The sequence below is a fragment of the Phasianus colchicus genome, chromosome 2 (assembly GCF_987193195.1).
Source record: "Phasianus colchicus chromosome 2, bPhaCol1.hap1.1, whole genome shotgun sequence".
Taxonomy (NCBI): Eukaryota; Metazoa; Chordata; class Aves; order Galliformes; family Phasianidae; genus Phasianus; species Phasianus colchicus.
This window is the reverse complement of record NC_143437.1, coordinates 65,353,646-66,445,977: the sequence shown is the minus strand read 5'-3', so window position 1 is coordinate 66,445,977 and position 1,092,332 is coordinate 65,353,646. Positions and strand designations below refer to the sequence as shown.

Sequence of the window (1,092,332 nt, the reverse complement as noted above, 5' to 3'; positions counted from 1 at the left end):
TAAGCTTGAATCTGAAGTTATCAAATAATTTGCTCAGAGTGATTTCTGAGTAAGCGATCACTGAATAGATCCTTATGAGGTATTTAATGTTGAGTATTAGTGTTTTAACATGCAAATGGAGGATGGGCTCTAACTGAAGCTCATTTGGCTAATGTGTAATGCAGGCTGGGACTGCCGGAAAGGCAATAAGCAAGAAGTGGGTCTTATGGAAACCCCTGATTTGTGATTGAGGGTTTTTTTTTTTGATGAAACAAAGGCTGTCCAAAAGACATTGGCAATGAGATGTAGCAGACAAAACACTGAGGAGTCCAGTGCCCAGCACCCTATTGCAGAGCAAGGGGATCTGAGCACAGCTTTGCCTCTTACCTGACATGCCATGGGTGGGAGACGGAGGCTTCCTTTTGACAATTTCCTGCTTCCCACTGCGATGCTGCCAAAGTGATGGGCCTTGTTATCGTGGTGAATTTATTCTGATTTATCAGCTTCTGGGTTTGCATTTGTAAGGTGAAAATCAGGGTCTTGCAGTCATGATGAAATTCATGCATATTATCAAGTTCTCATGAAGAGTTGGACTTGTTCTTTTTCCTTTGCATGTGTGTGTGTGTGTATGTAAATAGGGCCTAATAACATCAGTAAATTAATTCTTGTTGCTATAGGAACACACCATTACACAGCAAGTGTATGCAACAGATGTAGACTGTAACACTTCCATGGAAGAACATTATCAAGCACACATTTTCTTTTTCAAATCAGACAGCGGAAAAAACTGACCCGAAGGCAGTGTACAGGCTAACCAGCATTCATGCCTGAGATGTGAAGCCACTACCTTGCACTCAGCCTTGCACTTCAAGGAGGTGAGGAGTGACTGAACAGGACGGTGGGGAGGGCATGACACAAAGCTCGTGACACAAAGACACATCTCAGTAATGGGTTCATCTGTGCGAGGGAGAAAAAACCCAGCCACAAATCCACTGAGGATCAGAAGCTTGCACGTTTGCCTGTTGTCCCATAGAAATACTGCTGATGTGCTCTGGGAACAGCTGGCACTGGTATTTTTCCGGTCACAGAATCACAGAACTGTAGGGGTTGGAAGGGACCTCCAGAGATCGAGTCCAACCCCCCTGCCAAAGCAGGTTCCCTACACCAGGTTGCACAAGTCTCTGCTCCCAAACCCACGTCCCCAGTCTGGGTGGAGAAAGGGCAACAAATTGCCTGCCCACTGGTGGGAGCCTTTTTGGTAGCAACATAGCCCAAAGAGTCTGATCGTGAGGACTTAAGCAGTAATTAATTCACAAACCCCATATAAGGCAGTAAAACTCCTAGTGTCAGCTACTCTCTGGTAGTGGTAGGGGACTGACAAAGGGAGGTGTTCCCAGCACGTGAAGCACATCTGCCCTGCAATCAGCTAGAAAGCCATGCCTCCACCACAAGGGACCACAGGTTAACACCATGTCACCTCAGAGGACACAACTGGCACTTAATTTTAATAACTACTCATGAATCATTATTTAAGTCAGATGTGCAGCAGGGAAACATTATTCCTTAAGACACTGTTCTGGAGAAAGAAAAGCTGCCTGCTGAAAGGTCTGAAGACAACTGCCTTGGTGCAGAAATGAAGCTATCTGAGCGTTCTGTAGCATTAGTGTCATTGCAGAACTGATGGGAAAGGTATGAAGTGACTCAGAATCATAGGATGGCTGAAGTTGGCAGGGACCTCTGGGTCCATCTATCCAATCCCTGCCCAAGCAGCGACACCCAGAGCAGGGTGCCTATACCCATGTCCAGGTGGTTCTTCAAGAAACCCAAAAGCTGGAAAGACCCACCACTCCAGAGCACTCATCCAATTTAGTCCTACTCATTCCTCCACGCTGCCCAGAGCCTGGCTTACCACGTCTTTAAAATGACTGTTAATTTATATTTTAACAAAGCATTTTTTTCCCCATAACATAGATATAAATGTGGCTGTGACAACTCCCCACTCCTCTAAGTTGCATCTTCCATAAAACAGCTTCCTTCTCCAGGTTGAGCTTCTGCAATTTGCTCCCAAATGGCTCACTTGGCCTTTAATTGTAGTTGAAATGCATTTTATTAGCTTGCAATCTTTCAACCAGATGATCCCACTTCTCCTAGAACAGTGCTTTGTTTTTCTGCTCATTAGAGATTTACTAATCTTCATACTGCCTCTGAACAGTTGTGGATTTGTTTTTTTGCTTATCATTTTTCTGGGTTGTTGAGGATTCAAAAAAAGAAAAAATTACTAGGAGACATCAGTGACAGCAAGAGCCATTGACTTCCCCCTCCTCACCCCTGCACTCCTTGTTGCCATCTGACTGCGAGTCTGTTTATCAGCCCTCCACTGCATGCCCAGTTTACACCACATTACACAAATATTTAAACATCATGTCACGCAGCTCAAAGTCAAATGCTTTGGAGAAATGTGTTTTTCTACACAGGGATGCTCATCCATCTCACTTAAAAAAAAAAAAAAGGAAAAATATATGTTTTCTGTAATGTGATTTACCTTCTACGCACATCAGATAGGTTTTCAGCATGTCACTCAATGGAGAGAGCTAACTTTGCATCTTCATAGAATCATTGAATGGCTGATGTTGGAGGGGACCCTAAAGATCATCTAATTCAACCCCTCTTGCCCCCCCAGCCATGGACAGTCACCAGCCACCAATACAGGGCGCACAGGATTCCATCCTACCTGTCCATAGAATTATGCAATCTTCCTTTAACCAGGATAGCTTCTCCCCAGTAAGATGTACTGTGCAGGGTTTGGGGGTTTATTTTGAGCTTGTTACAATGTCTGTGAAGCTGAACCCTCAAGGGCAACCACAGAATGAATTTGAATGATATCCAGGTGGCATCAGCATTTTCACCAGTAAATTTATATTCCTGGTCACTACTTTAGCCTTTGGAAAACTGGCCATAAAATGGCCAGCCCTAAATATATATCTGCCTGGTTGGTTTTGCATTCTGTTTGCACAACATAAATGTCAACAGAGCCTGACCAGGGATACCAAGGCAACAGCTAATTTTTAGGTCAGTGATTAACTCTTCTTTGTCACAGTGTAATTTACCATCAAATTATCTCTTGCTGAATATAGCACTTTCTGGATTTAAAAAAAAAGGGACCTGTTATTTTTAGATACTCAAAGTCAGTTCACTGGATGCAGGTGAAGCTCGCTGTATTTTCACCTGGTTCCTGCAGGGATCTTGGCAATGGGAACGGTGCTGTGGAGGCTGCCCCTTTTGCAGGGGTTCAGTTCCCAAGAAGTTGTACCAGAGGAGCAGCTCAGCTGCCTCCTGCCACGCTGCTATCTTTGTGACAATAGCAGGAAGCAATTGATTTGTAATTTATATGGCACATATTCACACTTCCTTGATTAGATAAAATCTAGATGCTACCAATTAGCACATGCATGAACAGCTCATAAAGTACTGACACTCACCTTACCTTGCATCTCTTCACTGCTGCTTCAGAAAACTTTGCTGCTTTCTGATCTTCAAACTGTCATTTTTGTTAATGACTCAAAACATACTTTCATTTTTAAGCTAAATTCCAGCATGGTGTTTCAAATTTGTTTTGCCAACATATAGAGATTTTTGGATAAACTAGTGAAAACTGACCTCTAATAGCATATGGGTAAATGTCATTGCAGGAAATATAACCCTTTACAGGAATACAGGGATTGCTTAATAGCAATTATCCCTCTTCCTGAACAACCACTAATTTATAATCTAAATCACTAAGAGGGTGCATTGTTTTCAGACAAGACATAAGGCTACTGCCACATATGGGGTAAAATGGATATGGGGCTCTGTCGCTGTGTTTACTGAGCCAAGTTGAGCGCATCCTCACTTAAGAGGTGATGGTGATAGGAGGGCAATGGGTTTTGCTGCATGCCGGAACCTGAGTGTTGCTTTACCCGTGGATTTTTCACAGCTGTTCTTTCTGGCTTGAGAAATGCAGCTGACCACGTCCCTCAGCTCTGCCCTGTAAACACTGTCACTTCAACCCTGTCACTTTTACTTTTAAATTGCTTCTATATTAAAGCTGACACCACTGGGGAAAAAAAAAATAACACACCAAATCAACATTTGCCGAGAATTTACAATTCTCATTTACTACTTCAACTCAAGAATCATCAGTTTGTTTCCTGCTGGCAGGAACCCAGGCTGCTGAGCAATAACAGACTTGTTTTGAAGTTACTTTAATTCATTCTCTTAGAAATGTCTTTGCTAAGTGCTGTCAAGCAGGCATGTCAAGAAAAATGGAACTAGATTTCTTTAAAGACTTTATCACATTTCGAGCACTCAAAATACATAGAGGATGAAACACGATAAGAATCATAGGTACTATTGGCTTAAATATGAATCATTAATGTCTCTAAGTAATGCCTAATTTGCCATATAATACATTTGGCTGTGATGCATGGATCTGTGCCCATGATGCCTAAATCCCAGACCAAGCACCCTGAGCAACATTCCCACTACCAGCAGGGAACTTTGTCTCTGCCTCACCACTGGGTCTCACCACTGTCAGTGCAGCTTTTCTCCCTTCAGTATTTTCACAGCCATTTTCCTGCCACTAACTACCAGATCCTATGTTTTCTTTGGTGACTTTTCAGTACAAAATTTTCTACAATGTCTTTGGTCTTGTAAACTTTAGTGAGACCAGACCATCCATCTAGCATTTCTTGGATAAAGCTGTGCAATTTGAGAGGTTAGTTGAGCCCTGAAAGAAATTGCCTATGGAGATGAGGCAAACTCTAGCACAGAAGGCATTAAGGGCCAGTTGGACACTCATCTATTGGGGATTGGTTAAGCATGGTTATTTTATATTTAGACTGTGTGGAGAAGGACCAGAGCAAGCACATGAAAGAGAAAAAAACCTGCAGCCTTTTAAGATGAGGAAAGATGTAGATTTTGGTCACTTCTTGTTTCTACATTACAAACAGTAAGTAGCTCTTTAATGCCATGCAGTTGTTTATCCAAATATTTGGTAGGGTATGTAGTAGTTTATTCCTCTGAAAGTTGTGGAGTATGGGAGGGAATAGTTTAGTCAATAGGTGAGTACATAAATGGTTGCATCTGGTCAAATATTCCCTTCTAGATTAAAAAAAAAAAAACAAAAAAAAAACACTGCTTAGGTCTTTTAAAAAATAATACTGGGTTTAGAGAGAGAATTCTGGTGCAGACCCTGTGCATTCAGAGGTTTCTGCTGCCTTGAGACAGCACTGCCTCCCCCATCCCATCCCTCAGCAGTTCCACCAAGGTCAATGTAGATGCTGAGCTTATTCTCTTTTCAGTTTAGATCTCAGGGCAGTAAGACACTAGCACAGGCTGCCTAGAGAAGTCATGAGTGCCCCATCCCTGGAGATGCTCAAGACCAGGTTGGATGGGCCCTGAGCAGCTGAGCTGGGGGATGGCAGCCCAGCCCATAGCAGGAGTTGGGACTGGGTGGGCTTTGAGGTCTCCTCCAACCCAAACCATTCTGTAATTTGCTGTTGATAGTTTCTTTCCCTCATCAGAGCAAGAAAGAAGGAAAGGAAATGTTTGTCTTACTTCAGTATATTCATCACTAATCCACAGTGGAACAGAGAATGTGTTTTTCAGTAAAGGTAAAATACACTATGCTTTTCCTAATGGCCTATGTACAAACCAATGTACAGCACTTTCAGCATCCATACGTAACTTACAAATACTATTTGGAAATTAAGTCAGTTCCTCTGAAGCCCTTAGTCTGATTGCCTGATGAAGCAGACTGAAAGATACATGGCATGCAATACAGAGGTGTAGATCACTTTCATATCCATTGAGTCCTATAATCGCAGAATTGCACGGGCTGGAAGGGACCTCAAGAGATTGAGTTCAACACCACTCCTAAAGCAGGCAGACTACAATAGGTCACACAGGTAGATGTCCAGACAGGTCTTGAATGTCTCCATAGAAGGAGACTCCAAAACCTCTCCGGGCAGCCTGTTCCAGTACTCTGTCACTCCCATAGTAAGGAAACTTTTCCCACACGTTGATACAGAACTACTTCCTATGTTCAAGTCTTAGGCCATTACTCCTTGTTCTACCACTACACACCACTAAGAAGTGCCTGGCCTCATCTATTTGCATCCCACCTCTCTTTAGATATTTATAAATATTTATCAGGTCCCCTCCCGGTGTTCTCCACCCCAGGCGGAACAGACACATCTCACTTACGCTTTCCTCAAAGGGGAGATGCTCCAGGCCCTTTGTCATCTTTTTGGCCCTTCACAGAACTCCTTCTAGAAGATCCCTGACTTTTTTGAACTGGGAAGCCCAAAATTGGACACAGTACTCCACATGTGCCCGCACCAGTGCGGAGTAGAGGGGGATCACCTCCCTTGACCTACTGGCTATTCTTTTTAATGCACCCCAGGATTCCACTAGCATATTAGCCACAAGGGCACACCACTAGCTCATGGCTAACCAGTTATCCACCAGAACTTCCAGGTCCTTCTCCACAGAGCTCTTTTCCAGCAGGTCATCCTCTAACCAGTACTGATGCATTAAGTTGTTCCTCCCCACGTGCAAGACTTGTTCTTGTTAAACCTCATCAGGTTTTTCCCTGCCCACCTTTCCAGCATGTTCAGGTCTTGTTGAATGGTAGCACAGCCTTCAGGCAAGTCTGCCAATCCTCCCAGCTTTGTATCATCAGCAAACTTGATGAAGATATTCAGCAAGACCAGACTCAGCACCAGTCCCTGGGGAACACTGCTAGTTATAGACCTCCAAACACACTCTGCATTACTGATGATAGCCCCCTGACCTCTGCCTGTCAGCTAGTTCCCAAACCACCTCACCATCCACTCATCTATCATTTATATAAGATTATGTGAGTCACACTCAAGAACCCCCAGAGAATAAATGTCTCCAAGTCATGAACATTAAGATGTGGTCCCAGGTTAGAGGCCCTGTCTGACTAAGTTTGAGAGCTTGAAACCTCAACACATAGGAGGTGGTAGGAAACAGGAACAGAAGGGCTCATAACCTGGGTCTGTGCCACAGTCAGCCCCAGGCTATAGGCAGACCCAGCGGCTCCCAAAACTAGTGGGATGGGGCAAGAATAGGGAAGGCTAGGGGAAATAACAGCCCAGCACACAAAGGGAATGGAGGAGAAGACACACCTGGTGGACTAGCAGAAGTAGAAATGACTGAAAGAGATATTTTGTATTTCAGTGATTACACTCATATATATATATATAATATATATATACACACACACTGAAAGCATACATATATATGTATAGTATTCAGTGATACACACTCTTAGACAGTCTAGTCCAAGATAAAGAAGTGGGTGACTGTGTGAGCTTTCAACTTGCATACAGCTTGTGTAAAATATATTTGAAATGTTGATTTGAGAACCCGAATAACTCTAAGTGTGCGTCCACCTGGAAGAACTAATGAAAATTCATGTCTGTCCTTTCTCTGTTTCTTCTGTGCTACCTAGACTATTTCTGACACTTTGTTCAGTCAGTAGTACCTTAAGTTTCTAGAAGAGTAAGTTTAAGAGATAAAAATTCTGTTTACCTGGAAGTTTTAATGGTGACTTGTGATGCTTTCAGGACACTACTGCTGTCACAGGGCGACCTCCTTCTTTATTTGGCTTTAAGCTGTTGTAAAGCCCTTTGAGAACCATTAATTAAACCTCTTGGAAGTGTTACCCGTGCTTCTATATTTTTGCACATAACCACAGTTACATTTTCTTCTTAATGAAAAAAAAAACAACACATGATAGTTCAAGAACTCCTCAGGTTTCAACCTAAGTTTCAATCTGAAACTTGACATTAAGCATTTATTGCACTATGTAAAGCAGGTATAACCTGTATATGTGATACTTATCCCTTTCTTTTCTGCTAGAGATTCAGAGACTGAACAACATAGTAAAAGTTCCCACAAAATCTATAGAGGAAACACAGATTTGTAAATGCAACTGAATAAGAGAAGACTTTCATCCCTAGCACATGCTACTAAAAAAGTGTCAAAGTTGTGTTTCTGTGCTCATGTACAGCACCACCACACAAGCAAAATAATTTACAGGCATGCTAATGGACTGACTTCCCTAGATCTTACCTTGGTAAAGGCCCAAGAAGACAAGCAGCTGAAGACTGGTCAAAAAGGAGGTACAGTGCATTCTCAGCAAGAAGCATAGTGAAGAACCAGAATCTGTGGAAGAAAAAGAATTATGGAGGATCAAATTTAAATTATAAAAGTCAGCCAAATCTCTCTGCAGTTCATTTTGTCAGTAGTTTTTGTAACGCAAAGTGTTTGCAGGTGGACATCTGCCTAAATCTGACCAGTCAGATAGGAGTAATGTTAATGAGATCACCAGCAATACCAGGTGATATGGCTGAGTTTGCCAAGTCAGGAAACTGATAAACTTGAAGATGTGCCTAAATGCATTCCTAAGTGTTTAAAACATCTTTTCACACCAGCTGTATAGAAATCTCTAAAATGTCAGCACTGCTTAGTTTACCATCTGTGTTATCCCCACTCTCTCTTCCCTCTTTTATTTTAAGGTTTCTTTATGTTGCCAGAAGAAAAATGACTCCTAAATATTTTCAGCATGTTATTGGAAAGATAAATTTTTGAAGGGCTTTTTTGTTCTAACTCATGCTATGTAAAGCACGTTTAATAATACTTAACATTTAGTCAGCCTACTTATTAATCATTAAAGAATATCAGCTATCAAAATAATCCATAGTTAACTGAAATTAAGTAATCACATTAAAATTACACTGCAATATTGCTCAGCTTTAAGAACAGATGGAAGAATTCAAGCAAAGATTTTTAGGCCATTTATTTCAGCAACTTTTTAATTTTAATTCTGTTATATTTTCAGAAAATTTCTAAGATAAATCTTTAATTATATTATACATTCTGTATAGGTGTGTACTGTCAGAACATAGCTTTTTTTTTTTTTTTTAGATTCTCCCATGACATCTGTGGATCCAGTCTCAGGTAGGAAGTCAAGGTGAAACACTTTTTGATAATAATGTGAGACATTTATCTTCTCTCTCCACTGCTCTTATATTGACATATTAAATGAATGCAACTGCAGGAAAAACCAGTGGGAGAACCTCATTTATACCCTACATGTAGTCACCCTCCTTTTGCCTGTGGGATAACCTTAAGGAGTAAGGAAATGTTTTGTTTCTGTTTCCTCTATAGGCTAACTGCTATTCTGAATGACTGCCTACTGCAACTTAATATTATTAAGTTTTCTGTAATGAAATGCACTTGGCTCAAAACATGACTGTTTTATGACATCTTTACCTACTTTTTGAATCCCCTTCTTACTACAAACAATTAAAATTAAGACCACAGCAGAGGCTTGCCTTCTGATGAGTGATCTTGGAATGACTGATGCAAGAAACTGCACTAGGAAGATAAAAGATCTTTAGCAATAGTTCAGGAATCATAATTCCTGGAGAAATATAACCATTTATTAAAGTAGGAGTTGGTCAATATTTATCCCAAATGACACTTGGCACTCTGAAGAATTTGGCTGGGAAAGATGCGGAGCAGTGCTCACAAAATGCAGTGCATAAGAACATAACACAGGCTGTAAAAATATCTTCCTTTTGAAAGGGTTAAAATCTAGAGAAATACATGGGGTAAAAAGCCTGATGAACTCAGAATATCCTCAGCTTCCTCTTCTCTGGGCCAAACAAACCACGGGACCTCATCTGCTCCTTACGCATTTTGTTCTTCGGACCCTTTCCCATCTTCGTAGACCTCCTTTGGACTCTCACACTTTCATAACATGCAGACTACTACAGAAAGTATCTGTCACACATCTGTTTCCCAGAAGTAATAGTTTGTACAAAGATTGGACAGATCACCTACAACCAAGAAGTTTCACACCCCATTTCAATACCAAAAAGCAAATGAATTACTTGTTTCTCTCTTCGTTTTATAAATGCCACAAAGTGCTGCAGATTTTGCTGTTTTTCTTTGGAACCTGCCTGGTTCATATTTGCAAACCTACTTGCTAAGTTTGAATAGTATCTTTTAAAATCCACATTGAAATTTGTTTGGAGTAATTTATTCTGTTGTAGTCATTTTAATTCATGTCACAATAAGCCATCTATTTGGGACTAGACTGAAGGATTTCCTCTGAGGAATTCCAAATCTGTACTCTACCTCAGATGTTACTTTGCCTCCTGTCACTCTCCTCTGTAGCATCCATTACTGCAGTAGTATGCCAGTGCTCTCAGTCTTAGTTTCAGTCCAAGCTGATGTTGACATATGCATCTTGTCCTCTATATGGCAAAAAGGAATAAGGTAACACTATATTTTCTATACTGTAATGGGGGTACATGACTAAGTGCTTTAGCCATGTTGATGTGCAAATCTTTATTAAACCTTTTGGCAGCAAGTTTGCTGCAGTTATAAATGATATTGTAACACTTGCTTAGGCGTAGTAGAATGTGTGGGACACTATAAGGGAGGAAGGGCTGTGTGCACAAGTTATATTAAAGGAAATTCCAATTACACAAAAGAAAACATAGTATTTATAGTGAGGGTGAAGCCTGGGCACAGGTTCCCTGGAGAAGCTGCCCAATCTTCCTCAAAGATATTCAGACATGACCAAATGAAATCCTTGAAGATAGCACAGACCAGACCCTTCTAAACTAAATTATCTGAGACTCTGTGTTTGAGAAATCCTTGGAAGCAATGCTTTGGTTTGTCTGCAGAAATACAAAGTGTCCACAGGTTGTCTGGATAATAGTATTTATCCTTCAGAATGCAAATCAGTATTGGATGTAATGAAAGCTGACATTCTAATTCCCTTGAAAAGTGTTCGCTTTTAATGTGGCAAGGCCTGTGTGCCTTATTCATTTGGACTGTCAAAAGCAGTAAGCACATTTTCTTCTAATGATTTTTTTTCAAAATTGTGTCTAAATGGTTTGCATGGTGTTCCAATAACCAAGATGTAATTGTATTTCCACATTCTTCTGACTAGTAGGTATAGGACATGTTCTTCCAGACCTGGGTACCTTTTGGCTTGTTCCCTTAATAACAAAAAAAGCCACTCTGTCACAGACAGATTGCCTGCTGCATGTGTTTGCTATTGGCTGTGGTAGTGCAAGGCATGGAGTATGTAGTTACTCTTGGTTTTGTCTATTAAGATACTTCAGAGAAGATACCTTGGAAGGCAGTACAGGTGCTTGTGCCCGTAAACAGACTGCTAACTCTGGGGTAAGGGTTCTCTTGTACAGCAATTTTGAGTACTATTCTTCAACATTTATATTCAACAGCTCACAAAGCTCACAGACAGGTTCTGAGACAGTATAGTGAGTGCAGCACAGAAGTAAAACTCACCATATTCTTCCTATAAACACACTGCAGCTAGTTTTCGAAGCAGGGAACTGTCCTGACAAAAAAATAGAGGGAAATACAAGACAGGAGGAACATTTTTCCTCCTGAGCAAGCCGCAACAGCAAGTGTTCATTCCTGTGTTCCCACAGCCCCAGTCCAGCTCTGTGCTGAATCTTTCAGAGTGCGGGACTGAGAGCACTCCTACACAAGAGCTGTGAAAAACGGGATGCAAGGAATACGAGAGGGAACACCAGGACGACCTCACTGCTGCCTCTTTACATTCATGAGATGGCAGAGCTGGAAGGGAGCTGTGATTAAACGCGTCTCTTTTTCACTGCGACAGTGAAGAACCTCCGACCCAGGACTGCACTCTGAAGCCCTCGGCGCCTCTTCCCCCGCACGAACGCCGTGTGGGGCCCGCTCTCAGCACGCCGGCACCGCGCGGGTCCGACCCGTTAGCGCCCGCCAACCCCGACGGCGGGCCCGCGCTCCACACCCCGCCTCCCGCCGAGCCGCTCCCGCCCCCGGCGGCGGTTGCCCCCGCCCCTTCAGGAGCCGGCGGCGGGCCGGTGGCGAGCGCCCTGCCCCCGGCGGCGGGCCGCCATTTACGTCAGCCCCGCGCTGCCCGGCCCGCCCCGTCGGCCGCCCGCTCCCGCCAAAGCCGCCGCCGAAGCCGCAGCGAGCGGAGCGCGGGGATCGGCGGCGGCCGGGACGGCGCGGAAACTTCGAGCGGCGGAGCAGCGCACGGGCAGAGCTGCGCGGCACCGCGGGCTGCGTTGTTCAGCACCGCGGACAGAGCGCTTCAGCACCACGGACAGAGGTGCTCGGCACCACAGACAGGGCGGCGCCCCGCCCGGAATGCGCGCCCCGCGCCCCGCCGCACCTCCGCTCACAACTACTGCCCTGCACTGGCGGCCCCGGCGGCGATGGAGCCAACGACGGTCCTGAACGAGAGCTCGGCTGCGGTCCCCTGGCTGCCCGCCCGCGCCGGCAACGCCTCGCTGGAGCTGGCGTCTCGACCCCCCGCGCCCACCGCCATCAACCCCTGGGACGTGATGCTGTGCGTCTCTGGCACCGCCATCGCCTGCGAGAACGCCATCGTGGTGGCTATCATCTGCTACTCGCCCACCCTGCGCACCCCCATGTTTGTGCTCATCGGGAGCCTGGCCACTGCCGACCTGCTGGCCGGGATCGGCCTCATCCTCAACTTTGTTTTCCAGTACGTGATCCGTTCTGAGACGGTCAGCCTCCTCACCGTGGGTTTCCTCGTTGCCTCCTTCACCGCCTCTGTGAGTAGCTTGCTGGCCATCACGGTCGACCGTTACCTCTCCCTCTACAATGCTCTCACCTACTACTCAGAGAGGACGGTGCTGTGTATCCACACTATGCTGGTGTGCACCTGGGGAGTCTCCCTCTGCCTGGGGCTGCTGCCAGTCCTGGGCTGGAACTGCCTCCACGACCACGCTGCCTGCAGCGTTGTCAAACCCTTGACCAAGAGCAACGTGACTCTGCTGTCTGCCTCTTTCTTTCTCATTTTTATCATCATGCTCCATCTCTACATTGAAATCTGTAAAATAGTTTGCAGACATGCCCATCAGATAGCTCTCCAGCAACATTTTCTGACTGCATCACACTATGTTGCTACCAAAAAGGGAGTGTCTACTCTTGCTATAATTCTTGGGACTTTTGGAGCAAGCTGGCTACCTTTTGCCATCTACTGTGTGGTTGGGGATCCCAACTACCCTTCCGTGTACACTTATGCCACGCTTCTACCTGCTACTTACAACTCCATGATCAATCCTATTATTTATGCCTACAGAAACCAAGAAATTCAGAGGTCCATGTGGGTTCTCTTCTGTGGCTGCTTTCAGTCTAAAGTGTCCTTTCGCTCCCGGTCCCCTAGCGATGTCTGAGTGACTTTTCTTTTTGTAGTACTGCACCAAGTGACAACCCACTTAGTGAATTATTACAGTGCCTGTTATAAACTTCAAACTCTGTTGTGAAGTCATTGAAAACATGCTTAAATATTAGCACTTTATACATCTTTGTATCTTTGAAAGTGTTCAGGGTATAAACTTCTCAGTTCTGTGGAAAAAAAAAATGTGGTTGTAAATAAATTTGCACATCACATTGGTAAAGTGAAGATGTTCTGATACTGCTTAATTGTAGCACCTTATTTCTAGCTGCTGATCTGCCAAAACAGTGTTGCCTTTCTGAAGGGCAGAGAGAAAGAAAGTTGATTTTTGTGTTATATTTGTACCTGTGTATGTGTTGGGGGGAGGGAATGTATGTGTGAATGTGTGCAATTCCTTGCTGCATAATATTGATAAATTATAACATTTTGTACACAAATAAAAACATTTAAGATGTAAGAAAATTTGTGTGTTCATATGATTTTAGAAATAAGTGAGATGGAAAATTTTCCAGGTAAGCAAAGTTCCTTTGTTTACTTTTGAAGGCTAACCATGTAATTCCACTTAGAGAGATCATCATTTACTATGGAGATGAAATATTGTACCAAGAAAGGAACCTTTCTGCTTGCTTGTTTGTTTGCTCTCTTCTTCTTTTTGACAAAGAAAGAGCAAAGAAGAGAAAAAACTCCTTTTTATTCTCTCCTGAAAAAGTAACAGAAGACCCAGACAAGTAGGCTACTAATCACAATTATTCTCCAGGCCTCCTTTTCAATTTATAAGCTAGTCATTTATGATGATGCCATATTTAAAAGTTATTAAACTGTGGGGGAAAATCAAACTCAACACTGTGCTATTCTTACAGTGTAACACTGCACGGTAAAAAAGAAAAAAGAAAAAAAAGGAGAAAAAAAGTCTCCTTTCCTAAAAGCCTGTATAACACCATAATACATTGACTTTCCTTATCATCTGCAGTTCTGTGGGTAATATGAATTGTTCCTCCCCCTCCTTTTTTTGACAGTGCACTGCAGAAAAAATCATTTAAGTGCATCTTTGCTGTCTCCCTGTCTCAGAGCAGTACATGGTTTTCAGATAATCCCATAGCTAGCGGCTTCAAAGAGCCCATCAGAGGTCAATACTGTTCAGAGTTTGGAAAACATTTCTTCACTCAAGTTCAAATTCAAATTCACAGACAACAGATTTGTTTGAAGCAAAAAGATGTGCAACATATTTCAAAAGCAGTATTATTTCTTATTTATTTATAGTTACCTTACATTTCCCATTATGGCTATATGATATCTTGTCACTCTCATTTCAATTTGTATTTAAGATTAATCTAATGTACATAGTGCTATATAAAGAGCTTGGACTAGTGTGTTTCCCAGCTTATGAGTGGCAACGCATGAAGCACCTCCCTGCTGGAGCAGCCAGCACAACAGAAAGGCTGTGAATGAGTAATACTGTACTTCTGTGAGAACAGGTATTACGAGATAAGTAAAATTTAACAGAGTATACAAAGATATTTCATTTCATCAATCAGGTCACATTTCAGGTGTGACCTGATTGGAAAACTATATCCCAGACTCAGATATCTCCATTATTTTTACCAGTTCAAACTCATGAATGCATTCAGGTACATTCAGGCATCAGGAGAGACATGGACTTGTTAAAAGGAACTAGAGGAGGGCCAAAAAATGTTCAGAGGGATGAAACACTTCCCCTATGAGGACAGGCTGAGAGAGCTGGAGCTGTTCAGCCTGGAGAAGAGAAGGCTCTGGAGAGACCTGATAGCTGCCTTTCAGTATCTAAAAGGGAGCTATAAGAAAGAAGTGGACAGAATTTAGCAGGATCTGTTGTGGTAGGACAAGGGAAAGTATTTCAAACAAACAAAAAAAAAGGTGATTTAGATTGGATATAAGAAAAGAATTTTATGAGAAGCGTAAGAAGCACTGGAACAGGCTGCCCAGATGGATGCCCCATCCCTGGAGACATTCAAGGTCAGGATGGATGGGGCTCTGAGCACCCTGATCAAGCTGCATGTGTTCCTGTTCATTGCAGTGGAGTTGGACTAGGTGGCCTTCCAACTCAAATGATTCTGCAATTCTATGATTCTGCAATTGTTCATCAGGGCACCTCTGCAGAATTGTTACGGATGTGATATAAAACAGATCTTATGACAGGCAAAAATGCTGATCAGATTAAGAATTGTAAAATTGTTAGGGAGAAACAATATTTCCCCCCTCTTTTCTGCTGTCAAAAGCAACAGAACCCCAGAATTTTTTGTCTCATACGTCTGAACTACTGAATGAAACAAAGACTGCTTGTAGCCCTGTAGCAAAGTGTCACAAAGCATGTCTGAATACTTTTCCCTCTGCAAAAATCAGGGTAACTGTGACTAAACTGTGAACTGGAAACATCCACTGGCTTGTGCAATGCACTACATTGGCAACGGTGATGACGGAGAACATTTGCTCTAGCAACTTGTATAGACTTGGCCCAAGGTGCTCTACCATCGATGTTAACTGCTGAGAGGTAAAACCAACAAGAGCTTTGGACTAGTGAAATCTGATAAAAATTTATGGTAAAACTGGAAAATTTACCATCTCCTAGGCTTTAATTTCATAAGTCTTTGTCACCAAAGAAAAAACTACTGAAGGAAACTTCTCATATCTACTTCTGAGCACTAAAGTTAAGGAGATAAAATCTGCTGGAGAAAAGCATGGATACCCACCTCCCTCCACTGACTTTACCAGGAACTTACTTTTACCACAAATCCATTAAGCAGCTACCACTCATGTAAAATTAATTATAGAAATCTTGGATTTCTACTTTGGCAATAAATGATTTAATCCAAGACTTGAAAACTTATATGGTTTTCCACTGTTTTGCACAACATACACTAGCTTTGATTTGATTTTAAATACATGACCATGCTTTTATTTTAGTACTTCTCCCAGTGATTTATTCTACCTACAAAATAAAGTTGAATCACTCCTGTTAAAAACAGAACAATTTCAAGGTATTTTCCTGAGAATTCTTCCCCACTACTAGGAAAAAAAATTGTTTTCAGCAAGGTTATCCATTCATTTTATTGGGACAGTACAAATGTTCTTCTTTTCTACATATTCTCTTCTGAAAGCTTTTGCTCGTAATTTCTGAGAAAGGCTAATGCAAAAGGGGAGAGGGTATTTTGTTCGGTTTTGGACATCCCTGAGAGTGGTATTGACATCAACCTTGTTGCAGCAAAAACAGCCTTTCATTTCCAAAGTCAGTGCTAGTCTCTAGAGGTAACTGAGCAGAATAAGAGAAAGTAGACTATGTGATCTCTTTCTCCCCACGTAACATCTCACTTTAGAAAAAGAGGAGCTGCAGCCCCTGGTAATATCCACAATTCCTGACAGGGTGAGCCTGAGAATTTTGTGTAGCATGACACCTGTATTTTCATTGCTGAGTTTTTTACTGAAGCAACCACGACAATAACAACAAATGAAACAACAGACATTTATTTGAGAAAATGGTATTATATTTGCATTATCTGCATCCACAGACTCTCATGTTGTCAGACCAATGACATCTAATTTACTCATGAAATGAGTCTTGGAAGACAAAAATGAGAATTCCTGGAATCCCCAGTGCCAGTCCACTGCAAGACACACCCCCTTAATCCTCACACAGACCTAACAGAAGGCTGTCCTTCTGCTATCACTGCCTGTAATGCTGCTGAGGACAATCACGTACTGTGTGTCTGATCTTGTATTTCCACAAGTCAATGGGCAATTTTGTCTACACAAGGGCTGCACAATTGCAGCAGTAATTGCTGTTACCACCAGTGAGCACAGATCTTTCCTTGTACTTGTGGGCCCATGTGCTTACTGTTATTCATGTTCTCAACTCAATGGTATTATCTTCCAGGGGAGAAAATGTATGCTGAGTTAGGTACAAGGATCAGGCTCAACATTAGGTAATGATATATGATGCAGTCTTAGCTGGAAAAGGAAATGAAATTTCCAACTTCAATACCCTTAAAATCTCCTTCGTTGTTTTATTCTAAGGTAGATAACATCAACATTGGTCAAAAAGTTACAAGTCTGTGCTCACTAAAACTGTGTTTCTATCTATTGCAAAGGAGCCAAGATAATCATAGAATAATGACAGTATCATAATAACAACATCTCACTGAAAACCATACAATTTTGAGACAGGAAGTCCTCAGCCTCAGCTCCAATTTTCATTAAAAACCAATAGTTTATTACTAAACTTGAAAATAATATGAGACTTGCAGTGTCTCTAAAAGCCAGATTCTGGCAGTTTTACATATGTGAAGTGTTTCTCTCTGTGCTCAACTCCATAATTTTGGTGGGAATAATTGCAGAGAGCAGCATAACTCTGGTGAGCAGGAGTTGGTCTGGAGCTGGTCTGAAAGCAGCACACAGTGCTTGGTTTCCTATAGGGTTTTTGCTGCAATCAGTGGTATAACATCGCTGCAAATGGAATGAGAACAACTCTGCAGGCTGCTGTGTATGAATCACTGTATATTAAAAAAAACAGCAGGATTGAAAATCACAGGTCAAACAAAACCCCTTTTTTAGCTTACCAAACAAAATGACAAAATACTTTCAAACCTGAAAACTGAGCATGTGCATATTTTTATGAATGTAGTGAACCACAGGTACTAAATAACGCACAGGAGGTAATAGCAGCTCTCATCTCCATTCTGCTGCAGTAATTTTTAAAGGACTTTTTTTTTTTTTAATGAACTACAAATAATTTCTGATAGTACAGCTGTTTGTAAGTTTTTCAGCCATTTTTCTTGACATTCACTTTAAAAGGAAAAGACAAGGAGGAAAAACAGCACATTTTCTCCTTCCTGCTGCTTCACGGCAGGGATGTGCACACTGGAGGGAAAGCAGCAACCGAGCAGCTGCGTTTCAGCTCTGCCAGGATGCTGAGAACATCTGGAGCTCACCACTGGGTGTAAATTTCTTCATTGTGGGGCTGATGCTGTGGGGAACACTGGGCTGTGAGCTGTCTCTGCTCTGCAGGTTCCTCACTGGAGTGACGTGAGTAAGCATTTCCCCGGTGATGTGGCTTAAGCCGGCAGGTGGCTCAGCACCACACAGTCATTTTGCTCACTCTCCCCTTCCCAGTGGGATGGGGGAGAAAACTGGAAAGAAAGAAACTCACAGTAGTACTCATGGGTTGATATAAAACTATTTATTATGATAGAGAAAAAGAAAAGATTAATAGTTATGACGATATGTATGTATGTGTATATATATATATGTATGAATATACATAACAAGTCACACACATGCAATTGCTCGCTACCCACCAATCAATGCCCAGCTTGCCCCCCAGGCAGCAGAAGAGAATAATGAATTCTCATCCCCTTCAAAATTCCTTCTGCATGATGCAGAATAACCCCTTCACCAGTCTAAGTCAGCTTTCTTAATTCTGTTCACTCCCAACTTCTTGGGCTCTTTGCTGCAAATGGCATTGGTTCTGTAAAACACTGATTAGTAGCAGCTATAAACATCATTGTGTTATCAACATTGTTTTTCTCCTAGAACTAAAAAAAAAATACCATAATACCAGCTACTCTGAAGAAAACAATTCCATCACAGCTGAAACTAAGACATCTGGGAGCTGCTAGGGCAAGGACAGCTGGAAGTATGGGAGTCACCTCTTGGATTCCTGTCAGCTGATCCATAGAGCCACACAAATCTCCCCTGGGTGGCAAACCAGCTCACGTTCCAGTACCCTCCTCGTGTTTAACCTCCTTCCTCTGAACATACATGGAAAACACTCCCCAGGGGAAGCTGCATTTACTGAGGGCAGTAACCCCGCATTAGAAATACCAAGCTGCTACCAGTAGTGCCTGGGGAGCTGTAAGCACTGAGCCAGCAGTGACACTCACTGTGTCTGCCTGTCCATTTCAACAGCTCTGCTGCAAAAACACAGAAAGAGGAGGGAGCCATGGCCATGGTGAGGTCTGTGTGTGATGAGTCCGCACCAAAGGCTGCTGGCAAAGGTATTTTTTTCATGCAGAGATTAACATATCTTTTATACTTTCTACTTTGATGGTGTCATAATACAAGTGGTGGGAGAAAGAGAGAAATAGAAAAGAACATGCTTGTGTCCACATTAGGTGGAGCAAGCAGTGGCTCAATGTATCCCATACTACAACATGGATATATCAGCTAGATGTGGTGCACCCTTCCAGCAATGTGCTGGCGCTCCACAAGGGAAGCCATAAGTATTTCTTCATTGCAAAATCATGCTGTGGTTATCTTAGACACCTTGTGTGGACAGCTGTAACTGTAGACAGATTCCTTGAGCTGCCCAGCTTACTGTAGAGCCTTGTGAAGGAATAACACATAGTCAACATCCATCTTTCACCCTGCTTTTGAGTGCAATTAATTTATAATTCACAAGGCCAGGCTTGGTAATCACCTCTAGGACATTTCCAACAGCATGATGTGCCCTTTCTACTCCTACCTCTCTGTGCCCTATGGCACAAAGTGTGGGGCAGAACAAGACTGTTACCTATCACAATCTATGGTCCTTTCACATCTCCTTTAGAAACAGATGTTTCCCTTTTGTTTTTGAACAAAGGAGACACAGAGCCTGTGTTTCTATGATACATATTTGGGCCACAGGCAGGAACATTCCACATTCAATCACAGAATCACAGAATGGCCAGGGTTGAAAGGACCTCAAGGATCATGAATCTCCAACCTCCCTGCCACATGCAGGGCCACCAACCTCACCTTTTTATACTAGACCAGGCTGCCCAGGGCCCCTTCCAATCTGGCCTTGAACACCTCTAGGGATGGGGCATCCACAACCTCTCTGAGCAGCCTGTATCTGCACCTCATTGCTCTCTCTGTAAAGAACTTCCCCCTGACATCCAACCTAATTCTTCCTTCCCTCAACTTAAAACCATTTTCCTGTGTCCTGCAGTTATCTACCCTTTCAAAGAGTTGATTCCCCTCCTGTCTGTAGGCTCCCTTTAGGTACTGAAAGGCTGAGGTCACCCCGCAGCCTTCTTTTCACCAGGCTAAACAAGCCCAGCTCCCTCAGCCTGTCTTCGTAGGGCAGGTGCTCCAGTCCCCTGATCATCTCTGTGGCTCTCCTCTGGACCCTCTCCAACAGCTTCCTGTCTTTTTTGTACTGAGGGCTCCAGACCTGGATACCATTTGGTTTCTGAGCTGCAAGAGCACACTGCTGGCTCATGTTAAGCTTTTCATCTATCAAGATCCCCAGGTCATTCTCTGCAGGGCTGCTCTCAAGGACCGCTCCTTCCAATCTGTGTGGATGCCTGGGATTCCTCCGGCCCAAGTGCAAAACCTTGCACTTTGCCATGTTGAACCTCATTAATCATGGTGCATCCACCTTATAGAAAAAACCCAAACCATTAAAATAAAGAAACAATAATTCTAAGGTTCCAATACTACACAAACCAAGAGATGTTGTTGGTGTCTTGGTTAACATTCTATTCATATCTGTTGGTTTTTCTCTGTCTTTCCATGTGCTTTCTGCCATCCACACCAACAGATTGCTCCCATGCTACTTGATATGATCTGAGCTATGATTCTCGTCTACATTTCCGGAAAGCTTCATTTTGTAATGGATATTCCTGTTACTAGAGCATTTCCTGGAGGTGCTTTTCTTTGCAGAAGTGTTATCCAATATGAGCTTCCTTCTGATCTCACTCACAGCTGTGCAAGTGTTCATAATCTGGCTGATGATCATGTCAGGAAAATACCTGGGAAAACATCTGCCAATATTTGCATGCACTTCGCTTCACAGCTTTTGCCTATTGCTAGTGCACGTAAGTATTAGATGTGTTGTGTGGAAACAGTAAATTTGAGTGAGTGTTACGGGAACATTTTCTGAGTTGAGCTTTATCTCTTGATAGAGATATCTCTTGATAGTTAAGTTGTATCCCTGTATTTATTCATAAACATGTAAATAGGAGTTATGGTTATGTAATCCAGAAAAAAGAATAGTTCTGTGTTAGTTGAGTTCCTGATTCTGAACATATCTGCATGTTTACTTTTACTCAGAAGGGAAAGACGGTTATTCATTTCCTTTGTTTATTACACAAAATCTGCAGGATGGCAGCCCCAACGGCCAGATTTTTAAAGATGTATCTATGCATAAAAGTGAGAATTAGATACTTAGGATCAGAATTAGAATAAGAATGTAAGCATCTATATTCCTAAATGTGGTCTCCTCAGAAATCTTGCTTACTGGCCACAAGTATCAAGGGCTTGCTTCATGCTTTTATCCCCAAAGCACGTGGAGCCAGGCACCAGCCTGCAGGCTGCCCCTCTTGTGGGGGCGAGGGTTACTGGTAGCAGCCTGGGCCCAATCAGGAGGTAAAGTAGCTCCAGGGGAAGAAAGGAAAAAATCATAACTGAAGAAATATTTTCCTGTTCTTTTCCTGTCTCTCACTCTCTATCCCCAGGCTGTTTTAATATAGAGTTTTTTTTCCCTGGGAAGGACTGTATCCAAGTGGTCTGACTGTTGGTTGATTGCTTCAGTCTGTTGGTGAGTTGAAAGAGAGGTTCTTCGGGGCAAGTTTGGAAAAAACTCTTTAAAGTAAGCTTGAAACTTCTGTCATTCTTGAGATATGGCATATCCATATCCATATCTTATCCATGGATCCATATTCTCATTCTCACTGACAAGGTAATGGCATGCAGATTAATAATTACGTTTAAAACTGAGGCAGAAGGAGAGGCTCTGGAAGCATTCTCCAAAATGAAGATTGTTTGAATTAAGGTTGAATCTTCTATAAAATGTAATTAGAACTATGACACGCTTTGAATGATTGATTTTTTCTAATCATCACCTTCAGTGACACGCTATCCTTTGCGTCACAGTGAGATGTGATTTTATACCTGCAGGCAGATATAATTTGTCACTTCTAGTTGGTGTTGCTTTTTATAGAAAGAAGTGCATCTAGGTAATATTAAGGTGTTGTCAAAAGAAGTTTCTTCTGTTGGAAATTGAAGACAAGTGTAACAGTAAATCCACAGACCGCTCTCCTTCTCAATAGCAAACTTTGAATTCTGACACCACGCTAATTCTTAATCTGTAGGAAGTTAGATTTTTCTAAAGTAGTTATGATTTCTCCAAGCAGTAGAGTATTGTCTTAAATGTGCATGTGCAGTGGCAAATAAGGAAAATGGGAGAAAAATAACTTTAGGTTTCAACCTTTCCGTACACTCAGTGTTCTATAAATGGCCCACAGAAAATAATAAACTTGATTGAATTATGCTGCCAAAATAAACACATCAGAAAGACTCTTGTGGGGAGAATTTGGGGATTAAATGTGATCAGTGTGCCAAGCACAGTCCCAAGACTTTGAGCAGCCTCTCAGCTCGACGTGGCTCCTTTCCCTGTGTCCTGATCTGCTCCTTACAGTCAAAGACAGTCTTCTGGGAGATAGGTATGTGCAGAGTAACCCACTGCATGAGGTCTCACTCATGATGTTTAAATGGACGGTTGTAAGAGTAATTGGATGCTGTCTATTTGTGAACTAGAACAGTTAATTGCATTATTTTCATCTGAAATGGAACTGGAAAACTTAGCCAACTTGGCTGCAGTTGCCATGCTGCCAAGCGGCATCAGTTCTGCAGGCTACCTCAGCTGCAAGATGTGTTTGTAGGAAATAAAGGCCCAACAGCTCTGCAAAGCATAGCCACCCTCTCACCTTATTTAGGTGAATGCCCAGCTGCTCACTTTTGCGCTGAGACTCACCCTTACACTGGCAGCTATTGTGCCACCCAGAAAGTCTCCATTTTTCTTCTTTCATAGGGCATTTTTAGAAACTAGAAAATGCTCTGGCTCAGTCTTCATAGAGAGACTTTTTACCTAACTGTAGGATGCCTGTCCTATTGGTAAAAGCTTCCTAATAATGCACTTCCATCCTGCCGTTCTTGGTCTAAAATGACCACTCATTACTCACCAGAGCATGTCTAATATCTGGTGTCAATGAAGCTCATTCATCACAAAGGAAGCAGAGGCGTCCTTATGAAAAACCAGACCCTTACCCTGCTTCTCTCAGTGGGGTTTCACTTGTGAGGAGCTGTGAGGATGTCGCCTCACAGGGGACTGGTCCCCTTGATGCTTCCGTTCTACTTCTCCCTTTGCTGCATCTGGGAAAACTATAAGAGGGTTGTGTGAGTTCATCTGGTAGAGATGCAAACAGAAATGATGGAGTCTGTCATAAGTGTAGCTTTCTTTGTCTCCTGCTGCTCCTTAGAAGAGCCTGTAATCATAGAATCAGAGAATCATAGAATCACAAGGTTGGAAAGGACCTACAAGATCATCTAGTCCAACCATCCACCCATTACCATTGCTACCACAAGCTACTAAACCATATCTCATAGCTCCTCATCCAGACATCTGTAAGCTACTGGTGGCTTTTGTTGTCTGTCTGGAAAGTCCTTCGAGAGGAAAAGACACGATGGCACAGATCTTTTGTGGGAATCCCAGGGTGTTATGTCCCTAAAATCTTGGATTTTGCACTTTGGGCATAAAAACAGATGGGTACCTCAGATGGATGCAGACTTAATCTGCTGGTGCTTACCTTTTCTCCACAAGATACTTCTCCATGTTCACTCGTGTGTGAAGGTGAATCACCCTCAGACAGTCTCTCTTTGTGGTCTGCAATCTTCTGTTTTTGTTAATCAGAAACAGAGACTGAGATGTCCATGCTTACCTCCCTGACTGTCTTGCCCCCAGGCAAAAGCCAGCTTTTACATCATCCTGCCTCCACTCCTTTCTAAATACCCTATGACACTCAGACATTCTGTCCTGGCATCACCTCTATTTGCTTCTACACAGAAGAAAAGTTGCTGCTCTTGCTTCCTCAGATTACTCCCAGACGGCCTTGCCTTAATATCTATATATCTATAACACTCCTTAAAGCCATCACAATTTCTCGGATGTTCCAGCACTTCGGGCATCAGTAAGCAATGGGGCCATGGTCAACCTGCCCCATCCCTCACCTCACCCCCATCAAGCTGCATGTCTGCAGAGTGAGAGACATCTCATTCATCACATAAATGTTGTCCTTCCTTCCACAAACTCCTTTGTGCTGTAACCCTGTGGTTGCCACCTCTGATTTTTGAAAATGCTGCTTCACCAGCAGCCTTCCACAGCAAGTCACCAAAGTCTCCTGGGAGCAACACTGGAAGCTTGAGGGGAGTGACAGGTTGAGTAAACCCTTGAGGTCTCTTTCAGTGCTGCTTTCCTGGGTCACTGTTGCACTTATTAACATACTTTACTGTTGTTCTGTATTTGCTCTGTGCAAATAAAGAAATGGCAGGTGCTTAGATATTACAGATACGATAATTCTTTGCTTCTGTAGTAATTTTGTGATTAGCTGTGTGTCAGGTGCTGATTCTTTTCCAGCTCATACAGCATCTACACTCCAGAACAAAGTCCATACATGCAGAATTGCCTGTGAATAAATACACTGAGGGCTTTTTTCCCTGAAGCATTTTCTACAGAGTGTCAGCATCCTCCTAATCAAACACTGAGCTCTGAGTTTGTGTGTGCATACACAAGTATTTTTTCAAATCAAGTTTTCTTTTGTTGGCCTCCCTTGCATGCACTAGGGTGCAGCACTACCAATCATCCATCGCAGCAGGAGGGGCTCTGCCACATTTCCTATTAGCGACTGCACCCAGATGAACTCCAGGCTGTCGCAGAGAAATTGAAGTCGCCTGAGGACAGCTGTGTCTGCAGCACTGCTGCTTGGGCTTGAGGGCTTGCTGGGAGACACTGTACAAAAAGAATATGGAATGAACAGACTTTCTCCTCTAGCTAAATCTGGGCTTGGAAACTGGTGGCAAACAGGAAAAAAATCTGAAGTGATTTCACAGAAAAAAAGAATTGTAGAATCAGAGTGATAGAATCAAGAATCACAGAATGGTTTGGCATGGAAGGGACCTGAAAGCCCACTTAGCCCCAACCGCTGCTGTGTGCAGGGCTGCCACCCCCCAGCTCAGCTTCTCAGGGCCCCATCCAACCTGGCCTTGAGTACCTCCAGGAATGGGGCACCACAGCTTCTCTGGACAGCTGTGCCAGCATCTCACCACTCCCTTAGCAAAGCATTTCCTCCCAACATCTAACCTGAATCTCCCTAAATTTCCATTGCTTTATTCCAAATTATCTATGACCAGTGGGAGGGTGACTGCTGCTGGGCTGAGCACTTCCCACCCACACAGTGTAAGTGGTCACTTGCTGGGCAGGGACTGATATTGGCAAAACTATAAGAAAGTGGAAGGCAATCTCCTGGAGAAGCTCAGGTCTGGTCACTGTACGTGCTCTATTCCAATCAGCATCACGTTGTAGAGGCTGCAAATTGAATCAGGAATGATGTGGATAAACAAATGGGGTCAAACTCTAGTCCGTGTTATTAGGACACTCCCATTAACTTTAATCAATGGTAATTGTAATGTAATGGTGTCTGGCAGCAGAATTAAGGTGGGTGTGCATGTGTGTATCTGCACAAGTCAGCATCTGTAACCTCAGAAGACCGGGTTTGTGGCTCTGAGAGAGGTCAGGATATGAGGGATTTTAAGAGATCATCTAAGTCTGTCTCTGCTCAGGTCATTTGGGAAACCTATGAGACCCAACAAAGAATAATGCTACCCCTCTGAGAGATTACAGAAATGCTTTGCTATGAGAAAACTGGAGTAAAAGAGAGAAGGTTGATTCACTGAACTGGCAAACAACTCAACTAGCTTCTACAGGTGGTACATACAGAGCCAATAAGCAAATCAATATGTAATAATGCAGCAGGTAACAAGCTGATGAGTGAGAAGCTGAGTGTGTTCATATGAGATGGATCACATCAGGCCAAATCAATAGTTGCTTTTGTCAAAGTTATAAGCTTGGTGAAGACAAGTTGGCATTTATCTAAATTACAGCAACTTTGGACAAAGAGTCTTGCAGAAGATCTGCAGGGAGACAATCTGTTCAGATGTTCATGCTATTGAGATCAAATTAGACAAACAAAACCCAAATATTCCATTCTCTGAAGCCTCCGAGGGATACTGTACAGGGTGCATCTTAGTAAGTACGATGGACCAGATGCTGTCTAATACCTATGGAGCTGTGCAAGACAAGGAACTGCAAGATCTCCTTTACTTTATACTGCTCCACTAGTGCTCGGATTTCTTTAGCTTTACAGGCTTGCACTGCCTTGCATAACCTGTGTTTGCTAGAGTTCATAGATGTTCAGGCACTGAGGATAAGATATTCAGGCTCTTACAGGAGGAGCTGATTGCCCCACACAGAAACTGAACTCATTCCTATCCTAAATATCTGTAGAGTGCAATGCTTGTGTGGTAGCAGAACAATTTCATTGAGACGAGTGTAATTTGGATTTGCCTTTCCAAATACACGTGAGCTCCATCCTATGGACAAAATGTGCAAAGCAACGCAAGAACTGAAGGGAGAAAGGAAAGGTGGAAAGATGGAAGGCTTCTTCGGCACCAGGACGTGTGAGGGTTTTCATAGAGATGCCTGTCCCTGGAGCAGACAGGCAGGGCATGGCATCGAGGGCCCACAAAGAGGCTGCAGGAACACAAATGTTTCTGCCTCGTGTGGCTATTCCTTGAGGAGTAGGGGAAGGAGATTCTCACAGCATTTTCTTACTGTATTGCTAAGAATATTCTTGTTAGGAAGGCATGTGGCAGAGTAACGTACAACGTAAATCTCCTAATCCATGGACAGCTGACAAACAAAACAAAACAAAACAAAAAACCCAGCAATTTAACCAACAGAACCAGTCTGATTTATTGAAGCCTGTAAAAGGAGCACCTGTGCTCAAACAAGCTGAGGAAATCACAGGCACAGATGCCTCAATATCCGGTTGCTGATGAAGGTTCCACTGTTTACCAGAAGCAATTTATGAGGTGGGCATGAGGTATTGAATTTAATGGGAACCAGAGATGCCCCCAGGCCGTGGCATGGGGCCGCATGGACGCTGCCGTTGAGGAGGGGACATGGCTGCAGTGCTAGGCACGGGGCCCACACCCTGCCCCAGCTCCAGGCCTGACCTGCCCTTACTCGGCCTGTGGGCAAGAGCCCATCAAGTGGTACCATGAGAGACTTTGTGAAATGAGGGATTTATTTGGACACCTCCACTGATGGTGTCCAAAGCTTTGTAAAGAGCAATGCACCTGTGAGCCCACAGACCAGCAGCTCCTCCAGGCTGATGCTCAGTGAGGTCTCAGCACGGCTCTGGCCATCTGCCCACTGCTTCCTAGGGGCTGGAAAGCAACCACAGAGGTCTGGCTCCCCCCCTGCCCCACCTGCACCTCAGAAGACAGACACAGCAGCTACAGCCAGAGCCCAGGGCTTCCCTGTTGAGCTCTTCTGTGTGTTTTCCCAAAGGACTCTCAGGGGTTCAGTCCAAGGAGGTCCTTCGCACAACTAAAATACTGAAGTTATAGAAGCTGTATAAGGATGGTACCAACCGGTAAGGAATGACACCTGTAACACCCTGCATTTCTCATGCAGCTTTCCCACAAGTAAGAACCCCTGCAGAACCACCGCTGCCATGCAGAGGAGCAGCCTGATGTGAACACAGCACCTCTGCAAACCCCAAGGCGCTCCAATCTCTGCCCGCAACTTCAGCTAACTGCCCAGCATTCACGATTTTCTTTTCTTTTCAGACGGTATTTTTGGAAATATTGGGAAACCCCACGGGAAAACACTGCAGGAAAGAGATGAGCTTCCCCGCCTGCGGGGCGCTGCTGCCCCCTCCCGGCCCGGCGTGCGCTGCCGCGGGGTCAGCCTGGACCGAAAGGCCGCAGACACACTGGAGGTTGTGGGGCTGCCGGGGGGTGCTGCAGAAAACATAAAGATGGGTGGAGATGTTTCAGGAAGGCTTGAGTGGCTGAGAAACCACATGCTCCGCTCTCTGTCCAAGGTAGCTTAGAGTTTGCACTCCATCTTTGGAAGAGGACCCACGTGAGCCGAAGTACAAAGTGCTGCACCTGCACCATGGTGGGGGCAATCCCAGCTACAAGCACAGACTGGGAACTCACTTAAGAGTCACCATGAGGACAAGGACTTGGGGGTTGTGATGTGCAAGAAGCTGAACATGAGCCAGCAGTCTGCGCTTGCAACCTGGAAAGCCAACTTCATCCTGAGCTGCATCACGAGAAATGTGGCCAACAGGGAGAGGAATGGGATTGTCCCTCTGCTCTGCCCTTATGAGGCCATATCCAGAGTATTGCTTCCAGGTCTGGGGGCTCCCTGCAAAAGAAAGGCACAGAGCTGTTGGAGCAAGTCCAGAGGAGGGCCACAAAGATGGTTGAAGGGCTGAAACATCTCTCCTATGAAGAAAGGTTGAGGAAGTTGTACTTAACTTGCAGGCCATCTTCCCTCCCAGCACATGTGAGCTCTTTCAAGGCTTTTTGTTCCAAAAGCCCTTATATCTTATGTCAACTTCATTAGCTGGGTTTATGTGGTCACTAAACTGCTTGATACAGTATTATGCTCACAGCAGGAAATCATTTGCTATTGTGGTGAAAATGAGTGTTTCCTACCTTTGTCAGCACAGAGAATTACATTATCAGGGAAATAATAACCAGCTGAAGTGGTTTTTTGATTCATGGTAATTACTGATAATATGCAGATTACTTTATGGCTTTAATTTTTCAGTCTCCCACTGTTTGCTTGCTAAACCTGTGGGAAAAAAACAACAGCAATAACAACAAAACCAATAATTTAAAACAACAAGGAGAGCATGCAGCATCCCGTTGGAAAGTAAATGACAGGAACAATTCATGGGCTGCACCCTGGGAAGTACACAGCCAGGACATTGGATGGCTGCTTGTGAGCACCCAGGGCAGCCTCAGCTGCAGCCCTCACCTGCGATCACAGATGGTATTACTGGGGCTGCAGTGGTGGCTGGCCCTAATAAAGAACCAACGAGCACCAGCAAGGGTAGGAAGAACCCCTTCAGTTTTACCTACCAATCATGTTTTCAAACACCAGAACAATAGAACAGTTTGGGTTGGAAGGAGCTTAAAGCCCATCCAATTCCAACCCCCTGCCATGGGCAGGGTTGCCAAAATATAAAGGGAGATTCAGCCCAAAAGTCAGCATTAAGCTATATGAGCATGCAGATACCCTGACTCTATGCTACTCTTGTTGAGAGCAGGGGACTGGGCAGCTTGCTGAGTTATTTCAGGCTGGTTGGGAAGTGCAGAGCCAAGTAGAAGCAACAGAGCTCTGAGTGAGGCACATCAGAAGCAATGTAGGGAGCCCAAAGGAACCATGTGTTGGTGTTGTTGTGTTGTCAATTGGCTCTCAAAGGAGCAAAAGTCACTAAATAGAAAAAAAAAAGAAAACAAAAACCAAAAAACAGTGAACAGGGATAACTTTTGAGTGTTTTTGTTAGTTTTTTTTTGTTTGTTTTTGTTTTGTTTTAATAATACTTTCATAGAGCTGTGTTAAAACCACTGGGTTTCAGCAGTAACAAGGTCTGTCTACTGAGAATGTGCAAGTGATTTGGTAAAAAGACCATGCTGTCCCTCTGCTTCACCTGCCAGTGCAATGAGGGTGTGGACCATGGTGGAAGTACTCCAGATGGTAATGCATTAAGGCAGCACGTGAAGACTCTTGTGTAAAGACGTGGCAAAGGGCTGGAGGAGTTGACAGACACAGGTGGCACAGCCAGGTCTGAGCGATGGGCCAGCGGCTCCTCCTGCCTTGCAGAGGAAGCTCTTGTGCTTTCCATGAGTCCTCACACCACGGCAGCACCCTGTGCTTGCCAAGCTGGCAAACTGAGCTGGTCCCAGTATGGCAGGGAACACCATCTGCAACACAGCTGGGGCCACAGGTACCTGGTGGTATGCCCACATCTCACAGCAAGGGCCAAAGCTCAGCCCTGTGACAGTGTCAACAACCCTGAGAGCTGGGCATAGCACCCCTCTGCAGAATTCACAAAGGGATGGTTTTGCCAGCAACAGTTCAAAGAGTTTAAATCTGCCTCCTGCTTGTCTGGTTCCAGTGTAACAGGAGATTACATAATCCCTTAATGGTACTCCATATTTAAAGGCTGCTGTTCACAATGTAACGCTAAAAAAGAATCAGAATTATGTCTCCTTGTCATTTTGGTTTCTTCAGTACTTGTTCTCATCCACTCATCTATTTATTTTCAGTGTGTCCATGATGATCACTTCACTGTTACTTTACCTTTTGATATAACACCTAAATGATCACTTCTGTAACTCTGTCTTCTGTTCCAGTTCTGTCCCCCAGTATCTTACCATGCTTCTGTGCTTTTATTTTGTTCTTTGCTTTCCCTCATTTTTTTTTTTTCTTCGAGAGAGATCATTTTTAACAATCAGCTTACAGCTCAAGAAAGGTGTGAAGTTTTACAAAGGTTTCTCTTCACTTGCACTAAACACACTACTGAGACATTTCCATGGCAGACTTCGAGCCTTTGATTTTAACTAACTTCTGTAAATGTACAGAGATAAACAAAAGAACCTATAAACAGTTCAATACAGGAGACTTGATTTTGCAGCTTCCAAGACACAGCGATCAATAATCTATTACACAGCTAATCGCTGGCACAAGCAGCCCCCAAGCAGCATTCCACCAAATGAGAAGGGCAGACAGAACCTCCAGTAAGAGGGCCACAAATCACAGCAACTGCAGAGGCCTCTCTTGGAGTACATCTGTACATGCAAATATTCAAATCCAACAATCACCTCTCAGTCCTCGTGAATCATGCTATCGCTGTCTGGAGACCAGTTGCTATGGCAGAAAGCTGTAGCGATGGCAGAAGGCCAAGAATCCTGTCTTTGAATTCCTGCCTGAATTTAACTCCTGACTTTTCTCTGACAAGGTTCATTAACTTGTGACTCCGTCAGATGAAATGAGTGCTTTGTCTGCCCCGGGAACCAGTTGGGAAGAGGTACTATTAATCACCTGGACAGTGAAACAGGTCAATAGCAACCATTTATCAATCAAGACTTTTAATATATTCAAGCCAAGTGTGTGATAACTGCAGTTATGTACACACTAGCCCCTCTGCTTTCTTGAGGCTATGCAACACACCCAGCTCATAGATACCAGATGCAGTCAGCACACCTACAGGGCAGATGTGACGATGCACTGTGACCATCAGCTTTGAGCAGTTCCAGCCAAGGCACCATGATGCTGCTCAGTTCAAGTGACAGTGCAGGCTGCATCTGGAATATCTAAAAGGAAAACCGCAGATGTAACAAAGGCATTACCGTTGCAGTGGAAAAATTCTTCAATTAGATAAAATTACAGCATAACCTCTGATGGTGACAGTGAAGCTGAAAGAGCTGCTGTATTCCCACTTGTCTGCACTTCTGGATGTTTGCTCAGTCCCACAAACAGGCTAATAGCCACATGCCTCTGCAAATTGCTCCACATCCTACAGAACTCAGAATCAAAGAATGGTTTGGGTTGGAAGGGATCCTTAAGATCATTTAATTCCAGCCCTCTCTCTAGACCAGGCTGCTCAAAGCCCCATCCAGCCTGGCCTTGAACGATTCCAGAGAGGGGGCATCCACAGCCTCACTGGACAACCTGTTCCAGTGTCACAGTAAAGAATTTCTTCCTGATATCTAATCTAAATCCATGCTCTTCACATCTCATACCTCACCTTCAAAAACCTTGTTCCAACTTTAAACATTGCTTTCCCACTACTCAGTAATTCCATTTTCCAGGAGTAAGCGAGGTAGAGCACTCCTCAGCTTCTCATGCTTCCATTAACAGAAGAGTTCTGACTTTATGTTCACACTCGAAAAAGTTATTCCAGATAATGGAAACACAAAAGCCCTGTAACTATTCAACATATACAACATTCTCAGTACTTAAAAAATCACTTTGCAGTATCACCCACATTCTTAGCAATCTATCACTGATCGTGATTTTGACCGCTGTATCTCCACTTCTCAAAACACAATGATGGCAAAGCTTTTTAAAAAAAAAACAACACACTTAAGCCATATAGGCCACAAGCTCTTCCTTTTTTTTTTTTTAAACTAATGGATCACATTAAGTTTTTATCTTCTTGTATCACTTGATGATAAGAGTATATACGTTGTTTTTTTTTGTTTAACATAGGTCCTTCAATCAAGTGTAGAATACTTACTGCACTTTTGAAGGCCACAGTTTGAATCTGTGATATCCAGCTATGCCTCAGTTGTAGCAGTGAAAAGCAGGCTTCACTGAAAGAGCAACAACCAGGAACATTTAAAATGAACCATTTATTAAATCAAACTGTTATTTTAACAGTTACATAAGTTACACAGCATGTTTAAGTCAGAAGATTTCACAAGGAAAAAAAATTAAACTTGTATTATGCAGGCAAAAATAGTACCACACAATATGTACCTGGGAGGAAGAAGGGAAAGGGAATCTCTAAACATTCAAATAAGGCCATAATTATTTAAAAACAACAATAAAACAATAATAAAACCCCAAAAGATCAATTTTCCTTTCAGTGTGTTCAGTGCTGCTAACTATATGTACTTCTATTGTACAGATGTAACTGAGGCAGTGATATCTCAATAGCTAGGTTTAATGTTTTTAACACGTTACAGAAGTGGAATAAGGCTCATTAGTACATACAGCTGCCCTCGGAATGTCAATCTCAGTTGCCTTCATTAACTTAAAATTCACAAAGTGCACAGTTAAGATATGCCAAAAAATTGAAACTGCTACTCTACCAACAGCTGCCCATGCTTAATACTTAGTGGTCTATTGGAATAAAGTATGTTCTTCCAAAGAAAGAGATGTGTAAGAAAAGCCACTGTAAAACATTTAGTTTCAAAAGATGCACTAGGAATTGTTTGTAAACTGAAAAGTAGAAAAACATGGATTAATCATGTAAAGAAAAGAATACAAAAAACACTAGAAATGACCATCAAACTTTCAAAGAACAAGCACCACAACGGACATTAGCATTCGATTTTGTAGCGTACAGCAACGTATTGGTTTTACTCTAACCAATCCACTTCATCAAATTCTGAATCATCTTCCGAATCACTGTACTCCACAGCAATGCGACGAGAAAGGATGGTAGCAACATCGTTCTCAATGCGCTCATGTTTAGCTTCTTGTTCGCGTTGCTCTTCAACTTTACGCAGCTGAATACCTGAAGAACATCAAATCACAGAATTGTTACTGCCCTGCTTTAACATTATACAAAGTATTTCGCTCATGAATCACTGAGTGTTTTGCCAGTAAAGACTGAGGGCACTGTCCTCCTCAGGAGGAAGTTCTCTGTCAGCTTTTAGAGAGAGGAATGTCAGAATTACTGCTGCAGACAGGACCACCAGTCCTACTAGAACATTCTGCTTTTGATTTCCCACTAGAGATACATCCATATTTTTTAGCACCGTTCTAAGCAATTAAGCCATTTTACTATTCAGGTTTCCAAGCATTTTTTATACTCTCTTCATGGCTTCAATTAAAAGTTAAAGCTATTTGGGTATCCTAGCAAGAAACCTAAATTTCCTGTAACTTAGTTTTGAACGTGCAGCAGGCTGTTTTAGAATAAAATATTACTTAAGTGTCAAATACAAAGCTGAAATAAAGTATACTGATAATAAAAGAAAGCTAAATGCTGCTAACACAATTAGAAACAAGATAGAGATTGTGGATCTGGGGATTTATATTCATGACACCATAGACTGACCTAAATCCTGTACTTAATAGTCCCCCCCTCCACTGTCAGGTGATAGCACATGTACTCGGGTGGAATTTAAGCTATGGTAATTGGGCCTCTTTCTTATGCAAGATTCGGTCAAAAGCTTTTTCAGGGATCAGCTAAACTGTATCAGCAGGCCCTCCTTAGTTTTTTTGCTGGTGCTCTCTACTAGTGTTGTATTTAAAAACTGTTGGTACAGACACTACTACTCTATTCAAATGTTATCAATTCATGTGCATATAGATGCTTTAAAAATTACCTCAGATGAGTGTTACAGACTATCTATGGATATTACAGAACAATACAGATTCTGTAGAGGAACAGGAAAAGTAGAAGAATGTAGTACAAGGACCATTTGAGAAAGATTGACAATTCAAAGATACCACACAGTCCAACAGCAGCACTCAGGGTGCAGCAGGGATTTCTCAGATTGTAGATACAACTCCTTCCCCTGGATGACCAAGAAACATTGCACTGAGTTTCTGCCACTCACTTGCACTTTGTCAGCTGGGGATGTGCAACTGCTCTGTTCAACACCACTGTGTGGAGACATGTTCAGACTACAATCTAAACACCTTTAGGTCTTTAGCAGCGATTTCATGCCATTTAGATGTTACCCTAATACATTGATAATATGATCAAAACATTCATTGAACTGTTCTGCTTTTATCTAGAAGTCTGTGGAAATAAATGTTCTTGTCTTCTACACAATCTGCAGGCTATGAGAAATAGGCAGACAGAAATGAAGAGATAATCTCCAAAGATTATCTATAAACACATGTACACTTCTTCCAATCTAACTTTAACAGAGAACCAGTTTTGCCATCCAAACTAGAGATCTGATAAGTGCAATTACAAACTGAAAAAAAGAAAATCTGTCTATTTGGCAGTCTCCACACCAACCGAGAGAACAGAAAACAGAAACAGAGCTAAGATGCGTTTCTCTAAACTAACTTCTTACATGTTAAATATTCCATCTTTTAAAGCCAATGAGGATTTATTAAGTTTCTGAGATCATTCTTTATATTCCATACCTTTCCGTATTGCTTCCAGCAGCACACTTCTAGCATCACTGATTACAGGAAGAGTTGAAGGGTGGCGTTTGGGTTCAGGAGCAGGAATCACTTGGGATGGTGGAGATGGAGGCATGAGAGGAGCATGAGGGCCAGGGACAATGGTTGTGGGAGGAGGGTGAAGAACAGGAGTGGGATGAGAAAGGGCTGCAACTGTGACAGGAGAAGAGGGTCGAATGCCAGGAGGTGGCAAGGGAGGAGGTGGGGGTGGTGGAGGAAGTCCCTGTACTTCACCTTGAGGAGGAACTGGGTGGACTGGTACCGCTTCACATACTTGTGCAGCTCTAGTGACAGGTGGGGAGGGCTGTGCCAGGGGAGGGGCAATTGGAGGTGGAGCTGGATGTAAGACCCCAGGAGCTATCTGGAGAGGAGCTGGTGGAGGTGGCACGGCTGGGGCCTGCAGAGCAGCAGCGGGAGGTGGGGGAGGAGGTGGGACTGGGGGAGGCGGTGTGGAAGTCATCGCAGCTCGTAGTGATGAAGTGGACAAAGCAGATGGAAGAGGTGGTGGTGGTGGGGGAGGAGGAGTGGGGCTCACAAACACTGGTGGTCTGCCTGTCGCTGGTGACTGAGGACGGTTTTCTACCAATCCAGTAGTAGAACTGAAAGAACATGACAGAGTTATTAGAGCTGCAGAGTGAAAAAAAATAATAATAGATTAATTTCTACAATTAAAGAATACTGAGCACTGGCCATTAAAGAGTGTTATGTACTATGATGATTTCAAGGTAACCTACGTTAATACATGTAAATTCTCAGTATACAGCATGCATCAGTCTTCCAACAGACCTGTGGTCACATCCGACTATTAATCAAGTTTATACAAACCTGCATCTTTATCAGGCGTTTCCTATGGCGAGTATTATTCTCTCCTCTCAACTCTGAATAAATCAAGGTTATTTATCTGAAGTTATCTACCTGAAGGGAACTAGTGGCTGATTAACTGCTTTAACCAACAGAATCTAAACCAAACCAATTAACCCAAACCCCCCAGAACACTAAAAGCAATGAGTAAAAGCAAAATACATATTTAAGGTCTGATGACAGAGTGAGTGAAGCTTATATTAAAGGTCATCAGTTTTATCTACAGATGTGTATGTTTATATGCTAGCTATTCATTACAGTGCAGTGAATATGTGAATCAAATGCAAATAGGAACAGTAAAATTACTTTTCCAAAAGACCACTAGAGTATTTCTTTCAGCTGCTGTGGTAAAATTAATTTTAAAACTGTTGCCATTCTGCATATATTCTCCTGGGCAGTAAAAACACATTCTTCTTGAGAGATTAACATCTCATGGATGAAACAACTTAACCGTCCTCTATTCCAAACTGTACATTCCTAAACTAAGATTTTTGATACAAAAGTACCAGGAGTGTGAAAATATTTTAAGTATGTATCCAGTTCTGGAAAGGCAAAGAAATGAAAATTAAAATAACAGAGGGGAAAAAAAGTCACTGTAATTTAGCACATAGAATGAATGTGTAGTTTTGTCAGCTAATCTTCTCACCACAGTACATTCTTCCTTCCATGTATGTTGAAACATAGCTCAGTAGTACAAACATCAGATTTCTGGATTTTCAAAACTCCAAAGCTGAATGCTGAGATTCCAACATCATTCAAAGAAATGTTTTCCAAACAGTTATCCTCAGAAGGTTACACAGGTAAAATATCAATGGGTAGGTGGCGTCTGTTTCCAAACTTAGGTTTGTGAGACTTAGGTTTTAACTCTTCTCTCCAACTCCTACATGGCCCTGTGGCTGTGGAGATGTCAGGTTTCTGGACTGACACAGAATGTGTGTACTGCCTGGGCCACAGAAAAATAACACTAATAACTGTCAGTGGGGTAATTGAAAACAAATTTCCCAACAGGACTGCATGTGACTTGACCCCTCTTTACCTACCTAACACAAGGAGGCACAGGTTTCACATCTCCTGCACCGTGCATTGGAGGTGGTGGTGGTGGTTCATGTGGTCGGACCAACACTCGTTCTTCAGCTCTGTTCAGAAGTTCAGACATCTGGCTATAGGGTAATGCAGAAAGAGAATATGATCCATCCATATGGTCCACATATGCTTGAGATCTGCAGGAAAACAGTGAAAAACGATCCTTTATTAAATCTCAGTATTATTCCTCTCTGCTACTGTTTTATATTTCAGTTTTGTTTCTGAATTCCAAGATCTTCTTTTCACTAATGTGGTATTTTACATACTTAATGACTTTAATAATATACCCAATTTCCCATGCCACTGCTTCTAGTAGCTAAAAGGCTCAGTGCTTTTGACAGGTATATCAGACAATTTCTACATCATATGTCTGTTCACGAATCATGAAATTACTTTGATTTTGGTACACATACCAATACAACCAGGAATACACATGTAACAGTATGTTATGTAATAGTTTCAGCTCCTCAAACCTAACATATGAGCAAATGCATTCATTTATAACATTCTTTCATAACATCCATCAAGTGGTAGAATTTACAACTGAATAATTTAGTTGATCTTGTCAGAGGATCTTCATTCCAGTATTTTAATCCATATTCCAGCATTCTCCATGCTGGAGAACACACTATTTTAGATCCAGTATTTTATACCTATATAATAGATACAAAGAAGGTAACCTAAAGAAGATGTACTATTGAATAGTAACATCAAATACAGCTAAATGCAAATAAAGACAGCATAAAATAATTCAACATGCAAATTTAGACACCCTTCAAGGGCCTGATCTGCTAGAAAATTTTAATTAATTACTCAACTAAAAATATTAATAATTGTCAAAATGTCTCAATGAAATATAGATGAATGTGTTTGCAGAACACTGTCCAATGCTTACAGAAGTATTTCACCTTTACACATACTGCTACCAGTGTAATATCCAAGATTATTAAATAATTAGAGGGCAAAACTCTTACTCTGTTATTCAAAAGCACTCTGTTCTTCTGTATCTGAACAGCATCTTCTGCACATGCAGTGCTCTCAAGCACTACTGCATTATTCATAATTTCACTGCTGTTACTGAGATAATCAAGGTCTTGGTGAGGGTCCTGGCTATAAAATGAGTCCTGAAACAAGTGTGCCTAATATGGAATCCAGTACAACAAAAGAAAAGGACAGTAGGAAAGCAAATGTTTCTGCTAACTACTTAACAGAGTGGTTTACAGAGATAAGATACTATAAAGTTGTTCCCACAAGAACATTCTTTGCCAGAGCTTAAGAAGTACCCTACTGGCTAAACTGAGATCATTTTTCCTTTATGAATTCAAACAGCTAGCTTTTCTACAAGTAGGTTTTTCCACTTCTCAGATACAGAACATTACCTCCAACAGATGCTGTAGTTATCCATTGCTACTATTAAGTTTATTTGAAAGCCCTACTAAGTTAAACAAAATGCTTGGCCAGTGAAAGATGGGGGAGGATTCATTCATTTATTTTGTTGTATAGGGCAACAAACAACCAACAATATAAAAAAAAAAACAAATTTGGTTTGCCCACAGCAAACCAAATCACACCAAAACCACACCTCCAAAACTGCTGACATTACTTGTCAACCCTCTTTCTTGTCATAATTTTCTCAGCTGATAAAATATAATTGGTTTTGCACAAGCATCACAAAAGGAAACGCAGGAGAAATACTGTGTAAAATGCTGCATTTGGCCACCTGCAAATATGTGCTCTGAAACGAAAATTCAACAGGTTGGATTTAGTAATAGATCATAACCAGAAGCATCAATCAAATCTTGGATTTGCTCGTGAGTAAAGAAAAGCTCAGCGATCTCATTCGAGTTCCAAATGGACATTTGTTCACATCACACCCACCATATAATCTTGGCAGTGTCTGCTGTAAGAAAAATCAAGAGCCTGGAATAATAGGGATTTTTGTAGGTCAAGACTGGAATGTACTGACTATATTTCCTTCAAGTCACAGACAGATGACTTCAATAACAAGATAATAATAACTCTTGTAAAGATACACTGACTGAGAATTTTAAAACTGACTTTTGATAGAACTAAGTCAATAATTTTCAGTGTATTTCAAGAAAAGCAGTAGCATCTCATCATCTACCATTCCTCAAGCATGTTTGCTGTATAGTACAAGTATCCATACTTAATAAAGGATAGAAAAAAAAAAATAAAAAGAAACCTGGATTCAAAATGTGAGGCCGGGCCATTAGCAACTTCAATGTGCTTATGTAAGAGATTAGCATCATCTTCTGCGAGCTCTGGACCTTGGGCTAGCTTCTGCCACTCCCTCCGTCTGTCATGAGGTGCCCTTGGCACTTTTTCTGGTTCATGAGGGCGATCAAGATTTTTCTGCTGTAGGAGAGTTGTGCGAACAAAAGTGAAAATTAAGACAATGTTTTTCAACTAGCTGCATTTATACATCATGCATAAAACAATGAAAAACAATCCCAATTCAAGAGCAAGAGGAAATAACAAAAATTAAATTTCGGTCAATACAAATATATAAACCAAAAAGCACTGTAAAAGGCAGAAGCTTCATTCTAATGCATAACTTACTCATAAGACACAGGAAAATAATTGCCTAGGTAGATTTTTATACTGCCTGAAATGAAATGTGGAATCAGTTATACTTATTGTCTTTATGTCTGACATAAAGAATCATGAAGAAACAAAAAAAGCAGCACTATCTTTTCAAAACTGGTTATTTAAGAAAATATATACAAACTGCTCAATTCCTACTAATGCCCCGTTTAGAGTAAATATATGCATAAGGATTTCATTTGGGTTTTGTTGCAGTTGCTGCTTTTTTTTCATCTGTGAGACTGTCAGGGTTTTGTACTATAAAAAAAAAGTGGTCTAGCAAAATTCTTTCTTTTTTCCTCTTTCTTGAGTCACTTTAGAAGACTTATAGGTTCTTATAGGTTCTGGCAAACCTGCTTTTAGTTACTTTAAGGCAATATGAAACCTGTAGGCACGTTCATATTATTATTAAATATTTGTTTGTTAAGTCAATGGAATTTGAATGAACACAAGTAGTTTCAGTTGAATGAAGATGACCATAATGATTTCTGTAAAGTTTGGATTGTTATTAATCCCATAGCCAAAATTCACCGTATAAGCAAGTAAACCATTTCCAGGAAAAAAAACCAACCAACTACACAAAGCTAATGTATGTACCTTCTGCTTCCTCTTTTCTTTTCTTTTGTCCTCAGTGTCCTGTAACATTTTTTCCTTCCAGAGGTCAAAGAAGTACGAGGGATTGGTATAAAACTTCAAACCTTCTTTTCCATCATCCCTGAAATACAATGGACCAAACAGGATATAATGTGTATTTGACAACAAACATTAAGGCAAAAAATAAAGGTGTATGCAAGAATATGTACTATTTCATGCCTGGAAATATTTTGCCACAGATGAACATTCAGAAGTCAAAAACTGATCTCCTACGACATCACTCTTTATCATCTTTCCTGGTATCAAGGTTCAGATTTTAGAGAAGTGACTTTAACACAAGCTGTAGATGAGTATCCTTAATAAGAGAATTCTCAGTCCAACAACTCAAAAGTAAATCTGAGTGGCTAGTGTTGCAACTATTGATTCAAACTGACTTGGATGCAGCAAAGAATATTCATCTCCAATGAAGACATTTCTTTCTATGTATTCTACCACTTGTTTTCATCTCTTCTTATTCAAGAGCATTACACTGCTTAATATATATAGATAATCAAAAATACTCTTTCTTATCATTGTTAAGTTAGAGTAAAATTTGAGAAAACTAGAATAAGGTTTTAACACTTTAAATGTCTTCTCCTATCTGTACTCCCCAAGCAGCTTCCCTGTTTTCCAGTGCGGCTCTTCCAGCGCTACTCAACGTGAGCATGATGACTGAATATAGGATCTCTACTACATATAACTAGCTAGAAATTGGTTTTGATTTTTTTTTTTTTAATTTTAACTAACCTGTAAGGGGTGAGAATGTTAAGAGGAGGAGGCTGTTCACAAATGTCGTAAGTTTCTTGCAAAGGAATAGGCAGAGTTTTGCGGTCAAACAGCTGCTGATCTTGAGTTGTGGAACTGCGGAAAGCTTTCCTCATGGTAATGTCCTGCAATGACACTGAAAGGGGATACAGCCATGTAAAAAGAGAGAAAAAAGCTGAATACAGTTTATTTGGTTTAATCTGGAATTGCTTAATGCCAGTTAGAACATCAATATTAAGCATTACTACTAATATTGTACACCCAGCACAAATGCATGTTCAACAAACATAAGTTCATCTAGTAATAGTATAATGTCAAGATGTTGTCAGATTACATGAAAAACATGTTTGAAATGTTCCAGCATATCACTCAATTTAGTTTTGCAGGAAACTTCTGCTTACCTGGACAGATCATCAGAACCCTGTAGTAGTAGTCTCTCATCGTTCGTCCTCTGCCGACCGAGGGCGCCACTTGCCAGCGAAACCGACCCCAACCGGGCCGGGGCCAAATGCTCACACAGACCCCAGAGTGCGTGAGGCAAAATGGCGTTTATTAAAATGTGGTAGGCACTTAAATATTCTTGTCCCGCTTTGTCCACACCCCTTGCTTACCTGCTGTCCTATTGTGGGGCAGCGTTTGGCAAGCCCTGAGCATAGGAAACCTGACCCCGTCACATACCGTTTCCTCGCCACGCCTACTACATTTCCCCCTCCCTATGCTCAGGAATATCCCGTAACAGCGCGATCGCAACGCGAGTACATCTCTCACAACTGTTCCTTCGTTTTGTGATACAGAATCCGTTGGTCCATAACTTGCCACATGATCCTTGTGAGGCAATTCTGGAAACACATGATTATGCACGGCAAAATGGCCGCAATACAAATTATTGCGAGCAATACTAGCGCAACTACCTTAATAATTTTCGCAACCCATCCTCCAAAGTTGCCAAACACACTTCTCAGCCAGTCCCCGATGGGGTCGTCCTCCACTTGGATCCTCTCCGTATGGTCTCGCAGGGCTTTCAGCGCTTTATGGATGGATACACTGTGGTCGCTAAGATTGAAGCAACACATTCCTTCTAGGTCTTCACATCCATGCCCCTGTGCCAGGAGCAAGAAGTCGATGGCTGCTCTGTTTTGCAGCACCGCATGCCGAATGCTGTTTGTGTCTTCTAGCATCGCATTCAATATTAATGTTGTTAAATTCGCCTGCTTAGCTGACCAACATGCTAGGCGTTCTATCTGAGCCAAGCTCTGTGCTGCAGCAACCCCAGGGGCGAAAAATGATGCGAATATCCGTGCTGTGGCACTCCATAACTCTACCTCATCGTTACAATTCTCCGGGAGAGGGCTCGAACGCTTTCGGCGACGATGGTGACCCGTGATGCTCGGGCCATACTGCATCCATGTCGTGAAATTCGGAGACAGTAATGTCAGTTCCCCTAGGTAACAGGGTCCTCCTAAGGCATTGTGCGGGATGCCCTGCCAGGCTCTATCCCCACAGATCAGGAAGATTCCAGGGGGCAACGCCTTAGCCGTTTTGTTATTCCATAGCACCTCGTTGACCCCCCGTTTGAAAGTGAACCCATACCCATAAAAGTCCCAAACTGCCGTACAATTAAATGAGGATCTACCGCTAGATTTAGAAAGGACCCCACCCTTTGACAAGCAGGTTGTATTGCGCCCTGTGAAGACCCGTGTTTCATTTTTGGTATACCCGCAATAACCCGAAGTAATGGAGAAAGCCTCCGTGTTCACAGGACTGACCACAGTCCAAGAGGTCTCGTTGTATGGCTTCAGCCGCGGATCTGTGCCTGCCCACGGGGCAATTAAGGCCTGCAGTTGTCCTTTCAATCCCTCGGAGCCGTCGAATACCCCGTCAAACAAGTCGCAGGTAATAAAGTTACTTTCCTTCCAGCACACTGACCCAAAGGTAATACAGGTACGCGTGCCATTATGCGACCCATTTCGTACCTTCTGCGACCCCAAGATATCTAATTCTTGTGGATCCCATGGGAGAGACACATTCAGAGATTTTATCAAACATGCCGTTTGGCTTGCTAGATCGGTGTCGTTACGGCAAGCAGAATGGTTTGTGGTGTACCTCGCAAAGGCTTCTAACGTGTATTGAGGGATACCTACTAGGCAGGTGCGAAAAGGCGATGTTGCCAATTGTAAACTAAGGCAAAAGTCATTTTGGCCCGTCTTATTTGCCCAAGTAACCCATAAATTCCCTGGCTGCGATATGAGGTGAGCACACTCCGACCCCTGCACCGAAAGAACGACCACAAGGCTTATACTGAGAAGGAAGACACAATTTCTCGTTGGCTGCGTCCTCGGTCGCGTCCTTACCCCGGCCGACATTCTTCCTTCCGACTGACCAAGTTTCCCTCCGGATGGCTCCATAACACTCCGTTCCTTAATAATCTGTTCCATGGTTACACACGCGACCTGCCGCCACTTCACAGGCTCTTCTCCGCGATGTGTCTTCCGTGAGCGACCTGCCGCCACTCCGCAGGCTCTTCTCCGCTTCACGGGCACGCCGGGTGGTTAACCCTCGATAGGCAGATCACGTCGGGGTCACCACTTGTAGTAGTAGTCTCTCATTGCTCGTCCTCTGCCGACCGAGGGCGCCACTTGCCAGCGAAACCGACCCCAACCGGGCCGGGGCCAAATGCTCACACAGACCCCAGAGTGCGTGAGGCAAAATGGCGTTTATTAAAATGTGGTAGGCACTTAAATATTCTTGTCCCGCTTTGTCCACACCCCTTGCTTACCTGCTGTCCTATTGTGGGGCAGCGTTTGGCAAGCCCTGAGCATAGGAAACCTGACCCCGTCACATACCGTTTCCTCGCCACGCCTACTACAGAACCCTCTCTCTGTCTTTCCAAGGTAGTTCAAGAAATTGCTTACTGTAGTTATAAAATACTTCTGTAGCTTGAAAGGACCTAATAACATTCACCAACTCCATTTCACAATGTTTTTGGGTGCTTATCTTGAGGTACAGATTTTACCTTTATCTGCCATTAGGATTTCTCTTCCTTGCATGTAGGTAGCAGTTCCTAAGAAGGCCCACTGAGGTGCCAAACTGGCAAATCACTTAAGCTCACTGTACTGGTATCGGAGAGTTTTAATGAGAGGTGATATGGTGTTCCAACACATCAAAGCAGTCAAGTGTTGGCTTTTATCAGACTGAATAGTTGAGATAAGGCTCCTCTGTTTAATTCAGGTGAGTCACTTGGAGTTTTTAAGCACTTATCAATTATCATTATGCAAGATTCAAAGGAAAAATAACACTAGGTGAATTCAATAGATTAAACAGTGATTTGAAACACACTGACTTACTGTTGTTAAAGCCTCTACATCTTTTTCTATTTCACAATCATTAAAATTTAGTTAAAAAATAATGGGAAAGTGACTGTAACCAATGAAACTTGCACCTTCCATTTCTGGAACAGTGTACCGTCACAGTTCATGGTACCCTTCCTCCCTGATGGTCAATTACTATACTTGTGGCCTTCTCTCAAAATGGATTTTGCAGCCTGTGTCAAGCCTTCACTAAATCAATCAGCAGTTTTGTTCATCCATTCAGATACTATTAAAAAAAAAAAAATGTAAAATTTTATACATACACACAAACACATTTACGCTGACCGTAGTACCCGCTTAACCAAGGTGAGAGAATGCCTCCCCTATCTCACTGCTTCAGAGAAAATCATGAAAGCCTTTGGCAACTGTTTTCTAAGATCACACTGGTTTAAGCTGAAAGCTGCTTTTACTCCTCTTTCCTGTAACACATAGAAGTGTATGTACATATACACAGACAGAGATGGAGTTCTACTCTATAATCAAAAAGGGGCAGGATTTTTTCCAGCAGGCTTCAATTCCTGACATGTTCTTTCTTCTTACCTAAGCATATTGGCAGGCTAAAGACAGGTTTTATTTGATTTTCAGTTCGCTGTTTGAGGTTCATTGCAGTTGGCAAAGTCGTATGTGCTGGAACAATTTGCTCCTGTTTATCTTTAGACTCCATTTCATTACTGTATTTTTTTATTGTTTTAATACCATTAATTAGCTGCTCAGAAGCCTTTTTGCATGCATGAAAGAAGTACTATAATGTATGGATGTCAGCTAGGAGGCTCTGTTTCTTCAGGTATTTTTATACTCACAAATAACAATGTATATTTTGTACCTGTCACGAAGTATGCACTGTTATTTGCTGCCAAAAGTTCACGCTTAAAATAAAAGACTGGAGTTTGCCTAATTTAAAATGCCATTCTTAAGATTCTTTTATACTTTAGCTGCTTCTCCTTTAGGTTGTTGGTCTTACAAATTTCACCAAACGTACGTGTTCAGAGTTGCTTGACAATTCCACAGGTCTTTAACTATCTTTTATTGGAGACTATGTCAGTTAAAAAAAATAAATTGCTGTATTTCTCTTAGAACCTACATATGTTCTGTAAGTAATAAAAAAGTAACATTGCAATAAAGACAGGTTTTTTAATATTAAAATGTACATGAGGTATGCAGCACCATATTCCTGAGATATATATTACCCTATAAACTATTCACATTCCCTACTTAATCTCAAGTGAGCAATACAATTGGTCAAATTCATAATCTGCATTTTGTTGTTTTAATTTCCAATTTTTGTAAACATGTACAAGGGAACATCATACCTGAGAATAATCAATCCCTACCTAGTGTGTGCAGATTACTTTCTCTCTAAAACCAGACTAACGTGCAAAGGTCTTCAGAGAAAACTGCATTTCAAATGGCCAAAAGAATTCCCTGCATTGATATTCAATGAAAGGTATTCGATGTCATCGTTCAACACAATTGAATATATTATTACATTATGAAGGAAATGCAAGGACACAGAACACAAAATACTGAGAATTATGACACTGATATAACTAGCCTAATCTAACTAGCCTACAGAAAAAGCGATTGGCTAAATTGCATGTTGCAAACACAGCATATAACCCCGGGCTGTGTACAGTTTGGCTTACAAAGCCATTCATGTAGCTTGCCAGCTGGCTAAGGAACAGCAGCAACATGCATGTGGCTTCCCACTGGGGTGAGAAAAACACAGAAACATTGCTGGTCATATGGCCACTTAGCTTTGGTCGAGTGACAAATTAGCACAGCAAGAGAGCAAACAAATTGTACATATGAATTCAGGTGAGGGAAGACATGGGATGCTGAAGAAAGAATTAGAAGTGATTTAGGGATTTAACTTGATGCCAATAAAATTAAACCTCTAGTTGCCTAACATCTAATTAGTACCATAGTCTTTGTATGGTCCATGATCTTAAATTTCATATAGCTACATTTCTCAAAAAGTCAGTGTTACAACACTTGTGTTTACTGCCATGTACAACAAAACAACAACAAAAAACAGCACCTAGGTGGCCTTAAAAGTTGAGATGCTCATGCTTTAGTTAAACATTTATCAGGTTTCTCTCTCATTCTGACCAGCCACCACAGATCTAATACTTGCTAAGCAGAGAGACTGCTTCTCCAGAACAGACCGTGCTCACTTTTGGGTTTACCCCCAAGATGAGCAATGCCAATATTCTCTAATATTCTTAAAAACAGCAGCAGATTAAATTATCTTTGGATAGGGAGTTTATGTAGCTTAACTATTACAAATAAATAAAGAGAAGACAAATACTATAGCAATCATTTTAAGAGGACTCAGAAGTTGCTTTAAATGCAGCACACAGCACTAGGAAGCCCAGGGCAGCACGTGAGAGAACACAATCAGCCAGCTGCATCAAGCAATGAATCTGCTGGTGGGTCTCAACAAAACCCCCACATTATTTAACAAGTGACATTCTGTCCACATCCCTCTTTATATACAAAAAAAAAGCCCCACAAATTATGCAAAATCATGGCTTTGACACTGAGCTATTGAGCTTTGGACGCACTAATTTAAAATTGATTTACTTACAAAATAACGCACAAAATGAATTGAGGGCTAAGAGAACTGGAAGAAAAAAAAAACAGAAGAAAAAGAAAGCAGCTGGAACTCAGCCATCAGAGGGACACGTGCTCAAATCCAACATTCAGTTGCATAGCAAAGTTCCAGGGTAAGGAAGCAACTGTGAAATGTTATTTAACAGTCCTTTTCTTTATTTGACTTTGGTCAAAACTATGAATTAATTTACAGTACTATTATTCTTCACATTAACACATTACATGAATGTAACGTCTTGGATGAATTTCATGTGTTCCGTGTATAGAAATATAATAGGAATTTAGAACAATTCACCAAATTCCTCTTCAGCAGGCTGGAGATCCTAAATGAGCTGCCTCTTTAAATGGGATTTACTGTATCCTTTGCTCTGAAGCTCACAGTGGGCTGACTACACTGATCTGGAAGTTAACCTAGTCTCTAATTTCCGTAAGTCCATACAGACCACACTTATTTCACTGCTTTTCTGCAACAGGATTGTGCAAAGAGTCAGTTTCTCCAAAATACAATTCTAATTTTACTTTCATTTGATTTTATTCTTCGACAGAGATATTAAAATAACTGAAAACAATGAGAAAACACAGACTATTTAAAATATGCAGAGCTGTTTTTCTTCTTCAACTCTATCAGAAACACCTGTCAAGTATCTGCACCTTTTTCAGTGAATCTGACTTGGGTTGGTCTCATTCATGCTGCTTAGCTTTAAATGAATCTTTTTATTTTCCTCTTGTGTAATAGCACTGGGCCCAAAGGAACCCATTACATCTTCTATTACTGCCTGCTGGCAAAGAACTATCAAATGAGACTCATTTTGTAAGTATAGCTCATTTTACACATGCTGTTAGCTGAACAGAAATACTGAAAATTGCTTAATTCTTGCATAGAGAGTAAGGAAAATGCGAGATAAATTCAAATGCCTTCCCCAAATCTTTAAGCATCACCTTTCTCCAGTTGTTTCAGCACAGACCAGGGCTAACACAAAATCATTTGTGATAAACTTGTAAATTTCAAGCTCAAAAGAGGACACTGGAAGTGAAAAGGTTTCCCAATCCCTGGTTTTTGAGAAAATACAGTTTTCTAATTCATCTCCTTTACCCTCATCTGGTTACTCATCCAGGGCAGACATTTGTGAATAAGAAACACTGGGTATGGCTCAAGGACTTCTTAAGTTAATAAAAACAGTCATTTAATAGCTCCTGACACTGAGTATTGCATGTGTTCTTCTGATGCATGGGCTGTCACTCCTCTCTTATAGAATAAGAGACAAATCCAGGGTATCAGATTCAAGTCACATTTATTCACTCTGGACTGGATCAAGTAGACTTCTCTGTAGCCCTGTTTTCTTTAATTGCATTGTCTGTCCCTTTTCTTACATATACACTTTAGTAAATACATCCTACAATGTACTGTGAAAAGTTATTACCTAGTACATCAGGGATATACTGTCTTTAAAAATATTTCTGGCAATTCTCTAGCATCAAATAGCTATGAATATTTAGTAATGAAACCTATAACCAAACTTGTCAAAGGCCACTTACTGGAAAGTACAAATTTCCATCTTGCTGTCCTGTGACATCCTTAAGACATTTTAACTGCATGACATTTTCGAGGAATGTGAATGGCTGCCATACCAGACCAATTACATCAATGTAAATCCCACTCTAGGTTGTCCAGGGTAAACGTGGAAGTGAAATTAACAATCTGGTGTGTTATAGCCATTAAAAGATTACAATTGCTGACAATCTATTATTGTACACAAAAAGGATTTTTGCCATTATCCAATCATAGTAAATATGGCATTTTATTGGAAAAACAAGTGTGTATGATTAATGCTCAGCTGTCAAGAGACTTGGAAAATCCCATTTATGTAAGAATTCCCCTAGGCAAGTCATGGTTTTGTGGAAAATCTGCTACTAGCTGTTAACAGCTGTCTTTTGAAACCTGCTCTAAAATAAATGTCACGCAAAGTACAGAATCTGTATTTCCTTAATTTGATTTTTGTTAATACCGAAATTTCAACATAGGTAAAAGAACAAAGTCAAAAACCACGTTACTGGTCTGACACTTCATTTTTCCTGAAGTGCACACCACTATCATACCTAGACATTCAGAACTGAAACAGCTTTCTACACTTTATAACTGGATCCCACAATCCATCTGAAGTTGTTTTTCATGAACAGATGTTGCTCTATTTTCCACATCTTAACCACATAGTCTAGAATCCCCTAAAAACTGGGGTTACAGGATCTTTCATTATTTCACCTGTAACCAAGAGATATCCAGGAAGGCAAAAAAGTTTCATATTTGCATATTAGCTAATTAACATTCTTATGGTCATCACAAAGTTCACATACTATTTAAATCCAATAAAATTTCTATTTTTTAAGCACAAGCCACATCCTATTGAGTGTCAGAAGCACTTGTCTTCTCAGAGCCACCAATCTCTATATTACTTAAAGCTATTTAGGAAGAATTCAAGGGAATAATCCATCCATTGTAAATGGAGCTAATAGAAATATAACTTCATACACAATCTAAGATGCTATCAAGTGAAATGCAAAAACCCCTCCTGGACAAACAGTTACATGCCATGGCAATCATTAGGAAGGTTAAAAATATAAAATGAAGGTGTGCTCCCAGGAATTCCCTGTTACAAAGTAATAATATTAATATGAATCACAATAATACTAAAGTTTCAAATGAACCTCATTGTCATATTTTTCTCTGTATTCTTATAAATGTAATTTAAACTATTATTATTTCCATTTCATGTATTGGTGATGTTTGAGTGACAAAATAAGAAGTCTGTAATACAGATCTTAACTTACATTCCTCTTCCTTTGGATCAAGTTGTGTAACACTGACAGACAGGCGATCTACACGTTCTTGTAAGGAGTTGACTCTAAATGAGAAACTGTGAGCTTCATTGAAAAGTTCGCCAAATATATCTTCAGCATATTTACCTAAAACAGGAAAGGAAAAAAAAGATAAGCAAGCATACCCAACAAGATGAGCTTGCCTTTAGAAAGATTTCTGATAACAACTAAGTAAATTTAAGGTGTGTGATTATCAGTTGCAATAGTCTATACTTACTAAGCTAGTTATGAATGCTTAAAAAATGTAAGTAAAAGTTAAATAGTAATTTCTAATTTATTTGATAAATGAAATTATTTAATACATTACAAGACAGGCATTCAGCTGGTTTAAATTGACTGAATTATGCAGTTATCCAAGGAACTAGATCAATTAGTTTCTCGGATTTGTATAAAAGGATGATTTACAGCATCTAAAGCTGCTTCTGTATAAGCGTTAACTGAACTTTCCACGTGAAATTAATCTCAACACTTCTTAAAGCCCAGCTCCCATTCCTGTGGTTCAATAGACCTTTCAAAAATGAAACATCAGATGTCTACATCTAAGTTTATTAGAAACAATGTATTCAAAAAGGCACATTAAAATAATACATTATACTTTGAAAGGTCAAAATTCTAGCAACTGACTAATTTACACTGAAGTAAAAGAAGAATCTGAAGTAGAAGAAGAATCACACGTTTAGTCCAGCAGACAAGGAGATTCAGGTCTGAGAAAAGGATCAGTAATGATTTCTCTTGTACAGATGGAGTGTTTCATAGTGCTTCTAATGCTCCCTGGCTTGAGGAAAATATTTTTATGAAATCTTTGCCTTCACTGCACAATAAATCAAGAAGAATAAATAAAAATGAGGACACAAAGACATTAAAAGGAAAAGTTAAATTGCCACAGGTGGTGTGTCAACTATTTAAGGATACCACATGGATGGCATGTGGTCAGCACAAGGCTAGCACATATCATTTATTAATACTTAGGCAATAGGAAAAAAAAAAGCACAACTATAAATACAACAGATTATAAAAGGGAGATTTATAAGAAACATATGAAAATTAACCCAAGGAGCAACTATCAAGCTTCTAGTAAATATTCCTTCAAAAATATGAAGAGTAAGAAAGCCTGAAAAGGAATCTGTAGAGTCAACTGATAACAAAAATATAAAAGGAACACTCAGAGAAGACAAGATCACTGCAAGCAAGCTGAATTAACACCTTCCACTAGTGTGGAAAGGAACTAGAGAGATGCCAAAACTCTTCTTTGTGGGAGACCTGTCAAAGCACCTGAAGTGACTATATACAAATCAACAAAATAAATTAACAAAACAAAGAGTACAGAATCAGTAACAATTTGTAAATCTCCATAATACACACTGGAAGGTGGCAAGCACAATATTAAGTTTCAAATTTTTTGTCATGGAGTATCTTGAGAAATTCAGGCCTGTAAGCCTGACATTCAGGCAAATTAGTACGAATTATTATAAAAACTGAATTGTAGCCACCTGGATGACTTGTTAGAAAAGAGTGAACATGGCTTTTCTAAAGGGAAACCTCAGCAGGTTTACAAGCATGAGGATGAAGTGCAATGACTTAGATTAGTTCCAAGAGTTAGAAAGTCCCTAAGCAAAGCTTTTCAGAAAAACTGAGCCAGAACGTAAAAAGTAAGAGCCACAGCAAGGATAGTAATTCCTGAAATGGTATTGAACAGAGAGGGTGGAAATAAACTTGTCTTCACAGGTAAGAAAGGGGAGGTTTCATTGCTTTCTGTACTGGGATTTATGCTATTTTAGATATTCACAAATGACGTGAATCAGGAGAGATTAAAGCTTTCCAACAGCACTAACTTACGGAAAATAAACACACCGATTATCAGCAAACGCATAGAAACCCCAGCTGGTTGAAGAGGTTTCCAAACTGGAAGCAGTTGGAGCCTGAGAGAATAATAGAAAATGGGGAACGTGACCAGTGAGGATAAGGAAAAGGCTGAAGTTCTCAATGCCTTCTTTACATCTGCCTTTAAAAATCAGACCAATTTTCCTTGGGGTAATCTACCCCCTCACCTGGAAGTCTGGGATGGGAAGCAGAATAAACCACCCTCAATTCAGGTGGAAAAAATTAAGAGATCTACTACTACTCTAACTGGACTGTCACAAGTCCAAAGATTCAGATGCAATCCACCTAAGAGTGCTGAGGGAACCAGCAGAGGTGACTGCCAAGCCACCTTCCACCATCAATTTGTGTTCCTGATCAACCAGAGAGGTCCCAGAGGATTAGAGGCCTGCCAACGTGACTCCCATCTACAAGGGTTGTAAGGATCCAGGGAACTAGAGGTCCATCAGTGTGATCTCTGTGTCAGGAAAGGTTACGGAGCAGGTCACAGTGAGTGATATCACATAGCGTGTGTGGGATAACTGGAGGACCAGGCCCAGTCAGCATGGGTTCACGAAAGTCAGGTCCTGCTTTATCAATCTGATCTTCTTCTAGAAGAAGACCTACGTGGAGGATGAGGGAAAAGCTATTGACATAGTCCACCTAGATTTCAGCAATTCCTTTGACACTGCCTTCAACAGTATTCTTCTGGAGAAGCTGGCAGCTCACAGCTTGGGCAGGTACACTCTGCCTGGGTACAGGACTGGATTGAGGGCTGGGCCCAGAGGGTGGTGGTGAATGGAGTTAAACACAGCTGGTGACTGGTCAGGAGTGGTGCCCCAATGGGGTCGGTACTGGGGCCTGTCCTGTTCAGTATCTTTGTTGATGACCTGGATGATGGCACTGAGTGCACCCTCAGTAAGTTTGCAGATGACACCAAGTTGGCTGGACGTGTCAATCTGCCAGGGGGTAGGAAAGTCCTTCAGAGGGATCTAGACTGACTGGATCACTGGGCCGAGGCCAGTGGGATGAAGCTCAAGACCACGTAACAGGTCCTGCACTTTGGCCACGATAATCCCAAGCAATGCTATGGACTTGGGGCAGAGTGACTGGAAGACGGCGCAGAAGAAACGGACCTGGAAGTGGTAGTTAACACTCAGATGAACATGAGCCAGCAGTGTGCCCAGACAGCCAAGGAGGTCAGTGGTATACTGGCTTGTATCAGAAATAGCGTCCAGCAGGAGTAGGGAAGTGATCATCTCTCTGTACTCTCAGCACTGGCAAGGCCACACCTCGAGCACTGTGTTCAGTTTTGGGCCCCTCACTGCAAGGAAGACATCGAGGCCTTGGAACATGTTCAGAGAAGGACAACAAAGCAGTGAGAGTTCTGCAGAACAACTCATATGAGGAGCACTGAGGGAAATAGGACTGTTTAGTCTGGAGAAGAGGAGGCTCAGGGAGACCTTATAGCCCAAGTTTCCCATCTACCCTGTCGGGGATATTAAGATTGGATGTTAGGAAAAGTTTCTTCTCTAATTTCTTAAAATTTCTTCTTCCAGTGGTCAGTTGCTAGAACGAGCTGCCCGGGAGGTGGTTGAGTCACCATCCCTGGAGGTGTTCAAGAAACTTTCAGATGATGTACTGAGGGACATGGTTTAGTGGGGAAATATTGGTGGTAGGTGGATGGCTGGACTGGATGATCTTGGAGGTCTTTTGCAACCTTGGTGATTCTATGAAAAAAGTATCACACATTCTTATCTTGTTCTTATAATTCTTGAGGCATCTGTTACTAGCCACAGTAAGAAGCAGATCAAAGGCACAGCCATTCTGGGAACCATATTTCTTTAAGTTCTAAACCACATTAAAAGAAATTGAAAGTTAATATTAAAGTCTGTTTAGCTAGCAACTCACTTAACACAAGACTTTCTTATATACATCTTGAAATTCTGAAAAGCTTATATTCTTTAAGCTGTATCTAAAGCAAAAGAAATTACTTAAAAATGAGCAGGACTACTAAATTTTTAATATAAATTTACTATAAGCAGGTTTAATCTATTCCTGATAATATATTCAGATATACCCAATTATTCAATTTAACTAGACAAGTCATGTAATATTCAGAGACATACACATTAAAATCAAGTATTAAATTTCATGTATGAAATAAAAAGTAAATTGTAAGCTCTAAAATTCATTGACTTACTTTTTACAGATGTACTTTAAGGCTAGTTTGTCTTTATCATTTTACAGGCTTACAATTCATCTCTCATTAATGAGCTCCAATTCCAAATAATATGTCTCAAAATCTTTTTATTATGTTGCACACAAATATAAACATATTGCACAGAATAATTGCCTATGCTTATGAACATTAATCCTCAAATGAGAACTATATTAAAAGCAACCTGTCACATTTGAAGTGGTATGCAACCATAATGTCTCTGCCTACATTCCTGTTGCCACTTTATTTATTTTTTTTTTAAACTTGAAGGATATGGAACTAAATGTTCTAAGCAAAACGATGTTTGCTTCCAGAGAAATGTGTAACTTCCTTTCAAAAGAGTACTACGTATGAATGTATGTATACAACACCTTTAATATTGTATTTCTTTTACTGCTCTTTTTTGTGTATTCCACTTGAATTTATCTTCAATTTCAAATGGTTTATAAAAGATACGATTATAAGTGATAACAATGACAAAACATGACAAAAACCCACAAAAAAAAAACACAGTTTCAAACCCAACAGTAGGATATCCAGTACTTAACAACAACAAAAAAAGCTGCTCAAATTCTACTTAACTTACAGATGATAGGTTAGAATAGCAAAAAGTTAATTAGCATTAGTTTTAATACCATTTCATAAAATGAGTACTACCAAAGTATTATTAACAGAGCAGAACACTTACATCATTATGGGACTTTTCACTCAAAAGCACTACTCATGTTTCATGCAGTACAATAAAGAGAATGACAGATGACTATGACAATTAAAATAATAATGCCTTGGGGTCTTGGTCACAGCAGGATACATAATACCAGATTAAAAAAAAAAACACACAGTGATTTGTTTGGCTATTAAATTACAACAGATTTCTGTAAATGAATTTCAGCATCTGTGAAAAGCTTATTTTTATTGTATTTGTAAAACTTACTTTACTGATCAGAAGTATGCTTAGATTTGTGATTTTGAAAAGGCAAGTCACATTGCCACAAATGCTACTTACTGCTGTTCTCAGTCTATCACTTTGCCATTCATTAATACAGCACACTTAAATAAGAGAATACACTACAATTAATCTTTAATTTGGGAATGTATTATAACACGTTAATTTTTTTGCAACTTATCTTGTGACAACTGGCTCAGTTCCTGATAACCTGCAGTAAGAAAGTGACACCAGAATGCAGCTCCCTCTGGTGTCAATGTCCATTTTTGTGACAGAGAAATAAAATGTCCTGGAAGTGACACATAGTCCTTCTGTTCTCCAAGAAAGTGTGCATGCTTTGATCACCTTTTTTGGACAATTCTTTTCCTGACGTTTAGAACAGACCTACAAGCTGAAAATTGCATACTAGCTAGTAGCTACTAACTGTAATAGAATAAAAATAACAACACTGCCTTCCTCATTCTTTTAAATTAAACCTACCAAAACATTCATCATCAACTCCTATTCATCACTATGGCAGTAAGTATACAATGGATTATAAAATCTGAAAAGCCTATGGATCAGTTTTACAGTTCTCACCTTTCACCATTTTTCTCCTAGCTTTTCCCTATAATTGCTTAAACCTTTGTCCAGAACTGGCTTTTCTGCACAAACGAATAATCTCTACAAAGCCAGAACAGTAACAAGAAGGGATACCATGGTATAAGAAACACTGGTTTTGTCTGGTTCTTAAGACTGGAGAATGTATCAGATGAACTGAAATCAACTAGAGTCTCCACATAATGTTTTGAAACATATTTCAAGTTAATTAAAGACCTCTATTTGCTTGAATTAGCTTAAGTAATAGACAGTGTTATACAAATTCCTATGGAACCACCTAAGTACAATGTTGTATCAGGGTATAAATTAGCAGTCGCACTCAAAATTCCAGTCCTTAAATTCACCTGAATTAGTGTATTCTTTATGGTGTACATTAGTAAAGTTTATGGAAAGGGTGTTTTAATTAATCATTTTACAACACTAGATCAGTTACCATCAGATGGAGTTACAGGCTCTCAGAAAGGAGAGAGACTTGAATCTTTATGCAGGGGTTGTGGAAGAAGCCGCTTCTTTTCTTCAGAAATGCAAAAGGAGAGTAGAGACATCCTAGGCCCTTCAACTGCACCTAAAGCTGAAACAGCATCCCTCAGATGCGTTATGATACAAGCAGCCTTCAGGAACCATGGTCTAAATTTTAAGTAGTTATCTGAATACATAAATAAATCGAGCACTTCAAGTGCTCAATACCGTAACACATCACCATAATTGCAAGTACAAGAAGATTACTAGTAAACCTCAAGCCAATTGTTTGATTTTTGAAAAGGATGTAAAAATTCATAAAATATCAGAAAGAATAAACTTAGAATTCAGTCTCTTACCCACTTACATGCTATCATTCCCTACCCACTTACATGCTATCAGTCCTTGATTTCTTTTATTTCAATTCCATTCCTCACAGTAAGCAATGATTTTGCCTAGTGAGTTTTGTAAAACGATAAGCATAGAACAAAAACAAGTAAAAACCCATGTCCTACTTCTCTATCCATTCCCAATATTTCACACTATGCAGAATTATATCACTAGGTACTGAACAGTTCCTTCTTACACAATTTAGTATAGAAAATAGTCTTTCAGGATAATTAATTACTACATAAGCCATAGCATTTATAATCAGGGTCTCTTTATGTAGCAGAAGAAGAAAGTTGTTCTCTCTATTAATATATTTTTTCTTCCTCCATTAATTCTGACACATAATGTAATATATTCATTGGCTGTTAATTCAACTTCAGATCTTCACTCCATTAATTTCCTTTAATTAAATGTTTTAGCAAAAAGCAAGGAGTATTTGAGTTTTCGTGGCTTGCCTCTCATCAGAATCATTTCAATTTCAGCTCAGTGGCTAGGAGTCACAGAATCATAGAAAGGTCCTCTAGATCTACCTCCCCTGTTACAGGCAGGGTTGGAACCACTAAATAATGCACTAGGGCCAGGGCCTCATCCAACCTTGCCTAGGAGACAGCGTGGAAGTTAATAGACTGAACTGTCTTCCTAGCTTGGAGATCAGATGGTTAGTAGCTCCTTGAAAACTTCAGTGGCTGTGGATGAGTAAAGTCTGGAAAACCACATACTACATATATTTCATCTCTGCTAATTAGGAATCTATCATTATGAAGATGTAAGAGCAGACAACAAGGACTGACTGTAAGAATTGTAAAGGGACAGTTTGATTATGAAGAGACGGTCAGGTTCCTGTAGCCAGCAAATCTGGACCAGGCATTTATCAGACAACTTAACCAGGGCATCAAAAGTATCAAATACAGGCAAAGGCCAACTTTGGAGCAGGTCAGAGTCTGAGCAGAAAAAGAAATGGGGGAGAAAGAACATGTTCAAATCAAGCATTTTACTCCAGGAAACTTATGAAAAGGGGCAAGGAAAAGAAATAACTAATTAGGACAACATGGTAAAACTAGGAAACAATAAAAAGAAAAGAGAGGAAGAGGAGAAAGGCTACTTAAGTTCAACATCAATTGAAAACTGTTTTCACTAACATAGAGTGCACTCCAACTTAGCAAACAGTGTTAAGCAGCATCCTCTTTCTTTATACCTTTTAATCTTCTACATGTGTAACTGACAGCTTGCTATGACTGAATAGAAGCTCTGGTCCGAATGCTTGCAATATAAATACCCATAATGTGAACACACATAAAATACTCAAAACACTTCACTCCCCATATGGGAGTGTCAGACTGGGAACACACTATCAGTTATGTTTCTTATGTGATACAGACATTTTGTCTGCAGAGAACAGCTGAATAAAAGGAAAAACAAGATTGGCTGGTAGTTGCAAATGGAACAAGAAAGTTGCATCCACACAAGAGAACTATTTATCCACCTTCTAACAATGGCACAGCTGCACAGTGATATCAGTTATGCTTCACACGTGATAGGCTGACATACACCAACATAACATCAACACAGGCAGTACTGGAGTAGTAACACATCTGCAATATTGCAGAAAAAAATAGGTAAGCACTTATCTAAAGCAGATATGATCAGAAAGCAAGAAATACAGGAAGAAGCAGACAGGAAACAGACAGCTACTGCTGCTGTCCAGAGAGTTTCTGTTGCCACAGCACACAGGAAAGCTGTCAGAAGACAGATCTTTTTATGAAGTTAGAGAAAGCTGGGAACAGACAGAAGAAAAAAAAATTACTTGCTGGCAGTCTTGACTATAGGATCAAGGCAGACTGATGTGTTTTCATGCTCCAGGGAGAAAGGCAGGGCTTATCACTCAAAGAAGATACAATTATTTATGTTCTTTCATTTCTACTTTTTTTTTTTTTTTTAAAAGGTCAAAAGTTTTCTCAACTTGAACAATTAAAAGCAACACATCTAACAAACTATGAAAGGATTAAGAATGTATGGAGATGCACAACAGCTGGCACATACTGATGTAAAGCTCTTTTCATTTTATATTAAAACAAACAAACAAAAACCTCACAGAACTCCAGTCATTTTACAGGAATTGTTTTTGCAGGCATGCTCTACTTGCAAATAGCATCCAAAGCTATGGAATGGTTGAGGCTGGAAGGGACCTCTGAATGTCAGCTGCTCCCACACACTGCTCAAAATAGAATAACAGAATCCTTAGAGTTAGAAGGCCATCTGCTATGAATGGGGGCACCACAGCTAGATCAGTTCTCCAGGGCCTGATCCAGCCTCACCTTGAAAGTATCCAGTGACAGGGCATCAACCACATCTCCAGGTAATCTGTTCCAGTGCCTCACCACCCTCACCATAAAATATTTTTTCCTTTCATTCAACCTAAATCTACCCCCTTTGAGCTTGAAGCCATTTCCCTTTGTTCTGTCACTACAGACCCTGCTAAAGATTCTGTCCCCCTTCTTTCCTGTAGCTCCCATTTAAGTACTGAAAGGCCGCTATCAGGTCACCTTGCAGCCTTCTCTTCTCCATTATGCTGAACAACCATAGCTCTCTTAGCCTGCCCTCGTAGGAGAGGCATTCAATTCCATGAATCATTTGTGTGGCCCTCCTCTGGATGCACTCCAACATGTCTATGTCTCTCCTGTACCGAGAACTCCACATCTGGATGCAGAACTCCAAGTGAGGCCTCACCAGCACTAAGTAGAAAAGTAGGTCTAATGAGATCCACTTGCTGGATTAATCCAGTTGAGTTATTGTGAACATCTCTAGGAATGGAGATTAAACTGCATAAATGACAAAATTATACACTTGGCTTTTCTAAATACTGATTTTCTATAGCATATGAAGCACTGAAATCTCTGATTTCATCATAGTGCTATTTGTCCAAATCATATCAGAAGAAAGGTTAATAATGCTTTGTTCTGAGAGCCTAATGGCAGGAGATTAATCCTGTTTGAAGGTCAGTAACAGAAAAATCTTAGAGGCAGAAATGAAAAACTGACAATCAGATTAAAGAACATTAATTTCAATTTGCAAAACTTTACTGTCAAAAGCAAAAGCAGCTTTAGTTTAAAGAAGATGAGGTCCTACAGAACACAGCGTTTCAGCTCTCAGAGAGAAATCTAGCTTTGTTAAGAACGGAAAACAAGACGGGAAGGACTGCAGAGAAGTTGGTTGCCAAGGCATTGCTGCAAAACTATGCTGGCTGGCTACGACTCTGATAACTACTAAAATTTACCTGCATGTCAGCAGGCCTCCCTGAATACCAGTAACAGTGAAAAACAAAGTACAGACTGTTATTTGGATTAAAGCATGTAAGAGACAACGTTGCTAAGCCAGAAGGACTCACAAATCTTTTTGAATCCATAGTGCTACTAGCCCAAACAGTCAGAAAAACTAAAAGAATTTTGGATTAATATGTTTGCAAAAGTACTCATATCTTTATAACATGACATCTGTTTTCGTAGAGCAATTCTTAATGCAGCTGAGAAATAACGTTAATTCTGCTCAACAGTTTCTATTTAATTGTAGAGTTAAAATGTTTTTATTGAAGACACACGCAATATAAACCAAAAACTTACACTTTGAAAAACTCAATCAGTTGATTGTATTAAACTGCAAAAAGGAACATTAATAATTCAATAATTCAGTCAGTATACATACTGCCCATAAAAAAACTATAAGCACCATGATGCTATTTCAAAAGAAGAACAAAAGGCTGAATTACAGCTCATACTCATCAGTTTTATTTATTAAAAAAAATAATAATCAGAGTGACCTGCACTGGTCTTGCTGCTGCAGAGTAAACTTCTACCTTTTCCCTCCTCTTTTGCATTTCTTCCTATCTCCAGCATTGCATGTATTTTTGATCGCTATTGAGCCATGAGGTCATGAAAGGAACTCCTCCCAGGTGTGAACAGCTAATTTAGGACTCACCACTACCTTTGCACACTTCATGTAGACACACACTCCTCTTACAGGAAAGAAGTTTACATAATTACGGTTACATTCCCCTGAAAGTGCTATCTTTAACAATGCAATACATGTGGACTTAGTTTTATCCCTTGAGTTCTTTCTGTTGCAGTACTGCTTCTTATGAAGAGCAGCTGAGAACACTGGGATTGTTAAGCTCGGAGGAAATGAGGTCCTGTCATTATCTCATTGCTCTCTACAACTTCTTGAGGAAGGGAAGCGGAGAAGGAAGTGTTCATCTTTTCTCTCTTGTATCTAGTGACAGGACACTTGGAAATGGCACAAAGCTATGTCATAAGTGGTTCATTCTGGACACCAAAAATGTAGTTAAACACTAGAACAGGCTTCTTAGAGAAGTGTTTGATGCCCAGTACCTATCTGTGTTTAACAGATATTCAGATACTGCTCTTAATACACTGTAATTTTCAGGTCAGCCCCAAAGCAATCTTACAGGTGGACTCAATGATCTGTGTAGGTCCCTTAACAACTGAAACTGTTCTTTTCACTCAGCCCACCTTCTTTCTGTTTAGTTGTAAAAACAGTATCAGGCATGAGGTTTGTCACTCAAGAAACTACAGCAAATGCAGTCAAATCTCAAAAAGATAAGCACTGACACCACTTCTGTTGAGTTGGAAGTTGGTGTTCTTTAAAATTGAAAAGCTAAGTGATTGGTTGTTTAAGACCAAGCATGGTGAACATCTACTGAATCCCAATCTGATATGTTCTTGGTTCACTGAAAAGAATTTAAACAGCTATTTTTTCTTTGCTGTTGCAGCAGCTGCATTAATAATGTTCATACATATGTGCTGGAAGCATTCCTGTCTCAATTACATAATTCAGTGTCCTCAGTGAGTGTCCTATTAGGCTGAAGAGACTAACAGCTTTGAAAGGCTGCCAAAGCACAGCACTCTACAGTATACCCTCAAACCAATAACTAAATCAATCTAATTAACAAATTAGGCTACATCACCTATGGTCCTAAGATATTGATGGAGCTGAAAGGCTTTTCACATTATGGATGTATATGCATGCACATTTTAATATTTAATGTGTTGGTAGGCTGGAAAATACTAGTGTCCTACTGATTAAAAAACAACTGCAGTACTGGAAATTCAAAACACTACTATGCTGGTACACCTAACATGTTTTTAAAGTTGCCTTTAAGAAAAATGAAACAAAACCAAAAACCAGCCTTTGCAGAAAAACTCCTTCAGACTTGCAGGGCTTGAGAAGAATTCAATTCTTTAAAAGATGCACTGAGGGAAAAATTGTTGACAAATAAGAGAAGGAGATAAAATTTTTAGCTGCTTGATATCCTATGTAACAACTATGTTTCTGGTTTTAATATTTTAAAAGACTAGTACTTCTTATTTTTAATGACCACAAAACAATCGGTGTGACAACAAAGAGCATTAAAAAAAAAAAACAAAACAGTGGTATATTCCTTATTATGGCATATTCCTTACTCAATAATTGTTCCAAAATTAGCAATTACTAACTTTATTAGCTACCAAATATCATATTCTGTCATTTCCACTGGTAAAAGAAATATACAGCTCAACAATTCTGAGATGTGCTACTTGTAATATTCTTTCCACAGAAGTCAGTGCTAGTTGCTAGTCAGAAAGCAGCAGATCGAAGGTTCAGCCAGAGTTTTCTACCGGGAATTTGAAAAAGCATTCATATTTCAGCCACAGAAACTGTGAATGTACAATGTATCAGCTCAGGTATACTGAGACAAGGTACTTACTTAAGCTACTCAGTTGTCTGATTATATTTGCCAAGGAGATATTGGTGACACATTCCAACTCATTTTTGATTCCTCGGGGCAGAGCTGTGTGGCACAGATGCCTGGGGTCTATGTTTCTTTTCACCAGCGGCATTCTGAAATGTATCAGAGGACCAGCAAACCTGTAAAGAAAGAAGACAAAATACTGTAATAAATTATATTTCAAATTCAGATTATGCCCAATTTAAATTGACTAGTCCTCCACAGTATTAATGGAATTCCTTGCTTCGTAAGTACATAAACCTTTTCTTCTTCACCCAATGAAAAATTATTCAATTCTCTATCTTTAAAGCTTTACCAGCTTTTTAGCCAGATGCCAGTGATATGACATTAAAAAAAAAAACAAAAAACACTCTTTCTTTCCCCTCAGGGAAAAATTTAAAAACACAGTAAAAAAAAAAAAACAACCAAATTTATTTCCTGATGGACTACTTCCTTACTCAGGCCAAGCAAAGTTCAGTAACACATTCCATTTACCATGCAGTCAAAGTCAAAGTAGTTTCCTATTCCACCTGAAAGGCAGATATGATCCGTTCATTATCCAATGTCATATTACTATGACATCCTCCTTCTCTATACACCACTTACAAATCATGCCTAACCAAGATAAGGAAAAAGGAAAAAGAGGAGTTTTCCCTTCCACCTGTGCTGCTCCTGACAATAAATTCAGATGAGCTAAGGATGCATCTTCAAGTACAAAAGTCTCCTCAGTAAATTCATAGTGCAAAGCCCTCCATGATTGAGAAACCCTACCCCTGCACACCTCTTCAAATCTACATGTTTAATTAATCAAAAGCCTTCACCAGATCTGCAATCACTTGCAATTTTCTGCACCCATAGCAGTGACTGGAAGGGGTTTTCCAGTGGGCAAGTCGCATGTGTGGTATCATCTCATCTTACTAGAGCTGATTTTTAAGATTATATACTAAATATTTTCTTTGTGAAAAACGGATTTCCTAAAATTGAAATTTTTCAGTGTACAACTCTGAATAACCAATGACAGAGGGTTGGAACTACATGATCCTCAAGGTCCCATCCAACCCAAGCCATTCTATGATTCTATGACATCTATCAAACAGATATACTTAGTATTGGCACAACTCAGCCTCCATTAACACTGCAGAAGAGACTGCTCTTTTCAAGGACAAGTCACCCACAAGGCGCTGTATGGCCTTATGCCCTCAGTGGGATCATTTGACTTCAGTAGTTTCATCTCTGAAGCTAGGGCTTCATGTTGCACCACAAAATACATCTTCCCTACCATATATATTTAGCCATGATAATGATATGATATCACGTCGGGGTCACCATATGAAGCCGGAAGCCCGCTTCAGCTTCATACAAGTGTTCGCAATCGTTAGGGACTCGTTGGTCTGTCCATCTACCTCGGTGCACACCAATGTGGTGGGTGGTAAAATGGCGTTTATTAACTCGTGACAACAGTTTATATAGCCTTGTACAACTTCGTCTACGCCCCTCTTATCGTACGTAAGCACTTGCGTCACTACTTCTTATCTGGTTACTACTAGCAACTACTCGAAAGTTCTATGCTCACTGTCTACAGAGTGGTGAGGTGCTGGAACAGGCTGCCCAGAGAGGTTGTGGATGCCCCGTCCCTGGAGGTGTTCAAGGCCAGATTGGATGGGACCCCAGACTGGATGGGTCTAGTATTAAATGGGGAGGTTGGTGGCCCTGCATGTGGCAGGGGGTTGGAGATTCATGATCCTTGAGGTTCCTTTCAATGCGGGCCATTCTGTGATTCTGGGATTCTGTAATAGAGTTCTTTCCTCTTGCTCACTGCTTAGATTTCTCCTTGGCACTCTTCCTAGGAGCCTATTCTCTTACTGAGGGTCAGGCTTGTATCTGAGGGACCCAGAAAGGATCCTGAAGTCCATCTAAGAAAGTCCCCTCTGTTTCCAGGATCTGATTAGACATAATTCACACCATTTCAACAATGTGCCTACTTCCTTAATTTTCTAATAAATATTTCATGCTTTTGGGGAATTTTAAAAACATATACCTAAAATCTAAAAAAAAAAAAGTGTGAATACGGTAGGGTAAATTAAACAAAAATATTTTTAGTTTCCAGGAATATCTCAAATCTTTACAGTACAAAAATATCTACATACTAAAAAGCTAGCTACTACAGACAAGCTAAAAAGCACAAATATGAATACAGCCTCTGACAGAGGCATTGAGAAGGTGCTGACAGTGAAAGTGAGCATTTATATGCCTGGTGCAATGTGCAGGAGCAGCACAAGGTGAGGCAGATTGAGCACGCCCCACCAGCTGATCCCTGCAATCCTGGAAGCATGCAGCCCTGAAAAGCAGTGAGCACACAAAGAACCCTGAGCTGCAGGCTCATCGTCACAGTACCCCAACAGAAAATAAATGAACCATTCTGTTGCTGGGAAAGTAATGCAGCAAGTGATACGTGAGCAATGTTCTCCAGAAGCAATTAAATATTGATGCCAAAGTTAAGCCCTTTCTTGATTACTTGATTCAATGCTGCTGCTGTATAAACAGCAAAGAAGGTAAGTCTTTACAGAGAGATCCAAACATGCACAGGAAAAAACACCCATTTCAGTTGCTTTTATATGTCTATTTTTACTTATCTCTTTTTATCTAACACAGTTATGGATTACAGGAATTAAAAAAAAAAAAACACTAAATAGAATAAAAGTAGTTAAGGGGTAATGTTCTTTTTCTTGCATAGTTTAATCAAAACAGTACCTGACAATACTAACAGTATGACAATATTGTTCTCCCTTCTTTATTTTACGTCCTGCATGAAAAAATATATACAGAATATGCATACTGTAAATATTCAGATGTTGAAGTGATAAATTCTTTATAAAACTGTGTAATAACAAGAAAAAAAAAGTCTTAAATCAATGGCTAGTCAGATTTCAAGTAACAGCATTTATGTAGTGCCCCTTAAGTATCTTATTTGCCTCTAGGGTAAAACATCCAACAAAAAAGCTGAAAAGATTCAATACTGGCCCAGATTTTTTCTTCAGTGGGCACAAGAAGAAGCTGGGCTAACAAAAAAATAGGCCAGAATTCCTGAGCCCTCAGAATGTCCAACTCTGAACCTGAATAAAAGTCTACTTAAGACAACAGATTTTCATTATTTTCTTTTGCATTGACCCCTTCAGAATTAGTGGAGAATTCATTCGTCATCCTTTTTCCTCCAAAAGACACATATTTTTTCTAATATCTGACTAATGCAGCACTGGCTGTCCTACCCAAAGATATTGTGGAACAATAAAAGGCAGCACAGGGAACAGTAAATCTGGTAAAAGGTACCAGTTTTAACCACAGATAAACTTGGAAAGGAAACAGATGACAGAAGAGGAAACTGATGCCTTCCAAATTATGCTTCATGTTTGAAAATCATACAAAGACTGAATAAAGAATATTTCTCTGTTCCCCACAATAACAAGAAATAGGAAGCAACCAAGGAAGATACCACTCAATCATGCTTCAAATAAAGGGAAATGCATTTCATTTAACAAATGGTGGACCCCTGGGACACAGGAGCTGCACACAGCTGAAGTGTCTGTTGGTAATTTGCCCATTGCGGGGCACATGGTATTTGCATGGTATTTGTGGCGACCACCAGCAGGCCCTGTCAATTCCTCTCCAAGGTATTTAGTGATCCCAGCACTGGGAGTCCTTGCTTATGAAACAATGTATGGGACAGTATGGAAGAGCCCTATTGCACCTAAACGATTTCCTCTCTCTTATAAAAGATCAGCTCTCATGCAGCAAGCTGAACAATTCTGAAATGCCTGTACATATCATGCAGCTTTGGAGCTGTGAAAGAGCTAAAAAAAAAAAAAAAAAAAAAAAGGAAAAAAAAAAGAAAAAGGGATGTCACGATCTAGTCAATCCTCTCACTTTAAAGAAAAAAAAAAACCAATCCCACACTGCCTCCCCCTCTGCTCCCGAATCTTATGTTAACCAAGCCACTCTGGCAGCAAAGAAGCTCATCCTCAGACTGTCAGCATGTTGCTCCCACTCAAGTCCACACAACTGCTGATAGCCATGGCCAGGTATATGAGAGGATGCCTGCCTGTACAGCTGAGCATCCCTGCTGCAAGGTAAGAGAGTTGACACTATCAGATCCGGGAACAGGTCTCCCCTCCTCACTCTGAAGGCTAGGCTGGCTGCCTTAAGAGTCAGCTCTCCTTCCTCTCTGCTCGCCCATGCAGAGTTGTGAGCCAGCTCCAAAGCGCTGGCACCGGTGAACACTGCAAGCACTCAGCTCCTTAGAGATGTTAATAGGAAGTGCACCTTCACAGACGGATGTAGATCTCTCGCAGATCCACTTCTGAAACCTCCTCTCCCTTGTTCCCTATACATCTTTTGAAGCACCTTAAATCCAGCTGGAAACCCAACTCCCCAGCCTGCCGACACAGTGCTGGCTGCAGCTGAGGGACCTGCTACAGGGCACCTGCCCCACACTGCTGGATCAATGCCAGTCAGTGACACTGCAGTCAGAAACCATCATCTCCCCTTCAGCGCTGCTTCAGGGAGACATCTCAGAAGAGCAAGATGTGTGGGAAATGGTAAACCAGAAGCAGCTCATAGAAAACACAGCATCAGCTGTCACAGTGACAACTCGGGTTTTCCAGCAAGCACACTGAGATGACCAAGAATGAAAGCACACCACTGAAGTGGGGAAAAGCAGCTAATTAATCTGCCCAGCAGTTTAAATGGTAATTAAACGATACTTCAATTTAACTTTCAGAAGACTAATAAGATTTCACAATCACAGTATCTTCTTTAATGAAAGTTTACTTTTGATTGAGTTACACTCTGTCATTACTAAACTTCTTAGCAGTAATGAAAAACATTCCTGCATAATTTCTACGTATATCAATAATGCAGCACTGAATGTCCTTGCTTTAATGGGGTTAAATTTAATTCCAACCATTCCTATAATGTATCTTTACAGCTTGGTATTACCATACTTGTAATTTCTTTAACAACATACAACAGCAATGCCTTTCATTTCCTTGATTTAATGGATCCCATTCCAGCTGCTGGCAGAACAGATCAGTCTGAAATGTAATAATCAATTCAACACTTTTTTCCTCCTTAGAAGAAGAAATGGATTATGCAATAGCTTTTCTATCTGCCTATGTAGTCATGTACTAACCACATCTATGCTAAACAGACAGACTTCAGGACAGAATTAAAGGGGCTAATAAAAATCCTTCTCTCACTTGCTTACGTATTTTCAACTTACTATAAAGTTCTTCCAACTTTATCACCAGAATTTCCATAACTAAGTTTCCACAGAAATATTCTGCACCAATAGCATCCCCAGCTACCACTGGAAAATCATTAACTCATTTTATAACAGCCTCTAATTTTCATCAAATTCCCACATCTTTGTTTATGACTTCTATGTTATTTTTCAATTACTTTTCTTCCATTCAGAGAAAATTTTCTTGAATTTAATCCCTTAAAAGAACGTCATTCCACGCACTAGTAAAAAATTGATATCAAACATATTCATACAAATCAACTGTGAAGTGAAAATGAAATGAGAATTTTGGTCCAAACGTATTTTGCTGCTTGCGATACCATGATTTGAGTGTACTGACATCAAACTTCCCAACACTATCAAAAAGAGCAATAAACACCAAAATGAATCCTGGAAACTAGCTAAACTGTACAAATCGAGCTCATTCTCTGTCAGATTTTCTTAGAATTGTACTATCACATACTGTTGTACTAGATGCAGAAAAAATAAGATCCATACACACCTCTGGTATGAACAGGCAAACGTGCAAAGACCTCATGCAGGTTGTCCCCCTGTAGCTCTCACTGCAAGACCAACGTGCAGGTAAAACCTCAGCAGCATGAGGTCCTTCAGCAAATGACACTCTCAGACACTACCAGGGTAATGCAGTAATTTTAAAACCCTAAAAGTACTGTATGTCTCTTTCAGGTTACATCAACTGTCATCTGATCAATTGCATCCTGAATTGACAATTTAAGAGAAAGCTGTTAAAACTACAGTTTTGCAATCTTCATATAATGAATTACATCACCAAACTGAAGACTTTTCTCTTTGGAATATTTTCCTTATATCTGCAACTTGCTCTGAAAAAGATTTTTAACTGCAGATGACTACGAAAAGATGAGCTTATCATACCTAAAAATCAGTGTCAAAGAGAATAACTGGAAAAGATGTTGCTAGAAAATGAAATTGATACCACTACTGTTTAAGAATCACTAAATGTCAACAATTCATTTTACACCTTAATATCATCAACTCTAGATTGTTCCAGATAGTTGATACACATTTGGCCAATGTGCGATGTGATGACCAAAGCAGTAACAAAGCACTCTAACAGGTTGCCTGAAGAGATGGTGGATGCCAGGCTGGATGGGGCTCTGAGCACTCTGACCTACATGTAGGTGACCCTTTTCATTGCAGGGCAGCTGGACTAAACGACCTTATGGGTCACCTTATGGATGAGAACAATTGGAGCCATGAGTTATTTGTATGTTGATTTTTAAAAGTTTTATCTATGATAGACTAGTTTTTCCAAAAATCTTAAATATTTACTGTCACTGAGGTAACTCCAGCGATGGTAACAGGCCCTGCAATAAACAACACTGGAAAATATCAGAACACTAGTAACAGTGCAGTAGTATTGCTGATGTGGAAAGTAAAACTTCATTCATACAAACAGCAGCAAGCATTCATGGTAGAAAGCAGACATACCAACTCATAATAAATTGGCTACTTCAAGTTTTAAAGGAGGTAACAGCTGATTTTCATTGACTGAAATGCTGCAGTTTGAGTCAAGTCAATGAGTCGCATGTCCCAAAACAGAGCACAACAGCAGGCAGCAAAACATTCCTACTGAATGAGCCCAGGAGAAAATCTCTTAGGACTCTCTGACCACTTCCTCTTTTCTTGAGTCAGGTAAGGCTTGAACTGAACTGTAGCCCACTACATGGCTACCGGCATCATGAAGGCTGGGCTGGGCCCAACCACAGGTCTAAACATATGCAGTGAGAGCTTCTTGCACCCTTATCTGAAATTCTTCTACCTGTGTTTTGTTTGGGCTATTGCTCACCATGGCTGCCTCGATACGCTGATGGCACTGGCACTTACCATTCCTTTTACACAATTATCTCCTGCCTTCAAGCCCTAGTGGAAGATTTCATGCTGATCACGTGTAAAGAGCAAAACTGTAAGCTATCTTAAATATAAGGAGAAAACATTCAGCTCAATACCTGCTTCTTTTTCTCAGCACAGGTGCAAAATACAACAGGGTTACATGAATCACATGCCACGTTAGCCAATCTCTTCCCTTACGTTAAACTGAATTAAACTTCAGTACTATATATATATAATACAAACAACTCAGAATACAGCTGTTTGCAAACCATGGCTTTTTTTTTTCCTTCCTACAATCTTAAAATCAGCTTGATTTCACATAATTTATCTTTTTTCCTTTGTTTTCACCTCCTATTTTCTATAATATAAACCAGTACCTACTGATCAGTCAGTTTGTTAAGCATCGATCTTAAGCATGTTGTTTACATCAGTTTTCCCACCACCAACAGCATCCATCTTGCTAAGGTCAACGTCTTTCAAATGTAAACTGTTTTTATCAAACTTTAAAAATTCGCTGCAAAAATCAGGCACACAAAATAATCCAGCCATTGTAAGTGCACATTTAGCTGATGCCTATCTTACTAATAACTGCAAAATTGTTTCCACTCGTCTTAATAAAGAAACTAATTTAATGAACTGCTATTACAAAATATCAAGTTTAACACTTTCTACCCTAAACAGTCGGGCTACTGGGGGCTATGAGGCTCTAAGACAGTTGCATTTCTGGCTCATACACAAAATATATTAAGATAGATGTGACACAAAGCAGGTATAAAGCAAGAAAAATGAACACTTACAAATTTACTTTACATAAAATAATTTCAGTAAAAACAAAAATTAAAAATGTGCTTTCCTTTAGTGCAACACCATAATTTCAATATATATGTATATATATATAACAAAAAAAACACATAAGAATAAAAGTTCTTTTTTAAAAAAATTACCTTAAATAAAAAGAATAAAATTAAAGATTTCCAGGTGTTAGAGTAGAATGAATTGGTACTAGCTTATCTCTTGCAATTCTGAGTAGTTTTAAAAACTTTTTAAGAATTGTAATTTCCAGTACTGAAACTACAGTATGAAGCTACAAGGAGACTCACAAAACCAGTCTTGTGAGTAGTTGCCAGAAGAGAAGCATTGTCCTCAACCAGTTGCAAGTTCTAATGATATCTTAGTAAAGAAAAATTAAATCCATTGTGTATTTCCATATATTAATGCAGAAATATTTAAGTCATGTGGAACCATACTGCATTTTATTGTTAGAACATTATTCACAAGAAAAAAAATGTCTTCTGCTCTTGTATTTCCATTAAGCCTTTTAAGCAGTTAGTTTAAAAATATAAAGCATGTGTGTAATTAAACATGTATTTGCATTATATATATGGGTACATACATAGTGATAGCTCTAAATAATAATCTTTCAAATCATTACAAAAAATATTTGAAATAAGAGCTGCAAAATTTATTGTCAGAATTACTAAATATTATTCAGATTACCTTGCACTCATTTTTTTTTTCTCCTAGCGAGCTGCTGTCAGGTCATTTGATTAAAGACTATTTTGGAAGTACCCTGGGTTCTAATTTAGGTACAACCAAGAATGCCCAAATTATTTTCTGATTACAAGCTTTCCTCCATCCCCAAAGGCTAAAAATATACAAGTGCATAACGTACATTGCGTTTTGAAATTGCTTTTTTGAGACCTATGGTTTATCTGATGACATTTTTTCTCTTAGCATTAATCTCATCTTCCTGTTAACAGCTTCTACATACAGAGTAGGATACAAAAGCTGTGTGATGGATTGCAACAAAAGCTCTTTATAGTCTTGACAGAGACAGATCACTAATCCAGTGTTAATTTAAAATCCAAATACCAGAACTGTACACTGAGCGTCTGTTGCTTTAGCACATCTTTCCTAACAAACCACAGTTTTTTCTCCTGAAATTTTGTATGTTCACAGTTACCATCCTTACCAACTCAGGGTAACACCTACTGTAAATGCAGATGTTTTATAACTTCATTTCATAAAATTCCCAACTCAACATGAATGCCCACTTTGCTACCACTGCACAGAGACAACCACCTGCTTCTGAAAGGATGGCACATTGTGGCAGTCGGGGATAGATACTGATAGATAAGGTATCTGAACCTTACAACTGCTATAAAATACCCAAAGCTGTCAGGTACAGGGTGGATAAGCAGCATTCACCCCAGTGTGGCATCATGCAGCCCACCTCTGGCAGAGGTGTCCCCATCCTGCGAGCACCGCAGCCCTGTGCACCTCTGCCATAAGGCCTTACACCTGCCCTGTCACAGGCTGCCCCTCTGCATAGGCATTAGGATGCAGGGTATTAGGATTCAAGGCATGGTGCCCTGCCTTAACGACAACGCTGGTGCTATGGGGAAAACACACAGTGCTGGCCCTCAGTGACCGAAGCCTTCTCTCTTCCTGCTGGCACAAGAGAACCCCCTAAAGGCAAAGGAATTAAAAGATAATTATTCCTTTGGTATCAAGCTACAGCTGGTAAATATTAAATTATGACATGCCAAAACTGAGAGAAATTAGTGGTTGTGTGTGGGTGAGGAAAGGAAGGAAGGAAGAGGAAAGTCTGTGCCTTTCATTGTGTTGACCTTACTGATGAATCAAAGAAAGAAACTGGATGCTAATGAAATAATAAATAATGTCAGGAATCCACGGCAGCACTACAGGAACCAGTAATACAGTTGCTGCACATTAATCCAGCAGTGATAATCAGCACACTGACAAGTACTCACTCACCTGGTAATAAGTGCCTGCCATGACCATCAGAAGCTTTCTGTGCCACAAAATGTTAGCAGAGATCTGAAGAAGTGATGTGAGCACTGCAAGATCGTGCAATAAGCCACATATACAAAATACGAAGAATTTTAATGCATTTTATGCTATCGTATCCAAGCCAAGAACAACAGATTAATGGGTTCGATTTCCTTTTTCACAGTCTTAAAGGAGGAATTACAATCCGCCAGGTATCAAGTTATACGTACAGATGTAAAATAATCACCTTATTACTGCCTGAGCTTCTTTGCAGATTAATTTTTCCTCTTTGGAATGATAAAATTCCTCATAGAAGCTTTGATGTTAAAAGTGTGAATGTGCATAAGCAATGCTTTGCATTACCTACTGCCTTTTGTGCTACTTAACATATTTGAACAGACACGCAGCTAGAACAAAGGTATTAACATTCAGAGAAGTTGTTTACGTTTGAACAGAGATGTTATTAAATATTCAGCAGTCCAGAAACGGGGCTAATTTATATTGTTTAAGGCTAGAAAGCGATCATTTGATCCTTTGCTCATTATCATGTCAAACCTCCCCCCTAAAGCCAGTAACACATTTGCTAAGTAAACACCTGAGTATTCGAATCTGTCAGTGCTGAGATGCCCAGAACAACACATTTTCTAGCACTTCTCCCATTCTGTTATCATCATTTTAAGGGGCTGGAGTTTCCAGTAATTTCTTGGGTAAACTCTTCTACAACCAAGCACTTTTTAAAATATAGGAAAATAGGCCAATTTTCCCTTTCTCTCAGTTTTCTTCCCTTATGCCTTCAGATCACTATTCAAATAATCAGTTCTTCTTTCTCACTGTTTGCAGCCTTCAGGAATTTACAGCTGTCCTTCCTTTGCTAGTAACTCCACCAAGTTATTAAGCTTTCTTCTTACTTACAAGGAAAAAAAGTCTCAAACTGTCACTAATTCCAGTAATGCTTTAGCCTTACTCAAGCAACATCTAATTTATCAGTACTCAGTTAGTAATGTGGTATCCCAAAGTGAAAATGGCATTTTGGATGCATTTGCGTTGCACAATCTTACTTAAAATAAGTCTAAACATCATAAATTTGTTCAGTTATGCCATTATTTGCTGGTACCACCGACACTCACACTTGTATAAATGCAGTTTTGCAAGTTGGGTGGTTTTTCTCCCAATTAAGATCGTAGTTTGTGTGGTGACTGCAGGTTGAGGTCTAGGGTCCAGATTTGCAAGCCCTTGGTTCTTTAAGTAGCCACTTATTCTGAATTAAAATGAGATTCTTTGCAGGATGACATTTAGAAATAGCAATAGATACTTTTTTTTTTTTTCTTAGCACTAATTTATGTGGCCTAAAACAAATGAATAGTCTTGAACGAATAGAAAAACTAAAGGAACTACACACGCCAACATTAATTAGCAAGAAATGTCACATTATTTGCCTTTCCGCTGAGAAACTGATAAAAGATGAAGAACGCTGCATTATCTGGCCTACAGAAGAATCACTATTCATTTAGCAAACTTATGTAGTAAGTACAGATTACTGGCAAGAAAATTTAGAACTTCATAAATTTTAACCAATTCTAATTTTTCATAACCTCTAAGCAACAATCTAAAACCTTACATTTTTAAGGGAAAAGATTTTACAGATAAAATTACATTTCTTCATTTCATGAGCATTTAAATACCTATACATACATTTGTGTTTTTCTCCTTAACTTAAATACTAAAAGTAATCCTTGCCAGCACTTACTTTCAGTGTCTCCATGGCTGAGTTTTGAAGCCATCCTTGTCAGGAAAGGGATAAATACTACAGAGAAAATACTTTTGTGAACTGGAACTAATTAAAGCTAGTCCTCTCAAGGTTTTTGCGTGATGGTTGATTGTGAGCTTTAACTAAGGCTGTTCTCATAATCAGGATATCTGTAAGATGCCTTTCCTCTCTAGTTTCCTGTATCTATTTACATGTAAGCTAACACTGTCACCTTTCCACTGTCATTAACATTTGCAAAGATACACATTTTTGTAGTGTGGGCAGGAGTTTAAAAAACTTTCAAATATGTTTTCCTATAAAATTTGGCTCAAATCAAACACCAGCTAATGAATTATTGGGAAGAAACAGATTGTAGACAAACACACAAAGAATGAATGCATTTGCCTCCCTTTTTTGAGCCTCAATACTTCTAACAGGTTTGGAAACAATTATTGAAATAACTTGGTTTACTGCTATGCTTCAAACAGTATTTCATGAAAGTTACTAACTTAAATAACAGGAGACACTAAGGTGAAATAAGAACACTCCGATATTCATGCATTCCTTTATTACTTGATCTAAACTGAATTTGAGCATGGAGATAGAAAATAGATGGGAATGAAAGCTACAGCCACTAAACTGGAGATGCCACCTCAGTTCACAATTGGAAGATTTGTGAGGAAACTTACCTTTATGAGGTCAGGAGACTGTTTTCAGTTGTATGCTCCTCTTAAATCACTATTCTTAACAAACAGGCAGTAAGGGTATATGCCTACAGAATCAACAGTATTAAGCCACTATTACAAAAAAAAAAAAAAAAAAAGTGTATATACATTTATCAGGAAAAATAAGGTGTTCTCCCTCTGCAAGGAAAGTCTCCATGACCCTCCATATGTGTTACATGTAACCATCAAAATATTCTCGGTGAGGACAGAAACACAGAGCAAACTCTCCGCTGGCTCCTGAGGAACCAGAGCAACTATAGATGGATACAGGAAAGAAAAGAGAAGGTGGTGAATCTGTTTATTCTCTACAACAGCCAAGAGAAGGGGCAGACCCAGTTAATAAAGCTGGCTCCTTTTCTCTTATAAGCATGTATTTAGCAAAAGAAAGGTAGTGACTGAATAAGGATGCAGAAATGAAATTATCTTCAGCTGTCTCTCTCTGCACAAAGCTCTAAATAAGATAGCTCAGCACTGTTAAATTTTGAGCCACTACACTTAATTATCAAATAATGAAGATACTCATTTGCTTTCAAAGTAAACAACATAAGAATGGAATAAATCATTAATTTCAGTAATTCATTCTGCATTTAAGATATGCCAAGTGTAGATTTTCAGAGAACCTCGGATGCGGGATTGGAACAGAAGTGAGAATCCTGAGAAATAAGAGGAAAAAATTCATAGTACAAACCACAGCTCACAGAAGGTAAAAATGGGTGAGAAAAGAAATCTAGAACAGTTCTGATATTCTCCAGTGGTATGCATAGGGGCTAATAAAGATTTTTTTTTAATATTTACTACATATCCCAAAGTGATCTGCAGGATGACTTCAACTAATACAGAGAAAAGGACTAAGTTTTTTATACCACCAAGGAGATACTCCATGCTCAAGAATGTAACAGCATCAATGCTGTGCCCTGAAGAAAAAACAAAAACAAAACCAAAACCAACTAGGATGCATTTTCTGCCAGGCAGAGAAAATAGAAATAAATAAACCAAGAGACATGGGCCAATATTTCTGTTGATGAGAAAGCATCATGACATCTTGCACATTTAAGGATATGGTTTAGTGGGCAACACTGGCAGTAGGTGGGGTAGAAGGACGGTTGGACGAGATGATCTTAGGGGTCTTTTTCAACCTCAGTGATTCTATGATTATCTTGAACCATGCAGGCATTCAGATTTCTCTGATCCAAGATGGGTCTGTTTCTCTTTGGCTTGAGGAAATAATTACAGTAAACTCTATTACTGAAATGGACATGATTAATTCCATTTCTCTCTGGTTAGAAGAGTAGCTTCTTGCTACTTCATTCTTTTGTTGGTTGTTTTGTTACTATTTTTTGTTTTAGTTTTTTAAAAAGGTAGCTGATAAAAAAAGGAGATGGTAAGGCTTCAAGATTGAATAATCAGCCCTCCCAAAGTGAAATTGCTTCAGACTTACCCCAAAGAGGTGGCAGAAGGAACTAGCCCGAGCTAAGCAGAAGCATCTCTGAAGCAAGAATCCAAGATGATGTCTGAGGTGAACACTACACTAAATTGTTGCAGTGGAATTGCTGCCTTTCTCACTGATGATTATGAATTCCTAATCAAATATTCTCCTTTGAAAGTAAAGAGGTTGAAGAAAACAGGTGCAAGTAAAAGGAACGTTATATTCAGAGGAAGTAATACAGAAAGGATACCAACCAGGGTAGCCACAGTCTTTAGAAGAAAGTTAAAATAGCATTACACTAAATACTGTCCACCAAAAAAAAAAAAGTATATCTAAAAACCAGACCTTGAGCTAGAGGTAAATTTATCATGCCAACCCAAAACTGTTTGCCAAAAGCAAGCATTCATAATATGTAATCAGCACTGTTTTGCAATTTACAAGTTAGCACACTTTCATTAGTATGCTTCATGAGTGAATACAAACATAGGCAAAGAAGAAGTCAACTACAGATGCTGGAACCTGGTATTTTTCACGACTGATACTGTGACTACACTTGCCAGAGGAAGCTGTGTTCTGCCCAAGCTATCCTACATATTCAAAATCCTTAGTGGGGAATACAAAGGAGAGAAGACCTGAAAGAGACTCTGAATGCACATAAGAGCTTGCGATTATTCAGTAGGTACCCTTAGGTTCAATCTGTAGAACTTTGGAAAATCTGCAGTTAATTGAAGGTTAAAGAGTTTCTGTTTTGGTGACACAAAAATGAGGTAAGAGAAAAATCAGACAAAAAACAAAATTGGGAAGGAATCCCCCTAACTTCCCAATTTAAGCATTTGTGAGAACATATGACTTTGAGATAAGTGTAGCCAGTGAAAACGTAGCTCAGCACTGTTAAACATATTTGAACTCTTGCTTTTTTTCCCCCTACTGGTGTTCTTGGCTGTAACTGAAGACTGGTACCATCTTAGGTAACTAATATTTAATGCATATGGCAACTCCTACATAATTCTAGTTTTTCTGTTAGTGTTGAGATGATCCGTGCCATGTACATGAGTCACAGTGATGGAAGAGCATAGTAATTTGATTTTCAAAATTTGCATCTCAATCATACACAGAAGTACTTCCTTCCAAGAATTAACCAGAAAGAAGGTAACTAAAAGCAAAGCAATAAGAAAAACAAAACGGTTCTATTTGGCTGTTTAATTATAGTGCAAGTTCAGAGCATCTTCCCAGCTTTTATCAGGCACCATAACACAGACAGTATTCTGCTAACAATAGAGGAAGGAAAAAAAATAAAAATAAAAAAGCAACCATATGTAAAACTCTAAAGTAAGAAAATTAAAACTCCTATTGTAAAAATATTTAGAGAAAGGTTATATACATATATAAACTCAAATATGTATGTACATATTTGTATAAATTAAAGGATGAAAGTGACTGTCCAATACTTACCTGCAAGTCATACAGTTACTCACAATGTAAGCTGTAGGTTTACTGAGCCGTACTTATTCCCGAAAAAGGGTTATTTCCTACTACTGCTGAAATTCAAAAATAGTACTACTTTTTTATGAAAGGGAAGCATCACACAAAGAGATAAAACACTAGTGTACTTGTGTATAAATAACCAAATGATTACAGAGTACTTACATTGAGTGTTAACTTCAAGAGCAAGGATAAGATGTTTTGTTACCAGTCAAGGTAACAGATGAGTATCAGCTAAACAGAAACAAAAGGAGCTTCAGGAACAAGCATTTGTCACTACAAAAGCACATCATTTCACTTCAAAGGTATTTAGCTGACTTAATCTAAAACAAAGCTTTCAATCACTGTCACCATTTTTCAGTGATTTCTAATAGTCAGCATTCTGCTTAGTCAGTGAGTTTCCCAAGTTCTCTGAAGTTTCTGATATTTTATGTCTTCAAGAGGCCCTGTTTCCTATTTGTCACTTCAAATTTCCTTAAAAGTCACACATTCCTTCTAAAGAAGACTGTAGATGGGAACACAACTAGTTTGAAAAGTCTCCCTTCAGCACTTGGTCAGGCTTGCTGAAATAGTACTCAAATTATTGTATTAGGTACACTGCAGGAATCCACAACAAGCAAATCCCAAGAGAGCTCTCAGTGTAGTTTTAAAAGAAAATCACAAAGCCAAATACAAGAGCATGGAAAGCTCCAGGTCATCTGATGTCCATTCTCTCATTCTAAGGAAGGATCAATTATTTGTAAATTATTGCCAACAAATGATTGGTCAAACCTGTCTTCGAAAACACACTGGTGCCTCAGAAAGACTGGCAAACTCCCAAAGAAAGCTGTTCCAATATTTCATAAAACCCACAGGTCAGCTGCATATCTGAGAAAAAGTATTCTTCAATTTAGCTCGGAATAAATCATATTCAGTCAAACAAAAATACTGAGAAAAGCAAGGAGAAACAGAAGTGTAGAAGGAGAGTTCCTATAGCATAAACAGTTTATCTAGGAAAACAGAATCAGTCACCGACCAAGGACATAGCTCAAACTCAGCTTGGCTGACTCTCCTTATGTTGATGCACCAACTGTTGTGCAGTGAGGAAAGGAACTATAAAGACATCTGTCTTCACCAACTACCATGCCTCTTAAACATCTTTTGCATGAAGATATTATCCTTACTCTGAAATATATAAATAAAACGACCAGATGAACAAACTGAGCCTGTCTTTACAATACAGATTTCTGGATTTTGAAGACGTGTTCAATTTCTGAGATCACTTCCTACACTTGTGATTCTGCTGTTGGTGCTGATTTCCAGTTGTGTGTTGCCCTCAGTCAGAGGATGATTGGATGCTCCCTCATTTCTGACTTTAATGGTAAATGTGTTGAAAACAGAATTCTGAAAAACTTCAGTCATAGTGCCCCCATACCCACATGCACTCTTTTCACCTCTGTAAGTTGAAACAGGGAGAGAAAGACACTGCAGAGTGTCCTGTTAAGTCAAAATTGGCTCATTTCTGACCAAGCACACTAAACACTATCTGGCACTGTTGTCACAGCAATAAGCTGTCCAGTTCTCAGTCTGACATTATAATGAACAACTCCATCACTCAGCTGCTGCTTGGTGATTGCTGCTGCAGCAGCTAGAACATGGACCATGGACTTGGGATGAGTCTGTATAACAAAACTTTTTGTTTGTCTTTGAATCTTTGAAACACGTGTCAAGAACAGGGAAGCCCTCAGCGGCTGCAGCTCCTCACAGGGAGCGGAGGGGCAGCGCTGAGCTCTGCTCTGTGTGACAGTGACAGGGCCCGAGGGAACGGCATGGAGCTGTGTCAGGGGAGGAGCAGTGGGAGTTAGGGACTGGGTCTACAACAGAGGGCATGGAATGGGATGCACAGGGCAGTGGGCACAGTCCCGAGCTGCCACAGTTCAAGGAGCCTTTTCTTCTAGAAAAGGCCCAGATAGCTCTTGCAAGCGTAATGGAGTCAATACAAAGTAATAAGCAGTGATGGTAAAAATATTCAAAGCAACTTTCAGGGATTAATTTAAATAATTAAAAGCAGATAAAACAGTACCTCAACACAATATTTTAAATATTTAAGTTTTAAATCTATGAAAATTTCAAAATTAATACTATTTGAAAGGCAAATTTCAAGAATGACAGATATTTTGTACACACACAAAATATAACTCTCAGCTTGAAATGGCTGATTGGATTGTTCAGTTACATTTCTTTGTTGATGAAAGCAAAGAATGAGCAAATTTCACAATAAAGCTAAGCACAAGCAAGAGTTTAAGCAGTATAATTGCTCTGAGAAACTAAAGTTTAAGTTGTTATCAGAGAGTATATAAGATAAACACCATAGTCAGTATTTAATACCTTTTAAATTATTGTATTTAGCTGGAGACATATTACAACATTTCTATGTTAAATAAAGCACTTTTTTTTCCAGTAATGAAATGGACTCTTTCAAGATGCAGTAAAAGCCGAACAGATTTACTTTGAGTTAAAAAAAAAGTAATTTGTTCCGTGTGTGCTACAGAAGATTTCCTCCTGCATTAGTAGAATATAAATACATAAAATAAGGCAATTAAACTGCTAAAATATATCTAAAACTCATTTACTACATTAACAATTCTATTTTTGATTCCTTCTGACAATCACAGAATCACAAGGTTGGAAATAACCTGCAAGACCATCTAGTCCAACCATCCTCCCATTACCACTGCTACCACAAACTAAACCACATCTCGTAGCTCCTCATCCTGATGCCTCTTGAACACTGCCAGGGATGGTAACCACCCCCCCCGGGGCAGCCATTCCAGTGCCTGACCACTCTCTGAGAGAAAAAGTTTTTCCTCATGCCCAACCTAAACCTCCTTTGGTACAACTTGCGGCCATTTCTCGGGTCCTGTCTGTTGCCTGGGAGAAGAGGCCAAACCCCCCCCCCCCATCACAGCCTCCCTTCAGGAAGTTGTAGTGTGCAATGAGGTCTCCCTGAGCCTCCTCTTCTCCAGACTAAACAATATAAAAACAAAGAAAATAGAAGGACTTCATTGCACAACTCTGAAGGGTTGCTAAGTTTCAAACAAACAATGTGGGGGGACGCATTCCTCAACTATGTTAATCACATTATTTGAACTGCAAGGTTCCTGGAGCTCGATTATTGCAATGAGGATGGTTACTCAAAGTATTCACAAAATTCCACAGATCAGCTGAAAAGTCTTCTGAAACACAGATTAAAGAAGTTTCATCTAACATCTCTGGTTCATGCATGGGGAATCTGCCTCAGAGCATCATGTTCTAAATATGGATTTGTTAGCAAAGACCATTCACTACAAATTCTGTTAGTCTAATTCTACATTTTTCAGGGTGTTAAATTTAGATAAAATTTGTAAAAAAAAAAAAAAATTGTGGGTTCTCATTCTAGATCACAGGAAAAAAAACAACGAAATAATCATAAAAACTGGAAAAGTTCTTTCCTTGTATTATTTTTAAAGCAATAGCATGTTGAGACTCAAGTGTTAGATTTTGAATAAAAGTATTATTACTGCTCTGAAAATTTATCTCAGGTTTAGAAGTCAGAATAGCTGCAGAACACTGACCATACAGGTACTACACTCATCTAATATTAGAGTATCATCTTTCTGATATCAGATTATGTGACTTTTTTTCTTCACTAATTGAGTGAAAATGCCATTTTCTTCTTTTGAATTAAATAATTTCCTCCTTAAAATGAGAGGTAAATAAATTTAGCACAAAATATTCTGTAAAATATATCATTCTAATGTTATAGTTCTAGGTGATCTGTTCAACGTTTTGTTCTATTTTATTATTCTGCACTTGCAACAGAATAGCTGGAAAAAGCACACATTTGCATGTTTCTACATTACCAGCATTTCTACCTTGACAGCACGTTTTATACAGCTCATACTTTTAGTACATAGCACTTAAGACATTTCATTTTGTTCTTTTCAGTACCACTTTTTTCTCTTCTTTCATTTTATATATAACCAAATTTTAAAATGTTTCAAGTGCATATTTTTACCAAATTATTAACATGACTGTCTCAATATTTGTGGAACACATTAATAATTCAGAATACATTTATACTTTAAGCATTAGAAAATGCATTGAAAATTCCAAAGGACCATTTTAGATCAATTTCTTGCCCTAAATTAAAAACTTAATGTACCAGGCACATTGGAAACTATGAAAGTAAGACTTGGCCATAGAATACACAGTTAATAGAGGAAACCAAGCCAGCTGTTCAACAAAACTTTATATTAAAAAAAAGAGATTTAAATTAAATCTAAGTCATAAAATACCCATTTTGGTGACTAATAGAAAAGGTGTGTGAATTGAAATTTCAGGTAGAAACAAGTTTTGCTGCATATTGCAACCTGTCCAAGCACCAATCACAACAGACATCATCTGCTATCTGTATGATATCAGAGATGTAGCAAAGGCAGAACATTCAATTGTACTAAGGCATACAGATGGAATCAATATCCTAAATAAGATATTTTTCAGATCCTACCAGCGATTATTTCATTATTAGCAAGTACATAAAGGAAATACAATCCATGACTTGTTTGCATGGAGTAATGCACAGAGCAGCAGCCCACAATCTGTGTCAGTGGACAACCAGAATGTAAGAGGTTACCATTAAGTCATGGAAAACCAGAGAAGCACTCAGAGGGATTTGCTACAGGTACCTAAATAGTGTAATCCCAGTAAGTTTACAAAGCCTTCAAACTGAAACATACAGCCAGATTTAGGTGAGAAAGTTAAATACAGCCAATTAAGTCATACAAGTTTTCTTTAACCAAGTTCTTATTTTGTATCTTCTGTGGGGCTATAAAACTAGCTGAAAGTCATGCCAGATCCATACACGTATGGTTAAACACTACTTCCAATTTCCACTCTGATGCACCCATGCCTCACGTTAGAGATATTTGCTCTTTTGTCAGCACTGTGGTTTATCTTAACATTTCTTCCTGTAGTGTTTACCTTCTCATGTACTTACAGAAAAGAGGGAAAAAAAATCAACTCTTAATTTATGTATATTATAAATCATGTTCTTGTCCTTAACTGCATGCATGACTATGAGATCTGTCTCATGCTTCATAAGACAGCATTATTATATTTCTAGCTATTTCAGAAATACTTCATCTAATACTATCAGATATCCCTTTTACAGAATTTAGATTTCAGTTGTCAATCTATCATTTTGTTAGTTTTTCTCATGCACGCTCTTACTGATAAATTCAAAAACTCTTTTTTACTTTTTTAGCTTTCTACTACATTTCACCCTAATCCACCAAGACCTCAGAACCATTCAGTTTCTTTTCTATAATACCATAACCTCTCATCTACAGACTTCATCAACATATTTAAATATAAATTTATGTAATTTAATATAATTTATAAATTATAAAATAATTATAATTTAAATATATATTTAAATTTAAATATAAAACAGGAAACAAAAATACAGAAGATGGAAGAACAGAAAGATGTTGGCATTTGTACTGCCTACACTTGTTCAAGAAGATATTGAAAGAATTAAGTCCATCAAAACTTTCCTATAATGAAGTTTTTATTTATTTTATATTTTAAATACTGAATACCATTAACACATGCATGACAGCCATACAGTTCTGTATTATCACACATGCAAGTTGTACCAGGGAAGTTTTCTTTATGTACACACTATCCAACTTACACTCTGCACTGAGACCCTTTGAAATATATTTTTTCATAGCTCATTTATTTTCCACTAAACATCTATTCATTGGTAATCAAAGGTAAGGTTGTTTTCAGAATGTTTTAAATAATTTTTTATAAAAGTGAAAAATGCAGTCTTTTGTTCTCTATATACAGAACTATCAAAGTTAATAAATGTGTTCTAAGTGGCTCTTGTTCAAGAGAACACAAGGGGTCAGAATCAAAGTTAGGCACAGCACTCAAAGCCAAAGAAGAAGAAATAAGGCAGCTGGTTATAGGGAGGAAGCTCTAGGCTACGTTAAGCTCCTTCATTCTCTATACAACATAAGAGTCATAAGTATAGAAAAAGAGTAGTCAAAATACTGAGTTTCCTAAGTAAAAACCTATACAGCCAAAAAGAAACGTATAAGAGAAAGCATTTCTGAAATGTTCATTCTTTTATGGATTTAGCTATCTAGGCTACACTTTAAGCAAGCACCTCAAACTATTCTAAACATTTCCCCACAGTTTTTTCAACCTCAGTATCTGCATCCAGACTGCGGATGAATTGATGTTATTTCCCATTTTTCACAGAGCACCCCAGGCTCACCAAGCAGAACCTCCCTGTCTATTCAAATCCATCCTTCCCACTTTCTAGAATAACTTCAGGATACAGGCACTGGTACACTCTCTCTCTCTCTCTGAAAACTAGCAAAGAAAGAAGAGCTGTGGTTTGGGCTTAACTTCCTATTGTCTAGGCACATCAGAAATGCTCAGCTGACTCCTAGTGGCTTGCACCCTCAAAAACTGAGTAGCAAGAATGTGCACACATGCTCTCCAAGCAGCCCTCAGGCACCTGAGTGAGCTAACAGCTGCATCTCCAGATTCACAAAGCCTTGACAATTTATGACAGCTTTTGCTCAAAATTTTATATACCATTGACAGCTAAGCAGCAGTGTTTTTGTAGACCATTCTCTTGACCTCAGAAGTTCTGAATCCCATGCAAACTGTCCAGTACTGGAAGCTGGGCAGGTGTCTTAGAGAAGGGCCGTATGCACACCTTCCCACTTCTTATTCTTTGCCAGGGCCATAGACAGAGTCTGAAATTGGTTTTCTCTGCTTTGGCTTGGCTCTGTACATCCACACTTCACCCCTTATTGTGTGCACTTCACATAACCATGTCTTGCTGAAAATTCCACCTGCAGATCAGGTGGAAATTAAATTAAGCTGGAAATTTTACATCTGCCTTTCCTAAAATTACTGTCATCTTTCCCAATACAACTGTTTCTCTACATTAACAACCTCAAAATTAATAATGTGTCTGGAAAGAGAGTATTTTTCACAGTTAAGGGAATATTACAAGTATAAGTTAAATCTGTATTTATTACCTCAGAAGCCAGCTGTCATCAACTATGATGACTGTATATAAAGTAGCCATGTTCTGCATCACACTTTCCTTAGTATTATTTCATTTCCTTACAAAGATCACATGCATTCTGATACACCTATGCACAGTCTCTAAAATTCTGAAGCGCCATTTATGTTTAATACACTTAGTTGTCTAATCCTTCCTGCTACAGTGGATTATCCCATTATAAGGCACATCTCAAATCCATATGTTTTCAAGGCTTCTGACAGTTCCTGTGGCTACTTCTATTTTAAGTCAAGACTGCACATATATTTTCTGTACAGCTGCACATAAAAAGATCTCTGCCCCTCTTCTGCCTCCTTATGAAGAGAAATATGTAGAGCTTACTATCAACAGACAAACCATACAGGAATCTTTACACCATAAAGGAATTTTTAAGGCTTAGGAAAATAAATTATTTTGCAAGTCTTGCTTGTCAATTTTCCACTGTTTATGCTTCCCTAAAATTCTAGAGCTCACTAAATTTGAATTATAAAACAAACAAAAAACTCAACAAAGAAACAAATGCCAGAACAAGCAAGCCACAAATTATTCATCTTTTTGCTTCCCCAAGTGCCACTTTGTTAGTAGTTAGGAGGTTTTCTACAGGTGACTACCAAAGCCCTACATTTACAGTTAATAAGTAAAAATAGCTTCTATTATTCACTTTTATCACTTCATCTATTAGCATTATTTCTTGGTAGTAGTAGATTTGAAAAACTCAAGTGTAGATCACCAAATAATATTTAAAATATTTTTGTTTTGTGCCTTGCTGAGAAGCGGCAGCATATCCTGTAAAAATAAATCTGCCTTAATCCTCTTGCCAAAAAATCTTGGAAGTTCTTTTCAAGCACTTTAAAGATAGAGTTTCTCCTTAATAAGCATTAGCAGAGAAAGCAGCATTAATGGAATAAACATTTCAACCACTCTGGCTTAAACATTCATTGTGTATCTACTCAACAATGAAAAAGGAATAGATGTTTGCATCTGATAAGCTGTTTCCACTGATTAATAGTTCAGGAAATAGTGCTACTCTGTCCTCAGACTTCCTAGGAGACTTCTGTGGAATAACTTTCTCAACAGTTCTGGCAATGAAGCATCAGCTGACCCTGAGGAGGAAAGGAAGAAGAAAATTAAGAAATGGGTCTTTTATAGAGGAGAGATCCAATGGACACAGTTGGCAAAAGAACTGTTTGTTAGTTTAAGAACATTAAGGCAGCACTTGGTCAAACTTGTAAACTGAGAATGAGGGGTGGTTTTATTGCTTTAAAAAAAAAAAAAAAAAGTGAATTTATCTTCAAATTCAGAATCCTATTATCAAACCAAATTCCAAAAATCATACATAATGTACATATTTTGCAGAAGTTTTTTTCAATGTGCTGTACAAAGGTCCAGCAAAAGCTCTCATTATCAAATAATACCAAAACTGAAACGTAACACAGTGAACGAGCGATGATAAGGGTTATTTCAGCACAGACAATTCAGATCACTGTAGGATTTGTAAGGTGTTCTTTGACTCGCCTCCTGTGGAAGGAGTCTCTTCTAGAGCAGCAAATCCCAAATAATTATCCACATAGCTCTTACAGTATGTTCTACCCTTGAGAGCTGTACACAGTCCAACACAGAGCTGTAGTTTAGACAGCGGCATCCACTCCCAGCAAGATGTACTCCACAAAAAAAATAGCTTGAAAAACAGACCTTACAATATAAATTCTGAAAACTGTTACAGGAAGACCAGTCACCCTACCTTAATTAGTTTATTATGGAGACAGGAGCTAACAAAAAAGGAACAACACTGTTCTTCTTCCACGTAGATTATAATACATTTAATTACAAAATGTCATTTCATCCTTTCTTTGGCTGATGGTACCAAGATAAAACACCATTACAGACCAGCCTTGAAGGACAGAGTTGTGTTTAACTAATCCTGAAAGTAAAGAGAAAGATTTGTGAAGAAAAAGAAATAATACTGTTTTCTAAGCCTTCCTGAAAACATTCAGAGATGAGGATGTTGATTTTTCTTTCACAATTATTCCCTTAAGTAGGTGGCACCAGCATGCATGTCACTACCGCAGTGACTATCTTCTGTCACTGATATGAATGCTTAGCTGAATTTTGTTCTAGAATGCCAGTGCTCACTGACATCATTTGGAGGGTAGGCTCACAGAATGTTTTATAGGTGCCAATTCAGCTGAACAAAACCAGAAAAAATGGCATACACACCAGAACTGCTATTATGAATATGTATATAGAGTTCTTAGTGTTATGAGATGACTGTGATCACGCCAAGCAGCCAAGACTAAGAGCACATAAAATGACTACATCATAATTTTTAAATAGCAAAGGAAAAAAAACATATAATGAAAAGAAGTATGAAATGTCCTAGCTGGATATAAAACTGCTTTTACAATTATTACTTTAAAAAAAATCATAATGATAAGCTTGCCAACAGATATATCATATAAAGAATAAAAGATGCTGCATGTGCCCTTTTTGAAATCACTAACATTGTCATTCAGTGTTGCAATGCAGAATCAAAACTGGTGTAGGACACGGTTATCAGCACAATTCCATTACGTCAAAAACATGATGACAATCATCGTGAAACAAAAACATTCATCATACAATTTTTAGAATTCCACTCTGTGAAATCTCTACTATGCCATATAAAAATAGGAGATGTATTCCTGGAGAAAAAAATAAAAAGCTCAAGTTTGCTGTTGTTACATCAGCAGGTGATTTCCCACTTTTTTCTTCCTATTCTCCTCTTAGCAAAGAAGCTTTGAAGACTTCAGATAGCTAACTCAGTTATTATTTAAACAAGAAAGAAAAAGAAGCACACAAGATCTCAACTGTTCTCTTAAAAATAGAACCTCATGCTCTACTACAAAGACTGAAAGGAAGCCTCTAGAAATAACAGATCATAGAGTCTCCATCCCAAAACACTTTGGAAGCTCCAATCCTAAAAACAGACTTATAAGGAATGCTTTTGTAGCTCCACTCTGTCAAAATAATTCCCAGGAATGAGGCCAAATATAAATGTACTCAAGACAGAAGAAATTAAAAAATAATACTGTGGTCAAGATAAACAGAATCTTTATTTTGTACATACCAGGCATTAAGAACAGTGGGTTTTTGTTTTAGTTAAAAAAGGGGGGGGGGGGGGAAATTACTATTTTCAGTTATCTAGAATTCCTCCAACAGATTTAGGTAGTAGGTAGTTTTTTTCTTACTTTTAACCTGCAGGCAAAGCAGTTTGCATTTTTACTGTGTTTTAATCACAGCTATGACACACCTCTAGACAAAGTTGTTGGTTTTCTTGAAAAATATCTTATTCCTCTTACAAAATGCATTTTAATAGGCACTAATCATGCAGAAGCTTTCTTTCCATTACCTTAAAGCCTTTTTTTTTTTTTTTTTGAAATAAACCTTTTCCAGAATTGCTGTCAGACCAATTCAAAACAGCCAGCTCAGAACTGAGTTTCTGAGAGTGGCTACCTATGGATTTCAAAAGAAAAAACTTCTATGAAAACTGTAAGCAAAACCACACTCTCCTTGTATGACTTAGCAACTTAGATGAAGAGCAGGAAACACAGAAGTGGTGTAACTTATGATTTAGGGAATACCTATCATCTTCCTAATCAAATTATACTGCCAGTGTACACATCCAGTACTAATGCCACAAACTGCATGAAAACTTCTCGCCATAGTTTTGTTACACTGTACCCTCATGTACACCATAAACAACTTCTCATTCATCTTCATCTTTCAAATGTCTGAAATCTACTGTTTTCACTAAAATACTAAGCACTTGGGTGGGGGGGGGGGAAGTCAGAAGAAAAATCTTTTTTATTCTTTATTTCCCTTAAAGGACTATCCTAGCTTCTCTACTCCATTACTGCTCAGTAAATCTAAACATTTCCATATACAAGCTTATCAAAACACTAGAAGCAAAATGAAACGGAAGCATGAACAAGTGGTCAAAACTGAAATATGGGTGCTTCTTATGGGGAACAGTGTTATTTTCTTATTTCTGTACACAAGTTCCTGGCTCATCTCTCCCTCACAACTTTATTTTGTCTTCAAGAAAAATAAGAAAAAAATAGAAAAAAGCTCACCACACTAAATCCATCCCTCTGTAAATAAAGACAAAAACCATGTTTTTCAAATCATTATGTTTCCCCCCCACAGACTTTCAGGCAATTATGAATCCAGCTATTCAACTAGAACTGAATAACTAACTCATGCTGAACATCATGGTATTTCATAAGTTGTTTCTGCTGATTGCAAGTACAAAAATCAAAATCAGAACTATCACCTTTGGCCTATGCAGGAGTTCAGCTTTTTCTTTTCATGTTATTTTCCCTTAAAAACAGTAAGCCTTGCCAGTGCACAGGCACAACTAAAATTCATAATTTCCATATCTGTGCTCTTCCCAGGGAGGTGTTGGAGTTGCCATCCCTGGCAGTGTTCAAGAGGCACTTGGATGAGGAGCTGTGAGATATGGTTTAGTGCCTCTGGTAGCAGCGGTAATGGGAGGACAGTTGGACTAGATGATCTTGTAGGTCCTTTCCAACCTTGTGATTCTATGATTCAAAACAAAAATAAAATAATAATCTAAAACATACCTGCATATAAGTTACTAACAACTAATCACATTTTCTTGTGCTCAAGCACATAACTCACACTCTTTCCTTCCAGTTCTACAACTGCATGTAAATACCACTGAAGTGCTTTATGCAACCCAAAACAATAGTTTCCTTGTGCGTGCAATTTTGCCCACTTTAGATCTTCAACTATGTAACTAATCTGCTGATTTTCAAAATAACTTAAGAAATATTGACTTTATAAAGTTAATGTAGCTTCCTGACTCTTCAGTTACTGCAATGAAGTTGAAAATGAAACCATTTTTACTAGAGCATGAAGTATGCTTTAACACACAACTAGCAAGCTTTCTCACTTTATGCCCTAAAAGCCATTAAACTAGTATTTAAGTATTTCATTGGATATTATCAAAAGGAGATGAAAAGAAGAGAGTTTAAAAACAGTTTTAAAAACTGTTTGTAAAAACTGGTTTGGGGAGACTTTTTGCATTTCTAAGGAACCATAAACCTATAGGTAGAATGAGACGCATCAGTGATATTTGTAGCAACAGGCAATGAGGAGGGAAGAGGATTTTTTTTCTGATGTTTTTTTTATATCCACAGCTGAAAATGTCAAACCTCCTCTGAGATCAGATTAGCTTGATTTCCATTGTCCATATCCTTACACCAATTACTGTCTTCACCTTATATGTGTTCCCTCCTTTATTTTTCATTTATTTAGTTCAATAAACTGTCTCTCCTTTGCATTTCAATTCAGTTTGGCATATTGGATCTCTAATTGCCCCTTCTGCCAGTTGCCACAAAGCTTCACGTTGCTGGGTGAAGAGAATGCATTACCTCATGCAGAGAGACAGAGGAATAAAAAAGGAAGTTTAGGTATCTGTGACCTCAGAGCTACTGCAGCCAACATGAAGACTCGTAAAAACGTGGAAAAGAAAGAAAGGTTATTTATTTAAAGGCACCAGTTGCTTTCTTACTAGCAACACTTTATCTGTATATAAATACATAGATAACAACTTTTAAACCACTCAAATTCCCATGCCCCGTATCTGTTTTAAACTAGCCTCACAATTTTAAGAAATGTGCACAATTTAAGCTGCCTAAAGTTCTATTTACTAGAAGTAATTTCCATATTTAAGTGTTCACCTTTTATTGCACTGATCATAACTTATGACACCTTATTTCCATAAACAAAAAGGATATTATAAAGATGAGCAAGTAGTACAGTCTTTATGAATAATAAAAAAAAATAATGCAAGACTTAAACAACCTGACAGAAATTCTAGAAAACTAATATTTCACATAGATTTTAACAACTACTGCCATAAAATGGACAGATAGAACTATTTACTATTTTCAGAGTAATAGCTGCTAACACAAAGAAATCCTGCTTTTCGAGTTTCCAGTCAAGCCACCGAGAACAAATTATTGTCTGAAACCAGGCAGCTAGCTATAATTAGCTGTATAGGTGAGAAATACATTTCTAAGTCTTTAACCTCAGAATGTATACTCATGCAATGCACTTATTACAGAAGAACAAGTAAATATAGACTTACATGCAAGTATGTGCACAGCTAGGCAACTAGATTGCTCAAAGAAGTAATCATAACTTCATTGGCTGCATGGGGTTACATCAACTTCAGAAAACACCTCTCCTGAGATGCACAAAACCCAAAAGCACTCACAAGATGACATACTACAACTTGGATGCTAACATCACAAGCTAACAAGTACAGTGTTTAAGTCTGCACTGTTCTGTAACCTGCATTTTTGCAACTGTCTACACAGTTTTCAGTATAGCCTCATTCCTCCTTTCTTCCCCACCTCCCAACCATTTCATGGAAAATAGAGAAGAGTGAGGACAGTCTTCCATTTGATAATCAACATAAAAGCTAAACAAACAAGCCCTGTACCTAGCCTAGGCATGATAACCGTGAAAACCAAGAATACATACCATAATCTAAGAGCTAATGTGCCAGTAGTTAAAACGAAAGCTGGTTAGCAGCTAGCATGAAAAGATTTGATTGTTCTGTACTGTTTGAGAAGAGTCTGGTTCCATCTTCTTTCCTCCCCTCTACACACATTGGTAAAACAGCCCTAGCCTTCTCTTTTCCAGACTACACAATCCCAGCTCCTTCACTCTCTTCTTGTACTACAGGTACGCCAATCTCTTCAATGTTTCTGTGGCCTCCAGTTCCTTTTCTACCAAGCTGCTTTCCAGTCAGTGAAGACTCAGCACATGCTGGTTGCTGGAATTATTCTTCCCACCGGGTACAGGACTTTGAACTTTCCTCTGTGGAAATTTATGAGGTTTCTGCCAACCTGTTTCTCTAGCCTGCCCAAGTCCCACTCAACAACAGCACTACCACCTCATCTATCTGCCAACCGGTTTTTGTTTATATCATAAAATATTTTGTCATGAACGCTTAGAGCACACATACTCAACTCTGTATTAATCACAGTGAAAACAAACATTAAGAACCAACACTGAGGCATTTAGAGCAGCATTTGCTACACTTTCTATGACTTCCATCCATCCATTAAATAAAACAAATTATAACCATCATCAGAAGCTATAGTTAATTTATCAGATGCTTGAGTACAGCATAGGACAGTTTTATACATTATTTCAATGAATCTCAAGATTTTTCCTCCCCTGGTATTTATCCTTCAATAAATTGTTACAGAGACTGGGACAGATTTGTAAACACACTTTGGTAGTTTGTCTGCTTATGTGTAGAGTCAGCACTAGGCTGAAAGACAGCAACAAATTGGGCTGTGTCTATTTCAATAAATTTTACTGAGATGATCATAACTGAATTTTTCTTCTCCCAAAAATTCACAAAGTCTGCCCCAGACCCACTTAAATGTGCTGACTTTAAAGTCTCTAGCACTATGATCTCCAAATACCAGAATGGCATTGTTAGGTATGTAAAGGTTAGGCTCTTCAATTAACATTTCCTTAGGTGGAGGCAGCTGAAAGAGCAGGGAGACTTCTGGGAAGTTTCTTGGTTTGGGAGTACAGTTTATCTCTCTCTACAGGTGCTCAATGTCCCCTCCCTATTCTCTGCACTGACCAGGAAAAAAAATGCAGAAAAAAAACAACACAGGTGTCAGAAAGATATTTATTTTATGGAAGTTTATTTCCACACCCCACAAATGAAAAGAAAAAATTATTTTATAGTAATTTGAGTCACTTTCTTTCTAAGCATAAAACAGTCAAGAACCAAGTGGTTTGCTAAATTAGAATATACTCAATTCTGACATTTCAACATAGCAAATTTAGTGCTTGGTTGGTGAAAACCAGAGAGAAAAGCACAAGCATCAGAATATTTCCAGCCTCTTTGGAATACAACCATTTCCTGAATGACCTACTTCAAGATACACTTGTAGCCAATCATCCCAATTTGTTTGGCATGAAGTCCACATTTTATTTAGCAGCTTTCAAACACAGTGGGAGGAAAGGGGCTGCCAAAGAATGCAACTGCATTGTGAATGCAGCCTGCTCCTCACTGACACCTGTATGTCATTCCCTCTCTGTGAGATACACAGCCAGTCCCTCAGCAGAGACCATACAGCTGCAGGAGAAAAAGAGAAGATGGAAGAAGACCTCACCTGTCTAACTCAGCATCAGCACACACTGATGCAGGTGCTTTGCTGTACTGTACATGTGCAACAAGGATTGATCATATCAGTAATACAGAGACCATCTCCTAGAATTGAGCATATGACAAGAAAGTGTCTGTAACCTACATGCCTCTGGTCTATAAGCTTATGGCACATATGAAAGACAACATGCAGAAAAGTCTACCTGATTATAAGTTTAGAGAAGAACAGATGTCCTCTCCAGGAGTTTGTCTTATACTTCAAGCCAGAAGCTATCACCTAACAGATAGTTTCTGATCATTTCACTGCTTAGTTGCAGACTACCTGCCTTAAGGCTTCACTCAGTAAACAAACTGTCCATTAGATGTCCACTATTGATTGGTAACATTATCTTTGAATTTCTGTGAAACACAGTGATGCTCCCAGCATCTTTTTCAGTCTCTTTTCTTCTTTTCTTTTCACCACTGAAAATATTGACTATAACAATAGAACCTAGGTCTGTCAAAACACACCAAAAAAAAAAAAACCACCACAAAAAAAAAAAAAACCAAACAGACTAGGTTGGATGCTGACACCAAAAGCTAATAAGTATGGTGTTTAAGTTTGCAGTGTTCTGTAACCTGCATTTTTGCAACTGTCTAAAAAAAATTCAATTCTGGATGCCAAAAAATGAGAAGGAATAATTTTGAGATTAGGGTATAAGGAATCTGGGGACTTGGCTCCTCTGCCAAGAGTCTTAGTGTTAGTTTTAAGTACTCCACAAAGATTTTCTATCCCTTTAAGCTTTCTAATATGAAAGAAAATAGATAGTTTCCATGCTTCTCACATGTGCTACTAAATCCAATTAAGGTTTGAAGTATATAAATACCTTTAAACAAAAAGATGCTGCATAAACAGAATTCTTGGAAGACAAATGAACTGCAGATATGTTTCATGCTAAAAGAGAAAAGAAACAATCAGGTTGTGCAGTGTTTGTGTTTTTCTTCATAAAATTAGAATCTGAGATAAAAACTGTTAACAGTTTCCATATCCTGTTTTGAAAAGTATATATTTCCTTCTCTATATTAGGGTAAGAAATATTCTGCTCATTTAAAAAACTTCCATAAATATTCAGCATCCTTCTGCAGCAGTTACCTATGTATAAAAGTCCCCTCCAAATTGATGCTGCCCACACAAAGTGATTACTCATTTAAACCAGAAAGAGAAACTGTAAGAAAGCAGTGAGCACTATCTTTGTACCAAAACAAATTAAAAGAGGGGAAAAAAAAGCCTGAGGAGTTGGAGGCGGTCGAAGAAAAAAAAAATAAATCACCCTTGTAGTCATCACATGAGAGCTTCAACTCAACTCCTTACTGATGAGGAAGGAAAACTGACTGTAGGCTGCAAGCTGGATAACAAAGGGAGAGAGATCAGTGTACACCAACTGGCCAACCAAAAGGACTGTTCTTTCCAAATGGTTCTAAGTTTTTATGAAGAATCATTTGTGACAGCAGCGTGCTTGAGACCACAAAACGTAAAAACATTCTGCAGCCTACACCATCTTCACTGCATAAGCTTTGGAATTTGTTTACAGATATAGCAGTCCCTCAGACGGGTCTCGCAATAGAGTCCCATATGAACATCCTCTGCACAGCTCAGCCTGCTCCTCAGTAAACCCTGAGCAGTTTGGTTGTATTTGCAAACACCCCAATGCTTAGCTGTAGGCTGAAGTCTTCACATACTTTTTTATTCTGAAATTCTGTACATATCTTACTGCTGAATCAATCTGGAGGTTTTTTAAATTTAAATAGACTATGATCCACTGCCCATAGCAGTGCACACTTACTAGTAATATTTTCCTGCACAAAATATTGGAGACAAAAACACTGAAAGAAATGCCTGTGCTCAAATTTTGTTTGTCTTTGCTATGGTTATTACTATGCTTTGTATTCAACTATATATGGTGAAATTAAGACCAAATGATAAAAACTTCAGCTGTAACATAGCTTCCCCTATGCACAGTGTGAAATTGAATCAGCTGTATCTTCAAAATAACGACAACTAGTTACTGGATTTTCCATACCCTTGAGCTTCCATGGTGAAACAATCTGTAAATTCAACTGGCTTCAAGAGAATTCCTGAACATCCAGACTAGAGATATATGTTACGTTTTCACACAATCACCAAGGTTGGAAAAGATTTTTAAGATCATCCAGTCCAACCATCCACCTATCACCAATAGTACTCACTAAACCATGTCCCTCAACACAAAATCCAAATGTTCCTTGAACACCTCCAGGGTTGATGACTCCAGCACCTCCCTGGGCAGCCCATTCCAGTGCCTGACCATTCTTTCAGAAAAGTAGTATTTCCTAACGTCCAGCCTAAATCTCCCCTGGTGCAGCCTGAAGCCATTCCCTCTAGTTCTATCACCAGTTACATGAGAGAAGAGGCTGACCCCAACTCAATACAACCTCCCTTCAGGTAGTTATACAGAGCAACAAGGTCTCCCCTGAGCCTCCTCTTCTGCAGACTGAACAATCCCAGCTCCTTCAGCCGCTCCTCATAAGACCTGTACTCCAGACCCCTCACCAGCTTCTTTGAACCCGTTCCAGGGCCTCGATGTCTTTCTTGCAGTGAGGGGCCCAAAACTGGACACAGTACTCGAGGTGCAGCCTCACCAGAGCTGAGTACAGGGGGACAATCACTTCCCTGTTCCTGCTGGCAACAACATTCCTGATGCAAGCCAGGATGCCGTTGGCCTTCTTGGCCACCCGGGCACACTGCTGGCTCATGTTCAGCCAAGCATCAATCAATACCCCCAGGTCCATTTCCTCTACGAAATCCATGTACCCAATCAAGTGCTCATCTGATGAGACTACAGAAGGCAAAGTAGTTTTTTTTTTTATTATTTCCCCCATCTTTTCTTTCCTTGTCCCATTTAGTTGTTTTTGTTGCTTATTTTAACTCTTATTTCTCTCCTGCTGCCATTCCAGGTTTCATTAAAATGATTTTGGCTAACGAGAACGTGAGTTGCTGGGAGAAGACACCCCTCAGTGCAAACTGTAGTGTAATATTAAGCAACAACAGTTTCAAGAGCATCAGCCATTAGTACGCTAACTGATCTGAAATCCCTTTACCACAGCAGTATTTGATCCATCTCTGAGATTTCCATAACTTGCTTCAGCTGCTAAGCAACAAATTAAATATGATTTGGTACATTTAAATGAATTATTCCTCCTACTGCTCTTCTGAATGAGAAAATACAATTATAAAAACTCTCAGAGCAATAGCACTGAGGAAAAACTCTGCATTTCAGCAGGTGTACTAATTGTAAGTTTAAAAAACACATTTGTTTATCCTGCAGTCAAAATGAGGAAATACAGACATCCCAGCATCCTATCATCCATTCCCACAATCAATATTGACATGATATCTAAAGGGATTTACAGCTTTGTTTAACCTGGCCAGCTCACAAAATCAAAGAATGGCCAGGGTTGGAAGGGACCTCAAGGATCATGAATCTCCAACCCCCCTGCCACATGCAGGGCCACCAACATCCCCATTTAATAAAAAAAAATAAGAAGCAAGGCAAACATAAGATGCAAACATAACCCTGCTTGGGTTTTTCTGTTTGAAATCTAGCAGCCTATTGGGAATCCATCCCTTCTTTCCAGGATTTCACACAATAGGATGCTGTTTCCAGCCTTCACTATGGATCAAGAGTGTTCCCTGCCTGGGATCAGAAGCACCACACTTCCTAGCCTTTTGGCTTCAATATAGTACTACTGTACCAAAGCAAAAAGACTTAAAAATTCACTACAGATTTCAAGTAGTAGTGCAGAAAAATCACAATAGGTCTCTGTGATTCAGCTTGCATTCACTACAGATTCAGAAAGACAGTTTTTTGGAATGCAATAGAAATCACCCGTATTTGACCACCTTCAATTTACAACACAGAATGAAATGCTGTCAAAGGCAGGAGATAACCAATTTCAGAGAAAGAACACCCAGCTTCTTTTTACAACTTTAAAGCAACTATCCTGGATATGAATTTAAAGAAAGAAAGAACATCTGGTGTGCACAGGAGGCTTGCATTGTTACTACCAGTGTTTGTTGTGTAGCTACTGGATACAAGCCTTTTAGGACTTAGCTTGCAGTCCTAGCTGGTAAACTGGTAACAAAATCAGAGTTGAGTAACACAGGAAAAATGTTTGTGTACATCTTAATATCAATTTTATTTATTTATTTTTACGCAGAAGTACAGCTGCATTCTTCCTCTCAGTTTCATTAATATCAACTATTTCAAACTATTTGCTATTGTCTCTGTTATTAATAGATGAACATTAGAATGCAATGACAACTCTGAGAAATATTTTATTTTTCTTGTCCACAACACTATGATGGATGCTTTTAATTTCATCTGTAATATCAAAAAACAACCTATTAGATCACGTTGCCAGGCGAGCTTTCAATTTTTCCCCCTTTACAATTTTAACAAACAATAGATTAGCAAAACCTAATTTCTTCAAACACAAATACATCAAAGCTCATTCCCTCACCTCCTGTTCAAATTCTATCTTCAAAGGAAAGACTTAAATATAAAAGTGGTAAGAAAGAAGCTTAGTTTGATCTCATTATTTATGCTGAAGAATCCCAATATTAACTGTACCAATCAAAATACGTCAATAGTTGCATTTGAAATACGTAACTATAAAGCAGGTTTCAGTGCAGATACATTCTGACTGTACCATTGTTTTTGAAATATCTCTCCTTTTTTGCCATCCTTTCAGTACAAGTAATGCCTCTGAAAGCTGCTGGTATTTGCATCCCTAAAACAGAGGGATTAATTCCTTTATAAAACATATTCAGCACACATAGTATAGACTGACAGTCCACTGGGAGGACATCTTTGAAGACCAACACAGGCTAACACCATGTAAAGCAACTGTCTGCCTACTGCTGGTGCTGCTACTACAAGAGGTGCCAGGCTAAACGCTACACAGCTCTTCGGTACCAATAACTTCTCATCACTATAAAGATCAAAATTAAAATACAAATACTTCATTTCCCTTAGAAAGGGGTATTTTTTTAGATCCAAAGACAATATATTAAAAAGCTCCATCTTTGGGGTCCATTCTTGTAAGTGTTCACGACTCATCCCCACAAAGATGGTGGGCAGGACTCACGTCAGCCAGATTTCTTACACCTGAGTGGAGCAGGAAGCTGGGCTTGATAAACCACACTCCCTAATCATCACATCCATGATTCTGTTTTATGAAAGTAATTAATACAGCTACGAGGTTAAGAAAAAGAATAGATGGAGACATACAGAAAAATGAACCCGATTTTCTAAGAATTACTGGTCTATCTGCCCTTAATGTGGTAATTAATACAAAATGAAATGGGCAGGAAGTTTGGAATTACAACTACAAAAAAGATGAACCCTTTCATTTGAAGCAGATAACTAAACCAGTCCCGATGCTAAACTAAGGGATTGTTTGGTGAGAACAGTGTCATACAAAAAACCTCTCCCGCCCATTAACTTTTTAATATAAACTTCATATTTTGTTCTCCGTGAAAAATAAACAATTAAAGAAATCTGTCTGAAATGGCATTAGATTACTGATAATTACGCACACAAACTACTTATTTGATTTAGAACAGTCTCCTCCTACTGCCTACAGAACTGACAGCATAAAGTCTTATTGCATTTTAACTGCCACTCTTAATGTCTGTTTTATTCCAAACTCCCTCACACCCACAGCTCATCAACAAAGCTTCCCCATCCATAATGCTGCACTCACAATTAAGTTAATTTAAGGGATTCTCAGATTTGGACATCTCTAGCTTGGAAAAAAAGCATATTTACCATAATTATTTTATTGTGGAACAATCTGAATTTAAGAATAAGGACTGTTTACTTCTATAATTTGAGGAAAAACATTACAACTGCACAGAATACTCACTAGAGTTATTTCTAACAAAAGGTCAACTGATACACAACATCATCCATTTCCAAACCTACACGGATGCCTTACTTTTTTTACTCCACTGGTGTAAAACTAAGCAAGTTGTGATTGAAAACTGACAGGAGAAAAGGCTGCATCCTGAAAGAGAAACCTCAGTGGTCTTCTGGCCATTGTAGCCCACACATTTTTATAGGAAGCCTGATTGTATTGAAATTGCAAAGCTCCCATAATTTCCTAAGTGCAGAAATACATTTTAAGATAATTCTCAGCAAAATTTTGCTTAAAACTACAATGAATACTTGGCAGTAACTTGATAGTCACTTCTCTTTTTTTAAGCAGCACAGACAGCATTCCTGCAGTTTCCTCCCCTAGCTTTCCACTCCTGCCATAAAGGTTGTCTAAGAACTAACAAGAGATGAAAATTAATCCAAGTTAGAAGTAAACTATCAAAAGGAAAAAACATAAAAACCTTGGATAAGTACCTAATCCAGTTTATCCTATGACCACAGATCTGCAGGTTGATGTGATGAGCAGGTGCTGCCCAATGAAATTGATACCACAAGACTTTCTTGACAACTTATACTCTTACAAGCGTATTTCTGAAACTCACTGAGTCTACAGGATAAAAAAAAAAAAAATCCATATCAAAACCATTCCTTTTTAAAATACAGACATTAAAAAGACACGGAGACAAGGTTCCTGCCTCAATTTCAGAATATCAATGAGGTAAGAACTTCATACAACATGGTATTAGCCTAGCCGTGAAGTTTCAGATTTTGTTCTCAAAACCAGACACTGCTGAGGCCTTGTGTAGATTGTTAGCTTGTTTAGCCAAGCAAAACATAAGCTACTGAAGCTTCATACCCACACTTAAATAACTGGCTCCACAGCATCTTGTGTTGCTATCTTTGAGAAAAAGAACGTCTCCAAGAAAGAAAGATGAAAGCCTGACTGATATTCAGAATTACAGGATGAATAAAAAAAAGGCTAAAAAGACATTGGTCTGTCTAGATGCTTCTGTGAATAAAACAAATACAGACCATAAGCTCTCAGTGACATCTATACACCGTTCAGATCTACATAGGATTTCTAAACTCAAGTAGAAGTTTAACCTAATTCTGTATCCCATATCCCTCCTCTCGTATTTTTATAAGACTAATTAAATGCATGTGTTTTTCCTTTCTTAAGTGGCCCTGTGGCTTAGGATGGGTACATATTTTGATCCTCTGCATGCACTGTATTTTTTTTTCCCTTCTTTCTCTGCTTACATACTCCTCCAATTTTCTGTTTTCAGTTACTTTTTCCTCTCAACCAATTATATTTGTATATAGCATATTGTTTCCCATAAGGCATTTTCCTTTCCCTTACTGTTTCTCACTGTTCATTCTCAAATGTATACTGCAGGATGTTAGAGCTTTCTTCTAAAACTTCCTTGTCTTTTCCACACACACCAGAATTATCTTTTCTCCATTTTCTAGCTCCCAGATTCAGTTCCCCCCTCCTAATACACCTTTTGGCCTTTAATCCCTTTCTGCTGTCCCATTAACATAATCTCTTCCCAGCCTGGTTTAGTATTAAATGGGGAGGCCCTGCATGTGGCAGGGGGGTTGGAGATTCATGATCCTGGAGGTCCCTTCCAATCCTGGCCATTCTGTGATTCTATGTAACACTCTCTTATTTTCCATAGACATAATTACAGAAAAAGCTTGAGAATATTAATACCAAAATCAAAAAGGTCAGGGACTTAAAAGGATAATTTAAGACGAAACTGTGGCTTTTGTTTTGTTTTTTAAAGCTACGAGTTTTCAAGTTGCATCCATTTCAAGTTGAATCCATTCCTTTCTAAATTAACAAGATTCTCTAAATTTGCACATAAGTCTGGTTTTAATAGGCTGGTAAAAAAAAAAAAAAGTCCACTCTCCATACCCTGGATTACAGCTTTATTATGTTCCCACTAATTCCACACAGTTTTACAGTGGAAGTACAAGCAAATTTTAAAATTAACTGTATTTTTGTTTAGAAAGGTATTTTCTCAATTCCTACACATACACAAATGCAGTGAGTTAGCTAACTTCTTTCCTGGATAAGCTTTAGATAACATAACATAAAAACTACATATGTGGGAGGTGTTAACAATTTCAAACCAAAAAATATTTTTTAAAACTATGCATCATAAGGAATTCAAAATTCCTACAGCAAATTTTACCTTCCCTTCACATCTATCAATCTTGAAATTATACCAATTATTTCAAAATTAAACATTCATCATCTGTACATTCTGGAACTACCAGTCAAAACACGATTCCTTTGCCATCCTCTTGATCTTGCTACAAATTTTAGCTTTCAGTGTAGAATTCTGCTATTAAACACAGTTTTCTGCTTGCTTACATTACGATGAACTGATGTTTTGCAAAAATAAGCAAAGGACAACACATTTATCAACGTTCCTACCTTTAAACTGGTTGAAAGCTTCATGTTTAATATTGTGAACTAAAATAATAACAGAAATAAAGTTATGTATCATAATTTCTAGCAATTAGGGAAAAAAAATCCAAGCAAAAATCTTTAATTTACAACTTGCGTTATGGTCTGTTACAATGATTAAGTTGACAGAATTCTACATACTTGCATCGAAGCGCCCTGCCAATGTAAAATAGAGCTTGACACCTGCTTCAAGACTCTCTAGTTGGAATACACTGGCACATGCATGGTATCTGCACATTGAAACGGGTCTGGCACTTTGCTTCACCACACACAAAATGCTTATTTCTACCACAAGAAGAGAAGAAAGCATTTTATATACAAGTTCACATATCAAACAGAGAAATGGCAAGAACTGTCAACAGCAACTCATTTCCAACTTAGGCTACTCAAACCACATACTTCCTCAGCAAAAAAAAATACAGCAATTCAGCAGAAAAAAAATGAAGAGGAGAAATGTGAAACAAGGAAAAAAAAAAATCAAAAGACAAAATAAGGACAACGTAAGATAGCAGCAACAACTCCTAAGAATTTGTAATACTGTGTTGCTTACATTTCTTTTATTTTTTAACCTAAAAGCTCACTCAGAAAAGCAGAAATCAACATTTCATCACTGTCTGCTAGCATTGTCAACTTTTGTCAGTTTTAATGTTGGGAGGAGAATTATTTTTAGAAGAATCAAGAAAAATTGCATTCAGGAGTGAGTTAAAGCAGCCTGTGCGCATGGCACACTATTTCTTAATACTTCCAACAGTAGCTATTGTCTTTCTTTTATGGCCATCTTCAAGAAATCCCATTAAGAAAACTGCACTCTTGAGACAGAATACAGCCTTAGAAGTTGTTTAACCAGCAAATGAATGCAACTCCCATCCCAAGCAGTAAAGTGTATTGCAGAGGTCGGCAGAGGATGGACTGAAATGCTCACTCCAATTAGTCTGTTGTACCTGAAGTTCAGAATGTTCTGACACTGAGCGACTAATGAATTCTACAGAATATCCATTATAAACGTGTCACAACAGAACATTAAAGCAACTGCAGGTTTTTCTATTCTTAAAAATGCAGCTGTTACGCAACATCTGGAGAGATCTTTCAAAGAGTTGGCACCAATCTGAAAGGCTTTTAATGCCAGGCTGAAGTATGTTATTGAGGTGATCCCTCGCAGTTAAGGCTCTCTTCACAAAAAGTGTCTGGGACCAGCCTGGGCTGCCAGATGGCAAAGGCAAGAAGAAAAGCATTGGGTGACATCCTCCAGGGGAAGCGCATTGCTGTCCTTCAGAAAAGCTACAACTTCGGGTCCTTTTCTTTCTCAGCACAGGCAGACTGTGAGCTCAGTGCTTCCCTGCACTGCTTGTCTCACCTGTGCCCTGCAGGTGAGCACAGAGGTACAGCAGAGCAGGGCTGCACAAACCAAGTCGGCGTTAGTCCAACTGCAACACGCTGACTGCTCAGGAGCTCCAAGGAAAAGGGACTGAAAACCACTGCTTTATGAAGAGGTTCACTTCGTGTTCTTAGCAGCTGCCTTACAGCAACGGAGGTTTACAGCACAAGACTTGGGGAGAAAAGATTATGGGTAAGTAAGCACTGGAAAAGATGGAACAGCATTACTAAGTGTTGAATTCTCTGCTCGGAGCTTTTCCATTGCCTATAGAAACGGATCGCTTTCATACATTCATCCTCCACTGCAAGTGGAAAGAAAATGGTGCAAATTGAAGCTTCATACATCCAGGAAAGAACACAATCTTTCTGACTTTCGGTGAGAAAGATACATTTGTAATCACTTGTCAAATACAGTTCTGCGTTCTCACAGCTGTGATTTCCCTGCAAAACTATGATACTACAGTCACTGTTCTACTTTATTTTTATTATCTGTTCCCAAGCAGCATTCAAGATCATTAATATTATAAAAATACTATATAAATTCAATATTAATAAAACAAACATAAATTGCCCAAAATGCATCTAAGAGCTTTGCTTTGCTCAATACTGAAATGTTGTGAAAAGGAAAAAAAAACTGGTGTCTATTTTCAGATAGCAAAAATACCTTGTTTTGCCAGGAAATGCACTAAGAAACACCATTACTCCATTTACACAGATACAACTGTGTCATCTTTCCTTTAGCAGAGATATTCTTCAGTACTGCATGCAGAGCTTTATTCTCACACACACACATGCACACAAACACACAAATCAAGCAACTCTGCATTAAAGTTAGATCTTATTTAAACCTTAAATCTAATTTAAAAGAATAGGGTATATGTATGCAGACAGCAGAAAACAAACCAAACTCGGTAATTCCAGCCCCATCTTATGCTTGGCCTTCCAGACTCCCCACATGCTGTAACACAGAGACAGCATAACCTAGAAATCTACAGATGAAAATGAAGAGATGTAGTTCCCATATTCAACCCTTTCCTGGATTTCATCAGTCGGATTCAAACTACAAGCAAGCTTATTTATCCACTGAAGATGAACACAACTGTTTACACTTATTTAAAAACAAACAAACAAACAAATCAAATCAAATGTCCTTATTTTCCATTATAAAATATGACCAGCAGATAGGCTTGTCCACCTTTGGTATTTGATCTGCCTCCTTCAAAGCTCAAATTTCTTCCTTGGTTTCCTGGGAGCCCAGAATCATACCTCCTACCTCCAGGAGGGAGACTAGATTTTAAAGATGCTACAAGAAAACAAATCAGGATGCTATTCATCTTCCCACTGCAGTTATTCTACTAGCCACAGAACAATTCAAGATTCACAATAGCAAGCATTACCCCGTGACACAGTAGTTGGGACGCTCAATATATCATCCAGAGAGCCCTTCTGTATTTCATTTATTAACTGTCTAAAACTCTTTGTTACTAGAAATATAAATAAAAATATAAATGTTCCAAACTCAGAACACAGGCAGCATCCTCAAAGAAATATATATTCTCAGGATGTTGGACATCGTTCTTTGCATTTTATTTGTTAGGAAAAAAAAAAAAATAGTAAACAGGACAGAATACCAAGGACAAATGATTTACCTGACAATTCTCAGACAGAATTCAAAGCAGCAAGCAGTGGGCACTTTTTCTAAACAGTCAGGTCTACCAACATTTACAGTCAAGTACAGTTCCCTTATTATAGCAATCTTACTCTTTCGTTCTTGGAGAATAAGGTCCCTGAAGTTTATCTTCCTCCATGAATACTGGTGAGCAGGTTCAACCCCTACTGCCATACCACCAACATCCACGCCTGACATCATGGACCAATGTGATAAAATAGGAGGCATTACTTCCGGAGCAGACTTCATATTAAATTTCAGCTCATGTTGGCCTTGGACAGAGTCAAATATTCACTTATCTGCCCAATTCACACAGTAGCTAACTGTATTCAATAGACAAATTTCCTTCACTAGGGTAACTATTAATTGCAGAATATGTATTCTTAAAAATCCCTGTTTTCCACAAATGGAAAACAGCATCAGCAATACTTTCACTTTCTAAATAGGCAAGAAGTTTATTTTCCATTAACAAACTTTTACTAACTTTGGGCAACAAGTGAACTGAAGCACTATGACCGTAATTACATCTATACAGCCACACAGCATTTGTAACAGAAAGAACATGATTACATCAGTAATTGCCATTGTTTTGATCTGAAAATTAAGTTATGACTGAATAGTTTTAAGACTTAGTAAGTGACGTGTAGATCTGTTTCATCTCAAAAGATAGTAATTCTACCAAAAAATTAACACTTTCACTCCAGTGGGACCGCACCGTGCGCCAGTTTTGAGCTTTCATTAAGCTCAAATAAACAAGCAAGCAATCCACCCACACCTCTGAGCAGCGCAATGATTACCATTACATTCAAATGCACGTTGTGTTTCCTGCATCCCCGAAATGAGCTGGGCATCCATTTTCCTTCCACAGAACTCCAGGCATTTCAACATTACTATAGCCTTACAGATAAAAGGTTCTGACACAATATATTTTTCTGAAGTATCACTTCTGAACTGAAGTACTATTCCCAAGGACTATTCCCAAGGTGATTCAGGCTTCTCCAGTCCTTTCAACAACAATGTCCAAAGGGTTCCTCACATTGCAACATGAAATCAAAGCCACCTGTCAATTATTCCACAACTGAAGTTTGGAGCTAGCTGAGTATTGTAGAAGTGCTGCTAACAGATGTGCTTTGGGATTTAAAATGACATTAATGTCTTAAAAATTAGTACAAAAGACTAACCTTCAAAAACCGTATATAAAAGTTGCAAGAAAAAAAAAACACATAGGAAAAGCTTATTGTTGCAGGAGGGAAACCAAAATTCAAAACTCCTAGAGTACACACTTCAAAAGAATTACAATATGAGCCTGTGAATTCCTCAAAAAAGAGGGATAAAAAAGGGGCAGAGAAGAATCTGTCTTTCTATGTCTTTCTCAGCCTACTGGGAAGTTACCATCAAGCAGAGCCCTTAGTTTTATGTCGCTAACATGCTTTGGAATAAAAATTGATCAACAGCCAGAATAGTAAGTTAACATCCAATACATTCTCACTGCAGCATAGAGTTTTTATGGTGTTCTTTTCTAGCCACTTCCACCTTAAAGGCATATACTTATCTATTTGTTCAATAAAAGTTAATAGTTTTATAAAATGCTCCTTCTCTAATGATACACAGGGTTTCAATGGAAAGATTACTGCCTATGAGTAAAGAATAATCAGGGACAGACTAGAACACCTACAACAATCATATGGTTTGGGATTCTCAGAAGCTTCAACACTTCATCCCTCCCACAGCTTACATTTCCACAAAGCCTCAGATACAGAAGATGACCTGTTCAGATCACTTCTGTATACAAATGTCTTTACATTTCACTGTATCCCATTGAACAGCAAAAGATAAGATGAAGGGACTATCTCATATGACAGGCTGAGTCTGAAAGTATTCAAAGTAAAAAGGATTTTCTCTATCAAGAGATTATTCTACATTAAACCTCTTATTAAGTATCACCTTAGGACAACACTAATTATTAAGTTGTCTCTTCTATCAGAACACTCTAAAAACTAGTCAAAGAGAGAGTTCAATTGCTATCAAGTTCAATATTAAGAAAAATGATAGGCCTGCAGAAGTAGATGCACTCATTAAGGTGTCCAAGCATTGAACCACACTGATCAACAGAAAAAAGCTGCTTCAAAGCATAACATGCTATGCCATAATAAACAAAGACACTCAAAAGGATGGGCCACAAGTTTCAACAGAGTAGTACTTGGGTAAGCAATTAGTGAGCGAGAGAGTGAACTTACAAAGATCCCTAGAGTTCAAAACAAAATAATATAGGAAAATATTAATGCTTTAAGAATCAAACATGCAAGATGTTGAGAACCACTTTGTTTATCTCAATTGCAGAAGTGAGCTGAGTATAAAATGCATCGGTCAAGGACTGAGGAGTCATAAGGCTTTCTCTTCTCCTTCAACCTAATATTGTTACCATCAGCTTTTTCATGAATGCTGCCAGTACTTATAAAGGGTTGTGAAGCCCCTCTCTTACCTTTCAAACAGATTGTGTAGATAACTGTGGAAAAGGAACATAAACTAATCCAGAGCTTAAAGACATGTACACTCATCATCCTGGAATTAAAATATGTTTTTATCTGCAAAGTTGCCTCAGGCACAGAACAGTTCCAGTTGTCCTCCAACAAGAAAAAAAATAGTGCAAACTAATCTTTCTGCTATTTTTTTTCCTAAACAGAGAAATAAAACCATTTTAGTAGATAGAAATTGAATGAATTAAAAATAAGTTAAGATAGGATAGCCACAGATAATCTCCAATGTCTGACTGGAGACAACATAGCTGTGTAGCAGAAAGTACACAATTTTGAGACTGTATGACACAGTACCTCTCCCCCCATACGGAACTTGTTGGAAGATGAATTCCTGAAGTTAATTCCCACAGAAATAGAGAACCCCTTTAAAACTCAGATTTTATTTTTTAAATAGATACCTTAAACTAGCTAGAATCACAGCCCTTGTCCCTGATGAGGCTTCCAAGGAAAGAGCAAACTCAGCTCGTAATTTTGTTAATTGTTTGTTAATCACAGCCTTCTTCTTTAATATCAACAAAAGGTCAAACCAGCTGAGCATAAAAGACCCCTCTAAGCACTTCTGCACATGCATTCAATGGCCAGTGGCTGAACAAGATTTAACAAGTTAAGAATTTCCTTCTTTCACTGTACAGCTGAGTCTGCATGCCATCTTTACAAAAGCTGGCTGAACTATTTAAGTTCACATCTATTATAAAATTATAAAGTACTTGTCATTTTTCTAAAAAGTTCTTAGAATTTCTTGAAGTGCTGTGCCAGAATCACTGCAGAGGGTGCTGTGTTACTGCATGACAATGACAATCATTTGTGGAAAACTGCTCTCCACTAGCAGCAATGGCTCTTCAGCAGTGATGCTGCCTGCCTGGTACAGCTGACTGGACCTGTCAGAACCCACATCATCATCCTGAACGTGGCTGAAGGTACAAGTTCACAGATACTCTAAACGTGAACAGCATCACACTGCAGAAATATAGTTGACAACTGTGATTTTAGCTAGTTCATGGTTGTTACTTTGGAGATGGTTGATCTCATTGCAGCCTTTCAGTACCTAAAGTCAGCCTATAAACAGGAGGGGAGTCAACTCTTTCTAAAGGTAGGTAATAACAAGACAAGGGGAAGTGGGGAAGTGGTTCTAAGCTGAAGGAGGGAAGATTTAGGTTAGATATCGGGGGAAGTTCTTTACTATGAGAGTGGTGAGGTGCTGGAACAGGCTGCCCAAAGAGGTTGTGGATGCCCCAACCTTGGAGGTATTCAAGGCCAGATTGGATGGGGCCTTGGGCAGCCTGGTCTAGTATTAAATGGGGAGGTTGGTGGCCCTGCATGTGGCGGGGGGGTTGGAAGTTGGTGCTCCTTGAGGTCCCTTCCAACCCTGGCCATTCCATGGTTCTATGGCAAATAGGTGCTACTGCGTGATGTGCTGTAACACATTATTTAAGACAAGCAACCATTAGAAAAGTACTTCAGCATCAACCAAACTTTCAGTTTTCAATAACACATCCATCTATTTCAGATGTTCAGATACTAAATAAAAGAAATAACTTGAAAGAAGAATTACCCTCACAAAAGGACCCCCATGCTCCTCTACTTTACACCTCCGATGTTCTTTGAGCTTGCTAGATTGACCTAGGAGGTTTTCTCTTCAAACATCAGTTTTCATCCATGGCTGCTTTCAAATCAGTGAACCCCAGGCTACAAGTCAGAGCCATAGCCAACACATTGTTTTAAGAGTTTCTCTCATTGTCCCACTGATTTGTTCCGTTTCATTTTGTATGAAACAATTCATTACACCAAACTGTAAGGCAATGACTCCAGGCCCAGAAATTACAAAATTCACTTCAGATGCAGAAGACTGAGAATAGCTCACTCCAATGAATATTAATTTATTTGAGCAGTCATCTCTGATGGGAAAGAGTAAAGTTCAAATCATTGGTTTGAAGCAAATAAAGCAAGGCTGTTAAGCTGGCTCTGTGTATTCAAGAGAAACAGTCTAACAGTGGATGATAGATACATGCTCAAAGACAAATACAGGTACATTGAGTGGAAGCTGGGGAAAATTCTCAGTTCCCTTGTCCTTGTAAAAAGATACAAATTCAATAAATTGTCATTTTCTGAACGCAGCTTTTTTCCCCCCTTTCTCATCAGCTGCTGAACAGCACAAATTCATGTCTACTTTAAAACTTTCTAATCCCCATTGGTTTGATCAGCACTTCATTTCCTGCAGTAAATACTTCCAATTTTTTCAGTCACCCTAAAAATTCTGCCCTATCTTTTGTATCAAACTCTCTACAATCCTATGGGTTGTTTTTTTGTTTGTTTGTTTCCCAAAACCAGTTGATGGTTAATTACATACTTTGAATAGCAAAAATGAATTATGGAATTCGTATAGAATGACACTTCCTTCTTGATACTTTTTCTCTACTTTTGATTACTATAAATTTGGTACTTGGATACCTCAGCAATCTGCAATGATGATGAAATATGCTTGTTATATTAATACTGTTAATTTAGTATCTTTTAAGAGATATAACTGGTTTCTGCCTCCAAAAAACAGTCCTGTATATACTGACACTTAGTTTTACCTGACATCTTGCTGTCCTTCCACACAGCTTAATGAAACTCTTCCAATGACCTTTCCAGTATTTCTGAATGTGATTAAACAACTTTGAGTGTGTGGCTTTATAAATCAACTTCCAGAGATCATTAATATTAAACAGCTCTCGATTTAAGGCAAAACCTTCTGCCTATGAGAACTCAATATTTATTTCTATTATTTCCTCTAAGAGGCTGTGACCCATGACAATACTTTACCTGTTGCCTCACGGTTTCCTTATTTAATAGCCAGGTACGAAGAACCTTCACATACAGCTCCAAAAGTCACAGTACACAAGAAAGGACAACATTAAAATCAAACTAGAACATCAGCTATGTCATTAGTACAAACAAAACCCCTACCAGACCAGTGAGGCACAACTGTCTCTGTCACCAATACCAGTAAGTATTGCCAAACATGCCACCAGTCTGCTGCCATCATGTACTTCTAGCTGCAGGACCTGTAAGTGCACCTGCAGCTGTAAGTGATGAAAACCATGTGGGCAATGGTTTTTCTTTAAAAACTCCCAAGAATTTTCAGATTTAAAGAGATTACTTACAGAATATTTCTTGGAAGCTACCCTCCAGTAACTTTATATTATATTGACCAATCTCTACTAAATTTGGAAACCCTCAAGTATACTGAGGGTCTCCACATACAGATAAACAAGAGCCAGAGAGAAAACAGATTTTATTAATACTCCTATTAAATGAATGCAGCTTGCCACACAGCAGGAAAAAAAGGGGAAAAAAAAGACACTAAAAATATCACAACTGTAAGAAATGCATCAACAGCATTTAATGCCTTTTATTAGATGTTGAAAAACCACCTGGGTTTAGAACAGATTCTTGTTTCCTAATAAGCTTTAAATGTCAGATACTTGTGGCATTCATAATAATCTACTCCTTTGTGGAGTCTGCTGTCTGAAGACTAAAATTCACCTCACAGCCATTGCTTTTAACTAAAAAGTCAATCAATGGTCAGATATAAACTCGTTGAAAACCATCCATTATTTCTGCTATTAAGTATTTTGTTAAAAATGTAACTTTTACTGCTACTTTATACCAATTATGTGGTATAAAAAATTATCAGAAAGAGAAAATATCCTAAGCAAGCTAACATTTAATTCAGCTTCCACCCCCAAGCACCTACATTAATAAATATATTTTTAGAAATGTGCATACTTTTGATGATATTTTGATTTTTAACTGATTTTAAATCATTTCAGAGGATTAAAGATCCAATACTAAAGACATGAGTGTTTCTAATGATGCTAATTGGTTTATTTTCCTGGAAGTCTATAATTAATATCTCGTTGCCTCTCCAAGATGTTCATTGTTCAGCTGGTGTTACAAGATGTGGGTCACAGCACAGTGGAAGCACTTGAGTAGCATGAAGAGGTTACACAGCATGCTTCCAACCTCCACAGAAAAGGCTCCTCAAAGCAAAAAAAAAAAAATTGTTTGCAAAGACATCTGAAATAATCACAACAGTCTAAGCCATTCCATTCTCCAGTCCTATCCTACATCTTTTTTTTTTTTTCTTTGAAACCAAGTCTCATAAATATGAAATGTAGAGCTTGTGATCTGTGTCAGATGACCTCAAGATTCCTCCCCAAAAACTTCAGAGGCTGATTCACAGATGTACTGGAACACACAACTCCTATTGCAATCTGGCGCCTTGGTATCTTTGAAAATCCGGGACATAGTCCAGAAAACTGAGAAGTGGAAAAGAAGTATTACCAACCTTGCAGCAGTCAGAGACTCCAAGGTGACAGAAAAAGCAAAGCATGAGTAATAAAAGATGCCCTACCCTCCTAGCAGTAAAATTAGGCTTCATTAAGATGCCTCAGACATACCAGCAGGTTAGAGAAAGCTCAAATCAGAAGGCAGCAACATGAACCTGTTAAGACCTCCATCATGATACCTCTTTTCAGCAGCCAAAGAGCACGGGAAGAGAAGAAAAAAAAATTGTTTTCTTTCAAATTGTATTTCCCTTAGACAATGGAGCCTCATATTCTAGTTCAGTCCTCTGTCTGATAAGTATCTGGAATGCTGTTGGTTCTTTTTTCCTCTAAACTGCAGACTTACAAATCTTGGTGGATGAGAAGTGACTGTATATGCAAGTGGGCTGACAGCAGTTTAAGAGTGCTAAAAAAAATTATAGAAAAACTAGAACAAGCAGGATTATACGCAGCATCTTCTATGGGGTAAAAAAGCCAGCAGAAAACACAGGGTATGAGATAAAGCACACCCATGGTGGAAAAAAGAGCTAGGAAAATGCTTGGAAAGGGAAAAGAAAGTAGGACAAAGCATTAAAACATACAGAAACAGATTTTGTTATCCATTATAAGGAATAAAGAACCAACGTGAAGGAAAGCTGTGAAATATTGAGGTAAGATTCAGTACACCTTAGCCCAGCTCTTTAAGGAAATTAGTCTGATGCAGAAAGCATTGGGGAAGACTGGGGTCCCCCATGTGTTTCCAAATAGCTTGGAAAATGGCTGGCTTAATTCAAACAGCTCTGACAGAAGGGTAGGAGGTTTCAAGGATAACTGCTTAAGAAAACATTAAGTTTGTGAAATCAAGATGCTACGAGTGTCCTGACTGACAGAAAGGCTGCAGTATGCATTAAGACCTTATTAGACATTGCACGATCCCCCAAAAGCACAAGACTATAAATGTTTTAAACAAGGAAAAAAACCAACAAAACATCAGAGCTTATAAACATTCATGTGATTTAAAGGAGAGAAAGAAGTCCTATTTCTACTGCTGAAGGAACTATTTTAAAATAAATCTCTCTTTCACCTGGGAAACAAGGAAGGCTTGGTAGCACTTGGTGTAGCATTCACCACCACAAGCAGTCAGCACCAGGTATCAAACGGCTCATTCCAAAAGCAAGAATGCAAAAAGTGGGGCATTTCCATCCCTCTTTGGAGAAATCAGACTAAGAGAGGCAAAGCGACTACAGGGAGAAACAGAAGTGGAAAGAGTGAAATGGAAGAGAAGCCAGGTATCCCAGATCTTCCACCCACCACTGCAGGCTGCCTTCATTCAGAACCAGCAGCATCCTCTTCCAGCCCAAAACACAGTATGGTTTTGAGAAAGTGATTAAAATAGAACACACTTGCAGCATACAGTAATCAGAGAGACTTGTTCTTATAAACCATATCACTCTTCATTTGATACTGATCGACCCCTTCTTGAATCCAAAACACCCAGTTAGCAATCACTAAGGTTTAACAGCACCTAGACAGAAATAACAAGTGGCAATTCATCAGCTTTCTCAACAAAAGTAGGTTTTAAGAGGAGCCACGCATCTTATCCTTCTACACTTACTATTTCTGTAATTAAAGCGTAATCGGGTCAACATTTCATATTCAAAAGTGAGATGTTGTATCCGATTGCTAGCTGAAAATTCATCTTCTCTACAATGTAAGCAAATAGAAACTTTATTCAGCAAAGCACTGCCTGTATCTTCATGTGCTTACTGCCCTGATGGTACCAGAAAGGCAACTAATTTAAACCAGCCAGTGATTCTCACAGGCTCTACAATGAAAACATCCAGAATCTGAGATGATTAAATATTACCGGCGAGCGATCGGGGATGTTGGGACGCAACGCAGCTCAACGTGCTTAAGCAAACTACCGCGGCCCCGCCGGCTGCACGTTCAGAATTGAGGATAACAAAGCAGAATTAGGCATTTTCAAGCGCAGTTCTGCAGATAAGAGCATCGCAGATCGACCCCGAAGCACTCGGAGGCGCACGTTCCAACTTCAGGCAGTACCCGGCATCTGCACGCCAAGCAAAAAGGAAGGCGCTCATATGGAATCGGTTAATGATGGCACCGACAAACCGGCGGCGTTGGAGGATCCGCTCGCGACGGCGCCGAGCGATGGGCACGGCGTGCCGCGCGGCTTCCCGTGCAACACCCGTCAGCCCATCGATAGGTGCGAGCGGACAGCGGCTCGCAGCCGCACGAGTTCGCGGCAGCCCGGTTCAGCCCTCGCGGCCGCAAACAAAGGAACGGGCTCGGCGTCGGAAACGCGGGGCTTCACCTGCAGCCCCACAGCAGCATACAAAGAGGAGGCACGGCCGCGCTCCTAACGCGCGCCGAACACCGGAGCGAGGCGCGGCGGCGGAACGCCGGCCGCCTTTTCTCTTCGCCCCTTCCATCTAAATTGCTAAAAGCGGCCAAGTTCCACCGCGCACGCACAGCACTTGTTTGAGAGCCGGCAGCCGGACGTCACCCCGGAGCCGCTCCGGCCCCGAACCCCGCAGCGCGGCCGCAGAGCCCGGAGCCGACGGAGCCCCGGCCGCCCCCTCCCTCCGCCCGCGGGGGCCGCGAGGGGCGCGGCGCCGGCGGCACCCGGGCCTGCGGCCGCCCGGACCCCCGCTCCCCGCACCTGCCCGCGCTGACGTCACCGCCCGCACCGGGCGGCGGAGCAGCACCTGGCGGCGGGCGCGCCCCCACCGCCCGCGCGGCGCTTACCGGCTGCTCCCGCGCGACGCCCCCGCCGGGCACCGCCGACTTCAAACGGCCGCGGCCATTCCGCGCGCGCGCACCACCGCCGAGGAGAGGCGGGCGTGAGGGAGGGCCCCCGGCCCGCCGCCGCCGCGAGGGAGGCGGCGGGGGTGCGGAGCGACCCGAAGCCTTCACAATAGGCACGGGGCAGCGCGTGCGGGAGGAGGAGCCTGAGCCGGGGCGGGCGGCAGGCGGGAGGCAGGGCTGTTTACCCGGCGGCCGGAGCGAGCCGCCCCCGCCCGCCGCTCGGGCTGCTCCACGCGCCGCCGCCCCCCGTCCGCGCCGCGCCAGGGAGGCGAGCCCACCGCGCCGCCCCCCCCACCGCGGGCGACAGGTGGTACGGTCCGGCCCGTCGCAACCCCCCCAACCTCCCCCAACAGCCGAGATGGGCGGGACCGTCCGCCGTGACGTATCAGAAGCCGGCTGCTGGCGGCCAATCACGGGTGGGGGGCGGGGCATCCCGGGCCCGCGGCTGTCCCCTGGCGACGGCGGCAGCCGCTCGTCCCCCCCTTTCGAGGAGACGGGGACGGTCCGTTGCTGAGCTTGGCGCGCGGTGACTTGCGGGCTGCTCCGCCTGCTCCTTGCCGCGGCGTAGGAGAGAATAAGTAGCGGGCCGCCCATAGCGAGCGGCAGTGGCGAAATCCCCATCCCCCCGTCTCGAGCCATTGCACAGCACCCCCCCGCCCAGGCCGCCGGGCTGGGCCGCGCTGCATGCTGGGTAGTGTAGTCCCGCCCGAAGGTCCTGGAAGATTAAGAACAGATAGCAGAAGAGAGAGACGAAACACGTCCCAGACACCTGTATATCCCATAAAGCACCGTACTTTGTACTATAAAACGTCTTTAGAGTTTTACTGAGATACGGTTTACCGCGTCACTCCGCCCGACCCGCTCTCTGGGTAAGACCCACGACGAGAGCCGCGTAGCTGCCAGGACCCGCCCGTCTCCGCCACCCCCACGCCAAGATGTCGGCGGCCATCGCCGCGCTCGCCTCCTACGGCGGCTCCGACTCGGAGCCCGATTCGGAGCCCGAAGCTGATGCCGGTCCACAGCGCGCCGTCGTGCTCGCCAGCCGTGACGCTGTGCTGCACCTCCGGCCGCCGCCCGCAGCGCCCCCGGCTCTGCCCGTGGACGCGGCCCCGGAAGTGGCGGTGAAGGTACGGGAGCGGGCGGGAGCTGAGCCCAACTTTGGGGTCTCGGGCAGGGGGCGGGGAGGTGTCGGCGTATTGCTGCCGTCTGTGTGTGTGGCGGTGAGAGCTTGCCCGGCACTCCGTCCGGATTTTTTGTCTAATTCTCTAGGATTAGAAAGCTCTAGGCAGTAAAGAAGCACTGTTTTGAGTGCAGGTGACAATCGTTGTCTGAGTATAGTTTGAGAAAAACAGCGAGTGAGGAGGAAAGCAGAGTTACGGTTCATGGGTATCACTTCACTTGTGCAAGTGCTGCTTTGACACGTATAAGGGTCAAGTAGTCCTGAGTGCACGGATAGGCAAATACACAAGGGACTGGAAATGCATAAGAAGAGATGGTGATAAGAGGGGAGGCTGAAGGGTTAGTCACATAATGTCAATGGCAGCCACACACAAGTGCGGTTCTGCCTACTGAGAATGTCAGTCTTCAGTATCCATATTCCTCACACTGATCCTAATCGTTGTACCTGTTCCTCATTGAGAATTATATCTTAATTTGCACAAACTTCAGACTCAGACGTTAAAGACGAATGGGTTCTTCACTCTGTTAGCAAGGCATAATGGTTAGCTCAATCAGTGATGGTATTTTTGGTATTTTTTTTTTCTTTGGTGTTACTTAATCATGCTTATCAAATAGCCATATGGTGTGCAGGATTGGGCACCTAATGGGACATAAAGCTTAGAGCTCCTGTACTGGAAGAGGCAATGAACATTCAATCCCCTTTAGCACCAAAGATTTCGTGGGTCTCAGGCACACTTTTCAGCTCAGTCATCTCCCTCCCCGTTTTGGCCTGTTCCCTAACGCCTCACAAAGCAGCACTAACTTCGCTCAACCATGCTGTTCTTCTGTAGTGCCATTTTTCAGATTAGTTCCCAGTGAGGAGCTGCAGGCCACCATGAGGCTTCCTCTCAGCCCTCTCTCTCTGGGCCGAACAAACCAAGGGATCTCAGTCCCGTCCCATGCAGATCTTCCACCATCTTCACAGCCCTCCTCTGGACAGTCTCTAATACTTTCATATCCTTCTACATCCTTCTGTGTCCTCTTTATGTCCCAGCCAGAATGGTGTTATGGTGTTTCTTTCAGGGAGAAATCCTGTGATATATAAGTGGGTCCTGTGAATTCCTCAAGGCCTTGTGTCAGTTTGTTGGATTGTTGACATATGTACTGCTCTTGTCAACTCCTTGCTGGCAGTTGCATTTCCTGCAAAGGAGAAGGTCCATTTCTCACTTTGTGTGTGAGGTATGGCAGGTCCCTGCACTTGGCTGGGAGCAGAGCTGCACAAAGTGACTCCACAGTGACTGCACTGCCTGAGCAGGCACCATCCTATTGCGTTGCTTGAGGGATTTTTATGGATGTTTTTTCTTTAACCAGTATCATGGTGAGATTCAGTGCAGTTACGATAAGAAACAGATGCCACCTTTATGCAGTACCTCTTGTGAACCACCCTCTTGGCATGACAAGCAAGGTTCTTAAAGGAACCAGTTCTGTGAACGGGACTTTTGAAGCTGTTACAATTAACAGACTGAGGAGAAACAAAGAATATGTTTGCCTAATGAAAGTCTGATGATCTGGAGCCCACCTGCTGTTAGTTATCCAGAGGCTGGCTAAGTATGGTGTCTATGTGTTGGCTTTTTTGGGGGTAAACTAAGAATGTTGTGTGAAGCAGTTGAACACAGAGACTCAGTTACTTGGTCTTTAACACCAGTTTCTGTTGATACAAAAAAAAATTCATCTTATGGTTGCTTGCAAACTTGTGAATTAGGGAATTAAAAATGCTGAAGGAAACGTAGGAAATTGCACATTCTGTGAAGAAATCAGTTTTACATGAAATGTTGCGGTTATAACTATTGCTTTGTGAGAGAATATTTATTCTTTGTCTGATCTGCATCAGCTCAGGGTGAGACTTGAATGGGAACAGACAGTTCCTTATTTATCTACCATGTCTCATTCCCTGTTTCTAGGAGAAGGATGCTCAGCAAGATGAAATCAACTGGGCTGAGCCACTGCAGAAACTGGAAGTTCTCTATTTAATGTAAGAAGGGGTTAGGAGTCTCAGATCTATTTTTTTTTTTTTTCTGTTGAAACTGGTACCAGTATGTAGGTGTCCAGAAAAATACAACTTTGAGGGAAAAAAGTAGACTTCATTCACATTTCTTAATGTTCTTTAAAATCTATTTCTTGCCCAACTGTGGAGAGGAAAGGCACACAGTCATTGTGTGACCATGGGATAGCAATAATGAAGTTTAATGACTTGTGTGGTGATCTGTTACGGACACTTTGACTTCTTTTAACATGTTTTTGTTTTTTTTTTTTTTTCTATTTGTTGTCACAAAATATGTTGTACAGAATGCAAGGTGCAGGATATCTAGCATAGCTTAACAAAACCATTTGACATCTGCTTTTCTTGCCAGTCTAATTTTATTATTTTCAAGTCATTGGGATGAACATGGACTGATAGCATTTTACTCATTCACATTCACTAAAAGGTGGTAAGAACCAAATCTTCATGTTGGTGCCTTACTGTAAATGTCATTCATCTCTTGGTAATAAATTTAAAAATGTATGGGAAGAGAGCACACCGTTTACCTGACAGGCCAAGAGGTTTATGTAAGAATGGGTAAGTAACAAACTGCTTAAGCCTGTGCAACTCATGGTGTGGGGCCTTAATTTAGCACATTTTAATTTAAAAAAGTAATTAAGCTAAATTAAATTCTGTGCAGTGTGGACTGTACATTTTAGCTATTTGGCTAATTAGCAGTGAATTTAGTTGGAGAGAAGGAAACATGAGATTTGTTGTCTAAAATGTCCAACAAAAAAGACAACCCACATATATATCACAACTTCTTGCTTGGAAGATACGAAACCAAAAAGCTATGACTTTTGCTTCTATTAAACATCATGTTTAGACAAATGGTTGAAATTTGTCAAATTCTGCTTCTTAAATACATTGACAGCTCTCATTAAACTTGAAGGCAGCCACATGCTAGCACAATGAGATTATAACATTTGGCTAAAACTTAAAAATGTGGATTAAAAGAATTGTGAGTTGCACTAAGCAACATTATCTTATTACAGAGGAACAAAATGAGCTGCATCCATACTGTAGTTTGTTGCTTTTATTTAGGATTTTTCTTCAGTAGATTTTTCAGGAATTTGATCTGCGTTTAAATCAAGGATATTTTTGTCTTGCAAGCCTATAAAAGAAACTTTTAACATGCATTTTCCAGATTTTTTTTGTTATTATTGTTATTGAACCATCTTGCATTTTACAAATCAAATGTCTTTCATAGATTGTAATGGTTTTGTTTGATGGCACTCAGGTATATTTTTCCTGAAGAAGGACTGTGGCATGTGCAAGGAATCCATAAAAAGGAAATCTAATCTGGTTTGCTTTATTTATAGTTTAAAATCCCTTGTATTTCCCATGCACTTATCTCGGCTGAGTGGCCAGAGGATCTTTATGGTAGGATTTAGAGAGGACACCTTGGTAGCAGCTAGACAGTCTGTGATCTCTGGGGTGCTGCAATGAAGCGCTTGCTTGTCTCTGCTTAGCTTCTGTATGCCTCCAGGTAGAGGTCCTTAGGAAATGCTGATGCTCCGGAGTTCAGGCCTGAGTGCCCTTCCTCTGACAGCATGTGATGTAGTGCTGTGGGATGAAACACAACAGAGAACAGGTAAAAGGGGAAAGAAGAATCAAAGCATTTTTATATACCTCACCAAATAACATCTGAACTATAAATCAACCTGATGTTGCAAAAGTAGACAGTCATGTTATAAGAGACAAGGAGAGAGAGAAAGCCCTAAGTGCTTCATTGATGTCATCTGTTCTGTTTTTGCCTTGTATCAAGGGTGAGACCTCTGTTATCTGGACACACGCTCCTTTAAGTTGCATTTACCAAACTTTAGTAGATTAACAAACTGCAGTCTCGGTGTTTTGCTGTACTTGCTTCTGTGAAGTTCTATAATCTGAATCTTTTTTTTTTTTTTTGGCCAAATCATATTGGTCACTTTTTTCTTCACATCATATTTTCTTATGCCTTTAATTGTTCTTGATACTACATTTTGGACCCTTTCCAGTAGCATGTGTGTCTTACATGGTATGTAGTACCCAACGTTGCCACTGCACACAGCTGAGCTTTTGTTACCTGCACTAAGGTAGGCAGAGAGAATGTGGAGACCTGGAGTTTGCAGCACCATTGGGTTATGTCATTCAAAAAGTCATATTCAATAAAATATAACTCCCTAAAACTTCCCACTTCCTCAGTATCAGAAGGGTGAGTTCAGCTAAAATAAGGTATGCAGGTGTGCCTTGTGATCTTTGCCATCTGCAGGGGATGGGGCTTCTTGCTTCTGCTGCATTCTTTGCTCCCATAGAAAGAACACCCCCAATGCAGATTGCTTGCCGCTTTATGAAATGATTGGTGGTCTAAGTGAATGATGGTGGGTCTTGACACTATACATATTCACTGCTTCTTACCTGACTGTTCCATAGTGTTGTTCAGGCTGACATTTATCATATCTTGACCAAAGAACGAATAATTTGCCTCAATTAGGGTAACATTTCAGAATACGTTGTGTATTACTCTGTGGGTATCCATTGCTTAAAATATTGAGCAGGTGAAGCTGGGAGCTTGGGACACGTTCAAATTGTCATATAACTTAAAGGGAGATGGCATCACAAAAAAGACAACTGATTTCCTCCGGCAGCACAGTTGCAAATCATCATTTGGCTCAAAAGTACAGAAACTGGTGAGCATAGCTCTGATAACTCTGACACATGCTTTGCTTTCAAGGCTCAGTGGTTTTCAGGTAGAAGGGATATGCCTGTGGTGGTCTCGATGCGAACATATTGTGCAGCTTCCAAATGACTCAGCGCTGTTCCACCAGCAGTGAGGGTGAACCAGAATTGCTATAATCATCCAGCAGAGGATCAGCTTTCAAGGCACAATCTGTTTCTTTTCTCTTTTACCAAACGGCATGTAATAGGACTGAACATAGAGAAAGGAGGAGGAAAAATAACAGAATGGAACAATTCTTGGCATTTTTGCAAAACTGGATTTCTTTGACTTCTGGAAGAACAGGGAAAAAAAAAAAACAACTACTATGCCTTAATTTCTAGAACCCTCGTAACTGTTTAAATGTCACTGACAGTTGGCCAGATTCATTTTGCTGTATTATCAACGTTATTCATTTCTTCAAATAAGACTGGTGGATAAGACCTGAAGTCTTGCCCTCTCAGAGCAAACTATGTGATGGGACTTGAAACAGTTACCTAGTAAACCTCCTCGGGCTGTAGAGCTGTGCAAGGAAATAAAAGTGCGTAGGTATTGTAGGTTAGGAAATGGTTTTGAAATGCTCCTATTCCAGCTGAGTACGGAGGGGCTGTCTGTCATGTTGCTGAATGACTGGATTAGGCCTGCTGTGCTGTTTCTGGGCAAGTTCACCACATTTGAACGTCAGGGCTGTGAATGTGGCAGTAGCTGTTGCTATATAGACCCAGTGAATCAGGAAGTTTGTGAGACAACAGAAATGAGGTCAGGCAGAGAGCGGGCAGTGCTATGACTCCAGTGGGAGCAGTGCAATGGCTGGACCTGCCTGTAAAAATAATTGGTACACGGTAAGGGTGAAGCTGTGACTTGCAGACACATTTGAATCCTGTTGTAGCTAAGCACTGATGAAATACTGATGCCAGGCAACCTTCAGGATAGCTGTTAGGAATATTATGAATATACAAGCACATTATAAATGCCTTTGTTCTGGAATAAAGATGCAGGAAGTGATGCTCGTAGCAATGCCGCAGAATAACATTCTCCTTTGTGTAATTTAGCTCTTAATTGGGGGGGAAAGCAGCATCAATTTAGGCTCAAAGTAAATGAGCCTTTGTAGAACTCTTTGAAGCCAAGTCTTTTTGAGCACTGCCACCTAATCAGACTTTGCTTTCCCATTTTATCTCTTGTCTTCTACTTCAGCTGTGTGTGCACTTCTGAGTTTTTTCCCCTTGAGTTGTTAGAGAAGTTATGCTTCTGGTTAACCCCTCTTTCTTCATCTATCAAGGTAAATTGTTGTCTCAGCAGGCTTGGAGATATGTTTTAAAACTGAAACTGGATTACATTTATACCTTTTGGTAAAAACATGGGGATGAGGGGTCATTGGATTATCTAAAATTTGCTGTTATATGTATATTTGCTCTGATGTCTGATTCTGGCTATTTCTCAGAGCAGTTACTTGTGACTTCTGCCATTTTCCTTTTGTAGAAATCTAGCTTTCACACTTTGACATCAAATTGGTGACAATTTTACCTGACCCTTCTTTAGAAGTTCTGGCTTTCAAACATCCTGGGGAAAAGAAAGCTTACTTCTAATCTTGCCACTGTCTTTGAAGTGTATGCATGAAATCTTTTTTTTTTTTTTTTTCATTCTTTTAAGGAAATAATATACTAATAGACATGTAAAATTTATGAAAGTATTCTTTTGCATTTTTTCTTTTTTTAAATGCCAACTGTGGCCAGACAGTGTTTCTCCTTCTGTAGCACTAAAAGCGTCCATCTGAAATCCAGCATTAATTTGGTCTGAAATGGAGTAATACACATTTAAAAATCTGAATGTGAAAAATGATGTTCTTGTATGTCTGTTTTATTTCAGGAAGATGTAGAAACTGGAGTCCATCTTGATCCTGCTATTAAGGAGGTTCAGTACAATCCTACTTATGAGACCATGTTTGCACCTGAGGTAAGAAACAATGCTGATATTTGCAGCAGAAATGTATTTCACTTAGAGGCTCTGTAATTCTCACGTGGAAGTCAAATAAGACATATTTTCTTTGAATACCTGCTCTAGTTAGGAATCTAGTTTGGGCAAACTGTAAGAAGATTATATATAGGTACACAGGTGCTAATTTTAATGCTTGAATTCTAATATTCTGAGGAAAACTGTTCTAAGAAACAGTGATTATCAGGATGAGAACTACGAAAATTTAAAGTTGAGACTTGGAAAACAAAAAATGTTGAGTAAAACAAACAGCATCGAAGTAGTCTCTTAACATTTTCACATTTTTCCTATTTACTCATGGTATTTAGCAAAAAAAAATAAATAAACTAGCGGATATATTGTTTATAAGGTTTGAAATCAAAATCTTAGTTACTTCCAGTATAGCTATTTGCATCCAGTGTTGTTTCAGTAAGTTAAGATTTTCTAATGTGTAGGGTAGGAAACCACTTTAGGCTTAAGTTGGATAGCCTAGTGCTATGTGAACCACTTTCTATTTTATAACTGCCAGGCTATCCAAAGGATAAAAATAGCTCTTCAAGCATTTAACTTTTTTGCAGTATTTAACTTCTTTGTATGGTTTGCCTGTTGTGAGATCAGAGGCTAGCATTCCAGGTAGATAAAAGCCTGTCTTTTTCTTGAATTATTCATGCTGTCTAAGATGACCCTGCTTCAATCTGAAATTTCTGCATCGTTTGTACTTTACATTTAGAAAACATTTTGTGGAACCACATAAACTGAACCTTTCATAGCAAAGTAGCATTTTGCAACTTCCAGCAGGTCGTTTCAAATCCATAAGATATGTGAGGAAAAAATACTGATTTAAAAGTACTACAGTCTTATCTTGTATGAGTGTTAGAGAAGCCTAATGTGGAACAGTCTCAGGTGGCTGTGAACGTGATTGACAAGCACAGCACTTATATTTAAATGTAGTTTGATACTAGTCTGTGTATTGTATGTGTTTGCATTCATGGTTTTAATACTTTTGCTTGTCTGTGGTATGTTCAGGAAGCCTTTAGCATTTGTCATCTTGCAAGAAGAAAGCAAGGCAGAGTTTCGTGTTTATTCTTGAATAATACAGCAAGTCCCTAGTTGCTTTTTACATGCATGAAAATGTTGTTGGAAGTGTAATTTCTGTATGAGCTACACGAGTTTTATAGGACTTGTTCCTTATAGGGAACAATACACTGTAGTTTTGTGTTTTGAACGTGCTTGAACTGACCACATAATGAATAGAAATCTTTTGTGTCGAGTAGTTGATACTGATTTGTCTTCTGTAGTGGTAATAAAGGCTAGAAAGTTTAATCATAAAATAGGCTGTTCAGGCTGTGATAGTGATCTACGACTGATTCAGTGGACTTAAAGAAATAGAAAGAAACAGAAAGCTGAAGTGGTTTATCGTTACCTTTTTTGAAATACAAAACTTTTCTTCTCCCCATTTTTTGTGTTTCTGTTTCGTTTTTGTTTGCTTTTCTTTCCCAAAAACACATGCATAAAAATAACAAATTAGTAACTCTGATTTACTTCTCTTAATGTTATTGGTGTAGTTTGGACCAGAAAACCCATTTAGGACTCAGCAAATGGCTGCACCTAGAAATATGCTCTCTGGATACGCAGAGCCAGCTCACATCAATGACTTCATGTTTGAGCAACAACGAAGGACATTTGTAACCTATGGTAAGTCCTTAATAGTGGTATCTGTATGGGGAAAAGTCTTTGAATGAGAATCCATATTGCTGTAGATCATAGTATTTACTTGGGTGATCTCATTTTGTAATTCCTTTTGAAACTGTAATCAAGTGCACAATCTTCTACAGAAATGCTCTTAATGAATCCCTTTGTTAGCTAAATCTGTGTAGAGAAAACAAATCAAAATTCCATGTTTTCAATGTGAGAAATAATTGAAGATCTTTTATGCAAATAGATTTCTTCATGTGATTCTAACTAAAGGTAGTTTCTCACAAAGCAAAAAGAAAGCCATATTAAATTGTGTAGTTCTTCAGTGGTTGCTTATTGTAGATGCAAGTTGGATGAATGGAAATTGGACTAAGTGAGAGTGCATTTGCTGGAGTGTTTCTAGCACAGACATGACCAAAGATGTGTCTTCGTGTGGATGGTTGTAGTTGCTGCTTTGTCATCTTGAATCTTTTCACTTGTAATCTGTTGCATTTGAAAAATGAAAGATTGAGTATCGGAGGAGTTTGAGTATCAAATGAATCGGCTTTTTATGGATTGTATGAAAAATGTATTTTTTTATAAGAAACATACTGAAAAGTATGTATTGTAAGCATTCTTTTGGTCACGTTTTAAGGAATGAAACCTCCATGTATTGACATATAACTGTGATTAATTTTATTCTTTGTTACATGATAAGCTTTTATTTCTGTTTTTCCTTAAACTTGACTGCAAATGCTTGTCTTGCAAACATAAATGTTTGTTTTCAGGTGAAGTCTGACTTTGTATTCTTCAAATTCAGTCTACTAAGCAAGTTCTGCTGCTTGTTGTGTAGATTATAGTGTCACAGAAGTCAACTTGGGGGCACAAAAAACCTTGTGGTTTCCTTTTTTATTTGTGTTTGTACTCTGAAGAGTATTCCCTGCAGACTCATGTCTGAAAAACTCCTTCCTTTATTGCTAGCGTCAGTGGGAGCCAGGTACTATACCTAAACTTGGAAGAAAAAAATTACCTAAAGTCAAAGACTATAACATACTCAGTTTCTCTTTGTATTTGAATTTTATTAGAGATAACCCTGTAAATGCTAAATATAAAATCTTTTTATTTCATTTTATATTTATATATTTACACAATTTTAGCTAATAAGTACTTCTCAGTTAGGATGTAGAATGTAAGCAAAATGAAGATATTAAGAAATAGATGTTTCCTGTAGCATAAATTTAAATTACTTTACTGCAATTTTGATGTTAAAAGTTGGCAGGCTGTGCAGGTAGGAGCTTACTCAGGGTCTGAGCAGGTTAGGTTTTGGTCACTGAAATTAAAGGTTGCACTTTGTGGGTCGTGCATTTTGTGTGTGCTTTAAATGCATGCTGGAAAAAAGGGTTGGATATGTTGTTTAGTTGGTTGTTTTTTGGAGGGGGCAAGCATTGCAAAGTTTAGTTTGGGGGAGAGTAGAACTAACAAAACTGCCCAAAGCTCTCACTGTTGATTTATATTTATGTAATGCACAGCAACTGCTTTAAAGGCTTTGTTACATGAGTATAAAAATATTTTTAAGACTGATAACACTGGCAAGTGTGCAACTATCATATTAGCTTTCTAGAAATGTTCAGCAGATAATGATCTCAGTACAGTGAAAATAGAGCTATGAAAAGGCTGAGATAGTTTAAATTGCAAGAACTAGCCCTGAGAAGCTAAAGTTCAAACTAGAATGTGCAGCAAATGATTGTGTTTTCTTGAGTCACTAGAAGGTTTTTTGTGAGCTATTTAAAAATAGTATTTGTTTAAGTTGTCAGAAAGTTGCCTTTTAAAAACATTGACATTCTTTTTTCCATTTCAAAAGGAGGTCACAAATATCTTCTTGAAAAAGACAAGCACAGAAACACGAATATAGTTGCTGGGCATACATCTAATTCATTTGTATTTGTAATGACTAAATCTTAGCATATTGCTGGAACAGAAAGTAAATTTCTCAATTGAAAGCTGGAGATCTTGAGAGCTCTGGCCCCTGTTAGGCTGCTTGATGGCAGGAGGCCTTAAATCTGCAATGGCTAGCATGTAGGTTATCAACAGCCGTAAATGAAGGACAACTGTGGTACATGACAGAGAAGCTGATAAATGAGGTCATGTATCCAAAACAGGTCAATGCTGCAGTGTCTGCACCTTTATATGGGAATTTGTTGTTGTTTTTTCTTACTATTTTAAGGAAGGGAACTTGTTTGTTTGTTTTTTAAAGGTAGTTTTACCTATCATCTTGAAAGGTAATGTGTCTTAGGTGGGAAACCTCTATATTAGTCAGAGACAAAGCCCAAGTATGTTTCGGCACAGTCTTTCCCATGTGCTTCTCCTGCAGTAAATATTTCCAGTTGTAAGTGCTTTTTCCATTTGATGCTTGGATAGATCAGAATGTCCATGCTGTAGCTGAAGAAGGGCCAGGATGAATCTCAGTCAAGATCCTCTTAGACAGGAAGGCAACAGTGGATACCTAAAGAGGGAAAGAGGCAAACAAGTAGCAGTGTATCTGTGTTCTTTTTTTCTAATCAGTTGACCATGTAAAGATGTGGGGTGTTTTCAAAGTGTCTTTGAGGTACCCTGTAATCAATTTAACTCAGTTTCATAAAGATATCCATCATTTACTGTGAGGGTGGTGAGACACTGGAACAGGTTGCTCAGTGATGTTGTGGATGTCCCCTCCCTGGAAGCGTTCAAGGCCAGGCTGGATGGGGCTGTGAGCAACCTGGTCTAGAGGAAGGTGCATTGAGTCAGTTTTAAGTGAGAGTTTTTATGCTGGGATTTGGCTTCAGATCTCTTGGGTGAACACCATCTGCTCCTGGGTCTTACCACTCATCTAACTCTTTAGTCTCCTGACATTTCATTCTGAAGTAACACTGTCATATTACCCGTAAAGAAAGGTTCTAGCACAAGAGCCTCCCCGAACTCCTCCATATACAGCTACTTTGGTTTTTGGTTTTTCACATATTTGGATGCAACTTCAGTACTGTGCTGTTCAGTTGTGCTCACTTTCCCTCTCATCTCTTTTAAGTCTTTTAATAGCTGGCAGGCAGTAGTTCTTTTTCTCCAATGCACTATCCTTGAAATGTCCCTGCATTTAGAACAGGCTCTATCTTTGAGGCTTACTTTCTGTTTCTTTTTAAAGTCTTCTCTGTTTTGTGTAGCTCTCCTGGTTTGAGTTTAAGATCATTGTAGTAAATGTTTTTATGGCTTTTTTCTTCTTCAAAAACGTTGATTTATTCTTTATTGTAGTCACTTTTAAAACGTGTATCTTTAGTAAAAATGTCCTAAAATCAATCTTCCTGCACTGCTCAATTGACTTATTTTCTCTTGAATCTCTAAAATGACTGCTTCACAGGGCAGGTATGTCATGTAAGAATGTTGTTTTCAGCCCCTCTTAATGTAACTGCAGTCCAATACTGTGCCAGAGGTACCAGAGATATTCTAGTAATAATTTTTTATTTTTACTGTGGTTCTTTGCCTAGCACCTTTGTTATCATCTCATGCTTATTGTCTTTTCTGGCTGAGCAGTCAGTGATGATATCCTGGCAATTTTACTTGCCACTACCTAAGCCTAGAATTTCAGTCCAAAGGATTTTCTAATGCTTGTTAGCATTATTAAATTGTTAATCTGAATTGGTTTTAACCTCTCTTCAACAGCATGTTTTTTCCCTGCTGTTGAGACATTCTTATTTTTACATGCTTGAGAGTGCATTCTGTACAATTATGGCAATATTGTTCTACCAATTGTGAATTCTAAATTCTGAATTTAGAGCAAGATGTTCAGATTCCATTGTTTATTATGTTTTAGCTTCTGCTATTTTGTATGCATGCTCAGGTCTTCTGATTCTCTGGGCCCAGTTTAAGTAGGATCCTGTGCTTATTGCTGTCCCTTTTATCTGAGTTTTCAAATTCCTGTGCTATACCTTTTGCTTGAGGATGTATCTTAAATTTAAGTCTTTGTCTCATTCCAGATTGCTTATTTTTCTTTAACCATTGTCCTTCCCCAGATATTTAGTCACAAAGCGCTCTTTGATTCTTCACAGAATGCCCCGTCCTTGGAGGTGTTCAAGGCCAGATTGGATGGGGCCCTGGGCAGCCTGGTCTAGTATTAAATGAGGAGGTGGTTGGCCCTGCATGTGGCAGGGGGTTGGAGATTCGTGATCCTTGAGGTCTCTTCCAGCCCTCACCATTCTGTGATTCTGTGATTCTGTGACAGTGCCAGTAACCTGTTTAAAGTAGATAAAACCTACCCATCTTACTAAGGTTCACTTCATTCCAGAAACTTGGGAATGTATTATTGACATTATTTTTATTGACTGGAAATATTTTCCAGATTGGGTTTAAAGATTGCAACTTCTCTTTGCAGTGAGCAGCCTGTTGAGAATGATCTGCCCTTCCTTCACATGTTTGATACAAATTCAGAAATTCTATAACCATAATCAAGTCACTGCTCTGCAGCCCATGGAAAACAGGAGAGCATACTGAATGCGCTTCTCAGATCTCTGACAGATCAAGCTGATTTCAGCTTCTTTATCAAGAATGTCTCTATGGTACCAGCACTTAGCAATCAGATGCCTGTCTTTTTAATACAGAATGCTGTAGTTCAGCCATATAACATGCCATAGCAAACATCAAGTCTTAGACTGGTTTGGTGGTTCTCTATTTTTTCTTCACAATGGATCTACAAGCTGTCATTTTACCCCTGAACTGAGGAGGTTCTTTCTAATGCAAGCTTGCTTCTCCTATCTTTCAGACTCCCTGACAGTTGTCAGGGGATGCACAGGTCAGATATCTATAGAAAACACCTTGAAACCAGAGATCTAGTCAGATCTTTTGATCTGAGTCAAAATTGCTTTGAGGTCTTTCATGATGCACTTGTCTGCCATATTTCTGTACTTTTTTTTTCATGTTTTTAAAATCTACAAACTTGCAGGGTTTTTTTCATGAGTATGATAGTAGAGGTTTTACTGATGCCACCCTGAGCCTTCTGTGCTGCACGCTTTAACTCCATCTTATGTTTCTGTCAACATAAGTTAGATAGTCTTGTCAAGCCATGGGTTGTTGTTGCTTTTAATGTTTCACATATCAAAACTACCTCTGTGCCCATCCATTCTGTTCTCCTCTCTTCATCCCTTTTTAGACCACAAGCACATTTTGCCAGTCTCTGCTAGGCCTTCCTCCAGGCCCATTCTCATTCACGTTACAGTTTATATGTGTGCTTTCAGCGTAAAGGGTTGTTACAAACTTTTTTACGTACGGAACAGAAAATGTTCATTGGTGTGAACATACCTGGTGGGCATACCCTATGAGGAGAGACTGACTACGTTGGGATACCCAGCCAGAAGAAAAGGAGGCTGAGAGGGGACTTCACTGCTCCCTGCAGCTCTCTGAGGAGGGGAAGCAGAGAGAAGTATCTGGCTCTGCTCCCTGGCACCAATGGCAGGATGGAGGGCGTCAGATGGGCATTGGGATACATTTCTTTGCCACGAGGATGATCAAACACTGGAACAGGCTGCCCTGGTAGGTGATGCCCCAATGCTTGTCAGTGCTCAAGAGACTTCAGGAAAATGCCCTCAGTAACATGCTGTAAGTTTTGATTTGTCCTGAAGTGGTCAGACAGTTGTACTCGGTGATCATTGTAGATCAGTTTGAACTGAACAATTCTGTTCTATTAATATGGTTAAAAAATAATAATTTCATACCTATTTCAGCCTCTATATTATGCTGGAACTGAACTACTTCATTCATGCAGCATTTAGTATTCTAAAGCCTCTCTTTCACAAGATATTAATGTCTTATTAAATAATAAGCAGTCTTCTGTCCGTGAATTTCAAAGCTCTTTATGAGTATTCTGTAACTGTTAAAAAGGATTAGTGTATCAGTAAGATTGATATTGGAAGCTTAAAATGACTTGAAAATTACACTTCTGTGTGATTTTTTTTGTATGCTCACACGCAGTGCCTGCAATCACTGTTAGCTTTTGCAGTTGTTGACATTTTATTCCCAGGTTGCTTTATTCTCAAGCCAGGTCATTCAGAACTCAGACCAGCTCTATTGTTTCACGTATGTGAGCTACCTTGAGTTCCTCTGTGCTGCATTGCACAATACAACATAAACTTACTTGAATTTACTGTCATTTTGGAATGCACATTGAAGCCTGATTATTTAACCAACCATTTTCAGATGCATTGCAGTAATGGATGTAGGTGGAATTGTACCTTTCTGTGCTGAAGTGTAGCATGAAATATCTCCCTCCTAAATGAAACTGGAGGAGATGTAGGAGTGAAGGCACGTTATATATACCAGCTGAGTAGGATAAAAGCAAGCTGTCTTTTGCAGCTGCGTTTAGGAGTCTCAGACAGAAAGAAAAGATTCTCTTTCACATACCCACTAGAAAGTAGAAATTGTTCAGAGCTTTTCTATGACAGTGATGCTGGACCAAATTCAATCCAGCTATAAGAAGTCTCCACTTCCACGGGAAGCTGTGCTTGGCCCAGGGTCCCTTATTCATTAGAATACTGTCCCTCTTTTACAAGTACTGAGCAAATAGAGTCCCAGAGTCTGTCAATACAGTTGGAGGACAAGAAAACCACTGTATTGATTTTGACATAAATCCAAAGTAATATCTCTCTGCTGCTAATAGAAACCAAGCTATAAGCTTGGAAAAGAACTCACTGATATACTGCCTTAATAAAAGCAGGCAGTTAAATTAGTGTAAGTCTGATTACAGTGTCTGCTCAGTTTGGTTATCCATGTAAGTAAAAATCTTCTAGGACAGCAGTGTACCTGAGAAGTGGCTGGGGATGGTCTCCTTTGGCTGTTGGGCTGGTGTTGATAGGTTCACAATGTGTTTGCATCTAAGTGTTTTTATAAACTATTGATCTTTGGGAGTCAAAGGTTAATCTTCCACTGCTTATGATTTTCATAATTGTTTCTGTGAATCGACAGAAATGTAAGAATTAATTTGTACGCTGTAAGATTTCTGTGGATTTGTGTGTGGTTACTTCTACCAGTGGTAAAATTTACTTCTCTTTCATTGCTTCTCTTTCCTTTTTATTTATTTTTTTCTTTCTGAGACGAAGGAATTCTCTATGGGTTCTCAAGAGGCAGTTTGTCATTTGAGTTTAATAAAAAATGGTGCTGTGTCCACCAGGGTGCAGTCTTAAACAAAAAAAAAAAAAAAAAAAGCCACAGTGGTCAGTAAACCTTCAGTAGCCCTCTACCTTGGAAACCACATGAAGTTATTTGTATTTCATGGAAGCTTATGCCTATCTGCTTCAGGAGAAATGGAGAGAAAGTGTAAGAGATGCATATTAAAATGAGAATCTCAGAATAAAAAAAAAGTGAATTATCCTGAATATCTACAAAAATGCTAATACATTTTATAAATTATTTATAAGAGTAAATGCAGCAGGTTGTTGGTGTGGGTTTTTTTTTTTGCTTTTTTTTTTTGCTTTTTAACAAGACTCAATAGCAGTAATCAGGAAATGACTATGTGAATGCTTAATTCTTTTAAAAATTAAAGGCTATTGCTGCTGCTTCTGGTACGTTCCATGTTAGTTAAAGCAACTGCTTTCATGTGGAAGGAACAAGCTTTTCCAGCCATGATATGAGGATGAAATCATTTCTGCGGGGAGGCACACAGAATATGCACCAAGCCCTAGAAAACTTCACTTGCTTCCATTCCTCTTTCGTATCCCTGCCCTCTTCCTTTTGGCTGGTTTCAGTGCAACTTACTGCTTTTGCCCTGAACTAAAGCAGCACCCAATTAAAATCATGCATTGCTGACAGTAAATTTACAGTTAAATCTTTCCTTGACTCTAGAAAACAAAAGTAGGCTGCTATGACATTCCAGAAAGTAATGTTTTGTATTGTAGCAGGCTGGTCTGAGTTTAGTGTTGACCTTGCTTGAAGCAGGGTGCTGGGCTATAGAGGTCTCTTGGGAGGCCGGAAAGATTCTGAAGCCTCACTCTTGTGATGTGAACTGTTGTGTATTGTATGTATTCTCTATTGTGCAGAATTAAGCATTCTGGTTGCAAGGCATGCACAGAGACCTCATGGCAGGGGATTTAGACTAGATAATCTTTAAAGGTCCCTTCCAACACAAGCCATTCTGTGGTAACACATTGTACTAACTACAGTACTGAGGTCAAGTGATTAGTGAATGAAATTTCAAAATATTTATCCTTCTTCATTCTGAGCTCCCTCAGTGCCAACTGGAAATAATTTTATGGACTTAGTAGGAAGGCACACAAAAGTTGCACAAAAATCAGAGGTCCAGAATAACATTTATTTTGTTATCTTGTTCCAGGTTATGCATTAGACCCCTCTATAGACAACCCTGAAGTTGCTACCAAGTATATTGGCTCTGTAGAAGAAGCTGAAAAAAATCAAGGTAAGTATTTCAGAATCTTATATAAACTGATGGCTATTTCCATCATTTCTTCACTAAGAAATGGAGTAGGTATTGGCAGAGGAGGGAATTATGAGAGACTTACCAATGATGATGTGTTGCACATCAGAGATATAGGGGGAATTTGTTTTCCTGAAGTAGCAAATATGTCAGGCTATCTTTAGAACCTCTTAGGTGTCACTGAACGAATAGAATTGATCTGTATATATGGAACAGAGCTTTTTGATCCTCTTCAATTGTGCCTTGATCCAGGTTGTGGTGTGTCTGCATTAGGATGTTGGTATGCTATGGCTAACTAACAACTTACACTACGCTACCCAGTAGCAAACTGAGGGTTCTGTGAGCCACCTTTAGCACTTCTGTTGGGGATTGCAAGTTATCTCTGCTAAGAGGAGTTAAACTGTTTGGAAAAGAGAAACCATTGGAAGGTTGCCAAGTGGTAAAGGCATAGCATTCCACTGAGAGAACTGACTACCAGAGGCATGGCGCTTGTAATTAGTACATTGATGCAAGATATTCAACAATAAAAATGACTTCATGGTTAATTTTTTTTAAACTTTTTATTTGCATGTATATATGAAGCTTCTTTATTTCTCTGTTCTCGTCCATGGAATATGTAGAAGGTTACCTCACTCATTCCTTCCAAGCAATTGAAAATAGGTTTATTTTGATATATAGCAATTATATTAGATAGAAATGGCTAAGGCTAAATCACTTCAAAAGTAAAATATATTCTTCTGTTACTGCAATTTTTGTCATTTATTTTAATAAAATTCCTGACTGCAATATAACAATCTCTCATATGACCGTTGTTTTTAACTTCTACATTGCCTATTTTCCTTTGTTTACAAAAAATCCTTTTTGTCTCCCTTGCCCTAGAGGAGTATTACTGATGCTGTAGGAAAGCATTATGAAAACTGTGCATGAAAACTGCACGCTGGTTTTGATGGATGAAGTTCTGAGGGCACAGAATTTGTGATAAGCTAACTTTTATATGAAAGAATAGGATAGTGTTCTGACTGAATTAAAACACACAGTTGGAATTGGGATTTAGGGAGATCTTTGTGTTGTTTTTGTTTTTTTTTAAGTTTTGTCCTTGTGGATTTTGTTTGAAACTGAGAGAGGTGGAGGGAGTCAGAAGCCAGTTGTTCAGGCTCTAATTTTTCAAAGTCTGCACTGTTTAAAGTATGAAAATCGATACATTCATGCAGTCTGCAGACTTAGTGCTACAAATGCATGGGCACATGTTTGATTAAATACTAGTTTAAGTGGCTCTTCTGTTACTGTACATGGCTAGCAGTGTTCGTAACCTAATAAGTCAGCAGTGCTTGGCCCCTAAGTGTATTCTCCATTTCCTGTGTGTGTTGGATGGAGTGATGGTGATAGTGTTGTTGGATTTATTTTTTGTTATTGTTTGTTTTAGATTGATGTGATGAGACCTGTGGTGTTGAGGTGTGTTATCTGTGCGAGCAGCTAAGCAGTGTGTTGTTTCTTTCTCTAGGTTTAACAGTGTTTGAAACGGGACAAAAGAAAATTGAAAAAAGGAAGAAATTCAAGGAGAATGATGCATCTAACATTGATGGTTTCCTGGGACCGTGGGCAAAGTATGTTGATGAAAAAGAAGTAGCCAAACCTTCAGAAGTAAGTACTACTTTAACACTGTAAGCACAAACTGCTAGTGCATTGTGGTGCAATAATATATTATGTGGTGGTTTTAACAGAGATCCAGTGTGTCTCAACCAGAAGGTGTGCTTTAGGGTGATAGAAACATTTCTGGTTCTGAGTTTGAATAGGGTGTTCTGAATGTTGTGCATTTAATTATTTGAAAGACTGGAAATAAAATGAATTGTATCAATGTGTCACATGTAGAGTCTGGCAAAAGATCCTTATAAACAGGAGCAACTTGGAAAGGACTGAACGTAAATTTGTACTTGTTTATTTTAAGAAAAAGGGAAGGGTGTTTTTTTTTGTTTTTTTTTTTATTTTAAAAGCAACTACCCAACCAATAAATGTCCTTCACATTGAATCAGTGATGCTTAGCCAAATAAAAAGATTATATTTAATTACTTTCAGCGTACTTAGCTTTTCAAGCTAATGTTTTCAATAAAGGTATTCTGTTGATGCTCAGAAATATTTCTGATCTCACTTAGCAAATACGTGTATTCTTAAAAGCAAATAAACAGTAATGTAATTTTGGATTTTGTTATGTCATTCTGAACATTTAATTTTTTAAAAGTCAAGATCATGTTTTATTTTTCCAGGAAGAACAGAAGGAGTTGGATGAAATAACAGCTAAGAGGCAGAAGAGAGGAAAACTAGAAGATGATAAACCTGGAGAGGAGAAGACTATATTACATGGTAATGGCATCTTCCTGCCTGTTCTCATTTTCCTGCTCGCTGTGTTTTCTTGCCTGCTGTGTTAATTAGTAAGGATGGCAGACAGCCTCAGCAAAACTGCTGAGGCACCTTGATGTTTCTGTTTTGGAGATAATGGCATTTACAGGCATAAGCATAAAGGGCAGGGAAAGAGATAAGCTTGGACCAATTCCACAACATACTGTGAAGAGCAGTGTGGAAATGTCATCTTTCAGGTTTTATTTATTTATTTTTAATGTTACTAGGTATGCATATCTTCCTAATTTACAGAGCAAAAAAAAAAACCTGAGATTATGTGCTTGGTTTAGTCTGAGCTTCAGAATGACTACAGTTTTGTCTTTTGGTACTTTAATCGGCAAATAGTGCTTTGAATTACAAACATACAATTTGGAAAATCACTTGGACCCTGTACTTCCTCAGTTCTTAATGTGAACATTCTTGCTATGAATAATTATTTATCAAATGATTACCCTGTTGAGGCCTATAGCATACCTTCAAAGAAAATTGTAAGAAAATGGTAAGTAGGTAAGATTAAGTGATTTTTGGAAACTGTCATCTGTGTGCAAAACAGTGTGTGGCATTGCTTGGCACAGGTAGTTAGCACCTGTCTTTGTATACCATCACCTAAAGTTTCACAATCAGAGTCCTTGCAAGATAAATTTTAATCTTCTCAAACTGAAGCCTTCCAGAAAAAAGCACTGTTTTGTATACACCTTTGTTCTGGCAAGCCTTCTGCTCACCATTAATGCTGAGCAGAAGGTCATCTGTAAAAGCAAAACTGTCATATCAATATCCAAGAAACAGAAATTAATTAAATCAGTGCACAGCTTAATGTCATGGCTACTCAGCAGAGAAGTCTATTTTGGAATATCAATTTATAGGACAATGCACTCTGCATGTGTGAGCATCCAGCCATTTCTGTGAAATGTAGTTAAAGAACAGCTGTTAGCTTCTGACTGCTGTTGGTTGCCCAGTTGCTTGACATTGGTGATGGATCTTCTTTCCTCTGGTTTGCAATTCTGCTGAAATGACTGTTGAAGCACAGAGCTGTATGGAAAGTAAATTGCAAGCAAATGCCAGAGTTAGAGTGCAGGTTATTATCTGTGTACATTTAGTATGAGCAAACCCTTATTGTCCTCAGGAACACTTGCATTTTGAGGTAAGTTGGGCAAGGGGGAGATCATTTTGTTCAGATTATCGGATTCCAAGCAGATTTGCTGAAATGGCTTAATTTGAGCACAACTGATGTCAAATAAGAATCCATAACCTATGAAGTGGGTTGATTTTCTTCTCATCCCTCTTCCCACCCTGCTTCAGGGCAAGACAGCTGTGTTGAAGAAAAGCCTTAAATATGTGTCAGTTGAATCTTCCTCTTAAAATACAATCTCTCCAATTCTCAGAATTCTCCATTTCCCTTTTTAGTTAAGGAAATGTATGACTATCAAGGGAGATCTTACCTTCATGTTCCTCAAGATGTTGGAGTTAATCTCCGTTCTACAATGCCACCTGAGAAATGCTATCTTCCAAAGAAACAAATCCATGTATGGTCTGGACATACAAAGGTAGGAGAAGTTTTGGAGTGTACCTCATAAAAATGCACTTTGTTTTGTATCTGAACTTCTATAAAACTGAAGCATCAGTATAAGAAATGAATGCTTTTTCTCATTTATGACATTGTGCACACAGTTGGCAGCATTATACACCCACACAAGGTGTTCACATGGTCAGATGTGATTGTTTCTGATACCTGTATAAACTTTTTCATGAACATAGTGACTTCCCAACATCTTTTGAAGAGATGAATATTCTTCAATCACCTTTGTGGGATTTTGAGTTATTTACTAAATTGCTATGTGAACAAGAGCAAGACTAATTCTAGAGATAACTGAAAATGCATTTGTACAGTAAAAGTACTGAAATACTGTTTCACATCAAACCTATGAAAAGTTGAATAGGTTTTGTGATTATAATAGATAAGCATTACAGGATTCCCAAATAAAATTATTAACTTGTTTTCAGTTTTCCCTTATGTTACTTCATGTTCATAGTTTCTTCTTGTGTCAGACAATGTAACTAAACACACATTTTTAATGTTAAAACTTGTTTCACTGATCAGATCCATAAAGCCTATATTCAGTTTGCTGCTTCTTCCATCTCTAATTTTCAGTATTATGTCAGGGAATATACTGTGCTGCAGTGAGCAGCAGCTTAATGATACCCAAAAGATGGAAGAAAGGAGACGAGGCTTTTGCCTTTTTTTGTTGAGTCACAGCTCTGTATTTTTCTTTAGTAACTGCTGCATCAAAGAAGTTGTAGTTACAAGTATCAGTGTTTTCCAGAATAACATCTCCTCCCCATAGCTCTAGTCACTCCTTTGCCTATTATTCTATCAGAACAGACTGATGCATAAATAAGGCTTTGTGCTTTTTTCCTTCAAACAACCGGACAAATTACAGAATGGAGAAGCAAAAGGAAGAAGGACTGAGAAAGATTAAAAAAAAAAAATAAAAGTGGGTAGACTGCAACTCCAACTGGAGTGGGAGGAACTAGGTGGAATAAGAACAGAGTAATTGACACATTATGGAAAGAAGAGATGTAAAACTATGAGTACCTGGCAGTTCTCTAGATGTCTTTTGTAAAGATGACCTGAAATACAGACAGATGGAAGGATACTGTGCCCAGGGAATCTGGTGTTCAGTGGCTACAAGCCAGTATATATAATAAGTGGAGCTGGCTAGAAATTTTCTTGTGGAATACTTCTGCATGTCCCACCTGAAAAGGGTATTTGCTAGTTGAAATAATCAAACAGGAACATCAGAAAAACAGGGCTTTCAACCTGCATAGTCCTCCTGTCAATCTAAAGCACATGTACTGGCCAGCCTGGGCAGAGCAGGTTGACTGGTGGCTTTTTGTATTTTTTTACTGGAGAAGTAGCACTCATATTACTTGTGGGAATACCACAGGCCATCTGAGTGGAGATACGGAGACACGACAGCATTTGCAGCTTCAGAACCTGTAAATGCTTCTGGGGATGCCTGTGTTGGATGTGGCCTCAGGGACTACTTTAATACACCAGTGGTACTGCTGCCATGATGGAACTGCTGCCACGTTGTATTTAAAACAAACAAAACTGAACAGGACTTGTTCAGAAAACAGTATATGGCAAAGAAAGCAGGAAAGGATTCTATTAGAGCAGTGTCTGTTTAAAGCAGTCACCTTAACCCACAATTTATTTGATGTGATTACCACAGTAATGGTGTGAGTGTTGAGAAGGGACTGTGGAGAAGCTTTAGGGTGTATGTTTATACAGATATTGAAGTGAATCAATTTGTTGCCAGTAACAATTGTTAAAAATGCATCTGTTTTTAAAGTGGAATGGTAGGATATTTCTTTTAGATATACAGTATCTGTATGTTTTATGAAGTTGCATTATAGCTTTTTGCTTATAGAAAGAAGGCTGGTGAACTGAGAGAGTGCATAGATGCTCCACTTACTGTTTAATTGTCCTTATTTACAGGGAGTCAGTGCAGTTAGGTTGTTTCCACTCTCTGGGCATATGCTTCTGTCTTGCTCTATGGATTGCAAAATTAAGGTGAGTTATTTTTCTACTTTCATTTATGTATTTTATTCCAGCATTGAATACAGAAACTGCATTTAGAGTATGTAAATGCTTGGTAATTCTACCAAGTTACTGTTACTTTTATTTTCTCACTTGAGTTTTAAATTACAAGTTCTTGGGAACAAAGATAGAATAATACACAAGGTGGTGTGGGTGTTAGAACAGTGTTAATCATTTAGTAATAGAATTTAGAAGGGCTTGAGTTGCTCAGGTTACTGTCTTTGCTATTGTCATAATTTTCTATGAGGTTTAGTTTTGCAGCCAGCAATAGGCTTTTCATTAAGTGGTTTACTGGAAGTATTTGTGCCTTTGAACTAATCCCATTTTAGTCCATCAATGTCATATTAGAAAACTAATTAATTGATTAATATTTTTTTAATAGCAAAATCATAGACATTTAAAAACTTACATTAGATCTTCTTTTATTGTACTATTTTTTTTTATTATTATTCAATGGTCTGGTTGGTTTTTTTTGCTAAAAAGATGGTATTCTTGTAAATGACTGGATAGATATGTGGGATTAATCAGTTGATGTCTTAAATTTGTAATTAATTTCTTAAAAACTGGTGTGATATACATTTGCACTTAATTTCAGCATCATTGTTTTTATTAACTATTGACATATTTTCTTCCCTCGTCCTTTTTTTTTTTTCTTTCAAGCTGTGGGAAGTATATGGTGATAGAAGATGTCTACGGACGTTTATTGGTAATCATACTTTTATTTTTTTTTAACTTAGCTCTTAATATACATATAAAACAGCTGTGTGAAAGGACATGTTTTAGGTTAGCTTATTGCTTTTATCTTAAAGAGGATCTGTAAGTAGCCAAGGCAAATGGTATTCAGTATAATTGAGAATTGAAAAAGGTGCAACTTTTTAGTGAACCTTTGGCTTTATTCCAGGAAATATAATGTCAACATATAACTCTTCAAGCCCTTTAAAACAAGACATTAGTGTACTGTACTCATCAATACTTCATGCAAAACTTTTTTCCAAAGGCAAAATTGTGAAACTGCGTTGCTTCATGTTGAGAACAGCAGCCCTCTGTAGAGAGGGCATCTCGTGGTCTGTTAATCCCTCTTTAGCTAGGTGGTCTCCTGTGTGCTGAGTTTTCAAGTGCAAACATGGGAATTTTTTCTTATTTTGTTAGGTTCTGGTGCAGTTTTGTTTATGTAACAGGTTTTTGTTAAAGCAGATGGTTGAGAGAGAAATATATGAACTTCACAGCAGTCTTTAATGCAGAACAAAAGTAGCCAATTCTTCTTTTGAGATGGGAGCATTTCTAGAATGCACATTGAGTGAATATATGTTGAGTAACAACAACAAAGAAGTCTTTTTATTTGATATTCCTGATGACAGCAGGATAGCAAAGAAATGCTCAGAAAAGGTTCTCTAAATAGTCTGCTCATTCCGAACAGTTCGACTGTTCTTCTCAGAAGATCCTTGACATTAACCAGGTTTATTTGCTATTTCAATATATATCAAAAGCTTCTTGCAATTTTATAAATATATATACACATATTTACTTATATATAAAACATACACATAAATAATATTTTACATATGTTTTTGTATATAGTTTCTGTGCCAGTATTTTAACTAAAGAGAGCTACAGTGATCAGCTGAAAGTATTGGGGTGAAGGATAGCATGGTAAACATCAGAAGACCTCATACTTCCAATGATTTTTAATTATTTTGGTTTTCATTTGAAATGTTTCTCCTTCAAATGCATCCCAGGTAGTGTTTGTCTCTCCTGTTCTTTCCCTTCGATGTCAACATTGATTTGCATGTTGTTTCTGTGCAATACTGTTGTTTCTCTCTCCAGAGCTTATCTATGTTTGTGGTTTGTTTTTTGTTTTTTAATTCTCATCAGCCTTTATGAGGTACTTGAGTCAGGAGTTCTTTGTCATTTGAATCACTGTGCTGAAATCAGGTTTACTGGTACTCAGGAAGGATTTCAGTAAGCAATTTCCTTGTTCTCTTTGCCCTTCTGAAGAGTATAGCAGCTAAGTGGAAAAACGCTCTCCAAAAACACCCGTAATTCGAAGCACAAATTAAAGGTTTCTTGCATTTTTTCTGTGTTGTAGGACATGGGAAAGCTGTTCGAGACATTTGTTTTAACAACGCTGGCACTCGGTTTCTGAGTGCTGCATATGACCGCTACATTAAACTGTGGGACACTGAAACAGGTAGGCCTGTAGCTGTGCACACTGTGGTTAACTAATAGTAGATAACAAGGCATATCATCAACCAGATTGTTTCTAATTATCCTTAATATCTTTTCAGAGTTCAGTATTCAGGCTTTTATTAACAGGACAAACAGGCTTTTTATTCTAAATGTTCTGTTACCTATAATAATGCAATTGAGAATACTTTAATGTGCTTATTCATTTGAGAAGTCCTTTAAGTATTTGTCATGACAGTACAATTTTTAGTTTTAAAAATTAACAAATCACTTAACTGTATGTTTACATCTAGAGACATTTAAAAAAAAAAAAATGAAATCACACTTTAGACCAAAATTTAATCTGGAAGAATTATTTCACTTGATCTTTCAGCGTGCTGAATGCTGATGAGAATGCTCTTATCTTGAAAAGCATTCTGAATAGGAAAAGATGGTGGAAACTGAGCTGCTGCTATAGGAAGCAGAGAATAGATCTGACGCTTTCACAGAACTGGCTGGGAAATGTTCAGTAACATTCTGCTCCAAAAGGTTTCTTTAGTTAAAAAGATACAGGGTAAATTTTGTAGGTATTCTTTGAAACCAAGGATGTCAGAAAGAAGTTTCCATAATTAGCTTGCTTGATTAGCAGTAGCAGTAGTCTGATTCAGGTGTCAGTCAGAAAGTAGAAGTCAGATTGTCCAGCCCTGAGTCAGAACTGAGGTTTTTTGGACACTGTTGAGCTCTTGAAATTCAATAGGCTCCTGGAAGTTACAGATAACCCATTTATGGCTCAGACTGTGAGAAGAGATCAGTGGCTTGTTTTGTGGTTAGATTACTGTTACCCTTTTTTTTACACTTAAGAATAGGAAATTCTGAGTTCCAAGTCTCTTGTCAGGAAGAATTCTGATCCTAATCAGGTGATGTTTTGCAAAGGCTCTGGTCAGCTTGCCACATCTTGACTAGTTCTGATGTCCTTGACTACGTCCTGATAATATGTAAGCTACAGAGCTTACAGAGTTACATTATTTGGAAAGCTGTAGTAATTATATGGATGAATGTGTTTGTATGTCTTCATTCAGGTATATGCTTACAAACATGCCAGCTAACATGTAGGGTAAATTCTACACTCTCATTCTCTCAGGGGCTTAAAAAAGGTATTTTCTGCTGTTAGTGAAATAGAAGTAGAATGAATGTCTCTATCAATATATGTAATGAATTAATCAGCCCTTAGAACTTCTGGCTTGACCCATTATGAATGGTTTTGTTTGTTTCAGGACAGTGTATTTCAAGATTCACAAACAGAAAGGTTCCTTATTGTGTCAAGTTCAATCCTGATGAAGATAAACAAAATCTCTTTGTTGCAGGAATGTCAGATAAGAAAATTGTGCAAGTATGTCTACTTTATGTCTTATTTTCTTTTGATTTCTCTTTGTAAACACTCTGCCTACAGCTCAAAAGATTGTTAGTCTTAGTTGAATTTTCTTATTCAATTAGAATTTCTGAACCAGTTGAGCATGTTTCTTTTCCCTCCTACTTTCAAAGACTGTTACTAGAGGATTTGCTTTCTTGCCTGTTATTATTTTAAAGCTTGAAATTATAAAAATAAATAAATAAATAAAAAGATATTTAGTAAAATCCAGCATCTTACTCTGACTTCTTTAATTGTAGTGGGATATTCGGAGTGGTGAGATTGTGCAGGAATATGATAGACATTTGGGAGCTGTCAACACCATTGTGTTTGTGGATGAAAATAGAAGATTTGTGAGTACGTCCGATGATAAAAGTTTAAGAGTCTGGGAATGGTAAGTTTAAAAATACTAAATTTTCACGTAAAGTATATTATGAACAAACTGAGAAGGCAGTGTATTGTTAAAAGTGTATGTAGGATGCTGAAGCATACCAAGTTTACAGCTAGCTGAGGAAGAGCTGAATTCAAATTTCTGCAAGTGTGTATGTAATTATGTATTGGCTAACCTTTCACAAGAGTATAGAACCAGAACAATTCAGATACCCTTGTTGCTAATTTCTGATAACTGTTGAAGTTGGGCATATCCTCTGCAAATTTGTGTGTTCTGTCACTGTCTGGTATGGGCCCTAGTTCTTAAATACTGTTCTACTGTAAAATTGAAACATCCACAACCTACTTCCATTGTCTTGGAAGTCATTCTTAGTGTCTGACAGTGAATTATTGGCCCTGTGTTACTGACCTACAGCACTGCAGTATTTGAAAACTATTTTGAAAGTCAGCAAAGTGAAATATCTATTTAGGAAAACCTCCTTTTATTGATGCAAATTTTATATGGGTATCAGGCTGTATTTATTATTAGTATTAATGATTAATAATATATTTTAATGTTTATATTTCTCAAATCTCTAGAGAAATTATTCTAATCTTTAAAGCTAGTTGTTTCCTATCACACTGCTGAATGCTAACCAAGCTGTTCTGGCTTCATTCTTGAGGCACTTCATAGATTTCTCTTCCTCTAAAGAAGGCACAAGACAGCCATGTCAGCCTGAAGCATGCTGTACTCTATTAGCAGTCTTTGTTATCTCTCCTTTCCCCAAGGGTACAGGAGCCCATAAATAAGCCTTTTTTAAAAAAAAGTTTGCTATTATGTTGGTGTTTGTAGCTTTTGAATGCTTTGAGCTTTGGTATGTACAATATTATTTAATATTTTACCAGCATACAAGATAACAATCTTGGTGTAGCTTTGTTTCTGCTTTTCTGGTAGTCTCCTTTTTGGACCATCGCTGATACAGTATAACAGGGGACAGAAAAATGAAAATCACTCCAAGAAAACTCATATGAAACATTTTCAGTGCCTTCCATTTTTTAACATAGCTGGGGACAAGACAAATATCTTCTGTTTCTGAAACCTTTTCCACAAGATTCTAGGTCTTGAGACCTTCTGCTTAGGACTGGAAGATTTCTCTAGGACTTCAGGCATCTTTTTGAAATTATTTATTCCATATCTTTAAGTATCCATTTCATTTTGTCATTCACTCATGAAAGCTGTTGCACAACACAGACATGAGTTTGACAGCTCTGTGACTAATCAGTTTCTTCCCAGCATTTTTTATGGTTTTTTTTTCACCTAGACAAGAGGCTCCAGTCTGTGGTATTTGAATGTCACCCAAAACCCACAGCGTGTCTGTGATACGTCGCTATCATTGCCAGTAGCAGCAGCGGTAATGACCAAAGTCTGGGAGCCCAGGCTTAGGCTTATAGGCATGGAACACTGTCTCCAGATGTGATTCCCAGAGAGCCTCTGTTCAGTTTTTTATAATTAGACCCATGTATTTACTGAGCTCCTCAAAGTATTTGCATTATCGTGTCTGCTAAGGAATGTCTCCTCTCTGGTGAGTAGGAGGAGGATGTCACTTGCACAAGTCTGTTATTTCCTTGAGATTGGATTGCCCTTCTTCTGTGAGCTCTGTGTTGATGGCTGAAATAAACAGCGAAGTGGGTGGATTTAGTCACTGTGGAGAAAAGCAGGAAAGGCAGAAAGGTTCTGGAATGGGAACATCGCAACCTGATTGTTACAGTACCAGATTTTTTTTTTCTTCTTCTGAAAAAAAAAAAAAAAAAAAGTACTGAGCATCCTGTGCACTGAAAAAGGGTTCCCTTGTTCAGATAATAGGGAACTCAACTGTACACAGTGTTCTGCCATACAGTCTTTGGCGAATTTTTTGATTTTATAAAAAGTAAATGTTGTCTTTCTAGCCCACGACTTGAAAAACATTCGTCCATAACCTGCAGTTGATGTATGGTAACCAGTCTGTGTATGTACATAATTTCAATATCCAGATTTTTGCAGTGCATTAAAACTGTTAATATATTCAGCACATCAGCTTTCCATATCAAACTATTTCATACCACGCCTCAAAATCTTTTTTTTTTTTCTTAAGTTCATAAGGACAATTGTTACTAAATCTCCAGTGACTTGGTGCACTGTATTTCTTCATGTACTTCAGCACAGTATTTCTTCAGTATCATCCAGAAACAAAGCAGCTTTCAAAGTAATTATGACCTGAATATGGCATTAAAAGCCAGTAATTAAAGCTGGTCTAATTACTTGGTTTCAATTGTTTAGAGAAATTCTGTAGTGAGTTTTGTAAATACTCTGACTTGGCCAGAGCTGATAATGGGATGTCATGTCAGACTTCATTACAGTGAGCAGCTTCACCCCTGAGAATGTAAATATCCTTTCCCCCAGAGTTCAGAGCATGCTCATAGGTTTCACAAGGACAAACTTAAAGATCTGGTAGTTTGTTCAGGAGTCTTAACTGGAGTGCTTTTAAAATTTGTCTGCTTTGCTTTTGATGCGATTGTATCTTTACAGCAGTGATATTAAAGTTGACACAGGTGTTATATTCTGTGTTTTCTTTTAGAAATGCAAAACGTTGTTTTCTCTCGTGTGCTTCTCATGCTTCTGATCCTAATTGGATAAACAGTGAAATGATTTGGGCAACTGATCTTGGAAGCTTTTCTTTCTTTATACCCTTTGAGTGAGCTGGCAAAGCAGGAGCAGTACAGCAGGAACTTAGTTCTTACATTGCCAAGCTTAGGAGGCTTGTCATGTCTGTCACTCTCTATCTCTCCAGCAGGTCTCCATATTTCCTTATAAAGATACCTTTGGCACCTGAGATTTCATGCTATACAGTGGGTTGGTTTTCTTGGTGTTTTTTTCTTTTTTTTTTTTTTTTCCAGCCAACAGTTCATTTGTTTTAACATGGCCTCTGGTAGGATTGCTTTCAGCTAGCACTGAGGACTGCAGATGACTGGTGTGCTGAGGGAGCGTGGGCTGTTAGGGGTTGCAAAGGATCAGGCCTTGCTACAGTGATGACTTTGTGTCCTGTTCCAGGCATGATTTGAAGCTGTTTGAGTACTGCTCTGAAAGAATGAAATGGAATTGAGACCAGGGAGTTCACAGCTGAGTTTAGCCATGAACATTCAGAATTGGTTGGCATCCCATTTGGGGAGAACAGGAGGAAAATGGCATTGTCAGAGGGAATAGAATAAAACTCCTGCTTTCTTTAATGTTTGTTTTTTAAAGAAACTGGAGGCAATCGAGTATTTTTGTGTTACAGTTTCCCAATTGGAGTTAGGATTCTGCTTTAGACTATGGGTCATTTGATTTGGGGGTAAATTCATGCTGTCAGTGGTTATCCCGTAAATGGTTGCACAGCTGCATTTCTCTAAATGAGCACCCATAATTTTGAGCTTATCCACATTCTTCTTTAGACTGCACCGCTATGTTCTCAGTAGCTTAGTAAATCAGCTCTCTCAAGGCAGCCCTTTGGAATAATGTCTGCAGTCCTTCCTAAACACATACCTTTTCCTTTTGCAGGGACATTCCTGTAGACTTCAAGTATATTGCTGAGCCAAGTATGCATTCGATGCCAGCCGTGACTTTGTCTCCAAATGGTGGGTTAACAGCTTCACTGCCTTCTCAGGCCGAGCTGACATAAGATGTCTCACTAATGATAGCTCTGTAATTTTGCCATCTTGTACCTCCCTGCAGCCCATACAACCTTCCCAAAGACATGTGCCTTTATTCCAAGATCAGACTGAATCTGGATTTGATTTAAAAGTTTTGAGAAGACAAATGTGTCAAAATGAGGGGTTATTGCAGGACAGCTGTATCAGTTTAAATTTAGACCTTTCTCCAAATAGAGTAAAAGGGCTCTTTCTTTTCACAGAACCTCAGTGTGTTCTTTGCAATATTTAAAATATTAGGAAAAACAATGTTGGGATTGACAAGGGCTGCAAAGTACTGAGCAAGTTCAGCAGTCCTTGTGGTGTCACTGATAACACAAAGACTGATGTTTTACATGATCCTGCTGATGTTGTTTCTTTGTTCTGAATACAGCACAAATAGCACTTGCTCAAGAGAAATTCCAAATGAACTCAATGTTTCTGTATGTTAATGTTTCCCTAGTGTTTATGTTCTTCTGTAACAACCTGACTGCAGGAGGGCAAAGGCTGAATGCCTCCAGCAATAAGTGAAAAATCCTTTTAATAGGACAAAATCTCTTTTATGTGTGTTGGCCAAAATTAAATAGCTTTATTGCCAATGTTATTGAAGCGTTATAAATTTACAGTTAACAGTCTCATTTGCTGAGTGGCTGATCAGCTTGTATAGCCAGCATGTTCAGCCAGCTATCAGCATCAAATTACAGTTCCTTAGCAGTGTAAATATTTCATTCTTAACAATTGAGGCAGAGCCTTAATATTAAAAGGAAGATTCTGGAGAAAGACAGTTAAAATGAAAATTTTATGGAAGGAAATTTTCAGTTTCCTTCTGAAGGATGCAGAAGATTGTAACAGACCTTTTAAAAATCTAAGAGAGAATAATGTAATTGGGGTAAGCACCCTGTTTATTTCTCTGGGAGGCTGAACTAAACTGTCTAATTCCAAGCTAGCAGCTGGATCAGATTTAAGGACAATTCAGCACATTTTCTGTCATTGTTGTTCAAATAAGACACTGAAGACCATGATAATATAAAGAGTTCAGGGAAGAAGTCTGTTGTAAACTGTTCTGTAGTGCATTGCCTTCACTGCATTAATTCCTACATAGGTAAGAATTAATGCAGTGCCAAGACACAGTGAAATGAAGATTAGAAAAGCCTTATTTATTTTTTTTTTTAACTCATATGTCTTGATTAAATCATACTCCATTATGACACAGAGAATTAAATAGTCTCAAAAACATAAGGATTCTGAAACTCCTTAGTCCAGGTGACCATCTTAGAGTACCCGCAAAAAAGGTTATCAAATAGATTACCTATTATTTTTCTTAACCTGAATTATTTGATTGAGAGTTTGTAATATGTGCACCATAAAAACTTACTCAGTAGCTTAAAAATGGATCAGTTCATTACTGGGGTTAATATAACAGGCAGAGCTTTTTTAGAGTTCTGAGTGCATTTTGTAGGAACAGGCTTCCCAAATCCTGTCAAGCATAATTTTCTGCCTTCTGACAGTTGTAACAGGTGGAAATTGGGTTGGCCATCTTCCAGACCCTATGATTCTGTGAAGTAACATCAGCTTCTACCAAGAAACGTTATTACATAATAAGAGAGATTAGATTTAGGTTGGACATAAGGAAAAAAATCTTTTACAGTGAGGATGGTGAGGCACTGAAACACGTTGCCCAGAGATGTGGTTGAAGCCCCATCCCTGGAGACTTTGAAGGTGAGGCTGGATCAGGGTCCTTTGGGAACCTGATTTAGCTGTGCATGTTCTTGTTCATTGCAGGCAGTTGGACTAGGTGTCATTTAAAGGTCCCTTCCAACTCATAAGGATTCTATGGTTCTATAATGAAAATCTGAATTAGCACAGTGCAGAAAAAGTTATGTGTGTCTCAAACTTACCAACCAAGATTGTTTCTTCATATTGGCATTCTGTCATCTTCTCTGTTCGTTGCATTTTTAGGGAAGTGGTTGGCTTGCCAGTCAATGGATAACCAAATTCTGATTTTTGGAGCTCAGAACAGATTCAGATTAAACAAAAAGAAAATCTTCAAAGGTCACATGGTAGCTGGCTACGCTTGTCAAGTGGATTTTTCACCTGATATGAGGTGAGTTTTGTGGGAAAGAGCTTCATCTTTAAACTCACAAGCACAGACACCAGATTTCTTTTAGAATCCTTTGCAACATTCATTGATGCACAGCCATCCCATTAACTCAGTAATAGAACAGAGCTCTCTAAGACAAGCAGCAGAATAAGTTTGTTTTCTTGTTTGACTGGACTAAGTGAACTCAACAGTTGTTCCAAGCAACAGTTAAAAAACAGTCAGCGTAGTCCAGATTCTCCCTTCCCTAAAGACGACTTACATTGCTGTGTTGAAGCATCCAGAGATTGCCCTTATTTTGCCCAGTCCTGGTGCAGCACAAATCTGCATCTTGCTGTGTTTGCAAACAGACAGTAGCAGTCTCCCCAGAGCCCTTCAGGCTTTGTTCCCACCATATGCACCTGTCTGGAATTCCTGGGATTCAGACTTGCCTGGTTTTTCTATGCACAGGTCTGGTGTGGTATATCCTTATTTAGCTGTTCAGAGATCTATCTTTTACATCCTGTTTCCTTGGTAACATGCCCATATATTTACCACGGTATGTACATAAGCTATGCATTGCTGTAAAAAGTGGAGAATAACCTCAGCAAAACCAGAGGAAAAAGCAGAGCGTGCGACTATAACTTGCAGATGAACTTCTGGCACTTTTATCTTTTCAGTCCCAGCAACACTGAGTGGTATAATCACACTGGTTAGCACATTTACCTACAGTTGATGCATCACCTTCTGCAGGACTATGCGTGCCACAGAGCACAGCATGAATGCCAGTTCTCTGGCAGGAAAGTTTTCAGACTGTCAGGCGGGAGGCTAACTGGGTGAAGCTCTATTCTGTTCCTCAATATGAAGTGTTACAATATAATGCAGTCCTTGCACTTAATGCAACTTGTATTTTAATCCTTTTAATGCAGCTATGTGATATCTGGAGATGCAGATGGAAAGCTTAACATCTGGGACTGGAAGACCACAAAACTCTACAGCAGAATAAAAGCACATGATAAAGTCTGCATTGGCGCAGTCTGGCATCCTCACGAAACATCCAAAGTCATTACGTGCGGCTGGGATGGTCTCATTAAACTGTGGGACTAAAGAGGCTGCTGCAAGGATCTGAAGTTGTAAGCCCTGAGATGTGAGGTTGGAGTGAATTCTGCTGTAAGGACAGGTAGACATTTTGTGATACAGCTGTTGGCAGCTGGCTGTATATAGGCTCTGAAAGTGGGAAATCTTCAGAATGCTTGACTCAAAGGATCTTGTTCTAAGCGCAACATCTGGCTATGAGAATGTGAAGCGTGCAGCATCAAGTGTTAGTTTGTCCTGTCACCTTCTGTGCAAAATACTCTTGTAAAATAAAATAAATTTAAGAAAAACTATTTTTGTGGCTCTGGCTGTCAGAGATGTGGGGAGTTTAAAGAGAAAACCAGCAATTGTGTAGTCTTCTTCCTAAGAAGAAATCTTTGATACCTGCTGTGACAGAGCTGGAAGTAGAGCATTTGTTTATGTTTTTCGGATGGTATTTTATTCTCCCTAAAATACTTCTACCTTTCTAGAACACAAAATCAGTTGCTAATGATGTCTGTCAATTCACAGTAGAAATGAAGAACTAAGCAGAAGCATACAGCCCTCAATTAGACTGTATCAACTGAAGCCTGTATTCATAAAATCTTGGTTTAACAACTGCATCATGCTGATTGCCAAGTGTCATCGTTACAAGTACCCCTCAGTTTCCCTGTCAGGGTTGGGTACCAGGTGTTTTTCTCTTCCCATTTGCTGTTAAGTTCCAGTAAGCATGACATTAAAAAACGAACAAAACAACAAAGTGGGTAGGTTGTATTATAAGTTCCACGCAGTTTGTGACAATGTACTGTATATACATGCCACACTTTCTCCTCTTTAAAAGACTTATTTTTAATAAATCATTTTATAAAGAAACTTCTGCTTATCTATCTTCATTCATTTCTTCCATCCACCACTGTCCATGTGAAATATTTATCATTTGGCATTTTAATTCTCAGTTTTAATAGAATTCAGATAAGCTCATTTTCTTGCTCCGTTCATACAAAACTAATTTAAGTTGGAAGGAAGGGGGAAAAAATCCTTTTAACACTGTCTGCTCTTCTTTTGAGACTCTAATAGAAATAAAAGCATGTAACAAATTTATCCATTGACCGGTTTTAATTACAGTTTTGAATTACGCTCCGTTGCTTACTATAAGTCAACAGCTGCTCATCAATTAAACAAAAGCAAAGGATTAATGGCTATAATTAGTAGTAGGATGGGAGATAAGGCATTTCAGTAGCTGTGATGAAAAGAATCTCAAACTGGAAGGACTTTTTTCTAAGACTTTGTTTGTATTTTAAATCTGCTGTTCTGGAAGGATTGATTAACAAGACTGTTCTCTCAAAGAGTACTTGTTGAAGTTAGGCCTCTATGAGTGAGCTTGGAACATAATGGATTTTAGACCAGCTGCCTAAAGCTGCATTTTAGAGTCTTTCCACTGTCCATTCATGCCTTCAATATAATTGCACCAAATTTATGTTTTTTCCATTTACTTTCCCATCTCAGTAAACACAGGTACCAGAAACACATCAAAGACTTTTCACAAGAGGAGCTCCAATTGTATATATTGTCCAATATCTCCCACCTGTATAAGTGCCGGGGCTGGAAATGTGGAAATGGTAGAATTTAGAGAGAGCAAGGAGGTAGTGAGTGTCCTGAGAATCATGCAAGGAAAGAAGAGATTGTTCTTCTTTCTGGACTGGTAAGGATGTGAGTAGGAGTGAGCTGCTGCCATGGTGTTTCTGAGCTGGGTGTTGAGCTCTGATGTCCCATGTCTGCTGCTTAAGGAGAAAATTGGCTAAAATAACTTAGAATTGCAGTTTTTTTTCTTTCAAATACATTTCTTAAATGGATACCGAATCCTTAAGGTTGGAAAAGACCTCTAAGATCACCCAGTCCGACCCCAACCCACCCCCACCCTGCCCACTAACCACATCCCTCAGTGCCACACCTACACGTGTCTTGAACACCCCCAGGGACGGTGACTCCACCACCTCCTTGTGCAGCCTGTGCCAATGCCTTACCGCTCTGAGAAGTTTTTCCAACCTGAACCTCCCCTGACACAACTTAAGACCATTCCTTCTCATCCGAACGTGTAGCTGCGTGCCTGAACATTAACAGCATGTAAGCATAAAGAACTGGGGAAGAAAAGAGGAAATAGAGCAGATAATATACAAAACTTTCAAAGCAATTTAACTCCCCTATCAGAAACATCTTTCCCAAATGCTTAAAAGCATTTAAATGACAGTAGACACAAGTTTTGGCTCTGCAGCTCATATTGCATTGCTCCGTTCATCACCTTCCCAGCAGTACTTGATTCATGTGCGTGTGTATGCATAAATAAGTGTATGAAGTCATGTAGTGGTGCACTGTCTGTTGTCTCTGGGGAAGAAAACCAAGAAGCATTGACTCAATAAATTCTGGAGTTGATGAGTTAGGATTGAATGTCTGCAACAAGCCTCAGATCAAAATTCCACTGGAAACTTTCAGATAGATCAACTCCTTTGTCCCTCGCTGTTGGTCACCCTGTTAATCCGATGTGGAATTCCTCACATCTGCATTGAAGCCTGCAGGGAGAATTTTTATGAGGATAATTCCTCCCTGTCAGCTGTAGAGTCAAAGACTCCAAAGCTGGCGGCGTCAGCAATTTTGCTGTGCCTGGAAGAGGCGGTGGTGTCTGCGTGGTGGGAGTCCAGACTTGTTCTTCCTGCAGCCACCTGGGAAAGGACTTCTGGCCGAGCTAATAAGCTCCAATTGTGTCCTTCTCTTTGCCTCTCAATTTCATGTTAGGCCAGAAATTGGCCTGCTACAAATGTTGGCCAGAACAAGTCTAGACATACCTCTGGGCTGACAGCCCATGGGCAGACAGAGCAGGGAAAGGCCCTAAGCAGTGTCCCCTAACACCAAGCAAGTCCAAAGGGGCTCCCTGGGGGCTGAAGCCTGTTGCACTACCAAGGAGGAATACCCAGGAGTTGGCACGTAGGGCTGCAGTGACAGCACTGTGGTTTTGTCCCTCTATCACGCATCTCTAACTCAAGGAAATGATGTGGCGATGTCTTGCCACTTATTATTAAATACCAAATACTGTTACAGCAGGGGTTTGTGAATAGGTGAACTATTGTCATCATTGCTGAGTTCTGCCTTGGAAACCTGATTGTTCTTCTGGCCGCGTGCCACCTTCCTCATGGACTTTTTCTCATACGTGAGAGGGGGGAATATCCCACGTGTCTCGGTGCAGCTTGCCAGTAGGTGGGAAGGCAGTCTCTCTCGAGACAGATGGTCGTGGCATCTGTCTCATACAAAGCCTACAACAGTCCCCAGGAAGACAGGGCTGCACATTCTTTGCCCTCATTGCAAGAAGCAAACATCTGTATTAATATGCATCCAGAAGACTCCAAGATTGCCTTGGAAAAAGCCAGTGTTTAGCAAAAAGCAGATGTTCAACACACCATTTAAAAGTGTGGTCTTCAAAGGCTCATTTAAGCAGTAAAGCCTTGCAAACCTGACAGCACAGTACCACTGTGTGCTTTCCTTCTTGCTACCAGCTGGTCGTTACAGAACCTCTTTTCTCCTGGGTAGAAAGGCTCTGTGCAAGGAGCAGCCTGTGAGAGGCACAAGCAGGGCAGGGTGGGAAGCTTTGCTCACAAGACTTTAAGCAGTTGAGTCTATTTACCAAAAAAATCAGCTGACAGAGTTTGTGCCCCTGGGGACTACTGAAAGACTTGCTCCTGCAGACTGACTTCATTGGCATATACTCAAAATTTAAGTTATATTTTGAAGTAAAATAGATTTTTACTGCTAGGCTAGCTGATTAAAATTAAAACAAACTAATAAAAAAACCCACAAAGCCACCTGCACCATTGCTGCCTTGCAGCACTTGGAGAGAACTGCCTGAGGAAGGGCTCTGTTTGCAGAAGCTCCCTGCAGAGTTGAAAGCTCTTACAAACAAGTTTAGATGATGTTCACCCAAGCGTGGACATGAGGTACCCTGGCAGTCCGACCTCAGAGCCGCTTGTTACCTGGTTACGCCACAGAACATATTTAAAACGTTCTAAACGTGGAAGCACTGGGCCTTTGCAAGCCCCTGTTAACTCACTGTGCTTTGCACCACTGGGAGACTGCTAAAATCAGGTGTTATTGCAAATGTGCTGGGTTTGTCCTTTGGGCCAGGCTCAGTCCTTGGGCTAATCTGAGAGATGTCAACACTGAGCTGTGTGCCCTCTGGTTTCAAAGGAAGAAAACAACACAAATCCCCCGGGGAGTGATTTCAGCCCTATGAACCCTGCTGGGCTTCCCGACCACTGACAACCACACAGACACATCTCTGGGAGCTGCAGAGCCCCCCCAACACCATCACCCCATCACCCCACAGCCACCATTGCTGTAATTCACCACCTCAACACTTCCCCTGTGGCATGAGTGGGGTTTGGTGGAGTTTAAACTCTTATGAAGTAATGCTAAGAGAAAACAAACAGAACAACCAGCCTGCACTATAGCTGTGCTGTGAGCACAGAGCTTACCTTCAGCAAACTGCTACAAAAGACACGTGTACGGTGGAAATCCAAGAGTAAGGAAGTTCACAGTCTGAATATTCTTTAGTTGCTACGGAGAGAAGCGTAGATGTGGCTCTGAATGTGGGTCAGCTCTGACCTTCCACCACCACTGAAACTCAAGTCAGTTTCTACTGACTGCAATTAAATGTCATGTTGTGTTAACGAGCGGCCAGAAATCAGGAGTGACTTCTTACTGAGTAACCCTGAGGATCCCTTCAAGGGCAAGAGAGCAACTAATGAAGCTCCCAGAGCCAGGGTTCTGAACTAACCAGATGGTCTCAGCTGTGAATTATTCACCAGAGAGAATGAGTGCATTTTCTTCAGGTGTGCGACCAGGTGCTGCCTTGCTGGCTGCTGCCAAGAAAGGCCAGACACGTCCCATTTATGCTTTTGTCAATCCTTCAGAATTGAGGGGTGCTCCTGATGAGGTTGGATATTAGAAAAAATGTCTTCTCAGAAAGAGTGGTGAAGCAGTGGCACAGGCTGCACAGGGAAGTGGTGGAGTCACCGTCCCTGGAGGTGTTCAAGAAACATGTGGATGTGACACTGAGGGATGTGGTTAGTGGGCATGGTGGGGATGGGCTGGTTGGTTGGACTAGTTGATCTTACAGGTCTTTTCCAACTTCAAGGACTGTGCTGTAGAGCTCAGTACATCATATCCTCCTGATGTGTTCCCACCCACTTGATGACCTCTGCAACGTCCCCCGCTCCCCCAGAGCTGCTCCTGTATGCACAGGGTTCCTCTCTGGGGCCAAAGCAGACTGCAGTGTGTGACAACTGCAGTCATACAGCATTTGCCCTGCAGCAGTGCAGCTCAGAAGCCACCACATTCCTTTTACATAAAGCCCAGCCATAAAGAAATAGGAGATGGATTCATTAAGCTTTGCTCCTTTAGGTCAAAGAGGCCAATAAAAGCCAACGAGTGGGAGCACAAGAGCTCAGAAAGGATGGCTGTGCTAACTCTGCTTAGAAAGGCACAGAGCATGAAATGAGAGCTGTTCCCTTTCCTTATAATATCGCATAACTGCCATAGGAATGATAAATTGCTTTTATCTATCCTGCATCTTACATAAGGTTTCTTTAATTGCCATAGTTATTGGAATTTTTGCTTTCAGAAGATGTATTTGCTAACGCCTAAGTTGCTCCTGATGCTACTTAGTACTCCTGAGCATAGACTGGGTGAGGATACACAGAATTCTGACCTCAGGTCCCAAGACAGACCTCCAGCCCTTTCCTGCAATTTCCATATACAATGAATTTACATTTCTTCTTCAGGGCAATACATGATGAAAGGTCTGCAACCCTTTGGAATTTTAACACCTAAAAGAGAACATAATTTGGTTTTTAATCACTATGTAACAGTCTACCAGTCTGAGTACTCCATCACTTACCAGGAGGAAAAGCCTGTGCTCTACAGCTCCAGCCTATGTTTTCATGCTTCATTAACGAAGCAGAGCTCACACTGGGCCTTTTGCCATTCCGTTATTTGAAGGGTGGAAGTGCAGCCATTCCCTGATGAGCTGTCTGACTGTTCCAACAAGCAGTAGCTCAGTTTAAGAGATGTGACACCTTCACGCATTTCAATGGCTCTCCTTAAGGCCCTGTGTTGTTGCACAGCCTCAACACTTGGAGAACAAGGGTTTGCAGTGTGGATGCCACCAAAAAGGCATCTCCTGCTTGGAGTGCTTTGCCCAGCAGCTGGGCTCAGGAAATCCAAGCAAGCAGCAACATGGCATCAATTCCAGCAGCTCTTCCCTTGGATTGTTCTGTGTCGCTGCAGGAAAGGGACCAAGCACACTGATACCAGAAAACAAAGCAGTACTAGACATGTCCTGCTCTGGGTGTCCCTGCTTGAGCAGGTCTTGGACCAGATGGACCAAGAGGCCCTGTCAACCTCAGCCATCCTGTGGTTCTATGTTCCTAGCCCTAGGAGCTTTCCAACACAAGGTGGCTGGATCCAAGCTGTCCTTGACTTGGGCTGTCTCTGTGCCTAGGAATGGTACGGGAAGGTCCCAGATGGCCTGAGCCAATACAGTGCCAGGGATCTCATTAATGTGACAACCAGGCAGCCATACCCAGAGCCTGTGCACACCTCCTGCACTGCTCCACATAGCACACAGTAACAGCTGGGAGCACCGGCAGGCCCAGTCTGTCCTCTGTGTCCTCCTCCTTCTCTGGCTGAGGTGTTCAGTGCACACAAACCCACAAAGGGATCCCTTAGAATTAAACTCCAGTTCAGAAAATCCCAGTGCCACTAAAGTGGATGTGCTGGTATTTAAAAGGTAGTAAAAATGGGACCGGAGAGGCAATAACTCACTTCATACAGCACAACAAGGCACTGTCAGCAGGGCTGAAAGGCAGCAGATTGAAAGCCAGCGTGCAGTTCTTAAAACAGAAAGGGTCTGACATTTAACCACAAGCTAACATTTCCAATATGTGATTTGGAAGGCTGATACACATCTGAGTGTGTGAGGACACAGAACTGACCTCCACTGAAGAGATTCAAACCCTCTCCAGTTTCACAAGTCCTGCACCACCCAAGCCCTCACCATTATGGCAGGGGGTTTTGAAGCCTCTTCCAAAGAAACCCAAGGTCTGCAGCCACTGTGGCCAACACAGATGCTCAAGGCCTGACTCGTTCAGGCATTTCAAGCCCTGCAAAGAACAAGAAAGACATGAAAGAGGTGTGATCTTGTATTTCAATGCAAAGTTTAATGTCAAAATTATTAATTAAAATAATAATAAACCACCTGCTACATACTTTTTAGCTCCCTCTCATTGCTTAGCTTTCTAAGGAAATGGCTGAGCCAGGTTGTTGGGAGCACCCTGCATCCATCTCGCATGCCAGCGCTCAGAGCCCACATGCAGAGCAGAACATGTCCCTGTGTTCCCAAGACCGGAACCACCACCTCTGCAAGCATCCATGTGCCCCTGGAAGGGAGAGAGGCAGGGCCAGGGAGGTCCGTGGGAAGGAGCCAGGAGGCAGCCAGGTGCAGTGCTAGAAACGGCACTGTGGAACTTCACCTGAACTAAAAACAAGCCAAAATGACCAGGTTCCACTTTCAGCTCTTCTGACAGTGTTTAAAAACAAAAGCCAGCCCATTCCACCAGCAGTCACTGTATACTTATTTGGCAACTTCAGCCAGTGACTCTAAGGTCCTCTTCAATAATGTTATGGGACAGATGGCTCACAGTCACACGTCGTAGATTCCTTTCTGCTATTTCCATCTTGTATTCACCCAGCTCAGTGTGTAACAGCTACTGGCGTTGAAGGCTTCTTTTTTCAGAAGCATCTGTGGTTTTGATAAGTCTTTGTAGGTATGGAAAAGCCTGAAGTCCTTCAGCTCCAGTTCTCGGAGCAGACTGTACCAGTACCGCACCACAGTGCTGTCATTGCCGCTGACCTCAAAACCAGGCCAGTGGATGTGCACCTCAAAGACCAGCTGCCCTATCTGCTCAACAACATCCTCCAGGATCAGGTTTTCCAAAATCTTCCACTCTGCGCTCTCCACATCTGCCTTGAGGACGTCAATCTGCAACAAAAACATAACTGCTATATGAAAATGGCAGGCTTTGCAGTTATTGTCATAGAATCATTAAGGTCAGGAAAGACCTCTAAGATCACCTAGTCCAACCAACCAGCCCATCCCCACCATGCCCACTAACCACATCCCTCAGTGCCACAGCTACATATCTTGAATACCTCCAGGGATGGTAACTCCACCACTTCCCTATGCAGCCTATGCCACTGCCTCACCACTCTTTCTGAGAAGAAATTTCTCCTAATGTCAGCAAGATCCAAAGCCAGGCTTTCCCAGTTTATTATACACATAATTGCTCTCATGTATTTAAAGATAATATTTTGTATTTAAATATAATTATCTCAGAACACATGGCTAGGACAGACAGTGCAGTACATGAAGCTCCATGCCTGCTTGCTCGCCACCCTTCTCTGCCTGCTCCTCAACCTGCCTCTGACACCTGGTCTGAAAAGCTCTGTACTTGAGGCTGATCCTACAGCCAAAGTGTGTTATTGGCCCTTCACAGATCTTGTGGCAGCACTCATTATATTAAACAAAGACATCGATGCCTTACTGTTCCTTATTTCTCCATTACAAAAATCCTGTAACAGAGCAACATTTATTCATAGTAACTACTTGCACCACAGTAAACCAGGGTCCTCATTGCCAGATGCCACGCAGTGCACGCATTGATGGTTCCAGTCCTGAGGATCTGACAGTGCAGTCAGTGCATGAGGAAGCAGTGACTGCACACAGCAAGCACATGCCAGAGAAGGGCAAAGAGAAATGAAGGCTCTGAGCAGCACAGGTCACAAACCACCCACTGTCAAGCTGCTGCTGGCAGTTCCTGCAGCATCACGCTCAGCAAGGAGGATGAATTCAAGGGAAAAGTATGCAATGACTGCAGAGATTGATGGGCAACTCCTCTGAACAGTAAGGAATGTCAGGAAAGATGTCATGGAAAGAGTGCCTCAATTGGATTTTAGGCCATTATTTACTAATGCAGTAGTATATTCAGAAAACCAACTTCTCACAGCTCAACATATGTACAGGTTGATTTTGTTTAGAGATGAGCTGGGGTAGGGGCTGTATCTTCTAATAATAAAAAGAATGTTTCATCAAAATATCACACCTGGTAAGAAGCAATGTCCTGCAGAGGTGCACACGAACTGAAGGGCACCTCTCCCTAGGACAGAGCAGGTGCAACTCCCTGGGGAGCATGGTTTGCCTGCACTGGTTCCACCTGAGCTGCTGTTTGTGCCCATCTGCTCACACTCAGAATCTGTCTGAAGTAAAAACTGAAGACTTTACTTAGAGTCAAGAAGAGCATAAAAAGAAAAAAAAAATAAATTGAAAAATCGGCAGAAATGTTACAAGTCAGCAGGCAGGCCCCACTACAGCTGATGAAGTGCCATTAGTGAGCTGAAGCAGACTCTGAAGAGCCTGGATGTAAGGGCACAATAACACAGCTGTACACAGAAACACCACTGTTACAAGAGGCTGCACTTACGGCGCTTCTCTGGGGGACTACCAGGGGTAAGAAGACAGAACTCAGTCCAACCAACTGCTGCTGCTTCCTCCCTGAAGGCACATCAATATTCTTCAAGAGTCTAACACCTAGGGAGCGAGGCTGGAAGTAACTTGGCCTTCCACAGGCATGTGCTGCTCAGAGGATGAAGGCTGCCTTATGCAGCTACGTTGCTTCTCTCTTTTCTTTTTCTTCCCTTAACTAGGGAGGCCAGAGAGCAGGACCAAAACCACGCGGCCAAAGGAAATTAGACAAGTAGTTTTAAGAGTAGAGCAATTCTCAATTCAAATTCACCATAGTCTTAGAGTTATGGAATCACAGAATCATTAAGGTTGGAAAAGATCGCTAAGATCATCTAGTTCAACCATCAACCCATTCCCACCTTAAATCAGTGGGTTGATTTTGTCACTCATGGGGACGATGAAGCAAGGCAAACCCACTACACAGTGAGTCCCAATCTGCATCAGAACCAACCCAGTGAGCAACATGCTAGTGGTGGAGCTGGACACAAAACCTAACCTAACCCTAATCTTACACAGCAAAAGTTAATAACAGTAACTGTGTGGGCTTCCTACACAGCAGGTCTCACTTTATGGCAGAAGTCCTGCAGCCCACCTGGGCCTACAATACAAGCACTGGCCACACCTGGATGCACAGAGCTCTGCAGTCTGTGCTCCCTGATGGCCCAAAGCACAGGCCAGGGCAGGCAGAGAAATGGAAGGAGAAGAGCTTAGTGCCTCCCAGCTGCAAGCTCATAATCCAGCAAAGGGAAATGAGACCCAAAGGCAGACTGCTACATGTGGTCGCTTTCACCTTCCCTTGTTCTCCAGGTGGCCCCAGCTCTGATCTACTGAGACAAACAATGCTCACAGCCATGCCAGGCCTCAGGGGCTGTGCTCCCTCTACCTACTAGTCCTGTGAGGCTTCAGTGGGACAAGCATCAGCTGGAAACAAAACCCTTCAGCAAGGTCCATGACTACATACTAACAGCACACTGAGCTGCAAGGATCTGCTCATCCACGCTACATTGTGCCTCCTCTGTTCTGACAGAGGCACGGGGCTGGTGGAAAATGACTGTGGGATCATGGAAATAAAGCCTGTGTTGTGACATATGGGGAGGACAGACAAAGGTTGCACAGCCAACATTAGCTCTGCTACTTCCTTGCCCGACTGCAACTAAGAGCCCATCAGCACGCCACACGTGGGGCAGTGAAATGGTTTCCTGTAGTGCTCCTCTGGGTTCACCAGCAGGCTGAATGCAAATGATCCTGCTCATGAAAGTCAGCTGAGACCTACTTCATGGTTGAGCTCACTTGTTTCCCTTTATACATTTAAATCAGTTACTTATTTTTCAGATAGCAACGCATGGCTCTACCTGCAATGCAATTTTGAAAGTACTTTTGATCCTATGTGGGTGCAATTGCAACACTTCAGAAGCCACACATTTTTGTCTCTGATACTTTGGCAACTTTGACTAATAAATTATTCAAAATTCCTCGGGGTGGGGGAATGGTAGGGGAAGAGCTGTGAATAAATGTTTCTAAGTGTTTGCTTTTGTTTTCCCATGATCTGGCTTTATGGTATGACATCTTTTTTCTCATGGCAGTTTCCTCCACTCATCATCCCCCCGGTTTGTTTGCTTTTTCTCTCAAGCTTCTGGGGCCGACCAGCAGGCACCCTGCATGCACTGCATTCACAAAACTGATCCAAAAAGCAGCTGCTAACCAATGTGTCTGCAGGACAGAGAGAGCTGCCATGTACTGAAGTGATCAGAGAGCAATAGGGCACTGACAGGAATGTGCTGGAGGAACACAGCAGAGGCTCTTTGAGGCTCTGAATACTGTGAACTACTCAGAAGCCTGGAAGAAGGCTCTGTCTGTACCACAACCTCCTGTGACTGCCTTCAGGACACAGTGCCCACCTCATCCCACAGTTTCCACTTTCTGCTGCAGATGGGGTACAATGAGCATTGTAACAGCTTGTGTCAGAGCATCTGAGCACCTAACAAACACATCCTACTAGCACCAAACATGAATTTTATGAAGAGGTATTTATTTCCTCCCAGCAATAAGAAATGGACTCCTAGTAAGAGAAGCACTACCATCTCCAAAGCGTGCTGATGTGCAGTGCCAGTGAGAGGATTACCACACAAATCCCTAAATGCAGAGCTCCAGTTCACCCAAGAGCACAGCTAGAGTCAGCTCTGAGGGGAAACCCAGGGGTACATGCCAGAAAGAGAACTAAGACCTGTGGTGTGTTATGGCTTGGGGTGGCCATTGGCTGCCTGCAGGCTTTGCACACTGCGGCTGGATCCTCTTATCTGCCACAAATGCTCTGTCAAAGACAGAGAGGTTTGCTTGTCATCTTCCAACAGAAATGGGTCCTGGGTCACTGTCAGAAAGACTATGTTAGGCTAGCAGCCTTTGGGGTCACACTCCCCCCACCTACATTTCTCTCCTTTAAAAAAAAAGCCAATATCAGATCTCACAAGAATGAGCTGTGTACCTCCATGGTGTGAGATTTCTCCTGCTCAGAGAATGAAATAGCTGACTTTTGGTGCAAGGACCAGGAGTGGCCTCCCATAACCCACCACCACTGGGTGAGGGGCTGGGGAGAGAGCAGAAGTGAAGGTGGGGGACAGAAACAGATTACAAGAGTGATTACAATATATTTGTTCTCTTTCTCTGTTTCCAATAAGCCTGTCTGCCAAAACGTGAGCAATTAGAACTAAGTAGCCTATCACTGAAAAGTAAAAAAATGTGTCTTTTTAATCACGTTTTCTCCATACTTAGCTCCCCTGTAAATATACCGCAGCACTGCACCAGTCACACTTGAGGAATAAAAAGGCCTTTCCTCATGCACAATCAAGCATACAAAACAGCTGAAAAAGAATGTGTTTTAATTAGTGGAAGTTACCACACACGGTATGAGCACTCATTTCTTCTTTCGGGGTAATGACTTGTTACGACTGTGCATCATTTCCCAAAGTGGAAACCAGAGCTCTGTTGGCCTTCATCATTTCTGAAACACCAGGGTTAGAGGGATCTCAGCTCTGTGGTGCCCCGTGGGCACATTTGAAGCTCCCCGTGGAGCAGAGTCAATCGAGAGCAGCAGCCAAGGAAGCAATTTGGCCACATTACTGCTAGCAGCAGCTCAGCACAGGGAAGCAAAGAGCAGAGCAGGGGAGCACAGAAGCGCTCCATCCTTCTAAATCACAGCTCTCAACTAAGGACCACACCAGCAAAGAAACAACAGGGTTCCCTTTCACTAAGTGCAAGTCTGTATTCTCAGCAGATAAAACTCCAAAGAACGTGCTGTTTGAGCTCCTGACAGACTGGGCATATTTTCAAGTACCTGTTGAAGGTATTAATGCAAGTTTCTGTACTTGGGTGTCTACATCATTCTTTGTCCTTTTACACACTACAGAGGTGACTGCCCCTGAAAGTAATTCACAAGACACACAGCTCATGGAACAGCTTATCTTTTCTCTAAATTGGAAAGATATGCATTTGATGGGCGGGCTGTTCAGTGGACAAAGAACTGGCTGCAGGATCAAGTCCAGAGAGTGGTGGTCAGTGTCTCAATATCTGGATGGAGATGAGTGGTGACCCACTCATCAATGCTGGGGCTGATACTCTTCAACATCTCCATCAATGACACTGACAGTGGGATCAATGTGGGAGCACACCCTCAGCAAGTTTGCCCTGCTGAAAAAGACCTGGGAGTTCTGGTGGATGAGAAGCTGGATATGTGCCACCAGTGTGCCCTCACAGCCCAGGAAGCCGAACATATCTTGGGCTGCATCAAAAGAAGTGTGGCCAGCAGGTTGAGGGAGGTGACAGGCTCTTTATCAGGGTCTGTGGTGACAAAACAAAGGGAAATGGCTTCAAGCTCAAAGAGGGTAGATTTAGATTGGATAAAAGGAAAAAATATTTTATGGTGAGGGTGGTGAGGCACTGGAACAGATTGCCTGGAGATGTGGTTGATGCCCCACCCCTGAAGACTTTCAAGGTGAGGCTGGATCAGGCTCTGACCTGATCTAGTTGTGGTGTCCTTGTTCACTGCAGGGGAGTTGGACTAGATGATCTTCAAAGCTTCCTTCCAACTCTAAGGATTCTGTTATTCTATGAACACCTGCAGGGAATGAAGGCGAGCTTTCTGGCTCTGCCCTTACTGCTCCTCTGCAGCCTTGGCAGTTAAAGAGAAACATTTTCTCCCCAGTTTCACTGATGTGCCTCCATGAAATTGCTGCAAAGCAGGGGCAGGACATTAACAGACACTTTATATTTACTGCATAAACTGAAATTCACCTGGAGGATACATTTCAAAATCACGTCACAAAAACTTAACTAAATTTCTCTGGTGGCCACTTGTCAATACAGCAAAGCTTGCTCAAGCAGTGCTGGTCCCAGGCAAGCAGATGTACCCAGGGGACCCAGTAAAAGCCATCACTCAGAGCACTGAGTGCTCAGAGCCCCAGCAGCTCTTCAGGACATGGTCCCATGTCACGGTGACATGCTCCCACAGCCTGTGGATGACCCAGCACTTTTGTTTTCTACATCTTCCAACGGTTTCTGATGCCTGGACATTTCCCACACACTCACTCTATCTAGAAGCAATTTCCCTCTGGAGACTGATCACAGAAGACGAGACAATCCATCTCCCCAGCTCAGCCCAGCCAATCCATGTCACTGACTTCAGTGGACAGGCAGAGAAGGGGCCTTTTAGCTGGCAGGAATTTTTCCACTGTCACTTCAGCAGAGGACAACCAACTGCCACTGATTTAGGATACCAGGATGGGCTGAAATCTTCTCTCCCTACCTGCGTTTGATCAAGAGGCTGCCACATTTCATTTGTGGCCTTTCAATCATTGCAAACATCTTTTTTACTGTGAAATTAATTCTCAGCAAATTCCCACCCTCGCTCACACAGGCCCCATACCAGCCAAAGATGTCAGCTCACTTGGTAATCACTTTCTAGACTTGAAATACACATGTTCCAAAGCCTGAGTTGATTTTCAAACAAGTCTGATGGATTTAGATAGCATTAAGCTATAATGACCTTAAAGCTAGAGCTACTGTGCTGAACATCTTGTCCAGCTTGCTACCCAGCAAGACCAAGGCTCCTATGCAGTGACCCAAAGACTAGGATTACAAACCCCAGCACAGAGCAGGCTGGCACCACACGTAGGCAATCCTGCCACAAACACCTTCAGCATCTTGCTTCTCTATTTCTTTTATGGAAAATAGGAGACTCAGGGGAGATCTCATTGCTCTCCATAACTCCCTGAAAGGATGCTGTGTTGAGTGGGGGTTGGCCTCTTCTCCCAGGAACAGCAATAGGATGACAGGGAATGGCCAGAAGTTGCACCAGGGGAGATTCAGGTTGGATATTAGGAAACATTTCTTCTCAGAAAGAGTGGTGAGGCAGTGGCACAGGCTGCACAGGGAGGTGGTGGAATCACCATCCCTGGGGATATTCCAGATGTGTAAATGTGGCACTGAAGGATATAGTTAGTGGGTATAGTAGGGGTAGGTTGGTGAGTGGACTAGAAGAACCTAGAGGTCTTTTCCAACCCTAATGATACTGTGATGCTGTGAAATAGAGAACAGCTTCCACAATAGGCAATGGGAAGCTCCCTGCTTGCTCTAAGTGATGCCTCCCCAGAGCAAACAGGTCACCGTGAAGACATGGAGGCTTTGTAACACATCCCCAGCAGCGAGCTCCTTGACTGCACAGAGCAGCAGCAGTTATCAAGTGCAGATCCCTGTACTGTGCTACAGTTTCTGATTTGCATAGTTCTTCCACCACCCTGAAAAGATCAAAACACTATCTCATCAAGTCCCTCAATCCCACAGCTCAATTGCTGAAGTGGAGAATTCGCACAAGGCAGCTCCAGAAGCCCAAATCTTAAATTATTTACCAGTCTGATCGTCAGCAAGAGTTCTGCCCACCAAAGCTTACAGACAAGCATTCTGAATATTGCAAGGATTTCCCCAGCAGCCAGAAGTCCAGGCTGGAGGCACGTCTGCTCCACACACAGCTCCAGTCGAGCACACAACTTCCTTTGTAAGGAGTACATCCGTCCATCCCACCCTGCAGGGAGCATCCCCTGCTCATCCCCGAGCCTTTGAAGTGCTATGCCAGACACTGCTGGAGGCCTGTGGGAACGGATGTGTGCTCAGGGGAATAAATACTGTACGCCAGACCCTCCAATCTCACCACTGCCTCAACCATCTTGGAAAGTAAATGCCAGGAGGAGCAAGAGCTCCATGGTGCCAACGTACCTCTCTTCTCCTATGGTTAACACAGAATCATAGAATGGTTTGGGCTGGAAGGAACCCTTAAGATCACCTACTTCCAAACTCCCTGCTATAGACAGGGACACCTCCCTCGAGACCAGGTTGCTCACAGCCTGGCCTTGAATGCTTCCAGGGAGCAGACACCCACAACCTCACTGGGCAACCTGTCCAGTGTCTCACCACCCTCACAGTAAAGAATTTCTTCCTAATACCTAGTCTAAATCTACCTTCTTCCAGTTTAAAACTATTTCCCCTTGTCCTATCACTACCTGCTCTTGTAAAAAAAGTCCTCCATCTTAAGGAGGATAGTTAAGTTTGTCCGGCTGTCTACCCCTGCTGTTTGCTTGCAACAGCAGCAAAAAGAAAGGAGCACATTCCTGAAAACATGAGGGGCAGAAAAAGGAATGTGTTGGACATCCTACTGTTACACACAAGGACATTAGCCTTCATCCGGGTAGTGGGGAAGAATGAATGCTGCTGAGGCTTTCATCCTTAGATTTCATATTTTGGGGACTGGTAGAAAGCCTTAAACTGATGTCAGGTTAAAACTGAGACCAGAAGGGGTCCAGGCACGAATGTGAAAAGATGTCCAGTCCTCAAGAAACTGTAAGCAGTGACAGAGCAGGGGGAAGAGGCCACTAGGAGGAATTTGGGACAAACGTGGGGAAAAAAAAGTTACATATTTTAGAGAACTCTTAGCTGCTCTGGATAGGATGCTTATCTAAATAATCTGCTAATGTTAATCAACAAATCATGAGAAGGATGGGTAGTGGAGAAAGACCAGGTTGCTTATAGTAAGGAGGCTGCTCTCAATTCTCATAAAGTCAGGATCATGTCGCAGACTGTCACTCTGAACAGACACTCTCCAACCTGCCTGCATTAAATCAGCGCCAGTTGATGCTACTGTAGCTAAATGAACACAGCAAGTCTGCTGGGAGCACAAACGTGGGACTGAGCTTTGCAGGTGTCTCGCATCTGGCACCCCTTGTGATGCTGGGGCAGGGCACCCTGTTTGCTGAGCAAAGCAGTGGGAGAAAAGAGCTGGCACTGCCCAGAAGCAACAATAATATGCTTTGAGAGTTGCGGATTCTGGTTGCTGTTGTTTTTAAAAGAAGACCTGAATAATTTGTTCAGCATTGAAATACTTTTCATTGCAATTCAGACACTGCACTAGCCTTTTTCCTAGGGGAAGAAAAGGCTATGGGTTGCATCTCATCCAGGCAACGCTAGCATTTAAAAGATCTTCTCTCCATGCCTGATAATTGCATACTAAAACAGCACCTGCTCCCTAGAAACACCAATACTCCTATCAATATCTTGAGGTCTGGTGGAGAGAATTTAAAAGAGGTGAAAAGAAATGCAAGAGGCCTGTACAGGAATGCAGATGATGTATTTCTAGCACATGATGCAGATGGTGAGAGAGGTGGTAAGCAGTAAATCACCAAGCAAAGACTTTTGCTTGCAGAAATATGAGGTTGTCAGGAGCATTTCTACTTGCAGCCAAACTCTTCAATCTACTTACAATGAAAATACCATATGCAGCAGCAGCCACAGCTGACTAGGCAAACAGAGAGCAATTACTACCTTGATTTCATTATCACTGAAATTAAAAAATACATGCATCCAGGATACAGTGTATCAGGAGCTTGAATATTGCTCAGGGGCAAGTCTGATGAGGTTGTGGAAGGCAGAATCTCCTCACGCAGCTGGAAACAGCTGTACCGATTCAATTGCCATTACTTTTCAGCAACAGGAGTATATCCCCTAATTCATTGATGCAGAATCATCAATGTCCACACACAAACAGGGCTCAAACTGCAGCTCTGGTGTAACTCCAAGGAAATCAGTCTTGTTACACTGCCAGTGAGTTGGGTCCAGCATATACAGATACCACCTCAGTGAGACAGAATGTGTGTGTTACAGGCACAAAGCCTCACCTGAACTCATGAATCAAATTACAGAGCTAGAGGCAGATGCATATTGTTGGATGACATGCTTTCCAGCACTCTGAGCTTTTGCTTTAATGGATGACTTTAAAAAGGTACTACTTTACATTTTCAAGCTAGCTTGCCTGATGTTATCATCTCTGGTGCTCTTCCTTTCAGCATAGTGATAACAGAGATCAGCGTGTAAGCCATCTGCAGAACTCTTAAGTCTGGATCTCAAGACTTCTCAGACAGATGCTGAGCACACAGCTGGGTTTGAAATCACCACCACAGCTTTTCACACCCTACAGCTTTCCTGTTGCCATAGCCCAACCTAACCTCTTGCATTCATTCATGTCTTTCAGATCCCACATAGAAATACCAGGCTGGCCCTGAACAGACAAAGAATAGCTAGAGGGGATTAAGATAGAGAATTTTTAAGTATGCACTCACTCTCTGTGCCCTACTGAAGTCCCCTTGGCAACCCCACCACATCTGCTTGCACTGCACTGCTTGCCCACCACACCACTCCCGCTGCACAGCAGCAAGTCTCCACTCCTTATCCCCTCTGCTTCTCCTGGATCACTTACACACGCACACATTATCAGCATAGCTCAGGTCACATCTGCTAGTATTTTCTTACTGCTTTCTAAAAACAAAAGCCCAGATACACACACAGTGTGTATGTCACTACAGTAGAACAATGCTGTTCACAGCATTGATAAACTGACTTTCAGCAATCACCATCCTATAGCAAATACAAAACTGCAAATTGTTTTCTTAATTAAAAGCAATTCCAACTTTCACAACTGAGGGCTGCTGAGATAATTCTCCGTCAGACAGAAAAGTGGGAACTATGTACTGTCCTCTGGGTGCTCCAGTAATTTAATCTGGCTCAGATGAAAAAGAAAGTGATTCTTGCAGGTCTGGAGAATTTCTCAGTGTTTGACTCTAATGGAATTTTCTTACACTTCAGCACTTACACTCTTCTTTTGATGACATTCTGAAATGTAGTTATTTAAGAAAAAGAGAAGAATGGGAAAAGGGAACTGCCTGACTCAGCTGGGCTGTGCCTCTGTGATACTGCGGCAAACCACTCAAGGTGGGATGCACCTCATCCAGCTTTAGACAGGTAAACCCAAAGCAGCTGTCCAAGCTGCCTCTAGAAACCACAGAAAGGAAGATGACCTTCTGATGGGCAATTCAGGATGTGCAGTTCACACCATTCAGCCTGTTTTAAGCAGCTGCCTTTGCATGAGATGATCTGCAACTTAAGGGTTTGCCTTGAGTTTCCTGAGGAGCTCAACAGTTGTCCAAAGCAGGCATGTAAATTAGTGGAGATAAATTCCACACTTCTTCACCCCTCAGCAGGTCATTTATTTAGATTATAAGCTCTTACATGTATGGTATTTTGTCTGCTAGATGCAAAAGGATCCTGTGCTAATGTGCGTCTTTCTACTTCTGCAAGGAAGCAGCCATACAGTAACAAAATGGCATGAAAAACACAGGCTCTTTCCTGTCAGAGGATACTTAGTTTGCCTGCATCTGCATGATGCAATGATTCAAGAGATCCGGTCCCATTTGGTCTTCTCTGACACTACACTAAATGGAGCAGAGAGTGGATGTGAACTTATGCTCCCAGCCCAGTGCTTTGAGCAGAGCCATCTATAGTTGCAGTAGCAGAGGCCAAGAGGACACAGCTCTGAGCTCCTGGCTCCTCATCCTGAGCTCAGGGCAGAATCAAAAATTCAGAAGACTGTTCTGGTCCCTGTAGTCCCAAGGAGCACAAAGTAACAAGCAGTTGCACGGATTAGATTGCTCCAAAACTTGACAGTGGGCTTTTCCCAATCTGGGGAGTTAATTTTTTGTTTTGTTAAAATCCAACCTCTGTGCGCAATTAACTTGTTGTAAGTCTTTTTCCTGGGCTTTTATTTTGTATTTATTGATGTAGTACTAACAGAGGTGACTTAAAATCAAAATGGTAAACCAATTTTCTTGAATCTTTGCTCTTCTACACCAATTCTCAAAGAGCTGAAAGTACAGCATGAAATAGACTCTGCAGTACCTGCTTTAGGAGATGAAGCAAGGGATAAATCACTTACCTAGGAGGAGATGAGGCCATTAATCAGTATGGCTGCAGGGTGTAAAGTTTTAAAGCTGTGTTGAGTATTAAATATCAGGTGAAAGGGAAAAGGTTTTTACATTTGAAACCTTTAAACTAAGTCCATTCTAAAACATGAAACGGACATCTGTTGGCCAGGTTGTCACACAATCCTTCATGCAGAAGCCAGTGTAACTTAAAGTCTCCAAATCAAAACTGGTACTTAAAGATCTCTCTGCGTTTCTTTTAATGGCACAATATGGTCTTTTTTAGACAATTTGTTCACGGGGATTTGAATGGAAGGAGTTGAAATAACCTTACTGATAGCAGCACACAAAATCCAATCAGCAGAGATTCAGAAAAAGGCAAGGCAAACTACTACTGAATTAAGAGCTTGCACAAATGAACATGCATGATTGAAACAAAAGAGAATGAGCTCTCTTTGCTTTTGCAAGATGAGTAAGAAACTGGCTGGATGGTTGGGCTGAGAGGATTTATCTTATCTGGAAGTCAGTTAGAAGCACAGGGTCTATACTAGGATTTATCTTGTTGACATCTTTATCGGTGATCTGGAGGAGCTGATGAACTTCACCCTTGCCAAGTCTGTGGCTAAGAGCAAATTGGCTGGACCAGTCAGTACGCGCAGCCAAGGGTAGAGCTGCCATCCAGAGGAACCCAGGCAGGCTGGAGGGATGGGCCAACAGAAACCCAATGAAATTCAGCAAGGGCAAAGTAAGTCCTACAGCCAGGAAAGAAGAAAGAGGCCCTGCAATAATTCGGGCTGGAAATCTGCCTGGCTGGCTGGGGAGCAGCTCCGCAGAAAGGCCCTGGGAGGTCATGGTGTAAAGAAAGCCAACAGCATTGGATGCATCTATATAGACAATGATAAACTGAGGTAAGCTCAACAGGGAGCCGAGCACGCTTGTGGAACTGGAGCAATTACCCTGAGAGGAGAGGCTGGGGGAATGGGGTTTGTTCAACTTTGGCAGGAGATGGCTTTGAGCAAGGGGAATGGTCACCAGCCTTGAGGGTCTACAAGGAAGTCCCCAAGTAGAAAGCAACAGGCTCTTCAGCAGTGCATGGAAGGAGGACAAGAGACAGCAGACAAATTGAAATTGGGGGATTCCAGATTGTATATAAGGAGAAACTTCTTCTACGACTAGGATAGCCAAGCACAACAATAACTTGCCTAGACAAGCTCTGCAGCCTCTATTTTGGAGAAAACTTGGTGCTTTCTGAGACCAGACTGCATAAAGCTTTGAGCAGCCTGACTTCAGAGCTGGTCTTTCTTTGAGCTGGCAGTTGAACTACAGGCCTCCCAAAATCCCTTCTGCCTTCAGTTATCCCACCTGAAGGGAGTCCCCCATTCAACTATCAGCTATCAAAAGGGAACAGCAGTACCTTACCAGCCCCCCACCCTAGTAGTCAGTGAGAGAATATGAAAGAGCCAGCTTTCACAAAGCTGTACTCTACTAAAATAAGAAACAAAATTTTATGCATACAGTGGCTTTTCTTCACTATTTATAACCAGTATACTATAGAGTGTCCATATGCAGCAAGATTAGTGGGAAAAAAAAAAAGATGAGAAAGATCAAGTTTTTACATCTTTATCCTCTCCCATGACTGATAAAATACTATTCTCAAAAGATATACCATTAAATTTTCAGCCTAGATTTGCATCTAGGAAACAGGACTCTCTACAGCCTTTGGAGATTATTTCAGCACTTAAAAGATTTCTCTCTTTCACAAAGGTTCCCCAAGTACTCTGGCTGCATGTTTCCTTTTCAATCTCATCTTATTATAGTATTAGATGATTCCTCCACCTCTGGGCTTTTTACACTCCTCACAGGACTAAGACTGCTGTGTCACATAGTGTTTTAGAAAGATCAAGTTCTTTTAATGCCTTCTCAAATCCACTCTAACAGCAAAAGACCTGCTTGCGTTTCTTGTCATGATAACAGTTTCCACTTCTGTTGAAGGGGTCCCAGCAGCAACTAAACTACAGCAGTTGCGCTCTCATCCAAGCCACAGTGGGGAAATAAGCCTGTGAAGTCCTTTGATGTCCTTGCACACAAGCCCCTAAAATTGCCCAAACTGCATGGTTTCTTTTCAAGACTGTGGTGGCAAGAACAGCAGGAGGTCTTGTCAGTCCCCTCTTCAACAGCCCAATCCAAAGTCCCTGACGTCAGTGGAAAAGTTCTCATTCACTTGGAGGGTCTTGGATCAAATCCCAGATCTTAAAGAATAAAAGCAAGGAGAAAAGTAGGCATTAACTTCAAATGATGTTGCTTGGAATTCCCGCCTTGAAGTGGTAACAGAGCAGCTTTGAGGGTAGGCGTAAGGATTTTTAAAATTACTAAGAATGGAATGAAGAACATGTTTTAAATTTCTAACTGAATAAGAAGAAAAAAAAAAAAGTACTTTGGAAAATATTCTGGAAACTGTTTTGAATTAGCTTACTAATTTAATCATGGGAACATTTCAATTGTATTCACTGGAAGAACGAAAATGTGAATGACACAGTTTTTACTTTGATGTCCTTGTCATAAATTGGAGTTTACTGGTGTCTTAATGCAAACAGCCTCTCAGGCTGCCCTCCAGGCAGAGACAAATCAAGTAGGATGATATAAGTAGAACAGATTTCTTTGGGTATTTCCCAAATGTGAAGTAGAGACAGGTATCCTGGGAGGAATATAGGGATGCTGCTAGGCTGTGTAGGGACAGGGTTAGGCAGCCACAGCCCAACTGGAACTGGGCTTGGCAAGGGGCAGAAAGGGTGCAAAGAAGAACAAGAAAGGCTTCTACAGGTACATCAACCAGAAAAGGAAAATCCAAGAATGCTTACTCCAACTACACTGAGCAATAATGGCAGACTGGTTAGCAATGGTCAAGGAGAAGGCTGAGGTACTCAATGTTTTTGCCTCAGCCTTTACTGGCAATTGCTCTTCACACACCCCTCAAGCAGGTGGGTCAAAAGGTGGGAACTGGGGGAGCAATGACTCTCCCACTGTAAGCAGAGATCAGGTTCATGACCACCTGAGGAACCTGAACTTCCATAAGTCTATGGATCCCAACAGATGCATCCAAGACTCCTGAGGGAATTAGCTAATATAGCTGCCAAGCCACTCTCAGTTTTATCTGAGAAGACACAGTGGTCAGGTGAAGTCCCTAGTAACTGGTAAAAAGGCATAATCACAACCATTTTTGAGAAAGGCAAACAAGAGCAGGTCCTGTCTAACCTAGTGGCCTTCTCCGATGGCATACCTGCATTAGTGGACAAAGGAGGAGCTACTGATATCATCTATCTGGACTTCGGTAAGGTGCCTTTGACATGGTTCTCCACAATATCTTTCTCCCTACATCAGAAAGAGATGGTTTTGATGGGTGGACCCCTCAGTGGATGAGGAACTGATTGCAAGATTGTACCCAGAGAGTAGTGATCCATGGCTCAATGTCAGGATGGAGATTAGTGATGAGTGGTGTCCAATAGGGGTCAGTGCTGAAATCAATGCTCTTAGTTAATACCTTCACCAATGACATCAACGGTGGGATCAAATACACTCTCAGCAAATTTGTGGATGATACCAAGCTGTGTGGTGTGGCTGACGCTCCTGAGGAACAGGATGCCATCCAGACAGACCTAGATAGGTTCAAGCAGTGGGTCCTGGAGAACCTCATGAGGTTCAACAAAGCCAACTGCAAGGTCTTGCACCTGGGTCATGGCAACCTTTACCAATACAAGGTGAGGGATGAAAAGATTTGAGTGCAGCCCTGCCAAAAAGGAATCTGGGGTACTAGAGGATGGCAAGTCTCATGTGAGCCAGCAATGTGCCCTCACAGCCCAGAAAGCCAACCATATCCTGGGCTGAATCAAAAGAAGTGTAGCCACAGGTCAAGGCAGGCGACCCTACCCCGCTACTCTGTGCTGGTGAAGCCTCATCTGGAGTACTGTGTCCAGATGCAGAATCCTCAGAACAGGAGAGATGTGGACCTGTTAGAGCACACCCAGAGGAGGGCCACAAAAATGATCCAAGGGATGGAACACCTCCACTACAAGGTCAGGCTGTTCAGCTCAGAGAAGAAAAGGCTTTGGGGAGACCTTAAAGAGGCCCATCAGTACCTAAAGTGGGGCTATAAGAAAAAAGTGGAGAGACTCTTTAGGAAGGCCTGTTGCAATAGGACAAGGGGGAAATGGTTTCAAACTAAAGAAGGGAGATTTAGATTGGATACAAGATTTTTTTTTTTTCATTAAGGGAAGTAAAGCACTGAAACAGGTTGCCCAGAGAGGTGGTTGAAGCCCTGTCCTTGGAGATACTCAAGGCCACGTTGGACAGGGCTCTAAGTAACCTCATCTAGCTGTAGATGTCCCTGTTCACTGCAGGAGAGTTGGACTACATGGCCTTTTAGGGTCCCTTCCAACTCAAACAATTCTATGACTCTGTCAGACTATGAAGTATGTAATGGCTGTACACTTGCTGGGGAAAGTCAGCTTATGACTTCACTAATGCCATAACTTTGCATAGGGGAGCAGCCTGAATAATCACAGTCTAAGAGTCATGTGTGGTGTTCACAACATGCCAACACACTAAACTAAACTCTGTGCTGTGCAGAAAACCTTGATCCCACATGTTGTGTGCACTGGTTCTGGAATGCCCTCCAGCAGGGTGCTTTCATGTCAGGCAGTTTTCACCCTGAGGGCTATAGGCTCAGAATTCATAGCTACACTCCTGTAAATCACAGCAGGTCTCACAAACACTATGTACCAGTTCATGATAAACAATCAGCTGTTCCCAGCAAGGTCTGCTATATCACAACATTCACATGCTTTTTCTGGATCAGGTCATTAATCATTTCCTTTGTGACTGATTCTTCTAAAATCAAAACAATCAATGTAAGGCATACGTCAAAGGAAAGCCATCTCTCTCTCCCCAGATGGTTCACTAATGCACAAGCTAGTACAATTACAGAATGACTAAGAAGCAGAAAAAAAAGCTGCTTTTTCTGTTCTTCTCTTCAAAATGGTTCAATCAGAAGAGATTGAACTAAAAGAAAATGCTAAAGAAAAGCAAGAAATGAACTGAAAAGGACATCTTGAATTTTATAATAACAAACCAAACACATGTTGCACCGCTTGCTTGCTTTATAAATCCTACAGAAAAGCTCTCTTTAGCTCAGGCTGCTTATTAAAAAAAAACACCAAAAAAAAACCCACAAAGACATGAAGAACTAGCTGCAGGCAATGAAGTATATTAGCATTTCAATTTATACTAGTATATCCTCTGAGGGAAAATCTCTCTTGAAAGCAACCTAATCCTGTGTGTCAGGAACTTCCTCAAATGTCTTCTGGCAATAGTTATTTGAGAACCTAACATTTCTGGTGTATTTACAGTTCCTTAAAAAAAAATTAGAAATGTTAAAAAAACAGAGTGCTGCCAATTTCAAAACAGGATGTTTTTGTTGATGACTGTAATTAGGATTAGTGACCCTGCAAACATAAACAGCCCATCCATTACTTCTTCTAATTGTTGTCACAAATATTTCTCCTCTTTGTAAACTGTGCAGCATGAGCAGTTTAGGACTCTTACTCAGGCAATAACCAGAACTTCCACAAGACTGGAAAAATGAACACTCAGTGTCACCAGCCAGCTGAAGAGAAAAGCAAGGGAGGAGAAGGAAAGTATTAAACATACAGATTGCAATTCAAAAACAAAGTGGCTCTTACCAGAGCTAGGAAAAAAGCAAGACAGAAAAGATACTCCAGAAAGAAATGCTCTGCAGGTATTTCTCAAGAAAATCTGTTGTCAGGAGATCACCTGGGAAAGCACCTGAGCTCCTGAGAGAACAAGAATCACAGGATCACAGGAAGGCTGAAGTTGGAAGGGACCTCTGCCGGCCATCTGGTCCAACCCCCTGCTCTAGAATGAAGCTCTCCAGCTTTCAAAACAGTCAGAACCATACCACCCGAATCCTTACCTTCTGATGTCCAAATTCATTCAATATTGTGCCCAGCTTCTTTGTGTTGCTGTGAAGTTTGTGTGCAGCAATGGCTGGGTTAGGATCCCTCCAGTCAACGGACAGGCGATGATACCAGAGGTGCTGACCCTCCTGGATGTGTGCTGACTTAATGCTGGGGTCGAAGCGATGCACTTCGCATCCACTGTTAGCCATGCTGATCTCAAACTGGTTGTCATCATTGCCCAGTCTACAAAACAAAAAAGATGCAATCATTAATGCTGCAAAAAGACCTACTGGTGAGTAGAACATCCTGAGGACTCACGAGCATGCAAGAAGGGAAAATTCAGCCTGTTAGTTTCTGAAGCAAAGTGGAGGTGCTGTTGTGCTGCTTCTTCAGATTTATCCATGGCACTGAGCAGAATCTAACCCTAATTCTGATGAGATTACCAGAAATAAAGCTGATAGGCTGCAATGATGCATGCTGAAGATTTGGAATAAATACTTAGATAAAGGAAATTTAAAGGAATAGAAACGGAATAGCGAATACATATATATAATATGTATATAATAATATGTAATCAAAATGTATACAACACCATTTTGTAAAAAGTCAGACATATTTTCTGCTATCCCTATACAACTATGTGCCATTGTGGCCAACAACTGGGACAGGACACAAGAACCAAATTTCTTTCTTTCTCCTTGCACAGGAAAATCAAAACGTAAATTTAAAACTACTTCCTTCTCAACAGCAGAAGTGTTTTTACACTCAAAGAAAGATTAATGCTAATTTCACAAAGATCCCCAAAGAAGAAGAAAGACAAGCAGCCCCACTGTACAGAAAAAAATGCGTCACTGCATTCCCTGTCTCTGCAAGGAAAATATGTGCTTTATGAGGCTATTCCATATTCCTGCCTTCTACTACAAAATGATTCATACAGGATTCAAGAAATCATTGCCATTGCAATCAGATATCTGGCCTGCAGGCACTCCCCACTGTCTGAAATTGCAGTCCATTCAGGTTTGTACCAAGCACGGTTGAAATCATATGCTAAACCTTATACTTAATCAAAATCATGCTGTTGGAAACACAAACAGGTAGCACAGGAGAGGTAATCAAGTTTTTTAATCAGTGCTTCAACCAGTTGTACTAATTGAGAATATCCACTCCATAGTAATAGCATGGTCTTTATCCACCATAAACAAGCCACTGCAGGGCAGTATTTTTCAATGTGCTGCCTCTGTGATCTGCTAGACAACAACACAATTATACTTAAGCATTTATCTTAAAAAATTATTTGAATCTGAAACAATTCAGGCTAATGGCATCAATATATAAAATGTGATAAATTTTACATCACACTATGCTAGGATATGACATTCAGCCAGCAATAAATGTTTTCCATAGATGCTATTTTTCTAAACTAAAATGAATCCAACTCCTGAAACAAAGTTGTGAAGCGGATATGATTTGGAAGTTACGAATCTGGCATCACATCTCCTTTAACACTGGCCAAGCCCAGGACAACACTGCCCCAAAAGCTTCTCCACTGAACCATTTTCTCCCTAGAAGTCCTAGGCAAGCAGAAGGATATAAAGACTGCAAGAACAGCACAACATACTTTTAAGAACAATCGTATTTCACATGATTCCAGCCTATACAGATATGTAGGAGAGAAAGAGAGCAGTTTTCTTCTAATACATTCAAAATACATCAGGAAAAAAGTTCCGAAGTTAACCAAGTGAATTGGCATGTTTGTTTGCATACAGCATTCTACAGAAGGGACACAGATGAATGAAGACCAGTGTAATCCCTTTGGAATGAAAAGCTGGCTGAAAATGAACAAAATACAAATTGTTTGGGACAAATACAGCGTTAGAGCAATGAGTCTAGCACCAACCCATGGACACATGCATCTGTGACACACTTCTAACAGTTGCAGCTGGTACAATCCAGAGGGCCAGATGCTTCCGATGCAGGCAGACCTCAGGCTGCCTTTGAGCAGATTGTTATTCACACGTGGACTGCAAAGTGATGCAAAACAGAACAAATAATAGTTGGGGGTGAAGAAAGTGCTGGTGTATCATCTGACACTCTGGCAACAGATCAAATTTATGCCTGAAGAGAGACCTAATCAATCACAAATGTTTGTAAGACAAAATAAGGTCAGTCATCTCCAGAAGATTTGAAAAATGCGAGGCTCATGTGTTATCTCACCAAGTGAGAACACAGCACAGGAGAAGTAAACAAATGAGGCTTCCAAAGGAAGACTTTGTGTTACTTGAAAAAGATAAATAAATAAAAGAAGACGACCTTAAGAAATGTCACAGAAGAACAGAGAGGCCATCAGGAGGGACCAGCTGCTCTCTCCAATAACATAAATCAAAAATGCTAGGGACACAAACCTGTTTTTCCTGCAGAACAGAAGACAAAACTCATCTCCAGAGACAAAGATCGCAGACTGACCTTGCAGCAGGGGTGAAGGTAAGCCTTAAAAGCAGCAGAAAATGCATCCTGCAGATGGGCCCCACACAAGAGGAGCAGGAACACTTGTGCTCCCACAGCCAGTTCCTATGGGCTACTCCAGGTCCCAAAGGGACCACAGGACAGAGGTCTAAGAGCATGTATATTAGGGTCCAGCTTTCCCTTTCTGGTCTTATTGTTTTCTCTCTTTTTTTCTTTCCTTCAAAGACAGACAGATAACCAAGTTCTGCAGCTCATAATAAAAAGAAGCATCCCCTGCCTGGATTCTAAAGCCCCTACACACTAAGAGCCTCTTAAAATAGGTTTCAAGTGGCACTGCAGTAAGACTCTTTAAACCTCAACGGTTACGTTTCTGATATCCTATTCATTTATATCATCCCAGCTCCAGTGCCTGCCTGTTGTGTTTGTAACAGACTTAGCTTAATCTAAGCAGATTTAGCACTAATAACTACAGCTCACTAATGCACACTGCAATTACATATCACACCAGGAAATTGTGCCCTCAAGCACAAACACTGCTGCCTTCCAGTAGTGGAAGTCACTAATGCTCATCTGAAAAAAACCTCTAGAAATTACAGGCGCTGCTCATTCCCATTCACAAACAACCTTCTCTACAGCATACAGGAAGGCAACGTCTAGGCGGCAAGTTTTCTTCAATTTCTAATGATTTATGGATTTCATTCAGGATTCCCAGTCACACTCACACTGAACTTTCACATTTGTCCTCCATCCATTCCTTCTGCTAAGGAAGTTCTTTGTTGAGAGCAGCTGCTCCCCATTTGCTCTTCATGAAGTGTATGAGATAACAAAAATATTTAAAGGGAATTTTTGTCTTGCTCAGAACAAAATTATTTTTCTGCTTGTCATAAAGCTAAAGGAAGCGAGTCTGACAGAAGACTCATGCAGTAACAAGCTCCAAGAGCTGCAGAGAGAATTTGAAGGTTGAAAAACTGCTCCTCCTTAAGCCCAAATATTTCTTCTTTGCTTTTTAGCTGCTTCACAAGAGACATCACAGCTGGTTATTTACTGCACGTGTGTACCTGATGATTTATGGGACAGACAGCATCAGTTTCAATCTCTGCTAAGCCTAATGCGCCATTGCTACAGAAAGTCTGGCACTGGGGCTCCCTGTACTGTATCAAGAGCAACTCCACATGAAATGCTGGAATATACTCACTAGTTCAGGTTTGTTCACAACCATCAGCAAGTTATCTTATTGCTGGTCAGTTTTCTGTCAAACCTACATTTTCCAGAACAGATTAAATCAACTCTGCTTTGTGTCTGAGTAAATATCAATAAAGGCACGTTAGCACCAGAGCTCAGGTCCAATATTAATGAGCATGTAATGTAGATGTTACCCTTCAAGTTACTTCCACTGAACAATGGGCACTTTGCCCACTGTCATATTAGACTTCCTCTTACTCAAAGGAAAGCTACAGCTGCTTCCAGAAGGTTGCTCAGTTTACCTGATTTTCCAACCAAATGCACCCACCTCTGCCTGCACAAAACCAAAAGGAGCCTGAGGCAATGTGCCAGTACTGCAGCTGAGCGGTATAATCTGGACCTAAGTATGAGATAACACAGCAACTCTCCAAACTTTCACAGCAACGGGAAAAACTGAGAAAAAAAAAAAAAATCATGTAAGCCTATATTTTGCATTAAAACCAAGGAATCATTATTTGAAATGGATTATAAAAAACACTCAGAAAGTAATTCCACAAGAGGAGTTTGCTCTCTGTAGGCAGGATTCAACCTTAGGGGTGTGGCACTGTTATCTGCTGCAGCAGTATTCAACAGGTATAGCAGTATTCAACAAGAGTTGAGAGCTCCACGCTCTCTAACACACTGACTCCCATAGCTCAGTATAAACTCAGCCTGTGCTGGCTCAAGGGAGATGAAGTCTTCCAGCACGCCCTGAACTAAAGCTGGCTCACAGGACAGCAAAGCTGTGTGGAGCAGCAGTACCGTGGCCACAGGTCCTGCTGATGGCCCTCCTGGTGCACCTGAGCACAATGCAAAGTGCCAGAGGCCTGACCAACTCCCTCATCCTTCTAGGAGGCAGAGGTATTAACGGCAGGGAAATAGGCTGCAGTTCTGTCAAGAGCGATGACTTCAATCTCAGGTGCTGTAAACAACATCCACGCTACAAACATTTTAAAATAGAGCCAACAACTGCTTTCATTAATATCACTTTGGCACACATCACCCCTGAAGCACTCAGCAAACACACTCTCGTATGGAAATGTACAGTTTCATCCCAGGGGTAGTTAATGAAGTTTTGTAAGTAATGCTTCTGAAGTACCTGGCAATTATGCAAGTCACTTCTGCTCAGGAAAGATGCTGTATGTTCTCAGTTTATCTCACTAATTTCCATCTTCTTCTGCTGGAACTACCACTTGCTACTCACCATTAGGCAATTTGGTTTCGTACTGTGCAGTACAGATAGAAAAGTGAAGGAAAATGAAGACCCTCCTGCAGAAAGGTTTCTCCCTAAAAAGACTTTACAGAAGCACATCAGCACACAATAAACACACCCGAACAGAGCCAGTATTTTAACAGACAGCTTTGCCGCAACCTGTGCTGCATTTATAAAGCTTTTTGACGCTAGAACGCACCACGGAAAGATCTGCTGTCTGTTAAATGGAGCACTTACCCCAGGGAATAGAGACGGCACTGCTTATTTCTGAGCCGGTGGATGAGGCTAAACCTCTCATCAAGACAGACTGACCAGGGCCTCTTCATGGCTTCAGAGTTGCCCCTCAGGCTGCTCAGGTTCATGTGCTCACATGAAATCTGTTGAAATCAAGGAATGTTTCATCTTAAGGCTTACCCTTTAATTTTTTAATTTGCCTTCTAGGCAAAGAGTAGAGAGAAGTTTTGTTTAAATCTGCTTGTCAATCTGATGCACAGCTATGGAAACTCGAACACTTTTTTTCCTTGTTAGTCTGTTCTGCTTGGTGAAATTCAAGGCTTACATAATCCCCCAAAGAGCAACGCAGTTTAAAAAGCAAATAATTAAGCATTAGTATGATGCCCTGAAATCAGTTTTCCTGACAAGATGTTATTACGGCATTAAAATGGTTTTGGCTTTTTTTTCCCCTTTCAAACCGTTTTGCAGGTTCTGCATTCTGAATCACATTGAAATCCTGTCACAATTCAACACTGTAATCACAGACTGCAGTGTCACTGCAATGTATGCTGCACACTACACCTGCAGGGTCCTGGATCTCCCAAAAAGATTTAACCATGACCCTGCAACAGCCCCTATCCAATAACAAAGGGATTTTAGCAAGTGCTTAACTAAACTGAGGAATCATAACATGTTTCTGCACTCTGCTGGCTTATGTTTCAAGAGTCTCAAGTCAGAATGAAAGTACTGCAAAAGGAAAAGGTATACTGAGCCTGCAGGAGTCCAGCCAGACCATCAGGACTCACAGAAATTGTTCTCTGAACCCAGCACTAACTGTGCCTGCAGTGATGGGAGGTAGCACTGTCAGACAGCCAAACAAAAACAAACAAACAAAAAAAAAAAAAGTGGAAATTATGACAGCAGAGACAAGAGCAGGGGTAAGAACGACAGCTAAACCCAGCCTTTGCTATGGTAGGCAATCTCCACCATGTGCTTCATAATAAGTAAATAAAGCTCTGATTTTTTAAAGATGCTTAAGCTCTGACGTATCATTATCTGGAGCATTACATTCACAGAACTGAAAGCTGCATCATCACCTCCCCACTTCAGCTTAGCTCCTAACTCTCATGGAAAATTCATAAAAGCTAATAAAGCAACTATTCATGCTGCTCTCAGGATTTACTAAGTTTTAAGTGATGATTTGCACTGCACCCCACTACTCATTTCCCTTCAGTCACATAACAACTGAAGAATAAACAGCACTGTGACAAGAAGCACTAATTTCAAGACATGGAAGAATAATGTGCTCTCTATGGAAAAATAAAAGATCCTGCGATGCTGCCACTTAATTGACTCATGAGCAATTTCAGCACTCAGAACTTGGAGCAATTTTAACAGCTCTTGATATTAAAATGAAACCTAAAATCAAAAGACCTGAACCCTATCTTTAGGACCATCACCCATCTGTTGTGTGATTTACAGATGCTGCAGCATGGAGCTGTGTTCTGTTCTCGGCTCCCATTCACAGCTATCACACAAATAACAGCACATGTAAGGTGGTTTGTCTAATCACCAGATACTGGCAAGAAAAAGCTTCCTGTGGTCACACCTTGACTTGTCCTGATGTCAGCTGCTCTGTGCTATGGCAGGAACCTGAACTTCAGCACAATAATTAGCTGACGCTTGATAAGCAAGCAAAGATAACAAGTGCCTCTGCTCATCTATGCAAGTGGGATCCCATTTCCAGAAAAGTTCCTATCAGCCATAGTGCTACCCCTTCAGCTGTTAATCCTGCAACATCTGCCAGGTCAGAAACAAGAGTTTCTCTTTTTTTTATTTTTTGTTTTCACTTACACTTGTCCCCAGGGTCAGTTACTCTGGGAATGAAAGTTCTTGATTACTGTGTCAGAATCAATAAATTCTCTGCTAACTGAAGTCCTTGTAGGTTTTGCCCCAACTAGTGGAATTTAGCAGCATCTGCCACTGTTTATTAAGTCAGTGAGACGAGGGCTGTTTTCAGCTTAATATGCCTCCTCAGCCTGAACTTCTGCACTGTAAACCAAGCAGCTCTATGCAAGTCTCTTGCTCTGTTTTCTTGTCCCTGGTCCTGTCAGTGCTGGGCAGAGATGTCCTCTTCATGTTTCTGACCATTCTGCCAGAGGTATCAGAAGCTGGAGAGTAAGACATTGCTCTGCTACCCTCCTAGGTACTAATTGTGGGCGGAGCAGAATATTTTCAGACATGTTTCAGGTGAGTCTACTGTCTCAGCTTTGAAAGCATTGCACTGACAAAGAAATTCTCTTATGAATGACATTTCAGTGACATGAGGTTTTTTGTACCTCTTCAACGTAAATGATGGTGTGGTTAAATCTGCATTCAAGGGCTAGCTACTGAATATCTAAAGCAACCACTCTGTGAGAAATGTGGCCTTCCAGTACTTTTTCTGCTTTTATTATAGGAAATAAATTCATGTATCATACATGTTGTGCAGAAGTGACGTTTCTACAAAGAACTCATATGGACACTTTCTGTCCTGTGTTTTGACCTTTACATTCATGTTGACCATCACTATGAAGCTGATCAGCTTTAGAAATAATTTTTATATGCAAAAGTAATTGCAAAAAGTTTGGTGTGAGCTTAATTCTTTATCTGTGAAGGAACAGACTGTATCAGACAGAACCGAAATAAAAACCTACTTGAGAAGTGCTAATGTACTTCAGGAACCTCAAGGCTTCATAGTTCAAGGAAGGAGTTGGACTTGCCCATGGCTGCAGTTCAATGTGCCACCTTGCAGTCTGCAAAGCAAAAATAAATACATAAATAAAATAAAACAAATACCTTAAGGAACAGTATTAATTTCTTACTACAAGCATAAAATGCAAGAGCTAACAAATCAAGGAGATTTCAAATAAAGTTTCCTAGGGGCTTGTCTGCGCTTGAAAGTTATTCCAGAATAAAGTAGCATTTGAACTACTGTGAAAGAGCACCCAAGTATGATTTATCACAATCAAAAGCAGACATAGTTAATTCAGAAAAAAAAACACAAGCATTGGCACAATTCTGGGACATGCAGGTAAGTACTGGTTTACATACATGAACAAAGGAAACAAAACTCTGAATATCTAAATCCTCTAGCAGGACATCTAAAAAGAGTGAAATTTCTCCCTTGTATTTTGCATCTATCTCATCTCTTTGTCCACTGAAAGCAAAGTTTGTATCATAACGCTAATCATCGAAAGCAACCCCACCAATCTCTTTCCTTTTTCAAAATCCAGACTCTTACAAAAAGAAACTTTCCCCACACTTGACTGACAAAAGTACACCAGAATTCTTTGTTTTCCCAGAAAAAATGTCAGTGTGGCTCCCTTTAGCCCTACAACTCCTTGTTTTCACAATAAGAACTAGTTGTAGTGGATGGTCTCAGTACACCCCATGAGGCCCATCAGCTCTAAACCTTGGGGACCTTGCCATTTTATGAAACAACACTTCTCTCTCAAAGTGGAACAGAAAAGGTCTTCCAGGCATGTGCTCTCATAGCAATAGGGCTCTTGCTCCCATCTAAAGTACCTTCTCCAAATTCTGCCTGCTTTTGTTGTGTAGGAAGTATAGATGTGTTACCTTTTGCCCTCACGCAGATAGAAATACAAGTGCAGTATTAAGTTGTACTGCATTAAGATTGATTTCTCACAATTCTTCATCCTTGGGTGTGATAGCTCACTGCTGTGGCTAGGCAGGTAGTGTCAAGCTTTCCTTTAATCAATGGTGATTAACTGAGCTTCCTTAATGAACAGAATGGGTGTTTTTTTTTCCCCTATAAAATTTATTCTAACATTCAATAAACTACAAGCTGAGCCATCTGGACGTGGGCCTGGGCATTCTGCTCTGAGTGTCTCTGCTTGAGCAGGGGATGGACCAGATGGACACAGAGCGCCCTTCTAACTTCAGCCCTTCTATGATTCTGTGGAAAAAATAAATAAATACTGGGGGTTCCCATGGGACCGTACTTCCAAAGAAGCTCTGGAAAAAGAAAGGAAATAACAAATCACTCACTGGCCTGAATGGAGTCAAATGGCAGAGGTGAGGAGCTCAGCCCAAGACCAGGGCTGCTGGGCAGCACTGGAGGGAAGGCAGCAGTCAGCCCTATTGGGAACCGTGAGCCTGGATGGTGACGGAAAGGACCTTCAGACACCAGGGAGGAACAGAGAAAAGAAAAAGAGAAGGCAAAACCAGAAAAGAAAAATGATAAAAGAGGACCACCAGACCAGATGGAGTTTGCCTTGAGTGATACTATAAACTGGTATTTTTTCAGTCTAAGTAAACAGGCTGGAGCGAATGGCAGCCAGGAGGTCTGTATGAGGTTTATTGTTCCTTCAGGGTGAGCTCTTTATTTTTTGTATTGTTATGTTTTGCTGTAAAGAGATGTTGAAAAGGATATTTAATAATTTTTTTTTTTCCAGAAATAGACAGAAGTAGCATCTCCCACCCCGAAGCCTGCTGCCTGCAATAGCCGGGGGCTCCTACATCCTACACAGCACCATGCCAAATGCCAGGCAGCCAAAAAGCTCTGCAGCAGCATGTACCCTGAGACACTGTTTTCAGACAGCAGCCTGCAAGCAACTAGCACAGCAGGAGGATAGGTGCACACTTGGGAAGCAGAAGTGTGTAATCTTTCAGAATGAGTCACAGTGCACACGGCTGAATAACGCTTGCAATGACAGAAATGCCGCTGTTTCAACAGGCTCGAAAGCTGAAAAGAAAATGAAGGCTGACAATCATTTTCAAACAAAAGAAACCCCAGACACCTAAACATCTGAGCCCAGTTGTTCCACAATCTATCTGTATGAGAAGTATCTCATTAGGTAGCAGAATTACAGGGCAGCCAGTGTGAGAACAGAGAAGGAAAAAAAAAAACAAAAAAAGCTTTTAATTATCACACGAGTGAGGTTCTTCTTCCAATGAGTGCAGTATCAGAGACCTTCCCAATGATAGGTCTCCAAAACTTACCAACAAACACACAAAAAGGGAGATAAAAAGCCCAGTGGCTTACTAAGTCAGTTACATACATACACACACACTCACACACACACCCAAAAAAAATCAAATGCTACTTCTGTGGCTTATTAGAACAAAACTCCCAATTCATGGCAATGCTTTTGAATAACTTCGAAATGCCCCCTCAGTCCCTGGCTTCTTGCAGTGAAGAAGCCCATTTCCATTTGTTAATGAATACATCTGAGAGGTCTGCTCTGACACCTGCTGAACACCCACACCAAGCAGTTCAGTCATTACATTACAATAAGATCCGGAATGGTGGATGGGGACGAAAACAGAGCACACCTCTTGAAACAGGTCTCCTGCAGGGGGTAACCTGCTGACACTGACAATGCAGTATGGCCATGCTCAGGGCAGACCAAATGCCCTCCTGAAGCTGCTGTTCCCTGTTCCATCTGTAACCCTTCTTGACGGATTTTCAGCTGATTTTCAGCCTCTTCCACAGCATTTGCTCCCTTGAACTCCACAAATGAAAGGTACCCAGCCCCTCTGAATCAGCTGCTTTGGGAAGAACAGGTTTATTCCTGAAAAGTTACAATACCACTTAAAAATATCCTCCTAAATATCCTGAAGCGTCTCTATACATAAGTTGTTTCATTTATAAGCACATTACCTGAAGTTAACATTGTAATAAAAAAAAAAATCAGTCTTCAGAAAGACTTCACCACAAGCAGTAACGGACACCAACATCCTCATTCCCTTATGTATAACGGATATCTAAAAGATGTTACCCAGAGTGATGCTTACATTTTCATGAGAAATATAATAACATTAAGTCAATGCCACTGCTTTCTTAAGAAAGCTAAAGATCCATTTGAAGGTCTGATTTTTTTTTCCACTTATTTCACATGTATGGACTGATATTTCCTTTTCACCAATCCAGCCAAAATCAGCGGTGACGTTTCCCTGCAGACCATTTATTTCTAGACTTTTCTTCCTTATCAGCCACTGCAGCATTCATCTGATAATCCCTCAATGACCTGCAGCATATATACAGTATTACTAGTCCTAAAATAATTTCAAATTATGATGAAAAGTTTAAATCAGCATGTGCAAAGGGACCATAAAGTTCCAGGTGTCGAACTGTAGGTTGTCAGAATTTCTTGCTTTTCTAGCATTAACTTGAACACAGCAATGTAAATAATAAAATTTTTCCCAAATCAATTGTACAGTTTCAGTCCAGAAATTCAATCAGTCCACTTTCTTTCCTTCCCTTTTGCTTGAATTTGAAAGGGAATTAATCAAGAATTTTATCTTTGTTTTATTATTATTTTAAAGTCAGAACTAATTTTTCCCTTCTTTACGATTCCTTCCTATTTAGCAGTCTGTTAAAATACCAGCCATGTTTATAAACAAAAAGTTTGGAATCCCAGTGCCCTGCCAAGAAGTCTGGTGCTTTCAACGAAGAAAGAAGAGACTTGTCAATACATACTCTAGTGTCTCAAATGAGGGAAAAATATAAAACCCCCTGACTAGACAGCAACAATATTTTTCTTAAATCTGAGGCAGAACCAAATATGAATGAAAAGCACTTGTGGCAATAAACTCTATCAATAACCATAAATATTTGCCAGCCATAGAAACAAATGACATACACTTCTCCATACATCTCTGGCTGTTCTGGCTTTACCTTGCAAATCACTATGCTTACCCCTTTAGGATGGATACAGCTGAACAATTTTTGCTCCTGGGTGAAATTTTGCAGGTTTTTTTTTTTTTTTTTTAAATTCTCTTAAGAAGCAAGGATTCAAACTGCAAAGTGTCAGATAATTACAAAGCAAACACATATTTAGTGGATCACATTCCTGAAAGATACGGAAGACTGCCTCTAGACATGACTGACTGGGTTGGGGCATCTTCTTCAGGCTCTCCGAGTCCCTGAGCATATAATTTTATGGGTTTTGGTGTTTTCAATTCAAGTGTTCCTTGAGCAGTGAAAGCTCTGTGTGACAACCCAGCAGTGCTGGCTGTGTGGCTCGTGTCAGCATTTGCAGGAGACACGTACCCAGCAAAGCAAAGCCTGCTGAGATGTGTGGGAGGGCAACTGAAGGTGAGAGCAGGGAAAGCTGGTACACTGCTCCTCACACTAACAGCAGTGTAGCTCTTGCAGCAGCGAATGATCCCCGAAGAACTCCCACATTCTTGGAGGCAATTAGCTGGTTGACTCCAGGGGGGAGCCAGGAGTGAAAGAACACTCACATTGCAAGGACAACCTGGGACCACACTTCCATGGTCAGCTGGAAAGCTGTTATTTGACAGGACAGATGAGGCAGACAGGCTCTTTAGGGGCGTGATTCATCTCACTACAGAGTAGATGTCTAAAATAAGAAAGATGAATCATGCACTGGAAACCTCCATTTCTTTCCATTAACTGCAAAATCAGTGTAGAGGACTGGCTGAGATGAACCCACACCATAGACATTTAACATCAGAGATGAGGAAGACCAGATCAGACCCTCATACACACACAAAAATTCTACAGCCTTTTACTTCATAGGGCTGTGTCCACTCTTTAGTTGCAAGTCTGACCTAATGCTTCATTGCACTTTATTTTTCAGTAAGTCTGAATAGCTCCAAATGTCTTATATTTGTAGCAGCAAGATGTGACACAAGTGAAAAAACTCCAGCTCAAAGCAGAGGTGTCCATAGGAAAGAACAAGTGCGTCTCAGCCTCAGCACAGACCACCTTCAGAGAGACCCTTGGGAAAGTTCATTGAATGGTAATCAGCGTTATACTCAAGGTTCACAGGACATACAACTGCATAAATATACTACTCTGTATCATTAATGTAGAAGTAGTTGGTTTAGCACAGGTTCAGTAAGCTACAATTTAAAATACAGGCTTCCAAAGTGACTGACTCACATTTAAGGTTGAGTGAATATCAAGTATAGCTGCATGTCTAAACTAATTTTTTTTAATATTAGTATTTTCTATTTTTCTTTCCAGTTTGGCTTTCTTAAACCAGAGCTTTTCACCAAGGAAACCATTCTACAGAAACCTCACCTGAAGCATGAGGCATCGTGAGTGCTGCAAGCAAGCACAGCTGGCTTCTGATTCTGCAGCCACTGAAATTGAGAATTTCCATTCCAACAGTGAAATTTTCAAGAACTGCAAGAGCTCCACAATGAAGCGCAAAGAATTCATAAAGAAAAATCTTTCTAATTCCCTATTTCTATTTTCATTTCTTTTACACTTTTTGGAGTTTATCTAAAGCAGAGACATCTCTGACAGCACTACGGGCAGGCACGCAGCTGTCTCAGTAGACAGTCACAGAGGAATTGCTCTGTTCCCTGTTGGTACCAGCTGAATGCTGTGCAACACGTTGACCGCATACAGAGTCCATCCCACAGACGGGCCCCAGTGATGTGCATTATCCTGAGATTTGACCATGGAAAATCAAGCTGAGGAACAGAAGTCTTGTGCCACGATGAGCAAGCAATCTAATTAATAGAGGCAGGTTCTCCCCTGCAGCAAGGCCACTTATGAAATTAAATCCTGCTGATGGAAAATGGCAGTGTGACAGAAGCGCTTTCTGCATTAATAAGGAGATGTCTTAAATTTAAATGAGGTTTCAACACAATTTGCGCGTGAAGAATTTTAATACCCAGAGGTGCTCATGTGCCAGGTTGGGTGTGTTTTTTATTATACCAAAGAGGATCCCCTGGGATGAGCCTGGCTTTCCCTCACCTTCTGGGCACAATCCCCTCCTACAGGGTGCTGCTAACTCTACTTGCTGGTGGCAGAGTCCAAAGGCAGCTCTGAGTGTCACCCCATGGTTTGGCTTGACAGCCCACCAGCAGCACTCACTTCCCAGGCCTGAAGACTGCACCCAAAGTACAACTTCTGTGTTCTGTAAATGCCCCAGGCTTGGCAAGGCCTGCATCTCCCACAGCACACCAAGGGAACACGTGCCCCAGGGTGCAGCCCACCTCCATGCTCTCTCAGGCTCTACTTTTACGTCTGGGCCTTTCCCACCAAAACAAGCACCTCACATGAAAAGCACATATCAAGGAAAGAAAGGAAAGAAAAAAAAAAGAAGAAGAAAAAAGATGCTTGGCACCAAGATTAAGTAATAAAGAATTAGAACATGGTCTCAGGAAAGTAAAGAGGCCTTTCCAAAACTAACAAGGCAGGGCTGCATGTATTGAGGACTGAGTGACTAATGCTTTGCTGAATCCAGCTTGAATCCCTGTCAGCAGGACACAGGTGTTGGGAAGCAGCTTGCCAGCCCTCTGTAAACCCAACGGCAGACCCAGGCTCTGGCCACACACCTGCAGGAGGCAGGGAGCAGGCCCACAGCTGACAGAAAGCTTTCAGAGAACCAGCCAAAATGTCATTTTGTAGGCACCCACAAATTCAAGAATTGCTGCATCTAATGTATTCCTTACATAGCACAGCAATTGGGACTTTGTTGTTATGGTGGGGAGGAAAAAAAAAACAAACAACTAATAAATCAGGCAGCAGAATTCCAGCACTATCCAGTGGCTGACAGAGTGATAACTCATCTGAGGGAGATGAGACCAGGAGCTACAACGGTCTGAAATTTATGGAGGCAAATTCTCAAAACTGCTTAAGCAGCCTAATAGTTAATCAAGTGAATTATCTGCAGTGCCTATGTGCCAGCACTTAAGGATAAGGACAGCCAGGAACAGATACAGCAATCACTGGCCACTGCTTGTCATATTCAGACTTCTGCTAAGCGGAGTCAAGACTGGGGGGTTTCAATCAGTATGCTTAACCGCTTTAAAGGAAGTTCTTTGGTTGAGAAAATATGAAAGGTGTCATAAACCATACAACAGAGAAGAAAAAAAAGCTATTTTCCCTTAGGCTGGCTTCATCTCAATATTCAAAACACCACCCACAACAAACAGACTTTATCAGTAAATATTCAGCTAGCCAGATAAGCTGAGTTTATTTTGTGCAAATTCCAGCACTCTAATCATGATGTAAAGATTGGGATGTCTCTAGCAGCCTATGCACTGGCTTCAGCAGCCTTTGCCTGAGGCTAAGGACTGGCCAAAAAAAAAAAAAAAAAAAGTGATTTAAAGTAAAAATGCTTCCAAAGGAATGAGTGTTTCACACTTGCACAGCTTTCTCCCTCTTCCAAGTGGAGTGCAAGTGTCTAAAAGGAAGTGATCCACTCACTTCCCAGCCTAAAGAGCAATTTAGAGCATCAGAAAATTCCTCCACCACCAGCCTGTGGTGGCAATGCATCCACACCAGTGGAAGATCAGTAGATCTGTATAGCCCTGAATTCAGCCCTGAATTTCAGTCATAAAATATGAGAAACACCATGGCCATAAGCAAAACACAGGACACATTCCTACTGGTAAAAAAGATCTTCTGTGCCTAGGGAGAAGGAGAGGGAACTAGCTGGAATTGGACATCTGTAATACGATAAGTAAAAATTAATTCTTACAAGCAGGTAAACTAAAAGGTTGCAGGACTTCTGCAGGCATTTAGATTTCACAGCATAAAACCTTAGAAGAGGTAGACAGACAGACAGATATGACAGGGACCTAAGGGCTTCCATCCCTCAACAGACAACCTGTTCACTTGATCATACTGGGTTTTGCTGGGCAGCCAGGGAAGACTAACAGCCTAACTTCAATTCTGCCTTCAACAGCTTCTTATTTCATGCACGTATTAGTTAATAAAAGAAGATAATGGAGCTCACTAGTTTGAAATGTGCACTAGCTTTAGATGTCTACATATTCTCTTGCTTGTTTTTAATGTGATTATAGCTCCAGACAATGGATAGTAGTCTACATAAAAGCCCTTCAAAGAAAGCAAGGCCACGCACTGGACAACCAGTTCCCTCTACCTAGAAAAGGAATGAGAACTGGCTTACAGGTTGCTAAGAGTTTAAATTTAAGATTTTACACTTATTTCTCAATTTATGAGAAGGAAATCAAGCTTCTTTCAAAGCACATAATTTTAAAGTACTTTTTGTTCAAGATAAGCAGGCATAGACCCAGACGCTATAAGGTCACAGAAGACATGCTTGGGCAAATTTGCACCATTCTTTTCAGTGAAGGACATTTTCCAATGTCTTATCACCGATTCTAAATACTACACAGACCATAGCACTAATCAGCTACACAGTTTGAGCATGAACTCCTGATGTACCCAGAATTCCCATGGATTTCATAATGAATAACAATTACAAGATCAAACCGTTAATCAAGACATCTAACTAAGGAGAAACATATCAGCTCAGCAGCAGCCAATTGACACATAATTGCTTCTTGCTTAATTTTCTCAAAAGAGTGAGGGAAAATGAACAAGAGACTACTACTTTGCCCTATTCAAGATGAAACAAAGTTCACTGTCTTTGAAATTTCCAATGCTGCAGAACATAAATGAGCAAAGTCCAAACTGAGACACATCAGAACTAACTTAGTTTATCATTTTTTTTCTGGCTTTTTTTTTTTTTAGGTCTCTATCCACCACAAGTGCTGCTAACCCTGCAGGAAGCATCTCAACCGATTCTTATCATTTTAGGCCTTTAAGTGGTAAATATTATTTAAAATTACGTGCTGTGTCAGTAGACATTGCCATCTCTTCCCCCTAGCATTTCAAATACTGTCTCTTTGTAAAATATGAAAGAGGATGCTAAATAAAGCTCGCCAGCTTTCAAGCTCCCAGTGAATTATTTGGTTTAGCAAGCCATGACAAGAATGAGGAAGAGGGCTGGGAATGGACATGGCCAGAAGGAGGTTAAAGCAGCAAGGGATCTGATGGCAGGATGTCTGTGCTCACTGGCTCTAATTGTAGTTTCAACTGCACCCACTTCCCAGCCACTTCCTTCCCAATTCATCCTCAATACATTCTTCTTTGCTTAATTTCTGTCTAGATTAATTTTTCCTAGTCTGTCACAAAGCAAACAAACAAACAAAAAAAGCATGACTTCTTATCAAAAACAATCCTAAGAACACTGAGCATCCCTTATTTGAGGGATATCCCTAAGAGATATGTTGCCTAGCTGGCTCAAAGGCCATATCAGAGAAGCTCTGCAGGCTGTTTTTCGCACCTCAAGAAGGGCAGAGCATTCCATTGCTTTAGTCAGCAGGAACCATAAGATCAGTTCTGGAAACCATCCAGGATTTTGTCATTTCCAGAAAGATAAGCAGCAACATACCTAAAGCTGCACCTCAGATCTTGGGCCCATGAGAACCTAATGAGGTTCAATAAGGCTAAGTGCAAGGCGCTGGACTTGGGCTGGAGTAATCCCAGGTATTTATACAAACTGGGGGAAGAACCCCTTGAGAGCAGCCCTGCAGAAAAGGACTTGGGGATCCTGGTGGACAAGAAGCTGGACATGAGCCAGCAGTGTGTGCTTGCAGCCCAGAAGGCCAACTGTGCTCTGGGCTGCACTAAAAAAGGGGTGGCCAGCAGGGAGAGGGAGCTGATTGTCCCCCTCTACTCGGCTCTTGTGAGGCCCCATCTGCAGCACTGCGTCCAGGCCTGGGGCCCCCAGCACAGGAAGGATGTGGAGCTCTTGGAGTGGGTCCAGAGGAGGGCCACTAAGATGATCAGAGCTGGAGCACCTCTTCTGTGAGGAAAGGTTGAGGGAACTGGGCTTGTTTAGCTTGGAGAAGAGAAGGCTACAGGGAGTCCTCATTGTGGCCTTCCAATATTTTGAAAGGAGCATATAAACATGAGGGAGAACTACTGTTTAGAAGGTGAATAGAAACAGGACAAAGGAGAATGGTTTTAAACTGAGACAGAGGAGGTTTAGGTTAGATACTAGGAGGAAGTTTTTCCACACAGAGGGTGGTGACGCACTGAAACAGGTTGCCCAAGGAGGTTGTGGATGCCCCATCTAGGCTGGATGTGGCTCTGGGCAGCCCTGGTCTGGTGGTTGGCGACCCTGCACATAGCAGGGGGTTGAAACTAGATGATCACTGTGGTCCTTTTCAACCTAGGCCTATTGCATGAAATCTATCAGAGGGTGGAATCCAAAGCAAATCTAAATAGGTCCCTTGGTTAGCTCTTTCCTCAAGAAGTATATAAGACCAGAGATTTTGCATCTCAATCTAAAGCAGATGGATCCTCCCAAGGGTCTCTCGGATTTGGGCTTCATAAAAACAAGACACTCTCTGCTACTGAATTTCAAAGAGCACTGCAAAGCCACTTTTTTCCCATCTGGGGAACATATGGGGAAAACAACAGTAATAAAAGAGACTTCTGTACACATGGTAACAGTTGCTGGAACTACTACATTCATCATTACACAAAGACACAAGTAAAGGTTTATTTATTGTATTTACAAATGTGTCATGGAGGACATAAATTATAGGAATAGTTCTTAAATGTTGGGAAAAAAAAAAAAGCAACAGAAAAAAAAAAAATCAAGATGCTCCTGCAGAGCCAGAGAGCTTTCAGGTCCAGGATTTGTGAACTGCACTTGTGAGATCAGCAGTCACCTACAGCCACCCCATCAACCCCAATGATAGGGTATGAGCAAGCAGCAGCTGGAGCCTAAGCTAGCAGCAGATCTGGTAGAAAGGCTGACAGAGACAGGACAGAAAGAGGTCAGGTGAGAGGAATATACATGTTGGCTCCTATTAAATGGACACCTTCCATTCACAACTGCATAAGCAGCTGGAAATGTTGTAGCCATCTCCCGCTGTGGACATGTTATTATCACAAGAGTGAACAGAGTGAACTCAAAATCACAGCATCTGCTTGTGCCACCCAGGGCTTCAGTTGATTTGCACATGGTTTCCATTATACTTCAAAGTCTGTTTACTAAAAACAGGACAGCCTGTCACCCTGTCACTTCTGTATACAGGAACATAAACACCAACGTCAAATCTTCCCTCACTCCTCCCCCCCATTTTTAGCTGTTCCACTGAATTGAACTGCATTTGATCTTAGATTTCCACTGACTGAAATGATCCTGGACAATGTTTCAACGTACACAGAAGTACCTTGCTGTGTTTCTACCAGCTACAGAAACACTCAGGTTGGTTCAGTGACTCATATGCACTGCACACAGCTCTGGATTGCTGAGTGGCTATCCAAGACAAACAGATTTCCAACTTAACATTAGAACAAGGGGCAAGAGAGGCACGCTGTAGCTGCCACGAAGCTTAGTGGTAGTTTGCACAGACTATGAGTTAAGACTGCTATCTAAGCTGCACTGGGTGTGACAGCCATCACTGTCACCTCTGATATCAGTGGAACACAAAACAGCCCCAGGTCCTACACTCCATCACTTACATCAGTGGAGATGCTGAGCCCACCACTGACCCTCCTACATGGAGGAAAACTGGTGGGAGACAGTGAGGCCCTCCCTTTGCCCCTCACCATTGTGGTTTGCTAAGGCAGCAGGAAGAGGACAGCATGGTCTACAACAGCCAAAGCTGTTACAGGGTTTTACTCTTCACCACCATTGGATTTTTCAGTACCACAGCCCCCATCATGGTCTGCTGAGCTTTGCTCTGGTTTCACAACAAACATCCACCAGCTGATTTTCAATCAGAACTGCACCTGCAGTTCAGCAAAAGTGGCTTAAAAGAGACATGTAGCACATGAGCACCCACCATGCCCATCTCTGCTAATGGCCTGCCTGGACAGATAGCAGACATGAGTTGACAACACAATGGGATGAAACCCTCACAAGCTCCGGATTAAAAACTCTTCTCATAAAAAGAAAAAAAGAGAACAAAAACCCAGCAGCTAAAGGTCAGCAACACATAGGAACAATCTTGAGGTTTTGTGGAAGGATTCTACTTGTCCCAGCTACCACTTTCCTGCCTCCTAAACTGCAGCCCAGATCAACAGTTTGAGCTAAGAACAGCAAGTGGGATTGAGTCAGTATGGTTTCCTTCCTACACTCACTACTATGGTCATGATGGTCTCACTCTCTGCATCAGGCCCATACGTTATGCTTTACTGAAGAAAAAGCTGGAGCAAGTGTCAAAACAGCCAATTCTGTAACAAGAAATCATCAGAAGAAATTGCTACCTCCATCTCTGGGTTATGTCCTTAAACAGTGAAATTAATTTAATTTAAAAAGAAAAAAAGAAAAGAAAAACCACACCTTTTCTGTGAAACAGCTATCTAGGAAAAGTTATTCTCTTTACAGAAGAAAGAAAATATTGAGCAAGTATTTGAAAGAAATCTGTATTGTTGGATATAATTAAATCTCAGAAAGCTTTAATGACTTTCTGAAAGACAGAATTGCCCAGCAGCTTCTCAAAAATTCATGGAGGGCAAATCTTCTAGACATGTAGGAATCGAGGTTATTCTTGTGATCCTTTACCTCACAAGTGACATCATGATCAGAAGTAAGATGACCATCTCCTCTTTATGGTCTACTATAAACACATTTCATCTGCTGCTGAAAAAGCAGAAGCATTGTTTTTGATGACTTTGGGAAGGATGTCCATGCTTGGCCACCTTTGGGGCCCCCAGCTGCCTCCACGCAGCAGCAGCTGGCTGGCACTCCCAACACGTGATTGTCTGCTGTTGAAAACTGTTATCAATAAAAGTTTGCTATTTTCTTCCAAACACAATAACCCTGTCCCAACCTGTGCCATTAGCCTCAACAGCTGAGCAAAAACCAAGGCTCTTGTAGCTGTTCCCCAGGTACTAATGGCCTGAAGCCATAGACTGCTACTTCATGCTAATCTCTCAATCTAAGCAACTTCAGGTCAGTTTATCTTTGGTAAGAGATCTCCAGGCACTGAAGGAAAGAAGTTGTTGAGTAATGTTCCTTCCTCTGGGGCTACTCAGTCAGCACAGGACAATTATCGTGCAGTCTGGTCTCCCTAGCGAGGGATTAAGCCAAAGCAATGACCACTTATGGTCTTAAAAGACACCATTACCTCTTTTTATTATATTGACATTAGATGGTTGTTCAGGCTAAATTCCAGTTTGGATAATCACATTCTGCTCTGCAATTAGAGAAGCAGTCTGGCAGGCAGGTAAATGTGGAGATGACCTCAAGAGACTGACTCAGCTCTACCTCTGTGCTTTGGAGCACAACTAAGACCTTTGCTGTTATGTCTCGACAAACTTCACGCTTTTTATGTGAGCCTTTCCCTTGCTTACCCAGCTGGAAAGTAAAAATATTTTCCTAATATCTTGCCTGAAAATTAAAGCAGTACTTCTTGTCCCACTTGCAGTGGGCCTACAGAACAATTGGTCATTATGCACTTTCAAAAAAAAAAAAATTCTTTTTCAGTTGGACAAGTTTGAGCGCACGCCTCTTGTAACCTACTTTTTTTTCCTGTTTAAAGCAAGTCCTGGCTCCTTCAGGCTTTCCTTAAAGGTCCTTCCTGTACCTCTTCACATCTTTTCCTTCCCTTTGAGGTCATCAGCCTGGAGGAGTCCAGAACTAACAATGATCCAAAGAATAAATAATATCCAGCTCTTCAGCATTACACTGCTTTTCTGCAATCAAATCATAGCTGTGATTCACATTTGTAGAAGCTAAGACATTAGTCACTCTCTGACAGACAAGACATTGTTTGACTTTGGAATGAGTTTTCTCATTCTGAAGTTTCTCAAGTTTTCTTTAAGAGTTTTGGCTCTTGCGTATCAAGATGCAGAGTAACTCTCTATTCAAGCAGCATCCAAAGTTGTATTGATTTTTACAGAAGTCAGCGTGAAGACAGTATACATACAAGTAGACCATGAAAACACCTAATACATTTGCTTTGTAGATGTTTAGAATTCAAGATGACTCTTAACAGAAGCCCTATAAGCCACCAAAAGGTAGCATTACCACTTTCAAAGTAAAAATAAAATGTAGTTTTAAAGGAAAGTTTTAGCATTAACGTAATGCTAAATCACATGAAATCACTTTGAATCTGCCATATTAGTTACAATATATAAATCATTTATTCCCCACCACTTGGTAGCTATTACTGCATTAAAGACACGACCATAGCAGTCATTACTGCAGAGAAGCAGTAGCCTCTGGGAAATAGTTCCTATCTAGAAGAGGAAACAAAAAACAGCAAACCAACAGACAGTAGCAAAAATGAATTAGCCTATGTTTATGAAGAACAAAACCACAAATGCATACAAGTAATACCTATTGAAATATAATCTCACATAACTGTTCTGTCCTAGGCAACGATGCTTCGTGTTTCAAAACACATCATGATCCTAAATAAAACAAACATGGTCCCATCAGCAAAACCTCTCAGATTTCAGTCACTGAAGGCAAATATTTTTATATCCATAGACATGAAAGAGCATCCGAAACAACATCAAGTTCACTTGAGTATGTAGGTTCCATACTCCCCATCTTTCAATAACTCCAAGAGACAAAGATTTACTGCTGATACTACAGCTTTGAAATTGAATCCAGTACTTTGCTTCCATTTCCGAAAATACACCTATGGCTACAGCCCAGGGATGGAAGCATTACACCAAGCCCACATCCGGGGAACCATGGACTGCAAAACCCAGCTAGACCTGGGCAGAATGCAAGAAGTCAAACATTGTTTTTTATCAGAGAGACAGTCTCTGAGACTTCGAGCTTCAGCAAATAGAACTACAGGAACCTAAAACATCTGCCCAGACTGAAATCTAATGGTTTTTGTTGTTTGCTTTTTGTATATAACTGCACTGCACCATATAAAAGTATTTTTTTCTCCTCCTACATGGAAATAAATCTGTCCAAAAGTCAAGTAAATTCAACTCCTCCTAACCAGACTCATTGAAAAGCCCTCCTCCCTTCCTATTTCAAAACACAAGAGCCAATCATAACTTTTTTATCGCAACCACTGTGATAAGAATTTGCTGTTATTTCAAATTCCAAATACAACATTTTATTATTTTTTTAAATAATCACAGTCTGCAATAACATTTTAAAACCTCCCTCCCATACCTGCAGCACTACGTGGATGCAGATCACACCAACATCTACTGCATGAGCAGGTACATGTCAGAATTCTAACTGCTTACATATAGCTGAAGTTTTGCTATATATTCCGTGTGTTCCCATACCAACACAAGAGATTAGAGTCATTTCATAAACATATATCTCTTAATGATAGAACAAAGGGGAATGGTTTTAAACTGAGACAGAGGAGGTTTAGGTTAGATATTAGGAGGAAGTGTTTCACACAGAGGGTGGAGATGCACTGGAAGGTTGCCCAAGGAGGCTGTGGATGCCCCATCCCTGGAGGCATTCAAGACCAGGCTGGTTGTGGCTCTGGGCAGCCTGGTCTGGTGGTTGGCAACCGTGCCTGTGGCAGGAGGGTTGAAACTAGATAATCATTGTGGTCCTTATCAATCCAGGCCATTCTATAATTCTACCCTATCAATTTTTGACTACTGCTAGTTGTCAGCAAGACCAGCAGCATCTGGTTATCAGTGATTTTCAATTAGCATTCTTTGTACCTGCACACCAGGTGCTAAAGGACAGACACTCATAACCTCAGTGGCAAAACCCTTTCATCTACCACGCAGTCACCTTCCCCACTGACACAAATTTATCAGCAATCACAAATAAAGCATGTTTACACCAGCAATTTCTTGCAGACACAGGGACCATATTATGGGCTAACTGCCATCCTTCCCACCCTGTCTGGGTATGGTTTTCCTCCCTTTTGGTGCTATTTGTTTGACTACAGCTCTGCTTCAGAAAGCTTTAACATGATTCCAAGTAGTCAACAATAATTTCCCTGCACGTCACTGCAGTTTCTTTTACATGGCCAGAAAATAAAATATTCAACTAGACCTGTGGAAATATTCTATTCATCTGTCTTTTGTTTTATGCCAGTGATGTAAGTGGAAGCAGAGTTGTAATGAAACGGCACTGAGAAAACAGAGCAAAGCTGGCTCTCACCGATTTTTTTTTTATTACTGCCATCCTGCTGGCTCACACATCACAATATATTCCAACAACAGCAACAAAACCACCAGTGGGGGAACAACACTCCTGAAAGCCTCTGCAGACTTCAGAAATTGACTGACAGTGCTTTGCAAACAAACAGAAGACACAAAAGCATCTTAAAAACTGTGGTGAAATGCAATCTCACCCTGGCACAGCTGAGCTGCCTGGCCCTTGCTCTCAGGGTTCCATCCCTCTTCCCCAGCCCAAATCTCTGTGTCCTAACCAGGTGTCTCTCTGCATGGCTGGAAGGATGCAGATGCAAATGGCCACACGGTGAGCACTCTTATATTGCTGGTTCCCAACTTAGGATTTTCTCAAAAACATAGTAATGTTGGGTTAGTGTATGCTTTACTTTGGTCTCCTATGTTCAATGCCACATTTAGTGCATACTTTCAAAAAACTACCTGAATTCACATGATCACAACTGTTTTCATATGAATGTTGAAATTATTTTGTAATCAAAATCACAGAATGGCTCAGGATAGAATGGACCTCAAAGCCGACCCAGTCCCAGCCCGTGCTGTGGGCAGGGCTGCCACCTCCCAGCTCAGCTGCCCAGGGCCCATTCAACCTGGTCTTGAGCACCTCCAGGGATGGGGCACCAGAGCTTCTCTGGAATTACAGTCACTCAAAATCTGGACATCGGGGAAATACCAAATAACTCAGCCTCAAAAATCAGAAGAACTGACACTGCAAGACGCAGGTGCCTCAACCAGGCGTCAACATCACAGCACACTGCAAGACTAGTAGTCCTTATAGAATCACAGAATCATTAAGGTTGGAAAAGACCACTAAGACCATCCAGTCCAATCATCAGCCCATTCCCCCCATGCCTACTAACCACATCCCTCAGTGCCACATCTCCACATTTCTTGAACACCTTGAGCGATGGTGACTCCACCACCTTCCTGGGCAGCCTGTGCCACTGCCTCAACAATCTCCTGGAGAAGAAATTTTTCCTAACATCCAACCTGAACCTCCTGTGGTGCAACTTGATGCCATTCCATCTCAACCTATCCCTGTTACCCAGGAGAAGAGGCCGACCCCCACTCACTGCAACCTCCTTTCAGAGAGCTGAAGAGCACGGTAAGGTCTCACAGAATCACAGAATGGCCAGGGTTGGAAGGGACCCCAAGGATCATGAAGCTCCAACCCCCTGCCACAGGCAGGGCCATCAACCTCCACGTTTAATACCAGACCAGGCTGCCCAGGGCCCCATCCAACCCGGCCCTGAACACCTCCAGGGATGGACGGGGCATCCACAACCTCTCTGGGCAGCTGTTCCAGCACCTCACCACTCTCTCTGTAAAGAACTTCCCCCTGACATCCAACCTAAATCTTCCCTCCCTCAACCTAAAACCATTTCCCTTTGTCCTGCTGCTATCTACCCTTTCAAAGAGTTGATTCCCTTCCTGTTTGTAGGCTCCCTTTAGGGACTGAAAGGCTGCAATGAGGTCACCCTGCAGCCTTCTTTTCTCCAGGCTGAACAAGCCCAGCTCCCTCAGCCTGTCTCCCAGAGCTTCAAACAATGGCACCACACGACAGTGTCTTCCTCACTGCTGCCAGTGCTGGAGGAACGTGGCATTCAATCATTTCCCCTTCCAAGCCTTCCAGGAAAGCTGGGGCAGAACCAGAACTTTCCTTTTTCCAACACAGCTCCCCACGGAGGAAGAGGGGAAACAAGAGAAACCCTGAATTCAAACCATCCCAGAGTTCACTCACCAACTCAGCTCTAAATAAGCTTCACTTTAACACCAGCACCACGCTGGTGGCTTTACTTGAAGTCCGTGGCTTTACTCTCGCTAAGGCAGCAGCCATTCACTCTGCTCAGGTCCCAGCTCTAGGGATAAGCAGTGCGACTCCCACACGGCCGTTCCAGCTTCCCCAAGCGCCCGCTCCACACAAAGCATCAGCCCAGCAAGGCTGCCAAGAACACCCCACAACAAGGATCCCAATCCTCTCGTTCCTTCCAGAAACCAAGCGCCGCACCTGCGAGCTGGGGCTGCCCCAGGCCCCCCGCCCGTCCCGTCCCTGCCCTACCTTCCTGCCCGGCCGGCCGCCCCTCCGCCCGCTCCGCACGTAGGTCACCCGCCGCCGCCCCGGGGCCGCCGCCGTGCCGCGGGTCTGAGGGACCGCCCGCCCCGACGCCGCCACGGCGGGCAGCCTGGGCCTCTCCTCCGGGCACCAGGAACGCCGCACGGCCAGCTGCAGGCAGAGCAGCAGCGCGGCCGAAAGCACGCAAAGACGGAAAGCCGCGCCCCGCCACAGCGGCCGCTCTTTGGGCATCGCTGCCCCGCCGCAGGGCTCATGCCGCCGGCGGGTCGGGCCCGCGGCCGGCCTGAAAAGTGGGGAAACCCCGCCCAGAGCTGGGCCGGCCGGGGAGGGGCCGCGCTGCCCCCCGCGCACCGAGGTCCGTCGGGGGAGGGGGCGGCGGTGGCGGGGCTGCGGCTCAGCGGCGGCTCAGCGGGTGCGTGGGGCCGGGAGAGGGGCTGGCGGGCGGACGGGCGGTAAGGCTGTGGGGCAGGTCCTAAGAGCAGGAGCATGAAGAGCGAGGCTCGAGGAGTGGGAAGATCCCGGACTCACTTTAGAACTCCGTCAAAGTTTAAACGTTGAGAAATTGGGGCTTTGGGGAAAGCTTGAAGGAAGTGTATTCAAATAAATCTGAGCAGAAAACGAGGCTTTCCTGCATCTAGTGACAAAGGTTTGCTTGCTGTTCTGCTGTGGTTGCAGAAAGCTGTTGTGCTTGGGGAGAAAGCTCCAGCCCTGCATCCAGCCCCTCGTCACCACCGAGCTCCATCTGCAGTGCTCGCCTTGCATAACTCTCAAGGGAGGTTCAAGCTGGATATGAGGAAAAATTTGTTCTCCAAAAGAGCAGTCAGGCACTGGAATGGGCTGCCCAGAGAGGTGGGGGAGTCACTGCCTTTGTAGGTGTTCAGCACACGTGCAGATGTTGTGCTAAGGGACATGATTTAGTGGGGAAATATTGGTGGGATGTGGATGATCCTGGAGATCTTTTCCAACCTTGGTGATTCTACAGTTCTACAATTCCCCTCTCACAACGCTAGTTAATGCATTCTGGGAGGATGCTGCTGAAAGCCATCCTGATAAAGAACACTTAATGAATTTGACTCAGTGTTTTCTTCTTGCTTTTGTATTTTAACCAGCTATTGAACCTCCTGTTGCTCTCCCCCATCTCTTTTAAATGCAAGTCTGTCTGTTAAGAGCCAAATGGGGATTCCAGAGACAGAGGAAAAGGGAGCATTGATGGAGAAGGATCTGAGGAAATATTGGAAACTGTAGGAAGCCTTATCTGGGCTAGCACAAGAATCAGTGGGAATTGAGGTGGTACCTTCATCAGTTGCACCTCTCCAGCATCCTCTCCGTTTTGACAAGTGAGTTATGAACTAATTTCTTCCCCCGGAAATCAGCTGCAAAGACACCTGACTGTGAGCTATTCCCATTAAGAAGAGAAGCAAATTAGAATTCCAGCATAATGTTTTCAGCTCCAGTTTGACTGGGGGAATGATCTCAACCCTTTTGAGATGGTTTTTGGGAAATAGAGCCAAGCAAAGTTCCAGAACTGTTGCAAAATGCACACTTTTTGGGACAGGCAGCAAATGGCCTCCCCTCCCTGTGGTCCCCCAACAAGATGGATAGTCTTAAGGGAAAATACATTGTGCTGGATCCAACAGAGAACATACAGCAAGGAGTAAAAGAAACATCAGCTTTGAGCATGGAATACATACTGAGAGCAGGGAGCGTTATGCCTTTATCTGTACTAGTAGATAGTGATAGGACAAGGGGGAATGGTTTTAAAGAGGGGAGATTTGGATTGGATATTAGTAGGTAAATTTTCGCTGGGAGGGTGTTGGAAGTCTGCCCAGAGGGGTTGTTCAAGGCCAGATCAGAGGGCCTGATTTAGTAGTTGGTGACCCTGCCCACAGTTTGGAACTAGATGATCTTTCAGGTCCCTTCCAACCTAAAGCATTCTATGATTCTGTGCTTTATAACTGGAATCAAACATGAGTCCTGCTCTGTTTACTTTCTGTATACATAGCACAAATTGCTGCAGCTCACTTCATTTCACCAGAAGTCTTTAAATATATAACATTCCTCCGGAATTTACAAATTGTCCTAGCAACAGAGCAATAAACTTCTGGAAGGGAGAAGTTTAGCAGTGGTGGGAATTAATTGCTGCAGTCCTGTTTTTTTGCTCAGAACTTAGATCTCGTCTGGGATATTGTTGTGTAGCAGAATCTCTGCTGACACTGGTGAGTTCTCCATTATACACACAACAAACTTCAGCAGATCATGTCATAGTTCGAAGAGTCTTACTTGTGAAGCAAGTACTCTATTGGGCTGACTACCACAGCCAGCATCAGCATCAGTTGGTTGGGCTCATCCAAACAAATCCAGGTGAGGCTCCTCTTGCTCCAGAGGACTTAGAGGCTGAAACCAGCTGCAGCCAACTGAAGAAAAAGGTTGATTTTGTGCTGGGTTTAAGAAAACCTGAAGAACAGAGAGGCCACAGGGCTGTGGATTTGTGAACATCACAGGAAGGGCAAGATAAAAACAAATTCCTTCAGCTTTCCCCTTGCCAACTCCCTTGCAGCAGTCCTTAAATGCTGATCTCCCTTATGGCCATTCTCAGCTCAAATGCTGTGCTTTCCACCACCCATCTTCAGCTCCCACCCATGGCCTGCATCTGCCTTCTTGCTTGGCATGATATCTGTCTGCCCAAATCTCCAGGCAGAGCTAAACTCCAGGCAGGAAAAAGACCACTGGGAATTCACTGGATTCTCCAAGGGCTGCTAATGGAAGTAAAACATTCCTCCTATAAAACAAGTGAATGAATAAAAATGCTGTTTTCTGCTTGGCTTAACAGCCCCATTTGGCATGAGCCTTTTGCCAAAATCTACAGGACAGAGCGAAGGACGCTCTTTTTTCCTCTCCTCACTCCTACGCTCCTGGCTTGTACTGGAAATGCTGGTTGTAGTCATTCATGCACAAGGTAACAGACCTTTGCAGGAGCACTACTTAGAGCTCGGTACTCTGAATCCCACTTACAACTCAGTGAAAGCATCTCTGTGCCAGGGTCACAGGTAGAAGCACTTTCTCCTCTCTCAAAGAGAGAGGCTCTTTCTCCTCTCAACAAAGAGCCAAACAACACGGCATGAATTTCAAACATGATGAAAGGGATATTTGATAACTAATGGTTCAAAAAGGGGATTTGAGATCAAGGCTTACCTGTGAGCAATGCTCTGGGGCATCCCTTCCCGCAGGTATCAGTACCTGTGTGTGTGCCCATGTTCACGCTGAAGGCAACCAGGAGGCTCTTCAGAGAGATCTCCTGCAGCTCTGCTGTCCCCAGTCCTTACCTTTGTTTACTCAAGTCTCTGCCTTGTGCTATCCATAATGAGGCCATTGCCTCCAGCAATCAGTATTTCACTCCCAGAAAGTAACAACAGGGATTTTACCTTCTGCCCGTTACTAAATTGTGTAATCATTCTGAGCGAGCAAAACTGCTTTGCAACAGCAGCAAAGTCTGACAATCTCATCAAACAGATTCCAGTCTACACATTGAAAGCATGTATTGCTGTTTTTTTTTTTTAAAGACGTTTCAGTTTAGAGGAATCATGTAGGGATATCTTATATGCAGTTCACATTCTATTGCAGAAATATTTCTGTGATATTAGCTTGTTGTCTGCATTTCCCCTGTATCTATACTGCAATGCCAGTCAGATGTCTGGCTTTGCTTAAAAATTACCCCAAATTCCTGTTACAGACTCTTCAGTATGCTGTAAGGATTACAGTGGTGATACACTGGGTGCAGCTTTCTCTCTCCTTTTATTTGTTCATTTATTTATTTTGATACAATCAATTTTACAGGTGTTTTTGCACTTCCGAGCTTGAGGATGAATATCTCTCATTTTAAAAATGTAATTTGGAAAAGGTATTAATCCATAACGGTCAGAATTCTGCAACACATCAGAGCTGAAGTAAAAAATATGGCTTTAAGATGTTATATAAGCCTTTTTACAACATGCTTTTAATGGGTTTACACTATGTGCAAGTGCCAGAATATTTATACCGGGTGACAGTATACAGCATACACTGGTGATAATGCCGGACATCACAGCCTGATGGTGAAGGGACTCCCATCTGCACACCCAGGGAAGAGCTCTCCGAGAAAGAAGGACTGCAAGGTGCAGCCCTGGAGTTGCTCAGCAGCAGAGAGCCAGGCAGCAGTTCCACAAACAAATTGAGAGCCATCACTGACTCGCTGTGTGTTTTTTCTGTCTGGCGATGTTGTTTGATACACTGGCGTGTGTCGCTACCATTTATACCTCATTAAAGGCAGCAGGATAAGATAGAAGCTGGAAGAGGCTGGCAGCATCTCTGATGGATATATTGGGTAAAAAGCAGTGAGGTTCTGCAGAGAGGAGGTGTGCAAAAATGTCCATGAGTAGCAGCAGGACAGTTTAAAAATACGCATCCACCTTTCATAAAGGTCTCACCCATGTCTGGAATGAGTTGCATGTATCCAGAACACTAAACTCCGTATCACTGCCTTTATGCGTAATAAAAAGCTTGCTCTTCTGAAATATAACCATGTGGTCAGCCAGACCTCCCCTCCTGCTGGCTGCATTTTAAATGGCTTATCAAAATCCTAGTGATGAGGAGATAAATGTCCTGGCCAGCATGCCGCCAGCACAGCCAGGACCAGGAGGGAAGGATGAAAGCTTGCGCTGTTCCTGCAGGCTGGAAAAGCAGGCAGCCTGCCCTCAGTGCTTTGTGGAGCAGTTATGAGTGCAGAGATATCACTGCTGGTTTGAAGAGAAATAACCTCCTTAGCCAATAGTTTGTATCTAGGTTAGGTGTTACCGCAGGGGATGTACTTTTGGCAGGTGTTTGCCCACAGCACATTCATCTCCATCCTTTGTCATGGACACGGAAAGCAGAGGTCAGCCAGGTGCTCTGAAGGGATGCTGAGAAGGATGAGGTGAGTTTGTGAAGATTTAGTACCTCTGCAGGGTGACCCAGCTGGCACTGCACAGGGAGAAACATTTAACAGGGCTCCTACCTGCCTCACAAGACAAGAGGAGGACCTGCCACCCCAAGCCACATTGGGTTCATGGGAAGAAACCTCCTGGCTGCAGCCCAGGGCAGCAATCCCAGCACTGAAACCTGCAACTGAAAAGGCAAATTTTCCTACAGCATCACAGCATGGCTGAGGTGGGATCAAACCTCTGAGTCCATCAGATCTGACCCTGCCTGAGCAGGGAGACCTCCAGAAGGGTGCCCAGGCCCACATCCAGGCAGCTTCTGAAGATCCCCCAGGAGGAGACCCCACAGCCTCTGGGCAGCCTGTGCCTGTGCTCTGTCACCTGCACAGCACAGCAGCGCTGCCTGGTGCTCAGAGACAGCCTCCTGTGTTTCACTTTTTGCCTGTAGCCTCCTATGAAATCGAGGGCTTCTTGCTCAGTCCTTGTGCTGGACTGCTCAGCCTTACAGCACTAAGACAAACAGCAGTAAGATTGCTCTCAGAAAGCCAGACAAGAACATTTTAGTGCATAATTATGTATGAATTGCAAGGGAACTAAAGAAGAGGGAAAACATCTGTTCGCATAGAGTTTATTGCCTTTCACTTAAGAGGCCCATTAAATGCCAGAAAAAAAAAGGTATTTATCCTTCTGTTTGAGGCAATTACCCCACTGCAAATCTCAATAGCATTTTTCTCTGTGATTATTGCTGGATTTCAGATGTTATGCAGGCACACTCACAACACAGCCAAGAGACATAACGGGCCTTGGGGGGATTTTCAAAAACAGTCATCAGTGCATCTCCCCAACACCTCACCTCTGTGAAGACGTGCGTTGCTCCTGGGAGCATGGGGCCTCCAGCACGTTCCCAAGTGCTCAATGCAGCACTGATGAGAAAGAGGAGGTGGAGTGATTGAGAGCTCTCCCCTGCCCTGTGCTGCAAGGTATCCCAGCTCTCTGTCACTTTCCAGACCTCAGATACTTAAGTCCCTTTCCTTCAAAAGTCAAGAGGAGCTTTTTCATTCACATCACACCTCAAAGTGGGAATTTTTTTTTTTTCTTATTCAGATTATTTATTTCAGAGACATAGCCCTTTCTCTTGTGCATGAGAAACCCAAGCTTTTGCATGCCCAAAAGAGACTAGTTGTCCCACTGCTCCACTCATCAGGCTGCAGGGCGCAGAGAGGAGAGGCCCTGTTCCCTTGGAGTCCCGTCCTGCACTGCATGGTGAGGAAAGCAGGGGCTCCCTCCTCTGCTCCATCCTCCCCTAAGGGCAAGCCTTTTTTCCCCAGCATTTGCTTTATCCAAATTGTCAGCTGGGGCAAAGACAGTGATTAACCCAGGAGTTCTGCCACAGCAGATTACCATTGTTGTCCAGAACATGGCTGTGGCTGAGCTAGCAACAAGGAGGTCTTTGTAGGACAAAGACAAGAGGACAGCATGTGATGCAGGATATAGTTTATGTGAAGCCCATTTTCAGAAGGTTTCTTCCCACTTTCTTTTCACCTCAATCACTCCCTCTTCATATGGCTGAATTTTAACTAACCCTCACTTTTTTCTCCAAAAAAACCCCATCAACTTTGGCTTCTTTACTGAGAAAAACGGGCATTTGAGGGGGAAATTCTCAGAAGCAAAAGAGACTATTTCTGATCAGCCATAAAACAATGACAGTTACTAGTACCTAAGCACCCAAATGTCACGTGTGAGATAAAATGCCTGCTGGGAGCTGGCCAAGCTGCAGCCCCACAGGGATGGAGCCAGAGGCTGTTTTGCCCCCACCACATAAGGAACCAAGGATAGCTGGCTGCCCAAAGCAGAGGTTTCCCTGCAGTCTTTTCTGGGTTAAAAAACTCTGGGAGGTCCTGTAATAGCATTGGCTTGGTTTAGAATTATAATCTGTTATTTTTATTAACAACAGCTTCTGGTGTGCTGCTGCCTTCACATTTCTGTTGCCCATTTTTTTTAAGCTCTCCCATAAAGTACAGAACATGATTATTATGCTCTGCAGCACAGAGTTCTCCAGGCCATCAGTACCTTACAGGTATGTGGGATCTTCACAGGCACCCACACTTCTACTATCTGAGTTCAGCATCACTTCATTCAGGCGATGTTGTGAAGCTAGTGCTTTTGTCTCACGAACTGCTCGATCCAACATCGCCCTCTGGTGGAAAACAGGGAATAGAGCAGGATGGAATAAAACCATTGTGCAGCATACGCTATTTACGATGGCTGTGAAAACAACATAAATCTCGGTCTGGGCCATGATTTTCCTTTTAATTACTACATTTAGTCCAAATAAAATTGAATGTGTCACATCGAAGTTTTTTTCCAGCTGTATTCGACTTAAAAAGATTTATAAAGAATGATGAACACCAATTTTCCTGTATTTTTCAGAAATCTGGCAAATTTGTTTTAAATGTAGGCAAAAGCCTTTATCAATACACTATGTCTTTATGGCTTTGTTTTTGCAAAGAAAACCAACAAAACTCCCTCTTGCAGAAAACTATTATTTTGTGCTCAATTTCTGAAATCCATCACACAGCCCATCTGCTGTCTGCCTTCATAAGGATTGATAAAAAATGTCTCAAAACATAATTATTCCTTTCCTATGCCATAATTACATCTTTGAAGTTCATCATGAGCATGACAGATTGGTTGCCATCTGCCAGAAGTGCTATTCAGTGTCAATTAGAAAGTGTGGGTAGGAAGGCAATACTCAAGTATGGGCCATTTTGCTTACATGTGGACAATGGGGGGCTTGGGAGCAGCACAAGGATGGCTCCTGGAGCCTGCTGAAACCTAATTATCACTCCCAGAAGTTACAGATGGATGAGGGAAGGATCCTTCCCTAGGAGGGCAGGATGTTATGAGGAACAGGCAGGAGATATTGTGCCACACACTTGAGTAAGCCCTGGGGCTGATGTGAGTAAGGAAAGAAGTTCATGCTTTCCTACAGGCGACAGCTAAGTGACATTCTTTCATGGCTCTTCATCACTATGGGAAGTCAAGGAGGCTTAACGACCTTCCACTATTAATCCATTCCCACGTGTGAGTGTTTCCTTGACACGGCATTTCCAGATGAATATGATAGAGTTGATTCAACAGCACAGATAGATTTAGAATCAAAATGGAGTTTTGCAAATCGCTGGGATGACAGCTCATCTTCAGCTGGAGCTGAAGGCTTCACACTGGCCCCATTTTTGTTTCTGCTTCTGGCAAGGAGCTTGGCTGAGTAGCAGATGCTCAAGTGTGACCGATGAGATATCACCAGAGACTGACCCCAAGGACTGAACAAGCAACGAAGAACTCATTCCAATGAACTTCAGATGGTCAGCCTTGTATGTGTCAAGACCTTAGCAGAAGAAAGCCTCTGTACAAAAGAATAAGACAAAAAGGATTTCAAACTACAGACACCTTGCAGGTGCCATTTTAACATCTTTATAACCACAAATAAGCAGGAAATGGCAAGGTACAACCCAGGCAAATAAAGCCCTTTTTAAAAAGGCATAGAAATTGAAGCAATCAGGCTGGATGTGTGTGTGTTTCTGTTTGCCTCGAGTCTAAAAATAAGATGTGAGACTAAAATGCTTGGTTTTTGTATGAATATTGACCCAACAGAAACATCAGAGACTTTCCAGAAGAAATACAACTACTAGCTCATTGTAATACCCTGATAAAAATTAAGTGGGAAAGAACCAAAATAAATCCTGTTTAAATGAGGAAATGGAAAAGAACATGAACTCTGTCACATTAAAAACAGAAACAGACAGGGAGACTAAAAAATATTTTAAAGAAATAATTTGCTAATGGACCAGAAGTTTCTCAGTGGCAGGGGCTCTGCCAGAGGGGCTGCTGGTCACCAGGTATGCAGCCAGCAGGTGGTCAGGGTTTCAAAGGAGTCTGGGGGAAAACAAGCCCTAAGAGAACAGCTAAATAGATTACTGTATCTGCACTCAGCACACAAAAGCTTAGTGAAATTCCCACCACAGAACCATTTGTTAAGGGGATAATGCAGAGAATCTGCCTTAGATTGAAGAGCCATTAGATGAGGTTTTAGAATAAACAGATGAAATAGATAGTAACAAATTCATGAGAAGCAGATGTTGCTCGCTCGGGGGGGGGGAACACTAATGTGAGATTGCTGTGCTGTTAAGGGACAGTGCATAACCTTTTACTTAAAACAGCCATAGAAAAGACAATGGCATGTGACATTGCTTGCCTTTAAGTGCTGTGGGGGACTTGGAGAAATGCAGTAAGTCTGATACTCATAGCAAGCAAGTGGTAAAAACCATAGTAATAGAACAGTTCTGAGGCCTGTGTGGACTAAGGGAAGAATCAGCAGAGCCTTGCAGTGAGGAGCAACAAAGCTTCACCATCACCTAACATCTTCAGACAGAGCAATGAGGCTGCAGACAAGAACATTCCTAGTCAATACAGTCTGTTCGTGTTCTGGGAAGTCTTCATAAACTGTCACCAAGAACTTGCTAGAGGCTGATCTAGTGTGGGCTACGAGGGAATATCCTCTTGTGAATTAGGTTCTGGCCACAGAATAGAGAGGTGATGAAAGCATTTCTCTGCCATTTTCACACAGGGGGGGAAGTCACCAATAGCATCCTACAGGAAAAGCAGGGCCAGTGCTAATCCACCTACTGATAAGTGGTGAAGTGACTCAGACTGCTGATGGGACCATCTTATCCAAGTTAGTAAACTAACTAAGGAGCTGCAAAACAATCTCATGAGACAAGCAGTGCAATGGCATGTGAACTGGCTGAAAGAACTCCCTTTACAAAACCCATGTCATCACATAACATTGGCAATTACAGAAGTGCAGAATGTGGTGCTATATATTCATGCTATGAGTATTATTAGTTTTTGTAGCTCAAACTTAAGCTAAACATTGTCATTTTTTTCAGATTAAAATCAAGGAAAAAATAACCCATTCTCATGGGTTTAAGCCATGTATCTCTTTGTTCTGTGTTATTTGAGGACAAAGCTGTGCTTTGACAAGCACAATGCCAACACTGCACAATGCCAAAAGCAGCAGCTCTGCCCTTTCAAAAGACAAATTATTGGGGACGGGGGGGAAGCATAAAATTGGCAGCCTGAGCTGAGAAGAAGGCAGCAAAATGGCTGAAGGCAGGGCTGGCTTAGGTTGGTCCCAAGCACTGACCTGCAGTTTTATTTAGATTATTCCCTTTTCAACAGCTGTCCCTTGTGAAGGATAACTGTCCTTATTCTCTGTGCCAGTAGCAGGAGTTGGCAAATTCTTCTGAACATGGTGGTTACACAAGGGCCCTTCTTGGCTCTGCCAGGCCTCTTTGAATGAGAGAAAAACTCTCATTTATGAAAGAAAACACCACATTGATGACTTTTGCTCTGCTATTAGAATTTTATTTATCAAATTTAATCATGTTATTTCTTGAAGGATTTTGTTTTGGTTTGTAATCTTGAGGACAAAGAACAAGTCAAAAGTGGATGCTAACAGTTAAATAAGCCATTTCCAGTCTAATGAGCAGTTTAATCACTAACAGTCAGACATTCATCTTGTACTTTGACAGCAAGCTCAAATTTCTCTTTACAGTGTTTATCTAGACTTACATGGCTTGTTTCTCACTTACGCAACTGCAGTTCGTGCTAAAATCTTTGTTGGTTTGTCGCTGGTTTATTTACATTAACTGTTGCAAGAAAAGCTGCAAGTGCTGAAAAGAAGTAGAAAATTCTGCACTCCCAAGCCCACCCTGATAAATTCTCTTTCATATCATACAGGCAGACTGGCCATTTCAATATTACTATTTTGGAAAAATCAGCTTATTTCTGAGAGCAAAATCAGAGAGACTCAGAATAAAAGATATTTGCAATAAAGCATGAAAATTGAGGTACAAATCTGGCCCATATGTGGCAACTTCCTCTCACAGAAATTTTGTATCAAGTCATGCAAGCTGTAATATGTAACCTGCTCCTGAAATCATACTTGTTTGTTCCCTGTGCGTGACAGGGTCCCTGTCCCTACCACTGCTTTCTGTAAGAGTCAACCAAAAGCACTGTCATGCAGCAACTCGACAGGGCTTTACTATTATTGTAACTCATAAAGGCAATTGTAAAGTTCATTAACAAGGTGGCAGAGTAAGATCTAGAGTACTAGATCTAATACTAGAGAAGATCTAATGCAACAGCAGAGAATTAGATTTTACTGAATCTAGTACATCAAATATGCTTTAGATATAGATGAATAAATGCTATATTTATATTATTTGTATTATAATGAAGCAGTGATTTTTGCTATGTGAAGGATATTTATGTATCTTGTACCCTCCCAAGCACAAAGCCAGAAGAAATCACCAGGGCAGAAATGATACCAGATGGAGGAGATGGAGAGTTGGGCTAATGCTGGGATGGACCCACTGCACTTTTCCAAGGTGGCCACTGGAAGCCAGGTGAGATAACACCAAGTGCCTGCAATGGCACGAGTTGTTTTAGCTTCCTTCTCTCCAGCAATTAAATAAAAGTCTAAAGGTTCTACAATGAGATGCTGCATTAGCTTGTTATACAAGGAAAAGGAGGTTCAGGGATTCAAAGCTTGGCCCTGGATGAGGAACCCTGCAGAGCAGCAATGCATTCTCCCACCAGGTGAGCGGCCTCCTCGGCTGTGCCTCTGTGCACTGAAAAGCCACCTGAACCATGCCCATAGTTGTGGACCACCAGCAGCTTGGCTCCTCCCTGGCTCAGAACTTCTCTCTGCAGTCTCACGCATGATCTGGATGGCCTCAGGCCCACCTTCACCCTGATATCCTGAGCTCGTTGCAGCGAAGGCTCAAGGGAGCAACATCTGTCAAAGATGTCTTTGGTAGTGCCAGGGTCAGGGGAGAGACGCCAGCTCTCCTTTTCCCTGGTTCCCCCAAGAGTTACGCTGTCTATCCCTGGGTAGATGTAAGTTAAGCCATCCCCATCCCGGATGAAGTTTTTCACCCAAGGAGCATGAACCTTGAGCACTTGACCCCTGATAGGGAACAACTGCTGGTCCCCCACAAGCTGGCGGGCTCCAATGCCCGCACAGTTGACAACAATGTCATACTCGCTGTGCAGCTCCCATAGATCTGCAACTTTTCTGGTGTGTATCTGGACACCGTTTGCTTTCAACCTGTAAACAAACAAACAAACAAACAAAAACAGAATTGAGGCAGAAAAGAACCCTCTTAGATCCACATGTAATTATTAGGCACTTTAAGTATATGAGATTGTCTTTAACATACAGATCAAAAATAAAATGCGACAGCAGAAGGGACAAAAAGTAAAGAAAACACCATGGGGCTTCTGTTTGTGATCTGACAGATTTGGCTTCATCAAAGCTATTTTTTAACTTGGTTAGGCTGGAAAATGTACAGTGGAATGGTCTGGCATATGACCTTACGTAGACAGATCCTCGTGATCTCAGAAACTCACATCTATAGGCTTCCAAGCTTTAACAACTCAGGCAAGCTGAAAAGATCAGTTTTACCACCAACCACTTATGCTAGTGCCATCATTATTGCACTTTCAATATTCCACATCCATTTCCAACACAGCTCCCAACACAGGGGGTCTGGGTGCAGGGGGGATGCTGTGGGATCTGAGGAGGTCTTGTGCAGCTGCCCTGGCTCAGCAAAGTGCTAGGAAAGCCCCTAAGAATCATAGAATCATAGAAATGCTCAGGTTGGAAAAGACCTTAAAGATCATCAAGTCCAACTGCAACCTAACCATACTACCCTAACCTAAGCTTTGTCATTGGGATGCTGCCATTGCACCATAAAAAATATACCAATAAAAAGCTGCTGAAACTCCTGAATTAGAGGAAATGAGCAGGGATAATATTCTGAAGTCCACCGCTGGAACAGCACGGTGAGTGTCTTCCCTGTAGCTTGCCAAGTGAACAGTCGATAAACACTGTTCACATCACCAGGGTTTTGAATTAGTTACATGTTTAGTATGTCCTTGTTTCTCATCACCGGGGAGAAAGAAAAAAAAACCTAATCATCTCATTAGATTACATTCTTTGATGAATAGGAGGGTTATACACAGATTAAGGTAAGACCAGATACCATGTGGCAGATACTAAGTGAATTTAACAACTTGCTTGCACTTCAGCAGCAATTTCCAACTTGGTTAGCAATGGAACATGACAGAGTGTATGCACAGAGCAGGCAGCACAGCGCTCCCGCAGCTCTGCAGCCTCCCAGGATGGCTGCTAGAACATGAAGCATTCTCTCCCATGTTGCAATGAGATGAAAAGCATCCAAGCCATCAGTTCAGCTGGCAATTTGTACCACAGCATGGGTACATGTCTCTTCACTTAACCTCAAATCAGACTGCAGCCTATCACTTTCTCTCAAGAGGAGACAATCATTTGCTCATTTTAAGAGTACTTACACAGGCTAAATGTACACAGTCAGCTTGCTGCATTTTCCTTTCTCCAATTCTATCCATGCATAATGAGCCCGCACCAACCTCCCCACCTGGGCTTTCTGTTCTGCACACCCATCCTGCCCCAAACCTACCTTTTCTCCAGCCACAGCAGGTAGGGGGGGCAGTCACACTTCAGTGTTGTAAAGGCCTGGCCGTGGCTGTGGTGTGGGAACTTCTGCAGTTCTGCTGCAGACATTGGTCGGAACCCCAGGACAATGTCAGACCAGAAAGGCACCTCAGCTTCAGAAGGGTTTTTAAAGATCTGCCAGCTGAAAGAGCACAAGCAAAATAAGCTGCAAAACGTAGCTGCTAGTGCTATGCCCCATTGCTGCAATCATAGCACAAACCCAAGGATTCAGCAGTCTGTTCTCACTGAACTATACAACTCTGCAAAGGGCAATCACTTCTGCCTGCTACCACAGCACGTGCCCTGGCACACAGGCAGAAGGTCTGAGTGTTATACCCTGGGGAAGATCAACTGGAGAGAGGCTCAGGGTCCACATTAAAACTTGTCAAATGCCAAGAACTGAAAAAAATAGTATGATCACAAAAGGCTGCAGCTGGGATTGTGGAGGGACTGGAGAGAAGATCACATGTTTTCATGTACTCATAAAGCCCAGCTCCAGCACACCCAACAGGCAGATTTCAGTGTACACCACAGGCAGCATGAAGCAGTCCTGCACACACCCATTGCACTCTCATGCCAACTTGCTTAAGCTGGAGCATCCTGCAGTCCCACCCCTCCGGAGATCACCTCTGCTGCAAGCAGCTGGTTGGTGACAGCACGAGAATATCCATTATAAAAAATAGTTTGGGGCAGGCCAGTATCACATTGTTTCTCTATGCATACCTATGCATGAACTTTGCTTGAAAATATATCCTATTGAAGCAGCTGCAGTGCAGTTTCTTGGGAATATGGTCATGAGAGCTACCCTATGAGAGGCTTGCACCTGTGCTTCAGAAAGAAAAGCCTCTGCCTGCTGCAGCACACAGTAGATGCGTGACAAAGGCTGCCCAGCGGTTGCTCTTACCCAGAGACCAGGTGAATGCCAGCTTCTGACGCCTCATTTGAGTTGCTGATAGCAAAAAGGTAGGTGAAGGTCTCTTTGAACCACTGCTTCTGCACGTGGATTGGTGTGTCTGCATGCAAATACAACCAAACATACAGGAGAGTGAAAACAGAAAGGGTGGAAGTGCACAAGGCAGCACCGAGGAGACAGGACAGGTGGGAGTGAAGGAAAAGGTACTTTTCTCAAAATGCTGGCATACCAGCTCACACGCACCTGGGTAGGTGTGGGGGATGAGCATGCCAGCTGCCACATCGCTCGTCGTGTTGGGGCTGAACTGCTCTGAAAGGAGAGTGATGGAGCAGCAGTTGGGGTTCACCTCAGCAATACGTAACGCTGTGGACAGTCCGATGAGCCCCGCGCCCACCACTGCCACTCTGGGGGCTGCCATCTGTGGGGTGGGGACTGGTGGAGACAGGCACCTATGGGCATTTGAGATGGTGTATAGGTAATGTGTCCCAGCTGCAGTGTGCACAGCATCCTCAGCTCTTAAACACCTGCACAGGACACAACATAACCCCTGGCAGCTAAATAAAGGCTTGCCATTGCACAAAGGTGAGGATGAGCATCACCACCCCTCAGCATGACATCCCATGTTTGAGAAGTGTCCCAACTCAGACAGTCCCTGTCCCATCCACAAGCACAGAGCAAGAGAGAGGTCGGTGCAGAGAGCAGTGGTGTAGCAATATGGGGTAAGGCTTTCTCAGTAACACCCAGGGAGTGAGGCACCCATCAATCTTCCTGTGGGGTCAGGAGTACAGAAATGTCCCTTGGAGTTCTGGGAAAACTGGCCTCTAGCCACCAAAGAGCGGCTATTTGGATGTCAGCATCTGCAAACTCCCTAAAGCCAGGGAATAAATGGGCCCAGAGCAGACTGGACAAAGGCAGAGGTGATAAATCCTTCAGATTTATCTTTAATTAATGAATTACATTATTATTAAGCTTTTATTAAATACAAGAGTTGAGGCGCACCTACATTCCTTTGGGGATCCCTGCCAAAAGCTGAGGGTGCGCCATGGGGAAAAGTTTCTTTTGCCTACAGCTCTCATGCCTTCCTGAAGTACTGCCAATTTTGACTCTTGGAAAGGGTGTTAGTTGAGAGGGGCCTTTGGTCTTGTTTGCTACAGTTTTACGTTTGTTCTCCTCATGTGTCCTAGGGGACTCACTCATCCTTGACTTCAGAATCCAGCCTCACCTATTGCTCTCTGAGAGTCTTTTCTGGAAAACAGCACCTGCAGTTGTAAGGGTAATGCTGACTTCCCTTCCATCTTTCCATGGCCTTTGACATATTTGATGAAAGTTTGGATAAGACAAGCTGCGTGAGTTTACACGTACTTACAAGGTCCTTACCGACAACACTTCATAACTTCTCACTTTCCCCGCAGAACTACATGAAGTTTGATGTCATAGAATCATTAAGGTTGAAAAAGACCACTAAAATCATCTAGTCCAACCATCAACTTACCACCATCATGCTCACTAAGCCATGTCCCTGCTGTGTGGTAAGGGGGGGATTGACCAGCACTGCTGCTTATTGTTGCATTCTTTCTGCACCACAGCCCAGGGTTGTTGCAACCTCTCCTCCTGTTCTGGGATGATGCTTAACTCTTTTCCTGTCAATTATTACATCTCCTTTCACAAGGCAACCACAAAAGTGCCCACACAGCAAGGAAAGAGGAAACAGGAGTAAAGAAGAACCCTGAACCAGCACCGCCAATCCATTTTGCTGTCACCATAAACCCAGTCTAAAGAAATTCTGTCCTGAACACAAGCCACACCCCTCAGCCCTTCCAGCACCCTAAGGCCTAAGATGGGGATTGAATTTCCCGACTGACCTCTCTGCGGCTGGGGAAGAAAGGGGAACTGCAGCTCAGTGGCAGCTTGGGTTTCACTGCAAACCTCTCCGGTTCAGATGGGATTTTCACAAGCGAGATGGTTTGATGTCGGCTGACCCCAGCACTGCAAAAACTGTCAGAAGTGTGAGCAGGAAGGGGCTGCCGGTGCTGCTGGAGCCCACAGGAGCCCAAACACGATGGACAGTTGTCACGCTGTTGTTCCAGCACCAACTGCTGCAAGACAGGAGCACATCAGACTTTAACGTGCTAACGTGTCAAAAAATAACTGAGTGCAAAGCACAGGCTAAAGGCCACTCAGCTCCCAGCAGCAAGCACAGCCTGGGCTCAGCAAAGCTGCTGATGCAATGAGCAGAAGGATTACTCGCACTCCTGCCTGCACGCACCTGGGAGGGCTCACAAGGACAGGCTATTTTTACCCAACATAGCCAGCCAGCTGACACAGTGCCCCCGCCACCCTCCTGCTCCTCTGTGGCCAGAACAAATGGCCAGGCCAGAGGAAAGCTGTCGGTTTTGTCTCCCTGCAGTGCAGGCAGATTCTTTTTGACCCATCTCCTGCCATACCCAAGTGCAGTCCCACCTCTTTGAGCCCCCCTGATGCCTGCGGTTCTGCCCTGCAGCCCTGCCACTGCCCAAGCAGGCTGCTGCCTCCCTCCCTGCCCGCTGAGCACCATCTCAGCTGACAAAAAACAAAACAGAAGTAAACAAAAGTGGGGAGAGGAAAATACCTGGAGAAGAGAGGCCGGGTGGGCCTGAGAATTGCCCCAGCCCCACTGCTGCTGCAGGCTGCGTGTGTCCGGCCCAGCACTGGCTCTGAGCCCGGGCACAGCTGAACCCTATTCCCGGCTGCCAGGACTTGGCTTGCTGCACGGAGAGGAGGCTCCCAGGCTCCTCCGTCCCACTTTACCTCTCTTACTAGCAATTAGCTGCACACTGGGTGTTTCTGAAATTGTCCTGGGCTCACTGTAAGATTCCAGCAGGCAGTGAGAGTGGTGATAACACATATGGCACGTCAGTCAGCATGGTTGATAAGAACAAGCCAGCCAGCCAAGCCTGCGAGCATTTACGCTGTCATCAGGAAAATGCAACTTAGCCAGAAGCACACCTGCCTGCAGGATCCCCAGGGTCCTGATAACATTGTACAGCAGGGTGTCTTACTGCAGGGCACATGGTGTTGCTGTGGCATTTCAGCTGACTACTGACAGCCTGAACTCAGAGGCTCAGCAGCGCAGCTCCCCTCCATCCTCCTGGAGCAGCATTTGCCATGAGTCCTCCTGGCAGAAGCCTTTTCCTCACAGCTGCCTCAACACTGAGCAGGAAACCCCCAAGGGGCCTGGGAGTACAGCAGTAGGGCAAACGTAGCACAGACTGCGCACAGCACCTGCCTCACCTCCCTGCAGAGCTGCTCTGAAACTGTGCAAGTAAAGACATGATTGCATACACACACATAATCACTGACCTTTTTAGATGCACTTTTTCCTTCAGTGATGAAAAGAACAAGGAATAATTTTGCCAAAATGATAGTACAGCTTGATTTTCTCTGCAAGTTTTGAGAAGAACAGAGAATTGTATAAGACAGGGAAGAAATCTCTTAATATCAGAAAGGTACTGGCAATACTGATTTCCATTAAAAAAGCTTTGTGAAAGTACTTTTTTTTTTTTTTCGCTACATTCATGACCGCCTCAGTGAAAACTGCTTTTCTTTCTCATCAGTGGCAATGAAACCATGGAGGGAATCTTTGTAAGAACTGCCCTGTGGTGCTCTTTTTTTCCATCCAGTGCAAGTCATCTTTCTCCGCAAGTGAAACATTAGAAGGCAACATGAATAACTAGAGGCCCACGATCCAGGCTCATGGCTGGGTCCTTTCTCCCCCACAACAAGCACCCAAATGGTATCAAAGCCTGTGTCAGACAGGCATGCTGGAGGAGAGGAGTTAATCTGTCACTAGACTGGGAAGCAATTCGCCATTACTTCTACTTGTTCATAAACCTAGCCTAGTCATTTCTTTGAAAGAGCTGTTTTTGTGTCCAAATCTCTTTGCAATCATATTAATATGTCAGACACCTTAAGAAAGCAACTTTCTCATTTGAGATATTAGCTTTTTAGGCTTGATTTTTCTCAGCTTCATTGAACTCAGTGCTCTTGAAATCAGTATCAGAGGTGATTCAGATTTCTTACCACTAGCAAAAAAAAACCAGTATTTTAACAGGCTTTTGTCGAGTTCTTTGTTTTTCATCATCTCCTGCATAACATTTCTCTTAACAAAAGTACTCACTCCAGTTACCTTCTAAATCTAAACTACCTACCAAAGACATATAAAGCCATTAAATACAAGAATGATGAAGCCAAGCGTTGGGTGTAACTTGATCTAAATAAACAAGATTAACAAAGTATGCATGGCACAACTTGTACTAATTTGAAAGTTAAGAGAAGTGGAAAATAAGTAGGTTCCTCAGAAGGACTAAAGGACAAATAAAAAAGAATAGGGCTACAGATAACTGCAATTCTCATTTTCCTTATGCCGTCTGTGAACTTCAGTTCCTGCAAGAAGTTAGTTACACTTAGTTTTCACATCCTCAAAACGCCAAGTGGATACAAGTTGCATTGTTCTGTCATCCCTACAGTCACCTACTCTCTTTTTTAATCAATTCCTACCCATTTTTCAATATCCATAGTTATTTTTGTCACTACTAAATTTGTCCTAGGGACTACTGCTCCAGCCAGCTTATACAAATATTGAGAGAAAAGAATCATATTCTTCCTGCAACCGAAATGGAAAACAGGTAACCACATAATGAGTTGTTATACAAATATCAGTTTACATCTGCATATGAAAACAGGAAACAGATATCACATGTGTTTTACTGCAGGAGGGATCTGCAGGAAATGCCAGAGCAGCAGCCCAGCTCCTGCAAGAAGCATGCACCAAAAAGAGCTGCTGAGCGTTAGGAGTTCATTACATTACATAAAGGTGTAGAGATTAAATAATGTGATTAGCTTTATTCTTATTTATATAATAATAATAATATAATAATACTGCAGTATTTATTATCTGCAGTTACATGTATGTTAAAAAATCATTATTCACATATATTGTATTAAAGCCACATATTCTGGGCAAATAAACTCTTTCCCAAGAACACATACTTTCCTCATGTTTCCAAAATGCACCTGGTTCACAATCACATACAAAATGGTTAGGTTGTGAAGACACAGCTGTGCTATAACTTTTCTTCATGAGAGATGAAAGCAATGCAGATACGGCTTGACTGAAGTCACTGAGTTGCTGGGTTTTTTGTTTTTTGGTTTTTTTTTTTCTGATTGCATAAACTTGTTCTTTTGTCCTTACTCACTATTTTAATCTTGGAGTTTAATTTGTTCCCTGCAATTCTGTTGTGGGATTCAGGCAGGCATCTTTCAGATACACAGACAAGTGTACAAGATGGATCCACACCCTCCTTTTAGCAGTCATAAATGCCTTTCTGGCATCATGCCCTCCCAGTTCAAATGACCTTGCATTTTGTGAGCTCCTGTGAAAGGCACACACAAAGAACTTGCATGTTGCTGAGCCCCATGCTATGGAGGCTTCCTACGCGACTGCACGTAAGGAGCTGGTAAAAATAAACTGTGAAAGACACAGGAGAATGCCAGTGAGCCCTCCACCCCCTTTTCACCCAGAGCAGAGGTGTCACACCATCTTATGTTTCCACAGAGCTGTCATACAGAACTCCTCTGCCAGAATCCTGAAGGCAGGATTTTCTCCCTCACTCACTCAGGGCACAGCCCAAAGCATTTGACACAGAGTGCATATTGTTTGCACAGCTTTTTTGTCTACAGTGTTTTCTAAGTGACAGAAACTTCTATAAACTGAAGTGAGCTATAAAAGTAGAAAATGCATCTCTTCACAGACTTTCAAAAATACAGATTAAAAATATCAAGCACATTTACTTATTTTCTTTAGTTGTCATTGAACTAATGAAAATTCCTTCACTGACCCTTCACAGTCCCTAACAAACTGTGTGACTGCTCAATAAAATACTATATCAATTTTAGGACAGAACAAATTATCACTGTGAAACAGTGACCAGCAGCAATTAAGACAGATAAGAATTCTAATCCAAAACTCATAAAACCATCACATATCTCCAGAGCCATCGTTCAGCACGATAAATTTGCTCTAAGATGGATATGACAAATACAAACTTAAAAGAACTGGAGGACTCAGATAAAAACTATGAAAAGGAATTGTTTTTATTAGCAGTGAGAGGAAAACATGCCCCAAAGCAAGTTAGAAGCTCTTTTTCTCAAACTCAGTCCTCTCTTTCAAGAGGATTTAGATAATTTATGAATATTGAAGAGAAAGAAATCAACTCATCCCATCTACGCTGCATTTATAACATAGAACTGGTGTTAAACATATTTTCCTCCACAAGGAAAAGGAAACAAACAGAAATTCTACAGATAGAAATTCAGAAATGCTATTTCCTTTTTTACAGTAATGTGCTTCTTCACCTGAAAGGACAGGAAGCCACAGAGCATCCTCAGAGCTACTCATGCATAAAATCCCAAAAGGTGCACCTGTTGATCAATTCACATTTTATTTCCAGGAGAAAAAAAAAAAAAAAAAAAAAAGCATAATTGGTTCAGGGAAATTCAAGTCTCACTTGAATTAAAGACCAAGTACAAACTGACATCAGGGACAGGAAGAACTAGCTTTAAGGGTTAAAAGCCATCAGGCTGCATTGTGTTTCAGAGTACAGATTAAAACTGTAGCCCGCAAGGATTGCTCACTATCATTGTGCATTTAAGGCTTTCCTTTTTTCTTATTTTCCCTACACTACATGTACCAATTACAGATGACCTGGTCTTGAATCCCTCAGGTCAATGGAAAACATAACATGCATTGACTATTTAAAGCAGAGTAATGTCCAGATCAGTTATTCTGCAGATAAGAAAGCAGAAAAAGTAATTTAAAATTGTTCTTTAGTACCTTGTTAAAACATACTGCACTGTCCCATACAATGAAAGCAGAAGTGTTTAAGATACAAATGAAAAAAAGAGAGAGTATCATGTGAAAGAATCCCAAAATAACACAATTATTTAGAGCTCTGTGAAGGGGAGAGTGGCTGTAAAGTCAGACCGAATCAGTTTAACTGCCCATTAGAACTACTGCATGCCATTTTCTTCCTTAGTATGGTTAAGTCCTTGTTTAAGGTGGGGCACTCGGGGTTTGGCAACAGATCCTGAAGATAGTGGCAGTTGTTCTGCTCTGGAAACTGGGACAGGGGGATCTGAAAGCAGTGGAAGAATACTGGGTCTGTTCCTGAGCAAAACAGAAAGCCACAGCATATGAGTAATCCTATCTTTAGTCATCACAGTATGTATTCTCGTGCTCCTCTGAATGATGATGGGATTACTCACATGGGTAAGGTTAAAAGCACATACTTTTGCTGAGCAAATTATATCTTGATAGAAGCCATAGTAATCCACGCAGTTCTCTTCAGAGGTTTTCTCTGCAAATACTGGGACACCCACATAACTGAAGGGAGAACAATGATCTCTTTAATTATTGCACAGAAACACCCTAATCTTAAACTTACTGATTTTTGCTTGCCTTCAAAGCACGTTAGTTGTTACATTAGACATGACTGAATCCTATATCCAGAACCAAAGCACTCTAGGACAGCGCAGTGAAGAAGAAAGAATATTTTATAGGGGGATATAAACAATTACTCTGGTTTCAGAATTCATTAAAACTAATATGGTCATGCAGATATAACAGAAAAAATATGAGAAATAAACTACACAGCATATAGAATATTCATCTACAATAATTTAGATGTCTGATTTTGGGGTACGTGTCAAAGAAGTAAACATGGAGTGACTTGCTTTTGTGAGTTTGTGTCAGTTAGCCTGTGAATAGGTGCCTCAGGTGAGAACTGTGATTTCACACCAGGGATAGCAGGGCTCACACAAGGCAGGCAAGGGATGTTGAGAAGCTTCCCACACCAATCTGCTCAAACAAGGGTGACTGAGAGGATACAGACTCACAGGCAAGGAAGAAACCTCTGGGACGAGAGGTAAACTGGAAAAAGAGAGCTGGGACAGAAAGCCATATATGAGCAGCTAGAATTATGTTTTCCTATCTATACGTTTTCTATGGTCCACAATCATAAGGCACAGTCACTGCACCAGTAAATGAGTGTTGATGCTCACACAAGATCTAAAAGACACTGACAGACACTCTGACTAACCAGAATAAGTAATAACTCTCTGTCCTCTAGATATCATTTTTTAATTTATACTTTTGTAACTGATTTTTTTGTACCGTAAGGAAAAAATGGAGTCCGCAGAGTCTATGGAGTCTAATACAAATGGTGTGTAGATACCATGCCTACTAATCTTTCTTTAATAACTAAGACCACTGCTGCAGACCCATATACCACTTGTTCTACTCCTCTGAGGACTAAGAAGAGCTCAGCCTCTATGGAAGTGTTTGGCACGCAAGTGTTGGTGTTGCTCTGAAGCATTAGACAAATCTGAGACTTAATCTGACCTGAACAAAGTGAGAAGAGGTGCACAGAAATAATAGTCTGGAATGAAAAATACTTTAAAGTATTCAGTTTTCTCTAAAAAAGAACTTACTAAGACAGCAAGTAGATCCAGTGAACAATTTTTTCTAAGCTACTAATAAAAATACATTTACCATTCAACAGAGTGAATAGTATACAAACTATTTGCACATTTTGCAAAATCAGTATTATTTTTTCAGTCAGAAGCTATTCCACAGAATACTTTTGTTAGAAATGATAACTTTTCTGGAAGCAGTTTTGAAAAGAAAAAAAAAATAGTTTAAGTTTGAAATTATTAGTATGACCTGATGAAATGTTAAGGCTTCTCTCTTGAATTATAACTGTGAGTTTGACTTCACTATGTATTGAATTCTCAAGTCTATAACTGACAACTGCAAAAGGACAAGACACAGTGTGGTGGGTTTACAAGTCTAACCACAGAAAATCCAAAGTAAGAATTGGCTTTTTTTTTTTTTTACATATATGTAACCAGGTAGTTTACAGAACTTAAAATAATCACTCCAACTGGTCACAGCAAGTCAGACAGGTTTTCTAAAGGCAAAATAAGTTTGAGAAGGGACCTAGAAATCTCATCAAATTTTCTGCAGTACTTCAGTCAAGTGGAAAAGGTTTCATACTCTTGCTCTGTCAAAAAGGCAAGATGTATTACAAATTTAAAGGCACAGATATTACAGAACAGTCTTTTCTTGAATAAAATGACCTATAAATTATATAATTGTTAAAACTGGGAGCAGCCATTTTGATCTTGTTTTATTTCTCAGTGCTGACTGTTTCTTGACCAAACATCTCTATCTTTTCTAATGCTGCACCACTGTCTGCTGGAGGAGTCTTTCCTGAGCAGTTTTCCTTCTTTCTTCCCATTTCTGTAGCTTCCTCCAAAGTATTAGTCAAAGGTTTTCCAAGTGTCTCTGGAAGCATTAATGTTAATATTCCACTCAGAAGAGCCATGATTCCAACAAGCAACTAGAAGAAATAAAAAGCAGCTGTAAGGGTAGAAATGTTTTTCAAGGTATGCAAATCTTTGGTCTTGCTTGAGAGTACACTTGAAATAAAATTCAAAGAACTGTGATGTAAAGCAAATACCATAAGTCTGAAATGCTGACTGTATAAAAGATCTGCTTTTATATTGTGTAAATGAAATCTTATGCAGCAGAATTAATGAATAGCAAGTTTAGAATTAACAAAGAACAAATGCAGTGGTTTTCTTCCATAAGGGATCAATACAGTGCAAGGAGGAATAATTATGCTTGAGAAAAGAGAATATATATATCTTTATTTGGTATTTCTACTACCATGCGTGTATTTAAGAATAGATTATAGGATTGCATTCATTTATTTTACATGCATGTTCACAGAGCTGGAACTTCCCCACCACCTATAACCTCAATCCACACTTTATCTTCTGAACCTCTCCTCCTGTACCTGCATCCTTGCTCATCCTATGTACAGCCAGACCAGAATTTCTAGTTACAAACTATTGGCCTGGAACCACAGAAATGTGCATCTGGGGTCAGAGAGCACAAAGAGAGCAGAAACTATAACTCCCAACAGGAATACTTTGCTGAACTTTCATTATAGTTCCAGTAGGGGTGCAGGCATTTACTGACATGTGCACCACAGTCACATCTTGGATTTGTCTGTGACATACATGCTCCACCATAACAGTATGCTTCAGTGTCAAGGAGCAAGGACCAGAACCATGCTGGATAGATGCAGATGTACACACATCTCCACAAGCATCTCTTCTGCCCTTTATTTCTGTGCTTTGCTCAGTAAGAAGTTTCCACTTTCTCCTTTGAAGTACAGAACAGGCATTAAAACCTTGACATTCTTCCAATGTTAGGTTATAAATAATCCAAATCTCTCTTGATTTAAATGCTTCTGCACAGTACATCATGCCTGGCCTCAGTGTTTTTCCATTTCATGACTGTGTTCTTTAATACTGTATTATCTTTATCTGGCCCTGTGCTGATTCTCAGGTTTGTCCTGTTTGTTTAATACTTGCCCTACAAGTGTGAGAAGGGACATTTGGAACTACAACACCTTTGTTCCTCACACAGTGCTGGAGACAAGAACTGGCCCGCTACATTCTGCATCTAAGTGAGACTTTCTCCTCAAGTCAGAAAGAAGCTTTAAAACTGGAGTTCTCCGCTATGACCTTGAACAGAGCTGTTTTCATGCAAATGCATTCTGTTGCTTTTCCTTCCCCTTGTCTCAAGCAACTTTTTGAGAAGCAAAATTCATACGGTTGCATACACTCTTCTTTCTTCAAAATACTGTTTAATAGTACAAGTGACAGCAAAAATAAAATACTCATTCCCTGACCATGAGAAATTAAAAAAAAAAACAACCTTGCAGTAATAGGAGCAGAGGAAATGATACTGAGTGAGAAGAATACAAAGTGTCTGAAAAGTCAACTGAAACAGAGAACACATTCACTACTAAGCACAAAACTCTCCTCTACTATTAGAAGTTATTTTCTGTCATGGCAAGACAGGACAAATTGCAAAATGGCAGCCGTTCCATACAGACCTTTCTTATGCATTTTCTTAGGCTGTCATACATTTATAATTGAGAATACTGAGGGATACTGACACCGAAGCTTAAAGACTACTAATTTCTTTGGATATTCATACATTCAGAGTTCATGAGAACAGGGTCACTACTGATGCCTGACAGCAAGGTTAAAGCAACACTGTGCTTTGTAGATGTATGTCTTCTCTGTTTCATATGGTCTTTCGGACACTTTCTTCTAGTTTTTCCTTCCTCATGAACCTACCTCGCATGCCTAATGAACTCCCACTATCCTGGACACCTGCACAACACCACCTTTCCTGACTTTAATCTCAGCTCTCTATTCCATCACTGTGTGGTTGGTATTTTTTTTTTTTTCCCCAAATGTGAAAGCTGCTGCACCCCAGGCTAATTGCCTGTGTTTCCCTTCTACCTCACTCTACAAGGCATTTTTCAGTGCTTCCTATGAAAGGCAGAATATGAAACAGTTAAATCACAGCATATTAATGAAGTGACTTTTCAAACATCATCTTTTTTTTCTCTTTTTTTTTTTTTTTAGGGACAGTCTCCAAACTTATCAGTGAAGTTACATTCGTTCAAAACAAGCCTTTAGCAAACATGACATTCTTCTTCACGTGGCATCTGACAGCCCTTTTTGTGATCCAAACACACACAATATGTGTATGTTATGTCTGTGTGTAACATTGTCCATATGTAATTCAGCATCAGAAAATGTTTTCCTGATATAGCCAATGAGTTAAGTGTTTATGGATTGAATTATGGATTATTGTACTGTTGTGCAAAATATTTAAGTATGTTTAGGCTCCACCAAAATTAATGTGGCAGCTGTATATGTTTAAGTCACTGCTTTTTCAGACTCTTCATTTGAAATCTGACTTTCAGCTTAGCCAAATTCTCAAATTATTCCCAGCACTTCAGTGCATCCAGCAGTTTTTAACAGCTACCATGAATGACTTCAAAAAAAGATGTGCTGCTTTTTTTTTTTTTTAAAAGTCTTCCTCACTACCTGAAGCAACAAATTTAAATTTCACACTGATATAAAGCTGGGAGATAGTAGACTTGTACTAGAAAGAGAGATAATTTTCATTAAATATCCCAACAAAATAACACCTTTAGTTTTGAGAACAAGTAATTCTTCTAGCCTGACAATCAAGTATGTTCATATCTGATTGCTTGGAACCAATCTAAAAATGTGATCTTATTTGCAAAATCCCTAATTCAACTACAATGAAAAATATTTAAAACACAGGATTTTCATTCGACTTCACTGACCTCAGTGGAGTTATTTTTGTTTGTACTTTGTGATACATTTGACAGAAAAATCAAGGTCCTGTTAAAATACTATAATATAATATTTTCCATTTCATATAATATAATGGAACATAATTCTGAACCACTGAGAAACACAAATAGGATATACATAGAGCAGCACCTTTACAGCAACTCTTCTCGAAAGCTGTTGCATACAAACTACATTTAGCAAGTTATTCAAAATTTATAGGCATTCAAATGAGGTGTTTGCATTGCTCACAGGTGGCTTAACTGTATGTGAGGCAGACTGTCAAACAAATAGTGGCATTAACTGCTTGACAGTGCGTGGTGTATACAATAGGTCAACATGATATACATCAGCTTAGGCAGAAATGTAATCCAGTTAATTTCACTTTCATTCCAAAGCACTTACTTTACCTAAGTCTTGGCAAGCTATGCACCATGCTAAGACAAGCCTATTTAATAAACTGACAATTGCTTTACAGTAGGAGCTAACAATGAAAACATATTCACAGTTTACTACACAGCTCCACAAATACTATGGAGACTTTCTGCACACTGAGAGTTGCTCAGAGCTGAAATAATTCCTCTGTTTACATTGCTATTTGCACTGTTCTCCAGCATACCTGAGCATTCATCATTTGTGGTTTGACTGCAGTACTTCTGCACAGATAAAGCTTATCTCATTTAGTAAAGGCAAAACATTGACCAGAGAAAGAGAATGCTCCCTCATGGCTGCTCTGTTGTGCAAATATTGTTTTCTGTGTCTTTTCTGAGATGCTGTATTGGTTAGTATGGGGTCATTATTAAGAAAGAAAACAGTTTTTAGGAGCATGAGGGAATAAATTACTTTGTGGTCTGCTTCATCCTCTTTGTTTTCATCCAAAACAACTGAATGTAATTAATTTAAATCGTGAAACAAATTCCCAAGAATTCTCTCAGACCAATCTCTAGCATCTGTAATTTAAGGGTTTTTGTTGTTGTTGTTGCAAAATCAAAAGGACACAATGCCATTTTTGCAAGAAATTCCAGTGTGGTAGAGAAAATTAGAGTATGAATCTAGGTCAAAGACATGCTATTATATTTTTACCTTCTGACACATATAGTTTACATATAACACTGCTGTGCTAGACAAAGCAAATTCTAGGGGGTTTTGAAAGAACTCAAACTGTTTTTAAATTGTTAATAAGCTCTTGTTTACTTATATCCTTAATGTAAACTTCATAATTACTTATAATTTTGCATCAGCAGAAATCATCTTCCAGGAGAAAAAAAAGGTATTGAAAAGCATGATTTCTAAGTAGCAAATGCATAAGAAGAATGTAATTAACAAATACAGTTCATTGTGAGCAGGAAAGAAACAAAATATATAGCTTCAAACCCATTTTGGACAAAATAACACAGAAGAAATGCTCAAGATCTATGAAGGAATGGTCTGTGCCTGTCTTCTCCTGGGGCAATTAGAGATAAGGATCCACTAGTAGCATGACCTGGAAATCATCTACATTACAGTGTGCTTAATGAATCCAAGGTTCTGTTTCTTGTCAAAGTTACCATGAACATCATCATTAGATTCTCTTTTTTTCTTTTTTTTTTTTTTCTCCCATTTCATGAATTGCTTTGTTTGGCTCGTGTAAAGGAAAAATACAAAGCAGGAGCCCTGGGATAGATGTGAAGACTAAGCATAGTAAGTCTAAGACAGTCTTGATCTTCTCAAGGCTATTCCAAAAGTGCAGCGTCCCAGGGAAGCCAGGGAAAAGGCTAAGGAAGAATTTGGACTTTATGATCTTTAATGTTTTTTCTAACCTGAGCAATTCTGTGATTTTAATATTATTAAAAAAAAGAGAAAAATAGAATAATATTACTAAAAAATGTATTATAAAAAAACAGCCACCATGGTTTGAATTTCCTAAATGAAAAAACTCTGTCTTTGGAAAAAAATGAAGAGTAAGTTATTAGCATGGTCTGCAGAGTAAGAAAGTATGGACTTGAGACACTTCTGAAGTGTTACATGGAAAATTAAGTATAGTTTTGTAGGAAATATTTTTATCAAATTTATACAAGGGTCCAACGCACACAAATTTTTGCACATCACAACAACTTCTCACTTCAGTCTCCCTTCATATTCTTAACTATAGGAAGTTAATGATCTTTGAGTCTTAAAATTTAGAACAAGAATAGTTCATTCAATTCTTTCCAGAAGAAAAGTTCAACTTTCAGTTCCTGAAAAGACAAGTGTCACACACTTATTTTCAGAACCTGAAATGTTTATAATTGAAGTAAATACTTACAAGTGGCAAGAAAATCCAAACACTTCTCAGATACACACAGAAAGGAGCAACCACACTGCCTACACGGCACATCATGCTCCCACTTCCAACAGCAAGCGATCTGTAAATTAAACAAATATTTTGATAAGAATTCTAGCAAATAAAGCAGACAATTGGAAATTGTAACACCCATTGGATGAGTTGAAATTATACTAGAAAGCTACTGCCTCAACAATATAAATTTATGCTTTAGTGAAATTCAGCTACTTCTGAAATGAAGACTTAAAATAAGATTAGCATTCAGCATGCACTACAGCACGAAGAACTGGGGCTATTAAGAGAGGCATATGTAACATACAGGAAAGCACTGGGTATTCTTTTAGCTCCTCAATGAAACCAATCAGTGGCCAAGGAAATGAAAAATTAATAAAATTTTACTGTACAGCCAAATACTAGGCAACTCTTAGCAGCAGGGATACTCATCCTTTCCTGTCTTTTAAACCAATGTTGCTAACAACAGCATAAAAAAGAAAAGGAAATAACAACAAAACAATGAAAAATACCTTCCAGCAAAAATTCTTACCTTACAATTGTTGGATACAGTTCTGCTGTGTAGAGGTATATAAGGCCAAATGCCACACCTATTGAAAATTTTCCAGCCATGTTTGCCAAGATAATTAACACATTAAAGTCCTATTGAAAGAGATCACAGATAAATAAATTACCAGAAAACATCACTGTTCCAAACCTAAATTAAATCCATGACTCTTCTTTAAACACAAAGCAATATTTATTACTCGTTTTTTCTTTAAGGCAAGTAAAGTGTCCACACAACTTTTTACCAGTCCTGGTTCTCTGAAGCCCTGGGAACATTTTACATCTGACTCCAGCAAGAGTACTGTGAAGTCTGTACTGAAAATACAGAAATCTATCCTTGACTGGCAGCTGCATTTTAAAAGCATATGATTTGGAAAGAACAGCTGCCTCTACAGACTTCAGGATCAATAAAATAAGTGTCTACTGAAGGAACACTTTCAACAATATATGACTAACCTGAGGTATGAACATAATTAAAACACAGATCAGTGCACTTAAAATAAGGAACGGAATGAGTGTGTTTCTCCTTCCCAGTTTGTCCATCCCAATGCAAGCAATGATATAGCAAGGCAATTCCACAGCACCTGTCAGTATGAAATTATTTCATTTTAAGTCATGATTACACATATTCATCTTATAACTCTAGCTTCCACTTTATGGGGATTCATTTAATCTAGAAAGTTAGCTTGATTGCACACGTCACGAATATGTGAAATCTAGAGACAACTGTTGCATTAGGCTCATTCATCTGGTCACAGAAACAGCAACAGATGATGGAAAACATGGCCTAAGATATGACAGTGGGGGATGAAGGAGGACAAGTGGAACAGGTTTTACAGACAGAGCAGTTCCTAGTCTCTTTGGGATGGAAAATTACAGAAAACAGCAAGGCTTGCATTAAAGAGAAGGCAGCTGCTTACAATAACCCACTTGGGTAGATTTTCTCTTCCTAACGTCTCTTTCCAGAAAACTTAATGCAGCCAAATGGGACCAGTATTTGGCAAGAACTGTTCACAAACTCTGTTTAAGCATGGTATGCCCCCAGATAAATCATACTGACCCTAAGCCATTCTGGACATGTTTTAAGCCATTTTGCTCATAAAGAATCTTGCTACGTCCAGGGTAACGTCAGGGAAGAACATAAGAACAAATATGCTGCGTTTCTCTACTGAGTAGATGTGCTATGTTGATGCACCTGTAACACTGGAAAACAAATGCTGGGGTTTGTATTGGTAAAAGCAGGCTGCAGCCAGTCACACTACATCAGTCTGCTTGAATATTTTTGGAAGAGGTGGGCACAGTGAGTTACTTACTGCTCTCCATCATTAGCACTCACTCTTCACCGTGCCAGCCTCTCAATACACTACAGTATGTGACAACTCAAGCTCAACTCATGAGAGTTACAGTCCTTCTGTGTGCTGATGTACATGGACAGGTACACACCTAACCGAAAGCACTGGGTCACATAAAACAAAGCACGTAATTTATTCCCCTGCTGTCTCAGAGCTGTCTGCCCAACCTGAAGTCTTCTGAAGTCAATGGAGTATTTCCACTGATTTTTACAAACTTTAGGTCAGGCCTTGAATGCACTTCACAAACAACTTGTATACCACAGGAATATTACAGACAGATCAATTAAAGGAATAGCATGACTAAAAATACGTTTTTGGGAAAAATAAAATTATTCCTGCTTCTAAGAATTGTGAATCTATTTTCTGTACAGTCCGACTCAGCACACTATGACTGCACGTGACCATAGCCTTAACTTATTCTATGTTCTCCTGGTTTGTGCTTTTAACAGAATGATATATGCACTTCGTGTTGCAGGTCTGCTGCCATTAGGTTTTGCGTGGATCTGCCAGATGCTTGCAGGATGAAGAGGAGAAAATTAGAATGTGGTTTTACAATCACAAAGACAAAAAGAGAAGAATTTTGTACACCAAAAATTCTCAGTTCTTTTATTTTGAGAAACAGTAAGATTTCCTCCTGTATTAATCAGCTTTATGACCAATTAACAAGAAAATTTTGGAACAAGGTTCATAGTTGGATGAATAAAGTTAAAAAAAACTGGCTGTCTAATCTCCAGACATTTCTGAATGTAATGCTCTAGTTCTGTCAGCAAAATAATAAAGTACAAAAACTATTTACCTATGAGAAACAGATTTAAATATTCATTGCCTCCTAGATTGACAGAACTCAGGGAGAAGACGTAGTACCCCAGGCTCCCAGTGAACCAGACCAGCCAGATCGTGATGGTCCTTCTTGCAATGTACCAATTACAAAACAGATCTAGGATGTTGTGCTTCTTGGTTGTGGATGCACCATTGCCACTTGTTCTGTCAGTGCCTGGGTCATCTTGTTGGACTGAGCACAGTTCAGACACTTTGCAGGAAGTGCTTACTTTGTTCCACCTTGCCATTATATTGATTACTTTTTGTGCATCTTCATATCTTTTCTCTGACAGGAGCCACAAAGGTGTTTCTGGAAGCATCCAGCAGCACAAGACAAAGGGAAGAGTTGCTATGGAGAGAAATATCTGATACACCCACCAGGTCCGAACCAAAAATCCCACGAGTGCCACAACCATAATTCCCAAAGCAAAAAAAGCATGGACATGCATAGAAGCCCAGGTTCGTGCTTTAATGCCAACAAATTCAGTCACATAAACAAAAGCCACAACCAGATAGCCACTTGAAACCTGGGGAATGGAGAAAGAGAAAGAAAAACAGTGTGAGGTTTATGTCTACTTTCCTTGTGCAACAGGTAACTGCATTCCTCATTCGAGTACATTTAACTGGCACTGCGCTGACCTGTAACTCAGCAACAGAAAAAAGGCAAGCCTGAAAACAAATCAGTTGGACAAAAAACCTCACTCAAACTTTCAGAATACCTGGGAACTGTGTTTAAAGACATGAAGTGCTGTTGGATGCTTCCCTTTAGCGTGCAGGGCCAGCAAGAGACACCTGAGAAAGTGCCTCACTAGCTGTCATCACTTCACCTCCAAAAATCAAATCCTTAATGACATCATGAACTGGGCACTCAGGAAAATAAAGTCTCCCAAAGTAACTGCCACTTTTGAAAATCTCAACTTTGGCTTTTAAGAAGACTATTACTAAACTGCACGTCACAGAACAGCAAATTTACTGAGAATTACCTCTCATACTCCTGTAAATAGTCATTAAATCAAATTTTTACAATGTTGGAAGAGAAGAACACTTACAGAGTTACAGGTTCTTATACAGATCTAGCCATACTAATAGAACAGAATTACTGACATTCTTCATTGAAGGATTTTTTCTTTGAATTTGTATGTTTATATATATCTTACACGTATTTCAATTTTGCTAGTAACATTCTAAACTCTTGTTAACTTAAAACATTTCAGAACACAGCTAAAAGTTCTAGGCTAGAAAATATTCCAGTATATTATTTTGATTAGTCAAATAAAAAAAAAAATCAATTTTCTGGTTACAAATCTTCCGCTTAATAAACCCTTGTCTGTGAAACCACTGAAGCTGACAGGAAAGCTGCACTGATCTTAGTGGTGAAGGATTACAGTTTCACATCTCCTTCTCTCAAATCTATTCCCAATGGGCAGTTAAAACCTACGGCATCTGTTTGGTCAGAGCTTTTTGCTTTTACAGATTACCACAGCCCCTAGCATCAACACCAGGGAAGTGAATCCTGGTGGTATCACTGTTCAAGGCTGAAATCCCCATGCAGTTTTCTTGCTGTGAAACCCTTCTGTGCTGTAATAAGACAAAAGCAGGTCCAGCTACAATGTCCTCACTTGACTGCCCACAGGAATACATTAAATTATGCGATTAATTTCAAATTTCCAACCTCCTTTAAGTAGCTTATATCATTTTTCTTCTGACAGCTTTCTAATGTCTTGATGCATTATATAATGAAAGACTATAAATATACTTTTGGATGTAAAAATCAGTTACCATATATACCTTATATAGATATATAGATATCTATGTATGTATAGATATACTTAGACACATAAACTGGAACACCCTTAAGTACAGTATAAACACCTAAGTGCTAAACATGTCTACCTGTTTATTTAGTACTTCAGATGTAGTTTAAAAGACCAAAGAGATGCATAGAAGAGAAAAAGCGCATCTCTCCTCCATCAATGCAAATGGCAGAGATAAAAATCATACTTATTATAGATTTGTTATTTTAAGAAATATATACTCCATTTGTAACAGCAAGGAGAAATGCAATGCCAGTTGCAATGTAAAAACCAGAGTTCACTGCTCACACTTGGTATTTAATTACCAGTCCAGCAGAGGTTGGGATGGAGGAGGTACCAAACACTGCTTCACACAGATGCTTTCTATTAATTCAAAGAGGAAAAGTGCTGTGGTCCAAGAACATTCAGACTCTCCCTGCTCTGCTGAAATAAGTGCAACAGATGGGGCTTTAGAATAATGAAGTAGAAGAGGAAATAAGAAAAAAAGGGGTTTTCCTGAGAAGGGGAAGGAAAAGACACATAAAAGAGCCAGTGAGCTCCTTTCTTACCATAGCAAGGAGAAAGCGGACAATCACGAAGCTGTAGTAGTCAAACGTGAATGCCACTGTGATGCCAAATACAAACTGACCAGCACTTGTGAACCACATAACGCGCTGTCTTCCCAGTCTGCAAAGCACAGCAGCAATAACATGATGAGCAACCATAAACATTCTGTCAGAATAAAACTGCAACTTCAGAGAGCCTGTCTGAAAACGAGTCTGAAAATACTGTCCTAAGGCTCTCACTCACCAAAAAAAACTCTGCATTACTTCCCTGTATTTTCCTTGCCATATGAGAAAGAAAATTTCTATTTCTTTTTAATAGTTCCAACTAAACTCAAGGAAAATGGAAACTCCTAGAGTTCTTGCCAGAAGTAAGCTTTACAGGTGACACTATATTGCTCACATAACAGTGTCAAAGTTAACTGCTCCATAACTAATCTGCAGATTTACTCTGTCTTATTTATGAAGTCAGCACATAAGATTTGCTTTTTTCAGATATTCATTTGCAAACAACACCACCTTACAGCTCTTTCCAGCACCCTCCCATCTTTCACCATCCCTGACCAGGAAGATGTGTGAGGAAGGAGTCATTACACACATCTGGTTTCTGACCCCTGCCAGAAGAGATCCCAGTGAGTCCCAGCTGGCTCTTCTGTTGGGAAATCTGTTAATTGGGAATGGGAGGAACCCACAAACTTATTTCTCACCAGCCAGAATGTGTCAGAAAATAATAACTTTCAGCTGTAAAATCCATGGTTGTAAATCTGCAACTCAGGATGTGTTTATTATCTCAACTGACTGTTCATGGCTTAAATTAATTGAAATGAGAACAATATGAACTTAACTTCATAAATCATGTCTGGGTATTAATTAATAAAGCAATGAATTATTTAAGGGACACAGAACAAATGTTGGTATTATATTCTGGTTTTGTATTAAATGAGGTTTTACAAAGCCTTGAATTGAGAGGAAGGATTGATTCCATGTGTTCCAGAAGACAAACTAAAGGAAGATCATCTTTGCTTTTGCATTCCCACATTACCACACCAAAATGCTGTGCTAATGAAGGAAAACCAGAGAACAACGTGCTTGGCCTCCTTTTCCTCCTCATAGCATTTGCTGTGGAACATATCTTCACCCTCCACCTAACAAACAAGCTCCTCTAGAGAAAGAGATGCATAACACTAAAGGAGTCTTCAAATCAAAATACAAGTATATAAACTGTCCAGGACAGTACAGTGTAGCTTAGGAAACTGAATGTCATATGAAGAGACAGGCACAGCTAGGCGTCCTGGATCTCACTTCTGAGACTGTCTGTGAAGCTGGCTCTCAGTGCACAATCTCAGAAAACAGCAGGGGAGGCAGAATCATAGGGGCTAAATGAAGGACAGCCTTGGCACAGCAATCACAGGAAGGCTCTGGCGGGCGCCTTGAGCTGGCTTTGGTTTTCCTTTGGTTCAGACAGAACTCTGGTCATGCTGGTAAGTAGGTGGAACCACAGCAAAGCACAGCAGTGACCCTTTTTCCTTCTGTCTGGACTAACCTTCAGGAGGCAGAAGTTTAATCTCACCTTTCAAGCAAAAGTTGCAATCAGGCAGCAAGGAAAAAAAAAGGGGCTTGCTCAATTCCTCAAAGCCTTTGCATTAGTCCCAGACAGCTGTATTTGTGACAAAGGTCAGGTCATTTTTTTTTTTTCTTCAAAATACATGGGTTTTAATCCTCCTGTAGTCCTCAAGCAGTTTAGCATATTCAGAAAGAAACATATGCTATCATGAGGAATCCCTCCTCATGGAAAACAAGAACACTTACTCCCAGGTTTTACTCTTGAGATTTCTACTATTCCTCTAAAAAAAAAAAAAGGTCTTTGGACAAAATGCTAGCTGCACAGTGCAATTTGAGGGATCAAGCCTAGAACAATGGATAACAAAGTAGGAAATAAATTCCAAAAGCAAATGATTAGCAAAGACACTGAAAAATTACTACTTGCTATATGAACAAGAAACTGAGTTTCTTTTTCTGAATAAACAACATTGAAACCTGACTTGGTACACAATGAATGAAAACAACAAAACAGATACACAAGCACAGAGTTACTGCAGTCTGAATGTACAATGCTCAGAGGATGACACTTTACCTGTCAGCAATGTCACCAAAAATCACCGCTCCAATCAAGACTCCAAGCATGAATGTAGGCTGGATTAATTTTGCCAGCCATTCTCGGTCACAGACCAGATCCCACTGTGTAACAACAGTGCTCTTCCATTTTGTATCATCATAAAGAAATCCATCAGAACAAGAAAATATGGACTTGTTGCCTTTATATTCATATGCTAGGTCAAAACTGACTTCTCGTTTGGACTTGCTGCATTGATTAAGTTCCCAGATTTCTCCATTTTCCAGCTGGGCTACAATGTAATTTTCTGTTGATGTCCACATTGTCCAGATGTCCTCTAGACTTGCTTTAGAGGAGTTGTAGAAGAGAACGCTACTCACATTTCCAGGGATCCCACATACAAAGTTAGGAGTAACAGCCATGAACACAGACGCTAAGTAATGGATGCCACATGACATAGCTTGAAAGACAGATGCAAAATACACACATGCTTGAAATCTGCAAAGGGAAGTAAAAAAGGTTTACTGAAGGAAAGCTTTTTATAGACACAAAACCATCAACACAATTATTTTGCTAGGATCAGTCCAGTGATTGTGGCAAAGTTGTACATGGAAGCATTATCCAGAGGTTTGTCATGTAGTGTGGCTTCAAAATAAGCTAGGCCTTGCAAGAAACCAATGATAAGAAAAGATGCACAGCAGAAGCAATCTGTCCTCCAGAAATACCAGGTATCTCTTTTGTCAAAAAATCAATACTGCTCTTAGCTGTGTGTATGACTGCGCAGAGAAGACCATTTAAAAAGAATCAATTCTGAGCTTCAGTGTGAAGTTGGAAGTAACCTCCCAGCTCCAGCCCCATCGCATCGAAATCTCTGAAAAGACAACCTGAGGTTACAAGAACAATCAGAGAAACCAGAACATTGCAATGTCAGCTTCTCAGGGATAGAGATACGCACGTCAAATAAAACAAAGCAAACACATTATGCCCTTCATTTCTCTTAATTGTATCAATTTACCTCTACTCCATCTATCTTCCACCTTGCTTTGTCATCTCAGAAAGACAAAGAGATAATACACATGGACATGTAGAGGAAGAATCTGAAGGGTGAAATGCTTTGTAACAAAACATAGCTGTAAATCTGGGGGGTTCTGGCTTAAACAGTGTGCAGTTATGTATTAAAGATGGTATCATAAAACAAACATAGTAAAAGAATGTTTTATGTATAGCCTGAAGTTTGGCATTTTAACAGCTTTTAAAATATGCTTGAGATGCAAGCAAGTCTCTGTGTATAAAATGCACACATTCTGAATGTCAAAAGACTTGCAGTAAACTCTACTATCACTCACTGCAAATTCTAGGAGATTCTCATAGTCTAAGCATAAGGAATCTCTTCCTCTAATAACTATTAAAATTATGCACAGAATTAGTAAAACATTCTGCTCAGGGAAAACAAAACAAAATGTTACGGCTTTCGTTTCTCCTTTCATTTTTTTATTTACTGGAAATCAAACAGTTGCACAAGTTTGAAGAAGCACTGGGTGAGTTTCTACATATACATCCTTAATGCAGCATATGCTGGACCTGGATAGCAAGAAACAAAAAAGAGCTTTCTAAAACATGATCAGAGGCCACCTCTGCTGAAGTTATGCCTAAAAAACAACTGCCTTGAAATGTCATGTGCCTGTAACAAACGCAAATTCCAGATCACCCCTTACTAACGTGAATGCAATCTAGCCTTGAATTCTTCTGATAAGGTTTACAACACAACCTAGCCTAGGACTTTTAATCATCCATCATCACAATTTCTAATGAATTTCTAAACAATGAAGAGCCAAAGTATTTAAATACATTTTGCTGGGTACAGTGTTCAATTAATCTTTACAATGGAAAAGTTCTGTTGTGTAGTCTAACTCCTCTCACCATCCCCATCTCTCAGAATCACTAGATGGCTGAGTCTGACAGGGACCTCTGGGTCCATCCAGCACAACCCCTGTTCCAGCAGGGACACCCAGAGCAGATTTTTCAAAGGCAGGCTTTTGAAGATCTCCAAGGAGAAGACTCCACAGCCTCTTTGGGAAGCTCTGTCACCCACACAGCACAGCAGTGCTGCCTGCTGTTCAGACAGAACCTCCTGTGTTACAGTTTGTGCCCATTGCCTCTGGTGCTGGCACTGGACACTACTGAAAAGAGCACAGTTCTGCCTTCTTTGTACTGTCCCCTCAGGTATTTGTATGCATTAATGAAACCCCCCTGAGCCTTCTCTTCTCCAGACTGAGAAGACCCAGCTCTTTCAGCCTCTCCTCTCAGGAAAGGTGCTCCAGCCTCTTCATCATGTTGCTGGCCCTCCACTGGACATTTTCCAATCCAGGCCTCTCTTGTATTGGGGGACTCAGAATTGAACACAGTGCTCCAGGTGCACCCTCACTGATATTGAGCAGAGAGACAAGAGTACCTCTCTCTCTGCTGGCCATTCTTTGCCTAATGCAGCCAAGAATACCATTAGCCTTCTTAGCAGCAAGGACCTTCTTAAACCAAGGACGATCTCCTCTGTCTTTAGTCTGATCCTTAATCCTTTATTTGGTAAATGTAAACCAACTTGCCATTCCTGTCTTTCCAATGGCATTGTTGCTGTTCAGAAGCAGTACTTTTTAATCACTCCTTGTCTTGACAATAGCTCTACTGATTTTTCCACAGCAGTCTGAGGAGAGGACTGGATGGCTAAGCTAACAATGGCAGTTCAATAAGCTGGGCTCCACTTCTCTCTTGAAGACTCTCACAAATGTTGTGCTCTTTTCCATCAGACAGTGCTGGAACACAGCAACCCTTAAATCTATCAATCCTCTGTCAAAACAGCTTCTGGAGAACTAAGTAGCTAGCCATAAGCAAGAGTGAAACTGCTCTGAAAGGCTTTCAAACTATCTTGAACCACCCAAAAAAAAAAAAAAAGGTTATTCTTTGTCCCCCTGTTAATAGAGACAAATATGGTTAGTAATATTTATTAATTTATCTTCTTCAGTGCTATTTTAACTGCAACTGTTCTCAACAAAAGAGAAAAAAAAACCTATTTTTAAAAATAGCAGAGCAAGAGCTAATTCAGAAACTTGGGCTATTTTTGCAGGATGCAAAATGGGATGAAATCAGGACTAGATGACCTCTAGCAGATCAGCAAATTAAAGCTCTAGAAGCAGTGCAACTACATCTTCCACTAGCTAATAAAGAGTGGCATACCCAGCACCAGGATGCCCAGTTTTTGCAATATCAGTCATTATGCATGAAGAAATTGTAGTGTCAGACAGCCCAGTTGTTATTTCCCAGACACAGGTAAAACAAAATAAATGCAAACTCCCATACATTCATCTTGAGCTTCCTAATCAGCTCTTCCAGCATAAGAAACATCAACTTCATCACCTCTCTTCTAGAGCCTGGTAAAAAAAGTGAGCAAGAAAAATACATTTATGCTCTTTCTTGTTGGAGAGGTTTGAAGGAAAATAAAAACCTGTAAGGATATAGGTCGAGAAGATGGCAGGAACAAACGCACTATATTATTTCTGTAAAATCTAAATCCCAAGAGCATAACCAGGGCTGTAATTTTGATCAGTCCTAGCTAACTTCTGCACTAACCTCTCCCTGGAGAGTTTCACCGTATATCTTCCTGAACACCTTTTATGACTGCACTTCAATAACCATTTTGACAGACTGCTCCACTGTCAAAGCATTCTGTTGGAAAATTTCTCATTAAATCTAATCTCCATGTCCCCTTTTTTAATGTGAGACTATTAGCTGCTTATAAAACATCCTTGTGCAACCTTGAATAAATCTTCCTTGTCTTTTACCATTTTTTTTCATAGAGAATTATCAGATTTCCCCTCTAGTTGCCTTGTAAAACTAAGTTACAATCCCTTACCTCTTCCTCATTTTTCCATTGTCACTACTGAACAGTGTCCACCTTTACAAAAAGCAATAAAGGATTTATTTTACAGAAATATCTGTGTCATGCAACATTTCTCCCACCTTTCAAGGGCTTAACTTAACTAGAAGTAACTGTTCTTGTAAAAATGTTCTTCAGTTTTCAGCGTTATGAAAATTTTATTCAGCTCCAACAAAGATATCTGCTCTACAATGTAATTATTTTTCTTACCTCATTTGTGGCACCTATGCTAAGCAAACACTAACAGACATAATTTGTGCCATTTCTAACTAGTGTGTGAAAACGTGTGTTTTTACAATAGAATAGTCATGCTGTTGCTGAATCCTGAAGGATGGTCTGCACTGCAGTTTTTAGCCTCTCACAGCTGATTAAAAAAAAAGCCAAGGAGCAGGCAGAGGAAGCAGAAATAGGAGAGAATACAGCTGGATGTGAAGCTACAGACGTGTCTGGCAGCACCAGAGGCTGAAGGCAACCCACAGCCCTGCCTCCGCACTGAGTGGCTGCTTTTCTGTCTGTAAAAGCTCCCTACTGTTCTCTCCAGTAAAATTCCACAATGGACTGGCTAGGGCTGACTCTGAAAATATATACAACCCCAAAACCTGAAAGCTCACCTTTGCTGTGAAGGCAAAATTCATTGCTGACTACAGTAGTGTATTGATGGCATCTCTGCCAATGCCAGATTGAAACACTCAACCCTGTGAACTGAGGAGTTTCTCCTGTGGATACCAGGAGCTTTGTTTCTAGAAAGCCTGAATGCACAGTGGTCAGGAAATTGGATAACTCGCATAGTTACCAAAAAAGAGTTAATTAGGCCATCAGTGACAACATATAGAAAGCATGAAAAGTATGTAAGGAGGATGATACGTGGGATGGAAAAGTACTATAGACACATTGAACTTCCCTTGCCAGAACAGCTGCAGATTGAGGAAAGACAGAGAAAGCCATGGGCCCAGCCATGTGGTAGACAGAGGTTTGTTAGAACAGCAGACGGTGCTGAGCAAGGGGACACACAGAGATGCTCCCTGCTCCATTGGTAGCCAAGCACCCTCCCTCTGAACAACTGGGTGTCCCAGGACACATCACTGCTCTTCCCAGCCTTAAGATCCTGGGTCTGTATCTTGGCCCACACTCAGGCAGCATCTCTTCTTTGTGGGAGGACAGCCCGCAGCTTGGGGGCCCTGGGGCACTCCCTGCAGCAGGCTGTGCTGGGGCAGGAGGTGACAGCAGAACCCCTGCACTTTGCTGACCCTGGTTAAAGTCTATGCTGTCTTTGCTGTCTGCTGTAAATGATTAACTCTTCCTCTAATTCTTGAGTTAAGAACACTGGATAGATAAGAAACTCCTCTATTACTAAGCTTAAATCTCTCAATCGCAGGCAACCATGTAATGTGATCCTTTTAGCAATCTCATCAAACTCCATTTTAAAAGTTAAATTTCCCTGACATAAAGATACTGCTGCTCACGCACCAAAACGTTAAGAAAATTGAACTGCAGCAGCAATAAATACAACCAGCATTCACCAAAAGAAGGCAAGGCTTCTCTCAGCAAAGTCTGTCATCTGTTTTCCTCTACTGAACTCAAAAAAGGCAGTTGCTGGAAAGGATATTTTATATGCCTGTTACCTTCACATACACATATCAAATTAGGTAAAGTATATTGTTGCAAGGAGTCTTCTATGTGGGTTTTTTTTTTTTTTTAATTACTTTTTATTTTTAAGATCTGTGAACATGAAGACTGTCCTAAAAACTACAATAATCTCTGGCTTTTCGCAGTATTTTTCCATCTCTTCAGTGACTTGCCACAGGAGATAATTATTTGGCAAGTACATTTTGTCACTCTTGCCAGGAGTGTCAAATATAGAAGTCAAGAAGACTTTGTAGGTTGCTGCTCCAGTGCAGAGGCACTTAATGAATGCCAGAAGTCAAATGAGCATAAAACTGTCTTCATAAAAGCTTGAGCAAGACACAGCATGAAAATGTGCCAGTCCTTCTTAAAGTATTTTGTAAAATTTCTCCCTGGTTATTCTTCTTTCAGTTTACAGCTTACAGTAAAAACAGAACACCTCCATATTTTCTGATCCTTCTGCATAGGTTTTATGATCTAAGAAAAGCAAATTTTAATATCGTAATTTCATAAGTACCTGAATTGAAGAAACACTAAGGATAATGTCTAACGTCTAGATCCCAGACCACTATCACTGTGGCTGTCATCTCATGACACAACATACCCTGTGGCACTGTCCTGGTAAGTTATTTCTTCCCTTCTCCTTTCCCACAGTTTGTTTATTCCTTCAGACATAGCGATCCCCTGAGAATCTCTTCAGTTGTGGTACTTTTTATGTGGACCAGCTGCAAATTTTATCTGGGAAACTGACCTAACTTGGAAAAAAAAAAGTCAAAACAGACGATTTTAAAAAACAAACAAGCCAGATCAGTTGTTTGATCTAATCTCCATTGCATCCACACAAGCAGTCAGTAGCAGTCTAATTGCAAGGTGGTTCATCTGGGAGGCAATATCTGAAGTAGACACTGCCACGTCTTAGGTAGAGGGCAAATCCTTCCCTCAGAGAACTTTTACTATTGCCAGTTACTGCAGTGCACACCTGAGACAAAATGTGTTGTTAGACAATCATTCAAAATGTGTTTTTTGACAATTTTATGTAACACAAAATATTTTCCAGATCAAGTTTTTTTTATCCATCAAAGAGAGGAGAGGGGGGAATTGATGGCAAATCTATTAGATGCTCCTTAAAAGCTAGTTAATACTTTAATAAATCCTTCCGGTGTAGGAAAGAGTCACACAGTTGATCTATGAATAGCAAACACTTGTACTATTCCACAGGATTTACGAGAACTATTTTTACTATCTGCCTTTTCAACCACCCTGTTAGCAAACCAGAGCAAAGTCAGAAAACACAGCATGTTGCTGTTGTGCAGTATACACCCAACAGCATGGCTTCAGTGAAATGAAACTTCCAGATATTTACCGTTTCTAAAAGAATTTGTGTTTAGTGACTATTTACAGTTCTGTATTCCTTTTTTTTTTTTTTAATGTGAGAAAAGCCATTCAGCATTCTTTCCACTCTAAACCAACAAGCTGTGATTACTTACATTTACACATTTACTTTTTGATAGGAGCTCAATGAGACACAGAAGTATTTTTGCTATGGTACAGAGATGCAGATTTGGAACCAGACTTAAATATACAACAGACATGGCCTTGCTTGCCTTACAGAGTCAAAAGTTTGGGTGGTTTAAACTATGCAAAAGATAGTCCCAGCACATATCAGCAGGAGGGTCGTTTCCAGAATCTGTATTCAGGGGGAGAAGATGCTGTGTTGAATGCAGTTAGATGTACCAACAGTACAGGTGCCAACAGGAATAAGAAAGCCCATAGGAATTAAGAGGGTGCTGGGATTTATGCACCATCATTGTGACAATATGCATCGTGCACCAACATGAATTCACTGAACAGCAGACACCAAATCATTCTTTCAGTATTTTAAAATTGATCCTGTGAAGGATTCTACTTCTATCATTTCATTATGGATCTGCATCTGAGCATCAGAAGAGCAAACTCAGTCAAAGTAAATGAATTCCAGCTTTAGTTATATGAGAAAACATTTTCCATCTCCACTAGCAACCTTTTCTACTATAATTTTATCTATATGCATCATTTTAACATTACCTCGAAGAGTCATTAAAAAGACATTGTTGTCAGCTACTATAAAAAGTGGTATATGAGATATATCTCCAGTACTGCAAGAAGAATACCATTAATTTTTATATTATCTTTTGGAAATGTTTATCTTTTGCTGCAACTATGGCAGGTCCTTCATGCTCATGTCAAAAGTTATTTACATAGACAGTGCAATAAAAGGACAGGCAGAAAACTCTCCTTAAATTAAAGCAAATAACAAAAGTTTTGTCTGTAAATTCCAGAGTAATTAAACTAATTCAGTTTTATATATCCTGGGAAACGAGTAAAGGTATGGTTAAAAAATAATAATGCTGGAAAAAAAGATATTTTCTACTCAAAATCTTTAATCTTTACCAATAAGAGGAAGTGAACTTTCTTTTTTATGCCATATTACAAATATATTGCTAGTATTTGTTTTCCTTTTCCACTGCAGCAAGCAAATGTCAATCTTGAGAAGATTCCAGTAATTACTAACTGCCAGGTTTTTTTTGCCTCTCTTGAACTCTCCACTTAATTTTGGTTTTATATGTTTTTTTCTATATATCTCTAAGTCTGAAATTTAAGGAAAAATCAAAGCTGCTTTCAGTTGCTTTGTATTGCATTACTTGATTTTGAGCCACTGAATGTATTCCATTATTAATCACACAAGACCCAAAAGTGTATTAGGAACTGCTACTTGTTACAATCCCCTTTTTTATTCAGACACTTTTAATACTCTTACAGCAACCTGTTTACCTTCTCCCTGTAGAGTCTAGTTAAAACTGTACTGAACTGCTGAACATCCCTGTAACCTCACACATCATGAAGAGCAACCAAGTCCTAACCATCCTTTCTAATAAGGCATGACAGTGTAGGTGTAAGACACAACCCCATTATGTTTCCTGGGCAGGGATTCCATGTTTCACTGCTTACATCCAGAACTGCTCCTGCAGCTTTCATGAACCCACAGCTGCTGAGATATAAAACATTCAAAGGCCAGCACATTTCCTATTTTACAAAATAATTAAGCCTTGCTGCTGTAGTAATTAAAAGGAACTGTGTTTTCCAATCCCTATCCATAACAATGCCTAAGAAAATTTAGATGTAAACAGCTCATTTTCAGTTCTGATTTTTCTTTTTTTTTTTTTTTTGCCACAGATTGTTAACTAATAAAGATCGGTTCTAGATGAGAAATCTAATTATTCCCCACTAGGAAAAAGTTTATAAAGCTTCTCATTCTTCATTGAGTTTCAGAAGATCTGCGGAAAAACTAAAACAAGTAAGACTAATCAAATCAAGCACACTGGATAACTTCAATAACACATCTTTTAAAATCTGAGACAAGGTCAAGATCAATATACATCATGGAAAAGCAACTCAATTTCAGTTAGAGATTCTTTGCTGAAAGAAAAGTTACAGCTCTCCATGCATATTCATACAGATTTGATGAAACACACTGTGTGGTACAGTCTATGTATCGTCTCTTATTTATCTATTCTCTTGGCTCCTCTAAGGCCAGATGGTCTGTCCCACCAATATTCTGTCTCCTTAGCGAGCTCAGTATCCTCAATTGGCTGTCTCCTCCAAGACATGGCAAGTTATATCTACACCAGGTTCACAGCTCACTTCTCCTCCAAACTGCCCTTTTCATTGCAAATATATAGCCTGCTCTGGATAGAAATGCTCAGTTGCTGCTTCTTCAATGGTGAATCTGCCCCATAGGACCTTCCCAAATGAATGCAGAGCTTTTCAGTTCATTTTGCATTGCTTAGCAGCCTGGGCATGATCTTCTGTCCAGTTTTTATTTATTTACACTTCTTCCAGTTTTCACCGTTGGATACTGATTCTGCTAACCTAACTGTTTTCATGGGACAAGAAAATATTTCTGTATTCTCTCCTCTAAGAAGAATCATAGAAACATAGAATGGCTTGGATTAGAAGGGACTTTAAAGATCATCTAATTCTACCCCCTGCCACAGGCAGGGCTGCCACCCCCAGCTCAGCTGCCCAGGGTCCCATCCAACCTGGCCTTGAGTGCCTCCAAGGATGGGGCACCACAGCTTCTCTGAGCAGCTGTGTCAGCACCTCACCACTTCTGAGTGAAAAATTTCCCCATAACATCTAATCAAAATCTCTCTTCCTTTAGTTTAAAATCATTCCCCTTTGTCCTATTACTAACAGATTGCATAAAATGTTGGTCTTCCTTCAAGTACTGGAAGGCTGCAGTGAGTTATCCCCAGAGCCTTCTCTTGTCCAGGTTAAACAAGCCCAGCTACCTCAGCCTTTCTTCACAGAAGAGATGCTCCAGCTCTCTAGTCATGGGCCTCCTCTTGACCCATTCCAAAAGCTCCACATCTTTCTTGTACTGGGGGCCCCAGGTCTGAATGCAATACTCCAGATGGGGCCTCGGGAAGGCAGAGCAGAGGGGGATAATCACCTCACTCTCCTTGCTAGCCACACCTCTTTTGATGGAGTCCAGGATACTGCTGGCCATAAGGGCTGCAAGTACGCCCTGCTGGCTCATGTCAAGCTTTTCATCCACCAGAATCTTCAAGTCATTCTCTGCAGGGCTGCCCTCAATGATTTCTTCTCCCCTGTCTGGGATCGCCCAGATTGTGACACCTTGCACTTGGCATTATTCATCTCATTAGGTTCATGTGGGCCCTTTTCTCAACCTTGTCCAGGCCCCTTTGAATGATATCCCTCCCATTTTATCAACTGCACCACTCAGTTTAGTTTCATCAGCAAACTTGCTGAGAGCACACTCAATCCCACTGCCATTGACAAAGATGAAGACCCAAGACTGAACCCTGGGAGAAACCACTCATGACTGGTCTCCACACAGACAGTGAACTGCTGACCACAACCCTCAGGCAGCAACAACCAACCAATTCTTTTTCCACAAAACAATCTTCCTTTCAAATTCACATGTCTCCAAGTTAGAGATAGGGATGAAAGCATGAGTTCATGCAAAAGGCCTTGTGCAAGTCCAGGTAGATGACATTAGCTGCCCTTGCTTTGTCCACCAATGCCATCACTCCACCATAGAAGGCCACCAGAGAAAAATTACACATTGTTGAGTACTTACATTAGATGAAATACTGAGAATCAATTTAATTGATCTTGGGTATTTAAAATACTGCCTTTCATTTTAATTAGACAAAGAGTTTATTTACAACCTGGTTGTTTATCTGTTCCATCACCAACAAGAGTTATTTTATATTGTTCCTGACTTCCTAGTGAAAAGCAGACACCTTTCAATTTCTTGTCATTCAAGGAAAATGATTTCATTACAGTTAATATTAAAAGTAATTTAAATTAAAAACAAAGAAATACAAACCAATATTTCACTGTTTCCAAGGTCACAAATGCACTTTAACACCTTACCAGCATGTTCTGTAATGTTCTTTTACCTTGTTATTCTTCCACAGCAGTGTCAGGTGTGTTCCTTGAGTCTCTCTTACAGTACAAAGGAATGAACTAGAACATTGCTGTTTTCTAACCTTACTTAAGTGTTTGCAAGAAATACGGAGTGTTCCATTCTCCACAAGAATCCAACAAAAAAACTGGACTCTGCTCAGACCTGCCAGGTTTCTTTGCAGATCTATTTTTGTACTGTCTTCACCCACTTGTAAATGGACAGAACAAAAATCAGTTATCTTGAACTACTAAGGACTACAGCTTTGCAAGGAGCCTAAGAAGCAAGTGTCAGTGATAGGAGGTTCCAATTGCTCTAACCCTGGACCAAGCAAGAACTCTCTTTCAGATGGGTGAGTTGAAAGAAGTTCCTTGCCATTTCCCATCTCTCCTGATATAAACCAGATCCAAACACCAAAAAATATCCAAATAGCAATTTGTTTTGGAGTCTGGGAAGAGCTATTTAAGTGAAATGTGGTCCCATCAGTATAATTTCACTTTAAATTCAGTATCTTCATGGCAGAATGTGCTTTTGAATATTGCTTATTTATTACTGCTTATTTTTCACCTCTCATATTTGACTTTCTCTCTAGTACTAGACAGACATTCAAATGAAGTGTTATGTTACAGATATGGCAATATTTATAGAGCAAAGGCTAGCTGAACAGTAGACAAATAGTATCATTTTCTGATTTTTCACCAAGAACAAGATCTACACCTGCAATTTAGAGGCTAAAAAACCCGCACACTTTTACCTACTTTGTAAGTGCTGAATAACTACATAATCTTTCTGTTTTCCTTCCCAGAATGTCAGTTGCTGTTTTGTTTACTTACTATCCATGCCTTTGAGATTTCTGTGTTTCCAGAAAACCTTTGATTCCTTCTCTCTGATCTTAATACTGGTAGTTCAATAGCTGGCCTTACTAGAATTGCTTGTATTCAAGGAACTGACAACAAGTATTGCTGATGGAAAGCCACCAAGGCATCAAGCACTGCAACAGTAATGTTGCTGCATACTTACAATCTTTCTTATGTCTGACATAGTGCAGAGCAGTGCAAACACTGTTACCTGCTTTGTGTTGATTTGATCGAAAGATGCTGGCTAGTCCTGTGACACAGGAAATATTTTGCCAGAAGTACCTCCCACATCCCAACCTCCTAGCTAAGCCTTAACTAGTTAAATAAATTAAAGACTCTGGATGTAACAAGGCAATATACTGTATACGTTCATACCCATTTATACTTATCTAGATTCACTTTTCACTCAACACAGAAGCACAGACAAATATAGGAGCCTCATTCATCCTGTTCAGAAGCACTCACTGAAAATAAGGCAGATGAATCACTACTTTAAAGAGTCTCGTTATTTTCTCTGACAAGGTGACTAAGGAAGATGTCTGAAGTTTGTACTATAGGCCTGTAACACTGGTGAGCTCATCTTTATTTCTTTATTTTATTTACTCTATTGAGCCTTGATTTGGAGTGAGCTGAGCATTACAGTTTGGCTGTATGATTAGCGTATGATATTAAAGCATATTAGTTTTCTAGGTAATCTCAGTATTTTTCAAAGAAATGGGATTTCTGCCCAAGATATATGCATTGTCAGATCAACCATTATTAGCACTTGTAAGTCTCTGTCCTGTACAGTTTGTCATCATGCTGTTTCTAGTCTTGGTCCTTGAAATGGAGACCTCAGTTGAAATTTTTTACGTATCACTAATTTTTCTCAAGCAACCTGAAATAAAATGTCAGCTGTGTACATATTTTAGTTCTGCTCTTGTTGCATATGGCAGCATTTTAGCACAGAAATTTTTATAGTACATGCTGAACGTTTCTGGGACCTTCAAAGAATTCCTTAAATTTAATACTGTGTTGTACTTGAATCATTTCACCTTCTGCAATATACTGGCCAAGCTTCTCATGAGCAAGTCCATTTTATAAAACATTTCCTTCCAACTTGGGGGAACTTTTGTACTGTACTGTAGAAAATCATGACCATTATTAGAAAATCATTTACAGAGCTTTCATGGAAGCAATAGAGCTTTCACAGCAGTGATATACCAGGCACCAAATTACAGGGAACACAGTTTGTAACACGCACTATTACAATCTACTTATTCTCTCCAGAAGCAGGGGGGGAAGCTGCCAGCACATTCTGATGCAGTACAATTTTGTCTGTGCAGATCCTGTGCTAGACTGCCTCCAGCATGACCTGGATCCCAGCAACTACAGCGAGTACCTCTTGCAGACAGCACTGCTTGTCCATCGACCCCATTATCCAGGAGCACTTGCCAGTATCCACCTTTGGTTCTGAGCCCTGAAGATATTTCTACTTTTGCCTAGTCAGGCATAAATAATAAGAGCTTTGCTGAATCTGCTAGAGTCTCCTCTGTGAAAATGCATGGCTTGTCTCACTTCTCCTAGGCTATTATGATGTTATTCCACCAGTGTGATCAAGTGCCGTTTACAAAATATCAGGACACACACACACACACACACACACAAAAAAAAAAAAAAAAAGGCAATTATTCCTAAAATGCAGCCAGGTCCACTTATTTTGGCCCACAGGCACCTGAGATAAGCACAGGCTGATTCAGGCATTATAATATAGTATAGTTATAAAGCTGAAGAATATTTCTCAAGCATTCCTACCAAACACCACCCCTGACTAGGAGCCAAAGGAGGGCTTAGATTTGAGATTCTTCTCTCTGGCACATTCCAGTAAACGCAAACAGCTGTCCACAAACACATTTTCAAAACTGAATGAAGACACATTGCTATAAACTTGTCCATTGTATAAAGTAGCTAGCAATCTCAAAACCACAGAATCTTGCTCATTTTTGCAAAATGTCAAATTTTAAACAGTAATTCATTTTATTTTGTTTACAAATGTTAATTTTGTGTAGGATGTACTAACCACTAATTATATTAGTATTTCTGAAAACGTTTGTAATGTTACTGTTTTTGAACTAAAACCTAATCATGTGTGCAAATGCTGAACATGATTACCTACTTTTCCATACTAGCATGTGAAATATCAATGAACGTACAGATATTATGACAACAAAAGAGAATAGATTGAACGCTCACCCATATCCTGAGCTCGCTATAAAACTCCAGAGGAGGGGATCTCCAAAAGAGATCCTCTCCCCCAGCAGTCAGCTCTTAAATGTGTCTAGGAGAGGTGCAGCCAGGCTCCACCCCTTCCAGCAGCACAGGTGAATTGCCTTCACCTGTGCTCCCATGGCTGACTCATTGCTCGCCTCAGGTGATCAGTCAGAGGTTCAGGCCGTGATTCAGCAGTTCCCATACAAGCGTGGAAAAGAAAAACATAACCTTTTCCATGTCCAGCAAGTACACTTGCTTGAAAAGTCTTTTTCTGTTGGGGAAGAATCACTCAAGACATCTGTAAAACATGAGTTTGAAAAAACATTGCTTGAAGGTATTCTTATTATCTCTTTAATGAAAAGAAACGGGTGAGCGTGTACTTTAAGATACTTGAAATTCTTTGTTATTTAATACATATCCAATAATTTCTGGAAAATTCCTGAAAGTATCATGTATGTATCACAGTTTGCAGAAGATGTAATCAGATCTCAAGAGGAGCTGGAAGCTATGAAACAAGAGAAGTAATAAATGAATGAAAATAGGAGCCTGGAAAAGTTCTGAGACATGAAAAGAAGACGGATGGTTTGGTGCAGGCCTTAGAAGTGAAACAAGAGCCATAGAATGTAGGGAGAAGAGAAATGGTCTTAGCACTGAGTGTTCAAATACTGCTTTTATGGTACTGAGAGGCAGGGATTGCATTGCAAACATCCACTGAAAGAACCTCTCCTAAAGTAAAGTCTGTTTTTTTACTAGCTAAGTATAGTCTCCAATCTATTTGTGGCCCCTAGAAAAGTGTTGGGGCAGTTTACAGAAAGAAGTGAAACTGCTGGAAAATGTGATAATCTCTCGTGGAGTCCAAGTCTGGGTGCAAGAGGTGAGCATCCTGCCCCAGTAGGCACCCTGTCCTGACTCTCTCCTCTTCCCATAGACCATTGTTAATCCTGGTCAGGGCTGTTTCTGAAGTCCCAACTGTAGCAGCCCCATTCACCAGGTGACAAGCTTGTGTAAGGCACGTGAAGATGTTTAAACCCAAACAAATAAGTAAACATTTCAATAAAGATAAAAAAACAGTCATTGCCAATTTCTTAAACAGTCCAACAGTTAGTACAATACTTCACTTATAAAACTAACATTTGAAAATCTGGCTATTTTCATTCAGTTAAAAAAAAAAAAAAGAACAAAAGCAAATGCAAACCAAACCCAAAGGATAGTTTAAAAGAACAATCTTTTACAAGAATCTAGAAATATTTCATTACAAAACCTGGAAATAGCGTTAGTGATACCCAACTGTCCTGTCTCCTGACAATTTCCATCACCCACGTTTAGATAAAGTATAAGGCAAGATCTGAAAACTGTAAATCATGGAGAAAGCTCTACGTACCATGCAGACTGCACCTCATAGCTCCTGGATGTGCCAGCTGGGAAATCAACTGCTCACTCTCATCCACACTAATAGTAAGAGGCACTCCGCTTTTCTCAAGACATAGAACTGTACAATCACCACAATTGGAAATGATTATCTGGTCCAAACGTTCACCTGCCACCAATATTTCCCCACTAAACCATGTCCCTTAGTCTAAACATTTCTCAAACGCCTCCAGGGACAGAGAGTCAACCGTTTTCCTGGGCAGCCTGTTAAAATACCTCACCACTCTTTTGGGGAAGAAATTTTTCCTAATACCCAACCTGAATCTCCCCTGGTGCAACTTGTCCTATTGCTCTAACCTGGGAGAAGAGGCCAACCCCACTCGCCACACCCTCCTTTCAGAGAGTTGTAGAGAGTTGTAAGGTCTCCCCTGAGATTCCTCCAGACTAAACAATCCCAGTTCCCACAGCTGCTCCTTGTAAGACTTGTGTTCCAGACCCCTCACCAGCCTTACTGTCCTCCTCTGGACACGCTCTGGGCCCTCTATTTCTTATTACACTATTCCCCATTCAACACTTTGTGACAGTGTAGATCAGAGGTGCAAAACACACAGCCTGCTGGTCACTCAACCAGGTAAGTTACATCTGTGTCCTGCTTGTAGACTAAAATCACCAAGCTTCCCAAAAGACCTGCTAGGGCACAGCAAGCTGCGTCATCAGCCTTGGGCCTGCCACTCACCTCTCCCCTTTCCCTGCACTTGGGTTAATGCACTCAGCGTGGCTGGGCAGAGAGGGAGAATCCATAGCGACTGACCGTCAGGAACTGCTGCATGACAGAGTGATGCAGTTCAATGCAGGTAAAGCTTTAAGGCAGCCTATTAGAAGTAAGACCTTGTGAGGCATACAGGTGGATTTTTTTCATTAGCCTTTACAATAGCGAGCAGTGATCTTACACAGAAACAGACTTAAAAACAATGTTAAAAACAGCCTTCCTGACTGATGGGCCACGGATGCTATTCACTCCCAAATTCAAAGACAAGGGTTGCCTCTGTGAGCAGAACTCAGAACTGCCCCACATCAGACCAGAGCCAGATCCAGCTGCTACAAAAGTGAACTGCTGCTGCCAGAGCTGAGCTGTGAGTGACGCTGGGTGCAGCTCTGGGAGAGCAGACTAAAAAGAGGGAAAAACTGTAGTGCAACAACAGCTGGGAGAGACAAGTGAGATGTGTGACACAAGCAGCCCTGCAGATACCAAGGTAAATGCAGAAGAAGGGCAGGAGGTGTTCTAGGTGTGGAGCAGAAGTTCTGGTAGCCCAGGAGAGTCCTGTGGAGATGCAGGCCTTACTCCTGCACCCGATGGGCACCACAGAAATCTCCACGTCTAGCCACAAAGGAGCCCGTAGTGGAGTAGGCAGAGAGCAACCATAAAGGAAAGGCAGGGACAAAGCATTACAGACCAATCACTGCCCCCACTCTCTGTTCCTCTGTGTCCATCAGGGGGAGGAGGCAGAAGATTTGGGCACAAAGTTGAGCCTGCGAAGTAGGGAATGGGTTGGAGGAAGGTGTTTTTAGCTTTGTTTCTCATTATGCCACTCTATTTTTAATCGCAACAAATTAAATTAATCTTCCCCAAGCAGCATCTGTTTTGCCTCTGCAGCCACCAGTGAGTGATCTCACTGCCTTTATCTCAGCCCAGCAGCTGAGATCTCATCTTCTCCCCATGCCTTGCTGTGCAGAGGGAACAAGAGAGCAGCTTGGTGGGCACCTGGCAGCCAGCCAAGGTCAACCCACCACGAAGGCACAAAGTCTGCCTTTAGGGGCAAAGGAAAGAACAACTGGTACATTTTTATGGCTCTTCATGCACGTCTCAAGAGTCCACTGAGAACTACAGCATCATCAGTGAGGCTTCCAAAGGAATGTCCAATGGAAAACAAAGTATTGACAGCATGTATGTGAGTGTCAATTGTGCAAAGCTATCTTAAAGTGAAAGTTTTATACGTTCTGTGTGAATCATTATATATGTAATATATTTTATGGCATAGCGTATTATATAGAGCATATATATCATGCATGTATACTCTCTCCAGAAATATATATACATGCATACAAACAGCTGGCCGTTCTTTACTGCATCTGTCAGAGTGTAAGATAATCAGAACAGTCCCCAGGCAGTAACAGTTGTACTTGCACTGCTAAGTCTGGTTGTGGCAGACCTAACAAATCCATGCACAATGCATAGTTTATATGGGCCCTGTAAGAATTTCATGAATCAAAGAAATTAGTATCTGTCAGTATCACAATGATGCACAAACACAGACTTACCAGAACTTATTTTAGAATTATAATTAAGCATATATGTAGCAGACAACTTTTTACAGGTAATATGTTTATTTACCATGTACATTCCAGCAGTCTGCAGGTCACCAAAAGGCTCTAAGTCTGAGACAACTCCTATGAACAGCATCTCATATAATCTGGCCTCCAGATTATTCTCCCTTTAATCGCAAAAAGTATATGAAAACTTTCACTGAAGTACTGATAAATGTTCTCAGCTAGGAAAACTACTTCATTAATTTCAGTACTCAGTGTCAAATGCTCATTTTTCACAAAACAGTGCAAGGCAAAAGAGTGACAGCAGCAGGAAAATAATCTGTTTGCTAGGAATTCCCTCCTAGTACACACAGAACAAAATATTTCTGTTGCTGCCCCAGAACTGATAATGAATAAGATATTGTCCAGATGGATAGGCATGTAAGTCACAACTTGGCAGATTTCATTGTAAGCAAACATCCCAGTTAAGCAAAGAAATAGCCTTTCCATACTCAACAACTGCAGCAGTTCTCAATACTTTGCTCACTATGGACATTGGGGTTGGAATCCCATCGTGGTGCTTCCTCCCTGGAGATACTCAAGGCCTTAGGTTTGATGGGGCTTTGATCAACCTGGTCTAATGGGAGGTGTCCTTGCAGGAGGAGTTGGAAAAGATGATCTCTGATGTCCCTTCCAACACAAACCATTCTATGATTCTGTGATCTTCAAGGTTTCTTCCAAACTAAGCCACTCTAAGATTCTATGATTAAAAGTATGTCCCGCCGCGCAGTGTAGCTGTGTACTTCTACCATTAAAAGGAGCTCCAGGGATATGCTCAGAATGTGCCAGTGGGGGAAACACTGGTTAGCCCACCAGTGACTGAGCTAGAAAGCACAAAGCTGTGACCCAATACTTCAACATGTACCGAAATTGTGACACAAGGGTCTGCCCTGGACACCTACTCCAAGCAGTGTGCACCTGCAAACCCCCCGCATGGATTAGCACACACAGAGAGCTCACAACAGAACATGCCATCTTACAAGTCCTAAAGTTCCATTTCCTTACCCACCACCACCACCTCTGCTCCATTCCACGTGTAACCAGAGGCTCACCCCGCAGAGGCACACCAGCCACACACATTCCACACACACAGCCGGGCACTCCTTATTACCAACCCAAGGCTGCAGGCAGGCGCTCAGTCACACCCCACGCAGCAGAACAGCCGTCCTGTGCATCACGCCACTGATCAGAGGAACCCCTTGGCCATCGACACCCATGCATACGCTCATACCCACGCATCGCGACACGCTCGATAGCAGCAAAGCCGCCGAACACACTGGTGCTCACGCACTAGAGGTGCGGTGTGAGCGATGCCCCCAGAGAAGCCCGTGCTACACGCGGTGCTGCGTGCGATGCACGTGCGATGCACGGCGCTGTGCACCGTCACTCTCCGTGTGTGCGTGTGTCCGGACGGGACGCAGCCGCCCCACTACCTGCCGAAGTGACCCAGGGAGTCGAAGATCTGCTCGGAGCCGGGAGCCATGGCGGGGCCGCAGCCTCAGTGCCGCTGTCCCGGCGCTGCGGGGAAGATCCACCGGCCCGGCCCGGCTCCCCGCCCCCCTGCGGCCCGCCCCGCCCCGTCCCGCGGCCCGGGGCTCCCCGCGGGGGCCGTCCCGAAGGGGAGGCCCCGGACGTGGTCCCAAAGGGCTCGGGGAAGAGTGCCTGAAGCAGCCCGGGGTGCGGGACTGCGGGCCGGGAGCGGAGGAGCGGCCCTGGCGGTTCAGCACTGTGCGGGTGGTCGCGGTCTCGGTACTGCTGCGGTGGGGACGGTTCCGTCCCTCACCCGGACCTGAGAACGTTCTCATCCCTCACACAGACCGTGCGCCTCAGATCGAGTTCTTCCTTCAGGGCTGGGCTCTGCCTGTCCCATCAGGCAGCTTCTTTTTTTTTTTCTCTTTTCTTTTTTTTTTCGCTTCACCTCCCCCCAAATTAAATTATGTGCTTCATTCCTCCTGTGGCAATCAATGATGATCTGCTATTTCAGGCTCCAGTGTGTTTTGTACAGATATTTTTAATTAGAAGAGGGTATACATTCCCCCTCTCCCCCCCCCCCCAAGACATTATCTAAATGTTAACAAGAGTTACTTTTAGTTGCCTTACGATCTGCCCTGTTGTTGGGACATATTATGTTGTAATGAGTTATATGATTGGTTTTTTTCCCCCAAAATTCTGGCACATAATGGAAAATAGTATTATTCACTAAATGTAAAATATGTAACATGTCCCATACAGCATTACTCATTAGTACACTTAACTTATAATTAAGCCTTAGTTATATTTGGACCTAATATTCTGCCTTCCCCGAAGCAGGACAAGATCACAGAATTATAGAATCATAGAATTATAGAATCATAGAATGGCTTGGATTAGAAGGGACCTGAAAGCCCACCCAGCCCCACCCCCTGCTGGGCAGGGCTGCCACCCCCCAGGTCAGCTGCCCAGGGTCCCATCCAACCTGGCCTTGAACATCTCCAGGGATGGGGCACCACAGCTTCTCTGGGCAGCCTGTGCCTGTGGCTCACCACCACGAAGTAAAGAATTTCCTCCTGATAACTAATCTAAATCTCCTCTCCTTTAGTTTAAAACCATTCCCCCTTGTCTTATCACCATCTGCCTATGCAAAAGGTTGATTTCCCTATTGTTTATAATTTCCCTTTAAATATTTAAAGGCCATGATGAGGTCTCCCCAGTGCCTTCCCCAGACTGAACAAACCCTGCTACCTCAGCCTGTCTTCACAGGAGAGGTGCTCCAGCCATTTGACCACCCTTGTGGGCCCTCCTCTAGACCTTTTCCAAAAGCTCAACATCTTTCCTGTACTGGGGGCCCCAGACCTGGACATAGTACTCCAGCTGGAGTACTGCCCTCACAAGGGCAAAGTAGAGGGATGCAATCACCTCCCTCTCCCTGCTGGCCACTCCTCTTTTGAAGCAGCCAAGGGTACTGTTGGCCTTCAGGACTGCAAGCACACACTGGGCTCATGACAAGTTTCTTTCATGTAATAGGACCTCCAAGTCCTTCTCTGCAGGACTACTCTGAAGGATTTTTACTCCCAGTCTCCCATATCTGGGATTGCCCTGAGCCAAGAACAACACTTGGCAATGGGCTTTGTTGAACCTCATTAGTTTTACATGGCACCACCTTTCAGGTTTGCCCAGGTCCCACTAGATGGCATTCCTTCCTTCTGTTGCATCAACTGCACATCTCAGCTTGGATGAGATAACCCATCTAAAGCTCTTGGAGAATGAGCAGGACAGATGACAGCAGAAAACCTTAGTGCTATACAGACGTGCTCCAACCACCCAGTCACTCCTGTGTGACAATTAGGAAAGGTATGGAGAAGAGCTGTGGTGGGTACAACCCTCAGGTTTAAGGTTTTCCTCCTCTCCTCCAAGTCCAAAGCTGTCCTTGCACCGTATGGGGAGATCATAGAACCATAGAATCATTTGAGCTGGAAAGGACTCTTAAAGGCCATCTAGTCCAACTTCCCTGAAATGAACAGTCATCTGCAGCTCAGATCAGTGTGCTCAGAGCCCCAACCACCTTGACCTTGAATGTGTCCAAGGATGGGGCATCCACCACCTCTCTGGGCAACCTGTTCTAAGGGTGCCTCATCACCCTTAGTGTAAAAAACTTCCTTATATCCAATCTCTAGCTCCCTTTTAGTTTGAAACCATTTTCCCCTTGTCCTAACACAACAGGCTTTGCTAAAGAGTCTCATCCCTTCATTCTTATAGCCCCCCTCTAGATACTGAAAAGCTACTATCAGCTCTCCCCAGACATGGAGATGGACCAGATCCACTCTAAAGCCTCCTTCCACCCCAAACCGTACTGCAATGCTGTGATGGAAGACACATTTCCAGCAGGCAGCATGAAATAACCCTTGGAGATTTTCCATTAATCCACTGAAGTCAACTTTCTTTTTCAAAATGTGACCCAAACGCTTCTAATAGCACTTTCCTTGCTAGCCTACCCACTTTTGCAGGGAGATGTGTCTTTAAGAGGCTCTGGCATCAACCGAGTGCACAACTGCACCTCCGTGCAGAGCAGATGTTTGTGCAGTGCAGTGACAATCTGTTCCAGCACAGACCTGGAAAAAGCAGATGTTTGTCAGACTTCTTGGTCATGAGCAAACAGCACGTTGCACCACAGGGAATCTGAGGATCAGATCCAGCAAAGGATTCCTCCTTGCAGCTACTGCGGTGCTACACCCATCTCATACTCCTTTGGAAGGCTTTGCTCTTTGAGAAAGCTCAACAGCTATCTTTCCACATCTGCACTGGATTTTTTTAACACAAAGTCTGAGGTTTGTTTTTGTTACTTTCTTAGGGCATGTGAACTAAGTCTAAGGGACTTTTTTTTTTTTTTTTTAATGTATACCACATGGTTCTTCCCTTAAAATATCAGCATTTATTTGAACCAACCTTGTTTTTTTCTGGAGCATATTTTTCAAGTTGAAGTGGTGCTTGAAGACAGTACTGATACATTCACAAAGCATTTATTTTTCCCAAGAATTGCTCTAGTTTAAATAGTTATTTACAAAAACAAACAGCAATGAATAGTGAACACTCAGGCTACATAATGGCTTCCTGCTTCTCTGCCTGTTTTTAGTGTCTTGCTCCTACACCAAGTAAACTCATTAGGTTAGTCATAATGGTATCAGGAAGATCTATTTTTGGTGTAAACATCAAGCAGGAAATATCTAAGTCCCTTTCAGCACCATTTTTTAAACCTGAAATGATCCACAGTTGTCTCACTGTGGAATCTCTCATAGATATTCTTGCTCACATTTCTCTCTATGCCTGCATCTTAGATAATATGATTTTATGGAGGGAGACCGACTTTTTATGTGGTTTAATAGCGATAGGATGAGAGGAAATGGTTTTAAACTAAAGGAGGAGTGATTTAGATTAGATGTTAGGCAGACATTTTTCACTCAGAAGTGGTGAGGCACTGGCACAGCTGTCCAGAGAAGCTGTGGTGCCCCATCCCTGGAGGCGCTCAAGGCCAGGTTGGATGGGACCCTGGGCAGCTGAGCTGGGGGCGGCAGCCCTGCCCACAGCAGGAGGTGGGGCTGGGTGGGCTTTCAGGTCCCTTCTAACTCAAGCCATTCTGTGATTCTATGATTCTATAATTATATGATTTATTGCTCATATCAGAATAAAAATAGAAAATTTGCACCCGCTTCTACTGAAGTTAATACCAAACTCTCATGTCTATGTTTTCAAAAGTTATTAATGTAATGTCTGCAATGTCAGCTCTCTTAACATGCAGTGATCAGAGATTCACCTTCTTTCTTTTTCAAGCCTCGGAAGATGCACAACATGCTTTAAGCCTGCATTCCTCCTATCCTGTTACAGCAATTCTACATGAAGCAGTAACTATGCTTTCAGTCACAGTTATTCCTCACCAAGCTGTTTTTCACCAGGGTGACCTAAAAACACAGAGGTCCTTTGCTGACTATGTTCAGACAGTACACAGCTCTCCAGCTTCTTGCAGCATGATAAACTTGTGCTACAGAAAACACAAGCAACATCTGAAGAAGTGGAAGATCTCTCTAATTACCACGTGTCAAAACGAGACCATCCACATCTGTGCTCTACCCAGTTTAGAATTTTAGGGATTTTTTTAGCAGAAGGAACTGAAGAGACGTGATTCCTTTCCTACCAAATCTTTAGAAACCACTGGGGTGAGAAGATTGAGGGTGTTTTTCCAGGATATACCAGAGGTTTCAAGAGTTGGTCTTTTAATCCCAGAAGAGATTAAAGGAAATATTCAGAGTCACATCTCAAAAAAGCTTCAGTTACAAATTTAACCTCATTTCTGGCATTCCCAGATAAGTCAGTGCTAAACAGAGGCATTCAGTTTTGTACAGTCCTTGAGGAAGAAGTGATCTTAACAACTTGTAATGGGAGAAGAAATGGTTTATAGAATAATCTCCTTTGGTTTGACACTCTCACTAGGAAAAATCCACTGTCTACTGGTGCAGACTGTTCTGTCCTCCCCTTCTGCAAGTTAAATTAGTGTCACCAACATATGAGACGTGGATGAGGAACATGCTTCTGATGTGAATTTCAGTACACGTTCTAATGCACATGTATACGCATGCTGAGCTTTGAATTACAGCTGAACCCTGAATACAAAAGTAGATTGCTGATAGCATCTACCAACTCTTTTTCATGGCTCCATTGCAAACTGATTACCTAATCTGTTCCCCACTCTTTTGACATGGCTTGTAACCCACAGGTCAGGAGCAATTATTACAGAGTGCTAAAATTGCAGCTGTGTCAAGCAGCAAACACAGGTGAACTGACTGCTGCCACCAGCATTCAAGTCGAGTGTATGAGTAGAGTCCAAACCTGAGTGTTCTCCAATATCTATTTTTGTCACACTAACAAAAACAAAAAACAAACAAACAAACAAAAAAAACACTAAAATAATTTGTAAGGTAGCTTGAACATAACCTTCTCACCTCCTGTTTGGAAGTTACCCACCTCTGTTCCCTTCCAAGGATAGCCAAGCAAGCGACTCCTAGTTATATTGTGGATGCCTGCAAGGAGCCATTTAACATTGGCACCTTTCAGTGTGTGCTGCTTCAGCTTCATATTTCCAAGGACTTCCTGCAATGTACCTTTTTATCTGGAGTTACTCCAGCTGTACAGATGATGAACACATATGAAAAATATACTTCACTGTGAAAATTTCACTAGTTCAATACAACTAAACAGCCCTCTTGAATAATCCAGAAATAATTCAGAGATTCAGAAAAGCAAGTTGAATGGGCAGGAAAACAGTGTGAGAGCTTGAGTCAGAAACCCATTCCTTCAGAAGAAAAAGGTGATGAGAATTTATTTGAATACTGTTTCAGTTTTGGACTTCACCTACCAGGTGTAAATGCAGACTTTGCCTTTTATGAAAAGCAAAAGCTAAGCTCCCTGCTAACACATATCTTCATGGATGTCTTATAAAAGTCAGAAAAATTTGATAGATATCTTAAGAACACATTTTTTAGCAAATGTGGAATCTAAAGAGGGCTCTAATTAAATGTAGCATAGTACAGTCAAAATCTCAAGTCTTTAATTTTGTTTCAGTTATAATTCTTGTAGTAAGTTTCCTCTCTTTCCATGAGAAGAGTGATAACATACTAGCTAGGACTCTTAGCTGGCTCTGGGCAATATTTTCTCCAGCTCCATGTGCTCTGAGGATTCCAGCAGAACTTCCCAGACTTTGAAGTAACCAGGAGAGTGACAGCTCTGCTTTGTGAGCTTTCTGAGACAGCAGCACACAAGATTGTAGCAGCACTGTTGGCAGGGTTATAACACTGCTCCCTGCCAATCCATATTTAACTGGGGAACAGACAAGACATCTTTAGAATGTGCAGTACCTTGCTCTTTGTACTAGCTATATTCGGACGGTTTGTTCTTCTCACAGTTTTCTGTATTGCAGAAGAACAGAAATAAAAGATAATCAGAGGATAATGCATCAAAGAGGGGAAGGGAACTAACAGTTTAATTCTGTAATCTTGTTAGAGATTGCTCAGTTAAGAAGTGAGCAGGATTTATGCTGCATTATACAGATATCAAGTGGTGTCACAAACAGAGATAATATGAGCCAAAAGTTGAAACTTAAAGCCAGATTTAGTGAAATGAGAATAAAGGTCCATGCCCATGGCAGGAAGTGTAAGTAATTACTGGAACCATGAACCAAGGGAATGTTTGGATTCTCCTCCCCCTCAGTTTTTCTATCAAACATCATCAAATGAGGTATTTTTGTAGATAGAGACAGTCATTCTCATATTCATACAATCTTCTCTTACACATTGGTTTGCCAAATGAATTAGTACTAAAGCAACTTGAAAGTCTGTATCCTTCACAGGTGTGCAAATAGAGCCTCCTAGCTTAAAAACATCTGCAGTGAGAAAACTGATGAGGGAAATACTTTGTTGCAGTTAATTAGTTCAACCTCTCTGGCAATGACAGAATTCCTGCTGCTGCTGCAGTGCCAATATATGGAGCTTTCTCTGAAACCTGGAGTTTCTCTGAGACCTCACACGCAAGCACTGAGGTTTCTTGACAGTGCAGAACAAACATGGCAGCATATCATGTTAGCTTCAACTATTTAGTATGAATAACCAAGGACTCAGTCAGGAGCAATCTGACAGATTTAGATGAAGTGGCTGAAGATGACACCAATACCAGCTGTCTGCTTCACAGCCCCCTGCTTGATGCCTCAGCGAATATATGGCCTGTGAAACAGGCTGGCTGGGGTACAGAGCTCCTATTAGCTGGCCTGTTCGTGCTGGCAGAAGGGTGGGTTGGACCCAAGTGCCAGTAATTTCTTAAATGACTGCATTTTGGACTCCCAGATCCTATGTGTTGATGGTCTGAAGCACTGAGGATGTGGCAGCATGCATTTCAGAGCAGGAAGGCCGCCAAGCACAAGCACCTCAAAGATCTGGCATACATACTGTGTGTACTGTATGCTGAGAAACAGTAGCCGGCCTAATACGAGCAGAAATTAATCCATACATCAGCAAAAGCCATTTATTTCCTAATGTAAGATTATCTAAACATAGTCATGAAAAGCAGCGAAGCGTAATAGTTTGAGAAAAGTACTTCCTTCCTGGAAGAAATGTATGAGAAACAAGAGGCATATTTATTTGTGTTTGACAAAAATCAGATATGCATCCAGGTAATATTAGGTGTTCTCATCAAGAATTCTCATTCAGAGACAGAAATGTTAGGTAACTTTGTCAGCAGGCTCAAAAGATGTAGCTACAGGCAATTATACAGCCATTCCCACACTGCATGCCAGTTCAGGGTACAAAATGCCACTGGTAAGTTTGTATTCACTGCACTAACTGCATTTAGATTGCTATGAAGAGCCGAAGGAAAAAGAGGCTTGTTCAGGCAAATGTCAAAACACACATCCAGCCATCCCTCATGCCTAAAAATCCAACCTCAGCCTGGCATTGGCCATGAAAACACTTTAAATCTTTGAAGACTATTGCAACACTAACCCAGATAAAATCCACAGTTTGAAAAAAAACAAATTCTAAATTCTACAGCCTCGTAGAAAACCTCATACAGAGTCCTGGAAAGTCATACAGAGTCCAGCCTCTCTCATTAAGCAATACTTCAGAGGGGTTTCCCACACAGGAGCACAAGGGAAGCAGGAGCAAGTGGAGGCAATTCCAAACCCAGGCAGCACAGGTGACAACACCACAACAAGGACTTTCAGGGGAAGCAATATCTGTCTCTCACTTTTAGACAGCAGATGCAGGAAAAATGACACATTCTGGCACAGTTTGCTCGTAATTGGGATGTTGTGCACTCAACTGTAACACTTTGGTTTCCTGCACAATGTAATCTGTGCAGAGAATCCCACAACAGAGAACTTTTTGCATTCTGTAGCACACACCCCACACCAAAAAAAGTATGTGTTTGTAGTGTCTGCTTTCACTTGGGCAAGCTATCAATAACCAGCACTGGTTTAACACAACAGCAGCTGAAGCTTTCCCTCTTTTCACTTTTGAGATGGGTATGCGTGATTCTTCAATGGCTGTGGAGTCCTGTTGGTCTTTGGACAAACATTGCTGTGAAAATACTATGTGAACTTTAACAACATGCTAGCAAAACCAGCATCCCTACAGCATTTCTGCTGTCTTTATGAGAGTATTTCATTCTCCCTTTGATATGCTTGCCTCTTAAATCTTGCAGTGGGAATGACCTGGCTTACACTGATTTGCATTTGCTTTTCTCCCAGTTGACCCAGTTTGCTTTTCATTGGCTGTGCTGATGTTTGTAATAAGCTGTGAGACCACAGTGAGGCAGGTATGCTCAGAGAGCTCTTGCCAAGCCTTTAGGATTAACAGTTTATTTAGTATTCCTCCTACAGCCCGTCATGCTGGCCTATGTGAGATTTCAAGCAAAAAGCAAAGCAGGAATTACTTAACATGCTGCACTGTTACTTCTGAATTTGTTTGGCTGATTGAGAATGACTGAAGTAGGTCTGCCCATGCTCAAGGTCTTTCAGTTCTCCTAGGACAATTATTTTAAGGTGCTAAATGTTGTTTCTGTTCAGAACAAATTATGGAGGGTACACAACTGAATTTTCCAAAGCGCACCATCAAAACACGCAAGTCTTAACATAAGCATTTGATTGCAAAACTAAACCAAACCACGTAGTATTTTGACAACTGTAATACAAACAAGTCAGGAAACAAGAGCAGTGATTTTGTGCACTTACTGCACATCCCATGCTTCTCTGAGATTTCCCAGTGCAAATACAAATCACCTTGGGGCACTTACTCCTGACATAAACTTCAGTAAAATGAAAATCAGTTTCCCCATCCCCTACTGCTGCTTCACTTCAAATAGAGAAAATAGGCAGAGTTGCTGTGAAATAAAATAAGTAAAATAACGAGGTTCTGGATTTTCTCTCTCCCATTTTCTTTCTTTCTCTCTTTTTTTTTTTTTTTTTTTGAGAAATTAATGATTAATTTTAACTGCTGAAAAATAAAGGGAGGACAAAGCTAGCTGATTTTGGCTTTACTGTATTACCAAAGTGCTCATTTCAGCCTACTACTCCTTCCCTGGCGAAGTGCCCTCTTCTTCCCTTTCCTTTTGTGTGTCCATATAACTTCCTGCTTATGCAGGAGCATGGCAAAAACAATTCATCTGAAAATGAAAATCAAGACAAAGTGCAGGACAGGGCTCGTATAGGAGGGTTTTGGATCATCTGGCTGTAATTGCACCAGGACAGTCTGAATTGAAGGCCAATATTTGGGCATGAAGGTGAGCAAAAGCTTGAGCAGCAGAAACAGGTGCAGTTCCAAGTGTCTCCTACACTCTTTTACAGCACAACACACTCTTGCTGGACCACTAGTGCTTCTGTGAGATTTCTCAAAGGTTGTCCAGGCTTTCTTATCCTAAAATACCAGATTAGGCTACCTATTAGTCATTAGGAGAGATGAGTAAGGAAATGCATCCAGAGACTCTCCTCCTTCCCAAAATGCCTTTGGAACACCTCCCTCTTCTTTTCCTTCCCACATTGTTGTACTGAGCCAAGGTACTTTGTCAGAGACTTTATGATACATTTGGAATGAAATCTGGAATTTAAAAAGTCTTCCTACTCTGGTGGAAACCCACAGAGCTTTCCAGATTGAGCATGGGTAGTCTGGGACCCTACAGGCACTGGAGTGTGAAGGACTCGAGACTCAGGGAGGTGGTGCCCCTCCTTCCTGACAGCACCTCTTTGCAGTCCAACATGTGAATCTCTGCATTGTTTCTGAAGGCCACAGATTCTCAAGCTACAGGTGTCATTCAGTTCATAGAATCACAGAATAATTAAGGTTGGAAAAGACCCTAAGAGCATCTAGTCCAACGGTCAGCCCATCACTACCACGTTCACTAAACCACATCCCAAGCCTGTAGCGTTGCTTGGGGTTGCTGTGGCCAAAGTGTAGGACCCGGCATTTGGCCTTATTAAACCTCATCCCATTGGCTTCAGCCCAGCTATCCAGCCTGTCCAGATCCCTCTGTAGGGCCTCGCTACCCCCCAGGCAGATCGACACTTCCAGCCAACTTGTTGTCATCTGCAAACTTACTGAGGGTGCACTCAATGCCCTCATCCAGGTCATCAATAAAGATATTGAAAACAACAGGCCCCAGCACCGACCCCTGGGGAACACCACTCGTGACCGGTCACCAGCTGGATTTAGCTCCATTGACTACCACTCTCTGGGCCCGGCGCTCCAGCCAGTTCCTTACCCAGCCAAGAGTGTACCTGTCCAAGCCACGGACTGCCAACTTCTGCAGGAGAATACTGTGGGAGACAGTGTCAAAGGCCTTGCTGAAGTCTAGGTGGACTACATCAACAGCCTTTCCCTCATCCACCAGGCGGGTCACTAGATCATAGAAGGAGATCAGGTTGGTCAAGTAGGACCTACCCTTCGTGAACCCATGCTGGCTAGGCCTGATCCCCTGGTTGTCCCGCACTTGCTGCGTGATCTCCCTCAAGACAATCTGTTCCATAACCTTCCCTGGCACTGAGGTCAGGCTAACAGGCCTGTAGTTCCCCAGGTCCTCCTTACAGCCCTTCTTGTAGATGGGAGTCACATTGGCAAGCCTCCAGTCTTCTGGTACTTCACCAGTCAACAAGGAGCACTGATAGATGATGGAAAGCGGCTCAGCTATCACCTCCGCCAGTTCCCTCAGCACTCTCGGGTGAATCTCATCTGGCCCCATGGACTTGTGACAGTCCAGTTGGAGTAGCAGGTCTCTGACTGTTTCCTTCTGAATCGTGGGTGGTTTAGTTTGCTCCCCAGCCAAGACTACCAGGTCAAAAAGTGGAGTATCCTGAGGATAACTGGTCTGACCTTTAAAGACAGACGTAAAGAAGGTATTCAGGACCTCTGCCTTTTCCTTATCCTCAGTAGTCACATTCCCAGCCTCATCCAGTAAAGAATGGAGATTCTCCTTAGTCCTCCTCTTACTGTTGATATATTTGTAAAAGTATTTCTTGTTTCTTTTTATCCCAGCGGCCAGGTTGAGTTCGAGCTGGGCTTTTGCCTTTCTGATTTTCTCCCTGCACATCTTAACAACTTCTCTGTACTCTTTCTGAGTTGCCCGTCCCTTCTTCCACAGGAGGTAGATTCTCTTTTTCTCCCGGAGCCTCAAGAATAGTTCCCTATTCATCCACGCCGGTCTCCTTCCCCGCCAGCTCATTTTGCAGCTCAGGGGGACAGCCCGCTCCTGCACCTGTAAGACTACTTTCTTGAAGAGCAACCAGTTGTCTTGGACCCCTTTACCCTTTAAGACTGAATCCCAGGGGACTCCCCCTACTAGTCTTCTAAACAATTCAAAGTCCACCCTCCGGAAGTCCAAGGTAACAGTTTTGCTGTTCTTCCTCCTGGCTCCACCAAGAATCGAGAACTCTACCATCTCATGGTCACTCTGTCCAAGACAGCCCCTGACCTCCACATCTTCCACCAGACCTTCTCTGTTTGTGAACAGCAGGTCTAGCGGGGCAGCTCCTCTCATAGGCTCTCTCACCAGCTGCATCAGAAAGTTATCCTCCATACACTCCAGAAACCTCCTAGACTGCTTCTTCTGCGCTGCGTTGAATTCCCAGCATATGTCGGGGAAGTTGAAGACCCCCATGAGGACAAGGGCTGGCGATCTCGCAGCTTCTGCCAGCTGCTCATAAAACACCTCATCTGTCTCTTCATCCTCGTACAGCGGTCTATAGCAGACGCCCACCAATATGTCTGCCTTGTCAGCCCTTCCCCTGATCTTTACCCATAGGGATTCAACCTTATCATCCCCAGCCACAAGCTCAGTAACATCAAAGCACTCTCTAACATACAGAGCCACACCACCACCCCTTTTTCCTTGCCTATCCTTCCTGAAGAGCTTGTAGCCATCCACTGCAGCACTCCAGTCATGGGAGCAGTCCCACCATGTTTCCGTAATGGCGACTAGGTCGTAGCTTGCCTGCCACACCATGGCTTCCAACTCTTCTTGTTTGTTGCCCATGCTGCGTGCATTGGTGTAGATGCACTTCAGCCGAGCCCCTCACCTCAGCCCTAATCCCATTGCCGCTCCCCCAGGCTCATCTCTAGCAGGCCTGGTTTTATCCCCTACCCCCTTCATATCTAGTTTAAAGCCCTCTCTACAAGTCCTGCCAGCTCTTGGGCAAGGATCCGATTCCCCCTTCGAGACAGGTGAGACCCATCAGCAGACCCAGGCCAGGTGCCGAGTAGACCGCCCCATGATCAAAGAACCCAAAATTCTTGCTTTTGCACCAGCCTTTCAGCCACGTGTTTATAAGGTGTGTTCTTCTGGTTGTCTCAGCATCCTTCCCTGCCACTGTAGGAATACAGGCAAATACTACCTGTACGCCTGCTCCTTCAGCTAACCTCCCCAGTCTCCTGAAGTCATTTTTCATAGTCCTCAGGCTTCTGTCAGTGACAGCCTGGACTATCAATAAGGGATAATAATCAGAGGAGCGGATGAAACTAGGAAGTTTCCTAGAAATATCCCTGACCCAGGCCCCAGGGAGGCAGCACACCAACATATTGGGCCTTCAGTTCCTCCTAGAAGGGAGTCTCCTATGACTATTACCCTCTTTTCTTTTCTGGAGGAGGCAGTCTTTAAGCGTGAAGCTGGATGCCTCTCCTTGGGAACGCTTGGAGGCAGTTCTCCCACCTCATCCTCAGCCACCTCACCCTCCAGTTTCAGGGCTTCAAACCTATTACATAGAGGCACCTGGGGAACCGAGGTAGGTCGGGATGGGGGTTGCCTGCATCACTGAGCTGGGACCTGCTGCCTATCCACAGTTTTTGGCTATCTTTTCAAATGCAGTCACTTCATAGGAAGAACTGGGGGCATCTGATAGGAAACATCTGGTGGCTGAGCTAACCAGTTTTCCCAGATGCAGTGAAGATGATAGAGTCCATAAGTGCCGGAAAATTTCAGTAATCTACTTTCTTGATAGAATTGTATAATAGGTTTTCTTCCTGTTTATAAGAAGATTAATGGGCCTTTCCATTGTCTCCAAGTTCTTGAGCAAATCCCTGTAAGTAATTTAAAGGGAAGACCACGTGTCTGAAAATCTGAAAGGAAACAATAAGATAACTCAGATCCTCTTATTCTTCCCAATTACAGTGTACAGAATTAGATCTCATTTCAGAAATCAAGTCCATAATTATAACCTAAACTGTAGGAGGCACATATTTTATCCTAGCTACTTGATATAACAATATCAGTGCTACTTATATAGATGTTAGTAGGGCATTAATAGGGAGTAATTCCTCTGACAGCAGGGAAATTGTCTGGAGCACCTCTCCTACAAGAAAGGCTGAGGATCTGGGCTTGTTCAGCTTGGAGAAGAGTCAGGGGAGACCCCACTGCACTCTTCCAGTTCTTGTGTGGAGTTTATAATCAGAAGGGAAAACGACTTTACATAATCTAATAGTTACAGGACAAGGGGAATGATTTAAAACTAACAGAGGGGATATTTAGCTTAGGTATTAGAAGCAAGTTCTTTACGCAGAAGGCAGTGAGGCACTGGCACAGCTGCCCAGAGAAGCTGTGGTGCCCCATCCCTGGAGGCACTCAAGGCCAGGTTGGATGGGCCCTGGGCAGCTGAGCTGGGGATGGCAGCCCTGCCTACGGCAGATGGATGGAACTGGGCAGGCTTTAAGGTCCCTTCCAACCTAAACCATTACATGATTTATGGTTGCAGCTGAAAACAAGTCAGAGATTCATATTTATTGGGCTCATTCATATCTAGTTCAGAAATGTTAACAATAGCATCAGGACCAGCTCCAACATGAGCCATCCTTTCAAATATACTTGTATTCACAATTATACAGCCGTTCCATCTTGCATATTTCAAGTAGTTAAATATTTATTCAAGGATTACTGTAACAATATTAAGACACGTCTAGAAACAGATGTAGCATTTTTTAAATGTCAGATGAAATCCTTAAATTCTGAAATACTTCTGCCATAATGTGATTTGTTCATTGCATCTTGATTTCCACCACTGACTCGAGAAAAATGCACTCCAGGGCAGCTTCCAGAAGCTCATCAGTGTTTTGAAGAACAGTGTTGCATCAACATTTAATGAAACTTCTGTGTCCTGGAATGCTGACATTATTTATCACAATCAGGGCTCTGGTTCCCAAGGCACTTAAGAGCTGCCAAAAAGCAGCTTTTCCTGGATTCTCTTTCACATACAGAGTGAGATGACTCCACATCTCCAAAACATCCAAACTGTTCCTGGGGCTCGAAAACTTTCCCAGGTCTGGCAAATAGCTGCAGAGTCATAGAATGGCTTGGGTGGAGGGACTTCGAGGATTGTTAAGTTTCAATATCCTTCCACAGGCAGGGTTGCCAATTGCCATATCAAGTACTAGACCAGGTTGCCCAGGGCCCCATCCAACCTCGCCTTGAACACCTCAGGGATCCACAACCTCTCTGGGCAACCCATTCCAGCACCTCACTATTCCATGAATGAAAAACTTCCCCCAACATCCAATCTAAGTCTTTCCTCCTTTAGTTTAGAACCATTCTCCCTTATTTTGTGACTGCCTACCTGTGTACAGCCACGTGCGGAGACATTGCTTCACAATGAAAGCAATAATTTGGTTAAAAGGAACAAGTCATGGTAATACCAACCATAGCTTGATAGATGAGCTCATTGCCAGAAAAATACTCAGAGTGGACAAGCTCAGCATTAAGATGTCACATGAAACATGTTCTTATACCCAAAGAAAGACATCCAGCCCAACAGCACTTTCCTTAGCATTCTTCCTCCCTGCATTTTGGATTAAATAAATAAAAAGATCAAATTAGGAATAAAAAATCCTGCAAGGCATATGGTACTGTTTTAAAGTTAACTACTGCGTTAGATAAAAGCCATAGACCATATTTTCAAAGTAAGGATTAATCAAGTGTCCATACCCCATGTTGAGGTTGGAACTAGGCAATCTTTAAGATCCATTCCAATCTAAGCCATTCTGCGATTCTACATGAAAGCACTGGTCAGACTCTCTCTTTAGAACAAGAGCCTGAGCAGCAGAGCCTAGCTAGCACTTCTCCCATAAGCATATGTGTTGTATAATCAATGAATATACAGATGTTATATACAGAATATACAGATGTTTCCTGTATATTAAGAAATATACAGGAAAGTTAGGCTAAACAGGTTATCACACTAAAGAAGAATGGATGAAAAGCTTACCCCTATCCTGGGCTCACTGAGAAGACTCCAAGAGAAGCAGTCTCCAAAGAAATCCTTCCCCACTGGTAGTCAGCTCTCAAATGGGGGTCTAGGAGATGTGGAGCCAGGCTCCACCCCTTCCGATAGCACAGGTGAATTGCTTTCACCTGTGCTCTCAGGGCTGACTCATTGCTTGCCTCAGGTGGTTAATCAGAGGCTCAGGCTGTGATTCAGCAGTTTCCATACGTATGTGAAAATCTTGGTTTCAAAATGATTTCTAGACTTCAGCTCTCTTTAACTGTTCTCTTCAAAGACAATATTTTTAGAAATATGGTACAATTACGGCCAGTCGCTTCCAACTTATCCAGACTTGACAAAATGATCCTGTATTTACTTCCTTCTTCACTGCAAACATCAAAACACTAGTTCATAATTCTTTTGCTAGTCATTCCCCTGGTTTCTTTTGAATTTTGTACACAGTAAAGACACAACAGGGAGGAAGCACCGCCATCTGTGATGGACTCAGTGGGTCTCAGGACTCAGCTTGCCACAAGACCCCAGGGAGCTGGGCCCTCTCCCAGAGGTGTATATGACACACTGAGTGTGATACTGCTCCAGGGCTAAGCAGGCACAGGACCTTCACTCAGCTGCTGCAGAAGCTATAGGGTTTACATAGTAAAATGAATGTGTTTTTTGTTTGTGTGTCTTATTAGCTTCCAAATATATTGGCATCCAGATCAAGGGCTTGATCCTGCAGCTTATCCCTGTGTGAGCACTCTGAGTGAATACCATGGTGCTCTTTTCCTGGGAAGAGGCAGGAAAAGAAGGCCCCCGTGTGCTGACACAAACCCCAGTGAACACAGTGCCTCTGCTTTGCAGCAGGAAGAGGGATGTGCTGTAAAAACACATTGGAGAGAATCCTGACTGAAGGGAGAAAAAAACAGAGCAGGAACAAAGCCTGAAGACACCTGCTCTCCCTCCAGCCAGGTGATCCCAGCAGATTTTTGCAGAGTAAAAAGAGGCATCAAGGAATGTGCATCCTGCTCCCAAGTAATTGTAAAAGAGCATCTTAACTGTCATTGTTCAGCATTCCTTTCCAAGTAAAGGCAAGCTTTCCAACCTGTGTCAGAGAGGACTCAGACCCAAGAGGTGAAAGAGATAAAAACACAACAACAGGGGAGACCCACGGGAGTTCATACTTGATTTTGGCAGGCAAATCTTGGAAAATAATGTGAAAAAAAAGTAGAGTTCCCTGCATATAAAGGGCAACACCATACCTAAATACCTGTGTTTTCAGGGTGCATGACTTGGGGCATACATTTGGTTTTTTTTAATATGTCTCACTCTATGCTTGTGGTCTTGTATTTTGCTTCTGCAAAGGAGTGAAAGAAAGTTTTATTAATAAGGTGTTTTGAATGTTGATCTGCTTGGCACAATCAAATGGGCAACTGAATCCAAAATAGCCACTGCAAAATATATTTTGGAACATATTTTCCCTCTGATCCAACATCAACTATTGCCAAGAAAACAGTGAAAAATGGCTGAGGTACAAACTTTAATATTAAAAACACTTTTTTTTTTTTTTTTTTTTTTTTTTCAGTTGTGGGGTATTTTCACAATGCCCTTCTTAGAAATTTACATTGTAGAACTCTCCAGAGAAGTGTGGGATAACCCAAATGCATAAAATGATGCCTGCTTTGCTGACACCCCTGAAAGAGGTTATTTTTCTTTTTCTTTAAAGGAACAGTGAAAGTTAAGTGCAAAACATACTGGTACTGGAAATAATTAAAACAACAACAAAAGGCATATCAAGGAAGTCCCATAAGCATTCTCTGTGCAGTCCTTTGGATACTGATAATTCTGATACTTGTTCAGTGCATAAAGACAGCAAAGCTGTACCTATGTCTCCTTATATCCCACAATGGGACAGGGAAAAATAGTGAAGAAATTCAACTCTAGCCCTGAGATCAGATATTAGCCATTGGCAGTTTTCAGCATCTTCATTGGCTCCAATGAAAATAAGTCAAAGCAAAACAACCAGAAAACAACAAAAATCTCAATGATTATAGCAGCAGTGACAAAATCAGCTTCTGCCCTCCTATGCTCCTGGCAGAGCAGCTGCCCTTGCTCCAGGGTAGGAAAGGCATTGCTGCACTTCCCAGCCTGCAGGGTGGCCCTATTTCCCAAAACGTGCTTTTCTTCTGTCCAATAAAGACAACTGCTTTGTATCTGGGCTGCTGTCCTCCTCTTGTGCTGGCCCTGTCTCACAAGCCACTTTGCTTTTGAGATGGGACATAGGTGTGTCAAACTAGTATGTTAAAAAGGGATGCTTACTTTTTGGCAAAACTGAGAGCCAGAAAACTATGAGAAACCAGAAGTAAAACTGTCCCTGCATCCCTGCTCCTACTTCTTTATACATTTGTGCTGGGAAATGGTTGTATAGCAGAGAGTCATACAGTTATTGCCATATCATAATGCACAGGCTGTGTGATTCACCTTTTACAGTTAAAATTAGATTTTTATTTGCAATTTTAACATCCTCTTTGTGCCATGTGCTACCCACAAAAGAAGGGTGGAGGTAAAAATCAGCTGAAATATTTTCTTTGTTAGAATTTGCCAATCGGGTGATGTTGAAATATTTTGTGGGAAGGTTGTGGCTTTGGTGAGGCTCCAGCAGAGCCCACGCATCCTACGCAGCCACCCAGCACAGCTCCATGGTCACACCACAAGGAGATATGCACCTCACAGCACTCACTGCCAGGTCTGCAGTTCCAGATTGGGGACTCACTGCCATTCCCAAGGATGTGGGGATGTTCCTTTCACATAAAAGTTGATACACTGCTTTGTGGATCCTTGAAACTCCAAACATTAAAACATAATGTGATAGCATCAGAGGAGCCCTCAGCATAAGCTGCTTCCTCCTGGCTCAACAGTTGTTCCTCCGACTGCTGAGAGCTGGCAGAGGGAAATGGTTGTCATAGTGTCCTCAATAAGAAAAACAACCTAAGGATGGCTGACTTTATCCTTCTTCCCTCTGTGTTTGCAGTCCTTTTACAGACTCCTGGAAGAATATCAAACGGTAGTTTAGAACAGACCCTTTCAAGTGGCAATCAGATGCAAAGCCAAGGCTTATTAGAGCCTGGTGGAGTCTATCTTAGGAGACCACATGACCCATCTGCTGTGCACTGGTGTTCCTATCATTTCCTCTTAGAAGTATTCAGCACAACAGGTCTAGAATCTTGGGAAGGAGCAATACATCTCCTGTGAACCTGACAGCAACAGCCGTGTAGTGTGTCTGCCTATGCTGAGCCCTGCAGGCAGCAGTCTTGCAGCAGCAATATGAAGATTGGCACAAGCTTCAGAGCACATGTAGCAAGAAGGGGTGACACCTCCATAAGCTGTGCACATAAACTGAAGGCAAAGTTCTATTGGAGGGCCAAATGCCACAAGCATCATAGGGAAACAGGGCAAGAGCTGCTGCTGGAAGTGAGTTCCCTCTATAACTGTTAGCCATGCCTTCCCACATTGAGGTCTGTGCATGGGCTTTGGGACTCCACACTTCTCTCTGGGGAGCTTCTGGAAAGAGCAAGCAAAGCCATGGCCATGCTCAGCTCCACTCTTCAAGTAAGGACAATAGCAAAGTTGTGGGCTTTGAAGTATCCCCTGATATCAGGAGAGGATTCCCATCTCCTTCATGTCACTATGAATTGTCACATCCCTGCTGGACTGCAGCAAGCCAGTAACACATGTAAATGGGGGCAACAAATCGAATCACAGAATGGTGTGGCTTGGAAGGGACATCACAGCCCACCCAGTTCCAACCCCGGCTGTGTGCAAGGCTGCCACCCACCAGCTCAGACTGCCCAGGGCCCTATCCAACCTGGCCTTGAATGCCTCAGGGATGGGGCACCTGCAGCTTTTCTGGCAGGGTGTATAGCATCTTTCTATCTTCACACACCCCTGCGCTGGGTCTACTAATTGCTTTGCTGCAAAGGGCTTTGCAGAAACAGCATATTTTCTGCACTGACACAGCTGGTTGAAACAGCTGGGAAGCGTCCCAGCTGGCTGAAGACACTGCAGAGAAGGAAGGGCATCACCCAACACAGCACACAGACCCTGGGCAAACAGTGTGAAGAGTGTCACTTCCTTCTGCACATGAGACCAAAGGGCAGGTGCAAACACAGCAAGAGGGACTCCAACAGATAGCCACTGGCAGGCACGCGCTGCTCCAGAGTGGATGAGGAGGCTTCAGGAGAGGGGAACCACATGGCGAGGTGATGCAAAAGCAGAGCTCTGAGCACCTTTCATCCCTCTCTGCAGTAGTTCATGCAGATATCTAGCAAAAGCACAGCCCATTCCTTTATCTCATTACCTGCGCATTTTTCTGCCGTTATCCTTTCAGCTGCCAGTAGATGGTGATGCTTCATCTGCATCCGAGAGGCAGCGTGACTGCCTGCTTGAGAAAAGACTGAAAAATAAGAAAAATAATAAATCAGAGAGTCAGTCTCCAGACAACCACCTGCTTCTGCACACATAGATTTCAGAGAGCCTCACTAATACCCCTGATCTCATACGAGAGATCCAGCTACCTTCTTACAGGTGCAAAACCCACAGCTTATACTGCATCTCTTCTTCCTTTGTGTGTGTTGGAATGAGTGTGTGAGTGAGGCCCTGAAGGCATTGCTCTGACTGAACATCGACACTGTTCAGTCTGGACAGCAGAGAGATCAGGAGAATGTGTTATTGCTGAGAATACAAATAATATCCAGCTCCACATCCAAGAAAGCAAGATGCTGGAGGTATCTTTGGTGATTGCATTCCCTTGAACTGATCTCTTTATTTTACTAACTTGTCTTCCTGCAGCATGTGATAAGCTAAACCTCTGGGATGCAGAGGAGCTCCTGCAGGTGCCTTCAGAGTTGTGCTTCTACAAGAGATATGCACCACCTCACGGCTACTGCGAATTCTAAAAATTAACCTAATCACAAGAAAAAAATGAAGCAGATCTAGCTAAACTCTGCCTGAAATCGCCATAGCAATATTTTTGCCATTTCTGATTTATTGATATATCATTTACATTGGGGCAAGAGTGGTTTATGGGAATTACATAGTCCCAAGCACATGCAAAGGGCGGCAGGGCAGGAAGGCCAGCCTGGCTCTAACCTTGCAGGCCAGCAGCGACTGAGAGCACACAGACCACAGCAGTTCCCTCCCTTGCTATTGCTCCGACTACAGGCCTCAGCACCCTCTCCCAGATGCTCTATGGATTACACCCATGAACATTTTTTCTGCACATAAACTTTTGCTTGAACGTGCTCCTGCCCATCCCACTGGAAGGCATTTTGGGGAGGTGCATTTCTTGGATGTTTCCATCTCCATTGCCTGGAAAAATACTTCTCACTAAGCCATCCCCATGGATCTAATCCCACGCAAGGTGCACAGAGTTGCAGCCTGGCTGGCACCGACACATCTGAGCACTTTATGGTGGGGGACCTGCCCAGCTCCTGACCTGCAAAGAACAGCAGAAGATGGCGGCTGCGCAGCACTGCAGGCCTCCCTGAGGCAAAGGGGGCAACGAGTCCCCCTTCTCTCACACCACATCCTGAGGCCATCTGCTCCACCAGCCTTCTCTCCTGCTGGGACCCTCGGAGTTGTCTTCCAGGAAAATGCTGCTGAGACCACAGAGATCATGCTCTGGGCATTAAGACAGCACCAATGTGAGCCTGCATCACAGTTATGGAAACAGGGATCTCAGATCGGCTCTCCCTCTCACCAAACACCGTGCAATCACCCAGTGATACGGGTGTCTGCCCACAAAGAGTCACACTGAAACCTCCCAGAAGGGAGAAGTTGTAGTGGGTACATTCCCAACCTCACCTCCAGCATAGCCAGCACTATGGCTTTTCCTTGGAGAACAATTTCCAGACAACTAATTTGGACTCAAAGTATCTCCCTCCTTAGGGCTCAGGGTTTCAGGAAGGCAGAAACCCAAATTAGAGAGGAATCATTCAGATTTAGCAAAGGGCTGTAAGCATTTTACCAAACGAAGAGAATGAGCATTGGCCAACAATTTTAGAATCCCATAAAAGAGACAGAAAGCCAGCCAGGCAGCCCTCAGAGAGAGGCCTCCAGATGCAGAAACAGGAGGTAAAGTACTGCCAGGCCCAGAGCAGTGGGCTGGGGTTTTGCTGGTCGTGGCCAGGGACGGGGGGAAAACTGAGCTGCCCCCCTGCAGCATTGCAGGACAGCAGGTCCTGCTTCCAGCTGGGCTGCAGTATGAGGCAGAGAGTGAGCTGCAGCAGCTGGTAAATGGCTCTTGTGAGAACAGTAAAAGCCAGTGTTAAAATTAAAAAAAAAAAAAAAAAAATTAAAAAAAAAGCAACAGATACATCTAAATCACACAGGAAGTGGGTTAGCAGGAAATATCTGTGGAGATATTGCAGCTTCGGGCAGACACAGCACCCACTGTGCCCACTGCTAATTAATTACCATGGCCCCCAGCTCTTTCCTCAGCCCCAGGGACCAACCCTGGCTCTTCTGCCCACCCCATCCCACCAAGCCCCTTACACCTGAGGGCCCCAGCACTGGGCACTCACCGCGCCACCTCAGCATCAGATTTATTGTTAATTATCATTGTCATTATTACACAGCACCTACAAGTCCTGGCTGCCCCATGCAGAATATTACATTGCTAATTTCCTTCCAAGATGAGGCTGTGCTGCTGCTGCTCTGCTCATTTGCTTGCAGATGCTGTTTTGCTGTTAGGGCTGCGCTCTCAGCATGCGCAGCACCAAAACACCTGCACAAACAACCTTTCAAGTAGCTGTGTATCTTGTGTTATGGCCACCCTAAAACCACTGCTCTGCAGGGCTAATGTGAAGAAAAGCAAAAGAAGAGCAAAAGCTGCTCCATAAATGTGCAGCAGCCATGCTGAGCAGAGCTGCAGCTCCTTTTCCCGACACTGAGCTTCCCCAGAGAGCTGCAATGCCAGGTGCCCACATCCTGGGCAGAGTCTGAGTATCTTCTTCACCTCTCACTGGTACGTGGGCTCCCTGAGCTGCTGATATGCAGCTGGAGGAGTTCAACACCAGGGTTGATGAGTTCCTGGGCAGTCTGATCTAGTGGGTGGCAATCCTGTCCATGGCACAAGGTTTGGAACTAAATGATCTTTGAGGTCCCTTCCACCCCAAGCCATTCTATGATTCTATGGTTCTGTGTTACTCAGCAGATTAAACAGGCAGTGTATTAGGATGTATGTTCAAGATAAACAAACCAGTGTTCCGTCATACAGCAAGGGAACCAAAACAATTTGGCACCAACAAACACATGCAACAGTTCAGGTTAAACAAACAAGCAAGTGAAACCAGCACTTTACCACACAGGTATTTTTTGTAACAACCTGCCATTACTTTCCTCCTGACATAAAGCAAGAATAGCAGAGTTATCTTACATTGCGCAGTACTCCCAGTGCAAGACAGTCAGATGGATTGGTTAAGATATACTAAAAAGCATGCCAGGTACCTGTCCCTGTAACCTTGGAGCTAAAGCAGCCAGATGTGGTACCTGAGGACGCCTGTCTGATGGCACCAGCACTGCTCCTCGCTTCATTTCTGAGCTGCCCACCTGTGGCTTCAATTCAGAGGTAACTCAAAACATAGGAAAGGGGTAGAACACTGGTTGGTTTTTCATGGACAAACTTCCCAAAAACCTCACCAAAAGCTGTCCCGCACAACTGGCCCTGCTTGCAACCACTGTCCATCATTACTCCAGCCACAAAACCCATCCTATTTCAATCCTGGTAGGAAAAACAGAAGGGATCAGGGAAATAAAAACAAAACCCAGTACCAAGGCAGGCAGTGTTGAGTTTGGCTTTTCACAGAGGCACCAGAGATGGGGTTAGAGAAGAGGGTGGATGCTAACGCAGCCACCAGCCTTGTCAGCTGGAAGCATCGCCCTGGCAGGTTCTGCCCATAGTCCCACCGGAACAGCACCAAGCAGTAACACCACCACAGCTTTCCTCTCACAGCTCCCCACCCAGACTCCATCCATCCCGTGGGATTTGCCAGCAGATGGCAGGCAACTCCTGGCAGAGGTCCTCACCAGCACACTTGGCTCCTGAGCTTCCCTGTTCCATCCAGACAGCACACATATCTCCCAGCTCTCCTGCTGCTTCATCTGCCACGATGCAGCACCGAAGCAGCCCCTGGATATGTGGACAGGTGCAGTGAGGTTTGGTGGGAGCCTGCAGCATTGCAAGGAGTTGGCTGATGATCCCATCAGCTGTTCAGCTGAGGGTGCACGGTATTAGGCCAGCAGGCTGGAGGAGAGCCACGCTCAGTGACTTGATTGCCATTCAGCCCAGAGAAGCACTTTGAGATTTAAAAGGAAGAAAAAGCAGCCAGGTACTTCCTGCATCACCTCTGACACCGCATGGGCTATCTGCTCTGATAACACCAGCATTAAATTCTCTTTTAGCCTGTGTAGAAAAAGGAGCCCAGCATCAAAGATGCAGTGCCAGTACCAGGGACATGCAGATACTGCACCACACATTTCAAACAGCATCTCTGCACCGATTCACTCAGGTATGGGTATTGCTCTCTGGCCAGGACACAGGCAAACAAAACCACATTTACAAAACCTCTTGCAGTCTCCTGGAGGCTTGTCAAACAGAGAATGGCAATAGCTAGGTGCAAATATTTTGTCTACAAGCCTCAAGAAACGGTTTGCAAAAGCAAATCCAACTGCAGCAGCCTCCCCATGCAGTCAGCACAGCCTGCTCTGAAAAGCTCTGGTAAAGCAATTGGCTCCAACTCATGCTAAAACTGCTTGTGGTTTATGTGACAGAGAGCTTTTAGCCAAACTCCTGTCAAGAAGCATGAATTTCAACATCCCCACAGAGTTCTCTATCAAGAAGGAAAAGCCCACAAAACAAACCCCTAACTGATAAACGGCACCAGCTTCCTAAAGAGCCACCCCATGCTGGCAGGGCTGCAAAGCTCTTTGGGAGGGACGGCTCTCACTTCATGGCCATGCCAGTGTGCTGGTGGGCAGCATTGCTTCACTGCTCTTCCTTGTGCTTCAGCTTGCACATGCTCCTGCCAGCTGCTGGAATGTGACAGAGGCAGCCCATAGATTTATATTAGACAAGTCAGAACTGACTGATAGATTCACAGAAACAGAATCATAGCATATCACAAGTGGGAAGTGACCCACATGGGCCACAAAGTCCAGTTCCTGGCTCCTCACAGGACCAATATTCAAGCCCTACATCTGAGAGCATTGTCCAAGTGCCCTTCAAACTCCAGCAGCCTGGGGTCTTCAAACCCTGGGCAGCCTGTTCCATGCCCACTGCCCTCTGGTGAAGAACATCTTCCTAACCCCCACTTGATCCTCCCCTGACAGCTCCGTGCTGTTCCCTCAAGCCCTGTCACTGTTACTAGAACTAAGAAAAGTTGTCTCAGCCTGCTCCCACCAGGCCCACTGGGTCTCGCATGCACGTGGCTGGTAAAACGTGGTCTGGTGACAGTGTGGGGTGATTCAGAAGAAAATCATGGAGCCGCTCCCACCTGCCCACATGAGCATGAATCATGCATGCGTGCTCAGACCCCAGCCAGATGCAAATCAACAGGTAGTAAATGAAGTATAAAGAAGAACCTCCTGAGGCCCAGCAGCCGCCCCCACCTCTCACCAACCTCAGGACATTATCCACTGCAGTGGGCATGGGTAGCCTGGTTTGCAGCCTCCCCGGATAACCTGCACTCATTCTCTGTCAGCACTTGCAAAATGAAGCCAAAGTATTTGTTTTCAAGGGCATAGCAAGGCTCGGCAATCTTCTCCCAAATTGGGAAGGTCACTAGAGTTCAGTGTGCATCTTTGTGCATTTGCCCTTGCCCACCAGCAGCTGCCCCTTGGGGCAGGCAGGTAGGTTTGCAGGGAGGGAAGGTGAAGCTCCAGCTGGTGTGGCTCTGAGGGTCCCTCCACACTGAAGTGGCCAGACCCCATTCTGCAGCTCTGGAGGTTCCCTTCTTGTTCACTACCTCAGACACCTCCTCACCATTGGCAGGAGGATCACCACCCTGTCAGGTGTTTTAGGGAGGCTGCTGTGAAATTAGGAGGTGGCCTGTGGTAGCCTCGAACCTTTGCAAGCTGTCTTCTGCCTGTCACGTTCAAGGAACCTGGGTTTCTATCAGTCCTTTCTACTTGACTTGCAGGTCAGTGAGATGCAATTCCTCTGTTGGTCTCATGTTCTCTGAACAGTAGATCCAGCTTCATGGCAGACAATGACTGCAGTGCACAATGCTTCCATCCACTAATGTATAATATGTAAGAAAATCTGAAGACAATTACCTTATGAGGGCTCGGGGCATACACTAAAATGGGCCATACTTATAGCTGTCCTGACACCAATAAACAACAGTGCTGTCAGACAGCTCCCCAAGATCACCAGGCCTCAGACAGCACTAGTGACAGAACACCCTATCTGGCAAGAAAAGCAAAGGGACACAAAACACCCAGGGGCTCCCTGAATATACCCTGTGTTTGTGCATCCTCCATCAGCTGTAAAACCATATTCCCAGGTGCAGGATGCAGGGGGTCAAGAAAAGAGGGGGTTTGTGTAGGATTGTAATAGCAGGACTGGGCAGAGCTGAGCTACAGTGTGGAGAGGGGCATTTGGCCAGCTTTCCTTGTCACTCAAGTGCAGGACTTGTTGGACCTCCCTAGCAACCATAGGGCATAAAACATGCTGGAAGACGGGCCTCTCGGTGTGGGCCCACAGCCACTGAGCTTCAATGGTGTGGTGTGTCATCTTACAGCAATCCAGCCCTCACATTGGCCCTCACTTCTGCCTTTCCCATCTGGGCCCTTCAGAGCCAAGTGCTCACTTCAATGGGTGTGGAGAGTTTGTGTGAAGAGTAATGGTGACCCAAGAGGTATGAAATCTTCACAAAGACCCAAACACCAGAGTCTCTCCTGCCCAGGTAGGAGCAGTGCAGCAGCAGGACCCAGCTTCTCCCAGCTCACCTCTGGTATTTCTGGCACCTTCCCTCAGACTCCCACTTAACTGCACCTTGAGCTGTCATCTTGCAGAAGGTGCCAGGGGTTGGATGATCTCCCTTTCCATCTCTGTGCGTAGGCTTCTCAATAGAGCTGTGCCCCATGTGCTGCACTTGTGGCTGAAGCAGCAGCCCCAGAGGACCTCCGTGCCAACCCCACCACTTTCCAGCCCTTCTCAGAGAAACAACCAACACAGTAGTTTGCAAATACTGTAGCCAATGTCTACACTGCTACAGTAGGCATCTACATCAGGCAGATGCAATAGTCTGTACAGGAGAAGACAAGTTGTATGTGGCGTGTCAAAAAAGTGGGTTTTGTGCAGGACACCGTATCTAGGTCAGGTAACCAAGTGACCCACAAGCAGGTCCTGGGCTGGGAGCTGGTCTGGCACTGGTTGAAGGAAGCGATCGTGTTACATAGGGGGGATGTCTTGCGATGTAGCCTTGAGCATCCTAGGCTGCACTGCAGCATTTAAACCTGAAACCCTCTGAATGAATGCTCAGCACTGTTATATTTAGTACGCAGATCTATTCTGGCTACACGGAGTATCCTGATTTCTTTCTGCATTTTTAAGAAACAGGCTATTCCTTAACTCCACGTTTAGATATGTGCACAAGAGGAATGATGCAGAAAATGTGGCCCTTCTTTTTCAAAACTTGACAAAACTTGACAGATGACTATCAACATCAACACTGTTTTACTAGCCATGCCAACCTAAATACATGTAGGACATTTCCTAATAATTTAAATAAGCATACTGCTAAAGTTCACCTGTCTGGCAAGAACCTAAAATCCAAAAGCATGGATGTCTTTTGCTTTGACATTCATGTGTGGCATACCCAGAGTCCATCCCTGATGCCACACAAGAAGGGAGCCTTCATTACTCCACTCTCTTGCCCTGTCGTCTCCACAAGTGTGGAGACGACACCTGACATACTGGAATATCAGTCCATACAAGGACAAGACTGAATACTTGCTACAGTGCTCTTCAGATTGGATTCTCAAGGTAGTATATCAACTACATGGAGCCATAGACCAGTGAATTGCTGTCCTTCCCATAGCACCATGCAAAACACGAAGGAGATGGGTGGAATACATATGGAATACCTCAGCTCTGACATATGAGAAGCTGCAGTGATAACACAGTCTTGGAATAGCATAGCCACTGTGTATTATTAATAAAAGCATGACACACTGCAACTGATATATGAATTTGGCACACCAGGGGGAAGACAACACGCCTGCTTCTGATCTAGCTGGCAGGTCATTTCTTATATCTTCCAGCACACACAGTCCACTGTCCTTATTTTATGAGCTTTACATTAACAAGTCACAGTTGAGTATTTCTCCACAGACCAAATATATGTAAATGTTATCACCCAAGATTTGAGTTCTAAGAGATGAAAGCGTACGGCCAATGTGCAAACACAATAGACGTCACGATCTCAGACGATTCAAACACACACAACCCCCGTATCGCTCTGGATGATAACAGAAGTGACTCCATTTCTGCTGCCCAGGACCGACTGCCTCAAAGTCACTGGGAACTTCCAGCTTTCACCCAGCAACAGCATTGCAAGAAGCGGCTTTTGTCCATCCACAGTGGGATGTATCCTCCAGGGCACGTTAGTAGATGTCCCCGTTGTTTTGTAAATGGGTTGGAATTTATTTTCTGTGCTAGTGGGATACTGTAAGCTACAAAAAACCACCCAACAATAACTAGAAAAACTTTTAAACACTTAAACAAAAGTTCTATTATTACCAAAGGGAGTATTTTGAAACCATAAACTATGCAAGTATTCATGCATTTATGGGTCGGTACGACAAAAGCCCGTTCACTTTTTGACATGATTGAGTCAGCTTACTTTCTGGGTGTGGAGAATTTTGTAAAGGTTCTTCTCACTTCTGTCAACTTAGTATAACTTCTACAGTTGTGATGGTTATCACTGAGCTAAATCTTTCTCTTTGAAACTCAAATGTTTTCAAAGAACTGCAGTTGTTGCACAGCCCCATAGAACAGTGCTGCCTGCCTGGATCTCTGCAACACGAGGGAACCAGCAAGGAGAAACCCCAATCTCTCGCTTTCTCCTCTGCTAACATTCTGAGTTTTACTGCCAAAATCAAAACATTGGAAACTATCCTTCTTTCTTCTGTACCACCGCAGGAACATTTTGTACAATTAAAGGAGGTTGAAAACAGAAAATTATAATTACAATTTCACAGACGACTCACTCTACATCGTATTAGACAATGGCAAGACCAAAACCAGATGTTTTTGTGCTGTACAGCCCAGCAATAACAATATGATCTGATGACCTCCAGTCACCTTGTAGCACTATCTATCAAACACGAAAACTCGCAGGTTAAAGTTCAGTGTCCACTTGTGTAAATCATCCACGAGGCTACAAATAGAGCTCCCCTGAGCAGGTCAAGCACTCAGGGTGAGAGGTCATCAGTCCAGAGCCGCGCTGCACAGATACCATGGAAAGCATTTTAAGGATGTAAATGTTTTTTAAAAACAACACATTTTAAAATGTACTTCTTTAAAAATTCATCATGTTCTGAAGAACTGCCACCTAAACTTGATAGCATTATCACTTCGTTAGAAGACCAAAAGGCTTCAGTTCTGTTGCTCCTTTGCTCTCTAATGCATCAGTAAATTCCTACTGGTGGATGTAGGTAATCTGATCAATGCAATGCCTTTGGAAGGACTTCCAATCCCTGCATCATTCAGCAGGATCTAGTCTACTATTAAAACTTCACCTGCTGAGAATAGTTATGAAGAATTCCTCTCTTCAGTGCTTCATGTATTGAGATTTTCATTATGTATGACACATTATAGCCTTGTGAGATGAAGAGTGCATAGAATGGATTACTGCTGGTTACCACACTATATCCAGAAGTCAGCAACAAACACCTGATTTCTTTGTTCCCTACTTTGAAAAATTGTATTTTAAAAGTAATGCAGATTCTCATTTACTAACTTACATTTTTTAGTAACTTGCACTGCTGGAATAAGCAGAAGAAAATTCCATTCTGAAACTCAACTGGAACAATGCTGGAGGTTTCACGTAACTTCTTGCTACAGAGCATCAGGACACAATATAGCTAAAGGGCTGCATTGCTGAATAGAATTGCTCAGGTTGGAAAAAACCTTAAAGATCATCAAGTGCAACCACAACCTAACCATACTACCCTAACTCTAACAACCCCCCCACTAAATCATGTCCCTGAGCACCACATCCAAATGGATTTTAAACATATCCAGGGATGGTGACTCAACCACTTCCCTGGGGAGCCTATTCCAGTGCTTAACAATCCTTTCTGTAAAGAAGTGTTTCCTGATATCCAACCTAAACTTACCTTGGCTCAAGTTCAGGCCATTTCCCCTTGTCCTGTCACCTGTCACCAGTGAGAAGAGACCAACTCCGCTCTCACTATAAGCACCTTTCAGATATTGGAAGAGAGCAAGAAGGTCTCCCCTCAGCCTCCTCTTCCCCAGACTAAACATCCCCAGTTCCTTTAGTCACTTCTTCTTTCAGCTGTATGTTCCCTGTACACAACATGCAAACGTAGCTGACACGCTCCCAAAGTTCTCATTCTCCTTCAAGATACTTTAAAGAAAACTGAATAACCACAGAAATGGCCAGTTACAGTCCAGAAGCTGGAGAAATTTAACTAGAGTAGACTAAGTCAAGCATATCAAATAGAAATTGTTAGGTAGATTGGCATTGCTTTCAGACTTCAAATAATAATGATTATACGTTAAAAAAAATCTACTCTGGTTATCTTGAGTATCTGTTACATAAACACTGTGGGACTCACACAGCAATTTCAGCAGCTCAGCCATAAACACACACATATCTTTCAGTACTTTGCTGCTGGTTTTAATCCACCTCAAGCAATCATTGTTGCAATAAGTATTTATTTTGCAAATGAAAAAAATAATTGCAATCAACACACAGTAACATTTTTCTTTGTTTCTGTAACAATAACAAAATAAATCAATCTTAAGGGTGTGAAGCTCTCTGAAATGTAAAAGAACAGTACCTACCTGCTAAAAAACATTGCAAGTAATTAACTTTGTAATTTGTTGGCTATTGGAATGGTGTTTGCTGGAGTTCCAAGTCTAGCCAGATCAAACTGATAACATTTAGCACCAATATGATGTCTTCTGTGTTCAAACAGCACACGAAATCACCTCTCATGCTACTACCACACGTTGCCCAGCAGTAAAAAACGCAGCATTTGAGTGACTGTTATTTGCAATAGAATGCCTCCAAGCACCAGGCATGAAACGACTGTATTAGGACCGATGGACCCTTCCTGTCTCAGAGAGCTCACAATGGGTGTGTGGAAGGTGATGGATGGATGAGGCTGGATGCACTGAGATTGTATCCATTAACACAATAGGGACAACTCAGGATATCCATCGCTTTAAGTATTAAACTTCCATAGGTATGAAATTAAAAGTGTTTCAACAAGAGATGTGAACGATACCTAGGAGGGAATTCTGCAGAAACTTATACAACAGGAACAAGGGGCAACTAGAAGCAGCATGAAAATGCTTATTTGGAAATCTAGAATGAAGGTCATTTGAAGTTGAACTGATGGGATGATCAGACCAGGAGATAACTTCATTTGAGTAAGAGGGTTGGGCATGGGCTCACATCAGGCTTTGGCAGTGATGTGAAATTAAAGAGAGCAGTTTTACATCCAATGGAACAAAGATGACAAAGCCAGAGCAATAATGCAGAGCAGGAAGCAACAAGTCAAAGCAAGAGCCTAATGAACTGCACAACTTCCCAAGACGCTGTGAAATGTAAGTTGTCTAGCTGGCAGGGACAGAAAAGAGATGATGCTAATTCAGACCAATGTGAGCCTGACTTAGACTCTAGACTGCATGACCAGGCAAGAAAATCAGTCAGGAGTGCTGCAGAATGTAGACTGGGACAGAGGCAGCACGTGAGGCTTTAAGGACATCCACACCGAGGACCACTGAGATGCTGAAGGGACGGGGGCACCTCTGCTGTGAGGAGAGGCTGAGAGAGCTGGACCTGCTCAGCCTGAACAAGCAGAGGCTGAGGGGGATCTCATCAATTTTTACAAATACCCGAAGGGGGGGTGCAAAGAAGATGTCTCTTTTCAGCAGTGCCAAAGCAAGGGGCAGTGGAACTGGAATACAAGAGGTTCTGCCTGAGCACCAGGCAGCACTGCTGTGCAGTGTAGGTGATAGAGCACTGGCACAGGCTGCCCAGAGGCTGCAGTCTCCTTCTTAGAGATTTTCAGAAACTGCTTGAATGTGGGCCTGGAGACCCTGCTGGAGTAGGGTTGGAGCAGATGGACACACAGGTCCCAGCCAACTTCTAATCATTATTCTGTGAAGCTACTGACTAAGCATTAACTGAAAAACAGACAGGAAGCAAACTATGAAGGGTATAAAGCTGCTGATGCCCAGTTGTACCGAGGCTGAAGTAACATATGTTCATCTATAAGGTGTCTGAGGTGGATGCATTTTGTTCTGGGCATGAAACAGACTTGAGCGTAGTATTGTACCCAAGTTGCAGATAAAATTACAGTTAAAGACATTTGCTGTTCAGCTCATCATTTAGGATTACATAGGAAGCCTTCTCATAATCCTGCACCTTATAAGTATGGCCATGATTGGTGATGGCCGTGATTCTGTAAAATGCATTTAGATCTTTCTGGGTCACTACAAGGCATTACAAGTACAAATCATTCAGAATTCCTCCACTATAAGAAAGTTCCTGTGTGAAAGGCAAATACTAATCTTACTTTCATCTGAAACACACACATGGAACTGAAGTCTCTTTCTTAACATCATCCGTAGAGCAAGGAGATCCCAACCATTCTTAGCCAAGTTAATTGTTATGGAGAAAATACATGGGATTTTTGGAATAAGTTAACTGTCCGTGAAACAACAATTGTTTGGAATGAAAATACACAGATTAGCAAAGCACACAGAAAGCCACTTTGAAAAATACCAACGTGCTTCAGCTTGCACTCTTCATGTTGTCAACTGAAATACTTGAAATCCCCCAACGTCCAGTGGAAGGAAGAAATAAGACGACATTTAGCTTTGGAATGCAGTAAAATAGCTTTCCTTTTCATTCTTTCTTACTTTTTGTTTAATTCCCAGAAAATTAATCTGTAGGATTGTCTCACTAACAACAAATCTCAACAAGTGCCATCAGTGTGGCATAATAGGATACTTTTCAACAGAGGTCAAAACCTAAAAGAACCATTCCATCTATTCTGTTTTCTGTTCTATTTTGATAGACACATACCCATGAATATCCTCGTGGACATTTTAAAAGCTATAATTTCAACTCTGAGGTTTTGCAAGCTTTGTTTTTTGTGGTATAAGCTATCATAAACATCCTGAATATAATTACAACTGCAATTTTGTGGGCTGTATTTTCCCTGTTTGTAGCCCAGAGCCAATCTTTACAAAAACTTTTCAGCACGCTTATTTGATTTCAACTTTTTATTATTATTACAAATGTATATTATTTTATTAAAAAAATTCACACTGAAGCAAAGTCAATTTCATTTCATTACAACCAAGAATATAAAATGAATGCAAGGGACTCATAGTTCGGTTTTAACAGTCATTTCAAGAGTGACATCAGGACAACTTAAAAGCAGTAAACTCTTAACTCTAGAATGAGAAAAGTATTCCATTTTGTGGTTTCGTGAGCCCATCGGCATGGGCACTGCTGGACGTGGCCACCACAGATGGAAAGCGGCAAAGTTTTGTGGCAGCACGGGGCGCATACGCAATAATTCCTAATGAAAGCTACAAAAATGAAAGATGCGTGCATGAAATCATTAGAAAAAAGTAACTGAGTAGAGACAGGCACACTTTCACAAATAGTAAACATGGGAAAATACAACTAGAACGATTTGAAAAGTATACTACCTTACGTATATAAAAAGTTCTTTAAATTGCTGTTAAAAAGGACACGTTCTGTCCACATTTTGTGTAATACTTTTTAGTGTCTACACAAGACAAATTTTTAAAAAAATTAAATAGTATTAATTTACTACTAAATATTTAGGAGATAACAGTGCATTAAGGACTTTTTTTCATATAGTAATACACATCGCTCCTGTCCGGCGACATTTTTAGAAGATTACGTATGGCCTTATGTACAATACATTTATTTAACCCTAAAACAATTCTTTGCTTAATGGTGTTAAAGTACCATTCCTGAAGATTATGAAGAGGAACTAAGCTTATTATGTTTATATAAAATATTATACAATTTGAACACTTCTAGCTTCCGTCCACCCCTCCCGCTCAGGATGCTCTTCCCTCCCCCTCCCCAGATACAGTGTCACAGATACAGTGCAGGACTCGCAGCTCTCCCTACATCTCTCCTTCGTTGTGCAGTCTGTGCTACATGAACTTCGCCCATGTGTACCAGGCTGCTATTCCATTCCCAACACAGCCACTGCCTCTGAGCCCCAATGGGAAAAGCTGTGTTCAGTGGCTCACTCTGCCGCTGTGCACGCAGGAAGGAGCCAACATCCCTGCTGGCGTCCCTCGCCTCCCTGGGTACCAACACTCAACACTTTGGTGAGGGAACAGAGCTCATGGGCAAAGACAAAGCTGGGAAGTACTAACCAAACTGCACGGGCAAAAACTAATAGAAAAATAACATGGCCCTGACTTCCCATGACACACTATACAGTTCGCTTCTTCAAACCTCATGAGATTACCCCTGAAAAGCAAGGCTTCTTTCACTATGACTGCCAGCCACCCCAAAAATACACTGCAAACTCACAAGAAAAGGCAAATTAGTTCCCAAACAGAAGACAAAGAAACTAGCATAGCATGCACAGCGCACATTTTCCAGCAGACACCTGTGCTTGCATTCACTCTCCATTCAGTTGTTACTTTGAAGGCGATGGAAGAGGTCAGCTCAGCTCTTTGCTTCTACACAAAAACTGGAGGGGACTGGGGTATGGCCCATCTGCCCGGGCCAACAAACACAGATACCAGTTTGGTTTGGGCAAAGGGCATGGCAGCTGTTCTAGAAGCTGGAAGCACACTCAACTGAAGGACCTAACACTGCTGTGAAGTTTCACACACTACACAGTTTAATCTACACCACGATTTTGCCTTGCTGGCACAAGAGCCCAGCATAACCCTACAGAAACAAAACACATCTCCCCGCTACTATGTGATCAGCTAGAGGTCACAGCAGGGGAAGGAAACGTTGGTGATTGTAATGGAAGAGAGAAAAGGATATGGGCAGAACTGAAGGCTTAAACTGGGAGTAGACAATATTTTCTCTTCCAATGGTTAACTTCCAGAAATGTGTAATTCAAGTCATAAATATATATTAAAAATGATACTTTACAGCATTGGCCAAATATCCATCAGCTCAAAATCCTTCATGCTAACATCAGTAAGAAGTGGGATGTTTCTCTTATGGAACGAATGGAACCTCAGGTTCACTGAAATAAAATAATTAAAATCAGTCCTCTCAAACAGGTTACTGGAGTAGATACACACACGCAGCACTTCAAGAGCCACGCATTAGAAGTATCTTTTGGGAGATTATTTTTCCCAGCAAACAACTGCATTTTTTTTCCTTCCAAATTGGTTCATTTCATTTCCATCACCTTCTTACCCATCTGATGACAAAAGCAGACTTTAGTCTCTTTTCCAGAGAAGCTGGGAGTTGTCAAAGCCACGTGATGATGGACATGGCTGAACAAGCCAACTGCTCACTAAAGGCATGAAAACAACACATTTTTGAGGGGGAAGGGGACAATAAAGTTGACTGGGTCAACTTTAATAACCCAACAAAATCAAGTTCCTGTCTAGCTGTGCTAAAAAGCATTCTCCTCAGAGCAAACAGATCCACCTGTCTTCCTAGGTATAAGCACAACTTCAGTGTGAATGTGTGCAGGTAAGTACTGCAATATTTACAGAAGAGAACACAGTATAAGTGGTTGTAACATTGACTATTCACATATAAACTCCTCTGATTACACCTCTTCTCTGGACACCGACTTTAGAAGCTCGCTGATGTTACATTGTTGGCAGCTTTCTAACGGCATTAATGGTTTTTCCAGGTTTTCTGCAACAAGACCTCCTTATTTCTGATGGCCAAAGGAAAAACGAAGCTGTCCCAAATTACATGTTGCTTCTCTCCGAATAACTGTGGTTGCTGAAGTTGGACAATGATTCTCTGATCACGCTTCTGAAAGCTGCTTATTTACTGGGGATTTTCTGCCAGCTACCCATCCACTTACAGTCCTTAGGCACAATCAAAACATGTTTGCTCTAGGGAAAAAGAAACATTTCAGTGCAATCAAGCGCATCTGGTGTAACTAATCTGGGTTAATCACAGCAATGTGAGGGACACAGAATATGCATCACCAACATGAAAAAGGAAGAATTTTCAACATGCTTTTCAAACTGCACAATAATTTCTCTTAATTATCAATCTAACATAAATTGACTAAATGTATTCGTTTTTATAAGTCTCAGTATTTCTGTCATACTCAGGAATGTGAAAGAGAAGCTACATTTATAGAACTCTCACATATATTAATCAGCTGCTTAACAGAAAAACAAGCCATCATCCACATTCCTCCTGAAACTTGAGGGCAGTAAATACGTTTTCTTGACTATTTTGGTGTCCAGCCTGGGAAGACATTCCATTTTTCTGTTCCAACAGATCCTGAAAGCATCTCCTTTTTATGTGACAGTCATGGTTTCATTTAAAACTAGTCAGAGCACGATCACTGTGATTTCAAGAATTCAATGTGAATGAGTTAAATAATATCAGCAATCTTCTGTCTGGAGTTCAGTCCAGTAGCATGAGGCGTATTTGCTGCTGCAGAGACTTGGGTCATTTTTTTCTTTTTTCCTTTTTCTTTTTTTCTTTTTCTTTTCTTTTTCTTTTTAAGACCTCGCCTGAAAACTAGACTAATAAAAACAGAATAGTAAAATACTCTGGAACAGTAAAATTTTGCTGTTCTTGACATCCATGAGCAAAACAGTAATATCCTGTGAAAATAACATAGTGCTTTAAAAAGGTGCAATATACCTGTATAGCTAAACTGGTTTGCCTAGTATAAAACTAACTATGTACAAGCTTGAAAGCCTGGGAGTTCAAGATTTTAAAACTTTAAAATCCCATCAAAGAGATTGAAAAGACAGATTTATGGCAATCACTACAGCATAAAGGAAGGTGCACCAGGAATCCTTCAAAATTCCAAAGGTTAAAGAAGTTAAGTGCTGGGTTCAGATCAGAAGGGTTCATTAGAGTAACCACAATAGAGCACATGCAAGGGCAGGGAGGAAGGAAAACTTCACGAAAATCTCCTTTATGGCATTAAAGGGGCAGGGAAAAAAAAAGTGTTCAGTAAGTAAAGTTTTCCTTTTGCAATCGAGAATTTCAGTTCTGCATCATAGTTTGTATTTTTGGTTCTTCTCATCATCACAAACTTCATATTGCTGGAGTCTTCTGGCTTTTAGTCCATTCCTTTTTGAGTGCAGTCTGTTAAGCCTCTCAGTACCTGTGAGACTGGTGAGATTGATGATACTGAGAGCTCTGCTGAGATGATGTGGAATAGCCCATTGTACTCTGGGACTGAGAAGATCCCTGAATGTTGCTTTGGTAACTCAGGCGTGAGCTGGAGTGCTGGAGAAAAAAGAGAATCAGAGGGATCAGGGAAATGAAAAAACAGCCTGTTAGGACTGTGCAGCACAGGAAACTTTTAACCTCTCTGAAACTCATTAAAATCTGGCTGTTGGAGAAACTAACTGAACAGTATTACTGTTTTAAGTCCAACAAACAGGTAATCAATCTGATCTGTAACCAGCCTTAACACAGCCCAGAAAATACAACATGTCATCAGCAGACATTTAGAAGTACAGCACGTGCACATCAATTATTTGAAGTTCAAATACACAATGAACGTGTCCAGTAAGACAGGACATTTGTCCAGGAAAATGATGATATAAAATATTATAATTTTAGGTGAGTCTTTCAACCTGTTGCCTTAATTACTGGAAAACAGCTGCTTAATCATGGGCATGTGTGTGTCCAAATTTATATGTATGTGCTAAATGTTTTTTTCCTCCATTGTCTGAGACGTTGGCTAAGAGGACTTCAATTTCAGCAACCCAGGTTCATGGATAATTTGTGACCTCCAGACTGTTTAATCTGCATGTTTATAATCATGCTATTCCCTGTCAAGAATTAATAACAAGTTGCAAAATCACTTTGTGCAAAAGGTACTGCTTAATGGATGGGAGACTCTCTAGCAAGATAAATCCTACAATCCAATCCACAAAAAACGAGAGTCTACAAAGCAAAACAAAAAGACATCTATTCACAGACAGCAAGCCATTTGTTTTCAGCCAAGTTAAGTGCAGGCTTTCACTGTCTAGGGCTTGGTTCTACCGTCTATGCCTTAGAGTTATCAGAAAGACTGTGTCAAAAAATGATCATCTAGAAAGAACATTAAAATCCTACATTCTGATTAAATATCAAGATCAGGAGTTATGGAAAACATCTGGAAAATGTGAGTTCTGAAAGGAAAGCCCACAGATCAAGTGGGTCTGTAAGAATACAACATTCTTCACAGACCAACCATCAGCTCGGTGCAGGTAAGAGACAAGTCAGTGGTCTCATCTAACCATCAGATCCCAACTAGGAGTGCTATGAAAATGTCTTGACAGCTTTCCAGCCAGATGAAGAAGAGCAAGAACCCAAAGTTCAGGCACTGTCAAAACATTTCTTCCCTTTCTTTTCCTGTGCATAGCTTTATATCTTTAATTTCACATAAACTTGAAAACATACTAAAACCTAAAAATACTGCATTTTTTTCCATGCTCTGTTTAAAGATAGAAAATTGAAGGTTGATTTCAAGTTGAAGAATAATGATATAAGCGAGAGATAACTGTCTAATCTTCCAGACCACTGTATCAATATAATATCAATATAATCAATATCAGCATTACTTGTTTGCAAGGGTCAGTTGGGGAGAGGACAGTGCAGCTTTGAAAGAGATATCTCTCAGTGGCACGTATGCCATCAGTAACCAGGCTGTGCTTGGCCTGTGTAATTAGGATGTTTACCAAGTGTTTGAAACATGATTTGCCACAAAATTTTGCAACTTTTAACAGGAAAAAAAAAAGAATTATGATAAATACTGTGATGATATGAGAACTGGTTCTGGATGAAAAACATCGCCTTATCATGTTAAGCAAAAAACCTAAGGTCATATAAGCAATGTTCAGTCAAATTTAGGAGAGAATTCCCATTGTCATTTGTAAAAGTAACATATATTGATGTTGACAAATCACAAAAAAATTCAACAGAAACATCAGATAACCAGCTAAATGAAACTCAAAGCAAAGCAATTCTTCCTCCTACTTCTGAGCTGGAATATAATGGAGTAAAATTGATGCACAGGACTACAGGAACACATTCACCTGCTCATGCTTATTTTTATTCTGCAGAAGAGGAATTATTTATTTATTTATTTAGAACTAAGTCAGACTTGGACAAATTGCAGACATTCCTTTCTGGAACAGAAGACTGTCAGCTAGAATTTAAGGGCAGACAGCCAAATACAAATTTAAAAATGGATAATCAGATCAGACAGTTTAGCAAGTGATGTAAAGGGAGCATACAGATCATTATTTTGCTGCCTGTGTTGTTAAATTCTAGAAGGAAAGGGTCATGGGAGGTAAAAAAAAAAAAAAAAAAGAAAAAGAATTTAACCATCTCAAAAAAATATTAGATTTAGACTGCTAAAAACTTGTAAGGTGGAATCTTGCCAACAGTTTGGAGAGCTGTGTAAGGAGTCTGTAATGGACATCATCAAATGCAGCATATCAGCTCTCAAAATACAGATCAAAACAGACCAGCCATAAATACTATTAGTCAGACAGCTGCAGTGATCAGTCCAGACTTCAAGCCTGCCTGGAACTTTTCAAAAAGGAAACCTTGTTGTCTTTACCCTTGCATTGCCCTCAGGATCTGTGTGATCATTTGTAATTAAAAGAGTAAAACAGAAATAGGAGAAAAATGTCTGGCACTGAGAAATCAATTGTGTGTGGAGGAGGTATGGGTGGAGATCCAAAGCAATTCCAGAGCTGCTTTGTTTTGTATTAAAGCTGTTTATTTTATGCTTTTAGCCTGAATATGTTTCTTAAAGGTGGTGTACTCTTGAAGGTTGGTAGCAAACAGAATCCATAATGTGCTTTAAAACATAACTTTACTAGCTACCTTCCTGTTAATCTGCTTTTGACTCATTTCTCACAAGTACTGAAGAAGCTGGCTGAATCAACTCTTTGGACATTTAGTGTCACTTTTTCAGAGGAAAGCATCATAAGCATTAAGCAGAGACAAACATGCAAGTCCCAAAACAATTCAGTGATACTTTTTTTTACGTATGAATGCTACTGAAGTGGAAAACATGGAATCTATTCAACTCTGGCCACAACAGAAATTAGGCATGCTGATGCCCTGCTTCAGCACGATTCATACCGATGAACCAAAACTTGTGCTAACATGCATTTTCTCTTTAATTTTAGAAGTAAATTTAGTAAGATATTGGAACAAACTACAGAATCGCTCCATATGTGAGATGATACGAGGTAAAAGAAAGCAGAAACCAAAGGGAAAAGCCTGGCTCTACTTTTGATTTGCCTCCCAAGATCTGCCTCTCACACAGGATTTAACCTTGCCAAGAGCCAAGTATTTTGAATGTGATATGATGCAGCATTTGCATTCATGAAATAGTTTCAGTGGCTTCGCTAAAATTATTCTCAAAGAAATGCACATACTTAAGTGCTTTCCTGGGGTGGTTGAGTCCTCAACACTTAACGGGATGCAGCAGATATAACTTGTTTTGTATTGGAAATTACTAACCACAGCACAAAACCTTTTTACTGCCCTAACGTATCAGAGCATACCTGCTAAGGTTACAAGGAAAATTCATTACAACACGATTTTTTTTTTTAACTGCAGCGGGGAACAGAGAAAACGACATTTTGCCTCCACGCAATCAGAAACAGCAAAAATTCAAGAGGTACCTGATAATCTGAAGGCATGACAGGCCCGCCTGAGTTAGCGCCTGAAGGCCCTATGCGTGGTTTCTTGTTTGGAGGCACCTGGTTGAGGCTGGAGTCCTGGCTGTGCTGGAGTCCTGCACCCGCGCCCCCTCCGCCCGCACCCGTGCCCCCGGCCGTCCCATTGGTTTGGGTGCTGTTCTGCTGCTGCTGCTGCGGTTGCTGCGGCGCGGCCTGCGGCTGCTGCTGAGGTGCTGTTTGCTGCTGATGTTGGTTCTGCTGCTGCTGATTCTAAGGGAAGAAAGAAGTGACACGACACCGTCATTTGCTCTGTACTTGTTTGTGATCCTGAGGGAGTCGCTAAGCCTGGTGCCACCGTGCTGCTGGAAAGGCAGCAGGCCCTCGTGTTTGCCAGGAAAGCACGGCAAGGCCAGGCAATGCATAAGATGCACTCCTGTGCGCTCCTGCATGACTCAAATTGGGGTATGTCAGTTGTGGTTCACTTCTTTCTGTTGTTTTGTTTTTGTTTGGTTTTGTTTGTTTGTTTTAAACAAAGCAGGCTAGACTAAAGCTGGCATGACAGCCTAGTGATTGCTGCAGCTAGGCAAGCACTTAAGCCAGAGTAACAGGGAGCAGGATGGAAAGAGCTATTTATAAACACCTAATGGGCAGAATCAAAGCACCCCCAAATTTTACTAGTTCTCAGTGGCATATGTGGTGAACCACGGTATATTTTCTTAAGTGCTTCAACAGCCCCATTCACTTAGAACCAAAACCACTTTTCCAACTTCCACAGATGATGCACTGCAATAATCCAAAGGAGGCTGGCACTGTTACCATCAGAAAAATAAGCAAACGAAGACCAGGAACATTACATCATTTCTTCCAGTTGCAAGGAAATTCTTTAGCAGAACCAAAAGCAGGTTCCCATTACCCTTTTACTCTCTTTCACTTAAAAGCACCTTGGAAGCAGTGGTACACTGGGAACACAGGCCAGCACGGTGCCTAGCTATAGGGTCTGAAAATCTTACAGAAACAGGGGAAAGCAAAAACCAACCAGAGAGAAACAGCTGAAGATAGAAGAGAAGGACAAAGATGAAATAGGAATCTGGCACGAGAAAGAAAAGAATAGCAAAGGAAGAGAAGTCAGGCAATTAATACAATACCATGGTCTAACAGGAAAAGAGACAGAAAAGTGTCACAGAAGGGAGGAAAAAAAGTTAAGGAGAACACGGGACCAAAAGAGTAAAATATGCAACTCTTCTGGTTTCAGAAGCTATGGACTGGAAAGAGTATTATGGTCTAGACAGGTCAGAAAAGAAGCAAAATTGCAACTCTGCCCTCCATGGTTAGACACTGACAAGGAAATACAACGTGTTTGTTTTTGAGCGCTACAAAAGACTCCTCCAAGAGAGGAAGCAATTAAGAGAACTGCAAAGAAAACTTTGCTCCTAATGTCAGGTATGCATCTTTCATCACAGAAAACTCTGCAATTTTCATGTTTTCAATTAAAAATCCCTACAGTTAAGTCACCCCCCCCAGACAATCACAGTGTACCGCATGGGAGTGTCGAACATTTCAGGATAGTCTTTTTTCCCTGTGATATCTGCTTATGTCACTCTCAAAGTTTTGGTACGGCAGCCTTTAGTACAACCTCACGTTATCAGTTAATCAGAAATCATGACAACCAATTGCCACTAGCACTGAATTGTTGATGCTCTCAGTCATGGCAAGTCATTTTAGTTATCTCAGAAAAGTGACATGAAAATCTGTATCTGTGTCACTCATCGCAACAGTTTCCCAAGATATATTCAGATCAAATTTGCAATGGTATATTCATTTAAAATTTCAAAGAAGCTTTGCCCCTTCAAGGACTTCTGGATGACATGCATTTCCATTCCACACTGAGCAAAACCAGTAATATATCCTACCACTAGTAATCCTCAAATGCCATCTCAGTCAGACTCCGTTTCTAGGGAGATTTAAACTGTTAAGAGTTTAAATAAGAGTTTGAAACAGGCTTGTCATAGAATGTGTTAAGAAGCAATTTGTCTTATAATAGCCATTTGAGCTTCGCATACCAACAAACACCAAAATAAGGCAATATCTGTGCTAGATTCTGAGATTTGTATTTTCATATGGATGTTGGGATGTGGGTGAGGTGGTTGCTACTGTGAGAGCTGAAAAACTGCAATTTTGTAAATTATGAAGAGATGTGGCAGGAACTCATACAATTAAGGACCACCATTTGCAATAGGTCTTATGTCTGGCACTTTGGACACTCACACAAAATTTTCTTGACTATTCTGAGGTTGTTCTTCCACACAGCTACTACTTCTAGTGTCCTGGTAGAGACTGAAGTCTACTCTGACAGATTCTGCCTGGAGTCTAACTGTACCACCTTAGCACATGGGAACAGCTCACACCAGCAGAAATACCTGCAGATCAGCCTAGTTCACAGTGGTTCCTAAACAAAAAACTTCTCTAAAGTGATTAACGTATGACCACGTTTCATTACTGAGACACAAATTACTAAAACTAAATTCTGGTCCTGCCTAGAAAGGAACCAAAGAGAACTTGCCTAACAGAATGCTTTCATTTTGTTTCACAAACTCTTGTTTCAGCTTTGCTGACTAACAATTAACAACTTTGAAAAAAGGAAGTTTGTGTTAAAGGTTACTCAAGTAAGATGCAAGTTCCAAACAAACAGAGAACTGTAGGTCTCCAAGGTACACAAATATTTATTTTAAAAACAAATCATACACTATAAAAAATAAACAAAAAACACTTTTCACTTGCATCATCATCATAAACAAAGCACGATACAGACTCAGTCTGTAGAATATTCTTTACTTTCACATTTTCTGATGAATCTGAGAACAGATTCAATGAGTAACACGTAACTTAAATTAGCTACGTGGTCTGAAAAAAGTTTTATTTGGACCGTATGTAAATACGTGACTGTCCCCAGCACTCTCAAAGATCACTTACACAATGACTGTTTTGAGTATAAACATTCCATTGTTTTTTTCCTCTCAGTACTCCCATGAAAATGATATTTACTTTTAAATACACTAACTTCACAAAAGCCAGAATCATTTCATAAGGCTTACTCTTATTTCTGAAGTTGTGAGTTAGATTAATGCCAGTAACTACAATACAATCAAATCAGAATCATGACTTTCATTGTATTTTTGCTTAGGTCTGTTTCCTCTCTTTGAAGAACTATCTGGACAAAAAAAGTCAGGACATTACCACTTGTTCTCAGTACAGAAGCATCTACAACATCTGTTCTGAAAACAAAATCTTCTGTCTGAAATGTATTTTTGCAGGCACACAAACTCAGCTAGTTTCTACCATTACAAGGAAAATGAGAAAACAGAAGATACATGTAATCAAAAGATTTCTCAAAAACAGTAATGGTACTTCTCTGTACCTCTGTCTGAGGTACAGCCCTCAGACAATTACATTTTATGTCTGTTTTCTCCACATTTTGCTACCTTTATGTTACAACTGGTGCCTCACTTATGGCAAAAATAAGCTGGTTCATACGCTATAGTGGTATTGTCCTGCCTTCACACCAAGATGGGACAATCACTTTTGTCACATAGCACAGCTGAACCACACACACAAAGCAAGTTAGATATGCTGCCAACACACCAAAATTTACCACACACGCAAACATGTTCTTACTTATATCTAAGGAGCTATGGGAAAGGGTATTCAGAGTAGATTGTCACTACAGAATAGCTCATGCTCTTTATTGCTCTTTTGTCTGAGGGCCCTTAAAACACCATCAGGAAACTGTGTGCAGATGGATTAAATGTTCTGATGCAATGCCAGAAGGCTGCCATTATTTACTTGAGACCCTGACAACCACAACCAAGTAGTTCAAATGGCTGGATGCATGCCAGTTATACAATGAAAATTCCATTATTTTCTTGTGATCACAACACATTTTCTTTGTGTGATGCAGGATGAGGTAGGCAAGGTTCTCCTGGAATGACAGTGACTGAAAGCAGGCAGCTGCTGACAAAACTCAACTAGCTAGCTCAGTGCCCACAGATCAGGGGAAACTGGTGGTGATACCACCCAAGACACCCCAAAGTCATCTGATACTTTTAATCTTTTATTTTACCAGTTAAAATGTGGAAGAAACATAACTCTTCCTTATTTCATACTTAAAAAGGAAAAAAAAAAAAAGGAAGAAAGGAAAAAAGGATAAAAAAAAGTTATACCTTATCCCCTTTCTCTTCAGGTTCATCTTCATTGAGGAATTCTCGTTTGGGATACGGAATCTGACAGCCAGCAAATACACTAGAACACAGCAGAGACACAACAAATATGTACATCTGACATACTTTTATTTAATGCTATATTAAAGATATGAATATAATGCAATTTAATTTCTGTAATTTCATGGCTTTGGTTTCCATGAGCGAGCAGCACTGAGAACACTTAAGGCAGCAGAAGATACCACAGCTGATCGTGATGGCAAATCTCCTTGCTGTTGGCATGAGGCCCTCATTTAGAAATCATGGTTTTGCTGAACAAGCTTGAATGCGAGAACGACCACTTGTTGCTTCAGATGGCAAAATACAGTGCTATAGCAGCCAGATGTTACACAACACCTGGTTGGAGCACGCATGCTCATTGAATAAAGGGCCTGATCCAAAGATAAATAATGTTTTTTCACAGAATGGCCAGGGCAGGAAGGGACCTCAAGGATCATGAAATCTCCAACCCCCCTGCCACATGCAGGGCCACCAATCTCCCCATTTAATACTAGACCAGGCTGCCCAGGGCCCCATCCAATGTGGCCTTGAACACCTCTAGGGGGCATCCACAACAATATTTTAAGAAACACAGAAAGGCCTGGATTGAAAATAAATGATCTTTGAGGTCCTTTTCAATCCCACTGCCATGGGCAGGGTAGCCAACCACTACTTGACTTACAGTGGTCTGAAATATATTTGCCAATCATGACTACACAGTTATGCTCAATTAGCTTCTCAGATCTTGTTTAGAGAAAAAAAGACAGCTTCTAAATTCATGTGGCTAATAGGATTTAGAACATGCCTTCACGTTTATGGCAGATAATTCATCACAGTGTCTTACTGTCATTCGTGAGGAGCTATAGTTCCACACAGGATAGTCCCAGGTAAACACTACACAGAAAATTATTGGTAGATGCTGACCACTACCAATTTTTTAAATTTCTGTGCTAGTTGCTGAAGGCATTTAAAGTAAAACAAAATCAACATGGTGTTATTATGTTATTATATAAAGTTTCTTAACAGTGCTTTATCTAGTAGCATTCTGGTTTATCCAAACTGAAAAAGTAAGAGGAAGGAAAAAAAACCATTAGCTCAGCTAGACTTCATTTGCACTCCTGTGACTGTTCCCTTCTTTCCATGTTTGTTGCCCGCTAGCTGAGGAAGCAGTGAAAGCAAAGGTAGAAGTTTCCTGCATTCAGATTTTACAGATCATAATGCTTTGAAAACTGGGAAGAGAAATTGAAAAGCGAAGTTTTGTCACTAGCAACTGCACATATCATTTGAATATTTCCTCACTGTAAAATATACAGATATATAAAATCTGTACTCTCAGGCCTTCCAAATAAGAAACCTGTGGGATTTGTGATAGCCATTGACGTCTTTTCTCTCCTCACATTGTTATGATCCTGCACAAAAGGGCATGGGAACAGACTGTAGATCAGAGAACTGCCCTAGGCCTAGGGGGAAGCCCAATGAAACCAGGTAATGGAAAGCAGAGCTCCATAAGGCTGTGCAAGGCAGAACAGAACAGGGAGCCAATTAATTCTCTAAATACTGCAATAATACTGGCTTTGATAGCACATTCAGAATTACAACACTTGTGTAATAGGGGGTTAATGCTCACAGGCAGTCCTGGCATCAGTAGGTACAGAATCTTCAGGTCTACGTTAACAGTTTCTACTGAGCATGCCAGAACTACCACTTCTTGTGGACACATGCAGACATCTGTGAATTTTAGAGCTGTCATCTCATATCAGGGATTAGCATTTAGCAGAAAGACAACCTCCTTGAAGAGCAGAGAAGTGAGAATACATACTCTGATGTAGGCAGAGGATCCTCTTGAAAGTAAGGGTCCTGCAAAGCCTGCTCTGAGGTAATTCTCTTTGTAGGGTCCATAGTAAGAAGTTTCTGAAGCTGTAAACAGTAAAAAGAGCAAAAAGTTTATCAAACTATCACTTTCCAAACTTGCAACTTACGTAACTGTTAAATTATCCATGGCTTGCCCAGACAAGCCTAAACTATCATTTCTTGCTGAGCTAAGTTCCCAAGAACTAGAGCGCATGTTCCCAAGAGCTACAGAACACTGTGGCCGCAAATGTCTCTCACATAAGAAACACTTAAGGGCAGCTTGCAGTATTAATTCCTAAGGCTGATGCACTGTCCTAAAGCAACATTAAATTCATCTATTACATGTTCATAAAGCATAATTCCTAAATAACAGTGGGGTTTTTTTTGTGATGTGCATAACTTTCATACTGTTCTATAGCACGACACAATAGGAAAAATGTGTCAGGAGAGACTGAATATGATCAGGACTCTACATTTCACTTAGAGTCAGAAACAATAAATCTTCATCTCTCTCATTAGCAAAATTCCACTCATTCTGTCACTCACACAGGTTCCAGTTCCACACTAATTGGTACTGAGAAAGAGGAGGAGCACACTCTTCCCTCTTTATTGAGCTCAAATTATATAGTACGTATCCTGCTCTCACATAATGCCCTCCTAATTCAAGTTAGCAACAAAAATAAAATTCCTTCTGCAAAGGGTATCTTAGTTCAAACTCAATCTTCCATGCTTCCAACAAAAATACTCTGGATATCCAGCAAAAAAAAAAAAAAAGCACTATATATCACCCTCATTATAAAACTACCTCCAAACATTGTTCGTATCCTCTGTCTTACAAAGAAAAGGCTACTGTACCACAACAGAAAATCTAAAGATATCCAGAATGTTTAAGTGATCTGCTCACTCTTAATAATTCCCCTCCAACCCAGATGATATAATGAGTTTCCTCATTCCAGGTGGTGCCACAAACAACACCACTCTAATTGAGAGCCCTGCCTAACAATGATGCTACTTGTGAGCCAGTTTTCTTTCTCTAGTTTTCTGTAGCTTCCACTGTTTATATGAAAGTGGATAAAACAAGTTTGTATTCATTTTGCTTACAGGATAGCAACTGCTAATACAACATAGAAAGCCCGTGAGATTGGACTTCAGGGTCTCATTCTTCTCAGCAATTAGACTCTGGCTGGCCTGACACGATAGCTATAAATATAATGTTTGTAACTTTTTCCAGGGCAGCAAGGAAAGATGCACTTTCCTAGGGAGAAAACATTCTAACTTTCACATAGACATTAACACTCAATGTCAGTCAGCAGCATGGCACAATATCCTGTTTTTTGGTAAGAATCACTTGCCATCCTGCACTGTAATGAGAAGTATCAAAATAGGTGTTCGTGACCTGTGCAATCTTATTTAGAGCTCTGGCAGGCTCACCTATTTAAGAACAAATTCCACCTATGTGGTCAATAACTAAATCACACCTGCTCAGCCCTGATTATTAATAGGAAGAACTACCTTGGCTAAGAGAACTAAGTCTTCTACATGATGTTTAGAAAACAGCCCTTAGACTTCAGAAAATTTCAGTTCTCACCCTCATTGCTATATAGAGGAATACATAGGTTACCAACTATTTTTTTTAGTTATCTAGCAATAACCCTGTCTAACTCTCCATGATGAAAAGTTCATTTTTTTAATATACATTTTTGTCACCTTATGGCTAATTTTGTACTCTTCAGAGATTTGATTAATATTTTCCCTTGGAAAAGTGGCCCACCTGCCTTCAACCTGGTGTTCACACGATTAATTAGCGTTTCCTTCTTTGCCCTTCCATAAAAGCAGGCTTTCTGGTGGTTTTCACCTCTAGTCAGAAAGCAGAGAAATTCAAGTGTTAATTGTTACAACTGTGGTCTTTCCTATTAGACTTTTCCTCAAGCTTATTCCAATTTGTGTCCAGTAAGCTGAGTTTAAGAAATGTTCATTTTCGTGGAACCTCAGACTTCTTCTGTGAAAGTTTTCCTTCATGCACACATGAAAAAGTTTGCAGTTTGTACTTACCAAAAGAAAGACTTTGCTGTCAGGCTTGACTTTGTGTTTCTCCATATATTTGATGAGGCTACTATTGGCATACCTGAAAAATATTGTTCAAAGGCATTTTTGAAATAACAGAGCACTAAGAATATGGAACTGTACCACTAATCACAAAACATCAGCCTTTAATAAGTAAACCGTAGAAAGAACTGCTATCAGAACACACGTCATAGTTATCAAGCAGTTGACACTCTAAGTATGCTTTTCACTAACAAGTAGTATCAGTAGCGTACAGATTATTTCCATAGAACATGCAACTTTTTATAGTGTATGGATAAGCTGTTGACATTGGCATATGACAAAGAAACTCAACCTGAAGTTTACACTCTAGTTTTCCAAAGCAACTCTGCTGTGCACTTTTGGTGTCAGTTTGTAACAGTTAGGTTATTGTTTCCAGCTGTAACTGAGCAGAGAAGTTAACCATTCTGTCTCCCTCAAAAGAAAGAGGATCTTGAACTCCCTAATCTTTGTCTTCTGCATTATAGCAGAGACGGTGTCACCCTTGATATCCTTTGATCTATCACCACCACTAATTTAATTAATTTAGCCAAAATACCTGGTAATACTAGAAGCAGGAAATTCTCAGATCCTACACAAGCTTTACATCACAATCTATTGATTGCATTGCCTTCTGACCACTACTGTACTGTCTCCTGATCTCTGCTGGTCAGAAGGGCTAAGGTGGTGCTTATTTATTCCTTCTCACACAAAATGAATTAAGTTATCTCGAACACCTAAGTTAAAGCAACTTCATTTGTATGTGTTTGTCACAGATTAAATGGCACTTACAATGATCCCTTCCAGAGAAATAGTCACTCTTTTGGTCACACTTAACAAGCACTTGAGAAAGAGAACATTATTCAAACAAAACAACTAATTTAAAAAAGGACAGCTGTTACGACTTTGGGACCCAAACACTCCAAAATCCCCTCCCTACAAAAAAGTTTCAGAACAATAGGAGCCAATTTCTGTCTATCTGCTTCCGTCACCACAGTGTCGTGTTATCATTACTCACGTTGTTCTCCTGAAATCTTTTTGAAGAGTTGGATATTCTGGCATCTTTCTTATGTCTTCCCAGTCTTTATCTTTGGTGGGGGCAAAAAAAGGAGAAGCATTTACAATTCTGGAAGTGAATGTTAAGGTAATACACACAAAGAAATAACCACAGTAGTTGTTTGACATTCTATATTGACCAGCACTATTGTTCCATAATAGTCAGCATTTCCAAATCCATCAAACTGACGGTTTCTTCACATCTGTGCAAACAACTCAAACCTTTAATGAAAATCAGTTACCTGCAGGGAATCCCATTACACTGAAAATGCGATCCAGCTGATCGTGATGAAAAGGATTACTTGTTTTGATGTCCTCCTGACGGCAGTGAAATATAGGTTCCGAAGTCAATAATTCAGCAAATATGCAGCCAATTGCCCAAATATCTAAGAAAGAAGAACATTCATGTGAATATACTGTACTTCATCACTCTGATTTTCATTTCAGTACAATTTCTCAATAATCTGTGTGATAGCAGTAAGGTAAAATGTCTCATTGTATAATTACATATAGTATTTTTTTAAATAATGCATTAATGTAATCATAAAAAAGAATAAAATCTGGGGAAACGTTTTTAGTGTTTTATTTTCTCCCCACAGCAAGCTTTCAAATTCTTTTTCAGGATGTACAGCAGCAGTCCAGCACTTAATGTATTCACAGTTATGGCAGAAACCTACATGATATTTGGTGAGAACATAGCTTAAAGGGCACGAAACTGATCATCAAAACAACAATGCTAATACCTCATTGAGCTATACACTGACCTAACAGTTGTATCACCTTTCAGAATAATTCCAACTAGGTAATGGATATACAAATATATAGTAATAAGACTAATAATTCAAATGCTTAGAAAAAGAGTGCAGGCTAGTTTAAACAGAGAAAAAATAGCCTAATTTTAACCGAGTAGAAGAATCACCATAGTTCTAATGACGACCACCAACATATTAAGTGTTTGCACACAATGAATGCTTTATTATGCGTCTTAAAATGAATCTGTGAATTTGTCAGTGAGAAAAAAGTTACTAGCAGGGAAAAAAAAAGGATTTTTTGCATTGACAAATATAATGGAACTGGGGTATAACACCAGAAAAATATGTTGAGATTGGTGGAATAATGAACACAGATTGCTAATTACAAGAGTGTAGAGTTTTACCTGAAAATTGAGGCTAAACTACATGGTCCTGGGAAAACTTTTGGATTTTATTAAATTAAAGAGCAGAAATATAGAAAACAGTTTATCCCTAGTTCAAAAACCTAGCAGGTAGCCTGAGTGGAGATTGATTTAATAGATTCAAAATGAAGAGAACACCAAAAGCCTCTTGGCTTTGTTACCTGCGTGCAATTATTATGAGACCCAAAAATCCCACCTCCTGTTAGTGGTGTTTGAATTATGTCACCTAAGAGACATATAGTTTCCTCATACAAGAAAAAAGCACTGATCTCTTAATAGAATCATAAGGGATGAATAGAAGAGCCGTTATACTCTCTATGCCAAAGCATGCCTGTTCCACTTCCATAATGTTACAAGTACAGAGATTGGGCTTTTAGAGGTGTCCCAGTTTAAAAGCTTTCCCACTTTCTTTATTGTAAAGTCTGATAACATCTCATTATTGGGCTTTACAATTTCAGCGGGATATAACTCGTTCTGTGTGTTACATCAATTTCTTGGGCTTTTATCTTTCTTTGACTTGTTTAAAGCCTTACCTGCATGAAAACAAGATCTACAGCTCTTGAGTTTTCATCTGTTCAAGCAGGTAATGCAGCAAATTAATCATAGAATCCACTGAGTTGGAAGAGACCCTTAAAGACCATTTAGTCCAACTCCTCTGCAATGAACAGGGACACCTACAGCTACATCAGAGTGCTCAGAGCCCCATTCAGTCTGACCTTGAGCGTGCCCAGGAATGGGGCTTCCACCACATCTCTGGGCAGCCTGTTCCAGCGCCCCAGTAATCTAATCATAAAAAACTTTTTCCTTACATCCAATCTGGATCTCCCCTCTTTTAGTTTGAAACCATTTCCCCTTGTCCTATCACAATATACTGTACTAAAGAGTCTGTTCTCTCTTTATAGCCCCACTTTGGATACTGTAAGGCTGCTATCAGGTCTCCGCAGAGCCTTCTCTTCTCCAGGCTGAACAGTCCCAGTTCTCTCAGCCTGTCCTCATGGTGGTATTCCATCCCCTGGATCATCTTTGTAGCTCTCCTCTGGATGCACTCCAACAGGTTCACAGGTACAATTCTACAAACAATTCCTCTTTCATCAAACGTTCCACCCATCAAATCCATATCTTTCCAATTTAGAGAGAAGGATATTAATGGAGGTTGTTAAAGACCTTTAACAATTCTTACTTGGGTAGTAGGCATAAGTTATGTACCCCAGTATGGAAATTAATTACTATTTGAAAAGTTGTACTTAGATTTAATAGTACCTCCTCATTCATTTTCATACTGGAGAGTAAGCCTTTTTGGAGATGACTTATTTAGAGGCCAAAGGGGTTGTAACCTCCTTAGGTACCCTAGCTTTCTGTAGGACTCACTGTTCATCACATATTGAGAGAGAGGCTGTGCCACCACTCATTATTCTACTCATAACTGCTGTGTCCGGAGTGATCTTTTCCATTTGAAGAAAAAAAAAATCACAAGTATTCTTGATGAGAGTAAATTAACTAGGAAATCTCCCTAATGCTCCTAACTTGGCAAATGTCAGAACTTAGTTCATCTTATGTATGAAGGGGCAATGTGAAAGAAGAATCCCTGTGACAATGAATTCTCACTCCTGATTCTGTGATTAGAGAGCACATCTAAATCAAAAATTCAAAAAGAAGTCAAACAACCAAGCCATTATAACAACTGAAAGTTACAATGGAATAAATCCTGATAGCTCCCAAGTTGTGATTTCACTTAGTATAGAACAAAAACTACTAGATGAGCCAAACATGAAAATATTTTAACTCTGACAAGTCATCTAGTAAGTTATAGTGCTGGAGTTCAAGCTTTTACATTTCTTGCTACGTACCCTGCAGCTTCAAAGAATTAATATAAAGTACTTAGTATAGAAAACTTGAAAGTTTAATTTCCGTAAGTAAAGATTAAACAGCTGGAAAAGGCCTTACAGCCTTGAAGCTCCAGTGGGTCAGGGTCTTCCCTTTGTGAATCCAGCTCCTATGTAACCTGATCTTGAACACATCCTTGGCACATATTGAAATCATTCTCAGAGTTAATGATTTTCTGCCAAATTTGTCTAGTTTCACCCCCCTCTTTTTTTTTTTTTCTAAATAGCTTTCATAATCTACAGTATTTTCAATATGTGGATTTTTTTTCTTTTCCTAGCAGAAATACCTTGTTAAATTTCATCAAGTTTAAGAACTTCATCAATATGAGCATTCCTTATATGTATTAACCTACCACACTGTTCACGTTATACAACCAAAAACTTCAGATCTGACTACAGAAAAACGTGTCAACAATTAGAAATCTTCCTGTCTGGTGCCATTTCAAATGTTTTCAGTCTGTGCTCCTTAATAAGACTAATGATTATAGCATCCTAATAGAATCAAATAGTCTAATCCAAATAAGAAGTACTCCCCCCTTCAGAAATTGGCCTTTACTGGGACAAAATTTAAAACACATAAGCATTAATTTTCAGCCACAATGCATTCTCAGTCTAGAGCAAATAAATCTCTAGCACAACAAGAACTTCTTACAATGCCTTATTTACAATGAAATTGTACATACAATTTTTAGTATACAAAAAGCAAAACTTTTTTCTCTCATTCCAACTTCATTCAAGAGGTAAGTTGTTTCAGTGCACTGAACCAAAGCTGAACTACATACTATATTTATTTTAACTTTATTTTTTCCCCAGAACCACTGAAAACTGGGGTCACAGAGGTCTTACAAAGTTGTGTTGGATATGACATATTTTCCAATCTGATGTCTCAAAAGGATCTTAATGAATTTACCAAAGTGATACAATCAGAGGGTTCTGTTTTCTACACTTCTCTCTGCTATCATTAGGATTCAGAAACAATCTGTGGTAAAAGGCTTCTTCCTCAGTGAAACAGCCCAGCAGGAAAGGCATTATAAGGTGGGCTGCACTGAAAATATCCACAGGAAATATTCTTCTTGAAGGAATTAAACTGCTGAAGGTTCACAGACTGGTCTGGTTAGTTTTCATTAATTCAAATGTTAACTTGATCCCTTCATCTTTTTATTTGCTCTCCTAGGGTATCAGACTCCTCACTTTCCCCAGCATTACATCAAGCTCAACTGCAAGCCAGTTTTGCTCACCGGTTCTGGAAGTAAAGGCCTTCATATCATACTCCTTTCCCTAAATTCCTCACTGAACAGCTTCCTTATGTCCTGTTCAGGACTTTGCACCAGTGAAAAATCCTTCCACTATAGAAGTATATCTCAACTATTACAGAGTGATTTTATAAAAGGAAAAAATATTCAAAAAAGATGGTCTGTTGTGGCTGGTATGCAGACCTGCCATACATACACATGGATTATGGAAATATTTTTATGTCTGTCTATATCCCAGTTTTAATACCTGTAACACTATTAGCTTTATAGGTCAGCTAGTAAATCTGAGAAAATCCTGCATGACCCATTCTACTTGAGCGCTGTGGCCAAGGAGCAAGTACAAAAGGATGCCAATATAGGGCTGATTAAGGACATGAGTACTCACATATTCTTTCCTTTCTATAGCAGAATTATCTGATTTCTGTATTTACTTTGGTATTTTGGAAACACTCTTTAAGAAAATTAAGACAATAAGATAGTATATTGAGCAATAGTCTTGATACTCATAATGAAATATCTTCTTCTATGCGTGTTAACTAAAATGTTTCATTTGAAGACAGGACAGAGACCAAGACAAAAAAAACACTTTATATTTATTAACTGTATCCAGGAAAAGAAATGCATAAATAACTCTTAGCCATTCTTTAATAAAACTCCGTTGAAGAAAATAAATTAAAGAATTAGAAAAACATTTGTTCAGCTGTAACCAGTTGCTGCAATTCATTATCAGTGCGGTTTCATTAAACAGCAACACTACCTCAATCAGCTTGGACTTTTTTTTATTTGAACACAAAGTCTAGACCATAGATTATGCCTGAAAGCTGGTAAGGGAAGGGAGTACCACATGGATGCTAGAATACAGCTTCTCATCAAGGGTTAATGCAACAAGCAGGCTAACCCTTATCTAGTTTATCACATTGTCACAGCCCAAATAAAGTAACCCAGGTCACATGTACCATGCAAAGATTCACCAAATTTCAAATCAAGGCAAGGAAAACAAATATCCCAAGAGATCAGAAATCTGAGAGGAGGCTGTGCTGGCCAACATATCTATTCTTTTTTCAAGTAAATATTGATCTGTCTAGTCATAGAATCATCTAGGTTGGAAAAGACCTTCTATATCATGAAAACCACATTTCAACCCAGCCTACCAAGTCACATCCAAGTCACCAAGCCACTAAACCATGTCCCTTATTACCACATCCATACATCTCTTAGATACCTCCAGGAATGGGGACTCCACTGCTTCCCTGGGCAGCCCATTCCAATGCCTAACCAATCTTCTCTGGAGAAATTCTTCCTGATATCCAATTTAAACTTCCCATGATACAAACTTAAGATGTACTAGGGAAAGTTGCCTCTTGTCACTTGAGAAAAGATAACAACACTTCCCTTGCTGCAACTTCCTTTCAGGTAGCTGTAGAGAATGATGAGATTTCCCCTCAGCTTCCCTTCCCCAGATTACATAATCCTAACTCCCTCAATTGCCCATCACCTGTTTTCTAGATGCCCAATCTTGTTTTCTAGACCCTTCATCAGATTCACTGCTTTTCTCTGAACGTATTCCAGCAACTCAACATTCTTCTTGTAGTGAGGGACCCCACACTAAACTCAGTATTTGAGATGTAGCCTTAACAGTGTTGTGCACAACACGGGCAACTAAGAGGATAACAGGGTGAAGTTGTTATGTGCAATATGCTTTTCAAAGGGAAGCAAAAATGGTGTCAGGTAGTGAGCCAAAAATTGACTATAAATTCAGCAATATTTACTAGCCTTTAACAATGAGCATCACAACAGAACTTGACTGAAGAACAAAATTTATGCTGTAAAATCACTGAGATGAACGCTCTGCAGACAGAAAGGATACCACACAGAAGTTGAAGGATGCCCTTTTCTCACATTTGTACTAAGAATTTAATGAATTTCAGTGACAACACCTCACAAATTTTGAAGCAACTTGAATGAAATTCTGAGTCCAGTGAAATTGACTGCAATTTTCCACAGGACTTTGGTGGGCCACTCTCTCTACAAAGACTTGTTTTAAGTTGTCGAAATATTTATTCTCCCATTTAAATTTCTATTCTCCAGTGTATCTGCATTAAACAAAGATCCTGGTATCATATATTTCAGGCTTCTGCTGTGCATTAGACACATTAATTTGTGCATTCAGATTTTAACATGCAACACTACACTTAAATTACTGTGGTGAATTTGACAACACAGGTACAATAGACTTAATATAGGGAGTGGCAGTAAGATGGAAGGCCCTAAAAAGTCCTCTTGTGCAGTGAAAATACAAATGTAAGCAAAACTTCTACCTAGGAGAATTTAAATATTTAATTTGCAGACTTTCACACTTCAAAAATTTGTCAATTCACATTCACAGTTCTGTATACAACTTCCTATTTTCCTTACGTAGCTCCCACTGCTGAATAAAACAGGCATTTCTAAGACAACCTTATCAGCAACTGTACCATAAAGCACAATAATTGAACTTTCACCAGCACTAGCAACTATTTTTTAAAGCTCCTAATAATTGCCTTTAGAAGAAAAACAAAACAGAACAAAAACCAAACCTGTAAGAATTTTCAGCGCTTGTCTTCCCAAATCCCATCTCCACCCAAATCCTATCTATTTTTACCATCAAATCAAACATACACACACACACACCCCTCTTTAGTTGTGATTCCAAGACTGCTACTGTATAAACTACAGGTTAACTACATCAGCCAGCAGTAGAGTAGGCTAGCATTCTTGAAAGAGGGAACAGAACAATGGCTGCATGAAAGCTGGCCCATCTTCTACCTCCTCCTCTTCCAGAATATGTGGTGAGTTCCAGCCATAGGTGATGTCACTTCAGGACAGGGAATTAGGTCACTGGGACAAGTGCTGAGTTCTGGTGAGGAAGTGTGATACTTACAGAAGTGCTTTTTTCCTAATCCTAAGCCTTTGGATGCATCAGAGAAGGCAGAGGGCTATTACTGTTATGACAGCTCTGGTACCTCCAAGATGCAGTAATGCATGTGCTGCTGCTTTTGTTCCAGCAACTGCAGTGCTCATACCTTGCAGGGACCAAGTGTTACTTTGGCAGGCTGCCAAAGCTTGTCAGGGAAACAAAAAAATGTTCTTTTAGTGACAACTCATCAAAAGCACACAAGGCTCTGTAGCTTGAGGGCTACGTCCCCTTCCAAACGTCAAACAAATACAGCAAGTAAAGGAAGTATGAAAGCTTCAATCACGCGGGTCACAAGAGCCTTTTAGGCTGCAAAGCACTAGGCATAACTAATACAGAAGTTGTTACCGTTTCTTTCTACAGTGAGGAAGGAATTAAGAACCAGCAAATTTCGCAACTGTTTGGTAAAACAGTACTTACAAAGTTTTTCCACACCTTTGAGTATTCCCTTTATCACATGCAAATAACGATCAGTAGTATCACCTGATCATAGGACTGGGAAGGCAGAAACTCCTGATTCCTTATTATGATTCTTCGCCATTAATTTTCCCCTCTCTCCTTTTTTTTTTTTTTTCCATTTTAGTATTGTACAATCTATACACCACAAACAGCTCAGCACATCAGAAAATCATTGCTATTTCCTGTGCTACTCTGAACTGTAGGTAAACGAGAAGACATCAGTACGTGTTCATTGCAAAAGAAATACACTTTTTCTCATGCCTAACTAAACGTAGAATTCTGTAGCAGAATATCTTAAGAAGCCAGCTGTTTTGTACATTGGAGTTCTTTGGATGTTAACTCTACTAAATACAGGAGGGCAGTGAGTCTATATTCTGCTGTGTACTCTCGCTTGGCTTGTGTCAGGAACCACTACAACTATTTTTACTAGGTCTGGCATGTCAACACCTAGAGCTAACATAAAATGAACAAAAGGCCTGCCTATCTAGGAGTCTGAGTTAGTACAGAAGACATGTGCGAAGGGTACCTGCATGGCCTCTTCCAATTCACAAGCCAAGTCAGTCTTCTCTGGGAGTTATTAAAGTTTTTAATGCCTACTCCTTACTTCAGTCAACAGAGAACACACACAAAGAAATCTTGCCTCTTAGATGCGCAGAGAGGCTTCTTTTTCCTACTCAACAGATCACTTCACAATATCTAAACACTTCTGTTACTAAGGAGTCCAAGCTCAAAGCCATTTCTAATCAGGCAGCGAGAATAACTCCTACATAATTATATGCAACTATATTGGATAGGCAACAAAATAAATGGCTATGAAATGTAATTCTGCAGTCAGCCATAGCCATTGCCAAGAAGTCTACTTGTGAAGCAATCCCAACTGTCCTAGTAATAAGTTATCCTACTGAATCAGTACCGCAGTGTTGAAAGTTTCGGTTGGTATCACGGAAATAATTGTGGCTCAAGATCAAACTGATGAATTAGCTGAAATACTTGACTGCACCTTGTTGTGATGGCAGATACTTGGGTTTCAAACAAGTTCTACACCCAACTTACGTGAGTTTTGTAGATACAGTAGTAAACACAGCACTTTAAAAGCCTTCATTACTACACTTTTTGGCTAGCGTAAAGTATTTACAGAACTAGGTTTTGTAACAGATAGTCTTTTGGATTTTTAAAGGGCAACCTCATATTTCATTCAAGAAAATAAAATCAGTCTTGTAAAAGAAGAAAAATTGAAGTACCAAGTATCCTTATGCACCAAACCAATCACTTCTTAATATACAAAAGGAACAACGTATCTGCAGTATTTCTCAAAGAATCACAATTTACCCTGACACATACGGAACGAGTATGAAGAGACAGTGGGCAAAAAGCATTTCCTAGACTTCTTCAAATGCTGACTCTTGCTTTCTCACGTCATCATTTATTTTCCATTTCCACATAAGCATCCATTATTTGCTCTGGGCTACAGAAGACACTGCAAGGAGTACTCCTGTCCCACTCAAAATCATATTTTGAACTGAGCTCCCACAATAGGTGCTTGGGGAGGAATCAGTCCAAAGCTCACCCGCCTAGTAAATGATAAAGTCAGTGAGATACAAGGGAAGAACGTGCTTGCTGTTATAAAGCCCAGTGATTATCAGCTGCTGGGCAGAACGTAAAATTGATACTCTCAGGAAAAAAGAAATTAGAAGGAAAAAAACAGGACTAACACTATTGTGGGCAGGGAGGGTTTTTTTGTTTGGCTCTTTTACATACATGGAGCTAAGTATAGATGGATTTTTGTAAGGACCTCTTGCTCAAAGTGGTTTCTCAACACAGTTATTGCCGTAGAAGATATTCTGCATTCTAGGTATTCTTTAGGTTATTTGATTTCTCCTTCTTAAAAATAATCCACGTTAAGTCATAATAATTACTAAGTAATAGAAAATCTGCCAAAGTACTGATAAAAAAGCAAAAGCATCTGGATAGTCCCATCAAACACTTTGCAAGAGAAGGAAATATTGAACACATGAAAAAGTATGGGGTGACCACAGGTGGTCAAAACAATTGGCAGATTCAAGGTGTGAGGTCCATAATGTATATTTCTAATAATTGATGCTAAATTACATCCTAGGTTCTCAGGCAAGTGAATCTAGTCACCGACTTTAAAAATATATATATAAATCCATAATACTTAGTGAAGCTCCCTATGATTTTATCTTCAGGATAGTAGTATTAAGTAGTATTCTCATTTTATAGATAATGAAGCAACACTGGGATGGGTTAAACGACGTGCTGTAAGCTATATTCAATGCATAGGACTGAATCTGCATTTAAATCTAAGTCTCCTGAGACCCAGCTTATTGTACTACAAGATAACATTTCACTGTCTGCCCCACATTAGAGTACTTCCCTTGGATTTACATTGAAGACAGGTCTGACCCACTACGTTGTGAGTCACAGCTCTTATTCTCCTAAGTCTTAAGCCAGTATACACTTGAACACATACATCAGTCTCTCCAGAGCTGAAAACATCTACAGTCTTTACCAGCTTACTTTCAGACATCAATGTTTGAGAAAAGAGGGCAACAGAGCAGTTAGAAAAATGGAACGCTGAATCTTGAAACAGTTTAAATGTGTCAAACACATCCTGTGGATTATATCCTGTGAGTTGCTGTCAGCATCCCATGTTTCATAGAATACTAATTAATGCTGCATTAAAATGTTCTATTTAAAAGACTTAACCATAAATACTTTACATTTTCTGATGACCGCTAAAATAAGATTGTGGTGTATAGTAAATTATTACTTTAAAAGAAGAAACATTTATAGTATTTTAGAGAGCACGGTGAAGCAAAATAAAAAAGCAACAGTAGGTCATCTAGCACTTGCAATAACTAGATAAAAGAGCAACAATTAATCTTCAGTATTTAAAGGTTTTAATCCTCAGAAAAAGAACAGCTGTGATAATCAAAATGAGATCAGTTTACCATAAGCCAAAATAAGTTCATGATAAAATACTATCTGAATCCAATTACTCCCCCTGTCATATAACATCATGCAGGGCAGGAACAAGGCTCCCTTCCTGTTTATCCTGAGTTTCCTTTTCAGAGTGCATAAATCAGTATTTACTCAACTTCTTTAGTATTTCTTTTCTTGTTTTCCAACAACCCCTTTAGCCTCCTGAAATAAAAAAGTAATGCAGATCACTATGTAGCAATCAGAAGTTATCCTCCATCCTAGCTACAGATTTACTCTTCCTAATCATCTCAGGTACATATGAAGCACCCCCCTTGCTCCCATGGCTCCACAGACCACAGGTGTGAAACTTCTACTGCAATTTTTTTTTCCCCAAGTCTTCTGGTTGGCTCCATTTGCAATTTCAGGTTTATCAGATTCTGCAGATAGGTCGTAACTCTTCCCACCAACCCTCTCCCAGATCCAGAAGAAGCTGAGGCACTGGTCCAAGATTTCCAGAGGCATCACAGCCCAGATAGCATGCCAACAATCTGTGCACACACAGTGAGTACAGCTGAAGCACTAAGAATGTGTGGGACTTGATGCACAGGCAATATGGAGCACATATGTACATATTTCCATCCTAAATCCTACATAATACACCCCAGATTTTTTCCTCTTTTTTCTATCCTGCATAAAGTTGGAATACATTGTTGAACATCAAATGGACCTCAGCATTTATTATAAACTAATTCCCTTTGATACATTTAACATTTACTTTCAAAGGCATTTGATAACAGGCTATACCTTCTACACATTTACAGCTTCCATATCCATATCTTTGTCTGGAAACAGAATGAGGTGACAGTGCACTGCCCAAGTTTTAAACTACAAGTTTTCCATCTTGTTCAAGCTCAAAAATGCAGTTCTCCCATGGCCATTGCTGACATTCCTACTGACTTGCAAGCTAGGCAAGTGAATTAAGCTAATTAACTAACTCAGGCTAACTATCTCACAGAGACGCTTTTGGTTCTCAGATTTATTTTTTCTAAATAAGCAACCCCTTCCTTTTCCGGTGCAGAACAGATTTTTTTTTGTCGTACTATATGGATTGTTGAAGGATCACTCTGAAAAACTCTTTTGCCAACAAAATCCAAACAAGCTAAAATTCTAGAAGCCATGTGAAAATGTTCATCATCACATACACTGTTTCTTTAGCTAAGGCAAGTAGAAAGGAGAAGTAAGATAACGTAATTTGATAGCACTGCTAACTACACAAGCTACAACGTGATAGAAAACAAGCCGTAACTATGTGATTTCCTTGATATACTTTTCTAAGATGTCCAACAACGAACCAGAATAGAGAACGTCACATGCGTTCCTAAAAGCCTATGATTAGAAGTTCTGACTACTTCTACTGAAAATTGTAGTACAGGAGTCTTTGCCACTTCAACCTTGTTTCTTTAGTATTTTGAGTAGAAGAGCACTTTCCTATTGTGCTGGAAACTTTCTGAAAGTTTCTGAAAGTAATTTTATTAATGTCAGCATAATCACAAGTATTTTATATTTTCCCAGTTACATGGTTTCACCTAAAGTTTGTTCAGAGTGACTTTCTTTGCATGTTTTACTACTTTGGTAGAGTATTAAGATCAAATGAACACATGGAAACAGATTCTGGTTTTGAATTATGGCACTGGAAATGCAGACCAAGGCTCCGCAGGCTACAATAAATTTAATATAGATCTACATTATGGTAACAGAACAGAAAGTAACCTTTGGCTTCCTCAACACGTTTTTCCCAATCTGTACTCATCTTGTAAGTCAGTTGCTTGTAACTGTGGTAGCAGCTTATATAGGAAACTTTATTAACAAGTAGGGCTTAGATTACAAATGTTCACAGTTCAGGAAACTAAATATTATTCCACATGAATGATTCTAACATGGGCTTTTTACTACCCTTTCAACGTGCACAAAGCAAAAGCTATTTCCCCTTTTCCAACAACAGTATTTTCCTGACACCTGCGTCTCCTCAAAATATGACACTATATTTGCAGTGAATTGCTGGCTGAACACTCCTTGTTCAGCCAGCAAATAAATGAAAAGTATAATCTTTCATAAGGATGAAGGAACACGTTAAATACAGGGAAAAAATGACAGTAAAAAACTACCTCTAAAAAATGAAATGTGCTTACGTATTGTTTTATGTAATACCTAATTCTTTCTAAACAGACCGCACTGAGCCCAATTCTTCCCCAAAGTGAAATCCACAAAATGTAATTAATACCAGGTTCAGAAAGCAAGACACACACACAAAAAAAATCACATCTGAGACAAAAATCAAATTTCGTTTTCATTCTTTGGTCATGCACAAGGATTACTTATTTTCAAGAAGGCATATTACAAGAACAGAAAGAAATCAGACTATAGTAGACAGTGTCCAGGTTATTATGAACATACGGCTAATAATTTCAGAAGCACACTGTCTGGTATGCATATTATATGCAGAGCTATGATAGGGAAGAAAGTATGAGATACAGAATACAGAAAATAAACAAAACACATTAAGATTGAAGTCAGTAAAAACTTAAGCATACATCTGAATTATGTCCAGCACAGTTGCTACAATGTTCAGCGTCTTGCAGTAGAGAACTGGTTACAATGCATTTCTAGTAAATTCATACAAAAGCATTTTTCAAAGACAAAACTTGAAGAGAACAGACCAAAGCTGACATGATGGTGCTTTTAGACTGATTTTATTAATATTTATGAAATACACAAAATTATATCATATAGAATGCATACGAAAATAGCTCTGTAAAATTAGAAGCTACACCAAAATCTACTTTTTCATAAGTTGGTGTATCAAATTGACCTTATTCTAAATGAATATATTCAAGTGAATAGCAGTTAAATGAGAATCTTACATAATTTATGAGTGATTACTAAAAGCGATGCATTAGGGCTCCTGAGGATTATGTAATTTTTAAAATAATTTTATTTATTGCACAGAGATTTAATAGAGCTTTAAAAGTTGTACCTCTGCCAAAAACAAACACATATTAACCTGCAACTCTCAGTAGCACGATGAGCTCATTAAGGCAGCCTTGTTATAGTTGCATACAAGGCTAGAAGTAAAACAAGTCTAGACTCATTAAATGCACAAACATCACCACTGTCATTTTGTTACCAACTCTTTCCCTTTACCTCAAAGGGAAGATCACCTCCATACACCTTTCTTTCCTCTTCAGTTACACACTCCTCTAATCTTTCATTCAACCTGCAAACCAAACCTCGCGTCTCTCGTTTCCATCTCCACATTTTTTATTTTGTTAGCCAAACCATTTGGAATGTCCTCAGTACTCACACTGCATGCCACATACACTACCCATTCACATCCCCATTAGAGATTCATGGGTGTGGGTCCGATACAAGAAATAAAATTCTTAGAAATAGGCCAAAGTAGATCTCTCTGAAGTAGCATCACCCTCTACAGTTTCACAGGGACTCCTCTGTCCTAGTATAGGATGCAGAACCCTCAGGGCAAGAACCAAGTAACTTAAGACCTCAGCAAAAGGAGTTGTGGGAGGAGCTAAACAGACTATAGCATCAGGGAGAATAAATAGGATGTGAACACACTCATCTCAAGGACCTTGCAAAGGTTCCTGGAAGATGTTGAGGTAATTTCTTCACACAGATGCTAGGTGTCATCTCCTGAATCTTCTAATAAAAAAGAAGGATGGACTGGTTGAGGATGTAATAAGCAATGGCAGCCTTAGCTGTGTGTAACCATGAAACAATAGAGTAATGAAGCATCGATAAGATCTATTGACTGTATCAACAGGAACACAGCCAGTATATCTACACCACAGATATCTCCATTATTTAATGCTCGTGGATCACACTTGGGCCTCTTTGGTGGTCTGAATATAAGACAGAACTGCTGATAGCTCAGCAAAGAGCCTTTAGGATGTTCAGGATCTGAAGCGGCTGATACGGGAGGAGAAGCTGAGGGACAGGGACTTTTTCAGACAGAAGAGAGACCAAGTAGCCACTCAGTACCTATGGAGAGGTGACTGAGACTATATAGTAGGCTCTGTACGGTGGTACGTAACAGGACAATGAGAAATTTGGGGCATAACTTGAAACAAAACAGGTACTGACTAAACCTAAGGAAAACATTCTTCCTTATCCCCCAAACATCTCTCAGGGTATACAAACTTCATTCTTTTGAGATTAAATTAAAACCAAAAGATGTGTCACTAACGAGCAGCAGTCCACTGTATCACACCAGGGAAAATCCAAAGTACTCCTCTTTCTCCAAAATGAATTTAAAGTGAGTCCTACGTAACTAGTACCCACTAGTTTGCTCTATGCACATAGTTGTATTGTGCCACACTACTTGCTAATGTAGACATTGCTATCTTAAGAGTTAAGATTTTTCATTTCAGAAGAGGAAAAGGAACCCTAGCATATAAACCCTGACTTACTTTTTCAGGCTGACAAATTTGGTCCAAGGATAGAAATGCAGGTTAGCTGCTTGCAAGACTAGATCTATACACTGCCAAAAAGTGCAACACACAGCTTCGATATGAAAGCCTTCCTAAACTGTGCTCCTTGACTACAGTTATGTAGAAGCCCTCATGACCTTTTTTATGGTTCCTGCACATTTGGGAAGGCAAGATGAACAAGCATTTTGTTCAGCTCAGATCATCTTGCATTGGATTCTAAATGGCAGATAAGAGCAGTAAGGAAATCTGAAGTGCAAGTCCACATCAAAGAAGTCAGATGACAGTTCATTCAATTTTTAAACTTTTTCAGTACTCTCAATGCATAATGGTACGGTTTGATAAGGAGGAATTATTTGAGACCGTGAGACCTTACTTAAAAATGCAGTCTACACAAGTGCACATTCCACCAAGATGCCAGTTGATCTTGGCAAACATTGTCATTTTCTGATCAGAAGCCCACATAGTATTTCCGAAAATTTCTACAAAAGGAAAATGGCTGCAACTGCAAAGAAAGCCATCTCCACATACATACGGGAAATTTAATCCTTTTTAACAGAAAAAGAACTGCAGAGGAAGCAATATCTCTGATACATTAACCTAACCACACAGACAAGATACCTCTTGTGCACTTAGTGTTTTTATTCTCTAAATAGTTGGGCACTGAGGCTGATTGTGCTCATGGAACTTACTAAGTGGGAAGGAAGACAAAGGCCTGGCTACCAGCATCTGCTGAACGTGGAATATTAGAAGATCTCAGGAGAGAATCTGCAGAGTGTATACAGTGCATGAGGCTCTCCTTATCAAACCATACACTTTACAGAAGCAACTGGACATAGAATACCCCAGACAAAAACCACTTAAACTGTCGTAGGTGTTTCCTTTTTAAAGATGCTAGAAGACTAAGCCTGCATCAGAAAACCATGTAGATCAATGTAAACAGTACTTTTATAAGAAAAAAGTAACAGCAAAAAACTAGCTAGTGTGTAACACTAGCTTTAAGTCGTACTGAAAAAAAATAAAAAAAAAATACAAGTGCCGAGTCTTCAAAGAGTTTCAGCCTGGGTATTGAATTGGATCATTCTCCACCTACTGCTACCACAGGGAAGAAAAAAAAGAAAAAACTAGCTAGTCAGCTGACTGCCACATCTACTCTAAGGCTATCCTCCTTTAGAAAACTTAAACACAAGAACTTACCAATAGCCTTTGTGTAATGTCTGGCTCCAAGTAGCAGCTCTGGAGCTCTGTACCAGAACGTCACCACAACTGGATCCAAGTCTGCCAACGGCTTCAAAGGTGAATTGAACAATCTAGCAAAGCCCATATCAGCTAGGAAAGACAAAACAAAACAACAAGAAAAAAATCTTACTCCAAATAGCAAGCCAGAATTAAACACTGCAAGAAAACTATTAGGACTAAAATTCAAAATTGTTAAAATCCACAAATCCAAGTTTCTAAGTAATCAACAAATCACTCATCTTAGGTTACATTTCATTTACTTCCTTTATAAGACTAGGAAGGATAACATGCAAGTGTTTCCATCAGGATACTGTTAAACTATAAATAATACAGATACTCTCTTATTTAAATAAATCCGTAACAGAAGCATAAGATAAGGAATTGGTAATGCTTATAGAATCAGATAATATCTCAAGTTGGAAGAGACCTACAAGAACCACTGATTCTAACTCTGGGCTCCACACAGGACCAATATTCAAATCCTGTGTTTAAGTGTTGCCCCAATGCTCCTTGAACTCTATCAGCTTGGAGCTGTGCCTACTGCCCTGGGCAGCCTGTTCCATTCCACTACCCTCTGGTAAAGATCCTTTCCCTAACCCCCAAGCTGACCCTCCCCTGGACACAGCCCCATGCCATCCCCTCATGCCCTGTTGCTGTCACCATAGAGGTGACAGAGCTCAGCACAGTCCCTCCACTCCCCTCCATCTACTCTTTCAGCTAAGTAGTGGAGTTGAAGATAAAGTGAGATAATCACAAAGTGGGCGATGTAGATGAAATAACAGCTATTGTGAAAAGCAGGGTCAGAAAAGTTTTGAGATGCAAATCCAAAAGGAGTAGAGTAGGGTACACGAGACTTAGAGGCCTTTCTCTTCCATTTTTATATACAAAATTGAGCAAAGCATTGAAATGACAGCTCATGTGACTGCTATACGTTTATCTAAAGTACAAAAACAAAATGATTGTGGTATAGATTGTTTTGCATTCTTCTCCTTCAGAGAAGGAGAGTAAATAGTCATTTTTGAAATTTGCTATTGTGTGCTGTTACAGAGGTGTATTTTAAATGTATGCATTGATTTCATATACATCAAAAATCTTCTTCAAAAACAAGTTTGTAAGTAACATTAAGAAATGCCAGAAAAAAAAGAACAAAACCTGGATGTGTATTCAAAAAATCACATCTTATCCAAATCTGTGATTTATCTTCCATCCAAGTTTTGTCTCTTCCAAAGTTACAAAATGTCATATTTTTCTTGCAGTCACCCATACTAGTACAAACATATGAATAGAAACTGGCTAACTGATCATTTTCAAATGCAACAACAACAGAAATGAGGCTCCTCCTTTGTGTTTCCTACCTTGATGGCCAAAAAGCTTTTGCATAAGAAAGCTGCAGACCTCTGCAAACACGTGTGCTGATGATAACAACAAAAATAGTAAACGTACTGTATTTGTTTTTAAGTAACAATGCTACACCAACTAATCTTAGCTGAGCAATGAATTTTTTTTCAAAACATTTACCTATTTTGACTCTTCCTCTTTCAGGACCTTCACCCATTACCAGGATGTTTGCTGGTTTCTGGAAAACCAAAAGCAGAACATTTAATTGACTAACTTCTAATGATTGCTTTTAGGAAAAATAAAAATATCTACATTTATTTTGTTAAAACAGTCATTTTTTAAAATAAAGTATCCTTACACAGCTACAATTACCAGACATTTGTTTTGCCAACATTTGGTTTTAATGCCTAGTTGCCAATTTCACAATCCAAAAAAATTGTAAAATACTTTGACATTTCACAATGAGAATTGTAATCTTTTATTGCGTTTGCATTCCCATTTTTGGGAACGTTCACATTCATTAGTGAGATTTTCTTCCACTGGAAAACATCATACTAGGTTATGTTTACAATATACATAAAAAATCTGGCAAGAACTACTCTTGCCAGTAGAGCTTATAAAAAACTATGTCAAATATTAGTATGCAAAAGTAGGGTCAAGAGTTGCTTTTGTAACATATGAGACTTTTAGAACTATGATTGGTTTTTGTGTATAAATGCTAAAAACTATGTCTGCAAAAACAATTTTTTTCCACAAAGTAAGTTGATTTTATGCTATAGTAATTTACATAAAAGAGGAATATGTACAGAGAATTACATCACAAGCTTTTTTGCAATATACATGGAATCTCTACAAGAAGGAAAAATCCTTATAGGCATTTTATGAGTCTACAGTTGTTCCCAACAAGCTGTTTGTGAACATCATATAAAATCTGCGCATGACATCACTGCAATTGTTTGGCAATTAGATCTAGGTTCTCTCACACATCAATAGGCATTCCTTGGAAGCTTTTGCCCCATTGTTTTAACAGCTGCAAAATAAAACTGAACAAGATTGAAAACATTAAGTGATTTGTATGAAGAGATACATAAACTTTCAAAACAGAACTTCTGGAAGGTTTTCATCCAAACATTAATTATATTTTAATACACTATTCACAGTCCCCAGTGCCTGAAAAGGTCTGCCCAAACAGGATTTGTTAAGAATCAGAGACATCAGAATCTCACTTCTTGATTTCTAACACTTGCTATTATCTAACTGAAAAAATACACTCAAACTACAGTTGTAAGTTTGGCTTAAAGTTGCAGTTAATTATTACATTTATCAAATCTTTGTTTCTTTACATTTTTCCTTTCTTTCCCCTTTCCCATTCCTCCCCCCAGCAGATAAAATAAAAACCACACCAAACACCACTACTTCAGCTATTCATTCTTCTTACTATCTGACCCAATTAAGTAGTTTCCCCCTTCCTACCATTGCCAAGTGCTAGATATTGCTTCTTTCCTGACTCCAGCCATGGTTTCTCTTTCCCATCTCTAACTGTTCCAGGTGCTACTGCCTCTCTTTCAGTCCTCAGCACTTTAGAAATGAGCACCATCTCCTGCATTACTTTTTTTTTTTTTTTTTTTTCCTCTTTTTAAATCTCAGAATACTTCCCTTTTTTTTTTTTTTTTTTTATTCCCCACTATATCTTCAGAAACCACTGAGAAGGGAAAATATGCTCCCTTCTTAGGGAAGGCCATAGCAGTTCAATTAATTGTAAGTTAAAACTCTTCAAATCTACCACGAAAAAGAGCTACTCATTAGGCACTTCATTCCTTAAGTTGATTAATACTAAAAGATCACCAATTCCTCAATGTTAGTAAATTAATAATGATGCCAATTTTAAAATGTAAGAAAGGGTTTCTACCAACTGATCTTAGTCAACTGTCATCTGCAATCCAGGACAAACATTATACTTGCTCTAAAGAAATATTTAAAGATAATGAAATGTGCACTTCAAGGCAATGGTACTACACTAAGCTGAGTATCCTGAAGAGCAGAACAATCATCTTCTACTTATTCAGAAACTAGGCAGCTAGAGAAGCGCATAAGGTAGCATATCATTTTATCATAAATGATATAGATAAATCGCCCCAATCAGAACAGCAACAGTTCAGTTTCCTCATCAGAATTCTTCCTTCTGCTCAGCAACCTTGATTGAGACTTGAGTACAAATTAAAATTACTTATATAGATCTTCAGATTCGGGATTGGGTTTTATGCACTACAAAATGCATTTAGTTGTCAAGTGAACAGAACTGATAAAAAAGTAATTACTGCACTGATTTCTCTGTTAGTTCTTTTCTGCGCAGAAGAACTATGTTGTTGGAAATAAACTGTGTAATATCAGAAGTTGTGCTAAGATAGAAGTTAAAATCTAAGCAGATAAAGCAGGATTCTCAAAACAATTCACAAGACTTGTATTTTATCTTTAATATTACAAGATTCTTCAAGCAGCACTTTCTACATATTAATTTCATCTGCTGACATAAAACTCAATAATCACAGAATAGCTGAGTTGAGAAAGGACCTCAGGACACTGCCAAGTCCAACCTTCTCAGCTATAAGCCAGGTCAGCTACAGCAGGTTGCTCAGGCCTGCAGCCAGATGGTTTTGGAGCTTCTTCTATGAAGCAGCCTCCACGCTCTCCAGGCAACCTGTGTGAGTCTTCAGCTACCCTTACAGTAATGTAGTTTACAGTCACTGCCTTTTGTAGTGTCACTGGACAGCTCAATTTTAATTCTTCTTACCACACCAGTAAGATCCCACCTGAGCCTCCTCTGCTTGAAACTGAACAGACTCAGTTCCTTCAGTCTAAGGAGGACAGTCCAGCCCCAAAATAGCTTACTGGCTCTATCTATACTAGTGATATGCCACCTTAGAATCCATAGAAGCAAATAACTTGTCCATTTATGTATTTCAAAGTGTTTTGAAAAGATGGTTTTGAAAAGATGTGATTCAATTCCAAATTCCAAATTTAAATCTGTACTTATATTTAACCCACTGCCAATCAAAATCATGTTAGGGCAGCCAACAGAGAAACATGCTCATTTATAAAGTTGTCTAATTACATATTCATTATCTCTTGAGAATCATTCTTTCTCAGGGGGAAAACGGGAACAGAGAAGGAATAAAGCATGCAGCAATTGAAAACTTAGCCTTATTCCCCCAGGAGCAAGCACGTCTCTTAAGGCATCACCGGCAAGCTTGAGATGTCACACATTTCATGTCTCATGCAACTGTAGCTCCTCAAAGGGAGCAGAGGGGCAGCAGCAGGACTCAAGCAAAGGGCACAGAGTTGTGACAGCTGACGGTCAGCTTGGGTGTTAGGGAAAGGTTTTTCACACCAGAAGGTGGTCAGGCACTGGAACAGGCTCCCAAGGGCAGTGGGCACAGCCCCAGACTGCTGGAGTTCAGGGAGCACTGGGGCAGCACCCTGAATCATAGGGTTTGAATTCTGGGTGGTCCTGCATAGAGCCCAGAGCTAGACTCGTTGGTCTCTGTGGGTCCTTTTCAACTCAGGATATTCTGAGATTGTATGAAGAGTGCTCAAAAAAGAAATACCTCTTATTTTATTATGTCAGGGGTATGGCATTAGAGGTTAAACCTTCCTGTGAATATCCGATTACACGTTGCTGCCATGGGAAGGATGGCAGCAGAGGGGCAGTCTGACACAACAGCATCTGATATGGAAGCACAGATGAAGCAAAGGTACATCACTGAATCCCTCCATGAGAAAAAAAGACATTCACTGACACTTGCTGAAAGTTATTGAGGACCAAACATGGATGTGAGCACAGTGAGGTGGTGCATTTCAGCAGTGGTAACAGTGACAGTGGGTCACCTCCACTGGTACAGATTTTGACAACAGCACCACACAGGGTCTTGCTTATTGCCAGTAATGGTGGTGACTGTTGAAAAATAATGTTCTGTAGCTGAGAATTTACTCTATCAAATAGTGTTATTGTACTCTTCGTTTCCTGCTGTAGTTTCCACAGACATAAACAGGAGGCACTGCTTTCAGAGTGACCTACATATGATGTTATGGTTCACATAATTCAGATGCTCACAGGATCCCCACTGGTCTGCAGATCACCATCTCAAAAAGCAGTTTTTGCATTATGGCAGCTTTCCATGAGGTGAGAAGTTCTGGTTCAAACACATTCCTTAAATCAGGAGAACACATCCAAACCTACTTCTTATTTCCCACGCAAGCAAATTAACAGCTTGTTTATCAGCTACAAATAGATAAGAACATCCCAGAGTTCCTTCTGCTAATCAGAGCTGTTCTCTGGTTAGAAAATAATTTTAACTGCATGTACACTGAGCCACACAAAGAGTATCACTATTCTGATAGTTAACACACCTCTCAGAGATGATACAAGATAGCCATTCCTGTGCCCATTAATTTTTATTTTCTAAAATAAACAACTTCAAAGAGCTTAAAATGTATGTTACATGTTTGGTGGACTTTTCATATAATACTTAAACACTGAGAATTAAACCCTCACACATCCCCACCACAACAAAACCAGAGGACTCACTGCAAGCAAACCAACTGGTTCCCTGCTCCTTTCAGTCCCTACATCTAAGTACAGCACCCAGGCAGGGCAGCAGACCTGGTTCTTCAGCTTGGAGATGAGACTGAGGTATTCCAGGGATTTTAATTTGGTGTCAGAGTGCTTCAGGAAAGCAAGTGTGGAACATCGCTGTCATGGTGTAAGGGAGAGGACTGCTAAGGGGAATGCAAACAAGTTCTGCTTTTTGGAGAAGGAAGAATGCATTAGTCTCATCTCTGAGACTAGGAGTTTTATGTGTCAAAATTTTACTCTGAGATAATCACTCAGAAGACTACTTTAGAATTACAGGCTTCTACAACACAGTTACTGGACAAATGCAAACAGAAGTTATAAGGCTAAATACCTCAGGTACATTCTGAGCACTTGAAGGTTATGAGCTCCGCTCAAGTTACTGAAACAAATTTTAGAGCTATGTGATGAAAGACTTCATTTTAGGTGGAAAAAGGCATAAGCAGTGAAGAGAAGGATCAGACACTTCAAGTAAATCATAGTACTGAGAGAACAGAACTTTATTCCAAGAAAGCTAGGAAGCCCTACTCAAAATCATTAACCAACTCCTCCATAAAGGGTGAGGTACTTCAGCAACAGCTCTACCTCTGAATAAGTTACATCCCAGTTTATAAACTCCCTATTTTCCCAAACTCCTCCCTTGCTGTGAGCTCAAAACACCAGCTGCAAAGCAAAGCAAAACTGCTGCCTTTCCACATAATTTGTTGCTATAGGAACAACAGAAACAGTATGAGTTCGAAGTCTCACATTTAAGACCAGCCATAAAATTGAATAGACAAATCCCTGCTGAGCAATACAGTTGAGGTTTGACTGTCTAAAGAGCATTTGCAAAACAAGCAAGGTTGACAGCAACAAGAAACTGGAGCAAAAATCTGAAATATCTGGGGGAAAAAAAAAAAAAGAGCAAGTAGATGACTGTGTTAGTAGATTACTTACAAGTAATAAGCACAGCTAATAGTATTTACTTTTCTGCATCAGTGAGACGGTGGGAATAAAGCAATTAGCAGATCTTGGTGGGAGATAAATGAAAATGTTGGGCGAACAAGTATGTTTTCATAAATAATACAAATATCATAAATGGGACTCACATGGACATCCATAACATCTCAACCAATGGGCTCCTATTTAAATATTTAGATAGGAGATTAGAGGAAAGACTGAAAGAAAACAAACCATCTACAGTCTTCAAAGGGAATAACAGGGCAAAACAGGAACAAGAGCTTAACAATAGATGGCAATACTTCAGTTTTAATGGTTATTGTTATCTCTTTAAGTATAGTGGTGACACTGTTCTTAAGAGATTTGGTGCAGAATTATATTCCTATGAGAAAACCTCCAAAGGGACACAGCACTTTCTATACACCATTCTTTATTGTTTATATCCAAAAAAATGTGTTTCCCTTTTGGAATGCATCACTGGACAAAGAATAATCTGAAATTAGGAGGCTTCTATTGTAAGAGATAATGCAAGTCTTTTATTAATAAAAGCTCTCCACAAAATTAAAGAGATTGGCTTGTGATTAGGTCTTTTCCAGTCTTAATGTAAAAAACCTGCAAATAACAGCACTGATACATAGAATCACAGAATGGCCAGGGTTGGAAGGGACCTCAAGGATCATGAATCTCCAACCCCCCTGCCACAGGCAGGGCCACCAACCTCCTCATTTAATGCTAGACCAGGCTGCCCAGGGCCCCATCCAATCTGGCCTTGAACACCTCCAGGGACGGGGCATCCACAACCTCTCTGGGCATGAGACAAAAAAAAAAAAAAAAAAGCAGCAGTGATTTCAGCTTACTTTTTAGTACACTACTCCACAAATGAAAAGTTCCCAAACAAGATGACACTGTATGGGCACTGCTCACAAGACCAGGGAGTCAGAAATGAAGAGGGAGTTGCTGATTTTTAACAGATATGCAAATAAAACTTTTGCTCTTATCTGCATTTCTGCTCTTAAGCCAATACTATTCAAACTCAGATACTCACTTCAGACAAATCCTGAGTACTGCCACTACTGCTTTTGACAACAAAAGATGCAATTAATGTAGGATTGGGGGGGAAGGAGGATTTCAGTATGTACTGCAAACCTCCAAATTATACCACTTCTAGTTCATTCGCTTCCATAAACTAAAATACATAAAGAAAATGTTTTATCATCACTTCCCTTTCCTTTCTTAGTAAACGATTTGGTCAACATTTTTCTGATACTGAAGCAATAGACAAAAACATAGCATAAAGAGCAAAATATGTAATATGTCTTCACATCTGCTTCCCATTACAACCCCTACATAATGTGAACTCTTATTAGACTGATTATACAGCACCACTTCCAACTCTTTTTTTTCCAGCTAAGTCAATATAAGCTTTAGCATCACCAGAATATTATCTGTGTACGTTTGTAATCCACAGTCTTCTTTCACTATTTCTCTGTGCATTAAAACCACTCTCCTTGCAAAGTATTATCATTAACAAATCCCAGTATGAAATTTTATCATCCCATTAAAATCAATAAGGATTCTATTATCAAATTGAACAAGGCTGAATATAAAATTGAACATCTAGAATATAAAATTGATTGCCTAAAAAGGCAGTAGGATTACAAAAGTTGAAAAATGTTTTAAAATAATAATCAAATGAAATCAAAACTTATTTACATCTGAAGAGGTAAAAAAAAAAAAACACGCAAACTGTGTAAGTATTTGAAAGCATGGGAACCAAAAGAAAACCACAGAAAACTTTTAAAACTAAACTAACTTTAATAGTTCAGAAGTCACTATTTATGGGAAGAGAAAATACAAACAAATGTGGACATATAAAACTTCACAGCTAAGTGCTGTCAGATTTTCTAACTTTAAAATGTTTCAAAGACATACTTGATAATCATCAGAAGAACAGTGACAAGAAAAATATTTTCAAATGTACTCGGAAACATGGAACAAACTTATTTAATGCAAATAAATATTAATATGCTAATAATAAATGTGCTAGCACAATTCTTTTTATCTACAGTCTTGCTCCTTATAAAAATAGTTTTGGAGTGAAATCTATACAGAAATGAAAAGTGTGGAGGTGTATGCCACTATCCAACAACAATAAGAAAAAACTTGCACATAATTTTAAGAGACAGAAATTATATTCCATCATAAACAATGGCATCAGAGAAGAATGTTAGGGATTTATTTCATAGCTGATGAAAGGATATGACCAAAATAATCATTAATTTCACATACCAGAAATTCTAGTAGCAACAAGAAGCATAGAATTAATCTTGAGCTCTGGGACTTGCAGTGAAATGAGTTACTGCAAGAAACAAACTCTGTAGAAGATACCCAAAATATTTCTTTGGAATGTCTTAGATAAAGATTTTGGTTAAACACATTCCTTAACTCTATCCATCTGGTGTTGAAGGGGGGAAGTTTACTGCTTTCATATCAAAGCCAGCTATCAAAGAAGTATTTTTGTGTTTATATATTCTTGCAAAAATCCTCAACGCAAAGGAAAGTGGAAACGCTAAAACCATGTCCAGATCTTCACATACTAAAAAGAATAAATAATTATTTACACCACAAGCAACAGCAAAGAGGGAATTACACAGGCTTAAATACCAACTGATTCAAACCATCACAGGACTCTGGATACTTACCCAGAGCATCATACAAAAAAATCACCCAATACTTTGAGCTACAGGAAACCTCTGAGGGTCATCTGGTTTCAACACTGCCCAAAGAAGGGCCAGCTTCTAAGTTAGAGCTGACTTTGAAGTTGAGTCAGAGGTTACTGAGAGTCACAGCCAAGGGAGCTGCGGTTCTCCATAGATGGAGATTCTTCAGCCTTTCTGAGCAACCTGTGCCCACGTTTGACAACTGCCATGACAAAAAACCCCACAACGTTTCTTATCACTCAACCAAAATGTCTTATTGCAATTTGAGTCTGTCCTCTCCTCCTTCCTCTACATACCTCTTCTGAGGCTTCATTTTCTCTACAACCACCCCTCAAGGCAGCTAAGTCTACACTGACAGCACTGCATGCTGGTAAGTTCAGTGGCCATGCAGGTGCTCACACAGAGCTTTCTGCAGTCCAATTATACTCCCAGTGTACCCTAGCCGTGCAATTGTGCAGCTACACACACAGGGCTGGAAACATGTGCCTGAGATGACAGAGTCAGTCTGGAAGCCCTGCTTGAGGAACACGCCACAAATGTTTTTTACCATGGAAAAGAAAGAGTTCTCATTCTTTTTAACTACTAACTGTAACATAAATGCACACAATCCAGTCCTGTTTAAGTTGCTATACCTTCAGTTACTCTTTAAAATTCCCATCCCTATAATGAAATCAGCATTCAGGTAAAGTAATCATTTCTTAGTTTTTCTTCATAGCTTGGACATTCATGGGAGAGCTTTTTTTTTAGCATATACTTCAACTGACACTAATTCTTTAAACTCACTCCTGTCAGCACTCTCCAGAAATGGCCAAAACATTCCTGCTCCTTAAACAAAATCACTGCTAGAAACAATGGTTTCTAAGGCAATGGCCAGAAAGAATATTTAGTTTATAAACTCAATGTATTTGATCACTGTGACACAAGAAAAAATTATTCACCTAACTCTATTCTGTGGTTAGTCAATGCAGTTACATCACTGGAAAATGTACTGCAAACACTAGGGATTTATGAATTAATAGTAGTCAAAAGAGAAGAATATAATTTTGGGCTACATAGAAGCTCAGAAATGAAACAATCTTCCCTTCGCACCATTTCTCTCAGGTTTCTTATGGCTAATGGTGCATGAAATTACTACAAGACAAAACTGAAAACTCCAGACAACTTTAGATACTGGGCACTGCTTCTATTATAATAATCTGCAAGGTGTACTACTGGTGGTTTCACCTCAATTCATGACAATGCTGTTCAAGTGAAAAAGAATGAACAAAAATTATAATCAAGAGAATGATAAAACATTTGACAGAAATTAAACTTTATGTTGCTACGCAACATTATTCAAAGCATTCTTCTGCTTGTTCTACATAGCACACTTGAACTCAGAAAGTTACTTGCAATCATCAGAAGGACAAAAGAGGGAAGACCGATGGAAACAAAGTAAAATACCATCATAAATGACCAATGAAAAATAAAATGTTATAGAGCAAACGTTCAAAGAATATACTGAATTCACATTGTCCCTGGCATTTTCAACACACTACAGTACATGCTACAGCAAAATTCTCCATACTCAGGAAGCACTTGGGGCCTTGCCCTAGGATCTCGTCTGGGCTCTATGGGAGCAGCAAGCTCAGTATGGGACAAGACTGATTGCTCAATCTCTGCTACCCCACGCCTGCAGATGTGCAGGCCCATCATGCTTATGAACAGAAGAGAGACTCACCTCAAAAGCTGTTTGGCAAAATGTTCTGCTTCCTCTCCTGCAGAGAGGAAATGGATAGAACAAATTCCACTCCGTAGAAGTACACAAGCTGTTCTTTCGTGGCTTCAGGAAATATACCAAATGCTCCCAAATTCTACAATCAAGCCAAGTTAGTGCATCTCCACCATGAAGTCCTTATTAGATATTCTTCACACAATCTTTACTAAGAATAACTACCCAAAGGCAAATAAGCTGAGAAAGCATTTATATGTGAGAAACACTACACATACTAACATTTTCTTTACCTTTTAAAAAGCCTAGGATACATAAGCATGACAGAATATTAACAGAAGCAAATCTATGACTGATATAAGTGTGGGATGAGAATTTAAGAGAAGAAAATAAGATAATGATTTATACCTTCCTCCCCTCTGCTGGAAGTCTTTATTTGTGTTGCTTTGTTTCTATTACAATACCCTGAAAATTAGATCTCATAATTGCTATGCCTGATAATTCTACCAGTTACAGCACTAAATTCCCCTATTGTCAAATTCTGTGTTTCTGTTTGTTTGTATACAACATTCTGACTACTTCTCCTATTTTAGTAGAGTTATTAAGACAGGCAAATGGAGCTTCTGGCCAATCTAAGTACAAATAATTGGCAATGAGACTACTGACACAGTGATAAAACACTTTGTTAATTGCATTTTGCAAAGTATCTTAGCCAGTAAAACTCCAATACCTCCATTCCCCTGGGAGCCTAGTACAGTCAAAGAATTAACAAAGCTTTTCTGACTGCAATAAATATAGTATCAAATGAATAGATATAAAAGTAACCCATTTTCTTTACAAACCTGATTCTGCTTGGATAGCTTAAATTGATTGAATTAGGTTGAAATATTAAAAGTTCTTTAATGGAAATTTCAAAGGAGGGAAAAAATAAGAAGTAGTGTGGTTAGAGTTTTCTTCCAGATGGAGTGGGGGATATAAAAAGCATCCCTTTTTGTCTGCAAATGGACATAGGAATATAGCTTACGGGACAGAACTACAGAATTATTCATTTTATTTCAGCATAGAAAATTTCACTGAAATTTTGAAAAGAAGGGAAAACATTAATATTTTAACAAATACATTTACATCTTAGCAGCATTTCATATTGTTTAATTAACTCTGCCAGCTTTTACATACTCTGCCAGTTTATTACATAGTACAATTCTGCTGCATTACTCTGGATTATTTAACCACTTCTCAGATATGCTGTCTTTCTTTGCTCATAATCTCAAGGAATAAAAGATGAGGATCCATCTTTCTGACCTTCCTTCATACCGAGTCTGAACTGTAGAAGAATCTAATCTTTCGTCAGGTGATTAATTTGCGTGTTTATACTAACAGAATCAATTTTGCCATCAGAAAATAAACTAGGTCAGTGACCTACAACTAACCTCAACCTTCCCATAATCCTTCTCTGAGTACCTTTTTGAAGCAATCCCTTGGCTTCCAGTATCTGCAGGAGTAAGATACAGCCTTATCTTTAAGAAGATGAGCACCAAAGGCCATGTTCTTCAGCAACAGCAACACCTCAAACCCAGTCTTAAATCATCATAGCTAGAGAACACAGCTTCTCCTAGTCTCCCCTGGAGGCTGTCCTAAGGCATCCTTACCTGAACAAGCAGCTACAGAGTTTTAAAGGTAACCAGGAAATATGGAATGCTTGGGGCATGCTACAATTCAGAAAAGGAACTGTTTCACAACATCAGAGTTCATAGGAGGGTGACTGCCTTCATCTTAGGAGCTGACCAGAGACACAAGCTGCACACCTCCATCCATCAAAACCAAGTTTCAGGGGAACTAGTACACTCTGCAAACACCCTGCACTCATGCTCAAAAGGCAATGATAAGATTTGAAGAGGCTGTAAACCTAACAGGAGATAGAGCACAGCATTTTTTGATTCACTGACATTCCAGTATTCAGTACTGGACTTCAGTATTACAAAGTTAGTCAAAGACCAACATGAGACAATGATCCTCTTGAAGCTAAATTAAAACAAGTTAGACAGAAATGACAAAAGATACATTTAGTTTTACGTTACAGTCTTTCTACCTGTGTTCTGTAGCCTGAGATTGATTACCTTTCAGTTTTTAGATACACTCCCATACAAATAAGATTCAGATACATGAAGAAGTGTATGTGCTTGTGTTTATGTTAGGACTTTTTAATGTTTCTCAACAGTAAGTATTTTTAATGCATATGAAGCTCAGAAGAATACTGCACTCTGCTCACTTACATGGTAAATGCTTACATGGAAAATGGAGTCTGAAGTTGAAGTGGGATTTAAGTCACTCATTCCACGGCATGAGGTTCTCTCCTCACTGTCACATTAGCCCAGTTTGACTATAAAGGCCTATGCTGGCACAGTCTGACTGAAGAGTTATGCACTCATAGTTTAAACCAACAGATTCAGAACTATCAGTATCACAAAAATAATTTCAAATCTTCTCAATAAGACAATTCTTCAAGTCAAAGGTCACTTGTGTGAACAGATTTTCTACCAGTTCAACACAGTTTTCTAACAAACTAGGCACAAACCATTTCAGTGCAGCATGCATTTTTGTTTACCACTGTAAACAACTGAAAAATTATAGGTCTAGAAAACTGCTGTTTCAAACATGAGCGAACACTATTTTCACATCAAATTCAAGTAATTTTTTTGTGTATTTACATGGCCATTCCAGTACACATAAAGGGCACCAAGGGTGAAGCACGCTGAACCGATATCTCTTGCTTTGCAAAACCATGAATCCGAGATACATAAGCCAGTATGATAACAGGAGGGAACACAAAGTACAGTGTGCTTTGCAGAAGAAATAGTGACTGTATAGATAGGGCTTGGGGAGTTTGGTGTAAAGGCAGGGCACAGACTTGGGGAACATCACCTTCCAAGCAATTAATTATAAAAATCACAAAATATGCCAAGTTGGAAGGGATCCACAGGGACCATCAAGTCTCACCCCTGGCTCCACACAGGACCACCCAAAATTCAAACCCTACGTTTGAAAGCATTGTTCTAGCAGAACACACTGAGACAATCTCTTCCCTTTGCTAGCTAGTCACATAAAGCAATGGAGATAGCAGGAGCAAGGGAAAGAAACAAAAGAAACGAAGTAAAGCGCAACCATAGGCACAGCTGGTGGAGTCTAAGAAATGGATACATGCAGGAGAAACAAAAATTGGCTCAGAAAACAGATTGAAAACCTGATCTTAGTTCAGGAAAGCACAGTTAAGATTTGGTAAGTCCCTTTTGAAAAAAAAAGTAACGAAGACAACAAATTATCCTTAAAGTCAAGCATTTACCACAGTTACTTACCAGTCATACATACACTAAGAGCTAAGTTTTCTTGACTTGGAAAGGACAAATATTTTGATTTCTCAGTTACCACAGCATTCATGCAGCCTAGTAAATACCGATTTTCAATTGCTTTTTTAAAAACATAGAACAGTTCTTTCTTTGTAGAATGGCATCTCTAATTTGTGTTGTGGTTTCAACGGTTGCAGCCTTTCCAGAGCAAGATGGAAGCAAAGGCCGTAATGCCAGTACACACATTGCACTTGGGCATGAAAACTAGTTCTCACCATCCATAATTTCTTCTATTGCGGTTTCTAGGTTTTACTCAGAACACAACCATCCTGCTTTTCTGCAATATCAAGAGTTTGGTCCTCTTGTACTTGAGTCTATAAATCCGGACTATAAAGTGTTCATAAGACATGTTATTGCTACTGGAAAATGCAAGCTTTCCTCATGCATTTGCTTAAGCAACCAAACACAGCAGTGTTAGTACATTTCAACAGCATAAACAAGATGCAGCCTCTTTAGAAATAGTTTACATATACATCCATTAAGTAGTCACAACTACATTCTTAGTTTTTCCTACTGGCATTTTTGTGTGTAGAATAACACATTTGGAATAGCCTTAGAAACTCATACAGCTAGACAAATTATTTGGGTTAAGTGAAGCATGAGCTGTCAGCATTTCAACTAACATACAGGGAATTACCATGGGCACACTCTTAACATATGGTAGCTTGTTCCTTTTCATGAAGAGATAAAGGTACCTCATACAGCAGGATGTCACTGGTAAAAGCACGCCCACATGCAAGTAGTTGACAGGTTTCTAGTTTGTATTCTCACCTGTACTCACAATAAAATCGTCTCCATCAAGAAGACATGCTTGTGTCTGACCCGCAAGCCTCAAATGAAGAGGCTCTCCAGCTTAGATTCACCATGTGCCTGATGAACAAGCTGCAGCAAAGCAGTGGAAAAATTTCTGCAGAGTAATAATAAGTTTATCTGTTTGCTCCAATTTCTTCCCATGTTGACAAAGTCAATGTAAGATTGACACAATCACACTTTGTCTCATTCGTGAATATTCCATTAAGGCTTCCAGATTATTTATGGCACCTCTCAGCCCCCAAAGTTACAGTAATCCAGGTAAGATGAAGAACGTACTAAAAATACCTGAGAGAGTGAATTGAAATGTTTACAGAAACAACAATAGTTTCATTAAAAGCTACACACTAGCTAGTAAAACACTCATCTTTCTATCCTAAAATTGCATCTTGATTCATGGAAGAAAGAAGAAAAATGTTAGAATAAGCAGAAATAACAGGGAAGAAGCAAAGCATTTCTTAATACTCGTCTTGCAGGAACATACAAGAGTTTTAGGGAAAAAGATATTTAATATTTATTTCACAATATTTACCATGTCAGATGATAAAAGAATGCTTCTCCAATATATTTCTAGTAATTTAATTTTTCATTTTATTATCAAATAAAAACTCAAAAGCAAGTTAACAGATGCTTTCATGAACAAATACTAAATAGCTATTAATATTACTCATCCTCAGCGCAAACCAAAAAGTAGTTCTTGGCACAAAATAAACAAGTGGTGCTTAAATATTTTAGGTAGCCAAATTAAGATAAGGTGTGGGAGTCTTTTGTAAATTAACTTCTTTTCAAATAACACGTGAGCACAAAACAAGAAAATAGTTATCTTAGAAAATTTTAACCTAACATGTTATCAGTTTTATTAACTTGATCACATCTCTGTAGTTATAGACTTTTGTAGTAGTTCTATAGTAAACATCAAAACTCCTCTTATATCTTGGACTGAAATTACTGTAGTGCATCTAATCCTTTGTAGAAGAACTATTATTGACTTGGAGTGTCTATAGAAAGTTTTCAGTAGATACCACTAAAAGGTTTTGAAATCTATCATTAATCCAGGCCATTTCTGCACTGAAATCTATGGCTGAAGATATTCAAACATCTACAAACTCGCTGCACAAAATGACAGCAAGTTTATAAATGGTGATCTGGGATCAGCTTGATACCTCCAAAAAAAGCTGTTGTCCATTTTTACATACATTTGCAATAATACTAAAATATTTCAGGAAAATTAAGTTTTGTGGAGGTTTCTGTTCGACATTCACTCCATAAGGGATTTTTGTGTTAATCTCCAAATATTTTATAATAATTAAACTATTACAGATCAGAACTACAGAACATAGTAATTTATATACGTGACCTTGATTACACTAGTCATTCTTAAAGGCACTAAGTGAAGTGAAAACCTGGATAGCAGAGAAAGATTTAGCACAACTGTGTGCAAAAACGCAGGAAGGCTGTTTTAAGTGCAACAGCCTTAAGAAAGCTGTCCTCAAAGACTTTTATGAGGCAGTCATCACCACTGTTGGATCCACTACCAAATTCAGATAAACAAGACATAGAGACCCTTGATTTTTAATGAATCCATAAGGTTTTCAACTAAGTACAGTAACTTAACTAGATTCTAAAATAAAGGAGGGTCACTGCATCTGGGATGAGTGAGCTTTTCCCTCTACATTGGAGAAAGTAAGCATGCAGAATTCTACCTATGAAAGCCAATGTAATCTCAACGTTGTGAGGGCCAAAGGGAGAAGCAATAATTACTGTCGTGAAAATGAAGAAAGAGGAGTATTTCAGGAAAGTCAAAGCAGAGTCAAGGTTATATGAGTAATGTTGAAGAGGTGGCAAAAGGCAGATCAACAGATAGAGGAACGTGGGCAGAGGAGCAGGAAGTTGGATGCAAATGAAAGATTTGTGTCAAGAAAGAAAACAGAAAAGAAGAGTTGTGAAGAGGGCTGTGTATGCCAAAACCAAAATCTTAAATAGTTCAGAGGTAATTATAATATTTTTCCATTCAACAATTATGCCATTTTTAAAAATGAAAAACAACTTGCACAGGCATGCAGTGGCTATGAAATACCGCCAATACCTGAGAAATGTTCTGTGATTCATGCAAAAAGCATGAGCACGTTAAAAGTATGGCAGGTCAAGCTGTCCTAATTATTCTTATATTTTTAGTTAAAGAGCTCCAAACATATAGTCTACCTTCAAAGATAGACATGATTGTCCTAGTTGCTTCAAAGTTGCCTCAACTTACCAGGAAAAAATTGTGTGTTGTTAGTCATCAAAGCTTATGCTTCACTTTGCTGCTGATGTTGCCAGAGTCAGTCTTTGGTCATTTTCACAAAACACTGAATGTTCTAAAAAGCAAATAAGTTTCCTTGGGATTTTTTTTTTTTTTTTTTTTAATCATTATTGCTGTTCTTTAAACTGCGTAAATAGACCTAAGGACTCAGTTCCTATTCCTCAAAGCCAGACTACTATTCTCAAAAGCCTACTGCATGAGTAGTCATCTCTGAAAAAATTAGCTTTTGGAAAATACCATTAGAGCAGAGCAGTGCTTACAGCAAGTCAATGTCCTTCAACACAAGAGCTCAGAGGGACACAAGAACCTGGGAAGGACAGAACCCAGATAGATTCTTGGCCTAAGTCCTCTGTTTCCAACTCTCTCTCCCATTCTACTGAGGAGATAAGCGAGGGAACAATTGCGTGATGCTGAGCTGCCTGCCAGGTTAAACAACAACATACTCTGTCCTACATTTTGTATGTGCTATGCCGATAAGCTAAAAAGCTTCTCTGTATTGGCAACAACCATTTTGAAAATAGTGAAGTTACAAACTTAGAACAGAGTTAAAGTCCAGGGTACCTTACTGGAGTCAACAGCACTTAAGTATTATTATAATTGGTATTAAGACTTAATACCAATTGAATGACTGGTCATACTAATAAAAATCCAGAAGCTATCCAGTGATTTGACAACTTGAAATCTGATACTAATAAAATGGAAAAGGATACTTGACCCCTATTCCTGAGCACCATTTTTTCCTAACACTGAAGTGGTTCTCACATACTAAATACTAAAGTAGACATGAACTATAGGAAGACTGAGCCCAAAAGGCTGAATCCTTTTGCTATCTCAATATACTAGAACCAGCTTAAAAAAAATAGTCACTGAATGACATTTTAGTTACCAAATGTTATTTTAATGAAATAATCCTCAAAGCCAGTATAAAACAGACAACTGAAAATTAACACAGTATCTGTCCAGTTGTAACAATGACAATCACTGGACAATTTATCTTACTTTTATGGAGCAGCAAGATATCAAAAGACTGAGCATTGTTTTCCGGATAAAAACACGCAGGTAAGCATATTACTCAGTAACTAATACACCCTCGGCTGCCTTGCTATAACTTGTCTACACAACCATACTCTCAGCTTTATTTCAATAGAAAAACTATATTCAAATTACTCAACTACTGCAGCAGGGTTCCAAATTGCATGCACCAAGAAAAACATCTGCAGCAGCTGAAAACAATACCGCCTCTAGCAGACTGCACCATCTCATTGCTGGAGATAATCACCCAGACAGCAGATGATGAATGTGGAGACACTCCTTCACCTGAGCCCCACCTTCACCCACAGTGAGGGCTGTGGCCTGTACTGTGTATTGGGGATGCCACCAACAAAGCGACAAAGCTCCAGTACCTCCCACTGTTGCAGCCGAATGGAGCCCCACTTGGTCCTCAGGTTGTTTAGATTACCTCCAAAAAGCAGTAATGTGATTTAGGCAATCCATTTCAAACACTGACTAAGACTTTTCAAGAGTGCTCTTATGTACACAGCCCTGAGATGAACATGATGAGGATCATTCAACACTCACGTATCTCTACACTGCAGAATAAAGACAACTTTCAGGTCCCCTGATTCACTGCTACCATGAACCTCCTGTATCCAGTTGCAGCTGCTCATGCCCAGGAAGAATGGCTGTGTCTCAAGTTCCCAGGAGACACAGGGACAGACACAACTTCCAAGGACATCCCACATCCCAGAGGCTGCCAGCCACACCAATACATCTGACCACAGTAAAATCAGTAAGAAGTTGTAACAAAATTACACTACTCAGATAATCAGAATTTGGAGCCCACACAATCTAAACACTACATTTTCAAGGCCAGACTGGATGCAGCCCTGAGGAGCCTTATCTGGTGGGAGGCAGCTGTGTCCACAGCTGAGTATTAGAACTAAGTGAGCTTCAGGTCCCTTCCAATTGAAGCCATTTCATGATTCTAGCATTTTAAATGAGTCCGCAGCTCTCAGTTTTCACTATCAAGAATTCAGATTTATATTCACTTTGTAGGGAACCAGTTCTAAGGCTGAGACTAAGTCACACTTTGAACTTAAACAAGAGAAAAACAACTTAGCTCATTTACAGCTGGCAAACAGCTAATGACACCCACAGGTCAATGGCCATAAAAATCATTTTCAGAGCAACAGAACTCGGTATCAGCTCAGTAAAACACAGCCTACGGGATTTTGCACGCATTTTAAGAATCATCATCCACAACTGCCACATCAAAGATAATTAAGTAGGGGAAAATCGTAAACACAAAACAAAGTAAAAATGTACAAATATGCTTCATAAAGAAACACTTAAAAAAGACAACATTTATGAAAAACCCACTCCGTGATAATTATAGACAATGTGGTTTGGGCATCTGAACACCAAGGGGAATTTAGGAATGCAAGATGTTGTCTACAGAATTATTTTCATAGACATGAGTTATACTTGGGAATACTAGTGATATACAGCGTTACCACACTGCCTTTTTATTAATATTTTGGCTCAATATTTAAGCAAGCATAAACTCTTAATATCATCATTATTACACTTCAGAGGTTGTTTTTGGTTTTGTTTTTGTAGTAAAATTCTTAAATAACCAAATAGAAGTAGTTAAATAGAAATAAACTAATGAAAACAACCAAAATTTGCATTCAAAACTTATTATACCAATAAGAATCAAAGCATCACAGTGGGAGATTAGCTTGGGGGGAGGGGGAGTGAGATTTGAGACTGCAAATCATAATACAATAAAAGAAAACATTTTGCATTTTGTGTTGAGGGACATGGTTTAGTGAGTACTATTGGAGATAGGTGGATGGTTGGACTGGATGATCTTGAAGGTCTTTTCCAACCTTGGTGATTCTGTGATTTAAAAAATGCTATTAGCTTAATTAAAAAGAATAACAATTTCTATACTGCTTTTTTTTGTGTGGGTGTGCGTTTGTTTTAGTGTAACAAAGTAGCAAATGAAGGCTACAGAGTTGGCAGCTAAGTGTTTTTCCAAAACACTAAAAGGCAACCAGTTGTGATCTGGTATCAATGAAGTACCAAGCAAAGGGGAATGGGGGAGAGATGGAGGGTAGGGTCTGAACTCCTGTCCCAAGTCCAGGCGGGCTTTAATTTCCAGAGAGCAAAACAATAGAAGAGTGAAGAATGGTTAAAATCTCCTGATACTGTACAGGCTTCATACATTGAGAGTTGCATGTGTTCAAGACTGGTTAGTTGCTCCATGACATGCCTTCATTGTTCGGACCCCTGCTACTTCACCATTGATAAATGAAAGAATATCATAAATACTTGTACCAATGGTCCAGATTTTCTGAAAGTTTGTTTTTGTATTTATTAAAATTACTTCAAAAATCTAATTTTCAAGTCTTTGAACACGAAATTTATTTTTATGTATATAAAAGAATGCCATCACCCTCCCTAAAGAATTTGATGACCTGATTCCTTGTTTCTGGGAAGACCGTTCCACTTAAGCAGGAACCTTCACTGCTTGTACAAAAGGTTCCCTCCAGCTGACATGGCTGTGTTGCTTGCTACTGCAGCTACAGTAAGATCAGTGGTTTCTGAAAAAGGATGGATGTGGGAGGAGACAAGGAGGCCTTGAGATAAGTTGTTGGTGAAATAGCAGCTGATCAGTCATCCACTGCGCAGATGACATTGTTCACGTGGAATGAAACCGAGGAAGAAACTACCATCCTTTGTTAGTCACAGCAGCTTACTGGATCACTGATCAGAGATATTTAATTTAAATGCAAGATCATTTGCAACATTATTACAACATCTTAGTAAAGCAGTAATGACTCCGCTGTGCTAGCAAGTGAAGATTACACACAAAAAGCAAGTAATAGGATGAACAACTGCAAGAAGAAAAAGAGGGAAACATTACATTTTTATCTGAATATTTCATGTTCTTGAATATTGTATATTGTTACACATGGGTTAGTTGTATTCAATGATTTTAACATACTTCTTATAAGCTTCATTAATTTCTTTGATTGTAAGTAATCACATATCAACAATGTGATATTTGCCCTATTCAGAAAGAATAATGATTCCAATCAGAAAAGTGAGATACACTAGTAACCACTATCCCAAAAAGGCTACTTTCTCCAAGAAGGGAGAAATTAAAACTTCTGAAAACTGCTGCTGAACTTGTTATTTTTCATTTAGAACACAAAACTCCGTTTGCTCACTCCAAGGGTCAGCTGCACCAGTAAGAATAAGTACATCACAGACTTACTAGAAAGCTTCCCAGAGCTGAAATCTGAATGGAGGCTATTGGAAAAGATGGCATTTCTTCTGTTTTTCCTTTATCAACAAAATAAATACAGACATTCTGGAACAACTTTAATATATTATTTTTGTTCCCTTCTCGCCCTTTTTCCACCTCAGGAAAAGAGATATGAAGCTCACAGGAACCATATGTCATCTGTTGACTTTAGCAGTAAGACGCAGCCAAAAAAACATTAAAAGAGTACCTTTGTTTCTTCTGACTCATCTGAATTTATATCCAGCCACAGTTTTATGGGCATAAGCTTGTTTCAGAACCTGAGGCAAAACATTTTTCTTTAGCTGTAATTATTTTTATTACTAAAAATTAATCTACAAACATTTTCTTAATACTCTTGCCAGCAGCCAAAGGTATGCATGAGTCAACCTCAAAAAAATTGTTTTTTTCCATGTACTCGATAAATTAGATACTCTGTGCGTGTGTCTTCAAAAGCCTTTTTAAAACATTTAAGTTATTTTTACAGCCAAAGAAGAAAAATCAAAGTTCTGAGTTATGAAGAACGCAACATTTTGAATAGAGATCTCTCAATAAATAGTACAGTACAGTATAGTAGGAAGGGACCTTCAAAGACCATCCAGTCCAACCTGACCACTCCAGGGCCAACCAGAAGTTCCAGCACACCACTAAGGGTGCTGTCCAAACACCTCTTGAGCACAGTCACAGGGCATTAATCACCCCTCAGGTAACCTGTTCCAGTGTCTGACCAAACTCACAGCCAAGAAATGTTCCCCAATGCTTAGTCTGAGCCTCTCCTGGCACAGTTTTGTGCCATTCCCATCCTGCCATCAGTACCAGGGAGCAGAACCCAGCCTGATATTTTCACAGAATGGCCAGGGTTGGAAGGGACCTCAAGGATCATGAATCTCCAACCCCCCTGCCACATGCAGGGCCACCAATCTCCCCATTTAATACTAGACCAGGCTGCCCAGGGCCCCATCCTATGTGGTCTTGAACACCTCTAGGGGGCATCCACAACAATATTTTAAGAAACATAGCATGGCCTGGATTGAAAAGGACCTCAAAGATCATTTATTTTTAATCCCACTGCCGTGGGCAGGGTAGCCAACCACTAGACCAGGCTGCCCAGAAAAAAGGAGAAAAGCATATGCTAATAAAGCTTCATTTGCTTTTCAGCATGTAAAGTTTCTGGTTTGTCTATGTGCACTGATACACATAGACTACTGTTGTTCCTCAGCAATAAATAAAATGGTATACTCTCTCTTAACAGATCTAAAAGAAGAAAATTGTGTTAACCCTACAGATAACAAATGCAAATCGCTTTATAAAACCAACCTTTTCAAATGTGTAGGTATAGCTTCCACCTTCTTTATACTCAAAACTATGCAAGCTGTGTATAGCCACTAATTAGATTTTTGGACAGATGACAGACCCCTCCACTATAAATATATCATGTTGATGCAGGCTAAGAGGCCCTGACCACTTCTGCAGAGTATCAGCCAATAGCGCATGTGGACACACCTCCGTATGTCCTTCTCTCACACACCTTTACACAGACCCTAAACGCAAAATGGTAAGGATTACAACTACAACTAGTGGTTTTAAAAGTTTAAGGACAGCGGCAGACAGAATGACTGGCTACTTATTTATAGGAGCTGAGTGTGTGCCCAATAGGGCATTCAGGGGCAACAAGCCTTTCAAGCTGGTGCACAATCCCTGGCAGAGGACAGGACCCAACCACTCCACATTCCTGCACAGCAGCTGGCAGGCAGGAGAGGGTGCAGGAATCTGCAGCTAAATTTACCTTGGATATCAGCACGTTAAAGGCCTTTTTTAGAAGGGCTGGTGAAAGGGGAGTTCCCTGCACTTGTCATTTTGCATTTTGTCTTTCAAAGCACAGTTTGCCTGTTTGGAGAAATGCAAACTGCACGTTCAAAACCCGCTTCTGTTTTCCTGCATTTTAGGTAACTGCTGGCCTGGAAAAATTCTGTGGGAGGGAACAGGGAGGAAGAAGAGAGAGTTTAACTACTACACTATATACATACTATACATACTACTACATATACTACTATAGTATAAACTCATAACAATAAGCACTGAGAGATTTTTCGCATTTCAAAGGCTTTGACATGAAAGCAGAGGTAAAACGTCAGTACCCATTTAAAATTCTTAACGAGCTCTTTTGATGTCTTCATACAAAATGCCATTTCTTTTAATTCTCAATCTTTGTTGGTACTTCCATCTCATTAGGATAAGAGTATCAAACAAAAAAGTAGCTAACCAAATAAACCACAGATACGCTGTTTTCACTTAAAGGTTTCATGGCATATAAAGCAGTAAGCTACAATTTAAACCCATAAAGAGCTACCAGATCGGGAAAGAGGTAAAGACAGGTTAAATGAGGTGTGTAACATGAGAGCAAAGTTCGAAGTCCATGCATGGGTCCACGATAAGAGACTGCAGATTTACATAATGGCTACAGGATCATTACTTGGCTGAAACGACAACTGCATGAAAAGCCAGCTGGTCAACTGAAAATCTGAAAACTCTTGGAGCTTTACTGAATTTAGTAAAACTGAAATGATGGAAATTTACTGAAGTGCTAGTATTCGCATAAGTACCACAAAGAATCATTTAATAGAGTCATTCTAAATTTTTGCAAATTTAGTAATAAGATTTAGTAATAGATTTTTTTAAATTATCAGCAGAGTGAGAAGAAAAAACACTAATCAGCTGAAGGACTTCTGAACAGGCTGGACCTCCACGGGAGCTAAAGCTGCTGATTCCCACAGAAAGCCTTCTGGCAAGCCACTTCACTTCAGGCTTTCCCTTTCCAAGACAACAAAAAGCCCAGGCTCCAGGTGGCTGCAGCTCCAGACAGCCCTATGAGAGGAAAAATCACCACTGCACTTTCCATCATGTGCAGCTTCTCAAGGGGTGCTGGGCTGCAAGACAGGGGAAAGCAGCTTGCCCTGCATGCCAGCCTGAGCTAGCACTGCCCACTTCACCAGCTTCTTGTGGCTCTGCTCAAAATGTACCATTGGAAAGGCACCACATTTGTTTCTGCAGTGGTTGTCTACTCAGGGGATTTGTTAGGAAAGCTGAATCTGGAAGCTTACGTTTGATCATTCCAAAGGCTGTGCATAGTCATTGTCTGTATGAACAGACATGCTGGCTCAAAATCATATCAAACCTCAGCAGCCTGCTATGTCCTTTCACCAAAATTACCAGATTAGCACTCTATAAATTCTGCAGGTGACAAAAGCACATGAGCACTTTGTAATCTGCTCCAGGAAGAAACGTAGACCGATTAGCTTAAGCACTCAATGAAAATAGCTTAATACTGCTAACACACTGCAGCAAGGTACAGGACATATGCACAATCCTCCTCTGATTTTAACAGGCAAGAAGATGGTAATAAAAAAAGCTGGAGATGGAACACTAGTGGCAAGTTTTCAAATCACCATCATTGGATTCATCCAAAAAAAAAAAAGCAATTGCCTGCTGTCTCAAATTAAAACTCTTCTCTCTGACTGTCAGCTGCAGGGTGGGAGACAAGCCCCAGGGAACTTAGGAATGAAGTGATCAAAGTAAGGATGCGCAGCACAAAAGGCACTCTGGTCTCAGCCCCCTCCCTGGGATGCTGCGCTCACTAGGAAAGGGGAGCAATCTTCCCAGCAACTATTCTTTACAATCTGAAGCTTTGTACTTGCCAGGGAGTGGCAGGGAAGTGTAGAATTAAAAAAAAAAAAAAAAAAAAAACACATAAGGGAAAACAATAAACAGGGAGCTGCACACTGGAAAAAAAAAAGTCTTCAAAAGCAAACATACTGAAATACAAAGGGGGGAAGGTTGCTTTGGAAAAAGAGGGTTATGCTGAGAAAACCACAGTAGAACATGGAAATCTCATCATCTAAGCCCCACTCTGCAGCTGAAGTAGCAATGATAGATTTAGGAATGAAGAGATAGAACATCACAAAAACCATGAGAAGAGCAAGTCTTCACTACCAGCAAGAAAAGTGATGTACAGTGGAATAGCTTACAGGGTAGGTACAGAGAGTACTGTAAGAGAACTGCAGAAACAGGAAGACTTTTGTTGGCTTTTCTCCTTGCTGTCTCTCTTAAAGCTTCTGAAAATATCCTTCTTTGGATTAGTTTGGTTTAGTGAGATTGCTTTTACCTGTTTCTCTTCCCTATTTTCTATTTCAGCACAGTATATCTCAGTCATAATCCAAACACACACACAGTTACTACCTCTACTCTGCTGTGTGCTTAACAGTTTCATATCTCTAAAATATTTGCTCTCTGAGTGACAAAAACAATCCTAAGCTTTCACTACAACTGCCTTGCTTCAGTGAACAATACCACAATAAGAGCTGTTCCACAGTACACAAGGACCCTACATCCAGAATTTTCTTCAGGATTAAGTCACTTGGTTGCAGAAGTCTGACATGTCACCACCACCCATCTGCTTTCACAACTGAAGTAGGAAAAGTCCCCCTTCCTTGCAACTACAGTTCCTGGTCAGGATATTTGCTTTAAATGCCAAAGAAGGCATACTGGCAGAGTAGTCTGGAGGACTTGAAAGACAAGCTCCCTCAGCTTTTTGTCACATTGGCAAAAATATTATTTCAAAGAACTGTAACTAGATTCCTCACAAAATGCAATTCAAACCTCTAAAATATCACACTTCTGATACACATCAAAATGATAATAGATTTCTGGTGCTCATATTATTTTTCTCAGGCACCAACAAATTTCCAGCTATCCAAATAATTATGGGAGAAGAAAATTACTGATCACATAGGTAACACTGCCAGCAGACTACAGCAACGTCACTGAAGATGGAAGTCTCCACTCTCTCATGTCTTATCCTCATCCACTTGGCTTTCACACAAAACCATCTTGCCCACGTATCCACCCTACACCACCATTTTTGCAACTGTTAATTGAACTTTTTAACTTGCATTAGTGCTGTACACCCCAGGTTGGAGGAAAGTAAGCACAGGCAAAAAGACTAGAGGCAGCATGGCATCCTGCTGCATCACCAGGAACTTACATTTCGAACACAGTTCAAGGAACAACCACATCTACAGTCTACTCTCTTGCTTGTACCTACATTTTTAAGAATAAACCAAATTGATTAATTAGATTGAAATAAAATGTTTTAAATCTCTGCAATGTTACAACTCACAGATGCCTTTTTGCAGAACACAGATTTTTACTATAAGCTTATCTCCTTACTTGTAAAATGACATGTATCATCAAATAAAATATTCTCAAGCTATAGAAATGCAAACAAGAAAAAAACAGGAAGTTATTGATCAATGAGTTTTTAACAGTAAAAGCCCTTCAGGAGGTTGGCTCATTTTGATAAGCGAATTTACTTGGGGGGAAGGGAGTGAGACACCCATGCTTCTCTGTGAATTTAATTTCCAACATTTGTTTTCAATCAGTAATTTTAATAACATCAGGTAGAATTCTAGAGAAAGACTCAGACACAAGTAGAATCTTACACATCTACTCAGTGAGGTTTCTGTGCACTTAAAACATCTCTTGTAGATAACACCCCCCACTCCAGGAGAATGCACCCAATTTACAAATAGAAATTACATTTCTCAGGTTTTAAAGGAAATGCACAAGCAACTAACATCAACTACCAGAGGCTTAATAGCACAAGAAAAACTGCTAAAATACTCTTTTGGCAATATGAACACACACCGTGAACAGTAAATGGAAGATCTCCATTTTCAGATGCCTCACAAAGTAAAGCCCTTGCTGAACAATCCTCTAGAATCTCAGTAATTCACATGCAGGGGAGAAGTGGACAAACAAATCACAATACTCTGAATTATTGCACTGTACATCTTGCATCTTCTGACTTGATGCCAACTCAAGCTACAGAGTACAACTTCAGGATTTCCTTCACGTAGACAGCCCGCAATTTCTACAAAACCTTTTAAAATCCAGAGATTAGTATCAAAAGGATACTTTGAAAGGATGCGGCCCTGGGCAACCTGGAATAGTACCAGATCTGATGGTTGGTGGCCCTTCCTGTAGCTGGAGGGTTGGAACTTGATGATCCTTGGGGTCCCTTCAAACCCAAGCCATTCTATGATTCTCTAATATCTACATTAATAATGCCTTGTTCTTAATGAAACACTCTAGCAGCTAGCAGGGCCTGCCAAGTCTCCTTCCCTTCCTCTCTCCTCTCACATGTGGCTTTCAGGAATGCTGCTATGTTGAAAACACAAAATTATCTTTGCCCAACAACATGTAATCCAACAACAAAACACCATCTCAAATGACTTGACATGAAAAAAATCTTAAGTGCTTTTTATAGTCTTATGTCAGTTCCAAGGTGAACAAACTGACAGCATGGTATTCAGAGAAATAAAATTCTAATACTACTGTCCCATATTCTGCACTGGTTTTAATCTTACCCTACAGAAAGTTGCTGCTAAGAAATCCTAAATGATGAAATTTAACAACTTAACCAAAAAAAAAAAAAAAAGCAACCACACCTTAAAGCCATCTAGCACCTTACAGCTATTTTCAGAATAAGAGAACTAGAAACAAAATACTCAAACATTATGAGAAATTAACTACACAGCACATTAAATTATTTTCCTATTTCTAGATATACAGCTGCAAGCATACCTGGTATTATAACTTGCCTCAGTTTGGGTACTTTCCTAAAATTGAACTTGTGTTGAGAGAGTTTAATCTGAGATAAATCTTACACCAGAAGTGGTTAAAGGTAAACACTAATTTAGAATTTCAATTTAACCAAATCTTTCAAAAACCTTGCACTTCCATGTAAGTTTAAAGGAGCATTTTAGCAATAGACTGAACTGATATAATGGACGGTGATGCCAGAACAACCTGTTGTGCTTTCTGCCACCATCTCCAATCTCAGGTTTCTTTTGCACCTTCTGCTGCACACATCCCACTTCACAGTGAGATTGTTCATGGATCACAAATAACTCATTCTGCAAGAGAAAAGCAAATGCTTTCTGCTGACTGAGCTCTGTGACTGAGCTTACCATGAGTTAGATAAGTGTCATCTGTCAGCTAATTAAAATGGGTGATAATACCATGGTGATACTGAAGAGAAGACTGAGACTGTCTCCTTGTGGCAGGAACTGTACCTTAGCTCATGCCCAAGGACATGATACATATTGCAAGTCTGTAAGTTCATTCTGCTTGCTCACCAGCTTTGTTACTCTTTAATGATTTTGCTGGCTATTGCTGATCCTAAAAACAGCTTCAGACTAACAATTTTACCTAGCTAGCAATACGAATCCATTTAGAAAAAAAATCTTATAAGAGAAATACATTTGTTATTCTATCTTAGGACTTCTCTTTAAAAAAAAAAAAAATTAAGATAATACCAAACTAAGATTTAAATGATGTCACTAACGCTCCTCAAATAGTTCCAAGCAAGTACTCTACAAAATACCTGACTTGCCATCTTTCTACTTTTTATTGCAACATTTGTTGAATAAACTCTAAAGGTCATTTCCGTAGCTGAGGAAAATTTGACTAATATAATCATAAATACTCTTGGAGAATCTAATTTAAAAAAAAAAAAAATCATAGCATCAGTTTTATGGTTGTCATCATCTTTGGACTACATCCAAATGCATGCTAAAAATAGTAGGAACAGAGTTATATTAAACCAGGAAAGCACAAGGTGTCTTGATGCAAAATATTGGTTTACATAAAAATAGAAAAATATTTTTCCCATGGAAGTAAACTAAAACAGCTAAGGGAGAAAACACCAGACCAATTGCTCCTCATCTTAACAAGACATTGCGTGTTTATTTCTTGTAATTACACAAGAAACTCACACTAGTGAAATTGGGCCTGAGGTAGCAGAAAAAGCAAAAATCACAATTACGATCTTACGAATAAAAATGATAGAACGGTTTGGGTTGGAAGGGACCTTTAAGATCATGTATTTCCAATCCTCCTGCTATAGGCAGAAACATCTCCCACTAGATCAGATAATCACACACAAGAATTTTGGTTAACTGAGAATTTAAGTTGTTTATTAAACAAACACAACAACATCTCCTAATTTCAAAAGCAGACATGACACATACAAAATACCATCACTTCTTATCAGTGGTTAAGATAAAAACCAACAATATGAAATACCCAAATTCTTCAGAGATTGACAATGATTTTTTAAAAAGGTAACAATTGCAAATATCCTTTCACATCACCACTGTACCAAGGCAATTTTTAACGTCTTCTTTTCTCTCACAGAGGCACTGAAGAATCAAACTTATTTACATGGAACACATTAGACTCAACTAATTTCTATTCTCCCTTCCCAATTATGACTACATCAGCCAAGCATTATCACACCAGTGATATGAAAAATAGTCTTTCATAAAAAGCAACCCTTACTTTCCAAAGCTCCAAGAGAAAAGAATGACATTAGGCACCAGCGCTGCTGCAACACATCAACAACTGATAAGACTTGCAAAGGAGCAGCACAGGTCATGCAAAACACCTGGTGCTACAGGATAGAAATAGTTTCATGAATACATATTCTTCCATTAAACATAGCTGAATATAGACTTTTCAGGTGTTCCTTTTTAGTGTGCCTAATTACATCTCAGCTTTCTGGCAAAACAACAGCTGTCTCCTTAGGAAAGTAATAACTGTAGCACAGAAGTCAAAGATGTATTTGCACTTGCTTCCTGCTTTTGCTCATGGCTACCAATCCGAAAACAACAATAAAAGCCCACAATTATGTTAACATCTGGAATTTATCAGAAAGGTCAACAATAAATACCAAAGAATGAGATAAAAAAAGTGATCCATACCAAAACTTAAACCCCAATTCTAGCCACATATCAAAATTAAATAAATTTTATTTCAGAAGATATCTATGATTTCCATTCCAGAGCTGTCTCAATCCACTCATACCTTTTAAGAAAACATTCAGTCCACATCCAAAAATTAATCGGAGTGCATAACTACTATTAAGAACTTGAGAATAATCTATGTTTTGCTTACAAAACTAAATAAATGCTCCTGGACATGCATACCCATTTTGACTGACTAGGGCAACTATGAGAAATATCCAAATAACAGCAGGCACTTCATACACAGAACACACTACGCTTCCCACCATAACTCCTACTGATCTTACTCTGGCAATGCAGCATAACTACAAGAAAGGATCTGGAATATTAACCACCATGTAATTGGTTTGCTTCATGCTCAAAAATTCAGTTATAATGCGATATCAGCAGACACTATGGCCATATTATTCTTTTTATAACCACTGCAAGAGATCCACTTAAGCATTAGGAGTGGTGGGAAACTTTAAGGGAAAAAGGGTAACTAAGACTAGGCAACTGGCTGCCCTTGTAATCTGCAATCAACTTGAAGAGCTACTTCAGGTCATGGGAAATTTTTAAGACGACAATCCTTTCAAAGTTCTCTTCCCACGGTCAGAAAAAAATACCACACGGAAAAGAAACATTCCATGAAAAAACTACTCTTTCACTATCTTTTATAGTAACTTGTATGTAAGCCGAACAATGTACAAAGGTATCAATCACCTTTCTAGTTAAGTGCCTTTTCAAAGTAGTGCACAAACCTCTAAGAATGTTCAACCGATGCATTATCAGCTGGCTCACGTAGTGTTTGCGGATATTGACATTTGCAATCCTTTTACCGGATCTGTTGTCATTGTTTGAGCTCAGATGACTCAGACAAAAACAACGCTATTTTCATGTTTAAAATCACCACTGGTCTCCCACAACAATAACAGGAAGAGCTGTACAGATCGATATGCAAGATCAGTAACAGGGACTTTTCTCCTCCTACCCAATGATACACATGTAAAACTTTCTTAACAAGGTAAAGCATGCTGCACTTACCAGATCTCTATGAAGCACCCAGTTCGCATGGAGGTAATGGATTCCATCAAGGATCTGGTAGAGTAGTGATTTAACCATAGATCTTGGCAATTGCATGGGCTTTTTATTTGCTTTTGAGGCACGGTGAAACTTGATAATATGCTAGAAATAAAACAGGCAGAAATGTAAGCTTGTTAGACAACAAAAAAGAAAATCTTCCTACTTAAAAAAATCTATTAACAATAAATAATGGAATGAAATGCAAAGTCTGTTGACCTGGTGCTCCCAATATCCTTAAACTGTTTTGATCCTCTGAGTTCCTTGAAAAATAGCTGTCAAGCTTTTGATAATTTCCGAAGACTAGCTACTTACCTCCAGTAATATTTATTGTTCATTCTCCTCCCTCCCTCCTCCCACCATCCCACCTGGGATCCTCCTATCCTCACTGCTGCTAGATCAGAAGCTTCTAAACCAGCAGCATCTATTGGAAAGAGACTTGCATTCCATGTTTCCACATCTTCTCTAAAAACAACCAGAACCGAGTACCCACCACTACACTTCAACATTCCCCCTAAATCAGAACCCAGCAGAGAAAATTGAAACGGAACAAAAAATCCACATCATTAGGGTGAGATCATGTGCAAACATTAAAAATCTTCAAAGTTTTGGCCATATACTTTATTGATGAAGATAAGCTAGTCGTTCTTGAATTACAGAAGTCAGTCAGTCCACGAGAGAACAAATATTGCTTGAAACTGAAACCAGGGAATGTAAAATGGATCTCAGCATTACTCAGTTGAAAGGTTAAAAAAAAGAATGACAAGATTACTGACATGTCATGAAATATTCATAAACTAATATTCATTGTAAGATCTATGCTGAAGATCATGTATCAGATTTGGTTTTGCTGTACCGTATAACAAGAAATAAAACGGGACGAAGCCCTTCTACCTTTTTAATCCTCAGACAAGGTGGAGCTATACAAGGGACAAAACCAATTTTAACACACTGCCACTAAGCAAAAACTCATTCATTCTGATAAAAAAAGCACTCACTCTTTTTGAAGTAGATTCAAAGAAGCATTTCAAACAATAAAACAGTTTTCAATTATGCACTTTTTGTGAAAAAGAAGTTGTAAAGGCAGTTTGCATTTGTAACAAAAACTATTCCAAATGTTAATCTTCAGAGTGGCAAGACTACTAATTATCCAATTTTTGAACAGGATTTGTCCAGTTCCAGATCGTCCTCCTCCAAATTTAGGAGACAGCCAATAGCTAGACTTCCACCACCACCCCCATTATGACCATCACTACCAATCCAAATGGAAATGGTTGTGGGTTAATGTTTCCTCATGGAAAATGTCACCTCTGGCTCTCAGCAGAACCTCAGCAACTTCCAACGCTTCAGCCGCTGTTAAATTGTGGTTAGCGAAGCTATAGATACTACTATTTAAAGAAAAATTAAGAAGCAAAATCAAGTGCTTATTTCCAATCAACATTAATGTTTCCACTGATACTTCTTACTACTATGCATAAAACAGAAGTGCCTGTACATTAAAAAAGTTTAAACGTAATCTGTAGGATTAATAGATTTTAATATATAAATAGGCACTAGAAAACAAAGCTCTTGGTACCTGATTCTTTACTTGTACAATCACTCTGAAAACAGGAAAGGAAAGCTTTAAGGAATAATTTCCCTGGACATGTTTTCACACTGTCATGTCACAAAAAGATTGTCAGAACTTCAACTTGGAACCCTTACCTTCCAGCACTGTACAATGCTCACTGGATAACAACTTTCACATGTTACTACAATATAATTTAAAAAGCAGTACCCATTCTCTAAAACTCGAAATTAATATAAAATACCACCTAGGCACATTCAACATCTTGCTCACATGCTGGTTTGTCTTTGATAGCATAGGATAGCATGCTCCTTTCTATATGCTTTCAGTTCAGCTACTTAATGTGATTTTGTTTCTTTCAATACTCACAACACTTTTTTAGTGGACTTCTGTAGGGCTCCAGTTTAGAGTCAGTTCTAATGCCCTAAAAATTGACATTTTCATCAATTACTTGGATACCGGACTTGAAGGTATACTAAGTAGATTTGCCAATGATACTAAATTAGGAGGACATGTTGACTCCTTCATGGGCAGAGAGGCCTCGAAGAGAGATCTTGACAAATTGGAGGGCTGGGGAATGACCCAGCATGAAATGTAACAAGTGTTAGATTCTGCAACTGGAACGGGCAGCTCCGACTATAACGTACAAACTCAGGAGGGACAAGAGGCTGAAGAGTAGCCCTATAAAAAGGGATCTACGGGTTCCTGCGACAGTAAGATGAAACTAAGTCAGCAGTGTATGCTGGCAGCCAGAAGGGCCAACTGTACCTTAGGGTGTACCAGGCCCAGCACTGCCAGCCAGGAGAGCAAGGAGACTTAGTTCAGGCAGTGGTTGCACTGACTGCCTTAAACCTTCTCCCAGTGATAAAGTAAGTACCCACACAAGATGTGCAGCCATGACAAGTGTCTGAGTTGCTAGAAGTAGTTAAAAGATCAAGCAGTATTAGAGGTGCAGAAAGAGAGATCTGTTAATAATCATAATCCAATAGCAGCTAACAGTGAAAAGTACTTTAGTCCCTGGTGACAAAGAAAAGCAGTCCTCACATGCACTTCAGTCCTCACTCTCCAGCTTCACTACCAAAACTTGATACAAAGCTTATAGCAATAGACACCCAAGATACCTATGACCAAGATCTGCAAGAAGAAAATGTACTTGTAGCCAACAGTGAATACTGTAAAAAGAAACAAGTGCTTGTAGTGGGTAACTCCCTGTTAAAAGGCACCGAGGCTCCCTCCCCTCTACCAGTCCAACTGAATCTCAAGAGATATGCCTCCTCCCCAGAACCAAGAGCTAGGACAAATTTACAATACAGAAAGATTAACATGGTGGAAAGGTGATAGAGGAGCGCAACAGCAAAGGGACTAGCACAGATGGAATGGTGTTACAAAAGGAAAGGGAAGGTGTTCATCCATCTCTGAAGATCTAGGCTTGCAGTAAAGACTCCACAAGGGACAGATCTCTAACCAGAGATCCTTCCTCAGTGGCAGTCAGCCCTTAAATGGGGTCTAAGAGAGGTGGAGCCAGGCTCTAACCCTTTCTGGTCACACAGATGAATTGCCTTCACCTGTGCTCCCAGGGCTGACCCAGTCCTTTCCCCAGGTGTTCAATCAGTGGTTCAGGCCATGACTCAGACATTGCCAAAAGAAAAGAAAATACGCTTATGACTCATGGAACAGTATTCAGTCTAGTAGTTCATCCACCTTGTATGTTACCAAAAGTGTTGAAATAGGCTTGAAAAATTGACTTATGAGAAACTATGTACATTTTCTAAACCTTCCACGATAAGCAATTTAAACAGAACACAAGATAATACAGCTCAAATTCACTCAGTGTGTTCCAAGAAAATCCCTAGTATATACACCCAGTTTTCAAATGAGCACTCGAGAATATCCTAATTTTAGTCTGCTTGTAAGCAAGTCAAGCTGATGCACACTATGGTTGTGTCATCCCATTCCAAGAACTGCTGTTCACTACAGTGGTTAAACAAACAAACAAGTTACATTCAGAAGTTCTCATGGAACCAAGTCCCTAAAGGTAGCATTTCACATGTGTCTGACTAAAAATGTTGCAATATGGGCTGCTACCTCAACAGACGTGAGATGATTCACGCAGGAGCTTGATCTTAAGACACAACTCACTAGAATAACAGATTTCTTCAGTTCTACTGCTTAAATATATTTATTTTTTAATTACATGCATCTCCCTCAAACTGAAATAGAATCTTTTCAACGCGGGTGCCTCTCACTGCTGAAGTAAATTGTCTATCTGCTCCTATTCTTCAACAAAATACTTTTTACATATACCCTCAACCAACTTCTGATAAAAGAATACAATTATGTCAGTCAATCCCAATACACCAGTAAAATTAGGTTTTATTATTAAAAAGATGAAGGTTTGATACACATTAAACCTGTGCCAGGGTAAAGAGGATGATTCAGATTACAAGTCTTCTCTCTCCAACAATCAGTACTCAAACACTGTTATATATTAAATGGAAAGCACTTGAAAGGCGATGGAAAAATAAGAATCTGGAAATGTTACAAAAACAAAACATGCATCGTTTGCACAATTTTCAAAAACAGGAAAAAAAAGACAGACCCAATTATCCTAATTTGCATTTGTTTGCTGTTTCAGGCCTAAGCATAGAACTAATTTCAGACACTAATGTTTAGGCACTAAAAAATTTCTGTTGAGGATGTACCACAAACTAAACTCATATCAAAACAAAAATGGATAAGTACTTCTACTGACATTGCATGCATTTCCAATTTCGGCTACATTATAACAATCAACACACACCAGCCCACACAAAAGAGAAGAGATAAAAATAAGTGTCAGTTCCCTCCTTCTTAGCAAATGCTGTTCCGTGGTTGTTCTCTAGAATCCCTCTAACCAAATTGCCAATGGAAAAAAAATCAATTTCCAAGAGACAAAAGGTCAACATTTTGACAGTGAAAGAAGCTTTAACACACTACGTTTTGATAAACCTGACTTCCTTCAAATATCTATATTTTGAAGCATAGTGAACATAAAACAGATTCAGTATCATTTTCCCAGGTTTTGTAGGGGTCTCTCTAGTTCTTCTAGTTAAGACCAAAATATGTTTAGGAAAAAAAAAAAGAACAACCTTCAAACAGTAATGAAGTCAGAATTGAATTATCCTTTCACTATATACCTGAAATATCCAGTGTTCATGTCACTGCTAAATAGAAATTATCCTTAAATTCCCACAACCTTGGCAAAAAATAAAGTGAAATAACTTAAGTGTGTGGTGTTTCTCAGACAAGACTGCTAACAACAAGGAACAGTGTTGTCATCTGTAAGACGTTCAGCCAGCACTTGCGGGTCAAAAATAACCCCATCTATTTGGAAAGAATAAATCATGCTATAAAGATGACTTTCCGTAACAATGCCTGTTGATAAAAATCATATCTTCAAAGCAAACAAAAGCTATGCCAGCCCACTCTCTTTTGCCCTCATAAATCTTATATTCTTCTATCATCTAGCAGAATCCTTCATTGGTAAAGACATGCAACAACCTAGAGGAAGAGTTGTAACTGATTATACCAGATTTGGAGAAGACTTAGATCTCGTGATTAAACACATTTGCAAGGTTATTGCACAAATTGGTATGCAAAACGCTCACAACTTCTTTTAGCATACGAGAATATTATTCAAAACATTGCTGAAACAGAAACCCGTGCATTCAAAATAACATTTTTTTTTTCTTTAAGTCATTGAAGACCACAGAAGAAAAACAGATATATTAATTAAAGGAATTACACTTTTTCACCCACGCATAGTTTTTCTCTTAGACTATGAACTCCTAACTGCATACTTGAGAAGGTTAATTAAAAATACTATCTACTCATGGACTTGAGATTAACTCAGGTATGTGTTAAGTAATTTTGTTTGTTTGTCTGTTTTAATTTAAACATGAATTAATCAAGAGAGAAAATCTGGATACAATTTGAATGAAAAGCATCCAAGATGTTATAAGTAAACACTGAAAAAGTGAAGTCCCTCACTAGAAGAAGGAACAAGAGATAGTTGGTTCTCTAGCTGTGAACATCTGAAACTGAAGCTTTCAATTAAATAAAACAGACATCAAAGTTGTGAGACTGAAGCAAATTACCAGGAGTTAAAGAAAGAGTGTAAGCCACAATGCATGAGATATTCAATAACAGTGGCTGACGTTCACCATTATAACCCTTTGTCAGATGTCTCTTCTGCACACAGTGAGGTAAAAGCTAAGGAATCTCATATTTACTTCATAGCATAAGCATATGTGAGCAGTGATGACACTGTAGACAATACACTAAAGATCAGCACATGTGGCACATTCAATACCTTCAAAATGTTATCAGTTGTCAGAGACTAATAGCCCAGAAAAATCATAAGGAAATCATTTGTGGATTACACTAAATTTTGGTGACTGTTTTAAACATGAATTATAGATCAGGTCAAAAAATCTGCTATATTCTTACAAATTCTTTACTGTAATCCCATTAATACTTTTGCATAGTTTTGTACAAGATTACTTGAGAGGCGATGAAGGAAAATCTTTGATAGACTTAGAAATCAGACAGTGAATATGTTTGCTAGCAATGACAACATCATAAGTCTTCAACAATACCTGTCAGAAGTTGTTCTAAACAGGCATACTTTTCTTCATCCCTTGAAAATGACATCAACAGAAGTTACTGCAAGTCATACGGTATGGTGCTATTTTAACTCAAATTTCAGATTTCAGCACACTAATCCTTGGGAATTAAATGCAAAGATAAAAAAAGAATGTTGCTCACTATAAAAGAACTTTTTAATAAGCTTAATTGGCACCATCACTTCTCCTTATTAGAATGGGACAGTTTTCTTCAGCATTACAAAATGAACAGAAAAAGATAGCATCTAACATAGTTCATTCATCTTTTGCCAAATATTTCCAGTACAGAAGCTGAAAATGTAATGATTTTAATTAATCTGTTTATAAGTAATGAGCATTTATTCTTCTCATTGAAACCAGTAAGCCTTACTAAAGCTTTGAATAGAAGGAAGATTCCCATCCTTAAAAACAAGTTTTGCTAACTTTGTAACACTAAGGTATGTACATCTGAAACCACATTGGTCCCTGGGAGTCTGTATTTCTCTAGTGATGGCACATCAAGTCAATACTTATCAAAACTTAAATCTTACTAAATACGATAGCCACAATGAAGAGACTTACTTTGCTTTGAAGTGGTGCTGGGGAAGCACGTTGTGTAAACCAATCACAAAAATGTGCCAATCCCCTATTACAGTTCCTACCTCAAATTGCTGAAAGGGCACAAGTTGTAAAGCACAGAAAATGCAAAACACAACACAACACAGACAGAATGACAAGTGGTTGTTATTACTGAAATGTGTTACAAAATAAGTGGATTTTCAGGAGGCTTTTGAAGAGGATAGTGAAGGATCTTTACGTACGTTAATTGGGAGGCTGTTCCATGTGTAGGAGGCAGCGTGGAAAAAGACACAAAGTTGGGAGTGAGCAAAAGAGACAAAAGGGGAATCAAGAGCGATGCTTGGGAAGTGCTGACAGTAAAGGAAATGAGGACCAAGGTTAAGCCAGAACCAAGATTGCCTTGAGTATGGCTAACTTTATGCAAGGGAGGAAAAAGAATTCCTGCAAAGGCTTAAGAAGCAAGGAAATATGGGCAATTATATAGGAAAGGAGAAATGATTTGTGTAGCATGTCCCATAGGGAAAAAAAAAAGAAAAAAAAGAGCAGTAAGAAGTGGGAGACCAGTTCACATCAAATAACTAGTATAACAAGCATTCAATTTCAAATAATGAAAAAGAACGAAATTCACGGAGATTATGACCAATACTCAGCCAAGTGTAAGGAGTGGTAGGAACATCAGACTGCAGCAATTCTTTAGATAAAGCTGTTAAGTTATACAAAAAAAATCACCATGTTGTGTAAAAAGCAGATGCCCCAAATAAATTTGAATGGAAAAGTTGAGCAAAAGTATGTTTTGAACGTCTCTCAATGTAGCAGTAAAACATGTTTGTTGTGGCTGTTTTTTAAAAATGAGTAAACTCAGCTGATGCACATATAAATTCTGTCCACACAGAGTTTTATCTGCTGCATTCCTATTCATCATCACTGGCACCAGTTGGGAGAAATATACGAATTCACTGCACGCATAAATGTGATGAAGAAAACTTAAAATACAAAGCTGCTACCCTACAAGGGAAATTCAAATACATTTTTAAACATAAAAAGGGACTGAAATCTCATGACTTCAATTGTTCTGAGCCAAAAGTACATTTTTTATACAGTCTACTTTTCTTCCAGATTACACTTTTTTTTGGTCATTTACAAGTACATATGCATTAGCTCTGGTACAAAAAAAATGAAAAAACCCAACCACTGTCACTATCATAGTATCATTACCAATAGCCATTTCCATATTACTGAAGCCTTAAGAAGTAATATTGGAATTCATTTTTCCACTTCCTCGTTTTTATAGTATTTTCAAAGGAATTATAAACATATTGATTACTAGTTAAGTTTGATACCTTTTGGGTTTAAGTCTTAATCCAAGTCCAGACAACTCACTTCTTATTGAAGTCTTTTCACATTTCACCAGAAATTTACTGACGTGCAAGTCTCTATTCCTCTTCCATATAGTCATAGCACATCAGCAGACCCAATCAATAGTGCTTACTTTTTAAAAAAAATTTTTTTTCATTCTGCTCATACTGCCACAAATTCACTGTTCAGAATTAAATGACAGAATGTTAATGCCACTGTATCTCAGTAAAAGGACTCAGTAAATAGTCCCACTCTTTCTTTTTCCTTTTTCTCTGTATTGGTAAAACTGTAGGGAAAATACTAAATAGATTTCCAATCTCTATTTTAAAAGGTCTCAATTTAGGAATACCATCTTTAACCCTAATTAAATCTTAATGGGACATTGTTCTAGCTTCAAAATTAAGTGTGGCATTTTAAAAATTCTACACAGATTTTGCAGGTTTTAAGGGAAAGATCAAAGTGTAATATGAACAGGATGTTGGTTAGACCCTGAATTAGAGGAAGAAACGTATGCATCTCTGTGTTATACGAAGGCACATCACACACACTTCAGCTTGTCCAAGCTCCTATTACACTAGGTCAAACATTCAGGGAAATCTGTACTTACCCACAAGTCATGCTCAGCATAATCAAACAGCAGCCAAACCTTTCTGTCACTGTGAGAAAGGAAAACCTTCTGTAATGCAATCACGTTAGGGTGCTTCAACTCTCGTAAAAGCTGCAAAGAGATAGACAAGCTGGTGTTATTTCCACATTTGTTTAAAAAAAAAAAAAACACACAACCCAACAAAAAAAAGTATTGGTCTTACCACAACTAAAAAAACAAACAACCCTAAGATAAGCCCTAGAGGAGAAATACTGTATAACATCATTGTCAAAGGTAAACATCAGAATTTTAAAATGTCAGATTGAAGCTGGTGCAGCCCATCAAATTCCTCATGTGGACAATACAGTTAATGATTACCACACAGTTATTTTATTTCCTATAATTTTTTTACATTTCATTCCTGTCTCAATTGCCTGAAAGTCTATGGGGTCCTTGTTTTCAGAACATAAGGGTGTTTTGAAAGAAAAGTTAACCAAATAACTGTTATTAATAGGTAACAGATACATTTCAGGTACTCTTCTGTAATCCAGATATAAACCTGGACTTACTGGTTGCCAGAAACAAAAAACAACTGGGTCTCATGACTACTATACCCATAATTAAACAGCACATGAAGGCATGCACCACCGCTGAAGTCACCATTCTGACAGATTAAATCAGTCCTTAGAGGGAACTGGGAAGCAGTAATTCCAAAAATATCATTCCCATGGAATCACTTTTTTTTTTTTTTGAGACACTGCCTTCATAAAAATGATTCATCACTTCTGTTTTATCTGAAAATTGCTTGCATCTGCAGTACTACTATATGAATTGCCAAGCATCAGTTTCTAATGGCTAAACAGTAATTAGTGTAGACTCCAAGGTACATCTGAGACAGACAAATCATCCTCTTTTTTTCCCCCTTCCAAAAAAATCCATTAATCTTAGGGTGAAAAAAATGAAAGTGATTAATTGTAAATCATACTGTCCCTTGGCTATACAGATACTTTTCAAGACAAGAGATCTTCTGAAGAATATTAAGATAGTTTAAATCATTTCAGTTTTCCAGGAAATTAAATAATTTAAATGTTTCTTTCCTAGCATGCAGGAAGTGTTTTCTTCTGTTTCTTTCTTTCCCTAACACAAAGGGTTAGCTAGCTCTGAAAGATGTTCCCACCTAATGAACTCATAAGCAGTCATCGTCAGGTACCACATTTTATCACTTAAACAGTAACATTAACTCTTAAATTATAAACTATCAGAAACCTAAAGATTTTAGTTGTGTCTTCTTGATATATATTTTTAAAAAATACTGCCATACAGCTTTGTTTTTAGCAGTGCTAAAACTATTTTCCAGTATGGATTGCTTCTGACTTCACACTGCTTTAAATAAAGTAAAAAAATCTTTTATAGAAGGAACATTTTTATTACTTTTTTTTTTTTTTTTTTTGAAGACACTGTTAGCAACAACATTGAGATAAAATAATTTTAAATTTTGAAACAGTCATTGAGACGAAGCACTTCCTCAAGAACTTTGCAGGAAGAAATAGCCAAAGAGCACCAAGCTCCATAATGAAAACCAGCATATAATAGAAATGTTAACAGAAATTCTGTGTACAGCATTAGAACAAAAACAATGCCTGAAGCATTCTGCATTAACTTAAAGGCACTACACATAAAGGAGACACGCATGCATACATTCTTCAGTTCTAAGCAAAACTGTGCTCAAGCCAAGCTGAGCAGAGCACTTGCATAGTGGTGGTCACATACCAGATTAATAAGCAAAGCCTGAAACCTTTCCTTTTCATGGAAGCCATGTGAAAGCACTGTCCCTTTTCAAAAAAAGTGGTACATTTCTTATCCACAACAATGACATGCACTCATTTGTAACAAGTAGGCTATTTTTAATGCATTTTTTCTCATCTTCTGATGCACCTTGGATGAAATAACAAGCAACTTTAAATAAAATCTCTCACATGAAAGAATCAAACTCATGCTGGTTTGATCTTAAACACTGATTTCTGCAAAAACCACAAGGAAGAAATCATTATGTTATTGTGATGTTATACATGTTGAGCTTTCACCAGAATTTCTGTATCTGAATAGAGTACTGTAAGGTCAAAGAACAGCAGTCAGAGATGGAAAGAGGTCTGAAATTAACAAACTCTGCTTATCCATGTTACAGTCACTCTATCTGCCTGCTTTTCAAGTCTACTCTACTCTGAAATTAAATTAACATTATTACAGAATTTCTGAGAGGCTACCTAGCAATTTTTCTTAATTATAGTGGAAGCTGGAGAGGTCCCAGTTAAATCATAGAATCACTCAGGTTGGAAAAGATCTTAAAGATCATCAAGTCCAACCACTCATTGACTGGAAGCTAGCAAATGTTGTCCCACATTTCAAAAAGGACAAGAAAGACCACCCCAGTAATCATAAGCCTCTCAGTCCCACCTCAGTGCCTTACAAAATTACAGAGATTATTGTGAGAGTTATTGAAAAGCATCTGAAAGACAAAGCAGGCATTGGTCACAGCCAACTCGGGTTCATGATGGGAAAGGTTTGCTTAATTAATTTAATTTCCCTTTTATGATAAGGTTACTCACCTTAGTTGACCAAAGGATTTTTGGATTGCAACAAAGCTTTCAATACAGCTTCTCACAGTACCCATCTGGACAAAACAGCCAGCACACAGCTGGATGAACACACAATGCAGTGGGTGACGGGTAAAACTCAAGTCATAGCAAACAGGGCTAAACCAGGCTGCCTGTTTCTTCTAGGGTTCATCAGGATTCCATCGGGGGGCAGTTCTCTTCAGTGTTTTTGTCAGTGACTTGGATAGAGGACTTAGCAGTACACTAATTGAATTTGTAAACATCTCTGCATCAACCATTTAACTACACTGTCATAATTTATTTATTTTATTAAACTGCTCCATACGTATATAACACTTCAAAGGAAGCCAGAGTAGCATTTAGCTCTTCAGTTAAACTTAAACTAGAATATAAAGGCCTTAGGTCAGACTTGCCACTTCTGTTTTTTTGACTGCTTCTTCTATGATGGGAAGTGGCTGTCTTTTGTCATTGTGCAGATTGAAAATGAATCCAAATTCAAGCTCTCTGAACGAGAGAAAAGAATACTTCCTTAAATACATTATCAAACAGGAAGTACAGGGCAGAAAGGACAAAAAGGAGACTTTTAAGACTACATTTAGATAAAACTGTAGCCTAGTCGAAAGGCTCACCTCGCAGTTTCACCCTTCCACTATTCACTTGATGAGCTGTCACATGCCAAATATATAACAGTTGTGAAATGGTTGCATGTCAATTCTTCACCACAAACACATTTCACAAATGTGTATTTTAGTTGCACCTAGAATCCCAAGGACAACTTCAGAGCCATGGTAAATCATTCTCCACAGCTCTTCTGAACCACGGATTACTGCCTAAACTTTGAACATATAAGACAAAGGAATGAAATACAATACCATTTTTTCTTAGGGCTTGTGAAGAACAAAATCAGCTGGGAGACTGGGTTAATTCAAAGCTCAAGGCAGAAGGAACTAAAACACTGTTTTTGTATTTGTAAGATTCCAGTCTTCATGACCACACTTTATTACAAAAAAATAATCCAAACAAAAAAATCTGCAACTGCTAGAATTTCTTATCAAGTGAACACAGCACCCTACCTTAATAGTGCTTCAGCTTACTGTTCCTTCTCTACAATTCTATTTCCATTATGCTCAATTTGCAGGAAAACTCCGGTAAGAATCTGTCTCTTAGGTGACGTACAACACACTTCCTTCTTGTTAACAGCATACAGAGCCATTTTCATCATAAAGTCTTTGGGAAAGGCATCAGTTTGAATTGTCAACATCCTGTGCAACTTCAGATTTAGAGAATAAATCCAGATATGCTAGCTGAGGTATTGACAGGAGAAAAAGGGATGTACTGACATAAACTCAATCTTTGCGATACTGCTTTAAAATAATATATACACTTTTTACCTGGGCTTAAACATCTTCATCTCCACACACACACACACAGACTAACTTCCTGAAAAGGGGAAAAGGCGATTAAAGTAGCAAACAATCTATCCCTCAACAAGGGAAGAAAAGCTTGCCCGATTACTGTAGCAAATCAACTGCTAAAAAGAATTAATATTGATGCCCACTAAAATACAAAGGTGTGAGCACCAATGACAAAAGACATCATCATGCTAAAAGGCATAACTACAGCAGAAGGAAAACAAACAACTGCTATCAGATAAATTCACCCTCAAAAACGGCACCTCAAACACAAAAGTTTAGGAATAGCTTCTCAAGAGCAATGAAAACAGCATCTCATTTGCAGTTTGACCATCACAGGAAATTCATTACTTAATGACTCCAGTTCAACCATCTGCCACTAGATTCAGTGATGCAACATCTATGAAGTTCCTAGCGTTTATAGAAACTTTCAGAAAAGGTAATTTGGTGGGATCTTATTGATCACCTCCAGGAGATGGAAGTATTGACAGACAGCTCCTACAGTAATTTGTTTTAGGCTACGAACTGTCTATCAATATACCACACAAGTAACTTTTGTATGACAAGCAGTTAGGAAGTATCTTGCTCTTTTGCATTAAGGAAGTTCTGCTTTCTATAAAAAACTACTTCTCTAAGAAGGACAGAAGAGAGTTTCATTGTTACTACCATAAACAAAATGATTCTGAAGGCGTTTAGCGCTATTAAAAATAGTCAGGCAGTACATTTCTAAAGGAAACAACTTCCACACAAACAGTTTTTCCATCATCAGGTAAAATAATGCTTTCTTTCTACCACCTACAAAATCAGGGTGAACACAGACCCTTTCATCTCACTGTGAAACTAAGAAAAAGGAAAATTAGAGAAAATAGGAAGATAAACACTACTGCCAATATTTACACCAGTAAATCTTGCAGAAAATATGTACTATGTCAGTGAAGGCAAAACTCCATCACCTTCAGAAGCAAATTCTGAGGTCAGATCACCTCATCTAAGAGGTATTCCCATCTTGCAGTTTAATCAGGTATTCCAATCCTAGTTAATCCACTCCGCAACACTCCTGGTAATTTCTTTGATGGAAATATAGTCAGTGATGCACTTAACTGCTTTCAAAGTTAGAACCAAAACCTTCACTGACAGAGATGTGGATCAGAAGTTGTCATAGGAAAGACCAAAATGTAAACCTAATGGCTCACAATGGTAGTTGTACTCTGTAGAAACAGAACTGCTGTCTTGTGTGATGAATATATTTAAAGCCTCTAGGATCAATGAAGTTACTTTAAAATTGAAGCTGGGATTTTCAAAGGAACCTAAAGATCATCATTTTACTCCTACAGAAGCTCTTTAAGAATTCCAACCTATTTAGATGTTATTAATCAAGACTAGATCCTCTCCCCCATGTTATTACTATTATTCTTTTCACACAGACACTCTAATGCCTATTATAATACTGAATTCAAGCTGCAGCTTTTCCCTCAGGGAGACAAATGGGCCTCTCTCAAAATATAAACAGGCAGCTATTAAGTTTATTAAATTTATAAGAACAATTCTTTGTTAACTTTAACTTGTGCTAAAGGTCCCAGAGATATCAGGAAGAAAAAAAGACAGGGACAGAAAAAATTCCACTTACAAAGGTATTGCACAGTTGAAGTCAAAAAAGTGCCTCTACTCAGTCACAGCTTCAAAGTGAACAGGTATGGAGGGCCCAGGTACCAGACCATACAGCCATAAGCTGTTGGATGTAAACATGTGTAAGAAGTCTCACAGAAAGATGTGGGCAGCATATACAGATGGATACACATACAGAGGAAAGTTAAATAGCAGCCTACACACTGCTCCAGAGAGAAGATAGTTTTTTGCAAACTGCTCTGTTTGAATCCCATCTTTGGACAGACATCAGAATACAAAACTGAGGTGGGGAGACGGACTAAAATGCCAAAAATACAGCTGACATTCTTATACTAACTGCTCTGAGCTCTGTCTCAGATTGCAAGGCACATTCTACATGAAAACAGACAAGCTAAAGTATTTTAAACACAAGTTTAAGCAGAGTCTCTTGTTTTATCTAGTTCTCTTATTTTACTCCAAGCAGTCTTCACACTTCACCCCTCCAATTCTGCTTTATGCTTCCTCCAGCCATCTCAATCAAGCAGCTCCTAAACAGCAAGGACTGCGATTTTCCATAAGAGAAAGACAAAGTTAGTTCCAAAAAATAAATATGAGAAAACACTGAACAGAATCTAGCCAGTAACTCATCAAATGTTAGAACAGGAAGAGGACAAAAAAAGCTGTCACATCCTATGACAATGATTAAGAAAGTATTTATAAAATAAATATTTTCATGTCAAGAGCTGAAAAAATAATGGTATTCTGAAACAAAAGCACAGCAAAAGATTTCCAAAATATCATTCTTACCTAATAAAAATTAATAGAAACTAGGGTGACAGCATTTTAAATTCCTGAGGTTCCCAGCAAAAGCAAGTTAGCCTTAGCATGTTTCTTTAAGAACTTATAAAGAAACACAAGTATAACAATTCTTTCCACAGACTTTCAAAAAAAGAAGACTACTGTAAAATTATTCCTCAAACAAGGAAAAAGTTAATTTTTAATACAACTATATAAGGAAATGCTGATGTCAAGATCATATGATACCAATTTGGCTCCAGTGCCCACACCCTCACACTCAGGGTGGTGACGCACTGGCACAGGTTGCCCAAGGAGGCTGTGGATGCCCCATCCCTGGAGGCATTCAAGGCCAGGCTGGATGTGGCTCTGGGCAGCCTGGTCTGGTGGTTGGCGAACCTGCACATAGCAGGGAGGTTGAAACTAGATGATCATTGTGGTCCTTTTCAACCCAGGCCATTCTATGATTCTATGAATAGAGAAATTTAAGCTGTCTCTCTCTCTCTCTCTCTCTCCCCACAGAAGATCTTTTCCTTATTTCATCCACAACAAAATAAAAGAGCATTCATCCACTTGGATAATACCAACAAGTAAGTTGAAAATATCTATAGGAAGTAAACTGCTGAGAAGTCATCGATTTTCATATTGATTTTTTTTCTCTGAACTTACACTGCAGTTGACTAGAAAAAAAATTTGTTCTGTTACTGAAAAGATAAAAAAAACTTTCCCACATGAACAAAGATACTTAACCACAAAGCTACCTAAGAACACTCTTTATAATGAAGGGGGGGGGGGCTGGGTTGAAATCACAAAAATACTGCTAACATTTTTAAATTCAGAAGTGTTGTCACACTGTTTCACAAACCTAAACATTTGGTCTGACTTTTCAAACTGCAGTTGATCTACACGTACCCTGCTTGTTCTAATGTTTCTGCACTTTCCTGATCTCCTGGCCAACCCTGCTCTTCCACTGTATCTCACAAAAATAAACAGCGCCAGCAACTGATGTTTTCCAACACACCTGCAGAAGATAAACACAATCAGACATGAAATCTGATCAGTCCTCAATTTTTTAAAGGCTTTCCTCTCAAAAGTACCTACACAAGAAACATTGCATGAATCAGAGTAAGAAGAATAGCACTTCTGCTTTTGTAATTTTATAGAAGAGAAAGAACACATGTCCAAATCTACACATGACAAATCATTACTTTGTCACATTTTCATACTCTTCTAATTTTATACTTCTCAATGCAGGCTTGCAGAAACAGTAACAGAATTACTAAAACAGCTATATATTAGCACTTATTAATGAAACAAATTAGAGACACATTCATCCACTGAACAAGTCAAGATTTTTCAAAAAAACTTTTCTATAAATGATAAGCTTTCCTTCACAAAAGAGGGAGCATTCTAGTTCCTAGGCCAAGGAAGGCATGCAGTCAGTTTGAAAAGCTTGTAAGTAACAAGCTGATTGTTTACAAAATACTTTTCCTTTATTTTGAAAGTTTACTTGGCTTTTTTTTTTTTTTTGTCCACTACTAGACTTTTTCCTTCATGTTTTTATTATTAAATCAAATTTTCGTTTTTGTGATACTATTTTATTTTCCACAGTCTATATATATGTTATAAATTACACAACATAAACTAATATCGTAGAATCACAAAATCCTTACAGCTGGAGGGGACCCTAGATGGAAAGGCCATCTAGTCCAACTCCCCTGCAGTGAACAGGGATATGCACAGCTAGATCAAGTTGCCCAGAACCTGATCCAGCCTGGCCTTGAATGCCTCCAGGGCTTCCACCACTTCTCTGGGCAACCTGTTCCACTGCCTCACCATCCATACTATAAAAGACTTTTTCTTTATAACCAACCCAAATATATCCTTTTTAAGTTTGAAACCATCTCCCCTCATCCTATTACCACAGACCCTGCTAAAGAGTCTTGTCCCCTTCTTTCTTAGATCCTCTCTTCAGATTTTGAAAGGCTGCAATGAGGTCTGCCTGGAAGCTTCTCCTCTCCAGGCTAAACAGCCCCAGCTCTCTCAGCCTGTCCCATAGGAGAGGTATTCCATCCCTTGGATCATTTTTGTGGCCCCCCTCTGGATGTGCTCCAACAGGTTTACGTCTCTCCTGTACTGTGGACTCCACCTCTGGATGCAGTACTCCAGGTGAGCCCTCACCAGCACCATGGAGTAGAGAGGCAGCATCACCCTTCCTGACCTGCTGGCCACACTTCTTTTCATGTGGTCCAGGATACAGTTGGCTTTCTGGGCTCGCTGGCTCATATCCAGCTTGCCATCCACCAGTTTATATCCAGTGTGCCATCCACCAACAAGTTATACAAGTTATACAAGTTATTTGACAGTTCCCATGAAAATGCAGTATAGATTATGAAGAAACTTCTGCTCAACATCTTAGATCCTGTTAGTAATAATGGCACAAACTCCCAACTTGGTAAATATATCTGCTGAGCTCAGAGAAGTGAAGCTTTGTGCCTCTTCAATGTTTCCAACGCTGAAGTCCACTATCACAGACATGAAAATTCCTTGGCTTTGTTTCAGGCCAGACCCAGAGCTTATCAAGCACAACACTGCTGAACGGCTCAACATCCCTCTCATCCTTATAAGCAAATTCTCTGCCTAAAACACCTGTAAAATTAAATCTGCAAGAGGTTCTCAGACTAGATAAAACAGATTATGCTCAGTAGCAAAATGGCTGGGAGACTACCAGCATCTCCTCTTAATCTGAGGACTCCCATGAAGGGGAAACCTCTGTTTCACTGCACTGCTAAACGAAAGGGACAGAGTAGCTGAAAGGATAGAGCTCAAGTGCATAAGACCTCATGACAATATTCCCCATTAAGTATCATGGAAATATTAGATTTTTCAGGAAGGAATATTATAATCTTGTATGTTGCAGTTTTCAAGAACAGTACTACACAACAAAAATGCTATGTGTTTTTGTACATCAAGGTTAAAAAAAATTCTTACATTCTTACATACTGAGAGCAAAAAAAGGAAAAGGAAAAATATATAGAGAAAAATTGATGGCTATTCTTCATATGTACTCATTCTACCTATTTCAGACTGGTAGGCAGGAGCTTTGATGTACCGTTTATATTTCAAGTCATCTTTAAGTCACAGTTAAGAATTCAAAACATTAAGCACATTAAACCCATATTCCCTATGTGAATTAAATGAATCCCAATAATGGCATCCATTAAAGTTTGATGTACTTCATTCATCTGATGTATGTAAATGCTTTACCTCTCATTAAACAAGCTAATAGACAAGCCTACAGCTGCAAGTATCAATTCAGTTTAATACCACACTCAAAGAAAGAAACTTGACTGCAGACTTGAGAGAAAGTGAATATTTTTTGGTTCTTGACTTCATTAATTTGGGTCTGTTTAAAACCACAAAAAAATCTGCACCATTTTACAGTCAGGTTTCTCATATCTCTTTCAGGATAACACTTAAGAATGTCACTCTGTCAAAGCTTTTATTAAGAATTATAAAAGTAATTAGTCTGTTGGCAATTATTTACAACAAACTCAGCATTTTGCTTTGGAAGCACAAGGCTAGAACATTCTTAGTGTTGATTAAGACCATTAAATTTGTTATGTCTTTGCTCATAGCTTTTCACTTTTTACCCAAATCTTCAGCAAGCTTTTAAACACACATTAGGCAAATCTAATGTGTGAAGCAAGCTAAAACAAGATGTTCACTGGCTGTCTCTCAAGTCATTAAACGCCTACCACAAGATTCCTCTCATACTCTCACGATCAGCCTGCAACTGGGGGAAAAAAAAGTCAGTTTGTAATCTAATGTCTATTTCCTCGTTCTTCAATTAAATATGAAAAGTTATTCGATGAGGCAATGAATACAGCAGAACCAGCATTTCCCCCAGTAAGGACTGATACAAGAGGGCTCAAAAGATTGGTAAATATAATTCACAGAATTGATTGAGTAGAGATGAAAGCATAAACAACACTTAAATACGTTCATATGGCAAGCCCTTAAGAACAACAGCAGTTTTCTAAGAGAGAATGAAAGAATGCTAGGTAATAAAAATGGAGGAACTAGTAACTGGCTAATATTTACCACCATGAGAGCTTGTGGTGTTCTGCATTTCATCTTCCACTGAGCGTAACCTCTCTCTCAACTAAATCCTACTGCAAATGGGTATGGGACTTTTTGCCCAAGGCAGCAAAAGCAGTGTGGCCCTGAAAATAACATTCCACAAACAGACGTTAGACTTTCTTCCTGAGAAATGAGAGCAAATACTTTCCCAGATAATAAGCAGAAATGAGTAATTGTAGGTCTTGAGAATGACTTCCAACAGAACTATTCCAGACCTGATATATCTCATTAAGCTTGCATTTAGAAATAACAAATAGCATGTTTATAATCCCAACCAAAACGATAGAGTTCCTTTACACACACCTTCTTTCTGGAATAACAACTTCAGACTTCTTGGAGAAAGGGGAGTGCATCTTTCAGAACTTAGGAAAGTTTCTTACACAATTGTGTCACAACCTACTTGTAAGTCCTTGAGAATGCAACGAACCTTCTGCCTCTTTATCACTCCTATGTTTGCAGAACATTTATTTGTATGGATCAAAATTTCCCAGGTTAGACAGTAGTGACCGTCTCATTGTAAATGGCTACAGTTACAGGAACCCCACTGAGAACAAAATATGTAACACATGCTTACTCAAAGAAAGAAGAGCTGCAGTACTTGACTCAGTTTCAAGGCTAATTTTGAGTCTGCTTACTATCGTGTCCGTGACACAGCTGAAGCAAACGCCAAGGAAAAGAGCATGTAAAGAAGCACACAGACAGCACAAGTCTTTGGTGCTATGCACAGTCAGCTTCCAGCAATCCATCACTTCAGGGACATGAAAACCACACCTTAAATCAAGGTCCTTCACTGTTTTTGTGTTTGCTTCATTAATACTCAAATGAATTCCCCATTAATAAAGTTGTTCAACTCAGTCGTATGCTTTGCTCTCTACAACATTCGGAGCTGTGTTTCAAAACTAAAGTTGTATTGAGGAGAGATCTACTACTTTCATTCAGTTGCTCTCGTTTTTCTGTTCCAATAAGCACTGAATAACTATTCTCCAGTTAGCTTTCTCACAAAGTTTTGTGATTTCAGACCTCCTTCAGTTTTCCCTCTCTTCCAAGCTGCAATTTCCCAGTCTATTTTTTCCCTGATTATATAGAGGTACTTCACTAACTTCATTGACTCCTATTTCCTTTTATCCTGCCTGAGGTGGAGAAGGATCTAAATGACACAAACACTCAACATCTGAATGCGTCAGGGATTTATGAGGTAGATCACATCTGCTTTGTTCTCAGCTCTTGACTTGAGCAATTCACTTTAAAGCCATTCTAACAACTTTGAATTTGCCTTTTTGACTGCTTGGAACTGTTTGCAGAGCAATAGTGAGAATGTTTTCCCTCCTGCCCTCAACCCATACCAATAATGATCATTCAGATCCATCACCGCCTATGTACAGATAGTGTGTTCTTCCCCATTTCCACTACTTTAAAATTCAACGCTGATAAATGCAAATAATTTTAATCACACAAATCGAGATCTTTTTGCACTTCTGCATTGGTTACTAGAGAAACAAAACCTAGCTAAGTAATTTTGTACTATCAGCAAACTGTCATCCAGCTCCTCACTTTCTCTTGGGGAATTTTATTTGTCCATATTCAGTAGAAAAAGGCTCACAAAACCTTTAGAGCTGTCTCAAGTGCATTGTTTAACAACTCTGGCACTGAAACAATGGAAAACATTTCACCCATTTTCCTCCTGCTTTAGATTAGTCCCTGCAGAGCAGGCTGCCTCCTTCTGCAGCAAGGGAGAGGCAGAGGAGGAGTAGGTGGGGCAAACAACTGGAAGCAGGAGCATAGCTCATACACTGCAGCCAGCAGCAACACCGTTGAGTGGGAGGGACGGTGGAGCCAGATTCAACTGTGAAGAAATGCACGACCTTGGAGAAAGAGCTGGGCTGAAAGGGAGTGAACAACACAGAAAAATAAGACCAAAACAAAAAGACTGGTTGAGGGGAAAACAAAGAGCAAAGTCAGAAAAGTCAGGGGTTTAAGAGGTGCACAGAAAAGCATTCAAGATAGCAAACCACACCCCTAACCTTGGCAGAAAGTCCAAATCCCCAGTCAACCCACTGGCAAATGTGCCCTCCTCCTTTCTTCTTTTAAGCCTTAGTTACTGTGACAGGAGGGCTTGTATGACAGCATGCTAACGTCTGTGGTGCGAGCAGGAGGTCAGAAAGAAGACAGAAAATGAGACATAAGGAAAGGAAGGCACTGCAGGAAAAAAAAAAAAAGAAAAAGAAAAGAGAGGAGGTATAAGGAAGAAGCTTCTGTTTTCAGGATAGACAACAGAATAATATGTAGTAACTGCCATTCTTTTTTCTTTAGAGCATGACCTTCAAGAATAAAATTAGCCAGGTTTATACAGAAAGGGAAGAGAGAAAAAAGCAAAAGGCTCAAAGAAAATGTCAAGGGCAGTGTAAAGAATCTGGATTGAATATACATGATACAATTATTCTGTAGAAATGGAGAAAACACTTGCGAAAGCAGGTGCTGAATCTGCAGAAACCAATTGTAAAATTTCATTATAAGCATTAGTAGCACACAAACAGAGCAGCAAAAGTAGTAAATATTGCTGCTGACAGACCCTGTGATAGAGTAGGGAAACAAAGAGAATCAAAAAGTACATCAACAGAGGAAAAGCCAGAATGGGAGAATATGAGCAGTCGTGAACTCTTATACACCAGAAATCATAAGGAAGTCTAAGCAGCCAAACGTGAAGGGTATATCATGCTCCAAGGCATTATACAACACGCACACCAAAAAGTTTAGAATAGGAATTTAAGAGACAAGAGTGTTTGACATGAACAACAAAAGAACAGCCCTGCTAGTGAACACGAGCATTAGTATCTACCCTGACTTCAGAGGCAAATACAAGCTAATGCTTACGGCTAAGAGACCAGATACATCATCTGCATTAAATCACAGAGGATGGAACACAGAAGAGTTCACAAAAGAACCAGGAACCTGAGTCAGAAGAAAGATAACAAGCAAAAGAGTTCAAGTTACATGCAAGTAGGCTGGTAAAAAGGATTTTTAAAAATTCCTACAAATGATATTTCTCCTTACTCAGACCGCAAATGTTTTACAATGGTTACTGAAATAACTGAATGTCATAAGACATTTTGTCCCAATCAACATGTCACTACTATACAATAGGATAACTCAGCCAAATACTCTAAGAAGTGCAACATGTATTTTGTTTCCACTCATTATGATATTTTCCACAGTAAGATAAAAATCAAAACAGCATGCCCTTTATCAAGCCTTATAAAAAGAGCACAGGTCAAGGATTCTTCCTTTATCCCATTTTTTGCCAAGAGAGAAAACATGTTTCTGCAACGCTCTTCCGAAAAAAAACATAGAATAGATCTTTTATATTTGGCAAGAAGCATGGAAAAGTTCAGGCAAGAGGCCAGATGTTTTGTTAAAAATGTGTAACGGTATGATTTAGCTTTGCTGAGGACCCACAAATCGTGCCCTGAGAGCCTGGTCCCAATGCCCTCTGTTCTTACTTAGTATCCAGCAACACATTTTATTCCAAAGGTATAAAAACTGTATATAAACAGCCCCCAAAAAAACTCTTATAAAAGACACAAGTAACTTTTACTAACCTATGCTGTAAAGACTGCAGTAATCTCTGCCACCATCCAAAGGCATATTAATACTGTACATGAAGTTACTTTAGCACAACTTCTGCCAGAATTGAGATGGGAGCTGCATTGAGAGTGTTCTGGCACTCCTTGTTCCACACCACCCCTTCCCATCACATCTTTCCTCCTCTTTGTCCTTCTTGAAACATTAGCATCATCTGCTTTTCCCACTAAACACATGCTACGTGCCCATTTAATCAGACCTAGAAGGATATTGTGTATATGCCTGTTTGGCTCCTATTTTTGCCACAGCTTCGTATGGCACAGTCCTCATCACAGTTCTGCCACACAACATCCAATCTCAGAGCAGACTTCAAGGCCCTCTGTCCCTTATTCCACTCTGAATGTCCTCTTACCCCACCACCCTCAGATTGTTAGGTACTTCAAAAGAATGAAGTAAATTATCATGATTTTACACTGGCTCAGTGGAGCAAAAAGACTCAATAATAATGAAAGAGGCATTACAAAGACTAAACGGAAAGACTGCATGACACTGAAGCAAATACAATGATAAATGGAAGTGCAAAAAGGAGCACTAATGAATGCTATTTCATAAATGACATTTTTCAAAAACCTCACTTAGAAAAAGGCAGGCAAGGAAGATTTCTTGCTTTACATTTTCTTTACTATTTATAGCTTACGAATTGGACTGCATGCAACAACAGAGCAATTAGCTTAAACTCTACCGATATTCTCACTGGTGATAATTGGTTGCTTCTTTTAAGAACATCTGTTCCATCTTCCTTAAGAAACGAGGAGCAGACCCTGTTACCTAGACAACAGAATCCTTCTGAGCATCACACACCAAAAGGGTAGCATCAACTTAAGTCACACTTCTTATTCCTTCTCCCTGTGGCTCCATTATCACTGGTAGCATAATCAGATGTCTTCACTTCTTAAGATGAAATCCCTATTTATCAGATCACAAACTCAGGCCCACTTTCACATGCACATTTTACTGTCCTTCAGCTGAGCAACAAACAGTTTGAGGCCTTGTTCACAGGCAGTCTACAACCACCATGACCATTACACTGTCAACCTGAAAATGCTGCAGAGTATTTTGGAGCAAGTCCTTTCAAATACAGAAATTTCAGCTCAGTTCCCTTGAATGTGGCCCAGAAACAGTCACCTTTGCCATTATGCCTCCAGATTACTGAAGATATCCAAGTGCTGCAGGGACCCATCCCATAATGGTGCCCACTAGTGTCCTCCAGTCAACACAATGGAGAGTAGCAAAGGTTAATCTACCTTCAGAGGATACCTTCTGTTGCCTAAGCAAACTCACCACAATTTCATAAATACTGATGAAACATTAGCAATAATTAAGTGTACTAGATGACATATTCCTTCACATACTTCAGTTACGTGGATGATTATTTTCCCTTTCTTCCCTCACTTGCATGCGATGGAGGACCAATGAACACTGAAAGTCAAATGATGAAACAAATAAACTGAGCAGTCAAAAGAAAAGATAGCTCACTGGGCAGAAAAAGCTGCAAAACAAACACCACCAACCCACTACTTTCCTTAAATTCATTCAGAGCACTTCATTCTCCAATGGCAATGCCTTGAACTTGTTTCTCTCCTTCACCTTCTTCCTCTCTTGACTGGATGAAGAGGGACCCATATCCTCAAATGCATACGTAACTGCCTCTGGTCAGTTCTGTAGGAGAACTTCACAGCTCTTATGTTTGTTTTCGCACATGCAATAGTAATCAGGCTCAGGGTATGTGCTACAGGCTCAAAACGAATTAGTCAATACACTAGAGTCAATAGCACTAGGAACTTGCAAGTAACAACTATTAAAGCAAAATACAGACAATCAGTTCACCACAGACCACACATTAGAACTGAACACTTTAGGGCCTTACTAAATTCAATAATTCAGCCCTAATTCAAACATGCTGGTACTTTTTAGGAAAGCTCTCAAGTTATATTCCCACATATTTACACTAGCATGCAGAACAACACAGAAATAATTACATGAGCATCTGATAAGCAAGTAGATACCATTTTGAACATCCCTTAAAGTAACCAGGAGTATTAATCAGAGAAGATTGGGTTTGCTCATTTTGCAGACTTTGCATTGCGGGTATTTCAGGACACTTAATTTTATAAGACAGGAATGGAATAAGTTAAAGGAAGGCTTCTGCAGCACCACCTTACAGAGAATCATTTTAGAGAAAGATAACATTGAAGATGATTCAAGTGGAATAGGAATACAAATCTTCAGTCCCGTATGAGCTGAAGAAAAAGAATAATAATTCTGGAAGTACTGAAGGAAGAAAATAGGAATTTGAAAATGGTCTGGATTTGAGACGCCCTAAAGATGGAGAAGTGAAATAAACCATCTGGCCCCAGCCTGAAAATCTGAACAATGGAGATAGCTGAAAACTATTAAAACACAAAGTCACAGAAGAATTCCTTATTGGACTACAGGGCTTTGAGCAAGCTCAGAGAACTTCAGATGGGGAATACTACGAAAGAAAATTTGTTAATGGTAAAAAATTTAAGTCATGTGTATAATACATGGTTATAGCAAGAATGTAAAAGGTTCAACCTCCAAAAGAAAAGTAAAACAGACAAGATAAAGCCCCAGTAAGAACAAAATCACTAATACACAACAAAAATAACATGTCAAAAAGGAAGGGACAATTATTAGCCTGAACAAGAAAGATGTTCAGACGGATGAGAATACTGAACAAATCTTGGAGTTTGGTTAGAGAAACATCATTAATCACAGTAATAAGAAAGTTTTGCAATAGTAGAAGCTCAGAGAAGCAGCCACTGTACTGCTTGCAAATATTAAAGGCATTTGGAGAAAAAGGGGAAAGAAATCAGGGAAAACAGTACAAAAGGCAATTGAGATAAAAAGAAACCAGAGTAATCTAATAAGCAAGTGAAAAAACAGAAAGACAAAGAGAATTAAGAAAAACTCTGCAGGGGCCATGGGATGGGATAAGTCTGTTAGTGCAGAAAGAAAAGGCTTCCTCAAATGACTTCAAGTACTGGCAACCATTCTCATATTTCATAACTTGTCCAAAATTAATTTACTGATAGCTTCCTTTAATACAATGTTCTCATATTCAAAAAATGACATTTTTCCAACAGTAGAATCTGTCAAGTCTACCCTCACTTCAATATCCTTGGGTGACTGAATAGAAAAATGTTCAAGGTCAAAAGCATAATGAATATACATGCATACCCACAAATTTAGTGCGTGTGCTACATACAGGCACAGAGCAGTTTTAGGGAAACATCCTGATGCTGCTAGCAAGGAAGGGACATTTAGCCAGTCAGATGGTAAAATGGAGTAGAGAAAAAAAATCCACGATGCTCACATCTTTTTCCTTTTAAAACCAAAATGCAAATTCAGTAAATTCTATGTACTAAGAACAGAATTCAAGACGATTCATTTGGTCACTACTGTACTGTTAACTACAGTTCACAGTACAGGCTTCAGAAAGCACCCGTGCCTCAAGATCCCCATACAGTAACGTATCAAAGCCTCACAAAGATAAGAAAAGTCTCAGAAAAAAGCAATGAAAGCTGGATTCAAACAAAGCTATTTTTCAACTTACCACAGATAATATACATGCAAAGGTTCACACACACACACACACACACACACACACACACAAAAGATGAAAAACCATACTGAAATTTAGAATGAAATTCAGCAAGGTTAATCAAGTTTCAGTGCAAGTTTTCAATACGTCTTCCCTCCAAAAACAAAGGTGGCTACAAGCTTAAATATAAAACCTACAGCATAAACAACTGTAGACTCAAACTCCATCCATTTAGCCATCAAAAAGTTGAAACCAATGTCAAATGAACTACTGAAAAATAACCTTTTCATTAACATTTGATCAAGATCTACAATTTTCTTTCTTTTTCACAAATGTTCTATTCCTAGTCTAGCCATCTCTAATCTGTATTAGTTTACTCCACGTAGGCACTACTAACTCTATTTTATTTCTGCCTCACAGACTCAGTGAGGCACAAAGAACAAGAACGATGGGCTTCTATATCCAACGTGCATTAGAGAAACACTGATTTTAATAGCTGAAAATGTTTCATCTCTATCCAAGTTAACTGGAAGAACAGTCATAGATGTGACACCAAAAAAAAAAAACCCCAAATTTTAAATGATAATAAGTATAAGTGAAGAGAAAACTAAGGCTACCACCCTTTTAAAATAAGTACTCTGGTGCCCTAACATTCAGTACTCTATATATTAGTAATTAATTTACAGCAGAAAGTCATTTGCATTTTACAGTGCAGGAAAAAAAACCTCAAACAGGCATGGAAAGCTGAGAGTACGCAATGAAAGAATGAGACTCCTCAGGACCAATAAATCCCAGTGAATGGAAGCCCATCCCAAGCATATGTACACAGATGCACACAGTTTGGATAAATAAATAAACAAATAAATAGGAGCAAACAGATCTATGAGAGGTAATGGAAAAACTGAGGCATGGTGGGACAGTTCAAGCAGTTGCTGATGCTGCTAAGGACATATACATCCATTCAGGTAAGACAGACAGACAGCACAGGGAAGGTAGTATTGTCCTGTATATGAAGAATGCGTATTAAAATATATGGAGATTTTGTTTGGGACAGATGATAGGCTTCTCAACAGCTTGCAGGTCAGAAATAGCAGAAAGACCAGTATGAATGCCATGTGGGACTGTGATAGTCACCTGATAAGTACAGAGAATCAAATCGAGTCTTCTGCACACTCCAAGCAAGTTTATGACTCTCAGACTCTGGTCAATATGAGAGACCCTGACCTCTCCTACATTCACTGGAAGAGTAACATAGCAGAGCACAAGCAACCCAGGTGACTTCTGGAGGGCATCAGCAATAACTTCTTGACAGGCTTACTGGATGAGCCAAGGAGAATAGCAAGCAACTATTTCCAAACAATAAAGAACTGGTTGGAAATAGGACACCCAACAGCAGCCTTGGCTGTAGAGCCTGAATGAAGATCTCAAGTAGCAGAGCACAGACCCAGGGCTTCAGGAAAGTGGACTTCAGCTTATTCAGGGGACTGGCCATGGGAGGCAGGCTCTGAAAAGCAAATGAACTCTGGAAAGCTGGCAAGGGTACTTAGAAATACAAGCATCAGTGGCCTGGCTTTAGCCATCGTAATTGTCAGAGCTTCAATGCAAAGTGGGCAGTATACAGACAGGAGGTGAAAACAGGGACGGGCTACACAGAAATAATTTCAAAACATAATCCATGCACGTAAGGATTAAGTCAAGAAAGCAAAATCTAACTTAGAATTGAGCCCCTGCAAGGAACATTGAGGGCAACATGAAGAGCATCTGTTACTATGTTAGTTGTGAAAGGCTGAACTAGAAAATGTGAGACTGTTGCTAAATGAAGCAAGCAATTTAGTAACAGTAACTTAAAACAGAAGAGTCCCACCTTCTGTCCAGAATCCACTACTTGAAAATCAGTCATGAGCTCTCAGTCTGAGGTACCAAAAATGGTCACGTGTAACGTTAAATTAACGAAAGGCATGTTGGAAAATTAAACAAGCCAAGATACTATGCAAACAATTTTACATCTCCACACAAAATAAACTGAAAACAAATTTAAGCTAATTTTGCTCGACTACAGAGAAGGAATAAATGAACAAACAAAAACACAGAACATAAAGAAAAAGAGAAAATAAACAGGATAGAAATTTAGGAAACAAGATTTTTAAAACATACCAGTTGAAGCATTAAAACATATACAGACATGGCTTTGTACATAGACTCAATCTCGATAGTATTTAACAGGTTTTTTAAAATGTCTTTCCTGCATTATCTGCAAGTCTATTCTTCTTTATCCAAGCAATAAAGCAGCATTTGCTTTCAGTGCATTGCTGCCTCCAGCTTAACCTAAAGAGGGTTGGATTTGCTTTGTTCATTCATTTCTGTTGAAGTCACCATCAGTTAGTACTGGATTTGCGCGCATCCGAAAGTATTGCAGATTTCAAGTCAATAGCAAATTGAAAGCGAAAACAACTGAGCCAGAAGAGCACTGAACGCCCATTTTCCCCACTTAACTTCACTGAGAATTTGGATTATATCCTAAATGATGTTAAATAACAGTGTCAGAGAGGCCTCTGGCTCACACTGCATTGGAATGAGGGAACAGCTTTCCTTTTCTTGTATTTAACAAACTTGCTACAAATTTGTCAATGCTTTTTTTCCTGCTGTGAGCACAAAGATACAATGAAAAAAGCCTCTATGAAAAACAGCATTTCAAATAAGGTAGTTAGAAAGCAAGTGTGTTAAAAGCAGTATTTTCTTTCTTTCCCTGCAGTCTGCCCTATTGTTAAACTGCTAAAGGGGACTGGTTGTAGTCAGACAATGGAATTGACTGCCTCCTTCAGATGATGCTCTACTTTTGTTACAACTGCATGACAAAATATTACATTTCAAGCAGTGAAGCCTATTTTCATAAACTGTGAAGTGCATTTATGTGTTGATACAGTCAATTGATAAAACACAAATCTTTCTATTTAGCAAATTTGTTACACGCTTCTTGTCCATTTTTAATGAAGTTAAATTGTTCTTTCAGATAAAATAAATATGGACAAAAAAGTGTCTACGGAACAAAGAGGGAATTTAGGTAAGCCCTCACACACCCTTAAATTACACAGATTAGTCAAGATTAGAGCATGCAACTCAGAAAGCTCTTATTTCTTCACGTGGCATGCAAAACACGAGTTCTCGCATAGCTGAACCAAACCTTCCTTCTAGCTGATTCATACTTATAAAGTCATGATACACAGATACTTCTAGCCAACACACTCTAATTCCCTAATAAAAATCCCTTCAGTTTTTATTTTTAAACTTACACACATTTCATCACCTCCAGCTATTAAAAAAAGAGAGTGGAGTTTCAAAGTTTCCACAAACAAATGCAACAATCTTTTCTAATTAGGAAGCAGAGAATTTATGGTGAGATTCCTACATTGCCAATTATTTTACATAATCATATTATGTTGGCAAGGGGAAAAAGAGTTCTGACATTCAAAAGGAATCTCCTATAGTACATGTACTACTTTTTTTCCTAAACACCTTGTTTTTCCTACAATTGTCTTAAAACTAGGGACTGAAGTTAGAAACATATTTTTCTACATCACAATAAACACTGCAAACTGCTGTGATATTGTAAGACAAGGAAAGGGTCAATACAGCCAAAGTAAAAGACTTGTATGGATTATGAAAATCCATGCAACTGTACTTGAAAAGAGTCAATGGCACTACAAGTTTTCCAAGTGATTTATTTATATCAAAAAGTTATTGTTAGTCCCATACAGCTGATGCTTTCCACATTCTTAACAGAAACAAAGATGGGTCAAACAAGTTAGGCCAGTCTGAACTAGGGTCTCCAATTAAGTAGTTTCACATTTAGCTCATTTATCTAAATGGTTTCCAATTCAAGAGATGAGAGCAGTTTGCAAGTGATGTACAGTGCCTGACAGTGGCAGGAGCAAAGCAGCTTTCCTGGCTCTATCAGCAAGGCATCACCTGGACCCGCAAGCAGCCCTAGACCACAGGATCAGTAGCACTGCTGAGAAACACGGCAAATATGCAAAGTGCAAAAAGACAGAGAGAGTAAGTTTAGCTTGGCTCAGGCTCTGCACTTTGACACCACAGACTCAAAAAGTTGAGAGGAGGATAAGCAGCCCCAAATGAGCTGTTCATTGCAGAACAGCTTTGGTTGGAGGGGGACCTTAAAGATCATCTATTTCCAACCCTCTGCCATAGGCAGGGCTGCCACCCCCCAGCTCAGCTGCCCAGGAACCCATCCAACCTGGCCTTGAGCACCTCCAGGGATGGGGCACCCACAGCTTCTCTGGGCATCCTCTGCCAGTGCCTCACTGCCCTCTGTGTAAAGAATTTCTTCTAAACATCTAACCTAAATCTCCATCTTTCAGCCTAAAGCCATTCCCCCTTGTCCTATCACTATCAGAGTGGGCAAAATGTCAGTCCCCCTCCTGCTTGTCAGTCCCCTTTCAAAAATTGGAAAGGTTGCAATGAGGTCTCCTTCACTCTGCTGACCACTCCTCTTGTGATGCAGCCCAGAATGCTGTTGGCCTTCCAGGCTGTAAGTGCACACTGCTGGTTCATATCCAGTTTTTCATCTATCAGGACATTCCAAGTCCTGCTCTCAATGAGTTGTTTTCCCAGTCTGCACTCATATATGGGACTGCCTTGACACAAGTGTAACACCTTGCATTTGGCCTTGTTAAACCTCATTTAAGTTCTCAAGCGTTTACTTCTTGAGTCTCTCCAGGTCCTTTTGAATGGTGTCCCTTCCTTCTTATGTCAGTAGCATCACTCAGCTTGATGTTGTCAACAAACTTGCTGAGGGTACACTCAAGCTCACTATGCTAGTGAAGGTCATGGACAGCAGGGAGGCAATAGGAAAAATGTAAAAGCAAAGGGACAGAGCCCTTACTCAAGAGATCTGACAAAGAGAAAAAGTTTAGAAAACAACATTTAACCAAAAAGGCTTTTAGAGCCCTGCCCACCCACAGGAACTGGGGAGCCCAAAACATTCGTACCCTCTAGCACTTTGTAATATACATTGCATCAATAGGCAAAACGCCTGAAAATAATTTGTGCATGCTGAATTGTTTGAATGAGCTTTCAGTACCTCATTTAACATTAGTCTGAATTATTTTAGCCTGTCCCCATAAATGCCAGTAGGAACACAAAGGCCAGCGAGTGCTCCCACCAGCATCCCACAGTGTGCTGGCACCATGTCAAGGTCTCCCAGAATGAGCAGCCTCTGGCAGCTTCACCAACAGCCAGCACACACAGGCACAGGATGCAGCAGCTGAAATGATTACACATCCCAGATCCCAAAATACACAGAGGACAGAACTACAACCATTCAGACCACTCATAAGCAAGTCTAGGTATAAAACGCTGCTGTTCTGTGGCTCTACTTTTCCCTATTAAACCATCTGTAATAGTCTCATTTTTTCCCCTGCATTAAAAAAAAAAAAAGCTTCTGAGCTATGAAAAAGAAAGTGCTGATACAGAAAAGTCCAATGAAGCTTAGAATTAAGATCACTATTTACAGAAAAGATGGCTAGAAATGACAATTTATCCTTGGAAGAGATGAAATTCACAGTGTTGGCAGGAGAGAGAAAAGCCAGACAGACCCAGGAGCTGACAGGAAGCCTCCTAGCACTAACTCAAGTCAATGGTTCGAGGGAAAAGAAACCTTTACTAGTTGTCATCTGCCTACAAGCTATGCATTAGGAATAAATGTGACTTTATAAAAAGACACTCTTCAGCTTTTCATTTTTGGGGTTAAAAACAATTTCAGAGCAAGACCACACACACTGTGGTAAAAGTGACTTACTAACATTCATTGGCTTCCAGGACATTTTACTGCTATATTTACTACACGGTGCTGTCTCAAAAAAAAAAAAAAACAAACAAAAAAAAAAAAAAAAAACAACCAGCCACCACCCACCAACAAATGGAACACACTAAGAACACTGACTGTTGAGTGTTTTTGAGAAAAATCAAATTTACTTTTGATTTCTCACTGAATTTTTTTGGATGTGCAATCAGCCAGGTAACTGCTATAAATACTAGATGAAATACATACCTTGGTGGCAAACAGATCAGAAAAAACTTATGGGGACAAGAGATCAGACCTTTCAGAAAATTCCCAATTGCTTTGCTTAAGACACCTAATTTCAATGACCACTCAGGAACAGTAGCTGTGTCCAGTAAGTGGAGACTTCAGAACCTCTCTGGGAAACCTGTGCCAGTACTCAGTTAAAAAACAAAAAACAAAAACATGTTGTGGGAGGTTTTTTGTGCTCAGAACTAATTTCATGGATTTTAATTAGTGCCCATTGCCTTCTGTCTTGTCCATGGGCACCACGAAGTCTGACTCCCATTTCTTTGAACTTTTCCTTCAGGGTTTTATACATACATAAGATTCCCCCCTCAACCCTTCTCTTCTCCGGACTCAATAGTACCAACTTTCCCAGTCTTTCCTCATATAAAAGATGCTCCAGTCCTTTAATCATCTTTATCATTCATGCTCCAGGTCTCTCTTGTACTGGAGAGCCTAGGACTGGAACCAGTTCTCCAAGTAAGACCGCACCAGTGCTGAGTAGAGAAGAAGGATCACCTTCCCCAGCCTGCTGGCAATATTCTGCCTAATGCAGCCTAGGATGCTGTCAATCATCTTTGCCCTGAGGATGCCTTGCTGGTTCATGGTCAGCTTGCTGTCCAACAAAGCCTTCTTTGCATAGTTACTTTCCAGGCAGCCGCCACCCACATGTACTGGTGCCTGGAGTTGTTTCACCTCTGTGTGAAACTCTGCATTTCTCTTTGTTGAACTCCAAAGGATTCCTCTCAAATCATTTTTCTACAGCCTGTTGAGGCTCCTCTGAACAGCAGCACAATTCTCTGGCGTATCCACAACTCCTCTATTTTGTTTAACCTATAAACTTCTTGAGGGAGCACTCTGTCCCAGCACCTAGCTCATTAATGAAGGCTGTGATGCAGCTTTACGCTGTGCTCACACCTTTCAGAATCCAGAACTCCATCATCTCTTCCAAATAAGCCAAATAATGCAATAAGCCAATAATACAGAAGCCTCCCAAATCGTTCACAATCGGAATTTTTCTACTGATTTTCAGATTAGCCCATACCACCGTTCAGCCCTTAGTTTCTGCAGTTCCTCATGTGAAATTCAACATAAATTTGAGTGAATTAATCACTAACTCCTTCATATTTTCCAGCTTTACTTTTCTAAATGTTCATGCCTGAAGCCCAGCAAGAACACGTCTCTCAAGAACACACAAATAGTTGGCATTTCAATTACCTGCAGAGCATACTCTACTCACAGGGAAGAAATTAGAGCCTCTTTTGGATACAACTATTATCACATAAGAATCTCCTCTAGCATTTCAACACTCCAGTACAACAGAACTGGCTGCAATATGGATTCCTGCTTCAGGAGGGTCATAGAATGGTTTGGGTTGGAAGGGACCTTTAAGATCACCTTTCCAACCCCCTGCTACAGGCAGCAGACACCTCCCTCTAGACCAGTTGCTCACAGCCCCATCCAGCTTGGCCTTGAATACTTCCAAAAAGAAGGCATCCACAGCCTCACTGGGCAATGTGTTCCAGTGTCTCGCCACCCTCACAGTAAAGAATTTCTTCATCATCCTAGTCTAAATCTACCCTCTTCTAGTTTAAAACCACTTCCCCCTGTCCTGTCACTAACTGCTCTAACAAAAAGGTCCCTACCCAGCTTTCCTGTAGGCCCCCTTCAGGTACTGGAAGGCCACTATAAGGTCCCCTCAGAGACCTCTCTGCAGGGGTGAAGAGAAGATATCATCCTGCAGTTTCAAAAAAAAATAAAAAATGTAATAATCACTCACCCCAGGAGCTAGTAGACTTATTCTGAGTATTTAGGCAAGACTACATACAAACTAGTCTTGAATCACAGCACTCAAATGCCTTTCAATTCAGTAATATATTCCTCAATCACACAGTCAGTGTCTTCAGGTTACAGAACTACTAAATCATTCTGAACAAAACACAATCAAGTATATCAGTGTTTCTTCATCTGCTGAGCTTACAAAGAACGTTAGTGAGGAGAGAATGAGTGCTAAGTTGGGACTTTTGTTCTTGTGTGTGTGTGTATGTTTGTTTTGGGTTGTTTTGTGTTTTTGTTGTTGTTTTTTTGTTTTTTTGTTTTTTTTTAAGTTAAATGTCAGAAGAACTATACCCATGACATTTTAAAACCACTTCTTTTCAGGCCAATATTCCTTTCTTAATCAGTAAACGTTACACTTTTAAACACAAGATTAACAATTAATGCATTAGTTATAAATCTCCTTCTCTTTGTGGAAAATACCTTTGATCCTTCCTGTTTGCTAGAAAAATAACCACTTTTCCAACTATTTCACCTTTACCTTTTACATATTTCTAATATTTGACAACCCTGAAATTTCATTGAGGCAGGCAGTGATCTGCTACTTATCCCCAGTTATAGAGTTTTACTATGAAGTCTGGAGAAGAATAAAATAACATCCAAGGAAGAATTAAAAGAGTAACTATTGAGAGGATCTAAACAATTTATAGAGCTGTTATTTGCACAAAACTTTAACAATTTAAAAACAAATAGTTAAGGAATGAAATGATATATGGTCAGAGGACAAAGTAATCTGACACTATTGACTCACAATGTTGTGTCTGACAGAGCCAGCTCCATACCACAGTGCTATCATGACAAAAGTCTCCTTTGGACTATATTCCACACACTGATTCTTGTCTTCTGTCTGTTTTAAATCATATCACTACAGAGACAAAGAAACTGAAAAATACTTCACTGCTGTCAAAACAGACTTAGGCAGAAATATTAGCAAAAAGGCCACCGGGTAGATTTTGTGTAAAGCAATCAACAGCAATGGAGCCACCTCTCAAATCCCTAAGTGACCTTGACCTTGCAGCGACAAGCACTTCAAAAGGACAGCATTTTTATCTGCTATGGCTCTTGACACAGAATTACTGCGTGCACTGTGCTAAACACAGTACTGCTCAGTTTGTGAATATCACTAATTTCTAATGCTTCACAATGCACTGAACACCTGAATACTGTATATCTGTGCAACAGTACCAGTTTATAAAAAGCTGCAGGCACAAATGGTGCCTTATATTTCAAAAGCCCTCAGCATACTGACAGCATTCAAAGAAGGTAAATATTTAATCAAGCAAATGCACTTATTTTGTAATGCAGGAAATTCTTGCACTGAATTTTACTCATTATCCAGCATTTCAACAGTACTGCATATTTTCAGTCAGAACTTGCTCTTGAAATATTTTTGATCCTCACAGAAAAACACCTAATTCTTACCAACTTTGAAGGAGTTTAAATAAACACATGTACGTATGAGCACTACTGTGCCAATTTTTTTCCCCTTAAGATACATGTAATAAAAATACAAGTAAAGCTGTTTTTATTTTGCTATGAAACTTCTCTGTACTTAGCAAAGCAAAAAAGGAACGAGGAGAACAAGCTGTTATCAGGTACGAAACCATTAGTCTGACATAAAATACGTTGTTAGCAAGCTGACTTGTAATGACAGTTGTAATCTTTCAAAACCATTTTCTTACAAGTCATTTTAAAAACCACCCAGTTTTGAAACAAACCTTGATTAGAAGGGTCACATTTATTTCCTTCTCAACACAAAAGCATGCAAGACAAAATACCAGAGAAGGCCATTACCATTAACCTAGCGAGAATGTCTCTTTCCACACACCAGAAAAGAATTTGTTATTTACAAAGTATTTTAAGAAAAGCTCATGTCTGATTAACTTTCATACTTGCATACTTCAAGGAAAACACTTACATAATCTTACTGTAGAGAAAATTAAAATACCTGTTGAATAAGAATGTCATTAAAAATAGTTTTGTTTAAGTACACTTACTGCAATCTCTCTACAGGCTGACATGGATATCCCTGTACCTTCAATTTGCTTCAGTGCATACTCCTTTTCATCTTTCCTGTACAAAAAAAAAAAAAAAGAATCTTTTTAGCTCTGATGTATGTCATATCAATAATACAAGTTCTAAATCAAGAAGCTACAGGTATCTTTTTTTTTTTGCATAAACTATACTTATTCAAGGCTTAAAGGCTTCCCTTTAAATACAGATTTCAACTACTACAAACAAAACCTGCTTCATAAATAAATGTTGCTAACCTGTCTCCACCTCTCTCTAAACGATAACAATAACTGCAAATAGATCTACAGATGGTTTTGGAGACTTTTCCTATAATTCTCAGATAGTGGCTATCATAAAGAAGCAGCACAGTCACATCACATGCCTGGAAAACTCCCCTGAAAGTATCTAGAAACTACAAGGATTTTACGTGATTTTATGAGCCACTGTCAATCAAGTTTTAAATTAAAACATAATAGCATGCCAAAAGTGAAATGTGAATTTCACCAGGCAAGTCTGCATTTGCCAGACCCAAAGTACAGGACTCTTGCTGAGTGCCTGCTATCACAGACCCCTACACATTATATGGAACTCCACACTCTGAAGTGCAAAGTTGAAGAACATGAAACAACTGCAGTTTGTAGCAGGTTGCAGGAAAGCAAACAGAACAGGCAAACGAGTAGTATGTAGGTCACTCTGAAAGTAATGCCTCCCATTTATTTCCATGGAAACTACAACAGACACAGAGAGCACAGTAACACCATATAATAGAGCAAATTCTCAGCTACAAAACACGATTTTTCAACACAGTCACCACCTTTAGCTATGCATTTCTGACAGTGATGAACAAGAGCCTGTATGCTGAGCTACTAGCAGTCTACACCAGCTGAAGTGATCTGTCACCACTGTCACTGTCACCACTCCCGAAACGCAGCACCCACCACCTCACATCCACTGTTTGGTCTCAACCAATGTTCAGCAAGTGTTAACAAATGACAGCAGAAGCAATTTTTTCCACATGGAGGAACTCAATAACACACCTCAATAACACACCTCTTCTTCATACACTTCAGACTGTCCCTCTGCTGCCATTGATCACCCGGCAACAGCACATAATGGAATACTGGCAGGAAGGTTCACCCTCTACTGCCATACCACCAACACCCACCTCTGACATCACAGGCCAACATAATAAAATAGGAGGTATTGCTTTCAGAGCAGCTCTCATGATACAACATTATCTCCTTAATGCTCATGGAAAGGTTCAGTAGGATTAAGCAGCAATAAGTGGGTGTTTAAAAAGCACCATTACCCATGGTACTTATGCACTTATATTGGCTCACCAATTACAATTTCTGGACAATTCAGTAACTCGCAATCTCCCAAATTCCCTACAGCAACTTTCCCTTCTTTTCAGTCCCACACCATTTCATTTTACTACCCAGAAAAACTAAATTGCTCTCAGCCTAGGGGGTAAAAATTTAAACCAACGTTGCTGCTCGTTCCAGAAGCATTTCAATCTATGCTATTTTAAGAACAAACAACGTTTCAACAAAATAAAATAAAAACCTGGTGATGGGAGTTACCCCTCAAAACTTCCTGACTGTACTCCAGGTTTCTGAGCACAAGGCTCCTCGAGGCCTACCAGCAACAATTCAGAACCTCTCGTTACAAAAATCCATTGTGGTACCAGGCTGTAACCTCGTCCTTCAGCTCATGCTTTCTTCCCTGGCCAATAAAGATAACATTTTAGTTTGTATAGTGCAAAGGAGAATGCTGTCCTGTCCCCACAACATTTTACTCAGTTGGCTTTATTTCCATTTACAGTATTCAATGCAGGAAATGAAATTATGATTATTTCACCTTCTGGTAACACTTCCAGTTTTTCTTTTCCACAGGCTTTTTAAAAAATTACCCAGTACACTTTAGAAAGGCACAGTTCAGATGATTTAGAATAATTAAAACATTTTAAGGGCATCACACTGTCTTACCTACTGCAATTGTATTTCAGAGTAGTCCCATCAGATGAGAAACTTTTACATAAAAGGCAATGGAAGACTAGAAACAATTTGCCCAAGATCATATGGAGAAAAAAAACAAGGACCTTAAAATTGCACATGATTCAGACTATTGTTTTATCTATATTGTTCAAATCCTTAAACTTTTAGCGATGGACTCTCTTGAATTCACATTTAATTTAACATACATACCAAATCCATTATTAATTATCCACATAAAAGAACTGGCTTGGAAGCCTATAAATCACACTGAAACTGCAGTTGTGACTATTACATCAGTTAATACAGACATTAACATTATACTGTATTTAAGAAAATTGTTATTTGTATAAATGCATGGCACTGCAAATTAAAAAAAAAATCATACAGCATCCTGAAATACACAATAAAAACATTGCAGTATCTAGCCAGGAAAAAAAAAAAAAACTAACAGAAAATAACAATTTACTTCTGTAAGCAACATTCACAGAATAACTGTGACTTTGCAGGACAAAGCCTGGGAAAGCTACACAGCTCAGTGTCCTTAGAAGAGAGTACTGGGGTAACACCATATCCTACAGACAGCTTGTTACACATTCTTTAATTGTTGCCACACAGCATAAAGTTCAGCAGTCAGCCAGAGATCAACCCAATTACAAACTTCTTTCCCTCCACTGAGCAAAGGTAAAGGCATGACACCAAAGTGCACCTAGAAATTAACTGAAAAATCCTCCATGGTCTGTAGATCACTAAGTATTGCAGGAACAAAGCCACTACGTGGATCACATCTGGCACTGGCTAACAGGCACACGCCACTCACAGCTACAGAGCACATGGCCACAGCCTCTTAAGAAGGTATTAGCAGCAGTAAAAGTGAAAAGGTCTAGAATTAACTGGAAAAGGTATTCTAATCCTTCCAGAAAGGAAGTGTTCTTACACTTCGCTCTTTCCTATGCAGTAGAAGTACCCATTAGTCTAAAAGAATTAAGAGACAAAAAAAATCAGCACGCACTGTCACTATAGTACACATTCTTCAGCAAGCAGGGAAGTCATTTTCTGTTATTCTTTTCCTCTCCCCGTACCAAGCCTGATGCAGCCAGCAGCTCAGCCAGCTCCTTTTTGCCGCACTGCAACCAGCCACAAATGAAAGACATCGGGAATCTACATGTTGATCTTCATTTACTTCTACAGAACAGTATCCATGTTGAATTTCAATAAATATATGTTATTCAATTAAAGTCATGGATGAGACGACCAAATTTCTGCCTCATTTTCCAGTGGTGGGAAGTTCAGCATCTCAGTAATGCCTGTGGGCTCGCTATGCAGCTGGCCTGCCTGCTGATCCATCCCTGGGAGCTTGGTAGATTTCACTGTGCTGCAAGCAGAGCAGCACACACGTATAGGGCACAGGAAAGAATGCAGCAGACACGCACATCCCCTCATGTGCTTGAATTCATGGGGCAGGGTGGAAAGCCAGCCTCCCTAGCAGGCGGTGACTAGACAAGCCCAGTGTCATTTCAGAGTCCTGACATCCAGCTTGCAGTCTCAGTTACCACACACATTCCTCTCCTGGTGTTATCCACACTGCCTGGGAAGATGGTATGGTTCATCACCTACAGGATACACATTCTGACACCACATGGTATCATTTTGAGTGTGGTGATGAACAAGTTTCTATCTTGAATAGAAGCTGTAGGAAGCTTCGTACGTCAGAACATTCCAGCAAGTTTAACAGTCTTTTATGAAGTGCTATAATGCCAGAAATCACACAGAAGCGAGAAACAAACAAAACAAAACAAACAAAAAAAAAAAAAAACACAAGACAGTGCATGCATTTTTCCATGGCCCTAAAAAGAAAATACAACAGCAATTACAAACACGTGCTCAAAGTTGACAGACAAAATAGGACAAAGTGTTTAGAAAAATTTATTTAACAGTAGGCATGAGTGATGTGTAAAATGATATACAGACTTAACTGAAGTCAAGACCAAAACCAGTTGCAATTACATTCTTCTGCCCTCTAGAATTAAAGACACTATTTTTACCTCTAGAACAGAGATGGTACCTTATCAGGTTATATTCATGAGCACTTTTGGAACAAAACTCCACATTTCTAGCATGATGCTTTGGAACCATACTGATCAAATGGAGCCTCTTGGTTTTTACTAGCAGACCTGAACAAACTTTTTGCGTGCAATGGCTGCAACACCAGATCAGAAGTCTTAAATTTGAGATGTGAGAAACAAAGTTTGCATCTCTTCTCCAGCCACATACCTAAATAAAACTGGGAGTGGCAGAGGGAGGAGGAAACAAACCTACAGCAAAAAATAGTTTTTACTATGCAATGCAAAAACAATTAGAGAGAAAACAGAATCTCCAACCTTGATTCAAGTACACACAAGGAAAACACTCTTAAGAACAGAACACACTGCACTGCATCTCTGGGTCTTCCGTCCCACCACATCTTCATAATATCAATTTTCAACAAGGGGCCCGAATGCTACACAGTTTATCAGTCTGTTGATGACCACAGAAGTCTGTTAGCTCTCCCTCCAGACATCCCTGATGATGTCAGCAACCTGTGCTTATGCATGCAGTCACACCAGAAGGCAGCACTTCTCTTTACTCTGCTATTTCCAAGACCTGGAGCTCAAACATGAAGCCTTTCTGTCGTCTATGAACATACCAGAAGAGGCAGGGAAGGCAACATAATTTTAGAGATCACCCTTCCCAAAACCTAATAATACCAAGCTCCTTAGTGCTAGGCATATCTTCCTCCATCATTTTACAGTATTATCAGGTACTTGCATAAATGCATGCACAAAGAAAGGCTAACTCAGTACTCATAATTTGTGAGTTTATTTAAGCAATGATTTTTGTGTTGCTTTTTTAAGAAACTAAAAAGCCTTCCACCACAAGATATAGAAGAACTTTATAATTTGGTTCCTTGAAATCAGTATTCTAAAATCAAGTCCAATATACATGCTGTAGAAATTCATAAGTTGCACAAGAAGTTTGAAAATAGAGCAACTGCTCGCAACAACCAGCCTTCAAAAAAAAAAAGTCTGCCTTTCATTACATACATTGCAAGAAAAACAGGAGAACAATTACACTGAGCTCAGCCTGCTGGAAAATCTGACACATCCCAGCCATGTAAAAGGGATCATATTAAAAGTACCACTGGCATCAGGCTATGAATAGACACCGGGTGTTATCACACTATCCTATTAGAAGATGACCTATACCCTACTTTTATTCCATTATCTGTAGAATATCTTCAGGTATACATTTAAAAAATACACTTGACATGGCTGCTCTTCCGCTTCTTATTCCTTTGGAAACTAGTCTATAAACTCAGAGGAGATGTGCACGTTAAAGAGGAGTGAACTTCTTAAAGCACTGCTAGGACAATGGCCTTTAAACAGCACCTCCTCATAATGTGTCCTTCCACAGAGTCTCAAAAAAGATGCTAAATACATATGAAAAAATACACACCACCTACGGCAGATGCTCTTTATGCATGGAATGAGGTGACAGCTGATTGATAAAAGACAAAACAGTCATCTGAGCACTAATCACACCTCATGTCATAGGAAAAAATATTCATTTTTCCCCACTATAACAGGATCAAACAGAGTGGGGAATAGAGATTTGTTAACAGCAATGTGACACAACTAAAACTATTCTAAAATCATTGGATCTGACCTAACCAAATTCTTTTCCTCTTTCCTGTAGTTCCTAAGTCATAAAATTAAAAGCACAGAAACTGACTAACTGCAAACAGAGCCCATTTCGCAGTCACAACCACTGACAGATGTTTAAAATCTCTGTAACAACAGAAAACTGGAAATCACATCAGCCATAGCTTAGCCTTTATGTTTTAATAACAAAACATCTTAGAAGGAAAGAAAGCACAACTTCAGTCACTGCTCCACCACCCCACAGCCATTGCAGAAGATGCACGGGACCTCAACCAGCCACAGGGCTGGTGTAACTGCTAAAATTAGGCTGCCTTCAAAATACCTAGAGTGAGTGAGAGCTGTGAATTTCAAACGAGTAGGTTCATGTTATAGCAGATTGGCATAAGCAGACCTGACAGCCTGTTTATATATTTAAAAGCTGGAGTGTTCACATTAAACTTTGAAAGCTGTAAAATTATTCTGCCGCTCTAGGTAATTTCTGCCAGTGTTTGCTGTATTAAAGCAGGGGATGGAGCTGTATTTTATCTTATTTCTTTCTAGACAGGCTTGATTACAGATAATGAACAGCTTTAGGAAATACCTCCCTTCTGGAAAGGCTACTGCATCTGAGAAGCAGCAAGGAGAAAAAAAGCTTCAGAAAGAAAGAAGAAACAAGCTTTTACTTATCAGTGAATTATGCACCAAGGCCACGGATCTAGGGTCCTTTAAACTTTGCCAAAAATGAGTCTGCCTTTTGTTTCATAAAATCACTTACAAGAAGAATGTTTGTGACTAACCACAACCTTCGATTATATTAGCCATCTGTTTTCCAGTAATTTTAAAAGTCCTAAATCCGTAGTGTAAAAACATACTGTAAATACACAGCCCAGCACACAAGGTCTCTTTCTCCAAGTGCAAATCTAGCTAAATACTACCACTTCTATAGGCAGGAAAACACTGTTAAAATACCAAATATTGAGAAGCCTGTAGCTCTTTTGTAAGAATCCCAGTTTAATGCACTGCAGAACTTCTGTTCTTTTCTTCCAACTCAACAAAGAACATGTGACATCTTCAACTGTCTTTACCAAAACTACATGAAAACTTACTAACACAACACAGATTCTAAGATAAGATAATTCTAAGTAACAGTGTTAACGTTCATGACCTAGTCAGTAACATAAAATATGTTTAAAAGCTATGGTCCAAATCATTAGAAGGAAGCAAGATCCAATACTAATAAAGCATCTCTATTTTTTTCCCCTTATTTCAGTGTCAAAGGATCAAGATTTCACACTCCTACAGATGTATGCCAGCTGCTAAGAGTAAGAGTGCCTTGCTGCTTCCCAACAATTAAGACAATCTTTGGCCAGTAATCCCTGTCTGTTCCCAGGGAACTCAAATCAGGCTCGATTTCCTTGGAACTTGAAGTCCATGCATCACACAGCGAGAGCAGGCTTTTCTTGCTCTTTTAGTAGCTTACTGGCATAGCCCGGACAAAACTTTACACCAACATTTTCTCTTCACCTCTGAACTCATGCTAAAGGTAAAATAAATGGCATTTCACTTGTAATGGTCTTTCGACTGACATGAACTGAAGGTCAAATTAAATTTGGTAATTTGTCTACCTCTGTTTCTCATTTGAAGCATGACAGAACTGGGCAAAGAAACAACTGGTTATCCTCTATAACGACTGGTTTTAATAAAAGAAACAAACACAAAGCTGACTTTGAAGTCTACAGTGTCCTTGGGAACACGGTAACAGCTCATACAGGAACTCTGTTTCAGGAACAGAAGCATTCAAAGACAGACTGAAACCTACTGCTACACTAATTGCACTGAACAAAGCCACAAATACAGCGCTTCTCGCTAAGCAAGGCATTAAAATCCATAGGAATTCATTGAAATTTTAACACTGGTGATCACCTTCTCTAAACACCTTTATTTTTGCAGAATTCATGAACCATTCAAGAAGCCCATCTCTTAAAAGGATCTACCCAGGAGTCAGCTCACGCTGCTGGCATTTCACACGTGAGCAGCCTTCGTGCCATCAGATCTCTTCAGACACAAGCCTCCATGACCTTGCAAAGCCATGGGAGAGTTGATCAAGGGCACTTGCAGTCAGAGCAGTCAGTCCTACGTTACCTGCTTGGATGCAGCAGGCACTCCAGTTAGGGCAGGAACAGGCAGGAAACCTTTTCTGGCAACATAGAGAGGACTTACTTTTTCTGCAATTAATACATGAGGAAACCAGATATATTACCTCAAAGTAGTGACAGTGTCCTACTTCACCTCTGGACATCGTTTCCTTCCCAGAAGATCTAGCTTCTGCCTCCCCAATCAATTGCCTACTGTGTTTACTTTCCCTTGGCCGTAAAAAGAAATCAATTGCCATCTTCTACTTGTGGGGAATGGTAATCAACAAAATAACCTTACTGCACACGAGGTCCAATTTCTGAGAACCTATGTTCAAAAGCATATTAAGGCTATCCACAATTCATATTTACACCAGAGCCCTTACTTACCCAGGAGTTCGCAAACCAGCTTGTGCAGGCAGCTGTAGCTGAGGCTCTGCCTATTGGAATGCTTGACTTCTTGTGTGGTTTCAACTACACAATGAATGACCCTAAAGCTGTCCAAAATCATAAACCTTGTGGAAAACAGATGACAACTGAGACTGAGATGAGAAGTTATGCAGTAGCCTTAATAAAAAATTTATTAAAAAACTGCTAATCCCAAAAAACACAGAAGCAAACAACGTTGTTCCAGTAATCCCTGTTCCTTCAGTCTTTCTCACAGTAAGGAAAGACTTTTTTTTTTCAATTGTAAAGAAAACACCCACTAATTTTGCAAAGGTCACTTAGCTTTTACAATATTCCTTTCAGCCAGTCTTATCAGATACAGTAATATTTCATGTAGTATCTCAAAGCGGACAGCTTAAGCAAAGACATGCTCCCACAGAAAAGACTAAAAACACATGAATGAGAAACTCAGATACAGAAGTATCCACTGATTTACAGACTATCACAGGATTTTGTTACTAACAACCAATTTGGATCTAAAATGTTTCTGCATTATTCCCTCTCAAATCTATTGAGATAGCTGAACTCACAAGAGTCATAATTTCGACTGTCATCACAGTTAGCGTTTTTACCTGCCAGTCATCTAACTGACAGTCAAATGATCCATATAAACAAAGTCCCCAGAGCAGGGAGGTGTTTTCTAACGCTAAATTATTTACATACATTCACTCATAAGTCAAGTCAAAACAGTTTTGCCTTTGCTACACAGAAATTGTTCTTATTTCCTAAAAGCCACACACTGAGCTAGACAATTTGATCCAAATGCAGTTGCCCTAGACAAGCTTCAGCATTCCTTCAGGCAAACATGCTGGTACTGAAATGAATTAATCTTTTTAAATTCTAATACTTTAAATTCTAATACTTTGCAAAAGAAGCTGGAAAAGTGCAGCCTGTGTCAGTTCTTCAATGCCAGCAAACAAGCTCAATAAACAACACATCTTTGAAAGTCAAACGTAAGTGTATATAACATAGGAAAGGACCTCTAGAAGTGATTTTCAAAATCTTTTCCTTTATTATGAAGATCCTTTCCTATATTATATACACAGTTTGCAATAACTTCTCAAATGTACTTTAAGCAGCAGTAATTGTATGCAATTACAGTCCTGCTTTGCAGGGCAGAATTCAACAGTTAAAAAAAAAAGAGGACAAAGACGTGGGTCAGATGGCATCTGTAAAAGTTATGTTTGATTAAAGCCACAAAAAAAAAAAAAAAAAAAAAAAAAAAAACACATTTTGTGAGATATTTTCAGAAGACAGAAGAAAATTTAATGAAGGTGATAATCATGTCATTAAGTGAAATTTGTTTAGACTAGTCCACAGAAACTATGGTCACACAGGCAACCAAGCCTGCAGCATTCTAAATCACGGTGATTTCTCAGTTTTTCTTTTTTTAAACCATGCAGAATATGATAAGCTTGAAAGTAAAGTTATAAAGAAACACTTCTACTACAATACAAGGGATTACAGTGGATGACCCAGAAATACATCAACACGTTAGATTTCTGTCTAGTAGTTCACAAGAGAAATATTCAGCTTCTAACCTAGCTCCTATTTTACAATGTACCTTCTTACCACGTAGGGTGAAGAAAGGGACCCATTTCTCTTTCTACTCTAGTTTCCTTTTCCTGCAGAGTTATTAGGAAACTTTTAACTCCTCAGTCTGTAACAGAAAGCTTCTTATCCTCTCTGTCTCTCTTCTCTTTAAAACAAAAAATAAAAACCACTAGATCTTGAGAGGTTTTCCTTCATAGGTTATTATGGGCTACCTTCTGCATGAGTATTCCTCTGCAAACTTGGCAGTAGCCTTCGTGTGTTTCTCTCTCAAATACAACCTCTCCTGTTTATCATCACCCACACTCATCTCATTTTTCCCTCAATCTCCTGCCACCGCCCCAAAGTCTCCTGCCCTCACCCCAGCACAAAATGAAACACCAGCAGATTGCTGCCTGCATTCTGACTGGCCCAGGCCAGACGGCTCATCCCTGCACTCAGAGAGCAACACGAGAAAGGACAAAATCACTACAGGAGAGACCACATGCAAGAGCCTGTGGGAAGCACTGAGAATTACTCATCACCATTCACACGGTCCGTTTGGGCAGGAAACAGAGCCATGGTGTAGCTGTGCTATCAGCTCCCAGCACAATTATGAACTACTAATGAGCTCTTCCCAGCTCAGGGTTTTCCATGAGAAGGCACTGCAGACAACTAGTCAGACAGGTTTCTCTTAATTCTCTTGCTTCTTCTCACACATGTTAACACCACTCACTGGTAGGAAACATTCTCAGGATTCGCACAGAACCCCATATTTAGGTTTATCTGGCTATGCAGAGATGACATAGCAAGGCACCAACACCTTCAGCCATTCTATCTTCCCCAAGCTAGCAAGTTTTTCAAGGGGGAAAAAACAATGAAAGTGAGGAGCAAAACACAGCTTCTCTAATACCATTAGAGGTAGAGATGCTGCAGCAGAGAAAGGTAATTGCTCAGGATCATATCCATTGCTCTCTGATTTGGGTCAACATCACTGTGATGTAGCTCATCACAGGGCTGCAGTAGCAAACAGCAACTACAGCTGACAATTCAGAATACCTCAGTTCCAGACAACGTCAAATAGCGAATATGAAGTTTGAATAACTCTCAAATATCTTACAAGCACATACTTGCACTGGTACACAACACTGTAGGTACACATTCAAGAGCGTACTTTCCTTACCACATCAAGGAGCTGTCTCTCAACAGCAAGGGCAGCTGCAGCATCCAGGCACTCACTGCCCTGTGACTGCAACCCCAGCACTGCTTGTTTGCAGCATTTAGTCAACTCCAGCGTGAGTTTCACTTCCTGACACACTTGTGCTCAATTAGTTCAGTATTTAAGTTTTGAAGAATAACAATTTGGGAGAAGCGCATTGTTACACCAATACTGATTTAGCAGATTACACAGACTGCCTCTGCCTGTTCTAAGCTGCAGGTTTTCTACCACCAAAGTGATGTCGGTCATATGTGTGACCAGATGCAATCTCTGAGCAACACGGCTCTGTCTGCAGAAATCCCAGTTGCCTGAGCCACGCCACAGGAACGGCTGTTTGGTTCAGTGTGGCTGCTCTCCACAGCATTCCTCTCTTTATCAAGATTTTTCACATCTGCTTTGGACAAACACGATTCATAATATTCAAAAATAATAATAATGTAAAACTAAAGGTTACTTGGCAGGAAACAAAGCCAGCATTCTTGGGTTAGATTCCTACTTACTCTGACTGTGGACTTCCCCTTCCTTTCTCTTCCCTAACTTTCACTCAACCCCTGGATGATGTGAGCACTTCTTACCAGCATTAAGACATCCACGCTTCTGTACGCTGACACCACACAGAGTAGCACAGACTCCCCTTTAGCTCCAAGCTCTCAGTACTCATTAACAGGAGAGGAGAGGTCAACAGGGGCAGCGCTCACCCCTCAGCAGCCCCCAGCCCTTCTGCACACAACGTATTGGAAGCTACATATTCCTGTCCTTCCCTGCACCCACCTATTTTTTAAAAGGTGTTTTGAAATGTGAGGATTAAAAATACTACATATTTAGGTTTTTGTTTTGTTTTTAAGAGTTCTTGGCAATTTTGTTTTAATAACCTCTGTTGTCCTCAGCCAAAGAACAGTAACTGAGACAGGGGAGGTTTAGGTTTGATATGAGGAGGAAGTTTTCACACATAGAGTGGTGACACACTGGAACAGGTTGCCCAAGGAGGCTGTGGATGCCCCATCCCTGGAGGCATTCAAGGCCAGGCTGGATGTGGCTCTGGGCAGCCTGGTCTGGTGGTTGGTGACCCTGCACATAGCAGGGAGGTTGAAACCAGATGATCATTGGGGTCCTTTTCAACCCAGACCATTCTATGATTCTATGTAACACAGCCAGTGTGACAGAAAGCAGCCAGCTCAGCTGTTTGCTTAAAAGCAAGCACAAGTGGCAAGAACTAGAGAGCTTTTACAAGTGCTACATTGGCTATTGCAGAACCAAGAACAGCCTGTTTCCAGTTGACTCTTGAATCCCATCACTCCTGGTGCATTCCTGCCTAACTAACAGCAGTACCTTCCCAGCTTGCTGACATGTCCAGACACACTCCTTCAGGTGAGCAGATGTACAGATGATGGAACAGAAATACCCTGCAATGGCGTGAACTGATAGACTGATCTTCTCAAAGAATACAGGGAAATAATTCAGACATACGCAATACCACCACCAGCACCAAAAAAAAACAACAGAAATTCTCAACCCACACTTTTTCCTACAAATTGCCTCCCCTGCAATAAGGAGGTACAGGAAGCCTAACTAAAAAACACCATCGTGTCTGAAACTGTGAGCAAATCACAAAGTTTATTTCCACATTCTTACTTCCATCCCCTCCAAGCCACCAGTCCAGCTTTAGTGTACACTGAAATAAACCATCAGACAGCTTACACAAAGACCTATTTTCTAGCCCTTCTGGGCTACACAGATACTGAAATTCTACAAACCAGATACCTTATTTACCTAAGCATATAATAAAGGTAATACTTCTAGATCTCATCAGGCCACACAAACACTACTGGAAAAGATACTCAGGTGTTCAATATGCTCATATGACACGCAAATGTCAGACCAACATTGTTCAGACCTGAGTGTCTACTAAAAAAAAACATGCTTTAATACTTCACTTTCACAGAAATCAATCAGTTCACTAGAAGCGTGCCCAAGTGATATTCCACACTAGATTGAAAAGGCCAAACTCAGTTGTTATTTCACCGAAAAACTTCTTTTATACCCAAGCCATTCACTGAGACCCAAGCAACCACTTTTACAAGCATTTGATCCAACAGCTTGCCAAGCTTCGTATAAACACATTTTACTATTTCATAAAGTTTGTGTGCCAAGTTCTTGAAACATGAAGTGACAGGCTCTCTGTAGAATTGCTGCAGAGGCTCTCAGTGCCCCCAGCCTCCTGAGGCTGCAAACTGACTTCAAGATGCCAAGTAGCCAGAATCTAATACAAGAATGCTCTGCGAATTTGAAATACTGAAGCAGACCATGATCAGCCAAAGAAGAATTCCTTTACATGTGCCTCAAAATCCCCAGTGATCAGCACGCTATAAATATGCATCACTGCTGAGCTTCTGTTTTTCTATTGGAAAAGTTTCTGTCATTAGGAAACCCACAAATTTAAAGATTAATGGTTAATATGCTCCACTGCATAAAGATATTTTAGCTATCTGCTTTTTCTCTTCCATAAAGAAATCACCTCATCTCAATGGTTCTTTCAACTTGTTCACATCTTATTTTCACCAAAGGTCCAGAAGTTACACAAACCAATTAAGAATGAATTTTCTTATCCCATAACCCAGTTTCCGTGCTTCACAAAGCAAAACTTGACTTCTTACAGTGAAGTTGCATTTGTGCCCTATTACACTGCATTTGAATCTAATTGACTACTTACTGAAACTTCTCACTTCCTCTCACCAGCTGGCCTGCTCACAGCTCTAGTATATCAAAGCTGGATATAACCTATTTTTTGCCATGTTTACTTCTGATTTACTGCCTATTTGCATTACACAGAATCAGAATGGCTTGGGTTGGAAGGGACCTGAAGGACCATGAATCTCCAACCCCCTTGCCACATGCAGGGCCACCAACCTCCCCATTTAATGCTAGACCAGGCTGCCTAGTGCCCATCCAACCTGGCCTTGAACACCTCCAGGGACAGGGCATCCACATTCTAATACTAACTTAAAGATTTTGAAGACATGTCCTTTATGGTGTTTTGTAGCATCACTGTAATTCTTATCACAACTTTCCATTACCACTGAAGGAAACGAGGTAGATAAGCTAGAGACAGACATCAAAAGTCTTTTATGGTCATAAAAACAGTAAACCCGAGGTTCTATCTCTTTTATGTCGTTCCTTCATGCAGTAATACCCAGGAAGGCTGTAAAGTTTCTTTTTAGAGTTAGTTACGCTTTATTTTTCAGGTTGCAGAGCCAGTTAGGCAGAGAAGAGCTTACTTCTCAGTGCCAGGTCCCTCACCTGAGCCAAACTGCTGACTTTGTTACTGATCCCTTTGATATTACAGCCGCTTAACTCACAGTTTAAATAGTTGAGAAACACATGAATGCAATTTACTCCTATAAAAAAAAGCCTAGGTTTCTTTATTAATCTAAAGCAGCATGCCATCAATCACTTCCAGAGCTGCATAAAACAACCAAAAAGCCATTTTTCCACGCTCAGTCTTTTCAAAGTTCCAGCTGCCTGGAACCGAAGGCTCTTCAGCGTTCGGTTAGAAGGGTGCCACTTCAGCTTTATGAGTCTTTAGAGCGTGCTTAGAACACTTCTAATGGTCCACGTTTGTGCGCCATTCACACCACACAATAAATGGAAAAGTGCTTAACGGCCCCTCCAAAAGGACGGGGCCAGGGTCAGAGCTCAGCCCTGCACCAGTGCCTTCTGGAGGCCTTTCGGCAACCCCAAATGGCAGCGTGAGCTCTCCAACCGACAGCGTGCCGAGCTGTATCCTTAGGACACCTTTCAGCCGTCTCTCCCCCAGAGGCAAGAAGGAAGATCTAGAGACACGAGCCTAGACCCAGCCTGCGCAGACAGCACGGCACAGAGACGCGGTGCTCTCCCGACCTGCAAAGGGGGGCACCCAGCCCCCATCCCGCAGCTATAGCGGCCGGAGCGCTCCGAAGCTGCCCGGCATCCTCGGGGCCGCCCGGCTCACCGAAGCGGCGCTCCGACGGGTGGCGGCCGCCTCACGCTTCCCGCCCGCGGGGCAGAATCCCCGACGCGAGCGCGACCCCGCGAGGCGGCGACGGACACGCGTGGGCAGCCCGCGCACCTGCCCGCCCGGGCCGGGAAACTTTCCGGGCTGACGGTGGGGGGAGGGCGGGCGCGGACGGCGGTGCGGGGGGGCCGGCGGCGGCGGTCGGCGGCGCGCGGCCCCGGCCGCGGTCGGCGGCGCGCGGCCCTTACCCGTCCTTGCGGCGGGCCTTGTAGACGTGCCCGTAGGTGCCTCTGCCCACTTTGCAGCCCTCGTACTCGAACAGATCCTCCACCCGCTCGCGCTCGGCCGCCAGCTTCGACTTGAACTCGTAGTCCATGTCTCGCCCATGGGCGGGGAGGGGACGCGGCGCCGGATCAGCACCCCCGGCCGGCGGAGCCCCCTCCCGGCGCCGCCATTTCCGGGGCTCGCTGGGGGCGGGAGGGATGGGGCGGGGGGCGGTTTGTTTTTGTTTTGGTTCGGGGCTTTTCGGCGGGGGGAGGGGGTGCGCTCCGCCGCCACCCGCTTCAACTGGGTTCCTCGCGGCGCGGCGCGGGGCACGCCGGGAGTGGTAGTGCGGCGGCAGGCGCCGGCCCCGGCGGTGTGGGCGGGACGAGGCCGCGGCCGAACTACGACTCCCGGCATGCCCCGCGCCGCCGCGGCCAGGCGGCGTCGGCGCACTGCGCTCCCCGGAGACGGCGAGCGGTTTCGGCGGCCGCCGGGAACTTGCCGACTCTTAACGTCGCGGGAGCGGAGAGACCGCCACCGGCTCGGCGCTTCCCGCGCGGAGCACGGCGCGAGCCACGCTACCGCGGCCACCGCGCACAGGGCCGCGAGGCGCGGAGCGCCGAGCGATGCGGCGCGGCAACTTGTTTATCTCGGCAGCTGCCACTCAACGCCCGGCTCCACCCCCCGCGCGATGCCGCCCCCTGATTGGCCAGCGTGGCCCCGCCCCCGCGGACCCGCAGCGGCTCCCGCCGCTGAGCGGAGCCCAGCCCGGGCCGCGGGCGTTGTGCTGCGGGGCGGGGCGCGGCGCCTCCAGCTCCGGGGGAGGCCGCTGGTTGGGCAGCGGCGGGGACCGCGAGCGGGCGGGGCGCGGGTTGCGTCGGGGTCTGGCTCGGAGGGCGTCGCAGGTCGGTGTTAGAAGCGCGGATTTTCCGCGCTCGTTGTTTATACGAAGAATCGCATGGGCAGAGTTGAGCATTCACCTGCAAATGCCGGCTCCCTCCTGTGTGGTGCTGGGCCCTGATGGTTAGATGCCCTCGCACCGGGTCTCGTCCCTCCAGCACTAAGCGTGGAGATGTTTGGACAGATGTGATGATGCTGACGGGTTCGCCTGTACAGATACATAGTGATGCCTTTTAAAATTACGTTTTAACCAATCGTTCCGTGATTTCTTTGTGCCAAACTCTGCACAAAGCCAGAGGAGAAAGGAGGGAAAAGGAGGGAAAAGCCCTGCCCGCCCAGCAGCTACCTGCAGTGCTGGCGGGGGAGCAGGCCGGCTGTTGTGCCTTCCAGAAAGCCCCTTGTACTGGTCTCCGACCAGCAGAGCTCTCACAAAATGATTGCTCCTTTACCAATAGCATTTCCCACAGAACCACAAGTACTGTTAGGTTGTTGGTTTTTTTTTTTCTGCAGCTGCAGATATGCATCTTCCTGAGCAACGCTCAGTCGGGAGCTGGCAATCTTCCTAAGTGCGGTTGTGACCATTTATCTTTCAATGTCCACATTAAAGACGTTTGCTAAAATTAGAGCTAACCATCTACCTTTCGCAAAGCACTCACATCTTTAGTCACCTAGTAATCAAATCCATCCTCTGGAAAGAGAGGACATAGGCTTGCAAAGACAAACGTGTCAGTGCCTCAGAGGGGTGTACTGTTGGTAATGATAAACTCCACGAGTTCCCGTTGCTCACTTTGACCAAAATAATAATTGTTTTTCCCTGTTCCCATCACGGATGCTTTTCTTTTCTGCATGACAGGTCTGATTTTCCTGTAACGTGCTGTGTGTCTGCAGTCCTGGTTAGAGAGGATGACAGCGCACCAGGTACGGAGGCTCAGCCTGGCTGGCAGCTGTGAGCCTAGGCAGATCAGTTCTCCACCCCATAGCACACCCAGCTCTTCAGTGTTGCAAATGGCTGTTTTATCCTTCCATAAACTGATCGTGCTGTGGCAGCAAATGCTTTGCCCCTCACTGCTGCTGCTGAGAGGCTGTCTGACAGAAACTTCTCTCACAGGGAAGCCTTTTTTTAACCTTCAAACCTGCGTTTCCTTGGGACTTCTCTACATCCATCTTCCCATGCAAATACTGCCCTAAAGTAGCCTTTCTCTCCCTCCTGTGTGTATCTCCTGCCAGAATTATTTATAGACAGCCATCTCATCCCCTCATACCCCTTATTTTGCTGGACTCAACAAGCCACGCTCCTCTCATTCCCCTAATTAGTTCCCTACTCCACCTTCTTTGAATCACCTTATGATATTTGCAAATCCTGCAAAGGAGAATTTTTGTATAACATCTCATATACCAAATATGCCGTTACTCCTTAAATGTATGATTCATTTGAATCTAAGATGAGTTTAATTCACAGTTAAATAAATAAAATGCTTTCCTTTTTTTTTTTTTTTTAATTGAACAATTCATTTCCACTTTTTTTGCCCTTGAGAAGTTTGTGTCTGTTTAATAATAACACATAATGGGACTCTCTCTCTGATCACTGTACCAAAAATGGAGGTTTGGCTGATACCAAGCTAGTTATGTAAATAGCAAAATGTTATCTGTGCTCCTGTTCCTTCTCTCATGAAAGAGCCTTACTTTCAGTTTTTGACACCTTACACTGGCCACAGAATCAGCTAAGCAGATCCAAATTTAGGTCAGCTCGAAGTCCAGTAAGAATAAGATTACCTTCTTGTTTGAAGACTGCATGAGGATGAGCACATTTGTCTCATCTTGCAACTGGAGCATGTGGCAGGATTCTGCTTCAAATTCTTACTGTATTTTTTTTCCTATTGGGGAATCTCTGATTTCTGAACTGCCCTTTGGCAGCAGTCCTGTTCTAAGAGATTGCATTCCTGAGCAAATGGCTGCTGCTTCTTCAGATGGGTTTCCTACCATTCTTGAATATTTTATTATTGTGTTATACATGTCTGTTCACAACAGAAATTAATGTAACTTTTTAAATATATAATGTCCTATCCTTTATTAATTGTGGTGATACAGAGATTCTGAAAAGTCCCACCAAAGCAAATAGAAAGTGGCAGGCTTGCAAGCTGCTAGTGTGATGTTTCTCGGGCTGACAGCCTATCTGGAGATGAGGTGTTGTTGCTTGTTAGCATCACCGTTTCTCCACAAGTTTTGATGATTACGTAGTGCCCAGACTGTAGGAAAGGAAAAGTGTTTCAAGCGAGACTGAAAGTTGAGGAACTGAATATTCCCACCAATTCTCTATTTTAATTCTCCTAGAGAGATAAAGCATGAATTTCTAGTGAAAATAATAATTTAGTCTTTTAACATTTTCACATCAAGAAATGGCACAGACCATTTTTTCTTTCCTTTGCACATAAAATACAGTGTTTAACTTTCTTTCCAGCTTGTCTTCACTTCACTTCCTGTCTTGGTAAGTTGTATTTTCTGTCTAAGCCAATCTCTTACTCTTCTCTTTGAGTACTGGTGAGATAAAAAATAGTGTTTGTTTTCTGTTAATTTCTTAGGCCACATCTGGAAGAAGTTACACTGCTCTCCTTGAAAGTTTTTACTTGTTAATGCAGCAGGAAATTTTGTATTCTTAGGGATCAGAGATAGCATATTTCCAAGTAGATCTTGAGTGGGGCATTAATAAACCTATACAATGTTTACTTACATCTGTCACATTTGAGTTGATGGTGCTTCTCACACATCTCAGAAGTCCAAGGAAATTTGAGAAAATTCAGAAAAATAGCAGTCTCACATGAATTGCACTATTATCTCTACAGAAGCAGAGCAAAACTCATAGTTCTGTTCCAAAAAGTGCAGAAATTTACTAGGAATTCTTAAACACATCAGTATGAGGGCCTCATGAAAGTGGGCAGCATGTCAGATGATTTCTAATAGGTGTAGCTGAGAACGTCTCTACCTGGCTGTAAGTTCAGACATTTTCATTCTAGGTAAAGCTCTACACTTTGGAACTGTTTCTGTCAGTTAGCTTCAAAACACCTATAATAAATGTATAAATTTTATTAACTTAGAAAATGAACTACATAAGTACTATCAAGATTTTACAATAAATCTAGAGAGCACACGAGGAATGGAAGATGGGAGTCCTGAATTCTGCTACCATTATATAATTAATTGGCTAGCTCTATGTTTTTAAAATTCATTTTTTTACAGTACCACCATCCAAATACTACTAAAATAGAAACCTCGTGCTGCTTTTCTTGAATATAATCCAAGAAACTGGTCTCAAAATAGGCAGTACTGCTTTTAACCATCGTTGAATTTTTCCTGAGAAAAAGAAAACTCTCACAAAAATCACAAAACCTATCCTCTACCTTCTCTTTACAGACTAAAACCAGCAAAGTAAAAGCAAACTAATTCCACATTGCGTGATGTGCCACAGTTGTACAATTACAGCACAGCCTTACCACTGATCAACCAGTGTCATCACAAGTATGTCTTCTTAGTGCACCCAGTCCCCACGAATTGTGAAACAAGACAAGTCAGCTTACTTCATTTACAGTATAGCATGCAGTACAGCATATTTTCTTCAGTTTTTCAGAAAAGGCTCAAAGTTGGGATACTGTTAACTACAGCCATCATGTTCTCATCTGATAAACAGCATGACAGCTGGTTTGGAGGACCAGTCATTACCACCAGCATAAGGCGGGAGTTTACAGAAAGCTTTGAACTCTAAAAATGTAGAATCTGCACCTCATTATGGAGAAAGCATGAACTCTAATTCTTAACATAGCAGCCAGAAATATGGTACTGGGAGCCTCACAGTTGGTGTTGCTGAGATTCCTTGGGTTTTTCAATTTACTTGCACCATGAGTGTTCCAGCACCACCATATTCCATCTACTACTGCTTCCCTGACATTGGTCACAAGTTCTCAGAAGTTAAAATGATTCTCAACTTCCTTGTAGAATTTACTGATCTTTTTTTTCCATGAACTGGAAAAAACTTGTGCATAGAGAAAAATGAAAAATGCTTCTTTAGTTTCTAGGGAAAATATACTTGAAGTGTATAAAGAAGAATGCAGCAAAGCACACTCTGATAGCTTTCTGGAGTTAAACCTACTCCTGCAGAAGAAACAGAACTGTGCTGAACAACCCAAACTTTATCAAGCTCAACTACTGCAACACAGCAGTAACTGTTATGTTTTAAGTTGTTTCATTGGGTATAACAAGTTTTATACCACTTTACTGGGAGAATCCACCCTAAGGACAAGGTAAGGCTGCAGAAAAGTATTTCATCACAAATCTATGGAACAATATTTTATTTTCATATTTCTTCTACCCGGATAGACTGTGATGCCCTGTTACAGTGCACGTTCAGAAAGGCTTTAACAAACTGTAATTGGATGGGAGACATAGAACAAGGAATAACAGACTTCAGTTGTGCCAAGTGGGATTTATTTATAGGAAAACCTCCCAGCAGTGAAGAAGTTATGTACTGAAACTTCCTGGAGATGAGGTATAATCATTAGATTAAAATCATCAGATATTTTTAAGAGAAGGGTAGATAAAATGTTATCAGAAATCCTGCAGGTGAGGAAGATTAACTTGAAGAGGAGGGGGGAAAGAAATCAGATTTCTTGTTTTTCCATCCTGTCTTGTTTTTCTATGATGCTGCTATTCTGTGCAACATTAGAAGGAGCGTCATCTCATGGGCTAAGTTAAAAGACAAAAGTTGAAAGACAAAAGAGAGAACTGAACCATGAGTTTCCATGACAGAAGCATTATCCCATATGGATTGCTTAAAGCTGAGCTGTTCACAGCTCATAAATGAACTGGGAAAAGGAATGAGCGATGATGTGACAACATTTGAAGAACATATATAATAATTCAGATCTGAAGCTGATTGAAAAGTACTGCGAGAGCCTCCCATGACACTGTGTGAGTAGTGGTAGCTGAAAAGCAGTGTTCCATTGTGCAGTGCAATGCACATGAGGGAAAAGCATGCATACATGATGATGGCCTCTAAAACAGCTAGCATCACTCAGGAGAAGAGTCTGGAAGTTACTGGGAATTGTTCTCTGAAGAAAAGTTCCATGCTCAGAAGTGGTTAATAGGACAAAAATGAGTGAATATTGTTAGGAAAAGAATAAAGAAACAAAACGTAAAGCGTATTTATAGCACTGCATACAACCACGGGGCACTATTTGCATATGACATTCAGTTTCAGTTACCTCTTCTCAGAATCCATACAAGTGGGACTACAGTAAGGTCCAGGGCTGGATAAGAACAGCACTTCAGAAATAAGAAATGGCACAATGATGGAATACAGGTTTGCTAGCTGCTGTTAAGCACAAGGTGCTGCCTCTGCTCAGCCAGCCTGCAGAACGCAGATGGGGAAGCTGTGAAGGGATTATGACTACGTGCTTGCTCCCTTTTTATTCTCTTTCGCTGTGCGTTAGATGGGCCACTGGTTTGAACTACCACAGCCATTCAGATGATCCCATGAGGAGAAATTAAATAAATTTGGATCTGTTAGCTGGGAAAATAAATGAATAGGGGGTGATAATACAGTGTCATTGTGGCTATTATGTACAGGAGGCCAGAGGAAACTACCAGCTCAAGAAGACACTGCTGCTCAGCCTGCTAGGAGCTGACAAGATGCTATGGCATGAGAAACCAGTAATGTGAGAGCTGGTTCCATCCTGCCTGTGAACGATTTTGAGCTTTGTGAAGCCGTGGTAGAACTATTCTAAGGAAAACCAGAGAACTCCTACGTTGAGAGCCCCGATCTGTTACTGAAATTCTGTTTTTCTTTCTTCCTCTCTAATTTTATTATTACAAACTCCATTCGTGCCTCAGCGCAAAATCCTAAATTATCTGTGTTCCAGAGCTGTATTTACAGCCAAATAGGAAATGACAGAATTGGCTGCTGGCTCACTACACTGAAAAAGTTGAGCAACTCTGAATTTTAAAAGAAATCCAGATGGTCTCATGAGAGCAGGAGCCAGGAGTGCCATTGCCATGCGTTCTTTCATTTCTTCGGGGATCGGATTCTCTATCTACAATACAAGGCAGCCTATTTCTCCATCATTAGGAAAACTTTTGGATTAAAGTATTACTTAAACTAACGTTTAGCTTTACTAGCTGTGTCCATCCGCCAGTAAAGAATTCCTACCTGCCTGAAAAAAAAAAAAAAAAAAAAAAACCTGACTAAAATCTTGTTACAAAATTAAGACAATCAAACACGTTAAGTTCATGCACTGAGACTGAAGTACTTTCAATGTCTCTAGTGATGTTTATTTAACATATAAAGTGCATTGGTTCCCTGTACCCTGTGAGAGCATCTGGCTGAGGTGGAGTCACAGAATCACAGAATCACAGAATCACTAAGGTTGGAAAAGACCTATAAGATCATCCAGTCCAACCATCCACCTGTCACCAATGGTTCTCATTAAACCATATCCCTCAACACAACATCCAAACGTTCTTTGAACACCTCCAGGGTCGGTGACTCCACCACCTCCCTGGGCAGCCCATTCCAGTGCCTGACCACCCTTTCAGAGAAGTAGTATTTCCTAATATCCAGCCTGAATCTTCCCTGGCGAAGCTTGAAACCATTCCCTCTAGTCCTATCACCAGTTACACGAGAGAAGAGGCCGACCCCCAGCTCGTTACAACCTCCCTTCAGGTAGTTATAGAGAGCAATAAGGTCTCCCCTGAGCCTCCTCTTCTCCAGACTGAACAATCCCAGCTCCCTCAGCCGCTCCTCATAAGGCCTGTGCTCCAGACCCCTCACCAGCTTTGTTGCCCTTCTTTGAACACGCTCCAGGGCCTCAATGTCTTTCTTGCAGTGAGGGGCCCAGAACTGGACACAATACTCAAGGTGCGGCCTCACCAGAGCTGAGTACAGGGGAACAATTACTTCCCTACTCCTGCTGGTCACACTGCTTCTGATACAAGCCAGAATGCCATTGGCCTTCTTGGCCACCCGGGCACACTGCTGGCTCATGTTTAGCCGAGCGTCAACCAACACCCCCAGGTCCATTTCCTCTACACAGTCTTCAAGCCATTCCACCCCAAGCCTGTAGCGTTGCTTGGGGTTGCTGTGGCCAAAGTGTAGAACCCGGCATTTGGTCTTATTAAACCTCATCCCATTGGCTTCAGCCCAGCTCTCCAGCCTGTCCAGATCTCTCTGTAGGGCCTCGCTACCCCCAGGCAGATCGACACTTCCAGCCAACTTGGTGTCATCTGCAAACTTACTGAGGGTGCACTCAATGCCCTCATCCAGGTCATCAATAAAAATATTGAAAAGGACAGGCCCCAGCACCGACCCCTGGGGAACACCACTCGTGACCGGTCGCCAGCTGGATTTAGCTCCATTGACCACCACTCTCTGGGCTCGACCCTCCAGCCAGTTCCTTACCCAGCCAAGAGTGTACCTGTCCAAGCCACGGGCTGCCAGCTTCTGCAGGAGAATACTGTGGGAGACAGTGTCAAAGGCCTTGCTGAAGTCTAGGTAGACTACATCAACAGCCTTTCCCTCATCCACCAGGCGGGTCACTAGATCATAGAAGGAGATCAGGTTGGTCAAGCAGGACCTACCCTTCATGAACCCATGCTGGCTAGACCTGATGCTCCAGTTGTCCCGCACTTGCCGCGTGATCTCCCTCAAGACAATCTGCTCCATAACCTTCCCTGGCACCGAGGTCAGGCTAACAGGCCTGTAGTTCCCCGGGTCCTCCTTACAGCCCTTCTTGTAGATGGGAGTCACATTGGCAAGCCTCCAGTCTTCTGGTACCTCACCAGTCAACAAGGAGCGCTGATAGATGATGGAAAGCGGCTCGGCTATCACCTCCGCCAGTTCCCTCAGCACTCTCGGGTGAATCTCATCCGGCCCCATGGACTTGTGACAGTCCAGTTGGAGTAGAAGGTCTCTGACCGTTTCCTTCTGAATCATGGGTGGTTTAGTCTGGTCTCCAGCCGAGACCACCTGGTCGAAAAGTGGAATATCCTGAGGATAACTGGTCTGACCTTTAAAGACAGACATAAAGAAGGCATTCAGGACCTCTGCCTTTTCTTTATCCTCAGTAGTCACATTCCCGGCTTCATCCAGTAAAGAATGGAGATTCTCCTTAGTCCTCCTCTTACTGTTGATATATTTGTAAAAGGATTTCTTGTTTCTTTTTATTCCAGTGGCCAGGTCGAGCTCGAGCTGGGCTTTCGCCTTTCTGATTTTCTCCCTGCATATCTTAACAACTTCTCTGTATTCTTTCTGAGTTGCCCGTCCCTTCTTCCACAGGAGGTAGATTCTCTTTTTCTCCCGGAGCTTCAAGAATAGTTGCTTATTCATCCACGCCGGTCTCCTTCCCCGCCGGCTCATTTTGCAGCTCAGGGGGACAGCCCGCTCCTGCGCCTGTAAGACTACCTTCTTGAAGAGCAACCAGTTGTCTTGGACCCCTTTACCCTCTAAGACTGAATCCCAGGGGACTCCCCCTACTAGTCTTCTAAACAGTTCAAAGTCCGCCCTCCGGAAGTCCAAGGTAACAGTTTTGCTGTTCTTCCTCCTGGCTCCACCAAGAATTGAGAACTCTACCATCTCATGGTCACTCTGTCCAAGACAGCCCCCAACCTCCACATCTTCCACCAGACCTTCTCTGTTTGTGAACAGCAGGTCTAGCGGGGCAGCTCCTCTCGTAGGCTCTCTCACCAGCTGCATCAGAAAGTTATCCTCTATACACTCCAGAAACCTCCTAGACTGCTTCTTCTGCGCTGCGTTGAATTCCCAGCATATGTCAGGGAAGTTGAAGTCCCCCATGAGGACAAGGGCTGGCGACCTCGCAGCTTCTGCCAGCTGCTCATAGAACACCTCATCTGTCTCCTCATCCTGGTTCGGCGGTCTATAGCAGACACCCACCAATACATCTGCCTTGTCAGCCCTTCCCCTGATCTTTACCCATAGGGATTCAACCTTATCATCCCCAGCCACAAGCTCAGTAACATCAAAACACTCCCTAACATACAGAGCCACACCACCACCCCTTCTTTCTTGCCTATCCTTCCTGAAGAGCTTGTAGCCATCCATTGCAGCACTCCAGTCATGGGAGCAGTCCCACCATGTTTCCGTAATGGCGACTAGGTCATAGTTTGCCTGCCGCACCATGGCTTCCAACTCTTCTTGTTTGTTGCCCATGCTGCGTGCATTGGTGTAGATGCACTTCAGCCGAGCCCCTCGCCTCATCCCTAATCCCATTGCCGCTCCCCCAGGCTCATCTCTAGCAGGCCTGGTTTTATCCCCTACCCCCTTCATATCTAGTTTAAAGCCCTCTCTACAAGTCCTGCCAGCTCTTGGGCAAGGATCCGTTTCCCCCTTCGAGACAGGTGAGACCCATCAGCAGACCCCAGGCCAGGAGCCGAGTAGACCGCCCCATGATCAAAGAACCCAAAATTCTTACTTTTGCACCAAAAGTCAGTTTTCTTCATTGCAGCCTACCCAGTGCAGCGCTTCAAATTTGTGACCAAATCAGCAACAAAGTTAGTTCTTGCTGAGCAGTGCTAGCACAGCATCAAGGCATCCTCTGTTTCCTATTCTGCCCCCACTGTGAGTGGGCTGACCCAAACTGTCCAAAGAGATACCCCATACTGAATAGTATTGTGCTCAGCACTGTAAAACTGAGGGGGAAGTTTTTGCAAAGTAGGCATTGCTCAGACTCTCTGGGCATCAGTCTGCTCGTGGGAGGTGATGAGCGTGTGCCTTTGCATCACTTGGTTTCATTCTGTACAGCCACACTCTGACACTATGAGAGTCCTGCACCAATGCTGGGTCTCCTGACTAACTGTAGGATTTTGTATTCTATGGTTGTATGAGCTTTTCAGGACTATCCGAAAGCAAAAACCATGGGAAGGATTTTTGTTGTTTTTGTTTGTTGTTGTTGCTTGTTTGTTTCTGCTTTTTTTTTTAATTATGTTTGTTTTTCTGAGAGTAGAGGAACTTAAGTTTTAAGGAGCGAAATTCATACACCAAGTTTCTAGTAATGAGCTTCATTTAGCAGATCCATGCTTACCCCAAAGTCTATTCCAAACCTCATCGTTACCATTGCAAAACTCATTATTCATGTTTCAGCTCGTGTGCCTATAAAGCAGGAAAAACAGACATCCTTAATAGGACTATCTGAAATCTAACTGATGACCTTGAAGAGAAAGCTCAAAGCTCTGAGTATTAACAACTATTTTATTATTATGACTTAATTGTGGCAAAATGACTGTTGCAAGTGCAAGTAGGACTTTCTTCATATAACCTAGTAAGTCCTTCGCTTACAATGGATTCTTAGGTATAAGGCAGAGCCAAAGGAACCTTGACTTAAATATGCTTGCTATAGAACCAAGCATACTTGACATAGAAATTACTGTGATAACTGTGGTGACGTAAACTGTAACAGTAGACTAGTATCAAGCTACCAAACTATTCAGATGAGAGGTCATTAATATTGCATGTATTGAACTAGATACTTGTGGAAAAGAAAAATTAATATAAATAATTATTTTCAAGCGGTGACCATTGTGCCGGCTATATTAAGCATTCTTTCTGGTGCTGAACCCATTCAGTCTGTTTAATTTTGTTGTGTTCCTTTTGGCTCAGGTCATTCCCATTCTTGTGCTGTTAGGAAGTGGCAGAAATGAAGCTCTGGCTCCTTTGGGTCCACATACCATTCTTTGTCCATTCCCTGCACCACAATTCAGGCTCTCCGTCCATCATCCATCTGCCCTTCCTCCAGTGTCTCAGCTCCCTTCTCCCCCTGCCAGCTGCCAGCTGGGTGACACCAGCAGGAAGTGGCTGCTTTTGAGCTGGGCACATGCTGGCTGGCAGAAAATTAAATATAATAAACAACCTTTGAGCTCAGGCAGCAGCCTTCCAGTCACAGTAAGAATCTGAAAGAAATGATCTTTCCTTTACTGAGCTGTTAACATTTCACAAAACCTGAAAAAATTTCAGAACCCATCGTTTTCTGTTTCTGCATCAAATATACCCGATACAAACGTATGGGTTCCAAAGTTATTAAAGAGGGACTGGCAAGATTGGTGAGCAAACAGTATTGCCACCTAAACCATGTTCCCTTAGGCTTACAGTCCCCAAGAAATACCATCTGTTGATATGATGATATAAGAAACACAATAAAATTTGAAGGCAGATGTTAAGGGAGATCACCAAAACCATTTAGTGGTATCACAGCTGGAAAACTATCATTGTTTTGATTTATTAGGATTAACACATAATTTAGTAGGGACCAGGATGACATATCATGAGCCAGAACTTAAGTCTTAGTTAAATGTCTCCACTCCAGCAGTCATACAGCATTTCCCAAACATATAAAATTCTGTTTTGTTGCTAAAACTCGGGGCTTTTTATTTGGGGATAGAAAAAATTATACAAAGATCCGTAATGTACAGCATGAATGAAAGATTTTCATCACCTTTAGGACTTCCTGCCTATGAAAAGTATTCTACTTGAATATCCACAGATAAGAGTCATGTGTTACATACGGGTGTACTTTCTGCCTTTATTAAGTGCATTCTTCTTCCACATTGCCAACATCCTAGACTTTATCTGGCTTAAGTGCAGGTACAGAAAGAGCCAGTTCTGGCACAGAGCAGCTAACAGATGGTACCTGTTCTAAAGTATGATAAAACTGAATGCTTGCTTTTGTAACATCTTTTCCGTAATATCACTTAAAAATTGATACCACATGTCATCCTTAGCCCTCCCAGAACACATTAAAAATGAGGGGTAAAAAAGCCAAACATCAAATTCACCTTGAAATGACTTTGATGGAATTAAGACAGAGAGATGAGCTGAACTCAGTGGCATTACAAATCAATTTATTTCTCTCTGTCAGTAATTCAGTTTTCATTGAAAGTATGCTAGGTCACTGACATGGTAGATAAAGCAATCTATTGTCAAACAGTTGTCTAAGAGGAAGTTAATATCTGAAAGAAATGTGGTGATTATATCAGTTATGGACAAACTGGAAACAGAGAAGTAAATTTGATAAAGTACTGATGAGCAAACGATATGCAGTGAGTGTAGCTTGCATTGATCAGGTAACTGCACACAAAATACACTTTTACAGAGAAATGAGGTAATAGGCAAGTTCTGCACATCTACATGAAAACATAGATGAAAGATGGAGGAAAGCCCCAGAGCATGGGGAATTTGATTTCCCAGTTCAATTTGGCCATGTATAAAGTAGATGTAAGTGCTGTGCTGTGACTGCTGCAGAGCTTTCAGTAGATCCTGTAAAATCCCCTCCAGAAACTCCTTCCTACATACAGAAGCTATATGGAATGAATTCAAGTGATATTAACTAAACAAGTTCAATTTTTTTGTGTGCAGTTTCTTTCCTACTGACTTAAAACTGTTTTGATCTGTTTATTTTACGACTATGCCTTTAGGCCATAGGCACAAATTAAGTTTGCAAACAGTTATTTCATTCAGAGATGTTACTGCTTCCTGGCTCATCACTGACCTTCTACAAAAGGCCACTTACCCTACAGCTCTGCCAGCCCACTTCAAAACGTGCCAGTCAGTGTCACTAAGGCCAGCAAGCAGCCAAGGGGGCAAGCCAAGGGGCTCTGGCACCATTCCTGCCACGGTCACTTGCTGCCAGGAAATGGCAAGCTGCAAGGTGTGGTATGTCTTCATCTGCTCCAGCTGTGTTGGAAGCAGTAACCTACTGCCCTGCTGACAGCTAAACCAGTACAAACAGATCTAAACCACACTAAAACCTTGTCTACACACGGCTTTGTGTGTACTTTGCTACACTGGTTTGGAAATCAATAAAGCTGACCGGTTAACTTCTCCTGCAAACTTACTTATGGCATTCTGAAGTTGTTTTTCTACTGATGTGATATTCCCATAAATGTAGCTCAAATGCAATGTTATTTTACCATATTCTATGGCAGGATGTTGTGTTTCATTCTAAGCCAGTGCGGAAGCACAAAAGAAGATGAGTACCTTACCTTTAGTTACATCTTTTTGTTTATCTTATAAGACATTTTTAATTTAATCTCATCTTAAGTTATACATAATGCAAACCAGTACCATATTTAAGTAGTTCCAGGAGGCCTTTGTTACCCAAATGCAGTGAAAGGAAGAGCAGGAAAGCTGCAGAGCTCCACAGCTGGGAAGAGGATGCATGTGCCCTGCTGCCCTGTGCCAGGTGGCACACAGCACACTGAACTGAGGGGTGCTGAGACCCCCCAGGGTGTCTGAGTCTCCTTAGTGGTTGCATTGAGCAGACACAACTTGAAACCAAGAAAAACAGTGGGGAAAAAAAAATGGATCCATGTAACATCTGTGTACTTCTGTATTGTAGTGAGGGTCAGCTCTTTCCTTTTGGCATCTGTGAATCATAGAGCCCTGGGAGCTTCCTGCAGAAGGGAACAAGCTGCAGAGCTCTATATACACACAACAAACGTGGGGAAATGATACTTAAAGCCAAGCAATGTATATTCAAGCCCTTGGCAGATCCTGTGGCTACGTGGTAGGCAAGTAATACCATTCTGCAACTCAAGTTTAGCAGAGTATGAGAACTGCTCAGCAGCTTTCACAAGGACTGACAGAGACTTTGGGAATGGCGTGATACTTGGCTAAAGCTCCACCTAGGCACTCCACATGCCTTAGGAATTCCAACAATTTGCAGCTCTCTGATCCTGGTAGGAGGTTCTTTCTTTGTAATCTCCTAACAAATCAAACACAATCATTTTATTCTGCATGAAAATAGCAAACTCGGGTATCTTTTTGAGTCAGAGGATTTAAAGTTCAAGTCATTCTGAAAGCCTCACTCTAATTAAGAGAGAAAGAAAGAGCCTGCTTGGCACCCAGCAAATGCAAGCAAGAAGCTTAATTTCTTGATTTAAATAATGTAGATGCAGCATTTTTTTTTTTTTAGGTAAGACATAAGAAAGATCAAACACAAAGATAGAAATCTATCTGCTTTTTCTAGCCAAAGTTCAGTTTACCAAAAAAAAAAAAAAAAAGCTTTTTGGCAGATGGGTACCAAAAGCAGTGGCATGAGCTGATATACTGGTAACACTGGCAGAGTGTGTGACGGTATCCCAGAGGAGAGGCAAAGTCAGGGGCTGCATGTTATTTTAATACAGAATTTCTTTGTCCATGCTGGAGTTAATGGGATTGCCACTGCCCCTTCCTGTTTTTCCTTTAGAACAACCTTGCATAACAGAGAAGTTTGATGGGAAGCATACAAGACTTCCCAGCTCAGAAATCAGAAACACAAGAGGGGGACTTTGAAGACAGACAGCCCCTAAGCAAAGAACTGGCACTGATCAGTTTCACGACAAAACAAAGTGTGACATATCCCGTGCATTGGAAGAGGTTTGACAAAACCTCTCTGTGCTTTCCATGCAGCAGCACAGCTGGAGCTGGGCTCACAGGGTTGGCGCGCTGCAGATGGCACTGCCCACGAAACGCTACACAGAGAACAGCCTGCACCACCCTGCTTGTTGATAGAGAACCAGGGAGTGGTGCATCCCTTTGTTCCAAACAGATGACCTCAGCTCTGGGCACGGGATTCTTGGCACATCTCTCACTGCCCTGACTTCCCACAGATAACGTGTGGCCTGCGCTGTACCAGACCCTGCACCGTCTCTTTAACTTAGGTGAATGCATATCTGCTGCTGTGTCTGTACAGAAATGCAGGAACTCTCTTGTCCAAGGAGTGTCCCTGAGAGATATAAATACTCTGCAAGTGTTTGCACAGAGTCTTACAGTACTTGTGCATTGAGATGACACAGATAGACACGAGCCCCAGAAGAGCTGAACAAACCCCGTGTTCAGAGAGACCAATTTATACAAAAGCTTTGCTGTCCTTCAAAATAAGTCCTGCTGGAGACAGGGTTTGGCAGGAAGATAATCTGCCATTCAGCTGATAGACGTAAGGTGTATGAGAGTCAGCTGTGACTTCCAGAAAGTTAGCATGAAATCAATGCTGGTGTTTTCCATTCAGTGCGCTTGTGCCATTTAAAAAAAAAAATCAATATATCTACAGATTGCCTCGCATATTGCAGCACTGTAAGGAACTAGGTGTTGGAAACAAAATGTTAAGCCACCCAAAGCCGCTGCACTTAATCGTGTTTAACACCTGACTAAACCGGGCTCACCCAGAGCTCTGGGGAGAGTTGGATACCACTGCTGCCCAAGTAATTCTGCTGTATTACCTGAGAGCCTGTCAATATCTGCAGCTTCTACTAGAGCTGTATGGAACTGTAAAAGCTAAGGGCCCTGTACAAGTATAGGACATTTTGTGCTTCCCATTTCTCTGTTCAATCACACAAATGATACAGCATGTCTTAGAAGGGCCTACTGTTACTTTTTTTCTATGAACCTCAGACAGACTTACTATTGATCATAAATCTATTTACTTTTAATGAATAGATCATTATGAAAATCATATGAGAGAAAACTGCAGAGAATATGCTCTGCTGGTCAACCTCCATAGCAATGCCATAGCACTGAGTTGCTTTGTGTTTATTCCCTTTATAATGAAAGTGCACACACAATTTGCTCCAAGCTGATGAAGAAAACTTCAGCTTTTGTGTTGCCTGAGTAACATAACCTGCCTGAACAACTCACACCTGAAGAGGTACAATAAAACCTCCAGAGAACTACATCGAGAGCAGTGCTAAGGCAGGGCAGGCACCAGTGTGGGAGTGCTTTGAAACTGGGTGGGACTAGGGGAAGATTCCTGAAGAGACAAGATGAGAACAACAAGCAAACAGGAACTCAAGGAACTCCTGTATCATTTTACTTTAAGGCTTGAATTTGTCTTTTTTCTCTCAGAAGGACTGCCTTTATTTTTTCTGTGGCTTAGCATAACAGAAACAGACTGTTAATAATAATAGCTGGTTTTTCTTTGACTTTCAGTCAAGGGAAAATATCTGATTATATCAGAAAAAAAAATGTCCTTTGTATCCTCCTGAATCCTTACTGATCCCTTACTATACTTGAGTTCTCCAAATTTTCTGATTTTCACCCAGTGCAGGTATGCCCATGGGTACCTGTGCCTTTTGTCACTGCACAAACACTGGCCCCACTGTTCCAGTACTCATCCTCTTAAGACTTCCCAGGCAGTCCCTGGCAGTTTAACACCCATCCCTGCAGCAATACCACTACTCAGAGCAAGCTGCCTGGAAGGAAATAGACCCTCTGTCTGATATCTGGAAGACTTTCATGAAGGGAAAATTGTTTAAAGAATTTCCAAGATCTTCCTCCTTCCTGTTACCAAGTAAAATGTAACAATCTCCCTTTTGACAGATGGTCCTAGAAAAACATGGCCTCCATAATTGCTGAAAGGTTGACACAGACTGAGGGGAAAGGCAAGTTAAATGGGATAATGTGCATCCAGAGCTTCTTTATTCCACAGGGAATGCTGAGGAGCCTGAACAGCAGAGGGACAGCATCACAGACAACACCATGTTGCTGAAAAACAACATGCTTCTAGAAAAATAGTAAGGCAAATAGGTGCATCTGTTATCAATCAGCCCTCAACAACTTTAGGAGTCATGGAGCAAAAGAAGCAAGCCTTCCCTCAGGCTCAAATTCCTCCTTGGAATTTCTCAAATTTTCTTGTCTGCAGAGCTGTTTCCTCCTCCACCCTGCAAACAGCAGCTACTGCTGGCCTCTCTATCAGCCTGACTGCTCAGCCAGGGAAACCAGCAACACTGTGAAAGTGGGATACCCTGGCTAGCTAAGAAAGGACACACAATTTCCCGACCAGTACCTTAGCAATTTTAGCCCACTCATCTAGCAATCCAACAAAGTGCTGGCCTATTCCTCATCAAATATGTATTTGTTGATTTTCTGTTTGTTTTCAATAAGCATATGTAAATTAAAAAATCAGCTTCCTGAGAAGTTGTTGATAGTACCCATTCATGTTTTCTCCCTAGGAATGTTAAAAATGAAGAACATTGCCACTGCACTGAGTGCACATACACATACACAAATTGAGCAGTTTCCTTGGTGTAAAAATAGGATTTGCTTTTTAATTCCATTACTGACTAAATAGCAAAAGTTTCTCTAAAAACCACGTCATTTAGAGTGTGTACAAGACTCAGGTCATTATGTCACTGCATTCTGGCTCTCAGCTCCTTCCTCACTCCCAGCTGCACCAGGTACCCATATAACCCTGACTCCCACTCCAGGCAGCCATGTATGGGGGAGCACATATTACAAACTGCAGTTTTTAGTGGATATTCAGTCTCAGGACCAGAATAGAAATGGTCCCAAAGTAAAGAACCCTGAAATTCACATAGTCTAGATACTGGGTCATCAGAACCAGCTATTATTCTCTGCTCATCCATTCCCACAGACACACATTATGGTCATGTGTATAACCACACGTGGAGGACCTCCAGCAGTACCTTATGTCAGTGCTGTGTGTTGTCCTCTTTGGTTCTCAAGTATGTTCTTGTGCTCCTAGATATTCCCAAACTGACCTTCAGTCTACAGACTCTGACCTCAAACTGAGGAGAATTCAGTAATGAGTGTAGTTAATTTGAAACTGCCTGTTTTTTCTAAAGTCAATAATGGGAAAACCAACTGTCAGCAGAACCCTCCTGAGAACACAGCCCTACAGGGATCTAATGTTTCCCTCAACAAAACAATGCTATAGCAACTAGCCTGATATGTGCCTGCTCAAGCTGCCAACCTACTGCCACGCTTTCCCCAGTGCTTAAAGCAGCCTTCATACAAACTGAACTACAAGTATGCGGCAGTTACAGCAGCACGCTTACTTCAGTGAGAATGGGCTTAATAGGATGTGTTGCTTTCCAGTTTTAAGTAAGTCATCCAAAGTCCCTTGCACTTGCTGAAACGAGTGTTGAATCTCTCCTTTTTGGTTCCTGAATTTGGGAAAGGAAACCTAAGTTCTACAGTCTGTGCTCCAATAAAAAATAGGCAAAGAAAAATGTTTCCTTTAAGAATCGCGTGTCTTGCTTGATCAGTCAGGAGTTTACATCTTGGACAGATATACCAACATGTACTCAGAGGATGCAAACTCAGGATGTGTCCCATCCATTTCCCTACCACAGTCTCAGCATTCTCTGCTTCAGATTTCTCCATTCCTCAGGCACCACCCTGATTCATAATCTCAGGAAAGTAGGAGATAATAATGATCTTGCAGACCCGCATGATGATTGACTTTGCTGTGGATTTTCCAGCCCAATTGATTGCCCGCTCTCTGGTAAGCAGGCTAACTCTGCAAACTTCTAGGGTATGATTGCTATTTGCTTATCTGTCTTCAGAGTGGTTCTCACTGTGGCATCTCTTTGAAGAAGGGCCAGAGCCACTACTGCTTCAGTGTACAATTTCATTTTTGTGGCTTTCTTCATTCTGAATTTCTTCATCCACTGCTAGTTATCCAAAATCTACAACGTGCACTTCCACCCTCTGGTGTGTTTTTTTTCCTGTCCATAAGCTTTCATCATTCTTCTCTCATCACTAATCACCATTTTAGAAGAGGTTGCTTAAGTTCCATGTATATCATATCAAAGATATGCAAAACAGAAATGTAAGGAACATTACCTTATACTGATCTCATGCCATGGCAGACAGAAAAAAAAAAAAAAAGTAAAATGTGGATTTAAAAGAAAACAAAACTGTATTTTGGAAAACACTGTGGAGTATAGAATTATGGGAGACTGGTTCAGATATCTTGACACTGTGGTAATTCTGCACAGAGAAATGCAGTGCAAGTTGGTACAGGGATGCATCCTGACATTTTGCTGTGGCTCCACCCGATATAACCGCGCAGAGCAAGGCTGGGTTGTGTCAGGCGAAGCAGCTACATATCAGTGTACTCTGATGTTGTGGTGTCAGCTGTTGTAGGCTGACAGCATACTTGCTTGTGTAGTCATATCTGTAAACCTTGGGGTTGTCAGTTACCCTGTACTGACTCGAGGTCTGGAGAAAGAGCTCAGATGCAGACATCAGTACTGCAGACATGAAGTCAGATAAGACAAATTCCAGCGCCGGTGCTGCACAGATGGAACACAAATGCTCTCAGATTGATGTAGGCGTGTACCCCTGAAATAGGAGTGTTTGTAGTCGTTCTTCACGTTTCTAGAACAGTTAATTTGATTTTCTCTCTAGCAAAGATGCATCAGTCTTACAATCTTTGAAACAGAAGGGCTTGCTTTTACGCAGATATTTCACGCAGGATTCATACAAAATTCTTGGCAGTTTAAATAAATAATATTAATTTAAAAATTATTCACTATTGTGTTATTTATTATAACAAAGCTTGTAGTGTGTCTGAAAATGTGTAATAAAACTGTTGCTGTTTCTTCATAGGCAGTTCAGTTTTCTGTTCATTCTTCCCAGACTGGCCACAGAGTTTCAGCACCTCCCTTATGCCCACTCACCCATGTTTTTAAACTTTTGGTGAGCCCTTCACAAGAAGCTACCAGAGTCTCAAGTAGCTCCTAATGGTATTATGCCTACTCGTTGAACAGCAGCAAACATCAGCCATTTGAATAAACTGTGACACTTTTTGCTATTTTGGAAAACAGGATGGTTTCAAACTGAACTAAAAGTACCTGCCCAAAAAACAAAGTGATTTTATTCTGAAAGAAAGGAGAGAAGGTTTAAATGCTGTACTGATGGACCTGTAGAATAAGTCACCCCTTTGGTGTGCCAAGAAAATTTAATGAAACCTTGTCTAAAACAGATCAGGTGACTCATGCCCTAAACGTACCTGTTCTTCTGCACTGACCACCAAGTGAAGCCCTGGGTGACAGACTTAGTTACCAACATCCACATTGCATATGTAAAGCTAAACCGGATTAATTTCTCTGCTTGCAACCGTAAGTACTTCCGACATTTCCTAAAAAGAATGAAACATATCATACTTTCCAGAGAGCTCAAAAGTTTTTGGAAAGCTAGGATAAGACTTGGAAGTCCTTTGACTGAAGGAAAATATTGATCAGCATCTTTGTGATTTTTTTGTTTGTTTGTTTTGCCACCGAGCAACTGAACATCTTAATGTCCACAAAATAAATGTATGCAGACATTACAGAGAAGAATACATTAAGAGAGAAATGTGCATGAATGCTCAGCAGATAATCAAAAGTAGAGACAACAGGCAGAACCTAGACAGAACTTGCTAAGAGTTTACGTAAAGAGCATTTTCTATTTTTCTGTGTAAAATTCAATATGTGAAACTTCTCAAACCGAAATATATTCTGTTCTGGGCTAGAGAATTGAACTGAGAAAATGGTAAAACTTCACCACTCTAATAGTCATGTGAAATGATATAAGTGTTAGCAGGATTTCCTGACATAAACAGGTCTAGATATAGAGGAAGATAAATAAATTCATAATTAACTGTTTAAATCTTGCCATTAAAACTACAGATTGAAGGGAATAGCTAAGTTGCAATGCCTTGTTTTAAATCACAGAGAGATCAGAAGCAGTGTTTGTACACAATGCTTTATAATTTGAAGAGTTATTCATGAGTTATTGACTTTTTGTACAAGAAAATGTATGCTGCTTCCTACCAGCATCCACATGTGTCACTTACTACAAAGTTTCTTTTTTCAGGGGAAAGTCTGGATATGGAGTGTCCAGAGCAAAGAGTTCTTCAGATGAAATGTCTTGAGCATCCCACTGAAATATGAATTAAACCAGAGAGAAACTAAGAAGAAAAGAGAATATTGTCTATTTTTTTCATGTACAAACATGTTGCAACAAAGTTTTAAAAAACAATTTATGATTAAACTGCCTTTTTTTGTTCAAAAAAGACAGGATCTTTCTATTGCTTAAGATCTGCCTTTTTTCGTAACCAGACGTGTACTTTACTATCACACATGAAAGGGAATCACTAGTAAGAGATACTCTGTGGACCAGATGACAAAAGGATCCCTGCATTTGCAGTTAGTAATAGCTGCAAAAAAGTCTCTTGTGTGTTATCCACCACAACCAGCCTAACCAGTGCACAAATTCAAAGTTACTTCCAGAGAGAGTCATGCATTACAGATTTTAGCTGGCATTTTGAAAATATAGAGGGATGGGTAGTAATAAACTAGACGTATGAAAAGTAAAGGCTCAAAGTACACTGCGGTCTGATTGATGTCTACTGATCCAAGGCAGAAATGAAACACAGCCTCAAAAAGCCCATATTTTTTTCCAGAATTGTACTGGATGTTATCATCACCTCCACTTAAATCCAACAAGCTTTGCCTCCTGGACTCCAAAATGGATAGACTACCACTTTTATCATACAAAAATATGACCTCACTCACCACTTACTCTAGATCAACTTTCAGAAATGAGTCACAATCTTTGTTCAAAGGGTGGGATTTTTTCAAATGCTGAGACTTTATTAATTAATTATTATTATACATTATTATTAATACTGCATTGTCAACAGGGAACACTACTGCTGAGAAATCTAAATTACAGTCACATAGAGCATGGAGGTGAATAAATTATTTCAATTGTATAACTGTCAGTTTCACCTTAAATCTGGTATCTACTCTTCTTTGCTGTAAGAAAGCTTTTTCGTGCCGTGGGTGAAGTACAGCAACCTGTACAAAGTAGTGGTAGAGTCATTTTGCATTTATCATATCAATCTTCCTTGATGTCGTGAAGATTTCTAATTCTATTTATGTGACTGACTCAGATTTTCTTTCGGTTTCAGTTTCAGAGGTTTGAAATTTTGCATGTTCACCCATACAAATATCCCAGAGGTAAAATCCCAATTTATTAATGTCTGAAATCTCATTGTCTTTAAACAAATCTCATTAATTTAAGATCTAACTAGTGATTTTTATGCTTAAGCTTATTAGCATAGATAATAATACAACCCATGTAGATCCCTTCTTTATATAAACAATATAAGCAATTACAAGTAACATAAATACTTTTTTTTCATTGCTTTTGTGGCAAATATGATGACATTTTCCCTGCAGAAGGCTGATTATAAATCAGTCACAATTGGATATCTCTGTAGAAGTGGCCAGCATGAAGAGGAGAGAGCCTGACTTTCTTCTATCAGTTCAATAAAGAATGGCCATACTTTCTCACCAGCACAGACTGTATGAAAACAAAAGGAGTAGTATTTTAAAACAAACTTTTGATTCACCTGTATGCCATTTGGGAGAAAAATGGCTTTCGAGTGTTTCAGTGTTTGTTAATTCTGTGTAAATAAAAGTCTTACATGATGCTGAATGTCCATCCTTTCCAGCCTTGATCCTTCAGTTAAAGTATTTTATATAGACCAGATCGAGGATTTTAATAGTTGGAGTTTTGTCTTTGTATAAAAAAATATTTGCAGGTTTTTTTGCTGAAACAAATAATCTGTATTCCCTTTTGACTGCTGCACCTTTCTTGAGTTAGCTGCTTGTCAGAATATCACAGAATCACAGAATCGTCAAGGTTGGAAAAGACCTTCAAGATCATCCAGTCCACCTATCACCAGTAGTACTCACTAAACCATGTCCCTCAACACAAAATCCAAATGTTCCTTGAACACCTCCAGGGTCAGTGACTCCACCACCTCCCTGGGCAGACCATTCCAGTGCCTGATCACTCTTTCAGAAAAGTAGTATTTCCTAACATCCAGCCTAAATCTCCCCTGGTGCAGCTTGAAGCCATTCCCTCTATTTCTATCACCAGTCACATGAGAGAAGAGGCCGACCCCCGGCTCACTGCAGCCTCCCTTCAGGTAGTTATAGAGAGCAACAAGGTCTCCCCTGAGCCTCCTCTTTTCCAACTGAACAATCCCAGCTCCTTCAGCCGCTCCTCATAAGACCTGTACTCCAGACTCCTCACTGGCTTCACTGCCCTTTTTAAACCCGTTCCAGGGCCACTGTACTCGAGGTGCGGCCTCACCAGAGCTGAGTACAGGGGGACAATCACTTCCCTGTTCCTTCTGGCAACGCCGTTCCTGATGCAAGCCAGGATGCCGTTGGCCTTCTTGGCCACCCAGGCACACTGCTGGCTCATGTTCAGCCAAGCATCAATCAATACCCCCAGGTTCATTTCCTCCACGCAGTCTTCCAGCCACTCCACCCCAGGCCTGTAGCGTTGCCTGGAAAATAATAATGGAGAGGTCTCAGATACGAACTCTTAACAATGTAAATGAAGGAAATGTGATAGACTAATAAAGATCTCTCATGTGATCATTTAGAATTTACATACATAACAATGCAAAAGTTTGAAATTATTTAAGAAAGACGTCAAGTTTTGTTGTGATGTTTCTCTTGTTTTCTCCCTGTGGGTGGGTGGAGGAGAGAGTAGATGTAATCTGAATTCCCATTGTGAAAATAATCAGAACAAAATATTGTTTTGACCAAATAAATAAATAAATAAATAAGAACAAAAGGCAATGTTTGTGTTCTTCCCCGGAAGCCCTCTTCAAAGGTCATCTCTGATTATCTTGTATCCTGGTGACAGAATACAATAGGTAATGCCATAAATTACTTTTTCTTCCTCTGAAATGAGCTAAGAGGAATCTGCCTTTCTCATTGTCATGCATGGTAATACTTCTGTAAATGAATAGCTTCGTAGATTTTTGTGCTTTTGTTCAAATTTGTGCTTCAAAATAGTTTAAAAATGTTGCAGTTTGAACAGTTCATCATACAAAGCCCATCCCTGCCCTTGAGAGAAGGGGGAGAAGGAAGAGGAAGAAACCCAACTGAGATAGGAGAAACTAATTTATTAAAAAGGATGAGACAATACAGAATAATTAAGAAACAAGCCAAAGATAAACAAGAGGAGAGAGTCAGTCTGAATCTTTATCAGCAGGCTCACCAACTGGCCTCCCCAAAAAGACCAGAGATCTCCCCCCTTACCCAGGATCAGAAGATAGGTCTCCCAGAGCTGGAACTCACGTGAAGCAGCTGAATCTGCTAGAAGCACTGCACACGGGAAGTGCACCCAGCACTGCACTTAAGCATCAGACAGCCTGCTGCATGATGCCATGATATGGAATAATGATAAAAACCGGGACAAAAAATTAAGGGTAAGAACAAAGTTTGCAGGAGCAAACCCTTAGTTTGCATATTGATTTTCTTTAGACTGGAATAACATGACCAAGATGGCCGGGGAGATTATAGGGAAGAAAGTATAAGATTTGCCTTGAAATATGCAAGATTTCTATTGACTGAAAACTTAAGTATAAATAAAAAGTGAAGTAGAAGATAATGACAACTTGGCCAAAAACATTTATGAACAATGATCATAGATAAAGACAAACCATTTACATTGTAGTCCTTGTATTGTGAATTATGCCCATTAACACATGCAGTGCATTTATATTCATTAAACAAATTTGTTTGAAAGCGTATATAGGTGTGATAGTCATTGCTTAATAAATAGGAGTTCAGACTGCTGACAGAAGAGGGCTGCAATAAATAAAAACAATTTTCTTAAGTCAAACTTGATTTCAGGAAAGATGGTAAAAGCTTCTACTCCAGCAGCAAACATAGAGGATGGTGACGCACTGGAACAGGTTGCCCAAGGAGGTTGTGGATGCCCCATCCCTGGAGGCATTCAAGGCCAGGCTGGATGTGGCTCTGGGCAGCCTGGTCTGGTGGTTGTTGACCCTGGTCTAGTGGTTGCACATAGCAGGGGGGTTGAAACTAAATGATTATTGTAGTCCTTTTCAACCCAGGCCATTCTATGATTCTGTGATTCTATGATAATGTAATCATTTGAAGTGAAAAGAATATGTGTATGACCTCTTTGTTCTAGAAAGCAGGGAAAGTTCTACAGAAGAACTTCAGTGCTAGTACAATAAATAACCATGAGCAAAACCAAAACATTTACAAAACGGCAAAGAGGACTAAGCACAGGAAATGTTATCTGAGAGATCAAGAAAAGGAAGGACAAGATGAGAACTGCCAAAAGTCAAGCTGAGCTGGACTTCGAAAAAGATATGAAATGCAAACAACAGAAAATATTCTTCATCCCCATAAACAAAAGGCAATAAAGGACTGTCACTGTTATGTAGTTGGAATGGGAGAGAGATTGAAGATAATCTTGGCAAAAGATAAATTGGACTTCACAAATGAAAAAAATACTTTGCCTCAGTTTTTAACAAGGGCTGATCGCTGGAGCAAAGACAGTTTAGATAAGCAGGAGTTTGAGAAGTTCAGAACAAAGATAGAGCAAAACACAGGAAAATTAATGCAGTCTGTCTGAGAGACTTCATCTTCTCCATCTCCATCCCATTTCTGAAGGGAACTAGCACAGCATGTAAACTTTGATGAATGGAGAGGAACAAATTTCAGCTTAGCCATCATAAAGGTAGCTGGCTAACACCAGCAGTGGTGATTTTATAGCCCATCTTTGAAATCTGAGGCTCTAGAACACAAACTAGTATCAACTACTTCTTAGGCCAAAACTGACATTCTTAGCCTGTTTATTTCATTCACTTTTTCAAAACAGAACTGATTGCTTCTTGTTTGCCAAATATTTGTTACTAGACATTTAAGCTTTACTTGGAGGAACTTCAGTACTGGAGTACTGCATCCAGATATGGACTTCTTGGTACAGGAGAGACGTAGACCTGTTGGAATGCATCCAGTGCAGGGCCACACAAATGATCCAAGGGATGGAACTCCTCTCCAACACAAGGACAGGCTGAGAGAGCTGGGGCTGTTCAGCCTGGAGAAGAGAAGGCTGCAAGGTGACCTGATAGTGGCCTTTCGGTATCTAAAGGGGAGCTACGGGGAAGAAGGGGACAGACTCTTTAGTAGGGTCTGTGGCAATAGAACAAGGGGAAATAGCTTCAAGCTCAGAGGGTAGATTTAGGTTGGATATAATGAAAAAGTCTTTTACAGTGAGGGTAGTGAAGCACTGGAACAGGCTATCGGGGATGTGGTCAATGCCCTGTTCCTGGAGACTTTCAAGGCCAGACTGGATCAGGTCCTGGGGAACCTGATCTAGCTGTGCATGTCCCTGTTCACTGCAGGGGAGCTGTACTAGGTGGCCTTTAAAGGCCCCTTCCAACCCTAAGGATTTTATGATTCAGTGCTTCCGATTTTCATTAGTCAGCAGATAAACTGTGTATCAGCAGTACATTTAGAAGTTCTATCAGTTAAATCTGAACTAATTGTGGGGGAAATCTCAATGTATACTCAGAATTATTTCACTAAAGGGCAATTCTTTGTATTTGTTTTTCACAATTTAAAAGGATAGTTGTTGGTTGTAGGCAATAAATTAATTTATTCAACAGGAAATAAGCATATGAGGTGCTTGCTAACTTTATTTTGAGCTAAAATACTTCAAGTTATGGAAAGCTTGTTGCTGTTTGTTACTACAACAAAACTATTCAAAATGAAAGTGAGGAGCAGACAGATTTACTACAAAAGTTAATTCCATGATTTTTGGCTCCCTGAAATGTGAAGTTGGCCATGGTTGTGTCATCTCTGCAAGTAGAAATTTGAGGAGTATCTGAGAAGAATAAATCAAAATGGGAATGGAGAAACAGGATTAGGTTGGCCATGCTAGGGATGAATGTTTCTGTTTTTTTTAAAAAAGGCGGAAAAGAATCATGAAGTCAGTCAAGTAACGTGTTCTAAAGGTATGCACTGGCTCTGCAGCAACTTGCTTTTTTGTCATTTTTGTATCAACCATTACGACATTTGAGGAAAGCAGCAAAAGTTCTCGCAGTATGCTGCAGTTTGGGCTTCTCGTGGTCACATAGCGGGATTGCAGAGAAAGCAATTTAGGCTTTACATAAATATTAACAATGAATGTTCTTCATGAAGAGCAACCGCGAGTCTTCTTTGTATTTTGGATGGAGGGCTGGTAAATGCAGCGTTAGTCCATATTTGAATCTTCATTATTCTTGGCAATGCCTTTCATGCGAGTTGGCAGCTCCAAATTACTTTGCTGTCACAGCACCATACAGATCATTGCAGCAGCCCAAAATAGCTGTCCAAAGTGAAGAAACCTTTGCACAAGGAATAATAATCTCAAGGGAGAAATTCCAAGAACTCTACAGCCCCTTTGTGCTACTGGGAAAGTGTAAAGAGACTGGGTAGAAAAACAGAGCTCATGGTTGTCCTTTCCTTACAATAAAGCATTCATACTTCCTCTTCTTTCTTTCTGGATTTGATATTTGTTGACACCAAATTTGCTGAGCTCGAGAGTATGGGTGAGACTGCTTCATGTGAACTCTGTGAGCTCTATGTTCAGCTGCTGCCTTAGTGGTGAATATGGAGAGCAGCTTCAGTGCTGCACATCCTGTTTCGGGCAGTCCCAAATCAGTTCTGGATGCAGAACTCTGAACCAGGCAGGCTATTGAGCTGGGTGTAATAAAAATGAGCGTGTAATGGGCGTGTAATAAAAATGAGCTGATATAGTTACACTAGTTTTGTACTATGCACAAATTCCTCCTGGGCACCAGAGCAATGCGCCTGGCTAGTGGCACCAGCAGGTTCTAAGGAACCAGATTCTAAATAATGTTTGGCCCTGTGTCTCATGATCATAGCATGACGTCCAAGCCTCCCTGACTTCCAGAACCCTCCTTCCTCCAGAATCAAATATGTGGTTAATGTTATTAAACCATTTTTGAAACTGCTATAGTTAAATTAGTGCAAGTCTGTCTTTGGACAGACATTTTTGAACCTGCTAGTCCTTCAGCTCCTTCTCCATCCTGTATCTCTGGGTAATCTCACTTGTAAACACGAATTCATCTACCATCTTTCCAATGATGACTCACAGAACATCTCTGATCCGCAACAATCTCCTTCTGTCTTCCCTGAAGCCCCAGCCTGTCCCTCACACAATGCTTGGTTCATGCCCAGTTGTCAGGCACAAGAAAGGGTTTTCACTGCTCATTTCTCTCTCCCACCTGTGTTCTCTGCTTCTTTCAGCAATGCAGCCTGTCGTGAAGAAAATCCTGTGGTGTTCAGCAATCACATAAATCTCTCTCTAAGTGTTTGCACACATACTGTCTGGCTTTAGTCATTCTGTATCGCCCTGCTACTTTTCTGTCACATCAAAGTACATGTCTTCATTTCCAAACTCTTTTGCCGTTTCATTTTCTTCAGTGTTGAGATCATTTCCCTCCTCATATCAGCTAACTTTGAAACAAGTACTTCTACTGCTTCTTGGTTATTCCCTTGCACAGAAAAGCTTCCTACAAATAAGAAATAACTAGTTTTTGGTTTTTGCTTTTGTTTTTAACAGTGTCCTCTTAAGCAGAGTTTTACAAAGATCCCCATGAATGGTTGGTGTGCCCTAACAGCAGGAACCAACAGCCACAGGTAGCAAACAGAATCCTCAGACTGGTGCCTTGTAGCAGGCAAGAAATCGAAGCCTGGCTTGGGCAGGTCAGACAGCACTTGCTGAATGGAGCAGAGAAAGCATGGTTGGCCCTTGGGAAACGCTGGAGATTATGTGCATGTGGTCTAAGGCATGGGGTGAACCCATGCTCTAGCCAGGGGTTGGGACATCAGAGACTCCTTCCAAGACAAGAAAAAGACATGTCTGCTCGGAGCAATGTCACACAGATTGCTTGTAACCAGAAGCTCCCGACCAACATTAACAGAAGGCGGGATTTAGAATTAGCGTGTGTGCAGAAATGAAGATGGGAGGAGTAGCGTTAAGAACAAGCGGGGTCTGTGGCTGGTCAGAGCTCACAACCTCTCATCCGTGGTTTCCCTGAGCACTATAAACCCATAGAACTCACACAAAAAGTAGTGCTCCACTCCCCACCTGTAACTTCTCGTGCATGTCCAAGCTCTTATTTACGCCAGCACAAGCGTGCACGAAACTGAGACACCAACAGGCTCGAGAAACCGATGTACGTTAAGAACGATCACGATTTAAAGCCTACTAACCACGGTGAGAATTAAATCACTTTCATTAAAGCTGACGCAGCCCGCTGCACGGCCATGCCAGCGCTCGTACCGGCTCAGCGGAGGAGGCAGCAAGACGCAGCCGAGAGAAGACCACCTTTCCACGGCAGTGACTTCTTCGGGCCGGGTGCTTCCCGCCCGGCTGACTCACGCTGGTTGAGTCACCCTGTGAGAGCCACCCTCTGGGGCCGCCCCCTGAGCCGAGCCTTGCCGTCCCGGCGCCTCTCGGCAGCGCCCATCCATCGGCCCTCTGCCCCCGCTGCCGGACGGAGCCCGCCGGGGCGGAACGGCTTTTTGCTCTCCGGCTGCTCGACCGCGGGGCTTTCCTTGCGCTAAGCGGCGTTATAACGCAGGGCTTATCGTAACGGCGTTAAAAACACGTTTTAAAGGACCGCACAGCCGCATGATTCGTTCCACACGGCGCCCGGCACGGCTGCCCGTCCCCAGCGGGCCCCGTCACGACGCCCGGGCGCTGAGGTAACTCCTCGCTTCCCCTCACGGCGCGGGGAGCAGCGACAGCCGTCGCTTGGAGCGCCCCGAGGCTGCGCGGGCGTCCCTTTGCAGCGCTCCGCTGCTTCGGCTTCCCTTCCCCGGGTCTCCCGGCTCCGATCGCCCCCCGCCGCCCTCAGCCCGCTATCCCGCTTAGGGGCGACGAGGGCCGGCCGGGCCCAGCCGCGGTACCGGGCGCTGCCTCAGCCCGAGCCCCAGCCCCGCGCTCCCGCTCCTCCAGGCTGAGCGGGCGGGCTGCAGTGGATGGGGCGGCGAGCCGGCATAGTCTGCGACGGGCGTTCCCTCCGTCCTATCAGAAGCGAGGGAGGGCGGGCCCGAGAGGCGGCCGGCCAATGGCAGGCGCGCAGCCGCGCGGTGTGCCCCCGCGATCCGGCGAGCTATAAAGGCGGCGGAGTGCGCGCAGCCCCTCGCTTACACAGTATGGCCGGCGACATTAGCTAGCGCTCGCTCACCGCTCTTCTCTGTAACAGGGGAACACGGACTACAAGGAACCGCACCGCCCGCCCGCCCGCTCGGACTGTAACCCTCTCACATACGCTCACGCCGCGCTCGCCGCCGCGCATTCAGGGTGGCTTAAAAAAAAAAAATCCTTTTTTTTTCTTTTTTTTTTTTTTTTCTAAATTAATATTGAAAAAAAAAAAAAGCCACAACAGCCCCAGAAGGTGAAGCCCGCCCGGGACGGAGCGGGAGCCGGGGGCGGCGGTGGGGTCGCCGTTAATTTCTGTGGTTGTTGGTTGCCGAGTTGTCTCACCATGAAGGAGAACGGTGCACACTTCTTCGAAGGGACCGAGAAGCTGCTGGAGGTGTGGTTCGCCCGGCAGCAGCCCGCGCCGCAGGAGCCGCACCAGAGCAAGGGGTCCGGCGACCTCCGCACCATACCCAGGTCCGGGAACGGCCGCGGGAGGGAGCGGGGAGAGCCGCCGTAACGGCCGCGGGAGGAGGGCAGGGAGGGATGGAGGGGAGGAGGGCAGCGGCCGGCGCGCACGCGGCTCGGGCGTGGTGGCGGCGGCGGCGCCGCGGGTAATGGCCGTGCGCGGGCGGACGGCGGTTGGTTCCGGGCCGCCGCGAGCGGGAGCCGTTGGTGGCGGCGGCCGCGCGCGCGCCCTGAGGGCGGCGGGCCTCGCCGCTCCCCGTCCCTCTGACAGCGCGGGGCGCTGCCGGCGACGCGCGGCGGGCTGAGCGGAGGCGGGCCGGGGAAGGCCGCCCGCGGGGACGGGGCTCCGGCCGCCGTGAGGGAGGTGGGTCCCTCGCGGCCGGTCCCTCCGGCGGCCCCGTGGCGCGGTAGGCACGGAGGGAGGCGGGCGGGGGGGCTGGGGGGGCTCCTCCCGCAGAAGTGTGGCCGGAGCCGCGGCTTACACGTGAGTTTCTTGGCGCTGCTCCCAGGCGCGCTGCCTCTCTCTCTTTTTTTTTTTTCTCCCCCATTGACAAGTTCAAGCCAATGAGAACTGGGCGCCGCGCAGGGGTGGGCCCCTGCCTGTCACCCAATGGGTATCTGAAGAATGTGCGCTTCTTTCACTGCCACCCAGCGAGGCAGGAAGAAAGGCCCGGGCCCGCACGGCTTCGGCTGCACACGTGCTCCCGAGTCGGCCTCGCGGGCAGCGGACGGCTTTCCTACCGCTGCGGCTGAGCCGGGCCCTCGTTAACGCCGGGTCTGGTGGTCACGGGTTGCCTTGTGGAGACCCCATCGGGCAGGGTTACGTCGGGTGGTTGAGCCGTAGCTCCCCGGTACGGTACTTCGTAGAAGGAGCTGCCTCGGTAGGCTGGGATGCCTGTCCCTGTAGTAAGAGGTCCGACTGTAGAGCTGCTGAATATGTTACTGTGGTACAAGCACCCTGGAAGTGTCAGAAAATGGCTGCAGCAAGCTCGAAATGAGAGCAAAATCTGCTTACTTGCCCTAAAATGGGCTCAGGACCATGTACAAGTTTGCAGGGAGAACAAGGTTTGCATACGGATGTGATGGATTCATGTAGTTGAAAACGCTGTTTTATCTTTGGCATGTGAGGCAAATGCAAAGGCTCACTTCTGTTAGGTCATTGTAGGTCTGGTAAAACTGAACTCATGGGTTGGGATGGCACCCAGAGAATCTAGTGGTATATCCAGATCTGCTTGCATGTATTGCTGTTAGCCAGTGGTCTTTCTTCAGGATGCTCAGATGAGATGTTGTGATGTGTTTTTATGTATGGGATATGGTAATAAAGGCAGCATCTCCAGTCAAAGGCACATACTCAGCTTGTGCTATTTCTCTTTTCCTTTGTTTCAGCATTTCTCAGCAGATTCCCTTTGTAAACGTATTAATAGAATTAGCTGTCTAAAGGTCTGAATCGCTGGTGAGCAGATAACAGCCTCTCCTAAAATAATGGGCATCCTGTGTGCATGCACGTGTGTCTATGTCACTAGCTCACAGCTACCAGAAGCTTCATTTCTGCCATGACAGAAGCAGTGCCACATAGATGTTTGCCTCTGGCCTGGTGCTCTGAGGCAGTTTGTTCATGTAACTCTGACATATAAAGCTGTTTACACCTTTTTTGAATATTTGTGCTCATCATGGAAATGATGAGATGCGATTATATGTTTGTTATTACTTAAGAGATATAGCAAATATAAAGTTTGAACTTGTACAGCTAACCTGGAAGGGTACAGGCAACCCTGGAAGAGCAAATTCTAGCTGAAATTTTTACCGTTTATCTTGAATGTTATGTAGGCACTCCAGGGTTTCTGCTGTATTTAACTTATTTTAAATACAAAAACTTCCAAAAAAAATGATTTAGCATTTGTATGCTGGTATTGGAACCTACAGAACTTCTGGTGTTCTGCAAATATTTTCTTCATTGACACATTCATGCTCTGTTTCATCTGTGATGTGAACTTCTTTCTACAAACCAGCAAACCTGGTTTTTAAGGCTGCTTAATACAACTTAATGGAATGGAAGGCAAGTGCTTGGGCAGCTCCTTCACAGTGTTTAGATATGGCCATAAAACTTTAATAGGGTAGATACAAACTGTTAACTATTGAACATGTGGCTTTTAACACAATTTCAGAATGGGGAAGGAGCTTTGAAAGCATTTGTGTTAATTGGGTCTTAATACAGGATGCTGATCTGTCTACCTTTTTTGGTACGAAGGTGTGACATCTGAGATGTGCTGTTAACCTGTGTTTAGGGATAACGATCAGTGACACTGTGCTAGCATGAAACAGTTTTATTAACAATCTTCTTGAGAAATGTTGGCTCTAAATTATTTTCACTACAGCCGATAGAGGCAAATGAGACAATTCTGAATGCAGTGTACCCTGCTATGCTAATTCCATACAGGCAATTGAATAAGCTCATTTGAACAGTTTGAAATCAAAGCTGAAACTGTAGAACAATAGTGAAATTAGAGTCAAGTTGCAAACCAGTTGAGCTTGCCTTTTGTATTGTACCTGCTTAGTAGTGAAATGTCAGCTATTCATTTACGGAATGACTAAGCTGGTGTTCAAAGCCAAAAATGTTGTTCCATGTTGTGTGCCCTTGCTAGGGATCAGATAGTTTGAAGTCTTTGGATATTACCAGCTGCTAAGGCAAAGGTTCAAGAACTGGTTAATGAAGAAGTTACGACATCTCTTTCTCCTTTGGGCAAAGCTGCTTTTTAGAGAATAATATGTATAGATGTGAAATTTATTGTTCTAATACCTTCGGTTAGAGTCCCAGCTGAAAACTAGAAGAAAATGGATTAACATGGCTTTAATTTGTGGAGGTGTGGGGGCTTTTTCTTTGTCTGCTTATGAGTTTTGCAGAAAGGTCCTGACATTGAAATAATGATAAGCATCTGGGGATGCCTGCCCCGCTCATACTGAGAAATGGAACGGAGTTAACGTTTTTGTGGTTTTGGTCATTTGCGTTACCTTGGTGCATGTTCTCACTGTGCTATGCAAAGCAAGTTTGTTAAAAATAGTCTTCAAGTATAAAAATGAGGTTTTGCTGAAAACATGATGACCATGCTGCGAGTGGAATTCTGTGGTGACTGAGTAGTGTTTTCACTGTCCCCACAGCAAAGAAAGCAGCTCGTGCCTTCAGATGAGAGTGCAGCTAAGCCACTGAGCTTCCTGTCTTGAGTGCACACAAGTTTGAAGCAGTAGGCTAAGGATTCTAGAACTTAGGAGTGCACCTCTCAAGCATTCAAAATTGAGATGATACTTATGAACCTTTAATTTAGTTATCTTGTGTCCAAGTGTATACAAATAAGGAACTGGAGAAAGAGCAGTGCAGTTATGAGCAATATGGGGTGATACTGATACTGTGAAATTCTCAGTCTATGCCAGATGAGAACTGCTAAGCAACAGCAAAGGCAAGCATCTGATGGAAGTCCTCTAAGTACTTGCTTTGTACTACAGCCTTTAGCCTGAGTCAACTCCCACAGTCCTGCAGAGCTTGGAAGTGTTATTGCACGTTCCTTCAAACAGCAAAGGTGCAGGAAGGCTGGGCTTCAAGCCTACTGTGCTCTTACTCCTGGGAGGCTCTGCACAGAAGTGTAGCACTACTGCCTGTGGCACCTGACATGTGCAGGGGCAGGGGAGGCAGGGTTGTACAGGGAGGCAGGATGCTGTCTCTGCTCTATGAGCTTATCTCATGTGGACATAAAAGATGATCTGGAGAACTTTACTAAGAATTCAGTCTTCCCCTGTTGCAGACAGGTTTAAAATGGCAGATAAAACATTTGCTTGTAATTCTCAAGTTACAAGCTTAAAGAATAGCTTCACACAAAGGAAACAAGCCAAGCCCTTTTATGCTTACTGCTACTGACTGTGATTATGCTTGCCGAAAACTAAGACTTCCATTGAAGGCCGTTTGATATTTTCCTACCTTACTGCTGAAACTTCAGGATTTGGTTAGTTACTTCCTGTCATAAGCCACTTCATAAACCTCTTTAAACTTGTGGCTACTGGTATGTTCTTAAAATGGCTTTCCTAATGACTGTTTATTCAGCCAGGAGAGCAGGGAGGCTTGATGCTTATGGCAGACAGTTACTGCCTTACAGTGTGTTCCTTCTGGAGAAGATTAGACTCAAACTTGCCTTCAGTGTTGCATGCAAGACTTCTGCTGAAGTCCAAATGCTTATCACGGCTTATGCTTCCTGAAACATCTTGAGTGTCAGGTCTGTTACATCAAAAGATAACACATACAAATGCCCCTCAAATATCTCTGGAGGTGAAGTATGGAAGTCAGCATTCCTTGTATACTGCTGTAGCAACAGTAATAAAGGACCTGTGACAGTAGCAGTACACAGCCTTTAAAATAGTATCTGTGGTCTCTTTTGTGCCCTGGCTGGAACATCCTGGAGTCCTTGGGGAATTATTATTTTTACTAGTTGGCTCAGGATCTTCTAGCTAAAAGTGTGTGGTGGAATTGCTTGTGATGTGGGTATGACTTGCTATTCAGGTGCTTACCTTTCACTCAAGATTATGTGCATATCTTTGGAAAGGGTTTAGGCTTAAGATAAGGGAAATGTATGGAGTTTTTGTGTATCTATTTTCAAAGCTGTGCAGAGGGTGTGTGGGTCTTGTGTGCCCCACAGATACTGCAGAAGTAAAATTATCATGTTGGAAGTTCCTTGAGTATATATGATTCAAATAAGTCTATATTCAACAGCAATCTATAAGCTAAATTATAATTTTAATAGGAAGTAATTAACATGCATCTGTCATTCTGCTGGGAAAAACATGAGCAGCTAGAGATGCTTTAAGAAGCTTGTGTTTTGAGTAGTTGGCATCTACTACTTCTACCTGTTTCAAAATAATTTTAAGTGATGTTGCAGCTCTGAGACTGGCATTCAGTCAGCTTCTATGCTAGCTGTGCATAGGTGGCTTGGACTGGGCATTACATTTACCCATGATTTAGATCAGGGTACTGTCAGGATACTGTCTGCTGAACCTGTTAATGAGGTAAATATTTAGGAGGTAACAGGTGGAGGGAATGAAAGGTATTACTTCATAGCTCAATACTTGATTTTAAACAAGATCTTAACAGTCAAGTACAAGGTAAAATTGGTTATTGCATTGATTGCTACACATTTGTCAGCTGTCTTATTTTTAATGAATAGCTATGCAAGAGTGTATATGTACAGCTGAAGCTGTCTTTAGAAGTTTTGTTTTCCCAAAGAATTCCTGCCTTACTACAGAACAACTTTCACACAGTGCTATCTGAGCTCCATGAGAAAGATGCTGAAAGGACTGGGAAGGGTGTATGTTTGGGAGGCTGCTGACTGTACAGGACTGTTTACAGGAACAAGTTGTTCACAGAGTTCTAGATCTCCTAAATCACTATTACTCCCTTCCTGGTTGGCCTGAAACAGTCTGCTGATAGGGTAGGATGTGGGAGTAGATTGTTAAAATATATTCTTTTTTATATCTTCAGATAGTCAAGTAAAGAACAAGCAGCTTTCTATTATTTAAGTATAGACAGTTGTTTACACTTGAGTACATGTATTCATTTCACTTTTTTATTCTCTGGGCACATGCAGCCATTTAAGATGCACATTGCTTGCCTTTTGGAAAAGCTTCTGACCTTCAGTGGGTGTTTACTGTTTGATAATTAAGAAACAGGATTTTATCACTTTGGAATGGGTGATGCTCACTTTACATAACAAGTTGTTGGTCTCAGATGATTTTTGTCACTTTGGAGTTCCAGTGGATGCAAGCCTGCTACAGAAGTCACTTGGCTACCAATGATACTCAAGTATTGTCTTCTAATATGCTTAGCTTCCTCATGGAGAGATTGGCTCCAAAGTGTCTGGTGTTGCCCTGATGGCTGTTTATGAGAAATATAGGAAGTGGTAATGCAATCCTCATTTCCCCTTGAAAGGGGAATTTGGAGGAGCAGAAGCCCATGATGGCATTTCATTGAAAATTAGTCTCTTGGGCTCTTTTTCAGTTGGAGGCTTTGCTTCACAGTTTAGTTTAATATGAAACAGGATGTAATGCTCAAGTCTTTCACAGTTATTAACTTCAAGGTTTTTTGTTTGACAAAATACAATGACATTAAGTGTAATACATGCACTGATAATATTGAAAGGCTATCTCTTAATTTTTGCTTCCATGGTAAGTGTTTGGGGAAGACATTGTCTCTTAGCTGAAACTCTTGAATAATTCTGCAGATTAAAGGAACAGTTAAACTTAGTAAACCTTGACTGTGCAGAACAAAGCAATCCCAAATGTTTTCTAGCTCTGCTTAAAACAATGAAAAATGTCAAATAAAAAGGTCATCTTGTTTAATTATATAGAGATTATATAGAGATCAAATCCAGCATGTTAGTGAGGTGGCCTTTCTGTAATTGCTTCCTGCGCTCAGCTTTAAAATGCATATAGATAAGGTGAGCATCTCCATAAAATTTCATGATGTGGCCAAATCTCATCCTGGCTGCTGCAACCTTTTGTTGGTTTTATGTATGTTTCTGGATCAAGATTGACATCTTGCGTATTTCTCAATTTGCTGGCTTTTTCTTTCTCAATGCTACCTTAATCAAACAACTAAAAATTAATTAATTCTCCATTAATTCCTGTAAAAACTGAATGCACAGACACTTAGGATATGGTTAGCTGTGATTTTTGTAGTTGGAGTACTGAAGAATAGAGCAGAGCTTTAATAGATTTTAAATATGTTGTGCCACTGCAGTTTACACTGCAGTACCAAAATGCCAACTATAGTACTAATGAACTTAAGTAGGGACTTTGCATGGTTTGCTTTGGATTTAACATGTATCACTGTATTGGTGCTATATTGAATCCCTCGTTGTGCTCTTGAACCTTAGAATTGTTGCATCTTCCTCCACTAATATGACTGAGACTTACGGAGTTATTTTCCTGAAATGGCCATTGCTGCAGTACAGTGATATTTAGAGAATTCTTATTTACATGCACGATGCTGAGATTTTGACCAGCTAAGAAGCCGGTGAAGTCAGATTTATGCTTTGGCAGCGTCTGAGATAGTTACAGGTCCATTAATACTCAGACAAGTACAGAATCTTATCGGTGTACAAGTAGAATTACTGCAGCATCAGGCAGTGTAAGAGATCTCTGCCTCAGCTGTCACAAATGCTATGTTAGACCTCTGAGTATTGTTTCATCAGGGACAGATAAGACATAAACAGAAGTGCTGCTGGGGTGATTTGGAGTTACTCTGCAGTAGCAAATACAATTAACACATCATCTAGTTCAGTTTACAAGAAGAGTATAGTAAGATGTTACAGGAAAGATACTAAAGCTGGCAAACGTATGCGGGTATGCTGTAGCTTCAAGATGACTAAATCCTGAAGTCCTCTTCTCACCAAAATAGCCTGGTTGTCCAGGACTATATTAAAGTTTGACATCAACAGTTTCACTCTTTGCATTTGCCAGGTTGCTCAAAGATAAGAGACTGGTTGCATTTTCATATGAACTTGAGTATGAGAAACACAGCCCATAGTATGGCATAGAGTTTAATGTGTCAGTGCATTCAAAATGAGCTGACCAACTTGGTCTGCTGATTTGAGCAGCCTGTGCTGTCATATCTCCAGTTGCTGAACAGAATCTTATCAAGGTTCACTAACTGGAATGGTAGGGAAAAATTTGCTTTGAATATCTGGATCATTAAAAATTGGATTTCATAAAGTTGATCAGATGTGCTCCTAATCATGAGAGATTTCAAGATGGAGAGGATTCTTTTAAAGTCACTTTTCATAGCTTCACTCTTTCCTAAAAGAAGGATACAGTCTGTAAGCTAAGCATGTTCTGGTTGACTTACATTGGTTTAGTGCAATGCAGACTTCAAAAGGAGAAAATCCTCAAGTAGCAAAGGTGCAGAATTCAGATCAGGAAGCATCCTCAAGTGAGGGAGAAACGAGGCACTTATTTACTGGGGTGCTTAGGAAGCAAAGAGCATCTGGACTACAGCTGGGAGATAGGAGAACCTAAAACTTCAGCTTTGCATTGAAGTTTCACTCCAGCAAATTGACTACCTTTTCCCTTAAGGGGAAAGATTTGTAGCTGCTGGAACAACCCTACTGCTAGAATTAACAGTGAGTGCTTTGTCCTGAAGTACAGCTATCAAGCTTGTGCTGTGCCAAAGGGAGAGAAGGTCTGACCCTTGAGGATTAGGCTGACAGTTACAGGGACAGCTGAGCTCATCTGGGAGCTTGTGTGGTGATTGGAAGAAAATAGTGTTTCCTTTTACCAGCTGATAAAAGGGTTTTAGTTCTTCATAGTTGCTTCTGTGTTCTATGACCTGGTGGGTAACTTGCTTATATGTTGGGTTAGTAAATTCCTTTCTCATAATAGGTCCGAGCAGGAGCCAGCACAAACCTACATTTGGAATATGCTGTGGGAAGGGAGAAATGGGAAGCTGTGACAGTCTTGTAATTTTGTGACCTTGTGAAGTTGTATCTGTCCCACAGCAAATTTTACTGCTGTATTGGATTCTTCTAATAGATATAAGACTTGAAGTGACAGTAGTTGAGGGTTTGTTTTTTTTTTTGCAAGTCTGTAACTTCTGATGAGTGCTTGGAAGTTTTTTTTGCTTTATTTGTGCCTTTTGAATTTTCAGTTTGCTAGTAGAATTTCTCTCCGAATGAATAATGACAGCTAAGAATTGAAACACTAAATGTATACCATCATAGTGAAATCTAGCAGATGTTGAATCTACATCTTCTAGAAGTAGAAGGAATTCTGTTATCCAGATCGATCAAAGAGGAATTCAGGCCATTAAGATGTATTACTTCTTAGGGCTGAATTTCATTAAAATTATGAACTTGATTCTAAGTTGAATAGATGTAACCTCTTAATGATAATGTACTGTTGTGTTGCTCTGATGGCTACCAGTGGCTCCTGGAATTGAAAGTATGTGAAGATTCAGTATAAAGCATACGTTGTTTGCTTTATATCAATAAATATCAAATTTTCTCCTTTTCCTATATGGAGGATATAATGTTTAACTTGCTGTAGCAGAAATGCTAAGTCATGGCCTGAAGCAGTGATTGAGCACCAGGTGGAAGGCAGAGCCAACCCAGTGGAGCTCAGGTGTATGCAGTGCACCTGAGTGACTGGAAGGGGTGAAGCCAGGATCCACCCCCTTGCAGACATCATTTAAGGGTTGGCAATGGAGATGAAGGTATCTTACTGGAGATCCCTGCCTATCTGAGGCCTTCCAAAGATAAGCAGTTCTTTTCCTTCATTTCTGAACCCATGGCTGCTGCATTTGGGCTTGTTCTTATTTACTATAGCCAAAGACTTTGCCACTGTGCTATTATTATCCCATCGTAGCATTACACCTCCCTTGTTAGCGTCTTGGCACTGTTGTTTGATAGTTGCACCCATGCAGCAGATTATTCTAATGGTTCCTGTGGAAAACTCAAATTTTGCCATTGAGAGCTAAGAATTGAATAGCATTTCTATTGGGTTCATGGCTGCATCTGTGCACGTGAAAGGAGACGATACATTTACAATCCTTTTTGTTATTCATTTTTAATCCAGTGTTTCAGAAAGCTTCAGTTTAACCTGTTTTGACTCTTGTCATTTCCTTACAGGATTGAGTGGGACAAACTTCTGGAGAATGTGCATTGTTTGATCATAAGTGTGACAAAAACTGACAAGCAGGAAGCTTATGTACTCAGGTAAGCCTATTGTAGCTGCTTCTTAGGGAGCCCAATAGCTAAAAATGTTAAAGCTGTTGTATGGGAAATGATGTTTGGCTGATAATCCAATCTTGGGTTAAGATCTTGTCATTAACAGCTACAATTTGCAAGGGCATGCTAATTGTAGTACTATCATGCTTCTGTTTGGTAACAGGAATGTTTTCATGATTGTTAAATGTGATTAGTTTTTACTTGTTGTGGCATTTCTGCACCTGATCATTGAATTTTTGTCCTGGGATACATAAGTCTCCTCCAATTAAAAATCTACTTGAACTTTAGGAACACTTCAGCAAAACAGTGCATATAAGTGTTAGTTTTAGGTCAACACAAATATCAATAAATTGGCTTTAAAGACAGATAATACATTACCATAAAGAATACTTGTAAAAATGTGTCTTTCCTGAAATCTTGGGATTTTGGCCTTGCACAGCAGTTGGCCTTTTGCTGTGTGTTTTTCATCTTGAAAATACTTCCATGTTTTTTTCTATATCAACTTGTCAGACACATTGACAATCTCTGCTTTACTTCAGATTACAAAATCTGAAGCTTTTGTACTCTGAAAGGCTGTCTGGAAAGGAAGGTTGGGTTAAGAGCAAACTAGTCAAAAACTGCTGAAGTCTTCAAGTTCTGTATTTAAAAATAAAATTCTGAAATAACTCCTGGGTAAAATATAACCTTTACTTTGTGTTCTTAAACAGCACTCTAAGCTGAGTTAAAACTATTTAAGCCAGATTTGTCCTCTTCATTTATTTGAGAAAGTACTTGCTATATGCTTTAAGTGTTCTGGATGTAGTATCAATGCTAATCTTCAGTTCAGTGGGCTTGTAGTTCTGTATCTGGCTTAAAGAAGTCAACAGTACATAAACTTTATCTTCTGCATAAGACGTATAGAACTGTGGTTATAACCTGTGATTTCTGTGGACAGATGCTGATTAATCACTTTCTAGTAGTCAGATTTCTTAGAAGATGCAGTCAGATATAGTATTAATTTCTGCAAGGATTTTGCTTCTCTCTGGGCTGACTTTCTTGATAGCTTTATTTCAGCTGAGATTTTTGAGGTTTGACTCCATTCTGCAGCTGGATTAAGAAACTGCTTGTTTGTTGTGTACTTGCTTCTCAGCACCTGTGTTTCTTGAATAGACTGAGGACATGTAATATATGTAGCTCTTTTCCTGCATGGCAGTAGCTGTGTAATATCATGCAGCTAGAGCAGGTAATGGTTTTAGGAAATCATAACAGCTCTCATATGTTTGCTAAACTACTGATTTGATCAATTTGCCAAGCATGTTAATGTCCTGTATACTGAATGTTCATTTGCAATAATGCATGTGGTTGGGATAGAAACCAAGACCTAACTTTTGTCTCCTGCTTTGTGTTAAGTGTTTAATGTATTTTTCTCATCACTTTTACAGTGAGAGTAGCATGTTTGTCTCCAAGAGACGTTTCATTTTGAAGACGTGTGGTACCACCCTCTTACTGCAAGCACTGGTTCCCCTGTTGGAGCTTGCTAGGGAGTACAGTGGGTTTGACTCAATTCAGGTAAAGTGTTGAAAATGCATCTCCCTTAAAACAGACAGCAAGCCTTTTATTAACATTTCAAACTCATTTCATATTTTTTTATTTCAAATAGTTCTTAGTTGTTTGCTTCCTAGAATAGGTTATATGACTGTTTGCTCTGCTGTGGAATTTAGCCTTCTATTTGCCTTTTAAAGATCGCAGCCTTATAAATGCTACTGTGCAGAGTTAAGGTTACTTAAAGGTGAAGAACTTCCATGCCTATGTAGTCAGTGCTGAAATAATTGAATTTTTTTTTTGTGGAAAACCAATTCAGAAATAAGCTCTCTCCTGTAGCTTACTAATCAAGCTAGGAATAAACAAATGTCTAGCAGCATTTTTGACATGGAGAAGTCATGTCCTGTAAAAGCTTATATTAAATTTTCTAAATTGCTTCTAGGTTTTTAAGTTGTAGGGAGATATTTGATATCTAACATATACTTTTTTTTCAGAGCTTCTTTTATTCACGTAAGAATTTCATGAAGCCTTCCCACCAGGAGTACCCACATAGGAATTTCCAGGAAGAAGTGGAGTTTCTTAATGAAATTTTCCCAAGTAAGTATATGAAACTACAGTGAGGTTGCACAGCTTGTATAAAGTGTTGAAATGAAGTGAGAAGCAACAAGTGGCATGATAATATATAGATTTTGAGGCCATTCATTTAGTGGATCTTGCAGCAACTGACGCAAGCTTCAACAGCATACAGTTAAAAAAGCTATAAAGAATTTCCTGATATTCACTTACTAAAATCGAACTTGAAATCTCCTAAGCTTGACACGTAGCACCTTTTCTTAACCGTGATGATTTTCAGGAATAGAGTAAATAAGTCTGCAAAATCCAGCTCTCAGACTCCGAAAACCTCACTGCAAAGATAAAGTAGTAATGTAACAACCAATACAGTGAAGAAAAATATAAGCTGTTCTGAATAGTCACTGTACTGCATTTAAGATTTAATTTGAGCATTTTATTAAATGAGATCTAAAGCCTGGAACTTTGATTTTTAAATACTGGCAGAAAAGGATTTTTTTTTTTTTGAGACAACATGGAAGCTGTAGTACTGAGTGTTTAGCAAGTAGAAACAGAGAAACCTTGCATATCTGTATGTGCACAGTCAAAGCTATAAGGCTCTGTGCCGGGGTGCTCAGACCACCCGAAGGAGTCTGTTTTTCTGGCTATTGGCTTAATGCTTCTTAAATGCCTACTTATTTGATACAGATATTAGCTGTATCAGTGACTTGGTGTGTTGTGAGAGACACTATCCTTAAATGTGGAGTGAGGCCAGTATTATGTAAGCTATCTGCTGTGGTATGTTAACTGGTGCCTTTTTGTCTTGACTAGATGGAGCAGCTTATTGCATGGGACGTATGAATTCTGATTGCTGGTATGTATTACAAGAACTTGAATATCTTTGGGGCTGACAGCTGAACTTGGTGCTAATAATACTGATTACATAAGTGATTTCTATCATACATAGGTACCTGTACACCCTGGATTTCCCAGAGAGTCGGATATCCAATCAGCCTGATCAGACACTGGAAATTCTGATGAGTGAGCTTGACCCAGTAGTGATGGACCAGTTCTACATGAAAGATGGTGTTACTGCAAATGATGTCACTCGTGTATGTTTGCTTGAAAGCTAAATACTTTAGGGGTGGTTGAAATTAGGCAATGCTTTACTTCTATTTATAAGCTTCATTTTATGTTGGGAACAGTCTTAAAAAATCAGATTAATGTTTTGGAGCTTTGGTGTTGTGGTCAAATGGGTTTAACTCTGTAGTTTCTGTCCTCACTTTAATCTATGGAAAAGAGCAATTTGCAGTGCCTGGTGACTGGAAGTTTCCTCCTCTGGAGAATAGAGAAATAGGCATAGAAATGCAATTGAGTAGAATGGAGGTGACAAGAAGTAAGACTTGAGCTGAAGATAAGTAATAGTATAGGTATCTAGCTATTAAAATTATAGATAAATCACAAAGCTCTTTAGGTGGTTTAGAGTATAGCAGTGGGGGAGAGGTTAAGGTTCAAGCATAACCCTGATGGTTTTGCCTCCTTTCCTCAATTTTTTTTTCCAAATGAATAACTGGTGTGATGTGAACAAATTTCACTGATAAAATACACTGACTTTATCTGGTTTTCTGCTCTTAAGTTTTGATTCTCACTACTGTATTTGCTGTAGAAATTTTTCTATAGTTCAAGTACTGTGAGGGGAATCCCTTGGGTTCTGCTTTATTCATGGAGTAGAAGGAAGTACATTCACACTCCAGAGTAAATGTATCCACAAACTGAAGGCTGTTTACTGGTTGACTAGGTGCTCCATTTTGCATAAGTTGCAGATGCATTTATATGTTGTAACTCAAAGTTGCTGCCTCTTGCTGCTATGCAGTTTGGTTCTGTAAGTGTCAACGTATGCAATAACTTGTATGCGGCTCAGCACTCACCAGATAAGTGACAAGGTGAAAAGTTTATTTACAGTGGTACATAATATCAAACTGATCTGTTATTGAAAGAATTCTGGTGTCCTGTTCCTAAATTAATATTTGTTCTGAGTTAAATGAACAAACTTACAGAGATGTGTGATTTCAACTTCTCTTTCAGATGAGTGGAATTCGTGACCTGATACCAGGTTCTGTTATTGATGCTACAATGTTCAATCCTTGTGGGTATTCAATGAATGGGATGAAATCGGATGTAAGTTTCTCACTTGCTTACCTTAATACAAATTTCCAGTTTTACTTATCTTGTGATAATAACCTCTTTTTTTTTGTTCTTCAGGGAACTTACTGGACTATTCACATCACTCCAGAACCAGAATTCTCTTATGTTAGTTTTGAAACAAACATAAGTCAGACTTCTTATGATGACCTGATTAGAAAAGTTGTAGAGGTTTTCAAGCCAGGAAAATTTGTAACAACCCTCTTTGTTAATCAGGTAAGTCCCCATGCAATAGCTTGTTAGCTTCTGAAATGCAGATAGACACAAAACACAATGCTGGAGATGTTTTTACTGGGGCACTAGTATTTTCTAGTTTGCCTCTACATTTGTATGGTAGTTTACTTAGAAAGTTGAAGTACTCTTCAGTGTTACTTTGGCATGCACTAAATTTGATCTCCAGAAAACTTGCAGTTTAAGACAAGGCAGTTCAAATTTAGTGTTGTGGTGACTTCATATGGAGTTCTGTATAGGCATAACTTGCATTTTTCTGAATTTGGCTACAGCTGTCAGTTGTAAAAGTGCTGATGGTGATGCTGCCAGCAAGTGACTGAGCAGTACCCTACATAAGGAGAAGAATTGTAGCTTGGGACTAAAACTTTGAGCTACTGTCATACAAGAGTGTAAAACATGTATTTAGTAGTTCTTGTGACGTCTAACATATTGTGCCAGTCTGTGTCTTAATGCTAAGTAAACTTCACTTTTTGTTTTCTAGAGCTCTAAATGTCGCACAGTGTTTTCTTCCGCTCAGAAGATTGAAGGGTTTAAACGTCTTGATCACCAGATTGCTCAATTCAGTGATTACAATTTTGTTTTTACCAGTTTTACGAAGAATCGCCAGCAACAGCACAGTTGATTAAGAATGAAGAAAAAGCGCAAAAAGAGATCCCATAGAGAAGGTGGTGGTTGCTTTCTAGTTAATGATTCAGGGGGCCATGCTTTCCACTGCCACCACCTTGTAGCTGTGGAAAGCCCTAGGTGTAATCATAGTATAACCATTTTGAATTGTATGCATTATTATATCAAGGAGTTAGATATCTTGCATGAATGCTCTCTTCTGTGTTTAGGTACTCTATGCCACTCTTGCTGTGAAATTGAAGTGCATGTAGAAAAATCTTACTGTATGAAACATAACACCACTTGTAAAAATGATTCAGGTAGAATTACACACAGTATAGTTTTTCTCCAGGTATCGCCAAAAATTTCCCACAGACAAGGCTTTCGTCCTCATTAGGCTTCAGCCTCAACTTACTCACTGGGACAGTTCTTTGTTAAATTGTCATTGATTTTTTCATCTATGTTGTGACTTCAGTCTAAAATGATTTTTGACAAACTTGTATGATTTCTAATGAAACTGATTCCTAAGTAACACTTTTGCGTTTGGAGAAAGTTCTTAAAAACAGTTACAGATTGTTTTGCTACTTACTACAGGTGGTGGTTGTCTTATTTTTACATCAGACTGATTTTTTCATGCTCTAAATTTATAGGAATCTGTTCAGCTATACTGTAGCACTGGGCTAATGCACTGGTCTTTCACCTCTAAATATTTGGGTACAGGTACTAATGCAGGTTGAACTTTGTCTTAGCTTAATGCTGGTATTTATCTGTCCACATCCCTAAGCTGTCACATTGCTACACAGTGGCAGAGTTTGGAAAAGGTCATACTTGATGGGGGAGAGCTGAGTCAGGATCCAAGTGCTTTGGCATAGTTGTGTGACAGCTTTGCAAAGTGCATGTTCATATTGGCACCAGACATCTTCTTTCCTAATCACCAGTTATGACTAAGAAGCTGGTGCTCTTGAGCACTGGCAGGAAGACTTAGCAAAGGAGTGGGATTTGCCAGGCTGGTGTGTTGATTGGTTTGGGTTATTCTCAGTAAAACTTCCAAGTTACCACTTCTAACTGTAAAGAGTGCTTCTACAGTAGTCCAGTGTCACTTCATTTTGTTGTTCCAAAAGCAAAGCTAATGCGTCTATCTTGTGACAGTCCTGTGACATTGTTGTGCATGTGACTTATGTTGTATTTGAGTGTTGTGACCTCATCTGTTTTTTCCTCCTAATTTCTATGGTGGTTCCTCTTACTGTGACTTGAGGGCATTCAGTGAAGGCATAGAACAAGAACTGTCTGGCACACCTGGACAGAAGTGAAGTAGAACGCTATTCATAGAACATGAATAAGTGTGTAATTCAAAGTCACATTAGTGGGTATTGACTAAACTGCAGACTTTAAAAAGCTGGGAGACTTTCAGCTATGTTTGCAAATACTAGGATCTTAACAGCTGTAAGACCAGCACATTAATTAAGAAATTGGGGTTTTCTTTCCTCTTGTCCTTGCAATGTTTTGACTTTCTGGTTTGATGCAATGGTTTTTTTTTGTTGTTCCTTCCGTATTTATAAATGAAGCAGTTTTTTAGTGCTTCTAAACTGAAGTCTGCTTGGTTAGAAATCAAGTGGTTGGAACACTCTGAATTTTTTTTATTTTAAATGTATTGTTGATGTTCTTTACCGATGTTATCAAGTACGTGCTGTAAATGGCAGTAATGCTTCTTGGTGTTAATACTGAGGACCAATATTTCAGTGGTTTTTGTTAAATGTTGTCCCAACTGATCTGACATCTGGCTTGAGGTCCTTCAAGTAGACTGAAGATCCCTTTTCAAGTAATACTGAAATACACATTTTATAAATAGAAGCATAAGCCTCGGCTATGAAAATGAAAGCTGTTGAATGGATTATTGAACTATCTGGGGTGATCAGGATGGGGAGGAGTATGGTGTTCATAATTTCTGTGGTGTTAGACTTTGATCATTTAAAAATATCTGTACCACAACTTAATGCTTCAATAAAAGTTTGCTTAAATTGTTTGTAGTGATGATCCAGCAGTTCTGCCCCATGTGCTCGCATGCTTTTTGGTACCAATTGGTTTAATTTTGAAATAGATTTATGTATTCCTTATCCTGAATTACTTGACTAAGTTCACTTCCCCTCTGTAGGGGGGATGCCTTTCAGTTGTTTATGCTGGTAGCTTAAAATGAGGTAGGATATCCAGGGAAGCCAAATGAAAGTGTTAAGCTGCTCTTGAGGCTAAAAATGCCTACGTGAATACAAAAATTTGAGGTTTGTCATAATCAAATCTGTATTTTTTTCCTTGGCATTAAATATTTAAAATATTGCTCTGATTTAAGCCAACTCTTGCTTCTGATGGTTTTATGTAACAAACCTTGGCATGTATTTATTGTACTTAAGCTTAGACTGACTTTAAGAGTTCAAGGTGAAACTTGCCTCTTAAGATGAAGTAGGCACATACTAATCCGGATAGCAAATCAGATGGGGAAACTAGTTGTTGCCAGTCTTATTGCTAAGCAGAGGCAACAAGTATCAGTGGAACTTCCAGATTTCATGTGAGCAGTTCTGTAGAAATAGCAGCTTCACTTTCGCCTTACAGAGATCTAGCAATGCTGATACCCATAACAATTGCCTTACTAGAGAATATCTGTGCAAGCAGTGATGGCCTCAGAACCTTTGAATTGTTCACATCTGAATATAGTATTAATATGTCACCCAGAACCTGTTCCGTCATGCCAGATTTCTCTAATTGTGCTTTGAATACGGAATGGTAACTTCAAGTTATTCTTGAGTGTTCGACACTGTTTAAAATGCATAACTAAGCCTCTTGAATTAAAAGAAGAAAATCCAGGTTACAGTATTAAGAGATTGTCTAATTTAGAGTAGTCAGCTGTGACAAATTAGCTGTAACTTAGCTCTGAAGAACAGCTTTCCAGACTGACCTTCACAAAACTGAATATCCACCTTAAGCAATTGATGTTTCCCTATTTTGGCTCATTTTACCTCAAGTTTCTAGCTTTTCCACAAAAACAGTACCAGTCCCTGCTACTGCTCATTGAGCAGCTATTGCCCAGAGAGATTATGGATGTCCCATCCCTGGCGGTGTTTGAGGCCAGGTTGGATGGGGCCTGGGGCAGCCTGGTCTAGGATTAGATACGGAGGTTGGCAACCCTGCCTGCAGCAGTGGGGTTGGAACTTGATGATCCCTGAGGTTCCTTCCAACCCAAGCCATTCTATGATTCTATGTGAATTTTGAGACATTAACTGCAACTCCTCAGATGTGACCATCCAGCAACTTCTTATAAAGCAAGCAGTCTATCAAATCTGTCTCCCTAAATTAGAGTCAAGGATCAAAAGCTGTACACAAGTCAAAGTAGATGGCAGTGTGTTGCTCTGCTCTTGTCCACTATTACTGTTGGTATCATAGAAGGTCATCAAGTTAGGCAGGTGTGATTTGCCCTTTGTGAAACAATGTTGGCTGGCACCAATCAATTCCCTGCCTTAACATAGTTTCCAGGAGTGTCTCCACGATCATACCAGGCACAGAGGTGAGTCATACCAATGAGTTTCTAGTTCCCCTGGTTTTCCATTTTTTCTTTTTCAAAAATGGAGGTGGTTTTCCCTTTTCCAGTTTATGGACTCCACCAGATTATCAGAATGTTTCAAGTATGATGAGTAACAGCAGCTGGCAGAGCCAGTTCCCTCAGGACTATGGGATGCATTTCTTGAGGTCCTATGGATTTGTGCATGTTTAGGTTCCATAGGCAGAAATGCACATTCAAACAGTTATTAAAAGCCATCCAGTTTTATTCTAGTGCCTCTACCTTAATGCTCTTGCTGAAGAGATTGATTTTTCTCTAGTACTTAAATACAAATGCAGAATGGCTCTAGGACTGGGTACTGGCTATCAGTCTAACTTCTTTATGGTGCAAGGTTACCTGCTGGCAAATGCTAAAGGCCTCTTCTGAGGCTTCCCAGCTGAGATGATACAAAACCAGCTTGCACTGTGATGGTCCTAAAAGCAATGCCACCAGTGTCTAAAGGCACAAAGTTTGGAAACCATGCTGAGATCTTCTGCAGAACTGAAATGTTCTCCCAGGCTGTACCGCCAAGAACTTAGAGGTGGAAAAAATTGCTTCCAAATCCATTATACATAATCTGAAGCCTGCTGAAGTGTTAAAGCAAAGCCTGCTGCCAAAGCCTAGAAAGAACAGGACAGTTTAGCAACAGCTTGTTAAGTTTCCGTGCAACACCATTGACAATTCAGTAGAAAAGTTAATGAACAATAGAAGACCTGCTCTGACTCGGCTATAGGAAGCTAAGCAAACAGGATTCATGTTTAAGGAATGCCAGGCATTTACCTGCCTCTTAGTACATCCAAGTGGAAAAAAGTACTCTAAAGCCCTTGGAAGACAAAACTGTCATTAGAAAGGTACTGAGACGGGCGTTTCCTGAAAATTATTTCAATTTGACTTTCAATTATGAGTTTAAGATTACTCTTGCACTTTTTCATCCAGCATTTCATACTGTGGATTCTGAAGAGTGTTCTGCATATTACAGTTCAGGCGGGCCTCTGCTATTGGGAGGAGACTGGATTTGTGTAAAAATTCCTTACAATATTTGCTGTTAGTACACCTTATTCCCACAAAGAAGTTCTGCTAGGAGCAGTAAGGTTTAACCAAATTCTGAGTTACCACTATACTGTACTTAGTACCAGAGCTGCTATTACATTTAAAAAAAAAAAAAGTCTCTAGAGAATCTTGTTTCTGCAGCTGCCTGACAGCTGTATCTCGATATGGAATTATCTGCAACATGAAAAATGTTTCATCTAAACCATGATTTTATGAAATCTATAACATTGCTGTTATTTTTTCCACATACCTTTTCCAAGATTATGTTGATTTGCTCAGTCTATTGCTCTAAATTTGTCTTAAATATCTTAAATTTCAATACAGTATGCCAGGCACCTGTCCATCTGCTTTTTCAGTCTGGAATGAGTCAGGGTGTCAATGCATGGTTGCTGATGCTCTGTGCAAACCCAGAAAAAAAATCTGGTTACCCCAAGAGAAGTCAGGCTGGATCCTTAGCCAGTGACCTTTCCAGGCACTCTAAGCAGGGAGCAATATGTTCTGTGACTGACACCTGTTCATTTAGCAACTTGTAGGCTTTCTTGATGAAAAAAAAATATGTATATATAGAGAGAGAGTAAACACCTTCAAAAAAGAGCTCAGGCTACTAACAGTCTGAGCTGGGTTCATTCCAGCTTAAAGACACAAAGTTTTTTCTTCACTCTCCTCTCCTGCTCTCCACTCAATGTTGTGTCCCTTGCTTTTGAAGAGTAGCAAAAACTGCAATAAACAGGAGTCCAGGTACAAATAGCAGATTATCTGCACTATGTAACCTAACATTGGCTGACTTGAAATGTTTAATTTTTCATTTCACTAGAAACATATTTATATCCTCTCTTAAAGAAGAAAAAATATTGTTTCATACCATGCAAAGTATTTGACCTCAGAAAGGCTAAATTAGAACTCCATCTGCCTTTCAAAATGTTCCTGTACTCCCTGCTTTGCTTGATTGACTGTTATGTATAATTAGTAGACTTAAGTATCACTTGTTAAATGGTTTGAGTAAATACATAGATGCTGGCATATCGATTCCTGTAAACTCATAAACAGCTGCATGGGTTAATGAAGACAGTCTTTACTAGTCTTTACTGTCTCCCTGGGCTTGGCCTGCCCAGGGAGGTGGTGGAGTTGCTGTCCCTGGCAGTATTCAAGAGGCGCCTGGATGAGGAACTACGAGATATGGTTTAGTAGCTTGTGGTACTAATAGGAACGGGAAGGTGGTTGGACTAGATGATCTTGCAGGTCATTTCCAACCTTGTGATTCTATGATTCTACTATGCTACTGAGAAATGCACTCAGGTGCAAAACCATAAAGCACATGTGTGATGTACCAACCACACCTTCAGATATATGCTCGGATCTCTGCCTCCTAATTTTCTGCTGCTGTTTGGGCAGAAATGAAGGCTCTCCAAGTGGACTGCTTGAGATGGGCACCATAGTGCTAGGCCTTCTTTTGAAGGTCTTGCTACCCAAAAAAGCATCTGCTCTCAAAGATGAGTTATGGAAGCAGTCACCTCTTGTTTGTCACTTCCTAAATGGTTTGTTTCAAAGTAAAGCTTTAACTGTGGGTACTGTGCTTGATCTCACTGATCAACACTTGAGAGGATGTTTCTTCTGTCCATCTTCAGTTTCCTATACTCTTGAGAACAAGCAGATAGAGGTAGAACACAAATGGTTACTGCAACCAACTTCATAATAATTAAATATTAGTTCTGTGATCAGAAATTACACACATCTATATGTGTAAGATTCGTGAAGCAGACCCTGTTTTATATATATATATCACCGTGTATTTTTTAGATAATAATATACATGTTTTGTAAAAGGCTTTTTAAGAGAGAATTGAATTTAGAGTTGTAAGTAGCTCAGAGTACTCTGAAATGCTGTGCTCAGCTAACTCACAGCTGGTGCTGTTATTGATTAAAGTGGCAATGGATGGGGCCCTGAGAGGTGAACTGTAATGAATATTTAGTCTTGTCAGTTCAGTCCTGGGGAACTCAATGGAAGGGCTTCTATGGGAGCGTGTCCTCTAATACAATCGTAGCCAATTGATATGGCCCTTGAGAACACCCTTCAATTTTCACATTGATGATAAAAGTAAGAGCACATTTTGAGTAACATAATCTTCAGCAACGTTAATTTGGAAATGCAGAGAGCTTTAAAGTTAATTTCCTAAATATAAGCATAGCTTTTTACTTTGAGGCTATAAAAAAACTGATAACGTTACTGGTAAATCTGTTTGTCCACTTACAAGCCTGCTGACCCACGAAGACAAATAAATTAATCATACTGTTTCACATATTTCCAAAAGGACTACAGACCTTACTTATTTCAAGCACTGCATATTATGGCTCCTCATTCTGAGGATTTTTTTTTTTTTTTTTTTTTTGTATTGTTACAATGTGATTGTGGTTATATTTCACAATCAGAAGGAGATTATTGCGTAGATGATTTCTGTATATGGTCACTGACTTTGAAGTGCAGACACACGCATGCATGCCTCTGCATCAGGAAGGTGGAGACTTCCGGTCTGAGTTTGTAAAGTGACCACATAAATGGAAGTTCTGACTCAGTTCAATTCCCATCCATTAAATTTGATTGTATTTGTGAGCAAAAGTAAGGATTTAGTATTTATTTTAAACAGTTAAACATGCTAGTAAAAGTGAGAAAAACAGAACAGGATTAAACAGGGTTGTCAGCTGCAGTTGGAAGATAACTTCCATCCTCTCCTCTGTGTGGTGCTACTGCAGGGAAAGGAATTACACAGATGTAACAGAACAGACAAAATGTTCCTTGTCCATTCTTCTTGTTTGTGAACTTAGAGCAACAGGGGGCCTCTTGGTCATCTGCTTCTTGCAGACAAGGCATTGGCTGCTGAGCCTGACAAAGGTCATTCCTTATAAAGCAGCATATTCCTTACCAAACATATCTATCCACGCACAGCCATCATACTTTACAGCCATCTCCAGTCCCTAAGTTTGGCTTGCTTCTTTCAAAAAGGAACTTAGTGAGACACTGACAACTTCACTAGATTCATTGTTAATAGCACATGATAGTAAGGGTTAGAAACTGTTTACTTCAGCCAAAATACAAGGTAAGGTTTCCAGTTACAAAGTCAGAATCTGGTTTATAAAAAAAGCAAATAAAACCAGACTATGCTTGAAAATTCCTTCTCAGTCATTCTGGCATCCTGAAGCCAGAATCCCTAACAGCCTCTGCAGCAATATCACACATTTTCCACAGTATTTCAGGATGGAACAACAACTTACCCAGAGATCCTCAGTTCTTGTGGGCTATTCTATACTGGTCATGCTTTCCAAACTCCCTGCCTTCTCTTCACTCTGTATGGCAATCTCTCATTTGATGATGTTGTTTTAAAGCCAAAGACAGTACTTACTGTATGTTCATTTGATTGATTAGACTTTGAGATGTGTTCTTTACGTGCTGCATATTGCCTAAAACCAGTCATTAGTACAGTTATAGATAGGATGTTCTGTACAAACCATCTCCCTCATAGCCCAAATTTGCCAGCTGTAAAGGTTTTACAGACACACTTTGTAGACATACTCAATGTACAAGCTGTGGGGTTTTTTCTACTTGAAAATCCAACATTCTATAGCTTCTAATTCTCAAATTTTATTTAGTACAAAAATCTTCTGCTATATATAAAAAAAAGAACATTGTCAGAGTTGCCAATTTGAATAACAACCTAAATTATCTATTTCCTCAAACTGTAGGCAGTATACATATAATAATATTAAAAAAAAAAAAAAAAAGGCAAAGTGACTCATTCCCTTTACAGAGGATGTGTTGTATCCAGTGCTGTGTAGGGAAAACAAACATACAGAGGTTGCTACAGAACTTGTAGCACCTGCAGCTGGTGGATACTGAGTGTGAGACCGATAGAACTGGTGAAAGCAAGTAGTAGCCACACAAAATGAACATGTAAACAGCCACTGGGATTGTTTGTACTCTTCTATGATTAATATTTTTAATGTTACTATTCCATTTGTTCAGCTGTTACTAGTTTTGGGAAGACAGTAAATTGAAAATTCTTAACTTCAGAAAAGCTTATTTGCAGCTGTACTATGCTGTTAAGCATCACGACACAGAAAAACTGAACAATTTATACTCGTGCTTCAAAACATCCATTAATGTGCCACTACAGAACAGGAAGGTGTGTTTTCTGATTACCTGCTCTCAACATTGTAATCTCTTAACTAAGTCATTTTGGAAATATGTCAGCTATGCAGAGCACCCTGAGGGGCTCTGCAGACAAGCAGTTACAAACCACTAATTTTCTCTCCAATTCCTTGTGTTCGGCTGCTAAGCAGTAGGTAGGAAAGGAATCGGCTACTAGAGAAAGCTATCAACCTTTATTTTTAATAAAGAAGCTGTCAGAGGTGCGCAGAAATCACATTTAAACTTGCTTTTGTAAACCTGTCCTGTTGAATCCCGTTTTTAAAGATCTGTAATCCAGCTGTAGACTTGGCCAACTGCCACCTCGTTTAGCCAAGTCTCAATTTCTTGCAGTAATAAAGCTCGACTATCGGATTTTAGAGTTAAAGCTGACATATAGATGACATTTGTTTCTTAATGTTACAGATCTCTATCAAGCAAATGCAGGAGGGCATTTCATTTTAGATAACAGAAAGAGACCTCTGCACGCTGGAGAAACATGCTAATATTATTTTTAATCAAACTACATTATTATACATTTGGTTGAAACCTATGTAGAATTACAAGTGCTCTTTATCCAGGTCAAGAGTTCTCAAAACATGTCGCTACCTGAAAGATGCACGTATATGGATCTGGTCAGAAGCTAGAAGGGGGTGAGTGGAGGGCCCTGCTTGGTATGACTGTGCATGTGTTGAAGAACCAACACAGAAGTACACAAAAAAGGAAGAGAGCCAGCCACAGTCACAGAAGGGCTAGGAATACTCTTAAAAGGAAAGCATAATGATAAAACCAATAGGCCGAGTGCCAATTCAAGAAGAATGAAAGCTCTGAGAAACTGCTCTGCTCAATTCCTTCTGTGTTAAGAGAAGCTGGACTCCCTGTGTTCTTTTTTTGCAACACTGTATGCAAAACCCAGGGGAATTTAGCCCATTTGGGGAAAAGAATCAACAAAACATAGATGAGTTACAGAAACAGATGGTCAATTCATAGAGCCTCTGAAAACATTTTGCTTCTTCAGTTCACCTGTTGGCTTTTTAATAAGTGAATACAGTCTCTACTCCACCTGAAGATGCAGAGGTTGAACATTTTTGGGAAAGCACAGGGTGTACCATCAACATTCTCCAGCACTGAAAATACTCATCATAAGTATCTTGTTTAAGTGCTGCATGAGGATTAGTTTCTAAACATCTTGAGAAAACCTCCTAGGGAAAAAAGATAAAAAATAAAAAATAAAGGATACAGCTGGGGAATTCCAGAGAAGCAGCAAAGCCAACTAAATAAATTATTTACTGCTGGCCACTGTGAGTATCTGCAAATATGTGAGGAAAAGCTGATTGGAAAGGCACAGAAGGCAACAAAGAAAATTAGTTTTTGCTTCTAGTCACAAATTCAAGGCTGTTGCCTCTGAACTCTGAGCTGATTAGAAAAAGTGAAGCAGAAAGAGAGATGTTGGCAGTGACCACTGCTCCTGCTGGAAATGCCAGAACTGGCCATTCTGCAGCTCCTGCCAAACACACAATCCCTTGCACAGACCAGTCCAAAGTTGGACTGATACCAGCAGAATCTTTCCATCTGGACTGCTCCCAAAACGAAGACGACAGAAGGATATTTGTAATGCTTGTACTGCTCTCCCTTGCATTTTGTGCTTGCCAGAACAGTGATGGCTGAACGAGCTTAAAGAAACTGAGACGGTAGCAGTTACACGTCATGATGTGTTTTAGCACACTGAATGTAAGGAAGAACAAGTCTAAAATGCTACTCTGTTGCTTATACAATGGGAAAAACTTTTCTGCTTCCAAGTACAGGACATGTTTTCATATATAAACTTATATTTGTATAGTAGAAGTGTACAGCATTAGTCCTTACAGACTGATGAGAATGTCTCGAGGTTTGCCATAGTACCTTTTAAAAATGTCTCCCTCAAAATGAAGTATTTTGGAATCTCAAAATTGGTAGCTGCTGGGTTTTTCACTAGAACATCTTTATCTTAATGCCAACAAAACATCTATTCACTAGAATCGATGGAAAGAAAGCTCCTTCTTTTCAGAGGAGTTCTGAGCCCATGTTAGATAATATTAATGGACCTGAATACTAAGGTGGTTAAGTCTGACATTTGGAATGTCACGATCAGTTTTTTATGGAGGTTACAGTAATAATATCAGATCAAACACAGGTATGGCAGTTTAAACTTAAAGAGCATCTTCTCTCATCTCCTGTAATTCTGTTGCTCAATTACAGTGCAAAAGCCCTGCCACACAAAGCAGTACTTAATACAGTGGTATTTGTAATAACTCATGAAACATGTTCAAATGATGTACTTTAGCATCAGTACCATTCAACAATATTTTATTCAGTATAAACTACTCGGAATGCAAGAAATGCAATTAAGAGGTATAAAATTAGTTACAAAAGAAAGAAGCTTGTCCACTGGGGAGTGAGACCAACTACCATACATGCCTGTACATTTAAATAATGCCTATTTTAAGAATCTGGTTAAAAGACCATAGGACATCTGCAACTGTGTTATTCTATTTCTTTGGTAAAGAAGTTCCTTGAACTCCAAAAGCTTGGGGTGTGATCATTGCCTTGGGGAGCCTGTTACAGTGCCTGACCACCCTCTGGTGAAGAATGTTTTCCTAACCTCTATTCTGACCCTTTCCTGACAGCTCCATGCCGTTCCCTCGGGCCCTGTCGCTGCCACACAGAGCAGAGCTCAGCGCTGCCCCTCCGCTCCCTGTGAGGAGCTGCAGCCGCCATGAGGGCTCCTCTCAGCTCCTCTGCTCTGGGCTGAGCAAACCAAGGGGCCTCCGCTGATCCTCTCATACTTTGTCCTCTAGACCCTTCACCCTCTTCACAGTCCTCCTTTGGGCACAGTCTGAGAGCTTTATGTCCCTCTAACACGGTGGCACCCAACCCACACCCAGCACTGGAGATGAGGCCACACAGCACAGAGCAGAGCAGGACAAGCCCTCCCCTCACCCAGTGGCAGTGCTGGGCTGGGTGCCCCCAGGGTACAGTTGACCCTTTGGGCTGCCACGCACACTGCTGCCTCATGTTCTACTTGCCACCAACCACAACCCCCAGATCTTTCTGTAGGGCTGCTCTCCAGAGTCTCATCCCCTGGTCTACATGCATAGCTAGAATTGCCCCATCCCAGGTGCAGAATCCAGCATTTGCTCTTGTTAAACTTCATTACCCAGCCCTCCAGTTTGTCAAGATCTCCCTCTGCAAGGCCTCTCAGCCTCAAGGGAATAAGCAACTCCTCCTAATTTAGTATCATTGGCAAGTTTACTTACTATGCATGCATCCAAATCATTTATAAGACAAGGAATAGAGCTGACCCTAAAATGTAGCCCTGCTGATCCCCACTACTGAGTGGCCGCCAGCCTGATGTAACCCCATTTACTATTACCCTTTGAGCCAGAGCTGACAGCCAGTTGTTCACCCACTGCATTGCGTATTTATCTAGTTGTGTGCTGGACATTTTGTCCATAAGGGTACTGTGAAAGACAGCGTTGTAATCTCTTTGGATTTCAGCAAAGCTTTCATCAACTTGCTTCCCTTGCTACAACTGAAGTAGAAAATGAAGAAACTCCTGAATTGGTGGTATGTGTTGCTGCTGACTAAAAAAGATGACCCTAAGTGCAAACAATCCTAAGTGCAAAAGGGTCCAGAATCTCCAAGAGAGCAAATAAAGAGAGCTAAAAAGGCCAAGGACAACAACCTCAGCATCTTCCATTTTTATTACAGAACTACATATGGTGGCTGAAGTCTGTCCACAAGTTAGAAATCCGCAGAAGGTATAAATCCTCTTCTCAGAAAAGATCTCTGTAACAAGAAAAAAATCAAATCAGCAGTACATACTGCAGAGGTATTTTCTGACAGCTAATAATTCCTTCCTAGGTCCAATTTGGAATCTGAGCTCTCTCAATTGCTTGCTGAGAAAAAACAGCTAAGTTTCCCTGCAAACATAAGTAATAAAGGATGGTAAGGCCTGTAAGCCTTAAGGTTAACAGGCCTTCATTTTTTAAAATGAATGTTCATCTAGATTTCTAGGGAAAAGAATCTTTAAAAGGACTCTTAAGAACATGATCTTGTATAGAAGTCAAAAGTACACATTCTTATTGAAAATAGGAGTGTATTGTTAACTGAGGCAGTTGTGAAGCACTTTTTTTTTTTTTTTTTTTTTTAAATGAAGGCAAAAATCTCCATGACAGCAGCAAGAGAAATATAGAGAAAACTCCCTCAAACTTCATCTCCTGGCCTGCATTTCTGACTAGCCTGCAGATGGGCTCTGCTGTCATGTCTGCTCTAGTTGTGCTTTGAGCCAGTTGGACATAAGATCAGTATCTTTCCAGAAATCATGTGGCCATATTAGCAAAGTCCTGAGCCCACGCTCAGCACACCTGCCATCCAGCCAGCCTCATTAGCTCAGGTTCAACAACATAGAAATCGTGGCTACACAGATGCTAGAGTTTGGTTCTTAGATGGTTCAGGGCACAGGCAGAGGGAAGGCATTGCTGTCTGCACCCATCCATGTAGATGTACCCCCAAATGACATCAGGCACATGCACTGATACCCTATAGAATGCTGCATTGCCATCTCATACTTGAAACCATTTCAATTCCATTGTCAAGTCTAAAGCATTACTCTCCTCTTAAAACAGTATTGCATGTAAATTATTTTAAAAGATGCAATTGTAATGGCATAGATTATCACGCTGCATTAGTTTCATTGCTTCCCAAATACATAATAGCGAAGCTAAGCAGGAAAGAAACTACTGAAGGAATGCAGTCAGCCACGGCAATCTCCTTGCTTCAGCTTTTTGCCATTTTTGGTAAGTCTTCCTTAAGCAGTGGAAACACTAAATTTGCTTTGCTAGAGGTTAGATCATTTCTTTCCATCCATTATCCATCCTTCCTCTTGAAAACAGAGGCAGATTTCTACCTTTCATTGTAATCTGCTATCTACTATGCTATATGCCTCTACTTTTGTACAAGAGAAGTTGCAGGAATGAAAAAAGAAGCTATGAAACAGAACATATGAACAGATACAAAGGTGTAGCCAGCTCAGTGTTCTGGCCCCAACAGTGGCAACCTAGCAAAGAATACAAGTATATATATGGTGTATTCCCAACTGTGCCAAGCTCAGTTCATCTCCTGAGCCTGATGTGATTTGCCCATTTTGCAGTCCCCAGTGAATCCCTTCTTCAAGCACTTGTCCAGTCTCCCACTGAGACTGTGCAAATTTTCTTTTCTTAAACACACAATTTAGGAATATGTTTGACATTAGTGGAATTCCATGGAAATTTGTAATGATCTCTCTCCATTTTGAAAACATACTGTTTACTCCTAGCCTTTGTTTCCTATCTTTTTACCACTGGCCAATCATAAGAAAAACTTATTAGCAGCTCAGTATCTTTTGAGTCTGCAGCATTTGTTTTTGCAAACAGATCTTCTTTTTGTGGCAAGAGTATCGACTGCCAGTATATTAATATCAGTATTTCACAGTGGCTCTTCCATGAGAACACTTTGTAACTTATCATGGTGATCAAGAATCAACTCCAGTTAGTTTCTATCCTGCACGTTCCTTCACTGGTACCTCCAATAAGCCTTATTTTTTTGGCAATGAGAATTTTAGTCTCATCATCACAGCCAACATGGCATTTACTTGAATACTCAAGAGTACTTTGACAATATTTTCTTTTTCATTTTCTATTTACAGTAACCAACTCTTATCAGAAAGCGACCATCACCATCTAGGTACTGCGATTCCACTAAGATGCTTTACCTATTCAGCAGTAATTTTAATTCATAGAAATGGCATATCGCTTGTTTTTAAAGATGTATTTTAATTCTGACTTTACTCAACATTCTTCAGCAGTGCCAAAGGCTTTTACCATCCCCACATAATTCATACAGTGGCTTTACAGCATTTCTGTGGTTATCTTCCTGCCATCAAATGCCTAACAATATTGCACTATCCTGATTTAAAAACAGCTTTTCTCATTCTCCTATTTTGGATTTGGGCTATTGTGTTATTTATGGGGCAACAGATTTTTAGATTTTTAGAGAGATGCACGCACAGATAACTCAGTACATCCTTCTGTGAGCTGTTTAATTGCACTTCATTTGCTCAGATGACTCTTCACTATTTTCTACTTGACTTTGTTTCAGTTCTATCCTGTTCTCTGAGAATATGGAATGTTTATGATTTCGCTCACACAGTGTAAATTAACATTTTAAAAGCAACATTCTAACACCTTGTTGTAATATCACAGTAAGAAAAACAAATTAATATCAAATTTATCCTCTCTCAAGCTTCAGTAATTTGGATCTTACTTTTTTTATACTGGGTAAGAAATGCTTTCTGTAGGTCAGTGGGAATGCCTACAAAAGCACTAAGCTACCAGGAATTCCTGATTGCTGCCAAGTTACACCTGAACAAAAGCCCACTGAATTAAGCCTCTGATGTTTGTGATGCAGATTGGCTAATAAGTATTTTTTATTTCCCACACTGAAAGTCACTTCAGCAGTTTTTGAGGTGTATAGAGAAATGCTTTTAACAGCACTTCACTAGCAAGCAAAGTAGTATTCATGTACAAGGCAAACAAAACACAATCCAATAAAAATATTTCACTTAATAAAAAATACGCCATGGGAGCACTGAATGTATAAGAAACACAATTTTCTGCTTTCACATAATTGTAAGAAAAAAAAAAAAAAAAAAAAAAAGTGCCTTTTATATATCAGATTGTTTTAAGCATTTGAAAGATATGCAGACAAGCCAGCTAAAATTAAATAAGAGCTTGGCCCTAAAACATAATAAATATTCCAGCGACCTCTGAAGTCAAGGGCATTCAACTACTTCCAGCCTAACAGGCATAAGAATTTATATCTTTGGATCTTAAGTAACTGATGCCAAATGATCTGAGGTCATGCAAAAGATTCCAAACATTAACACTGTATAAATTAGCAAGTCAATTCCACAGATAGGCATCCTTTTCAATTCAGCTGGATAACAAGTAAACATCACTTACTCCCCATTTATCACTAGTTGTTTCAGAAGATTATCATCTGCTGAGTTTTACTGGGAAGGATCCCAGTGCTCAGACTCCATGCAGGTCACTGCAGCAATTCTGACTGCTGCTGTGCCACTCTCCTCCTCCCACATCACTCACAGACACAAAGATGCTTTCTTCCTATATGTGGATACAGCACTAAGCTCCCTCAGGATGTTTGCATTGGTATTCCCCTTATACGTGCCAGGACACTGTATCAGCAGGAGATCACTCCTCACTGCAAAGATGGATTTCCAGGCTCAGAGATGGCTGTGTGCAGGAGGCAGCATTCCTTCTTTTTAACAGCCAAACCTTTTTTCCATGTGGAAGAGGCAGCAAAATGAACGACATTTGCATTCCTCAAGGATTTGCTTGATGGAGTCATAGAATCATAGACTGGCCTGGGTTGAAAAGGACCACAATGATCATCTAGTTTCAACCCCCCTGCTATGTGTAGGGTCGCCAACCAGCAGACCAGGCTGCCCAGAGCCACATCCAGCCTGGCCTTGAATGCCTCCAAGGATGGGGCATCCACAGCCTCCTTGGGCAACCTGTGCCAGTGCGTCACCACCCTGTGTGTGAAAAACTTCCTCCTAATATCTAACCTAAACCTCCCCTGTCTCAGTTTAAGACCATTCCCCTTTGTCCTATCACTATCCACCCTTATAAATAGCCGTTCCCCCTCCTATATATATACTCCCTTCAAGTACTGGAAGGCCACAATGAGGACTCCCTGGAGCCTTCTCTTCTCCAAGCTAAACAAGCCCAGTTCCCTCAACCTTTCCTCACAGAAGAGGTGCTCCAGCTCTGATCATCTTAGTGGCCCTCCTCTGGACCCACTCTAAGAGCTCCATGTCCTTCCTGTACTGGGGGCCCCAGGCCTGGATGCAGTACTGCAGATGGGGCCTCACAAGAGCCGAACAGAGGGAACAATCATCTCCCTTTCCCTTCTGGCCACCCCTTTTTTAATGCAGCCCAGAGCACAGTTGGCCTTCTGGGCTGCAAGCACACACTGCTGGCTCATGTCCAGCTTCTTGTCCACCAGGACCCCCAAGTCCTTTTCTGCAGGGCTGCTCTCAAGGAGATCTTCCCGCAGTTTGTATAAATACCTGGGATTACCCTGCACTTGGCCTTATTGAACCTCATTAGGTTTTCGTGGGCCCACTTCTCCAGCCTGCCCCTGGGACAAAGCCCTGGCAGGAAGAAGGCTGGTTAATATTCAAGGATAACCTCCTTCAAGCCCAACAGCAGTCTATCCCAGCAAGTAGGAAGTCAGACAAAAGTGCCAAAATGCCTGTGTGCCTAAACACAGAGCTCCTGGCTCTCAGGAACAAAAAGGAAGCCAACAAGGGGTGGAAGTAAGGATTCTTCTCCACTTGAGAGGAATATGGAGACATTGTCCAAGCATCCAGGGAGGAAATTAAGAAAGGTAGAGAGCCCAAATGGAATTGAATCTGGTCAGGAATGTCAAAGGCAACAAAGACGTGCTTCTCTAAGTACATAGGTGCCAAAGAGAAGACTACGGAAAATGTGGACCTGTTGATAAACAAGACAGGGAACCTGCTTACACAGGGCAGGAAAAGAATGTGGTATAAAATATCTTATTTACCTCAATTTTTACTAGCAAGATCTGCCTTCAGAAATTCCAGGTTGCAGAGACCTGGCCTGGAGAAGAGAATGCTGAGCAGGGTCTCATCAATGTATGGAAATACCTGAAGGCAAAGCACAGAGAAGACAGAGACAGGCTTTTTCAGCCATGACAGAACAAAGGCAAAGGGCACAAACTGAAACAAAGGAGCATCTGTTTGAACATCAGGAAACACTTGTACTGCATGGGTGATAGAGCACAGCACAGGTTGCAGAAAGCTTGTGGGGTCTCTGCTTGGAGATCCTCAGAACCTATCTAGACATAGTCCTGGGCAACCCACTCTGGGTGTCCTTGCTTGACCATGGGGATTGGACAAGATGGATCCAGAGATCCCTTCCAACCTCTGGTCATCCTGTGATCTGGGCTTTAAAAATTATAATGTGTTGTTCATGGTAAACTACCAGATTAGGACTGATGAATTCCTGTTGTATACCAGAGGCAGAAGCTGAAAGCAGTTGTAAATTCATCTGAAACTGTTCAGTGCACCTAGAAGAAGATCCTTTCTAATTCTGAGCACACCAGCTTTAGCTCAAGGCTACCTAGTCCAATAAGACAAAGAACAGACCAGCAAAATGCACTGTCTCAGCTACTGAGCTGATATACAGCACAGATCTCCAAATAAATTTTTATGGGGCTGCACAGGGAAGAAGTTAATCATCTCTGGCCAGAAGCAGAACTAGTAGTGGTAAGATGTGCATGGTTTCTCTTTTACTTTTGATGATATTTTGAAAAAAAAAAGATTGTAAGAAAATTTCTCCAATGTTTCTCCTGCTTTTCTCTTATCTTCTGCTACCGCAGGCCAGGAAGCAGGAGACAAAGGGAAAATACTCCCCAGTGTTTCTTCTCCCCTTCTCACATAAAGATACTGTGGGCAAGAGTGGCACAAGTGCAGCTGCTAGTGCTCTACGTGCATACAAATAAGGCATAAGAGGTGCCAGGTAACAAGAAACACTAGTACAGACTAACTGCTTTGTACACACTGGCTCTATGACACCAAGACTGGCATGAATCCTCCAGAAACCTGAGCATAGAATTCAGTGAACATCTAACTTCTTCAAGGACCTGCTGTGCTGGAATCTGGTTTCAGTTTTCAGAATTAAAACAGAAATCTAGTGAAAGGCTATAGAATCACCTGTGCCCAAGACACCTTCCAGCTCCACTTCTTCCTCCTCTTACCACTGTCTCTGTATGCTGATGCCATTACAGCTGGAGTGAGACCACCTACATTACAAATAGAAAGGTCTCCCTCGCTCAACTTTGTTAACTCTCTCCTACTGTACTGCATCTTACTGCATAGTCTTAGGTGGAACATGCTAAACAGAATGAGCACTGTGGAAATAAGTGCTCCATTTTACCCTTCTTTTCCCTGGCTGTGCTTTTTTTTCACAAGGTTGCTAGGATTTCCTTACATGATCTTGAAGGAGCTTTTCAAAAAGACAAAGATAGATAGGACGGAACTGTGACACCTATGAGCAGGTTTGGCTTGCAAATTCCTAACTGAATAGGCTCAGCAGTAAAGCTTTAGGGAAATCCAAATCATCCTCTGTAATACTATCAGCCAACTACTTTTGTCCTGAAGCTGATTTATGTTTTGTGACCCTGACCTTTTGTCCAAGGTCTACAACCAGAAATAAGCTGGTTACGCTGTTACATGTCTTCTTCTGTGTCTTGTCGCACCTTGCAGCACTATATTGTCATGTTTACCTATTTCACATGAAAACATTTTACTGAGGAGCCTCTTCTGAAATTCACAGGCAATCAGGTTTTGCTTTATCATCTATTTCAGTTACACTTCCAATTTGAAATAAGCCTAAAAACTACAGCACTCTTCTCCTGAGCCAGTCAATTCTGCAAATAGTACAGACACGCAGACTGTGTGTGTGTACACATACATACCTACGCATGTATATATAGGTGTGTGATGTACATGTAATATCATCTATTACCATTTTAAAATACTAAATTCTGTATTCTTTTCACTACAAAACACACAAGTTCTTTGACAGGTTCGCATAGTCTAAACAGACAAAACTTAAAACCTCAACGAAGACTCTCTCAGTGTTTTTAGAAATTATTTAACCTTTTACTCAGACTCAGCTAAGGCCTCACAATAAACCTGAATGTTAAGCAGGGAATGGAGAAAAAGAGTGATTGCCTTCTGCAAAGGGGTTGAGAAGGAATTTCAAGCATGAAGATAAAAATCAAAAGAAAATGGGAAAACAAGGGAAAGCAGAAAGCCAGAACATATTCATTAAGTATTTCAGTGAACATTTTCTGACTTCCTGTAGTGTAACATAACTGCAGTAATGTTCATTTGCTAAAACAGGAAGTTCAGATCTCTAATTTAAGAACTTCCACACTAAAATTTTGCATACGTAGAGGGCCAAAACTAAAATACGCACTGACATGCTTAAATTGCGAGTAAACCCACAGAAACCAGTGAGGTTGCAGATCTCAAACATGATTATTTACTTTAATGCTTTGTAGTCATTGACTCAATCTGACCTATATACCATCTCAGTACGTAATTCTTGCGGCTTGTGCACATCAAGCCTCCCAAGCACTGTCAGGATTGTTAGCTGAGGTCTTAGAAACACAAAAGCTGGATCGTCAAACACACACGTTTCTGGCTTTATCTCATCAAGCAGCTCAATCTCCCTAGCAGACTCCGAGGATCCTTCCGGCAACACCTTCATCTAACTCCTTTAAGAGAGAAATTGTTGAAGTGCACTTGCTGGGATATGACAGACCAAGCCAAATCACGAATGCGTGTGGCGAGTTTAGGCTGGCAACGAGCTGCAGCCTTCTCTAAAATACACGTGGCACTAACGCACCAACAATTTCCCATCGCACTGCCGCACACCCTGACAGCAGAGAGACGGCTGAAATGACCCCGGATGCCGCACAGTGCTGAGGCTGGCACAAAAGCAAAACGATGTGCTGCCTCATAAGCAGCCCGTGCCAGTCGGTGATTTACACGGGCCGACCACATTTACCTTCTCGTTTGGGGCGGATTGTGGTTTGTGAAAGTCGCTTAATGTCCCAGCAGCACAGAGAAGAAAGCTTATTTTTCTTATTTCCCAGAATCCTTAAGCACAGCAACCTACACAAACCAACACAGTTTCGACACTTAACTCTTCTAATACACCCAGCAGCTGCTCTGCAGCCCCGCAGTCAGAGCACGTGCCCTGCCCGGCTGACGCGCTTAGCGTCCCTCTCCGTGGGCACAACCGGCCTCACTTTGTCGGTCATTCTTCCTGCAGCCTCAGATAACATTCCAAATCTCGTCCTATGAAAGGGATAATTAAACAACCAGGCTTGACCAAACTAAATAAATGAAGCCGAATGCTGGCTTCCCTAAGAATAACTGCTGAACTGACTTGTACGTTCAGGGCTTTTTCTAGGAGAAAAGACAGGGCGCCGCACTGACATTTATGTCCTCCTCCTTAAGGCAGAGCTTAAGCAGAGGCTGCCGCGAGTTCCCTCAGCACCAGCTTTTATTATTATCACAGGTATTTAACATTTTAATTAACGACGATGGCACAGCGAGTAGGAAGGCACCCTCGGCACGAGCCAGAGGCACGGCAAGCGTAACGACAGCGCAGCGACAAAGCGCCTCACGGCCGCCTCCTGCTGGGAGCACGGACAGGGGCGGGGCCGGGACCCCTCTAAGATGGCGGCGCCGCGCCCACGTGGTGTGCGCTGAGGCGAGGCGGCGGGGGAGCGGCCGGCGACATGGCGGCGGTGGAGGGCGTGGAAGGGGGCGAGAGGGAAGACGAGGACGAAGTGGAGGTCGGTTTGCGTGTTCTATTGGGCTCCTCCGTTTCTCGGGCAGCGTTAGGGGAAGGGGCGCCCCCTTGGGGCGTGTCTCGCCGGTGTGCGCCGCCGCCGCTGGGAAGGGCCGCGGGGCCGGGTGAGGAGGGCCGGGGTGACGTGGCTGCTGGGCCGGCCGTGGGTCGGGCGCGGGGCGACCGCGTGTCGGCTGCGTGCGGTGGGTCGCTGCCTGCGCAGCGGCCGCGTTCTGAAAGTTATGTCCCTGTGGCTGTTCTCGGTTAAGTTTTTTGGAAAACAGTGTTAGTGGAAAGCGCTTTTCCAGCACTAGGCGTCTTCTTGCCCCTCTTAAAGCAGCCGTATCAAGCGGTGTTTGCTTAATTTAACCTCTCGTTCTGGTATGCCTTACCTTAGGTAGATACTTAACGTCTGGAAAATGTGTTTTGAAATGCATAACCGGTCACATTGTTATGGCTCGCAGCACTTTCCCCACGTTGATTCTCATTTTTCCAAAGTAAATGGCTTTTCAGGGGTGAAGAATGATCTCTCTTCCTAGCTAGGAAGAAGATCAGGCAGGCCAGGTGTAAAGCAGGTGTCTGATGGAGGGTGGGGAGCAGCATTCCCCTGGGTGTTCTCATGTCTGCCGTTTCCTGTGGGCCAGATGCAGAATAAGCTGTTCTAGGGTCTGCTAATGCTGAATGTCTGTGTCTCTGTGTTTTTTTCTAGAGTTCACCTATTACTATTTCATTAGTAATAGGTGCATGTTATAACTTATCTTACAGGAGCAGCTGGTGATGGTGGAGCTCTCGGGAATTATTGATTCAGACTTCTTAGAAAAATGCGAAAACAAATGCAAGATTTTGGTGAGTGATTACAGCACAATAGGAAAGGGGTAAGTGAGTACACATGTCAACAGCAGAGCAGGGCTGTTTCCAAATGCCTTGAAGTCAATGAAATGTAGATAAAATCTTTGGTAGAGAGTTGCATGACTTTTCTTGGCTACACTTGGCTGTGGGTTGTGGTCATTCTATCGGAAGTAGCATGTTGTTCCTGAAATTAGGAAATACTTTCAGAAGTATATTTCACACTGGAACAGGTTGCCCAAGGAGGCTGTGGATGCCCCATCCTTGGAGGCATTCAAGGCCAGGCTGGATGTGGCTCTGGGCAGCTTGGGCTAGTGGTTGGTGACCCTGCACATAGCAGGGGGGTTGAAACTAGGTGATCGTTGTGGTTCCTTTCAACCCAGGCCTTTCGTTCTGTGAAGTATGTATACATTTTTATTATCCCTTCTGTTTTTAAGATCTTAGTTGAGTTTTTAAAATCGTGTATCTTAGCACACTTAAATAAACGTGAAGTACATTTCTTTAAATAACTTGGACGCAGCACAGGCTGCGTGTTCCTGCATTGCACTGTGTTCTTGCAGGTGTTGTCTGGCTAGTTCTGTTACTGTGAATGTAAAGGATAACCAGACCTTTATATTATACATTGCCAGCCACAAAGATGGAAGCAAACATTCAGAGTGTGCAATTGGTCAGACTGTGTGAGGTGGTAGAGTCAGTTCTGAAAATCTTGAAAAAGGAAATGCAGTCCAAATTCATAAATTATCCATTTCATAAGCACACTGGCTTCTTGGGTCTGACCTAATTCTCTTGAAATGCATTACAGTGATGTTTGATTATTGGTCATTGAATGAGTGTATGCTTTTCAACAGTGTCAATGGGGTGCTTATAAATATTGAGCTTTGAAATTCTCTTGCAGTGCTGTTAGGATAGTTTAAGTATCTGCATGATATACTTCTCATACCCAGTCTACCTGGTCTCATTCACAACATGAGCGTTCCTTGAGACTGTTGATGTCATATAATTGGAAAACTTACAAGATTTACTAAAGCTACAGATTCTGCATTGTGTTGTGCTCAACACACTCTGGTTGTACGTTAAGAAGTGGACTCTTAACATGTACTTCTTTTTTCTGTTTCTTTGTAGGGAATAGAGACAGAGAGACCCATTTTGCAAGTGGACAGATATGTCTTTGCAGGAGATTATGAAGGTAGGAAAAATAAAAGAATCTTTCCTTTTTCACATTACCCAAAGAACTTTCTTAACATTAGTTTTGTTTATCACTGCTAGAGGAGAGTATGAGACAATGAAGAACTGAAGATCTTGATGGTGTCTGTATAATAATAGAGAGCAACACCATCTAAATTTGCCACACATCCATATTTATTTACTGGAAAATATGCCTGGACTTGATTCTGGAGTGTACCACCTGTTATTTCTGAAGGGAAAAAATATGGGGTATAAGATGTCCTGGAGTAAGTGCTTGCAGTCTCCTATATAAGCAGGACTGACGTGCTGTGCAAACTGTGGCTCCTATTTGCCGTGTGGTGACATAACTGGGAAGAAAATGATCTGAAACCCACTACTGTACATTCAGTAATAGTGATGCTGCTATCTGTTTCTGAGTTGGCAAGTGGTTAACGAGGGCTGGGCCTTTGGGTGGGGCTGAAAATAAGCATTTCCAGAGTTGTGACAGTGAATGCAGTATCTATGGCCAATAGAAATTAGTGTCTAAGGCTATTTCACTTTGTTTTCTTTAGATGCCCTGGGAACATGTGTGTTTTTTGAGGAAAACACAGAGCATGGTAATGGTAACAATTTGATGTCCTGTTTATTATTAAAGCCTGTGAGATTCAGAATGGTCTGGGTTGAAAAGGACCACAATGATCATCTAGTTTCAACCCCTTGCTATGTGCAGGGTCACCAACCACCAGACCACCACTGCCCAGAGCCACATCCAGCCTGGCCTTGAAAGCCTCCAGGAATGGGGCATCCACAGCCTCCTTGGGCAACCTGTGCCAGTGCGTCACCACCCTGTGTGTGAAAAACTTCCTCCTAATATCTAACCTAAACCTCCCCTGTCTCAGTTTAAGACCATTCCCCTTTGTCCTATCACTATCCACCCTTGTAAACAGCCATTCCTCTTCCTATTTATATGCTCCCTTCAAGTACCGGAAGGCCACAATGAGGAGCCTTCTCTTCTCCAAGCTAAACAAGCCCAGTTCCCTCAACATTTCCTCATAGGAGAGCTGCTCCAGAATCATCTTAGCGCCCTCCTCTGGACCCATTCCAATAATCTTAGTCTTGTTTCAGCCGATAGTGGAATTCACTATAATGATTGTCTTTTGGGTATTGTTTTTCCTCCTGTCTTCATAGTAGATGCTGAAGGCAACCAAAAACTACAGTTGAAGTACAAGTGCCATACGATGAAGAAGTTGAACATGACACGGACGCTTTTGACGGAGAAGAAGGAAGGAGAAGAGAGCATTGGTCAGTGCCCCTGCTCCAATGCTTAGGGTCATTGATGGGTTATACTATGAGTGACAGCTTTGTGTTGAGTGTTTGATTCAAGAATGCAGAAATTAGTGGAGCTTCCTTCTTTAGGCAACAAATATATACTTTAAAAAACAAACAAACAAAAAAAACCAACCAACGCAGATTCCTTTTGCTCAGAGTTGCCTGCAGTATGCCAGTAGGAGATTCCTGCAGAAGGATGTAAGCACTGGTCAAATATATGCTGATATTCCCTGGTATGCTTGTCTGTCATCTAAAAGTTTTGGCACTTGTTCTGAAATCTGAGGCAATACTTTTATATTTAATAGTTCATCATTGATTTTTATTTCTGTCACCTTATTGTTTTTTGAATCTATGTAAAATTAGGAAATCTATAATGTCCTTGGTAAGAAGTTCCATCTTTTATATACTAAATTGTTCTTATGTAATATATAGTTAATTGAACTTAACTTACTTATAGGCATATACCTAGCAGACCATACCCTTTTTATTTTTTTTTTCATTCTGTAGGCAGGACTCTGCTTATACGTTTGCTTTATTTCAGTGTTATTTTTTTTAATACCAAAGTCTGTGCAGTATTCACATACTGGGTGTCCCCCCTACATGTAGTAGTAATGTTCATTAACAACATCCTATTGCTTTTAGCTACCTCTTCTCTCTCATTTTAAGAATATGTAGCTGTTAAGTATTAAATGTGGGTAGATGGCAAGATGTTGCTTGTAGGATGTATAATGTTAAATGTTATCTAGAATGGAACCACAAGTCAGCAGTCTTACCAACATCATGCATTTCTCCTCTTTATGTAACTATGTAATACTAACAAAAACTATTAACTTTAAAGTGCCATAAACTAGAGAATGTGTTGCTTTATAAGAAGGCCCTTTTTTTTTTTTTCCACAGGAAGCAATGATACTTGCTGCCAAATACTCTTTCTGTACTCTGACAGAAGCTTAATCTTGTGTATACAAAGTAATTAAAACATCTTGTGACTTGGCATTATGTTCTACCTAAAAGTTTATTGAAGTGGGAGAGGAATTCCAGTTCCACTTGGAGTCTGTTGGATATATATAATATATATATATTATATATAAATATGGATGTATATATATTTTATATATAGCCAAGAGCTTGATACACTTGAGTTCAGGAGATGACACCTTCATACGCTCTCTCTGATTTCATTCTTTGTTGCAACACTAGATGTTCTCAGATTGATGTGAACATATTCACTTCATTGCATTTTTAACTTGTGTTATCAGTATAGCATATTTTTCTATCTCATCGTTATGACATTCCTGTTTTTCACTACTCTCTTAATTACCTTCCTTGGGACTGCTCTCTAGATGCTGAGCTGATGACTTCAATGAACTACACAGAGTTATTCAAGCACCCATTTTTTTTCTTGACTGAAAACAGCTAAAAACCTGTTGCTATATAACATGTCTTGTAAGTTTGTATGTCTAGTGGGTTTAGTCTACATGTTGTTAATTTTTTAACAACTAAGTTTCACTTGATTTTAAATAGACCTTTCTATTATTCATAGCCCTACTTCTTGAGGAAAATGAATGGTATCAATTCAAGGAGAGACAGTGCAGAAACTAACATTGATCCGAATTTTTGAAAGATGTCTTTATATCCTAAATGGTTCTTTTACTTAAAAGTTAGCTTGGCTCAGCATTGATAATCTGTGAATGGATGAATTTTTTTTTTCCTGGTTTAACTCCTTTTCTCATTAATGCTGATTTTCCTTCTTTGCATCAGGTGGTGTGGAGTGGTTACAGATCAAGGACAGAGACTTTTCCTACAGCAGGCCGAATACGATTTGTAGCTTTCTGCACGAACAGGAAGATTCTGAGGAGTCAGCTCAGGCTCGAGATAAATTAACTGAGGAGGCAGAGAGGGAGCTGAGCGACAGAGGAAATTCTGACATGAACTGTGATCTGCAGAAGCCGCATGGCTTGGAAGCAGATGCTGCTTCTGTCCCTCTGCCTGACAGCTCTGCTTCTGAGGCAGAGGATTCTCCTTCTGGAAGCGCTGCCTTAGATGATGCTGCACCTCCCTGATACCAGTTCTTGTCTCTTCAGAATCTCTTCATTGAATTAATGGGCCAATGACACGTTTTTTATTTTACCTGAGCAGTTTGTAGAGGGAAAAGCTGGCGTTGTGTTCTTATGCATTCCTTTCGTGTTTGGATTGTGCAGGGGAGATGTTTAGTGGTTTTTGAATTCGTTTTTGATGCTGTTTAGTGTTTTTATTTGTTTTCTGACGCTGATTGGAAATGTGTGCATCTCTACCTCAAAACTGAAGAAATAAAAACCTACCTTTGAAAAATACGGATGTGTTGTATATCTTGGAAAAAAAAAAATCATGGTTTAAACGGGATGCCCCGATGCTTTCAGCTGTGGCTTCCCCTTGTGTCGTGCTCAGCTGGGCTGCTCTGCCCACACACTGCAGCGACAGAACTGACACCTGCCGGGCCGAAGGTCCCTAACGCCGCTCAGCCGTTCGCAAGCTGAGCCACGTGACTCCGGCGTGGCCCCCAGTTTCAAAGCGAGACCTTCCACCCGCCACGGAAACGTTGCGGCTCGGGTTGCGTCACGTGCTTTGGTCGTACTCTCCGCGCATGCGTACTGCGGCGGCCCGGCTCCTCGCTCCGCCCTGAATGCCGGATGTGACGCACCGGAAGCTGCGCGTGGGGCTGCCATGGACGCGCTGGAGCGGGTGGTGTGAGTGGGGTGGAGTGCGGCGTTCGGGCTGCGGGAGTGAGGGTGGGACGGGGGGACCTAGCGGGCAGAGGAGGAAGGCTGGCGTCTTGCTTCAGCCGCGGCGTTTTTCATTTGTATGAGCTCCGTGCGCCTCGTGTAGCGCTGCTCCTCTTAAGTAGGTGTGTTTTTAGCTGTGCATTTGTTGTTGCAGAAAGCCCAAAACCAAGAGAGCGAAAAGGTTTCTTGAGAAGAGAGAGCCCAAACTTACAGAAAACACGAAAAATGCTATGCTCATAAAAGGAGGAAATGCAAACTCAACGGTGACTGAAGTGCTTAAAGACATTGTAAGTCATCACCTACCCATCCAGTGATATGTATTTATTTTCCTTTCTCCTTGACAGAAATCTTGAGTTATTCTCATTATTTTTTTTTTCTATATGTAAAGATATACTGGACCTTGTATCACTTTCTACAAGGAGAAGTGTTGCAAGCACATTTGAAAACAAGAGGGTGAGGTGCAGGGTTGGGGCTGGGCCATGCAGCTGAAAGCCCATCCAAGTCTCATAGGCTGCTTGTGTGTATTGATGCCAAGTGTTCAGCCTCTCCCAAAACATAAACTTGCCCGTCCTGTCTCAGTACCTGAAAATGTAGTTACACGTAGTAGCTGTTCTTGTGCTGTTTTCTCACTACACTTTGTCATTTCATTGCTATCTTCTGCTGACAATATTCAGATGGCTGTTCATTCACTGTTTTTTGGTTTTTGGTGTTTTTTTTTTCCCCCCTCAGGCAAATAGGCTCATATAACATGGCTTTGATTTCTTAGTTTGTTTTTTACTTTCTAGAATTACATAGTCAGCATTGCCACAGTGAAGGGTTTTATTGTGAGCAGGCTTCTAGAGGTGACTTATTTTCTAGATTGGTTTGCACAAACAATTATACTATTTATTGTGCTCCTATAAGTTGCAGAGTTTAAGGAAAAGCAGTGCTGTGCATTTAGATGTGTTTGATGTAACACATTTAACTTTGTCTCTTGCAGTATGCTCTGAAGAAGCCTTTTGCAGTGATGTATAAAAAGTAAGTGGCCATGTACAATGCAGCATTTGTTAATTTCTAAGCATGAACAGAGATCCTGGTTAGCATGGGGGCTTGAACAACGCAAGGGGTTACAGAAGGTGGTTGAGACTCATCTTAAGCTTTAAGTAGACTGGAAACCAACAGGACGTGGTCAGTGTTGATGTAGAGCCATTGTTGATGCAGTTCTGTGGCAGACGTTAACAGAGCAGGATTCAACAGACTTGGACAATTGGCTTCCACAGTTCTGATCTGTGTAAACAGCTAGCAAGGTTCTGTGTCAGGTAGGTAGGCTGCTTATAATGAATGTTGGGCTCCAAGAGACCAGAATCTTGGAAAAGTTTACTTAAAATGGCAGTGGCAGCACTGAAGAACACCTGGCAGTATAAATATAGCCTACATTTTGAACTAAAACTGAACTTTTTGTGCTGCAGTTTGCAGCAGAATCCAGAATCTTAATGTTATCAGAAAAAGAACTGAATTGCTTATCTCAGATTTTACAACTTTTTTTTTTTATCTCCACCCCCAACCCCTTCCTCACTTCCTGTCAGGAAAAATATTACCAGGCCTTTTGAGGACCAGACATCATTGGTAAGTATAGACCATATCTTTTCTTATGAGATCTTGCAGCTGTGAAATCACAAATGTTACTGGAGGGTGATTTTCTGTTAGACTATCAGAAGTTTGATGAAAAACAAGTCTATAATGAGTCTGTGTAAGCTGAAGGTAGAATTGCATCTAGATTTATGGTATCAGCAGGCATTTTATTCTTCTATCTGCAATCCTAATGTGAGGATGTTGTTTTTACCTTAACTACTTGTTTTTCTAAACTGACAGGCAAAATTAGGAATGCGTAACACTATTATAAGTAACAGTGCTCAATGCAAAAGGAAGAATGAAGAGTTTTATTTTGGTTTCTTAGCAGTTCACTTGAATTGCTGAAACATCTATCATAAAATCAGTATATTCAACAAAACAGGAATGGTGGTGATGTATGGTTGTGGTTCTGCATTAAAGACAGAAATGAGTTATCTCAAAATATGATCAATGGGAACCAAACAACTTGATTCAATAGTTTGCCCTGTGTTACAGCTGGCTCATGTATAGGAAATAAGGATCAGCATTCCAGCATGCGGGGCAGTTGTTAAAACAAGTCACTGAAAATGCACACTGAAGTTGGGAGTTGGGGGCTACAGTAGTAAGTAAATGTGTGTATGAAATAAAAAAATCATGTAGATGTGCCAGGCAAAAGCTTTTTTTCTTAGTGGAACACGAAACTGCAGGCAGCAGGAAAAATGTGCAACGTTATTAACTGAAAATTACAGGCACATAGCTGGATGATTTAGCTCACAACCATATAGAAACTAGCTATATTAATTCTAGGAAAACATGGCAGCTAAAAACATTCTGATGCTTCTGGTCCTACAGGAAACTTGCATTCTCATACCCTAAAATATACAACAGAGCTGGTCATCAATAAGTGTGTCAGTGAACAATCAGAGAGATACAGAAAATCAAGGTTTTTTTTTATTTTGAACTTGATTACCTACATACTTTTTAAAAGTCAATTTAGTGGTGTATGAGATGTTACAGTATAAATGGGACACATTTTAGGCCTTTGATTTTGTTGCATCTCTTTAATGAAATACCATGCAGCTGTTAAAAATATTTACAGGTGTCAAAGTGAGGTAATGAAGAGCTGTGTGCACAAGTTTCAAGGGGAGTCCCCTGGAAGTCTGTTCTTCATCTGTCTTCAGTCAGTACTTTTCTGGGACCTGGAGACAGAGCTCGGTGCTAAAGTGTGATTTGTGAATGCAGTTCACCCAGGCAGGGAGGTGTCTTTTCTGACCTCCCAGAAATGAAGAGCTGCAGGCAGGGCAGAGTGTTCTTATGAGCCTTTTAACTGCTGCTGTTGCTGGGAGGAGATGCGGCAGGATCTTCTGCTTCACAGCTGCTAGGTGTGGGTATAGAAACACTGGTGCTTTTCTGATAAATGCAGTTTTTAGAAGCAGATTGTATACCAAATATTTTAAATGCTTACAAAGTGAAACTCATGATTTATCATTTTTTCTCTTTCCCAATTGTAGGAATTCTTTTCCAAGAAATCAGATTGTTCTTTGTTTCTGTTTGGCTCTCATAACAAGAAGCGACCCAATAACCTGATAGTAGGTAATGCGTCTGTCTTGGGTTGCTATTTGGATAGAAAGTCTAGCTTTCAATAGATATTTAAGTGTTGTCTTCTATTTGGTGTGGTTTTCCTTTTCTTTTGCAGGTCGCATGTTTGATTACCATGTGCTGGACATGATTGAGCTAGGCATTGAGAACTTTGTATCCCTGAAAGACATCAAGGTAAGGAGTTGATACAGACTTTCAGTGACATCTACTGGTGGGTTTTGTCGGTGCATTCACATTTTCTGCATCTTAAAGACCAGAAGCTTTTTTTAAGATCACACTGTACTTGAGTATTGCTAGTTTGTATTTCCATACAGTGTTACTTTTATGTGCTTCTTTTTCTTTGGTTTGCATATGTCAAGCTTGCTGTTAGCTTCCTACAACTTTATTTACAAATTCTTTTTTTCAGACTTGTTTTATTCCCATTTTTTTATTTTTAATTAGTTGCATGTATACAATTCTTTACTCAGATTCTGTTCATGGGAGGTTTCTGTATAAATCAGCATTTTTTAAGCCTCAATCACATTAAAAATCAGATGATGATTCAGTCGCCAACAAATACTGCTCTGGATAGCAGTGCTTACAACTTTCCCACCCCAGTTACATTTTTAGTGCTATGCAGCTAATCCTTTTGAAGAATTAATGTAATAGATGATGAACCAGTGGCAGAGGGGAGAGGTTATTCTCCAGCTGAATTATTTTCATCAACACAGCCAACTGTGTTGGTGTGAAGATGTCTTGAAGGTGGACAATTTATCAAAATTGTACCAAATACTTCAAATGCTGCAAAAATAAGGAAAGGTTATGGCCCTTGCTTTCACTAGTTTGTTGCAGGGCTGTCCAGATGTATAGCGAAAAAATTTCACTTTTTAAAATGTGAACCTTTCCCTTGAAGTCAGATTGTTTGTAGTGTTTATGGTGGGGAAGTTATAGTCAAGTGATTGTGTATGTTGGTCAAAATTAGAATTTGGTGGTTGACTATTCTTTTGGCTTTTTTCATGTACTCTCCAGTGTCAAAGTACAGCAAATCTGTAAACCTTTAGTTTTTTTTGTTCATAGTTGTGGTCAAATTAACATTTGTTTTCACTGCAAGGGGTTATTTTGCATGTTTTATAGTAAAGAATGTTTTTAAAAGCTGGTAATACAATTCATTTGTTTAGAAACACATCTTTCCATATGCATATTGCAAGAAAAGAAGCATCTGTTCTGTCTAGAGATTACAGATTACTAGAGATTACATTTTTCATTCAGTGTTGAATGTATAACCAGCCATTAATACAATAATAAGTTCCCTAATACAGTCTGAATTTTTGTTGTTTTAAAATTCTTATCCCACAGAACAACAAATGTCCTGAAGGAACAAAACCTATGTTGATATTTGCTGGTGACGCGTTTGATTTAAATGAAGAATACAGGAGACTGAAGAGCCTTCTTATTGGTCAGTGTATTATTATTGGAGCAGTGGGATCTCATAAATCTGTGGCAATGTGATGTATTGGGAAACGATGGCTTGTCAGTAACTGTTTGCTCCTGTTTGACACAGAAGGAAACCAGGAGGGGAGGCACTTGTAAATTTCACGTGGCATGAAATTAGAGTTAAGTAATCATCATGACTGATGAAGAACACTAGCCTAAAAGACCCCAAAGTTGAAAATGTATGCTCACTAGTATTCACACTGTTGATTGCGTGGGGAATTTTGGCATTTTTCAAAAAAGTATTTACCTTGTAATTACACTGCTACATTACTTTCCTGACAAAATGAATATCTAATTTTGAATCAGTGGATTAATTTCATTAAGTGGGATGTTTTTGTGTACAGAAAATGTTGATATAATTGAGCCTGTGTTTCTTTTATGAAAGCATTTTCTGTTGGAAATTTGGCCAGTTCTCACAAAAGTGCCATTGATCTGAGTATTTGGAATGAATACGTGCATTAAAAACTAGCTGTAAATAATAGCTGTGCCATAACATCCAGGCAGGCTGAGATCTTAATGAACGAAATCACTTTAAGTGTTTTATTCTACCTCAAGGTTGGAAGCATCAGAAGTTAAAAGAAGCACGCTTTAACTTCTGACTTTAACTGAGGAGCTACAAAAAATAATACAACTAGGATAACTTCCTAGGACTTACAGGTTGTATGGTGCAGTGTCTCCTCACACTTCAAAGAAAAAAAACAAAAGGATTGCTAGAGTGGTAGGTTTTGTATGCTTCATAATAGCTTTCTTAACAGTATATTGCTTCTGTAAGCTTAAGTAGAAGTGAAACTGGGCTGAGAAGAGCAGGCGTGTTCTTCCAGTTCCATTCTTGGGTTGTATTGTTTCATAATCTTGCATCTTTGTAAAATCTTCCTTTCATGTAAATAATGGTTGGACTCCTTTTTCTAGGGAAACAGACAGAACCATTGCTCTTTAGAATTTGACCTTAGAGGATTTTTTTCCCACTTGCTCTTTTGATTCCTTAAAGCAAGATGTTTCATCTACAATGAGACTAAAAGGGAGCAGAAGAGAACACTTCCATCCTTTCAATACAGCTGAGTGGTCCTCGGGCATATGAAAGACTAGTACTGTGCTCATGGACCTTTGAAGTTGGGTGACCGTTGAACATGAAGATTAAAGAGTTTAAATAATGCATATTTGTGTCACTGTAAACAAGTATTTACATTGCAGGATGTACCCACTTTGTTTTCTAAGATGTATGTTCCAACATCTGCACAGTGTTGGTCATTTGCATCCAGGTGTGTTCATCTACCCCATTATCAAGCAACTTGATATTTTAAATAGAAAGCATGCATCATTAGATAGTTGCCAAATAACTGGCAAGTCTTTCCTGTCCTCTTTTTTTTTGATGTTTGCCTGTCATTTCTCCTATTAATTTGTGTGTATTAACTCTCTGTTGTCAACTGTACTCAAATACATTGAATGTGTTCCAAGTACTCCAGGTCCTAATGTTTTGTTGACTTCTGTGAGGAACCTAAATGCAAGACAATAGATAAAGGGGAAGGTTAAGTCATAATGAAGACTTGAAACTATCAGTAACAATTAAAATAATTTGGCTGATAATTTGACTGCTCTTAACTGATTGGATAGAACAGATTCATTCTGTTCCTGCACAAGATAGTGCTTTTAAGCTCAGACTTCATTTCTAAGAAAGAAAAATGCCTTTAACAACAGCAAGTAGTTCATTACTGTGTTAGATCTGCTGAAATCCCAGTGGGAATATTAGATAGCAAGCAACTTCTTGTAGCCCAAGCAGTGTGATGCTGGTGAACAACCAAGCTTTCATTGGCTTTTGTGTTACCAAGAGGGATTGTGTGTGTTAGGAGTTTCATCTTACAGCAGTTTCTTTGTAGAATTAAAAACCACGGGTGATTTACTGTCTTCATGTCAAGCAAACACTGTAGCCAGCTTAAAATGTGAAGTGCAAGAATTTATTTAGAAGATAAAAATGGCAGCTGCATTTTTTTTTTAGAAGCCTGGATGGCGAAGACATGGTGTTCTTTCTCTGTTTTCATTGTCTAGCAAGGTAGTAGGATAGGAATCCGTTTTCAGTGTAAGTTCTTGGAATGCAGTTCATGAAACTCTAATAGCTACTTATGCTTGCATTTATGAAATACTTCTTCCCTTAAATTGCTGCCTGCTGGCTAGTTTGCTGTTGCATACCACTTTGGTCCTAAAAATGGTTAGACATTACATGGCTTTCTTATACACTTTTAAACTGTTGATTTGTTGGAGACTACTACAGTTTTAGATTGGCTTGTTCTTTGTACTGCTTTCCTCACACAGACTTTTGACCATCTCAGGGATTTTGGGTTCCATCTAGTCAAGAAAGGGGATGGCTGGGAAAAAAGTCTGGGATGGAGTTTAAACTCCTCTAATGTTAATCATAGCTTCAAAGGTTACAGTATTGCCACCTTCTGGATATGAACTGATATAAGAAGTGTATAGGCTAATAGAATTCCTTAATTTTTTGGACTGTCTGAAAATTGGAGAGGTTTGTGCAGCTCTCTGCAAGAAAAAGTAAATTAGAAGTTCTGGAAACATGTTCAGGGAGAAAGAACTAGGACTGGAAAGAGAGGAGAAAGCAAGATTCTAGTCCAACCAAAGCAAGAGATGTAAATTAAAAAACATTAAAAATTTCAGCTCTTTGGGTGTACTGAAGTGTAAGATTTCTGCAGCTGTTGAACACTGCCAGGAAACAGAAATTCCTGACCACCTGCATTTGTTTGGAAGAGATCGTCCTGTGGGTAAAAGGATGTCTGATGCCACAGGAAAATGCAAAGAGAAGTGTTGCCAGTAAAAGTGCTGTAAATGTACACTTGTGAACCCACAGAGCATGAGTCAAAGGGAAAGGTACATGCAGAAAGTGAACAAAATATTTTATTTGCAACTTTTTCTCCATAACTACAAACTCAACCCAGGAGAGGAGGAGTGAGAGTATTTAACTGACCAAGAAAATTTCCTGGCTAGACTCCAACTGATACATGCCAGCAAGACTTTGTTTTGGATGCCATTCCAATGCTGATACTCTTGAAAAAGCTAGTGGAGGAAAAGGCAACTAGCTGAGGAACCTGAAATGAGACAGGAAGAGACTGATGTGTTTTGCATCTGTTAGCAGTTCTCCCATGTTTCAGCATTGCCCTGTTATGTTTATTAGCACACCTTGTTCCCTCAGTCAAGGTCACATTCTTTTTTCCACCCCTTGCATCTGTTGGACAGATTGCTGTGCTTATTTCAGGCACTGATTGCACAGTATTTTTCATGGTCTCATGTAAAATGCTGACTGAAGATGGCTTATTTTGTATTTAACTTGTCTTTCAGTGTTCTGTTTGCAAACTAAGCAAGTATTTCTAGTGTTTATTTTTTATAGGTGTGTTTTGCTTATTAAATAGAGGAAACATTAATTGTAATGACAAATATCTCTTACTCAAAGAACATAAGTGCTTTGTTGTGGGGGAGGCATGAAGGAATTTGCATACCAAAACCTTTCTTGCCCAAGTCACTGAGAGGGAAGGTAGATAAGATTAAACAGCATAGTTTTGTTCTGTTTTGTCCAAGTCTTTATCACTTCTTTATGTTCTTCCAAATCTGATTCTGATTAAGAGTCTTGAGTGCTGTCTTAAAAACGCATCTGAATTAATGGCTTCTCTCCACTGATCTCCTTAGCTGAATGTGAGTTGGCCTAAACATAAACAGTAAGATGCATTTAGTTTTAAGACTTTGTAGCTAAAAAATGTAGAGGGATAGACTATTCTGCTATCCTAACCAGGATGTTAAAACAGAATTACTGCTCTGAAAGGGTATTTGTTCTTGTCCAGGCACTTAGGTTTAGATCCCATATACGTATATTGCTTCTGAATTGTCTCTGGGAGGAGTTCCTCTCGAGATTCCTACAAGCACTTGGTTTCACAAACAAAGACCCTTTTTGATGCCATAAGAGAATTTTCAGAGACAAGGAGTTTGTATCGCTGCTATCATTTGGATCCATTATGAAATAAGCCAATTTGTTACAGTTATTTCCTGGCTTTGTTTTCAGTCAAGAAATAGGACACTTATTTTTAAATATTTTTTCAGATTTCTTCAGAGGTCCTACTGTGCCTAACATTCGTCTGGCTGGGTTAGAACATGTTCTGCATTTCACAGCTGTTGATGGGAAAATTTACATGAGAAGCTACAAGTGAGTGTGTATTCTATCTGTGTTTGCTCTTTAGGTACACTTGTCAAGCTTTTCAAATTTTAGCTTGTAATTCTGTAACTGAACTGCCTGGAGCTGTAACGAACTACATTTAAAACATGTACTGTGTAGAGGTATTCCACTTAACTCAGAGTAACTTGTGTGGCAGAAGGAAAGCACTTAAGACCTGAATGTATTCATTTCTTCCTTGTTGAGCACTTCCTTCTAGCTAGGAGGATTGTTCTCTCATGGTTGGACTGGTAAGATGTTGCAAATTAGACCTGGGGATGAATTTGAAGTACCTTTTCAGACTTCATAGAGACTTAGTGTGATGTCAGGCTGATTTCTAGGACTCTGTTGAAGAACAGCAGGCAGTATGCTGTACCAGAGGTACAGAAGGGAAAACAGGAACATGCAGGACGAGATAATCTTTCTTCCTGCACTGGCATTTGCTCTCACAGTTCATGGCCTTTCTTTTGTGGGCTATGAGTGCTGAAAGTGTGTGTACTCTGTGTGACTTTGATTTCTCTTGTAACAAAAAAAGCTGTCTACAGTCTCATTCTTCAACAAACATAAAACGGTACACACACAGCAGAACAACACAAAAAGAAAAGCAAATTTCTAGCCTGGGGCTCGCAGCGTTTTGCTATAAACTGTAGTATATGTTCTTCCCCTGTTTATTAATACACAGGACACTATTTTGAATTTATGGAATGGTGTGGCTTTTTAGGGTTGTATAATTGAATTCTAACAGTTGTAATGAGAGTACTAATCCCATTTAAAAAAAAAAAAAACAAGCAAAACAGATCATATTTTGAGTGTATTCGTGTTGTGATGGAAGTTAATTATAAATTCTTATTGATAGACATCTTTCTCAATAATAGAATTAACAGTAGCAGTTGTTTGTAATGATCTTCCCAACTGCAAGATTGAAACTGCCCTTTAGGAAGGCAGATAAATATTTATCACAACGGACAATGTTGGTTGTTTTTGTTCTTCTCTTCTAGGGTGCTTCTGAAGAAATCTGGCTGTAAAATACCAAGAATTGAACTGGAAGATATAGGACCTTCATTAGATTTGGTTATGAGGAGAACACATTTAGCTTCAGATGACCTTTATAAGCTATCTTTAAAACAACCCAAAGCCCTAAAGGTAAATACCTTGGGATCATATGCATCCTTGGTTTCAGGCACTTGATTTGGTGGTTTACTGGTGATGATGATACAGGCAGATGTCTGGCTTCTCACCACAGCTACAGGCACACTCTGCTCAGAAATACTAATGGTGTTCTTCCCTTACAGCCTAAGAAGAAAAAGAACATCTCCCATGATGTGTTTGGTACCACTTATGGTCGAATCCACATGCAGAAACAAGATCTTAGTAAACTGCAGACAAGAAAAATGAAGGGGTTAAAAAAGAGACCAGCAGAGAAGTCAGTTGAAGATGGTGGTATTAGTCCTAAAAAGACAAAATCTGTGTGATAGTCTGGAATAACTTTGAGAACTATTTGTATCTTAATTTTTTTAATGTGAATTGTAATATAGAAGTGTCAAACATAAAGGATTCAGCTGCCTTTACCTTTAGTTTTATATTTAAAAAACAAAACAAAAATTTCTTTTATGATTTGTCATTTCAAAGGGAACATTGAGTTATTGAGCTTTAGCTTAGAACCTGCTTATTTAGAAGGGGGGAAAAAAAAAAAAACACAAGATGTAGCTTGTTTAGTTTTCCAGAGCTGAATATTTATTCTCTTGATATGAGCAAACATGTGCTAGTTAAGCAGGTGACTCATTTCCCGAACAGTTTTATGGTTATAATGTTGGGAAACCTTGATCAGTCAACCTATCTTATAAATTCTTTGCAGGACCAGCATAGTGTGTACACATAATACATGCAACATGACTTCTGCATTCATTTACTGTTGATGTATTTCGGTTTATGCACTATTGCAATACTTAATAAACTCCAAACCATTTTCTAAAGTACGAACTCATAACGTGTCTAAATGCCAGATTACTTTTAACTGTTGCACCAAGCCCTCCTTAACATGTGCAGAATCAGAAGTGATTAAGGTGTTTTTGCTGTGTTCATCGCCATGGTAGCAAAGTACCTGATGTTTGCTTTAGGCATAAATGAAACCTTTACAGTTTGAATTTCAATCTTTGATGCTTGATTTGTGCCCAGAGTGGAAGAAGCAAAGGTAAGTTAGTATTTTTGCTGATCTTAACTATTTCTACCATGCTTCATTTTACACTATGTGAAGCAACCATGAAAGGTACAGGTCTCCTCTACAAGTCTCCTCTTACCTGTGTTTGTGAGCTGCTTCTCTCCAGAGTTTATACTTGTGAGCTGGGGAGGATTCTATAATTATTATAAATATGTGCACTTTACGTATACGATGAACACAACAGTGCTGCAAGTTTGCTCTTCAATACTTTCTTTTCCATTCAGTTCTCTTAAAGTTTCGTCAGATGAAGTGTCACATCAGAAGGAGATCGTTTGTTATTTTTACTTGTCTCCTCATTCCTGGATGGAAGCCCTTGGGCGGCTTTGCTGTTCTTGTGCAAGAGCTGAGCTGTAACTCTGGCTGTGCAAATGCCATGCGGTTCTTGCTGCATTTGGTTTGATGAAACTTGCAGCATAACAAAGAAAGGGCTTTGAAAGTTTGGGGTCTTTTTGAGGTCCATTTAGCTAAGAAAAGCATACATCTTCAATGTTTTCCCTAAAAGTATTTTTCATTGTTAGGCTCTGTTTTTTAATACAGATTGTTTTCAAGTTATGTTGCAGTCAGGGATTTAAATTTGTTCAGTTTCTACTAAGTACTTTGTATTAGTCAAAGTGGTGCTGTCTTGGTGCAAAGTGGGCAGTGTGAGTTTCTTAGTGTGCAAGGAGATGGTTGCTAGCTTGGCTTCATCCTGAGCTTACCTCATTTCTTTTGGAGAAGTTTCAGCCTTGCTGCAAAGCAACAGTTAAGCCATGAGACAGGTGGCAAATGTGATCTCTGTTCTACAGCATGTAAGATGGCACCTCTGCATGGCAGGCAATGCTGTGGTTTGAGTATCTGGTTTGACTCAAGGTAAGAGGAGATATGAGGGCTAAATATAACAACTTTATAGTTACATGTTCTTCTTTCTCACAGTCTTTTAAAGCGTGAGGAAACTTGTCAGATGCTGCACTATAGGTGTGTGCGTGGGGAACAAAACATGCTGTGCTCAAAGGGCAGCTGTCAAAAGGGGCCTCCCGCAATTGCCCCTTGTATCTGGAGCTCTATAGGTCTGAAAGCACATAAACGTGGCCCGCAGGGCTCTGTGGTGTGTGCAAGGCACAACTGCTATGTTCACTTCTTTCATCATCTCCTTACATTCCAGTGGTACATTGGAGATAGCTTTATTTATGGGTTGTAGAGATGAGTTTGATTTAGAGGAAAAGCTCCCCACTGGCAAGGCGTGCTTCCCAAGGCTGTACCTGCACAGCAGAATGGAGGTGGAGCTGCAGATGAGAAGTCATGCCCACGCTGTCTTGAGCTGAGCTGGCAGGAAGGCAGGGGCAGGGATTGGTGCCTTCTGCATCCCCATGGTTTGTGTGCTTATGTTGCACAGCTGTGCTGCTGGCACCTTCACTGCAATTGCTAATGAGGTTGCTCTGATTAAAGGTAATGATGCATTTATACAATTAGTTCTAACTGCATTACATTTTACTTGGCTCTTTTTGTATGGTATGATTTTAAAAAAGGTTGGAGGAGAGACAGGTAAATACTGAGTGATGCCATATGCTGGGCTCTTGGATTTCCCACATTTTTGGGAATTAGTCGCACATAGGTATCACAGTAATCACAGCCTCAATCTGTGTAAGTACAACATGACAGAGTGAGCACTGAGGGGAATGAGCGGTGTCTGTCTGCAGCCAGCACGTGAACTTCTTTCTATTGCCCAGATTTTGTGGGTTTGAGTTTTATCTGGATGGTTCCTTAGCAACCTTATTTGTTTTCATCAAGTGCTTTCTGGGTTTGACTGTGATGGGTTTCCTTCCTCCACTAATATGGTTGTAGCTGGGGAGGGTTAGAAGAGAGCCTGAAGAGAGGGAAGTCAAACTCCAGCCATAGCTGGTACAGCATTGACTGCTGTGTTGTCCAGCCAGCAAAAAAAAAAAAAAAAGGCCGGGGACTGTTGCTTATTTCAGATGCTATCAAATTGAAGGAAACTAGAGCAGAATTGTTAGAGACATTTTCAGTATTAAAGAGAAGGAAGTGGGAAAATGTGAGCTATATGTAATAACATAGCCGTACGTAATGTATGTGAACATGTGTACTGCATGTGGTCCAAATAGTTCTCCTGTGTCTCCAGTGCAGCTTGTCTCCTCTTCAACACTGCCAAAATATCTCTAAGTAAGGCTGATACGTCCCTGAGAAACAGGAATTTGAGTGAGTTGCAGCGAAAGTCATGTTCCCTAAAATCTTAGAAGGATGATATAAGGCACCTGAACGTGAAGTCTGTGTAGGATTCCCTTCTAAACTGATGGATGTTCAAAGGAAACAATCTGACCGGTGCCTTAGAGGAAGAATAACTCTGCTGTCATGCATTTATGCACTGTAACAGGGAAGAACCAACAAAGGTGTTTTGAGATGGGCACAAGGTTTCTAAGAGACCTACATGAGGAGGCTGGGAATTGATACTTCAGAGATCACAGTAGGCAGGGGTGAGCTCAGTGCTCTCCGTGGACAAAGAAATAGATACGAGCACTGCAGAAGAGAAAACTTAAAGTAATTTGGGTTAAGTCTATTCTAAATAGCAAGGGAATCATCTACTTGGAGTAGTGAACATGGCAGATGTATGTTGATAAACTTCTAAGACAGCTGTTCATTGCTCTTTCTTTATGACTTTCCTATTCTGTCTATTCGATCTTCCCTGTCCTCTTCTCTAAGATAAGCACAAAGAAATCCAGGGGAAGTAGAGATAAGGTTTTAAGCAGAACTTAGTAGATGTATAATTAATGTCTTTTTCTCAGATTCTCATTATATTCTTTCTCCCTTGCTAATAGCATAATCCTTCCTGTTACGCAACACAACACCCAGAAAGTCTGAATTTCTCGCTCCTTCCATGAGAGTTACAAAAGCATTGCCCCTATGTGCCCTCTCTTCTGTTTTGATTGCTGCCATTTTCTCCCCTTGCCTCTCTTTGCTTACATCCTCCAAATTCAACTGGGCACAGCTGCAGGAACCTGTTCCCTACTGTCTGTTCAGATCAACTTTGTATTGTCCCAAAGTTGAGCTGCTTTTCTTTAGTTGCTCCTGATAATTGTTCTATTATTCCCTTCTTTCTCCTCTGTTATGTCATTGACATGCTAATGATTGGTTTCAGACATCTTCTGCATTCTGTACTGTTATTTGCTTAATTCCCTGTTTTCTTGATGTAGGGATTGAGATGCTTAGTGAGAGAGTCTGCACAAACTGAAACAAGGAATTAGGAGTCAAACTCCAAAGCCAGAGGTCAGGAGCCAGAGTCAAGGGCAGGAGGAAGAGCTGTCCTGTCCACCACTGTGTTAAAGATGTAGATCACACAAGGAAATCTGCAGGAAATGAATGTAGTACTTGAGGTGCAGCCTCACCAGAGCTAAGTACAGAGGGCAATTGCTTCCCTGCTCCTGCTGGCAACACTATTTCTGATACAAGTTAGGATGCCACTGGCCTTCTTGGCCACATGGACACACTGCTGGCTCATGTTCAGCTGAGCGTCGACCAACACCCCTAGGTCCATTTCTTCCACACTGTCTTCCAGACACTTTGCCCCAAGCCTGTAGCGTTGCTTGGGATTGTTGTAGCCAAATGTACTGAACAGGACAGGCCCCAGTATCATCCCTTGGGGAACACCACTCAAGACCAGTTGCTAGCTGAATTTAACTCCATTCATCACCACTCTCTGGGCCCAGCCATAGAGATGGCTCTTTGCCTGACAAAGAGTATATGCTGAATTATTCACATACAAAATGATGTAATGCAGTTTTAAATGTCTTTTCTTCTTTCCTGACATTGATGGCATGGAGAAAGCAGCAAAATGAGTCTGTGCTTAGGACCAAGCTCAGTTCTAGGCATCTTCAGGTGCTGGCATTATTTCTCCCTTCATTAAATCTGTGAAATTAAATCATTAACATCTGCTGGGCTCTTGGCAGGAGAGTTACTGCTTTGTGCTCTGGAATTGTTGCTGCAGTGGTGGTTATCTTTGTTAGCCATAGATGGGTGCACTGGGGATGAACACTTGCTGTTACCAAAAGATAGTTCAGATGCCTCATCCCTCCCTGCTTGTTTTTCAGATAAAGATTTTACTCCTTTTACTAAGAGCAGGTTTCCTTATCTAAAAATGTCCAGGAGTAGATGTGTCTTCTCAGTTGTGAGTGCAAATTACTAATGTTTTTCTGAGCTCATTGGCTTAAAAATTCCTCTCTCATCTAGGGGCAGGTGAGGGAGGGAATGTGGAAGTAGGATGGAAGAGACAGGCAAAATGTCTCCTTGCTCTCATGTTGTCACACTTTGCATGAGACAGAACCTATTCTCAATGCAACAAGGAAATATAAGCTCGTCAGCAGTATATATTTGTAACAAACTGCCACATGGCCAAGGAGAAGTTTAACTCCCTTGGTTCTCATGAGCAAAAAGAATTTGTATGTCCTGTATCAGGAAATTCATATTAAGATGACTTGCTGCAAAAACATACAAAAATAAATAAAAACTGCTATAAAGTATTAATAGGGCCCTCCAAAGTCCTTATGCAGCATACCAGTAAACACTAGTAAGCTTTTAATTCATAATAGGTCATAGTTTTCAGCTCCTGTTGACACACACTGCACACAGTACTAATACTTTGCACATTATCTTTATTTGAGCCAAATATTATGCTGGCTTTATTTTTTCAGAAAATAGGTCTGTTTGTAGGCTCTTCTTTTTTAAAAGCAGTAGATAATGCATAATGATATTTCTTAAAACAGCTGCAGAACAGCTGCACCTTATAGACAAGAGTGTGAAGAGACTAGAGCAGCGATGCTGCTGGAAGGAGTTACGAAGGTGCAGCTGTGGGATGGTGCCCTGATCAGTGTTTCGTATCCATCCTTATGAAATTGATTTGTTCTTTGGGACCTATGCTTGTAAGCAAGCTTCACCACAACTTTCCCGATGAAGCTGGCATTATTTTATACACGTGGCAGCAACAACTAAGGAACTTTTTGAAAAGGAACTTGCTTTGTGATCAAAGGTAAAATGCTAAAGCTGTGAGTTTCCTGCCTGTGAGGCCAGTGTGATGGTTTCCATTACCTCTCCAGATCTGTTACACCCAGCCCTGGTCACAAAGAGAGTCTCTAGCTTATCTGTGTGTCTTCTAGCAAAACATGAAGAAATCTATTCAGAGTAGTTTTAAGGCGATCTCCAAAATAACATTCAGGTAACTTCTTGAAATGGCCTCCTTTCCCTCTCCTGTCCCTTCTGACAGAACTTCTTATATGGCTGCTGTTTTAGCTGCAAGTGTTTTTTCTACTGTAAAGATATTTTTCAACAGGCTCTTCCCCCCTCTCCTCCATCCCTGGATGCTATGAAGCTGTGCTATGAATAAGGCTTTATGAGCTGTGTTGAATGCTTTTGTTTAATGAACTTGAATGAAATGTGAGATTGTGCTTGTCCTAGTCTGAGCATGAGCAGAAGTACAAGAGGAGTGTGTGGTAGTATGTTATGTTTGGAAAGCTTCACTGCTTCCTCGCACGGTTCTCAGCTCCTCTGAAGACAGATTTAGTAGTTTTCTTCAATTATGAAAAATATTTTAAATCTCCTTTGGACTCCACCTGCCCTCTGTTGCTGTTTTCAGGAGGTAACTGCTGATAGGGTTTGCAGTTACTTCTTTTTTTGTCAATTCCTAGAAATAAAAATTCTTCTGTGGCTTATGTGGTGAAGTGACTGAAGAGTTCAAGCACGCACAGACAAAGCTGTCTGTTAAGGGAAGAGCAGAGTTAAAGGAACAATAAGAAGAGGTGAAAATGAAATGCTTTTTCAGCACATGGCATAACAAATCTAGTGCAAAAGATGATCTCATGGATGAGATTCTGTCAAGGGTAAAGCTTGCTCCTTCAGAGACTCATGGTTGTGGCAGGAGATTTATGTTACCTGACCAACGTGCCTCGAGGAAAAAAAATGTATTAAATGCTAGCAGAAAAGGAAAAAAAAACGTCAAAAAAAAAGTGTTTTATTAAAATGGTGCCAGCATTTGGTCAGTGCCAGCTAGATGAGGCTTGTGATGGATTCTGGAGCTGAACTTACAGGAAAATTTTGTTCTATTAAAAAGTAGAACAGAATGAACTTTTCAACCTAGTGGGTAAAGAGCTAGTTTCCACGGGCCTAATTCTGTAAGCAGAACAAATGAGCACTAAGAAAGAGCAGGCAAACTTTTAAGAGATGGCTTTAGGGGAGGTGTTTTCTCATAGCAGAAGCCAGATGATTGAAATCGGAATCCTTCTGGTTTTCCAAGTCTTCTCTTGGGCACTGAACATCTGACTTGGAAGATGGGAAAAGGAGAAATCAGAACTTGTGAATTACATCTGCAAAAACAATGTTGAAGATCATCTGAATGCAGGAAGTGTTTTCCTGCAGGTGAGAAGGAATCATCAGTTATAAAATGAAAGCCAGAGTCAGATCTTCAATGTCTTTTCCCATCTGTCACACACATAACCATATGGGTGTCCATAAGAGCACCACAATATATATATTTAATTCCTATCTAAGGATCACGAATCACGTTCTGTTCATAAAAGGTCTGCTTAAAAAAACTGAGGCTTTTATGATAATCTAAAAAATAAATACCACAACTCCCCAACTTCATATTTACTTGGCACAGTCTGCTTTATAGCAGACTCACTGTGATATGCCCTAAAGGTCATTTTGTTCTTGACCAAATCAGCAAAGTCCAGTCTTCAAGAACAAGTTTTGAATGCTTACAATTACTTATTTCTTGTCGGACAGTAACACCTAGGTTCTGCAGAGAAGGATCCAGGGACACTGCTGAATCAGGCATAGTAGAAACACAGCTTGAACAAAAAGTCAACAAGAGGTTGAAGTAACATGTGGCTCTTCAGATACTGAGAGTGGCTTTCCCTCTTTGTGGTAGCTTCTCCTTGAAACAAACAAACAAAAAATGAAAAACAAGGTACCTCCAGATCTTAACTTTTGAGGGCTTCTCTTTACTTGCAATTCCAGGTTGCAGAGGAGTGTTGAGCAGTTTCTTACTGTGCTGAGTAAAATCCAAGGGAAACCCTTAATGAGAACAAGCGTTCCTGTTTTTGTCTGGAGGATCATTACTCCTCTTTTGTATTTTATGCTTGCCAAGAAGTACTTGTGTGATGAAAGTGGTTTGTTGTTTTATATTGATGGTTTGGGTGTGGGATGTGGGAATTCCTGTATCTAGGTTCTGTGGACCAGAAAATCCAACTCAGCTCACTGCTGTGGGAGAGATCTTAATGGGACCATGAAAAATCAGCAGATGTTTAAACAACGATATCTACAGGATGAATGTTTGTAAGCGATATGAACCTTCCTTTTACAAGCACACTGACATTTTGTAGTCTGCAATGAGAAAAGAGCTGGGAGGAAAATGGAACTTCTGGGAATTGCAACATTTTCAGACCTTGTGGTGCTTCTAATCAGAACAAAAAGCCAGAACTTCTCACTGAAAGAAAATTCTGTGGGTAGGAGACCTGGGAATAGCTGATTTGTGGCAGCGGGAACATTTTGTGCCTTTATATTCCAAATAATGTGCTCGCAGTGCAAACAGCAATTATAATATTTTTAAGTTGAAGAAATTCAGTTAGCTGAAAATTCGAAGTACAGCACTTAAGTAACAAGACCAAAACCACAAGCATCCTCAACTCACATCAAGAGTTCTTTTGATCTGACATGACATGATTTAGAGATGGACTTTTCCAAAGATAGATTTAACCAGATGTGGAAAATAAACTGCACTGTCTGAGGTAGCATCAAGCTGCATTTGTGTATCACCCTGGAATTTAAAACGAAGTGAAGTGTCCTGTGCTTTGGATAAAAGTAAGAGAATAGGGAGAAACTCAGCAAAGTTCTGTTTCAATACCTCTCCCATTATTTCATAGTATAGGGAAAGTTGCAGTTTATAAACGTCCCGAGTTGGAGGTGATCTCCTGTTTGCTGAGGATATTTTTTTTATTGCTGGCTACTTCTTTGGTGTCTTTGTCTATTAGTTTGTTAAGTTTATCATTTTGGCATCTTAAATATTTTTGTATCGACTAGTTCCATAATTTAGCTTTGTTGAGTGAAATGGTAATTTTTGGGTTAAGCTTGAGGCTCAAATCTTCTCTTGGATGTCCCTTAGCTCTTCTATTTGAAAATTAGCAGATAAACATTTCCTTTTGCCTGTTAATGCCAGTCATGACTTAATAGGCCTTAGCTTCTGTAGTGATTTCTTTCTGTAAGGTTCTGACTAATTTAAATGCTTCTCACTCAAAAGCAGTATCATATTGCTAATTTGTCCTCTTTGTACTTTTTCTAGTTCTGTTACATTCTTCCTGAGAATTTGGTAAATAGAATCGTATGCGTTATTGTAGATGTTGCTGCAAGAGTAATTAAGACATGCAACATTTTATTTTTCTCTTCTTAATGATGATTAATGTTCTGTCAGCCTGCTAGATAATATTGTTTAGTGAACTACTGTTGCTAGAGAAGGAAACAAAGCAAGTCCAGGACGTCTCTTCTCTAGTGAGCCTTCTAATGAAAATAGCCTACTAGAAATCACTATTTTATGTACATAGAAGAAGTGGGGTTTTTTTGTCATTTAAGTTTCTCAGTACTGAATGCAACCTGCTAGTTTTCTTTCCAGTTGCTGGCTATATTCAAGTTGTTCCACAACTTGCAATTTGATTTAGGATGGACTTTCCTATATTTTTTTAATTGAAATTTATCCATGTTCTGTGGAATCTTTGTCAGGTCCTGTGATTTGGCAACACTGACTGATGCTTTTGATAACACAGTGCTCTGTCAAAGTTTGCAGATGATGGATATGTTGGTGTTGTAGAGACCAGCACCACGTACAAGAATATCCAGATGGCCCTTTTGAGAATGCTATTTTAATGCCAGTCAAATTGAATTCACTGTTGGTAAGTGCCAGTGATGAACGGTTCTGACATCAGCATTTTTGATAGATTTGTTCTGAACTAACCAAGGCTATTTAGAAGACCTTGAGATTATGTTAGAGTGAAAAAGCAGTTGCTCTGATACTCAATAAATAAATAAATAAATAAATAATTTTTTAAAAAAATTAAAATTAAAGCAAACCAAATGTTGAGGGTAATTGTGGAAGGAGGAATATTACACAGAGCTCAAAAGTCAGCTGCTGAATAAATGTGAGGTGTGCCTATACCCTGACTGCTGTGTGCAGTTCAGCCATCCCTGACCCCCTCCCTACCTTGGAAAATGTTACGACAGAACTGTCTCAGAGAAGGACAAAGATGATTGAAAGATAAGGAATAGCTTCTGAATAAATAATGACCGAATGAACTTTCAGCCTGGAAAAGATGTAGCTGAAGGGAAATACAGCAAAGATATATAAATTTGTGAACTATGTGGAGAGGATTAAGAGGAGAAGATTGTTCTTACATTGTAACAACATAGGAATAATATTAGAGATGCATCTGCTGTTTCTCTTGCAGCAGTGAGGACAAAACCCACACTGGTCTGTGCCAGAGAGAGCAGAGCCTGCAGGTTGAGGGGAGTGATCATTCACTTGTATTTTACACGTCTGGAGGAGTGTGCGTGGCTTGGGGCACCCTGAGCTTAATGGATGTTTGCAAACTGGAGAAGATTGTGAGGACACTGTGACACGTGGGCAGGGGCTGGGAGGGTGCCTCTGTTCAGCCTGCAGGTGGGGAGATAAATAGGGGGTTCCATTTTCTGTTGTCTCCCTTCAGTGGATGGCTGCCAGATAAGATGTCATCAGTAACCCTCCCCTGATTCTACTCATGCAGAAAACACTGTGAGACACAGAAGTTAATTTCTAACCAAGGCTACTCATCACTTTCATAGGATCACAGAATCATTAAGGTTGGAAAAGATCACTAGGATCACCTAGGCCAACGGTCAGCCCATCCCCACCATGCCCACTAACCACATCCCTCAATGCCACATCTCCATGTTTGTTAGATACCTTCAGGCACGGTGACTCCATCACCTCTCTGGGCAGCCTGTGCCACTATCTTACTGCTCTTTCTGAGAAGAAATTTTTCCCAATATCCAAGCTTCCTTCAAAAGTACAAAATTCCTACAACAGAACAATCATTTTGCTGACTATCTGTTTTTAAATCAACACCTCAATACATCAAGTGGTGTCTCGGATCACCAAAAACCTATTCCCTTGTCTTTTTTTTCCCCAGCCCTTCCTGGAGCGAGGCTGAGCAGCACCATGCACTGTGAGCAGAGTTGGCTGCAAGCTGCATTGTCCTGCTTCCACGTCACACCATCTCTTATGCTTGAATCCATTTCCAAATTTAGCCACACAGATGAAGAAACGAATTGCAGGCACAGATCATTCCTGGCTCGGCCGGCAGATGGCAATTCCTGCTCTCACTATTTCTAATTAGGTAAAGGGACATTTAGGCAGCATTTAAAGCTTACAGAGCAGGCGTTTCTAGCAGGTGAGTTCCATACCACCACACTGAGTGTAGAAGCTCCTCTGAACATTGAGCTCAGCTTTCGTGTCACCTATTGACAGGTCAGATATCAGTGCTTCTGAGCCTGTAAGTAACTGCTGGTATGCATCAAATGGAAAGCACTTAACGCTCTTCTAATCTACACACTCAGCACTTAACTTTGTTATGCTGCTGGAAATGCTGGAACATGCAGTGCAAGACCTCCTGATCCCTGTCTAAAGATAGTGTAAAATCTGCATTGTTTCTGGAATGCTTCCTCTCACGTCAATGTGTCCTGCTATGCATCAGTGTGAATAGCTGAAATGGAAGAAAATTTTAATGTGTATGTGTGTTTATTATTATATTGTTGTTATGGGTCTAAGGGAAATGAATTGTTTACTTTCTGAAGAGGAAAAAAAAAAACCCAAGAAAATAGAACATGCAGGTACAGATAGCATAAGCAATAAATTACAGATTTCTGGAGTAGGTTCACAGCAAAGGTTGCAGCAGCAAAATAATGTAAATGAGAGTGAGGTTCTCAGCTCAGCAAGGGGAGTGCTTCAGGGGTGATGTACAGCATGTAGAAACTACAGTTACACAATCAGCATTATGCTTTCCCTGTCTTAATTCCTCTTTCATTTTCACAGGGAAATGGCTGTGTACAGCCAATTAGAGCATGGTGGGTTGGTGCTGTTCCACAGGAAGGGGCAGAAGGAGCTTCAAACCGTCCTTATGCTCTGGCTCCCAGCTGTCCTGCAGAAGTTCTGAGCAAGCACAGGAAAAAAGATTTCTTAACTCATTCCCTGGTGATCTTTTTGCCTTGAGAAGCATAAATAGGATATGAAGCAAGCTTTATCTAGCTTTGTTTGGCTCAAAGTTTAGCTGCCCTGACACAAGACTGAGGATTGAAGGGAGAAAAGAAAGAAATTAGTGGGAAGTGGAACTCGGAGTCTTCCCAGAAATGCTTTAATGGTTTAATCTTAAATGCTCAGTATTTAGACTGACTGAAATTTTACTTTCCAGTTGTACTGATACGACTGAACTGTAATGAGAATGAATTCCTAGACTGAGAATGTGATTAACAGCTTTTAACTCAAGGTCCTTTCCTGAGCTATTGGAGATAAAGTGTCAGAGGAATGCTGCTGTATCTGCATGGTTAGTGGCCAGGGTCCTGTGAAACCATGCATGGTCAACAAAAGAAAGCGTTTCCTTGAGCAAAAGAGCGTGCATGGCACCAGAAACCAGCAGTCGGACAGGAAGTCTGGAGGGCTGTCTGGCCTCAGGCTTCAAAGGCATCCTGGGATCTGTTGCTGGTGGGGAATAATTTGAGCAGAGCACAGGGACCATGTTCAAAAGTTTGTTTAAAAACAAATAAACCTATCACTCTCGTGTGTTTATGGATAAGAAATTCCTGCATTAAGGTTATGCCCCTTGCTTTAACACCAAACTTGTTTCTGAAAACAGTCCTTAGGAAACCATGTTATTGGGATCAGCAAAGCAGATGAGGGTAGAATTTGCCAACGAATTAGAGAGGCTGGTGAAGGGTAAGGGGCAGAAAAAACTCACAGTGGTGAGAGTGGGGTTACGTAGGGAATCTGTACCTGGCAATATGCAGCAGAATTTCAGAGGTAGTTGATTTGTCTTTCCACTTGATTTGTCTGCAGCAGAGAGGCTCTGAAATGCCTGAGGGAACGCTGGACACAATAGCAACGAATTGATGTCTACCCAGAGATCAAAAATCAACCCACCTGTAACAATTAGTGGTTCCAGTTAGTATCTCATGCATAGATTGCTCCCTAAAATGAGCTTGATAAAAAACATGCATCTTGGCTAGAAAAAATAAGGCTAGCTCTCTTGTGTTGCATACTAGGAACAGCAAAGGGAAAAGAAACTAAATCACACAAGTCCCCTTGCAGGCTATCCCAAAATAGCAATATCTCTGTAAAAGCTAAGGTGAGACCTCAGGTTTGTGTCTCTAACTTCTGACTACAGCTGGGTTCACTGAACTACAAGGAAACTGCTTTTTCCATCTGATAGCTTTGCAGATTAGTAGTGGAAACTGAAAATGACTTAATAATGAACGATGCCATTCTGCCTAACAAATGTACTCCAAATTTATACACCAGACAGTGCCCAGTTTTCAGGCCTAGTCAGTAGAGCTTTAAGTCTTACTGATTGCCAAATCTTGTGAGTGCACAGTATTATCCTGCACTAGACTCCATCACAGTGAATTTTGAAACTGTGACACTGCTGCTTGCACATGGTTATAAATCAAATTCCTATGTGCTTAGGAATCATTCCTGTGGGTTGAGTGGTTTGGATTTGTATCATATTGCTGATTTGTCCTACCTTTTTTCCCTTAAGGATGGTGCTCTGAGTGTTGGATTATCAAGCAGCTGACGAGTTCTTAAAGGCTTAGAAGATGAAGAAAGTAGAAGTGTTAAAGATTTCTAGTGGAAAGTTTTAGATGAAGCTTAATTTAATACAAAATATGACTAAGTCTTAATTAAAATTATCATCATTTTACCCTAGCGAGAGGAAGAGGGAAGACTTAAATTAAAAAAAAAAAAAAAGTTTTACTAAAGCAAAAGACACTGCATCAATGCATGATACCTAAAGTAAGGATTACCCTGTTGGTCTAGTAAGGATGGACCTTTATCAGAGTATAACTAGAAAGTGCAGGATCTCTGTATGTTTTTACTTTTGGGAAAACTATGTCTTGTTACTTAGAACTTGGTAAACTAAGTATTTAGAGGAAGGGCATTGATATGTGATTTATTTCACTTTAAAAAAAAAAATCCCTGTCAATACAAAAGTACTTCACTTCTCCTTTTAAAAGAGGTGACAATTGATGGCACTAATAGCAACTCTCACATTACTTCACAAAAACGAGCAGAATGAAGCAGTTCTATATTCCTTTTTTTAAAACCTATTTTTCCCGTGTTACTGGATTGATAGAGAGGAATTGTGAGTAAAATATCTGACAAATGGAGAAAGTCAAACCATAGAGAGTACGTAAATTTTGTTCTGAATTGACCTGCAACTGAATGGACTTTTTGATGTGGCGTATTTCACTTTAAAATCAGGATTTCCAATAGCGGTTAAGAAATGGATGTAGAGCTGTCATAGTAACTTAAAAAAAAAAGAAAAAAAAGATTGCCTTTCTCTTACTTATTTATCTCTTTTATATTTTAAAACAACACAATCTGGTTTTTCAGCGCAAACACGCATGCAGTCTGAAAAATATTCCTTGATATATTTAGTATATTTACACTACTCTTAAAATGACATTTTTTTAATCCTACTGTTTGTATTTCTCTATAGAAATCAGTTCAATTTGCAAAGTCTTCCACAGAAGATTTTGTTAACAGTTTTAATGCGCCTTCATATTTGAGTTGACTCATACAGATACATGGTTTTGCTTACCTAGTAAGTAAAGTGCTGACAGTGTTATAAATCATACCATGAAATGAGGCCACAACATCTGTTGACCCTTGTTCCAGCCTTGCATACTAAAGCACTTTCAAGATGACAAGAAGAAAACTGTGATAAACAAAGTACATCTACTTGGAATAGATGTGGATAATCTTAAAAAGCAAGCAATCATGATCAGTGTCACTTCTGTTCTTGGTTACTTGCTGCAGAGTATTGGCAGAGGCAGCATCTGAGCAGGCAAACAAAATCTGCTGCTAGACACAGTCAGAACAGATTTATTTGATAAAAGATTTGCTTTTCTGATGCTCCATACTCTTGTTTAAAGCAAAATTGAGTTCTTGAGATTGCAAAGGTGGTCTGAAAGATATCAAACGTATGTAAACAAAGGAAGGAACTTTGAGGTGCTTAGATCCTATGATAATGGATGAAGTTTTAAATACTTGACCTGCATAGTGGTATCAAACCAAGCCTAAAGACAGCCTAAAACAATGGCTTGAAGCAGTTCCTACTCATTTGAAAGAGACATTAACTTTGAAGCTGAATGAGAATGTTGCCAACAGTGTTCGTTATTTCACTGCCAAGGAAAAGGTGAATGATCACATGAGGACAACGTATTCGTCATGCTTCCTTATTTTGCAATGGGATCAAAACAAACTACATTTTTGGAATCTGCATAAAAGTTATCTTAAGATGATCTTCCACTTGGTATCTGAACGTGGGATTAACTCTACCAAATCTTAGATGCCTAGAGTTCTTGTACCTACATCTAAGCTATTCATCTGGTCTCCTTTAATATCACTTACCTCATCATAAATGTTAATGTTTAAAGTAAATTCCTATGAATTGTCCCCTGGAATTTCCTTTTCCCTCCTACAAACAGTGTGTAGATGACCAGCTCTGATCAGATGCTCACAATGAAGCTCGTTAGGAGGCAGTACAAAGGACTTCAATGCTGAAGGACTTCAATCAAATACACCACTTCATGCAAGTGGAGATTTGCAGGTGGCAGAGGGTTTTATAGGTTAATGACTATTACTTTCTTTCACTTAACTACCTTCAATAACAGCAGCTCTAACTGTCCCAGATAACAGCCTGCCAAGTCCCATCACTAAAGGAAAAAACTAAAACCAAACTTAATTTTAGATGAGTCCCTGAGACCTGAAACATAACGTATGTTTTAGGTGAAGAGAAAATTGTAAGTCTGGAACTGTTGTTTTAAATGAACATAAGAGTGAGAATCAGAACCACTGCTTACTCTCAGCTTCACTAGTTAGATATTAGGCTATTCTTTCCATCTCTATCTGTACTCTTTTTCTTTAGAAATGACAAAAACCGAAAACACTCTTTGCTTTTTGTGAAGTAGGAGGGAACCTATATTTTGACAAATAATAGCCCTTTAGGAAACTTTTACTGTAGATACTATCAAACGCTAAAACAATGGTTTGACCCTCCCAGTGCTCCCCACAGAACACAAGTCTCTTCTTTGTATCTTTGAACATGTGACTGACTTACTTGCACAGTGAGATGCAATCCCTGTGCTTCACACTGCTCAGCAGGAGCCCAGTCTGAAACATCAGTAGAACATCCTGTCTGGCTGAGAGATGCATAAACACTACTCACTGAACTGGATTTAATCTGATGTTGATCTTCACACAGTTGGTGATAGCGTGTGTTTTTGTGTTTTAATGGCCATCCTGTTTATCTCATCTTTCTGACTTAAGGCCAAATCCTCCTGTTGAATAGGTGCATTATAAATACTAGCTGAAAATTAAACAACTGGATGGCGTAATGATTAAGCGTATGCATTACTCTAAGTGGCTGCAGAATTCTGCATTATCCTCTCCATACAGTGCCAGAATTTCTTGATTTTGCATCTACTGTTCCTCCCGTTGAAGATTTGTGATAAAGGGTGAGCTTTTCTGATGGGCACAATAAGCATTTTACTAAAGGCCTTTTTTTTCCTGAATGTGTAGGCATACACTTTTCATTGAGTGCAGTATGAATTCTAAACTACTCAACAGAAGAAGAAAAAATAAAGCTCTGAGTACGTTACTCTTCAGACGTGGCATTCTATCCTCTTTGCCTTTGCAGAATACTACATAAGTCTGAAATTTTCTACAGATAAAATGCTTTATGGAAAAAGCTGTCCTGACATGTCACTAACAGCAGACTTGAATTATATGGGCAATCGTTTTATCTTTTTACGTATTTGGTAATTGACACATGTACTGCATGTGAGAGCTGCTGAAGAACTGGTCTGTTTTCAATAGTTTGTGATACAGGGAGTGAATAGTTACCAGGTTGTTGTCTGGAGTTTCAGGTGGAGTTGCAGAAGGCACTACTGACAGCCCAGAAAGGACAGGGTAAATTCCTACCTGGAATGGGCATTTGCTATATTGATTCAAAACTAGGCATAACTTGAGCACCACCATAGCAAGTGAATGACAATCAGCAAGAACAAATCTTCGACAAAACCAAAATGCTTCTCACATCTTAGTTCAAAATCTTTATTTCTCAGCTGATTCAGTCTCTGCTGATTTTTTTTTTTTTTTCACTTTTGTTTCTGCTTTACTGTTATTTCTATTATTGTTTTTCTTGCTCATGAGTAACTGTTTTTCTTGTGATCATGCAAGGCACAAATAACAGAGCCACAAAAGTGACCTGACTTTCAGGTATATCTTCAATATCAGATATATATTATCTGTAATATCAGGTATCTAATATATCAGGTATATATTTTTTCTTTCAACTAGCCTTTTTCTTAAACAAGCAAACAAACAAGCAACAAAAACCCCACAACTCTTTGATTAAAATATTTGAAGACCAATACTTTTATTGTGAATTATTTGGGATAAAAATGTACAGAAATTGAACTGTGGTTAAACTTGCCCATGTTCTATTTGCAAAGCACATTTTCTATGGAAGGTGGAGATTGAAAATTATCTAACTCGGAAGAGTGACTCTTTATTGTTCTTGAGAACTATGAGGGAAATAGCTCAGATCTCTAGAGACCTTTCTCAAAAGGGAAGAGACTTAGTTTTTGACAGGAGCACCGTGTACCAAAGAGAAAGTGGTACTGAATTTCCCTGGATATCTACTTAAGACTTCTAGCAAGAGCCCTTAAAGGAAAGCCCCACCTACCCTAATGTTTGATAACATAAACCATGTTGTTCTGACTTAATATAAATAGCTCAATAAGACAGAGAATGCTGAAGGAACATACAAATTAACTATATCCGTCAGATTTATAAAAATTATATGCATTGGAGAGACAGATTTTGTGAGTCTCCATTCCCAACAATGTGAGGAGAAAGGGAAAACAGTCAATTCATACTAAAACAACACTTAAGAACTGTAAAATAGAGTCCATTATGAAAATGCCTGAAGCAGAAGTTGCACATAATACGTTCACAATGGTTTGAAAAAAAATCACATCCTTTACTTTTAAAAAGTTGGGAGAGTAATTGACAGTGTTTATGGGAAAACAGAGAAATGAAACAGTAATACATAAGTACTATATTGAAAAACACAGGGAGAAAGAATTAGTCTCATGTTTTGCTGAGCACCATCCAAAACAGAAGAAAAAAAAAAACAAAAAAAAACCCCATGGTTCTTGCTAAAAGCAAATTTGTCCATATACCATAGAGGTCACAGCCCCCTGTTCACAAAATGGGTTGAAGTAAACTGAGGAGTCTAAGTAACAGAAATATATGTAAGTGCTTGTAGAACCATGACCTGTCTGATCAGCCACACTAGGACTCAGTCTTGGATTTTGCCCTTGTTTATTTCTATGTAACCGAAAAGTTTAATTAGGTTAATCATTGTTGGCAAACGTACTGAAGATCGAATCTGGTTCCAAAAAGGGTTTGCTCTATCTGAACTATTCCAACAGTTACCTGGTGCTGGGTGAAGCCAAACTTATTACTGTAAGAAAGCTCAGCAAGATTTGGAGAACAGCCTTGGGACAGAGGTACTGGAGGATGTTGGGTGTTAGCTTCTGCTTGTTAAATTGTTTAGGATATATTTGGGGCTTTTCACAGAGAATAAAACTTGATCCCTGGGGGAACGTGTTTTTCACCAGTTGTCCAAAAGTTCTTTTTGCTTTGACAATTCTTATGCATTTTATACAGCTGTACTAAGTTTTTGTTACGGGCTCTTAGTTTTTCTGTGTTTTGCTGCTCTTGTATGTGTATGTATCATTTCTTTGTGCTTGACCTGGATGGCCACGGTCAAAAAGACAAACCATAGGGTCATAGAGTAGCTTGGGTTGGAAGGGACTTTAAAGATCACACAGTTCCAACTCATCTGCTGTGTGCAGGGCTGCCACCCCCCAGCTCAGCTGCCCAGCACCCTGTTCAAACTTGGTCTCGAGCACCTCCAGGGATGGGGCTCCCACAGCTTCTCTGGGCAACAGAGGGAGTGTGCAGCAAGATCTGTGCCTCTATAAAACGTGCATCATTAGGATCACAACTGTATTTTTAAGTATTTTAAAATTAGCTTCTTTTAAAACCATTCGGAGGACACAAAGCACGCAGGGTTAAGAATTCAAAGGCCAATTAGTTCCAAGAGCTAGTGATTCGTAAAGAAGACACCCACTTGGCGTGTGTTATGACTTGGGCTTTCATTACATCACTATGTGGCTCGCTTTCTTTAGCTCCTGCTTTCCACGTGGAATTTGTGCAAAACAAGGCACGGTCTGTGAACCCGAGCCGTATTTTGGAACGAGTTTTCTTTCCACCGTGGCCACGGGCTCGTAGGAGGGAGCAGGACACCGAGAGACAAAACAGAAGAAACAGCGAAGGTGGGATTATTCCTTTCCCCTCGGCGCACGGGAAGGCGAAGGGCGGCGGGACACCGCCGTGTGGAACTGCCCGTTCCCGCGAGGAGCCAGCCAGGCTCGGGAGCGCGGCCAGGGGCTTGTTTACTCGCCGTCCCGCTCCGTCCCCACCCGTTCCCCAGCAGCGGCGCGGCGGGGCAGCGCGAGAACCGCTCTTCCTCACGCGGCGGCCGCCAGCGGCCTCGCGTCCACCTCCGGAGGGGCGGCGGCACCAACGCTCGTCGCCGCCGCTGACACGCCGCGGCACCGCCCCACCCCTTGCGCTAGAGGGGCGGGGAGGGGGGGGGGGACACGAGGGAAGGGAGGCCGCGCTCCCCGCCCTCGGCCAATGGGAGCGGGGGATGCCTCCTCGCGCCGCTGACGCCCCCGCGGGAGCCCCCCTTTTAAAATAAAGCGGCGGCCGCGGGGCGGGAAGGGCAGGACTGGGGAGGAAGGCGCGTGCACGCGCGCGGGGAGGGCGCGCACGCGAGCGCAGAAGCGCTGCGGGTATGAGCGCAGCTCCCGCGGGCAGCGGCTGAGGCTGGGCGGGGGGCTGCCGGGAGGAAGGAGCGGCGCGGCGCGGCTGAGGATGGCGCCGGCGAGCGAGCAGCTGCCGCCGCAGGACGACGGGGGTCCCGCGGCCGCCTCCGGCCCTCCGATGGAAGCGCGGCGGGAGAACGGCGGCGAGCGGTGCGCGGGGGACGAGAGCGCGGCCGTGCCGCGGGCGGCGGCCGGGGGCGACGCGGCCGAGCCCCCCGAGGGCGGCTGGGGCTGGGTGGTGATGCTGGCCGCCATGTGGTGCAACGGCGCCGTCTTCGGCATCCAGAACTCGTGCGGGGTCCTCTTCGTCTCCATGCTGCAGCTCTTCGGCGGCGGGCAGGACAAGCAGATGGCCTTTAAAACAGGTGAGGGGCTGCGGGGCCGCTCCCGACCGAGGCGGCGTGCCCGGGGCTGCGGGCGCGGGGCCGGGGCTGGGCTCGTGGCACCCGAGGCGGAGCTGCGGGAGAGGAGCAGGTGCGCTCCGCGGCGGTATTTTTAGCCGCCTGGCGCCGCGTGTTGTGGGGAAATAAAGGCGTGATCGCGGTCCCGGGAAGTTTTTTTTCCTCCGCCCTTTGAGCGTAACGGTTGGTTTGAGCGATCGGCTCGGCGCTGCTCGAAACGCACCGCGCTCCGCGTTGTGTCAACAGCTGCCCCGCGCAGCGCTTGGGTGTGCGGCGTTATGGCTCCGCTCCCAGCTCGCCCCGCTAATGCTGCTAACGAAGCTCGGTGCGAATAGCGGCACGCTCAAATCTCCCCTCTGCCTGTACCGGTCTTAGTCATTCTAGCCGTATGTGTACGCGTGAAGTCAAAGGTAGCTGTGTATTGCGCACTTGATCTTCTTGGAAAGTGTCTCATGCTTTGTGCAAGCTGAGGGTTTTGGCTCTCCAATTTTAGCGAGTGGGTAACTATAACAGCTTTAATGACAAATAACCGTGAAGTTGGCTTATTTAGAATGTAACTTAGCATTTTTAAAAAAAAATATTTTAAAATAACAAACATTTTTTAATGTTCTGTTTCTTATTTAAAAAGTACAGCAGTTACACAGCCCTGCAGAAAGGTAAGCCGTCCAGGAAACTTCTGCAGCTTGAAGAGTTTTTAAATACGCTTTGATAACTCTTTGTCAGTATTGAGATCAACTGGGTCTAATGTTGAGAAGAGGAAAAACAAAGCTAATTCACCTCCAAATCCCCATCTCAGTAACAGTGTTTCCAAGGCGAGCATTCTGACTGAACTGAGAGATCTGTTGTGGAGCGATGTGTGGCACTCTAGTGTTTAAACTTTGTGATCATGGGTAAGGTATGGAGCTCTGAAGTTCTCCAGCTGGAGGTATGAAGTGCTGCTGAGGCACTTGATGTCCAGATGTGTTTCGGAGAAGGGAAACAAATACCCGGAGCCAGATGCCTGAGCTGCTCAGCCTGCATGAGGAGGGAGCAGGGTTGTGTGGAGGAGGTGCTGGGAACACTTGCAGGATAAGCTGAAAGCCACTGAAGTTAGAAATGAGGAATCACACAGGTGTCTGCTACTCTGTCTGTTTGTGGAACAGAGAGATAGCTTTTTTTTTTTTTTTTTTCTGAGGGTCTGATTCTCTAGTAACCCAGGATAGGGTTCTTGTGCTTAAAAATGTGACTGTTAAGATAATGGTGTAGTAGTCAAAACAGTCAACGAGAGGAGGCTTGCAATAATCTTCTACTTCCAGATGACTAAATGCACCACTGGTCTTAAAGTGAGATGAGATTGGGAGTGTGCTACACCCATATTTTTGAAACTTTTCTCAGCTTCAGAAAATTGTGGAGGGAGGGGGGGGGGGGAAGGGACCTAGCTGTATAGCTGGGTTGTTTTGCAGCCTGCTTGGGAAGGGAGGAAAAGTTCTGAGACTGGGGGGATGCAGACACCATGCCCTGTGTCAATCCTTTCTTCATTTTATTTAAGAAATAAAAGTTACAGCTGATGTTTATTTGTGATCAGATGTGCTATGGTTTGGGTAATGCTGAAGGTACTTTTTTTGTTGTTGTGCTTTTTTTAATCGTGGTAGGTTTAGGTTCAGGGGAAATGGCATCAAACAGCTGCCTTGACTAGATGACCTGTGTGCATGTGATAGAGAGGGGCTGCAAATACAGAAGTGTCTTCTTTAAACAGCACAACTGCAGCTGAAAGGGTGCTCTTTCTTCTAATATCTGAAAGCACCCTGAATCTCCTTAAGGACTGAGCAGCAGCTGTCAAAGAGGGCTTTTTGTTCCTTAATGTTCAACTTCATTGTCTGCTGTTTGTGATCTTGTCTGAAATAGGAGCGAGACTCGAACTGAACTGAAATCATGATGTGGTATTTAGCTTGCCTTAAAGGCGAGCTATGATCGGAAATGGCAGAAAGCATTTAGTGTAGCTCTCATTGAACGCTGATGGATTAGCTGACATGCCGTAGAGAGGAAAAGGATGACTAATGGATAAAGTCAGTGTGACTTCAGTGTTTGAGAAAACCCTAGTCCCATAGTATTGATCATGGCACCTGGCTAGTCTCTTGTTCAAACTGACTGCCACTTAAAACTGGCAGTGGTAGATAAACATTTAATGAATCTGAGAACATGAAAATTTCCTTGTTGTGTGTTTTTTTTCTTTGGAATATAAAGCCTAATACTCTAGTTATTCTAAGAGAAGGGGAAAAAAAGACTTTACAAACTGAAAAGCTGATTTTTGGAAGGCATGAATGTTCCAGATAATCTCTCCTGGGACCCAGGTGTTTGTGGAATCTATTAGTTTAACCATAATAATGCAGAATTAAAAGTTTTCTTCTCATTACTCAGATGTTGCCAGAAGCATAGATGTCTCAAGTTTTTTGTGTGAGATCAGCCAGTGATTGTATATTGCTTCGTGTTTTCCTTGCAGAAAGGAATTGACTAGACTGTAGTGCATGATGTATGTTTGTTATTTCTTTAAGGGATAGGTATTTGTGTGTGAAAGGCGAAACAGGAGAAGGCAGAAGGGAGGAGAGCATAGCCAAGAAGCTATGCTGCCTGGTAGATAAAGAGTCAGAGGAACCAAATCTGCAGGTGGGGCAGCCGGCCTCTCTCTGGAGTGCAGAATGGACACTGGCTAAATGAGCTGAGTAACTACAACTAACAATGTTGCTGGATTTGGAATGGTTGTTGGAAGAATTCCTGTTGTGTTATAGAGCCCACAAACTTAGGGGACCAACTGATTTCAACTGTTATTTTGATCAAAATCTTTGAACGTCATTTGTATACAGTATTAATTGTATTGCTTATAGGCTAGGACACTAAGAACTTTTATAATGCACTGTTGGTTTCCTTTTTGAGGCTAATCGATGCACAACTATAGAAGGGAAGTGTTCCTAATGCTAAGTGTAAAACTTACAGAAAAGTGTGCTGGTGTTCTCAGGAAACCAGCCCATGCATTGTTCATTGTGCTTGAGAAACAAGTTGGGTGGAAAAGCACAATGGCAGTGAAAGGCATGTCTTGATAATCTCGTAGCCCCTTACTTTTTCTTATCTTCTTAGAAGTTGATGTCAAAACAAGGTTTAAATTTAGAAATTTGGTGTGTGGGATACTTGAGGATGGTCTAACCAATAAAAGTAAGGTGACCTGCAGACAACTCTTCATTGGCTCAGGGCAACGAATAGAATATGTGGACATCAGAGCAGCTTATTTAGTTTATTCATTGACAGTACTTTCTTTTTGTTGAACTTCTAGTACGGTTCTGTGGTATGGAATGTTTAAACTCATACTGAACTTTGTCATTTCTTCATTTCAGATTCGTGGTCTGTCCTTCACACTTGAATAAAAGATGTGCATTTACACCTCCTAACTATAACACATCATGCTGTATATCATAAGGTTTTTGCTTGCAGATGTTTGTGTCCATTTCCAGTGGAGTTTTTCAGTGGAACTGTGAGTTAGTAGCTAATTTAGGACTTTAAACAGGGGGATGTCCTTTTATTTTTGTGATCCTAGTCTAGTGGGAGGTATCCCTGCCTGTATCAGAGAGGTTGGAACTAAATCATCTTAAAGACCCTTTCCAACCCAAACCATTCTATGATTCTATCATCTTTAGAAGTAGGAATTTAATTTCATGGATGTGGAACATACCTTTATAGAAGCCTAAGGGTGACTGGCTACTGTAACAACTCTGCAATTAAATCTTCCTGGAAAGATTGCATACTGTACCATCTTTCCTGCAGCATGTTAATCTAGTTACGTGCATTGAAATAAATAATGGACTTTTAAGCTATTTTAACCTCATGTTCAATTTTGGTTTAAAGACACTTTCATACATTTCTCTTCTCTTTTTTTATCTGTAAGAGAAATGATAGTGTTAAAACTAACCATTTTTTTCAGTGTTATGCTTAAGCAGCAGTTATCATTAAGTAGGTAATGTTTGTACTGAGCACTCTGATTTCTAATCCAAATAAGAAAGCAACAGTGTGTGGCTAGATTAAAAAAAAATCTGGACAAAAAATCCATCTTGATTTGATATTTAAGTAGCAGAAGGATTTCTTTTTCATCTTATTTTGAGCACACCTTATCTAAATTGCTTGCTGGTCTGTGATCTGACAGTTTACTTTCAGGTGAAGTTATTTATCTGGTTTCACATAGGTCTCCCTTTTTTTCCTTGGATAAACCTTTCAGCTCTTTCCAGTTTTGTTTCATGTGGAATACTTTTTTCATGCTGCTAGTTACTGTTCCTTCTTTGGCATTGTTCAGTTCTTCTATAACATTTTGTGATATGGAGAAGAAAGGTAGAGTTTCATATTCCAAATGATGCTTTACAATTTGATAGTGTTACTTGTTTTGTAGTGTAAGTTATGATGAAACTGTGCTATCTATTCTGCATTATTTATATAAACAAATATTTTACTTGGCTGCTTTTTATTAATACCTGCATGCAGTGTAGTTTAGACAGTGGCCTTTGAAGGAAACTGGAAGGCTTCATATTCAACTTTGTTTTGATTAATTGTCCCAGTAGTCTGCTTGTCATCATCTTATTCATCCATTTTGGCTAGTGCTCTTTGTTCCTCAAATCCCTTCCTGATTTGAGGTAGCCTAAATAACTGCTGTCTAAAGAGGAAGTTAGCAAAACTTATGCTTATTAATAGACCCTCTTGCTAGACTCAGCAAGATGTACCAGTGCTTAGTGTTGTTTGCCCAACCATAACGATGATTCTTTTTACTGTGAGTCCAGAGGCAAAGCAGGCTTGTTTTCCCAATAGTGCTAGTTCTTTTTTTCCTGTGATTTGATTTCTTAAGCCTATTGTGCAGCAGTATTGTTAAACTTAATTTTCTTTAACTTTAAATGTTGGGTTTTTTCCTTTATTTATGTACTTGTTTTGCATGGATGAATGTAGTGGGCTATTCTCAAGCTGTATTATGTCATGTTTTAAAATTTATCTGTTCTCTAGCCAGTTTGAGTTAATCCAGTAACTTCAGATAATCAAAAGATGATTGAGTTTGGAACAGACCTCTAGAAATTGCCTGCTGCAGGCTGCCCAGAGCTGTGCCTGGATGGGTTTTTCCTCGTTTCTGAGGTGAGGCTCCACAGCTTCAGTGAGATTTGACCACCCTCACAGTAAAGAAATATATGTATCTTTTACATTTAAACTGAATTTTCTGTATTTCATGCCCATTCCTCCCATTTCACTGAATAGCACACTGGGAAGAGTTGGGCTTTTTTTTTTTTTTTGCTTCCTCCTTTCAGTTATTTATCACATTGATGTTGTATCCCTAACATCCCTGAGCCTTTTCTTCTGAGCCTAACTCCCTGTTTCTCAATGTAAACCAGATGCTTCTGTTCCTTTTTTTTTTTTTTTTTTTTGTGGTCCTTTGCTGGATCTACACAAAGAGGAGCTGACTATGTGCTCCTCCTTCAGGAGTGTAGAGGACTCGACTCCAGAAGCTGCAGGAAAGTAGAGAAGATCTGGTCAGTCTCTTTCATCTCTGATGCTGTGCAGTGCTGACCTCCTTCCACATTTCCTTCACTTAGTGACATGACAGCCAGCACTTACCTCCTTCAGGCAGGTGGTCTCTTTCCTGCTTTTGCAGTGGAAACAGAACTCAGTGGACCTCCTGAAATGTGTCCTCCAAGCTGGGATCTTGGCCTGGTTGATATCTGCTGTGCTGCTGAGGGCTGCGCCCTTGGCAAGCGCTTGTTGCTCAGGAGGCTCTGGCTGTCGTATGCCCTGCTGTTGGCTGTTTGCTTTGTAGGCTACCCCAAATCTTTTATGTAATGTAAGTAAAGAAAATGGTTGGTCAGTCTGAATTATGAAGAAAAACTTTTAATCTTGTATGTTTACAAAAAAAAAAAAAAAACATTTGGAGATAAAAATATATTTGTAACTGGAACTTACATTAGTGTGTATATTAGTAAAGGAAATAAAGATTTGAATAAACATGCATATAGAATGTTAACAAGCAATTGTCCAATTTCAAGTTCTCTTTCTGTCTGAATTGTGAGGAAGGAAATGTGCTGGTTACTTACATTTAAGCTAATGTAGCATTGATAATAAAATTGCTTTCTTTTAGAACTGTAGTACCACCAGCTATGGTTGTAGGAAAAAACTATATTGATTTTTTTTTCATCTCTCTTTTTTTTTTTTTACCCTAACCTTTTGTTTTGTGAACTTGCACATTCAAGGCAGCCTTAGTCTAGTGTGGTTTTTAGCCTCCAACAAATGTATACAGGAAGGATAATGCTATGAGAAAACATTCCCTTGGAATCAACCATTCTGCTTTCATTCTGGAAATCTAATTTATTAGATAATAGCAGCTCTGTTTTATATCCTGCCTTTAATTTTCATGGGAACTGGTTAGGAATGACTTGTTGCAATAGCTCAGTTAAAGTAGCAGCTCCTTAGCAAGGATGGGACCAATTTAAAAATCATCAGTGTTAGTTCCCACACAAATGAAAAGTCTACCAAGATGTTGAACTCAGCTCTCTTTCTGTTATCAATACTACAGATCTGGTCACCTCTTCCCTCTGAGTCCATCTGAGGATGGACTATCCACCACTTCTCTGGACAGTCTGTTCTGGTGCTTCATTGCCCTTACAGTAAAAATAACTTTATATCCAATCTAAATCTCTCTTCTTTAAGTTTGAAGCCATTTCCCCTCAACTTATCACAACAGACTCTGCTGAAGAGCCTGTTTCTTTCTTACAGTCCCCTTTAGATATTGAAAGGCTGCAATGAGATCTCTTCTCCAGGCTGAACAGCCCTGGCTCTCTTAGCCTGTCTTTGTAGGTGAGGTGTTCGATCCCTTAGATCATTTTTTCTTTTTGTGGCTGTTCTCTGGATGTGCTCCAATGTGTCCACATCTCTCTTGTACAGAGGACTCCATATCTGGATGGAGTATTCCAGGTGAAGTTAGACCACTGCAGAGTAGAGGGGCAGGATCACCTCCCTTGACCTGCTCATTATGCTTCTTTTGATGGAACCCAGTTTACAGTTGGCTTTCTGGGCTGTGAGGGCACATTGCTGGCTCGTGTCTAGCTTCCCATCCACCAGTATTCCCAAGTTTCTTTTTGTCAGAGCTGTGCTCAACCCTTTCATCCCCAGCTTGCACTGATAGTGAGGGTTGCCACGATCCAAGTGCCAGACCTTCCACTTGGTTTTGTTAAAGTTCATGAGGTTCTCCTCGATGGCATCCAGTCCCTTGGATGTGTTGACCACACCACAAAGCTTGGTGTCATCTATAAGCTTGCTAAGGGTGTGCTCAATCCCTCTATTGATACAACTGATGAAGATGTTTAAGAGCATTGGTCCTGGTGTGGACCCCTGAGGTTCTCTTTCTGGACACTGAGACATTGACCTCTCTTCTCTTGGTATGGTTTTGTACCTTGTTCCTATGAAACAAAGCATAGTTTTAATAATAGCTTGTTCATGGTGAACAGGAATACTGCACAAGGTATAAAAGCTGCTCTCTTGTGGAGTACAGTTTCTTAACTAAAATGCCAAAAAAAGATTCTTCTAATTAGAGAAATACTTGTTTGAACTCTTCCTATGTCTTCCTATGTTGCACTGAATGCTTATGAACCAAAGAGTCTACTGGGGGAGAGGGGAAAAGGAGACAATATGTGAGCATTCATTAAAAAGTGATCCTCAGTTGAATGTTGAACTGGGCCTTATTTTCAGAGGTTTTTGCCTCTATAGTCTCTGGTACTGGCAGATCCCTGTTGTCCTTGGATAATTTTCTGCATCCAGTTGTATCGTATCAACTCTTAATGAGCTTCTTAGCTTGCTATTGACCAGAGTCTGTTCTGTGTACTGCTTAGCTGCCATCCAATTTTACAACAGGACTATGGAGGTATAAGAGAAACCAATTTCATATGCCCAAGAAGGCCTGTATCTTCCACTGGATGCTTCACAAGCCTGACTGTTCTTGGCCATGCAGTCAGGGCTTAGATAGCAACGTGATTCCATGTTATAATCAAATATGCTGGAAAATTATTTAAACATCACCAAATAACATTGCAGTTCAGTTCAAAATGGGATTACAGTAATGTTAATAGACTACGTAAGTGAAATTGAATGACTACTGTGTTTCTGTAGTTTTTTTGTTTTCACCTGCTATGATTTCAGAGTGGTTTGGACAGGCAATACAGAATCACCAAGGTTGGAAAAAACCTCTAAGATCATCTAGTCTAACCATTCTCCTGCCGCTAATATTTTCCTGCTAAACTGTACAACATCTAAATGTTTCTTGAGCATGTGCCTCTAGGGATGGTGACTCCACTGCCTTCCTGGGCAGCCTGCTCCAATGCCTGACCATTCTTTTGGAGAAGAAATTTTTCCTGATATCCAACCTGAATCTCCCCTGGTGCAATTTGGGGCCATTCCCTCTAGTCTTGGTGCTAGTTATGCGAGAGAAGAGACCGACTTTCATCTTACCACAGTCTCCTTTAAGGGAGTTGTAGAGAATGATAAGATCTTCTATGAGCCTTCTCTTCTCCAGACTTGAGCAATCCCAGTTCCCTCAGCTACTCCTCATAAGCTCTGTGCTCCAGTCCCTTCATAGCTTCGTTGCCCTTCTCTGGACACACTCCAGAGCTGCAATATCTGTCTTACAGTGAGGGGCCCAAAACTGAGCACAGTACTGGAGGTGTGGCCTCATCAGGGCTGAGCACAGGGGGATGGTCACCTCCCTGCTCCTGCTGGCAGTGCTATTTCCGATACAAGCTATGATGCCATCAGCCTTCTTGGCCACCTGGGCACCCTGCTGGCTTGTGTTCATCTAAGTGTTGACCAACACTCCCAGCTTCTTTTCTTCTACACGGTCTACTAGCTGCTCTTTCCCAAGGCTGTAGTGTTGCCTGGGGTTGTGACCAAAGTGCAGGACCCAGCACTTGGTCTTCTTGAACTTCATCCCACTGGTCTCAGCCCAGTGATCCAACCTGTCCAGATCCTTCTGTAGGGCCTTCCTATCCTCCAGGCAGATCAATACTTCCTCCCAACTTGTTATCTGCAAACTTACTGAGGATGCACTCAGTGCCCTCTTCCAGATCATCAATAAGGATATTGAACAGAACATACCCCAACACCCAAGAGTTGCTACTGCTGCTATTTAATGCTATTTTCTTGTGCAAGGAAGAAAATGTGGTAATGGTGCTTTACCTGATCAAAGCAAGTAAGAATGAAATAGAGAACCTGATCTTTGGTATGTACTTTGAGTGTATCATTAGTGTGTGTTGTGGTTCAGAGTAATAATCTTCTCAGTAGGTCTGTGTACAGTTGCTAGTTCTCTTTTTTCCTCTTCCCCCCCTTTCCCTCCATATTAAATATATACAATGTTGTTTGTGTTCTGTTTCAATTCATTTGTTAAAATCTTGAGTTCGTTTGCTTGCATCACATGTAGCAAAACTCAATGCATGTAGTTTAAGAAAGCCTTTTTGGTTTGGGCACATAAAAGCGAATTTGAAATTGCCCTTTATTTTTTATATTTTTGAGTAATTTCCTATTTCTGAAATGTTTATGTAGCTTAGATTCTTAAAAACTCAACACAGCATTCCAAACTTGAAAAAAATTGAAGCTATCAGCTTATAATTTCTGATGCTGCTGGTTGCAGGCAGTGATCTAGAAAATTAAATCAGTACTAGGAAGTTTTCTGAAAGCTTAAATAAAATGTGCAAGCTTGAGGTGTATTTTCTAATCCTATCAGAGTAACCCTAGTTTTTACAGATTGAAGCATGGAGCATTAAACAATCTTCGCACCTCTGCACATATCAAAATCTTTTGTTCATAGTGTAGCAATTTAATGAACCTATTTAGTTTCTTGCAGTGAAATCACTGACCCTTGAAGGTGTGTGGTGGGTGGGGAGGGAATGAAGGGCAGAACGGAGTAGTTTAGTGGGAAAACTGGAACAAAACTGCACAAAATTGATAGGGGCAGTGTTAGTCTTTGTATCCACAGGAGTTTATTCAGCAGAGCCCACTCAATTTTTTTTTTTTTTCTAATAGCATGTTGTATGCAATTCATGCTTTCTCTGAATAGTAAAAAATGGTCTATTTTTCCAGCATACATACCATTCCTCTGCATGTTTTCTGGGGGTACAGGCTGAGTACCTGAGATTGCCTCTTGTGTTTTTGTGCAGTATCTCACCTACCTATTCTGCTATGTGCATATTTTTCTGAACATGGTCTGTAAGCAGGATGCTATAAACAGTAGATTTAAAAGCCAGATCTTTTCACCTTTTGCTTAACAGCACTGTTAAATGTGTAGCAAATTCAGTGGAAACTTTGAGTACTAGTTTTTTTTTTTTTTTTTTTGTTTTTTTTTTTTGTATGGCAACTTTGTTGAAGAATTCTGGTCTGTGCTTACTGTGCGGAAGATAATGGTGTTACAAATGGTTTTCTTAGACTGGAAAAGTTTTTGTTGGTTATATCAGGACATTGCTTTGAAAAAAAAGGATTAAGGCTCTCATTACTTGAACTTTTGTAGAGTCTTCTAATTCCTTTTGAATTTTATTATTTCTGTTGTTCCAAAAGAGACTGATTTCTGGGACATAGGTATCACTGAATGGTTTTATTTTGTGTTGAATTAAAATTGAAAATAGAGGACACTTGATTTTAAAAAATAATTACGGTTGTTTGTTATATCTAGCTTTAGAAATGGCTGGCAACAGTAATGTGGACATGGTGATTAGTTTGCAAATTCACTCGATTAACTTAGAAATTCTCCTGCTTTATTGTAAGGATTTTTTCCTGAGTGCTTCTACAGTACTGTAAATCGGTGGTGATACTGATGAATGCATATTAACATTCTCATGAATCAGTCCTGATAATTTTTCTCATTTAGGGACTTAAGATGAGTCTGACTTGCTCTGCATCCTGCTTAATGGATTAAAAACGCTTCAGTTTATATGTGTGTGACCTACATGACATAAGTGCCTTTAGACACTTTCACCAGAGGAGGGGGAGAAGTTGCACTCAATCACTATATTTGGCATGTTCCTTATCTATTTCCTAGCAAACTATAGATTTTTGGTGTTGTTTTTAGCACAGAAGGGACGTCTATGCTAATGTAGGGCTCTCCATTAGCTTGGGACCTCTATTTTTTTAACTTGAAATTTCTTGGTGGAAGAATCCTAGGGCCATACATCAATTTTTTCTCAAGCTCCCTTGTCTTCGGTACCAGAACTGCCTCCTGTCTCTGTATGCAACTCTGATCTTAGGTGTGACATCAATTATTTTTAAACTAATCTTGCCACTAAGTGTGACAACGTATAATTAATAAAATTCTTCATTTTCTTGACTATGTGTCTACAGTGGCCAAGCTCTCAGGTAAAAAGCACTGAGAGCTTTGTGCAGCAGCATTAGCTGAGGAGAAAGATGAAGGCTTTGTGATGAGAGGATGTTTAATGGGAACCTGAAGAGGTTCTGAGGGGAATGCCTTGTTGCTTTCGAAGCCAGTGGAAGCAAGGGGAGTTTGGGTCCAGTTTAAATGCAGTGGAAGGTAGAAAAAGCATCCACCAATTGTTGGGACTAGGAAAGAAGAGACAGAAGTAAAATAAGCCTACTTATCCTAAAGGTAGAACTATACTTTTCTAACCAGCTCTCATGCTGCACCCACACATGTACTTGCTTGAATAAATAAACTCTTAATCTTTCAAGCTGACTTGTGCCACTTTTGATTTCAGCTATGCTTTACTGTTAGCATTCTCATTGGTTTTAGAAGTTACTTTTGTCTTTTGTCTGCAGCTACTTTCTTTTTTTTCTGATAAGTTTCTTAACTGTAAAGCCTTTTCTGTGCGCAACTGGTTTAGTTTAGGTAGACACAGATCCTCTGAAATTCAGTAAGTACTGAATTTCTGATTAAGACACATTAGATTGCAAGTGTTTTGTGATTGAAACAGTACCAGTGGATTTTAGAGCTAGTTTGCTGATAGGCTGATCTCTGACTTAAGGAGTAGAGGTTTGAAGGTATTAAATTGCATTTTTTTTCCTCAGTAGTTATTTCTGGCATGTGCTAACTTCACAAATAGATAAACTATATATAGTTATTTCCCTCCACCCCTCCCTTGTTTTTCTTTTTTTTCTGTTTCTGTCTGGATTACTATAGAACTGTTGAAGCAAATGTGATGATCAGAGGGTTTTACGGTGTTGTGAAAGTCACAGTTTGTACTGTGGTGCATTTGTAGCCTTCTTAAATGGTGCTGGTACCAAGTCATTTATTGGTGCTTGGCATCACACTGGAACAACAATCTGCTTTGCTTTTGGTTTTATTATTTTCTTTAGCTCTGCTTGTCTGTTTTGTTGCATTAAAATGTGGGGTAACTTGGTTTTCAGCCACTGCTGCCAAATGAGTGATATTCCTTCAGGAGAGATCAGGCAAGGCATGGGATTTGATTTGCAGGTTATAGTCGTTAGGCTGATTAACTCTGCAGGTTACTGTAGTCGAGTTAACTAGATCTCCACCAGCTCTTGTGGGAACTTCAGCTTTTCACTCACATTCAGATATTTTAACGTGGAAAATTTATCTCACTCAGTGTTGTATCACATCCAGAGCATTCCGTTTTTATTGATGGGCACAACAAAAAATGTCATGCTAATGAGTACCGGTTACATAGTACCCTCTTAACTCTGGCAGTAGCAGAATCCACACTCGCTAACATTCACACCTTTTCAAAGTTTCAAAGAACTTGATGCCCTGTTGTTACTTGTAGCTGGTAATTCAGCTGTATTCCACAGGCTGTCTTTCATGTGGTTTGTATGAACTTCAGCCTCTAATTGCTCTAGGATTTAGTTTACGTGTGTGTAAAAAATAGGCTGTTGCATGGTTCGTGTGGCCAATTCTTCTGTGTGACTCTTCCTCAGAAGGAAAGTGAACTATAAAGTGAATTTACCTGTAATGGAATACTTGAATTCATTTCTGTAGCTCTCGGTAGTTAGGCTATCACTGTAGGTGTTGAATCACTCCATTTCTGGGCATAGGGAGCTTTTCCAGGAATGGCTGTAGTCAGTGGTTTGTTGATGTGTAAAGTTAAGAAACACAAAATGAAAATCAGCATGAATACCTCAAGATGAAGCAGTTTCCCAACGTAATATTGGTATAGCTCTAAAGCATGTTCTCAGGAGGCAAGAGGCAGCTGCTCAGTGTGATTTTTGTATCTGTAACCTTTTGGCTTCCAGTTCTGATATTGGCAGGGTTACAGAGTCCCAGCTATCCATAACTGACTGGCAGTTCCTGGCCTCTGTGTCTCGTCTCTGGATGAGGGAATTCATGCTGAGCCCCCAGGTTTGGAAGGAGCTGGAAACTGAAAATTTCTTTCTCTGAAACTGTTGCTCTTCTGAAAGTTGTCACGGCAGGACATAATACTTTGCCACTGTTTCTGTCTAATAAGTAAATTAGCTGACTGTGATTTAGCTGGATTATAAGCAAGTACAAGTGGAATTACCAGTATTACAATAGTAGTGGTACTTTCTTATTCTGAGGAAAAAACTTTAGAAAATATTCTATCGAGTATGACTTGAACGTGTTCAACTGTAAACAGATCTTATACAAACTTTTGGGCTATAAGATATAATGAGTTAGAGAATAGAACTGAGCATAAGGCCTTGTTGTTTGATCAGCATGTTTCAGGCATGCTGATCTCTCGATCTAAAAAGTCCTGTGTTTCACCTCAGTACTCTCATTTTTACATATGCTAATGCATGGTATGTATGAATGATGTTCGGATTCATTGTCTTTATTGCTTGTGTTATACTTTCTTGTTCCGTAAAGCTTTTGGTTTCTGTAAAAACAGATCAGTTGCTGGTTGTAACTTTAAGTGTAGGCAACCAGTGCCACTCCTAACGTTTTGCATGCAAATAAAGGCCTCCTTTCTTCTTTTCTTAACATGTATTGTCTATATCTGGGCTTTCCCTTTTCCGGACACTGAGCAGCATCTGGAAAGAGCAGTGTCTTGAAGGGTGTTCTAGTTTTTGTTTTTTTCTGAACATATTCATTTTTCCCTTTAAGTAAAAATGTTATCTGGCCAGTTTGTTTCTTAAGACTTTGTTGTTGATCTTCAGCAGCAAGATGTAAGGGCTGACTTCCTGTATGTATCAGCTCTCTAGATTTTGCTGATGCAAATTGCCACTGTGAAGCATTGGTTTCTACAGTTCCTGTAGCTGAGTTGTTTGCAACTTGTTGCTTTTCCTGGCTCTCAAATCAAAGAAGAAATGCAGGAAAAAGAAATTACTTCTGTTATTTTACAGGTTTTTCCATTATTCTTTCTACATTTAGTTTTGCATTCCTTATATTAAATGAGGTAAAATGGTTCTCAATTTTAATTAGAAGGAAATGTAAAAGTAACATTTTAATCCAATTAATGTATTTTCCTGCTTTGATTCATTGTAATGACTGTGAGCATCTGGTAGCAACTGAGCATGAACTGCTTAAAGTCACAAAAAACCAATCCCCATTATTTCTGCTCATTGAAGAGAATAACCAAATTACCAAACGCTAATCTTCGGATAATTGCTCTATAAAGCAGATCTTAGCTCTTAGAGAAATTAGTTTTGTAAGTTTATAGAACTGTCAGAACTCATGAGCTATGTTAAAAGGTTAACAATAGCTGAGTAGAAGCTGAGCTTTCTTTTTTTATTCATAAGTATTACAGATTAACCTTTTGGTATACATAGTATGAAGCAATACGCTCATCTACCAAAGCTGATCTGAAGACTGATGTTTGTGTGAATGTTTCTGACAGTACAAGGTTAGAATATTCAGGGAGTAAGATACAGTGTGTATGACCAAACCTTTTGTGGTTTGGAGTTGCTCTTGCTCATTTTGCTTTGATCTTCTAGTTCAAATGCTAAAGAGGTGTTCACTTCTTTAGCTCCAGTCTACCCAGTGACTACATCATGAATGTAGTTTTACTGACTATTGACTATTTAGCCAAAAGTGTTTGTTCTTGATAACCGACTGAATTTGTGCTTTGTCTTTAAGATACTGTTATCTGGAAGTCATACTTTTATCCCTTAGGGGTTGACGCTTCTCAGAAGGTGTTAAGATTCCTTATTCATAGCTTCTATTCAGTAGCACTAGAGCTGCCCTTGCTGCCTAGACCTCGATGTGGAGTCTTTGATCTTTGTGTAGGCAACTATATATTCCTTCTGTCTTTCCTAACATTATGTATGTTAGAATTCATCTTTATTTGATTTACTCCCATTTATTTTAATTACTGTAAAAATGTCAAGGTACAGTAGACTTGCCATTTAAGTATGCTATTATTGATATTCTGGAAGGACAAAGTGATGTCAGTAAGCCATTCAATAGCTTGAATTCCACTTTGAGTTGTCACAGAATTTCATACTAGTACTGCTGTAAATTTGTTTTCTGAGCCCTTTTTTAAATAATAGTAAGTATGTGTATATGTATATATATGTATATTTTCAATATTATTGATGTGCAAACAGGTTTAAGCAGATGAAGTAAAATCCTGCTTTACCCCTAAGGACAAAAGCACTGTCCTCCACAATCCTTAATACAGTCCAGTTCAGATATCCCATAAGCTGTATTTTTCCTTAGACCTACCCATGGTCAGTTGCATGGACGTTTTACAGCTGTTTGTAGTTAGCACAGAAAGAAAGTGTGTGTGTGTGCACGTAGGCATATTTTTCTCTCTTAAGACACGTTACTGCAGGCATTCATTCTCCCCCTTCTCTGGAGGAGAGGGTGCTGATAGCTCTGCATAACTTCCAAAGGCTATTGAGAATGTTTGTGGTGAGCATGGGAGCACTCCTCGAGTCAGCAGTCCACGGCTTGGTAACGCTGGAGATAAAAGCTGTGTAGTATCATGTGTCGCTGATGCTGGTTGTAAACATATAATGTTTTTTTACTCGTGACACACAAACATAAAAGAAGTTTGTTTCTTGCACACAGGAACTTCTGTTTCTGAATACACACTCATTTTCAGGGAAGTGTAAGAGCAGAATCAAATAAATCCTTCTGTTTTGAAATTCCTGTTCCTGCTAGGCCACAGCTCCTGTGTTTTGTTCATGAAAGCTGTAGACAGTAGAAATTTGACTGAGGTCAATATTGTTACATGCATTTTCCATTATGGATCTGAATTTTTGTTGCTTAGGATAATGAAAACAAACTTAATTCAGAACTGATTTGAATAGACATACCTGTGCTTTTTGTCCATTTCATGTGTTTCAAAGTTATGGCTCTCCTGCACTATATTCATGAAGTTGACACGTACAAATCAGCAAATGACTTATTTTTGGCATTTTCAGCAGTTAGGGATATTGCACTGTGCAGAGTGTAGCTGAAGCAGAACTACTTTCATTGTCAGTTTGTACAAGTTTCCAGATGCTGAACTTCACTTTCGTAGTTCTTTTTGTAGTTAGAAAGTTAGGTTGGGTCTGCATATTGATTGGTGAGCTGTTTAATTTTGATTCATCCTCATCTTTCTTAATTTTCCAGTGATATATTGGATGGACTTTTTTCATTTAAAATGCCTGAGATTTTTTATTAGAGATGAGGAGTTCTACAAATGGGATGAGGTTCAACAAGGCCAAGTTCCAGGTCCTGCATTTAGGCCACAATGACCCCATGCAGCTCTACAGGCTTGCAGTTAAGTGGCTGGATGACTGTGAAGAGGAGAGGGATCTGGGGGTATTGGTTGATGCCCAGCTGAATGTGAGCCAACAGTGTGCCCAGGTGGTCAAGAGGGCCAACGGCATCCTGGCCTGCATTAGAAATAGTGTGGCCAGCAGGAGCAGGGAGGTGATCATCCCCCTGTACTCAGCACTGGTGAGGCCACACCTCGAGTACTGTGTTCAGTTTTGGGCCCCTCACCACAAAAAAGACATTGAAGCCTCAGAACGTGTCCTGAGAAGGGCAACAAAACTGGTGAGGGGTCTGGAGCACAAGTCTTATGAGGAGTGGCTGAGAGAGCTGGGATTGTTTAGTCTGGAGAAGGGGAGGCTCAGGGGAGACCTCATTGCACTCTACAACTTCCTGAAGGGAGCTTGTGATGAGGAGGGTTTGGCCTCTTCCCCTAGGCAACAAACAGGACCCAAGGAAATGGCCGCAAGTTGTATCAGACGAGGTTTAGGTTAGACATAAGGAAGAACTTTTTCTCTCAGAGAGTGGTCAGGCACTGGAATGGCTGCCCAGGGAGGTGGTGGAGTCTCCATCCCTGGCAGTGTTCAAGAGGCATCTGGATGAGGAGCTACAAGATGTGGTTTAGTTTGTGGTAGCAATGGTAATGGGAGGATGATTGGACTAGATGGTTTATGCAGGTTGTTTCCAATCTTGTGATTCTATGATTCTAAATTCAGTAACTCCTTTCACATGGCTGTTAATGTTATTCATAAATTAACACTAATTCCATAACTGTTTTAGATTACTCTGCAAGGACAGAAGTCAGAATGCTTGGACAAATATTTAGCTGACATGCTCCCAGGTTTCCAAGTCTTTCAGTGTTACAGTATTTTGACACAAAATATTTTCCCATCCAGAGTTTAAATTTTGAATGCAAACAGAACATGGGATCTTAAGAGGCTTTGGGAATTTTTAATTTGGACTCTGAGTGATCTTATACATCACTGGCCTTATGATCTAGTGGCATGGCTGCGATTGAGGAAAAAACTTAGTGTTAAGCTGGATCATAGAGTTTTTGTATAGCTGAACTCAATTTTTTGTCAAGTTAGCATCTTCAGTGGTATGACAACTCAACCACAGAGAAGTGGAAGCTACTGACAAATATGTAATCAACTGTAATTTGCTGGCACATCTGATGATTAAAACTGAACTGTGGAATGTTTTGTTTACAATTGAAATGTCAAAATATGTGGTTGTATTTGTTTGTGTTTGGTAGCTATGGAAAAGAATCTTGTAGTGTGGAAACATTTCACTAACTCAATTTATGATGCTGTGCTTGTGTGGAGCCTCCTGTCAATTGACAGAAAGATCTGTGGTCTTTCTTTGCAAGTGTCCTGGCAGTCCTGCATATTGGAGAAAATAGTCCTGTTTCCCTTAGTCTTTTGCTGTTCCGCCTGCGTTCATAGACTCATAGAATAATTAAATCTGGATAGGATCTCTGGAGACTGTCTTGTTCAGTGCATTGCTCACAGAGCAGCTTCAGTCAGACCAGATTGCTCAGAGACTTTTCCAGTTGAGTTTGGGTGTATGTTCTGTTTTTTCTCTCGGTAATATCTCCCAATTTACTTCTGCCATTGCTCTTGGCTTGCTTCTCACCCTGTTAACGTTCCTGCCTGTAGCAGCCCTGTCCTTAAGTGTGTCAGTCCTCCTGCCAGCATGGTCTTAAGGCCTTGACTTGGTGAGTGTGAAGTCTTTCTTTTCATCTGTATTCTCTTTTGTAAAACAAGGTGTGTGGCTTTAATGTTCAATGAAAGAGACTATAACACTACATATTGAATAACTAGATCGTGCACAAACAAATAGAATAACATAAAAATAGTATGTCAGATTTCAGATTGATCTAAGACAGTGTTCCTTATACAATACTAGTAAGTAATAGACGCTTAGAAGGTATTCCTTCCTGCTTTGGCAAGTTAGCTTTAGAACTTGGCACAGGAGAGGGCTCCACCCTTTATCAAATACCTTTTTCTGAAGTCTCTTAATACCTTTTGGACTTCAGAACAATCAGTGGTAGAGGATTCATGATTGATTTTTTTTTCAGCATAATTTACAGTTCCTTGTGTTCTGAATGTGCTTTTGTGATAACTTTGGCAACCCCATCTCCTTTTGATGCTTTATAAGAAATAAATAAGTTAAAGCTAGTATTTACCCATCATCCATACTCTGTGTATGTGTATTTATACGAAAAAAGCAACTACACAACAACACTGACAACCACCTGAGATCTCTGGTCCAAGATTAGTTTTGTCATTTCAGCACTTTTCCCTTTTGTACATGGTTTGTTAATATATCAAACAGCAAAGGGACTCAACACAGATTTTCTGCCTGTTACTGGTAACTGCTCTCTGTATGTTGATCTGATTTTTTTTTTAGTCCAGCTACTAGTACTTCACAGGGCTTTGACTCTTAATTCAATGGAAACTTTGTTTTTCTAAGGATCTTCTGTGACAGATGAATCTTTTGTTGATGGCTGTAAGAAAAATCCACGCAATTAACATTCGACTTATTTTGAATAGCATGTTTGCATTAGCATATCCAAATAATTCTCAGTAAGTTTAGAAGATATCTAAACACAGTGTTAAAAGTATTCTTACTTTAAAAAAAAAATGTTTAATAATGATTGATGGTTATTGCATGATATACTTAACAATGCTTTTACATATTCAAAAGCTTACAATATTTATTCAATTACTTTGAAGATGACTTTCATCAGAGCATGCGATGTTGTGATGAAATGCTTCCATTTTCATGTTTTCTAGAATAAAAACTTGATAAGGGAGAAGAAAGTTCTCCTGAAAGAAAGAAGAAACTTGTATAAGGAAGAACAAGATAATTTTTAGTTTTAAGTTTTTTTTTAATGCTTTAACAAAACGCAGAAAACATGCTTAAAAATATGGTTTCTCAGAAAATTTACTGAGATGCTTTTTTTCATCTAGAAGGATTCATTTTTAAAACAAGTTCTAAACATGTATGTGCCATGCAGAAATTGTGTTTTTTTTTTTTTTTCTGAAACAAGAATTAAAACTCTTTCCATCTTTTTAATAACATTTTGATTTATTTGGCTGTATTAAAGCTATTAAAAGAGTAAGTGTTCTTCACAGAACTCCTACTGACATATACCTGGAAGAGTCTTTAGTTCTGATTCTCAGGAAAACTACAGTCACAGGAGTTGAAGTGTGTGGCATCTTTTTTTCTACATTTTATTTTATTTTTACCTGAACAGGACTTTGCTGAGGTACTTTTGGACTGGGAATGGTTGTGCGGTTAAGGGCAAAAGACACCCCTGTCTTCCTTGCAGGGTTTTTAAGAACAGGACTGACCTTGTTTGACAGTAGCTGTCTTGAGTATGAGAACCTTCAGTTAATCTGGTTTCTAAGGGGGTATCTGTAGTTGTGTTTACCAAAGAAATAGTCATTAACTTTGCTAGTTTGCATCTTTATTTTCCGGCTTGTATAATTTCTCATATTTATTTTGTAGTACTAAGAGTAAACTGGTTGCAGAACTATTAGAATCTTTTGTTTACATTATTGGTTATGTTGGTAAGGAGGGAGAAAAAGTCACTTCAGAGCTTCTGAAAGCAATAGCATTGCCTCAAGCTAAGCGTAGTGTTGGCAGGAGCTGTGCAAACTTCTTTGTGTAGTATTTGCCAAAGAACTTCATTCTTGACCTGAAATATCCCTGCTGTTTCCAGCTGCGAGCTTCATGAACAAACAGAATGAATTTTGACAAGCTAATCATTATTCATGCAGAGTAATTTATTAGATCACATTCTTGTCCTAATTAGTTTCCCTTTGTCTCTTTTCTTTTTAATGAACTTTATTTGGTGTGGTTTTTTTCACTTGTTTTCTTGCAAGTCTTTCTCCTTTTGCCAATTTAATTGGATTGAGTAGGTAATCCTGAAAAATATCTGAAGGATAAATAACAAGCAATATTCCATTGTGTAGCTTTAGTTGAACTCTCCCTCTCCCTTCCAACCCCTCCCCTCTCAGAAATTAATCACAGAATATGTAAAAATGTTACATGATTGTATTGGTATATGAAGTTATTTGAATCGCTCTTCAAATTGTGAGTTTCTGAAGCCAGGAGTACCCAGAGTATTTAAAGAACAAGGTAACCCCAGGCACTTTCCTACCTCACACACTCATGCTCTCTTAGAATCACAGAATCCTTAGAGTTGTAAGGGACCTCTGAGAGCTACCTAGTCCAACTCCCCTGCAGTGAACAGAGACATCACAGCTGGATCAGGTTGCCCAGAACCTGATCAGGCCTTGCCTTGAAAGTCTCCAGGGACATGGCATCGACCACAACACTAGGCAATCTGTTCCAGTGCCTCACCACCTTCACTATAAAAGATTTTTTCCTTTTAGCCAACCTAAATCTACCCTCTTTGAGCCTGAAGCCAATTCCCCTTGTTCTGTTAACACAGACCCTGTTGAAGAGCCTATTCCCTTCTTTCCTGTAGCTTCTCTTTAGATACCGAAAGGCCTCTATCAGGTCACCTTGCAGCCTTCTCCTCTCCAGGCTGAACAGCCCCAGCTCTCTCAACCTCTTCTCATAGAGCAGTGTTCCATTCCATGGATCATTTTTGTGGCCCTGCTCTGGATATGTTCCAACAGGTCTATGTCTCACCTGTGCTGAGGATTCCACACCTGAACGCAGTACTCTAGGTGAGGCCTCATCAGCACATACTCAAGAGCATCGCACCACGTGTATCTAAGAAGTCTGTTGAACAACAGGGCCACACAGTTGAATGTGTAAAAGTGGTCTGTCCAGATGCCATTGCAATGAAATAAGAAATAAGAGATGCTTGTCAAACGCTTGTGTCTTCTGGGTGATTTGTAAGTAGATCAGCTGTATACTGAATTTGGATGTGGCCTTTGTACCTCGTGGGGAGCTGTCAATAGTGAGAATCTCTCCATCCTGTTCCTTCTCCGAGTCATCAGATTTCGCTGGTTGTCTTTTTGTTTCTGTGTTGGCTGTCTTGCGGCTTCAGTGCTGTATTGTTATTATCTCACCATCATCATTTAGTGTAAATGTAGTCTTTGTTTTTCTGATTTTGATACTTTCAGGAGCAGCCTGGTCTAGTGATTGGCGACCCTGCACATAACCGGGGGGTTAAAAGTCAATGATTATTGTGGTCCTTTTCAACCCAGCCCATTCTATGATTCTATGTACTGTGATCTTTGATCCTTTTATCTTGGTATTAGCAACCTATACTGTGCTTACAGCCATTCTGCTTTCTTTCTAATGCTTCCACACCCAGTCTTTCCCATTCGTTTTCTAATCATATCACTCAATGTTTTTATCACAAATTTTCCTTATATTTGTATAAAAAAAGGAGGGAACACAAATCAGTTCCATACCAGCAGCTTCTAATCTGGTATATATATTTCCAGGTTGGATGGGGCCCTGGTCAACCTAGTCTAGTACCAGATCTGGAGGTTGGTGGTCATACCTCTGGCAGGGGGTTGGAACTTGATGATCCTTGGGTCTCTTCCAACACAAAGCCATTCTATGATTCTATTCCTCTGTAAATCACTGAAGTATGTTCATTACATCTGATGTTGGAATTGTTATTGAAACACCCATTATTTTTTAAAATTTAATGTCTGTTATGGGGGCTCTAGGTTTTTTTTTTTTTTTCTGGGCAGAATCTTTCTTCCTATCTTGTCAGTGAAGAAGCTGTGCTTTACTTTCCCCTTAATCTTCATTTTCATCTTTGTCTTCTTTTTCCATCTCACCGGAGATAGGGGAAATGTGGGATTTTTGCTGTCACACCAGCTTTAGCTATTTGGACACATCAGTTAAATACCAAGAATAAGAAAAGGATTACAGGCTCCTATTTTGTTCATGCATGCAGATTTCTCCATCCCTAGATCCTATTAACTTGCCCAGCACTTTGCAGTTTCTTTGTGCCTTAGGCTCCTGATCATTTTCTACTCATAGACTGACTCATTCCTTACACAGTGAACCCTCTCTTGTTTCCTCACAGAACATCTCTGAAGAGCAGCCACCTTCTCAGAGTTCCAGAGGATTGAGTGGGGAGGTTGTTACTAGATTTAATTTGCCAAGTGCTCCTCACGTTCACACTTACTTCATCTGTTGTTGGCACTCAGTGCTTTTAACTACAAAGAAATAAAAGCAACAGAGCTTTCTGCACTAACCCTCCTGCTATTTTGTCTCTGTGCCCCTTTATGGGTTCACAGCTGGTCTTTTATCGCGGGACCCAACACTGTACACAAATAGAGCTTGAATGAAGACATAGTCTGATACCTGTTGAGTTCTGCAGTGATGTCTCTAGCAGGCCTTTGACCAAGCTCAACAGGGCTGTATGCTGTGTGCATTAGAACTAGAAGACTTTCTTCAGGATCTTGCATGTAACATATATATAACAATGCTTTTACTTATTCTGTCGCCCTTCCTGCATTTTCTTTTCTAAAAAGCTGGAACTTATTTGTTGATGAGAAGGAAACCAAATATGTCTCTTAAGCTTTTTAGATTATAAGAGCAAGAAATTTTGTATGGATGGATTCTAGAAGACCACAAATTTATGTATACATAGGCTGCTTTCTTTGAAGTGTGGATGTGTATTATATGTATATTTTTTACACTTTATCTAGTAGCAGTTACTATTTATCATGTAATAGCATTTCTGTTAGGTTAATATTATTTTGTCTTTTCCTTCCTTCCTCTTAAAATCAAGAGTAGGAACTTCAGATTTTCTGTTCATTCATTTATTTGGAGTTAAGTTCTGATCTGATTGAAAAAATGGCAAATTGTTTGGGTAATTCTTAATTGATCTGGGATGGGTACTGCTCTGGAAATAACATTAAACTAAATGTGGTTGTAGAAATGCTAGCAGGCAAGCTACTTGCTGCTTAGGTGTCCCTGCCCATAGTAAGGGGGTTGGAACTAGATGATCTTCGAGGTCCCTTCCAACCCAGACCATTCTATGATTCTGTGACTGTAAGCTGGTAAAAATATAAAAGCATTTAAAATGTTCAATCTTCTAAGAAGTTAGGATAGTGTTAATATTATAGAAATCAGTCCCTCAGAAGAAAGGCTTGAATGTTTTTGTTTTCTTATTAACTTCTGTTTATACAACAACATAGTGTGTCATAGAATAACCTGGAAAAAATCCCTACTTATTATATTACCTACATATTATGCTATTATATTACCTACGTATTATATTACCAGTTCTTGCTACTGACATAACAAAAATCGCTGAGTCACTTCACAAAAGAGTATTTCAGATTTGTGCCAGCTTAAGCAAGGCTATTGCACTCGCTATGTAGGATGGTGTGTTTAAGCTTGTTTTCAACAAATAGAGATAAGGATTCTCTAGTGAATGACTGGGGAGGAAGGCACTGAAACTCACATTTTCCAATCCTCCTTGGATCTTTTAGGAGATGACTGACTGCAGCAGTCTTGTTTAGAAGAGGTGTTTATACCTGGAGGAAATAATGCTTTAAACATTGCTTTAATCCAAGACTTCAGAGAAGAAAACCATACTGGACAGTGTGCCTCTGTTTGCTTACATTGGGTACAAAGAGTCTTTTTAATACAGGCACCCAGAATCCTGAAAAGCTAAGAGCATTGGTGAGAAACGGGGAATAAAAGGAACCAGCAGTATGGTTGGTTCAGAGTTTCATGCAGTTGTCAGTAATTTATGAATAAGAGCTTTGCACTTCAGATATTTTTCAGAATACAGCAAAATATTTAGTAAAGCCACTGATTTCATTTTTAAGATGGAATGATCCTTATCAAACAATACATTTTGAGTTTTAAGGGAATCTTGTGAAAGTTGTCTGCTAACCTTAACCCTAACTTTTAATTTTTAGGAGCAGGTAGTGTAGATTTGGCAAAGGATGATTAATTAGGTAAATCCAAAGTAAATGAATAATGAGTAAAATTGTGTTGAGGGACGTGGTTTAGCGAGAACCATTGGTGATGGGTGAATGGTTGGACTGGATGATCCTGTGGGTCTTTTCTAACCTTAGTGATTCTATGATTCTGTGAAAGTACTGTTGGAATAGAAGGGCATTTGTGTGAAACAATAAATTCAAAATATCACTGCAGTCTTTGTCAAAGTTTTTGTTATGTCCAACAACCTGGCCTTTTGGATTGCCAGAGATTGGGTGACCGCTCAAATAGTTGTACGTAGTTAATGAAAAGTAATTTATTATGCCAGTCAATAATATTGGCAGACTCAACAATTTTGGATGTAGATGGCATAGAGAAGCAAGGTCAAGAGTTAGTGGCTGGCTCTGTTGGTTTCAGGGGTTGCAGAGAGCACAAGCCGAGTCACGCGTGCGTGTAGCTGATATAAAAGCACATGCTGGCACAGAGGAATTGCTGTCATCTGTGCTTTATCTTGTGTTTGCTTTTATCAAGCTTTCCATACTAATGATTCCCTCTTTGTATTAATCCTCTGAAAGAGGTGACACTTTAATGCATTTTTTAAATGTATAAAAACATCATATGGTACCTCTGTTATTTTATTAAACTTTCAGTATATGAAGGGGAGTGAATTGGAGATATGAGGGGAAAAAATGTGATGTGGGCAAATTCTTTTCTTTCTCAGTAACATATTTGTATGTTATAAAAACACTTAATTTCTACACAGACATCTGAAAAAAAGTCCAGTTTTGAAATGTATTTCATTTTGGCAGTGCATTTGTGATGAGGCAAATAAATCTATATGTGAATAGTCTAAAAACCAAGCAAACATTCTTCATGAAATGTAAGCATACTCAACTTCTTATTCCTGTCACCTCATTTTACATTACTTCTTTTCATGTCAAATGTAACTTTCCACCTAACTTCCACTAGAAAAATGTTACAATTGTAAAGACAGACCTTTGCTATATAGTGCAGTGTTTGAACCTTCAAAACTAAATATGTCTTCTTGAATTGAAGCGTCCTGTTTCAAAATCAATGTTTTTTTTTCTGTATATATACAGATTCTTCCTCTCTGAAAGGGATACTTCAGTAATTGGGTCTTATCTTGAAAAATATTTACCTGTTACAGAATCTAAATGTTCTGTCCTAAAATCACTTTGTTCTTCTGTCTTATTTGCTTTGTGTAATAGCATTCTGGCTTTAGTCAGTGTTGTTTCACTCTCTGAAAGTTGCTTCTGGTTTGCCAATAAAACCCAAATAAGAAACTTTTAGTAATTTGTGGTAAACAGTGGGAGAATGATGGCTTATAACATTAGGAGATCTCTTAGGTTACAGCAGTTTGGGCCTTGAAGGTATCAAGTATATGCTGTTGTAAGTAGATTTGAGGATGCCTGCCATGTTAGGGTTAGGGTTGTGTGGTTCAGAAGGATCTTGGTATGCGAAAAGTTAGTGAGTTTGATGGTAACCTAACTTTTATTTGTGAAACAAGATTTTTATCTGTCTTGTCTCTTTTAAGCTTTGTCATGTTCTCACAAGGACATGCTGCTGTAAAAGAAAGAGGTATGCGTATACCATTTAAAAGACAGCTTTGATTTGCCGATCCTTTCCCAGCTGAGTAAGGTGAGGGGCCAGGAAAAAGTTTAGTAGCTTCAAGAAGAATTTTTTTCAGCTTTGGGTCTTACTTTCTAATCTATGGTACGACTCTAAAGCAGGAGACCATTGCATGACAAGTTTGGTTGCAGGTAAGTTCTGGATATGAGTAACGGTTGTGAGAGCGCTCAGCATTACATCTTTCTGACAAATCAGACTATCATCTTTGAATTCAAGAGCTAATATTAATACACAGAATTGATCTTAAATCAAAATAGAATGTTTTGGATTCTTGATGTTGAACTGTTTGGTATTTGAAGACAAAAAGGGAAAAAAAGTAATTTAGGTAGGGTGATGGAGGGAGGGAAGATGATAGCATGCCTGGAAATCTGATCTTGAACTCCAAGTTTTCAGGCTATTAGTTAAAAATGTGATTACATTGTACTTTAAAAACTATCTCAGTCAGCAGAAAACATTCTTGTATGACTTCTAAAAGGGAAAACAAGTGATTACAGCTATTTCTTATTGATCTGTTCCTTGTTTATTCTTCCTACCACAGCATTTTCAGACTTTAAGTGTCAAAGGTCAAGCTCAGTTTGCCGTGAAATCCAAATGCATACGTTTTTCTGTTAATGATTGACTTCAACCTTTTTTTTGAAGGTTCCTGAAGGCTTAATGCCTATAATCTCTACCAGCAGTATTTTGATTAACATCTTGTTTTTTATTTTTGAATTTTTACTGTAGCTTTTCTTAACTTAAGCACTTGTTTATTTTCCTCTAACTTTTCCAATTGTATAGAAGATATGCAGTCTCTCTGCTAGTAGAAGTTGTTTGTCTGTAAGGACACTTTTCTGTATTCAGGTTTTGTATTATGTAATTTGGAAAAAATAGCAAAACAAAACAAAAACCATAATCATTTTCCTGTTTGCCTTGGATTCAACAGTAGTATTTAATTTATTTATTTAGGGTGGGGACCACCAACCAAAAAAAACCCCAAGGCATCTCTGCTTGCGTTATTTTATTGAGTGTGAATTAAATGAAGTAATGGAATTAATCAGATTTCCTCCATCACTACGTCTAGCTCTTTTCTGATTGCTTTCTATTTTCCTGACACTTGTGCTCACAAAGACTTGATCTCAGTAGAGACTCTGAAGACAGAAACATGTAACATATAAAGAAGAAGAAATAGAATTTCATAGAAGAAATCAATGTTGTGTTCTGACTTGATACTGTTTATATGGTTCCTACTCCCATTACTTAAACTTAAGTAATTTCATAACATACTGGCAAGCCTATATGTCTTCCCACCCTGTTGCATCACATATGCTGCACTCATATGTGAAATAGCATTTTGGACGATCACAAAGCATACTGAAGAGATGACACACATAAATGTAGTTAATCAGAGTGGTGAGGTGCTGGAACAGGCTGCCCAGAGAGGTTGTGGATGCCCTGTCCCTGGAGGTGTTCAAGGCCAGATTGGATGGGGCCCTGGGCAGCCTGGTTCTAGTATTAAATGTGGAGGTTGGTGGCCCTGCATGTGGCAGGGGGCTTGGAGATTCATGATCCTTGAGGTCCCTTCCAACCCTGGCCATTCTGTGATTCTGTGTGAAATCTTGCAGCTATTTGTAAAATCTGCTGAGCTCAGCACAAACCAATTCAGATTGTCTGTTAATGACTTAATGTTGTGGTAGCGTACAGTTTGCTAATGGAAACAGTGTATCTGCACAGAGATCTCTTAATTGGGATCCAGTGGGTCATATATAGTTCTTGGTTTCTGACTCATTGTAATTCCCTGGATCTTTCAGTAATAAGGTCACTGAATAATTAACTTATTCCCCAAGGACAAGGAAAAGGAAGAGTGGGGGAAAAACTAATGCCTTGTATTCCTGTGAGAGGTTTCCACTAGTCTCTGATTCATACATGTTTATGTATTAAGCTTGATCTCTGTGTGTGTGTGTGTGTGTGTGTGTGTGTATGTGTGTGTGTTTCTGATTAGAATCCTTTATAGATCATTCTGATTCTTAAAGCCTGTTCAAGATATCTTTGGTTTCCAAAGGATTTGTTGCACTAAATTTTCTTTGCCCTACTTTAGAATTTTCATTTAAAGCAGTATTCATTTTTGTTCTATAGTATTTCTTTAAGGGAGAGCCTACCTCAGACATCTGCAGTGTAACCCAAGTTCAGAGTTAGAGGACACTTCCTGTGGCAGCATTATGTCATAAGTTTATTTTTAGTCCTTAAATGCATACTTGCACTAATGGGATCAGCAATATTTTTGAGTAGAACAAGCAGTACTTTATGACAGTATGAATTCTAGATGTCACAATACTGCACACATTTCAAAATATTCTCTTCTTTTTCTACTGACATACAGTTCTGTGATCTGCAGATTGCTCAGTAAATGGGTAGCTATCTGGAAATTCTGTTCTCCCCTCTGTGCCCCTTATCATAGGCACATGAGGATAATCTAGTGAAGTTCCTCAGAATTCATGAGAAGTTAGTGAGTGGTCTGAGAAACAATTTTCACAGGCTTGTGTGAGCAAGGAATGCAGTACAGGTCATCTGATGTCTTTGGCTAGTGACAGGTTGGATAAAAATAGGGCTGGCAACTTCTAGGTAGTTGACCTGCAGGGGCTCTGGATATGGAAGGTTATTGTGACACTTGCTGGTTCTAATGGTTCTGTTGAACTATTAATTCACATCTGTTCTGTTTTAGAAATTACTTTTTTTTTTTTCCTTGGAAGAAAAAGGGAGTTGATGATGCATGAAAGAGGATGTATCTGCAGTGTCTTAGGTGAAAGCTAGCACTCTGCCTCTGCTAATAGGAAGAAAAGAGTTTCAATGGAAAAACTGCATCAGTATGGGGGGAGATTTATAGTTTTAAACAACTATACTGTTAATAGGTCCGATGAGGTCTACATATAAAGATCTCTTTCGCTTAAAAATCCAGGACATTGACTCCTTCCATTTTTTTGGAAGGGTGTGTGTGTACAGCATCTTACAGCTTAGTCCAGTTTTTTTTTTTTAGTTACCTGAAGGAGTCTTTGCCTGTTCTTAAGTTCCACAAACCAGGGATTGATAGTTGGGCTAACATTTCTAACCTAAGATTTTTTTTTTTCCTGAAGAAAGCTATTGGCATTTGTCAATATGGGCTTCACCACTTATTTTCCCAAGAAGCAAAGGTTTAAAACTGTTAGAATGTTCCTCTGTGAGTTTCAGTATCATGGAATAACTTGAGTTGGAAGAGACTAGCTATGTGGTCTAGTGCTCCCTGCCCCCACACGCACTCAAAACTGCACCTTTCAAAAGTATGTTGAACTTCTAAATTAGATAAGATTATTCACAAGACCTTGTCCAGCCTGATTTTCAACATATCCAAGAGTAAAAATTTCAGTCTTCCTTTGACTTCTTTCACTGAGGAAAAAACCACTTTGTAACATACAATTTGAGTGATGTTTATTATTGTTTGCCTCAGTTGTTCATTGTCCCATTGCTGTTCACCATTGATTCTATACTGATCATCTGTTGGATATCTGGAGCCAATAACTAGGTTTCTTTTGAGCTGCTGGACTTCTCATCTGCAGGCTGAACAACAGATCCAAAGCTGTAGCCTGTATTCATGTATGAGCATGTTGGTAGCCCTCTTAGACTTGCTGAGTTGTTGAGTTACTGCTGATTAAACTCTGAGTACGTATGTGCAAATCACTGCTTATTGGAGGAAATATAATCCAATCGCATGCTGAAAACCCAGGTGGGTTCTATCTCAGTTGTTAATCACTAGTGGGGGAGTAAGGTTTATTGTGGGATTTTTTCCTTTTTTTTTTTTTCCCCTTTCCCTATAGTTTTATAAGCATTTTTACTCTGGGACACTTGGTATAGTGATATAGTGTTGTTGTTGCTGTTTTTTTTTTCCTAAAGGATAATGAGGAGATAGAGAATTAAACTAAAAAAACAGGGCAGAAATGTATTGTTTGCTCTGTATTAAATACTGTATTAAGTTCTAACTACTCTATCTCAGAAACTATAATAAAATCAGAAGCCTCAGTGTGAAGAGGGGTGGGGAGTGGGAAAACTACGAAGCTTCTGTGCAAAGACAAAAGTCCGTAAAAGTGCTTCACTCAGAGAAGAGACTTGTGAATATCTCTAATAAAGGGTTGCAAGAGGAAATTATATAGGGATGATCAGTTCATGTTTCTTACAGCAGAGGAAGCTGAATGGTATCAAAAACAAAGGGGATTTTTTTCTTAATTATCATCATCTGTGGGCACTGGTGCTTGAGTGTGTTCTGTAGCTGATAACAGACAAATGCAGTGAAGCCAAAGTAGTATTGATAGAATTTCTTGTTCTTGAAGATGAAACATTCTGCATTGGAGGTTTCTATGCTGCTTATTTCTGAATGTTGGGAGTACACAGGCAGGGTCCTGCAGAATGCTAGCCCTGTTTCAGGTGTTCTTTGGCTCAGTGTTTTGTGATGGCCAGAAAGGATACTGATCTACACAGTACTGCAGTTCTTTTGTTCTTAAAAGAAATGCTGTGTAAATGTGATTATACAGGCAAGGAATCATGAATAAGAGCTAAGCATCTCTAGAAATTGCTTTGAACAAGCATCTGGGTTTCCCAAATTTCCTCTCTAAAGTATAAAATAATCTTGTAGAAGCCATTTGTATGTTTTGCTGAATGGTATGCCTTTGTAGGTAATTGGACAGTAGAACTGGAGATCCTACACACAGCCCAGAGTGGAATTACAGAGCAGTTTTCTTTAAGGTGTTGTGGGTGCTGAGAATATGGAATTGTTCTGGGAGGGAAAGAAATGAAAGTGACCAGGATATGCTGAAAAAGATAGAGGTTAACTTCTTTTAAAACAAAAAAGTGTGATTCAGGAAATCTCCTCAGCTGTTACTGGTTTGAGGCTGGGGAGTACCTACGTTCTGTCCTATTCTTGCATAACTCACAACTAATAACCTAATGAAAGCATGAAGTTTTTATCTAGTAAATATTGTCCTTCCCTTTTCTTGTAGTGTTTTTTGTAGTACAAAAGGAAAACTCCTAGCTAATGTTAAAGTCATGCATTCAGAAATTACTAAGTGCCATTATTTAAACAGTTATATTAACTCTATATTGTAATTTTATTACAGTAGACTTTTCCACATAAACATTTTCAGTGTGTGACGATGAAAGCTACTAAACACCTGCTGTCCACATAACTTGTCCCATATAGCTTATTTCATTTGATCACTTCAAAGTATTTTGTCTTAGAAATCTGCTCTCTAGAGTTCTCGAAACAATAAGAATTTCACATATTTTTGTTAGTATGTGAGAGAAGTATTGTTTCCACTTCATAAACGTGGAGGCTTTCTCTAAAGCAGGTTGTCCCTGATTCTGCACCTTCTGTTCTTCATGAGTTAAAACACAGCACTTTATTATCCAGCATCGTTGTAGGCACTACAAACTCTAGTGCAGTACAGCCTGAAGTGTTGTACTGGTTGCACAATGGGGTGAGAGAATGGATTTTTAGGAAGGATGTCTGATGTTGAGCAGAGGTGTAGGGAATGGCTGTCCTGCAAATCTCACAGCCCAGCTATAGAATTATGTTAAGAGAATCTGCTGTGGCATTCAGTGTATCTTGTTTATCAAGATCTCTGCATGTGCAATTCCAAACACATTGTTCTGCAAGCTACTCAGAGAGCCCAAGTTCTACTTCTGTCTTGATTTGCTACGTGAGCTACGCAAACACATCTGATTTTTAATGTGGGCAGACAAAATATTTTGGGGGTTGATATTGACTCCTCAACTTAAATATTCTTCTCTTCATTTGCCTTATATCTTCCAAACAATGGCTTTTTGTTCCCTGCCTCAAAAATTCCCAGGGGAAGATACTTTAAAAAAAAAAAAATCTTTAAGTTCATCAGAGAATGAAGGGTGTTAGTGCTGTATTAAGCCAACCACTTGAAAGGCTTTTGTGAGGATAAAACTGATAATCTCAGTGTAATGCACAGAAGAAAAAAAAAGAAAAAAGAAGTAAACAGGAATTCTATAGAGGGGGAGCCTTTAAATTTGTGCACAGTAGAAGCATTTCAGTGTGAAATGCTATTAATGCTTTCTTTTCCATTGTCTTGTAAGTCCTAATGTTTCTGTCTGCAGAATGAACTAAAGCATTTGACAGCTTGGGGTATAAATGTATATTATGCAATCCAGCTGTGACAATGGGGACGATTTTTGCTGACAGATAATGGCTACTTACATTTATTGCTGAAGACGAAAGTTATGCTATTTAAATCATAATCACTTTTTTTTTTAAAAGCAATAAAACGGCAGCATATCTGTGGAGTGTGTGCTGTGGTTTTATAGCTGTAGACTCTTGGACAGAGAAGTAACGTACAAACATTCTTTGCTTACAGCTGCATTATTTCCATTTGTAGTGAACTGATAAGAAAAGGACATAGCTGAGATTCTTATTTCGGTACGATTTTAGTTACAGTAATTTTTTTTTTTTAAATAATATACTGTGTTTCAGTGGCTCAGGAACACTTCAGTATGGCTGCTACCCATGGACTCTCTGCTCTGATATTTTTAATTTGAGGAGTAACGTCTAGGGAATTTCAGGAACTGGTTGTTTTGCAATAACGTGTTTTGAGAAGTAAGTTCTGAAGTTCCAGTGCCCAAGGAAAGTTTAAGTGCTTTCAGTAGGAATAGCTCTTTTTCTAGGGCGATCAAAATGTTTTGCGTGTGAGTATCAACGCGAATACAGAGGTTAGTTGTTACATTAGTATCTGAATTAACAGCTCTGGAATATGGCCAACGTGTGAGTAGGAAAGCAGCCAGTAGCCTGGAAGAAGAGTGTTTTAATCAATATGTAATAAGTGCTCTAGAGAACTCGTGCGATCCTGGCAAGCTACATTTGGATTTTTTCATATGAGTTGTTTGTGACACTTGTTATAATTTGTATTTTAAAATGCCAAATACAATTAATTTTACCTTTTTTTCATACAGAGTGGAAGAAGTGGAAGAAATATAAGAAAAGCTTATTAGAACAAAGAATTGAAAATTACTTAGATTATATTTTATATATTTCATACCCATCAACTTCTCATGCGATCACGTTACCGCAGCAAGGCATGCTTGCCTTCAGGAAATAAGGTTCACATGTGCTGTTCTGCTTTCTTTTGTGTGTGTGTGCACTCAGCTTCTTCACAAAGGATAAAGACAAATTTCCTTGAATTATGCACACGTGTGAAGTTAACTTAAAAACCATTCTTTTTGTTAAGTCATAATAAGGGTGTTTATACCAGGCATGCCAAAAGAATCTGTGCGAGTTCCTTTTCTGTGGGATCCAAGAATCTCCCAGGAACTGTAAGTTAAAGGGCTTCAGTTTGCTTTAGGTGTGTGATAGAGAAGTGATAGAGCATGGACTGCCATTTCTGGAGTTCTGTCACAGCACTGTTTGTGAATTGCCTCAGATAAGGCTGCTGCCCTTCCTTTTTACCCCACATTATGCGGGAAATCTGTGGAACCTTTCTCCTATTTTAGGCTTAGCTTGTCATTGCTGTAATAAGAAAAGAAACAAGTGATAAAAGGTGTATTTCTTTCATTAGGAAACATGAAAATCAAAGTCAGCAAGTTAACTGAATGTCATTGGAGCTAAATGTTTTCACCTAAGGCTTTTATATTCTAGTTTTATTATCTTTGAAGGCCTGTAAAAGTCCTGTGAACTATTTGCTTCAACCAAGGAGAATGCTGCGTGAATCACACAGCCTGTGCTGATTGGAAATTAGAACTGCTGCACTCTTACACAGGGCTATGAAGCAACTTGGTCCGTGGCCTTATACAAGTTAAACTCTTCCAGTGTCCTTCCCTTTCAGTGTCTCAGGGGCCTTGTTTCGCTCACTTGTTGCCTGCTCTTCCTTTGTACAGCCTGAAACTTAGTGTCACAGAGTGCAGGGTTGACAGAGCTTTGTAGTCCAGGCTAATCAGCAAATGCAACAACTACCCATGAAAAGTACCTCGTTCTTCTACAAATCGCTCCTTGAAACTGCATGGTGTTTATCACATTCTCAATAAACTGTTCAAAACAGGTCGCAGTTCGTTGAAATCATTGTTTTTCCTAAAAGGAAGGTTTTATTTCATATATTCTCATTTCTATTTGTCTCTAACCAGCTGTTCTCTTTTGTCTTTCGTTTATCTTCTAAATGCTTTTGAAGAAATGGTTTTGTTTGCTTGTTTGTTTTACTCTGTTTATTTCAGTGCCTAGCACAATGGGGTCTTCATAGTGCCCAGGCCATGCCTCATAGGCACTTCAGCAACTACTTCTAAAGCTTGGTATTGGTGTATCTGCTTCCAAATATGCTTCCTTAGGTCTGTTGGTTGCGTGTTTTATTTTTTCAGATAATGTTATTTGCCTTTGTCACCGAATTGCCATTGTTTATCTAACTGTCACTAGCAAAGATAAACTAAGTAAAATCCCAGTTACAGGACTTCAAACCTATTCCAGATGGAAAGAGCTCTTTTATCTTCCATACAATTCAGAAACAAGTTAAAATATTTTTTTGTGTGTCTTGCTTCAGCAGCTTTTTTTCATTAGCCAGTAGGTCAATTTTTTTTTTCTAAAGAGATATAACAGACTTGTTTATGTCTCTGAATAGATTACCTTTATGACCTGGGAGAACTCTGGGGTGATATATCACTAATGTGTATTTGAAAGAATGACTACATGATAGCTGATAAATGATGCCATTTGAATACCTGTACAAAGTGAAAAAGAAAGTTGATTTTTAATTTAAAATGAATCAAATAGTCTTACACCTAATTTACTTGAAGATACGGTAGTTTGTTTTTCAGCCACAGAAGTGTATAACTTTAGTATGCTTACCTGAATTAAATCTTAATGATCTGAAGACTCACTGATAAACAAAGAACTATAGGTTAAGCAATGTTTGTAAAGCTCCAGCTTGATCTAGATCTGTGCAATTAAATACAACATTTGTTAAACTTTTCAGCAAACTTAGCTGTTTGAGGTTAAAAAAAAAAAAAGTATAAAAGTATATCAAGTGAAATGTGCTAATAAATTTCAGAAAGAACGTGGAATTACCTGTGTCTACAAGTTATTGTTAATGGTCTGGTCATCAGTGTGAATTCCAGCTTAGTCCATGGTGGAGTAAATGTGTTTAAAAATAATTTTTATTTATTTATTTTACGACTAAAGTCAGTTGTATTCTTTGAGCTGATGAAATCTAAATTATTTGATCATGTGAATTGGTCAGGGTTTTCATTTGTACTATGTTAGGTAAAGGTATTCAAATAAATAGCCATAGGTATGATGCTGTGCTAAATTAGAACAGGTAGTTGCTGAAAGCTTAAATCGTGCAATCTTCTAAAATGTGCTGTCTTTTTCTGTTCTGCAGCATGGGTGAGCTCACTCTCTATGGGAATGGTCTTCTTCTGTTCTCCAATAGTCAGCATATTCACAGACCTGTTTGGTTGTCGAAAAGTTGCTGTTATTGGAGCTGCATTAGGTTTTGTTGGACTCCTGTCAAGTTCTTTTGTAAGGTAAAAACAATCTTTTTAAATTGCATTCAAAGTACTTCTATCAGTTTTATGCTGATCCTATCAACTGAGTACGAAGGAATAAGTAATGCTACTTTATCTTATAGCTGAAGACGTTGTTCTATTGCTGTTTTTCTAGCTATGACTACCGTGAATAATCAAAAGCAGTGCTTTCAAATTCAAAAATTATTTGTAAGATGTAATGTAACCTCATAACAGCACATCCTAATTGTGAGGAGCCACTTGTATAAGCTTATCAATAGCAAAACTATGCAGTAACCTCCAGGGAGGTGTTAATGTTCCAATCAAATCCGAAGTTTTCTTCTATTCTTACCAGTCCAGCTGCCAAATATTAAGATAGCAAAAACATTGGTATAATGATGGATCCTTAAGGCTTACTGTGAGGAAGTCTCTACTGAATATACTTCAATAGTAGTAGAGTGTTTGTCTTCCCTCCAGATTACACTTCATTTTCTATAATTTTTGCAGAATAAATCCCAAGAAGCATAGTAGAAGATGAGGAAACAGGAAACTTACTCTCTCATTTTAGTCATCAGCAGAAGCCAGTTAGTGAAGATAGGGTAAGAAATAGCAGGAAAATAAGCTGCATTTATTTCTGGTTCTCAGTCTGCATAGAGTTCAGAACAGTTTTCTATGTAGAAATACCAATATCTATTTCTACACTTTCTACCAACATCAACAGGCTTGTGAAAGTGTTTTCTGTGCCTTTGCTCTGAACCAGACTCGTGTGAGCTGTCTTTTATCTGCATGGATGGATATCAGTGCTACGTGGTGCTATCTGGAACTAGTACTCCTACTTTGGGCATATGTCCCCTAATGTGAAAACGTATCACAAGTTTATAGGAAAAGAAGATGAATAGTCTTGATTTAGGTGTTGAGGCTAGTATTTTTATTTATTCTGGGAATAAATAATATTCATGGGAAAAGGAAACTGTTTTGTTACATAAAGATGTTTCCGTTTTTTGTGTGTGTATTTTTGTTTTTAGTTAATCTAAGTGTAAAGATTTAGATTAATACATTTTATTTAAAGCAAGCAAAACAGAACACCTTCTGCCTGATATGTTTTCAGAAGATTGCCACCACATTTGAGGTGAAAACTAAAAGAATACGTATTGGAAAAAGTTTTTCTTCCTCCCCGTGTAGGACAATCTTGTGGTAACTGCTAAATACTACAAGAACTTCATTGTTGTAAATTAAAAGGAAAGCTATTTCTTTTGAAACAAATGCTGCCATCCTTCTGTATTTCTTTGATTTCTACTGGAAAAACACCACAGAAGGTGCAAACAAAAATTTTTACAGGCTTTAAAGATGTAGCTTTTTTAGAATTTTGTTTTAGAGGAGCAGTCGTGAGCTTGGGATGAGAGATGAATTCTTGTTAAAATACATTCCAAGTTAATGTGCATTCTTAGTATTTCATTATGTTACTCACACTATCAAATGACTTATGTTGATATTATCAGTTAGTTGAGGGAGTATAGTTCAGATATAGAAGTGTTTTAACAGTAATATTTCATGCAGCAGATGAATGTAAATATGATTTACTGCTTGTTACATATGTAATACAAGTTTTATCTCTTAGGAAGCTGAGATGTAAGATTATTTGTAATGCAGAAAAAATATTTTTCAATGTGTCAGACTGCAAACTGTTTGGATCCACAGAAGGAAGAAAAAGTTCTATGTCCCTACTGTATTATGTTCTTTCTCTCATAAATTCTGATTTTAGTTTCTTTGATATTTTTCCATTGACTAAGGTAATTAGTTGTTTCTTTTGGCTAATTTAAATATAATCAAAATTTTAAATTGATAGTTTAATGTAGAAAGAACCGGTGATATTGCAAATGTATTCTTTTGCACAGTAACATGTAAAACCTTAGTTCCTGCTGTGTGACCTGTGAATCAAATACTATGTTCTAAGAATTTCTAAAATGGCATGGGAAACTTGCAAAGTGTATTGTCATACTGTGGTGTAGAGGGATATTGGCAGATAACATCCTGTGCTGAAAAACACTACAGAAAGCATTTATACTGGTAGTATGAAGGTTGCTCTGAAAGTAATGCCACTTATTACATTGGTCCATGACATCAGAGGTGGATGTTACGGGTATGGCAGTAAAACTGAACCTTCCCACCAGTATTCCATTACATTTTGTTGTCATGTGATGGCAGCAGAAGGGCAGTTTGACAGTGTGGTGTCTCACATAGAAGTGTGTATGAAGCAAAGATGTGTCACTGAATTCATCCACATGGAAAAAAATGGCACCCGTTGACATTCATCAGTGTTTGCTGAATGTTGATGGAGACCAAACAGTGGATATGAGCACAGTGAGGCAGTGGGTGATGCATTTCAGCCGTGGTGAGAGCAATGTGAAGGACAAGCCATGTTCCAGACAGCCATGCACAGCTGTCACACCACAAAATGAAGAGTCTCAATCAGCTCATCCATAAAAATTGGCTAATGGTGGTGACTGTGTTGACCAAGAGTGTTTCATAGCTGAGAATTTGTTCTATCACACAGTTGTTGTCTCTTTGCACTTGTAATTTCCATGCGAATTCCAAACAGGACACATTACTTTTGGAGCAACCACATACAAACTCTTAACTCATATCTGAAAATATGTCAATTAATTGGAAAAACTCTTCTGTGTGGTATCTGAATGTGAGCATACATTGTTTTACAATTTTTTTTTCTATTTTTTATTTTTAATACAGCACTATTGAACCTCTGTATTTCACCTATGGAGTATTATTTGCCTGTGGCTGCTCATTTGCTTACCAGCCGTCTTTGGTCATTCTTGGGCACTATTTCAAGAAACGCCTTGGACTAGTGAATGGCATCGTGACTGCAGGCAGCAGCTTGTTCACTGTGTCTCTGCCCTTCCTCTTGAGAGTTCTGATTGATTCTGTTGGCCTGTTCAACACATTACGGGTCCTGTGCATCCTCATGTTTATTCTGTTTCTGGCTGGCTTTACGTACAAACCTCTTGTTTCTAACACCAAAGACGAGGGAGAAAAGAAGGGCAAGTTCAGATTTCCTCCCGAAAAAAAGATTTTCAATTTCTCCGTTTTCAAAGTCATGAGTTATCGAATCTGGGCTTTGGGGATTCCTGCTGCACTTTTTGGATACTTTGTGCCTTATGTTCACTTGGTAAGTGCGCTTTTTTAATTCTTCATGCGATATGATTGAAACCACAGTCATTCCCTTTTGTATAATGGACTAAGAAAGCAATCACTGTTAGGAAGCAGTGTTTAAGTCAAAGTTGTTTTGGGGAGTGTTGTGTTCTGCTCACTGTCCACCTTTCCAGTGTGATGGGGGAGAGAACTGGGGGTGGGGGAAAAAAAAAGCAAAACTCAAGGTTGAGATAAAATTATTTACTAAGAGAAAATGAAAAGCGTAATAATTATGTTTATATATATGGATGTATAGAAGAAATGATGCATAAGCAGTTGCTCACTACCCACCAGGCAGTGCCCAGCTAGCTCCTCGAACAGCAGAAGAGAGCAGTGGACTTCCATCCCTGTCAAAACTCCTTCTGCATGCTATGGAACATCTCTTTGGCAAGCTTATGTCCGCTGTCCTTATTCTCTTTGCTCCCAGCTCCTTGGGACCTTCACTGCGAATGGCCTTGGCTCTGTACAACACTACTTAGCAGCAGCTATAAGCATTGCTGTGTTATCAACAGTATTTTTCTCCTACAACAAAAACATAATATTATACCAGACACCCTGAAGAATATAATTCCTCCCCAGCTGAAAAAAACAAACAGGGAGAAACATGAAATTAATTCTAATGTTGTCTGTGATCAAGAGATTCCAGGGCTCTAATCAAAACTAGTAGTGGAAGCCAGTTAAGTTCTTAGTTCCTTGTTCTCAATTTTAACTAATATAGAAAGGTTTAAAAATATTTAACTGTAAAAAAAAGGCATTTGAAAAGGTATAAACTGACTTTTATTTATGGATAGTAATTTAACTTAGTTTTCAATGATATGTAGATCTTACTCAATAAACCAATTAATAGTCCTTTGAAATAGTTTAATTCCATTAGATGACCTGTCTGTTGTGATATCTTGTATTTTTTTTGTCAATTCTATATAGAAATGTTCTGAATTAAAACGTTCAAAGGAGTAGAAGGGATGTGTCATAGAGCAAGCATTAGAGAATCACAGCATGGCTGAGGTGTGAAGGGTCCATCTGGTCCAACCCCTGCTCAAGCAGTGACACCCACAGCAGGGTGCCCAGGCCCAGACCCAGGCAGCCTTTGAGGATCTCTAAGGAGAAGACCCCACAACCTCTCTGGGCAGCCTGGGCCAGTGCTCTATCACTTGCACGGAAGTGCTTCCTGGTGTTCAGACAGAATCTCTTATGCTCTAGGTAGGTACATGGCCCTTTGTCCTGACATTGGGCACCACTGAAAAGAGCCTGGTTTCATCTGCTTCGCATCCTCCATTCAGGTACTCATAGACATTGATGAGGTCCCTCTGAGCTGCTTCTTTTCCAGGCTGAGCAGGCCCAGCTCTCTCAGCCTGTCATCATAGGAGAGGTGCTCCAGTCCTTTCAGCATCCTGTCAGCCCTCCGCTGGACTGTTCCGTTATGTCCAGATCTCTCTTTTAATGGAGGGTCCAGTACTGGACACAGTGCTCCAGGTGAAGCCTTTCTGGTGCTGATTGGAGGGAAAGGATCACTTCTCTTGGCTTCCTGGCAATACTTTGCCTAATGAAATCAAGAATGCTGGTAGATAGATTAGATACAGCTGCTCATGTTTCTAGAGAATTGAAGAACAAGACCATACAAGTAGAAGTGTTGGTTATTATTTTTCCACCTTATCTGATCGGCAGAAACTCTGCCAAATTCAGCTCCAGTGTATGAAAGCAATTTGATGGAGGCTGTTTTTAATGTAATGTTTGTGACAGAATTAAGAAGTTGAAATGGCTGATTTGGTAAACGTGGTGATATAGTTGTCAGTAAACATGCTGTTTGAGATTTAAAGAATGGAGTGTTCTCACAGCTAAAACCATCATTTCTATAATTCTACATAAACTCACTCAAGAATTTAGGTGTGCTTTTAGAACCAAGCATATACTTTTCCCTATGACTCAATTTCAAAAGGTATTTTTTTTTAAACTGGACTCTTGAAAGAGGAATTTATTTTTATGAAAGTGTGAGTAAGTGAAGAACCGTATTTGCTGGTAAGCAATGATGTATAGAATTGTAGAATTATCTGGGTTAGAAAACACCTTCAAGATCATAAAGTCCAACCATCAGCCTGACTTACTGAGTGTTGCTGTATTCCTGGAGAACTCCCTGAAATGTCAGAAAGTCTCTGGGGATCTGTATTTTGAAAATCTGAATGTGAGTGCTGGAGAATGCCCCTGTGAGGGAACAGCATGAATTCTGCCCTTCAACACAAATACTTTAAATCCAATAGATATTTATGGATTGGTTTTTAAGCCTATTTTGATATGCTTTTGATAAAAATATATTTTATATACTTCCAAGTGCACCAGATAAGTTGAAGGCTAAGAAAAAAGTAGCTTTTTGTTAGTCCATCTACAGAATCACTGTTTACTTTAATCAGCTTTAGGAAAGGAAAATTACTTTTGTCACATTGTATACTGTGTTTTTTTTTTTTTTTTTTTTTTTAATTTAATACAATACTGGAAAAAGGATTTGACATTTGAACAACCAACAACTTAATATAATAAAACTTTTTGCTATTGAGAGTGGCCAGCAATATCCAGCCTGCTAGGTAGCTAGTTGCAAGTGCCTTAGAAAGACAAATCTACACGTGGTGCTCTGGGAAAGATTCAGAGGTGAAGTAGTGAATTGTTCTCCTAGAAGTAGCAGCAGGGTCTCCTTTTCTCCTGACTTGAAAGCTATGCCTAGCCATCTGCTCTACCTATGTGCTACCTATCAGAATTTCAGCTTCATTTCTGTGAATCTCAAAACACCAACTGGAACTTCTTGAGCCAGTTTCTGCATCTGGTAGTTCTCCCAGGTTTCCATTAAAACAGCTTGACTGGGACACCTGGCCTGTTTCTTCCTTCCTCCTACCCCAGTGCCCCTGTTTTCCATATGTGTCAAGTCCTATTTTTCCTTCCCTGAGCAGCACTTTCTATCAGTGTGATGGGAGCCCTTGACCACATGGCAAAGCAGGCACGGTCCCTGCCAATTGTGCCACCATCTGAGCCCGTGGGACCTAGATTTGGCAGACGTGGTGTGCTGTAGGCTGCTGTCTACTGTCTTGGCACTACAAGAGAGCCTGATGTTCCCAGGCAAGGTTTTTGATTGTTGCTGAGGCCAAACCTGATGTCTGCTTTTTCTGTGTTTCCTGAAGCACACTGGGATGGAGGATGCAAGTTGCGAGGCTTGTGGTGAAAAACAAATGCAAGTTTATTTCAGGTTTTGGAATAAGAGATATAGCCAAGTTTTCATAATTTTAACCAGGTTCGCTGTATTTGCTTGGTAGAGTAAATGTCTGCTAAAACCAGGGAAAAGAACTTGCCCAAGAACTTGGCTCTAACTAAAACTGAACAAATGAGCAAGTTTTATATTGTGCTAGCTGGCATGAATTACCAGTACTTGACTGATAGCCATCCACTGAATTTGAAACAGGTAGTATATTGGTTTTTGTCCTTTTCAGGAGAGGAAAAAAATGAGAGCTTTTAAAAATCCAGCTTATTTGTGTCAGATTCTGTTAGTGGGTGTCCTATTCCATATAATTATAGGGAATTGGGCTAGGAGAATTCTTATAAATAGATTTTGGCTTAATTTTATTGTATACTTATCAGTGATTGGGATTGTTGATTAGGAAGTTGATAGTTCATGGGATTACTAAACCACATGGCTATGCTGCTTCTCAGTTTTAAATTCATTCTAAACAGCTATTCAGCAGTTATTCAGTGAAATTCTAGTTTAGCCCATTCAGTTTTAAATTGTGACCACAACAGAAATCTCTGAGATTAATGTAAAACCTTCTTTCCAACTTATTTTAATGCAAACTATCTCATTCAAGGAAATGATTCTCTACATCTGAGTATTAAGTGTAACTGAAAGAAAGCATACCTAGTTGCTCTGCCACTTCTTGTACCATGCTTGTTCTCCTAAGAAATAGAAGATTTTTGTTTTTCAGGAATCCTAGGCTGATATAATGTATTTCAGTGCTGTTCTCTCTCTCTGATTTTTTAAAAAGTATCTCCTTGTTGTACACTGTTAATACTGAGGAGTGTAAGGTTGACTCTGTTTAAAGTTTGATATAATATGGTAGGTAGTTTAAAAGGAATGCTCCTGCTTTTTGTATGTTGTTTGGCAGAGTAAAAAGAAATGCTACTTAATGGGTGTTGTTGTATAATCTCTTATAAGGTAGGTTCAATTCAGTATGGATTTACGTATGTATCAGTTGTGACACGTTCACAAAAAAATGTGGCTGAATACTGTATTGTGTTTTGACAGCAATAAGTCATCCAGTGTGAGAAACACTGATCAGACTGAGAATAGCATCTTAACTCTTTCTGTGCAATGTTTCAGTCAGACAGTAATTTGTCTTGAGATGTTTACAGTATCCCCACCACCTCCGTTTCAATTCAAAATGTAATTCTGTGTAGCAGTTACTTTTATTGAGTGCCTCTTGTTGGTAATGATAGGTCCTGTCTTTTTTTAATAGTGTTTGACGCCTGCAGCCCTGAGTTTCAAATGTTTGATGGAAAAATGAATTGAATAATTAAATAATTCAAGAAAGTAATGCAAGTATTTATTACTTGTTTTACAACAGCAATAACAAAGATGAAGCAACAAAACAAACCTTTCAAAACAAAGCAGGATTGTAGGCAACAGAATAAAAATGCATATTGATAGAATTACCTTTTGAAGTCCCATAGCTTTTATTAATAAGGGAAACATGTACTCCTAAAGAATGGCCAGGTCTGTTTGAAAATTAGGCTGAGGGGTTAAATGTGATTATATACTTGGATGCAGAACTGCATCCTGAATGTGAATGCTACCATAACACTGTCTGTACTCTTAATATTTCAGAATAGCTCAGGAAACAGAGCTCTCAGTATTTCTCACCCTGCTTTGTTTCCTGTTTCTTAATTCAAGGTTGTAAATCTGACTTTATATTTTGATGCTTATCCACATTCATATTCCATGGTGGGTACATACTTGCATATGTAAAGACCTTTGGTTACAGGAGCTATGTGGAATGCATGTATCTGTGTGCTTCATGTTTTAGAACTAAAATATGTGTACCTGGCTGTTTTTTTCCAATATATTCCCTAGGAGAATCTGTTTTGAGAGGCAGATTTAAATACTGGATTTATTCCCTTCAGTAAATAGGTATTGCAGATTTTTTTTTTTTTCTTTTATGAATTTGTACATACCAGGAATTGGTTCAGCTAACCTTCAAAGAACATGGAAATGAGACCTGGTTCCTAGAACATAGGTAGATATTGCTTCAGTTTCTAGAAATTGCCACTGAGAAACAAAGCAGCAATCTGGATTCCGCCCTGAGATTTTCATCAACTGTACTGGAAAAGAAAACTCACCACAAAATAAAAATGTGAGGCTTCAAAGCAGCTGGCCAGCTGAAAGGTGTTCCGAAAAAAAAAAAATACTGCAACCTCAGCACTGTTGTTAGGTACAGACTTGTGTTCTGCTGGCACCCCATGTTACTGGAAGATGACATTCACTTTCTCTGCTGATAAACTGCTTTTCAGATTTGTGGGGAAACCTTGCAACAATGGAGTGAAGGGGTAGTGTCTAAATAGGCCTGGCAGCCACTAGTGGACACTTTGTATAGCTGTAATCCTGTAAAAACAGAGACCCTGTTTTTCACCGTGAAATAAAAGTATATTGTAGTATATATGTCCCGTTACTATACTTTTCTATATGAAAACAAGGAATATTGCATTTCATAAAAAACAACAGAGGAGACTCAATGCACATGCTGCACAAAGATAGTCAATTCAGCCTTTTCTTTTTATAGACCTCAGGAATGACTAGGAAAAAGTGCCAGTGAGATGTTCTTAAAAGGCCAGTCACCTGCTGCTCTGCTCAGTTAAAACAGCTGTGACAGATTGTGACTTGCCAGGTTGTCTTTTGGAGACTGCTTGGCCCATTTTGAGGGCTTGAATGAGCATTACCCAGCCAGGATGCATAGTGACCTTGGCCTCTCTTTCATCTGGATGCCACTTCTTTTCAGGGCATTACTTCCCCGTGGTCTTTCAGCTGTCCTTCCAATGACACCATTTACAGTAGGAAGATTTCTGGGAAATAAGAAATCATTCCCTTCTCAGAAAGTTTGGGGAGACCTGTTCATCTGCAGCCTGTAATGAAGAGATTGGTTCTTCTGTCTTAGCTTTCAAGATACCATGTTTCCATTACACTTCCACACGTTCCTTAGACTATGGTTGGTCAGTTTCATTGGCAATACAGGATCCATGTCATTTAATTTACTGACAGCTTCAAGGATTATAACCCAGGTCTTTAAGGTAGCTGGCTAATTTGGGGATCTTCTTTACAAAAAATAATTAGTGATGAAATATTTAGAGGCCTGATTGAGGAGCTTGGTATGATTTTTAAACCCTTGGCATTCACACGTTTTCCCTTGATGTATTGAACACTAATAGTGGGCGCTGCAGTTGCCAATTTGCAAGGATATAGTTATCTCACTGAGTTCTAGATTGTGTTCAGTCTTGCAGATCAAAACGCAACATTAAAAATGTACCTTTTGCCACATGCCAGGCTGTATTTCCAGTGCAGTGAATTTCTGAGGGTGGGCCTGTTGAATGGACAGGTATTTTTTCCTGGATTTGTTTCAGTTTTCTCAAAGTTCTGGAAGACCTTGGAAAGCTTCTGTGAGGGAATTCCTCCTGACATGCAGGGCAGTGATGGTAGTGAGCAGTTCACTGGGAGAAGAAACTCATTGGCAGTATTCCCAAAATATAAACTATCTAACTTTTAAGAATCTGTTCTCCTAGACAATCTCTGGGCCTACTGCAGTCATATTTTCTATGACTATAGTCAGAGAGAAAGGTCATAGTACTTCTGCAGTGTATGGAAGCTTTAAAGCTATGGATATAACAAAAAACATTAAAAAAAAAAAAAAAATTTAGGCAATCTGCTTCTCAGAGAAAGCTGATATGAGCTCAAAACTTACACCATAGTGATGAGGACCAGGTTTTTTATTCTGAAGAGGTGCATGGAAATAGTTGGAATCTCTGTGAAGTACTTGTTTATGCGTATAAACAAACTTATTCACCTTCTAGGCTTCATCACAAATTCAGATTGCTTCAATAGGCTCAGTTATCTCCTCTTCGTGGCCCAGTCTGTCTCCAGATTATCTCTATTTGTTACACTGAAGTTACTGGATCTAATTGCTATACCCATGTATTCTGTCCTTGTACAAAGACAGTGATGTCTTCTGGTCTGTACGTACTGACTTTTGCTGGAACATCCACTTTGTTCTTGTTCTTCAACAACAAGGCGTTTTTTTGGGTTTTGTTTTTTGTTTTTTGTTTTACCTTAAAAACAACATAACCAACAGGAAGACTTGCTGACATCTTGTGCAATCAACTCAGAAATGAAAAGCCAAGTTCTTGCGAGATCCTCTGTACTTAGTTTTCCTAGAAGCTTGTTCAGAGTTCTTGCTATGTACTTCAAAAACTGTTTTTGCTTCTATGCATTCCGTTTGTGAAAGGCCTTATTTATTCAGGAGTAAACAGTCTCTCTATTCTGCCCGTTTGAAAGGATAACCATTTTCCACATGTAAGTGGCACCTTCCCCAGGCAGAACTTTAAAAAGAAAAAGTAATTACAAAGAATGATACTGCAAAATACAAAGGGTATGGTGAACACCCAGAATACTCCCAACCAGAGCTGAGCTGCTGCATCTGCACAAACTAGAGGAGAGTTGGGTTGAACCTCGCTACAGTAGCTGAAGGACTGTCCACAGGACCCAAGCCATTGTTCTTAATACTGCTTTCAAATATTTTCGTAATTCTTCAAGGACACCCAACTGATATTGTGTTCCCTAAATACTGTCAGATGTGACATCTCTAGATGAGACTCTTGTGAAAAAAACAGTTTCAGTTACTGTTCTTGCTAGAGTGATCATCTCTGTGTTATGGTGGCAGTTCTGTAGTGTTCCCTGCAATGGAAAGTGAATCTGCTCAGGGAGTCATAGTAGATAGTTATTACACACCTTGCAATAACTGAAGCTCTTCAGGTGGTGCATTTTGTGTGCACAGTCCTAATCCAGCACTTCTCCCTTAAAGTTGTGTGTCTCTGGATTTCATAATGGAGTCAAATAGAAACATAGCTGTCCTTATGTCTGAGTGCAAAGAATGGCGAAAAGGATGACATATACTGAATGGACTGTAGTAACCAACCATCTGCCAACTTCAAGCATTTAAAATACATGCACATCCACAGTAAAGTACATACACATAGCACATCCTGAAGAAATTCAGTTCTTGTAAGGTAAGTATTGTCTTTGTTTTGTGAAACACTTGTGCTAAGTCATACATTTGCTGCTTAAATTTAAAAAAAAAAAAAAAAAAGTATAAAAAGTATTTAATTTCTGATCAGCATGTCTGGATTTTTTACTATTAAACTGGGGGAAACAAAAATCACCCTCCATCACCATGTTCACTTACTTTCCTTGACTGCTGTTGAAGAAGCCCATTCATTTCAACGGTTCTGTGATTTCTTCAGATCTCCATCACTCATTTGCCTGAAGACTACTACATTTTTCATTTCACAGAGGTTATTGCTCAACTGTAAAGATAGGATAGTAACTATTAAATGATGTTCAGTAACGGATAGTTGTGATAAGCTGAGAAAGTTATATTTATTGTTGATTTTAGTGCTACTACATTTCTCATCCACTTTGTCTACCGTTTTTCTGTCTCCCCAGAAAGACTAGCAAGGCTCTGGTTTTGTAAAGTCCTATGTAATTAAGCAGGTTATTTCTGAGACCCTAAATCTTCAGTGGCTCCCCATGCTTTACTTGCTTTTCTAATCTTTGCATTTATTTCCCTTCAGATCTCAACATCTGCTGCAGTTTGACTGCCCAGGTTAGTGAATTTTTCCCCCTTTATCCACTTCTGTAATTATCCTGTGCACCCATTTCTTTCCCAGTATTCCTCAGTGTTGATCTGGCAGTACTTATTCTTGACAATTATATCCACTTTTGATTTTTGGGGGGATGGTTGGTGGGAATGGAAAAAAAAAAAAAAAAAGAAGAAGAAAAAAAATCATATTTGTTATGAAAACATATTTAACATATGTTTTCCAAATGCACACTGGTCAAAGGTAAAAATCATAAGTACAAAAAGAATAGAAACTGAAAAGAATAAGTTGTGTGTGTATTTTGTTTTCCACTAGAAGTATTTGAAAATTCACTGCAAAAAATACAGTAGATAGCAGGTGTGTTCAGTTATACACAGTAAGATGTTGAAGGAGAGGAACAAAGCAGACGTCCCTGTGTTTATGCAATACCAGCAGATTGCAAGGTCTGAGTTCCATTCTAATTCCTATTCTATCAGTTTCTATCAGCATGCCACTTGGTATATTTTTTGGATAACCCAAACAACTGTACTGTCAAACAAGGATACAGTTCAAAGTCCAGAAAATAAAACTGCAAAATTTTTTAAAAAATATTTTGATTGGTAAACTCAGTTTTTTATCTTTTTGGGGTGCTTGAAGCATCTCGACCTGAATTAAACTCTTCAAGCGCCTGTGGCATCACAGCTAATTTTGTGCTGTTCTTGTACAGAGTAAAGAAAACTAATGATTAAAGCTTAGTAGAACCTTCTTTCACTCATATGCAGACTGGACTTTGTGTCTAGTTGCAGACAGCTCCAGGAAGTGCTGCCTACAAACCATCTTTAAGTCCTCTCTAAATCCAGGCTTGTGAATTTCTTTTCATGTATTACATTTACCTTTGAGGAAATGTTGACATCTATCCTTTTCCAATTAGTTTTCCCAAGTTGTCAAGTTGTGCTCTATTATCCAGATTTTTTTTTTTTTGCCAATTGAGGTAAAATTTTAAGTTCTGCTGAGTAGAATATTTCCTAGGAAAAAAGAAGGATGACTTCAGATTGCTTTTGGGCTGGAAAGAAAACTGCATAATAAAGAGCTATATCTCTGTAAGAGTAACAGAAACTATCATTATGATCTCTTCTTATTGTGTTTTAAAGAAAAATACAACTACTTGATTGAATTTCTCTGGGCCATGATCTGGAGATTTGCTTTGTTTTGTTTTTCTCCTTGTTTGCCAGTAGAATGAGACAGGCCCTTCCGTCAGCCCTGCCAAAGCTGAGGTGACTGTGAGCATGTCCATAAGTAGATCTTAAATCTTGAAGTCTTATAGATGCTCTCAGAGTTACGTGGTAGCTGAATAAAGGCTTAAGAATCTGTTTTGATTTCACTCAGCTGAATCCTATGGTGTCAGCAGTCTATTCCTATGAGACTCAACAACAGATCTGTTTTTCTTCTAAGTTTGGAAAGGCTAAACTGGATGTGTAGCCACAGATGTGTATTACAGTCATACTTAAGTGTGCTAAACAAAATTAGTTCATTCTGTAAGTTTTCAGTTTAGCTTTATAAACAAGTATGAACTTGCAAGTTTAAGTATGAACTAAGTATTAACTTTCTATTATTAAATATTAGCTTCTTATTATTAAGCATTATTTGCTAGTTGGTTCCCTCCCCGTAGCTGCTTTGGCAATCGGTGATAATTGTGTTTAGAACAACTAGTCAAAGGGTTTTTTTTTTTTTTTTAAAGGCTCAGTGCATACAATGTTAATAACCAGTGATTACTAATGAACTTTCCTGTAACTGGTTATTTGCACAGGATCCATTGTTATGGTGTTGCTTGATTCCTTAACACAAATTATATGGAACATTTGATTGCATTAGTAAATGCTACAATGATTTGAAAAGAACTATTATATTACAGAGTTCTACCAAGTTGGAGTGTGTTAAAAACAAAAACAAACCAAAATAAAACCCAACAACAACAAAAACAACAACAACAGTTTTTGAGTTATAATAAATAGCCAGTAAGAATGTATACGGGGCTATATACATCCATCAGATCACTGAATGGTGGACAATAAGAATCATAGTACTTACTCTAATTTATAGCTCATCTAATGTCAAACTAGAGCTTAACTAGTGTTAAAAATCTCCATAGCCTCTTTTGATCTGTGATAGCTGGCAGTTGTTCTGTGTTTGGAAAAACTTTCTTAATGTCTAACGGAAGGTCCTTTTGTGCAACTTGGGCCCATTGCTTTGTGTTCTGGCCTTCACACCCATTGTGGGCACCATAGACTATCCAGTTATTTGACTACAGACTGACTTTGTTAAAGGGCATATTTTACCATTTGTATTTTTTTTTTTAAATCTTCCTACAATATAAGCCTTTAAAGATTGTGCTTACTACCAGATCTGTATTTTGGGTTCTGTCCAGGTAGTCCATGTCTTTAGTAATGAGTAATGTCTGCAAATAGGCATAATAATACAGCTGAGGCTTTACTAGAACTGAGCTGGCTGTGACGATCACACCATACAGCTTATGAATTGACCCTTCTACTATTATTTTTGCAATATGATGGCATTATTGGAACGTGCTGAAGTTTGATCTGCTAGCCTTTCAGTTCCCTTTCTGAAGAACTGCCGACAGATTATTCTCCACTTATGCTCATTTATCTGATTTTTTTTTTTTAACCTCGTGGTGTTTTTTGAGCATCATTTACCTCATAAAGATTTTTATGAACCTGAATTATGTTTAGCTCACATTACCTGATGAAGATGCCCGGATCATTTTGAATTTCAGCTCTGTTTCATAGTACCTGCAGATGCCCTTCAATCGATGTCATTTGCAGATTTGACAATTATCCCTCAACTTCACTATCCATATTGTTAGTGAAAATGCTTATTAGTGTTAGACTGGGGCACACTCATTCTTTTTCTCAGTGTCTTTGAGCTTTCCCAGATATGTGTTCCTTTTCTGCCTTGTGGCTGCTTGAGCCAAGCCAATCCATCAGCAACCTTGTGCCCATTTCTTTAAGCTGTCTCTTGTGGCTCCAATGGGACCCAACCTCTGTTGAGACTGAAAGTGCAGTGGAAGAGGGAGGGAGCAGAAGTTGTGGGTCATCTCTTGCTGTGGTGTAGGGATTGTCCCATGCTTCAGGCTGCTCTGTCCCCAGCATGTTTTCTTGCACCATTCCCCAAATATATTTCAGGCCTCCCAGCTGACATGCACCCTTTTAAGACCTGGGAACTGGTTTAGTTGCTTTAAAAATGATCGCACTTTCTGACTCTATTAAGTGAAAAACTAGGGTTAACCTTGCCTTTTTTCTCCAGTTTGTCTTACACATCCTGTTGCCTATTTTGATCTCTGGGATCATACTAATTCTTCACATGTTCTTAAAGATAACGTTTCTGAGATAAATATATATATTAATTATTCTTTTTGGGGGCAAATTTCTTCAGGACTTGCTATTTTGGAAAACAAAACAAAGCTAATTTAACTGTATGAGTTTTTCTTCATTTGTCTGAATTCTTCGCCTTTTTCGCCTTAAAAAGTCTTTACAACAGTCAACAGACTAACTGTGATCTGAATTTAAATAAAACTGAAAATTTGAATCATCGATATAGGAATTATTCTATTTCATCTGCTTTATTTTGTGGAATAATAGAAAAATCCCTGATTACCATGTAATAATCACATTCCTGTTATTCTTCTGTTGTTATGTAGATTAAGTTGACCGGAGTTATAAAGAGGAACTATCACTGCTGTAGCAAGTGCATAAACAGGAGTTATCTGCAAGTCTGCAAGTTGTCCAAGTTGTCACATTTTTGTCATGTGAATTTACTTCATTTCTTAAAAAAAAAAAAAAAAAAAAAAAAGCTCCTTTATCCGAGATCCATTTCTAAGGGAGTGCTATCATTCTACAGAAGGTATTAATAGTACTATTTCATGCCTTCTGGCATGTCAATCACTTTTGCAATTGATGTTCAGGAGTCGATATTATTTCAGAAATTCATAGAATCATAGAATGGCCTGGGTTGAAAAGGGCCTCAATGATCATTGAGTTTCAACCACCCTGCTATGTGTTGGGTCGCCAACCACCAGACCAGGCTGCCCAGAGCCACATCCAGCCTGGCCTTGAATGCCTTCAGGATGGGGGAATTCTGTCCCTTTGCTCTTCTTTTGGTCATCAGTAAATATCTTTTCATCAGTAGAGTCTGTATCAGAAATGTATTTGCCTTAAATGATCTTCCATGTGCCTACTATCATAGAATTTTCTGACAACTGATTTCTCCACATATTTTTGCTCTTTGTGCGTGTGTGTGTGTGTTCTTCTCTTATAGAATAAACTGATTTATCTAGAGTTATTTCATGCTATGTTTTTCAGTACATCCTGAAACTTTCAACCTTCTGGGGCAGTTGACATCTCATGCACATCTGCATCTTAGATACTTGTAGTCATGTTTCACCACTTGGTATTTCAAGAAATCACAGTTTTGCTTTGGATATCTATTAAAACTCACATTCTTCTGGAAATCCTGAAGAATGCAAAGTTTGTGTGCACTATTCTTTTACCAAAAGAACCCCCAGCTCCTTCAGAAAACTGTGAATTTGGAACAGATAGGTTTTACTGAAATATTACATCCAATTTACTTATTGTAAATCTCTGTGAATATTTCCTTTCTTTCGTTTAAAACCAGTGTAAGAGTAATGTCAGACATCAGGACTTGTAGCATTTTTTCTATATGAGCTTTTGATCGTGTTCAAACTTTTCTAGGTTATATTTTGCTGTTGGCCATCTTTTTCAGTGAGAAAGAGATTATGCTCCATTTAACCTACTAAGGTTTTATTTGATTGGGAATTCCCCAAGTGGAATATACCCAGGAGGAAAGGAATTGATAGAGAAAAAAAAATTCTTACTAGTTTATTATTTCTTTTGAATTTATGTTCTTTGGTTCTTGTGGTTGGAGAAAAGAACTGGATCAGTACTTGGATTTTTTTCCCCCCTGCATCATGGATTCGCTGCCTGGACATAGCTACATGTGTATGCAGTGAATAGAAGATCTTGTCAAAATCTGTGTCTTGACTGGATGGAGAGTTACCTGAGAGAGTATATCAGTAACCCTTACAGCCACTACCACGTGACTAATCTTTATTTCAGTCTTATCCTAAAATGAATGAGAATTTGTACAGTAAGATCTGTGTATTACCCTGATACAGAGAACAAGATTGTAAGGTAGAATGCTGATGCCAGGATGTATTCAGTTCTATTGTATACTGTCTACATCTTGATTTGGAAAATGGGATTATACAAAGACAGCTTCTTCTAAAATAGTAAAGAAGCGGGTGCTAGTCTGGCAAATCATGCAGACTTTTAGCTGACTCAGTTCCATTCTTCTTTCTGGAGCATGGAAAAAAGAATCTCAACTTCCTTTGGAAAAATGCTGTGTATTCTAAAATTGGAATAAACGGGGCGGGGGGAGAAGCATACAATTCTTAATTTGATAATTCCTTTGTTTTATTTGCAAACTTACAGCCTTCGTAATTTGGAAGTGTGGCAGAACTGATGTGTCATAACTCACTGTTCAGGGATCTGCAATGCCAGATTTCCTTCAGAATGCTTTTCTTTGGATCTGCATTGTTTGTACTGGTTAGCTCAGGCAAAATTGCAGGTTTCTTCCATTCTTGAAAAAATTAATTTGCAATTCACCATGCATACAGCTGTAATGGGAAGAGCTAGGTATGTTACTGAGTCTGGACAAAACCTGTGCTTTGGCCTTGGTGTTTGCTGGGTGCATAGGTCCCCATTTGACTGCCCAAGAAGTCATGTAACTCTAACATGTATGGTTCTACAATGGCCAGAGTGTGTTGATGCATGACATGCTGTCTGGGAAGGTCCATAAGCCATTATCCATCATGGGATTTTTGAATAGTTTTTGTCAGTTAAAAACGTGGAAATCTTGAATGCTGGAGTCTTGCTGTTTAGGCTGCTTCATTGTAAATAAATGTATTTTAATTATAGTTACAAGATGTGTCTGTAATTCCATAATTAGTTAGCAGTTACAATACTGGATTAATTCTGAACCAGTGTATTTTCAGATATCAGTTAGTGCTGCTGTTACTTACATGTTAGTGACTGTAACGCTGGAGACTGAATGTGCTGTTAAGGAGCATGGGCTAGAATCAGAGGATATCGCAGATGGGAGGGACATCCCGGAGATCTCTGGTCCAACTCCTGATCAAAGCAGAATCAGCCTTGAGGTCACACTGGCTGGGTCTGGAAAACCTTTCAGGACAGCCTGCTCCACTGCCTGTGTCCTCCCATGGAGGTGTCCTGCTGCATCTAGCTGGAAGCACTCTTGGAGCTTGTGGTGCTCTTAAGAGGAGTGAACTCCTCTAAAGATACGTGAAGCTGAAGATAAGTAGCAATTATTTTTCTCCTTAAGTTGGTTGGATCTAGTATCTTCCCCCACCCCACCCCGCTGTCCTGAGAGGGCAGCATTTCACCCTGGGAGCGTTGCTTTGAGAAACCCGGTTGCTCAGTTGTGAGAACAGGGTTAATAGTTATCTAGACGTAGAGCTTTATCTTACCTCTTGAAAAGCCTCTGGGGAGTGGATAAATGAGGTCTGCTAATTAAACAACCTGGAGGCTGCAGAAACATGAAAGTGGAACAGGTGAGAAGAACGGCAGAAAATTCCAAGGTTTCTCTGCCAGCTCGGCCGGCAGGTGTTGACAGAAGCATAAAGGTGGGGATGGGAAACTGCCAGCTTTTCTTCTCCCCTTGCACGGGAAGGATTTAATGCAGCAGTTTGTTTGAATGTCACTCCAGAAGAAAAATTCAGATTCTGTTCCCAAAAACAAGAAAAAAGTTGTCAAAAATAGAAATAGCAAGTGTATTTCCTCTGAAGCTAGATTTAATGCTTAAAAACAAAACAAACCCACCTCTTATTTTTCTTGTTTTCTGACAAAATCTATTACATATTAGACAAATTGATACTAGATCTAATAGTTTTCTGTGATATGTAAACAAAAGGCAACTGGTTTTATATTTAGGAAAATCAACCATAGCTTAGCAAACCATGCTTATGTTGGGGAGAAAAAAGGCTCAGCTTGTGTATTAACAAGAGACTCTTGAGTACTTTATAGTCAGGGAATAAGGATTCTGTAGTTCAAAATTGTAGAATCATAGAATCACCAGGGTTGGAAAAGACTTCTAAGAGCATCCTCTCCAACCATCCACCCACCACCACCATTTCCCCACTAAACCATGTCCCCATACAGCATCCACACATTTTTTGAACACTACCAGGGACGGTGACTCCACCGCCTCCCTGTGTGGGAATACGTCACAGAATCAGAATTATTAATAACAAAAACTGCTCTGACTTCTTACTAGCGAGGTCTGTCAGTCTGTAAAAAGAAAAACAACACCTGAGGCAAGGTGAGTGCATCATTTCTTAAAAATCAGTTTCTTCAGTCTGCTTCTTCACACCTCTGAGTCTTCACAGTTTCTTTTTCAGAGGTAGTTATGAGCATAGAGGTCACAGGATTACACAAATAATTTCTGCATCTCTTCATGCATATTTTGACATATTTGATGTTGCCAGCAGCATTTCAAAAAGTGGTTAATGCAAAAGTCTGTGTTCTGGGTAATTTCTGGTTTTTGTGGCTGATTTAACACCCTCCCCGAACAAACAAATCATGAAACCCATCCCAAAACAACAGCAACAAACAAACAATCACATGGAATTCTTCTGCTTTAATACTCATAAAAGCTATTCCTTACGATTCCAGAAACAATGTAAAGGAAATCCAAACCATCCATCTAGTCAGTCTCGTGATTTTTTTTTTTTTCCTTTTCCTTTTACATGACTCAGAAGCTTGGAATTACTGATACTGTTAATTCATCATATCTGCATTTGATGTTCTACTGGCAGAACTGGAGGTAGTTGCTGTAGTTGCTTTAGGTCAGAGTGGCTTGTGAAACTATTTCTCCAGTCAGTCTGCCCTACTCTCCGTTGCTATTAATGTACCTGCTCCTGGAAGGCCCTGCCTCTGTGTTTGGCACTGCAGAGGGTTCCTGCTCCTCTTTCTCCTGATCCCTGGATGTTGGGACGAGAGCCCCTCCTGCCTGCACTGTCTGCCTCTGCACTCTGCCCTTTTCCTTCTTGCTCCTCCCTTGAACTTTGTTGTAAGTTTGGTAGAATCTGTGTCTGTCTTAATGCACAGAACAGGACTGTGCTGATACTTATTAATGATTCAGTGCTTTGGGACTTCAGTATGCCCTAACCAATGAAGATTGAGGATTCAGCATTATGCTTCATCCTTTGCTAGTGCATGAAATGTGGCTGGGGGAGTGTTTCTGAGTTTTTAATCTTCTGGTATTAGCCTTGTTGCTTTCTTGAATTAAGGTCCTTAAATGTGATGAATAAAGAGAAAACACATTCTCAGGTTCTTTTCACTGTATTGTACTTAATACTGGTAACCCAGTGCAAAAAACTGTCCTGCCCAAGCAGAATAAGCAAGTTGATTGTTCATAGCCATACTTGAAGTCACAGATTCACAGCTCACCTCTAACTCAAAAATTTAATGGATTTTTCTTCCTTTTCATTTTAAAACAAGTTAATTTTCTGAACCCTCTTTTCAAACAGATGAAACATGTGGAAGACAGATTTGGTGACAGTGTGCAAGAAGAAGTGCTTCTGCTGTGTCTGGGCATTACTTCAGGAATTGGCCGATTGATCTTTGGCAGAGTTGCGGATTATATTCCTGGTGCAAAAAAAGTTTATTTGCAGGTACGTCTTCACGTGGTTTTGAAGGAATATATATGTACACAAAAAGCATCCTGAAGGCTTTGATTGCAGGTAGGTAAGTAAACAATAAAGTGGCTGAAAATTTTAGTCCTGAGAGATTTCGGCACTCTCGGAAGCAACGTCTGTCTGGCTGTTGCTACTCATGGGCCCCTGATGCAAAATATGTGAATCTTTCTCCTGATCTTTTTTGATTCTTATACTGAGAAACTGTGGCTACTGCTTGCTGGCAATTTTCATCGTTAGCTCGGGAGTGAGAAAACCTTTGATGATTCTGTAGGTTCTTCTTTCCCAGTTTTATCCATAACTTCTTGATAGTTACTGATTTCTTCAAGTTCCTCCATTTTCCCGTTCTCCTTTCCTAATATTTCTTAGGTGCCATCTTGGTGTGGTGTTTCTTCAGTGCATAGCACATGCTGATATGGCCAAAGAGACTATTACAGGTGCTTAGTTGAGAAGATTTTGCTGTGTGAAGTAGGTTACTCACAGTCACATGGAGGAGGTAAAGCACCAGTCCTTCAGTTTCCAGAAATGTGGAAGCTTGAGAACGAAGATGGAAGATGGATGCCCATTCCATCCACGCTTATGAGCACTGTTTTTTGAGAAGTGGCAGTTTGTGGGTTCCTTTTTTTTTTTTTTTTTTTTTTTTGAGAAAGCTGTAATTGCATGTTACCAACTCCTGAGTGTTCTTGAGTTGTTGTTTTTTTAAAAATGAGAAGTAACAAGGGAGACATCTGATGGCTATTCTCTGTACTACATTATTCAGAGCAAAAATGAGAAAGACCAACTTTCTGAAGTGTCTGTTGCCATAGTTGCATGCATTTAGACTCCCTGATGAAAGAGCCTGGAGCCTAATCCAGGATTTGGATTGATTCAGTACCTGTTGTTACAGTCTTAGGAAATTTCACTATTAAATTGAAAAGTGAAAAGATAGCATTGAGGTGTTACATGATTTACAAAGCACAGACACATTCCATTATTTTTGTGAAATACATGTCAAACTTGCAGTAAAACTCTGCAAGCTTTTTTATTCTTTTTGCTGGATGGAACTGAAAGACCAGGGATCTGCTTAGAACGTGAATTCTGTTGCTTTTAAGTAACATTGCTTTCACCAAATTTTAAGGGAGGAAAAACGTGCAAAGCTCTGTCTCTTCATCTTCAGCTCTCCTGTTTCAAATGAGTGTTTTTTGGAGGAGAAGTGAATATTCACAAGTGTTATTCTGGGTCACCCAACAGTTCATACAATCATCTTATCTTGTGCAAAACTATTTAAGAACCAATGCAGATGAAAGTTCTTTCCTCTTAGAACTGTGCTCTCTTACAGTTGAACAACTTACAAGAGCTCTGTCCAGTAAAATCAACCTTTAGCTTTCTCTTTCTGTGCTCCTTAAGTGCCGAATTTTGCTTTGTAAATGTTATCTTTACTACTAAAATTATACATTCTGCCTCTTCCAGGTAAAACATAAAGATTCTGGCTTTAGTGCTGTGTGTGATCTTAATATGATAATGTGACTAACCTGGTCAACAGCGTCTTGTTTAGAGTTTGTCTACATATAACTATATAATTTCTTGGTTATAAATACATCTTAATATTTGTATTTTATGTATCAGAATACAGAGAACTGAGAACTTCTTCACTTCTACCCTTAAATTCCAAGAAGTTCTCCAGTAGTTCCTACCTCTGTGCAGTATTTCAAATGTTTTCTTCAGTATGCTAAATAAATTACAGAGCCCAAAGGTAATTTCTATACTGTCCTGAAAATTCTCATCTAGTCGTCTTCTCGAAGATTTTTCACAATGAACTCATTTATTTGATGTCACTTACTGTTCAAAAAGTTGTGATGTCTGGGCTTGACTTTGTTTTTCTTGTCATGTTCTACGGGTGAGCAATGCATAGTGTGTGTGCCTTGTTTGGAAAGGTGGGGCATTGGGTTTCCATGCTGACATAAGAATGGTGCATAAGCAAAACTTTCTTTGATTTTCTTTGAAATGACTTCTGCTTCGTTTTGTTGAAAGATGGATTTATTCCTTTAATTTACTGTGAATAGCAATAATGAAATTCATAGATTATGATCTTGGAAGATTAAAAATATGCAAAGATAAACACAGCAATAGAAATACAGCAAGATGCCTTTATATGGAAAAATTGAAATGAAGCTTTCAGGTACCATCTCTGAATATAAGCACTGATATTGTTACTAAAATTACAACAGTGAGGAGTCTAATTACAGTGAATTTTAGTTATATGATTTTTTTAATATCTTTGTGGGTTTTCTTTGTGAAAAGAGCGCAGAGCAGTTTTGCTTGAAATGTTGGCGTGCAGGAAATGATGCCCTTACACAGTACCTGTGGGTACAAGTGTGCTCTGGGAAAATTGAGAAACAAGCTTTGGAATCCCTTTAATTGCATATTATGACAGTTCCAAGTGTTTGTTTTATTTGTTTTTTAATTTCTAACAGTGGTAATGTGTGCTTATTTATTTTAAAGTAAATATGGACAGACAATTGAGCAAGAAAGCTCATCTCTTCCAGTTATTTTGGCTGATTTGATGCAATATGTTTTTATATTCTTTTTTGGTCATGTTTAGGTGACATCATTCTTCTTTATTGGCTTGATGTCGATGATGATTCCAGTGTGCCACGTCTTTGGAGGTCTCATTGCTGTCTGTCTCTTCATGGGCCTGTTTGATGGGTGTTTCATTTGCATTATGGCTCCTATTGCCTTTGAGCTTGTTGGGGCTCAGGATGTTTCCCAGGCCATAGGATTTCTCCTTGGACTCATGTCAATACCAATGACAGTTGGTCCACCCATTGCAGGTGAGAATAAATATGTTCTGTAGCTATAAATAGGCTTCTATAGTTGCCAAATTGTCTGTTCCTATAATCATATGCATTGCATTTACACTGGATTTTTTTCTCTCTGAGCTCCAGAATATACAACAAATTTAACTGATGCTTCTGGGTTATTGATGTACTGGACTTCTGAAAAGTTTGCTTCAGACATGCATGATTTTTGTATATTCCAAAAACATCACTGTAGTTGATTTTATTTTGTCTTTCCAGGTTTGCTTCGTGATCGCCTCGGTACCTATGATGTGGCATTCTACCTGGCTGGAGTCCCCCCACTTATCGGCGGAGCGATACTGTGCATCATCCCCTGGGTCCATGAACGACATAAGTTGAAAGAAAGGGCAAAAACTGTTGATGGAGAAACTACTGAGAAAATGCTGGAAAATGAAAGCACTTTGGTGTCAGATGCTGCGGAAAAGCCAGTCAAAGAAATGGAATCAGGTGTTTGATGCTTTCTTTTCCTATACAAGATGGACTTTCTTCTACCAAAGCTACATTTCTACTTTTTGGCTGAAGATACTACATGATACTAAAGATGTTCTGAACTGCTGAAATTGCGAAACTGCTCTAAGAATCTTTTATACCATTGAACTTATTTTGATGAGTCGTTGAGTTTGATTTCAAGCCACGTTTTCAGAGTATTTGAAGTTTTGTAGCATTAGTGTATACATGCGTAGTGATTCTGTGTGTGAAGAGAATATTTTTCTAATTCATCAGAATGTATTTCTTGGAAGTATGGAAGCTGTGTTTGGTTCACTGACCCAGGATTCTTCAATAGCTTGTGTGCTCCACTCAATGCAGGCACACCCAGGGGTGTTTTATACTGGAACATTTAGTAGCTCTCAAAACTGATTTCATTTTTGAAGTTTCTCGTGCTGTTTTACAGTCTTTCAGAATTCTGTATCATGATTCTATTTAGTGGGGAAATATTGGTGGTAGGTGGATGGTTGGACAGGACGATCTTGAGGTCTTTTCCAACCTTGGTGATCCTATGATTCTATGAATGTGAATATGCATATTTTAGATTCCCTTTGCTCTCACTGAAATCATTTAGCATTACAAAGTTAAATTATTAAACATCTGTTTTGTTTTCTCTAAAACCCCCAGATGGCTCAGTTTAATCATTCACTTTTTGCAATGATTCACCTTTTCACAGTACCCTGAACAAAGAGATGACATTTTGGATGGAACCAGGTTTTGGATATGCACAAACTGAGCTTAGAATGCAAACGCATTTGGAAGTACAGCTGCTGAATTACAGATTCTTGATACTTTTTGGTAACACAATTCTATTGATGTGTATATGATGTTTTCAGCCAAGCGTCAGTATTCCTGGTGGTGGTTTTGAAATTGTACTGACAGCAATACTTCAGAGCAGGATTGTGAATTAGCCTAAATTTCAAATTATCCTGTTGTTCCCTTCAGGTTTTTGTATTTTTCTCCTTAAAACTGAGACAGCTTTAAAGATGCATCCTAAGTGCAATACTATGAAATCGTTCTTGACATGTGAAAATAAAGGTGAGCTATTAAAACAACTTTCAACAAGATATTTGCACTAAGTGAACATGCAGCTTTATTTTAGGTCTTTACAGCTCTGTTTTGTATTCAGACATAAAGAAGTGTCTTTGCACGTCCTATTGGTTGCTTATCATACTGAAGTATGTCTTGATTGCTTATGTGTTCTTAGGTATTACGTACTGTTTGTCAGGCGTGTATTTCTGGATATCTTCTTCTCTGAAAAATATTTGAAAACATAATACTTTCAGATGAAAACAACGCATTTATCTCCAAAACACTTCCAAGTGCATTGCTTACCTGTGGGTATGGATGAGCGGTGCAGTGGGAATGCCTGAATATTCTTTACATCGAGTCCATTGAGCATTTCTGTAGTCTTCAGGAGTGTCATAGCAAAGAGTAAACTGAATGCAATCTAAAGATGAAGTGCACCCTGAAATGCATTTTAATAAGTGGCAGTGCCTCTTCTTTATGTGAACCACAGAAGGATATTGTTTTAAAATTATATCACTTAATGTCTCCTCTATTTCTGTTGTTTTTCCATTTTTCAGCATTGTAGTAAACTGCCAAGAACGCCCACAAACACTTGTGATCTGAAACACTCTATTAGCAGTGCTATTACTTGAAATGTTTACATCTATCAGCTTAAAGAAGTCTTAAATGGAATCACACAGAACATCTCAGTTATCGAAGACCAGCACTGATACTTGGTTTGTATTGTAGAATTTCAGTTCTCGTCTCATGGAATGTTGGAAGGAATTGGATTTTACAAAGTTAATGGAGTATATAAGCGGGACTTAGAGGTGGAAAACAATCCTTACAGCAGCCGTCCCTTTGGGTTCGCTGAGATCTGTGCTTCTGCATGTCCCAAGTACTCGTGAGAATTTCATTAAAACATTAATTGCTAATTAAAGCAAGTACAAAATGCTGCCTTTAGTACAGAAGCAATAACAGCAGCTCATGCTGTTCCAGTCTGGCGTATCTCTGCAGATGCTGTTTTTCAGCACTACCGCATGTGTGGGCCGTGCAATGGATTCTGCTGATTAAGTATGATTAAAAACCTCTTGTTTCCTTTTGCTTTGTGACAAATGAATATTCACCATGGGTCTTACATTTCATGTGTTCTAGCTTTGGGAGTTTGTAACAACAGTTAAAGCTGCTTTTTAGCATTAATGTGATTTGAAATGTCACGATGAGACATCTTGACGTAACTGTGGCACCTTCCTGACTTGGTGCTCTGAGTAAATAAAATAGCCAGCAGAGAATATAAAGCAAGTGCTGTTAAGATTTATAAATGATACAGAAAGGATGTAACACTAATATGGATTAATTATTGTTAGACCCTTTAAAAATGTATCCATACATAAAAAATTCAAATATTCATATGTGAGTAACTAAATATGTGATTCCCCAAATCAACTGCATTTAAAAACAAAACAAAATAACCCCAAATAGCGGCCTTGGGAAGGGAACTCAGAAGGAATGATCACATAGCAATGACCAGAGCAGTATTAGAATCAGATGCTGAAATCAGGATGGCAGGCGGCGGATGCAGAGTTAGGACTCATGAAGTTAAGTTGGTGCAGTGCTGTCGGAATACTGAACCTACTGCTGATGCCAGTGCTTGTTTTACAGCGGTGCTGTAACTGAAAAGACTTCCAAAAAATGAGATCTCAGAAAAGGCTTTTAAAAAAAATGAATGCATGAGGATTCTGATAGCATCTTTACTGCCAGCTCATGTCTACTGGGAAAATGAATGTCCAATAGAAAAAAGTCTGTATTAGACAGAAGTGTGAGAGGATTGCATCCTAAAAATAGATAAGAAGCAGTCAAAATGGAAGTAAAATTCAGATTGTTGGCAGTGAGATTAATTAAGCATTGAGAAACTTGCATAGAGACATACTGAGTGCCCTGAGGCTGTGAAAGTGAGACTACCAATCTATCTCCCCTTTCAAAAAAACAACAGATAAATGTCCATCACAAACAGCAGCTGGTTGGTACACTTCATCAAAAATGACAGCATGGTGTAGAAATGTTTCTTATTTTGAAAACTGGGAGGAAAAAGCACCAAATATTTGATTTTGTTTCATCTGAATAAATATAAATTTTTTGTAATTAATTTTAGGTGTGGAAGCCTGGTCATAGGGAATCTATTGAACGCTCATTTTGATGATGTAATGTGTCAGATCTACTCCTGTTGGGGCTGGATTCTGTAATGAAAATACTGCTTCAGTTCAACAGAAACCCTTAAATCATTCTGAAATGCAGATGGATCCCTCTCTTAAGAAGTTTGTGCTTTTGTATACATTGCTGTCTCACCATATAAACAGAATAATCCTCTTCCTTTTTTCCACTGGATACTTTCAGGGTAAGATACTGGGCAGAAACAGCTTCGTTTATGATTCAATCTGTAGTCCTACTCTGTGCTGTGACTGCATACACTGGATCTTAAAAGCAAAACTGACTTTGAGTGAGGGTTTGGTTTGATGGTTTATATGGCGATGCCCTTTCAGTAGGTACTGAGGTCTTTGGAAATCTTAAATCTGTTCAGCAAGGAGTCTGAAATAGTGCCAAGTCTTCATATTCTTATTTTCATCTATGCTATCCAACAATATACAAAACAAAATTTATGAAAATTATTGTTGGATTTATTCTGGCTATGTATTTGTAGACTGTTGAAGTATCAAAGATCTCAAATGCCTTTTTTACCATTCAGAAATTCTCCTTATTTCCAGTGACTCTTCATGGACCTCCCTCCATTGTAGAGTCAAAGGTGGCCACAAGTTCTGTTCTGTGATCATATGTGAGGGTCTGTTTAGGATCAGGTGAGGTAAGCATTTGATGCTTTTCTCTTGGCTCCTCATGCATTATGTTTGGATGTGTACATTCCTAAATTCTCACTGAAGACACTGGATTTTCAAAGCCAATGCACATCCTATTGTATATGGATAGTGCTTCTCATGCCTTGTCCCTGCATTAAACCTTTGAGCAGCCATTGACTGATGGAGAAGGCATTCTCATGGAGTGGGAGAGGAGGCTGAGGCAGCCCAGCAGAGTGCTGAGCTGTCCACACATAGATGAAGGCTTTGATCACGTTCTTAATGTATAAAAAAAATACAGACACCACAGTTTCAAAGCAAAAATGCCCTGCTCAGTTGCTTGCACCGGGGAGTACATGTCAGAGAAACAAGAGATGCATCCTTGTGGCCCTGACTGGAGTACCTCAGGACAGAAATCACTGCTACTACCCTGGAATCATCCTGATGGGTGAGTTTAAGCACTGTGCTGGCAACCTTGCTCAGCTCGTGGGGCAGTATAGGATCTGGATCCCACCGTGGTAGCTGACATCAGGCACCTCAGTGCATCTGTTGGAACCAACCCTCTGCAAGGAAGAGTGTGTGTGTGTGTGTGTGCGTGCATATAGGTAATACCATGTAGTTTGGCTGGGGCATAAACAGTCTGCATTTAACTACAGGAGCTGCAGCACTTGGATGCGACCGAGAAAATAATTTCATTTACATATCTCTGTTGACGAGCATAGCATCACTACAGTTCCAGACAGTGAGCTTCTTTTAACGCTGGCATATTTGCAGTATGCCTTTTAGTCTTTTCTATATATTGTGTCAACATTTTAAATGTTTCAGAACTGTGTGTTGAGTGATTTTATACTGAAATGTGTGCTAATATTGGTAACGCTGACGTGTTTCGCTGTCTTTATAGACCTCCTCTTTTGTATGTTGTTTTGGATATTAAAAGATGCACATTTTGCCAGGCCTTAACTCCATTCTTTAAGATTCTGCATTGTTAGAAGGGTTGAAAGAAAAAAAAAATAACATTGTCTGATGTCTTTCATGGTGCTATAATAATTGTGACCAACCTCAAATTACCCTGAATAAAGATGGTAGTTCTTAAGTGCCCCATTTGTTACTGCATGTATCATTTTTCAGTCCCATTTTCCCGCACAACCTTTAAGTTTTTAAAAGGAATTCTGTGTTTTAAAGGAATTGTGTTACATTTTGATACTGAGTCTCAGCTGCAGCCTTTAGTATTAAAGTCCGTCCCTGCAGCTTTCGTTACCACTGTGATCTGACTGCCCCTATATCAGTATTTAGTGCAGTGCACTTTTTTTTTCTAATGGCACTGACACTCCAATTTGAAACCAGGGCTTTATAAACCTGAACTACCACCTTCCAGCAGTGCATGCTTCATAAAATTTTGTCTGCTGCATTTTACATGCTGGAGTTTCAATGTCAAACTTTGCTAAACTGTTACATTCACAACAGGAAGAAGCAAAATTGAGGAAGGGAGGGAAAGGGGTAGAACAAACTTGCGATGTATAAATAAATAAGTGGGTTTGTTTGGCTTCAAGAACTGCCAGTGCAATTCAGAGGACCTTTGATCACGTCCTGGCCTGCCACCACTTTCACCTCGACTCACCTTGGCAGCACGAGGTGTTTCCTCATTGACAGCTCCAATACATCACAGGAGTTCACTCGCCTTTCCTTTGTAGCAGCGCCAAATATTTCCTTTTCTTTCAGAAACAAAGCTGATGCTATTGGGAAAACATTCCTATTCATTCCAAGCTTATTCTCCAGGCTACTTGTATGTCAGATGAAAATCTGAAAAAAAGATGCCTGAAACCTTTTCCTAAGAGCCCAAGTGTCGCTGTGTACAAAACCTCTTTGTAAGTACAGAACACACCAACACACTTCTCTGCAGAAGCCTCCTTATGGAATACATTACAAATACATTTGCACATCTTCCAGTGTACTCCTGTACATTCCAAATACTGCCTACCTACAGAGTGCTTTAAAAAACCCATGAGCTGCTCAGAAGAAGCAGAGCAGATTTACACAGATGTCTTAATGTAAGCCATGAGGAGACCCTATGTACATGTGTGTGCACCTTGGTGCACTGTCCAGGCATGACAGGGCACATTCACCACAGCAAAGAGACCTCTTGTGCTAAGTTGTCTTCAGAGCCCGGTATCAGTTATAACATAGTTCAAAAATAAATAAATAGGCAACTGTTTTGTCTGAGCCAGTGCATAAAAATAGCACAGTGAGAGCAGATCAAATTAATTCTAGAGAAATTCTGTCAGGAAAAAAAAAAAGTCTCTTCAAAAACACCAAAAGCAGCCCTCTGCTGCATTCAGTGAGTGCTCATTATGCTCCTCAGGTATAAAGAGAGCTGTTAAAGCGTGGTGTAGCTGCACTCTGTCAGGTTTGTATGGAGAAGTGCACATGCCGAGAGTATGCAAGCACAAGTCGCAGCTTTCCCTTGTTTTACACATAGCAATGATGCCAATGACCTTTGATCAGTAAGGCAAAGCTTTATGTCTTCAAATGATCCAAGATCTTGCTTTTGTTCATCATCCAGGAGAGGCAAACTGAGCACTAAAACAAAACAAAAAACTTTTATAAGAAAAGTATCTAATGAATTACAAGCTGCTTTTTTTTTTTTTTTTTTTTTTTTTTTTTTATAAACTTATTTAGAAGTTTAATTATTACACTTCTGTTGTTTTTCAGCCCTTTCCCCTCCAGATCAGGGGAAATGCACCATTTTTTCTTTGCGTTGCTTGTACGTCAGCAAGGAGCTCTTAGAGCACTGCAGCTCACCAGAGCGCCCGCAACAGAGGGGGATGTGTGTGTATATGAGTAACGCCAGGCACACAGGCTGACCTCCCGGAGGAAGAGCTTTCACAGCCTTCTGAGAAGCACCGAAGAAACCTTTGGGTGTCACTGACCCTGGCTTGGAGATAAAGGATCGTAAATTGGATCAGTCAGCAACAAGTACAGCTTTCCCTGGAAGATTGTAAACGCTGCACGATAAGAAAAGAGAACTCGTGCTTTTCATAAGGACTCTCCTGTTTGACTCCTGAATATAATTAGAGCAGTACTGCATAATTGGATTGTGCAAGTGCAGTAATAACGGCCTTTAAACAAATTGCCAGGGGATGCAGATGGTCACAGAGATTGCAAATACATCACAGGCAGAGAGATAGCGCAGCTAAGTGTTCTTGGAAAAGACAGACTGCGTTTTTCTCAGGCACTAGAGATAAAAGGAAAAAAAAAAAAGCAGAGAGAATTTATAGCCACCGCTTGTAGCTGCCACGCAGCATTCCAGCTCTCCTTGAACTCCGGCACTCCGGGCCGGGCCCACCGCCCTGTGGTGCAGCACCTGTCCCCGGCTGCCCTCCCCTCACACAGCTCCATGCCGTTCCCTCGGGCCCTGTCGCTGTCACACAGAGCAGGGCTCAGCGCTGCCCCTCCGCTCCCTGTGAGGAGCTGCAGCCGCCATAATGCCCCCTCCTCAGCCTATTCTCTCGCAGACACCCAGGGCCGCCCCGCTGGGTGCCGCATCTCAGCACACCCCGCCCGGAGCCCGGCGCGCCCTCTGTGGGCGGAGTCGCCTCGGGCGCCATTTTGCACGCCTAGCGGAGCGCCGTCTCCATGGGAACGGGTCCGGCCGGGGCGGCGCGCCGCAGAGCCCGCCGGGAGCTGTAGGCTTCCCCCGCGCCGCGAGCTGACGGGGCGGGGCTTGCGGTTCCGGGTTCCCCGCGGGCCCGAGCGGCCGTGCGCGCCGGCCCGCGCCGCCAGGAGCCATGGCCGGCGCCGAGCGCAAGAAGCACGTCCGCTTCGCCGGCCCGGGGCAGGCGGCGGCGGGGCCCGGACCGGGACCGGGGCCTGGACCTGGACCGCGCTCCTCCGCCGCGCCACACGCGGAGGTGGCCGTGGTCGGCGGGCGGCGGTGCGGGGAGGGAGCGGCGCTGCGGTGGTGCATCTCCGCGGCGCTGTGCGCGGCCTTCCTGGGGCTGGTGAGTGACACCGGCCGGGCGGGTTAGGGGGGGGCCCGGCCTGGCTCGGATCGGCTCGGCCCGGCCCGGCCCGGCTCGGCGATGCAGCCCTCGGCGTTGTTTTGCAGGGCACGAGCATCGCCGTGCTGGGACCGACCTTCCAGAACCTGGCCGACAACGTGCACAAGAACGTCACCGACATCTACTACATCTTCGTGGGCCGCTCGCTGGGCTACCTGGGCGGCTCCGTGCTCGGCGGGATCCTCTTCGACCACGTCAACGCGCACCTCCTGCTCGGTGAGCGCGGCTCGGGAGGCGGCCGCGGGCGGCGAGAGCCACCGGGGCTCCGCTGTGCCCTCGGGCTGGAGAATGGGCTGCCGCGGGTGGAAGCGCGGCCCGTGCCCCGTGGGCTTCCCTTCCCTGTAATCCCACAGGTGACGCTCTCGCAGCGCACAGCCCCGCGTTGTAGGGCTTCGGGAAGTACGCGAACGAGGCAGGTGGGGCTGGCTGGGCTTCTTACTTGCACGGCTGTGTGGGAGAAGCGGTGTCAGAACGTCGCCTTTGCTAAAGCTCAGCCGAGCTGTTGGTCCTCGCTGTACAAAAGCATTGAGGCTGTGACTGGGCAGCCTTAATCCAATTACACCTTAGTTAAAGCGGAAAACTTTGTATCCCGTCTGGGAGTTTGGAAATATGCTGCTGGGTTGCTGCCTAGCTGTGGCAGTGTTTGGGCTCTGCAGGAGCAGTGGTTATGGTCCTGATGGTTTCCTGGACACGTGTGGATTTCCTCCTGTGCTCAGACCTGTGCTGGCACAGCAGGGCCGTATGGCTGCCAGTAGCGGTGCTCATCCCTTTCCTAACCCTTCCCCTCCTGCTCCTCCATCTCCTCATCCCTCCCTTCCTTTATCTGAGTGGATTCATATAACCCCGAGCACAGAACTTTACTTACAGGGCTCGTTTTGAGAATAGTTTTCCATTGCTTGTGTTTGAACCACTCTCTCCTTATCCCCGCTGGCCCATCTCCTGCTGCCATGTGTAGTCACACCAGACAATGTCTTTCTCCTTTCCCTACCTTCCCCTCTCCAGACCAGTTCCTTTTATTTGCTCTTGTTATACATATCTTGCAGCTTTATTTATCCTCTTCCCTGTTCTTTATTCTCTGCTCCAGATCACATGTAAAGTGCCTTCCCTTCAGCTTGCTGATCCTTGCGTATCTGGCAAGGGCAGAGTGGATTATATCTGACATCTGAGACTTTACCTCTTACCACTGAAAGTCAGCGTGAACTTGCAGCAGTTTAGGATTTGCTTGACTTCCTGATGTGTCACAGGATAGCTGTCTGTCAGTCATGCTTGGAAAATACATTTTGTCTCCAAATTCTTTCTGATTTGATGGCACTTAGGGCAGAAACACAATCCGAACTACTGAACTGCCTCATGTTTCTGTCATCTGAGGGCTGACTGAGGGTTTTGGCTCCCACCTTCCAGCTGTTAAAGCTCTGCTGCTGTGCAGATCTTGAATGCTTCAGTCAAGGAAGCTTTTAAGCACCCGTCTTCAGGTGAAAATCCGGAGCAGATAGCTGAAAACTAGCTGAGGAGCCACTTTCTGCTCTGACAGACGCCTTGGGGAAGCTGTATTTAGCACCTCCCCTCTGTAGCTTTTTCCCTGTGCAGCTCACTGTGCTTCCCTTGCAGGTTACAGCGAGGCAGGAATATCAGGTATCTCAGTGAAGTTCTTGGGCTCTGCGTTTTTTTTTTTTTTTCTTTTCTTTTGGGAATTGTTGCTAAATTTATGTCGAGAAACCTTCTAGTTCTGCTTCTGAAGATTGCAGGAATCACTTGAAATACATTGCTGAAGCGAGAAGAAAATAAAAATGAGAGTCAGCATTTTTATACAGAGTGCCCCTTAGCCAATAGGGAACCTCACTTACAGGATTTTAGGAGTGTAGTGGTTTTGAAGTGGGGCTAAATATAATGCTCTGTAGTTCTCAATAAAAATGTCACTTTACTCAAACCATTTTCTATTTCTTTTGTGTTAAAGTAATGCTTTTAACTCAAAAGTTTGCAGAAAAATGCTTCTTGGGGATAATTGGCATACTAAGTACTTAGCAGCAGATGGTGCCCTATTTGCAAGTTAAGCCTTAGCAAAATGAAAAATGAAACATCTCATTCTCACTAAAATCATTTCCTCCAAAATCATCCTGTTGAATTTTCCGGCTGCCTTTGCTATTCACACATTCAGGTAATGAGGTTACAGCATGTATTAGGATTATCTGTAACTTGAGTAATGACAAATGTATTTTTATTTCTTAGTTTGCTAAATGTTTTGCAATTGAAGTGGTAACTGTAGTATTTGTGTTTTATCTGTTTGCTTTTTACCCTTTCCAGCATTATCCATGCTTGGAACCACAGGCGGTCTTTTTGCCATACCGTGGTGTAAGAGGTCCCTGCTGCTGACTGCCTTGATGTCGCTCATTGGAGCAGCCATGGGAGTTCTTGACACAGGTGAGTGACTGCCTGCTCCAGTGGTTCCTTCACTGAATGAACTAGAAACCCACAGGTGACAGTTCTGCTGAGAACTGTAGAATCATAGAATGGCCTGGGTTGAAAAGGACCCCAATGATCATCTGGTTTCAACCCCCTGCTATGTGCAGGGTCACCAACCACCAGACCAGGCTGCCCAGAGCCACATCCAGCCTGGCCTTGAATGCCTCCAGGGATGGGGCATCCACAACCTCTTTGGGCAACCTGTTCCAGTGCATCACCATCCTCTGTGAAAAACTTCCTCCTAATATCTAACCTAAACCTCCCCTGTCTCAGTTTAAGACCATTCCCCTTTGTCCTGTCACTATCCACACTCATAAAGAGCCGTATAGAAGTGAGCATGGCCTGCTTCACTGTGCACAGTTGAATTAAAAGAGAGGAGCTGTTTTATCTGGCCAGGATGGCTGGTGGGTTATTCTCGTCCTGAGGCTTTGCTATTTGTGTCTCTGTAACAGAGCTTCTGTATGAGAGAGCTGGGTATCCTTTGCTTCCCTGAGCAGATCAATATGCATTTTGGTGGGTAGTTACAGGCTTAAAAAAAAATGCCATGTGCTCTTTAAATGTTGTTTCTCTTAGAATTTACTCCTCTGTGGGAAGCTATTTGGGTTATTGTTCATTAGTAACTGGTTTGTCAGATGGAACTGGGTTAGTCCTATGCAACCCTGGGTGTTTGAGAGGAAAGTTCTGCCAGTGCTGTTATGGGAGAGCTGGTGACCTCAGTTTGGATGGGCCAAGTTTGGAGATTCACAGCAGATAGATATATTCCACCATCATTGGCTTACAGAGCTATGTCATCAGTCTCCCTGAATTAAGGCACATGTGCTGCCCTTGGCCAGCCTCACTTAAATATGAAACAAATATAAATAAACACCTGTGCTTATAAGGTTTCTTAGTGGAGGCTCCTTACTAGAGGGAGATGCTGAGCAGGATGAATTTACAAAGCAAAAGTCCACTGGTGCAGCTGGAAGGGTTGGTTATACCACAGGTACAGGGAGGAACTTCTCACAGAAATCAGTTCTTTGGACATGGCTGAGGCAGCACAGTCTGCTGCTGCAGACATTTCAGGTCTCCTCTCTATCCAAACACCTCTAAAGCACACAGACTGAGGGCTTGGTTGGAATGGCATGGCTGGTGGGCAGCACAGTGGAACGATGGCTTCATGGGAACCATTGGTCATGGCTGTATTCAGTTTGAGAGGGCTCTGTTAATGTTACAGAGAGCCTGTTGTGGGACCTTGTAGCAAAAAAAAAAAAAAAAAAAAAAAAAAAGGTGGTTTTGCACAGCATAGAATGTGCTAAAGGATGTGAGTGCAGGGGTGTATTTTTAGCTTCTGGTAGGATCACTGTTCTTGGCCTTTGGCTTCAAAATTTTTCATATGGACTTACAGTGAAAATTTATTCAGCTTTGGGATTTTTGTTCCCAGCAGAGCAGGAGGAACTGAGACCATGGCAGTGATGTAATGGAGATGTGTTAGAGGTGGGTGGTGGCAGGGGTGGGACTTGATTTCTGTCCTTATTTTCCCGCACTCTCCTCAGGGGCAGTTTACAGATGCCTCTCTCAGGTCTTATTTTCTAGCACTGTTGTTGGTCTGAGGGTGCTGCAGTTTGGTTTCTGCAGCAACAATACTGTAAATCTTCCTGCTTCTGCAAATGCAGTGAGCCACTTGAACACAGCCAGGGTGGGCCCTGCCTGCAAGGTGTGTGCAATTTGTGGTGTTTCCTGGGATGCTGTGTAGTGAGAAGCTGATTCGTAGCACTATCAATTGTTGCTTCTGAAACTTAGGAAAAGGAGAAGCAGTAAACAAAAAGGTCTGAAGCTGCTGCAAATGCTAGATGTGACTGCTGATCTGTTAAGGCGACAGTGGTGCTACCTGAGGCTGCTCGATGTGCTGAAGAATCTTCAGTTTACAGCCTCCAGAGAGGAATGGCCTGCCGTGCCAGACCCATCATAGAATTACTCAGGTTGGAAGGGACCTCAAGGATCATCAAGTCCAACCACAGCCTAACCATAGTACCCTAACTCTAACAACCCTCTGCTAAATCATATCTCCGAGCACCACATCCAAACGGCTCTTAAGCACATCCAGGGACGGTGACTCAACCACCTCCCTGGGGAGCCTATTCCAATGTTTAACCATCCTTTCTGTAAAGAAGTGTTTCCTAACACTCCTGATTGCATCAGCCATAACAGGGCACGGACAGAGAAATGGCCAAATAGGGGCAATTGTTGTTAGATTAAGCTACTTTTACTTGCTGTGAATGCCCTCCTACATTACAGCTAATCACATGGGATTAAGGTTCTCAAATGCACAATTACACTTAACCACAATTCTGCATGTTGTATTCACTAAAACTGCTTTTGTTGCAAATTGAACTCATAACATAATTGCTATTTTTAAAACAATACCTGGTGTAAGGTTGAAACTAATGAATCCTTCTCTCTCCAATCTGCAGGTGGCAATGTTCTTGCACTGAACACGTGGGGAACAGAGGCCGGACCACATTTGCAGGCCTTGCACTTCAGTTTTGCCATGGGTGCATTTGTGGCTCCAATTCTGGCTAAAATGGCAATGGGAGGTTCCGAACCCAGAGACCTTCAGGCAGGTGAAAATGCAAGCCAGTCTGTTCTGAGCCCCGTATCAACAGCGTCAGCTACACTAGCACTGAAACACCATCTTGGTGCTGATTTCTTGTGGTCCTACGTTGTCATAGGGACCTATCTGCTGTTTGTTTCTTTCTTCTTTTTTATTTTGTATTCAAAGAGCAGCTCGGTTCGAGACAAATCAAAGGCTTCTGTGCAGAAATGCAAGGTTGCCAAATACCACCATGCCCTTATTATTCTCCTTTTCCTGTTCTTCCTCTGCTACGTGGGAGCGGAGGTTACTTACGGCTCTTACATATTTACTTATGCAAAGGTCTTTGCTGAGATGAAAGAAAATGAAGCAGCTGCTTTGAATTCAGTCTTCTGGGGTGCGTTTGCTGTTTGTAGAGCGGTGTCAGTATTTTGTGCTGCTTGCTTATACCCCGGCACTATGATCGTGCTGAGCCTCATTGGCTCTGCCGTCTCCTCTTCATCCTTGGCTTTCTTTGCACACTACCCAATTTCGTTGTGGGCTGGAACTGCGGTGTACGGAGCCTCCATGGCCACCATCTTCCCTAGTGGGATTTCCTGGATCGAGCAGTACACGGTCATCCAGGGGAAGTCAGCTTCTCTCTTCGTGGTTGGTGCTGCTCTGGGGGAGATGTGCATTCCTGCAGTGGTCGGGTACCTGCAGGGGAGGTTTCACCACGTTCCTGTGGTCATGTACACTGCTCTGGGAACTTCGGTAATGACGGCTGTGCTGTTTCCTGTGATGTACAAATTGGCCACCGCTTCTGGAGAGAGCTTGAGAGAGATGAGTGAAAGCGAGGACAGGAAGGCTTTGTTGTCCAGTTCGGGGCTTAACGAAGATGAAGAGGATGAGGAGGATGGAGGAGAGTGGAATGAAGCAGACTTTGAGGTAATAGAAATGAACGATACCCTGAGAAACTCTATGGTAGAGACCTCTCTTAAGGCAGCGGGGAACTCCCCATCGGAAGCCTCCCTCCAGCCACATCCAGGTGATGCTGTGGATGATTCTCCAGTGGCAGCTGGCGGCTCCCCTGGGAGAAAAAACATGAATGTCGACCGGGAGAAGAACGATTAGAGTAAAAGCTGACTCTTTGGGTTTTTAACTAAAACGCAATGGAATTGTAGCCGTTCTCGTAAAGTGGTTCAAGGATCTTCTCAGAGTAAGAAGGAAGTTTCCACCTTTGCCTGTCCTTCCTCCTTCCTCAGTTTGGGTCTGCAGCGATGTATCCCAGAGAAGGTCCACAATGTCTATGTGGTAACATAGAGAATTTGTAGACTATGCTGAAAATGCTAAAACATGAGAGATTTTCTAAATGTCAGGCATGCATTTAAGTCATTTATGCTGTGATGTGAGCTAGCTGGGAAGAAGCTGCTCAGACCACTTGGTTTCTTGGAGGTGGGTGAAGGGTGCTGTACTGAGCTCCTTGGTCACAAAAGGTTTTCATCAGGAATGAGAGAAATCTGTTGCCTGTGGTGCTGAACTTTCTTAGCTTGTGAAATGTTTCTACTGCATTGGGGGTCTGTGTGTGACAAACCAGGGAATCAAGAAGTTGAATTTCAGGTGATGTAAATGGGATATGCTGAGTCACATACTCCTCTGATCCTGTCAGTAAGACAGGACAGAATGAAAGATTAATTTTCAGGAGTGTAACCATGCCTTTGGGTCACTTAATGGTGGTGTGTGGGAACGAGGACAAAAGGTGTCTTTTATCTGCTGTGCGACTTAACTCCAATTACTTGTTAACCAGTGGTGACAAATCTAAATACTTTAAGTACCTGTGATTGTATTTGTGATTTGAATTACTGCACTACCATTGAAATCAACAAATGTATGAAGAAGATATTCAGTGATATGTTAGATAAAATTGTGTTAATGACATCGGGCCATGATATTGTAAGCCGGTTCAGTTGAAAGGTTTTAACAACTTCTCTGGGCTTCCTGTGCTGAGGTTTTTACACATCAAAGTGTGACAGCGGCCATTTGAGAATGAGGTGGAATTATTGATGAGACAGATAATCCCGTCCAGTTGTACAGTGTGCCTGCTGGCTCTCTGTTAGTTGGGTGCCCTTTGGCTTTTCTTTCCTTGGGTATTGACACACAGCAGGTGCCTTCTTGAGGAGAAGCTGTGGTTTGTGTGTTCAGACTCATTGCTCCGGGAGATGGGTGGGGGGGGGGAGGGAAGCCCTCAGGTCTGGTTGTGTCACCGAGTCCTTCCCAGTAAGAACAAAGATGCAGCAGCTAATGGCAAAGCCTGAAACAGTAGTTCTGCAACATGTCTACTTGAAAACCAAAAAATTGCTTGTTGCTGTTTTTTGAAGCTGTGTGGTCAGAATGTGGGTTGGTCTTCTGTGTTGTTTGGGTTTTGTTGTTGTTTGCACTATCCTTAATTTTGTTTTGGAAAGAGGTTTAATGCTGACAAAAGAAGGAGCTCTAAGTGTAACATAGCACAGAACTGTGGATGTTTAGTGTGTGTTTTAGTTGTTTTTGTTCCTTCTCCTGTCCCATTGCGTGTTTAACCTGGAACCTAAGGGCTTTTTCCTTTCTCCTGAAAAGTTAGTAAGAAAGATTAATCCATTTGTAATGAAAATGTGTTTTTTTTTTTCTTTTTTCTTTTTTCCCTCCTGCAGTGTTGAAGGGCCTCCTTGTCCTGCTGCTGTAGGTATTTAAATGCCATTGCCTGCTTGCCTCATTCTTCTTTCCATGTGTTTAGTTATGCACACTTCCAATGCAATGCATGAACCTGCACTTTAACATATGGATTTGCTCCACCTGCTACACAGGGGTTTTCTTCTTTGCTTGGAGTCCTTGTAAATATTTCTAAACGTCAGCCCCGATCCTGTTCTTGCTACACATGGCAGCATTTGATCAGCAGAAGTAGGTCTGTATGGCCTTATGCATTCAGTTCATGTAATAGTCATTAAAAAAATGTCTTGGCAGAGAGAATGACTGACTTAGGAGAGTGCAGATTAAGCCTGGATTTCTTACCATTTTCTTTTTCTCTCTTCCCTCCTGCACTCTGCAATAACAACTGCTCTATATTTGGAAAATAGGGAGTGTTATCTGACAGCACGGGCAAATCCTGTTGGTTTTATGGGGAGAGGAGAAGTGACTTGTGCTTCTGCTCTGCTTTCATGGGATGTACTTTGCCCCCAGGGGGTCACAGGTATCCTCTGGTAGAAGGGCTCAATGTAGGGCAAACAGTATCAGGAACCCAGGAAGTGTGGGGCAGCTCCCTGCTGCAAGAGCCATCCTCCATGTGTTTGGCCTGAACCAACGGAGCGACTCCTGACTCTGTTTGCAAAATGAATGAATGCAAGGCACAAAGAATGTCACAGCTGGGTTATGCACCAAAACTGCAAACCTTTGGCTGCTTTCCATCTGAAATAGAAGTATCTGTGATTAGCAATTTAAAAAATAGAACAATGGAGGCTTCTGCTGATGGGAATATTCAGTGATTTTGAGTGTCCCTGCACCTGAGATCATGTTGTCAGAAAAAAAGTAGTTTAAGAAGCCTGTCTGAAAGCAGGCAGATTTTAAAAATTATTTATTTGCAATTATTTGTACGCTAATTTCTGAATGAAATTTCAAATTGGAATGCTCTGCAAGGAAGATTATTCTCAGGGATAGCTAACGAGCTTCACATAATCAAGTAGAGAAAAAAACAGAAAATGAAAATTAAAGCCCCATTGAGAAATGTGCTTTAATGTCTTTGAACCAACTATCTGTATGTTTATTATATGTATGTGTATAGCTCTATACACAGATAGATAGGTACGTACAGGCTTACTTGTGTTTCTGACTAATGCCATCACAACAAATGGAGAAACGCTGTCCAAACTAAAACCCATGACTGGCTGAGTGGCAGTGTGTAATATCATGCTGGAACAATACCCAGAAGCCTTTGCCTGGATGACTGCAGAACTGTGAGTTGTCTTTGCCAGGACTTGAAGCTCTCGGTGTCTTAGTTTAGGCCTCAGACTTGAATAGCACATACATACAGAGCTTGTGCTCACCTCCCCTGAATACATGTGTCTAGAACCAGTGGGTGCCCCTTAACAGAAACAAAATGTTGAATGCAATTTAAGATGAAAGCAGACCTAGGACCTTTTCAATGCTGAGCCTGGCTCATGGCAGCTCGAAATGTCCTTGATGCTCAGGGCTGTTGCTTTCCTAATTGATTGGATTTTTGGTGTTCCTCAAGACCTGTTTTAGAAAATGAATATTAGTTTTCATATATTTAAATTTCCAAAGTGAATCAGTTCTTGGCATATAGTGAAGAGCTATTTACAGTGTCTTTTTAAGTTAAGGGTAAAACCAGCGTTTAAGCCCTGTGGAGGACTTCTTAAGTGTTAGTTATGGGTATTACCATTGCCTTGTTTATGCCAGAAAGTCGTCCCGGTGCTGTGGTGAGATGGCTGAATGTTCTGTCAGTCACACTTTTGCCTGTAAAAGCAGGACTGCATTGAGGATCACATGCCCATTTCCTCCAGCGTTAAAGGTAAATTCTTACAGTTAAATGTCAAACAATATTTGTATTTAGCCCTGGCTCACTCCCAAAGGCTGGATTGTACTGCAGGCACTAAGGAGTTACTGCTGGAGCTTGTACTGCTGTTCTGTAAATGACCCTTCAGTGCTGGAATGCAGAGTGGGCAACAGTTTGTGCCTTGGTGGGTTTTTGGTTCCTTTCCATAAAAGCTCATAGCAATGTGGATATGTTCTATTATATATTCATTGTTTTTATTTTGCTTGCGGTGGGTTTACATAGTACTGTATAATGTGGAATTTATAACACTGACTTGTACCTTGAATGTAATAAATTCTTAATGGGAGGAGGCACTCAGGTTCCTTTATGTAAATAAAGTTTTGTTCTATTTTTAAAAGCTACTCTGGACTTGCAAACGTAAAGCTTACCCTGTTTGGACTAATAGAAAACAACAGGAATGTTTTTATCCTCTTTGGAGAAGGCCTCCAGAAACCAATACTGAAGTTTTACATCCCAAAGCTTAGGCTGGAAACTACACTGTGCATTCCTATTGCATCGGCGTTGTATCTGTACCTAATGAGAGAATCAGCAGCAAGTGAGTGTTAAAAGGAAGAAGCATGCAGATTTGTACCATATCATTTTATTCAACTTTAATATGGTTTCCATTATTAACTTCTAAAACAAAATGATTTCCAGTTTAGAAAACAATGCACTGACCACATAATTCCTTTTCCATTTTATACAGTTATACAAATATTCTAAATACACATTTTGTCAAGATGGTGGCAAATAAGATTTAACTGTACAGTACGTAAGGAAAGAAAATATTTTAAGCATATTTAGAAGCAATAGAAATGTCTATACAAAACAAGCAAAAATGGAATAAAATTTTATATTTAAAGTATTGCAACAGTCCCACAGGTTTGTAACAAAAATGTCTTTGCACAGTTCCTCACAATGCCCCATTAATAGCTAAAGCAAGACAGCGATTTTTAGAAAATAATGTTTCAAAATGCTACACATGGTACTACTGTTTGTTTGCACAGTCTGATCAAAATAACAATCTACTCAGAATCAAGCAGAACTGAGGAGGAGATATACCAACCAACTTTAAAATTATCTGTATAAAAGTCATTGCACATTATTTTACTCAGTTGTTTGAAAAGTAAAAAAGTGTATTTACAAAATATTTCGCAGACAAAATTATAAAGTGAATGGATAATATAGAATAACACGTCTTGATACTGACAGTCCAAGAACACACACAAATGGATTTATCGTTTTGAGAGGTTTCAGTGCTCCTTCCTCCAGGAAGTAAACTTGACTTCTACTTGGCAATGGATTTACAGGATGTTACACACAGCTATTTCAACATCAGCATTATAAAACAGTATGTTAGAAACATGAAAGGAAGAAGGAATTTGTACATCTTAAAAAGTGAGCTATTCATAGATCAACAAATGCATTTTTTTAATTTAGTTAGGATAAGCGTTCGTTATTCCTCAGATAATAAACCCGACAGTTAAAATGGAAATCCTGGACTAGATGAGTTGAAAAAGCACCATGCACAATAGTCCTAGTGTGGTAAACACTGAAACAAAATAGCACCTGGAATCCCATAACAGATCCTTCAGAACTGGTCGAGGAGCTGGCGGAGGTACGGTGCCTTCGATAGTTCTCTGCTCACTCGGGAGAGCTTGAAAAGCACTGGACAGTTCAGGGAGACACACGGGATCTGTCGGTCAAAGCAGCCTGTACAGTTCTTGCATATCTAGATGACACAAAAAAGCAGAACAGATTATTTAAGCTTAACACAAAGCATTGAGGAGGTAGAGATGTAGGTGATTTACGCCTTACTGGCAGAGCAGGCTGAGCCCTGCAGGCAGCTATCAGCAAGATCTTAGCACAGGGGGACCTGAGAAGCTCCGCTCTGCTGCAGCCCCTCCTGCCTCTGCCAAGTGCTGACTTTGATGCCAGTCCCTGGCGGGCAGATGGCAGCTCCTGGAACTGGGCAGGGGCACAGCCTGACAGCACAGCTTGGCTTACAGCCCTTCCAACCAAGCTGCTATTTCTTCTCTTCCCCTGTGTGATGGCACCTGGGAAAACAACCCGGGCAGCTGAGGGATTCAAGCAGGGCAGCACGTTATACTCATGTTAAATGTACCCTGGATAAAAGCTTCCAGGTGAAACAAGGCAAAACTCAGCAGTTACTCTCTATGCAGGAAAGGAGCTTCACTAATAAGCCACTCCTAGTTCCAGATAAACTTCAATGAGAGCTTTTGCTTTGCAAGTCAGAGCATGCAGGCAGAACAGCTCATTAATGTAGCCAATGCTGCTTTCAAGGATTTTTAACATGAGGTACCTGATTAAATAAATAGCAGTAAGCTGAGCTTTTCCAAAGGTGTTTCCAGAGAACACAAACGGATCTATTTTCAGGAGACATCCCCTGCTTTGCTTTTTCATTTTTGATTCTTCCCAGTACTAAGCCAGCCCCCAACAATTTTTTCCAAAAATTCTGCAGCCACTCGTGGTTCCATAGGAATTTTGACCCTGCCTACCACTTGGAACCAGAAATCAAAAGTCGTATCTACAAACTCCTTTCCTTCGCTGTTAACATCAGTTTCTGTACTTTCCTTTGGTCTCTGCAGACCAAAATCCCAAACTGAAGCAAGATGCTTTTTTAGTTCAGTTTGTGTATAGTGAAGAAGCCTTAATTTAGGCAGCTAATTTTTAAGCCATGTGTGATTAAACCTGTATATCAGTGTTCTGCTGGCGCTGGCATGTTTACATTCCAAGAGGGCTATGCATTTCAGAGAGGTATAGACAAAGCTTCAAATTAGCAGAGGACACTGCTCTTGCTGATGGGTTAAGTCATCAAATACTGACCAGAACTGGACCCCAGCCCTTGCTGACCAGCTGCAATGACAAAAAGGCATTCTGATCAAAGCCACTTAATGGTCCTAACACGGGGCCGGGCCCAGTTTTCATTTATTCCAGGACAAAAGATGTAAAAGAATCACAGGAAAACTGCAGAATGTTCATCTTGTTCCTTCACTGTCACTTACAATACAGATCAGGGCCACCATTGAAAAATACAGCATGAAAACGTAAGTCCACAACTTAGTGTAATATTTATGAATTGTAAATTATGATGGTTTTCTGGTTTTCTAGAAAGAAAGCCCCGTGGGACTGTAGCTAATCACTGCAGGAACATTTATTTATATCCCTGCAATTCACCAAGTCATTAAGCTGGTTCACATACTAGTGCCAAAAATTGATTTTAACGACAAAATAATTTTAAACTACTACAGTACAAAAATTAGTCAAGAGCAGACTTTTATGTCTCTTAGAGGAGAGGCATGGTGCTTTGCTGGCACGTATCTGTGAGCATAGCTAGCCAGTGACACTCTTTATGGATTTCTAACTCAAGGGAAAAAACAGCGTGGGAAATTTCTGACAAGAGGCACAAAAATCCAGCCCAGAACACAGCCATATTATACATACAAATAAATAATTTTTTCTAGGACTGGAGCTTTTTTTGTTAATGGAACATCATCAGTTATGTTAGAACAAAAGGTGCGTGTTTCAACACATTTGTACAACTTTTACCACCATCACTGTAAGAAGGAATCTAAAAACCATCTGAGATAATCTTAAAAAGAAAAAAGAAGCATCTTTTGTTCAGTTTCTCTCCACCCCTTTGGCTTCACTCTCATGCAAAGCTAAAGAGAACAGCCGTTGCTGTGCTGCCTTTTAGAGCAGTGGGAAAAGCAAATGAGTTGTAACACATTTAAGACAAAGACTGCACTTCCTACTTCTGCTGAGGGCATTCAGTGACTGCTTTGGAGCTCCAGCCTTTGCCCACAGCTTGCAGCTGGCTGACCATACCTTGACCAGCTGGTCTTGCTTGCGCTCCAGCTCTCGGATTTCTTGGTTGAGAATCACTGCCACATGCTGTGGCTGGCTTCTGCACTTAGTACAGATCCCATACTGGGTCAGTTCATCACACACGGGACAGTGTAGGGTCGTGAAATACTGCGAGATGGTGCCTTTCCGTCCTTCCAGCTCACTGCGGGCAGTGGAGGCAGTTTTCTGAATCTGTTAATAAAATTTAATGAAACAAAAATTAAGAGGGCAGTAACTTCCAGAAGAGCAGCTTCCTTTCTACTGTACAGATATTATTCTTCTTTTTCAAGGAGAATAGAAGTAACAGCCTCGGGGGTGTGAGTTAATATGCAAATTATTAACGTGAACACACAAGCACAGCACTGGCCTGAAGTGAGGCACTGAATGGGGCCCTGCTCTGACCTGGTTCGCTGGGAAGTTCATGAGAAAAGAGAAAAACAGCAACCACAACATCCTCAGTCACCTGCTAAGGTCCCAGACTCTGCTCCTGCACTGGTCACCTACAGGTGCTGCCCTGTTACACGCCAAAGATGCCCTGGCTGCACCACCAGTGTGTGCAAGTTTGGAAACAACCAGCTACACATTTCTGGTGTTATGGGTTTTTAACAAAGTGCTCCTGCTGCTTGAGCACTCCCACCTTTACCATAAAGAGAAGTCTTCAGAACATCTCTTTGAACAGCAGGAGTTCCAATATCCACTATAGTGAGACTTAAAGTGAGTACAGCCAGGTAGATGAATATACAGCTATTCCTAAAAATAAGCTATTACAGCAAAATATTATTTTGAGCTATGAAAGTGGTAAAAAAAAAAGACAATGTCATCAGCCCTGAACAGAAGAACTGGAAGGAGAAATCGATTTGCTAAGTGAAAAAATCACACTCAAGGTCTAAGAGTCAACCCTGCACGTCTGGGCATCAAACCACTGCCCTGTAAAATAAACCACCTTCTACGTTACCCTATCGAGGCCTCACTGTATGAAAAACCATGATAAAAGCAAACACTGCACAGAGGCACCGCACTTGCGATCCCATTTGTTTTCAAACGCACTTACCCTTGGCAGCTCATGATACCAGCTGAAGACGTCTATGCCAATCAGTGAGAAAACCCTGGCCAGCGGTGGCAGAATCTGTTTGGTGATGTAGTAGGTGGCGTTCAGCCTCAGGCTGGGGTCCTGCAGCACTTCGGCAGGCCGCCTCACCAGCTGGATGAGGGGCAGCCCAGGCATGCCGTACACAATGACATAGGGCACCCGCTCCCCAACCCGCGGTTCAGAGCGACGGTCGTAGGCGAGCATTCTCCTGTTTAAAAACAGATTCTGTAGTGCATGCATGGACAAAGTACAAGCCAGGGAAACAACAAGGAAACCTCTACATTTGGTGATACGTTTAGTAGCCCTGCAGAGGACTGAAGCTGACATCTATTACTAAGCACAGGACCAAGCTGTTTTATTTTTAGCATGTGTCACGATCAGACCTGAATATTATAACCTGGAATACGAACCCTAATGCTATCGCCTCTTTCAGGTCACTTGGATTTGCATGCAGGTTGCTTTCAAGCTAGCATTTCCTTAAAGAAATATATTTACAAAGAGCAGCAGTCATGGCACTAAGAAGAGCTCAGGCACCAAGAAAGCAAAGGACTGTTCAACTAGAAGAAAGCATCAACTGCAGGACACAAATTTTACTTACTTAAAAAGCACAAATTAATTTGAAGATACTTTATATTTAATTTAACAAGGTAAAACTGGAAAATTTGCCTGTTCACATAATTCATTACTGATAGGCAATGTCAGCTGGATGAAATACCAACTCTAAGAAAGTTCCTTTATAAAAAGTGAAAAATTATGCCTAGTAATGTATTTCACAGCACTGTCAGACATTACTATTGTTGTTTTAAGCTTTAAAATATATATGTAACATCTGTGAGTGAATAATCTTCCTGCTCATCCTGCCCTTTTACAAAAACAGAAGTATTGCTGACAGCAGTGAACACATCATTTTATATGCTGATGTCTTGATAAGAGATCTTACTCTTGAATTTGTCTGGCTTTTTCCAGGAACAAGGAGTGGCTTTCTCATGCCTGATCTCTCTTCACACCCAGAAGAAAGTCAGAGTCAACTGCTGCAATAACATCTGACAGTGACATCCCTCTGCTGCCTGTAACTAAGGCAGTACAAAGGTGAAGGGAAAAGTCTATTGTTAGCACTTTTGCATTTCATTACCTGGTGATTTCCAGGGCTGGTACACAGGATCCAGGCTTGTAAGCAGAGCTACCTCTGTACTCTTTTGCAAAGATGAAGTCTTGTATGCTGGCTTTTCCTTCCAGTAACTTCATGCACTGGTTCTGCACGTACTGTTTGATCTGACTTATGTCACGTGTTTCGAATAGCAGCTTGATAGAACACTCAAGTATCTTTAAAACCAAGGAGAAAGGTTATTTTTTTTTAACTCAAAATAGGAAACTCCAAATAATAGAGTAAATTACATGCAAATATTAATATACTGTTTAGGAAAAGTATCAGTCATGAACTAGAGTGTTAATATGACAACTGGTTGCACTCTCTTGCACTCAAAGACATTCATAAACATGTTACTGAACAGTTATTTTTTTCTCAGGTTAACACACATAAGAACCTGCAATTCACATATTCTGCTCTCACACTTGTTCTTTTTGTCAGGAAAGAATTACACATTACTGACAGAAATAGGATTTATAAATATAAGGATTAAGAACAACATTCCTGGGATACTGGAAAATATCAAAGATAGCAATATAATCCCAATTTCAATCAGTCCACTCTGAAATTTCACGTCTTTCATGATATGACCATGCTCAGGCACTGAAATCACTTTGGCAATTACAGAAGTTTTCAGAGTGTGAAAGAGAATGTTTTTTTTTTTTCTGCCATTTAAGATGTTTTTCTAAGATTTTCTGATCATCTCAGCGAACAAAAAAAATTGGGATTAAAAAGAAGAGTGGAAGTAAATCCTCCTCAGTGCTTACCTTTCTTACTGGGATACATTTATTTTGACTTCATTAAGAACAAGAGTCTTTTCTTTTGTAAATCCCAATTCACAGCTTGAAATAAATAGGCAAGGAGTTTTACTTTAAATGAATTCTTAGCAGAACTGGATTTTTGTTAGTGAGACATTTAGGAAACATCCTTTAGAGAAAAGTCTGCCTCACTCACCTTGGAGTGAGTGGAGTTACTTCCCTGTAAAGTGAATTGGATCAATGACAGTCTTCAGAAGAACTTACATAGAAGTGAACTTTTTTATGGGCTTTATAGGGGCCAAAAGATAGTAGTAGTTAAGGTGGAAACTACAAGACCTTGTGATGCTGCACAAAATCTTCAATTTGTCTTTTAAATGACTCATACCAGAAAAACAAAGTCTCAGACAGCTCACAAAGACCAGAAACTCTTAGAAAGGATAAACGTACAATGAAATAACAGAATACCATGATTTTATTCAGGAAGAAATGTCTAAGTATTATACCTTGGAAACAGCAGGACAAGAGTCCCTTCGGACGGTCTCTATGCCTTTTGCATCAAATACTGGGTCCTTCTGGTCCAGTGTTTCATACATGTAACCCACATACCTCTTTTTAGTTTGTAGGACACATGGCAAGTAGACCTGGAATGTTTAAAAAGAGAATTGACACACAGAATAATCTGAGTATCCTTACACTTTTCTGGATTGCAACAGTCAGCATTCTTAATGCAAATGTACTCCCTTTTTTAAAAAAGACAAGAACTTTATTTCAGAAAACTTTCTCTGCCAAAGTAATGGCGTTTGAACTTTCTGTTCTCAAACATCACCTTTTTGAAGCCTATGCCTGAGACTGGTCTCTGTATACAGGGATTTTTAGGGTCAAGGCCTCTTTTACCTATTCCCTCTAATCTCTGATTTCATTCTCAATTGTCTCAGTATTCACTGATCAGTTTCAGAAGAAAGAATGGGGAGTAATTGCTTCTCAATATTACTGTGACTATGCCACATCTTCCTGGCTCTCTTGAGAAGAGGGAGCAGTGAGTTTAGCAGGCTGAAGAGGACATAGGTGACTATGTGATGCACTTCTTTACCAGCTGCTCCCGCTTTGAGTCTGTGTATATTGAGCATTTTCCTGTCTTAGGAAGCCACTCTAGGAGAAGACACAGTATTTTGAACCTCAGGACACATGAAGTGAAGAACTCAGACATGTATTCAAATGTATCTTAACATCTCATTATTTTTTCTGGCCAATTATTCCTTCAGACTAATGACACAGAATTACCTCAAAGAAGTGGGAAGGGCCTCAATACATCAGTCAGTGAGAAAAGGTTTCTGTCTTCCATAGGTACCCTGAATTCTCTTGCTAATATTTTTTCTGCTGTATTTTCAGTGAAAAACGTCAATTTGCTTACAAATTCTGACTGAACCTCTTGAATCTAGTATGTATGTTAAGAATGTTGAGAAAACATCTGAACCAATCACTAATGACTTTCCCAGGATAAACTTCCACCAAAATTAGTATCACATTGCCTTGCTCTTCTATAAAAAGCTTACTGTCATTAGTACTTTTTCCAAAAGCCTACTGAATGAATGTTTGTCATTCTTATTTTATACATATATGTATCACACAGACATATCCTGAAGTGTGTGAAAGCTGACAGAAGACTAAACATCTGGTTAGTAGTTAATACACTGGAATCTCTTTAACGGTTGGTTTACATTCTCTCTACTGAGTTTGTTTCCTTCTATGTATATAATATCAAACTGAGGAAAACATTTCCAAAACTTAATGAAAAGGGAACTTCAAACTGCCTGATGCTGGCAGTGCAACAGGCCACCAGGGACCCAGATGTGAAAGTGGGAATAGCTTTATTTGCTTTCATTCTGCAGCATTCTTCTGACAAGGTCACTAAGGCATTACGAAGAAGCTGGCAATACACCCACAAGAACAGCACAGTGCATGACTGTTGTTTATAATTACATTATGTTTAAGTCCAGAAAAATCTTTTATCTTCACATTGCTTTCAACTCAACACATTTGAAGTAAAATATTCTTCTTTTACCTTTTCAAACTTCAGTTTAACAGGTTTGGGGTTTGTTGCTGTTACAGCTTCAGCAATTTCTTGACCAATCTTGAAAGATTGCTCCTTAGTGGCTCCTTTCAAGAGTACAAACATGCTGCAAGAAATCAGACATAGGAAATAAGAACAAATCTGTTCAACATAGTTTCTGAAGCTTATGAGCTAGTTTTCTGATGGCAAGGCAAAGACACACAGTTATCAATTCTGTTCAATTTTATCATATTGAAAACCCAAAAATCTGAGAAACTTCACTGTTCAGTGGAAGATTAGGAGTGCCAAAGGCATGATGAATGCTGAGGGTTGCAAGTGTGACTAGTCCAGGCACTGCAAAACTTCTGAGTTCTCAGGAGAGAACTGTAGGGACCTCTGGGTATAAGTGCTTCTTTCACTATGGCCAGCAAGAGGATCTAACTTCCTTCCCCTAAGAGTTCTTTTTTCAGTGTATGTGTAACTATGACAAATCTACTATCTTGGAAATTTCAAGTCTTTCACCACATCTGGCTGAAACTGCTCACTGGATTCACAAGTCATTAAAGAGGAACAACCAGATCAACTTTGTTTCTCAGGGCAGAGAAATGATCCAAGTCCAGGAGCAGTGGTGGATATGCCCACAGCATATTCATCATTTAGATGAATGAATAACTAAGAAAGGGGAGATATTTATATCAGGTACTTCAGGCAGACTCATCATTTTATGCTTTGGTGGCTGCTTCTGAATTGCATCCACCCATGAAGCTTAAAAGTGTCTTCATCTAAGCATCAGTGTGCAATATCTATTTTCCAATAAGAATGTCATCATAAACAGGCACAAAAATACTCCATAAAGACGACTTATATTAATTAACAGCAGGAAAAAAAAAATTATCTTCTTCCTGTTCTATAAAATTTCCTAAAGAAAGAAAACCCTCTAAGCACTTTCTAAGAGTCCTAAGAGAAACTCCAGGAACATAAACATTCTTTACTTTGCATTATTTTGCAAGACAATAAGCAACACCCCAAAAAGGGTTCACGTACCTTTTTCAGTATCGTAAGTCCTTCTTGTTAAGACAACAGAAAAATATATCTATGAAGAACTACTATGATTTATTACCTGTCTGTATCTCCATACACAACGTGAGCACCCCATTTTTTGGTATCATTCACCAGTTTTATAGCACGCTCCAATGTTTCTCTGGCTTTGTGGACAATGCTGTCCCCAAGCTGCAATGTTAAAGAGAAATTGAAATTCTTTATTCTAATGCTGAAACTGATATGAGCTCTTGGTGAATATGGTCTAACCTGGTTTGATCTGTTTATAAAAACTATTATATCGAGACACTGTATTATATTTCATGGCTTAAAAGAATATAATAAATTAAAAATAAAAAGCTTGTTTACATCACACCATCATAGCAGGAATTAAATATGAGTGATCAAATTATTACAAAAGAATTAAAATAAAATTTGGTGTAAACTTCTTCAGGCACATGAAAAGCGGGAGAACAAGAAAATACTGCTTATGATTGCTTTATTTATTTTCTGGGTTCTGATGATTCCTCCTTTTATAGCAAGTACAAAACAGCTATAATGTTTTGTTTTATTTCCACCAGTAGAATTGTAATCCAGTTTACCTTTGGAGAGATTTCTAAAGAAATGCCAAATCCATTTTTTTTTTTTTAATGGGAAAAAGAAAGATAATACTTTTTTTTTTTTTTCCAGAAAGAAGATAACAAATCCCAAGGTTAATACAAATAAAGAATAGCTCTTACAATGCTTCTCTGATTATAGAATCATAGGATGGTTTGGGTTGGAAGGGACCTTTAAGATCATCTAGTTCCAACCCCCCTCCTATAGGCAGGGACACCTCCCATAGACCAGGATGCTCACAGCCCCACTGAGCCTGGCCTGTAAGGGTTCCAGGGTGGGTCAAATAATAATACTGTGTTATCTGTCTGTACATTAAAAACAGTGTATTTTACAGTTTTTCTGCATTTTTATCGTCAACCCTTACCTCAATGCATGGCATTCTTCCAGAAAAATTAGCAGCAGTATAACCATATGTAAAATTAGCTATATATTTAAGACCTAACTGACGAGCTTCAAGCATTCGAGTTATAGCCTTGTCATGTTTGTAAGCCTTCATTGACTGTTTCACCATTATCCTTGTCTTCAGGATTTCTTCAAGCATTCTTGGCAGCACGCCCTTTCTTACTGAAGGCTGACATAAAGAGAACAAGGAAAAAAATTACATTTAAAAGCCCTGCCTAAATAGTTAAGAGTAGAAGCAAAACCTAGAATCTTTAGATCATCACTGATAAGAAGACAAATTAATGAGCAAGATGCCCTAGGCACCAATGGTTTAGCTCTTCATGTAAACATAAGTAACAAGTACAATACAACAATACAAGTAACACAGAATACAGGCGGAGCTCTTAAGGGCAGGGTTAACAGCTTTTTGCTCATCAGCTCTGCTAATGTAATGTTTTGCTAACCTTTTTAACTAAAATGGTACTTCAACAGTTAACTCGCTCTATTAATTCTGAAAGCATCAGAAGGTAAAGGAACATTATCCTCTAAAAATTCTACAAGCATTCTTTACCTAAACTTTTGTTTTACATTAAATCATGTATTTAATGGATGTTGATGACTGGCTAATTATTTGTAAGTGCTTCAGGCCATATTTATTAATTCCTTATAAATCAGCCAGCATAACACGCAGCATAAAATGAAAGCAATATAAATCAAGTCAGGGAGTTTCATCTCCCAGACCATGATGCTTTGTCTAGGAAAGCACTCTGCTTTTCATCCAGGAGAAGAACGAAGTGTTACGCGCAGATAATTACTGTTTGATCCCCAAATTGCACAAGTGAAATACAATTTAATTATAGATGAAATAAGCCTTTGGTATAAATGAAAGCATAAAGATGACATTTTATTTTCTGAACTGCCATAAGTTCAGTACTCTGACAAGTATCAACAAACACTGGGAAACGAGACTGAGCCTCCCCCCTCTTCCATCTGCTCCTAATGCAGCCAAATTTAAACTACAACATCAATTTGATCTTGAGTTAGTCAGCTAACAGGAAGTGAAAATGCCCGTCACACAGCACTGACATCATTACCTTGACAAAAGCCACACCACTGGGTGACACTGTGATATCATGCCTAATCTGGTAAAGCAAATCAGGAGGTACTCTCAGAGAGGTGCAGCCAAATTTGAATGCATCATATCTAATAAAAGAAAAATTAAATATGAACATCATTCATTCATTCATTTACAGCCCAATGAAGCAAAAACATCAACTCACATTAAAATGCGACAATGCCAGCAAGGACAGAATGACAATTACAGTCTCAGGTATAAACAGACCATCATTTGGATTTTTTTTAGCTTCAAACAAAACATTCTAGGAGTGAAGTAATAATACATGGCTAAACTCCACAGAGGGTAATTTACCCATCCCTTCATTAATGAGTTATTTCCAAATGTTGAGTTAGTGGGAGCAAACAATCGCACAGCAATCTTGTATGGAAACTACACATGCCTACCACATGCCTGCATATATTTTCTTCCTACTAGTTCAGAATTTCAAATCTGAAACTTGAAATTCTGCTGATGACACCCGGTAATCATTGCATACATCTTTCCTTTCTTCCAAATACTATTTTATAAAGGTGATTATAACAAACAGTAAGATTTTTCTTTTTCCCCAATTAAGAGAACTACTGCTAAGATCAAGAAGAGGCTACACAACAACTAATTGTATCTTTTCATTTTGCATCATTAAGACAAGAATGAACTGCAACGGTTAAAAGAGGACAACAACAACTTATGAACATATTGTGGAAAAATACTAGTCCAGTTTTGAAAACAGATAATGGATTTATACAATGTTTCAATTTGTTCTGAAGCAATATTAAAAACTACCATCACCACAGTAATGGAATACATGTACATACATGCACAAACACACAGATTACTACAGTTGTTATGCACATACATACATCCACGTGGTAAACCTTTATCATCTCATATTTTGTAACAGAAAATGGGGCTATTCATATACATCCATGATTTCCAACAACATATGAGGGTTCTCAGTGTCTCACAAAAGATGCTGACATCTCTGCTGAACCAAAGTTCATAAGAAACAAAAATAACTTACTTTCCTAAGTTTTCAACAGGTCCCAGACAGGTTGAAAAGCAGTAGTTGTATGCTATCACAATGGAAGGATATAATGACTGGAAGTCTAGTACAAGAACAGCATTGCTGTAGAAGCGGGATTCGGGCTCCATTATTAAGGGAACACATTGAGGAGCTTTCATTTGAGCTCGCTGCTGGATACTGGGTGTCACAGGGATATAATTCATTGGCTTTGCAACACGCAGCATCATAGATTCCACACGATACTGTAAAAAACATTGGACACAGACATTATCATTTCAAAAACATAGAATAAATATGGTTATATTAAAATTATATAAGTATGTACTTAGATTTCCTGAGTTTAGTGCACAGACAACTGTTTTTGAAAATAAACAGCAATACTCTTATTTTTAATGCACACTTTCTATCACATTTAATTGAACTTTTTTTTGTGTTTCCTCATCTGTTAGCCCTACCCATTAAAAATGAAGTACTTCTGACTTACATCTATGTAAAAAAAAAGCATCCAGTTTAGGGTAAAAATTAAAAATCTAACAGGCTAAAACAATATTATACGACTATGTTACAATCAGTGAATGAGTTTGCTAACCTGCATTTTAGTCAGACTTGCAAAACTGATATAAGAAAGATATAAAATGCAGCTGATTTGTTTACCATTTGCCTTAGGAATTTGCACAGAAATTTTATGTAAGCAGTCCAGAAAACAGAGAAATAGCATGCAAGTTCTGTAAGCTAGTTGTTGTGTCTCCAAGGCTGTGACTGTGCAAGATAACTAGAATATACTTGGCAGCAAAAGAATCAAGGAAAGAATATGTAAACCCATTTCTCAAGTCACCTTTTGGATTTTAAAGCTTTGCAGTGGGTATTGTGCTTTCTCCCTCATGATGCTACAAAGTAGTATAGGAAGAATAAATTTAACAAAGACTTTTAGACATTGCAAAGGGCTGCCACATTAGAGAGAAATCAGCTCCAATTATTTATATATTATTCAATCTTTACAAGCACTAACATTACGTGATCACTCACTATATATATTTTCAATAAAAAAACAAAACAGCTGAAAATTAGGTACATAGATGGCAAAGGACTGAAAATCCTAAGCTAACAAAGAACAATCCTACACAGTCCTAAGACCCCCTGCTTTGTCAGCAATTAAATCACTATTCCAAAGCCCTCTGCCTGATGTATTGTATATTCAGTCATTGTACTGAACTGGTTTGGTATTGTTTCCTTAATTTGGATATTCTAAATGAAATTACAGAACTAATAGCTTTAACAAGATCCCATCACCTTACAAACAGACTGCAAAATGCAATTGTACTGTAGCATAAGCCATTGTTGCCTTCTTTGTAAACCTGTGTATGCAGAGATGGGCTCAGATGTGTGAAGAGATGGTCAGGGTGTCGATCTGTGCAAGAGCTAATTTTTTTTTCTTCTATTTTTCAGCAAGTTCTTTACCTCACTAATAATCCGTACTATGACCATCTCATGTTAGAATTGTTTAGTAAGCTATAGAATATTCAAGACAGCTTAACAAGAGAAAAATGAACTTCAGAAAAGTCTTGTAAAGCTTAATAAAAGACATTTAAAAACATGTACAAAATTAACTGAAAACTTTTCTTAGCACTATTTAATTTTAACATCTTTTTTAGATAAGGAGAAAAGGAACATATTCCTAAGATGCAGTGATCATTCTTTTGAGTGAAAAAGAAATAATAAATCTGAGGTGACTGGGAGTTGTTGCAACTTGCCATTTTTGTGAACTAGAAAGTTTCAGTGGTGGAAAAAAAAAAATGCTTACAGAAGAAAAGAGAAAAGAACAGTCAGGATAGAAAATGCTGCATGTTTCTGTTGCTCACTCCCACTCACAGCCACTTGAGAAAATGACAGGCAGAACAGTCTTTGCAGGCTGCAATCATGATAGTTGAAGCGTAACTACAATTGGCAGTATGCCAGTCACACCCTCCCTGTCCCTAACTGCATTTCTCTTCCCTTACTCCAACAGCAGTACTTTTTTTTTTTTTTTTTTTTTGTAATATGGTATGCCAATTCAGAGAGCTGAACTGGCAAATACCTATCAAACACTCCTTTCTCCCCACCTTAAGCTCCCCTTCAGCAAAAAGTTAAAAAGAAAATAAAATAGGGCTGGTATAACTCTGCATCAACAAAAACATGCATGGGGTTAAGAGCTGACACAGGCAAGCGCAGTCAGGGAAAAAAGGTGGCAACATTTTAAAACTGGCTTTATTCGTTTCCATTTTTTAAATTGTTAAGCAAATGCAGCCTCAGCCACTCTAGTTTTTGGCTGGCTTAAGACATCAGCTGTTTAGGACATTCACTTTTAAGCAGTCTTTCTGTTGACAGAATTTGGCAAAGTAGTCAAATCCTGGTCAGCTAGCTGTCTATTAAAACAGAAAGCAGAAAGATGGTAGGAAAGACAACAGAAGAGCAAACACATTAGTGAGAACAGGTCTCACATTTCAGATGCTGTCCAAGTCTCACATGAAGCTGTTAAAACAGCTTAGTTAGCCTAGACAATAGGAACCTGGGCGAGATAAGTCTTTCTAAGCCATGGAGACTCCTGGCTTCCAAAGGAAAGAGTAGGGTAAATCTGTCCTGCTTCCTTTTCTTTTGATGTCAGCATCAATTAACAGAACAGAATGCACCTGGCATTACATATGTACTTCATAAAGCCAGAGTATTTCCTGTCTTACTGTCAAATCTCACCCAGTGATCTCCTGCACAGGAGACATCACTTACAACACAGAGTTGTTTTGCCTGCCGTGGAAGAAAATCATCTCCTCTCTAAGATATGCTTTATTATATTACTTGATATCTTAAAAAGTGTTCATTTTCAGACTCATGTAAGTGTGAAAAATATCAACCCACAATAAAAATTTAGTGTTCCAAAAGTCAGTAGAGCAGATTCACTGGAATAATTACATTTTGGGCACTCTTAATTATTTTCAGTAGCTATTTTTAATACCTGACACTAATTATTCAATCCATTATTATTGCTTTTTCATTGCCTTTCTTAATGTTTAATTTTCACATTATACAAAACATTTCTCTGACCTTATAAAAATACGTACAGTGGCTCTAGACATATACTAATGTACATAAACATTTTGTAATGACTACTTTGCTTTTGTGAAGTGTAAGGAAAACTAAATCTTACCTGGGAGCCTCTTGTTAAAACATGTAAGAACTGAATGCCAAAAAGTCTCGCCATTTCACTTGTTCTGTCAATCAAATCCAGTTTTTGTAACAACTGGAGGTTCCCATGGACCCGGCTAACATAATGATCAACCATTTTCCATCTGTGAAAGTGAACACCTTGTTATATACAATTAGGAAAGTGCTACTCTTTCTAAGAAAAATGTATTTTGATGACAGCTTATTACAAACGAACAAATAAAATGTTCCTTTGGATGTTTTCATACAGTTCTTTCAAAAATGTGGCACATGTACACTTACATATTCTAAAGATATACACAGAATGTGATATAGTAACCTACTGCTAAGGCACACTGCAGTAACGTGCTATATCCTGTTTTCCTTATCATAGAATCATAGAATTGCTCAGGTTGGAAAAGACTTTAAAGATCATCAAGTCCAATCACAACCTGACTATTACCTATATTACCCTAACAACCCTCTGCTAAATCATGTCTCTGAGCACCACATCCAAACGGTTTTTAAACACATCCAGGGACTCAACCACCTCCCTGGCGAGCCCATTCCAGTGCTTAACAACCCTTTCTGTAAAGAAGTTTTTCCCGATATCCAACCTAATCTCCTCTGGTGCAACTTGAGGCCATTTCCCCTCATCCTGTCACCTGTGAGAAGAGACCAACCCCACTCTCACTGTAAGCACCTTTCAGATATTGGAAGAGAGCAAGAAGGTCTCCCCTCAGCCTCCTCTTCTTCAGACTAAACAGCCCCGATTCCTTTAGTTGTTCCTCACAGGACATATTCTCCAAGCCCTTCACAAGCCTTGTTGCCCTTCTTTGGACTTGCTCCAGCACCTCAATGTCCCTTCTGTACTGAAGGGCCCAAAACTGAACAAGTACTTGAGATGAGGTCTCACCAGTGCTGAGTACAGGGGCAGGGATTCCCTAGTCCTGCTCACAGGATCACAGGAGGCAGGATCACCTGCCTCGTCCTGCTGGCCACACTTCTTTCAATGCAGCCCAAGATACAGCTGGCTTTCTGGGCTGCGAGGGCACACTGCTGGTACATGCCCAGCTTCCCATCTACTAGTACCCCCAGGTCTTTTTTGGAAGGGCTGTGCTCAATCCCTTCATCCCCCAACTTGTACTGGTAGTAAGGATTGCCTCGATCCAGGTGGATTTGGATTTGTTGAACCTCATGAGGCTCACGTGAGCTCACTGCTCAGGCCTGTCAATGTCCCTCTTATCACACTAACGAATTACTAAACCATAAACTTTAGCTTCTCTTCATCTGTTTACATGCTTTTGTTGTTGTTCATTTGTTTCTTTTTTTTTTTTCCTTCTTGAGTGGAGTTTTGTGGTAACAACTTTTCACAGAGTTTGTTGAATTTAAATTTGTAATTTCAACACTAAACTAAGTTCTCACATAGTCCAAAAGAACTTAAGGCATCAAACGTGTGTTATGAAAGACATTCAAATCAGTACTCACATTAATATGAATTGTTGACATAACACAATGCCAAAACACTCTAAGGAAGAGTGAAGCCCACTGTGATATATGTCATTTACAGATATTTTTAAGCAGCTATAGCTACTGCCTGAACATCTTGTACTCTGTTCTGTACTATTCTTAAGCCTAGCTTGGATGGCATGCACTGCAAAGTAAAACAGAAACCTTCCAGTTTATTAGAAATCCTTCTGATGAATCCTATATACAAAATAAAGGTCTTACAGAACTTCAAAACAGTACATCTATTCATACATGCTGAAACTTAAAACTGCTTTGCTATTTTAAAAAGAAAAACAAAAAAAATCATATTGAGGGTATAACTATACAGTAGAACACATCAGAACAGCAGAGTAAACAAGCTCATGTTGCTGGATGTAGATTGTTCTGGTACAACAGGTAAATTGTTTATTTCTCTCTGTGTTGATTTTAGCTTGTATTTACCCAATGCTGAGAATCTGGCTCTAGAAAGAGCAAACAAAAGTCTGGTAAAAATGGATTACCTGTAGACATCCGCCTTGTTATCAAACCAGTCAGACAGGACTCGGAAAGTAAATAGAGGAAAACGTTGATGAAGAACATGAAAGCCCACATTTTCAAAGGTGTAATTCATTAGATTCACCTACAAAAATGCAGAGGATGTGTTAACATCCAAAAAGTCTTTCACAGTCAAGGAAATCTCTACTTCTAAACAATGCTAACAACTAATTTAATTGCCTTTTTATTAGTATTCTTTGTTACCTAAGTGTAAACATCTATATTTAGAAGTCCCTAACTATTTACAAGTCATGAAATAATATCCTTCATCAACTGAAGAGACTACACAGAATTAGAGAGATCACAAAGACCAGGTCTGAGTATGATCAGAACAAAGTCTTTTAAGACTGAATCAGCTGAATGTTGAATGTGAAGTTACGAACAGCAGAACAAGTAAGTCTGAGAACTCAAAATAAGTTCTAGTACTTAATTTAGTACAAGTGCTGCACTAGCTGATTTGTTAAAACAACTAAGTTGTCTTCAGTATTTTACATTGTAGTGATACACAAAATCTATTCTCACAGAGTAGGTGTGAGAAAAGGTGTACACTGAAAAGGTGTACAGAAACAGAAAGGCACATAGTTACCTTATTTTTTTCTTAAGTTACATTAATTTTTCAACAGTATACAATAATTCAGAAAAGCATGAATTCAACACATTAAACTGCTTTTAAACATTACCTCATTTCTCATCATTCTCCAAATATTTAAGATAATTCTCCCAACAATATTTATTTCACTCATTGTATCCGACCCATATTCATCCAGCTCAGCTGCGAATCTGTTCTCTTTATTATCATCTAATGGCATTAAAAGAAAATATATTGAGACAAGTTAGAGTCCAGTCAACATTATCCCTCTGCTCATTCAAGGGGGTCTACAAAAATAACAGTAATTGTACAGGATCGCTAAATAAAATTTCTCCAAGTTTTTCCACTCTTGCACATTCCTCTGAAGATAACTTTTCGGTTTCACTGAAATGGTGTTCACAGCAATATATTCTCCATAGTGAATATTTTGGCTAAGCAATGCTGACGTTACATGAGAGCTAGCTGCAAGTTTATTAGTGCATAATACACACAAGAAAAGTGATTTCAGCCCAGAAGAATTTTTAACTCAAGGTTTTACTTCTAATGTTTTTACACAATTGGAACCAAATCACAGGAGAGAAAACTCAGCACTTTTTGTTCTGTGAGAGCAAAAGCATTACAGTGGGAGGAGGTACACGTAAGTTCTGGATAGCACAAATGGAGAGAAAAGGAAACATGAAGGAACAAATGCAGAGACAGAAGTAGCAATCTGACTTTCTGTAACACAGTGGTGATTACCCCATAAAAAGATAATCTTTTTCCATCTTTTCTTTTTTTTTTTTTTTGATACACTGAAATATTATAACACAGGAGAAGACAGTCTCTGGTACATATTCCTTGAAAATATCTTTTGTGCAGTAAACCTGAGGCTACAGGTTTGGTATTCTTTCCTCAGAAATCTAACAAAAGGGAGGAACTTACATTTCCCCCCCCCCCCCTTTTTTTTTTTACATTTTAAATTGGAGGCAGAAATTACCACAGCGTTTTTCCAAGACTGCCTACTTTCTCCAGCGTTACTCTGGTTCTCCTCTTCTGACTTCCTTAGGAGATTCATTATGCATCTCAAGTTCCCTTCATGTCTTGCTGGTAAACACAGGTAACTGAGGATACTGTGGTCACAAGAGACCCACTCCCCCATAAAGCAAGAGAATTTGCATAGAAGGTGCATTACAGAATTACAGAAACCTGCAATGCTCTACAACTGGCATGGGGAATACATCACCAGAACCATCTGAGCCTCTTTGGAAGGAGAACTAGACATTTTTCCTGCCTTTCAAGTGTGTGAGATGTAATAAAAAGAAGTCTTCCCTTATCTTGTTCCCTATTCCCTGCTCTTGAGTTGTGATGCAAAGAAGGAAACAGGAGTCCACAGTGCACACAGAAAAAAAAAATGCCATTCAGCTCAGGCACAGTACTCACTTATCTTGTTGTGTGTTCTAATGACTTATGTATAGTTCACTTCTAAATGGCAGAGGCAGCACCAGACTCAGCCAATAAAGCCAAACCAGAGAGAAGTCCAGCTTTCTTTAACTTGAAATCACAGGAAAGGGAAGGAAAAATACCTTCCATATGTATTTCAAAAGGAAGAAGGAGCAGCATGCTGCTTGATGGAGCACTTCCTGTTCTGAAAATACAGTATGTGAAGAAGGGATGGAAATACGAAGCATAGGGGGTGGAAAAGCAACAGGAACACAGAAGGGGTAAAAACCATGGACAAGGAGGCCACGAAGCAACAGAGAACATAACATTTGCACATTTATGGTCATGCATGCAAGCCCACACTTATGGCATGACATTTTAGTAGGAGCTCAGTGTGAAAATTTCCTTATCTTTCTCCTGTAGTTCAATGAAAAAAAAAAATTACTTACATCACTTACCTTAAAATAAAGTATTTATAAGAACCAGTGTTAAGTGTTATGTATTCCAATTCTGGGGTACATTTAACACCTGGCACAAGAACTTGTGTACTATGAATACAAGTGCTGTGAAGATCATGCTTATGTCATGCAGGTTCATAGAACCTAGGTTCATAGGTTCTCTTTATGTCCAAAGATATTAAGACCTACAACTTTATATTCCTTTACTATAACTGAACTCAAGTTATGTAGGACTCTATAGATCCAGGGAAGGAAGCTTGATTCTGAAATACATAGAGATATCACCAAGAACCAGACAGTTCCCAGGGAGGTAACCTTTCTTCTTCAAGGAACTTTTCATGTGTATTCCACTTTTAGTAATTTCAACAACAGCTTGCCATGAAGCTGTGTACTAGAGAGAGCTTTGTTGATGTAATTATTGATTCTGTAACAACTGAAGTGCAGGCACAGTTGTCCTGCAAGACAAGAACTGTGATCCTGTCTGAGAAAAGAAGACACATTAGTTACTGAATTGAAGTTACTGCCCTGAACTGAAGAGACAGATAAGTCACATTTCCACAGTAGTGCAGGAAGCCCTTGTGATCTTTGGAAGTTTAAGAAACCTTTGAGTGCAACACTTATCATTAATCTTACAAAAGATACTGCTAATCTTGAAGCGTAAGGGGCCAAAAGGTTTTCTGAACATCCTTCAATACATCTTAAGACTATGTCCAAAAGTACTATTATTGCAACCACTGCATCACCTCAACTGGAGCCATCGAAGAAATTTAATAACAAGGTTGGTGCAATTAGCTGTTATTCCCGCAGAACAAATTTGAGATCTTTATGCTGAAGTGGGAAACTCATGACCTTGGATGACCAACTTATGCATAAACTAAGCACTTAAAAGTCCAGCTGCAAACAAATTTCAACTGGACATGTAAATTTATTCCTATCTTTTCTTGTCCCTGAGTGGTCTCTGTAACTCAGACATTTTCTAAACAAGTCACAGTTATCAAGAGAATATAAAGATTTTTAAAGTATAAAAGGAGCCCATAAATACTCAAACTTCAAGAAAGAAGTGAGTGAAAGTTTTTAATGAGACAATCAGAGGCAAGCACTTCTTATTTCATGGCTATTTAGTTTCTGTACAGACCTTTAACAAGAACCCTGTCAAAAGCAACTTTTGCTGTTGTTTTTGATTTTTAAAATCCTATCTCCATCATCCACATTTTTTTTGACAATCACAAAGAGCTACAACAAATTTTTTAGAAAATTTTCACTTCATAAAGCTACTGACTCTTCTCAGGTTAATTTATTTTTTCAGCTGTTCACTAATTGTAATCTTCAGAATGACAGTTTACATTACTTGGCTGAGTGTAGACAAAAAGATAACACTCTCCTAGATAACTCTGCTCAGGTTCTCAAGAAAGAAAACAATGCAAACAGATCTTTTTCTGAATGCTGGAAAAAGGCATCAGCAGATAGGACAGTAATGTTTTCCCACAGTACATGAATGGCCACTAAAAGCAAGGGTTTTATTACAAACCAGGAGCATCTTTCATGTCATTGTACTCCAGTTGCATGTAATAATTATGGCAGCTACCAGGAATATAGATATGACTGAAGCCATAGAGAAGAGCAGTAGCAGGAACATCACTAGGAATCCAAAACATTCTGTAATTTATTTGTGTTATGGAATTACAATTAGAACTAAAACCAAAAAGTATACAATACACAGAAAAAAGAGACTGGTTTTCAGTGATGAGCTGAAAAGTTTCAGCACCTTTGTCCTTCAGGCTTTTGGATGCAGCAGAATATGCAAAATGGGATCCAAGCAAGAAAACACACAACTATTCAAAAAGAGTTTAGAGTCATGCATATTGAACACACCCAGAAGTGGAATACACAAGACATTTCAAGATTCAGCAGATATTGAAAACTGCTATCTCATTGGTATTTATTTTTTTGTAATTATGCCTATACCACAACAGCAACAACATAAAAGAAGCCTTTTTGAAAAATTACTCTGCATTCTTTATTTATAGATTTCAACTTTTTTTTCTGGTGTAACTCAACTGAAACCCTATACAGTAACTTACCTGGCACACGAGAAATCATCTGGCATAAATCAACATTTAATGCAGCAGCCCTCTGTAAGAGATAACCCCAGGAATGCATCTGGACTTCATAGCCTAACAAAATGTCTGGGTCATATCTAGAGAAGGGGGGAAAAGAAAATGAGCTTCATATTATTTAAGAAAATATTTTCCATGAGCAGAGTATAAGCAGGATTTCATTCTAATTATGGTCAAAAAAAGAATTTTTGTAACAAAAAAAAAACTGAAAAAAAAAAATAGAAGAAATATTTTCATTGGGAAAACCATTTTTTTAATACATACCTATGTTGCTTTAGCCTTGAATGAACAAAATCGAAATCTAATAAGAGCTAATAAGAGCTTATAAAAGCTGTATCAAGCATGACTACAAGTTTACTACGTGCAGAAGACAGGCACAATCAAACACAGCCCATTCCTCAGCATTTGCTGTACTATTTTTCTTTATGAAATAGAACAGAATTTGCTACCAGGCTAATCTTTTATCTTTTTTTTTATTTTTTTATTTTTTTTCAAGTATCAGTGTGTCTTGCATACTGCAGTGTATTGTATAATAATCAAAGGACACTTCCGGTGATGACTCTTCACAGGCAAAATTAAAACTGACAATTGATTGAGTTGTCAAAATGGCAACATGGAGAAAAGCAACCTCACATGCCTGATCTACTTAAATACCTCTTACTTCAAGATAACATTTTTCTTTCTTTAAGATACACAAGCTGTACCTCATGCCAGGTGAAAAATTTGTCTTGTTCAAGTATGAAAGAAAGAACACAGTAGCTGCCCAAATGCCAACTTAGGTCTCAGAGAAGATTTGACTAAACAGGAGAACAAGCAAGGAGGCTTCAAAGCCAAAGTGCAGGTAGGAGTTGGCTCAGTGGAGCATGCATCACCTACCTTTTAAAAAGGCACTATTAAAAATGGAAGACATTATTTGAGCAGCTAGTCATTTGCAGAAGAGCTTAAGAATGATTTTCTTGGGCTGGGAAGAAAAAGACCAGCCGAATAAATTTGTTATTTTTACAGAAAACAAAAACAAACAAAAAAAACCCCAAACAAAACAACAAAAAAACCCATCAGGAAGGACAGGTGCTTCTTTCAATGCAGTTCAGTTGTGAGGTTCTGAATCCCAGCTGGCATGATTCAACACAGTTAAACAATGATAAAGAAGGTAGAGGACTTGACAATAACCTGAGGGTCCTGTACCACAGTCTATATTCAACCTCAGGATGCAGGCTTGCAGACCTTAGGTTATGGGACGGATATTACAGAATGATTTGAGTTGGAAGAGAACTCACAGATCATCTAGTTCTAACTCTCCTGCCACAGGTAGCGTTGCCAACCAATAGATCAGGCTGCCAGGGCCCCATCCAACCTGGCCTTGAACACCTCCAGGGATGGGGCATCCACAGCTTCACTGAGCAGCCCATTTCAGTACCTCACCTTCTCAGAGTAAAAAATTTCCTTGTATCTCATCTATCAAGTAAGCAGGGTTCCTGGCTTTTTGTATCCTTAAACACATAATAAATGCCAACATTGGCTGACTGCTTGATATAGGAGTTCTCTATACCTCTGCGATAGACATTTTTGTGAAAAATAAAGTATCTGAATCTCCTTATTCAGCATGAGCATCTCTTTATTACAATTTGGGCTTTTTTGTTGCCTAGCTAAAGTTGCAAACCCCTTTTCACACCTACTTCCACCTGTGTAGGAATGGCTTTGATAAAATTTTTTGCTAGAGCAGAAAACATATTTTTGATTTCTAGCATTCTGGAGATACGAAAAGAAGCATTTTGTATTTGGGGGATATTTTGCTATTTGCTGTTAATATTAAATAAATGCTTTTTTTGTTTCTTGATAAAAGAAATATATCTGTAGTCAAAGAAAAATATTCACTTTTAAATTCCATTCTAACTGTATTCAGTGGTGTAAAACCAAAGCTACTTGAACTTTTTATGGACAAACAATGAAACTAGCCTGCAGCTCCTTTCAGTAGCAGAATCTCAGTGTCAAAAAGTTATCACCACTTACACACCACAATCACACAAAGATTGTGAACTGAGGTTCCAAAACTATGAACCATCTCCATCTAAGCTTTGAAACCAAAAGGAACTATGTAATGTTTCATATAGTTATACATCAGACATAAAATTTAACATTTTCACATTAATTCTTGCAGCTAAACCATCCAGGTATCAGCATATCACAAACTGTTGTTTATTATTTCAAATCAAGGAAAGCCTCACAGAAGCCTTACAATTACATTCATATTTGAAAACTGGTTTCACACTGTCCAAAATGGAAAATACTTGTAGATTTTAGGCAGGGCAAGAAGTTATCCAGACAGGTTCTATGACAGATGTATACTTGAGTGAGAAACTTGTGAAGAACTGCTTATGTGATACAAAAAACATTGTTCCTTATGCCACGGGTGGCACGTTCCTTTAGGCTAGTTCTGAACAAAAACCAACATACTGTTAGTAAGTAGCAAGTCATTGTAACTACGCTAGCAGCTGCCATCTGTGATGAGGGAAGGTTGTTTTGTGTTTTTCCTTGCAGGAACAGTGCATTACCTCCCTCGCTTCCTACTAAGGAGAGGACAAGTTTTCTATTTTTCATCCTCCCTTATCACAGTTTTCACAGTACTCTATCCAATTGGTCTTCATCACCAGTTTAAGCTGTCTTACTAAAGAAATCACAACAAGACCAGCTTTTACACCTGCAAGAAACTACCATGTTGTAGCACTGATTTTTGAAAGCTGTTGGCTAGGACTAACATGACAGGAACAAGAAGCAAGGCTGCCAACACAGTGCTCTTTTGTTAAAAGGATGGGCACTGATACTGCTTTGCATGCTGTCGCCAGTCTCTCTGCAAAGATGAAAAGCAGCATTTATATTGGCAGGATTTAAACATGACAGCATTAGCATTTAACTCATACATGCTGCAGAGAGAAGAAATAAGATTATTTTCCTTTCTAGCTAAGTTATATGTGCTGTTATGCCATCTTTTCCACTTTCTCATCTGATAATTTCATGAATGAATTCTAAAGCTCTCAGTTATGCCTTCCCTTCTATTATGATTCTGCTTTTCCTGACTGCTATTTTTCTTCCAGCTAAAATTGAGAGAAAAAGGGGGAAAGAAAATTAAGCCAGACCTACAATACAGACAAAAGCAGAATAACTGGTAACTCAAACACATAAGCAAAATCTCTGAAAGCATTTTTCCAGTTTGCTTTGGACAATAAAAATCCATGGAGTTGATAAAGGACATTACGCCATTAAGCAGAGATGTCTACAGGAATATTCCACAGAAGATGGTACTAGCCTGGGAAAAGAAGGTTAGATTAACACATCTCTATTTTATACTGGAAATGCTGCTAGAGCATTTATAGATGAATAAACATAATGCATTGCAATTAATTCAAAATTTTAATTTGCACCATGTTTCATAAGATAAACACTATATAAAACATTTAAACACTAAGCAATAACAGCTAATTAAATTACAAATGATTTAATCCCCAATATCTTCAAGAAAATCTTACATCTTTATCCTCTTTTTATACTTCTAGCAGAAACTACTTCCATGGGGCCAAAGTACAGTGCATAGCTAGTGAGTGTCAAGTAACAGTGAATTTTCTACCTTTTTTTCAAGACTATTGTGTTTCCAAATTCTCTGCATATCACAGAGATGGGGACTGTGCATTCCCACATAAGTTCCCCAAATATTGCTCCTCTCATACTTGCAGGATTGGCCCTTTTCTGCTACCTCATGACATTGGTACAGAAAAGAGGCATAATTTACATTAAAACTGAAAGAGAGGCCAAGACATTTAATTTCTCTTTCATGGGAATCCACTGCTCCATCAGGCTTGGATATCTCTAGTATTTCTGCCTTTTTCTTTTTTCTTCTCTTTTTTTTTAACATCTCCAAGACAAATCCCTGTAGCATTCCATTTCTCCTCCTTCAACAGCCAGCTTTTCTGTGTTCTGTACTGACTGATTTATGGAGCTTTATGAATGCGTTTACCCATTTTTCTGCCTTTACATTCAGAAAGAGAGGTCATTTTGTTTTTCTTTTTTGCAGGCAGACAGATTCTTCTGTTTTTCTCCAACTCACTGCAGCTGACACCTTCTGATAAAGAGAAGGGCTACTGAGGAAGACTGTTCAGGTAGCACTACAGAAAGCATTAGCACAGCAGTGTAGATACAGGCTCCATATCAAGATAAAAAATGTACTTCTGCTATGGCAACTCCAAAGAGCCTCACTGGCTCCAGAGGATGGGCAGGATGTTGTTTTTCAGCTGCTTTATGCCAGTTTTGAGCTCAATTTCTTTTTCCACTTTCTTGTTTACAACCAGAGAACACCTTACCAAAGGAAAATCTGGACTTACATTGGTGAAGCTTCCTCTGAAACTGCCCTGAATTAATCAATCAGACAATATCTATTCATTTCACAGAAGAACCGTTAAGCTGGTATTTATTTTATGTAGGTATCTGCTTTGTCTTGTTGGAAAAATGCTTATCTTAGGTCATACAGACCTAGAAAACACTTTCACAGTGAAAGTGCAACTCAATCAAACTTCAGCTAACCATTTCCACTGAACTTGCTGAAGCACTATTCATTTTCAAGGAACATGTAAAACAATAACTCAGCTATAAAAAGATTTGGTAGACTCTCTTCATTAACAAATGGCTAGTGGTACAGTCCAGGAATAAAATAAAGTTTCAAGCATTAAAATCTCACTGATCTATCAACTCTACTTTGTCTCAACATCTCTGTCTCAGTATTGACCAACACACTGTAAAGCTTGAGTAGGTACTCTGTGTCATTTGTTCAAAGACAAAAAGAACCAACAACACTTGTAGACTTCTGATGGAAAAAGAAACTGCTGAGCTAAGTGGTAAAGTGGTTACTTGCTAAATCACATAAAGTGACATGTTTCCCAAAATCATCTTTTCCTCTCATTAGTGTGCTGAAATACTCTAATACTCTATTGTGCTCAATCAGAATTTACATCTACTGAAAGAAGTGACAGGATCAAATATTTCTTACATTCAATGACCAGAAGAGGAAAAAAAAAGGGAGGGGGAAAGGGAAGGCAGAAGGGAAGAGAGAAGAGAAGGTGAAGGAGAGGAGAGGAGAGGAGAGGAGAGGAGAGGAGAGGAGAGGAGAGGAGAGGAGAGGAGAGGAGAGGAGAGGAGAGGAGAGGAGAGGAGAGGAGAGGAGAGGAGAGGAGAGGAGAGGAGAGGAGAGGAGAGGAGAGGAGAGGAGAGGAGAGGAGAGGAGAGGAGAGGAGAGGAGAGGAGAGGAGAGGAGAGGAGAGGAGAGGAGAGGAGAGGAGAGGAGAGGAGAGGAGAGGAGAGGCCTAAACAGATAAATGAAAGAATGGAACTTGAAACAAATGAGTATGTTCTACAACATCACATAAATGAAATGAGAGCAAGAATTAGGCCAAATGATAAAAGAATGACTAGAAACAGGAACAAGAATTCTTCCACTGGAGTATATAAGACAACTGCTCTCCCACAGTTGATGTACTCCCTGTTCAGGATACCAGCAAGCTGGTAAGGTCTATTTCTGGTGTTGCCAATCAAGAACAAGTAAGATATTCTGTCATTTACTCCAGCCAGATGCATCCACAACCCTATTTTAGAAATAATTCCCAATGCTGAAAATTTTCCTTAAAGATGTTTACTTTTTCACATGCCATTGAGGAAGATTTTTGCAGTCCACTACTTTTAAACCAGGAAGTTTCACAATACTTTTTTCTCCAGTTAAAGCTGCTCTGGGACTAAACACTTACTTTGTACCTAAGAAATATAAAACATTTACTCTAGCAAATTTTTGTTTTCTCTTTGGCTTATGCTACAGAAAGTAAGAGGGAAGAAGAGCTTCACTCTGCAGATGTAGTCCAAGTTTTTAAAAAAATATTTGTAGAAGCCTGACTCTTTAGCTCATATTGCATTGAGAGAGGAGGGAAGCAGATAAGAAGAATTATCTAAGATACCAGTTCCCTCTCCAAAAATAGATCAAATGTTTTATATCCTGGAAATACAAGTTAACTGAATCAACATATGAAGTTGTTGAGTCAAAAAGACATGCTAGCATAGTGTGGAAAGAGAAAGGGAACATATCTTTAGAAGAGCTTCGTCAGTCAGCAGCTTGATTAATTCCATCTTGGAGTACTACAGAAATCGAGTAATGTCTTCAATATGTACATCTGTAGACTTCTGTTCTTCGGTGATAAATATATAACCTAACTGCTGAATTCTCTCTCTCTTGCTCACTCTTTAAATTTCCCCACACTGATGGAGGGTTTTTGATTTATTGGCAGCTTCTCAGTCTTAGTATTTTTCCTAAGTTTGATGGAGCACTAGATTTCCAAGAAAGAGAAAAATAAAATTTTCCTTACCTGAATTTTGTCTTCTCTGAACAAGGATCTGCTGCTCTGTCAGGACCCACCCTGTGTTGGTTGCATTCAGCAACTCTTTTTGTATTCTGGCTTCATGGGGTTGGTCAATGTCTTTCTCATCAGAGGTTTTCTGGTTGGAGAGAGAAAGAATGGCAAATGTACTCTGCCTAGAACACATGTTTTTCTTGAGTCTGTATTCCAGCAGGGTGACTCACAGTTTAAATCTGTTTGTCTTTCCTTGTAATTTTATGGCTTTATACCTCTGTCAGTAGAGGTAATGCTTGCAGTTCCACTTGCTGGGCTACATAATAGGCCTCCCAGCCTTGGTGGAGAGAGGGAAAATAAGCAGTTTTCCAAGTCTGATCGAGCAGGGGATTTTCATTCAGAGAAGACAAAACTAACGAAGGCACTTACTTTTCAACTGCTAGTTACTGTGATTTGTCCACAGTATGTTTCAGTATCATGTAGGTTTTTTTCTGCCTTGCCTCAGAGAGACCCTAAAAAAATTCTTCCTGTCTAAGGGTTTTCTATAGCTCTCAGCACTATTAATATCTACTGAGAGTTTGACAGAGAGATATGTAATGAACGCTGAGATTAACACAGGAAAGGTTGTTTGTTAAAGAAGATTACCGATATGGCTGATCAGTTTCAAGACTGTAATTCAGCTGCTTAAGAGGATCTGAATGTGCTTGCTGTCAGAGAAAAGGAAAAGCAGAAAAAGTATTTTTATTCAAAAGACCACCATGCTTGTCCACTCTAGAAATAAGCCTTTGAGGGAAACAACAATGACAATAATCAGTATTTGAGAGACTGGCAAGGGCTGAAGGAACTATATCTGCCGTACCAAGCCTGAAAAATAAAAGCAGAACGTACAGATATGCTACCTTTTTACAATATTCACTACTTCCTGGAAAAGAGTTCTTTCATCAGTAGCGTAACTGACTTCTAGTCCTGTAATTCCCGATCTTGTGAGCAAGGGTGCTTGGTCTCTGCTCCCTAGAAAATAAGTAAAACAGATCATTACATTTTAGAAGGAATTCCATCACTTCAGTCAACAGAATATAGAATGAACTATAGGACAAAACATTAAACAAACAAAAAAAAAACCATTCTCCTTTAACATAATGAATTCCACACACTTATTCTGTCCCTCTTGGGTGGAAAAGTTTGTTCTTTTCACTTGGTAAAATTATATTACAGTAATAACCTCACACAAATTCTTCCATATAATTGAATTTGATTCAAAAGAGAAATGTCACCATTTTTCATATACAAGAGATCAACTACTGGAGAATTATTTTTGAGTAGAAAACATTAAAGCACTGTGTGACGGCTCAAACAATATGTATCATATACTGTGTATTTTAATTGCCAGCTGAGCGTAGTGCTTTGCAAAATGCTTTGAAGAATTAAAATGCTACGTAACATTACAGTTCTGCTTTATAAACTTCTTAAAAGTATACTTCTTAAAAACACTGCTAAGTCACTAATAGAAATGAAAAACACCAGCAACTCTGCTCAGAGTGCAAATTAAGAGTGTCTGCACTGATAATGTGTGTATAACAGCTAAATTCTTATGCACGCAGAGCTGATAAAGAATAATATGCAACACATACACTGTATTTTCATTTTCTCTATACAACGGATTGCAATATCTGATTAAGGCAACAATCTGGAGTTTTTAAAAAGCATTTGGCTTTGACACATTCTTAAAATCCTGATAATTAAAAAAGTACATTTTCAGAAATAAATGTTAAAATGAGTACTGTAATTTGCAAAGCAATAATAATACAAAAAGGGAAAAAAACTGTATCAATATTGAGTCACTCCACTCAAGAAGTTCTATCCAAGAAAATACTGACAGCTCACACCACTTAAAGCAAGAAATGTCACATTAACATTTAAATATCATTTTATTTCACTTCAATAATAAAAACAGATCAGAACCTTCCCTCAAAATATTACTGGATATCTTTACAGAAAGCCTTTTTGTGATAATTTCGCAGAGAGGCACGCACCTAGGGAGCCATAGTTTTCTAGACTGTGACAAATCTCACTTAGTAAGTTAATGGAGATGATTTTCCTAAAGATAGTAACAAGCATACATACCAGAATAAACTTCACTGAGAATAGTAAGGACTTAGCATAACATGATAAAACATCCATAATACTTTGAAAAATAAACTGGTAAAAGAAGGAGCTGTTGCCTTATTGCTGAATTTATTTTTGGTAGGCTTTTGTCAAGACTTTTTGATTTTAGACAGTATTTTGTGGTTTAATACTCTTTACAGTGTCAAAGAAACCCTAAAAGAAAGGACTTTTAAATATTTTTTACTAGCCTAAACCAGTGGTACTCAACCTTTAACAGCTGGAGAGCCACTTCTTTCTTTACTAAATGGAGTTGTAGAGCACCATAAATATCAAGTATCAAGTGTGATTTTTTTTTTTTTTTTTTTTTTTTTAAATCATGACACTTCAATGTGTGAGGATGCTGCCTCATCATCATCACATATTGATACATCACGACATGACACATCAGCATCCTCTCTCCCAGCAGCATTCTGTCTTCAACCCCTTCTGGCTGCTAGGAAGAAGTGGGGTGGAGGGGCGGAAGGGGCAAAAGGGCGAGTTTTTCCCCATTCTGTCCCACGGCTGCTGGGTGGGAGGTGATCTCTACTCTTACCTGTGGGGGGATCCCAGCAGCTCCTTTTCTTTCCCCCTATGGGAGGGGAAACTTCAGCGACTCCCACACTGCTGGTCCATTTGCTCAGTGCTCCCCGCGCTGCCTGATAGAGTGGAGCGCCGATCAGACGCCTACATTGCGAGAGCCGCCTGTAGGGCCATGAAGAGCCACATCCGGCTCTAGAGCCACAGGTTGAGTATCACTGGTCTAAACAAAGCCAAAAAGGTACAATAGAATAAGGGCCCCTGTTTAGATCCTGAAAGGATCAGATAAAACCACAAAAATAACCCTTAAGTAAAATATAAAACATACTGTCTTGCTTTTAACATTTTCTACTTGTAGCTATCCAGCAACTTGAGTAGGAAACTAAAGGCAGGTTTTCCTCTTTATACTTTCAGAACACTGCAGGAGCTTGTCCACAAGCAAGCAGACAGAGATATTTTGAACATGTTTATTATTTCTGATTTACAGCCCATGCAATGGTTCTTCAGAAGATATAAGCAGGAAAACTCTACGTTTAATATGGCCATTCATCCAACAGTCAACAAGACAAAATTAAATGAGCTAAACAGCAATATAGACACTCTATTATATTTTGCTTGCTACTGTTTGATTATTATGAAATAAGTATTTTTGTAAAGTATGTTAAAAAAACAAAAAAAGAAATAAGAACCTTGGCTGGAGAGTGTCCTGTCACTATCAATCACTATAGCGCCAGTGATTTCTTTTTTATCAGTATTTGGAAGTGCTGTGTCTGATGAGATGCAATAGAATAAAGCACAGATCGGATCAAACTCTGGGTCTGGTTCCAAATCTCGTCTGGTTCGAGCATGTAACTCCATACTGATGAGGGTAAGATGTTGGACCTACCAACAAATAAATACAACAAATTAGTATGTTTTGGACCTTTCTTCAAAATAAAATAAAATAAAATAAAAAATTATTAACGCAAATGAGCTAATTGTAGACACTTACGTGGTCATTCTAACTCAGAGGTCATATTCAAAAATAACTAGAAGCGATTAAACAAGCATCTCTGGACCTCATTTTTTTTTGCTAAAAACAACATCTTACAAGTAGATTAACTGCTTAAGGCACTTTTATACTCAATTATTAAAATTCAATATATGTTTCTGAGTACTGTCTTCTTCTCTCAAAAGCAAATACAACAAGCAGAAATCAACATCAGCAATTATTAAATTCTTTAAGTATTTTCAAACAGTTTTGTATATTGAGCTGAATTCGGTTTCCAAACTTAGCACCATTGTTAGTCTTTATTTTCCTCTTCCTCCCTTGCCCAAGACTTGCAAACAGGCATGAAAACTAAGTCTCTTACAGGGAGGCATGAAGAATACTTATCTTTCCCTTCACTTGCATTAATGAAATTCCACAACGTGTTTCTTTGCCTTTTTGTAAAATAGTTTGTATTATGAAACACTCACAACAGTACTTAGTACTATCTTGTTTCTGTGTTGTCTTGTTTAATATAGCTGATAAACTAGACTAATGAGTGAATTGGAGGGATTACAAGGGAAAAGTTACAAACATACCTGACTAAGCAAGCTGCCCTGTGGGCTCTAGATTTGTTCATCCATCAGTGAAACAGAACTGTACTATCAAACTACATCTCAATTTCCTGTAATATCATTAGTTTCTTGTTGTTTCACTTATGTTATCTACTTAGCACATAAAACTCCTGAGCTTCTCTGTAAGCTGGTTGACAGCTAACTCCAAGCCATGGGAGTGGTGACTAATGGGAAGGAAACACGTGCCAGCCAGCCGGCCAGCCAGCAGCCAAACATAGTAGTACTGTATTCACATTGCATCCCCTTCTCCAGCACTAATTTTCTATTCTTTTTCAACCACTGACATACACGAAATACATAGAAACACTCTTTGAGATACCTACCACCCCGACAAATGCAGAAGAAATTGGCCAACAGATTCAGAACTTACCATGTAGGGATTCAGAGAGGGTCTCACTAACATTCAGTGTGAAACCTCCTTTCATAAGGAAATGATCCATGAAAGTTACCATCAACTAGTTTTTCCAGTAATATTTTTATACAAAACCCTACTGTTTCCCCCTCCTGATTCTTCCCTTGGTGTTTGTTTAAAGGAAGTTTTACCATCTTCTCCATAAAATATTGTGAAATATAGTCCAATAGTATCAAATAAAGGCAACTGAAAATCAAGCTAAAGTAGTAGAGCAATTACAGCTGCACACAGCACACACTGACTAATCTTAACTCAGGCAGGGACCAAGGAGAAAAGGTTTTTAAATACTGCCATTATGAAACTAGTTCGATAAACTATCACTTTATAAAAATCACATATAACAGTAAGTTACCTCATGTAAAGATTTTGCTTCTTGCAGGTTTTGCACACTGACTTTAAAACCATACGTGTTGTTTAAAGATGGTCCTTCAATCTGAGAAGTCTCTCTCTTAGGAGCACCAAGGGCAGCAAACTGATTCTATTGAACAATAACAAAAAAACCAACACTCACATGCAAATACTGAAAAAACTAGAGGTAGTTAAATTAACACACAGTGTTGCCAAAATTAAATGAAAATTTACCAATAAAAGTGTAAATGCTACAGTGTAACTACTAAAGGTAAGCTTTCACTATCTTGCTATTTTTTCAGCAGGAAAACTACAACTGGAATAATTTTAATGAAACCTCATAGTAAAGCAAAAGGCAATTTAAAATGCCTTAAAATACATATAAAAATCATATTGGCTCTCTTAGAAGGGTGAAGACAAGGAAACCAACAACTCTCTGTTTGCTCTTGACCAACAATTCATCACAATACCCTGCATCACTTACTACTTTGTAAAGGTGCTAAATCAAGGGTACACTTACCCACTTGAACTGGGTGAATACCAATATGTTAAGAACAAAGAAGATTATTGAGTCAAATCCATGACACACCTATTCAATTGCTCTGTTTCCAATAAGGGAGCAGAAATACTCTTTATAGAAAACATGAGTGATCAAATTCACACCATCAGTTTCCTTTCTACTCTCTCAGCATATTAGTGCCATTTACAGATCATTTATGTTTTCAGACAATGCCTAAGACATTGTCTGAAAACCAACATATACACATAAAGAGACATAAATAAATACGTTTATATATATCCAAGGCAAATAGCAACAGGACTTTAAAAAGTATGCTGTAACCTAAACAGCAACACAACATTCTTAGATGGTCTCTTATTGTTTCATTACCCTAAAATAGACAACACACTGTCAAAATCCATTTTTTTTTTTTCCTGCAAGTTAAACTGACTTCTTCCTAACTTTGAGTGGATACTGACTCTGCAGGAATCGCACTCTACCATTTTAAATACATTTTTCAGATCTTAATAGCAAAAGAAAGAAATAAAACCAACATAGAATAAATCTTAAAAACAAAGTTCCAAAAGAAAACACATGTTAGAGCTATCTGCTCAAGAGAAAGATTATTAGTGAGAAAGAAAATGGAAATATAAGTGTAACATAACAAAAACAAACCTGTACATAAAATTTTTATTTACCTTCATTTGTGTGGTTAGAAGTACTCTTCGAAGACCATCAGGATTAATTCCTCTCTTATGACACAGTTTCTGGGCTTTTGGTTCTATAAACATATAGGAGCAAAAAACTGTTTAGCCTCGGTAATATTGTCCAAACATTAAGCAATATGCTGCAATCAATGAGGTGTTTGTTTTAACATCATCAAAAGATATTTATATGTAAACAAAATTAACATTATTCTCTCTCCAACCAAGGCAGAATGATCACAATTTGATATCTGTGGACGTTTAGAAATGCACAATACAAGGCCAATCATTTACCAAATCTTACATCATTATTTTGAATATTGCAAAGTTATTTACACTGCACTATGTTTGGAATATAATTTATTAATGGCAATATAACCAACAAAATTTTGAAGTTCTCCAAATAAGTTACACACTTTTAAGTTTTTAACTAGCACTTCATAATTCAGACAATGTCAGGAAGCACAAAGTTGATCTGTTTTTCAACTTCTGTCATAATTAAATAGTCACTTAAACAGTAACGTGCAGGCCTCTTCCTTTTCAAAAGTGGTTTAAATATAATTTTGTGAGGGTGAAGGAATTTTCTCAACATGTCAAAAGAATTATATCATATTCAGGAATGCTTTTTGTGTATCATTAAGATCACTTAATGGATTTACCTGTTGATAAAGGAGTAAACCCAAGAACTTCATGAATTCCATCGTGACTTTTTCTCTGTGTGATGGGTGTACTATGTAAGCAAATGGATTCAGAGTTTCCAGGATTTACACTAAGTAGAAGTGGAGATGTGTCAAAGGCTATCTTAATGTCCTCTTGGGTGGACGGAGAATTTTGTGTGCTTCCAACAGGCGCTACTTTATTTTCTTCGACAGAAGACAAAATAACATCCTGACTTTTCCACTCTGCATCTTCTAAATTGGACTGCTTGGGATCTGGAGATGCTACTTGTTGCCAAGGTGGAAGCACCGGAGAATCTGGTGAACTGTAACTGACATAATAGTCTTCTTCCTCCTCTTCCTTATCACATTCTAGAGCTGAAGCGGTAAGTGTCTTGCTTTCAGATGTAATTTCATTCGAGTCTATGTCACTTTTAATATTTATAGAAGCTCCCACAGCACTTACAGACTTGTCATAGGTTTCCTTGGTTTGTGCTTTTGTAGAATCTGCCACAGAAGCGGGAGAGTCCTTTGTAGGCACTATATGTCTTCCACTTTCCAGGCTTGACAAATTTAAATCTTTAGCTGCTTTTGCTATGTCTATAGATTTCTCTCCAGACAATACTGTGGAGCTGAAATTCTCAGCTGCCTTTTCCAGCTCAGCAGGATGATTCTTAGGCAATTTCTTGAAATGTTCATACTCTTCTTTGGCATGAAGCCATATCTGAACTTGTTGCTGGCTTGGAGCACACTTGCATGGCATTATAACAATTTTTTTGTCTTTGCTAGTTTTATGGCTATTACCTTCTCTTTTGTTAGCAGCAAAGTGACCATAACGGGGAGGTGACCCTGGTCTAGGACCTTCAGTCATTGCTGAAAATGCAGTCTTCCAGAGTCGTAGCCCTTCTAATGAAAAGTCTCCCTCAAACTCAAGCAGGTCATTTGGAAGCCTAGTTTCTACAGTGAGAAGCCGTCCTCCAATCTCCCTGAAAAGAAAATAGTTTGAATCATTGCTTTGCTCTAAACTACACAGCACAGGCAGTTTTTGAGACTATACACTAGCAGAGTTCAGCTAACTAGTCTTCTCACAATACAATTCCTGTGGGCAGTATCCATCTTTTACAAAGCAAGCAGGCATATTTTCACTAATATCAAGCAATAAAAAAAGAAAGTGTCATGAATGAAAAAGGGTGTTTGCAGAGGAAATATAGCAATTTTCAACTTCAAATGTACATGTAACAGATGGAATCTTTCATGCAGCTGTGTCACATAACAGCAAAAAATTGTTTACAGGAATAAATTAAACTTAATATAATTACAAGCATATGTAGATAGAAATGCCTTTAAGACAGTACCTTGGCTTTTCTGGAGCATCAGAAGGATTACTGCAAAATGGTTCCTGATAAACTGTTTCTGTGAGATCATGATCCAGTAAAGTTGCCATGATTTCTTCACGACTGGGTGGGGACATAAGTGGCTTAAGAATGTGAGCCGTACGAGGTGTAAAACTTCCATTTTTTGACTGTGAGGGAGAACTGGTGGATCTTGGTGAACTATCTGGAGTTGGAGTTAATGCTTCGTTGTTTCTTGAAACATATAAGTCTAAATCCACAGAAGCTGCATCTATGAGTTCACCATCAGGAGAAGACAGTACAGATGTAAAAGAGGTATTAACTGAATCAAGTGGTTGACAGGGTTCAAAAGTGGTTTCTTTTCTAATGTGGCTTTGAATCCAGTCTGAACTGGTTGGCTGAGGAAGGTTAAGAAATCTCTCTTTATTTACTGTATTTCTAGTCAATTTAAATTTTTCATTTAGGCAGACCTCTGTCTCTTGCATACAAGAGGTATCAATAGAGTTAGATCTAGAAGTTGAGGGATGAACGTTTTTCCTCCGTTGGCTATGACAGTGGTTCTCATTACTATCCAGGGAGGTTTTCTCAAAAAGCTCAGGGCTCAGAGAACCAGGTCTTATCCACTTACTTGTGCTTGAAGAATGCTGTTTTTCTTCATCAGTTTTTTGGTCATTACGACATAGAAAGTCATTTTCTGTTGTTTGTACAGAACCAAGATCTTGAACTGCATCACTCAGAAATTTTTGGGGCAAATTTTGATCTGCTGGGACAAACTGGCTTGCAGAGTAAAAACTGCAAAATCCAGTTTGCCCTATAGTATTAATATCAAAGTTGTAATTGTGGTCTGGAGATAAGCTGTCTTCAAGAGAGTAACAGCTTTCAAAACCAGGGTCTGAAAAAAATATAGGGCTATCATCAGACACAGAATGATCAACACGACTAGTGACCTGTTGGCTTAAAGACTCCATTTTTGAAAGTTTTGGTGTTTTTTCTTTAGGTTTTGTATTCCTGGGAGCACGTGGTTTTCTAGGTGTGGCTGACCGTGACCTTTTGATTGCTTTGTTCTGTTCAAGAGGGCACGGGGTACCTCTGCTCTGCTGTGTTTTAACTGGTACTGGCTCTTGTGTAACATTTGCATTCTGAGCTTTCTGTTGCCTCTTCTGGAGCAACTCTTTCAAAACAGCCAGGCCAGACTGTCCTTCACTGAATGCTGATGGGGCCACTATAGTCCTGTTCTTATACTGGGAAATGGGTTTTGGTTGCGTGGTTGTTTCTGACAGAGACTTCTGTTTTACTGGTTCAGGTTTAAAATGTGACATTTCCAAAAGAAATCCTTTCTGTTTTTGATCCCAATTTAGTTGTTTCACTGGACTCTTCAAAGAGGTTACGAAACAGTTTTTAGGCAACTGAAGAGGCCCTGGACTTTCCTCAGATAACTTAAGAACAGAAGAAGAAGGATCAGAATGCTTGGATGCCTCTGGTATACAAAAAATCTGCTGTTGATTACTATCTTTACAATGCAAATAGCTAGTGGAATGCAACTGATCCATCTTTGTTGAGTCCGAAGACTCACGAGCTTCACCTAATTTCCCAGCTGATGGTAAATATCTGTTTTGCAAATTTTTTATCTCTTCTGCTTTTACAAAGGTCTTATCTTTAGAGATGCACACATTCTGTGTTACCTGAGTTGAGTGATTAGATGAGTCGAATATGTTTTTAATGAGAGCAGATTCCTTCATTCTAAATACAGTACTTTGAGTCCTGGGCCTTTGAGAGCTCACTTTCAGTCCTTCTTTTCCGGATGCCACAGGAGTTGATGTGAAAGATGAATGAGGGTTTTCTCGTGGAGCAGGCAAACACTGTGCATCTAAAGGTTTATCAAGTTCCATCAATGAATGAAAACAGTCTGATGAATTACCTTGTGTATCAGCTGCTGAGGGGAACGGTGCTGATGGCAGATACCCTGCTGTAAAGCCAGGAAGAGGACCATCTCTCCGATGATGAAGTGGCTGTGAGTTGTAAGACATCTCAGGCAGATCTTGATGTTTCAGCACAAACTTCACTTCTGTGGTAGAGTGATTATTTCCTTTTTCATCTTTAAATACCATGCGTTTTCTTGAGGACATTTTTTCTGTTGTTTTCTGTCTTTGTTTTGTTCTAGGCTTCTTCTTTCCATCCTCTGCTGTTTTATCACTCTGATTCATCTTTTTCTTTTTCTTGGTAGATACAGTGGGGCTAGCAAATTTCTTTTTACATTTCTTAACCTGAGTTTTTGCTCGACTATTTTTTCCTACGTTAGAATTAACAGTCCTGTTGTGGTACATATTACCCCTACTATGTAAAGCTTCTCTGTCCAGGTTGGTCAAAATTTCTTCTGCTTTTGGATCAGTGGGAGACCAGCAGCGAGGTGGCGATGTGTTTACTGGGCTTGTGCTTCTCTCAGAAAGAAAACCTAATTTAGACATAACATCACTATAGTTATAGTCACAGTCTTCAGCTTCAGCATTATAGGATGGTGAAGGAGGAGAAAGAATTGTGTGAGTCCTTTTCCTGAAAGATAAAGTTCTTTTAATATTATTTTTACTACCTGTTCTTTGCAGTTTTCCAGCTTTTTTCTTGGTTGACTTATGTTTTGCTTTTCTTTTGTGACTTTTCTTTGGCGTTAGTGGATAAATAGGATATTTGGTTGCAGGAGAGTCAGGAACTTTTGGCCAAAAGTCTTTTAAAGGTGCAAGCTTTCTATATAAATTCATCTTTTCTTCTGTGAGTACCACTCTTTCCTCACTAGAATCTACTTTCCCTAGTTTAACAAGCATATTTTTTCTCCCTCTAAATCTATTGATGATAATATATTTAATAATAACAGGTGGCAGTTTTTTAGAAAGTCTTCTACGTTTTCGAGACTTCTGAGACCCATCCAAACTTTCAACACTTTCTATTGGTTGAGGTAGATTAATTTTTGAGTTGTGTGCGACAAAGCTTGATTCACTGTCTTCAGTCTCATAATTTACCTTTCGTTTAGTTCGAAGTGTGTATTTATTCCCACATAATCCAAATGACTGCTCAGTTTCAAGAGATCCATCTCCAATTTGGCAGTCAGTACAATGAGCAGTACTTGTAGGCATTTTGTTTTCAAAAGCCTCAAGAGGAACTTGGACTAAGTCACTAGGTAAAGCACTATCCTTATCAGGAATATTACTACAAGCATTACCTTGTGTATAGCAGCTTTCCTTCACTGATACAACATCACTTACAGTTGCAGGCTCCTGATGATTGATAAAACTATATTTCTTTTTATTCAGCTTCAACCTGGACTGTTTGCTGCCTTGCTGTAATTTATATGTCACAGGAGCTAACTTTTGTGGTCGGCTAAGACAGTTCGAAAGAACAACACTAGGAAAGAACATATAATGTGCTGCTTGTTGACTGAGACTTGGCTTTTCTGCCTTATGCTCCTGAAATTCTTCATACCTAATTTTAAGCTTATTAAGGCCACCTTCATCAGTGTTATTTTCAAGTGAATGTACAACAGTTCGACTGCCTCCTGAACAAGACACCAATTCACAATTTTCTGTAACTGTTGCTGGAAAAAAACTATTTATACTTGCGCTGCTGGCTTTTTCATTTAGTTCAGAGGATATTTTACCTTTGGAGTGGCCAGAGTGGCTCAAATCAGAAAAGTTAAAAGAGTTTTTATTCAATATGCTGTCACCAATGTGGCGGCCCACGTGCATAAAAGAGACCTCTTTCTCAGTCTTTCTAATGCTAGTATACTTCCTGCTAGGTATCTGTCTGTTCACTGATGAAATATCATCTTCATACTCAAAAATATTATTTTCACATGAAGGAACTGGAAGAGTATCTTTCTTGTTACTCTCTTTATGTGAGTTTTCTGCATGGGTACTATTGCTGAATGATGTTGGGTACTTTGCTGTGTAAGTGCTTTCTTTTGTAAGAGAATGAACTGAAAGTTCCGGTCTTGTTTCTGTGTTTGGTTGCGAGAGGTCTTCTACTAAATCTTCATTATTCAAAACGTGGTTAGAAAGGGCACTTGTGTGTTTACACTGAAAAGTAATTTTAGCAGAAGATGGGGGTTCTAGTGTAGCAGCATCTTTGTGAAAGATTGAGGTCTTTACAGACATTTTGCTTGTTGCAATGACGGAGGAGTGAGTTCGAGAACTTTCATTATTCAAAGGATTGTCTGAAATGGAAGACAAGCAATTTTACTCTAGTTTTCCTGTAAAAAAGAATAACTAAGCTATTAATAATTGTAATGATATTGAAAGCCCTCCCATAACAGAAACCAAAACAATACTATTCTAACTCGCATTCCATTTATGATCATGACAACTACAGGCCCCAAATACATGAGTTGCTTTATCGAAATCACATATCACATCATTAATACATTTGTGTCTCAAGATATTCTGTCAGTTACTTATAAATTATGGGCTTGAATACATTTCCTAAAGATTTCACAATGATTTGCTTAAAGAAGGCTTCTGAAATCATCTTCAGAAAGCTAAATACAAAGACATTAACTTCTAAAAAAGCTTGTATCCTGTTTTGTCCCTGAGAAGTATGAATGCTTCCTGGTTCTGAAAAAGAAAGTAACATACTTAAGATGATTTTCTCCATATAGAAAAGTAATTCCACAAAAAGGTGAAGTATGATCTACAACACAGCAACGGCTTTGTATCAACCATCCGGTGCAATAAATGTAAGACAGTTTGCTGTACTTTTAAAGCAGAGCAACTCAGCACCCATTCAGGTGTCTATATAAGGAGCTTGCCTCATTTAGTTAGATCATCCATTCATACCCATGGATTAGTATTTCCACAAAGGTCTACAACCAGCTGTGGTACTTGTCCTGTGAAGACTCGTGGTGTGATAAATAGGACTATTTCTCTCTTTCATTGGTACTTTCATCATATTTACTGCAGGATAAGGGTGTGCAGACACCTGGTAAGTAACATATTAACAACTACTTTGCATTAATTGTGTGCTTTTCTTAACCACAGTGAGCACCAAGCAACTTCAAGGAGTTTATTCCACTGCAGAGGCAGATACTACAGAGCTGAGGGCACACAGAAGTTTGTTCACGTGCCCAAACCTCTGGCTGAAATGTTGAAGGGGAACATAAGTTATGAAACGTGCTGTTTCAAGTGTGATGACTTGAAAATATGTGTTGCAAACTGTTGTATTACATGGGATATCCTTTAAGCATCCATCTTTTAAGTCTAAACCAATTTGAAGATTATCCAAGATTCATAGCGCCTTCACCTTCATAATTTATTTGTAGCTGGGTGAAAAAAATAAAAGAAAGTCTCAATCTGTTTCTAATAACATTTTCTAATGCAAACACAGAGTCACTGAGCTGTGAAACATAGCTGGGAGATGCAGCCTGTGATTCTTTGGGTGTAGGAGGAGGCATTCATACAAAGAACGAGGATGATAATGGAAGATGAAGAAATGGGAGTTCAGTGAAATGTCAAGTGAACATTTGGAAGATATCCGAATATTCAGATAAGAAAATTGCAAAAATATTTATAAATCAGTCAGATGTTATGGACACTGAGATTCGTGTGTGGATAACAGTCTTTTTTTTTACATTCAGATGACCTAGACTGAGATCTGTTTTGAATATCTCCTCTTTTAAGAAGGGTATGCAGTAGAAGTTATTTTATGTTTCATTAAATGAGAACAAATAAACCTATTTTAAGCGGGCTTTCTTTTTCTTCATGAGAGTATTCAAAATATTTGAAATATTCTACAGTTTATACAGTTATACAGGATACAGTCTTATTAGCCAGAAGCATCCCTTTTTACAGGATGTTACAATATACTGCAAATAAGGAAATTACAATTCTGTATTTTGCAGAAAGTCATAGGAGTAGTACATCAAGTAATGTATTAACCTTACCATTTATACCTACAAAAGCAAAGGATAAAAAAAACTACACTTGAAACAGCAATTGTGAAAGAATGGTTCTGGTTGTCAATGTAATAAGATTCATATAGTTCATTTTCTTCAATATGGAATTGTTCATATTAAGACATATGTGTTTTATATACTGATATATGATGCTTGTTACTTTGTCAAATAGCTACAAGAGAAACTAACTAATACATAGCTAGTAATAGATTACATTCCTTACCCTAAGAGCAAATGCAGCAATAGGAAATTAGGTATATGTATGAGCACCAACAAGATTTTTACATTACCCTGTTTTTACTATGGATTAAGAAAAAAATTCTGTACAAAAATGATGCTAATCACAATTTAAAATTTTAAAGGTGTTCAAGCATGACTAATACGATGTCTTTTAATCAAAGGACAGCAATTACTGTTGATTAGACCAAGAACAAAAATGAATTTAATGCTGCGAAAATTCAGGATACAGACATATTTCCCCTTCCTCCACAATGGGTTCTGTATATTTTTCATTGTTTTGCTCTGAATTTTATAAATTCTGAAACTATGCAGCTTGTCTAATGGAACAAGTAACAACATTCACGTATTTGCCAAACCTCAAAATGTGCATTCTATTAACCATGGTTATTTCAAACAGAGACAGAGGGTTAGAGAGATAGTAAAATATATCTCTGAAGATTAATTTATTTTTATAGATCTTTGAAAGGCAGTTTTTTTCTGCAGTAGTCTTCTACTGCATAATTTTAAGTCATGTTATCCCAGAATGTGAACAAGCAACCTGCAGAATGAGACAGAGACTCAAAGGCTCTACATATTTTAGCATGGGTGGTGTATATTTGCAAAGAAAAGTTAACCATCTAAATTTACACAATCTACTGTTTACAACAAAATCATAGCAGGATAAATGGTCCTACAGAATCTTTAATTTCAGCACCATATTTGCATAACAAATCATAACAGAAAAATACCCCTTGCAACAAAGAATTTATCCACAGAACTAATTAAATGATACTCTTTTTTGAATCATTGATGCAATAGGAAATAAAGATCCTGGTAATTCACTGTGGGTGTTGAGATTAAAATATTGTTTACTTTTAAGGAAGATGGTAAAGGCCTGCTTCTGAAATCCATTGAAAATAATTCCTCCCAGCTGAGACAAGAATCAAAGACATTCAGTATATCCAAGAATTAGCAAATTGATCTGAAGTTAAACTATGATTCAGGTAGCAATTCAACTCAAAAGCTGTTTTTCTGTTTACTTACCACCATTTTCATCTGCAGTCCCATCTAGCTGAGGTATAGAGAGATTAGTTAGGAGCATATTGCTACCACTCCACTCCATTTCTTCCTCTGAAGACGAATCCTCTTCTGTTGAACTTCGATGCATATTTTTGCCAACTGACCTACAGAAAATGAAGGAATCAACTAATGCAGAAAATACCAATAGAAAATAGGTAAATACCTTTAGCCATATGAGGCTAAAAGGCTGTGTAACTTGGGTGAGCAAAGTGAAATAAAAAATGTGCTATATTTCTTACTAGGAAACTCAGACTATCATTATTACTTTAACAAGCAAGAAAAGTAGTCAAACATCTAACATCTATAGGGAAGAACAGCAGGATTTACTAGTTTAAGAAGTTAGAGAAGGCATTTAGATGCTTAAATTTCATAGAATCAATAAGGTTGGAAAAGACCTCTTAGATCATCAAAGTCCAACTGTATACCAACCATTAATGTTGCCCACTAAACCATGTTCCAATTTCACTGAAATTTAATTTAATTCCTTGAAATTTGGGGACTAAACCAACTACACAACATGCTTTTAGTTTAGCTGTAGGAAAACCATGGGGGACAGCCATAGGAAACAAAAGTGAACCTGAGTGTGCAACATACATCTCTAGCAAAGGTGGATAGCTGCACCCTGGACTGTGACTGCAAGACTGTTGACAGTATTAGCAGCTGTGCGGCTGCATCTGGAGAAATGTGCTCAGTTTTAGGCTCAGGGTAGACACCAATAAAACTGGAGCAAATCCAGCTGAGGGCCACCAAGGTGACTTGGGGCAGGAGCACATGATAAACAAGTGCTGATCCAAAAAGTAAGGTCTCCTACTTTATTATGTTGGCTCACAACATCAGAGGCAGATACTGGTGGTATGTTCCTGTTCGACAGATGGCAGCAGAGGGGCAGTCTGAAAGAATGGCATATGACATGGAAGTATGAATGAAGCAAATGTGTGTAATTGAATTACTCCATATGGAAAATTTGTACCTACTGACATTCATCAATGTTTGTTGAGCATTTATGGAGACCAAGCAGTGGATATGAGTACAGTGAGGCAGTGGGTGGTGTGTTTCTATAATTCCACTGTCATAGCAGCTGTGAAATGGCAGGTCGCCTCTGCTGGTGTGTATTTTTATGAGTGTGGCATACAGGTTCTTGTTCATCACTAGCAAAAAATCATGGCTAACGGAGGTGACTATGTTAAAAATTAGTGTTTTGTAACTGAGAATTTCTCTATCAAATAGTCTTGTTGTGCTCTTTGAAGCTGTTGTAGTTTCCATGGAAATAAATAGGAGGCATTACTTCTTGAGTGACCCACATGTAAAGAAGGAGGAGGGTAAGGAAACAGGATTTGCTCAGCCTTGAGAAAAAACTATGATCTTGTTGCACTCATGAAATACTCAATGGGCAGATAAAAAGAAGAAATCAGATTCAGATGTCCATGGTGGCATGAAAGGGGAAAAAGGACAGAAGACTGCTTTGGGAAATGTTACGTACAAGGGAAACATTCTTGATGATGAGGATGTTCAAATACTGGAACATGTCCATAAAGACTATGCAATCTCTGGTCTTAGAAATACTCCTAACTTGTCCAGCACCTTAACTCATCCTAGGCAACTGATCTAGTCAAAACTGTTTTGATCAAGGCAACATTTAGATGTTTCTTCCACCCTTGATTATGCTCTGATTCTGTGCACAAAGCAAATCTTTGTCAACATCAGTAAACCAAGTCAGGCTTGAGATGACTTCTGCAAAGAACAACTTGAATCAGTTGGCATTCAAGCCTAGCATTTAGATTCCAGGAAATTTTGTCTGACGCAGCATAAGACTGCCATATGGCTTTTCAAGAACCAGTTCATGCCTCACTGAACTTTTTTTCTCCCAGTAGTAATCAAACCCAAGCTATCTAATTCAGTCACTAGGGTACTGTTACACCCTGACATTTTTTGTGCAACCTATTATCTCAGTATATTATTTGATATAAGGCAAGATTGCTGGATTCTCAATGACAGAAGAGTGATAGAATGTACGCATTAGAAAGCAGTACAAATAGAAGGAACCATGAACAGAATTGGATCACATCCATCGTGAAACTCCAGCTGGCTCCCTGTGCATGATCAGAATTGTGCAGGGGACAGAGCTACCCATGCTCTCTTCTGAAGTCAGTCCAAATTCTGAAAGGATCACAAGTGGACCTGCAGAGATTTCCATGGAGTAACACCTGTTAGGTACTCCATAGTGCTTTCTGTCTGAGATGACTATGTAGGCATACATGACCAAGTTACTCATGAGCCAGCTAATCAAGTCTGATGAGATTTAAGTTGGATTTAAGTTAATTCATTCAGGATCCTACTTGACTTCAGAAATTGTACCGTTATGCCCATACAGAGCTGCACCCAAGCTAATAAATGCTGCAAGATGTAGACTAGTTTTACAAAGTAACTGCTACAAAGATCAATATTAAGCATTTTAGATGGAAAGTCCAACTTCCCTGACTACTGTGACAGGAAAAATTTAAAAATAAAATCAAAAGTTGCTTTAGAAATGAAGTATCTCTGGAACTAGGAAACTAATGATCTAACTTCTGATTCTATTACAACCTCTCTTGCTCTCTGAATCATATTATAATTATAATTTCTGATATTAAAAAAAATCAAAATGTTATATCTGTTAAGTCCCTCATCTTTCAAATAGAGTTATAAATACCAGAAGGTCTGCCCAAAAAGCAAGGGTGAAGAAAAACTGGATATAGCTTCTTGCAAAACCCATCAATGCAGACTGTACAAAAAGTCATTACAACCTGAGAAGAATTCAATAATCTTAACCTTAAAAATATTAAGTCTGCAACCTTTAGCAGTGCAGCAAAGAGAAAAGCATTCACGTTTTAACCTAAGCTTTGAGCATGGAAACTAATGGGTGCTTTTCTCAGGCTTTCGTGTCAGTCTTCACAAGAATATTTCTTAAACATTTGCTTCAGTGAAAGTTGTACATGCAGTATATGAGATTATTTTGTGCTATATCCATAGGTATTACTTTAAAAAGAATTTACTATTACAATTTTCATATCCAGACTTGTAGGAAAAAATTTTTTCCTCAAACACTAAATTAGAAGCTTAGGTCTAAACAAACTTAAACATTTCATTTACATCCACATATAAAACTAACAAGCTGCAGCACCAGCTGATTTTTCCAGTGCTGTTAAAAGAGACTCCTCTACAAATCACTTTAGCACACCTTAATATGAGGGTGAAAGAAGAAAGATTAAGTAAAGAAAATCACATATATACCTTCTTTTTGGCCCGGGCTCTTCTATGCTACTGTCCCATCTTTGGGACATTATCAAGCTAAGTTCCATTTCTTCTTTCTCACACTGTGGCTCATTTTCTTCATCATCACTGTTTTGAGAATTTCGACAGCTTCCAAGAGAACGATGGTGAGAGAGTGCTTTGTGATGCTCCATCTGATATCCATCACTCTCCAAACCAGCCAACACGTCAATCATGGCCTCATCAGCACTGTCCACTGCAGAAAGAGCCCACACAGATGAAGTTTGTATTTTGTGCTTTTTGTCAACCACTACTTATAATCTGCTTGTAAAACAAAACCCTGACCATTCAAAAATCTACTAATTTGCTACTACTCAAAGCAAGGTAAGTTAGAGAAACAAAGCTCTTTCCATGCTTCTTTTTTTTACAATTTTATCCTTATTTTGCAAGTTGTTTTTCTACAATATAACAACCTTTTTTTGAAATTATTTTTATTTCTTCCCTCCCATTCTAAATGTAGTAGATTTAGTGGAAGCACTTCTCCCTGCCTCCACCCTCCCATACCTCCTCAAATTCAGTCTCACTCTCCCCTAATATATTCACACTATGCATGTATCTGAAGTATTGGAGGCAAGTGGTTTCTCAGTATTTTTCCCTTCCACACTTTGTAGCACCAGCTTCTTATGCTTATACTATTTTATCTATCTTCTTATATAAAGTATGTGTTTTTTGTCTCCTCTACAGACCTTCCTCTACTTGAACTATTTCTACCTGAAGTAACTTTCCATTCCATTTGGCAAGTTATTGTTTTTCCCTCATGCCACCCATATTTGTTTGCTGTCAGAGTCTCTCTCCATCTCTTTAATATTTTATTCTTCTTGCTTCTTTGCCTTCAACCACTCTTTTGTATCCATGCATTTTGTGAAATATTTCTTCTTGCAGTTTGTCATTATCAGCCTATGATATATCTAAATAGCTGAACTTCTAGAAGTAGCTCATGAGCATGTTCTCAGAAGACATGGATAGAATAGCACTGACAGACAGCCAAAATCCTGTTTAGTCTAATGGTTTTTGTACTACAGCCCAAAAGCATAAGGAAGAGTAACATCCCACAGGAGACTAAGCTCACCTGTCAAGAGGACTGGTTACTGAACCAGTAAAAGATGCAACTTCTACAAATACACTGTCCTGGTGAAATTATTGGAAAATAAGGTGTTTTTGCAGTAGCAGTGCAAGAGGTAAAGCTGTAATTTGCTTGAAAACTCTCTGAGGTAACTAAGTTTCTCTCATGATCAGTAGTGTAAGTTAGCACAACAAACTGTGGAAAAATAAAACTGCTAAAAAGAAAAGCCATTCTGGTAATACTTACAAAAAACTGTAGTCTGACTCAGTTTTTGAGACAAACGATGAAAGCTCTGACTATTCTCCACAATGTTTAAAATTGCTTCTTCATTAATAAGTGCTTCCTCTTCTTTATCTGTATGCATCCTATTGGATTCTTTAACAGAAGATCAAAAAGAGAAGGATAAAGCTTCAAAGAGTCACAGACATCAATACATTATGAAAGAAAAGCAGTTTAAATGGATTTTATTTTCAATTATGTTTCTGTTATTTGTTACAGAAATTCTAAAAAGGCTTACTCTAACAAATAAGGCAATAAAGGCAAAAACTAGCCTTCATTTTTTCTAAAAGAGACAAACAGATCTTACTTGGCTTAGTTCTGCTGATAGTAAGTACAACCAAAGCACAACAGACATTTACACTTAAGCAATTATAAGCTATTAAAAATACTCACCTTTGTTCACCTTTTTATCTTCATGCACTTCTACCATATTCGCTGGCGTACACTGAAAGGTTTCTGGAGAAAGTACCTCAGAATGTAGTGTTAGCTCAGCAGAAAACTCCTCTGATCCATTACTGTAGTCCACTGATCCTGACAACGTTCTAGTTAATTGAAAACCAATTTTTAAATGCGTATTTAAGGTCTGCTCAAAATATTATTGTTTATGGCAAATGGCTAAACACTTACACAGAGAAATCATTTTGCTTGAGGATTTCTTTAAGTCTCTTCTGAAAATACTTTTCACTCTCTGTTGCTGGCACAAATCCACGGTCTTTAAAATTAAAACAAATATTTGTTATTCACTTCTACTTGGACCTATCAACACAGAGAGCAAATTACTAATTCTTTTAGGAGATGGCTCAAAGTGGATGTGTCCACTAAGTGCCAAATTTGAGGACTGATTTTTCAAGCGTATTTAAACACTTTAAAATACTCCACACTCCCACTGATCTCATTTTCATTTCTGAGTATCAATGGCATTTAAAATCATGCTGCAATTACATCCAAGTGAGCATTCAAGAAAAGACTATTTAATCAGTGAACAATTTTGAAAATCCTGGTTTATGCAGCCTGAATAGCATTACACAGAAAAAAAAAAAAAATTACAGTAAGAAAGCAGTTTGCCTAAGCCTGGAACACACCTCTTTCCTTCTTGCAATCTTCTGACTTGCTTGCCAAATATCATTCATATTTTAAAAGAAACAGACCTAGGTTCTACAGAGAATAGCCTTATTCAATATGCAATTAATCTGCATAGCAGTCTTTCCTGTGTAATGAATTTTACATAAAAATAAGGGATTTCTCTATCCTATATAATTTTCATTTAACATCATCTTAGCTTTAATTCAAAGGAACTGGTCTTATGCATAAATATCATAGGAAGCTTCAGGATAAGAGATTTAATTTTGCTAGTATTTAAACATTTAAATATTTTTCGTCACATAATATGAAATCTTAACTGTCATTATCATTCACTCAGCCTACCATATTCTGCAGCAAATGGAATGCAATGTTTTGTATCTTACTTTTCATATGGAATACATGTACTGGTAAATCAGTAAGCTTAGAAATGTGAAAGAGTACATCTAAGAAATCCTGAAATTTGATACACCCATTTCATTTCTACCTTCTGCTTGTTTCCCATTCAAAGATTTTGAAAAATAGCTGCACAATTTTTGTTTTTTTTTGTTTGTTTTTACCTTGAGAATCTGGTGTCTTAATCTGAGAAGATTCACATTTCTCTCTCCGTCTCTGCTTTTCATCTTCCCATATAGCTTGCAAACCAGGGTTTCTGCCAATCTGGGCTAAAAGTACACAATAATACATGAAGGGAAGTCTGTCAGCATGACATAATACATTCTTTCCCCATATTAAAAAACAAACAAACAAACAATAAAAAACCTACTAACACACATCTTCAACTCTTGTCATTCTAACCCCTCATTATTTTTTACTGCAATTCTTGCCTTACTGAAGGATTCATTCTTAGGTAAAAGCTATGGCATACAATTCCTATTTGTTTTCTAGATTTTTAACTGGTCTTTTCACCAAGTCTGTATATGCATGCCTATATGCATGAATACATATACACATATACTTGATGGTGGCTTTTTACATGTAGATTTGAAGCCTTCTGTAATGTATTAGCAATAGTCTTTTCTTTCTTACTGCTCAGAAATATAAACTGTTCTCAAAATATGCTTTCTTCCAGAGTTTATTCCATTTGTTTATTTATTTATCTTCTCACAAACCTTAGAAATGTAGAGATTAATAGATTACTTACACTGAAATCTGGATTGTGGCTTAACTGAGCTCAAAAAGAAGACAATACAGTTGCTGTTCTAAAGTATTTTCTAAAGTATTTATGTGGAAAGTTATCAATACTTCACCTTCAATATCCAGTTGATTTAAAATGTCAGCAGCTACTGCATCCACCTCCAATTCACAGGTACTTTGAGGCTCAACACCTTTCAACATTAAAGAGCTATGACAACATAAACACAATAGGTTAATTTTATCAGTATGTTATTTTGAAACATGCATAATCACTGTTTTCCAACTGCACTAACATCAGGAGGGATAAGAGAATGAATACAGAATTACCACTTCTCATCTTCTTCTACGAAGTCTTCAATTAATGATCATATCCAAACCTAATTAGTTGACATAATTTGATTTTTCAGTTTAAAGGGTTTTCTTTTGGTGGGAAGAAGAGAAAGAATTGGTAAACAATTCTAAATACTACAGCATTTATCATAATGTTCTCCCTATCAAACACAATATGAAACGTTCTGTAGAACTCTCAACCAGTAGGACCATCTGTGGGTATGATCTTATATCCAGAAGAAATAGGAGCAAAAACTTTCCTTTTTCATTCAACAACAACAGCAACAACAAAAACAGAAAGGGCAAAAAATGTATTTTTCAGAAAATACTTTTTTTTTTTCTCTTCGCCTTCCCCCAAGGGTGCTTGGGGAAAGACTGATAAAACATAAAACGAGGTATTAGGCAGATTCAAGCTTGTTTTGTGACAACCTATCATCATCCTTTTAAGGGACAGATCTGCTAAGGTCAGTGGCCTTCCACTTGCTGCTATCAATGAACTAATTTTAAGGAGTGCATGGAGGAGTCTAAGAAAGAAACTTTCTCTAAGGATTATGTGGAATTCTGTAGAAGAAGCACCTCTCCTACAAAGAAAGGCTGAGAGAGCTGGGTTTGTTTAGCCTGAAGAAGAGAAGGCTCACTGCAGCCTTAAAAGAGAGCTTGCAAAAAACCATAGATACTGACTTAAACATTCTGATAGTGATAGGATAAGAGGGAATGGTTTTAAACTAAAAGAGGAGAGATGTAAGTTATGTGTTAGATTCTTTACTCAGAGGGCAGTGAGGCACTGGCACAGCTGCCCAGAGAAGCTGTGGTGCCCCATCCCAAGAGGCACTCAAGGCCAGGTTGGGTAGGGCCCTGGGCAGCTGAGCTGGGGGTGGCCACCCTGCCCATGGCAGGGGTTTGGAACTGCATGGGTTTTAAAATCCCTTCCAACCTGAGCCATTCTAGGAAAATAGGAAAATCTTTCAAAATTTTTAGGGAAAGGTAAAAAAAAATCTCTTCAATGCTACAGAAAACTAAAATAGGCTATTATTTAACTAAAATAGACTCTTTTTAGGATTCTTTGTATACGTTATACTATCTGGTGACTCAACATTTGCATGCCTAAAAAACCTAAAACATAACAACACAGCCTCAAGAATCTCAACATAATCTTTAAAATATAATTCAACAGTATTTCCAATCCTGTCTGCACAGCTTGAATAGAAGTCACTATAGCACAAACAGCTAGCAAATGTCATATTTAAAAGCTGGGTATCTCTGACACCTTTTCTGGAAGGTAAGTGTTAAGCTATTTAAAACTCTATAAGAAATGTAAAGTTAAACTGCTTAGACATATTACTTCCGTTATACAAGCAAAATTCTGACTACTTAGAAAACAGCCCATGCAAAAGAGCTGTTTACAGTCCATGTGGTAAATGAATTACCAAATGAAAAACATTCAAAAAGTAGCCTGGCAGAAGTTGTAAAGCACTTAGATAGAATTCATTCACAACTGAAAGATACTATTTATTAACATATGGCTACCAGCCTCCCTAGTCAACATCACTGTTTCTGAGCAGTTGTAATAATTAAAAGAGTAGATCACAGAATTCCTACATCACAGCAGCTCAGTCTTTTGGCTAAAGTAGACTGCCCATGACCTAATGCACATTTAAAGGACTATCCATTGCCATCACTTCCTTTTCTTAAGGGTCACAATGTCAGCTGAGAAACAAGTCCATAATATGATCAAAATGCATTCTTTCCACATCATGTACTCTGGATGCTCATACTCAAACCATTCAGAGACTGCTTGCACTGCAGGCAACAGAACCTGCAGCAAGCTGAAACTTGCATTTTGATCACATAATCTGAAAGAGCTGCAAAACCACTGGGAAACAAGAATGAGGGAGGAGGCTGCAAGAACACTGCTGTGTCTTATGCTGGTTTGCTCATCTTAAGCAAACATTCACAGCATGTCAGGAAAATATATGAAACAGCTGTATTTCTCATAATCCCAAATCAAACCACATATCCTGAGCAGCTATAATGCTACAATTACCAGGTGAGAAGACAGCCTGAAGAAGTCAGAGTATATCCAGACTTTAGTTAGTTGAGTACACAAACTACCTTAGGTGATTAGCAGTTAATATTTCTTGAAAGACACTCAAAGTGGTCTGCTACAAACACTGCCCTATATATATATAGAAGACTAACCACTGGACTCATATTGCATTTATTCTTCAGAAATCAAGACAATGTCAATGTAATCTAAAAAAATAACAACTTGAGAATATCTTCATTAGAACAAGGTTAGAAAATAATACTTATCAAGTCCTAGTCAACCTTCTTCATAGCACCTAAGCTTTCTTTTGTAAAACAAAAAACAGAATTGTTTGCAAGGCAGAACTTGTGACACATATGTATGAAAGGCAGCTTTAAGTGAGGAGAAGCACAGAAACTGAAACATCCTATGAGAAAAAAGTTTACTCTGCTGAAAAGCAAGATAAATCAAGGTTGCAGAACAGCATATTGCCACGACTAGGCTACTACAGATGTATTTAAAAATCCTTTAAAATTCACGTTTCTACCTGCACACAAAAGTGAGACACTAAAATATAAATCCAATGTATGCAGAAAAAGCTCCAAATCAATTACTTTGAAAACAGGAAGAGGAATTAAGGAGAATGAATCTCATTTTTGAGGAAAGAAGTTTGTTGGCATTAACTGCTGTCATGATAACAAAGTAGGATGAAAGCTCTGCTCAAAGACAGTACTGAGGATTGGTTCGTCAGGTGCCAAGACACTGAATTAAAGCAAGAATTGACACAGTATTAAAAAATTATCCACTACAATTTGCTACATTCAATGTCCTCAAAAATCCTGAAGGATGGGCATCAAGGTCAGTATCTCAATTCACCAACACTAATGACAGGGTAGGGAAATGAGTTCTGTGATGACTGTCTCAGGTATTTATAATGTTAAACTGGCAGATATAAAATGAATCCCATAGACTAGCTAAAAGGTGTCATTCCACTCCACTGACAAGGACTCTACCCCTTCACATAATTATTTTGATATTCCATATTCTGTCCATGGAAGAAGAACTTTCTTCGTTTGCAGTATGTCCCAATGACTTGAATAATATACATATTTAATTAAAGACCAAATGTATACATAAAAACATGTACATTCTGACAAGTGAGAAAAGCAATTATGACAGCCAGAAATCTAGTAGAAATCTTTGACATTACATAACTGCTAGACTGTGTAATAGTGTTATTTGCCATTTCCAAATAAAATAGAGCTCAGTAGCAGATCTAGGATTTATGGAAGAAATCACTTCTCAAAAAACATCCTACCTATCATTCTGCTTTCAACACACCATGCCCAAGTGGGAGACCTGACCATGAGATTATTCCAAGTCTGATGTTTACCAGAAAGTTCCCACTGGAAACATGGAAGTGCTTCAGCTTTTATTAACAGCTACCCAAGGAATAACATAAATGTGTCTCATATGAAGAGCTCCTCTTGTTAAAGGTGTTGGATAGCACTATCAGGTTTAGGTGACTAATGTCTATTTTTAGATGGGCTTTCCATGTTCCATGTGTGCTAACACAGGCATGTATCTTACCTAAAAGCCTTGCAACATCAGAGATTCCCAGCTACTACTGCCTTCGGACATTTGCCTACATCATAACAGAACCACTCCAGAATTAGATCTAAAAAAACTGCTCCTGGCTTAGTATAGTAAACTAACAGTATCAGCAAGAGGTTAACCAACAGCAAGACAGGAGATGGATGGAATACGCTGTTCTGGAAAAGTAGTAGAGTAGTAAGGTGCTATCCAGTACTGAGGGGTGAGTTCAGCCACCAAGAAACTTTGGCACAGTTCTTAAATGTGTTTTTGAAATAAGGATTCGTCATTAGTGTTTTCTACACAACATGCTGTTACTGCTATATACAAAACTTTCAAATAATATTTTGTCTATTACCAGACATCTAGCATCAGATTTCAACTGTTTGCTGTACTGTACTAGAAAAGTCAAGAATCACAGAATCACAGAATCATAGGGGCTGGAAGGGACCTCCAGAGATCATCGAGTCCAACCCCCCTGCCAAAGCAGGATCCCTACACCAGGTCACACAGGTAGGTGTCCAGGCAGGTCTTGAATATCTCCAGAGAAGAAGACTCCACAACCTCCCTGGGCAGCCTGTTCCAGTGCTCCGTCACCTCACCGTAAAGAAGTTCTTGCGCACATTGGTGCGGAACTTCCTATGCTCCAGCTTCTGGCCATTTCCCCTTGTCCTGTCTCCGCACACTGCTGAAAACAGTCTGGCCTCGCCACTTTGCCCCCCACACCTCAGATATTTATAGACCTGGATCAGGTCCCCTCTCAGTCTTCTCTTCTCAAGGCTAAACAGACCCAGATCACTTAGCCTTTCTTCATAGGAGAGATGCTCCAGGCCCTTCACCATCTTTGTGGCTCTCCGCTGGACTCCTTCCAAGAGATCCCTGTCTTTTTTGTACTGAAGAGCCCAGAACTGGACATAGTACTCCAGATGAGGCCAGCTTGGTCAAAACAGGGAATTTGGTATCACATGCAGCAAGGACATGGAAAATACATGTTGGAATCTCTCTCTAAGCTGATTCTGAATGTATACAAAACCAACTAAACAGATACCTTCATCATTTATACAAGACAGTCCTCTACACTATGCGGTTTCAAACAACATTTGACTGTTTTCCCCTTCTGCTTTTTCTTGAAAGACCAGATAACAACAATGAACAGGTAACAAATAGTAGAATATTTACAAGACACCCATATCTGATATAAATGAAGAACAAAGACTTCAGAGTTCAGTAATGACATGTAAGAGACACTCCAAGCACTGTTGGAAACAGCAGTCAAAATGTGAAAGACAGTAAATAAAAATCTTGTACTGAGCAATTCACAAAGCATTTAAGTATTTAAACGTGAGCTCTTCGAGGAGACTGAATAATAATGTGAAGAGACTGTGCTGGGATCACACAACAAAGAATATATAGCTATACACAGAAAACTAATGTTTGGAATTAAGAATGTACTTCATTAAAGAAAAGGAGGAAAAAAAAGGCAGAAGGACAGCTTTACATGTATCTAGTAATGCTGCAGACTGCAAGAATAAAACCATATGGAAAAACACCTGAGACAGTTTACCTTAGGAAACCTAAGGTAACCTAACCTTCATCATGACACTCACAAGTTAATTCAACTAATATAGGTGGAGGTTTTCAGAATAAAAGGAAATGAAGTAGGAAGGTAATCTGAAAGTGGGACAGACTACAATATGATTGTGATAACAAGAATACTGTTCTAAGTTGATGTCTCCTATAGTGAATCCAGAAGAAATTAAGAGGCAGAGAATTTCATACAGACATAGCAAAAAGTAAAATCATGAATGGAGAATAGTTTAGATTTGCTACCTTGCAGTAGCATGTATATCCTACAGCACTTGGAACACAGTCATGATAGAAAACCTTTAATAAAATAATTCATTTTCTAGGCAAAGGAACATTTGACACAATATCAAATGGAAGCAATTTAAGTTGGAGGAGATGTAAGTTAGTTCCTAAATTATTAAAGTGAGTAAGAAGCTGGCTAAGGGTAAAATTCCTACTGGTTATAGAAGAAGAGATATCAGGATTGATAGGAAATTCTTAGCACTGAATATAGACAAGTTTTGAGGACTGAATTTGTTTCATATCTCTTTAATATTGTTGACAGGAAATGCAGGAGCATACTAATAAAATGTATTGAAAAGGCAGGCTGTTAGACATACTGCAGTCTGATCATAATATCATAAAACAAGCTGTATAATTGAGAACTAGAATAACAGAAATAGGATGGAATTCAAAAATGGGATAAAGGACCCTATGTGATCTTATAAGGAATTCCAACTGGTAGATTATCAGTCAGATAAAAAGGAAGAGAAAAATGTATTAATGAATCCAAACACATGCTTTTTCTTATTAAAGTAAAGCCATTCCAAGTTGCAAACTGTAGGCTACAAAAAAAGAAGAGCATACAAGACAGACACAAAAATTCTAAGCTGAGATTTTTACATAGCTACTCTTTGACATGGACAAACTGGAATACATTGGGAGCAAACTATACATCTTAGTTAAGCCTGATTACAAAAATAGAATCTGCAAACTGATGTGTAAATATTCTCTATAAATATGTGGATTGCTCTGAAAGTAATGCCTCCCATTTATTTCCATGAAAAGTACAACAGATTCAAAGAGAACAACAAATATATTTGATAGGGCAAATTCTCAGCTACAAAACATTGTTTTTCAACATAGTCAACACCATTAGCTATGTATTTTCACTAGTGACAGGAGTCTGCATGTCATGCTTGTGAAAATCCACACTAGCACAGCTAACCCACTGTCTCTGTTGCTACTACTGAAACACACCACCCACCACCTCATGTGCTCACATCCACTGTTTGGTTTCCATAAACATTCAGGAAGCATAAATAAATGTCAGTGGATGCCACTTCTTCTGCATAGAGGAATTCAATTCCACACCTTCGCTTCATACCCAGTTCCATATCAGACACCATTGTGTCAGACTGCCCCTTTGCTGCCATCTGTTGCACAGTAACAACATGTAATGAAATATTGGTGGGAATGTTCAATCTCTGCTGTCATATCACCAACATCTGATATATTGTCTCTGACACTGTGGGGCAACTAACAAAATAGGAGGCATTACTTATGAAGCAGCCCTCCTATTGTATTGTTTAGTTTTTCATTAGAAGTCATTATCTAGAAACATATTCTCTAGGAAACAGAAAAAAAGATTTTAAACATTGCTATTATTATCTCCCATTTAGGTTTCCAGCACTTATAAGAGATACATAGTCTCAGATGATCAAAATACAAAGAAACAAAATTCTCTGTGAAATTCACTGATTCTCTGTGTCACCTTCAAATGCAGGACTGGACTGGAACCCTGCAGTACATACAAGTTGCTACTAATGAGCAAATACAGCATACATTAAAAAAAAAAAAAATAGATATGCCAACCTTGGTATTTCATCTTCTTCCCATTCGATGAAAGAAGCACTGTTTGAATTTGCTGCAGAATTGATTCTGTGATGCTTACTTCCACCTGATGTATCACCTGGAAAGAAAAACAGTAGGAAAAATTAGTTCATTTATGCTTCAGAAATTGCAGCTATTAAATATTATCAAAATGCTTCTGAAGAATAAATAACACCTGCATGATACTGGCTTCAAAAAGTCACGTAAATGACTTGACTTTCTTAATTATACGTAGACACGCATAAGATGAAAAATGTTTTCAACACTGACATTACTAGAATTTGCTGTGGTCCACTTGTATTTTAACCTAAATTCTAGCTTTTTTCTTTAAGCTTACTTAGTTTTAGGTAAAATTCAGGATTCCCAAGTGTCTGGGTCCTCAGGTCCGATCCCAATGGAAAACAAAAGCCAAAGTAAACAATGAAACACAAATGAAATAATGAACACATTTTGTCTTTCTTATCCATTAATGCATCTGGAATATACACAATATATGCGTGGCCAGATGCAGTAGCAGTTAAATAGAAACCTACAAGGTAGATGTTGTCTGATCTACAAATTCAGAAAACACTTTCTAAGTTTGCTTGGAGGTTCAGTACAAGGAAGTGCGCTTCAACATCATGCTGGAGAAATCCCCTCCCTTGTGGTCTCGTAAATGTTCACTCTTCAGAAGGAGGAACAACATTATACACAGGATGTGGCATAAGAAAGGAAAAAAAGCCTATGAATGGAGATGGAGGAGGGGGAATTAGAGGAGAAAACTTTAAAATTACTCTCTCTCACTCCAGTGTCAAAGAGCAGCTGGAATCTTGAATTTTCTCAGGTATATTGGTTTGTATTACAAACTGACAGGTTTCTTTTTCCTGTATTAATACCCCAAAATTTTATATATGTTGAAGATAGCATCAATCTGAAGCTTTCAATAACTATTTATTAGAACATATAATTTTATTCTATAATTTTAAAAGCAAGTATTGCACACATCCTCAGCTAATTTTCCAATACCTGGAATAACAAGGATAGGAATAGCTCATTTAGCAGAAAAGCCATGAATTATAGTGTTACTACATAGCTAACTGGGAAACATTATGCCAAAAATGCTTTAGAAACTCTAAGCTCTATTGGACTGAATAGCTGTGTGTCATAAGGACAACATATCACAGCACCTAGAAAAGTTCTGTAAGTGAACAGGGAAACGTTGTAACTTAACAAAAAATACTTATTTTTCTAAATATAAATGTCAGACATTATGTTCTTCATAGTGTTATCCCCCTTTATACTGCAGCATTTAGGTAACATTATGTATGTTCTTACTAATCTTCAGTTTCACTTAAGTGCATACATTCAAAAAGTCAAATTGTTTTTTAAAATGAAAATTAAAAATATCTCCTTTGCTCAGGCATTTATATTTCACATTTCAGCCCTGACTAAATGACCATAATACAAACAGAAGTTTGTATTATAATAGGAGCATTGCATTATAATAGGAGCATTACAAAATTCTAGCTAGATTGTAAATGCATTACTAGAGCAAAAATGAATTAAATTGGTGTAGGGATAAAATACAAATATCAATACAATTAAAGCAACACAATTACTATGCTATCTCTTGTGTAAATTCAAGTAAGTATCATATCGTCGAAGATTGATTTATTTTCTACTGTCTAACTTGAAAAGCTCTGTGAATATCTTTTGAAAAATGGTCAAAAGCACAATGCTGACAAAATATGTTTTTATAATACATGGTATCTCATTTTCACAGGACAGGCTTTTCCCCTACACCAATACACAGTCACATGCAAAAAAAAAAAAAAAAAAAAAGGATGAAAAGTTATATAGAGACTTAGTTTTGACACAGAAGACAAACTAAAAGGAAACAAGATGTGATACCCATTTAACCAAAATGATAAAAAACAAGGTAATTTTTAGCCCTCAAAACAATTATTTAGTCATAAGAAAAAACTCCTTACTTTTTCTCCTCGCCTTTCTGAATTTGACAGCAGCCAGGTTTATTAAATTCATTCCATATAAGTTGTAATCTATGAAGAGCTGAAGGAGGTAGGGAATATGGGCTTCATGAGGCTGGTAAGATTTGTTCATTATGGCTCCACCTTGCAGAAGCTCACATACTCTAAAATGAAAAATAAATTAGAACATAATACTGTAATTGTTTCCTGTACAATAATGTTGTTGTTTGATTTTATCAAAATATAAAGTATATTAAAATACAAAGCATTTATAAAGGAAAATATAAAATAGGAAGTGTGTATTTGTGTTAGTTGTATTTTTAACTTAAAAACTTTATGTTCACAATAATGGATTCCCAAAAATGTCGCCTCCTAATAACAAACACAGTGTTATTTCTGTAAATCTCAGCTTAAACAAACAAACACAAAGACCAGAACAGAAAAAGAAAACCAAAACAACAACAACAAAAAACCTCACAACCTTCCAAAGAAAAATCATACCTGGTACTATCTTTGCAACATGTCCTAAGCTGATACAGTCCATTGAAATCCTTCTACAGAACAACTATGGCATCTGTATGCCTACAAACCTGTAATAACTTTGAATTTCTCTCCTGTTCTCCCTGGCATATGTATCAAGAAGTCCTGCACTGTTTAAAGATTTCATACCATACACACAGAAGCAGCACTTTAATAGCTTCTGTGAAGCACACTAAGTCTGCTGTTTTAAACACCAGCACATTAAAAAGCAATTGCAGGCATTTGCATAATTATAAGTCAGTGCAATAAATTTATCTCAAAATAGTATGATATTTCTAAATCAAAGAACAACAACACTAAGTATTTCTGAATGCAAGAAATAAGATTAAAACTGTAAAGTTTTATCTAGAAAGATTAAAGGAATAAACTAAATGAAGTGTCAGTCCTTTTTTTGGTAGAAGTAATTCAAATATGAGAATCTTCAAAAATCCAAACTGTCACCCAACTGTTATCAAGTCATACATGTACAGACTTCATTAAGATGGAAATTTACCATAATGCAGAACTGTACAGGCCATCATTAAAAAAGTTATGAGGGGTAATAATACGCAATTAAGGATTTCAGTTTATGCTGTAGAAATAATTCTTCTTTATTTATCACTGTCACAGTGATTGCAGTAAACTCAGGAAGTCTGAGAAGCATGCACGGTGCTTTCATTTAATAGGGCACTACAGAAACTGTTTAACAAAAACAGCTATTCAGTTTTGAAGCTATAATCCTGCAATGGGCACAGAAACCTAAAATGTAGAAACTAACAAAATTCACTTTTAGTATCACAGAATCATATCATCAAATGGTTTGGGTTGGAAGGGACCTTTAAGATCATCTAGTTCAAACCCCCTGCTATAAGCAGGGACACCTCCTATAGACCAGGTTGCTCACAGCCCTATCCAGCCTGGCCTTGAATGCTTCCAGGGAGGGGGCATTCACCACTTCACTGGGCAACCTGTTCCAGTGTCTCACCACCCTCACAGTAAAGAATTTCCTCCTCATATCTAGTCTAAATCTACCCTCTTCCAGTTTAAAGACATTTCGTCTCATCCTGTCACTATCTGCCCTTATAAAAAGTCCCTCCCCAGCTTTCCTGTAGGCCCCCTTCAGGTACTGGAAGGTCACTATAAGGTTCTCTCCAAAGCCTTCTCTTCTCCAGGCTTAAAAGCCATGACTTTCTGAGCCTGTCTTCATAGGGGAGGTGCTCTGGCCCACTGATCATCTTCACAGCCCTCGTCTGGACCTGCTCTAACAGCTCCGTGTCCTTCTTGTGCTGGGGGCCCCAGAATTGGATGAGTACTCCAGGTCGGGGCACATGAGAGAAAGCATGAAAGAGTACTACATATAAAATAGAACTACATTGTTTTTGTTAAGTTCTATATGAAAAGTAAAATGATGCAAATGTGTTCAAGCACATAAAAATTGCAGTTAATACGAGATAACTGGATAATTTGGTCCTATTTTGCAAACATGCTACTCCTTTAAAAATATTATTACTGGCATGCTTAAAATTAGTAATTTTCCTACTGTTTTGAAATGCTTGGACAATACTTTTATTACTTCTGCTGTTAAAATGTACGCAAATCTTGCTCCAAAAATTACTTTTTCCATTCTAGATACAAGGAAATCAGCCAAAACTTCGTATCACTGTATCCTTACCTTTTTACCATTGCAGGATTGTAAAGATAGATCTTCATGAACTGTCTCTCCTTCTCATGGTAACCATAAAAAGGCCTGGAGAGAAAGAAGTAAAAACAAGAGGCTAGCCAGTTAAATGGTGGCCTTTACTCAACTGCAATTTACCATGAAGCATATGAAATCCAGATGAAAAAAAGACAGATGAACTACATACATATCCAGGCAAATGAAAATTCCAAGCATCGTGCCAAAAAATCATTATGCTCCACATGTATTTCTTAATAACACGTTTTCATTAGTTTCAAAACCTGAAGTGCTTCTGGTGCACATGACAATTCTTTACAAACAGATTCTACAGAAACTTAACCATTATTATTATACACCATTAAAAACACATTGTATTTCTGAACAAAAACACAGTACACATTCCATGAAAGACACTGACTCAGTGGGGTCAGATGTGTACATGTCTGGGGTAAGATAGGGTTATATTGCACACTTTGCATTAGAAATTTCAGTCTAGTTTAGATAAGTGGGTTCCACAGAAAGCTCCTATCATTGGTCAGAAGTCTGCTAGAGATGATAGGATCACAAGTTGACAGTGTTTAATGTTGCCACCCATTTTCTAATGACTAACTTCAAATATTTTCCACATTATTTGGTGAAGTGCCAAGTATTCAAAACTATAGCTGAAGATAAGGGGAGCACCACATTAGTACACAGTGTTAAAGATAAAAACAATAGGCTGTATGTGTGTCAAATTACCTAAAAGGCTCACTTAAGAACTTCTGGCTTAGCACTGTTTTTCACCTTCCTCATATGTAAACATATTGATGCCACCACACCATCATAATAGTACTTCCATTAAACTTATTAGCACTGGACTGTTTCAAAAACAGTGTTCAGCTCTTCTGATAAATGCTGTAACAAAGTCACTGAGGACATTAATTTCACAGATCAGGTGTAAATGAGTAAATATCAGCTGTGTAATATAAATAACTGAACAATGAGAGCAGCTTAAAAGAATGAATAGCTGCCCTTTTTCAGTGATTACTAGTCATCTCGTGCACTAAATGAGGCATGAATCCTGAAGAAAATAGGATTTGAGAATGCAATTAAAGAATACATGTCATAATGAATATGTCAAGGCTAAGCTGAGGCTGCACAGGCAATATTAATTCTGGTATTACTTGACTGAATTACTGACTTTTCAGCATCAAGAACGCTAATCTAATCTAACATGCTTGTAATACAGCATGTAAAGGAAACAGGCCATAATTCAATGCACTGGATGAATGCAAGAAGTCTACAGTTTGCAGCAATAATGACTGAAGTCAACAGAAGTCCTGGTATGCATGTAATCGTTACTTCTATAAAGTATTATTAAAAAGTGGAGCTTTGATGTTTACTTGCAATGGTTAAAAAAAAAAAAGTAATAAGAAGGTTTTCAGTCCTAAATTAAATGCAAACTCAACAATACAGATGATCTTTATATGATCATATGCATTCATATGTATTATATGTGAAAAGAAACATTTAGATCTGGCAGTAAGGAACATGGTTTAGTAATATTGGTGATAGGTGGACTGTTGGGCTAGATGATCTTGGAGGACTTTTCCAACCTTGGTGATTCTATAATTCTATGAAATACACACACATTTAGAGTGAGCTGTTTAAAAACTGTTTATGGTATTAAAACTGAGGTGAAGTTGAAGCAACAAAACTGAAACTGTTATGCTGAAAAAGATGAAATGAAATCTTGTATGATGAAGCAATCGCTCTTATATAAATAGTAATAAACTTATTGACAATTTATATACATGCAGTGAGTTATAATGGCTCAATACACTGTAGGTAAGTAAATTAAGAACAACTTTTTTGAAGTTAGCACTTGCAAGGTAAATGACTCATACTCACATTGACATCGAAGCCAGGAAAGTAAGATTTTAACACTTACAAAGTAAGATATGAAAACCTACTTTAACTTCGCAAAACAGAAGGAAAATGTATTTCATCTGCTTATTCAAGGACCTTTGCTATGCTTGGAAGCTAACACAACAAACATCCTATTATATCTGTAAGAGTTTACAGGACAGCTTTCCTACTAATACAGAGAAAAATAGGTAAGATATCTCCAAGATTTAAAGAAAAATACGGGCTTCTCAACACAGAGACACTTTGAAATCTACAACCAAAACCTGACTTCAGTTATAACAGAAAAATACAAACATTTCTGTCACTACACAAGAGTGTCTATCTACCCAGGTAAAAGATTAAGGTGTATTACAATTTATTTTAGGGGCATCTCATTAGCCTCTTATGCAAGCAAATAAAATACATCAGTCTTTACTTCTCCAAAGTAAAGAGCATGTGATTTTCAGTAAAGACTGTTTTGAAACTCTAAGGCACAAGAGGTGAAAAAAGGGCAGGCTCCTACTCTGTCTGCTGTCTTCTCACTGATTCAAGGAGGAAAGACTGCCTTCAGCAGGTTAATCCACCCAGGCTACACTGTCAAGATGAACAGCTATGCCAATATTCATACAGCTTTCAGAAAAAAAAAGGAAAAACAAAGAAAAAATATGGTGGGTTAGCATTCCTGCTATTGCAAAAACAAAGTCTTGATTAAAAGTAAAAAAAAAGATACTGTCATCACTTTGCTGGCAATACTTAGAAAACAGCACTACAATTGGCTGGGAACAGAAAGATTATCTTCCCAAACCTAACATTTAGAAAGGACATATTTCAAAAGAACATTAAAAAAAAAAAAGTAAAAGGAAGTGCTGCATAGTACTGAAAATTAGCATTTACATAGTTTTGCAGGTGAAAAATTCAATGCGTATACAAACTGTGTTCCTTCAGTACAGCTTCCTATTATTCACCACCATTTGACACATTTTACAATCCTTGGTTATGCAGGTCAAATAAAAATTGATCAAGAGAATCCTTAAAATGTTAACATTCTGTAATATTATATAGAAAGCTACACCAAATAAAAGCAGAACGCTCAGCTTGACAGATAAGCGAGTAATGTTTAAGACCCTCTGGATCACACCCTGTGCTTCCAGAAGGGTCAACATAAAACATGACCTGACAGACCCAGGATGGACCTTCTAGAGGTGCCATCTTAGACTACTGAAATAAAATTAAAAGAAAAAAGACCTAGAGGTAGACTCCTGCAAGACACGTCTGGTCACAGGGAACTTAGAATACCCCAGACAGGTAGAAAAAGATGTCAGGAACATAATGTTATAACAGCAGAGGCAGAAAAATACTCAAAAGAACAGAGCTGGAAAACAATAGGCAGTAGGATCCAATTTAGTTACAAAATGTTTAAGTCAAGTATAACTGTTCATTATGTTCGATCAAAGCAAGTAAAAAGTGCATTTAATAGTTGTATAGGCCTGTATGAAGGCAGACAGAGGGGAAAAGGAGGAAAAAATAAAAGTATAAAGAGAAAGGAAGAGCCCATATCTAAGCCCATGCCAAGTATTTCTAAATAGAACTGTAGAAAGCACTTCAAAACAAGTAAAAAAAGAATCTTAACAGGTCATACTTACATTCCAGATACTAATGACACTTTGAAAACATGTTGTATAGTAGAAGACGGATTGCCTAAAGCAACATTAAGTGCTCTGTCAATGCTGAATGCCACTTGGCGGAGATAGTGTTCTGGATGCTGACCAAACCCATCATATGGTACATAGAGGTAAGGAAAGACACCATGCAAGTGGAGACAAGTCTTCTGACCTAAAAAAAGAAGGTAAACATTTATTTTCTAATGACATCTTCATTTAAGTAGTAGCAGAATTTGAAATTTTTCAGGCTATTTTCGGGTTCTGCAGACAGGATGAATTAATTAAATAAGTTCAGATCCAGTTAATATAAAAAGTACAATTCAGAGCAGTTCTCACATTTGATATATTGACTAAAGCAATAAAGAACAGACAAGATAAGACGACATAATGATAAATTCTGTTGTAATCTAAATGTGATCCTAACAATTTTCTTTATGATAATAAGACAACACCACTCTGAGAATAATTTTGCATAGTGATTTACTGTTGGACGATTTAACAGTTTCCCAGTCCTTGTGAAAATTTGCTGATTTCAAAATTCTTTCCATTCCTTACTTGGCTGAGTATACAGCTTCTCAGAAATTAAAAAGAATGTCCAAGAATGTCCATCTAGCAGGTCATTCAATATCCTAGTTATTAAGGTATAAGTTGGAATATGAAACATTGATTCCTGTGACATCTCTGCCAGTCTCTAGCCTATTAATGATATAATTCTTAGTATTAGCTTTTATCAGTCTGCAACAGCAGCAGAATGAGAGAAAAAACCATGAAAACCATACTGGTAGACAAGACCACAGTTCAAGCTTCTGCTTGGGACAAGGTAAGTACAGCAATGGGGATTGAGTTCTTCCAAACACCACCAATATTTTACAATTCTCATCTGTCTCATCTGTAAAGTGTATTCTCTGTTCTTTCCTCACCATAAACCAGCACAGCCCGCATTCACTCCTGAACCAAAACTCCTGTTCACCATCTTCTAAGCCCCCATAAGTCTTCATGACTTCTCAGTGGTCAATGAAAAAGGTTCACAGAAAACTACTGTGTGTAAGCACACATCATTCAGTAGCTCCCACCCCACTGTACAAAGTATATAACTGTATTTGTCTAGGTAGGCCCTCTGAATGAAGACAGTGCAGCAGTGCCCAAAGGCAATGCTTTAACCAACCATGAAATAAACACTAGGGAAGAGGCTGCACAGCCACAGGCCCGCAACTCTAATGAACCAGATTTCCAAAAGTTTATTCTTTCAAACTGAGATTACTTCTCAGCAAATAGACCTCTACACTCACCCCCACATTAGTGCTCCACTGGCCACCCAGTAATGACAGCTGTAGGTCCATTAAAGAGCAAGCAGAGCAGACAGAGCCAGGAAACCTGCACATTTTTACACCTTTGAAACATGTGCCTTTGAATATCATACGCAGCACAGATTTTTGTTTTTAAACTGGGGTTCAGATCCATTGTTCTTTCTCCAAATATTTACTGGTCCCTCATGTAATGTCCCAGAGTGAAAGAAATTGCTTAGAGGATACTAGCCTTGTTCTCCAAGGTGATGTTTTTTTTAAACCTTCTAGAAGTTGAACCCATCAAGTCTCTTCAGCAATGTTTAAATAGCACCTAAATGCACATTCATAATCTTGAGGTCATCACCTATACTGAATTCTGCCCGTGCTAAAGAAACTAAACAATACGAACTAGAAGTATTTAAATGGCAAAATGAAGGACGGAATCAGCAGCTTTATATGGCAGGAAAACCTCTGCCCCCATTGTGAGAGAGATCATTTATTAGTAGGAAATGGAAAGAGCACTGATCTGTGCAGTGATAGCAGATCATTTATGTTCACAAATTAATGTTCTGCATCAGGTTACCAACAAATGTGAGTGCCTCTCCACATCTGTATTTAACTTTGATTGAAACAGGACTTTTACCCCCTGACTAAAATTAGAAGTTGTCTAAATCTTTATGGTTCTTCCTATGTTTACTTTTTAATAATGTTTTAGACACACATAAGTGTCACATTCAGAGAGAAATTCGAATTTTACTCATATATGTTTGTCTGAATGCTTACTGAGGCTTTTAAAAAAAATGAATAAACCTACCCACCCCAAACTGTACTTAATAGTGCAGGTATAGAATAAAAACTTCTGGCAGAAATACAGGTCTATCCACGGTTTTGTTACGTACAACTTGTCAAGCCAAATCAGTTCTACACCTGCACATTAATTTTTACACAAGAAGCTCTGAACTCCTGTTATTTTATAACACCGAAATATTTCTGCTTTAATGGCTGCCAAATTATTCTGGATTATAACAAAATTGTGTTGCCCTACAAAACAAAATTACAAAGCACCAGACTAAATAAACCATGGGGATGGTATGAAGTTATTATTTAAATTCGGGTTCCTGACAAGTTAAGTTGAACAATTACTTAATAATTCTTTTAGCGCTAACATCTGATCAGTCAAGTTAAGTGAGTTAAAAATAGAGGTATATTCATTTCAATTACAAATATTTAAAACGTTTACAAAAACACGTACAAAGAAAGCTCCCTTATGCTTCTTTCTCTCGCCTTCCTTTGCACTCCCTTTATGTGCAAAAACCCCAAACCAATCATGGAAAACACTGCAGCTTTCAAGTGACCAAAGTACCAAGCTACCATTTAGTTCCAGGGAAATCTTACAAACCATCCACACTGAATCACTCCCTCGTTTTTGATTCTGCCAGGAAAGCAAACAAGCTGCTGCTGATGGAAGGCTCCGAGCCGGCGAGCAGCTGTTAAGTTACGTGGCTCTGTACAGTTGAACAGTTACTCACTTTGATCCTTGTTACTATTCACTCACTTATCATGACATTCGGTTATACTATTTTTATTTACAGTCCACGTTATTGCAAGTCTTACCCTACTGGTGTAAGAACTGAGTCATTTGCTTCCATCGTTTAAGTAAGAGCATTGAATCGCAGCAGACGTTGCGGTGTTGTGTCTGAGGCTCAGGCTCCAGGAGCAGCAGCCACGGTTTGTGCTGAGCCGCTACAGATTTCTGGGGATTCCTTCCAGTAGAGCCACAAGAAAAAAACCAGATCTACCCACTGAGGAGCTCAGACCACACAGACGTACCAATTAACATCAATTAAAGCCTTGGCATTGGATAAGGTTAAAATGTTTTATGCTTTAAACATGTCAAATCTCATGTTTCTCTCTCTTTTTTTTTTTTTTTTTTTTTTTGAGATACAGCCAGAAGCAAATCTATACTGCTGGAACAACAGTGACTGCCTACAGCAACCAGCTGATTTTTTTTACACCTACCCACTGCTTTCTTTAAATGCAGAATCAGTGGAAGTGGTGCTCTACAGCAGATTCTGCAGAAGAGCCATGCAGACTGTGAGACTGCCCTCCTCGGTCTCCCAGTGCAAAGCTGAAAGCCTAGCAGTGATTTCCAGAGCTTACCTCTTTTCAGCAAATAACAATATTCCATGCTACAGCACATGTACATCACAACTACTCTGCATCTAAGAGTGACGTGTACGACAGCTATTAACAAATGGACATAATGTGTATGTAAATGCAACAATTGATGATGATGCAGCAACCAGGAGGAGGATGCTGTCCAGACAGCCCCTCCATAGCCCAAACTCTGTTAAAGAATGGGATCTGCACTGGTTGAGTTACCTGCAATTCACAGACCAAGCACACCAGTACATGATGCAAAAGGGTTGCTGAATAAATGTACATATATATAGAAGTAAAGCTGTGGCTTACAAGCTTTTTTCAGGCACTGAATGAAGCAGTGAATTAATGAATGAGAAGTGCTGTTGTAACACAGGAAAGGAGCAATAGACAAAGCCCTGAGATACTACAGTATGCTCAACTAGCAAACTGGCTACATTTTATGAAAAGAAAAAAGTTCAACTGAATATCAACATAGATGAATAGCCAACATAATAATGAATCAATACTAGGAAAAAAATATATATATATTTTTTTAGACAAGAAAGTGAGCCTTACATGTTTGGTTTTTTTTCAGACATAGCTCTAAACCCATACTTATTAAAGCAAGTGACAAAAATGTTACTGAAGTTTTAAAAACCAAATATAGCTTTGTGTACTTGAAACCCAGGAGACAGGGATTAAAAAAGCAAGCCTGCTAATTTTTGAAGATGGTTGCTATATGCATTACAATTAGGAATGCATGCCAGATATAATCCTTGCTCTACTGTCATTCAAAATATTAGAAGAAAAAGCTGTAGTAAGCCTGAAACAGAAAACTTCAGTATGATTAGGAGAACTGAAACCAGTAGGATAAAGGAATGCAAAACTACTAGATTGTATATCAAGAACAAGCAAGAACTGATTTCTTCTAACCACCAGAAAGCTCAGCCACACAAGATGATCTGGAACAGAAAAAAAACCAAGTTGGGATCTATGCAGTATCACAGAATGGCTGAGGCTGGAAGGGACCTTTGGAGGGTCGTTTGGTCCAATCCATCTGCTCAAGCATATGTACAAGTCATTTCCCAGTACAGCAAGATAGAGAGCCTGAGGATTATCATTCCAGTGTCCTCACAGACATTCTTTTTCACCATTTGAAAATAAAACTGACTCAGTCTAAGCTTCTAAAAATATTTCTGAGCTGAGATAAAACTGGACAAATCTCAGTACAAAAGAAAAACGTGAAAAAAAATAAGAGACCTTATTGTATAGTCCAGCTCAGAAATAAACTTAGTCAAGGTTCTTGACGTGTGCTCAAATGACATGAACCTATGGATTCACCACAGCTAGCACATGTATTTGGGCAGGAGAAGATGAAGTCCATCTGCTCTGAATTTCACAGAATGGTTTGGATTGGAAGGGACCTTTACAGATCATCTAGACCTTCCCCTCTGTCAGAAGCAGAGACACCGTCTACTAGATAAGGTTGCCCAAAGCCCATCCTAGCTGGCTTGGAACACTTCTAAGGATGGGGCATCTACAACCTCTTTGGTCAACCACTTCCAGTATTTCCTCCCATTACAGTAAAATTTTCTGATCTAATCCATCAGTGTCTTTCTTATACTGGAGACCCCCAAGCTAGATGCTGTACTCCCTTGTGAGATCCTACCTGAAGAATCACCTCCCTTGACTTGCTGGCAACACTTCAGTTTACACAGCCTAGAAGACATGATTTGCCTTCTGGGCTGCAAGCACACATGATCAGTACAAATCCAACTTTTCACCTACCAGGGTCCCTAAGTCCCTCTCTGCAGGGCTGCTCTCAGACAAATTTTTGCCCACCCCTACAGAACTATTTGAGGATTCACACTCCAGCAGTGGGTGAGTTCATGCAGTTATCACTTCTAGTTATTTCTTCCAAAAGACTTTCACTTTCATGGGAGGAATGTCTGAGCACAGCATGTAGATGAACCTAAACCAATGCAGTTTATATCCTACAATACTAAAGTAGACCGGAATCTACTAGGCCTATAAGTCAATACTGGTTTCAAAACACCCAAAAGAAACCACCCACTATGTTCTGTGGTCCATTCTACCTAGGAACAGTGAAACCCTGTGTCTCATTAGACTGACCTAAACAAAAGCCTACAGGCAAAGCTCTACCTTACAGACTTAAATTTGTATCACCACACAGAAAAGATTTCAAGATTCCAACGGAAAGAGCAAGAAGCTCAAAGACACTTCAGCCTCTGTATTTATGCATGAGACTGAGTGATTCTAAAACACAAAATCCTTACATTTGCTATTTCCAGAAATGAATCAGAACATGACCTACAGCTGCAATACAGTTTCACTAGTGTTTTACACACAGAACTCAAAGCCGTTTGGTTCCTCTGCTCTACCTTTTAGTATAGGAACTGACTATGGAAATCTCACAGACTGAAGTGTGATGTACTGTTCTGAATAGACATCACCTCATTTCATATTCAGAAAATTAAAACTAAATGAGGATAAACACAACTTTAGAGAAAAGTTCAGTGATGGTCTACAAGCAAACATATTTTGCTGTGATATTTCTGCCACATAACAAGATTATCCCATTTTAAGAACGTAAGCAGAGCCATAGGGAACAAATGTACAAAATCCATTTCTGTAAGTAAAATAAGTAATTAGTTTTGCTGAAGCTCTCCCTAGAATTGTTATTTTGATTACTGAACTATGGTACATTTGTCCCAAACTATTATACAATACAACAAGATGGGAGCAAAAAGGAGAACGTAGCAGCACTTAAATACATGGCAAAATTCCAAGATTTTAGAAAAGTCCTGGCTGGAGATTAAGAGAAGGATGTAGAAGACAAAAGACAAAAGGCTTTCATATGTTTGAAATCTATTAAGAGTACTTTAAGTGCGGTACATTAAGTTTTGCAAAGTAGCAAAACCAATTAAATATAGATTGTATTAGTAGGAAAACACATGTGAACAAAGTATGCATATACTTCCTCTAACTGTAATAGTAAAGCAAACTCAACAGAAAACATAAGATGTGACACTGCCATCTTTAAAGGATAAGCAGATATTTTCAAATAATTGTTGAATTATCCAGATAAAAATTTTTCAAAAAAGAAAAAAAGCAAAAGAATTAGCATACTCCAGGCAATCTCATTACTTCTCCAGGAAGAATCTTCAAAAAACAAGTCATAGCAAGAGTACTTTTACTCCATTCTGACTGCAAGCTAGGAGCAATGTCAGCATCTCCTGCACAAGTTAAACAATACTTCAAACTTAAACCATCTCACTCAGTGCAGTGAGTTTGTCAACATATTGATCATTGAATACTCAATACTGAGCTACTGAAATTGGACAAGACTTGACTATTTATACTGGCAATACAACCTTTGGAATGAGGCCATCATTCTTTGACTCTCACAGAAAGCAAGAACATCATTGATACATAAATTCAGAAACAAGTCAGGTAACACTTCGATGAAGTTAAATCCCTTCCCTAGCATAACTTGGGAAAGTAATTCCCTCTTAAAATGTGTCATGCCATTCAAAAATATAGAGTTCAATCTTTTAATGTCACTGTCCCTTAATAGTAGATTTAAGTAAATTCCTCAATGAAACCTCATCATTTCCCAGAATCCTCAATCAAGCCATCTTCTTTTCCCAAGAGAGTGAAAAGAAAGGGAGAAATACACATATTGAATACTCAAGAAAAGAGCTCAAAGACCATATTTCATATACAGGGTTACATATTTGTGTCAAAGCCTTCAGTCTCTAACATATATGGAAACATTTATTTCAGTAGCAATTGTAAAAGGGACAGATGAATAGTTTTTAATTAAATATGTTTGAATCCAAATGGAGTGTTTGGGTATAGACATACGACTCTTTTATAATTCTTCAGTCAGTAGTTGTCCCTTCTACCAACCAATACCTCGACATTCATGAAAAGAAAATAAAAATAAAAAGCTCATCCATTAGGAAAATGAGAGCCTGTGATTCATTATAGCTTGATTATTCCTCACCCTTGATGTAGAGATCCTTAGAGAGGAGAAGAATTGTGCTTTCTCTTTAAAATTAGGAATCTCTATATCGTTGGTGCATACAGAATTAATACGTAGCCAATAATCAAAGAGAAGAGGTTCACTTCCCACCTAGGGAGATTTCATGTGTGGCCCAAATTAATTACTGTAGATGATGCACTTTTTCACAAAATGGAGGTAACAGTACTTTCATATTGAATGATCTGTTTAAAGGATAAATATACTAAAAAAGCACTGAGGGAAAAAGATGGCTTGCATACAGTAGCTTAAAAGACATAGGACAAAGTGTCCAAATAAGCAGCAGCATTATACTGAGGATAATACCACATCTATCTTAGCAAGTCTTTGTGAAAGGAAAGCAAACTCCCATGTGCAATTCGTAGACCTAGAATCCTACTACTGAATGTACTCTTTTAAGAGTAGCAGATTCCCCCAAAGCTCTGAAATTGTACTTGTACAGCTTTCTTTAACACTTTTGCATCAGGAAAAATCAAAACAACCTGAAAATATGAAAAACATATAACCTCCACCTTCTAACTACATAATAGCTCAAGTGCAACAAGCAAAGTAAGCAAACTTGTTCTTCCACTTGAATGAAAGTGGAAACAAAGATAAAAGCAGAACATCCAGATGCATTTTCAAATATGTTAAAAAAGGAATGCAAACATATATGATAACTAACTGTGCTAGGAGAAAAAAGGGAAAAAAAATAGTATGAGGAAGATTTCTGTATTTAAAAACAAAGATGAAAATTTGGGATAAATATCACACCACCTCAGTGGTTTTCTAAAAGCAGATAAGGAAATCTGTTTTGGGGAGCCCCCTCTAAACTAATGTGCATAAAGGAATCTTTGCACTCAGACCTGTGGTCAGTTTCTAGATTCAAACAGTAAGTCCACAAGCTTTCTTGGATCCATTATTTTCCGAATAAAAAATACCTCTGCAATTATTTAACCAACAGATGGTCCGAAGGTCTTGAGAAGCCTAGAATGCTTCTACTGCTCAGAGGTTCAATGGTGATAGCACAGGAAAGACCAGACAAAATTACATTTGCAACACCGATTTTGACAGGGAGAATAAGTATACACTTTAGCTGTTGCATCTCCAAGTGATATATTTCCAACTAATTTGCTTGCAAGTATTTTTTTTTTTAAACATTAAATCTAAATTATCTTAATTATATGAAACATGAAATGTAAGAGACAACCTGCTTCACCAGTCTGGAAAGACATAAGATTGTCACAGAGATCCGAAGTCTATTAGGTACTTTGAACTATGAGGTATCTACAGAACAAATAATCTTTGAAGTTGCTCACCCTAGGTTACACACTGGACATTATTTCCGACGGAAAATACCAGCTGAAATAAGGCTTCATCTTACTGAGAATTTTTAACTTCTTTTTTTAATTTCAATCTGGAAATATGTAACAGGTTCCTCTTTTCTTGAATCAATTAACATATTTTCTGAATGTGACATCAGAAAATAACACTGTTTTCAACTTCAGAAATACTACTGAAAAACCTAGCCATTCGTAGGAAGGCTATGTTGTACCTGTGAAGGTACAACATCAGCAAGGAGCAACTACTGCCTACAGTTAACATGAAGTGCAATAACTGAGTACATACTAGAGAGTACTGAAAAAATCTAAAACATAAAATCTACTGTCAAGTAGCCAAACTAGAACCAGGAAAATTGAAAAGAGAGAGGATTGTTTAAAAATGCCTTAAGTCTCTTCTTCAGTGTCCTTCACTTCAGTTAACATCCTCAAAGATCAAGGATGAGGTACATAGAAACCATTCCTTAAGACCTTGATGAATTATGGGATTCGGCAAAAATATTTTCTTCTTAGTACAAACAAGTAGACATACAAGTCTAGGTTTGGTATTAAATACCCATCTACAAAAGGAGCTCTATGTGAAATGTTATTCTTGCTCCCTATACTAACAGATAGCACTTGTAAGCATCTGGACAATATCAGTAATGTTTTTAGGATGAGTGTCAAAAATCACTAGGACACCAGCTAAAATGACCACACGTAGGAAGAAAATAGAGGCCATATTACTATTCCAGTAAGAAAAGTAGCCATATGAATGCAGGAGAGAGGCAGACTATGTCTGACCAACTGGGAAGAATAAAGGAATGTTATCTGATAAATGTTTATAAGTATCTAAAAGAAGGTGGGAGGCAAACAGATGAGGCCAGGTGTGTAGTGATAGGACAAGAAGTAATGGCCTAAAACTTGAATGTAGGAAGTTCCATACTAACATGCAGAAGAACTTCTATACAGTAAAGGTGACGGAGCATTGGAACAGGCTGCCCAGAAAGAGTGTGGAGTCTCCTTCTATGGAGATATTCAAGACCTATCTGGACTGCCTACCTGTGTGACCTATTGTAGGGTACCTGCTTTAGCAGGGGGATAGATTCTATGATTTCTTGAGGTCTCTTCCAACCCCTGCAATTCTGTTATTCCTTGACCAAAGCATAACTGAATACAAAATATTTTCTTACTCCCAATAAACTAATGGTCTGTGTGCTTTACCACATCCAGGAAAAGATGAACAACAAAAGCGCATAGAAAAAGGAGGAGTAGTCACACCACCTCTTCTTCCGCATTTCCTTTAACAAACTTTCATTACAAACTATTACTCCTATCCAAGTTCTCTTAGCTATCTTATTAGTCTTTCTTGATCAGAGGAAAACTAGTCATATACAAATGGCTATTGGTTCATATGTAACCAATGGAGAACAAGCTTTGCTGGTTGTTAACTGAAGATGCTGATCTTTACATACTGAAACGCACAAGTTCTGGAAGGAGTGTGCATAATTCTAATCACAATTCCTGTCTTCCCTGCATCAGGCAAAACCAGCTGAAAGATTTTGGTTTAAATAGAAGAGACATTTCTGTCATCTAGATAGTTGGGGGGGAGGGCGGGGAGTATATTGCTAAACACTATTGCTCTGAATTCTAGGAAAAAAAACCACCTAGAATTCATTATGATGAGGTTAGCATTGTTTTCATCAGCATTACCTTTCCACATACACTTTTCAGAAATGTTGAATACTATAGATTCACAAATACCACCAAACCTGTATAATCCCAGTGAAGTGGTACACTGTAGAATATAAACACTCTCATGAGCCAGAATTGTTTACATTAACAAATAAATGACACCATATTTTGTTTGTTTTCTCCTGCTCAATTCTTCATCCAGAAACTAACTTTGTACTTCTTAGACTTTTTTCCCCTATATTTGCATTAAGACCTCCAGCTAGCACATAACTGTCTCAACTCAGCCAATATCTCTACCAGGAAGCTAAATAACATGCTCCACAAGAATAAGCAGTGTTTTTATGTACTGAGTTTACATGGCAAGGTTTGGTAGCAGGAGGACTGCAAGAGTGGCCTCTGCAAGCAGAGCCCAGCAGCCACCCTACATCAGATCAGAGCCAGCTCCAGTTGCTCCAAAAGGGACCTGCTGCTGTCAGAGCTGAACTGTGATGCTGTGTGTGCCTCTGAGAGCAGACTGAAGAATGGGGAAAAAAACTGCTGTGCTACAGCAGCTGAGAGAGAGGAATATGAAATGTGAGAGGAACAGTTCTGCACACACCAAAGTCAGTGCAGGAGGAGTGCAGGAAGTGTTTCAGGCACAGATGAGAAGTTCTCTGCAGCCCAGGGGAGGCCCATCATAGAACAGGCTCATCATGCTTAACTTTTAAAGAAATAAGTTCTTAATTTGTTATTTGTTCAAAGCTTAACATTTTTTGGAGAGGTGACAACTTACTTAAGGAGTACTAGGAGTACTTCCTTACTTTACACACCTTTTAAATTACTCCAAGCTTTTGAAAGGGCTATATAGTATATGACAGTAATAGTAGAGACAGAACTTCCTGATAGGAGAAGAACCTATGTTCTAAATACTACTGACTGCACTAGAGTTTATACATCCAGGTGCTGGCAGCAGGGGTGGCCTCTGTAAGAAGAGGCAGACAGGTCCAGCTGGCCTCAATGGACCCACCGCAGCGCTCAGCCGAGTTCACTACCGGAGCTGGTGGTACCTCTGGGAAAACATGCTTAAGAGGGAACACCAACGTCAAAGAAAGGAGGAGGAACAGATTTCCCCTGCAGCACTCAGAAGGGGCCACGCCAGAGGAGAGGGAAGGTGACAGATGGAAGGAAGCAGTGGCAAAGAGAAACCACAGTGAAAATGAACTGACTGCCATCCCCTGTGTGTGGCTTGCAGGATGAGATGGTGTGGTCTGAGGAGTCTGGAGTGAAGCTGAGCCTGAGAAAAAGGGAAGAAAGGTGTAGGTTTATGTTTGAGTTTATTTCTCGCTACCTGAATCTATTTTAATGGACAATAAATTAATGTTCTAGCTGTGAGCCTCTGCATCCTAAATCGTTTTTCAGAAGGTTGAAAAAAAGCAACCGAGTAAAGCGAGTCCTAGCATTAATAAACTATACCTGCTGTCAAGTAATCTGCAATTTTAACAGAAGATTTCAGAGCATTACAGGCAAAAAATTCTGCTCTGAACTTTTACTCAAACTAGAAGTTTCAGCCTACTCATATTAACTTCATATAAGACCACATATATCCCCAGTCCCTAAGGTAACAAAAACTTTCAACACAACATTAACGTATTTAACCACAAACTTTCCATAAGTTAGCCCTACTACTGTAACCTACATTGAATACCATAATGACATAAATGCTATAGGTTTGTTGTATTGATATGATAAGCAAAGCAGAAGAAAGTAATATGCTTTACAAGCAACCTATCTACAAAGACATTGGTGACAGATATGCCTGTTCATGGGTCTTCCAAGATAGGCCATGTACAAAAGGCACAGATTGTTAAAAAAGCATTTTCAAGAGAGGGAACAAGAAATTACAGCAAGCAGGCAGAGTGACTAAATGCTCTAATTCATTTTTACTTTTAAAAAAAGGTGCTATAAACTAAGATTGCACGTTCCTCAAATCCTTATTCTAGGTTTTCCTTAAGGATTCTGGAGATAAGACCCCCGGGGTTACACAAGAGAAACTATTTTCAGCTGCTACTCTTAAAGCAGGCTCTGTTTCGCTATGAATCAATCTCCAGCCAAATTCAGTTCTATGGAGCAACTCCACAGATGAATTACAGAAGCTGTATTCCTCAAAGTTGGTGGTCTAAACCTTAATTCATCTCACAGAAGTGTAAATCCAGAGCAATTCTAACGTTCCTATAACAACAACAAAGCCACACCCAATTTCACTGCCTCTTTTGTCCCCAGATAATTTTGAACTTCTCAGCTCCAGCTTAACAGCTTTTACCATACTTACTGTCAACAGATATTCACAATTAACTCAAGAAGTACTGTGCAACATGCAAAAATAATTGCATAAACTGTAGAGAGTAAAGCAGCATTACAAAACTAATAATAGCATATTTTTGTTCAGATGAAAGATTTCTCTTTCTCCTTTACACTACCATATTGTGTTAGAAAGCAATCACAGAACAGTAATGCTATTTCTCTACTTTTATCTTCCTTGCCATCCAATTATTAGATAGCCTGCTAGTGAATCAAAAATTGCACAAGGGTAATAGGCTTACACAAGGAATTAAGTCCTTGAAACTCGAAGTCAATGAAACCAGATCTTTTTACATTCCTACAGATTCATCCACTGTTTCAAATAAATCTACTGGTGCTGCTCCAAAACTAATGCCTTCTATTTCATAACGTTGGCCCACAACATCAGAGCGGGAGACGGTGGTGGTATGGCTGTAGAGGTTGAGCATTCCCACCAATATGCTGTTACATGTTGTCACCGTGTGACAGATGGCAACTGCAGAGGTGCAGTCTGACACAATGGTATCTGACATGGAAACGCAGATGAAGCAAAGGTGCGCTATTAAATTCCTCCACACGGAAAAAATGGCATCCACTGACATTCACTGATGCTTGCTGAATGTTCATGGAGACCAAACAGTGGATGTGAGCACAGTAAGGCAGTGGGTGGTGCATTTCAGCAGTGGTGACAGTGATGTAAAAGAAAGAAAAGCCACATTCCAGACAGCCATGCACAGCTGTCACACCAAAAAATAAAGAGTGTTTCAATTGGCTCATCAGTGTGAACTGGCTAATGGCATTGACTATGTTGAAAAATTGTGTTTTGTAGTTGAGAATCTGCTCTATCAAACGGTGTTGTTATGCTTGTTGTAGCTGTTATATTTTCCATGGAAATAAAGAGGAGGCATTACTTTAGGAGCAAACTGAGTATCTTTTAGCTTTCTGTCTTCCACTGTGAATAAAGCCCTCAGGCCACCACCACACCTTCAACTGCAGTTTCTAACAAATTGGGCTCTTTTTTCCCCGCTCCCAGTAAACAAAGATCTACACCACTAATGTCAATACATGCATAGTGTCTGTCAGTCTTCCAATATGATCTTTTTATGCCTTCTTCTGCTCTTTTATATATTACAAAACATGCAAATGAATGCTCTTTCAGTAATACAGCTGGTGTTACTATTTTATTCTTCACATTCTGCAATGCTATTAAATATCTTACTTCCTATTTCGGTTTCTTTTGTAACACGCTACTTCACTTCCTCATCTCGAATTAAACATCCATCCCCCTCTTTTCATCTACTATAAAGTCTACTGTCTCTTGGCAGCACTTGAAGGGTTTCATGGCTTTTTGCCTGCTCCAGCCTTTCTTTCCAAAAAGAATGCCCAGCCTTTGTAGCACTCTTATCTTACGCTTGTTACAGTCATTAATTGGTAACATACACACTGCTCTAGTTCTTCACATAATTAGAACTGCAAGGCCTTTTTATGTCTCAGTGATGCAGTAAAAAAAGAAAAGAAAATTTAAACATTTGAGCACTTTGCAGAAAGCATGTATCCAAAGACTGCTTGGCCTGTACAAGACCATTTCATGTGGTTGTCTTGTGTTCACTCAATAACCTTCAGAGTAGCTGTAAAGACTGTGTAGACTGGATGTTTCATTTGCCAAGACGAGGTATTTATAGCAACGTCTGCATTCTTTAAGAAATGTTTTGAAGTGTTATTCAGAACTAGCTGTTGCAAATGTAGTACCAGCCAATGCAGATATTCCTATTTTACAGGGTCATCTCACTGTCTGTTACATTTTGAGCTGCTGAAATTCTTTGCCCAGCGCATCTCAAACTACTGATTACCTTTCTAAATGGAAAACAACTTTTCTGCAAGGCGCTCAGCTCCGGGGTGGATGCATTCTGCACCAAAGCAAGGAGCTGGCTCAGCAGGAGAGGGGTGTGCCTGTCAGGGAGCGGGTGCTGGGCACCATTAGTCCTCCTCACACTGGCAGCAGGGCCAGGAGTAGCAGAGCCACTCCCTGAGCTTACAAAGACAGCCCCAGGGAGCAGAGTGAACAGGATGTGGTGCAAGCTGTTTGTAAGGGCAATTCAGAGACAGGGGCAAGAAGGGCATGGTGGTCTTCTCAGGAGATAGCTCTCTTCTGCTAGGCAGCACTGTCATTCAGTAAACCATACTTAAAAAGGAGCTTACCCACTTCGCAATATAATTTTCAATGAAAATGCCTCTGCTGAGTTCAGCACGTATTCCCTGGAACATCCAAATATCAACATGGTGACCACTCAGTGGCAGACAGACTGATGCAGACACACAGATGAAGGGTCCACTGTCTTTCTGGGTTGATACCTGTGCCCAGATGGACCTCCAGAGGAGCAAGAGAGCTGCCCAGACTTTGGCTCTGGAGTCTGCAGGTCACCCAAGGAATAAGGTGAGAGGTGTGATGGGTGCAGGCATGTCCAACTTGAGCAGCTGACCAAGCTGAGAGAGGAAGCCGCCTGGCTGAGATGTACTCAGCAGTCTGAGAGATTGATGCCTACTATTGTGTGGCAGCACAGGCAGGCAGCTCTGTCTTGGGGCTCCGCCAGAGGAATAAGATAAGCAGGCTTCCCCCCTGACAGAAAGTAAACACATGCAGGGTGAGGGAGACTGAACCTTTGTCACTGCTTGAGGCAAAAAGAGAAGTCACCCACTTGCCTCTGAAGTCCCACTAGCTAACAGATTTCAGGCTCTGGTGTGGGAGACAGAAGACTGAACGGATAGCAGCTCAAAATCAGAAAGGAGTGATCACATTAAAAAGCTCCAACTGAGGACCTGAGTCACAGCCAGTACTGCTAAAGAAAGGCAAAGGGCCTTAGTAATTGGAGACTTTACTGAGAGGCACTGAGGCACCCATCAGCTGCCTGGATAACCTCTCTAGAGAGGTTTGCTGCCTGGTAGAGGCCCCCATTTGGGACACCAAGAAGAGGTTATTGGGTATGATAAAGCTGGATGACTGCTATCCCCTCCTGGTCTTTCAAGCTGGGTCACACAAGGCTGCAATCAGGAAATTAAAAAATATCAGAAAAGACTTTACGCCCCATGGGAAAATGTTGAAGGGATGGGGGAGTGAAGGTAGCTTTCTCCTCAATCCTCCTGGTTGGAGACTGGGATCCAGGCAGAAAGAGGAGTCATTCTCCTCTTTCAGCTGAATGATTGGCTGTGTGGGTGGTGTCACACCAAAAGCTATGGGTTCTATAACCCAGGATGCCCCTTTGACAAACCAGGAATGCTGACATGGGATTGGGACACAACTGACCAGAAGGGGCATGAATATACCAGGCAGTATATACCCAGAGAATAAGCTGTCTGGACTCATCACCAGGGCTTTAAACTAGAGCTCCTGGGGAAAGGGAGTGCACTGCTGAATGACAGAGAGCCAGGCAACACTGTCAGTTTAGGAAGCAGTGGAGAAAAACCTCAGATTTGTCCCAGAGGTTTGTGGGAGAGAACAGAACACTGCATTTTCTACAACACAGTTTTCTGTTAATGCTTTAAAAGATCTCTCTCCTGCTCTTTTCTAAGAAACAGGTTACCACACTTTAGAAGCTCCCTCCATGCTGTGCTTTGACTGGCCCACATTCTGCAGAGGACTGCAACCAGGGAGGCAAAGAAGATAAAAGCATGTGTATTTTGCGTACAATCAGCATTGTTCAGGTTCTCGAAATGTCACTGTGAAGTGAACTCATGAGTCAGGCAGCTTGCTAGGATTTATCTTCAAATCTTAATGGCACAAATGCATCGTACACCTACTGACTCTTATCTCCTCTGTCACTGACAACGTAATGAACCGAGTATCCACACACTTGCAATAGGAATTAGGTGGATGAAGACACTGCTTTTTACCTTGTGCTACATACGGAAGCCATTCACGTATAACTTTCCTTCTACGTAGCACACTGCTCAGAGAGAAATAAACAGGGAAAAGCCTGGGTAACAGGGATCAATATGAAGAAAAAAGAAGTTAATACTGTGTGACCAAGTGATACATGACACTACCAATAAAATTTTTAATTATTCTGAAAATTGCTGATTTGCAAAGATCTTTAGATGAGACTATTTCTAACAGATCAGCTTTAAAAAACTACTTGAATTTTTAATTTTCAGATGTATGCCACATTACATTTCAAATCAGATAAGTCTTCATGTGTTCCATTTTTGTTGTTTTTCTTTTTGTTTTTAAATCACGACTCATTAGAATGATTAAGACAACCAGAATTACTTGAGCTGCATTTTTCCTTGTACTATCACTGGTGACTGAAAACAAGTAAAGTAGAATTTACAGTCAATGAACAAAGTGACATTCTCAATGACTGATTTAGTATTACTTAAAATGAGATCATAGTATTCAAACAGCCTGCATAAAACATTATCTAAAAATGTTTTAATGACTGTTATTGTATGAAGCTACTGTTACCAGGGAGGACTACTAAACTATATAAAGGTTATGCTTTATTTTTGTTCTAAAAGTTATTCCGTGCAAGTGAATGTGAAAAGACAAGCATGTTACCACTTTTTTCCCCCCAGAATTAAGGGCTTCCTGTTGGAGCAAGATGAAGTAAGATATAGTCACAGCAATTTTACAACAGAACGCTTAAATCTAGCTTTCTTCTCAAGATTTACTACAGATACATAGCTACTACAATCCTTAATGCATTTAATGACATCTAAAATTAAACAAAGCCAAATATGGCTACCCAGCCACATTGTCTTATATTAAAAAAAATATTTTAAAAATAAAATCTGAGCAATAATGGGGATTTCTTCTGTGCTTTTATCTAGAAGCATAAATAAAGTATGTGGCAAGAATCAAGTAACTGTAATCAAACACAGTCTCTCCCATGCATGGCTTTCAAGAGCACTACTGCTGCTATCCAGCCAACACAGAAAGAAAAAAACAACAAGCACATGAAGTGAGGGAGCAAAAAGATAAACGGAGAGAGAAACTCATAAAGAAGAGGGAAAGTAGGTGTCTGAGAACAACAGGAAGAACAGACAGTAGTCATAGAATCATAGAATCATCAAGGTTGGAAAAACCTTCCAAGATTATCCAGGCCCACCACCCACCTACCACCAATATTTCCACCAAACCATGTCCCTCAGTACAACATCTAAATGTTTCTTCAACACCTCCAGGGATGGTGACTCCACCACCTCGCTGAGCAGCTCAGCAGATGGCAATCCCTCACACCACACTGAAATTCAACTTGTAACTCAAAAAGCCAATTCAGTGAGAGAGGCCAGGACTAAGTGCTACCATGTAAGCTTTTGGTGTATACATTAAATATAGTTTATTTGTGCAACTGGGAGAGGCTCTTTCATAGAATGTGAAATCATAGAGCTTCACTTGATACACAGGAAAGATCTAGAATCTGCAAGTCAGTCAGAACTCCATGTCAAATGCATTATTTACATGATGCAGCTCTCATTTGTCACAGAAGTTAGAAGTTCATGCAAATACACCAGGCACCAGCTCAGAACGGCTCCTCACTGAGTCAGACACACATTCTAGAAAATGGCCACCATTCGCACCTTTTTCCCTTAAGACTTTTTCTTCTAGTGCTGAAGAAGCCCCAAGTTTTTTTTTGTTTTTTTTTTTTTTTTAAAGGCAGTATTCTTTACACTCAAGACAGCTAAAATGTTCTAGAAAACTGCTAAGCATTTGTATGCATAAATAAAAAAGGACCACAGACATCCTACAGAAGATAAGGAAAAGCTGAAATGAGCTGGTGCAGGTGTTGGGGAACTAGTTAGAATTTGACAACTCAGAAGGGAAAAAAAAAAACAATTTGAATTGGCCATGAGATGCCACCAGACAGACACTGCTGAGCTAGATCAAGAGCTAAAGCAGAGCTAAAGTAATTTACTCCTTATTCAGGACATAGGAGGACTAGGAAGAGCCTGCATGCTGCACTCATGAAAGTCTGCACTAGTGGAGGAGACTGACTCTGTTGTCACTGCTGAAATGCACCACCTACCACCCTACTGTGCTCTGTACATTCACTGTTTCTTCTCCATGAACATTCAGCAAGCATTAATGAATGTCAGTGGGTGCCATTTTTTCTGCACGGAGGAATTCAGTGACGTTCATCCACACCTCCATGTCAGACACCAATTTATCAGACTGCCCCTCTGCTGCCATCTGCTACACTGCAACAACATGAAACAGAACAGTGGTGGGAAGGTCCAACCTCTACTGGTGGTACGCCACCACCATCTCCCTATGATATCATGAGTGGTATCATACAATAGGAGGAATTACCTTAGGAACAGCCCTCCTAAGTAGTTATAAAAACAATCTCTAGACATTCCTTGCTTTGAAAGCAAGCTGGTCAGCCAGTATTTTACAACATTTTTGGAAAAAGCTGACAAAGCAAATAACTCCTAAGGACTAACAAAATGTAAAACAAATCCCTTTTCCACTTTCAAGTTGCAAATTCTATTATTCTTTTCACTTGTAAACAACATAAGATGACTCGAGCTTTATGCTGAAAAAAGAGATCTAATCAATCCAAAGTGTAAATCAAATTGAATGTTTCTAAAAGCAGAGCAATTATATTTGTGTTAATTTACTGGGATCGAAGTTCGGACACAGGTTACTGAATGGGAAACTCATATTCCCAGCTTTTTTTTTTTCCCCAAATTGATTATAATCCAGAAATCTTTCAGTAATGCAATATATGCCTTGCAGTGACTTACTGTATAACATAAGCAGATACAGTAAATGATTAATGTTAAATCATGTGTTCATACTTAAAGGCCATGGGAATAAAAAACACCAGAAACAAACAAGGCTGAATTCCCAGTGCAGCACTTCCACACTTCCTGAACATCTACTGGTTAGAATACAGCCACAGCCTAAGCTGGTTAAAAGAATTAAAAAGAACAGAAACATTTTTTTTTTTCCCTTTCCCAAAGTGAAATAATGTCAGTTTGGGGAACATTCCCTACCTTACAAAAGGTTATTATTAAAAAATAACAAAAAACAGAACAAAATAACATGCAGGCAAGTTCTGCAAGAAGTAATAGCACAAGAAATCAGTTCTGCATTGAAGATTCAAACACATCTCCACAAAAGAAGCAACATCTCTCCCAGGGATAGTACAGCATGCTTTCTAGTTACTGTCTTGCAATTATGATTTATCAAACTGCTTAAAAAAAAATAATACAAAAGCCATCTAATTATAATACCCCCAACAGAGGATTCAAGACACACCTACCACAATCTGTAGCTAGGCCTGCAGAAGAATACCAGATTACTTGAATATTTGGAAAAAAATAAGCCTTGTGTTGTGTTTAAAAACAAAAAAAAACAAACACACAACACAACAAAAACCCAACTTTTAAGCTGTACTGCTGATAGCAATCAACATCACAGCCTGCCATGTGACCAGGCCTACATTTTTCCTCCAGAGAAATTTGAGGTTAACCAACTAATAATTAACATCTGCACTCAACTGGAAGACATATAGCTCTAGGGATGTGTATTACAAAACATGGTGTTTTCTAAAGTCTCTTTATTCTAGTTAAAAGAAATGCTTAACAGTAATTTGCAACTCATTGCTTATAAAATAATTTTGCAGACAAGCTCCCAGCACACACACGATAAACACAAATAAATAGAACTTTCCTTTTTCCAATGGAAACACATCTAACAAAGGATTGTCTTACATCCAATAAAGCTAATACAGTCAAAATAACTTCTAAAACTGAGTTCCAAGCGAATTATTTCAGCAAAGGCAGAATCATCGCAAAAATAAGTAGAGGCTGTTAAAATTACTCTTTGTGTAATTATCACAATTTGCATAAATGAAATAACCTACCTTGTTACCTGCCTGCACTTTCAGACCACATGCATCCTGTCTGCACGTGAGGCTGACTATCTTGAATTCCCTTTCTTGACTCACTTTACTACACCTGCTTGAATCCAAAACTTCCCAAACACACTTTGTGCAACTGTTTACTCCATGGGGATGTTTCTGTACTGTTGTCCCAGGGGGGGGGATACATTTATTTTCCCAGAATCAAGAAAGCTGGAAGGGATTTCTAGGGATCATCAAAGTCAAACTCCTCTGCTAAAGCAGGTTCCCTACAGTAGTTTGCAGAGGAAGGTGTCCAGTTGGGTCTTGAGTATCTCCAGAGAAGGAGATTCCACAGCTTCTCCGGGCAGTCTGTTCCGCTGCTTCATGTCTAACAGTCAATAAAGCTGTACTGTCTACATGAACCCAATAGTTAAAAGAGCATAAAGACATCTACACCAAGATAGTTTGACTTGAGAAGAAAAGTGTTGAGACAGAACCATGTAAAACCGTAGGAACACCTGCAACTCTAACAGCCTGGATATCAGAAATACCTAATAGAATGAATCAGATGAATCTTATTTATTGGTACAGAGACCTATCTTTTCAGTCTGGAATTTATCCACATAATGAGTTATGTGCTTAATTCTACAAAACTCTCTACCATTAAAGAGGAATAGGGACAGATGGAGACTACAGTGAGTGACTCATCCTACTTTAAGATAGCAGGTATACAGACAACATCTCTCCAGTGTTTTGGGAGCAGAGTCTGCTGTGCCTATTTAGAACTGGAGACAAAGCAGAGTATAGCCAAAAAAGATGGAGAAGTGAATCCCCCCCCTGCTGTGTAAATTCAGAATAGCACTTAACAGGCATGTTACATATATAGAGACATTTGGAAAAGCTGGGGAAAATTTCAGGTTCTTATCACCAGATGTTTCTTTCTAACACACTTGCAATACATCCCGCCATGTTCTAAAGTTGCTTTCCTTTTCACATCAATGCTGAAGTTATGAGATATCATGTTTCTTCCTATTTCTATATAATCTAAAACTTCATACTAAGATGTAACAGGAAACAGAAACTTGGCATACCATCATTTCCTTTTGAACTTCAGGAAAAAGAATCCAGAATGTTTTATCTAATTGTGAAAATTTTAATTAAAAGTTTCACTGCCTTCCTTAAGCAGAGGAATAGTCAATGGCTGTTGCCTCCTTAAAATTTCCTAGAGAGAACATTCTGTTAAAGAATCAAAGCCACAGTAATGTTTCATTAGAAACATCAAACACAGCTTACGTTACCAACAAAATCACACTGATTCTATGCTATGAAGCTTTATGTGAAACACAATGAAGAGTGTTTGATAGCTTGCCACTCTCCAAAACTCTTCTCTGCTTGAATCTTTGTTTGAGATGGTGATGGAATCTGACCAGCTAAAACCCAAATATTGGTTCTCTCCATTTTTTTCCCCACTACACTAGAACTTCTGATCACTTGTTCTCAACCTCCTAGTATAATCTAATGAAAACGTATCTTAATATCTTCCAGAAGAGGAAAAGCATGTTTGAGCTCTCTTCTGATCCTCGTATATTTTTTCAACACCATTTAAAAAACACTGGTGCAGGAGTCCAAGACACAGCTTGCCACATCTGTTTCACAAATGCTACCTTCAACCTCCTCAGCATTCTCCTCTTATTAATGTAAACAGAAATGAGAGCAGCTCTTCCAGCATCACACTGAGATGCAGCACTCAGCTGCTTCTCTGCAATGACCCAAAATCCATTTCACAGCCATTGTTTTCTACACAGTGGACGCTGCTTAGATTCTTTGCTCCCATATGCAACATCACACTGTCGGAATACCCAAACTTTAGAAAGTGATTTCCATAACTATGTGCTACTGCTGCAATTTTTCTCTTCAATTTTACCTTCCTCAAATTCTAAGAACTTTACGCATTATTGATACAAATTAATTACACAGTAAACCTGTATCAGAACAGTTTATTCTACATAAATACAAGAAGGAGTAGTTTCTCATGGGAACAATGAGGAATATTTATGCTCCTTTTAAAAAGTTAAATTTTCCTAAAAAACTCCAGCTCTTACTGTGCAACCACATATTGTAATTCAAAGCACATGAAAGCATACAGTACCAGGTGATACGCTTCGAGTTATCAGAGAACTGCTACTTTGAATTCTGCACAACACCCTGAGCAGTTTTCAAATCACTGAGCAGCTCTTCAGTGCCCTCATAGTCAATAAATTAACTTTCCTTAGTATTATTATACGAACAATACATAAGTGTTGTTCACTAGGCCAGAAACAACCAAAACACATATGCTTCACAGAACATGGCTCAAGAACAGTAAAACTGCGATAAAACAAACAAACAGTGGAAAAATAAAAACATAAAAATGCATCAATTACAGTATCAAGGACATGTGCAAAAGCTTGGAAAAAAACCCAACTTTTTACCATAGAAGACAAAAAGAATAAACTGAATGTGTCATATGTTGCATATTAAAAAAGATAATGATAATTTCTAACTATATATGCTATATGAGGGCTGCTCTGAAAGTAATGCCTACTTGATTATGCTGATTATGACAACAGAAGGGGTGGTGGTATGGCTGTAGAGGTTGAACCTTCCCACCAATGTGCTGTCCCACCTTGTCACCGTGTGACAGATGGCAGCAGAAGCACAGTCTGATTGAATGGCATCTGTATGGGAACTGTTGATCATGGCCTGAAACCTCTGATTGACCACCTGAGGCAAGCAATGAGTCAGCTGTGAGAGCACAGGTGACGGCAATTCAGCTGTGCTACCAGAAGGGGTGGAGCCTGGCTCCATTTCTCCTAGATCCCTTTTAAGAGCTGACTATCACTGAGGAAGGATCTCTTTCTGGAGATTGCTTCCTGTGGAGTTTACTGTGAGCCTACAGTTCTGATGAGCATTCCTGTTTATTTTGATTATCTTTCCGTTGCAATAATCTTACTAAGCCTAACCTTTGTACACCTACTGATTGCACAGCATCTGATGTGGAACTGGGTATGAAGCAAAGATGCATGTCACTAATTCATCCATGCAAGAAAAAATAGCACCCACTGACATTCATTAATGCTTGCTGAATGTTTATGGAGATAGAACAGTGGATGTGAGCACAGTGAGGTGCTGGGTGGCATATTTCAGCAATGGCAACAGCTGGTCACCTCCACTGGTGCAGACTTTCATGAGTGCAGCATGCACACTCTTGTTCATTGTTGACTACAATGCATAACAAATGGGGTTGAAAAATAGTGTTTTGTAGCTGAGAATTTGCTCTATCAAAAAGTATTGTTGTGCTCTCACTATCTGGTATAGCTTCCACAGGGGAAAAAAAATAGGAGGCATTACTTTTGGAGCAACCCACTTAAATATGGCAGGGGTGTGTGTGTTCAAAAAAGGAGCACTGCAGCTGAAATGCCCGCAGTCTGGAATTTTACATGGAGGACTAAGAGAATGCTGTCGTGCCCTGCATTTTTACACTTGCACTGAAGTACTCCTAGTTTTAAATTCTTCAGTACTCACTGCAATCACTAGAACTGACAAATAAAAATCTGCTAAAGGGACAGTCTCTATGCTAACTGAGCTGTAAAATGCCAAAAATCAAACGTAAGTTTATCTGAACTATGCAAATTCTACTAAGTGTTGGCTGTTTGCCTTTGTTCTGTGATTGAACACTTAATAACTTAGTGACTTAATGGTATGTCTCTTGTCATACTTGATAGTTCTTTGAAGTCTGCAAGACTTGAGTGCAACTGCTGCAGTATGTCACCCTGAGCAGTTACACTGTACTTCTGTCAACTGAACTGATTGTCTCCCTTAATTTCACCTGGTTGAAATCATAGTCCCTTAGCCAAATATCTAGCTGTTACCCTTAGGTTTTCAGGCAGACACAAATTATGCCAGAGCTATCCACTAATCACATTCCTGAATAGACTGACCTATGTGATTAAAACACTGAAGTGGTGAGGCAGTGCTATTTGGCTTTTTCATGAAATAATGATTAAAAGAAAATTAAAAAGCCTCTGCAAATAAATACCACATAACGTTCTTGATAGAGTCATATTAGGTGGAGACAGCTATAAACCTGAATTGTTACCATTTAAGTAACTTTCAAACAAACTCTTTCCTTTTAAGGATTAAGTTTGAAAGCATAACGACGTACATTGAGATTTTAGGTTTGATGTAATCCATTAACATCACCTCAATTAAATGTTTTTAAAAGTTAGGGAAACCATGTCCAACACAAATGTTTTTAAAGAAAATCAAGCCAAGGAAATGGCAAACTCAGCTGACTACAATTACAGGGTTTTCCTAAATGCAGATTGTAGCTGTATCTCTCAGACAGATGAAGCATTTTTTTTTTCCCAATCATCTCAGTGATAGTCATCCAAAGCTGGGAAAGAGACAAACGCTTGCTTTGAGTTTAAATTCTGTGAATAACCAGTAGGTAAAAGTGACTTTCTTTTCATTGAACATAACAAAATGAGTTGAACTACTTCAACAAAATAGAAATCAAAATGTTGTTAATACAAACTAGCTGGATAAGGAAGTAACATGTATGCCCTGTGACCAAAGCATCCTGAATCACCCATAAATATATCAGTATGTCTAAACTTTTACAGCATTTATTTCAGAAGAGTGATGGCTTTAAGAATGGGTTCGTTTGTACCTCAGAGGTGCTGCCTCAAGCTCTCTGACAGCTCGAGATGACAGTAATTTTTTGGATTGACTTGAGTTTCTTGCGAGCCTACAACATTGGTGAGCACCTTTCATTTATCTCTTATCTTTTCCGACGTGATAATCTTACCAGCTTATCTTCTCTGCATACTTATTGATCATATAATACTATACAACATCTGTATACTTATTGATCTCACAGTACATATTATACAAACTTACATATCTGGCTCAACTACAGAATTTTATCCGTTCAGGTTTTGAAAATTTAATCTAACAGATTAGCACCTTTAGAAAAAGGAATCAAAGTTCTATACGTAAGGAATAAAAGATCCATACAAATTTAATGTATATATTTTAAATTGTACCATATTAAGCCTTTGAGTAGAAAGGATCATCAAAAGCAATTTGAATTTAAAAAAATAGCAGGAGAACATCTATTTCCACAACCTTTATCTGTTTAAAAGCTACTTTTTTTTTACTAAAAGGATGGAGAGCATATCAACTCTCATATTTAAGATACCCACAGGACTTCATTACACTCTTCACTTCAAACTGCAAAACCAACTTCCACACAAATACAGACATCTCACTTTATCAAAGGTCCAAACTAAAACGGTTTTCATACAAAGTATGGGTAGTGCAGAGCCGAAAAAAAGACAAAAAAGATAACAGAATTTTAAGACCAGATGTCAGCTCACTGAGGGAGCAACATAGAGGGGACAAGCCAAAACAATCCATTTAAGTCCCAGCACAATGTACGCTTTTAAGTAAACAGAATGAAGTCTCTATCAAAGGCACAATGTGGCTAATACTGTAACTATGAAATGTAACTTTATGCATTTTGACTATATCTTTCAATAAAATAATTACGAAGTAAACATTTGAAACCAGTGTATTCCATACTAGCTGGCTTTCTTCAGTGCCTCTGTTGTTTTTTATACAAGGGCCTACAGAAATGGAAGCATTTATAAGGTTGGGGTTTTTTTTGTTTTTTTTTTTTTTGTTGTTTTTTTCAGCTCAATGGCAGAATACACACACAGTAATCTTCTGAAACCATTGTTTTCCCATGGTGCAACCACTGGACTAGTAGAAGCTAGTAATAAAAGAAAACAAAGAGCACTAGAAGCTGCTGAACATATCTTCCTTTTCATTTTCAGAGAAGCAATTGCCTCCATCTCTTCGGAATAGCTTTTGCTTTATTCACATGTGCAGCTGTGTACCCCATGGAGAACTCAACTGAACCTGAAGACCTAAAAGTTAACCTTGTAGAACACCATACATTCTGCATCTTCAGTAACTTTTCCATTCATCCCTTTACCTCTAGTGGCATATTTCATCTGTTTATCCAAAGCCTTTGCCATCTGCATCATGCTTCTTGTCTTGGAAGAGAACTACAGCGAGAGATCTGGAAGACTATTGGCCCTTAAATAATTTTACCTGCATTGTCATGGCATGTCTGAATAAGAAATGTGCTCAAACTCTAATTGATGGCTTTCCTAAAAGGCTGTAAAACTGACCAATTTTAGAAGACTATGCAGGTTGTTAATGCAAATGGTCTGATGCTTTTTTGGGCAAGCACCAGAAGCACTACAACTAATACTGAGTGCAAGACACATTATAATAGAGCCCTTAAGAGTCCTCTTCAGAAGCAATTATTTAAATTGCCATGAATAGATTTAAAAAGTAGATAAAAGAGACCAATAAGTTTATATAAGTTCACAAGTATACTGTGAAATCATATCTCCAATTTTCCATTCACTGAGGTCTGCTGAGTAGTTACTGATGTAGTTAATTCACAGGCCATAAAGAGCATTAATTAGTAAAGGGCTTTTGGGTTACTGGGGTATGAAGTCACCATCATCACTCAGGACGTACACAAATCTAAAAAGCAGGAGATGTGTGAGAACACCAGAATGACAGAACAAAATTATGCCCACTCTCACGTTTCAGACTTACCCAGCACTTGCATTTTATTTCTAGTACTAATGGTATCGTTTATTTTAGACGGCAATGTCTGTTTTGCTGTCCCTGGCTCCTGGTCCTTAGGAGAAGAACTGAAGGAAGTTTAATTCAATCCTTTGGATGATAATGATGACATTACAACAATGAATTTAAGAAAGAACTGACACACTTCATCTTATTCAGACACCCAGAACAAAAGCAACTGGAGGTACTGACAGCAGACATGAGGTCCAGGACAATGAAACAAAGAAAGGATATGGTTTTTATTCACATGTGGACCAAAAGGTGAAAATATAATGTAGGTTCAACTTACTTAGATCAGATTACATGTAAAGCACTGCGCCAATTCATAAATTAAGAATTTTCTTCTACTTTATTTTCTATTTCTGTACATATTAGAAAGATTTTCCAAAGTCTCACAGGCAATTAATGAAAAAGCAAACAAATAAAAAACCCAAACACTTAACGTCTGATCCATCATAATGCTCTTCAACTGCAATGCTTCCACTGAACATTCAAACATGTGGACAACGGAGGAAACACAGACCATAAACACAAAGGTTTATTCCTGGTTAAGTATAGTTGAGAACTGCATTTAACTGATTATTACAAATCCTAATCAATGAACTTGAATATATAAGAGTAAAATAATTAAAAAAAAAATGCATCTAAAGCAAGACACAGATAACTTGAATATATAAGAGTAAAATAATTTAAAAAAAAATGCATCTAAAGCAAGACACAGATCAACAGGAACTTCTCATGTACAAGAACGATAGCTGTTAACTGGGCAAACAATCTGAAAATCTCATACCGAGGGAAAGTAACAGTGAGGCTTATGAAGCTCCAAACACAAGCTGACCATTAGAACTTCTGGGCTCCATCCCTTTAAGAGACAGAAAATTCCTTTATTGCTAGGAAAAGTAAGAAAGAATCGCCATCAAGAATACCAAAAGACCTTGAGATCTAAAACTGCAGATTAGGCTATTTATTTTTTGTCTCGGCTCTGGTCATAATATGATTCAGCAGTGCCACCAAAGGTGTTTCTAGAACAGGGCACTGTAAAATGGATGCTCCATCAAAAATTTTAGATTCCATTTATTACTATACATTATTAATTTCTATGGAAAAAATTCAAGAGAAAAAACTATGTTTCTAGCTATTATGACAAAGGCAGACTTCCAAATACAAATAATTTCAACTCTATGCCTGTAGAAAAATTGCTCCTCTGCCTCTCCTGTTGCTATTCATAGATCTCTAAGCAGCTACTAGTCCAGACCAGATGACTGTAACAAATTCAAACGCTTCTGGCAGAGGCATGTTTATTATTTTCCAATATGACTGTCTGCCAAGTTTCCCTGTCCAGGATTTTTTTGTTAAAGAAAGGAACTGTGTGAGCCAAACTATGTCAGGGACTATCATTCAAACAATTCTTTTAGAAAGTGGAAGTGTGCTCGCATATACACAGACTAGTATCTGAAAATGTATCAAAACAATAGAAGGCACAGCACAAGCAAAACTTAAATCTTCAGGAAACAAAACACTAAGCAACGACTCTTAAATAATTAACCAGTACAGAATATTCTAAAAATCTTATTAATAGATATGATGAAAAAACATAACCAGAAAAGCATAAAAAAACATAAGCAGAAATTGATGCACACAGACATCTTTTTCTCCCCTCAAAGCACAGCTTTTTAATAACACTCTTTGTTTTATGACTTTCCAGTACACATTCCACAATGTCTGTTTCCACTCGATTACTCATTAGTTCAGTTGTACAACTCTGCACACAAAATTAAGTCATGGAGGCACACATCTTGGGGGGAATTCTTAGAGGCACTGCCCCACGTCATTGACTTAAGTGATGATTTTCTGATGAAGACACCTAAAAGCAAGAAGAATGGAATGAATCTGACTTCAGCAACTCCACGACCTTACATGAGTCATTCAATCCCTCACTCTTGCTTCTAGACCTATCATACCAAATTACAAATTACTTCAGTGTTTTAAAGCACAAAATCTTTTGCTAACTGCACATACAACATTCACACAGAAGTACAGCCGTGTAGTCTATAAAAGATACACACGAATCTATGCAGGAGCAGAACTAAGAAAAGAAGGAAAAATCAAACGTCTTCACAAGGGCTCTGCATACTATTCAGTCTTCAATCTGAAAACAACCTTGAGAAACAAACTTCATCAAGTTGCCCTCTTCAAAGAGTTTGATTCAATTTACTAAAACACGAACAAAAATACAATGCAGTGACCAAACTAGGCACGTACTTCTTGAAAGAGCATGTGTTTGGTATGGCAAATCTTTTGATTTTTCTTGCTATAGATAGATTTTTAGAATTTGATTTGTAAAATTTAGTTTGGAACGTGAAGTTCCCACACAGAAAGAAAAAAAAATCCCTAAGTTACGACTGCAAGAAAAACAGCAATCAAGTACTGAAATTATGACAGCAAGGAAGTAAAAACGTAGCCCCATACACAAATCAGAAATAAGACCACGGGCTCTGTCTCTTTTCTCCTACAAATAAGTAACCACACTTGACAATTATGCATTAGAAGAAAACAGGACCCCAATTATTGTTTCAAAAACAAAACAAGCAAAAAAAAACAAAAAAAAAAAAACCAAAAGAAAAACAAACCCAAATCCCACAGTTCCTAGCACATTTCTACTAACAAAACAGACAAATGAGCAAGATACAAGGGTGGAATTCCCGGATGTAGAGAGAAGTACAATGATTTTATAGGAACTGTGAATGTTACACACTTCAGAAAAATCAAGTCTTGATGTTATGGAACCACATTAGCCTGATAATATACTGACAAACTTCTATGTTCACAGCTGAGTAATTATCACTTGCCATTTTCATGGTGTCCCAAATACCACAAAACTATCTTAAACACAAAGATAGGTTTAATACGACTTCCTGCAGCAGGAAAGTTAACAAAAAGCTTTAAATGTGACATCTCTGCCACATTCATCCTGATACTGTGGCTCCTACTGCTCAATAGCTAGGAAACCAAGAACTCTGTTAAAAAGCATTACAGAGCATAAACATTGGTCTCCCCCCTTAGAAAAGTGCAACCTATTTCTAAGTAAATATTAACTAAAATCTTTTACTATGTTTCTCGCTTTTCCCCCTTTTCACTCATAGAATCTGTTTTAACTCTTCTTATTACATGTACAGCCTCTTTTGTATTTCTCACTTTTAGAGAAGGTTGCTCCACTTTCATTACATTCTTTACCAACAGTAGGAAATGCCATATTTTCACAGCTTCCTTAACTGGTTGAGTAAATCTTAATAAAAACTACAAGAATTTCACCACTATAATCCCTCTCTGGAGTAAAGCCTTTTGTCTCTGATGACGCCTGTACAGAAGTACCACTAGGCCTCATGAGAGATGCTTTTAGAAGTCTTTTTTGAACTGAATAAATCAGGGAAGCTAGCAATGAGAAGCAATGATGTCCAGTTGTAACTGAACTTATTTTGAAAGTTCTCAAATGCAACAAAGAGCTCTTGATACCACTGTGCAACTACAGAAATGGAACAGCAACAGTTTTCACTAGAGATCTGACTTATGCTTTGTGAATTCAGAGTTGAAGTTCAAGTAGCTCACACAGTCAGACACTACCTCTGATCAGATTTACTTGTGAGTTAGGGATGAGTGCAGACAGAAGCCGTTTGCCAGGAAAATAACACTTCTCGCAGTTGGTGCTTTATCCTTTTACATGGACAGCCTCCAACATCAACAGAGAGATTTCCCTGTTCTAGAGGCTGGCAGCTACTAAAATACAGGCTGATGAAAAAATGCTTCGCTCCTTGTAAAATATGTAAAGCACCATGGTGATGAACTCTGTTGGTCAACGCAAAAATAACAAGAAATTAAAAAAAAAAAAAGCACACATTAAAAAAAAAAAAACGCTTCCTTACACACAACAACCAGAAGCCTACATATTATGAGGGTGGATAGTGATAGGACAAGGGGGAATGGTTTTAAACTGAGACAGAGGAGGTTTAGGTTAGATATTAGGAGGAAGTTTTTCACACAGAGGGTGGTGACGCACTGGAACAGGTTGCCCAAGGAGGTTGTGGATGCCCCATCCCTGGAGGCATTCAAGGCCAGGCTGGATGTGGCTCTGGGCAGCCTGGTCTGGTGGTTGGCAACCCTGCATGTAGCAGGGGGTTGAAACCAGATGATCATTGTGGTCCTTTTCAACCCAGGCCATTCTATGATATTCTTTCGTTCCAGATCCAATCCAAGCTTGCAAATAGTATCAGAGAATATAAAATTATATTAATAATTGCAAGACATTAAGCATTAAAATTAGGGAGTACTTAAAGCACAGTGCTTTGGAAAAAAAAAAAACGATTGTGATCAGATGCTTTAAAATGGCCGCTGTACTTCAAAATATGTAATTTCATTTTCTTTCATAAAGTGATTTTTAAGACATTACATAGTTAGAATTACATTTAGTTCTCACATTTCTTTCAAAATGAAGAGCAATAAAAGCACCTCAAGCAGGAAGACAAATCTTGCTCTTAAAAATAACTGATCAGCATTCTATAAGTAATAACAATAGGGGCTTTGTGGCATTTTAAGTTGTTGTTGGTTTTTTTTCCCCAAGCTGGAACACCAGCAAGAATTCCCATAGTAAGATTCAGTTCACAACCACACCGTGATGTCCTTTTCACCAGCACTGGAAGATTCATCTTTGAAAAATCCACCCAAGTAACAGAAGTGACACCCACATAATTGAGCTGGCACTACAAACAAGGATCCATTTTTAAGACTGCTGAGAAAAGAGACAGCAAAGAAAAAAAGAAAAAAAGAAAAAGAACTGGCACTGCTTTTAATAAGTTTACTACAAGGCATTCCTTTTACATACATGACATTATCACCTTTAATTACAGGGTTGTTTTCTTTCTAAACTGACTTTTTTGAAGAATATTTTGCCAAACATCTTCATTTTCTCTAACAAACCTACAACAACAAAACAAGCATCCACTTCAAAGTGTGACAACAAGAGGCTGCACACATATCCAGTCACTTTAGTAACTAAATACTGACAGAGCCAAAGATTTACTTGTTAGTTCTCCTTATTGTATTTCCCTTCTCACTGAGGAACAGTCTCCAGGGATCACTGGATGCTGTAAGAAATGTTTACAACACATTTGCAGCATTTTCCAGTTATGAGTTAAGTGCAAAAAGAGGTGGGCTCCATCAAAAGAGGGATGGCCAGCAGGGACAGGGAGGTGATTGTTCCCCTCTACTCTGCCCTTGTGAGGACCCATCTGGAGTACTGTGTCCAGGTCTGGAGCCCCCAGCACAAGAAAGACAGGGAGCTGTTGGAGAGGGTCCAGAGGAGGGCCACGAAGATGATCAGGGGACTGCAGCACCTCCCCTATGAAAACAGGCTGAGGGAGCTGGGCTTGTTCAGCCTGGAGAAAAGAAGGCTGCGGGGTGACCTCACTGCAGCCTTTCAGTACCTAAAGGGAGCCTACAAACAGGAGGGGAGTCAACTCTTTGAAAGGGTTGATAACTGCAGGACAAGGGGAAGTGGTTGTAAGTTGAGGGAGGGGAGATTTAGGTTGGATGTCAGGGGGAAGTTCTTTACAGAGAGAGTGGTGAGGTGCTGGAACAGGCTGCCCAGAGAGGTTGTGGATGCCCCATCCCTGAGGGTGTTCAAGGCCAGATTGGATGGGGCCCTGGGCAGCCTGGTCTACTATTGAATGTGGAGGTTGGTGGCCCTGCATGTGGCAGTGGGGTTGGAGATTCATCACCTTTGAGGTCCCTTCCAACCCTGGGCATTCTGTGATTCTGTGAAAAAAGAAATTATGCTATATTTTAACATCAAATTTTTATTGAAAATTGTATCATAAGATTTGTAACAGCTATACTAATTTCTATTCCATCAAAAAGACTGTGGTTCTGGGTACACATTAAACAAATACAAGTTACGGATATTGAAGAGCCAGGCTTATAGTCAGAATGACAAACTACATTTAACTTTGTAAGTCCGGTTATGATAAGGAATGGCCTGGTATCTGTAACTAATCACTATGTATTTGAAGAAATTTACAAGAACTGCTACTACATAACGATGTTCAGGAACAAAAAAAGTGGAGACTCATTCACAAAGGCAGATGGAATGTATTTCTAATTCAGAGTTGTATTTTTTTTTTCTTCAGATGTCCCTCAAATCTCCACATGAACACTGTCTCCTGAACTAGCAGCAGTACTAGTTTCTGATCAACTGAGATGCAGCAGAATTCTACAGAGCTTCTGTAGTGTGCAGTATTTAAGATTATAAAAATCAGCAGAAAATCATTTGGCCTCCTCCAATTCCTCCTCACAACATCAAAAATAAGCTCACAAGATAACCTGCACCATTAAGTTAGTTTTAGCTCTAGAACAGTCAAAACCTCAGTACTAACACGAAGAACCCAATTATATGAAGGTGACAGACTGAGTCTACCTCCATAAAGCCAAAACCAAAAAATCTCCCCACTTCTGCAAACATCAATTTCTCTCCACCTCTTCCTCATTCCCCACAATTTTAAGTGACCTCCCAGTGTAAAATCACTAACAGATAGCTGTGAAATGCATTTGTCCCACAGCAAATCAAAATAAAATTGGATGGCTTCAGAAAGCCACATCTTGTGCAATGCTGCTGTTACTGCATCAGACTTGAACTAAAACTCCAGGTCAATGTTGCACATCATAAAACATTTAAAACTATGAATATAAAATAAAGAACAGAAGATATTGGACTTGAGAGCTCATTGGAAATAAACTTAGAGATGTGTACATGCTCAGCTTCATGATCAAGTCTGAAGTTTCAGCTGATGGTTGTGGCAAAGCAACTGCCAAAGTTCAGTAAGAACTGCCAAAGTTCTGTAGTAGAGTTTTAAATGTTCCTTTGTGCTTCCCCCGACCCTTGTGTATCTTCAGATGATAAAAACACTATAATGCATTTTTACTCACCAGATTTTCTCCTAAATCAACTCACCACGAAGTCTCAAAAGAAATTAAAAGATGACTCACTGACAATTCTACCTACACTTATAAGTGTTGCAATAGCTGAAACTTTATTTGCAACAGGAGAACAATATTTAGATACAGACACTTGATTAAACGATGAATCAGCTTTTTACTCCAGAAGCCCTATCCTCCAGCAAAGAGGAAACTTAGAAAGGAGTCAAGGACATGTATTAACACCAGAGGATTACAAATAAAAAGCACAAGCAATACAGGACCCTGGTAGGCAAACTCGCAGTGAATGCTGACCTAATTCCCACAAAGCCTTTACCTCCCTCTTAAAGGTTGTTCTAAGGATGAAATGTTTTTCAGAAGAGTTTAAGAAGTCCTGCAAAAGGCTGGCGAATGGTAACAGATATAAGCACAGCAGAGAATGTAACACAGAAATTCATTCCTCTCACTTGAGGTGTATCCATACTACCAAAACAAAAGCAACTTCTGAAAGTGTTCTCTGGCACTCCAGGTTAATTGTTGCAGTGCTCAACTCATTTACAACATAGTTATAACATCACTATTATCTACTAAGTCACAGGACTTCAGGTTACTGTCCTTCAAGAAAATACCCTCACCCAAACTTCCTAGTGCACGCTGTATAGCACATCATGTTCTCTCCTCTTTTAGTCACACAAGAAAATCCTTATGCAAAGTCCTAAATGTTCCCTGACCAACTCCACTTTGGTTTACTACTATTTCTCCATCACCTTTTTACCTCCACATCTTTATTTTCAAATGCTTAAACTTCAGCCCCTCACTATGATGTACTGTTGTCAAAACACTGAGTCCCCAGTCGTGAGGGTACTGTAAGAAATGCAATCACTTGTCCTTTAAAAATTATAGGATTCAGGCATTTGGTGAAATTATGTGGTCTATCAGGAGTCAGACAGCTACAGATTCAGGCTGCCCAGAGAGGTTGTGGATGCCCTGTCCCTAGAGGTGTTCAAGGCCAGATTGGATGGGGCCCTGGGCAGCCTGGTCTAGCATTAAATGTGGAGGTTGGTGGCCCTGCATGTGGCAGGGGGGTTGGAAATTCATGATCCTCGAGGTCCCTTCCAACCTGGCCATTCTGTGATTGTGAGATTATTTATCAAACTGAAATATTTCACTGCTGATCAGTTGTGTAAGAAAATGAAAAATCCAAAATCTAACATGGAAAGAATGAGGTGTTGATAAGATGTTCACCCCACCCTGCCAGATGAATTGAATTTACACAAAACAAGTAAGATTAGCATGGAAGCAAATGAAGATAATGATTTAAGAGCAAACTATTAAAAGAACCACTTACACGTTAGATGATCAGCTGAAACAACCCCTTCCTCAATCTTTATGTGCACATCTGCCACATACACACCTGTATTAGTGGACCCAACTATCTTTCTCTGCCAGCAAAAGGTGTATTTTCTTTTGCCATGCTTCACGCTGTAGAGTCAGACCTGAATCCAGCTGTTTTTTGTTTTTTTTTTTTTTTTTTTTTTTTTTTTATTTCCTCTGATACATCAGGAACACGAGCACCAATATTCTGATCTTGTTTTATTTGCTTTTTCACACACCTTAACCTAAAAATACGGATTTTCGTATTAGTAAACAACACAAAACAAGTTTGCAAACTGCAAAATACTCATGAGGATATTGAAGTTCTCCACTAAGCTCTATACCTCTGGGTAGTTCTCACTACTGGGGATTTTGTTTTCTTCCTCTTCTCCCACTGCACAGAGCAATAAACCTTAGGCATCACCTCATCTACCTCCAGCCACCAGCCTGGAGACAAGAAATTCCAGGGGATGCACCAGCCCCAAGAGCCAAAGCAAGGGAAACCAAAAGGGAGCAGCCTTCGATAACTGGCCTCTGTTGTTGCAAATCCAACATCGATATTTTGCACAGCCCTGGCTCCCAGCACACTCCTGTCTGACCCCTCCACACATCACCTCGCATGCTCTCCGTACTCCTGTTGGCTCCCAGTCCTCCTTTCAACATCCTCCCCTTGTTCTGTTTTTCCATTCAGGCACTCTCTTCTACAGAATTCCACTTCAAAATAACGACTACTGATATTGCCATGCCATCTGTTTTCATAACATATCAGTCCTTTCACAACTTTTATCGTTCCATTTATAGAGAACACAATTTTCTTGGAGTGAGGACTATCCACCATTATCTGCACACCGCCTGAAACAACTGGGTTCTGTTATTAAGTCTTTCATTTTTATTACCGCAGCAGTTAAAAACATCAGTTTATTTCTTTGATTAGGTTTCCAGCTGCTGGCTTAAGAATATAAGCTCACCAAAATCTGACATGCTGGCACAATCTGTAAATGCTCAAGAAAACTTTCTTTTGTATTTCCCATCTATTCTAAGGTTTTTGTTTGGTTTGGATTTTTTTTTTTTTTTTTTAATGTATCAGACAGAAAATGGGAATCCAGACTGTGATGATACCAGGGTCATCTTTGCATGGGATTTGTAGATTTACAAACCTGTCTAATCTAAGCAAATACACAAGTTCCCAAAGAACTACACATAAAAATTGTAATAAAGAATGGCCTGAGTTACCATGGCAAGTCACATTTTATTCAGAACATATGCCACTTTTCTCAAGTAAGGAAAGCAATGGACAATTTTAAATGGTATCCCTGGTATAGAACACAGTTTTAGTCAAAGGATGATTTACATGCAGTTTTGTATCATTTCCACATTTTCTAGTCAGGCAAAACACACCCTCAAAATAGAAAATACAGACTCCCAAATTTATTATTTCTACATAGTTTTAGGTTACTTGAGATATCTATATGTAAGTGTTACAAACACTACAAAACAAACCTTCCTGTAAGTAGGAATCAAGTGAAGCAGGTGCTCCATCACCGTGGAGGATGAGGTGTTAAATAAACAAAGAGATAACAATATAGCATAATGCAGAACACCAAAAGGGGTTTGACTTACACTTGGAAGACAGAAATTACCAGCAATTGGGAAAGAAGCCTTGCAGTAAGGTGGACGCAAGTCCTTTGCAGACTTGTGACTATTGACCCCAAAGGTCAATACTGGAGCCAATATTTTTTAACATCCACATTAATGATCTGGCCACTGAACAGGTGAACCCTCAAAATGTTTGCAGACAGCAAATCTGGTGGAGTGTCTTAAACACCAGAGGATTATGCTGACACCTTGACAGACTGGAGAAACGGGCAGAAACCTCATGAAATCCAACAAAGGGAAACACAATCTGGAGAGGAATAACTCCAAATATCTGTATGAACCAGAGGCAGATTGTCTGGAAAGCAGCATTGCAGAGAAGAACCTCAAAGTCCTGGATGAACATGAACCAGCAACATGCCTCAGCAGCAAAAGAGGGCCAGCAGCATCCTTAGCTGCCCTAGGAAGGACATCACCAGCAGGTCAGGGGAGGTGATCCTTCTCCTCCCCTCAGCACTGGTGCACACCCAGAGTGCTGATTCCAGGTCTGAGCTCCCAGATACAAGACAGGACGTATTGGAGCCGAGCCATGACAATGATCAAGGGCTTAGAGCAGAGGATACCTGAGAAAAGGCTGTGTGAGCCAGGATTCTGCAGCCTGAAGAAGGGGACCGGGGATGAGAGATGAGAATGACTAAGCCTGACTCTTCTCAGTGCTCAGTGAACAGACAGGCAAAGGACACAAACTGAAACATGGGACTGACAAACTCCACTCAAACTTGAAAGAGTGGTGTTCTGTTCTGATTTTTTTTATTTTCATTTTTATTTTTTTTAAATTGTGAGGATGGTCAAACACTGGAACATATTACTCAGAGAGGTTAGAGTTTCCATCTCTGGAGGTGTTCCAGGTCACCCTGCCTGGACTAACCCAATGATCTCCAAAGGTCCTTTCCAATTTCAGCAATTCTGCAACTCTGTGAACATTAATCTGATGGCAAAAACCATGCTTGTAGGAAAGAACCTTTTTCTAGTATTTTAGCTGTTTGTTTTTACTGCTGCTATTTAGATCTAGTAGTAAATATGGTTAAGGTATAGTTCTACAAAACTAATTTGAACAGCCTAAATATTAAAATATATAATTTCTGAAAATATTGTCAGTGTATCTCAAGGTAAGAAAGAGCTTCTCTCTTTTAATTGCCTACAGATAATAAAATAGGTTCCACTACTTATAAGTAAGAATTCTGCAAAAGTACTTGCATAAGGTGAATGGATAAAAAACGCAATGTACAAGAACATGAAGTAAGTTTCCTCTGCAGTAAAAATCTGCTGTAACATCTTTGCTAGGTTAAGTAGGTAACTTTTTTAAAAGGAAACATAAAATCTGCTATGAGAGCCCCACCAAATAATCTCCTCATCTGGATAATAAATATAATAGGGGAGGCAGCAATAAAAATTTGTTCATTACTGATCTGAAGGCAGTACCCGCAGAAATGAGGGCTGAATCAGTTTCCAATTCCCACGGCTTAATAGGATCTGTGCTATACAGAAAACCACCTAGGTAGTTTCAAACACAAAATGAACGACTCATTATACATCTCATTATACAAAACTCAGAAAACTTGTATTGTAAACCTCCCCTGAGGAGTAATGCCAAGTATTATGGATTAGGTGCAACATTACACAGCCCTTTCAATATTCGCACCAGTACTGCATGTTGATACTGCACCTAAAATAGGACACACAACCTTGCTGTAGTAAACACTCGTTTAGTCAGCAAACAGTGTAGAGGTGCAATTAGAATGTAAATCAGCAGTAACTCCTCATACTCTCTCCATTATCTGGGGGAAAATAACTTGTCACTAAGGGACAAACTCAAATCTGGCAATGCTGTATGCAGCTAACACTCTTTCCAAATCTCATTTGGAGTTCACAAACACTTTGCAAATAATTTTTACAGCAGTAGCGTAACCAACTTCAAAACAGTTACCTGGCACCCCTTTCGCACTCTCTAAACACGAATGTGTCTACCTGGACGCATGAACAAACTGTACAGAGCAGTCTCAATAAGCACTGAGGTGGAAGGGCTCCATCTAGTCCCTCCCCTACCCAAGCAGGAATACCCAGAGCAGGGCGCCCAGGACCACGTCCAGGTGACTTCTGGAGATCTCCAAGGAGGGAGACTAGACAGCCCGATAATCTGAGCAGGCATGCACACCAAAGCCACACACATGGACTCAGAAACACACAGTCAACATTATGAGCTGCTGATCTGCACGAGTAATGAAAGAAGTTACATGAAATGGCCGTCTGCACGCTAATCACAGGACAGAGAAAGGCTGGAGCATACAGACATCAAATGGCTCTCTAATAAGTCACATGAGCCACCCTCAGCCAGCGTGAGGTTCTATTTAAAAACTCTGCCAAAAATGCTCTCAAACTTCTAACATACCTTGTAACTCCTCTGTAATAAAGCAGCTCTTGAAAGAAAAGCAGCTTAACAAACATGCAAGAACGAAGCTTATGAAAGCACTGGTGTTTTATACTATATCTAGCACAAACGACTTGAGTATCTGTTTAGAGTCTTAGATACTTTGGGTTTCACCCTGATTCTTAAAAGTCACTTTAGCACAGGCAGGAATACACTGCTTGTTTGTATGCCCATATATTTGATTCTTCAACTGCATTCTTCAGAATTATTATTTTCACTACATTACACACAGGTATCGTCAATAACATTGCAATTACAACCTAACTGCAGATTTCATGGCACATCTTTCCACCCAGTCCCTGGAACTCATTAATCAAGCCTATGCTTTAATGTCATAATTATTGCCACAACTGTAACTTTTCCCAACATACAAAGGAACATTATTTTACTATTTAGATGAATTTCTTATTGGGCAGAGTAGCATCACAAAAAAAAAAAAACAAAAAAAAAAACAGCCTGCAGACAGTAAGTTCTTCACAGATTTACCCGTCACGCTACTGATACGATGGGGGATCCTAAGCAAATTCATTCTTTTCTTAACACAGCTATACCTTGCTGTCTGTTGAGAACATGCTCCTGAAAGGTGAGATAGCAGTTCAATAGACAGGGAAACAATTTTTCCCTACAGAAGGATGTACACAGTAACTTAAGGAATGCACACTATTTTAATATGGAGGTACACATGACACAACAGACAGAGAGGAAACAGCAAGTCCATCAACTGTCAAGTCAGTACCCAACAGTGACAGCAGAGGGGAAGGAGGTGCTGGCTTTTCAGAAGCTGGCTTTGTAACACCTGGAGATATATAATGTGTAATTAAAAAAAAAACCAAAACACAAAAAACACCAAACTCTCCTCAAAAAACAAAAGTTGGCTGCTAATTGGCCTGAGACTTTGATCAGCAGATCTCCTGCAACATGAGACTGAATCTCCAGTGATGCCATCCAGTCACTGTGAAAGATTTCAGCTGTTTCATCTGTGAGGCCAAACTTTCAGCACAAGCATTCCTGCCGCCTCTCCAAGAGGTTAGTTTTGCTGTCATCATCCTCCTCAGAGGCACGCGGAGGTCAATCACGGGTAAAGGACAAAAGCAGGGTAATAACAACAATTAGAAGTACAGAGTATTAAATTATCAATAGCAGAAGTCTGAAACTAGAGTCTGAGAACACATGGATGGCACGGTGTTACCACACCTGTTTTCCTTGTCCACAAATTTATCTTGTCTACTCAGACTGCAAAAATTACTGAGCAGGAGCTGCTTCTCACTGAGTGTTTACATATTGCCTAATCCTGCCAACCTCAGTTGTGACATCCATGTGCTAATCGGGTAAAAATAAGAGAGACAACTAATTTCAGCATAGTGTGTTACTCTGAGGAGCTTCACTTCACACACTGAAACAGAAGATACTTCCACAAGAAGCTAAACAGTACCTGTAAGAAGTATGCAAGATAACTGGAAGTTGTATCTAAGGCAGATAAGCTCTCATTCTGCTTCCAGGGGTGCTGAGCATAAAAATGAATTCCAGGTCACACACCAGGCTCCATATGGATGCAGCTACTATGTGAAACACTCTGGACTCTACTGCTGAAGGGTTCTAGGCACACAGTGTCAGTTACACATATGTTTTCAAACATATTCAATGCCTTGACCAACAGAAGCAAACAGAACAATGGTTATGAAACCAATGTCCAGATTCTAGTTAGAATATCAACTTTGTCACAGTATTTTAAGGTTTATTTAAGAAACAGTTAAAGCAAGCCACATACACACAGGTACTTAATTTGCCACTTAGTGAGTTTCATACCAGCACAGCAGAATCTCACAGTTTATTCAGGCAGTCCCTCATTGCTCAAACAACTCAGCAGGCAACCCATACAAAGTAGGTAACAAATGCCTCAAAAAGTAGACTGTTCTTTAAAACAAAACAACACAAAGCAAAACCAAAACATAACAAAAGTACACATCCTTTAAAAAAAAAAAAACAATCAGGTAAGTCACTATCTAATAACCTCCAATCACATCACTGACAAAACTCAAACACAGAAAGCAATCTCAGCATAAACAAATCTCAAATTCCTCAATTTCTACTCCAGCGCTGTTCGCATCTTATAGGAACTATAAACTTCTGGAGAAAAGTGAAACAAATCAGCATGAGACTATTTTTCAAATGGCTTTTCAGCGGTGTGAGAAACCTGCCACCGCAAGACGCAGAAATTGGAGCCTAAAAATCTTCCAGGCTGTGCTGCAATCCACAGCAACCCCCACTGAGAGTTGTACACATTGAGGGCGATGATGAAGAAGTAAGTCGTGGTCACAGCAGCTGTGCCCTGTTTTGCATCCACATACCCTTACAATGAAGGGCCTGGAAGTCTTCGTCATGAGAAATGCCCACTTCTGGAAAATGGAAAGCAGAAGCATCTGGAATAATCCTTGGCTGTACACACTGGGATCAAGACCAGAGGAGGCTATGGGGAATGACTATTGCTGGACAAAGTGCCTGGAATGGCGGTGAGAACGAAGGGAGGGAAAAAGGTTAATCACAAGCTGGGCACAAAAAGCAGCGAGTTCCTGTGATGAGCTCATTCCTTCTCAAGTGAGCAGCAAGGGAGGAGAGAAAGACACTGGGATGGGATCAGATATACAGCTTTGCCAGGTCAGGGAAGGGGGAAAGGGGAGGGAAAAACAGAGGAAGATAAGCAGGCCCCTTCACTGAGTCATACCAGAGCTACTGCCTCTGGAAGGGAGCCAGATCTCAGCTGGAGCATTTGCCTCTGCTTTTTTTCCTCTCAGAAAGACAAGGAAAAGCAAAGCCACCAAATTCAGCCGCCCACCTGAAAAGCTGTATGTGGGTGACTTTTTGTGCTGCCCTGAAGAAAGATTCATTTGTGGATCAGTGATTTCATAATATAAAATACAGAAGTCTTCAAAAATAGACAAATATCTGCAGTTGAGGATGGCAGACATATTATTCCTCAAACCACACACTGCTTTCTCTTAGGTAAATTTCTAACCTGCCTTCTCCCAAGTCTCTCTCATCAATTAAAAGCCTACGACCCTTTAAAGCAATTTCAAACTGTATACATATTTCTATAAAATTTACCAGGTACGTCAGCCTCAAATCACTCCCAAATCAGAATTGTGACTTTAAATATTCTGACTACACATTTTACAATGCCCATTATCACATACCAAGAGGTATCTTGAATGTGGTTTTAGAGTGTCCTCAGCTACTTGTACACAGTGTTGTTAAGCAAAGCCATTAATTTAGCAACTGCAGCTCATTTATTAACATCCCCCATAACACGACATGTACTCTTACCCTGATATCTTTATGGATGGATTTACAGTTTGGTTCTGTCTTCCAGCAGTTGAACAACACCTGACAGAAACACCCAACTGAGCACTCACATGCTTCTATTAAGGCAGCCAGTAAAACCTTGAGGAAAAACTCCAAGACCTTGAAAAGGCCAAGAAATAAATCACAGCCTTGATACCACACTTTAGTAACAAGAATGACAAATCAGGAATCACCAATTAAACAGAAGACTATACATAAACGGAAAATTCAATTTTCAGTATACTTCCAATTGTTACAAATAGGCCTTGTGATTTCTCAAAGGTTTTTTTTTTTTTTTAATATAAAAAGCACTTACAACAATCGCTAGCCAGCAGACCAGAAATACTGCCTGAGAAGATAATTGAAATTTTGTTTCATAGCTGAGCGTTACCTAGTGAATTAAAGCCCACTGGTTTTAAATATAAATAGCTGTATCATGAGACTCCTTTCGAAATGCAAAGACAACTACATCAAATAGTATCTATGATCTTATACAACAAAGCACGAATTTAATACTGCCATCATTGTACTAACACCATGGCAGTGTTGCAGCATTTCTGAGATTTTACTTACGTCCGATTCATTATGTTAACAGACATGAAAGTCTGCTGCAAGAATCACATGCTAAAATGGAGTGAAATGGCTTAACCCAGCTAAGATGAGTTCAAACAGCGTTTCTCACAGTGTTTTACTTCACTATTTGCTATTGTAGCCAGAATTTTACTCTTCATACATTGTGAGAAAAAAGAGAATAGCAGATGGATTCTGCTTAAAGAGCTTTTTGAGCTCTTGCCTTTCTAGCTCTTACTAAGCAAAAATGTAGGATACCAAAAGATGACGTGCACGGGTCTTCTGGAATAGAATGCAATTCCATCTTCAGAAGACCTACAGAAATTGGCAAGCATTATAGCAAGAACAGTCCACTCCAAGAGTTCATTCCTCCAATATTTTTAAACAGAAGTCTCTCTTTACTTCCCCCAACCACCATTACCACAAACCACTTCAATCTCATAGATCATACTGGCAAACCATTCCGAAGTGATTCTTAAACACAGGTTTACAGAAAAGAAAAAAAAAAGTCATCAAAGATAAGAACACTGGGAACCTTCTCATCCATACACTTCTGAGAACACAGCACGGGTAGAAAGAGCAAGCGCTCTCAGAACCAATGCCCATGCCTGGCACTGGACACAGTACTGCCAGACATTAACTTTGTGAACATCTACACAAATCATCTGCACGCACCAATCCATCTCCACGCACTCAGTAGGTGGAATTTGGAGTCTGGTTTGACCTTGATTCCCAGTTAGTTAGGCAGCACGGCCACATGGCTTTAAGCACACCACGATTCACGCAGAGCCCATTGTGCCAGAGGTGTGGCAGCCTACACCAGTGCGATGGTTCACTACTACACCAGCAGAGCAGCAACTGAACACTTGTCCTGAAGGCAAGGTGCATGCGTTAAGCCCAATGAGGAGGGATTTTCCTAGCCAGACCAACTGAAGCAAAGACAAGAATCACACTGCCTGTAAACCAAACAATAGCACACACAACAAGACCCTGTGTGGTATAGTAGAAGTTGTTTTTACTATTTCTTTATCCCAAAGAAAGCGTTAACATAGATGTCAGTGATTATACATTATTTCTTTTTTTTTTTTTGACTCTCAAGGAAAGCATTACCCTCTCTCTGAAGCCAGGTATGCTGCTTCTGACAACATGCTTCAACACCTCTGCAGACAGAATTATGTTGGGGAAAAAAAAAAAAAAAAAAAAAAGGCTGAGATGCAGTGAGAAGCTCTTGAAGCTTATTAACAAACGTTACAAATAGAGAAAAGAAAAAAAAGCCATTAAAAAGTTCAACAAGGAACTAAGCAGATGATAGCCAAGTCACGCTTCCTCCACACAGCAGAGGAAAACGTATTTTCTAACCAACATGAATTAGAAACACTTCCATTATGCAAAGTAATATTAAAGTTGATGGTTTGGGAAGCCCAGGGTTTCCTGCTGCACTCTTAACAGCCAGACACCTAAACTGCCTCGCTGTTTACTTTAGGATGCCACATTCATGATACGGCATAGCCCAAACATTTTCTTTCAGGAAAATGAGCCTTAATGCATTAACCACACACACGCACACACACAGCCTGCTACCTGCCAGACAACCTCGGGCTCTACATTTTTTAATAATGAAATAGCTACCCGTGCCATTACATAAATATTATTACATAATATCTCCTTTGTATGCAAGATTAGAGCTACAATAGAAGAGGTCCCACTATTCCAGGGCTGTGCCTGTTAATCCCACTCATCCACTTGGTGATTTGGAGCTGCAGATGCTCCAGATCACAGCAGCTTTTGTAGCACAAATTCCTCTGTGCCTGATCTGAGAACAGGTAAACGTAAAACAAAATAACCGTAAAACAATATGTTTTTCTGTACAATGGAACGAAACACACCGTGCCGTTTTATCACGCTTTTTTTGTGTGCGTGTGTGTCTCGCCTCGCGCCTGGTGTACGGGAGCAACGCTTTATTTCCAACGCGTCAATAAAACAGGGAGAAATACCTTAATTCCCAAGGTCAGCATTACACAACGCGAGCATAAAGGGAACGCGGCAGCGATCCCTCGCACGTCCAGCCCCCGAACGAGGACAGCCTTACGCTTTAAACTTCGATTCACGCACGGCGCACCCGGAATCGATACCGAATCCCGCTCCCGAACGCCGCGCGGCCGTGAGGGCGCTCACGGTCAGAGCCGCCCGGGCTGCGGGGACCCCACGCCGAGGGGGGAACGTGACATGAGGGCGCCCCCGGGGCCGACACGCGGCCGTGCCCCGCAGTGCAGCGCGGGGCCGCCGCTCCCTGGGGCCGTCCCTATGTGGGGGGGGGGGGGGGCGTGGGGGGTGGAGGGGAGAGAGCGCCGCGGCCCCGCTGCGCGCACGGCTCCGCCGCTCGGGCAGCCCCGGCCGGGCCGCGCCGCGCACAAAGCCCCGCGGGCCGCGCACCTGCGGCCGGGGCTCGGGCAGGTGGGGAGGGGGCCGCGCCCCCCACCCTCCCCCCCCCTCGCCACAAAGCGCGGCCCGGCGCCGAAGGGTCTCTTACCTGCGGGGGTGGCACCGAACACTCTGACGACGGGCACCCGCCGGGTCGGGGCCTCTCGGAAGTGCGACTGGCAGGGGTCCAGGCCGGGCAGCGGGCTGCCCATGTAGTAGTCGGCGGTCACGATCCTCACTGAGAACATGGTGTTGGCCGCTGCCGCCGCCGCCACCGCCGAGGCGCGCACTGAGCGAGGCGCGGAGCCCCCCCCGCCGCAGCGAGGGAGCGAGCGCAGCCCCCTGCCCGCCCGCCCGCCCCTCCTCGGCGCGCGCAGCCCCACACAGGCGCGCGCCGTCTCCTTCTGTCCGCCTCTCGCCCGCCCGCCCGCTCGCTCCCCCCTCTCCGCCCGCTGCCGCGCCGGGCGCGTGCGCGGGCCGCGCGCTCCCGCTCGGGGTCGCCCCCCCCCTCAACGTCAGGCTCTAGAGCCCCGCCGGTCGCCGGCGCCTCAGGGGCAGCGCGGGCTGCTCCCCCCGCAGCAGCGCGTACGCCTCGGCGGCGGCGCCCCGGCTCCGGGCTGCAGCTGTTGTTGCCATGATGATGATGTCACGGGCGCAACCACTCGGGGAGCGGCGGGGGGAGGACGCGGGGCTCACGCATACGCATCCCGCCCCGGGAACGAGGGGAGGGGGGCGAGGAAAATGTCCGCCCGCCGCTCTGCTCCGGCCGCTCCCTCCGGAAGGGGGGCTCGGCGGCCCGGCGCTCGGCCGTGCGGGCTCGGGGCGAGGCTCGCGGAAGCCCGAGCCGCCGGTGGGGCGGACCGGGGAGCGCCGATGCGCCGCCATTGGGTTAAGGCGGGCCGGCCGCCATTTTGGATGCCGAGTCGCCTCGCTGCGGGAAGGTGAGTCGGCACGCGGCGGGGATTAACGGCGCCGAGATACAACATAAAAGCACGGCGGGCGGCCGGGAAGCGCCGAGGGCGGCCGCGACGTTCCCCGACCGTCGCCCGCGGGGCCGCACCGCAGCGCACGGGCCGCGCTCCCGCCCAGCAGTGCGCCCCCTCCGGCGGGCGGGCGCGCACAGGGCGGCGGTTGGTTTGCGGCGGGGCGGGGCCGGGCGCGCTGCGGCGGAGCGGCGGGGCTGGGCCGGGGGCTGGGCCGGGCTGTGCTCGCGACCCGCCCCGCTCCTCCCAACTGCCGCTCCGCTCCGTGCCCCGCGCCGCGAGGGGAGGTCGGGCCGTGCCGTGCCCGAACGCCGCAGCCTTCGACCTTGGCTCGCTGAGGGGGAGGGGATGAGGCGCCTTCCTGCTCGAATCCCAGAAGTGGGGAAGCGCCTAAGAAACCGGCGTTAAACCGTGGGGAAAAAAATAAAGAGTTGTGGAAGCTAGGTGCGTCTCAGCCCCCGTTTGTGATTTGAGTGGGAATCGGGGGGATTTGGGGCTCTTGATTTGGTCCCTGGGCCTCTAGGAGAGCTCACCTCATAATTTTCGGCTCATTGGGGTGGGTTTTGATTTAAAATGGTAACCAACGCCTCCAGCTGTGTTTCCTCTTGTAGTGTCTTTGTCTCAGAGCTGAGGCTGTGGGGAAAAAATACCAGAAGAGTTGGCTGTGTGCAAGGACTGCCTTTAAAAAAGCAGAATATTGGTAGATGTACCCAGAATTACAATGTTACGTATGGGTGCAGGGCTGGATGGCGGGAGACAAATGTAGAAATCTGTAAAATATGACAGAAGTCCAATATGTGGAACATCTGTTTCACATTTTCCTTACATATGTTTTGGTTTTAGACTTAAACAAAAGACAGGCCAGGCAGTTGCTACCCTTCGTTTTTTTCACTGTAATGAGCAGGAAGCTCGCCTGTCTGCTCCAAGGGTAGCTGCTGTCCTGCTCTCCCTTTGCTCTCCCTTTGTACACTGTTTCCACTGGCCTGCCTCTCTTTTCCTTCTGAAGCTTGCTTTTATGCAAACAAAAGTAAAAAAATGTCAAATCACCTCGTCTTCGAGAAGTCTTGCATCACAGAAGTCAGGATTTGCAGTAGGGTTGAAACCCAAACTGTTACAATGAAAATATATCTGAGCTACAACTTTTTTTTTTTTTTTTTGGTCATGCTGATATTTAGAAACCCTTTGGAAATTAAAGAATATTCTTTTTAGAAACGCTTGATTTTCATGAAGACTAATAAATCACTAGAAGGTCACTGGTGGAACATGTTGCTAAGCAGTAATTTCTAGCCCTTGCTACTTGAATGCGTTTGGTACTGTTGCTTAATTGCTGCATTTCCCTGATTTTCCATAGAACTTCAGTATGAGCACCACTCCCTTCTACACTCTTGTCTGTCTACACGATTGTCTGAATTCCTGAGTATTGCATCTTCCCACCACTCTTACTTCACTGACTGCTTAATGGCTTTCAACACTGACAGATGTGCTATGTTGCCCCTTAAGATACTACAACACCAGCAGTCCACTTCTGTGAGATACTGATCCGCTGCTGTATTCTGTTGGTATGTACCCAGGCAACAGAACACAGTATGTATCTGCACCTCAGCTGGGCTGGTACATAACCCAAGGCATTTAAGCTGCTGGATATTCTGGCTTCTTCTAAACAAGCATTGTGCTTGATGTGCAGGCACAAGTTCACATCTGCCAGCTCTGCTGAACAGGAAGCAGTTTCCCACAATAGCATAGTGTAGATAGCAAGAATCACTTTTTAGAAGCACAAGCCAGGAGTCACTAAAGCACGTCATCCACTCTTCTATTACAACTAAACATTTTTTGTTTGTTAAATCAGAGAGGGCTGTGTTTTGAATTAAGAAGAACTGTTGAAAAAGGAAGATGACAGGACTGAGACAACACTAATACCTAAACTGGAGCCAGATTCTTGTCCATACGAGCTTTCAATTCCTGAAAATGTTGTCAGGGATCTTAAAAAAAAAAATCTAAGGGACTTTCCTTCTTGATACGAATAGTGTGTGATCCAAGTGGTAGTCTCAGTCATGAAGACATCTCTTAGGTACTTCCTCTGAAATATGCTTTTTCAGTTTCTCTTCATTTCATAGAACGCACTTCTGCTTTCATATTCTTGCAGTCACACAAAGGATGTGTGGTCACGCCAGGATGAGAAGGTATTTTCAGAAAAGGTTTGAGCCAGCACTGTCAGGAGAGGTCCCCTGCCTTCCTCCTCCTAGTAGTGGAGTGACTGCATAATAAACTCGATCCAGGTGCTGATCCAGGTAAAAGTGATCCAACTAAAAGTTTTGGCTTGGTTTTAACCTAGATCAGGTCCATCGTCTGCCTCATTATGAATGTAGAAAGGCCTGTGCTTGCACAGTGGAGGAGACAGAGCAGGGGCTGAGTTTGAATAACAGGGAGCAAAAAAGAAGGCTTCTTCCGGCAGTACTGGCTTATGGTAGCATAAGTTGATCACTAGTTTAAGGCACTGAGGTCTGAGGAGCATTGATAGCATTGTCATTTTAACCCTTACAGTAGAGAACAGAAACAAAGTCTGCCTCTGGATTCTCCTGCATTTTCCTGCTTTTTAGCTTGTGTGTCAGGGTTTGTCCTTTGTACTTACCTTATTTGTTGTTCGTTCACGTTGTGTGCATCTATTACAAATGATTTTTGATGGAGTTTATCCTTTACAACCTGAAAACGCTGACATCCTAGGATGTCAGTGATTACAAAAGGAAGCATCATGGTTGCAAAGCACTGCCACCCATTTTCCATGGTATCTTCAAATGCTGTGTGTACTCTGCAAGGTTTTATTCAGTTTCCTGTTCTAAAGCAAGCACCCCCTTTCTCTGCTCCTCCAGTTGCTAAGCAGCAGCTCTTCTCCCCATTAGCCAGCCATGTATTTACATGAAAATAATCAAGCTTGCATATATAACTGCTTCTAATCATGCAGTTAAACAGCTGTACAGTAAAAAAAATGAGTATTAGTAATATTAGTTACCATCAAAACTCATTATTTTCTTTAAAGTTGCAATGTCCACATAGAATAAAATCAGTACAGCTATGCTTTTCTTAACAAAAGACATTTCAGTCTCTTCTTTCTCTTACCTCATACTGTATGCCTACTTAGAAAAACTGTTCAAAAATGTTATTTGCAGTTCCCCAAAAATGTATAACTGCAGTTGTGAGCAGCCAGAACTAACTAGGTCAGGGAAAAGCCATCTTTTGCAAATGCCTGATTATAATAGCAAAATCCAAAAGAACTTGGTGATAGAAGATTAGACTATTGTACAGAGGGTAACATTTTATACAATACATCCTAACTTCATAATTGACTCGTGTATCCATGTTTGAGTTCCTGTTAACTTTCAGGGCATTTGGTATTTCTAAGGTCTCTTTTTATTGGCATGGTCATCATAGGCAAATTCGTTATATGAGAGTCCCGACAAACCTTTCCTATGCTCTCAGTAGTTAGACCTACTCTTGCTATAATTTGAGGCAGCATTGTGCATGCCCACTGTACTACATATCGCTGGAAAGTCAAGTGCTGCATGGCTGTCAGCAGATAAAAATGTAAGCAAAAAGCAAGAAGCTGAGCAACTCCCAGGCTACCAGACTGGCTTAAAGAGCCACTTGGGTTGCAGAATTCATTTGTAGAGGCGACTGTGCTTTGGAAATAGTGCTTAAGATTCTAATTCATGAGAACTCTTAACAAGAGAAAATAATAATTCTTAGTCAATAGATTCAGGCTAGGCAATTGGCTCTGATGTGTGATGCAGTTGGGTTCTGTCAGAATCAGAGCGATAACACATTTAATTAATGATCTCACACCAATGTTTTGCCACTAGAAAACTGATGAGAAAACTGGCCTCATCTCAAGTGTGAAAATACTTGGAAAGTATTAAAGCAGTCTTTTAGCGATGATTCTTAGTAAACCTGTCAGAGCAAGAATGGTGCCACGTGATTGGAAGATAAATACATTTGAAAGAGAACCCAAGAAAGCATTACGGGCAACTGTTGCAGTATGTGGGGCCTAGGGAAAAAAAAATAAACAACATAGAATGAAAAAACATGAACATGAAAGAAAAATCTTTCCTGTATTAAAGGTATAGTTGTGGGAGGGATTGTTTTGGGTTTTGTTCATTTATTTTTCCTTTTAATATAATTTATTTTACTGACAAAGGAAATGAATTAGGGTTAATTTGTGCTCCAAGAAAAAGATTCAGTTTAGCGCCATATGAGAAATTAAGTTTGGTGCATAAAGAATTTCTAATGGGAAAAGAGGACTATAAAACTAGAAGCTGTCTCTACAAGCAGACTCTGCCATTTAACATCTACAGGAGTGTTTTATTTAGTACATAAATAAAAGTTGCTGATAACCTTAATTTTGGAAAACAGATATACATAGGAAGAGTTGTCTGGCTTGCATTTAAATAGAAGCATTGTAATATCTTGTCTTGCATATCAAGTGCAGTGTTTTGAACTTGAAAATAGCTAAGAATTTTCTGCTCTGAACTAGAAACTCCTTAACCAGAAGTGGCAGAAGAAAAGTTCCGAGAGTCAGGCCTAAAATGCATGAGGTTATTTCCATGAAAGCAATTGTTACATCAGTGTGATTGTACAAGATCTTGGTCCTAGCTTATTTGGGCTATTTTTTAAGTCATCAAGAGAAGATAAGAATCACTCCATCTAGGAAAACAAACAATGAAAGAGAACATGAGTGAAGTTTGTAAGTATATCGCTAACTTTGGCATAAGCAGGAAGAAAAAATATTTAAGCAAAAGAACAGTACTGATGTAGAATGATTAGCTACAAACTGGTCATAATAAGTTTAAGCTGGAGATTAACTGGACATGAAAGATTTCTCACCAATGGAGGAGAGAGTCTCTTCTGTGTGGAAGTAGGAGAGCAGAGCTTTGTAGCAAGCTTTATTATGGAAGTTGATCAGGCTACCAAAGGAGGTTCTGTGATATTCTTTGCTGTTTATCACATGACTGCATCTGATGATCAAAATTTTAGAATTGCATGTAGTTCACTGAACATTTCAATTATGGGTTCCTCTAATTGATACAGACGATTTAGCCATTAGAAGAAAGAGCTTTCATCATCATTGCACAAAACACATTCTATGCCATGTTTTCATTTCAGAAAACCTTAGCTGTATGAAATACACTGCAGCAGGTTATACCATCACCTTCCACATGTATGCAAATAAGTTACGTATACAAATTCTTATACAAAATGTTTATATGAAAACGCAAAACTACTTTTAAACCATTTTGTTTCCTGAGTTGCATTTGGATTTAGCAATTTACATTTCAAACAAAAAGTTTTAATTGGAAGTTATTTGATGATAACTCTTTTTTCCTCCAACATTTTCAGGTCTTACCTTGGCCTAACATCAGAAGAACCTACCAGTGAATGTGCATACAGGAGAACACATAAGTACTCAAGGAAACAATATCATCTGAAATGTAAAAATGAATAAAGATTTTCACGTATGTAACAAAGCAGAACTATACTACTTTTATTTAAAAATCATATTAACAGCATATACATAATACAAGAAAATTGACAGTAAATGCATTATGTTGGATTCAGAGATGAGGCAATATTGATCTACTCTCTGCTGATGGAATTCTGTATGTCAAAAAGGGGTTGAGCTTTCCTCCTATGTTAAGAGAATGGCATGTTGTCATGAACAATATTTATATGGTTCTGTAATGAGTTTAGTGTAACACATGTTGTTAGAGAGCAGCTAACAGTATAGCAACAAGTCAAGTTTAGCAGCTGGATGTATGACAAAAAGAAGTTCATAGGTAAAATTTGATTAAGATGAACTAATTAAGTCTTAGATAATTGAGGAGTACTACTAGAGCTGTTATATGAGCAATGTTGCTGAATCAAAGCTATTAAAAAACTAGATGCCTGTAAGAGTTGGGTATGGCCATAAAAGATAAAACTATGTGTAATGGCATCTAACATTTGAACATTAACAGTGTTTGTGTTAATGGTATGTTTGTCAGTGAGAGTTACTGGCAAGTCATGCAGTAAAAGGGAAAAAGTGGTTGAGCATTTGAATAGCTTTTGTTGTAAAAATAATTACTTTTATTTTTACATCTTACATACATTATCCCTTCCCAAGATAAATTGTGTGCGACTTGGTGGGGTTTACAAAAAAAATATATTGTTTGTATGTACACATACATCATGCTACCAAACTCTGAAATTTCTATTCCATACAGTGAAGCTGAGGTAAATGGCTGTAAGAACTGTTTTTAAACCAGCAAACAATTTTTCATATTCTTGTTCTTATAAGTAGCCAAAACATTTAGCTGAAACTCTCCACTGGAAAAAAACATTATCTGAGGCAAAGAGAGTTAACCCAAATGATTCAAATAAGTAATTTAAAAGATTCCATAGTGGAAAGTTTCCAAGTAGTGTAATTGCAGAATGTCCTATCAGCCTCATATAATCTATGCAGCTGACTGTATGTACACATGTGGTTATTATTTGAATTTTCATTGTTTCAAAATGTGAAATGTGTTTTCATGAATGAATCACAAAAATGGGGCTGGATGGTAAGTGGTGAAATCACCTGTTCTGCCTTGTAACCTGACTTACAAGCAGCATTCTCCATTCATGCATTAAAGTGAAAGAAGCTTCTGTCTAGTATGTTGATCACAAACAGCCATCTGTTATCCTGGAAGAGATAGAAGAGTCACCAGCAGAATAAACTTAAAGTGCTTTAAGATTAAATTAAAGATGGCAGAGGCCTATTAAATGCTTTCTCCGTCTCTGTCAGTTCTGGTTTCTGTAATATATGAATGCATACTTTATGCTGCTGTTCCAGATACCAACTATTCCCCCTCCCCCCATTAAGTCAACTACCTGTAGTTTAGAACACAGTTTAAAATTTCCTCTATTGTCTGTCTTCCTTTTTATTACCTCTTTTCCCCCCCCCCCCCCCCTTTTTGGTGTTTCCTCCTTTTGAAGAGTTTTTCAGAACAAAATGAATGTTAAAAAAAAAAGATTTTGAACTTCTCATTTGCTGACCATAAGCTACAGTTGCTTATGTTTGCAACTTTTCCTTTTGAGTCTTTCCAGCCCCCAAAGGATTTCTGTTATTTTTATGGGAATTCCATCCAATTTACGGAGATCTTTTTGGTAATATGCCTGGGACTCATTGGTGAATTCCAGGTGTGGTTACAAGGAGCACGGATAAAGAATTTATGATTTGTGTCTAGATAGAGCCATTTACGTTGTTTTAGGTACCCATATGACCTCTGCATGTAGGACAGAATGAATTGCCAGATGATATTAACATTTGGTTCACTAAGAGGCTCGAGTGGCTCAGCTGGTTGTTCACAGAGAAAATGCTCTGCAGTCTGCCCTAAAGCTACATGGAGAGAAACTGTTACCTTCCTGCACTAGGATGCAGTACTTCTAAGTACGCAAGTCAAATCTAAATTAGTCTTTTGTTGATATTCTATTACAAATTTATTTGTAGTTTCTGCTTGTTTGTTATCCTTAGATTCTTTACAAATATTATGCCTTAGGGTTATTTCCATCCCATTGAATATGTTCCAGAGTATTTCCCTCAGTATTTTCCATAGCAGTAGCTTGCTTTTTTTCCTGTACTTACCTCCATCTTGCTGTTTTCTGACAGAATTTTAGCCCCTATAATTACTTTGATAAACCTCCGTATCCTCATAGATGTCCACATCATGGCCTCTCAAAGATTAATGAAGATGTTAAAGAAAACAGGGCCTCATGACAGTTCCTTTGGCACCATACACACACACAGATACATTGTTGCATGTCCTTTTTCATGCAAGTCTTTTATTTGCTATCAGTTTTCAGATTTATCTCGAGCCCTGTTTTCCTTAAGCTTCAGAGTTTTTTATACATTCCTTATTTGTCTAATCATCTCTCACTCAGCACTGTAATCCATCCAGTGCATTCTGAGCGACTTAGAGGTTTCACAAGAGTAACAGATGCTTTCCTGAAATTGTGATATGTAACACCTAAAGACTTCCTTCAGACCTTATGTTTTGGCTATTGGGAAGAGTGTTGTTTTTCCTTGTAAACTAGATACTGCCTAGGAGTCTGGTGGTCTTTATGGCTAATGTTTTCAGACATGCTTGTCCTAAGGGTAAGCCTAGCATGGCTTAAGATTTCAAAGGTAGTGTTCTTATATATGTTCACAACCAAATGATTTTCATGGCTACTGAAACCTCATTTAAACAGCTTTCCCATAATACTTCTTAGTGCTGTTCTTTTTCTCAGTACTGCTGGCTTTTTTTTCAGTGTTTTCAGGGATTTTCTTCCTCTAGTGCAGATCTTAATGTGCATAAATAATCAGGAGCGGGATAAATGAATGGTGTAATGAATGGGGTAGGTACATTTAGATGTATCCTCTTAAAATGCAGAAAGCTACAGAATGCCATAGAACTATTTGCTGGAGATTTAATATTTAGCCAGCAATTATTAGTGTTTTATTTTGATGTGATATTGATCAGTTAACATAGTTGCACTTCCTAACTCTTTCTTAAAAAAAAAAACAAAAAAACAAAAAAAAACAAAGCTTATTTCCATTTGAAGATGCAAATAATAGCTGCTAATTAATAATACTGTAAGTATTTTTAGACACTGGTAGGCAGATGGCACATCTGGGAAAAAGGCAATGCAAACAGAGTGGTGTAAAGGTATAACAGAATGGAAAGCACAGCAACAACAGCAGAGTAGCATGGTCCTAGGCTGCAGCAAGGGAGTTTGCTCAAATGCAGCAGCTGTGGGCACAGAAATAGAGGAAAGAAGCTGCTTACCTTTAGAAGACTTCGGGGATACAGAGCTCTCCAGCAAGATACCCTTACCTTCACTGCCAATCCTTAAATGAGGCTTGGGAAGGGGTGGATCCTGGCTCCACCCCTTCCAGTCACTCAGGTGCATTGCATACACCTGAACTCCCCTGGGTTGGCCCTGCCTTCCACCAGCTGCTCACTGTTTCAAGCCATGACTTAACATTTCTGCTACAAAAGGTAATCCTGGAAAGATATTACTAGAGCTGAAATTCATCCAGAATATGGTCTTCCTAAATATATATTCCCTATATAAATACTACGGTGCGTGCTTGATGTATAAAAATATCATTACTAATGTGGATCAGCAATTATGGTGTAATGTCTAATAAAGGCTGACACTGTAAGTACAAACCTCATCAGCACACATATCTACCTCAACAATTTTGGAAACTTGCAAATAAAATTAATTTTCTTGCCAGTATATTGATCGTTGTATATCTTAAAGCATGAGATAGATACAGTTGGAGATACAAAGTTAGGAAGAACACAAATTTATAAAATGTTATCTGTTATTCTGATGTGGTATGTTAGTGGCAATTAGGAAGGAGAGACACCATAATTCTGTTTCCAGTTTCTAGGGAGAAAATCTTGTGTGGTGGTTATGAACTTCTAGTCAGGTACAGAAATCAGATACTTTTACTCTGGAAGCTGTGCAGTTAAATGACTGAGACTTGATTCTGCTGTAATGTGGTGTCTCTTAAGTAGTCTTGCAGCTGCTTTAGTTAGAAATTCAGTGATAGCCGTTTTCCTTCAAAAGTGGTAACTTAATGGCTTGGGTAATAATATCAAACAACACTAGCCCCCAAATCCATAAACTATAAACACAGTGCCTTCTTCAGTCTCCCTACCCACAGCACCTTCATCTTCCTTTTCATATGCTACTTTAAAAGATATTTTGTGGAGATAGTATTTTGAGTATCTGTTTTTCTCAGGACAGAATATAGGCTTTTGACTTATTTGGATTTTTTATTCTAATACTTAAGTGATGTGTTCTCACTAGGACCGTGCTTTTTGCAAAAGAAAGTGATTGTAGATTGGAACTATTAACACAGGGAAAATAGGAAATGGTTATACTGAAAAAAAACTGTGAAAATGTATCAGATTGTTCAGAGAGGGAACAGCCTTCCAAGAAGTGATGGCATTCTCACACTCTGCTTTAAACACATTCTTTATCTTTAAAAGGAAACAGAAGAGAATCAGTCAGTAAATCAAATGTAATCGAGGTCTAGTCTGCAAAACTGTATCATTCTGAAGTAAGGCATTAGGTGTGGGCATTTGAGACAAGAACTGCCAGTGCCGAGACCTCTTGTGCTCTGAGAAAAGTGCATACATCTTTGGTTAGATAGTATCTTTGTTGCAGCTCTTGATGTTTTTTTTCATTGTCTGAAGATAGCAGTTATGGTTACTATCTATTAGAAAACAGATTGTACTTTTCTACTGCCATGAATAAGGGTGTTGTGTTGTTTGTTTTTAATCTGTTTGTTTAGAGAAGGAAATTGGATTTCTTACTCCAAAACCTCCACCTTCACTTACTTGTTGTTGGCAAAATAAAACCCAAACAACTATTGAAAGACTGCATGTTCTTGCTGCAACTTTGTAAACCAGTTTTGTGATGAAGATTTCACTGCCAGTAACCTGAGTTTGTCTCCATTGCTCCAGCACTAGATCACTAGTCAGTTCCCTAATTTCTTCTTCACCTAGCAGGTAAAAATTACTTTTTGCTTGCAGTAATGCAAAAATTGGTTATTTTAAGCAAAAGAAATCAGTAGTATTTATATTTTTCAAGGTCCTTCAGAGTATCTTTATCTTTTATCTATGTCCTTAATAAAAACAAATTATTTCTAGCTAATTTTAATTCAGTCATCAATAAAATGGAAACATTTTTACTTTAGAGGTAAAATAAAAATCCAAATTACTTGGCGTTAATTATACTGTGACAGAAGAATTCATAATTTCCTTATTGGGTTCTTTGTAATGTTCCTTACCATACATTACATTTATGCAATATTATGAAATAATGAAGGCCAGAGAGTTGGCTGGGTCTCCCTGTGTCCAAATGTTGTCCCCTGAGCCAATTGGCAGCATCACTCCAGATGGTTGTTATGGGCCAAAGCTGCCACGCAGCATATTACCAGCTTGGCAGTGCAGGTGATGAGCAGTCTGATGTTCAATTTATTCCATGGTACCACTCTATTAAACAGTACAGGTGGAGCAAGAGTGACTCAGATAAGGTTTTTTGAGTGTTCCACTTTGCCAAGCTCAGAAGAAGACTTCTAGGGGGGTCTTCAGTCCCACTGAATTTCTTTCTTTTCTAAGTGCCTCAAATACATTAATTTCATAATATTCAAATAAATAAGTAATAAGAGCACTTGCCTTTGAGTCCTTAGTCCCTGCACTCAGTACTGTGCATTCAAGGTGTATAATTACTGCTTAATGAAAATACATAAGCAGCCTAGGAGATTAAAGTATCCTTATTCTTTCTGGCCCGGGTGTCTTCCATTCCCCAGCACAGACTGTCAAAATCTCAAGGTGGATGTAAGAGATGCTTTGTACACAGGCCTCTGCTGATGGGAGTACTCTCCTACCAGACAGGAGAGGCTGATTTAAGTCCTTCAAGCAGTAAAGGCACAGAATCCAATCAACCATTTCCTTTCCAGCTGCTGTTGAATAACACATTGTCCTAACCTCTGTTCTGTGGTGTAAGAGTAGGTAACAAAGGTATGTGTCCCAAAGGAGGGTGAGATATCCCTTACTTCTGCCAAAATTACATCTAGAAAAGCTCTTAGACATTCGAAGTAAATTGTTGCCTGATGGCTAACCTAAATTTCACCAAGGAGATAAAATGAGCAGCAGTTATTGGCCTCCTCTGACGTGCTTTCTAAGCTGGCATATGTATGTGTTTGGTTAGAATTCTTAGGAATACAAAGGTTCTCATGCACTCTGGTTGCTAAGTACTACTTCTGCTCTCCAGCTCCATACATTTACTCATCTTTATTGTTGGGTAGGGTGCTACTAAGCGAGAGCAGTTCTGTGCTCAGTTGCATGGGGATAAGTGACTATGCAAAGGACAGAGTTCTGAAGAATGAAGTCAGTAGATTTTATATCTAATTAGGCCTGTAATCTGCAGACCGTTCGTGGTTTTGCATTATGATGTGTTCATGTTGTCTTAAATGGGACTGCTTACTTAAGTGAAGTTCTGGGTGTAATTGCATGCAGGTTCACATCTGAGCAATCACATTTTAGCTTCATACTGCAGCACTGTAATGAATCAGATAGCTCTGATGTTACCACTTGGCCAGTCACGGTGAAGGGGTTTCTGAAATGGAGTATGTTTCTGTGTAATGGCTTACACTTCGTTTCCATGCCCATCCAAACTAAGTGCTTACAGAGGCACATCACACGGAGTATTTTAACTGTTGGGTTAAGAGAGTCATAAGGCATAGATTTTCAATGCGGTAGGTCACGAGGCTGCAGTTTCACTGGGTTGTGTGCTGTATTTGCATAGGCAGATATTCAGACAGTTAATGGTAGCACAGAATGCTTTAATGATTTTCATTTGCATCAAGCTGTTCTCACCTCTTAGTAACATAATGGATAAATAAAAGAGGCCTTTTGTTTGCTCTCCATGAAAGTTACCAGTGATTAAGTGGTGCTGAGGGAACAGGCTGATGCTCTTAAAACACCAACGAAAAAAAACCAACAAAAAAAGGAGTAACAACAGAACTGGCCATCAAAGCTGACTTCAAAGTGACCTACTTCATTTTGAGGTAAAATGGCACTTGAATAATTTTATTTTGATGTTATGCACATTTCCTAACTCAAAACACAGACGTGGTCATTCTGAACAAAATACAGAAATAGTTGCTCATCAGACACAAAGCACTCATCATTTGTCCACTTCGTAGTGTTGAATTAAAAACAAAGCAATACACTCTTTGACAAGTTTTTCTTCCAAATGGATTCAGCAGACATTTTTATTATTAAAAACTATGTCCAGAATATAAATTGGAGGAAAATTTATACATTTTGCACTATAGTTATGACTCCATTGGCCTGGTTTTAGCTTTGACATCTAGCAGTGCTGGTATATTTTTTCCTTTTTTTTTTTTTTTTTCTTTTTTTTTCCCCCTAAATTTGTTAGAGTTTCAGCTCTGCATGTAGCACTGAAAACCACAGCCAAGAGAGTACATACCCTCATTAGCCAGATTTCCATGGTCTCTATTTAGGGTACAAGGGTACAATATTCCTGATGCCAGCTAGAAAAAACAGGCTTTTAAGTACTTGGTTTTTTTTATTTTCAGTTGATAACTTCCAGTCCTTTCGGTTTCAAACCTTGTGCCTTTGAGATAGTGATAGTACTTACTTCTTGTGGCATTCAGCTTCTCTCTTTCAAGCTTTGTGTTATTTAAATCGAGATAATGAACCTGATTTCATAGGTTTGGAACACCCTCCGTTTTCATAGAATGAATTGGGTGTTTGAGGCACACAAAATATGTAAATTCAGATTTGCTGAATATCTACTTTTAATGGTCCTTCCGTTTGTTATTGGCTTTGATTTGTCCAGTGTTTGACTGGGGGCTAATTAAATCCCTGAATTTACAATAAGAATATGCTAGTCTATCAATTCCTTCACTGATTTTAATTCCTTTACTCTTCCAGTTAATTTTCTTTTGAATCTGCCTTTGTGTTCTCAGTGTGGCATAAAAGGACTAGTGAACTGCCTGAATGCAGGGGAAGCTGAGGGAAATCTCCATCTGCAGTCAGTCTCCCCCACTGCAAGAGGGATGTTGGATGTCATTACGTGTCCAATAAAGATGACTGAATTCACTGATTACTGCCTGAGTAGCATAACAGTTCTTTAGAAATTTGTTGCAGGTGGGAAGGCTTTAGGATTTTTTCTAAGAAGAGATCTGTGCATACGAGGATATGACTTTTTACCTTGGGTTAAGAATAAAATGATATTTGCAGGTATGCTTGATTTAGGTGTATAGTAAGATGCAAAGTGTTATCACACTATTGGCAACATATTTCAGTACATGTAGATAAGGATGTGTTATACTTGTATTAGCAATGTAGGTTGTGTGTTTACAGCCTAACAACAGCCTTAATCATCTTAATCTTGTTTTTTTTTTTTTAATGTGTACAACACACTGAAATATAACGTCCTAAGTATATATCACTAAGAAGATATTGCAGAAGCAAACCCTTTAAGCAAAAGTGAAGCACTGTAGCTAATGCAGACATAACTACAGCAACTCTGTCTGTTCTAGCTACAGTGGGAAAGCTTTGCTCAAAAATGTTAATTGAGTGGTTTTAATTGAGTGCCAGAAAATTGCTTCTGTGTGGTCGTCCCTGCTTAGAGAATCTTCAAACTCAGTGTTTTCCATTTTTCCTTGTTTCTTTCTTTCTTGGCTAGTAGTTGCTTTCATCAATTGGATTTATAAACTATGAATCTAAAGAAGATAGCATGTTGTCTAGAGGATTTGATCCAGATGTATGTTATTACCTTTTTGATAAATATCTTTTTAAGTACTTACGGTGAAGAAGGGTTTTTTGTTTTTTGCTTTTGGTTGTTGTTTGGTTGCTTTTGTGTGTATGGGGGGGTGGGTTTATTTGTTTTTTAATGTTTTAATATCCCAACTATCTTACTAGCAGCCAAATTAATGCTGAATAAAACTCCAGAAAATTCAATAGTATTTCAGCAGGGATTCATTCAGCCCTTGGGTTTTGGGCTGTATCATATTGCAAGCTCTTAAAAATAAGAGTGTTTGGAAAGCTGCAGGCTTCCCATCTTTTTGTCTGGAAAAGTTATAAAATGGAACAGGCAGGCTTTTCACTGAGCTGCTGAGAACGCAGTTCTGGCTGTGCAATCAGGACTAAAAAAGGAGCAAGATCTGCACTAAAAATAGAAATGGAGGCTGAGCCAACTGCAGTGGGAGTTACAATCCTTGCACAGCAAAGGGTTGGTAGGTTCAGCTGAGGACACTCAGTTACAGAAAATCAAATAAACTTTATCCCGCTCCCGTAAAGCCATCATACCCTAACTGCTCTAACTGGATTTTTAGCAGTCAGCAGAACTATTAATCATTCCTGCAAATTAACATCTTCTTTCAGATGCAGAATTTTTTCAGAGAGAATTATATTCACCCCACAGTAAGAGGAAAGGAAATGCAGGCTGGTTTTACGTAATTGTTTGGAGAATGTAGGGGCAAATTGCACAAATTTAATGCACTTTCTGATGGCTGGAGAAATGCATTTATACTATTCTTTTGAGCATTAAGCTGATGCACCTGCTGATATTATAGACTCCAGGTGGGCATGCTCTGCTGACTCAGGTATCTTTCCAGGCCTTGGAACCTTGTCATGGACTGTAGATTTCACAGTAGGTGCTTTGAAGGAGGTTACTCTGCTCATTTCAAGAACAAAGTATAGAACACTGTAGGTCGTTCCAGCCCTCTACTGTATCCTCTCCTGTCCTGCCTTATCCTATCCTTCATTGGGAGTGCAGTTCAGGAAGCATTGAAGTGTTTTGGTCATTTGACACATGGGAAAGCCCAGACAGCAGAGAGAGTATGTGGAAGAAGACCAAAAGACAGAGATTATTAAACTTTCACAGGCTAAGTAATATATATGTTAGAAAATTATGAATTGCTTCATTTTCCTTTCTTATCTCCCTCCCTACCAGAATATCAACTACACTATTTATGTCCAGAGTCTTCTCCCAGCACCCATAGTTTCATCTCTTCCACATTCCATATTGAGCACACAGTTTAGCAGAAGCTGAGAGCAGCTGCCCTGCAGAAGGACACAATCAGCACAATGTTGCTGGTGAGGAGGAAGCAGCCTTCATCTCCAGCTGAGTTCAGAAGCCTGTTGTTGCTGCTGTTGTATTACCATTACTTATGCTTATATTTGAAGAGCTGTATTTTCTGGGGTAAAAAAAGAATGCACGCAGTCAAGGAGGCATAGAAAAGGGATGATGATCAGAAATGGCACCGAGTGCTGAAATATGGCTATCACTGTATTGGTGTTGCATGCAAATCTTAGATTGTTTTATTTACCAACTTTAGCTAAATCTTTATAAGACTACATGGGGCTTTGCCCTCATTTAACTATGGGCCATTCGTGCCCAGTTTCTGTATACCTTTAGCTGTTACTCTTTGGAACCAAACATTTGGTATAATAAAAGCAACGCAGCCCTGTAGTGCAGATGTGGTAATATTAGTGACTTCATGGAAATAACTTAATGATTATGTTTAAAAAAAAACCAACACACACAATCCAAAGAATTGTTAAAATTACGTATGCAAAGAAAAAAATAATTTTAGTAACATGTTTTAAGTAACTGAATGTTGTAGAAAGAGGAAATGGTATTACTTGAGCACACAATTTCAGTTTAGCCAGGGGCTTTTAAAAATGTTGTTTAAGATAGGATGGGTTATAGGTTAGGGAAGCTAAACTACCAAGTTTATATGATGATAGAACTGAATCATTAAGAGTTAACCACCAAACTGATATGAACAGGTATGCAGTTTTACCTTAGATGCTTTTTCACGATTAATCTTGAATTTAATAATTAAAGTTAAATCTGCAGGTCCTTACACATGCAAAATGAATGAACTCAAGACTTTTTTTTGTTAAGTTGAATCTGTGTTTATCAGAGCCCTTTCAAAGTACAAGGGAGGTCACAGCTGTTCTTTTCATTCACATGTAATCTGGTAAAACAAACAACATATGTATGGGGCATAAGAGTTTAGCACTCAGAACATAGGGGTTTGTATATAAATTTGAAAACTGTAAATAACAAATTGTGCTTACCCTTTATCTTTCTGCCCATCAACCTGATTGGTTAATAAAGATTTGTGTTGGAATTGAGGTTTTAATGTGTTACATTGTTTAGAAAAATAACACTTTATCCAAGTGCAAGATAACAAGGTCCATGTTTACATTCTCAGCCTTAATTCTAATTGTCATAAGTCTCCTAGATTTACATAATTAGTACATTTACATAATCACTGAAGACCTTCATCTGCACTCCATTGAAAGTAGACCTGAACCCTGCTGAAAAAAATCACACTTATTCGTATTTCATACGGCAAGCATACAGGACTGACTGCAGATGTAGGCACAAAGACTTTTTCTTTAGAGCTTGGTGGTGTCTGAGCAAGCTTGGTAGTTTAGCACACCAGCACATAAATGCTCACAAGCAGTCTGCTGGCAGTCCATGCTGCCATATTGTGCCTAGAGTGGATAGGGCTTGGGGAGAGGAGATGCAGAATATTGCATGCTCACATTTGGCCGAAGGACTTTTGTTCTGTCACAGTGTAGACAATAGTTGTAGTGCTCTTATTTACTCAGGGAGATGGAGCTTCCAAATGCTGAATATTAAAAAACAAACAAAAAGCATGTCACTGAGTCTCTTGCAAGTCAAGTGGGAAGATGAGCTGAATATTTCACAAGTACTAAAAAATTCATCCTTTTTTTTTTCCCCCTTGATGGAGACAGCTACAGAAACCCATTAGTTTGCACATTAGTTGTCATGAGGAGATTTGCTCTTGCATCAGACATTGAACTTATATTTGACTTTCTCAAACCACAGAACTCTTACCCCTCATTTTATTCTAAAAATTCTGCCAATTCGGGGAAAATACACTTGCTAGACTGAAACACTAGAAAGCAAATACTTGAAAGCAGAATAGGTGCTTGTGATTCTGTTAAATGATAGTAGCAAAGATGAATTTCCTGTAGGAAATGAGTAATTCACAGGATATGGGTTAGAACTTGACACTATGCAAGTCACAACTGAAAGTTATCTATCACCATCTGTAAAGAGAATGGCCTCTTTACAGCTAGGTCAGACCCTTAAACTGTTCAGTGGCCAAGTACCTATAATAGAAAAGCCACCATAATTGTTAGCTGTCTTCTTATATGACTTGAGTTGGTGCTGTGCAAGTGTGACATTACTGTCTGTGCCAGGAAGTAATTAAATTATAGCACTTGCATAAAATCTTTTCTTGTGTAGTTAGTCTGCAGAGTGGCTTGGTAAGAGGTTTCAGTAGACACTCCTATTCAAAACACGGACAGGAAATCAAAAACATTTGAAGGCATCTTCTCAAAATAGAATGATCCTGAATGGATACAGCACAAGTCAACAAGACGAAGATGTCTGCATTTCCGAATGGTTTCCTTTTATGCTTACCTGCCAATCCTTCTAATTACCAAATTACTTGGCAAAATCAAGTAGAACGCTGCATAATCATCCTTTTTAATCTTCACTTGCCAAAAGAGCCCTAGTTTCCTGAGTGGGATATTCATGAAGCTTCATGACTTCTCTGCATTTGGAGCCAGAGAAAAAGGAATGGTTTGATACCTGGACTTAAGGTTGTTTCCTCTCCAGGCCTGCATGCTGAGTGGCCATCAAGAATAGGAAGCTTTGCTTTTTACTCAGTCTTCATCAGTGATAAAAAGGCAAGTTTAATTGGCAAAACAAATTAAATTTTCTTCCTACAGAAGAAAATTCCTACAGAATGTCTTGAATACATTTAAGGAATTGCCACATAACATTTTAAACTATCTTCTGGCTTAAGAGCAGTCACCAATCTTGAAAGGTTGAAAGAAGTTGAGCTTGCAAAAGTCTATATACTCAATTGCGTCTCCCGTGTCATCAAACTGTGGTTCTTGAAAGGTCTAGCCAAGGTAAACACATCAGTTCATGCTCCTCAGACTGGACTCATCAACTTCCAGGAGTCCCTATCCTTGACAAGAGTTTTATGTTCTTGTTTACTTTTGTCAGATAAGATGACCTGAAGGCTGCCACTATGAGAAGAGCAAAAATGTCAAGGAGCCTCAAGGCTTATATCTGCTCGATGGGTGTATGAGGCCTCAAAGTCACATAAGCAAATGTTCAATTCTGGCAGATATTGGGATACACCTCTCCTAGAACTCCTGCTGCTATATCAGAAGTAACTTTTCATTCATTTTGATGCATAAAAAGCTTTTCTGCAAGTTTGTTGTGCAGTGAAACACAAGCAATGACAGTGTGAGAATGTTCAATCATAAACAGCTTGTTTTAAAGCTATGCCTGCGCAGCAATGTATTGATATTTAAAAACTCAAGCAAAATTTTCAACTGTCTACCAGGCAGACAGTTTTATGATGAAGGCAAACCCTCATCCCTAAAAGCAAAAAATAAGGGCATTATAGAAATAACAATTGGCAAGAATACTTTTGTTGTCGAAGAATTCTGTACGTTTCCAGATTACAGCCAAGCAAAACATAGGTAAGCACCTGTCTGCAATCTGCACAGTTGCAGGATGTCTTTTCTGCCAACTCATCCCTTAGATAGTAATAATTTCCTTGTAGTTGTCCTATTGTCATACCTTACGCACAGTTGCTTGGACTTGCAGAGTGGCTCATAAATACAGTAAACTGGAGACTAGATAGGCTTAGGAAAATGAGGATGCAGGAGACTAAAAAATACTTAAAAAAAAAAAAGTGGGAATATGAGAGCAGAGCAGAAGGGGAGAAAAAGAATAAGCTCTGAGAAACATCAGTGCCAGTAAATGTAATACCCTACTCTCGAGCAAAAGAGAATAAAGCACAGATGGGAACGGGAGGGTATATTCATCCAAACCCATTATAAGAAAGCAAGCTGACTGTTTCTCTTGTATTCTTTACAGTGTTTTTATGCCGCTTCTATATAAAATCATGCATTGTCATTGGTAAGGAAAAGGTATACCTAGAATTTAAATGGTCCTTTAAAAGCAAGCATATGCTGCAGAAGTAGTGAGCAACAGAGATGGGAAATAAATGGTGGCAGCCATTCCTAGAGAATCCACAGACCTTCTGAAAGCTAGTGATCAAATCCAGGCTTCATCCTCCAACTTCAGTTAAATAAGCTGCAACAGTCACTGGCAGGTTTGTTTTCCTTTAAGTCAAAACTCCACTTTTGGACTTTGGACTCTTACCTTTGCCCTTTCATTTCAGTGGAAGACCAGCACGTACATATGAAAACAAATTATTTTATTTTCTGGAATGATCAAATCCAAATGTTATTTTACCTTTGCCAGCTTTGTGTAGGGTGATGTGCCATCTTGCACATTTATTTTCCTGGAGTGATTCCCAGAAGTATGCCATGCTTTTTCTTGCTCATGTCTCACTCGCTTTATTTATGAGTTGCCTACACCAGGTTGTCAGTCCCTGGGGACAGGGCTACACAGGAAATCTGTAAACGATATTTAATACATAAGAGTAGGAGAGTAGCAAAAAAGCACAGTAATACTACAAAGGATCTAATTCACAATATTCACACTTTCACCTAGATCATGGGTAACTTAGTGTCCCTGTTTTAAACCACAAACACTTTTATCTGTTTTGTCACGTAGAAGGAAAAGATGTGGCAAAGATTACAGAGTCTGAAAGAAATTTTACTTAATGCTCACTGATGCTCTTCAGCTGCTAAAAATTTAAAAGCTGAAATTTCACAATGCATCTTTGTAGCAGAGTTATGTAGTGCTAGAGGAGTGAGAATGAAATACTGTAGCCTGGTTCTCTATTTGGAATACCTAGCCTCAGTAAGCCTCACATTTACAAAAATCTGTCAGTTCTTGTGGAATTTGGTGGATTCAGTTTCTCAAACTGAGCACACAGAGCTTGGAGAGACACTGATTTAACATAAGAATAGATAAATACCAGCTTTTAGAATGTGCTAGTTGCTTAATAAAATTAAGAGTAAATGACTTCTACCTGAACTTTTTAAAGTGTGGAGTAAAATCCTTCCACGTTCAACATCCATACATAATCTGAAATATCAAACTTGTGAGTTAAATGCTGTGGGAGTGTATGTTCAGCTCAAAATACCAAAATGCGATTAAGGACAATGAGCCAACATTTCCAGGAGATATCCCTGTCAAGTGGAAACAATTCGAAGGGCAAATTTCAACCTGGCTTACAGAATTACAATTAAGTTACTCTCTGATGACTGAATCTAATAGCAGCATCGTAATTTTGCAGTTCTGGGTTCTTACTGATCACATAGAAAGTGCATTTTTAAAGATTTTTCTCACTATTAGGTACGTGAATTCCTATTAGCTGGAAAACCCATCAAGATAAGGCCTTCTTTCTCCCGTGCCATCACAGCTAGAAACAGCATTTTGCTGATGAAATCTGATCAGTATCATATTACCCCTTTGATGACACCTGTGCAATCTCATTAGTTGAGGAATAATATGACCTAAGGAAATTTAATCGCTAGTAACACTGTATAGGAAAACTGATATATAAAGTTTGATGTACATTTTGAACTGCAGTTGTACTTATAGGCTGACTGCCTGAACAAACAAATACTTTTTACCATCCCCTGGGCTTGCTGTGAGATGTTGCAGGCCTAGATTTTTCCCTATCATACAGATAAGAGTCACAAAAGGTCAGGCCAGAAAGCAGGGCGTCACCTCTCCCGTCTGATGTTCTGATTCATTTAAGAAGTCAATCTGATATTCATGCTTGCCTTCTTCACCTGGCAGATGTTCCATTGCTGGGTCTCTTTATAATCACTGCACTAGGTGTGATGAGTCTGCCATCCAACCTAGCTTGTTAATACATCAATACATTTCAAGGATGCTCTTAAACTTGCTTTTGGGGCCTGCAAGCTATAAGCACAGGATCTCACTCACAGGGCTGTCTACGTCTGTCTATGTGAACTGGCATTCAGTGAGGTGCTCAGCACAGCGCATGAGTGATGTGGGGCTGCCAGTATATGTGAGAACAAGCAGAGCAGGAAGCAAAACATGAAGCCAGACAGAACCAAGATCGTTCTGTGTGCTGTACAGAAGCAGCTTTGTGGCCATACAGGCTTTCTAGTTATGATGCACAAGTGATTGTACTTCTGCGTAAGGCCAAGCCCTCCTTCATTCTCACTATGACTGCAGAATGGGAGGGAAATGTAAGTGCTCTAAGTAACATAGCAGTTACCACCACCAGGTTGATTCAACCTTGCATCAAACAATATTAACCCTTTTGCTGATGTGCAGGATGGACACATCTGCTGGTAAGGTGACATGACATGCTGCTTCTGCCTGTTGTTTCTCCTAACACCTGGACTCTCAACATGATCACTTTAGAAGTTATTCACTAGTGACCCTAAAGAACTAATTGCTCAGTGAAATTACCAAGAGTGAGGTAGCCTGAGGACAGGCATTCCTGAAGCTAGCTTTTCAGATGCTGCCACTTGGTATCCCAGCTCTGGTGTCAGTGAGTACCTAAAGGGAAGCATTATCCATGGGTGCACCACTGTTTTTCTGATGTAAGGATCCCAAGTAAAACCAGTTACCTCACTGAAAGCTCACACCCATGCATCTCCCTATGCTCCTTCAGTACCGTACACTACTGAAATGGTCACCCTCTCCATCCTGACACCTGAGTGTGCAAGTAGAGCTCCTAGCCCTTTTCTCAGTGGCAGAGCTTTCACAGGTGTTTTCATCAGGCATACCAGAGCAACAGGCAGGTCCTGATGGATGTAGTCATTGCCCTTGGCAATGGGAGCATGCAGGTATTGCTGGTCAGGGAGCAGATCTCTTTGGGGTCTCAGACCCAGGACCTGAAGACAACTTTCCTAAAGGTATCCTCTCTGTCATACCCAGCTGCAGCTGAGTGAGGGATATGGCACTGGCCTTGGAGAAGCAGCACAATTTGTTCCAGTAGACAGGGCTGGAAAGAGCACATCCCACTTCATCACTGAGCCAGGATGCTTTCTGCAAAGGCACTGCAGAGTGTGAGCCACCAGCTGGGGAGAGGAAGAGAGAGAGCACATCTGATGTTGTCTTACCCTGGTCATTGGTCCCACAGGTTTCGGCCAAAACCGCAAGAGATGCCCCTTGTGAGTCTGGCTTTTTGACCTCTGCTGCTGCTGGTAGTGAAATGAAGATTACCCCTGTGGTGATTCAGGCTGACCTAGATTTTTATTTTTAAAACAAACTGGCTGGGGTTGCTGAGAAGTTTATGCTCCATTCTTGTTTGTTGTTGGTTCTGGGGGGACTGTTTTCTTTAATAAGAAAGAAATCACTCAGAAGCATGCCTAGGCTTGTTGCAGGTGCTTACATTCAGCTGTAACCTGCCTGGTTGAGAGCTTGGTGAGCTGGGGGAGGGAAAGCATGCTAGTTTGAACTGGATTTAGTAGAAGAATATTTTGACTTGGGCAGCAGAAAGAAAATTGTATAACACTGTTGTGCTATCCTGAGTAGGAGAAGCCAATGAATTGCATGACTCTTCTGTCTTTGCAATCAGCTTGTTATGCACAGAGCAACGCTGTGGGATTAAGCACTTTATCTGCTGGGCTTCCCCTGGCAGCATGTGAAGAAGTTCATTATAAGTGCTTATCACATGATCCACTTAATCAAACCACTGAAACTCTGAGAATAAGTCATTCTAACAAGACCCATCAGAGCTGCCTTACAAACCACTCACTGATATACTCTCCCTTGGTTCGCATACAATGGGTTTCCTTGTGTTGCAGTGCATGATACAGGAAGCCCATTATCCCCAGTCCAAATGCAGACGTAAAGAAAGGAAGCAGGGCTTACAAAGAAACGACAGATAATTTGCAGAGAATTCTAGTTAGCCACTCAAATCCCACATGCAGTTGGACCATAAGCCCTTCATAAGAAGGGCATTCTGGTCTACAGAACTACACACAAGGCAGCTACGTAAATAGCTAGTTTTAGCATTGTAAAATAGAGATGACACAGAAGAAGTTATTTGCTTCTGTTGATTAGAGGTTAATGAATGAAAACTATGAAATCAGAACAGAACCGTGCTTTTTGCTAGGCAATAGCACGTGTAATGCAAATAGCAGCAGAACTGATCAATATCTAAGCTCATGCAAAGTACCTTGAAAGCCTACTAACTCCCATTGTGCACTGGGGGTCAGAATGCTCAGATTCATGTGACAAGTCAGGAGCTTGCACATATGCTGGCTGCAGTTTGTGTCTGTATGCTGTACAGCTAGTCAGATAAATGACTTTTCCTGGAACATACCTAGGAACTGTTCTGGACATAGGAAACTGCTAGGTTGAGAGGTGCTCTGTGTCCCCAGAAGGATTCACTTTTCTTAGGCCCATCACAGTTTCCTAGCACTTACTGGTGTTACTGCACAGTCAGATCCGCAGGCAGTATCTCACAAGGGCATAGAGATGCTTGCCTTTCTGCTACCAGCTACACTGGCCTATGTAATATTATAATGTGATTAATATTGTAATGTGATAGAATGTACAGCAACAATAGCAGAGTGCCACAATCCAAGGCTGCAGCAGCATAGACACAGAAATGAAAGAAAAGTGCTTACCTTCAGAAAATCTCCACTAGGCAGGGATCTCCAAAGAGAAACCTTTGCATCCACTGCAACCCTTAAATGAGGTCTAGGAAGGGGTGGATCCTGGCTTCATCCCTTCTGGTCACTCATGTGCACTGCATGCACCTGAGCTCCCCTGGGTTGGCCCTGCCTTCCACCAGGTGTTCAATCACTGTTCCAGGCCATGGCCTAGCGTTTCTGTTACAGCCTGCACCAGCCTTCACATAAAAATGCCCTGATAACTTTCTCAGGCAACACTCAAGCTTATGTGAGAGCAGCATTAGGTTTGAATGTTGCTTTTAGGTGGGGATGCACAGGCTGAGCCTTCTTGTACTGGAAATTGCCACTGGAACAAGAAGCATCAGGTAGTTTTGAGACAAGATACTCATTAAGACATTAAAAACAGGAGAGCATGCAGGAGTGAGAAATATGGGCAAGAGAAACAAGACAGCAAGCTGGTTTGATACAGGTTATCCTTTTTTACCTCAGGTAGCTCCAGTGATGCAGGTCACAAAATCCATGGTATTGTCAGGTATTGCTTTGAGAAAATGGTGAAACCTATTTGTCCATGATCAACACAGAGCTCTAAAATGCAACCCGTATATTACTCCTGGGCCCAGCAAGGAGTCTGGCCTGCATCCACCAACAGACATACGGGCTTGAGATGAACAGCTTTCACTTAGTGTGCTGCTGGACAAGTTAGGTGATGACCCTTGTCTGTGTTCTCCAGGTACTTTAAACCTGGCTGTCTTGTCTTGACACAGCCATCAGTGTCATGACTGCTGAGGTAGCAGTGCACCAAGCTGGCACTGCCATGGCTATATTCCAGGGACACTCCTGCTTCAGTAGTTTGGTTTCCACAGAAGCCTGAAGGAAAATACCATTTTGCTGTCTTTTTCCTCTTTGTTTTAAAAATGCTAAATTATTTTACCTCATTTAAAATAAAATATAATGTATTAATATAATGTAACGCAAAAAGAAGACAAATCTATGCTAGCTGGTTGGTTTTGCCACTTCCTTCAGTGTGATTACTTTATAATTGCTTTCCTCTTTATCATACTTCCTGTCTGTCTTCCCAGTTTCTATTATTCCTATTTAAAGTCTCCATCTCATCTCTCTTTTGGGACATTCTTACTACTGGGTTTCTGCTGTTTCAGCTTCTTTACAGCCCCTGCTTCAGGAAAATCATCTCTGTTATAGACTGGAAGGAAAATGGACACATAAAAATTATTTGTATGCATGTAGTATTTTATTGAGTAAGTCTCAAATAATAACTTTACTTAAGTGGCCAGTTTGCCTTTATTTCCACTTCTAGTGTAAGGAACCCAGAGCAGAGTGAGTTGATAACATTCTGCTGACTGCAGCAATTCAGTGGTAAAGTGGAGATAAATCTTCTTTTTCCAAATGATTTCGCAGTGCCTTATCCATTGCCCTGTACATGGGGAAAGACACTTTTAAGCATCTGGAATCATTATTGGCAGGGATATCTTTAATCTTCTTAAAAGAGAAACGGTTGGTTGTCCTCAGAGTGCTGTTAATTAGGCATCAAAGAAAAATTGGCTTCTGTATTGATACTGAGACTGGGTCTCAGTGTTTCTGTATGTCCAGTTTATAGGAAAAATTTGGGAGGAAGACTGCAATGGGGGTTGCTTGCATGTAGCTGTATACATTCCTTCATGTCAATGAGATGCACACAGTATCTGCTGAGCATTTAAGTGATGCTACAGAATACAAACCCAGGTGGTTTTGGTCGGTACCAAGCCAGGCTGAGTTCTCTCTGCCAGCATAAGGATGAAAGAATCTTTAATGCATTAGCTACTCCTGCACTGTTCAGCTCAATCCCCACCAGTGTTATCTTTTTAGAAGTTTTTCTGACTAAATTGCTTCCTTTGAAGACTGCAGGCTTTTTAACAGCACTGCAGCACCCGCTGCTTGCTGAAAATCCTGAGGCCAGCACACCAGAGCATTGCGCTGCCAAACATGCCAGTCACAAAACATCACCTTTAGTGGGTTTTAACTGGAGGTAGCTGACGAAAAATAGAGTGGACGTGTTGTAAGAGCTGTTAGGCCAAGCAGAAGAAGATAGCTTTGAAGAAAGCCTCAAAGATAGTATTTCCAGAATACGGTCCTTTAGAAGAAGTGGAAAACCCAAAGAATGAAATACAGTCAGAACGAGCTCATTGCAGGTGGTGGTGGTCATGATTTTTTAAAGATCAATTTTAATTATCAACTACTTTAATCATTATTTTTTGTCCAGTGCCTAGCATTACGATACCTTTTCCTTCAGCCCCAGAAAAACACGCTGCTATGGTCCCTGGAGGCATTCCCATGTCACTTTTTCCACCTCAGGAGGCTGGCGTTACACAGCAGAGAGGACTTTATCAGCCTGACCTGCGGATGGGACGCTGGAAGTCTTTTGCCCCGGCAGGACTCGAGCCACCCCTTTCCCAGCAGCCAGTCTGCTGGGGTTCACTGTGAGCTGCCAGAGGTTCCGTGGACCCTCCTGTTAGGCTGGAGAAGGTCCCGAGGCCTGTCCGCCATGAGCAGGTGTCACAAAATGGCCGTCTTCTGTCACCACAGCTCAGGGCAGGTGTGAGGCTGCTGCTGGGAACCCCTGGTGTCACCACACACCAGTGTGTTCAGCTCAGCCTGCGGGGACCTCTGTCATCTGCCACTGGCACAGATTAAACAGAAGCGACAGCAGGGGAGAAGCTGTTAAATTAAAGCCAAAGAGTAACGAGAGAGATGTTTGCTTTGTGAGATAGCGCGCACCTGTTCTGCGTGCTGAGCACTCTCTGAGGCCTGCTCTCCTTCCTTACCACAGCTGGCCTTCGTGAAAGGCCGTGCAGCTCCCTGTTCCCTGCCAGGCCAGGCATTTCCTCAGCCTTGCCTTGCAGCCAGGCCCCGAGTTGGGCTGCAGGCTGGGGAGGGATCTCAACCAGTACCTGCAGTGAGTCTGCCTCACAGCCCGCTTCCTGCCTGTCCTGCCACCAGTCCTGGGGATGTCTGCCTCACGGCTCTGTTAAGTGGCACCAAGTGATGGCAGCTAGAAGGGCTCTCCGGGAGAAAATCAGCTCTGGAGGCAGCATTTCATGTCTTGCATGCAGGGTTTTATAGGATTACCTTTGTACCAGACCCACCATACGGTTCCCTCGCTGGAGAGGCCAGTGTAGTTTATTTGTGGGATGAAAACATTACTACCGTATTTCTGTCACACAGGTGGCTGGCATAAAAAATCTTCACACGCATTCATGTCATTGGAGTTCTGGCAAGCCTGCAAGACAGGCTGTTTCTCGGTGAGTTCTGTCTTTCCCTTCATGCTGCCTTCATCCCAGTGTTTGCTCTCAGTTTGGGCAGTGCATTTCCCTCTCACACCCCACAGGTGTGCAGGCACTGGGGAACAACCCCCAGTATCTCTGCAGTCCAGGCAATGCCTTCTTCCCCCAGCTCAGCAGCTCCTGCTGGCAGCAGTGCCCACCCATGGGAGGAACGCTCACATGCTGAAAGCTACTGCCCAACAATTTGCACACAAAGTTAATAACTGACTTAAGAGATCTTAACAGATGCATTTCTAGGGCTGCTCCTGTTATATTTTTCTCTCTTGGCCTCCAGGCTCTTGTTTTCTGTAATTTCCTTCCTAAACTTCCCTGTAACCCTAATCTCTTTTAACACAAGCATGTTAGTTTTGAAGCAGCCTGCATGTTTCCAGCCTCTCCTTCTCCCTTACCTGCTGATTATTTCTTTTTCACCGTCCTCTCCCTACTTGTGTTATTTGCAAAAACCTGCCTTTCCCCTCCCTCTCCCTCTCCACAGCTCCCACCATCTGTCTCTCTACAAACACAAAGCTGTAGGGGAAATGATTCACTCGGCTGCGAGCTCATTACTCACACTCTCCCCATCATGGTTTCTGTCCTTGTAGGACGCTCTAACTAATGTAAAGATCAATGGATCCTGGGAATTGTTATTCAATTAAAAAAAAAATGCCCCAGCAGTTAAATATATGGAGCTCTTTGTACTTCCTCAGCACCGACTCTTTATTTTTCTCCCTTATTCTGCTATCATTGTTTTTCAGACAGGGATCATTGAAACAGAAGAATGGAAATGGTCGCTGGAGCATTTAGTGCAACCTTGTGTATCACATGATGCAGGAATTACTTAATGAAATTCCCTGGCCCAAACCAAGCAAATCTGTGGTAAATCTAGAGCACATATTTTAGGATGACAGCCAGAATGATGAAAGGAATTTACTACCCAGCCTTGCTAATCATTTTGAATGCTTAACTGCTCTCCCTAATATGCGGCTTTGTAAGCAGCAAAACAAACACAGCCTCATTTCCTGCAGCTTTCTCCCCTCCGGCCTCACCCACACTGTGCACTCTGAAAGCCCCCTCCGAGCTGTGGCCGGGGCTGGTTGGTGAGGAGGACACAGGGCTGAGCTCGCATTCCTGCCAGCTCTGGCAGGCCAGCACAGCACCTTCAGGACTAGGTGGAGGCCCACATCACACAGTGCCTCTCCTCCAGGCCAGACTTGGGGATCTCTGGTACTCACTATGTCCTTGATATGTAGGCACGAAGTACATTGTGGGAGCCAACCATACCTGGGGGTACCCAGCCCAGCACTGTCACCAGGCAAAGAGAGGGGTTATCCTGCTCTGCAGCCTTACCTCCAGTGCTGGGTGTGCGTTGGGTGCCATGATGTTAGAGAGACATAAAGCTATTAGGAAACGTCTAAAGGAGGACTACAAAGATGGTGAAAGGTCTGCAGGGCAAAGTGTGTGGCAAGCAGCTGAGGTCCCTGGGTTTGCTCAGCCCAGAGCAGGGGAACTGACAGGAGCCCTCATGGCAGCTGCAGCTCCTCACAGGGAGCAGAGGGACAGCACTGAGCTCTGCTCTATGTGACAGCATCAGGGCCCAAGGGAATGGCATGGAGCTGTGTCAGGGGAGGCTTAGCAAAAGATTCTTTGCCAGAGGGTGGTGGGCATGGAACAGGCTGCTCAGGGCAGCGGGCACAACCCCAGGCTGCCAGAGTTCAAAGAGCACCGGGACAACGCTCTCAGACATAGGGTTTGAATTTCGGGTGATCCTGTGTGGAACCAGGAGCTGGACTTGATGCTGCCTATGGGTCCTTGCCCACTAAGGCTATGATTCTCATTCTGTTCTATTCTGTATTTATTTGAGCTTCTACCTATCAAATGTGGAAGGAATTGGCTTTTGAGATCAGAAGCTGTTTGAGACAGGCTGATCGATAGATGTTTTCTTTAGAAACCAAACTAAAAATGGGAATACAAAGTGTGTATTTTTGTCCTTTCAGCTTCTAGCTATTAGATCTAGTTTATATTTGCAGAGGGTAGCAAGAATCATCGTCATTCCATATTGAACATGCCTGCCCTTGGGTTTATTTCCTGCTGGGGTTTCCCTGGCCCAGTTGGTTCAACTTCTTCTGCCATGGTCTTGTTGCCAAATGACATCCTGCATTTCCAACCTCAAGTCCCCTACCCTGTCTGTTCTCCCTCAAACATATTCCTACAAAATGTATGTTTTGAGTCCCAGAATTATTTTTGAGTGTTAAAATACTTTAGATATGTTAAAGTACCTGAGACAGCCATACAGGAGTGGCAGATAAACAGCAGCACTTCAAGAAAGTTGCATTTTCTAGAACAGCACTTGGAATCTGAGCTTAAAGTTGTGCAGCACTCTGAGTGACCCTAAATGCCAATGTTTAGGTAACTAAGTCCCCCTCTTACCCCTCCCTCTGTATTCACTTTGTTGACCTTTTAAGAAGGATTTCTGTCATAGTTTTAGAAAGTTATTTTCTTAATTGGAAACTTAGCTTTTCATTTTATCATATGGAAAAAATGGGACATCCCCTCCCCACTCTCCCATGTGTAGGTAGCAAGAAGTGCTGCTGCATAATAGAAGTTTGTTGTGCCTTGTCAGGAAACTGCCAGCATGCTGAGTATGAGCCTCTTTCAGTTGCTGGGCTATGAGATTTCTCTCTAGAAACTGCGGAGAAGCACAGCAAATATCACAATGAAAATTATGAGATCTGACAACACTGGAACCACCCTTCTCCTAGTTCTCTTAGGCAGCTGTAACTCTTTATGCAAAAGGAAAATCTATGAGGGTATCTGCAACATAGTGCTGTAATTGTTCCTCATGAGCACCATGAAGCACATCCTGTATTGACATACCACACTAGCACGATCTTCATGGAAAGCTAATTAAGTATTTTGGGCAATGTAACAGGAGTATCAGCTTCTGGTTAATTTACTTTTCAGAGAACTAAACACATTTACTTTGTCATGAAGCTGTATTTGGGTCACTCGGTAACAAACAATAAAGTGGAAGAGGATCTTGGAAAGAGCCTGTATTGCACAGGCATGGAGTGCTCTGCACCAGAGCAGGAGGTTCTTGTATGCCTACTCTAACAATAATGCCTGCGGGATTTCAAGCCAACAGGGTTCACTGTTATCTCAGCAAGGTTAAAGCAGTTAACAAAAGAACCCTCACCAAAGTAGTGCTTATGTTCTCTGCAAAAACACACTCAGACTTTAGCAGATGTGAAGTTGCTGAGCCTTCTTGGTTGCCAGCACCCCACAGCTCTCCAACATCTTTGATTATTTTATTGTTCCGTACTGCATACAAGTTGTAGGAGTCAATGTTATTTCTCTTAACAACCGCTGGTTTCCAAATGGCAATTGTTCTTTGACATGCTCTGTTTCAAATAAGGGATGAAGAGCAGTAATGAAGCTAAAAGCCCACTATAAAAGTACTTCAGCATTCCATGGTACTGACTGCACACGCAGTAATACATTTAGCTGTCCTTTTGTGGACTGTTGCTGTAACATGCTGAAGGTGTTAGGGACTGTGCTCTGAGGAAATGGAACTCCAGAGGCTTCAGATCCAAGAGTCCTCTAATTCAAGACTTTGTCTCTGTGCAAGACAGTCTAAGTAAAACTTGCATTACTCAACAGTTACCATTCCCCATCGTTCCCAGTAATAGTAAAAACTTGAGGCAACATATAAAATAGCCTTACAAAAGGCAAATATATTTAATAGTGCATGTACAAATTAATTGTCTGATAATGCTGTACAAGGCAGGGATATCTATAAAGAATACCTGAGCAAAAAGGAGGATGTAATTTTTATTTTACATTTATTGCAACATTATTTCTGGTATTTGTTTGCTGTATCGACTAATAAAGGGATATGTTAAAAACAGATGTTAAGATAAAGTTGGGCATTCATTCCATTTGCAGCTTTTTTAAAAACCTAGGAGAAAAGAGTTCTGCCCCATCAGTTTCAGAAATAGATGTTTAACGTGGTGGAGAACAAGCAGAGCCTGAGCTACCCAAGATTCCTTAAGCAGAAGCAGTGTCTTCTGTCATCAAAAAGAGCCATCTGGAAAAGTGCTGGCTCCCTGCCAAAAGCAACCCTTTAACAACTGCTTCTCGTGCACTTTAAGAGATAATGTTCATAAGGGCACAACCTGGAGTGTTGGTAAAGGTCCTATTGGAGGAGCAACATATTCCTCCTCTCTCAGTAGCCGCAGGAGGATGTTCTTCTTGTTCTTTGGCCAGGTATAAATGTGAGTGTTCTGCAACCAGGTAGGCACGTGCTCCTGAAGAACAAGAAAAAAGTGAAATCCCATAAGCTCTCCTGAATCTGTACCAGAATTTTGCAGATTCCATTAGACTCTGCCAAGCAAGATTTCATTCTGTCTGTTCTAGACACTCTGTAACAACAAGAAATTTTAATTTGGCTTCAGAATTGTATTTGGGTTCCTAAATAAATGAACTCCGTACGATCTCACAGCTTGCCTGTCTCTCTTTCCTTACTGCCATCATGTTGGCTGATTTCACCATATTTCAAAGGGATTCTGATCTCAATGACAGGCTTCAAAGAGCTCCTGAAAATAAACACTGAGGAGAGAAGTGCACATTTAGGTGCCCCTACCAGGCTGCAGCCCATGTTTCTCCCTTAGCTGCCGATGGATCTACATTGTGTGTTCAATCCTAAGAATCCAGAGGGAAGCTCCTCTCATCCCAGTGGTTTTCTTGAGTGCTGTTCCCTTGTGCTGCTTTGCCAAGCTGAATGTCCTCTGGCCACCTCCCAGGTCTAGTGCTGAGTGCGAGAGGAGGCTAACACACCTCTACATGAGCAGGGGCAACCTCCTCACTCCCAGCATGTCACATGGGCTGGCCAGTGTCTGTTAGCATCATGGAGCTGGGACCATCGTCCCACCATTGCTGCACTGTGGTGGTGGGCTGAGGGAGAGTGGCAAGCTCAGCCTCCACGTTCCTATGTCTTCGTAGCCTGGGAGGTTTCCATACAAACATGTGGATGTGGAGGTGAGGAGGGCTGTATTCTTATCCCTAATTAAAAGAGGGTCAAGGGCTGACCCTTTACCAAAACCAGCTCACGCCCACTGTGGTAATAAACATTTCTTTTAGGAGAGCCCTTGCTGGAGGCACCAGCATGAAGCCAGAGTGAGCAAGCAGGTAAGGTTGGTTCACTGCAGGAGAGTTGGACCAGATGACCTTTAAAGGTCCCTTCCAATTCTAAGGATTCTATCATTCTGTGATTCCAAGGTAAGCAACTAGCAGTGAAGGCATCTAGTACTTGCTCTCGGGACCCACTATTTAGCAGGGCAGCATGTTGCCAAGCTGCGACAAAATGCAGCACAGGTTTACCAAATGAGATCTCTACCTGTCTTTGATGAGAAACTACATTTTTTGGAGGAAGGAAATGCAGTAGACCCAGTCCATCTGTACTTCAGCAAAGCATGTGATGTAAGTCCACATGGGAAATCATTAGTTAAGCTTGGAAAGATGGAAATTAGTGTGAGAAATGGATGGTAAGTAAGAAGCTGGCAAGTGGGGATATAACAACAGAGGCACTCTATGTCCAGAGACGGGCTGCACGCTGTCTGCCAGAGCTGGTCCTACAGCCAATTGCATTGAGTGTCCTCCATAGTGAAGTTGGTGCAATAAGCACTGGCACTCATCAACCCAGGCAGTAATTTTAACGTGTAGGAGGTGTGCAGGGCAGGTGTATTATTTGGGTCCAGAAAGAGTGGAGAAAATTAGAAGGGGACTCTGTCAAGCTGTGGCTCTTCTCTCAGCACGTGACAGCAGCTGTTGTACCAGATCAGAGAGTAATGGGAAAAGGGTTACTGCCTTGCTTTAAATTCAGATCTGTATCTGTTAGCAGAGAGGAAATTCTGAGCAGTGCAGAAAGAGTGTTTGATAACTCTATGGATCGTGTAATAGGAACAGGGTAGAGTGTGTCAGTGCCAAGGGTAGGGTTGTCCATTCAGGGCTGTATTGTGGAGCCTGCTTTGAGCCATGCTTCAGAGCAGCTCTGCTCACAGCTCTGCCAGCAGCAGTCATCCTGGGGCACTCACAGCTGAGCACACCAGGCAGTGGTGAGAAAACCAGGAAGGAACATTTATGTTGGTTGGCTTGATGCAAGCCTCGAACAAGCAAGACCCAGGTTTCCTCTATCAGTGTGTGACGGGAAGCTGGAAATGCCAGTTCCACCTTAACTGTGTGTCACGTTTTTTCCCCTCATTATTCAATTTCCTGATGAACATTCTTTGGCTCACACAGATCCTTTCCCGTTGGAGGCCAACTAGCTTTCACATACCATCAGTGCTTTATGGTGTACTTCAGATGAGATTAACTCAGCTAGTATCCACGTCCCCAAATGAAACCTCCCAAACTGCTTCCCTGCTCTTTCCCACTGCCAGGTACAACGGTACTTGAACACAAAGAAAAAAGGGGAGAGCAAAAAAGACAAAATGAATCATCTGACTCTATATATATGTGGCATTTTCCACCCCTGGAATGGTACAGGTTTTACAAACATTGGTACCTAACCTCTGGCTGCCTGTGTCACTGCAGTGTGTCCAAGCCCCTGGCACTGCTGTACCCACCACCTTGGCTGTTCTCAGTCATGTTTCCACTGACCAGTGAGATGGGAGGCAGAGGTCCACCAAAGACGAGCATGAGCAAGGAAACCAAGCCTGAACAGAAAATGCTGCTCTCCATAATTCAGCTGAGACAGGCAGCCCTGGAAAAGCTGAAGGGTGATGTGGACTGCGGAGTGATAGGCAGGAAGGCTGCCTGGGAACTGCTGCTTTGATAGCAGCAGCTGAATCAACCAACCCTGGAAATTCCTTGTTCACTATCTGAGAGCTGCTGCTATATACTAAATAGTTTTTTGACACATAAAGTTCAACCAAAACTAACTAAGTTTATTGTTCTTGTGTCTGTCTTGAGGCCCAGAGAAGGCTCTAGCGTCTCTGTGGCCCCAATGTTACTGTGCCAAGTGGCTGCGGGCTGCAGGGTCTGCTCGCACAGCAGGCACTCCAGAAGCCCCTGAGGCCAGGAGCAGCCCTGCCCTTTGCCCCCAGGCTGACCGAAAATACCAAACCAGTCACTGCCTTTGGTCTGCTTGGTTCCCACCTGTCCCATCACTGGGCTTTGCACAGTTAATGCAAGTAACAGACCAGCAATGTTTGTGAAGGAAGTGGAATGACATAAAATACCAGGGGTAATGCTCATTACAAAGAATCTCACAAACTCTAGTACATGTTTTCAAACTTCTGAGCTTATATGACACTGAAATCCGCAAGTGCTGTGGGATTTCTCAGCTCTACACTCACTCAGTGACAATATTGTAGAAATGTTAGGATACAAACTCTGGGCACCCAAATGAATATAAAGAATCTGAATTCCCTCCTCCAAAACGCAGCTGTACCTAGGGGTAACGTGACAGCTACCCAACAGTGCACACAGTATTTAGTGATGAAAAGTGAACAAGAATATCCATTACAAGTCTGAGGAAGAATGCCATTTCTCAATGATAACTGAAGCCATTTAGCTTTTCTGGCCCTGTAAAAATCCAGCAGGTTCTCTCAGCATGAGGAAGAAGGATAAGGGAACCTACTGCCTTATAAACTTCTTCCTCTCAAATTAATCAGTAAGGAACGCCAAAGGAATTGCAAGTCCTAAAAAAACATTCTGTTTGCCTTTGATGGGCCCATCAAAGTTCAAGCAATGGCCTAGCACTTTAATATTTATGATCCTCTTTATTTTTATATTCTCAACCCACCCTTTTCCAGATCCTCACTTCACATCAGCCATAAATCTCCCCCCATCCCACTCATCAGCATTACATCTGGACAAAATTATAAAAGGGTTAATACAAAAAGCATGCTTGTTGGATAGATGGTCTCTCTCCATTGAAATTCTTTCAATGCTCGAGACAATTTGAGTTTTAGTTACACATTCATCATCAGAAATACATTTATGTACTGATTTATATTGCGGATAAAATGCTTTTATTTGTGTGTACATAAAACTGTAAACTTCTCATGTAAAATACAGCTGGAATATTACCAGAGGGATATTAAGAACCAAGAAGTTTTTTTGTTTTTAAGGTTTCTTCTGGTGCACTGAGATCAAAATAACATGTGTCTAATGATCTGACAAAAATATATATATGCATGTATGTTACCTTTTTGGCATTTGGGAAAAGCACAGGGATGAATCTGAAGTTCATGCTCCCTTGTTGTATGAACTCAATCTGCATCTACAACAGAACAAATTGCCATATTTATTGTGATGAAGGTTGTGTTGCATTGTCTTTGCATGCAGCTGAATCCTATGCATAAAAACATTCACTGCTTACTTAAACTGCTCTTAAGTGATCTGATCTAATGCTGGTGGACTCTAGATATCTTTCTTTTTTTTTTTTGGCCACTTAATTAAATTCTTCTTTACTACAGGATACAGGAAAGGAAAGAATACAGGAAAGATCTGTCAACATTTGAGCATTTACTTCTGTGGTATGAAATAATTGTGGTTTTAGCTGCAGTTTTCAGTCCCATGAAATCCCTCTAGAACCAATGAAGCTTAGCTTAAGGCCCCTGTTCACTGTCTGTGTTCAAGCTAGGCCCAAGCCTTTCCCGCGTGTGGGGCTTGGCCTGTCCCCATATCCCCAGGACACTGGCAGAATGAGGCACAGACTCCCATGAGCAGTGAGAAGAGCGCAATTCTGCTGTGAATTCATCTGTTGGTGCCAGTTTCTGAGATGCTGGACTGCAGGATTAAACTGGGAGATGGGCCTGGAGTAAGAAAGGAGGGAAACTGCAGATCCAAGGAGAAAGGATGAATTGTGTGGCTCTGTACACAATTCTGAGCTCTCTATCCCATTGCAGATTGCTGAGATGATAGGTCCCACGTCCTGCAGCAATCCCCTGCTACCTATGTCACCAGGGCCCTCCCTTTGCAGCTCTGTCCTTTCTTTGCCTCGCAATCCCGTGTTTCAACCAGGTCTAGAGCTGCCCCAGAGAAGACCCCAGTTACAGGATGGCTGAAGTGATACAAAGTGATAGGGACTAGTTCACAGGGGGGAAGGCCAGGCAGCATTAGATGAGGTTGTGCCCAGGCCTATATGGCCGGGCAGTGTGGGTTCCAGAAGGTGAAGGAAGAAAAAAACATGGAACAAAAAAGAATATGGAAGAATGAGATGTGCGTGTTTAATAGGATTTTTCTTTCTTGAACCTCTTAGCAGATGTTAATGAGCATAGGGAGCTGATGAGAGGGAGGATTAATGAATTCCAAAGGGGGGTGTTTAACTATGGGGATTAGTGAAAACAAAGCAAAGAACCTGCCATTTGGAGACAGATTTGTCTTTTCAGAAGAAGAGAGGGAGTCTTTGTAAAGCAGCAAATGCATGTCCTTGCTTACCATCCTGTGGATGTATTTAGTATGTAAGCCGTGTTCATCCCTGTCCAGCTGGGACTCAGCCCCTTCCACATCCTGTTTGTATTTTGGACTGATTGCTATGATTATCATCACCGTCTTCTGTTAGGGAGAAAAGCACTTTTATGAAATTGGGAAATGCAGTGTGTTTGGTGGAGGCAGATCGGAAATCTGCCAGTTTGTGTTTTAAGTGATCTTTATGTTCTTGGCGAACGTGAGAGGATCTCATTCATTCTGGCAGGAAATGCAGGAGAACTCAGACACTCGTTCTCCTCTTTATTTCTTGAGACCGCATAATATAGAAAAACCAAATGGCAGGAGATATATTAGCAGCTTCCAGCTTCCAGTTGGAATCCTGTAATAAAAAGCTACTTTTTATCAGCGCAGAGTGTGTATGTACATACACAGAAAAGTTATCTTTTAATGTTTTCCAACAGCTCATGTAAAAGTACGTCTTTTTAACCATGGCTTTCTGTACATAAAGACACTGAAGGCGGCTGTCTGTGGAAACTGCACCTGGGGCTTTCAGTAACAGGAACAGGAACTCTTTTTGCCTGTCCCTCAGTGGTGAGGTGTGCAGAGCTGGGCTGTGGCCTGCACAGGCTTAGGGGTACCTGGCAGCACCATCCCTCCGTGCTGTGAGCCGAAAGCAGTGCTCCTCGCCTATGCTGTGACCTGTTCAGTCCCAGGCCACTGCTGATCTCAAGTTTCCACTGAGAGCCTGTCCTTCCTATCTGGGAAATCTCTCTCTTCCCTAATGGTGGGCCAGTGAAGAGGTTCAGCAGATGAAAGCCTCCTACTTTTGTTTACCTAGGGCCTGTCTTTTATCCCAGCCACATCAGGCTTTGTAAGGCTTCCAAGTATGTGGCTCCCAGTCAGCCTGGCACCTAATTAACTCTTTCCTTCTGTGCAATATCAAGGGAATTGCCCCACCACAGGGTCAAAAACAGTAAAGAGCCATTATCCCTCATACTGACTTAACGCACTCCAGAATTACTTTTGCTTCTGCCTGACGTGCACGTAAGCACTTACAGATGTTGAGGGTTTGCAGAGACATTCCTGGGCGCACACACCCCCCGCTTGTGCCCTAACAGTCCTTCCTCGCTCATGTGTGTGAAGGTTTAGAAGCTGGAAACTGCCTCTGCAGTTAGAGCAGGAAAACAACATCTCTGGGGGAGGGGGGGAGGCAGCCAGAGGAGGAGGAACCATACATGGCAGGGGGAATTGCTCTCTGTGCATCCCAGTTTCTCCTACTGACTGCGCAGAAGTCCCATGGGAGTTCTGCCAGTTTGTTTTTTAAGTGCTAACGATGTTCTTGGCAAAACCAAATTCACTGTGGTGTCTAGTTTCAATACCTCAATTATACATGGTGAGTTCATGCCTAATCTGTCCTGGCAATGGTCCCAAAATGCACGGCTGCATTGCCACAGCGGAGGCCCCAGGCTGGCTGTGCACACAGTAGGCACAATGCCTGCATGGTAACGTATTTGAGCTAAGGTGTTCTGCTGGAACTCCTAAAGAGAAACAGTGCTGGGCTGGGAAGATTGTCTCTGCTCAGGCTGGGGAGAACCCGGCCTGTCGTCTTGTTCCCAGGCCATGGAGAACTGCCTGGAGTGAGTTAGAGGCCTGGTGGCTTCCCAGCAATGGATGCCAAAAGGAAGCCGCATATGTTGTGACATCAAGTCACAAAACAAGTGATTTGTGTCCAGCTTTTTTGTGTTTCTGGAGTACTGTGTCCAGGTCTGGAGCCCCAAGTACAAGAAAGACAGGGAACTGTTGGAGAGGGTCCAGAGGAGAGCCACAAAGATGATCAGGGAACTGGAGCACCTCCCCTACGAAGACAGGCTGAGGGAGCTGGGCTTGTTCAGCCTGGAGAAAAGAAGGCTGCGGGGTGACCTCACTGCAGCCTTTCAGTACCTAAAGGGAGCCTACAAACAGGAGGGGAGTCAACTCTTTGAAAGGGTTGATAAGAGCAGGACAAGGGGAAGTGGTTATAAGTTGAGGGAGGGGAGATTTAGGTTGGATGTCAGGGGAAAGTTCTTTACAGAGAGAGTGGTGAGGTGCTGGAACAGGCTGCCCAGAGAGGTTGTGGATGCCCCGTCCCTGGAGGTGTTCAAGGCCAGGTTCGATGGGGCCCTGGGCAGCCTGGTCTGGTATTAAATGGGGAGGTTGGTGGCCCTGCATGTGGCAGGGGGGTTGGAGATTCATGATCCTTGAGGTCCCTTGCAACCCGGGCCATTCTGTGATTCTGTGCGATTCAGCTGTGCTGGTGTAGTGGGCCCACCTGGCTTGATCCTAAAGGAGATGTGCACTTGCTGCACCTTTGAACTTCCAAAGCTGCTGTGAGGGACTGCACTGACAGCAATGTAAATTTTATTGCTTAGATTGACACGAAATGATGAGAGCAAACCTATCACTTGACTAACAGAATACCAATTTCCAGTTTACATATAAGATGGTTGATTCAGAAGAACCCTCCCATCTTTTAGATAACAGAAGCTACAGGTGAGAAGCAGCATGAACATTAGCCATACTGTGCAGCCTGGGATGAAATACAGAAACAATTTTAACTATGCACGGATGAAACACACTATTTAAAAATGAGATAGAGGAACAATTTATCCAATAGTAGCTTCAGGCTCAGTGTAACAGCCAGCACTGGAATTTGATAGGAATGCCAGGATTAGCACTTAATTTCTTAAAGAAAAAGCTTTGGGACCGTAAGAAGCAGAAGTGAGTGAGATCTGCCTACGCCCTTAATCACAGGCCTCCATCATTTCAGTAAGAGCAGGGAAGGGCAGAGTGGGATTTTGCATTTTAATTCAGCTTCTGCTATTATTACAATAATTCAACCATTTTCCTCAGGTCACCTCAGCTGTCAACAAGGTTAAACTGCTGTTACATACATCACCTAGGTAGCGTTCCATCCACTTTATGATGTCAATACCTCGTACTGTGTCCTCAAATATATCGATCTGCAAGAGAATGAAAGTCTGTGGTGAGCATTCTTTTGCTTTTCCTCCCCATTTGGTGGCACTGAAAAAGTTCCCAGCCGCCTGCTTCTTTCCCTAGTTTCTAACAGGCATGCCTACTTTCCTTAGGAAGGAAAAATCACATGTATACAAATGCACACACACATGCATGTACAACATCTCCCCTTTTCCCTGCAGTCCAGAACTGTGCAAGCCCCCACACTCTCAACACTTTTGCATATTGGAACAAGCAATAACCTGTTGGTATACATTAAATACTGAAAATGTATGAACTGGATTTTTTTTTTCTCTCTATAAATATCTCATGAAAGTGGACAGTTGCCCACCTTCTCTTATCTGCATAGTTGCAAAGCTCCACTATTTTCTGGCTACAAGGATATATACTGTCCAGTTTTAACTTCATACTGCATTACATTTTCAGAATGTGTGGAGAGAGGTCAGCCAGGTCACTGACATTGAATGCAGGAATCCAGGCTTTAGACTGAGCAGAGAGGTGGAGGACTTCCTATCACTGAATATGACCGTCACTGCTCTCTTCCCTGAACACTCAGCCCAGAAACTGGCAGTCAATGACCGTGACCAATGGAGTAATTATTAACTTCTCCAAGCTTGTGACAGAAGAATTATGTTCCACATCAAGGGTTGGTTTTTCTTCCCAACATATTTGTTTCCTGGCTTTGGGGCCATTTTGCTGTATTTATTTTTCTGTAGCATGCACCAAGAACTGCCTGTCCAATAGGGGTGCTGTTAATGAGCCTTCTGCCCCTATCTCCGTGATGCCCAGAGCTTTCTTATGAATTGGCTATACTACAAAACTGCTGGAGAGAAATACAATTTCAGTCTCTGGAAAAATTCTTTGATTCACAAAAATAAATAAGCATGGGCAAAACCCCCACTGAGTTTCATTCAGTTTAATGATAGCCACTTGCTTAAACGCTTTCCTGAACTGAAGCCAGAGTGAAGGTTGAGGGGTCAGATAGCATATGCGCTTGAAATAGGAAAATATGAATCAACATTTTGATGAATGCCGAATACGAGAGCCTCTATGAGATCTCTCCTTTGAGGAGGTAGTTATGAAGAAGCAAACTCACAAGAGGTTAAATGAAAATCTGGACCCTTTATGGGATCAGACTGTAGGACACAGATCTTTCTGAATCAGGCCAGTGATTTTTGAATCCCTTTTAAAAGTATAACAAAGCAAAGAAACCATGAGATGGACTGTTTCATTAAGCCGTGTGAAATACACCAATTTTAGATCTGTTTTCAGAGGAAAGGTATTCACATCTGAAGAACCAACGATGTAATAGCATCTCTGAACAGACACTAGGATGGGATGAATGTGAAAACTGACCTTTTTTAATATTGGTATTTCAGATCAAATATGAGACAATGTTAATGAAATAGCTCACAAAAAAACCTCCTATTATTGCCCATCTGGTGTCACTAAATGGAATTTTCCAGGGTCATTATTAAAAGACATTTCAAAGTATAGAATTCAGTTAAAGCACGAGCAAATGAAATGGCAAATCATTAGGTTACAACTTTTAAAACCCAGGCCAGCTCCTTCCATTTGCAGCCACCTTAATCTACAAAATACTATGATAAACAGAAAAGCATTTAAATGGAACATGTGTGCCCTCTGCTTTTTTTTTAAAAATGCCTCTTTTCTTCCCTGGTTGACTGTCATTTTCTCTGGAAGGTATACTTACAGCAGTTTGAAATCCATTTACAAGCAGAAAGTTCACAAATTTCATGACCTCCACTGCTGTGTCCACGGAATAGGTTATAAAGACCTTGCCTAAGAGAGAGTCCATATGAACATGCAACACATTAAAATACACCATGCAAAGAGTGAGACTTTCACAGCCTTCCTTTCCCACTGTGCTGTGGGTTCTGCCTACATATGTGTCTGCAGATTATTTACAAAACGAATGTACAAACCAAGCATTTTTTTCCCTAGCTCTTTCACGTTCATGAGGTTGAGCTCTATCTCACAGCTCGTGCTATCCAGCTGCAACCTACAGTTGAGAGCTGCAGGAGCCCTCTCACGTGTTGCCCAGCCTCTCCTCACAGCAGCATCAGCTCCTGTGTAGGACAGGCCAGAAAGCTGAGGACAGCAATGTCTTCAACAACCTCTGCCAACAGTGAAGGAGTTTTCTTACTAATTCAAGAGCCATGTACTCTCTGGTCAAGGCACGCCAGCTGGCTAATGGCGCCATTTTGTCGAGTAATGCCTTTACCTGGGGACTCTGACTGATAAACTGGAACTTACACATGACTGGAAACTTATGTCACAACTCACTCCTTCAGGCCAGAAGGATGCAATGTGGGTCTTTGAAAGGGGCTTTTTTGAATAGTTTATTGAGAAAAAAAGAAGATGAATAAAGGAAAAAGCAGAGGTCTCTGGAGAGCTATGAGGGAATGTTAGTTATGGTATATCCCACTGGTCATCCAGCATAGCATTAGAAGGAAGCCAGCTCTTCTGAGACCTGGCTTTCCTATAGGAGTTGAAGAGCGGAAGGGTTTGGGGGGCTGGAGGCAGAGAAGGCACCTCAGCAGGAGCTTGTGCAGACCCTGCTGTGGGTCCTGAACCAAAGGCCTCTCCTCTAACCAGGTCAGGGAGAAACTGAGGTCAAGACTTGGCATTTTTGTCTGGTTTGGGACAGGCAGAAACACTTCATCCCTGGGGCTTTGTTTGTTATTAATCTTTTACTGTAAGCTTCAGTGCCTCCTGCCTCAAAGGGACATTCTGTTTAGCAAGAAGTCATGAGAATAATCTAAACAGTATTTATTTTTTGTAAACAAAATAACAAGCAATTAATGACAATTAAGTTTTCAGGATTCAAGGGAATAATTCCATTCCACCAGACATAAACACTCACACCCTACGGATGTGATGACATCCAGTATTTTCTTTTCTCACCGTCTTTGTGTCTTAATGTTGCTACCCCCACCTCAACCCCTGGAGCTTTCCCACCTAAAGTTGTCAGGCTGCTCTGTAAGATCTCACACAGAACAAATTTGCTAAGCACTTACGCAACTCTTCCGGCAAATTGCTGGTTCTCAGAGTTCCCTTGGCTGCAGGGTTACTGAGAGGTCTTGGGACAGCAGCTGGAGACGGAAAATTGTCAGAAGGACAACAACATGCTTCATCTGGGCCACATGCCTTCTGGGGCAGCTGGCCGTTAGGTAGCTGGTTGTACAACTGGTTTCTGCAAAGAATAGCAAGCAAGGACATAAATTACTTCTTTTCAGGTATTTTTTTTTTTTTTTTTTTTTAACACACTAAGAACTTTGTGTATTAGCTCAGTAAAAGTCTTGAAAACATGCTTGGCACTTCTACTTAGTTATTATAGCATTTCTTTTATCTGAGCCCTCAATACCTTGGTGACAGTCTACAACAAGACACAGTTTATTGCCGCTGTTTTTCTTTTGAGCCCAGCTCCCTACCCTTTCCTTTTTCCCTTTCCATTTTTGGGGCTAGGGGACCCACTGCCTACTACCCCCCTGTCACGGGCATAGATTGATCTAGATAGCTCTTGACATGCAGAAGCAACACTATTCACAGGAATAAATTTATCTCATAGGTAAGTACTGCTCAGTTTGCAACTAACAGAAGCAAAGAATATTTCTGAGCTAGAAATAATGCTGTTCTGTGGACGTTACACATGTACTGGAGCCGAATGGCACATGGACACACTCTTCCCATTGCCTAAAGGGCAACTCAGCTGCTTATGGCACAGCTGCTATCTGAATGTCCTGTGCTGCGCAAGGGGTATGGCACAAGGAGCAGGAAAATAGACATACAGGGCACTCCAGCTCCAGCTGTGGTACAGTAAGGAGTTGTTCCAGTTTTGGACAAAACTCAAAAGTTTTGCTAAAGGGAAAAAGTTAAACTTCTTGACCAGCAACAGCAGGCCCAATAAAAGTTTCTCATGTTGGGAATTTGTGTTCTGGAACCGCAGCAATCTTGCCTAATATCTGCTCTACTTGAACAAATACACAGAAAGAAAATGATTTTAGGAAGCTTAGCAGTTCTTGTCTCACTACGCTTTGGGTTCACAGGTTGAGTCAGTAGAAAGGAGAATTCATGCCTATTTTTACATGAGGTGTAGTTTGAATCTGCTGGACTGCATTTCTTGGATGAGTGTTAGGTTTCTTTGAGGGCTTTTCCCCACAGAGCAGTGATATTTAGTCAATCAAGCCCACTCTCTTTTATTTCCTTGCCTTCCTTAAATGAATGATGACAGTCTGGTCACAGCATGTTTTCTGTTGTCACATTAAGATCTGGTTTATTCATTTTGGTACAGATGTTTTCTGTTACAAAATGCTCTATAGGCAAATATTACCATCACATAACTGCTGTTCCTGGAACCAGCATGCAAACACCAGCAATACAGACACAGGATAGGCCCCAGGTATTCTGGATGTCTTTCCACAGAAGAATGCACCAAGAAAAGCAACACATACCTCATCATAGGCCACAAAAACTGCCCTGTGGCTAATTTCCAGATCCTCCCCAAACTTCTCCCCAGCTAACAAATATGCCAAAAACCAAGAGTCTGATTATAAATTTCACTAATGCAAAGGATATCTGCTGTACCTCAGAGTTGCTATGTTTTCATTCAAACACTTTATTGCAATTGTCTCCGCTGTTGCTGCAGCCCCCTGCCTTTCACAGGCCAGAGCAGTGCAGTATTTCAACTGTCTGTCTTGTTTAGTCTTTCTCACTTTTCCATGAAGACAGTATCATGTATGTGGACATTTGCTCTTTACAACTGTCTGAAATAAGGTTGTGGCGAGGTAGGAGTCAGCCTCTTTTCCCAGGTAATAGTGAAAGGATAAGAGGTAATGGCCTTACGTTGCACCAGGGGAGGTTCAGGTTGGATATTAGGAAGAATTTCTTCTCAAAAAGAGCGGTGATGCAGTGGCACAGGCTGCCCAGGGAAGTGGTGGAGTCACTGTCCCTGGAGGTGTTCAAGAAAAGGCTACATGTGGTGGTTGGACTAGATGACCTTAGAAGTCTTTTGTAACCTTAATGATTCTATCATTCTATGATTTCCAAACATGGATGCCTACAAGTTTAATACCTTTAAAGTACTTTGGCATTTAAATAAAAATGGTCTGCTTTTCAGATGTGCCAACATCAGTTTTACTTCAGCAGCTGAATTTGGAGAAAACCCTTCGTAATTTATGCTTGCTAATGGTGCACTTAAAATGGGAGGGAGACTAGAAGCATGGGAAATTAATATTTAAAAAACAGTCAAAAAGCCCCAGCTGAAAAGTGCTAGATATGATGCGTTTTATTACTACATGAGAAATCATGAAAAATGCTGCAAAGTGCAATGGAGAGATATATCAGTGTCAGACAAGATTTTCTCCATTTTTCTCTACGCTACAGAAGCGATAAGAAGGAAACTGCTGACAGCCAGTGACTGAGGCTCCCAGGCTGGCGCACCATAGAGCTGAAGTCTGCAGCGAGCCTCCAAACTGACCTTTGCTTTCGAGCAGGAGAGCTCTAAAGTTTCAACTGAAATATTTTCAGCCCCTCATCTCTTAACCTTCCAGCATTTATCTTCCCTTAGCGCGTGTGTTTCTGGGTGCGCTGTGACAACATATCAGGTAACTGCCTTTGAAGTCCTTCAGGGTAAGGTCAGGCCCCTGCTGTGTGTAAAGTAGCAAATAAAGGAAACTATCCAGCATCTCGCATGCACCCCTCAGCCCTGGCATGCTAGAGTTACAAGGCTTCAGAATTATGGTATAAAGCCCAGAGAATCAGATTAGAGGAGCTTCCAATGCACACAGCCCCCAAGGCGTACTCACGGGAATCGAGGAGGACCAGGGGAGGAGCACAGCCTCTGGGGAGGTCGCTCGGCGGTGCCCTTGGGAGCACGAAGGTTGGAGTAATTAGGGATGACTTGCTGGGCTGGGCGGATAACTCTCATGCAGGGACCAGGAACAGGAGGGAGCGGTTGCGATGTATGTGCAAAATGCTGGTAAGGAGCTCTGCCATCTGGGAAGGTGAGAAAATAAAGGCAGCAACTATCATTTCAGCCAACACATTTTTGCTTCAGTTTGTGTTTAGTCCTTTGCAGGCACATCCTCCTTCATTCCTAGGGAAATGGAGCATGTTGGAGGCATTTGTAGGAATCTCAGACTGAAAGAAGGAAGCCTAAGGGGTAACTTACAGTCTGAAGTTGCCCCATCTGACACGGTTCAGGTCCCGGCTGCGGGTTGCGCTGTTGGGACAACCGACAGTTAAACATTGAGGGCTGCTTCGTCCCTGCACTTAAAATGGCTCAGTGGTTTTGGTGTTTTTTTTTTTTTTTTTAATTTCTCTCTGGCAATGACTTGAGAAAATGAATCATCTGAACACTCTCATGGAAGCAGATGCAAAATCCTGGAACAAATCAGTTTGTAACAGTAAGGCTAAACAGACTGTGATTATTGTAAATGAAAAGAGAAAAAATAATCTCTCCATTTGTTATTCCACTTGGTATGAATGTTCTGCCTTGCTGACCTTTTAAGGTCCTGCTGTTGGTCCAGTTGCCATCCAGGAGGCTGCAGGGAAACCCAAAGTAACAATTTTGCTCAAGTAATTCTGAAAAACCTCACTGTTGCTGGCCATGTACACGTAATGCTGTTTAATAACTAGCATCCAGTGGAACTCTTGGCATAAATTGAAAGAGAAAGCAATGTAAGCTGTTTGTTTCCCAAATGGGGAAAACTACTTTTTTCAGTCTTTCTGCTTGCAGTTTTCATTAGGCAGCAGCTCTGCACACTTTCAAGCTGCTGTGTGCAGATCAAAGTCCAGCCTGGCAGGGCTTATTAGCACTGCATGATTATGGTGTTATGAGCTGGCTCTGAAAGCTGCAATGCTCAAATGCTATTTTTTTTCCCCTTTTGATTGTTTTTTTCTAATCCCTTCAGCTATTTTGGTATCATGCTTTCCTTTTCCTAGCAGCCATGAGGACTAATTTTTTAAAAAATGAAGAGGAAAAAAAGAAAACAAAGCTTTAATGAAACCACACAGCTCCAGAAGCCAGCACTTTAAAACCAACTAACCAACCCCCCAATTACAAAGAGATTTCTGATGAAATTGTGAGTCGGCAACATCTTATTTGTTGGATTCTTTTAGGAGATATTCCTGTCCCTTTCGTTATATTCTAACAGGACAGGGCGAAAGAGGCTGGAAGAACAAAAAATGAAAGTAAGATCTGTTCAAAGGTTCCTCCTGAGCAGTTCTAGGAAAGCTGGCAGGGCTTGTGAAGTTTCAGTGTGGTTTGCAGGTTTTTAGGTTGGTGCAAGTTTCACCAGTGCCCTTTGGACATGTTTGACACTGTAGTGTTTTAATGGCTGCCAGCACTGCTGTTCAGAGGCACAGCATGGTCGGGCATGTGTGCCCGCACACACACACAGCTTTCATATACGAATAACTGAACAAATGGTCCCTGGTTATACAGCATTGCTGTGAGGATTTCTTTCCCTTCAGAGGTAGTTTTGCTGCTGTATCCCCAATAGCAGGTGTCCAGAACCAGTTCAGAGCCTACAGGCACAATCCATGCTATTGACACAGCCTGGGAGAGGCGTGTTGCAACACACAAACTGTGCTGCTTTGTTGTGGGCTGCCCCTGCCCAGCAATTATCTGCAACACAAGGAGCTGTCAGGAGGTGATTTATGCCGTACCAGGCAAGTGAGAAACAGGCGTGCAGTTGCCAGCTTCTTGGTCCTGACCAAATCTGCTCCAGCCATCTGAGTTTATTTTATTCTTTTTGCCCTCTGGATATGGTTGAAACATCAGTGATTTTTCTAAAGAAAGCCCTTCAGAGCTCCTGCTTTGAAACAAATTACCTCATTCAGTAAATGTCCTGTTTCTCACGATGCCCACATGTGGAGGAGGTAAATAGTCAGAGGTATTGTGCAACCAGCTCCTCTTCTGCCCAAAGCTAAACTGAAGTTAGAAGGTACAGGCAGAAAAACAGAGGCTGTTCTGCAAATGTTCAGCTGTAGTTGCTGATAAAAGTCCATCTGTAGCCCCTTCCCCACTGCAAAATGCCGAGACCAGAGGTGAAAACTGCAGCTCTGATACTCCAACTCTCGTGTACCTAATTACAGTGCATTACTGGAATGAGAAAACTCTTTAAACAGAAGTAATATAAATGCTGCGGAGTCAACAGAAGGTTAAGAACGAAGGGTTATCTGCCACAGGCCTACAGCTTTTTATTACAAAGTGAGCCCCAAACTGGTTGAGGTCTCCCAAGCCTAATGTAATATAAATTGTATGAAAACAATGATATTGCTGTTAGATGTTCAAAGCTCACTTCATAACAGATAAAAATCTCGGAGACCAAAAAGGAATACTAATTAATAGCAGGCTGTAAACTGCGTCGTAGCCTCCAAGAGCCAAAACACCCATATTGACTGAGTCACATCAGTGTTCAGTGATACAATCACCAGCAGCTGAGCGGGGTCCATTTTAAGTAATGGACTTTCATTTCAGCTGACAGCAGAAAAAATGAGGTTGATGAATGTCACGCTCTTTTCATACAAAAATGAAACACATGCATTAGTTTGGTCATAGAGCTGGTAGATATTGTTTAAAGAGATCAAGGGTAACTACCCATTCTGATTCTGGCAGGAAATCTCAACCTTGGGGATCCAAGCTGGAGCAAGGAAATCCAGGGAAACAACAGGAATTAAGTCAATAGAGGAGGTTGCAGAATGACTGATGCAAGGAGGAAGAAAATGACTAGAATATGAAATAACAGCAGGCAGAAGGCTGTGTGTGCTCAGCATGACTGACAACGGCTAGTTTCTAGGCAAAATCATTAGCCTTTATTTGACGAGTAACTGCGAGCTCTTTAATTTTCTATCTGGCTCAGAGGTTTTGCATCAGACAGTCTGGCTGAATAACCCTAAAACCTGGAAATATGAAATGGACTGCAAATCATTTTTTTTTACACACATTAATAATTGCATGCTGCAAAGGAAATACAGTAGGAATATGCCAGCTCAGTGAATGATGGCTGCAGTGCCCCCAGAAAACCTCCTTCAGGGTGAGCGGTGCTACTTACGTGGGCCATGCAGGTGCTGCTCTGCCAGACAGTGGTGCCCACAGAAGCCATAGGCTTGCGCAGAGGGGTTGGGATGGGGCAAGTGCTGGCACCTGGGGTGCTGCTGAGGCTCAGGTCCAAAAAACTCTCTGGAGATCAGTGGTCCTGGAAGGTCCTGGGGGTTCACCATGGACACAAGTGGTAAGGGGAGCTCCAGGTGCCTGACACCCATGATGTCTTGGGACTGGGAGTTGTAACCCGTGTCCTCAGTTGCCAGCTCTGCTGGGAATTTGTTTCCTGAAGGCTGCTGTGACCATGAACTCCTTTTGTTGTTCTCCTCCAATGAGTCCTTGGGAGAATCATGCAAGCTCTGCTCTGACTTACTGGAGTTGGTATCGGCTGAAAGCAGTGGTCCTGGCTGCATGCCTGATTTGTCCATAGTTAAAAGATGCATCTTGGAATGAACTACTTCCAGTATTGATTCACTGGGGGAACAGAAACGCCCACATTCATCAGGATTGGTATATTCCGACCACGGCCTGCTGTCCGGCTCCGTGGCCAGCTGGTGATGTGCCAGTGCTCTGCAGAGATGTGCTGGATTAGCATGTGGTCTGTGGCACTCCTCATCCTCCACATTCTCTACAGAAGGCTGTGAAGCCTCTTCCAGGGCAGGTTCAGGAAATGGGGAATACAACATGGATTCATCCACTTCCACTGGTATGCTTCGGCTCACAAAAGCGCCTGAAAAAAACAGAGAAGAAACACTACAGATTGACCTCCAGAAAGATAAATGCCTACTATCAGTCACTGCTCAACGACTGCCAGTTGGAATACTGAAGAGCAGTATGCATTCTTTGTATTCACATTAAGTTTTTCTTAGAAGAATGGGTAGAAATTTTTGGCAAAGGAGTAAAGCGGAGGCTTAGCTGGAGTGCAGGTAGCACAGTGTTATAGTTTGGACTAACCTGACACAGAGGCCATTTCCCAGTTTCGTAGTCACACAAGGAACGGGAGTCAACTGCCGTGCTGCAAGGTCAGAATTTTCCAGCACACTGGAAAACAAGAGAAAGTACTCTTGTGAGCATGGTACAGCTTCACAAAAGCAATAATCCCAAAATAACTCTACCTCAGGGACTGGAAAAGAAATACTGGTTAGATTTCTGGAAATTACATTTTGTAAAACAGACACTTTTATGGGATTTCTCAGTTTTACTGTTCCTGCTGAGACAATGGGAAAAAGAAGCACATGAACTGTCTCTTATAGGTAATTTCTGCACCTGAAAAAAGAGAAGGCTGTGTAAGTATGGAGATCCGGCGCAGGCATATTCCTAGGAATTCAATCACGTGCCATATTTTACTTCAGACCTTCTAATAATAGCTTTGTACCGATCCCTTGGATCTGAACTTCACTCCACACCTAGCTGAGCAATTTCAAATCTACAGCTGGCTTCCAAGTGTCGCTGTTTATTTTATCAAACCAGTTAATCCATTCTATTATAACGTGGTTATTATTTCAAATTATTGAGAATTATAAGACAATTTAGAGACTTTGGTTACTGTTTGGATTATTTTTTTCCCTTTCTTCAGAATTACTTTGGGCGCCAGACATCAAAATCCTCCCTTCCCTTTGGGGATACTGCCAGTAAGTTTGGCCCAGCCAAACAGTCCCTAATGACAGATGCCTCTACTCCACCTTCGCTTAGAATGACAGCAGCAATGACAGGTGAGTGATGTGCTCTTGTTGAACTCACCCACTGGAACGAGAAGTACAAGCCTTACTGCAGGCTTACACACAGCATCCCATTTATGTTGAAACAAAACACTGCTGGACCTAAAAAATCTTTGGAAAACACAAGCATGGTTTCATTCTGCTTCAGTGTTCTCTGTCCTGCTGGGCTGCTCAGAAAGGACTTTGTGACACTCTTGAAGTTCACAGGTGGACCAGCAGAAGCTTACGGTACAACATTCATTCACTATCAGTTTCCATATCTATATGCCACAGGGTATCACAGAGGGAAGAAGCTCAAGCAGATGGTCACTGAACTCAAGCAGGAAGTGGAAAACACCCCTGGTCCTTCACCCTGAGCTGGAGGCAACCAAGGCCAAAGCACAGCAGAGCAATGTGCTGATGCAGCTGTTCTGCTTCCCGTACCCAAGCCCTTGATTCCCAGACTTTGGCACAGAAATAGATCAGCACGTTTAATATCAACACGCTGATCTCTGCAGCCATCTTCATCCTCTGGTACTGGGGTGAGATTAACTTGCTCCCATCAGATGCTATCCCCTGACATGGGGTACAGAGAAACAAGTCTGGGACTCATTACTCCGGCTGTCTGCCTTCTACCACATGGAAAAAGCCAAAATCCCAAGAAGGAGCATTACTGAAGAACCGTCTAAGCAATGGAAATGGCAGTGTTTGACAAGAGAATCTGACTCAAAAGCCTGGTAAGGAAAGTCAAATCTCAGTGATTCAAGGATTCAGCTTCAGTCACACAGAAGCTTGAACAGAAAGTTCAAATGAAGAACATACTCAGACAGTCACAGCATTAAAAACAGTTGAACAGGATCACAGAGAGGTATGAGGCAGCGTCCCAGCCTTTACCCTGGCTCCTACAGCCATATCCTACAGAAGCAAAGAACGTGCCCAGTCCCACAGGGCAAGAGCAAGGCTTTATGTTTGTGCTGATCAGATCAAGTGACGTGCATTCCCCCCTGAAAGTACCTCTGGTATAGCAAACTCTCAATATAACATTTACTGGAAAGTAGGATAAAAACTGTGCTTTACTGCTGCTGGGCTGCAATGTAAATATTCTTCCTCTGTGTAACATAAAACCCACCTATGCAGATCTACCACAGACTCCAGATACACATCCTATGCTATAAGAAGAACATCCACAGGGAGAATTTTCCTGGGATAATTATAGCAGCATAATGATGTTGGCAAATTTTCCCATGTAGACAAGCCCTCTGAGCAGCCATTAGCTACACCAGCACAGCGAACATGCTGCTGCTCTGACAGAAGGCAGGGTCCTGAGCTCAGCTGGCACAAATCATACTGCACACTCTTAATCCCTCATTGAGCAGCTCCAATGAGGTGGTTCTTCTTCAGAAAGGGCAAGCTCAGCTGCAGGTGCTTGGGCATGGCTGCTCCCCTTGAGCAACATGTGTTGTCTGAGCACCTTACCAGCAGGTAGAATTCTTCACAAACACCAAACACGGCACTTCAGGAACAAATCTGCAAGGCCTGATGCACAATGGCATTTCTTCACGTTCTCTGAAACAGTCAGATCAAAAAGCTAGAAACCACACTGTATCCAGATTCACTATACCTAACGGCCATTGGTTTAGTTCCATGAAAAGAACAGATTTTCTACAGAGAAACCAAGAACTCAGTCCAAAGCATGGGGAAGTAAAAAGGGGTCTCTTTGTTGACTTCAGCAGGTGTCAAGGATTTAAGAACTACTGAATTCCTCTGGAAGATACAACCTTCCAAGCATTTTGCCTTTTTGCTGTTCCATCATTAACAATGGCTATCTGCAAAATGGATTATGCGCAGACTATGTGAACCTAATGCAAGGCACAACGTGGGCAGGACAAATGCAAAATTATTTTCAAGTTTTCATATGACTATTCCTTTCAGATGAGGGAGATCTAAAATATTAAGATATTCCACAATTCTGCTACCAAACACTTCAAATGGCTCACTTCAGAACAGTTTAAGATGTTTTTCCTATTAGTTTGGCCCTCTAAAAGGGCTTAATGACTTAAATGACTACCTTATCTCCTTCCTATGTAACATGTGCTGAACATTATGAAAACTACCCCAAATATCTGAACAAAAATAATTTGGTCAGACAGAAATGAGATCTGATTCCACCTGTTATATATTTCCCTGGAAAAGCTTTTAGCTTTTTAAATATTGTTTTGCTTAACTCCTGCCACACTGTAGCTGAGCAAAGGCTGAGCTTTGACACCTCTGCAGAGTCCTACTCCTGTGGGCTTGAGGCAGGAGGCACTGAGGGGCCTTTGGTGTTAGAAGAGACACATCAATGCAAAGGAGAAGCAGTGACTTCACACAAATCTCCTCCTCTCTCAATAGCTCTGCTTGGCAAGGGAGGCTGTCAGAACAGCAGAGTTCTGTCTGTAGAGACAGCCCCAAGGGTAAGTTAACCCTGGGACGTGCTGCATGCTTTGAGCAATGCTGGTAGTAGTATTTGGATGGGAATTCCCAGGAGAAATCCCCTCACTGCTGGAAATGATAGAGATGATTCAGAAACATTCCTCCTCTAACAACAGTGTGTCAGGACATTGGCTTTGCACTGCTGAAGATCCTCAGCTTCTGGAAAAAGACCCAACACTGAGCCCATTATCCCAGTATTTTATGTAGCCTCGTGCACTGCAACTTCATTAGGTCTCCTCTGACTTTTTTGTAGAGCTTATCTTGCAAGTACAGTCAAGCAGTGGACAGAAAAAAAACTTGCTTAAGTCCCTAGTGTTGAAGAATTAGGGTAAACATACTAAAATATCCTAAGAAACCTGTAGCCTGATCCCTTTTCTGGCACCAAAACTACTGAAGAATGTAGACCATGCGCGACCTCATTTCCAACAACACTGCAGCTTCAAGTCAGATCACGATATTGCCAGGAAGCTTCAAGAATTTAATATACCCCCTGCACCGATGACTATGCAGGAGATTACTGATAACCAGCTGGAGCTTTTGCTTATATTCCTGCTTGCAATAAAAAGAAGAGGCCCTTCCTAAAGGGATAGAGTGGCCAAGCCTGGGCTGCTCTCAGAAATGCTGAGGGAACTCCTTCAACATCCATTTTCTTTCTCTTCCTTCCTCTCCTCATGCAAGCAGTTCTTCAGTGTGCGTCAAATCAGCAGAAAGCCTCTTGGATGGGTGCTCAGCAACCCACCATGCAGTGACCCAGGTTTGTGGGCAGAAATGCTGTCCAGTTCTCCTGTGAGGTTTCCCAGAGCCTGAGCTCTTCCATTTCTCAGAGGGGGAGTTGCTGGTGCTGTTCCACCAAATGCCTCTTCTCTGGGACATGCACGAGGCTGGTGACAGCCACCTCTGGACAGCTGCATAAATGGGAGGGGAACAGACTCTTCCCCAGTCTTGTCTCAATGCACCACCCCAATGCATACATTAACCATCGATCTGTTTCTAATTAGAAAAGCTCTGTCAGTGAATAAACAGAAGAGGAAATCTGCAACAGTGTATCTGCACTCCTGCCACTTTCAGAGAGGGGGAAAGCCATCTCTAATCTTTTGATCAAAGATCTATTTGCATACACTAGTAAAAAAGAAAACATTTGGATGAAAAAGGAACCTCACCTTTCTTGGTGCACAGCAGGCAAGGGAAGGTTCTTTTATTCACCAACCGTAATATTTCTGAAATAACATGGGTTTAGATTAAGGCAAAGTTGTGATCACAAGGGCTGAGGGTTGATGGGAACTTTTTCATTTCCAAACAGTTCCTATGTACTTTGTCTGAATCATTCAAGCTCTCTGGTGCTGCAAACATCCATCTGTAAGATGGGAGTAATTGGATGCAGAACTTGCAAGCTGTCATGAGGATACACGCATCATCGAGACTGCAACCAGTGCTGAGATGGGGTCACATAAGTCTAAGTGCGTAAGCAGATCATGTTAAGCACAGCTTTCTCTACAGAGATACCAGACTCAACTTTCCTCACAAGAACAGAGACAAATCCTTTTAGGAAGAGCAACCATTATGTTTACATCAGGAGGGACTTCTTCACTCAGAGGGCGGTGAGACACCAGCACAGGCTGCCCAGAGAAGCTGTGTGTGCCCCATCCCTGGAGGCGCTCAACACCAGGCTGGATGGGGCCCTGGGCAGCTGAACTCAGGGGGGCAGTCCTGCCCATGGCAGGGGGTGGGACTGCATGGGCTTTGAGGTCCCTTCCCATCCAAGTCATTCTAAGTGCAAACATGGGAGCTGTTTTGAGTCTGCAACCTAAACAAAAAGAGCCAAGGAAAACCAAGCTGAGTAGTTTCACTTCACCACAAAGAATTTGAGCTGTTGTCATCACGAATGCTTACCCTCTCCCTTGGGTACCTTCCCAAGGTAAGACCAAAGTAACATGTCACATTCTGAGCCCAGATTTTAAACTCCCTAGGGCAGGTAAGGTTTATTTTCACAACTTCTGAGAGAAGAAAAGTGATATGGAAACAACATTTCTGTTCCATTTTTACTATGGTTGCAGCCATGGCATAAAAGTCTGCCTACACCAGGAAAACAAGACAACATGCTTCCACACCTCCCTGCCTAGCAAACATAATATTCTGTTTTGCAGCACTAGCATCTCTACACCTCTCTGAATATACACTCTGAAATGTGCGTAAAAGGAAACCATATAACAAGCATTAACTAAATTCACAAAGCAAATGAGTGAACGTGAGAAAGGCTGTTATATAAACTAAAAGCGCAACACTCTTAAAAAGCATCCAAGCAGGAACCTCAACTATAGGCAGAATTCCCTGCTAGTTTTCCAGTACTTATGAAATATGAAAATGGCTGCAATGATCTTAGACATCTACTTACAAGCATTTTAAAAATGTGTTTGCTTCCCAGAGATTACTTTCCACCCATTTCTGATGCTGATTAGTTTTCCATCGACACCAAATAACCCCCATACTGGGATATCTCACAGGCCCACTACATCTGAAAAGCACATAACCATTAGGCAAAAATTGGGAACAGCTGAGTGGAGTTGCATGGGAGGACCACCCCGAGAGGAGCCAACCTCCTTGGGGACCACGAAAGCCTCTTTTCCTATAGCTTTGTACTTTCATTGGAGCATCTAGTTCCTAACAAGGGAATATCTCCAGCATCTTGAAGGCTGACGTGCTTGCCCCTAACCACTCTGCCCTCTGCAGCATAGGCTGCTGGGTGTGTGGGTGGTGGGAGTGTGTGGAGAACACTCGGACCTGACACGTCTCTCTCAGCTGCTGTGATAACAGCCTTTCTCACGCTCACTCATTTGCTTTGTGAAACGTGCAGAAATGTGTACATCTCACAGACACGTACCCTCTGCCAAACTTCAAAAGCCACTGCTAATGGTGAGGGACACTGACTGACACAGACACCATAATCTCACACACTTGTTTCCTTCTTTAAAAAGGTTAGTGGAAAAAAAAAACACTTTTTTTTTTTTTTTTTTAAGTACTATATGCTTCAAAACATAGCTGGTACTCAGCAGGACCTCAGAGTGTGAGGATATCACAGGCAGCAGCACAGTCAGCAGAGGCTGCCCAACAGCTGACCCTGCTACACAAACCCCTCACAGCGTACGCAGCTTGTGGCCAAGGCCAGCAAAGGAAAACTCAGAGCCTGTCTGAAATGGAAGAGGGCATTCCTGAAGTGGTTTGCTACAGAGAAACAAGCATTTTAAAACTGTCATCAGTGAGGGATCAGGTGTCCCTGTGGGCATGGGTCCTGATCCAACACCGTCACCTTCACTCTGCCCACTGCACTGCTAAATGCTGCTTCATCTCCTTGACCTGACACAGCCTCAGGCCACTTCCCAGGGACCTGCCCAACAGTAAGTGGTTGGGCATGCAGGGGGCTGTGGGGGCACACCTGGGATCTACCCACAGAACAACAGGCCTTCTGTCTCAAGGCAGTGGGGCTGACGAGATGGACGCACACGTGCAGTTGACAGCAGCATCCAGGCCAGGCCTCCAGCCTGCCTGGGGTATGCAGGACTGGGCAGTTCTGGTCTCTCGGTGGTGGCTGAGGATCAGTTAGCCCAAACTTACAGTTCTCACTACTCAGCCCCACAAAACCCATGTCCTGAAACAAACGGCTGCTGTTTGAAATTAGAGTCATTTTTACACAGCTGATTGTACTGTAATTAAAAAGCAATGCCACCGGCTCGCTCCCACCGTTTCCATACCAACACCGTGGAGGGCTGAGCAAGCTGGGCCTAGAAACCTGCTTTCTTCCTGCTCTCAGTAGGTCCGAGGGCCTGTCTGGCACTGCTGGGAGCTGCCCTGGAACTGCGAGGCCCAGGTCCCCACAGCCACCCCCAGCTCTGTGCCAGAGGGCATAAGCTGCCCTGGGCTCATACAGCCGTGTGGGGAGGGAGCGGGATGGGACCTGGCTACAGGCACTGCCAGGCAGCTACGCAAATAGGCAGGACAGCATTTCAACACCAGGCGTGTCCCTTTCCAGCGCTTACCCCAAAACTCTCCTGATCAGAAAAAAAAACCAAAAACAAAAACAACCCAACAACAACAAAAACCAGACTGCCGTTGAAATGGCTGAAACATGTTGTGACCATCTGTGAAAGTCAGCCTATCGTTAGAACGAGAGAGAAGGGGAAAAAAGGGAGGGAGAGAGAAATCTGAGGGGAAAAAAAAAACATTCACCGAGAGCCAAAAGTGGGTCAGCAGCTCACTGCGGGCAGGGACCGAGAAGCGCAGCGTCTTCAGCTCTCCTTACCTTGGGCTGAGGGACGCTCGCCCTGAGCTCAGCGGGAAGGGGACAGGGCTGGAGCGAATCCTGCGGGCTCCGCGTTCACCCGGCTCTCCCTCCTCGGCCGTTTTTTTTTTTCCTCCTTTTACGACAGCCTCCCTTCCTCTCCCAGGTAGGCTGCAGAACTGGCTCTGCAGCAGGAAGTGGAGGAGGCATGCAAATCACAACGCGGAATGGGGAGCTTCGTCGGCGGCCGCCGCGGGGGAGTGGAGCGGCGTGGAGGAGCCACGCGTTGGGCTTCACGCTCTCCAAATGCCCCGCACGTCTCTCTGCCGTGGGAGGCCGGGCTGCTCTGCGGGAGCAGAGAAGCAGCTGTAGGGGAAACCCGGTGTGAGTCCTAAACAACGTGCCTCACTGGAAAAGCCACCGTTTTTTTTTTTTTTTTTTTTAATCCTTACTTACCGTCAGACCCAAGCATTACAACAACTGTGATTCACCCTACCAAAGAAAATCACACGATAACGAACTACATAAAGAACAACAACAACAAAAAATTTAGCGTCTTAGCATCTTTGTTTTTTAAAGTTTGACTTTTAGTCACTTCCAGGTTTTCCTCCTGATGCCTTCACGCTGCTCCAAGAGCTGGGTGAGGCAGCACTGGCGGCCATTCCTTGGGTGCTGCCGCAGGACGCAGCTGTGTGTCCACCTGCACCGCCTCCCCGACCTCCCCGCTCCACAGCCCTCCCTGCCCAGAGCTCCTCCTGATCTTTACCCTACATCTTAGTTTAGCCCTAGGAGGAGTCTATCTTGGCTGCAGCTGTGCACAGCTCTTCATCCTTCGGGCGGCTGCTGGCTTCGTGCTCCACCGGCTGGCCTGCACACGTCTAAATCACGTTCCTTGAGGCCAGGCAGTGCTTCTTGCTCCTGCACCCATTCTGTGGCACGAAGATCCCCCCTATGGAGAGCACCACCCTCAAGCCCTGCTCATGGCTGCAAGCTGAAGCCATGGCCCATATACTTATTTCCTCTTGTCAGATTTCTTTGGGAACATTCAGATGGCTGGGAGCAGCCCCAAGCAGAATGCTAAGCATGGTTATATATGCACTGGTGCTCCCCAGCGCTTACCTTCTTCTCAGAGACCTCAGGATCTCAGCCCAGCCCTCTGTCCCACCCTCTGCCCTCCTTTCCTTCCTCCTCTGCTGAGGACACCCACCTTTCCTTTTGGGTCATCCAAAAGTATGCTTCTGGGCTGAAACCAGAAAACATTCAGTTAATAACATCATCCCACAGATGGGTGTCAGTTCTCCTGCTTTAACACAACCAGGAATGTGTATTTTTTATTGCCCTCAGAACTGGGCCCTGGTGGGGAGCACTGCCTGAGCAGGGCTCAGGACCTGAGGAGGAATGGCCTAGACCTGAGTCACACCAAACTTGGCTTCCCATCGGCCTCGTGGTAACTGCACTGCAGCTTGCACCCTGTGGCTGCACCAGTGCTAAAAGCAGGGCCTTGAACAGGGGTCTGCCCTGTTCTTGCTGGTGGGGTCTGTTTGTAAAGGACTGTGCTGTGCTGCCATCAAACATCTCTCCCTTCACACAAAATATCATCAAACGCTTGTACCTCCTATTCTGGGAACAGCTATGGACAGGCTTCTCTCATTCTCCACTGTTTATACCCTGGATACCATGCTACAGAAATACAGACTGATTGAAGCTGTTGAAGCTGACAGAGACCCCTGGGTCCATCTGCTCCAATCCCTGTCCAAGCAGGGACACCTGGAGCAGGGTGCCCAGGCCCACACCAGGACGCTTTTGGAGGTTCCTGAGGAGGAGACTGCAGCCTCTGGGCAGCCCGTGCCAGTGCTCCATCACCCATACAGCACAGTGCTGCCTGTTGTACAGAGAAAACCTCCTGTGTTCCAGTTCTGCTGCCCCTTGCCCTGGCACTGGGCACCACTGAAAAGGCTTAGCTATGTCTTCTTTGCACTGTCTGCTCAGATATTTGTACACATTGATGAGATCCCCCTGAGCCTCCTCTCCTCCAGGCTGAACAGTCCTAGATCTCTCCAGTCCTTTCAGCATCTTGGTGGCCTTTCATTAAATTCTCACCAGTAGCTTTATGCGCTCCATATGCTCTCGGCCACCTAGAAATGCCCCTAGGAGCTAGTGGTATCTGACTCAGCATTCTTCTAGGGTTATTTCCCTGTGGAAATTGCCATGTACGTATCTTTATTTGAAGTGGTATTTGTGGCCCAAAGAAGGGAGCAAGAGCAGTCTTGTTCCTCTGGATGTGATGCCTGGGGGATAGGCTGTGAAATCTGGCCCTCACGTGTGTAATTCCAAGCCCAGAAATCAGACCTACAGACCTCACAGTGCCAGCAGCAGCAACAAAAGGACCAGCTCTGCTCCTTCTTTAACTTACTAACCCCCAGAAACCAGCAGGTACCTACAATCAAAGAATCATTTTGATTGGAAAAGACCCCTAAGATCAAGTCCAGTCACCATATCCCTCAGCATCACATCCTCGTGTATCTTAACTACCTCCAGGGATGGTGACCCCACCACTTCCCTGGGCAACCCGTTCCAGTGTCTAACCACCCCTTCTGTGCAGAAATCATTCCTGATATCCAATGTAAACCTCCTCTGGTGCAACTGGAGTTTGTTTCCTCCTTCCTATAACTTGTCACCTGAGAAAAGACACTGACTCCCACCTTTCTTTCACTTCCTTTTGCATAGGTGTGGAAGAGCGCTGAGGTCTCCTCTCACCCTCCTTTTTTCACATGGAGTACTTCCTCTCACTTGCACTTCTGGTACTTTCTTAGAAGATTGAAAAAAAGAGAAAAGCCACAAAACACATGGAAGACTGCTAATTGATAACAATACAGCTGAGCAGGTTTAAGAGCAAAGCTGAAGTCCACCTAAACACTCTCCCACAAAGTTGTAGAAGCAATTAACTCCTTTTGGATTAAGAAATTTAGAAAACTTGTCTAAGTTTATCCCAGAATTTCCAAAGCCTGTCCCACTCCCCAAACCCAGGCCATCCTAATTGTGTTCTGAAGGCTGTTTTGTAGTTCTGAAGTCTGCCTACTGTCTTCACAGAGCACTGGCTCAAACTCGGAATGCTTTAGAGTTAGTATCTCATCTATACAGTATTTAAGAGCAGAATGTGCTGTGTCATACTGGGCCCATCACAGAAGGTACAGATTAATATTCAGATGCAGGTTGGGTTGTTTTCATTGGCAACATCACACTGAGCTGTTTTTTATAAAAAGCGGTTGCTTGTCCTCTAGGAGTAATATTTCTTTTTTTGATCAGAAAGACAATGCCAGTGTCTGGTGCTGCTTCTTGCATCATCTCCTGCATTTACATATTCGTAGATTTAATTTCATCATAAATGCTTTTGTTCCCAAATGATTCACTGTTTGGAGTAAAGCACTCCACATTGCTCAGCTTTTCACATTAGTGATGTGAGTTAATCTGGAGACATAATAATGAGCATTTCATTCTACCTGCCGTGCTATAGGGCACCTGCAACCTCAACTGGCCAGATCCTCACTGCTGTTGCACTGCAAAGGGGTTTGCTTCCATTTCCCACTGTGTAGCAGTGTCCATGTGCCTGCACGAATATTTTCCACTTTTTTTAGGCTTTTGCTTTGGCATCTTTTAGTCACGCCCTGGAGAGACACCTGAAAGGAGAGAAATAAGTACCTCCACGTCAGCTTACACACTGCTTCTAATTAAACCTTGCATAATGACAAAACCCTCCTGCCATTTGTTAAGATTTTCCCCACAGCATTCTGTATCCCCTTAATTAAGAGCAGGAGCTAAGTAATACCTATTTTATTCCCTGTTGCTTCCAATTAGGCATCCATTGATTATTACCTACTCGACATTTGACAATTAACAGAGCTCCCACTCTTTGCAAGACCAGAGGACGTACTTCTTCAGCAACACACACCCAGAATAGTGCATGGGGAGCTGTGGGGTGAGTGATGAAGTTAGAGGCAGGAGGGTATGGCCACCCAAGTGGAACAGAAGACATGTGCCATATGCAAATGTTCAGGATGCGGTGTGTGTTTGATACATGGGATGTATGTGAGGTCGTGTACAAAGCTCACTGGAGGCCTGGCTGCACATGGGAGACATGGGAATTGAGGGCAAACTTTAGTTCTCAGATGATCAAACGTACCTCAGCCTCTGCCTTTAGAATACAAATCAAATCCCAGTGTGGCTTTTTACGTTTTTTAGCAGACCAGGAGTTAGCACCCGCTCTTTACTCCTGGATTGTTGGTGCAGATGGAGCTGAGCCCTGTGTCACCGTGGCCCCCATGAAGTCACTTCTGGCTGAACACCTATTTTTGGCTCCACCTGATGGTGCCCAGGCCATGGCCAACAGCAAGGGGTGCAGATGTTGTGTGAGCCAGAAGGGCACTGCTGCGTCCGTTTTCCAGCAGGAAGGAGCCTTCCTGGACAACTTCTGAGCAAAATCCTGAGGTGTGATGGGGCTGGAAGGCAGCCCAGAGCATTGCAGGTGTGAATACTGAGTCAGTGGTGCCAAAGTTTTGGGCAGAGTGAACCCCAGAGTAAGCAGATAAAGCTACAGCACGATCAGAAACCTTCCCTGCTATTTTTTTTTTTTTTCCTTGAAAGAAAATCCAGTCTCAGGATTGGTGTGAAGATGGGACCACCAGCAGCCCCCACACATTGCACAGTGCTCTGAGTGCAGGAGCTCAGCAACAAATGCTGATGTACAGAAAGGCGGCCCAGAGCCTTCAGCAAGCTGCAGCCCAGCCAGGGAGGAAGAAGGAGAATCTCATATCTGTGCTCTTTGCCCTTGTAGCCATTTATGGAGCTTAATGCTGAGTTATTCCCAACAGTGAGCAGAACAATCCGGCTCCCACCTGCCTCAGGTGGGTAGGCATAATGCCTTCCCTTCAGACACAGGTCCTGGGGCATTTTGCCCACTGTCTTAGATACATGCTACTCACTCTCCCTTCATCACTTGTTTACGCTGTGTAAAAGCACCTGCAGCCCGAGCTCACTGCTCTGCTGTCTTCTAATGGCCCACAGTAGAACACAGGTGCCACCAGCACAGTCGGTGCTGAGACCTCTGGCTCTCCCCACACACCACGCGAGGTACAGCCCACATGGAACGCTGTGCGTCCCAGCAAGGCACTCCTCTCCCTGTTGGCCTTCTGCAGGCCCCACATTGCAACCATGCCCTTGGGAGAAAGGTTTTCCCTCCCTGACTCGGGAATCAGCCACAGAAGCTCTGTGCCATGACTGCAGGCCCCAAACACTGCAGGGCTGTGCTCACCGCCCTTCTCCTGGCCTGTACAAGGAGTAGGAGCCAGCAAAGAGGAAAAAAGAAAGCCTACACGAGAAGCTCTTTTGTTATTAACACCATTCTGTCCTCTAATCCACTCACGTCCTGTTTTACAAATGCATTTTTGTTAAGTGTGTTGCTATGGGGGGGAGAATACAAGGAGATGAATTGATGTTTGTGTAGGTATAGATGTTGCGTGTGAACTGCATTTTGATATATACACACAAGAACACTGGCTGTATTAAACATTAACAGAAAACATCTCACAGACAGAAGTGAAGCTGGCACTTCCCTCCTCATGTTCAGACCGCACCTTGGTTTCAGCTATCAGAGTGCTCCTGGTAACTCAATGGCCCTGGGAGGCAGAGCTTCATGCTCTGTGTGGGAGGCAGCCTTGCCAGGGGCCCTTATCCTTTTCTGCTGATAGAATGTGGATTCTCTATTGGTCTGTGCAGGAAAATCCAAACTTAAAGTGTCCCCTCCTTCAGTGAAGGCGGCAGGGAACACTGCCCTGACGCACAGAAGCCCCTTCAGTGTGTGAGTCACAGGAAATTATAATCACTGCTACTGAGATTGCAGAACTCAATGAGATTTCTGAGCTGCAAACAGACTTCAATCATTCTTGAAAGACAGACCCTCAAACTGACATGATTTGAGAAAATATATATGCTTTTGTCTGCACTGCTGGTGGTAATTTCCCATTAGACAGGAAAAGCCGCCTTTGATGGATGAATATTGTCTCGCATTAGAAGAGGAGCTACTGTATATACACTAATAGCTCTTGCATATTGGGTTCAGCCTCACATGAGGCCCTTAGACCCTCAGGGTGCAATATGGTAGCAATCACCAGCATGCTGCATTCTTTATTTGAGCATCTGAGAAATGGACGGTCCTTATCCAAATTAATCTGACCAACTTCCCACTCACCTCCAAGTTCTGTGGCAAGGTCAAATACATGCAGCACTCTGCCCTCGTGGTGAGCAGTGAGTTCTTTCCAAGATACAGACTTCATGAGGAGTGCTCGCACTGTAGACAGATTTTCCATACGGATTACTTCTGTTAATGTTAGCAGTTAATCAGTTTTCCATTGTGTATTTACTTTCTATTTATTTTCTACAGTGGTAATTAAACCAAAGTCAGCGCGTCACGTAGAACTAAGTTGAACACTTTTTGCAGAAGCCAAAGAACATCGTGTCAGTGCCTTTGACAAACTTTGGATCTTTCGGAGGATCCACCAAGTCTCCCATTACTTCCTTCCCACAGAAATGTGTTAGCAGGCATTAATTGTACCAATTGTCCCTTTTGTGGCAGTGTAGCATCTCTGCCTGTCATTTCTCCTGTGACTGGCATTAGAGGAATCCACCCAATGATAGGGATCACCCCCAGAGTCCTCCCAGCTGTCGGTGGGTCACCTCTTCATGTAGGTTTGGAGTCAGGCGGGCTGCTGCAGGGAGCTTTTGGCCAACCGTCTTCACCTGGCTGTGATTTATTTAGCCTTACATTAAACACTATTATTGGAGAGAAGAGGATGTTTTTAGATATTTTCTACTTCTACACTCACCACACAGCTATGTGTGGTGTATACACAGTGGCTAAGGAAACAATCTTATTAATTTATAGCAAAAATGCTAACAACCTTGTATAAATTTTACTAATGTTTTTATTTGAGAGATTAAAAAACCCAAACAACAAAACTCCCAACATTAAGAAAAAGAAGCAGAAGAGCTACCGATGAGAAATGGTCTGGATCTGCCCCCCAACAGTAGCAGCTGTCTGCACATGGCTGCAGGCAGGTACTCACAGACTGAATGTGACATGAGGAACCGCAAACTCGAGAATTAGAAATAAAGGCCATAAAATCCCAATGACTCCCCATCTCAGTCTTACTTCCAATGAGAAACACAGGCAAAATTCCAAATGCTTTAGCCTCATCCCATCTGCTATAGAGCTTGGAAGGATGACCGTGCTTTGCCACCCTTGTCTGGGTTCATGACGTTTTGGCTTCAGCAGCCAGCTGAGCTGCTGCAGAGAGCTTAGCGCAGTGGGAGATGCTTTAAGGCAGGAGCTAGCTGTGGGAAAAAGGACCACAACTCACCTTGTAAGTATTAAGAGGAGACTGATTTTAAAAAGTCCGACAAGAATTATGGCCTCTTCGGTGTTCCACAGCTACAGGTACAGAAACACTGAATATAGCATGTACATAACGTTACTTATAGACTCTACACGTAAAACGTTAACCAGTTTATCATGGAAGTCTGGTAACAAGCAACATTGCCATGTAAATTCACACTTGGAGAAAGGCTGAGTGCAGAACTCTCTTTGCAAGAGGATTTGCAGTCACTGCTTTGTATAGAAAATACAAAAACAACGATGACAGTGTTTTCTCCAAATCTCAATGCGTCATTGTGTTAGATTTCAGGAACCAAAAAAAGTTTTCTTTAGAAAACGTGTAGCTATTCAGGCTACAAATTCACAACCTAATTATTAAATAATTAAAAAAATGCTTAAACTGTCATGACGTCTTACTTGGCTGCAATATTTTAGAGCAATGACAACAATACAAGGCATAGATTTCTTTTTCCTGCAACACTTGCAAATGCATTCATATTAAAAGCAAAGGAATTATTGAAGAAGAAACTCTTCTGCAGAACAGAGGAGAGACCAGCTGTGCACTCAACCACCTTCCTTACAGTTGAACTCCAGCTGCTTACAAACATACTGACTTCAGAATTCTGAAAATGGTGCCCCATAGGTCTGCACACTCCTACCAAATACGGAGCCCCAAAGAGCACGACACCCCTTCTTGAAACGTTCTTATCTCCTCTCCACCGTTATCTCCACAATTTAAACAAAAGAACAACTATCCAAATGTAAAATGCTCTTTTTTTTTTTTTAATTACTAAATTAAGAAAGTTAAACAGTTTTAAAATGTAAACTTGCAAATAAACCATAACAAAATGTAATTAAGACTTTAAAATTTGCAACTCAGTATTAAAAACTCAATAGAAATAGAAAGGAATTTTTTTTTTTTTTTTTTTTTTTTTTTTGGTTAAACGTAAGTAATTCAAGGCTGGTACAGACAACTGAAAAGGTAATACTTTGTTCTGTGCATCTCCCATGAAATGTAAAGAAGTGCATAGTAATTCCACTGGAGAACTTGCAGACACAGAGAAAGTACTTTCATTAGCAGTACAGGACATTGAACACACTTATTTTACAATGGAAAAAATGTTACACATAAAACAGAAGAATCCTAGTTGCGTGACCAACAGTTTAGCATTGGACATGGCTAAAATGCTATGATTTTAAGACCATCTGAATGTGGTTACACGGTTTAATAAATCTTTTTGAAACGTTTCAGTATACACGTTCTGATACAAGAAGTCCTCGCAGTTTCCATTTTCCAGTTCCAACGGTGATGCTGTAGTTTTCTCGCTTTAAATATGTTCATTTTAGTTTCAAGAACAAATCATCACACACTTGTTAAACATCGGAAACATTACTGTAAATACAGCACATGATTCCTGAAAGAGCAAAGTTACAACCATCTACAGGTACATAATCATAAACAAAAAGTGCAATCCAATTTAAAAAAATCATGCTTGGCAAAAGCCAAAAATTAGACCACTGGCTTCCACAATCTCACCAGTGTTTTCATGTCTGCAGTAAAATTATCACTTTCTGGATACTGCTGCAGCAGGATTCATTCAGTTCAAAATGAGCTTCCTCTGCAGTAGCACCCGTATACGGTATGTACACGTATGTATATATATTATATATATTTTATATATAAAAAAGCAAAAAACCAAACACCTGTCCTGATTTTTTTTTTCTTTCTTTTTTTTTTTTTTCTGTTAAAACATGAAAAAAAATGTTTTAGACAAAGAGGCCACTTCTGGAAAATAATACTTTTAGTCGGATCAGGAGAAGACTAGTTAAAATCACATAGGTTTTGCGTTTTAAAAAAAGGAAAGCACTAGGATCAGTTATTGGCACTGAGTTACTATTTACAATGAACAGAGGTTTTGCAGTTTACATAACATCAATATAATGCAGTTTAGGAGTCTTTGATTAAGAAAAAACAAGTGTTTTTCTCCTTTTCATCCAGGACATTCAGATTATTAGGACAAGTGGTCATAGGCGAGGGCTGCTCGAGTTCCCAGCTCCAGCCCCTCTGTGTCCAGTGGTACTGGGAGATGCTGCTGCACTCCTGGAAGCCAATCATGGAGCTGGACGCTGAAGGGCAGGTGGGGCAGGGCTGAGGGACACCTGGCAATTCGTGACAGTGTGTGGAGACCAGGGAGTTACAGGTTGTCACCGGGCTGGTACTGGGGTTCTGTTGCAGTAAAGTAGTCTTCGAGAAAACCCTGCAAATATTCAAAAGTTGGACGCTCCTCTGGGTCTTTTTTCCAGCAGTGAATCATAAGCTCATGCAAGGAGATGGGACAGTCCTGAGGACAGGGCATCCGATAACCGCGTTCTACTTGCTCCAAGACTTCACGGTTGTTCATGCCTGGAAGGACAGACAAACCCACACTGCTGAATCATGGGAAAACTAACTCAGGTATAACCGTACCTACAATACATACAATTTTCCCATGCATACTCATTTCTTTTGGTTAACAGGAAAAAAAAAACAAACCCAAACCACCCTGATGTCTGGTTTCAGCTCTTCATCTCCTGCAAGACTACCCGGACTATTTGCTTTTTCCATAGAGAGTTATAACATTCAATGATGACTAAAATGCTGCTCCCACAGTTACCCTCTTGGCTTACTCAGAATGGGTAGGATTTGGCACTTTCCTTCCCCTGCCACAGTGGCCACGTTACATTAAATGTTAAAGAAATTAGTTGCGTTACAACAAATAAGATTCTAAATTCTAAAAACTAAGATTAATTTTTAGAACACCCTGAGCATGGGCCTTTATTTAAGGACTTTGTGAGGTTGTGCTGCACAGGCTGCAAGATAACAAACTCTGCTGCTTGAGGCTGCTGGGCACATCCAGCAGCATTACTTTCACATCAGGTCAAAAGCTCACTCTGCTAATGGTCTGTGCTGGACAACATTACTTCTACCACATTGTGTTGTTCCATCCCAACCCAGAAGAGGACAAAGTTGTTCAGAAGACAACTGAATGGTCAAACAAAACAGGCCTGTGGAAGAAGTGTAGATTTCTTTCCAATAGGCAAATTATTCTACTGTCATGTTTTCTGTTTAAGAGATAAGCCAGACTCTTTGCTACCTTGTATTTTCGATGTAACCCCTTCAATTCTTGATTTCTCCACTGTTTTTACATTTACACACATTACAATTCACCATACAAGTGTTCTCGCCATATCTTAATTGTAGTGAACCTTAGCTTTGGTTTTAAATATCTCTTCCAGTTACTCCTTTGGCTTTTTTACAATACCAAAGGTAAGACTGACACCGCAGGCATGCAGACATATTCCAGGGAAAGCATTTTGACTGCATGCCGTATGCTCATCTCTAGGCAACTCTGGCCCCAGTCCTCTGCTGAAAAGCAACAGCCAACTTCATTGCCCTGACTAAGTGGATCCTGCCAGCCAAGTCCGCAGGAAAACCAGGAGGGACACTGAAGGTCCTACACAACAAATTCAGAAATACATACATTCATGTTACTCTTTTTGCTAGCTGATTCTCCCCCTGCATCCAAGACTCCATCATCATGCCTTGTTCTTTCAGGGTGCTCTCTTGAAGATCCTTCTGGCTTCACGTTCAGGACTCAGAGGATCTCTTCCTTTCACTCCGTGTATTTGCCAGAAATAATTCTACAACCTTCTTCAGTACAGATTCATTTACCTACCCTACACCTTGGCTGGTGAGAGCAGTATCCTTACTCTGAGTGACATTTAGGCTGGTAACTCAGCAGTATCTGGGCTTTCTTTGTGTCCTCATATTCTAGCTGTGTTTAATTCTAAGAGGTTAGAATTAACTCAAAGATGCTCTTTGAAATGAGCATCTGTAAGATAGAGCATTTCCTGACCACCCACATCTAGATTCTCATCTCATGTTACGATTACAAAATACCATTTCCTCTTATCTTGACAGGGCAATTTCCTCCTGTTGATAATCCATTTGCAGTGTCTCTGTAATGATCATTTTCCCAGCCTCTGGCTGTAACCGTCCCTTCCATGCTCTCGCCTTTTGCTTCTTCTTGCCCACTATGTCAAACACAGTGGCTTATTTTCACTTCCATAGCCTCTCACAGGCAGCCCCATGAGTGTCTCATGTAGTCAAGCTCTTGTTGCTTTCCAGTTCTGGTTAGAACACTGCATCACCTTAGCTTTCCAAACAAGAACCAACAGGCTGTTTCATACTGCTACCACTCATGGAGGAACCTCCCAGAAAACTGCCTCATCCTCCTACAAACCTTGCTTTACTGTCTCCTTCAGCAATGATGGTTGCAAAAGGAAGAGTGAGATTACTGGTTTATAGCATTCCCTACCCTGCAAACAACATGTTAGCACTGGTTTCTTGTGTTAGATTTATCACCTGCATTCACTTACTATATGCATGGTGCTACGTGTAACATGGTCTGTAGCTTAGAATCCTCTGCAGACATTAAATGGTGTTCTCCTGTATTATCACGTCCAAACTGTTGCTCACAACAAACCAGAAAAGCTTGCCACAAACAGAACAAACTTTTGGATGTTCCTCATTATTGGCAACTCTGCTCACAGAAGGAGGATGGAACTGAATGATCTTTGAGGCGCCTCCCAACCTAAGCCACTCTGTGATTCTATGATCTAACTAGAACATTTTCAAACATATTCTACTTTTTCATTAAATTGCAAAAGAACACTAGTGGTCTGTGAGTCATCACCAACCCAAAGCAAGCATCAGCCCAAACGTTCTGGCCTTGCTGTTTGTGAGATGCTATAAGAAAAATGGGCATTTTGCTCACGTTGCGTTCTCACCGATAGTTTTTTTAAATTTGTGATTTGAACTAAAACCAGCACTGTTTTTATGTATGAATTACTTCATATTTTGAGCTAAGAGCTTAGCCCAAGCACTGCTTCCCTTAAACATAAAAGATTGAAAAAAATTAGTGTTACCAAATAAGTTATCTACTGTATATACCTAAACCTCAAAGAAACTGAATTCTTTGTTTTTCTTTTGGCAGTACTCCTGTAAGTACAACAGGGATGGAAGCAACATCAGCAGGAAAGCTCCTTCCCAACTGATTTGTTATTCTAAGATATCAGATGTTTGGTACTTTATCCAGTGTATTACTCAGTGCTGCAAGCACACTCTGAAACTCGATAAAAAAATATACACTGGAAGAAAAACCCCCAGGAAGGGGTGGAGGGGAGTGAAAACACAAGCAGCTCTTCACTTCCCTTTTCTTTTAAAAAAGATGCCTGGAGCCACAGTCATTGGTGTCCTTGGAAAGACAATGAAGCCAGGTTTTGCTCATCGTGGTATTATCCAGGAAAACGCCCTTCTCTTCCTTTCTTCTTTCTCCTCCCTCCCAGTAAAACCCAGATATGAAACTAAATCAAGCAATCTCCATGTTCCCTGTTGGAATTCACGTGTCCAGCAAGGGCTGCAGAATCCTTCTGCCAAAAAAAATCCGTTGGCTTTGACATGTGCTACTAATTTAAACAAGGAGTTTCAAATGCTTCTTTTTTTTTTTTCAAAATCTTGCTTACATTATTAGTCAGATTTAGACGAACAGCAGTGTTTTAGGTATGCTTTTTACTTCGTAAAAAGCCTATTTATATTTACAAACCTATTATCTGGATTCGTTTATCTTATCCTGCAAGTTGAAGTGTTTCTGTTTTGATTGCAGGAGCCTGTTGTATCTGCACTTCTAACACCATAGAGAGAATATTTGAGCAGCCTGTACAACTCTTCTCTCCTAATGAATACCCGAGAGTTTCAACTCTTTTTGTTAATAATAGATGAAATTCTGATTGCAGTAGGCTTCTAGAAGCCTTAAAAGTTTATTTAAAAAACACCTTATGTCTGTGGAATAAACTACTCAGCAATGTTCTTCTACTGACTCCAGCTATTTCGCCTCCTTTAAAATCAGTCTGTGTTCATAATGTTCCTAGAACTAGTAACTGGGCCAAAAAGGAAGCATCCCATTTCCAAAAGATGGGTTTTCCATAAGTTACTTAATCCTCGAGAAAATGAAAAATGAAATAACCTCCCACTATCCAGTTTTATTATTGAAACTTCCAATAGTTGTAGGACACTGCGGGATATGGCCACTGTAAAGCTCAATACAGTAAAAATCTACAGCCTGTACAGACTGGAGGTAGAAATGCAATGCAGCATGAATCCTCCTACAAAAGCTACAATAGTAAGAGTTACAATGATATAAAAGGGAATGTAAAATTTCCAGTTGTGGCTAAAAAAACTTAGAACTTGGTTGGGTGGAACAAAGCAAATAACACAAACTTAGGCAATGCTGCTGTTGCAGAGGACAGGAAACAAGATTACTGAAACTTGGGAGCATCCCCACATCCAAAATTTATGTTATATAGATTACTTTGGGAAACATTAAGTCCACTGAGGACAGAGATGATTTTAAGCCACCTTATTCTTGTTTTTTTCTTTTGGATTGAGAATTACCCTTTTTCAACACCCACTGTATGATTTCAGTCCAATAAGCAAGCTCATACAGATACAAATGCTTAACGTTGGATTTTTAAAACAACAGCTTAGCTGCTGTCCAGTCTCTGATATGTGGTATTTTAGATTCTCCAAATCCAAAGTTGTGCCTCTACTCGTGTTCACAGGTTCCTAAGTTGTGCCTCTACTCGTGTTCAGAGGTTCTCAGTCTTGGAAGGGTTTGCACATCTCTAGTACTAGAGAAGTACTGTGCCATCCTCCATAGGGGCTGGATCACATTGGTGCTCTCAGAGAGCAAGGTAACACAGAGGCAGCTTAATCTGCAGGTTTTGTTTAATTGGATTTGGAATCAGAATTCCTGAATTCTGTGAGCAGCCCCATAGAAGAGCTAGGTGAAAGGAGAGGGATGGTGTGTGGGGCTCAGAAAGGGGTACCATTCCATACCCACAAATGATAGAGTACTGAAGGAAATGGGAAAGCTGCTCCCTAAGGAAAACAACCTTTGAAGCATAATGCTGTTTGTCTTTTTACAGATTAATATGAACTCAATTATTACTGTGCAAAAATAGTAACAATTTTTAAACATCTGTAAATCATAGAATCATTTAGGTTGGAAAAGACCACTGAGAACCACTAGTCCAACCATAGACCCAACACCATCACACCCACTAACCCCTGTCTCTAAATGTCCATCCTTTTCTTGAAAACCTCCAGGAATGCTGGCTCCACCACTTCCCTGGGCAGCATCTAAAAATTAAGGCCTGAAATTCCCCAAATAATTCTCACATTCAAAACACCCACAAATCAAGGCTATTAAAATCTTTTTTTTTATCATTATTTTAAATAATGTATTATTTGCTTGCAATAAGAGTTGCAACTTTGAGCTGCAGCATTTGTGAGTTGAGCTTTCCTGCTTACACAGAAACCCACCAAAACTTATCTGTGTGATGTGCTGACTACACACCTCCCTCAAGTTCTTATCTACTGCTCATGACAATGGTACCCATCACACTGGGTCAGTGATGTGCGCTCGGCCCAACCCTTCTGGCCCCAAACTCCTGCAGTGATGAAGAGGCTGAATGCAGCTCCCCATGGCCTGCAGCCCTGCTTGGAGTCCAAACTCAAAGACCAACTGGCTGGAGGCAGCAATATGTACACTATCATGGTTGCTGTCACACTGGACATAAAACATCATAAATGTTTTTAGTGTGACAAGCGCAGCAGAAAACAGAAGGGGTGAGTTCAAAGATGTTTGTTTAGTGCAGCTGAAAATTTTGCCTATGCAAAAGGTAACATTAAATAAAAATAAAATCAAATTCTGACAACTGCTTGAGAAATGCAGCTTCCTACTCTTAAACTCCATTAAAAAGATACTAAGATCCAAGAGAAATTTGTGGAAAGAGAAAGAAACAGAATGAAAAAGGTTTACTAAGCAGATTACTTTTTAAACTTGGCTTCTCTTCTGCACATATCCAGCTTTTACTTCCCTACTATGGTAGTGAAAATAGAACCTCAACACCCAGAACAATTATGCTGTCTTGTGAGAAGAATGAGAAAACACTGTTATCACAGCAGTCCATTATCATTATGTCCATTGATAGAGAAACAGGCCTGGTTGAAGGATGAAGATGAGGACACCTGTCAAAAAGTCAGTCTTGCCTGTGGGAGCTATAAGGTCAGGGAGCAATGCTGGATCATGAACTCCAGCTTGATGTTCACCTCTGCCAGTAAAATCTTTATTGTTCATGTGTCCTACCTCTGCTCTGGCCTCTCTTCCAAAAAGAGGTCATTCATCTGGCTGAAATCTGGAGGAGAATGAATGCCAAGTCCTGCTCCACTCACTAGTCCTGTTCCCCTCCTAGAAACTGCCTGCCTTCTCCCTGTGCCCTCCTTGATGTACTTCTCCCTCCTACATAAGCTTAAAACAATGCCTGATTCTTCAAGGCATGAGGTACTGTGCCCTGGAGGCATAGTTACCATCTCAGAATTAGAGTGCACGATAGAATCACAGAATTACAAAATATCCTGTGTTGGAAAGGGCTCACAAGATCCTTCAAGTCCAGCTCCTGGCTCTGCACAGGACCACCCAAAATTCAAGCACTATGTCTGAGAGTGTTGTCCAAATGCTGCTTGAATTCTGGCAGCTTGGGGTGGTGATCACCTTTTCCTTATCTCCTCTTGTGACACAGCTCCATGCCGTTCCCTCAGATCCTACTGCTTGTCACAGTAGGGCTCAGTCCTGCCTCCTGGGGTGGCTGAACACCTATCTCTTCCTTCTTTATGCAAGCCATGATGTGAAGGCAGGAAAAACCTTAGGTAAAGCTGACAGGGAGGGAGTGATGGTGATCACCAGAATGCTTAAGGCCTGGCTGAGCAGAGGCAGAAGCCATGGCAAGAGGGAAGGAGCCTAGTATTGAGCTCAGGCAAGGTGTAACTAGGATGTACATGACCACATGACCAGCTGGTGAAAAAAAAAATCTTTTACAGTGAGAGTGGTGAGGCACTGGAACAGGTTGCCTAGAGATGTGGTTAATGCTCTGTCCCTGGGGACTTCTAAGCTGAGGTTGGATCAGTCCCTTGACAACCTGATCTAGCTGTGGTGTCCCTGTTCACTGCAGGGAAGTTGGACTAGATGGCTAGAGATCCTTCCAACTCTAAGGATTCTACGATTCCGTGATTCTATGAATGTCAACTCTGTGCCATGTAACTCACAAAAAGTTGATATAGCTACTTGATGCTATTCTAGTGTGTCTGGGGGAGAGTGAACCGGAAGGATTTTCAGTGTGTGAGGGCTTTATGCGGTGTGGGATGAAGGGGCAGGACAGTGCTAGAAGAGGAGAAACACTGCTAGTTGTCTTTGAAGTGTTCAGGCTGCCATGTAATAAAACTGTCCACATTTTCAGGACACAGACCAGGCCTGAGATTTCTGTCAAGGATCCAACAAGAAGTCATATATTACAAGCACTTAAGAGCACATCCAGTGGTCTCCTTCTCCCACAGGGAGAAAAATGAACACTTGGGAAATGTGTCTATCCTCTACTGACCTGGCTAACACAGTGTTCAATTACTGTGGGCTAACAAAGAGCTCAGACAGTCACTTTTGCCTACAGTAGTATTATTTCCTCTGTGTGTGTGTATCTACACTCATGCATGTGATAAAAGATAAGTTGCTATGCACTGCTGCCTCACAAATGTAAAACTCAGCAAAAAAAAAAACCAAAGAAGCCTTAACTTTGCCCTGGCTGGCAAGAGCCTCTTGACATCCATTCTGCTGGTACTGACCAGAAGCATCCTCTTCCTGCATCCACCCAGGATCTCTGCTCACCCTAGAGAAGCAACGCCGTAGCAGCGAAGTCTTACACATATTCTTTCTATCTTCGACCTTTGCACACAGTCCACGACTGCTCATTTAACCCTCAGTAACCCCCTGAAAATCACTGTTCCCCAAGCCTGATAATCCACATAGCAAGAAGACCTTTCTCCCAGACACTGACACAAACACTGTCCAGAGGCAACACCCTGTTCTTCAACCATACAGGGAACTGTGGGGCAGAGGGATTCATCTATCCCACAGAAACACACCACCTCTCTTTCTGTTCCTTCATTCTCTTGGCACAATCACAGCTTTGCTAAGCTGCTCTCTGCCAGTCATTGTAAAATTCACTGCTGATCATGAAAAGCCTTCCAGTTCCCATATTTCCTTCCCAATTATCATCTGCTGGCTCCTAGGAGCTAGTAAAGCTGAAATTTCTCAAAAACTCTGGGAGTTCAAATTTGCTGAGCTCAGCTTTCTGAAGTGGCACAAAATACAAAAGGATAAATTGAACTCCACCTTGATGCTTTTCTTGCTGTATTTGATGTATGGGCCAGACTGCTTGATAGTGGCAAGACTGGCAAACTGGAAATGCTCTAGGACACTTTCCACTAAATCAGCTGCAATGCACACAGCCAAGGTTTCCTAGGGAGAAATTAAGAAGCAAAAATGCAGCTAGATGCTGTAATTAGTATCCGTGGTGATAAGTAAATGAAGGGATTAAATTCTTTTCCATGTAACACACTGCTTTCTCCTTACCTCCTTCCTCTTCACCTGAATGTCCACAGTTTTCAGAGGAGGCAGAAGGCAAAGCTCTTTCTGCACAGGCAGATCCAATCACCCTGGCTACAAATCTTAATCCATGGGATACTTGGCAGTCTTTCAACAAAGAGTCATGGGGCCTCTGGTTCCCCCATGCAGAGAACCTGGCCCTTCCCTGACCCTGCCGTGAGCTCTGGCCTGCACATTACACACTTTTTCTCTCCCTTCCATCCATGCCTAACAGAAGGGTTGAAATTTAAGAGTATGTAAAAAGGAGATTTGGTAATGCCAAACATTCAGACAGTCACCAGACCTTGTACAGAACCAGAGTGACAGAACAAATATAGTAATGCTGTATTCAGAACAAATACAGTATTCTGGGAGTTTGTTGGTATTTTAAAGGGAACGCAAATGTGAGCAATGATTTTTTCCGGTATGCAGTTGTTTTACCTTGCTTTCATTATTTTGCTAGAAAGTAAATTAATTGAAAACAATTAAAAACATAGAAACAAGTACGCTGGATTTCCTGTCCTCTTGTTCATGACCAACACTCACTGGCTTTCAGTCAGGATCACGTCCTTCCAAGCATACACAGAACTTCTGCATGATAACCATCCTCCTCTGAGCCCAACGACAATAAGCACACATCCCAGTTTAAGCACATGGCTCATTCCCACTCTTTTCCCCCAGTGATGCAAGGCTCAGATGGTTTTCTTACCTGGGTATGGCACTCTCCCTTTTGTTACCAGCTCTGTCAGTAAGATCCCAAAAGACCACACATCCGACTTGATTGTGAACCTTCCATACAATGCCGCTTCTGGTGCAGTCCATTTAATGGGAAACTTTGCACCTAGTGAAAGAAGAAATGAGTCTTAAACAAAATAGCGATGGAATCAAAGCACCCGTTTGCAGGCGACTGCTTTGTTCTGCAACACTTGCAGGGTGAAGAAGCAAGCATTAACAAACAGCTCCATGGGGTATGCTCTCACAGGACACTTGGGTGGAATGTGTAGGGCAAAAAGAAAGTCTTAGCAGGCAAGGATGGGCTTGTTCCAAGAGAGGGCTAAGATTTTAATTCAGATTTGAAGTTTTACATAAGAAAAAAGGCATAAAATCCAATAAGCTCAATAAAATAGAAATTCATTCTGCCAAAATGTTTCAAATCAACATTTCCCTGTGATATTTGCAAGTCACAGCATGTTGAATAGAAGTGAGATTTATTAGAAATGTACCTCCCGCTTTCCCTGCTCAAGCTCAGCAAAATGCAAAACAAACAAACATGGTAAAAACATAAATTAAAGACAAACACAATATTTCATTAGAAACATGCAAGGATTTAAATATAAGATTGCTACTCGAGATGCTTGGAGTGCAATGATGTCAAGGCACAACTGTGGCCTGTGATTTATAACTTGACAGTGTACTTTCAGCTCCTGGCACTGAAGACTGTAGTGCCTCAAATACGTGCAGCCTAATGTGCTCATCCATCATCAGGGCTTGCAGGATCCAGTTGTGGTAAGGATGGTAAGATAACAAGCCTTTAAACTCTGATTTATTTGCTTTTCCGATCATTTACTGTTTTCTTAGGGAAAATATTTTCAGTATGACTTTAAAGAAAAGTCTTGTGGTAATAATTAAGTCATAGCATGTACAAAAAAATACGCAATCATTTCCCTGGTGCCTTGTATTAACATAAAGGCAAAAGAGTTGCATTGCTAACAGTGGATCCCTAGCGACAAACTCTCAAATTTTGAAGCATACTGACTTTGACTTCTCACCACCCTCTCATAAAAGCTCCTTTAGCTTTCAGGATGAGTATGGAAATTGTAACGTGGACAAATGGCTTTTAGGGAATTAAGTTATGGCACTGTTTACAGTTCCCTGCTGACACCATTCCTCCACCACATCCAGTGCTTGATGCTCTGTACTTCTACTCTATGCTGCAATCTGGGTTGGACCAAGAGTACAAAGCAGACATGGTAATTCTCATTCCCTTACTTAGTAAAACATTAAAGTGATAACTTTTTTCCTACACTACATGTAATTGATCCTAAGAGACAATATTACTCAGGAACAAATATCTTTTTTCTAGTGAAAATTGCTGACACTCAAGTAAGTCCTCCTATATAAAAAGATGTAAGATAAAGAAAGCTTCAAATCCCTAATGCCTGAAGTTAGGGACATAAGGCTAGTTAAGCATCAGCACATCAGTGGTTGAATTTGCCAAGGTGCTGAAGGATTTGTGAGTGTCTTTTCACTTTCAAACAGCCTGCTTCTTATGTAGCCTCTACATTAGCCGATCTGCTGGAGCTGCTATTCTTGTGCTCAGCTTTGTCCTCAGTCTCCCCAGCTAAAACTTCATGGGAATAATTTTGGCGTACAAGACTCAAAATTTACAGAATCTCTTCTCTCGAAGTCCATCTGGGCTGTAATGTCTGAGGTCTCTGCAGCAGCCTGCCATCTCTGGAATGCTGTCCTTGACCGTGGCCTGACAGCACTGGTAGCCCTGTGGTTCTGGATGAGCTGGGACTGGCATATCCTGGGGCTACACACCACTTTCCAATCCCCGGAAAACCTGCAGGCTGCATGTATCTGCGGGTCAAGTTCCTTGGATCTGCAGGCATATCATGAACATGAGGACTATGTCCCTCTGTCCTCACACATGTTGCAGCTGGGATAGCACACAAATACAATTCTAACTGAATGAAGCCTGAAAGCCTGGACAGGGTCTGATCACATGTGAGATGACCAAGCCTGAAGGTTTGCTTGTTCGCTTGTTGCACATACTTTATTCAACAATTTCTTTCTTTCTTTCTTCTTTTTCTTTTTTTGTTTTGTTTTGTTGTTTTTGATCAGTTGTGTTTCCCTGAGAGGCTGAGACCTTCTGCTTCCCAGCTGAACCAGATGACCTTAATTCAGAGGTCCTCTCCAACTTCAGCCATTCCGTGACCCTGTTCTTGGCGCTCAGATAGAAAGATAGCATTAAAATGTCATCTTTGGAGGAAAGAAATCTCTTTAGTCTCCTTTGAGGCCAACTGCCCCAGTGTTTTCACCCTGCTGCTGTTGTGGCATGAGGAGGTGACTCTGTGGTATGTTGAAGGGTCATGGGAAGATAGGAAAATAGGTGAGAAGGTGGGGGGGGCACAATTCCAGCATATCATTTTTACTGAGAGCTAGAGCAATGTAAGCCCCACTGCTGGAGAAGACAAACAATTTATGCTGTTGATTTTTCTGATGGCAGGGTGACTACTTGTTACATTGCTATGTTGCCTCTACGTCAGGGGTCCTATCTAGACCAATTTATACATAAATCACAGTCTGCATTCTTTGCAGTGTTTCCTGAACCTCAGTTTGAAGGTACAGATGGGGAGGAGAGGAAGGAGAGGTTGGCAGAGAGGCCACCTGACTCCTGGTTTTCTAGCCCTGCAAGGCATGCTGGAGGCCAGATGGTCCAAGAGCATTCCATAGCAAACTTGTATAACAGAGCCCTAATTAAGGGAAAGTGGAAACCAGGTTCTCACAGCTGTAGTTTCAATGCACACATTGCCATAAACCTAAAAGATCACACACAGCTTGCTTAGAACAAGGACAGGCAACGGCAAAGGGTAAGGAACCCTGTGAGCACCATCACAAGATACATGTGCTTGCACAGGAGCTCAAACAGCTGGCAGCATCGCTGATGCAGCGTGCAGGAGCCCATTACACCAACACTTTGACTAAATGGACCCCTTGCCTTGGAAACACAGGGCACTTCTTTGAAAACACAAAACCCACAATATGTGTTGAGCACCACTCCGAAGCCAAATTGCTGCTCCCCTTGCTCAGCATGGCTCCTGGCAGGCACACAACCCCTGTGCTCACCCAGCCCCCAGCATGGTGGTTAGGAAAAGCAGCCCCAGCTCAGCTTATTAAATATGCTGACTCCATGCCACATGCAAATTACAGCATCAGATCACCAGATAAAATGCATATTAGTGACAAGCATGTTAATAAATCTGATAAGCCAAATTACCCCAGCTGACAATGCAGCCTATCTGCCATTTTCAAGGCAGATTTTATGTTGCTGGGAGGGATCTCTCTTTTTATTTTTTGCTGGAACACACTGTATAACTAGGAGGTCAGTAACTCTGTCTGTACAAATTGCTCTCACACCACATTCCTAGGTCAGGATAGCCTGCCTTTGCCCCAGAGCAAATCTTCTTCTGTGGCTTTTATCTCCACGCCTTTTTGAAACATTTCAGCAAGGGAAAAGTCTTTTTTGGGTTTCTGTTCTGCATGGACGTGCAGCACGCCAAGGCTTCAGGCACAATGCAGGGTCAGATGCTGGCCCTGCCCTGGGGCACTTCTGTGAGCCCAAGTGCTGCTCTGCCCAGTACTCACACCTGGGAGCTTGTGAGTGAAAGGAAGCAGCCTCTGCTGCTGCTTCAGGTTCTCCTCAGCCCCAAGTGAGGCTTTGTGATGAGGAGTAGAGGGAGCCGAGATAACTGAGCAACACCAAGTGCAGCTCCTAGCATGGTTTCTTCTGAGGCCTGCAAAAATCCCTCAGTTGTTCAGATCTCAATCTCGACAAACCAGAAAGCTCTGCAATTAATGCCCCAGAGTCACTGCTGCATTTCCTAGAAATGCTATGAAGCTGCTGCCTGTTGTAACCTTTAAAACCAAGCCCAGCACACCCAGTGCCAGAATCTATGAGTATGGGAACCCCTGGGTGAACAGCTGGGAAGCACAACTCAGCACCACATTGCTCCCGAGGCTGAAAAGAGAAGGCTACAAAGGGTAAAACTGAAATGCTGAAGTAAGCATGTAACAGGAAACGAGTCAGCCTTGGTAGGCGATGGGGTGTGCTGTGTGGGAGGGACCGTGCAATTGCATTTTTTGTGCTGTGAGAACTAACGTGAAATTACAAGCATGGCAAAATGTCAGGAGCCAGAGGCAGGCTGACCCTTCCCCAGGAATTGGGGAACAAGAGGTACAGCTGCAGGTGGGCCCAAACACAGCCCTAGCCCTCCCCAGACCTGTAAAGCTCCTTGCTGAGGGGGCAGAAGGCACCTCTGCTACCCCTCCAGGATCTGGGGTCGCTGCTGAGAAGCAGATGCTGTCCCCTCCTGCCTGCTCTTTGGCACTAAGTGAGGGCAAAGCCTGGGGCGCTGCAGCTGGTGGTGCAACCAATTGCCAACACCAGCGCTCAATCAACTGATGAGTGGTGAGACCAGGGAGAGAGTGGCAGAGGGAAATAGTGCCTGCTCTTTTCTAGGAAACAAAAATAAGAAGCATCACTGGTTTCTGAGCAGGGCAGGAAGGAGATATTTCTAAGCACTGAGGAGGCAAAAGTGATCCAAAAGTTTACAAACATGTATGAGAGCTCCCAGAATAGACCTGACTTGTCTGGAAGGCATCAGAAAGATTCTTAATGTTTCATGTGTGCTTGGAGCAGCATTACTGCAAGCCCTGCCGGTGAATGCAGTAGAAATATTGCCTGGAAAATAAATGCTCTTTTTGTATTAAGGCAATTTAAATTTGTATCAGTTGCTACAGCTTTGAATAGTAACAGCTCATCCGCAGCAGCTCCATGGAGCACTCAGCACAGCAATGCCATGTGCTTGGCCCAGACCCTGCAGAGCTGCGAACCAGATCAGTGCAGGGAGCAGAGCTGCATGAGGAATCCTGTGCGTGCGGGTGAGGAGAAGTTTCTCTCCATACCACAGAGCACCAAGAATGCTAGGGGTTGCCCTGCAAGGCTAACACAGGCATAATCACTATGGAAGTACACAAGACTGAATATGCCCAACGTTGTGTGGGGGAAAAAGATGTTGCAACAGCGACAGCCAGAAGATCCAAGCCCTGATGGGGTGGACTGCAGTAAGTTCACTGCCATAGCCTTTAAAATGGGCGTCACTTTAATAGCATGTTTTTTTCCCTTTGATTACTCACTTCCTCTAAGAGTAAGAGGAGCCAAATGTTCATTACAAGCCAAGAACTTTTTTTGGTGTGTATTATTTAATGGCAGCATATAGCTGCTGGTTACACACTTTAAATCATTAGCAGTGTGACCATCTTTTTCCTTCCTGCCAATTGCTGAGAAATGGCAGCGCAGACAACAAACTGCTTTTTATTTACCTCTCTTAAATCAGGAGCAGTCAGACCTCCTTTGTTCAAACCAAAAAGAAAATAAACCGGTCGGTAAAACGTTACCACCAGGCTGAGTAATACCCACACAGGTTCAGGAATCCTGCACTCTAACCCGCTGGAGCTCAAAGCATCCCCATCTGTTTCCTTTCAAAATATTTAATCGGAGGCAGAAGTGACAGTGGGGGAAGGGAGCCGGAGACCAAGCGAGGCCGGAGAAAGCCAGCACTTCCCCAGACTGACAACAAGCTCCCTGCTAACTCACTTACAAGCCATGAAGAGGAAGACTGCTGCAGAGAGAGTGACCAAAGGCTTTAATCTTCAGATTTCATAAGGCAAAACATTTCCTCTCTCCCACAGGAGCTGCCAGTCTACAGCACTCCCCACCCCCTTCCCTCTGCCAGCCAGGGTCTCCTCCCATGTCAGAATTCCCAGTGAAGCAGCGGTCAGCCAGATAAACAGAACGGTCCCCAGATGCATCCCCTCAGAGGCTGAAGTAATAGGTCATGGGAAACAAGCAAAGACAACCATTTCCTTCTGATACTGTGGTCGCCACCAAGCAGTGCTCAAAACCGAAGCCGAACTGAACAAACAGGATTGAATTTCACTTCAGAGAAAAATTCCAGTGGCATTTTAGAAGCTGTTTCTTCCTCGATAAATTAAAGGTCCCAGGCTCAACCCTGGCTGCCCACCTGCCTTGGAAGCCAGATGAATTGCAATGAAAAGTAAATTGAAAATAGGTTGCCTGGCCAGAAATGCACTCCTTCCAAATACAAGTTAACAATTAAGAAAGGGTGAAAAAATCGTTACCGAAAGGGGGCAAACATTTCTACAAGATGTCTGTGATTGCAACTCTTTGGGTCCACATTCCAAAGTCCTCTATGGCCCCGAAGGAGTTCAGCCTGACCTCAGTACAGGGAAGAAGCATGGTCCATTGCCTTGAAGTATGAACAAATTTGAGTGACTTCTCCCCACGTGCACCACAAGATAGTACCATGCACACTGGAGTCAGGTCTCCTCAGTGTCAGTGACAGAGGTTGAATGCCAGACCTTTCCTAGCTGCTTTTTCCATGATACAAGAGATTTCACAGTGAAAGCAGGGCAGGGCATGTCTACCACTATGGTCCCTCTCCCTGCTAGTCCTGCCATTTTACTTTCTGCAGCTCAAAGATTTCTCACCAATAATCCAGTAACTTATTGTCTTAAACAATCTAAGCTTTTCCTCAACATTGCTCATGCAGGTTTTCAAGGATTTCTAACAGATAAAGAGAGCAAAACTATTTGAGAGATTTAAACCAGGAAGCAAACAGGTCATCAGAGGATTTCCTAGGGATCATGGGCTTGAAGAGATTTGGCCAGAAGTAGGTTACATACTTGTCTATTCAAACAAATAATTAGTCATGTCAAACTATACACTGGGCTGTTTCCAAAGGGAACAAAAGGCATGGCAGTAAAACAGACAAAAATGGAGATACTATAGAAAACAGTTTCAAAGCCATTTTACAGACTGGATCTGCTGCCTTTTTCAAGAGAAACCCTTCTTGTTTTGCAGAGGGGAGGGGACAGGAGGCAGCTTTCTGTCCAGCAGAGACTCTAGAGAGAACGACATGAAGCTATTTTTGCAAGCAAGGAGCAATTCTCACCCTCAGGTTTAACTCAGTAGCAGTTAACTCTGCATTAGTACCTACAACACGTTCCTTAAGGACCTCCACAAAATAATCAGGGCTTGTCTCCTGAATGAAGCCAGCAACTGTTAGTGTGGATGCAGCCTGCTCTCCCCATCCCTGTGGCTAGGTGCTGCTGAGAGCAATTAAGAGGGTTGTGATCAAAGGGAGCATGCCTGCTCTCTGGAAACTGTCTCATTCTGTCAGCACTTGAAAGTTACAGAAAGAGGTTAGCTCTTTCCTAAGAGTTAATCTGCTAATAAGAGGGACTTCAGTTAAGAGAAAAATCTTTCAATAGGAAGGAGTAAATGTAGGTTATGAAGGTGCATTTAGCTAACCCTCGCTTTCTGATGACATGAAACACAGTTTAATGAGGCAGTCTCTGGCTTCAGAACTGAGAATGGACAGAGTGGTATTTACTGACACATATTAAGCAAGCACTACCAGTGTACTGCCAGCAGAAAGAGAACAAAACTGTAGTTCTGCAAACTTGGATCAACATCTGACAACCAAGCATGACTTGTAAAGAACAACTAACTACAAAGAGGCTGTGTCATGGCTCAGTCTAAACACATGCACACATGCTTTTTTAAAAAGCTACAATACTATTTGATTTGTTTTTACAGCCTATCAGTTGTCAGTGGTGCCCAGCATTCTATGTGGAGCTGGAAAATGGCTTTCCTGTTAAAGTAACTTTTTAAGTTCTCAGAGAGACAGCTCTACTGCATGAAAACATGATTCTCAGATTTCTTTGAACAGTCAAAATAAAGAAAATAAGAATAGCACAGCAATGTTGATAGTGGTTAGCAAAACCTAGAGGGCACATCATTAAAGAAGTAGCAGACATAGCCCGTTGTGGGTTATTCTATTCAGGCGTTCTAGCGTGGTAAGTAAAGTATCAGCTTTGTTGTGGCACCACTAGGACCTCATCATTACTGTCACTTCATGCACCTGTGCTCCTATTCATTATTTTTCCTTTAAAAACTGACCAAAATGAAACAAAGACAACTGATCAGATATCCTCTGCAGGATGTGCCTTCAGCAGTGGAGTTTTCTGGACTAGCACGTAATATGACTTCAGGATTTCTGAAAGCAACTCCAAAGCACAGGAGAGAGAGTTTTTTAAAGTGATGTTCTCCTGTCAGAAAAACAACGCTCAGTGCTATTCCTGCTGTTGTACCTACCTTGTCTTGCTGTATACTCATTGTCTTCGATCAGCCTTGCTAATCCAAAGTCAGCAATCTTGCATATTAGTCCATTCCCCACCAGAATGTTTGCAGATCGCAGATCTCTGTGTATGTAATTCATTCGTTCAATATATGCCATTCCTGCAGCCACCTGTGTAAAACACAATCAAGTGCATTTTAAAAGGAACTCAAACATCTGTGAGCTTTGAAACATGCACACCTAAGTGCTCAACACTTTGAAGACAGACCTGAGCTGCCATGTCCACTAAGTTTGGTAGCTTCAGAGCTCTTCCTTCTCCATCTTTTAAGAAATCTAGCAAGCTCCCTGTAAATGCAGAGATGACACAATACAGAAATGTTAGGGAAACAATGGCTATTCATCAGGTTGGAGGTGCAACAATATGTGCAATATTAAATACAACAGTGCTTTGAGTTCAAGTGGGCAGTTTCAGAAAAAAAAAACAACGAAAGACAAAACAAGCAAACAAAAAACATGGTATTTTAAAATTCTCCTACTGTACTTGTTTCAGTCGGCTGTAAGATTGGCTTGCAGAAGTCTATGTCACTAGTCTAAAGAAAACTGTAGGGAAAAGAAAGTTGTTTTTAATTTTCCTGATTGTTACTAAGAAAGCTGATCTTTCCTCACATTTCCAGTGCTCTTTGAAACTGCATACTTGCTGCTCTCAAAAGGCCTCAGCTCACTAAAAAGTGTCAGCCTGGTTCCAAGCTTCACAAGCTATGGAAAAAGTCAGATCCTGGCTCAACCTTCTCCAAAAGAAAGGTCAGCCTGAAGCCTGGTAAGTCTAAATGTGCTAGCATTAAGAGGCTAATTTTCCTTAGAAAATTAGTAACCACGCTATTTGTAGCCATCCTACTCTAGGCAACAAACAACTAGCTGTGGCATGAACTATGAATTTTAGAAGATCACTATGCAAAACTAGAGAAGACCAAACAAGTCAAATGGAAGTGATTTTAGTAAAAGCAATATGCACATAACTTCCATGTGAGAAGGAAAGCAAGGAGGCTCCCTGTAGCTTTTAAAAATCTGCAGCTTCACAATCTTTTACTTAAACAGAGAAGTGTGGCAGTCTCCTTTAAACAAGGTCAGTGAACTGGTTTAACAAATAAGGGGAAAAGACAGATGATTAGGCCTTTTTCCCCTGATAAATCCTGAGCCTCAAGCTCAGAACCAAACATATAAAATGGCACTGTAAAAACTAGTAAACTAAGCCAAAATAAACCATGTATTTCAGAAGACTTTTGAGAAGTTGTTTTTTTAAAAGGAAAAAGCACATGCTTGTCATTGAGACATATGATTAAAATGTGAGTTAGTCAGTGCTTGGATGCCCCTGAGGAGGGAGGTGGGCAGGCACCTGCCAGGAAAATAAAAATCAACTCCAAATAGACTGAAAAAATGTACTGAAAATTTCAGTGTATTCTCCAATGTACAATGAAACTTCCCTGTGAGAACTTACGTTTCCTATTTGGTTTCTTTGCTTTTCCAAAACAAGCAGATTTTTTGCTCTGCTCTCAGCACCCCTGCTGGAGATCTGATGGAGCTAAACGTTTTCTTTTTCTCATTTTACTACATTGTTACCAGTTAGGTAGCTTAAAGAAAAAGAGAGGAGAGGAGGTGGAAGGGAAGGGGAAGGAGAAGAGGTAGGAGAACAGGAAAGTGAAAAGAATCTAGCACAAATTTTCTTGATGTGTTTCTTGCTTGTGTATCTAGGTGATTTTAGGCTTTCAGTCCTATGCAGTTGAATGACAGTCCTCCTGAAGCAGAAGTGAATTTAGCTTTGTGTTCACCCTTTCCTTCCTCACACACTGTTCAGGCATCACACTCTGAGCTTCATAAAAAAAATGTATTGCAATCAATGGCAGCAGCTCTAGCTTCACCTTTGCTCATGTACTCTGTGACAATATAGATGGGTTCTTCAGACACCACAGCATAAAGCTGGACCAGCTTGTCATGTTTTAGCTTCTTCATGATTTGGGCTTCCTCCAAGAATGATTCTGGAGACATAGTGCCAGGCTTCAGAGTCTTGATAGCCACTTTAGTATTTCCATTCCACGTACCTAAAAGCACAGACACATAGTAAGATTTAATAGCTTCTATTCATTTTTCTGACCGATACCTAATGTAACGGAGGAGTAAGCTAGCAAGGACACAATAGTACTTTTGCAAGTGGTTTCATATTTTGCCTTTCCATTTGTTTTCCTCCCATGCCTCCCTCATATTTTAGTCTTTTTTGGTTATAAAAAAAAATAAAATAAATACTCCCATTGGCACTGGGGCATGATCTCTCATGCCTTACTCAGACAATGCTTCCAGTGGCGTCCACAGAAACCTCCTCTGAGTAAGAAACTCGGGACTGCTGAAATCTATCTCCATTCATTTCCCTCCTAACAAGTAATGACTCCAGACAAAAACACGGTTCCACTCACAGATTTGGATAACAGAACTGGCTAAAGCCAGAACTTTCCATTTGCATGACATTTTAACATTATTTTTTTTTTTTTCTGAATTACAGGAAAAAATATATATAAGAAAAATTCCAAATTCCCAAGCAACAAATTCAGAATCGATTTCATTTCAGAAACACGGGCCTGTTTCCAAACCAAAATGAGTCTTTGTTCTTCTCCTCCTCACTCCTGGAAGCCCAGCAGCTGCTGATGAAAACACAAAGGCTCCTGCTACCCTCACTCCACCTCCCAGACCCTCTGCAGCACCTCACAGCAGGCAGCAGGGCTGCAGACACGCCAGAGCTGCTCCCGAGGGGCTGGGTGCTCCTTGAGCCTCGCACCAGCCCTGGGACAGGGAGAGCCAAAAGGATGTATAGGCCAGAAGTGCTGGGGTGCAGTGCCATGGGGTGGGGACATGGAAGGGCAAGGCCCCAGAAGCCTGCACAAGGCCCTGAATAGAGCTGGGATCTCTCTGGGGGGCAGGATAGATAGCAACAAAAGGTAGTTCTGGTAGTTCCTGGACCAGGCTTCCCAGAAGCTTGCTTCAGAGGCAAGGCTGACATGGATCTGAGCTACCAGGAGCCTGCGAAGAGGGCTGCAGCCACCAGCCCTAGAGGTGCAGGATCCCCAGCAGCTTGCTCTGTCAGCTGGCAGAAGTCCAGGTGTTGCAGCTATGTGTTTTCATGCAGTCTTTTGGAGCTGACAGACATGCACAGAACTATGCCTGTTCAGAAAAATTCTTGGATCTCTTTGCTGATAAATTCACTAACACAGTCCTATAGTAACAGGAGCCAAATGGAATAGAAGCAATGGTAAAAGCTTCTTCAAAATGATAAATGCTAATTTAAAAATATCTTTAAAAATATTTCTTTTTTAATGCAGCTACAAGCAGTCCAGACTTTCCTCATCAGTTCTCTACACAGCACTATGACAGTGCATCTTTCACTCTGGATCTCAAAGATCCTATATAGAAAGTGATCTGTTGATGGGGAGCTGCTGTTTCACAAGGCAGGAGAACAACACTATGTGACTTCAGATATTAATAGTACTGGGTAAAATCTAATCCTCTGCACACGAGCATAAAAATAGCAGAAGATGTACACAGTACATTGAATATTTGGGCTAAAATACAGTTAACTTGTTTTTGTTAAAAGCACATCAACAATCAGTTACTGTGGCTCAGCATCTGCACAGGAGCAGACTAATACAAAATACCTTGATTGTGAGCTTTTGCAACCTGCCAGGGCATAAATGAGCTAGGTTGCTTTTTGTGCAGTCAGCTCTCAGCTGCTGTCTCACCTAGTCAAGGCAGGGGAGAAGAGGTGGGGGAGCTGCTCTGAATGCTGCTTTTCATTTTCTTGACTACTCATGCAGCAACACACTGTGTTGCTTGAGGAGGGTTTGAGACGTGTATTAGCCAAAAGTGTGCAGTGCAAGTTTGTTTTTTTTTTTTACTTCTGCCAGCTCACTGCCAAGTGCTGTGACCACTACTAATGCTGCAGTAAAGTCCTGAGCACCACCTAAGGCAGGCTCCTAAGCTCCTGGTTTCACCCAGTCCTTCAAAGCACAGCTGAAGTAAGGCTTTGCTTCAGTAGTGCTAATGTGCAAGCTAGGAAGGATGCAGCTTCACCTTCTGATTTCAAGCAGAGCTGCCAAAATCATTTTCAATGGGTGAAATGAAGCATGTCCTGTAGGGAGACACTGATACACAGACCTGCAGAGCAGTCTCTGTCGCTTGCAGAAGTGCCACCAGTTATGCAAACTGTGGTGGAAACCGAGCCTCGTGGAAATCAGGGTTTTCATTACTGGCATTAATACACTAGGATTTTACCTGGTGTGTTCACGAGATTAACTCTGTGTTTGTTTGTTTTGCCTTGATAAAAAAACCCTGAGCTTCATTCTGTTACCACAAAACGCTTTCAGTAGTTGTATTTTGAACATTTTTCCAAACATATTCAGTTGTTAAAAAAAGAAAATTAAATAAAAAGGGTTAACTTATTCTCCCATCCAGATTTCAGTTTGAATAGTTACATTTTCTTGTTTTGCTTTGATATTTTTATATCTCACAGAAAATTAGCTATCTTTCATCAGCAGAGACCTTCCTCTGACCTCCTCTTGCAGGTGGTTAGCTACTACTTAATGCATTTTTTTATCCATTTTTACTGTGTTAATATGTTCCAATTCAGTAATACTTCACGGCTGTTAACATATTTTTACTATACATTAAGAAAAATAATGTCCCAACTGTAATAACATTTTTCCCATATCTGACAGATATTTGGTATTGGTACTTGGCACTTTATTTCTCATTGTTGATTTTTTTCTAAATTGCATTTGCTGCTTTAGCTTATTTTAACAGTTTAAGATCTATGGCACATAAAAGGTGACCACTAAGTATTAATATCAACTTGAAAGTCTAACAGGTATTCAAGATGAAAAACAAGAAAGTGAAACTGCAGTTATCTGGGGATGCTAATATAAAACATAGTTGGCTGTGTTTTTTTGTTTTTTTTTTTTCAACAGGTCAACTGCATTCTATAAATTTCAGAGACTTGCTACCACGCTCCTTTCTGTAGTCTTGAAACGGAAAACAGCTGCAAGAGCCCAGGAGAGCCCACTGGTTATTTTGGTTTTACATTCTTTGTGTCACTGCAACAAAAAGAATGACCACACTCCTCCACCAGTGTGACTGTGAAGTAAAGAAGCAACATATGGTGATTCTTCATTTGAATGAAATATTCTAAGATGTTACACAGAGTGCAATTTGGCACAAAAATTGAGCCCACCTCTCATTAAACGGCCACTATATTGTGTTTCAATGCTACGGCTATAATAAGATTTATATATTTTTTTAAATTACTATTGTTTTGTAGTCATTAAAAGAATGAGGCCCATGGAGAGGGGAGTATTAAGTAAAGCTGGCAAATGGGCAGAAAACAATGTCAGTGGATTTGGAAAATGTCAGTATTTCTGGACTTCAAAGTGTGGGTTCAGCTGGGCTGGGCAAGTCTTGACACTATTGTCCCTGGTCTCTATATCGAGTTACAGGCTTCTGTGATGCAGACACAAATTTCAAAACAATTAATGAAGTGGATGCATGGGAAAGCTAGCTTGAAAGTATGAGCTCGCTGACACTGCTTTAAAATTGGAAGAGGGGACGGAAGCATTTGCAGGGTTTGACCCCATCAATGCTAGAACATACGAGGAAAGAAAAATATCAATGTATGAGATTAATTTCTGGTTAGCCATTCTGCTTCACAAGTTTAGCATCACTTCTGTTTTAAAACCTGACACCTGTATAGCCAGTCAAATAAAATCAGTGCAAGTAATGAAATTTAAAGCCCTAAAGTCTCATATCAGTGTGTGTGTAAATGAAAGGAATTTCCACAAAGATTACTGCATTTAGGTCTGTTTGAGTGACATAAACCAATATTTCATGCTATTCTGATCTTTTAGCTTTAAGATTTCTACTTGAAATATTTATTTCAGCCAAGAGGGCCTTAAAAGATCCATCCAAAAGCAAAATATATTCTCTGCCTTACCACGCCACACTTCAGCGAAACAGCCCTGACCAAGCTTCTGTTCCAGAAATAATGAATCACGTGCAACTTCCCATGCATCTTTAGCCAATCCAACAGTTTGTGGGGTATTATTCGTAGCAATCACAGTTAAGTTAAAACACAAACCATCAGCTTTCTCTATAGGAGAGGAAATTAATAAAAAAAACACACTTATAATCCAAAATTATGCATGCATTGAGAAAGATGGAAGGTGACTTCTCTTTCAGTGCTGCATTAAAGTTCATTTGCAAACACTGATTTTTGGATACTGAAGGCAAAGACTTTCTTCTTAGCTTGCAGAAAAAGGCTCATTGGTATAATTAGTAGATTGCTATGTGAACCTTGATTTATTAATAAGAGACTGGTAATTTGTCAAAACTGAAGCCTTCCAAAGAAACACAAAATTTCAGTTTTCTTTTGCCATCAATTACAATGAGAGTTCAAGACTGAAGAATTTCAAAGCGAAATACACTATTCCAAAGGTATTTCTCCTAACAATTTGAGCTTTGTATGTCCTACACTTCACCTTCCATCTTGCAATCCCCACACAAAGAGCTATTTTAGAATAATTATTTTGCTCCATACCCATCCATACTTCCCCAAACTGCCCATTTCCCAGTCTCTTGATCAACTGTAGGGATTCTCGTGGAATTTCCCAGACATCTTTGGTTTTGACAGACAGATCAGTAAGCCTTGGCATTCCTTTATGACAGGGGACTACTAAGCGGCAGCAAAGACCTGCAGCTCTCTCTGATGGAGCCAGAAGTGAAGCCAACAGCAAAGGAGAGGAAAGAAAAAAAAGTGTGACATGAAACAAAAACAGTAAGCATAAAAACAATGCTACTCACAACAGCTGTTAGTTGCATACCACAAAGCATCCTGGAAGATTAGAAATTGAACACTGAAACATATTCATTTGAGACAGAACAGGAAATATTTTAGTTTCTGCTTCCACAGCCTGCCTTTGAAGGTGACCATCAATGGTTTCTCTTGTGGACTCAGGATTTCCCTTTTCCCACAGTGCTGCATTAAGATAGCTTTGTAAGTAGCTAGTATAGTACAGAAAAGTATCACTTCATTAAAAAATCAGTAATTCACAAACTGGCTTGTTCCTGAACTGAGGAAAAGAAACACAGAAAATATTCATTTTTTTCTGAGAATTATATCAATGAAAATTTGGCATATTTTTTTCAGTATTTTTTAGTGCATCCTCTGAAAGAGTATTTCCTATAGTCTGTTCTGTGAGAAGATATTTTTCTAGGTATCCTCCGGAACTTTTTTCCTCTCATTTGTTATCGAGCAGACTTTTATTAGTGTATGTGGCCAGTCCTGCATTGTTTGGAGCAGATTCATTATACTTATTTCTTGCAAAGCTTCATGGAAGACTGAACTGTGATAAAAGTAAAAAAATATTTTAGCAAGAGAAAAAACATTTTTATATATATGTATGTGTATATATGTATATATATATATGTAAGGCCATATTGTTGTGTAGTATACTATATGGCACAAAATAGACTATGATTCAAAGCTGGCAGAGCAGCATGTATCTTAAAACAGGTGCAGCAGAGCAGGACAATAGGGGTTACTGATACTGTATTTCACACACAAATCTAATCTTTATTCTCCTGTACAGTATTTCTTTCTGGGAAGGTGAAAAGCTGGTTTCAGCATCATAGGTTGGGCAATCACCAAAATACCAAGCTCTACCTCCTCAGCTTGGGTGTTGTGGGATAGTGCATAAGTCCCTACAGACACCCTGATATGGATCTTGATGTGTTTCATGTATCCAGATGGCAACGACCACAGAACAGGGAAGATGAACTGATCAACTGGTATGTCTTATTCCAAGACAATTTCAATAGAATATTAGAGTAGAGATTATTCAAAAATCATGGAAAACCTTCTTATGAGTTTGGATGGATGCAGAAAGGAATTAGAGGTTTTCAAGACCTCCTTTTTCTTTAATTGAAAAAAAACCAAACCAACAGAAAAGCTAGCATGTTGGCCAACCTATAAGCCTGGACTGCATGCACAAGAACAATACTTATTTTTGAAAGGCTTACAGTTAGGGAATGCTCCAAGTACAAGTGTGCTGTTACTAGACTTCAGCCTGATGTCAGGACACCTTGGCGGTCTCAATATTTTTTATCTGGAAATCTGATCTTTGAAAGCCCAGACACTGCAGGTAATTATACTATCCCAGGCTGGAATAAATCTGGCTAACAAGGCTACTTGGCAACGTGATGGGAGTGCAATGTGGAGATGGGCTGTGTCTGTGCAAAGCTACAATTGGTACTTCCAGCTCCTGACAAAGAACAGCCTGCACAAGGCCAGGCTGCATGCTGTTCACCTGGATAGTCTGGCTAGATGGCAGGGGTCCTCCAGTGGTGATAGGATGAAGGCTGAAGGGGACAGTGCAGAGTATACCTGTCCTACTGTGGAGGCACTGATGTATAGCCTCAGCAGTGGTTCTTCAGGAACCATGATTATCTTTACAGAGTCATTTGGGCAATGTTGAATACTCCCTTGAAGTAAATCTAGGCACTCACAAGTCCACCTTGCTGAACCCAGAGTGCTGAGCAGGCAGTTAGAGGCAGTGTTTATGCTTCAAGTGAGCTGGGGCTGCAAGTGAAACCTCTGGGAGGTGGATCTGTACTATGCCCTTGTGAGCTACTCTGCAAGGATCACACTGATCATGATGTCTTTGTGCTGCACAGAAATGACTGCTTCCAGATCTCTGCAGCCTTTGCTTCTGTGTGTGGGGGAAATACATGATCCAAATAATTTGAACACAGACAACTAAAAGTTGACATATACTAGAGTTTGTATGGGGTGGTTGAAAAGTGTCAGTTTTAATTTGAATTTCTATATATTATTAAGCTTATTTTAATGTAGAGTCACCAGAAACAACTAGAAATTCTCCCAGGAGCATACACCCATCAGAAACTGGGTGGAGAAGACAGCCAGATGTCTAGTATGAATAGCATAAGAATACAGCAGACAGAATACAAAGAATACAGAAAAAAAAAAAACATCCCACAAAGAAGTTGATTTCCCAAGTAAAATTTATGAAGAGCTTTTGAGCAGTAAGCATTTGGGGTCACCTTTTATAATTATGAAAAGCTAAAGTAAGGAAATATAAAAATAATAATTTTAAATAAAAACTTCTGCTTCAAAAATGACCGAGCTGAGAAACATGACAATCTTATATGTAAGAATCAATGGGCTTATAAAGAAGTTGGGGGATTTTTGAGTTGTAGCTATTGTATACCAATTCTTAATGACAGCAGGATGCACATTTGGATTGAATAGTTTATATGACATTTTAGTCAAAGGAACTGGAAAAAAAAAAAGAAAAAAGAAAGAGACTGGTGGTTGGACACAAACAGCATGAATAAAGAGACACCCAACTTGCCATATTTATTTTTAAAAGTAGACCAATTAAGATTTAAATGGTAACACTCTGCACATTGAACACAAATTCAATGGTAAACTTTCAGTCAGGTATATACACACAAAACTTTCAGTCATTACATTAAGTGACTGAATTCCACAATGCAATTTCCCATTTATTTACTAGGAGTACTGCACTGCAAGAGGGTCCATACAGCTCTTGCCTGTGCACAGGGAATTCATGCTTTGAGATATGCAAGTCAAATTCAGTAATTCTGTTCGCTTAGAAAAAGGAGAATGGGCAAAACCTCTACCTCAGCAGAGTGCTAGCTTTTAAAAGTTCAGCCACTGTAGGCTGTGAACAGTGCTCAAAACCATTTGTAACTGTAATGGGAAAGGGAAAATGGAAGATGCATTACAACAAGCAGAAGACATAGCTCAAACAACTCTTCAGGGCATCTCACACATCCCTCAGCTCAGCAGCAAACACTTGTTTTAAAGTAATTAAGAGTGCTATGTGTTATCTGGAAAGTTACCTGAATAATGCTGAACCAGCTGTTGAAGAGTTTCAAACTGTGCCCGAGTTGTGATATAATATCCACCATTGTCAAGTTTACGAATCTTATAATGTTTGACATGATCTCCTTTCATATCATCCCAGTCACGAATAGACAGGGAATAGGCACCTGTTGCAAGGAAAGGAGAAAAAAATTAAGTAGCTTTTAGACACAAATTTTGGATTGCTGATCATCTTTTCTAAAAGGAAACAGAAATTGCTTCAGAAATGCCTCTTGTACTCTGAAAAAGAACAAGTGAATCTAACACAATAAAGGAGGCATCATAGAAATTCCAGTCGTCACACTGTGTCCCTTTTGTGCTCTTCTAGAAAGAAATCAGGACTTCCATGCAAATGAAAACTCATATTTTAACATTTAGGGCTTCAGGTTGTTATATTTACTTTTCCCATTTAAGTGCCAGGTTACACTGCAAATACTGTCCTTTAGGTAAATGCCGGTAGGTGGTAAATGTCAAGATTTTCATAGGAAGCACTGACAGTGACTTTATATACAGGAAGTGTTGTTACCCAGATGGATCTCAAACTCTGAACAACAATACTTTGCACATTACAGTCTTAAGAAGGTTGTACTACACTAACACTGTGCACTAAAAGATCTCCAAGAATTGCACATTTCACTTCCCAAATCCATGCTGGAGCTTTAGAGCTTACGCTTGGGATTCAGATGCCCAAAGACAGGGGATAAGTGCCATGTGAAATGCCCCAGAACATCACGCTTGGTAGCAGTTTTTCCACATTTGTCCTTCCATGCAGACACCCTGCAGGCATTTCAAATGGCTCTAGGTGCTTAATGTTAGGTAAAGCAACTGCAGTTTAGGGTCTGGATTTGCTTTTAGGTGTAGCAGGAGCTGTTTGCAGGTGTGCTATGGGCTTGATTTACATACTTCCAGCAAAGGTGCTATTCAGGCAGCTGAGTCCCAGCCCAGTTTCCATGACTGCTACAGCTCTGTAGATACTGAGGCAGGTTTGAACAGTAAGTGCCTGCAGTTACAGGCAACTGAACTGAACTCCAGCTCCCACTTACTGTAAGGGGAGCTGGGACAGCAGCATGGATATCTGCACGTTCCAGTGTCTTAATGTGAAGCACTGTCCTACTGTAGGTAACAGTGACACCCACATCTTGTTTCTCAACATTTCCAAAGGTGAAGCCACACTTTACAGCATAATACAGTTTTCTGAGCAAAAACAATGCCATTTCAAACATAGTGAAGAAGTAACGTCTCTACTCAGTGCTCAGATGGATACTGTGTTTACTCAAGGGTAAATCAGGGATTAGAATAAAAATACAGAGGTAGATGGCAGCTGCAAAGGTCTCAGGAAAGTCCTTCTGAAGTTTGGGCTGCTTGCACTGGTAATCATTTCAACTAAGGGAAGGAAGAAAAATCACTAGCAGACAATCCTGGATAGCCTGGAATGATTTTGTACAGGTCTGATGGCACTGACTGCTGCTTATCCAAATCACAGTACTTCTCAGTGCACATGACAAATTCACATCCTCTAGAATCATCTCCAGATAAACAGTTTTTAAAAGTTCCCATAGTTACATGGTTGAGATTCCTGATAAAAAATATCTTCCTTTAATGTCTCCCCAGGAGGAAGTTTTATGGGATTCTAAAATTATTCTCACCACATTAAACTGCAAGAAGTAACACTGGTAAATGGCTCACCAGTGAATGCAGCTGCAGTAGGGAACAAAACTCCACTCTGACTCCAAGGATGTCTCAAACTCTCTGCTTTTTATCCTCTAAACAGGAGGAAAGAGTCAGAACTTACAGAAATGATTCTGTTCTATGTGAATGGGAAACCCTGAGAGAAGTGGCAGGGATCTTATTTCTAAGTGTAGAAAAATACCTTCTGTTTAGGTTGTTTTTCTGAGGAGATTCTCCCACTGAGTAGGTACATTACTCCAAGCTAGGAGTTCAAAGCTTTTGGGGGATTTGCAAGCTAATTTTGTTCATGCTTTGTGCCAACACTGCTACTTATGCACTGTCAGCCTACTGTCAAAATCTTACAGGCAGTGTTCTCCACCTCTGCTTCTGTGAGTTTTCATCCACAAATACAGCAGCAGCTGTATTTTCTTAGTCACACTCTCTGTCTATCTAGTCGCTATTTTAGATTCTTTAGGAAAAAGTAAACAATCTTTGGCTCCAGGTCTGCAACTAGATCTGCGTGGGTGGCCCTTTGTGGACCTCCGCTGACCTCAGATCAAATTGCATGACTGGTGATTTAATTCAAATTTGGACAAAAACAAGAACCAAGGTGGAGTTTATTATTCACTCATTTAGACTATTGGTTATTTAGACTATTATTATCCGCTGATAGATTAAAGTATAAATGATATGCATAGTAAAAATATGGCTAGAAATACATTACAATATATCACACTAATGAACTTTTAAAAAAAAATGAACCTAAAGCCAGACAGCATTTGAGGGTAGAGATTGAAACCAGGTGAAGGATTATACAGACAAGAGCTGATGAATTATCTGGGTAGTGAGGCACTGAGGGAGACAGAAAGTCAACTCTGATTTATTTTGGAAGTAAGGAGAGAAGGCGATCGTGATGAACGGAGGTTAAATTTATGCTGAAGTCAACCACGATGATACTTTTAACATGATTCCAATTAATTTTATTTTGTTATAATTTAAAGCAGAAGGGACAATTCTAGGTCACCAAACAATTCCTGCCTGAAGCCCAGGATGATTAGCTGGGGCATGGCACTTCGAGTAGACTTACTGGAGAATGTGCCGTGCACTCCTCCCAACTGATATTTTTTCTCCCGTGAACAACAAGCCTTCTTTTTTCTCTTTTAAGAACATATGCACCACATAGATGAGAAGGGAAACAGGCATGACAATAAATATCCATGTTGTGTTTCTTCCAGTGGCTGAAGATGTAGAAAGCCTTAAGCCTTAATGCAGAGAAATTCAGGTATAAGCTGATATTCTGCTATAAGCCCAGCCATGATGGATGGATTACTCCATTTCCTCAGTGCTTTTGTGCCTCACTAAAAGCTCTAGGAAAAATCCTGACTTAGATACGTAAGCAGTTTTGCAAAACACATCCCCTATCACTGTGTAAAAAAAGTCAAAACTGATAACATAGTTTAGAGAAGCAATGTTGTGTCTGTTTTTAGGATCCATGCCTGTATTAGAGAAGTCTTCAACTCAGCACAGAGTGAAATGAAGCCCTGCTCCTCATATACACAACAACTGCTGTTGATAACAGACAGGTGGAGGCTATTTGCAGAAAAAGAGCAAGTTAGATCATGTCTTGGTTCTAGTGCTTCACTGCTGCATAAGGAATGGTGAAGCTGTGGAGTGGCAGGATGGGACATCAGCCGCCTGAAACAACAGCCTGTCAATGCCAGTTTTGTATCATTAATAGTCCTCAGCATTAGGTATAGTGAAGGAGTTCAGTGACTGGAGGAGGCAAAATGCTAAAACTGACACCTTTAGGTGACAGAATGCAGCACCTGAAGTTAGGTCAGGCAGAGAGGAGGGGGAAGTGGTGCTTCCTTAAGTCCTTTTCCAGCTGTGACTCCAATCGCTTTGCATGCTAACACTAGCTGATGAAGTGCACTCTGATCAAAGCACTGACAACTCAGTGCTTTAATTACATGAGCCATTGTTAGACTTCAGAACTTAACTCTAGTGACTTATGTTTTCCACAGCTGCTGGTTAATTGAGAAATGGCCAAGTTTTTTTTCAGTTAGTTGCATGTTTTCTAATCGGTGGTTGTATGAGTTTGAGAGATCTTTCCATACATTGGAAATTTTGAGGAAGCTGTTGACAGGCCTCACAAACAACATGCAAAAGCAATGGTAACACCCACCAAGAAAACAGGAACACCTCCAGTATTTTTAAAGGGGAGGAGGAGAGCATATCCTTCCACTTGAATTCATCAGAATGTATACAGTTCAATACTTTCTGAATATATTAATTAGAAATATTTTCAGGTATTCCTGCTGTTAATCTATGAATTTAAAACTGCTGCATCATCATCTTTCTTTCTTCTTTTCCTCCCTCCCTCCACAAGGGTTCAGCAATTTAGAGGGGGAATGATGACAACAAATCCTGATCTTCCCAAAATAATAACCAGTAACTTCCTTCCTCACACACTATACCTTACATCTTGAGGCCAAGAAGATCCAGACATTCTTTTTGTTTTGAAGGAAGCAGTAATTTTCTCCAGACTACATTGCTGAATCCCATCATCTATTCTTAGTCTATTCCCTGGCTCTGTCTGGACCTGAATCTGGACACCAGGAGCCCTTCTTCCTGAAGTCCCACAGCACTGTTCTGAGGGACCTGTGTCCACCCCACAGCACTGTGGAGGTGGCCAGAGTGGCAGCATGACGTTCAGAGTGCAGCAGCAGAGCACTTGCCTGGGCAAGACTTAAACTGCAGGTGCCATGCGTTTAACTTGACATGAGATGCTCTTGGGTCGTTCTCTGCTTCAACACTCACTCCATAACTTGGGAATTTTCCAGACATCTAATTCCCTAGCACACATACTTGCGACATGACATTTTCTCTACCTTTTAGCACCGGACACAATATTTTACAAACTTAGCATGATTTTTTTCCCTTCACATGTTTTCACATTCATAGTCAGAAAAACTGTGGCCAGCCTACCTTTGGTAGTTTCACTTTCCCGGATCAAGAAGGTACCTCTTGGGTTTCCAAATGACAACAGCTGCCTCTCAGCATCTTTTCGGCCAAGTTTGCCAAAGTACCACCTTAGGGAAAGATCGGAAGTAGTAAGAAAAATGCTATATAGGATTACTAGGTAGTGTCACAGAGCTCAGACACGGTAGATTATTCGTGAATACCATAGTGATTCAAGAGCATTCAACCACCCCATGGTTGTACTGTGTCATACTTTCAACCACTGGTCGTACTTTCATTGTGGTGGGGCAGTAAAGAGAGATCTGTGGAGTAGATGCTGCATATGTTGTACAGTAGCATGTGCATTAAGCCTATAATGAGCACATGCTGAGAATGCTTGTTCAGTGTCTTATGACAAAGGCCAGATTTGGATAAACAGTAAGACTTGGTGTGGGGAAGGAGTGGGCAAGGAAGAGATCAGAAAAATGCACTGCTGCTGAAGAACAGTATTTTTATAGATATTTCTATAAACTACATATTTGACTTACAAAGTGACAGTTCAGCATTCAATATTTTTTGCACAGTGCAGCACTGTGCAGCTATAAAACCTCAGCAGAAGGACCAGATTTAACCATTTTACTGTGGTTCTATAAGACTTTCACAGTTTCAATACCTTTTTCCTTCCTGCCACAATTAATTGGTACTTTTTCTGTTTGTTTGTTTTTTTTCTTTCTTTTGGTTTTGGTTTTTTTTTTTGATTGGTTGGTTGGTTGGAGTTTCACAAACAACTAAGACAGAGCTATTCCAGAGATGATACTTGGTATCCTTATAACTAAGTTATCAGAAAAATGTCAGTGAGCTACAGTAAAAGTAATCAAGGGTACAGACTACAGTAGTACAATAGTAGAGCCCATGGCCTTCTGTGGAAATGATTCAGATGACATAGATGCCCACAAGCCATGCTTTGTGCCACTGCCATATGCAGACACATGAGATACTACAATATAACTTTGACACTGGAAATAATATGGATACACACATCACTCTATTTTTTGCATGGAAATGTCTCATTATGCTGCCTACTATATGCTTAGTAGGCTTTCAACCTCTTGGAAGATATTTGTTGATAAAATGTTTAAGAGACAGTCTGCACACTAATTGACTCCAAACATTTTTTGCAAATTCTTTCAGGAAAAGTGAGGGCATATTTCTCTTGAAATTAGTTGACACTTGAATAAAGGAAACAGACCAGCATTCCTTAAGGTTTTCTTCCTTTGTTTTGACACTGAAAAAACACTGAGCTTGTGCTTCTTTTGTTACTAATTACCTAATTATTTATCAGTGCAGTCATGAACTGAAATAAAAATAATGTAAGGCATTTGAAAAATCACAGCAATTCATCAAAACAAGCTCAAATCCCCTCTAAAGCAGCACTAATGGGTCTTTATGGTGAAAAGAAAACATACTCCTCTGCTTGGATGGAATCGACTGGAGCCACATAATTACTGGGAATGTAACCAGTTTCGCCTGTTGTCAGGGACCGAGCCTCCCACCAGTCTCCTTCCCTGCAGAAAAAAAGGTGAGGAAAAGTGAGAGAGAGACAGAGTTGTAGGGATGGTGATCTGACTGCTAACAGAACTGGCAGGTGGTAGAACTCTTAGCAGCTTCTCTCTGTATCAGGGTATACTTTGGAGAGAGCTGTTTGCGTCTCAACCACAAAAATCTACATATTTCTTTGCACCTATTATTATTTCAGCAGTGATTAGTAACGCAGCCTTCTGAATGGAGCATAATGGCAGGTTTGGTTATGGCTGATTTTGGACTAGAATATTGAAAACTGTCTCCATAGCAATTATTCTAATACAGACCCTTGAGAGAGCTTATATGAAAACTGCCAAATGGAACTCTGTCACATCCACTGCTGATTCTAACATGGCATTCAAACTTCCACAAGCATAATCCATCTGAAACTCCAAGACATCAAAAAACATCTATCAGCATGGAATTTTAGACTATCCTTAAAGATAACACTTCATCCTTTAGGTTCCTTCTCTTGGTCACCTGGAGGAGATATCTTAATTAGCAAAGGACTTAGCTGCATTTTTGAATAGGTACGACCCCACATCCTTCTATGACATATCATCACTAAGGAGTCCATGCAGGACAATCTTATGGCACTACTCCAGGGGGCTCAACATTAGTTTTTGTCAGATAACTGTGTGTACAGTCAGATGCAGAACTGTCCTTCAGACACTGACACTGTTGTAGAACTCACAGCTTTAACAGATGTTTATTGCTTAGCATTTTACAGGACACAATGATTTGGAATTTAGCACTTTGTATTTAGTTCTCAGCACTAGATTCACTAATGTCTAACTCCTACTGCTAGAAACAAACATTCTCTTCTGTATTTCTGGACTGCTTAGAAACTAATTCTCAGTTTCTCTCTCTGTCACTAACTGAAACATAGTCAAAACTTATCAAACCTGGTCAGAAAATTCAGCCTCTTCAGTAAGCAAGCAGTCACAGAAATCACACTGACTGGGCTATTAGAAGTAGGCAAGAAAGGCCGTGTGAAGGTGAGCTCTTACACATCTACATTTTCAACTCCACTTTCTCTAACAGCTTGAAAGAATATGTAAAACAACTAGAAAACAGTTGTGATGGATCAAAAAATAATGTTTCCAATTCTACAGCTCAGAAAGTGAATAAAAACTAGCTTTTCTAGATGCTGGCAGCTGTCACTATTTTAATACATATTATGTGCATTAGCATGTCAGGCAAATGGCCCTGTTTATGTTACTAACTTTTCCAGCTGAAGTGCTAACACTACTACCATATGCTGCTGTAGTTGATTTCTGAGAGATTATGCCATACGATGGTTGATAAACAGCCCAGCTCCCTCACAGCAGTCAGAAACAGCCGGCAGAACCGTACCATTATCACTAGCTCCCATTTCTTTTCCTTACTGCACAGACAGTCCACTAGATGGAGGTATCTCATCGTATCTAGGGAGGGAAAAAGACGTGCCCTACATCAGAACAAGAACACCCCTCTGCTTTGGCAGGGAAACCTAAAATCTCTCACAGCATTGCCAGAAAGGAGGAATAATGCTATCTTTTTTTCACAGCTCCTAATTTTAGACACCCACCTGACAAACCCAGGTTAGGAGAAGACTACTCAATGGAGCTAGTCAGAGCACGGCGTGCAGGAGTGGCAGTGGAGATGTTGATAGTGGGGTGTTTCTGGGCTCTGAAGTCAGCCTCTGCTCCAAACCACTCTAGAAAAGCACCATTCCTGACACGAAATTGCAGGGATACCCTCTGTATGCCTCTGCCTGAACTTTTCACCCAAAGCACAAATTAAATTTTATTTGTTCAGAGTTATGAAAAACCCGACCCCTATAAAAATTCCTGAAAAACTGGTTTAGTGCACTTTTGTGCTTTCTGGTTGCAAGCAGCAGTGGCAGACTCTAAAAAAATGGGCTGCTTTCATGTTGCTTCTGATAGAAGTGAAGAGATGAAGCATTCTCACAGAAAAGCTGTCCTCTGGAGATTCCCAGCCTTGCTGTCAGTACTCCAGGGCCATGGTTAGGTCCAGTGGTTGTAAGCAGAGTAGGCTGAGCTGGGAGCTGGGCTTCTAAATCCCTACAGGAAAGTCAGTAGATGCTTGTTTTTATTTCTTTTTTTTTTTTTCTCTTAAGTAACCTTCCTCCAGGCAGTAACTACTTGCATCAGAATGCCTGCACTGCAACCACCTGCAATCTCTCTGTCCCACTGACTCAAAGTGTCATTGCATCACAAGTCCCTGTGAGCACCCCCTAGTTTCATCAGCTGGTACATGTAAAGAATTTATAATGCATGCATTATCTGCTCATTTCAAGTTATGGCACAGTTCACGTAACATTGGGAAAGCAGCAGGCAACATGGAAAAAAAGGGATAATAGGTTAAAAAAGATTTTTTTCCAAGGGGTAATTTAAAAGTAGAGAGGTTTTTAAACTGCTCCTCTCTCTACAAGTTGTAACTGAAGTTTCTATGCTTTCATCTACATCAAAGCTCTTCAGCTCTGTGGCTTCATGAAATATTCCACAGAATTACCTGATTTAAAATTTTTTTTTTTAACTTTAATTCACATTGAATCAATTCCAACCTTGGAGTTGTTCTATTAAAATGAACAGGAACTGCATCAGGGATGAGCTTGCCTCACTGTCACACAGTATAAGAAATAAAAATGAGAAAAATATCAAAAAGCCTCTAAAAACTACATATTGGTGGTTAACCCATTTCTACCTATGCATGGTAGCAATACTGAATGTAATACTTAGCCTTCAAATTTAAGTTCTGAGCCAAAAATTACAAGATGTTCTGATATAGGTCAATAGCACAGTAATTTTCAGATGTTATTTTTAAATTGCTTTGGGATTTTTTTTTTCTTCCTCTGGACAGTTAATAAAATTAATTTTAAGTCAATGATTTCCAGGATGAAAATGTGGCTTTCATGTGAAATGCAACTGTACAGTTATGCGTTTTCATTTCACTTACTAGCAAGCTCAGATTATATCACCTACTTTAAAAGAAGAACTATGACTTTTAAACCTATGTTGACATGCAAGTCTGTGCAATTTCTCCTTTGTGAATTGGTTTTTAGCTTGTTCCTGTGCAGAGACACTTGCATCAGCTTGCAGAAAGTGCTAGTACAAGTCTTGTAGAATTTCTGTTACTTCTGGTAAAGCTCAGAACTGGTATTCTCAGTTCTGAACGTGTAACAAATACTTATTTTTGAAGTAAAGCTGCATGTGGTTGAGTTTTTGTTTCTCTAAAATAAAGCACTTTAAAAGCAAAGACAAGTAAATAAGCAGAATAAAATCCCTACATATCTTGAATATCCAACATTATATTTTACAAATAATGTAGGAAGACAAATATAATTGTCAACGTTGTAAGTTTCAAAATATTAAAAAGCATATTTCCAAGCCTAAAACTTACGAGCTGTTAAGAATTTGAAATTTTTCTCCTTTGTGAAAACTTAAGTCATCTTCTGTTCTTGCTTCATAGTCATAAAGCGCCACAAAAAGAGTTACACCTGAAGAGGAAGATAAGTGAGTTACATTCCATCACCAAAAAACAGAAGGGAAAGGAGCCTCCACCAAAAACAGAAGGGAAAGGAGCCTCAGGAGGCCAGGTGGCTAAGCCAAATGTAAGCCATTTCAATTGTTGAGGAGCAAAATAAACTGAAGCCTCTTGCTATCACCTTCTGCTAATCCTTGTGTTTTTATGCAGCCAGTGGCCATACCACCTCCTTCAGTTTATAGAGTTAGCAGACCTCTTGGTTTGGTGGCCACACACAATGCAAACATTTCAAATAGGCAAGGGGGTTTTGAAGAGAGCGTAGACATATCTACATGAAGAATTTCTTATTAACCACTTGAAGTGGCTTAGACCACACTTTCCATTCCCTGATAGAGGGATGAAGTAGTCAGTTGGACATGTATACATAATTTCTCATCCCCCAAGTGAACTACCATCTGCAAGCTTGCAAGGGTAGTGATGAAGACCCAGCTCCACTCCAACTTCAATCTTTGCAGTAATTAATGAGTAACTTTTCCCCAAAGCATGCCAAGACAGCTGTGACCATGGCATGATAACGTGATTGATACTTAACAAGTGCACCAAAACAAGACTTTGAAACTCACCCGTTCCTCCTCTTGTACGCAGCGTCCCTGTATGAGAGGAGGAGTTGACTCCACCAAACACTGTCAGTCCTTGGCCTCCTGTGGCATGAAAGTTGTTGTAGTTTGGAATTGAAGTCACACCAAAGCTTGGATAGTGCTGTGGCGTGGGATCTGTGCCATAGCGGTAGCCTGAGCTTTGTGTTAAACTCCCATCCCTCTCGTCAGTCAGTTTTGTTGCCTCTTTGTCCTTACATTGCACACAGCCCATTATCTAAAATCCTATGGGAGGAAGGAGAAAGAGAGGTATTAGCACACTTATGAGCACAGGTCTCCTTCAACCTACTTTTGATGAGGATCAAATTAAGTTCACTACTCAAAAGCTGATTTTTGAAAACGAACAAACCCAACAACCTGCTTGAAAAAAAAAAAGCAACATACTAACATACTGGACAAGCTCATAACACATTCTTCCTTACTAGGGCCACAGAAGAAGGCCCTGCCTTTTCCCATAGCAGCCTCAGATCTCTGACCAGCCGTTCCAGAAAACTGCTTGCATGGAGGCAGTAGGAGAAATAAACCTCTCTTTCTTGCCCTTTGTGCCAAGACAGAACAACCAGAAGACAAAGCCACAGCCAAAAAGTACAGTTAGAGCTGTTCAGGTCTGCCTCCAGAGCAAGGCACTTAACTCACTGTTCATTTCTGACATTGCCAACCATGCAAGAGCTCCCTTCATGTAAAGGCAGTGTGGCCTTTTTTTCTTTGCTGGAGCTCTATGTGCCAGACAGAAAAGCAGATACAATGAGCTGATAGTTATCACAGCACAGGAAAGGAGAAGTGAACTCATCAGATAGTGCATTTAAAACAAAAGTAATGCTCTTTTATGCAATACTGAACTGGAGGGTAAGACATCTTGAAGCCAGATGCTGGGGTAGCCGAAAATATAAATGAGCTAAGAAAGCTGAGAAAGTTGTGGAGGAATTAACACGGTATATGAAGACAGCCTCAAAGCCCAGGTCTTTGACACGGGGAAAATGAGAATGTACACTTTGGAAAAATTTGCTCTACATTTGTTAATTCTCATAATCTCATATTCAGCATCCTCATGAGGCACTACCAAGGCCTGGGGTAATAATCTCTTGTAGTGTTAACTGCAGACAAGTTAAAAGCCTACTTCTGTGCAGGTAGAAGGAAACAGAGGACGAGACACCACATTTAGACTCAGCCCTCAGAGGTCAGCTCTGTTACCTGGTGTTATTTTTCCTCTGTAAGCTCTGATGTTGAATTCACGTACTGATGCTACTGAACTCCTTGCTATTGATGCTAGCTGAATCTTGGCACAAAATCAAGGTTTCTGAAGTTGAGGATGATGGATCTAGGGAATCAGATACCCATCTGCATGGACCCTTAATCTGAACAGGTGCAGTGAATCTTACATGTAGCTTGGCACAAACTGTGCTCCAGACATTAGCACTGCAAAGAAAAAGCAGTGACAACAGAAAAAAAATCTTCAAAAAAATTGAATTCCTAGGCATACTTTCTCCAGAATATATAAGTAGGCAGGCAGAAAATGCACAGCACAGAGAAAAAAAAATATAGCAAAGCACATTTTTCTCCCCTTATTTCTTTTCACATTTCAGCTAGTATCTGTCACTTAGAGTAAATAAAAAGCATATCCTTTTTCAAATATCCTCATTTTTCCGTAGCGGCCAGGCTGGCTATTTTGTATGCTTTACCCCAACATCAACACAGGAAATTAGTTTTGACAAACTCTTGGGATTCAGAAAAAGCATATTCCTCTGCTGCTAACTCTTGAAAAATTATGCAGTAGCTCTCTGTTGTCTGTGACAGTTCAGAGACACCTAGATACCCTCTCCTTAAGTCTAACCTGCCTAATTAAAAACCCCTTCTGTTGAAGGGTATTTTCCACAGTTTGAAGATACTGTCAGTTATTCTGCAAGCCTCTTCAGAAAAACAATCTTCATTTTAATATATTTCCTGAACTATATTGCTTGTAGTTAGCACACATCTACTACCTTTCAATCCTAGCTCAATTTGAATTTTCACCTTTCTCCATTTCTCTGAGACATATCAATCAGTCCTCAGTTGCTCTCACCAAATCTTTAGAGCTGGGGCTGGAGATACAGAGTTCTGTGCTGGGGCTTGAGGTTGTCCATCCCTGGGACTGGCAGTGACCCCAGGGGATCCCACAGACACCACAGTTGGTGAAAAGGTATCCAAGTCATCTTTCATAGTATCACAGAATAGTTTGAGTTGGAAAGCACCTTAAAGATCCTCTAGTTCCAAACCCCCTGCTGTGGGCAGAGCTGCTAACCACCAGATCAAAGTGCCATCCAACCTGGCCTTGAATGCCTCCAGGAATGGGCCAATCACAGCTTCTCTGTGATTGGCAGCCTGTGCCAATGCCTCACCATCCTCTGAGTGAAGAATTTTTTCCTTATATCTAATCTAAATCTACCCTCTTACCTCATGTCCTATCACTATGAGTGCCCTTGTAAAAAGTCCCTCTCCAGCTTTCCTATAGGCCACAATGAGATTTCCCTGGAGCCTTCTCAGAACTGAACAAACCCAGCTCCCTCAGCCTTTCCTCATAAGCAAGGCACTCCAGCCTTCTGAGTATTTTCGTAGCCCTCCACTGGACTCACTCCAACAGCTCCACATCTTACTTATGCTGTGGGCCCCAGGCCTGGATGCAGTACTGCCAGTGGTCTCTCATGAGCAGAGCAGAGGGGGACAGTCACCTCCCCGATCTGCTGGCCATACTTCCTTTGGTGCAGCCAGGACACAGTTGGCCTTCTGGGTTGCAAGCACACACTGACAACTCATGTTGAGCTTCTCATCAACCAATGCCTCCAAGTCCTTCTTCTTAGAGCTGCCCTCAATCTGCTCTCTGTCCAGACTGTACTTGTGCTTGGAATTGCTCCAGTCCAGATGCAGGACATTGTATTTGGCCTTTCTGAACATCATGAGGTTTGCACAGGCCCACAGGTCCAAGCATGTTCATGTCGCCCTGGATTGCATTCTTTCCCTCCCTCTAGTCTACCAACTTTGCCACTCAGCTTGATGTTGTCCATACTTCGTGTGAGCAGTGAGTAACTCTGTGCTGCTTTTGCCAACCTACAGGTAAAGCTTTCCTGGGTTCTTTTGGATCCTCAGAAACACAAGGGAGCCCAGCAGAATCACAAGGAGAGCAGTGAACCTGCAGGATGAGAGCTTCTTGCAATGGTACAAGGGTAGTACAAGGGTAGCCCACTGCAGTGTGTCAAGTTGGAGGGATAAGTCAGGGACATGCTTCTTGAACCTGAGCACAAGAAGCAAGACTCAAGAGGGTGAACATAATGCTGCTGCACAAAGTGATCCTGTGAGGGAAATCCCCTGTCAAGAGACTCAGATGGAGAAGAGCGAGCTATTGAAGTACTCTGATTAAGAGGTGCAAGTGCTGGCACATACATTCATTCACTACAAACCAGTGGAGTGTTAATGTAGGCTTTACTATTTAATGCAGAATCTCAGCAGCCTTTTTGTTGGATTGAAACCTTACCTCCCTGTGAAACTCTATCACTTCCTCCCTCTCCCCCTCCAGCTCTCTCTCTCCTCTTACTTGTTCCCATGTGCTTTCACTGGAAAAAAAATGTAGAAAAGAAAGCAAAAGAATGAAAGAAGAAAAAAATATGAGAAACATAAAGTTTCAGAGAGTACTGGGGAGGGTGGGTGCAAGAAGAGGTTTTCTTGTAGCTGCTGCTTTTGCAGACATGAAAATATATGTATGAGAGAATTATTTTTCAACTAGCTCTATCACTCATTTGCAAGCTTTCAGCTAAGCAGGTAAGATTTCCCACAGAAATCTGGGAAGATTTCATGTACCAAGTCACAAGAGCTATCACAACCCTAAACACTTTATTTACTCATTCTAGTCAGTTGATGAAGAAAAAGTTAAAATCTTTCAAAGTATTAATTGAGAAAAAAGTGAACAAACCAGGAGAGAACACAAATGTGTACCAGTAGTCTTAGAAAAAAAAAATGGTTTGGAGATTTCTTTTTATAAGGAATAATGTGAATAGAAAAACAAGGAATTATCATTGCTTTGATTTTTGTTTGTTTTATTGCTCCTTTTCTCTGCAGTGGCAGCATACAGGGAGGGAGAATTTGATGCAAATTTGGTGACTGACAGAAAGGCTTTTTTCTTTCTGCTGCCCCTTTCCACTTTGTCAGTGTCCAGACAACCCAAGCATAAAGACTGCTTGAATGTACTCTCTTGTAAAATGTAAGAGATGGTGTTAATGTGCATGCAACTTTTCAAGCCAACTCCTTTAATGTTGTCTATTCCTGTCTGAAAGACTGCAGCCAGCTACTTTATATCATGGGGAGTTGGCTAAATGTGAGAGAATACTTGTGTGAGTGCATGCTTCAAGAGATTTCAGCTAACTCAGGGTTTTCATAGACAATAAATGTAAACTCCATTCAGCATCAGCCTTTACATGAATGAATGGAGTCCAAAAACTAATCTCCTTCAGTATCACAGAGGAGGCATTTCATATCCTAAAGTCTCCTCACCCTGCACGTCAGCACTTGGAGCACTGGAAGGCTGGAGTTATTCAGCCAGCACTGAGATCACCAAACCAAATCTGGAGTTGTTTTACACTGAATTCTCAGGAGACAAGCAAATAATATTGTTCATCCAACACGCTATGCAACTTATGGTAAAGGAACAAGATTTTATTCCATTTCCATTAGGAAAGGCAACATTTCTCAGATGTACGAGTTATAGAGTCATGCAGTGCTATCATAGTTTGCCACCAATTTTGTTAAAATGTATGTAACCAGCCTAATTAAAATTAACTTTTCTTATGCAAACATATTGCTTTTATTTGTTTTCAAGATGCATTTTTATGGGCAATATAAAACATGTGTTTTCACGAAAATATAAAACATTTACATGGTTTCTAAGACTTCCTTAGAGACAAATGAAAATAACTGTTACAATATTTGTCTCTCTTCTAGTCCTTCTTATATTTCTAGGACACTAACATTTACATTGCAAGTGATCCAACATCAGCCTAACCGGAAGAGTAGTTTCCTCCCACATGGTGGAAACATTATTGGACAAAGATATAAAGGTAATTTTATTGTTATTAAGTTTTTATATACTCATAGCTCCTTAATTATGTTCAGTGCAGCTTTCTGTTTGGTGATAAAGCCTGGGAAAAGTCCAGGAGTATGAAGAAATGCTCACTTCTCATACTTGTACTTTAAGAGCAAAATGTGCCATATGTGAAAAATAAGAAGTACTGATAAGACGTGGCCTACTCAAGCTTCTGCAGTTGCAAACCATGAAAAAGAGATGGATGGGAGAATAACTAGTGTAAATTCAGTGCCTCACAGCATCAGAAGCTTTCCCATAAGGGTTTGTAACTCGTGGTTGAAACACTGAATGACAGTATCTGTATCAGAACTTGATTTTTTTCTCAAAAAAATAAACTTCAGGAGAAAACATGTCCTTAAAATGCTTGGGGGGAGACGGAGGAGGGGAGGTAGGGGGAGATGCAGGGGAACATCTACCTGTTCTGCATGCTCCCATGTGCTGTGGGATGAAGAGATGGGGAGAGTGCAGAGCCTGCAGGGCTGCGTTCTTCTTTCTCTCCACAGCTTTTTGTGGAGAAAATCTCTATTTTCAGGAGAACTTCTTTCAGTGAGAGATATGAAAGGGAAAGACTGGTTGAATGGTAGCTGTCAACTGTCTTTTTCTGACCAAATCTTAACAAATCTTGACAGGAAAGCACCAGCAGGAAAGTTGAATTAAAAAACAGTCATGTTGAAAAGGAATCAAAAGAATAAAACCTTTGGCTTTTATTCAGTCTCTGTGGTACTTGCTAATCAAACCAGGCTTGCATCCAGTATGGCACTGAACAAAATATTCCCTAAGGGATATCTTCTTGGTGTTTCATGTTCTGCTGAAAGCACCACAGCATATCAGACTGTGACATCAAATAAGCCAAGTTTCATGAGTTGCAGTAGGATTTAATATTCAAAATGCCACATTCTGGGAAGATGCAAAAAGAACAGACTTTCCAAGAATAAGAACTACAAGAACTTTTGAAAGAGAATTCAGCTTTCTGTGGAATGCCTCCTGTGGGCCAGAGAGAGGGAATAATCAACACAGAAATTTACCCTGAAGTTGGAATTGTTTTACTTTTCACATCACCATCAGTAGATCCCTGGAGAGAAACTGAGGGAGTAAGTATTTTCAAACACAAGCCTTAGACACATTAAAAAATCCAGTTTTCAGAAATGTCTTGCTCACTCACTTTGAATATTACAATAAGTCATTAGGAAGGCTGCCCAAGATGGGCAACAGGCACTTAAAACTTGTCCTACAGAGAATTTTCAAGCTACTTGCTCAATGACCTTTCTTGGAATTAGGTGTACACTAATAGTAATATTTTGGATGCCCAGAATTTGTTTTCAGGGCAACATGTGGAATAGCACTAAAAATCTGGTCAGAGCATACTGGACCGTGGCAGATCTGTTAGAGGACTGCCTCCATCTCAGCTTGACCAGTGATTCAGCAACTTACAGGAGTCAAAAAGATACAAAAAAATGTTGTAAAATGATTGGAACTGTAGTGAATTCATTATTTCTCAGGCTGGTAGCTTGCTGGTTACTATATATGTATATATATATATATATATATATATGTATATATATACACACACAATTCTTATACTTATCAGAACCGCTGTCACTAATGGCTGAATCCAGAAAGAAGGGAGGTTTATTGCTATGTGATAGATTTGGTTCAGCATTAAAAGGTGACTGGGGATTTGTGTAGACCTCCTGCAAATCTATATGTATGTGCTCAATGCCTGTCATACTGCATTAAAAAATGGAAATCAGAGAAGATGCAATCCTAGCACTGGGTTTTCTGTGACTATTAAGAATATGCACATACACAGTGTGGTATTCCTGAACAAAAGGCCTGAAACAACAGGGCAAAACTTTGAGCTGAGCATTAGCAGGATCAATGAATTCATTGAAACAGCATTTTCGCAAGAAAACAGCACTGAAAAATGCTTAGGCTGCTTTCATTTGTTTTTTGAAGGGAGTCTTTTGAAGCTTCACAACCAGATTCTCCTTCAGTGGGCTGAGCAGAAAAATCTCTGCATTTTAATTGCTTGTTTGCCTGTAGCAGCCCCATGCCTGGCAACAGGAGCAGGCAGTGCTCAGTGTCAGAGAATTTCCATCACAGGAACAGCAGGAAGAGTGGTTTTAGATGAACTCCTGCTGCCATACTTCTCTGGCCCAAAGCGAATGCCTTTGACAGTGCTGGAGCACCCTTGCTATTGTTTCTTTTTGGCATAAAGTTGCTGTGGAAGACTTCTGTAATAAGTGTCAGAAGCCCTCAGGGGAACCAGCAGCTCCCATGGTCACAAGATCAGTAGGACTGGCAGAGAGCTTTGGACAGCACTGTCTGTCCTGCTGTTCCTCCCCACTGGAAGCATGACTGGGACATGGCCTTGGGAATGACACCTTCCTGACATGTCAGGCCATGTTTAAGTTGCAACACATCTGCAAATTTAGCTGTTCTGTGCTTGCTTTACCTCCTTGCCCGCTTTGGGATCCAAGATAAAAGTCCCAAAATGAAGATTTGTGCTGCTTCTTGCATGTTTAGTTTCGGGCAGCCTTAGAAGCCAGAACTAGTAAAAGGCAGTGCAAGATGAAGGATTTCACTGAACTGCAACCAGACTTGCTTTCTGTCAGAGGCTGAGAGCACGATTCATGGGGCAGAATCACTGAAAGCCAGTGATGAATTTTCTGACAGATCTATCACCTTGCTGGTCACGCTCAGTGGGTACAGTACCTCTCCGACCCCTGTGTAGCTTCAAAGTAAGGGAACTAGCCAGAACTAGGTCACATTTATTAGAGGCCAGAGAGGAAAAAGGAAGTCAGTGCTCCAGTTGGGCAGGAGAGACAAGAACTGCCTCCATGCGTGGTGCTGACTGGAGGGCCACTGTGGTGGGGCTGGCCAGAGGCTGGCTGGGGAGGGTCACTCGGCAGGGCCAAAAGGAAATGCGTTACCACAGTGTGGCCGCAATCAAAAGCTCCCCGATGCAACTGATGAAAGAGCAGGAGATGAACCCTCCCAGCTGCCATCAAAAAGAAGCTCTGCCACCCTCCCTGTTTCCCAGCTTCTCTGCCAACTGAGTCTGTGAATGTTACGGCCTTGTCTTTTTCAAGTACAGCAAATTCTTTTCCATTCTCTGTGATATACTCCTTCCAGGAAAAAAAAAAACAAAAAACCAAAAACAGCAACCCAGAACAGAACATACAAAGTAATTTAAAAAAAGTCTCACCCTGCAATCTCTTAAAGTAGCAGTAACTGAGTTACGCCTTGTACAATGTTAGGGTACTCATTTCTTTAAAAAAAAGGATGCCCTAGAAAAACACAGAACGGGAAGATGAGTTGTGAGGAGATGCTCTCTCAGGATTTTTCTTTCCCCACCAACATCCAAATTGCAGATGCAATCTAAAAGAAAGAAGTTTACTTACAGCCAAGTGGATAAGGAACGCCCACAGGTTCTGCATTCACACTGAAGAGCGAGTCAGACACAAACCTTCAGCTAGGATTTCTTTCCTTTTTGTTGTTCTTAAGATGAGTTCTGGGAAGCTTTGAAATTAACAGCTAAAGGCAGCAACTACACACAGTGAACACACAGCTTACTCTGCAGTGAAAAACACAGAAAGGATGGGTCTGTCCTCAGCGCTGAGTAACACTTAAGAAGACAATGTAAATTCAGTAGCATGATTTCAAGCTACATTCCTCCTTCATCAAGTTGCTTGTGGTAGCTCTATTCAGCAGCTGAGAGAAGTGGGTGGATGGCCTGCATAAGCATTTTGAGCTAATGTGCCTAAATTTTAAAGTGCCTTTTAAGTATATAAATTAGAAATCCTCTATCAGAAGAACAACTGCTGCAAATGTCAGAAGCATTTTATCTTGGAAAGAGAAGAAGTGAAACAGTGTCTCCACTGATTTCCTATTTCTTCAACCCCCCCCCCCCCCCCAAGAGAACTGAAAGATGATTGCAGGTTGATGCACACTGTTCTGATTTTTTTTCCTCTCAATTCTTATTTTTAGAATCTACTCAGGATTAATGGGTGTTCATCTGATTCACAGCATGGGAACTGCACAGAGGGGAATGCAAAATGTGAATATGGATGGACAGGGAAGAGAAGGGAAAGGGGGAGGTGAAGAAATTTGGCCTATTTGCTCTTTGAAACATATAAGAAGCATAGAGAAAGATTTTCTCTTATAAACAAAAATAAACAAAAAATACCATTGCTGCCTCCTCACCCCTCTTTGCCTATGCAAATATCTCTGCCTTGCCTGACTGCTGGTTTGTTACTGTCGAACTCAGAAGCTGACAGAAACAAAACGTGAGCAAGCTGAGTCTTAAACAAGGAAAGGATATGCTTTGATATGCTTAAGGATATGCTTAAGACTGCTCCTTCCTTAAAGAGCTCATATTTTGCCTAGGTTACTGCTACTATTTTAGAAATGTTCCTTAGATTCCCTATTTGACTGGACCCTCCTTCCTAACAGGAGCAAAAATTTGCCTGAGACCAGCTTGCAAGAAATCTCCAGTCTTCTTACCAGAACTGCAAATGGCTTTAGCTACAACAGCAAAAAAACTTGAAGGTGGAGACCCCAGAGAAGAAGGAAACCATGTGGTGAAAAAGGCAATTGAACAACTGGAGCATCGAAGTCTGAGTATGTCAGTAGTGGAAATGGACTACAACTCTGCCTACACTGACACAGAAGAAAAATGGTGCTACAAGTGGGACCTATTTTCTCAAATCTAGCTGTTGCCACTGTGGTTTCACTGCTTAACAGCTGAATTACCTTAGGTAAGAGTACTAGGTCTGCCTGGGATGGAGTCAATTTCTTCACAGCAGCTAGTCGGTGACCATGCTTTAGATTTGACCAAAACAGGCTGATAACACACCAGTGTTTTAGTCTCTGTTGAGAAATGCTAGCACAGCATCAAGGCTTTCTCTGTTTCTTACCCTGCACCCCCGCAGTGAGTGGGCTGGGGGTAGGCAGCAGGCTGTGAGGGGATACAACTGGGACTGCTGACACAAACCAACCCAAGGGAACCATGCTCAGCGATAAGCGTGGGGGGGAGTTTTCTGAAAACAGCTGTTGCTCTGAGGCTGGCTGGTATTGCTCTGCTCGTGGGAGGTGCTGAGGGAGTACTTTTGCATCACTTGTTTTCTTTTTATTTCTTCCACTTATTAAACCATTTATATATTGACCCGTGAGCTCGCTTGGCTTTTGCCCTTCTGTTTCAATCCCCTTTCCTGCTGGGGCACAGTGAGCGAGTGACCAGGTGGGAGCTTAGCTGCTGGCCAGAGTCAGTTCACCACAGCAAGTAATGTGGATGTCTGGTTGTTCCCAGCCTGGAAAATAACTTCAGAGTTATACAGGTTAAACCATTAACCTGATGGTTAAGACTGGGATGCAACCAGGAGATGAATTTGGATTGCCAGATTACATACTACCATCTCTTCCATTTTGAAGAGAGATTTTGAAATCTGGAGAGAGAGTGCAGGAGGCTGAGACTACAGTGAAGAACATTCTGGACAATAGGACAGAGAAGGATACAGGTCCTCACCGGCACTGTCTCATGCAGAAGAGTGGCAGAGCCAATGCATACAGTTCTCTGCTGTTCAGTTACAATTCCACTAAGTCCAGTTATTCTCAACTTTATTTTGCCAAGGACTCTAGGTCTGCAGGTCACTTCTGCTAGGCAGAGAAGGTTAAGCTAAAAAGTGATCAGATATCAGCTAAGGGCCATGAAAATAGATTCTGGTGTGATAATGTGCATTTTCCAAAGGAAGCTAGCAAACAGCTGCAGGCTCCTTTCACATTGATTAAAATACCTAAGTATCACTAAGCATAGGGTAGGTCTGATTTAAAGATTTATGTCCATGTCTGAGGGCAAGTAAGAGAAAGAAGGATGCATGACTTTGATTTCACCATGAACCTGACGTTATTTCACATACTGCAAGGGATTTCACATGATCTGCAAGGGATACTCGTGTAGTGACTCAGCTACAGGTCAGAGCCCTATACTTTAGATTAAAGCTACTGCAGTCTCTTCAGTGCAGCTACAGGCAGGAGGCCCTACTTTAATCCTTCATGGCCTAAGCAGAAAGTTGTATTGAAATAATGGACTGAATGGCAGCTGTGGATATTTAGGTTACGTGTTAGGGATGAAAATTCTTTCTATTGGCAAGGACAACAAAACAACCGAAGGCAATGTGAAAGCTAGACACCAGACATAGCACTCTTTCTGCTCAAAATGATGGACTAGTCTCTTTCAGCTCATTCTTCTATGACTCGATGAGTGACAAAAACATCAGATGTGAATATTTTTAATCGTCCCCCCCTTGAAGCCAGAAGAAGTGCGTTTTCGTTATTTATTTTGCTTCCTCTTTCATTCTCAAAGTTTATATGTTTAAGAGAAGAAACTGTGCTTTAAATGTGGCCTGTGAAGGAACATACATTTGCAAAGGTCTAAAAACACACCTGAAGACCCTGTTAGTCATGCAGAACAGAGTGTGGATGTTTGCCTAAGTGGACATTTGCTCAACCTGGCATGCAGGATTATTTACAAGAGTGTTCCTTGACCTGTGATCCAAGGGAGCACAGAGGCCCAAAAAACCTCAGGTGGTCCACAAGCAAATAGCACATGAATGAACAAGCAAATGCACATCCTCTGGACACTGGCAGTATTTTGCAGATGGTGCTTGAGGTCCCCCTCCCAATCCCTGCATGCTCTCCCCAGTTTAACTGGTTCTCTGAGTATGAGTGGTTATAAAGCAATGACCCAAAGGGCCCCTGATAACAGATCCAACCATCCACACCAGGAGAATGAAATATAGGACTGCAGAGGAAGAGTTAGACAACAGAGATTTCTCTGCTTCTTCGTATTTGATACAAAAGAAATGAGCAAAACTGGATCATAATCTGGAGCAGACAGGCTCCAGGGGTTTCGTTGAAAGTGAGTGCCTTGTGACTACATAACTGCTTATCATTCAGGAGATCTGGAGATCCTGTCTAGACTTCCTTTTCTTCCCTCCTACCTCACACAAAAAGACAAAATCCTGAAGACTGCAGAATGTCAGATTTGCAGATCACGGGAAGAGAGTGTTGTAAAGAGAAAGTGACCTCTCAACAGGAAAAGAATACACACTCCATTGATCAGGCTGGTAAGAGAAGCCAGATTAAATAAGCAACCAAAAGCACATTCAGCACAAAAGCATGGTATCAAGCACAACATTAACCAAAGCAGAAGTTGTAAGAAGATGACCCTTTTCAGATGTTTATGTGCTAATTACAAGCATCTATAAAAATGGATAAAACCTTACTCTGCAGAGTAGCATTGCTAATGGCTGGAAACTAATGGCTAGATTTTGGTTATTAGAATCTCAAAAAGGAATAGTTGTAATGAACTTAAGAAGTCCAGTTGAAAGAGGGGAATTGACTCCTCTGTCACATGTCCTATGTGTCACAAACAACGTCTGTTTGAGTGGCCGAGAACTTGAAAGTAATCTTGGATATTTATGAATCAAGATACATTCAGGTTGAAGTATTACCTGGAATGTTACAGATAGCTGAAATCACAGAACAGGAGGGAACAAATGGCTTCCTCAGTGCCTCTTGCCAGTAAGCTGACCCTTGTCAGTGAATCATACACCATACGGGCCTTGCAGCACCAAGGGGAATGGAGAACTCAGAATTGTGACCACAGCTTCAACAGCAAAATTACACAGCACATTGCTAAATCCCTTGGTCACCCTACCACATTAAGCACAGTGGGACTTGGTGACTTGCTCTCTGCCCCGGACAGGGAAAGCAACACGCAGGAGCAGCAGTGCTTGCACAAGTGCAGTGTCATGCTGGCCATATGACTTAGATGGTTTACAGAGGAACTAGACAGTCCCTACTGTAAATCTTGTCACAGTAGAGAATAAATGATCACAAACCAGAAGGTTACTTATTTACACTGAAAAGGACTGACGCTTTCTTTGCAAATAACTAACACAATCTGCAATCAAATCCAGACCAGTAAAATTTTAGACAGTATATGAACACATTGTTCATCTATACATAAATTAAAACAAATGTATTCTTTCTGAGAGGCATTATCAAAAACTATAGCAAGTGAGAGTCAAATCAGGCTGGAGACAGAATTTAAAGAATATTATTGATGTCTGCATATGGTTTAAGACATTTCCTAAATATCTAAAGTGTTACAACCATGAAAAGAAAACTATACTAGATAAAAATAACATACAATGAAAAATCCAACAGCTGGGCTTACCAGGGAAGTGAAAAAATACGTATTATATATAAACCAAAACACGAAGAAGAAAAGATAATAACAAGATAAAATAAAGATTACATAAAGGATGCAAGAAGATACTAGGAAAAAATGAAAACAGATAAAATCAGATTTGTGATTTTTCATTCTTATAAGCATATTATGAAAGATGGTTCCCAAACAATAAAAGTAGTAGAGTAATTCCTAACAATACGTCAGAGACAGAAGTGATTTAGTAAATATTTCTGATTAGCACAGAGGTAAAAGTCCTGGTATTATTTTTATGATCATGACAAAAAAACTTCCCACTACAGTAGCACCTAGCAGTGGTACAAGATTCTGGATGTTTCAAATTCATTGTCTCAGAAGCTTTTGGAGGGCTAGCTTTCAAGCTGCTGCTGCTGCTTGTAAAGTAGTTCTGGTCTGCTGCAGAAGTACTGGGGGCAAGAAGGTGGCTCACGCTGGGTCAGTGTTTAAGAAGAAAAAATATAATTACAGGCGAGTTGGCTTGTTTCCAGTATTTTGTAGAGGTTAGAACAGCAAACACAGGACTAGATTAATAATATATATGCTTTAACAAAGCTCTGTAATTAAAGTCAATCAACTTGGCTTTAAGAAAAACAGACCCTGTCAAACTAATCCGATGTAATTTCATACAAACATTACAAGTTCACATGATGAAGGCAGTGCTGCTGACAGTATTAGAAGTCTAAGTCATTTGACTCAATCTGCAGAATATCAAAGAAATTGAATGCTTTGTAGTTCATGTGGAATTTGCTCCATCCATTCATCCATTCAGAGCAGGTGTCCATATATGGAGAGTAATATGTGCAGTCATGTAAAAAAGTCAAATATATTTTATGATGAAGTCATGTCTGAATCCACAGTCATATTAGATGTATTAAAAAGGTGATAAATGAAAGAAGTCCAAGTGTAACTGTAAATGGGAAATTAGTAGAGAACAGATGGATTCCTATTGGCTTCCCACAGGAACTAGTGACCATTTATTTGCTATTCAATAGCCTTATCAGCGAGATGGATTAAAGTTAAGTAATTACAGTTAGATAACAAGAGTGGGGACAGCAAAAAAAAACCCAACAAACAAAAGTACAAGTCTGAGACAGAGCAAGACGAGATCAGAAAGATGGGAGTGAGCAACCAATATATAGGTGTTAAGATGGCCAAGTGTAAAACCACTGTATTAGAAAAAGAATAGAGCCCATACTTACAGGATGAGAGGGAGAGAGAGGACTCTATCCTCTGAAGCAGAGACTAAATATGAGACCAGGCGTCCTGGTGGGCGATCAGCTGAACATGGATTCCCAATGAAACGCTGTGGCCAAAAGGGCTAATGCAAGCCTCAGCTGTAGAAACAAATGAAAAACAAAAGATGAGTATGTAGGTTATAGTAACTCTGTATTTGACTCTTGTTCTCCCTCTACTTGAATAAAGTAGCATGTTCTGCCACTTCATCTTTTCAAATAAAGAGTTGAAAAAAATGAAGCGTGTCCAGAAGAAAAAGACTAAAGCACTGAAAACAATGAAGAGCAGAAGGTTTCATTATAAACAAAAAAGGTTAAAGTAAAATGTATTTTTTTGTTCACAGTATAGGAGTATTCATCTGGGAAATAAATTTGATAACTGTAGGGTCTATAGCAAAAGTGGAAAACTCAGTGGAACTGGAAACTGATCCAATCCAGACTGCAGGGGCTTTTTTTTTTTTTTTTTCTTTTAATACTAATGATCACATAGGGGTTGTTAACCACTAATTAACCCTTCAAATCACATGTGATGTGCTGTCCACCTCTGCTAAGTTGTGATGATCAAGCTTGATTTAAGGATGAACATCCATTCAGCTATGGTTAGCGGGACCTCTAGTAGATATCTATAGTAGATATCTATAACCCTCCAAAATATTGGAGGTCAGGGGAATAATCACAGCATCAGTGTCCTGTGTTTTCAGTAAAAAAAGTGCTCGGTCCTCTTGGGAATCCTGGCAGCCTTCCTGCTCATGGCACACTAAATGACTGTAGGGAAAACTCAGTCTTTTGGGGCTGAGGTACTGTCTTAGTATGGATAGCAGTCATCCCTTTATAGGATCTGCAGACATCTCTCTCTGGATTGCCACCACTTGACTCCACACAACACTTCACTGCACAAAGTTGCTGAGAATTGAAATGACAAGGAAGTGACTTTCTGGAAATGGAAGGCTTTACAGCTCTCTAACAACTTTCTGTAGATAGAACCCACGAGCCCTTCTTTCAGCAAGTCGCTTGATCTACTGTCTGCAGCTTACAGATAGATCCTACCCCAGGATCCCACAGCCAAAGAAGGTGACCTCAGGAAGGACTCTTCTCTATCCTGTAGATAGTTCCTCTCCCAGCCTTTCAGGATGAACGTAAGGACCAGCTACCTTCTTCAGGAAACCAGCTAGTCTCTGACCAGGCACCCCTCAGCTCCTTCAGGACATGCATACTTCCTTTCCTATCACTTGCTGAGGGATCTGGCTGCCACCAAGGAAACTTCTGCTGCTGTGTTCCCAGGCTGGATGCTGGCAGGTGGGCTCCTAAGGACCTTGTGCTCTGTGGAGGGCAGTGGCTACTCAATTTGCTTCTCATACAGCTTGTCAATATCTAGATTTGGTGATTTTTAAGGACGTAGCACAAGGTCTTTGTTCATGCTGTCTGTCTTTAGCGAGGCCTTTGGCCAAAAATATTAATATCATCAATGTGTGGGGGGGACAAAGGCTGGGGAATGTTTGATTTGTGCCAGCTTATTTTAAGCTTCTGGTATGAACCCATCTATGATCGAATGCTGCAAAGTACATTCTGCAAATAATACATAAAATAATTTCAATTATTTGAGCTCAAACTTAGTTCACATATGCTGCTCTGAAGATTTTAAAGGCATTATATTATATAAAAATTTCATTACAGTTAATTATTCATGACTCTACAGATATTTTTCTGTTCAACAGTTTTCCAAACTTTCAGTCTCTTATTGATGCATGCTAAAACACAGCACAGTAAAGTTGTACTACTAGGTTACAAATACAGAGGGAGCATCCCATCTTATGTAAACTGGTCAAAGAACTTCTGCAGAGTGCACTAAACTAAACTGTGAAAATGTCAGGGAAAGAAGTTCCATCCAAATGTGATATTTATGTACCTATATGTGCATGCGCTCACACACATGCCACCACCAAACCAACTCTGCTAAACCTGGTAATCCTGTCAACAGATCTCAAGGCTCAAAAACAAATGTGTGATTGGCAGTTCTTTGTTCACTGAAGAGCAAAATTTTTGGAAAACTTGATCTTGATCAAGATTGCAGAGCTTCTAACAAAAGATGAATCAAAGCTGGATAAAGTACAGTCTGAATAGTGCATTTTTATACCTTAATGTTTGCTGTCCTCCCACATGCATTTTTCTCCCCCTTTCCTCTGGCACATCCCCATCTACATCCTACAGTACCAGGCTGTCCAGTTAAGCAGTTGTGCAAGCTTGCTTTTTAGGCCTTCTGAAAGCTTGCTTATGTGAAAAATGCAGTATTTTTCCACTTAGACTAGTGGAATCCACATATAGCTAGAATCCACAAATTTACTTCAAAAGAGAGAGTAGTTGTGGCTAATTCCTAAACAGAAATGCATAAAAGTAAGTATCTTTAACATATGGACTGACAAAAACCTTTCTGAAATATTAAAGTATAAACCAAATGCTAGGCTTGTCCTTTTACTCCAGACACACAGAGAGAGAATTAAATGGGAGAAGTGAGACTAATGATTCGCCTCTGTAACTCACCCAGGCCAGACACAGCGATGCTATGGAAGTTAATGCAATGAACCCCAGAAGTGTCACTTTCACGAATCTCAAGAGGCATCACTGACCTGAAGCTGGCTGCAGTTTCTGCCCCAATTCCAGTTTAATGTATTCCAGTTTGACCCTCAAGCGACAGTGCTGCCAGAGAACACACTAAGAAACAAATGCAGGCAATTGCTTTGACATAATTGTTTTGGATGCAGCCAGATCGAAAGTGCTGATGTAAACAGAGACTAGAAGAGGGTTTTACCAGGTCTCCTCTCCTTACTGAGGAAAACAATAAGAGAAAACAGAGCACTACCTAAACCCCAGCCAAGCACATGCTCACCTCTCAGCAGCAAAACTAACACATCTCACCTTAGAAATGGATAAACTAGATAAACACTTCCAAAGTGTCATATATATATATACACACAGCATTTGATTTATAGTTTAAACTTATATGATTTGTATATATAATTTGTTCTTTGTGCATGACACACATCTGTTCTGTGGATGATACTAATTTGAAGCTCCAGGAACAGAATAATTCAGTCCTTTATGATCATAGGACATTGAAAAGAGTTACAACACAGCTTCCTTCCATTAAAGCAAATTGTTTTTCTTCCTTTTCTCTCATTCTTCCAAACTTTGAGAGGCTGTATGGACCTGCTTTCAACACTATGGTCAGGATGACACATTTCTGCCCTACCACTCACTGAAACACCTGAGCTTATGCAATTTTGAAGCTGCATACTTTGGTGCTAGAGAACAACGAAACAGTGCTTATTTCTTTGCACAGGGACTGCAAGAAGAGAAGCTGGAAATATTTTTTGCAAAGGAAAGATGAATTATGGTAGGAAACCAGACCAAGGAAGCTTGAGAATAAAAGACTCAACTAACTGGTCACAGATGCTCCTGAAAAAAATTATGTATGAAAGACAAAGAGAAAAGAACACACAGCAGTAGTGTAGGTTTTTGGAACTCATAAGTGAAAACATGGAACACGGAACATGGCTCTTCCTTCAGATTTATGCAATGAATAAAGCACAAAGGAGCAAATCCCATGCTGATCTTTTCCTCTCTCTTTTACCTCATTTCCTAAGATATGCTCCCACCTTTGCTACTCTCAGTTTTCCTTTTCTCCCATTCCTCCAGCTGCCCATCAGTCCATTCAGCAGATTGCCTGTAATTGTATCACACAAAAACCAGATGAGATTCTCAAGGCTTCCCCTTTTTGTGTACCCAGAGTACTTCCAGCAGAGAAAGTCTTCTAAAGAAATTGATTCTCACTTCCCTTTTCTGCAGTTACTTGTGCGGGTCACTCTATCACAATAGAAGTCTGCATCCAACCATGATAGAGACAGATAAAAATTATAATTTTGAACATCCCTGAGAAACGAGGTCTTGGAAAGATGAACGAGCACGTATTACAGCCACTAAACTATTTGATTGATCCTGGGCATAAAAACCGGCCTTGTACAAATAAAAAAAGACTCCTGTCCTTCATCTCTCACCCTTTGTAGGATCCGCCCCCACAGCATAGCCATGAAGTATGATCCACAGCTTGCCTGATCATCAGAAACTAAAGGGCCTTTTCAGGTATGCTGGGTCTTACGTAAGTGTTTTTGCTGTCCAGGGAATTAGGATTTTAAGATCATCATCATCAGGAATTTTTAGTCACTGTAATGTTATGGTGTCTTGTGCAACCTTCCAGAAAGAAAACTTCGGATCTGCTACAGCAGAGTCAGATGACAAAGGCTGATCAAAAGTAAGACTCAATGTCCTTAGGAATTCCTGGAATTTCTCACGCTGTTGTGCTAATTTTTAAAGCATTTGTATAGGATGCAAAAGTATGGTTGAAACATTTTCCTAAAACCAGGAATGAGAAAAGCACTTTAATCAAAATAAAAGTTTTCTTGTATTAAATTGGATTCCCACTTCTGTGGCTGCTCTTGCAGTGCAATGACAGGGTGGTTAGCACAGCGTGGATTTAATAGCATTGTCAGACAACTTGAGGAATAGTGTTACAAACCAGCATTATTCTAGGCAGAGATAAATAAAGTATCTGCACTGCAGAATTAAAGCACATGGAATAGAGAGGATAAAATACGCATGCAATTTTGTCTAGATACACAGATGATACAAAACAAAAAACAGGAATCAAATGAACCTGTATCATTATGCTGCATGTCGAGTCAAGGTTTGTAATTCCTTCCATAGTGCAAAGCTGCAGTTGCTGACAGTCACAGCAGTTATCAGGCAGTGCATGCTCACCATCTTTTCGGAGCACTGCAGAGCTGATCAGCTGCACGCTTTGAATGCTTCCTTAAACATGCTGGTCTAATTGACTTCCAGTTTTCAGTGACAGTGTATTATCAGTTATTTGGATGCTGCAGGCTCTTACAGTACTTTTACAACAGGAAATGTTTATTCCATATGTAAGAATACTGCACTTAAAAGAAATAATGCAGGAAAGGAAAGAGATCTAATTTCTATTCTGCTTCCTTCCTTCTGCAGCGTGCCGCATTGAGGTGTTTGTTCCAAAACACTGATATTAGTTCAAGGCCAAGATTTTATTTACCCTGATCTTACAAAACAAGCCCGCAGGTAAATCATGTTCAAGCATCTCAAGCTGTTGTATTGCACTCACGTTAGTGTGATTTAGGTAAGTGGGCTGATAGTTTTTCTTCTCAAGGTTACTGAGCCTTTCATATCCATTTTTGCATCAGCACTATAGTTTTTAAGCTCCCATAAATTAAAAACACTTCCAGAAGATGGTGTCAGTTTTGAAGGGTCTTTCTCATGGTTCTGAGCCCTAGTATTCCATGCTGTAGGACAATGGCAGTTATGCTGCATTTAGGGACACTCACACAATGCCTTCATGAAAACTTGCACCCAATCCATGGGTTTTCCCCATGAACCACTGCTGAAAAAAATAAGACTAATTGTTACATTTTAATTCATTGCTTTGCAAATCCAGTTTTTATTTTAGGAAGTCTGAGATAGCCTTTTAAGAAGATATTTTCAGGCTTTCTCCTATAGATATCCCATTTATTACCACAGCCAACAACACACGTAATATTATAAATGACCATAAGCAACTGCCTCCTGTCTGCAAGCTAAATTGGCAAGAGACTCCGCAATGCTTCTTGGCCAAATCTGCATCAGGCAGACTGGTGAATTTTGGGAGTTTTGAGCATCAGCAGATTCTCAAACTGGCTGACCAGTGCTGACTGCTTCTTACTGAAGTACTTGAAAAGGGATAAACAGACAATTCAGGAAAAGATGCTGTTCTGAAGTGGATTGTACAGCTGCAGAAATAACATCCAGACTTTGTTGTATATTTTCTATGCTGTTCTGAACCATTAAAACCCTTCCCACTCCATCCTGTAGTTCTGGAGAGCTGACAGCACTACCTCGTTCATACTTGCGTGTTAGAGAGGTCAGGGAGTTTGACACGTAAATAAAATCAATGGACACTTCAGAAAGGTATGTTTCTTTCACTTATGACAGGAGTGGTGTACTCTTTTGGTAAGGCAATATTGTCCTTGAAATCCAGAAGTTTTCTCAAAGGATGGGCTGGGGCTTCTGCTTTTTGTTTCTATCTGAGCACTGTGAATGTCTTCAGTGCAGGTTTTCTTGTGAAGAAAAGATGCTACATGTTTTCTTTTGTACGTACTTCTCAGAGCAGTTTCTCAATGCCAGGAGCACAAATGTAACTGAAAGAGAACAGTCCCAACTTTGTCAGCTTCCCAGCACTATATTTTATATGCTTTTGTTTCCCTGCAAGCTCAGCACAGCTTTAGTGGCAGCACCCTGGTTCCCCCTGCCCCCCACAAGTGATACATATTAGTACATCTGTTTTCTCTGTAAAGTCTTTTTGCATTCTTTGCAGGGCACAGGAAGGATGTGGGCTCCTTTTCACATTCAAATAAGGCAAATTAGCCTTTGCCTGGTTCCTACAGTATAATGCTTATTTTACATTTAAGCGTGAGAAAAGGGAGGAAAATAAAACCCAATATGTTAGGTGGGTTACATGTTGCACTTTGGTACAAGCCTCACATAGCCTCCTTTTGCGAACTGTTCGCTACAGGAGATCACTGCTTAATGGGGTTCGAAAGTTTAATTGTGTAAAATGACTGAGTAGCTTGCACAAAGAAATAGCAGCTGCAGACACATTAAGTGTGAGAAAAGGCTAAAAATGCTAAGGTGAATCAGCAGGGCTCAAGCAATCCGGGAGAGACTTCTGAAGCACACTGAAAGTAACTTCCTGACAGATGACTGAGGAGCCAACCAGGGGAAATGCTGTGCTGGACCTTATGCCCACAAAGACCAGAGGATGTAAAGGTCAGGAGCAGCACTGGCTGCAGTGACCATGAGATGGATCACAACTCTGGACTTCAGGAGAATTGACTTTGGTCTCTTTAAGAATGTGCTTAAGAGAATCACATGGGATATAGCCCTTGAGAAAACAGAGGTCCAGCAGAGTGAATTGGTTTTCAAGGACCACCTCCTGCAAGCTCCACAGTGGTCCATCTCAGTATGCAGAAAACCAGGCGGTAGCAGCAGGACACCCATGTGGATAGACAAGACGCTTCTGACAAGAAGCAAACATAAAATGGGAGCATGAAAGATGGAAGCAGGGTCAGATGGGGTTAGGAAAGCCAAAGAAGCTGAATCTGGTAAGAGATGTGAAAAGCAGCAAGATTTTCTACATGTGTATCAGCAGCAAAAGGAAGACTAGGGCCCTCTGAACAGGTCATCAGTAGTGTGCCCCAGAAATTGATACTGGGTTCAATACTGTTTAATCTCATCATTAAAGATTAGGTGATGGCAGAGAGTACATCCTCATAAAATTTGGGAGCAGTATTTGATATGTGAGATGACTCCATGCCATTCATAGGTGCCTTGACAGGCTGGAGAAGTGTGCCAGTGGAAATTTCATGAAGTAGAGTGTGCAAAGTGATATGCAAAGTCTTGCTCCCATGCTGATGGCTGAGCAGCTAGAAAGCAGGAGAGAATCTGGGTGTTCCAGAGGGCACTATGTTGAATGTAAGCCAATAATCATCCTTATGGCAAAGATGGCCAACAGCATCCAGCAATTCAAGGGAAGGGATCCTTCCCTTTTATTCAGTGTTGCTGAGACACTTATGGAGTGCTGGATCCAATATGGGGCTTCCCAGTACAGAATACACAGAGACTTATTGGAGTGAGTCCAACAATGGGTGACAGAGCTAGTTACAAGATTGAAGCATCTGTCATATGAAGAAAGGCTGAGAGCTGGGACCTAGAGAAGAGAAAGCTCAGGGGGATCTGATCAGTAAGTATAAATGCCCAATGAGAGGCAGCAATGAAGACAAGGCAAGCCATCTCAGTGGTGCCCAGCGATAGAAAAAGAGACAACAGGCACAAAGGGAAATATAGGAAACATTATTTAAATGTAAGGAAAAAAACACTTGCACAATTAATAACTCCTCTCCTTCCTTCTAAAAACTAGGGACAAATGCAACAATTCAGTAATGTAACAAAAGTAATGTACACATTTTGCAGGGAAACTGTATGGTTCAAATTCCTGCTTTTCTATGTTCTAATGTGAATGGTAAGGCCAAGAAGATGGAAAGAAAAAACAAAGAGCTTCTTGGTGAGTAGTGGTTTACCACAGGCAGTTAGCACTAGGTGGCAATTCAGTGCAAACTCTTTATGCTGCACCGTCTTGCACACTTAATGCATGCTGTGCAGGAAAGGTAATAATGCACCCCATGTGCGGAAAATCGTTATGAAGTGGTCAAGATGTTATAAACATACACTTGGCTTTACTGATGGCAATTTCCCAGTACAAACAAACCCTTAATTCTGTTGATGCGCATATTTGACAGTTTGTAGAGAGAGCCTGAAGGAGTTCTGACACACCTGCTAATGCTCAGAAGTGCCTTCTCCAGCTCAAGTGCTGTTCTCATCTGTAATCTGGAATGAATCAGTCTTGCTGCAACTGATGGGCCAGGCCCTTGGCCTGGGGATGCATGGAATCCATGTCCCAAATCCCTGCTCTGCTCACAAACTACCCCTTGAAATAAGTAGTTACTGGTAGGTTTTTTCTTGGTTTCCCTTGTTCTGTCCTGAATCACCACACAATGGCCTCTTTTCTCAGCCTGCGTGTGAACAGCCACGCCATGCCCTCCCACTTGGCACCCTGGAGCCTCACGGCCTGCTCGGCTGGTACTGGGAAGCCTCTGAGGAGCAGCAAGAGCCTCTTCTCCCTCAGAGCTCACACTGGTTTTCAGACACCTGCCTGTTCAAAACACAAACGCCTACTGTTCTCACCCACCTCGCTCCCATCCGAAGCCAAAGGCATTCAAATTGATTAGTCCTGCAGCACACAACAGAACAGCTAACCTATTATGTGTGGCAGCCTGAATTCCCCTCTTCTAGCTCTCTCCTTACAGCAGCAGTGTAAAGCTCTGGCTCAGAGACCCAGAGCAGAGAGAACTCCAGTCAGATTTAGACTCAGACTCACCCGAAAGCCTTATCTTCCCTCAGTAGTAGGCTCTGGCTGTCCTGAAGCTGTAGGAGTAATGAAGCTCCTCAGTCTGACACCCTTTTTGCTGATTTACCCAAAGTGTTGTTCCAAAGGGATACACGGAGGGACTCAAACAATTCAGGAATTTCTTGAAAACAGTGAGGGTATTTTAGGCATCCTCGGAACAGTCCATTTCTGCCTACTGAGGCGCCCATTGCATCTTTAATTCATAATTTCCATTGTGGCCTGCTAAAATAATTAGATTTATTATTCCTGTCACATGTCCTTTCTGCAGATGCTGGGAGGGTGTGGGAGAGGGAAGAGAAAATTAGTTATCAATCACCACTTGCCAAGAGTAGATTAAGACGTATACATCCCTGCGTAAAAGACTCAAGGGAGTTTCATTTATTCCTCTTCCTCTCGGTTATATTTTGCTTCTGTTCTACAACCCTTGTTCTCTGGCTGCACTCAGTCACAACCCGCCCGCAGTGTACAAGCTGGAGAGTGGTAAGCAATGCTGGCCCTCTTCCTTTTCATCATGAGATTTCATTTGGACTCCCTTTCCCAGGCCTCAAAGCACAACTAGTTTCTGACAGCAGAGAGGAGAACAAGAAGAGAGTTCATCTTTAGTGATGTGATAAAAATCACTCTCTCACACAGACAACTGGAAAAGGATTTCAAAAGAGCTGTTGTGCCAAGAACCTGATAGCAAAACCTGAAATTAAAGCCAACCCACACCTTCCTGTTCACAGACAAAGCTCTTTCATTTTTTTTCCTGGCGCTCCTTCTTCTTGACTAATTCTACCTGGGACTAAAACGTAAGTCACCATGGAGCACATCCTGCCACCAAAACATCCAGTGCTCCAGAAAGGGGCCACCAACAATTTCCATAATAAAAGCATTACATAGGAGGTCACCTCATCTCTCTCACTTAAGGAAAATAATAATAAAAAAAATTACAAGTAGTAAAAGCACAATAAGCAAACAGGTTGGAGAGAAAGGATAGGAGAACAGGGATTTCAGGGATTTGGTGCAATGGAAGCCCTGAGGAGCGTGCAGGTGAGGGAGCAGCTGGGAAGGAGGACAGGCCGGCAGCTCGAGCCCCAGCTGGGCCTGTGCCATCTGGCAGCTGCACGCGGCTGGCTGCCTGTGGGCTGTGCAGAGAGGAGGGATGAGCCTTTAGGGGAGGAGCCATCCGATAAATCATTAATGAATGAAAGTATGAAGTAATCTGTCTGCCTAGGAGGCAGAATCGTCTAATAATGAGAATGATGGCCTGGGAAACCAAAGGCGAGGTGCTGTTTCCACCCAGTGTTTAAGAAGATTGACCTGCCTCCTTATACGTTGAAGGGCTACCTTCTTAACATCAACACAGTAAAACCAAGATAAAATATGTTAAAATATGATAATAACATTTACAGATCCATTTGCAAAATCTGCAGCCCCTGCTCCTCTTTTGTCACAGGCAGTGCACAAAGACAATACCTGTTCCCATAGACAGCTCACACTAAAACAAGGGGTTTCTCAAAGCTGTAACAAACCTAGCATGACCTTTTGCCAGTGCCGGTGGCATTTAATTTGAAATCGATTAACTATATACACAGTGCTAATTACCCAGAGGTATTTTTGATCAATCTGACTGCTGGTTGGAAATGTATGTGTATGCCTTTGTGCGAACAGTCACACTCTGCTATCCCTGTGCTCTGTGAAATGAAGCTCAAGAAACAATTCTGGAAGGTACATTCATGTTTGCAGCAATAGCTGCAGGGGGACTGGGCACATTCAGCTAGAAAGTGATGAGGTTGTCAGGGAAGGGTCAGGAGGCTGGCATGGGTTGTTTTGCACAGAGACCTAGCAAGATGTGTCATGCAGCATAAAATCAATATGGGCCCTGCATGAAAAAGCAGTCATCAATTTTGTACAAATCTCAGGCTTATTTGGAAAGATCCTCACAAGGTGATTCTTGATTCGTGTGAAATCTTAAGCTCTTCTCTCTTTCCTCTATCTTTAAAAAAAATCTTAAACATTCAGGGATTAGGAAGGCTTTAACATAAACACCCAAGGCACAAATCAACACAAATCCATCTAATGCTGGAGCAGTTACGAGGTAAGTGATACAAGTGTTTTATCATTCAGTGTACTGATAAGCTAAGATTTTCCAGAGCAATGTGTAGATTGCAGTGGAAACCATAATTAGAAGACATATGGTCATGAGCAAACCTACATATATGGAAACCCAACCAAGCCTCTGAGCAGATCTGCAGGGTTTTACTGCATGCCTATTTGCAGCACCGAAGCCAATTTTAATTATCCTGCCAAACCCTACTGAGCCACAACAAGGTTATTACCGCTTACCAAAGGATCTGTTCAGGCAATTTTACAAGGAAATTGCTTGTGCCTAATCTAATCACTAAGAAGTATTTAAAATTATGTTCGGCCTAAAAAGACCAACAAAGAAGCAGGAAGCTCTGAAAGGTTCAAGAAGCTTCATAAGGCTGTTACTGTAAATCACGGCAGCAATTTGGAGATGAGCTCTCTGGAGAGACTCCAAGTCATAATCAGATGCTGTATTTCACAGAGAACAAACAGAATGCAGGTGAGATGACTTAAAGAGCACAAAAGTAAGATTTCTCACATATATAAGCTTTCTACTGGTGACTGAATACATTTACATAATAAGTGGGGTTTTTAAATTATCGACTGGTGATGTCACACAGATTTAAATAATCTGCAGCACCAGTCTCTGCTACTTGCAAGTCATATCTGACACTTTAAAAAGCCTTTGAAAATGATTTAACTGCGCTCCATTCAAGAATTCTGTTTCTCAAAATTTTTTTTTTAAGCATAGGATGAGCAACATCTATAAAGTGTAACAAGTGGATTGTGATGATTTGGATTTTTCCATTTCCTTGCAGAGGAACAGCACACAGCATCAGAAGGAACTACTTCTGTAAATTACAGAAAGTTTAATTGGAGACTGCTGGACCTTTTAAAGCTACAGTCAAGCTTATTAGCACAACAAATATATAGCATTGCCTACCAAGTAACCATAGAAGTACTCTGATGGAACCTTTGCTAGCTTATGCTTTGCCAAACTGACTGAGAACGGCTTCCTATCAGCACTGTTAGCAGCACCTGCTTTGACATGTTGTGTGGACTGCCATGATTTCAACTGCCGTTTCTCTTGCTTTTGCTTATGTGTTCTGGGTGAGAGAGGAAGAAAAAGAAAGAAGGTAAAAGCTCCCTTCACACTTCACCACTCTACTGACATAGATTAGTCTAGGATAGATGACCTGAATTCAAACTGGTTAAATACCAGAAAGGGAAAGTCATGAGCAGACAAAGCGAGCTCCAAGGGGATTTATCTCAGAATTTCAGTTTTCTGGTGCTTCACCCAACACCGACTTGCAGAGCATATTAAATTTGCTGCTCTCCCTGTCTAGTATCATTAGAGAACTGTCCATCAAAGAATAGATTTCTACCAGAGCTAGTTATCAACCTGAAGAAACAATACAGCTAATCACCAGCGGTGCCTAGGGCACCTTCTTCTTCCCCCACCACTGAACTGAAAATAGTTTTGTGTTGTTTTTTATTTTATTTATTTTTAAATAAGGAGAGTTTGTGTCTAGGTGACATGTAGGAGCATCTGCAACCCAGAAGAATCTAAAGCTACGCTATAAAGCTTCTGGAATATATCGCAGACATAAAAGATACAAAGGAAAAAGAAGAGAGCAAGACATTGAATATATTCATGGGTATAATCTAAAAGAAAATAAATATTCCAGGAAAAATAAATACCATGGATTTCAATAAATCAATAAATACCATGCTGGTTGCAATGGAGTAAAGCAGTAGTGATAATTTGATGCAAAAATTCTCTACACAGAAGCACCCTTACAACTCTTGCTGTACCAAGTCAGTAGGTTTGCCCGGTATTGGTCTCATTGTGTTTGTGAGAAGCTTTCCTAGAGAACAAGAGGTGGTTAAAAGTCATGGCTTAGGAATTTTTTTTTAAATCTAAAATACAGCTAGAAACCACTGTGCCTTTTTTTTATGTCCCCTGCGGTACATGGGACTTTCAATGATGCCTCTAATATACGCCTTAAAGGGAAAACACACATTTCTTTTGATTGCTGTAAAAGTCGTCTGGTAACACAGGATTAACAATCCCCATTTCCCCTAAAATTTAAAACTGAATTCTTACATAAATTCACCCAAATCTCACTTGCATAAAAGCACACCTCAACACAGTTGCAAACGTGGAGACCTGAGCTGGATGGGAAAGGCAAAGACTGAGATTTCTCTGTGTGTGAGTTCTTCCCAAGCACACCCACCTTTGCATGACTGGGGGCTCTGACCTCCCTCCCGGGAAGTTGAGTCCCTGTGACCCAGAGCCCTGTCCAACATTTGTCTGCTGGGATGCCTTCAAGGTGGGATGTCTAACACATATTGCACAGCATGTTGACCTTCTAGACACTGCTGTAGGAGAGATTGCAGGCAGGATGTTACATCTTTCAGTGGGCATGAGCCACTCTTTCCAAGCCATGAGCCATAGCTTTGCTTCTGCTATGTCAATTTAGAACAGTGCTCACTCTCTTCTGAAGCACTTCTAAAGCACTTGCCCTTATAGACAGTCTAATTCAGAAAAGACAAGGAAGACATATCCTGTCATTTACAGCTGTGCATGCTGATCCTCTAACAACTTCTAATGACATACAGGAAAACTGATGGTTAGACTCAAACTAAGCTTCCCTATGTAATTATAGTAATTTAAAGGGCAAAACTCAAGAGCAAAACTTTTTAAAAAGCAAATGTAATAATCTTGGGCTCCTGCAAAGATATGTAGAATGTAACAAAATGGTTATAGGGGATACCTTAAAAATAGGGTGGTACATGTTGCATGGTGTTTCCAGAGAACAAAAAAAAAGCCACTTCCATCATATGCAGATTGGTTTCTCTGTGTTCTGACAGATTTGGCATGATCACCATGGTAGAAAACAATGAGAAGACTACAGGATCTATCAGCTGTCAGTCTCTACATTTTCTCTATGTCTACAGATATATTTGGAGATATTCTGCTCTAGAGATAGAGCAAAATTTCACGTACTGGGTCTTCTTTCAGCCTCTACCTTAGATGAAAAAAAAAAACATACAAAATTGTTTGAACTCATCAAGTGTAAATGGGAAGAAAAAGGGGTAAAGGGATTATGACAGTAAATGGTGTGCACTGGGAGACTAGTGTCCAATAATGTAGAATTAGCTTTGGGGCAAAAAATGGATAATTCCTAAATTCCATATGGTACAACAAATATCAAAGCTAAATGAAAACTTTCCTAAACTGATGATTTGGTTCAATTACAGCTCACCAAAATGAGCATCCAGCAGCAATGGGTGCTGATGCATCGTGATGCAACCATGGGCTTCAAGAATATTATATTGTAATCTGGTATAAGTTCTCACTGAAAAAAGACAAAACTTTTAACAGATGACAAAAGAGGATGAGAAACGACTCATGTTTACAAAGTGCAGTGGAAGTTTCTTTCCAGGCTGTCTTCTCTCAAAATAGTATCTTAATTGCATGAATGAGAAAATTCATGAACCAAAGACCAAAACAATGAACTGAAGTTTCAGGTCACATCTGAGCCATATATACACTTTTTAGCTAGTAATTTTGTAAAGAACCTAAAAAGTCTTGTGCCACTTATATCCTTGTATTTGCTGGTTTGGGATTGTTATGATTCTTGTACAACTTAAATTCAATGAGGAATACGGTTAGTTAAAAAAAACAAAAAAACAAAAAAAAAACAATGCAAAGTCTACATCAGTATGGCTGTTACAGGATTACAGGATACCACCTCATAATAGCAGGAAGGCAGGATTCTCACCTCTCTGAACACTATTCAAAACCCTCACAGACTGACCCTACTAGCTTTTGTATTTCTCACTACAGCTGCTGCATGACATGATCAAGGCTGCACACAATCTTCAAGGCTTTTCAAGCTTTTGCTGGAGGGAAAATTTCAAAGCAGACTTCTCCTTGTCTCATAGTACTAGATAGCTGGGTAGAAATGACATTTACACAGTTGAATCTTTTATTATTTTCTCTTCCCTAAAAACAACAGGAGCAGTGTGGCTTGCTGTATTAGATAGATCCTTGTATGTGGGCACAGTATAGGTATAAAGGTCATGAGGACAAAACATCCTTTATTAGGAAGGCGGCAGAAGCCTCTGATAGCTCCGAGGTTTTCAGGATGATACAGCATAAACACAAACTTTTTATGAATTTCAGCTCATGGGTACTGTCTAAAAATAGGTATTTTCTAACCAGTGGTTTCCCTGATAACGTGCCTTGGGAGGAGCTGGCTTTCCTGGAGTCCCTGTGCTGCTCACTGCTGGCAGCAGGAATGCTGCAGGATGACTCAGAGAGCTCTGACAGCGCTTTCCGTGGGGCCGACTGAGCGTGACACATAGAGCAGGAGTCTCCCCACCTCTGATCACCTGGATTGCTTCCCAGGCTTCCTTTTATCTTTGGGCTCAGCAAACTGATTAATATAAATAACTCCATGTGCAAAAATACCCAGCTTTGGTAATCTACAGTGAGATCTCACCGCTTCTTCATGCTCTTTCACATGCAGTTTCATTGCGTTCATGCCACAGAAGCATTTAAACAAGAGGGAGATGAAGAACTGCAGCAGCGTGCTTATGCTGCGAGGTGGTAAAGACACTTATGTCTTCGAACCTCTTACTGAAGAGGTAAATTGCCTCTATGCAAAGTATTTAGTGCCCAACGTGAAGTTTTGCAAAAGGCACAGAGCAACAAGCCCCATAGTAACTACACCTTCTGGATACTTCAGCACCCTACACTACACCCCGATGTTTTCTGTCCTCCATTTAGCTTCAGCAGCTGCTGACATACTTGACTGATAAAACAATCTCCCAAATGATTTTAGCCCTAAAATCTATTAAATCCATGAAGTATTGATGAGACAGAATTAATGTCGAGAGAATTACATTAACTGCCCCTTTCCTCCTGGATTCCAGAAAATAAACCCTAAAAATAAGTTGGCACATTGGCTATATTGTAAAACTGCACATTTGTGTCAGGAAGGGGAAATTTAATCCTATCCACTCAACTTAGGCTCTATCTGTAGATGTATTTAGTATTGCAACATGCAGTCTCACAGCTACTGCCTTATCTGCTGCCCAGAAATCACAGTCTCTGGTTCCTGTAATCCTGTGCCCAGTCCACACTGCACTATGCAGCACACCATGCAGATCCCACTCCCTGCCTCTCCCACAGATTGCTGCGTGGTGGTGACGTTACCTACTAAGACCCCATTGCTGCCTGATTATAAACTTGGAACAAACAGCTTCCAGCTTTGGCAGTCTTCTCCGTGCTGGATGTTTGCTGTGAGATTTTTTCCTTTCTTTGTTGCCATTTTGGATTTTTGGCATGACTTCAGCCCAAATTTTTCAAGCTAGTCCTGAAACAAGGCATGGGAAATTGGAGTGATCTGTCCATGCTAAAAGCCTCTGGTCAGCCCTTGAACAGCCTGAGAGGTTTTGTGATTTGGAGGAAAAACTTGTATGCTGGCAAGGTAAGATCTTTGTATTTTGATCTCTGCATTAAACTCCTAAGCATGACCAAACTACCAACTTCTGAAAAAAAAAACAACTAATGAATTACTGACCCTTGAAGAAATAAATCTCTATTTGCATGGGCTCATTGGAGAGGTGACACTTCCTAGCAACTGGAGACAAACTCTACAATCCTACCATTCTGCTGAATGCTGCACCTACACTTCAGTCATGGTATGAGCTGGGTATGAGCTGGATATGAGAACAGGTACAAGTCTGCTCTGTATCTGAATCCAATAGAATCCTACCACTGACAGGCTGGATGGCAGTGACCCTTATGGTGCATTACACAACTGTTTTTATTTGGTTTTCCACAGGGTGTGGAACAGAAAGTATAAGGACAGGCAAATGTGATGGAGCAGGAGTTTTTGTATCAAGTGAACAGTGACAAAAATACCCTGAAGCATTCACTGAAAAGAGCAAAGTTGATGCAACATTCCCTAAAGCAAACATGTGAACTTGCAAATTTAATGCTCTTCTTTCAGCAGAGCATTTGGAGAGTTTGTTATCTTGAATTTTAAAAAAGCAAACAAAACAGTTTATCACTTGCAAAATTCCATCATGAATCTTCAAGATACTGTAACATTATGATTCAAAGATTTCTGTCATTGAGCCAGCTTAGAAAGCCAGGAAGTGCAGCAGAATGTAGCACTCTGCTCCAATTGCTGTCCTACCAGTACTTCCTTATCTCTTCTCCAGTGGATAAGGCAGAAGGATCCTCCAGACAAGTGACCCACAGATCAATTCTATTTGGACTGTCTCAACTTCAGTACAAAACAAAACCCAGCTAAACTGAAAGATGTGAGGGAATGGCCTTAAGTTACACTGGGGGAGGTTCACGTTGAATGTTAGGAAGTTTCTTCTCAGAAACAGTGGTGAGGCAGTGGCACAGGCTGTCCAGAGAGGTGGTGGAGTCACCATTCCTGGAGGTGTTCAAGAAATGTGGAGATGTGGCACTGAGGGACATGGTTAGTTGGCATGGTGAGGATGACTTGACAGTTCGACTAGGTGACCTCAGAGGTCTTTTCCAATCTTAGTGATTCTGTGATTGCACGAGACTTGAGAGCGAGCTTTGGAAAACACTTAGAAGAACGCATGAGAGAGGCTGAGACACAAAGTTCTCTGCTGCCAAAGGCTGAGCTGCAGCTTCCCTGAGTGGAGTAATCTTGCACAAAAGTGTGACAACACTTCCCATATATTATGGCAGGCTAAATTCAACCCAATTTGGTCTAGAGACATGCAGTGCTGAGCAGGGGACAAACTGCATTCCTTACGCAACTTATGGACCAACTTTAACATTTACCACACCCAGGACCAACAGGCACATCTTTCAGATGGAGTAGACTGGAAGAGAAAAAACAGGCTAAAATTGAGGGAATTACAAGCATAGCATTGCAAATCGTAGTAAAATCCAACATAATTTAAATGCTCCAGAGTTTCCACACACTTTCCTTCCTAAGGATGCATGATAATTATCAGCCCACAAGAAGAAATAATGAATTTCCACAACAGAAGCACATCAAGAGGTGCATCAGTGCCCAAATTAATGACTCTGGAAAACTAAAAGCTACTGGAAATAGTACCAAACATGCCAGGTCATCCATAATAACAAGGAACAGCTAATGATTCTGGCAAAGCCTCTTGTGGTTGTGGCAGAATTCAGGTAAAAAAGTTATGGTGGGTTGTTTTTGCACTGAAGAGTGCATATTCCAAGCTCTCGGCAAATAACACACAGTCGATCTATAATACTTTATGTCAGAAACCTGACAAGGAAGAAAAATCACCATGAGAAATTCTATATTCTCTTTTTGGTAGTCAAAATGTCAATTTTGAAATTTGACCACAGATGTCAATAATTATGCCATGGAGATTAGACACACAGGAACCTACAGAGGAACACAATATTTTCTAAAGGTAATCAAACTTACTATGCATCAAGTTACTGAGAATTTGTTTTAACATAATTTCTAAAAATCAAAGCAAGCACTATCTGCTAAGAGAAGAGGAATCTGATAGTCCTTAGTGGGCAAAAAAAAAAAAAAAAAAATCCAACCCAAAACACTAGAGGAGATCTTAGCAGCTAAAATCCAAATTTTTTAATGATATAACCAGCCACAGAACCTGATAAATAGGGACAAAACACCACGTACAGAATAAGTCGTGCTCAGACATGCAAAAAAATCTTACAAAAGGCCTGAGTTTCAAGGGGCATTCAGACTGGCAAAGAATAGGGGAAAAAACTAAAACACAGATCACTCCAAAGTTTTCTTTTGTACTTCAGCTGTGCTTCTTGCAGTTGTGTCAGTGTTTTATATGACGGAGAGAAGGCCACTCAGTGACCTCCCACCAAACATCATGTTCAGTACCACATGGGTCAAACACCTAAGTGCCAAGCAGCATTTGCTCAGACATCCACAAGGCTGCTTTACAGAAATCTCATCAAAAGAGGTCTCTGCTCACACTGCTCAGGAAGATACCATCAGCTTAGCTGAGTGAGTTTTAAATTAATCAAGATTTCCCTCAAAGCACTCAAGTGTACTTTTCTGATCAGCTCTTAAATCCATTATGAAGCTTTGAGCTGGAGGCTGTATGACCCTTTCTAGGACTTTGATCCAAGATGAGTGAGTGACCTCTGTGCCTCTGAGCTTAGCTACTATGTCAGGATAAATTCAAAGTGCTCTCTTAGTGTCCAGACCTTCCTGGATTTAGTGGGTTAGGGACAGAGACCAGACAAAACTCTTTCCTTGCCATAGGCAAACTAACAGTGGGGACAAAGATGTTTCAGAGATCCTTACAGACCAGAAACTGATACCTGATTATTCTTCTTCAAAATGAGATTTTGCAAACAATTTGAAGTGGGAAGAAGAGAAGAAACAGCTGTGAAAACAAGCAAAATTTGCAGAGTCTGTTTACATATTATAATAGCTCCAGGAAAACAATATTAAATTATTGTGCAAAATCCTGGAACATGAAGTACCACAAAGCGAGCTCCAAACTGGCTCAAAGAAATTCTAGAATGTATACAAACCAACAGTGAGAACAGTGTCTTTTTACTTTTAACTTCTACAAGAAGTTAAGAAGTTTTCAGGAATATCACTTTCTCCTTGGTTCTGAGATTCAGACAAGTCAGCAGCCATGCTCCCCAAGTCTGACCATGAACTAAAAGTTGAACAACACTGTGCAAATAGATCCTCAATGAACCAGACTGTATTTTTACCCCCATTAACAAGTCTACTGCATCCATGTGACACCTTATTTCTTTGGAGCCACAGGATGCAGCATCCCTGATCTGGGGCTGGAAGGTTCTTCAGCAAAACTCTTCTCTCACAGGCAGAGAAGATGCAAGCTACACACTGATCAACAGTGAGTGATAACAATGAAAGCAACAAGGAAGTACATTTTCACTCTGAGGACTGTCAGATATAGGAACAGGTGCCCAGAGAAGCCTCCACCCTTGGAGCCCAACTGAATTTTGAAAATCAAGGCCCCGATCAACCTGATTTTATAGGATCTGATTCAAGGGGGCAAGACGCCAAACAGCAGTTTCTTCCAACCAAAATTATTCTCGTTCCAATGAATGTGTTTCTTAATCTCTTTCCTCTTGCTGCTCTCGAACTATGTTATTTCATTGGGCCTAGATCACTGATGCAACTTTGAAGGGAAATTTAAACACAACAATTTCTTTACCATGTCTGCCCATAACCTTATTTTCCTTTATGTTACACAGCAACACTATTTTGCATTACAATGCTGCTCCTTGACCTGTGAGCAATACAGCTTCATCACATGTCACACAAAGATCACCCAATATGTAAGGACATCAGACAACTTATACTACCAAAGTCTAGTAGCTATCATCAAAAAGCAAACTAGATATAGATCTTCTCTTGCAGCAACAGAAAAAGCACAAAATCTCATGTGATGCGAGTTCATGCAGCTGTTCTATAGCTCATCTTTGGACATACAAGTAGAGAGAAAATTACTTAAAAGAATGGCAGCGTGGTTTACCCAGGTATAGCTGTACAGGTCTTTTCAAGCATTTGGCAGAATTTTTTTTTAATTTTGATCTTAATCATTTCATTTTTTCTTCACTTTAAGACTATACTTTCTGCAGAAGGCTAAATGATCTACATTTAAACATCTGCTAGATAATCCAGATTCTTCTGTATGATGTAACAACATCTGTTATTTCTTTTTTAAATGGCAGAAAGGAACAAGTGTTCTCATAGGGCCAGTCTTTGATTTGGGGTTTTCTACCCCTGCAGGCTATCTTACTCTGAAGTCTTTTGTCAATGGAGAATAAGCTGGTTTTCATCTACAATCTGCACACATTGGCTGAAGAAAACATTCTAGTCCAACACTCTTCTTGGCCAAGAGAAAAAAGAGACACAACCTTCTGCAATTTTTTTCCAAGGGTGCCAATGATCAACAGGTACCAGCCACAGCTGCATACACTGAGTCTCTGAGAGGGAAAAGCAAGGTAAGTCTACAAACCATTGGGGATCTGCTGCTTTGTTTTGTTTTTGCTTGTTGCTGGGATTATTATTATTTTTTTAGGTTTGACTAGATAGAAAAAGAGAAAGCTACAAAGAGTTTTCTCAGGATTACTTCCCTCCTGTTGGGGCATGTCACTAATTATCTTCCACTCTTTAATGCCTCCTTTCTTGTCACAGTGGCATAACTCAGGAACACAGCTATGCTGTACACAACATGCCATACTACCACTGCAGCCCACATCAACCTGTAGGAAGCTGTTGTCTCTAGAAGTGTGCACGGAACAATCAGAAGCAGCAAAGCCTGTCACAAGAAATAGAAAGGAGGAATGGGAAACCTGGTGCATCACACAGGAGCACTGACTACCTCCTTACGTCACAGTGATGAGCAAATCCTTCTAGCTCCATGTGGAGGCTGTGGGACTGGATGGAAAGATTTCACACTGACTAGACATCCCCACTGCTCCCTCTGCGTTATTGTTGCTGCTCATGTTTCTTACCTCTAGCATGCTTTTTGGTTCCCTTGTTTTATAATTAGGCTTTGGGTTTCTTCTACTAGTTTTCAGCCACTCCTCAGCTGAATGTAACAGCTACAAACACAATAAGCAGATGCCACAGGAGCAAATGAAACTGCATTCCTTGCCTTGAGGCCCAGCATGCTGCTTTCTGTCAGTGCTTCTCATACTGTGCATCTCCATACCAGAGGAAAAAAAATACATGTAATCAGCTACAGCTTTGTGAGCTGCATTTCCCATCAAGTAAAAAAAAAAACTAAACTGAAATAAAAGCTAGCACAATATTTCTGAAATTTTCATTGAAAGCCAAAACTGATCAAGACTGCAGCACTTACCAGAATTTCGCCCCCAAGAGAGCAAGTTTACATTCACCACATCTCCTCAAAAATGGCTCGAAAACATGCCCTGCAAAAAAACGAGAAAGGGAAAGAAAAAAGTTAGTGACTAGAATGTCACAAATTGTTACACTTCTTTCTCACTCCGTAAGCATTTATCACCAAACTTCCACTGTTTTTCCAGTTTTAGGGAATGAGGTAATTGGATTTGATCCCTCACAACGAATTATTACATTCCACCAGTATTATGCAAAATATTAAAATAATTGCCGGATTCCTTCTGACTGCTCAGACACATGTCACTGCCATGACAGCTCTTCAGACACCAAGGATACAAGGTCAACAACATGAAACAAGCTGCAGCGTAAAGCAAACATGCCAATTATTTTAGATCAGGTCCCAAAGAATTGGCCAACCTGAGGTCTCCTAGTGAGTTTGCCTTACCAACGTGTTTTCAAAATGTGATACACATAATGCTCTCGACAGTCTTTGTGTTGGAATATTACACAAAGGAAAAAAAAAGGGGGGGGGGGAGGGGACAGTTGTGCCACATTACATTTTTTGACAATATTAATTGTCTCCTGTTCTCTAAGAGAACAAAGAGGGAGAAGAACTAACAAAACGCAGTATCCAGTTTGACACACGCGAGGGCCAGCCTGAATAACAAGGAGAGCAGAAGTGACAAATGCCATCATTTAGCCAACGCTGAGTAAATTTCAAATGACAGCTACTCCTTATTTTTCCTCGAGGCGAAATCTTTGAAAGAACAGCTCACGGAGCACAGCCTGAAAATGATGTTAAAACATTTATTTTGCAAGTCCCTAGACGATGGAGGAGCTGTGATTTTGCTGGTATTCAGCTCTGGGAATGATAACCGTGCAGCAAATGGAGAAGGACACACATTTCAGTGTGTGTCCAAACTGGTGAGGTCAGACTGAACTTGAACTGCTTTCAGAAACACTCCCATTCCCTCCCAAGTACAGAGCTGAATTTTCCACGAGAGAGGCATCTGTAAAATTAATGCTGAATGAGTAACTTTACAACTGTACACAGATGACTTAGAGGCCTGCATTATTGATGGAGAAAACCTGCCTCAGCTGCAGCAGCAGCAGATCTTTGCGGCAGTGCCTTTCCTGAAGGATGCTGTAAGCATTGTGCAGGAAATGAAGAGGCAAGACTTCTCAGCTCACATTACTTTTACTGGTCCTTGTTGCATGAAAAGCAGCTAGGAAAATAAAGTCACTCTTCAGGAATAACCAAAGAAATTTTATTTAAATTATGGCAACTGGGCTACACTGTTCTAAATCTCAGTTAGAGAGCAGACCTCTAATTTCATAAGGCTGAAACGTCATTTTGGGTGGAGAGTTCAGGGTGGGGAAAGAAAGGAATAAAAGAATGTAAAAACTTCAGAAGAGGCTTTTGTGCAAGATTGTAGGAGTAGACATTTTTAATCACACAACTGCAAAACAAAACATCATCTTCCTTGCTTGCTTTCTTAGTTTAGTGATTGAAAAAAAGAAATGAAAACCAAATAGCTTGGATAAACTAAGGAATAAAGGAAAAAACACAACTCCTCCTCCCCCAGTATCTATTGTACAGCTTGGCAGAATACATGAAAACACTGAAAAAAAGATGGGTCTTAACTGCTTTGCTCAGACTCGGGGAAGGTGGTTATTATTCCAGTGCCATCCATTTCCCTCCCTAGCTTCCAGGCATTTGGCCTGGAAAGCAAAATCAAGTCAAGAGACTACTTCTGCCTTCCAACTAATTGGACAGCATCTGCATGCAGAAAAGTTGGAAACAGGAGACAAGCCGTGTTCGAAACAGACCGATAGCACCTCAGCTTCAGATTAGCTCATTATTTCCTTCTGCACCAAGAGACTGGCTTAATAATTCCCCATGGAGAAAATTTTCCTTCTACCTATGTAGAAGGAATAGTTCTCTTTCTTGAGGTCTTTGAATAATATCACTTATCTCCAACATTTGACAATCGCTTCTCAGAAAAGTGAGACTGACTTTACTGGCTTTGGAGAATTCAGCATAGAAGGTGCAAATAAACAAACACAGGCTTTGAGATGCACTAATTTAGCTTTTTCTTTTTTTTTCTTTTTTTCTTTTTTTTTAATTAGTATAATAAATAAAAGAGACAACAAAAGCTTTGCCTGATCAGAATTACTAATGGAAGAGAGCTTTTCTCTGCTCTTCTTGGGAAAAACTGGAAGTAACCATGTGACTGTTCATTGAACAGTACACATCTTTTGGAAAAGGCCATTTTTGCAAATAGTTCTTATAACAGAAAGCATTTACCATAAAATGCATTGATTTGCTTCACTATGAAGGGTTGGCTAGAGGGTACAGAGGTATAACCTAATATTCAAAAAGCTGCTGGCACCAACTGAATGGAATATGGTAAAAGTTCAGGTTTGTTACCACACCCAGTGGAAGAGTGGGGAAGGAAGAAGAAATGATGCAGGAAAAGTGTTGATGAAAATCTTTTCTGATGAAACTCACAATTGAATTCCCCCTCCACTTCTAAAAGCAAAAGTGAAATGAGGCTGTTTCACTGCACAGTGAATGGAATAGTATTAGATTTAAGCAATAAGCAAGTTGCTGCAGCTTGCTACCCATCCCAGCCCAAAGCTATCACCCCAAGCTATGACTCCCATGTCACTGCCAAGGCAGGATGCTGTCCAAATGAAAGCTGCCCAAGCATCTTCTCCTAAACAGCACGGCATAAAATACTCAGAAACCATTTGATGTGAGAAATTGCTCTGAATCTCAAAGAAGAGTCTTTATTTGAAATATCTAAAAAAAAGCCAGCAACAAACAACCACCACAAAAACAGTCTTGGGAGATGATCACACTTACTGTCTGCCAAGAACAGCCATTTCCTGTAAGCAGCACCAGCTTCAACAAATTGGAATTTTTTTACTGAAAATAAAAAACAACCCATGCTCCCCCCTCCCTCAGTGTTGCACATACACTAGTGTTGCTTTTATTCAGTTTTGTGTAAAAGTTGCATTTTTGAACAGAGAAAAGTCTTTTGTGAAATACATTGTGGTAAGGAGAATCACGTCACCAGCACACTTGGTTTCCTCACCTTGCCTGCTTTAGAGCCAACTTCTGTTTATCCTCATCTGTTTCCAAATACGTTTTTGTCAGTTCAGACTGGGATCAAAGTTAAGTCTTACTGGCAAATGAGAAATTACTGACAGTAGACACAGTAACAACTTTTTTAATCCAAGCTTACATGCCAAACTCTATTAACACCCACCAACTTCCAGGATCTTTGGATCAAGTCGGTGGTGAACAATTCTAGATGAGCCCACAGAAAACCTGCTTTCCATTAAAGCAAAAATAATTTACTGTCAAATAAAACAGATAAAGCCATGATTTAGTGCACAGTCAGAAGCATTCTGGTTTGGTACATACTGGAGGTGTTACAGCTTGCACGCAAGCTTGACCCAGCTGGAGGAAGCAACTGGCTGAAATCATAGTCTTAAGTATTTTTCAAATGGATTCTAGTAGATGCAATTCTGTTGGTGATACTCAGAGACAAAATGAAATCTAGATAATAATAAGCATCTGAATGTTTTTTACTAGTAACATGCCTTTGTTCCTGCCTTTTCAAACCTCAAATAGAAGCACACATCTCTAGTTGCTGGGTTATTTTACTTGGTAACAATTGGTAAGATAATGTAAGATTTCACATTGGAGAACAGTTTACAATTGAACATAGTTGGATCAGGGTGTGTAACCCATAAATGAGCTGGATCCACTTTGTAAAGAAAATGTTGGTTACTGCGTCAAGCAATACTCTTCTTTTTTCATTTATTCTAATGTAATTTGTGTTTATTATGCTATACACCGTATGAAGTAGGTTTTGGGTCATGAATCAATCCAGCCAGTAGCGAGTTCCTCTGGCCCTATTGTAGCAAAGTGTGGAGTGCCCCTAATTGGGCAGGTTGAGGACTCAGCTCTGCAGGTTGCTGACACATCTGAACAAATGCATGGGATCATGCATGCTTGGTTTTATCTGAGGTGCATTTTTCTGATATTTCTCACTTAAACTTTTTTAATCTTATAAATATAAAAAAATGAATAGCCATTTAAAAACCCTCTGAAAGCAACGTTGAACACAAGAAGAAAGAAACATCTCCTGCATGCTGAGTTTATAAAGGAACCGCACATCTTAAACTTAGCTTACATAAAGCAATCTTTTACCACGCAATGCCAGCTATATATAAAGACCCCTTATCCTGTGAACATCTGAAAGCTTTCCAACAATGAAACGTTTAAAGTTTAAAGGAAGCTTATAGGCTTGCACTTACATGGGGACAGAAGCCTCACTGTTACCCTGAGCCTATTTATTACTCGGGGAGGGTCCCAGAGAACAGTGTGTGACGCAAAGAAGCCCAGCCGGCATCAGGGGAGTGGGTGCTCCCTCAGGAAGCAGCCAGGACAGGCACAGCACTGGGTTTCAACAGAGAAAAAGAAATCATAACAGACTGCTAAGAGTGAACATTGCAAATCTGGTGATTCCTCCTGCCATGAAATAGTGAAAAGATTTGAAAGAAGATGATGGCTATACAGCAGGGCTATGTCTGTCATGTAGAACTCACTGGGGTTCTAAAGCCTCATGCAGTTACCTGAAAGCTTCGTGCAGCTGGGCGATATAAATAAGGATAACCAGGTCCCTCTCCTAAGAAAGTCCCAAAGAAAATGTGTACTTTCAGAACAACAACAGTTGTCCCCATCATCAAACTCGCAGCTGTATGAACACCAGATCTTTCAAACTGCTGCCCTTTCTGTTTGGAGCAGTAAGAACTCAACCAAACAGATGTAAGGTCAATTTTGCAGTACCAGCAAGTCCTAAGAAGCAGGAAAGAGGAGAAAAAAAGCTTTACAAGAATACAGAGGCTTTGTTTCGACTTTTTCTAGTTTTATAAACAAACAAACAAAAAACCCAACAAAACAGTGAAACAAACACAGAAACAAAAAAATAAAAAACTTTGTTAAAGATCATAAGCGGAACTGTTTATGTTCTATACCAGTTAAATCTCCCTGCATGCCAGATCTATTGACTTTAGAATATATGCTGCTGTCAGTAAGCCCCTATATCGTGCTTGTCCAGCATGCTGCTTGGCTTCCTTTTCCCTGGGATGTTAAAATACCAAAGAGAGCTTCAGTTCCTTACTGATGGTTAATATCGTCAGGTCAGTAATGATCATATTACCTCTTTCTCTCTCAACTTTCTAGCAGTATAAACTAAACCAAATATTTCTTGCACCAAGCTGCTTTTCTAAGCACCCACTTGCTCTGTAACACAAAACTATGGGTCAAAAAAGAAAGCCAAACATTTAAAGGAATATAGAACAACTAAATGAGCACTAGACTATCTGTTTGAGAAAATCCCATAACTCCAGGCAATCCTTGCTATCCACGCTGCTCAAGAGAGAAACAAGCATGTATTTTAGCTGCCTTCTAAACTGGAAGCTCATCTGCGTGCTGCATACCTCACCTGCACCACTGGACTGGTCAGACTCTGTGTCAGGCATCTGCAGCCACTATGATGAGGTGACCCCACATGGAACTCCTAGCTGGCTTCACAGCCAGCAGATACTGAGACTGAGAGTGCCATTCACGGTATGAGGAGTATGCAACTGCAGTGACAAACTTCAGTTCTCAAAACAGTAGAAAAATGACTTCATTAATTGCAGGGAGATTGCATTTCTCTTTGCAGAAATATGAGAAGTGCTATGCACCAAACAATTTTTTTTCTTTCGAAAAGAAATGAATGGAGCCTATAGTCCTAAGAATAGATGGCACTCTCTGGCCTCTTAGCTGGCCCTCAAGAATGCAGCTGGAGGGCACGAGGCCGGCAGAGCAGCGCATCCCTTCCTGCACCCCAACCTCGCACCCACTGACACCAGGGCACTGCTTTTAGGGCCAGGAACAAAGGAAAAAGAACAACAAGAAAAGCAATAACCAGTGTAACACAAGCTTTTGAAACTTTTAGTAGCTGATGTTGTAGTTTGTCTCTTACGAAGAAGGGAATGCTTTTCTTCCAAAGGAACGGGAAAGTACCTCTAGAACAACCTCACTAAACAGTGTATTTATGAAACTCTTGCAGAAGTAAAAATCTTTTAGAAGTGCAAATAGATTGCAGTGTAAGAGTAGCTTTTTAGATAAAAAAGACTGTTTTTTACAAAAAATCCCCTGCCCCTTAACAGAGAATCTTACCTAAACAGTACACATTTTTCTTTAATTAGCGTGTGAAGTTCAAATCAAGGACATTACATCTATAATGTACTACAAAAATGAGCACACATACATACACTTTATATGGAATAAATATGCTGATGTTGCAATACTGAGAAACAGTCTCAAATCATGACCGATTTACTTCAAAGGCTTTACATCTTTAAAAAACTGAGCATCTATCCTATATTCTTAAGACAAACTTGGATGAAAGGGGACCTCTGTATTACAAAGGACTTCTTGAAGCTCAGCCAGCCCATGGATTTAGCCATGGATGTGTAATGCTGTAACGGATTAGTCACCCCAAAACAAGCTACCTGACATTTCCTTACAAGACTGACCCACCTCCAGGCCGGCACGTGTCAGGTCTCGTTCTTGTTCATGTGCAAAAGCAAAGCAAAGAAGTTTAGTGGTGTGAAAGCAGCATGGAGCAAGCCATGGGACAGCTGGAGGAAAATGAACACAGGCAGCGCAGGGCCCCATTCATGTGCACAGATTATAGTGGCTTCCTGTGCTATGTTCTTGACAGTGGGAAAAAAAAAAAGTTTGCAGATTTGGTTTTCCTAACTGCTGCAATTTAAATATTGCCCCAGAATGACACAAAGGAAGAGCATGGCCCACAAAGAACCCACATGCAGGCAAGCTGGGGCAGGCAGAACCAAAGCACCCGTACTCAGCAGGAGCCCTGCCACCCATGTGTGTAGTCCCATTGCCTGATGCAAACAGGAGAGTGAAGATGCTGAATTTTTGAAAGAGCCAGCTATTTATATACTTGTTTCTTTATTTAAAAAAAAAAAAAAAGCACAGCAAAAAGTAAGAGGTGCAAGAAATGTGATTAAAGCACAGTGAAAGCCCTCCGCTGTAAACTAATTATGAACTACAACATGCTGAAAACAAATTGCTTTCTTTTCACCCTGTTCACATTTATCTTCTAAGATGCAAGGATGGGGAAAAAAGGAGGTTGTGGTTTTAAAATTGTGGAGCTTATCAAGGCCGAGATCAGATGAGTAGAGCAAACCTAAGAAGAAAACATCCTCTCTGCCCATCTCCCTCCCCAAAAAGGAAGCCTGGCAATGAGGGCCCATCTGCAGTGTCAGTGTGCTGGTCTTTAAAGGATTGCTCTGGAGAGCATTTTTGCCTAATCTTTTTTTATCCTCCTGGAAGTTTCAAAACAAACAAATACTTATTTCTCTGGAAGTTTCAAAATAACTTGAGGAATAAACGATGTTATGTTCTGCTTTATTTTTTTATAATCAGCCAAGTTGCATAAAGCAAATAAACAAGGCCCTCATTTGTCATGCAACACAAAGCAGGGAGAGAGGAAGAGCTTTACATTACAAAATCAGTAACTGTCAAAATCTATGTAATGTAGTCGATGGACTCAGGGTTGGGGGAATGGGGGGAGGGAGTATAAGAATAGTCCTGTCTCTCATGGATTTAGTTATTTACTCATTTTCATGATGAGATTTCATGTTGGTGAATTCTGGATCCAGGAAGGAGAAAAACAACCCAAAAAATCACTCTATTTTGACAGTTTACTTTCCAAACTAAAACCCTGCTCTCTAGCATCTTCCAAAAAAGACTCCCACATAATGAATAACAGGAAATTAAATCCTCAGGCCAACACAGCAGAAGTACAAATGAAAAGATTTTGCAGTGACATAATGCTCCAGCCTGGAGTGCAGATCAAGTCTTTATTCCTTCACACTGTCCTCAAATCCATCAGGTCCCTCCTTCGAAAGCGAATGTCCCAGCATGAACCAGAATAAATGCAGGGCTCTTGTAATTCCGGGATCGTGCTATAGTAATATAAACCTCTTTGCAATACAAAAGCCACACAAAAGCATTTATTTTGCTGAAATGTCCTATGGATTTAAAATGTCACGCTCTTTATAACTCCCCCCTAGTCTCTTGTCTTTAAAGATTAAGTGAAAGCCTGTGTGGGGGGAACTAATGAACATGGATTTCCAGCTTCTTGGGCCAACCAGCAGCTCCCCACCCAACAAAATTGTAACTCCAGCTTCACCCCACAGGTCCTTGGGCACAAACCCACCCCTCCATGTTGCCAGCTGCAGGTTCTGTGCCCCAGTGCCCATTGGCATGAGCAGACAGGAGGTGTGGGACCAGCAACTCCCTCCCCAGACGGAGGCAGCCCACCCAACCACAGGGACGAGGAATGACCCACAGATGTGCTGTTAACAGACTCACTCCCACTTCCTCAGGAAACCAAGCAAAAAAATCTCATATTCCCCTCGCTGCACCCCTACCCTGCCCCCAACCATGCAGATGCAGTATAGAAAAAATAATAAAAGAGGAGCATAGATGTAAGGCTTAAGGGCTGTGCTACATCCCAGAACAGCATCTGGATTACTGTCTCATGCATGTTTCAGAAGTGTCACTGGCTTCCTGTTTAATATTCTTGTTTTATTGCTGCACAAAGCCGGCCTCATCTCTACCAGCAATATATTACTCTCACATCCTCAGAGCAGATCTTTAATGAGGGTATTCTGCTTTCTTGATATTCAGAGACCTTCTGTCTATATCAGCATAATGCCTGAACGCCCAGAATACAGAAAAGGAGTCAGATCTCCCTTTTAAAACATAGCCACGATATCCCACGATAAAGGGAGCTGGAGTGACCATCTTCCCTGCTCACAGCAGCATTGACAGCACTGGTGTTTTTGTTAAGCCTCCTGCACAGGGCTGCTGGGGCCCCAGGTGCCCTCCAGAGAGCTGTGCGCCACCCCGCCATGCCACAGCCACTCCAGTCAGCCTGCAGAGAGCTGCTGCCCGATCCCAGCCTTTCTCACATTGCCATGGTGACACTGCCGCCATCGCTGCATGCCTGGCCTATTTTTTACAAGCTGGCAGTGGTAGGGGGTGTTGGTTATGACTGAATCTCAGCAAGGCCTAAAACTCCTCAGCTTGCCTTTGGTGCAAGAGAAGGGCCACACTCAACGTGAAGATGAATCACCTGAGTTGGGAACTCTGCACTGCCTCAAAACAAGCAAAAAACTGGTGAATGCAAACCTCAGTGTGCAGCACAGGGAAGGGCAAGCAGAAAAGCCAGCCAGCCCCAGCATGCTGGCAGCCCCAGGGGTTTTGGAGGCTTTCCCAGCAGAAGAGTGCTGTGAAGGAGAGACCTGGAGGACAACTATAAAATTGTCTTGCCAGCTACATAATGGGGCGGGTGAGGGCTGAAGAAAACCCATAGCTGTCATTTGGAAACCACTGGGATGCAGTGGAGAGACAGGCAGCAGGGCTGGCTGGAGGAGAAGGATGATGGAGGGGAAAGCTTTGGTGCTGAAGATAGGCAGCTTGTGCAAATAAAGGGGTCAGCAGAGGGACACACAGGGGAGGCAACACTCTTAAGAAATGAGGGAGCTGGACAAGTTTCCTTTGCAAAGACATTCTGGACAGATGGAATTGTAATTTGTACGGGACAGAGAAAACGATGTTGCAGTAAATCAAGACATCAAAGCAGGATTTGGATGTGAAATTCAGCAGCATGGCCTGGAGAGCAGAGAGTGTGTGTGAAAAGACATCACACACGAAGAACATCCTGAGATCTGACTGAAGATGAGGGGAACTCTGAGGTGGACACACACAGATTTTGGCCTTACTGAGGGACCCTGGTGTTGCCCATGGCAACAGACAAGAGATAATGGGGAGATCTGCAGGTGGAGCTGTGTCAATGGGTATCTGTTTTGCCATGCTGAATGAGGCTGCATGGCTTGGGATCCACATGCATGAATAAAGTCTGAGTCTATTGCCTGGACAAGGGGAGAGAGGACTAGCTTTCTGTTCCAGTCATGAGAATCAAATACAGGTATCTATATATCCATGATTCTACGAGGACTTTAGATATAATGATTATTTGTGTATATAAATATATATTTACATACATATATAATCATAATAGCTCTGTCTACAGATGAAGGAACCTGAAACGTAATTCTGGTAAGAAGTACATGAGAAGGGGAAGAACTCTGCCCTTCATCCCCTGCCAAACACATTAGTGGAAAAAAGCCTCTCCCACTGTTCCTTTTTTTGTATTATTGCAGGTAGCAAAGCACACAGGAGCAAAATGCTTGCCTGTTAACCCCATGGGAAGTTTAAGCAGTCAAGAAAAAGAAAAAAAATATTGTTGTGATAAAGAAATGGCTGTCAAAGCAAAACACTGCTATTTGCAATACATTTCAAAGCCTCTATGACAGTGCTTACTCTCTCAGCGGGGTTGGGCTGTGCCAGCTCCAGCATCATGCAGCACAACAAACCTGGTGCAGGCAGGTCTCGCTGGCCAGTCAGGCGGCTATTACCCATGGCAGCAGTCACCCCATGAACACAGCAGCCCACGTAGTACCAGGGACATGCCTTTTACCCGATGACCGATGCATGCTTAACCATGTGTCAAATCTGCCAGCGCGCCGAGCGCTGGAAACAGGCGGCGTTTTGGAAACAGCACATCTGGGTCACCGTCAGCTCCTGCTGTGCCTGCAGGCACCCTGGAGATGAGCAGCAGGGAGCAAACTGAGGAATGGGCCTGGCAGCTCTCCTCTGGGCCACTATCCAAAAAGCAGGGACCACACTCCTGGAACAGTTCCGCAGGTGTAATTGGGGTTATAAAAGCACATTCAGCTTTCCCCTCCTCCACTATGAGAGGCTGTAAATCACTGAGAATAAAGCAAGAAACAAGACACAAAGCATTCACAGGCTTCGCTTTTTCATGCTCAAGCTAGCTTGGACTCTTACATTTTGGAAATGTCATGTTTGATTTTGCCCCAGAAACCGCCCCATGAAACACAAGGCCCATTCAGGCAGTGCCCAGCCTCTGGCTGTGGCACGGGGCCACCAGGAGCAGGGGACATCTGAGAAGGGGCATTCAGAGCAGCACGTGCACAGCCACAGCCGCAAAGGCACTGGGTTATGAATTCTGGAAAATGTACGAATGGTATCAGCTGGCTGTACGGTCCCTGGGAGCATATATCCATAACAAGCCCATGGGAAGCAAGAGGGAATATGCGCCTGAGAGACAGAGAGAGGCAAGACTTTTATTTATTTATTTTTAATTCAGTATGAAAGCAAGCTCATTAATTTCCCCTCCAAAAACCATTTGCACAATCTGTGAGCAGCTGCAAGGGTCAGTTGTGTAGATTTCAGCAGTAAACATTACCAGCAACAGCTATGGGAGCCACTAAATCAATAACCACATTTTAAAACGAAAGAATACGTGCCAAAAATGTCAAGTTCACTTCCCACACATGTACGCTTACATCTAATGGCAAAGTGTCAACAAAATTTGAGACTCCCACAGACCCAATGCCACTGGCATTGCAGCTGGCAGCCCATACTACCTGTCACACCCAGACCCTGCTCCCCATGCCCCACAGCGCTCACTGCCGATAACAACCGGTTTACTGTGTCACCTTTCCTTCCCCTGTTCTCACATGCTCAGCCACAGCTCACCTCACTTTTAACCCACCACATGGACATGGGGTCACAGCAAGGGTCTCTAAGCACCACACACACAATAGGGCATCAAGAAAGGGAAGCACACATGGGGAGTGAAGATGATACAGTTTCCACAGATGCATTTATAAAGAACAGAAAGTAAGAAAGAGCATGTTTCCTCATAAGCACAGATGTTCTATCAACCAGCTGAGCTCCCAGGCCCTTCCCTTTTCCAGACAGACACCTCACAGCTCAGTTAGAATTTCAACAGCTACCTCATGCACAGTGGGGAAGGGCATCCAACAGCCCAGTGCACAAATCAGGTTTAAGTGGAAGTCAAAAGCCTTCTCTAAAGGAGAGGATTTTCAGCATCACACATACACAAGAGGAAGAAAATAAAAAGCTGCATTTCTTCAGTACTATAGACATGCCATACAGCAAGGACTGCTTACCTCAGCAGCATTCATGTTGCTCTAGCAGCACCAGAAAGCATTTTTCTCATGGACAGGCTCTGCCTCACTCTGGGATTCACAGCAGAGCAATTATAAGCTTCCCAAAACTGCTGTGCAGCTCTCCAGGGCTGCAGTATTGGCAGCATCCAACCACAACTGTGGAATCAGGAGAGAGTAGGGCAGCACAAAGCATGGCAGTGCAGTCTCAAACCAGTGAGCACGGACTGCAGTAAGTTCTGCCCTACTTGCCTTCACAGCAGACATGTCCAAAGGTCCCTCTGCTATCAGCAACGGACAAAAGAAGAGTCACCAGAGGCCTATCCATGAGGCTGACTCCATCACCACACAAGGGACAGGCCCACCTCTCTTGTCGAGGGGAAGTGCTGATGTCCCATCGAGCACGTGCAAAGCAACAAGGACATACAAAGTATTTTGTGGGCTTGGAACAAAACCCTGCTTGTAGGATTCATTTAGTGAAAGAATGTATGTTAACAGAGCAAGCTATTTATAGCAACTCTCCATAGAAATGAACTGTCTCTTGGTTCCTGTCCCTATAAAATGCAGCATTCTCAGCGGAGAAACCCTCTCTTTAATCCAAAAGCATGGGAGACAGGGGGGCAGGGGAAGGGGAAGCTGCTGCCTGCCATACCCGTTACCCCAATTATACCAGAGATAAGGTCTCCCTGTGCTGTCAGCAGAAGCCTTCCTTCATGGCTGGGGCCCACACACAGAATCGCACCATTCTTCCCTGGCCTGCTGTGCTAAAGCAGCCTCAGTGAAAGAGCTGCCTGTATGGCAGCTCCATCCTTCAGAACTGTGCTGTGGACATACCAAGGTATGTCAGTGGGACTGAGGTGGATTGCTCCTCTCCTAAGCCCCACAAATTTAATTTTGGGTTTTATTCAATATTAAAACATGCCATCCTAAGGAAGATTGCAGTCTTTTGAGCTGGGGACAGACCACTACAAACTGCCATTAGACGATTCTAAAGCAGGGCACGTTCCCATTTCCTCATGTACTGCATATTCTGAAATAGAAGTATATGCACTGTGTATCACACACAATCAGCCAACTTGAAAGCCACACCCATGTGCACACACTGCTTAGGATGTTGAACAGTCTGCAAAGTTGTCACACCAAGTCTTGCCTACATGCTGCAAATGACCCAAATCCACAGCCCACTTACCATGCGTGCCTTTGTTGAAACACCAGTATTTCCTCTAGTGAAAACCTGCATGGGCATGGACATACATCATCTCCCTTCCAAAATCAACACCTTGATGTGGAGACTTCATTTCTACCTTTCCCGAGAAGTCCTGGCACCAACAGCTGGCACACGTTGTTGCTCTGAACCCCAGAACTGGGGCATTTTTTGTTACACTTAGCCATTCACCAGTCGGAAACAACAACAAAAAAACCCACAACAAACTTTTCTAAAGGAGGCAATAGTGAAATGCTGTGCAGAAATAAATTGTTTTCATGAAAACAATTTTCATGAAGTTCAGTTTATGTTTTCAGGCATTTTTTCCTATGCAGGATAATGGGCAACAGTTAAAGATGTGCTTGCCCCTGCCTTTAACATAAAATGAAAATAAAAGCTTTAACTATGGATGCCCTCCACAATGAAACTTTTTATAGGCAGAAAAATTACACAGAAAGAAAGAATGCTAACTGCTTTTCATATTTTGTTTGTCCTAAGCTTCCTGCTTATTTTTCCTATCTGAGCTTAATAAATTATTTCTACCATTTTACTCAGACAAGAAAGAAGCTGTGTAAACTGCAAGTATGTGACTTTCCTTAATATAACAACAAACTGTTCTAAAAAAATAAAAAATCAAAATACAACAGGTTTACTCTTTAAAGAAAGTAGGTAAATGAATGCATGAGAAACTAAAACACACACATGCAAACAGACAAATCACATAAGAAAGACCACTAACTAGCTTTCCCTCTTTTTCTTTGCTTAAATATATTTGTAAAAAAACAAAACAAAACAAGAAGATGCAATTAATTCTCCACATCCATCCGTATGGGAGCCCTGCTGCTGGTCTTTGGTGAAACAAGAGTTAGCTTTTATACCTTAATATTGGAGCTATTTGTCAAAAACAAACAAACACACAAACCAAAAACCACAAAATGTGCCACAGTATTTAGAGATTTCAGATTGGATCTGATAGAGGGATAGGGAGAAAATAAGATTTTTGGTCTACATAAAAGATTTTTTTTTTTTTTTTTTTGGCAGAAGTCTTTTTTCATAGTAAAATAACTTCACATTTTCCAGGTGGGAGAATACATATTCTCACTGTCCCCTGCCCCTTTCAAATTCTAGGCAAAACACAGGATCTTACGACTCACCCTTGCCCTTAGATATCATCCATCAGCAGTTTTGCAATAAAGCCTCTTGTAATTGGTTCCTGCTTCGTTCCAGTATCTCACATTGACACTTCTTGTTGGTGAGAAATAAAAGGGCCTATCTTAAATCTAGTGATTGTACCAATAAACCTAAATTAGACTAATGGGAATGCTGAACTGAAAATAAAGCTCTATAAGCTATAGAGCAAAGATGTATCACAAGACTTTATTAAACTATAAATCCGTTGATTACAACTATATTTTCTAAAGACAGAATTATCTTAAGCTAATTTGTTGCCCAGCGTAACAGCATTTGGTGTCTATAATGAAAATTAGATTATATCAGAGTAATTTTGTTTGTAATTTTAGATTAACAGAATTAGACACAGTGAAGTGCTCACATAGATAGAAATAATGAAAAGCAGTATGTTTTCCATTTATTTTCATGATATAACATTTGGTGTTCTCTAGGCCATAAGCAAGCATCTTGGTTCACAGGTCTTCAAATTATATTTGAAAAGAGTAATTCCTCCTTCTGTATTCCACAAAGACTTAGATTAAGCCATATATGACATTACTTTTTGTAAAGGCATGGATCCAATACAAACTGGGAATGCTGATGGAAACAGTCCTAAGCTGTTCCCACTCCTTAGGTCTTCCCAACTACCTTGGCTCCACACTTCACCCATTTGTTCTGCTGCACTGACTGCTGAATCCCAGAGAGACCAGAGTTTAAGATCAATCACTCAAAGACAAAACATTTTGTTTTTAATTTGAAAGCAGCAGTAGGTGAGCAACATGGAACGATGGAGTAGGAGTTTCAGAGGTTGGCTGTACAACCCCAAAGATCTGTCTTAAGTCATACGCTTGAAGGAGAAGCAAGGAATGCTCAAAAATATTTTCTTGGACTGTCTAACAGTTCCAACTCAGAGTCCTTCAGACTCAAAAGGTTGGGACTCGGAGATTTTTTCCACCAGCTTACTCACTGATGACTGATAAAGTCACAAATTTCTGTACGAAAAAGCACTGTCCAGCCTCCTGCATGGCCTTTTCTCCATCTGTGGCAGTGGCTGTGTGATCTGTTTGCGTTCATATTGTATCTCAGCTCTCAGTAAGAGCTGCTACTCAGATCCGCTCAGAAGGAAATCAATGACATTTGCTCTGCCCCAAGTCATGGTTTTACATACAGGTTGCTTGACAGGACTGTGAGCAGTGTTGTTGTGCAGACAGCTTCTTCCCTGCTTAGCCTTTCCTCTTCAAATTTATTTCTTTACAGAGACTGGAAATTAACTGCAAAATAAGATTTTGTTTCTTTCTAACAATGGCTATTTTAAATTCTCTCTCTGTCCAGTTTACAGGAAAGGAAAATGAGATCTTGCTAGCTTCAGTTCTTTATTTTGGCCTGCTGCAAATATCTGAGGTGCTAGTAGCTCTCTTATACACAAAGTAAAGAGCACCACTGACACACTCCAAGGAAGCAGCCCCCAAGCTTACTCTGAACAACAAAAATAATTACCACTAGCACCAACTGTTACTTGTCAAAACTCAACAGTATTCTTGAATCAGAATGTGTACTCAGTAATTTATTTTGTTTTGTTTTTTTTTTTTAAATGAAGTGACTTCAAACTAGTCCAGCCAACACATGTAAGGTGTGAGTTGATGGCTTTGGCAACCGATGGCTTTCTAAGTGATAATTACTAGCAGTTCATCAGCCTTAGCAGTTTGAGACAGGCAGTTTGACAGCATTAGTGCACCGTGCTGAAACCAAACCCCAGTTCCCAAAGGGACTCTGATGCACGCTTTTCCATTGCTGCTGGCTGGAGAGTTCCTAGAGCTCTGCTGTGAGCTGGCAGATCCTCCCCCTGGCCCCACACTGCTCTTCAGAGGAAAGCCAGCAGGGCTCCATTACATCTCCACAGCATATGCCATTAAAAAAATAATTTATTTTTACAATGTATTAATTGTGCCTCTACTGCCACGTGATCACAAATAGCTCTGGCAAACAACTGCACCTCAATGAATAAAAAGTTTGTCTGACCAAAGAGTAATTGGAGTTGCTTGGCGCTGAGGGTGAATGCAGCAGTGCTCCAGCTGACACATCTTGCACAGGCAGTCCTATCAGGTCTTCTGTACTCACTTGTAAATACAAAATACAGAGAGCAAACTTTTTGAGAAGCTTTGGAATTAAAAGGGGGATGTTTCTGGGCAAACTGAAATACTGAACCTCCTCAGCCTCTAAATGACTGAATTTATCTCCTGGTCCTTTACGTTCAGTAAGCCACAATAAATTGTCTTTGCAGATGAACTTTAACAAGTTCTATTTTTTCCTTGAGCAGATGGAGAATTTTTATTAAACACTTCCATAGTCACAAAGTAAACTGACATTAAATGAATACTAGCAGAAAAAATATATAGATTTTATACTTAAAAAAAAAAAACAAGGAAAAAAAAAAAGAAGCAGCCTGGATACTGATCTTCCACACTGCATTAAAAAGCTACAAGACTCGGATGAATTGAGAAAGTTCAGTCGCATGCATTAAACCTCTCAGTGCTACACCCTCTTCCAGCCAATCTTCAGTGCTACTGATGTTTTTTGCTTCTACTAAGACAGTTTCACACTGTGAAGTATTCACATGATGCATACAGTTGTCAGCTATGTGTGGTTTTCCCCTCTCACAGGTTTTTACACCCGCTGTCTTTCAGAGTTTCAAACTCAATCTCTCCATGCCAGCAATTTCAAAGTTTCTGCCACTGAGTAGAACTGCACTTTTTATTGTCATCCTGCACCCAGAAATCGTGGTTCTCTTTGCCAAGAATTTTACAGAGCAGAATCTTCACTAGGGAAAACCAGAAGCTCTACTTCAAAAAGACCAACGCCATGAAGGACCCATAGAGATCTTGAGCATGGATGCTTTGCAGAGTTATGCATTTGTCAGATCGCTCTTCCTACCAACATCAGTGGGAAAATTCCCACTCATTTCTATAGGCACAAGCTCCTACAGACAGGGGAAAAACAAAAAGCACAGCCAGCTGCTTCATCCTGCCAGTAACATGCACGAGGTTCCATTCAGAGGACAAACAGAGTCAACTGCAGGATCCACATTTAGAAAATTACAACTGTTCTCTTCCAAACTAAAATACAACATCTTGGTGAAAATGCATAGCAGACCTTCAAAGGCAGAAGAGACAAGCCATGTAACCTTTTTATCTGAAAACATCAGATATGAACTGTGACCCTTTTCATCTTAACTCTACTATCACGGTCTTAATCCCAAGACAAAGCAAACTTCAGAAAGAAAATGAGATGAAAACCCTGAACAAAAGCAAACTGTGGCATACAGTAGAAAAGCAAACTGGGATGCTGCTCCAGACCTCCCCAATTGCTCCTATGGCAGGGGTGCTGCTCCCCAGCTCTGCAGGCCTCCAGCACAACAGCAGATCTGTGCCTGGTTGGAGAGTGTCTCTGCCCATGAATACCTCCTGGTGCTCAAAGAATGGCTGATGTTTGCTCTTTCAGCATCTCAGGGGAAGCATTAGTTGTAAAACTTAAGGAATGGGAGAGGAACTGAAGAGTAAACACGCAGGAGGGCAGGCTGATAGTGGATATGGGGTTAAAAGAAAAACTACCAGCAGGCAGGAAGAAGTTCTTAATAAAAGGTGAAGAAAATGTAATTTCAGTTGAAGTCAGTGTCAGGTGATGCTACCCAGTTACTGGAGGGGAACTTCAAGGACAGTGAACAAGGCGTAGGTGGGAGATATGGCCACCCAAAACTCCCCACCAACGCTCCTCCTTCACATGGTTCCACCCACAACACTGTCTGCAGTCACTGTTCCATGAGGGCTCAGCCCAGCTCTGCGTAATCCTGCCCGAGTGCTTACTAGGGCATGGAGGTACAGCTGACAGCACATGTGAAAGCCAGGTCAGAAACACATGCAGGTTCTGGTCAGTCTTTCCTCTGGGAGATGTCCTGCAATTTTCACAGACTGTCCTCCTTCTCTCCATGCACATGCCCTGACTGATCACCAAGCAGAACGTCACCTGGTGAGAAATACCCAGACTACACTCAGATGAGAAGGGAGGGGTATTCCCAGCAGAGCCTGTGTAGTCTCTGAGTCACCAGTGTTTTGACAGGCGATGAGAAGCGTTTGGCTGTCACTCGAAGATGTACATACAGTATCATCTACTGCATGCCGCCACTTGGCACATCTCTCTGAACTAGAGGAACCTGCAGGAAAGCAGCAGGGATGAATGTCCCCTTTTGCAGGGCTAGTGACCAGTGTTGGCAATGGCTCTTGTCCTTGAGAGGCAGCCAGTGTGGCTGAGGGCACAGATTCTGGTCTTACCTCCTCTTCCATCACCCAGGGTTCTGAGCAACAACTAAGGAGACCACAGCCTCTTGGTAGTAAGCAGCAACCCAACAATTTCATGGCTTCATTAGTATTTGTGCTCTTCTACTCTGATCTACGTGCTCTCACACTAAAAGATAGTATGGAGCTTCCTCAGCTGTGACAAGTGACAAAGATAAAGATGGTAACTATTGAAATCCAAAAAAATGTATTTATGAAACTGGCTCTTAAATCCTATTCAATGTAAATTGAAATTCTTAAACACCTCTTCAGCTTTAGCCCTAAAACATCAAGAGAGAAGCCAACATTTTGAATAATCACTTGATTTCAACTTCACAGTTCTTTCAACTTCATATTATTTCATGAAAGAGAATGTTATAAAATAATGACGTTATTCTTATTTAAAAAGAAAATGGTGCCTTTGGTATGCACAAGTGAATTAAAAAAAAAAAAGATTTTAAAGATCCAGAATACACACTTCTGAATGTAACCTGCATTAGAAATACCCATACAGACAGCTAAACACAACTGTAAGCAGCGATGAGATTTATGCATGCACATAAAGCAGCTTTCATTTTTGTAACATAACTGACACGAGTGACCATGCAACTCTCAGCTCGCAAAACAGTAGTTGTGATTAGCTGTGGGTGTTTGGAAGAGGAAGAGTACTTGGTAACAGCAAGGTCAGTGGGTGCATATGTCATTTTATTCTGTGGTTACTCTAGTTCCTCCACTCACCCCAAAAGAGCATTCTGTCTCCCTTACCATACTCAGGTGAGCATCCAAAACAAATTCAGGCAGTACTTGAATAGGCTTTCTGCAACCAATTGGAAATGGCAGCACACTAAATAACCCCACTTGTTTTGGAGAGGATGGCCTGAACATTGTGCTGGAGTCAAATGAACAGTTATCAGTTACCTCTAATTTAGAAAGAAAAAAAGTTTCCTTCTTTTCAGATGTAGAGAGAAGAAAGAGAGAGAACAAACTCTTCCATCCATTCATTTGGTGAAAGCACCACCTTTGGGTGCCCCCACTAAAAGAGATGATAATAATGAAAACAGATTCCTTATTTTCTTAGAAGCTCAGCACAGGTAAGGGTAGCTGGAGAAGAATGAAATCTTAAAAGCCCTTCTTGTGAGAGACATGTTTGTACAGTAAGAGCATGAATCTAATTTGCTCACAACTGAATGTTTCCCTCCCAGTGCCTAGGTTTCCTTGCTGTGAGCGAAGTGCATCTCAAACACAGAACAGCAATCCTTGCAGCCCAGGCAAAATATCTCCTTCCTCCACAGCTGAGCAGCACCACAAAAGGCACCACTACACAGTAGGAAAACTGAAGACATGAAGTACTGTTATTCCTTCTTTCTCAAGGATTGTCAAGATAGCTACATTACTGCACCATTAATTATAAGCTCCCTGCACAGGAGGACTTGCTCTGCACTTACCAGTAAAAACCGTTTCACAGGAACAGATAATCTTTGCCTTTTATCCACCAGTTTCCTTTTACAGTTATAAAGTTGGCAGGCAGCATTGACACCTATATGCAGATTTGTCTTCAGACACACTTCTGCCCAAAACCGTCTCTTCTTCCTGTTCAGAAATTAAACCTTTTTTTCCATTTAGAAGATCTTCCAAGTTTGCTGTTGCAGCTCCATCACTTCTCTTGCTCTGCGGTCACACCACAAGACAGAGACACACAATTCATTTAGATGCTGTGTTCCATCAGATCAGATGTTTTATATGCCAGTGCTTCCTCTTCACTCTTGCCCCTTCAAGCCCACCAGTGCATGCAGTTACTATCACTTGCTCAAGCCAGTAGTGGAGCTGGGGCACAGGACAGCAACTACACAGATGACCTCTGCCTCTGAAGTGCTTCTCCTTTTCTCCAGTAAAGCAAATATAGATGGTTTCTTTTAAACTCCTGTTCACTGTTTCTTTGGTATACATTGCAACACAATTCAGCTTTTCTACAGGAAATAAGTCATCTGCAATCAGCAAGTCACATGCTTACACTTGAAATAATGCTACAGTTATGCCAAAGGGTAGCGGAGAGGCAGCTCTATATTGCGTGGGAAGGAGAGTTCTGCATGTGGTAACAGTGACAGACTGACATCTTGGGGGCCAGTCTTCCACTGATCACAGGACAGCTGCAATGAACACTACGGTACAGGAAGTGGCATCTGTAAGCAGGACTGCGTATTATCATCCTGCAACTCAGAATATCCACAGCAAATAAGCCAGGCTTCACAGGAGTGAACACACTGAGGCTGACTTAACTGTTAATATAGGCACAGGCAAAACCACATTCATCACCATTTCTACTAAACCACGTGATGATACAGTACTGTTTCCGATAGGGACAAGACTTTGCTTACGGTAACAGATCCGTGTCCAGTTTTTACTAACGTGACTGATTAGTATCCCAATACTTCATACTCATCAGAACTTGGCTACATTATAAATCAACTTACCTAATATAGTCTACAGAGGCATTTATCTTAATTATGGAAAACACACAAAGAATCATCTTCTAAGACAGGTTTGATTTCCTTAGTTATTCTGATTGGGTACTGATCACTTCGAATCTTTGTACAGTTTTTATTAATACTATTCAGGTAAATAGAAAGAGACATTCATGATCCATTGCTTTAAGGAAAGAATGAGTCAAGACGTAAAAGATTGCTTATACCAGAGAAAAGAATAATGGAAAGACCAGCTAGCTTTAGATTTGCTTCATTTTATATAGCTCAGAATGAGGCTAGAAAATGGGAGACTTGCAGAATCCCCTTCGCCTTTTAATTCATACAGAAAAAAAATGGAACAATATCTGAAAACAAAACAAAATTACAATCAACCAGCTGTGCTTCTCTTGGACCGTAGAAAGCACAAAACATGAGAGAATGCAAAATGTTGATAAATACAAAAGCCGTGACCCCTGCACTGCACTAAACTTAGGAAAAGAACAGTCAGAATTCACTTCCAGAAGACCAAGCTCCTAACTCATCATTAACTTTAGATCCATCAAAAAGAAGTAGACAGTTGTAATTCTGTACAGTTCATCTGTTTGAAAAGACGAACTCTCTAAAGTATTGTTTTACTGAAATAGTACACTGCTAAGACTTTCTTAATTTGGCAATCTGAGGTATTTAGAGTCCGTGTCAGTAATGCAAATCAGACCACTTCCTTCCTTCTGTCAGTTGTCCAAAAGTTTTGGGAAAGGGATATTTGGTATTTCCCCAAACATCTAATAATATAGAGCAGACATGCAGAAATACGGATATTTTGTACTGGGTACAAGCATAAAGAGGAAACAGAGGATGAGAGATGAAGAGGATGAGCAGAAAAAAAGGGCAGACGGGTCTGAGATTTGGGAGCTTTCCAAAGAAAGCTAATTTTTATGGCACGCAGGCTAAAGAAGTTCTCTACGCTGGTTTGTATTGCAGCATAATAAAGCATAGCCTGAGATGACACCCTTGCCAGTTTCCTTAGGCACCATGCAGAAATTAAAAATTAGAAAACAAAAAAAGAAAAGCATTTAGATGAATTCAGTAGATTAAGGGAAGTAGTGCTCCTCAAAATATTTCATTACAAGAAAACCTCAGCAGACACATTGAATTTGCAGTCTTGATTCAGTCAGGATGAGTGTGGTATGTTCCTCTACTCTTTGACCAGCCTCTGAAAGCAGAAATGCAAATGCAACACTCAAGTTGAACTCTGAGCTGAAAGCAGGGGACGTGACTGTCTGGAGAATGATGGTGGGCTCCAGGTAAGTTACATCAGCTGCCTCTGAGGTTGCCACTAATTTATAGGCTCTTAAGTACAGAAGTCACAGGGAGAAGGAAATAGGCCTCCTTCACCCACAAAACTGACAAGACTTGGAGGTTTCTTAGTGAAAATAGCTTCACCATCGCTTTGCCAAACTAGACAGAAAAGGAATTAAAAACACTACTGTCAATTGTGAGCTATCTGGAATTAGAAACTGAGACCCTTCTGGTTCTCAGGCCTTAAAGTCTTAATTCAAACAACTTAGGGCTGAATTGTTTGTCCATCTCTCCAAGGAGCCATTATAATGAAGTCAGTAATGATGAGAAAGCAGATGATGAAATCACTAATGTATTATGTACACACACACACATGCACGCAAGTGAATTCCTTGGAAATCAATCTAAACTTTTAAACCAAATAAGGATGAGAAATTATGCTGAAAGGTACAGAAAAAGTTCAGCTGGACTGAAGTAATTTCTGTTCATCTTGATCCATAAACAATGAAGAGATACACTGAACTGAACAGATGCTCTTGACAGAAATTTATTTCCTGTATCCCTAACTGGAATGTGTAAAGGCACAGGATGGAAGAGAAGCTGTGGCTGAAGGGAAGAGCAAGCCACCCCGTTGTGTTGTGTTGTGGTGTTCCTCTGGACCAGGACACTGCAGGCCACATTCAGTAGCCACATAAGGCTCACATGTGGTCCACAAGCCAGATATACACTGCTGGACCTAAACTCCTGCTGACTGTGACATGGAGCAGAGCAAGATTCCCACTGTGATAGGAATCTCATGCATGAAGCTTCATGAATCGGAGACCTAATTGGTTAAGACATTCTTCACTGTGCAAAGAACAAACAGTAAATAAGGAAAATACTCTGATCACCTCATAGGCAGTACTACCAACTCAGCACAAAATCTATTGTGTTTCTGGTTATGCAGTAAAGACATTTAATCTGTGCTCATCAACTTATTCCACTGCTAGTCTGAACCTCTTTAAAAGTGATAATAATGAATTTTTACAGTTTTTTTATAGACACAAAACCAGAGCAGGTTTTCTGTCTATGCAAAACTGAAACAAACATCTATGTTTGCTTGGACACTTAAAAAAAAAAAAAAAATCCATATTGGGTGTGCGTTTAAGGCTACATGCAATGTCCTAATATTCAAACTGGTAATGTGTTCTCAGTATTGTTTTCATCTGGCACACTGACAGTCAAAAGGTTCATATTTTACAACCACTGACTAGCCAATCTTTCACACAAAGCAGTGTAGCAGGAATAACTAATGAGTAAATCTTGAAAAAAAGGGATGTAAAAAGGATGTTTACAGATTTCTGCATGAATGTGGTCTATTAGGAAGCTATAACTTCCTATCTATTGAGTGTTTACTAGAAAGGCTGAGAATTATGATAGAGTCTTTTGTGGACAGGAAATGATCCAAAGAAAAACAGATACAGCAATTTGCTGTCAAAATGGGAAGAAACAATTTAACCACTAAGTAACCAAGAGCTTAGATGGTACTAGAATACCATTAATAAGAAAAAAGATTTCTCTTAGACATGCACTCACTTTCTGAAGACCTATTAGGTTCTATCCAGCTCTCCTGTATTTGATCAGGTAGCAATAAGTTCCAGTGGGACTTTGCCAAATTAACAACTGTAGGATTAGACACACATTTAATTAAACACAAAGCAGTGTGATGTTATAGGTATGTTTTAAAAGCTTATTAACTTCAAGTATGATTAATGAGATAACCAGGAGATACATCCGCAATTGAAAAAAATGCACTACACACCCATACACAGACAGAGAACTTACAGGAAACAATAGCCAGTAATATTTCAACTCTGGGCTTCCACCTCATAATCAAAACACTGCTTCATTTTTTTCCTATAAAAATTTCATGACATGAAATATAAACAGACACCACTGATCTCGGGGAAGAAAGACATCATCAGAAAAGACTATACACTTAAAATTTTAATATCTGTTTTATCAATTAAAACCTGATCTAGATTTTCAAACTGCAGAAGGTATTTTACATATGGCAATTTTAATCTAAATTCCACAGGAAAGGCACTTCCCATCTGTAGCTGAGCTCACAGTACACACCCAACAGCTTCATCAAAATCTGTTCCTCAGCAGCCGTGATATCACTGCACATGCAGCCATGTACCCAGCAAGCACAAAGAGCTGTTCACTATTCATGATAACTGGGAACCAGCACATTAAAAGGGACTGAAATTGATTACAGTCAGAGGTTCTCTGCTTTTACAGAAACACTTGCTTAAAGACTACCACAGAGGAGCCTTTTCTCCAAAGAAATTGCACTATTGATGTCAAGTTCTACTGATGTCAAATAGAGGCCTTCCCATTAACTTCAGTTAGCTCATGATCAATCTCTACATTTCCGTTGCTACAGTTAAAACAGGATGGCAAAGAATCAAGATTCAGCTTATAGTTAAGGCTGGTGGTTTGTCACCCTCCCTGCATCAACACTTGCAGTGTCACAGCAGGACTTGCAGCCCCCAGATCCGGGAAGGAGGTTGCATGTGTGATGGGGGTGCTGCTGGTTCTGGGTACAAAACAGTCAACTAATGGTGCAGCTCTGCTTCCAGTTCCTGCACAGTGTCCCTCTGTCTCACACAGAAGCAGCGTGCAGGTTGTCTTTTCCCACCATGGCTATATTGACATTTTTACACGTATTACCAAATTACTAATCTACAAAGCAATTTTGAATGCTTTAGAAAATAATACTTGTCATTAACAATCATTTAACAGGGCATCAGGATACTCCTGCAGGGGAAAAAAAAAGTAATAATAAAAAAAAATATATATAAAGTTTAGTTCTTATTTTTGTCCTTCTTCCTGTTGTTCCAGTAGTGTGAAAGTTTTGGCTTCCTTGCCACAACAAAGCTGAGGTTCCTCTATGATTTCACCAAAATATACATCAGCTTGGTACGTCACCAAGAAATGAAATTTGTGCTACCTCTTTATATTCAGAAAGGCAATTAAAAAAATAAATAAATCAGGTTTTGATTTCAGCTATTCTGAAACAGGGAAAACTAAACAAAGTCATGTATCTAGTTCCTTTTGTGCTATTTCAAGTGGACTCAAAGTTACAGATCCAGCACGGCCACAGATACCAATAAAGACAACTCAAGGGAATTCAATGATCCTGAATCCATATGTTGTAAATGATAACAGATGTAAGTTTATCCAGGAGTTTCAGTTGTCATGGACGTTTAGAATCGAGTTTAACATGCATATAAAGATAACTTTAGACTGTACTCAAGTTAAATCATTTAGCATGAGAGGAACAAGGCCTCTTTCAAACCAACCTTCTCTCTTACACTGCACTAACATGGCTGCAAGGAACATCTTCAACAGACATCTTTGCTAATGGAAATACGATCTATGCAGCTGAAATTTCATGAAACTTGGGCCAGAAGTTTTACTTCTGGGTCCAAGATGCTAACAGCTACATGTCTTGTAGCTTTTGAGCTTCTGCTAGAACATGCATACATGATGGCATCAACTCTCAAGCACATTTTCACCCTGTATGGCAGGTGCAGAAGGGAAGGAGCATGTTAGGTTACTTGTTAGGTAACCTAACATAAAGGCAGAATACACAAACTCAGAACAGTTGCTACTCAAAAATCTACCAGCTGCAAGCATAGATTCCCAACTTATCCCGTGCTGACTTGTTTGCCATTACGAGAAATAAAATATTAAGTGGATAGCAGTCACAGCACTCATTTAGTGCAGTTATTACTAAACTAAAGTTCATGCTAAATCACCTCTAAAAGAAATTGCAGGCAATTTTGTTTTCTTGCAGCTATTTACCAATGGCAAATATCTTAGAAGTTAATTTCCCAGTTGGAAGCGACCAAGAGGATGAAACTGTACTCCCCTGGATACACAGAAAGAAAGGAATAGTCAAAAGCTTCGTGCATGCTTGCTCAACAGAAAACTTTGGATTGTTCTTTATCTTGCCATCTAATTCAATAATACAATGATACAGCCTCATTAGAACTCACATTCTCAAACCAAGCATTTAGAAGTTTTTTAAGGATGAAAAAAAAGGTTCAGACTCATGCAAAAAAAAAAAACTAAACTAAAAATAAAATACTCAAATGAAAAAAATCATGATGGTTTTCATTAAACACTCAAAATAATTCTAGAATAAAATAGAAAACCAAATGGCAGCATTAATAAACATATTGCTGAATTAAAATATTAATTATCAGCAAAGACAATTTCCAGTGCAGTTCTCCCCGAAAAAGAAACAAATCCACCTACTAAGAAACTGGCATACGTAACAACTGCTTTCATACTTGAAAAACTGATAAATGCACACAAACGGGCCAATCTAGTGGTCATTTTGGCAAAGGAAATGTCTCTGAAGCTGTGGCGTTTTGCATGCGAGCAGTTTACAGGGCACAGCTTGGGTTGCAGAAGATAAAGATTGCACTGCCAGGCATTAAAGAGAAGAATGGAAACACAGCTCCAAATAACGAACTACTAAAGGTCAGATTCAATTAAGACAAATCCTCCTGGCTTGTGCAATGAGATCTCATCAAGCTTCCAAAACACATTTCAAAGCTACCATTGACTGGTGAAGAAGTAAACAGGATTTTAAATTTAATTTGGCCAAATCTAGCTCCTATTAGTGCTACCGAAACGCACACAATAAATTACTGAATTGCTTCAGTAGCCAAGATGATTCCAACTTTCTTACAGCTGCCAGCAACATATGTAGTGGAAGCAGCTATCTTCAGCAAATACTTGAGTTTGATAGAAAACAGTTTCATTTCTATCAAAATGACACAAGCTTGGTCTGAATAAATTCACAGGAAGAGAGAAGCTAGAAGCTGATGCTGGCTGGAAAGAAGACTAAAAGTTGAACTCTTTGCCTTGTTGTCAAATGTTCTAGTGTGAACCAGCAGATACAAAAGGCCAGTAATGTCACAGATGAACGCCTGCTGAAATTGTGCACTTGGTTTTACTTTTCAGGTCTTGAGCACAGCTCACCTACTGAGGCTGTGGATTCTCCTTCCTTGGATGGTCTCCTTCACAGACCATCTGGACACAGTCCTGGTCAAGCGGTTTGAGTAGAAGGTTGGACCAGATGACCCCCAGAGATCCCCTTCCACCACAGCCACTCTGTGATTCTTTGATTGAGTTTTGAAGAATCTCAGGAACACCAATTGATGGATGAAGGTGATTAACAAAGCCTTACATAAAATTTGGGAAGGGAGAATGAGGTTTGTTCACCCATACACTCTCAGCTTCACATAGAGCTGAGATAGATGATGGAGGTCCATAGGATCCCCAGCTCCAAGCACATCACAGGCCACCAGAAGTGGCACAGAAAGGGACCTTCTCTGCTAGCCTTGTGCCTCAGCCCAGCCCCAGTCTGTCACAAACACTCACCTCCTCCTCCTACCCAGATCAGAGCCAAAGGGCTCATCCAAAGCAAGACCCGATGGTACCACTGAGCACATTGCCAGAGTCTCCAGTTAGGGATTGGAGTGTCAGAACATAGATATTATTCAGAAGCCACAAACACTATGATACCGAGTGAAGAAAAGCTCTGAAATAAGCAATAGGAAGCAACGCATTTATTTTGATACTATTTTCTGTCTTACATACCATAATGATACTTGTTTATAAACTTCTTTCTTCTGGAGGTTGGAAGTGTTAAGTTTACACATGATTTTCTTTCAGAAAGTGGGGGTCTGGCAGTTTTGACCTGATTTCGCCATTTCATGAGAGCTGTCACACTGAATAATCTGATGAAAGGAATTTCAGTTGAAGCCTTTTCCATCCTTTCTAGTTCTTAGAACTTATTCTGAAGCACTTCAGAGACTGCCGAGGCATCCCTGTGTTGCTGTCCTATGAAATACAGTGCAGATACAGATTCTTCTTAGGATTTCAAAAATAATTAAAGGCAAGATACAACAAAGGAAGTGCAGAAGAAAGAAAAACGTGACAGAAGGGACACAAATCCATTATAAACCAATACCTGCACATTTAAGTTTGTTCAACAGATCTTTTTCCATGGTATATGCTTATCTTAGCTACAAAGTTAATTTGACAGAAAAACCCCGGGGGATCCTTTATTCCCAGTAAGCGATGTGGGCAAAGTTGATCCATTCCGTTTCAGAATGCTACATTTCAATGCCCTTCTAGAACTGAAAGTCATTCTATTTTTTAAAATTGTGGTAGGGATAATGGCTGATTAAAACGAATACAACTTCTGTGGTTTGCTGAAGGAAGCTTTCTATTTGATGGGATGGAGTTTACAATCACTCCTGTAGCTGTTCATTATCAGTAGTGGTTTCTTGTTTATTTATGTTCTTGTTTATTCATGGAAAGACTAAAACACGACAACAGAACTAACCAAATTAAAGAGAAAGAAAAGTAAGGCAGATGAGCTCACCAGGAGGAACTGTTCCTGCCTTCTGGAGGTCTGAAGTTACCTGGGGCCTGGTTACTGTGGTCCCAAAGGGCACTGACGGCATGGGCTGAGTACCTGCACTGCCCTAATCTATTGAGTCAGTGGATAGAAAATGTCCTCAACATGAGCTTAATGTCTTGGCAAGGGCCGGGGGCACAGTCAAGGTGGTATTTAGGAATGAAATCAAGGGTTGCACAGCCTGCTGGAGCTTCCTTACAATATCTTTTCCCACTGATAACACATTTGCCTGATAAGATGGCAGCACTGCCTTGGCAGCTGAGCTCCAGGACTCCTTCATCCTCAGGCAGCACAATGCAGAAGGGGGAACCCACGGCAGGTCTCCTTTCCCCTGTAGCATACTTGTGAGGCAAAGCTGCTCAGAGGAGCTGCCCACATCTCCCAGCAGAAGTATGACAAGCGTTGTCCCCCCACCCATCTCCCCCAGAGCAGAAAGCTCCTTCCTCAGCACTTAAATTATCACAACTGGAAACAATGAGGGTAACGCCAGGTTGGAGACAGAGTAATTCCTGCAGAGATACCACATAATGATGAAATATATTAACATAAACATGTATTATTTATGGAAATGCATAACTTATCACCACTATTCTCTAGTGCATCTACTGTTTCCAGAGTGAGGGAAATGTTCATGAGGCAAGAGCAGTTTGTCATTTTATCAACAGCTCCCAAACCTCCAAAAATACTTGTTAACTATATCCATAAAAATTACAGACCACAGCCGTGTTTGCCTTGTGATTACTTTAAGCTAAATATATCTTCTCTTTGAAGCAGAAAAAATTTTTTTGAAGTTTTTACCAAGTTTTTGACCACAGATTTTATATATAACAGTACAGATTTAAAACTGATTATACCTCAACCAGGATCATTTCTGGAAACACCCCACTTGCCTCTTGGATGGGCTTCCATTTGATTCAATCACAGTAATTGTACGGCTCTTACAGTACTCAGAACTCCTCAAGAATACAGAGAGTATTGCAGAGGTTTCCATTTATAGATGAGTGAGTTCCAGAGTAGTAATCTTGCATCATCTTCAGAAAAGCCCATGTGAATGGATGGTGCTTGACAACATTTGTCCCCCATAGAGCCACCTGTATAGGTGAGGTGCTGGTGAAGTGAGCATAGGACATGACTCCGGGTATTTCAACCCCTCAAGGGGTGGACAGACTGGGAGGAAGATGGAGCCCTAAAAACAGAACAGAGTTGGGCAACATCTGGAACACCAGGCACCGTCACAATCACCCCATCTAACAGAGGGACTGGCTTAAGGATAAAGTGGACATATGTGGCTCCAAAAAGACTAGTAATGACCTTGTAGGATGGAACGGAGGATTACGATTGTGTTAACTGAGAGCTGCAGAATAAATACAGAGAAATATATCAGGAGAACAGAAATTTAATGATACCCATCTCAAATTCAGAAAGAAAAGGTATGATAGAAATTAGGCCACAGTAGAAGGAATATGTTTTCATGTGAGCAGTTAGCCTGTTGAACTCACTGTCAAGAGAGAAATCCGTAGGCCTAGAACATCAATCAATGTCTGCACTCTGTTATATATGGAACAGCATCCAGTTTTGCTGTAATGCTGGCAAGTGTTAGAAGGGCTATCAAACATCACGTGTTTTACTACAGTCTAATTACAAAGCAGCTAAGAGAAGATGTACTTTTTTCCTCCCTGTAGTGTTAAAAACCTTTCCTAAAGCTCCATGATCCAGTTAAGTCAGAAACAAGTTACTGGACTAGTAGTGCCACAGGTAATATGGGTGAAGGTGGAACAATTCTCTGGCTTTTATTTAACATGCATAAAAAGAAAAGGCTATAGGATGATACCAGCAGAAAAAAAAAAGAAATGTCCAATCTGAATTCTGACATGCGAATTTAAAATTCCAAACCTTGGAGTGTAAAGCAGTAATTTACATTTGGGGCTATCTATAGTCTTCCAACACATTGCTCTTCATTACTTAGGAAACCTTTGCAACTGTTTAGACCTTTTGTGCTGAAGATCTATGTATCAAGCCTAGGCTGAGTTTTCTGAGGAGCTGCAGCCAAAACAACCCGGTCACTTCGAAGAATGTAGCTAGGCAAAAACAAGAATCTTTTATTTGGAGAACACAGGGCACTGAAACTCATCCCAGTGCAAATGCTTTTCACTACTCCACTTCTGAGTACCAAGTGTGGAATCTGGATGCATCTTCTCATCTGCAACATTTTATCCAAGGGTTCTGGTCAGCTAAGTGAATTTAAAACACCATTCTGACCACCCTTTTGCAAACTTCTCCTCTTAAAATGGAGGATAAGGGAACGCGTGGCTGGGCTGCTAAATCAAGACATGGAATTAAGACTTCTCAGTCACTTGATCAGCACAAGACCCAGCAGCACTCACTAGCACAAAACCACAGCACTGAGATATGCAATACTTCCATCTCACAGATAAAACCAACTTTAACCAACGTCCACTGAGAGCTCTTACCAGATGAAGTTTGAGGAGATATTTATCTGAAGGAAAAGAGAGAAATACTAAAAGTTCTGTCACAGTCCATGCCATTTCTTGAGAAACTTATGCTTCCACTCATCAGGGATTTTGAAGCATTTCTATAAAATCTACTGTGTTCTACAGTACTTTGCCTTCAATTCAAGTAGGCAGATTCCTATTTAAATACAAAGCAGAATTAAATTGTGTGCTCAGCTTAGGATTAACTGGGACAGCAAACACAACACCCTAAGATAACACCTGTAACATACATAACTTATCTATACAGAACAAGCTGGCAGAGCAGTTACGTCTTCAGCAAACCAGACTCAATATATCAAGGATTTACTTGCATACAGGAACATTTGCAGTCTCTATGCAGTTTTCTTTGAATAGATTTAACATTTAACTAGTTCAACCACATTAATCCTGGAGCTCCAGACTCCTGGAGAAGTATTTATCATTTTTTATTTAGAACTAAAAATGACATTTTCAGCAACAAAATATGGAATTTCAAAGAACCGCATGCAAATTTTAAAACATCGCTATCTAAATAAATATGAAAACCTCCTAACTTTCTCAGAAAAGAAAGATTCATAGTGAGACTAGACTTTTCTCATCTATACCAGAATGAGTTTTAAGCTTTTAAAAGCTAGAACTTTGTGTAGCTTTTTCTTAGATAGGAAAGTCCATCATTTTTTGAAATGTTCAGATTGCAAAGACTAAATTGTAGCAGTAATAATGAAACACTCCATTCAGAAGGAGCTGTAGATTGAAAATTCAAATGAGAAACCAACTCAGTGCAGCAACTGATAATGCAAGTTAATTAAGAAAGTTTTGAACATTTGTCCTATTTTTTCACTGTGATTTCCAGGTTCTCTAAAGAACTCTCTATTGTACCATGCTGTGAGGCACAGCAAATGCAGCCCTTCGTCTAACTCCTTCATTCAGTACTTAGAATTTAAACATTTACCTTGAGATAAAGGAGTAGAAAAATAGAATGAAAGAAACGTGTTTTCCTCTGTTAGCCTTTCTTTGTGATGGGCAGGTGGGTTTTTGTAGGGTTGCTCCTTCTCCAACCATTTCCCACTACTATTCCCTGCAGCCCCCCTCTTGACCGCAATTCGCTTCCTTCCAAAACAACACAACACACCCTAAAACCAAAACTCTCCCCTGAATGCTAATCCAAGAGAAAAAAAATGAAGCAACTGAGAGCAAATAAGAGAGCTCCAAGCCTTGGCATCTCACATTCTTAAGCCAGTTAAAAATGCACAGAAGCATTCTGCCATTTCACTGCACATGTTCTGTTGTGACGGCACTGGCAGGCAGCAAGGCTGTTCCCCACTTTGAGGACCCAGAAAATAACAAATACTGAAAGTCACCCTCCGCACATTAAGTACAGCCCCAACTATGTACAATGTTGTACATAGTTCCCTGTACCCGACCCCCACTCCCCCACAGACAGAAGGGATGGAGGACACAAAGCAGGTTACTCTGGTTATGATGCTCCATGGGCCTCTCTCCCAGGTCTAGCCATAAAGAACTGGTACAGCAGCCTGAGCATGCCTCCTCCTCAGACACTCCTCTGCCTCCCGTATTTCTTCCCTTACGCTTCACCAAAGCACCCAGATGGCCTCCAGAGGTCCCTTCTCGCATCAGCCCCCCTGTGATTCTACGACTCCTACAGCCACACCTCCCCACCCCTTGTGGTGAGCTGTTCCAGACTTGGTTTGGTTCAGCCTTTCCCATCTCAGCATCTTCACCCTGGTCCTGGAAGTTTCATGTATTCTCTTTGCACACATAAGTGCTCTCTCTCCCCAGCCTTGCACTCAAAGCCACTATCCCACTCCTGGGGAGTAGATCAGATTAAATACAAATGCTCCACATTGCCACATCCCAAGCAGGCCCACTCTGAAACATCAAAATGCTTATTACTGCTTTTAATTATAACAAACAGCTTCCTCGTCAAGGAACTCACACCATCTCCTCTGGTTTTGTTAAAAACTTCCTTCCATTACTTGGCTTCAATCCACTCTCATCTGTATTACATGCCACTGTGGGGTTTTGCCCTTTTCAAGCGTATATATTTTCTGTTTTAGCTTCAACACTTGTGTGCCTTCTGCAGGCTCATTCCTGCCCTGGCTGTATTTTTCACCACCTTTTCTCAACCCAGAGGGATGGCCAGCAGCTCCACCCAGACACTGCTCCAGCAGGGCCATGTATCCCCTTGATAGAGGGTTGGCTGCAGCAATGCATTCCCAGATAGGATCAGTTCACCCCAAGTAGATTCTATAGCAAGTCTTTTTTTTCTAGTGCGACTTTTCCCCTCAACACAAATCAAGTCAATGTGGGTCTCGTGTCCCTTCATTCCTTGACCTCTCCAACACAACAGCTGTCAGATGTTGCAGTGACTTTCCTGAGTGGAAACACCAATATCACAGGCCAGGGCGTTGGTGGGGGAGAGGGCAAGGAAAAACATGCGCAGATTGATTTTTTTTTTTTTAATATTATTATTAATTTATCTTTTTGATCCTTGAAAAGTATTTGGAAATAATACAGATGCAGCATTTTTTCCTATAGACTACAGTGGAGTTTTGCAAGTGAAATTTTCCTTGCAGTGAGACTGAAACAGCGACTGCATCAGACTCATAGGTAGAAGGAAAGAGGTCTGAATTGAACAGCAGATGGCAGAAAAAAACAGTTATTAAAGAAGAAAAGACCCTAAATTCTATGGGCATCTATAATCTTTTCATAACATTTCATCATGGCACAGATGCTTCAGTCACATATGTACCGTTGTAATATTGCTTAAAAGCTACTTTCTTAGACCTTATGAAACATAGTGCACTTGCATTCGATTTTTATTATTATTTTTTTTCCTATCACGTGGCATTTCAATTAAAAAGTTCTCCCACAAAGAACCACAAATTGATCACAGCATCTCCGCAGCAAACTCTGCTACAGTCAAGCAAATTTTTCAAAGCAATACCAGCATACTAACAACGTTAAATAAAAACAAGTAGGACAGAATGAAACCCAAAGTACATATGGTCCGTTTGGGCAAAGTTTCCTGCAGCTGGAGTTAGAGAAATTTCATGACGTGCTAACAGCTGCATTGGCCAGAGGGAAAAGTTATTTTCCCTTCTGCCCAGAAAGAAACAGAGAAAAGAGGAAATGGCAGAAGGCAGATAATCTCTGCTTTATACTGACGAACAAAATGACAATGGAAAAGACCGCTGTCCTCGGGAGTCCTCAGGAAATCAGTCACAGGAAGTGGCTGTTTGAAATTAGTAAGTTAAGTGTGAGCTCCATTTGCTTGTGTCCTGAAATACAATCAAGTTTTTGTTAAAGCTACAACTACAAGCAGCACCACGTTCTGTAGAATCTCTTGCTTTGAATTTTAGAGAACATACATTACTATAGATATATATAGAGAGAATAAACATCCAAGTATTTAAGTGCAGAGGTACTGTAAAACCCATTTGAGATGCATGTATGCACTTATGACCTGGTTTACTTTGCAGTATTCAGCCAAAGGAAGACAACCTCTCACAGATATCTGACCTGCTTTTTTTTTTTTTTTTTCTTTCTTTTGCTCTTGTTGTTTAAAGAAGGAAAAACAGAACCACAAGTCTAAGCTCATGTAACATTTTTTCAGAGCACAACATAGATATATCTACCCATCTCTCTGAAGATGTCAACAGCATCGTGCTGGGGACAGGCAATATTGGCACTGAATCAGCTATTGTTAATACAAAAATGTTAATAAGCACAAGACAGAGGTGGTGGTTGGCTTTTTTTTTTCCCCTTTAGACTCCTTAAAGCATTTCAAGTGCCAAAATACTTCTGACCAAGGACTTTAGGGGATTTTTTGATTTTGTATTATAAATCATAAGCAGATTATACAAGCACACCAGGGATTATATGAATCAAATGTTATTTTGGAGGTTTAAAAATATTTTTTTCCTTCAAATAAAAGTCAACCACCAAACAAGATCTCCTCCCCCCCCCCACCTCTTTCCTTCTTCTCACAATCCTCATCTTTCCAACAACAAGGAGGTAGAAACAAAAAACAAGAAAAAAAAGTTACTCTTCCTTCCAGTAACTAAAATAGCTTTTCAAAATGCTATCAAGTAATTTATCAAGTCCATCATCTCTAGTTCAAAAATCATCATGAAACATGAAAACTGAATTTTTAGGAAGGCAGACAACTTAACTTTTCCTTTTTACTCCTATTTATAAAAATTGGCTGGCTGCAACATTACCAGAGCTATTCAGCAACTGCCTTTATGTGTTATATTTCTTTGCACTCTGTCAATACAAATGACCAAAAAAAAAAACCCAACAAACCAAACACCAAAATCAATTTATATCTACAAGAGGCTTCATTTACAAACACCTCACTTAGCCAATAAAAGCTGTATTTAGCTGCTTCCTCGCACATCTTCTGTGCATTCTAGAATCTCTGCTTAACAGCACAAGTGCACTTCACAACGTTCCATTGCCCCCACTGCAGGCACTGCAGATATTTATATATTTCCCTGAAGTCTTCTGCTGAAAGTCAGAAAGGGATGACGGCTCAATCAGATGTGCTTTGACACACAGGGGCACCTCCAAACAGTTTTCAGAAAGGTTTAAAAATAACTGGCAAAAGAAAAAATACGCTAGCTTATGAAATTGAGAGTATTAACTCTGCAGTGAGAGGAGGGAAGTATGATCACAGGGCTGGAGCTCTTCACAGGATTACATTCAATTTCCCCAACACCTTTCAAGCATAATTAGGCTTAAAATAAAGCAGAGTAACTGTGCTGCCATATGTGGGGCTGCTTGTTTATGTTCTGACTTTGCTTTGTGTTACCTGTAAAGGACAGTAAGATTTAATACGTATCAATTAAAGAGCTGTTTTATATTCTTTATAATTGTGAGTTCTTCACACGAAGACCAGACCCCCAGCAATTAGTGTATAAAATTAGAAGTGTCACTGGGCACTGAAACCCACATGCTGAGAGTCAGATGGTTAAAAAACAGAAGTTTTAAGATCCTGCAGGGTCCCATATCCTCTTCCCTCAACAACACAACTTCTCTAACCCACTCCAGTGCCCCACAAAACTAACATGGCTTTCAGACCCATTCTTGTTCCTAACACAAGCAACAAAGATGTGAGGAGCCCACAGACACCCACCACCGTAACAGCACCAAATTTCCATCCTGTGCTTTAGTCTGCCTGGTTTTGCACTCACACAAAGGCTGGTTTGTCATCTTTGCCACAAACACCGCGTGCGGCAGCAAATGAGCACGGTTCACATGCTCAGACTCGCAGCACAAGCTAGCAGAGACCTCTGTGTGGCAAGGCTCTGGGCAAACGTGAGCAATACCAGGTCACAGTCCCCAGCTCTCCCCCCAGCACCTCATCAGAGGTTTGTATCCAAAGAACAGCTATACCTCTTTGCATGACAGAAATGCCACGGCAATAAAATGGTGCACAAACCCAGCACGCTCTGGAGATGCTCCTGGCTTTCCTCCGCTTGCCCTTCACTTCACGCTGAGACAGCTCTTCCCTGCAGAGCACACTGAGAGGTTTCCACACAAGTACAGTCTCCCTCAGTGCCTAAAATGACTGATGCTTATTCAGTGTGGTCATTTAATACTCTTTTTGGGGGGCCATTCACAGACTGCTATCCCCAACCCGCTCAGAACACAAAGCGAGTTTACTCGTGGGTCCCTGCGTAGCTCAGTACTTGAGTTTTTCCTCACAAAGCATGCTTTTTTTTCCCCCCCTCCACAGCATCCTAAGACACCAGAAGCATTATTGAAACTTTATGACAGGAACTGACAGCGAGAAGATAAATTCAAAAGTGTCCTTTATTTAGGTGCCCAATTGGAGACAAATGAGGCCTGACTATTCAGTACATTTGGAGCAATGAGCCCATTGACTCCATTTGCAGTTGCATGTGCTCAACACTACTCCAGTCACCCCATAGCCTATCAGCATGGGTGCACAGGGAAAAATCAGTCATTTTTTCATAAGCATGTGCTGAAACAGATTTTCTTTCCTAGATGTCGAGCAGATCCTCTCCTTTCCCCTCCCACAGAGCTCCCCACCTCCTTCACACAGCACTTCCCAGTTCCTGCAGCTGCCCTTCTACAGAAACTCATCTATCTTCTGATCCAAGCTGGGTCTGGAGCAATCTGATGGGGTAAGCAAGGGCCCTGATAGGAAAAGAGCCTGTGGTCACACCATACACACACATTGTCATGCACACAAGACTGCAAGCACTTCTGCATCCTTCACTTAAGACAAAGAATCATGGAAATGTTCTTTGAAATGAGGCTATTTTAAGACTGTTAAAAGCAAACTAACCTTTTCCATCCCCGGAGGATTGTTCATCACATGAGCGTCTGTGATTAATCAGCAGGTTGATGCACAATCCCTCCCTGTTTAAGCTCAGGGAGAAATTGAAAACGTCATGCTGCTTTCATCTCTGTGCTAGCCAGAATGGAGGGGCATTGGCACTCATGGTTATGAACACAGCACTACATTTATTGACAGACTTCATGGATTGTTCCTACCAGCAAAGGGAAAGAAGCCCTCAAATCCCCAGTTCAATCACCTGCAGATCCTGGGGAAAAAAAAAAACAGAAGGAGCTCAGCAGGTGGTGGTTTCTCTGGCCTGTCTCACCACAGCTTGTGTTCTCCTGCCTCCCCTCCTCTCCTCACTGGCACAACATCACACTGCTCCTCAGGAATCAGCACAACAGTTGCCTCTTCCCCCACGGGATCCCAGCAGACAAACTAACACTGCTTCCCCTCAACCTGCAGGGAAGGCTTTTCCATGCCATGGCCTAAGTGCAAGGGCTAGAGAAATCAGCCAAGTTAATAAAGAAAGGAAAGAAAGGGGAGTGTTAGCAGCCTTGAAGGAAAGAAAAGGCTGTCACAAGGATACAGGCTTTGTACAAAGTAGCAGAGTATGCTACTAGCATAAACAAAAAACAGGAATAACAGATAAGCTTTCAGGGGCTGTGCTCTTTCAACCTTCCCATTTCTCCGTGTTCCCTGAACAGAGATGCTCTATACAAACAAAGCAAAAAAGTTGGATGTTAGAAAGAGCTTTCCAAATACTAATACGCAGAAGAGAGCAGGAGTACACATTGGAGATGCCCATTTCTGGAGCTCTCTGAGACAGGGTAAGCTATGAGGGGTCAACAATGATCTGCATTCAGCACGAAGGCAGCAGTGACTTAAGATCCCTTAAAGATCCTTTCCCCACACTAAGTTTCCAATATGCCATCCTCAGTAAAGCAAGATGCAGGAAAGCTTGCTGTTGCATGCACCTGCCCTAATTTCAAGATGCTCGTATGCTTTGTGGTTTAAGATGCAGCCTGAGTCAGTGCTGACTTAAATACATATGTGTTATGGCAGTACTGGGTACAGACACTGAGAAGAGACAAGTGAGATACTTGGTGGAGATTATGGGCAGGCACCCCTCCCTCTTGAGCTCCCATTGCTGCACACTGCCCATGCACATGCTCTGACAACAGACAGAAAGCTCTGCACATGTTTGTAAGTGAGCTGGCAATAAAGACAATTATTTGCCTCTCTGCCATAGCAGTACTTAGGAAAAATGATTTCCCTTACAGAAGCAGTAGGTTATTGGTACAGCAGTACTAGCAATACTTTCAGGAATGGCTCTTCGCTCACCTTTGCAGTGAGCACAGCACGTCTCTCTTAAAAAGCAGTAGAGCAATTGCAGAGTCAGGTTCTTTGCAGTAGCTGTGAAATGATCTGTTCTGGACATGTACTAGCAGCCCACACAAACATGTAACACAGAAGAGATTATAAAAACAAATGACTGAATGCAGATTTCCTTCTTCTAGACTGTTAGGTATTCAGGTGAAAACAACCAGGAAGAAAATAACAGGTTTTGCCAGATGTGAGCAGCCACTGCGTAGGGTGCTGTCATCCCCCTAGCAGTGAGGGCAGGTTATCCCCGTCCACATCACAGATGCCTGCAGTTGTCAGAGTGCCCACACCACCACATCAACCTGGGAGCTCAAGGAGCTGAACTTTGGGACGATGGACACCCCATTACCATTTTCATCAAGAGCAGGGCTACCACTCTGCTCTGAACTGGCTTCCAGCTCATGAGCAGCCTGTGAGGGGCAGACACATTCCTTTCATCACAGCCTGCTGTGTGCAACACCAGTGTAGAACCAGCACAAAGTAAGGTACAACTACAAAGGTCCAACTCAGAGCTCTGCAGGGAAGAGCGCTACTGCCTCCACCTTCATTATGCCTGTAGTGATACCAAACTGAGCCACGAGGACGTGATTTGTTCAGCCCTACTCCATCAGAACTACTCAATGAAACTACCACTATAAAAGATGAAACAAGTTAGAGTTGGTAACAAAACTGACAAATCATCCCACGTTTAACAACAGTCCCTAAAAACCACCAAGTTTCCCACCCAAACACAATTGCAGCAATAGTTTCCTTCCTTTGCCCCTACTCCTCCTTCCTTCCTCCTCCTTGGAAGCTGCATTTATTCTGAAGCCCAGTAAAAGCAGCATGCTCACAGGGCTGGATGAGAGGCACCTTTGCTGTTGTTGAAAATGGAACAAACAGGAAAGATCAGAAGCCTGGTGCCTTCAGAGGAAAGGGCTGACCGTGGTCAAAACTGCCAGATTAAGAGACAGAGAGAGAAACCTCAGCCTGAAAACAGAAAGGAAAATTTTTGCCTTTCCTCTGTCTCCTGTCCCAGCTCCCTCCTATGCTAAGCAGCACCCATAATTGTCACTGAAATCAGGCAGGGAAGCCCTGTAGAGATCCAGGAAGACTTCTTGGAAGGAATGAAAGACAAAGAAACCTGACTCTTAAGGATGTTAAAAATCCCTCTTTTTAGGAAGAAGAGAAAGAAAATTAGTTTGACGTATTCTGCCTATTAACCACATGAATTTAAACTTAGTAAGACATTATTTCTGGTTACACACAAGTCGACCAATTTTCTGACAGACTTCAGTAGGAACATTGCTCAGACACAGATGCCTTCAATTCCCATCACTAAAATGCTGCAGCCGGCTGGTAGAACAAGCTGCTGAGGGTGCTGGGTATGCCTACAAGGCAAAATGGTTATAGGCTTTTGAAACTCTTCACTGAGCATCACCAGCTGAAGCAGCTTGTGGTTTTGTCTGCTTGTGTTTAAAAAAGAATATATAACCCTTCACCTATTCTATAAAAAACTGACAAAGATGTCCGGCGACAAAAATGTTGCCTTTAAAAATTTTGTTTCTTCAGAAATAGGGGTTACTGCATGTAAAAAACAAGTCTGGGCCAGTGAAGTTTTGCCTCCTACAGATGCATCCCTTCCCTGCCCCCGCCCCTCACCGCCTCTGGGATCCCTCAGCCTTCTTTCTCATCTACTCTTTCCTTCTACATCTCCTGACATCCCAATGAAGAGAGAAAATTGCCTTGGTCAACCAAGCAAAACCTTTCTTTACCAATAAAGTGGTGAGGTTCTGGAACAGGCTGTCCAGGGAGCTTGTGGATGCTCCGTCCCTGGAGGTGTTCAGGACCAGGAGGGATGGGGCCTTGAGCAGCCTCATCTAGTGTTAAATGTGGAAGTTGGTGGCCCTGTCTGTGGCAGGGGGGATTGGAGATTCGTGATCCTTGAGGTCCCTTCCAACCCTGGCCATTCTGTGTACTGATTGCTATGGCAGCACTTAATAGCCTGATATTCAAATGCTCCAAGCCCAACAGCCCCTTGAAGAAGACACCTCCTCTGCTTACAAGCCTCTCCTAAAACAACCACCTGTGAAGACAGCCTGCTGCTGCCCAAAAAACCTGCTCCAAGGGCTGGAAAGGCAATTCTGCAATATAAGGTCAACTGTAACGTGTGGTTTCACATTACAGCAAGAGGGGTGGGAGACTGCAGGTTAGCAGTTCTTCATCAAATGTAAGGTAAGAAAAACGCTTCAGGAGATGCGATAATTGGTTCCCAGGTGCTAAAAAGTAATTCTTGGCAAGACTGACACTGGGAAATCACTACAAGAAAGAATCAGAAGAAGCAAAGAGCCAACTCAAAACAGCAGTCAAGATGTGATACACTTAGAAGCAAAAACTATGAAGCCTCATTTCAAGTAGAAAGCCACTACAAGTCTGTCGGAGAATAACGTTCTGAGATGATGGAAGAAAAAAAAATAAATACTCTGACTCATATCTATACCATAAAAGGAACATTTCTGACATTTTTGTTCATACGCATCGCATGCAGTCAGCAAGTGTACTTGACCAGCCCAAGGTTGGCTGTTCTGGAAGAGGTGCACAACTTGAGAAAGGTGTGGTACTGCGAAGGACTGAGTCTGGAGAATTTGTCTGCTAGGACAGTGCTGGCATCGCTATAACAATTGCAAAACAGAGGAGAGAAAGCAGTTTTAAATTACTTATTCCTTCTAAACAGTGCATCAGGATGGCCTCAAGTGCCTCATATGAGTAACACACCGGCTCTTGCCGCTCCTTTTATAGAGACCTTTGCTTTGGTTTATTTATTTTTTTATCTTTTTTTCCAAAGAGATTAAAAATGTATACAAAGAAGCCAGTGTATTGCTTGGAAACATCTGCCAACATTAACAAAAGAAAAAAACTAGGAATATCTTTAGGATCAACTTCTTTTACACCAGTTGGCATACCAGCAGTTTCCCAACAGCATATATTAGCCACAGATCAACTCTAACAGCTCATCTTGCAGACAGCGCAGTGAAAATGCATGTATCAGGCATATATGAACAATACCTGAGTCACACTGGGTGAACCTAGCTCCAACGCGATTTGAATATCTCAGACTTAATTGCAAGGTGTTAACACAAGTACAAACACATTTACTCCACAGGAAAGGATCCTCAATTGCAGGTCCCCCCACCCATCAGCTGCCCCTGAGCCATGTTCCCTGCAGCATTCCCAACACCAACCTTGGGAAGTTCCCAGCTTCGGCCTGTCCTCCCTCTTCTCCAAAGCCACTGAAATATTCAAACACTTAGGGTTGGTAGCACTAGGTTCCAGGCCTGCCGTCACCCAAATGAACATCTGGGGACAAGGTGTAGGAGACTGAAGGTGCTGGTGTTATCTAGAGGAGGTATTAACCTGCCGTACTTGGTGCTGTTTCCCTATCTCTGAGAGTTTTTACCAAAATAGTATGATTTATATTCATCAAAGAGGGACATCTTGTGACTTCTCCAGTTTGCTAACAATATCCTAAATTATTTTGCATAACCCATTTAAACAAATATTAGCTACAAGCTGATATACGTCCCCCTCATCTTCCCACTGAAACTATTTTACTCAAGCTGCCACTGAACACCAGAAAGCTCCTGAGCTTTTCATGAGAATTAAGTCAAAATTGGAACAAAAATCTGAAATTCCTTAAACTCTCAGCATCTCCCCCACAGGAGCTTTACATATGGCACAAAGCTGCCCTAATTTCTAAATGAAAGCAAGCAAATAAACACAAGTGGCTTTTCAGTTCTGGAAGGAGCAGATACCTTCCAGAGACAGCCAGCCCCACCTGAATGGCCACCAGGGTCACAAAGCCATCCTTCAGTACTGCCCATGGGCTCTGGGGAGCATCCATGTTTCTGTAGGGTCCAGGAGAAGCCAGTTATTAAAGCCAGCAGGCAAAACTTTGCATTTCACCACATCAGAAGGACCAGTTTGGTAGCGAGCCTCACTTTGATGTATGGCTATCTCATGCTGTTACTCTGCTGCACAAGAATGTCCAGTTATCCTGAATGAGCAATTGCAAGCAGAGTTCATTTCCGTACCAAAAAGGGCTTCTTAGTCACCTCTGAGTTTTATTCAGTGTAACCTACAGTGACAACTGCACAGACTGAAAACATACAACTAATTCTCTGAGGCGGGGCAAAAAATAATCTGCCTTTTTATTTCTTAATTGCTGTGAGTATAAGCAGTTTTGTGGCATTAAGATCAGAACATTCTGAGCAACTATTAGCTCAAGGATAAACAGCTTACTGGTGTGGGAGACCAGGCAATCTGAGGAAAAGAAGGTGAGTGACGGGGAAGACTGAGGTAAACAGGCACAGGAACAGATTGCTGTAAGCAAGTAAAGAGCAAAAAGACCTTCAAAAAACAATCACAGAACAGTTTGGGTAGGAAGGAGCCTCAGAGTCCAACCAGCCCCAGTTCCCTGCTGTGGGCAGGGCTGCCACTCCCCAGCTCAGCTGCCCAAGGTCCCATCCAACCTGACCTTGAGTGCCTCCAGGGATGGGACACCACAGCTTCTCCAAGCAGCTTGTGCCAGTGCCTCACTGCTCGTAAAGAATTCCACCTGATTTCTAATGTAAATTTCCCCTCTTTTAGTTTACCACCATTCTCCCTTGTCCTATCACTACATGCCCCTTTGTAAAAAGCTTTTTCTGTAGGCCTCTTTAGGTCCTGGAAGGCCACTGTCAGGGCGTCCCAGAGCCTTCTATTCTCCAGACTGAACAAGCCCAGCTCCCTCAGTCTGTCTTCATAGGACAGGTACTCCAACCCTCCGATCACCTTTGTGGCCCTCCTCTGGACTTGCTCTAACAAGTTCATGTCTTATGTGGGGGCTCAACTGCCTCAGTCAGTGCTATGGAGCTAGCAAGAATACCCAAAGGAAAATCACAGTAATGGCAACAGCAAGAATAGAAATGGAGACCTAGAAAGAAGTTCCACAATGGAGAAAAATATTAAAGAAAAACAAAAATAAGTCTGACAATTTCCCTCTCTTGTCCACCTTCCCAGCTCACACTTCACTACCGCTCATTCCTTTTGTACTTGCTGGGTTTTTATGACTTCTTTTCCAGTTGCCCCAGGATACTGGGCAGCTCCACAAGGCACAGCAAGCATCCATCCCACCTCTCTCTCACTACTCAGCCCCAGCTGGGAGCAGCAGTCAGTGTCCCTCCACTCCTCTATCAGCAGGCCATGAACTGAAGTCGCCACAGTTTTTAGGAAAGTTCACACCTTCAGCTGCTATTGTACACTGTGGTATGAGGAAAACTGAGCTAAGTGATGTGAGCCACGCACACCTTGAAGGAACAGCAACTGTAGGACAAATCCCACACACATGAGTTTGGTGGTGGTCATGGGTCTCACTGGTATTCCAACTGCTCTACCTTTTTCTTTTTTTTTCCCCTCTGAGTAAATGCACATTTAAGTACATTAAGATGAAACCTTCAAAAAGCACAGACCCTAGTTAGTGACAGGTTCTTCAGTCACCAGTAACACCACAACAAACAACGCTGAGGTCCCAAGAGCCCCGTGGGAAGAAAGACCTTCTGGGTGTACCACAATCTTAAGCAGGTGTGATTGGGCCCCAGCTCTCATGAGGCTTAAGTGGCACATCTGGTCATCTAGGACTCATATTTCTTACTGAACATTAAAACAGGTAGCTTGGCTAATAGATAAGGTACTGACAGGAAAAAAAACACAAATGCACACAGTTTGCACATATTGTTTACAAGGCATTTTCCTTGCTGCTTTACTAAAACAATCGCTGTGATACCATCTCATTGCTTCAGGTTATACTGTTGCATGCAGCGTGAAAGTCTGGTGCAAAACCTCACTACAGGGAAATGGAAAACATTACAGTCCTGAGTATGTAAACACTGGTTGGGTTATCTGCTTCATTTCACTTGAGCAAAGCTCTGTCTTGGCTCCAGCTTCCTCCGAAGTGAAAAGAAACCTACAAGCATTAGTGATATGGTTCCCCTGCAAGGGAGACATGACAGCAGCTGAAAATTTGGCTCAGAATAAGCCATGTAGTTCACCAGCAGGTGGAAGCAGTAGTTATTCCCCTGTATACAGCAGTTGTGAGATCTCATCTGGAGTACCCGATCTGGTTTCAGTATGCTGGGAAGAGAAAGGTTGACATACTGCAGCAAGTCCAGTGGATAGCCACCAGGAGCCTGCATCATTTGATGTACAAGAAGAAGAGATGGAGAGAATTGTGTGCAGTTTGAAAAAAAGAAGGCTGTGGGGTGGGGAGCACCTCCCTGCGGACAGCTGGTGGGTGGAGCAGAAGTGGCTGAAAAGTGCAGCAGAATCAAATGGCAGTGAGGGGAGCTGATGCTGGATAGTAAGGAAAGTGACATGCATCATGAGGGATCACATACTTGAAAACGTTGGCCAGAGGTTGTGCGATCCCCAACCTCGGAAGTACCCAAAACCCAACTGTGTGAGGCCCCAGCTTCTACATAAAGTCCAGCTTTGAGGCTAGCCCTGTTCTGTGAAGGGAGATGATTTCCAGAAATCCCCTCAAACCTCTTTCTTTTGTGATTAAATATTTAAAAGGAAGAATAGCTCTTCTCAGATAAGCCAGAAGGACTATTAAAAAGTAGTTTTAATAGAAAAGTCTGTTAGTTTTAGAGAAAGCTCAGATACAGAGAAGAAACTGTTACAGTATGATTGCAAGAAGAAACAAATAACAATAAAAAAAAAGTCCAGGTGATTGTACATTCAGAGTGTAAGAAGCCAAAGCTACATACTTGTCATGGTGTACACAGGTTAGCAAGTTCCCACACCAACAATCATGAAGCAAATCTATGTGGTGCGGTTTGACTAACATATTCAAGATATTTTCTCAGAAGTTATAACTCAGTGGCAACACACTGCCAATTAAGGAAAAAAGTATTATTGCAGCTTAGGGCCGCCACCTTATTATCAAATACAGGTATTATTTCACTTGTAGAGTTGTTTTTACCTGTATTCTCTCAAGATTTGTGATATTTCTCTGTCGTTAACACTTTCTTCCAACAGACAGTTCAATGCAATATTTCTCTTTTGGAAGAAGGTGTTAACACCTAAGAAATCCACAGAAATGTAACAACATTTTAAAATTAAATCTGAGACAGCAAGCATTCTAAATCAGGTTAGCCCTCATTCATAAGATGAGGACCCACATATCACTCTGCCACTGTGATGGCAGTATAATTGGAATGGCTGATCCACACATTCCTACAGGAAAAACCAAACCCACAAAAAAACACACACAAAAAAACCCCACACCCAATCAACACAAAATACAACAAAACCCAAAAAGAAACTTCCCCTGAAAACAACGACTGCTTACAACTGCAGCACCGTGTCATTTTAAAGCTTGTGGGTAGCTGTTACAGATGGAGCTCCCTAGGAATATAACCGCTCTTCTTCAGCGGGGCAGATAACATATAAAAAAAGAACAGAGTTAGAAGTAATTTTTTAAAAAGCCAGCTTGGATAGTCTTTCATACTGGGAAAGTTAACATTTATCCACTAATACATTATTCCAGGTCATGTCTCTACTTTCCTGATGTTCCAAAAAGTAAAGTGCAGCCTCTCCAGCCCAAGAGCATGCTGTGCAGACACACTGACCATAAGTACCAATAAATCTCTGCCCTGGATATGGAGCAGGCATGTCAGAATGATTCTCCTCCTGGGCAGCTGGGAGTACGCCAACTTCACTCAATGAGAAATTCTGTTCATCACGGTGCAGTGTTGTGGAGGTGCATCCAACCTGACCCAAGGACATACAAAGAAAGCGATGCTTTTCTGCTCCACCCTCCACATTCAGCTCCAGATAGTTCTCAGCACCATCCCTGTTGTGCCACATCAACTCCAAGAGGACAACCACTGGTTTTAGCAAGGCACACACTTACATGGCAAATCATAAGAGTTGGCCACAAAAACAAGATTTTGCAAGCTTGTTTAACATCGACAGTCATACAGCCAGTTTCCTACAGCAGAATTAATTCTTTTGCATGGGAGAGAAAAATAAACAAAACAAAAAAGCCCAAACCAACAGACAAACAGCAACAAAATCCCAACCAGCCTAACCTTACAACAGTCCAAATTAACACTTGCTGAAAACACGCCAGAGCAAAGACAAGGTCACCTCACCCTTGAAGAAATCACTGAATCACACTGGAAGCCCACAACTGAAAAAAAACCTGGAGAAGAAAAAATGGTTTTTAACCTTTTACAGGAGCGGCAGCAAATTGCTCTGAATATCAAGCATCAGGCAGCACAAACCCATCAATGCTGTCGCTGTTCCGCCTACAATGACTGAGCAGGAGGAAGAGGTACACAGCCTTCCTTATGCACTTTGTCCCCAGCCGTATTTGTTCAATTTTGGCAACCCTGCTTGAACATTAGGACAACAAGTTCTGCAGTTTTTAAGCATGTCAGTAATGCTGCCCTAAGCAAGAAAGACGATCAGTGCTTGTCTCGTACCACTCCCAATAAACACAGTCTAATTTTTGACCTTGAGATGTGAAAGACATTTCCTTCACAATGTTGCATCATCTAGCAACATTTGGGTTTCCTACAAAAGAGAAACTTTTAGGGAGGCGGACAATCAGAAACCAAAGCCAAGGCTATGCATGCTTCTGAGAATATACAGACATGACACAGAGTTAAACCCAGTTCTTCAATTTGCAGCTTCACTACGCTGACCTTATGTGAATTACAGGCTGATGAGAAAAATCAAAACCCAGTTGTTGTTTCCCCTTGCTGGTCCCAAAGTATGGGGTCTTGTGAACAGAAGGTCACCAATCATTCAAAGACACCTGGAGAATATAATGCTTGGAATGAAAGGACTGCATATTCAGCTGAAGCTCTACGTAAAAATTATGAATGGTACCAGAGAGTGAGCAATTGAAAGGATAAATAGTCTTATCCCACCGTAAGGAGTAGAACCAGCAAAATGAATTTGAAAACAGGACCACTCTTACAGAAATCACTAATTCAAGAGCTGCCTGGAATGACAATGAGCAGAAATTTTTTCATCTATTACACACTTCACATCCAGACTCCAGGAAGAACTGTAGGAGTTTTCATTTACTTCCTAGGAAGGCAGAGAGGTGACAGAAGTGGCATTTTTGCTGGCCTGTAGAGAAAAGTCTTACCAAAGCCGGGGGAGGTCTAAAAGCCATGCAAGAAGTCATTACCTTCTCCATTAAAGAAAGCCATACAAAACACCATTAACCTCACCACCAAAAATAAATACAGGTCATTTATATATAGATTAAGACATAAAAGCCCAAGATTCGACTCAGAAAATAGAGGTTTTCATTCCAAGATGTACATTTTTCCTGGAAAAAATGCATCACTGCTTTCTAGCAAGTGGCTTTTCATAAAGAAAAACCCAGCCACAGTAACAAACAAATACTCCTCACTTTAAGGGGGATAGAGCTGCTTACTCAGTCCTGCTCCCCTCCCTGGGGCAAAGCAGCTGGTTATAGGATTCACCTGCAAAGAGGGCGATCATCTGGTCAGACTCTGAGGCATACGGTATAGAATGAAGTTCATAGAATCATAGAATGGCCTGGATTGAAAAGGACCCCAATGATCATCTAGTTCTAACCACCCTGTCAAGTGCAGGGTCGCCAACCACTAGACCAGGCTGCCCGGAGCCACATCCAGCCTTGATTAGTTATCCTAGGAGGAGGAAAAAAGAAAAAATACAGTACCTAAATGAGGAAGTGATACAAACCCAGAAGTTTAAAAGTAGCAGGCAAGCTTCTGCTGTATTTTTTTCTTTTGCAGTTAAGGCAGGCCTGAGAGTCGCAGGATGTTGGTTGATATAGAGATAGCTATGGCTCTCGCTAAGGCAAACATGAAAGTTTGCACAAGAGCAATGAGAGGTCCATGAGTGCTGCTGCGGGCTGCTCACCACTACCAGAAGCCAAGATAAGGGATGGCACGATGGTCCAGTCATGCCAGGAAGACTTTCCTGCCGCCTCTTTTCTAAGCACTACAGCTGCAAGTCAAAGATCAAAGTCACACAAGGTGACACAGGCTGCTCTGCAGGAAGGGGGATTGCAAGGTCTCCACAAACACATTAAATGGGCTTCGAATGAACGTCGAAGCCTCATCAGTTGTTTTTTAAAAACTGAAATAACAGGTACTGGGAACCACCAGACACAGTCATTACCTTCAGTCACGAGACTTCTCATGAAGCAGAAAAGGTGTGTGTGTGTTTTTTAAGGGTATTAATATTATTTTTCACTGTCATACCCTGCTTAACTTCTCTGCTTAGTACCTACCAAAATGATGCCCGACAGGGTGAGCACTAACTGCCAATAATACTTTCAATCCTATACTACACCAAAAAGCCACAAAAATAAAGTGATCAAAATATATACACAGAGGGGCAACCTCCTGTGCTCCCACCAAATCACTGTCATATCAAGCTGCCTTGTGTAGCTCATTATGTGACACCGTGTTGAAATGTGGAGAACACCAACTCATTTGTGCTAATCCAGGCTACTGGCTTACTCAAGTAGGATTTATTACTCACAGATGCTCTACAAAATTACAGTGTAGAACAACGAGAAACCTCCACAGGCACAAGACTTCCTGGAATTGGCAGAGGCTGAGCTAAAAAACTGCAGTAACCTCTCACCACATCGCAGAAGAACTATTCAGGTTGGAATGCCTTTGCTATCAAAAGGAAGATGTGTTTTGGGAAGCCCGTTGAGTGTAAGATTCCCTTTTTGTCACCTCTTCTGCTGAAAAGCTTTCTACACTCAAGCCATCTGATTGAATTCAGCCAGTAGTGCAAGGCTAGTTTTCGGATTGCTTTTTCAGGTGAAAAATATTCACACAGATGCATGGTATATGAAGAGCAGAACTGGTGAGGAAAAGTCTGACTGTCATTTTCTGCAAGGATATTTAGTTCTATCAACATCTAAAAGCTCCGTAATTGTTAATCATTTTATACTTAATTGGAATCTTCAATAAAAAGTCAAATTGTCACAGGTTTATTTTACCTCAAGTATATGCCCATACTTGTTGTAAGCCTTTATTTCAGATCCACATACTTGGAGTTGTAAGCCTTTATTTCAACTCCAAACAGTCGGAAGCAAGAGATGGTGACACGGTTTTGGTTGACTGGAAGTCATTTTTATTTCTTCATTTCCTTCAGGGAAAGTAATGATATTGTTGGCTTTTGTCCCTACTCCATGTGAAGGAAAGTTCTGAAGATTCTGTATAAGATGTCATTGTTTTCCCACAGCCAGTAGCAGGGAGAACAACGGGGCACTTCTCCTCAGCTGCAGATCTCTGCAAGGCCAAGTTGGTCTCTGGCACCATGGCCTGGGGACATCTCCCACAGATGGACTCAGCTTTACCCCTCTCAGACCGAGGGCCTGCTTCCCTCCAGGAGCCAGGGGCATTTCTCAGAGGCACTCAAACAACTCATGTTCTGTTTGTGGCGGCCTGGATGGCAACTCCTCAGCACAGAGGTGTAAGCACAACGCTCAGCACTGCAGAGCCAGCACCTACATCTCTTGCTTAGGGCTTGCAAACGCCCTTGCAGCGCAGCTCATGATGCTCCATGCTGAAGCACATGAATCCTTTTGTGGATTTCACTCGAAGTGAATTGCTGACTTGCACTATACAGATCTGTAGGCCTTTTGTCACCAAAGGAGTCCCTAATTGCCAGATTTCAATGAGACTGCTCGGGTGAATTAGATTTGTCTGGTTAAAGTCCTGTCTGGGGACTAATGGGTTGAAATTACTTGTGAGGAGACTTGTGTGGGAGCTGCAGGGGTAGGAGGGGGGTAAAGAGTCATTCATTTTCTTCCTCTGGAACACAGCCACTTTGCCAACACACACTGTCAAGGCAGACCTGCCCATAGAGCAAATTACAAAGCGTTGGCCATGTCAGAAATAAACTCCATCATTATACATTCAAATATCACCCAGACCGACTCCAGCAGATCTGTACCATACAAGTTTGGATCAAATATTAACATGCACCTGAGAGAGAGCATGTGAATAAGGGAAAACACAAGCGCGCAGCACCTTCTCTCCCTCTGCTATGGGAAGGAAGCAAAAGTGAGTGTTACTGGCTAAGTAGCAGAAGGAGGCATCAGAGGGCAAACCACTCCAAGTTTTCTTCAATGTAACCAAATATAAGATACTGTAGATGCATCAGATCACACTGTTACATTGTCATGGAGGCAGGAGACAGTTTTCACCGCCTCACCACAATTTTATCACACCAGAGATCCACCTCAGACTATCTTATGCCTGGGTGGGTATATTCAGTTAAGCAGCTATTCAGAATTGTACCAGTGGATTTTTAGATAGTGTTATTCAGGCAAATCCCGTAGCACTTCAGAAGTAACATTGCTTCTCAGCAATGCCTTACTTTACTCAAACAAAACAGAAATTTGCAAATGGGTCCAGACTTTTAAAGATATTTACAACAAAAATAGTTAGCAAGCAACTTTTCTGTGCCACGTTCATCATTCCTGCCTTACACCGAGGACCACATCAACACGCCAAAATTGTTTATCACTCATTGGAGACAGATATTTAGCCCTCATCAAAACAACTTCCAGAGAAGCCTGCCCAGGGCTTCACACTGAACTGATATTTCATGCCACTACACCTTCTGCCAGCAGGTAGCTGGAACAATGTGCCTGAAGCACAAACCACAAAACACCAAAGCCAGCAGCTTAGCATTAGACAGCCTCAGCTGGGAAATCCTTACTTTTGCCAAAGATGAGCCACTCAGATGAGGCGCCCAGCTATTAGAGGTGGAAAAGAAGCAGGCCTGCAGGCAAACCCTATAAGAATCATCCAAAAGTTTCAACAAAGGAAAGAAAGTCTGCCATCTACTACCAGCAGCACACAGATCTTGAAGGAATTACTATAACTTTCATCAGTTTCAGCTTCGTGAAGAAAAAAAGGATCACAAAGGAACCACCTCTCCCTCTCAGTCCCCTGAGATTCTTAAGAAACCACAAAAAAAGCCACAGACCTGCTGACATCCACTGCATGTTGCCAGTTACCTGAGCACAGATAGCAGCATGCTGACTGCTGTCACTGGGGGGGCAAGGGAACCTTCTTCCATTATAGGGACACAGACCAAATGCTCAATCTGAAATGCGACCAATGAACCCCACGCAGTTCCCCACTGGACCAAGCTACAGCTGAAGTCGCTGTCACCAAACAGCAGGTACATTTCCTTCTCTCCCCGCTCCGAGATCTTTCTTTTGACTCCCTTTGTTCGCTCCAGAACTTTGCCTGACGCCTGTCACACAGCGAGGGAGTGGCGGGCAGCACGCAGCCACCAGCCGGGCCCGGGTGAGGCCAGCGGGAGCCGCAGGGCGAGTGCAGGGCTGGACACGAAGCCAGAAGCCACGCACGGCTCTCGCTCACCGCTCCCCTGCGCCGGGTCTGGAGCCAGCAACGTCCCTACGCCTGGCTGCTCGGGGAGATGAGACAGCGAGAACGTTTCCTCTACGACATATAAACAGGCAGATCCTCACCTTTTTTTTTTTTTTTTTCCTTTTTTTTTCCCCTCTCTGAGCTGCGGTCACCGGCGGAAAGGATATCGGGGGAAAAAAACACCGTAAGGGAAAAACGCGCGTAGGGAGGAGACGCGGGGAAGCGCTGCAGGGCAGCGGCGGGGCCGCAGCGAGGCGGGATGCGGGAGCCGCGCACGGAGGAGCTCGGCACGGTCCCGCAGGCACCGGGATGCCTTCCGCGCTCCCGCTCCGCTCCCGCCACTCGCACCGCGGCCGCGCGACGGGCGGAGGTCGGCGGGGGCGGCTGCCGTTCTCCTCCGGCACCGCCTCACCGCCGCCCCCCGCGCCGGGCCCGGCAGCGGCAGGAGCACGGCGGATCTCCGCGCTCCCGGTGCCGGGGTGGGGAGGACCGCCGCCATCCCCCGCCCCCGGCGCTCCGCAGCCCTGAAAGGGCCCTTTGTGGCCGACCGAGCCCCAGCACGGGGTACGGAGGGGGGGGGGAACGGAGGGGAAGGAGGACGGTCCCGGTAACCGGAGGGAGCCCCACGGCAACCCCGCCGCTCGGCCGCACAAAGGAAGCGACCGCGCCGCGGCATCCCCCCGCATCCCCGCCTCCCCCGGGCGGTGGCTCAGCCCCGCGGTACCTGTGCGGCGCAGCGCGGGGCCGGCTCTCACATCTCCTCGCCTCTCTCGCCGGTGGCCCTCCGCTGCGCACCGCCGGCGGGCACAGCCCCAGCAGGGCGCGGGGCTGCCACGGGCGCTGCCTCCCGCTCCGCGCTGACTGCGCTGCGCTGCGCTCCCCGCGCGGCTGCTGACAGATGGCGCAACCGCAGCGCCGCCACCGCTCCGAGCCGCCGCCGCCGCCGCTGCTTCCCCCCGCCCTCCCGCCCGCCGCGCCCCACCGCGGGGGCGGCCCCAGATTGGCGGCGCCGTCGGCCTGTGGCGAAGCGCGGCCGGCAGCCGCCGCTGCTCTGATTGGATGGCGGCGGAGGGAGGCGGGGCGAAAGGGGCCGCGCCTCAGCTGCCGCTCGGCGGGGCGGGGAGCGCAGCGCCGCGCCGCCATCGCCCCCCGGTTCGGGGCTACGGCGGCCGCCTCGGGTGGGAGCCGGCGGAAGGGTCGGGGGCGAGGCGTGAGATGGCGCGGAGGGAAGGCGGCCCGCGGCGCGGGGGGGATGGTCTGGAACCTGTGAGGGGCGCGGGAGCCGAACGTTTCCTCGGGCTGAAATCCGCCGTGAACGGGAGAGCAGCCTTAAGGAGATGACGCCTTTGTGCAAGACGGCGTTTCTTTAATATCCCTAATTCTCGCAGTCGGCAGTAGCGGGCTGTAAGGAAGCAGCAGGAACGCACCGTGCCGTCCCCGAGCCGCGGCACGCCCTGCCCGTAGGCGGGAAAGGCCGCCCCGCGCTGCGTTCCCCCCGTCCGCAGCGGTACCGGCGTTTCTCGGCGCTCCGGCCCCGGGCTGCTCTCGGAGCGCAGCCCCGTGTCACCTCGGGTGCTCCCGTCTGGCAGAACGGCGCATCTCGACGTCACCGATCTCCCGGGTCTGGAAGGCGGCTTTGCTTTAGCACTGAAGAAATCGTGTTTTAGGCTTTAGCAAAAGCAGGAGATACGTGCAAAACGTAGGTGCAGACAGTGAGAAGTCTAATGAAACAAGTCGAAATAGCAGAGAGAACTATAACACGTGTGTCCAATAAAAAAGGTTGACGAGTATCTGCTCCCCAGTTTTCTCTCGGCTGCTACAAATTAACCCAAAGAATCATTTCATCTTGATTAATTCGATTTCTTGATAAAATTGCAGTTGTATGTGTTCAAATGTATCCTTGTTTCTATCTGCGTGTTTACAACTGTGCAATTACATTAATAAGTATTTCACCTGTCTCTGTAATAACCACTATGGTTGTCTGCATGTCTGATTCTTGATCATAACGTGTCAGGAACCTCAGAGTTTGTCCACTCATTCATATAAGAAACTTGGAGAGGATGGGAGTTCCAAAGGAAAGTTTCACTCGTATCATTTCTCATTTTCAATCTGATTATAGAATCACAGAATCGTTAAGGTTACAAAAGACCACTAAGATCATCTAGTCCAACCCCCACCTGCCCCCCCAGCCCACTAACCACGTCACTCACTGCCACAGCCATGTGGTCAGTGAATGCCTACAGGGATGGTGACTCCACCACCTCCCTTCACAGCCAGTGCTACTGCCTCACCACTCTTCCTGAGAAGAAATTGTTCCTAACACTGAACGTTAACCTCCCCTGGTGCGACTTAAAGCAATCACTTCTCATCCTGTCGCTGTTACCTGGGAAAAGAGATGTGGACCTCTGCATAGAATCACAGAATGGCCAGGGTTGGAAGAGACCTCAAGGATCATGAATCTCCAACCACATGCAGGGCCACCAACCTCCTCATTTAATACTAGACCAAGCTGCCCGGGGCCCCATCCAATCTGGCCTTAAATACCTCCAGGGACGGGGCATCCACAACCTCTCTGGGCAGCGTAGACATATAAGCAAACAAAAATTTCAGCTATTTTAGGCAGCCTATTTTTTGTCTCCCTCCCAGTGTTTCCATGCAAAGCCGCATGCTTATTTTTATATTTTATCGTATAGAAGGTATAAGCAGCACATGAGCAGAAATGTACAGATCATTTGAAAAAACAGTTTTTGCTTTGCATCCTAGTGGGTGATAGCAGGAGTACAGTGGTGTGGCCTGACTCCTCTCTCTTTCCAGAAACATGAGGCAGAATCTCGATCCTTTTGGCTCAGAAGAGCTCTGGATTCATCCACCAGGCCAGCAGCAGTAGCAGTGCTGAAAGCACAGAGCCTCCGAGCAGACATCAAGGTGCCTGACTTTATAAAAAGCTGCATCTTTGTGTGCTCTCAGCTTGCTTCTTTTTATGGGGCCGTGCATAATCTTAACTCCCCACAAGTCAATAAGGATTTATATTCTTGTGATCTTAGGCATCCAGGAAATGAATCAAAGAACCAGGTGTTCTGCCTGCAAGAGATAGAGGAAAGAAATGCACTTCATTTCACAATCAAGAAAGAGAGCAAAAAGAATGCTCGCCCAAAACTTCGAGTGTTCTTTCTGTGCTGCCAATTACAACTGGAATGGCACAACGAAGAAAAAAAGACAAACAGAACAGCCACACTTTTTTTTTCCAGCCAAACCAGAAATTAACCAACTAATCAATGAAGGCAGACCAGAACAATATTACACATCAGCCACACAGCCACTGTAAGCCTGGGTGCATAAACTAGCTTGGCAGCGTGCCATAGAAAGTCTGATGCTCTGAGCTAGTACAGCTGGAGAGAAGCAAGGTGTGGAGTCAGAAACCAAGCATAGGAAGATGCATGGGAGGGAAACACAGGATGAAGCCTTGGGCTTTCCCTTCAGGGGAACTGTAGCTCCTGTAGGATCGTAGAGGCTAGGAAAGGTGTTGTGAGTTCGTGTGCACCCGTGGCAGAGGTTAGATGTGCTGGAGCAGTGCCTCTTGTGTGAGTGGAGTCTGCTCATGCCCACAGCAGCTCTTCCTTGCAGAAGGCGTTGTGTTTGGCCCTTACCATCATGCTCTGATGATGTCGGTGTCTGCCTTGAGGAATCACCAGGAAAATCTGGCAGGCATACTCCCAGTTAAACAGAAGAAATAATTAAATGAACTGATAGAATACTGAAGCAACTTTTTACATTCTTCTCTTCCTCAAGAAGAGAAGAAGCTTTTTCTAAGCATCTTATCTTAATGTCTGTAATGCTGCTTTCTCCCACTTTCATCTAAATGGCATTTCTCTTCGATGCAGACTAATTTCTCCTCTTTCTCCAGAGACCTTCAAATACTTTGTCAGTAAAATCTTGAAATAATGTCACTGAAATGCTTCTTCCCCTTCAGCCTGTATGGAAATCATGAAAAAATGTCAAGATCTTAATTCCACAAATAGTTATGTGTGCTAAATGATGTGTCAGATTTTCCCTTTTCCTTCCCATTCTGTGCTCCTTTTGTCTTATACAGTGACAAAAACCCACACCATTTTTGCAGTGAGCAACATGAAAATTATGGAAAATACGAAAATTATGGAGCCTGATTAAGATTTACTTATTGACTTGTATTATTGATATAGCACCTGGGAACACAGCCACAAAATAAACCACATTGCATGAGTGCCTGATGAACTCAGTGAACAAAAAAATCAGGAATGTATGCTTAATAAGTAGCAGTAGCTCCAGTTTGTATTGAAATGTGATACTCTGAGAAGTAAAACATGCTGAACTTTGTGATAGGAAGGAGGTGTAAAGGTAGTGCTTTTGTGGAACAATGCAGGACAGTTCAGTTCTCTTGATTGTTTCAAACTCAAATGTTGGTGAAGCCATGCTGCCTCTAAGAAAAGGACACATCAGCATTATTTTGTGGGTTCTTGCAAGCCATAATTTGAAAAAGTGATAGCCTAAGAATCTTTAAAAAGATCCAAACAGTGCTTAGTTTTACAGTGCACTTTTCTCATGAACTTTGTAACGGGATTACATTTCAGAAGGATTACCAAAGTGTTTTCTTAAGGTCCTTCACTCAAAGCAATACACTAATCACACGGAGACTAATAGATCATGATCATACAGCTCCACTGTTTCACATACTCTCTTATGCTTCCTCCCTCTTCCTTCTTACACATAAGAGAGTATACAAAACTGTGCTAAATCCCAGGTGCTAAATCAATGGTACAAATGGGAGCAATGCTTCCATTTGTTTTGGTTTTGGTTGTGTGTATTTTACTAGCTACACACTGCCATGTATCGCATATAATAATAATAATTACAGAGTAGTGGGAAAAACATAATCAGAACTTGCCTACAGTATTTTAAGAGGCTGACAGTGTTTGCCTGAAACATCCCACTGTGTTTTCAGGAGTTGCCTCGGCTGGGGAGTGCTAAATGGATCCCGCTGACTCACTGCTGATTCCTGCAAGGGGATGTTGAAGTGGCAGATCTGGCTCCCCGGGTACACCGTCTCCGATGTAGGAACAACAGCCTGGAAGTGGAAGGGAAGGGTCTGAGCTGAGCTTCTCATCCTGCTTGTGAATGCTAATAGTGCTGTAATAAACCTACGTGAAGGAAAGGTATTGGCAGAAGCAGGAAAAAAATGCTTTGCATTTTGCATAAGATACATATAGGTCATTTGAAGAGCAGGTAGACAAGGAAGACTTGATCACAACTGTACTTTTAAAAAATCAGCAGAAGAGGCCTTTTCTGTAGAGAGTCTAATCAGAAATATTTGTGTTCACAAGCACAAGTTGGAAGAGGTTTTTCCTCAGACACTTCACGGGCATTTTGTGAAGCCAGCAAACTAGGTGCTAAACTGTAAGAATAACATCTTCAAAGAGATCGTGCAGTTTTTGAAAGTTAAATTTCTGCATTTATAAGGTCTGGATATGTTTGCAGTCTGTGTGGCTACACGTGGACTTGGGGAAAAAAGAAACAACAACACATGGAGTTACCTAAGAAAATCCAGGAATAACATTAAAAATATTAAATCCATCTTTTTATAGCTTCCTGACATATTAAATGTCAGGTCAACAATCTTACTTTTTTAATTGTTCAAATAAACATTTTAAACTCCTTGTGCAAGTTCATTAAAATGTATTGACTTTCAGAAAAAATACTTCTTTAATGGCAGCTAAGAGCTTGTGGGAAAAGAACACTGGGAATGGCCATGCACCTATAGTTCAGCCAAGAAGGACATTAATTCTTTTTTGGGGACGGTATCTTTTGGAATATACAAGAGGCTGCACGTATTGCATTGCATCATTTTGTGGAAATGAAGAAAGGTTAATGCAATTAAAGGCACATCACTGTTCTCCTGCTATCCATGTGAGTCCTGTGCTGAGCATCAGAGGAATTCTGGGGAGGCTGGCTTTTGCACTAGGGTAAATCTGAGGAAAACTCCCTGAGTTTAATCTTAAGTATTTGTTTCTTCACTTACTTACAGGTGAATCCCATAGCAGATAAACTGAACGTGTATACTCCATCTCCCCAAAATCAGCATGTGTGGGTCCTTGTGATTCCCAGAAGGATGTACATTCCAACAAATTGTCACCAGATACCAAAAAATAAAAGTAAAATCTTTCTTGACCGTCGCTTACTCTCCAAACCCCACTGTGTAACAAAACTAACACAGCATTTTTCACACCTAAAATGCAAGTGTGTGCTAAGGAATAGCTCACCACATAAGGATGCCACACACTATGCGAGAGAAAACTTTGACCCCGATTTTAGTGCTTTAGTTCCCTATCTATATAATGGAACTAACCATTTTTGTTTTCCTGTGTAGTATGAAGTTGAATTTCTTTTTGTAAAGAATTAAGGATAGTTTGGGAAGACTGTACTGCTGAAGCTCATGAAGAAAATCACATAGGTCACTCTGAAAGTAATGCTACCTATTTATTTTCATGGAAACTACAGCACAAACAAAGAGCACAATAGCACTACTTGATAGAGCAAATTCTCAGCTACAGAACACTATTTTTCAGCATACTCACCGCTATTAGCTATACATTCTTGTCAGCAATAAACAAGAGCTTGTGTGCTGCACTTATAGACATCTGCACCAGCAGAGGTGACCCACTGTTGCTGTCACCACTGTTGAAATGCACACTCCCCTGCGTCACTGTGCTCACATCCACTGCTCAGTCTCCATAAAAATTCAGCAAGTTTCAATGAGTGTCAGTGGGTGCCATTTTTTCTGCATGGAGGATTTCAATGCCACCCCTTTGCTTCATATGCACTTCCACGTCAGATGCAATTTTGTCAGACTGCCCCTCTGCTCCACCTGTCACACGGCAACAAAATGCAATGGGATATTGGCAGGACGGTTTAGTCTCTACTGCCATACCACCAACATCTGCTTCTGATATTGTGAGCTGACATCATAATAGGAGGCATTACTTTTGGAGCAGCCATCATGATCATTTTGTTTCCATTGTGGACCTGGATTTCTGCACAGAAAAAATATCACACCATGTCACATCCTGAGTTAGAGAAGAGCAATATTTCTAGTTGTTTAATCCTTTTGGCCATTACATCACTAAATGAGTCAGGAGTCTCCAGAAAAAAAAGCCCCGCTATCTTGTGACTAATGACTATATTCACTCAAAGAGGTTAAAATAAGGTTATGTAAGGAGTCCAAGTTCTGGCACTGTTCTTTTAATCTATTTTCAGATGTGATTTCCCAGCTTTTTCCTTCTCTTCTCTTCTCTTCTCTTCTCTTCTCTTCTCTTCTCTTCTCTTCTCTTCTCTTCTCTTCTCTTCTCTTCTCTTCTCTTCTCTTCTCTTCTCTTCTCTTCTCTTCTCTTCTCTTCTCTCCTCTCCTCTCCTCTCCTCTCCTCTCCTCTCCTCTCCTCTCCTCTCCTCTCCTCTCCGCTCCCCTCCCCTCCCCTCCCCTCCCCTCCCCTCCCCTCCCCTCCCCTCCCCTCCCCTCCCCTCCCCTCCCCTCCCCTCCCTTTGCCTCCCCTCCCCTCCCCTCCCTTTGCCTTCCCTTTTAAAATGGTAAAATAACTCAGCATTCTGTCATATGGAAATAGTCTGGTTCCATCATTAGCAGATACATATGCTAATTAGCCTATTAGAGGGATGAGGGAGTTGCAAGGCTGCCTGCATTTCTCCCCCTGGATGCTGCAGAGCTGCCACCAGCAGCAGTAGGCTGTCATCGCCTGTATAGGGCAGTGATTAGGAGGGTACAGAATACGCATTTCACCAGTGAATTCCCAGCTCTCTGCTGGCAGTGGACCCACTGCTGGGTGGTGCCACAGTTTAGTGCAAGAGTTCATCTTTTCATAGATCCTCTTCTTGACTATCTTTCCTCTATCTCTTTGTTCTTCTCATGGTCAAGCTATCTTCACTCTAGTGCTCTATCAGCTTGTCTCTGTCCCATGTCTAGGTCCTTGAAGTATTGCTTTACTGATTCTAACCTTATTTTCCATGACGGAAATCCTTACTTGATTACAAGTAAGGATTAATAAAACTCATCTGATTTCATTTTATTAATAGGAGCTTCTCCTACTGCTGTTATCTCCGAGGAAAACACATTTAAGCCAGCGGAGTGCTTCTTGTAGGCTTTGCCCACACACTATTGGCAGCTGCAAACGGATGTGACTCAGTGCAAATCTCCCACAAAGCATCCACCACCTTGGCAGCCATCATGTTTGCAGCACTGTAGGTTGAAGCTGTAAGGCTGCAAGTTTTGTTTCCACCACACTGGTTTTGCCCAGCTCTCACCTCTTGTATTTGGAGTTGACTATTTTGTCACCATTGTCAAAATGAACATGTGCTCTTATAGGCTTCACTTGTAACTGTGTGGATTTTTTGCTTGAAAATTGTAATACATCATAAAGAATGAACTCTAGATCTTTCAAGTAAAGAAAAAGCAATAATTATGGCACCGAGGCTTCCTCTATGCTGTACAGACCGTGCCCATCATTTGGTCATTCTCTGACTTATAATGGAAAACAGATCCAGGATGTAGTGAAGCTATGCAGAAGAAGCAAAACAAACTCAGCCACAGCGCTTCCTGCAACAGTCACACAGCTGCATGCTGAGCAGAGGTTTTGGCACCAAGCTAATGAGTCTCTGGTGAAGATCTAAAAATGTCCCTAAGACCACTTCTAACAAGAAAGAGTATCTGCTCGGTGCATGTAGTTGGAAGACTGGAACAGATTATTGTCTTGCTGAACAATTCAAGATTCATGTGATTATCAAATTTTAAAGGACTCAAGTGTAAGAATTTGTAAGACTCCAAGATGATCAACAAACCTACAAAAGCTGGAATCATATGTAAAGGAAAAAGATGTGGTTTCCCATGTAAATGCAAGGTTTAAGATGGTGAAGAGCTAGAATTATTAACCCATTAAGTAGCAGAGAGAAAACAGGAAAATATACCAATCTGAATGCAAAAGCACCAAATGGATAGAGACAAAAAAAAGGAGACAAACAAAATTCAAAGGGAAATATGAATTAACTTACGTGTAATAAAGAGTGCTCTGCACTTTGAGTATGATAGTCACGGAAAGAGAAGTCATTGAGCTAAAATGTACTGATAAAAGAATAAATACAAAATAAATTATCAAGGACGCAGAAACTGACACTAACTGTAAGAGATTTTTCAGGCTTATACTATTAATGCAGTAAAAAGGTATGGAAAAAGAAATGCTCCTGTACAGCTAATGATGCAAATACAAGATGACATCTAAAAAACACACAAAATCAAGACCAGACATACAAAAAAAAAAAAAAAAAAAAAAAAAAAAAAAAAGGACTCAGGAAAATCAGATACCAAACAAACAGTAGGGCAGTAGTAAATATGTAAAGCTACAAAGAATTCCTCAGCATTATCTAGATAGAAGAACTCAGTCAAACAAAGCCATCCAGAGTACTATAATGGTGGTAGGATGTTGTAAATTGCAAGCTGCCTTCATTATTCTGAGTCCTTAGAGGATGAGGTTAGGAGTGCTGTAGGGTGTCACCATGTGAATGACTGTATCAACTCATACAAGATAAGCATCTTTCCTTACACATCATGGCTGCAAGGGAATGTGAATGTTTTGCTGCACCCTTCTCTTGTACTCTCTCCTAGTCTATCTGATGCTCTTTCTTTTCAGATGCCTGTGATTTGATTCACTTCACTGCTTTCCCCTTTAGAGAGCTTAGAAAAGTTGGCTGGTAATCAAACTACCTTTGCCCCAAACTGCCTTTCATGTGTTCTTGAAACAATCGTGTGAGCCTGGTTCCATTTTACACATGCTATAATTGGATCAGGAAAAGCTAGGCAAGAACTATAGCCATTAAAGTTGCAAACAACTGGAATTCATGACTTAATACTTTCCTGCATCAGGATTATCTACTTTGGAGAAGCACAACAAGTCCTAATGCTTCGTGACAAACAGTGCTGGTAAGAGCACTGGTGTAAGTTAGATGGTTCCGCTGCAACATTCTTGCCTCGTGTGGGTGCAGAAAGTTGGGATTGGCACTTACGATCCCACTTCCAGAAGGGTGTCATTATCATCAACAACAGAAATGTGATTAATTGGATCTACTGGCAGCAGCATTTATTTTTTAACTTTCTGTTGCACCAAGGAAACACATGGCAACAGCTGAAACTAACCATGATCTGCTTTGAGAGAGTTCAGGAGTGGACTGAAAATTGGCTGGAAATGCGATAAATTATACTTTTCTGCCACATCATTCACAAGCATTTTCTGACCTCCCAAAGATTATGAGTCATCGAGGTAAAAACAATACAGTCATGTCTAAAGATAATTTGATAATTTGTGAGGGGCTTTAATATTAGTTTCTAAATTAGCTGCCAATATTTTACTGCTTTCCCACCATCAGACAGCCCGATTTCTAAAAATAAATTAAAAAAAAAAACACTAAAAACCAAAAAACAAAAACAAAAAAAACTTGAAAATGGCTACCACATGTAACCATTACACACCACCAGAAACTGGGGGACAAATTATCCTGTCCCAAAGCATGGCATTATGACTGAAAAGTGGCAACCATACAGTGTGATGTCAGTGAGTTGTAGTTTGGAGTACTAATTCTTGCAGAAGAGACAGCTGGTAGCTTTTGGTCTGAGTCCACTATCACACTGGAACAAGGAGACACCCAAACCAAGTAAAAATGTTGAGTGATCATGTTTACTGAGTTGTTTTTATCACTGTGAGGATGTAAAGCAACTCAAGTAGAAAATGACACTAAATCTCTTGGGAGCATTTTTAAGGAATTACTGCTAGTTAGTCTCCATGATGCTGAAACTGCAATGCTACAGCTTTGAGACACACATCAAAAAGAGGGAATTAGATATACACAGATGATTTTCTACCATGGTTGAAAAAGTACAGCAAATGAACTAAAATACGAAATCTTCAAATTGCTAGAAAAACAGATAGCAGAAAGGCACAGAAACCAATCAAGCCAATTATTAACCACTGTCAAGGAGACGCCAGAAAGGCATCTGAGAACAAGCCATATGAAACAAGTGCTCAGATCTATCATTTTGTAGAGCTGGGCATATGCCAAAGGAGTACTCCCACCCCCATCCACAAAGTGCTTGAATTATCAAGGCTGTCTGAGCATGCGAGATAGCACCATAGTTAAAGGCAGTTGGCTCGCAGTGCTCTGATCCCAGAAGATTTCTCTGAGTGCTTTCTGAAAGTGAAGTGTCTATCCAAAAACCTGGAGATGTCACTGTTTGGCAGACGTGAGCAGGGATATCAAAGACCTGGTAAACAGTTGGGGGTTCATATTGGAATGTGCAAAAAAAAAAACCCAAAGCAGATGAAATGTATATAGCATTTGTTTTTTCTGTGCTCTAAAAATGGGACAGCATGGAAATGAACTTGAGCATTGGTAGCACGCTGTCCAATGTTTAACTGTCAAGTCTCTTGCCTTTTATTACAGAATATCATATCATATAGAATACTCTGAGTTGGAAAGGACTCCCAGGGATCATTGAGTCCAGCTCCTAGATGCACAGAGCCAAAACTCAAACTGTATGTTACAAAGCATTGTCCAAATACTCCTTGAACTCTGTCAGCATGGGGCTGTGACTGCTGACCCTCAACTTTCTCTGCTCTGGGCTAAACAAACCAAGGGACCTAAGCTGCTCCTCACACACCTTGCCCTTCATACCTTTCACCATATTCATAACCCTCCTTTGGACAGGCTCTAGTTGTTTTATGTCCTTCTTATATTGTGACACCCAAACCTGCACACAGTGCTCAAGGTGAGGCCACCCAGTGCAGAGTGTGACAATTCCTCCCCTTGCCCAGCTGGCAATACTAGACCTACTACACTCCAGGAGATACCTCTTTTCTTGGATGACTCAAACTTTGCTTTCTTCAGGACAGTGTTTTTTATCTGTGACTGTCCCAGAGATAGGAGGACATGAGTGAGTCTGTGCCATGTGGAAATAGGCCCTACAATCATACCCTGACACTCTTATTCAACAACGCAGACAAAGCGTGCTCACCTTCTCCTGACCACACCATAAATGCTTCCCAGAGCTGACCATGTAGAACTGACCTAGCAAAGCCTCTGATATTGCTTTGGCTGTTCATCCCTTCCCACCCATGCATCTAAGTCTATCTGGCTGCTGGGAGCAGATATCTGCCAGTCACTGCTATAATGACCACAGAAGGATCACTTCAGCAGGCCTGATATCCTATACCTGGTACCTCCAAATAATGCCCCACCTTTGGCCATTCTATTTGGATGATTTATAGGAGCTCTGTGTCACCATCATGTTGCAATGACAAAGCTTAATCGCTGCTTAAAATTGCTACGGTTCTATTAAAGGGAGCTGCTAAAAATGAAAACATGTCAAGTGGTTGCTGAATGGAGAAATCTTCCCTGCAGAAAGCATTAACAGCAGACTGGTGAAAATGCTTGCTGTCAAGATGAATATACACCTTGCTGCTTAGATACTGCAAACAGCAGCGGTAGTGAGAGCAAAAATAGGACAAAAGGAAAACACCTATGGGCTAAAGCCTGCTGCTGTGGGCAAGCGACAGACCCTAGAGAGTGGTGAATTAAACTGATAGATCCAGGTAAAAATGTATCAGCACATCATAAGTAGATATCACAGGGTCAGAAGTGCAAGGCAGTTGATTGTCTGTGAGAGAAAAAACCTGTCTGTTTTTTAGCATTAAGCATCTGGAAAGTGCACATCTAACGTCTTGCAATACCTCACATACCCAGGGGAAAGCAGCCAGGCAATCCAGCCAGACAATGAGAGAACATATCCATAGACAGTAGGCTAAGTGCTGTGATACAAACAAGGAAAAGCGTTTGCACTATCTCACATGATTGCGCCAAAAGAAATGTTACAGTGCAAGTCATCCATGCAGGGGGTTTATACCATGGCTGGCTGTAGAATCACACCCAGGGACCTCAAATGTCAGAGTATGGTACTTAGTGAATGAAGAGCTGCAGTGGAGATCCTGGCTGTCAGGCACCAGCCATGAAGGAGCAGTGGTTGGGCAGGCTCCAGTGCCTGCAGCGGGGCCTGTGACATGCTCCTGCCAATCAGCAAGGGCACAGGGAAGGAATTTGGGTCGAAGGGCTTATTATCTCCTTTCTTCTGCCTGTGACTGTGTGCAGAGTGAGGAGCTTGGTGTTTGGGCAGTGCTTGAAGGCCAGCCAAAATGCAAGTGAGACAAACTGTTGGAGCAGCCAACGGCAGCAGTAAGAGGTAAAAGGGGACTCTGAAGTAAATAGAACCTTTCCCATTAGTTTCATGTCAGGCTGGATCAAACTCATCTAAGCCCAAGGCTAGAAACAGGAAATATCATGCTGAATATTAGAAAACAAACTGTGGCAGTTAGTGTAATCAAGCAGTTTGTGCTTTATTGTGGAAGGTGCAGAGCCTTGCCCTCATCTGTATATCAGTGTACTACTGTGACGTGCTACAATCCTTTAGAATGAGTTCTCTCATTGTTGGCTTGTTATTAAGAGTGTTTACTTTTTGTTTTTAAACACATTGTTTCTGAATGAAAAATACAGAGAACTCTCTTCTGCCTCCCATCCTTGGGAATAGGAGGCAGTTTCAGGCACTGACATTACAAACAGCAGCAGTAGAGCTAACATTCTGTAATGAATTATTTGGTGACATAATATGACAGTGCCCAAGAGATTCACACTTATAAAAAATATTTTTGTTATTTAAATTTAAAGAAATAAAATGGAGGCTGAGAACCAAATTTAAATATCAAGCCAGGAGTCTCCTTGCTCTCTCTGGGGCCCAGTAGTTTGTTCTGCTTTGAGGCATGCAAAATTTACCTTGACATCCCTTCTTTTTGGAATATATTGAGCGAAAGCTGATTTTTTTGACAAAGCAATCTGATTTGCAGAGGTTTGTATTTCAACACCTCACAGATGCTTGGTGTCAAATGGGACAGATTCTCAGCTGTACCAAATGGTCAAAAAGCCATTTTTTCATTGGCATGTCTTCATTGACATAAAGAAAGAGGTCCAGTTTGGTAAAACTGGTGTTCTACATCATGCGGCATGTGGTATGTTCTTTACTTGCTCACAGTTCTCTCCTGTATCTCTGACAGAATGACTAATTTTTGAAGGCTAGGGTAGAAACTACAACTTGCCTATGACTGTTATTTTAGCCATACATTTTAAGAGAACCTAACTTCTGTTCTTAATGTCAGCTGGGAAATCAGTAGCTATAGCACCATGTATATGCTGGGATGGCTTTGCTAGATTATGGGAGTTCCTCATGGTGGTCACCTTGTAAATATTGGTGTACATGCGGCACATCAGACCCTGACACATCTTGGGCAATGACAAGAGGCAGAGCCACTCCTTCCCATGTCTCCTTACAGAAAGCATGAAAGATCCCTCCTTCCTTTTAGTGACTGGAAAGGTTTATGAATGGGCCTGTGGCTTGAGATGGAAGGTTGCCTGTAGGAGATTCCATGCCCGATCAGACTTCAAAAATGAGTCATCAAATGCAATAGGAATTATTATGCTGCATATCTACATCTGCTGTTTTTCAGCCTTTGAGTTATATCAGGTCTCCAAATGTAAGGATCAGTTACTGACATGATATAATCCATTCTAGGACAATTAGGGAACAGCTTCGAATTTGCAAGGAAAACGAATGCGTTGTAACAAGGATATTTTTTCTAAATTGCAGTGCATGAAGCTACAAATGAAGTGCTAAGATTAGTTCTCAGGAGTGTTTGTTAATCTAAGGCCAGGTGAGATGCTAAAATTGTCCACTAAACACCATCTGAGGATGAATGGTGTGTCTAGTAACTGCATTGTTTAGCTTTTATATTTTAACATTCACATAAGAATTAAGGGAATGAAGAGTTGTGAAGAGCTAGGCCAGCTTATGTTCAAGAATATAGCTATGTAGCTCAGGGACAAGTTCAGGGGACTCCAGGTCACCTGAGAGATAACTAGCAAAATAAATAGGGGATCTGGAAGTCCCTTGTATTTTAAATACCATTTCTAATTTTCCCATTCACCTGAATATTCTCTGTTCAGAGTTAAAACATCTGAGTGAGGCAGCCTGGCATATGAACTATGCAGCAGGCTGTTGGAATTGCTTCCCTGGGCTAAATGCAGTTTTAAAAAAGTAAATTACAGTGTTTTGACTCCAATAGTTAGTGGACATTACCATCTGTCCTTGTAGATAAAAGGACCTGTTGCTGGAGAACATGGCATTGGTGTTACCACCCTCACTGATGGCCAGGAAGGAGCAATATGCTCTGTGGTGAGCTCTTGCTCCAATGCAGTGCGTGCTGACAGCCCTGGTATCCTTTATTGCAACAGCATTCAGGCTTCCTCCCATGAAACAAAGTGTTTCCTATTTGTGCTGTAATTTTGTTCTGTACATTATGCCTTACTCTGAAAAGAAGTTTTTTCTTTTTTTTTCCCTTTTAATGTATTTGATATGTACATACAAAGAGAATGTGTACCTATATTTATATAACTATGACTAATTGTACTCATTTATAAGAATCTGTGACTTTTATTGTTATGCAGCATGGGTTTTTCATATGCAATTCTGGAGTACTGAAATCTTGTTTTTTATTCTTCGCCGAGGGTGTTTTCCTCGATCAAAAGCATTCATATATCAATGGCAAGAGCATTCAAAGGCATTCATGCCCCATAAATTATTCCATACAATACAAACACATAGCATTCACTTTTCTTCATTCATCTTGCCCTACTGCTGTCGTTCAGCTATAGAGTCACTCTCTATTATTTTTTTCTTTTTTTTTTTTTTTGTTATGCCAACTTGGCAGATTTAGGTTGTGCATTAGATATGCTTTGTACTGCATGAACTCAAAACCTAGTTTTCTGTTTCAAGAAAAAAAACACCAAGAACTTGAAACTATACTTACAGGAAACCCAGATCTGTTCAACTTTTCAGCTGGAAATAGATAGTATTGCTAAAGTGCGTGTAATTTGAGAGAGGTTTCAGTGGTCCCTACAACCTGATGAAAAGTTTCCTAAGCTGAAATTATTCGAAGTACAAGGCATCCCAACTAATCAGATCTGAGTTTAAAGTTTACAACGAAATATGGGTGGGTATCTTCAAGGTTTTTGTCTGTTTGTTTTGTTTTGGGTGAATTTGAGTATATTGAAAAAGGAAACATTAATTACTATTACAAATGCACTTCCCATGGCTTAAAAACCTTGGCTGTTACACCAGCCTGTACACCATTCAAGCAGATCTTTCTTCCTTATCTCTGGTGTACCTGCAGCCTATCAAATGACATTTTTCCTTCTACTCATATATTATCTCAAAACTGACAGTATTTGTCTTGGAGATGTTTTATTGTTTTAAGTACTTTGGCTTCACTGTATGCATTTGGAAAGCACATCTGCTTACTAAGTGAAAACACATAGATATTCCCTTTTCATAAAATGGCATTCTGCAGTGAGTAGAACCACAAAGTGCCTTTATTTAGAGGTTTTTTTTTTTTTTTTTCTCAATTATTGCTAGAGGCTTTCAAGAAAGGTAGCATCTAAATGACAATTGATGAGAGCATTTTCAGGACTGATTATGCTGTCACTGTGGGATTACACTGATATGCACTTGCTATATTTAGTGTCATTGTTCCCAGTATACTAGCATGGATGAGAACATTCAAAGAAATAAAGGCTGTGAAGCCCTTAGAAATATGTCATCTTATGTCTTTGCTGTTTTAGACCTCAATTTTCCCATCATCTGAATTTTGCTTTGAATCTCAGCAGTTCATTAAGTCCTGTGTGCCAGTGAAATCAAAATTTGGAAAATCTTTTAATGAGCTACTACTGGGGAAGGCATTTTAGGATGATGAATATAATATTGGGTTTTACTGAAGTACAAGCGAAGAAGATTTAGGAGGTTTATATAAAAAGTACTGGGTGATTTTAAGGAGGGAAGGAAATTGTCTGGAATCCTGAGATGGTCCTCTTGGCGTTGCAAGACAGTCTTGTTTCTTCCATGGGAAGGTGGGTGATAGCCCAGCAACCTCCTCACAAGCCCTGCCAGTCTGAAATCCTTCTGCATACCATGCAGCATAATAAATTGAGACTCCACAACCTAAATTGGGACCACAACTCTCTAATATCTTTTAGCATAAACATTTATAGCCTTCTTAATTCTCCCTTTCTCTAAGTGGTACTTCAGCTTCACTTCAGTTTCCTGGAGCTGAGATTTTGTGTGCATGGTTTTGTTTGTTTGTTTTAACTTCTACTTCAATCTTTGAATCTCCTCAAAAAGAATTATGAACATTTTATAGCATAAACCTTCTCTCAGTCAGGTAATATACGCACTTCCTCTGATGAGGTTGATGACTGTGGCAGGTATGAGAAACTTGATGAGGCATCTGAAATGACTCCAGTTCCCACCCAGATTATCTCCCTTAAGTAACCTTAAGTCAACAGGCTTCCTAATACTGCCTATAAAACAATCATTTATATTAACCTTATGCAAAACCAAATCAGAACAGGCAACTTTTGAAGACCAAGGCACACTCATTCTCTCCAAACCTTGCAAAGTCAAAGGCCTTTTTTCCACTCTTCTTTTCTTGATGTATTTACTCCTCCTAACACAAAAGGCACAATATCACCAAATATTAAATAAACAGCTCTGGATGTACCCTGAGGAATAAACTTGTCCACAGTCCTTGCTCAAAGGCAGGTCCAGCTATACTAGAATGATTCCTAGCATGCTTCTGTCACATTTATTCTTAGAAACCAAGAGTGATGGATATTCCTCAACCCTTTAGGCAACCTCATCCACTGTTTATTGCCTTTATCACTAGAGTAGGTTGTCTCTAGCACCAGCCCTCAGTCTTTCTTGGTGCAATCAAAATACATTACTGTTGTCTTATCTCCAAGGAACACAAGTAATTTATTTTCTCTATTTTTGCATCTCTCTTGCCCTTCAAGGCTTTTAATATCTCTCCTTAGGTGTTTTTTGTTTGTTTTTTCTAGAAGAAGTGATCAACTTCAACCCTTCCTGAAAGTTCATGTTTTCTACAGCCTCAGATTTTTGTTTCTGTCCAATTCTTCTACATATTTCTTGAAGTCTGGTGCCTGGAACTGGTTGAATAATGCCTCTCCAGCAGAGGCATTACTGGCACCAAAAAGATTATTTATTTTACATGTTTTAATAGCAGTTCTTCTACATGGCTTGTTGGAGTACATTGGAACCTGTGTAACCTGCATCCATCTTGTAAGCCAAAATCTCTGAAGGCTGAGGTGCAAATTACTTTCCTTTGATGGAATGCTCAAGACCACAGTGGCCACAAACACAAGTGCTATTTGAAGATGTAATACAGAAATCCTGAGAATGGGAATCTACTGTAGCAAGCATGGTGTCGACAGTTCCTCTCTCTCTGTTTACAGTCTGTTTGGATTTATGGCATATAAACAAAGAGATCTTAATTTGTCCTAGAAATAAAAAACAACAAACAAACATGCTGATACCTATGTAGGATGCAGATACGACAAATGCTGAAGGAAGCCAGGAAGTTATCCAAGATGAAAGCAACTGAAGACATCCGAGTCATCTGAAACTGCCAAAGTGTGTGGGGAGTGCCAGAGAGTGTGACACAAGTGCTCTGGTTTTAGGAAGTGAGCAGCAGCAATGGAACAAAAACTTGTCATGTGGGATGCTGAACTAATTCTGGGATGATTAATAAAAACAACATCATTCTTCACTTACATACATAAAGAAGCAGGCCAAACATGTATCCATTTACTGTGGGTAAGATAGTTTGTCCAGAAAACGTTCAGGAGCTACCATGTGACCAAAAGAGAATGTTAAATTTTCAGATGTTTTAAATTAAGAACTCTGGAAGTTAACTTTTTGCTTAACAATGAAATCTCTTTCTAATCCAATGCCTGTCTATTATAAGCAGAGCTACTGCTAGTCATGCCTCTCTTAGTGCAATGCTGACTTTATGAGTTGCACATGGATTGTAAATGAGGGGATAAATAAGATACCAAATGCTCTGTGCAAATTTACCACAAAGACATCTGGATCTGAGATCCTCCCAGCAGGCAAGTTGCTAATGATCTCAAATGTTTCCTTCAAAGGGAATGACTTGCTTGGGTTTCTGTATTCTTTAAAGATCTACAGGAAGTTCAAATAGAGAAACACCGCACAGGTTTATTTTTAGTCATGGACAAAGCTTCCTTCATAAGAGTACGCATCTCAGTCTTGTGAAGTAAACTGCTTCTTGGTGATGTGTACTTTCAAAATGCCCATGCCGTCCTGCCTTTCAGAATCAATAATATTCTTGTAGAGGTAGCAATACTTCAACATGGCAGTCAGAAATGTCCCTTTCATATGGACTCTGTTCTGAGAAAGGATCTGTGTCTGTAAGGGTTAGGTAGGTTAATAGGTTTGGTAACTTGGCTTCAAGAGTTACTCTTCTACAGCCTTGGCATTGAGAAGAGATGAGGCATAGTGGAGACAATAATGCTGTGGAATTCCTAACCACTGCTGTGCAAATCCTGCTTGATTGCTCTTTGGGACCAACTGCTACTGGTTTGACTCTCAGCCTTGAGGCACTGGTTCAATTTCCTATTACTGTCCTAGCAGGACTGGCTACGTGAGAAATCACAGCAGCTGATTAAGCTAACTTTCTGCTGCTCCAGTAGAAATTAAAGGTGAGGCCACAAAAACAGTAGCCATGGGTGTCCTAGCCCAGGTCCTTGGAGTTTGAATAGCCCAAATTTCCTTAAATCATGGACCACAGCTTTCCTGTGGTCTGAAGCAGCTGTCCACAGTGTTGATGGAGACAGATCCTGGTACAGAACAGGATCCAGTGGCTTCAGGGCTTCCTTGTACATTGAAATGTCCTCATCTTTGAACAGTCTTTACACTGGTGATGGAAGCAGGAACTGTTGCTAAATACATCCTTAGAGCACTGAGGGATCTTTATCTGTTTAGTCTGCAGAATGCACTTTAACTTTTTTTTTTTTTTTTTAAACCCACAAGAGGGGTCTTTGCCTTTAAACTCAGTCCGCACAAACATGTGCACACAAAGCATATCTTTTCCCGGAAAGCAAGGCCCCAGGATGGAGGATGTTGACGTTGGAAAGATTTCCTAGTCAAACTGTTTTCCTTCCCCGATTCCTCTCTGGGGTCCTAAGTATGAAGTGCATGTGGCAGCAGGGCAGAGAGTGGGAAAATAAAAGCTTTCAAAGGCTTTGTGCTGCAAGCTGCCAAGCTTTGTGTAGTATCTGGCTGCAGAAACTGAGCTTCTTTTGGAAAGTCTTCCTCAGGGAGATCCCTGTTTCCTAGGGGGAATCAACACAGGCTGTGCTGTAGCTGGATCACGCTCAAGGAAGGCAGAGCTACTCAGTGCTACCAGTGCCAGTCTGCTGCTTTCCACCAGTATCACCAACATGTGGGCAAAGGCTGGCGGCTTCCAGCCCTGCAGTGCTGCCATTAGAGGAGTTTCACATCACCTTCTGGAGGTGCTTCAGCTGGGCTTTGGTTGGTTTTTGCCCACTAATTGTATGGAAAGTCAGGTATTTGCATGACAATGTTCACAGCACCCTTAAACATAAAAAAACACTGCAGCTGTGGCAGTGAGAGTCTGCAAAAAGTCACTGTGAATGCAGTGAGGCTTCTCCCACTGATTGCAGGACAGAGACATGGCTGCGATCCCTCCCAGAGTTCCTGCACACCTATGTGCATCTGCCAGCTGATGGCAACACACTGAGTGGATTTACTCACTAGTCAGAACTGCACATCTCAACACTGCTCACTAAGACCAAAAAAAAAAAAAGAAATAAAAAGAAAAAAAAAAGAAAAACATGGCCAGAAATAAGTGTGTGTAGCTTCATGAAAATCCTAGTTCAGTGTCAGCAGTAAAGTTACTGCAGCTGTGGCTTGAGGAGAAAAGTGCACAGATAATAACACGGCACAACTGACAGTAAGATAGCACTGATGTGAGCTCTCTGCTAAGCCCCATGGTGATTCTTTGGCAGCACTTGGTGGGTACAAAACAACTGGGAGGGAATTGCCCCACAGGGAGGCAGGAGGGAGCTGGCACTGCAGCTTTGTCCTCACCTTACCCAGCCCCTGGAATGTAGCTTAAAGCTGCCAGGCAGCGAATGTAAAGCAGAAAAGAAGAAAATGTGATAAGGTCACTTCCACACCCTGTTCTGTGTCTTCCTGGATCCTCCCCGGTGCTTCCAGGTTGGCAGTAGGAACTGGTGAGAGCATCCAGAAGCCCAAGTGGCCTTGGTGGCGTCACCTCTCTCCTTGGCATTGCTCATCTTGCTCTTCCACTCCCTAACTTCCCCTCCGTGTTGCTCCCTCCATAGGTTTGCATGCAATTGACGCTAGTTGTTGGTGGTAAGGGATAGGCAGTGTAACCCTTGTGTTGCCACACAGAGCTAGAGGGAGATGACAGGAGCTGCCATGCTCGTCACAGGGCCATATACAAGCATCTTTGTTCACCAATTTTGGCAAAGATTGGACTCAGTCTGTTGGCCTTCCACCTCTCCTTCTGAGGCTGATTGTTTTCCCTCTGAAAATATGTCATCGAGGTGGGTTTTGATCCCTGTGAATGGACAAGGATGTTTGTGGCTCCCAGCGGGGCCCCAGTAATATTCTGCCTGAAAGAAAAGAAAACAAATCCATGTACACTGGCAGAACAGGCTGTGACAACAAACATCACTGTCCTGATGGACTAGGGAACACAGGAAGCAGACAGTGACATCAGCTTTTCAGAGCAGCTTTTGCTTGATGTCACCTGCAGGGGCAACAGCTGGCTCACACACCTGTGCTACCATGCAGGAGCTGGGAAGGCTGGTGCTTATTCTGCAGCATCCTCCACATTGTGTCTTCTCACACTCCCAGTGCAAGCCATTCATCTCTTCTCTCTTTGCCACATCTTTCACAGTGTGATCTCTCTTATGGATGAAATCCCAGAGTGACCAATTGTAGGAATCCAGTGCTCAGGAGAAACATCTCCTGTTTGTTGGGAAACACACACAGAGAAACAGGTTTTGATTTAGTATTTAGGACATTGCAAGGGGAAGCCAATAAACTCTGGCCTCACTCTCAATTACCTAGCTGAAGAAAAGAAGGGAAGGGAAGCAAAAAAGCAATCTGTAAACTGACAATAGCCCTCTAAATGCACTGGTGATGATCTGGCTCATTACTGAAAGCACTCTTCTAGGAGAAGAAAGCTGCTGCTGCAGTCAGCCCCCCACAGAGGGGCTCCACGGGGCTGTTCATGGTCTCAGTAGGGTGGGCATATGACCTCATCCTGCTGCCCTGCTCTTCATCCCGGAAAGGTTTGTCTGGCTGCATAAAAGGAAGAATCAAGTTGTAGCACTTCTTTGACCATTTTTTTTGTATTTATTTGCCATCCTGTATGGTGCTCTTAGTGATGAGGAGGATGGGGAAACTGTGGCCAGGGAGGGTACCATGGCTCAGCCTATCTCTTCTGCAGGCCACAGCCTCACCCATGCCATCCCTGCCACCTCACTGCTGCCTCACTGTTTCATTTGCAGTCTCTCTCCTGGCTGAAATAGCTCTTCCTGCTCCCAGAGGCCTCCCCCCACCCAGGCTTTGCAGCCACTTATATGCTGGTATCTTATGCCTAAGTGCAAACACGATCCCTTGTCTCCAAGTCTAGATCTCACATGAGAACATAAAAATGAGTGCGAAGAAGGAAAAGGTCTTGCTAGTTATTGTAGGTGGACACAGCACAGAGTTACCTCTCTGTTAATGTTTTTCCCGTCTTGACTTTCATTTCAGACCTTATTACAAGCCCTGGTTCTGGACTTCTTTCCGTCTCCTCTTGCAGCATCCCCTGTGTACAGGCAGACAATATTAGCTGTCATTCAGCAACAATTTCTCCACTTGGTAACTCTGCAGCTTCTGGGTGCCACTTCTCCTACTGATTGCTTTGAAGCTATTTTTTACCATCTCAAAAGTGTTGCTATATTTTGGGATATCTCCTTATTGGGAAAGATGGGGAGATGTTGCTGCTCAGTTTCCTTCCCATTTCTCCACTCAGTTATTACTCAGTACAACATGCTCATTATAACATGCAGCCATTCTTTCTGGAATGTCAAGTCAACATGGACTGCAGCCCGATGATTTCCCACCTAGTGTTGTTTTTGCTATTGCCTCATTTGTTACTTATTCATTTACTTATTATTGTATGTAGTACATAAGATTCCTACAAAGCCATCAGTACAATTTTCCAGACTATTTCTATAGTATCTGTATTGGTAGCCACCAATATTCATGTAATGTTCACTTTGAATACACATATTCTTGAGTCTAAGCTTTTGACAGTCACAAGTTTACATTTGGGTCATTGGTTCATTGATTTTGGGACAGCTTCTCCTGTCACATCTCAAATGCTGACTTTGGTTAGGGATGGGTAAGCCCATTTATTTCAAGTAGAAACAAATCAGAGCCATCCTCCTTTGCACAGACTTGGAATGGAAACAGAAAAAATACTGGGAACACAATAGAACTTCTGCCCTGAAGCTGCATTGAAGGTTTAATTTAGGGGATTCACTGTGCTCCTCTTCAGATGTCTGTCAGGTAAATTGCTCCTTCAAGCTGGCACTTTTCCTTGTCGGAGAGCAGACAGCTCAGTCTGACTGTAAAGAGGCTGCCTGCTTTCCCTCTGCAAGTAAAACAGGTTTACAAGTTCTGTGGGGCTCAATGAATAAACAACAGGTGGATCTAAAAAGGCACTCTGTAAAGTCCCCGCAAGTGACAAACCGGGAAAAAATGAGTAGGGAACGCACTGGAGATACCCCCCCTGCTGGGCAGCCACTCAACCCCAGCGAACACAGGGAAGGAGGTGACGGGAGAAAAACCTGATCACAGGGAGCAGATCCTTGAAGTTTAAGACTTTGTGTGACCATCCATACTCAGTCCTAGATCTCTGCCTCCCTGAGATTTCCAGGGTTCTGCCATGTGTCCGCTTTAAATATAGATGGGTATCTGCATGCTTGCCATAAAGATCAGCGCAAACAAGGAGGTGGCCATCTAAAAATGGGACATGATGACTTTTCACGTAGTTGCTAAATGAAAATGTGGCAGCACACTGCAAGGTGTTAAATTACTTGGTTGTCTTTGAAAAGAGTCCCACTTACTGTCTTTAAAAATGCAATCTCTTCCTCTTTATCCTGTTGCCTATAATAGGATCTGCTACTGGTGTAATGGGATCAATCTCCAAAAAGGATTTAACTTTTTTTAAAGAAAAGAACTTTCAAGAGGAGCCTGCAGTTGGATCAGATTCCATTCTCAGCCCTTAGTCTAACTCTTTCCTAGCCTGCTTTTGTCAGGGCTGCTCTAGGTGAGGCAGGGCAGCCTTACCTGGCCCCACTCGGGGCTGTGGGGTGAGCTGCCAAAGGACTGAGATGCACTCTGCACCTTAGCCCACGCCCAGCTTCCAGGTAAAGGAATAGCATTATGGTGCCCTGGGGCAGTCAGCTGGCCCGTGTGTAGCTGAACTGAAATGCCACAAGTCTTTGGCATTAAAGATAAAAAGCCAACACAAATGGAACCAATTCAAACAACATCCCTAATTGGAGGATTTCAGCCCTCTTCAACAGGAAACCCATCTGGCAGCATTTGCCCTGCCTGGTGCAAACTCGGTAGGAAAAAACCTGTGTGAAGAATTGCTGCTCCAAAACATGTCACTCTGTTCCAGTAAGTGATTCCCACTTTATTCAAGAATGTGGGCTTGGAGCCTACAAATCCAGGCTGAGATGATGCCTGGGACTGTGCTGCACTCAGTCCCTCCGCCCCTGCTTTCTGCCCCACTGCATGTGGTGTCACCCCCCACTGCCTGCCTGCCTGCCTGCCTCGGGGAGCAGGCAACACGTGGAGTTTACTTAAGGAGAAAGAAAAACAACATTTAATGAGCAGTGAGGCTGAGGGGCAATCCCAGGTGGCCAGGTGGGGCTGGTGCCTGCAGTGACAAAGGTATAGGTTGGCCAATTGCATCCCTGTGGAGTTTTGCGATGTCTTATGAGAGAAGTCCTTCTGTGAAACCAGCTAGCTCACTGCCAGTACAGTTTTGGGGTGCTGCGAGTAGTGTTTTTGGTTTAATTAGTTATAACTTTTGCTACCATTTCTCTGGTCAGCAGCACTGAAGCTTTTGGCACAGGCTGTAGTGCCCACGCAGGGCACTGTGAGCAGGGGCTGTGCTGGGCACAGCTCATCTCTGCTTGTTCTGAATCCTGGGGCCTGGAAGCCACAGGAAGGAAGGACATGCCAGTGGCTGGATTGGAGTTTCATTCAACATAACCTCAGCTGCTACCTCTTCTCCCTCAGCGGCTTCCTGTGATCTTTTACCAAATCTAAGCCATATGCAGAGCTCACATCTAACCATCCAGCTCATATTTAGGTTCCCAGGAAGCATCCCTCCATGTGGATGTCACTGAGTTCTGTACCCACAGATCAGTTTCCATAGTAACTAATGTGCCTCAAAGAGGAAAAATCAGAAGAATTCGACAGGCAAAGACTAACTCTCAGAGGGAGAGAGAGCAGGATAGACAGACTGTGCAGTGGTTTGGAGCATGCCATGGGTTTGTGCCCTGTGTTTCAGAGAGACTTGTGCTGCTCCTGAGCTGTTCCTCTCCTCATGAGACATGTGGTCACAGCAACAGCTTGGCAGTGTGAAGGAGAACGGTGCCTCGCAATGCTGCACACATACAAATCTCATGTCAGTTTGTATTTACTCACGCATTCGTGAGCACACGGAGGCAGGAGGAAAATGAGTTCTTATTGGTATTTCAAAGAGTTGTCACAGAGCTATCTTATGAACTGTGCAGAAGGCAATACACATTCTTTTGACCCTGGTTCCTCATCCTTGCTGTGACAGTGGAAGACAACAAGCAGTGGAAAGGAACAGGACGTAGGCACAGTCACCGCAGAGCATCTGATTTATTCTATGCTGTCAACAATGCTGCCATCAGTGGGTATAAAATTATGTTGCTGCTGACGTTCATTCTTGCAGGTGCTGGAGGGAGTCCCTGCTACTGACCCATTTCTGCTTAAGCAGCAGGGAGGGCTACCTCAGAGGGATGTAAAGAACTGGAGCGATGTGTATATTCTCCTTCAGCCATGCGGTATAAGTCAGGGAACAAATACGTCAGTCAAAAACTTACCCAAAAGTCATTTGTGATGTGAATCCAGAATCGAGCACATTGTAGATTGTGTAGTATGATTTGTATTCCTTTGGAACATAAATGTTAAGAACATTAATTCTGGGAAAAAAAAAAAAATAATAATAATTCAGGAGTTAGGAACCATCAGTTCAAAAATGCATAGCAAAGTCTGCATTTGTACATTTGCACTGGTACTGCAGCGGTGTGACTGCCTATGTGCACATCACACTGTCTTTTGTCCTCGGACTCAGTGAGGTAATTCTGAGGCAAAAACACACGAAGCACGATTCACATCACCCATGTGCAGCTGGGTGAAGATAGATGTCTGAGTTAGTCCTCTGGACTCTGTCTTTAATTAGTGGATAGTAACAGACGTCTTCTGCTGGTGACTCACTTCAATCTATTTCAGGACGCCCATTAGAAGTTCCTGTTTCTGTCTCTTTACTAAGTAGGGAGACTAATGATTGCAATTTAGGTTCCAACAGTTCTTTGTCACCTTTGGTGAGATGAAGCCCACCTGGATGTGTACATCCAGTAAAGGTCAGGAGCAGATAACTAAGGAAAACAGAGTAGTTGGCTTGCTAGCCACTATCCCCGTCGACAGAACAGGCTGGGGCCTGTTTGCTGTCCCATAGCACAGTGTGGGCTGTACTGTGCAGAATGGGGTTCCACAGTCCAGCTCAGGATGCCTGCATCCACAGTGCCCATGGGCAGCACATGAGGCAGACTGCCTGAACACTGTGTGGGAGAACACTGCAGAGCACAGGCAACAGGAAAGCCACAAGACAGTGGCTGTGAATTATAAAACAAAGTCTATGTGGCAGTGAGGATATGGAGTTCGGCAGCCCTGCCTGCAGCTGGGGGGTTGGAGCTTGATGATCCTTGAGGTCCCTTCCAACCCAAACCATTCTATGATCCTATGATTCTATCTGGAGGACGTTCACAGCACTGTTACATCACTGAGAGCGATGGCCAGACTGCTGATTTTGCCTTGACAGCTCATGTAGAAGCAGCCATTTGATTTTCAGCTTAAATGTGTGGCCACTTCTTGCCCCCACAACCCAAACAGGTGGGAGCTGCCTATGGACAGGATGGTAAAGAGCCACCAGGTATCCCTGCACTAGGTATCCCTGCCCAAGCAGGTCCCTGCCCACCTCAGCCACCCTGCGATCCTGTGACATGGCATCGCTCCCTGTTGGCACAACCTGACACCCAGAGGAGGACCCAAAACCCCCAGAGAAGAGGCTTCCTTTCTCCATGACTTGCCGCAGGAAGGCAGCCGAGCAATAGAGAACAGCCACCGAGGTGTGGGCACCCTGAAGGCTGCGTGAGGCACACCGAGGAGGGAGAGCATGGCTTCCCTCGGGCAGTGGCGGCGGCAGAGGGAAACCAACCGGGAGCCCACAGGGCACCCTGGCCCGTGGTGCGTTTTGCTCTGTGATAAAGAAAGCAGACGGACCGCAGTCCGAGACGGAAAACATGATTCAGCCAGCCTCCGGAGCACCCTTCCGTCGTTCACCGGTCTGACCGCCCCGCTCCGGGCTCGGCAGACGCGGGGTGTCCCCGGGGCTTCCCGTTAGCTCCATCTCCATCTCCGCCCCCGCCGATTCCTGAACAAAGCAGACGGCTTCGGAGCGCGTCAACACCCCCGTGGCGCAGACGGAAGCGTTCCGAGCCCGGCAGCCCCAGCGCCGCGGGGAGCTGCCTGCCCGCCGTGCCGTGCTCCCCGAGCTCCCCCTGGTGCCGGCCCGGCGCCAGGCCCGCGCCTCGGTCGGCCATTTTCTTCCTGCTACTGCTGCGGGGCACGAGAGCCGCCGTCATACGGCCCTGCTGCTCTGCGGTGACGGAGTGGGGGCTGTGCCTCATGCACTGGCCATTAGAACAGGTGGAGCGCAACGGATGTGCAACGGAAACGATGACTTGCCTAATTTGTATAGATAAGAACCACGTCCCCTGTACAGAGGTGTTGAAGTTTCCGTCATTGCGGTTGAGCGTATTCAGAAAGAAAATGCTGAATCTTCTCGGGTTGCTTCCTGAATGTGCACAATTGAAAGCATTAATTAATTAACTATTGAAAGTGCGGGAGTCACATCCAAAGAATGTGTGTAACTCCAGCTCAGCTATAACCCTGTGTGAGGGCTGCTCCAAAAGCAACGCATCCCATTTCATTATGCTGGCCCACAGTGTCAGAGGTGGCTGTTGGAGATACAGCAGTTGAGGCTGTGTTTTGTTACACGTTGCAGCCATGTGACAGATGGTGGCAGAGGGACAGTCTGATAAAATGGCATCTGACATGGAAGTGTGGACGAAGCAAAAGTGTGTCATTGAATTCCTCCATGCGGAAAAAATGGCAGCCACTGACATTCATCTACACTTGCTGAATGTTGATGGAGACCAAAGAGTGGATATGAGCACAGTGAGGCAGTGGGTGGTGCGTTTCAGCAGTGACAACAGTAGGTCACCTCTGCTGGTGCAGGTTTTGACAAGTACAGCATGCAGGCTCTCGTTCATCACAGGTGAGAATGCATAGCTAGTGAGACCGACTGTATTTAAAAACTAGTCTTGTCGCTGAGAATTTGCTCTATCATACAGTGTTATTGCGCTCTTTGTTGTAGTTTTTGTGAAAATAAATAGGAGGCATTACTTTCAGAGCAGCCTACACACATCATCTGTACTGGTGCTGCGTAAATGAACAGTTCTTACTGTTCATTTTTTTTTTTTTTTTCATTTCGTTTTCTTATCTACCAGCACTTTTGATTTACGATAGCCACATGAATTTGGAGACTGCAGCAAAAGTGCTATCAGGCTTTGCATTCCTCACAGGAGTTAGAGAGTGTTAACTCAGATAAGAGCTGAGAAATTGCATCAGATTGGAAGAGGCTGAAGCTTTAGTATTTGATTTTTTTTCCCCCTTCGTATCTGATTCATTGCTTGATTTTATTGTCATTGGAACCTTGGGATCTATAGGAGCTCTTAGACTTCAATTAAAACACTGTCATTTCACATGGTGCCATAGGAAATAAGTAGCTCATTGTTCAGGTGTGAAAGAACAGACAACACATAATCACACTGGGGCAAATCAATTGTGTACCTATCAGCCCAGATGTTGATGTGCTTATAGCCTTCCCCGGCACAGGGTACCAAGCTTCTGCAAGGGTGGATTAACCAAACAGGTCTACCCTGCTTTTGTGCAAGTCTGAGGACTTCACCTTCCCCCCTCTCCACATGTATTTGCATAGCAAAACTATATGGAAATAAAATATTTGACTGCCACTTCCCACCTACATTCTCTCCCCAGGCATGTGTTATCAGACTTCTGTTGGCGGCAGTCAGCCGTACAGCTGGGTCAAAGCAGGGACTTTTGAGGCAGTCCTGACCTGCATGGATCCAGTGATGAAGCCTGGGATGGAGCAGTGGCTGGACGGAGCTAATCGGAGCCCGTGCACCCAAGGATACAAGCCCACGTACACCCCACTCCACTTGCCATTGTTACAATGGCCAGGTACCGAGCTGGTAATACACAGTGGGAAGCAGATGATAACCAGGCATGTCCAACCTGCAGCCTGCAGGCCACATGCAGCCCGGCCCAGCCTGTCCTGCGGCCTTCCCCTGCCTCGTGCCATCATGGCAGCGGCTCTGCACCACCCATCGCTCAGCACCAACCAAACATCAGTGTCCTATTAATGCTGTCTGGGCTGAGAAGGGTGCAGTGCAGTGTGAACTCATGTTATGGCAAATGATTGTATGCATGTTGATACGTTATCTGAACAGAGTCTTGTGAACAGTGAAAAAAGCCATGCTTTTTGTTTTGATACAGGAATCTGAAAATAGGTTTCAAGATTACAAAAAAAAAAAAAAATCACCAATTTTCTAGTATACTTGCTATTCTATTTTAGTCAACATAAATACATTATCTGCAAATTTTCAGATGGAACACAGAAGTTTGCAATCAGATATTCAACTCAAACATTCGATCATGTCACTTTACCAGACCTCTATAAGCCCTTTCTTACCAGAGAAAGACATCCCTCACTTCACAGTCATACCTTATTCATGTCATTGCTTTTGGCAGTACGTACACCTGTTTTCAAGGATGAAACACAAGAGGACTAATATTTCATGAAAAATCTCTGATGAACACCTTGAAAGCTCACTAAGAATTGCAGCCATTGAACCAGACTGATGTGTTAGTTTCACAAAAACAAGGTAAATATACCACTAGTTTTGTGTTGCTTTCTCCTTTTTATGTTTTAATACAAAATATAAAAATAAAATAAGTTTTTTTTATATATTGCTTATATACATTAACTATATTACATATGAACGCTGCTCCAAAAATAATGTCTCCTACTTATTATGTTGGCCGACAGCATCAGAGGTAGATGTTGATGGTATGGCAATAAAGGTTGAACCTTCCTGTCAGTATTCCACAACATTCTGTTGCTATGTGATGGACGTCAGCAGAGGGACAGTCTGACAGAATGGCTTCTGACATGGAAATGTGTATAAAGGAAAGGTGCGTCACTGAATTCCTCCATGCAGAAACAGTGGCACCTACTGACATTCATCAATGCTTGCTGAATGTTGATGGAGACCAGACAGTGGATGTGAACACAATGAGGCAATGGTGCATTTCAACAGTGACAACAGTGGGTCACCTCTGCACAGTATACAGGTTCTTGTTCATTGCTGGTGAAAATGCGTAGCTAATGGAAGTGATTATGTTGAAAAATATAGTTTTATGGCTGAGAATTTTCTCTATCATGTAGCTTTATCATGCTCTTTGTATTTGTTGTAGTTTTCCTGAAAATAAACAGGAGGCATTATTTTCAGAACAACTTTCATATTTTATTTGCAGCCCAAGATAATTCCTCTTCACTCAGTGGCTCAGGCAAGCCAAAAGCCTGGACACTCATGTGATAAACAGTCTGAGTTGTGAATGTGCACTGAGAATTTTGCATGCAACAGATACAGTATCCTAGCAGATAGGCAATACCCAAAGCCACTGCTTCTGGCTTTACACTCCACTATGTGCCTTTGCTCTGAGTGTCAAAACGAGTATGTGGTGCTGACAAATGACCATACTGCTGTTCTTATGCTTGTCTTCTGAAGACCGGACTCCCATTTCTAGGTTTACTTCAGCCTTCTCATATGACTTTACCAAAGTTGCTTAAAGGCACATTTTTATCAGACTAATGCACTGGAAACTTTGATATGGCATCTACGAGCATCTGTGAATTAACTCCTAGAAGTTCGTCTGTGAGAAAATTGTGTTTGGTGGTGAGATACAGAAAAGCAACCCAGCCCAGCCTGCACACTGGTAATTCTCATTTTGCTCTCCATGACCTGGTTTCCACCAAGGCACATTCATGTTGGAACAGGGGGAGGCAACTTGCTCCGCTCAGCTCAGCCTCTCTCATAGGCTCTCAGGTTAAGGGGAACTACCTGCTCATAAGAAAGCAGAGAGAGAGCTTTACAGACATCAAATGTTTTAGTTACGTAGCCTGGTTTGAGTTTTTAAATACAAGCAAGAATTAACACTTTAACACCGTCCACCCGAAGTCAAAATGTCAGCCTAATGAGGTTTGCAAAAGTTTACGCACATTTTGGAAGATTAATGAAAGATTATTGGAAATAGAAATCTTGACTAAGTAAAGTAAGTAGAAAGTAAAAGAGCTTTATAAGTTGTTACTGGTATCTTGATGTTTCAATGTATTTTCCTAAGTTTTATTATGAGGCAATAATATATTTGGAAAGTAGGTATATGACCTGTGAGACAGGGGAATGGGGAACATTGCATAAGCAATGGGAAACTGGCTCCATCTCTTCCTCTCTGGGTAGGGTAAATCCAATAACATTTTATTGATCTGGCTCTCTAACTCACTTTGGTTTCCACTGCCCAGCACACATTTGCAGAGCAGCCATGAGGTTGCAGATTTGTGCACTTTCTCTGAAGGGAGAACGAATACTTTTTAAAAATCACACAAAAATTCATCCTTCTTTTACATGGAAGTTTGGGAATGAAATCACTGAGGCTGTTGCCAAGCAAGATCATTAAGCCAGATAACCATTTTAACCTCTGAGCTTGAATCATTTTTCTGGATTTGGGCAACATATTTGTCCTTGCAGTAGCCTCTCCCTCCTGAGGAGCATGCTTCTTGGCTGCAGCCCTATGCTTGCTTTTCTCCATGGAGGTGAGGCCCACTAGGAGAACGATTAGTGCTCTCCTCCCACAATGCAGCATCTTAGGCAGATGCTAGACTACCAGGGCTGATGATCTGACTATTCCTCTGTTGTGGTTCATACATTTTTCTGGAGAATATTCTTTTGGGATGGTCTTTCAAGCTAAGGTGGAAAATGGTCATCTGGCAACTCTGTCTTGCAGCAGCATGTACAGTAATATAATGCAGTTGCTGGGGAAAACTTTGTGAGCCCTGTGCTTCTCTGGACTAGTCACTAGAGACTGTGGTCGTTCTGTGATGGATTTCTTTGCCTTTTTTCCAGAACATTTTTGAAAATGAATTTGGTTTTAGATTGCAGGCTATCTATCTACTTCAGATGCTGTAAAGATCAGCTCTGTTAGCTCCTTCTGTTCAGCTCATTTCTCTGCAGTGCTTTCCCTGGAAAATCTGCACATAACATTTCTTGCACTGTTCTGCATGAAATAGGTTTTTTTCTTCTGATATGAAAAATTGTTGATTTAGACTTCACAGGAATGTGAATTCACACAGAGCAGGTTTATTAGGTGGGTTTTCATTAACAAACCTCTAAAGAATTTTCCCTCAGCATCTCAGCTAAGGTAGAAATATGCCTTATTAGTCACCATAACATAATACCTTCTGCCTTGTGTGTCTCTTAAACAACATGATTGATTAGTTGTCTAGTTGGACATGAATCAAATAAAGAGGGGATATTGATGCAGTTCGATTAGATACTGACTGCCACATAGAGTCATAGAACATAGAATCGTTTGATTTGGAAGGGATCTTTAAAGGTCACCTGGGCCAACTGTCCTGCAATGAATGGGGACACCTACAGCTACATCAGGGTGCTCAGAGCCTAGTCCAGCCTGACCTTAGCTGTTACTATCCTAGGAAACTCAGGTGCACCATTAAATTGTGTTTCCTCTGCACTAATTACGACACTTGACAATTCCTTGTTGCCTCTTTTCTTGTGTATTTGCAATATCTACTCATGGGCAGGGGCCATGCTGTCAGGCATTCACTCCATGTTGGTGGCAATAGGAGACCACACAAAGTCTGTGCTTGCTCATCTCATGCTTATTCCAAATGAGGTGGGGGCTGTACACCCCCTGCCCTTTCCTCTGCAAGTGGAGGCTTCATGCTGATGTACATTATCACCATATATAGCCATATATCACTGTATATTACAGCCCTTCTTTCTTGACAGGAGATGACTTTTTATATCTGATGCGACAACATGTGTTAGCTCCAGTTGGATGTATATTCAAAATGCATTTGCATTTAATTGCTTCACACTGCAATAAAGATTTGCTTACCAATTATTCCCCTCCCCACTCTTTCTAAAGATTAACTCTAGTTGTTGGTGCCAGCAGTGTTGCAACATTGGAAGGAGGAGGACATATCTGACCACAGGCCCGGATGTGATCTCAGGTCTAGCCTGTGTTGTAATAGTGGCCAGTGGTCATCCATCAAGAAAGTGTTGGCAACCCTGTTCCTCACACATCATGTAATGTGGGTATGTGAAGTAAGCTGGCAGTGGTCACTTTGTGCCATCTCTGTAAGTCCTATGCCTCTGGGGCCACAGAGCCACAGTTAATCAAATTCATCATTTGGACTAGGAAGTGAGCATTCATCTGGGCATCAAAAGCATCAGAAAAAAGAGTCAGCTCTGTCTGCGTCAGATCACCTGTTAGCAGAAGGCTCCCTTGCATGTTTTCTTTAAACTGAGTGCCATTTCCCTTATATTTTGTTTTCTACCAAGAGGGAAGGCGTTGGTGATGCAGAAGTAGAAGGTAATTACAGGATCATTACTGCAGTCAGAACATCTTGCAAATAAATTAACGAACTCCACCATCCTCTGAGGCAGAGAGGCTTTGTTATTACCACCCTTTGCAGACAGCTTGCTATTGTTTTGACATGTTTTTCCACATGCAAAAGACAGCAATATGCTTATAATCAGTACACTTTCAATCAGGGAGGGATGGAATAGGAAAGGGAGAATAGCAGGTGAGAGCTAAAGCAAAGTTTTCCTGAGGATACACACAGTTTCCTTGGTACCATGGGGTACCTCTCTCACTTTGCCAAAGGGCAGCAGGCTTGCATGCAGGCTTTGCCCTTAGCAAATGGTGAAGAAACCTCCCACTACATGCACAGAGCTTCAGGGGTATTCACAGGCTAAGCCTATACTAACCACCAGCCAGTGAACACAAAGAGATTGGAAAAAAGGTTGTAGAAGTAAGAAAAATTAGTGCTCAAAGGATCTTTCTGGTTATTTAAGATCATTCCAAGGGCTTCATGAAAGCATAACCACAGTTTTCCTGGAAGATACCTTGTAAGGATATGTCCAGTTAGGGCGATGGCCAGCACACGTGCTCAAATGGGCAGCGATCAGGGGCCACACTAACCTCCTCACTGTTTTCATACAATAGAGACAGACTGGTGTCCTCAATGACCCCAAATTATGGAAGGTATAGAAGGAATTTAGAGCAGGATTATATGACTGAGAATTAGCTCTGCAGTTGCTGGGTCTCCCCGTGCAGTCCAGTGTTAGTCTTCATGAACTTTTCAAAATCATGTTTGCAAAAAACAAGTAGTGACCTATAAGTAGGCTGGTGTCAGGCCTTTAGCATTCTCAAAAGTCCACTCTGGAAAAAAACAAAAGCCAAAATGATTCAAACACTTGTGTGGAAGTCTCCACAACCCAGCAGTGCATCATGCTAAGTGTTAACAGTGATTCATTTAGCATCCAAAAATTCATCATACACTTCCATCCCAGCACTAAGGAACATTCAGCCAAGTGACACAATGAAATTGAGTGTACAGTTGCAATCCTGCTCTTTAACATCACTTGAAAACAATGACAACCTCCATCCATACAAATACCATGAGGGAGCATGACCTCTCTCAGGGAGAAGTGCAGAGCGTTCAGGCTTACACTGGGGAGGTGGATAAGGCAGATGTGGAAACCCTGGCCTGGAAAAGACCTCAGGAATTGCAAAGATCAAGGCCTGTGCTTGCAGGAAGCTGTGACATGAATCTGATTCCAGCTCCATCCTAAAGCCAACCCCGCTATTGTTTCAGAGACTTTTAAATCTCACATTAGATTGTTTCCGTTTTTAACCGAGTATCTTCATGCTATCCAGGTTGATTCTTGATGAGCAACACACATTATAATTCATTTCTTCTTTTCTTTTGACATGAGCTTGTAATTTTTGTGAGTGCAAGTAGGATGCCCAGCAAAGTACTATATAATATGTTGAGCTGAAATGTAATCTATCTGGCTTTTAGCCTTACTAGAGTCTTCCAGACCATTCCTGAGCAGGATGAATTTGTATGAACTTGAAGAATGAATTAAGTTACTGTGCTCTTAGCCTGCTTTTGCTTGATAATTAAACTTCAGAAATACACCTCGTGTGATCTGATGAGAAATACTTTCCCCAGAGGTCTCATGCACATTACCAAAAAGCTTTCCAGAGGAAAATACGGTGATGTTCATGTGCAAACCATGGCTCAGAGCTTGGGACCCAAGAGCTTGCAAGCAGAGAACAGTAGCAGGGACATAATTTGTGTGTGCACCGAAGTTTGGATCCATGGGGAAAAACGAAGACCGTGTGCTGATTCAGAGTGTGCACAGCAGCCCAGCTTAGGAAAGGAGGCTTCTGGATTTATTTTGTGCAACAACATCAAAATACACCTAAGCTTAATGTCTCTACTACTACTTATGGCATGTTAGAAAGGTCAGTGAGAGCAATCCTTTAAAAAAATAATTTACAATTGCCTAACACACTGATTTTAGAAGTATTCTTTTCATGAACTTGTTCTTTTCTGGCCTCAAGTGATAGTGTCACTGATATTAATTCATCTGAGCTCATGGCTCCAAGAGAGGGACTGAGGTTGATGGGGCTTGTCTTCATGTATAGCAAGGCAGGAAGCATTTGTGTATTTGCTAGAAAAACTATGCAGTAATAGGAGAGCCATGCTAAACATGAATTTCTCCAAATGACCAATGTATTACAGTCGACTTACTTTTTGCAAGGTCTGGAAAATAATTGGTTTTCTTTTCTTTTTAGCCTCTTGCATTCCAACAGTATCACAGCAAGGTTTGTTTTCAATTACAAATAGGTGTTGTGAAGGCAATGGACATGAGCAGAAACATTTTGGCAGGAAGCAATGTTATGCTATGCAGAAAACACTTCTCATACCCAGAGGTCCAGATTGCTCCTTCCCCACATTTTCTCTAGCACACTGTATGTTTTATATAGAAAATACTACTTGAAATGAAAATTACTAGACTGAAATAAAATGCAGAGGTTTTTTTTTTTTTTTTTTTTTTTTTTTTCCCCTCCAGAATTAATTATTGCTTGGATAGGGAGCGAGCCATAACAATGAGATTGATATTGGAAGCAATCCAGCCTTATAGTATCTGGGGTATACTAATTTGAAGTGGATACTCAGAGGTAGAAAGGAAATGATTGTGCTTTAAAAAGACATAGGAGAAATGACACAGGCAAAGGATGAACTAAACCTGAAACTATAATACGAAGTAGCTTTAGAAAGCTGAACATTAAGTTTCAGGTACAGATATAAAGCCTAAAAGGCCTAAAAATATATGAAATGTCAGAAGGAAGAAAATAATTTGCAAATATCTGAACAGCGTCACCACTGGAGATGAAGAAATATTGAAATATTCTTTGGCTACCTCCAGGTGAGGAAAACAGGCACACAGGAAAACTGAGTGTGTCAGAAAGATTCAGGGAGGGGATAACAAAAGATAGACAGGGGTGCGTAGGGATAGCGAAGATGTTAGCTACAAGAGAGAAATAAAAAAACTGTGTGTCATGGAGAATGCTTTGGCAGAAGGCTGTGTAGGGCTGGTGTAACCTGTGCAGGAAGTGGTCAGATCTTATTTTCTATGGTGATGGGTTCATCTCTTGGCATGTGACATCTGACCAAGAATGAAATGTGAGAGAATACATAAGAGGTTAGCATGGAGGTGGGCTGGGACTGTGAGATGAACTGGTGTTCTAGTATCAGGGCTGCCCACCATGAAAATCCCTTCACCTCTCATGTTTCTGCCTCACATGCCATCTGACACAAGGAAAGAATACATTTGTGAAAATGAAGTGAATGGGATAAAATAACACCAAGGATGTGAAATACTGGAACTGAGACTGAATAAGGAGAAACAGCTGACAAAATCCATTGTTTACCACTGTGATAAGAAATCCCCTGGACAGGATGTGCCATGTGAAGATGTGCAAAATCATCAGGAACCACAGTTCCTATGAAGGAAACAAAACAGGAAGCTTGTCATGAATCATCAGTAAGCAGGCCATTGACAGGTTACAGGACTCAGTCTGCAATGAAATTAATAGCCTGCCAGGGGCTGGGGAGAAGATATTTAAATAGCATCCTAACAGTATCACAGAAGCTTTCAAAAGGCAGGCTGAAAATTCAGACTGGTTGTGTCTGCTTGGCAACAACATGTGACAGAGAGAAGTTACCACTGCCTGTGTGGGAAGCCTTGCTAAATAAACAGTCCCAGGCACTAATTAAGAGCATACATAAACAAAAAGATGTAAAAATGTAAGCATTCGTGGAGACTTAAGAAGCCTTGGGATAAGTTAAGTGGCACACAGTTGGCAGGGACAACCTCTCTACAGGTATCAATTTCATTAGCATCCCACCTCAGCTCATCACCCACTGGTTTGCATCTGTGATTTATAACAAAGTGCCCTATGACCACTTATTAGCCACACTGTTTAGCACTGCTTATCAAGTGGAACTGATGAAAACAAACTGATATTTCAAATTAAATTGTCCCATTCCTCTGTCTTTATCCCTTTCCCAAACATCTGAAGATCTCTCAGTTTTCTTCTATAACTGAGTAATTCATATTCAGTGATACTTTACATATGATCAAGTACAGTATAACTGAATTAGCTGTTGCTTTTTGTTATGAGTCACCTTGCAATAAGGTGGGGAACAAAACCTGCCTTACCTGCCAGCTAGCTCTTTCTGTTATAATAGCAGTGACCCCTAGTGTACAGCTCTCAGTGTCCAAGTCTGGCATTTCCAGTGTACAGAGCAAGGCCATTTTGTACCTCATGGGAAGAAAGCAGCAGTACAGAGTGACTTTTCTGTTTGTTTTGGACTCCAAGAAAATAAAAAGTGCTCCCTTGAGATGAGACTTCAATAATTAATAGAAAAGTACCAGCCGTGTTATGTCTGCCATCGCCTAGCCCTCATGCTTTACAGCATCCTCTTTTAGGTGTTGCTCTGTGGGAAATTCTGTAGCCTGTAGCACTGTCTGCGCTGTTATTTTCTGTTTTGATAATCTAGATTACCTGCAGTGCAGGACAGTAATCTAGTGTCTAGTAAGTGAAATCAGCTGGGATTTCTTGAAATGAAAAGTGCTAATTACTTGTAAGATGAGTTATACTTAAATTGTTTCTGCTGTAGAAATTCCAGGGGAATCACTAGGAGACACAGTAATAATCTTTCTTTCTGCCTTTGATGGAGGCCAACATTGGATGTTTCCCCTCTTGTATTCCTGCAGGAAAATCAAGCACTTTATCATGTGGCGCTTCTTGACATTGTCTTCCCAGTCAGTAGGGATGGAGGTTGTCCTGACTAACTGCAGCTGCCCAAAGGGAGGCCTTTCATACAAGCTGGTTATCTGTCCAACGCAGATGGGTGGGATGGCTTGGGAAGGACAGAGAGGTGGCCCTGGGTTGCCCACATCACCCCACTGAGACAGCAAGGATATCTCCAGGCCTCTCTCGTAGGAATAGGGAGAATATACAGGAAGCAGGGCTACGGGAATGGGCATCTGGACATGGACATTTCATGACCACAAAGGAGGTCTGGGATTTGCCTCTACCACAGAGTCTCATCGTCTGAAATTTTATACTGGATGTCCAGATGAATGGTATGGGAACTCCCCCAACCTCCCTTGAGCCAGTTTTCCTGGTTCCATTTTCATGTTCAAGGGCTCTTGATAATTTCAGATATTAATTTATCTGTAGGGACATCAGTGATCAGAGAACGATAACAACTCTTCCTAAAATTATGTGATTGTGTTTCAATTTGCCCGTCTTGACTGTTGTTTCTATTCAGTAGTCACTGATGTTTTAGTATAATTGATAAAAAGAAAACATATTTCAGGTAATGAGGAGGTGAGTGGTAGCTGCATAAATAAGCTGACATCACCACCGAATTGATCTCTAGTTGCTGAAGTTACAGAAATTCTGTGGGAAAAGGGTCAAGAGCTGGTCGCAAAGGGAAGAAAACATGTTTCAGTATGGTTGGCTTCCTGCTGCAAAACATCCAGTCTTATTGCTGAAGTGTTCCAAAAATAGACAAGCTGGCTCATTAGCCTTATGAGCCTTTAAATAGAAGAGGGATCGTTACCCAAATTACATCCCTTAAAAGGGACTTTCACACTGGGGTAAACTTAAAAGAGAACATTTACACAAAAAGCAATTTTCTTTGCCTGCAATTTTCTGTATTCCCCTAACTCTCATTGGAATAAAAAACTTCCTCCCTCTCCAGCCTGATTCTCTTTTTTTTTTTTTTTCTTAATCCAGCTGTGAAATCATAAAGCTCAGTGTTTATGACAATAGTTTGCTGCCATGGCAACAGTTATGTCGTCATAAATTTAGCCATATGATATGACCTCCCTGGCTGCAGGAATAAGTAGAGAAGGAAGATATGCTGGAAATGAGGCTTTGTTTAACCAGAAATGTCTATTTGAGGCCATTTTGCATAGCACCCACAGCAGCCCTTTAATAAGAGGACATTTGATACAAACTGTGTACCTAATTACATACTGCTTTATTATGCCATCTGAATTGCTTTTGAATGTCACCTTTGAATGCAAGCTCTCTTTATTGCCGAACATTCTGAATTCCCGGCATCCTACCACAGTGCTGAGATGATTTCTACAACCTCAAATCATCGTCCTCCTGGGCAGTTCACTGTGCCCTGTAGCTTTGCTTGTTTTCTTCTTTTTGAGCTGAACAATATTTTGAAAAAGGAAAAGGAAAATCTATTATTTTGCAGATGTTGGAGGCAGTCTGCTAGGATTCTGGGAAACCTCCTGCCTCCAGACTGTACCTGCAGTCCTCTCATTATCTTTGTACAGACGAAGGGTCTTTTTTGCACTGTATGGCTAGATGTTTTAAATATGCATGTATGGACATAGCTGTCATGCCCTGCTGCAGCGCCCTCTGCCTCCAAGTGAGATAACCTGTATGTATACGTACACACATACAGTTTCTCATGTGGAAGGTGCTGTCTAGATATAAAAACTAAACAGCAGAGGGCCTGATGAAAGACAAGAGCAGCATGACCTTCTCTACGCAGAAGCAGACATGAGGTTTAGCAGCTAAGTCATACACAGTTAGGTCCTCCTCTGTCCTTGCTCACCAAGCCTGTGTGATGTTTCCCTACTGATCTTTGGCCTTTTGGTGGATGAGCTGTCTTTGTCACAGTTCGGGGAGCAGAGGCATGTGGAGCCCTGGTGCCCCCTGCTCCCCAGCCTCAGCTGGTCCCCAGGTGTGGGCTGCTGTGCTTCATCAGCTTCCCTACTAATAATTAAAAAAGCGGTCAGAAAGCCTGCATTGCAACATTTGGGTGCAGAAAAAGGCCATGTAGTTAGGAAAAGGAGTAATAATTGACCCTCAGCATTTCTAAATAGCAATCTGCTGTTTCCACAAGAGATGCTGCTCAGCTCAGACGTGTGGCAGAGTGGGCCTGCTGAAGCTGTCAGTGACAGGAATGTTCGTGGGCATGTCTCTGAGTTGGTTGGTGTGTTGCTTTAGATTTTCATTCAGAGGGAACTCACAGCATTTCCACATATAATTCTACCCTCATTTTCTCTTCTACTATCCTCCTATTCTTACTCTGTTCTTGATAAAAACAGTTGAGAAAATGCTCTTCTACACCTCCCTGACCCTCCCTTGGATCCCTGCATAAATATTCTCAGTTTTATGAACTTTCTTCATAAACTGGTAAATGTTTAAATCTTTTTGTCTTTTCATCTCTCTCTTGAACTTCTTCCAAAAGTTCTCTTGTCAGTTCTGAAAAGATGTCCCCAGGTGAAAGCTGTGTTTGTACAAAGACCGACCTGTAGCTAGGGAAAAGCTTCCACCTGTTTCACATTTGAGCAGTATTTTTGCTTGTGATCCACCTGCCTGTGTCATGGTGCAGCCCAGGATCCATCATGCAAGTTGGAATCCATTAGTCAGCCCAGGATCCATTACCTTCTAGGCTGGACTGTGCAGTGCAAGCAACATCATACAGTCTGTATTTATACATCTGATATTTCCTGTAGACAGCAAGCATCTCACGATATCATTTTAAATCTCAGCTTGACTGCAGACTATTACTTAAATTTATCTGGCTCATGCTGTATTTAAGTCTCCCCTCCAAATCACTCTTCAATTTTCTATCTTCCACAATGCCTACTGTATACATTTCCATATGGTACTTTCATAACATATGAAAGTATCACGTAGAGGTGAACTTGAGGCTTTTATAAGATATATCCCATCATTTTCACTTATTGCAACACTGACTTAACTATTAAAGCTGTCCCCTACATCTGTGATTCCAGAGGAATCCCTGCTTCAGGAAAGGTTCTTATTGCTACATGTCCTCCATTTGTCAGATTACCCAAGCATCTTTTGTGCTTAAGTCCTACAGAGCCACTATAGCTGGCAGAAGACGTGCTGTGTGAGTATTCCTATGGCCCTCCTTCAAGCCTTCCACTGATTTTGGGATGGTTTGTGAGCTGCTGGGGTGTTCTTTTAATGTGTTACTGTTTTCCCCTCTGGTGCTAAGCAAAACATGAAGGGCTCGGTCTTTTTGGTTGCTGGCAGCGGCTTGCAAAATGCAGATGTACAGTAAATGACAGGCCTTGTGGGGGGTGTTGAAATGAAGCAGTGATGGGAAGCATTTCAGCTTAAGGAGAAACAGTGTGGGTGTGGTGCTGTACAGAAAGAAAATTGGATAGAAAATGAAACTGGGGAGTGAAAACATATTTGTAACAGGGCTTTGAAATCTGGTTGTGGCCAGGCTCTGTCTGAAATGATTTAGAGCCATAAATATTTCCTGGGGCTTGCATTTTCCATAAGAAAGAACATTTGATAGCAGAGCAAAAGGTTTGTTATTTCTGAACATATCCAGAGAAAGCCTTATCGTTCCTGTGGGAGAAAACAGAGGACACTTGCTATACCCTGAACATGGCACGGATGTCTGGCTGTTTTCCATGCCATGTGTGATCTTCTGAGCATGCTGGGAAAGTGAGAGCTCAGATGGAGAGAGATGCACCCCTTTGCAGCAGGGAGGAGACAAGATCTCACCCAGGCAGGCATCATATTTGATGAAGAACTGTTAGGAGAATTAGGTGTATAAGAAGCTGATGAATGTAACTGTTGTATCCATTAAATTTGTCACAAAAATAGACATTTTTGTTTACAATCTCTGTGCTTGTTCCTTAGATAGAGTTGTTTACTCTGAAAAAATATAATTTAGGAGAAAGCCTGCTTATTCATAATGGTTATGAGTCTGGGAGAGAAGTTTCGCAGGAGTTTAGAGTGAGACTTATACCATGGTAGCCAGAAAACATAAACACAGAGCAATGGTGCCACTGTGCCTACTGCTCTCTGCTTCACCTCTTGCAAGCTGCACTTTCTCTGTCACCTGAAATACATCCATTGCTCAGCCTCCTGATGTGCAGAGAGCCTGTTCTACAGCCAGATAGAGGAAGGTCTCCAGACTGTTGAATTCTCTTATTTAGACCAACTCTTGATCATATTTAACTACATATTTCCCTGCTTCTGCTACAGAACTTTGGATAAGCAATCTAAACAAGTGCATTTTCCCAACTTCTACTTCATAAAATTAAAGTTGCATTGGTAGCAGTATATTCATGTAGAGTCTCTGCTCTTGATTCTGTAGTCTTCTTGGGGAATACAACTTAAGAAGCCTATAGAGTTGACGTAAGTGAAGTGACTCTTTGTATTGGGTAGGAATAAATCTTTATGCCAATATATCTAATCAACCATCTATCAGTCTCAATATAAAATGTGGGTCTAACTGCAGCACCAAAGGTGTGATAGCCCCTTGCTGGGCAGTTTGGCAGGCATCTTTGCTTCCTGAGGTCAATGGGAAGGTGGTAGATATAGTTTGCTGATCTCTAGTGCAGCCATTTAATTTCCTCCTGCCTCTTTCTGGTTCTATAAAACAAACTAGGCCTTGGATGTCACCTTCCCAGAACATGATCTCAGTGCTTTAGGAAAATCTGGAGTTCTCTGTAAAAAGAGGTTTCAGCTGTACAATTTACTCCCTTTGGAGTGTAAGATTGTGGTGGTCACTGTTGGGCTAAGATACTGCAACAGGATGAGAGACAGCAAACATTGAATTGGGCCTGGAGGCTGTAGAGGGTGAGTCAATAGGCTGGTGTAACTATGGTGTATGTTTATGATATCATCCTCATTTCTTCTTCTTTTTTGCAGTCTTTATCCTCTTTTTTTCACCTGAACAATAGCTACGTATGCATTAGAAATACCATGCAGCACATCTGTAGTAGTGATGTGTGTATGTAACATGTAACGCTTCTATTTCTGATGCAGTAAGCATCGTTTAGAAGTGCATCACTTACTACTAACACCTAGTTTTCAGCTGTGACACTGTAAACTCCTTCCTTCCCTCTGAATACGCTGAGTGGATGATAATCCAAAGTAAATTCAGAACATGAAAGAAGGAACCTCTCAAGCTGAAGCATATTTCTTATCTCCCCAAACCATGACATGAGTTTCCTTTGCAGCTTAGAGGGGAAGCCTAGTGGCTTCCACACTTTTGAGCTGGTGTAGGGAGCAGCAGCCACCCAGAGTCACTTTCAGCCAGGCTTCAGGTCCCTGGGTGCTGTGGGGACAACCACTCGTTTTTGCCCCTGTCAGCCTGCTGTGGTGGTGATGTGCTGCGGGGGGGAAAGGCTGGGAGGCTTTGGCTCATCACACATCATTTTTTGAGGGGAAGGGAGAAGATGGAGAGGTGCTGCAGGACTTTATAATCTAAAACTGGATTTTCCCTGAAGTCTAACTAAAAATAAATCAGCTAATATTACATTCAATTAATTTTGCCAAATTTAAGCAATTCGTTTAATTAGGAGGGAAGAACTTAATCTCACAGTAAAACAGACAATTTCCAAAGGCTGGCAGAAGAGTATGCCACAAGAGTATGTCCCTATGAATTGCTGTGAGATGAGGGGTGTGCAGGCTTACGGGGGAAATATAATGACATGTGAGAAGCTGAGGCAGCAGTGCAACGTGAGATATTTAACCTTGAGGAGGTGGCATGTGCATTTGGGAAGACAGGCATTGTGGAACTTCTCATATCTTTTAGGGAAAGAGAGCAAGAAGCAGAAATATTATGATAACATTTTCATGTTATTAGTAGAGCAAGACACTTCAATAGAGTGTCTTTATGCACATGTTTTGGTGAGTGGAGGAAGAACTGCATCTTTTCTTGCCTATTTTAAAAATTCAGTTTTCTTGTATACTATGCATTTATTTCTGTTTTCTGTCTGTTGAGTTGCGCAAGTGCTTGGTGCATATGACTGTACAACTGGAGAAGACAGTTTAATATTTATTCCACTCTCACGTTATTTTAGAATCTGTAATAACACAGACAGGGGTCAGAAGTTCCAAGATAAATCCAGCTGTCTGAACATGGAACTGCCTCTTTCTGAATGCTCCCTGGCATAGCCAACATCTGAAATGCTGAGTATATAAATACCCTAAAAGTGCTTCAGGAACCAAGATCATCAAAAAAAAACCCCAACAACCCCAAATTCAACAAATCAACCAAAGAAAAGGTAAAAAAAAAAATGCAGTACTCAGTTCTCTATGAGTTTTCATAACAACAGGGGAGTGTTTTTGCGGATTTTCAAACCATTCTTCTTTACAGGCTTTCATGACAAATCCTACATGATGAGGAGTACAGAAAATTATCAGAAGTTTTGTGATCTTTGGTATTTTTTCTTAAAGTCTCAGTTTCTGTGACTAAACAATTCCTTTACAATCTTGGCTTTCATTTTTGGAAAAAGGCTGTAGCCCTTTGGCTGCAGAGCCAAATTCAGAGAATGGCAGTCTAGAGACTGAGTAAGCAGGAAAATAATAATGAAGTTCATATTTAGTTATCATGTGCTTTTCAAAACAAACTTATATGAGCTTTGATGTTTGTGGCGTGATTGTTGAGCATGATAATTTAGCAATATCAATTAGTGTTAGGGAGGATGATGCTGGGGACAAGCGACTGGGGCTCAGATGCTGCTCCAGAGCTCAAATCTGTAACTTTTCCAGGCAAATTGCAGAGTTCCACTGCCCTTTGGTAGAGGAGAGCTGTTGTCCATTTACCCTGAAGGAAAACATGAGCTGGGGCATCTGAAGTGGCTGCTGCATTCATTTTGAAGATAGGTCCCCCTTGGCCCAAAACTATTGTCATGTAAATTATTTATTATTATTATTATTTTTTTTTTAACAAAAAGACTATAATTTGCAATTTGTTTTTTTTATGCAGTGCTCTGTGACGCTTGAGGGCTCCCCTGAATGCCTGCAGGTACAAGAAGGATCAAATGCTGGAGTTGCCACTAATTTGGGAGAAATCAGGACTTTGGGCTGGGGCTGCACTGTTCTTACCAGCTACAAGAGCAGGCAATACCATTGCCTGTACAGATATTAAGAACACAAAGCATGGACTTTATCTGCAGCACCAAGTGTGAACATACACTAGATAAAAGAGTTTGTACTGATGGGGCTCTCCATTATTTGTAAGATCTGTTATGAGGGTAATGGCCAAGGGAGAAAAGGTAGGGAATATGAACAGGTGTTATTACACCATGCAATACTTCCTAAGACTCAAATCTCTTGCTGCAGCTCCTTTTTTTCCTTTTGAAACCACAGCAGTGCTCACAGAAGAGACACCTCTGAAGCTTCAGAGGCATGGTACAGCTGAAGCTAAATTAAATGTATTTCTATTCTTAGCAAAATCAGCACCTCACTGTTTCTTTTCCCAGATTGCCACTGATCAGATGAACAGCCCACTTTACTAACCTATTTCCACGATGAAAACCATCCATACATTACTAATATTTTTCCTAACACATGTAGAACTTACTTTTTCTTTGCTCATTCAGCTCCTGAAGATGTCTATGTGTGAATTCTGTGAAGCCAGCTTCCTGCCCACCACAGAACAAAGTATGATGGTTAGACTTGATGATTCTAAAGGTCTTTTCTTTAATGATTCTATGATTTTTTGCCAGACCTGCCTCTAGCTCTGCCCCTGTTCAGGGCTCTCTTGACACGGGGTGTGTGAGTTACAGTGATGGTTTGAAATCCTCAGAGAAAGAGCAACCATTTTTGCCCTCCATGCTTGACCATGTGACTTGACAGCTGCTTAGACATCAGCTCAATGGCTTATGTCTGGGATCGAAAAGTTCAGAAAAGGGTTTCCTGCCTGTGTGAGGAATGATCAGGATTCATGGCACAGCACAAATATGTCCCTCTGTGAGTCCTGACTGCTGAATCCACGGTGGTTTGGGGTAGGAGGGCAACGTACCCCTGTGTCACTTCTACCTTTTCCTCTCCTACCTGCTGATGCTCATTTGGCAGCACAGTGCAGAGCAGAGCCACTTCTAGAAGAGTCCTTCTTGCACAAGATCTCTCTTGTTCTGATCCAAATTTGCAGTTGCAGTTTGGAGAGATTGATGCTATAAAAAGGAACCTTCAGGGCTGCCTTTGAGCTGCAGCCATGTGAGAAGAGCACAACAAAGCCACCTTCCTGCTTGCTTGGCTTTTTTTCTCATGATAATCAGCACCTGTATCACCCGCAGTGCTGTTTGGCTCTTCCAGCCAGCATTAACCACTCGAGCAGTGAGAACTGTTGGCTGTGATGGACTTGATGTGGGATGTGGGGCAGTGACTCTCTGCTGTCTCTAACTAGATTCTCCACCTTCTGCCAAAATAACAGTTTGCTATAGAAATAATGGATTCTGCAGCATGCAAGATCTTGGCAGGACACAGTGGGAACTGCAAAACATGGTCTCTGCCTCCTAATGCTACATTCAGCCCAAATTACCTTCTTGTTTCACAGTGCTGCCACCATGCCCATGGCCATACAGTGTCCTGCCAGCCTCACCAAGGCCATCACCCACAAAAGCCTGCACAAAGCCAGAAGACTGTGACAATAGCACTCAAGCTACAATCCTGGTGACCAAGTGGCGAAGACTAGTGGGAGGCTATCAGCACACAGCCTCCCTTTGGCTGGTTCAGTACCTCTCCTTGTTTTTCCTTTGTTAGATGTGCACCACAGGCATCTCCAAGCCCAGCAAAAGAAGATCCCCTCAACCTCTAAAAGTTAAAAACAAACAAACAAAACCCAGAGATATGACAAAAAGCCCTGATTTTTCTTTCATCCTCCAATTTCAAGCAAGGATGGTCTGCCTGAAGAACAGTAGCACTGCAATTCTGAAATATCCAAACCTGGGAAGCAGGTAGTGGCTCCTCTGCAGGTGTGGTGCTGGTGTCAAGGCTCACGGGGATGACAAGAGGGACAGAGGTAGTGGGGCTGTTCTATGGGACATTTCAGCAATGAACTGCTGGGAAGCAGGGGACATCTGTAGGAGCCTTTTGTTACTAAGGTTTTTTTTGCTATTATGTTTTTCCAACAAATTCCAATAAATAAGTAAATGCCTCGGACACCTTCAGGGAGAAGTTAATATGCCAGTGTCAATGGCTCTGGGGCTGTCTGGCTCAACAGAAAGGTCTGAGTGAAGCTATGTTCATGTGTAGGAGCATCAGGGGTTTCAAGTTATGGCTCATGCTTCATGGCACAGACCAGGAGGAATCACCCCATTCTTCCTGTGTTCATCACTGCACAGCTGGACGCATATGGAGGGAGCAACACAATGGAGCAGGGAACAGTTACATTCCCCATTACATCTGACAGGACTCAACCTGTCTGAGCACATAACAGTAGCTCCCGTGTTTCTCTCTCACCGGGACAGAAGTTACTGATCATACATGGATTGTGATGCTGCCGAGTGCTTCAGATTCAATTTTATCTAATCAAGATTGAATTCCTCTGCTACTTTGACTACTTTTCTCCAATTTTATGTTCTTGCCAGGTCAGGCTCCAGCCCTGCAGGTACTTAGGATTGGAACTACGTGCATAGCCAACAGCTGCTGTGCACAGCTGCTCTGCAGGTGGAAGCTTGTCCTGCAGCGTTCAAAGAAGCGAGGCCAGGGGTTCCAGAGGCCAATTCTCCCAGCTGTCCTCTTGATTTCATTCAGACATCAGGTGCTCCTAGGGCATGACAAACACACTAACAATAGTGCTGTTTATTCTCCTGAACTCTGTGTGCTTTTTTCCTAGATGTTTCAGAGCAGCACTGACATTCAGAACTGCAATAAAAGCTGTTTTCTTTCCAAGTGCAGCAATTTCTCCTGTCAGAAAGAAAGAAATGAAAGAGAATTACGACCAGGTTGTTTTGATGGCATCAGTGACGTCTGTGACAGCCATCTGTAGGAGGGATAGCTCTAGCCAACAGCAGCTGTGTTCCCTTGGTGGTGACTTGCCAATGTGTCACACTGAGCTTGCACAGGTTTCTTACCCAGTGGACCTCTTGTACCATGGTTTTACCTCTTTTCTGAGGTTGTTTTGGATCTCAGGTTGATGCTTAAAGAGAGTGGGATGAGTTTGTGTTCAGGAAAGAACCATGAGATGCTCCAAAGCATTTTCTGCCTTTGGAAAAGCAAGTGGACATTTCCAGTGGTCTGAGCTCTGTGCTGCCACAGCCATGCTGTTTGTAGAATCCCAGCTGGATGTTTTAATGGTATCTGTTTCCATTAGATCTAAAGAAATTTTAGTTGCTAGTTGAGTCTTAGCCCTCCACACCCAGTGCACAATTCTGGGATATGTTCAAGGCAGTGCCCTTGCCCACGGCAAGAGGCTGGAGTGCACTCTGTGCTTCACTTAATGTCACTTTTTTGCTAATGTCATAGCTGGGCACCAGCCATCATCACTTATCCGTGTGTGTGCACCCCAGGCTGTCTCCCTTCATGCTGGACCTTGCCCTGAATCACAGATGTAGCTCAGGGAAGCAGTTTTGCCTGCTTTCTCCATCACTGTTGTCAGGCTCCAGCTGTAGGCAGGGCAGGAGCAGGTTCCCTGGGACATTTTGCATGAGGTCTTCATGGAGACGAACCTCTCAAACTAAGAAAACCTTTCCAGGTGCAGATCAGCTGTGAACTTTTCTGATATTTTTATAGAGATAACAGAACACATGGTCAGCCTGTGGTGGCTTCCTTTAGCTGCCTGTTGGCTTCAGATAGATTTGCCTGTGTTCTGACATAGCAAAAAGAGCAGCGCTCTGCAACCTGACAAGACCACTGTAAGAAGAAGACAAGCTTCCCACTCTGAATACACCAGTTTTATCAGAACAATGATAATCCATAATTTCTGAGGCCTGAACATTCCCTTCGATTGACCTTCACACCGACCTAGGATCTAAAGGGAATCTGCAAGGTCACCCAGATGATGGGATGGCCCCAACCACCCATGTCACAGAAGTGCAGGAAGCAAGGCCAGATGGGAATGGAAATCACCTGAGGAATCTCAGTGCCAAGCTGTGCACTGCACTTGGCCACTCACAGCAAGGGTGGCCAGGTGCAGTGTTTGGCTGAGGCTGTTCTGCAAGGAGGATTCCCAGACAATGAAAGGTGCCCTTCTCTGACCAGATGTTATCCTTTGCTGCCTCTACGGTCAGCAGAGAGAAAAAGGCATGGAGGTATGCTGAGATGTGATTCATCTCCTCCTGAGGAAGAAGTATCCTACTGCTCAGAGGAACTGCACTGAGGAAAAGCTGCCACCCACTGAGATGGATGGGTTCCAGCTCACTGGGAGCTGCCAGTGTTGGAGGACATCCAGGGGAATCTCACCCCAAAAGGCAGAGACCTGCCACGTCCCTTCCTATATTGTGCTGTAGTTCATTCTCTGGTAAATATTTGTGTCTCAAGGACGTCAGGATGGGGCTGTGGATTACCCAGACTGCTGAACTACTGCAGGAAAGTAAACAAATATCTGAAGCAAAAAAAACCAAGCAACTGCTGTCACAGGGTTTTTTTTGTTTGGTTGCTTTTTTTTTTTTTTTTTTTTTTTTGTTATTTTTTCCCTTATATTAAACAAGGGTTTAACTAAGAAAAAATCCGACAGAGGGCAGGACAGTACCTAATACAAGATAGAGCACTTCTGTGAATTTAAGGTGGTTCTTTAACAGTCCTTTTTGCGAAGCAGAAGTGAGAGCCACGGGTCTTGGAGACATTACTCACTGGTTTGTGTGGGCATTTCCGAATCTGAGCTCACTGAGGAGCCTTCTGCCTTCACCATTCCTGCCTCCTCCCTTTCCCCTCTCCCTGAGGCCGCCCCCAGCTGACCCCGCTGCTCTTTTGGCTCGGTGGTGAGGGGTGGATGGAGCACTGGGTGAAGTGAATGGACACAGCTGTGTGGCGGAGGTGGTGGTTTTCATTTCCCTGATGATTTACAAGGAATTCTGCTGTAGGCTTGAAGAAGAAAGGGCAACTATGTGGCTGAATTACTGAGGTGACCATCCCAGCACCATGTGGCAACATTTTCTCGTAAGCCTGGCAAGTTTGCAAGCCCTCTGGAGATTTTGAGCTGATGTGGGGGTTTTGCTTGGACATTTTTGGTTTGATATTTTAAAGGAAACTGAAAATAAACCAAATGTGGCTGTTTAATCTGAGTTTCCCATGAATTTTTGCACTCTTTCATATGCACAATCTGTGGTGAGATTCTTAAATAGTAAAATAAAGGAACTCCACACTATTTTCCATACTTTTGCAATAAGGAGGAAAGAAATTTTTTCCCTTGGATACTGATCTACAAAGCCTAAGAGAAACAGTCTGAGGACTGGGGTGGGAACTCACTCCCTCGTGCCCTTTCTGACACCTTTCTATGTGATGGCCAGAAGATAGGCTGCTGCCATTTCTGAGAGCCCCTTGCTCAGATTGGATGTGCCTGCCCAGTGCTCGCTCTTCATGCTCCTTGCTGCCAACTCCCATGTTTCTGCTGCTTTTGAGAGCCCACCGTGGGGAATTCTCCCCCTTGTGACAGGCACTTGGCATGAAAAAAAACAATTTACGGGTATCTCCACAGGCCTTCAGACACTTTCCCCACAGAATGATGAGCTGAGTTTGTCTTTCAGGTGATTTGGAGCCAAAGTAAATCTGGAGATAGCAGTGGAATACACCAATATTTAGTTGAGATGTTTCTCAAAATAATAATAATACAAGCTGGAATTAAAATAGAAAAAAAAATCCCCAATTGGTGTTTTGGGAGAAAATACAGCTCTTTTCCTGTGTCTCTTCCATGCTCTCACCTCAAGGAGGCCTTGAGTAGGATGTTGGCCGGAACCTTGTTTTCGTTTCCATCAGGAATGTTTTTAGTTGGCACACAAGCTACGTGTGCAAAGCAGAGGAGCTTGGGAAGCTGCTTTACTCTTTCTTCCTATTGGAACCTCTCTCCCTCCGACAAATTGGAGCAAGATACCTATATTTGACAATGGAAACCCTCTGAGAGTCACCCAGGCTCTGCAACAGCTCACACATCTCCTGGTATGTGAGGTTGGCCACCATGCCCCAACATGCATGGTGAAGACACTTCTCCCCCAGCACGTAGCAGGGTATGCTCCACAATGCTGGGGACTGGATCATGCAATTTCAGTTCATCCATGTTTATTCTTTCACCGATAATTCAATATCAAATTAAAAAGAGAAAGCAGAGCCACTATTCTGTAGGTAGAGCCAGCCAATTTCAGCACGTAACAGGTTAGTGCAGCGTGGTTACACTTCTTTGCTTTGTCTGATCTTCATTTTTACTCCATTTGCTCTCCCTGAGCTGTGTTTTGTAGCCTGTGGCTCTCCAGATGGGCTGCGCAGAATCGGCCCACAGCTGGGGAGAGTGCAGAACAGTCTTGCTCAATGTGCACAGTATTTTTGAAAGGTCAGCTAATGGGAGAGCTAAGCCTCCATTTGCTGACAGATATTAAACTTAAGCAGTTCAGAGAATTTCTGTTTTTCACACGGTCAATAGCCATGGAAAGATGAAATTTTTCAGAGATGCATCCATAGGAAAAGATAAACTTTATTGAATCATTTCTTAATCTCAGGCTCATTAGAAGGCAAGAGGGTAAAGACACCCATCTGCATAAGCCAGTTTTGAAAATGGGCTTTAGACATCTTGAATCAATGGCTAAATATTTTGATCAATTGGGTACCATGTTCTGGCTCTGAGAAGCGCAATAAATCACTTTGGAAGTGGACAAGAGCTGAAATAGGAAGACACAGCAAGGAACATATCAGAGCTACCCTTGTGTAGAACATTTCCATTCCTCTGCAGGGGATTCCAGTGTTGCACATGGGCACAATCTCACTGCCAGGAGGGAAGTGTGTGCAGTGCAGCCCCACTGCCACCAAGGACAGCTCTCAGAAGGCATGGCACTGCCTGCACAGCTGTCTTGGAGGAGGCAGCATTACCAAACGATATGTAAGAAAATGCTTCAGGTGAGCCAAGGGCAATATGTTGTCATACAGTGTGCTTGTTTCTTTTTACTCATCTGTCTTTGAACAGAGACACAACAGGTTTTACTGAGTGAAACAGAAGAGTCTTTTTGTAGCACTGATATATGAATAGAGACAAATGGACAAAACCTTGCTGCCAGTGTCAGGCTCCAGGACTGGCACCCATTTATGTGAAACAGTGAAACCCAGCCTTGGTTTTGCTGGGTGCTGTCACAAGGGCTCTACTGAGCCCCACAGAAGCAGTGAAAATCCCAGCCTATAGCAAATATCAGCAGTGAACACATATGGCCTTTTGTCTGAGATGACATTTTGCTATAGAAAACAGTTATATTCATTTATGGGTTTGAATTCCTTACTTTTTCATCTCTGTCTCTTAGGACAATGGATTTACATGGCATATTTCACAACGTGTGCTATATGCAGAGATCACTGAATATAAAATCAAATCAGGGCAGTACTAGAATGGCACCAGACAAAAAAAGCAGGTTTATTTCAGAAAATTAATGATGCTTTGTGTAATCAGATCTGCAAGGGAGGTTTGGCAAGCAGGATGCTTACAGATAAACCTCTGCTGGGTCTGGACTCAGCCTTGAGGACATTAAATCTGAAGCTGTGGGGGATTGCTGAAGATCTGCAGGAGAGCAATAGGCCACAAAATCCTTATTTATTTAAATCAGAGCCAGAACTAAGGGAGGCACAGACCCCAGTGCTAAGCAAAGCACTGGTGTGTTTTTGATGCAAAGGGGTCAGTGCTGCTGTCTGCATGCATGTTGCTTTGCACACAAGTGGGAAGCCACCCAGATGCTTAGTCACATTTTAATACCATCCCACCTTCCTCAGGGTGGAATCTTCCTCCTACCCCTCTCAAACCCAATAGGTTCTGTCAGCTTAATTACACTAATAAAGGAAAACATGAATCTCAAATTCAAAAAGATCAATCTTAGTCTCACTCTTATCCTAAAGGCACCGCACTCCAAGTGAATTCTAGCCTCATAAACCAGAAAAAAAAACAGATGGGTAATCCTATAGGAACATATCGCTTGCTTCCCAAGACCAGGAGCTGTCACCACCACAGACCAGTCTTTGCCAGCTCCTGCAGACATTCCCAGCTCAGCAATGGCCATATGTTTTATTCCTAGGATTCAAAGAGGAACAACACATTCCCAATGAATGCTGTGCTCCCCTGTGGTCCTGGCAGGATAACACACAACCCAACACTTCCCACTTCTCCCAAGCTGAAAAGTGGGAAAAGTGTCCTCAGAGCTGACCCTGCTGGAGCAGAGGCTAGACAAGATGCCTGATGCCTCCTGGGTCCTCTCCCACCTCAGCTATCCACCAGTCCAGTAAAATAAGATGTGCTCTGAAATGCTACAGTGGCACTAAGGAACACCAAACACACGTTTGGTGATGAGGCTCAGTAGGTCAGCTTGATGGCTGAACTTGATCTTGAAGGTCTTTTTCAACCTAGGTAACACTACAAAACAATACAGAAGAGATTTCTGAGAGTAAGAGAAACCTAGGTTCTACATACATAAGCATTGCATGGAAAGCAAACTGACGAACTGAGCTGTTAGCTTAAAAGTTAGGCATATCAATTCAGTAGCACTGAGGGGATGAAAGCTGGAGAGCTAGAAGGTCTAGCAGGGTGTTCCAGCAGGGTGCCATGGCAGTAGGACAGGTTGTGTGCTTTAAGGAGAAAACATTAGGATTCCATGGAAAGAAGCAGTGTAAAGTGTGTACCAGCACTACAACATATCATAGCATCTCTCTCTTTTCCTATTTGGAAAGCTTGTATCAAGGGTGTTAATTTTTATTTATGATTCTGCTAGGCACAAAAGTCTGAGAAACACTTTCCTCACCTCAACAAATACAGGCATTTCGGGCTCTGCCCTTCAAATTTCAGAAATTCCTGCAACATGGACTTGAATACAAGTCAAAAATAACACTGCTTCTCCAGCAGGAAGGTTTTAAGAATCAGCTGTCACCCCACCCGACCTCAGTTTAGTCAGGAAGGATCTGCTGAAGCAACTGGATGGCAACAAGCTGGGTGTGAAAAGCTGGACTCCAGCATGGGACGGAGGAAAGAAGATAGGTTGGAAGATTTAGTGTGAAGCTGGATCTACGTGAAGTGGAGAATTCCAAGTGTGAATGTGTCTATGTGTTCGTGCATGTGCTGAGGAAAGCTGGGCTGGCAAGGGAGACAGAGGAGAGCTTTGTGCACAGTGCTCGCTCTGACATAGCCCAGCCTGCTCCCTATCTCCCAGTTCCACTTCTGAGTGTGCGGGAACATGCGGTGGCTCCTTTTTCCCACTATCTTCATCATCCCCTGCACCCAGCAGGTAAGTTCATTAAATAGGAGAAAAAGATTTCTCCCTTCCTCGCCCTATCTGGGTTTAAAGTTCTATTTGCTTAACAACAAAATAAATTTCAGAGAAGCAAATTACTCCTAAGGAATAAGGAGACATTCCCTACTCCTGAAAAAATTTTGTGTGCAGCTTCTTTACGGCATCTGTCCTGATCTTGGTATTTTTTCCTCTCTATCTTGTACATTAATATGACTCTTTGAGAAAAAGAAGTGTTAGGGAAGCTGACATTGCCAGTGACCTTGAGTTTTTTTCTCCCTCTCTTTTCTTTTTTCACAGTGTAAGCACAAATGGTTATTTGATACAGTGTAGGGAAGTAAACATCTTGTCCATGCTCACGTTCCATATACATCTATGTATACACAGGGATTTGTTTTCAGATAGTTCTGCATCATAGAAAGGCATCTAGGCTGGGTTATGCTGTGTCTGTTATGAGAAAATATTAAATGATAACTATTGCTGAAGAGATCTGTGTGGAGGGCCAATTTCATTATTTACTTCATTCTGAAAATACACGTTACCTGTACTCAGTGTATTTCTCCTCTGTGATCAAGATGACTTCCAAACGGAAAATTTCCAAGAGACTGTCAGCCTCTGCTAACTTTCAGAATACTGAAAGCTAGCTTGATATAACTGAACATTAGTAATAATACGTTGCCTACTTTTGCTATTTATTTATGTCATACACACCTTGTTCAATCCTTAAAACACACAAAAACAAACAACAGCATATGAAGGGCTGCTATACAATGGTCTCATTTTTTGATCTGTGCATAGGATCAGTAAAAGTACGCAGTGGGCTTTTGTGATATGGATAGCTTTGTAGAGAAGCTTTGGTATACAAGAATTAGAAAATATATGGCCTGTAAATTTGATAAGCAGAATTTCCATCATCACATAACATTTTTGAAGATTGTTCAGGCAGACTGAGCTATTCTCTAATTCCAAAGTTAAAATGTTCAGGTACTTGCCCAGTGCTGTTTTCTCATGGGGTAGCTTTGAAGTCTTACACCTCTCAGCTGACATCTGTTCCTAAAAAGGGAAAGAGAAAACACTTGCTTAGATAGAATTCTGTAGGTGTTAAGCACGTTTTAATTTGTAGTACAAATTAAACTTAGTGGATGAAGCACACAGATCATTTCCTGCTACACCATGTACCCATTTTGAAATGAGATGCCTGATTTAAACCGCATACGCTCATATTGTTGGCACAGGGCCAAACTCATAATACTAATACTTTGCTTAAAAAGAAGAAAAACCCATTGAGCAGCAAGAAAGTGAATTTCCTAAAGCAACCAGACCTTCCTGAATACTGTGAAATGTATGGGAACATCTTTTTTCCATGTAGTGTTTCTAGAACAAGCCCTTAATAGCCTTTAACACTCCTATGCATGTTCATCAAATTATTGCTATGGTTTAGAGAAAAGCTTTGGTGTTTGAAAAATAGTAAACTGAAGTTACGTGTTTCTGTATTATTGCTGCACTTAGAGAAAAAGGGTTAGAAGAAATTTTTTATCAGCAAATGATTAATGATTAGCAAAATACTACATTTATGAAACTATATTCTGCCTGCTCTGTGGAATGCAAGATGAGAGATCATTATTCATTTAATGCATGAACTGCATTTCTGAATTAATATGTATCTTAAAAATCAGACAGCCAAAGGGACTTGAAAGCTACTACTTTGGAGTTTCATTAGTAAATGTGGATTAAGATATCATAATTCCAAATGACCATAAAAAATGGAAACTAATGGTAGAAAGAAGAGCCTTTTAAAAGGTCATTTAATGCTCCATGCAATTAGGCCAGCTCAATTGTGCTGCAAAAGCTTTCATGTGATATGTCACATGAAATGTTGAATTCTGCAGAGGTTGAGATCAGACCTGAAAGCCCAACCAGCACTGCAGCCCCTCCCTTCTGCTAGGGGTGCCCCACAGCTAGAGGGGTGGAGAGAAACGGATAGCTGGGACTGCACATGCCCCCCAAAATACAAAATATCCTCCTTTTCTTTACCATAGAATTGCTTAGATTGGAAGGGACCTTAAAGGTCATCTGGTTTCAACCCCCTGCTGTGGAGAGGGTTGGACGGTGATACTGGCAGGCGATGATGGCATAGGTCTCAATTTCGCTCCTGCTTTTGGGCAGCATGAGCTGCCAGGCCAGAGCAGCTCCCAGTTTTACACTCCACTTACATGCCAGCACTGGCTATGCCCCCATTCCCTACATGTCCTTCCTTGCTGAACAGCAGTGCCACGGCCTGCATTTCTGCTGAAACTCAGCATGAAAATACCTGCTGCTAAGATCTAAACTGGCATGTTTAGATATAATCCTCCACAAAAATGTACAGAATACCTATCTCAAATACATCCTTTCATACTGTGCAGACTTAATCTTCCCCAGTGCCTCAAAAAGATAAATAAATGAGTCAAGAACTACTTAGGACATTTTTAGATGCAAACTCTGAGACAGAATGTGGAAACTTTAAATTCTGACTAGATTTTGACTTCCTGCTGCTGAGGTAAATCTCTTTTAGAGTTCCATTTTGGCAGTGTAAGCCCTAGGCTTAAGGAACACTTATTAATCCAAGTAGTTATTCACTTAGAAAGTTACCTGTTAAGCTCAGTGCAATTACCAGCCTCCCTTAATTAGTTATAGGATGCAGTTGTTGCAGCTAGCTCAAAAGAACTTGAAAGTAATGTAATACTCCTTTCAAAACACCTGAAGTATTAGTTTGAGCCAAAGTAACCCTCTGAATGTTCTCTATTTCCAAAAGCTTTTGCCATCAGAACTGTCACAAAAGGTTGGCTGCCGAGCAGCATAGGTAGTTAATTTGATATAAGGCTTGTAGGAAGGACTAATTAAAATAGATCTACATTTGGTTTTAAAACACTTTTTCCTTACTTTATCTGCTATGGACTTTGTCCTAACAAAGGAATGACCAACGAATGGTGTTCCAAACCTGCAGTAGGCCACGCTCACTGTTGAATCTGGCTCCTCCTACCAAACTCTTGTATCTTCTCACTTTTCTGGATCCTGTGACCTTAGGAGCTTTATTTTATGCTGTACCAGCTATGCAGAGAACATGCAGCTCTCAAAGCATCCCACTGTATGTAAGTTTCTCTGCAGGGCGCAAGCCCACCGCCCACAGCCGAGGCCTGGTGAAAAACGTCCAGAGAGCAGCGAGGCTCAGCCACGCACCGAGCTGTGCCGCTGGCCCTGCCAGTGCCCACCAGTGCCCACCTGCAGCCCCGGGGTGAGCCTGCTGAAGGACGGCTGTGGCTGCTGCAAGGCCTGTGCCAAGCAGGCTGGAGAAGTCTGCAACGAGGTGGACATCTGTGATCCTCACAAGGGTCTCTACTGCGACTACTCGCAGGATGAGCCTAGGTATGAAACAGGCGTGTGTGCATGTAAGTCGTTCTTTCACGTTCTATTCTGCAAACCCAGGAGGGTGGGAACCCAGCTTGCTGGAGCTGTGCAGCTCTGTGCTGTGTGATTTATACAAATGCACACTGGTTGGAGAATCTGAGAGTGGGGCAGGGACTGTCTTTATATTTTCTGCCTACCAGCTCATTGTGCACAAGCCTGCTATTTGCAGATATGTTATAAGGCTGAAGTTATCATTGAGGTCAAACAAAATTGTGCTTGGGCTTGGTTGAAGCTAAGAACGCAGGAAAGGAATGATTGCATCAAGCACTTAGTGAGCAAGAACCCAATGCTCCCACTGTCTCAGTAACTGTTGTTTACCATTTGCAGATCTGGTTGCTGTAGGGTGTGAGCTCAACGGCATTTACTATCTCAATGGGCAGACTTTCCAGCCTAACCCACTTTATAAGTGCCTGTGTATCAGTGGTGCGATTGGATGTACTCCTGTATTCACACCAAAATTAGCAGCAAGTCCCTGCTCCAGTGGCATGAGTATGAAGAAGACTGGACAAAGGGTGTGTAGCCCCGGACAGAACAAGCAGCTTCAATCAGCCAACTACAGGCAGATGTCAGGTGTGCCCTGCTATGCTGGTAACAACTCTGCACAAGTCTTGCCCCATTCAGTGTCCTTACTGCAGCAGCCAGGATGACTGCATGCTGGCTACTCCTGTTTTCCATCATGGCCATTGCCAGGGCATCTGGTCTGTCCCAATTACTCCTTTTATTCTCAAGTGACAGATTCTTTTCTCTAAACTCAATGCATATGAGAAGCAAAAAGCCTTTTCTGTTAACAGGGAATACCCACAGCTACCTTTAGCCTATCTTTCTGCAGAGTTTCACTGCTTGTTAGATCTGCCCAATTAGGGCTGCTGATGGACAGCCTTTTAGCAGCCCAGGAACTTTCTTGTTTTCTCTCCTTTTGTGGTGGTAGAGAATCTTGGTTTTCACACATAAGTTAAAACATTGCAGGCTCCATTTTCAAATGGAAAGCAGAAAATTATAGACTGCCTTAGCAGCTCACAAAACTTAAGTCACTGTGATGACAACCTTCCCTCCAGTTTCTTCTCTATGCAGTGTGATCAAAACCACACAACAGTTTATCCGCGCAGTTCTGCCATAGTCAGCTGATACTCCATTCAACCTTGTTCTTGTTCTGCTGCAGTACTCTCATTTACTTTAAGGAAGGACCACTGACAGAAGCAGCTTTCCTGGCTCTTCCCTTTCTCTAGATCCTCCTCTGTCAGGCCTTCTGTTCTCTCCTTCCCTTTGCATGTGATATTTACATTACAGAATACATCCTCATTTCAACTAATATGGGTACCAGAAAGCTGAGCTGCTTATTTCGTGGCAACTTAAATTATGGAGAAATTATGGCCTGAATCATCAACATGGATCAATACAATAAAAAGGGATCCCAAAGCTTATCAAAAAACATTCCCCAAATACTGCAGTAGCACATGAGCCAATCTGCAGATAAACAGACTGAAGACACAATCTGAAGTTCAGTTTGGACAATTTCTAAAATGTTAACAATGGTTATACAAGTTTGCAAAAATGAAAAAGGATTTTTGTTTCAAAATTATTATACCTGGTGTCAAAGACCTTTTACAGAAATCTATTTGATGCAGTCAGTAAAACCACACTCAGCAAGGCAACCAACTTCAAATGAAGTGCATTTCTAGAGAGCGTTACTAATCCCATCAGAGAGGGACATCCATTGACAACAATGGTAATCAAAACATCTGACCCACATTAGGTAGGTGCATGGGGAGCCAGTGCCCAGTGATGCTCTGAGCCAATGAGAGTATTTGGAAATAGTAGATAAAGTTAAAATGAGGAATGGCAAATGTGCAAAAAAAACCCCCAAAATAAATGTTTTGAAGAATAAACTTCTTTCTCACCCTATCTTCCTCTGAAGAAATCTCCTTGAAATTTTGCTTCAAAATGAGGTCTTCCCCCTTCCCTTTTCCAGTACAGCAAAACAAATTACCATGTAAACTTGTGCATCAACTGCATGAATGGCTCAATAGGCCAATATCTACATGGAATTTTTTTTTTTTTTTCCTGCTAGCATGGATAACAAGTGCTAGGCTTCTCTTCATTGCTCTTGATGTTTTCCGGATTTCCTAGTCCAACTTTGACCTCATTTAGATATTTAGCGATGTACAGAGGTTATACTTTAAAAATGTATGAAGAATAAGCAAACATTGAACTTCCCTTTATTTACTGCAGATTTGGCACAGGCTTTTAATCTGCTTTTTGCACAGAGATCTTAAAATTGGTGTCTACTTTCCGGGTAGATTTGTAATTCTGCCTGTCATCTTACATGCAGATGTCATCTAAATGCAGATTCCACAGACACCAAGAATTTCTACACAATTTTTTTTTTTCTTAAACAAAACCCAGTCTTCACAGTATCTAGCAGGAATTGGTACTAATGGTTACATCACTCCCCCATTTGAACTGTGCTTAGCCTTAAATAATCAATGTTTCTTCCACTCTGGCCGTTTTATAAAAATTCCACAGGTAACTCTTCACACACTATTTTCTTCATATTAAACAGAAGGGCCATACAGCACATGCAGTTTTATAGTCTTTGCTAGGATACGAGTGTCAATAAATTTTAAAGGCAGCTCAGCACTAAGACTTCTAAATAACTTTTTAAGGCCTCATCTTTAGATTTACTTGCATGAGCAGAAGCCTAATGCTTATCCTTTTTATATTCAGTTAATCCTTTTGGGGTTATTCTGCTGCATAAGTAATATATTGCTGCTTTAGCTTACAGAAACTTACCACTAGTTTTAAAGAAAAAGTGCCTGGTGCAGGCAACCCCTTGGACACCGTGTTCCAGGACCTGTGGCATTGGTATATCCAGCAGAGTGACCAACGAAAACAAGAAGTGTGAAATGAAAAAAGAGAAGAGATTATGCTTCATTCAGCCTTGTCTGACCAATATCCTGAAGACAATAAAGGTACCTTCTCATATATGAGGGCTGCTCCAAAAGTAACACCTCCAATTTGATCATATTGGCCCACAACATCAGAGAAAGATGTTGGTGATATGGAAGTAGAAGTTGAACCTTCCTGTCAATATTCCATTACATTTTGTTGCTGTATGACAGATGGCAGCAGAGGGGCAGCCTGACACAAAGGCATCTGATACATAAGTGCATATGAAGCAAAGGTGTGTGTCACTGAATTCCTCCATGTGGAGAAGTGGCACCCGCTGACATTCATCAATGCTTGCTGAACATTTATGGAAACCAAAAAGGGGAAGTGAGAGCAGTGAGGCATCAGCAGAGTGGGTGGTATGTTTCATCATTGGCAACAGTGGGCCACCTCCACAGGCTGCAGGCTTTTATGAGCGTGGCATGCAGGCTCTTCTTCATTACTGGTGAAAATGCATGGCTAATGGTGGTGACTATGCTGGAAAACACTGTTATGTAGCTGAGAATTTGCTCTGTCACAGTGTTATTGTACTCTTTGTATCTTTTGCAGTTTCCAAGGAAATAAATAGGAGGCATTACTGTCAGAGCAGCCTACGTAAAATGACTAGGTTGCAAAAAATAAAAACATCAGAAGTATAAAAATGGATGTATTAGTAAATACTTTTAAGTCATAAAATAACACTTCTCCTTTTTCTACCTTTTGTCTTCAACTCTTAACAGTAAGCTACAGATGTATAATTTCAAGTGCTGTCATGCTGCCTGGCCAACCAAAATATTTTTGTTTACTGAAAGAAAAATAAGACAGCTCATAGTAGGCGTAATTTTCAACATATTTCTATGTAAGCATCACAAGTTTTTTTTTCATGTTCTGTTTTCCATGTGTAAAAACATAAGCTTTTTTTTTGTTGTTTTACAGATTCCAAAAGGAAAAACATGCCAACCAACATTCCAGCTTCCTAGAGCAGAGAAACTATTTTTCTCTGGATGTTCAACTACACAAAGCTACAAGTTAACTTTCTGTGGGGTATGTATGGACAAGAGGTGCTGTGTACCCAATAAGTCCAAAATGATCACTCTCCAGTTTGAGTGTCCCAATGAAGGTTTCTTTAAGTGGAAGATGATGTGGATAACATCTTGTGTATGCCAGAGGATTTGCAGTGATCCAGGAGATATATTTTCTGAACTCAAAATTTTGTGAATTAACACCACTGACTGTAACATGCTGCAAGGATGACAGCCCATTCACATCCTGAAGAATCAGCATTACCTGTCACCCCAGCAATGTTTGTGAATAAATATAAATGTGAATATTCATTTAAAAAAACATCTCGAAAATGCAAGTAAGAAGGTATCCTTTTAAACTTAACTGTTTTGGTATGTGGAAATACATTCACAAGAATTGTGTATGTAACACTACTCTCAAAAGGAGAACTTTTGGTAATTCAAGAAAGCACAGTGAGACTGCTTGGTAACCTACCATAGCACCTTGTCCAACAAGACAAATACATCTAGATTCACAGATGCTGACTAATCTATACAAAAGCAAACAAATGAACAACAACAACAAAAAAAAACAAAACAAAACCGACCCTATAACATCATCTATTATTCTTGATTCTCAAATTAACACCTTCTACCATGTATCTTCAAAGGCAAAACACATGAATGCTGTTGTAAACACGATAAATTAATTGTAAGACCCAAATGCTCTTTACAGCAGATAATCTCTCTACTGCTATGAATATAAACCATGTCCTCGGTAAAGGAAGACATAAGAAGGCATCTACAGATAAGAGAACTGCAAAATTTGAAGGAAATGCAGATTTGGAATGCTTAAAAACACCACAGAAATGTTATCACAAGGTTTTATTGACTATTTCTGGACTCATACACTGAAAACTGTGCTTACTTATACACCCATTCAAACTCAGCTAGAAGGATTTCAAGGTTTAAATCATTGCATTGGCCCACTCTGATTTGGAACAGTTCACCAGTCCTTGTGTTCTAAGGAAGTCAAGGTTAGAAAGTAAACAGGAAATAGCTGTACATTCTTCAAAAGTTCTTAATATAATGTAATATGAAAATCTACCCACCTTGGTAATTATAAATATTAAAACATCTATTTTATTTGCATTCTTTAAAAATATAAACTTTGTTCACCTAACAGTCTTTACTGTGTGTCTTTCACTCAGACGTATGCTGTATCATCTCATTATCAAGTGCAATTCACCATTTATAAACAGGAATCATTAAAATAACATGTCAATTAACGCCCCAAATATAAAATGTCAAAGAAAATGCATTCTAGTAAATCCCTTGAAACCATCAACGTTAGTATCAGCTCAGAATACTCTAATACAGCTAGGTACAAAAATGAAGTGAACAAATTTTAAATTATGAACGTAGCTTAGAGCATTCCAAAATGACTGCTTGTCTGCAAAGTTTCAGAAGCAGGTTCCATTTGAGGACTGCTTTCATCTTTGAAGAGTATGCAGTTTTTCTTCTCTTCTTTGTTGCTTTTATTTAAAACAACTAAAGAAAAAAGCTAGCAATAACGATCCTTCTTTGAACCAAGGCTTGCTTTCAGTTCACTGCAAGCTCAAAGTCTGGGAAAAGCACTACCTTTTGGCTGCTACTACTTCTCTTTCTTCTCTTTGCAGCATATGGTATGTCAATTTATTCTACAGTTTGGAAGAACGTTACTGATATTTGCCATAATTAAGTGCCTTCAAATCTTCCCTACAGGCTCGGCCTGTCACTTTATGTGACACTTCTCAGAGAGCTGAGGAAGCAGTTATCCCAGTCTCACTTTAAAATGACAATAGGTAGGTGCTCTGCAATTCATTTGGGTTAAATGAAGTAGTTGGATGCTTGGGGATTTTATTTTTTTAAATCGAAGTTCTTCTTTACACAGCTATCTTCAATCTTGATGGGGCTGTTCTAAGCCCACTTTTTGTGGCATCCAGTTCGTTATACTCTTCTATTAGGTCAGACAAGGACGATATGGCTTCAGAGAAACAGCCTTGCTCCATCCCATCTACTTGCAGATAATGGTGAAGATGAGCCTATGAGAATAATGAATTCAGTGTTATTCCCTTTATTGGCATATAATGTAATCAATTTGCCTAAGTATTATTTGGCCTGCACAGAAGAACTGTATACAAAGTAGATTTGAAGACATGCCTTGACAACCCTTGCTTACATAATTAACAACTTCAGTAACAATCTGTGGAATCGCAGTTGGTATTAAGGATTTCTTACATATTAATCTTTCCATATTCTGTCTTTTGGTACACCTCAACAAACTGGTAGGCACATCCATTGGATACTGGCTCACAGCTGAAGAAGTAAATATATTGCCCAGTAGGGTATGGGTTAATAAGGGATTCATTCCTTTTAAGCAGCAGCTGTTAGAATGATTCCTTGATAGATATCACAGTTAAAAATCTTGGAATATTACTTTTAAGCAGTCCTTCTATGATGCTAAGATTTGTTTCCCTGTAATCCAAGATGCTATGATTTGTGGCTGTGGATGAAGTACTTATGACAGAGCCATACCTTTTTCTTGTAGAGCTTCATGAATCTATCTTTGAGTTCCATAAAGGTTGGTTTCACACAGGTGTTGTTTGCTAAAGCTAGAAGAGAATGGGAATGGCCCACAGGAGGTACTGAACACAAACTAGTTTTCCAGCCCTCCTGATTCCATGAGACAAAGTGCAGAGAAGGCTTCAACCTGTGATACAAAAGTGTATAGTTACTTATGGAATATAAAGAGTACAAAGCCAAAGTCTCCTCTGCTAACAAACAGTTAACAAAGGTTAATTTTGAAGCTTTCACAACTAAGCAAAACCAGTCAGACTTAGCATTTTGAGTAAGGCATTTTAGATCCCAGACTGAAATAGCACGTATTTAAAATTTACAAGGTAAACACCAATTTTGTTAATTTAATATATCAGGGTTTGAAAAGTAGTTACAAGCACACGTCTATAGAAGCAACTGCAAACACTCATATTTATGAGAGGGGTAAATTAATACTGTGTGGAGATGAGTCTACCTGATATAGGTAAAATTATTTTGATGCTCAGAACTTTTCCTTATGCACCCATCTGCCTGTAAACTCCATTCCGCACTCTGTTCCACTGTTCATGTTGCAACTACATAGATCACAATAGTGTAAAAGGTAGAAACTGAGTGTGAACAACAGCAGAGAAGCAGAGAACCTATTCCTTCAAAATTCCATAGCAGCAAAAGACCAGCCTTCATCCTTTTAAATTATTAAGAATGGGGGGAGGCAAACAGGCACATCTAGTCAGCTCCCTTTATTTGGAAATCAAAGAATGCCATGACTTAGTCTAACTTGTTAAGAAAGCTATTTACATTTTCTTTCTTTCTTCAATTACAAAAGACCAACCAACCAGATGAAAAAAAAAAACAACAACATGGATTTGGTACTGAAATTCCTTAGATGAAAAACTGAGAACTCCCTGGACAACCGAAAAATATTCATATGAAAAATAACACGATTACTTTGTGTGCTATTACAAACCTTTCAATGTTTCTGCGAAGGTCTGAGACCTGCACGTTTCCTCGAACAAGAAGTGCACAAGCAAGATAGAGGCTATGCTTTGGGTCTGCTTGAATTAATTGATGATCTCTACTAAAAGCATCTGAAAACATTTGATCCAACCTAAGTGAAGATAAAAACAGTTATCTACTCTATTAAAGCAGGCTACAGAAGTTCAAAATACACACCCTTCAGGGTTTCAAATTTCCTGAAATCTTGGAACTAAAGGTACATTTAATTTTGGACCATTTGAACAGCAAAAGGATTCAAAACAATCAAAATAACTTAATGGTGTGGGTTCTATTTAATATCCAGAAATACGTTGCTCCCAGCAGAATTGTTTCCCATCAGACATAGTAAAAACACATTTTAAGTCTGCTGGCTCAACCACCAACAAGAACAGGGACAAAAGGTGTTCTCCAAACGAGTAAGATGACTTTTCAAGTGTGGCAGGCTTTAAAACCCTTTAGGACTTCTACTCTTAGTTTTGCTATAGATTTTTTTTCTTTTTTTTTTTTCTTTTTTTAAAAAGGCAACTATGGAAGAATCAGAAATTAAGCTTCAGCTGTAAAGTCTCCACAACAAATTTTTCTTCTTACCTTCTAGAGGGTATATTAACATCAGCCAGCGTATACAGAGGGGTCAAGCTTGAAACCAAGTAATGAAGTCGAGGAAACGGAACCAAATTCATACTGATTTCATTCAGATCCATGTTAAGGGAACCTTCGAACCTAGCAGAGCTGAAAAGTTAACATACATTACAAAATAGTTATAAACTAAGAAAGTTACTTTTATAATGTAAACATTCATTAAGTATACATTTCAGCCATTCCCTGCAATAAAACAGTACAACAATATCTATAGATAAAACAATTATCTATAATTACTAAACTTCGACATTTGGCAGTAACACTGCTATTCTTACTTCTTTACACTTTTCATTGTAGAACAATTAATCATCAAAAATGAGTCCTTAATGTTCCTCATTGTAGTTCTTAGCACTCTTCTTTAACGTGCAGACATAACTGCTTGATACCAGTTTAAATAATGAAACACGTATGACTTAGCAGCCCTGACAAGCTGTTCAGATCACTGCTTTGGAAATGCTTTTTCAGCAAGAATTCCTTACAGCGACAGTTTAGGAACAACAACTGTCAAATGGTTATTTATAAAATAATAATATTGATTCTAACTTCCTTGGGCACTATTAGGCACTAATGGAAGACAATATCCTTCTGCCCAAAAAGCTTTCCCTACTTCAGTTCTAAGACTATCACAGCTACAGCAACACCACTGCAATATGAATAGTTTCAAACACTTCAGATTTTCATTACTTTAGGAACTAATTCTTAAAAAGACTAATATCAAATTGAAAACAATACTGAGTTGATGCAGGCACATATATTTGCAGCACACACTGCCTCTAGCAGTATTACTCTTCTGTACAAGTAATCTGTGACTTTACCTTGTCAGGTTCAGCAGCAAGTTGGCTACAATATTGTTCATTGCATCAAATGGCTTCTCCTGCACAGTTTTTGTAATGCCTGCACTTGATGTTACCAAGCTGTTTGGCTTCACAGTTGACCCCAGCTTCCCAGAATTGACCATCTGATGAATTTTATTAACTATATCAAACAGAGACTTTGAAAGGAAAAAGAAACACACACACACAAAAATAACAGAAAGCATACAAGTCTCATCCCCAGAACATTCAAATTCCATATCCCCATTTTTCCACTTCAGTTAATCTTAAAGAAAAAAACTAAGATATGGTAACGACAGTTCAAACATTACAACTTTGATTCAAATACGTTCAATTTTTGACCAGTTCCAACAGGCTGAAGTGTTCCTGAATATCCGTTCCTTCCTTGTCACAAATGTAGATAGTTTGACTCAGAAATTTAATTTCAATTTGAAGTCAGTTCAAATTTGAAGTCATTAGTCATTCCCCTTGTAGCACTTAAATAATACTATACAGAAATTGATGCTAAAAGACTTGAGGCTCAGCCTCAGTAAACAGGAGCATCTCACTTTTCACCTTTGAATAAGACACAAAAAGAAAAGTCACTCCAGACTACTTTGCACATGGAAACGAAGTATAGAGCCTCTGTTAAGCGATTTCACTTCAAAAGTCTGCAAGTTACCAAGGAGCTCAATTATGATTAAAAAAAAAAACGACTTTTAAGACTTGGCATTCAAATCAATGCACAGAGATATAGTACTATTTCTTACTTCATTCTCTATTGGTAGCACACAGTCTGCATGTTCATTAAGCTCCTTCATAGCCAGAACACTGTTATATGGAGAAGTAATAACATCATCTTCACCAGAGGGATAAACTGAAGTAACAAATCTATACACTTCTGGGAATTCATCCTCAAGCAAATTTAGTACAAAAGTTCCAAGACCAGATCCTGTCCCTAAAAATAAGAAGGAATGAAGATGGAATGAAAGAAGATTAAAGAAATCCTCCAAGTTCTTACAAGCATTAAGTCTCATATGTTGGAAACATACTAGTTTTTACTTTTATGTATAATCCAGCATTTTGAAGACAGCAGGAGCTATCAGAATGAAAGAAAGCAAGCAAGCTTTTTCAAAGACAAGTAAATAACTAAATGATATTTCTCATATTTTACTAGACAGGATGAAGTGAATAGTCTTAAGCATTTATGCAAAGAGTCCTAGTACATAATCAGAATTTCTCTGCCCTTTCTTGGCATTTTAAAGTCTTAATTTGAATCTCGAAATAAAATATTCGTTTAAAAAATATTGAACCAATCCAAATTATTTAAATTTACTTTTTTTTAAAAGGACTTTTTATAAAGCTTTCTCGTTCTCCAGTTAAAACAGAATAACCCCTTTTCCCCAGTGCAAATACTTTTTTCCTTATAGCATCAAGTTCAAATCAGAGAATTAGGTTGCTTTTTTTTTTCCTGTCACATACAGGTAACATTTTTAGCAGCAGACAATTTTATCTATGAACAACACAGCAATTTTCTGTTAATAATGGAAATTCCCTCTCAAATAAAGCAAATGACCATAAAAAAGGCCCTTGATAAAACTCTTGCACCATATTTAGAGCTATTTTTAGAGTCTATTTCTATATCATAATTGTTTATAACACCTGCTACCCTCACGTTTCTGGGAGAGGATTGCTTAGTGGCAATACAGAAAGGATGTGACTGATTCCCCCTTCAGATTTATTAACAAAGTAGGTGGAGTGAATGCAAAAAGAATTGTGTGGAAGGAAATGTAAAAAAGCAAAACTAAACTAGAATGGAAGCCAAGCAACATCAGAAGTCTACAAAGCCTTTCTGAAAACATTTCCTCACAATTAAAAACTTGATCACAGCAATAATGTCACTGTTTTGAGGCAACTACCCCTTCTAATCAGTATTACTCAGCTTTTTCTCGCATTTGCCACCTATCTTGATCCATCTACTGTCTTTTCTTGTCTCCAAAATTTAAGCTGTACTTCCGTTCTAGGTAGCACCTACTAAAGTTCATGATTAGGGCTCCTCAGGGACTGTGTTATTTCATTCTGCATTCTTCATGATTAGATCATCACAGCAATCTTTTTTTCAAGATTTAGGCTTTCATTTTTATTTACCTGTGGCAGATGTAACCATACTAACAAAGAAAAATATACTTACCACCTCCCATAGAATGAATTATAAAAAAACACTGCAGACAGTCACAGTGTTCTGCAGTTTTCCTCAGCTTTTCCACAATGTTTTCCCGGTACTGACAGCCATACACCTTGTAACCTACAGCCCTGAGGATAAGAAAAATACTTTTAAAAAAAACAAGATGAAACACTCTAACAACCAATCTTCCAGTTTTCATTTTATTTAACTCCCTCTCTTTGATGTTTTGTATAGTATTGCTTAATAATTCAGAGTCCAGAGCTGAATGTAACCCCCAACTTGTTAGCTGCAAAACTGTGACTACATCACAGAAACATGGGAGTTGAGATGTGGTTTTAAATTTGAGAATGCAAGTACCAATCAATTCACAGCTTTTGAGCCTGCACTATCATTTTACATCAGTAAGAAAATAAATACCCATGCCGAATGATGAAATTTTAACTATGAACTGAAAGTTACATCTGTTAACAATGAGGACGTCCTTGTATAATAGCGTTCTGATTTCATTTGAGTTCTATGTGAGTCATTTGCTACCAGTGACAAAGAAACCAAACAGACCATTCCCAGCACACTTGCCTGCTGTTAGGTGGTAAGGCTATTCCCAATATACCTTCAGTATATTTGCTAATCATTTGATTCTCAGCCTGTACTGGACTGAATATTACCAGAGGTACATTAGCATCTCAGTGAAAATGTGAAATTTATTATGTTAATGAATCTTCTTCTGAATTTCTCTTTTTTGATAATGTAATTTATCTGCACTATGCCAGCAACCACGATGCTTAGAAATCTGAAGTATCTTATTTCCATGGTAGGCAGACAGTCCCAAACTAGATTATGGCTCTGACAGAAATGAAAGCAGCTGAGTACCAAAGAAACAAACATATAAAGCATGTTCTTTTGTAAAAAAATAATCAAGAAGCAGCAGCCAAAAAAAAAAAAAAAAAGACAAAATGATTTATCAGCAGTATTATCTTTCTGTAAAATGGTTTTCAAAGCTCTCCAGGCAACAGTGACTCCAAAGTTCACTGGTAATATGCTGCAGCAGAATGAACCAGAATGCTACTGTTATCATTCCCCATTTCAAATGCTATCCAATTAGTTGCTCTGAAGAGGATCTTACCAGTTGTTTCCTGAACCAGAAACATCTGTGATAAGCTGCTTACTATCAAAAACATCTCTCAATGGTCCCTGCAGAATTTCATTCACCACACCCTCCTCCATGTCAATCAACAGTGCCTGTGAGAAAGGAAAGTATTGAAATTCCGTCAGCAAGCAGGCTGCTCTTTGAAATAATTACACAAGAAGGAAAAACATCTACAATAGTAAAGGTACATTGTTACTATTGTGCTTCAGAGAGTTGTTGCTAACCAACTGGTAAAGTTCACCTTGACTGCTTTGTTAGCTAATCAATAAACAGCACAGCATTTCAGATACTGCAACTGTTAACGTTTTAAAAATACTTTCCCCAAATACTTAGGAGCAAAGGAATTAAAAGAGGTGCATTTCAGGTTTTGTTCCTTCTTAATCACTTCAAGTGGCTCAAAAAACCCACATGCCTTTTTTTTTTTTAATAAATACTTGATACTATCTGCAATTGTTTTATTAAAATTGTATTTTAAAAACCAAGCAAAACTCCCCCAAACCATAAAGTTACTATTAGAAATTTTGCTATTCAAAGTACTTAAAAACATACAAAGTATTAGGAAAATCCCTATGCAATCAGACAAATACATAGTGTAAAAAAGAATAGTCTTCATAAATTGCCTTACTCGTGCTTTTAAAGAACAAATTTTTCCTTCGTAAATATCAGGACCATCACCAGCACTTCTGAAAAACAACAACATTTCAAGTTTAGAACTGTAATAGAAAATAAGGCAATATATTTGGAATATAATTCCCTCCTTAATTTTTTATTGTTCAGAGTATTGTTACAATGTAAACAAACAGCCTGAAATGTACCCTGCTACAACATGCCTCATATTTTCCCCAAAGAATGCAGTTACAGAATACAATCTCAATGAGAAATATCCTAAGCAGTACTTCAGGAGAACGAAAAAGGAAAGCATGGAAAATTTCCTCTCCCATAAACCCTCTGCTCTAACTCTACAAGCGCTGCCAAAATCGAAAGCAACATCCTTTTTCCTAGCATGTGGTACATTACATCACATAGTGGAACACACTGCACCAAATAACACTGCTATACTTTCAATGGTGGAAGCACAGCACTGTTCTACTGCTTGAAAGCAGTACAACTGCACTAGGACAGCACCGTGCTTGACTTATTTTGCCACTAAGATTTACTAACTCAGAAATCACGTTGTGTTGTCACAGCTTTATCAGCCTTTTTTCCAGGACTGGTTGCACTGATTCAGCCCAGAGGGCTGTGCATTGCATAGAATCATATTTTTTCCCATATTGAATGCTGTTGCTTTGCACTCAGAGGATGAGATGAGTCTATTCTGGTCCAACCGTATTCAAGACTGTTTAAAAAAAAAAAAAAAGATGGAAGATGGCTCAATCCACCTATTTTAGGGGGCAATCAGCCTTAGGTTTAAACAAATCAAAGTATGTCTTGTACTATTCTACATTCAGTAGGAATAATATTCTAAAACTGAAAAGCACTAAGTGTTTTGACTATGCTCATTCCCATCACAAACAAGTGAAAAAGGGAGGATGGGCCTGCACCGGATTCCCCAGGGAGCTCCTATGCTCTCACCCAAAGCAGCTTTCCAAATGTTTCTCCTTAGCTGAGCGGCTCACAGCAGCCTACAGGACTCACACTGATTACTCCAGCCCATGCATTTCAATGTATGAACCCACAGAGTAAGTTCTATTTCTCTTCAGAGACTAACAAAACCTGGAGAGAAAATAAACAATAACAAAAAAAAGCCCACCTTTATCTCTCTCTTAACAATCTTTGTGGTCTTTCATGACCACCTGTACTTTCAATCACTTGCATTCAGCTGCTCACAAAAATCCCTGCATTCCTTACAGTCTCCCTGGATTATCTAAGACATGCTTTTCTGCATATAAAGCCATACATTTTTTATTGAGCTCATCCTATAACCACTAGTTCTTGCTGACTGAATAAAACATGCATGATCTTTGGAGTAAGACATCATCTTCTATATTTAATAATGTTTGGGTACCTCAATTTACCACTAGAACACTCAAACATGAAAACTGTGTTATACAATTAGCCTGTTAGCACACTTTGTTATCTCCTACATTCACTATGTATCTGCCTGATCTAAGATGCTTCTAATAGCTATCGTTATACAGCCATCTTATACAGCCAGTCTTCTTGCCATTGTTGACATGAATACAGAAGGCTTTCAGGTGTTCTCTTTGCTGAATGCTCTGACATCTGGTTTCTAGAAAATTAATACCAGCAGCAGTCTGTACTGTAGAAGGTGTGTGTTCCTGCAGTACATGAGATGAGTGATCATCATGCTGATGAACTTTTGCACACTGAACCAAAAAGCTTTTAAACTCAAAAACCACACCCCTTCACAACATATGCCAACAGCTTCAGTTGCCAGCACTGATTTATATTCCCTGATGGGAAAGGAGAAGAAAGGACAAAACAATTTGTAATACAGTGACTGAAGTGTGAAAATAAGTGATTTCAGACAGCAATTAAGGGCCAATTCTATCCAAGATGAAAATATATGTTTTACTTGAAAAATAAACAAATAAAACTTTCTTTCCATTGTGCAATTCACTGGCAACCAAAGCATCTTCCTACTGCAGTTGACAGCAGAGTTAAGAGTGTGGATGCTCAGATCCCTCATTATTTCAGTACTAGTGTAAAATCCTCTGTAGACAGGTCACAAAACCAGAGAATTTACACAAATCCAATTCCAATCTTACACCATTTAATAAGTATCAGTAAAAAAGAGCGAGTCTGGTTAATCTGCCAGTGTTTTTACAGACTTTCCTTACAAGATAATCCACCTAGATTAATTACTCAGAGAAATGGTACAATGTAGCATAGAAGATTGAAATTTGTCATTTTTCCAGCACATGATTTTACAACTGCAGTGACATGGAAGGTGAAGTATTTCTTTTTGATAAAACTAAATCAAAACTCACAACAATAAAAGACCAAAACATTGCTACCTGCCACAGACTTTGATTTTTTTTTTTTCCCCTTAAGTTGTAGTTAACACTACACTCAAAAGCAGGAAGCTAAGTAAGTTCCTAAGGAACAGCTCCTATAAAAGATGAAATCTCACAGGGGAATCTTCCTTGAGACATCTACAGGGCTCAACAAGGTAAGTCCTTCCCCTTTACAGAGAAATATTTACATTGCAGTCAACCTGTTGAAAGTTCAGTGGTTCCATCTGGCACATATGAAAACACAGACATTGCTTACAATTAGATCTTCTGGATTTAAAAAAAAAAAAAAAGGATATTCTAAGACTTTCTAAGAAAAGAATTGAGATAAAACACTACTTCAATTCCATTTTAGTTAAAATGGCATGCTGTGCTTCCGCTGTGTAATGGAAGGAAACAAAGGCTGGTCAAATGCTTTTTTTCTAATTAGAATATAACAATAATACCTAGGTGTCCAGTTGTTCCATTCTTTTCAGCAAACTGAAAGAATTTTTGTAACTGGACAGATAGATATGATGAAATGCTCCTAAGGTATGAACTGGGCAACTTAAATAATTATCACAGCCACCATTCTGTACAGCAAATTACAGATAAAAGTCAGATAAAACAGATTTAAAAATTGACAGGACCTTTTCTGAACACCTTATACATAATTCCATTTACAAGTTTTCAGTGAATGCTACTAAGTTAGTATTCAGAGAGCTGGCAGTCTCATTCTGATTGGTAACAGCAAAAGCTATCAGATCTTGACTGTCATTTTTTTTCCAATGTGAGGAAAGGAAAGCAAAACCAAACACTTGCAACACGTTTAACTACTGCAGTAAATATAATGAAAAGGATAGTGCCTTGAGAAGACAAAGAAGTGGAATCTTTTTCTAATGCAAACTGTATCTGATGTGAAAAAAAGGAGTTTTAATTTAGGTTAAGACGAGATGCTAGAATTGTTAGTCTGCTGTGTTAAATCCACAGAGTTACCTGATAAGAAGACTTACCTCGTATCTACATTCCTAAAGAAACTGCTCAGTGCTTCATCGTAAATTCCTTTCTGGAAATAAACAATTTAAGATAAGATGGTATGTCAGAAGTACTCAGTGTTTTTTTTACAGAAAAACTTAGGTTACAGTGAATTCTTGGAGGTCACCAGTCTCCAAACAGGGTGAACCATCTATGTCCAACCCAGATAGCTCCAGCCATCATTAAAAAGAAAATTTCATAGAACCCAAGAATATCCTGAGTTGGAAGAGACCTCCAGAGACCATACAGTTCAAATCCAGGTTTCACACAAGACCACCCAAAGTTCAAATCCTATGTTTAAGAGCACTGTCCAGGCACTTCTTGAACTCTGGCAAGGTTGGTGCCATGCAGCCTGTGCCAGTGCCCATCTACCCTCTGGTGAAGAACCTTTTCCTGATCTCCAACCTGAAACCCCTGCTGCAGCTTTGTTGAACTTCTCTCAAGCGTCAGCTGATATTAAAAACTGTCAGGAGGATGTAAACAGGATTTTTTTTTTTTTTTTTTTTTTCCCAGCAGAGGATTAAACAAATACTTCAGTTTTAAATATTTAGGATTTTACTGAAGATCCCAATGAAACTATTAAATCACAAAGCTGCTGTTTAGCTAATTCAGCTTAGTGATGTGACATGGAGACAGTCACGCCCAGTGTGCGCTGTGGAAATGAAAGCAGACTGCTGCACTGGTGATTTCTGAACTCCCTGCTGAGGGCTGCTGTGCAAATCACTTATCCCAGCATAAAGCTAAAGATACATGTCAACTTAATACACAGTCATGGGGTTTTTTTTGTTTGGTTGGTTTTTTTTGAAAACCTGATGACACAGTGTTTGGAAAATATCTGCAACACCTAAACTAAGAGATTCTCAGTACACACAGGAACTCTGCCTGTTGCCTTTTTACAACTACTTCAGCAAAAAGCATTCAGGACTGCTCACTATCACCTCTGTTAACTGAAGGTATGTGCTAGGAGCAGTATCTTTATAATACCAAGAAGGATGTGTTTTTGTTGAAAGCACTCAACATAATCCTGTGCCTTCTTTACAGCACAGTGACTCCGACTGCACCGTGTGCATGAGCATGGGATGGGATGGGAAAGGTAGGCTTATCACAGAATGGCCTGGGTTGAAAAGGACCACAATGATCAACTGGTTTCAAGCCTCCTGCTATGTGCAGGGTCACCAGCCCCCAGACCAGGCTGCCCAGAGCCACATCCAGCCTGGCCTTGAATGCCTCCAGGTATGGGGCATCCACAACCTCCTTGGGCAACCCGTTCTAATGCGTCACCACCCTCTGTGTGAAGAACTTCCTCCTAAAAGGCTTCAACACGGCTGCTTTGTTTGTTGTACTGCCAGGGCACCAGGTGGTGAGTTAACCCTGATAATGAAGGCCTTCAGGGACTCAGCCCACACTCCTCCAGGTGGAAAGCCTCGAGCAAGCTGACCAGATGGGAGCAGGTAACAGGCAGCAGGTAAGCTCTCCGCAGCCAGCCCTGGGGCAGCGTTACCTTGTTGACAGCCGCGTGCTCCCGCAACGCCAGGTCCCAGAAGCGGCAGCCCACCTGGTTCCCGCACTGGCCCACTGCAAAGAGGAGAGACAAGGCTCACGCAGGGCCGGGGGCGGCGGGCAGGCTCCGCGCGACGCAGCCCCTCACCCTGTACCACCACCGACTGCGTCATGCCGGCCTCGGCGGACCGCCGCCGCCGCTTCCACTTCCGACCGTTTTCCAACTCGGCGCCCGGAAGCCGCCCTCTCGTCACGGCGGCGGCGGCGGGCGGGCCGTGACAGCGGCACGCCTTAAGCACCGCCCGGCGCTGCTGCGCGGGGACTCCGCCCCTGTGGGCGCCTTTCTGAGCGCACAGGAGCCGATTCGCTATTATTATTGTTATTGCTAAAATCGTTAAGATACGTTTTTCGCCCCGGTATATTATTAAGCTTGGTGGTGCCAAATGTCAAAAAATTAAAAATAAATAAAAAAAAAACTCAAGCAGAAATGACATACCCACCAGGCCTGCAAATTAGATTTATCTTCATTTTCGCAATTCTCGAGCAATGAATTGCCCTCGTTACCATTAGAAGGAGGTTTCAGTGTTGAACGCAGCAATCTCAGGGCTCTGTGTGAGAGGCAAGAAGCAACGATGTCCCATTGCGGTCCTGCAGACTGCAGCGTGGCTGCTGCAAAATGGTGTGAGGAGCGCCTGCTGTGCAAACCAGTTGCTTGCAGAGGGCTCCTGTGGGCCTAAGATGGCAACCCAGGCTTCCTGTGGGAGAGCTGAAGCAGTTTCATGCAGTCCGGTTCATTAGCTGGTGTGGCTAATTTTGTGGCTACACAAAATGTAACAAAACAGGTTTTTTCCAAATGCGCTGTTTCTGGTGTGCAAGGAAAATTCGTTGGATGAAATTCTTGGTAGAAATCTTAACTTTACGCCCCAATTTTTGTGATATGAAACACTGATCAAACCAGGACAGTTTAGCATATCCTAAACCTTTATTTACTTTGGAGAGGCCAGAGTGCTGACTCATGGACATGACTTGGATCCATCAGAGATCAATTAGAAGCCCTCAGCAAAACATGAATGTGAGGCTGCACCGTGGAGTTGAGTTCCACACTTTGGCTTCCTGTGTACTGTTAAGTCTGTGATGAAAAACATACAGTGTGTCTTCTCCCTCAGCTGGGAAATGCTCTGAATCAGAAAAGAAGAATCAGAATAGCAGATTCATATTCACAATTCATCTTCTTAGTCTCCAAAAGGGGTCCAAGGGCAGAAAGTGGATGTATAATTACCAGTTCGGCTTGTTTCATGCACTTAGAGGTTTAATGGAACAGGCAGTTCATCACTGTAAAAGAAATAGCCACACACTGACTTGTTTTGTTGCAGATGCTCCTGGTTAGGGTAGTATAAATGGATCAGTCTGGTCATGTCCCCCGAGAGACTTTTTGTCTATGGGAATTAATCACCTGTCTTATGCTTCTTTGTGTTTCTCACCCTTTATTTTTTTCTCAGTAAATACTGTTGTTATACACCCATTGCATACCATAGCTTTGGAACCTGAGTCAAAATGTAGGAGTAACACACGATGTTACTGAGAGGAAATGAGTTTGCATGCACTGCTGTGAATCAGCAAATAATCCTTAAATCCCAAATGTGTACCATAACTTAAATATATGTGCTATGCTTTCAGCATCTTAACAGACAGGAAGAACATACTGGAATTTGAACTAATGTTATTCCTAGGATTTTATCAGGACCTACTTCACACACACATATGTATATAATTGGTGTTGTTGGCATTTGAGGATTTACTGTCAAACCTTCATCTTTCATATTCCTTTTCAGGCTATTGTTTATACTTCATCCCTGAGGATAGAGAAAGGTTGATAGGAACCTCTGTCTGTGGGAGATTTCTACAGATTTTCAGAAATAAGAAACTGGGGGTCAGAGATCCTAATTAAATATTCTGTTTTGAATCAGTTGAGTATTTCAGTTTAAACTTCGATTCTTTCTCACATAGCAAATTTCAAATTTCAGAATATTTCACTTTATAATAACACTGTTATTAAAAACTTGAAGGTGGCAGAGGAAAAGTATAATCTCCTTAAGGTCTTTTTTTTTCTTTTTTCTTTCTTTCTTTTTTTTTTTAAACAGCCTTTCTGCAGAATTGAGTTACTTATATTCATATTGAAAATGCAAATGAATAATCTAACAATGCACATTGGAACTTGGAGCTTTTTCTCAGATCTTTGAAGATGAAGTATGAATTTTCAGTTAGATACAGAAGACTGTTTGAATTCTGGGAAGATTTTTGCTTAGGCAGTCTCCTTCTCCTAAACACCACAAGCTTCAAAATAAATGCAGAGATGTATGTGATGTAATTCATCAGATAGAGAGCTTTTTTTGGTGCACGTGGAGTGGCAATTTCAAGGTCCATGAGGGTGCTGGGAGGAGAGAAACTCAATTTATTCTCTACACTCTCCTGCCTATGGAAGAATCCTCTGGTTTATAGTATTTTTTCTCTCTGCAGAGAAAAAAAACCTGCATCTCTGAGGCCTAGTCTGGAAACTTGCCACTGTTGTGCTTGATTAGCTGCGGATGCATTAAAGAGAAGTAAACTGAATTGTAGTAGTTTATGAATTTTAATGTGTTTTTTATTCATTTACTATTTTACTGTATTTTTTGTTTTCCATATATAAAGTATGCAAAGGACTGATTAACCAGAAAAATCATTTTATTTTTTTTTTTAATATATAAAACTACTGAACGAAACCAAATCTAATTGCAGCAAATATGTCTTAAGAAAAATACTGTTTATTCCCAGAGCTTGGGTATGGATATGAGAAAAAAAGCTTCAGGTTGATGTAGATCTAAGATGGACAATTTTTCTGAGTACACGTACCAGTTAAGATATAATGCTCCAGTTAATACTAGCACTCAGTAAACTGTGATGTTCTTACGGGGCAGCATATGCTATTCTTGGCTATCTCTGCTTAGCAGCTGCAGACAATCTTGAAAAGAATTTCAATAATCCTTGTAAAAATCTATCTAAACTGGGAATCTGCTGTCCTTTTCTCTCCAGCAATAGCATCCTGGAGACCAGGGCCAGAGGAAGTTTAGCTGAAGCTGTGGCATCTTGAGATAGATTAGGGCAATCTGTCAGCTGTCTGCCAATGAATAGAGAGAGACTTCTGATTCCCTTTTTACTCCTGGTGCCAGTTGCACAGCCCTGACACTGTACAGTCTCTGGTACCAACTGGGAGACCAGCTCACTGATCTGACAACTTTACTCCAGTCCCCAAAATAAAATCTCAGAACGGAAGCCCTAAAAGTTTTCTATTTGCATTCTAGGTAGTGGCTGGGAGCAGGAAATTGTTGAGTAGCCATATTATTTTTGATATCTGAGAAAAATACATTTGAAGGCAGCTGGATTTGGGGACTCCACAGTGTACTTGGTAAAGAGGGGGACTCATTGCTTCCTTTTGAATGATGAACAGTGGGCTTTGGAGTGATGAAGAGAGAGGGCTCAGCATCATTCCCAGAATAGAAGCCATTGGAGTGTTTTGGGTTATAGTTGCAGGGAGTGGAGTGGGAGATTTGTCCAGGAGAAACATGGGGCTGAAAGCATGTGCAAACTGACAAGGCTGGTGAAGAGAAAGGCTGTGGTTGCTGGAGTCATGCTGTCTTCCCTTGTTCATTAATCACTGTAATTGTCTGATAACAGCGGGCTCTACGGACAAGCAGGAGGCAGTGATGCCATCCCACCTGCCAAGGAGTCCATGTGCCAGTCTATCCAGAGCTTGTTGTTCTTCACCCACAGTGAATCAAGAACACTTCAGTCTGTTGAAATCCTTTTCCTACTGAAAGTGATGAAGGTACTGAGTGGTATCTTCTTGGAGTGGTTCCTCCAACTGTCCATCACTTCAAGACTTGGAGACAGTTGTCTCTTCTGTGTTTTCCAGATGTGTTCCTTTACATTTTTAGTCTGGGTAGTGGTGTCCTTTATGCTTTTAATTACTACTTTTCCTACTCTGCAGCTTGTCATATTTTGAGTTGGTTCCACCAGTAATTTGCCCAGTCATTATAAAAGTTGATGTTAACAGTAGTTGTTTCTTCAAAGAAAATATATAAAAATGTCTTTAATACCTTATAGCTTATCACAGAAGAGACCAAGTTTTGCAGGGGATTTCTGTGTATTTGATGTTAACATATACTGCAAAGGTCTACAGTTTTACTTCCATTCAACTTCTATGAAAACACAGGCTCACACAGCTCACATCTGCAGCCCTTTGCAGCCCTTTGCCTCCTGTTTGCATCTTCCTTTTTCACTCCCAGTTCCTCAGCAGTCTGTCTTTCAGGGCACGTTCTGCAGGAATGTCTGTCTAGTTTGAAGATTACTTCTGTAAACTGGAGTCTTGCAGTATTTTCACAAGGAAGTGACAATTTATGAGATAAGGATTTGTCTGAAACAGTGACTATGATTCTCCTTTCTATACTTTGTGCTTACTTATGTTATGCTAGTGCAAATAAATGAGTAAGTATATTTAACACTGTAGAGAAAAAGCTTGAAATTTGGAATTTTCTCTCTCTTCTCCCTTCCTCCATAAGTCAAGTATAATTCTAAAATTACTGACTTAGAAAGAGGTCAGTTCTGTATCTGTTCTAAATAATACACATCCTTTCTCCACACTCTGCTAGAATACCTCCAAAAATCTAGAAGTGGGATAAAAACATTCTAATCTTTCACTATTAGCTTACATAATTAAGTATACTCTCTGCTGCCAATATAAATGAGGAATACTTAAATGAGTTGAATAGAAAATTATGAAATAAATCCTTGAACGCAGTTATTTGCAATGTAAGTCTATTAATTGGCTTTATTCTTTAATATGCAGTAGCAGATCTTTTCCTGGGAAACAAGTTGGGACCCAAGATACGGAACAAAATGATGTACAGGATTTATTTTGCAAGAAACGTATTTAGTATAATTTTTATTTCTTTTATAATTCCACATTTTCATGTAGCAGATTGGCCACACATATGTTATAAGAAATGGTAAAGCTCACTCTTGTGGCATAATAAGAGAACTGCAGAAGCAACAGCTCTTTATTCTTCAGTGATTTTTGTTTTGCACAGAAATATTAGAAGTGATTTTTGTAAATTAATCCTTGATGTTTTCATTTTTTTTCTCAGCATTGGTGATGAATAGAACATGGTTTCTTTTGCTTTATAGTTCCTTCCTGTGGTCTAAGACACTTCACAGGATTGAGGCAGTGTGCTATCAGGCTGCAGGACATGTATTGATGCTTACAGCACCGCTGACCAAGGCTGCTTTACTAAAACTGACTGTTTTTTCATCAATCATGAAATTACGAATGCAGCCAATGAAGGAGTTGCGTGTAGTCAGGCTGGATGTTAGCAGAGACTCTGGAAGAAACAAATTTTAAGGAAAAAGAAGTTAGAGCTTGTGAAAACCAAAATAATCAGGTTGGTAGAATGATGTGTAATGGAACTTAAATCTTCTTAATTGCAGCTCAGTGCTCTATTCCAAAGCCTGTGGCATAATCGATACTATCCATGATCCAACCACCAAGAAAACCAAATAGTGTAGAAAAATTAATTGGATGCTGGAGTAGAGTAGCCAGCTTTTGGAAGAGTCAGATTACATGAAAAATAGTTTTGTTCCACTGAACAGTTTGAATGGATGAAAGGAAGGTTGGTGCCTGCAGACTAGTAAGACGCTGGAGTAAATATGGGGATTTATCTACATTTATGTAAAAATCTCAATAATATATAGTATCGATAGAGGCTCAATCTTGCATTTTTTTTAAAGCTGCATTTAATTTAAATAACAGAGTAGATGACTCTCAGGCAATGAATGTGTTTGTAATTCCTTCTAATATTATATGTGTTGTCATCCATGCCTGATTTGTTAGGCTGCATTTAGTTTACTATATTTACAGGTTATTAGTTAGTACTACATCTTTTTTGTTGTTGTGAAGTTCATTATAAGAATCTTCTATGCCAGAATGATAATAATATTATAGAGCCAATGTATGGCATTGCTTTAGTATTCTATAATTTATGTAGAAAGAGAAAGCTCTATTATGAGGCAGGACACCGTTTGCAATTACCACTTTATATTACCTCTCTGGGAAGAATTCTGTCCTAATAAAACTCCAATTTGGATTTAAAGAGTGAAAAGGCATGTGTGCACAGGTTTTATGATTCTCTTTAGGCTCATTTTTCCTCCTGGTAGTGTCAGATGGATTTGAACATTGTGCACTCAAGACACTAATTCAAGATAAGCAATATAATAAATTGTGTAGTTAGAGATGTTTCTGATTGACATGCAAGGCACAGAAAAATAATGCTGCAAGTTTTCAGTGAGAGATGTACGGGAGATGGTTTAAAAATTGGATCACGTAGTGTTGATTACAGTTTGCATAAGAACCCCAACAGAGTAGTTCTGTCTGTTGAATAAGGGAAGTAAATGTAGTAATCTTGGCCCACGCTACACAGATGGTCTGTGAGTCACAAATTCATGTTAGCAGACATCTGTGCAATAGGACTAGTCAGAATAAGAATCTTCATGTTTTATGTTGTGTTCAAAGATGCTATTGCTTGAAGCAGAAGAAAGCATCCTACCAGCAAAAAAATCCATAAGTCTACAGTCACAGTGAATTTCCAGTTTCATAAATGAAAATGAGTAGATAAATAACTTCTTTTTTTAAAACAGTGAACCCTTACTGGAAAGGAAAGTGTATAATAAGATTTTTTTTTTTTTTTTCTGGTTAGCAGATGAGAACTGAGTCCATACCCAACTCTCTAGAAACAGTGAATGTATTAAATGAAATGAAAGAAGACATTTTTCTTTTGAGATGTGAGACACAACATTTCTGATTAGCTTTTGAGACTTTGAATTTTACCAGATTGCTCACGTGGGTATCTTTTTGTTCTTTTTTGAAATTAAAATTAATATTATAGGATGGTTTGGGTTGGAAGGGACCTTAGCAACTATTTTGTTCCAGCCCCCTGCCACGGGCAGGTATACCTTCCACTAAACGTGTCTGACAAAGCTCCATCCAGCCTGGCTTTGAACACATCCAGGGATGAGACATCCACAGCTTCTCTGGGCTACCCATTTCTGTGCCCCACCATCATAGTAAAGAATTTCTTCCTTGTATCTAATACAGATCTACATTTAGTTTAAAACAGTTGCCCCATGTCTTTTCACTACACCCCCTGATGAAAGTTCCTCCACAGTCCCTCTTCTGTGCTTCCTGTGGAAACTCTATTGAAATTTGAGAACAAAGCTGCCACATACTCACCTGGTACACCTCCAATAAACACTGGCTCCCTGTGGTCAGTTGCCTTTGGGTTTAGTGGCCCTACTACGTGGTTGACTTCTGAGTCTACATCCAGCTGCACCACGTTAGCATCTCTAATAACTGAAGGGAGAAGGATCAGATATCAGAAAGATTTTCAAAAGTATCATTTGAAGTCTTTATGACAACAAATGTATCTGTTTGATCTAAGTTGTTTGATTTAGTTTTTGCTTGGCTATGAGCTATGATTACTGTCAGTGCTAGTGTATGGGCAGATACTGGCACAGAACAGGGTCAAAGCAAGATAAGAGAGTGGAAGCAAGGGTATTTCTGAGTGAGTTTCTTGATTGCTGGTGCTTATGTCTAGACTGTAGGGCGTGTGCATGCAATGGTGGGCTGCTGAATAAAACTTGTTGCCAAATCATTCCCAGTAGGGTACCAATTTGAATGCAGTGAATTTTTCTCCTTGCTTGTTCCCTCAAAAGGAAACTAGAATGCATAGGGAAAGGGCATATACTCAGGTCTCTTCTGTATGCAACTCCAGGAGGCATCCCAAGTGAGTATTCAGACAGAAAAGTAAGGGACTCCTAAGTACCTGAGATTTAGATGTACTTTTTGACTTTCAAACCCAGGAATGAAGGATGCCTATCTGACACAGAGGTAAAATCCTGACTGTAAACCTCTCTCTGTATGAGTTAGGGGTTCCTCAGATCTGTCCCGCTGATCTCCTAAGGGCAGCATACTTGTGCTCAGTACTGGCTTCTACCACTGTATTTAACCTCTAACTGGGAAAAATGGGAAAAGAAGAATATCATCTGGTTTACATCTTGGAAAAGATTGCCAGCATTTCCATGAGGCAGTCTTGTGTTCCCTGAACAAAAAGCATTCATCTTTCTTTGTATTTGGTAGGAACTTGGTCTTGCCCTCCCAGGACACTACAATTCCTATGTCTGAGTGAGGAAAAGGTCTGCCACTTTCATACAAACTGCATCTTGACAAAGAGAAAAGGAAAACCTGAAAATATGTCCAGTGCACTGGCCCATGGAGATAGATAGCTAGGGAGGGAGGTTTTGGCACTGTTACCTTTCTGAAAGGTATGATCATGCTTTACTGACCTGCAATTCGATGCCACCTGCCATCGCAGAGACTCTGTTTCAGTGTCACTGAGGTTGAAAAATCCCTGATTCCATTATTCAGTTTCACAGTAACCTGGAAGAAAATAATATACTTGTTGCTGTAAAACCTCTTCTTTTTTCCCCCTTCTTTTGTGATAATGCAGTATTCTCCACTCAGAAGCAAAATAAATAAATAAATAAATAAATAAAATAAAAAAAATAAAATAATGAAATTATTTAGAATAAAATATCAAATTCACAGATTTTTTTTAGATTCAATAGTGCTAAACATTTCTGATTTGAACTCAGGGTAGAATTCAAAAAAAGATTCAAAAATAACAGCTAATTTTACTCAGATTTTCTAGTACTGCTACTCTATAATTTCCTGTGTGTTAAATTAGTGTTTAGAGAATGTTTTGGCAACTTGATAGCCACTTAATAAGAAAAACAGTCATGAAAACCTTAACAAACAGACAAGATCTGAGAAACACAGATAGGGGACTTTAAGAATGACTTTTAGGTTACTTTCAATTTTACCAGGAAACCTCTGGCAGAACTAGAAAGTGTACCTAATTTTGAATTTTGTATCTCTGCTTTAATCATTTGGATGAGTACCTCCCTGCATGGTAACACCACTGTAGTAGCAGAGCAGCACTGCATCCCTTTTGCAGGACACAAGATTCCCAGTGGTGGCTGTTAGATAAGTCGTGCACTGAGCTTAGCCATTCAGGGTTGGAAATAGATGAACTTTAAGGTTCTTTTCAACCCAAGTCAGCCTCACCTATATATCCTTCTCTTTGGCTGGCAGTTAGATGCTGGGACAGTTAGATACTGCATTGCAGTGGTTACGGAATATCCACACTGCCCAGTCTCTTGACTATGCTGAGTTTCTTTATTGCAAAAAGGAAAGTTAAAACAAACAAACAAACAAACAAACAAATAAATAAATCACTGCTCTAAACCTTTTCTTTTTTGTCTGTTTATACTGCAACTTATTGTTGCATGTGCACAGTGGAGGTACCCAGAGTGTACCGATGAACATAACAAAAGACAGCAATGGCAACAACTATCTGATATGTTCATTTCAAACTTCCCTCATTCAACTAGTAGCCTTAGAAAAATCCAGGAATTTTAGAAAATGGATCAGCAGACAATCAGAACCTTGCCTTTTCCTCATCTTTCCCCATTATACACATTTGCTAAAGCAAGAAGAGAATGTGCTCAACCCAGACTTCTCTTTTAATATACAAGAAATAAAAATCATCTTACTTACTATACATTTTTAATATGTGGATGAAAAAATAGTACCAAAGCATCAGAGCTCTGGTAATCAAATATTTATTGTTGGTACCAGTAAAGCGATCTGATTTTGTCTTCAGTGTTACTTTTTTTGTATGTTAATTTTGTATGTTAAAAGAAGTATCTGGGTTGCCTAATCTAAGCAGTTAACTTATCTGTGAGAGAATTAAGAATCAAATAATGCCAAATTTGTAAAACAAAAGCTGCATTTAGCAGAGCCCAACTAGGCAGTAGAGGAACCAGTCAGAGAAGTGGAGGAAATATGACCATTATACCTGTCCATTTCTCATGTGCATATTCAGGTACTCTCCATTCACACTGTGGCCATGCAGTAAAATTCCTGAGCTACTTCGGGGACGTATTTCAAAAACAACTTCAAATTTCAGACCTAGACTGAAGGATTCGTCTGTGAGGGAGAAAGAATACATTATCTCTGTACTGAGTTAATGGTAAGCCTGGGCATCTTCTCAGAGTCCCAGGGTAGAACCTATTTGTTCTGTCTTCAGAAGTATTAGAACCTATTCCAATACACATACTTGAAGAGATAGCATGGTTTGCCACCCATTTACACTTCTGTTTGATTTTGTTTGAAGTACTAATAATAGTTTGCTTGTTTTTTTTTTCATTATTCAAGAAAAAAAAAGATATTTTCTTTAAAAACATTAGCAATGAAATGGACAGCAGAAAATAGGTTCTGTGTGGGTTTTTGGCAGTTTCTTATTGTGCAATTTGCTAGATATTCAGCAGTTTTTATACGGCGAGTTGGAGTTCACTTGAGCTTTGATGATTTAATAGCAGAAAGTCCCTTTTTCAATTTGCTGGCAGGCCAGGGAGCAAATTAGATACACCACATAGATCTTCTTGGTGTTGCAAAAATGTGACCCCAAAAAAATCCTTCTTAGAACATTTCCTGGAACACAGTAGTCCTCAATGATAGAAAAGATGCATCTGTCATGCTGTTCATTATCAAGATGTTCATAAAGTCTTTTCATAGAATTTTTGAATTATGTGTTATTTTATTAAGTAAAAAATAAGGAATGTTGGTGTTCTTGGTTTTAGCCAAATTGACTTTTGTGTCTATAATAATTGTTACCATATTAGAATCTGTTCTCTTGTGAAATTATTCTAATTATTTTAAATACATGCATTCATACACCCATACAGATATAATTATGTAGCAACTTGTTAATTTTCATGAGAACATTCTTACCTGTCAACATCAGTTGCCTACACAATAATGATCTGTATCTAATAATCTTTGCAGCTCACAGCCTTGGAAATTACCACATTCTTTAGTGAAATATACTGTTTTGAAGTACAGTGAAAAGTATGGTTTCATTACTGAATATATTTCAGCAGTGTGTTACCAAGGACAACGTATCCTCCTTCTGATGAAAAGTACGTTCCTGCTTCTGATGGGCCTTCAAAGCAAGGTGTTACACTAAACGTTTGTGAAGCTGAAGTAATTGATCTTCCATTGAGCTGTAAATTGCTGAGACAGCCACTAAAACTGTAGACTGAATTAATCTGAGGGAAGAAAGAACACGATTGGTAGAACCACTGGAAACAACGTGCATAGAGCAAGGCAGTATTGTACATACCACGTAACCTCAAGGCAAGACAGTGGTCAATTTTTCCTGAAGCGTGCAGCTATCTTGTTAGGCACATATCACCAAAGATTACCTTGAAGGAGTCTTTGATGATGTTGATTTTTCCTTTTACACTCCTTTCTATATACTTTAATATCAAAGATATAGAGCAGAATACTGATTTCTAGGTACAGTCTCAGAGGTACTGAGACAACACTGAAACTTATATATCTCAGATCTTAGGGTGAAATTGATCTCAACTAATTTTACCTCACTCATCTAAGCTTGGATGTTGCTAAGACTTCTCTCTTCTTCAGGGACCACCAGCTTTCCAGATGCTGCTACAAGTCTACTGAAATCTATCCCAGCTACTGAGCTATCCTAGCTCAGCCCTGTGGGATTTTTGCTATCACATGAACTGAGCTGTGAGCTCCTCAATGTGCTGAGGACTGGGAACATACCCTTCTTTAGACTCATCCTTATAGGCAGCTTTTGCTCTAGCTGTACATAAACATATGGGTGATATAATAGCTGTCTGATTTACCTGGATATTTTTCACAGCTTTTCCTGGAGCTACACCCCCAATATACAGTGGTTCAGTGACTTGCCAGGTATTATCATTACCACTGAAAGGTTCTTCTAGTACTCGGAGACCATCAATTATCAAGCGACCAATATTTTTGCCTCTAATAAATATCACCTAGAAAGGGAGGAAAAAAAAATTTGGAAGATTACTTTCATATGTAGAGGGAACATTCCGGTGCAGTGGAAGAAAGTAAGAAGTTAAGAAGTGAAGCTTGTGAATCATACTTTGCAAATCAATTTTATTAACTGCCAGTATTCTTTGCTGGGCAACCTTCTCTCTTCACATCCATATAAAGGTTAGATTGTAAAACTGCAGTCTTGCCATTCTGGTGTATGAGGTGTCACAGGGTCTGCTGAGATCCGATCATCTTATATTTGCACATATGATTTGTAGGTACAGTACTATCACTCTTAGTATTTTCATGGCCGTCTCCAGTTTTATGGTCTGGATTTATCCAACCAGCTTTAAAGAGTTAAGCATCCAAGTTAGGAGCTTAGTGACTGTAGAGTCCCTCTGTAGTCAGTAAGGAGAAACAGATATGTACAGTAGGAAATTCACCTTGCCCCTAAAATTGTCTTTTTATTTTCATGGACTACAAAGGGTGCCTAAGATAGCTATGCTCCTGTCTTAGGCACTTAATTTGCTGATCAAAATTATCCTAGTCCTTCCTTTCCTAGCTTTTTTTTCCCCCTCACTATTCTGCATTTCTGCACACTTCTCTTATTTCTATTCACATGATAGTTTTGTGAGTTCCTGGATTTTTATAGCTGATTCACTTTCCTATCCCTAGTTAAGGACTTTATAAAATACACTGTGAAAGTTTAAAAAGTACTGTCAGAAGCTTCTCCACATATAGGTGTGGTTATGTAAATGTGAATGAAACCTCCATGAGTTATCAGATCAGTGGTGTCTTTACTGCAGCATTACAGCACGTATCATCATACTGATTACTTTCTTTTACTTACATTGTGCCAAAGGCCATCATTGTATTTCTCTTGGCTCTTAATCCTTATCTTCTGATGACCAGCATTAAACATAAAAATGAGTCGTCCATGAGCAACAAAAAGGGTCATGAAATTGGTCTCCTTTTGGTCTGAGACATAGAAAATCATTCCATGAGACGAGTGAGTCTTCAGACTGATAGAGAACTGAGCTCTGGCAAACAAAAATGCAGTATTAGTATTAAAGCAGATTTTACTGACTGAAATCAAATTGCAAGCAGAAGATGACTGAAATTTTTGTCTCATCATATGGAATATTTATCTCCTTTATGGAAAATATGTTTCTGATAAACTTTCTAGTAGTTTTGAAGTAGGATAAGAAGCTTCTTTGCAAGGCGTGAATTTTTTTGCATTGCGTGAATAAAATTAATACAGACCATCAGAAAATGAGAGTCTATACATTTTTGTACACAGCAGTGTTGGAGGTCTTTAACATTTTTCCAGCAGTGGCTCTGTTTATGAACATTTAATGTTACTCTAGACTTGCTGCTAAATTTCTTCATCCTTGTAGGTCCTCATGACATCTAACACAACGTGGCAAATTATGCTAACTCAGTTCAACATAGCGAGCAGTGAAGATTTCTTCAATGATTAGTATTAGGTCTATTATTTTGGTCTAAAAAATGGCAAAGCTATATTAGTGTAGCACAATGACATAACAGATTAGTTCTGCTTATCATGTTAGATGAACTAGCTTAGCTGCTGTTTCTCACATTCCACGCATGCTAAGGGCCTTGCCAATATCAGTTGTTGTAAAACATCACGAGTCATTGTTTTTTTAAAATGCCCATTACAATAAAAAGTGTGTAATAACAGTTGTAACAGGAATATGTCTTGTAAGGATGAGTAGAAATGTTAGACTTTGGGTTTTCCTTGTTCTATCTCACATGGGCACCATCAGGACTGCCCTAAGTAAAACACTGTTGATTTAAAACCTAATGCTTTTGTTATCTAAGTCAGGAAACAGCACTCTTCTTTTCTGAATTAGTGGTCTGGTATGCTTCCAGGAAGCCCTGTGTTGTTGAATTTATTGTCTTTCACGGAAAGTATTAAACCAAAATCCTGTGTTGATCAAAATATATCATATGGCATTCTGTGGGAGCCTGAGAGTTTAATATCCACAATATTTGGACTCATTGTAAATTATTTGTATTTATGTTATGGCTTCGACTGGACATGGTTTTCATAGCTTTATGTCTTACTGCATGGTGTAGATTCCTGAGCACTGAACAGCTGCTAACATCCACTCAACACATAACTATGCTTCATTTCTGGGTGAACGATCATGTTTTCCAGCTCTAATCTAATGCCATTACTTCTCACACAAAGAGACTGATGATTCACTGCTTGTATATAACTAACATCCTTGAAGTCTTCATGCAAATGGACAAAGAAACTTCTTAAAAAAATATATAATACAGATGAAGGCTTCACAAAAAGAATGTAATTGAAAACACATTGCAAAAATTTGCCTAGGATAAAATAAAAAACCCGAATAACACAGTAACAGCAAAAATATGCCCTTTTTCTTGTTTCATTTTTCATATACATCTCTTCCTCCTCAGTAATTATAATTTTTATTTCTGAAGTCTCATTACCTTTCACTGAAATCCGTTGGTATGCGATCAAATTCTTGCCGACTGTTTGCTGTACCTCCAAACTGGTATGCATGTTCAGTTGCCTTGGGATTCATAGGCAAGTGGCACTGAGGGTCTTTTTGCATATTCACTTCTTGATACAGTTTTTTGAGGCCAGTTGAAGGCTGTGAGACCTTGTCCTTATCTCTTCCCACCTTCACAGAAAGAGAACCATTAACCTGAAATTTTAACTAAGGCTGGATGTTAAAAAAGAGGATTGTTTACATATAAGTTAATAATATGCTGGCTTTTTTTTCTTATAGAAATACAAGGAATAGTTCCAAGTCAGATTTTGCTTACAGAGATCTACTATAGATGCTAATTTAGAGCAGAAGGGATAAACAGAATGCCTATATATAATTATAATCCATTCTTTTGCAGTTTTCCCGATAGACTCCTCCTCTATGCTTTTGACGATATAAGCAATAGTACGAGTATAAAAGAACGTGCTTGGACCAAAAGTGCTGCGTGCTGGAAGAGGGATTTTTTTTCTCATTTATGCATATTAATGTGTGCTTACTGCACAGAGCCAAATTGAAATAGATGAAGAAAGCTTATTGCCGTTAGGCTGTAGAAGAAACCAAGAAGAGCTTTTTTGCAGGGCATTTAAAAATATGTCAAAAATTCTGTTTTACAGTTCCAGTAAAAGACAGTGTTGTGAGTGTAGGCCAGATAGACCTGGTTAGGGCAGTCATTTGCAGTGATTCAGTGTGTAAAGGAATGGAATCCTTCCCTTTTTTACAAAATATTTACAAAATATTCCTCAAGTATTACATTTTTGGATCCATAACGTTTTACAGAATTTAAAGTTACAACACAGTATGTATCAACTCTGTACTGATATTATTTGTAGCAAACCTTTTTATTACGGTTTCCTTTGGCTTTTGATGAGTTTCTTCCTTTCTTATGAAGCAGAGCAACTGGTGGGGATTCAACAGGGCATCCATAAAAGGAAGTCTGAACTTTCTCCAAGTACCGCTGGAAATCTTCCACTTCAACCTCCCGATCCAATCTGTGTTTCAAGGAGAGGATGACAAAATCAGCTTTTTTTTTTCCCCAGTGATGTAATTTTTTTAATAAAAAGAATCACAGTAATTTACATTTGTATTTTAAATGATGTTTTGATGGACTTATTTTCATTCTTGGATTGTGAATAAAAGGATAGATGTATCAGTCAGTGTTTGGGTATTGTGGGCAGGCTATACTGCTCTTATATGTATCCATCCTATCAAAAACAGAGAGCCTGAATCTGCAACACCAACTTCCCTTTAAAATCTTCTATATAAGAACATTTCCTAAAGTGATTAGGCCAACAAATATGGACCATTTTCACATGACTAAACTCCTAATTTCAGCAGCGTTCATGAGATATCTTAGCATCATTTTGTTTCAGAGATGAAAGCTACATCATATAAATGTAAATGAAAGCTATGCAAATTCCACATTGCACAAACAGCATTAGCAGGTGCAACAGTGAAAACTGATTTACATCAAATTATTCCCACTTCAACAATATCACAACCTACCAAGTCTGTGCCAACAGATTCCATAGAAAATAAGGTGAGAAACTTATTCACACATACTGTCTAGCCTCACAAAATGAGAGAGGGATTTTTATTGTTAAAATAAATCAGTTCTCTGGAGCTATAACCCGAACTGTCAGGCAGCAATTGCCTGGTAATGTGTTTGGGAGGATGCCACACACCTAGTGAAGTATGCATTGCTTATGCACCCAGTGAAGTTGGCTTGCTGTGTTTTGAGGGGAGAGCCACCAAAATAGAACTTCTTGATGCTGTCAGGGCTTTTCCCTGCTCTGTCCTTCACTGGATTCTTCTTGCTTTGTTTCTTGTCATCAACACTCAGCTCATATCTGCAAAGACAAAGCATCCACTTTGTAGGCTCATTTTGGAAAAGCCTATGTTGGTCATTAGACAGCATATTACATGCATCTAAAATGTTCTGCTCAATTTATAAAATAATGGAATAGCAGTGCTTTGTAGTCGTGAAGAGACCTTCCTGCTTCCAGCTGTGCAACAAGCATCAGTGCAATTAGCCCACAGGCAACTCGTGTCCAAAGGTGCAGGGATATGAAGTCCAAACAAATACAGCCCACCTAGTTGAAGATACATAAACCAAGGGATTACTAATAAATAGATTGAGCCAATGTTTGGGTAATAGAAGACCTAAGCACATACTATTTCTTCTTTATGTCCCTTTTTCCTTCTCTTTCATCACAATACATTGATATTTGACCTCATACAATGTTCTTTACCTAATATCAATTTGCAACTAACATTTAATTTCTGCAAGTATCAGGAAGAGTACTACCGCTTTAATAAGGAACTGAGTATAGCTAAAACATTCAACATGGATTTTATTTGTCAAGTTCAGAATTCAGGGCACTCAGTGAAACATGACAGCATTCAGCACTGTGCTGGGGCACCTTTTTTTCACTTGCATCTTTTTGAACCGTGTTTTTTGGATGTAAGAAACCGTAGGTGCAAGCATTCCTTTCAGTTAGAAAGCTGAGAATGACCTGGTTATATCTGCATAGGCAAGATTCTTGAAGAAAGATTGATTGAGTATTGGACTGTCTTAAAAAAATTCTAAACACAGAAAGCAACAGTAAAATTCATACCAACGAAACAATGCTTTCAAGTTTTCTGATAAGCAGGTACATAGATTTATTCTCCACTGCCATATCTAATCTAACATTTGCATCTGTCAGTACTAAAAACGATTTAAATATGTTCCACTTTGTATATCCCAAATGAATGCTTTTTCTGAAGATGCTTCAACTATTTCAGAGTCAATTTGGGATTGCTTTAACAAATCAGAATAATCAATCCTGATGAAGAATGAATCTCATGCTACTTTTTAATTATATTAAACTGCTTTCATACCTAAGGACAAAAAAGGACTAAGCTTTTAAAACCACAATTCTTTTCTTTTAGTTTTAATAACAATTCCCAGCACCTCATATTCAGGTCACAGGGCAAATTTCAGTCAGAGATTTTGGCTTTGATTTTTTTTTTAAACCGAATTAATCAGTTAAAAATATAAATGAAAAGCCCATTACTTTGAAAGAAAATATTATGTGTTAACATGTACTTTATATGAAGTATTTATATTCTAAAGGTAGGGATTAAAAGGTGCTGGACAGCTTTACCTTTCTGGTGTGACAGAAGTAATGATAAAGTGAGTTTTTCCATCGTTGTAATTTCTGTCTGGTGATTGAATTTTGATTCCACTTGCATTTAAAACAACAGCACCTCTGTCCATAGAGATGGATAATACATCTGACTGAAATACAGACGAAAACATCTTCATGAGTGAGTACAATATGGGAAAGTTAACAGTTCTGTACATTTTCCTGTTGGATTTACTTTCTCCAGCTGAGGAGATTTCTTATCACTATTTTCCCTTTTTTTTTTACTGTCTTTTGCACAAACTTAGAACCAAAACAGGAGATTATCTCAAATTGACATTCCTGTGGTTTTTTAAGCCTCAATTCTGGGAATTCTGTTGATTATGTTTCATGTATCTGTCAAAAGAGCTTCTTCTACCTAGCATGGAAGTATGATGTTTACATTTCATTTGCGCTTCTGGCACCGCTGCTGTGGTACTATACAGAGCAGCTTGGCTCTTAGCAAGATTACCGCTGTCATAAGGCCAATGCATTTTTTCTTTTCTTAATTCCCTCTAATCAGACATGTTCAGTCACTCAAAATTATCTTAGAGATATGATCCTTTATCTGGGTCAGGCATACAGGATCAGAGTGCCACATAGCTTGAATATTATCTGTTTCATTAGCACAAGCACTGCCACTGTGCACTCAGAGGAATCATACTGTCTCATTTTGTCAAGTACTAAATTGCTGAACCTCCATTTCTTAAACAGGGCACTTTGGCATCTCATAGGATTAGAGCTTTTGAGTTAAAAGCAGAAGTGGTGTACAGAGTCTCATTTATGCAAGCAGCATGGATAACCAACATGGTTTCAATTTAAGGCAATATTCCATGCTGTAAAAAGTGGTTATGGGTGTCATACAGCCTTCCTTGCTGCACCGCTTATGATTTTCTGCAAGTATGGCAGAGAAGACTTTCGAGATGGCTGCAAATGTTCTGTCATCTGAGCTCGTGGGTGCTGCTGATACAGGTCTGAAAGTGCAGAATTCTGGAATCACTCTGGTTCATTCAACATTTTGGGAGTGCAAGTCCATATTTCTGCCCCTGGCATTTCTTCAAGGGGATATTTGGGGTGATTTGGCTTTCCATAGCTGCAATGAGCCATCCTCAGGTTCAACTTTTCCTGGTCACACATGGATGTCTAAGTACAGGGAATATGGGCAGTTTTTTGACTGGTTTCTGTAAACTCTGCAATACTCAGAATAACATCCTATTAATCCAAACTTCTGCCTTTGCTTGTAGGGAGTTGCCCCTGAAAGGAAAATTTCAGGTCCTTAGTATTATTTGTACTTTAGTAGCATCTACAGGTCCAAATAGGGATTGCAGTTCAGTAAGATCCACTTTCTATCAAAATAATGTCTAGGCATTGCAGGGTTTCATCTGTGAATCAAATGTGAACTGTGAAAACGAGTACATTGAGGAATGCTCCTATACTGCTTTCTCTATCATTAAAAGATGAAGTGAGAAATTCTTATTATACCCATAATATTCTCCTGGAAAACAATCCAAAGGAAAAAATAAAACAAACAGCAAAGAAAGATGTACTCACTCCTTCAGAATAGTAGAACAGCAGCCCATTGGGCTGCAGTGTCCGGAAATTAAAGCCTCCTTCAAATTCACTTAAGAGGGACACTTTTTGGCTTGATGCAATGAAGCTCTCTCCATTGAAATATGCTTTGCGAGATATCTGTGTATTAAATAAAACAAATTTACATGTAAACTTCATAAAACTTTCAGATAATAAAAAGAATGAGGCTATTCTTTTTTCTTTTAAAGACTTGGCCAGTTCAGCTCTTCTATAAAAATTCCATTTTTTTTGTCTATGTCTTAAGCTAACTTTAGAGGCTCTCCCTGGCATGCTGTGAAAATCATAAGTATACATATTTTAAACAGTGTAAGCCAAATTGCTTTTAGTTTCCTGTGATTCTTGGCCTCATCCTAAGTCTGCTGATGTTAAAAATGAGCAAGAAGCCTAGAAGTAGAGGACGCTTAAGCCTCTATCCAAGTTTATGGCATTGAGAACTACTCTGGCATGCTAGCATGTTGCACTGAATTCTGGTGTGGGGGACTGATTGGACATGGCAGTCTACAGCCCTCTGAGAGAGAAGGAAAACGGGGTCTGAGATAGGACAAATTGCAGTTGGCCAAATTGCATTCCTCTTTATAGAAGGTGAGATTGAGCAATGAATTGTACTAGTGGTGGGCTCCTTCATCTTCATGCATTCTCAATGTGGCTTCAGATAGTCATGGCCATAGTATAAAGACCACAAACACTGTTTAGATTTACCAGTCTTGCATTGTAATGAACAAATGATGAATGACGGAAAGGATTAGAAAATAAAAGACAATTTTCTTAGTATTAAAGTTGATGCAGTTGGCCCGTGTATGAGAGAGGTAGAGCTGGATTGACTTAAAAGGTTTTTTTGTAACTCATTAGAATGGTGAATATCTTGTTGTTTTTTCATCCCAAACACCTGCAGTAGGACACATTTGAGAACAATTCTCCTTGTTTCTTTAATAGAAACTAATTTACCAGAGAATATTTCCATTCAGAATACAGCATACAATATATTTCAAATCCAGCCTTCATATTACAATCTCACATATAATAACAGTATCAAATAAAGTACCTTCTGCTGCAATACTCTCTGAAAATCAGATTGCATGTCAGCAGACTTAGCATGCGTGCATACACACACACACACACAATGAATGAATTAGTTTTCATTTCCTTTTTTGTGTTGGAAAGTGTTACCTTCCATTGTTTGGAGTGAAAGACAAGCTCATGAGTGTATCCATTGCCAAAATTTTATTATTACCTCACAAATTAAGTTATGCTTACCAGTGAATCCTCAGGGCACCCATAGCTGATTCCCAGGGTTCCTGGTTCTTCCAACAAGTTGAAATCCTTCTTTTGGAACTGAAAACCCTTCATGCAGCCTTTAAAGCCAATAATACCTGCCAGATGTGAACTAATGCTGTTGGGAAACAATGTCAAACAAGCTCCAATTACATTTTTTTGCCTTCCAGAATATACATTTATTGCCAAGGTGTTCTAAAAAATTTGGAAGAGCTTCAGTCATTTGCCTCACTTATGCCTAATTCCTACATCTTTATGTAAAACAGCTATTTAACCACATTAGTGGTTTTGAAAAGTCAAGATGCACCAGCTGTAATAAATATTACAGGGAGAAGTATATGAGAAGTCAGAGAGAAAACACGTACAGAGTAACTTAAAAGATAAAAGTGGTTGCTGAAACAAAAGGACATATTTCTAAATGGATTTGTACCCACTTATGATAAAAATAAATTATGTCTTCATTTATCATTTTAAAAAAGTTCTATTTTAATTTTCCTTTCTTGCTTTTACTGGCAAGCTCCTTTCTTATTCTGGGAAGCAAATGGATCCATATTTCTTAACAAGAATGAATAACAGAGGTCAAGGAAGTAAGAGTAAATACTGATTGCTGGTGAATAGGTTTACATAGGTTTAAATTAGAGCTGTAGGTGGGCTTCCAGGATACTTTCTACGCCGTATTTGAGGTGCATAGCCCAACACTGTATCCCAGCTGCTATTGCTTGCTGTTCAAAGTTTTTCTACTCCACTCCTCACTGAGATATAACAGCATTAAAGCACAGGACAAATGTCACTGAATTTATCCTCACAATATTCAAGCTGTATGAAGAAGAAATTTGCCAAAAACTGCAGAGGGTCTGTGACAGAGCAGGGAAATGACATGGGGCTTACTTGGTATCAGCATAGGAGATAATCTCTATGTATTTCAAATCCAGCCTTCATATTACAATCTCACATATAATAACAGGGAACAAATACACACTGAAGGAATGAATGTGAAATTCAGGGTTTTGACTTGGCAAACATGTAGACAGTATTTGTGCCTTCCACAAGACTTCCTAGTAGCTGGGTTCTCACCTCACATGAGATAATACTGATTGTCCTGACATCTGCTTCTGTGATAGTTTTCTATGCTTTATAACATTGTAAGGTAGGCACTGGAAACATTAAAAACGAATCAAGCTCTGGAAATATTTGCTTTTCTACGCTGGCTAAAATGGACCATCAAGTTGAATAGTTCAGATGCACATGTCTGAAATAAGGGGAGAGGGGGAGCATGTCAGGGCTTAATCTGCTGCTCAGTGAAATCAGCAGGAAGGCTAAATGAACAGGAGGGCTCCAGTCATTCTCACTGGGATTTGAATCACAGTGTGTGGATCAAAGTGTGGTGTGTCAGTCAGTCAATTTAGTCTCTACTCTGACTGATGATGCAGAAGCTGCAAACAGGCCATTAACTTAATAATATTTTCTAGAAGCAAACGAACTGAAGAAGATAGGTTTAAAGACAAAGAAAAATGTCTTCTGAATTTGTTCTCACATTTCCCAGCCCTCAGAACTCCTAGCTCCACTTAAGCGTTTGCTTTGTGAAGTGAGAGAAAAATAGTGTTGTTGAAATGAAGGAAAATATACTGTTTTGAAGAAAAATTAAACTTCTCCTTTAACTTTACAGCTACTTTTGCCCTGCTGCTGTACCCCAGTGTCAGTCAAATGTCAATCTGCCTAAAAAAAGGAAACATAGATTTCAATAGTAGCTAGCTAGATATTACATTTCTTCAGTGTCATAACTCTAGAAGCGAACTATGCACCCACTGGAAATGGAAAGTTGTCACCACATTTGATTCATACTTTTTGCTGTTTAGCCTTCTCTTGAGAACAAAGGTGGGTATGACATACAAAGCAGAGCTGTAGCTCTGTGTAAATCATTTCATTATACATTTCCAATTTTTATAATATTTTACCATATTTTCATAATGCCTATTGTTATTTTTCTCTGATACCATTTGTTCTTTTTCTTCCTTTACGTTATCTTCCAGGTGTTTTATAGAATGACCACAATACATTGGGAAAACTATGGACGTAACTCATGTGATTCATCTTGTATCCTACATTTGTCAACAAGTTTAACTTGCTATGGAGCTACTCAACTGCATGGATTTCTGCATCCTTCTGATGTTTTCAGTGTTCTCTTGGCCTTGATTAATGAAAGTATTTTTCACCAACCTTTTACCTTTTTTTTCCCCTAAATCATTCATGTATTCAATATTGACCCAAAGAGAGATCCTTTGGGCATGTGCTGTAGAACTTCTATTGTGTAGAAATGGAGGAGTTACTACTATGTCCTGTTTTCCTTTTCCAGGCATTTTATAATCCAATGCAGCCTTTCCTTCCTCCAACCCACCAGTTTTTTCAGTAGCCCTTTTGATAAACCTTTATGAAGAGCGATGAATATTGCACAGGCTACTTCTCCCTTATCCCCCATTTTATTTTCATGTTCAATTAATTACATGGGATCAAAAGGCATCATTTTCTTTTACAGGGTCCCTATCTTTAAGTGTAATCATTACATCTCATTATTTATTAATTCCAACAAAAGGGTCTCCTGGAAACAAAATAAGGTTTCAGGAGACTTACCAGTAATTCCTAGTAATTATTCTGCAATATTTATTATCCTCTCTTTTTTAAAAACATCAAGGTTATTTTAAAGAGAACCTGTATTTCTGTTAGCAGTCGTGACTCTTTAGTTAGCAGCTAGAACCCTTTTGAATCTCTGAGCTGTAGGGAACGTGTATTTCCACATCCTTCTTCAAGCATCTGCCCTGATCTCCCAGAATGTGACACTGTCTTGGTGGATTACCATTACAGTAAATTGGAGTATTATGGTTCACTGGGATCAAGCTTGGCTTCTATCGAATGGAATGATAGGAAAATGAGACTTTTATTTTCTTCCCACACCCACTCAGAGCCAGCTGACTTGAGTCTAAAGAGAAAATAAGATTCAACAGAACTAATGTGCATAGTAGGAAAGATACCATCTTTAGATTTGAAAATGCAGTTGGTGAAGGGTTTTGATCCTTCAGCTAATGCATTTTTATTTCAAAGATACTTTTGCACAGTGAGAAGAAATAATGATTCTACATATTCATGCATGTCCCCTACAAAGACAGGCTGAGGGAACTGGGCTTGTTCAGCCTGGAGAAAAGAAGGCTGTGGGGTGACCTCATTGCAGCCTTTCAGTACCTAAAGGAAGCCTATAAACAGGAGGGGAATCAACTCTTTGAAAGGGTAGATAACAGCAGGACAAGGGGAAATGGTTTTAAGATGAGGAAGGGAAGATTTAAGTTGGATGTCAGGAGGAAGTTCTTTGCAGAGAGAGTGGTGAGGTGCTGGAATAGGCTGCCCAGAGAGGTTGTGGATGCCCCGTCCCTGGAGGTGTTCAAGGCCAGACTGGATGGGGCCTTGGGCTGCCTGGTCTAGTATTAAATGGGGAGGTTGGTGGCCCTGCATGTGGCAGGGGGGTTGGAGATTCATGATCCTTGAGGTCCCTTCCAACCTGAGCCATTCTGTGATTCTGTGATTCTATGTGTTTGGAATTGCCTTTTTATCTTAAGAAGATAGTGGTTTCTGTAACCTAACTGAAACAGGACCAGTTTCAGCAGAATGTAGCTGTGCAGGATCCATTCTAATCTTTGGTGTTGTAAAACTCTGAAAAAAACCTTTGAAGTTTGTCCTAAGGGTTGTTTCACATAAGGTGCTGAAGCTAGGAAAAACACAGAATCACAGAGGGAATAAAGTTAGAAGAGATCTCTGGTCCAACCCCTGCTCAAGCATAGACACCTAGAGATGCTTCCCTAGGACCATGTCTAGGAGGCTTTCAAGTCTTTTCAAGGAGAGAGACTCTGTAACCGTCCTGGGCAGTCACCTGCACATTAAAGAAGTGCTTCCTGAGAAACAACAGTGATACACTGTAAGCCTTTCAGCACATGTCACTTAAATTACATGAAGATAATGACTAAATCCCAGCTGTAAACCAACCTGGACTGTAAGATCTCAGCAGGTGCTCCTCCAATGTAGATGTCTGTGAATGGCATTGCTGTTCTTTCATTGTCAACACTTTTTATATGTCGTCTGTCTACTACCAAGATCATCTTCTTAGAATTATGATATATAATAGAAATCTGAAAAGAAAAAACATGTTCTTAAAAGTTTCTAAAATGTCATCTTTGGTAAGTTGTCATGGTGATTTTGCAAGATCAATAATATCTTTATGTCTTTTTGTTTTAACAGTTATTTTCATTTATCAAAAACGTTGTTTGTAAAATAGGATAGGCTGTCAATTCTAATAAGGAACTTATTTTGATGTCACCATTTCTCTAATTCTTGAAGAAACAGGATACTTCACTTATGATTAAATTCATACAAAACTACCCCCATACCAAATTCTACTCTGCACCAAGCAGATAAACTCCATCAACTTTGCAGTGCTTTCTTGATTTCTACAAGAAGTTAGGGCAGACTTCTAAAAAAACCTCATTGCATTGTCCAAGTATAAAAGCATATTTTTTCCCTGCTTAAAAAGTTCAAGCAGAACAGTAGCTGTTGCTATAGTTTGAATTTACATTGAATCACATTTACAACAAGCCACTAGGGGGAATTTGCTATTACTACTGCCACTGTCACAGTTACATTGGCTTAAAGTAAAATCTCTTAAAACTAGTACACCTTGGTGTTTATGACCTGCCTAAATCCCTAAAATACTGTCTGTATATAAAAGATTGTTACCTGAATAACTCTTACTTTGAATGAAATGGGAAATACAATACCTCTTGTAACACAATGCATAATAACTAAGGCAGTCAAGTTAACAGCATGCCATGCTTTTAGTTCAGGAGCATTGTATATTTGAAGCATGCAATTCTTCACTGCAATAATTTCAATCTGAATTCTAATACTTTCCTCTGCTGCTGCTTCTTTTTTTTTTCACATGATAAGTCCTGTTCTTGTCTATCAGTATGCAGAATCTGTCCACAAGCACTGATTTATCAGGACTCTTGGAGAGACCCCAACAACTGGCTCAGTGCTGGCAGGAATTATGTGCTCTTTCACATGTGAGGTATGTGTCTACTCTTCTCTTCTGCCTGCTTGTGCATCACTACCTGGCTTCTCATCCTTTTCCTCTTCTAATTGGAGCAAATCATGGCTGCTTTGGAGCTGCCAATATAGTTAATCACATGGCTGTGACTGTAACCCCATATCTCTACCTCATGAAATTTAGCATCATTAATCTGAGCCTTCTTCATGGAGTCCTCTAGCAGCACCGGGCCGGTGCTGAAGCCAAAGTCATAGCGGAGGTACAGAAATCCATTGTGCATCTCTAGACTGAAGAACATACTCTACATAAAACAAACAAACAAGCAAAAAGAAAACAGTCAGGAAAACACTATGATTGTGTCAGGAATTAAAAAAAAATGAACAGTGTAATGAGACTATCTGACATTGTGAACATCAGGCTACTCAGAAAAGGTCATATTTTTCCAAAACTAGAGCAGAGCTTCTGGATTAATTCATAGTATATGTGTATGTAGATACATAATTGCTTGATAAACACCACGTTTTTGAAGGCTTAGTGAAATGATTTTCTGGAGAAACTGAATTTAGTCGAATAGGTGTGTCAATATTCTTCACCAGCAAAGTATTTGTAATGTGAACACATCTATTTTCTGTCACAGTAATAGCACATGCCCCAAGGAAAGATACTATCTTGTTAAAAACAATGATGTGCTAGAATAGTTGGGGCTGCATCAGCAGCTTCTGTCAAGATACCTAAAATAGCACAGCATCATATCTTTTCACAGCCCTGATCATTATATTTGCTGAAGGCTGAGCAATAGGTAGAGTGTATTTACTGTATATTTGGTTTCTAGATCTCCTGACTGTTCCTACTTCTTGGTTTGGATTCTCTTCAGTGGTTGAGTGTCCTACATTTTATAAAAAGAAGCTCTACTCCAGGAAACCTCTAGGGAGGGCTTGAAATGAAGATCTATGGTACAGACTTTGTCTCCTTCTGAATCTGAACATAAAAAAGCAGAAATGACAGTTTACAGCAACTGTGGATCTGGGCTAATGCTTTTAATGCTACTGTTTGTGTTCTCTTCTAGTGTGCATGCTGTTCCCATACTTAAAGGAGATATGGGAACAATAACACTCTAAAAACAACTACAGGCCATGGACTAATGTCTCTGAATTATTCTGAATTATTCCACATTCAGAAGTCATTACTTGAAGTAATAAAAGTAGGTCTTAATCTAGTGCTTTTAAATGAAAATGCAGCTTGGGTTTATTTTGAAAACTTTAAACTTGAAAATTAAGCAGGGATTACATTTTCAGTAATTATGAGCTGTCCTTGCAGAATGGAATAATGGGGCAGTTTACAAAATCTTTCTATAAGTGTCTGTGAGTAAGCACGGTCTTCCATAAATCACATAGATCACTGTAACATACAAAGTGCACTTGTCCAACAAATCTCCATGCATTTTTGCTTAGAAGATCTGCAATTGAGGCAGTAAAGCTTTGACCAGCAGTTGCTTAGTCTAGATTCTCCTAAGGGCAAAGGTTAGTAGTGGCACGCTATGCTGCAGAGCAAATCTCTCTCCACAGCTCTCTTGTGCAAGTTAAGGAAAAATAGAAAGTAACTCTGTTCTGAGGATGGATTTGTTGCCTTCTGAATACTCATGCTGGTGTGCAGACCAGTGTATGTCTGTGGTATGCATTAACATAGTACATTGTTTTCTGTGGCTTTATCAAGCTGTAATCCACAAAGAACTTGGGAGCCTGATGTGGAGATGCCAAAAGACAAATAAAAAATCTGAGTTTGTCTTCAGAGGACATTTGCATATAGTCTTCTTTCTTTAAACCATTTCAGAGTTTGCATCACCATCAAACATCTGAAAATATCTGGATCTAGCTATTTTTTTTTTGTGTTACTTTCTATATTCAGTAACTTAAATAACTATTTAGCACTAGCACTCCCAGAGACACAGCTATAAAGCGACAGCTACCACAAAATGACTGTTTTATAGGAGCTACTTCACAGAAATTTTCTATAGATTTGAATGTACATTCGCATTTGAACAAAGATACAACTCCTGATCTTAAGTAGTGTATCATCACAGGGTCATCACAGTGGCATTACCACTTGAAAGTCATTAATGTCTGTGGATGAGAGCAGACTCCAGCTCTACTTACTGCAAAGCATATGCCAGTTCTCTCCCAATGTATATATGTACCAGAGAAACACAAAGGTATTACCTCTTTCCATAATTAAAATATTTTGTATTTCCCATGATATTGCAAGTACTAGAGAACTGGTGTTACTTATTGCTAAAGGGTACCAGAAGAATCTGATACTCACTCCATTAACCATCAGCAGGATCAATCCATTGTCTGTAGGTGTTCGAACTTCAATGTCAAACCGTGTCACCTGGCTGAATCTTCCCCTCCTCTCAATATTTCTTGCCACGGCATAGCCAGAACCATCAAAGAAATAACTCACAGCTCGACTCTGAGTGAAAGCCAACTTATTTCTATGAAAAAACAATCAGGGAAGCAAAAATTGACGGCATCAGCACTATGGTCACCATTTGCATTCGGAGAAATTAAGGGCCTTTATAATTAAAGTACTCTCTTGAAATTATTATTCTGAACCAATGCTTTCTCCTGGAAGTGATGAGACTGGTGACTTTTTCTTTCAAATTCTTTCTGGGAATTTTTTTCTGAAATGTATAGATTTGAAGGTGCATCTAACTCCTTTGTCATCAGATTGTGCTTTTATTCTATGTTGTATGTAAAGGACAGGAAAATTTTTTGCTGATCCTCATAAGGGTAATTACACTTCCTTATTATAAGGATATACATATTTTTATTAAGAGGTGGCTTGGTTTGTGCAGAAATCCATTTGAATTCTCCATGGCCTTTAACTGAGAATGGGCCCCTCTGGAGAGACAAGGAATGGGCCACATGCACTGATGTGAAGGGCAGCAGCTCTCAGCTCCTGGTGCCTCTGCAGTTCCCTTGCAGTGAAAGCTAAAAGTTTCTCTCTAGTTTTATATATAGAGAGACCCTTGTGTTGTATGAACAAGATGCCCACTCATGCCTGTGCCAAACAAATGCTGTGGTAAATGTTCCCTTCTACTTTGGGGACCACATTTCCCAGTGTGTGTGTGGCTTATCTGGGGGATTTGTACTGTTTCAGAGTGTATGGCTGAAAGGTAACTTCTATATTGACTTTGTTAGCTGGGTGTGGGAGTGCACTCAAATTTACCAGGCCTGCTGGAGCTAACTGGTTGTGGCCGTATCACTTACAGGGAAGGGATTTAAGGCAGGAGAAACCCTGATCTTGACAAGCAGTCCATGGAAAGTGGGAATCTAGCCTCTGCCTCATGGAATAGCTGAAACACTCTCTCCACACTTCCATTTCTAAAGCAGAAACAAGGTTCTGAGACAATTAATGGAGAGAAAATATCTAAGTTCAGCTTCTTGACACAACTAGGAATTAACAATGGCAAACTTCCTTCTGGACAACTCGGCATCACCTTCCCATCTGTCTTCTGAAACAGATTGGAACTATCAGGAGTGGCACTTCCTACAAACGAGGATTGATGGCGGGACTGTCACCTACCTGGCACAAGGTGGCGATGTGGTGGTGTCGATGTTGTAGGCGTGCTTGAAGTTGTACAGGCTGATCACATCGTCGTTCAGGGTAGCCAGCTCCAGGCAGCCGATGAAGCCAGGCAAGTCTAAGCTGGGAGGGAGCTGTGCAGAAAGAGAGAAGTAAAGGGACATATGCCTTATTTGGGTTATCATGAAAACATTTGTGTCTGGGATCAGCTTTTTCTCTGTACTCCTCATATTGTGAAAAAATGCGATATTGCTGCCTTTGAATAGTCATTGCAGTCCTTATCATGATACAGCACTAGCCATAATATTCCATACATGAAAAAAGAGGAAATGGAGCATAAAGATGTCCTTACAGAGAGTAGATTGGGGCAGGTGAGGCAAGGACTTTTTCTGTAGTTTGGTAGTTTTGAAGGGAGTGCACTTGGAAAAAAGAAGAGTTAGGATTTGACTAATCCCAAATCTTGCTTGAAGTACTTGAATCTGTCAAAAGATATTTCATGTCTAATGTATAGACATTCTTTATTCCTTGAAAAATAATTTCCTACCATGACAAAAGAGAAAGAATGAAAGAGCACTTTAAACTCAGGATACTTGGATTCAAAGACTGTACCAGTGTCTAAGCCTCAGCAGGTATTATTTTAAACAGTTATCAGGATATAGAAACTCCTTCTTTTAACAAAGGTCACTGCAAATGGAATTTAAATAGCCACAGTATACAGAACATACGTAGCTGTAAGAGAAAGTGAGATCCTCATCTGCAGCACAGAACCTGTGCTTTTGCAAAGTATCTTGTTTCTTTTTTTTTGTTTTGTTTTTTTTTTTTTTTTTTTTTCTTCTACTATTCTATTAAATTATTTTAAGTTTGAGGTATCCAGTGGTTATGTGATACATTTTCTATTAAGAATAAGATCATTCATAACATTTTCTAAATCCAAAAAGTTGCCTCACAGAGACAGGTAAATGAGGTGCTAGCTCATCCTGACTGTGATCAGGTGGGTGCAATCCTTTAAAACCCAGGCAGAGGCATCTACCTCCTGCAAGTCCTCAGATATGTATTGCACAGACAAGTCTTCACGTCACTGCAAGGCTAGATTTAAACCACTGATAATGTAAATTCGAACAAATCAATGCATCAGAAGTTTGCTACACCATGCTAGTATTAATGGTATGTTACCTTTCATTTTTTCTGAAAGAAAAATTGTTAAGTACCAAAGCTTTATCAGCATTTAAAAAAAAATGAGTAGCCTGCAAACCAAGTAGCCCTTTTGAGCTGGGATACCAGGCCTTGATTTATGCAATTTAATTTTTTAAAAAAATCACTTTTATTATTACTTTTCAAAAAACTTTACTGATAGCTACTAGGAATGTGATCATCCCTTTATGACATGATATGCTGGAGAAGGTAGTAATTTTTGCAGTAGAGAGAAGAGATAGTCCTAGGATAATAAATGACTAAATAAGGACATTTCATTTTCTAGCCATTTCTGTGTTAAAAGGGAAGCTCAGCAAGATAGGTTTGTATTATTTAAGCTCTGAATATAAAGTATTTATCTGACCAACCTTGAAGTCTGGAGGTGCTCCACCAACGTAGAAAACAGTATTTTCAGGTTCCAAATTTAGGAGAGAGCTAGGACCAAGAGACTCTCCTGTTTTGATAAATTTTTCTTCTGATGTGCTGCTAAGACTTGGTATAGTTAAAAACATTTTGCCATGTCTTCCAATCCTGCAGAAGGAAATTGTAAGAGAAGAGAGTTCTGTGTTTGCTAGACTTTAAAAAAAAAACCAAAAAAACAACACAGAAACCCACAAACAACAGCAGCAAGCCTCCAGCTCCAGGAAAGTTTTTTTTTTTTTTTCTTCTTCCCCTTGTTAGAAGACTGGTATTCTACAGGGAAAGAAACAGAAAAATTACAGACGCTTTCCCTTCCCTTTCATGTCCCCATAGGTCCTGGCTCTCTAAAAGCAAAGCAAATTTCCATTTATTTCAGCAGGGATAGAACCAGACACTTAAGATTACTAATGGGCAATTCTGGGACTTTTCTGGTTATTTGTTTATTTATTTGATTGTTTCCTTTCTTTGAAGCTGTTTGAATTTGGTGAAATGTACATTGTCCGTATACCTCTCAATTTTGATGATGCTGAAGTAAGAAGGCCAGGTGCTGACTGGCTTGGAGTCCAGAGGTATTTCCACATCTTGGTTTCCCAGATTATAAATGTAGACAAGGTTGTCATTTTTAATTGCCAGTCCCACGTAATTTTTAGCCTAAAACATCAGTGGAGAAGGATGTCAGAGCTACAACATCAAAACAGATTTATTGCAGAGCACTGGTAAAGTATTGGGCTATATAAGACAAAATGAAGGCTTTAAAAATAAGGTTTCATACATATTCTATTAAAATAATATATACCTTATATAATGTATTTATATTTGTAATCTTACATATTATATTTATATTTTGTATATTATATAAATATATACAAATATAATTAAAAATCTTAATTCTCTAATTAGTTTCCTTCACTGCACAGAAAAAAACCTCTGATGTTTTATCCATTTTGAATCAGGAAAATACAAGGTCATAAGATTTTTACTGACTGCAAATTGGTCATGTTTAATGAGAAGTTACTTATCAGTATTTACTGTGCATAGGTGTTAAATATTTGAAGAAGAAAAATTTGTCTGAAGCCTAGGTACTATGATGCAAATAATTCTCCTACCAGGAGGGGTTTCTCTTAATTTATATTCAGTAGATATTCTTTTTAGAAAAGTTTAAAAAAGAAAAGCATGCTGTTTTACCCTTCTCAGCTAAGACCTTGTCAGGATTCTACTTGGCTTGTGAGATGCGATTTTTCTTCTTTCAGGAATCACAATTTAATGAGCAACTCTTTCACAACACTTGCAGGTAGTGAGAGCATATGCCATTTCTAAGCGTTTCAAAGCAGTGAAGTACAGGTGTACAGCAGCAGCACAAGCCTCAGGCAAAGAGCCTTCTTAGCTTATGGACTTCTGAACTTGAAAGTTTGGAATTGTCACTGTCAGCAACATAAACCTGGTTAAATTGTGGCCCACAAAAAAAGCATGACGAGTAATGGTAGCTGCTCAGTACTGGCAGTTCAAATGGGCAAGTGAAGCTCCCAGCAGTGGCATGCTGCATAGGCAGCCCAATTTGCCTGTTGGAGAGAACCCTTCATTGCTTGCAGTGACAAGTTTCAGGGACAGGAGTGCTGGGGTATTGGAAGCCCTTGCACTTTGCTTTGCTCTAAGTCAGTGGCAGTTTTAAAATCAGCTGATAGTAGACACCTCGTATTTTGAGAAAGTGAGAGGAATAAACAAGGGCAAATAAACTTCAAATCTATTGCAACATTTATATACATATATATAAATTAACTGGGCTATTCTCTTACATTTTTGTTTCCAAGGTACAAAATGAATCTGTCTGGAGACGCTGTCAGTTGTGGGTTGTCTTTCTGAAGCTTTATATACAAGCTCATGGAAGTGAAAGACTTCAGTTCCTCCACGTTGATCTTTGGATTGACTTCAACAGCTGATTCACCTCCAAACATCATAGAAACCTGGACCTGCAGTTGCAAGTGTGCTAAGTGAGACACATTATTGCTGCCTGTAGAAATTACTTGAGGTAAATGTGCGAGAAATCTTGGTCAGTAGCCTCTCTTACTACTAGAATAAAATCAGCACATATGTAGGTGCTATTCAGGATTTTATAACAATCACTTATGGAAGATGCTGTAAAAAGAAGATAATAAATTAAACTAATTGAAACTCCTCATTAACTATGCTTAAGAATATTAATATTAAGTTGGAATATGTTTAATAATATTCTTAATTTAATTTAAATTTCAGTGGGACATTGTTGTGTGCTTAGTTGAATTAGGGCTACATTGCAAGGTACAGACCATAATGAAGTTCCTACAGGGCTATAAAACTTCTACCTGTAATTTTTCTTTGCTCTGGGAGTACTATGGCCAATTTTCTTATTGTTATATGTTAATGAGTAATCCTGTTTTATTATTGAAGTTACAGTGACATATAGAAGATGCTAATCAAATTTTAAAACATTTGAGTTCAAAATGAAATATGAACTTCAACATAAATGCAGTAATGTTTCCAAGTTTAAGCAATATATTCCTGAATGATGAAAGACCTTTAAAGAAAGTCAAACAGTTCCCATGTACTCACATACCAGATGAATGTTGCCTTTTTTTTTTTTTTTTTAAAGCAAGTACCTGGACAGCATTGTGAGCACATAATAATGAACTGAATTTTTGATTTTTGTGAATTAACTCAAATATATTATTTTAATTTTTGACCTCAGTGTTCTTGTTACAGAAAAATCCTTCATAATTAATGTATGAAAACGAAAGCATTTTTCTCTATTAAATATGCATGAGTTAAAGATTCTCCTACTCTGCAGAAAATTAATTCACAAGAAAAAAAAGGAATACTCTCAACTGAAGAGAGTTTGTGTTATGTTGCCATAATTACTTCTGCATCTAACAAATACTGCCAGGTGAGTGATGAACTATTAGTTTTACCTGTAAATGGTTCTTTTACAGTGGCCATCATTAACACTGTGCCTATCACTTAACTAAAGTTGCTATCCCAGTAGAACCAGCCTACAGTGAACACTATGGTAATGTTAATTGCTTGTAAATATGAATTGCAAATATTTTATTGACTTTCACATATTTTGTTTATGTAGTTGGAGGAGATTTCAAGGTTCAGTCTTCAGACATAGCCCAAGAAAATAAAGCTCCTGGGAAGATGTATATTTTATATAATTAGCACTAGTAACCAAATACCCCATCTCAAAGTTTTACCTTGCTTGCCACGCTCCTGGTTTGGGCAATCAAGTCTCTGATCCGCTGAATGCTGGAAGAAATATTGTTTGCTGGTGCCTTCTGTTCTACTTTGCGCAGTTTATCCAGGAGTTGAGGGAAGACTTCCGTAAGTTTCTTCACTGCAGTTAGAAAAGAAGTGACAGCTTGTTTTCTTCCTCTTTGCAACACCAGTTTTGCACTAGGAAAATTGCTCCTTGCACTCATCAACCCGCCTATCTCCTTGTACTTTCAGAACAAGTCCTAGGTGTGGTGTGTGAGAATCATTGATTTCAGAAAGGTTAGTGTCTTACCAGGATTTAGGATGTGCAAAAGTGTTTGGAAGAAAAATTTTATTTTTTGCTTTGCACAAATACAGCTATTTTTTTTTCATGGGACTTCTAGTAACTACTATGGTGTTGTACCTGTGTACCATTTTTCTAAAGGAGCTTTGTAAATGTTAATCATTTTAACCTTTTCATCTTCCTTCAAGGCAGATAAATGTTAAACCCAATCTTACAGATATGGCAACTGGAGCAGAAGGATTAGTTGTTTGGCATCTCACTCGAGATCTGTGGCTGACCTGGGAATTTCAGAGAGGCTCATGAGCTTTTCAGATTCAGTTTAGAGGACCCGAACAGGTTGCTTCCTTCTGCTCTCAGCTGTGCATTTCTCCACCCACATAGAAGCAACAGCTGTGGAGTGATGTAGTAGCCCACTGTGCTAACAGAAACATTGCTGCTTTCAGCCTGTTGTAAAAGCTTTGTGCTGTACAATGGCAGAGAAGCTCAGAAGATGATGAATGTGCACCTAAACTGTACTTACTATATGTCCCAGACTCCTCAGCTTTCCTGTCTACGTATGACAAGGTCATGAATCACAGTCCTGTGCTTCCAGTCTTTTGCTGCAATGTCTCTTGGTATGTGTGGGAGAAGGATGGTGGTCAAAGGGAAATGTGTCTGCCTTAATGTGTTCAAAGGCAGAAAGATAAGCAGAGAAATTACAGAGAAAGGAAAAGAACTACTCCTAATGATAATCCAATTTTGTCACATCGGATTCCACTGACATGCTGCCCTTTGAAAGATATTTACACATCACATCATTGTTCATCTCTAATTAAGTATAGGTATAAGTAGCTGAGTATAATTAAATGTGATTTTAGCCACAAGCTTCATGCATACAAGAAAGATCCAGTATTCATAGTTAATTTTTAATGACATGGATTCACTGCTAAGGTTAAGATCTGATTTGTCAGGTTCTTAGTTATGTTTTAAGGGTTATCAACTTGCATCCACTTGTTCTTGTGTTCCTCTCGTATTTTTACTCTTGTCTGAAAAGATAGGGAGAGAACCTAAATCAGCTGTAATGTCATTATAAAAAAAGGAAAAAAAATTCTATTCTATGCTCTCTGTTCCATGCTGACTACAGACTGAAACAGCTCTCAGCTTCACTCAGAGTAGCGCAGAGTATTAGAAGATCCCATGGAGTCCTATACAGCCTGCTTCCCTTTGGGCAGAGTAGAAAGCTGTATTTGCCACAACCTTGCTCTCCCTCTGCTTCTTTTCACGTGTGGTTTTTCTCTCCAAGTTCAGTGGAGGAGTGAGCTGTGAAGAACTTTAGGTTCTCCAGTTATTTTCCTTAAGTCCTGAAAGACCTGATATAGAATCATATATTGCATGTAAGCCTTTCTGTATATAAAAAGTGACATTTTTTCAACAAGTCCTCAATGAAGCACACTGAATTGAAGTAACACATTATTTCCAGACTGCGTTAAGCATTCTAGTTAAAAAAACAACAAAACAACTCAACCGTATATTAATTCTCTTGCAGAAAGTTTGCTCCGCCTTTTGAAATGAAGCGTATCACAATAATCACTTAGAAAAAAAAGTCTCATTAAAGTTAAAATAAAAAAATTCCAAGCTCAGAAAGTGATACAGCAAATTTCAAGCATCCCTTTTTTGTTGTTGCTTGTTTTGTTTTAAACCACCAACTGAATCGTAACTGTATTTGATCAGATATCTTGAAAAACTGGCTTTTTGTCTGTTTGAAATTTGAGATACGAAGATGGAAACACAGCTGTGATATGAAAGCTGCTAACTGTCATCTGTTACTTCTAGTAAAATCTTGCCATAAACCTCTTCTTTTTATTCTTATATAGCATTCTTTAACAAAGAAGAATGATGATTTTTTAGTCTTTGGAATAAAAGTAAAAATGAGTCCTTCCTAGTCACACAACACAAAAAAAGAACAGAAAGCAAACTGTGACGTAGGAAACATCTTGACTGTAACTTTCCAGATACTTTCTCTTTTAGTGTTTTCTTTCCCAAACTACACTTCATCCTTTGCTGAAAATCATCAATTCCCTGCACAATGGCAACAGGTTAAGTATTCTCAAACACCACAGCCATGACATGTTCTTACCCTTCCAAAAATGCCATGCAAGCTTCGGTCAAGGGAAGTTTGGGCAAATCAGCTTAGAGGTTTTCTCTGCTGTAGCAGTGTTATTGGTATGCTGGTGCAGGCACCTGGCTGAACAACTTTCAATACTTCTTCTTGGGCTTTGATGGATATTCCTGTTTCCGGGTCACCCACTCCTGGCAATGCACACAGCTGATCTGAAAGCACTCTGCTGCCCCCAGACGAGTCAGCATCTGTCTTCTCAGGCTGTGAATCACAGCCACATCTAACTGGAGCACTTCCAGTGCAGTCTCCTTTTATTGTTGGTACTCTACATTCTTCCTAAAAAACACTCACATTTGTTCTCTATTCTTCCTCCTTGCCCTTCCTAATAAAAGGATTGATGTAATGTTTACAAGCTTTTCTAGCAATCATCATCCTTAAATATTGTATTTCCTCCTTATTCCTCTTTGACTCCTTTGCTTAGACTACAAGCTTATCAAATCAGGGACTTTTTCAACTCTATGTTTGTACCACTGAGGATAGAACAGCTCTGTTTTTAAATGCCTCCCAATGTTACAGAAACAATAGCTGAACCATGTATCATAATGAAAAGAAGTATGTAAATAATCTGTCCACTTTTCAGTGTGACCTTGCTACCCTAATAAAACTGACTTAGAAGCCAATATGACTTCAGCCCTTAAGTGTTTAAGTCATTTTTAGAATGTTCATGTCCTATAGATAAAATTCTGTAAAATTATAAGCAATGAAAATGCAGTGTAAACAATTTGCACAGCACGATGCCGCAATGATTCCCTTCCATTTTAATACTACAGAATAGCAAAATTCAGGCTGCTGTACCTGCATCCCCAGCTGAGTGCACGGCGCTGTCATAGGCAGCTGAGTCATGCTGGAAGTCTTGCAGGTTCTGAGACCACAACCTCACATTCTCGTCCATGGGAGTTGTAGCCTCTGTTACTGTCACAGTAGTGCTAACAGCCTCTGCAGTCTTCTGTTTAGCTTGCTCCAAGCGCTGTCTGGCCTCCACTACATAATAAAATAAACAGGGGATGAGAGGAAATGAACACTGACAGAGTTTCAAATGAGCTGTTGCCTGCACTTCAAAAGTGATGAGATTAAGAGGATTTTATCTTCTGCAGAGTGGAGATCCAACCTTGCTTATTTGGTCCTTTCTTTGTTTCCACAAGGAATACTCAAAAGTCCTAGTGGGTGGTCTACCATTACATTAATTCTTTAAATGTAACAAATCATTATTTCCTCATAGTTCTGGATTGATAAAGGTTTTCAATATCCTTGGATTTTGAAGGTTGTTGCGTAGCCAAGGATATTCTGATTTTCTTTGTGTTTTAAAAGAAAATTTATGTAAAGACTGAACTTTTTTCATGAAAGTTATTTTCCATGGAGAGAAATCCAAGGCACTAAAATGCTTTCGTTATACCCAGTATTTTTTTTTTTTTTTGAGTTACCAAGGACTGTATTTCCAAAATCATGGCATTTTGCATATGATATCTCAGTAGTAAAAAGCAAAAAAAGGAATTAATGGAGAATTCTTGAATATGTCAACTTTGAACATCTTTGGGTATGGGCTGGATGCTTTATAATGTCTGTTTTCTGAGAAACTAAAGTGAGATTTTGTCAATCAAGACTGTCAGTAATTAATCTCCCAAATACTCTGTATGTGATTATATGAGAATTAGATTTTGACAATCAATAGTGTAAATCCACAGATTTGTAAATTCTTCAAGCCCACAAAAATTGAGTTAAATGGGAGAGAACAATTGTAGGAAGGAGAATCAAAACAAATGTTAGTAATTTCTGATGGAAAAAATGTGTAATTTTATCATGAATACATTAAAGATGTATTGGTATTGATTATGTCTTGTCATTTCCATCAAATTTGTTTGAGTCTCCCTGGAACTGAAATCTTAATATCAACTTCATAGGCCATATGCAAAGATAAAATGTGGTGTAAAGCATCTGAAGGCAAAGAATCATAAAATGAGATTTCTTACAACCTAGTTCTGCTGATTGCATTTTTGTGATGGCTCTCATCAGTTTGCTTTGCACAGCATGCATTCGTGCTGCAGTGCCATTGACATGACGGCTGGTGTCTGCAATGGTTAAATCATTACCTGTGGGGAGAAATTAGGAGATATAATTGAATGATATCAAAGTAGCATTTTAAAAAGATAAATTTTCTCCTACTGAGCTATGTTACTAAGCTTTTAATATACCATAGGTAGTATCCTAAGACATTTTTTAGTGTACGCTACAGTAGCACTCTTGACTTTATATAATTTAAAGTCATAAGCCATTATTTGCCTTAACTCAGTCAGTGCCAACTCTCATTGTGCAGAGTAATTCCAAACTTACACAGGAGAAAGTCTAAGAAACTCAAAAGATCCTGAAAAATTGAAGAGGTCATTTCTGTAATTTTAGTATTATCATTCGTTTTCAGTGAAAAAAAAAAAAAGTCAAAATCTTTTAACATTTATTATTATCCAATGCTGAAGAAATCCAGATTCCTGAATGCTTAAACTGTTGTGAATTGATTTCAGTCAACTACTTAACTGAGTATATTTACACGTGAAAAAATTGTTTATGGGTGCAGATATTTAAACAGTGGATATTTCTCAAATGGTCCTTTTGTAAATGAAATAAACTGTATATTTACTGTAAGCTGCTGTCTGTTGTAGCTCCATGGCTCGGCTGAGAAGTTCTTCACTTTTACCTCTATGGTAAATGATCTGAGTATCAATTCCAACTGCAGCCTGCAAATATATTTCAAAAAAGAAAGTCAAAATAATATTTACCAAATGTTTCCTTTTAATGTGTATAATTGTAGACAATGTATTGTTTGATATAAATATAACTTCAAAGTCAACAGCAGTTTCATTTTTCTTGTTAGCATTTAAGATTGGCAACTGGAATACAAAAAGAAGATTAAAAGGAAAATTTCCTATAGGCTGTAATAAAAGCTTAGAGAAATATGTACTTTTCAGAGAGCAATAAAGACACAGAAATCACAGGAGTCCTCTTAATTTATCAGCTCTAATATACCAACTTGGTATTCATTCTGCATGTTAGTTAGGCATTGTGTTTGTTTCGACTGTTGACTCTATCAGGTGATGAACATGTGCTGTGTGGGGAACTGTTTCCAGTCCCCATTAGCACACTGTAAGCAGAGGACCGGACTCAAAATCCCTAGGCATCTGGTCCCTGCAATTCAACCAGTTCCTCTTTCTATCCCACTAATAAATTGCTACTAAAGCCTTTTAAAATTATAAACATAAAAAAGGAAATAAAATATTTTAGAACAGTAAAGCCCAAGGCAAAACCAGCATCTTCATTAAAGCAGTGAGCATACAAGTGGGCTATTTGCCTCATTTTATCTTTCTATGAGAAACAGCAACGATCCTGTCACTGATCCTTTCCTTCCACCTGGTACTGTGTGGAATAGGAGGACTCAAGCACCCATCATCAGTTCAGGGTTCCTACAGGGCTAGGGTGTTGTCTGCACTTTTACAGGACTGTCTCAGGTTGAGTGACAGGACAAAGAAGCATCTCCTTGTGCTCATTGACAGGAAGGCCCTATTGCTTCTTTGTAAATTACAGGGGAATGTAGACAGGCAGAATGATTGACCACCTAGGATTTAATTCAGGAAATAACATATGAAGCAAAATGTGCAGTGAGAACTTTGATGCGGACAATGAAGCTAGATCTTGTTTTTTCTTGATACTTAGTGTTCAAAGCCCCCGTAGCATTGCAAAGTAAATGCTGGTGTTATGACAACTACTTACATCATTGACCCGGTTTGTTGTGTTCAGTGCCAGCAAAGCAGCTTTATTAGCTTCTTCAATATAACCAGCAATGTTTTCATATACATTTGAAGCATTTATTGCCCTTTGTACCAATCCATTTGTATCAACACCATGTAAATTCCTGTTAAAAACAGAGTAAACAGAGAAAGAAACCAAACTGCATCAAATTAGTTTCAAATTGATTAGCTTTCTTAACATTCTATGAATTTTGGCTATATAATTTTGCACATAAATATATTTGGCCTGATGTGTATTCTCTTCATTGAGTATGACCATCCATGCCAATTTAAAGCAGGAGAAAACTATGTGGATAGCAGATACATCCCAGGGGTTTCCAACTTGCTAAAGCTCTGGGAATTTGGCCTTCACATCTATGTGAGCAGTAACAGGTAACTTCTAAGCTTTTATCTTTTTAAAAAATCTGGATAGATATTTCATAAACAGACAGAATAACAGATCAATGGTTGTCCTTCTATGGAGATAACCCCTGGCTGTGAATGGAAAGAACTGTGTGTGCCAGTGATCAGGACAGCTGTATCAACAGATTGTTTATATGTTCCAAATGCAGATGGGAAAAGGGGGAGAATTAGAGGAAGAACTATCCACTGGTCATGAAATTTTGCAAGAAGTTTGATTTCAGAAATATAATGTTGTCTTGCTGGCATGGTAGAGCTTGATGTACATATTAAGAGGTAAATGGTCTTCAGAGGAGATTCAAAACAGTTGGCTTAGGGCTGAGCCTTCAACAATTAATAACTTTAAGTAAGCATTCTTTTCTATATTTTTGTGATAAACAGAATTCAGAGAATATATTTATATAAATATTAGATATACATTTATATCTGCTTGTGTGTATTTACTTCAGTGTATTTGCACACTGAAGACATAACAATTTTCCAGTTACCAGTACTGTTCTAAGAATTTTCTGCTATATTCCCCCCCACATAAACTTCAACAACAAAAAAGCCTAACAAGTTTATAAAGTAAATCCATTAAAGAACAAAAAACAACAACAACAACAAACAACCAATCAACCGAAGAATAATGATTTGAAGATAGGCTAAACGTTTTAAAGGATTAAAGTTTCACTGCAGGACAATCTTCTCAAAAATTAAGAGTCAGCACATTTCCATCTGGATATTTTGCAATTATTTCTGCTCATTTTATATTAAATTCCTTATATATTGGAGTTGGTAGTCATTTTAAAATTATTTTAGGAAAGGATGAAGGTTAGCCATATGGGATATTTTCTTTCAAGTGATTCTACTATCCCCAGCTAGGCGATCTCAGACTGAACATATTGTTCACTTTCTAGGTTGTCTGTAGTTTGTGTAGCATTATAGAACAAGAGTTTCAGATATCAGCTTTGTACAGTACATAAAGGAAAGCCATCTGTTATTTTTTCACTGTTTAAATCTCCTATCCTGTGTGTACTAATATTAAGAAACAACTGGTATTTAGATAATATGCTTGATGCGTAGTTGTAACACTTTATCCTCTGAAAATGTATGTTCATTATGTTACTTAAGGTAGAATTTGGTGAAGCATTTTCTTTAAGAAATCACTTGCAGCAGTGATTTTTTCATGTGTAGTACCAGTTGCAAATAAAGTCATATTTCAAATCTGCTTAGAGTGACTTTTTAGTAAATTGAAGGAAAGTCTGTTTGCCAGCAAAGTAGGAAGTCCTGCAGTAAATTTTTGGTATTACAGAGGGCTTGTTTCACTGAAGCACAATATACACTTTAAGAAATATTCCATCTGTAAACCACTTCTTAAACAAAAATTATCACAAATCCTGTTTTATGGCCCATCCTACAAAAACATTTTTTAATATGAAATAAGTCATTGACAAAAGCAGTATCTGACAGCCCCATTTAATCTGCCTGTATTGTATTACTTTTCAGTAGTTTGCCTTTTCTATTCTCATGCTATGGCAAGAGGAGAACGTGCCAAATTAGAAAGAGAAGAATATCACACAAGATACGTTTGTTTATGCTTTGAGAAGATGAATAGATTTTGTTTTGCTCAAATTCAGATTTTCCCTCTGGACCATGAAAGTTCTTTCCATACATGAGTTCCCAGCAATTTGTTTAGTGCCTATTTACAGCCAGTGTATCTATTGTCACTGTGTTTCTGCTTGTCTCAGTTCATTCAGCTGTTCAATAATTAGCACTTGTATGAACAGAGTCTGCTGAAGTTATATTTTACCGGTCCAACTCATCAGCAAGTCTTCTTAGGTTATGTGCATGCTGCATAGCCTTTTCTTCCAGCTTATCATCAAACAGAGGCAGATTGGCTATTTTTTCTTGCAATTCCTTTTTTGCTCCATCTATTTCTGCGTAGAACCCTGACACATTCTGAATAAATATGGAAGGAAGGAAAGAATATGAAAATCATAAAAAAATCAAGTCTTTTTAAAAATTATTATGTTTTATTTTACCTTTTATGTTATGCTTTTGTTTTCTTTTATATTTTTATCACATAAAAGAGAGTAAAGGGTGTCTTATGAATGCTGGTGAAGCAAGACAAACGCAGAAAGATAAAAATCATCCAGAATTCAAGAAATCTCTTCAAAAGATATTACAGAGAGATGTGAGAAATACAAAAGAGAGACAGTTGAGAGATATCTTACCATCTGTTGTGTTTACTCTAGAACACTGCCAATGGCAAGCTTTTTTGTTGTGAAGCATAACTAGGTAGAATAATTAAACCAGATCTTTGCAAAATCCCCTTATTGTGATACTAAATTAGGAAATGGAAACCATGGTGTTTGCTTTACTTTTTATTTTTACTTTTTTTTGAAATCTGCAGGCCAGAAATTAATTCTTGGGACTTCTAAACTACAAGCAAGCTAAACAATGCTGGAGTGGGCTGGCTTACAAAGCAACCCATTAGTGCATGATCCCTGGAACTGTTTTGGCCCTGGCCAGCTGCCATTCTTCCAAGCCTACCTCTTTGGGGAATAAGGTTGTGCCTGTGCCCCAGGGGCAAGGTGGAGGAGGGATGTTGTTGGAGAGGGACAGACTTTAGCAATACAGATGTAAGCTGTGCCATACACAGCTCTTAGAATAGCCTTGGACCCATTCTGTCTCCTTGCACAGAAATAGCTCTTATAGGAGGAGGATATCTTGTATTTGTCTGGTTTGCAGGAGTCTATCAGACAACTAACACTGTATGTGTGGGCAAAGAAGTACTATCCCTTTGCTTTAGCTATAGGCTTTTCTTATATGGAATATCTGTGCGAAGACTCAAGAGGACATCTGTTCACCTCCTCTCCAACACACAACTTTGGCAACAAGTTTGATGATTACAACTGCAGTCACAAAATAAAGGAAAAAAGAGAATGAAACAGAGGAGAGAAAAAGGATGAATGAGTGAAGCATGAAGAATCTCACTGCTGGTGAGGATGGAAATTGCTATTCCCCAGCTATACAAACATCCCCTATGTGCAGATTTACCCACAGGATTGGGGAACCCTGAACGACAAACTGCAGAAATTTATTTTACACAAAACACATGAGAAAAAAATATCAGACTGACTGACTACCTTGGGATGGCTATAATTAAAGAAAGCTGTCCTCTTGTTGTTTTGAAGTTAATTTTTCAAGAAAAAATGTTGATATTTGTGTTGCTTTGAATAACTGTGGCCAAAATAAATGTTTGTAGAGAATTTTCATTTGTCTTGAACTATCAACAATTCTTATTATAAGAGATGAAAAAAAACCAAAACAAACAGCTTTTGTAAAATGGCAAAGATTTTAGTTGGAAAAATCCCACTTTTATTTTCTTTGGGTTTTTGTTTTTTTCGTAGAAAGTTCAAAAACCATGGGAAAGTTTAATCTTCTAAAAATTTCCCACAACACCTTGTCTCATTCAGAGGACTGGATCCTAATCTATAGTTCCAGAAGAGAATTTCAATAAGATGATTTGTTTATATGTACAATTTACATTTTGACCATCATTGATTCTATGACTGGTTTTAAAACTGAGACATGGGAGCTGCTTTCTGTGCTCATTTGCAGGCATGAGAAAAGTACAGTCTGCCACCAAAGCACCTTTTGGCAGCCACTCATACTGAAATGACTGAGAACCCTGCAGCAAAATTCTTCAATTAGTTGTGCCTACAATAAGGTGTACTTCTAATATATTATTTTTCCACGGCAGTAAAATGTTACAGAACTTTTCATCCAGGAGGAGTTACACTTTATTTTTTCATCAGTATTTCATTGAAGCAGTCAAAAAAAAAACAAAAAACAAAAAACAACCAAAAAAAAACAAAAGGAAAAGAAAAGATAAAAAGAGAAGAGAAGAGAAGAGAAGAGAAGAGAAGAGAAGAGAAGAGAAGAGAAGAGAAGAGAAGAGAAGAGAAGAAAAGAAAAGAAAAGAAAAGAAAAGAAAAGAAAAGAAAAGAAAAGAAAAGAAAAGAAAAGAAAAGAAAAGAAAAGAAGTGTTTTTCATTCAGTGGTCTAGGCACATGACTTTTTAAAAGTTCAACAATTCAGGACATACCATTTAGAGAAGTCAATGAGGCACCTACCTTAATTACCTCATTTAACTCTGAGCTGATCTTTCGTGGTTCTGCCAGAATAGCTGTGGCACTTAGCACAATACTGTTCACTTCATCTGCTTGCTCTTTTAATTTCTCATGTTGTTTCTACAGAACAAATCAACAAAAAAATTGCTGTGAATTGCTAGAATAGTGTTACCATTTTTGTTTTGTTACTAATGTTAATTTAAAAGATGAAGAGGTAAACGAAATAGATTTTAGATAACTATGAAGTCAAAGTTTTTCACAGATATCCCTATTAATAAAATAGTGTTATTCCATTAACGTATAGTCCTTATGGGAAAAAAAATCATTTATGAGAATTAATTTCTTTATATACTGCAGCAGGAACAGTTACTGGGATTAAGTATTAGTCAGTGAGTGGTCAGCATAAACAAATCAACTATGGACTTTTTATAGTGACCTGGAAATTTTTTTTCTGTAGGATTTTAAATGTATGGTATTGCAAATGTTTTTCACTGTCAATAATAAAGCTAACTTGAACAATCTCTCATTGTGAAGAATAATGAAAATCCAACTGGAAAATCCAACAGAGCACGCTTTTGACTGCAGCTAGTTCACATAAGGCTTCGTTTCAGACACATCATATGAACTGTAACCTGAAACTATAACAGTGAAACAACAGAAAAATAAAGAGACTTTATACACAAAAGATCTCAAGATTCTCGTAGATGACATCAAAAGAACAGCATGCTTGAGTTATCTTCTGAAATATTAGACATTCCACATCATCATGAACTTCTAGTAAAGAGCTCAAAATGAGCCAATGTGGTGCTATGAAACACAGAGGTTGGTCTGAATTCATAAGATCATTCTTGTGACGAGAGGATTGCTCCCTAAACTGTTCTCCTCCAGACTCCAAACAATTTCAGTCATTAAAATGAAAACAGGTTCAAATAATCCCATATTGTTCTTTTTTTTTTTTTTTCTTGATAAAAAAATAAACCAGAAAAAGAATTTTAGGTGAGACAGTCTAATTTTGCATCCCTTAAAAAAATAGAAGTCAAACTGCTAAAAGGAAAAATCCCACTTTTTTTTTTTTTTTTTTTTTTTAAATATGAACAATGTATTAAGTATCTTTCTAGGATGAAGGACATCAAAGTTCAATTTTCTCATCAGCCACATGCTATTTGAACCTAACTCCACCACTCACATGTGAACTTCCCCCTTTTGTGGGGGTCCCACAGGGGAAGGTCTCTTCTGAGCTCTGCTCTGACTGATTGCTTTGTTCAAAATACTTAAGTTATTCAGTATATAACAGTGCATAAGAAAAAACTACTGTAGCCTCATAGCAAAGCAGTTCACCCAGCAAGTGGGAAACCCATTTTCAAGCTATCTGGTGTGGATTGGTTAGAGGATGGATTTGTGCTTGCTTCTATTTCTAAACAACAACAAGAAAACAAAAGCAAAAAAAAAAAAAAAGGGGAGGCATTTTGCTTAAAAGAGGAGCAGGGATAAAGTTTGGATAAGGCAGTATGAACCCAACCAGCACAATCTCTATAAACAGAATATTTCATTAGAATATAACTACATCTGTGAGCATGAAGTCCTTCCACATTATAAATGAGTGCATGGTAGATGAAACAATTCCACCACAGTATTTATAGCAACTGTGCTACTTAGAATACATCTTCCTATGTTTAGGCATCAGTAACCATCTTTTTCTTGGCCAGCTAGGACATGCCCTGCCAAAAGCAACATGCATTGTCACTTCACAAAAAAAGTAATAATTTTTGCATTTCTCAACTTGTTTAGAACTGGAATGTTAAACTCATCCTGCTGAGGAGTTCAAGGACCTTTTTTGAGGTGGTGATTTCTAAATCAAAATGGTAATCCACTATTTTAAGTACTGGTAAATATGAGCTATTTCACAGATGCTGATAATAAAAAGAATGCATAATACCTCATGCTCTTGAACATTGGCTGTGTTTTCCTTATTTATGGCCTCTGTTTGTGTAACATAGTCAAGTGCCTGGCCTAATGCCTCTTCCAGGTCTGACAGCTTCATACTGTGTTCACTGAGCTGCTCCACCACATCAGAAACAAGAGATCTGGTGTCATTGTACCTCTCATGAAACTCTTCAACTTGCTGTAACACTGAAAGAAAAAATCAGAGATGACTGATTAACCAGAGCAGGCAAATGCAGACAGACATAAAGGCTATCTTGTATTTTTATGCCTGTCCTGCCATCTGGGCAACAACCAGAGACCTGGGGCAGTCACTTAAAAGCAGTGGCACTATGGGCAGCTCACTATGTATGCCGGTCAGAGCCATGGCACTGCTGGCATCTTTTCCACAGCTTTAGTGGGGTGGGGAGAGGCAGGAAAAGAAAAAGCTGTAGCCCTGATGTTTATTTAATGACTCTCTCGAAGTCAGCAGAGTTACACAAGTCACTTGGGTTAAGAGACTGGCTGTCTGAAGCTGAGATTGCTTTTATGTTGGCAGATAATGGCTTCTTTCATTCTTCTTTTCTTCTTCTTTTTTTATCCCAGATTTGCTCTTGTGCTTTTTTTTTTTTTTTTTTTTCCTTAAAACCATTAGGAGTGGGAATTATTATTTAATCTCTTTCACTTCTTGTTTAAGTAATTAATGACAGAAGACTGCTGATGGACACACAGGTCTCATATGACCTGCTCTTACATTCTCCCAAGCTGTGATGTGTGCAGCTACTCAAAACCACCAGGATCTGCTGTTCCTTCCCAGGATCTCAGCATTACCTCCCAAGCTGCCCAGTGTGGACCTCAGCATTATGTCCTAAGCTGCCCAGCCTGAGCCAACTGTGCATCAACATTTGGGTGAATGGAAAACAGATTCAAAACTCACAGTCCTCTGCAGCATGTTCCTCCTCATCTGCAAGTTGCCTCTCATTTGTGAAAGGCTTACGGCGTTTGATCTCCTTCAGCATCTCCTCAGCCACACTGAGCTTCTGGGTAATTTCTTCAGGGCTTAGCTCTTGTTGAATCGCATAGTATTTCATCTTGCTGCTGATTTCTGTGAGAAAAAGGAACAGATGGTCAATCTAGCATGCTACAGACAAGTAAACATTGTGGAGTACTTCTATTTTTGTGAATCCAGATCATGCTGGTAGCAAAAGAAAATTTTAATTATCCTACAACTCTACAGTAGGTAATTATAATCTTTAATCCAGTCTTAAAATGAAACCTGGAAATAAACACTTTCTGGCATATGTAGGGATCTCATCAGAAGACGACGAGATTAAACAGGCAAGGGTAATGTGCTTTATTTGGCTTGGCAGCTGGGATCATCTTTTCATTTTGAGCTCTGTGGCACGTAGCAGATTGGGGCTTTCATCCAGGATCATGTTTTTAAGTGCTACTGAAAAAATATGATGTTTATTAAATAACAATAGCAGCAAGGAGACTAAAATAATCTCTTTGGCCATCGGAAGAAGTTTGAAGCACCTTTAAGATATAACATACAACTTCAACTCTGATGATGGCTTGCTGGTTTGGAGATGGGTACTATTTCAAGGTTTTAGTCTCAGTTCAGAAAATGCTGTTGGATCCTTGCAGCTGAAACTGAGTTTACCCATTCCCAGAGCAAGCATTATGAAGTCTTTCCACTTTGTCATCTCTGGCTTCAAATATCAACCATGTCCTCTTTTGTACCCTGTGAGTAGCTTTGGCTTGTGTTCATCACCAGTTTTGTGGATAAGCAGATCTGCCAAAGCCAGCACTGTCCATCTGAAATTTTTAATAAAGTATGTATGTGTCATTGTGGCACAACAAATTCTTTGGCAGAGTATCTTTTCATGCAGTTTCGGGATGGCTCCTGAACTCATCAGTGAAGCTCTAAAGTCTCAGTCTCAGCAGTAATTGAATGACTCCACAGTTTTCTTTTTCCTTCTCCTACTGGCACGCACAGACATATATGTGTATGAAAATGGGCACACATGTACATCTTATCTTCAGAAGGACCTGGATCACTTTCTACAGAAGAGATAGAAGAGAATGATTTTGGGCATGGTGAAAATCATTTTCACCCACCTGTTTCTAACTTCCTTTCTGGGTGAACAGGCACCCTTAATTGCAGGCACGGGTGTTGTTTTTCTACAGTAGCTCAACCTGAGTTCTGCTATCTGTGTCCTAAACTAAAAACATTTCTGCCTTCTGCGTTCCCTTTTCTTCCCAAAACAACTGATGATTAAAAAGAATTATCTACACAAGTCAGCCAGTGAATACTGATGACAATCAGTGAGGTTGAGGCTGATACCTGTAGTCAAAAATGGTAGAAATAAAATGTGATGGTTGACCCCATAATCAAAGATGATCTAGAATCAAGGGTGAAAGAATGTAGTACATTTTTAGAATTATGTGTGCATGGTCTTAGCCTGTCTCATCTTTGTGACAAGTTAAGTTAACTATATTTGTTGAAATTAAAGTACTGGTTAAAACATCCATGGAACTAATGATCAGCAGTGATAATGATTGATACGTCACAACTCTTCCTTACAAAAACTGCCACAGAACTTGAAATTACTTCTCTAAGTCAGAACCACTCAAGTCTGTTAATTAAGGATTTCTATTAATTGAAAAAGGGCTCTTTAACCTCACCTACCAGGCAACTTTCTGTTCTGGTGCCACGCACAGATTTTTACACTCTTGGCTTTGCTAAGGACTGGGAGAAATCAGTGTGCTCTATGGCAGAGTGAATGTTTTTGTGATGTAGGTGAACAGGGGACTGGAATGCTTCTGCATACATTCCCATAGATTTTATTGCTTTCTGTAGGTATAGAAGAAGCAGAGACTGGTGTAATCTCAGTTTTATATACCATTATGATAATGGTCACAGATACTCCACATGAAGATGATCATACTGGACTTGCAATTGTGCTTGGGAAGGTGTTCACTATTGTCATTTAACTTTTGATGTATAGTACAGTAAAAATTCTTGAAGATCCAAGCAGTTCTCAGGCTGTAAATCAAACAAATCTTCATCTGGGAAGGTCTGAAATATGTACATTTACAGTCAGAAGAGAAATTATGTTTTGAAATTTATGTTAGTTCCAAGTTTATTGCTCCAGCATGTTGCCCAAAGATGGACTTAAGTTTCACTTGCATCTCCATGTATCATATGCACAGATGAGCAGGACGCTGAGATAACAAGAGACAGTTTGTCTCATTTTAACATGAAAAAGCTTTTGGTTTCATTCTTCTAATTCTGGGAGCTCTTAATCATGGTTACCTCTCCTGCTGTAAGACAGCATCACTATAACCATTTCTGACAGTCTGCTCTAGCCATCTGGTTTAAAATTCTGCATTTCACTTTGTGGAGAAATGAGAAGCCAATGAAAATGCAGTTTTCTAACTCTACTTCTGTATTTCAGGAAAAAAAAAAGACAACAGTCACTCTCTAATGCTGTTTGGCTGGGTCTGAACTCAAACTCAACTGGAAATTTTGGTCAGATGAAGCAATTAACAACTTGAGGAGAAAATCATCACATTCCAAAGTGAGCTTGGGGATGCAGTACATCCACAAAATAGTGTGGTATTTAGCATCTTTTTCTTTTTAGAAGCATTTGCATGATGCTATATCAATCAACATAGTTCTACCAAGAAACAATTTGCTAAAAAGCAAAATACTGGTGATTCACCAGAGTGATCACCAGACTTAGTCAGATCTGACTGCCATGGGTTCAAAAGGAAAAGTGATATTAAAAAAAAAAATCTGCCTAGCATTTGTGTGTCCTCTGTTATTTACCTGCAAGACTGGAAAAGGGCACTTGCTATATTAATCTGCTATAAAAGAAGACACCAAACATTCTCACCTCCAATCCCATGCTTGAGCTTGTGGCTGCAATGAGTTCCAGTCTGATATCAACTCTACTTTTTTTTCTTACCACCAGTATATATAAATACCTTGACTATCTATTCAAACAATCGGAGGTTACAAATTGAATTATCTTGAAGTATTTCAGTTAAACTTATTTATTATTATTTTCCTTTTTCAGAATGAGAAAAATGAAGGAGATGCATTTATTCTAGTTGTCAGACCGACTCAGAGATAACCTTTCATCATGGTACTGGAGGCTCTAGTGGCCTTATGTGTGAGTTGCTTTGTCAGAGTACCCGGGTGCTATTTTTTTTTTTTTTTTGCTGGAAGTTTCATTAATACATGCTTCACAGTGAGCTGAACTAGAAATAAATTTATTTACCTTGAATATTATCCCTCATATTACTAAGCTTCTGCACGAGCTGAGTAGCACGGCTGTTGGTCTCCATGGTTTCCTTCTGTACCAGTAGACCCTTGCTGGAAGCTTGATTTCCCTATGAATAAACCGTGTAAGCAAGATATTAGATTTCTTTTTTTTTTTCTTTCAGATCTGTATGCATGTGTGGAGATGAGCAGTGTAAACACGCATTTAGCTTTTTCCTGACGAGCATGCAAAAGTCCATTTATCATATAAAGTGGTATTTACAGAGGTGTTTGAAGTGAAGGGCCATCTTGTCGATATTTTCAGTATTGCAGAGTGAGAGATTAAAATCTGTCCCACATTTATCCATCACTTGCTGCAATCAAATTGTCATAAATTATGTACAGTTGTAAACCTCCCATCTGCCGAGTCTCCTAGGCATTCAGCAGGGCTGGCTCATTTTGCTGGATATCACATTTACTGAGTAAATGTATAGACTGCAGAGTAAGGCATGAAGCTCACCACCATTTTTAGATCACTGTCTCCCTCATGCGAGGTTGCCTGCTCTGCAACTTGTTAAAATTAAGAAAACAAGCATGAGGATTCAAAAGGCGCGGAAGAGCGTAGCTACACTCATCACAGGTGAAGGTCAAGGAGGAGCCTCTGGAGGTCTTCTGGTCCAACCCCACTGTTCAAGCTGGGACACCTACAGCAGGTTGCCCAGGACCACGCCCATACAGCTTTTTGAGATCTCCAAGAGACTCCATAACCTCTCTCAGCAATCTATGCCAGTGCTCCACCGTTCACAGCGTGTCATAGTAAAGAGGGGTTCCCTGATGTTCTGTGTTACTGCTGGGCCTGCGCTCCCACTGCATTTCCCATATGTGCATTGAGGTGACATGGTTCCCGAATGAGTGAGTGAAGCTGTTAGGGAGGTGAACATTTACCACGGCACGGCTATCATATTATCTGGACGTGACATTAACTTTGGGATTCCTTAAATTTAATTTTCACTGGTGTATCTAAGGAAGGAGAAGATAACATGGCTGCTGACCATGTGTATACGCGTAAGCCTGCACCACACGCTTGGCAGTGTTCAGTTCAATGCCCTTTTAAGGCTGCAGCAGCGAAAATCCACACTGTAAAATCAGTCTGAGCATGGGAGTGAAGGCTGGAGAGCTCGGGCTGCTGCTGTGCTCGCGTCATGGCGGCGCCAGAGCTGCTGAGGCGGCGGCACCAGGGGGCGCCTGAGGCCACGGCGACACGGCCGGGCTTAGTGGAAGGCTTGTATTGTTCACTTGCTTGTTTTCGGTCTTTGAATGGCTTGTCCTTTACTGCTGTCAGGGTTTCCAAAAGGTTAGTAGGAAGCATAGCTGCGTGAGTGAGGGGTGCTCTTAGTGGCCCTCAGTTCCCCAGTGGCATGGGGCACTTGCCTTGTGCTTTGCTTGGAGCCTGGGCAGGAAAAGTGTTGGGCTCCCCCAAGTCTGCCAAACACTCATGGTCAAGCTGTGTGCAACTTTACTTTGAGCTCATCCCGAGCAGCCTCCAGGAGTTACAGACTACATTTATCACATGCACTCACACTTCTCTTTTGAACACAGAGCCCTTGTAATTCTGCAGTGACTTTCTCCAAAATATGTGCTGATTAAAAATACCCAAACCCAAATTTTGTCTTCCACTTCTCTATTCAGCCTTTTTTTCACTCTTTTTTTTTTTTTTTTTTTTTTTTGTTGTTGTTCCTTCTCTGTTCTTCTGCATTTCAGTTTTCCTAATGGTATAATTTTGCCTTGTGAAGGAATTGGTAAGTGAACGTAAGGTGTGGTGTTCTGCAATAAGCATGAAAGACACTCCAGTTGCTCTGTCAGCTGTGGTTGTCTCTGGCTGGAAATAACACAGCCTGGTATATTTCCCTAAAATAGATATATTTCACTAACAAAAAGCTGTTCAATAATATTCATTTAAAATAGAAGAGATGCAATTTTGAACTCATTGCTTAACACAGAATCAATCATAGAATCATTAAGGTTGGAAAATATGACTATGATCATCTAGTCCAACACCCCACTCACCCCCATGAGCCCATTAACCACATCCCTCAGGGCCACATCTACACATTTCTTGAACACTCCATGGACACTGACTCCACCACCTCTCTGGACAGCCTGTAGCAGTGCCTCATCACGCTTTCTGAGAATAAATTTTTCCCAATATCCAACCTGAGACATATCACATCAGTATTCTTTCAGGGTGCAGTGAAAGTGTTCTGTGAGCTAAAAGCAGCTAACCTTAATTTTATAGCCTGACAATTGAATATGGATGTAACATCTATGATTATAATTGTATTAAAACATATCTTGAGTGCTGATCAGGCTCCCATCTCAGTGGGTACTTCAAAAGGCTTTTAAACCAGCAGCTTTGTAGCACACTGTGAAGTGACTAATCAGACTAAATGGAATTTTACAAGGGCATACATGTAAAATAAATATTATATGAAGATTCCTAAAGTCAGTCCAAATTACTTTAATGTTGGTTACTTCGGTTTGAAATTGCAAGGCAGGGTGTCTACTGTGCCTATGGTGTAATGGGAGGAAAAAGGAACTAGATTCCAAGGGGAGGCTCTTTGCTGTCTTTGACAAACCTCTGACTACGCTCAGAAAAGTTTGGCTCTTCCTTTCCTGGGAAGAAGACTTGGTAGATCTTCAGCACTTTTAATTTAGAGCCTCAGTAAAGTAGAAAGTTGAGAAATAAAACATTATCCTAACTTTTTTTCAGGGCACTCTTGGTCTTGTGCAGTGAACGTTGTTTGCCAGCATGAGAATATGTCAAGCCATAAGGCCTCTGTGTACTGGCTGTGAACAAACCTGGTCATCCAGGTTTTCTGCCTCTCTCAGGAGATCATTCATGTCGTCCGCAGCATTATCGACCTCGTCAGTCCAAAGTGTGGAGTGGCCCTTTTTTTTGGACATTGCTGCCTGTGTGTAGGGAAAATAAGAAGTCAGCACATCCCAAATCAAATTTCTGCACTGAGGGCAGAGATGTAAATTTACATGAATGGAGTGGAAACCCATAGATGAAAATTACATTAAAAAAAAAGCGAAACGTCATCAATATTTGTACCTGGAGATGGGTAGTAGTGAGGTTCAGGTCATTCAAACGTTTCTGAGCTGCAACACCTGTAGAGATGCTCAGTAAAGTTGATTTGCTTTCATCAATAGCCAGCACTGCTAACCGGATGTCATCTGTCAAATCCCAAATACATTTATCGCAGCCTGATAAGAAAATAAAAGTATCTTTTTATTTTTAGCACTTGTAAAACTTAACAACATCTTAAATTTACTTTTGAGTGCTCCATGGGGTTTCCTCTTTCTGACATGGATGGGCCTTGATTTATATCCATTTTTCTTTCCCTTTCATCCACCCACTCCCAAGGTCCCACAGGACAGGCACGATGCTTCCAGCTGAGCAGCACCAGATGGGACTGCTCTGAAGGGCCATCAAGGCGGCACTGCAATCAGTAGGGAGCGAGAGATGAGGCATTTCCTGGCTATTCCCTAGAGGTTCCATGTGTTTGTGTCCCAGAGAACAACAGATGAGGGTCAAAAAAACAAGTTCATTTTGCCAGCAGCCAGAACTCTGCATTTTAAATCTGGTGATATGAGAAGTGAGGATGTCCAGCAGCCAGACTCTTGGCTGTCTACCCAATTAGAACGGCAACTTCTCAAAGCAGAGTTTTGACATGTTGAATTATGCTGCTGCAGAACTACACCCTTGTCCTGTAAGAATGCTTGCAATACCACCTTGTTTTTAGTGACATTTGTGCCACCAGTAAATGCAGGAGACTTAGATGAACATGAAACCCAGATTCCTGTAGGAACTTTTGTTTGGTATTGTACGGTCTGTTTTCCTGATGGCAGCAGCTGCTATATGTTTTTCTTCTGATTGTGCTTCTGGACACGTGATCCCTCTTCTTGGGAACAGGCTTAGGAGTCCATAGGTGACATGTAGTCTGTATAATACTATAGTCTTAACACTATCTTTTAAAAAGTATTAGTATTCACTAGAAGTTTTGAAATAGGCTTCCTGTATTTAGAATAGGGCAGACAGCTGAAAAGCAACTGACTGATGTGTGTATGTCAAATCTAACAGTAACAATTTATATTTCATATAAAATGAGAAAAACAGAAATTATATGCAAGGTAGCATTTTAGGGCTTTTTTTTTTTTTCTTTTTTTTTTTTTTCAGGCTCTGTATCTCTAGGCCTAGAGAAATAGCTTTTGTGATACATCCCTACTGCTCTGCAGCTTGTACCTAAACATACAGTCTGTTTTACAGAGCTGAACATATTCATGGGCTCAGTCAGGCAAGTAAGTACAAATTAAAATACACAGCTGGTAGGGCACTGGATCTTTGCATGTTTAAGTGCCCTGCAGAATCAAGGTACAAGTGTGCACTGGAGAGAGAGCTGAGTGTTAAGTTAGTATCTGCAAGCATCTGAGTTCTCATAATATTATTCTTACTGATGGTTGGGCAGTCTGTGCCAGTAGAAATTACAGGACTGTCTGCGAGGCATTCTCCAGTCTGGCTGTCACACATTCTCCCACCGCAGTTACATGCTGAGGAAAAGAAAAGGGTTTTAAGATAGTAATCTTCAAAATGTTCAACCCAGCTTTCCCATTCCAAGACTAATGAAATGATTGTATGTGGGATTGTGCAAAGGTAATCAAACCAAAATCAAGGGCTTCCTTGACTGATTTTTCCTTAATTACATAGATTGGACCAGATAAAATATCAGCCATAACACAGAAAGTATGTGCTGAAGTGACTTGTTCAAAGCTTCCCAGCTGGTCAAAAGCAGAGGCAGAAAGGCCAGAGTTGTCCAGCGGTGCTGTTGTACATTACCATCTGCAGAGGGTGACGTTTAGGAGATGTGCTAAGGAAAGCAGTACAGCTGATGTTAATTAGTTGTTATGTAACTCTCTGCAGGCCTGTGGAACTTCTCAGCGCTGTGTCAGGCTCCCACCAAATAAAGTTTCCAGCTGTCAGGGAGTGATAGTGGACTCTAATTCCAGCTTGATCATATCAAAAAGTAAGTGTCTCCTACCACTTAAAATGAAGAACAAGTGAGGTTTAACATTTTCTTTAAACTGAGTAAGCTGCATTTCTTTTGCCAACACAAGTGGCTTTTTAGAAAGTTTAATTTTTAATCTAAAGTATCTCTCTCAAGATTTAATTGGCCTTTTAAAATATATTATTTTCAAGATTAAAATATTCTTGGAACACTTTGATAGAATAACAAATATTAGCAAAACAGAGAAACAGCAGTGACTTATCTGGAATTCATTTTACTCTTGTGATTCATGGTTTCAGCAGAATCTCATATCTAACAAAATTGCTTACTGCCATTTTACTGCAGCCCATTCATTGTTCTCTGTGAGTTCCCTTATATTTACATTCCACATTGAAGTTCAAGGAATTTTTTAGGAAAATTTGTAATACAGCCTCAAAGTCAACACGATACACTAACATTGGAATATTTCTTTGTAACTGAACCAAAGTTAGTAGAAGTATTCATTCTTTGTACTAGTGATGAAAGAAGTTGGCTAAGAATGTTGTGAGGTAATCAACCTTTTGACTTCTCGACAAGTTTGAACTGGCGTATTGCAACTCCTGAATCTACACTGTTTTAATTTGTTATTTCTTTTATTAAGAACTGAAAGAGAAATCTCAGTTGAAAGCAGAGATTTCTCTTAACCTGTATCACAGGATCTGTATCACAGATCTAGTTTGGATTAGGTTAGTACTCAAGAAAATGAAATTGTGTCTTCTTATTTAGCTGGATAACTCTTAGCTTGTTACACAAATGCTTATAGAAAATTCATTTCAAAAGCTGTTCTGACAATATTTCATCACAGAATCACAGAACTGTAGGGGTTGGAAGGGACCTCCAGAGATCATCGAGTCCAACCCCCCTGCTAAAGGTTCCCTACACCAGGTCGCACAAGTAGGCATCCAGGCGGGTCTTGAATATCTCCAGAGAAGGAGACTCCACAACCTCCCTGGGCAGCCTGTTCCAGTGCTCCGTCACCCTCACCGTAAAGAAGTTCTTGTGCACATTTGTGCGGAACTTTCTATGCTCCAGTTAATAATTATCTTATAATAATTATTATAATATATATTATAATAATCTTATAATTATCTATTACAATAATCTTATAATTATCTATTATAATATATCTTATAATTATTATTATAATAATTATCTTATTTGAGAATCAATATTTTTTCTAAATAAGAACTCCTAGTCATTCTGAACTGCCAAATAAACTATAAGCTTGCCTTGTAAGCTACCACAATAGTTTGGCTATCATGGGTTTGTTGACTGACACAGGAGATCATTGCAGCTGCCATTTATCAAGTACAACACATTTGGGTGTTTAGCAGAAGTGAAGGTAGTATGAGTACTGCATAACTCTCTCAAAACATGATGCTTCAAAATCAGGATTTGCAAGAGTCAACCAAAAGATTGCTGAAAGCATAAAATGAAATGCATAAGCAGGAATTGCTTTTACAACCTCAAAATCACAGAGTTTGAATTGTGGGCATATGTTGGGTGCCCAGATCCAGACATGAACTAAGATTCAGGATGTGCAGCTCCCTGCAGACTCTGTCTTTGGCTTGTTTGGGATACCTGTGATCAGCTTTTGGGGTTACAGTGTATTACCTCTTCTCCCTGTTCAGCATAAGTTGAATTAATGTTACTTAGTGAGGTGAATTACACTTTGGAAACAGGAAACAAGAAAGAACTGCATCATACACTGTACGCATAAATGAAGACTGCTGCACAAAAGACACTTGAGTCCAGATTGTTCTCACAGCTTCTAATCTCCAGGCTCCCAAACTTACTAACACTTTGTATTAAGTGAATAAAAACTCCAGGTGCATATTGAGTTACAAGAAGTATGGAAATTTTATCAAGACATTGCAAACATACCAGAGACTGTACCTTGAACCCAGGAGTACTTCAAATTTCTAAGCTGGTTGCATGCTTGAACGGCTTACGTTCAAATCAAGCTGAGAGGTAGGAGTGATCCATCCTCCTCATTTGTGTTATTGTCCTTGGAAAAGGATTCTGGCAATGGGATTGGGAGGGAGCTCCAAGGTCCTTGCTCTGAGCTCTTGCATTTTGCCTTTAGCTGTGGCTGTTTCTCATCTCTTTGGAGAAAGATGCAGTCTCTCCTCTCACAGCCAAAGTAATGACAAAGGGCATAAGGACTAAGTGCTGTCTGGCATTTAGTTGGGATATGGGGTCTGTGCTCTTGAGAATTCCTTATGCGTAATGGAAAACAGGCTAGGGTCAGGGGTTATTCAGCTGATGGAACATCCATAGTAATGCACTAGGAGTGCGGCCAGAAATCCCTCCTGCCTCTCAGGCCCACTCCCAGGCATCTGATGACTGATTTAAACATCTCTGGGAGGCAGTCTGCGCCCCATTCAGAACCTCATTTTTTCTGCTCCATTACATTAAACTGCAGACAATACCTGTACAGTTTTTAGCGAATACAGCATCCCCGTAGTAACCTGGAGCACATCGCTCACACTTGAAGCCCGTGGTGTGGTGCAGGCAGTTGCGACACTGGCCGGTCACTTCATCGCAGTCTTCAAAAATCAGGTTTGGGTCTGAGTTGCCACTGCAGTCGCATTTTTTACAAGTGCTTCCAATTAGCAAAGGATTCCCATAATAACCAGGGGCACACCTGAAAGGAGAAGCAAGCCCAAAGTTTACTTGCAGTGCCATTCTCATCTGTAGTACCATTTTTCTCTTACCTAATTGATGTTCCCATGAACTGTTGACAGTCAGCAGTCACTAAAGGACAGAAGTTAGAAGCTGTACTCCTGAAGAGGCTTTTTTATACTCTAATCTCATACTGTTCTGTTGCTTTTTTTTCCCTTCTTGAACACTTCTGATATCTCAGTCACTCTAGTCTGCCTTATTTTTTTGTATCCTTAGTGGGGCAGTGATTTGTTCTCCATTGTTTAAAATATAACAGCATGACCTTGGCAGAGAGGCAGTTCTGGTGTTTATTTTGGTCTCTTTCAGCTTTGGATCTCTCCAACTATATTGTGTTCTATAGGAAACTGGGGCAAGAGACTGCTTTTCATGATGTGGAAACTTAGAGGAAGCTCAGACGTTATTTTCATTCTGATGCAGATAGCAGAATTCAGACTGGAAGAGGACTAAAAAATATGTCTGTGATGTGGCACTGGATGGCAACTGGTGTTTGCAGAACCAAACAGGTGCTGAATCAGTCCATTACATCCACAGCATTTTTTTGGTTTGTTCTGTTAGTCTCTTGGTTGAGGCCAAAGAGTAAGAATGTCTGTGAGCCCAAGAGGGGAAGATGTCTGAGGGGTTGCAGAGGGAGAGCAAGAGATAGGCAACAGGCTTTGCAGAGAAGGTGCATTTCAAGTTTGGTCGCTTTTGGGATGCATTTGTGTTGAATGCTTGCTATATCATGAAATGCGTTAGGTATTGAAACTGTGGTGATTGTTGGATGTCTAGACAAACCAGCAGTATGTCATACTACTGGGTGAGCTGTGACCTTCTGCTAAGACACCAGGCAATAGACTTGGTGTCATCATCAGGAAGGAAAGGGCAGGCTCTCAGTTAAGGAAGTTTCTACTGGTAGCAGTATGCTTGTTCCCACTTGCTCCAAGTATTTAGGAAGCAGAGGGAACCAGGGCTGTCAGCTGCCAGGATGGAGACAGCCTATGTGGCCTGTGGCATTGTTGCAGGGTGGCAGGAGAGCTTGTGACCCTGCAGTCTGCACCACAGAGGCTGGGGACTTGTGGCCCCAAATTTATGGGAATGAAAAATAGCTGCAGGGAAGGGGTAGCTAGCTGGTGTAATGACTGCTCATTGAAGAAGTCAGAAGGTTGAATGGTTGTTGGAATGATTTAGTTAAGGAGTACTCTGTGTTATCCTGTTTTATCACCCTGTTGTCCTTGTCTTTTCTCCCATCCATAAAGCCTGGCATTCAGATACTGTTTGTTCTGCTATTTGTGGGTGAGGAGGGTGAGCTCTCATGCAGCTTAGTTTAATTTTCTCAAGATTCTGGTTGGGGACACAAGATGAAATCTATTGTCTCCTGAAATACGAACAGACAAATCTTGATTCTGCTCTGTCTCAACAATGAAAATGTGGGAGATCTGATAACAGCTTCCAGTTTTCTGTTCCTACATTTGCTGAAGGTTTTTTGTTTTTGTTTTGTTCTTTTTTTTTTTTTTTTTTTAAATAACGAAAGTAATTTCCTCAAGGCACTTTTGTTCATTTTCCAGTCCTGAACCCCCACAGTAAAAAACACATATAAAATTTTAAGCATCTTAATATAAACCACTTGGCTGCCTCAAATACTGCCTTTGCCAATGGCAAAGAGTCTGTTTGTCTCTTTGCAGCACTGCCAGAATCTTTGCTGCAGATCTTATCACTTGCGTGACCCAGATGTAAAGAATAAAAATGTGACCAGGAGTTCTCTGCACTTAAATAAATGTGAATGCAATGCTGAGCGTAAAGATTGTGATTTAACTGACTGGAGTGGAATTGCTTTTCCACGGAAGTTAGAGCACGCAGTGATGTGTGATGCTTCTGTTTAGTCGTGCCAAAAGGCTTACTATAATTTTCTAATATTTCAGACAATGTGGGATAGCCATATTGTCCAAAATTTCAAATTTTCAAGATGTATATGAAGTTTTCAAGATGTATATGTATATGCACAGAAATATCTCTGTTTTTTTTGTTGTTGTTGTTTTTGTTATTGTTGTTTAAATCTTCTGAGCCATTTGTTTTACTATGAGCTCTCAATACCTTGCAACATTTCTCTTTTATCTTCTGTACTTAGGTAATTTTCCAAATAATCTGTCTGTGTTCACCAGATCACAGAAGCCACTGGGCTGTGCACAGGTGAGAGTGTACTTCCAGCCAGTGTAGGCTTCAGACAGTGACTACTAATGACTGCCTGCTATTCCCCATCAGGCCTATGGTCTCTCATAAGGACATGGTGACTTTTTATTTTATTTTCAGAAATACACCATTCAGTTCACTTGCCAGAAATGCAGTGGGCAATTCCTCACAGATAAATCTGTGGGCCTGGAAGTAAGTCCTGCTTTTTACAATCATCTGGCTCACTTTTATTAGCCATATCTGCTAATTTAGAGTAGCTGTCTAAAACAAATAGGAACTTTTAGAGCTATGAATAAATGTGTCACCCTCACTTTTCCTTTCTCTTTGCTTCTCAGGGGATGTTATAGGTTTGGACTGTGCCTTTTCTCTTTTGAATGGTTGGTAGCATGAGAAGACGAGGGACTACTGAATGGAAACTTATTGCTCCATCTTTGTGCTTTATGGTCTGGAAAAGTAGAGGCCTGTGGTAAATGTATTTTCCCTCTGCTGCATCAGTAAGGGGCTCTTTGTTGCTAAGAAAGAATATTTCTTCTCCCACATGATTTGTCAGTATTGTGGAGATAGTAAAGCTGCTAGGCTATCTTTGTTTCATTTTACAGACTTATTTGCTTCCTGTAATTACTGGTGAGTAAAAAATTAACTTCCCCTACCCTGGCAATGCCAAAAAGACTATTTTCTTCTGTTCACTTTTGGAATCTAAAGCATAAGTTGTTCAATTATGTTTTTTTTTACATTTGGACATTAGCAAAACCTGCATTTCATCTGCTGTCACTTCAGTGCTTTACTGCCAAAGTCCAGGAGCAAAATGACTCATTCTTAAATGTTGAACTGAGAGGTGGTTTTCACAGTTCTTAGGAAAGTTAGTTCCTAGTTCACATTATTCAGCGATACATGTAAAAGAAACCAGCTAGACTTGTGCCAAGGCCCTGACTTAGCGCAAGGAAGCCTCCTACACAATTCCAGGAGCAGGTTGTTATGTAGGCACTGTCCAAGGAAGGGTGTCCCGCTGCGCTGTCCCCCTGCAGGCAGCTGGCAGGGGGCATGGAGAGAAGGAGAGTGATGGGATGTAGTCTTCTTTTGCCCTGGGGATACAAGCTGCCCTTGGGATGTGGGATGGGCAGGAGTAATGTCCCCTCTCCTTTGGTGCTCCTATGGTGCAATGGCTGCCAACACCAGCAGCTAGTGTTAGCTTGTTCTTTGACAAGTGAACACGGACAAGCATTTCTTGTTAGTCTTTGAAATGCTTTTTGTCCTATCTGACATGAACCAGGAGCAGGACCAGCTGCCTAGCAGAAGGAAGGGTCTCTTTGTCACTGCAAGCCACTTACCACAGCAGTTTGCAAAGGGCTTAATGCAGCGACCAGGACAGGCTGATTTCTTTTTGTAACGTTTTCTAAACCATCTACACATATTTTGAAACAGCTGCAGTGTGTAAGGCTGGGTAGTGACTGTTAGAAAGGAAAGCTGCTGCCATTCTCCACTGCTGCTATGAATCTGCTTCTCATTTCATGGGATTTGATTTGCTTGTAGTCTAGGATGACATTTTAATAACCATTAGGAAACCTCACTGACCTTTTAATTGTCTGCATTATCCTTTGTGTATACATCTGACATTTCCTAAGAACAAAAGCATGCAGCCATAGCCCTGGAAACAAGCCTTTTTTTTTCTTTTTTTTTTTTCATTTTGTGCCATCTGTCTAGAGGGCTTTCACTACTGCTGTCACTGTGTTAGTGATGCAGAGGTAATACGCTGATGTTTTTGCATCCTCTGCAAGGGCAAAAGTCTTCACTCTCTTTTTTATCTAACCTTTTTCACATTGATTTCTATTCACATATTTCTCCCTCTCTAGTAAAGTATCATCTGAATTCAAACCTTGCTCATTAATGAAAGTGGACTGAATTCTTACATGGTTCAGGGGCTTTAAGAAAAGTCAAAATAAAGCATTGTGAAATTCAGTGTCTGAACTGTCCTATACCCCATAGTCTTTGTGTTAAAGTGGTTTTAATTTATCTGCTCAAGGAGAATTATAATTCCACCTCTGACATTCACTGTAGCATTGTCCATGTGTGTCCATGGTAATATGGCCTTTTATAAGACAGGACAATAAGTTATATTTCTACTGCAAATCTCCATTTATTTGTGTACTTTGTCGTTTACTGGAATTGCTTGTGAACATGAGAGTTGAAAAGCAGCACTGACCTGTGGTTGTTTGCTTGACTTTGTTTAATAATGCGTGTAAAGTACATTTAATGAAAGCATCTGCTCATTAAGAATTTGATCAGATAAGGCATTTTCTCTTCTGCTTTTGAAATGTTTAATCAGCAGAAGCCTGTTATGTTTTCAAAGTGGAGCACTGCAAGAGGCATCTATGGTGGTGACTTTTCACTTCAGCTGTTCTTTCTGGTTTGTATTTTCATTTTTAAATTTTATTCCTTTTAGTAAGATAACCATGTAGAGGTACACAGAGTGCAAGGAGTGGGTCAAAGAACATAAAATATAAAAGTCTGTCTTACCTGACATGTCTCCACAGGGAGTCTTTATAGATTTTACTAGGAAATAAACGAGATTCTTGAACAAGCATGATTCCATCAAATAAATAAAGGGTTTCTCTGTGCAGGGTTTCTCCCTGGTATGTAAAGGCTCCCCTGAAGGTTCCTGAACTTCAGTATTGTTGACCATTAAGTCATCTTGTTAGTTTCTTACCTTTCACAGTTGGGTCCTGCATAGTTTTCCTTACAGACACAACGCACATTTCCATTTTTTCGATAACAGGAGACTGCAAAGCTGGAATTTCATTAGAGTAAATCATTAGAATAGAACGCAATGGCAAACAGTTGGGAGTATTTCTTCACAAGCAATGGACATAGGTTGTCAATGTAAACTCTGGCTCTTGATTTCTCACGGTTGAATATTCCTTCACAGGTTTTATCTAAGCTCTGTATGTGATGCATATTAAACCATTTGTCTAGTCTTTTTAATTAATTAATTAGAACCACTAAGTAGTGTATAATGCTATGGAGCTATATAGTTCCCAGATACATACAAATTTCTATCTTGCAGCATAGATTAGAGACACCTACAGGTTTTGCTATACATTTTAGATCAGGGATTTAGGATAAATGTGTATATTGTGCAAACCTCATTGCTTCCTGTCTTTTATTCTAAAAGATTTGATGTTGCTTATGAAAAACACTGTAGAGAGCCCTTCAGACTCTGGAATGGGTGCAGTAATTTCCTGTGCAAATCTCACAGTTTTCCTCAGATCTCATCTGGGAGTAGTGAGTGGTGAAAACTGAACTCATTGGTGCTGTAACAAAGGCTGCTCTACCATCTCTGTGAGAAAGCTGGAAAGACCTTAGTGCCTCTTGTGTGACCATCTTGCCGATTAGTTATGCTGACTGCAGAAATGCCTTATGCAGTAATTTCCATTGCTAAGATTCTAAAACATGGATCTCTTGCTTTTCTATGTTTTCAGGATTTAACAACTGTTTAACAAAATAGAACATGCAAGGAGCAGCAGCAGCCAGATTTGGAAAGTGCAAATCCCATTCGCTTCAAATACAGTGATGTACATGACTTAAATACATCTGCTGTAATAAGGCATACTGTCCTAAAGATGTTTTCAGTTAGTTTGCAATCTGCATGTCCAAATTCCTGCCAGCACTGGAAGGCAACCAGCATTCTGAGTGGCAGCAGTTGCCAGCTGTAGGACTATGATTGCTAAAGTAGAGGTTGTGAGTCCTACTGCTAACCTCATCCTGAGCGGTACTAGCTCCAATTCCTAAATGACTGCGTGCCCCTTGAGAAATGTCAGCATCAAGAATGACTGTAAGTCTTTGTCCTCTTGTCCATCTCATGTTTCAGTGTGATGCCAAGCTGTGCTGTGCAGCTGTGGCAGTTTTCATCCCTTCTGCACAGGATTTCAAAACTCTCAGTGATGGGAAAGAGCATGATCACACACAGCTTTTTCCAGGAACTAGTGGTATTAAGGGGCAACAAGAATTCCTGCAAAATTTCAATTCTCAGCAGTATTTCTTAGCTGGTGGGATGTCCAGGGTCAAATACATCTGTGTTTCTGGGTTGGTGTTGTCTGAAAACGTTTCATATAACCAGAGAGAACACAAAATGAGATCCTTCTCATAGAATTCACAAATTAACTTCAGTAAGGCTTTTATGAGAACTTGGTGAGAAAATCATGAGTTTGGCAGCATTCCTCTTCTTTAACAGAAGCTAATTCCTTCACGTAGTTGAACAAACCACATTGTGGATTTAAGTTATGAAATACGGCTGAAGGCTTCCTCAGGCTTTATATTTTTGTGATCTTTTAGGAGAAAAAAGGTTCATAAAATTCCCTCTGGTTTAAAAAGAAGTAACATCTGCTGAATGTGAAGCAATGTCCATCCCCTTTTTGTGTTCCAAAGAGATGACATTATGCTTCATGTAGTTGACTCCAGAAGTTTGCAGGAAGGCAGATATGAACATGATCTTTCCAGAAAATCTGGAGACACACAGATGAATCCCAAGAACAAGTATGTGTCTGATAAGTCTGTCAGTTTACAGACTTGGTCATTTCATCTATTATGGGTTCACTGGTTATTTCCAACACAGGGTACAAAACAATATCCTTTGTATGTTCTTTATTTGAGACTTCTAATGCTTCTCTGATTTCTGGTAGAGTTACTATGTTTTGCCTCAGTATATGGATTAGCATTAATGGAGGAAAATTACAAGAATATGAAAGGGTAGTTATTCCTTGAATTTACTTATGCAAGGCTGAATGTTGCTCAGTCATTAATATTTGTCTGCGTTCCACATGCAGCTGAAGGCTATTGCTGTGGCCAGGTCTCTGTCATGCAAGATGCTGTGCAGGGAATTTCTGCACGTTACTTAGATACAGGCATAAGTCACATTGGGACAGGACACTCTTTTAACAACTGCCTTCAGGACTTGATTCCAAGGAAAACCTTAAAAAATTGAAGTGGATTTTTACTGGGATAGATTTAAAAGAGTTGACATACTGTTGCTCTTGAATCATCCACATGACGACTCCTGGCAAGTTTTGTTCTCTCTTCCCTACCCTACACTGTTGCACTTTGGAGTTCAGAGCTCCCTTAATCCTAGATTCCCCATATTTGTGGGGCTCTGAAGCCCAGCAGGTTGTGGGCAGGGGTTGGTGAGGCAGGTGGGCTATGCACTACCCAGTGGCACTGCACAGAGGGCAGCCTGGAGGTGTGCTGAAGGCTTAGGGCTGCCATAGACTGTGGTGGGCAGTGCTTCTCCTTACACACTTTGTGCCCAGAAGGTTAGAAACAATCACTTCCTTTTGCTAAGGAGAAACCAGTGCTTCCAACTGTTAGAGTTCTCCTATTTCTGGCATTACTTCTGCTGCTGAAAGTGGAGGAAGCAGGAAGTTTTGTCTGTGAGCTCACTCATGTAAGCAAAACCAGGTTTTCCCCCTGTCTCTTGAGGGTTTTCTTTCTAACCCAGTCAAAAGCTGCAGGTTTTCAGCTATAGCTGTTCTCCACCCTGTGACCCTCCTCATGTCTGCAGCTCACTGTGAAAGCCAGGAGTTAATCTGCAGAGTTTGGCTGGAGAGATTTTGCTCTCTGTTGCTGTTTTGAGCCTGTGCCACAGAGCAGCTGAGCAAAGTGAGGCACATCCCACCTTGGGGCTGGATGAGAAATGCTATAGCAACTGTAAACAAACACAATAAGAAAAATCCCCTTTGCTGAGGAGCTCTGCTTGCAAGTGGAATGGGAAAAAAACACAAGGGGAGTAGGTAGCTCAGTAAAAAATAGCTTCAACCTGTTGGCAAGTATTTAGTAGCATTTCCTCTGTGCAGTACACTGGAATTTGCTTGGATGCCTCTCACGTAGCACAGACCTCAAGCAAGAGGGAGCTAATAATATGTTGTTCAGATGCTTTACTGATGTGCCACTAGGCTTCTACTAATTGGTCACAGTTTTCAGTTTTTTGTTTCTTCTGAAGACACAAAATGGATAACCCTAGAGGCTTTAGCTTGGTCTTGGTTTTCTTTTAGGCTTCAGAGCTTTTTGCCCTTGTAGCTGTGTCAACTAAAATGGTGCTGTTACTGGTCACAGTGTCCTCTCACTCTTTCCTTTCAGTTCTGCCCAGATTCAGCTCAGGAGTCTGCCAAACTATGCTTTCTCCTAATTGATTTTACCCTCCAGAGGTCAAAAACTGTTTTTTTTTTTTATTATTTTATTTTCTGTGATAGTAAATGGGAGCAGCTCTTAGTTTTCTCAGTTGGAAAGGGCAGAAGCTTTGTCTGCTGCATACAGGCAGGGATGCTTACCCAAGCTTACAAAGGTCCCAGACCAGCACAAATCAAAGCAGAGACTATTTTACGTACTTGGCAGCTTCTGGCAGGGGGCAGGGGCAAGGCTGGCAGAATGTGGGTGCTCCTCCAACAACGTCACCAACAAAGCCATCTGGACATTGCTCACAGTGTTCCCCCGTTGTGTTTCTCTGGCAGTCCTTCAGTGAAAAGAGAGAGCAATGAAAGTCAAATGAAGGTGCTGCCTAATTCAGAAAGAAATCATTTATCTGAAGGGCAAGCAGAATAGGGGCTGATGCCAGACCCTAACCCTTCAAGGCATTGATGGGTGAAGCTAAACTCTATAGTAACTATTATTGCTGCAAATAAGAACGCTCCATATGATTATACTGGCCAGTCAGTAAGTGTTGGCAAGGTACATGACAGGACAAAACAGATACATGTGTGTGCAGGGTGCAGGGTGCTGGAGCAGAAACAGCACTGGCTGTTGTCAGAGATGTCATGGGCACTCAGGTGTAGCTGACAGCTTTGAGTTGTATGTGCCAGCAGGAAAGATCTCATTTGCTGCTACCAAACCAACTTGAAAAATATCTGCTGGTAAATGCTGTCAGCAGATTTCAGTGTAGATATAGGTTGCAGCGAGGCTGCTTCTTAGACCTGATAACTGGAAAAGGGCATCAGGGGAATCTGCAGGCAAATGGTGGCTAAAGCACAGTGTGGTTCTGATGATTTTTGTAGTGAGATGGGATGTTTTATCACTATACCTTCTTGGTCTTAAAGGAGGTCTGTTAAATGGAGGGAAGAAGCGGGGGTCTAACACATTTCTTTCCCATGACAAACTGCATTTGCAATGGCCTTTTTATAAACTACAGAGCAATGGTACAAGATGTCACTCTGTAAGCAAATTTCCTGTCTACAGTTTGATGTTTTTGAGGAAACGTTTCATCACGCAGAGGAAAACTGGCCACTGGCTGATATTGTTGGAGTTCCATGACAGTAAATCAAGCTATGGTAATGTATACAGAATATTTTTCAAAATTTTTCATTTTGCTAGGTACAAAACTGCACTTCTCAGATAACATTTTCAATCCCCCCAAAAGGCCAAATTCATCTGTAAGCAGTTATAAATTGAATTCAGAAGTTCTGCAGGCCCAAATATGTATTTTTATATCATTTGATTGAGAAATGGACACACTCAGATGTGATAGGTTATGAGGGCTTTCTCCTATGCACGTGGTAATGCTCTTCTCTCCATTTCAGCAAAATACCCAGAGGCTGATTAATCACCCAGAAGTGATTAAAAAACACACTAGCTGTCTTGCTGAATTGTTTTTCAAAGAGTAAAACTGTGCAGAATTGCTCTTCCTTCTTCCAGCAGTTCAATGGTTTTTGCAGTGTCCCTGGATAAGAACTCTCCAGGGACAACATTTTGTACTGATACAGTATGGATGCAAACAGCTATGCAAGCTTGAGATAGCAAAGAGCCAGCTCCATGACAGAACTACATAAAACCATTAGGAGTTTAAGTATTCTAAAACATACTTTACACAGAAGATAAGAAACTTCTCCAACCTGCTGCCAGGAGATGACAATATTTGCAAGAGTGAAAATTTTTAGGAGAAATTAATGGATATTCATACTCCGTAACGTTCCCTATTACAGCAACTGTGGATACTGGTAAAGTATGAAGCAAAGAGACATCAGAAACAGGCCAGGTTAATGGGTTGTCCCCTAACAAGAGGTCCTTTTGCCACCACTGGAGTCCCAATATGGGCTCAGAAAACTTTGCTTAGGCCCTGCAAATGCCTATGTTGCGTTCAGAGTTCGCATAGGTGCTGGGAAATGACCATGGTGCCCCAGCTTCTCCTCTGGTAGATGTTTAATCCCATCAGACATCTCTTAGCTGTCAGCAGCTGGCAGTGCCTGGAAGAAGTGGGAAGTTATGTGTTGGGTTTCAGGAATGCTGGTGAGCCTTTACTTTTTGCTGTCTGTGCCAGAACTCCTTCAGTAGCACTGGGGGGTGGGTTTTGATCACTGATTTTCTGTTAAGCCAAGATACTACAAATCTGAACCTCATTTTCTACTCCAACTACAGTGTGTTCTTTAAAGAAAAGAGATGAGGAGAGAGGAATGAGATTAGGGAAGATATTTAACGAAAACAAATAGTTATGTTTCTCTTCTGCTTGCATTGCTAAATGAGTTTTGTATCTAAATCCTATGAGTTTAGTTTAGTGGTGGAGTTTTCTCCTGGCAACACTGATGGGTTGTTTTCATACATCTTTGTGCACTTATCATCTATCTCCATTGAAAATGTATCATTTTAGTAAAAGACAGTTATCCTTGTCAGAGGACAAAGCATATCATATGGTTTTTTTCGCCAGTCTTCCTCATTTGAATCGCATAAATGTCTCTACGTCTCATTAATTTAGTTCAGATTCTTTTTGATTCAGAGAGACTTTGCGTATGTTATTGCTTTTTTTCTTTGTAGTTCTTTGCAGAACCCATTGCAACAGCAACTATTTATTTCTACAAAGCTGTGATTTGGCCAGAGAGCTCTACAGCAGGTGGAATATGATAAGGAAAACAAAAAAAAAGTAAATCTCTTTCTCCATGGGTCTTTAGATATATTAGACACCAATAGCTGCAGAACAAAATGTGTTTTTTTTTTCATAGTAATATTTGCTGTAAAGAGAGTATTTAGTATGCACAAAAACAGAAAGTACTGTTAACAAGATGGCTCTAAGATGATAGACATTTGATTCTGAGGAGGGGAAGGAAAGAAGCCTGGTGAGAGAAGAGAAGCTGAGAAGAATAAATGAAGACAAAGCTATGGGCAACCCCTGAGAGATGTCTGGCCCTTGCTCTCTCCTCTTGTGGGAGCACAGACACTGCGTGGCCACTGCAGCATGCAGTGTGAACCAGGAGGAAGCAGAAGGTGAGCACCATGTTAAAAATAGTTTGCATTTGTCCTTCTTCAATGCAAATGCAATTTTGATATATTGCAAGAAAGAGATGAGAGCATAGGAACTGAGAGCTCAAAGAGAAATAAAAATCTTGTATCTAAAGTGCTGGAAGTGGCCTCAGGTGGGCTGCATTCATTTTCATCATGCTCTTCGTTTTTGCTCGGAGCCATTCATGTCACCTCTTTTGGCCTCAACTCCCCAAACAACACTGGGGCATTAGCAGAATAAATCCATTACTGGTTTCCAAAACACAGATTCTATTGTAAGGAACATAGCAGGGCTGCAGGGTAGCTGATGCTGCTCTGTACATTTGCAGTACTTTTTATCTTCTAAACTGAAGGGAAATGCTAAAAGGCCCTCTTACCCAAAAGGCTCTGGTTGCTAAATGCTGGAGGCATGTCTGTGGTTTTTCTCTAGTTAGTGATTATGTAAAAGTGGCTTTATCTTATTTAACAAATCAGCACTTTTGTGGGTATTTGGAATTACATTTTTACAGTGAAAAAAAAAATGTCCTTATATACTTTACATTGAGTTAGCTTGGCATCTCCAACAAAGCTGCTGTCTATAGTAAGCCTGTGAGACATCTCTGAGGCAGGCAGGACACCCTCCCTATAGCTCACGAGGGATTCTCAGTGCTGAGGGGCACCAGTTTGGTAGTCTGAAAAAATGTTTCATTGCTGAACCAGTTACTTCTAACAGAGAAATAATCATGGAAGAAAAAAATAGAATTCCATTTATAGCCTCCTTTGAGAAACTGGATCTTAAAGAAGTGCTTTGCTCTAAGAGTTACAAGGGGTACTCATTGTCCCAGTATTCATACCTGCTTTAGAATGAAAGCCATCATTTACAGTAGGTGTCATGAAGTTGACTGTATGTGATTGTTCACAGCCTTTCCTGTGTCAGTGGTTCTTTCAAAGGCATTTATAAATTTGTAGAAACATGTTTAGTGATATTGGTGTCTACTTTTACAAATGATGAAACTCTATGCCTGTGTATATATAGGTTTCCTATCAACAGCAAGGAAGACTGAAGTAAAGATCTCTAGAAATAGTCATTAGATATGTCTCTTAGGAAATCAAGCACTGAAGCTAACAGAAAATTGCTGCCTATCTTTGTACAGAACAGAGTGAGACATGAAACAGTTCAAAAAAAGAGACACAGCCATGAGGTGAAAAATATTGCAACACTCTTTAAAATGCTCTGGGATTCGTAAACTATTTTTTAAAACTATGTTTTAAATTTACATTAAGTTAAAATTCTAAGCTGAATTCTTTCCAGATGCCCATGTTAGTACAGCCTTTATTTTCATACAACAAAAATAGGCTGAAGTGTCCTGTCTTCATGGGCAATTCAGTTTCAGAGAAAGTAATCCAACGTAATTGCAGCCTGGCTTCTGAAAGCTTCTATGTGAGGTTACAGCCTACCATCATTCACCATCATTACACCAACAGCAAACTGTACTATGATGATTGGCTGAAGTGCATTTTCCTGTTAGAAAATGCCTCCACTGGTTGAGCTACTCTGATCTCATGGAGTAAGTCAATCAGGATGAGCATTTCTACCTCTGGCCCCTACTGTAACCATCTATACTTCACACATCTGCACATGAAAAGGTGCTGTACGAAGCCATTTTGGAGTTGCTGTTGGCACTGAGCTCCTGTGTTCATCTGCTTGGAAAGCAAAGCTGGAATTGCTGTTCTGAGATCAGAGAGCACTTAGTGTGATGTAGTTCTGCTCTGGAATAATGCTTGTGCACAAATAATAATGAATTTCCTCATCCTTTTCAGGCAATGGTACAGTGACAAATAAAATTCTAATTTGTCCCAGCAAGACACAAACATACTTTTCTGCCAATCGATATTACTAAAAACAGTAGAATCTGCCCCAACTTAAATTAAGATCCTGAAGAAAACTGAGCTCTTTTTAATTGTCTCAAAGGCAGTGGCTTCATTAAATGTACCATTTAGACAATTACTTTGAGGAGGTTATTTCCCCAGTTTATTCCAGTGCAATTTAAGCAGGATGTACCACTTCCACAGGTAAATAAAATAGCCAACAAATTTTCTACTTCTCCTCTAGAGTTAAAGGAAAAAGACAGGATCCACCACAGAATGATATTAGGCACCTAATGCTGGGTGGTATTGAGTCTTTACAGGGCAACAAAAGTTAACAGGCCAGCACTGCTCCTAGGGAGGCTAATAAAGTGAACAAACAAACAAAAAAAAGTAAAATAAAACAAAATCCCATCTCTGAAATATTATTTGTGAAATCTGGAAGTGTCCTCAAACCTTGCTTGGAAATTCTGAATATTAATTTGCAGCTTAAAACAGTCACTGTTACCAGATAGCAGGAACTGGCTTTTTTTTTTTTTTTTTTTTTTTTAATGATTATTCTTTGAGGTAGTCTTGCAATAGTTATAAATGGAGCACTTGTTAAAGCAGAGTAATGAAAGTGGCTTACATTGTTGTGCACTCTGTATTTGTTGCTAGGCCAGTAGAGATTGGCCTGATATCTGGATTTAGGTTTAAACTTTTCCAAATATGGGAGATGCCCTCCTATCTGAGGTTACAGATCTGTATAGTGTTGCCCACACCAGAATGCCAAAACTCATTGCTGTCCCAAAATAATAGTAAAAAAATTACTTTAGCATAATGACTTGAAAGCTGTGGCATTTATGTTTTATCTTTTTCATCTTTATGATTTCATCCTTCTCTTTCCAGCAATTGTGGATGAGCTGCAGTGTTAGCTGTAGGAGTTTGATAGTTTGGTATGAAAGTGATGGGGACTAGAATGAAATACTAAATATCGTGCAGCTCTACTAAAGTAAAGACAACTGAAAACTGAGAATAGCAACAAAACCCAGTTCCTGATCTGATTTCAGTCAAGGTATCCAATCAGTGTCAAAGTTTTTTGTTTGTAGAACTTGTAGGGATGTCTTGCCAAAACACCTGACCCTCTACTTTTTCCTTCCACTACTTGTCTTGGCTTAGTGTGGGAAGTGCTGCTGAACTGGCATGTAAGCAAGGACAGTGTTCCTTGCAGCCTTGGTCTGGCTTACTACCAGACTCTTGTAGAAGCTGTGCAGGAAAAGAAAACAAAGTGCTCACATGTTAGTGGTACTGTTGCAAGTCTGCAGTAGTAAAACTGTAAAGACAACAAATATTCTCTGTTAAAAGAGAGCCAGGAGGAAGGGAAACATCTACATCTGGGGCACTGAGACTATTACCTGTGGCATTTCTGACAACTAATGAGTATGAAAGCACTCTGGACAATGGCTGTATTTTGACAGCCATTTTGACTGCTGTAGTTCTCTTTGGCTTTCCAAACATGCATCATCTCAGGCACTTAAAGATGTAGTCTATCATTAAAGAAGGAAATAATTAACTGTAAGAGCTGCAAGGCTCTTCATGGAGCCTGGAGTACCTAATAATCTGAAGACTTGTGCTAGCTCTCTGCTGCTTTGTGCTCATGTTTGATGGATGATTTTAGATCCGCTGGCAGTTCTCCAGACCTGCCTTGGCAGCCATGTGGAACATGTTATCCTCTTGGGCAGAACTGCCAAATCAGTTCCAACTTTTCCACTCAACTGTAAACCCAAACACTAAAACACAAATCACTTACATGACAATACATTCAATTGTCAAAAATTCCATAAATGTCTGGAAGGGATATCAGTGAATATATACTCTCCATTGCTATGATCCTTTATACTTATTCCCCTGTAAGTTGTATCATTTATGTATCTATGTATCTGTGTATGTATGTATGTATGTATGTATGTATCTATCTATCTATCTATCTATTTTCATGTAGTCTTTGGCTGCCATCAATACATACAGATAAAATATATGGAACAGACAATAACAAAGCACTTTGAGATTTTTAGGTAGGTACCAACAAGCTGATACTGCATCTTCTGCTATAATGTTCTCTCCAGCCTTGCTCTTTCTGATCCATGTACCTTTATGAAGATCTAGCCATACAATAATACTTACCATCCATTAGTAGAAATAATCACAGAAAGCATACTGATAACTCAGTCCAACAAAAATTTTGTCTGTATATCCATCTTTGTAATTTCTTAACCCTTGCAGATTTCCAGTCCATTTCATGCTCATCAAAGTTACCGTGCAATACTGTGCAGTCATCTCAAGTGACTTCCTTAATAGCCTATGCAATATTTTTTTTTAGTATAGTAAATCCTTATTCTTGCACATAGTATATATACTACTCACTTCAGAGATGACAGTCACAGAATCACAGAATCACAAAATGGCCCAGGTTACAAGGGACCTCAAGGTTCATGAATCTCCAACCCCCCTGCCACATGCAGGGCCACCAACCTCCCCATTTAATACTAGACCAGGTTGCCCAGGGCCCCATCCAATGTGGGCTTGAACACCTCCAGGGATGGGGCATCCACAACCTCTCTGGGCAGCCTGTTCTAGCATCTCACCACTCTCTCTGTAAAGAACTTCCCCCTGAAATCCAACCTAAATCATTGCTCCTTCAACTTAAAACCACTTCCCCTTGTCCTGCTGTTATCTACTCTTTCAAAGAGTTGATTCCCCTCCTGTTTATAGGCTTCCTTTAGGTACTGAAAGGCTGCAATGAGATCACCCCACAGCCTTCTTTTCTCCAGGCTGAACAAACCCAGCTCCCTCAGCCTGTCTTTGTAGGGGAGGTGCTCCAGCCCTCTGATCATCTTTGTGGCTCTCCTCTGGACCTTCTCCAACAGCTCCCTGTCTTTCTTGTACTTGGGGCTCCAGACCTGGACACAATACTCCAAATGGGGCCTCACAAGGGCAGAGTAGAGAGGAACAGGACTCCCTGTCACTGGTGGGCACCCCTCTTCTGATGGAGCCCAGGATACCATTTGCATTCTGAGCTGCAAGAGCATACTGCTGGCTCATGTTAAGTTTTTCATCTATTAAGACCCCCAGGTCCTTCTCTGCAGGGCTGCTCTCACGGACTGCTCCTTCCAGTTTGTATAGATGCCTGGGATTCCTCTGGCCCAAGTGCAAAATCTTGCACTTAGCTGTGTTGAACCTCATTAGATTCACCCGGGCCCACCTTTCAAGTCTGTTGAAGTTCCTCTGAATGGCATCCCTTCCACTGTGCCAACTGCACCACTCAGCTTGGTGTCATCAGAAAACTTGCTGAGAGTGCACTCAATTCCAATCAGCTGTGACATTCTGCTCAGTTACAAAGTCATCACAGAATCATAGAATCCTTAGAGTTGGAAGGGGCCTTTAAAGCTCATCTAGTCCAACTCCCCCACAATAAACAAGGATACCTCAGAGCAAGATTGCTCAGAGCTCTAAGTTGGTCAGAGCCTGGTCCAGCCTGGCCTTGAATGTCTCCAAGAGTAGGGCTTCCACCTCTTCTCTGGACCTTTTTAAGTTTGAAACAATTTCCCCTTATCCTATCACCACAGACCTTACTTAAGAATCTGTCCCTTGCTTTCTTACAGCCCCTCATTAGATACTGAAAGGTCACTATCAGATCATCTTGTAGCCTTCTCTTTTCCAGGATGAGCAGCCCCAGCTCTCTCAGCCTGGCATTTGGAAGTCATTTGAAGCATACTTCCATGGCTGAATTTGAAGCATACTTCCATGGCTTCAACAGAAGCACTCTAAAGAAATAACTTGGCTGTGGATTGCTGGTGTTATAGGATCTGGGATTAGTAATGGAGGTAAAAAAAATCACTTTGCATTTTCATATTTTATTGGTAACAAAACCTAATTGCTTAGGCTTTATGCAGAAGAAATGGATACCACTCTATGTGGAGACTGCCACTTTTTGCTATTATAGTTTCATCCAATTAATAGTTTCATCCAATTAATATCATATAAACGCATGTTTCCAACCTGAAAAGCTACAGGGTCCTACAAGTGCCTTCCTTTTCTTCTTTTAGCTAGGACTGAAAAGGTTACATTAAATTATCAAACTATAACATCAGCATCAAAAATGTATTTCTTCCTCTATTGGCCTTATACGCATCACCAGATAATGTATTTGAAATGAAGCACTATTTGACATCTGTAATGTATTATATCATAAATGGAGTTTATGCTATGCTGACTGCTTTTCTAATACTTGGGTGATTTTCTGCACTAAAAAAATGGACTGACTGGCTCTTCATTTATAATCACAGGACCACATGATTGATTTCTGTACCAGTTTTATGTGGACATCTATGCAATAATGGCTCTCTTTGCACTAATTTCTTCTGTCTGGTTACCTAATGAGATTGTTGATTTATTGATTGTGTCATTTTATAAGCTTTTAGAGACTCATGGGTTTGATTTACACTCTGTGAATAATCTGAGAGAAGTTTTAAAACAGGAGCAGAAGTTAGATATTTATGTCAGCAAAATTAAGGACGCAAGTACTTTATCATAACATATCACTGATAGGGATTTAATTTTATTTGATTTCAAATTCAGAGCAAAGGACAATGAAATTTCATTAATTTGTATACAGTGAGAACTGCATACGTATTTGCATAATATGAAGGTCTTAGAGCATTGTGTGGAATCTGGCCCTTGCATTTCATTCCTTTTAAAGTAGAGTGCTTTTTCATTTTCATACTGCCTGAGACTTGTTCATTTATTCAGGTCTTACAACTTATAAGTTAAACTGCAAAAAATATTCACCAAAGTTGAATACTATGTTACAATTACTTTGTTGTTGTCTTCCATCATTGTTAGCAGTTAAAGTACATATATGTTTTTCATATTTAAATAATTCTACTGTGTGAATAAACATGCAAATGTAGAATCTTTCAGCTTTGCTGAATATCAGTTCTTCTAAAGATCTTCTGGTAAGGATGTTCAGTAAAACGTCTGTAACTCAGTGTTAGGATAACCTGAGGTTCCAGTGATAAAACTTCAGAACAGAGTTGCGTATCAGAAGCAGGGACACAACAGATTTGTATGGATATAAATGCAGGATGACAACAACAATAAAGGAAATGTACAGAATGTTTCTCTCTCTCTTTCCATTTTGTTTTTATCAATCTTTCAAAAACTAACTGAATGCAGAGAGTCTTATATCTTACTATCAAGTGTGGTGGTGACCACTGCAATTTTTATGGAATAATTTCCTAAAAGTTTGAGGAGGGGAAGCCAATGAACTCTCAATACCAGTTCTATCAGTTCCCAGAAATTCGCAGTCATGCAGATATCTACTCCTCTCTGTCCCAGCCTCATCCCCTAGAATACCTTGATCAGATCCATGCCTGTATTTCTCCAGAATGGTCCTTAGGGAAAGCTGCTTTTTTCACTGATTCTGACAAAATCAGAGTCTTAACAATAGAGGCTCCTTTTCTCAAATTACTCACATGTATTCCTCTAACCTAGTTCTGCCTGCTGCTTTTCCAAATTATCTTTCTTTCTTTAAACATTTATTCTCCACAACTTTCTGAGTCGCACTTTGTGGTTTACCAGTTTCACCAGTTAGGAGATGGAAGTTGTTCTCTGGAGCTTTCTGCATCCTCAGAAAATTCCTGTTGTTGCAGTCTCCATGGGCATCTCTGATTCTGTTTTCAGCTATCGTACCATTTAAGCTCCTTTTCGTTCTACTCTGTCCTTGCATCACTCTCTTTCCCTTTCCATTTGACTCTTATTTTGCTTAAGCTGTTTTTCTATTCATCTTTATTGAGAAGTAAATGGCCTGAGCGTAATGACTTACTAAATCATTCAGACCAGCCTTCAAACAGTTTATTTGAACTCAAGCAGTAAACCAGGCTTTAGCTCTTAGTTTTCTTCTTACTACCTCATCACTTCATGGAATTTAGTATCCCAGAGGGACATCAGTCACAAATGCACATACCCTTTCAGATTATTTTCTGCTAACACAGCAACATTTCTTTTTCCTTTTTTTTTTTTTTTTTCTCTTCAGCTCTTGACAATGGCCTCATTTTTGTAGAAGACAGGAAGCAAGTCTTCTGCTGTGTTTGTAAACTGAGGATATAACCACTTTCCTATCACATATATTCTACTCCAAAAATTCTCTGGTCAACAGAATCATGAAAATCAGACATTTGAAAAGCTCTTATTCTTGTTCCCAACTCCTCCATTGGAAATTTCCTCTTCTCATTGTCTCATGACCAAAAACCATGTCCATGTGATAGAGAATAGCTGGGAATGCTTTACAGTGTAAAATTATTTTTAAAAATGTAATATTAATCCACTAAGTCAATATGTATTCTGCAAAAACTAACCAATCCTATGCGTGCTACAGTGATCAAACCATAATAATTGTTCTTGGGCTGAACAGCTGCACCGTGTTCCTCCTGTGGGAATGGAATGGGAAATATGCCATGGAGCATGGAATTATATATAACTGAAAACTAGACAGAGGCTGCAACAATGCAAAGTATGTGAATATTATAAGGTCATTTTACGAAGAGACAAATGGAGGGCAAAGGTTTATGACTTGTCAAAAGTAGTACAGTGAGTCCATTGCAAAACCAGGAGCTCTGGGCTCTATACAAGACTGTAAAGCGAACACTAGCATTCGCTCTTGCTATGCTGTTCAGATACATTACAGTGTTAACTTCCATCCTTTCTCTAGTGTATTACTGCTCAAATTACCCATTAGTAATTGGGGTTAGTTTTACTGCCTTGAATTTTGTTCTGGAGCTACAAGTCATCAACTACTAATGCTAACTCACAGCTTTCTGTATGAGCTGATAATGAGTACGCCTGAACATATGTGAAATTGTAATACTACCTTGGAGTTCAGCATCTTCTTTGCTTGGTGTATTATTTCAACCTCCTCATGTTGTTCCTTCACAGCAGGAGGCTGCCATGCAGTAGAATTACTATGGATAACACATGTATATACATTCACAAAGGTTACTTGCCACTGTAAATTATTTGTATGATATACAGTATTGTATTCATAAAAGGGAGAATGAAGTGTATTTGAATTTATGCATTTTCCTCTGAGGAATACAAAACTCTTTCTATATTTCTTAGGACTGCAATTTTTCCCCAGCATACTGATTCCTGCAAATACTACATGCAGAAAGTGGAATCTGCAGGGATAACCTAAGCAAGTGAGAATGAAATATGGCTAAGATAATCTTATTAATGTTTTGATGTTGGTCCTGCTTATGATTGACCTTCAGCAAAAAAACTCTTGTGGGACAGACACTGTTTTTGCTATGTACTGAAACTGAGCACTGCCGTTAATAGAAGAGTCAGATCATGGCCCACAGTTTCTTGGGTTTGCCTGGGAAATATTTCCTTTGTGTGAAGCCTTATGCAAGGGTGAAAGGGCTCATGTTATCACCAGCAGAAACCCAAAACCAAGTGTGATGTCATTCAGTGAGGGAATGGCTAAGAAGACAGGAATTCCTTACCACACAGATTCCAGATCCATCAAGGCATCTGTTTGCGTTACCATTACAGTTGCAAGGAGAGCATTTTCCTGAGCTGGTAAGGTAAAATCCTTCTTGGCATCCCTGCAATGAGAAAATAAAAATAAATTATCCCCTATGCAGATGTATTCTGAGGGTTAGGTTTGGCAGGAGAAAGCAAGATGCAGAAGCAAGCAAGAATTGCAACCACCAGGTTTCCTCCAAGTATATTGCACAGCCCTTTCGCAGAAGACCACACACACTGCTGACCTCCAGTCTGTTCCATTGTTCTCTGCCCTGGTGCTTGCAAATTGCTTTGTGGTGTTCAAGCTGCCAGCATCCCTGCCTGTGTCTGGCCCCTGGTGAGCAGTGGGTGCCTATAGCAGTGGGGACAATAAACTGCATTTTGTTCTAGATGATGGGTCAGCTAGAAGTGATGACTGTTATTGAGTAAAGAAGGTATACGTTTTACTTTGAAAAGCCTTAAAAAGCTTACTAAAAGCAGACTACATATTGGCTTTAATGAGCTTTGAATGAAGAGCTCTGAGAAGGCAGAGCCATATCTATAAAGATCAGTGTCCTTCTGAGTGAAAGCTGGTGGGCTTTGTGAGATGCTATCTGACTGTAAGACTGGTGAGATGTGCCAACACTATATAAGTCCCTGGGAGATAGAACAGTTCTTCAGTCATTCTTCATGAGATACAATAAATAAATGGGAGAGATTGCATGAAAGCTAAGATTTCCCTGTTTTTTTTTCTTGAAGATGTGGCTGTGCCTAGCGTGTATCAGTTAACATAACGGTGTTTATCAAAATAAAACAGAAGATTGTAAATATCTAAATTGACTTCTTTTAAACACTAATTACAGCAATAGCGTAAGCAGTCAGAAACACAGTGCTATTAAGATGCCACTCTAAGACTGGAAGATAAGAAGAAAATGAAAGAGGATTGCTTTTGTGTGGTCTTTTATGTGAAACTTGTTCTCCGCAGAGGACATTACACCTCATTGTGCAGCTGGTGAGACGTGCACGAGCTGCTCTTGGGAGTAACCTCTGCTGCTCAGACAGTGCCTGCTCACCTTGTATAGCAACCTCCCTACATTATATGGGTGATGTCAAATCCACACAGATTCATACAGTTTTGGATCTTAATGCTATTACCACTGCATAACTGTTGTAACGTTGTTGCAGAGCTGATGAGAATATTACTGAGATCTTCAGAAATTACTTGCCCCACCTTCTTTTAACTGGTACTGAAGAAGACCGTCCCTGACGTGACAGTAAGAGCCTGAGATACACCAGGCTCTCCTGAAATATTTTTTTGTAGCTGACTCTACAGTACTTTCTGTATTCCCTGGTCCCTGATGTCACTTATTCCCGCACTGGCCTAATAATCTCTTCTCATGCCCACTTTGAGTACGATGTGAACACCAGGACTACAGCGTGGGTGCAGGATGGTGATTCCTCCACTGGCTTGGAAGCCAGCCTGAATGCGGTATTGCTCCCTGTTCTACTGGTGGCTGGAGCTAACCCTGGCACAGTGCTACAGCTGAATTGCTTCTGGGGCCTGGGATCTTGGATGTCTGCCTGGTGCTATAGACACAATATGGAGCACCGGATACCAAAAGCTGAGGTTCATTTGTGTGTTAGCTTCCATTCTCAAGGGTGGATGGATCCTTTTATCCAGTCGGATGAGCTTCTTGTTTAGGAAATAACATATGTTATAAGATGACTAACAAGATTTAAGAATGAGGCTTACAAATGAATCATTAGTCTGGTCTTATCCCAGAGAGCTCCAAGGATCTGAGATGGACATAAATGGAGAACTCAGTTGCCTTTAATGTTCTTACACACAATATTTTATCTGCTTTGCTCTGGAAACACTTTCATAGATAATAGCTCCCGGGAGGAAAAGCCTTCACCTCACCACTTTGGAACAGCAGAAATACTATCCGTTAGTGCTGCTTGTTTCTTTCAGTTGTTTAGTCTTAGTCTTAGAACTGTAGACTGACTCCCACCAGACTAAGGATTTCAGCTGAATGATTACGCCACACACTGTGGAAGGCAGACAATTATTTTCTAAATTGAAAACAGATTCTTTTCCCAGTGTCTTTCTTGGCAATATTTCTCTTTATCCATACAATTTTAAGGCATGCTATGTTCTCTGATGCCCTGCAACTGGTGGTTGGTCCTAGATGATCCATGAGAGCCTGAAGCCTGGCTCTGCAGGTCTAAGCAGAATTGTTTCTGACATAGGATGGTGAATATGGATGATGGAAATGTATGTCTTTGCGCAAAGATGTCTAAACAAATTCTTCATATGGCCATAAATATTATTTGCTTTAAACTTCAGCTGGGGTAAGTCTGCCTTGCAGCCAGTTCTCTCACCCAGAATAAGCAAGTTAGGTGCAGGACAGCACAGTGTCACTGGAACCAGCTGCATGGGCCTGGTTGCATAGTTGTTGAAATAGCATACTGGGAAACAATTTACCTCCTACTCTGAGTGGACACTACAGTACTTCTCAGCCCCCAGAGACATCTGTCCCAACCTGGAGTGTCTGCTATCATGGCTGTCAGAGACACTTGAAGATGAGATGCAGGTGCCTAAGTCACTTGGGTAATTTCTGTTAACATCATCTTCTCAGAACTATTCAGTTCATCACAATAGCTTGGGAACTGATATTTTAAACTCTGGGTTGCATCAATTTAAACCAGAAATGAGGTATTGACAATGAGTGCTATGAGGGAGATGGGAATGAGATGAAAATTGGATGCAGATTGTTTTCTTGAGTTTCAGAAATTTTCTCAGGCAATCTCAATTATTCTGATATGTTTGTGTTGCTCCTTGCCCTACCAGTGATAATGGAGTGATCTGTTAGTTGTTCCAGGGTGTGAGCCAACGCTGTATTTATAAAAAGAAGTGTCAGAGTGTTGAGCTAATTGAGGGATTCAAATGGCCAAATGTTCTGGGAGCAGAAAATAATGGCATGCAAAGCACAAACAGGTCTGGAACAAAAATGGAAATACCTCCCTGTAAAAAACCGTTATGTAGGCAACTGAGCGAGGAACATTTCCATCCACTGGCTGTTTCTGAAGACAATTAGTAGGCCAGAAAAGCTAGGTCTGCATTAGCAATTACACCTTCACAATTCTTTTTTTTTTTTTTTTTTTTTTTTGCCCACGGGACAATGTCTATTCCAATTCAAACTGAAAAGTCCCATCTAATGTGGATCTTGCTGAGCCCTTGAAAATCTTCTATACCCCATAGTGCATTTAATTTTCTTTTTTTCCTTGCATCTGGCTTTAGTTATTACATTTCTTACAAACAAGAACCAGCTGTGGTGCTGCAAGTGCTGTGGAGCCTGTAGCCATGTTCTGTTGCTTTAGGCCTTCCTGATGGTATGAGTGTAGGCTGGGACTGAAGATGGCAGTCCAGATACATAGGATATGAATTTATTGCCATATATGTTCAAACAGTTTCGCCAATTTGATTGCAGCTGCTCTTGGTCTCGATTCCCCATTCCTTTCCTGCTGCCAGATAGCAGCTATGCTGGAGTAGGTCTGTTTGTTGTGATACCCTCTCTTTTGGCTTGCTTTTCCCAAAAGAAAAGTGCTGTGACATGCACTGAGTGTTCTCTGTGGTTTCATCCATGTTAGACTACTAAAGAAGGGCAAGGCATGGTTTCAGGCACTGGCTTATGGCAAATACAGAGTTTAAGTCTGTGGGTATGGGCTGTGTTATGCTACTGGACAAGGAGGTCCCCAGACTGCTTTATTAAGTAATTCAGATGTAGCCATTGACTCTGTCATCTAACAGTAAAAAAACATAGCATGTTTCTTTAGTTAGTACTGGAACTTATGACTTTCCTGTGAATATATAAAGCACAAAGGGTCTCTTTCTTTGGCAATAAAAGTCTCTCTTGGATCCTCACCAGTATTTGTTATTTCCAGAGTTTTCTCTTGAGTGCTGGAGATGTGGATTCCTGGCTAAATGGTCTACATTATATAACTTCAGCCTTTGTTATATTCCGTATACTCATGACTTTCAGTCTTGTACCAGAGACCTCATTGGATTTGGCACAGAACAAATCCAGAAGAAAAAGATGGTGTTTGCTTCCAGGATTGTTGTAAAAGAGGAGGCAGATAGGGCACTTGGGGAACTGAAACTGAAGAATGGCACCTGTGTAGCAGTCAGGGCACATTAGCTGCCATGTCACTACTATGTTTAGTGTCCTGTGAGACTTAGCTGTAGCTGGCTTTGTGCATTTATTGCCTTGGTACTATAGAAAGAGTCAAAAGGTGTGCTTTCCTCCAGGGCTGGGAAAGATCGTCACTGGGCTGCACAGATGTTCAGATAGGTGGGCAAGGATCAAACATCATGGTGTTGCTTAGCAGATTTTCACTTTAAAAGTCAATTCATGGTAGTGAAAGTGAATGCAAACTGGTCACATTTAAATTGTTAGATTCAGAATCTGGTGATTAAATTAAAATTAGCTGGATTAACTAATATCCCAAACGTGAAAACACAAATAACTTCTGTTGTAAACACCTGTATTTTCTGTGATTTTTGATTCTGTGAGGCAAAAATGAAGGTTTTTTCATTTCTGGCAATGGCTTCACTGTATTTCTTTGTATGTTAAAAGGGTAGAGAACTGTTTGTAGCATAAATTAAGATGTGCTAGTCAATCCATGGTGACTGCTCCTGAGCATGCTCTTAGCACTTTGCAAAACTATTTTATTTTCACCTTCACTGAAATAGAATTAAATTAATTCTTATTAGCGGTCATCTGGTGATGTTCAAGGACATACACAGATATTGTGGCTGAGTCTACATACCACAGCTTATTCACCTGTTTTATCTTGATGTTTCAACAAGCACATTGGAGATGTAATTTTAGTTTGGAAGACTTTTTGTGCATTAGAGTTTCCATTTTTCTGCAGACTGAGCTGTTCTGTAAAAATGTTGTCAGAACACATATTCTTGAAAGTTCAAGTCTGAGAACTGTGACAGGTGATATAATAAGTTGCCTACTTATAGAAACATATATATGGAGAATTATGACACATACTGTGAATTATTTGTGTAATAGTATCACTTGACATAGATTGATCAAGGGTGATCCATGCAACCCTCAAAGTTCTCACTGCACTGAGTATAAGAAAAGAAGAAAAAAAAAAAAAAAAAAGAAACCTTCCATTATCGAGCCTCACCTCTGAAACCAGGGAACAGGGAAAAGAAACAGAAAAATGTTACTCTTGTAATATACCAGGCTTCATCTTAGCCACTGATAACTGTCAAAGGCAGACATGACTAGTAAAGCACAAGTTTTCATTATATTGATTGAAAGAATTAGACACATTGAATAGAGCAATAGATTCTTCCCTTCTTGATAGCTTCACATCAAGATGTAATGTTTTTCTGGGAGGTATGGTTTAGCCTAACAGAAGTTTAGGATTCAACATAATATTAATTCCCTGAAACTCAGGATCTTTTGCTATGCAGGGCTGAATGAATACTCTAAAAATCCTCCACTCATTTTAAAATCTGGAGGTCTATGGAAATGACCAGTCTGCTGAAATACATGGCATTGCCACAGAAACAACAGCCATTTGTTCGCTGGGGATCAACCCAACCCAAACATAGTTGCTTATGTTTGTTTATTTTTAATATACAATATTTGGAATTGGCAGACACAGTACGGGGGCCTTTTAGAAGATTGTTTGTGTAGGCCAACTTGAATAAATACCCTACTGCCCTTCCTAAAAATAAAGATGTTTTCCTGCTTGGATATCTCCTGGTATTTTTATTTATTATTTATTGGAAATTAGAACATTAGATGAAAAGCTCTGAGAAAGCAGTCGTCTACTGTACATTTGATGATATTCCAGTTTTCTCTGTTTTCTTCAGAACAGTAGGATTCCTTTCCAAAAAAATTCCTGGTCTTTACTGCCTACAATGTGTTTGCATTTGGAAATAATCTCCAACCAAATACTCACAGAAAAAAAAAAAAATCAGCATTTAGCAGATATCACTGGCATGCCTATGTCAGCAATGAAGGCAGGCTGAACCTCATAAGACCTCCTTGGCCCAGGTGCACACTGTGCTGACACAGCTGTGGCTGTGCTGACCTAGGGGCACCTAGGCCTGCAACCCTTGCAGCTGGGTAATGGGATGCCTGTGTAAGGCAACCAAACCACAGCAGGCTGAGCATCATCAGTGTGGAGATTTCCACATGAGAAGAAGCTAATTAGACTTCCTTTGGTTGGTTTAAAGAAAATGCATCTAAAGTAGGTCAGCTGTGCCTATTGTTTGTCACTGATTGCAAAGGGAGACTTGCTAGTTCAGATATAGGTGAATTACCCAAGCAGTTGTGTTGTTACATTTGAGTTAGCTTGATTCTGGCTAGTTTAAAGTGTATGTTTCCCTTCATTCAGATAGCATCTCCTTTGATTTTTACAGCTAGCTTTCAAAGCTTTCTATTATATTGCCCTGCACTGGTACTACCATCTCCACTGAATACTTGTGCATTCAAAAATCCACAAGCAAAATATTTTCAGCCCATTCCTAAGATATATTTTTCTTCTTGGATGTGGGAGAGAAAGGATGAATATATGCTAACACCTTTGGTAAAAAAAGCTGTAATTCTTACAGAGTTAAAAAATACTGCTGAACATTGCTATCTGAGAATTGATTTTATTGCTCCTAATAATTCAGTCGCACCTCAGTTTGATGGCTTTGGGCAGCACTGAGCATATTTAAGAAAGGACAAAGGGAAATGGTTTCAAACTAAAAGGGGGGAGATTTAGATTGGACATAAGGAAGAAGTTTTTTACAATAAGAGTAGTGAGGCACTGAAACAGGTTGCTCAGAGAGCTGCTGGATGACCCATCATGGAGTGAAGACATTCAAGATAAGGCTGGAAGGGGCTCTTAGAAACCTGGTTAGCTGTAGGTATTCCCTGTTCATTGCAAGGGAATTAGACTAGGTGGCCTTTAAAGGTCCTTTCCATCTCAAACAATGCTTAGGTTCTGTGACTGTATGAAAGAAATTTGTAGGCAATTATTATTAAGACTTTTTACTGTCATCTGAAATACTCTGCTCATTCCAAACAGTGACTTCAGTTCTAACATGTGCCTATGAGATAAAAGATTATCTAATTTTACAAAGGGCGAAACTCATCCTTACCATCATATTAGGGTTGCTACGTTCACTCCTGGCTCAAGCTGCAATTGAGCATTGCAGCTGTATGCAAGAAGGGTTCCGAGTTGTTGTGAGTGACAATCTACAGAACTAACTTGTGTTTGGCAATTCCTTGAACAGCTACAGAGCAAAGCTCTAGCAAAGAAAGAAGCATAAACCCATTCTGAGGATATATTCCGGTTCCCTTCAGAAAGCACACATTTTCTGCACTAAAAATATGCTTGGGATGTAAGTAAACAAAGTAAGTGTTTGACCCCTACTACTCTACAAGGCAGAATTTTTACAGCTTATCATGTTTGGGAAGTATTAATTACACAGCAAACTTTTTTACCTCCAATAGATATGAGACTCTTACTTATAGTGTTTCATTCAGCTAGAAAATAGTGGGGGCACCAACGTGAGTACTAACTCTGCTTCTCAGCTCAAGGAATAATTGATGTCCAGTACTTTTAAACATGGACTTTTAAAATCCAGACTGCCAATGGAAACTGATGGACTTTTGACTATGCTCCCTGGGAGCAGAGTAACAGACATCTCAATCCCTCCAAGTCAAAGACATGTTATTCACAAACACAGACACAGAAATTTAGTTCAGTCTGCTGGGAAATTTCATGCAAAAAAAAAAAAAAAAAAAAGAAAGAAAGAAAGAAAAAAAAAAGAGCTGTAATGACCCTGTGCTCCACTGTCCTGACCTTCCTACCCTCCTCTCAATTTATTCACAAAATATAAAATCTGGCAGATGTACAGTACACTCTGTGTGCATGAGCAGGTTGGTGCAGTTCTTCTACAGGAGAAACTTGAGAGAGCGGTCTCTATTTCTCAGTAGCAGAAATGGTTGAGGTATCAGATGACTGCATTTAAACACTTTGATTTTTGTTACTCCTCATACCTGCCAAAAGGATCCATCTTTACAACTACATTTGATGCAACTCTGCGTAGGTCATGTGGACAAAGGATATGATGGAATCAAACACTATGTGACCATATGATTTGGGATAAAAATTATCTAATGAAATTTTCTCTGCTTTATTTTTTTTGGATTTTTGGAGGCAGACAATAGAGAATATTTCTGGAAGTTGTCCTTTATATAAAAGGGCTCTTTATATAAAAGTACTTGATAACTGTCATTCATTTTTCTGCCCCCCCCCCCCCTTTTTTTTTTTTTTATAGTTACAACTATAGGTGCAAATAATTTGTATATCAATTTCTTCTAGCTCTGAAGTCCGTCAGATGTGGATGGATTTCAGTTTTCCAAAGGAAAAAGAATAATCTTATTGATAGGAAACTGTGTTGTTTCAAGTTTCCTCAAAAGCTTAGTGACTACTTGAGCCTTGAGGGGTTTATTGCAGACAGCATGTTCCCCCCCATTAGGTCCATTTATTTATAGTGAGATATTAATTAAATCTGTGGCTCCTCAGTTTGTATTCATAACACTCATCCACTCCAGTTGTTATTTACAGATACCCTTTAGTCCTGTCTGTATTATGTGTCTCTTTCATTGGCAACAAGGCTTGAATGTCATTTAAATGGTCTTACAGTAAATGTCATCCAGATGAAATGGTTGCTCATTGGCCCTTCATGGGGGGAGGCCTTTGTACTTGGGCTGTTTCTATTAATGGTACATAAGAACATTACATTGATGGGTCGTGGATCTCCATTTGTCCCCAGTCAGCTTCCACAGCCCTTCTGCTGATGTCTTGTTCTTTGCTTGTGTCCTTCTGGTCTGGATTTTCATTGGTCCTCTTATCTCTCCTCTCCATTTGGCATTTCCTTGCATCTTGTTCTAGTCACTCATCCACTTCATGATATATCCATCACCTCTAGTCTACTAAAGCCTACACAGTGATAGTTTCATTATATTAAGTTTGAAATTAACATAAGGAAAATATTGCTTTTCACTAAATAGTTGAGAAAATTATTGTCTTGTTTTTGTACATGGGCTCCATTGTCCATGTTCATAAAGATACCAAGACCCAAGAAAATACACTGTTCCACTCATCTTGTGTGACTATGCACATCAATCTTTCCCTCAGTTTTTCCATCTATGAAATGGAACAATGTCAGTAGTGGTCTTTGGGAAGGGCTTTGTTGTATGCTAGTGGAAGTGCTACATAACAGCTTTATTTCCATAATAATTATTACTATTCACACCCATGGTTTCAGGCCTTTATAAAACTCCATTGCCATTCAATGTACTTCATTTTTTTGATCAAGACAGGCTTTCGTATTTTTTCATGTTTCCCCAAGTTGGTGTCAAATCCAGGAAGGCAGCAACAAAGAACATCATCTGCAGAACTTCCATTAGCTCTAGTTTTCACAAGAAGAACCTCTGTATACCCAATGTAATCGACATCAATGAAACAAGTCATTAGGAGTATTGTGTACAGTTCTGGGGCCCCCAAAACAAGAAGGACATAGAGCTGTTGGAGCAAGTCCAGAAGTGGGCCATGAAAATGATCAGAGGGCGGGAGCACCTCCACTGTGAGGGTAGGCTGAGAGGGCTAGGAATCTTCAGCCTAGAGAAGAGAAGGCTCTGGGGGGACCTTATAGGAGCCTTCCAGTATCTGAAGGGAGCCTACAGGAAAGCTGGGGAGGGACTTTTCATAAGGGCTGGTAGCAACAGGACAAAGAGAAATGGTTTTTTAACTGGAAGGGGTAGATGTAGATTAGATATTAGGATGAAATTCTTTACAGTGAGGTGGTGAGACACTGGAACAGGTTGTCCAGTGAGGTGGTGAATACCCTCTCCCTGGAAGCATTCAAGGCCAGGCTGGATGGGGCTTTGAGCAGCCTTGTCTAGAGGGAGGTGTCCCTTCCAACTCAAACCATTCCATGCCTCTATGATGATTCTATGATTTCTTTTAAGAGAAGTAGTCAAAACAACTGGGAATAATGTATATCCCCATATGACAAACATTTCTAACAGCCATTACTTATTTTCAGTGTCTGCTATGATAAGTTGTTGCTAGTCCCATGACTTCAGTCTTTTTAATCCAGTGCTGAAAGAACTTTTTTGGATTAGTCAGGGAGAAAAAGAAAGACTGTACTAAAATTTCACATAAAAAAGTGAAATTAACTTTGTAGGAATGGTTTTAAGGTGTTCAAGGGATTTCTGTTTGCTTTGCTTTGCTGTCTTTGTACTTGAGCCTATAAATCCCTATGTAGTGACACTTCAGAAGAATCTTTGTCTTCTCCTGCAGACGAGGCTTTCAGAAATTAGTAACAGAGCCATTGACCAGACCCACTCACCAAACATATTCTGTCAGCAAAGTCATTGTAAAAAGAGATAGGCAGAAGTCCTGTTCTACACTGCGAGGGGCTCCACAATTTGCACACAGAACCAAACACCTGCTCTTGAAATTTATTTCTTTTCTATTGATGTTTGCTAAATTAATCTGAGCTTTGAGACCTTGCAAACCTAGAGAATTAAAACGAAATAAGATTGTTCACCAGCTTCCCCTAAGCCCCCAAGCACTATTTATAATTTCTGTAAGCCTACATTACCTCTGGTCCAAATTCTTTTGGATGACAAAGGTCACATTCTAACTATTATTACTGAAGAAGTGAATTCTCAGTGTGACATCATAGGCAGGCAGTTAATTACCCCATTTACTAGGACACTACAGCTGTTAGATGAATATTTGCATGCAAAAAGCCACTGTACTGAATTTGCAGTTTCAAGGGCAGAAGCCTCACATAAATTGGTTGCAATTTCAAACTTATTTTTAAAATATTCATGATAGATTTTATAATAAGCAATCTGATGTAGTACATTAAATTTCTGTATTGTTTGCTTCAATTTCTGACATTGCTAGCTATGAAATACTTATTGCTTCCAGTGCTCCATTGATGCTGCAAAGCAGGAATTAACCAGAAGTTGATGATGAAGTTTTGGACACAATACGGGTAATATTTTTTTATCCGCTTGTCCTGACAGGTATCTCAATTCTAATTGCATTTAATGAGATTACAAACTAAAGCAATTACTTGAATTACAAAATAACAAGCTTTCTATTTTGTTATTTAGCTTACAAATGTGAAAGCAAATTATTTCTTGTTGAATGTCATTCAGTGAAAAAACTCCGACGTCATTACATATTCTCAAATTGAATTCCAAGGTGTGATAGTTCTATGAAAATTAAGACTTTACTTGGCAAATTAATCTAATAATAGGGTTTTCTTGAGTTTTCATGTATACGAAATAGTCATTAAAACCGCAGTGGTGTGTTTTTTTGATCCTCAGCAATCTGAATCTCTTAATGTCAAAATCAACAACAACAACAAAAACAACCAATATGTCACTGATTTTGAATCCATAATTTTTTTCAGTAAACAGATAGTTCAATGAGTGATGAAAGAAACAAAGCCCTGTTTCCTATTACTAGTCTCCTTTATCTTGTCCCCTGTGTGTGGCTCTCAATATCATCTCTTTTTGTCTGTGTCTCTGATGATGTCTCAGTAAGTGCACAGTGCAGTGGCTGCTCTGCAGTCATGCATGCCATGCCTGGCCAGCCTGCAGCTGCTAAGGGGAATGTCTGATGACTGAATTTAATCTGATTTCCACTCAAACAAGAAACACCATAAGATCATCATTTATATATAAGGAACAGTTGAGTTCTCCTCAAAATTCACTGAAAAAAAAATTATTTTCATTAAGGAAGACAGGACAAGGCCCCTAACAATAACAGACAACTTGAATACCTCAGTTGCTGGCTTATTCCTGACAACTGGGAATATGCATCACCTGAAGAGTTATCAACTCATCAGCTTCCAAAATAGAACTTTATTTCTGATGATAATAAACACCAGATTATGCTGCTGGCAGAAACTGTCATCACAAAGTTTTGGACAAAACACTCAGTGGTTGCTAAAACTAAAACTTGCAAGATTGAAACCAGTTGCTTTGACTGTAGATAACACTCTGCTGGCAGAGATGATACAGAAAAAAAGTTGTTTCTATTTTTCCCTGTTGCATAGAGAAGTTTGGAGTTGGAGGGAGAGGGTATATGGCTCGTCATCCCTGGGTAATCCCCAAACCAATAAACAAAGCAGAGAATGGCAAAAAACCACATGGAGATCCCCTCCCAGACCACTGTCACAGTATTCTTGTTCCTTGGAGGGGTTTGTGCTATGCCTCCATTGCAATGGTGACAGAGTAACTGTGACTCCCATAAAAACAATCCAAAGCTGAAAGCCAGATGGCTTTATGTGGAGAAAAAGCATTATCTATTGCCTTAAGAAGGTAATTGTGTTTAATTTTCAAAATTTCCTGTGTTGAAAATGTTTCCAGACTGTTACCCTTTCTCCAGTCCAAGTGAAAAACAAAATGCCCTTCAGCAACAGAGATGGGGTTGGGTCCAACATAAACACTTCTCAGTTAGGCATTCTCCATCAAAGTGCATAGTCATTTTTTCCATATACAGTGAGAAAGACAAAGCCTCTGCTTAAAAGGCATTCTTCTCCAAAGAGGGGAAGGGCTAAAATGTCTTAGCTGTCTGCAAGCTGGCTAAGGATTAGAGTTTAACACCAGCCTCCATTCCAATGTACTTATTGCTACAGCCACTAAGTAAAAATATTACTGTTACAGATGTTCACTACTGCAAATAGAAGATCTGCAGCTGGAAAGGCTGCTATTTGACTTTCCTCTTTCAAAGAAAACACCAAGCTTATTCAAGAAAAACAATTTACAGGAAAATGGATAAATAGTTTTGCTTTGTTTCATCATTAACCCCCCTCCACCCAGTCCCCACAAATCACTCACACAAAATGCGCTATCTGAGCTGTATTCCATTCACCTGAGTCCTCCACATAAGGGGGAAATAATCAGTTGATGTAGTACAGCACTCCCAGAGAAATTTCCAGACAGACACAAATTTTTTGTAGAGATAAACAATAAAAGTGTTTCTTAAAGCATGTATTACTTCACTTGTGGGACAGCATTAAATCAGGTATGGTAAACCTGAGAAAGATGGTCAGGTGTGACTGAAGCTGCCTTTGATTTCCCTTTTGCCACAACTACCTCACCAATTTTCTAGTATTTCCTGGTTTGATTTTACAGCTCTTTGACATTTTGGAATTGCAGTAGAGACATACAGCGATCATGTCTGGCTGGCAAAACATCAATTTAAAAGCCTGTTAGTACCAAATGCAAGTGTGAAAAACTTGACAGATTAAGAAAAGGAGCTTTCATCCATCTCTGCTCCCCAAGAGGGGCCTGATAGTGGACAAAATGGGACAGCTGATGGAAGGTGCCATGTTTCTTGGGCTGTATTCTCAGCACAGTTTCCAGCTTGGTGGTGCTAGCACCTTGCAAATGTGTAAGAAGGAAGGAAGGCAGCTCTGCATGGTTAATTTTGTGCTACAAGTCCTGCACCCAGAGATGCTCTCTGATTGATACTTGGAGGTGGGCAGAGGAAATTTCAGGGCTAAGGAAAAGAGATGACCTGTCTTGATCTTTCACTGCCTCGCTACCCATGGCTGGTTTCATCATGGACAATGAAGGAATCGTTTTCTTATTGTCTCAAGGAAGGGAAAAATAGATTCATCAGGAAGAAAGAAGAAAGTCATCTTTTTCTCCATCCCTCAGAGAAGTCCCTTACTTGAACTCCAGATTTCAGTTGACTTAGAATTAATTAACTGGTGCCTTACTAATGTTGTAGAGCTCCTGCAGACAGTCCCTTCCATTGATAGGAAAGTAGAGAGACAGATAAAACATAAACCTGCAGAAAGATGAAGTCTGTTCATCTCTTGCCACTGAAAAGTCTTTTCATTCAAAAGCAACAGGATGCAACTGGATCACTGGGTGGTAAGAGGGCAAAACAGCCCAGAAATGATCTGGTATAGATACTTGTTCCCTATGTATCTTCCTACATCTGGCACTAGCAGTGAAAGGTGAAAAAAAATCCTTTTTTATTCATTTTTGTTGGGAGGACAGAATTTAACTATCATTCATTTAGATAAAATGATAAAATTTATTTAGATAAAAATTTAGAGTTATAGAATCATAGAATGGCTTAGGTTGACCTTATAGATTACCTACTTCCAGCCCCCCAGGTCATTGCAAGTTGCTCATACTTCTTTTTTATTCATTATTTATTAAATTGTGATTCAATTTAGCACTTGTGCCAGTTCTTCCCATTCTCTCTGAATTCCCTGTGTCAGAACTTAATATCAGAAGTCCAGAACAAACTGTAAATTATCAGTGACTGGTTATATCTTAATCAGAAACAAGATCTATCTCTTGAGCAGATCACGAATACCAAGAACTGTAATTAAAACTGTAGATGTGTTATCACATAAAATCAGGATATGTTTTCTTTCAGTAAACAATTATTTTGTTGCTCCACATAGCCTCCAGAAAACCTGGAATTTTTAGTTCTTAACTTGCTTCCTATATCATGAATAAGAACAGGCATGAAATACCTTTTGTTGGTTTTCACAATCCTGAATAAACTTTGGTGCACTTTGCTGGTATCAGCCCAAATCTTTGTGAGAATTCACTGCAGTAGAGTTTAAATAGCATTATTCTGGTAGGTGCTTTATTTCTCAAAATAGAGAACACTATCCATCTGCCTCATCCTTTGGTTCTATTCACTTTAGCTTCCTACAATTTAAAAAGTTTGGTGTCTGTGGCTCTGCTCCTAACAGCTGATTTTCATTAAAGCTTTGATGAGAAACTTAAGCTGGAATCACAAACATCTGCAGTAAAACTTCCTCCCTGCTAATAGAAGCTTCTCAGAACATAACCTTGTTGAAAAAAGAAAAAAAAAACCCAAACTGCCCTTTATGGGAGTTAACCTAATGTAACCCTAAGGGTCTGAAATCAAATTATTTAAAGATCTGCTTTTTCAATGGTAGGTGCAGTTTCCATTAGTTTAAAAGAATATAAAGATTTCTGTCAAGCTAAAGTCCTTTTTTCCTTTAGACTTCAGGATTAAGTCTTCTACTATTTCTTTTAGAGCTAGTTTGTTTTGAAGAGAGTCATACTACAAGTAAGGATCACCTGATACCTTCTCTAAACAGTCTGCAAGGCCTCCTGTTCCAACGCTTTTTGGATAAAGGCAATTTGGTGATAATTTGAGTATTTGTTAACAATTGGCTAGGGTTTTTGCTTGTTCTATTTCAGATATTTAATGTAAACTATTCTAGAGAGGTGAGGTTGTCACGGTTTCTGCACTCATTATTGTTTATTACCTTAGAAAACCAGAAAGAAAGTACCTCAGATATTGATCTTGTTTTTAAAAACTTAGATTAGCAGATGCTGCTAAAAGTCAGGTGGGAAAAAATGATGGTTAAACGTGATTTTATTGTGTATGCTCCTGCAGTTCACTTGTGCCTCTTACTGTCTTCTATAGTAAATAACTCATTTTTATCTTGGCTATTGCAATAATTTCCTTTAAAGGACTACTCTCATTTTGCCTTCCGCTGTGTCAAAAGCACTGATGCTGAAAACAGTTTTTAATTTATCCATTGATACCATTCTTTCCTGCACTCTGAGAACTGGCTCTCTGCCTTCTCCCCACTACTTCAGATTTTATTATTATTTTTTTTTTTTTTACCCTTAAGGCTTTGGATTATCTCATTCTTGCTCTATTTTTTCCCTCTCCTTCAACTATTTACTTCCTTTCCCACTATATGCTTCAATTCTTTCCACAGAGGATGTTTCAATTCATCTTTTCTCACTTAGCAAATATCTCCACAGAATGTCTTCTCTTTTTTTCCACTAATTCTTTCTCTATAGCCCTCCTATATTGGGTTTTCTGTGTTATTTTCTGGAACCTCCTGTAGTATATAAGAATGAACTGAATCTTCATCTGGATATCACCTTACATTCATTTTGCATTAAAGTGAGTGACTACACAATATGATTCACAGGGAATCCTTTGCCATGTTCTCTGGTATTTGTATTTTAGGTCTTGCCCCACTGATTTTTCTTGCCTGATACTCTATGCTACTCCATTGATTACAAGCAACTTTGATCCTACTGGGAAATAAAATTGGTATCTGTACAATTAAAGTCATAATGTCAGTGAAATCTGCAAATATAAATGTTGACAGTAGCAGGCTTTAGATCCGAATGGTGATGTACAACCTACCTCTTATTTTAAAGGCATGTTTTAGACAGTGGGATGTAACTTTTATCAGAAGGTAGCTCTAGTTTTCATTTGTCTCGCTACCCCCTTTTCCTTCTGCCCTCTTTAAGCAAACAGGTTGAATACAAAGCCAAGGGTTCTCAATGTTTACAATTCACTTGTTTACTTTCATTTGCGGTTAGGCTGTCAGTCTGAAATTCTATCATCTCTGATGAGCCTTCCTTGCAAAATATTTAAATTCGTCTTTATTTGGAAAAAAAAAATCTTTAATTTAATACAATCAGCTGCAGTTGGGTTACACTGATGAGCTGGATCTGGAGCTTTGGGCTCATGCTCCCTCAGGATTTCAGAACTGTAATATCTCCCCTGCATGCCTTATTTTGCTCCTATCCCAAGAACTTAGACATCTTAAATTGCACGAGTGAGGTGAGTACTTCACAGAGTGCTGTTCATACTGATCTGCCTCTTGATAGGCAATCCAATGCAACTGGATCCATTCTCCATTGCTTATTTACCTTTAACATTTAAATTTGTAACTAATTTTTACTATGAACACATTATTTTTGATTTCCACTTGTTGCATTTAATTGTACCTTCGTGTGTTAGATCAATGAAACTCTTATTGAAAAACTGTTGTTTGTGCATGTCCTTATGCAATTAATCCCCTGAGCTAAGTATGTTGAATTATAGAATCTCTCAATTACCTTCAATCTCCTAGCAATTTAATCCTTTTCATAATACTTTTTGAATAATGTTCAGCAATTTATAGGAATTTTTGTTGAAACAGTGGCATAGATTAATTATTTTACAATGGCCAATACCAGTGCTCATTATGCAGATAACATGGCCTTGCATTTGGTGGAATGTAGTTAATTTAAATACCTAAATGTTTTCTAATCTTTAGCTAATTAATGGAGCCATCCTGAAGTAAGTCCTTGCAGGGGAAGAGCCTCCTTTGAGGGAAAACCAGTAGGAATTAGGGAATTTGAAAACCTGGTGCCTCCATTACTCTCTGTGAAATTTGGGCTTACACTTGAATGCAATACCTGATTCAAATTAAAAAAAGTTTAGGCATAGGTTACATGCCTAAGTTATATGTACTGAACCCCAGTTACGTATTCATTTATTACCAGGGCACCAAGCTATTTAGATATTGCCTGAGGTCCAACTCATACGCACGATCCACGTTGTGATGGGGTACAGCAAGTTAGCCTAGTATTGAAAATATAGTTAGTCTCTTCTCTCTGCCATAAAGAGAATTTCATTCAAATCCAAGGTACAGGAAAGCTCCACTATAACATTAATTCTGAATTTTTTAAACTGCTTCTCCAAGTGCCTCTAAGTTTAAGGTTGCCAAACTTGAGAAAGGAAGAGAAGTGGAAAACTAAGAAATATGTGCTAAGACATACTTGTTTACATTAACTGAGGTTGCCTGTTCTTCTGTCAGTTCATAATATTAGCTTCTACCAGGAATTAAGAACATCACATTGCTTGCATATTAGAAGCTCCTGCCAACTCTGGATTTCTGAAGACATTATGAAGTGCACACTAATGAGTGGGTCAGTACTGTCCATCATGTTGTCCACATGCTGAAATGCCATGCTTTCTATCTGCCCTGTGTTCTGCCTTCAGAGCTTGTTTGACTTTGCGGTTGAGTGGCACCACAGACCTCATGAAGGTCTGTGCACAGTAAGCCTGTGGTTCCCTTAGCTCTGCCTCGCTAACCAACCCCCTTATGTAACTTGGCACTATTCAATGTGACTAACAGCCTCTGTCTGCTTGGGAGAGCTGTGGGCCTGAGTCAATATTTAGATGAGAGAGCTGAATCAAGCCATGTTGTGTAAAGGAGTTTATACTGTGGTTCCCTGTGAGCTGTGGGCTAAGAGCTCAGGCTTGGAAAAGGCTGATTCAAAACTGCTGGGATAGGCCCTCTTCTCGTTGCTAAATGAGAGGTGATGGGCTCTAGGAGGAGGAAACCATCTGAGGGCTGGAAGAAACACTACCAGTTGTCACTCTTTGGTCCTCAGGTCAATCTCTGGGCTTAGAGCAAGCTCCCAAACCCCCGTTACCAGCTTGTGAATTATTGCAACACAGCCGTCAGTCCTATCCCAAAAGAACATCCTACTGGGCCTCTTTGGAAGTAGGCATGGAGGTGGGCCCTGAAACATAGTTATAGGGTCATTTGCATGTAGCATAGGAGCCTGAGCTGCTTCCTGGAAACATCATGCTGTCAAGAGCCCTGGCATAATTACTGGTAGCAGCATTCATTTGGAATATGGGATCTGAACAGTGTGTAAATGTCCCCATTGTAGGGGCTGGAAGAAATAAACTGCTGGAAGAAACACCAGTTAGTGAGTCTATTAGGTGAAGCTTCAGAGATGATTAAGATGGGTGAATGGAGCTAAAGTGTCATTCTTCTGTAAAGTCCAGTGTATATCCCACAGCACCTTCGTAAAGTCTATTAACATAAATTTTTGGAAAACCATATAACAGAATCATACTGAGAATGGCCACAAGAGATTTAGAGCCTTTATCCTATGAAATCCAGCTACAAAATCCATTCAACTCCTAAATTTGGCATTTCATTCACTTTCCATTTTGTAAACAACAGGTGGCAATGTGGCTTCCCAGGGACTGATCCCAGGCCGACAGCTCAAAGATGTACATCCCATGGTATGGAGCCCATCCAAACCTCCAATGGCCCCTCAGAGCCCCTACACTGAGCAGAGCAGGGCTTAGACTCCAGTTTTCTCACACGGGTCATGTTTCACAGCAAGTCCCTCACAGGGTAGACAGGCAGGCATTTTGAGAGGCTGCACTGCTGCTTGGAGCCACAGCAATGTGGGGGGTAGGCTCTGTTCAGTCCAGCATTAACCCCAACCATCTGAAAAGCTCGTACATTAATTTCCATGGATAACAGCTCTAATAATTAGAGTATGGGGGTAGATGGGTAGAATTAGTCTTGTGATATAAGAGATTGAGATCTTGATATTGTCATACTGACTTGGCTGTGCTAATCACACCTCATTTTTTGGATGTCATGCTAGAACAACTCTTTCCCTTCCCATGACCTTATGTAACTCAATTTGCCTTTTACTTTGCATCTCCCACGTATGAGACGTTACTGTCTCCCTCTCTCTGTGCACGTTGTAGTAATTTATTGTTTTCCCAAGCTGTGTTTTTTTTATAGTTCATTCCAGATGTGGCCCTGCTAGAATAAGTATTACCCTATCCTCTAACAAACACAGTGACTGCTAGAAAATTTTCCACAGTCAAAATTCTTCTCAGATCTCTGTAATTTTATTTGTCGCTAATCTCAACCTCATATTTTTTGGAAGGCATAAAATCTCTGCAGGTGTTTTCTCTGCAGGCTATTTCCTACATGCGTTTGATTTATTATCCTTGCTCATCACCAAAAGGAACTTTTGGAGGTGGATGGCATTCAGAAACAGAAGCATAAACTTCTACTGCACAGTGTTTGCCTCAAAAAGAGAGAAACTCTCTTTCAATTTAAGTGAGTTAAAATCTTAAGCATAAGGCAAGCAGAAAAGTGTAGTGACAATTAACCCTTCTAAAACAGCTCTGTTTGGACAAGCCTGCTTAGTTATGTTGGCAGGAAAGTTGGAGACGTGCTAGGCTGGTCTCACTGCAAAGCACAGCAGCTGCCTGCTCGCAGCAGGCAGGGCATGTGTGCATTCTGAAGTCCTGAACTGTTTCTCTCTAGTCTCCAAATGCAGCGTCTCAGACCCCCTGCAAAAATCTCCGGCATGGCTTTAAGGATCGAATGATTAAGCTAACGTTAACCAGATGGGAACTTCGACACAGACAGATGAAAGCAGAAAAGCGCAGACACCAGAGAGAGAACGCAGTTACTGTACCTCAGCAAAAGGCACCCAACTTCCAGTAGCTACTGACTGCTGCTGCCCTCTGATAACAGTAGCTTCTTGCGTGCTGACCGCTGAGCTACCTTCAATGTCAAACAGAAAGACGCTTCCCGCGCTCGAGGCTGTGCTGGAGGAGAAGCATCTCGAAAAGAATAATATAGGAAAAACCAGGGGCCAGGCGGAGATCAAAGCCATTTCCTCCCCTTACATCCAGCAGTGGTCTTCTAGAGTCTTAGTAATTGTTTACCCTCTTCTGCAATCAGCCCCCCTTGGCTTAGTGGTGCCTCAGTTATTTTAACTTTCTTTCAGCGTTCAGTTTCCAGATGTGGCACTTCAAGGCAGTCTAACCAGATCCTTATTTAAAAGGGTGAAAAAAAAAAAAAAAAAAAAGCAAAGAAGGGAAGAAAAGCGCTTTTGCTGCCTCCCTCTCTCGTTCACTCTCTGTGCCTGTGGCTCCTCTTTTCCCCAGAGGCTCCAGCTCAATAACATACAGATGGGCAGTGCTTAAGCAGAGAGTGTCAAGCGGAGGTTGTGTTCCAGGAAAGCACCGCTGGCTCCCCAGCCACCTTATCTCCCCCTGTCAGGATGCAGACTGACGCTGTGCGCGGTGCTCTGGCTTCCTTCACATGTTCACATCGTTCCCTTTTTACCTTTCGTGCCCAGACCCTCCCACTCCAACTTTGCTGTTCAGAAGTGAGGTCAGCTTTCCCCCCACCACCACCCCCACTGCTCTGTCTGGGTATCCTCAGCCCCTCTGTGCAAAGAGGGGGCATTTGTGACTAAGTTTTTTGTTTTTTGTTTTGGTTTTTTTTTGGTTTGTTTTTGTTTAACATCTTGCTTAGACAGTGGAAAGCAGAAAAGTGCCAAATTTATTAAAAGCTGCCCAACAACCTTTCTCTTTGGTCAGAGGGAGGGGAGGCTGTGGATGGGGGGAGGAGGAGGAGGCAGCCTGGCTGTGCCGTGGGCTAATAGGGCAAAGTGGTTGCTCTGACATGCTTCATTCAAGCCCTTTTCCTCAAGCCCACCTCTTGGCTTCTCAGCGGCTCGTGAAAAAGAATATCGTTCCCTGAAGTTTTGGAAAATGACTTCATCACTCAGACTCATGAACTTTTATTTACAAAGAGCATCTTGTATTCCTTTTTCAAGAGATGCTTTGTGAAGCCCTGCTAACAAGGCCTGCAGTGTATGAAAGCAAGCTTAATATATTGCCCACAGATGACCTAATTTTATGTCTACATCTCAGAAAGACAAAGCAAAAGCCTTCTTATGTTCTGGGGCAAAGTGAAGATGTAATTATACTAAAGTGCACTGCTCCTTCTGAGGGTTCAGTACCTTGTCCATTAGCTGTTCTATTTTCAGGACTTTATGACACCATTGCACTAGAGATTGGCTTTTTGGGCTTTGTTCTGAAAGTGTATTCCCACTTTTTCCTCTCCTTCCCTCTTCCCTTTCCAATCTGATTAAAGAAATTATGAATTGATTTCAATAGGGAATTAAGGGTAAAATAAAGTGCTTTGGTGATCTATGAATTTCACACACCTATGTGTTAAGATCTGTGCCCTTAAATGCCATACAAGTGTCATATAGGAACTATAAAGAAGTTACACGTCAAGAAATTCTCTGTGTTTCAGAAGTGGTGTGAGCAAGGAGAAAAAGCTGTGCAACTCAAGGTTGTGAGGATCAGGTCCAAAGAGTGCAGGAGGAAGTAAAACATGGTTGAGGTGGTTGCAAGTAATTCCACCCTGAGCACAATGTAGACCTCTCTGTGGACAGGACCTGAAATGGTGACAAGCATGCTGCCTCCCAGGAGACTGATAGAGAGATGTTGTTAGGGGCTGTCGAGGCTTTTCCAGCTCTTTCTGCCAGTGGCAGCCCTGGGAATGGCCTGGAGCAGGTCCGAAGGATTACAGAGCAAAAGACAGTGAGGACTTCTGGCCAGGGCCCCACAAAGTTCCCATTAGACCTCCTGTTACAGGGGCAAGTTTCATGTGGGAAGGTAACAGTTAAAAAGAAGGAACAAAAGAGAGAGAAAACATCTTGAGAATAAGTGACAGAAACACCACTAGTGTGACAGCAATGGAGATTTAAAACTACCCAATGAATTGTGCAGCAAAGTACTAGACTGTGTGAGACAATTTTTTTTAACATTTTTTTCTTTTTTTTTTTTTTTTTTGGAGGGAAAGCAATTAGCAGAGAATCTTCTATATCTGTTCCCAGCCATTTGGAAGGAACTGTTGAGAAAGAAATAGAGAATGACAACTTGGGGAAGAGTTACTTCATGTTCATAAACCTGTAAATGAGGAGGACTGGAAAGTCAAATCTATATGTTTCTGGTAGGGGATCTTTAACAAGTTCAGATACTTAAGAAGAAATTTCTCTTGCCTAATAGAAAAAGGAACTGAAGAATGTAGGTTATCTGGAAAGAAATGACATGAATCAGAAAGATGGAGAATACAAGAAGATTTGATCAATCTGGGAGTAATTTCTGGAGCTGATGCTCAAGAAGAAATGTGGGAAGTAAAATCTGAGACTACATCCGAGCTGAGAAATACTGACCCAAAAGTTGAAAGCTAAAGGCAGAAAATGAGATGTGATTTTGAAGACAGTAGGTAAGAGAAGATGATTTAGAGTGGTTAGTCACTGGATAAGGCTGCCCAGAGAGATTGTGGATGCCACTCTGGAGGCATTCAATTCAAGGCCAGGTTCGGTGGGATCCTGGGCAGCCTGCTCGGGTGCTTGGCAACTCTGTCCATGGCAGGAGGTTAGAACTAGATTATCTTCAAGGTCCCCTTCAATCTAAGCCACTCTATGGGTCAGTGATTTAGGAGATCCTTGGTTCAAAATTCATGAAAGAGGGAAAGATATCAGCGGAGAAATCTGAGACATGAAAGTGTTAAAGAGGAAGGAATGGATAAATGCCTTCTTGAGGCTTTTCCTAGCTCTATGAGCTTTAGTTTTCCTAGGAAGTCATTAGCTGTTATAGTTTTGGCTCTGGAGAACAAGACTTATTATTCTAGTGGAACAAAAAATAAGGTGTAGAACTGTATTTCTACAATTGCTTGTGTGTATTTTTTTTTTTCTGGCTTGTGTTGCAACAATGAGAAAAAAGATTCTTTCCAGTTTCACAGTTTTGAAGCTTTGCTTCATTGGTAAGAAGAACATTTTGGGTTAACTTCAGTATATATATTTTCAGAATAAAAGACTTTGAAAGCGTCCCTTTTAGAACAGTCGTCTGTAGAGTCTCTTTGTATCTTTTCATCTGTCTAATAAATTGAAACTGGTACAATTTAGGCCTGAGTCACAAGAAGTATCTATGTAAGAGACCAATTTTAGGTATCAATCATAATGTTGACTGATTCAGTTTTGAGAAATTAATGTATTTGAGGAATTTAAATTAATTGAATTATTACACTTTGACAACTTAATTTTTTAAATTGTCTTTTTATTACAGAGATGGTTAAGGAAAGCTGAGTATTGCATGCATGCACACTTGGTTTTGGCTGAGATCATGCTGTTGTGTATACAGGCCACATAATGGCTTTGGAGAGTTAAGTGCTTACATCTGCAAAAAAATTTGGCTGAACTGAGTTATTGTATTGGGAATGAATGGCAGGACTTGGGAGCAGGGGCTGTGGGGTACCCCATGCAGGAGGCAGCCATGGATTGCTCTGTTTTGGCTCAGAAATGGCTAGAAACAGTGTTCCAAATCATGGTTCTTTTGCTCAAACACTTTCAAGAAAAGGCAGTGCTGCTGGGGCAGGAGATACTGAAGAAGCCATGAGGGCTAACTGCAAACACACTAAAGGAAAGATAAGAAGATGCTAAAATTGAGTGCGTGAGAAAAGTGTGAAAGGATACATTTGGAGAAATGGAAGGGATGCTTGGTAGAGGGCATTGCTGGGGAAGTGGTTGGTGATGCAGACTAGAGGGGCACACTTGGTGCTACATGTAGAGTGAATCTGAAGGACAGTGGCTTTAGTGACTCACAGCAGGGCATGTACACCCTCAGGGAAGAGTAGCCTACAAAATGATCCAGGCAGGATTAGTGAAAAAAAAAAAAGATTATGTGAAATCAGCATTGTTACCCATCACATCATTTTTATGTAAAATCAGAATAAAGATATTCATATCCCTTGTAAACAAATTCACAACACTTTAATGAAGAGAAATAGCATTTTAATTATTCTCAAAATCAAAATCTTAAAACAAGGAAGGTGTCTGGTTAATATTTTTAGAAAATTAGATCCTTTAAAAAAAATCTCAGACTGGCCCCGGGCATTCAAAATCTGGAAAATTTCTTGTGATGAAACCACATAGGGAAGGAAATACAGATAATTACAGATGATGAAATTATTAAAAATTAATGATTTATTCTTATGAAATATTAGGAACCAAAGACTACACAGTTCATCACTGCTCACAAGATCTTAATCTCTCAAGCACATTAGTCCCATACCAGAAGAATTATAACCAGTTTTTCTGAGCAGAAAACATATATACTAAAATCACTGAATATTTCTGTACTTTGCATCATTAGGATAGCTGGTTCAGATCATGTATAAGCAACATCTGCGTACAAAAGTTGTTTCCTGCATTTACTTTTAAATCTTTAAAAATATCGTATTCCTTTTCAGAAATGGATAATTTTTGCAGAAATAATAATAAAAAAACCATAAATGGTGCATATGATATGTATGAAAACACAGGCTTTTGAATGTAAATTTCTGCTATGATGGACTTCCCATTTCTTTATACTTGGCAGAGATGGGTATGTTGCATGAGCAACCACAAATTTGGAAGAGGAATTGTTCAATATGGCAGGGTATGGAAACAGCAGTTTATCCTTCTGCTTTCGTAGTATCATCTTCTGTTCTTTCCACCAGTTCCCCCGACTTAACATTTGGTTTTGATTCCAAGTGTGAAGATGCTAGGATTAATGAGACAGAAATGAAGAATCCAGTGGAAGACTTATTAGAAATAACATATTCGAAATTAACTAATATAAAGCTGTTGTGTGTGGGCCACTGGTGGCTTATTAGGTCCCAGCAGGAGATCTGCAAGCAGTCAATCAAGCTTCAGTGCAAATATTACCAGTTAAGCATTTGATGTTGCATGGTGGTCCAATAGAAATGTCGACAAATGGCTGGTGTGAGTCATATAAAATATTTTGGAAACAGTTTTGAATACTTGTGTAAAGGTTAGAAGACATTGGCAGTATATCCATCTATCATCAAATGAAAAAGCATTCTACAGTCTGCATTAGGGACCTGTGTTGGCTGAGGGGCAATTAGGAATGATTTGTCAGCTATAGTTTGTGCCATAGATATGCAAAAAAAAAAAAAAATCAGTTATGTAAACAAACCATACTGTTGTTATTTCATGTGTTTTGGATTATGTCACATTAGGAAAAGTCAAAGTTTTCATGTAGAAGATAGATAGAACTTATGCTGTGGAGTACAAGGGGAGAGTACCTTTAAAGGCTTCAAGTTCTAGATCTAGTGCAAAGGTGCACAAGCATGTTCTTCTTGGCTGTCCTTGTTAAGGGCATTATGTAATAAATTTCCCACATGACAACACTTTCAAGCCCAAAACTCTTGCTCTTTGTGTTATTAATTAGTAGCAACCCTAGGATACGGCTGATCCCAAACTACTTTCAACTATTTTCATTTCCCTTCTGCCTTGATACATTATTACTGCTTATTTTTTCCCCTCTGTAAAAATCTTCAAATTCAATTAAGCATGCCAAAGTCTTGCAAGTCTGATGAAAATGCCCTAATTCTTTACTACTACAGTACTAAGGGCAAACTTGTTTACTGAGACAGATTTCTTGGGGTTTCCATCTCTAGAGTGCAACTAGATGGGAAACAGCTGTTTGTCTCTCTTGTTGAAAGCACTGTACTGGAGAACTATATGGACCTTGCAAAACTTGAAATGAACCGTGGTATCGTGTAGTACTGGATACTTGAAAAATCCAACCTATTCTGGTTGCTAAAGTCAGTCAGATGCAGGTGGCGGATTTCCCAATCCATTATCCTCTTCTGGTGGTAGTCAGTAATAACATTTCCACATTGTCTTAATATTTGAGTTTTTCAGAATACCTGGTCACTTTTGCCAGCCATATCTGAACTCGGTTGTAATTCAGCTATATCAATTTTTTACCAGATGGCCTGCTGAGCTATAGAGATGCTATATGACCATTAATGGCAGCATCTATTTCTTTCCCTATAGATCCTAAGATTCCATCTGTTTCTGGGACAACATATTTATGCAAATAACTGCAAGTGTTATATAAGCTGTAAGGCCAAATCCCATTGTAGAAGGCTATGAGAAAAGAAAGCACCATCACACTTAGCACTGCATAAATAGCAAAATTTCAGTGGTCTTTAAAATTAAATTGGAGTAGGAGCTGGGAGATGAGAATGGAGGGAATTTTGAAAGGATGGAGAGAGTGCTTCTTATCTTCTTTGGATGAACTGTTATATCTTTTTATTTTCTTTTACAATTCTATGCCATCTCATTTGTGAAGAGTGGACCATTGCAGTATTCAGCTTCCTGTGACCCAGTATTTGGTTCTAGCACCTTGGCTTGCACCTCCAGCACTTGATATTTCCATATGGTCTTTCATATCAATTCTTGGATTCTCTGTGACTGCTTACTTTTCAAGGTCAAATAAGCCAAGACAAATCAATTCAGTCTGTTGAAGCCACTAAAATAAAATCTAAAAAAATGAAATCTAAAAAAAAGAAAGAAACAAAACACAGTATGTTATTTCTGCAAATGAAAAAGCCTAATTTTTTCAAATATATTTGTAGATTTCTGTGATTCTGGAGTGAATACAGTAAGTACAGTAGGACAGAAGTATTTTGTTCGTAGATGGTGATGTCTAATATCAATGGATGCAGTTATGTAGAAAGACGTGTCTTTATTGCACAGCAAGTATCTGTTAAGTGGGGTTAACAGATTAATATCTCCTGTTTGATAACAGCAACGTGTTATACAAAGAAACTTGAAACTAAACAGTGTCAACAACTTAGAATCATAGAATCATAGAATCACTCCGTTTGGAAAAGACCTTAAAGGTCATCAAGTATAACTATGACTTCTTTTGAAATCAATAGGAATAGACTTCAAAGTCAAACCCACGGACAGATTCATCATAATCAGCGCCTATGTTGACCCTATTTGTAGTCTAGGCTGCAGATGATGGATTTTTTCCTGCTGTTAATTGTATACTCAATTTATTTCTGAAAAAGATTGCATTGTGAAAGATAAATCATTTTCAACTAAGTGCATTCATTTTCAGACTAAGTGGAGGCCTATCCCAACAATAAATTTCCTTACATTTTCCTTCTTTTTGCTGTTGTCCTTGCCAATCTTCTCCAAATCTCCAAGAAGATATTTCTTAAATTGCCCACTCTTCATGATTTCAGTTGTGTTTACTGCCTCTGGAAATCCCTCTCCAGGAGAGGTCTCAAAGCTACAATTCCTTCATGAAGTTATACTCTTCATCTAATCCTCTCCCTCACTTTTGTGTCCTTCACAGAAATAGAGTGCAAAGGGCTGACTGTTCTTTTGAGTACAATCAGGAAGAGTTTACTCAAAAAAAAACAAAGAAGATTAAAGCAAAAATCTTTTTATTTGTAATCAATCATCCTTGGCCTATTTTTTGTACTCATAGCCTGATAAAGTGGCATGTTTAATTATTGTGTTCTTACACAGTGCAACATTTCCCTTAATACTTCCCATCCCATTATGCTTTGAACCACAGTGACCATTTTCCTCTCTGCCTGGAGTCTTCAGATATTTCCCTTCCTCTCCCAACTTGTTTGTCTAAGTCAAGCTACATACTTCTATTTATTTATTTATTTATTTTAATTCTCCATTCTCTCTCTAGGGAAATTTCCCCACCCTTCCTCATTAGTAGTTGTTTCATCATGATAATGGAACATTGGCTAAAGAAATGAGTTGCATAAAAATCCACACTGAACTCTACATACCCTTTAGAAGTGCCCATAAAATTGCCTGCCAAAAGTAGGATGGGGGTAGGGGAAAAAAAATGGAAAAAATAACAACCCAAAACCTAAATCTCATAAAACTGACAAACAACCGTCACAAATCCAAAAATGCTCAACAAAACCTTGGATATAAAGGCACACAAAAATTGTATTCCAGCTTCCAAGGTTAAGATGCTTCTGCTGCTGGATTCTGTGCTATCAACATAAAAACAAAATTGTCTTGGATCTCTTCAAGTTTATCCTGCTCCTTCCAAAAGGTGTGCTGGAGGTCAGAAGGGTGCATGCCACCTACAGCTAATAGCAAAAATGGAGTCTGACACAACTAGCTGAACTAATAGGGAAAAAACTATCAGTCCAGACAAGGCAGCAAACAACTTAGTGCAACTGTTTCCCTGCATATTGAGTGGGTTTTGGAGCCTTTACTGATTGCTGAACATACCCAGACTTGTGCTGGATGTAGCAGATAACATTTTGGACTTGTGAGAGTGATGTTTTCCAACCCTGCTTGTCTCATGGGCAAGCATCCCAACACCCGCCAGCTCTGTCTGTTCAGTCATTCCCTTTTTAAGCATTTCACAGGTTTTAAAATTGCTCTGTGCCAGCAGAGCTTGAAAATAGTCTTAGTTGGCTTGCATAGCAAGCCTAAAATGCATTCAGAACCTTCTGTACTGTTATGGGACAGTGAAATATTTCTGGGATTGTTCAGTCTGGAGGAGGTTCAGGGGAGACCTTATTGCTCTCTATAACTGCCTGAAGGGAGGTTGTAATGAGCTGGGGGTTGGCCTCTTCTCTCATGTAACTGGTGATAGAACTAGAGGGAATGGTTTCAGGCTGCACCAGGGGAGATTTAGGCTGGATGTTGGGAAATACTACTTCTCTTAAAGAGTGATCAGGCACTGGAATGGGCTGCCCAGGGAGGTGGTGGAGTCACCGACCCTGGAGGTATTCAAGGAACGTTTGGATGTTGTGTTGAGGGACATGGTTTAGTGAGTACTACTGGTGATAGGTGGATGGTTGGACTGGATGATCTTGTGGATCTTTTCCAACCTTGGTGATTCTGTGATTCTGTGATTCTGTGATATTGCCCTATAACATGAACACTTCAGCAAGGCAGATTCAGAACATATATAAATGTCCAGATTTTTCTACCATATCTACTGCTGTATGATCTGATGGGGAATTTTTCAAATCCTTGGTTTCTATACTACTCTTCTACATTTGTTTACAAGGAGGGAGTTGTGAGCATGCTCTTTCAGGTTATATAGCTTTGGATGCTGAAGTATTTTCTTCTGATGTCCCAGTAAGCAAGGCAGAGGAGTAAACATTTATTGCACTGTGCCACCTGCATTCCTGACTGCTTAATTTGGTAATGTCAAGTATACAGGCATTAAATGAATGCTCATGAAGTCTTGGCTACCTGATGTAGGGCACTGGCTGGTATGATGCTATTAGCTGAGCTCATCGATTATGATAGATAGCTGGAGCTCTCTGGGATTTTCCAAAAGAGCTTAATCAGAGGCATGAGAATGACAGAAGCTCTCTAAATGATAAAGGCAGTGAACTAAGACAGTTAATGAGATTTTTTTTTCTTTAATTCTAGTGTTTATTTTACTTCCCATTTGTCCTTGACCACAAATGGACTTACCTACACTGATGATTTCACTTTAATAAAAAAAGTTTCAATTTGCATAATAAACTGAAAGTATTTGTATAAAATGGACCTGTTATGAGCTGAAAAAAAAGTATTGCTCACACTGTTTTGCATGGTTTCCTTGGCCTGTCTTGTCAACAAATGTGTTTGAAAGTCACTAACAGAGTTAATATGGTTAAGAAAGAATTTTTCTTCTTTCATTTCACTCGAGATAACCAATGGATTCAGTACAAAAACAAAGCAATTCCCTTTGACAGCAGGCACAATACCAGCTAACCCAGCCTGTCTGCTAGCAAAAGGGCTGGCTGAGCAGCTGGCCCCTGTCCCATTGCCAGAAACTGCTGACAGCAACAGCTACAAAATCTCAGCTGTTAACCTGCTCCATAAGTATGTCTTGATGGCTAATGAATTGTGTAAGTGCTATCCTCATCTGTCCAGAATGGAAGAAAAAGAACAGCAGCTTTGTGACGTCAGCTGCTTTGAGAGAATCCCTGCACCCTGGAAAGTTTCATTACAAATGTGCAGGACATGTTCTTCATGCAGTGACATCCCCTAGTGTGTGACGCACATGCATGGTGGTGTGTTTTTAGGTAAAGCATAGTGAACAAGAGTTTGGGAGACAGCAGCATCTTTGAGCTGGCACAGAGTGTTTTGCTATGACAGCAGCCAGCCATGGTGGAGCCAACAGACAGAGCAGTGTGCATGCAAGTTGAAAATTGGCTGATTTAGTTGCTTCTCCACACGTACAAATGAATCCTGGTAGCTCCCTAATTGCCAGGCTGTTAGTGATGCAGTCAGACAGCTACAGATTAAGTCAGTCCCTTCCATTTTAGACGTTTGCTTTCATAGCTGTGAGAGAATCCATGTGGCTTTATTCACTGTTATTAAGCTACCAGAGATCTGAATGTCTGCATGCGTGTGGACAGGCATTGTGTAAAACCTTTAAGAGTTCTGTGCTTTGAGGCAACTGCCCTTAGGTACACATGCCCTGTAAGGACCAGAGGCAGCAGTTTCTTCTCTGGTATCCTAGGCAGACTTTATCTCAAACATGAAAAGTCTTCTGCCTTTAAGAAGTTTACTGTGGTGGCCTGTTCTAATAGAAAGGCATTAATTTAAATGAGATGATCACAAACAGGATGTGGGGAGCATTAAACTGATCTGCTGCATGTTGCTAAAGGCACAAACTACACTGAAGAAAAACTACTCAATTCTTAGCTTGAAGTTTAGACATCCTGAGAAGATCTCACTGTTAGATATCTGACATTTGGAGGATGAATGGATTGTTCAGATAGCTTTAGGTTTATTTCTTTTGATTTTTCTAAACTTTGCATTAAGCCCAGATTATTATTTTTTTGATAAGTTGAGAGTATCTTTTTGAGAAACTACTCTTCTACTTAGGGTGATGGATGTACCAAGATCGGTTTCTGAGTTGAAAGCAATTAACAACCCTAATAATGGGTCAGTCTTGTGGGTCTGTAACTGCAGGCTACCTGGTCTGCTGTGATAACAGCGTTATGCTCTACAATCAGTGTGGATGGAAGCCATGTGGGCTCCAGCTGCAGTGCTCCACTCAGTTCTGAGTTCCTTATCCAGTGCTGTGTGAAGGGAGCAAGCCAGGCAAGCTACTGTGTGCAGCATCTGTGCAGTCAGGACCAGCCGACTGATCCACACAGAGGCAGGAAAATGTCAAAACAGTCACCACACCAGGCATTGAATTCTACATGGTGAGGGATACTCAGACTTTTCAGGATCTATATTTATTTTAAAAGCACTGCCAGTGAATGCATCCAAGTACTCCTGACTCTGTCTGCCATACCCTTCCAGCACATATACCAAGTGTCCATAGCATCACTCATTATCCTCATTATGAATAAGTCTAATTGAGGCTTACAAAGCTAGCATCATTCTGATAACTCCTGCCAAAGCCACAGGAAAAAAATCACTTTATGTATTTTTGCTTCCCACTAATCTAATGGCAAAAAAAAAAAAAAAAAAAAAATTGTATGCTTTCAAAATTCCTGGTACTGAGACAACATTAAACCCACTAACACTTTGACACCATTCCCATTGTGGTTTCCAAAAAAACCAACCACTTTCTCTACTGACTATCACTAGTTTCCGTAAACTAGGAATTACTGCTAGCTGCCAGGAAGTTTTCTTCACTTCCCAGATACGTTATACTCATAGCTACACAAGCTGTCTTTAACCTCTTATTTTCTATTTTTATTGTTCCTTAGTCGATTAGCACAGGTAGAGGTGAATTAATATTGCGATTTGTGATTGTCTTTCACATCACTCTTTCCCTAGCTCTAGACCTTATTGCGGTTGGCAAAATGCTTGAATCAGATGAAACAGTGGGCTCTTACATTTTATTAGCATGATGGGAGAATCCATGGCTGTTGCAGTGACTGCGTTTAATGTACACATAGCAGCCAACATCACGCTCAACGGCTTTGGAAACAACCCCTGATTTGCATGAAAGGCTCAATTGTTCATACAGACCATCAAATTAAACAGAAGATATTTGCCTTTTTGGTTGAGTTTGCAGAAAAATAGTTGCTGTGGGCCTCATTTGAAAACTCAGTACTTGCTGGGCTGGGTACAAGTTTCTCTTGTGAATTAAATAAAGATGTCTAAAAATGTTTTGTTTGCCAAGTTTCTGGGATAGTCCAGATTTACTTCTCTCTCAGAGCAAATGGTTTTAACACTGTTGATCATACATGATATTCTACAATTTCTGATTCTTTGTCTTCCTCTTATGCCAGTGGTACCTTCCCACTCACCTCCACAGCTATCAGCGTGGCTGTTTCAATCTAAGGATATTATTTTGTGCCTAGAAGCTCCCTTCACTCTTTTTTCTTGTTTTGTAGCAAAACCAGAAATTTTAAATATTTTTAGATTTTAAGCTCAGAATGTTGGGAATGCCACCGTCTGGTATGAGTTGTCCAATTTTTTAACATTGGATTTTTAAGTCTATGTTTGCGGGCTAGATTATTTTAGCTTAGATTTCATAGTTATGGGGACTATGGATTAACACTGGAAGGTCAGCTCCAGAACTTCTTGCTTCTGACCACTTGTTGTTGATTGATGGTGAATACAGGCTATCCTGGATGTGGCTGCATGAACCTGACAATACTGCCCTAACCAACAGCAAAAAAAAGTGAGCAAACTCAGACCAGTGGCAGTTACAAGTTTCATTGCAGATTTGGCATGTAGAATTGAGTTTTAATGGTGACGTCAGTAATAGACAATGGTATAATGAAAGCCAAACAGAATCTTGCTGTAGGCTGTATTAGAATGTCTTAAAGATTTAAATATAGAACTATACCTCATGTATGAATTTTATGAGATAGTAAAATTCACAAGAATTGATTATAAAAAAGGGGGAATTGCTCTGTCAGGACTTTTTGTCAGTAATTTTTGGACAATTCTACTACTTATTTGCATAGGCTTATTGACAGCTTCATGCTGTTTTACTCCAAAAGTGCTGTCTAAAGTCATCAATATGATAAGTGACATAAGGAAACATTGACCACAGTCATCAAGTCAGAATGATTAAGCACTTACTGTGCTGTTTTCACTCTTTTATCTAACTGCCTTTAAGCCTCGGTTTTAAACTTTCTGGCAATTTATTCTGTTCTAATTTATTCTCATGTACTAGGACTGGATGCCCCGTCCCTGGAGGTGTTCAAGGCCAGATTGGATGGGGCCCTGGGCAGCCTGGTCTAGCATTAGGTGGGAAGGTTGGTGGCCCTGCATGTGGCAGGGGGGTTGGGGATTCATGATCCTTGAGGTCCCTTCCAACCCTGGCAATTCTGTGAATCTGTGATTCTGGCATTTTTCTCATCCTGGGTGAGCCAGTTCAGGGAACTAAAGAAGTTGAAAACGAAGCTTATAAAACAAATTGTTTTCAGCTAGTTTGACTTCCTGGAATTGCTTGCTTAGAGATCAGGCTAGTGCAGGTTTAATGAATACTCTAAGGAGAAAACTTCTCTTCATGAGCTGTCTATCCTTCATCTTATCTGGTCCCTGTCTTCTACATGGAGTTTGTTAACATAAACTAGAATTAAGCAGTTTCCTTACTAAGATAACTTGCTTATCTCTGTTTCCCTGTGCTGTATGTTTCCATATTTTGAGTTTGTTGTGATTTATTAAAACACAAATGAAATCAAATGCAAAACAAATAACTGAACTGACTGTAACTAGGAGTTACCCACAAGCCTAAAAAAATGTAAGTAGAGCATTTCAAAATATAACAAGATTGCAATCTGCTGGCCAAATTGTTTTCATAATTTCATAGTTTTTCTGAAGTAGATAAGGTGAATTCTTGACACCACTGAAGGTGGTAGGAGATTTTTATTGACTTGACCCAGGACTTGACCCAAAAGATTTTTCTCTTACAGTGGAAAGGAGAAAATCTATTTTCTTTGCATCTGCATTGGCCACATATTTTTATATGCAATTACATATGTTTATATAAAGGGAAGCTCATAAGTGAAGAAAAACAATGTAGACTTAAAACAGAAAAGAGGGAGTAAACCTTTAGAATCAAACAGAAACTCTGGCACTGCGCATATATATTTATCATTGCAATATGAAGTCCATTGAAACAGTTGATGATTAGGAGGAAAGGAACACCTTAATAAGCCTTTCTCTTAAGTTTCTGGAGTGTAGTAAATGACACTATATGCTGTAGTGGAATATCCAAAGTTGTGACACTATGAAACATCCCATGTTCTTCTTTACAGCTAAATCAAATGTCTATTTCTGTGAGATACTTTCTTAGGTGATTTGTTGGATTGCAGTACCAAACAGGTTAGAAGGGTCAGAAGTTGCTTTCTTGTATCTTTCAGTGTGTCTCTCTATTTATTTGTGTATAATATCACTGAACGATTCAAAAGTGTGTAAGGAGGTTATAAGCAAACAGCGCAGATACTGTGGCTGATTCCTTTCTCAGATGGAACATTGTCAAGGCCAGGCTGTTTTTCTGGTATAGCATTGTTTGTTTGGGTAGATGGAAAACAACCTTTTCAGTGTAACTGATAATTTGAATGCAATTAGTATTTCTCAACACTAAAACCAAGCAAAGGTCTCAAAGGTCACAGCTATAACTTGAAATAAAAGAGGAAGATTGAAAGCTATGTGATTTTTGGCAGTCATGACAGACACTCAGAACAAAACTAAGCTGCAGCATATGTGGGATTCTAGTAAAAAAGAAAAAGAAAAAAAAGAAAGGAAAACAAACAAATAAAAAGACTATTTCTCCCTGGCTTTACTTAGCACAGTGTACTGTTGTTCTCCACCCTCACTAAGCCACTCTAGTGACATAACATTGCAGTTTTAAAAGGCTTAGTGCTTGGCAGCCGTTTTTCTTTCACAGTAGGCTCCATGAACAGAAACATGGAGATTTGGGATTATATCTTTCACTGCCCTCCACCCAAATGAGTTCACTTCCTTAAAACAGTATTGTGAATTAATTCCTCCAGATGGGGGGGGGGGGGGGGGTGCGGGGGAAAGAAAGAGGAAGAAGAGGAAAAGTCAGCACATAAAAATAGTGTGGATTTGATTTGGACAAGAAAGAAACTTCCCATGTCTGGAAACACAAAGGCTCTTTCAAGGCCCAAATTATCCCCACATGAGGACCTTTGAAACATTTTCTAAAGTTTTTTAAGAGGGATCACGTCATGCCTTGGAATGCAGATGCATTTTCAAGTGCAAGGATAGCTCCATTGTTACCACTTTTTCTGTTGCTCCTCTCTAGTCCCAGAGAATTCATAGAAAGTAGAATTATAATGAAACTGGAATTGGGCACATTTAATGAAGAGATCCTCCTCAATGGCTGTCATTAAATACACATGGTGTTGTGGGATATGGTATGATGGGTTCCAATGCAGTCAGTATAGCTGTATTGCTTTATACCTAAAATTAGTGGCAGTAACTGGTTGGAAATACCTTTCTCTCTGGCAAAAGAAATTCATCACACTCTCTAGACCATGAGAAATAGAGAGTTTATTTCTTCTAAGTCACCAGCCTTCTGCATTTGTTCCCCAGTGCTAAATAGAGGGATTTGGGAGGGAAATGTTGACCCATTCATAAAGACTAACAGTACAGTAAAATAATCTGGAAGCAACTGTATCCAAGGTAGTATAAATATTTGCAAGCTCCAAGATGATGCAATTCCAGACGTACATGTTTTAATATGGTAAATGTAGTTTGGCTCATTTCTGCCTCTGCTTGACAAAAGTCTCCTAATGGTATCATTTATGAGATCCCCATTTGGAATGACCTATAGTAAGAAGAGTGAAATGAAGACTGTTGACAACTATTTCCTTACGTGTTTGCTTTACTTTGTGAGAGAAGGAAAAAATGACACAAACTCTAGCACATTGGCTTTCATATCCTACTAAAGTATAAAAAAGGCATTTTTTTTTTCTACCATGTAGGAAGCAAAGTTTGGAAAGTTTGACACAAATGTATTGACAAGAGAAATTTGAATATTTGCTAAAAAACTGCATTTTGCATGGAAGAAGGCAGTCAGGGAAGGAAAGAAGCTCACACACAGAAATATAGTATGTTCTGGCCGTCAGAGAGACATTTCCCAACCACTCTGTGAAGAGCTGCCTTAGCAAAGTCACCATAATTTCAGTACCATTTTTTTTTTCTTCCAGAGATGAGTCTTTATCAGAATTCCTGTGATGCTCACTTTATTATTTCAGCAAGTAGTCTGTGAGCACTTGTAATCTCCTCAAATCTGTTCCTGGGCAAAGTTCTTAATAAAAGCAAATCTGATGGCTTTTGGTGTTGAAGAGCAGAATCTGTGTCAGTCATTTCCTCCCCTAAATGTTGGAAGGTCTTTTCTCCACCTTTCTCTTTCTTTCCATCTTACTGTTCTAGATCAGCTTTGCAATTTGAGCAGCTCTAAAGTCATGCATCATGTTCTGATGAGCAACATGAAACTTGAACATGCCAGTTAGTTGGAGAAATGCATGCAGGTGAACTCCAGCACCCACACTTTACTGTGTTCACCCAGAGGTAGCAACAAAGGGATTCCCACACTATGTCTCCCTGTTCTCGCTTAGCACGCTTTGAACTGTTCTTCACTTCTCTTTCCTGTGTTGCTAGAGAGCTTATTATTCTGTAGATAGATGTTCAAACTCTGGGGGTTATGTGCACAAAGATTAGCTTCATGCAGAAAGGAGACTACAGCACTGAGATGGCTTTCTTCTCCTGGAGGAGGGGCTGCCTGCAACTGCTATCATGGGCAGAGGTCAGACACAAACAAACAAAGGATAAATTCCTTCTGTGGATGTGATGTACTCCTAGTCAAAGGGCAAATACTTTCCTGCTAACTGAAAGCTGTCACTTTGTGTCTCTGACTCCCAGGTCGTACATAATAATGTGAAAAGATTGCACTTTTCTCACAAATGCTGCTGGCAAGGGTTGCCATGCAGTCCCCAAGGAACCCATGGCTGATTGCTGTGTCTGTGCCTTGCGCAGTGGCTCTGCTGACTGCCCACCCAGGAGTGCAGCTGTCTGTGAAGCTGCTGTGTCCAAAATAGTAAGCTCTGAGCTATGTGACAAACACACCTCTGTGAATTATTGCCCAAACCGTACCCTGCATTACTGTTGGATCTGCACAGACAAGCTATCCCTTCCACTTCAGCAGACAGCCTGAGAGCAGAAGTGGGATGATGCTGATTTTCCCTTCCTATTTCCTTTTGATGCTAATGAGAAAACCTGTATTTCCAAATTGGGAATAGTTCTTGCTCTGGATACACATAATTGGGAAGTAAAGGGGCTGACTCTGATCTGGTGATGATATTATTATGACAGGTCAACAACTTTGATCTTCTAGTCAGCAAGAAAAACTCAAAACTTAGAGAAAAAAAACTCGAATTGATACTATAGCCCATTTATTTGCTCTTTTCTCTCACTGTTTAGAGGTGACCTGCTATGACAACTGCTCCAAAAGTAATGCCTCCTATTTTATAATGATGACCTAGAGCATCCAAGGCAGATGGTGGTATAGCAGTAGAGGTTGAACATTCACTTCCATTACATGTTGTTGTCATATGACAGATGGCAGCAGAGGGGCAGTCTGTGACACAATGGCATCTGAAGTGTGTGAAGCAAAAGTGTGTCATTGAATTCCTGTGTGGAGAAAAGTGGCACCCCATGATATTCATTGATGCTTGCTGAACATTTATGGAGACCAAACAGTGGATGTGAGCAGGGTGAGGGGGTGAATAGTTTGTTTCAACAGTGACAACAGTAGGTTACCTCTACTACAGTGAGTGCAGCATGTAGGCTCTTGTTCATCACTGGCAAAAATGCATAGCTAATGATGGTGACTATGACGAAAAACAATGTTTTGTATCTGAAAATTTCCTTGATCAAACAGTGTTATTGTGCTCTTCGTATCTGTTCTAGTTTCCATGGAAGTAAACAGGAAGCATTTCTTTCTGTGCAACCTGTGCATATTAATATTCCATTGACATTCTTAATGGATCAGACAGTATCAGCTCTATAAGAAAATGAATTTTGTGAAGCATTCAGCACCTGTCTTTAAACTTTGTATAATTTTCCTTAATTGGTTACTACTGATAATTCAAGTGGCATGGAAGTCAGAAATGATTTAAAGAGATTAATTTGAGATTAGAAAACAGAAATTGAAATAGAATCTGCATTAATCTGAGTGTCACAAACTGCAGTTTCAGTTCGCTTTCTCTGGATTTGTAGCAGAAATGAGAGAAGATTATTAGTATTTTTTTTTTTATTTTAAATTTTGTTTCTGGAGGAAAATCAAAGAAAGTCAATGAGAAGAAATGATAAGAAAAACATGCATTCTGTTGACCTTTCTGTTAGCATATGCAATCATTTATCTCGAAGAACGAAACAAGTCACAAAAAGAGGAAACCTAGTGAAAGGAAAGCAAAAAGTTTTGGGAGAAAGGATGGTGCAGTGGTCTAAGCTGCTTCATTGTAGGCTTGCACTGGTTCTGCTCTTTGTCTTTTTCAGTCTTGTGTAGTGTGGGACAAGTTATTTCACCTGTGTCTTCTGTCTCTTTTATGGTAGTAATATTTATTTATTTGTTTATTGCACATATAAGCAGATTGAAAGTATGTCTTAGGCATTAATCAGAGCAGAAATCCTCTGGATAGCGATGACCATTTTTCTTTTTGTCAAAGTGTAGAGTTAATATGCTTATCTTGCTAGTACTGTCTCAATAATAACCTATGTTGTTCTTGTTTTGTTTGATATTGTTCTCTTATACCTGTTCTGCATTACTAAGGTGTACATAAACACACAGTTACATGTGCATACCTCTGTTGGGAGATGGTCTGCTAACTTTCACACATCTGAGCAGTACTGGAGACATCCATGCTGAAAAAGTGTCAGGTTCTTCAAATGGATTTGATTCTGTGGATTCTGGGAAGTCAATCCCTCCTTTGTTGATATGAAGACCTTCTAGCTCAGTGCAACAGAAATCATATTGCTTCCTATGATCTTTCCAACTTCCACAGTAAGGCATTATGGTCTCCTGCTGAAGGAAACATTTTCATTATCTTCTCCTATGGTACTGTTCACAGTGTAGGAAGAAATGAGACGTGCTTTTCACTTTGCCCCTGTTTCCAGGCTCTGTCACTCAAACTTCCCTTGACATCAAGGAGATGGGACTGCAGTTGGCTGGCCAAAAAGCAGCTTTGATATTCCTTTCCAAGACAAGTCTGTGGCATCTCCACCTAAATATATTGTCTCCAGAACACCTTTCAAATCTAAATCATTCTGTGATTATGTGATGCTAAGTGATGTTGTGGAAATACACTCCTGAACACACACAAAAAAAGATAAGGTTTGGGAAGGGTCCTTGCAATGATCAGATTCAGGATTTTATATTAGCTTTTATTTTAGGAATTGTAAATAGCAATCTAAGTACTGTCCCAGCAGGGCAGTGACTGTAGCATGTGCAGAATGGCAAGAAAGACCCACAGACACTCAAGTAAACATTTCCTTCCTGTAGCTACACAACATCTAGTCTTCCTCTCTTCAGAACAAAAAGACCCTCTTCATGCCGAAAATCACTCACTCAATTGCTTACTCAGAAATAATGAATGGGTTCTTATTTTCCATTGGCTGCAGTACATGCATCTATTTTGCAGTAAGCCAGAGTCTCTTCACAGATGGCTTACAATACTAGGAAGAAGGACAAAGCTCTAGAGATCAGCTTTTGAATTTAAGCTTGTATATCATTAAGTGGTGTTTTTCTTGTAAGCCTAATGTCTGTGGCAGCTTGACAAAGACAGACAAATACATAGATG

At 40.5% G+C, this 1,092,332-nt stretch overlaps 20 protein-coding genes and 6 long non-coding RNA genes across 54 annotated transcripts; 10 read left to right on the top strand and 16 right to left on the bottom strand.

Moving 5' to 3' along the window:
* Positions 1–12,021: 12,021 nt before the first annotated feature.
* GPR6 (G protein-coupled receptor 6) lies at positions 12,022–13,747 on the top strand. The gene has a single exon (XM_031611081.2). The coding sequence runs from the start codon at positions 12,297–12,299 to the stop codon at positions 13,281–13,283; it is 987 nt and encodes a 328-aa protein (XP_031466941.1). The 5' UTR covers positions 12,022–12,296; the 3' UTR covers positions 13,284–13,747.
* An 18,828-nt stretch (positions 13,748–32,575) lies between these two features.
* On the bottom strand, positions 32,576–114,155 carry WASF1 (WASP family member 1). Of its 2 annotated transcripts, none has more exons than XM_031610742.2 (9): positions 113,894–114,155; positions 62,123–62,283; positions 49,844–49,978; positions 41,019–41,172; positions 40,236–40,353; positions 39,238–39,410; positions 36,992–37,171; positions 35,052–35,689; positions 32,576–33,462 (listed from the first exon to the last, which is right to left on the bottom strand). In XM_031610742.2, the coding sequence occupies exons 2-9, from the start codon at positions 62,253–62,255 to the stop codon at positions 33,305–33,307; spliced, it is 1,689 nt and encodes a 562-aa protein (XP_031466602.1). In that variant the 5' UTR covers positions 62,256–62,283; positions 113,894–114,155; the 3' UTR covers positions 32,576–33,304. The 2 variants fall into 2 exon arrangements, with proteins under 2 accessions (XP_031466602.1, XP_031466604.1); XM_031610744.2 differs by lacking the exon at positions 113,894–114,155 and adding an exon at positions 112,992–113,409.
* Positions 41,570–43,928, bottom strand: LOC149919082 (uncharacterized). The gene has a single exon (XM_090135894.1). The coding sequence runs from the start codon at positions 43,469–43,471 to the stop codon at positions 41,801–41,803; it is 1,671 nt and encodes a 556-aa protein (XP_089992020.1). The 5' UTR covers positions 43,472–43,928; the 3' UTR covers positions 41,570–41,800.
* A 334-nt stretch (positions 114,156–114,489) lies between the features above and the next one.
* On the top strand, positions 114,490–149,658 carry CDC40 (cell division cycle 40). The gene is made up of 15 exons (XM_031610810.2): positions 114,490–115,080; positions 121,753–121,839; positions 123,423–123,552; positions 131,876–131,959; positions 133,479–133,618; positions 134,239–134,335; positions 135,776–135,915; positions 137,871–137,945; positions 138,633–138,678; positions 140,059–140,160; positions 141,410–141,525; positions 141,804–141,937; positions 145,487–145,563; positions 147,574–147,718; positions 148,621–149,658. The coding sequence occupies exons 1-15, from the start codon at positions 114,889–114,891 to the stop codon at positions 148,796–148,798; spliced, it is 1,743 nt and encodes a 580-aa protein (XP_031466670.1). The 5' UTR covers positions 114,490–114,888; the 3' UTR covers positions 148,799–149,658.
* A 6,376-nt stretch (positions 149,659–156,034) lies between these two features.
* On the bottom strand, positions 156,035–201,025 carry METTL24 (methyltransferase like 24). The gene is made up of 5 exons (XM_031610804.2): positions 200,722–201,025; positions 182,461–182,559; positions 179,789–179,928; positions 174,669–174,897; positions 156,035–156,851 (listed from the first exon to the last, which is right to left on the bottom strand). Exons 1-5 carry the CDS (start codon positions 200,965–200,967, stop codon positions 156,537–156,539), a joined length of 1,029 nt encoding a protein of 342 aa, XP_031466664.1. The 5' UTR covers positions 200,968–201,025; the 3' UTR covers positions 156,035–156,536.
* Positions 201,026–211,104: 10,079 nt separating this feature from the next.
* Positions 211,105–218,517, bottom strand: DDO (D-aspartate oxidase). 3 transcript variants are annotated; one of them, XM_090135890.1, is made up of 6 exons: positions 217,812–218,517; positions 217,066–217,299; positions 215,447–215,652; positions 215,195–215,303; positions 214,256–214,432; positions 211,105–212,862 (listed from the first exon to the last, which is right to left on the bottom strand). In XM_090135890.1, exons 3-6 carry the CDS (start codon positions 215,619–215,621, stop codon positions 212,295–212,297), a joined length of 1,029 nt encoding a protein of 342 aa, XP_089992016.1. In that variant the 5' UTR covers positions 215,622–215,652; positions 217,066–217,299; positions 217,812–218,517; the 3' UTR covers positions 211,105–212,294. The 3 variants fall into 3 exon arrangements, with proteins under 3 accessions (XP_089992016.1, XP_089992018.1, XP_089992017.1); XM_090135892.1 differs by having other exon boundaries at positions 215,447–215,512; XM_090135891.1 differs by having other exon boundaries at positions 217,066–217,296.
* Positions 218,518–220,168: 1,651 nt separating this feature from the next.
* On the bottom strand, positions 220,169–256,396 carry SLC22A16 (solute carrier family 22 member 16). 2 transcript variants are annotated; one of them, XM_090135889.1, is made up of 9 exons: positions 256,291–256,372; positions 243,147–243,297; positions 237,013–237,489; positions 234,885–235,002; positions 232,500–233,049; positions 230,808–230,935; positions 230,338–230,447; positions 229,776–229,875; positions 220,169–224,640 (listed from the first exon to the last, which is right to left on the bottom strand). In XM_090135889.1, the coding sequence occupies exons 2-9, from the start codon at positions 243,215–243,217 to the stop codon at positions 224,428–224,430; spliced, it is 1,767 nt and encodes a 588-aa protein (XP_089992015.1). In that variant the 5' UTR covers positions 243,218–243,297; positions 256,291–256,372; the 3' UTR covers positions 220,169–224,427. The 2 variants fall into 2 exon arrangements, with proteins under 2 accessions (XP_089992015.1, XP_031466882.1); XM_031611022.2 differs by lacking the exon at positions 243,147–243,297 and having other exon boundaries at positions 256,291–256,396.
* Positions 256,397–289,155: 32,759 nt separating this feature from the next.
* CDK19 (cyclin dependent kinase 19) lies at positions 289,156–406,472 on the bottom strand. 2 transcript variants are annotated; one of them, XM_090135888.1, is made up of 13 exons: positions 391,944–392,334; positions 390,891–390,966; positions 363,223–363,333; positions 354,435–354,575; positions 323,900–323,957; positions 322,340–322,471; positions 306,218–306,361; positions 305,938–306,007; positions 304,890–304,962; positions 302,806–302,903; positions 300,951–301,029; positions 296,737–297,003; positions 289,156–293,329 (listed from the first exon to the last, which is right to left on the bottom strand). In XM_090135888.1, the coding sequence occupies exons 2-13, from the start codon at positions 390,912–390,914 to the stop codon at positions 293,198–293,200; spliced, it is 1,329 nt and encodes a 442-aa protein (XP_089992014.1). In that variant the 5' UTR covers positions 390,915–390,966; positions 391,944–392,334; the 3' UTR covers positions 289,156–293,197. The 2 variants fall into 2 exon arrangements, with proteins under 2 accessions (XP_089992014.1, XP_031466975.1); XM_031611115.2 differs by lacking the exon at positions 391,944–392,334 and adding an exon at positions 406,148–406,472 and having other exon boundaries at positions 289,158–293,329.
* Positions 406,473–436,876: 30,404 nt separating this feature from the next.
* AMD1 (adenosylmethionine decarboxylase 1) lies at positions 436,877–454,239 on the top strand. The gene is made up of 9 exons (XM_090135887.1): positions 436,877–437,361; positions 447,012–447,098; positions 448,532–448,658; positions 449,126–449,228; positions 450,012–450,054; positions 450,148–450,292; positions 451,266–451,358; positions 451,443–451,598; positions 452,095–454,239. Exons 1-9 carry the CDS (start codon positions 437,231–437,233, stop codon positions 452,233–452,235), a joined length of 1,026 nt encoding a protein of 341 aa, XP_089992013.1. The 5' UTR covers positions 436,877–437,230; the 3' UTR covers positions 452,236–454,239.
* Positions 454,240–472,929: 18,690 nt separating this feature from the next.
* GTF3C6 (general transcription factor IIIC subunit 6) lies at positions 472,930–479,353 on the top strand. 4 transcript variants are annotated; one of them, XM_031610888.2, is made up of 6 exons: positions 472,930–473,529; positions 474,291–474,371; positions 475,494–475,557; positions 476,108–476,152; positions 476,724–476,837; positions 478,623–479,353. In XM_031610888.2, exons 1-6 carry the CDS (start codon positions 473,473–473,475, stop codon positions 478,922–478,924), a joined length of 663 nt encoding a protein of 220 aa, XP_031466748.2. In that variant the 5' UTR covers positions 472,930–473,472; the 3' UTR covers positions 478,925–479,353. The 4 variants fall into 4 exon arrangements, with proteins under 4 accessions (XP_031466748.2, XP_031466749.2, XP_031466752.2 ...); XM_031610889.2 differs by having other exon boundaries at positions 473,122–473,529; positions 476,727–476,837; XM_031610892.2 differs by lacking the exon at positions 472,930–473,529 and adding an exon at positions 473,536–473,650.
* Positions 479,354–479,446: 93 nt separating this feature from the next.
* RPF2 (ribosome production factor 2 homolog) lies at positions 479,447–490,476 on the top strand. Of its 2 annotated transcripts, none has more exons than XM_031610887.2 (10): positions 479,447–479,587; positions 479,778–479,910; positions 480,603–480,640; positions 481,189–481,228; positions 482,725–482,806; positions 482,910–482,986; positions 484,148–484,247; positions 488,381–488,483; positions 489,488–489,632; positions 489,782–490,476. In XM_031610887.2, exons 1-10 carry the CDS (start codon positions 479,565–479,567, stop codon positions 489,959–489,961), a joined length of 921 nt encoding a protein of 306 aa, XP_031466747.1. In that variant the 5' UTR covers positions 479,447–479,564; the 3' UTR covers positions 489,962–490,476. The 2 variants fall into 2 exon arrangements, with proteins under 2 accessions (XP_031466747.1, XP_089992011.1); XM_090135885.1 differs by having other exon boundaries at positions 479,488–479,587; positions 479,782–479,910.
* An 18,664-nt stretch (positions 490,477–509,140) lies between these two features.
* Positions 509,141–575,226, top strand: SLC16A10 (solute carrier family 16 member 10). 4 transcript variants are annotated; one of them, XR_016464412.1, is made up of 7 exons: positions 509,727–510,314; positions 545,943–546,087; positions 548,815–549,250; positions 566,789–566,932; positions 569,535–569,763; positions 570,010–571,314; positions 571,863–575,226. XR_016464412.1 is itself a non-coding variant. In XM_090135883.1 (6 exons), the coding sequence occupies exons 1-6, from the start codon at positions 509,202–509,204 to the stop codon at positions 570,243–570,245; spliced, it is 1,383 nt and encodes a 460-aa protein (XP_089992009.1). In that variant the 5' UTR covers positions 509,141–509,201; the 3' UTR covers positions 570,246–575,226. The 4 variants fall into 4 exon arrangements, 3 of the variants coding, with proteins under 3 accessions (XP_089992009.1, XP_031467107.1, XP_089992010.1); XM_090135883.1 differs by lacking the exon at positions 509,727–510,314 and adding an exon at positions 509,141–509,394 and having other exon boundaries at positions 570,010–575,226; XM_031611247.2 differs by having other exon boundaries at positions 570,010–575,226.
* LOC149919081 (uncharacterized) lies at positions 564,468–577,788 on the bottom strand. Its single transcript, XR_016464413.1, has 4 exons — positions 577,410–577,788; positions 575,749–576,707; positions 564,728–564,786; positions 564,468–564,548 (listed from the first exon to the last, which is right to left on the bottom strand). It is a non-coding gene; the product is annotated as an uncharacterized LOC149919081 (long non-coding RNA).
* A 127-nt stretch (positions 577,789–577,915) lies between these two features.
* Positions 577,916–588,092, top strand: SLC60A2 (solute carrier family 60 member 2). The gene is made up of 4 exons (XM_031611348.2): positions 577,916–578,128; positions 578,236–578,404; positions 580,490–580,606; positions 583,099–588,092. Exons 1-4 carry the CDS (start codon positions 577,916–577,918, stop codon positions 584,328–584,330), a joined length of 1,731 nt encoding a protein of 576 aa, XP_031467208.2. The 3' UTR covers positions 584,331–588,092.
* A 90-nt stretch (positions 588,093–588,182) lies between these two features.
* REV3L (REV3 like, DNA directed polymerase zeta catalytic subunit) lies at positions 588,183–700,974 on the bottom strand. The gene is made up of 32 exons (XM_031611347.2): positions 700,738–700,974; positions 654,508–654,697; positions 650,972–651,046; positions 648,784–648,944; positions 646,796–646,892; positions 639,519–639,613; positions 638,829–638,933; positions 637,816–637,900; positions 637,582–637,730; positions 637,156–637,284; positions 635,808–636,042; positions 632,502–632,641; positions 625,307–629,504; positions 623,955–624,937; positions 623,290–623,372; positions 622,097–622,222; positions 620,420–620,612; positions 617,948–618,059; positions 610,633–610,748; positions 606,766–606,884; positions 606,052–606,170; positions 604,047–604,188; positions 600,866–601,110; positions 599,822–599,930; positions 598,711–598,917; positions 597,811–597,920; positions 596,703–596,817; positions 595,144–595,281; positions 593,868–594,058; positions 592,697–592,943; positions 591,628–591,837; positions 588,183–589,510 (listed from the first exon to the last, which is right to left on the bottom strand). The coding sequence occupies exons 1-32, from the start codon at positions 700,874–700,876 to the stop codon at positions 589,370–589,372; spliced, it is 9,504 nt and encodes a 3,167-aa protein (XP_031467207.2). The 5' UTR covers positions 700,877–700,974; the 3' UTR covers positions 588,183–589,369.
* On the bottom strand, positions 673,720–700,505 carry LOC149919080 (uncharacterized). The gene is made up of 2 exons (XR_016464414.1): positions 700,202–700,505; positions 673,720–683,744 (listed from the first exon to the last, which is right to left on the bottom strand). It is a non-coding gene; the product is annotated as an uncharacterized LOC149919080 (long non-coding RNA).
* Positions 700,975–701,012: 38 nt separating the features above from the next.
* On the top strand, positions 701,013–717,348 carry LOC149919079 (uncharacterized). 3 transcript variants are annotated; one of them, XR_016464409.1, is made up of 4 exons: positions 701,034–701,569; positions 707,000–707,115; positions 711,969–714,248; positions 715,176–716,880. It is a non-coding gene; the product is annotated as an uncharacterized LOC149919079 (long non-coding RNA). The 3 variants fall into 3 exon arrangements; XR_016464408.1 differs by lacking the exons at positions 711,969–714,248; positions 715,176–716,880 and adding an exon at positions 717,167–717,348 and having other exon boundaries at positions 701,135–701,569; XR_016464407.1 differs by lacking the exons at positions 711,969–714,248; positions 715,176–716,880 and having other exon boundaries at positions 701,013–701,569; positions 707,000–707,133.
* An 808-nt stretch (positions 717,349–718,156) lies between these two features.
* LOC149919078 (uncharacterized) lies at positions 718,157–725,998 on the bottom strand. Its single transcript, XR_016464411.1, has 3 exons — positions 725,818–725,998; positions 721,541–721,704; positions 718,157–718,859 (listed from the first exon to the last, which is right to left on the bottom strand). It is a non-coding gene; the product is annotated as an uncharacterized LOC149919078 (long non-coding RNA).
* A 489-nt stretch (positions 725,999–726,487) lies between these two features.
* On the bottom strand, positions 726,488–728,817 carry LOC149919077 (uncharacterized). Its single transcript, XR_016464410.1, has 3 exons — positions 728,596–728,817; positions 728,099–728,214; positions 726,488–727,255 (listed from the first exon to the last, which is right to left on the bottom strand). It is a non-coding gene; the product is annotated as an uncharacterized LOC149919077 (long non-coding RNA).
* Positions 728,818–730,803: 1,986 nt separating this feature from the next.
* On the bottom strand, positions 730,804–760,191 carry TRAF3IP2 (TRAF3 interacting protein 2). Of its 4 annotated transcripts, none has more exons than XM_090135880.1 (11): positions 759,553–760,188; positions 759,045–759,462; positions 751,609–751,695; positions 750,665–751,384; positions 747,413–747,602; positions 744,626–744,801; positions 743,299–743,387; positions 741,503–741,571; positions 738,582–738,698; positions 737,347–737,421; positions 730,804–733,444 (listed from the first exon to the last, which is right to left on the bottom strand). In XM_090135880.1, exons 3-11 carry the CDS (start codon positions 751,622–751,624, stop codon positions 733,298–733,300), a joined length of 1,599 nt encoding a protein of 532 aa, XP_089992006.1. In that variant the 5' UTR covers positions 751,625–751,695; positions 759,045–759,462; positions 759,553–760,188; the 3' UTR covers positions 730,804–733,297. The 4 variants fall into 4 exon arrangements, with proteins under 4 accessions (XP_089992006.1, XP_031466594.2, XP_031466595.2 ...); XM_031610734.2 differs by having other exon boundaries at positions 759,118–759,462; positions 759,553–760,187; XM_031610735.2 differs by lacking the exon at positions 738,582–738,698 and having other exon boundaries at positions 759,118–759,462; positions 759,553–760,191.
* A 4,929-nt stretch (positions 760,192–765,120) lies between these two features.
* FYN (FYN proto-oncogene, Src family tyrosine kinase) lies at positions 765,121–896,776 on the bottom strand. Of its 8 annotated transcripts, XM_031611153.2 has the most exons (15): positions 896,548–896,776; positions 843,047–843,116; positions 820,978–821,112; positions 807,591–807,815; positions 806,367–806,624; positions 805,660–805,756; positions 802,140–802,238; positions 800,701–800,804; positions 796,023–796,172; positions 792,676–792,840; positions 787,964–788,143; positions 786,316–786,392; positions 786,065–786,218; positions 777,809–777,940; positions 765,121–768,926 (listed from the first exon to the last, which is right to left on the bottom strand). In XM_031611153.2, exons 5-15 carry the CDS (start codon positions 806,611–806,613, stop codon positions 768,718–768,720), a joined length of 1,614 nt encoding a protein of 537 aa, XP_031467013.1. In that variant the 5' UTR covers positions 806,614–806,624; positions 807,591–807,815; positions 820,978–821,112; positions 843,047–843,116; positions 896,548–896,776; the 3' UTR covers positions 765,121–768,717. The 8 variants fall into 8 exon arrangements, with proteins under 8 accessions (XP_031467013.1, XP_089992004.1, XP_089992003.1 ...); XM_031611152.2 differs by lacking the exon at positions 807,591–807,815 and having other exon boundaries at positions 765,136–768,926; XM_031611155.2 differs by lacking the exons at positions 807,591–807,815; positions 896,548–896,776 and adding an exon at positions 890,617–892,325 and having other exon boundaries at positions 765,136–768,926.
* An 18,296-nt stretch (positions 896,777–915,072) lies between these two features.
* LOC116240627 (uncharacterized) lies at positions 915,073–923,622 on the bottom strand. Of its 2 annotated transcripts, XR_016464406.1 has the most exons (6): positions 923,536–923,622; positions 922,077–922,175; positions 918,654–918,748; positions 918,000–918,237; positions 917,709–917,901; positions 915,073–917,543 (listed from the first exon to the last, which is right to left on the bottom strand). It is a non-coding gene; the product is annotated as an uncharacterized LOC116240627 (long non-coding RNA). The 2 variants fall into 2 exon arrangements; XR_004169352.2 differs by lacking the exon at positions 918,000–918,237.
* Positions 923,623–924,330: 708 nt separating this feature from the next.
* LOC149919076 (uncharacterized) lies at positions 924,331–946,440 on the top strand. Its single transcript, XM_090135876.1, has 4 exons — positions 924,331–924,592; positions 925,375–925,578; positions 926,149–926,282; positions 941,867–946,440. The coding sequence occupies exons 1-3, from the start codon at positions 924,331–924,333 to the stop codon at positions 926,187–926,189; spliced, it is 507 nt and encodes a 168-aa protein (XP_089992002.1). The 3' UTR covers positions 926,190–926,282; positions 941,867–946,440.
* A 3,419-nt stretch (positions 946,441–949,859) lies between these two features.
* On the top strand, positions 949,860–959,424 carry CCN6 (cellular communication network factor 6). Its single transcript, XM_031611164.2, has 5 exons — positions 949,860–951,281; positions 954,421–954,712; positions 955,059–955,301; positions 957,507–957,700; positions 958,593–959,424. Exons 1-5 carry the CDS (start codon positions 951,231–951,233, stop codon positions 958,872–958,874), a joined length of 1,062 nt encoding a protein of 353 aa, XP_031467024.2. The 5' UTR covers positions 949,860–951,230; the 3' UTR covers positions 958,875–959,424.
* Positions 959,425–959,527: 103 nt separating this feature from the next.
* Positions 959,528–972,930, bottom strand: TUBE1 (tubulin epsilon 1). Of its 3 annotated transcripts, none has more exons than XM_090135874.1 (12): positions 972,672–972,930; positions 972,525–972,598; positions 971,002–971,054; positions 967,660–967,717; positions 967,011–967,126; positions 965,894–966,015; positions 964,473–964,660; positions 963,706–963,848; positions 962,840–962,980; positions 962,223–962,363; positions 961,235–961,409; positions 959,528–960,741 (listed from the first exon to the last, which is right to left on the bottom strand). In XM_090135874.1, exons 1-12 carry the CDS (start codon positions 972,694–972,696, stop codon positions 960,583–960,585), a joined length of 1,395 nt encoding a protein of 464 aa, XP_089992000.1. In that variant the 5' UTR covers positions 972,697–972,930; the 3' UTR covers positions 959,528–960,582. The 3 variants fall into 3 exon arrangements, with proteins under 3 accessions (XP_089992000.1, XP_031467023.2, XP_089992001.1); XM_031611163.2 differs by having other exon boundaries at positions 963,706–963,881; positions 972,672–972,921; XM_090135875.1 differs by lacking the exons at positions 967,660–967,717; positions 972,672–972,930 and having other exon boundaries at positions 963,706–963,881; positions 972,525–972,599.
* A 419-nt stretch (positions 972,931–973,349) lies between these two features.
* LAMA4 (laminin subunit alpha 4) lies at positions 973,350–1,072,989 on the bottom strand. 2 transcript variants are annotated; one of them, XM_031611161.2, is made up of 38 exons: positions 1,072,342–1,072,989; positions 1,052,176–1,052,277; positions 1,039,915–1,040,039; positions 1,036,245–1,036,325; positions 1,031,122–1,031,336; positions 1,028,100–1,028,195; positions 1,026,700–1,026,851; positions 1,026,444–1,026,554; positions 1,023,604–1,023,715; positions 1,020,252–1,020,419; positions 1,019,331–1,019,524; positions 1,017,398–1,017,514; positions 1,015,069–1,015,217; positions 1,012,840–1,012,981; positions 1,011,713–1,011,809; positions 1,011,051–1,011,170; positions 1,009,879–1,010,064; positions 1,006,624–1,006,763; positions 1,005,190–1,005,363; positions 1,003,905–1,004,047; positions 1,003,345–1,003,507; positions 1,001,786–1,001,919; positions 1,000,520–1,000,691; positions 998,370–998,501; positions 997,144–997,286; positions 993,097–993,232; positions 991,804–991,941; positions 990,235–990,368; positions 988,771–988,935; positions 987,924–988,077; positions 987,027–987,220; positions 985,393–985,582; positions 984,386–984,541; positions 983,620–983,779; positions 982,528–982,658; positions 980,954–981,047; positions 979,842–979,961; positions 973,350–977,937 (listed from the first exon to the last, which is right to left on the bottom strand). In XM_031611161.2, exons 1-38 carry the CDS (start codon positions 1,072,540–1,072,542, stop codon positions 977,792–977,794), a joined length of 5,487 nt encoding a protein of 1,828 aa, XP_031467021.2. In that variant the 5' UTR covers positions 1,072,543–1,072,989; the 3' UTR covers positions 973,350–977,791. The 2 variants fall into 2 exon arrangements, with proteins under 2 accessions (XP_031467021.2, XP_031467022.2); XM_031611162.2 differs by having other exon boundaries at positions 1,011,054–1,011,170.
* Positions 1,072,990–1,092,332: the final 19,343 nt, after the last annotated feature.

What these genes read in the sequence shown, in the direction of transcription:
- CDK19 (XM_031611115.2), bottom strand. Translation starts at nt 406,275, where the DNA reads ATGGACTACGAGTTCAAGTCGAAGCTGGCGGCCGAGCGCGAGCGGGTG. An exon ending in GGGTGCTTCATAGAGATCTG is followed by an intron (nt 323,958 to 354,434) that starts GTAAGTGCAGCA and finishes TTGGTTTTCCAG; the next exon opens with AAACCAGCAAACATCCTGGT. An exon ending in GATCCTCTGCCTACATCAGA is followed by an intron (nt 301,030 to 302,805) that starts GTATGTATTCTC and finishes GCTGTGTTCTAG; the next exon opens with TGTATTTGCTGGCTGTCAGA.
- SLC16A10 (XM_031611247.2), top strand. Translation starts at nt 509,999, where the DNA reads ATGGCGCCGGCGAGCGAGCAGCTGCCGCCGCAGGACGACGGGGGTCCC. An exon ending in CTGTCAAGTTCTTTTGTAAG is followed by an intron (nt 546,088 to 548,814) that starts GTAAAAACAATC and finishes TTTTTAATACAG; the next exon opens with CACTATTGAACCTCTGTATT. An exon ending in AGTTGGTCCACCCATTGCAG is followed by an intron (nt 569,764 to 570,009) that starts GTGAGAATAAAT and finishes TTGTCTTTCCAG; the next exon opens with GTTTGCTTCGTGATCGCCTC.
- CCN6 (XM_031611164.2), top strand. Translation starts at nt 951,231, where the DNA reads ATGCGGTGGCTCCTTTTTCCCACTATCTTCATCATCCCCTGCACCCAG. An exon ending in CAACTACAGGCAGATGTCAG is followed by an intron (nt 955,302 to 957,506) that starts GTGTGCCCTGCT and finishes TTGCTGCTTTAG; the next exon opens with CTTACAGAAACTTACCACTA. An exon ending in ATATCCTGAAGACAATAAAG is followed by an intron (nt 957,701 to 958,592) that starts GTACCTTCTCAT and finishes GTTGTTTTACAG; the next exon opens with ATTCCAAAAGGAAAAACATG.
- METTL24 (XM_031610804.2), bottom strand. Translation starts at nt 200,967, where the DNA reads ATGCCCAAAGAGCGGCCGCTGTGGCGGGGCGCGGCTTTCCGTCTTTGC. An exon ending in AGTACATTAGCACTTCTCAA is followed by an intron (nt 179,929 to 182,460) that starts GTAGGTTTTTAT and finishes TGATTTCAACAG; the next exon opens with ATTTCATGTGAGCACATGAA. An exon ending in TGCCGTCTCTATTCCCTGGG is followed by an intron (nt 174,898 to 179,788) that starts GTAAGTGCTCCA and finishes TTTGTTTTGTAG; the next exon opens with ACTGGGCAATGATGACAACC.
- LAMA4 (XM_031611161.2), bottom strand. Translation starts at nt 1,072,542, where the DNA reads ATGGCTTTGATCTCCGCCTGGCCCCTGGTTTTTCCTATATTATTCTTT. An exon ending in ATGGATCTGGAATCTGTGTG is followed by an intron (nt 1,040,040 to 1,052,175) that starts GTAAGGAATTCC and finishes TTTTCACTGAAG; the next exon opens with GACTGCCAGAGAAACACAAC. An exon ending in GTTTATTGGAGGTGTACCAG is followed by an intron (nt 977,938 to 979,841) that starts GTGAGTATGTGG and finishes TGTTTCTTCCAG; the next exon opens with AGTCTCTGCTAACATCCAGC.
- LOC149919082 (XM_090135894.1), bottom strand. Translation starts at nt 43,471, where the DNA reads ATGGAACAGATTATTAAGGAACGGAGTGTTATGGAGCCATCCGGAGGG.
- LOC149919076 (XM_090135876.1), top strand. Translation starts at nt 924,331, where the DNA reads ATGGTGGCAGAGGGACAGTCTGATAAAATGGCATCTGACATGGAAGTG. An exon ending in CAGGCTCTCGTTCATCACAG is followed by an intron (nt 924,593 to 925,374) that starts GTGAGAATGCAT and finishes TTCTCTCCCCAG; the next exon opens with GCATGTGTTATCAGACTTCT. An exon ending in GCCATTGTTACAATGGCCAG is followed by an intron (nt 925,579 to 926,148) that starts GTACCGAGCTGG and finishes TGCTTTTGGCAG; the next exon opens with TACGTACACCTGTTTTCAAG.
- TRAF3IP2 (XM_090135880.1), bottom strand. An exon ending in CCTGGTCCTCCTCGATTCCC is followed by an intron (nt 744,802 to 747,412) that starts GTGAGTACGCCT and finishes TATTCTTTGCAG; the next exon opens with AAACCAGTTGTACAACCAGC. An exon ending in TGGAACGCTACCTAGGTGAT is followed by an intron (nt 738,699 to 741,502) that starts GTATGTAACAGC and finishes TCTCCCTAACAG; the next exon opens with AAGACGGTGATGATAATCAT.
- REV3L (XM_031611347.2), bottom strand. Translation starts at nt 700,876, where the DNA reads ATGTTCTCAGTGAGGATCGTGACCGCCGACTACTACATGGGCAGCCCG. An exon ending in GAAGAATGCCATGCATTGAG is followed by an intron (nt 597,921 to 598,710) that starts GTAAGGGTTGAC and finishes TTAACATTGCAG; the next exon opens with CTTGGGGACAGCATTGTCCA. An exon ending in GTGTATGGAGATACAGACAG is followed by an intron (nt 596,818 to 597,810) that starts GTAATAAATCAT and finishes GATTTCTTGCAG; the next exon opens with CATGTTTGTACTCTTGAAAG.
- RPF2 (XM_031610887.2), top strand. Translation starts at nt 479,565, where the DNA reads ATGGACGCGCTGGAGCGGGTGGT. An exon ending in GACGCGCTGGAGCGGGTGGT is followed by an intron (nt 479,588 to 479,777) that starts GTGAGTGGGGTG and finishes TTGTTGTTGCAG; the next exon opens with AAAGCCCAAAACCAAGAGAG. An exon ending in CTGAAGTGCTTAAAGACATT is followed by an intron (nt 479,911 to 480,602) that starts GTAAGTCATCAC and finishes TGTCTCTTGCAG; the next exon opens with TATGCTCTGAAGAAGCCTTT.
- CDC40 (XM_031610810.2), top strand. Translation starts at nt 114,889, where the DNA reads ATGTCGGCGGCCATCGCCGCGCTCGCCTCCTACGGCGGCTCCGACTCG. An exon ending in CCCCGGAAGTGGCGGTGAAG is followed by an intron (nt 115,081 to 121,752) that starts GTACGGGAGCGG and finishes GTTTTATTTCAG; the next exon opens with GAAGATGTAGAAACTGGAGT. An exon ending in AAGTAGCCAAACCTTCAGAA is followed by an intron (nt 133,619 to 134,238) that starts GTAAGTACTACT and finishes TTATTTTTCCAG; the next exon opens with GAAGAACAGAAGGAGTTGGA.
- SLC60A2 (XM_031611348.2), top strand. Translation starts at nt 577,916, where the DNA reads ATGGCCGGCGCCGAGCGCAAGAAGCACGTCCGCTTCGCCGGCCCGGGG. An exon ending in GCGCGGCCTTCCTGGGGCTG is followed by an intron (nt 578,129 to 578,235) that starts GTGAGTGACACC and finishes GTTGTTTTGCAG; the next exon opens with GGCACGAGCATCGCCGTGCT. An exon ending in CAACGCGCACCTCCTGCTCG is followed by an intron (nt 578,405 to 580,489) that starts GTGAGCGCGGCT and finishes TACCCTTTCCAG; the next exon opens with CATTATCCATGCTTGGAACC.
- FYN (XM_031611153.2), bottom strand. Translation starts at nt 806,613, where the DNA reads ATGGGCTGTGTGCAATGTAAGGACAAAGAGGCAACAAAACTGACTGAC. An exon ending in GTTTGGGGAAGTATGGATGG is followed by an intron (nt 788,144 to 792,675) that starts GTATGGAGCAAA and finishes CTGTGCTTTTAG; the next exon opens with GTACGTGGAATGGAAATACT. An exon ending in AGGGAGAGTGCCATACCCAG is followed by an intron (nt 768,927 to 777,808) that starts GTAAGAAAACCA and finishes CTGTCCTTCCAG; the next exon opens with GCATGAACAACCGTGAAGTC.
- GTF3C6 (XM_031610888.2), top strand. Translation starts at nt 473,473, where the DNA reads ATGGCGGCGGTGGAGGGCGTGGAAGGGGGCGAGAGGGAAGACGAGGAC. An exon ending in AAGACGAGGACGAAGTGGAG is followed by an intron (nt 473,530 to 474,290) that starts GTCGGTTTGCGT and finishes CTTATCTTACAG; the next exon opens with GAGCAGCTGGTGATGGTGGA. An exon ending in GGAAGGAGAAGAGAGCATTG is followed by an intron (nt 476,838 to 478,622) that starts GTCAGTGCCCCT and finishes TCTTTGCATCAG; the next exon opens with GTGGTGTGGAGTGGTTACAG.
- SLC22A16 (XM_090135889.1), bottom strand. Translation starts at nt 243,217, where the DNA reads ATGTCTGAAGGAATAAACAAACTGTGGGAAAGGAGAAGGGAAGAAATA. An exon ending in TCCGCTTTCTCCTTGCTATG is followed by an intron (nt 233,050 to 234,884) that starts GTAAGAAAGGAG and finishes TCCATTCCCCAG; the next exon opens with GTTTCAAGTGGCTATCTGGT. An exon ending in CTGTATCCAACAATTGTAAG is followed by an intron (nt 229,876 to 230,337) that starts GTAAGAATTTTT and finishes TTTAATTTACAG; the next exon opens with ATCGCTTGCTGTTGGAAGTG.
- GPR6 (XM_031611081.2), top strand. Translation starts at nt 12,297, where the DNA reads ATGGAGCCAACGACGGTCCTGAACGAGAGCTCGGCTGCGGTCCCCTGG.
- TUBE1 (XM_031611163.2), bottom strand. Translation starts at nt 972,696, where the DNA reads ATGACGCAGTCGGTGGTGGTACAGG. An exon ending in TTTAGGAATGTAGATACGAG is followed by an intron (nt 967,718 to 971,001) that starts GTAAGTCTTCTT and finishes GTTGTTTTTCAG; the next exon opens with AAGTGCTGGTGATGGTCCTG. An exon ending in AATTCATTCTATGGGAGGTG is followed by an intron (nt 964,661 to 965,893) that starts GTAAGTATATTT and finishes TCTTATTTTTAG; the next exon opens with GGACAGGATCTGGTCTTGGA.
- AMD1 (XM_090135887.1), top strand. Translation starts at nt 437,231, where the DNA reads ATGAAGGAGAACGGTGCACACTTCTTCGAAGGGACCGAGAAGCTGCTG. An exon ending in GACCTCCGCACCATACCCAG is followed by an intron (nt 437,362 to 447,011) that starts GTCCGGGAACGG and finishes ATTTCCTTACAG; the next exon opens with GATTGAGTGGGACAAACTTC. An exon ending in CAACCCTCTTTGTTAATCAG is followed by an intron (nt 451,599 to 452,094) that starts GTAAGTCCCCAT and finishes TTTGTTTTCTAG; the next exon opens with AGCTCTAAATGTCGCACAGT.
- DDO (XM_090135890.1), bottom strand. Translation starts at nt 215,621, where the DNA reads ATGGCAGCCCCCAGAGTGGCAGTGGTGGGCGCGGGGCTCATCGGACTG. An exon ending in CATCCCCCACACCTACCCAG is followed by an intron (nt 215,304 to 215,446) that starts GTGCGTGTGAGC and finishes ATTTGCATGCAG; the next exon opens with ACACACCAATCCACGTGCAG. An exon ending in CTGCTGTGGCTGGAGAAAAG is followed by an intron (nt 212,863 to 214,255) that starts GTAGGTTTGGGG and finishes GTTTGTTTACAG; the next exon opens with GTTGAAAGCAAACGGTGTCC.
- WASF1 (XM_031610742.2), bottom strand. Translation starts at nt 62,255, where the DNA reads ATGCCGCTGGTGAAAAGAAACATAGACCCCAGGCATCTGTGCCACACA. An exon ending in TGATCCAAAGGAAGAGGAAT is followed by an intron (nt 41,173 to 49,843) that starts GTAAGTTAAGAT and finishes ATCCCCTTTCAG; the next exon opens with TGTCATTGCAGGACATTACC. An exon ending in AACATTCTCACCCCTTACAG is followed by an intron (nt 40,354 to 41,018) that starts GTTAGTTAAAAT and finishes ATTGTATTTCAG; the next exon opens with GGATGATGGAAAAGAAGGTT.